Here is a 1,153,433-nt window from a genome sequence, read left to right on the forward strand (position 1 = left end):
GCTCTAAGTTTTGTGTTTAAGGCAAGTGCTTACTTTCCTTACCCTTGTCCTGGCCCTGATCTATCCTTCCTAAATTCTGAGCTATGTTTCCTGAAGTTGGTGGGACTTGCAGGCTCTGTTTGGGTTCTCCCTCCCTGCTCTGTTGTCTGAAAATTCTTTCCAGTCAGTTAACTGGGGCAATTATAGAAAATACTTCAGTTGTTTTCCTTTTCTCAGGAATCACTCACATGTTCTACATATGGACCAGTGGTTGAATATCATTGCTTCATACATATTATCCAGTCATCTAGTTGTTTAAAGGTAATTACGGTCCCTGTGATCCATTATTGCTGGAAGTAGAAGTACTTGCAAGAGTTTTGAAGTCTATTTTTATCTCTAGTGTTTGTATGTTTAAAGTTCAGTGACCATGGCAAGCTCCTTAGTCTATTTCAGTTTTCACTGGTTTGGAAGAGGATCATCAAAATTTTTCTAAAAGTATTATAATTTTTTTTAATATTTATTTATTGATGAGAGACACACAGAGAATGAGAGAGAGAGAGGCAGAGAACATAGGCAGAGGAAGAAGCCGACTCCATGCAGAAAGCCCAATGTGGGACTCGATCCCGGGTCTCCAGGATCACACCCTGGGCCAAAGGTAGGCACTAAACCACTGAGCCATCTGGGCGTTCCTAAAAGTACTATTTTAAATATGTATTAACATTTTGCTGATGGCCTGGTTACCAATTATTTTGCTGTTTTCAAGCCTAAAAATATTTGGTAACTACTTGTAAGATTGCTATGTCAAGTACACTGAACTGAAGTTATATATAATGTGCAAGTGTGTGTCACATGACTGTAACAATTCATAATGAAAGGTACCAGAAATTGCTAGATTTTGAAATTGTTTCCATTGCACTGATTTGTAGAAGTATATTCTGTCCGCATGAGAGATGCTGGAGATATAGAAAACTTTTAAGAGATTTAGTTTAGTTTTCTCTTTTGCTATATAAACTTTAAAAGATGTTTTATCTTGGGGCACCTGGGTGGCTCAGTCTGTTAAGTGTCCAATTCTTGGTTTCAACTCAGGTCATGATCTCATGGTGGTGAGATGAGCCCCAAATGGGGCTCTGCACTCAGCATGGAGTCGGCTTCAGATTCTTTCTCCCTCTCCTCTTGCCCCTCCCTGCTCCGCACTCTTTCTTTCAAAAAAAAGGGGGAGGGGTGTGTTTTATCTTCATTTCCCAGTTCAGGGATAAGGTATAAGTTCCAGAAGCCTGGACTCATCTCAGGGGTGGAAGGTCAGTGGCCCTCAAGCTGTAGATCACTAGGGTAGGATTAGAAGAGGGGGTGGGAATGATGAAGAGGAAGAAGGAAGGTTCACATTCATGGGTATGGGATGGAGACCAGAGAAGCCAGCCACAGTTAGAAGGTCTAGAGTAGAGAGTAGGAGGCCAGAGGTGGCAGCTGTGTATATCCTCAGACCTGAGAATGGATGGAACACCTCAGTGACTCTCCAAGAGGAGGCACTTAGATACTTTGTCCAGAGGGACAGACCATTTTCATTCTGTTGTGATCAGCAGCGTGCATTTGCTAGGAGAGCATGGTAATCATATAACAGAAAATAATCCGTATTCATAAACTATCTCCCTAGAGGTATAAGACATTATTTAGATTAGTTTAGAATAAGAAAATTATCCTCTTCCTTCCCCTTACTGACCAAACGTAGAACAAGTTTTAGCATCTTCTAGTATTACTGCATCATGTGTTTATTGCAACAAAAATGTGAAAGTGCCACGAGGCAAGGTATAAGAGGCTCATTCATTCTTAAAATGATTCCATGTTCTCTTCTCCCTGCTGAGGCTGCCAGCCATCTGCCAGTTGTGATGTACTTTATGATATGGACAGAGGAAGCTAGACAAAGATCACCAATTAATTTCCTTCCCAACAAATGACAAAATCTATCATGACGCAGAATTGCTTAAACCAGTGACCACTGGGTCTTGGCTTGTACCACAAGGGCTAGTCTCTCCTCTCTGACAACTGCCTAAAACTTGGAATGAACTCAGCACTTCTAACCCTTTGGCCACAGCTGTCTATGTGAGATCTATAAAGAGCGGGTTCCACGGTGGAATGTGAGGTTGGGAATAGACTGAAGAGCTTCTAATACAAGTCTCCCAACTTACAGATGAGCTAGCCAAGACTCATAGAGGCTATATGACTTGCACTGAACCAGCATAAGTCAAAGATATATTACTGACATATTTATCCAGTTATACTCAGTGATACCTTTCTTACTTGCCTTATCCCGACTATACGGTTTAAGGATTAGTCTGGTTTTACCCAAATGATGAAACCCATTTGCAAATACATGTTTTGGTTTCTTTATAACCAGATTAAATTAAAATTTTAATTTAATGAAAAATCAAATATGAAAAAATTCAAGGAAAAGAGCAGATAATAATTACATTGACAAACACTTGAGTATTGCTAATGTACAAGGCTCTGAGCTAAGTTCTAGGGCTGCCAGCTATGGACTACTCTTAGCTCCTGACTTCTTAGGAGAACATTCTCCATTCCTTGCATGTGGGGCCCTATGTCTCAAAGCCAGTAACAGTGCCTCAAATCCTCCTCACACTTAAGAATCTCTTTACCCTTTCCTTCTATCACATCTCTCTGACTGCAGCCATCTCTGCTCTTAAGGGATCTCTTGTGGTGAGGTTGAGACCATCTACAAAACCTCTATATTTTAAGTTCTGTGACTTTATTTACACCTGCTGAGTCCCTATTGCCCTGTAAGGTAACACATCACAGAGTCCTGGGATTGGAGGTTTTTCTGCCTACCGCAGATATGAAGTATCACTGGATTCAGAGGAAAATGAGACCACAAGGGCTGGAAGGGTAGGAGGCATTCAGAAATGTAAAATATGAGTTGGGTTTTAAGAGATGTATAAGAGGTGATCTTTGTGTTGGGGAGAAAGAAATAAAGCCCATGGGGGGGAGGGGGGCTATTCCAGTAAGTAACTAGAATTGCAGGAGTAAGGACACATGGGAAAGCACAAGACATTTATTTGTGGTAAGTGATAATGACTAGAATGATGGATTCGTGGAAGCGACGGGGAGATATGTAAGTGTACAGGCTAAGGTCAGCTGGTGGAGAACCATAAATGTCATACAGAGGAATTTGGGTTCCATGCTACAAGCAACAGGAAGTCATCGTGTTTTGTTTTGTTTCGTCCTTGTGTTTTTATTTTTTATTTATTTTTAAAGATTTTATTTATTTATTCATGAGAGACACAGAAAGAGAGGCAGAGACATAGGCAGAGGGAAAAGCAGGCTCCATGCAGGGAGCCTGATGTGGGACTCGATCCCGGGACTCCAGGATCACGCCCTGGGCCAAAGACAGACGCTAAACCACTGAGCCACCCAGGCGTCCTTGTGTTTTTAGTAAAGGAATGAAAAAAAAAAGTGATCTTCTGGGAAAATGATCTTCCGAGTGTACAGGAAAGATAAAAGTGAGCAGAGCAAGAAGGTGGCCAGGTAAATTAGGGAACTGTAGTAATCATCCAGCCGTGCAATTATAAGGGCAAATAGAAAGGAGGGGAAATCGGCAAAAGATCCCAGAAAGGGAGAGACAAATCCTGTGGGATTGGCTAAATGTTACATCTGAAGGAGGGAACTGTGACCTTGGACAAGGGTGTGGGATGGATCTATTAGAAAGAGGAAACCTGAGTCAGCTTAAGCATTAAATGTGATTCCAGCCTGGGGAGAAAAGTTCTGTCCTAATAGGGAATGGTTGGGATCTGCATCCTGCTCAGCCTTCTTGTCCCACCATCTTTCTACTCAGGGTAAGAAATGGACTCCCCCCAAAGCAGATACCCTGCTGGAGTCTCCCTGACTTCAAAAGCCACATCTCCAAGCACACAAGAACAGAGACACTTTTTCTCTCCTGAAAATTTCCTTTTAATATTTGGAGTTATTTTCCAAACAGTGGTTTAATTAGTGTTTTTAATTTTTGCACTTAATGAAAAATTTACAGCTCCATGGTTGCTTCTGAGGATTCTGTGTGCTGGTGATGGTGTTTTCTCTTTTTATCTCTCCCTGTTTTTTTTTTTTTAATGCAAGATTTTTATAGTCTCAAAATTTTCTGAACTTTAATCTTTGGGGGCATCTCTGCATCTCAGAATTGAGGTATATAATAATAATAATTCTCCAACTGTACAAGGCGATGGATTAAGAGATCACTCTTGAAGGCACTTCTTAATAAACATTCTTTGGCAGGCCTGAGATTTACAGGGGGCCATCATCAAAGCTGCCATGTAAATGGGGACATATTGACAACTTTTCCCCTTAAAGGCAGAGCAAAAAGGATTTATATGCTCCAACCACAGCTCCCTTGGGACCTAACAAGGGACTTATTTTGTTTCTCTTTTAATAGCTCCTCTTGGGTACTTTATGGACCAGTTCTCTCATCTCAAGTGTCTGATCCCAAGACATAAATTAATTTTAGATGCACCTTTTATCCATCTTGTCTGCTAAGGCAATATTCACTATTTGTTTTGGTTGCCATGGAGATAATTGACTTCCTGCCGTGGCAGGAGTCTTGTTTGCGGGTATTAAAGGGGTTTGGGTCCAGGGATTCTTTAATTTTCACACAGTAAGGAAAGCCATTTCATCAATGGAGCATTTGTATACATCTCCCACTTATAATTGGAATGATTTTTTTTTATCACCTTGCTAAATTTCTCTTTTTATTTTCCATCACTTCCTTTTTTAAGGTTTAACCTCACTCTCCAAGGTGCTGACTAAAACCACAGCAAAGGGCAAACAGTCCATTTATTACTGTTTCGTAGGATGGCTGGACACAGCCTCCCAGTAGAATATTATCTGAAAAAACAGCTGAAGAATCTGAGAAAATGGTGGATTATAGAACCCTATTCAGGTGGAGGAAGAGGCTACATTTTATCAGGGCAAGAAACACTTTGAATACCAATTCATAAAATCAATCTCCCAGTGACCAACTCCGGCTGCTAAAGATTGGGTCCCTCTGGAGTTTATGCACCAGTTCCGATATTTACAAAGGCGATTGTTGGATTTTGCTATAAACTGTTAGAACAGACAAACTGAAAGCCCTTTTCAAGTATAATGAGAAAAATTAGGAACAAAATAGCAGTTTAAAAAACACTCTCTTTAAGGTATATAAGTAATAAAATGATAAAATACAATACTTTATATACATTCCCTCATACCTTCTACATTTTGATTACTGTGACAGATTATAAAAATTTCCATAACAAATTATATAAAGATCTTTCAAGACATTTTAAAACATAACCAGCAGAAACATGTTGTATTTATTATACTCAACAAATTTGATTTTTGAGAATCGTATGAATTATAATATATCTACACATATATTTGCAACACCAAAAAATCCCATAGCAACTATCCATAGGGCTAATACTTTTGCTAAAATAATTTTTTGTGTAGTTCAAAAGAAAAAAAATTAAATCAATGATCAGAATGAGAATCCTTAAGAGCAATAATAGTGAACAAAACTCTAAGAATCTACTTCAGTTCTTTTAAGTGCACAGCACAAAATCAATTTGCAATGACCCTGAGAATCAGGCTTCCTCACCACATGACAACAAAAGAAATGGGGGATGAAAACAAATTAAAGTAGGTTCTTAAAAGTCTTTTTTGCCTTCCAAAGATTTCAGGGTATCTTTGAGCTATGAAACTTTTAAAGGCAGCTCTTTGAATGTTTATCAATATCGTTATATATTCCTACAGTGATGGCTTTTAGGCTGACCCTGAAGTTCATGATTCACTTTCTGATTTCTCTTTCATTCTCTTTATTTGTTTTTTCCACAAACGTTTTCTGACGGTCTATCATGAACATAGCACGGGACAAAGCAATGGAGGGAAGGAAAGAAAAATAATTGATCTAATCAGACATGCACCAGGCAAGTATAACACACAGTGGATATTGTATGTATGTGTCCAGAAAAGAAAAAGAAATGCCAAGGGAATCCAAAATGAAGGAGATAATTCCACTAAACACTTCCCATACATTAGCTCATTTAACATGGCCAATACCAAAAAATAGTATTAGTATTGGCCAGTGTTGGGCCAGTACTAGGGCCTAGTAATACTTGTGGTTCAGGAATGAGGAAGTTGTACTGTAAAGAGGAGTTGTTGAAGGAAGCCTGGGTGGCTCAGTGGCTGAGTGCCTTTGGCTCAGGGTGTAATCCCAGAGTCCTGAGGTCGAGTCCCACATTGGGCCCCAAGCATGGAGCCTACTTCTCCTCCCTCTGCCTATGTCTCTGCCTCTCTCGCTCTGCGTCTCTCATGAATAAATAAATAAAATCTTTAAAAAATAAAATAAAAAGGAGTTGGTGATGTAGAATAGAGAATGGATTTGATCCCAGATCTCTTTGATCCCTACTCAAGCACTAAACTACTGACCTCTAGTACTTCCTTGTTCAACTATCATAGTTGGCTTCGATGATGATATTTAAGCTGGAGCAGGAAGGATTTTTAACATGCGTATGAAGGGAAAAGGCACTCCAAAGAAATGTGGAGTCCAGTGTGTGTGATATAAATAATAGCTAAGTCTTTTCACAGCACTCACTTGGCATCTGGCACTATTCTAAGTGCTTCCTGCATATTAACTTTTTTATCTTCACAAAGACATCCTCATTCTCCAGTGAGAAGAGGTACTATCATCATTCCCACTGTAAAAGGGAAAAAACACAGAGATCAAGTAACTTGCCCAAAGTCAAAGCAGCTTGTCAATGGCAAGAATTGCCCAAAGTTTCAGGCAATCTAACGCCTGTACTTGCCTGTCTCCCTTGACATTGCATATGAAATGCAGAGGGCTAGGGCAGGACCAGGTAACTGGCACCTGACACTGCAGGCTGGAAAAGTAGCTTGCAGCTTGTGGCCAGGCTGAGAAGGGCCCTCAATTTCCTTCTCTAGGCTTTAGGGAACGACTTCTCTTTGCTTTGCTTTTCCTTCTCTCTCTCTTTTTTTATTTTATTTTATTTTATTTATTTTATTTTATTTTATTTTTTGAGCTGGGATGAGCTAAGCTCAGCTTTGGTGTTTTAGAAAGATAACTCTGGAGCAAAGCAGAGCGTGGATTGGAGGGGATAAAAATTGGAGGTATTTTTCTTTCAGTAAAAACATATTTACAAGTAACCCTCCACACACTTACATATAACACACAAAACTTACACATACACACTACAAATAAGCATCCAAACACCACATACTCTAAAAAAAAAAAAAAAAAGGGATCCCTGGATGGCGCAGCGGTTTGGTGCCTGCCTTTGGCCCAGGGCGCGATCCTGGAGACACGGGATCGAATCCCACGTCGGGCTCCCGGTGCATGGAGCCTGCTTCTCCCTCTGCCTATGTCTCTGCCTCTCTCTCTCTCTCTCTGTATGACTATCATAAATAAATAAAAATTAAAAAAAAACAAACACCACATACTCTAAACACACATAAAAACATAAACCACACACATACACATAACACCTACACACATATACACATCCTTAAAAATCTTTAAAAAAATAAAACACATATGCCACACATACACATTCACACATATATCATGCACCTCATTCTCCACACACATGTATACTACATACACATACACTCAAACTTGCCACACGTGTATATGTATCCCTGCATATACACCACATATAGGTACCACACACACATTCACAACACATACATTGACACACACTCCCATAAATCCTCACATTTATCCCCTGGCCTCAATCCTAAGGTAATTGAGCTCCATAAGACAAGGCTCACTAAGATTTCTTTACATTCTTTATTTTCTATCTCTTTGAACAGACGGGACATTGTCAGGAATCCTGAGCCTGCAGCAAAGGAATAGTGCAAATCTCCCTTACATTCCATTTCTAATGACCTGACATTAGAAACATTTCTCATTCTCCAGATTAATTTGGATCTTTTTGAAGCTCAGTAAGTGTGCCAGGAGGGCTATCTCAGAAGGCCTAAAAAGGGGCCTTGGGCAGCATTGTCTTTGGCGACTACAGATGATGTCCTGATCACTTATGTCTTAAATTAAGAAAAACCAATAAATTTTGGTTTCCAGCTTCATCTGGTTTCCTATTTAGAAATTGCCTATGTTAAGCCTGGACAACATCAGTGTACACATCAGGACAGTGACTGCAGCCTGCCAGGGAATCCCACAGAGCTATGTGTGGACTTAATTATACAATTGCCTTTTTGCCTAATTTTCTACAATTTTTTTTTGTATTAGAAACACACAAGTATAACAGACATCATTTATACGAATAATATATCCGTATTTAAAGAAAATAAAAGCATTTATTCTTCAGTCAGGATATCGGCCACCTAGATGGTAAATTACATTCGCACTGAGGTTCATACTTGTAAATATTTTTTAAGCCTTCAGGATATTCTGGAAAGGAAAACAACATTTATGAACACATATGATTTGAGTTTCACTTAGGGACCATGAAAAATACATCCTTTAGAATGCACGTAGGGCGTTTACAGGAAATGTGGTCCATGAGATATGGACCTTCTGTTTGGTCCGAGTGGAGGATCACATTTTTATATTTTAAGGTCAAATTACATCAGTTTCTTTCCAGTGGAAAAGGAAAGAAAGAAGGAAAGAAGAAAGAAAAGAAAGAAGAAAGAAAGAAAGAAAGAAAGAAAGAAAGAAAGAAAGGAAGAAGAAGAAAGAAAGAAAGAAAGAAAGAAAGAAAGAAAGAAAGAAAGAAAGAAAGAAAGAAAGAAAGAAAAAAGAAAAGAAAGAAGGAAGAAAGAAAGAAAGAGAAAGAAAAGAAAGAAGAAAGAAAGAAAGAAAGAAAGAAAGAAAGAAAGAAAGAAAGAAAAGAAAAGAGAAAAGAAAAAAAGAAGAAAAGAAAAGAAAAGAAAAGAAAAGAAAAGAAAAGAAAAGAAAAAAGAAAAGAAAAGAAAAGAAGGGGGGGGGAGTATCATACCAGAATGTTAATATCTTTAAAACCTCTGAGACTCAATATTGTGATCTCTCAGGATAATTTACTGGGGTGAGACTGATGAGCTGTAGCAGCTGTAAATACTCAGTGTTGTGCTTAGGAAAGAAAAAATTTCCAAGATAAACCATTAGCAGGGAAAATTTAATCTAGCATCCTCTATTTTGAGAACGTATGTTTAGGGTGGAAGAAAAAAAAACTCTCCTATGTAAAAACATAGAGTTTTCATCCTTTAAGTGTGGATAATTCAAATAGTTGTGAAAATTTAGGATCTTGACCAACATGGGACGATTTAAAATCATTTCATTGAAAGGAACAACCAAAGCGATTTCCTTTAGTTTCTTCCCTCTCCTTCCTCCCCTGTTATTGTGCAGTATTGTTATGTCTACAGAACTATCTGCAAAATATATTCTATGCATTGACTGAGCCCCCACTCTGCTGGTGCAGAATGAGACATAAAACTGCAGGAAATCCCATATTTGCCCTCAGTGTGCCTGAAGTCCAGCAGGAGCAAGAAGATACTATGGGACTACCTAAAAACAAAAGCAGTTATGAGGAGGAGTGGGGTGGTGCAAACTGCTATAAGAACACAGAACTGGAGTTGAGAATCATCAGGCTGCAAGCTCCAGAAGACATATGCATAATTCCAACGATGGGAGATGAAATTCCCATTTCAGGGACATAAAGTTGAAGTCCGTTGAGGGACATTTTGGCTGCAGTGGCAGATGTTTGAAACCCTGTGCTAGAAATAGGGAGAGTTAATGACTACAGGTGGTTATTGTACCAAAATGACAAACAACAATAACAAAAAATCCATAAAAACCTGAGTGGCTCCTGCTAGATGTGCTGGCATATTTTCAAATACTAAAAAAGGTTGCTCATAAATTATCTTTCAAGTTGATTTCCTTTTTCTCTGTATGCTAGTGAAATGCTTTAATGAACATATACCCACCTCAGTGGAATTGGGAGTTAGTACTGTTTGAGAAAAACAGGGGAGCTTGTAGCTCAAGGACATACTAACTGTTCCTGCCCAAGCAATACAGCCAAGGATTCACAAATCCACTGTGGGTTTGGGACAACCTTAGCGATCATCAAAGGTTTTGGGGTGGTTTTGGTTTCATTTGTTTGTTTGTGTTTTGGTCACTGGGATGTTGTCCAAGTGGGATTTTATGGAAGACTCTGTATCAGAGTTCTCAAGCCTCTTTCTGAGCATTTGCACATATACTTTCTTCTCTTTGGCACCTGCAACCCAAATTTCCTGCACAGAATCACATCCATATCTGTAATATGGAAGAGTCAAATTGGATCAGAGGCATAACCTCACTGCCTGAACCTATGAGGAAGGGCTCCACTGTTAATATTTCTGCTGAAATCTGAGCAACCTAGAGCCTGTAGGCTAAGTAAATACATCATTGAATTTGCCAGCCTACAGGGAAAATAGCAATCTCTGTCATTTGCTGACCACCTACCATGTTCCAGAACTTTATATACATTTTTTTCTCTAAATAATAATCCTGTAGGGTTAACAATTTTTATTCTTTTTCATAGGCTTCAAAAGACTAGATAATTTGCCCAAGGCCATATGTACAAGTGATAAGACTTTCTGCTCCCAGACCACTGCTCTTCTCTGTTCAAGGGTTAGAAATAAAACTCACAAGTGAATTAAAAGTTATATTTTAAGCAACATAAAAATATGGTGATCAGTTAGGTATAACTATATGGAACCAGCTCTGGGAGAAACTAAACAAAACCCTTGGGCAGCCCCGACCATGCTCTTCTAGGTGAGGAGAGATTGAAGAAGGGATTCAGCCTGGGACACCATAACCTTATCAAAATAATAGAAGAGCCTGCCCCCAGGGACCAGTATCATGGAGCATTGCTCACTCTCCCATGAGACTGTAGGGTCACAGGCATGAAAAACAATCACTCATCTACTCACACATAGTGCCTAAGTGTACTGGATGAAAATCTGAACATAAGCAGATTACAAACCCATGACTTTTCCCTATGCACAGTTCATCAAAAACCAAAGATTTCAGATAAAACAAGAACATTTACAATTGCTGTGCTATCCTTTAGGAAATGTTACTTATTCAAAAATTACTGAAATCTCAAAGACTTGAAATGCACCAACACCAAGGTATGGGGATGAATGGAAAAGAAAGATGAAAAGATCTGTCTTACTCTCCTACTACTTGTAACTTCAAATGACCCACATCTTAGATTAGGCAGATTTCCCAGCAACTCCTATGCAATACCTTTTCTTTCTTTCTTTTTTTCTAATCTTGCAAAAATAATCTCATTTATTGAACCTGATGCTTTGCTGACAAAATACATACAAATCAAACCCAAAAATCATCCATGAAGACAGGCAACACTCTTTCATTCCTTCTTTTTTGTTTTTCCCTTGCAGTGGTCTTTGTAGAGTGGTTGTGTTCAGAGTAAGATAGGTGTTGAAGTTTACTTGGAATGGAGTGAGGTGAGGAGGCAATTATTTGTTTCAATTACTCATTTCATAACTATCTGAGTGTCAGCTTTGTACACTCTGGGCAAACTGTGAAGCAAAATCATCAGCACTCACTCCCCTTGTAGAACTCATATTCTAGTAAGAGGAAAGATGACAAAAAAAGGGTAAATTGATAATATATATTGAGTATTGATAATATATATTGAGTATTTTCTCCTCAGTAAATGCTGAGGAGAAAAATTAGAGAAAAGAAATGTCTGGTGGTGCCATTTTAAATGAAGTGATTATTTAATGTGGGAGCACGTGGGATCCATGTAAAGACTTCAAATGTGTGGAAATATCCTCACCCTGGTAGAGTAGACTTAGTTGATTGGTGTTTTAATTTCTTGGGTCTGCTATAATAAAGTGCCACAAACCAGGTGCCTTTAAAAACAGAAATGCATTGGCTCACACCTCCGGAGGCTAGGAAATCTGAAATCAAGGTGTCTACAGGGTTGATTCCCTCTAACGGCTATGAGAAAGAGCCTGTTCTGTGCCTCTCACCTTGCTTCTGGTAGCCTCAGGATTTCTTTGGCTTGTTGGTAGCATTCTCCCTGTGTCTTCATGCCATCTTACCTCTGTGCATGTCTGTCTCTATGTCCAAATTTCCCCCTTTCTAGAATGGCACCAGTCATATTGGATTAGGACCCACTTAAGCAGCCTCATCTTAAATTGATCATTATAAAACTCCTATTTCCCAATAAGATCACATTTATAGGTACTGGGGTTTAGAACTTCAAAACCTTTTTCAGTGGGGGATATGATTCGTAACCTATAACCCATAAGAAATGCTCTTAAAAAATTAAAATTAAAAGTCCTGACAACACCACTTGGAGAGAGGAATCTTTAAAGGGGTTGATCAATTTCATCAGGGAATGCTGATGATGCCTACTTCTATATTTAATAAAGGCTAATTTCAGCTCTTCAAACATTTCTAATGAATTATTTAATGTAAGCTGGCAAAAATATACCTATCGAACATAGATGTTGTCTTCGTTGTTATTGGATTTGGCTATAGCATAAGAAAGGAATTAGTGATCTCTCAGGGACCAGAGCAGCAGGAAATTGGACAGGCAAAGGTCTCCTCAGCACCCCCACAGCAACTCTGCACACATTGGGCTTAATCCCTGTGCTGGTAGCAGCCCGACGTTGCCTCCAGGGTTCCTTAATAAGCATATTCTCTTTTCACAAAGGGTAGAAAATATTATCAAGCTAAATTTTTCCCTCTGCCAACAAGTTAGGGATAATGTGCACCATGTGGATCAAGCTGATCACATAAATTAAGGCTTTAAAGCACAATATCTGAGCGTTTCCCAACTGAACATTGCTTTTCCGTATAAATTAAAAATGTCTAAGGGGGGGGTTATTAGAAGGAGACTATCAAAGCTTTTTATGAACATGCTTTCTCTTTTGATCTATATAATTTTCAAAAAGTGTTAGACATATCATGATTTCTAGCACAACTGGAATTTTAAATCTAAGAATCAGAAGGAAAAAATGCAAATAGAAAAGACATGATTTTGAAGCCATGTCTATTTTGCCGCAATTAGTCATTAAGCAGAGGAAATGAATTTCAGTGAAAAGCTTGGGTTATCTAACACTTTATCAACCAGAAAGCACCAGAAAAAAAGCATTTTTACACCCCCTCCCCCAACACAAATCTTCAATCTATTAACCACAGGACTACGAGAAGGTTGTTATTTGCTTTCTTACTGGTTTGGGGAGAAGAGAGAAAATTACATCTTTGCATCAGTGAGCTTTTTCAAACAATGGTGATTTACATGTCAATCTCTCGATTATTAAATATTATCTATGTGATTTTCAACCGCATCCAATAGAAAAAATAATTTTAATGGCAGATGATATTTTAAAAATACTAACTACTTTGAATTTATATAAGGGCTTGGAGAAGATCAAAGTCCTTTCAAGGTATATATACTTGTGGATCACTGAGCCAGAACAGATCTGAAGTGGTCATTTATTTCTGAGCCCTCTCTTCAAGCATGTCAATATTAAAATATCAAATATTGGGAGACTTTGCAGGTTCTACTCTTAAAGAACTCAATCCATGTGAGACAAAGTTAATAGTGCCCCCTGGGTTTGGGAGATTGCCAAATAGTAAATATAGCATTCATGATGTGTCCAGTTTAGTGACCATGAGAGATATTAGAATAATTTAAGCACCTCTCCTTGTCTGAATGGGAACTAAGGAGAGGTATGGTTCTTTTCTTTTGAAGGGTTAGTCCATCAGGTTACTGAACCACAGAATATTCAAGAGATATGAAGGGAAGTATATTGGCTTGCTAGAACTGCCATACCAAAATACCGCAGGCTGAGTGGCTTAAATAAGAAAAATTTATTTTCTTATGGTTCTGGAGGCTGGAAGTCCAAGATCAAGGTGCCAGCAGGGTTGGTTTCCTCTGAGGGCTGTAAGAGAACAATCTGTTCCAAGCATCTCCCCTTGGCTTTCAGATGGCCACCTTCCCACCGTGTCCTCACATGGTCTTTGTGCACTCACCCCCCACTGTCTCTCTCTCTGTGTGTGTCCTAATCTCTTTGTTTTACAAGGACACCAGCTGGATTGAACAGGGCGCACTCTAACACCCTCATTTTATCTTAACTACCTCTTTAAAGGCTCTTTCTCCAAATATAGTCACAATCTGAGGTACTGGGAGTTAAGATTTCGCCATATGAATTATGATGGCGCAGGGAGTAATTCTGCTGTAACAGCAAGCAAGGTGGGAATCATTTGTTAGTCCCAGGGATCATGACTCCCCTGTTTATTAAGTTTTCAGATTCTTCCTGCTTGAAGGATGACTATAAATGGCATCTTATTCAACTGTCCAAGCTACAACACTATGATCTGCCTGAATGAAGGAGGAATTAGCAAAACACAGACTACAAAGGCCATGTTACCTTCTTCAGTACCTGAAAGTTGCCAGCATCCCTCTTCTGCTCTTGAAATAAAGATGGGATGACTATATATATCAACAGTGGGGGTTATGGGAGTCAAAACTTTAGAAATCTCAAACTAGAATATGGGATCTACCGTTGGATTTCAAAGCCCTGACTAGCACAGTGTTTGGTACAGTTAGGAGCAACCTGAGTAGCGTATCTTTAAGCAGACTGGCCACCATCACACTCCTCCTTGTTTATATCTCTCACCAGACAGTGACTGCCTATAAGAACAGAGATTTAGCAAATGCATTAGATTTTCCCAGCTCCTGGCATGGTCATAGATACATAGCAATCACCTAGTTAGAACCTAGGTAGAACCTGCTGAATGAGTGAACATTCCCCCTCCTTTAGGGCTGCTCTAGAGCTAGCACAGGTGTAGGTGAGGCAAGTTGTGTGCTTCCCAAATTACTGCCTTTGGCTTTTCTGGAGTAATTTGATTCAGACTTTCTGCCCATTCTAGCTGGAAGAAAGGCAGTTTGATTTTGTGAGAAATCACAGATATTTCACTTTTTCTCCCATTGCTCCTCACAGTCTAGTTGCCACACTCTTAGCTAGATAAAGAAGACAACTCTAAACACGACTGACTCTCTATTGAGTTAATTTGCTTGTTTTGAGTAATCTGAATCCCAGTCACAGGAAGGCCCTCACTAGAGGGCAGCTGGCGGAAAGGGTACGTGTGTTTTTTATATTTTACATGGTACAGGTAATTTTTATTTCTTCTAATTAAACATCTGACATTATCCATTCTGATAAATTTCTCAGGAAAAGTGACCCAAAGTACCCTCCTAATTGGTGGGTGATCCATGTGCTCACTTACACTGTGAGACCTTGATGAAATTGTGTCCATGTGCGTTTTTACTGTGGTCTATGCAAATGTAAAGTCTGTGCACATGCAAGGACCCATTTCCTAGTGGAAGGATGCCTCTACTTTCCTTGTTTGCCTAGATTCCCAGGAAAGAAGCATGGAACAGGTGTTAGAGACATCTCCCAACTACAAGAAGGATCCCAGTATCAGCACTGATCCTTGACTTTCTCTCTTCTCCAGCTTCCCGGAAATGAAGGTCATTGCCCTTTGCTAGGAGCTCAAGGGCCCCTGACCTGCAGGGTAGCAGGGAAGAGAAGGCGGAGCAAGCAGCAAAATGAAAAGATTGGATGCTGTTTCCAAAAGTTTCACTCTCGTTCCCAGATTATAGATTGTCTAAAAGAAAAATTTAGCTCAATCAAAACATTCGTTCAGCTCTATGAAGCTGCAGATGTTATAAACTGTCTCTTTCCTAAAGAGCACCAAACCTTGAATTTTTCCTGCTAGAGAGGAGCTGATCTTCACGGGTACCTGTGCATCACTAGACATTAAGAAGGAAGGTAAATGCTGTCCTCTCCTCATAAAACACATTTTTTGCCTTTCCCTCTCCTCTTCCATTGAACTCACTATGTTTACAAGTATAAGCTATGACTCTGGAGATGGAAAATCTGATACCGTCAGCACAAAGCACAAGTTAAACAAAATGAAAAGGGAAAAAAAACCTACACCCATCTGGACTTCCATATGCTCTGTAGCCAAGAGGCTAATATAATTCCTTGAATGTTGGTTATAAAGCAATGTGATATGGGTAACTGCTATGCACTGAGCTTATTTAGACAAGTGTTCTTTCTACTCAATAAACCTTTGAAAGGATTAAAGTACAATCACTCCCAATTATCTGCCCATAAGTTCTCCCCTTCCTACGAGTTCTGACCATACCCTACAACTCGTCCCTGTTTTTATCCCAGTCTGATTCCCTGACCACTGGGCCAAGTGGCAGAGTATAACAAGGACACATGACATTCAGGGAGTGTTGAGAGGTTTGATGTGATAGGGGTGCTGGGTGCGTGGCTAGGTAGGGCCCTGCTGAGAGAGAGCTGCCTAGAGATAGGGGCCAGGCTGTGAAAGGCCTTCCATGCTACAGTCAGGATTTTCTCTCTGAGCATCAGGAAACAGTTGAGTAACTTGCTGATTTTTGTTTAAAGAAATAATTCTGGTGACAGTGTGGACAACGTAAGTGAGAAAAGAAAAAAAGATGAGGGGATGGCTAATACGGTGAGATCATCACTGTCCAGCAGAAAAATGCTAACGGCCAAACGAAGGCCACCTCAAGGAGGGGTGAAGAGGAAGGACCGGGTTCACTTTTGCACTTTTGTGGTCAGATTTAAACACCAGGAAAGCTTCCTCCCTGCACTTCAAAAAATCAATTCAAAAGGAAACTCTCTGAGGAATCCTCAGGATTTTTGCCGTGCTTTTTTTAAAAAAATATTTTATTTATTTATTCATGAAAGACACAGAGAGAGAGGCAGAGACATAGGCAGAGGGAGAAGCAGGCTCCATGCAGGGAGCCCGATGTGGGACTTGATTCCAGGACCCCAGGATCACAACTTGACCCTAGAGCAAACACTCAACCGTTGAGCCACCCAGGTGTCCCTTTGCTGTCCTAATATATAAAAAGCTATATTAAGGAGACTTTTAGTGTGTTTGTTGCAGATTATTGTAAGAAGGGAGGAGGGGTCTTAAAATTATACACATTACTTCTTTCTTTTTCTAATGGGAGCAACCCTCATGATACTCTAATTTCTCAGTTTCACATCTAAGTTGCCTCCATATTATTTTGAGTGGTCATAGTTTTCCATATCCGAGTGTTTTCTTTTGCACTGAATATAAAAATGTCCTTGATTTTTGTTCCTTTTAATTTTTTTCCTAATGATGCTTCAGATTTCCACCTCTGAAAGCTCCAGTAACGGCCTTGACCACTGGCCCTTTAGTACACTTCATAAAGAAATTAAAACTGAATGGATTTCAACAATCTAGTTTAAATGTTTCTAAGTCCTCTTTTATAGACATTTTTTAAAGCTGGGGACCACACAATGGTCTTCGTGCCAATTACTTTTAAAAAAAGAAAAGGAAGGGGAGATTTTGCAAGATATTTTTTCTCAAAACTTAGCCTCTGTGCTCCAGTGGAGTCAAAACTATTGTTACATGAAAGAACCAAAAAGACCCATGATGCAGCATGTGGTATTAGTAAATGAATACTATCATAATATAATTTGCAAAGATTGCGCTATGCTACCGAAAACTCTCCATTGTTCTACGTTAGGAATAATTGTGTGTTCCAAAGATTTTCACATGTTAGAAGGGATGGGCCAGCTCAGGTGAACATGGTTTTGTGGGTCAGCAGGTTCAAGGTCGCGCTTCTCAAGCCATTTCAGAAGAGCCCCAGGGTGTGATGTGAATTAGATAACCACTGCCCTCAGCAGAGCCAGGCCCGCTGATGCTTAGGGACCCACAGCCCAGGACACCAGAGAGTCTGAATCTCAGACGTTAGAGGTAAGTGGATAGAGTGGATTGTGAAGCATGTTTTAAAAGAATTAACAGTTCCAAATAGCTGGAGGGAAGTCACCTAACATTCTCCCTGAGGCTTCTTGGGAAGGCTGGACACGAATTCGCTTCATCAGAGAGGCAGATGTTTTTGATTTCGAGTTGTTTCTTCTTTGTTATGAAAATGAACACGGGTTAAAAGAGAACTGCATTTTGGGGGGCCACGTTTTGGAGCACGCATCCTACTTGTGTGGGAGAGACAGCATCAGGAGCCCTCACCTGTTCTCACGATGGGTATGCAGAGAGACAAGCTCTCAGGAAGTAAACAAGCTTGTCAGTTCACTAAGAAAGCAGCAGACCAGCTGTCACTCTATTACACAACACTTAGTTTTTAATTTTATCCCGAAGACATGAAAACAGGCATCCATACCACCTCTCATTTTTCTTAAGTAACACAATGGAACTGAGATTCTCCAAGTCACAGAGAAAAAAAATGTAATCAGAGTAACTGAAATAGGGAGCAAAAAATAATAATAATAATAATAAGGGAAAAGTATGCCACAGCCGGCTCACTCAGAGCCAGGTTTTCAATGGGCCTTCTTAATTGTGTCTGCAGTCTTTAACGGCAGCCTCCATTCTCACCAGTATAAGCCCACATTTCAAAAGCAAATTGGATACCTGCATGAACAAGCAGGCAGTTAGGCAGCTAATTACTGTTTGCAATTCAATTACCTAATTACTGTGGGCAAGTGTAGGGTGTTTGTGCAAGCAAACAGTCCCACCCACAAATATTGCAGATTTGATTAAGAAGGCTTAGGTGCAAAGATCCATGTTCACGGCTAGTGTATAATAGGCTCAATAATTTTCCCCCTGGGCCCAGGAAGGTCCTGGTTAAACACTCTTCTAGAAATGGAGTGGGGAAAGGCCTGCCTAAGCAGACCTCAGAGGCGTCTCCCCAAGTCAGGCCGAGGCTAAGACGGAACCTTGCTACTCAAAATATGGTCTGCAAATCAGCAGCTTTGGCATCTTCTGGGGAGCTTGTCTTAAAGGCAGAATCTTGAGCCCCATCTCAGACATACTGAATTAGAATCTACGTCATAACAAGATGCCCAGGTGGTTCATATGACCCTTCATATTTAAGAAGACCTCTCTAGATGGCTGCTCAAGACACAAGACCATCCTTGGCTCCAAGTTCCACAGAGCTAGGTCTGTATGAGGGTTGTCCTTGAAAGTTAAAATGATAGTAAGGCAGGTAGAAAGGAGACGACCAATGATTATTCAGCCACAATGAGCAAGCTTGATGCTTCAAGAGAAATTCTAAAAAGGCAATCCTTCAGAAATAAATTCTAAAAATGCCAATGCCAAAGGTACTCAGCATCTGCCCTAGGAGAGAGCAAAGATGATGTGGCTGGTCACCTCCCCAAAGACTCCACAGGTAAAGGCTTCCACACACCATCCCACGGATGTTCTCTACTCATCTGGGATCCATTTGACTGGTGATATTTGTCTTCATCTACATGAAGGAACTAAATTTGGCAGCAAAATCATTCTGTGAATGTCCTCAACCAGGACTTGGGAGTCCAATTAATCAGCAAGATCTGTTTCCACTGAAGAATAATATAAGAGTGTGGATATTGTGTGTTCTCTGCCAATCTCTACAGAGACAGACCACACTGATGCATTTACCCAAACATTACTGACAGAATGGCTGTGCAGCCTCAGGGAGAGGTATTTTCTACTCCCAAATAGACTGCTTCAACCACCTCATCAATCTCGCTCACTTTGCATGGTGCTGGAACCTGAGAGCAGTGCCATTTTAAGCAAAATTGTGTAGTTTGTCTTCATGATATAGAGGAAAGGCACTGTGCGGGAATCAGGGACCTGACCCCACCGCTAACCAGCTGTATGACCTTGGGCAAGACACTTATGGCTCAGTCTCCTCATCCGTAAAATGAGGGGATTGAATTGGCTGCTTTCCTAATTCCCTTCCAGTCCCTACAATAATTTGTCAACATCCCGTCCACACTGAGGCTCACAGCTTCTAAGTCCATCTCTAGCTGGTGAGATACCCCCATATAGCATACTACACCTTCTGATTCCAGGTAATTCCCCAGTGTGGGACTCCTCTGCTATCTCCTACCTATACTTTCCTACTATGACTCTCATCCAGTTCAAAGCTTCTTCAGCTATTTAATTGGCAACCTTCCAAAAAGCTGTACTCTAAAGCATTAGCCACTGATCTAGATGTACTAACTCTCTCATGGAGTATTTGGTTTTGAATGGAGAACTCTTGCTTAGCATAGAGAATACAATTCTTAATGGTGAGATTTTAAACATGTTTCCCTAATAAGAAAACTATGGAATTTCTATAAACAGCCAAAGCACTGACAAGAGATTATCTCACTTGTCCAAGGAGATGCTCCCAGGGTTAGAACTAATATTTCTTGAATCTCAACACTATAATAATTAGTATTGTAATTATTATAAAGGCAACTACATTTTGAGGTAAGTGGTGGTGACCAATCAGCATGATTATTAACTTTGTCTCCCAAAGGTCAAGAGCAGACTAGATCTTAGGGAATGGATGTCATTTCAAGACTTCTTCTATAAAGGAAAAGAGAAAGCATCTTTCATAATAATACTCTATCGTTGTTGTCCAACTAAAGTTAGTGGGCTTTTAAAATCAATCATTCAACAACCCAAAGGGAAAAGGCATATTGCTGAGAGCACAGAGATTGTTACAGGAAATGAAGGACCATGAAATGGAAGAGGATGCATATAAAATGTCAGGAGCTCTGACATTGTCACTTCTTGGGGTCAACAATTTTACATCTTCAGCTGGGATTACACTAGGTTTCTCATTGTCTTGAAATATTTCTTTTTAAATATGATAGGTGAGAATAACGAATCAAACCTAAAATTAATCTTATTAGAAATAAGTGAAAGATCTGATGTGTGGATCCATATGAACAACTATATGAGAACAGGATGGAATGAAGACATTGCTTAGCAGCTATATGATTTAAAAAAAAATAAAATCACTGATCAGTGAAGTCTCATATGACCTTAAAAGGGTTCCTTTGAGTTCAAACAGCATTAATATGTGTTCTTTTAAAATAGATTAAGGAAAATTATAGTCCTGTTCTGCTTTGTTAGATCACGTCCAGGGTGCTGCATTCCTGTTTTGATACCACATTTAAGAAGCATGTGGACTGCGGGGTGAAAAGACTCTGAACTTTGTCATAAGAGGAATGATAGAAGGACACTAAATGTTTAGTCTGAGTAGGAGAAAAACGCTCCACATCACCTGATGGATATACTCGAAGGGCTGTTGTCTTCATGAGGGTTTGGCACTATCCTTTGAAGTGCCAGTGAGTGGAGCCAGGGCCAGTGGAAGGAGATTCAGTAAAGAGAGACCCCAGGTATTCAGGGGCATTCCAAGGCAGAATGAGTGACCTCAAAAGGTCACTTGTCAGAGTAGTTCAAGCCCTTCTGTTTGTTCTTCTTTGGAAAGGATCCAAGCATCCAATGAATGGATGAACAAGGTGACTCTTTTACTATTCCTTTGCAACCAAGAACCTATGAAATGGAGAGAGAAACTGGACCAAAAGAAAAAGCAGAGATGAGCAAATGCCAGGTGTTTATTACTACTTTAAATGAAACCATCCCTTAGAGAATAACAATAAATCATTCATTTTCACATGAAGATATTTTTAGTCTATTTTGCTAACATACATAGAAAGCACTTCTTCAGAATTAAGACACTCTTGATGTCACTGATATAACAAGGCTATCACCTATTGGTAAGCTTAGTTTTGCTGATGAGATACAAATATCTTGTGTTTATAACTTGAAGATTCTTTTTTTTTTCTGTACCTAATATATGAATTCTCTCCATGTGCCTTATTTCAGGCTGTCATATCTCATTACCAAATTTTATTTTTTCCTGACCAGTTGAAAGCGCATCATGTTAATGGCAACTCCTATTACTAAACTTCATGAGAAAGCATGATGCCTTCTCTTTGTTTTCATTTTCAGTTTCTTCATGACTACCAGGGTAACTATAATTTATTAAGATGTGATTGTCTTCAGTAGTATGACCATCTGGGTTATTAATACAAAAGAAAAACAAAATCTGTTCCTTTTATCTTATGTCTACCACTGCCTCCCCTCAATCCAGTAATCATCTTATTCTGACTTGCCCAAGAGGCATGAACTGTTTCCTGATTTTAAGAATCTCCATTTTGAGAGTGTTTGAAGTTTACCTTTTCTCTATAGACACAAGAGAAATCACCAAAACTCTGACAATACACATCATAATCTAATGTGCAGATGTCCACAAATATTAATAAGCAAAGGTATTGAAATTATCAGAGAAAAACATTCTGTGGTTTATATCACTGTAGTCTGCTTTGAAATTATTGCTATATTACCCTAATAAAAGCCTAGAGACCCAGAAAATAAAGGCACCTTAATCTATAAAGCAGTGATCAGCTTTTATAATTAGAACAATAAGCTACTGATTCTTTTTCTACTGTTTGGGGAAAGACGAAAGGGAAGGAGTGATATTTGGACAGCTAAGGGGTAAAATGAGGCCCCTGCATGCTACAAGTAAGGATAAAAGACTGTAAGAATGTTGAAGAAAGTACTTAAGGGGGATGTAAAGACACCAGAGACCATTTTAATCTGCTTTTTAAAAGTTTTGCCTGGGTTGTGAACCTAATTGCCAAAGAAAATGGTTATGCCAGCTCACATCTGAGAGGGAAATAGAAATAGCCAACCTCAACTAAGAAGAGTGTTGGGCCATCCTGGACCAATAAGAATCTCTTCCCCCATAAAGACCCTGGGAGAACCACACTATCCCTCAGCAATCTCCAGAACCTCCCAAGAAATGTTTATTGATTACACAACTACCCATAGGGAGTGCAGTCCATTAACTGACTTGGAATTTCAAACTCATGTCTTCCTCTTGATCAACACTAGTTTGAACAAATATGTGGCACAAGCCTGCCTGGGGAATGAATAGGAAAAGCCTGCCACGAAACAACCACATGCCTAAGTTCATTCTCCTAAGTTTCAGAAGCCACTGGCCTTCACTGGACTTCCTCCCTCCAGTCATGGGTGTCAGAGGAACAAACCCTCAGTCTGGGTCAGCCTGTCCTAACAGCCTAGTGTCAGAGAGTTACCGAAATCTCAAGATACAAAGAAAGCATTATTGAAAATAACCAGCATTGCTCTATGGGTAGTGAAGTGTTGTCATTTTTATATTTCGTATTTCATTTGTTTCACAAGACGTACCTATGAGGTAACACCAGTAGATATCACATTCACCAATTAGCAAATGAAGAAATCAAGGCAAGAAAAAATTGAGACCTTTCATATTTGTCAGTGTCACTCTGCTCTGACCAGCTATTAAAGATATTTTAAGGTCATGAAGATGAATAATTGAGATTGGAACCCAGGTGACCAAATTTGTAATTTAAAGGTATTTGCTCTCTTCCCAATGCTGCTCAATGTTCTTCAAAAAGAAAAGCTATTAATTCCACACTAGTTCCAGGAACTATTCTAGTTCTAATGAATCCATCAATTCCACACACACACACAAAAAAAACCCCACAAAATTAAAAAGTTAGACATATAAATCAATAATTACATGATTTGTACTGTGGATTATAATAGAAGTTTATAAAATATGCTGCGGGGAACTCAGTAGAAAGAATTCTTAATTTTGTCTGAGGATGTCAAAGGTACTAATGTTTGAGCTAGTTCTTAAAACCTAAGTAAGAGTTCTCAAGGTAGAAGAGAGGCAAGAAAAATCCCTACAGAAAAATCAAGGCAAATTAAAGCACAGAAATATTCGGGCAAATGATATTCTAAAGAAATGATCAATGGTTTAGAAACACTAAGTTGAGGCTAGGTTGGGAAGGGCCCTTTATGCTAAGTTAATGAATTGAGGCTTAGCTCTGTGGGCAAAGGGGAGCTACGGAAGGATTCTCTTTAAAAAAAAAAAAAAAAAAAAGAGTAAAGAATGTTATCAATAACTTATTAAGTGCAGAGTGCCAAGTTAAAGACATCATTCTACTGGCATGCTGATTAGAATTGAGATCAGCAAGGCTCCTTTTGCTTATTCTAACCCATTTTCTCCCAAGATGACATCACCATTCACCTCCCCTTCTACTCTATCCAGGAGGCATCAAATGTAATTGAACATCCATAGCAAGTTCTATGTTTGCAGTGAATGGAGTCATTCATTCTGGCTACAAGATCTTCTTTATAATTGCATGAAGCTTTCATTGTGGGCCATATTATGAGAGTATACTCAGTGCTGGCACAAGAAGAACTGCCTGGTAGAGCCAGCTGCAAATGTCATGGCCAGCTTTTACGCACAAAGTAAATGGAAACTTAAAAAAAAAAAAATGCAACACCCATTATCATGATTCATCCTCTTCCCATCAGCATCAGGATCCTCTGGTTACATTGTCTGGCTTTCAGGGAAGAGATCTAGGACAAGGTTGAAGGGAAGGGGTTGTCACTACAGACTCAGAGGCTCTCCTCTGAGGCTCCAGCTGTAGACAGCCATGCTCCATGCTGACAGTTGAGCTAAGGTCTTCCCAAATGATGGCTGAAAAAGCCATTATAAAACGGTATGAACCCTGGAGCCTACTGCTCCCAGCAAGAGTAGAAGCAGGGGACTATAAGTTTCTTTTTCTCTGGTAGTAAAGCAAAGAGAAAAAAAAGTCTCCCTCAAACATGAGGGAGAGGAAATGGGAGATCTTTATTCTGAACCACTAAATTTCCTGGAGGCTGAAAATTCCAAAAGGTAAGTTCACATAAAACACTGGCATTTCACCTGGAATGTTCAAGAGCCTCAGGCGCACAGATTTTATAAATATAGCCATCTCATCTGTGGATAGGAGAGATTATGTGACCTGAAACCTTTGGACTAAACTTTGGGGCACTGAGTACCTATACCTGTGAGGACCCAATGAAAATAGTGATTTATTATAGTGATTTGACCTTACAAAGTTGAAGTTGCTGGGAAATAGTTTCTTCTGCAAGGCTATTGTTTTTGCATCTAATACAGGAGCTTGATGTCTGCAGGCCATGAAGCTCTGAAGGAAGAAGGACGTGACGTGGGGAGAGAGAGGACAAGCTAGAACCCATGTAGAGTCACTCATAGTCTCCTACAGGAGAAAATGGATCCTTCCTCACAGGGATAAACATACTTGGCCTAGAAGTCAGGAAAGCTGAGAGTGTCCAAGGGAAGAAGGTAGAGAAGCTGTGGGCCTGGCTGCTGCCCCACATTAGTATGTATGAGTTACAAAAGCACCAGGTGACCCCGGCCTGACTCTGAACACAGGAACAGTATGGCTACTGTTGTTACAGTTGTGACCCTCAAAGCTTGTGCAAAAAATGTCTCTTATGGCCCACCTTAACCAAAAGCATATAAGGAAGAGAATTCTAGGGAATGCAGCCCAGCCTAGTCAGGTTAACATGTTGCAAAGCCACCAAGTGCCTTTAGAACTAACCTCATGACTCTAAGTGGAAGGCAGATGACATATAGGTTTGTGTTAGTTTCTTAGAGCTGCAGTAACAAAGTGTCACAAACTGGGTAGCTTAAAACACAGAAATTTGTTCTCTTCTAATACTAGAGGCTAGAAATCCAAAATCAAAGTACTGTCAGGGCCACACTTCCTCCAAAGGCCCTTCAGAGCCTAGGTAAGAATCCTCCGTGGCCTATTCTGGTTTCTGGTGGATGCTACTAATCCTCAGTGTCCCTTGGTTTGTGGCAGCATGACTCCAATGTCTACCCTTGTCTTTGCATGGACTTCTCCCTTCTGCTTCTGTGCGCCTTTTCCTCTTCTCATATGGGCACCAGTCGTACTGGATTTAGGGCCCATCCTAATTCAGTATGACCTCACTGTAATGTAACTATGTCTGCAAAGACCTTTGTTTCTAAATAAAGTCACTTTCTCAGGTTCTGAGTGAATATGAATTTTGTAGGAAACACTATTAGAACCAGTACAAGTGTCATGAGGAAAATCTAGATCAGGAAATGAATGGAAATTTTAGAACAGAGAATTTAACCAACAAGTATGGCACTTATAAAAGGAACAGCCTCATTCCAAAGAATTATGTGTTCAGGAATTTAGTTAGGGCCTAAATTTCTTGACACTGGGATACAGGTATATCTGGAAGACTGGAAGTCATGCACTTATTATCTTCCCATTTATCTCACTTACTTCCTCATGGGACATACCATACTGTTATTCAAAAGAGAAAATCTTGGTTCAAGGAGATTCCATAATATACCTAAGGCTATGCAATCATGAAGCAGTGGGGCTGGAATTTGAACTCAGGGCTGTCAGCTTTCTTAAGGAGTCTTTTATTGCCCATTTTATGTAATATAAATAATACTTGCTGAAGTGAATATTAACAAACTTCTATAGGCCATCTCTTAACTGTCCCTAAAGGCTTATAGTAAAATATTATGTCTTCTTTGAAGACTCCCCTAACTCACCTGAACAAAATGAGCTCTTTTTTTAACTTTCTGCCTTTGGATTACAATTTCACAACTGCAGTCATTCCATTGCATTATAGTTATCTATTTGCACATCTGTTTCCTGTCTCATGGGAGGTACCGTATCTTATCATTGCAGTATTCCTGTACCCAGCCTAGTGTCTGGCACATAATGGGAACTCAAATCTTAATTGATTAAAGTTCTTCAGAGAAGAAACATCACTTTCTAAAAATTTCTAAAAATGTTGTGTCTATATCCTCCCCCAATATACTATTTTCAGACTTTAGAGACTCTGAATTTCTCTGTTATGCCAAATGAAATACTTCTCCTTCAATGCAGAAGTAATTCTACTTCAATTTTTATTTCTTTTTCCTTTTCTGAAAAGGTATAAAATAACCAGTCTTGAAGTCTTTAGAAAAAGAAGCAGGTAATTTTATGTGTTCATTTTTATTTTCCTGGTTAATAATCTCAACTCCATAACCTAATTTTATGGTATTTTTTGAAACCCTGTTAACTATCCTTATGAACATACATAAATTTTTTCATTTCATTTTTGTTTTTAGGTCATTTCATAATCTAAAAAAATTCGCATTAACGCCAACCGTGCTTCCTGTTCTATTTCTTCTCATGCATCTTCTTCGTTTCCTGCAACTTCACTCATATTTCTAGGAACAATCATCTGCTTTCATCAGATTCGCTCAATAGCTTCCCAGGGAAATGGATCACCATGAAAACTACACCAAAGAGGGAAAAAAGGCAAGGCAAGATTTACTCAGGGCCACCACCTGATTCCCCAGGGCCTTTCAGCAACTAAATTGTATCATTATTAATCTAGTAGACTTCTATTTTCTTAGTCCTGTGTTATCTACAGTAGAGGCTACAGAGTCAGAAAAGGTCAATTTATTTTAGCTCATGGCCGGGTCTCAGTTCCTTAAATGTTTCAATCCAGACCCAGTGATGTCCTACATTCTGGCAACTCAAAGTGAGGTCCACAGAATAGCAACAGCAGTAGCAGCACCCAGAAGCCTGTTGGAAATGCTGAATCTCTGGCCCCTCCTCAGACCTACTGTATCTGAATCTACATTTTGACAAGTTTTCCAGCTGATGTATATGTACATTAATTTTGAGACACACATCCCTAGATATTTGGAGGCAATTTTGAGTTAGAGGAAATGACCATAGATTGGCATTGAAAAGCCTAGGCTGGATTCCTGGTTCCCCTATATTCCTATCCATGTGAACTTTGGAAAATTGCTTGGCATTTCTATTTTTATTTTCCTGGTTAATAATCTGATCCTCAATTTCCTCAACTCTATATGAAAATTGGAAAGTAAAAAAAAAAAAAAAAAATTGGAAAGTAGTCCAAGAACCACTTACATTGCAATCTTAGGAAGTCCTATTCTGTAACTACTGAGCCAGAATTTCTCAGAGATTTACATTTTTAACTAGCTTCCCAGATGAGTCTTATGCACATTTCTATTGTCAATACACAGAGGAAACAATCTTTTCTCTCTTAATATCAACACTAGTGACATGAAGGTCAGTTCTAGTAACACAGAGGGCTGGTGATTTGAATAATTTTCTTATTAAGTTGCCATCTAACTGCATTTCATCTTCCTTCTTTAGCTTCCACTATGGGTGAAGAAGTGGTAGTCTTCCCTTATACTGAATCATAGCAGGAGGATTGCTTTATGGAAGAACTACAAAGACTGGCAATCATTCCAAAACATTCTGCCAAGACAAAGGAACATGGTGCCTAGTGAGTTATTGTTATTACCAGTGACTGCTCATTGCTCTTCTGATTTGTCTAAGAATATCAAAAGGTTTCCAGGGAGATGTGGCTTCCCACTTTCTATTTCACAAGATATTTCTACACCTGGCAGTTAAAAAAAAAAAAAAAAAAGCTAAAAACCAAATGCTTCCTTCTCACTGCTGTGCAAGCTTTCTAGATCAAAGAAATCCCTTCAACAGTCCTATACAATTAAGTTAGAGAGCAAAATGATGGAAAGCAACATTTGGTGAGCCTCTCCTACGTGCCAGGCACTGTTCTAGTTGTCCTATGGCTGCACATTCAGAGAATCCCCCTGCCATCTTGGGAACGGTGGATTTCTTTGCTGCATTTTACAGGTGATGATGAGAATAAGCACTGTACACATTACACATTGTTTTAATGTACAGGTTTTATTCTGAGCTTTAGTTAGCTCATTAAAGACTCAAAAAAAAAAAAGCAAAAAAAAAAAAAAACCACATAAAAACCAAAGAGCTAACATTCTGAGAGTACTTAGCTTATAACTTACTCACCATCTAATCCTATTCATTATTCTCAATTTACAGTATCATACAACTTAATTCACAAAATATTCCTTAGAGCTTGCTCAGATCTCTGGGCCCCTGGTACCCAGAAGGAGAGGGGATTACACAAGTACTAAATGATGGCAATGTCCAAGAAGACTGCCACACATCCTGCTTTAGAATGGGGTTGATGCTACCTGAGGTAGAATAAGAGACATCTTGTCAGGAAATGGCTCTGGGAATTTCCAAAGAAGGGAGCACTGGTATCTGACTGAGGGGGATAGATAAGACATGGAAGGGATCCTCACGTGTTGACATGGAGTGTTGAGGATTACAGGAGAAAGATCCAATAAGCAAAGGTTGGGAGGCAGGGAAGTTCAGGGTCTGTTCAAGCAAACAAGAGTAGCCCATTTAGTTGAAATCCAGCAGATATACCAGGAGAGACCTGGGAAGCAGAGATGATATTATGGAAAGGCTTGAATGTCAAGCCAAAGAATGGCATATATGCAGAAGATTTTTGAAAAAGGGGGAACTTGATGAAAGTTGCATGTTAAAAATCACCCTGGGGGCATCTGGGTGGCATAGTCAGTTAAGGGTCCGACTCTCGGTTTCGGCTCAAGTTGTGATCTCAGGGTCGTGAAACTGAGCTCCACGTCAGGCTCCATGCTCAGATCTAAGAGTCTGCTTGGGATTCTCTCTCCTTCTCCCACTGTCCCTCCCCTTCCCCCCTCAAGATAAAGAAATAAATCTCTAAAAAAAAAATAAATAAGAAAAATAAATAAATAAAAATCACTCTGGCAGTATCGTATAAGGTATTTGGAGCAGAAAGAGAATGAGGACAGGGAAGGGAGCTGCAGCCAAACTAAACCCCCTGGATAAGTGAGGAGGATGGAAAATGCTGTGAGAAATCTATGTAGGCACCCTGCTGGGGACTGAACATCAGTAGCAAGGAGGGCAGCACACCGCCAGAGGCAGCACTGAGAGGCCAAGTAGGATCCTTGACATCACCAAAAGCCACATTTGTATCCAGCTTGGTTTATTACTTAACCTCTCTGAGTCTACAACCTTATTTGTAACAAGGAAAAAGTAACTTTGCAGGGATGTTGTAAGGAATACCTGAGTGAAAATATAAGATGTCTCATTGAGAGTGTCCTTATACTGTGGCTTCCCTTTCTCCCTGTGTCCTCTACTCAGAATACTAAGCATGGACCAGCAGCAGTGACATCATTCAGAATCATGTTAGAAATGTAGACCCTCAATCTGCATCCTAGCCTACTGAATCAGGATCCAAATTTTGACATGATTCCCCAAAGATTTCAATGCGCATTAAAGTTTGAGAAGAATTACTCTATGTAGTCCTGCTAAATGCTCCCCATCCAGGTCCCCCAACTTCTCTTTGACTCCTTAGCCTTGACTCCCATTCTTTCTTCCACTTCCCATGCTCCAAGAAGAAATGAAAGAAAGAGAGGAAAAAAATGAAAGGGAAGAAATACAGTAGAGCCTAGAAGAATGTCCTATGACTACAACATAACAACACTAATTTTTTTCCTTTTGTTAGAACTGTCACTAAAAGACATTTTAAAAATAGTTCTAAACAGCGAGTTTCAAAAATGTTTGAAGAAAAATGACTTTCAAAGACAAATTCAGTTGGCACATTTTCTGCTATGTTTGTGAGAAGTGGGGCTGTCTCATTATTTTATTGGCACACCTATAGTCAAGCTTTTAGAATGACTGATAAAAGGAAAAGGCAGTGCTCTACTGACAGTAGTAATCCAATTTTATGAGGCAACAAGCAAGACCTGTGGCTGAGAGAGGAATCTTTGATTTTGTGGATTAGGGATCAAACTCAGTCCTGAATGTCTATGCGCTTGGCCACCATTCAAACCAAAGCTTTTAGGCTCTTGACATTGTAAAGCAACAACATGGTAAAGGATCAAAGGATGGAGAATTCTCCACAAGTAAGAGCTAGGTTAACCTCTGCCAACACAGGTTTCCTCTACACAACATCCACAGGCATGGGGAAGCTCGTAAGTTGGTGAGCCAATGGCTCAAGGTAGCAAAAGCAGACATTCTGATTCTAAGCAGACAGGACAGTACCATGATCTCTAAGGCCCATGCTTACAAAGGTGCATTCATGATGAGAAAAAATGAGAGTCACAAAACAAATAGCCCTGGATCAACATCTCAGAAATTCATCCAACATGGACTCAGGCTTCTCTGCCAGAACAGTCTTTTTTTTTTTCTTTTTCTTTTTGCCAGAACAGTCTTAACATACTTTTCGGGATCCCTGGGTGGTGCAGCGGTTTGGCGCCTGCCTTTGGCCCAGGGCACGATCCTGGAGACCCGGGATCGAATCCCACATCAGGCTCCCGGTGCATGGAGCCTGCTTCTCCCTCTGCCTATGTCTCTGCCTCTCTCTCTCTCTCTCTCTCTGACTATCATAAATAAATAAAAATTTAAAAAAAAATTTTTTTTAATTATTAAAAAAACAAACAAACATACTTTTCAAAATCTGCCTGGGAATACTTTCCTGAATCTCCCAACCCTGATAGGAATCTGCAACTGACAGAACATTGCATGATTTTATTTCAGTATATATAAGTGAGGAATATATGGATTTTAAAGTATATGTAGTGATTGGGTCATCTATCACATGTAGTATAATTTCACATTATTACTGAAAGCACCATTGTGATAAGGAACAAAGAACTAGGATGGTGATTATGTTTCTCACTTCCTAGCTGAGTTTGTAAGCAAGTTAAAAGCTACATATTAGGTCCCCATGATGTTGTCAATAATGATAATAATTAATTTCTAATTATTTAGTAATTACTCTCTACCACAGACTGTTTTTACAAAATGTTATTGTTGAGAATTGTAGATAATTCCCATCTTACAGATGTTAAAACTGAGACAGAGAGAGGTTAATATCTTGCCAAAAGATACACAACTGATAAAAGATGAACCTGAGCCTCAGATTTATATCTTTCTGACTCCAAAGTCCTCTATCTACTATTATCTTTCTGACTCTGAAGTCCTCTATCTACTAATTCATATTGCCTCCAATTTGTCACTCCAACTTATTATTCTTTAGTTTCATCATCTATGAAATGAAGACTTTAGCATGTGGTTTCCCATTTCCTTTTCTTCTGTGACAATCTTTTATTCTCTGTGACCTTAGGTTGATCAATTTATGTAATGTAGATTATTGTGATGGTCAGTTTTATGTGTCAGCTAGGCTATGATGTCCAATTGTTTGGTTAAAACTAGATTATACAGTGAAGATATCTTTTAGATGTGATTAATACTAACAATGAGTTGACTTTAAGTAGATTATCCTCAATAATGTGAGTGGGTTTTATTCATGCAGTTGAAGACCTTAAAAGAATAACTGTAGTTCCGTAGACAAAAAGTAATTTTGCCTCAAGACTATGAGATAGAAACCCTGCCTGCGTTTCCAGCCTTCCAACCTACCCTACTAATTTTGTAATCAAAACGGCTGCTTAAAAAACTGTGAGAAATAAATTCATGTTGTTTATAAGCCACCCAGTCTGTGATATTTTGTTGTAACAGCCTAAACAAAGGGACAAAAAAAAAAAAAAAAAAAAAAAAAAAAACACTACAAAATAAACAGAAAACAATGAAAACAATGGCAATAGTAAGTCTTTCCATATCAACAATTACTTTAAATATAAAAGGATTAAATTCCTTAAAAGACATAGAGTGGCTGAATGGATTTTTTTAAAAATCTAATTATGTGGTATCTACTACAGCTCATTCTAGATTTAAGGACACACATAGGCTGATAATGAAAGGGTAGAAAACATATTTTATGTGAATGGTAACCAAGGAGAGCAAGAGTGGCCATACTCATATCCAGGGGGAAAAAAGAACTTTTCTATCTTATTTTTGACAATAACTGTCAAAAGAGACAAAGACATAACATTATATAATAATAAAAAGGGTCAGTTCACAAGAACATATAACAGTTCTATATATACCCAACATCAGAGGTATATATAGCTAAATACATAAAACAAATACTAACAAAACTGAAGAGAAATAAACAGCAACACAATAATTGTAGGAGATGTCAATACTCCACTTTCAATAATGTATAAAATATCTAATTAGAAGATCAAAAAGCAAACAGAGGACTTGGACAACACGAAAAACTAAATGGACCTCATGGACATATAAAGGATATTTCAACCAACAGCAACAGAATATACATTCTTTAAGCATACATGGAACATTTCCAGGACAGGTCACATTGTAGATCACAACACAAAAAATAAGTCTTAACAAATTTAAGGAGATTGAAATCATACTAAGCATATTTTCCAGCCACAGTGGAATGAAACTAAAAATTAATAACAAAAATAAAAAGTAAAAAATAAATAAATAAAAATTAATAACAGAAAGAAAACTGAAAAATTCACAATATGTGGAAATTAAACAACACACTCTTGCACAACCAATAAGACAAAGAAGAAACCAAAAGGGAAGTTAGAACAAATCCTGAGACAAATGAAAACAAAAATACAGCATACCAACATGTATGGGATACAGCAAAAGCAGTACTCAAAAATATGTTTGTAGTAACAAAGGCCTACATTAAAAAAGAAAAAAAGATCTCTCAAGTAAGTAGCCTAACTTTACAACTCAAAGAATTTTAAAAATGAAACCAAAGTTAGTAGAAGGAAGGTAATACTTAAGATTAGAGCAGAAATAGAGAACAGAAAAATAATTTAAAAATTCAACAAAACTAAGAGTCGTTCTTTTAAAAAGATCAACAAAATTGACAAACCTTTGAGAAAAAGAGAAAAGATTCAAATAAAAAAGAAATAAAACAAAAGGTATTGATAACTGATGTCACAGAAATAAAAAGGATTATGAGACAACTATAACCAATTGTAAATCAACAAATTGCATAACTTTGAAAAAATGGATAAATTCCTAGAAACATACAACTTACCAAGACTGACTCAGGCAGAAATAGAAAATCTAAACATACCCATAACTAGTAAGGAGATTGAATCAGTAATCAAAATCCTCCCAAAAAAGAAAAGCCCAAGACCAGATGACTTCACGGAAAGATTTTACCAAACAGTTAAAGAATTAATGCTAGTTCTTCCCAAACTCTTCCAAAAAATTGAGAACTTATTTTATAAGGCCAAAATTACCCTGATCACAAAGCCAGAAAAAGACACTATTAAGAAAACGACAGGCCAATATCCCTGATGAATAAAAGACTAACAAACCAAATTCAACACACCTAAAAAAATGAAGTCATACACCATGACTAAGTAAGATTTATACCTGGGATGCAAGTATGGTTCAACATACAAAAATCAATTAATGTGATACATCGTATTAAGAAAACAAAGAACAAATCACACAAAACAAAGAATGAAAATTCACGTTACTACATATAGAAAAAACATCTGTTAAAATTTAGCATCCTTTGATCATAAAAACAATGGCAGGAATGTACCTCAACATATATGAAAAGTGCACAGCTAACATCCTACCCAACAGTGAAAAACTGAAAGCTTTTCCTCTGAAATCAGGAATAAGATAAGGATGCCCACTCTCACTGTCTTAATTCAATTTTAAAGTACTGAAAGTTCTAGCCAGAGCAATGAGGCAAGAAAACAAATGTCATGCAAATCAGAAAGAAGTAAAATTATCTCTGTTTGCAGGTGACATGATCCTATAGGTAAAAAGCAAAAACAAACAAACAAAAAACCCTAAAGATTCCACACCTAGAAAGGTAGAACTAATAAATGACTTCAGTAAAGTTGTAGGCTACAAAACTAACAAATAAAAATCAGTTGTCTATTATACAGTAATGGTGAATAATCCAAAAGGAAATTAAGAAGGCTATTTACAATAGCATCAAAGGAAGAAATATTTGGGATTAAACTTAAAAAATCAGGTGAAAGACCTGTGTGCTAAAATCTACAAACATTGCTGAAAGAAATTAAGTAGGATGCGAATCAATGTGAAGATATTCATATTTTTAGATTGAAAATATTGTTAAAATGTCCATAATTACCCAGAGTGATCTACAGATTCAATGCAATATCTGTCAAAATCCCAAAGGTATTTTTTTTGCAGAAATAAAATAATAAAAGCAATCCTAAAATTTACATGGAACAACAAAGGCCTCCAAATAGCCAATACAATCTTGAGAAAGAATCCCACACTTCCTCATTTCTCATCATATTACAAACCTACAGTAAAATTAATTAAAATAGTATGGCAATAGCATAAAGACAGATATATAGACTGATGGAACAGAATAAAAAGCCCAGAAACAAACCCCTACCTATATGGTTAACTGGTCTTCAGCAAGAGTGCCAAGAAACCACAATAGAGAATGCATAATCTTGTCAACAAATGTGTTGAGGAAAATTTTATATCCACATGCAAAAGAATGAAATTGGACCCTTTTACCATACACAAAAAACAACTAAAAATGGATTAAAGACTTAAATGCAAGTCCTGAAATTGCAACACTCCTAGAAGAAAATGTAAGGGGAAAACTTTGTGACATTGATCTTGCAATGATTTATTAGATATGACACCAAAAGCATAGGCAACATAAGCAAAAATTAAGGAGATAGGACTATATCAAATCAGAAATCTCTGTATACAATGAGGAAAACAACTGACAGAGTTAAAAGGCAACTTATAGAATGGGAGAAAATATTTGCAAAGTGTATAAATATCATAAGGGTTTAATATCGAAAATATTCAAAGAACTTCCACAACTCAATAGTAGAAAACAAATAAACTAACTTAAAAATGGGCAAAAGATGGAAATGGACATTTCTCCAAAGAAGACCTACAGATGGCCAACAGTTACATGAAAAGAAGTTCAACATCACTAATCATAAAAGAAATGCAAATCAAACCCACAATGAGCTATCGCCTTATACCTATTAGAATAGCCATATAAAAATAAGTAAACAAAACACAAAATAACAAGTGTTGATGAGGATGTGGAGAGATTAGAACCCTAACTTTGTTAGCAGGAGTAATGGCACAGCCACTATGGAGAATGGTTTGGAGTTTCTTTAAAAAATTAAAAATAGAACTGCTACATGATCCAGTGATCCCACTTCTAAGTATTTATCAAAAAAATTGAAATCAGGATCTCCAAGAGATATAAGCACTCCCATGCTTATTACAACACTGTTTGCCATAGCCAAGAGGTGGAAGCAACCTCAGTGTCTATCAACTGATGAATGAATGATGTGATTTATACATACAATGGAATATTATTCAGGCTCTAAAAAGCAAGGAAATATTGTTATATGCTACAACATGGATGAGCTTGACATTATGTGAATTAAAATAAGCAAGTTCCAAAAGGATAAATACTACATGATTCCATTTGTAGGGGGTATGTAAATAGTCAAACTCTCAAAGCAGAAAGTAGAATGGTGACTGCCAGGGGCAGGAGGAGAGGGAAATGGGGAGTCGCTATTGAATGGGTATAAAGTTTATCATGTAAATGAAAAAATTCTAGTGACCTTTGTGCTTATAGTTACCAATATTGTAATGTACATTTACAAATTCATAAGATCAGTCTCATGCTTTTTACCACAATTTTTTTTGAAAGTAGATAATGTTCAATTGAAAGAGAAATCAGATTAGTGGAAAGAATTACAAGAAGCATAGCTTTTGCTTCTGGACTTATGGATGTCCAGAGTCAAAACCATTTTTTTGTTTTGCTTTTCAAAATATATTCCACAATTTTTCATGGTAACTTCCTCCATTATCCCTAGGAAATTTGTCTTTAAAGTGCTCTTAACTCTATCATGAGATACAACATTTGTTTCTTGTCCTAAGTCTAAATGTTTGATTTGGTACTTGGCCATGCCCTGAGGATTCGTCGTGTATCTTTTCTTCCCTGTACTATAAAATTTGTTAAATGGCTCTGAGACTTTATCATGCTATAAACTACTAAAATTCCTTCGTATTGACCAGCAGATTGATGATCCTTAAACTTCATTATAAAATAACCAATTCAGTCAGAGAGGTAGTTATCTCCTCAGGTTTTATTCTCTTGGTTATACTTTTCACTTTGCTACCTAGCCCTTGCCTTTCAAAAGACCTGAAATTCAGTTTAATTTACCTGTGCTTTCCACACATATTACTTATATTCACATTTAAGTTAATTAATATTTTATAAAATTGAAATTCACTTTCCTGGTCATACTAGCTACATTTCAAGAACTCAATAGCCACATGTGGCTGGTGGCTACTGAATTGAGCCATACAGATATAGATCATTTTGATGATCGCAGAAAGTGCCATTGGATAGTACCCTACTAGAGCTTCCCCTCACCCTCCAAAGCCCCACCCCCTAGTTGGAGTATCAACAGAACACTGAGCTTCTAAATAAATTTCACTTGTCTCATCTGAAGAGTGAGAATAACCCTTTTCTGACTTAAGAAAGAGGACTGACCTAGATCATCTTTGAGATTCCTTCCTAGTATGATCCTCATTTCTGTGAATCCACTAAGACTTGACACTTGGTCAGGAAGATAACTCCATTATAATCTTTCTCTGGAAAAAATCAAATTTGAATTACATCATCTCAACTCACAGCCTCTTTGCCAAGAATATAACCTACTTAAGTGTAGGAACTGCATTCCAACTTCACAAATTCCTTATTGGGTCCAACATGGCAGGTGGTACTTAAACTGTATTTTTTACACCCCAAGAGGCCTTGAAAACACTATGATAAGAGAGGCAGCCTCTCTATTGAAGGGTCACAGCATCCCTGTAAGAAGACATCTGGGAAGCAGAAAATTCACTTAAAAATGCAAACTACATAGTCCTGTAAGTAATTAATTAGGGAACATAAGTTGTATTTGAACTAAAACGGAACCTTTGATTATACTTAATGTCTGGTGGATGATTAATGTATAAAGTGTTTGCTGTTTACTAAACAAGGGATTTGTCTTTTCTTTACCATCTGAAAAATCTTGTTTGAAACACTTAGTTTCAGAGATGTGATCATTTCTTTGGCACTTACTGGACTGTTAAATTGAATTCATGCTGTCCTTCCACGTTTCCCAACCTACTCAGGAAGTATGAAAATGGGAACTGATGAGCAAAGCCTGGACATGTTTCCACATCCACTGTGTTAATGTTTATTAATGCAAGTCAGCCTGCACACAGATCTACCACCTGGACCAAGATAAATGGTGAACAGCATACCTTGCTGCTTGGGCAACTTCCCTTCCACATCTAAAACAGAAGATATTTTCTAACTTGGGATATTGTTCACTTTCATTGCAAACCTTATTGAGATCATTATTTTACATCATAAACCTTTTTATATCAGAAACCCAGATATGTTTAATGATAATTCTCAACACAAGATATAATAAAAAGGTTATCAGACCCCCCCCCCCCCGCCCTTCCCCACTTCAAGTAGCCATCTTTGTTCTAGGTTTTCCTGAGCAGGGAAAATAAATTGAGGGATGGTTAGGTTATTTTTCTCTAAGCTTCCTGGTCCTCTCTTGTGCCAATTCAACTTCATTTTGTTATTCTTGGCTTTTTGCCTCATGAGAAACCAGAAGTTTATAAGCAGATATAGGAACCAGTGGTTTTTATCCTGGAACTCATCAACCCCCAGAAGATAAAAGCAAAATTGCATGAATACATGCATTTTTTTTTCCTTAGGAGAAGGTTAATAGCTTTCATGAGATTTTGAAATGAATCCATGATCCAGAGGAGATTAAAAAGTCCCAATTTCAATGGACTTGGAATGTAATCAAGTCACCAGTGACATATTGCTTCTGCCATGAGAAAGGGCCAGTGATAGGGCACAACACAGTGTCCACAGATTTATAAAGAGAAGAATTTGAATGCTTAAGTCAGGAACCCCTGTCTCATCCCCAACTTTTAATAGTTGAGATATGTTTGGTAAACGTGGATGAAGGACCTAAGCACTGATGATGTCAGAAAGCTAATTATAATAACACCCACCCACCACTATTTATTGCACACTCACATACATAGCAATTGATCCACATTCTTCCATTTGATAACAGTTCTTCAGGTGGGATGACTTACCCCATTATGAGATGAGAAAACTGAGGCTCAAATTGGCTAAATAATGTGTTCAAGATAACAATGTTAACACACTGCAGTACAAAAATTAGAGCCCAGGTCACTCTGACAGCTTATACATTGATATGCCCAGCTAGTGATGTCCTTCTAGACCATAGGCAAATCTCCAGTCATCCCAACTAAAACTAGAAAGGTGACGCATCTCATGATTCTTCAGGCAGGGCAAAATAAGGCTAATTTTAGAAGTGTAATGAGAAAGGATTAAGATACTCCCTGTTAGACTGTCAACACAAGTGCCTCTCATTAGCAGTAATAAAAATCCAGCTTGTATGGTCGACAAAGGAAGCAGCCTTGGCGTTCTATTGTGAGTCTCAGCTGGGTTGCCCCTTTAAGAAGCTTAGCCCACATAGTCACATTCATAGATCCTCTAAATCAAAACCTTTTCAAAAAACACCCAGGAGTGGTCCCTAACTACCAAGGAGTAAGACATAGCCTCTCAGGAAAGAACACTGAAGAGGTTTGTCTGAATGCCAGTGAGGTTCAGCTATTCAAGAGAAAACCATCTAGAGAAGTGATTTTACACATTTTGTGAATTTTTTTCCATGCCAGCAAACTTTTATTGACACCTGTTCTGTGCAGGAATTGTGCAAAATACTGCAGAAGAGGCAAAGATGTATAGGATGTCCACCATAGGTTCACAGTTCATTGAGAGAGACAGATACACACCCCCTACCCATAATCTGGCAGACAGTAGTATGTTGCAAAGTCATTTTTCAACTAAAATGCAGGGGGAGAGCAGGACAGCGAAAGAGTACACAGGGATTGTCTGAAAAGGGCTTGTGGAAAATGTGGGCTCTTTGGATTGATATCGTTCCAATTTTAGTATATGTGCTGCCGAAACGAGCACCTTTGGATTGATAAAGGCAAGTAAGACATTGATAGGACTAACATCTCAAAAACACAGAAGAAGATGTGTATATCTGGAAAAACAATAATGACCCAAGGAGGCCAGAGAGTAGAGAGGGTGTGAAAAGTCAAGAGAACACAGAGCAGTCACCCTGGGAAGATGGCTGGAAGCTAAGCGAGCATTGCTGCCATTGGCAGGCCCATCCTGCAGACCTGTGCTACTCAGACTGTGGTCAAAGGAAAAGCAGCCTCAGGAACACCTGGAAACTTGTTAGACAAACAAAAGCCCAGACCTCGCCCTAGGCCAACAGGATCACAATCTGCATCTTTACCTGGTCGCTATGTGATTCATAAGTGTGTTATGTTTTGGGAAAGCCCACCGAAGACAATGGGGAGCCACTGAAGATTTCTAGGAGAGAGGAGTAATCTGACCTTAGCTGTGATTGGGAAATGCACTTTTGTAAAGCAGCATGAGGGGCACACAAAAGGGCCATTCAATAAACAGTTTTCAATGACCACATTTTTTTTTAAAGATTTTATTTATTTATTCATGAGAGACACAAAGAGAGAGGCAGAGACAGAGGCAGAGAGAGAAGTAGGCTCCATGCTGGGAGCCCAATGTGGGACTCGAACCCAGGACTCCAGGATCACAGCCTGAGCCAAAGGCAGACGCTCAACTGCTGAGCCACCCAGCATCCCAGTGACCACACTCTTTGCAAAAAGATGAACAGGTGTCTTCTAGAATGATGATTATTAAATGATATTTCTGTAGTCAGAGCTTCATGATTTTGAAGTAACTCAGATATTAATTCTTTAATGTAACTTATTCATTAGATGGGAAGATGAGGAAGGTAAACCTGGTTGTCGCTTGAAAAAAAAAAAGATTTCTTTTTCACTTTAATTCTTTATCTGGAATCTATGTAATCATGCTGCTGCTTGATTTTAGATGGTTCAAATTTTTTAATGCTACTTGAAATCTGATAGCCAAGGATCCTGTAATATGAGATAAAATTAATCAGGCAGGCTCAGAGCCCTAATTCCAGAATAGTCTATGGCAACTCTTATACTCTCCTCCATCCCCCAAACACCCATTTTGAGATAGCCAGGATCATTTTCTTCATTTCCTGCCCAGACAGCTGTGGAGTGTTGCAATTCTTTGTTAGACAGCTGCAGCATTTCTCCTTAGAAAAGGATATATCTTGTCAAGGATGTGGTTATTCTCAAATTTTTAGCTTATTTTTTAAACAGTGATGTACTCACCAGATGTAGAAATAGCTTAGCTTTAGAAAGCTTAGAGCAAGGCCATAGCTACCATGAGCATCCCTGCTTGGAGGTCAGCTCTACAAATGCCTTCCCTGGGTTGCTTGTAATCTCCACTGCTTCAGCAAAGAGTCCAACCCACTCCTGTTGGAAAATCCTCTGGCCTCCCGAAAATAACTCCTTACTAGCTGAGTAAACCTTAACCATCTCCTACAAGCAGATAAGAAAATGCCACACATCCAGAAGGTGAGTAGCCAATTTTAATCCTCAATTATCTCCTCCCTCCACATCCACAAAACAGCCCTGCTATCTTCTGATCTTTACTATGAAACTGTGGAGAGGAAAGAGCTAAAAGAAGATAAAATCTCTCTTTCTCCTGTGTGAGTGTGTGTGTGTGTGAGTGTGTGTGTGTGTGCCCGCGCATGCGCCCATAGTCAATCATGTAGGAGGGAGCCGGGCAACCACATAAAAATTGAAAATTACCTCAGATGACAGTAAAGGAGACAGGACTTGGAAGACTGTAGAGAGCAGAGATGATTAGAGTGAGTAGGCACGTCGGGTGAGGGCTAAAAGGTTAGAGTACTTAGATTATTTGGGAAATGTTGGACATTAGGTCAAGGGAGGTTTGTTACTATGCCACGTCCTATAATTTAGACATCACAAATCACAAATAGCACAGATATGAGGGAAGCTTTTCTCCTCTTAAATGACTTCTACTTTCACGATAACCTCGTATTTGGTACTATTTTAATTTAAGTCACCTTAGAGTTGGAAAAATGTGTCCAGAGGCAATTAAGAGTCCCTCTACTTAATTCTGTGAAATTGGTATTTAATAGCTTTTGTGGTGTTTCCCCAAATAAAAATTCCATTTGCCCCATGTCTACTTCGAGATCTCTAATAATTATTAAACTTTGTCTGACAAGGAACGCCACAAGTTAAATTTACTTCCTAACTTTGTAAAAATCAGTCACAAACTCTATCCCTTGAGGTGGAGATGAGACCGTCTTTGTTCATTGGCACAGCCTGGAAGTGCACAGAAACCAGGCAGCAAAGTTCAACTGGTCTGATGGAGTCAATAAGCCTCCAAGGGTACCTACTACAGATCAGGGGTTTTGCTAGGCAGAGGCTATAAGAAAACAAATAAGGCATGAAACCTGTCTCACACAACTTACATATTTTGAGAAAGAAAATCAAGGGAAGGGTATTTGTAATATATGTTTATCAGTATAACAGCTTTGGGGCAGCTTTTCCTGACCTATAGGAGGGGAAAAAATCCCTCCAAAAGTTAACTGTTCTTTGAAATCCATTCCGCTGGAGGTTTTTGGTAGTGTAGATGCTCAGGCAGGGTTAACCAGCTCTGACAGCTTGACTAAAGAGGTTAGAGTCATGGTTATGTAGAAGACGAGTTATCCCAGTATCACATGCCAAATTCAGAAAGGGTTAAAATCTATAGTCAGGGTGACCCCTGCAGCACTGGAGAAAGTTCTCATGTAGCAAGTATGTGCTAGGCAGTCTGTGGCTGGGTTAGTGGGAAAAGCTAGTTAGGGGTGCATCACCACCAAGCAGCTTAGAATGAGCAAGACTCCAGAGCTTGGACTGCCTGGGTCTAGATCCTAGTTCTCCTGTTAACTAGATATTTGACCTTAGCCCATCCTCCCTGTGCTAGTTTCCTCATCTGGGAAATGGGGATGATAAAAAACACTACCTACTTCATAGGGTTGTTATGAAGAATGAGTGAGTTGATGTTATGAAGAGTAAATGAGTTAAGATAGCTCTCGGCCCTTAGAAAGTACTTTGAAGGGGTTATGTTAAATAAAAGTCAATATCATGACCCCCATTTAATGCCTATCAAGATAGAGTAGCTGAACCATAATTTGTTCCAGATAGCATCTGCTTTTTCTGTGGATGAGATGACCTTTCTACGAGGGAAATGGACCATCTGTTCCAAGCAGCCTCCCTCTCTATCAAAAGAGTTCTACTTATATTATATTCAAATAAAATGGCTCTATGGTCCCCTTTCCCCCAGTTATGGCATAATGAATGGGATACATTTTTCCCAAGAGACTCTTGCTATGGTGGGTCTCATCATCTCCCCTCTTCTTCAAAATTCAACCAGGAGTAAGCGGCAGTCCCATACTAAGGCTATAGAGATCTCAAGGTCTGATCACAAATTAGCATGAAACTCTCATCATATCCTTTAAAAAAAAAAAAAAACTTTATTTATTTAAATTCAATTAGTTAACGTATAGTGTATCATTAGTTTCAGATGTAGACTTCAGTGATTCATCTGTTGCATATAACACCCAGTGCTCTTTATATCGCATGCCCTCCTTAATGTCCATCACCCAGTTACCCCATCCTCCCACCCCTCCCCCTCCAGTAACCCTCAGTTTGTTTCCTATAGCTAAGAGTCTCTTATGCTAAGAAGATTTCATATTACTTTATTTTTCCCTCCCTTCCCTGTGATCCTCTGTTTTGTTTCTTAAATTCCACATATGAGTTAAACCATATAATAATTGTCTTTCTCGGATTGTCTAGACATATCGTTTTATACGTTCTCTTAAATTCAATATTGAATTTAATGACATTGATTGCCTTTGTCGTATTTCCAATCATAAAACTAGTATTTTATAAATCTTTTGCTTTCCCTATATTGTTCTCCACAAATGGTAGCAAACAGCCTTCCTTCTCTAGGCGATTTATTAAAAAATAAAAATAAAAATTACACTTAGGCATACACATTACCCCTGGACTGACAGACTTCGACAAAACTAATTTCCCCATCCTCTTATCAGAGGTCTGTACCGAAGCAGCAGCCACAGGGAAACTATTTATAAGCTGCACAGGGCAAGTAAATGCCAGGAAGCAAAATTGGCTGCCTTTAAGATTTTACGCAGACATTCCAAGTCCCAGAGCTATTTCTTTTTCAAAATTTTAATAATTAGTCACGTTCTTAAACTGAAAGAAGCTTCCTAGGAGGACAATAGGATTGTGTTACACTCCTCTGTCGGGGAGCTTAATAAATGTCCCACAGAGAGGGTCAGGAGCCACAGCCCCTCCCAGTCTCACAGCAGATGAACACTCCACTGATAGGCGCTAGAGTCTCTGACCTGCAAGTTAACACTCCCCGTTCTTCCAGAGGGCCATTCTCCCGAGTGCAGGCTGACAATCATGTCAAACGGGGCTAGGACCTGACCACCAGCCTCATTTTCAATTGTGAGTAAAATCAGGATTTGAAGCCAGGTCTCTGAAGATCAGGTGCAGTGACATGAACTTGGTCCCCTAATAAATCACAGCTGAAGTTAGTGTTCAGGAGAGCAAATGCTATATGATGCTGCTGGCAAGATGAATTCTATTACAGTCTCACTTGTCCCCTTTTGCCTTGGCTTAAAACTTCCAAAGAAGTTGAATCAGACTTTCCCAAACTCCGTGTTTATCCTTTGTTTAAAAGCAATTTGTTTGTTCTTTAGGGAAATCATGGTACAGATGGCCTCAGGGGAAAATTATTTACTTAATATTTATCCTGAGGGCTGTTGGGCTTTCACAGGAGCAGGGTTAGAGCAAAAATCATATGTGGATCTAGGAATTCTGAGTGAAGAACAAAAATTACATAGCGAGCCATTTTTGAAAGAGCAAAAAATTACATATCAAGTCATTTTTGAAGTATTCTTAACATTTTATATTTTCTATCTAGAAACACTGAAAATAAATAATAATACCTGAAAATTATGATGTACCCTCTGAATTCAGCTTCAGTGGAGCAGGTGATACTTAAGAAAGCATCACCAGTAAATATCAAAACATCACAGAAATATTGATGTTTTACCTCTAAGCTCTTCTTAGCAATTTTTAAGTGGGCCAAATGGTATAAACTCAGCATTTAAACCTACAAAGTACAAATATTTTTTTTTCTGATTCTTAACGCAAAGATGTGTACTCACAAAGAAAAATCAATTTGTCAACCTTGCGTGTACATGACATTTTCCATTTCCCCACTTGCTGAAGAGAAACACAGACAATGTGTGCTGCTGAATGAAGCGACATTTAAAGAATTGTGATTTTTTTTTCAGTTACTACCTTAGTCACATTTTAAAATTTTAAATATTGTATGAATAAACCTTCCCTACATATTTGAAATCAAACCAGTAAAATTCCTTGTGAGGAAGCAAAATTTTCACCTACTCAACTCACCCTTTTATGTCTGTTGTCAAAATGATGCATTTAATGGCATCGAAAGGCTGAACAAGTAGAAAATGCAGGCTCTTTGGGCAATATTTTATACATTTATCCAAGTTCTCACTTGCCCTAAATTGACATCTTTTAACCCTAGACTCACGCCTTCAGGATCTAGCCTGTCCTTGGTTTCATGGCCACATTATTCTATTTGCTGAATTAGAAGTAATTAACAGTTTCACATCATAAAAGAATCAGGTTTACCCTCAAGAAGATAATTGGTCATTGATGGTTGTCTGCCATATTTAGAATAGTCTCTTAGTCATCTTCCGTAAATTAAAAAGGGGGTTTTGTGGAAATATACTACCTGCCCTACTATTTTGCAAGCAGATAACTTTTTAGTAGCTTTCAGGTAAACTCACTGCTCAGTTCCCCTGATGCAGGATGACAGAAAATACCCCAACCTATTCCAGCTTCAAGTGCCTTGTAGTCTGGGAAATGAATTTTGTTCTACACTAGGCCCATTGAACATCCATGCCTGACTCTGTTACTTCATTTGTTGCTTGAAAAAAGCCCCACAGGATTGGTCATCTTACTGTCTTTTTATCATTGAAGAAACTGAGACTCAGAAGGTTCATAGGAGTTAAGCTCACTTAGCTATCAGGAATTGGAATCTAAACTGTCTACATCAAGAAACCTGGGTTCCAGTAACTGAGCCATCTTGTTTCTCTTTTCTAGCCTTAAGTGAAATACATGGTCAAGATCTGAAGGCTGGATTCAAATTTCACCTCTGCTCCTTCCCAGCTGTGGCACTTTGGAAGAAGTACTTAACCACTGAATGAAATGCAGCTGGAGAGGCACATGCCCCATAGGAAGTTCACAAAGATTAGAAGGTGTGTGGAAAGCACCGCTCTGCCCAGTGCTTCCCATGCAGCCAAGTGTTCACTATGAGAGGGGCTGTCAGAGCTTGGGAAGTACCAACTTCAGATATTCCAAATCACTGTGTTCAAGGCATCTGCAGAGGTAAAATGCAAAAGCCCTAACCATGTCTTTAGTCATCCAGGACTTTAACAATCATAATTAATGAAAATGTCTTTTATTTAAAGCTCACCCCTGCCAGGCATTGTGATGGGCACTTTATACACACTATATCTATTGATTCTCACAACCACACAATGAGCTAGAAATTAAACTTGTTTTATAGTTGATGAGCCCAGAATTAAGAATGGTTATATAGTCAGCCAGCTAGTTATGTAGAGGAGTGGATACGTAAATCCAGGCAGATACCAGAACCTAAGTTTTTACTACAGTGGTGGGGACTACTCTTTGATTATCTCTGTAGTGGGTCATGTAGTGACTTGTCTAAATTCAACTATTTTGTTAGCCCCCTCTTTCTCTGTACATTAAAAGGATGGAATGCAAATATTTTAACTCACCTCTTAGGTAATTTGAGGATTGAGACCTCCCTGCCCTCTAAGAAAGGGAAACCAGCTTATCAGTTCCTAACAATTTGAGTGCTAAGGGTGCTGAGGCCAAGAATAGGCCATATGCTCTGTAAGAAAAGGAAAATGGGGTTTTAAGACAGTTGAAGTCCCTCTAAGGGAGGAGGTAGGAGTCCCTCAGAGTGAAAGTCAGCCAGAAGGAAGTGACTTGGAAGAGGAGGTGAATACAAAAAGGGTCATGGGGACAGGAACCTCATCTCTAAAAGTCAGCTTCCCAAAGGACAGCTCTAAAGGGCCTGGGTGAAAGACAATCAACCAAAGTGGTAAACAACTGTGACTCTGAAGCCAGTTTGCCTTGGATCAAGCCCCAATTCTACTACTTCCTAGTTTTATGACCTTTCAAAAGTGTCTTAACATCTATGCTTCTCAACTCCTACCTCAGATATCTCTTCTGTAAAATGGGAATAATGTTAGTATCTACCTTACTGGGCTCTGAGACTTAAATGATTTGATACCTGTTAAGCCATCAGAACAGTATCTGGCCCAGAGGATGTACTTAGTTGTTATTTATACAGTATTTGAGAGCTCTTGAGTTGGGTCGAGCTATGTTATCATACACCCGAAGTGGAAGTCTGTGCACGCCTGCACCCACATCTGTGCTTGCACCAGCAGATCCTCCTGTTAGGGCTCAGAAATAATTCATTCTGGAAGGATCCAACAATTTACATGTGATTTCCTAGTGGGAACAGGTCTTGACTTTGCTACAAAACCCTTTTCTGCCATTTCCAAACGCCACATGAGTACTGGTAAATCCAGCATCACAAAGTCTGTTAAAAGCGGAAACCAAATGATTAACAATTAAAACCCCAGGTCCCCTTTCTTCTATCCCCACTTCTATTTTGCTCAGTTCCCACATGCGTAAAATAAAAACATGACCCACCTCACAGGATCATTGAGTATTAAATGAGATTAACAAATAAAAATCACCCAGCACAGTGCCTGACGCGTAGTAAGTCATAAAAAGAATTATTTCCTTCTTTCTTTCCTTAAGCTAAATACAGCACTTATTAAACACTGTTAAGGGACTAATGATTTAAGGTAAAAGACCCCATGAGAAGCAAGGAATTGGTTCTATCCTTAAGACACTGCTGCCTATACCATATCTACTGATTTATTCCTTCCTCAAATGCTTGTTTTTCATAATGTATGAAAGAATGCCTTCAACGTAGGAATAAAATGAGGATAATAATAGTAATGATCATCAATAATATCTAATTTTAGATATATGAGAAAATTGGCTTCTGTTTCTTTAATGGATATGTCTATATTTTTCTCTTTTGGTCCCTAGAAAACTAAATCATCATTTATTCCTACGTGTTAGGAAGAGATGTGCTCTGCCATAGTCATTAAATTCATTTAAGCTCACACAACAGAAGGAGACATTCTGGAGGGCCTTTTTCATCATTAAATGAGCACCTATGTGGTGTTACCAGAAGTGAAAGAAATAAAGGCACTTTGAGGAATAAAAGAGAAAAGGCACTGGCATAAAAATTAATCAGATGAAGCATGTTATTAGAGAGAGACCCACAATCTGTTTATTATATCCCATGTGTAGCAACATGACAGAGATACTGAGGGAAGCCACTAGAGAGGACCTGCCATTTCAAGACCAAAGTGCTAGAAACAAAGGCTTACTTGAAGTACTGTTTGTGATGCTACACCTAACCCTCAGCAAGACAGCTAATTTCTCACACCAATCAGTCTGTTGCTAGAAATGCTGAGGAGGGAAAAAATCCCCGCTGCACACTTTCCTGTCTTTCCTGAGATTCTAAATCTTTGTACAGAAGTAATTTGCAAGCACAGGCATCTCTGGGATTCGATAAATTTTCCCTCCCACCTCCCTTTGTTCCTTCAATCCTAGAGGGATGCTCCAAGCAGACAGGAAATGTGACCCAGAAGTGTGGTAGCACATTTGTGTCTTGTTTCAGGAAGATGAGTGTTTCTCAGTCTCGTGCTGTTGAACTCACACATTCCATCTCTGAGGGAAGTTTTGAACAGTCCTGGCCCTTTGTTCTCAAGACCACTTTAGGAAACAGCCCTCAGAGACACAAAGACAATAAACTGCTTGGTGGAATGCTCTGTGCTCTGAATATATATCTTCAAGGATCAGGATATGCTACTGATATTTTCTTATCATGGCTTTTTAGGCATGATTCCTTGTTACCAACCAGGACTATCAGCCCTGGTCTAGGTCACACTTCTATCTCAATGATCACATGCTGGTTCACAGAGTGAGTACAGTATTTGCACATAGCCTTCAAATTAGTTCTAATTTTTCCCTGGAGTATAATGTGTCATTGAAAGTATTCTTAAATAAATGGGAAATATGTGGATACTCTACCCAAATATCTATATGTAGCTGGACTTTACCTAAATGAACCCAGACATAGAAAATATATCTATGTTAGACAATAATGACAGTCATTCATTTGCTTTCTTATTGGGATTGAATTTAAGGCTAGTGAAATAAACATAAAATAAAATTGAATTAAAAAAATCAAGCTAGGCAAGTCAGGGGTGGGTCTTGGGTTCAAACTGACACCTGAAAGCACAAACAAGCTCGGAGATGCCATTAGTCAAGAGAAAACGTGGGCGATCCCTGGGTGGCTCAGAGGTTTAGTGCCTGCCCCTTCCGCCCAGGGCCTGATCCTGGAGACCTGGGATCGAGTCCCACATCAGGCTCCCTGCATGGAGCCTGCTTCTCCCTCTGCCTGTGTCTCTGCCTCTTTCTCTCTCTCTCTCTCTCTCTGTGTGTGTGTGTCTCATAAATAAATAAATAAAATCTTTTTTTTTTAATAAATAAAATCTTTAAAAAAAAAAAAGAAAATGTGGACGTGTCCTCACTTCAACCCTAAGCAGATGCAGCCCTGTGGACCCAGTTTGTTGAGCAGTGGGGAGGGTCTGAATTTCAGACCTCACCTGTGACCTCAGCCAGGTGCTGTATGCTTCACAAACAGCACAGCCACGGAAAGCCCTTCATGTGCTCAGGGCACATTCCATAGCAGAATGAATGAGGAAATCAGTGGTGGGCTGTTGCTTCATAATAGGGACTGTCCTACAGGCAAATCTTTAAAAATGTGGTCTCGGGATCCCTGGGTGGCGCAGCGGTTTGGCGCCTGCCTTTGGCTCAGGGCGCGATCCTGGAGACCCGGGATCGAATCCCACGTCGGGCTCCCGGGGCATGGAGCCTGCTTCTCCCTCTGCCTGTGTCTCTGCCTCTCTCTCTCTCTCTCTGTGACTATCATAAATAAATAAAAATTAAATAAAAAAAATAATAAAAATGTGGTCTCTGTCTTATCCTTGTGGTTATTCAAGAGGAAGTGAAAGGTTTTCCCATCCATGGCATAAAATCAAGCAAAAAATAATCACCATATCTCCTGCCAATCTTGTCTCCTTGACTGGGAGAGATTTTAAATGCAGAAGGAATGCTCACTTGGCTCGTTGCATCAGCAGCAAACTAGCCTCTACTTTGCTGTTGGATTAATAATGCTTTAGAATACCTGTCGCTGATACGAAAAGCTCTAGCACACCAAATACCCTGATACATGAGCAGTTTGTGTAGGAATGACTATAGTTTATAATCAAATGTAACATATGGGTGGTAATATCTGTTATACTTTAGGAATGGCTTTAGTTGATAACCAAATTTAATATATGAATGGTTATATTCTTTAAATATATAGGATAAAATTTATATTTTCAAAATGAAAATTCCAATATAACAAACAAAAAAGTCATAATCAGGGAAAAAAAAATTAGGACCCACCCAAGTAATTTCTTCTGAATCATCTCCCTATCTGCTCCATTTCTCTTTTTCCCCACTCTCCAATAGTCTGTCGTTGCCAGCAAGTAAACATAAATGCTGAAGCAAGAACAAAAGGAAAACAGAAACATATATTTATGTAAACTTGTATTGATTCAACTAGGAAGAAACCCCACAGCTTTCAAGGTCTGAGTCACAAATCATTATGATCAGAAATGCTGAAGTGCTACGAATACACAAGTACTTTGGCTTGTTATCATGGTTTAGGCCTGTTGCAGAGCCAGAGAGAAGTGGAAAACATTAAATATAGTTTTAAAACTCCAATTATCAGGTGATATTTTGGGGGAGGGGGACATGGTGGCCACGAGTCCGAGTTTGTCTATTCAGCGCCACACATACTCACTGACAGATTCACATTTGGGAAAATCAGAGGGAGGTCGCATCACCTTTCCAAACATGAGAAAACTCTGTTCTTCCCAAGATGACCCGAAATGTTCTAATTATTGGTTATTCCCTCTGGTTGGTGATGCAGCCAACAAGCACGTAGAGTTCAGTGAACCCACAAGCGCACAGCTGTTATCTTTGACTTGTGGCCAAAACAAAAATTGGAACAGAATTTACCCAGACAAGTGTAAAGGCTTCTGTTTAAAGCAGCTATTTTCTGAGCCAGATAAACAGCTTTGAAATGGAGAAGAAATGAATCCTTTTCTAGAATATCTGAATCAAAGTGAGGTCAACGTCTTAAAGACAAGATGTTAACATAGATTACCCACACAGACTGCAGAAGTCTTCCGAAGAAGGAGGCAGCCTCCAGGCTGCCTGGAGTTCTGTTTCATCAACTTGTTTTTGTGTTCGGAAACAACTTTCTGCATTCGGGAAGGGTGGCTATGTTGATTTAGTCCATGATATAGAACATCAGAGGACAGCAAATTGCTCTTCTGGAAGCTTCCACGAGCCAGCAGTTGCATAGGCCGGTGGCCTGTTCGGCCAGGAGCCTCAGAAGCTCTTATTTGGCAGTATGAGGGCAGAAAGAAACAGAGTCGTTTCACTCTGGGGTTGAGTCAGTGATCCTGTCCTTTGGATTTCCACTTAAGAAATGATATTAACAAATATCTTGCTTTTTATAGGAAGCAATGGGGCTGGTAAGAAATAGCTGGTAGGAGAAGCAGGGAAAAATCACCCTCCCTGCTCCTTACACAAACACCGTGTGCCTGTGCTAATCTGGCAATCCATCTTACAATCACCGAACAGTACAGAGCAAGGAAGCAATTCACACTGCAGTAGTGCTCCTCAGAGCTCTTCATAGCTTGATGCCTATTGCGGGCTGCTTATATGGTACCAGCAGGTGAGTGCAAGATAGCAGATCCAGAGCCTACGGAAGGAGTGTCCCAGGGTAGAAGGGGAGATGACTTTTTTTTTTTTTCCAGTAAGGTGAATATGCGTATCAGTGTACCTGCCTAGAGAGCTGGGTCCTAGTGAGCCGTCAGCAGCAGCAATCTGTCTGTACTTCCATCTCAAGTGGTGTTTCAGTGATAACAAGGCTTATGCAGCAAGGGTTTGAAAAGCTTGCTTCACTTGACGCCGGTGGGGTCATAGACCACATCGGCCGTGCAGACAGCCCGAGCCCACTATCAACTTTCATTCACTCCCCAGGTCTCCTGCACCTTGTGCTTGCAGCACCAGTAAAACTGCACCGGTTTTGGAGGCCTTGAAGCACCACGCACCCAGACACGGTAAGAACTACAGGACACTGGCTGCTCTAAAATGCTCTATCGTTAAGGCAGTCAGCTGCATAATTGGTGTCGACTTCATACCCAATGGGCAGGGATAGTTATCAGAAGCCCATTGAACAAATGGATGGGATGTTTCAAACCTATGAGCGTCAAGCTTCTCCAAAAATAACAAGAAGTGACAGCTGAAGTCATGCTTAACAGAATTGGCTTTAAAATGTGAAATGGGTTTTAAAAGCAGCGCTGCCTTCGTACTGGGTGTGAATGAGGCTTAGTAGGAAATAGCATAGGAGGGGGAATCCCTTATCAAAGCCGAGACTCTTGCTTTGTTCTCTGCGGATGACAATTGGATATCTCTAGATAATACTTGAAAGGACGAGGATTGTGTGGGCAGCAGATGGGTGGGTGGCCAAGGCTTGTGTAAAACAATGCTCCATGAGTTTCAGTGCACTTCCTAAGTGGTGCTGGAGGACCCAGCCTTGTCACAATTCCAGAGCTGTTGTTTATCTGGTAATTTGTTTACCTGAAGTAAGCAAGGAAAATTGCACCTGCTACCTTCCTTCCCTCCCCTGGACCGTATGTTTTCTGCTGTTGCTTATCTGATTACTTACTCTTTTTCTACCGGATGCATGCCCTTCTTAGAATTCTCTAACACTGGATCAGCACATTTTTTTTTCCTGTGATTAGTGAAGAGGCTAAAAGTTTGCAGATCATATAGCCTCTGCCACAACTCCTTAACTCTGCCCTCAGAGTAGGAAGCCAGCCACAAACTGTGCGCAATTGAGTGGGGAATCTGAGTTCTAATAAAACTTTATTTACAAAAATAGGTTGGGGGCCAGATGTAGTCCAATGCCATAGCTGCAGATTCCTTCTGTAAGATGTTGTGTCTTAAGCAAAATTAATCCTGGCAAATACCATGAATTTTCTGTTCCTTTCCCACATTTTGATAACCTTCAGTGGTCCATCCTTAGTCATGCTCCCCCCTCCCTTCATGCCTTTCACTGTCAATAGCTTTGGGTAGTCTCCTCCCGTAAGGACTGCTAGGGACCGAATTGTGTCCCTCTAAAATTCATATGTTAATGTCCCAATTAACCTCAGAATGTATATCTGTATTTGGAGATAAGGCCTGTAAAGAGGTGACTACAGAAAAATAAGACCTTTAGGGTGAAGCCCTAATCATCTATGACTCCTGTCTTTATAAGAAGAGCAAGAGACACCAAGGATGCACATACAGAAAAGGCCAAATGAAGAGGCAGCAAGAGGGAGGCCCTCTACAGGCCCAGGAGAGGAGGCTTCAGGAGAAACCAAGCCTGCCATCTCCTTGATCTTGAACTTCCAGCCTCCAGAACTGTGAGGAAATAAATTTCTTTTTTCTTTTTAAAGATTTCATTTACTTCTTTGAGAGAAAGAGAGTGTGAGCAAGAGTGGGAGAGAGGGAGCATGAGCTGGGGGAGGGGCAGAGGCTCAGGCTCTCCACTGAGCAGGGAGCCCAATGCAGGGCTTGATCCTAGGACTCCAGGGTCATGACATGAGTGGAAGGCAGATGTTTAACTGACTGAGCCACCCAGGGGCCCCAGAAAATAAATTTCTGTTCTTTAAGCCACTCAGACTGTGGTATCCTGTTATGGTGGCCCTACCAAGCTCTTACAGTGACTCTGGGCCAAACATGCAACTTGCTTTGACCAATGGGGCAACAGCAATTATGACACAAGCAGCAACTTAAAAAGTATCTCTCGCTGCTCTTGAGCCCCCTGGTGAACAAATCTGGACTCATCTGCTGGATAGTAAGAAACACAGGAGCAGTCAGCTCATCACTGCACCTGTCGAGGTGAACCCCAGCATTGGCTGCCTAATTGACTGGCAGCTGACCACAATTGCACAAGGGCCCTAATGAGTTCAGCAGAACGACCAAAGAGCTGAGACAGTCCAAGTTGTTGAGTCAAGAAAATTGTTATTTTAAGCCACTGAGTTTGGGGTAGTTTGTTATTTACAACAGATATGTGTCCTAACCACTTACATGCCTTCTCCACCTCAACACTCAGACTAACCTCTTTGTTTCCCCATCTTCTGCTTTGAAGATGTGTTTCATTTTTCCAGCCCTTCTTCCCTCCACACCATCCAGTAATTGAACCAGGCACTTCATTCACCCTGAACACAACTCTCCGCTACGTGGGTGTATTCATTTTCTAACACTGTGATGACAAATTACTGCAAACTTAGTGGCTTACAACAACCCACACTTTGGATGCCTGGGTGGCTCAGTGGCTGAGCATCTGCCTTCAGCTCAGGGCATGATCCTGGGGTCCGGGATCAAGTGCCACATCAGGCTCCTTTCAGAGAGCCTGCTTCTCCCTCTGCCTATGTCTCTGCCTCTCTCTGTGTCTCTCATGGATAAATAAATACAATCCTTAAAATTAAAAAAAAAAAAACACACAGACACGCCTATTAAAAAAGTGTGTAGATCAGAAGTTTGGCACATGTCTCCAGGGCAGATCAAGATGCTAGTAGGGCTGTGTTCCTTTATTAGTGCCTCTAGGGTATAATTTGTTTCCTTGATCATCCACATGGTTAGTAGAATTTAGTTTCTTGTTGCTAAAGGACTGATATCCCTGTTTCCTTGCTGGCTGTCAGCAAAGGGCTATTGCCGACTTTTAGAGGCACCATGTGTCTTGCCTCATGGTTCCCTATCTCCATGTTCAAGGCCAGCAAAGGTGGGCCAAGTCCCTTCCACACTTAGAATCTCTCATTTATCTTCATTTATCACATTTCTCTGACTCCAGTCAGGAAAAGTTTCTTGCCTTTAAGGGTTCATGTGATTAGATTGGGCTCACTCTGATAACCTAGGATAACCTCCCCATCCAAGGTCCATAACCTTTGCAATGTCTGCAAAGTCCATTTTGCCACATACCATTGTCTATTCATGGGTTTCAGGGCTTAGGGTATGGACATCTTGTGAGGAGGAGGCCAGTTATTCTGTCTACTATACTTGGCAATAAAATTAGCTCCTAGTGTCTCTCAGTTACACTGATAATTTTTTTAAAAAAGCTAAATGCCGACTCTCAATGTGGCTACTTCCCACCACAACCACCATGACCCACCCTGGTGCTTCTGAATCATTTGGAATCACCAGTCTTACTTCTGGCAGAGTGGTCTCCGCCTACATCTGTGTACCCCTTTATCTCACAGCTCTTCTCCATACTTAGTTGTAAATTAGGGTTCGTGGGCCATGATTCCCTCAATATGAGATTTTTGTCAGTATCTTGGGCAAATGAGCTCTAACGAGTCATCATTTTTTCAGCCCAACTGCTTTAAGCTTGAGGTGGCTAAGCTTCATATAGGAAAAATTGTGTTACAATCAATGTCACAAGTTCCTACCCCTATCAACTTAGAATTTCTCAAACTAGTGTAGTGTAGTTGATTAAAGCTACCAACACTCATCCTAACTATATCAGTTAGAATGCCTTCAGCTGCAAGTAAAAGAAATCCTGATTTAAACAGGCATACGCAGTATGAAAAATTACTATTTCACATCACAAGGAGCACAGAGATCAGACTTCAAGATTAATTAATTCTGTGGCTCAGAAAAATAATCAAGGTCCCAATTTCATTCTCTCTCTCTCTCTCTCTACCCTGCCTTTCTTGTTGTCATCAAGCTGGTAGCAAGGTGTCTGCAGTTCTTCCTGGCGTCGTTATCCAATTATAACTACATCTGGAGGAACAAGAGAGATTGTCTCTTCCTGTGCCTCTATCTTTGAGGAAACATTTTCCTATAGGTTCCCTGGTAGACTTCCCTCCTTGTTTCATCAGCAGAATTGACCTAATTTTAAAGCAAGGCAAGGAAAGAAAACATGTCACTTCATCAAGCCCTTCCTTGATCACTCTTTTAAAATCACAAGCACTCCCCAATGCTTGTCTTCCAGCACAGCATTGTCTTCTGAATTCACCAAGGCCTTGTTTTCCTCCTTAGCTTTTATTGCCATATGCTTTGCTTTATTTGTACATTTTCTTTACACACACACTATAATGTCAACTGCATTGTATTAGGGATTTGGAACTTTTTTGTTTAACTAAAACAATGCCTGGCACATAATAAGTTTCTCTCAATATTTTTGAGTAAGTGACTAAGTGACACTCCTTGAACCAATGAAGCCCTTGGAGCTACAGGTAAGATCTACTTGCCCGTATGGCTGCAGTTAATGAACAAAACTGAGTTTATGTTAAAAGTAAATGGGGGGCTTGGAAGTGAATGCTAAATAGGCAACCAACATCCTTACTCAACCCTCCTTACCCACCACCACTGTCGCTAATATTGGCCTGGGGTAACTTTGAAAAGACAGAGACTAGGTCATATGGAGTCTTAGAGGGGATTACTGGTCTCAGGTCTTCTTGCTAAGAATCTTGATCCAAGAACCAGGCTTCTAGAAATTTGTCATCACAGATCCATTCATCCAAACATCCTATCATCATTTGGCATCTAAGGGAGGTTACCAATGCTATCAAGTCCAATGGCTTTATTTAATCCTTTGTTCTTCTGAGATTTGTACTATTTTTATATAAGTTACTCTTATAATTCTGAAGAGGTAATTTACCTAAAGTTGACATAGTAATAAGAAGAGGTGTTTCTTTTTTTTTTTTTTCCTGGAAATAATCAGGATAATCTAAAGCAATTAGTTGAAGCAATAAAAGGAACTAAGGAAAGCCATTAGTCTGATGTTTGGCTATTCAAACTACCCCACCTGGGGAAACCTGAGTAGAGCTTGAAGAAAGACAGCAGGTGGCCATATTCCTCTGATTAACATCAGACTTCTCTAGCATAATTCATAATATTCCTCCTCATGTTCTGCCCTCAGAGTTCTTGGGAGCTTCAAGGTGGGGGACCATCAGATCTCTCAGGCCTCTTTCTGGAGGCCCTGCCTTCAGAGAGGAGTCAATAGGTTCATCATAGAGAGGTACAGATCAGGCACCCAGTTTATACCAGTCCCCAAAACCTCTTCCCGCTCTCCTTCCAAAGAACCTGTCTTCTTTATCCTTGGGAAGATGCAAGGAGACCATTTGGCCTATCCATTCCAAATCCTGAGAGGGGGACAGTCTTGTCACAACCACTATGACCCAACATAACCCAGAGTCTTCCATTTGAACCCATTCTGCCTATATAATGCTGGCTTTCCTCAGATTTCAAGAGTCTCTTCCCCATTTAGCCATTGTCATCATTGTCCCTTTCAGATTCTGCTTTTCAGGGACTGCTTCTGTCCCCTTTTTCCCAGGCAACCACAGAAAACTTCTGCCCAAGCTCCTTCCCTGAATCCCAAGCTCTCTTTTGGAATTCCCTATGGTCTCTAGAATCAGCTTCTCTCAATGAAGCCTGACATTTTTTAGGCATTCTCTGAGGACACCTACTTATAATCCAATGTTTTCATTACTTTTTTTTTTTTTTTTTGCTCAAATTATTTCAGCTTTGGTCAATAAGGGTTCCTTCAGGTCAACTCCGGTGTCCTTACAATAGGTGCCCTTCCTATTTTCAGCTTTTCTATAACTTTTCTATAACACAAGATAATCCAGATTAATCTTGTATTTTCCTGCCCCATCTCAGGAATTAATCATTTCTTTATGAAGCCCTGATTGCTTTTCTCAGAGAATGGTATTTTTGAACGAAGACCTGGACATCAGGCATACTTACTGCTACTGCAGTATCATTGCTCCTGGGCCCTCATAACAGACAGAGCTATGAAGTACCTGTGTGCATATTAATCCATACATACATATTTGTATTTTTGATATCCCAAGGGATATCACTTATTCATTTAGTTAAAAATAGAGAGAGAAACTTAGTATGTGCCAGGCAATGTTTTAGGTAAATAAAATTTCCAAACCCCTAACACAATGTAACTGACATGACAGTTTGATATATATATATTATACATATGATAATATATATCAAATAATAATTATATATATATATATAATAGCTCTAATTCCAGCCCAACATTACAGGTTTTATTTTAGCCTTCCCCCTTTTCTTATCTGTAACGTCTTTCCCCAATAGCGAACAACTTGGGTTATTATCTGCCTTATTATTTATTATATAAGTAAGTTTATGATCTCATTTGTTCAACTGTAGGAGATGTAAAGTACTTTAGAATTTCTAACCCATTCCCCTGTGAGAAACACATTTATTAACTAGATTACAGCATTTGTATACAGTTATTTTTTGTATTTAGTTTTATAGTATTTGGTCAAAACATCGTCTTCCAAAGTTACTTAGCTTTATTCTTTGCTACCAGTAGGATTCTTGACTCTGAAGTCTTTTTCAAGCAACCAGCAGTCCTCCTCATAGTCCTGTGACCCATTTTATCCTATGCAAATGTATGTAGAGCTTTGGGTTTTAACATCATGATACCTTTTTTCTAAAAGGCAGACACATTTAAACACACTTTTAAGGTCCCACTTTTAGGCTAAGATCCTTAGCCTAAGTAAGTGTCAAATATATATTGTGCCAAATTTTTAAATGTCTTCTTTACAAGATAAAACCTCTTAATTAGAGAAGGAGAATGGGCTTGACTTCTGTGTATATTGTATTTATGCTTTATTATTTTTCTATACAATAGTTTGGATGTCTGAGATGATCATTATAAATTTCTTTTTATTATTCTAAATTTGTATTATCCCCTTAAGTGGTATATTGGATTGCTATAGTTCACAACCTCCAGCCATAAAATACAAAGCAATAAAATCTTCTAATTAATGCATACATATGCAAAGTTTGTAATTAAATGCAAAGCTATAATTGGACCCAGTGCCCCATCTAACATGAAATAGCAATAGCAATGAACTAGAGGGAAAAAAAGAAGAGCCAAAATACTCAGCATTGAAGTTGAATGGTTATTTACAGTAACTTAAAGAAAAAACATTATTCCAGATTTTAGGGAGAAGAAATATCCATAAAACCAATAAGGAGAAAATCTGTCTCAATTTATCATTACACAGGAGGATAAGGTCTACTATATTTATGACACACTAAGGTGGGGGAAGACTATAGTAAATTTATGGATGTAGTAGCTAAAGAAATAAGCTCATCTATTGACTATAATCTGCCCACATAGACCCCTACACACAGGAAAAAAAAAACCACACACACCCCCTTCCTTTATGCGAGCCTTAAATTCCCACTTCCTTTTTTCTTTTTTAACCATTTCCATATAAATATAGTCTCTTGCAGTAAATGGAGTTGTTTTGTCTCTGACTACAAGTATTTCCAAAGATGATGTCAAATGACCCACAAGTGCACTTTTCACAAATAACTTGTTTCCAATTCTAAAAATTAATAGTAATAATTTATGAATTCTGAATTTTACACAAAATGGGGGGTCCACATTATTGTATTTTATTTTATTATTTTTTAAAGATTTTAATTATTTATTTATCCATGAGAGACACAGAGAAAGAGGCAAAAACATAGGCAGAGGGAGAAGCAGGCTTCCCATAGGGAGCCTGATGTGGGATGCGATGCCAGGACCCCGGGATCACGACCTGAGCCAAAGGCAAACATTCAACCACTGAGCCACCCAGGTGACCCTATATTTTATTAATTTTAGGATCTAACTAACCAAAATTGCTTCTCCCCTAGTCTTCTGATTGAACACTAACTAGCAAACCGCCACTAACATCTACATAGTCACCCAAGCCAGAGCCTAGAAATCACCCATTACTTCTCACTTTCCCTCTGCCCTGGGGCACCTTAATCAATCAATAAATCCTATTTGTTCTATCTCCAAAATGTAGCATGAGTTCGTCTTTACTGACACAACCCTTATCCAGCCTACTATCATTAATTAGCTGGACCACTGCAGTTGCCCCTTGCTCTTTTCCCCAATATTCATTTTTCCTACCTTGAATCCATCCATCCTTTGTACTGAGGCCAAGTGACTGATATTTCACAAATATAAGCTGATCATATTATTCCTTTTTTTTTTTTTAAGAATGTTAAATGCCTCCTCTTTCCTTGTGGATGAGAGACTATGTAAGATGAGTCACCAGACACACTTCACCTCACTCTCTGAACTCAAACCCACAACCATCCTTCAGTTTCTGGAAGGCTTCCTTCTGCTCAGGTGCTTTGCCCATCCCTCCCACTTTGCTGCATCTGGTTAGCTCCTACTGATCATTTATATCTCAACTCTACTGTCACCTCCTCTAAGAAATCATCCCTAACTTCCACATAGTAAGGCAGGTTATCTCTCGCATATTCTCAAAGCACAATGGACTTTTTCTTCATAGCATTCATTATAGATGAAATTCTGCATTTATTTGGAAAAATTGTTTAATGTTTGTCCTTCTAGCGACTCTAAAGAATTATTTCTATTTGGGTTCTCTATAGCATTCTTAGCACCAAGGAGAGTAAGTACCTGGCACTTAGTAGGTGATCAATAAATATTTATTGACCAAATACTGAGTAGAAAAAGAATAGCCTAATTATATGGAATTTTCACTTTTGTCTTCTTTATCAACCATCAACAGCAGGTGGAATAAAAATCCTGTCAGTGCACGTGAATCTCCTATTGCGATCCCCGAAGTTCTGCTGAGCTCAAGACAGATGGAAACCCTGCAGCATCCTCACAGAATGGCTCTCAGATATGACCTGCATACAAAGCAGAGAGCAGAACACTCCAGGCAGAGAGCCAGCAGCCTGTTGACATCCATAAAATACAAGGCTAGCTCTGGCTTTGACCCTCTCAGGTCCAGTAAAACATGGTAAAGATGCAGAGAAGGAATGGGCTAATCTCCTGGAATTATTCCAGAAAATTTGAATATATGACCAATATTTGAATACATGACCATTTGTCAGCCACTCAGTATTACCAGATAATTTGCTGTAATCTTTTCAATCTCAAAAAGCAGGAGACTACACGTTTCAACAGTGATTTTTCTTCTTTCTGCCATTTCCACATGACATATTTAGTGAGATAAAAATGAGGATAATGCTTTCTGATCCTCTCTTTTCTAGTTCCTATGAAAATATCATATCCTGACCATGTGGACTATGGATGGCAGGAGAATGACCCCCTTGGAGAGGAGACACACCACCTCCAGGAAGGATCCAATAGGCCAAACACCGCACACAGGGTGTGTAGTAAATGCTTGCCCAGTTTGGAATGGAGTCAATATGCAGGGATTTGTTCCCAGGGAGCTGACTGAGCATCACAAGAGATTTCCCGGTGGTAGAAGTTCTGTGTATCAGGTGGTTCCTGAGGCGTGGACTATGAAAGATGCCAGAAGCAGAATTCAAGGTTGAAACAAAGCATAATAGGAACTAAGCAAATGGGATCAAGGTCCATAGCCAAGCAAATGGTTTGTGAATGGCGGGAAGGGGAGAATGAGAAACAGAGTTTAGAATGTCAGCAAGGCAGACTCTCCCCCTCCTTGTCACTTGTCCTTGAATCTTACTGAGGTTCTGTAAGATTTCAGGCTCTTAATGGGCCATTTTCTGTTCTTTGATCCTCCAGTGAAACTACTGGGAAAACCCCCAACATTAGATCATTGCAGCCACCTACCTTTCCATTTATATAGCTAGCCTGGTGATCATGTACCTCAAGAGAGAATTCTCCTAACTATGCAAGATGGTACAATTACTAGTTAATGACCTCCCTCTCATCTGAGCTCCCAGTATACACAGTCATCTTTCTCAAGATCCCACTCAAAAATGTTCATATCTAAGTAGACTCTTTTAAACCATCTCTGCTCCCATCAGGCCCCATTCTCACCCCGACTCTCAGCTAACTGCACCTTCTATTTTATGGAGAAAATAAAAGCCATAGAGCAAGAAATACCTCAAACTCTTGCCCCTACAACTTGACCTGAAAAGGTGCCTAGATCTTTACTTTCTTTTTTCTACTTTAGAAGAGGCAGCTCTTCTACTGCTTAAAGCTAAGCCCCCCACATGCAGGCAGGATCACACTCTTTCCAAGTCCTCAGAGAATTTGCTCCATCAAAGGTTTTCCCTTCCTTTTCTCTATCTTCAACTTCTTTCTTACTACATACTCTTAGCAAATAAGTCTCTCCCTATTTAAAAGAATTAAGTTATCCCTTTAACTTTTTATTCCCCACTTTCCCAGGTGACTTAAAAGGCTCTTTTATGCAGGCACACCTTGAAGATATTGCAGGTTCAGTCCTAGACAGCCGCAATAAAGCAAATATCGCAATAAAGTGAATCAAATGATTTTTTGGTTTCGTAGGCATACAAAAGTTATGCTTACACTATAGGTGTGCAATAGCAGTATGTCTTAAAATAACATACATACCTTAATTTAAAAATACTTTATTGCTAAAAAGTGCTAACCATCATCTGAGCTTTCAGCAATTGCAATGCTTTTGCTGGGGAAGGGTCTTGCCTTGATGTTGATAACTGCTGAATGGTCAGAGGGGTGGTTGCTGAAGGGTAGTGTGACTATAGCAATTTTTACAAATGAGACAAGTGAGTTTAGCACACCAGTTGACTCTTCCTTTCACAAATGATTTCTCTGTAGTGCACAATGCTGTTTGATAGCATTTTATCCACAAAAGAACTCCCTTCAAAATTGGAGTTAATCCTCTCAAACCCTGCCACTGATTTATCAACCAAATTTGTGTAATACTCTAAACCCTCTGCTGGTATTCCAACAATCTTCACAGCATCTTCACCAGGAGTACATTCCATCTTTACTCTTCCACGAGAGGAAACTTCTCATCTATTAAAGTCTTATCATGAGATTGCAGCAATTCGGTCACATCTTCAGACTCACCTTCTAATTCTAGTTTTCTTGCTATTTGTACCACATCTGCCGTTCCTTCTTCCACTGAAGTCTTAACCCCCTCAAAGTCATCCATGAGGGTTGCAATCAACTTCTTCCACATTCCTGTGAATATTTTGACCTCCTCCCATGAATCATGAATGTTCCTAATGGCACCTAGGGTGGTGAATCCTTTCCAGGTTTTCAATTTACTTTGCCCAGACCCATCAGAGGAATCTATGGCAGCTATAGCTTTATGAAAAATATTTCTTAAATAAAGATTCTAAAGTCTAACTTACTTCTTGGTTTATGGGCTGCAGAATGAATGTTGTATTAACTGGTATGAAAACAACATAAATTTTATGTGCATCTCCATCAGATTTCTTGGGTGATCTGTGCATTGTCAAGAGGCAGTAATATTTTGAAAGCCATCTTTTTTTTTTCTGAAAGTAGGTCTCAACAGCATGTTTAAAATATTCAGTAGAACAAGTTGTAAACAGATGTGCTATCATCCAGGCTTTGTTGTTCCATTTATAGAGCACAGACAGAGTGGATTTAGCATAATTCTTAAAGGCCCTAAGATTTTTGGAATGGTCAATGAATAATAGCTTCAATTTAAATCACCAGCTGCATTGGTCCCCTAACATGAGTCAGCCTGTCCCTTGAACCTTTGAAGCCAGGCATTGACTTCTCCTTTCTAGCTATGAAAGTTCTAGATGGCATCTTCTTACAATAGAAGGGTGTTTTGTCTACATTGAAAATCCGTTGTTTAGTGTAGCCACCTTCATTAATTATCTTAGCCAGATCTTCTGGATAACTTGCTGCAGCTTTTATTTTAACATTTGCTGCTTCACCTTGGACTTTTATGTTATGGAGATTGATTCTTTCCTTAAACCTCATAAACCAACACCTGCTATCTTCAAATTTTCTCTTACAGCTTCCTCACCTATTTCTGCCTTCCTAGAATTGAAGAGATTTGAGGCCCAGCTCTGGATTAGCCTTTGGCTCAAGGGGATATTGTGGTTGGTTTGATCTTCTATCCAGATCACTCAAACATTCTCCATATCAGCAAAAAGGCTGTTTCACCTACCATTTGTGTGTTCACTGGAGTAGTCCTTTCAATTTCCTTCATGAACTTTTTTTTTTTTTCCAGTCACAACTTACCTGTTTGGTGCAAAAGGCCTAGGTTTGGCCTGTTCTGGATTTCAACATGCCTACCTCACTAAGTTTAATAATATCTAGCCTTTGATTTAAAGTGAGAGACATGAATTTTCCTTTCACTTGAACACTTAGAGGCCATTTCAATTATTTGGATTATTGTAGGGTTATTATTTGGGTTATTATTTGGCCTAATTTCAATATTGTTGTGTCTCAGGGAGTAGAAAAGTCTGAGGAGAAGGAGAAAGATGGCAGAGTGACTGGTGGATGGAGTAGTCAGGGCACACATGACATTTATCGATTAAGTTTACCATCTTATATGGGTGCGGTTTGTGGTGCCCCAAAACAATTACAATAGTAATATCAAAGATCACTGATCACAGATCACTATAGCAAATGTAATAATAATGAAAAACCTTGAAATATTGTGAAAAAAGTGTGACACAGAGACATAAAGTGAACAAATGCTGTTGAAAAAATGGTGCCCATATACTTGCTTAGTACAGGGTCACCATAGCCTACAATTTCTAAAAAATGCAGTATTGGCAAAGTATGGCAAAAATAAATTGAGGTATGCCTGTATTCAAAGCTTTCTACTTTGTCATCTCCTGTTCACTTGGCACAACTGAACCAGCTCTCACCAGATCAACAACAACCTGCTTGTGATCAAACCCAATGGACACTTTTCTCTCTTTATTTAACTCACTGCAATTGAAAGAGTTAGCCACTTTCTCTTCTCTTGGCTTCCGTGAAACCAATCTCTCCTAGTCTTATTCCCTTGTGGTCTCCTTTGCTGACATCTGTCCTTCTGCCCCCTTTCTCTTCTCACGGTACACCTATTACTTACAAAATCTCACCCACACCAGCTAGCACAGACCATTTATACACATAGAACTTTCGAATAGCAACCTTGATCTCCTTTAGTTCCAGGCCACTCTGCACAAGAATCTAGTAAACATTTCTATTTGGATTTCCCAGAACTATCTCAAACTCATCCCATCCCAAATTGAATGAATGTGCTTCCTCACAAAAATGCTTACTTTGATAAACCTGTCCCTGACCATTCCTTGGGTCACCCCTAGTCACCCAAGGCAGGAGCCTGAGAATCCACCTAGTTAACTGGCTATCCTTTGCCCTTCGCACCCAATTGGTCCCCAAATACTATTGATTCTGCCTCTTAAATACTTAACGGCTCTACTCTTGTCTGTCTCCACTTGTATCGCTACGGTCAGGTTCTCATCATTACTCCCCTGAAAAGTAGCACTGGACTCCTATCTCATTGTCTCTCCTTCCTAAATATATCCTCCAGAGCTCTTCTCTGCTTTTATTCCTTAAAATTTATACTGTAAAGAAAACAGTAAAACTTCCTAGTATGCCATACAAGTGATTTACAATCTCAAGAACACAGTTGCGTCTTCTAATATATTATTTGGATATTAATAATACCTACTTCATAAGATTTTTGTGAGGCATACATGAGTTAATAGATATAAAATGCTTAGAAGAGTGTCTCATACAAAGAGAATGCTCAGAAAAATTAGATAATATTCTAGCAAGAACTTAATAATGTTCAATAAATAAATGATAACTGAGATGATCTGCAGAGGATTTCATGATTTGTATCCTAGTGCTATGCAGGCACACAGAAAGCTAAGTATGGGCGCAATTGGCTTCAGATTCAAGGCTAATAGGGAAAAACTGCTAACATGATGCCAGGTTAAGGCCCTCGCTGGTTCAAAACTTTATTTCTGGTTTTTGCAACCCATATAAGGATCAAAAGACAATTTGAGATTAAAAAGCATATTATAACATCTCTTCTTTATTTTCTTTATTTCTTATTTTTATTTCTATTGGAAATTATTTGTCTCCATTTTTTTTTCTTTTTCACCTATTTGAAATCTTTGGGCCTAGACACATACATGTTAAGAACTACACTGCATACAGTGGAAACTCAAGTTCTAACTGATGTTCTCTGGACACATGATGATAACACACTCAAATGATGACTGTGAAGACACTAATTAACAGAATCCCCCTCTCCCACCCACCTCTATTTCATAAAGCTGCCAAAAGAAGCATATAATCCTTATAACATTAAGGAAGATTTTACTTAAAAATACAGTTGTTGTGCAGGGTCACAGGTGGCAGATCCCATCTCTGTCAAAGGTACTGAAATTTATGCTGCAAAAGGACATCTCTGTGCTCATTCACATTAACCTCCAAGACATGCCTGAACTTCCATTAATGATCTGTCATTGTTATTTATCTAAACTAGGCCTACAAGCTGTTTATGTTATTAGTCTCCTTCACCATTTGTGAGTAGTGAGCTTCTCAAGCTCCAAACTTCTCTCTTTCAAATTGAAAGGGGTCATTCTGGTGTACTTGGGTTTGAGGAGAAACCTAAAGGGGCTGAATGGGGAAACTTCCTTTGTAGTATGAGATCTGACAACAAAAGACTTATTATTTACCCAGATCTTTCACTGGGGCAAGATACAGCCACAACTTTTAACACAAGGACCACAAACCACTGATGATAACAGGAAACATATTTTATTTTAGTAATTATGGCCAGAAAAGTATTATTATAAAAAGAAGATTGAGATATTAGATTTTAGACATGTTTAATCTTCTGACTCTTGACTCTTCTAGGATTCAGGAGGAATCGTATCATATAATTAAACTCTCTACATAAACATACAAAGCAAATATGAAGTGTTTAGTATAGTGACTGGCACAGAGTAAATGTAATAAATGGTCATCATTGATGTTGTTATTTTCATTATTCTGATCATCATCTCCCTTAGTCCACTGGGGATATGACCAGAAAGCAGAGCCAACCACATGTATATCTTCTATTCAGGTAATAGATGTGGGTAGAGATAGAGATAGAAGGATAGATGGATATAGATGAAAGACTTCTGCATTTATCACATCACATTCACTAAGGAGCCCTGTCTGTCAGGAAAGGTAATAGAATTATCCTAATGCTATATATAAGGAAACTGACACCAAAAGAAGCAGATCACAGCCGTCAATGAAAGACTTGAGCCTGTCATTCTGCCTTTCAGACTCTTACCTCCTCACCCTTTCTCTTTGGAATTGAAGGAAGGGTGCAGAGGAGGTTGCAGGACAGTGACAGAATAGAAGTCAGGGAATGAGAGATAGTGTAGGAAGCTGTTTTTCTGGCTGTCTGAATTCCTCAGCCTATGCAAAGTGTATTGCTGTCAAACACTTTATATTGTTTATGGGTGTGGCTTAGGAAATTTACCTCTTTGCTTTGTCATCATCTCACAATTAATCATAAGTAGGCATTAGTCTACATTCATGATTTGTTGTTTATTTCACCAGCATGAAAAGTCAGAAGAAAGCACTATATCCTGCAAAGGCTCAAATTTCTCTTTGAATTTATATTACTTGTTCTAAAGGAGAAGAGAGATTCTGACAAGCATGGGTTGGTTTCCCATTATGTTCCCTAGTTTCTTGGCTCAATAAGCTAGACCTTCAACAGTGCCAAGCATACGCTGGCTGCCCTGGATCACCCAAGGTATGCTGGAGGCCTTAGGAGACCATATGTTAGGCATCTGACATATGTTAAAAAAAAGAGCTGGTCATATTTCTGAAGCAGATTTCCATAATGTAGCTTCACCGTGCAGGAATTAGCCCTGTAGCTCATCATGTTTAATTCATGCTTAATTACATTTGAATCCGTGAACTTTTCCATGAAGTTTTCACAATTGCACTTCCATTGTAGTAGTCATTCTTGCTAAATTTTCTGTGTTTTAAACACAAGTGTCAGTGCCTTGTGAAATTTCACAATTATGCTATTCACTGTCATTTTTCATTCAGCCATGAATCAACATAATTTGATGATGGCTGTACAATTACGAGAATACTGTTGCGTAGACATCACCCATGTGGACCTAGTGCTAAGCATTATTGTAATAAAGTCAGGGAAAAGTCATGAAATTCCTAGCCAGCCTGAACTTAACAGAACATGAAGTCATTTAACTTAATTGAAAGTGCTCGCACTGAGTTCTTCTACTTCAGCAACAGAAGTTCCATACAAATTAGAGCTGCTGAGGGAAGGACTGCCTCCGCAGTTGCCTTTCACAGAGCCGACAAAACTACCAGATTTACAGTGGCATTTCATATTCACTCATCCTTCCTCTCTAAGTACCATTTGATTATCTCCTACTGCCATGTTTAAATCAAATCCTATGAAGCTCCATATCAGAAAGTCATAGAATCATAGCTGAAAGGAACTTTGCAGATTACCTAATCTCTCACAGTCATTTTGGAGATGAGAAGCTCAAACCCAGACTTTCCTAATATCACAGCTTTACAGAGACAGACTGGAACTGGAACTCAGGTTTCCTGATGCTCAAGCTAGGAAATCATTTTCAGCATACACTACAGCACATCTCAGTAACTGTAGCTGAGTGGTACAAAGTAAAGCCTGAAGCTTTGCCCCAACCTGAGAAATGGAACACTGAAGGCTCAAGTCTTGTCTCCTTCCCCACCCAGATAGACCATCCCCACTAGTCTGGCTTTATGTTGTTTTTTTTGTTTGTTTGTTTGTTTGTTTTTTTGTATTTAAACCATTGAGTTGTGGAGAAACTTGTTAAAATAGAAATAATGCATTATATACCACAGAGGCTATCCCTTGAAATGGCCCAAGGAATCCTTTGCATGAATTCCAAGTCAGCAATCAGGGCCTGAACAAATGGCACAAGAGACAGATAATGTTTGACAGAGGTAACTGATGCGATAGCATGAGGGAGGAGACATTGGATACGGTGGGGGACCATGGTGGGTACCTGGAATCTGAAGGTCTAGATAGGAAACAAGCTTCAGAGAGGCAGCAGTTTCTAATAGGTTGGGAAATGGAGGGAAAGAGGCTTTAATAAAAGAGCAGTGGAGTGGGTGACTGATAACCCACATACCAGAACCCAGGAATAGTGACCAAGACTGGTATTTTCTTTTCCAAAGGAAAATTCTATATCCATGCAGCATTTTTCTTTTTCATCTCTTTCTTATTCAGAAAAAGGAAGCACATTTCTGCATCTTTCTTAAGCACTCCTGCCCAAGATTTTTCTCTGGGCATGTATTATCTGCAGGTGGTCAATCCTTTAGCCAGAAAGTCCATGATTTTAGAAAATCTTTTTCTGAGTTCAGGCAGCAGAGAGAAAGCTCCCAAATAAACCATCTTCCTCCCATCCATTTGCTACAAGCTTCTTTGAGAAGGCTGTGATCAGTTTCGAAGTCCATAAAATACAGGAAAAGAGTGGTAGCGATTGCCTAGGAACACCTCGGCCTGCCTCCTCCCTTCTCCATCTCCGTATCTTACACATGCTGGGTGGAGCAAGGTGGTGACACTTAGGGACTCTGGGCTCAGTATCCAGCCCCACTTTAAACTGGTTAAAAATATAAGGGGTAGGCACTTCCCACTGAGAGGCAACCCTTTTTTGGGATAAGATATTATATTTATAGGTCACTTTCTGGTGTGTCTAAATCAAATCACCAGTGAGGCTAGTGTCCTAGGTGATTCAAGTAGAGAGAAGGAACACAGGCCTTATTCTCAGGAGCTTATGACTCAGTAAAGGAGAGAGAGCATCTGTGTAATAGCCAACACTAATATTAAGATCTGTCAATGAGAGGAAAGGGGAGAGGAAGGAAGTGAACAAGAGACTTGAGTGGGAAAGAAAGATGTAAATGGATAAAATAGAAGGGATAGGACAGATATCTTTAAGTAAATGATAACAACAATTAACTAAGCACTGTGTTCCCAGCACAGTGTGTGCTTTATACACGCTATCTTTTTTGATGGTATTTGTGACCTTTTTTGCAACTCCAGGGAGAAACTGCAATAATCAGTGGATTAGTATCTATCTTCAAAGACTTTCTTCTAGGAAAAATAACTGAGCAAAGATTTATCATTAAAGGATGACAAAGCCAAGCCAGTGCCTGTGGTGTGATAAGAGTGAGTCAATCACAGAAACTCTGTCTTAGAGCTTCTTACTCTAAGAACATCATCTGCCATCTTGTCAGTTTTGCTTTGAATGTCCCTTCATACCTGGCTCAGCACCCTGGACAGGGCAGGTGCCCTCTGTTCATTTGTCAGTCGGCTTGGATTATAGCTTCTTGACTGGGGAGTGACCCTGCATTGTTGTCATTAGTGATTGGTCAAATGCTTGCCCTTCAGTTTATGAGCACTTCAAGTCCCCAAAACACTTGGTTTAAACATGGCTAAACGTGGACCTGTGGCCAATACATCCTAAACATATTCAGCCATAAAACTCCTTACTTCTCCACAAGCCCCCAGGTTCCTCCAAGCACAAAGTCACCCTAAAGTGCAAAGAGCACAATGGAACTGAGAGATTAGTGATGGAAAGGTGGTCAGCCAGTGGTAGAGGACAAGAGAACAACAGCACTTGTCATGCCGAAGACATTTTCACCCGGAGCAGGCCCAACCTTTGTCTGCCAGCTTTGAAAGCGCTGGCCACAATACATCCTCGGTTTGCCAAGATAAAAGAGATTCTATTGTGGAACTCTCTCTAGGCTCAGGGAAATAATTATTAACTGTGGCTTCCACAGGCTAGGATTATGCCAGGTGGACAAAACCATGGGCTTTAATCTGCTTGATCTGAAATGTCAAATTGGGCCTAAACACTTCCTAGGGCTCTTAGTGGGGCTAGGGAAGCCAAGCTCTTGATGCCTTAGCCCTTCTGTTCATAACTCAGCCTTTTCTTTTACGTTTCCATGTTAATTACAATTCTTTGCAAGGGAGAGAATAATTGTTCTGGCTATTATGTACTATCAACAGGCCATTTTCAAGCTTTTACCCAAAATTCAGTGATTAGGCCTCAGTCGGCATGGCTTCTGGATACTCTCACTTAGCCCTTCACACTTGCTAAGTAGACAATAGTCAGTCCTGTGGTTCTGAGATTGGAAAAATAGAAGGCCTCCTTCCACCTTTAATCTCTGCCTACAGAACTCGGAGGGGGGAAGACCAAAGATGAGTCCTCCCCCTGGGACCAAAGCAGAGTATAACTCACTTCCATGAAAGAGACAGAGAACAGGTTTGAAGCAACACTGGCCACATTAGGAAGCTGGGCACACCAGGCTGGCAACATGGACTCTCAGGGATGAGGTGGGTTGGTTTGCACAAGCAATAAAATGAGACCAGAGCCAGAGGAGCACAAGGGCATCGGCCTCTCCAGATGGAGACTCTCGGTGGTGCTATATGCTGCTGAGCATGCCGGCTTGACGGTGGCTCATCACTGCCATTCATTTGCCATCGGGAGCACGGCCGTCATGCATGGAAGGTTACTAAGCCAACAAAAAACACAAATTCATTACCTTAGTCTGTCACTTAGCTCCAGTTACTTTTTTGAAATCGTAAAGATCATTTTCCAAGAGTAAAGAAGATCTGTGTAACTAAGCTCTCGAGGAATAGCAAACATTGTGTAATAAAGAGTCTAACTCCATTTTTGATGTTTGCTGCCAGTTTTCAAGGCCCACCACTCCCCTCCTCCCTGCCCCATGGCTGAGCAAGCTAATACAAAAGCCCAGTGCTCCATCTTTTGGCACCAGCAGCAAATTCAAACCATACAAGCCACAGTCTGGGCGTGGGAAACCTTAGTCCAGCCACGCCCCACGACCACCATAAAATCTCGCTTCTTTGCCTTCTCAAGCCATTGTCAGACCAGCTTGGGAGCCTGCCTTGTTCTCTCCCAGAGACCCTTAATGTGTGTACAGTAAACTTCCACACCCTCTTGGTGCATGTGTGAAATTATCACAACCTAATATGAGGTATCCATGATGGTACCTCCATGATTTGACCACAGCACATTGTTTAAAATGCATAAGAGCAAGTGTTTGAAAAACTTGACCTGAGGGGATTTCCAAGATACAGTCAAGCTTACAAAGCAATTTGCAAAACAGCATGAATTGTATGATTCCATTTATATAAAAATAAGTATTGCATATGTTTATATACATAAACACAATTTGTATATGTGTGTGTGTGTGTGTGTGTGTGTGTGTGTGTGTATAAAACCTAAGAAAAGAACTGAAATATGTTAACTCTGTTCACTCCTGGGCAAGGGAATAGAGAATAGAAAAAGGTCATCATCTTGTTTCACTCTGCATACTTATGTTAGACTTGAATCATTTATCATAGATGTATTACTTTTGTCTAAGGCACTGCCAATAATTAAAATAAAACAAAATGAAATATTAAGTTTAGAGGTGCCTGGGTGGCTCAGTCGGTTGAGCGTCCCACTCTTGGTTTCAGCTCAGGTCATGATCTCAGGGTGATGAGATTGATCCCTGAGCTGGGCTCCATGGTAAGCGTAGAGCCTGCTTGAAATTCTCTCTCTCCCTCTCCCTCTGCCCATCCACCTCCCTATATATATTTATCCTAAAATAATTTTTAAATGGTTTTACTCAATGGGGGGATACATTTTTTGAGTGGGGGTACCCCACATGGAGGGGGATGTAAGGAAATAGGTAGTCTGCATTGCCAGTGAGCAGTGGAGAAAACTGATGAATATATATAAAAAGTCTCAAAAATGATCAAATCCTTTGACCCAGTAATTCCATTTCTGTGATCAATTCTAAGGGAAAAAAATTACAGCTGTGCCAAGCAATTTATATAAAAGAACTCCTATCACATTATTTTCAAAATTCATTTTTATTTCTATCAATGGAATACATGCACACAGTTTAAACATGAAGTAGGTTATAAGGCTTATGGTGAATACAGCAGGCCCTGCTCCAACATTTCCCATCTCCCTAAGCCCATTCCTCAGATTCCACCTCTAGATCTGTTTCTTCTGATGCGTTACTCCATATTTTTCTCTTTTTTAAAAAAGATTTTATTTTTTTATTTGAGAGAGAACAAGCACGCAAGAGAGCACTAGAGAGAGAGAGTGCGTGTACACACATGCACAAGGTGGGGGCAAAGGGAGAAGGAGAAGCAGACTCCCCACCAACCAGGGAGCCTGAATCTGGCCTTGATACGAGGGCCTGGGATCATGACCTGAGCTGAAGGCAGATGCTTAACCGACTGAGCTACCCAGGCGCCCCCCATACTATGCTTATCCTGCTACTTCTTGGTTCATCAGTTTTAGATGTATGTTGATCTTACTATGGGGGCTAAAACTTCAACTCTCCTGCGTCATCATCCCCACTCATCCCTACTTCCTGTCCCCTCTTCCTCCAGTCTTGTCATATCACAATCTTTATTCTCTATTTGTATAACTATGCAAGTACTAGATTGAGTCAAAAACTGAGCTATTATTACATTCCCTTTCATGTACAGTATATTTCCTAGAGTTAATCATTGCTGCTTCTTTTTTATATAACTCTCCTGTGTTTCCATATGTTTAACTCCTCCTCAAAGAACTTCCTAGGGCTTCCCTTGCCTGCTTCTCTCATGTTTGATACGCACTCCTTTTTCTTCATCTTCCTCTTTCTTTGTTTATTCCCTATTTTGCTTGAGTGTATCTTCCAGCAGCCTCCCAAGAACGGAAAAAAAGGAAGAATTTTTTTTAACTGTATATCTGGAAAATCATTTCTTACTTCTCATAATAATTTAAGGTAATTTCCTCACCTTTTTAATTTTCTTTTATTAGTTTGATGTTAGATGTTCTGCGTTGATTTTCTAATTTCCTTCAGTCTCTTCCATTTATGGTCTCTTTTTGTTCTGTTTTCTGAGCATTCCTCAATTTCTTCCACCAATCCTTTTATCGAATTGTTTATTCTACTACCATATTTCTAATTTTAAGGGCTCTTTCTAATCCCTTGATTTTTTTTATAGCCCCTTGTGTTTGTTTTATAGAGGTAGTATCTTTTATTGCTCTGAAGATATTAAATATAGATTTTTGTTTGTTTTCTTCTGCATTGTCTCTGTTTTTTTATGGGTCCTTTTTTTTATTTGTTTGTTTGTTTTTCTCTTTAACGTTGGATGTGTTCCTCAAAAATATAGTGATCCTTAGCTGAACGTTTACATTTAAGGCTGGCAGTTCCAAAGCTGCTGATTAGAAGCTCAGCGTTCATGTGTGTGACTTGCCCACCGTTGGAAGGATGATGCACATGTGCATGACTTGTCCACCTATTATCTAAACTGGAAGATTTTTAGCTGTGAAGTAAACAAGGCTTTTGGTGAGAAATAAATGCTATCAGTATGAGATCTCTTCCCTGGAAGGATTATGTTTCTCAAAAAATTGTCTAATCCTCTGGTGAGTGCAAGGGTATTTGGTGAAAAGACATCATACAACTGGCTATCAGTATTCTGGAATAGTAGGGCAGGGGAAGCCTTCTGAAGATTCAAAGATTAGTGCATTTTAATGGCCCTGCTTTCAGCTCTGTGGCCTACCCACTCACTCCTCCTACCTTCTGTGGTGCCATTGCAAGTCCTAGGATACCTCGTGTTACTACAAAAAGGAGACAGACAAATTGACAGTCAAGTGTAGAGCCTGAAGAAACTGTTATGTTACTGGGACAGTGTGCCATACTCCTCAAAATGTGTGGGCCTGGAGTCTCTGTAAGACCGGTGTAGTTTATTGACACTTAAGGTTTTCTAAAGATGAATCCTACTCTCAGGACTAACTCTGGCCAACATAAGGAGATAAAATGTTGTAAGCTGGATAAAAAGTACCAGGCAGCAGCCTCACATAGAGCTATATTGCTAAAATAAATCTTCCTGGTAGCTGGTCTAAAGCTCACTGTTTCTGTGTATTGAATTTTAGCCTATTTTTATAGTCATGCATTCCTATAAAGATGCTTATTACAGACTGCAAAGACCTGATTATGAAGAGTAGCTGCAGAAAATAAATTATGCAAAGGAAAGATCTTGCATTCATAATAAATATAGTTGTTAACAAATATGCAGCAAAGAAACAACAGGCTGAGAACCACTATGCTAGAAATCAATGCTTATTATTCTAAGGAGCGGTTCATTTAGAAATAAACTGTATCATTTGGCAAACGCATGTGAATGACATCCTACAACTGGAGCAGATGAAAGGTGTTTAGCCCATGAGGGCTTTACCTTGTGCCTTCACTAGGAGGAAACAAAGAAAGTTCTTTCTGCCTTCTTTCTGGACTCTTGGTGCAAGTTAGGCTTATGTCAGGATCAAGGCAAAACTCATTTCCACAGCTTTGTTGGTACTTTGTTCAAAGAGTTAAGGGGAAGCATCCAGAAAGCATGTTTTGACATGGCTCTGGCATAACCTGGGGCATTTGAGGTCTCTATTTCTAATCACTCTCACCCTGACAGTAGTGATTTCTTACTGTGAATAACTGAAATGCTGCTTTGCTGAACTTCTCTGTATGTGTATGAAATTATATAATGTACAATCCAAGGGAAGTCGACTTAGTACAAACCCCAGTGGACACATGTAGCAATTCCAATATTTATTAGATATAATGCCGCCAACCACCCACATCTACCCGTGCCTGTACATTAAAGTTGCCATAAGTGGTTAAATTATCCTACAAAATGTCCTTCAATCCTCAAGACCATAAGAAAAAACCCCTACTGTGTATTACTCCTTCTTCGCACTGTTATAATTGCCTATTAATACATTCATTTACCTTCCAGACTTTTAGTTTTGAAGCCATAGATGGGACACCTATTATATGCTCTGCCCAATGCCTAGCGCAGTGCTGGGTACATAGCATATACTCACTAAATACTTGGTGCAGGAAGGAGTGGCTTACAGTGTCTTCATTAAATCTTCTCATAAAGCTTGCCTCACCAGCTTCTAAATAGTCTAGGGGTAAGTATGGATGTATAAGCTGGGGGGGGGGGCAGAGAAAGTGGATACAGATCAAATTGTCAAGTGAATTTGACTATTTTCATGTATCAAAACCCATTCTTGGAATTTGAATATTGAAAACCACAACTCCGCCTACTTAGATGTATTAAGAGAAATGTAGGTTGATATAATCAAACATTTGAACACTGTCTTTTGAGGCTGAATTTACGTACTATGCCTACAATCCAGCAATCGCATTCCTAGAGTCTTGAGGAACTCTTGCATATGTGCCCAAAGAGACGTGCATGCAAATGTCTATTGCAGCTTTCTTTATAACACCAGAGAAATGGAAATACCCAAGGGTATATTGACAAGGGAATGTGGAAATGATAAAGTAGTGACTGAGTGGACACGAACTAATGCTACACACAGTAAGGGTGAATTTTAGAAATATGTGATGGTAAATTTTCCATGTCAACTTGGCTAAGCTATGGGCTATGCCCAATTATTTGGTCTAAACACTAGTCTAGATGTTGCTGTGAAGTTCCTTTTAGATGTGATGAAAATTTATAATCAGTAGACTTTAAGGTAAGCAGATTACCCTCTAAAATGTGGGTGAGCCCTATCTAATCAGTAGAAGGCCTTAAGAGCAAAGATTGAGGTTTCTCAAAGAAAGAATTCTGCCTCAAGACTGCAACGTAGGAACCCTGCTGAGTTTCCATTTCCAACCTTCCAGCCTGGCCTACAAATTTTCGACTTGCCCCACTGTCATAGGAGTTAATTCCTTAAAACGTATCTATTTCGATATTAACAGCAATTGATATAAATATAACATAATATAAATATGTATAAAATGTGTTTTTACCTTAAATTTTATGTATCTATATGTATAATATCTCCTACTGGGTCTGCCTCGTGGAGAACCTTGACTAATACAAAACATAAACATCAGCAATAAAGTATATAAAACTACAAACAGTGGTACTTCAGTATCATACTTATAAAGCTTAAAAAGAAGGAAAACTAAACACTATCATGTTGAGAGATGTATATATATATGAAAAAAAAATATTTTTAAAAGGAATGGTTAGGGACGCCTGGGTAGCTCTGTCAGCTAAACGTCTGCCTTCAACTCAGGTCATAACCTCAGAGTCCTGGGATCAATCCCTGCCATCAGGCTCCCGGCTCAGTGGGAATCTGCATCTCCCTCTCCCTCTGCCCCTGCTCATGCTCCCTCTCTCAAATAAATAAATAAAATCTTAAAAAAAAAAAAAAGGAATGGTTAAGCCCCATATGTATGAATTTGCATTACCTTCATGCAAGGAGTCAGGAGAAAGAGCTTAGGCTTTCCTTTCACGTTGGTGTTGATAATGTTCTAGTTCTTAGGTGGGGGTAGGTTTATGGGCACATACCTTACGTTTTTATATGTATGTTAAACGTCTTTTTACGAAGCCAACATTCTATGATTAACACTTTTTTGAATAACAAATCTTCTAGGCACCTAAACACTGTGCTGAGCTCCCTTTTTTGGCTTAGCCACTGTTTTTAACATAAAATATTTCCTCTTGGAAGCCTCTGTTCCTTTTTCTTTAGTAACACTCTTTCCTCTTTTATCCTTGTCCCACTTGTACTTTTCACAGCTTCTAATCCATTAACCACTCTGACATATGGATTTAAATGCCCTTCTTATTACACTCTGTTGGGTCCAAGTTCCCCAGGTCTGATTCTCCCAATTCCGTTTCATAATCAGTAGCTTTTCCTGTAGCCCTCATTTTCAACCCCCTCATCTGCTTGGACCACATTTCCCTTACATTCATCTTGCCCAGACTCTGAGCTCCATCCTGGGAGAGCACAATATCCCCTGTCAACTCCACGGGCTTTGATTACTTCTCCCCTTAACCTTGTTCTTTTGGTTAAGTGGTTCTTCTTAGGCAAAAGTTCACACCTGTTCCCCCAAGTTTCTTTCCTTCAATTCTCTCTTTGACCTTCTCTAATCCGGCTTTTACCCACTTCACTCCATTGAAACACAAAGCTACCAATTACGTCCTCCTGAGGGGCTAAGCCTCCTGGCCTCTGTGCTAGCCTCAGCCCCCTCGACCTCACAGCTGCCTTTGATCTTGCGAAACACTCTCTCCTTGGGTCAATTGGTAACTCCCACAAGGGCCAGGCTGAATGTGTTCCTTGCCTAGAATGTGGAGGAGTCAGCATGCAGCTGGCTACCCACAGTATTTTGCAGGCTGCAAAGGAGCTTTCAGCGAAAAGAGGGGAGGCTTGAGATGAGAATTAATTTTTCATTTAAAAGCCGAATAAAGGATTGATTGTGCAGGCTGAAGTAACTTGAGGAAAGAAAAGAGATGTCGATGATCAGCAAATGCAGACCTTCTTCCAAATAATTCTTCAGTAATTTAACAAACTGTTGTAGAAAATGAAATTTTGGAGGGAATTTGAATTCCAAACTCCCTGTAATAATTTGTCTCTGTGTTGTTGTTGTGGTTAATTTTCTGAGCGGTTTATTTGGGTTTTAGTTTCGTAGCTAAATATACAAACAGCAGTTTGGACTTCTTTATTTTATTGTTTATTTAGATTTAGAAAGAGCTAGAAATAATCTTTTCTTCTCTGAAATCTTATTAGCAGAAATTACTGTATGGCTCTTATTGAAATTTGTCATACATTAAGATGGGATGCATTATTAATAATATCATTGCATGAATTTGAGTTGATAATATGCACTCGGATAAAAATATCCTCTCACAAAATATCTCCAAATTACTATTGTTGATTTATCACTATAATTTCATACCCTTTAGCTAAACAGGACTCTTTTCTCCCTTATACCTTTATTATCCCTTCTCCTTACCTTTGCTCTGAAGTTTTTGGAGTTTTTGATGGTTTGTTTGTTCCTGACTTTAAGACCTCCTCATACTCTCATTTCCTCTGGTCAAAATTTCTCCCATTATTTGACCAGCAGTAATACTTGACTTGTACCCTTTCTGACATTATTTTGTTTTGCATTATGCATTTGCTATATTATTTAACCTTTCATTTGGAAATAATTTCAAACTCACAGAAAAGTTGCAAAAATAATGCAGAGCATAATACCCTCACTTGGATACACAAATTTTAACATTTGCCATATTTGTTGTTATCTCTTTCTCTGTATGCATGTGTTTATGTATAGTATTTCCCTTCTGAACTTCCCTAGGATAGGTTACATCTATCATGTTCTTTTATCCTTTAACATTTCAGCATGTATTTCCTAAGAATAAAGCTATTATTTTATGGAAACATGGAATAGTAATCAACTTCAGGAAATTTAACACTGACACTATACTTTTTATCTAAGCAGTTCATATTCCAATTTTGTCAATTGTGCTAATCAAGTCCTTTAAATTAAACTTTTTTTTTTTTTTTACCTCCAGTGCAGAATCCAGTCTAAGATCACACATCGAATTTAGATTGCATTTAATCTAAGTCATGTCATTAGTTGGCACTTATCATTGCAACTAATAAGCATTCTGAAGGTAGTAGTGTTAAGAACATATAAGTATCCTGGTCTTCATCACACTCTTCCCCTAATTGGCATCCATTGATGATTCTTGCCCAAATCAATCTTTGTTACGACAATTTAAAAATGGTGAATTTCCAATTCTACTGCTCCACCCACATTTATCTGTCTGAATTATCCTTTAAGGAAGAACCCTCCCTTTCCTCAATTTTTTTTTACTATCTAATTATTATCAATATAGAATCATAGGTTCCTATTTTACTCACTGGGTTACTGACCTTACTTATTTTGATGCTTAAAATTGTCTGCGATTTGGCCAACAAAAGCCTCTTCAAGCTGGCTTCTGTATGCTTTTACTATGCCCATGCATTTTCAGATCACTTCCTTACTTTCCAGCATAGCAGGATGATCCAGACTCATCTTGCGCCTTTTCGGCCCTGCAATGAGCTATTTATTCATTCATCCTGCAAACATTATTTTAGTATCTGCCATGTACCAGGAACTCTTCTAGGCTTCACTGATATAGTGATAAGCAAATCTTGCCATCATCCTTTCCTTAATGGAATTTACAGTTAAGTGGATGATATGGACATTAAAATTTTCTTTCCCCATGTCTTACACTCATTCATCCTATCCCTGTGTGGTGAGGTACACGAATTTCTCACAAATTGGATTGCATACTTACCAAATGAGTCTTAAGGGTTTTTTTCTAGTTATCTCCAAATTTCTCCTTGTCAGAGTCTGGAGCAGGTGATCCTGTAGGCTTGTTAGAAGTAGCTCTGAGTCAAAAGTTGTCTTCAGCCAGCAGATAAGGTTTTTACAGGGAGCTCTGTCCTGGAACCAGAGTGTACCCCAGTGTCTCTTGCTCACCTGCCTCAGTGCAGACTTACTGGGAATGAAGCTGGCAGGAGGAGGCATGTGGCATTGGCTCTTAGGAACACAGGGCATGGATTGACACTTTACATAGGAGTAAATAACGTCCAAGTCAGAGATCTTGGTTATGTGGAAAAGCTACAACCTCTCTAGTCACAGGCTGAATGATTCTCCATTCATTCCCTTACTACTTGTGCGTCAGCCACGGTGGTTTTCTCTCCTTTCCTTGAAAAGCCAAGCTCCACCACATCATAGCTCTCTTGTTCTTTGCCACACTATTTTTTTTTCAGTAGGCTCCACACTCAAAGTGGGACTTGAACTCATGACCCTGAGATTGAGAGTCTCATGCTTTACTGACTGAGCCAGCCAAGCACTACCACACTATTCTTACCTTTCACATGGAAGAAGCCATCTCTGGCCATCCCACCAAGACCCTCACTCACTCTGCTCATTCCTTTCACATTACCTTTACAGTTTGAAACACAGAACCTTGAAGAACATGGAAGGAAGCTTGGATTTGCATTAAAGGGCAATAGACTCTGAAAAGGAGGAGGAGGAGGAAGAGGAGAACAAGAAGAACCATCATGACATTTAAGTTAATTGACTATAGATATACTTCTCACTCGAGCTGTGAAAAGTAACAACCTAGACAAAAACGTTACTACTCTTACCTCTATAATTTAGAAGACTTGCTTGAAATCTGAAAACCTAAAAATGAACAAATCATTGCACACAGGTTCAAAGTAAAAATGAAATGTCTCATGGTGAGACTTTAAGCACAACCTCTTGTCTTATTTAGGGATGCATCTTCCTGCTTTGGTCATGCTGTTTTAAAGTATTAGTGTGACTCTTAAGTGTACCTCAGGGACTTTTGAGAATGTAATTTATAACATTTAATATAGGTGAAATGTGAATGTTTTTCATACATAGTTGTGCCAAGTCACACGCGTAAGAGCAGATGACTGAAAAAGTGTATTTGTGTTAGCAATGCATAATTTTGAAGACCTTTCCATGACCCTACCACCTCTTATTTATTTAGAAAGTGGTGTGAAGCAGCAAAATGTCCCAGAGGAAAAGGTATCCTGGAGACTTCTAAACATATAAATTGTGGGAAGTTGAGGCCTTGAGAAAAATGTTATCAATTCATCTGGAAATTGGACAGTAAAATAATCAAATTGTAATCGTTTTACTCACCAAGAGATAATAATATCTATAATCAAGATAAAAGTCTCTCTGAAAAAGTAGATATGAAGAAAAGATTGGAAAACTTATTTTTTTGAAAGATGACACAAGTAACACATGAGAAAAATCTGATATCGTGAATTGCAAAACCAATGAAATAAATAAAGTAAATTCACTACAATCCACTATCCAAATATATTAACAACTATTATTTTGATATGGGAGTCAGGCAACACAGAGAATTCTACATCCTGACTTTTGTAATCACTTTCTATTCTGAGCATTTCTCCTTGTTCTTAAATAATCTTTGAAATGATTTTTAGTGCCTGCATATTGTTTCAGCATACACATACACCTGATTTTTTCAATAACTTCCTGGTTTAGGGAAATGCATGTTGCTTGCAATTATTAGTCATAATGAACAATGTTATGGATTTCTGGTATAAAAAATGGCAGATTGACTACTCACACTTTAGCCTTCTGCTTCCCCAAACCCCAATAAAATTTCAGGAAGAGGGCACTAATCCACAAGGAAAAATAGATTATGAGAGGAGACCTCAGTAAATTAGGGATTTTAATATATTCCTTGGAATATTGAAAGAAGAAAGAGGAGAGTAACTTTCTTAGAAGACAAAGAGTTGGGCAGCCCGGGTGGCTCAGCGGTTTAGCGCCGCCTTCAGCCCATGGCCAGTCCCATGTCGGGCTCCCTGCATGGAGCCTCCTTCTCCCTCTATGCCATTCTCTCTCTCTCTCTCTCTCTCTCATCATTAATAAATAAATAAAATCTTTAAAAAAAAAAAAAAGAAGAAGAAGAAGAAGACAAAGAGTTGGCCTAAAGGCCTGCAGGGCAGGTCCCAGTGAGAAGCTAACCAACTGAACCCAGCAAATGCTGATGTGCTCAGCCCATGAAAATATCTTGCTATTTCTTCCCTGGAGATAACTTTTCTTAAGCATCTCTCCCTGCCCCATGCAAGAATGACAACACAGGGATCCCTGAGTGGCGCAGTGGTTTGGCGCCTGCCTTTGGCCCAGGGCACAATCCTGGAGACCCGGGATCAAATTCCACGTCGGGCTCCCGGTGCATGGAGCCTGCTTCTCCCTCTGCCTATGTCTCTGCCTCTCTCTCTGTGTGTGTGTGACTAACATAAATTTAAAAAATTTTAAAAATTAAGAATTAAAAAAAATTTTAAAAAAGAATGACAACACACCTTGAATTTACAGTGTCACATGTCAAATATATTCTGATTTAATTAATAATTGATTGATTAATTACTTTCCTTTTACCTTTAAAAAAATGACATCACATTTGTGATGATCAAGTTAAGAATCAATAAACTCTCACAGGGCCACCTGCAAAGAGGGGTGGGTAGGTCAAGTAGAATTCTCAGTCAGAAGAGAGAATACACAGGCTGGTCGCTGGTTATCTGAGAAGGCCCTTCATTTTTCATAAGAAGTAGGACGTAGTCCTGTACTGTGGTCTTCACTTCCTCCTTCCAACTCTTACTCCCCATCCCTCTGTCCAGTTACTCATGGGTTCTCATTTTGATTCATAAAGTAAAAACTTGCCTTTTTTGGGTAAACACCTGTTCCAATCTACTACTCTCTGATATGTCATTTCACTAGACCCTGCCTCCAAGTCCCCTGCCCTTTTAATTTGCATGCAATATAGATTATAAATATCTCGTTTTATTCAGTACATATGTTGAAAATCTTTAACCACATAATTTATTGCATTATGGTAAGAACTATAAGTCTATTTATGTGACTTTGAAAGTAGCCCAGCTTGCACCAGCAAGTTTAATAAAAAGCTTCTGATGATAGAATAAGTGGTTCTTATTATGTTCAAATCTGAGTGCTTGGTTTTTGACACTTTCCTTGGTATAGGTAACACACTCTTGAAGGCTTTCTACTTCCATGCTATTATAGCTCTTCGATTACTGCATTTATCACTTCTCACTGTAACTATTTGTTCACAGAACTGCCTTGCATGCTAGTCTATGAGATCACCAAGGTCAGGAACCGTATTTTCATTCCTTCAACACGTATTTTTTTGAGGACCTGCTACATATCATACAGTGTGATAGGAACAGGAAATACAATGATGAACAATATTTTGCTTATTTAGGCAAAGACAGTGTGGCTTGAACCCCAGGCTGTTATATTACTTAGCCATTGCCACAGTAATGTTGTGTAACAAACCACTCCAAAACTCAATGGCTTACAAGCAAGCATTCTCATGCACATGACTCTGCAGGTTCTCCATAATTTCAATCCAGGCTGGTCTCCTGTGGAAGGTTCTGCATCAGGCTGGCACTGATTCCTCACTGTGATTTGGGTTCAAGTCTAAGGCACTTGCGTTTATCCTGGGGCACAGGCTTCTCAGAGCATGTTCTCCTCGTGGCGGATCACTGGAACACAAAATGTCAGATTCAGGGGCAGACAAAACGTCTGCTCTGTGATGTTCATTCATTTTCCATCAGCCAAAGCAAGCCTTATGACCAAGCTCAATGTCAATGGAGCAGGAAAGGGCCCCATGTACAAGGATACTGCAAAGTTACATGGTAAAAGGTGAGATTTATATTTCCAATAGGAAATTACAAAATGTAATTCAATCTACTACACCAGATCACTGTTTTTGTGACAGCTGACCATCATACCATGTAGTGCTCCCCTTTAAGTTATTCATCATAAATAATTTGTTCAGTACTTGTCTCCCTACTCTTTTGTAAGCTCTGTGAAGATAGAGATCCTGAGGGTGCCTGGGTGGCCCAGTCCATTGAGTACCTGACTCTTGATTTCTGCAGGTTCACAGGATCAAGCCCCATCTCAGACTCTACTCGAGCATGGAGTCTGCTAGAGATTTGTCTTTCCCTTTCCCTCTGCCCCTTCCCCCTACTTCCATATGTACTCTCTTTCTCTCTCTCAAATAAATAAATTAAAATCCTTAAAAAGAAAATAGAGATCCCATTTTACTATTTACTGTTATCCTTTACACACAGTAAATGCTCAACGAATTAATACTGGAGTAAATTGAATTGGCAAGTGTCATGATAGGGACGTCCAGAGAGCTAATAGATCACATGGAACACTTCATACCATTTCCTGCTCATTGTCATCACCTGGGAAACTTTAAAAACTCTACATGCCAGGATGCTTCACCCAGCTCATTCAAAAGGAACCTTTAGTTTTAATCTCTGAAAGTGGAGACTAGGCCTTGCTGAGTTCCCAGTGTATACCAGGTGACTCTAATATATAACCAGGGATGAGAATCACTGAGCTGGGGTCACCTGATTTGGATTTGGGCTGCCAGGAAGACTTCGTGAAGTACAGGCATTTAAGCAGAGACTACCCCTGGACTGCTAAGTGGTAAATAGGTTTTCGTCCAGTGTGGGGGTGAGGGCAGGGTGGAGGAAGATGGAGGTTTTTAACAGAGGTTACTGTGTGGGCCAAGGAATTGAGGTAAGAGAGTTGTTTTACCGGTGTCAGTATGGGATGAGATGAGCAACGTGGAGCCTAACAATTGTTGCTCTGGGCGGAATTCTTAGATAAAAGGACCAGAAAAGCTTCAGAGTTGAGGGGAAAGCTTTCCCCATCGGAAGCAGAGGTCTCTCAGGAAAGGCTCCACCCGGTCTGAGTAACTTCCCTTGGCTGCTTGCCCAGGTGAGGCTTTTGTTTGGTGCCCTTTGGTAGAGTTTATTTTCGTTGCTGTTGCTATTACACTGAAGTCTTTCCAACTCTTCTTTGTTTATGTAACTTTCTGGGCAGACATCTCACATCTAGGATGTGACAGTCTTTCCAAGCAGCGTTTTTTGTTCATGATGACTGCTGACTTACATTTTAATAGGAGACAAGCACATGTATTTTTTTCAAGTATTGATACATGAAACAATCATACCAAGAACCTCTCCTGCTTAAAAAGAAAAAGAAAATCCTCTTCAAGATAGACTTTATGCAGCTTAATACTCTCTCTATACAAATCCATGTAATGAATCAATTTCAGATTTTTTTTATTAGTAAAACTTTGTTGTTCTTGTCCAAGTGATTTACTTACTTGCATTCAATAATGAGAAATATTTATCCATCATGTTTTATTTCTTGTCTCAGGAAGCTTAGAGCTGAAGTTACAGGATTCAGTATTAGCCCAGGCTTGGGGTATAATTCGCTCACCTATCAAATTTTAATTTTTTACTTGTATTTTTAGCAATTCTGCTCCATAGAGAAAGCATGTGTCTTCAGTGGTAATCTACCTTAAATGCTTTTTTGAAGCAAGAAGCAAACAGATTACCAGGTAAGATACTCAGAACATTTACTCGATATTATGGCAAATGAAAAGGTATATGACTCATTTGCTGTCCCTGAATTCCTAGTCTGCTAAATATTCAGGAAGAATTTTTCTATAAGTATATTAATGAAAGGCTTGTCATGCTTAGGCCTCAAAGTATCTCGACGGTAGGTCTAATCTAAAAATGTATTTCTTTGCATTCTAACTTAAAATCAAAGTTCTAACCATTTTTAATTACATTTTTCCAACTATATTCAGAGAGACCTATATGTATGCATATAGGCACATCTGCAAAGGTAGCAGTAGTTAATTTTACGATTACCATCATTGTGAAGGTTGGCATATATGAAATGTTTGTTTTTGGGAGTTCCAGTTGGAAGGTATGGGGCACAGGCAGTGAAATAGTAAATGCATAAATAATTACTGCCTGCTGCCTTTTGCAGCTTTATGGAGAAAATAGTATCAATTGAAATCAAGTAATTCCAAGCCCTGTCATTTTGCAACAGAGAAGAAAATCTAAGAAAACTGGGCACCCTCCTCCAAACAAGTTACAAATACAGGGTTCAATAAACCAACAAGTAGAGACTTTCCAAAGAAAATTCGGCCATTCTAGATCCCAACATTAGGACTGTCCTCCAACCTCCCTCTCTTGAATAAAAAGTAATTTTTAAAAACCTCTGAAAAGCTTATTGTCACAATTCTACCTTCTGAATTTAATTAGCGATTTTATTGCCTTCGTTTTATTAACCTCTATTAATGATGAAAAACATTACTGGCATTCCATTGATCTTCTGGTCTGAATTTGTAAGGGAAAGCCTTATTTCTATTTACTAACATGAATGAAAAAGATTTAAAGCAAGACATTTAGCATAGAAAACTCATAAACTTCCACCGAAATAAGCAGATTCAGAAAAGCAGATGCATCTAGATTGCATTGGTAAATGGTGCTTGGTTAGAAACCAGTCAATACAGTTAATGCTAATTGTAATGTGCTCTGGTCAAAATTGTGCTTTATCTTAATTTCTTCTGATGTATGTCATTTTCCATAAAGTAATTCTGAAAACTTAAAGCTTATTGCATTCAGTTCCTACTAAAGGAAGACTGATACGACTTGAATATCATTTTATCCTGAATATTCAGTTACATATCGCTGTTAGTTCAGGGTGGACTGAGGTCTACTAGATCATATCCCACCTGCCCAGACTTCCAGTAACATAGCTCAAAATACCAGTGATCGACGTATCTTAACCTAAGGCCTATTTATAGAAAACACCATAAGCATTTGTCTCCAGAGGCAATATCCTTTATGACTGCCTATGGAAATATTTATAATGCGTGTGGAGTGCCTTGATCATTTTGTTCAGTAAGCGGTGCATTTACAAAATGGAAGAAGAATGAAAATTCAATTTTTTTTATTTGATTACAAGTCTCCAGTGAACTGTTCTGTGGTTGTTCCTTATATACCAGTTCCTATGCCTTGAGACAAATGCAGAAATTGCAGGAGCCAGATCCATCACATGCTATTCTAAAGAAGCCGGAAAGTTTCAGAGCTTCCTGCTTCTATGGATGTTTTAAAAAAAAAAAAAAAAAAATCTTGCCCGATCCTCCACTAGGCAGTGCCGTGTCAGATGATTGCATAACACCTGCTTGTGCCGAGAGCCACTTCCTCCTTCTCCCCCCCCCACCTCTCCCTTCCCCTTCCCCATTTAGTTCACATTTACCTTTATAGAAATTCTTGGCTAGATAATTCACACACTTTGGGGAAAAATAAAACTTAGCAAAATGCCAGGTTCTATACTAAGACATTTACAGAAGAGAATCCAATAATTTCCTGTAGTTATTCTTCCCAACGTAGTATGGAAATACATTCAGTAGTTTAATTTTCTTTTCCTTCTCTTGCCAGAATTATTTATTGCTGAAAAATTGAGGAGTTGTATTATAGTCATTATTTCTTTTAGTTTAAAAATTCAGTTTGATAGTAATCTTAAAGGGGAAAAAAATCCCACAAAGTTTAAATGTGGTTTGGAAAGGCAGCAGAGGGATTTGAAGAGAACAGATCTGATGAAAAAGGAAAATGTTTTAGCGTTTTCAACCGACCAGAGTAGAATCAGTGGAAAAACAGAAGTCTCCAAAGGAAACTGCAACAAAGTAAAAAGGGTTTATAAAAGAATACATAGCCATTTTGAGAGTTGTGTTGGAAAGGATAAGGTGATATTTTTTTTATTTAAGTCTGTAATGAAAAGACCAGAATTACAGATTTGATGCCTCTCTGACAATCAAACTCTTCCATGACAATAGACTAGACTTTCCTCTTTAAAAAATATGGAAATATGGAACTGATTATACAGAGTTGATCCATGACAATTTGTGGGAAAACAACACGTAATTAAGGGTCATAGTGATCATGTTAACTGAGAACTGTTCTCACGAACTAATCTGAATGATTATTAGAGCTGAAGGTTTTCTAGGCTATATGACAGTCTACAGACAATGAAGTAAACAAATTATGGCAAAATCTACTCGTTGTTGCTGTGAGGATTGTTCTTCAGTCAATTCCACAGCCATGAGTACTGTCAACAACCAAAGTGAACATGAGCAAAAAGTATGGTGCACAGGGGAGAAACACAAAGGGAATCGAGGTGAGGCTTTACCCTCTTACTCTACTCTTCCACTAACTAGCCTTTTGATGTCCTATATGGGGAGGCCTATAAACTCTCTTTTAGTTTCTTCAACATTCATATAGGAATAATAATAGTCACTGATCTACCACCTTACTGGGTTATTGTGAATACCAAATGATATGAATTAAAGTAAAAGAACCTTAGAAAAGATTAAAATGTAAGAGATTGATAGTCTTTATTGATCACTGGTGCCAAAGATTGTTCTTGCATCTGGTCAAGGCTCTGCTTTCATTGCAATTGACAGCATTGGTATTAGTTTAATTGTTTTTCAAACTTCACCTTAACACAATCTGATTTCAAAAATCATAGATGACATGTCTTTTATCCTTGTGTTGCTATAAGTGAAAAAGCTCTATTGTAGAGACTTTCATTTTTAGTATTTGGAGGACTTTGGAAAGAAGTTCAACTTCAGAGACATGTTTTAAATCTCCATAAGTATTTCAGTGGTGATGGTAACAATAATATACTACCTGCATTGATAAAAGCCTTGACTTCCCTGTTGCTCATGTCCTATGTCTATTGCAGTTCAAAAAAGACTGAGCAATACTTCCTGGGAAAAGCCAGCTGGCCTCAGATAGGTTCCCAAAGAGAGGAAGAACATTGGTATGGTTGTCAAGGATCTGGGTCATGGATATGGAGGTTGGAAATTCAGGGTCAATATATTCAGAGATGGTTGGGCTCTGGCACATGACTTATACCAACTCCTAAGTCTGACATTAACAATCCAAAATGTCAATTTATTTACTTATAATCAACACTATAACTCTTCATGAGTAGATCTGGACAGCACAATGTTCATTAGAAGCTTACTGCCTAACCTGAATGGTGCTCAAGTTGCCAGAGTTCTTTGGGACATCTGTGTGACACAGGCCAGGTCCTTGGGCTCACAGTTCACAAAACCCAGTCTTTCAGACAGAGCTAGAGTTGGAAAGTTGGTGCTTGGTTAGAGACCAGTCAATACAGTTAATGCTAATTGTAATGTACTCTGGTCAAAAGAGCTAGAGTTCAGGCAGCCCCGGTGGCCCAGCGGTTTAGTGCCACCTTCAGCTGGAGGTGTAATCCTGGAGACCCGGGATCAAGTCCCACATCAGGCTCCCTGCAGGGAGCCTGCTTCTCCCTCTGCCTGTGACTCTGCCCCTCTCTCTCTCTCTCTCTCTCTCTCTCTCTGTGTCTCTCATGAATAAATAAATAAAATCTTTAAAAAAAAAAAAAAAAAAGAGCTAGGGTTGGAAAACAGAGTGGCTAGATTGGCTCAGGTGTTTGTTATCTTTGCCCCCTTTGACCTGCCCTATTGTTGGCCAAGTGGCTTTCAGAGTAGGACATTGTTTTCCTTTTGTCATATGAATATTTTCTCTTCCAGTTTCACCTGGGAGTTCTACCTCTTTAAAGTTACCCTGTATCTTTGCTCTGTTATACTAAATGTTTGCTTCACAGAAACACTTGGAGGGTAATCTTCCCAAGTTCTCAGCTGTACCTCACTATTGCCCCACATAATATATCACCAAGAACTCTTATATGTCCCTGAGCTTGTTCTGTGCTCTTAAACTTCTGGGCCTATGAACATGATTTGGTCTGCAATGCTCAGCATATCCAATAAACTCCTACAGAACTTTCAGTACCACTTTAAAAGTCCATTCCTCTATGCCCATGGGGTAGGCATCTGCTAGTAGTATTCACTAAAAGAGCTACATTACCAAACTCAATTGTACTGTAGGGCTTAAGTCACTTTGCTGGCATAGTCCTTCCTCTAAGGGAGAAAAATAGAGAAAATCATCCTCCTCATTTTGCAAGGGTGACAATGTAGTAATCCATCTTCAAGGAACCATTCAAGTTTGATAGGCCCACAGTAGCTATGGGGCCTCCTCTTGGTCAAGGGGATTTTATTTCATCAAATCAAAAAGTTTTGTCGTTAATCACTGTAATACTTTGAGATTCAAGGAACATGCCCAGCCCCTGTGGATTACACTTGTAGTTGCAGCTAACATTTATTGTGTGCTTATACATGCTACGCAGAGTGTAAAGCATCCTGTATGGATTCTTTCATTTAATCCTTACAATAACCTTATGATGTAGGGGGTTTAATTACCCCAACGTATAGATAGGGAGACTGACAGGAAGAACAGACAAGTGGTAGGAGGTAGAGCCAGGACATAAATCTAGTGAAATCTGAAACAGTCTGGTGACAAAAAAAAAAAAAAAAAAAATGTTCTGTTACCAAAACACTTGTTTTTCCCATGAGAGTTGTCCCTATGCTGATCCCTTCTGTAGAGGAAGATTTAGGTCTTCCACAATAGCTAAGCATCTTGGCAAGATGTGGGCAAATAAAAAGTCAAGAGGTGTAGAAACTTAGACTCTGTTGATATAGGAATAGTGCCAGGTACTCCCTGGATCAGCTATAGCTCCCAACAGACAACTTTTTCAGCTGCCACAGAACTATAAACACAGCTCTGGGATCTACTGATCAGTGCTCTGAGCTGTCCAGGAGAATGTCACACAATAAGGAAGTATTAAGATTTGAACTAAAAAAAAAAAAAAAGAAAGAAAAAAAAAGAGGTTTTTGTACACTACAACATCATAATTCAAAAAAATTGTCTAATATTTTTCAGTTTTCTCATAATTTCCAGGATATTAGACATTTGTTGGTTGTATATATGCACATTCTCTACTCCCAAGCCTATGTGGTGATAAAATTGTACCCCTGAGAAAAGAACCTTCTACTTCACCCGGTATTCATAGGGTTAGAGATGGCAAACGTTTTTCCCTCCTTAAAAGCCAAAATAGGGCTTTTGTCATAAATGGACCACAATCCTGGTTATATAATTGTATTTCCAGCCACAGTATTTGCTCATCCAGAAGAAGCTGTTGTATAGGTTACCACCAGCTCCCACTGGGACTCAGCCAGTTGTACTATCTTAACTATTGCTCATGGTATCCTTCTGTCCATTCAAAAACGTGTATTTGGCACCTACTAGGTATAGTCCACTTTGCTACCAACCCTCAGTGTTTTACGTTTTACAAATTTATCCAAGTACAAAAAAATCTTTTGGTCAGTGCAAAAAATTAAGATTCATGCTTAATATGTCTGTGAAATGTCAGTCAAGCGAATACAGGTATCCCCTTCTCAAAAGTTTACTTCATACCACTTTCCTTTTACAAAAGACCTACAGTCGTACCCGTTTTCACTAACTGAAAGAAATCCAAAGAGATTTTCACTAGTATGACGAAAGGCAAAAAACAAAAATAGTGTTTAGCATTTGTTTTGCAGCAAGCAGTCATAGAGGTAGCATGCCCCTAGAGCAGCAAGGGGCCCCACCATGCTGCTTCCCTGGAGCTACACTCAGCATCTCAGCCTCAAGCTGCCATAGCTTTGAGCTCTGTGAGCATCTGTGCTTTATCTTGATTTATTCTCTGCATCTGTTAGCAAGATGTGTCCTAAGGTATCTGAAGAGGCTAAGAGGTTATTTTTGGGGTCTGGGAATGCTGAAAATGTTTTCCATATGAATTAATGGTAATCCTTTCTTCACTTTACACCATTTCGGCTTATGAAAGTTTTCATAGGAAGGCTCTGTTTTCAGATAGCGGAGGAAACCCATACTCTGTTGTGTAATTCAGACAGAAGTATGCCTTTTAGAATCAGAGGGCACTCAAGCTTTGAAACTGGTTGTTACCTCTCCCTTCCTCATCTGTCTTTCCCCCAAATCTATCTCCAAGTCACCTTCTCTCATCCCCTACATACAAACACACACTTAATCAAAACAAATCTGTAGAGCAGCTACTCGCATGGCTACTCCATCATTAAGATCTATCACTTCACAGCACCTTATGGTTATAATAGGATTTCCCCCCTTTGATTAATTCTTGTTCAACATCTCTCACACTTGCCTACCCACGAAACTCTTTCCTGGGGGAGAAAACAAAATTACACCTTCTTTGACAATGATCCAGCAGAGAAAATGAGATTGCCAACACATTACAGCTTCTATTCAGCAGAGCCACATGCTCCCTCTTGAGATAGGATGGAAAATGAGCTGCCAGGAAAAAAAAAAAAAAAAAAAAAACCACACAACTCCTAGAGTGTCACAATCACAACTTTTCATTGGCGCTCCTAGTGACAGTACTTCTGACCTAAGACGACTGAGACACACAGATGTACTCCTGAGTCTGCTCATTAGCCTAATGAGGATGGAGTCAGGCAAAGAGTTAATTTGACTAATTTAATCAGCATGCCCCTCCATGTGTCTACTGGGAGAACACCAAAGTGACGGAGACAAACAGAAACACACAGAGGAGAGGAATTTACTGAGCTGTGTTTGCCATTAGGCAGAGCCACGGTGAAAACATAATAGAATGAAAGCTGGAAAGAACCCTAATGATTCTTTAACCCATTCATGTCATTTTATAAGATCTAATGAGGTTAAGAAATCATTATAAAAATAAAATTTCTTGTCAAATGAATGATACATGGGAAAACATTTTATAAACTATAACCTGCTATGTGTGTATGAATGGAAAATATTATTAGATTTTTTTCCCCAAACAACATAAGAGAATTTAAGCAATGGATACATCATTCTATATTTTCATAGAACAAATATTATAAATTTCTTTTCCTCCTCCTTACAAAAACTGATTCTTTAGCTGTGTAGACGCCCTTCAAGCTAGTCATCTTATAATGATATACTTTGAAATTATAAGTTTTTCCCAAACTTTTCCTGCTTTTGAAGACTTGAGAAAAATAAAGCACTGATGCATGTTCTTTGATGCTGAATATAAATTTTAGTTTTACCAGATTTAGGGATTTTCAGTTAATACTTGGTGTGGATGATTTATGTTTTTGATTAATGGTTTTCGATTTCTTTAAAGTTCTACCTTAAAATGAGCACCATAAAATGTCTATTTAATGTTGGCAGTACTTCTGACAGCGTGCCTTGATCTTACAATTAGAAATTAAGCCACAATTACCCATCAGATTCAGTAATTCTAAGAGAGTTGATTGAGGGTTTTTCCTGGACAATAGAATGTCATTTGCATTGATTATTTCATTATATTAATTTTCTCATCACTTTTCTTTTTTTTTATTTCAACATTATTAAGGAAGTTTTTTCAACAGGCTTAAGCCTAAGGGGATGAAAGAGAAAATGAATGGATTTCTTTAGTTTAAAAAAAAAAAAAAAAACAGGAAGAAAAGGCTTATTGGAATACTAAGCTTCATAGCCTATAAATTGGTCCTGTTCTCTTTTTTTCCTTATGATAGTTTATGGAATTAAAACAGGATGGGAAAAACTATATTTTGAGGTTGAGTCTTTTAATAGATCGATCTTTTAGAGTGTCCCTTTTATTTGAACAATATTGCTGCAATCCCAGCAGCCAGACCAGGCAATACATAATGTTCTTTTTCTCTAAGTTTTCTTACAAATAATTTTTATTTGGTTATTGATGGGGATCCTATTATGTATATTAGGTATAAAATTTATACTCTTATAGGAGAGATAGACTTTAAACAAAAAACAAATATGACTTTAAATGGAAGTGCAATAAAGGAAAAGAATTGTGTTCTATGACAGATAAAGAAGATAACCTAATTTATATGGGAAAGTATTCAGGGAAGGCCTCACTGAAAGATGTAGAGAGCAGGTGCATATTTAGGCTTTAAGAAGACAGGAAGAGGAACCAGGCTAAAGCAAGCATATATGCAAAAGATCTTGAAGCAGGGAAGACCTAGGTTCAAGGTCACCAAGTTCACTGTAGCTGGAACAAAGGAAAAAAATGGTATGAAATAAGGCTGGAGAGAAAGCCCGTGTCCCACTTGGAAGAGGTGAAGAGCGAATGGAAGAGTCAATATAGAGCAGTAGTAGGCTGAATGCAGGATTGAATTCTTCTTCCTCCTGAAACCTCACTACAGAATGACAGACGGAAAAGAAAATTGTTATAAAAGGCATAAGCCCCCAAGAACAAAGAGATTCAAAGGTGTCCTTAGCATCAACATTTTTTTGCTTCACAAAGCATGTGAGCAAGTGGTGACTGATTTATCAAATCTAAGAAAGTCTGCAGTGGGGGAAAGTTAACTGACTCAATTTACCAAGTTCCCTCTAGAATTGGGGTAAAGGTGAGGCTAAACACAGAAGGAGTAGTTGAAAGCCCATTCAAGGAGCACTTAGACTCCGTACCAATCAAAAGGGGATTCAATACCAAGTACGAGCTGCTTATAAAATAGTTGGAAAAACTAGAGAGGCACAGGTCAGAGAAAGCCATGGCTACTTCTTAGGTTTACTGGCAGTTTCCAGAGAATCAGGCATTGCAGGAACTTCAGAAAACTGCCAATGATATCATGGCTATCTAAACCATTATAGTGAGTGATTTGCAAAGAAATGCTCCTTGGCTGCTGAAAAATCTCATATTTGTTTGAAGTCCACAAATTGCATTCAGCTGCTAGAAGGCAATAATAAGGTTTCTGCCTTTGTTATGCCTTCCAATCTTGTGTGTCTCTCACTGGCAGATTTGAATTCAGAATTTGGCTAGCAAATTATTCTGAAAATGTATTTCCTTGGGTTGTAGCTCCTGCAATACAAGCAGGAGCTTAGAAAAGTCAAGATGGCAAGGAGAACAGGAGGAAAGTTGGAACTGAGTTGTTATCCATCAATCCAGCATAGAGCCACACTCCCAGATCCCATTCCTGCTTTGTGTAACTGGGCCATTGCCCTGCCCTCTCTAGGCTGAAAATGGGGTGTAGAACAGATGGTCTTTAGAGTAGAACATCAGACATCACTGATGAATGGGAGATAGTTCATGGGGGAGCGGGGTGAGAGAAAAATGAATATATTAGACCTTTGTAACTCTGGGTTTAAACTCTCTGGGCCAGACACTAGACAAGCCTTCCATAGAAAACCTGACCAGCCCAAGTGAAAAGGCCTCAGAGATACCAATCTCATGGGTTTCTCCAGGAAAAGTGCCTGTCAGGTCAATTTATAGAGAATGCACAATGGCAAGCACATGAACAAGCATAAGCTTTAAACAACTATTTATTTCCACATTAAATATGAGCCAAGGATCATCAACTTTTGAGGAAGGTAGCAAACATCATTAAAATCACAGTCCAAAATAGACAAAAAGAAAAAAAAAAAGAAGAAGAAGACAGAGGCTATGAAGGAAAGAAAAATGTCAAAAAGAAAACTAACAGTAACTATCTTTGGGGAGCAAGGAGGATATATTGAATTGAGAACAGAAAACTTTTTTCTTTTTAATTAAAGCATGATAGCAGAACTAAAAGCCTTAATAGAAACTTTAGAAAATAGTTACTATCCCAAAAATTAGAGTAAAAAACTGACAGGTTTTTTTCTCAGAGGAAAGAAAGGATAGAGAATGGTTCAAATGATAGAAGCTCAAAAAAAAAAGTTTTTTTTAAAGAAATTATAAAAGAAGAAATTTTAGTGGGAATAATTCAAGATAATATTTAGAAATAAAGGACACTGTACTCAACACAATGAACATAAACCAAGATACTTAAAATAATGGGCACAAAAATCATACAAAAATTTTTTTTAAGATTTTATTTATCCATGAGAGACAGAGAGAGGCAGAGACAGGCAGAGGGTGAAGCAGGCTCCCTGCAGGGACCCTGATGCAGAACTCGATCCTAGGACCTTGTGATCAGGACCTGAGCCAAAGGCAGACACTCAAACATTTAGCCACCCAGGTGTCCCTCTTACAAAATTGTAAAGAAAAAACAAACCCAGGACTCATATCTGGGATTGGCAAACTCTTCTGTAAAGAGCCAGATGATAAATGTTCTAGAATTTGAGGGCCATAAAGTAAGTGTCAAAACCATCCAACTCTGCTGTTATGGAGTGAAAACAAGCATAAACAATATGTAAATGAGTGAGAGTGGCTGTGTTCTAATAAAACTTTATTAACAAAAACAGGCCGTGTGCTAGATTTGTTAACATCTGACTTACATGAAAAATCAAGAATCAGAATGACATCAGACCGTGGTAAACAGACTGAGGACTAAGTGGCAATTGCCCAATGTTGGTAAAATTCTGAAGGAAAATTATTTTTCACCCAGAATTCTATTCTCAGAGAAATTATCAAATGTGAGGTATGAATGAGCTCTCAAAATGTAATCTTCCGTGAAACTTAGGAAACTAAACAGTGGACTTCATCAAAATCAGAAAGAAAATCAGGAAAGAAAAAAAGATGTGGGATTCTGAAATTAGGAATTAGGTCTCATTTCTTGGAACTCAGATTATGATAAAGCAAAATACCAAGCCCGCAAGTTATTCAGCACAGAGGGCAACCACTCTCCATTGGAGCAGATCACAGGGTTTTGATAGAAACTGCTTTAAGATGAAATTGAAAGAATGCCAACTGTGTTTATATGGATTCAGGGAGTATTTATAAAACTAGGGGAGGTTCTGGGTGTGCATTAATTATAAGCACATGGAAAACTAAATAAAACTAGTATTAACTCCATAGGAAACAAAAAGTCGCACAGAAAAAAAAATAATTGGTCACTATATAATTCAACTCTGAGTCATAGTATTATATATTGATCTAATCATAATTATTATAGAACTATATTGAACAGGTGGAGGGAAGGGAGGGCTGTGTGTGGTAGAGGCAGGTGTTTGTAGAATGGGGAGTTAAAACTTTGCCTCTCACTAATGGAAAATCAGAAGATAACAGATATAGCCCAAATTATAAAAATGAAGACTGCCAAAAAATATATAGAGAGTTTTGGAGATAAATGCCAAACAAATCAGCTATAAAGTTGAACGTGACTGTCTCTGGGTTTTCTGGACTAGGGACGGCAAGTTATTTAACTAGAGTTGTAGAATAATTTGACTCTTTTAAACTCTGTATATGTATAACACTTTAGCTTTTTAATTTTTAATAATAAGTTTTTTATCAATAGGAAAATAAGCAAATGGTATATTTAATCACTGGATTTTGTAAAACTCTTAAGGTAATCAGGTGAAACTTTTATGTTTTAGGCTCAATAAAGGTCAATAGCAATGCTGAACAAAAAAACAAAACAGCAAATTGCAGAAAGAGGTATACAGTATGACAGACTTATAAAAAGTTTAAAAACCTAGAAAGCAATACTACATTTTATTTATACACATAAATATGTGCTAAAGAATAAGGACTTGCGGGGGGGGGGGGGGGCGGGGGATAAACAATTCGGAATGTGATTGCTCTTGGACAATCGATAGCAGAGTGGTCCCGGAAGTGCTTCCACTCTGGAATATTTTATTTCTCCTAAGCAAGGGAGGGACGTAATATATTTAGACAAAGCAGGAAGCAGTAAAAGATGCAAGAAAGAGAAGGGTAAACATGAGCGTCAATAATAACATTAAAATCAGAGATAGGTACCTCTTTCCGATGACACTTGGGCCCTCCATTTAGTCCCTTTATTTTCCTTTCACTTCTCTTTCTTCCTGTTCTGTTTTGCATGTTATTTTGTGTGTTGTGTTGGAGTTTTCCATCAGCCTTCCAACAAGCTGTTGCAGTGACTAAACCTCCCTCCAGTGACCTCCCTCCAATGCTATCACACTGCTTGAGAGGGTCTCCATTTTCTTAACTCGCATCTGCTTTTAAAGTTGCCTGTGGCCTGGGTTTTAAGTAACAAGGCCTCAGTAGGAGTAATTCTGAGTCAAATGCAGTGCTTCCAATTAAAATTGCTTTCTACCCCAGCCCTCCATGCAGTCATGTCTTTGGAGCGCAGGAGCTTTAGCTCAAACCACTGTGGGATTTGAAACCCAGTTGTATTATTAAGCATAATGAGAAAACAGAAGGAGCTACTGCTAGGATGGGTTCAGTCATGCAATGCTGCCATCAGGAGCCAGACTCCTTCCACACGGCCATCCTCAGAGCATTGACTCTGTCCTCAGATCTGCCCCTTGCAGTGTTATGGGGATTGCCACTGTTCCAACGTCTACTTGACGAAAGTTGTTTCATCCTATGAATCTCCGTTTCCTCACAGAGGAAACTTTTCTTGGCAACAAAGGCAGACATTCTTTCAGGTTGTATTCACCAGGATTCAGTCACATGTCAAGGGGAGGTGGGAAAAAGAATCTACGATTTTCAATCCCTACAGTGGGAGGCAGGTTCTAGGAGCAAGCAAGTGGGGGGAGGGCATAGCTTTTGGATAGGTAATCCCCAGTGCCTACCACTGACCTTCAGGGCCTTAGAACATCTGCCACCATCCCCTGGAGAGGGCGTAGCAGTCCCCGGCAGACAAGCTATACCTAGCAGAAGTGGTGGTAATGCCTACCAGAAGCAACCCTCCCCAGGAGCAAAGTCAGTACCAAATGGAAGCCTCCTTGGTGCCAAGGACACCATGAGTCCAACAGACATAGCCAAGCCCAGAGCAGGGGAGACTGTGGCCACAGTGTTCATTCAATATGATCACCAATATCCACATGGGGGTGGGGGGGGCTCTTTAAAATTAAGTAAAATTTAAAATTCAGTTCTTCAGTCACAGTACCTACATTTCAAGTGTATAAACCCCACTAGTTGCTACCATGTTGTACACCACAGATAGCATTTCCATCTTTACAAAATTTATTGGACAGTGCTGGGCTAGAGCAAGGGAAGTTTTTTTTTTTTTTTTTTTTTTTTTCGAGGAAAGTTCTTAAATGATAAATTCACATATGGAGAAATAAGATTACATTACAGCTCATCTCCAAGCATCTCTAGGGAATGCCTAGAATCGTGGTATAAACCTTTGACCAAGATAGGAATAAAAGGTAACTAGCTAATGAATTATAATATGCTGTTTAAAGCCCCAAATTCCCCTGGAGGCACCCAGTGTCAGCTAGTCTGCATTATTTAGTGAAAATGCATAGATTGACGATCCCCACCTGGTTTACCTGGCCGCTCAGGCTGATTCTGACTGTGAGATCAGTGCAGAATAAAAACCTCCAAGCAAACTTGTGCCTCATCTTCCCTGAAACAGATATCTTGTTCTCATGTTGGTGGATCATGATTCCCAGATGCAGCATATTCTGCTCCGCTCAGAGAGGACTCTGGAAGCTGTGCCCAGGTGTTCCAGAGCTCTATAATATTGCTTTGTGCTTTCTTGCTCCAGGTGCTGTGTGGCCTTTGCTTGTCATAAATCTTTCATGAGTATACCTTGTTAGAATCCTGTGAGTCCTTTCAATTATCTGACCCCAAGTAATTGCTGTACCCCATGGGTGGCCAATCAGATTTGGTCATTAACACACACAAAACACCCCCAGGACGCTGCGAGAAATGACTAGGTTGAGCTTCACCAGGCTCTGGAGGTCCCCCACTAGTGGATGTGAGCAAGAAACACCATGATATATCTAAGACTTTGTTGTTCTTCATTCTTACATGTAAAAGGGAAGTTATGGAGGAAGTGATATCTTTTGACGTGAATATAAGGCAGAGATTGTATTAAACCCTTGAAAAGATCATTTTAACTGCCTACCCTTCGATTTTTCTCTTCTGTAAAATGGGAACTATTACAAAACTCCCATCATAGGATTGCTTGAGGGTCGATTTGTGCAATACACGTAATAGGTAAGCACAAAGATGAAAATGTAGGAAGAATTCTGTAGGTTTGAGCTCTCATTATCCCACTCCTCAAATGCAGATATCTGTTAAATATGAACATTTATAACAAACTGGGTAATGCATTACCTTAATGATCTCATTATCTGTCTTAGATTTATTTTATTTCATCTGGTAGCATTATCTCAATCACCTTCTATTTTTTTTCCTTTAAATCATACTTTATATAAGTGCACACTGTATTTGAGTAGAGTGCTACATCTTCCCACCCCAAACAGTAATATTTTCATATACTCTATATCTTTATTCTATGCATGGCTCTTGCTCAGTGGGAAAATTATGGATGTAATTGTTAGGCCACTAACTCAAATTCTTCCCCTGGTGGTTAATCATGGTTTCTAATCCCGGCGGTATAAACGGCTTTCTGGCAGTCTTCTGGCATAATCCTCTCACTTTAGAGTGAGATTTCACAGCTAGTAAATGATAGAACTGGGACTCCAATCCAATCAGACCCATATAAATGTTGAAGTTGTAAGAATGTATAGATGATACATTTTTTAAGAGAATATCATTTGTGATAGAAATGAGAGATTATAAAGAGACAAACATAATTTTAAGAAATTTGCTCGAACTAATTTATAGGGCAGTGCTGCAGGAGAGGCAACAAAATATAAAATATTCTTCCTACTGTTAAAGCACTTGGACCCCTGGTTGTACTTGTCCTATTCAAGTTTCTCTAAATCCTATGAAATAGAAACCCATTCAAGAGAACTCAAGTAAAATGGTGATTTATTGTACAGCTATCTCAAAGAAGAAAAGGAATATGGACACATCTCAGGGCAACTAGAATTGGAAAGTGAAATTAGGAATTTCGTTAGGAATTGAGGGATTAGGAATTGAGGTGGGAAAAAATTTAAATTAAAAAAAAAAAAAGGAATTGAGGCGGACACTTCATCTCTTCTTCTGATGATGATAAGTTCTCTAATGGCTACCTTTCTGGATTCTTTGCTTCAAATTCCCTTCTGTATTGCCTCGTTGCCCCTGCCTGAATATCTGAACATGGCCAATACAGCCTGGCTTTTAACTCTAGAGTCCATCACTTTGTGATGTCCAGCATTGTCTCTCTTTTCTGGTGGGCAGCTCCTCCTTACTCTTATAGTCCATCTGCATTGTTTGCTGTTGGCTCAGAAGTCAAATTGGCTTGGCTGGAGGTTTGTGGACACTTAAATCTACAGCTGACCCTCATAGGGCTGTGGGAAAGTACCCCAAAACATATCTTTTATATGTATACATACATGTATAAATGTTCAAGAACCCTACAAAGGCAGTCAGTCATTTAGGGCTATTTTGGAGGTGGAGGCATATGCCAAATACATAGTAAAAACAGAAGTCCTTTGATAATTCATGGTAGCAGATACCCATGTTCACTGAAGCTTCAGGAAGTCTGAATAGATGAGGTGGATATGAAATGATATCTTGAAGAATGGATAGTGTATGATTATTTGGAAAGAAGATAAAGGATATTCCATTCAGACAAAAAGCCATAAAGGTAGGAAATATTAAGGTACACAGAGCAGAGTATTTGTACTGCAATAGAATGTCAATATACGGGTGTAATAAAAGAGAAGATTGTAAAAGGTAAATTGTGGGCTAATTGCGGAGGGTCCTCCCTATTATAGAGAACAGATTTTATTCTGGAGGCAAATTTGGAAAAGACTTGGTTATAAAATATTTTCTATTTTGGGTACATGGGAAGAAGTTTTGGTATTGGGTCTATTTGAAGACGACTCTTGGGTGGTCCAAGGTTGGAAAAAAGAGGAACAGTAATATATAGCATACTATACTTCTAAGACTCCACCCTTAGGAAATTATAAAAGATAAAGCCATGATTTATGTACCAAAATATTTATGGCAGCACAAATAACACAAAAATCTAGAAATGATTTAAATACCCAACAACATGGAGATTCATTAATAAATTATGTATATCCAGATGTTGTATCATTAAAAAGAATGTTTCCAAAGAATATTTGATGATATGGAGGGAAGGGAGGTGAAGCTACTCATCATATATTAAACTCAAAATTCAAGGACAAAGCTAATGTTTATATGGTACTGCCAAAAACTTAAATCTTTCAAAGTTTTGATAATTCAGTCTCTACTTCTTCAACGGAGGATATTAACATTATTGTTTAATTCTTTTTTTATTTATGTTTTTGACAAAGATATAGCAAGCAAATACTGGTATCTGTAATATACGTTAAGGTAAATGCTGAACATTTTTGTTGTTGTCAACAAAAAACACCAAAAAAGTATGGCTTCAATAAGAGGTATATTTCTACCTCATGTGTCTGGCTGGCTGTAGGCCTGATGGGTAGTCCCCACTTTGCAAGGAATTTGCAGGGAACCAGATTTCATTTATTTTGTGCTCGGCTTTCCTCTGGGTTATTTTTCTTTCCTCTGGAAAGCTGAGTTGGTGCCATGTTATAGACTAAAGGAAGGAGGAAAAAAGAACAAGTTTGAGCAACTTTATTTTTAAGGATGTGTAGCAAAATTTGCTTGCATCACTTCTGTTCATATCCCATTAGCCAAAATTCAATCACATGGTCACACCTAGCTGTAAAAGAGGTGAAGAGATATAACAACAGGAATGTGCTCCATGACTTAATGGAAGAAGAGAGGGGATAATTAAGAATAATATCTTCCATATCTGCTAGAATATAATGGCTATTCAGGAAACCTTTAGTAACTCTTCCTCAAAAATCTAGTGTTTTTATTTTTGTCTTTATGTCAGTAATGGAAACTGTCAGTAAACCAGCCACCACCTTTGGTTTACTATTAATTGAGCAAGTAGATAATCATATTAGCAAGGATAAACCTTTTGATCCTCAAGGATCAAAAACTTAGGTGGGAAAAAGTAACCATATTCCTTTATTTTCTTCAAATCTATTTAAATCTAGCTTCCACCCAGGCAGCCTGGCAGGCAAAAAATTCACTCGTAGATATTACTGGACTCTTCTCCTGGGGTTGTGTGAAGGTCTTCCTCCAAGCCCCCAGGGTCATCAGCTGTCAATGAGCATTAGGTGTGTGTTCCTCCAAGTGCTGGACTCTGCACAGAGGACAGGGATATTATTTCCAAGACCACGGGAGCATGACACAGGTCGTACCTCTGGGATCTTTCTGCCATCAGTTCCCACCCTAATCCTAGCACTGTCAGGGAACAAGTCCCAGAAACCTGTAGGCAGGGCCTCTGGGTCTGTTTTTGTTTTTTTCTTTTTTCTTTTTAGAAGTATAATTAACATACAATGTTATATTAGTTTCATCTGAACAACATAAGGATTCAACAATTCTATACATTACTCAATGCTCACCACCACAGTAGAGTCACCATTTGTCACCAAACAACATTTTGCAATATTATTGACTATATTCCCTATGCAGTATTTTCATTTCTGTGAGTTTTTTATTTTATAATTGGAAGTTTGTACCTATAATGCCCTTTATTTATTTCTTATTTATTTCACCCATCCCATCAGCCACCTCCATTCTGACAACCACCAGTTTGTTCCCTGTGTTTAAGAGTCTGTTTTTTGGGTAGGTGTTTGCTTGTTTGTTTCCACATATAAGTGAAATCAAATGGTGTTGGTCTTTCTCTGTCTGACTTATTTCACTTAGCATATACCCTCTAGGTCCGTCCATGGTATTGCAAATGGCAAGATCTCATTCTTTTTTAAGGCTGAGTAATATTGCAGTGTGTAATAAATAATGCTTCAATAAACATGAAAAAGTACATATATCTTTTTCAGTTTGTGTTTTCAGTTCATTTGGGTAAATATCTACTAGTTGAATTACTGAATCATATGGTATTTCTATTTTTAATTTTTTGAGGAGCCTCCATACTGTTTTCCACAGTGGCTATACCAATTTACATTTTCACCAACAGTGCAAAGATTTCCTTTTTCTCCACACCCTTGCCAACATCGGTTACTTCTTGCCTTTTTGATTCTAGACTTTCTGGCAGATGTAAGGTGATATCTCATTGTGGTTTTGATTTGCAATTTCCTGATGATTATGGAAAATATGCTCGACATCACTACATCTGTTGGCCAGAAGACGTCTGGAAAAAGTCTATTAAGATCCTCAGCCCATTTTTAAATCTGATTATTTGGTTTTTGATGTTGACTTGTAGGAGTTCTTTATATATTTTGGAATATTAACACCTTACTGGATATATCACTTGCAAATATCTTCTCTCACTTAGTAGGGCCTTTTTGTTTTGTAGTTGGTTTCCTTTACTGTACAAAGGCTTTTTATTTTGGTGTAGTCCCAATGGTTTATTTTTGCTTTTGTTTCCCTTGCCTGGGAGACATATCTAGAAAAATGTTTCTATGGCCGAAGTCAGTGATTAATGCCTTATTTTTCTTCTGGGAATTTAATACCTATGTCTCACATTTAGATATTTAATCCACTTTTAGCTTTTGTGTATGGTGTAAGAAAGTGATCCAGTTTTGTTCTTCTGCATGTAGCTGTCCAGTTTTCCCAGCACCACTTATTGAAGAGACTCTTTTTTTCCTCATTTTATAAACTTTCATGCTTTGTCATAGATTAATTGACCACATAAGCATGGGTTTATTTCTGGGCTTTCTATTCTATTCCATTGATCTCTTTTTGCGCCAGTAAAATACTGTTTTGATTACTATCTTGAAATCTGTGATTGTGATACCTCCAGCTTTGTTCTTTCTCAGGATTGCTTTGGCTATTCAGGGTCTTTGGTGGTTCCATATATATTTAAAGATTATTTCTTCTAGTTCTGTGAGAAATACTGTTGAAATTTTGATAGGGATTACGTCGAATCTGTAGATAGCTTTGGGTAGTTTGGACATTTTAACAATATTGATCCTTCCATCCATTAGCATGGAATATCTTTCCATTTGTTTGTGTCATCTTCAATTTCTTTCATCAATGATTTATAGTTTTCAGGGTACAGGCCTTTTACTTCCTTGGTTAAGTTTGTTTCTTGGTATTTTATTCTTTTTGATGCAATTGTAAACAGAATTGTTTCCTTGATTTTTTTTTTTTTTTGCTACTTAATTATTAGTGAACAAAGATGCAATACATTTCTGTATATTAGCTTTATATCCTACCACTTTAATGAATTCATTTATCAGTTTCAATAGTTTTGGGGTGGTCTCTAGGGTTTTCTATATACAGTATCATGTCATGGGCAAATAATGACAGTTTTACTTCTACCTTACCAATTTGGATGCCTTTAATTTCTTTTTCTTAGCTGATTGTTATGGCCAATACTTCTAGTACTATGTTGAATAAAAGTTGTGAGAGTACACATCCTTGTCTTATTCCTGAATGTAGAGGAAAAGCTCTTAGTTTTTCACCACTGAGTATGACAGTAGCTGTATTTTCATGTATGACCTTTACTATATTGAAGTATGTTTCTTCAAACCTATTTTTTGAGTTTTTTTCATGAATGTATGTTGCACTTTGTCAAATGCTTTTTCTGCATCTAATGAAATAATCATATGGTTTTTCTCCTGTCTCCTGTTAAGGTGATATATCACACTGATTTGTGAATACTGAACTACCCTTGCATCCTTGGAATAAATCCTACTTGATAGTGGTGAATGATTTTTTTCTAAAGTACTGTTGAATTTGTTTGCTAATATTTTGTTGAGGATTTTTGTATCTATGTTCATCAGAGATATTGGCCTCTGTTTTTTGTTTTTGTTTTTTGTAGTATCTTTGGTTTTGGTATTAGGGTAATGTAGGCTTCATAAAATAAATTTAGAAGTTTTCCTTCCTCTTCTATTTTTCGGAATAGTTTGAGAAGACTAAGCATTAATTCTTCCTTAAATGTTTAGTAGAACTCATCTTAGAAGCTGGACTTTAGTTCGTTGGGAGGATTTTGTTTGTTTCTAAAGATTTCTTTATTTATTTGAGGTTCGGTGGGAGTTAGCAGGGGGAGAGGCAGAAGGAGAGGTAGACTCCCCACCAAGCAGGGAGCCCAATGCAGGACTCAATCCTAGGAGCCCAGGATCATGACCTGAGCCAAAGGCAAATGCTTAACCTACTGAGACACCCAGGCACCCTTGTTGGGAAACTGTGTGTGTGTGTGTGTGTGTGTGTTTCTGATTCAAATTCATTGTTAGTAATCAGTCTGTTCAAATTTTCTGTTTCTTCCTAATTCATTTTTGGAAGATTATATGGTTCTAGAAATTTACCCATTTTCCTACATTGCCCAATTTGTTGGCATATAATTTTTTGTAATATTCTCTTATAATCCTTTTTATTTCTATAGTATTGGTTATTATTTCTCCTCCTTCATTTCTGAATTTTTTTTTTTTAGTCTTCTCTCTTTTTTTCTTGACAAATCTGGGTAAAGGTTTATCAATTTTGTTTATTTTTTCAAAGTATCAACCACTGGTTAGATTAATCTTTTCTATTGTTTTGTTGTTGTTGTCTCTTTCATTTATTTCTTCTCGAATCTTTATTAATTCCTTTATTTACTAGCTTTTGGCTTTGTTCTTCTTTTTCTAGCTCTTTAAAGTGTAAGATTTGAGATTTTTCTTGCTTCTTGAGATAGTCCTGTATTGCAATTAACTTCCCTCTTAGAACTGCTTTTGCTGTATTACAAAGATACTGGACTGTTGTGTTTTCATTTTCATTATCCCCAGATATTTTTTTTATTTCCTCTCTGATTTCTTGGTTGACCCATCAATGTTTAATAGCATGTTGTTTGGCCTCCATGTATTTGTGTTCTTTCCAGAATTTTTCTCATGATTCATTTCTAGTTCATACTATTGTGGTCTTAAAAGATGCTTGATATGATTTCAATCTTTTTTTTTTAATTTATTGAAACTTGTTTGGTGACCTAACATGTGATCTACTCTGCAGTATATACCATGTGTACTTGAAAATAACATATATTCTACTGTTCTTGGATAGAATGTTCCATATATATCTATTAGATCCATCTGGTTTAATATGTCATTCAAAGCCACTGTTTCTTTCTTAATAATCTATCTAGCAGAACTATTCATTGATAAAAGTAGGTGTTAAATTCCCCTCCTATTATTGTATCACTTGCAATTTCTCTCCTTATATCTGTTAATAATTGCTTTATATATTTAGGTGCTCCTATGCTCAGTGTAGATATTTACAGCTATTATATCCCCTTGTTAGATTGTTCCCTTTATCATTAAGTAGTGCCCTTCTTTGTCTCTTGCTACAGTCTTTGTTTTAAAATCTACTTTTACTGACATAGATATTGCCAGGCCAGGCTTTTTTTTTTCACTTTTATTTTCATGTTATGTTTTCCATCTTTCTACTACAATCTTTTGGGTCTGATGTTAGAGTCTTGTAAACAGCATATAAAGGGGTCTTGCTTTTTTCATCCATTCAGTCATCCTATGTCTTTTAACTGAAGCATTTAGTCCATTTACATTTAAAGTAGTTATTGATAGGTATGTACTTAATGCTGTTTTGTTGCTTCTTTTTCAGTTTTTATAGTTCTTCTCTATTTATTTCTTCTGCTGCTGCTCTTTTCTCATGTGGCTTCATGATTTCCTTAGTATTATGCTTAGATTCCTTTTTAAAATTATTTTTGCGTATCTATCACAGGTTTTTTATTTGTCGTTACCATCAGGTTTATATGTAATGTCTTATAAATATTGCAGTCTGTATTAAGTTGATGGTTGCTTAAGTTTGAACTCATTCTGAATGCACTAAATTTTTACCCTCTTCCACATTTTACCGACATCATGTCCTATTTTACATCTTTTTATTTTGTATATCCTTCGATTTTTTTCAATAGAACTGTTTTACTAGTTTTAACCTTATATTAAAGTTGATTTTTTAAATGTCAAAGTTAATGTTTTAACTTTATGTTAAAGGGATTTATCTGCTATCTTTAATATGTTTGTAATTACCTGTGAAATTTTTCCCTTTTATAATTTTCTAATTTCTAGTTATAGCCTTTTCTTCTACCCAAAGAATTGCCATAAACATTTCTTTTAAACCTGGATTAGTAGTGATAAATTTTTTTAACTTTTCTTTGTCTGGAAAATTCTTTATCTCTCCTCCTGTTTCAAATGATAACTTTGCTGGGTCGAGTATTCTTGGTTGCAGGTTTTTTGCTTTCAGCACGTTGAATATATCCTACCACTTTCTTCTGGCCTGAAAAGTTTCTGCTGAAAAATCTACTAATAGCTTTATGGGGGTTTCTCTTATATGTAAAAGTTTTGTTCTTGCTGCTCTTAAAATTCTCTTTTTCACTACTTTTATTTTTTCCATTTTAATTGTTATGTGGTATGAGCCTCTTGGGTTGATTTTGTTGGGAGCCCTCTGTGCCTCCTGTTCCTTCCTCAGATCGGGGAGGTTTTCAGCTATTATTTCTTCAGATAAATTTTATGCCCCCTTCTCTCTCTCTTCTCCTTCTGGGATCCCTTTAATGTGACTGTTATTATACTTGATGAGGTCTCTGAGTTCAGTGAACCTATTCTTATTTATTTATTTTTTTCTTTTTGCTATTCATCTTGGTTACTTCCCTTTACCCTATCTTCAAGTCACTGATCTGTTCTTTTTTTTTTTTTTTTTTTTTTTTTTTTTTTTTTTTTGTCACTGATCTGTTCTTAAGATTCCTTTAATATGCTGTTGATTCCCTCTAGTGTTTTTTTTTTTTTTTTTTTTCTTTCAGTTATTGAGTTCTTCATCTCTGGTTCTTTTTTATATTTTTTAACTCTTTGTTAAAGTTCTGAGATCCTCCATTCTTTTTTTAGCTTTTTTTTTTTTTAAGATTTTATTTATTTATTCATGAGAGACAGAAAGAGAGAGAGACAGAGAGGCAGAGACACAGGCAGAGGGAGAAGCAGACTCCCTGCAGAGAGCCTGATGTGGGATTGGATCCCAGGACTCCAGGATCACACCCTGGGCCAAAGGCAGGTGCCAAACCGCTGAGCCACCCAGGGATCCCAGAGATATCCTCCATTCTTTTCTCAAATCCAGTAAGTATCTTTATGACAATTACTTTAAATTCTTTATCAGGCATATTATTGATCTTCATTTCATTTAGCTCTTTTGCTATTATTCTGTCCTGTTCTTTCATTTGGGACACATTCTTCCATCTCATTTTGTCTCTCTGTGTTTGTTTACAGATATTAGGAGGGTCAGCTATGTCTCCTGGTCTTGCAAATAGTGATTTTGTATAAAAGAGACCCTGTAAAATAAATAAATTAATTAATTAATTAATTAAAATAAAATAAAAGAGACCCTGTGATGCCCCGTAGCACAAGGTCTCCTAGTTGCCAGAACCAGGCATTCCAAGGGTAACTCCTCTGTGGGCTGTGTATGTCCTACTGTTGTTGATGACTTGCATTTGCCTTCAGTCCAGTTCACTGCAATCATCTGTTTTGCATGTTGCCAGTGCACTGGGCAAAGGTAAGTCCCTATACTGTTGAGGGGCCTGTTTGAGGCCACTGTGGGCTTGTTGATGGGCAAGGTTGGCAGTCAGACTAGATGTCTGCACTTAGTCTCGCTGCCGGGGCTGCAGGTACACCAAACAGCAGGGCTTTCTCCCTGTGTGGCCAGCTAAAAGGCTTGCTGTTGGAACTGCAGACACCCTGGTGTGTGAAGTTATCTCCCCCACTCCCCAGGGCAGGAGTCACTTTGGAGTGGTGCCTGTCCCTGCTGGGTTTGCTTGCATGATGTGGTAGGGCAGCAGCTGCTTTGGAGAGAGGTGGGCAGGTTGGGTGGGATTAGTCCACAGGGGAATGTGAGGGTGGGGCACATAGTACTAACAAGGTAAGTGGAGAGTGTTTGCTCTGGCTGCCACAAATGTCTAGCTACCTAGGCAGGGAGAGGGGAAAAGAAATGATGGCACCTGCCAGTACTTTGTTATTGGAGAAGTCTTCTAAACTGCCCTTCCCCTTATTTATTATACTGGCTCTTTAAGGGTAGAGACTCAGTTTCCATTGCCCTCTGGTTCTCCTAGAACTAAGCCTGCTGACATTTAAAGCTTGTGGAAATTAAGCCGGGCTTTCAAAACTAAATGTTGTAGAGATGACTCCTCCCAGTGTGGATCCCCAGTGCCTGGGGTGCCTGGTGTGGAGTCTGATCTTCTTGCTTCTCCATGCATGTGGTGTCCCTCCTGTTTGTGGTTAGTCTTGCCAGGAGTTTGGTTCCCAACCATATGTCTGCCCATCTTATTCTTTCCAATGTGGCCTACTCTCTACATTAACTGTGGAAAGTCTGATCTTCTTATCTTTGGGTCATTTTCAGAGTGAGTTGTACAAATGCAGCTGTTATCTCAGTGAATCCAGAGGACGAGGTGAACTCAGATGCTCCTGCTCCACCGTCTTTCTTACCACCCTCCCAATCTAGGCATCTGCTTTGACCTTTTTAATTTCATGTAAAAGTTTCTTTTCTCCCTCAGTAACAATCAGGGAAATATTGTAAAAGCCTGAAGTCCAGACTAACGTTACAAATGACAGAAAATGCTTTAGCCCATAAGCACCCTGCAAAGTTTCTACTGACTTAAAATGAAAAAGGAGGGTAAAATATAGCAAACACACCACAAATAATCACCTACAAAAAAAGGTATACTTCAGTATATGGATTATTTTTTTATTTTGCAGTAATTATACAGAAAGTCTCAAAAATAGTACAGTGAATTCCATGTACCCTTCACCCAGTTTCCACCAGTGCTAAGATCTTACAAACTATGGTATAACTTCAAAACCAGTATATTGACAATGGCAGAAAGCTGCTACCTAAACTACAGACCTTATTTAACTTCACCAGGTTTTACATGCATGCATTTGTGAGTATGCGTAGGTCTATGGAGGAACTATTTTAAATTCACAGAGATTTTTCCATTGTACTTGGTTCCATGTCATTTGAGAGTTGAAAAGGTCAGATAACCTGCACCTAAGTGATATATCTGTGTCTGAGGTTCTTGAGGATAAAAACGGGAGAGCAGCAAGAGGAAAATGTGAAAGAGGAAAAGGTTACTTATTTAACTGCTGTAACTACAAAGTGTGCCTGTAGTTTGAAATAAAGAATCTAGAGGCTGTCATAAAGCTTGGAGAGCATTTATTTATTACCAAAACGTAGATCACCAGATGGATATGAAATAGCATACGGAGACCTGAGCGTGAGAAGAGAGTGAAAAAAAAAATATAATTTTCACCCAAATCACAACCCAGGCAGGTAAATGGGCTCCTTGCTTTCTTGTGGCAGCTTTCTACCCATACCCACCCCTTGAGAGAATAAAACCCTCTCTCTCAAAATCAGTTTTTCAGGAATCAAATCTCTTATTTCTCAATTGTTTGCCTGACTTCCCAAACATCAACATTTCAAATTTTTAGAAATATTTGACATTTTTCCTGTTGATTTAACACAAACCGGTGATTTTTTTTTTTATTTAAGAAAACTCGTTTTAACACAGTGAAAACATGACAAGAAGCAGCGTGCAGCAGAGGCTCTGCTAAAGGCACAGGCTGCCTCTCAGCAGATACTTGGTAGGGCCTCAAAAGTCAAGCAAACAAGGAGGATCTCAATATTTTATGTCAAGGAAAACTTTCTCTATATCTTCACTTTTTCCTGAAGATGAAGAAGTGTGGTAGCAACTTTCCAAGCTGCTATGGTTGACATCTTTATTAATGATCTTGCAGAGACAGCAAATGGTACTTAAATGAAGTTTGCAGATGATGCTAAATTAAGTGCTGTTGCTAATACCAGTAAAGACAACACAATAATAAATAAACTCATGGTGGTTAAAAATACAGGGAAGAAAAAGGGGAAAAGATACAGAATAGACACATCTTGTGATGGTATATGAAGGCTACCCTCCCCCACAAAGGAGACTTGTATTAGGGTAAATATGAAGACAGTACCTAATGGAAAGGAAATTCCACGTCCCTTCCTCTACAACATAACTGAACTTGGAACAGCAGGTCTAATTTGGAGCCTTGTACTCAACCTGAAAAAGTCAGGAAAGAGAATAAAGCTGAACTGAGAATCACCAAGTGTGATGCAAATTAAAAGGTTAATGGGAGGGGGATCCCTGGGTGGCTCAGAGGTTTAGCACCTGCCTTCAGCCAAGGGTGTGGTCCTGGAGGCCCGGGATTGAATCCCACATCAGGCTCCCTGCATGGAGCCTGCTTCTCCCTCTGCCTGGTCTCTGCCTCTCTCTCTCTCTCTCTCTCTCTCTCTCTCTCTCTCTCTGTCTCTCATGAATAAATAAAATCTTTTTTAAAAAAAGGTTAATGGGAATAAATATTTACAATTTCAAGACCAAAAAAGTCTGCAATTATTTGAAAGATACCAACACTATGAAGGAGGGCGATTATTTAGTCTGGAAAAAGGGCCTGTAATTAGAAATAATTAAGTTAAGTATGGCATTATTTCAGAAATATCCAGAGACTTTTTCCCCAGCCACAAAAAACTGTAAGATCTAAGCAATAGGTGCAAAGTACATTCTTCCAGAACATTCCATCCTTTGGGGAAGAGGAGAAGTAATGGAAAGGTATGTACGGTAATTTAAGGAAGAGCATTAACTCAGCAGGGAGCAAAGAGCAGGGAAAGCAAAGACTCAGGAGAACCATAAGTCTGTGGGGGCCTTGAGATGAGGAGCTGTGTGCCTGGAATGCGTTATGAAAAAGAAGACTCATGATTTCCAGAACCCTTCTTTCCAGTCTTGAAAAAACTCTACTCATTAAGTGAAATGCTTAGAAGAGATTTCTGACTCATATTCCTGGGGCCCTCTAAGAATTAATTCTCCTGTGATGGCAAGTAACTTTCTCATCACAGCAGCAAGTATAGTGAGAACAGACAAATCTTTCAAGTGAAATTTTTTTTAAAGATTTTATTTATTTATTCATGAGAGACACAGAGCATGAGAGTGAGAGGCAGAGACACAGGCAGAGGGAGAAGCAGGCTCCATGCAGGGAACCCCACCTGGGACTCGATTCCGGGTCTCCAGGATCATGCCCTGGGCTGAAGGCAGTGCTAAACCGCTGAGCCACCTGGGCTGCCCTCAAGTGAATATTGATATATTCTGACAACAATGAACTTATGGTGCAGTTGAGACAGACTGAGATCTGACAATTCGTCCTCCCATCTCTTCTGGATAGTTAAAAGTATTGGACCACAGAGTAGCTCAATACCGTTGGCAGGCCTCCACTCTGCCACGGAATATGGTATCTTGATTAAGTTACCTGACCTTGGAGAGCCTCAGTTTTCTCATCTATAAAAACAGGCATCATAATAATATTTAAAAACTACCATTTGTCTATAATTCCCAAGAGCTAGGAATCTCCCTAATCACCTAAATAGTTTCATAAACTACTAATTTTGTAAATAATTTAATTTCCTAAGGTAGGAGGTGGACAATGGATGGCACATCATGCAAAATTCTTGATCACATGCAACAAAAGCCAGCTCTGGTTATTAAAAAAAAAAAAAAAAAAAATTAAGGATTTTTAAAAAGGGATACTTAAAAAGAATCGGGTAAGAGGGAGAATCGGATATTCTCATTCAAAAGAATTAAACTATACTTCTCTCACACACCACTCACAAAAATTAACTTAAAATAGACCACGGACTTAAATGTAAGACCTAAAGCCATAAAACTCCTAGAGAAAACATAGGTGGCAAATTCCTTGGCATAAGTCTTGGCAATGATTTCTTTGGATACAACATCTCAATCACAAGCAACAAAAGCAAAAATAAGGATGATTCCATCAAACTAAAAAGCTTCTGCACAGAAAAAAAAAAAAAAAGACCAGTAAAATGAAAAGTCAATCTACAGAATGGGAGAAAATACTTGCAAACCACATACCTGATAAAGGGTTAAAATCCAAGATATATAAGGAACTCCTACAACTCAATAACAAAACAAAATCTGATTAGAAAGTAAGCAAAGGACCCAAGCATACCTTTTTCCAAAAAAGATATTAAAGTGACCAACAGGTACATGAAGAGGTACTCAACATCACTAAGTATCAAGGAAATTCAAATTAAAACCACGGTGATCTATCACCTTACATCTGTTAGAATGACTGTTATCAAAAACGACAAGAGATAACAAGGGTTGGTGACTAGATGAAGGAAAAGGATTCTTTGGGTACTGTTGGTAAAGTCTTAAATAATGTCTTAAATAAATTGGTGCAGCCGCTAATGGAGAACAGTATGGAGGGTCAAAAAACTTAAAACAGAGCTGCCATATTGTCCAGCAATCCCACTTCTGGGTATATATCCGAAGGAAACGAAATCACAATCTCAAAGAGACACTTGTACTACCACGTTTACTGCAGCATTACTTGCAATACTTAAGACATGGAAATAACCTAAGTGTCCATCAACAGATGAATAGATAAGATATAGAAGATACAGTCATACACACAATGGAATAGTATTTACCCATAAAAAGAAGGAAATACTGCTATTTGTGACAACATGGATGGACAGAATTTGAGGGTATCATGGTAAGTACACTAAGTCAGAAAAAAATAAATATTAGCATCCTTATACATGGAATTTTATAAAGTCAAACTCATAGAAACAGAGTAGATTGGTGGTAACCAGAGCAGGGGGTAGGGAAATAGGTAAAGGTGGTCAAAAGGTAAAAATGTCTAGTTATAAATAAGTTCTGGGGATGTAATGTGCAGGATGATGATTATAATACTGTATTGAATATTTTTCAAATACTCAAATTCACTATTCAAATAGTTCTAAGAGAATAGATCTTAAAAGTTCTCATAAAAACTGTAAATATGTGGGGTGACGTTAATTCAACTTCATGTGGTAATTATTTCACAGTATATCACATATTTTAAATCGTGTTGTACAGTTTAAACTTGTATGTTATATGTTAATTTTATATCAGTAAAAATTGGGGGAGAGTTGGGGTCAACACAGAAAAATGAGCTCAGGGTTAAACTTCTGGATGCTCAAATCTCACCATAAAAACCACTAGTCCATCATGGATATGATCATCATCTCCATCAACAGTAAAGTCTCCTGCCATCTTGAGATGCTATCATTCATGCACCTGCCAGAAACTCAACTTGACAGCATCCATGGCTGCCATTAGCACTTTCACCACTTTTATGCCCCAAAATGACCTTGTAGCATTGCTTATAGCAACAGCCAAATACCTGGGCAGTCATCTCCTATCAAACGGATTCCACTTCCAGCCTGCTTCCTTGTGCAGTTAGTTCTGAATCCAAGTCTCCCATGTCTGATTGACAGGGCCTAGATACCTGCCTGTGTTCTAACTGTAAGGGAAGCTGGGAAAAGAGGTGTTGTGACTTCTACTTGGGGGAGGCAGGACTCACGAGGCTGAATATTTCTCCTGACATAAGAGTTTCAAGAGATGCTGGGTAGGATATGAGGGCAATCTGGCTGTGACATCTTGATTCATCTGATCTGGCTAGCTAGCAAGTATTCCCTTCCTCCCTCATCACTCTATGTGCATCCCTACCCAAGCTGAGCACTCCTTGGTCAAGAGGACAACCTTCCCCGATAGAGGAAGATCATTCTTCAGTCAAGAGTAGCTCCTTTCCCCTGCTAGAACGTCCAAACAAGCTCTCAAGAGATGCTGGGCAGCCTCCAAACATGACAAACATCTACTGAAGGACTTGGCTCTGAAACACTAATGTACACACACTTTTTCTGTATTTAAAATCAAACAGCAACAGATTTGGCAACTATGGAGCACAAAATACTGCTACCTAATAAGTCCCTTGTATGAGGCATCCCCAAAGAGAGAAAGTCTTGACTGATATCTGCCTTTAGGTCCAAATCCAAGTTCTTTGAGTCAAGCCTGTTCCTCCTCTACATCTTTCACAATTTTGTCTGGAGTCTTTAAGCTATGCACTACTTTGTAAACCTCACTCACTAAATAAAACATGGAAAGGAACACTTAGTTAAAATATACAGGTATATGCAGGAAACGGTGAGGAAGAAAATGAGTAGCTACAACAGTCCTTATTTCTGAACTTGTCACAAGGTTATAGTACCATTTTTAAATTTCCTTTCTCTTCTACCTGTTTCACATTCCCATTGTCATCAACCAGTACCTCAGCTGGTCAGGATTCTTTGCCCAGTAGATAGCCCAAACTTTATTCCCAAAGTAGATAAATCCTTAGTAATCTTGCTTGTAAAGAGTTGCTGGAGTTTCATATCTTTGGCACCAGATAAAGAAAAACTAGGAAACATCAGACCCACTGAGTTCCCTGTAAAATCTTCCTTGTCTCCATTGCACCCGCTAACCTCTTCTTTTTAAAAACATTTAATTAATTAATTTTTTTAAAATTTATTTATTTGAGAGAGAGCATGCGTGTGCACAAGCAGGGGGAGGGGCAGAGGGAGAGAGAGAGAAACAGCTCCCCACTGAAGCAGGGAGTCACAAAGTGCTCAATCCCAGGACCTGGAGATCATGACCTGAGTCAAAGGCAGCTACTTAACCAACTGAGCCACCCAGGCACCCCATTGCACAACCCTATTTTCCATTGATAATAGGGATCAACCTCTTCAGTCAACATGAAACCTTTATTTCTACCTGTTTTTCAGAAGCAAGAGGAATGCTAGACTGCCAAGTAGCAATCTCAGCTTCCAACTTTGTTGCATCACCTGGTAAAGAAACATTTCTCCCAGGGTTACTAACACCCTTAAGCCAGATTTCAAAGATGCAAGGAGAGAAAGGCCATCAGAGTGATTTAGTTATAATAGTGGATTGCCACACGCACTTCACTCCTTGGTTTCAAGGCCCCAGTGTTCAGGCTACAGAGGAAGCAACACTGGATATTGGTCCCTGGTTGCAGTCAAACGCATCTGTAGAATAGCACACACCTGCACAAGGAGCTGTTACCTACCCAACCAGAGCGGTAACTGTGTTTCCAGTGGACCATTCCACTGAGCTATCAGGTCAGCTGCTTCTGGATGGTTGGGTATACAGTAGGAACAATAATCTCATGGCCCAAGCACACTGGCTCTTGTCTTTGGCTCTGAAATAAATGTTCTGTTCTGTAAATTCTGGCCCCAGTTCAGACCTTATGAAAGGGCAATTATCTTGCATTTCTCAAATGGGCAGCCTTTTGGGATCCTGCCTTTATGTACTTCTCTCCTTAAATTTTCCAGACAGTTTAGGGGGCCTGAAAACAGGATTTTCAAGACTTCTCAGAATCACACAGCAATCACAGTAAGGCATTGCAGCCCACCAGCAGGGCTCAGAGAGGCTGAGTTCCCAGCAGTTTCTAATTTCTTCTCTCCCCACCCACCTCTCTCTCTCCCTCTTCTTCCCCTGTTCCCTTTACTTCTAGACCCTTTCTCCTTCCTTTACTCTCTCTTTTCCTCTTCCTTCCCCTTCTAATTCTTTCTTCTCTTTCTTCGCCTTAAACTTCTTTGTCATTTTTGTAGTTTCAACCATATCCTGCCTATCCATCCTGGGAGAAGCCCAATCCCCCTAAATTTCCCAGAGCAACCTTTATCCCACTAGACCCCTCTGTCCCCCACTCCTGGCATACTAGGTCAGAGGAAACTCAGCATATATAGAAAAACAACAACAATAAAATAACCTAGCATAAAAACATCAACCTCTCTCATTTGTCTTTAAAATTCCGAACTTTCATTTTTTTCTCTGTAAAATGTATGCATTTAGATCATACGGGACATGTTGACAAATTCTTTCATACAATCTCTACAAATTTTCTCAGTGTTAACCTCTAAGATAATTTTTTTTTCAAAATTAGAATCCTCCTTCATACTCTTAGTCTTATTAGATAATTGTTTTAATTGAGCATTTGATAGGCTTTTAATCTGTCTGCATACTTCTTTTGTTGGTTTTATTCATGTTTTAAGTGTATTTTCAAGAACAGTACTTTTAACCACTTTGAGCATTTTCCTATATTTGTGACGCTACTGTTGTTGTTTTACCCTTTTCTAACTTGTGTTGACAAATTTTATTTTGTGACTTTGATTTTAGTAATAGATCTGTGATAAAAGTAATCATTATTTCTATAATCTGACATCTTTCACAAACTTTGAAGCCCAGGCGTAAATGTTCTCTATTGACTCTCAAACATCTGTTTTTACTAATAATATGGTTTTATGGAAAAGATAAAGAATGGCTTAAAATTTCAGTAAGGATTTTTCAATTGAGTCATAAATGGGAAGGTACAAAAAAAGCAATTTATTGCAAATAGCATGTGAGTGGAAATGGTCTGAAATGGAAAGAAATTTTCTGAGAATAAAAAAAGGAGTAGTTGGAAACATACCCATACACATAAACACACACGCTTTTCTCTAGAGTCATGATTCTTAATCTGGTTAGATATCGAATCATTTTAAGAATCTAAATAAAGCTATGGACACTCTCCCCAGAAAGAAAGGCACACACAAGGTCCATGAACTCTAAAAACCTATGTCTACAGAATATTAGACAATCCTAGTCAAAGTACCTTCTTGTTCCTCTTCTACCCCCAAAGCCCCACTTGTTGAAACTGAGGTTGAGGTAGAAGGTAGAAGGTCAATGCCACCCATGGTTTAAACTTCTATCCATTACAATCGAGCAAAGAAAGAAAGAATGAGGAAAGGATTGAATTAATGCAAGCACAGTTCCTCATTGGTGTAACCATGTGCAAATACTGTGGGTCCAGTTTTGGAGAAGGTCATTCTGGGCCTGGGCAAAGGAAGGAGGTGTGAAGCACCATGCTGGGTGTGGCAAATTACCAAGATGAAGGGGCAGTATAAAAGAGGGGATCATTCCACAGGGCTGGTGAGTGAGCCGATGTATGTAGTGACTGGCACTTGGATTTTACCCTGTGAACAAAAGATTTTGAACAGTTGAGTAACTGGTCAGCTTTGCATGTTAGAGAGATCACCCTGGTCAAAGGGTGAGAATGCATTTGAGGAAGACAAGACCAGAATCTGCGAGGCAGAGACACCCCTGGGAGGTGGCTTCGGGAGTCCAGGACAAGATGATAGATGACTGAACTAAAGCAGATAATAGACTCAGCAAGGGGGGAAAAAAAGGAAACCCATGTAGGAAATTAAAAAGAGCTGGACTTGATAATGGAGTGGAGATTGGAGGTGAAAATGCCAGTGTATGCCACTCTTCCTGTGGCTTATGTTTTTACAGAGGATTTAAATTGTAGAATGAATAGCTTTAATGCCAGGACCATCCCACTGACGGCCTTAGGTTGTCTTGCGCCGAGGACACAACACCAGAACTTTTCCTTCCACAAAGTGCCTTCCAAGGCTGAAGCAGAAATATTTCGGAGGCAGGGTAAAGAAAGGGGACTCATGAAGAGGTTTATATACTCTACTCATAGTCTCCTAAATCACGCACAAACATACACATACTCATGTGTGGGCGCACACACCCAAGCCGAGCCCTAGGAGCGGAGAGAAGACCCTATCAGTGCCATGGACACATGGTCTGTTTGGCCAGGGTTCTTGCACTACACAGAACTCTGCCACTGAGCATCTAAAGTATGTTTTCTTTAATTTTCAAAATACTTTCATTCATACTGAAAAATTAATCCTGTAAGTGCTTACACTAGTAAAATCACAGCTTATGACTCAGATGCCTGATTCTGCTTCACTGAATTTTGACTCTATTTATAGCTGAAATACTTGGAGGATATTTTCTAATTCCTGGTGAATCCCCTCTTTCTCTCTTCTTTGGGTCACTGGCCAATGAAAGATAAGAACCAAAGAGGAAAAGGAAAGGTCAGTACTGTGTGTATGAAAGTCCCCTGAACTAGTGTAAACTACTAATGATTATATCAGGGCCCTTTCACTCACTTGCATTTTCTTCATCAAGCCCAGAATAGGTGGTGGTGTCAAGGGGTGGCTACACAGAAGGTGTCGGTGCTCCCCCACTCCCGACCCAATAATCTCCATTAGTGCTTTCCTTTCCATATATTTATTTACTTACATACTTACACAATTACAAGTCTCCCAAGTCCCCACCTCCAATTTACTTTTCTTAAGCCCTTTCTGTTAAGTTGAACCATATTAAATAACCCTTTTTTATATGTCAAGAAGGGTTGAATGAAAATAATTCTACATGGTTCAAATGAATGTCAGAAATCTGGACTCCCATCCAGAATATGCCTCTTCTCAAGATCATAGGGAAGAAAGGCATTCTAAACTACGTTTCCTGCCAGTGTCACCTGTTGCTCATCTCAGAATCCCTAGGACCTCCTGCTCCACTTGAATATTCTCCCTCCTATAAAGTCTGTGTTAAGGTGTAGGACAAATGAAAAGGAGTTCTGAAGAACTTCAAGATTTTCTTGGAAAAGGCCAAAGAAAAGCCATCTGCCGTCTAGCCTGTGTCAGGCCAATGCAGTGGTATGCAATCCTTCTCTAGTTTCCCAGAAGCCCCACAATAAGAGCCATGGTGGCCTTGTTGGGCTGAGGATGCGGTGCTAGCACATGGCAGTATGAGGGGAGAACGCATTTCCTTCACATCACCAGGGCTGTTGCTGACATCCAAAGCATCCTCCTAGCCTCTTAAGAGTGATCCCTCCTTCCTGCATACAGTAGGGGAAAAAAATACAGATTTTGCAAAATGTGGCCAACAAGAGGAAACTAAAGAGTCCAAGCTTGGAGACCCTGCTGGAAAAAATTCATATCTGACTTTAATAATCAATAGCTTATGCTGGCATGCCAGCTATCATCACACACGCTGTATGCCTGCAGACTATGATATAATCAAGCTTTCATTTATATTTATGTGACCAGGAGGACTTTGTATTTGATGATTTTAAAAGATGCATAGACTCAGCTCTGTTTAATTCTGATATATTGGTCTATTATCTATAAGAGGCCATTGGCTAAATTGTACTATTCACATGAGGGTCCATGATGAAAATTTATCAGAATGATAGGGAAATATTCAGATTTCAGTTTTCTCCAACAGTAAAATTTGAGAATATAAGCATATTGTGTCTCCAAATGGCCGTTGGAACTAGATTTAAGAGGATCTCATTGTATAACAAATGCATTATTAAAATAGTTTGTTATGCTGCATTAAAAGAGAAGCAGCATGACAATTGACGGAGCAGGAGAGAACCACAGAAATCACAGCCGATGAAACTGCAGTCTCAGGAGTCAGATCGGCAAGCCTAGAGGGGGTCCCAAATGCTGAAGGAAATTGGCATTTTTTTTAAATAAGCAATTATTTCAGTTTTTGCTTTGTTTCAATAACACACTATTTAACTTCCTCACTGCTAATTTAGTAGAGACAAGTCACTTCAGTTCTTCAGGCCCTTCAGCAACTATGGGTTGAATGTTTCAGTGTGATAGTTATTGTGATGGACATGAATTTTCAAAGAGAATACACATGGTCACTGCCTTCAGGAATCTGACAGTCCAGAGAAAACACACAATATTTTGATTGTTAGAACACATAGTTTATTTTATTTATTTTTTGTAGTCTCAAGTTTTTATTTAAATTCCAGTTAGTTAACAGACAGTGTAATGTTAGTTTTGGGTATCTCTATACTATACTAAACTAGAACAAACTAGTTTAGTGTTCCTCTGGAAGGAGATAAAGAGAAGCAAGAAATTCCCAGTTCCCAGTGGAAATTTCAGTAGTATCAGAAAAAGACATTATATGGACAGCCGTCCCAGTAAGCATGTGTTCCTCTCGATGTCATTGTTGTGAAGGCATCCTTTTAAGAGGCAGGGTACATGTCTGCCATTGATTCAAGGAATGGTAATGGGTTTGCAGCAAGTCACTCTCATAAGGGATCCGTGACACGCGTATTCAGAAAGCTAGGCTTGGTGAGCCAAAATAATTGACTTATTATAAGCAACATGAAAAATTAAAAATGTGTTAGGTTTAGTGTCAGAAGGCCTGGCACTGATTTGTAGCTCTGCCTCCCCTGCCTGTGGGACCCTAGACAAATCACTCCAGTTCCAAGGATCTCAGAGTTCCTCGGCTATGAATATGGATCCAATCAATATTCAAAGTCATTAGAGGCCTACGTTTCTATGGCTTAATGTGGAATCGAGCCTTTGCCCACCCCTCTTCACTAGATCTCTTTAAATGAAGGCAGCAGTGGAGCATTTTGACTTTGTGTCAGAGCCAGGTGTAAAATCCTGCCTGTATGATGCCACGTGGTCATGCCAATGAAGTAGTTTGTTGCCTTTGCACACTGGACACTGGGAACTAAAGACTAAGGATCCATGCATTCAAGGGATATATATTGAGTGTGTACCATAGGTCCTGGGAAGCAATGGGACTAAGACAGGGCACCTTCCCCTCCCTGCGGGAATAAGTAAGAAAAGGCTCTAGGAATTTAGATCAAGGAGTTCAAACATCCTCTAATAGAATGCACAGCTTGCAGCTAGTGTTGCAAAACTCTGCATCTGAAATGATCTTAGAGGGATGCCCCGGGTGGCTCAAGGGTTGAGCATCTGCCTTTGGCTCAGGGCCTGATCCCAGGGTCTGGGATCGAGTCCCACGTCAGGCTCCCTGTGAGGAGCCTGCTTCTCTCTCTGCCTATGTCTCTGTCCCTCTCTCTGTGTTTCTCATGAATAAATAAATAAAATCTTTAAAAAAAAATGAAATGATCTTAGAGGTCGTATAGGGCAAGCTCTTCATTTTTCACTACGGGAAACTGAGACCTGGACACACATATCTTTCCAAAGTATCTTGGGAAGCTAGCGACATTCTTCATTTATCCCGCAAACATTTGAGCTCCAGACATTTTGCTAGCTACCAAGAAAATAACAATAAACAAAGCATTCACAAATCTAATGGGTGACACAGATGAGTAGACATGACTCGATAAGCGTTATGATCTGGAAACCCATTTTAGAGGGGTGTCAGAGAGGTTTTCTTGAATCAAGTCTAGGATGAGCAGGAGGCATAGTGCTGGGGCAGCGAATCCTAATTTAGAGTTCAACCCTCTTCTACAAGCCAGGACTACGGGAAGTAGTTGGGACTCACTGCTCAGTGGGGAATGTTTTTGAGATTTGCTTGCTCTCAGCCATGTCTGACAGAGAGTGCCAGGTAGCTCCTAAAACCCTTTGACTGGGTTCACCCTGCCCCTTGCTTCAATGGATGGTGGATACAATAACACAGGAGGACAAAAATGTCAAGTTGAGTTGAGCAGACCTGGGTTTAATCCTAATTCTGACAGCGACTATAGCTGTGACCCATGGGCAAACCCTTTCTAAACCTCCCTCTTCTCAGATGCAAACGGAGGAAAATATCTCCTTAATAAAGTTGTTAATTCTTTAATCAAATAATGGATATAAAACAGCCAGTGCCTCCAGCAGCCAGGCCAGATAAAGAGCCCACAGAGAGTACCTTTGAAGGGTCAAGCAACTGCAAGCACCTGAAATTGCAGGCTTCTTGTCAGAGGTGACTAATAGATTTTGCAAAAGCAACAATAAATTCAAGGTCTCTAAACACTAAGACACTATCTTCTGTTCTGCTCCTCTGCTTCCTTATTATCAATTAAAATTATTATAAACTTTCTTGGTGCTTTACATCAATTCCATTAAAAGATATCTCTATAAACCCTCCATCCCAAGCTCATCACTACTATGGGCTTACTGAGAAAAGCACAAAAGTACAATTCAAATATACAGATTCACTGATCAGAATCAATTCACTCAGCCATAACATGTGAAAAGAAGCACAATTTCTGTTGTCTTGTTCTTCTGGCATAAATTAATTATAGTTTATTCAAAGGAATTTTTAATGAAGGACCTAACAAAACTGTAGTCCTGGTTATGTTTTAAATAAAAGCACCAAGTACTCCATTCTACTCCCAGCTTTAGAAAGTTTCTTCTTCCAGGCTGGGTAGAGATATATTGCTCCCTAAACAAATCCTCCTTTTTTGGATACAGAACAAAGTGGGTGAATAGATGACATCCAGAACCGAAGATCCTATACTCCATGAATAATTTCTCCTCCCTTGGAAGTTGGAGTTCTGACTCTGTCAAAAGTGTCCATATTTAGTGATGACCACCCTAGCCCTTGCTCTTGGCTGCCTGGTTGTTACTCCACATAATTTCCTTCTTATGCCCTCTTCAAAGGTTTTGATAAGTTTCTCCTAAGATTTTGCAAAGGAGGGAAATGACAAGTTGCAAACTAACCACCCTGAGCCTGGACCACGCTAATGAGTGGGGGTCTGGAGGACTGGAAGGCTGATCAAATAAATGTCTGTAGGTTCTGGCGTGCAAGTTTTTTACTTTGGCTTTTCAGAAACTGTGATGATATCAGTTCACTCTTTCCTACTCAAGGATGTTATGCACCATCAGCTTCCAGTCTCTGATTTCTACAGTGTTAATCATCTGGAACCAATAGATTTTAATTCCAGCTGCAAAAATTCTAAAGAATTCTCTAACTGCTGGACAAGCAACTGCCAAGTTCTTTTGTCCTTTTTCTTCACAAATGCCAATGTTATCAATAAAGGTCGAACTCACCACCTTTATGAGAAAGGAAGCATAATATAGTATTTTTAGACCTGAGAGAGCTTCATCCTGTGATTTAATTAATCCAATTAGTGACCTTTGTACCTTTCCAGCTAATTTTAAACCTCTATCAATGGATGATTACCCCATATAACTTTAATGAAGAGAGACAAAATTTCAGAAATAAGCAAGAGTTCTCAAAAAGGGAATATGTAGTTATTCTAACCAATGTGAAAAAAGCCAATTCTGTTTTTAAACTCAGCAGGTGTCCTTGTATCTTCCACAGCTTCTCTATTAGTGTTGTCACTGAACACACTGATAATCTAATAAGGTGGAGTTATTGCAGGTTTGGTTCTAGACCACCACAATAAAGTGAATATCACAATAAAGCAAGTCAAATGAATTTTTTGGCTTCCCAGGGCATATAAAAGCTAAATTTGCACTATACTGTAGTCTGTTACGTGTGCAATAATTGTCTTGAAAAATGTACACACCTTAAAAATTACTTCATTGCAAAAAAAAAAAAAATGCTAACCATCACCTGAGCTTTCAGTGATTTGCAGTCACTTGATCACAGATCACCACAACATGATAGTAATGAAAAGGTTTGAAATATTGTGAAAATTACTAAAATGGGACATGAAGACATGAAGTGAGCAAATGACATTGGAAAAATGGTGCTAATAGATATGCTTAATGCAGGGCTGCCACAAATATTCAATTTAAAAAAAAAAAAAGGCAGGCTGCAAAGTATGATAAAGTAAAGTGCAATAAAACAAGTTATGTCCTTAGTTATTGAGTCACTCTTCCTAGGTCCTTAACATCAGCTTGATTCTCTTGTTATTTCTCACATCCCAAGGCCCATGCACCAGTGCAGTGATCTGTGCAAGGATGGTCAAACTGGGGTACTCACAGATCTGGGAATATGCAAAGCCTTTCCAAAGGATATAAGAATTCCTATAATTTTTTTTGAAGCATCGCTCTTTTTTTTTTATTGAGGTAGGATTGACATATTGGTTCAGATATACAATGGAATATTTTGACATTTGTGTATATTGTAAAATGATCACCACACCAAGTCCAGTTAACATCTATCACCATACATAGTTGCATTTCTTGTGATAAGAACTTTCAAGATCCATCTTCCTAACTAATTACAAATATGCAATAGAGTATTATTAACTGTAGTCACCATGCTGTGCTGAGATTCATGGCTAAATTGTGTCCCAGCCTATCCAACCTGCTTCATTTGGGGCTGCCTTCTGCTTGCCCAATGTATAGGAGGCAGTCAGCTGGTTTTTGGATTTTTCCCTAGGGAAGTTACTCCTAATGTAGCTGTGGATTTGGTGTGTTTGTGGGAGTAGGTGAGTTCAGGATCCCATGCTGTCACCTTGAACCAGAATTCCTCTATAATTCTGGAAAACCAATTTCCAGTTTCTCAAACTCCACTTATATCCATCCCTAAGACAGCTTTGCCTAATCATGCACCTGTGTTCACCAATAGCCCCTTTCTCATTTTACCAAAACTGAGCCATGATCTGACTCCCCATCTTCAGTGTCAAAATTGTCAGGGTACCAAAGAAAAGTGAAAGTACCTCCTTTAATGACTACTCAATACACTATAAATTAGGGCTCCAGTCATTCTTTCTCTTTTATGTAGTCCTGATAAGAATGAAGGTGAGCATTAAAAATAAAAAAAAAAAATTGAGTCCATGTTTAGATGTCTTAAATGCAAATACACAATAAAAAGGTACTGGTAGTAAAAATAAAATGAAATAAAGTGTGAGTAATGATAAGTTTTATTTAATGACTTTACTTTTTCTATGCCCTATTATCAAAGAATTCATTATTTTGGAAGTAGAATTTGTTGAGAGCAAGACCAAAAATGGTCCCTTTTTTATGTATTTCAATGTAAGCACTTCTTTTCAGCTATTCTCAATGCTTGTCCCTAAGATATGTTATTAGCTGGGTAAAAAGCAGCTTCCATCAGCCAAAAGAAAAGGTACCTTCCATCAGCTGAAATGGTATGAGTTAGTACTGTAGATCTTTTAAATGTTACTGGAATGTTTTCTGAGATTTCTAATATGTTAAGGTATATTAGCTAAAACCGACAGATAAACTTCTGTATGGTTTCCTTTAGGATTTTGTTTGTGCTAATATTAAACAAGGCAATTAAATCTATTTTATCTAGGCATACCTTGAAATAGTCTCATCTTTATCTTATGAAAGGTTTAATATTTCCACCCCTTATTAATAAAATATAAAATTATGCTAGCTACCAGACTGATCCATTTTCAGCAGTTTATATATTTTTCTCTTTTGTCTCATATGTAAGAACTTTGATTTTATCAAACTTTTTTTAGTGTCAAACTAAAATTATAGTGTTATTTATGTTTATACCTGAATATTATTGAAATATACCTAAAATCCAGACACCAAAATATAACACATATACCACATATCCACATGTACACACACTCCAGAAATGGCATGACTTTGATTATAATCTCTGTTTTTGGGTAGCCCTGGTGGCCCAGCGGTTTGACGCCACCTTCAGCCCAGGGTGTGATCCTGGAGACCGGGGATTGAGTCCCACGTCGGGCTCCCTGCATGGAGCCCTCTTCTCCCTCTGTGTCTCTGCCTCTCTCATTCTCTCTCTCTGTGTCTGTCATGAATAAATAAAATATTTTAAAAAATAATAATAATATCTACTTTTTCAGTAACTCTTTAATTTTACCTATATATTACACTACCTTGTTACAAATTAAGTAAAAAAAAACTATATATTGAATATTTTGTTTATATATGTTAATACAAACAGAATAAATTAGATATATTAGATTAAAAATATTTAAATATGGAGTCAACTGCTTTATTCACCAGTTTTAGATGATGAATTTCTTAATTTCTTCATAGTTTATATTATATAACTCAAAAGCTACTTATTGGCACATTTATTTCATTTAAAAATGAAGTCAGACTGGAGGGTATTATGCTGAGTGAAGTAAGTCAATCGGAGAAGGACAAACATTATATGTTCTCATTCATTTGGGGAATATAAATAATAGTGAAAGGTAATATAAGGGAAGGGAGAAGAAATGTATGGGAAATATCAGAAAGGGAGACAGAACATAGAGACTCCTAACTCTGGGAAACGAACTAGGGGTGGTGGAAGGGGAGGAGGGCGGAGGGTGGGGGTGAATGGGTGATGGGCACTGAGGGGGGCACTTGAGGGGATGAGCACTGGGTGTTATTCTGTATGTTGGCAAATTGAACACCAATAAAAAATAATTATAAAAAAAATGAAGTCGAGAGATTTGCAATTCTAGAAAATGATAGAGTAGGACACACTTCTCCATATTCTTCCTACTAAGTATAGCTAAAAACTCTGGACATTATAAAAAAACACAAGAAGGCTATGAAAAGTGCAAAGAAGAAGGCAGACTAGCGAAGGACCTTGGGACCTATGGAACAATGAGTTCCCTGGTTTTTCTGTTTGCCCTGTATACCCTTGACAGGGCACTAAAGAAGCCAAAAACACTAAACAAGGGGAAAAAACCTGCTCTTTCTAGCCAAGGATCAAAAAAAGGCTGCCAAAAAATTAATTAAAATTAAAATTTTTAAAAAGGGCTGTTATCAAGAGGAAAAACATAGGGAACAACTGCCCTACTTCAACTATCATGGAAAAAAAATGAGGCCAATACTTCCACTCCTCAGCATCAAAGGCCATAGAGAGAGCTTAGAGTTCAGCTCATCAAGTGATATAGCAAGGGGTGCTTCCCTATGACAAGGGTGCTAGCAGAGGAGGCCAAGTATGGAACCAGGACTTCACTACCACCTAGTGGTAAGGAGAGGTCCCTCTTCCATGGTGTCAATAAAGTCTGCATGGAGAGCTTAAATGTCCACTCCTGCCCAACAAGGAGGCACCCTCTCCCAGAGTCTTAATGGAACCTGAACATATACCCCACCTGAGAACAACTGAGTGATGTCCACATTTCCCTACCAGCATGGTGTCAGAAGACATCTGCTAAAACAAAACATTTCAATAAAACTCAAGAGTCTCATTACACAATACTCAAACTATTCAGGATATAATTTAAAAAAAATCTTAAATGAGTTAAGATAATTAGTATACCCCAACGCCAAGATAACACAGGTGGTAGAGTTATTTGATAAAGACTCCAAAGCAGCCATGATAAAAATCTTTGAGCAATTATGAACATAATTTAAACAAATGGGAAAAAAAGGAAGTCTCGGCAAAGAAATAGAAAATCTCAGCAAAGAATTAAAAGATATGAAAGAGAACCAAATGAAAATTTTAGATTTAAAAAATGTAATAGCTGAAATAAAAGTCTCAATGGATGGAGTCAACAGCAGAATAGAGAGGACAGAGGAAAGAATCAGTAAACTGGAAAATAGAACAATAGACACTACCCAATCTGGACAACAAGCAGAAAAACAGACCGCAAAATAAATTAATTGAGCCTTGGGGATTTGTGCCTAAAGTAAAAGATCTTACATTCATGTTGTCAAAGTCTCGGAACAAGAGAAGAAAGAGAAAAATTATTCAAAGAATTAATGGCTAAAATTGTGTAAATTTGGGAAAAGATATAAATCTACACACCCAAAAAAGCTGAGCAAACCCTACATAGATTAAACCCAAAGACACTCATTCCAAGATACAATGTAATCAAACTTCTGAGCACTAAAGAAAAAAAAAATTTAAAGAAACATCTTATGTATGGGAGAAGAGTAGAATTCTAAAATCTCTCATCAGAAAACATGGAGGCCAGAAAGAAATAGTAAAATATTTTTCAAATGCTGAAAGAAAAGAATTTTCAACCTAGAATCTTCTATGCAACAAAAGTACCCTTCAGGAATGAAACGAAAACTAAGATGGTCTCTGAACCAGGAAGGATAAGAGGATTTGTTACCAGTAAACCTATCCTAGAAGAATAGTAAAGGAACTTCCTGAACAGCATGGAGATGCTAAAAAAAGAAATTCTGGAACATTTATTAATAGAAGAAGGAACAAGGGAAAGAATAAAAACAGGAGTAAATACAAGAGATATCCCTGCTCTGAGCTTTCTAAATTATGTAATGGTCAAAACAAAAATTATAATGTTCCCTGATATAGTTCTCAGTGTACATAGAAGACATATTTCAGACAATTATATTACAAATGGAGAAGGGTTTAAAGGGAAGTAAGGTTTCTACAATTCCCTCAATTTGATCAAATGTCAATGGCAGGAAATTGTGATAAGTTGTATATGTATATAACACCTAAAATAACCACCAAAAAAGTTCTACACAAAGCTACAAACTCCTAAGCATCATACATAAATCAAAATGGAATTCTAGAATACATTAAGCAACCTGTAGAAAGACAAGAGAAAAATAAGAAAAACAAAACTGCAGAGGGATCAAACAAAAACCAAACAAACAAAAATGACGCACTTTAGCCAGAAATATTAAAGATGGCAGTGGATAAAAGGGTAGCATGTGGAAGATCTTTGTGGTGATAGAACAGTTTTGTTTTGTTTTGTTTTAATTTATTCATGAAGGAGACACCTGGGTGGCCCAGTGGTTGAGCACCTGCCTTGGGCCCAGGGCGTGATCCTGGAGTCCAGGGATCGAGTCCCACATCAGGCTCCCTGCATGGAGCCTGCTTCTCCCTCTGCCTGTGTCTCTGCCTCTCTCTCTCTCTCTCTTTCTCTCTCATGAATAAATTATTTTTTTAAAGATTTTATTTATTTGTTCATGAGAGCGCTCAACCACTGGGCCACCCAGGTGCCCCAATAGAACGGTTCTGTATCTTGATTGTAGTAGTGGTTACATAAATATATGCAAGTGGAAAATGCCATGGAACTATAAACATACATTATACCAATATCAGGTTCCTGGTTTTGATGTATAGGATGCAACTACTAGGGGAAACTAGGTAGAGAGTACATGAAATCCCTTTCTACTGCTTTTGCAATTTTCTGTGAATCTATAATTATCTCAGAATTAGTTTTAGATTAAAAAAATGAAGTTAGACATCTTCTGAGATGAAGTAAGTCTGATTTGGTTGATTGGTTTGACAATGTGCTATTGCCTTCTAAATAAGCTCTATGTTTATCATTAATGAGCTAAATTCTCTAAACTTTAAAGTAGAAAAACTAAGCCACATGATAAAAGTGTTTTATCAAATGCATAATACTAGAAAAATGTAATAAAAATTAACAATATATTTTCCATATCCTTTCTGTATAGTGGATTTGAGTAAACAGATTGCCTATAAATTTTTAAATAATAGGTACAATTGTCATTAGATAAGTCTGATAGAGTCTTTTTGGTTTACTGTGATATCCTGAAATTAGAAACTCAAGTTCAGGAAGACAAGGGAAGATTGTAAAAGTTTCCAAATTTAAAGAGGAGCTAATCATATATATTTAAATTACATGATCACTGGTATTAAATCATTAAAGATTTGATACATGTATCCTATTGGGTACATTTAAAATAGTGATGTAGTAGTTTCATATCTAAATGCAAGTATTTACAAAGTAACAGAAATTGCATCCTTTGCAGCTATTTAAACTTATAATAAAAAGTCTCTGCGGGATCCCTGGGTGGTGCAGCGGTTTGGCACCTGCCTTTGGCCCAGGGCGCAATCCTGGAGACCCGGGATCGAATCCCACGTCGGGCTCCCGGTGCATGGAGCCTGCTTCTCTCTCTCTCTCTGTGACTATCATAAATAAATAAAAATTTAAAAAAAAAATAAAATCTTAAAAAAAAAAAGTCTCTGCAATAAATTTGAAAATGTGTGGGAGGTCAATTAAGCAAAAAATGCTTGAAGACCATGTACATAAGCCCAGTTTCTATAGGAATTGCCCTTCTTCCCCACTGACCCCGGACCATTCTACGTGCTGACCATCCATCACCACCACATGACTACATAGCCACTCACACTGGACTTCTAGGATTCAACTCCTCCCCTATTTTCACTTCTGTCATAGTCACTACTAGACCATTCCTAGGGCCCGTCTTGGAGTCAGGTGTTCTGGGCATGGAGACAAAAGACTTTCATTGTCATCTAAAGAAAGAGTAAATGTGTGAGGGTGGTGTCTTGGATGGCTCAGTCAGTTGAGTGTCCCCGTGTCCCCCTCTTGATTTTGACTCAGGTCATAATCTTCGGGTTATGAGATAGAGCCCCCCAATCCACCGGCATCAGGCTCCACCTCAGAGGGAGTCTGCTTCTCTCCTTTTCCCTCTCCCTTTGCCCCTCCCCACATGTACATGTGCTTGCTTGTGTGCTTTCCCTCTCAATCTCTCTCAAAAAACAGAAAAATCTTAAAAAAAAAAAAAAAAGTAAATGGGAAGGATTTGTAAAGGAGGTTTTGTATCTGGAGCACATTTGACCTAGGACTAGTTCTGACCCCTTTGATCTTTTTAATGCTTTTTCAGTTCTTGATCTCCATTACAAATTTTGTTTAAGAATTAGTTATAAAAAATCTCTATACACCAGACATGGTACTTCATGCAAGAAGATTTTACACACACACACACACACACACACACACACAGGGCACTTGGCTTTCAAGAAGCTTATAGCTAATAGATTTCAAGTACATGAAATACTGAAGGAAAGGTGCATAACAGAATATACAGAAACACTGTATCTTATCAAATCTAAGATATCATGGGTTATAAGATGTACCATTATTTTATGTACGATTAAGGAAAACTACTACCACCCAAATTGTGACACAATACTTTCTTATCACTTAGAATCTTTATTGCATACATACTGAAAGAACTTTTTAAACTTGTTTAGATGTAGAGCTTTATCATGTTGCGTATATATTAAAAGGAAAATATAAGTGAAATAAAATGTTTGAAGTGTTCCTGACTCTTCTCCCATTCAAAGTTTATCTCTTTAATATCATTTTTTGAGTCAGATTTTTTTTAAAGTCTGTGTCCTTCAACAGAGTATTGGATTTTCTTTCAAGCTGCTGATACTCTTTCTGCAAGTATCTGCAGGTTTTGATGCTGACCCTTTCTAGACCTTATAGAGAAGTTGTCAACAAAAGATTTCAAACAATTAATACTCATGATCCTTCCTTGAAAGCCTTCCTTAAATAGTCTGTTGACAATGAGTGTTTGCAGTTGTTCAATTATGATTCCATAAACCGTAACTAACTCTGAGTACATGCATGAAACAAGCATGCTATGACTGCTGCCTGGCCACCAGAGATCATGAGATGCTAGCAATGATAGAGGCATCCTGATTTAAGAAATTATAAAACAGGGCAGCCTGTGTGGCTCAGCAGTTTAGCGCTGCCTTCAACCCGGGCGTGATCCTGGAGTCCCCGGATCGAGTCCCATGTTGGTCTCCCTGCATGGAACCTGCTTCTCCCTCTGCCTGTGTCTCTGCCTTTCTCTCTCTCTCTCTCTTTCTCTCTCTCATAAATAAATAAAATCTTTAAAAAAAGGATAAAACACAGGGGGGCAAATAGTGTGTTTTAGATTTGATTTAATATGATAATATGAATGAAGAAATGATTAATTTTCTTTAAGATGGTCTGGGATAAACTCTCAGACAAGGTCATACCTGAATATGTTTTTTGTTTTATTGCTGGATAGGTCTCCATCAAGTAAGTAAAGGGAAGGGAAGGAGAAAACATGGAGACTGGAAGCAACAGGACACACTGGGGTATAAATTAGTTGATGAGGTTAAATTGAGTCTGGAAATCACAAGGACCCTAGATCTCAAAATAAGAAGCTTAAGTTCTTAGAAAAGAGGGCAGAATAGAAGAATCCTAAGCTCACCTCATCCTGTGGACACACCTGGACAGCAGCCACATCAGAGTAACTAACCTAGAAGATGACCCAACAACTGGCAGCACAGACTCTCCGCAGTTAATCACAGAGAGGAAGCCACATTGAAAAGGGTGGGAGGTGCTGAGACCTGAACAGGAACCAAACTCCTGGCGAGACTAACCACAAAGGGGAGGGACACCAGAGCACAGAGAAGAGAGAGGAACAGACCCCCAGACCCCCTGCCAGCCACCCCAGGCACAGGACCTGCATTGAGAAGCTGAGTCCCCATAACATTTGGCTTTGAAAAACAGATGGGCTTAACTATGCAAGTTTTTACATTCAGCAGGGCTTAACTATGGGTACTTTAAAAATTAGTGCACTTAGCTCTGGGAGATCTACACTACAAAAAGCCCTGCTGAGATGCAATGGAGAAGCAGCAGTTTGAAAGGTGCCTGGGGTATATGTGAAGGAGATTCATTTACTAACCTCAGAACATGTGCTGGTAGGATGGAGATCCTTCAGAGATTTCTTCAAGAGCAAAAGAGCTGAGAGATGCCATATCCCCACCACCACCACCATCCTATATAGGCAGATACTTGCGAGAACACTTTCCAACTATCTTGATAATATAGCATACCCAGCCCCCACATTCTTCTACAGATCTGCCCCATTAACCCACCCCACACAACAGGCATCTTTCCAAAGCTGCTCCTGCCCTGACATAGCCTGCAATCAGCACTAGCAGGGACCAGTGCCACTCCAGAGTAACTCTCTGCCCTGGAAAGAAGGAAAGATAACCATATAAACCAGTTTGGCTGTAGCCCCAGCACATAGATGAAGCAGATGTGATCTGGCTGCCAGAACACCCAAAAACAAAAACCTCTCAGTGGGAAGCACAGGGAGAGAACTGTGTAGCTTGGGGTCACTGGATCCCCAACAGATGGATTAGGGACTGGCATCTGGTCTGACTGCTGGCCCTGCCTACCAACAAACTCCTCTCAGGAGGCAAGCCAGGGCAAGCACCCTGCTGGTTGGTGCTACTGCAGCTCAGCAGATGGGCTGAGGCAGGCATCTACTGTCTAACTGCTGACAGCACCCAACTATAAGCCCATGGCAGCTCCAGACTGACACATTAACAGCACAGGAACCAAACCTTCCCAACAACTAGAAGAGGGCTATTGCATAGTTGCAATACAGGCAAGCACAGCTCAGCCACAAGAGTAGGGTTCATGCAACCCACATAGAGATACCTCCCAGGTACCTGGTTCTGGTGAACAGGAGACATTATGCTACAGAACACCACAGGACTTTGTATACAAGGCCACTACTTTCAAGATCAGGAGATGGAGCTAAATTTCCTAATACATAGAAAATAACAGAGAGAGATAGACAAAAATAAGGAGACAGAGGAATATGCCTAGATAAAAGAATGGGACAAAATCACAGCAAAAGAACTAAATGAAATGGAGATAAGGAATATGCCTGGTAGAAGGATGCCTGGGTGGCTCAGCAGTTGAGTGTCTGCCTTCGGCTCAGGGCATGATCCTGGAGTTCTGGGATCGAGTCCCACATCAAGCTCCCTGCATGGAGCCTGTGCCTCTCACTCTGCCTAGGTCTCTGCCTCTCTTTCTGTGTGTCTCTCGTGAATCAATAAATGAAATCTTGAAAGAAAAAGAAAGAAAGAAAGAAAGAAAGAAAGAAAGAAAGAAAGAAAGAAAGAAAGAAAGAAAGAGAAAGAAAGAAAATAGAAAAAGAAAGAAAGAAAGAAAGAAAGAAAGAAAGAAAGAAAGAAAGAGAAAGAAAGAAAGAAAGAAAGAAAAAAGAGAAAGAATGAAAGAAAGAAAGAAAGAAGAAAGAAAGAAAGAAAGAAGAAGAGAAAGAAAAAAGAGAAAGAAAGGAAAAAGAGAAAGAAAGAAAGAAAGAAAGAAGAAAGAAAGAAAGAAAGAAAGAAAGAAAGAAAGAAAGAAAGAAGAAAGAAAATGAAGGGATGGAAAACCATTAGCACATATGGAAGCAGAAAAAAAGCTGAATTAGCAGTACTTATATCAAACAAAATAGACTTTAAAACATAGACTGTAAAAAATAAAAAATAAAAAAATAAAACATAGACTGTAATGAGACAAAGAAGATACTACATAATGATAAGGAACGATCCTACAAGAGAAGATAACAATTGTAAATATTTATGCACTTAACATGGCAGTACCTAAATATGTAAAGCAACTATTACCAGATAAAGAAAGTAATTGACAGTAATACAATAATAGTAGAGGACTTTAACACCCCACTCATATCCATGAATACATCATTCAGACAGAAAATCAACACTGAAGCAGTGGCTTTGAATGACACATTGGACAAGTAGGACCTAACACATATATTCAAAACATTTCATCTAAAAATAGATGAATTCACAATTTTAAGCGCACATGGAATATTCTCCAGAATAGATCATATGTCAGGCCACAAAACAAGTTGCAATAAATTCAAAATGATTGAAATCATATCAAGGATCTTTTAAGACCATAACTGTAAGAAACTAGAAATCAATCACAAGAAAAATTCTGGAAAGAACACAAATACATAGAGGCTAAACAATATGCTACTAAACATTGAATGGGTCAACCAAGAAATCAAAGAGGAAATCAAAAAATACATGGAGGCAAATGAAAATAAAAACACAACAATCCAAAATCTTTAGGATGAAGCAAAAGCAGTTCTAAGATGAAAGGCAATAGGCCTACCTCAAGAAACAAGAAAAATCTTAAATAAACCATCTAACCTTTCACCTAAAGGAGCTAGAAAAAGGAAAATGAAGCCCCAAAGCTAGTAGAAGAAAGGAATTAATAAAAATTAGAGCAGAAATAAATGAAATAGAGACTTAAACAGTAGAAAAGATCAATCTAACCAGGAGCTGGTTCTTTGAAAAGATCAACAAAAGTAATGAATCTTTAGTCAGACTCATAAAAAAAGGAGAGACAGCAAGAGGACTCAAAGAAATAAAATCAGAAGTGAAGGAGGAGAAACAATTGACACCAAGGAAATAAAAAGAATTATAAGAGAATATTATGAAAAATTATATGCCAACAATTTGAACCACATAAATAAATAATAGATAAATTCCTATAAATATATAGCCTTCCAAGACTGAATGAGGAAGAAATAGAAAACTTGAACAGGCTGATTACTAATAATTACATTGAATCAGTAATCAAAACTCTCCCAAAAAAACAAAAGTCCTGGACCAGGGACACCTATGTCGCTCAGTTGATTAAGCATAGGATTTCAACTCCGGCCATGATCTTAGGGTCATGAGATCAAGTCCCAGGTCAGTTTCCACACTCAATACATTGTCTGCTTGAGATTCTCTTTCTCCCTCTCCCCGTCCTCCTGCTTTTGCTAGCTCTCTAAATAAATAAATAAATAAATAAATAAATAAATAAATAAATAACTTTTAAAAACTTGAGAGCTTTTCCTCTAAGACCATGAACAACACAAAAATGCCCACTCTTGCCACTTTTAACATACTGCTGAAAGTCTTAGCCAGAGCCGATAAAAAAAGAAATAAAGGGCATCCAAAGTTGATAAGAAGTAAAACTGTTACTATTTGCACATGGGATGATACTATATGTGGAAAACTCTAAAAACTGCACCAAAAAACTAGTAGAAAAAAAAAAAAACTAGTAGAACTGATAAATGAAAAGAATTCAATAAAGTTGCAGGATACAAAATTAATATAAATATGTTGCATTTCTATGTACTAATAACAAAGTATCAAGAGGGAAATTAAGAAAACAATCTTATTTACAATTTACAAACACCTAGAGACAAACTTAACCAAGGGTGTGAAAGATCTGTACTTTGAAAACTATAAAATACTGATGAAAGAAATTGAAGATGATACAAATGGAAAGATATTCCATGCTCATGGATTGGAAGAGCTAATATTGTTAAGAGGTCCATACTACCTAAAGCAATTTACAGATTTAATACAATCCCTATTAAAAATATACCAACAACATTTTCCATAGAAACAGAACATTCATCCTAAAATTTGTATAGAACCACAAAAGACCCCAAATATCTAAAGCAATCTTGAGAAAAAAGAACAGAGCGACAAGATACACTACAAAGTTATAGTAATCAAAACAGTATGGTACTTACCGTTACACAAATGGACACATAGATCAATGGAACAGAATAGAGTACAGAAATAAACCCACACTTTTATGGTCAATTAATCTATGACAAATAAGGCAAGACTATCCAATAAGGAAAAGAGAGTCTCTTCAACAAATGATGTTGGGAAACTAGACCGCTGCATGCAAAGCAATGAAGCTGGACTACTTCCTTATACCATACACAAAAGTAAAGTCAGAATGGATTAAGGCCTAAATGTGAAACCTGATACCATAAAATTCCTAGAAGAAGATACAGGCAGTAATTTGACACGGGCCATAAACACATTTTTCCAGATATGTCTCCTAGGCAAGGGAAACAAAAGCAAAATTAAACTATCAGAACTACATCAAAATAAAAAGCTTTCACACAGCAAAGGAAACTATCAACAAAACAAAAAGGCAATCTATTGAATGGGAGAAGATATTTGCAAATGATATATCCAGTAAGGAGTTAATATCCAAAATATATGAAGAATTGATACAACTCGACACACACACACACACACACACAAAAAAAAAACCTAATAATCTTTTTTTAAAAATGAGAAGACCTGAATAGACATTTTTTCCAAAGAATACATACAGGTGGCCAACAGATGCATGACAAACATGCTCATCATCACTAATAATCAGGGAAATGCAAATCAAAATCGCAATGAAATATCACCTGAAACAAGTAAGAATGACTAGTATTAAAAAGGGAAGAAATAGCAAATGTTGGTGAAGATGTGGAGAAAAGGGAACCCTTGTGCACCATTGGAGGGAATGTAAACTGGTACAGCCTCTGTGGAAAACAGTTTAGAAATTCCTTAAGAAGGGGATCCCTGGGTGGCTCAGCGGTTTGGTGCCTGCCTTCAGCCAAGGGCCTGATCCTGGAGACCTGGGATCGAGTCCCACATCAGGCTCCCTGCATGGAGCCTCCTGCTTCTCCCTCTGCCTGTGTCTCTGCCTCTCTCTCTCTCTCTCTCTCTCTCTCTCTGTGTGTGTCTTTCATGAATAAATAAATAAAATCTTTAAAAAAAAAATTCCTTAAGAAACGAAGAACAGAAATACCATATGATCCAGTAATTTAACTACTGGGTATTTACCCAAAGAAAAAGCACTAACTTGAAAGATATATGCAGTCATATGTTTATTGCAGAATTATTTATAATAGCCAAGATATAGAAGCATTCCTAGTGTCCATCAATAGATGATTGGATAAAGAAGAGATGGTATTGTGGATATATATGGATATATATACCCATATATGCATGTAGTGGAATATTACTCAGCCATAAAAAAGAATGAAATCATGCCATTTGCAACAACATGGATGGACCTAGAGGACATAATGTTAAGTGAAATTAAGTCAGAAAGATAAAGACAAATACTGTATAATTTCACTCATATATGGAAGCTAAGAAAGAAAATAAATGAACAAAGAAAAAAAAAAAAACTAACACTGAAGTACAGAGAACAAACTGGTAGTTGCCAGAAGGAAAGTGGGTAGGGGGGATGGATGAACTAGATGAAGGGGACTAAAAGTACATTTATCTTGAGGAGTACTGATACATATAGAGAATTGTTGAATTATTATATTGTACACCTGAAACTAATATAACATTCTATGTTAATTATATTTTAATTAAAAATGTAAGAGGCTTAGACTTTGTTGGGCAGGCTCTATAAGTAACTAAAATGTTAAAGCAGAGTTAGGTTGATTAAAAACACCCCAGTCCCCAGGCAGCCACACAAAGGGGAGGCCAAAGCAGCAGATGAGATCATCAAGGCTCAGGCCACCAGCCTGGTAGCTACACGATCTCTGGGAAGATCATTTGCAAGGAAATCCCAGCCAAAAACATTTTTGAGGATGACTAGTGCTTTACTTTCCATGACATTTCCCCTAAACCACCAACACATTTTCTGGTGATATCCAAGAAACATATACCCAGATTTCTGTAACAGAAGGTGATGATGAAAGTCTTCTTGGACATTTAATGATTGTTTGGCACAAAATATGCTGCTGATCTTGGCCTGGAGAAGGGTTATCGAATGGCAGTGAAAGAAGGCTCAGATGGGAGGACAGTCTGTCTATCTGTTAAGCCCCATGTTCTTGAAGGTCAGCAGATGAGTTGGCTTCCTGGATAAGCATGTTTTAGGGATAATTTTCCCTCCTGTAGACAATGATCAATATTTGCAAGTTCCAATATGTTAAACATGATATACTTACTTTTGCCTGTGTATGGAGTGATTGAGGAAATAATTTTTAAAAATCCAGACATGGGATGCCTGGGTGGCTCAGCAGTTGAGCATCTGCCTTCGGCTCAGGGCGTGATCCTGGGGTCCTGAGATCGAGTCCCATATTAGTCTTCCTGCATAGAGCCTGCTTCTCCCTCTGCCTCTCTGTGTCTTTCATGAATAAGTAAATCTCTTTTTTTTAAAAAAGCCCCAGACATTATAATAGATGATATTGCAAGGTTAAAAAAAAGAGATGACTCCAGTTGCCCAGTAGAGAAGTTCAAGTGGTGTATTGCTAGAGAGTAAGGAACACAGGAAAGAAAGCTTCTAGCAGCAATAGACCAAAGATGATAGATGGATGCTAAGACAAGTGCAAGCCTCCCAGCAGTCCTATACAAAACCAGACCAACATCTAGAGCAACCACATCCATGACGCCGGGGAGCCTAATCTCCAGTGCAGTTCTGAGTGGATAGATGGAAGTTGTAGAGAGAATCTGGTGCTGGAGTCAACCTCCAGTGGCAGTCCTTTGCCTTCAACCTTTCACATCTCAGCGAGGTCTCTCAAGAGAAAAATACTACTAAAGCTCACTTGCCCAGTTCAACTCCAGCAGTATTGAGCCTCTGCAACCAAAGAGCTTTATAGGTACTCTCCAGTGGAGGGCTGGCAATGGGAACTCAGTAAAGCTTTTGTTCTTCAGAAAATATAGTAGGGACTCAATAAACATTTGCTAGCAGGAAGAGAGAGAGGACAGAGGAGAAGGGATGGAGGGAGGGAAGAAAGAGAACTTGAAAAAAAAAATCAACACTTCAAATAGGAAATGCTTTTGTACTTTGAAAGTTTAAAGGCTTTTAACAGACAATACAGTAAGACACCTGAAGAGTTTCTTCCCACAGGGCAAAGTTCTGGGAAATTTCTCCACGCTTCCTCCTCTATCTTTACCCATCTCTGTTCACTCACCTGATGATTAGAATTAAGAGTTATTCTATTCTCTCCTCTGCTTCCAAGACTCCAATTTTCTATAAGTTAGACCTTTTTATATCATGCCATATGTCCCTGAGGCTCCACTCAGTTTTTTCATCTTTTCTATTATTCAGATTGGATCATTTTTATCAATCTCTCTTCAAACTCCTTTTTCTCTATTATCCATATTCTGCTATTAAGTTCATCCAGTATTTTTTTTAATTTTCAGGTAATATATTTTTTAATTCTAGAATACGCAAATAATTCTTCACTATGGCAGCTGAGATTACCTGTATTTTCATTCATTGCAAACTTGTGACTCTTAATGTTCTTACGCATGTTAAATAGTTGCTTTAAAATCTTTGCTAAAATGTCCACAATAGCCAAACTGTGGAAGGAGCCTCGGTGTCCATCCAAAGATGAGTGGATAAAGAAGATGTGGTTTATGTATACAATGGAATATTACTCAGCCATTAGAAATGACAAATACCCACCCTTTGCTTCAACGTGGATGGGACTGGAGGGTATTATGCTGAGTGAAGTAAGTCAATCAGAGAAGGACAAACAGTGTATGTTCTCATTCATTTGGGGAATATAAATAATAGTGAAAGGGAATATAAAGGAAGGGAGAAGACATGTGTGGGAAATATCAGAAAGGGAGACAGAACATAAAGACTCCTAACTCTGGAAAATGAACTAGGGGTGGTGGAAGGGGAGGAGGGGGGTGGTGAGTGGGTGACGGGCACTGAGGGGGGCACTTGAGGGGATGAGCACTGGGTGTTATTCTGTATGTTGGTAAATTGAACACCAATAAAAAATAAATTTATTAAAAATAAATAAATAAAATCTTTGCTAATTCTAACATCTTGCTCACCTCAGAGTTTGTCTTTTTTCTTGAAAACGAGTCATATTTTCCTGAGGCTTTGAATTTCAAGTTATTTGGGATTGTAGCCTCAATGTTATGAATATTATATTTTAGACACTGAATTCTTTCATATTCCTGTGGAGAGTGTAGATTTTCTATTTTAGCAAGCAATTATTTGGTTGCACTCAACTAAAAACATTGCCTCCTGAGCAACACCTTATAGGTTAGTTCAGTTCTTTAAATTTAAGCTAGAGTCTGCCCCATGCATGCATGGTTAGACAGCCAGAGGTTTAGGTACAGTTTATGATAGAACTTGCTCTCCCTCTTGAAATCTCTGGGATTTCCTCTTCACTTGCCAATAGCTGTGGGTTGTCCCCAACGCTGTCCTGGTTCTTTGCACAAAAGAACTGAGAATTTTCTTTCAGAATTTTAGTGACATGTTGATGCCAACTTTGGCCCTCGCACAAACTAAATACTATTGAAAACTGGGTATTTCATCCATTCAGTGCCCTCATATAAAGTGTCAACTCCTTTCAAGAATCTGTCTGCCCTTGTTCACTCTCCAGTGCCTTTAAATTATTGGTTTTTCTGTTTTGTCCAGAACTTACAGTTATCAGCAGGAGGATGAAGCTTAGTAGAGCTACTCAGCCATACTGGAAGGAGAAGTCTGATTATGACTCATCCTAATTATTATTATTATTTTAGTAGTAGTAGTAATCTCCACACCCAACGTGGAGCTTAAACTCATGACCCTGAGATCAAGAGTCTCATGCTCTTCCGACGGAACCAGCTAGGGCACCCCTGACTAATCCTAATTATGATTTATAATTACTGAGCTTTTGCTCTGTACAGGACCCATGCTCTATCTCATTTAATCCTATAAGAATCCCAGAAGAGAAGAAAGTGCCACTGTTGACATTTTACAGGTAAGGCAAGGGAAGTTGAGAAAGGCGGAGGTCATACTCCAGTAACAGATTCAAACTCAAGTGTTTTGGAGACCAAAGTCCATAGTCTTAGTGCTTTAAGAAAGAAAATTAGCTCTCCACACCAAAGGCTGCCCTGAGGCACCAAGGACTGCCTTAGGCAGGTCTCTTAATCAGAAGCCAACTTTAAACTAGATGATTGCAGGTGCTTAGAAATTCATCTTTTAACTCATTTAAAGCAGTGTTTCCCCATCTTGGCTTCTCAGAAAGATCACCTGAGGGGACTCTGGCTACAGATCACAGATTTTGGGAATCAGTCTCCAGGAGCAGGACCTAAAAATCCACATATTTAACAGGCATTCCAGATTATTCAATATTCCTCCCAGTTTGAAAACACTTATTTAGAGAAATGAACACCTGGTACTGAATGCTTTATTCCCAAATCTGTGTTACCTGGTGTAAATAATGATAGTCATAAATGCTAATTATCCCTTAGGGCTGACCCCAGGTCTGGTAGGCTCTTTTCTAAGTAGTTTACATATATTATCTCTTTTAATCCTCCCACCAGACCTAAAAGTCATTATGGTTTTTATGAGGAAACTGAGGCACCTGCTTGCTCATAGTCATACCAGTAAGTGGAGGATCAGCAAGTTGTTTGATTCAATGCCACTCTTCAGCACTGCATTATTCCATTTCCACGCGTTCCATCTGTCCAGTCTATCACCACCACTCCTGAAAAGAAGCTCGAGTACACATGTGGCACAATACCAAGGACCCAAGAATAACATTCTCAGCCTTCTCTGACAGGAAGAAGAAAGAGTCCTTCTTCCTGTCAGAACCCAGTAAAGCTTTGGGTTGTACTCGAGGAAGCTTCAGTTTGATTGCTTTCAGCAGGAGGATTGGAAAAGAGTAGGAAAGAAGCTGGAGAGGAGAGGCCAGCCAACTGATTTACAGCATGCACCAAACTATTCCCACACGTTCGCTATAGGAGCCTCTGTGTTAGGTGCCAGCATAGAAACCAGAGGAGGAGTTTAAGGAGGGAGGGAGATAATCAACAAGAATACCAACTATTGCAAACTGACTTGCGATCATATGCACAATCCTTGGGGTCTTTTATAGATTACGGTAGCCACCAAAGAAGCTTGAAGGGGGTAGAGTAAGCTGCATCTTTACAAGAGTTTATGCTAAAAGCAAGTCTCAGACCAATAAATATCTATTTTATTCTTATTTCTTGAGAGAAAGAGTGAGCAGGGGAGGGGCAGAGGGAAAGAGAGAATCTCAAGCAGACTCCACGCTGAGCCTGACGTGGAGCTCAATCTTACCTCCCTGAGAGCATGACCTGAACTAAAACCAAGAGTTGGATGCTTAACCCACTGAGCCAGCCAGGCACCCCACCAATAGATGTTTATTACCTAAAATTTTATTAGCAAAGCAAGTATCAAAAAACAATTTACATGGCAGATGAGAGAGGGCCTCTATTCTCCTTCCTGTCAGATGCTTTAACCATTAACCTTCCTTGAAAACCCCATCTTGGTTTAATGGCAAGTTTCCAGAGGCAGGATGCTGTCACCCCAACATCCCGACAATCTAGAGTTCATGGCTACAAACCAGACCTTTTTTAAGTGCAAACCCTAAGGGTACAGTCAAAAGCTTGTTGGAGTCTTATACCCTATCCGTGCTCTTTATGAAACATTCAATGTATATTAAATGCCTTAACTTCACAACTAACAGCTCATTTCTACTGTTCCCCCCGCATTAAGCAACAGGCTACATTTTACGTAAATAGAAATCTGTTTCTGACATCAAATATGTTAATTAAAACAATCTGTTGCTGATGGAGATGTGGATAACAGGAGGGCCCGTGATAGCTACCTCCGGAGTCTAATCCTTTCTGATAGCATGTTATCTGACCCCTCAGCTGTACTTAATTAGCACACTAGCTGATCACCTCTTGACCTTGCTTTCTAGATCAATCCCTGGGTATTGGTTTAACCCGAGTTTTGCATTTTTATCATATCACATTGTAATGTTAAAGAATGTTAAAGATAATTCCAGACACTAACAACAACAAATAGGAAAATAGAAACCATGGTAAGTATTGGAAAAGCAGCCCCATTACAGGGTGTTTTGACAGAGAATTAGAAGGCAAATCAGTTCCCTCTGGTTGGGGGTGGGGCACGGCTGGATGAGGGGAAGGGGATTGGAGAGTGGAGGATCATCTCTCCTCCATTCCTTCTCCTAGCCTTACTGCCTCAGTTGTTCAGCAGTATAAGCAGTAGGGCAGAGCACAGAATGTTCAGGAAGGTGGGGGGAATAGGAATCATGAAAGTCATAGAGGACAGATAACCTTAGTGCCAGGGACCATCTGGGAAGCTTCCTGAAAACACCCCAGCTCATACCTTCCCCAGGACCAGCAGAACTTGTCGAGCAGTCTCAGTGGTCCTTAGACACCAGAGTGCATGCAGTCTCCACGCTGAGAGCCCTCCTTCCTCCCACCAACCAGCTCTCACCTGCCTCTTCCCCCGCAGGTTCTCCTCACCGCCCCATCCTTTCTCTCCAGCCTCATCCATCGCTTCTCTGGAGAAGCAATAGCTGGCTGTTCCCACCTTCCATGACAGCTAGTGGGTTCTGTTCATCTTTATACTTCTACTGGTGTGTCTTCTTTGTTGTTGGTACAATAAAGTAATTTTTTTGCAGATTCATTATACAAAGAAATCAGCAATGTATATAAAAAGATAAAGCATAAAGCAATAATCACCCTAAATCTTACAACCCAAAGAGAACTACTGTTAGCAAACTTTTAATTATCCCGCTAGATGTAAATACACAAATTTGTGTAATTTTACATAAACAAGACCTTATTAAACACGTTAGTTTTATCATAGCTATATTTCTTTTTGTTAACATATTTTGGCTTGCTTCCACACTTCCACATTCTAATATAATCATACACAAATATATATACGGGAGAGCTGTCGTTTTCAACAAAAACGTTATAAATTCTTCCCTTCATCTTTTATCACTTAACAATGCATTATGGAAATTTCTCCTAGCCAGTGGTTTAAATTCCATTCTCAGGGCACCTGGGTGTCTCAGTCAGTTAAGCATCGTCAGTCTTCAGCTCAGGTCATGAACTCAGGGTCCTGGGATCGAGCCCCACATCCAGCTCCCTGCTCAGGGGAAAGTCTGCTTCTCTTCTGCTATGATTTCTCCCATTTATGCTCTCTCTGAAATAAAATCATAATCTTTTGTTCATTCTCTTTAAGGGTAGCATAATATTCCATGGTATCAATCACCAGAATTTAACCATCCCTTTACTGATGGACATTTCCATTGTTTCAAGGTTTGTTTGGTAGGTTTTTTGTTTTGTTTTTGGCCTTACAAACAATTCATGAATGCTTATCCTTTTACATAGGTCCTTTATATATTGGCACTTTTATTTATTTTTTGGCACTTTTATTTCTTTGACTATAAAGGAAAAATCTGTAGGCAATCGGTGATTTTTCTAAAATTTTTCAGCGATATAAATAACACTGCAATAAACATTCCAGATTATACCTTTGATTGTTCTGTTAGGTTAAATTCCTAAAAGTTATATAGGTAATTTAATGAAGTGGAACATTTTTAAGATTCTAAATGCCCATGGCCAACTTTTTCTCTAGAAAGCTTGTGGTGTAGTCTTTTCAGTCTTTCTAGAAGAGTATGCAAGACCTTCTTGAGAACATCTTCCCTACCACAGATTATTTTTATACTTCTTCATTACCTCTCCTTCATAAGAGCACCTTTCACCATATCCATCACTCTGTCCATTTCTCTTGCTGAATCCTGAAAATGTTGAAAATTGGGTTGGTGGTGTACTTTCTTTTTTTAAGGTGGCACGCTGTGGAGTAGCTTCAATAACCTCTAGAGCAAAAGGAATTTCCTTTTACATTGGGGCAATTTTCACTATTACTAATTACAAACTGCATACCCCAATACAGCCACTAACTTTGTCTTCCAAAGCAGTCAGTTCATCCCTTGGGATTTACATAATGGATATAAAGTATCTTGATGGGAGTGTCTTCTTGACAAAAGACAGATGATATTAATCTGGAAGAGGCTTAAGTCCTCATTTCTTCAGGACACTTGCTTTTCAGAGATACCTGGAAACCACATGTCCACTAGAATCTATTAATGATTCTTAAACCTAATGTCCATCAGAATCACCCAAAAGGTTTGTTAAAAGACCTCTGGCTGAGCCCCAGCCCCAGAGTTTCTGATTCAGTGTGTCTGGGGCAGGGTTGGAGAATTTGCATTTCTTACAAGTTTTTAGGTGATGCTAATGATGTTGGTCCACTAACAACACTTGAGATCTACTGTTCTATGCTATCCCCTCCCTCCCCTCCCCCCCACCCCAATAATGGAGCCTTGCTAGGAAGTTCTGTTCTCTATAAAGTATCCCTCTTTTTATTAGTTCTGTCCTCTGCGACAGTAAAGAACAGCTGGTCAGCACCTTCTTCATTATAACCTTTCATATCCTTGAAGAAAAAGATTAGGTTTTCCTCATTCTTCTTTTCACCTGAGTCCTGATTCCCTCGACTTTTCCTTATAATCATATAGCCACCAAGCTCATCATTTTTATTACTCTTTCCTGAAGCCTGTTTTGAATCTCCACCCCACCCCCACTCCCTCCAGTCCCCATCTCAGTTAATAAGATGTTATAAGGGGAAGGGAATATGCTAACAAAAACCTTGAATGCATAATTGTTTTGGGCTGTTCCTACCAGGGTCTCTGGCCATGATATTTTATTTAAGAAGCTTCATAGAAATTGGTGTCTTTTTTTCCCTCGGTCCTTTGATTTCAAAGGTTACAGCATTCGTCAAATGGGTAGAAAATATTGGTCACTTTCTTCATATTTTTCAAATACAATCAGCTGCAGCACTTGGTAAAATTACCAATTTATTTAGTCTACAAATATTTTTTGGACACTTAGAACGTGCCAGACACTCTGAATACCATATCAAGTGGATGTGGCATTAACTTTGGGTCAGGACAGCTTGCTTAGGCAGGTCTTAACAGCTTGAGGAGAAATGTTTTTAACAACCTCATCTACAGTATGGCTGAAAGATAAGGTTTATTATGCACAAATTAGTTTAGCCTCTTCCAAATCCACTGTTCATATAGAAATAAAACTAGGGGCATCTAGGTGGCTCAGTCGGTTAAGTGTCCACCTGGGGATCAGGTCCACCTGGGGATCAGGTCATGATCCTGGAGTGCCAGGATCAAGCCCCACATTGAGTCTTCCATGATGCTCCCTACTCAGTGGGGAGTTTGCTACTACCTCTCCTTCTCCCCCTCCCCCTGTTCTTGCTCTCTGTGTCTCTCTCTTAAATAAATAAAATCTTTAAAAAAAATGGACCTAGATTATAGTCAACTTTACATTATCTACAAGGAAGGAATAATATCTTCTATAGTTCAAGTTGGTGTACTATTAAAAATAATCATTTCTGTTTGTCTTTGGGGTGTGTTCTGAAAAATATATTCTGCTCAGTGATGCCATGGATAGCACTGATTAAAAAATTATGTCTGAAACTATCTTAGTCCTCAAATGGTAGGAGAGAGGGAGCTCTGTGAGGTCTGTTTTGTAAGAACGTGAATTCCATTTATGAGGGCTCCACCATCATGACTTAAGCAACTTGCAGAGGCCCCACATCCTAATACTGATACACTGGGCTGGGCATTAAAATTTCAACATAAGGATTTAGCAGTAGGAAAGCAGAGATGGGGCAGACAACAAAAATGTTCTGCTTATAGCAGGAAATTTCTTTTACCTATGGTTACTATATTATTTTCCCCAAGCCCCGAACACTATTCTGTACTCTGAGGCTGCAAAAATTTGCAGGGGAAATTGCATTATGAGTTCTTGGTGCTATACATTCTTGGCACTATGCTTTGGGTCTGGGGACACTGGACGGTTAACCTGGCCAGATTACACTCTTCTCAGGTTACCCTGTGTGGTTGTGCTCTGCATATGAATGGTCCAATCCTTTCTACCAGTTATTCTAGCTTCTGATGAATGAATTTCGATACCTAATGCCCAACAAAATGTCTGTAAATAATGGTGCTGAACCTATCTCAAAGAAGCAACAATAATAAAACTACCCCATGAAACGGGAAAAAAGTTTTAAGACAGCTCAAGTCTCTTTCAAGGAAATGAGCATGGAAAAAAGAAGAAAAATCTGCAGGCTATTAGGGATTGGTGGAAGTGCTTTGAGCTAACAACAGACATCAAACTTTACTGTAGGTGATGCCTGTCTGTGGTTTCCAAGAATTGGAGGAAAATGGGGATTGATTTCCAGTGTGCAATACCAGGGCCCTATTTCCTAAAGGGGCTGTGTCAATCCTATGTGTTCTGATATCAGTTCCATTCCTTCCAGGAACACACAGACCACATTCCCTAGAGAAGAAAGTGAGCTGAGGCAAGCGCTTGAACTTTCCACCCTCCAAACTAATTTTGAGACTTTATGTGAAAATTCTAAATAAAGTACTGATGTATTAAATTCAACAGTACAACCCTCAAGCATATATATTTTAAAGATTTTATTTATTTATTCATGAGAGACACAGAGAGAGAGGCAGAGACACAGGCAGAGGGAGAAGCAGGCTCCAGGCAGGGAGCTCAATGCAGGACTCGATCCTGGATCCCAGGATCACACCCTGAGCCCAAGATGCTCAACCGCTGAGCCACCCAGGCATCCCATCAAGCATATTTTTTTTTTAAACGGGAAATTTGTTAGCACACCATTTAAAAAGTCAAAATCAGTAGGAAATACTGTAAGATAATAGCACATTCTGAAAAGATATTTGATAAAAATTGACTCCCATTCTTAATTTTAAAATCTCTTTAAAAATTTGGAATAGAAGACTATTTTCCTTCCTGTAACAATAAATACCTGTCTCAAACCGAAAGGCAATATACTCAATGGTTAAATACCATAGGCATTTCTAGTAAAATCTGAATGAAGCAAGAATACCTACTACAAAATTATTACACAGAACTCATTTCTCCATTCAAAAATATGTATTAAACCCATACATTTTTCCAGGCACTGAGGGTATAAAGATGAACAAAATAGTCTGCTGTCTTAAAAGTTCTCACCAAGCAAAAAAGATAAAAAGACACAGCTATTGGAAAAGAAAAAGGAAATCATTACTGTGATAGAATTTCAATCTCAGATGGAACCAGCGGTTATAAAATTTAAAAATCTCTTGCATTGGTTGCCCTCATGAAAACAAAACTTAAGAACTGAAAAACAGATATCCTTTAAATACTTGATTTACAGAAAACTGATAATATTGGAGTTTTCTTAAAAATGATGAGACAGTTGGTTAGGGGTTGCCTTATATCAACGTTGGGAAGGTTTACTTATGGTTTCCAGAGGCTTGAACAAGAAACAACCCAGGTCGGGCTAGTGTCACCAAATAAACTGAACTGAGCTTTGTTTGTGTGACTGGATTGGTTTTGCCTGCTCAGGGAATTTTCAAAGCTGGTCTCCACTTGTTTTTTATTTTAACAGACTCTAACTCAACTCTCTCCTCTTTACATGCCCAGCCGGTGAATACCTCCAACGCCAAACCCTCCACAGAGGCGGTTGGCATGTCCGGAATCACAATTCCGCTGCTATTCTCGAATAAGCTCATCTTTTTGACAATTTTGAGCTGGTCTCAGTTTACCTCTTTATGCAGACCATTTATGTAGATAGTACTTTACATGGAAAATATCTAATAAACCGAAAATGAACTAGGATTAATAAGCGAGATTAAAAACATAAACGTCTCCAAAGTAATACTCGGGGGAACATTTTTCATAAACTAATAAAAAGATAAAGAAGCTAGGCATCTTACCAAGGAATATGCAACACCAGATGAAGGTGAAGGGATGACACAATAAGCCACCCCAAAATATGCCTCTTTGGCATGTGGATTATTTTCAGCTAGAGACCAGTGAGTGCTGCCAAAGGTGGGAAAAACTATTTACCTCTCCCTTAACTGCCTAAAAATAGAGTATAAGGTTGCCCTTTTACAAAGAAAATTTCCATTTGTCAAAGTTTCTTCACATTTTGGAAGAAAGCTAGTCCTGAGATGATTCTCACCACCTGAGACTTTTGTTTGCCTAAGATGAGCCTTATTTACCTGCTACCCCACCCCACCCCCACCACATTTCCCCCCTTCCCCTTCCCATAACTTGCCTCCTTGGCCCCAAAGCCCCAATCCCTTGGCCTTTGTTTCATGGGAGATGGCACAGAAGCTCCAATCATCTGACCACTTTTTTGAGTCTCATTTCTTCATAAAATCCCAATCGTCAGTTATTGTAAGTAACTAAGATGGTTTTTTCTCTTGTTAGTCTGTCTTATTAGCATGATTCTCAGGCCCCAGCCGCTGAACCTAGGAGGGTAGAGGAAGAGGTTTTTTTTGTTTGGTTGGTTTTTGTTTTTGTTTTTGTTTTACCTTCTCTAACAGGAAAGTATAAAGTTTACAGAAAGATCCCAAAGAAAAAACAACTAAGTGGAGAGGCATACCAACTAAACAGAATACGATCTCAATTTCTTCCAAAATAACATAGAGCTCGAGTACAATTTCAATTAAAATTGCAATGAATTTTTTTTACCTTGACAGAAGTGATTCCAAATTTAATCTGAAAAAATAAAAGGCAAGACTAGCCAGGAAAATCTTGAAACACATGAATGTTGAAGGAAGTCTTTCTTTAGCAGATATTTAAAATCTTCAGGGCCACAGCAGTAATTTTTAAAGTGTCTGATTCTGAAAAAAGATTCAGGCAAAACAATACAAACACAAATCTGTAAGATAAGGAAGAGATTAGTCAATAAGTGATTTGGGCAAAATTAATAATTTAGAAATAATCCATTTAGAAACTACAAGTACATTTTGAAAGTTAAACCTAAAAATAAGTTCCTCAAAATGCTAAAATGAATTACCCTGACTCAGAAACCACACTCTTAGGTATACACCCAAAATAATTAAAAGCAGATATTCAAACAAATACTGGTGCACAAATGTTCATAACAGCACAATTCACAATAGTGAAAAGTGAAAACAACCCAAGTGTCTATCAGCGGATGAATGGATAAACAAAATATGGTATATCATACAATCATATAAAGTATTGAAGTAGTTTTACATGCTCCAAGGTGGATGAATCTCAAAACATTAAGTCAAAGAAGCCAGACAGAAAAAGGTCACATATTGTGTTGTTCCATTTATGCGACATATCCAGAATAAGTAAATCCACAGCCATTGAAAGCAGATTCTTGGTTGCCAGGGACTGAGACAGTAGAAGTGGGGAGTGATTGCTTAATCATTTTGGAGTCTGCTTTGGCAGTGATGACATGTTTGGAACTAGGTGTGATGGTTATACAACATTGTGGATAAACTTAAAAAATGGTAATTTAATTATGTGAATTTCACCTCAGTAAAAATGTAAATGAATAGAATCACAGAAAAAAATAAAGGTGTAACATTCTCTAAAATCTGAATTTGGAAAAAAAAAATCTGAATTTGGAAGAGTTTTCTAAATACAAATTCATGAAAGAAACCAGAGGAAAAGATAAATACATTTGGACGAAAATATTTAAAATTTAGCGAGTCAAACTCAATAATAAGATTGTACTAATTAGATATGTTTCTCAAGGAATACAAGTCATTATGTCTCCAAACCTGCTGTTCCCCATTCATCTCTTCCCTGTTTCTCTAACCACTGCTAGAAAAATTCAGCACCTTTTGTTAGTCTGATTTAGAGCACCAGCTGAAAGAATATCAGACAGATGCATAAAATTGCTGTTTCACACCTTGCCAACAGCGTAGAATAAGCCTTAATATAGGGTTTATGAAGACCCTATTTATGCCCACAAAGCACTGAATTTAAAAAGGAGGAGATCATAGCAAGCTTTGCCCTAAGTCTCAGTCTGGTTAATCTATAAACAGATTTTATTAGATATTTATTTAGATGCTCTGTACAGACTCCTTTAATTTTGAAATTAAGTTTCCAGGTTGGCAGTGGAATTTTAAATACTTGAATTCTAGAAATGCAGCAGCTTTTAACCTTTGCACTTCTCTTTTAAAAGCTAATTAGGAAATTAAATCCAAAAGGATTGAATCCATAAAATGTTGGCTTTGTCATGCTGATGGGGAAATTTAAGTCACCTGCTATGTTGGTGTCATCTCCTGATTAGTCATTGGAATAAGATATTCAAAGAAATTTTTAAAGATTTAAAAAAATAATTTAGGAGCTCCACAACCTTTGTTAATGTTAGAAACTTTATTGCTTGGAAAATTAAATCTGAACAGAGAAGTATTTTAGATTTTCTTATCACTCCTGGCTAAACGTTTTCTTAATTTATTATGCACTTGATCAGTCGGTAAACTTTGGGGATAATTTGTAGTGGTGGTGTCAGCTGGAGCTCCAGAGCCTGCCCATTATCTCTGTGGGTGCCCTGGCGCCCCGTGGGCACTCACCACAAACAGCAGGAGTCCACTGGGGTTGGGGGAAGCACTAAAGCTTTTTCTACCTCCAAAGGCATTTCCAGCCCATGAGCACTTGAAATGCTCAGCGACATTCAAAATTCCCCTTTATTTCAGCTGAAGTTCCATTTACAGCTATGACCCTCGACCTCTTCAAATGAGTTGAAAATACCTTTTGACAGACATAATTTTTTTCTCTTTTGTCTTGACTATGCCCACAATCCCATGAAATCCTACCAATATTCATGGAGATCCAGGTGTGTGTGCCTCAGGTACGTGCTTCCTGGGACTCACCTGTCAGCAATCTCTACCTGAAGTTCCTTCTTTCAGTTATTGATTGTGAAGCATATTTCTGGTTTAACATAATCCTCAGACCCAGATGTTTTTGTTTTTGTTTTTTTCCTTCAACAAATGTGTTTAAGCACCCACCTTCTATCTGACTCTTTCCTAAGCACAGATGAGAAAATAGAGTCAGGTCCTCAAGTGTTTAGGAGAGGCAGAAGTGTAAATCAGTGTTTTAAATAATATGTCAGATTCCGGTGGGAGAAGCCCCAAAAGGGGAGAGTAGGCCTACAAAGGAGGGTAGGTACAGTTCTGCCTCGTGGTATGGGAGTCGGGGATGAAGGGGACCTTGAAGAGTAAATGATATGTTTGCTTTTGGTGGTGGAGTAGAAGAGAAGAAATCATTCCTGACTGGTAGCTTGTCTCCAAAGACCGTCACCATCAATTCCTTCCCTCCTGGTACATGTGTCACATACATTCATCACATGAGTACATGCATGATGTTACCCTACCTTTCAATATGGGCTGACCTTAGTGACTCCTCTTAAGGAGTAAAATGGGGCCCAACTATACTGTGTGACTTCTAGAGCAGGGAAGAAAGGATCATGCCACTTTGACCTAGTCTGTTTGGGACGCTTGCTCTTGAAACCCAGCCACCATGTTGTAAGAAAGCCTAGGCCGCAGAGAGGGACCCACGTCAAGAGGAGCCCAGGGCCACTGGTGCTTAGCCCTGGCTGAGCTCCCAGACTGCAGCCACTATTAATTACGAAACCTGTAAAGGAGGGCACCTTTGGGATAAGTCTAGCATTAGCCACCATCTGACCACAAACTCATGAGAGAACAGAAATAAGAATCGCCTACCTGGGCCCAATCCACCTCTACAGTAAATTACTGTTGTTTTAAGCCCTAACATTTTGTAATGACTTCTTATGTAGCAATAGAAAACTAGAACACAGACAATGGAGGAAGCCAAGTAAGGGCACAGGGAGCACTAAACAACAGCCTGACTTTGGGTGTCACAGGCTCACGGAGACTGATGAAAGAGGAAAAAAGGAGTGTGTGGCATAAAGCTGCAGCACCTGGAGGCTTGTTAATGCCCTATCAAGGAGGAAAGACTCTTATCATATGGACTCTATCATATGATCAGATCTGGGGAAGCCCTTCTAACAGCAGTGTGCAGAAGGATTAAGAAGATAGAGAACACTCCACTCATCCCAGCAGGAGAGGATAGGGACCCTGGAATAAGGTGAGAACAGAGGAGATGAAGGGGAGAGGGCAGATTTAAACATGCTAAGAAAGACAATTTATAGGAGTTGGAGATTGTCTGGGTTTGAGATTGAGGTGAGGAGAAATTAAAACTCGTTCATTTATTAAATTCTGATTGAGAGCCTACTAAGCACCATGCATGCTTCTGGGCTCTGAGGTTTAAGCAGTGACTAAGACATTTGGGACCCTCATGAGCTTATATAGTAAGGAAGAAAAACAAATGGGTTTAAGTGAGTTTCAAACTCAATTTCCAGTTAATGCTTTTCTTATTAATTTGTCTTCTCATTTATCATGAAGTATATAGGAGAAATGGACAATTTTCCAGAAAGTGAAATGAACTCCTAATTTAATATTCTAATGGTGATCCATGAGGCAGATTATCTGGGTGCTTGGAGGAGTTTAAGACTTGTTTTTTGATACTGTTAGACTCCATGTGGAAATCCAGACACACGGCAGTCAACAGAATACCCTGGGCTGCCTATTGTGGTCTTTGGTCCCAGATCCAGTGACCCATAACAAAAAGGAAGCATGAAGGACATACCTCAGCCAGGAAAAAAGTGATTTTCATTCATTTCTCTACAATCTTGCACATTATTTGTTGATTCAGTAAATATCCATCATTCTGACTGCTGGGCATATTGCGGGGAAAAAGAAAAAGAAAACCCCCTTAGCTCATGGGGCTGATATTGCAATTAAGAATATAGATAATTAAACTGGTAAAGAAACAACACAGTATCAATGTATTAGCTTCCTTTTGCTGCCGTAACAAAATACTATAAGCTTAGTAGCTTGGAACACAATACACCTGTTATAGTTCTGGAGTTAAGAAGTCTGAAAACTAAAAAAAAAAAAAAAAAGTCTGAAAACTGATCTCATGGGTTAAAATCAAAGTGTCAGCAAGCCTGTATTCCTTCTGAGAATCCATCTCCTTACCTTTCCAGCTTCTCAAGATCATTGGCCTCCTTGGCTTACAGCCCCCTTTCCACGATGGCATCACTCTGACTTCTTCCCTTGTCGTATCTCCTTCTTTGGCCTGATCCTCCTGCTTCCCTTTTATAAGGAATCTTATCCCACCCAGATTATCCAGGATGATTTCTTCATCTCCATATTCTTAATTGCATCTGCGAAGTCCCTTTCAATGTGTAAGGTAACAAATCTATTGATAGGTTCTGGGGATTAGGATGTGGACATCTTTGGGGACTATTATTCAGCCAACTGCATTCAAGTTCTGATTACTATGAAGAAAGATAAAACAACATAAGCAGATAGAAAGTGTGACTGGGAAGAAAAGAATTAACAATGAGGTACAATGATGTCTAGAGAACATTAGGGAACTTTATTCCAAAGAGAAACAGAAAAAAGGGACTAATAGGCAATGTGTGGTCAAGGAAGGAATCTTTGTTGCTTTTTTATTTTTTTTTTAATTGGAGATACTTGTTTTTTGTTTTTGTTTTGTTTTTTTTTTTAAGATTTTATTTATTCATGAGAGAGAGAGGCAGAGAAATAGGCAGAGGGAGAAGCAACCTCCCCTGCCAGGAGCCGGATATGGGACTTGATCCCAGGACCCTGGGATCATGACCTGAGCCAAAGGCAGAAGCTCAACCACTGAGCCACCCAGGTGCCCCTAATTGGAGATACTTTAGCAAGTCTATGTGCTGACAGGAATAGTGTAGTAAAGAGGAGAAACCCAATGATTCAGGAAGAAAAACGGTTAGAGCAGAGGCAAAGTTCTCAACTGGGCAAGAAGACCGTAGGATCCGGCACATGAGTAGAGGCGTTAGTCTTTGATAGGTACAGAGAGACCCTTTTTTCCTTGTTAACAAGGAGAGGGAGGTGGAACAAGAGGGAAGGGACAGATGCAGAGAGACCAGTACATTATATCTACTTTCCTGGTAGGAAACAAAATGCAAAGGCATCACTAAAGATGGGGTGGGGGTGGGGAGGAGAGGTAGCTATAAGAAAGAAAAGTAATTGTGAAATATTTATCCAAGAAAGTGAGAGAATGCATGGAGTATGAAAATGTCCTGGGCAATATTGAAAGCGCTTGAGGATTGTAGTCATTACTATAAAGCCAACAGCATGTAGGGTTTTTTTCTAAGCCATGATCAGCTGTTTGGGGAAAGTAATGGAGAGTGTGTAATAAGATGGATTTAATCAGGATCTAGTTTCAAGTGAGTGAACATAAAGGAGAGAGAAGGGAAAGGATTTGAAGTTGATGCAAGGGAGCAATTGTAAGTATAGACTATGGTGTCTAAGTTGGATAAAGAAGGGAAGTGAGGGCTCAGCAATTGGGCATCTGCCTTCGGCTTAAGACATGGTCCTGGGGTCCCAGGATCGAGTCCCACATTGGGCTCCCTGCAAGGAGCCTGCTTCTCCTTCTCTCTGTGTCTCTGCCTTTCTCTCTGTCTCTCATGAAAAAATAAATAAAACATCTTTAAAAAAAAAAAAAAGCAGTGAGGGCATATGGCAGTAGAAAGAGGTAGAGTCAATGGATAGAAGGTCCCAGAGGGGTAAAAAAATTATTGGTATGGGGGTATTAAAGTGAGAGAGCTGGAAAAATAGGAGCTAGTGATCAGAGCGGGGTGCCTCAAAATGAGATTTTGGAGGTGATATATGTACTCGCAACTAAGCATACCATGGATGTGGATAATTAAGGTGCAATGGAAGATAACATTAATGGGAGCGAGGCCAAGGCGTTGAATGAATTATCCACACAGATATGTAAAAACACAAAGGATGATAACAGAAGAGTGATGGGGAAACTTTCCCTAATCCAGGGCAAGATTCTTCAACACATGAAAACAGAAGATTGGAAGGATGGTAAGTGATTATTAAAGGAGGGTAATCAAATAGTACAATCAAAGGCATTTGAAGGAGGCAGGGAGAATAATGGTAATAGGCGGTAATGGAAAGCACTGCCACTCTAGTTATGGCGCTACATACGGTGGTGGGAGAGAAAACAGCCATCATTTAAAGAGAGCTACAGGGACAGCACTGGCTTCAAGGGACAGCCAGATTTTCATAAGAGTAAGAAGATTAAAGGAACTTTGAGGATTTAGGGGATTTTGCTGATGACACTCTGTGAGTTCTAGAGAACACAGCTGCAAAATTTAGGAGCTTGGAGGAGTAGGAGCTTAAGCCAGGAGAGAGCTCCACAGAGCTGTAATGGGGTTAATGCCCTAGGAGGCTTGGGCTTTTTGTGGGGACTGTGGTCATAACAGATGTAGGGAATTGTGGGATTAATCTGATGTTCTCTTAGGGCAGGGGTCAGCAAACGTTTTCTGTAAAGATAGTAAACACTTCAGGCTGTGTGGAACCTAAGTTCTCTGTCGCGATCAGTCAGCTCTGCCATTGCAGAGCAAAAGCAGCCATTGACAATGCATAAATAGATGGGGGTGACAAGAATCCCAATAAAGCTTCACTGGAATAAACTGGCAGTTAGCTAACCAATGCCTTAGGAGGAGTTGGTTGATGAATTCTGGGGACTGATATTTAGGTAGTTACAGGAAGGGTACAGGAGAAGGGTGATAGGAATAGTGTTTCCACTGGACTTTTATGTTCTTTCAGGGCCCTCCATCCGCCAGGTACTCTCCTGTGTGGCATTTGGATCTCCATGGGTCAAAGACCCTGCTATGGCCTCCTGGGTTTCAGTTAGGATGTTGTGTGAATGATGCAGTCCTTCTCCAAGACACAAGCGATGGGGGGAAGAACCATTTTTGAGGGAAAGATGACGAATTTCATTTATGATGTTGATGTTGAATTGTCTATGACCCATTAAAGTAGAGATGACCAGGAACTGGTTGGACTGGGATCTGGAGCTCAGAAGCTGGCTGGTTGGGATGGTTGGGACATGTAGAAGAAGGCATCATCCTTGGGGAGGACATACACTGAAGTCTCACACAGGCGCCGGGTGGAGGCCATCTCCCTGGAACACTGAAGGGCAGGCGGAGGCACACATCTGAGTCCTGAGGTTTCTCATTTTATGTATCGATAAAACCAATCTCATGTTTTTCACCTGCCATCCTCATTTTCTGCTAGCTGGGCACCAAGATTCTGTAGAGTGGAAGACAAAGTTTCCACCATGTACAGATGGCAGAGGTGCACTGGAGTGAGGATGTGTACTGAGAAACGACTCATGGATAAAAGTTTGAATCTTCCATAGTTTTTGAGTAGAGCAGGAATCAGTAATGAATGGGGGGAGGGGCTGAAATTCCCTCCCCACTCTGGATGGCTCATTTTCTGGCCCATCATTACCTCTGGAAGAGGACAAAGACATAAGGACGTGATACGTAAATCGTTTGACATTCCTACCAGTTAACAGCTTCTGAAGAGGGAAGCAATGGGAAACCTTTTCCTAAGCGCATGTTTTCAGGTTGTCTCTTTGCCCTGAGAACCCAGGAAGTCGGGATGAGGTAGGTAGTAGAAGGGTGGTTTGTACTGGGAATCCGGAGACCTGGATTTGAGGTGGTCTGGCCAAAACAGGACCTGTGACCTTGGGTTCCTCACTTCTCTGCACCCGTGTTTTTACTTATGAAGCGCCAACTATGTGCCAAGCATGTGCCAGACACCTTATATGCTTCTTGTGTCATTAAATAATTCCTTTCTGGAATAGGATTTCCATGAGAGCCCCATACGAGCTGGCTACCAAAGCATTGTGCAAACCATAAAGCAACATGCCAACATAAGGCACATAGGACACTGATTGTTTGCAGTACCTTAATTGCCATAAAAATACCAATGCGTTTGCCCATGGCTGAAAGACTCATTTGGGGTGGGGGGTGGGGGGACAATTTCGTTTTAGTCTGTTTTGTGTTCTTGTTTTTAGGTGAAGGAACCAAATCACCCATTACCGTTTAAGTTTTGTACGAGAATTACCAAACTCAGAAAAGGGAAGGTGGAATCAGAAAATTCTCAGGTGACCTGAGCCCCAATCGTCTTACTAAATTTGCTGTGACTTTCATAAACCCAGTCTGCTGCCCTTTCTAAAGCTCCTCGAAGCAAAGTAAAGGGTTGGAAAAGGAAGCCATAGGGGTGCTCTTTCCTGAACTGAGGCAGCACTGCCATTAGAATATGATGGCATTCTTGCATTATAATTTACACCTGCATTTCATGCATTTTATTCACTGCCAATAATTATTGAATAATTACTGTGTTCTCCCACTGTGCCCTCTCTTTGTACTCCCACTTCTTCCTAGGGTTTCAGCTAGATTGTTGCCTTTTGAAAGTTTCTTTGCTTCTGAAAAGGAGGCAGGTGGTTTGTAATTCTTAGTTTTGAGCCAAGCATTTAGATAGGCAAGCTTTTAACCCAGTAGCCTGTCCTGTCTCTCTGGTTTCCGCGTGGCACTGTTTACTGGAAAAATAACAGGAAGTGGTTGGTCCTGGGAAGTCACTTTTGCTTAAAGACCTTAAAATTCATGTGTTTGTGACTCCCATGTTACCTATTTTCATGTAGCATCTTCCAAATTTGCTAAGCTGATTTGAATTGAGATAAATTAGATCATTTGCAGCCCAACTTGCCTGCCAACATCAAATTGGCACTTAAAGCACTTTATCTATGTTTGGGGGTTTGTTGGAAGACAAAATCATCAAGACTTTGCTACACTGAAGTTTGTTTTGTTTTCCTACACGGGAAAACAAGTTAACTCCTGCTTTTTTGTTGCTGTTGTTTTTTTCTCTTTGCCGCAAGAAAAAAAAATAACTCCCCAATTATCCAGTTAGTCTGTCTCGGTATCCATTCTCCAGCTCAGAGGAAAGTCTTGTTTTCTTTCTGGGAAACAAATAAAAACTTCAGAAATGACAGGTTTATATCCCATACTAAAGGTGTAATCTGGATGCTTTATTTACATGATCCTTTAGCCATTCTAATGTCACTGTTCCAGGGAAAATTTTGTTAGGACTGGAATTTCCTTCCTTTATGTTAAAAACCTATAATTAGTCCTGGAAGGAACTTAAACTTCTGTCCCTCCCAGAAGAGCCTTATTCTGTGTCCCCAAGTGTTTATTGGGTTTTTGTCACCTATTTTATAATCACAACAAACCTCAGTGTATGACAGTTTAATAATCGAGTCTTTCTTGAGGCTGATTATTGAAATGGAGACCAAAGTTGTCCTGGAGTTCAGTTCGTATTTATTCAGCCTTAGAACTTGCCACCAAAATGACTCGAGCTGTGGTATTACAGAATAACTGAGTGCTTATCAGAAGGCAAACTCTGTTGGATAAATATGGGCGCTGCTCCAATGGGTGGTATCGTGTCACAGTTAGTACTTGCTAAGGCAGAGTTATTTATATTATACTCATTTTTCAGTCCTCAGATCAAGGTCCCCATGAAATACGTAGGTAGAAGGTAGGAAGTGATATGATCCTTTGCTTTACCCCAGAAGAACTGAGCTACTTGAAATCGGTTTGGAAATCTAAGCCCGGGACGTTCAGAACATCATTTTTGTTCCCCAGGGGCATCCTCCTCAGTATGAGTTTTCAAGTGATTTTTCCCCTAAGAAAAGAGATGATGATAAATAGAGTCATAGGAATGTTCGAAACTTCATTTTGTTTCATTGTAAATAATACATTCCTTTAAATAATATCCCTTCATAAGAACATATGTCACCTCACCTAGCCATCTCTATTGTAAAAAAAAAAAAAAAAACCTCAGATTTGGAGGATGACAGATTGATATCGCTAAAACCTCAATTATTATAAAACATTTGATAAAGACAAAGTCTGCCTCCATGTATTTTTTTTTTTAGACATTGGTCAATTTATTCATTTAATGAGTTATTACTGAACATCTGTCACATGCTAGGTCCTGCACAAGGTGCCGGTGATAAAACAAACCATAGCCCCTGCTCTCTACAGGACCCTCAGCAGCTGCTATAAGTAAAATTAGAATCAAAAGCTAGGAGGTGAAATAGACAAAGAAATGACAGGTCTCATGACACAGTCTGCACACGGCTCAGATGTTCAAACACACAGCCCATAAACACACATGCTGGTATCGAGTCGGGGCTATTATCTAACCCTGATGCAGTGAACAGGAGAGCTGAAATAATTAACTGAATGAATTTCCTCATACCAGATATTTATTGCTTGTGTACCTTTCCCTGTGCTCATGAAACTTAGAGCACTTATTGACCAATTTCTCCCTTAGTTTTTCCCAGCTGTAAAAATACCAGTATATCTTGCAGTTCCCTATACCAAATGGTGAGAGCCTTTCTCCATTCTTCTTTCCTTTAACCTCAAACCCCCCCGACTTCTCATCCTCAACATGATCCAGGAACAAACTTTGCCAACTCCAAACACACCCTGAGTCCCCCCGTTTCTCTGACCTCCATAGTCTCCATCCTTCTCCAGCTCCGCCTCTCCGCTGACCCACACGATGGAGTCCCCACCGTCTCCCTACTTCTGCTCTCCCATCCCCAACACATGCATCATGCATTCTCAACTCAGCAGCCAGAGTGACCTTTTAAAAATGGAATCCAGTTATTTTTTAAATGCTTTTATTTCCCTTTGAATATCCTTTTTTTTTAAAAAAAAAAAATTTATTTATTCACGAAAGACACAGAGAGAAGCAGAGACACAGGCAGAGGGAGAAGCAGGTTCCATGCAGGGAGCCCGACGTGGGACTCGATCCTGGGTCTCCAGCATCAGGCCCTGGCCAGAGGTGGCGCTAAACCACTGAGCCACCAGGGCTACCCAAATCCAGTTATTTCTTAACATATCTCAATTAAAACAAAACCAAGAAAGGAAACCAGATTGTGCCACTTCCCAGTGTAAAGTGGCTTCCCTGTATATGGAATAAAATCCAAACTCCTTTGAGGGCTATTGAGGTACATAGGAACTTGAGCCTCAGAGTTTCCCTCCTAGCTCAACTCCTACCATGATGGTCCACCCCAAGCCATACTAGCCTTTTGGTGCCTTAAATCCACCAACTTCCATCCCAAACTTGAGCCTTTGTACAAAGCTGGTGCTTCTGATCTTTACAGGTCACCACGTAGAGTCACATCCTCAAAACTCTTCCTCGTTCTCTCCCTTCACCATCCTATCACTAACACTCTAATTCCCCACATGCCACTTATCACAACCTTGGGGTTTTCCGTCTTTATTAGCGTATTGGTTGGTTTGTCTACCAGCGCTAAAATGGAAGCTCCATGTCTATCTAGTCTGTTGGGTAACTATGGTGCCTACAACAGTACACGATGGTGCATTGGGTGCTCAGCAAATATTTGTGGGATGAATGGGGGATGTGGGAGGACAAAAAGGAACAGTGGACTGAGCTGGAGAGAGAAAAGTTGAGAGCTGGCTGGGGAAAGATGTTGACCAAGCAGGGAGAAGTGTGAGAGCCAGAGAGACTGTAAGAGAAATGAACTGAGTTTAAGATTGAGATTCCAAGAACAGAAAGTTAAATATGGCAGGAGTATAAAGTGGGGTGGAGAAGAGGGCGGAAAGGTGAAGATGGAGAGGTGAGCAGCAAGCAGAGGATCAAGAAGTCTGAAATCCAAGCAAAGGTATTTGTGCTCTATCCTGTGGAACCCAATTACGAGTTTTAAGCAGGGGAGTGATAGGATCAGGTTTGTGTTTTAGAAAGATCACTACGGCTGCGGTGTAAAGCATGAATTAGAAGAGGGAAGACAGAAGAAAAATTATGTTAACAGAAAGGAATGGTCAGTGTGGCAGCTTAAACAAAGAGGAGTCAGAAAGCAAGGATTTGGCAGTGTTTTTCCAACACTGTCAGGGAAGAGGCAGTAAATCTGAGAATCGGAGCATTCCAGTGAGTGCAGAGGAAGTATATAATGGTGGTTAAGCGTCTGGGCTTGGAGTCAGACAGACCTGGGTTTAACCTCAAATCTATCACTCTGTAGTTTATGTGATCTAGCACAGGTTATCAATCCTAAGCCACAATTTTCTCTGTAAAGTAGGAATAATAATTGTGGACACGTAAACTGCCTAGTGCTCTGCCTGTTACTGTATGGGTGCTAAAAAAATAGGCATCCTATTCTTAGTTGCACTTTATTATGGGCTTGCTTAATTCTACTAAGTCACCCCATGGCCTGGATGAACTGTGCCCCAATAGCCCTCGCCTCTTTTGATGTGATTCTCTGCAAACCAGGAAACTCGGATTATTACCTTGACTTCCTACGCACCTGATAGAGTAGTATCCTGGCTGCCAATAAAAGCATATTTTCCAATGAATATTAATAAGATAACACTGGGTTTCTATTTAGTCTCTTTCAAGTTTGGTTAGCTCGAATCAGTCCCCTGAACTTACTGATCTCCAGGAAAAAAAGAAAAACAAATAGTGAGACGTCGAGTCTCCAAGGCTGAAGGTTAGGCCCTGGCCCAGTGGCTCCAGCGGGGTGGGGGGCTCACCCCTGGGAGACTGACCACCAGACTGCTCCGGACAACCGTTCGTGGAATCCTGTGCTTGGAACGTAGCCATTCTACACGAGAACTCTTCCAGCACTTAAAAATTTCCTGTTTTTCTTTTACCTCCTTCTCCCAAGTCTTCCCTTGAAGACAGATATCCACATAGAAGAAGAAATGGCTGGTGCTGTTTTACAGCACTGAGCTTCAGATGGATCAGGAGTGATGCCCGCCGATGCATTTGATGTGTTTTTCTTTTAATCTGTCTTTGGGGGAAAGAGCTATATCTGTTAGAGACTTAATATTTTTAGAAATTTAATAGGCTCATTTGGAGGTAAATATTTTAAACGGGCCACCCATGCGGTGCACTAACGGTACCTTACTGCGACATTATCACAACGGCCTTAGACCTTAGGGACTGAGAAACCTTTTAACACTCTGTTTAGTAAACGGCAAACCCTCGGTTGATGATCTGAGTTCACTTTCCCTTGGCGTAGATCAGGCTGCTGAGGCGGGTGATATTTCAGTCATTTGAATGTCAGTCTAAAAGCACGAACATCTCTGCTGCACATCATCAGAGCCCCGGGTCATTTACACTTGTGGTTGTTTTACTTCACAGCCCAGAGCCTTCCCCGAGCTGCTGTCATTCTGACCCTGAGGCTGCCCTTCACAGCCTTCTGACTCCACTCCCAACATCCTCTTTCAAGCTGACACAGAGCAGAGGCTGACCTTGTCCCATCAACCACTTACCCACACAGACCCAATTAATCTCTGGTTGCCAGTCAATCTAACTCACTTCCCTCCTTGAATACTATAGAAGCTCACAGAGGGGATGCTTTGGCTTCATTTGCTTCCATGTGGGATGAATTGTGGCCGAAGCCTAGACAGCTGCCCTATGGAATGATTCAAGGACCCCTGGCGACCAAAGGTGTCCTCTCGTCAGAGTGCCAGGGTGTAGGAAGTCCTACCCCTTTCCATTGCTCCTTGGGGCTTCTTTGCAAGGATAAGGAATTCCTGGGATAGTTAACTGATTGTATCCAAGCAAGGAGTCTGCCCTAAGACCGATTCCATGCGAGGATAAGGGGAAGAGGATGAGAAAATATGCTGAAGAAGGGACTGAGTGTCCTGAGACCAATGAGGGCGTGGGTACCTATAAGTCATGGGTGCCCAGCTGAGGGGACAACATGATCCTAGAGCCAGAGTAATCTGAGTTTGTTCGAGGTGATGAAACTATGTGACTTCGGTGAGATGGGTTACTTTTCTGAAGATACGTACATCGGAAAGATTATACAATATCTCGTACGCAAAGGGCTTACCGTAGTGCCTGGGTATATGTAGCTATGCGATAAGAGAGACAAATACCATTCAGTGTTGAATTTAACTGTGACCAGACTTGGCTTCAGTCAAGGTCCCAAAAAACACAAATCAGTTGCTATTTTAGCAAATGTACGGCAGAGATCTGGAATGAGGATTCAGCTCAGTGTTCAGTATTTAGAACATTTGAAACGTTTTTAGATCAATGTAGGAAGATGACTGTTGTCTACATGAGATACTCTCGTTGGCACTGACCTGGGTTTGATGAGCTGAACTTCTCACCCGTGAATAGAGTGGAGACGGAGATTTGGGGAATACAGTGCCTGATAAGGAAAAAGTCATCGCTCATGAACAAGAAACTCGAGGTGTAGGGAAGGTCAATGGTCCAGCATACCTTCCAGCTGCAGGAATGACATCCTATCACACTATCCCTGGAGTTGGCGGGACCCATGCTGTCCATGGTAGCAAGAGTTGAGGAATATGTGTATATCCTGTTGCGGCAGAAGAACAGCGCCTGCCTTCAAAGATGTCCATGTTTTAACCCTGGAAACTGTAAATGGGTTAAATGACACGGTAAAGGAGAATTAAGGTCAAAAGGTTGGATTACCCGGAGATTCTCCTCAATGATGTGGGTGGGCCAAATGTCATCACAAAGATCCTTTTTTTTTTTTTTTTGAAATTTTATTTATTTATTCATGAGAGACACCGAGAGATAGAGATAGAGAGAGAGAGAGAAGCAGAGAGAGAAGCAGACTCCATGCAGGGAACCCAATATGAGACTCGATTGCATGACCCCGAGATCACACCTTGAGCCAAAGGCAGACACTCAACCACTGAGCCACCCAGGTGTCCCCACAAAGATCCTTGAAGGTAGAAGAGGGAAGCAGAATATGCCAGTGATAGGTAAGTCCTTCTAGTACCACTGCTGGCTTTGAGGGTGGAGGAAAGAGGCTCTGAGGCAGGAAATGCAGACAGCAGGAAAATTCAAGGACAGATTCTCCCCGGGGAACCCACAGAAGGAGCACAGCCCTGCCAATACCCTGATTTGAGCCCAGTGAGACCCATTTTGGACTTGTAGTCTACAGAAATGGAACATAATAAATGTGTGCTGTTTTAAGCCACTAAATTTGTGAAAATTTATTACAGTAGTCGTAGAGAACACCTCAGAAGGGACCTGCATTTGGAGATGCAGGGGCCCTCCCACCAGGGACAATTGGTCCAAAGTAGTGGATCTTTTTTTTTTTTTTTTTTTTTTTTCAGTCCTTGAGGGAGGACCTTTGCATCTTTAACCAAAAGCTAAAAGCTTCCCAGTTCCACATTCCCTTAAGGCAGACGCATGGCCTGTGACTGCAGGCATTCAAAAGTTCCAGGTGAGCAAGGGAATGCTAAGGGACGTGCGTCCCTTATTGGAAGTCAACATGAAGCTTACCTCAGAACTTTTCAGACCCCCACTTCAAAAGAAGAAAGGAACATTAAGGGGTTTGTTAGGGATCTGAGGAGGCGGCATTAGGGAGGAAAAAATTCAGAGACAAAATGTGTCCTGTATCTCAAGTTTACCTTTATTGCTCCAAATAAAAGCAGGGATCTTAGAAGACTGTCATCTTAAAGCACAATGTGTCGAGTTAAAGATGGAGTGGCGGTATTAATGGAATTGCCTTGCTTTAGTAGGTTTAAGGCAAATCCTTAACATTATTTTCCTGCCGTTTTCTAAATTAAATTTATAAGAAATATTATGTATCCTGCTGTGCGGAGTGAAAGCTGTATTCTTGTAAAGGGCTTATAATCATATTAAAAAGCTGGAGGGTAAAGTTTGTGCATGCCATCAAAGTCACAAAGTAAAAAATAGAGTTTTGCATTGTGCATTTTTATAATGGTAATACCTTTTGGGGTATGTAACACCACAAAGTGCTTCACTGATATTGTTTCGTTAATCCTCAGAACATCCCTGGTGGGGAGGTATATTTTTATCTCCACTTTGCATATTGGAAAACTGAGGCACAGCGAGTGTCAGCAATTTGCCTTGGCCGCCAGGGGCTTGGCAGCACAGCTTGCACGGAGACTCCAGGCTCTTAGCCTGAAGACGATTGGTGCCATTCATCAGATGACAGTCATCTTTCTAATCTACCTTTCTGCGGGTACAGAAATAGCTCCAGGAGGACTTCTGTATCACTCAAATTTTATCTTCGAGTTCCTCAAGAAAAAAAAAAATCCTAAAAAAATCCTATAAATAGATTTTGTTAATTCCACTACATCTGCTTAACATACTTATGAACAGTTGGTGGGTTGGAGAGAAGGGTTCAGAGTGGGGGCATTTTTGCAAAGTTGGTAGGAAAGGCGGATGCTCTAGGTGGAAGCCAACAGGGACATGGTGTAGGGAGGTGGAACAGGGCTGGCGGGGAAGCCAGAAGCTCCCCTCAGGAGCCTGCCCTGGGACTCGATCCCAGGACGGACCACCCATCTCCCCTCGGTCCAGGGAATTCCAGGCCTTTCTGGAAGTCCCATTCCTCGCCACAGAAGTTACTCTGCTTTTCTGCAGACCTAGATTTTGCCCTGGTGCTTAAGCTTCTGCTTAACATGCTTTCATCCAACTGGTGCACCCCAGGTTTGACCTTCTTGATAGAAACCTACAGTAACCTAAAGTCTTTATCCCTGCCCTGTGCCCTCGCAGGAGTGGGAGGTTTAAAATCTCATTCCCTCTGCTTGTTCTCTTGATCGTGTGGCCCTTGGTGACACAGAACCGAAGGCTTGAGTACCCTGCACGCAATAGAGGTGGATAAATCGATGTTTGGAGCACCCACTCCAAGGAAGCATTAATCTCTGTGTGTCCCTCCTGTGGCCTCATGGGAATTTAGGCCCCACCTGTTGTTCCACAAGAGGAAATGATATTTGTTCGAGGCTGGTAAGGGGGGGGACTGGGTTTCAGTCCCAGGTCTGTTGGGACTTCTCTATCTACTTTTAACTACCACACTATGTTTTGATATTCTAGGCTCTGTGAATTTTCAACTCTTTTGTGACCACGGAATCTGCCAGCCTGACACTGTCCTCTTGGCACGTGTGATATGTGCAGCTTTGTTTGTTCTTTGTGTCTTTGGTATCCCACCATTGAGCCTGATAAGCAGGTCCATTTCTCTTTTTCTCTTTTAATTTAAGGGCTTCTTATCCTCAACATTCCCCATAAAATATTAGGTTTTTAGGTCTTTTTTCCCGGGAACTTATTCAGAACAAAAATGGTCAATTTATTTGGATGACTATCATTTTCTAGTCCTTTCCTTCCTACACCTATAGGTTGTATGTGTCACAGGTGTGCTGCAAATGCTCAGATGTTCTAGGATTTATTTATGCAGACAGTTAATTGGATGGGTGGACAGAAGCACATTTTATTTTTTCTAAATATTTTATTTATTTATTCACGAGAGACACACACACACACACAGAGGCAGAGATACAGGCAGAGGGAGAAGCAGGCTCCATGCAGGGAGCCCAATATGGGACTCGATCCCTGGTCTTCAGAATCAGGCCCTGGGCTGAAGGCGGCACTAAACTGCTGAACCACCCAGGCTGCCCAGAAGCACATTTTAGAGCAAAGTTTCCATTCAGGGATTAAGATTAATGATGGAGAGACAGGGACTTATTCACCTGTTTCCTCTTGGACAGGACTTACACGGTGTTGGTTCTTAGGGTATTTGCAGCCAACTGGAGTGTTTCCAGACATGCCAGCAGAGTCCCAGTCATGTCCTCTCACTTCACACCATTCCAGTATGTGTGAATAGCTTCACACTGCCAGCACCTAGGGTTTTAAGAATATCCACTGGCCACGTGCATGTTGAGCCTGAGCAGAGGGTAGGTCAGAAACACTGGGGCATTACCACCCTTGGAGCAACCCTAACCAGTGATGAATTGTAACAAGTGGATCAATATTCCATGTTTCTTGCCTCTCAGGTAGAGCCCTTCTGAGGCATTTTCTACACCTTCTTCCATTGGCCTTTACAGGATTTAACTCTGTCACCTACAGAAGTACGTGGCTTACTGATGCACCCTACACTGGATTCCTTCAATTCCCTGTCTCATTTTCTCTCTCCCTGTCAGTACCTCCTGGGATAACCTCCCTAACAAACTCAATCTGTTTTGGGGGGACTGCAACCTAACACACTCATGTTTCCTGGCCTTTGTCTTCTCTTGTCTTATAAAACACTAACCCATTGAATAGTACTTGGACTGGATGTTCCACATCATCTAGCTCCATATAGACTTCACGGTGGGGGGAAAGGGCAGGAAGGCAGGACCCTGGCCACTTCCCTCAACGAGAGCAGGAGAAATTTCTATATGTTTTATCAGCAATGTTCCACTTGAACTATGGGACCTAAACCTTACAAAATTGCTTAAAAACCATGGATCTAGGCCAACATATTTCCTAATGCAGGAATCCCATCTGTGTTAGTTTCCTACTGCGCCTGTAAGAAATTGCCACAAACGTAAAAACAGGAATTTATTCTTTCAGCGTTTTGGGTGCTGGAAGTTCAAAATCAAGGCATCAGCAGAGTCATACTTACTCCAAAGTGTCTATTGGAGAATCTTTGCTTCTCCCTGTTTCCGATGGCTCCAGGTATTCCCTGGTATGTAGCCCCACAACTGCAACCTCTGTCTCTGTCTTCATGTGGCCTTTTCCCCTCAGTTTTGTGTCTTCTCAACTTTTGTCCTTTACAGAAGCACTTCTCCTTGGATTTAGGGGCCATCCAGATAATCTAAAATGATCTCACCTTGAGATGGTTAACTATATCTGCAGAGATCCTTTTTCCAGATAAGGTCTTAGTCACGTATTTTTGGGGTTAGGACATAAGCATATCTTCTGGGGAGCTATCATTCAACCCATGATATCAGTCATAGCATCTCTGGCCGTCACAACTCAAACTTATAATGATCTGCAATTCCTTCCCTCACAGGATGGGTGAGTCCATCTTTGCTCAACTCTAATTTCATCAGAGATATAATTCTTCTTGTACTCAATACTGTGACCAAGTTAACTCTGTCACTTTCCCCCATCAGTTCTGTGTCTGCCTCTAAAGATACCCAAGGGACATGCAATTCCTCTCCAAAGAGACTAATGAATAAAGCTGAGCCTAAATAGTATAGGTCAGAGAAATGTGGGAGTTGGTGAATACAGGGCGATCTGGACAACTAATTCAATGTAATTCATCAATTATTATGTCTTTCCTTTGTACAATGTGCAGAAGATTGTAAAATAGTTAAGAGTCAAGGATCTCTAGGAAGTTACCATCTAGCAGAGCAATAGGACACATGTATATATGAGTGCAAGGTACAATATTATGCAAATAACTATAACACTGGTAGAAGGTGATGCTCATTAGAGAATTAACACGGTATAGTGGGAGTTAGACCATAGAGAGGGGGTTTGCCATCTCCTCCAATTGATTTTCTACACAGGAGCCACATGGAGTTTAAAACCAAACAAAACTGAGCATGTCCTTCCAGGCTCGAAACAAAAAAATCAAACCCCTAGTATGGCCTCCAAAGCTTCTCCTCATCAGTCCCCTGTCTGCCTCTCAGCCTGGTACACATGTGCACACTTCCACATTTCTCCTTGCTTTCTGGACCAGCCGCATGAGCCCACATTCAGTTCCTCAGAAGTGCCAAGCTCTGTTCTGCACCACGGCTCTCTCCCCAGTTGCTCCCCGAGTGTGAAATTGTCTCACTTTTAATTCTTTGCTCATCATCTCCATCTCAGCCTCAAAGAAGGGTCTTGATTCTTTGATTTAAATCATGTCCCCTGTCCTATTCTCTCAATGCACCTTGACTTTTCATCATACCATTTACTGTAGTTTGCAATCATAAGGCTCTGGTATGATTATCTGTTTGACGTGGTTCTCTGCATTGGATGGCAAGGGCCATTAGGGCCTGTTTCTCCCAATGCCCACAGGACCTACCAGAGCGTCTGGATGAAGGATGTGCAATAAAGACAAAGTGATTCAGCAGTGAATGAATGAGAGTAATTGGATGAGAATTTTCCGGAACGAGGTGACATTTGAGGAGAATTTTGAAGCAGTTGTAGAGATGAGGCAGGAAAAAATATTCCGGGAAAGTGAAGAATGTGTGAATGGGAAGTTCAGAGCTTACGGTTTGGAATGTGGCAAAAAGTAGAGTTTGATTTTAATATAAGGACATGTCTAAGGCAGTGATCAGCTAACTTTCTGACAAGGGCCAAATAGTAAATATTTCAGGTTTTGCTGGTCTCTTTTTCATACGGTCTCTTGTTACTACTTGGTTCTGCCATTGTAGTGTGAGAACTGACAAAGACCAAGGGAACAAAATGGGTATGCTTGTGTTCTAACAAAATATTATTAGCAAAAACAGTTGGTAAACGCAAATTTGGCTCATGGTTTGCAGTTTGCTAGTCCCTGGTTCAGGAAATAATGAGAGGGATAGGGTTAATCGGAGACTGGTCAGCATCCTTAATGCTAAGCTGTGGAGTTAGTTACTTTTAAGACAGGTAATAGGGAGCTCTAGCAAGTCTTTGGAAAAAGACGGTGTGTGATTCTTTGGTATGATTAATCTGATAGCATCCTCTGATGAGCATCCTCTGATGAAGTGAATCAGAAGAGATTAGGGACACAGAGAGGAGCACTTAGGAGTCCATTGTAATAATCTTGGCAAAAGATGAGAGTTTTTCACCCGAAGCGACTGAAGGCAAGGAAAAGTTAATTCTGTTTTCATCCTGGGTGTTAGAAAATGGCACGGGGCTGGTAGGGGGAGAAGCAGGGATGTGAGGAGGAGATACAGCTTTGGCGTTGGGGGGAAATGGCCAACAACTGCACAGTTTCAGGTGTGAGGAGGACCTACAGTGGGGTATCCACAAGAGAATTCAGGGCTCAGATGAGGGATTGCTGCTGTGCACGCAGACTTAGGTGAAAGGCCAAGACAGTGGACAGAGGGGGGCATGGGACCCAAGGGGAGACCTTGGAGATGATCTTCATTTAGACATGGAGTGGGAAGAAGGGGAAGCATTAGTGAGTGACCCAGAATAGCAGAGGGCCACAGGGGGCAAACAGAGTTTCAAGAAGGAAAAGTGAAATCAGGCCCAAACCAATGCATCTCCAGAAAGCAAACAAGAAACCATTCCATCTCTGGAATTGTTCAAACTTATATCCACAACGTGGTGCCTTAACCAGAAATGATGTACTAAAATTAGCCAGAACGAGCCAGGTCTTAGGGTTGGCACCGCCCTTTTCTATTGAAGAAACTGCATCACAAAGGACATGACACAGAAAAGAGACAGACCTATTTGCTTTCTTTACCCTAGGCAGGTTCCCATACTTCAAATGACCTGAAAAAATTCAATAATCTGTTGGTTTGCTAGAGCCTCTTTCTGCGACGCTATTGATGGGTGATTTATCAGAGCAGCCAGGGCCAGCAAGGGGGCATTCTCTGCATTTGCTTTGATGCCCCGATGCCAAAGCACATTAGCAGGACTGAAGGCCATTTCTTCTGTGGAAAACAACGGCTCGTGGCTCCTACCACCCTGTTGGCATATAATAGGGAGGTGACAGGTGGATGCCGGGGGGAGGGTTCCCCGCAGCCCACCCCTGTCCTCCCACTGAAGCTGGTGGGCCCTACATTCCCATGCTGTCCTTGCATTGCAGGAGGAGTGAGCTTGGCCTGTTCTTTAGAACAAAGGCTCTGAATCTTCCTTGGCCCTAGGTAAAATCAGGAGGGAAAGAGCTTATCCAGTAGAGCACCAAAAAGGCTAATTTCACTATATATATATATATTTTTTTAATTCTTGCTCTCTGAGTCAGAGACATTTGCCCACAGATTCGTGTGGGTAGGCCAGCAGAGAAATTAGCGGAAGGAGGAGAGCGATGATCCCAAATAACCTTTCCTGGAAAGGGCCCAATTTGTTCTCACCTGCTGATTTCTGCACTATTTCCAAGTGCTCTTGAATTTAAACTACTGTTTATTAGTTTCTGTGGATTTTCTTTGTGGAAAGATTTACCGTTCTGCATCTCTTAGAAGAAAAAATAAAAACTTCCCAGGCCTCTTTGGGGATTTTGCAATCAGGAAGTAGAAAATTGTGTTTCAAAGTTGAAGCTAATGAGAGATCATCCTGTAATAGATGGGATATAAGGCTCTGTGTCTGCAGAGTGAAGGGATGGAGGAAACAGGCAATCTGCCTGCTGCTGTTCTCTGTCACCAGAAAAATTTCAGCTTCACCATCTGACAAGGAAGGTTTGCAGCCTGGAACATGTCATACTTCAAGTGAAAAACAACTGTTACCAATTCAGGTAACAATGCATCTGATTTTCACAAAGTCATCTGGCTACAGGATAATGAGTCAGTTATTTCTCTGGAATGACTTTCAATAGAGTTTCTCTGTGAATACATTTCAAATTTTAACAACACTACAGTGTTGCCAGTGTAAAAGCCACCAGGCTGTAAATTGAGCTGTGCTAGTCCTTTGCCATTTACCCCTCTGGATCCATTTTCCAGCCCTACCTGTGCTGCGGGAGGTTGACCTTTAGAAACCTTTTCACCAAAGCTCCTTATTCTCTGGCTTCACTATCAGGTTCCTCGGGGGGAGGGGGAGGGCGCACCAGCAAATCAGAAGACTGTTGCCCCTGCCTCCTTTCTACTCCCTCCTTCCTGGCCCAGATCTGGGGAGTGGCGGTATCATGCCAACTGGCCCTTCTTGGGCTCCGGTCACAGGGTTTCTCCCTTTGCCCCTGCAGATTCAGGGATGCTAATGAGGTCCCATTGCTTGCCCCTCGGTGCTTCCCCACCCCCTGCTCCTTTCTTCAGACCTCCCCATACCTCTGGAAGTAGTTCCTTCATTAACTCTCTTCAGTGAAACCCTTTACGGGTGCCATCTGTTTTCTGACTGCTCCCAGAAGGAAAAAACAGCCATATTTTAATGATACCATTTGTAAAATAATGTAAAGGGGAGTATGGAAAGAACTCTGCATATCCTAGCCAAAATTTTAACAGGTGCATTGGGAAATTTGATAGAATAATTCTAAATTTCATCTGGAAGAAAACACTCTCAAGAATATGCTCAAGGAACATTCCAGAGGAAAAAAAAATTAAAAGCAAAAGTGATGACAGGGCTCTCCATTTAGCAAACACTACAATTGGTTATAAAACTTCACTAACTGAAACAAATTAACACTTGTGCAAGAAGACAGATCAGTTAAAGAGAACAGAGACCCTAGAAATCCACACAAGAAGAGATGGGAATGTGTGACTCAGGAAGATAGTTTATGAAAATGGTAGCATTTCTAATCATTAGGGCAAGTGATTACTTAATAAAATGTGTTAGGGTAACTGGCTAGTCATTCGTCAAAAAAAAAAAAATGCAACTGGATTCTCAAGTTCATTACTTACATCCCAACAAATCACAAAGAGATAAAAGATTTTAATGGGAAAAAAAGATCATAAGAATACTAGAAGAACACATATTAAAACATTTTTGTAATCTTGGAACAAATGTGTCTGGGTGTTTCTAAGTATGTCAAGAAAATATGGGATAATAAAAGGTGCACTGTTATTAAGTAAAATACAGAATTTCGTATACTTAAAAAGAGTACATATATGAGGAAAAATTACTGCCAAAACTTTAGCTACTGGCACTTTGAGTGGAATAGTCTGAATTTTTTTTCCATTGAAAACAACTAAAAGGGATCCCTGGGTGGCTCAGCGATTTAGCACCTGCCTTTGGCCCAGGGTGTGATCCTGGAGACCTGGGATCAAGTCCCACATCAGGTTCTAGGCATGGAGCCAGCTTCTCCCTCTGCCTGTGTCTCTGCCCCCCGCCCCCCGTGTCTTTCATGAATAAATAAATAAAATCTTAAAAGAAAAAGAACTAAAAATGCTGGATTAAAAACATTTAAAACTCTTTAAATGTATTGTCAAGCTTGGATTAAAGAATAAGGAGAGGTTAAGGAGAAATTCAAGTAGGACCCTGTGAGCTAAGTAAGGGCAGTTTTCACTCTGTGGGTGTCTGCCAACCTTGCTGCCCTGGATCTTCTCTTTTTGGTGGTCACACAGGGAAAGGGGGACAAGATAAAGCAAGGCGAGCCAAGGCTACACCCTTATTGAAAGGATGCATAAGAACCAAGCCCTGTTGCATGGAAGGCGAGAGCAAGGAAAGTTGCCTATGACCATCTTGGTGCTGGATGGGGAGTCCATTGCGTTTGGCATTTGGCAAACTTTTGGGGCTCTATAATCGGGAGTTCTCCTTGTGTGTGGTAGTTGGTCCAAGAAACTTCAAGCTGACAGTGGCACCAGGCAACTGACGGAAGCAAGTGCAGATCCTCTCTGAGGGCATGAAAATTCAACCCCAAGCCTCAGTGAATTCTCAGAGATAAAGTTCCAAAGAAAATGAGCTTGCGGGCAAAAATAAAGGAAATAAGGCACTAGAAGCAAGAGCCAGCACATACAAACTGGCAAAGTGTTTGTGTCTGAGGATTTTGATACCTAAAGTATCAAATAACATATTTAATACATGTAGGTAAATAAAGGAGAAGTTTGGAAATAAGGGAAAGGAAGAAGAGCTTATTAAAAGCAACCAAACAGACCTGAGAAAGAAGCAAACGGATTTCTAAAATGAGCCATATAATAGTTAATATTAAAAACTCAGTAGGTGGGTTAAATGGAAGATTAGACACAGCTGGGGAGAAATTAGTGTCCCAGAAGATAGAGTGGAAGAAATTATCCAGAGTACCACATAGTGTCAAATAGGACATTTAAAAGCACAGTTAAGAGACCTGGAAGATAGGCAAAGTCTCGTACAAATCTAATAGGAGTTCCAAAAGATTATGGAACAGAAAAGAAGCAATACTCAATGAGAAAATGTCCCGAATTTTCCAGAATTGTGGAGACACCAAAGCTCAAATTCAGGAAATTCAGTGAATCTTGGGGAAAATAAATAAAGACAATGCCATACGTAGGTAAGTCACAACAAAACTATAGAACCCCAAAAATAAAACTCAGAAAAGGGGCACCTTGGGTGGCTTTGGCTCAGGTCATGATCATGGGGTCCTGGGATTGAACCCTACATCGGGCTCTCTGCTCAGCAGGGAGGCTGCTTCTCCCTCTCTCTCTGCTCCTCTCCACTGTGCTACCCCTCTCTCAAATAAATAGAATCTTTAATTAAGAAAATATAATTTAAAAAGTCCTCAGATTTTTTTTTTTTTTAGCAGGATTACCTTTAAAGATTAGCAGTTAGACCAACAACTGATACCGCAATAGCAATGATGTAACTCATGGAGTAATATCACTGCTAAAGAAAACACACAAATGTAAAATCTATCTTTCAAAAATGAGAGTGCAATAAAAAGAACTTCCTAATTAAACAAAAATCAAAAGAGTTTACCAGTCATAATTCCTTATAGGAAGTTCTGAAGGCAGATACCAAATAATTCCAGAAGGATATAATATAAAAAAGAAAAATAAGTGGAGATACTAGTAAGTATATGACACACACACAAAAAAATGTGTAAAACAGTGATAACTTTTATTTATGGAGTTAAAGGGAAATTGCAATAAAATAAACATGTAGCTTTGAAATTTTTAATGTTAAAAAATTTGAAGTTACATTATTTGGAAAAAGTGTGAGAGAATGAAGAATACATATATATACATATATATTATTTGGAAAAAGTGTGAGAGAATGAAGAATACATATATATGTATTCTGTGCTCCCAGCTCCCCGCACAGAACTTCTAAGACCCTTATAATTTCCTAAATGATAAGAACACTAGAAACATCTCTTGTTCTAATATTTGGTCTTTGACCTCATCCCTGACAGGGCGTCTAAAACCCTTGTAAATTCCTAAGTGATAAGAGCACTGGGAGCAAATTTTGTTCTAATGAGGCATCTGAGTGGGCTCCTGGACAGCTTTTGGATGGGGGAGGGGTAGTCATCCAAAAAGATCAAACCATAATTAGAAGCTTGGGATTTTTTAATCTCACTTCCCATCCTCCAGAGATAGGACAGGAGCTGGAAATGGAGTTAATAATTGATCATGCCTTCATGAGGAAGCCTTCATATAGTCTCAAAATAGGGGGTACAAAGAGCTTCTAGATTGGCAAACACATCCACACCAGGAGGGTGATGCAGCCCATCTCCACGGGAAACCATCTCCGGTTAGGATGCTCCACACCTTGCCTTCTGTATCTCTTCATCTGGCTGTTCATCTGTATCTTTTATCATATCCTTTAATAAACTGTAAACATTTTCCCCTGAGTTGTGTTAGCCACTCGAGGAAATTAAACCCAAAGCAGAGAGGGGGTGTTGAAATCTCTGACCTATAGCCTGTTGATCAGAAGCCCAAACTTGGGTTTATGACAGGTGTCTGAAATATGTGTGTGTGTGTGTGGGGGGGAGTAGGAGGGAAGTTTTGTGGGACTGAGCTCTTAACCTATAGGATCTGATGCTGTCTCTGGGTAAATAGTAACAGAATTGAGTTAAACCTACCTGGTGTCTGAGACTGGCTAGCTGTTGTGGGGGAAAGAGTCTACACATGTGATCGGAAGTGTCAGAGGTGAAGTGTTCTCCTGAGAAGCAAAGAAGACAGACACGTGGTATAAAATACTGGGGGAAAAAAATGTTTTTTTTTCCTACATCAGCAGGAAAAAAACCTGAGTGTGTGTGTGTGTGTGTGTTTTTAAAGATTTTATTTATTCATGAGAGACACAGAGAAAGAGGCAGAGACACAGGCAGAGGGAGAAGCAGGCTCCATGCAGGGAGCCTGATGTAGGACTCGATCCAAGGGACTCCAGGATCACGCCCTGAGCCAAAGGCAGGTGCTCTTATTTTTTATTTATTTATTTATTTTTTATTGAAGTTCAGTTTGCCAAGATTTAGCATAACACCCAGTGCTCATCCCGCCAAGTGCCCCCCTCAATGCCCATCACCCAGTCATCCCAAACCCCGCCCACCTCCCCTTCCTCTACCCTTTGTTCATTTCCCAGAGTTGGGTGTCTCTCATGTTTTGTCACCCTCACTGATATTTTCACTCATTTTCTCTCCTTTCCCTCTATTCCCTTTCACTAATTTTTATATTCCCCAAATGAATGAGACCATATAATGTTTGTCTTTTTCCGACTGACTTATTTCACTCAGCATAATACCCTCCAGTTCCATCCACGTTGAAGCAAATGGTGGGTATTTGTCGTTTCTAATGGCTGAGGAATATTCCATTGTATACATAGACCACAGCTTCTTTATCCATTCATCTTTCGATGGGCACCGAGGCTCCTTCCACAGTTTGGCTATTGTGGACATTGCTGCTAGAAACATCGGGGTGCAGGTGTTCCGGTGTTTCATTGCATCTGTATCTTAGGGGTAAATCCCCAGCAGTCGAAAGCAGGTGCTTAACCACTGAGCCTCCCAGGCGTCCCGAAAACCTGAGTTTTTCATTTAGGAAGAGTAATATAACTAATTAACTAGCTTTAGACTTTTAAAGTTTAACTATCAAAATAGCTAGGGAAACTACTAAAAGAATAGAGTGTAACTTCTCAATTTAAAGAGGAAAGAAATGAAGTGAAAAAAGTCAGGGGTGGGGTGGAGTGGAAGTAGAATGCATTGTTTAGGAATATACATATTCATATGCACATTTATGTATGCATGTATATTCATATATACATGTATACATATATGGAAAAACCACAAAGAAAAGTGAGGGGATTCAGCAAGCCTGTGGAGGCTGGACACGAAGTGTGGCTTCTCTGCAGGGTCCCCACTAGTCTGGGGTCAGTGGAGACACTGGCAGGATGGACTGAGAAGGACACCATGACCCTTCCATAATTGGAAGCCTGTACCTCCCACTCCCCTTCACCCATTTTGCACCTGCCTCTGGTCCCTCCCCTCTGGCAGTCATCAGTTTCTTCTCCGTATTCACAGGTTTGTTTCTGCTTTTTTGTTTGTTCAGTAGTTTTCTTTCTAAGATTCCACATGTAAGTGAAATCATATGGTATTTTTCTTTTCCTGACCTATTTTACTGAGCATAATAGCCTCAAGGTCCACCCATGTTGTTGCAAATGGTAGGAGCTCATTCTTTTTTTAGGGCTGAGTAATATCCTACTGTGTGTGTGTGTGTGTGTGTGTGTGTGTGTGTGATGTGTACACGTGTACGTGCGTATCACATCTTTATCCATTCATCTATCAATGGACATTTAGGTTGCTTCCATATCTCGGCTAATGTAAATATTGCCACAATAAACACAGGAGTGCATGCATCTTTTTGAATTAGTGTCTTCATTTTCTTTGGGTAAATACCCAGTAATTGAATTACTGGATTGTATGGTATTTCTATTTTTAATTAAAAAAAATATTTATTTTACAGAGAGAGGAGAGGGAGAGAGAAACTCCAGCAGACTCCCCATGGAGCCTGACTCGGGGCTCAATCTGATGACCCTGCAATCAGACCTGAGCTGAAACCAAGAGTTGGATGCTTAACCAACTACACTACTCAGGAGACCCTCTATTTTTAATTTTTTGAGGAACCTGCATACTATTTTCCACATTGGCTGCACCAATTTACATTCCCAGCAACAGTATAGGAGGGTTCCCTTTTCTCCACATCCACAACAACGCTTGCTATTTCTTGTCTTTTTGATATTGGCCATTCTGACGTACATGAGGTGATATCTCACTGTGGTTTTGATTTGTGTTTCCCTGATGATTAGTGACGTTGAGTATCTTTTCATGTGTCTGTTGGTCATATGTATGTCTCTTTTGAAAAAAATACCCAGTCAAGTTTTCTGCCCATTTTTAATCAGATTATTTTCATGCTGGTATTGAGTTGTATGAGTTCTTTATATGTTTTGAATATTAACTCTTTGTTGGATATATCATTTGCAAATATCTTCTCTCATTCAGTAGATTGCCTTGCCATTTTTAAATTTTTTTCTGTGTGAACTCTTTTAATTTTCCCGACAGTTTATTTTTGCTTTTCTTTTCCTTGTCTGAGGAGACATATTTTGATAAATGGTACTAAGGCTGATATCTAAAATATTACTGCCTCTGTTTTCTTTTAGGATTTTTGTGGTTTCAGGTCTCATATTGAGGTATTTAATCCATTTTCAGGTTTTTTGTGTGTATGGTGTAAAAAGTGGTCCAGTTTCATTGTTTTTCATGGAGCTGTCCAGTTTTCCCAGCACCATTTATTGAAGAAATTCTTTTTTTTCCCCATTGGATAGTCTCTCCTGTTTTGTCATAGATTAATGAACCATATAAGCATGGGTTTATTTTGAGGCTTTCTGTTCTGTTCTATTGATCTATGTGTCTGTATTTGTGCTACTACCATATTGTTTTGATAGTACTTAGCAATCATTCTTCCTTCAAGAGATCATTTCAATAAAACATGTCTGTAAGTCACATTGTTACATAATACAACGTCATCTTATGACAGAGGACCTACACATTATGGGCCTTCTGTAACTATTAGTACATGTAAAAAATAATCCTCTATCCAAGAATTAACCAGGCCTGACTCTTAGCTTCAGGATCAGACAAGATCTGGCTCACTCAGGGTGGTGAACGAGAATACGTGTAAATAATATTCTCAAGGCAGAAAATAGGATCAGAGAAATGGCTTTGGTAGAGATGTTCAGATTATACATTGTTCTCCCTGCCTTGGGCACATGGCTAGAGTGTGGTTCTCAGCATTTCTTATAGCAAAGGGACTAAGTTTGCATCAACAGAACATGACCGCAAATGGTGTCTGCTACTTCTAAGCACAGCCTTGAAAATCTCCAATTTCCCCTCATTCATGCTCTTTTTCCTTCTGTCCTCTGTCCCTCCCCATCTCCCCACCCACAGTAACTGCAGAGCCACAGGCTAAAATGACAAAACTACCACTCAGCTGGGCTCAGCATGTCTATGCGGATCAGTATAATCTCACACCAACCTAAACCTCTCTAGATTTTTTTTTTTGTACATTTATTTTTTATTGGTGTTCAATTTGCCTCTCTAGATTATTGAGTGAGCAGGAAGTTGACTGCTATCAAGTTGAGTCATGAGTGTTTGGGTCTATTTGTTTCCACCGTCTCATCTACCCTAACTGAAATAGTGGCAAATTCTCTAGAGCTGCTCATAATGGCCTGAGAATGAAATTTCTTTAATGACTTTTTGTAAAGTTCTTTTCAGTTGAATCCTTAAACACTGTGTGTTGTTTCACCCATGAATGTCAGATTTACCTCATTAGTTAATTTGATCTCCTGGGTGCGAAACTGTTCGTCTTTTCGCTCAGTGTGATACAGAGGCACACTCTGTGGGGTACATCTCAGATGCCAAAAGTTAAGCAGAGCAGCGTTTTTCCACCAGAGCCATTTGGTCTGTTACAATTACGGATGGGGAATGCGATCTGGAAGCTGAACCTGCAGTTTTTAAAGTACAAAAATAGCAGCAACAAGTCTTATATTTAGAGGAAACAAAAGGTTTGAAATGATGGTTGCAACAAAAACTAACATGTGCTGTTCTGGGATAGTCTGCAGAAATTTCAGGAGAGCTTCTACTTCTTGAATAAGCCTGCTGTTTTGATCACTTTTCTTAAACCTGTCTCAGATGTTACCCATGAATAGTAGAGCCGTTTATACACATCCCACAAATCTGACTCTCTAAGCCTTGAGAAATAATAGAGATAATTTTTAACGATTTTGTGGAAGGAGTACTGCAGGGCTTCACACATGGTCCGCACGAGAGAATGTCTTCAGATTCCTCTTCGCTCACCCATCTCCACTCCATCCCTGCAGCGGCTGAGAAAAGATTTCTTCCCATGGTAATTGCTTTATGCTTTTCTCCCTCTTCCTCTCTCTCCTTTTGTGCTAGTATCTCTCTATTCTTCATGGTGTAAGCCCTGTTCTTCTATCCCACAGTGCTCCCGTGTATCCCACTCCTCACTCAATATTCTCACCTCCATGAGAGGTGAGGTGCACAAAGGTGAAAGGGTCCAGTGAAAGGGTGCATGCAGGCTTGGAAAGAAGATGTGAATTCTTACATAATTTTTCTTTGTCCCTATCCTAATGATATGTACACTTCATGAGATTTTATTGATCATATGATTCTTTTTTTTTAATGCTTCCTCAACTTTTTAAAAAGAAGCCTAGTCCTCCAACAGCCCCGTAGCCTTTAACTAATTGAATTGGGAAGGCTTTAGGAAAGGTGAAGCTTTGATCTCTTCCAATATCTATTATAATTCTTAGTTATCAGGGTTTTTTTTTGGGGGGGGTGCGAAGTCGAGGGGCAAATGAGAACTGTTCAGTTTATGTCCATGCCACCCGGGACTCTAGTTCTATGGAGTTCATTAAAAAGCAGTTGTGTAAGGAATGCTTGCTCTTCTTTATATGATCTTTGAGGATAGACACTCCTTCTGGCTGGTTGCCCAGAGCTTTCCCTAAAGCAAACCAGTAGGAACACCTGCCCCAGCCCTCGAATGACTGTGGTTCTGTCCACGTCCTTGCTCTATAATAGGGAATGATGGTGATTACCTAGCATTGCGATTTCTGTGTCTCTGTGGACCCAGAAGCCTGTGCAGGGTGAATGCCCTGAGCCAGTGAGAGCAGAATGTTAGCTATCTGAGCATGGTGAAGACCCGAAGTCCTCTGAGCTAGCAACTGAGAATCCTACCCCCTAATCTGCCTCATTTCACTTACTGGGGAAGAGGGCCCTGAATTGCAACTTCGGGTTCTAGGGGCTTGTGTTCTCATTGCCCTTTTCATTTGGACTGAACCCTCTGATGATTGGCAGCCCACCTGGCAACCTCACTGCTGGAGCCTCTGCCACACATGTCTGAGTACTGGGTCTCTGGTCTCCCTGACAACTTCATGTTACCTATACCATCATTTCCTGTGTGACCTTTACAGTTGTCAAGTGAGCTTATGGTCTTTTATCCCTCCAGTCCTTTACCCCCAAGTGAAATAAAGCTGCACATTAATCAACTTGGGTTCCCAGACACTTTGCTTTGAGCGTCTTTTGTAGTTCTTTGCTGTCTAATAGAACATGCATTTAGAAGCATGGCTGCCCTGCCCTTTACAGAATACATTGTGTTCTCAAAGGCAGCATGACATAAGCTTGTTTAGATGAAAGGGCCAGGCCTGTTTTGGTAGCTTCTGTTTGGCTTATTTGACTTTGGTGAGATCATATTCAAGTTTCATGGTTTCTGGGTGTGTAAAATTGATGTAGCATAAATTAGTTGGCTGATCTATGCATTTTTGCTCTATTGTTTGAAAATTACCGTCTCTGAGAAAATCCCTAGTGGATACAACCTTGCCTGCATGGATTCCACACAAAACACCACTGTTAGTATTTTTCAGAAAAGTATGCATCTATGGAGAAAAAAAGATTCCTCTGAAAAATCATTTCTGAAGAATGTACATCCCACAGTGATGTAGGTGATCTAATGGCATTTTGTACCAGTGGTGTTAAAAATTAGAGTGACATACTTAATCTCCAACTCTATAGTTATTTTCTAAAATAAACACATGAAAGCATATACTGAGAATGTATCAGGTAGGAAGGTGACAGGCTTGCCTTAAATATCAAGTTATCTAGTGCAGAATAATTTTTGCAACAATTAATAGACCAGATGTTCACCTTGGAATACCTTAAATATAGAAATTTTGATGCATATAGAATTAATGAAAAGTTGAAGCCTCCTAATTTCATTATATTTTGCTTTTACAAAACAAAACTTAAGGACTTTCGTTACCACAAGTAATTGTTAGTTACTTTCCTTTTGTAGGTGGCTTAGCAAAATTTATACAAACCTGGCCAATTAAAAATTTTTCTTCCTACGGTTTGGGAAAAATAGTATGAGTGTTTGTGTTATAGAGGAAACAGTACGCTAGCTTGATTAGCTTTCCCTCAAACTTAGATCTGTATTGTACCCCCACATTCCATGCTGTTTCCCTCCTTAAAGCCTCTATACATGTTATTCCCTCTACCCGGTCCTCTTTCTGCTTGCCTAGTTTTGGCCATCCTCTCTGTTTCAACTTGAGTCTCTACCTAGGAGAGCTTCACTGATCCATCCCTCCCCAGCCCAAAATGTAGCCTCCCATTATATTTGCCTCTTTAAAGCCTGTGTTCCTATGCCAACATCCTCATTCTGTGTTTATCTTCCCTGATGTATTATACACCCCTCTAGAGCAGGGACTATATTTGTCTGTCAAGTTTTATATCTCCAGTATTTTGCATAGGCCCTAGCATTATTGGATTAATGGGCTGCTGACATCTGAACAGTTTGTGATGGACTCTTGTATATAATTGTTATTTTGCTTTTGTACATGGACCTTTTAGCAAAGGAATAAGAGTTGTCCAAGAATAAACCGAGACCATTCCCTAATGGATCATTTGGTCTTCTTTCATTAAATAGATTGTTCATGAATTATTTTCAACAGAGTTGAAGTAAATTTTATTGAGGTTTATGGCAGGTATCATATAGGACAATGAAGATATGGTGATTAACAATACATTGTCCTTGGTTCCTGTAAGCAAGTCAGATGATGGATACATACTTCTAGATTTGTGTGCTAAAGATAATGTCAGCAACTTCTAACTTTAGAAGGATTAAACTGCGGAAATGAAAAGGAAGGACTAATAGAAACCTTATCCTGCAATGCTTTAGTAATAGCAGGCAAATTTGCATTTCATTTAGGCTGTCTTAAAAAATTTGATTATTTATTTGTCAGCATTGCTGCTATGGAATGGAAAAAGCATGCCTATGGGAGGCCAATACCAAGTTCAGTTCATCCACAATAAATGTCTTAACTTCAATATGATTGGAACTTAAGTCGCCTTTTGTCCAAAAGATGAAACTCAGAAATCTCTTAAGATACCTTATTCCAAAATGTATGGCTTACTCCTAATCAAAGAAATACCTTGATGAGTGGACTAATCTAAAACCTTGACACATTCTGAATTTCTTTTTTAAAGAAGCAAAAACTCTAATGCACTCAAATTTCTAGATCTTAAAAGTTTACTCTAAACAAAGTAATTATTTTAGCAAAAAAAAAAAAAAGAAAACCCAAAACATATCTTGTCGAAGTTATTCCTTACGTATTGTGCTTCTATTTCCCACTAAGTTCAGAAAGAAAAGAGGGAAAGAAATAGGAAGCCAAGGGAAAAACAAAAATGATGAACATTGTTATTTTGCAGAGAGGCTAACGGTGTGGGAAGAACTCATCTCTTGTACGTACTATACTTAAAGAAATCTCATGAGTCTCCCAAACACAGAGGGTTTGACAAGCTGCTCATCTGTGCGGGAAAAGCATTCCTACTGGGACCAGTGCATGGAAAGTTGGCTAATCTCTGAGGACCCTAAATTCCTGAGAACTATTGGTCATTTTAGCCAACTTTGGCAGCAAATGTTCATGTTTAAACGTAGGCACCTTAAATTTATATGAGTGATTATTTGACAGTATCATATTCAAAGAGAAGCAGCAATGACAAGAATTTATGTGAGAAAATATTTTATAAAATTTGCCCATTTTCATCTTTAGTATACAAGTATTAGAGATTCTGGGAAATCAGAGCATTCTGGTCCAAAATAATGAAGCTGAATGATGAGTCTTGTATAAGGGCAACTAAAAAAGTGCCAGCAAGATTTGCAGGGGAGGCAAAGTGTTTGATTCTCTTACCTGGTGTTTTTTTCCAGGGGGTAGCTTAGAATTATGCAGGGAGACAGCATAGCTTAAGATCATGAGGTCTAGAATTTGAGAATGCCTAGATTTTAGTCTCAAGTTCACTCCTTGCTAATTTCTGGCCATGGGTAAATTACTTTTGCCCTTAGTTTCTCCACTGGTAAAATGGGCTCTAACAGCAATTCCCCTTCATGAGGTTGTTAAACGCAGAAACATGCTTACAACAGTGCCTGGCGTGAACGTGTGGAACTCACATTAGTTCATGTTTTCATTGCTTTCTACATTTCTAGATGCTGGAAAAGAGCCTCTTTATCACTGAGATGGAGACAACGCACCAGTCCAGGTCCTAAGCGGGTATTCTTTCCCACAAAGATTTCTGCCTTTTCAGATCACTTCTTTCCAGAGTGGTGCTGATTTATTTCAGTTGTAAGACCTGGCGCTGGAACATGAATAAACTAAGATGGTTATTATGTCCCTCAAAGAGATAAGCAAGCAGAATATGTGATGCCATGTAGAAGGTGATAAGCCCCAAGGCAAGGGTGCCCACTTACGATTCTATAAAAATCACAGAACACAGATTCTAAGACTGATAAAGTCCTTCAGAGCTCATATATGCCAACCTTCTACCTGAGTAATAGATTCTTTTATTATCTCCCAATCAAGCAGAGTCCGGCCTCTGCCTGTCAAGGTAACATGGTAACTCACTAATGGATCTCAGTAAGGAGGGAGGGAGTGCAGAGGGCAAGGAGGTGTGGGCTCTAATGGTGGGCAAGTCACTTTTCCATTTAGATGGAGAATCAAGAGTTTGAATCAGATGACCTCCAGCAGCCCTCTCGAGGACTTGTTTGTCTCCTAGGATTCAATGATTCGTAATCTTGAAGCATGGCCTCTCATCACTGGGCAGCTTTACAGTTAAAACACTGCTTCATATGTACTGGCCCTAGTTCTAGTCTCTAGAGACACACAAATAAGTTCAGTATCTTTTTCATATGAATTTTTTAAGGATCTGAAGGCAGGTATCCTGTCCTTTGAGTCCTCCCTCTCTCTGAACACAGTCAGACATGCTGTGCATCAGCATTGCTTCCAGTCCTCACCATGGAGGACTCCTTTCACGGACGACTACTCAGCAAACTTCCTCCAATCCCATTCTCCCCATTCTGCTCTTCTAATTTCCCATGTTGTGTGTGGTTTCTGTCCACACCATACCCTGCAGTCAGTGCAGCAGTGTTGGCCCAGTGGCAAGTGTGGCTTCTGAATGGGGTTGCCATTTAGCATCATGCAGCGTAGAGTAAAAGAACTGCATACCTGTATTCAGCAAAGACCCCAAGGGTTCAACTGACTCTGGTATGGCTGACAATGCTATATCATTTGGGCAAGGTTGGTGTCTCATTTCTGAGGTTCAGGAAAGGCTAGAGTGCTCAGACAATCCTCATGGATATGTGAGCTCTCATTCTGAGACTGAATGGATGGTTGCCATTCTGTAGGACACCTGAAGCTAGAAGAGTATGGAGTTGTCCATGGAGGCATCACAAGACTCCTTCATCCCCTGCTGTCCTACGGGAGGACTACACTCCCCACTGTCTAGAATTGGGGAGGGGGGTTGTTTTCCTGTGGAGGATGAGGACTGTTGTTTATTAACATGGCATCTTTATGTTCCTTGTGGCTTCTATCTGTCTCTTCGCTTTTCTCCTCAGAGCTCTGTAAAGTCTTTCACAAGCCCCATCATGTCTCAACTCAGCAAAAGAGAATGGAAAAAAAGGGATTTTTTGTCCATGCTTTGACCCCAGCATTAGAATGGAAGTAGCTTCCCTTGAAGTGAAGGCCATAGTGACAAGGGTATTCAGACAGAAAGAACAAGGTGAAGTTTCAGCTCAGGGTTCAGCTCCATAAGTGAATGCAGATTCCCTCACTTTGTGGCTTCCCAGCTCTCCATTAGCAAACTTTCAAGCCTTTCAGATCAGGTGTAAGTTAAAATGCAAATATTCTCATGAAAGGGTAACACTTTGCTGTTACCATCCATTTGAAGAACTCAAAGGAGGCTCAGATATAAAGAGAGAAGCCATAAAGAGAATGAAAGCCTAGCTTCTTAAAAACATCCCTTGTGTAATACCTGGGACATGCCCCACAAACAGTCATCCTAAATGAGGTCATCCTATTCGAATGGGGCATCTGGCCTCCACGGGCATGCCTGCCATTCTCATGTGACACTAGTATCTTCATGCTTACCGGTGTCCTTGAAGTGTGTCTGTTCTTATATAAGTGTACTCTCTTTTGGCTCATCAGACGGAAGCTGTTAAGCTTCTCTAGAGAGTCTGAGAAAAGCTATTACAACATATCAAAAACTCCCTTTCTAGGTGGATTCATGAGGAAGTGCCTGAGAGGCAACTCTCCCCAGTGACTGCCAGGATAAAGGAACTAATCATTGAAAAAGTGGGTGGCAAATGGGTGAACTTGGTGAATACGTAATGTGTCCTATAACATTCTAGGACCCCAGCAATTATTAAGGAATAAAGCAGGACCCTTCTTAAAGAGGTCTCTTAATCTCAGAGGCCTTCGGTATTCATTTCATAAAGTGAGACAATTTAATCCAATGGATGCAGTAAATGTTCTGCGGAAAACATATGGAGTGACTTGCAGGACATTTTATTATTATTATTTTTTTTAAATTTTTTTTTTATTTATTTATGATAGTCACAGAGAGAGAGAGAGGAGGCAGAGACACAGGCAGAGGGAGAAGCAGGCTCCGTGCACCGGGAACCCGACATGGGATTCGATCCCGGGTATCCGGGATTGCGCCCTGGGCCAAAGGCAGGCGCCAAACCGCTGCGCCACCCAGGGATCCCGACTTGCAGGACATTTTAACAGACTGTCTTATAAAGATTAAAAAAAATCAGATTTGTTTTCTCAGGTCAGCAATCCTTTATTTTGGGGAGAGACTATGGAAGAAGGAGAGGGTAACAGATACAAGCTATAATTCAGGAGGGTGATATAAGGAAGGTCAGGCAGGACAGAATGATGTGTGAGATCACCTTAGAAATATCACCAGATTCCTTCGGGAGTTATAAAGGTGCCTTAATTCTTGTCCTTGCCAAACATCCTATAATAGTACGACAAGATTTTATTTATTATCCCAGTCAAATTGGACTCTTATGTTCTGGGTAGGCCACAGGTGTGAGATGTCAGTCATGGCTTACAATCATCACAATGGCTCTGGTTGGGTCATTAAGGAAGCAAATCAAGACAAGACCTCCAAAGGAAATGCCACCTGTCCCCTCCCTGCAAACTACCCCTTCTATGGAAAGCCACTTGTTTACTTTTATTAGGTAACTGGTAGTTTTTGCAGTGTAAGGGCCAAGTATTTGTGGTTAATACAAAGGAAAGAAAGAAATTTCTCGTTTTAAAATTAATCTTCCCTCCGAGGTTGAGTACTTATAGTTATGAAATCTAAACTTTTGTTGTCTAATTTTGATGTATTTTAATAGGGAATGTTTTACACATGATGAGCCTTGAAATTATGAGGGATACAAATAGACATTTCATATTATTAATATATATTCATACCTGTGCTTGTCTTTATACATGTTAAGCAATTTAAATTAAAAATACATGTTATTTATATTTAATTTACTGTCTTTCTAATACAAAGATATGCCTATTCCATAAGAACGCAGCCATGTCTGACAACAGACCTTGTGGGGAGAGATTAACTAGGATGTACCTATTTGAGGACTTGGTCCTGCTCTCAAGAAATAATTCACCAGAATTATTTGTTTCAATCTGTTTAATTATTTTTATTTACATTTACTTTTTTTTTTTTTAGTTTTTTTTTTGGGGGGAGTCACTTTTTTTTAATTCAATTTGCCAACATATAGTATCATACCTAGTGCTGAAACCATGAAGTGACCTCATATTTTTCTTTTTTTAAGTAAGCTCTATGCCCATTATGGGGCTTTGAACTCACAACTCTGAGATCAAGAGTCACATGCTCTATGGACTGGGGCAGCCAGGCACCTTCAATCTGCTTATTTTATTACAGCTTCATGTTTGACCATCAATCACATCTGGTTAGATTATACATAAAATATTAAAATTAGATTGACACCAATTAGAGATTCATCATTAAAATAATTTTTTAGTAAGCCATGGTCAGAAAGCAAGGCAAAAAGAAAGTTTTAAAAATAGGTTTATAGCCTAAATATAACATGGGATGAAAGTGCCAGGGGAAAAATTGATAGCTACAAACTTTAGATGCAATTAGAAAAAAGTTACATTAATTGGGGATTTACTAAAATGTTTTAGAATGATGTTGTAAAAGAAAATGAATAAGCTGCCCTGAGGAGATAAATTTGGCTTCTAATTCTATCATCAGATTGCCTTTAAAATACTTAGATTTCAAACATGAATATAATAATGTAGGTTTGTGAGAACATGGAGAATGTTGGTGATATTAAGTGTAAGGAGGATATATCTGGAACTTTTTAAAACATCTTTTTGTCCAATGGTTGGAGTTTCAAAGTGGATAGTAGAGGGGGGAAAGTGTCATTTTAAGATTTGCTCGAAGAAACCAAGATTCCTTTTATGTTCTTGTCTCTTGAAGATGCTTACGGGGAGGGTAATTATTCTGTGAATAATTATGGTAGTAGGGAAGATTATGCATGTGTGGGGACAGGAGGTATTTGGGAAACCTATACTTTCACACTTTGTTATAAAAATAAAATTGCCTAGAAATATAAAGTCTTTAAAGAAAATGAAAAAAAAAAAGGGGGTACTATTGATGTGTCAAACATGACATTCAAATCTAATTAGGTGAATAGAAGACAAAGAGGCATCTACAGTCAAGCCTTAGAGGACACAGCTCAATTTCATTCTACCTCAAACCCATCTCTCATACTAGTTGTAACATCCTTACACCCATTTTATTTAAAACAATTTTTTAGGGGATCCCTGGGTGGCGCAGCAGTTTGGCGCCTGCCTTTGGCCCAGGGCGTGATCCTGGAGACTGGGGATCGAATCCCACGTCGGGCTCCCTGCATGGAGCCTGCTTCTCCCTCTGCCTATGTCTCTGCCTCTCTCTCTCTGTGATGACTATCATAAATAAATAAAAATTAAAAAAAAAATAAAACAATTTTTTAAAGGTTTTGCTCACTTATTTGAGAAAGTGTGAGAACAAATTCGGAGGGGTAATGGGAGAGGGACAAGCAGACTCCCCACTGAGCAGGGAGCCCGATGACACGGGGCTTGATCCCAGGACCATGAAATCATGACCTGAGCCGAAGGCAGACACTTAACCGACTGAACCACCCAGGCCACACCCCTCTTCTGTTTTAAATTTTAGAAGTATAGTTGGCGTACAACATCATATTAGTTCCAGGACTAGAACATAGTGATTACGTATTTACATTATTATGAAATGCTCCTCATGAGTGTAGTTACCAACTGTCACTATACAGAATTATTGACTATATTCCCTATGCTGTACTTTTCATTCCTGTGATGTGTTTCATAACTGGAAGTTTGTACCTCCCACTTCCCTTCACCCATTTTGCTGATCCCCCCACCCATCTTCCCTCTGGCAATTGTCCATTTGTTCTCTGTATCTATAGGCCCAATTCAGCATTTTATTTATTCATTGTTTTGTTGTTAAGAGTCCACATATAAGTGAAATCGTATGGTATTGGTCTTTCTCTGACTTATTTCACTTAGTGTAATACCCTCTAAGTCTAGCCATGGTGTTGTAATTGGTAAGATCTCATTCCTTTTGGTGGCTGTGTAATATTCCATAGCATCTATCTGTCTGTCTGTCTATCTATCTATCTACCTACCTATCTATCATCTATCTATCTATTTATCTATCTCACATCTTTGCCCATTCATCTACAGATGGATGTTTGGGCTGCTTCTGTATCTTGGCTATTGTGACTAATGCTGCAATAAATGTGGGGATGAATATATCTTTTTGAATTAGTATTATTTTCTTCAGGTAAATACCCAGAAGTGGAATTATTAGATTGTATAGTATTTCTGTTTTTAATTTGAGGGACCTCCATATTGGTTTCCGCAGTGACTGTACCAATTTACATTTCCACTAACAGTGAACAGGGTTCTTTTTATCTACATCCTTGCCAACACTTGTTACTTCTTGTTTTTGATACTATTCTGACATAAGTGAGGTTGAACATCTTTTCATGTGTCTGTTGGCCATCTGTATGTCGTCTCTAAAAAAATATCTATTCAGTTTTTTCCCCCAATTTTTAAGAATTAGATTGTTCTTTTGGTGTCGAGTTACATGAGTTCTTTATAGATTTTGGATATTAACTCCTTATCAGATATACCATTGGCAAATATCTTCTCCTATTCGGAAGGTTACCCTTTTGTTTTGTTGTTTTCTTTCCGTTACTGCACAAAAGCTTTTTACTTTGATGTAGTCCATATTGCATATTTTTGACATCGTTTCCCTTGCCTGGAGAAACATATCCATAAATATGTTGCCAGTTAGAGTATTCTTGGTTGTTTTTTCCTTTCAGGATTTTGAATATTTCATGCCACTCCCTCTGGCCTGAAAAGTTTTTATTTCTTTTTCTCTTGATGCTTTTAGGAATCTTTATCTTTAATTTTTGACAATTTTATTCTTGTGTCTTGGTGTGGACTTCTTTGGGTTCAACTCGTTTGGAGCTCTCTGTGCTTTCTGAACTGGAATATGTTTCCTTTTCTAGGTTGGGAAAGTCTTCAGCTGTTTCTTCACGTACATTTTCTGCCCGCTTTCCCCTTCTCCTTCTGGGACCCCTCTAATGTGAATCTTAGTGCACTAGATATTGTCCCAGTGGTCTCTCCACATATTTTTTCTCATCCTTTTTTTTGTTCAGTTTGGATGATTTCCACCACATCACTGATCCATTCTTCTGGATCCTCTAACTTGCAGATTCCTTCATTTGTATTTTTCATTTCAGCTACTAATTTTTCAGCTCTGATTCTTTTTTCGATTTCTATCTCTTTGTTGAAGTGTTCACTGAATTCATCCATTTTCTTTCAAGTCTAGGGAGCCTCTTTATGTTCATTAGGCCAATAGCTTATCTTTGTTTTGTTTAGTTCTCCGAGGTTTTGTCTTATTCTTTTTTTGGAACTTACTTCTGTGTCTCCTCACTTTGTCTGGCTGTGTTTGTTTGTATTGGGTTTATCACCTATATCTTCTGGTCTTGAAAGTAGTGGTCTTGTATAACGGTGTCTGTGGATCCAGTAACACAATCTCCCTGGACACCAGAACCAGGCTCTTTAGGGGTGTCTCCTGTGTGGGTTGTGTGTGTCTTCCTGTTGTGCCTGGGCCATGACTGCTATAGGTACATGGTGGGTAGGGCTGACCTCCAGCCTGGCTGGCTGCAATGGCCCACTGTGACTATTGTGGGCACACTATTGGAGAGGGGTAGCCCATAGTGTGGCTGGCTGAGAGGCCTGGATGCAGTTCTTGGGTATGCTGGTTTGTGAAGGCTAGTTTTCCATTTCCCTGGGGCAGGATCTGCTTGAGAGGGGCACACATGACCTAAAATTAGCCAATAAGTTTCCTGCAGTTATAACCCAGGTGCTTTTCAAACTGCTGTCTCTGTGCTAGGTCTTTGAGAGATAGAGTGCCTTAGCCCTTTAAGAGCAGATTTTCAGTTTCCTGTCGTTCACAGGCTGTCCAGAATTAAGCCCTGCTGATTTTCAAAGCCAGAAATTATGAGGGTTCATCTTCTCAATGCGGATCCCCATGTTGGGTGTGTGTGTCCCTGATGTGGGGCTTGATCCCTCTGCTCCTCAGGGAGGACCTCCTGCCTTTGGTTTAACTCTTGTTTGTGGGTCGCTGTGCTGGGAGTTTGGTTCACAACTTTGTCTCTGCCTTACCTACTCTTCTCAACAGGGCTCTTTATAGCTTTAGCTGTGGAATAGCTGTTCTGCTAGGCTTAGGGTGTTCTCAGAGCCAGTTGCACACTATATGTCATTGCAGCCATGAGGAGATGAGTTCAGGATGCTCCCACTCTGCCATCATCTTTCCAAATTCCAAGGTATACTCTCCTTATACACATTTCAAAAGGCAAAGGTCTGTTTAGGAATAATAAATTTTATGGTTTAGGTTCCATAATTTTTATTTTATGGGGAGATGTGGATTCAATTTTGACGTGCCAATTCAGTCTTTGTGGTTCTTTGGCAACTTCAGCACTTGAGTTTTGCTCAAATGCAGCTCTTAGAGCAAAAACAGCTTAACAGTTTGGCCCCAGGACATATTTCAAGAACACTCAGGCCTGGCACAGACATGTAGTAACTACTTTTAACAATTGACTAGAGAAAATTGAGTACTGTTACACTGTCAGCTTTACAATTCCTGGATTTCAAAAATTTTAATAATTAATATGAAGAAAAAGAATACGAATGCCACTTTTTGAGTTTCAATCAGATTAGCAGTTTATTTTTTAGGACCTATTACTTTCCAAAAGTTACATAGTCAGCACAAAAGGTTGGTACATAAATAACCATGAAATATGCTCCCAGCCTACCTGTGCTTACCCATAAAGGAGAGCTGAATAAGATGAAATATAGCATAGATACAAATTATAGCCTACCTGATTTAGTTTTTAACTAGGAAACTCGGATCTACTTTGGATTATGATATTTTAGAATCACAATAAATTAACCCAGGCAATAATCATTTGTGGCCAAACTAACACTTCAAAGTCATTAACAACTCCTCTTTTTGAGTAAATAATATGGTAACAATTGGAGTTTGGAGCAACTTAGTATAAATAATTGCATTTTCTAGATCTACCAGGAAATTTTTGATATAAACTATTATAATATCTACTTCTTCATATACACTTTGATATATTTTGTTTAAATATTTAAATGTTAACAAAGGAAATACATGCATATAGAGTAGTACCCTCCTTGTCTCCATTTCTGATTTACTCTCCTTGGTTTCAGTTACCTGTGGTCAACCATGGTCTGGAAGCAGGTGCTCCTTCTTCTGGCATAATGTAGAGGTGAACAGTAGCTTAACACTATGCTTGTGTCATTCTACTCACTTCAAATCATCATGGAGGCATTTTATCATCTCACACCATCACAAAAAGAAGGGTGAATATAGTACATTAAGATTTTTTTTTTAAGATTTATTTGAGGGGGGAGGGTCAGAGGGAGAGAAATGCAAGCTGACTCTGTGCTGAACATGGAGTCCTACTCAGGGCTTGATTGTTACGACCCTGATCCAAAATCAAGAGTCAGATGCTCAACCAACTGAGCCGGCTGGGTACCTCTACATTAAGTTATTTTGATAGAGGTTACATTCATATAATTTTTATTATAGTATATTGTTAGTTGTTCTTAGTTACTGCTGTTAATCGCTTACTCTGCCTAATTTATAAATTAAGCTTTGTATAGGAAAAAGCATAATATATATATAGGGTTTGGTACTATCTGCAATTTCAGGCATTCCCTGTGGTGGGGTGGGGGGGGCTGTCTTTAAATGTATCCCCTGAGGATAAGGGGGGGGAGTAAGGGGGTGGTGGGGGGAGACAGGATGTGCTAGCATGATTAGATTGCTTCCCTTATTTTTAAATCACTTCAGAATATTAGCAGCAGGTCTTTGCTTTTGGACAACTCAGTGATCATTTGGTTGTGTGTTTCTGCCAAATTCTCTACACTGACCAGAGAGAGGCTGAGAACCCATTTGGGGTTTGTCACCAGACTGGATGGAACACCCTCATCGAGGGTGCTGAGCTGTGTTTTGGCTTCCAGTTTACCTAATTCAAATGAATAGACTGCTTGCTTGGAAACATGAAATTGTACCTCAATGACTGCCCTCAAATTAAAGGTCATCACTATAGTTTCTAGCTACAGTTGGCTAAAGGAATATTAAGAGTTTTTCATAAAACCCTACACATACCCTCCTGCCTGCTGTTGAAGGCACATGTATCAGTGAAATATGTGCAGCAGAAAATGATCCGTTTCTCAGTTGGCTCTTGCCTCTGTCAACTCTTTAGCTGCGGAGAGGAAATCCAAAACACGGTCCCCTACTCGGGCCTGCTCAGACTCCTGTCAGTGATGGGAGGGCTGGGGCCCCTGGAGGAGTGGGGGGCAGCCCTGGCTGGTGCTCTGCTAGCCTCGGGCTTCTGGTCCTCCTGCTGGGTGGTTGTCCTTGGGCTCCAGCAGACAGATGCTCTGGGGCCTGACAGCTCCAGTTTAGGCCTTGCCTGCATGTCTCTGCCCCTGGGGGTCTCTGTCATCTTCGCTTCCCTTTACTTGCCAGGCTGCTTCTCCTGTGCGGCTGCTCCCTGGCCCCAAGTTTCTGGAGTGTTGATCTGCCACCTGGTATGTCCAAACTATCTGGTTGAATTTCAGTTTTGTTTCTGAAAAGCCCAAGTCTTTGCAAAAGCCCGTGAAGAACCGATAGTCAGAATGCTTTTATTTAACTTCTTTTCTTGCTGTTAGGATCCTGTCTGCTAAAACGTGTAAATGTCCTTCACCTTTCTTGATTTTTTAAGATCTGTTTTCAGGAAAATATGCATTTGTGCCCTCCAGTTGCAAGGAGAACAATTTATTCCTACACAGGCTGGGGATAACAGTGTTCCCCAAAGTCTATAAACAGGGCCTGGCTCATAGTTCTAATTAATTAACTTTATTAACTTGGAGCTGAAAGGAGGTGGCAACTTAAGGAAATAAAAAGCAGCGGACCTCGCCAGACTGGTTCCACATAACTGCCTTTTAACTGAAGGTAAAAGAGCAGTCATTTACTTACTGAACGTAATAAAGCAAAATAGATGCTAAGATAGACGGAGCACAGGCTATTCACAGCTTATCCACAGAATATGCTAACTACAAAAAAAAAAGCCCCAACATTTTTCATTTAGTGCAAGTAGCAAGTTTATTTTCTCGAATATAGAATTAAGAGTTAATTTGATGCCCCAAATGAGGTAAAATTGCAACATTTGCATAGGAAAACCTTCCTCGACACACTTTAGACCTTTGTTAAACATATTGATTGTCAGATCAAAGAAACAGCAATTTCAAGTTTGTTCACAGAAAAAAAACATTTTTTGTTACCTGGGAAGTTTCAAAATGGCAGTTCTATCCCAGAATCATAATCACCAAGGGAAAAATGCTCTCTCGGTTAAGTTTCGGCAGCGCTGTAATACCATATACCTCCACTTGATGCAAAAGCATGTGCGTTTTACAAAGAGTGCATGCATTCATTCCTAGTACATCATTTTTGGAAATGTGCTCAATGGCCTCCCAGTCTCCTGCAGGATCTAATGAACATGAATTCAACAATGATAATAACGAGCTTAGATTCATTTTCTCACAGCTTTGTTCTATTCAGTTTTATGTTTCTGATGCCATGTTGATAGCATGAAGATCCCAGTGCATGAGAAATGTGGGCCCATATAAACAACATGCATGGGGTATGTATGTATATATCAAGAGTTGACATTGATGATTTGATGTTCATTAATGCTGAAAACAGAAAGGTAAAAATTACAGTGACTTAGAAAAATGGTACTTTCTTGAGGACACATTGCTGAACACATGGCCACCTACCTGTTTTCTAAAGCATTATGTATAATTTAACCACCAAATATAGAACACATGAATACCAGGAGACAAGAAAAGCATTAAAACCCATTACAGTCTTGAATAAGCCCAAACCTCACGTACATAGGAAAAGCACTGCAATCATGTTATTTAGCTTTATTTTTTCTAATATATATCATAATTTAAACTATATAAAGTCACTTATATAAAAAGTAATTTTTTTTCAAGTGATATAGCTTAGAGCATGGCTTTATATTTGGCTTAATCATTTTTTACCAGTTTAATTTATAAAGCTCGTAATCTTGCCAGCAGGGCTTCAACTTCGGGAACAGATTCGTTTTTAGAAACCGAGCCAAGAAGTTCCATTTCCTTTTTTCTGTTGCTTTCTACATTACAGGCTTCCTTCTTCTCAACTGCCTTGATCCTCCCTGTAGACGGATGAGTGTCTAGATTATAATTAAGCTCCTTGGCGACTGGAGTCCTCGTTGAGTTGCAATTGATATTGTAGTGTGAACGTGACCCTTCTGTCAACTGCACTTTCTGATTTTCTGCAGTAGGGAGGAAAGAGACAGAAAACTTATCACTGTGATAAGCAAGGACTGTGCACATTATGAAACATTAATTTAAAATAATTATGCTCAAGTCCTCTTAGATAAATTAAAATATTCAGAGAAAGGTAGATTGAAAATAAATACACAAGAGTTTAAGAATAAATGAAAATATAACTCGGCAACCCTTTCATTAGCACACATGCTGATTTCCTTCTGGTCTTTGCTCAAATGCTATACAACTAGAGAGGCACTTCTAGGACCATCCAGCAGAAATAGCCCCGCCCCTTTCCATCACACGTTCACCCCTCACGTTTTCCTTCATAGAACTCCTAACCACCAGACACATCAACCTGTTTACTTGTCCACTGTCTGTCTTTTTACTAGAATGTAAGTTCCAAGACTGCAGGGATGTTGTTCTAAGTACTGCTTTAATGTCAGTGCCTCAAAATGGCCCTGGGGCAAAGTGGTGTTTAATCAATATGCACTGGGTAAAGAAATCATCTCCATGCTCTAGGACCCAAGACATGCATTTGTTGGAATGATAATGATATTTTTTTTTTAAGAAAAAAAAAAAAAAGGAAAGTTTCAAATAGATCTTTAAAAACCCAGTGATTTCCTTCAAAAGAACTACTGTATTTGGTAGGCAAATTAAAACATCCTAGCAAATCAAAATTATTATGTCATAATCTGTCAGATATACACACATATATTCATAGACATGTATACATAGGCACACATATATCCTTTTGTTGGTGACTGGCAGTGAGCCTGGCGTGGAAGGCTGGAAGGGGGACAGTTGCAATAGCTAATGACTTATGGCGCTGGCTGATTGACTTTCACAGGGAATGCTAGATTTTCTTTTAATTAACTGACTGGTCTATCTTATCATGCGATCTTATAAGGTATTTCTCATAGGCCTCAAACTTTGAAGAAACAGATACCCTCAATATTCATGTAACCTTGAACGGGGCTTGAAAATGGCTTCAACAAACTTGACATGACATTTAAAGTTTTTTGGTTATTCGCTGAGAGATGTTCCATTATCCCAATAGTAATGACTTTGGAGCACAAGCAGTCACTCATGACAGTGTGTTTTATGTGAGTGCTGAAAATTCCAACCGAAAACAGCTTGTACATTAAAAGGTGGCTGCTGAAGATATTTACTGCACTGTCATTTCCTGACCAGGGGCTTCCAGTGATGGATGAGTATTTTACACACTTTCTTGGACAATCTCAACAAATTTTAGAAGTATGATCACCTTTTAGCTGTTGGAAGAAAATAAATACAGTTTTCCTATCACCTTCTCTATCAGGTGGGCAATTGTTACTCAAAAATCAAAACCTAACGGAGTACTGATTTTCTTAGAGCTGTTTATAATGGACATATTGTGTTTGCAGGAAAGAGGACAGAGGACACAGTATCCCTGTAGTTCCCATGACCACACAAATTTATTTTTTTCATAGTATCCATCCTCCTGCCCCCAGAATGTCTGAGAACTGCATTTGTAGCTAAAAGGAAGTCTTTAGTCAGCTTACTGTTCCTTTCCCCCAGATGTTCCTATCTCTTCTTGTCATTGGATTTCTTGTAAACGATTCCATCATGATGATGTCACCAATGGAGTGGCTGCTATTCTGCTACTGGGCGACTCTAGCTCCAGTTTTGATGGCAAAGATGACATTAAATTGGGTAAACTATGGATGTAAAATAAACACAGCGTAAGTATTCTATACCTTCTCTGGCTATAATGTATGAAGCCCAATTCCGTATATGGCAAAATGAAAAAGACCATGGGATTTTAAGGTGAATCCGAATTGAAATCCACATTTTTGCTTGGCTTTGACAAGTTATGACAAGTTAACCTTTCATGTCTCAGGTTCTAATAATCCACGTTAGAGAAGTTGTGAGAATTAATGCAAATAACGTGGGTGACACCAGCTTCAAGATATTTATTTCCCCCTCTATTAAAGCTTCTTAAGGGATGCATCTACCACCCAGGGCTGACCTTTCTGACTTTCTGGTGACTGTACGGGTGAGGCCTCAAGCTTGCATTTATATGGCATCTTTATTTATAAAGTATTTCTTTCACTTTAAACATTACCACCCTCATTTTATAGATTGAGAGGTAAAAGCAAAAGGAGGTTAAGTCATTTGCTTAGACTTAGCTACTGAGTAAATCAGTGGCAGAAGCCAAATGCTGTCTCTAGAGATACTAAGGCTGTCTTAAACAAATTTGAAAAGCTTTTTGCCAAGGAAAAGTGCTAAGTAATTCAAAGCTAAGTTTCATAATAATCATATCCTGTACTTATACCTCAAAATGCTTTTCTGTCACATTTAATTTTCTCAATCACGTTGTAAAACAGATTGTAGACTCATGTAAACTACCTCAGTACAGTATGTCCAAGGTCATACGTGTGCTCCATTTCTTTCTGAGTCTTACTGAAATCCATGACAATGAATTTCAAGGATGACCTTAATACTACTGCAATTCCCTTGTCCGTTCATTCTTCCATTCTCCTAGACAAATATCTCACACCTCCTCTGTTCTTATCAAATGTCCAACATATTCTCCTTTGCTGTCATTTAGCTCGTTCAGAGAAGCAATCGGAAGAAAACTCCCATGAGCTTCCGCCTGCCCCCAGTATCTATCTACTCACCGCATGCACATATACTCCTCACCTCCCTAGGGTATTCTGTGCCCCCGCCCCCCCTCCGCCCAACCTCCCGAGGACAAACCTGCACAGTGAGCACCACATACTACTGTCATTTGTCTATTCAAGGACATCCTTCTGACAGCTGTGGCCTCTATTGGAAAGGTTTCCTTCCTCATGTGATCATTCCCCTCAGCATACAAGTACGTTGTCATAACCACAATCTTTAGGGAAAAAAAAATATGTATTTGACTCCACATCCTCCATTTACTACCTCAATTGTTGACTGCCTTTATAGCAAAAACATCTCAGAAGAATTGCCCATTCTTCCCATCTTAGTTCTTCTCTTCCTATTTTTCTCTTGAACCCACTCCAATCATGCTTTTGACCCTTTACTCTTCTGAAACAGCTCTTGTCAAGGTCACTAATAAACTGTGTTGCTAACAGCAAGGACTGTCTATCCACTTGGATATTTTAGTCCTCCTTTACTCAACCTATACCAGATTCAAGGATGAAATGCCTAGCAGAGCCTGGGCTTTTCTTTAACTGTTTGCTCTTTGAACTTCTTTGGAGGCTTAGGTGGATAACACTGGGTGGGTCAACACAGGCAAGAGCATTTCTACCCTTTTCAGAGAACTCCAAATATTATTTTGTTCCTATAGCACGCCCATAGATAAGAGAAAAACCAAGCTGGCATTTAACTCCTCTGTGGTTTCAGGTGGAAAATCTTTTATGAGAAGCGACAGACAAGATGACACAAAACGGAAAGTGGCCATTCCTGAAACCACCAAAGAAATAAAAAAGAAAGTGCACAAGGGCTTCTTTAAGACTGAACTTAGAGCTCTTAGATAACAACTCTTCACTCCAACCCTCACATTTATCTCTCAGCACCTCAATAGTCTCCAGGTGGGGCTGCAGTTTCTTTCTTTTTACTTTGTTCCCAGTCATGGGAGTCCCAAACTGTGGAACTGTGAGAAAGTCTCAACTGAAACTGCAAAGCTGAGGAAGTCGAGAGGGAGGAGTCTCCCATCCCACTGCAACTAGTGACAATGTTTACAGGTGGAGGAAGCTCCCAAGTTGGACATGTTTATTATAATGTTGGGTTCAAAGCCAGGTGTCTTTTGCCATTACTATTATCTTAAAAGTTGGCTATTGGTGGCTTCATGTGGGCTGAACTGTAGATACAAATTCCACACAAAAACAGACACTTGGTTTCTAAATGGTTCACTTCAAACATTGGGGGATGGTTTTAAGTTGGAGAGAACTCTCTGTAGGTGTGTGCTCAGAATCATAAAATAAATTATAATTTGAAGCCAATGGACTCATAGCCTTTTCCTATGAAATTAGACCATTCCAAATACAAGGTGACATGCTTGGACTCTTCAAATGAAAGATAAGGCTGGGGTATTAAAAAAAAAAAAAAAAAAAAAAGAAAAGCATTTTCTGTACCTGTCGACTCAAATCCTTACCAGTACACATTTTTAAATGGAACTAAAATTATTAAGGCAAAGTGGAATCATTGCTTAACTCTCCAAAGAGAGAAGGCCTGTGCTATTATTTTATGAATCAAATCCAGGGCTTTATAAGATGTTACAGTTGATGTCTGCGAAGGGAAGTATGATATATCTAGCACTACGGCCAATACCCAGGGCCATTGGTGATTATGGTACAGATGGCAAGGACCAGCTGCTATTCTTAGTAGTAGGTCAGTAAGGGAATCTAATCCCCATATCTTGTTTCTATGTGGAAATAAACTGAGAATACATGCTGTTTTTCCTTTAAGACAAAAAAAAAAAACAAAAAACAAAAACCCACCTCACTTATTTCAATTTAATTCCTCCTATGATTCTCACTCTAATAATTGATTCTGGAGTCCCACCACAGCTTTTTTTCCTAAAACTGAATAAAAAGTTGAAAACTGTTGGAAAGTTGAATGGCTCTTAAATACAGAGAACCCCCTGGACTTACACATGAGAACAAAAGCCTTGAACTAGATTTAGGGCTGGATCCCACAGGACCTTTGGCAGACTATAGATTTGGATGACAAAGCTAAACAAACAAAACAAACCCCAAACAAAAAACACCCACTATCCTGAGCTCATTTTTTCATTGTTTTCGGAGTAACACAAAAGACAGGGAAACTAGGAAAGTTGCTGACAAGAAAATAAACATAAATATATGCAACTGGGCCTCCAAATGAGGATATCTTTCAGCCAACAGTTGTTATGCTGCTATGCTGAGGTGAGGCTGATGGCCCTTGGGGGAAAACCCTCTCAGCTGCAGGAAATATCAGTTATGGTTTAGAAAGAGGTATTATTCCCTTTAAGTCAGTATTGATCCCCCATCACATTGTGGTTCTAATGGGCACTGGCTTCTTAGAAGTGCCAACTCTCAGATGAAATATAAAATTGAGCTCCTGCCTTTTGTGGTCACTGGTGAGCCTGTGGCAGCTTTGACAGGAAGAAGAACACAAAACTCTGATGTCCTAAATTGACTGCCTCTGTTCTGTTTTCCTGAAGTTTGGTCTCTCTTCCCAGTTCTTTACCTTTTGCTCTTAACTATTACTTTGACCTACTAAGTAGCTGTTTGTTTCACCCCAGAAATGCCTTTACTTTGGTGAGAGAAAAAAAAATAACCCATAAATATAATTTTTAAAGCACTACTGGGTGCACATGGTAGTAAAGTGTGTGGCAAATATATGTTTTTAATCTATGCAATAACTGAAGTTAGTGCTGGCCGCCAGCAGCCCATATCCCAGTGGTTTTCCTTACTGTTGATTTACTGATGCTATAAATAATTGTCTTCCCTCAGTTTCATTTTGCTGTTATTTTACCTTTTGTATTGAAAATGTGTAAAAATGACAAAAAGAGCAAAAGGGCATTTTGTATAGTCAAAATCTTTTGGGAGTGCCAAGAGACTCTTATTGAAACCCATTACATAAAAATAAAAACAAAACAATTACTCCCTCATTTTAAAAAACAAAACAAAGAGAATGATAAAGGAGAGTTCTGAATAGAGGAGATAATTGACACATGTTAAAGAAATATGTACAAAATGGAGTCACTTGTGCTAAGCCCCATGACTTGGGCCGAGACATAACAACTTAAATGCAGTTTCAGCCTCACCCGGGAATGTAACTAAAGGTTACCAAGCAATCTGGAATTACTTGGCCAGGACTAGTGAGGTAATCTGTCCAATAGACTCTTTCTGTCCTCTTTCAAAGGAAGGTGACCTTGCCAGAAATAATAAAGCCTTTCCTCATCTCACCTCCTTTCAGCCTATAAAAGTCTTCCATCTCCTACAGCTCCTTAAAGCTCCTTACTATGTGCTAGATGGGATGCTGCCCATTTAGTAAATTTCTGAGTAAAGCCAGCTTGATCTTAAAATTCACTCAGTTGAATTTTGTTTTCTAACAGAATTGGTGGCAAAAAAAAAGACCTGAAGTAGACTTTTTGGGGCTTTGGAAACAACCAGAAATACAGGAGTGGTACTCATGAACGTTTCTGAGTTTTTTCCTTGCCACTACTGAGGGCTGTGAGTTCCTCTTGGTTCTGACTTTAGCTCTTGCGTTGAGCTTCTGATCTAACTGGCTTTCCAGTCATCCGACATTGAGAGCAGCTGGTAGTTCAGGCCACACTTCTTACTTAATTGGTAGAAACTCCCTCTCCCCTTGATTCTGTCTTAAAATCCACATAGGAACTGTCAGTGGGAGTTTGCACTTTCCCGATTACGTGGAGCCCCCAAGCTGCATTCATTGAAGTCTGCTGCTTTAGTACTATCCCTGGTCCAACGTTCCATGGTGGGAAGTGGTACGGGCCACACAGGGCCTTTTCTTGTCCAGGCTACAGCAACATCTTTTGGTTACTGCTGGTGTGTTAAGGTGCACAGGTTTGTCTGTCTTGTATGTAGATAAAGGTTATTGCTAAAGGAATCTGTGAAGCAGTCACAAAATTGGCAGGGAAAAGTCTAGCATTTAAAAGCTGTTACCAGTTTTTGCCACCTAATCCAAAGACTCTCATGTTAGGATAAACTGGTCATGGGGGCAGGTCAGATTGACCCTAGGTCACTGGCCAACCTCAATTTCTGGGCAGTGAGGTATATGGCACACCCCACACAACCCCTAAACCAGAGGTATATTAAATATTAGTTTGACTCCAAGTCAAGTTTGGCTCCAAGTATTAGTTTGCTAATTGAGTATCAGTTTGGCTCCAAGAGAACTAAAGTTTTAGCTTAAAAATTTTTTTTTAAAAAATGAGATCCTTAAAAAGTTGGTGTACCACCTTCCAGCACACTTGCTTATTTCATGTCTAAGAACTATGGTTACAGAACATATAAATATCTATAAAAATGGCAAAATCTTACTAAAGGCAACCAAGATAGTTCATTCAAAAAGTGCACTCAAAAGCAAAAGTTCCTGAATTAAATAGAACAGAGTACTTTCTAAAAGGCTTCAATATTCCAAATTGTTTCATTAAAAATTCTGTAGCAAAAAGCTCATGAAAATTTAGACACAAGGGACACCTGGGTGGCTTAGTGGTTGAGTGTCTGCCTTCAGCTCAGGGTGTGATCCTGGGTCCGGGGATCAAGTCCCACATCGGGCTCCCTGCATGGAGCCTGCTTCTCCCTCTGCCTGTGTCTCTGCCTCTTTCTCTCTCTCTCTCTGTGTCTCTCATGAATAAATGAATCTTAAAAAAAAAAAAAAAAAAAGACATAAGAGGTACCCAAAACAAAGGACGATAAAGCTGACAGGACTCCTACTGTTCTCTACCTTCCATTACCTGAGTACTCACATTCTAACTCTGTCTGAACCGCCCTTCCACTCTGCAGGGACTATTAGACAGTTACCTTTACAAGAAAACCACCCAAAGTTATGAGTGATCCTTCTCAGGTATCTCTCCTCCTTGGTAAAAAATTAAAATAGGTTTGAAATTAGAGAATTTTCCTAAAGGGAGGATCCCCAAAATTATTCTGAAGAGTTTAGTCATTATTGAGGCCTATGACCCTAATTTGTCAGATCCTTATCAGCTTGTACAAATGATGCTGGGACCTGGTGAAGCCCAAGAAAATATGTGGAGGCAAAATGGCAAAACACGGAGGATGATTTTTGAGATGCCTGATTTCCAGTGTGGCCCCCTCATGGACCAGTAAAAGCACACAAAATAACTCATTTTTTATAAACCATTTATAGAACTGGTCTGTTATTCAAACACACAAACAAAAGATAAATCTGTGGCCAACTTTAAAGCTTATCTGGAAGCTGTCTTCTTACAGCATTCCAAGTTCCACACAATAAACATCATCCAACCTGCTCTTGCTGCCCTAGTAGTAAATGCATTATCTCCTGAATGGATTGGTAAAAAGGTGGAACATAGACTGGGAGATCACCAGTGTCTGAACTTGGAACCAACACAGCTTAAAACTGTGTGAGGTCTTAGGAACACAAATGCAAACAAAAGTCTGCCCAGTGAGAGGGGATCTGTACAACAGATCCAAGAACGTGCACTTGAGATAACCCCTGGCTGTCCACATCACACCCTCTAACGTACCCACCATTAGAATGATAGCTCAAAGGTTGATGTTTCATTGGTAATCACCTGGGACTCTGGAAAAAGAAGTGTACTTTTAAAGGTCCTATGCAAATTCTTAACATCAACTCAAAAGAAGTAGCTTTTTGGTTGGAAGCTGATAATTGGAGTCTGATGGGAACACTTTTGAGGCTTTTTCTCCTTAGCTAAAATTAAAATGTACCCAGAAGGCAAGAAAAACTTTCTAGCAGATCCACTTCATAAAAGGATTTGTGGGTGGATCAGTCTACAATGTCATTTAAGTAGCAACCCAATTCCTTGAGGAATTAAAAACAACTGTCCCTAACTTATAAATCTTTATAAAACCAGAAAAGTAGCTCCAGAAAAAAATTTTAAGCCCACCCACTCCTTCAATAAATAGACCTCCTCTATTTATCTTGAAAGGCTTGTAAATCTTATAAAAATTTTAGTCCTAGGAAACAAAAGTCAGGCACAGGGGAAGGGACTTGCATTCTTTTCCTGTGCCTTTGAAATGTAAATGTTCTACTTGATTCCTCCAGGAATTCTTAACTAGGTCATCTCTTTAAAATACTAACTTTAGGAATAAGAATGGCTACAGATGGTGGAGGTAGGAAGACCGAACACACCTCCTCCAGAAACACACCAAATCTACACCTCTTTATAGAACAATTCCACCTGAAGAACTGAGGGCTGACAGCTTCTGCACAACATAAGAGACCAGATAGAGAATGAAAGAGATGGAGACAAAGGGACCTGTGCAGATTCATCTGCTCTGGGGAAAAAAGAAGAAAAGAAAAGAAAAGAAAAGAAAAGAAAAGAAAAAAAAAGAAAAGAAAAGAAAAGAAAAGAGAAAAGAAAAGAAAAGAAAAGAAGAAAAGAAAAGAAGCTGCAGTTTAAAAAGGTAACTAGAATATAATGGAATCAGCCCTAGAGAACTGCCAAATGGTAGCAGAGCTGCTGGAACTCTCTCAGGTCGGAGAAGCTGTCAAGTGCCACTGTTTATCTTCTTCCTTCTCCTTGATAGTGCAGATAGGAGCGGGGTCCAGGCTCAGTAACCATACTGCCATCTTAGGGAGCCCTGGGTACCCTGGCCATATCAACCCCAAATGGCATGGCTTAAAAAGCCACTAGAATATAAAGGATCTAGCCCTAGAACTTGGCCAAACAGCAGGAGAGCTCTCTAGGTCAAAAGGGCTGTGAAGTGGTTTGGTTTTCATTTCTCCTCCACTTTGACAGTGCAGACAGAAGCAGAGTTCAGGCACACTAGCTGGCCTACCACCTCAGTGAACCCTGGGTCCCATGGTCCACACTAGCCCCAGCCATCCCACCAAGGCACACACTAGGAAACCCCTGCTCAGCACTTGCTATAGCTTTAGCCCTCTCGCCAAGGTGACACAGGTAAAAAATACCCTGAAACATTCCAGGCCCATACTCTAGTTCCAGATAATGTGCCTTGGCACCCTCAGTACAGAGCACCGTGGGATGTCATGGCTTGTGCACTCCTGGGCTCTGGGACATTGTGGCTTGCACCCCTTCAACTTCAGCTGTCTTGCCAGGGTACCCTCTGTGGAGAGAGCCCTGAGATTGCACTGGCATGCTCACTTTAGTTATGGTCATCCTACTAGGGCAGCCTCAGCAGAGTGCCCCAGGACCCCCAGCCCACGGCAGCCCAAGCTCCAGTCAGCCAAAGTCAGCAGATAAACATAGTCTACACAGGGGATGACTGCACACAAGATCATTTCTTCAAGTTTAGAAGTAACTGTCTGCCTAATTCATAAAAATAAACACAGAAAGTCATGCAAAATGAGTAGACAGAGGAATATGTCCAAACAAAAAAACCACGACAAAACAGAAGACAAAATAAACAACATGGAAATAAGCAATCTATCTGGTAAAGAGTTCAACATAAAGAATGATCATAGGAACGCCTGAGTGGCTCAATGGTTGAGCATCTGCCTTCGGCTCAGGGAGTGAACCTGGGGTCCTGGGATCGAGTCCCACATCAGGCTCCCTGTATGGAGCCTGCTTCTCCCTCTGCCTCTCTTTCTGTGTCTTTCATGAATAAATAAAATAAAATCTTAAAAAGAAAAGAAAAGAAAGGAAAAGAAGAAAAGAAAAGAAAAGAAAAAGAAAAGAAAAGAAAAGAAAAGAAAAGAAAAGAAAAGAAAAGAAAAGAAAAGAAAAGAAAAGGGGCAGCCCAGGTGGCTCAGTGGTTTAGCACTGCCTTCAGCCCAGGGCCTGATCCTGGAGACCCAGGATCAAGTCCCATGTCGGGTTCCCTGCATGGAGCCTATTTCTCCCTCTGCCTTTCTCTGCCAGTCTCTCTCTCTCTCTGTCTCTCATGAATAAATAAATAAAATCATAAAAAAAGAATGATCATAAAGATGGTCACCAGACTTGAGAAAAGAGGAATGAATTCAGAGAAAACTTCAAAGTGGTGGGATTCATAAAAAAAGAGCCAATCAGAGACAGAACATATAATGAATAAAATAAAAAATACAGATGAAGGAATCAACAGTGGATTGGAGGATGTGGAAGAATGATCAGCAAGGCTTAAGACGGTAATGGAAAGCACCCAAGCTGAATAGCAAAATAAAACAAAAAAATTTTTAAAAATGAGGATTAAAAAAAAAATGAGGATAGGTTAAAGGATCTAGATCAAGTGAACAAATACATTAGAGGGGTCCCAAGAGGTGAAGAGTAAGAGGGGTAGAAAACTTTTTTGAAGAAATAATTGCTGAGAACTTCTGTAGCATAGGGAAGGAAACAGATACCCATGTTCAGGAATCAGAATTCCAAACAAGGTGAACCCAAGGAGGTCCATACTACAACACATAATTAATATGTTAAAGCTTAAACGTACAGAGTTTTAAAAGCAGCAAGAGAGAAGCAACTAGTTATGTACAAGGGAAACCCAATAAAACTATCAGCTGATTTTTCAGCAGAAATTTTGTAGGCCAGAAGAGAGTGGCATAATATGTTCCAAGTGTTGAAAGGGGGAAAAACAACAACAACAAAAAAACCTATATCCAAGAATATCTGTATGGCAAGGTTCAGAATTAATTAATTCAGAATTAAAGGAGAGATAAACAGTTTCCCAGACAAATGTTAAAGGAGGCCATCAACACAAAAGCAGCCTTACAAGAAATATTAAAAGGGCTTCTTTAAATGTAAAACAAAAGGTCATAACTAGAAGAAAATTATGAGAGGAAAAAAATTTCGTGAGTAAAAGTAAATATACAGAAGAAATAGTACAGCAGTCACTTATAAAACTAGCATAAATATTCAAAGACAAAGGCAATAATACTAATTATATGTAAACAACTGGTAAAAGGAACTTGCAGAATAAAAATATGTAAAACATGACAACATATACGTAAAACATGGAAGCAGGGAGTAAAAATGAAGTTCTTTTAGAATGTGTCCAAACTTAAATAGCCATCAACTAAATGTAGACTGCTATACACTTAGGATGTTACACATAAACCTTATGATAACCACAAACCAAAAACCTGTAATAGATATACACAAAATAAAAAGGAATCCAAGCATTACATTACAGAGTCATCAATCACAAGGAAAGAGAGTAAGAAAAAACAGAAGTACAAAAACAACCAGAAAATAACTAACAAAATGGCAATAAATATATACCTGCCGAATTACTTATAAATGGTCTAAATGTTCCAATAAAAATACATAGCATGGTGGAATGGAAAACACCAAGACTCATTTATGTACTGTCTACAAAAGGTTCACTTCAGGCCTGAAGACACATATAGACAAAGTGAAGGTGAGTTAGGGACAAATGGGGCAAGGCAGGGCTAGATAGGGGGCCATGGAAGCAGGTTCACAAAAATCCCAAAAATACTGAGGTGGAAGAAACCAGAGATAAGGGAACAAGCCAGACCACCCTGCCCTAAGTATAGGCTGGGAGGGTGTCTTGTTATAACAGCTACTTGTAACCAACAAAAAGTCATCAGTCTCTAAAAAAGAAGTAAGCCATTACAGATGTTATCACTAGTCCTTACTTGATGGTGATATCATCCACCATGGTGGATATGTTAAAAGGATTTAGGTTTGGGAAGCCTGGGTGGCTCAGAGGTTGAGCATCTGCCTTTGGCTCAGGGCATGATCCCAGAGTCCTAGGATGGAGTCTCATATCGGGCTCTCTGCATGGAGCCTGCTTCTCCCTCTATCTATGTCTCTGCCTCTCTCTCTGTGTGTCTCTCATGAATAAAAAAATAAAATCTTAAAAAAAAAAAGGATTTAAGTTCTCTGATTAGGCTCTCAATAAAAGACCAACCCTACAAGCCCTCAGTGGCAACCCTGTCAGGACCCCTCTCATTCCTGAGAGCTTTCTCTGTATCTTTACCTAATAAATTTCTATCTCTTTACTCACTTTCCTGTGTCTGTGAGATTCATTCTTCGACTCTGTGAGTCAAGAACCAAGCTCTCCCATATCAAAGGGATGGAAAAATACATTTCATGCAGATGGACTCAGGGGGAAAAAAAAGGTAGTAATACTTAGAAAAAAATGGACTTTAATAAAACAAAGACTACAATAAGAGACAAAAAAAAAGGGGCATTGTACAATGATAAAGATATCCATCTAACAAGAAGATATAACAATTGCTTAACTATCTATGCGTCCAACATTGGAGAATCTAAATACATAAAGCAAATATTAACAGAAATAAAGGGAGAAATTGACAGTACAATAATACTAGGGGCCTTTAACACCCCACTTATATGAATGGAGAAATCATCCAGGCAGAAAAATCAAGGCACATGGAACATTCTCCAGGATAGATCACATGTTAGGCCACAAAACAAGACTCAATATAATTCAAGAAGATTGAAACCCAAAGTAAGTCTTTTCTAACCACAATGGTAGGAAACCAGTAATCAATTAGAAGAAAAAAAACAAAAAACAAAAAACAAAAACACAACTGGGAAAAACATGGCAGGCTAAACAGTATGCTAATAAATAACCTAAGAGTCAATGAAAAAAAGCATAAAGGAAATAAAAATAATAGAGGCCAATAAAAATGAAAACACAATGCTTTAAAATCTTTAAGACACAGCAGGAACAGTTCTAGGAGGGAAATATAAACAGACCTACCTCAAAAAAAAACAAGAAAAAGCTCAAATAAACAATCTAACTTTGCACCTAAAGGAACTAGAAAAAGAATAAACAATGCAGAAGAAGCATTTAACAACATTCAGTATCTGTTTATGATAAAAAACTTTCAACAAGGTGGGCTTAGGGTGAACATACCTTAACATAATAAAGACCATATATGACAAACACACAGCTAATATCATACTTAATGGTGAGAAACTGAGGGCTTTTCCTCTAAGATCAGGAATGAGACAGAATGTCCACTCTCACTATTTTTATTGGTGGAAATAAAAGTTCTAGCCACAACAATCAGACAAGAAAAAGAAATAAAATGATCCAAATTCATAAGGAAAAAGTAAAATTGTTACTATTTGTAGGTGACATGGTACTATACATAAAAAACTCTAAAGACTCCAACCAAAAACTATTAGAATAAACCCAGTAAAGTTGCAGAAAACTTAATATACAGAAATCTGTTGTTTGTATACATTAATAATAGAGTAGCAGAAAAAGAAATTAAGAAAACAATTCCACTTACAATTGCACTGAAAATGAAATACATAGGAAAAAACTAAGGAGGTGAGAGACTGGTACTCTGAATACTATAAAACACTGATGGAAAAAAAACTGAAGATAGGGTGCCTGGGTGACTCAGTTGGTTAAGGGCTCAACTCTTGGTTTCAGTTCAGGTCAAGATCTCAGGATCCTGAGACCGAGTCCCACGTTGGGCTCTCTCCTCAGCAGGGAGTCTACTTTTCCTCTCTTTCTGGCCTTCCCCTGCACATGCTTTTGCTCTCTAAAATAAATAAATCAATCTTAAAAAAAAAATGGAAAGTGACACAAATGGGAAGACATAGCATTCTCATGGATTGGAAAATTTATTGTTAAAATATCCATACTTCTTAAAGCAATCTACATATTCAAAGTGATCCCTATCAAAATGCCAATAGCATTTTTCACAGAACTAGAACAAATCATCTTAAAATTTGTATAGCCCCACCAAAGACCCCAAATAGTCAAAGCAATGTTAAGAAGAGCAAAGCTGGAGGTACCACAATCCTAGACTTCAAGATATACTACAAAGCTATAATAATCAAAATAGTATGACACTGGCCAGAAATAGGCAAAGATCAATGGAACAGAAGAGAAGCCCACAAATAAATCCATGCATATATGGTAAATTAATCCATGACAAAAGAGGTAAGAATATAGGGTGTGGGAAACAGTCTCTTCAGTAAATGGTGTTGAGAAAACTGAACAGCTACATGCAAAAGAATGAAACTGGATCACTTTCTTACATCATATACAAAAATAAACTAAGAAAAAATTAAAGACCTAAATGTGAGACCTGAAATCATAACACTCCCAGAAAAAAACATAGCAGTAATCTTTTGGATATTACCCTTAGCAAATTTAGCTAAATATGTCTCCTCAGGCAAGGAAACAAAAGCAAAAATAAACTACCGAGACTAAACCAAAATAAGAAGCTTTTGCACAGCAAAGGAAACTGTCAATAAAATGGTAAGGCAATCTACTGACCAGGTGAAGATACTGGTAAATATATATCCAATAAGAGGTTAATATCCAAAATATATAGAACTTTCACAACTCAATACCAAAAACCCCAAATACTCTGATTAAAAATTGGTAGAGGATCTGAATACATATTTTTTTTAAAGAAAATATACAGATGGCCAACAGATATATTCACCATCATTATTTATCAGGAAAATGCAAGCCAAAACACCCAGATATCACCTCATTCCAAAACCAAGAAATAACAAGTATTGGCATGGACGTGCACTGTTGGTACACAACAGTCCAAATTGGTATAGCCACAGTACAAAACAATATGGAGTTTCTTCAAAAAATTAAAAACAGAAATAGCACATAACCTGGTAATCTCACTATGGGAGAAAACAAAAATACTAACTCAAAAAGATCTATGCATCCCTTTGTTTATTGCAGCATTATATGCAATAGCCAAGATATGGAAGCAAGCTAAATGTCCACTGATAGAAGAATAGATAAAGGAGCTGTGGTTTATATGTGTAGTAGAATACTACTCAGCCATATAAAAAAGAAAAAGGAGAGATCTTGACATCTGAAACAACACAGATGGATTTGGAGGGTATTACGCTAAGTGAAATGAGTCGGAGAAAGACATATGATTTTACTAATCTGTAGAATCTAGAAAACAAATGAATGAACAAACAAACAAAAAAGTATTAAAAGACCCATAAATACAGAGAACAAACTGAGAGTTGCCAGAGGGGAGGGGTAGGGAGATGGGCAAAATGGGTTAAGGGGAGTGGAAGGTACAGGCTTCCAGTTACAGAATGAATAGGTCACAGGGATAAAAGGCACAGCATAGGGAATATATAGTTAATGGTATTATAATAGTGTTGTAGGATGATAGATGGTAGATAACTTATGATGAGCACAGGATAACCTAGAGAGTTGTCAAATCACTGTTGAACAGCTAAAACTAATGTCGGATTGTATGTCAACTATTCTTCAATAAAAATAACATACCAATTTCAAGGAGGAAATTATCAGAAAAAAATAAAAACAAAAGGAGACAGGGTTATTCTAAAACTTAGGCAAATGAAAAACCTCATATCTTTCCCACAAATATTAATAAAAGGCTTTTGCCATCTAAGCAGGTGACACATCAAATTATTCTATCTGCCAGAAACGTAATTTGGATTCGACCTTTTTTGTAACTAATGGTTATAAGTGGAAGGTACAGGTCTCTGTGTTCGTCTTTGTTTGTTTCCTTATATATGTGCTATAGGGCTGTGGTATTTTCTACCTCTGGATAGTATTACTAAAATTAATTTGTAAAAGAGCTCTATGTAATTGGCTTGAAGAGAATTAAGCACTTAAGTGCATTAAGGACTCCTAAAACTCTCAGAAATATAATAGAAACTAGTCCAAATGCTTTTAAAGTTCATGTGATCTGAGATAATCTTTGGTAAATAGAAGTTAGTTGAAATTTGTTGGATTAATTAAAATAGATATGTCTTCAAATTATCAGCATTAAAATTAATGTAGATATATAACTTTATTCTACTTGGGTTTATTAGTCAAATTGGGTCATATTATCTCTGTTAGAAAATTTGTCAGCAAGAAAGAACAAGGGGTGATGGTTGAGTTTGTCTCTGGAGGTTTTTGTAATTTAAACATCATTTTTGAGAACAGTGATTTAAATAGATATAAAAGGGGAAAAAAGGTTTTAGGTCAACTTTTCAATAGTGTCCCCAAATCTTTTTGATAGCCTAAAACCTTAAGGTTTTCCTAAGTTAATTTAAATGATGGATAGTAAAAAAAAAATAAAAATAAAAAATAAATGATGGATAGGCATTAGACATTGACATTTTTTTCCAAAGAAGATTAAATACTGAAACAAATACTGAACACAGGTTTACTTGCTTTTGGCTTCCTTTCACAGAGGAACTAAAGATATTTGGGTCTATTAGTAAACATGTTTTGTGCCACACTGAAGAAAGCATATGTTTCTACAAATTAATTTTTTTTTTATAATTTGTCAAGCCACAGAATGCTCATGTAAAAGTTCACAATTGCTTACTTCTTTATTTTCACTAAAAATTGCAGTTTTTCGTGTTAAAAATACCAATATATGTAATTAAAGCTGCTAGAAATAATAAGGGAAACATCTCCATATGTAAGAAAAATAGGATGTGTGTTTTCAGTAAAAGAGGGTCTGGAAAATGGAGATGTATTTTTGCTAAAGAAAAAGTAATTTTGTCCTAAAGTGAGACTAGTTATTTTGGAATGGGAAAGAGTAAAAAAATTGGACAAAATTGTAAAAGGTTTGAATCTTAGGAGAAAGGAATCTTGGGAAAGGAATTTTATGGCAGTCAAGCTGGCTAAGATTTGTACAATTTGAAGTTTTAATATCAAAAGTATACTAGTGCAAAATTATAACTGGCTTTCTGCTAAAAGGACAGTTTTCCTGAACTTTGAGTCTGCTTTTGGTAATGGATTGTGAAAATTTCTTTATCTTTTAAGAAATCTGCATTAGAAGCAAAGATTTTATATCTTAAAATAATTTATTGTGTGTGCTTCATGATAAACTATATCTTTGGGTCTTTGATTTCTTTTCTTTTCTTTTTTTTTAAGATTTTATTTATTTATTCATGAGAGACACAGAGAGGCAGAGACACAGGCAGAGGGAGAAGCAGGCTCCATTCAGGGAGCCCAATATGGGACTCAATCATGGGACTTCGGGATCACATTCTGAGCTGAAGGCAGATGCTCAACTGCTGAGCCACCCAGGCGTCCCAGGTCTTTGATTTCCTAAGAAAAACTGAGTCTTCTAAATTCCTAAAGTCTTCTAAGTTCCTATGTCCTGCTACAATATTATCATAATTCCAGTTATCATTTTAAAACGTGTCACAGAAACAACCAGATTTCCTTGTCAATTTCACTATAATCAACTCTCATCACATCTTTAACAATGGGAATTTTTAAAGTATTTTGTCATTTGCAGACAGTTATTGTTTTACTCAGATGCTTTCGCAAAAGTGTTCCTGAAAAATTGCTTCGTCTTCAAGGAGATTCATATAAAGCATTTTGACAAGTACAGGTTTCTGATAACTTTAGGATCATAAAAATTGAGCTGGGTAAGAATTTTCAGGACAGAAAAATCAGATTCAAGCAGAACAAGTAATTAATACATAGGACTGAATGAACTAAAGGAAGATGATTCTAACTCTTTATGATGTTTTGTTTGAAACATTGCTGGTTCTATCATGTTTTGCTATTTTCAAATTTAAGGAAATCTTTTTTTAAGTGACCTATGACAGCAATTTATTAAAATATACCTTTTTAAAAAAAATTATTTATTTGTGAGAGAGAATGAGAGAGTGCACAAGCTGTGGGGAGGGAGAGGGAGAACCTCTGAAGCACTCTGTGGTGGGCTTGGAGCCTGACCCTAAGATCACGACCTGAGCCAAAATCAAGAGTCAGACACTTAACTGAATTTGGAAACTCTTGAATATTTTTTACATGGCAATATAACTGCTTATCTGCATAAATGCAGTAAGAATCTGTTCTCCTCATAACAGGATACAACTAGAAACATTGGCTATACTGGCAGGGCTTTGACTGGAATGCCATATTTAAAAGAAATGTGGGTAGACTGAGATATGACTAGACAGCTTTGAGGAAATACCTGGAAAGATCAACCTGGTATCTTGCTTTGAGGATTCCTGGCACTACCTTACCAGGTCAATAAGAATGGTCACTGCCTGGCAGGCCCAGGAACCTTGGGATATTTGCAGGGAGCTTGAGAAGAGCGGAATTCACTCAAACTACAGATTTTGTAGGTAAAATCTAATAGCTTTTAAGAGGTCTGAGATCCCTTCTGAAAAGTTCCATCAAAGCAGTCTTAAAAAAAAAAAAAAAAAAAAAAAACTTATATGGCCAATCACTATCCTTCCACCCTTTTGATTTGGAATAATTGAGAACAAAGACTGTCCTTGAATCTCTTTGGAAAGGCTTACACTAGATCCCCTTCACTCCCTAGATGGCAGCTGAACTCCAGGGACTTGAACTTCAGATATACATCTCACAGCCAGGGCAGGCTCCACCTGGCATGTGGTCCTGTGGAGATGCTGGAGACCTCTGAATCAACTTGATGAGGAAGAGCAGTAGCCCACATCAAGGTCAGACTGCTTCTTCCAAAGATGCTACATCAATACTTCCTACTTTAAACAGAAAATGCTGTTTTCTTTTCTTTCCTTTACTCTGACAATGGCCCTGAAAGAACTATCACCCACACCTCCCGGGCCATTGCTAAGAAGGAGTAACTTTTCAGACTGCTGGATTTGTCCTCAAAAACTCCAATCTGTTCATGATGCTAGAACATATTAAATACATTTTGTGCCCCTACAGAATTTATATTTGACTGTTGGTATTCTCATTCTCCCTGGGCATTAGGAATGCTTAGGTGGCTGACACATACTGGGCAATGCCTCTGAGGTTTTGAATTGCCTCCTAACCGTTCATAAACAGAGTAGGACATCTCATTGCTCAACTCCCCTGAATTTACAATGTCAAGTTAGAAAAGACCTATCAGGAAGAGTTTATGACTAGATATTTGCTTGCTTGGACAGGTCCCCTACTTTCCTGGTTAGGAGTGAATTTAAATGAGGCTATGATCTGGAACTCCTCCTTAATTCTTGACAAGTACTGCAGAATCTGCTGCTAAAGCAATAGAGTCTTAGACTCCTTGGTCTAGATCTTGATTCTGGGATAGTTCCTGATTATCTTCAAAGAAGGAGGTATCTGTGCTGTGGCCATCACGCTGCACTTTGATTAACCCTTCTGGGGAAGTTGAAACTCAGTTACATAAGATCATTGAGCAAGCCATGTGAGGTACTTAGATATCAATAAAGAGATATAGATAAAAAACAAATTAAAATTTGCTAAGAATTGAATAGAGATGTGGGAAAAAGGGAAGCAAATATAAAGAGGGACATTCAAACAGATTATATATCAGAAGGATAAGGAATTGAATGGAAGGTTTCACCTTACTTCACTACAGAAAAAAAGAAGCTGGACTTCACCTGAACACCCTGTAGTCAGGATCCTGCAGCATCTTGAGTTCCTTCCAGTCTTATGAGCAATTAAGAAGGCCTACTATAGGAAATTATAAAATGGAAGTGCTGTCTTGAATTTTTATTTAAAGGGCAATGATATAAGACTGAATAGAAGTATGTATATGATGGGTTTCTGAAAAGCAAAAAAAAAAAACTATAGTTAAATTATGTTGATATAAGACTGAATAGAAGTATGTATATGATGGGTTTCTGAAAAGCAAAAAAAAAACTATAGTTAACTATAGTTAAATTAAACTATAGTTAACTATAGTTAAATTATGTTGAACAGTTCAACCAAGTAAATTTGAAGATGAAACTGGCTTTATTCAGCAATTTATAAATCAGGCAACATCTCATGTAGCACATAGAAAGGAGCTTCTATGAGCTATACAAAACAGGCAGAAAAGGGGAGACACAAGCCATATGTTGTTTTAGGCAAGATCACCTTTTTATTTTTAAGATTTTATTTATTTATTCATGAGACACACACAGAGAGAGAGAGAGAGAGAGAGAGAGAGAGAGGCAGAGACACAGGCAAAGGGAGAAGTAGCTCCATGCAGGAAGCCTGATGTGGGACTCCATCCCAGGACTCCAGGATCATGCCCTGGGCCAAAGGCTGATCTCAACCGCTGAGTCACCCAGGTGTCCCAAGAGACTCTTTCTTTAACTTATTTGATTTTGACTGTTTTGGGTCTTGGGGATCAGGCTCTCAAGTACATTCCAGACATTGGGAATTATCCTACTTAAAATAATTATTGCAATCTCCCTGGAGTGCTCTTTTCTCTCAAAAGCTTTCAATGTAAGTTCCCAGCTACCTACTATCAACCAAATGATCCACTTAAGAATGTCAGAAGAGGAACAAAGAAAACTTAAAAAACTTAAAAAAATTGTGAATCTGAAGTTGTGGCCTGTGAATATCACAAAGATTAAGCAAAACCCATCAGGACCTGTGAATACCACACCGAAGATCAACAAAAGTTGTGAGAACTACAGAGAGGTAGCAGAGAGTGGTACTAAATGCCTTATATTTTGATTGCACTTAAGCAGGATCATCCAGAGCAAGGGGCAACAAAGAATTTTTGAGAAGTTTTATGGTGCAAAAGAGTGCTTTTATTATATCAGAGGGGCAGGACCCTTGGGCAGAAAGAGCTGCACTTGTGATTGTGAGGAGCAACTGATTATATATTTTTAAGTTTGGGGGGAGGTAGAGATAACAAAAGCCTCTAAAGGGATTTTCAGATTTCTGTATGTTAAAGAACACCTATAGGATCCTGGATGTCTGGCTATTGTCAAGATAAAGTTGCTTTTAGTCTCTAGAAAAGCATTAACAGTAAGGCAGCTGAGAGTCCCTTGAGGAATGTCACACTCTGCAGGTGTTAGGTATTTATCAATGGACTACAAGTTGTAAGGAAATTTAATTTTATCTACATTTCTCTCGCCTGAGAAGTCTAATCTACATTTCTCTAGCTGAAAGTCTAATCAAAACTATTAAAAAAGGAAACAAAAGGTCCAAAATGGAGTCACTTGTGGTGGGTGAGTCCCAAGTCAGCAAACCAAAACTTAATACCTAACCTAATAGCAGTCTTAGCCTCACCCAGGAATGTAACCATTAACCAATCAATCTAGAATTATCTGGTCCGCACTAGTGAGGTGGTTTGCCCAATGACCCCTTTCTGTCCCCTTTCAAAGGAAGGTGATCTTGCCTAAAACAATATATGGCTTGTGTCTCCCCTTTTCTGCCTGTTTTGTATAGCTCATAGAAGCTCCTTTCTATGTGCTACATGAGATGTTGCCTGATTTATAAATTGCTGAATAAAGCCAGTTTCATCTTCAAATTTACTTGGTTGAACTGTTCAACATAATTTAACTATAGTTTTTTTTTTTTTTTGCTTTTCAGAAACCCATCATATACATACTTCTATTCAGTCTTATATCATTGCCCTTTAAATAAAAATTCAAGACAGCACTTCCATTTTATAATTTCCTATAGTAGGCCTTCTTAATTGCTCATAAGACTGGAAGGAACTCAAGATGCTGCAGGATCCTGACTACAGGGTGTTCAGGTGAAGTCCAGCTTCTTTTTTTCTGTAGTGAAGTAAGGTGAAACCTTCCATTCAATTCCTTATCCTTCTGATATATAATCTGTTTGAATGTCCCTCTTTATATTTGCTTCCCTTTTTCCCAATCTCTATTCAATTCTTAGCAAATTTTAATTTGTTTTTTATCTATATCTCTTTATTGATATCTAAGTACCTCAAAATTCTTACTCAATGGAATTTTCAACACTTTTGAATATGTATAATAAAGAATTTGGGGGCCTTTGAGGGGCTCAGTCATTTAAGTGGCCGGCTCTTGATTTTGGTTCAGGTCATGATCTTGGGGGTCTGGGATCAAGCCCAGCTTTGGGCTCTGTGCTCACTGGGGAATCTGCTTCAGGATTCTCTTTCCCTCCGCTCCTCCTCCCACTTGCTCACTCTCTCAAATAAAAAAAACCTTAAAAATTTTTTTTGGTTTGCCTTTATCCAGGTTCCTGAGAGGTAGCCTCTAAACCTTTGGAATTTCCAGTGATAGGAGTCTCTTTGCTATTCATGGTAGGCCCCTAGGCATAAACTGGTAATTGTGATTCAGGGTAGGGGGTGGCTACATCAAAAAGACCAATCATATGATTAGAATGTTAGGGTTTTGAGTTAAGTGATATAAACTTGATCTTCTAAGAGAGGAGGAGGGTATAGATGGAGTTCAATCATGTGGCCAATGATTCAGTCAGTTATACCTAAGTAATGAAGCCTCAATACAAAGTCTAGACACTGATGCAGAGTTTTCCTGGTTGTCAATATGATGTGTATTTTCACACACTGATGTCTTGGGGAGAAATAATATATGAGTGAGGACAACAGAAGCTTCATGTTGGCACCCTTATGGAACTCACTCAATGTGTGGTCTTTTTTTGGCTGGTTCTGACTTGTGTCTTTTTTTACTATAATAAAGCTATAATAGAGTAAGCTGAGCTGAATAGTAAGCACCTGAATTCTAGGACTCATTGCAGTGAATTATTGAACCAGAGGGTGTAGTGAAAACCCCTGAATTTATAGCCAGCTAGTCAGAAGTGAGGGTGGCCTGGGGACCCCCAAACTTGCAGCTGGTATCTGAAGTGAGGGCAGTTTTTCAGAGAACTGTGATCTGTAAAGTTTGGACTAACTCTGGGTAGTTGGTATCATAAGTCATTATAGAATGTTATTCATAACTTTTAATAATATATACACTGATAATATCAAAATCATGTTACCTTGATATATGGTTATTCTGTAGTTCTCAAGCATTTTCCCTATACTTTACTCATTTGATTTTTGTAACACTTCCATGAGAGAAGTGATATATTTACCTTGTTTTACATAAAGCTGAATCAGACATAACCTTAAGGCAGAGCCAGAGACAAAACTCTAGTCTTCAGACCACTTGCTAGAATGTTCTCTCATGGTAATGCCCTTTATCATGCTTATTCTCCCACATTTTGATGATTACTTTTAATCTTCTTTGGTAGCTTCTTCCATCTTCCCAGCCCCTCCCAAACACAATGCTATGCCTTCCCCATGTGGCCATTTCTCATGGTTAGATACTCAGCCCCCCACTTTTCTGTCCATTCCACTTTCCCTTCACCAGGATCTCACAGCTCCAACCACCTCTGCCAATAAGACTCTCACACCTGCATCAGCAGCCCTAATGGCAGAGCCTCACTCCTGTGTTCATCTTAGGTTCCTGAAGCATTTCTGCTTTAGATGCTTTACCATTACTTCAAATGACACATTTCCAAACCAAACTTCTGTCCAAAGCAGCTTCCGCTTCATACTAGCATATTAAAACCAACCATAGCATCTGCTTGCCAGTCCTGTTTGTGCCTGACAGCAGTCTCATGCTACTATGCACTTGTGGTCACATTGTGAGCAACTATTAAGAAAATATTTCTCAAGTATGCAATTGCCTGTCAGATAATACCAAATAGTAAATAACTTGATCAGTTGTTCTAGTGTTTCATGAGGAAGAGGTGGAGAAATAATATAATAATAATAAAATAATATAATAATATAATTATAAATAATAACCAATAAGGGATATGGTTTGATATTATAGTTATCGAATACATACAAATATCTGATAAACCCTTTATATGTTATTTAAACATTTTTGCAGCAACTCTAAAAGATAGGTATTAACAACCTGGTCTTATAATTGAGGAAATTGAGGTTTTTTTTTTAATTTTAATTTTAATTTTTATTTATGATAGTCACACAGAGAGAGAGAGAGAGAGAGAGAGAGAGAGGCAGAGACACAGGCGGACGGAGAAGCAGGCTCCATGCACCGGGAGCCGGATGTGGGATTCAATCCTGGGTCTCCAGGATCCCACCCTGGGCCAAAGGCAGGCGCTAAACCGCTGTGCCACCCAGGGATCCCGGAAATTGAGGTTTTAAGAAGTCCATAAACTGTGAAGTCCACAGAGACTCTGCTGTTTGTCTCTGGCAAGCTCAGTTGTAATCTTATACCCCTATGGCTCTGGGGTGCATGATTAGACCACAGAAAATAGACCCACTGCGATATAAAGAACATCTTCACTACAATGAAAACTTGAGGAAAGGCTGATTTCCAGTGCTCATGACTTGGAAGCTATCTGGGAAAATAACCAGCTAAAGAAATACTATGGGACCTAAACATTTCCCTGAGGCCTTCTCTTTTCTTTCTTTTCTCTCTTTCTCAATTTTATTTATTTATTTATTAATGAGAGAGAGAGAGAGAGAGAAAGAGAGAGAGAGAGGGGCAGAGACATAGGCAGAAGGAGAAGCAGGCTCTCTGCGGGGAACCTGATGCAGGACTCTATCCCAGGACACCGGGATCATGACCTGAGCTAAAGGCAGAGGTTCAACCACTGAACCACCCAGTTGCCCCCTGAAGCCATTTGTAAGGAGTTTCTTACAGTGTGTTTTCAAGTATTTTCCTTTACTTCTTATCTTTCCTAATTCAACACCTTTAGATATTTTTAATGTACACATGTTCCTTCTGAACAAGTAATTTATACTATTTTGACTCCATTTCACTTTGATTCATGGAGTCATATAATCTGAGGATTGGAAAGATCTTGGTAGATCTTACTTGGTAGAACCATCTATTCAATGGTTGAATTCAATTTATTCAGCATCCTGTTAAGCGGTCATCTTGTCTAGTCTGAAGATCTCTAGTCAAATTCTCAAGAGACAGTACATTCTTCTTTTGGACAGGTCTAATAATAAAATGTTTTAGCTTACATTTATCTAGTGCTTATTTCCCTGAAATCTTCATCACTGGCCCTACTGATTTTTTTTTCCATTAGGGATGTAGTAAGTGCATCCAATTCCTCTTCCACTCACCAGCCCTTCCAGTATTTAAAGACAATAGTCATAATCCCTAGCCTCCTTGCCAAGCCTAATAGCCAACATTTCTTTGTTCTTCTAGAGATCTTGAGTTGAAGTTATGATTATGTCAATTTATTAGTTAATTCAGTGAGTGTTTAGACACCATGCTAGGTGCTAAGTCGCTGAAACATTTGGGATCCTGTCACTTAAATTATGAAAATACAGAATCATATTCATTTAGTAGTTCAAAATTTTGGAGGGGGAGGAAACAAACCCAACTACCATATCCAAAACCATAAAATAATAGAATTCTATGTTTCATAGAATCATAATTTTGAATACAAACTTTAACAAATTTCAATGTAGACTTAATAGCTGAGGTTGGTTTTCAGTATGTGCCCAATAAAAGTCTGCTTAAACAATCTGTTTTTATTCATGTCAAATTCCATCCTGAGACATTTGTGTTGAAGACCATTTTAAACTCAATTTAATGTATGATCGTATACATAGAAATGTTCCTTTACTTTGCTTCCAGTCTGTTATTAAAGACATATTAGCCATATCTAAAAATAGCAATATGTTCAAAGAGTAGAAAAAACTCCTATCCATGTGAGTCTGACCTAACTTGCTCTGACCTAAGCTCCATGAAGGTAGGGATCCTTGTTTTATTTACTGGTATATTCCAAGTACTTAAGACAGTGCCTGCTTTATGAGTATTCAGTACATGATTTCTTAACTGAACCTAAGCAGGGCCTAATTTTATTATCCTCTTTCACTTAATGTTTTATACCAGTCCTTTCCAAAGAAAATACTTTGGAATAACATTACCTGGGTAACAAACTGAGGACATAACATTTTTGTTTAATATATATTTTTGTGCTTTCTGACCTTTTGAAGACCTAGAATTGAGTCTAGAACAATGCCATCCAATAGAAATATTATGAGAGTCACAAATGTGGGCTACATATGCTACTTAAAATTTTTTAGAGGTTATTTTAAATAGTGGGAAATCATCACCTGAAATTAATTTTAATAATATATTTTACCGAATCAAATGTCAAATAGTATAACTTCAGCATGTAAGCATATTTAAAATACGTTAATGAAATCCTTGGCTTTATTTGTTTTAGGTACTAAGTCTTCAAAATAAAAAATGTATTTTATACTTACAACACATTTCAATTCAGGCTAGCCTCATCTCGAGAAGTCAAAAAGGCTATTATTGGCTACTGTACTGGACTGCAAAAGTCTAGAATCTGGGGTATCTCCAATGCTATATTTTCTGTAGCATTTTTGAGTCAGATCTTTAACCCAACTTGTTCTCTCTTGCTCTCTAATAAAAAAATAAAGTCTAGAAAAAAACCCCAAAAATCAAACCCACCAACCAAACAAAAAAAAATTTAAAGTTCAAATTCGAATCATCCATATCCTAATGGAAACTAACATTGTTCATTTCTCCATATTTACTAAAAATACTTCTATATATTATTTATAAGTCATTATATAAGGATGTATAGTTCATTTGGCTAGAACAGAAGTTACAAAATCAAGATCATAAGCTCACTCCACCCCTGTATAAACTAGCAAACTTGGCTTTGTTCTGTCGTCACAGATTGTACACTAATCGTGGTTGTCAAATAAACAGTATGGTTTGAATTATATAGAGAAATAAATTTCAGGTATAAATACATCCCTAATGCTGAGACACACACACACAAATCACAAAACCTGTAACATATTGAGATTAGGACAATGAATAAGAGATGACCTATCAATGAAATCTGTTATTAAAGAAGGAAAATGCTTTTCCAACATCATTTTGTAGCTACATGAAAAACAAGTGAAAGAATGCAATGTTCCATAATTTAACATTTCGTTGTGATTGTGTTTTACATAAAGAAGGAACAGCTGTATATTCCTAGGTAATCAGGATTTATGTAGCTGCCTTGAAAAGTAGAATAGACAGTGGCTAAGAGACGTAGAATACAATCATTAAAGTTGAATGCTAATAATGGCAGTGCCTCCTGTTGCTACTGGCCGTGTTCTGACATGTGTTTATCCAGACACCTAAGCATACATAGGGAGACCACATTATCGTTCAGGGACTCTTCTTTTACTTCATAGTCCTGTATACATTTTAGTAAATCAGTGAGAATTAGAAGGATCTAACTTAATAAAAGTGACTTTCCTTTCCAAAATGAGACTGACCTTATTTCTTGCCATTCTTTTTATTCAAATTGGAATAGGGCCTGTAATGGGGCCCAAGGTACACAGAGTTGCCACTCAGAAACTGATAGACTTGCCTTTTCTGAGTGTTCTATTCATAGCCCAGCAGCATTATCTTGTACCGGATTGATGGTACTAAGTTTTGTTATGAAATCTGACACTACCTCTAAGATTTTGGTTTCATGTATTTCTAGAAAATGAGTAAAAAAAGAAATCTGGCATGAGTCAGGGGCAGTACCTTAAAGAAAGTAGCTCAGGCTGGTACACTCCTGCCTCCTACTGTCAGTTGGAAGAAAATGAAGGCCTTCGAGGTCTTCACTCAAAACTTGTTTCCATTTGCAGATTTACACCTCACTGGCCCTCTTGCTCCAAAGTACAATTTTGCATAGTATGCCCTTGGACTGGTAACCTGGGAAGGTACACTGATTTTTTTTTTAATTTCTCAGAATTCTTCCTGTGCTTAGATACTAGATCTGTGACAAAATCCAGCAAACACTCTGAGTATGGATCTTATCCAAAAAAAAAAAAAAAAAAAAAAAAAAAAAAAAATCCCTTTTTCACAAAATAACATTTGTTCTTTTAAAAATCTGTTTTATATTTTTTTCCTTAAGCTTTTAATTTTTCTCTTCCCCTTTTCTTTCAAAGGCTAACCATATACTTCTCTGTTTGGAAAAGGGAAGAGAAAAAAGACTATATTATTTTAGATTCTTTTAGCAGTTTTATTTAAAAGATATTAGCAGTTATAAGTTAATATAGTAGGAGGTATTACAATTCATTAAATTGGGGAAAAAGCATAAAATCTTTGCTGTGATCTAAAACATGGAAGGAGTGCATGACAGTTCAGGGTAAACATAAACTACTTATTTCTAAAACTAGCATATCTGGATCAATGATTTGGGTGCTAGTTTTTTTTTTTTTTTTTTTTAATGTTTTTTTTTTTTAATTATTTATGACAGTCACACACACACAGAAAGAGAGAGAGAGAGAGAGAGGCAGAGACACAGGCAGAGGGAGAAGCAGGCTCCATGCACCAGGAGCCCGACGTGGGATTCGGTCCCGGGTCTCCAGGATCGCGCCCTGGGCCAAAGGCAGGCGCCAAACCACTGCGCCACCCAGGGATCCCTGGGTGCTAGTTTTAGAGTCTCTTGTGCTCAAACTGAAATTTGACTTCTGATGGTTTTGGCTGAGTCAAAGAATATCGATCTGTGTTTTAAAGGTGAGATTTTTGATCGGCAAAATAAGTCAGGCAAAGAGGACCTTTCTTAGAAGCTGTTCCCTTTTAATGAGGAAACAGGAAAAGGAATAGGTCAATGTCACTTCAGTTGTTTTCTTGCAAATAAAACACTAAGTTTGGTTCCTAAGAAACCCCAGGCTGCCCTGAGATCTATGAAAAATTGGTTTCTGTAAACAACTCATTTTGCATGCAGCATGGCTGGGCCTGTGCGCTTCCTAAGACCCTATGGACACGCAGTTGGATCTGACCACACAAACTCCCTCTTTCCATTTACTGCTATAGATTCCTGCCTCAGGCTTCTCTAGCCAGCAGGGACTGTTTCCTCAAAGACCGGCTTCTATTCGTCTTCCCAGGGCTTTGGAGCACCTCCTGTCTCTATGGTAACACGAAACACAAAACAGTGGAAATGTATCATACAGCAGGCAGAAAAAAAAGAAATTAAAGTGCAGTACTCTTGGTAAGCTCAAGAAGGTGCTGACGGCAGGAAAATGGACTGAGGACAAGATGTAGCAATCATGAGTAGTTCCATTTCTCATATATCCTCTTTAAAGTGCTACAAGTGTCAGCACAGAAGAAGCCTTAAAATATATGGAACTTTATAATCCACACGGTATTTGAAATAAAAAAATGATCAGAGATCCACAGTAGCCATAAATGCGTAGCAATTTATGGTTCGCTAAACTACTGAGATAAAAGTTCTTGTTAATTGAGATACAAAGTATAAATAGAAAAAAATAATTCAAATATTCCAATATGGTGTATGTCAAAGACAAAGGAAAATGGATTACTATCACATGTCAGAGTACTATTTTTTTTTTTTTTTTTATTATTCGGCCTCAGGATAAATTGTTTTTACTCTTTTTCAATTTGGGGCATCATATTAAATGTAGAATCTATGTCCATTTAGCTCAGCGGTTCAGAATAATCAGGGTTTAATTCTAATCTGTTCCCTGGTCACAAATAGCATCTTTAACTCATGATGGAGTACATGACGTACAGAAAGGCTGTTCAATTTGAATCTGAAAAGATTCATAAAAACCCACACATCTACATATTATGAAAGATATATTACTTACACAGACATCTAATAAAAGTATACATAGCCAGTCTGTCGATATTTTGAAAACATTCCAGGCAAGCCAATAAAATAATGCTGAATGTTGATGCTGGAAGCTTGCTATGAACCTCAGAATGTCAACTAAAAATGCTGCAGACATTACTTGGCTCTTGGGTCTCAGGGCAGGGTCCGCCTGATATGTTTCAAGCCCCTGAAATGACCGATGAACAAAGCTGGTTCTGAACTATGTTCTTTGAGTTATTACCTCAACAATTGGACGAGGAGAACTTCAGGAAAGATGACAGTGCACTTGACTTTTGAATTCAGTTATTAGAATCTGAGATTTCTTTCCATAGCCTTAGTTCTTTTTAAAACCCCATCAACGGAGATGCATCTACAAGCTATAGCCACTAGAGGTCAGACATTTATACCTGTCACCAACCATGACATTTATGTTGGCCTGATACATAGGACCTTAACTTTTAGTGACTTAAAAATATGGAACATAATACATTCTTTTACAACTATTACACTGTAATAGCAATATGTTTGCTAATTCATCCTGTTTCTAAAGGTCCAAGATTTTGTAATACCTTTCTATACTGGTTCTCATTTCATTGGAAGAGGAAAGAAATTGCAATTCATTAATAATGTCATCAAGAAACCTTTGAACTAATGGTATCCCACGGCATGAGAAGGCCTCTTCTGGTGTGGAACATAGAAGCAATGTGTTCTGTAGTTTCATCAAGTCTATTGGTTCCCCGAATAATATTCATGGGAATTCCAATCTGTATCATTTTATTTTTCTCATGTACTATCTTGCGCCTATTTTCTTTAGGAATATACAAATCCTATATGTTTTATGTACTGACATGTACATATGGTTTATGGCCCTATGTATCAGAGTAAAGAATTGCTTGTAATTCTGTCCAATGTGGTTTACCATGTGACAAACTAAAAATACTTTGTTAAAAAAATAACAAAATTTTCAGTACAATCCACAAAGAGATGGAACTCAGATTCAGTTCTAACAAAAATATATTCACTTTTTCTCCATCTTATTGATAACTGTTTGCAAGTCCCTCCCCCATTTCAAGTTTTATGTTACAAAAGACTAATAACAGAAACAATGTGAATATGTTTGAGCATTTACTAGGTGTCCCAGACATAGGAGGTGCCTTACCAGCACCTCCAGGAAACCTAGTGAAGGATGATTTTTCTTCTCTCCTTCACATATGACCAGGAGGAGAAGCTTTGAGGGACAAAGAGACTGGCTCCAGGGCAGGAAGCAAATTAGGATGGTGCTCGGATGCAAGCCCAAAACCTCTGATTCAGCTCCAGGCACCAAACTATAGCTGTTATAGTTAATTTTTTTAAGATTGTATTTATTTATTTATTTGGGGGAGAGAGAGAGAGAGCACATGAGCATGAGCTGAGGAGGAGCAGAGAGAGAGGGACAATAAGACTCCCTGCTGAGCGAGGAGCTAGATGTGGGGCTCCATCTCAGGACCCTGAGATCATGACCTGGGCCAAAATCAAGAGTCGTACCCTTAACTAGCTGAGCCACCCAGGAGCCCCTGTTATATTTAGCTTTTAAAAAAGAAACTATAAATGCTGAAGGAGCAGCAGATAGCATTCCTCTATTAGCACAATGAGCCAAAGGTAACTTAAGAGACATTTCATTTTTACCAATATTGTTTGTGACAAATGCCTTAAACATCTATTGAGCTCTCTAGTTAAACAGAACCAGGAATACATATATTTTTTCTAGGGCCTTTGCTTGTGTGGTATAAAGTACTGCTTATACTTAAAATTGCAACCAGCTACTCACAGAGGAAGCAAAATGTAAGGCCCAGATTCCCCAGTATATTAGAAAGTACTCAAAGCTAGTTATTTTGACATTATTACACATTGAAGAAAAAATACATTTTAAATACTACTCAATCGGTGCCCAGTAGAGATCCCAGAGTTAAAAATTACCTTCTAAAAACAATTAAAGAAATGAACAACCAATACCTCAATCTATCTAAAATGTTAGTTTTAGCATATCATTTCCTGTTAATCTACAGATGGAACCTACTATTCCTTTAAGAAATGGTGCAATTCCTTAAACTAAGACATGCATTTTAACTTCTTTTAGCTGCATTTAGGCAGTGAGCTTTCTATGTAACACTAGCCCTTCTATTCCTCTGTCCTAACCATTGTCTATAATAACCTATGATCCCTCAGATCTCACCAGGCTACCTTCACATTCCCTGAAAAGGTGGTGATATCACTTTCCAATGAACATTCACTGTACCTCTCTCATGTATTGTGTATCCCGGTCTGCTTGGTGTTAATAGTTTTTTGTGTCCTGGCCTCACAGGAGAGTCAAGTGGTAAGGTCTCAGACTACTAGGAGGAGGGTCTGTGTTCTCCCTTGTGGTGTTAAAAGCAGTAGTTCACATGTACGCGTGGGGGCATTTCACCTTAAGATCCTACATTATACGTTAATTAATTGAATTTAAATAAAATAAAAGGTTCTATATTCAAGAGGCAGAGGCCTTGTCTCATAATTCTTTGGCATACTGCAGGATGAACAACATACTTTGCTTCATTTAGTACTAAATGCTGAGTATGTACAGGGGGCCATGCTGTGTGCCAGGATTATAGCAAAGAATGGGCAGATATGTGGGCAGCAAATGGGGTATTTGCTTATTATCTTTCCTATGTAACAAGGAGAGATGGCAAGGATCGCTCAAAGTGTCGTGAGTAGTCACGCCTTTTTAGAGATGCATCTGGAACCTGGTATCTGTTATGGCTTTTAGCAAAATTAGGATCCATGCCTTGTAAATACAAAACACAAATGTGTAGTAAGTCCTATGGGTATGCTAGATTTCAAAAGAAGATGCTTAGGGTTTGGTGGGGGTGTCATTTGTAACGGTGGACTATGCATGAAGGGAACGCAAGCAATGTGAGGAGGACAGTGCCTAATTAGAGGACATCTAAGGCGAGCTAGTGAAATAGGCAATTCGGGGGATGGAAAGACAAGAGACAGGAAGAGGAAAAAGGAGGCTATGTAGAAGTACAGGTATGGAGTTGATCAAATCAGGCCTACTTTATGAAAGGTAAACTGGACAGGGTTTACAGAACATATGAAAAAGGAAACGAACTTGCAATTGGAAATCCTGAGTTCGAGACACTTCTGCTCCAGATGCGGTTGATGGTAAAGGCTCCCTTGGCATCTTTCTTTCAATGTAGTTGACCTATTATTTCCCTTGTTGCTAATGCCATATATATATATATTTTTTTTTTTTTTTTGCCTTATTGCTAATGCCATATTAAATACAGAAGGATGATCTGAATTCATCATTCTACCTGAGTCTCTCAAGAGAGTGATGTTCCAGTCAGTCTGAAACAAGGTCAAAGTGCTTCAGTGCAAGAAGTCACTTCTGGGTGACCTCTGACCTGCACCCACTCTCCTAGCACCCTGTACTTTGCTTTCATTCACTGCATTTTTCCATTGGCCTCCTTTACTACATTTTACACAAGATACCTTTCTTACATAAGATAAAGGTCTTTATCTGAATGGTGGTGACAATCCTACCATTTATTGTGCCTCTCTGTGTGCTGAAAGGACAAGCAGCTTTAATAACATTTCCCCAGTTAATTCCCACATACTCTATGAATTTGTTGTTAATATCCCAATTATACAGGGAAAAAGTCAAGGCTGAGAGGTCAGCTACTTCTGTGTGACACCATGACAATGTTTCTGGTTTTCCTGCTGTGACTCTCTTCTGGGTCTCTTGGAGAGGGCTAGGATGATCTCCTCAAGCACATTAAAGGCCCTTTGGAGGGAGGCAAGTGTAGCTTTACTCCCTTCCCTGCTGTCTCTACAGATGTGATTTTCACTGAGCTTACTGCCACGGAACAACCTTTTCATTTATCAGGGTGTATGCTCATTGATTTGTTATTTGGATTTACATGAAAGAGAAACAAAAACAGTTTTCCCTGGTTCATCTGGTTTGTTGCAATCTCTACATCTGTAGATGAGAAGGTGCTCTATTATGGGCTTACTTTATATTTAAAAGAAAATAGTAAGAGTGTCTTCTTAGCTCTGTCATTCATTTTTTTTATACCCTGGAATAATTCGTGTAATCTCTGTAGACTTTTGCACGTTTCTTTGTTTACTGGAGATTAAATAAACCAACTCTACAAAGGATTTCTATGACAAAAACAATGTATGCAAGAACTCTTTGATAAATACAGACCATTATAAAACTCTAAGGCTCTGTAAAGTGTCCTCTAATCACAAATCTTGAAAGTGGCTGTGTTTGGGCCTCTTTTCTGATGGTTACAGCAGATGGATTAGTATTAGTAACAGACACTCTTAAGGTCCTATAATTCTGGGTGAAACAGAGCCATGGATGCTTTTGGAATAACTAATAAAGACATGTCTTTTAATGCTAAGAGAGAGAGAGAAAAAAAGAAAAGTTAATAAAAGAAAAAAATCATTTCTAATACTTTCAATGTAATCTGTCTCATCAGCAAACTGGCTTATGCTTACATGTAGTATCATTAAATTCACAGTAAAAGTGATAAATCCGGTGATGTGTATTTATGTGTTAATTTGCTGGGGATAAAGTGGGTGGATATCCAGATTCTGAATATATTCGAAGAGAATGGCAGCTGTAATACTTATGCATTAAAGCTCTTTGTCATTTAAAATAATCTGACAGCTTTCCCTTAAAGCATGATGACAACAATACATTTAAAACCAAGTTTGAGGATTTCAGGGCATCTAGAGTTATTAAGAAAGAAATTATGAAAAGCTTTTTTTGGGGGTGGGGTGGGTAGGGAGGAAGGAGGAGAAAGGACATTCTTCTATGAGTCAGAGAAACATTTCCCATTTTCCTAAAATGTTGGTGCTTTTCAAGTGACTTCCGCGGTCACCTTCAAATATCATTGAAGGAGGGCAGCCCGGGTGGCTCAGTGGATTAGCGCCTGCCTTCGGTCCAGGGTGTGATCCTAGAGATCCGGGATGGAGTCCTGCGTCGGGCTCCCTGCATGGAGCCTGCTTCTCCCTCTGCCTGTCTCTGCCTCTCTCTGTCTCTGTCTCTGTGTCTCTCATGAATAAATAAATAAAATCTTAAAAAAAAATATATCATTGAAGGAGACACATCTGTGACTTTTTTGTTGTTGTGGGTTGTAACTAACACATTATATTCATGAATAAATTGAAAATAAGGAAACAGACTAAAAGAACCATTGAAATCTCTTGTTTAATTAAATATAAGCCCTCTTGTTCTTGTAGCCTTGTCTTTTCCAAGTGTCTTCCTGCTTTTGACTATCAGATACACAGGTCTCAAAGAAGCAGGTATGTGGACACATTAGCACACATTTAATCCTCCTGTGAGGTGGTTTTTGTTTATCTCCATTTATTGACAAGGAAATTGAGACCAGAAGTTAAGTGGATTATTTTAGTGACAGAGCTAAAGAAAAGGGGATGCAGAATGAAGACTTAACAGTCTTTCTGTCTTACCTGGCACACTGCCATCATCCTCTGGGTCACGGATTAGAGCTCTTTTTGCTGAAGGGAGTACTCTCTATTGTAGAAGTAGTTGGCTAATATGAAGAGATGATGAACAGAGATGGAAAAGTGGTATAGTGGTTATGGGAAAAAGTGGGTGGCTGGTGGGTGTGTGGGGGAAACATGGAAACACACACACACACACACACACCCATACATAATATATGTATAAATACTGGACCTGCAGGAGATCTAAGCAACTATAAGCTTAAAGAGTTTGCAGTAACAGAGTCTGAGTAAGAAAAAATAAAGTTAATGTTGACCATAACTCTTGCTTTTATGTGGGCTCTGTTTGGGGAGTATATAAGGTGCTTTTAGGCAATAGGCTTGAATAATGGAAGCCAGAGCAAGGCAAAAGGACCCACAGTGGCCCGAGCTGAAATGCAAACAGGCTCAACCCTGAAATAGCCATAGGTCCTAATCGACCAATGGGCTCCTTACAACCAGGCACAGTTACCAAAAAAGGGATAATTCCAAAGCTACTGTGGCTCCTCCCTCAGCCCTGTAACTATAGCCTCTCACCACCACCTCGTGGCTGACAGTCTTTCCTTTGCTGTCCTGACTGCTGCTCCCTTGCAGTGTATCAACAAACTTCTCTCTCTTTCTCTTCTTTGTTCTGCCTTGGGTGAATTCATTTACCACTCACAGAGCCAGCCCCCATCCGATTGATCTGGGACACCCCAGAGGAAGTGATATATTTAATTCAGAATTCTTGTTTCCTTTTTATTTGGTTTTAATCTGATAAACTAAAATTTACATTTGAAGTTCACATATTAGTAGTTAAAGGTTAAACCCACCAAACCAAATATGCCATGATTTGTGGTTTTTCCTCATTTCAGCTTAGCTTCATCAATCATGAAATTACTACTTTTCTAAAATCTTTTTCCACTCTAAAATTCTTCAATTCTGGGAATTGAAATAGAAAATAAAATAATACTATAAATAATGTGATAAATACTTGCTAGTAGAAAATAAAATAATACTATAAATAATGTGATAAATACTTGCTAGTAGAATTTCCTACAGAAAAAAGGAGGTAAGCTGTAGAAAATGTGAAGGCTCAGCAATTTGTCCTTTCTTCTGAAACAAAGGGAAAAGATGGAATCCTAACTTCAGAAAATATGATTCCAGGGCAGTTCTAAGCTATAAATTTGCCAGTTACTGCTGGCCTGATTTAGTACCTTAGGAGACATCATGTGTACTTTTTTTTTTTAATGTTAAACTATAAGAATAAAATCACAAAGGATATCTATTCACATCAATGTTCCACTTGAAAAAGAAAAAAAAATCAACTCACAGGTGGTTACTGGGCAGGAGTACTCATAGGTTCTAAAAGGATAAATAGGAAAATGATGAAGCACTTTGGGCTTTTCAGGAAAAAGGGACTGCTATTGAACAAATTCAAAGATCTCTTCCCATTGGGAAAATGTAAAAAATGTTTTCACTGACAAATAGGGCATTTATTTTTAACATATTTATGTTTTCTTTATACATTTACTTTGTTGTGGCCAGTGTAGTGTCTGATTTGCTGTGGGCTACAGGTACAGAAAGTTTACCAGAAGAATAGGAGCCCTGTGCCTGGTTTGTGCCTGAGGTTTATCACAGTTTACACACCCGGGGTAAGCACATTCTGAAGCAGATTCTATCATCCCACATCCTCAGGCAAAACCATGTGCACCAAAGCGTTGCAGAAACAGCCTTCAGAAGTAGAACAGAGCAGTGGCACAACAATGAAAAACATCGCAAAGACCAGAACCTTTCATGATCTTTGACAAGCGATGGTGTATAAAATAGTAACAACTTCAGAGCCATGGAGGTGCTGGGGGTTCATGTAAACGCACCATCCATTTCTCTTTGTCTGTTCTTAGTTGAGCTTCCCCATAAAGAGTGAGTCTAGACCAAGAGGCAATATTAAAAACAAAAGGTTAGAGATCATCATGGGACATTAATTATGCAAAAGAAGGCAAACTGAATTTAATCAGAAGCAGCAGACTCGGTGCAGGAAGAATTTTCTCTTTTTGACAGAAGCAGTTAGGAAAACATTTATGGTAATACCACAGCATCTGCTGATTACAGTCAAAGCTGCAGGACACCAACGCTAAATCACTGAGCCATCCTGACAGCTCCTGGGTACTCGAGTCACATCGACCAGCAATTTACAGTGAAATTCATCCAACTCTAAAAATCAGCCAAGATGTTTAAACCAGAGAGAAATAACTAAGTCTGGACTTTAAAAAAAAACAATTATAAAAGGTATTATAGAGCTGATCAAACTTTTGATCTAAAACAAGCAATCACCCTTGACGAATACATTTTTTTTAAAGAGCACATGAAGTTTTGGATCTATTAATGTGCTTTGTGATGAATAAGATCTGGAAATTCATAAGAAGAATGTTATAAGGCCAAAAATTCAGGAAGTAGAGTTTTATTTAACTCAACATGAAATCAGGGCAAAATCTGACATATTTTAATGCTTTGAAATGATATATCTAAAGGATTCACTGAGTATTTAATTAGAATATAATTTTTAATCAATTAACTTGGTTGCCAAGCTAATATGGGTAAAAAAAAAATTAGAGAAATAATAAACTACAAAGTGGTATAACATTTGGGTGCTTATTCTGTGAAGTACCTACAGAGGATGGGCAGGACAACCAAATGCATTATTACACATCTGAGAATTGCTGAACTGGTAATTAAGAGAATACTGAAATTCTATAGATATTAACAACTAAAAATTTCATACTTAGGTGTTTCAGTGGGCTTTTTGTGGTCAAAAACACATTGGTGTTTAAATTTAAATCTCTGAATGACATAAGAGCCCAGAGAACAAAAGACTGTGTTAAAGTCTTCTGAGATTAAAATTCACAAAAGCAAATGTCTCATATTTTATCCAAAATCAACACCAAAGATTTTCTTCCCCTAGTTTCTTTGGGAGTTCAACTAAATATTATTCATAACATGAGAGATTAAAGGAAGAAGGAAACAAAAACTTTAAAATGACTATTTTTGAAGGAAGCCATTGAAAATGGTCACAAGGGATGGCTCTATTGTTGTCTTTTTCTCAGCTAGATAAACTGTTTCAAAATATGTTTGCTACAGTTAATCACTAACACAATAGTCATCTGCAATTTTAAAATCTGAACTTCTTTATTCAATTTATTTTCCCAAACACATTAAAAATGTCTCTAGACCTCTATTCATAGACATAACCTATTGATGGTAAAAATGCCACTGGGGAAACAGAACTCTGGCAAAAAAAAACTAATAACTGAAAAGGTCAAAAACGGATCAGCTGAAAATTTCAACTTAACAAATAACTCAATAAGTAATTGAATAACGAATCAATAAATGTTTATTGAGCACGTATATGTGTTAGCTACAAAAGTTAGATACTACCAAGAAGTTTAAGGCATTCTTGCTGACTTGAAAAGTACCATGAACAAAAGAGCTCATGTTGGCTCATCTTTAGTGTTATGGAAATGCCAGATGAGATGTGCACACAATAAATGCAAGCGGATGTTAGAGGAATGAGGTCTAAGCCAGGATAGTTTAAGTGAAGGCAAGCTTCACAAGGGCAAAGTCTCAGTGGAGCTTTTCAATAACAATAGGACTTAAGATACATCAGAATAATGTGCAGGAAACCCTACCTAAAGGGAAATCTACTAAAAATGCTATAGATGTCCTATCTCCTAGATGGTAGGATTTAGAGCAAGTGACACTTTTGCTGGTGAAGAGAGAAGGCAATGAAGAGAACACATTACATGGGTCACCTATTACTAATATTTTTAGTACCAAACTACATTGGACATTACACACAGAACAATATTTATTATGTTACAATATTTATTATTTACTAGTCAGTACTCAGGCACATAAGGAAAGTAATGCCTGAGGACTAATGTGAATTTCTTGTTACAAAAAGTTAAATATTCTAAGAATTTACCAACTTCTTCCCTTGTTCCAGAAAAGTCTCCTCAAAGGCTCATAAGATTTCTGGGGGAGCTTAAATATAGGAGGGCTTGACAGCTGAGGAAGGAGGCATTCCGGTCAGAGAGGAAGGGCTGTACATGAAGCATTTTGTTTGGAGGAGAGCAGACCCCTGCTGGCCACACTCTGTCCCCTCTGCCACCCACACAAAAGGAAGAAGGGCTAGGAAAGTGGGAAGTGCAGGTGGTATGGTAAAAACAGACTAAAATGGATTGCACAAAAATAAAAAGCAGTAGTCATCGGCAAACAGATGGCTCCTAATAGAGAACAAAGTTTGATTAGACAGTTAACTGGAACATCTATCTACCGCACAGGAATCAACTCTCTCAGGCAAATCATGAAGGAGAACTTGACTCTTCATAGGAGAAACCAGGGTTCTGAGTGGAATAAGAAGACTGCTATTCTGCAAGTTTGGATGGAGACGCTACATGACAGAAGTTAGTTTCTATGCAGATTTTGAAGGCAGATGTTGGGGAACACACTTGGTTTTCAGGCAGATTTTGAAGGCAGATGTTGGGGAACACACTTGGTTTTCAGGCGGACATATCAGCAGACTAAGGAAGAAAGAAAGTGTGTCAAGCAGTAAAGAGATCCTGTATCTAAGTGGCTCTTGAAGCAAACTAACCACAGAAGAGAAAATGAAGAAATTCAGATCATATTTATGACACTTTAAGGATATTTTTGACGTCACCAAAGTTACCACTCTGTCCAAATAATGTTAAATACAGGCAATCAGATTAAAAGAACTGGACAGTCATCTAATCTAAATGTCATTTGTCCAAGAGGAAACTAAGGTCCAGAGAGATTAACTCATGTGTCTCAACACTGGTCAAGGTGGAAGAAAGATAACATGGTGGTTATCCAGTTCCCAGGCTTTGGGGGTCAGGCCAGTGGAAGTTTAAACTCCAGGTGTTACTTTTTCACCTCATCCACTGTTCATAATACAGTTTTATTTCATTTGTGAAATATGCTATGATACAAACTGCATTTGCAGTTTAGAGTACTCTAAATGTTTCAGTGTGTAAGTACTTACACACGTTATCTTGCTTTTTCTTCAGGGGGAGCAGGCAAGAAATAGCAAGTTGGGAGAGGGGGATGTAGAAACTCAAGCACAGTAAAGTTAAATGATCTACAAGGCAAGTTAGTGAAAGCGCTTGGCTTGTATTCAGCGATCACGTTCTTGTCGCTAGGTCATGTTATGCTGGCCCATTGGTATAATTTGCCCTGGATTGCAGTTTTTACACAGAAGAGGAATTGTATTTACTTAATGTAATGAAAACACTGCACATTTGTAACAGTGCTGTTTTCTGCTATTTTTCATTACAACTGCATTGTGTTTCAGCTACATTATGGGTTAAATAGACTCTTGAGGGCTAGCCTGGGAACCTAACCACCATTTATAACATTTATAACATTGTTTCTGTGGGAAATTGCTTTGTGAGTTCCAAAACAACTGATTTAAAAATTAACTTTGGGAATACAACTGGTTTCAAAGTAGAAGATTGTCTGTCAGACATTTCATGTAATTGGTTACTTAATTCATGCATTGAAGCAACAATACTGGACTGCCTCCTACCTATCTACCAGCCATTGTGCTGGGGATGCAAAGATGAAGGAGGTCTTAGACCCTAAGGCCCTTAGATGTGTAGAGGAGAAAATGCATATTATTAAAACAAATAAATTATAAATAACTGCTAAAACAGCCATGAAAGAAAAAAATGCTGCAAGAATAGAATAGGACAGAGAAACTAAGCCTTCAAAGAACTGACTGTAGAAATAATATTCATATGGAGTCTTGATATGTAAGTCTAAGCCTATCAACTAAAGAAGGGTAGAAGAACATCTCAGGTAGAAGTTGGAGCTGATACAAAATACAGACAGTCTCCAATTTACGATGGTTGGACTTAGAATTTTCAACTTTATGATGGTGCAAAAGTGATACCCATTCAAAAGTAATCACACTTCCTATTTTGAATTATTCTCTTTCCTGGGACAGCAATATGCAGTAGGAAACTTTGTCATGATGCTGGGCAACAGCGGCGGGGAGTGGTGGCCCCCAGTCATCCATGCCATTAAAAGGGTCAGCGACCAATAGACTCACAACCATTCTGTACCCATACAGTCATTGTTTTTCTCTTTCCAGACAGTATTTAATAAATTACATGAGATATTCAACAAATTATTATAAAATAGCTTTTGTATGCAATGACGTAGCCCAACTGTAGGCTAATGTAATGTAATGATGTAATTCCACTGTTAAGATGAGGAAGATCTGTACTCAGCTGTGAAAAGGTCTAGTGGATACGGGGGAAAATGACAGGAGTATTGGGGAAGGAAGTTGGGCTGTGAACTGTCAGATGTGTTTTAATTATAAAAAACATTAATTGTTGGAGAAAGGACTGATAAAGGATCGATTTTTGTATATGAACAAAATTGATCCATATGGGGTCATCTTAAATTAGCTAATCTCAGATTTTCTAAAGGAAAGAGGATGACTAGATTGAGAAAATTATATAGACCCATGCCTTGTACGAAAGATTGGAATTTCTGCTTTTCATGTCATTTCATTTCATTCAGTTTTGTTTTTGTCTCCTCATGTTCTATCATCAACCTTCACCAATCTTTTGCTGAACTGTATCAAATCAAAGATCATAAAGCTTGCCTAATGATATTTAGTTTTTTAGAAAATACAGTAAAGGATCAGAACTTAAACTCTGGCATATTTTAAGCATTTCCTCACACTTCTGTTAACCTAATATGTTTTATATTAGCAAAGGTATAATCTTTCTGACTTTAAGAAACTGACCCACTGTAAATACATGCTTCAGAAAAATTCAGAATAAAAGTTCATCTGACATGTCAGTCTGTATATAGATCAATTTTAGTTATTAACACATGTAGAATTAATGAAGTAAGTGATGGAAACAAAGAGGAAAGAATGTTTCAGTTCAGGAACATTTTAAATTTACAAGTAACTTTTTAATATTCAAGTACATAATCCACTTGCAGATGGCTGACTGAGGGTGTTTAGGACAAAGTAAACTGTATTCCTTTCATGTGTAACACAAACAAAAGGATACAGTCCATTGATCCTTTGTAAACATTAGTTAAAAATAATCCTGACCGTTTGGCAGAAAGCTTATGCAATGTACATGTTAGGACTAAAATACCTCATTCAGCCTAAGACGAGTTAAAAAGGGTTTTAAAAAGCCAAGAATAGAATTTAGTATGTAGAATACCACAGCTGTACTTGATGGTATTCTTTGTTCTATGCTTTTGATAACTAAAAATAAAACTTTTTCCCCCCCAGTCTTACTTGGTACAGATTCCTTATAGCTTTGAGAAATTACTGGTTGGTTCTTCCATTTTTTGTAAAAGAAAATATTAGCTTTCATAGTTGAATTCTTAGCTCTTTTCCTGAATCCTGATAATTTACCTACGAAATTTGGTGGGAGAAAAGACTGAGGTTCAAAGACGAGGGGGCTAAGAAAGGGTGTGAACTTGGAGCCAAAGAGGAAGAGGTCATAATTAATCCCTAGTTGTACCCTTTCCTCTGGCCTTTTTTTTTTTTTTTTTGGATTTTTATTTTTTATTTATTTTTTATTTATTTTTTATTGGTGTTCAATTTATTAACATACAGAATAACACCCAGTGCCCGTCACCCATTCACTCCCACCCCCTGCCCTCCTCCTCTTCTACCACCCCTAGTTCGTATCCCAGAGTTAGGAGTCTTTACGTTCTGTCTCCCTTTCTGATATTTCCCACACATTTCTTCTCCCTTCCCTTATATTCCCTTTCACTATTATTTATATTCCCCAAATGAATGAGAACATATAATGTTTGTCCTTCTCCGACTGACTTACTTCACTCAGCATAATACCCTCCAGTTCCATCCACGTTGAAGCAAATGGTGGGTATTTGTCATTTCTAATGGCTGAGTAATATTCCACTGTATACATAGACCACATCTTCTATATCCATCATCTTTCGATGGACACCGAGGCTCCTTCCACAGTGTGGCTATTGTGGCCATTGCTGCTAGAAACATCGGGGTGCAGGTGTCCTGGCATTTCATTGCATCTGTATCTTTGGGGTAAATCCCCAGCAGTGCAATTGCTGGGTCGTAGGGCAGGTCTATTTATAACTCTTTGAGGAACCTCCACACAGTTTTCCAGAGTGGCTGCACCAGTTCACATTCCCACCAACAGTGTAAGAGGGTTCCCTTTTCTCCGCATCCTCTCCAACATTTGTGGTTTCCTGCCTTGTTAATTTTCCCCATTCTCACTGGTGTGAGGTGGTATCTCATTGTGGTTTTGATTTATATTTCCCTGATGGCAAGTGATGCAGAGCATTTTCTCATGTGCATGTTGGCCATGTCTATGTCTTCCTCTGTGAGATTTCTCTTCATGTCTTTTGCCCATTTCATGATGGGATTGTTTGTTTCTTTGGTGTTGAGTTTAATAAGTTCTTTATAGATCTTGGAAACTAGTCCTTTATCTGATATGTCATTTGCAAATATCTTCTCCCATTCTGTAGGTTGTCTTTTAGTTTTGTTGACTGTATCCTTTGCTGTGCATCCTCTGGCCTTTCAACATCACCCCAGAACCCCCAGAAGCTCTATGTTCTTCCTTGTATCTGGAATCCTTGGTACAATTCACAACTATAGCCTACCTTCTAGAAGAATACTGGAGCCCAAGCCTCATCCTGTTCTATCTGTGGTTGACAATATTACAGCCATAGAACTTTAGGTTTCCTTTTACTGACAAGGAAATTGAGGCCCAGAGAGGTCAAAAGACAAGCCCAAATGACTGATAAGGGTAAACTTTGTCTACATAAAACTGACCCCGTCTCCCCCCCATCACCACCTTCCTATTCTTCGAGGCCTCTGAAAATCAGTCTGTGTACCTCCTGTATTATACCATACAGCCTCTCCTTGATTTCATGGTTATCAGGCTATGGGGTGCTCCCTGGGAGTTATTTTGGTCTAATTTACCTGTCAAAGTGTGAAATACTGATTATAATAAAGTCTTTCCTCTGACTCCAACTCTTTCTTTAATCATACAGCTTACACTCTATTGGGAGAGGCAGGCATTAAACAAATAATCAAACAAATATGTAATTATAACTTGTAAGTGCAATGAAGGAAAAGTAAAGGATGCAATTATGAAGTGTAACGGGGGACCTGATTTAAGTTTTCGAGGCAAGGCAGTGAGAGGAACACTCCTATAAGAAAATAATACTTGAGACCAAAAAGTACGAGAGTTAGTGAGACAGGTTTAGCAAGAGAACAGCATTCCAGGCGGAAGGAACAGCATGAAGCCCATGTATGGAAAGCTCTTTGGTTGGATGGAATGTATTGACCAAAGGTAGGAGAGACTTGGCAGAGACTGGAGAGGCCTGAAATTTTATTCTAAGAACCATGGGAAGCCACTAAAAAGATGTTAGGTGGTAGTGTGACCTGGCCAGATATGCATCTCTCTAATGGTCTTTGTCATAGAACTCCGTTTTCAAAGGATGGGGCACCCTGGGTGGCTCAGTTAGCTCTTGGTTTTGAGCAGGTCATGATCTCAGGGTCGTGAGATGAGCCCCATGATGGGCTCTGAACTCAGTGCAGAGTCTGCTTGAGATTCTGTTGCCCCCTCCCTCTTCCTCTTCCCCTGCTAACACACACTCTAATAAAAGAAAATAAAAATCTTTCAAAAAATTAAAAGGATAGGTCATTAGTCCAAACAAAGAAGAGAATTATCAGTATAAGTTCTTCTCTCCTACTTGTAAAAACAAAATGAAGTAAATGCTCTTTTTGACAGTCTTTATATAGTATCGTGATATATGGTATACTAGTATAACTCAACATGAGAACAAATTGCAGTGCAATAGTGCACTTCCTCAACTTAGAAAAAAGGAGCAAATTTTCATGAAGTAGCAAAATTCATGAAGTAGTGACATTTTCAAAATGGTGAAAACAATATGGTGTTTTTATAAAAAGACAAAGAAAATTGTTACAAAATTATATAACAAATTTGAATTTCTCATCTGTAAAATCAAATTGGAATCATAATTTATATTGGAAATTATATCTTCTAATCTGAATTTCAAATGATCTTTATAATCCTCATTCTAAAAGGCCCAAAGTGCATTTTCAAGGAAATAGTTTCTGAAATAAATGATGAAATGATTTGGTATATAATATTCCAAAGTTATCATAAAGAAAAATCCTTAGTAATATCCTGAAACCTGACTTTTCAAATAAGGGACTTTATTTTTTTGATCTTGAATTATTCTTGTGGTACTATTTATGAACCAACTCCCCTAAATATTCCACCTTTGATTTGCTTATGGTCAGATATGAGATCCTATTAAGTATTTTTGGCTTTGAAATTAATACCAATAACCAATCTCACTAATATTATGAAAAAGAATTTTTGGAATGATCTAATCAAGGTAAAATAAGATAGGCGGCTTGAAAAAAAAAAAAAATCAGAGAATTGTTTATAAACCCTGAACTCCATAGAATACTTTTAAGACTTCCTGTCTATAGAAATCAAGAATCTCCTCTCAGGTCAGAGTTTATGCTAAGTATATGACGTTGATAAACTTTGATTTTAGTCTAGCTGACTAGAAAGGCAGTTATGCCCTTCTTCATTGTCTGATTTTTTTTTTTTAAAGATTTTGTTTATTTATTCATGAGAGACAGAGAGAGAAAGAGAGAGACATAGGCAGAAGGAGAAGTAGGCTCCCTTTGGGGATCCCAATGCAGGACTCAATCCCAGGACCCCGGGATCATGACTTGAGCCAAAGGCAGATACTCAACCACTGAGCCACCCAGGTGCCCCATTTCTTACAAGAAACATGTAAAGTTCTGTCAAAAAGATAATACATTGCCGGAAAGCATATTTTCAGTTTTTAAAGTTAAATTTGTTTCTTCGTTGGGTACTTTAAGAACCTAAGGGAAAAGTAACTGAAAACATTATAAAATAGCTGATTTTAAAGCTTCTAAAATACTTAATTGTTAAAATAAATAATGCTCTTGGAATGCCTACATTTCTGCTTAATAAAGTGAATTAACCTTAACATAGCTTCTTAGTGAACCTAAGACTTTAGGAAATACTTGCTTTGTTTCTGATTCTTGGGAAAATGTTATTAAAAACGAAAACAGAGCAAAAAAAAATGTCGCAGTTCTAGGATGAAACAAAGTTGTTTAGTCATTTGAAACATCTGGTACTGAATGTGGATTTCTTAATTATTGAGAGGGCCCTGAAATATAAATATTCACAGGTTCAAAAGAGTGCTGCCAAATAGGTTATCAAGCAAAAAATACACAACCACCTGGAGAACAAAATCCATCTGTCTGACTGAATTTAGTTGAAAATAATTTTTTAGACTTGTTAGTAAAACCCTCATGTAAAATTTATTTGATTGAATAATTTACTAAGAATATTTCCATAAGCATCATAAAGTGTTACAGTTGATAAAAATGAATATACTAATCATCTTTCTAACTTGGAACCACTGCCACAGCTTCTAGTGAATATATTTTTGTAGGTTACTAGTTAGGTTTCATCATGCAAAACAGGATTCCCATACACACCCACACAAACACATACACACTCTCTGTGGCCAGTCCCATAAATACTCTTTATAGGAAAAAAGGGTGAAGGCAAATATTCATGGGCATAGCTGTTATTTACTTGAAGGCAAGCACCATGAAAGATGTGCACCATCGTATTTTCCTCCTCTTCCCAGTACCAGACCTTGAGCCATAGCTTTGGTCAGAACCAAAAAGCCAAGGAAACAATGCCAATCCTATATTCTCTCTCCTGGAATTTACTTTTGCAAGTTAACTGTGTATTTGGAAAAAACAAGTATTGCAATACATCCAGATGATTTCCCCTTTCATATATTTACCAGTTAGGAGGAGACTGTATTAAATGAGATAATACAATGTCTAGAAAGTACAAAGCACAGTACTTAACAAGTAAGTCACTAAACAACATCACGTGACTACTTGCCCCCAGTTCCAAGCCCCAGAAAACCATACCTGCAAATTTCCTAACCAAGAAGGGTGGTTGACAACCTGGTAAATCACCTAATAAGTGAGCTGTCACAATCCAAGTGGATTCATAATTTTGATACTAAAATGTGCACTTACACTTGCTGAAGACTAAAAAGTGTGCTTCAGAAGTCAGTATGAAACTTTTCCAGAATAAGAGTATTCCAACAAGAAAGACATTAAGCAGAAGAATAAAATGACCCTTATCTAAAAAAGAATGACAATTCGAGCTGAATCAAGCAATTAAAAAGATATGCACTGGTAACCCGTTCTTCTACTCTAATAGTATGAAAAGATGTCTCCTAAAAACATTCTTTGTTCCACCACCAAAACCTCTCAGTGTGGTTATCTTTAAAAACAAACAAAAATCAGAAAGATATACACCCTGATCTTCCAAACAGAAGAAAACGCCTTACACAATCCTTACTGAAGAAGCCTGAAAGGTAAGGATGTAGTTCTTATTTCTCATGTGAAAGAATTTCCATTTTAACTGTACCCAATCCCACTCACGAGTTTCTTTTCAGATGAGAGGGTTATTTGATCTTATGCTTTTAGGCAGAGATCAATCAAGATAATCTACTAAAAATCAAAAATATCATTTAAATTAATAATCACTTTTTAGGAATCGCTCAACGGGTTTCACATCATCTGGATTGACTTTTGAACATTAAACAGCAGATGGTTATTAATGGTACAATATTAGAATATAAAATTTAGGGCAATCTGAAAACATGTCAGTTGATATGATTACCATTTGGGAACATGTGGAGTTATTTCTTAGAGACAATGCCATATTCCCTTATGTCACAAACCTGTTACCATGACAGGGAGGACAAACTCCTGCCATATAGTGCTATGCATCTCATTATAGCAGGTTCATTCATATTTATAATACAATCTGTGATGTCGATGCAATCACTTTAGATCTCACTGTTATTTCAAACAAATCCATAACTGAGCAAAAGGCAGGATGTTGACAGGAGTTAATGTGGGTTTTACGCTGTTTACAATTGCTTTCTAATCTACTAAATGGCTGTGAAAATTGATGCACTGTTAGGAGTGCTTTTATATACTAGTACAGATAAAGAGCTGCTGTGTTGCAGTAATCTCCGTAGCGCTAAATTGAATTTTCTATAGTGCTTTATATTTTCCCTATTTTGTAAATGATGAGGCTCCTGATTTTGTGTAAACCATTAATAAAGAAACCAAAAACAGACTCTCATTGTATTAATTGAGATGTATTTGCTTTTACTTCCTGAAAGTCAAAGTAAACTTGTAATTCCATTCTAGTTGTAAAATGAACTTTTAATTATATTACAAATAACTTAAGGAGTCACACATTCCCAAGAGATTAGGATGATTTCATTCCAAACCACTGAATCACTGAACTTGACTAAAAACTTGACTGGCATGTGGTACATTGATAGCTGTGCAACGTAATGACGGTTGAAAAAATTTAGACACATCAAAATGAAACAATAATACTCCCTCAAAGTACTCAGCATGCTGTCCGTAAGGTAGGTTAGAGGGCAGAAAGGTTTTCCAAAGAAGGAATTGAGGCTTATATAGCAATATCTCTAATTATTTCATCTCTCCCTCCTTCTTTGTGTGAGTGAGTGTGTGTGAGAGAGAAGGCCCACTAGTCATCATAGCTACCAGGAGACCGTACTGCTTCTTTGGCTGTGACAGATGTAGGATTGTAAACATGTGACAGATCTAAGAATCATTTCTCCCTTTAGTGAATGTGACTCCTGTTTGATAATTGGAACAGCCTTGAATCTGAGTACCAAAAGCTGGGTTTTCACATCTACACAAGCTGTGAATAAAGACTACCTATTGATAAAAGCAAAGAACAACAAGTGTTCATGATGTTTAGAAACAACTTTAAATCATGGAACTGATTAACAGCTACTTGTTTATTGTGCTAATGATTTTATATTTCCATGAAAGGGGTTAGAAATAGTGGATAATTATGCTTTCATTCTAAGATGTTAATTGTGCTTGTAAACAATGGTTGCTTCTACATAAAATTTGGTTTAGAAGTAAACAGTGTTCCTGGCCTTTTTTAAAAAAAAATCTCTAATATCTTAAATTATAGTAGTCAAAGAAAGGAGAACTCTGTTATGTACTGACAAAAATTAAACACTCAGGAAAGTCTAATAAAATACATATGCCCAAATGTGCATAAGCCAAAGAATGCCTCTTTTATGGTTACTAAAATAGGGGCAGCATCTTTTCAAAGATCTGTTTTCTTGCTTTTTATATTTATCAATACATTTCACGCTCTTACTATTTTTCTCCCTATGACAAGTTATTGCATTGACATTTATAAAGAACATCATTAAGAAAATTAAATAATTGGTTGTCTGATTACAATTTCACTCTGAGCTTAATGTGGGGTTTTAAAGTCTTTTCCTGTATGCTATCTCTGATTCCCTGTGGTAAATGGTCTTCTCAAGGACTTAAAATAACTTAAAATGTCTTTCTAATAAAGAAACACAGGACTACTGCCTCAAAACAACCATAAAAGGAGGACAAAATAAAAGTAGTGACAAGAAACCTTCTAGGACAACCTGTTACATCTGCAAGTCTGAACTTTAAAACAGCAGTTCTTGAAGCAACTTGAATATGAGTATAATACCTGATGAAAGATAACAAAACACCAGCAAATATCCCTCTTATCTTTTTAAACATCTCTGTCGTACAAACATTATGGTGCAAATGTACAAAAAACAAGTGTCATTAGATTCCTGTCTGAAAAAAGTATTGTAGTCGTATATCTTGACAAAAGGAATAGCGCAATAAGCCATATTCCTACCTTCCTAAAAACAGAAAGTAAGCAATATTCTTATTTCCTTAAATCAGCTCGAGGTAATTTATTTCCTATGAACACCACAAATAGTACATGGCAAGGATTAATAGGCCTAGGAGAACGGGGACGGCAGAGTGCAGTGGTCTCTAACAGCTGCTCCCAAGTGTTCGCTGAGGGGAAATGAAACAAAATAATGATTCCTAAAGCTAAATGTATACAAATCTAAATTAACATTATGTTTTGTTTTGGGGTTGTTAAAATATTCTTATTAAATATGAAACAGGGGTGCCTGGACGGCTGAGTCGGTTAAGTGTCTGCCTTTGGCTCAGGTCATGATCTCGGGGTCCTGGGATTGAGCCCCAGATCAGGCTCCCTGCTCCTCGGAGAGCCTGCTTCTCCCTCTCCCTCTGCCTGCCACTCCTCTACTTGTATGCATGCTCTCTCTGTTAAAGAAATAAATAAAATCTAAAGAAGAAGAAGAAGAAAAAGAAGAAGAAAGTGAAACATAGAAGCTCCTGGTTGGCTCAGTCAGTAGTGTGTAACTCTTGATCTCAGGGTTGTGAGCTAAAGTCCCACGTTGGGTGTAAAGATTACATAAAAGTAAAATCTTTAAAAAGAGAAAGTGAAATATAGGTAGATATACATATTTTTCTAGTAAAAAAAGAAACACGTAGGTGACTTCAAAGCATCTCTTGTATCTATCCCTTTATTCAACAATTAGTTACTGAACTCCTATCACAAGCCAAGCTCTGTTCTAGGAAGAGCAGAGAGCAAAACCGAAAGGGTGCCTGTCCTCCTGGAGCCTGTGTTGTGAGGGTGAGGCAGGAGGGGGCTCCCAGAGACAGACGAATACAAACACATGTCTGAGGGTGGTCAGCATAAATAGAGGGACAGGCAGGGCAGACACACTGAGGACTGGGCTTGCTATTTAACAAAGGATGGTCAGAATGAACCTCTCTGATAAAGTGAAAATGGAGCAGAGATCCCAGGGTGAGCGTGCATATATTTTAAAGGAAAAATGTTCCAGGCGGCAGGAACTGCAAGTATAGACCCATGTGTTCTGGGGACTGCAAGGTGGCTGGATGGCTGAAGAGGAGGAAGCCAGGGCAGTAGCAGCTGAACTGAGGCCGGAGACCTGATGGGGACAGGTGGTTTGGCCTTGTCCATCTCTTATCCCACCGGAGGGTTCTGAAAAGAGTTACCTAATCCGACCTGTACTCCAATAAGCTCGCCCTGGCTGCTGGGTTCAGAACAGACTAGAGGACAGGATAGAATCGAGGAGGCCAGGTAAGAGACAGCTCCAATAATCTGCATGAGAGATGATATGACTAAATTTGTTCTCTTTCTTAAGAGATCCACAGAGATCATGAGATGTTAATTCCACCACAATCATTTGAATACTAGCTTTTTTTTTTTGTGTGTGTGTGTGTGTGTAATGTCACTTTTCTTTATTATTTGTGATATTGGATTGGCTAAATCTTGTTCTTTTTTTATTTATTTATGATAGTCATACAGAGAGAGAGAGAGAGAGAGAGGCAGAGACACAGGCAGAGGGAGAAGCAGGCTCCATGCACCGAGAGCCCGACGTGGGATTCGATCCCGGGTCTCCAGGATCGCGCCTTGGGCCAAAGGCAGGCGCCAAACCGCTGCGCCACCCAGGGATCCCGAATACTAGCTTCTTAATCTACTTCCCTGCATCCGAGTCTTCTAGAAACACTTTTAGGCAGACTGGTCTGAATTCCAGATTGTTATTAGAAAATGCTGTCATTTACTCCATCTTAATTTGTAGCTGGACTTTCTCCAGGACTTCTTCACGGTTCATGGATTGTGAGCAGTTTGGTGGTTGGAGGCAGAGCTCACTGGGGAAGGGCTGCCTGTTGGTGACCTTGCATGGGCCACTGGAGCGGAATCAGAATGATGGGCGCACTTGGATTTTATAATCTCTAAATTGGGTGGAAAGAGCTATTCTTTTTTTTTTCTGTCTCCTTCCAAACTCCTTAGCAGATCCTTTGCTGGCCCTGAAGCAATACTGCTCATTCACTTTTTTTGCCCCGTGATCCTCTTACTCCTCCATCCTCTCACACTATCGACCCTAAATGTGGGTATTTCCTCTATAAAGTGCATGGCGCTCCATGGCTTCAACTTTAGGCTTTTGTCTCCAAATTTTACATCTCTATGCTAAACACTTTTTTTTGGGTTGCAGGCCTCATTTCTATCTGTGTACAGAATGTTGCCTCCATCTCTTCCCTCTTCCTCTTCAAATTCCTCATGTCTAAATGCAGACTTATTTTCTCCTGGGAGGGGGGGAAACTCAGCTCTTTCCCTGTTTTGTTTAGTGGTGCCACCATTTCCCACTTAACCCATTATTTCTATCCTGAGGAAGGACAAAGGGGAAGAAATAGCAATTCTCATAATAGCATATCTCTCTACACTGTAACAGTGAATTGCCCCTTCCCTCTTATCCTGCATTCTCTTGGCTACAAAGCTTTGTTATAGTAGTCAAATATTTCTCTGGTGGATACTTCCTGTTTTGGAGAACTCTGGAAATGAAGGACACATATGTTCATGCAGGGGTGCATAATAAAGGCACATATGTATTCATTCCTTTGTCAGGCCACAATAATATTTCTGTTGACAAGTGTCCCCAAAGAACGTAGTATTGAAGGGTGTGATAGACACAGTGGTCACCAAATATTCCATAGGCCTTCCTACACTTCCTAGACTACTCTGCAATTACGTTGGACCATGTGGCCACCTCAGATTTCTTAGTAGTTGAAGTGACATGTGTCCCATTTGGGGTCAGGCAATTAAGATCCAAAGCATCTCCTCTATTTTTCTTTCCCTTCAGAAGAGAATGAGGATTTAGTTGCATGATAGACGTAAACTGCCTAGCCCATACTGGATCTCACGGGGAGAGAAATCAACCTTTACTATGTTATATCAGTGAGATTCCACAGGGCTTGTCTGCTAAGACAGGAAGTCTTTGTTATACTAATAAAAATTGTTTGGTTATCCTTGTGAAATCAACCTCAAACGTGATATACATTATTTTAATATTCCTGTCTTTCTAAAACTTATCAGAAATCTTCATTTCCACTAATTTTAATTTTAATTTCCTTCTGGTACAATCTTTAGGATAACGAGTCCCAAAATATTTACGTTTTAAAGGAAGTTACTCAGATCAAGCTTCAAGGATACATATCTTTTATTCTAGTATTGGGGGATTTGGTAAACAAGTCTTTGTTAACACAATGTCAGCTCTTTCTCCATCCCTGTTGAAAATAAATAAATAAATAATAAATTTACTTATTTTATATATGTGTATACATATATGCATTTATATGTCTATTTTATCATGGTCTCTCTCAGCCTGTCTTAGGGTCCAAAAGAAATCATACATTTAAAAACTGCTGTTATTCTTCTGTTCATTTTTGTTCTTTATTCATTGCATTTACTCATCTTGAGGTATGTCAGACCTATGGACATTAAATCTTTGAAATGCAGATATAACATTCTGTGTCTGTGAATTTTTAAAAATGTGATTGAAAGTAACCATTGGATGTTAATTAGTGCCCCTCACAGCTATTTCTGAAACCCCTTTGTCCATCATACAGTCTGAATTAGGTGCCCCTCTAGAGTCTTTGAAAGCATTCTGGCAAGAGTGTGGGAACAGTTATCACATTATGACATAAATGCTTTCTTATTTATCTCCTTCCCTAAATTGTAACCTATGTGAAGTCAGCTGTCAAGTTTGTCTTGGTCCTTATGTATTTCAGTACTTAATTTAGGATCAAGTTTATAACTGAAGCTCAATAAGTATTTGTTCACTTACTGAATGAATGGACTGAGGAAAATCACTTTGTAACTTTTTAGTTAATTCAAGACCACCATGTTAAAACATGACTTTTTATTGTGGGGATTAAGAGCTTTTCCTAGGGAAATGGTTCATAATTTTCATTGGATTTTCAAAAGAATTGGGGTACCCTTTGAAAAAGAAAAAAGCCACTGCTTTAAAGTCATATACACAGACATACATATATTGGATTTTCAATGACCAGCTATATAGCATTGCATTTGCCCATTTCAATATTTAGCTGCCCATCTGAGGACTCTTTTTTTTTTTTTTTAAGATTTTATTTATTCACTCATGAGAGACACAGAGAGGCAGAAACAGAGGGAGAAGCAGGCTCCTCACAGGGAGCCTGATGTGGGACTCGATCCTGGGACTCCAGGATCATGCCCTGAGTCAAAGGCAGATGCTCAACCATTGAGCCACCCAGATGTCCTGCATCTGAGGACTCTTAACAATTTATTGACTTTCTACTAGAAAGTTCTGTGTTCTATAAAACCTCTGATATTTAACTGAGTCCTACCCTTTCTCCAGATTATGCGTAGAAGTGTTAAAAACCTAGAGCTAATACCAATCCTCGAAGAAACTCAGTCCTCACACTTGTCAACCTTTTCTTCTCACCACTTTTCTTTTTCTAAGACAGATCTTTTATAATAATTTATCATCTCACCCAACTTCAGAAAATGAAGATTCATCTTTATTTTCCCAGATTTGCTATAGGAATTACATTGTTACATACTTCTGAGCAAGAAGACAATATTAACACCTAGGCATCCTCAATTTTACAACCTTCATTTGTCAGATAAGGAAGTGTCTTACCTTTGTAACTAGATCTCCTTATGTCTCCTAACACATACTACAGACTGAGCCACTTATAACTAAAAAAAAATTAAAAAAAAAAAAATCCATGCTTAACTCCTAATTCAATGTGGTTATTTTCAATCTTAAAAAAAAAAAGTGCATATAAAAAATTTGGAACTGTACTGTTGGTGGGAATGTGAACTGGTGCAGCCACTCTGGAAAACTGTGTGGAGGTTCCTCAAAGAGTTAAACATAGATCTGCCCTACGACCCAGCAATTGCACTGCTGGGGATTTACCCCAAAGATACAGATGCAATGAAACGCCGGGACACCTGCACCCCGATGTTTCTAGCAGCAATGTCTACAATAGCCAAACTGTGGAAGGAACCTCGGTGTCCATCGAAAGATGAATGGATAAAGAAGATGTGGTTTATGTATACAATGGAATATTCCTCAGCCATTAGAAATGACAATACCCACCATTTGCTTCAACGTGGATGAACTGGAGGGTATTATGCTGAGTGAAATAAGTCTATCGGAGAAGGACAAACATTATATGGTCTCATTCATTTGGGGAATATAAAAAATAGTGAAAGGGAATAAAGGGGAAAAGGAGAAAAAATGAGTGGGAAATATCAGAAAGGGAGACAGAACGTGAAAGACTCCTAACTCTGGGCAACGAACTAGGGGTGGTGAAAGGGGAGGTGGGGGGGGGGGCGCTGCGTGATGGGCACTGAGGGGGACACTTTACAGGATGAGCACTGGGTGTTATTCTATATGTTGGCAAATTGAACACCAATAAAAAATAAATTTATTAAAAAATTTGGAAATAACTGTATTTTCTTGCTAGATATAGTCACAGTGCGGAAAAGGTATTATTTTAAAAATTTACGCTAACAGAGTTTGATCATAATCTAACGAACTAGGGGAAAAGGATTTCTGAAAACCAATCTCAAAACAAACCACACCTTTCCTGACTCTTCCCACTGCCTGTGTAGTGGTGTACTTATGAAGGACTTATATAGGACTTTATTAGTCACTTTCAGGACACATTTTTTTTTTTTTTAATTAACAACAGCAGAAAAAAATTAAAATTTAAAAATTTAAAAATTAACTTAATTTTTAAATCTTGAGTTCCCCCTCCCTTAATATTAAGTGTATAAACAAAATATAGAAATATATATATTCTTTACTTCTAGATAAATTTTAAGAAGTCTATTGAGGCTTTATATGATCTGGCCTTCTGTGCTTCTCTGATCTAATCTCCTTGTCTTCCAGTTAATCCCTCTATCATACACTAGGTTCCTTGATGTTTTTTTAAAAATGCCATCATATCCTGCCTTAGGTTCTTGCCTTGGGCCTCTTCCCTTATCTATTTGCAGGGCTCACTTATTTCCCCTTCTCCTCATGTCTATCCTCAAATATTGCCCTGTAAGAAGGCCCTCCTATGTCGTTTTCTTCTTCTTCTTTTTTTTTTTTTTTAAGATTTCATTTATTTGAATGAGAATGAGAGAGATCACAGAGGGAGAGGAAGAGGGAGAAGCAGACTCATTGCTGAGCAGGGAGCCTGATGTGGGGCTTGATCCCAGGATCCTGAGATCATGACCTAAGCCAAAGGCTTAACCTACTGACCCACTCAGGCACCTCCTCTCATGTCTTTATTTAAAACTATATACCTCCTCATGTCCTCCTCACTGCTGATATTTAGCATTCTCTATCCCCTTTCCTACCTACTTTAAAAAAAATATTGCTTCTGACTCCTTTCCTCTCTTCCTTCTGGGATTCTAATTATAAACATGTAAATCTGAGCTAATATGGTAGCCATAGCCACATAAGACTGTGGAGCACGTGAAATGGAGAGTCCAAAACAAGATGTGAAGTAGAAAATACATATCAATTTCAAAGACTGTGGATGAATAAAAGCAAAGTAGCTGATTGATACTTATATGCTAATTATATGTTGAAATAACTTGAATACATTGGGTTAAATAAATTAAGGTTAATTTCAACTGTTTAAGTTATATATGTATCCTGCGATGACACAGTCTACTGGACAGTGCTGTTAAGCCCTTTTGTGTATCTCATGTCTATTATACTCTTTTTTTCTTTCCTCTTTTTCCTCTCTGTGCTTCTTATTGGATATTTTCCGGCTGTCTTCCAGTTTATCAATTTTGTTTACTGTTTAAGTTGACATTTTTTTTTTAAATACACCGTATTTTTTTTTTTTCTTTATGACAGTCACACACAGAGAGAAAGAGAGGCAGAGACACAGGCAGAGGGAGAAGCAGGCTCCATGCACCAGGAGCCCGATGTGGGATTCGATCCCGGGTCTCCAGGATCGCGCCCTGGGCCAAAGACAGGCGCTAAACCGCTGCGCCACCCAGGGATCCCTGTTTAAGTTGACATTTATTCATCATTTTATCCATCCACTTCATTTCAGATTTTGTATCTTTCAATTCTAGAATTTCCATTTGATTCTTTTTGAGATTCTAATTCTTTGGTAAAACATTCCATCTTCTCTATTTTATTTTCTTGAATATTTTAATCTCAAAGTCCTTGTCTAATAACTCTGATGTCTGGATCATCTGCATATTGCTATTTTGTATGTGTATGTTTGTGTGTTCATATGTCCTATCTCTTGACATGCCTAGGAATGTTTTGAAATCTGGACGTTATATACATATTAAAAAGCAAAGAACAAGGATGCCTCAGATGACACAGTCTTCTACATGAGGGCTCACATTTTCCTCTCTTAGGAAGAGTAAATGATCACCTTAATCCATTCAGGGACAAAACTGACTCTAGGCTAAGTTGCAGACTTAGTAAGACTTAGTCTATTCTGATTTGCCCCAATTCCTGGTTCCTAGGATATAGCCTTCCAGAGTTTCAAGTGATTTCCCAGCACGTTATTTCCTCAACAAGACTTTTCTGCTAACTTTTAATCTTGTGCAACTCCTCACTGCCCCCAACTTCAGAATATAGTAAACATTATGAAGGGGAACCGACTCTTTGCTGAGGCCTTTTCAGTCTTGCTTTCTGCTGGTCCGGCTGCACACAACTGCCAAAATGTGGCTGGTTTCACTGCTCTGAAATTGATACCCCACTTCTGGGGCCAAGGCCCGATTGCCAGTCCCTAGCCTGAGAAGCTATTGGCATCACCTCACAGTGGCAGGTACACATGCCTCAGCTGTAGGTATGAAAAATGGGTAGGCTCCTCTCCAAAATGTTAGTTGCTCTGGTACTCAGTGTTTCTATTATCCAGCAGGCATTAGCTCCACCCCCATCCTAAAGCAGATTTTTTTTTTCCCATAGCCTACTTCACCATCTAACATATTATGCATTTTATTTATACAGTTTATCATCTTCTTTCTTCAGAATTTATCCTCTAGAAGGACTGGGGATTTTGTCTCTTTTTTCACATTGGTATCCTCAAGTTCTCAAAAATTGTGGAAAGAATGAAAGAACAAATAAGCACTGCATTGCTAAAACAAGAAAAACCTAAATAAAGGTGATTCTTAAGTAAAGATGAACTGATATGTCTGCCCAAAAAATAGATATTTATTCTGTCATCATTTACTGTTCTCTTGCTATGTGCCATACAGTATGTTAAGGGTTGGACATTCAGAAATGAATGCAGCACATTCCATACCCCAAAGAAACAGATCAGAAAAAAAAAAAAAAAAAAAAATCCCCAAACCCAGAATGTACTTTCTTGATTCATGACAAAAGAGCAACAATAGATTTTTAAATATTTGAGGACCCTGCTTAACAAGAAACCTTTTCAAAAATTTCTCTGGGAAGTTATACTTCCTCCCTCGATGCCCCTCTCACTCTGCTCAGAGCAATCTGCCGATTTTTCTGTAATTGCCCTCACTGCCCATAGCATCTATGTTTTCAATGGTGGCAAGAAATTCTCCCCTTGAGAGTAGATTTGACCATAGAAAAATAATTAGCAGCCCTTTGGAGGGTTTGCTTAAAAAAAAAAAAAAAAAAAAAAAAAAAAAAAAAAAGAAGAATCTCATAAAATCATTTCTGATCAATGAGGGAAGACTATGAAGTAAACAGGCCTTTACTTGTGTGGCTTGTAAACTGGCTCCGAAGGGTAATTTCAAGAAACTGGGACATTTGTGAAGGTGAAAACATTGCTGAAATAAGTATTCTAGTATTTTGTTTCATTATTTCAGTCTATGGTTAAACAATGTACAGAGTATGCCATGCTGGTGAAAAGGGAGAAATAAAGAAACAGAACAACTCCTATATTAAGAATGTGGAAGTAAAAAAAAAAAAAAAAAAAAAAAAAGAATGTGGAAGTATAATAAGAATGGTAAAAGAAATTTCTAGATTTCACAAAGCCTGTATTTCACAGCTGAGGCGGCAGTGCTTTCCTGTGCTAATCTTAGTAAGGTCTTTAACAATTCTATTTTGTGTTTCCTCATACTGAGCTGTGCCCATAATGCTTCAGTTTTCCTCATATGTTGTTACCCACTTAAGACATATGCATACATATATTTTTTACTTCTTCTGATTCTGAATCACCTGCAAACTTAATAATGTCTAATAAAAGACAGTGGTAAAGAAGCAGGTCATCGTTTCCCATTTTTCAGGTAAGAAGTTACTAGGTCAAACTGGAAAGCAGAAAGAAAAGAGAAACATCTAGAACCTGAATAAAAAATGTACAAAATAGAACGTTAGCTGCAAACAATGGTGATTAAGTTACTTCATTATATTTTCTTAATATACTTTGCAAAATGCTGTGACTTTTTTTTTTTTTTTTAAGATTTATTTATTCATGAGAGACAGAGAAAAGCAGAGACACAGGCAGAGGGAAAAGCAGGCTCCCTGCGGGAACTTGATGTGGGACCCAATTGAGGACCCCAGGATCATGACCTGAGCCAAAGGCAGACGCTCAACTGCCGAGCCACCCAGGCCTCTCTGTGACATTTTTGTTTGACTATTAAAAAGACCCGAAATGAAGAAATGCTCAAACGTGTCCATAAGCCCTAAGCCCCCACTTTAAGAGACTATTTCTTTTGTTATCTAGATTCCTGAACAAAATAAGCTTCGGATATGAGAGATCTGCTGCCAATAACAGGAAATAAAGTAGCCCCAAGAGGTCATCTTTTTCCTTTTCCTTTTTCTCTCCTGTTAGTCATTCAGATTACTATTGATAATTTAGGTTAGCTATATTAGCATTTTTGGACAATAGAGTTAAGTTGATTTCCTCACATTGAAATGGCCAACAAAACTATGTTAATATTTTATATTAGTAACATATTTTCCAGGGGAATATCTTGATTGAGTAGAATTGACATATACATATAAATGCAAGGAAGTAATTATGATTATATTATTAGCAGTTATTGTGGCAATAATTTCAGAAAATGGTTATATCCATCTGCCTGAGAAAACAGACTTCAACACAAAATGAAGTCATATTCATTACATGGGAAAAGTGATTAGAACCTAGTAGTAAAGCCAGCTAAATGTGTTTCTAGCAAGCTCCAAGTTTAAGTTTTAATGCATTTTTAAATGTTTCTGGTCTCAAAACATTGAACAGCTGACAATTTCCCCCAAGAGAACAATACCTTGAGGGGAAAAGCAATTAGAATATGGATTGACCAGCAATCAGTAATCATTACTTGGTACATTAAATGCACTACTCTGGCACCTGGTTAAGTAATTTAGAAACTGGTTAAATATCTGGAAAACAGGGTTTTCTCAAGTTAAATGTGAAAGCGCAGAGAAATAAAATGGACTTTCTCACAGTTACAACATATCAGGAAGAAAACTGCAGAATAAGGTTTTAGGAAGTTAAAATTGGGTGACCATATTAAAGGCAATTGGAATCAAAGGGACTGAAGTAGAAAATCTGGTATTTCTGGAAAGTTTAAATCCCCCCCGGTTTATAACTCAGAAGAGTGGGTGATACATCTCATAGCAAGGTTCAATATTTCTGTAAAGATGGTTTAAATAAACCATGCCATTTGGAAAAAGGTTCTTAGAAAATTCTTAAACTACAGAAGAAACAAAAATTAGTTACTCCACCAGAGAGAAAAGAGCTTCCACAAACCCCCCCTTCAGGGGTGATGTTTTTCCACCTGCCTCACTACGGCCCCCATACTCTACCCTCCCTCCCATTCCTACCCATAGACGGTACATACTCTAACAGGGTCAACCCTAGACCTCAGCCTCTCATACGAGGACAATGCTCCAGCAATCCACTCTTTTCCTAACATCAATTTCTCCCCAAGCCACGGTTCTCTTCAGCAAACCAAAATGCTATTTCCTCATTGGAACCTGACTCCTTCTACTTCTCTCCCCTTTTTTTTTTTTATAACAAACTGCCTTGAAAGACTGATCTAGAACCTCAGTTTCTAATTTTTCTTGAACACGTTCTTGAACACATTTCAGTATTTGTCCTACCCACTGTTCCCAAACCAGCCTCCTCAGTCACCTGTCTCTTCATTCATAAATCCAATGGTTGTTTCAAGGTTCTCAGCTCCTTTGACGGCTCAGCAGTATTGGGCACAGCTGTCACTGTGTCCCTCCTGAAATGTCTTTCTCTTTAGCTTCCATTATATCAATCAGCCTTGCTTGCTTTTCCTTCTCAGTGTTCTGATGTGTCCTCCTCATCATCCTGAGCCCTAAATGTTAGTGAGTCTCAGGGCTCAGTTCTTAAAAATTATCTCCTTTCTATCCACACTGATTTCCAAAGTAATCTCTGTACTTGTGTTGTCTGACTACCATTTGTCTACTGAGAATTCCCATATTTATATCTCCATAGCTCTGACCTGTTTCTAGAATGCATTTTCTGAATATTTTAAGATGTGTTTTGTTTTTTTTAAAGATGTGTTGTTTTTATAATTATCTCATCTCGTCAAAACAAAACAAAATCTTGCTTTTCATCTGGATTAAAAAAAGTAAAACACAACTCTTCGTTGTGAATAATCAAAACTAATTTAAAAATGAATTTCTTAAAAAAAACATTATTGACAAGATTTTTCTTAATTGCTAGGTATGAGAGATATAAAAATGAATAAGGAAACTTAAAGATCATCTGTCCTCCCACAACCTAGAGATAACTATATTCAGGCATATAGAAACTCATTAGAATCTATGAAAAAAATGTAGGTCCATAGCCATTTGAAATGAAATAGTACCTGAGTAAAATTTTTAAATGGGCACATACCTTGTACTCTTTCATATTCATAATGAGTAACTTTTATTTCTGAATGAGCCTGTAATTTTATAGAATTATTAATTTAACATGATTTACTTTTATTAAGTTGGTCTTTTTGAATAACAGATTGAAGACAACTAAGGTAGAAAAGTTGTGCTTTAAAAAAAAATACCATGCAAATATCTTATTATTACTGACTTATTATTACAGATTTCAAGGAAAAAAGTCAAACTTTATTATTGTTATTATAAGTGTATTCTCTGCCTTTAATCTTAGCTTTAAAATAATACAACAAATGATAACCTAAAATGCATTTCAAAAAAGGCATGCAACTATAAATATGGAAGTAAACTGGGGAGGCATATTAATAAAATGGTGATTCAGCTATCAAAATAGAGGATCCAACTTCCATTGAGTTTAAACTCAATCTTTACAATCTAATTACTGCTAAACAATCAAGGAAGAAGGAATAATACAGAACTTGCTCAATCAACAATGTGGTTAAAAACATGAGGTGTGAACGCTGGCTCTGTCTCTCCAGAGGTGTGCGAGCCTAGTGAAATCTAAGTTTTAGCTTCTTTATCTGTAAAATGAAGATAATAGCGACTTCTAACTCCTGACTGTTATGATTACTGAGATAATATATGTAAATATCTTAGCATACTGACTGGTCTATAAGCAAGGGCTTAACAAGTGTTAGCCATTAATATCCTTATATTTACTTTCTTAAAACTGTTTACTACATATTGTTTATTCCTAAGAAGTTTTTTCCACTAAAACTGTTCAAATGAACAGGTATCAAAAATAATTAAAACAAAGAGAATATTCACACTGTGCTCTGAATTCCGCCTGCAAGTTTTTATACAAAACAGTTTATTACAGAGAACAGAGCTATACTTTGAAATCAGTTTGTTCTGTCAAAAAGACAAAAAAGCTCAAAGGATGTAATTGAATGACTATAATGCACCCTGGCCAAGAAGCGAGGCTTTAACTTGCTCTTTAAAGTACATGCAAGTGAGCATTGTTCTTTCCATTTTAATATAGAGTTTCCGCCCCTAAATTGACTTTCTGAAATAGTTAGATAATTGTTGTACACTTTTAAGTCACTTTGTCAGTGTTCTTGAACTGTGAAAGTAATTCAGCGTTGAACTCATAAAATACACTCTCCAAGGTCCAAGTTTAAGTGAGCATAGTGATTTGTTTCCTAACAATAGAGCACAACTAAATTTAAAAACTCCTTTGTACTGGACAGTCCTTGAAGCTTTGAGTGTCTTTCTTATCCATGGTCCTTCTGAGCCAAAGGCAGTTTTTTGTGTGCACAATCTACTGTCCCAACCCCCCACAGAACCAAGATACAAAATTGTATTACCTACATTCCTACTATATCATTCCTGTTGCCTCAATGATTCCCTCCATCGCCATCACGACCACCACCATCACTCCTACCACCGCCACTGCTAATGCTAGATACGAATACACTAAACCCGTTACTTGTATTACTCCCTTTAATCCTCAGAACTGGAGATAATGTCGTACGTCATTTATGGATGAGAAAATCGAGGCACAGAGAACCTAGTAATTCTTGGCCCATGTTCATATATTTGATGAATGGAAAAGCCAAAAGTTAGATCAACGTTTTAATAACTGCAAGGCATATGCTCATTCCATGGCCTAGTGTATCACTTGGACAGAGTTAATGCTAAAAACAATTTATAGCATGAATGGCTAAAACAAAGTCGCCATGCTTTGTGTCCTACAGCAGTGGTGATGGCGCCCTGGGCAGCAGCCAGGAGATGCTGCATTACAGGACATTGTGTATTTGATATTCTCGAACTCACCCCGTGAACTGCCCTTGTGGGACCATGAAACACACATAGAGGGGCACAGATAGTATAGGGACATTAAAATCAAGAAACAGAAAGAAGTAATGGGTTAGAGCCATAGGGTCAAGAAATATAGCATCAACATATGCCAGAAAGGTATAAACATTACATCTACTGGCAATGACAGCAGAAACAGAGGCAGAGACAGGAAGAGGGTGCATCATCAGGATGGCATGGCACCCTTGTGGCAATGGCAATATCCTGTACATATTCTAGTTCTCCAAGTGGTTGACTGGGTAGCTGCTGATGTGATCTTTTCAAATGTTTTCGGGCTCCTCTTTCTCTAACCAAGTGTGATCCTTTCCTTGGGAAACAATAGCCTCATCCATCTGCTCAAGGCAATAACTCATGAGTCCCCTGTTTATTCTGCACATACAACCCCTTACCATGTTCAGTATTTTTTAATCTACCCTAACTGCTTCAATTCTAGTCCAAGGAGCATCGGGTGGCTTACTCAGTTGAGTGTCCAACTCTTGATTTTGACTCATTATCTTGGGGTTGTGGGATCAAGCCCCATGTAGGGCTTGGCGCTCAGATGGGAGTCTGCTTGAGATTCTCTCCACCCACCCCCGTCTGTCCACCTCTCCCCCAAATAATAAACCTTTAAAAAAAATCTAGTCCAAGCCACTGCCATCTCTTATCTAAATCACTGCAGTTTCCTCTCTAGTGGCTTCTAGCCAATCCACTCTTGCCTTTCCCAATCCCTATGCCACATACTCACTTTCTGCACACAGACACGTTCAGTTCTTACTTAATGCACCATTTCTTTGGAGAAGCTCAAACTCTTCCTGTTGTTGGGTCTTTTGTTACCCTCTTCTTTCTTCACATTTATCACATTTAAAATTACTTGTCCATTTTAATAAGTCTTCCTCTCTAGACTACAGGCTCCTTGAAGTCAATACTCTGTTTTAATCCTGGACTCCAAGTACAGTATGTGGCCCATAAGAAGTGTGCAATAAATATTTGCTCAGTAAATTCTATTTCTTTGTATAATACACCATCTATAATAAGTTGAAGATCTTTTTATTTAAAAAAAAAGAGCCTCAATATCTGATCTTAAATGTGTGTGTGTGTGTGTGTGTGTGTGTGTGTTTAAGATTTTATTTATTTATTCATGAGAGACACAGATAGAGGCAGAGACACAGACAAAGGAAGAAGCAGGCTCCATGCAGGGAGCCTGACGTGGGACTTGATCCCAGGACTCCAGGATCACACCCTGGGCTGAAGGCAGGCACTTAAACCACAGATCCACCCAGGGATTCCCTGATCTAAAATGTGTTTATGAATATTTCACAATTAATAGAACTAAAATCTAGCCCACTTCATTGAGGATTATGCATGCACTTGCCGGGTGATCTAGGATAGGGAAGGAGTAGGGGCAACAATATGCAAAGGGAAGGCTCCTCCAATTTTCAAACAATGGAATGGCATGATTGGATCTGCGTCTTGAGTAAAAAACTGTGGTGGCCGTGGATGGACTCAAGTGTGTTAAGACTTGAAGAAGGAAGAGTAGTTGGGGGGCTGTTAGAGTACTCTAGGTAAGAGGCTTTTTGGGTCAAAGAGCCAGTGCCCATATGGCCTTGTGACCTAGTTCTGGCCATTAAGACTTAAAAAGTCTGTTAAAGGACTTCTGAGAAAGATCTGCCTTACTAAAAACACATACTCAAGAGAAGAGAGCCGAAGGGCTCTCTGGGGAAGACCCAGATGTCTTTGGACATGGCTGAGCGTGGACATGATGCCAATTATTTTGCAAGCATGCATCTGCAAATCCAAGGACAACTGCCATGGGGAGCAAAGAGGAGGGTTAAAGAGAGTCCAAAACTTTGATGATGCTGTCACACACTCGATGAAAACTGAAAACAAGTTTTACTTGAATTTCAAGATCTCAAGTCTATTTAAATGTTTACTTTTTTTCTTCTCCCTCTTTAACAAGATGCCACATCCTCAATCTCACCTTCAGAGTGCTCCTTCCACTCCTCCCGTCTCCGTTGGTGAGGGTGCTCCCACTTTAAGTGACAGACTGTGATTAAGCGCCTTAGGTAAGAGGTACATTTATTATCTCATTTATCGAGAAATTTAAGCTTTTTTTTTTTGTCTTTTAAAGGGCTGATGAGTGCTCAGGGAGCTGGCTGTGGGGTATGGAGAGTATGCAATTCCATTTGCTAGCAAGTAACATACAGCTCAATTTTATAAGAAAAATGTTTTTGGTGAACATTTGTTGAGTGTTTATTATAGAACCATCTATTATCTAGATGTTAATGAGGGCACATCATTTCCTCTGCCCTCAAAGAATTATTCAGAATTCACCTCAAGAAGAAGTCACAAATTACCTGCTTAGCAAAGTTCCCAGCACATGGTAGGTAACCAAATATTTGTTTAATGCATTTGTTCTGTAGCATTATGTTTTTAAGGGTTCTAAAGAAACCTTGTGAAGGCAAAATCTTCTGGGTATGGCATCTGATTAGAGGAGAGCATGAGAAAACAACTCATTAGCAAGTCCTAATTTTGAGTTTTGGAAGGTCTATACTAGACACAAACTCAGTCATTCATATAAACCTCAATTTCTTCACTAACTTTTCTGTTAAGCAATGATTCTGTTTCTGCTATCTTAAAACCGGTAAGGTCATTTTGGCCTAAGGCAGGTCAGCCCATCATTGTATAGTCCTATTAGAACGTTCTTTAGAGTTCTGTCCCCCAGTTAACAGAGGAAAGGAAATTCCCACAGGTTGTCCCAATTATAGCACTTTCAAAAAGTAAGGCGGTTTAATGAAATTAATAGTGACCTGGTGACACAAGACCAGGCATAACTTTGAACAAGTCCCATAAGCATTCTGAGACTCATACTCTCTTGAAGATGATGATGATACTCTAATCTTTACCTGCTGCATTATGAGAATAAGATATGTAAGTGAAAGTACACAGCACTTGCTTACCATACATTTTTTAAGGGTGTGCAAGAATATAATGGTATCACTGAGCTCTTGATAAAGACTACACTTAGCAAAAGGGTAAGAATAAGTTTAAAAAAAATTTTTTTTAAGTGGACCAGGCATATGAATGCCAATTACAATTAAAATCTAAATGCACAAGTGCATTTAAATGTCATTTAACAGATGTCTCCAGTTACATATCACAAGAAGTTGGCTATGGACTTATTAATCTTTTTTTTTAAAGATTTTATTTATTTATTCATGAGAGACACAGAGAGAGAGAGAGGCAGAGACACAGGCAGAGGGAGAAGCAGGCTCCATGCAGGGAGCCTGACATGGGACTTGATCCCGGGTCTCCAGGATCAGGCCCTGGGCTGAAGGCGTTGCTAAACTGCTGAGCCACCTGGGCTGCCCTGGACATATTAATCTTTTAATGAAAATGTTTATAATAAAATGAATATTCATGATTCCATCTTTCTTACATTCACAGGAATAACGCTAGGCTTGGGCATATAAGAAATGTTAATTAAAAAAAAATGATAATGAAGATGATGTCAACAATAAAAATACAGGTGCCCCTCCTGGGGATACGCCCAGTGCCAGGTGACATCCTAAACCCTTCACATCTGAATAGCTTCGAGTGCTCAAAAGCCGTTTGAAATAGATATTACAGTTATTATCTCCATCTTACAAATATGAAACTGAATTTAAGCTAGCTTAAATAACTCAAAAAAGGTCACACTATAAGTGAGTAAGGCTGGATTTGAAACCTGCTCCTTGATTTTATACTCCTTCTGTAAAGTTCCTTAATACATAAAAATGAGTGGGTCTGACAAAATTATTATAAAATATGTTTGCTCCATGAATACTGTTTTAAATGAGATGAACTATCTATCAACAGGGGAATACTTGACTGCTTTGCAAAGCACATTATTATGCCAGCATTTCTTCTTAGTGACCGTGACTATAGTGACAGCTGTTTCTATTAAAAAATAAAAGGCAATGATAATAAAAAAATTGTAATTTAATTTTGTCTTTAAAATTTTCTAACCTGTGGTAACAATCACGAGATGCAGCAGAAACACAGAACAGTGTGTGTCAAACATGCACACACTACCTTCAAAACACATCAAAAGATCTATAATGGAACAATCCAGGAGAGTTGATATTTGAAATAGGAATCAAGATAGAGGACTGATGAGGGCTAGTATAATTTTAGGAAAAGAAAAACCCGACACAGTAAGTTTACAGTGATCTTATAACTATTTTGCCTTTATGAGACAGTTAAAAAATCTTATTACTAAAATATTAAGAATTTTTAACATATTGGTACAACTTCTAAATTTTCCATTTTTAATCTATATGCATTGATTTAAGCTGTAAATACTTTAAGTATTTTTAAGTATTTTCTCAGGGGCCTACTGAAGAGTCTGTACAGAGGATAGCTATCTGTCAGCCAGTTGCCTTCAGTGCCAACCAGTGATCCACGGTGGCAGGAACTTGTGGTCTCTACTGTTTTGTCTAGTTCCAAGTCCTGGATTAATATGTCACCCAATGGCCCACTCGTCCTGGTCCAACCAAGGCCAAGTGTCCATAGTCTGACCAGCCACTCAGACTCTTCAGGAGAAATCTTACTTTCTAGCCACGTGTCTATCATTAGGTTACAAATGGATATTATACAGTAAAAATATATTTACAGAACTAAAAAAAAAAAAAAAACCATAATGATGTGTTCAGTTATCTGTGAAAGAAAAACATTGGTGACTTTCCCACATAACCACCAACCTAGCCTACCATTGCCACCATTGATACGGTAGCAACCAAGAGAATTATAGGTATAGGAGAATAAATCTTTCAAAAGCACTAGCTTTAGAGTTCCAAATAAAAAAGAGTAAGTTATTAAAATGGACACTCTTATATGTCACTACTGAACTTTTTATCTCTAATCATCTCTACAAAGATCACTAAACACACAACACGGAATTTTAACAATAAAAAGAAAGAAAAATCAATGGTTACTGAATTAGTATATACCAGACACTAGCCAGGTCCTTTTATATGTCAATTCATTTTCAAACTCATAACAACCATTCAGGCTTGGAACTATTATTACAGTTTTACAGGGAGGAAATGGGCTTAAACGCCAAGGTCATGCTGTTGGCCACCTTCCTGATACCATGCTGCGTGTGGTAAGGAAAAACCCCACCCTTCACTTTCCTCTGTTTAAAAAGATTGTCACAGAACATAAACAACCCTAATATGGTTCTAAACCTTTAGAGATGGTACTATGGTATGTCCTTTAATTAACAAAGTGAAATTGCTCTTGTTCTGAAATCTATTTGAATAGCTCAAAAAAAAAATCAAATATGTTTAGCACTTGACAATCCATTCAAATTTGCAGAAATAGTGACAGTGTTTTATTCAAGGAAAAGCATTATGAGTTATAAACACCAAAGTGGCCTAACTAAAACAGACTACCTAATCCTATTCATAGCTACTGAATGTTAAGTGCTTAATAAATTAGCTTAGTGTGATGTCCCTGTTAGGATGATACTAGGCAGAAAGGAGACCACCATAAGGAAGTTTCCAAAGTCAAATGGTAATGTCTTCTGATAATATCTCCTAAAAATTAACACATATTAATGCCATACAGTATGTGTAATTGAGATATTTTTGGTGGGAAATGTTGAGAAAGGCAGAAAGAAGTAATACGATTTTTATAAAGTAATTGTTATTTGTTAAATCCTTTTGGTAAGCTGTATTCCAAAAGAGTAACATTTTGAGCTGGTTTTCAATTATCAGAAAGAGTAGAGAAGAAATGGAATCCTTATCTTGAAAAGATACGCACTCTCATGTTCACTGCAACATTATTAGTCCATTTTACATGCAGGTATGTATATACATATATATATTCCTTATAATGTATATATACCCACACACAAAATGGACTATCAGTCAGCCTTAAAAAAATTAAGGTAATCCTGTCATTTGCAACAACATGGGTGAACAACCTGGAGGGCATTATGCTAAATGAAATAAGCTGGACAGAGAAAGACAAGCCTGAATGATCTCACTTATGTGTGGAATCAAAGAAAACACCAGAAAAAAAAAAAAAAACGAGTAGAAAAGGGGTTGTCAGGTGCTGGAGGACGGGGCAAACAGTGGGCAGCTGGTGAAAGGGTACAGACTCTCTTATAGAATGAATAAGGCCTAATGTATAACATAACTAAAGTGGATAACACTATATTGTAGAATTGAAATTCACTAAGAGACCACATCCTAAAAGTATTTACCAAAAAAGGTGTGTGGAGGGTAGGGGGTGGGTATATGTGTGAGCTGATGGATGTTTTAATTAACTGCGTGAGGGAATTCTATCATAATGTATAGATATCAAATCATCACATTATACACTTTAAGTATCTTACAATTTTGTCAATTATCCCTTACTAAAGATTAAGGAACAGATTTCTATATGTTTTATTAAAGTTTCCATGAGAAGTAATAGATACTTCACATTCATATATTTTAGTGACACTGTCATCTCCAAAAAAGCTTTTTCCCCCAACTCTACTGATAATTTTATATATATATATATATATATATATATATATATATATATATATATATTTATTCAGAATCCAGCCCTGAAATAAGTATACTGTAATGACCACTGATAGTCCATTTCTTTTCCCAAGGTTTAGTTCATGGAGCCTCTGGAAAGGAAATGCAGGTCTCTAAAAAGCCCTCATAGTTTTTAGAACAAACAGTAGACTGCTCTTTTTCTCTGATACCTATTACTCCTTCCTTCCAGAATATTTTTTTCCCTTGAAATTAAGCCATTACATAAAAGGTTTTGCTTGAAAAAGGATATTAGTGAAATGGGACACAGGTACATGCGTAATCTGGGCTGAATTGAAGCATATATAAAGAGCTACATTTTAACTTAGGGAAGAAATCCATCAAATACAACACTTGATATTATTTCTCTTTCATATTTTTAGGTAACATATTACTTAATAAGACACTCTGATATAATGAAGAGTGGATTAAATTGCAATCCATAAATGGATCCATGGAAGTTATGAAAAAAAGCTGAGTCTAGGCAAACTGGTTAAATATGTGAAGCCTGTCTTCGGCCACCACTGTTCTGGTACATTCCAATCCAGGTACAACTTTCTGGCAAGCTGCTCGTGGCCTCCTCCTACAGGTGATCCTTTCATATGAAGTCCCCTGTGATCTGAACTTCTCCTTCCACCTCCTCCTTCCTCGTATCAGAAATAGCTCTTTACAGAGCCACGCCTTTTGTCTCCTGTTGACTTCTTTCCCCTCCCTGGAATACAGAAATAGCAGATGGCCTGCCAGTAGCCAAAATGGACCAAGAGGAAGCCTTGAGATTAGAACCTAAGGGAGGAAGATAAAGACAGAAAGGCACAATTCCTCATTTGTGTCCTTTCTAACCTGGGCCTGACAGAGTGGCTCCACGAAGAAAGATGGTGAGAAGGGTTGTGCTTGCCATCAGCTAGTGGTGACGAGAAAACACATCATCAACATTTGAAAGCATGCCCCCTTGGACACTCAGGGAGCTTGGAAATCTGCCGTGAAGGAGATGGAAAATCTACATGTGCACACTGACACCAGTTTGGGCCAAAGGAACAGGAATATCCTATACTGTATCCACGTGCAATTGTCCATAAAAGATAATGAGGATGAGGATTCAGCAAACAAGCTCTGTATGTTGGCTATTTACCTCTCATCACCTTTCAAAATTTACAGTCACCATGGATGAGAACCAACCACTGACTATCAAATAAAGTTATGAAAATTGCATACAAAAAAGATAGAAGTAATCCAAGTCCCTGATGATATGTAGCACTACCTTGTAAGCATCAAACAGACACCTCTGAATTTCTCTGAGTATTTAAGTCAAAGATATATGAGTTTTCTTTTATATGTGCCTGAACCTAATGTAAGCCAGCTGGGGTTAGGCTTTTGCTGGGGAAGAGAAACTGGCTGGATGGAAGACTAGGAAAAAAGAGGGATTTTTCACTGTATTTTGTCTTAAAAATCTCAATTTGAACCATGTGAATTGCTTGGTTGACATCAAATTAAGTTATACTTCATTAGAACAATTCTAAAAAATTAAAACTTTGAAATATTAGAAATTGTTACTGTTTAATGAAAACATTTTAGTCTATGAAAAAGTTCATGAAAATCTGGATATAAGATATTTTAATAAATATTGGCAATGTGATACAAACCTCAAGAGATTCTTCTCAAAACTTCTAAGTATATTAAGATAGGAGCCATTATGTTCATCTTTATAACAAGAGCGGCTAGTCAGGGGTTCTGCATGTGGCTGGTGTTCAAAAATGCTGGTTGAGAATAAAATGCCAGAAAATACGTTACTGTTGCAAGTGCTCTCTTCAGAACGTACCTGACAGTAATCTATAAAACTGAATGTGTGAGGAAGACTTGAGCCAAACACAGAGAAAAAAAAATTTTTTTGAGTAGAAGCTTAGCAGAACTGTTATTGGTAGTTAAAAGCCAGTAAGCAAACATTGTAAGCCAAATGATTTATCTGCTCCAATAACTCATTTTCCTCTGCAAGTAGTCATTGACTGACAAATATATGTAATAGTCCTACGTGAAAATTTAAAAATATGTGGAGTGGGGCATAGAGTTACTATTAAAGAAGTATGGTAAGGAACTCAGCCCCAATTCTCATGATTTTTATTTTTGTAAAATAAAAACAGCAAATCTTTCATAGCAAATCAAAAGAATAGAACTTACTTGGCAAAATTTTCATACAAAAAATTCCAAAATAACTCTCTAAACATTATATAAATCAATAATTTTGATTTATATTTTATATTAACACTATAATACCTTTTTGTCCCTCTCTCTATATATGTATAAAAATCACCCATCTTCTCAAAAGGGGCTGTTAACAATTATAAGCAGCTTATGTGAAAATTTGATTAGAATAGCTCAAATGGAATTTGCAAGTAAGGCCTTTTTATTGAGTATATCCATGAAAATTTCAAAAGATTGATAGGAATATATAACTTACTTTGTCAGTTTCATTTTTCATGTCTTGGTAATAAATGTTATTTTGATAAATAAAGATGATTTTTATTGCATTTATTGCACTGTGATTTTTATACAACAATGGTTTCTCAAGTAATATAAAAGGAGGAACCATACTTCAATACCCGAGCTGTTAACTCATGTTTCTTTTGAAGTTATTTGTCAACATTTCCACATCTGTATAAAAACTAGGTGAACTGATGATGTGGGTTTCTCTATGCCCCACAAAATGAAAATGCCAAGGAAAAAAACAGGTGTAATGGCCGTATAAATATTTCTGGATGATCACTAACTCTAACCTGTTTGCCTTTCACCATTGTCTGAGGAACCTTCCCGCTCTGCATCCATCTGACAAAATAATGGTAATGACAGTGGGGAAGGTGGCTGCACCATAAACAAACAAAATAGAGTGGATCTAAGTATGCCCCACTTGACATCAAGCCAGCCATCAGACTAGGTGAAGACGGGAAGGAAGTCCAGTCCTATCATATTACTTGCTTGTGTCTGGAGGAACCAACGTAGAACTATTAAGGTAGATTAATTCTAAAATCAGTTTCTAAGCTCTATTCAGAGTAGTGGCCACCACGGCACTGCCTGCTTGACTCCTTTCCAGAGTCAGGCTTCACTTGACAACAAAAGCAAGGCAAAGGCTTTGGAATAAAGATACAACCATACACAGAAGCTTTACATTGTATATCAAACAGTTGTGAAACACAATAAGACATGAATTATCTCCCCCAAAGGTTCTGCATTCAAAGGGTTTAGGAATTTAAGGCCAGAAAAAAAAGCTTGCCATTGTTCAAGAATTGGTATATGACCTTATAGATAGAAATAATGATCTTACAGGAAGGACCTTCCTTCTTATGACATGACCTTCTTATGACATGGCCTTTATTGATTTTTCCCTTCTGTAGGGTGCAGATGAATTAAGATGATGTAACTAACACTTATAAACAAGGTTACACATCCTGGTTATGGTGCACTGACATTCAACAGTCCATTTTAACCACCCACTGGGGTGTCTTGTACTGTATTGGCTGGAAAGCTAAAAAGCACATCAAGGATCCTCTTGCAGTTTGAATATGATCTGGCTTGGCCAGTCTCCATATTGCTCAGGGTTAGTGAGCTGGAAGTGAAGTAGCGGCCATGCTTTTGCTGGTTTCCCTTACAAGTGTGACTTTGAAAGCATTTGGAGTTCTCTTATAGCATTAGCGGAGCTCCCAATACCTGCTTCCTAGCTTTGAGGGTGCTGCGAGGCAGGAAGACGGCTATCTGCCAGGCTGGTTTTGGAGGGGAACATGCAGCTGGCAGGAACGATGGCCATTTCCTGATCACACACAGGGACCTCCTGTTGGGGAGGCCTTGAGGTTCTGGAGCCAGTAGCTGAAGCCGCGGCTGCCCAGTTCAGCAGGCAGTTCTGCATCACAGAGGAGGGAGCGACTGCCCATGTGCTTGTGTTCTGGCTCTGGAGGTTACTTCACAAAGCTCAATCTAGATCGTTCCTTCATTTATCCCAGTAAGATTGTATTCTGTTTAATATGCCAGCCAATATAAATGCTTTCCTGTTGAAACTGGATCCTGGTCTTCGTAGCTGAACCTTGATCTCTACCTAATGACAGTGTGTACATAACCTTTCCAAGAAATGGGTTTCCAATTTGTAGTGGAGACGAAGAACAACGCAGGGCTTAAAGGTCTTCAGGGAATGGCACAGTCTGAAATGATATTGGGGGACTAATGGGTGCTAACTCAAAACGAAGCTGTGCTCTTGGTCACACTGAGCTGTGCTCAAAGACCAGGGGAAGCCAATGTTTAAAATATTCCCTTGACACAAGGTGTTCAGATTGTTGGTATAAGTAATATCCAAGATTTAAAACCCTAAGGATAATAGAATAGTAAGTGCAAGAAGAACCAAGCTTCTCAGAGTCCGTGAGACTACCTCTAGAGCAGAGTCCTAGAAGCTACAGGCCCCCACTCATTCCTAAAGGCAATGGGGCTCTGAGATATGCTACGTCCACTCCTGCCATGCAGCCAGCTAACTTCCCAATGCCACTATCTCCTTGGCTATTTTGACTGGAAACTTGATGTGTGTGTATGTATGAGTATGTGTACTTCCTTAACCAAACCATAGCTCACTTGAATATTCAAGTCTTTTGATAAAAGTTCCTTTTTTTGGTTTGGTGATTATGTACTATTTAAAGATTCTTTAAGTCTCTCTTTGCCAGAACATAATGGTCTATCTATCCCCATTAACCTTTTTTAACAAAGGTTAAAAAGTTTTAATTTTTTACCTTAACTTTAACAAAAGTTAAAAAGTTTTAACAAAGATTAAAAGAAAAAAGAAAACATGACTAAGATTGATGGTCACTGTGGGCCCTTGGTTTTTTAGATAAAGAGACAATCCCCTATGACAGGTTGTGAGGTTTACCTGCAGGCTGTGGATAAGGGAGCCAGATTTAGCAAAACCAAAATGAAAACACTTAATTCTGAATTTCAGATTAACAACTGTTTCAGAAAAACAATGAATAATTTATTATTTTAATTTTTTTATTTTAAAATATTTTATTTATTTATTCATGAGAGACACAGAGAGAGAGAGAGGCAGAGACACAGGCAGAGGGAGAAGCAGGCTCCATGCAGGGAGCCCGATGTGGGACTCAATCCCGGGACTCTGGGATCATGCCTGAGCCAAAGGCAGACACTCAACTGCTGAGCCCACCCAGGCATCCCCTGAATAATTTTTTAGTATCAGTATATCCTGCATAATATTTGGGACACAGCTATATTTAAAAAGTATTAATGGACATACTGTGATTAAACAAGTATATTCACTGTTTATCTGGAATTCAAATTTAACTGACCATGCTGTGTTTTAACTAAATGATCCTAATTCTGGAAAACCACTTGCAAACAGTACTGCTGCAGAGTGATCTTCTCAGGGTGAGTGTAGGTGCCAGAGAGTGTCTAAAGGATTTAGGGCACCCCACTTCCGAAGCAAAGAGCTCAGTGTGGGTGATTCATGGCATTTTATATGACAGGGGATAAAGAATAAATGGAATTCTTAATTGGCCTCAGACTCGTGCTATTTCCTGGGTTTTCTTTCCTTGAACCTAGATCCAAATACACTCTTGCTGAGGGGATGTAGCTCACATTCTGGCATTCTATAACCACCCTGCTTCCTTTTATCTCCTGGCTCTCTGGAAGCTCCAAAATAAATCACAGTATTGACTTCTCAGTTTCTTCTTCATCCTTTAAATAGACAAACCACCTCAGATTCTTTTAAAACAAGAGATGGATCATATAATATTGATCAAATCAAATGAGTTGGCTTTCCTCTATGGTAGCCATGGATAACCAGTGAAAGAAATAGTTCTAAAAGTTACACATCACAGAAACCATCTTCCTAATTTTTCCATCTGTGGGAAATAAAACATAATGAATACACTACTTTAATAGTTATAGAAGTTAGAAATTTGGCTATCCAAGTTTAAAAGCGGTGTAGTATCCCTGCACCACTGTTGCTGTTGAGAATGCATGCCCCAGAGCAGAAAAGCTATTCCAGAGTTTCAACTTTTATTTACCAAGGAATGTACTCTATAACACAGAGAAGAGAGCAGTATCAAGCAATTTCATGTTTTTTATTTGTTAAAAGTGTTCTGCTGTTAAAGTATGAGAAGTGAAAATGTGGCTTAACTTTGAAATGTAATATATATCTGGAAAATAAAATAATTTGCAGCATAGTTAAGTTTTGCTCAAGTCTGGAGAGATAACATGAAAAACTCTCAGACTAGCAATTTGCTGACTAGAAAATCACTCTATTTTCAATCAGCCTAATATGGCAGTTGTTTTTCATAGGCAAAGAAAAGCTAAGGAAGACTTACGGTCTGTAGATATTCGGCATAGCTTGGCAAAATTTAGCTGCTAGTTTCTTCTTATCCTTGTTATACGATTTCCATATGGGACTTATTATTATCAACAAGAAGAAATAATAGAGGCAAACAGAAGCGAGAGGAAAGGTCTGGACTGGCATGCATTAACTGCTTGTCAACTATGGTTTTCCTAATGAATTGCCCTGTTGCTCTGTATCTCACTGATTACAGTACAACAGCTTTCATTAGTCACTGCAAATAAGACTTAGTTCCACCTTATTTACATTCTATTGCAAATAATTAGCATCTCATATTAGAATCATCCAAGGCACTTCTGAACTTACAGCAGGACTATTTGACATCATCCGATACTTGATTCCATCCTGAACAAGCTTGAAAACAGATTCTGTGCTTTTTAGTTACAACGGTGTCACCAATGAATTGTACCATAGCTTAAATTCCTGCCAATATTGTAGCTGGGGATATCAAAACGCGGCAGTAATTAGACCTTGCAAGCCTGGCTTCCCTAGTGGTAGAACTGTCACAGAAGGGGAGGAATTGATATTCAAAGTTTATAATAACTCAAACCTTTACAATTATTACTAGAACACGAATGCTACCATTTTGAAAGGCAGAAAGCAATTTGAGAAAAAAGCTTTATTACAAAGGTAAAAGATGGGGAAGAAAAAAATGGCATCATATGCTTTGCTGACCGATGCCTTTTCTCTGCTAAAAGTTTATAATTACTTATTAAAACTCAAAACTGATTATTATTAAATTGGTGAGAAAGTACTTCTTTTGAAAACATAGCTGCCACATTTAATAGACTGTAAAGCCCATTCTATTACACAAATTAGAACTTTACAAGTAGAGTATTCTAGAATTAAATATATAGATTTGCATATATTATTATTTACATAAACAAGTTTACAGAAAGAATTTTGTAGAAAACCCATTATTTCCATCCCTACAAAAAATGATGTGTATGTGGGGGTCAGTGGGGGTGTGTGTGTGTGTATGGACCTACATATGTGCGCACACATTAGTAATTCTTTATATGAAACTGATATTTTCTCCAGCATGCACGTACAATAAGACAGGAAGTAATGCATCAAATAATTCTGAATTTGTGTGACAACGCTGTTCACAGATAAAATGAGTTAATCTGAACATAACACTTCAGGATAGGGTAACCATCAGCCCCCCAGGCAATGTCTGGGTCTATAGGCCTGCTCTTATTTCCCTGGCCTTTTCCATTGGTACGCTCTGTACCATGGGTATAGATCCTGATACATCCCTTCAGGACCCCATGAGATAATTGAGACCCCTGGTCCAGTTAACCAACTCAGCAATCCCTAATCCTTTACATATTACTTCCATTTCCACTTAGTCACTGATCCAACACCTATCCAAGACGGTTCACTTGGTGGCCCCTTCACTCACAAGAGCAGTGATAGGCTGACTCTTCCTGCCTCAGTATTTCAGTTTCAACTAATAGTTAACTATTTTCATTAGACTTTTCTGAAAAACAGGCAAGTAGGTGTTAAAATGAAATATAATAATAATAATAACAATTAGCCTTAGGTACAAAGAAGTAAATACAAACATATTAAAAATAATAGCATGTAGGACTGTTGGCTAAGGGCTCTCAGAAAATGCAGTAAAGATTAGAGGTTAGAAATCAATGATGATAATAAAATATTACTCAGTTGATAAAGGCCTTTCATACAAATTATCTTTTCTATGAACAGATCGAAGACCTTCTTCTTTCACATTAAATGTTTTATTCCTTACCATGTCTCTCAATGGAGGCAGCGAATTAGTTCTATCTGAAGAAAGCTCTTCAAAACAAAGCCAATCCCTGCAGGTTTCTTACAAGGTCAGTGTGACCTACAGGAACAAAAGGGGTGTTTATTCTCCCCTGGTAACAGCTAGGTGGTCAAATTCAGCCTACTGTTCCTTAGGGGGATAGGCTGTTGTTGAGGAAACTGGGATGATAATTAGGTTCAATATCCATGAGGTCACACAGAACATAGTAAACAATTGTTTGATATCCAGGGAAGAGGATTGTTAGAACTTGTCTGGGGCTGATATACAGTCTGTCTCCTTCCCAAATGTCTGCCTGAAACGAACCCAGGAATTTGGAAACTTTCCTAGGAGACCTTATCCTCATCCATCCATCTTAAGAATCCTTATACATCTTGAGAATATGGACCATCCTTATACATCTTAAGAATATGGACCAACGCATGGGTTCAAATCCCACTCTCGCATTTTTATTAATAACCTCTCTGTGCCTATAGCGCTTCTCACTCCAATATACATGCATAGGAAACACACACACACACACACACACACACACACCTATAATACCTATGCCTTATGGGATTTTTGTGATGATGGACTAAGTCACTATACATAATGGCAAAACACTGCCTCTATACAGTAGGAGCTATATACATGCTGGCTGCTTTTTCTACTATTAAGAAGATATGATGTAGATAAAATGAATCACTGGAAACTTAGGAACTTATAAAAGGAAATTCTTGTCCAGTTGTTTTTTTGTTTTTTTTTTTTTTTAAAGATTTTATTTATTTATTCATGAGACAGAGAGAAGCAGTGACACAGGTAGAGGGAGAAGCAGGCTCCATGAAGGGAGCCTGATGTGGGACTTGATCTCGGGTCTCCAGGATCACACCCTGGACTGAAGGCGGCGCTAAACTGCTGAGCCACCCGGGCTGCCCTTGTCCAGTTGTTATTAAAGGGGCCTGGCTGTGGCCTTATACACCCAGCCTGTAACCTCACACACAATATGACATGCAGCCCTGAGGCTCACATTTTGGTCTCTAGGAGGCTTCTCCATTACAGGAAGTGTATGTGGTGGGTAATTGATTCCATGTCCTGCAGCAGGGGTAAAAACAGTCAAAAGGACTTTGGGACATCTTGTTGTCCAAATGGAAGGACATACTAAAAAAAAAATGCGTGGGATGGTGTTAAAAGGACACAGAGACTTGAAGAGGGTTCTTACTGGATAAGCCAGATATTTGGGACATCAAAAAGAAAAGGGAAATTTGTCCTTTGTGAGACAAAATGTATTTTCCTACTTTCTAGTTTGTTGCTTCATGTTGTAAAATCTGCTAAGCTGAGACCCCCACTGGTCACTCTCTTTTTTGCTTTTCGTCTTACTTTTTAAAGTTTTTCCTTCTTGTTTTTCCATTTAAATTTTAGGATTAGCCTATCTATTTTTAGGTAAAATTCTATAGCTAATTTTATTGTAAATGGCTTAATGCTGGCTGATAATTTTATGAATTAATACACAAGGAAGTCCTGGAAATAATTAAGAAAAAGACCAAAAAAAAAAAAAAAAAGAAAAAGAAAAAGACCAAATAACATAGAGATAGAAAATGAATGTAAAGAAACATAAGATATAAAAAAAAAAAGATAGGGGGGGATCCCTGGGTGGCTCAGGAGTTTAGCGCCTGCCTTTGGCCCAGATGTGATTCTGGAGTCCCAGGATCAAGTCCCACATCAGGCTCCCTGCATGGAGCCTGCTTCTCCCTCTGCCTATGTCTCTGCCTCTCGCTCTGTGTTTCTCATGAATAAATAAATAAAATCTTAAAAAAGAAAAGATATAAAAGATACTGGTAACAGTTGACTTTAAAAGGAAACTGCATAAAGGACAAGGGTGGGATCAAATTTTTGCAAATTTTAAGGTTTGAACCCTAAAAATGTGTTACCTGTTAAAAATAAATTATAAAATGAATATAACCATGGTTTATTGGAACCAGGTGAGTATGTATAAAACTAGTTAATTACAGCATATATGCCGCTTTTATAAAAATGTTAATATTAGGACATGAACATAAAAACAGGTGATATTATAATAGGATGTTCAGTTTTCTACTAATTTAATACTTAGGGGTGTACTGATACTTAATGGAAAAGAACCAATACACTTATGTAGATGATTTTTCTCTGTCTATAGAAGCAGAAAAACATACACATGGGGACCTATAAATAAGGAACATAGTTTCACAGAAGTAGGATATATTATAAGAGGTAGGAAGAATTACAGAGAAGTGATGTAAGAGGTCAAATAAACAACATCTTGGGAGGAGAGTTGACCACGCATCCTGAAGCCCGCCTAGCTCCCAGAAGTTGAAATCTCTGAATGACTTCACATATTACAGGATGCTCAGAAGGCACAATAAGTACATGCAGGTGAACAGCCTGAAATGTTCACGTGGAGAAGAAAAGAAGCATCAGGCTTCCTGGCAAGGTGTGGACTTTAGAAGTTCCACCAGCACAGAATGGGAAACTTAACTGTAGCAGGTGTACCAGCTCAATAAACATGGCCCAGGATAGGCTTACCTTCGAAGGAACAAGAGCCCATGTATCAATCAGTCAGTTACTGAGAACAGCTGGTCTGAGAACATACTGTCTTTCTGGGCTGGGAAGATTACAGTAAGCCTGAACAGGTAGACAGATAAGAGTTGGAACTTCAATCTAAACCAGAAAAAACTAATATAGAAGCAATCAACAGTTAGGGAGGCCTGGGTGGCTCAGTTGGTTAAGCATCTGCCTTCAGCTCAGGTCATGATCTTGGGGTCCTCAGATTGAGCCTCACATCAGGCTCTCTGCTCAGTGGTGAATCTGCTTCTCCTGCTCTTTGTGTGCTCTCTCTCAAATGAATAAATAAAATCTTTAAGAAAGAAAATAAGTAATCAATAGTTAAATAAAGATTAGAAATGAATTATTGAGTAATACATGCTATAATGCTTTCAGACAGTTTTCTGTGTGTGGGGGGAGGCGGGGGGGAGGGAACACACAAAGATCAATGAGCCATAAAGGGGTAGCATGAGATCTTTGTAGCAACAGAATCCATATCCTGATTGCCGTAGTAGTTACACAAATTTACATGTGATAAAATTGCACAGACTTATACACACATACTAACACGCATACACAGATGAATGTATGAAAACTGAATAAGGTCTGTGGCACATGCCCATGTTAACTTGCCAATTTCCTAGTGCTGCACTAAACATACATAGGACATTTCCACGGGGGGGAACTGGGTGAAGGGTCCATGGATTCTCTCTATACTAAATTAAAACCACTTCTTGTGAGTATGATTATTTCCAAATAGCTTAAACATTTTCCAACTTACAGCAAACACTATATGAATCAAAATAAAATTAAGATAGATCACAGAATTAAATATGCTTCTTAAAAAATCGGAGGAAAATTTATCTGGGTTCTTCAGCAGCGGTTGAAAGGGACCAGCCCATGGGGCACACATAACTGCAGACAAGTTTCATGTAGTTAGAGTGCTTTAAAAAAGAGTTAAAATTTTTAAATTGTGGGATTTCACATAAAAATATAGATTTCCGGTTTGTCATGACAAACAGAAGAACTGGCACCCCAGGAATCATGTGGCTGAACTGACTGGCAGTTGTCTCTTCGGCGTGAGTCTCCACTTCCCCTAGCCTCTGCTTGGATACCCCTTTCTGGTTTGTGTCCAGTCTTGAGTGCTATATTCGTTTATGTCCCTACTCCAGCAGTATGACAGTTTTACATCCTCAGGTCTCATAAATCTAGAGGCACTTGAAAAAATTACAAATGGAAAACACTGCATTTGACTACATAAGGGGCAAATAAAACAAAAATATGATAAGCTGGGAAGAAATACCTTCTAAATTATTTTTAGTATGGAAGGAAAAATTTAGGGCAGAAATTCATCAAGGTAAAGTCTGCTATTTGATTTGTTGCTCATACATTTAGCAACCCCAGTAAGGTATTAAAAGATATCAAGGGGAAGGCAAATGTAGTCTTAGTTAAAGGTAAAATGAAGTTGGTATGAAAGTTTTACTGTGGTAGCTGAGAATGTGAGTTCTAGAACCTGACCACTGGGATTCCTCCTTAATCTAGAGGTTACACTACAGGTTATATCAGCAGGTTCCTTACTTCTGCCACCTATAAAGCATCTATAAAGCAGAGATATTACCACTTGCTTTCTACTTACTTTTTAATTATGCCACAGGGATATGGTAATAATTAACTGGGATACATGTGTAAAACACTTAATACAGTTCCTGGCACGTAGTATGTACCCAGGAAAAATCAGAGAGGGTTATTGCCGTCAGCATAAAACTAAGTTCCTTACCTTACCTACAAAGACCAGGTAGTCCCAGCCTACCTCTCTGTCTTCTCCATTCATTCATTCTCACTGCTCAATGATCACCTCTTATTCAATATCATTCTTTTTTTTTTTTTAAGATTTTATTTATTCATAAGAGACACAGGGAGATAGGCAGAGGCTTTATGAAGGACTCAATCCCAGGATCCCAGAATCATGACCTGAGCAGAAGGCAGATGCTCAACCACTGAGTCACCCAGGTGCTCCTATTCATCATTATTCTTCTGTTGATTCTTCTAACAAGTCCAGATCCCTCCTGCCTCTATTCCTTCAGTATTGCTCCTTCCGGGCTCTTTGATTAGCTGTCACTTTTTGGGGCCTCCTTTCATGCTAGAGCTCAAATGTCACTAAGAAAGGCTCCAGCTGATCATCACACCTCTTTTATTTCCTTCTCAGCACTTATAATAAGCTGATACTTCTTTTCTCTATCTCCTTGCTGTTCCAAGAGACGGTGGAACTTGTAAGGTCCATAAGGACAGGAATAACAGAACCCCAGTATCAACAGGAGATTATCCTGGGAGCTACACAATGAACATCTACTGTGTGAATGTCTTTGAATTAAACTACAAAATATTGATGAAGAAACAGGAGACTTCATGTTCAACAGCAAATCATATTTCAAGCTTAAATGTATAACTCTGATTAATGTCTCATAAAGTAAAAAAGAAAATCCAATCATATAATTATATTAAGAAAGAATATTTGGAACACTGAGACAAGCAAAGCACAACAACAAAAAAGAATGCCATTTTGATAAATATTAAGCAATCTAATTAGACAGCCACCATACCTACTTCTGTATAACATTTTTGACCTGCAAATTGTGCCTTCACACAGTAGAGGCAGCTCTGTAATTACACCAATCACTACAGTTAAAAAGCTTAGAAAGAGAATGAGCCAGTAAATAAATGTAGAAGACATAATTGCCATATTCGAAGACCATTCAAGGCTGTTTGTTATCTATAGTCCAATATAGTTATATGAAAACAGCAAGAAGAACCAAAAAGGTTGTTTAGCTTTTTAGCTGAAATGAAAATTTTTGTGCTTAAATTTAAAAAGAGTTCTAGCTTGGTTTCTGCTGGTTTCACTTGAATTTAAAGATTTTTTTAACATCTAGATGGTCTTTACTGATCATCTGTCAGAATATTGGTGAAAACATTTAAAAGCCTGTTATTGCAAAACCTTATCTATAATGCTAAACTATGCTGAATCTTTGTGGGCTATAGATTAATTTAGAGCAATAGTATAAAGTTCTTGATATAGCCAGAGTACAGTAAACTCCAACTTTGACCTTCATTCATTGTTCTGTAAAACCTGATTTGTCATGTTTTCATATCTGCACAGAATACTATTAAAACACCTTCCTAAAAAGGTCCTTTTCTGAAACATATAGCTTTTGCTTTTCCATTTCTTCAAAATTTAGTCCAAATATTTTGTTTATAGTCTTTTTAGTCTATCTATATTCTTCTCATTAGTATAATTGAAGCATTTATTTGCAATTCTATGTGCTATCAGCTGGTATTAAGGGGACTGATTGTTAATGATGTAATATATTTAATTGTGTTTGTCCCATTTACACTTTAGTCTATAAATTCCTCGAGGGTCTGGAACTTAATTTCTGTTCTGAATAGAAGACTGTGGCCTTTGCATTTTCTTCTTCTTCTCCTTTTGTAACAAAGAGAGTAGAAAGATATTTCCTACATTTCAGGCCCCTATCCACCAAGGCTGGCATTATATATTCTTTTTTTAAGTGGAATATAAATTAGAGCAGATTGGATTAGAAAATCAACTACATCATATAAAGGTAAAAATTGTGAAATTTTTGTTTTCAGATTTTTTGATAGGTGTGTATGCAGATATAGGTCCTGGGTCTTGGTGTATTATTATTTTTAAATGTGGGCTGAAATCATAAAAGTTTGAAAGACACTGGGGATAGAAGATCTTTAGGTTCCTTTAATATCTACATTCTATAATTTCTAAGGCATTCACCTAGGTGTTAACCTTTCTTCCTGTATCATTGCCCATTAAGGACTACTACTGAATCACATGCAATTTTACCCAAAGGAGAGACTATTAAGAAAAATTCCAATACATAAGCACATTCATGATAAGAAGATGTTCTTTACGGAGTAAAACTCGAAAGAAATAGATTTCTAGCTATTTCCTTTTTTCAAAACAAACAAAGCCAGAGCTTAATTTTCATTAAAAAGTTTTAATTTGAAACAGCTTCATCTACTACTGAGAAGACAATAATAAAATCTTCTGTTGAAAAGGTAGTGTAACTAGTGTGTCCTATCATCTTATTCTAAAGTTTGAAATAAAAATACCCTGGAAGGTTTCTGGGAGAAGTCTTTATCAAAAGAAAATATATAAACTTGATGAATTCATTACAGATAACATTTGAAGGATATTCAAAATAGGAGGGTTTAATTATACTTAAGTCTTCTATGCCTTCAGAATTACAGTCCTTAGGTTTCAGACATACGTTTCTCAGAAGAAGAAAACCCTAAGCTCATGTTCATTCCAATCTCCTTTCACTTTCAATCTTAACAGGTTAAAGTCCTAGTGCTGTTCAGAGGGGACAAATGCGTGGGATACAGCATGTCATTTCCCTATACAGGACCATCAGAGACATCACTAAATGAGCAGAGCAGTGTTCTTTCCACCTGAACCTTTCCCAAAGCCAGTACTCTAGGGAGCCAATGCAAGTCAGTAAGTTGTTGAGAGGAAACCTTTTCCTTTTCTGGCCCAGTCAGAATCCATTTTATTTCAGAAAACTTTGATAACGGAGACCAAGTTACTACTACATACACACTGCTACCGTTGTATGTTCACTTGACTGAAAGATACACACATTCAGAAATCTGGTCTGACTTAGGCAATGGTGAGTCATGATACACTCCATTAACTCTAACCTTTTATTATGTTCATTCCTGAAACTGCTTGATTTAATCAAACCCAACTTAAGAATCAAGGTCATGTAAGGAAGTAGATATCTGGTTCTTAGAATAACCCTTTTGCTGTTTCCCTTTAAAACTCACACTCCCATCAAATGGCTTAGTCATGAAAATGACCCAAATAATGTGGTGTTCTGCGTGAAAATAAATATATTAAGTATTATTTATGGACAACAGAGTCTTGGGGGTGAAAAAACACACAAGACTAGTCTAATTCAACAAAAAGCATCTTAAAGCTTGTTAAAAGCAAAAACAGGATTTTCTTTTTGGCTCATCAACATCATCTCATATCAAAAGTTAAAGTTTATGAATTATTGAATTGGTGAGTAAATTTGCCCCTTGAAACCATCTGACTTTGCCTCCAAGGAGTCGTGTCACTTCCTCTTCATGTCAATGTCTTGCATGGCTGAGTTGCCACAATCCGCTTTGGCTACTAAAGCTCAAGTCATTCGAAGCCATCAAATCAATTATAACAGCCCTTGCTGTCTTACACCGACAACCAGTGATTGATAACAAAACCTATCTGCTTTCAGTTCTCATCTGACAGCAACAAGCCAGTCCCTGCCTGCTCTTACTGGCATTTGTCATAAATCAATAGCAATTCCACCCTGCAGAAAGGGGCTGGCCACTCTTAGCCCATGTAGTCTCACTTTATTTTCAAATTTTGAAAATGTAACTATTAAAGAATATTAATGCCAAAAGTTTATTCCTTGAAGTATCTGATATTACATGTAAGTAATCACATAATTTAATACTACTCAACGTTTCTATTGTTTAATTCGATTTCCAAATGCCTAAGACATCTCTAAAACTTTGAAAGACAAAACTGTACACTCTGGAATCCTGTGATGATGTTACATTTAGTAGAGGAAGATGACCTTTATTTTCAGATTATTTCAAGTTTAATGGCATGATTTTAGCGGACTATTTCAAAATATCTCAAAAAAGAGGATTTTATTTTACTATTTGGGAAAGTCATTGCAAAAATGAAGTAAAAACTCAATACATTATTATAAGCATTAATCAATCAGCACTTAATATTAACTGCATGCAGAAGGACATACTTTGCAGATATGAAAATAGACAATTTTCTGAAAAAGCTACATATGGATGAGACCAGTTCACTGTATCTTACAGAAATGAATAACACCTTGGTCATTTGCAGGGAAAGAAAATAACACTGATCTACTTTGCATAACTTGGAAAACACTTTGAGAATCTTTAACACCTTACTATGCAATTTTTGACATCAAAAAATACTTAATAAAATATTTGGCTACATTTGATATCATATTAGGTAGCATACTAACATAAGCAGGAATGAATGAGTCTTGCAGGGATCTTGTGCAGTAAGAGTAAAACAAAGATAATTCATAATAACATGAAGCATTTATACAGGGGGAGAGGGGACAGAAAGGGAAGAAACACACTAAGCATCTACTTTGTATAAGGCACTCACAGGGCTTTTGTATACATGATTTCATCGGCTCCTTAAAACTCTAAAATGGCAATTGTATTTCAATGTAGAAAATAGGCATAGAGTCCATCCAACTGTACTTGAAGTCAGTTCTGCTTGATTTTAAAGCCTATATTCTTTGTGTGTTCATTTATCACGTACTCACCTATTCTTATTACTGAAAACCTACTATATAGTGTATGCTAAGATAAGAATTACACATAGAAAAAGGAATGAAGCTCACACACTGAGGCAACAGATAACGCAGACAACAAAACCAAGGAGGTGGCATGCCAGCCATGGCATATAAAAAGAACATCACAGTAACTATGGCAGTAACCATGCTACAGTTCCAAACCCCAATAGGTGTGTGCTTCAAAGCTCAATTTTAATCTCAATTCAGCTAGCAAGCTGGGCGACCTTGGGTAAGTTGCTCTAACTCCACCTCTTTCTCATCTGAAAAAATGGATTCACCCCAAAAAGACGGACTTGAGTTCAAAATGAATGAACCTGTATAAGAAAACATTGGGCATATGGTAGATGATCGTTAAATAGTACTCTCACTCTTTATAAACAAATTCTCACCTTCAAAACACCCTCCAAGTTAGCTGCCATCCTCAGAAATAGACAAGATCTACCTTCTTCATTTAAAACGCAAAATTACCTGATTTATAGAATTCCCTGACCAGAGTGAAATCCCGGCAATAATGGTCTGAGGTCATTTTAAATAAAGATCCTGGTCATGAAGGTGTCCTGCTAAAGTGAGGGCACCACAGGAGTAAGCAGGTACAGGTGAATGGGGTGGGGGAACCAGGGATGGCTTGCTGCAGGAGAAGGAGGGCTCAGCAGGGCAGCCTCTACACAGACTGGGCTTTACGCATTGCCCAGAGCATGCTATTGAGTAACCACAACAGTGCCTAAGTTGCTTAAGAATGGTCAGATTCTCTTTAGCTTCCTTCTTCCCTTCCATTTTTCCTGGGGGAGAAAAGGTCTATTGTGTGAGGCAGGTCTAGGTCTAGGTGAGGCTATTGTGTCTAGGTCAAGATAGATTTGACCTACTGTTATATACTAAGACTAGCAAGAAGAAAATATGCACACGAGAACATATTCCTCAACATTACATGATTAAATGCTATAATCCTATTAATCCATGAAGATATTTTAAAAGTGGCACCACTTTAAAAATCTAGTCCTTTAGATAATGGCTTGCAGCACCCAAAAGGGAATTCTGTGGATCAAGTCCGTTCCGCCTCTCTTCCAAGAGCAGTTACAGACTGACTCAAAATGTACCTTTCTAAATTTTAAAAACTTGGTTTGACCACGTACATATTACCTATATGCCTCTTTGTCTATTGGGTATTTTCACCAACATATCATCTGTCCACCAAAATCTGACTGTGTTTACATGTTTAACAACCAATGGCTTTTCACTTCATGATGCCTTTCTTTTTTTCCATTTTTTAACAGCACGGAAGTAATATAATTTCATGAAGTAAGAATGTTTCAGAGGCAGGGTTAAGACGCTCCTTAGCAGCCTTTTGTCTCTCCTGACCATGCAGTAAAGATCTATCCCTCAGGCTCAGGGTCCAAAGTATCAAAATTAACAACTGTTAGTAGAGGGATTAGTATACGGATTTGAAGTTTTGAATTTGCATTTTGTTAAGAATGTGATCCTGTAGAATAACATGCCGTATAAAATAAACTAACCACACTTCACTTACTGAATTGTAATTTGGATCTTGAATGTATTTAGCAATCTAATACTGAACTGTTGGAGGCTGCATGATATAGTAGAAAAACCACATCAGATGGAAAAATAAAATTCTTTATTCTGTATGGGGTAACGTGAGCTGGTCAGTTAACTACTGTTGACTACCCTTTCTTCATTCATTGCTTGGGAATACTAATATCAACATGTGTGCCTCACAGTGTTGTTTAGAGGATCAATGACAATACCACCAGTACTGGTGGCATCAGAAGTACAATAGCCTCCATGCTCATTCATGTTTATAAATATTACTTTGGGTCGGGTGTTCTGCAAAAAGCTTTTAAATACAGAACTGAGTACCTACAGACTACATTCATTTATGGATTTTAAAGAAAAGGACACAGACATAATAAAATTAAAATTAATACCAAATCTGGAATTTGAACCCAGGTCTTCTTATGCCAATGCATGTCCTTTTACTACAGTGCTACAGTGACTCTGGTTAAGCACTACAAAATGCAATGGAGAACACCAGAAAATACACAAGGCTGTATTGACTACCAATCATGACACTTTAGCAGACCTGCAACATTCACATTTTTGATACCATGTATATGCCCACCTTCCCTACCTACTCAAGGGTAGGTTGCAGAATTCTTTCAGAATATTGTTTCCTTAATTCCTTGGAAAATATATTTTTGTCTAAGCATCATTCAGGAACATTTTAAACACAGAACTTAAGAAAATAGCGGTTTTGGAGTCAGAAAGATCTGAGTGTCAATTCATCTCCACTGTACTCTACATATGAGACCAAATACAAATGATTTCACTTCTCTCTACCTTGGAAATAGGAATAGTTTATCTTGCTTTATCGGACCACTGTGAGAGTTAAGTACACAGTGTTTGCCAAATAGACTGCTCCGTAAATGATAACTGCTAATACTAATTGTAATGATTGTCCTGATGACATTTAAGTAACCCGTGTGCTGGGATTTCTCCCATGCTAAGTGTAACATTGTGCACCAAGGCCTTCCACAGCTCGTATAAATAGCAAACAGTGGACATGTAAAGGAGTGACTAAAAATGCTATGGAGGAGAATAAAATCAACTTAAATTCTAGCTTAGGTATCTTGAGAAAACCTTCAACAATTTTGTATATAAAGGATCAAGAAACTTACAATGAGCTAGAATTAAATAGCTCATCTACTTTTCTTTTACATGTTAAAATCATTTGACCTAAATTAGTTATTCCTCTCCTGTTGTTCTTCACACTATATTAAGAGAATGAGGTACAGGGCATGGGGGAGCAAGAAGATGAATGGAGAAGGTGTTCCCTGAGAATATGGAGGGCATTTTCTCAAACAAGTTTGAGAACAGCGGAGTAGCTCAAGGAATCCATGCCCAAGGCTTGGAAAAGAAAATAAGCCATGGGGATGAGGAGCAGGTTTGGTCAACAAGGGCTGACCTGGAATTGCAGGAAAGCAAGGCGGCTAGTTATTTCCTGTGTCCCACTCTCCAGCCAGTAACAGATCATTTTTACAGTTTAATAAGCTGCCACCCCGATGAGACAAATATGATCAACTTAAAGAAAACTTTAAAATGAAGCAGGTGCTCTTTAAAAGAAAGAGAACGGATACAAGGTACAAAGAATAGGGTAGTTAAGAAAGAGGAAATCTATACAGAGGTGTTTTTCTTGAATTTATTGACATTACAGGGATATTTTGGGAGGTATATGTGGGGGAAAAAATATACAAAGAGAAAATGTAAGTAAACATGTATAAAGAGGAATGAAAAAAACATATCCTAGTAGCACTTCTGCTATTATACTTGAATTTCTTATATCTACATAATAAAAATATTACAGATTTAAGTGTTTCAGGGAGAAAAATACCAATGGAAGGTAAAGCTGGAAGTACTGCTAATGAGCGAAAGAGTGGCAAAATGCTATGTTTTCAGAGGTACATTCCACTCTATAATACTAAATTATTTATATAATCTTAAGTTAAAAATTATTAGGTAGACAGATAATAAAGACTTTATGCCAGAATAAGATCTATGGCCCAATTCAGGCATAATTAATACATTTATAGTAAACATTTATAAAGTCTCTTAAGTTCTAAAATCGAACCTGTTTGAATATTATTCAACATAAACGATTTTAAAATAGAAAAAAAATATCTGTGGAAATTACTTGTATACCAATCATGTTCATAGTTTCTTATTTTTTCATCATGAGTAGAGCCTTAAATTGACATAAGAATATTTTTCTCTCTCCTCTATTTAGTTTCGACATAACAGTGCTAAATCAAAATTATGTAAAGCAAATTAAAAATACATAAAACAAAGAGTAAAACATTTTCAAATATTTAAGCTATATTCTTCCCTGACAGCTTGTACTTCACACTTGAGAACTGGAAAAAAAAAAAAAAAAAACAGTAAGATTTTAAATATGTTTTTGTATTCAGATCTGGAATTGTTAACTTTGCTACAAGAAAAGTGGAAAGTATTAAAAATATTCTTTAAAATATTTAAGATGGAGAATTAGTGTTTAATGAGTACAGAGTTTTAATTGTGGACGATGAAAAAGTTCTGGAGGTGGACAGTGGTGATGCTGTACAACAATGTGAATGTAATGCCACAGAACCGTACACTTAAAAACGGCCAAAATGATAAATTTTATGTTATGTATATTTCATCAAAATAAAAAATATGTTAAATATGAGAGGGATGCCTGGGTGGCTCAGTGGTTGAGAATCTGCCTTAGACTCAGGGTGTGATCCTGGGGTCTGGGATTGAGTCCCGCATCGGGCTCCCCACAGGGAGCCTGCTTCTCCTTCTGTCTATGTCTCTGCCTCTGTCTCTCATGAATAAAGAAATAAAATCTTTATATAAGAAAAAATGATGAAAAATACAGGATAAAATTGTAAACAATAGAAAATTAAAATCCTGTATTAATTTTTTTTATTATTTTAGAGAAAGAAAGAGAACATATGTGAGCATGGGCAGGAGAGAGAGGGAAAGGAAGAAGGAAAAGGAAGGAGAGAGAAGGTGTTAAGAGCCACTGAGCTGAGCAAGGAGCCAAACATAGGCTTGATCTCAGGACCTGGGCCAAAACCAAGAGTGGGATGCTTAACCAAATGCACCACTCAGGTGCCCCCAAACTCCTATATTCTTGATAATAGTACTAAATATGGAAGGTTGAAAAAAAAAAAAAAAAACTTTTGAAGAAAACAGAATATAGTCATGACCTTGAGACAGGCAAAGATTTCTTAAATAGGACACTACAAGTGATAACCATAAAAAGAAGGGTTAATTAACTGAAATACATTAAAATTAAGGTGTTCATAAAAGCACCAAGGAAAAAGTGAAAAGGACAGCTACAGAGAGGAAGAAGTTATTTGCATTACAGAATATCCACTAAAGAACCTGGATCCAGAATGTATTGAGAACTCCTCAAATTAATAAGAAAAAGACAATTCATTAGAAAACTGGAGAAAGACTTAAATCATGACACTTCAAAAAAGAGGTTACAAATTAAAGGAAATACAAGTTAAAGCTCCAGTGTAATACCATATATATCAGCAAAATGGCTGAAAAAAGAACTTTAAAACACTGGTGATACCAAGTGTTACTGAGAACATGAAACAACTGTTATCTCATTCACTGCTGATGGATGCAAAATTGGTTAAGATTTCCTTGGAACATCTTCTGGTAGTATTCATGTAAGTGAAACATAAGCACATACTAAGACCCGGCAATTCCCCTCATATGTGGACACTCAACAGAAATGCCAAATTATGTTCACTGAAAGGCATGTTTGAAAATGTTGAGAGTAGCGCTGTTCAGAACAGCTCTAAATGGGAAACAAACGAGATGCACTTCAACAGCAGGTTGGGTAAATTAGACACTATTCAAATAATGGAACATTAGACAGCAGAAAGAACTAGCCAACAATTGTTCTATGCAACATTATGATTGAAACTAGCAGGTTGAGTGAAAGAAGGCAACTTCCAAAGAGAACAGACTGTGTTACTAATCTATATGAAGTTACTAAACAAGCAAAAGAACTGATGGTTCTAAAACGCACAGAATGGTTATCACTGGGAGATGAGGTGAGGAATAAGAGAAGTTAGTGACTGGGAAAAGACAAAAAAAAAATGGTGCCTCTGGAGGTGTTGGTGATGTGCTATTTGTTGGTTTGGGTAGGGTTACATAGCTGTGTGCATTTTGAAAAAATATATGGACTATATGCTTTTGCAATTTATGCATTTATCTGCATGTATGTAATATTTCAGTAAAAAGTTCAACAATGAAATAACAAATCCATAATTATTAAAACTAAAATCAGAAAATGGGTTAAGTAAAAATGTGAAAATCCCTCAATTTTCAGTGAAAAATGGGAAGGATCATAATGTACTGAGAGGCATATCTGCAAAACACCCAAGTCGGGGATGCTAATTGCTGATACATACTCTGTTGATTTTCAGCAAAATACAGATTTTCTAAAGGTTTCAGTCTGGAAGGCATGTGATTAGACGGCCAACTGAGGGAAGGGAGAGCAGATTCACCCTGCAGTATGGTGCAGGATATGGGGTTGAAGGAGAAGTAATAGTGACATACACCCTCCTAACCAAGGAAGAAAGCTATAGGTAAAGAAGTGAGCCCACTAGGCTCAATCACAAATAGTCTGTGACTTAAGAGGCACCAGCTAGTAAGTGCTACAACTACTTGAACACTGAAAAGTATGAGAAGACCGAGGGCAACAAAAGGAAATATTTGAAGAAATTTGAATCTCAGTTTGAGATTATTATACAAACTTGCTCTCACCACCCACCCGTCTCAATTCCTCCCCATACTATTTTCAGCAATACACGAATGAGTAGTAATCTCAAAAGACCAGCATGTGATCTAAGCATAGATGCTGCTAAAAGGAAGAGATAAAAAGAGAAAAGGAATGTATAAAAAGAACAGATCAAGACATATCTACACAGTAGGTCATGTTTCTACTTTATTCTATCACATTTTATGTTTATATTTAAGCAGCTTTGACAATTCACCTTTCATGAATTATAACAAGACTCATTAAAATTGAAGAAATGACAGATTTGGGGGGGTGGATGTTCTCAAAGAGAGCATTAATAACTCTTAATGTAAATTATCATAATGTTGATGAAGATTAACATTCTTTAAGATTTTATTTATTTGAGTGAGAGAGAGAGAGAGAGAGAGAGAGTTCTAGTGTGAGGGGAGGGGGGCAGGTGGGGAGGGAGAGGGACAAGTAGACTCTGCACTGAGTGTGGAGCCCCACTCTGGGCCTAATCCCATGACCCTGAGATCATGACCTGAGCTGAATTCAAGAAACATTCAACAGACTGAGCCACCCAGGGGCCCCAAGATTAACATTCTTAATCCTAATGAAATGTTGGAATGTGACTTACAGGGGCAACATTCCTAAATGATGAAAGAATTGTACATATTGAAAAGTGTTGAGTCACAGTGGGAACTACAAATGGCCAAGTACAGCCAAGTGGTGGAATCTAATGATGGCATATACAAAGACGAGCCTGGGGAGAAACCCAAGGGGTCACTGGGGAATTTATATTGGAAACTACTAGGATTTACACAAAGCAGGAAAACACTTGTACTTTTGGATGATCTCTTTAATAGTAGCAGTATGAAGGAATGAATTGGATTGGGGGGACCCTGGAGGAAAGGAGTGTGAACTACTGCAGTAGAAGTGTTAGAAAGTACTATGGACAGAAAGAAGGCAGCAGCACTCAGAGGGAAGGCCAGGCCTACCCAACCTCATGGAATGGAAAAACCGTACTGGTGACCAAGGCGGTATGACTGTGTTGTGGTGGTGGTAGTGAGTCAGGGAGGAGGAGGTCTCTTGGGTGGGGAACAAATAAAGAACATGTTGGATTGGAGTTAGGAGGTAAGATAAGAGGAACTTGTTGGGATAAGAAGCATCCTGTTGGGGTATCTGAGGGATGATCACCCATGGAGAGAACATGCTCACCCTTGCCTTATCCCTTAGGAGGTCTGCAAGACATCCCAAACTGAGGACGGTCAAAAAAAAAAAAAAAAAATGAAGTATTCTTTTCTGAACACTTCAGAAAAAGTGGCCAATTAACTTTCTGTAATGGCTATTCATAGATCTACTGAAGGGTCCCTTCTAGCCTTTTGATTCTATGACAACTGTCTTTTTCACAGTCATGTAAGGATGCTTGGGGAATTAATGAGATATTTGTAAAGCATTTTCATTTCCTTTAAAGTTTTTATTTACAATCCATTTACATACATTTAAATGCAGCTAGAAGAGCATATTTAAATTCAATTTCCTTTGAAATTGCCAAGGGACTGCAACAGGGAGAATAAAAAAGCACTTTAATAGAAGGAAAAGGTTGTATACCACAGGCATCACTGTCACTTCCTCCTCTCAAAATATACATGGGCTTGCACACAGACAATTAAGTAAAATGGTGGTGGACCATACTCTTCTTACACTGAATTTATAAATGGATCCATTTCTTTATTGTTCCTGGTAACTTCTATACTACTGAAATACTATATGAGTGCTGGTTACATGTGAATTCATTTTGTGAAAATACATTGAACTATATACACACTTATGATTAGTGCATTTTCTGTATGTAATAATTCAATTTAAAAAAAACCTCAAACAACCAAAAGTAAAAACTCAACTTTTAAAATGATTATGAGTAAAAAATAAAATAAAATAAAATAAAATAAAATAAAATAAAATAAAATAAAATAAAATGATTAGGAGTAAGTCCAATACCAGATGAAGATGTAACATCCAATATTTAGACTGATGATATCAATCATCTGAAAAAATGGTTTTAGTAATAGGCAGAAGCTAGATGTGAACAGCTGAAAGGGGCGCCCTGAGGCAGAGTCCCAAATCCTAGAAGGGAGGAATGATGGAGAAGAGAGGTAGCTGGAGGACAGTAAGACCTCCCCCCTTCCCCCATACCAAAGGCTGACATGAAGGTTCTGGTATAAACCTTGCAGAGTCAAAAACTCCCTTTGGAGGAGCTTCCCAAAGGAGTGGAAGGAGCTTCCATTAGAGCTCAGCCCACTGAACATCACAGCTCCTCCCAACCCAGAGAAACCCAGTAATATCCAATTCCAAACAACATAGGGGCTGGTTCCACTTCTCAGAACCCGTCTGCTCTCCCATCTTGAGAATGTACTTTCACCTTAATAAGCTGCTTTCCTTCTGGCTGTCTTTAATCTGAGCACAGATCCCCCTGTAAATCTTCTTGTGGGGAATCCAAGGATGGAGACCTCCATACATACAATGCGGTCAGATACTCTCTCATCCCTGACATTAGGGACAGAGGACAATGTGTGGGCAGAAATAATAACCAACAAACTCATTTAATACATATTACCTGCTGGGCACTCTACTAGGCATCAAAGAACCAAAGATAAAGACGGTTCCTCTTCTTCTGCCTTCAGCTCACATTCCAGCAAGAGAGACAACTACAACAACTTACCAAGTGATCATGGAGACCAAACTTAGTATTGCAGCCCCAAGCAGCAGGGATTATCATTCTTAGGGGAAGAGTGGGGCTGGAAGGTGACATCTGAAAAGGCAAGTCTGAAACTAAGAGTGTGCCTGCAACAAGGAAGGAAAAGAATCTAAATCAGAGGGAATGACCCGAGGTGTGGAAGGACTGTGGCATTTTAGTTAGGAATGACTAGTGTGGAGTTTATGGACAACTTGTAAAACTCAAAGCCTTTTTGTTCTAGAAAGGTTTCTTGAAGTAGTTGCTGTCATAAGAACTGACAACTTTAGCCTGCCAGGAAGGAAGTATTTTAAAACTTAGTTACTTTTTTGTCTTTCTTTTTCCTCCAGCTTTAACACACAGCCTGAGGTTTGTCAGCACGTTTTACAAGAACAAAGCTAAGAAAGTGAAAGAGAAGGCAAAATAGAAGGGAGACCAAAACCCAACATGGCAGGAACCAATACTACTTCAAGTGTGAAGATTGTTTAACCTGGAGGTTAGCTATCTTTTAAAAAGAGAATGCCAAAAGTTTAGCGATTTCTTCTGGTGTATCTGGAGAGGGTACTTCCAATAGCGGGGGAACAAAATTTCTTAGAAGTATCATAATCAAGTGAGTTTAGGATGTGGACTTCTCTCATGATTTTAGGGAATGGAAAAAAGATATATGCACTAATGGCTGGTGTGTGCCAGAGAGCTATTACTTGCTCAAGAGAATTACCTGCGAGCCCATGGTTGCTAGTTCCCAAGGGCATGTAACATATCTGGTGAAACAAGGCTGCACATCTAAATACGGGTTAAATTGGCCTTGAAATTAAGGAGTCAATCCCATTTATAATTTCACCCCAAAGCATAAGATACCTAGGAATAAACCTAACCAAAGAGGTAAAGGATCTATACCCTAAAAACTATAGAACACTTCTGAAAGAAATTGAGGAAGACACAAAGAGATGGAAAAATATTCCATGCTCATGGATTGGCAGAATTAATATTGTGAAAATGTCAAGCTACCCAGGGCAATTTACACGTTTAATGCAATCCCTATCAAAATACCATGGACTTTCTTCAGAGAGTTAGAACAAATTATTTTAAGATTTGTGTGGAATCAGAAAAGACCCCGAATAGCCAGGGGAATTTTAAAAAAGAAAACCATATCTGGGGGCATCACAATGCCAGATTTCAGGTTGTACTACAAAGCTGTGGTCATCAAGACAGTGTGGTACTGGCACAAAAACAGACACATAGATCAATGGAACAGAATAGAGAACCCAGAAGCGGACCCTGAACTTTATGGTCAACTAATATTCGATAAAGGAGGAAAGACTATCCATTGGAAGAAAGACAGTCTCTTCAATAAATGGTGCTGGGAAAATTGGACATCCACATGCAGAAGAATGAAACTAGACCACTCTCTTTCACCACACACAAAGATAAACTCAAAATGGATGAAAGATCTAAATGTGAGACAAGATTCCATCAAAATCCTAGAGGAGAACACAGGCAACACCCTTTTTGAACTCGGCCATGGTAACTTCTTGCAAGATACATCCACGAAGGCAAAAGAAACAAAAGCAAAAATGAACTATTGGGACTTCATCAAGATAAGAAGCTTTTGCACAGCAAAGGATACAGTCAGCAAAACTCAAAGACAACCTACAGAATGGGAGAAGATATTTGCAAATGACATATCAGATAAAGGGCTAGTTTCCAAGATCTATAAAAAAACTTCTTAAACTCAACAGCAAAGAAACAAACAATCCAATCATGAAATGGGCAAAAGACATGAAGAGAAATCTCACAGAGGAAGACATAGACATGGCCAACATGCACATGAGAAAATGCTCTGCATCACTTGCCATCAGGGAAACACAAATCAAAACCACCATGAGATACCACCTCACACCAGTGAGAATGAGGAAAATTAACAAGGCAGGAAACCACAAATGCTGGAGAGGATGCGGAGAAAAGGGAACCCTCATACACTGTTGGTGGGAATGTGAACTGGTGCAGCCACTCTGGAAAACTGTGTGGAGGTTCCTCAAAGAGTTAAAAATAGACCTGCCCTACGACCCAGCAATTGCACTGTTGGGGATTTACCCCAAAGATTCAGATGCAATGAAACGCAGGGACACCTGCACCCCGATGTTTCTAGCAGCAATGGCCACGATAGCCAAACTGTGGAAGGAGCCTCGGTGTCCATCGAAAGATGAATGGATAAAGAAGATGTGGTCTATGTATACAATGGATTCCTCAGCCATTAGAAACGACAAATACCCACCATTTGCTTCAACGTGGATGGAACTGGAGGGTATTATGCTGAGTGAAGTAAGTCAATCGGAGAAGGACAAACATTATATGTTCTCATTCATTTGGGGAATATAAATAATAGTGAAAGGGAATATAAGGGAAGGGAGAAGAAATGTGTGGGAAATATCAGAAAGGGAGACAGAACGTAAAGACTTCTAACTCTGGGAAACGAACTAGGGGTGGTGGAAGGGGAGGAGGGCGGGGGGTGGGAGTGAATGGGTGACAGGCACTGGGGGTTATTCTGTATGTTGGTAAATTGAACACCAATAAAAAATAAATTTATTATAAAAAAATTAAATTGGCCTTAATTATAATCCCACTAACCAGCAGCCCAGACTTTACTGGAACAATGAGTTGCTGTTAGCAAAGGGAGAGCAGGCTGGACCTAGAATCGTTAGGTCTAGGGGACCTGTCACTAGCAAACTGATAAAAAATGACTGCATGTATCAATGCACATTTTAGGATTTTCTAAAAACTATTTTTCAAACAAATTTTCTAATTAAATTTTAGCCAATTATATATGCTCTGCTTGATAGTTTTCATTACTGTTGAAACTATGTTTCAAGCTCTAAGTAAATAGTTTGGAAGGATATGGATGGAAAACAAATCTTTCCAAGCACCGGTTCATGCAATGGCATTTTTTTTTCTTTTCTTTTTTTTCTTTTCTTTTCTTTCTTTTTTTTTTTTTTTAAATTTTTATTTATTTATTTATGATAGTCACAGAGAGAGAGAGAGAGAGAGAGAGAGAGAGGCAGAGACACAGGCAGAGGGAGAAGCAGGCTCCATGCACCGGGAGCCCGACGTGGGATTCGATCCCGAGTCTCCAGGATCGCGCCCTGGGCCAAAGGCAGGCGCTAAATCGCTGCGCCACCCAGGGATCCCTTCTTTTCTTTTCTTTTCTTTTCTTTTCTTTTCTTTTCTTTTCTTTTCTTTTTTTCTTTTCTTTTTTCTTTTCTTTCTTTCTTTCTTTTTTTTTTTTTTTTGCACTTCAGGGTTAAAAAAACAAATCTTTACATTGTAAAAAGAGCAATTCTGTCTATGTTCTATATTACTTATACTCTAAATTTACTTTTAGTCACTAATACTTACATGATTAACTTAACACGTTTTACTGCAGATATCTTTCATATTCAAATATATGAAATATTTTCCTTTTAAAGAGAAAAATATCAATAAAGAATTAAAAAGAAAAATATAAATTAGTTTCTTTTGAATATATCTGGAACTGATATCAAGATTTTAAGCTTTGTTTTCCCACTGAAACCTGGCATTAAAAGGTGAGTAATATTACTCTAGACCATTTCCAAAATGCTCCTTTTTCCAACCAGAGACATCTCAGCTACACATAATAACTTTTGGAGAAATTTGTTTAAAAGCTTCTTACCCTCAGGAGTTTTAATTCAGTAGGCCTTAAATGAGGTACATAAAACTATTTTTTAAAGAAATTGCCCACTTGATTATGACACACAGTAAGGTTTGGGACAGAGTTTTTCTCATTATGTATAATTTAAATAGTGTCAGCTTCTGGCTTCCCTGGTCTTTTTATTTATTTATTTCTGAATGCAGAGCTTGAACTCACAGCCTTGAGATCAATACCTGAGTGGATATCAAGAGTTGGATGCTTAACTGACTGAGCCACCCATTCACCCCTCACTAGTCATTTCAGGCACTGACTGACAAGGGAAAAATAAATCTAAGCTTTAAAAATGAAAAGCTTGAACTACCATCACCCAAAGTTATAAAAAATATATATACATACACACACACTTAGTATATGGAAAAACTTTGGACCAGTTTTCTTAGGTGCAAATTGTTTAATGCTGGGCACATTGAAAAATTTAAAAATATTGCTAAATTGTGAATAAGGCCTATTTGGCTGAAAATAATTGAGAAAATAACTGTAAAAGGGAACCAAACTACTAAAAAAAAATCTAACAGGTTGACAAGTTGATCCATATCACCAATCACCAATATGTAGGGGAAAAAATTACCACCATTATTCAGTCAGGACTGTCTTTGAGGCATATGTACTCAGGGAGGGATTTCCAGGTAACATCCTGGGAAAACTCGACTGTGGCAAAGATAAAGGGAGACTGGGTCTTCTATTCACATAAGATAGGGATTTTGCAGCAAGATTTAAAAACCAGCCTGCTTCCATGTACACATTGGTAGAATGGTTCATTGATCTAATGGGACACAGGTCCTTCAAACTTCCTTTAAGAGGAGGGACAAAAAATGAGTGTTTTGAGCCTGGGTTAAAATAGAATTTTTAAAAATAGAGTTTTATTTTTTATTTTTTATTTAAAGATTGTATTTATTTATTCATGAGAGACACAGAGAGAAAGAGAGGCAGAGACACAGGCAGAGGGAGAAGCAGGCTCCATGCAGGGAAGCCCAACACTGGACTGGATCCCGGGTCTCTAGGATCACGCCCTGGGCTGAAGGTGGCGCTAAACTGCTGAATCACCCGGGCTGCCCTAAAATAGAGTTTTAAATTTCAGGTTACTCATTCTCTCATTTTCCCAGTGGAGTGATTCTTTTAAGCCACCTCGGGTCCTGTCTGGGGCCTGCCTCCGAATGAATCTCAAGCTGAAAGAAGAGGACAATCTAACTTCATAAGCAGACAGACAACATTTCCTCTTGGCTTTCTTGAGTTACACCCTACAATGGATGCACATTTGATTAATGGGTGACTGTCCTCATTTCAAGAAGTGACTATCTCACTATCCACACCAGATTGAGGACAAGAGAGCTAGTTGGCCCCTGGATTGATGCCTTTTCCTCACAGTCAACTCTTCCTTCCCAGGTGACAGTCCTTGGATAAGTCTCATTTCAGTCAAGTGATCTGATTCTAAAAGCCTAGGGGCTGTCACCTTCCACTAGAGGTTGTTTGGGGAGGCTTTGGTTTGTCTTGGTCCAGATGAGCTTAGCTAGCCAGATGGTGGGCATGCTGCATCCCCAAAAGCAAAGGTCTACAAACCATCCAGTAAGACAAACTGGGCAGCACCTTTTTACCCTGGAAGGCTGTGGAACACCATCAGCCATGATTAGGAGTCTGCCCCTAGAAGAATGTTGGGGAGGAGGGGCTCTGAGTTACCACAAAGAGCTGCTTTCCTGATGAGGTTTAATATTAATATTATGTGCTTTCAGAACACTCCTTGACATTAGAGCACTCCTCATCCCATATTCAGGTTTCAGCCCTTTCATTTCTCTGGCCATTAAGGAAAAGAACTTTGGCAGAGTGAAGATGGACTGTCTACTCTTATTTCTCCAGAGGGCTACTGTGCCCTGATCATGATGGAAATTTATCCTGCCAGTTATCATCCAGTCTACTGCTAAGTTTTGTGTTAACACAAATTCTCCCTGCCAAGGAGAAATGAATGTGCAGCCTCATTGTATTGGTATTTTAGACTTCATTTGTTCTCAGAACCGTATGGGCGACCTCATCATTTGAGGAGGCTGGAAGCCATGACTGGTGATAAATTTGACAGTAATTTGATCTCTCTTGACTGAGGAATTAAGAATATTTCTTACCTTTTAGAGCATTTCTCTTATTTATCATGCTGGGAATATAGTATTGTAGGAGTAGAGCCAAATATTTTAAAGTTGAGAATATAATAAAAACAACCTATTAAAATTATATTCCATAGGGCTTATTAAGGAATATATCCAAGATATCTTTCATATAAAACTCACAAATAAGATATACATATAATACTTAAGTAATAGTATCTGTTACATAGTTTATAGATACTTCATCTTAATTAAAAAATAGGAAAAAAGAAAACAAAAAGATCTTAGAAAATTTCAACGATTTCAAGATTTTTCTCCTTGGAATTTACGGGTTGAGTATCTATTTTAATCAATGAGATGGGACTAATTTGTTTAGTGTTTGAAGCACACTAATGACTCATGATCACTGTCATCAGAAACTTAATTTCTTCAGGGCACTGAAAGATACCCTGGTGGCTATCTCCCTGGAAAAAGCAGGACACGGGATAAAAAACAGTAAATATACATGGAGTTCTTTCAAGGAAAAAAACCATATTGAACTGAAAGGCCTTCTTTCCCTGCTCTCCAATAAAAAGAGGAATCTGTAGTTATGATTGGGCCACTTTTAGACCAATTTTGACTATCTGAATACAAACATACATAAATCTACAGTAAAGAACAGCTCAATCTAACAAATGTGTGATACCAGTTCCTCTGAATTTTAAGAACATTTCAGCCAGGATGCACCTTTGTTAGTCTACTCGATTAGGAGACATGTACATTAAATTTATACTTAAAAAAAACCACCTTGATATTTATTACTATGTTTACACAGTAGCTGGTTTTAAAAATCTCATGAACTTGACCATTTTTATGAGTCAATACACTTTTTAAAGGGAGATATGATATAATAATATAATGGTACTTCCACCTTATAATAATTTTCCCAAGTACCTGTAGCAATTAGGTTAGATTTTACAATGAATTACTGCATGCCAGGTTTAAGAACATTTTCTCAAATAAACTAGCATGAAAGACCATATGATCGGTAGATGTCACTTTGTCTTTTGTTTTTCAAAGGGTGCCTGTTCTCATTTACACCAAGTTGATTTTCAGTTTCAGCTCCTTTCTGGTATTTGAGGAGGGAGTTACCAATACAGGCTGAATCCAATACCTAGGCGAATTACACCTGGTTGCTTTCAACCGAATGAATATTTTTACCTTAGGCCACAGGAACGCAGTTTCAGATGGAAATAAGGGAAGAACCATTGATCTGTCTCCTACAGCCTCTGGGCATTCTAGTATTGAGTTGAGCCTGGATAAACAGTTGTTATGATATGCCTAGCACCTACCTCTGAGGGATTGGTGTCAAATTAATCTCCATGTCATCAGTACCTTCTCAACAGGTTTTAAACAGTCTTCTCTTTCCCTCTTAGTCCCAGATCAACAGTTGTCAGGGTCTGAGTCAGGCTGCGCTTCTGCCCACATAGTGGCACTGTCAGCACCGTTGGCTGCTCAAATGATTTTTTAAGCAGAGCAGCCGGTTGCCTTCAGCAGTGATGCTTTTGGGGGCACTCTGTGCTGTTCACCCAGAGTCTCTGGCTGCTCTACAACTGTGCTAGTTAAGGGATCGACAGAAGGAACAACAAATGGCTACAATTAGCATCCGCCCAGCTCCCCGCAAAAGAATTTCATTGCTATGGCAACGGGAGTTGCCCAGACAACACGGGGCTTTGGCTGAGAACAGTGTACTGCATTATACCAAGAACTGAACAAAATAGCCAGAAATCAGGCTCTCGCTTCACGGCACAAAGATCTCGGCCATCATATTTAGGTTTAATTAACAAGAACTGATTTCTTAATTTTGGGAGCCAAGGTTCTGGCTGTTAATAGCCTGAAACAAAATACTGTTATTGATCCATTCTTTTAAAATCCAGTAAAATAATCAGAGTGATTAAATTAGACTCCTCTTAACTTGATTTTCCTATTACTGACCTTAAGAAGCAGCAGCCCCTTTTATTTCTACAAGTGTTATTTACAAACCCATTTTTTTGCCTCAGTCAGTTGCCGTGATACAGATGTATACAACCTGTGAAAAATTAACACACATTTCTTTATGCTTGGATATTCAGCCAAACTCTAGATGTCTGTAATTGTTGGAAAGAAAGAGCAACAATATCTGAGCAATTTATATCAGAACTACAATCTTGTAGGTCTTCTATATTGTTTAAAATCAAACAGGAGAATATTATACTGTTTTTGAAATAAACTTTCAAAGCAGAAAAATGAAATTATCTTGATATTTGTTTGGTGGTAGTACAAGTGAAATGGAAAAAATTAATCTAAATGACAAAAATAAGCTACCTTGGTTACCGTTAAACACCTCTGCAGTCAAGCTATATAATTGGATCATTGCCACTCTTAGTCATGTAAGCCATTCTGTAGATCTGAGCTGGGAGCATTTCTTAATGAGCCAAGAAGGGGGATATGTTCAGGCAACACCAGGACAATGTGGCTAGCTGGAATAATTTGGCAGATGACAATCTCCTTTTCCTTCTTTTCTAAAATTTCCAAAACTCAAAACATTTCCAGAGCATTGTCTCTTTCCCAGCCAACAACTTTGTCAGCACAGGGCCAAATGTTATCATCAGTAATAATAGTTCACACTTACTGAATGCATAGTGCTTTGCATGGCTTGTTTCATTTCGTTTTCACTAAAAAGTGGGTCTAATTTCTGCCCATACACAGATGATGAAACCAAGCTGCAGAGAGATTCAGTAACTGCCAGCATCAAAGGAGCACAGCTGGAATTTGAAACCAAGTCTACCCTCTAGTATTTTCTTCAAGGATGTTCTAGGAGTTATACCACAAGTAGTAATAATGTAGTCATTTTAAAGCTGCAGTCTTTTCAGAATAATAGTAAAAGTACAGATTCTATAACAGGAAAGGTCTAAGTGAAAAAAAAAATGATAGTAGTATATCTGATGATCATAATGACATTCAGTTTGATCAAGTTTCTTAAATAATTATATAGGAATGTGGGGGGAGTGAAAACAGAGAACTGAACTCTTCCCTGACCACTTTGCTAGACTAGTTTCAGAACAAAATGCTTGAAAAGATACATATAGCCTGAACAGAAATTGTATCCCTTAATAACTCATGTAGATATTTATTTTCATTTCATAAAAGATTACTTTAAAAAGTAAACACTTTATTAGAAGTAGCCATTAATGAAAGGTAAGAATTTTACTGCCTGGCAGAAATAATCCCACTTTACAGCTCTTTAAATGCTATCTGGATAGTTAAGAGCATATCATATTACTTAGCTCCTGGGTTAAAGGTAATCAAGCTTGGTGAAAGAAAACAAAAAAAGAATTTTAGGGCTAATGAAAAAAAACTCTATCTTCTTTGTAAACAGACAAACTTGACTAAGTCTAACTTTAAAGTAATCTAATGAGAAAGGGCAAAGATTGGAAGACTTTCCAGGAAATTCATTATGGGAGGTTTCTACTCTTTCATGAATCACCAGCTATTCATTTATACAATTCTAATTTATGAAAAGTTTTTGTAAATAATGAAACTTCAGATAAAATGCAATGCAGTATAAAGTCTTTTTTAGGGTTTCAATTGCTATAGTAATGGAGACCTGAAAAAGTTTTTTTTTTTTAATCAAATTGATATTTTAGGATTCAAAACTATATTATACAAGGAAAATTACTTCATTTTGAACATGTTTGAGCAGTGAAAGTATTGAGATTTTTGAGATCGAAAAAGAAGGTGTTAAAATGAGAGGGAAGAAAAGCAAAGATCTTCCATGACACTGCCCGATGGGCATTATTTTCTGAATAATAGCTAAATTTAAATTTTGATCATAACTAAACTTGTCATTTATAATGAGATATGTGCATTAAAAAGATATGTGAAAAGAAACTCCAGTACAGTTGTGGCTTCTATCCAATTGGGTATAGACATGTTTCTTGTACTTATGGATATTTTAGGATAATAGAAGCAAAATTGTAAAAGTGCTCACCAATATGTTAAGATCAAACAAAATAATGCATGTGAGAGCACTCTGAAAACTGTAGAGTGCTATAAAAATGTGTTTCACCAAAAAAAGTGTTAGCTTTTATGGGCTCAAAGAGATCACCCTTGATGTTTACTTATTTTAAGTAAATCAATGGAGAAAGGAAGTATATAAATTGCCTACCTTTCTAACTCACCCCCTGCCCCCTCCTAATCTATAAACCCTCATTTGGTCCATTTTCAGCCTCCTCCTTCTGGGACACCTTTACTTTTTAGCCATTTAACTAATTTAAATACATGCTAAACTCCAGAGAAAAATCCCTTAGCTGATTTTCCCCATTTACTCTGTCACAATATAGTTAGGATGTTAAACAGAACTCCTGTCTCTACCTTATCTTTCTGTAGTCTGATATTTTTGAATGTTATCTTCTCCAGGAAAAAGTAAGTTCCTGATTCCATCCAAAGATAGGCAATTTATGAAAGTGACTCAGAGATGGAGTTTGCTGTCACAGATCTGGGTCTACTTCCTGGCTCTGTCATTATCAGCTGTATGATTTGGGGGCAAGTTCCTTAAGCTTTCTAAGTCTCAGTTTGCAACAATGTAAATAATGCCATCAACAAGGTCTGACACACAGTAAGTGGTCAAATACTGGCTACTTTATGCTTTTGGGAATCTGATTTCTATAAAAAAAGATTCCCACTCCCCTCACTCCTTCTGTCAGGGGCAATCTCTTCCCTTTGTTTCTGTCAGTTAGTAATTATCAATTTGTAGATAGAAGTCCTGAGTTTGAATCCTGGCTCTGCCACTTGGTAGCTATAATCATCTACAAAAGCATATTTCCAGTAAGAAACACAGCACACAGAGAATGAAAATCTTAACTGTTTATCAAAAAACCTGCCTAAACTTGTAAAAAAAAAATCAAAGGTTCCAAGATGAGTCTCATTCATCAACAAATAAGGCAGATCCCAGACCAGTCATCCTTGTGTCACTTGGATTATTATCAGTCTTGTCCAACCAAACCTAAAATACCTTCTACTATCAATTCTTCAACTAACTGACTCTCAATCACAACCATTTATTTGAACTGTTGTTATGTGGTAGGCTCCGTTGAGATTTTTCTATGCGTTATCTGACTTAAATCCTCACAACAGACCAACGCAGGAATTAATAAGATCTTACTTAATGGATACCAAAATTTGCTCAAGGTTACACAGCTAATAAGTAGCAGCTGGTACTCTTCTATGTAGCCATAGTTAGGCTCATTACGTCCATCTGACCTATGAACTATATTATCAATGTTCAATTTTTGTATATATATGCTTGTATATTGTGTTGCTCATGCAGCTTATGCTAATATATTCTTAGAGTTAAAACTACATGAAATCAGATTCAGCATTTATTTTCAACAATTTCGAAGTCATAGAACTTAATACAACTTCTAAGCACTAAATAAATGTACAATGATAATGAAGAAAATGTGCATGACCAGGGCAAAGTCAAGGTAGCATCACCCACATGGTAGAAATAATTTGCAATAAAACTATAAAATATTAAAACTTAATGAGCACAGTCTCAATTAGGAAATTGAAAATCTCATTAAACTTGCAGATGATACTTAGTTGGGCAGGGGTTAAACATTCTAGAAGAAAGAAATAGAATTTAAAATGACCTTGATAGGGATCCCTGGGTGGCGCAGCGGTTTGGCGCCTGCCTTTGGCCCAGGGCGTGATCCTGGAGACCCGGGATCGAATCCCACATCGGGCTCCCGGTGCATGGAGCCTGCTTCTCCCTCTGCCTGTGTCTCTGCCTCTCTCTCTCTCTCTCTGTGACTATCATAAATAAATAAAAATTAAAAAAAAATAAATAAATAAAATGACCTTGATAGATTAGAGGAATGGTTCATCAAAAACTGGCTGAAGTTCAATTAGGAAAAGAACAAAACCGTGTGCTTAAGAACCAAGAAGACATCACACAGGTAAAACATGGGAATAAGTAGCTAGCCACACTGATGGAAAAAAAAAAAAAAAAAAAAAAGCCCACAACAAAAACCCAAGCCACAAAGAAATACGCTCTCTTTTGGCAGTATAGGCTGTTTTTCTCTCCATCGGCGGCTTACAATGCTGGCTGCATTCAGGAATCACAAGCAGAGTTTTAAAAAAATATAATGCCTGGGCCCTGTCCTCAACCAATTAAATCAGACTATATAGAGATAAGGTTCCATGTTGGTGTTACTAAAAACTCCCTAGGTGTTTCTAATGCAGCCACGTTTCAGAACTACCAGGACATATAATCAATCCTAGCTTTTATATCCATATGAACAGCCTTATGAAACTAGTAACATAGCTATCATTATGTATGATCAGATATACGACTTACAAACTATTTAATAAAAATCCCACAATATCAATAATGATTCCAGACACTCCAAACAGAAACAAGATGATCTAGACCTGTGGTACTCAAAGTGCAGTTCCTGGATGAGTACCATCTGAGAATTGATTTGTTATGCAAATTCTCATGAGTACTTCAAACCTACTGAATTACTAACTCTGGGTTGGGCCCAGCAACCTGCACTGTGATGAGCCCCCTGCATGATTCTAATACATGCTAAAGAGGAGAATCAGGCTCTAAGCAAAAGAGCTTTCTTCTGTTTTCTTATAGTATATGTGTTCTCTTAGAATTATAGGCATATTATATACCTTTGGTTGTAAGTCACCTCAGATTCTACCTAGAAATATATATATCAATTCAAAGTTTAAAGAAACCCATTTTAGCAGTGATCCTAATATACAAATACCTTTATTTTTGCAATAGCTTTTATTAAATGGATGCATGTGGTAAATTCAGTGGAAAAAAAAAGTCTGTTAAAATTGGTGTTAAAATAGATTAGAAGAAAAGTTAATTAGTTGGTTGGGTGAGTTTCTTTTTATATAGCTCTGTTGGCATTGAGTAGACAAAGTTTAGTCATGAGTATCCTTACAGATCTGTTAAGGTGCTACCTAATGACCCAAAACCCCTGGGAAATAAGCACCAGTCCAGGTGATATTCCAGCTACCCCTTCCTTAATCAGTTAGGTGCCACTGGGATGTGGGTCTCTCTCTGATTTCCATCCCCCATCTCCTCATTACTCCAGTAAATCAAGTATTAGTTGTATGTATTAGTATCATGGGTCAAAATGTATAAATAAAACCTATCCCTAGACTGGCAGCACTGAAAAATCATCACAGATAAACAGTAATAATTGCTCCTAGTGGAGAAATAAGACAGGAGCTAACAATATTAAAGTTTATGATTTTTCCTTAATTGATGACAGTTTGATAAAAAAATATGCAGAAAGTTTCTTTCCCCCTCACCTCCCTGCTCCTCACATTTGGTCAGTTTTATTAAAAAATAGAAAAATATACAATTTTACTGCTAATTAAAAAATGTAAAAAAAAAAAAAGAAAAAGATATAATTTTGTACAACTAAAATTTTTAAAACACATCTAGTGCTGTTGAGGATTTGAGCAAGGGACACAGTCATAGGCTGCTGGGAGGAGTATAACTTAATATAATCTCTCTGCTCTACCCAGGTCAGTGTGGGCAATATGTATAAAAAGCCTTAAAATTGTTCCTATCTGTTAACTTATCCTAAAGAAATGGTGCTATTTATTATAATGATGAAAATTTAAAAGCCATGAAAAGGTCAAACCCTAGGGAAGCTGGTTAAATAATGTATGGTCCAGGCTTACTATGGGGATATTACACAGCCATTAAAAATTATTCAAAGAGAATCCATTTTATATGGGAAAAACTCCTAACACAAGTTACTATGCACAACATGTATGAATATGTATGCTAAAAATTAGAGTGATACTAATATGCTAATGATATTTATATATGAGTAGTTAGGTTATGGGTAATTTTATTTTCTCCTTTATAATCTTCTCATTCATTCATTTATTTATAGATCTTATTTATTTATTAATGAGAGACACACAGAGAGAGAGAGGCAGAGACACAGGCAGAGGGAGAAGCAGGCTCCCTGCAGGGAGCCCGACGTGGGACTCGATCCCGGGTCTCCAGGAACAGGCCCTGGGCTGAAGGCGGCGCCAAACCGCTGAGCCACCTGGGCTGCCCTTCTCTGTTTTTTAAATGTTCTACTACTGATAGATGATTCCATAAGAAAACTCAAATCTATTAGTTTCTAAATGAACTCAATGTTTACTTTTAATGGATATATTTGATCCTAGATGGCAACTTAGGTTCAAATGTTGCAGTCAACATAGACTAGATAGTGATAAATAGATCATGACATAACTATTAATCAAATAGTCTAAAGAAAAAGAATGAGCAGTATAGGTCGTAAAACAATACTAACTATTTAGTCTAATATCACATTTTACTGAGGAAGAAACATGGTAAGTGACGGATTTTAGAAAATGTACTTAGCAAACCACCTACCTTTTCCCCCTTCCAGGTAATAGAGTCAACATTTAAAAAGTAAGAACAGTTTCCACTTCATATTAACTCTCAGTTTAAAACTCTCTCAATGGATATGTTGCAAATTTGGACGTAGAAGACAGCAAATATATATAGATTTTTTAAAGATTTTATTTATTCATGAGAGACACAAAGACACAAAGAAAGAGAGAGGCAGAGACACAGGTAGAGGGAGAAGCAGACTCCATGCAGGGAGCCCGATGTGGGACTCGATCCCAGGTCTCCAGGATCAGGCCCTGGGATGAAGGCGATGCTAAACCGCTGAGCCACCCGGGCTGCCCGACAGCAAATATTTTTTTGAGAGAAATAAATGAGTAATCTTCTAAGAAACCTTAAACATTTAGTCACTTAATTCTAAACCAAACTCATCAACATGTTTGGAGTCAATATGAAGGATTTTTTCACTGGCTATAGACTATGTATTTAAAAGTAGTCTACAGAAGAAATCACTCATATTTTATCATAAGTTAAACCTAAATGTTTTTTAAGTTTGTGACTTGGAGAGGTCACCCCCCATTCATGTGGTGAGCTACAAGCTGAGGACAAGATTTTATGACAACAGTTGACTACACTTAAGCAGTATTTCCTGATTAGTAGTAAATATTGAGATGTGATTGAGTGTACATTAGACTTAGCAGGTGAGAGGCCTGGTCAGCTTTTCTTGAAGAATGTTTTTGGAGTGTCAACAGTTCAGAGAATCTAGAAAGGCTCTGGACTGCTATCACATGACAACAAGGACAGACACACCAAGTTAACTGAAGAGGATAAGCAGGTGGCAGTCTACAACATGCTTGTTCTTTTTTGTGTAATACTGAGCAGATCTGTCATTTTAAGGAAGATCTGAGGGACCGATAAAATTTATAAAACCATAAAATGACACAATCTTTCCTTTAATGGGCAGTTTAACAGACATTTTAGGGTGGAATTCTAAGTTGTATCAAAATCTATTCTCAATATGAAAAACATTTGTGAACCAATAGAAAAATAGGCAAAAAACTTGAAATAGGCAAAAAACTGCACTTCACACAGCAGGATATTCAAGAAGCCAATAAGCATATGAAAAGGTGTTCTAGTTGCTCATGAGGAAAATGCATATTAAAACCACCATAAGATACCCTAGGAAAGTTGTTGAAATGAAACTCTCACCCATTGATTGCTGCTGGAAGCATAAATTGCTACAGTCATTCTGGAAGGGAAGGGCGTTGTGCAGGATCTACGAGATCTGAATATATATTATATATATTATATTAAATTATATATTATATTATATTATATTATTTATTTATTTAATTTTCAATGAAAGAGCAACTGCACTCCTAGGTATACACCTGACAGAGCCCAAAGACACATGTAAGAATGTTCTTAGCAAGACTATTTTTTTTTTCTTAGACTATTTGTATTAGCCAAAAATCAAGAAATAACATAAATACCTAACAACAAAGGGCAGGGGGGAATATGGGATAATCAGAGTGGAGTACAAAATAAGAATGAACAAATTACAAATTCACACAAGGTGGATACAAAGCATAGATCCCGTTTATAAAAAGAACAAAGCAGGATGAATTGATGCTGTCAGAGTCAGGATATGTGTGCAACGACGTGAGGTTATGAACAGGAGGAGCAAGAGGGGCTCCTGGGTTTCTCACATTTGTTGATCCGTGTTGGTTACAGAGGTAAGTTCACATTGTGAGCATTCATCAAGCCATATACTTAGGCACTGTGTACTTACTTCTATTTATGTTCTTTCCCAATATAAAGTTTTCATTTAAAATGAGGGAGGAAGCAAAAGAGTATAAGGAAAGTTTAAACAAAATACAACAAAACCTCCCAGTTCAGTGCTATACATAGTGCAATACTTAAGTAAAGCAGAGAGAGCTTTGCTGAGGCATGAATTTGTACATTTATAGTCTTTTATTCCTGATTTTCAAAGTGGAAATAGTGTTTGGTATTTGTAGAAAAACGATAGTAACAGGGTTAAAGAAGATCTTAGAGCAAAACTACAAAGAGATTCTAGATAGGGCTGGGGATCTGTTTAGAAGAAGAACATGTGATGAACCATATGGGTCTAAAATAAGAAAAAAATAAATTACACTTTGCAGAACAGATAGGCATGGGGGCAGAGGCACAGAATCTACCACAAGGAGAGTATACCAGCAGGATATAAAACCTCATCACCAAAGAATAATTTAAAAAATTACTCTCAAAACCCTCTCTTTCGCTGACTCTCAAGCACATATGTAGGAGACACAGAGTTCATTTCTAAGAAATATTACAAGTTTCAACAACATAGTACCTAAGTTATTAACTTTCCTTACCTCATTCCATGACTGAATATATTTATCTCGCACCCTGAGATCATGTCTTTTTGTTTATATGACAGAAGTGAATGGGGATCAGTGACTGAAGAGGTTAACAGAACCGAGGGTAATGAGGTTATGTCCAGTCTCCAGCAAGTGGGGAGGAACCAGAGTGTAAGAAGTGATGGAGACCTGAGGCTTAGTGGAGGGGAAGCTACCACCACAGGCAGCCAGGGCAGCCCAGGATCCAGGGCAACACCTTCCTCGGCCCTGAGCCCTGTGAGACTATCCCAGGGATCTCATGTGCTCCCTGTCCTTCCTTTACTGGTGTCTGCACATTCAAACATGGAGCATCACCATTCTTATTTAAGCAGTTGCCTGGTGACAGATCACAATTAATTTTAAAAGATCCTTTTCTCTTTTTTCTCCTCCTTTGGGCCATGGGGAATACTAAGGGAAAGATATGAAAATACGATTTTTTTTTCTTTTAACCCAGTGATAAAATATGCTTTGAATTAAATAAAACCTAGTGCATGGTTTATCAAACATCAGCTTAAGAACTCCTCAGGCTAACTGTATTAATAAGAAGTAATAAAAGGACTGATGATAAAAGTTTCTTAGTTGTGTCTTATATTTGTAGCCTTGAAGTTCTATAGATTGAGTTATTGGCTTGTCAGGACTAAAATATAAGATGCTATTAACATTTTTAATGCTAAATCTAAACAGTACTTATTGGTTCATCTTTCAATGTGGATATGTTGGTAAATGAGGATTTTGTTTTTATTTGCATATCATATTAGCACTTTTCTGCTGCATAAGTGTTTTAATGAGAAAAGTATGTACATATAATTTAATAGGCCTAATCATCGTATTTCAAAAAAAAAGAAAAGAAAAAAAAAGAAAAGAAAAAAAAAAAAAAAGCCAGAATCTTTTAACCTTGAGGCTGCTATAATGGACTAGGTGAAGGTAAATAAAATTGATATATGAGGTAAATGGTGATGCACTTTTTTTTAAAACTATATCTCAATATTCCCTTATTTCATTATTCCTCTAGAAATCTGGATTAGACAGCTACTCTGACTAATTAACCAAAGGAGGTTTGACTAATAGAAGGAGATTGCAAGCATGATTAGTTAAATGATGATGTACATAGCACTTAATGATCATTATCATTTATTCTAATATCAGTGGTAATAAATGGTGAAACTGTTTAAGCCAAATGCTGTCACATCACAATAATGTACATCATGGCTAACGCTAATAACTTCTAATTTACTTGGGAATCAATGGGACATGCAGCTTTCTTAATGCATGTCAATGCTTTCTTCAATACATTTATAGAGCCTTTTAAAGTAAAAAATATTTATCTCTTTACCTGGACTGTGTAACAGGTAGTCATACCACCATTTCCCTTCAAAGCACAAATAGCTCCAGTGTAATGGATGAAGACATTTATTTACAAAGATCCAATGACTATAACCAATGTTACTATTTCAAAATACCAATCTCATTTCAGTCTCTTGCTTTCTATGGATTCAGTGGATCCAGGTTAGCATGCAGCACTAGTAAAGATCACCTTTACTCTATGAAACAAACTAGAGTGGTACTTGATTTTCTGTATTACTCATTCTCATCACCATGTTCTCTCACATTAGGAATTACATGGGAAAGAAGATTCAGATACATGCTACAAAATCGCTGGCCAATGGTATCTCCAGAACACATGCAAAAAGGTAGGGAGAGTGGCCATGTTATGTGGAGAGACACATTCATTATCTTGAGCTAGAAGCACTATATTATGGACTCTTCATCATGCCCTACCAGTCTTTAGGAATGCACTGTCAAGAGTCCCTTTCATTTCTGGATCATATAAAGATGAAAAGCTAAGAGCTAGGATAAACAGAAGTTCCATTTAGGTTCATGCACAGTGCTGAAAGAGGGAAAAGGAAAAAGGAAAAATACAAGTGCAGCAGCAGCTTTTAGGAGAAAAGATAACTAATGAATGAGAGAAGAGATTTGGCTTCTGGTTGTATTTTAATGGGGACAAACTAAGCTACTCCTGGAGATGTCTTCCTATCTCAGTTGCTTGCCCATTGCCCATTAGACCTTTAATATACCCAAATTTAATTTTAAGGTTAATTTTTAGTTTACAAAGAAATGGAAAAGTCCTCTAGTTCCTCGTCTTTTAGCAGTTCCTTGTTTCTGACTCCCTGCTATCTCTTGATTAATCAATTTTAGACATTATTTATTGATTTCCTGTTATGACAGACCAAAGCTTAGCTTCCTTAGGTTGTCTTAAAAGGGCTGCTAACAACATGGCTTCCCCCAGGACCAAGAGAGAGGGAGGAAGACAGAGCCACCAAGGTGGAAGCCATGGTATCTTTTATAACCTGACCTCAGATGTGAATATCATCAGTTTTGCTATATTCAATTGGTTACAGACTAACCCTGGAAACTATCTGTGGTGTGGGTTACATAAGGATACAAACAGCAGGAGGCAGTAATCATTGGGACCACCTTACAGTCTGGCTACCACAGTGTTTATATTAGTAAGACGGTAAAATCGTACACAAGGCTATGTCAAATTCAAGCAGCGTACCACAATTATAGATCTCTATTTTCCCCTAGAGTTAAAACTGCCTCTTCCTTTTTTTCTTAGTACCTGCTACTCTTCCCATACCTGCCCCCCAAATTTCACTATACATTTATACACAAATACACAATTATACAAATAAGGCTGAAAGATTTTTTTTAAATCTTTTTTTATACACACATCTTTTATACCTCAATGACAAAAAGGATTTTATATATGTATATATATGTGTGTGTGTGTATATAATTATGGTTTAATATATATTAATTATGGTACTATTCCCTACATTTTGTCTGTCTACTAAGAGTTCGTTTGGTTTGTTTTTTCCTCTTCTTTTTTCATGTTGAATGATTTCCTCAAATGTCAGATGATGAATCCCTGGCTCAAATTAACATTTAAGAACAAACAAACATTTTGAGTGAGGGATAGGTTTGTTAACTAGTGAGCTTCTCCATGGGATGTTCTTGCAGCAAGCTAGCACTTTTTGAGGGAAGGGAGCCCAAAGGTTAATATCTGATGGCTTTTTCTCTGGACTGTTCATTACCTCAAAAGGGATATTCAGACATCTACTTGGAGGCATGGGCTCCTATGGTGGTAGGATGGAGTCAAAAGAGGATTTTGCCATTCATTTCTCCTCAAGACCTTCCTTTATATTCACATAATCTGTTTTTGGTGGAGTACCTCAATTCTGGCTTGTATTCTAATTCTAGAGCTTCTAGCACAATTTTTATAAAGAGCATACTTTTCACTTCCTGGAGGTATGGAGGAAAGGCCAAGATGGGGAGTGGGGGAGGAATAAGTGCAGCATAGTGGTTACAAGTCTGGATTTGTTTACAAGTCTGGCTGGAGGCTGAACTGCTCCCTCACTATCCTTGCATTTTCAGCTCTATGCCTCCTTCCTCCTGCCTGTGGTTCCTGAACACTCATGTGGAGCTGTGAGTAGATTAGTCTGTTTTTTCATTGGGGTCACATGTTGTTATGGGTTGGACTGTGTCACCCCCTGTTGTGTTACCCCATAGTTGTTGTCACCCCACAATAGTCACTTCAACAATGTCGAAGTCAACAACCATGTTGAATTCAATTGTGTCACCCCACAATTGTTGTCACCCCAGCAATTGTGTCACTCTACAATTGTTGTCACTTCAACAATTATACTGAAGTCCTAACACCTGGTACCTGTGAATGTGACCTTATTTGGAAACACAGCCTTTGCAGATGTAATCACGTTAAGAGGAGCTCAAACTTGATTAGTGTGCCTGTAACAAAATGATTAATGTTCTGATATGATAGCCATGTCAAGAGACAGAGACAGGGAGAAGGTCATGTGAAGACAGAGGCAGAGATTTGAGGGACCCAGCTGTAAGTCAAGGAACACCAAGGACTGCTGGCCACCACGAGCAACATGAAAGGACAAAGGGGATGGAGACAGTTCTCCCTCAGAGCCTCCAGAAAGAACCAACCTTGTCAGCACCTTCAGACTTCTAGTCTCCAGAATTATTAAGGCCTCTCCCCTACCCTGACGCCTATTTTGTGGTAATTTGTCATGGTAACCTTGGAAAAGAGTACATCTGGATTCCAGCATTCTCTTCCTGTATAATTTTCTTTCTTTCTTTTTTTTCTTTTTTCTTTTTTTTTTAGATTTTTTTATTTATTAGAGAGAGAGAGAGAGAGAGAGAAGCAGGCTCCATGCTGGGAGCCCGACGTGGGACTCGATCCTGGGTCTCCAGGATCACACCCTGGGCTGAAGGCGGCACTAAACTGCTAAGCCACTGGGGCTGCCCTCTGTAGAATTTTCTACTCTATTCTGTCATTAGTTGTTGTTGTCCCAGGTGAAAGATGTCCTGGTTTCAGAGGCCTTGAGAATGGTTTTTGTGATTCCTTCTCTTAGTGGTTCTGTGATGACTCCCAAGGGGACATCTCTATTGTCCCATTTTAAAACTAAAAATCTCTGTAGTCTTTTAATTTTTCCTCTTTTTTTCCCCTTCTAAACTAGCTCATACCAATTAATGCATTTTAAGTGCAATATAGGAACTATTCATAGAAAGAAAATTTCAACCTCTCTAATTAGGGCACCCATTCTGCATACTACCGTCACTTTGTTCACGCATTTATAACTTTCTAGTGACAAATGCAGCCCAGCAGATAGGTAGAGAAGGGGTAAGAATGAGGAAAAACTGATATTGAAGTTATTGAACATCTACTCCAGTCTAAATACTATATATAGTACAGAGTTTTCCCATACTTTTACTAAATCTTCCTAATAGTCTATGAAATGTGTAATTTCTCTGTTTTACAACTGAGGAAGAGGACATTCAAAGATTAAATAACCCACTATCATCACCCTTTTAGTAAGTCAAAAAGTCAAATCAAGGCCTGTCTGTCTCTAAATCCCAAGCCTGACTCCAAGCTGTCTTTCAAGGTCAGACTGCTTGGCTAGATAATTTAAGGCTTCTACAGACAGAATTCAGAAATCTGGCCAGTTTTATGTTTTCACACATAGTGAATAAGAACAGCTATTGCTCTTTTTTAAGGTAACTACTATGTGCCTGGCAGGCATTTGCAAAAGATTTTTTAAAAAAAGATTTATTTATTTGAGAAAGAGAGAGAGAGAGAGAGAGAGAGGGAGAGCGCGAGCAGGTACATGGGGGAAGGGACAGAGGGAGTGAGAAACTTAAGCAGACTCGCCACTGAGTGCAGAGCCCAATGCAGGGCTCAATCCCATGACCCTGAGATCATTATACCTGTGCTGAAACCAAGAGTTGGATGCTTAACTGACTGTGCTAACCAGGTGCCCCGCAAAAGATTCAGTTTTAATACAACCATCTTGAAAAGTGGTTTCTGTATCTGGCTCCTCCAAACTGACCTTTAATGATACATAAAATATAAAAATAAATTGAATGTACCTTAGTGATTACTAGGTTAGTACCAGGGGCTGTTTTCATAGGAAAGGATCTCAGACTTGTAATATGGTTGACACGCTCTGTGAAGGAGACGAGCCACCATCCATCTCTGTTAGAATGAAGGCTTGCCTCGTACATAACACAGCACCCCAACAATGCTGAAACACACATCATGTAAGATGCCCCAACAGTTTCCATTACTTTCCTAAAGAACTACCACACTATTTTAAAGGATAAAATATCTTATCCTCTTAAAAAATGGGACGACTTTGCTTGACTGGTACTCTGAAGCACACTCACACTGCCTTCTACCACACTGAGCAGTATGGTTACATTTGGAGATGAACTTCTAGAACTTTTAGGCTATTGGGAAACCAACTGCCCTTCACTGCAGCACCTGGGAAGCACCTTAGCCACTTTTCTTCTTCCCAGACTTTACAGAATGCTATCATTACCTAATAGGCTTCCTCTTCAGCTGAACCATTGATGCAAACATGATTTTGTCTCCCTGTCCATGCAAGTCATGTGCCACCTGGCCTCCCCATTACCCTTGCCTCTCTTTCAACTCAGAGATTTTCAGGAGGGGACATTTTATCTTAGTTCTCAGAGAAAACAGATGTCATCAGGTAAGACCTCCAGATCTCTCTGTACATCCTTCCACACCTGTGCTCTCTCATGTCATCCCCAGGAACCTCACTCTAACCACTATCCCACTATAAATATTCACCCCTCCCTCCAAAGCACCCTTCCCTTCAGAATACAAAGATGGTAAAGCCAATGCCACACATAAGGCAAAGAAACATAGCTTACTCATTATACCATGACTCATTCTAGTTCCAGCTATTCCTAGCTATTTCTCTTCTTTTTCTTCTTTCATATCCAGGCTCTTAGAAAGGGGAGCTGACACTCGTCCAACCAATGCTGTCTGGCTTCAGTTTCTACCATTCTATTGAAACTGCTCTTCCTGAGGTGAACAACAGCCCCCATGTTCTCAAGCCCATCTGTATCCAGGCACTCTCCTATCCTTTTTTTGCCAGGCCTCCTTGACACGTATGGCTTTGCTGACTGCTTTTCCCTGGCTCCTCTTGCCCTTGCCTCCTCCTCCAAGAGCGTAGCCCAGATGAGCCCTGCACACCATCCTGCCTGGAAGACCCAGGAAGCCTAGTGACCATCCTAGGCACAAGTGCTGCCTTCTTTCTCCTCTACGGATCCTGGGGGAAGCTTCACAGTAGTGGCACCATTTCACTGAACCATAAATGTTTATCTTAATTTGTTTGTCATTAAAATGGTAGATCTGCCAACGATTTGACATGTTTTCCCCATTTGTGATTATGTCAATGCAACTTTAGTTCTCAAGTGACAAAATTACAGTAAAAGTGGCTTCCTTTTAAAGATATACATGTAACAATATAACATGTGGAAATAGAGAAAAGTAATAAAGTGATCAAACAACACATAAGCCAGTAACCAAGCAACAAAATCAATAATTCTCCTTTAATCTTTCGGGGGTGGGGTGTGGAACAAAATTTGATCAAATCAAGAGATCCTGTCACCAGGGAAGAAAATATCCCCAAATACAAAATCTAAAACACAAGGCTAGAGTTCAAGAAGTTTCTAAAGTCTATGCACTGACTCCTTCTGAACCTATGTTAGGAAGAAAGGGAGAAATTTCGAGTGGGCCAGAAATTTTGAAAGATCATGTAATTATAGTCCACTATGGCACACAAACAGAACAAAAGACATATTAATCCTAACAACTGTTTCAGGGAAGTCAAGGACATTACTTTCCTTATGCAGTAGTCCTTTATCCCTTTTCACTCAATTTAGTTCCAGCCTTCAGCATACATTTCTGAATGCTCATTAAATGAAAGGCATTTGCTATTTCTTGCATAAATATCCTTTTAAAACAACTTGAAGTCCTCACTGCTTGAGGATTTTTTTAACCTATTCGTGTTTAAGAGTTTATATGCTAATGACTAAGCTAGGAGGTTGTCCCTGCCTTGACTATAAATTAGAAAGGCCTTTCCCTGATGCCCACAGGGCATCCTTACCTAGGCAGGAGCCCTGCTGAGTCCATTCTTCCTTTTGCTTGACTACATAGTAAATAGGAGAGACTGATATTTGAAAATGTGAAATCACCCAAATTGTTTTACTCCTGGCCTAGAAAAATCTTAAAAAATATTTAAGTCTTTGACAGTTACAGGTAGCATTTGATTCTGCTTGAAAGCTCCAGCCTAAGGGTGTCAAAAACAATTAGTATTTTAATAGCTTCCTTTCTTTCCTAGGTATTTAGCAGGCACAAATTCATGGGAAAGAGAACACAAAATAATCTCAAGAATCCGAGCCAATGACATTTGGCAAAATCGTATGATTTTACTTTATTATTCTCTAGGCTCTTTCTACTTTAAATCAGAATACAAGTTAAAGAAATAGAAATGGTAGTTGTCAAAATTCACTTTTGATAGATAAGGTTCTCTAGGCAAGGAGTGGTCTGCTGTTGTCCTCATTGTTTTCAAACAAGCCTTATGGCAGCTGGTGTTCAGTAGACACTACTGAAAACCTTACGAATTTCATAATTCTGCCTCAAGATGAATTCTTGTTTGGGGGAAGGCGGGTCAAGAAATAAAGAGGACCCAAGACTGAGTGGATTAGGAAGGGTGGGGTGGTTATGTGTGAAGTTTTGATAGATCAACAACAAAGCCTGTCTTATGTGCCTCCCTTATTTTGTGGAGAAATATGCTAATTCAAAGATATCTAACTAGCTTCACATTTAATTCTGACTTCAAATCTTAGAGTAGCAGAGCAGCTGTGCCTGGCGGCAATACAATCTTATTTCTATAAAAATCTCTCAAAGCTCCATATATAAGTGGAAGAGTAAAAATAGATAATCAAATCCAAATTAAGGCTATTAAGAATTGATTTAGTGTAAAGATAATATAGCAAGATTTTGTTTAGGTTATGGATGTTCACTAAAAATGTGTAATACTTGTTTGCCTAAAATTTTGATTATGTTTTATCTTATTTTGTCACAGTTAAATAGTTTTATCATTAGGGGTTTTAATTGCATATAGTTTATAGAATTCTTTCTGATTACTCTATATCCATTTAACTGAGGAAAAAAAAATCCACTGTACTACTTAATGAAAAGAGAACCTTCTAATGAGGATGCAATCAAATTGCAGGCAGATGTACCACAAGGTGTGGCTACACCGTTCATAATTGAGAAACCTTTGTTGGGAACATTTTATGGCATGAAGAGGAAGAGATGTCCTGGAAAAGAGCAGGACGTAACATATCCTGAAAAGTACTAGTCACTCAGTGGTATACCATCAAGTTTTGGAAACAAAGAAACAAATAACAAAAGTAGACAGAAAAATGAGGAAACCAAATCTTTGAAAGTCTTCTTTCAACCTTTGCAATGTTGGCTCCACTATCATGCAATCTTCCCCATTTCTTCATCTTGCTTCTTGGTCACATTGTTACCCACATGAGGTGTAACCTTTGACTTGCCATTCTTGAGATTTAAAGATTTTCCTTTTAGAGAACTCCTGAGCTTACTACATAGGGTTAGCAGTTCTCTGTGAGGGTTTCTTAACCCACAGCTCTAGACCTGGCTTCTTTCCTCAAACCTTGAAAAGCTCTCCCCATCCCTTGTGGCCAATCCATGTCAGCATCGAGGGTGGCTATGACGTCCTTTTGATTTTTTCCCCTCTCCTACACTTGTCACTTTGGTTCCAGAAAACCTGCTCAGACCTATCAGTTTCCTGCCCAAAAACCTCAACAGTCCAAATTCTTGGTCTTGCAGACTCTCCATATACTTCTTTCCTATCTGGTCCTTTCCATTTGATTTACTGACACCCAAATGTGGTATGATCTTTATAAAAATGCATTAATAAATACTTTGATTATCTTGACTTAAAAGGAAATCTTACTATTTTCCACAGACTACAGAAAATCTTCAGATTTGGAATGCACTGTGTTGAGTAAAGACATGAGATAATGCCCCTGTACTCATTAGCAGAAGCTTTCCTTTGTTTTATTTACTGTTGTTAAACTCTGCTTGATTAAGCAAGGGAAAGAAATCTAATTAATAAGCAACCCTCTACTTCTAAGGAGTGAATAATCCAATCAAGATTGAACCGCATCCTCCCTATTTGATATAACACCTTTTGAAGCACAGACCACTGATGATCAAATAGCTCCTTCTGATGACAGATAACATTTTAGGGAGGAGATGAGAGGGGGTTAACAGTGTTCACAGCTGGAGCTTTAGCAATTAGAATATTAAATCCTACTTATTTGGGTGACATCCAGCGACCTGATTTTGCTCAATATAGTACATTAATTGTTCCATTCAAACTTAAACATAAACATGTCTGTTCACTCAACACATCTTAGTAAACATCCATGTGTCAGCACAAATGCAGTTTAGTGCTGAGGTTACAGCAGTAAGTCAGGTATCTTTTATTGCCTTGTCCCTACCCTGATGAGACTCATGAGTACTGTGGCAGACATTGAGTATTTTATAGGAAATAACTACTGCAAAATGGGAAAGCCACGGGGTTATTAGAACATATAATTTTCCAGAGTGCAGACTGGGGTTCATTGGAGAACCTCCTAGAAAGTGCACACATGCTGTTGCTCTTTCTTGGCTCACACTCGCCCTTGGGCTTCTGGTCTCACTTCTACTCATCCCTCAAGACTCAATCGGATTTCAGGTCCTTCTAGAAGTCAAGTTTGGATTGTCCTCATAAGGTCTGGACTGGTCTTCCACACCTGTAGGCATTCCCAAAGCTTTGTTGCCTCTATCCTGGCATTAACCAAATATATGGGAATTGTTACTCATCTGTCCCAACTAGATGATGAACTCTTAGAGAGTATCTCTATATTTTAAGTGCCTAGAAGTGATTAATAAATTTTGCTAAATTAATGAATGAATGAAAGGTTTAGCAAGGAAAAATACTGGATATTTAATTTTGGCTGAGGCTGTAAAAAGGCAAAGCAAAAGATAAAACAAGTAACAGTTTTAACCAAAGTATTTTTGGTAGGGGTTTGGAGCATAGCACAAGGACTGGATTACTCAGCATGTAAAATTTCTGTGCTTCTGAAGCCCGTAGTAGATGGAATGCTTGAGGTCATCTTTTGCCAAAATATACACTGGGATATTTTAGCCGCAAGGTCCCAGGATCTATCTTCTAATTCTGAAATAAAGGATGACCTATGTCTGCAACTACACTTGTGTCTGCAGGTATAATTTAAGTCTGTACTTATAATCTATACAAAATAAGTGTTCCACGGTCTTTCTGAGTATAAGTTGGCTAAAATTAATATAGGTGTTTTAATACAGAGTTTATTAAAAGAAATAAAAGCGGTCATAATTCCAGAAGATGGGATATTCTTGGTAAAGAGTGATACCTAGTGGTTAAATCTGGGAACAAGAGACACGATATACCAGAGGCTAGAAAACCTCTGAAAAGATTTATCTCAATAGGTCAACCTTATATCAAGAAGAGAAAAAAAGGTACATAGATTGCTCATAGCTCAAGGGTGTGAAGAGAAATAGATGCTGATTTAAGCCATGTATTCAGAGTACAGCATGGCAGACAGATTAAGAATTTGGAATCAGAAGTCAGCTCAGGTTTATTTATTTATTTTTTTTAAGATTTTATTTATTTATTCATGAGAGACACAGAAAGAAAGAGAGGCAGAGACACAGGCAGAGGGAGAAGCAGGCTCCCTGCAGGGAGCTTGACATGGGATTCGATCCCAGGTCTCCAGGATCACACCTGAGGCTGCAGGTGGCGCTAAGCCACTGCGCCACCGGGGCCACCCCAGCTCAGGTTTAAAACTAGGTACAGGACCACAAGCAAACTATCAGACCTGTTTAATCTTTAGTTATTTTCAACAATAAAATGGAGATAAGAATACTATCTGATAGGATTGTTGTGAAGATGAAATAGGATGATATGTATAAAATTTCTGCATGGTGCTTGGTATCTAGTAAGTCAAATAACTCAATAGACATTAGCTTATTATATTAGTAAGTTTAAAATAATTGTAGGAAATCTTATATGTCTTCAAAAAACAGCTTATAAGATAATATGAACTACTATTAGCAGGTAGAAAATATCAGACATTAGTTTTAAGTACATGAGAGCAGATAAAAAAGTAAAATAGGTTCAAGTTACATTTCACTCACATAGTTGAGTTATAAGTTCAGCATTTTCAAAACAAAAAGCAACTTTTAGAAATAGCAAGATTACAAAATACTCTGAAATATCATTTTTTCCTAACAATCATCATGATCCTTGTTGCAATGATGATACTTTCCTTAAATTCTGCACTTTTCAACATCTAATCTAATAAATCTATTTTTATATACAGAGTTCTTAAAGATTAACTGGTCATTTGAATTTTCCCCTACTTGGTTATAAATATGAAAGGAAAACATAACAGGAATACTGATAGAAAATAAGTGTTAAAAACACTTTATTCCACTACATTTATATTAGAAAAGAATTTGACCTTTGTGATTTATCTCCTTTGCCTTGCTGTATAACCTATTAGTTTAATTATCACAATAGCCTTAGAACTTCAGGTAGTACATGTCAACTTGAGTAAAGACAGAAACGCAAGGTTCATCTGCTTTTATGCAATGGACCAAAACAGCACAATTTATAAGTTATAATTATGGAAAACCCTTTGTAGCCTGGTCACTCTACTGACATTACTGTCAGAAAAGGACTGGGTTCCCCAAGGCCAGTGCACAAAATTATCTTAAATAATCTTCCTCACATAATACCTAAAATATCTAATTTAAATTGAGTATAGCATGGGTATATGCATGCCATTATCATCATTTCATGATCATTGTGCTGGCTGTGGGTCTTTAATGACACACCACGGGGGCTGTATTGTTTATGTTATATAATTTTTTATGAATAAAAAATAATACTAAATACCTATATGTAATCAAAAAAAGAAATGTGATGGGAGTCGGAACTGCATTCTGGTCCTATTTGTGTCACTAACTAGCCCTGTACTCTTGGGAAGGCTTGCAGCTTCTTTGAGTTTCCATTTATTCATCTACAAAACAAAATAATCTCGGGTTCAAGGTAGCTTGATTCTCTAGACATTTTGCCATTATTTACCATGTCACAATGCCTCCAAATCATAAACCCAAAGTTAGGAATTACTTAATTATCCACAATGAATATCTGTGGTAGGAGCACTATAGCTCCTTTCTTTTGCTATTAGAGAAGGGAAAGGCCAAACAATAGTAAAAAACAGACTGTTGAAAATACCAGAAAGACCTATTTAAACATTTTACCTTGAACAATATGCATCTACCCATCTATTAAGATTAATTACCCACATTCACTTCTCTTTCTTATTCACATCATAGTTTTTTTTAGGCTACCCTAGAAATTTGACACAAGTTTCTGTACCTAGTCACATATTAACACTTTCAGAACTTAACTCATCTGTATCCAAAACGATCCTTAAATGAAAATCTGTCAAGTCTTTTTCCATGTATAAAACTGGCTAACTTTGATGACAATCTCACTCTGAATAAATGACAATAGTAACTGATAAATTCGTTTATAACTATGGAAGGTAAGCAGAACCCCATAAAACATAATAATGAGGGAAAGGGAATCAACATAAATAAAACCCAACCAGCATGAATTGGCACCTTGAAGAGAAAAAGAGTGCTCTGTGTGGGAGAGGGGTGTGCAGGCATTGGTTAGGGACTTTTGAAAGCAATCAATCTCAGATAAACATCTGAAACTAAGTTAACTCACCTTTACAGTGATTCTAGTACATCCTTCCACAAAATGAGCACATGAAGTTCATCTGTATTCATGATTTTGCCAAAATGCTGGTCACAGTATTTCAAACCATACTGGCAAATGTGGTAGAGTAAAATGGGTAACAGATTCGATATTTCAAATTGTATCTAAATGTAAAGCAAATCCACTATGTACAATATTACTTTGAGAGCAAACTCTTTTTGAAAGGATACATTGGACAACACTGATCAAAAATATGTGAGGTTTCAAATAATTCCAAATAACACTAATTTTAAAAATTCATCCGAGACCTGAAAGAAGAACCCTAGATACTACCATCAGGCAATAATGTATGGAATATATGAAAATACAATCTCAGGGCAATAGGTACATCTGCACATTTCTATTCCTATAGTTATATCTAAACATGAGAACCTTCATAGCAGCCTATTAAAATAATAGATCAACAGGATAAAAGTAGATAAGTAGAAAGTGCAATTTATGAATAGAGTTTATTACCATGGTTACAAACTTTCAGAACAGGCCTCTGGGACATGGGACTGAGACTTTGCCGAATATCTATTGAAAAAAAAAAAAAAAAGAAGAAAGAGAGAATTAATATAGAGGTCTCTTCATCTCAAGAAGTGTTAACAGTATTAGACTGTTTTCAAAGGTTAAATATATCTAGATAGACCCAAAGCAATGCTTCAGTAGCCTGAAATACTTGAAGCCATGATGTTATGACTTTTACTTCCCATTTAATTATGCTACTGTAAACTCCACTGGGATAAGGTGCATATGGTTCTTTAGATGAGACTTGTCACACTAATCAGGATTTTCGAGGTTCAGTGCTTTGGTTTGTTAATGTGCTACTGACACCGGCCAACTGGAATGCTTCTCTCTCTGACATTTGTCATTGCAAGGGAAGGATTAAGCAAACTCATGAAACTTCTGAAGAGTTGTTGCCCAGAGCACTACATTCTTGACACAGGACTTTAAAAGAATTAAAAGGAAAAAAAAGGAAAAGGTTGTTCTTTGTGATAGTTCCCTAGAAAGTAACATGAAACAAGTATAATGTTCACCTTTTGGCTTTGGCGTCCTTTTTCTTCGGTCGCGGAAGGCAGCGCCCGACTGCAAAGCCTCCAGCAGACTATCCATCACTCCTGTCTCATCACCCTCTGTGAAAAGACATGCAGGGAATTCCATCAGCCCTCGGGGTTACCATAGCAATGTCAAAGCGTACACAGAAACTGGTGATGGTGATGGTAGGGGGAGGAAAGATCAGATGCCAGGACTCAGCCAGCAATTTCAAACCAAGATAGGACTTTAACTCTCTCATAAATCAAGTATCTTTTAATGAAATGGGGCTCATTAGTGCCTGTGTTACTGTCCACTAAGGAGGACTGGGTTCCATTGATTCCCTTCAGAGGACTGCATTTTATAGTCTGGCAGCACAATAACTTTAAATAGGATGCGGTTCTAGTCATATCTGTGTCTCGGGTTATCATAAATCACATTTCCCTTGTAGAAATGGGTTATTTTCAAAGCTTCAGCTTCCATTCTAAAATCGACCAGGTGCAGGAGAATGTTTTTGTTGCTGTTATCGAGACTCTGCTGCCTAAACTTATTGTACAAAATTATATTTCCAGGTTAACTATTGTGAACATGCTCCCAACAACTGCCTTTTCATATCAGAGGATAACCATCTCCTGACTTTCGGTGACACAGAACAATCACTACAAACTTTCATGGAATGTATGAAAAGTTTGTCTTCTATAATGAAAAATAAACCCAAAGAGGCTCTCAAATACCTGAAGGATTTTTCATCCCATTATGATTAGTTTAAATTGATATTCTGTATATATTTAATGAAGGATGTGGTGATAGAGCCAATCCTTTCTCCAAAACCAGATTATCTTGTAATATTCATAGTTACTTATCGTTGTCAATGCTAAATATTATTCAAAGGAAGTGTGTGTGTGTGTGTGTGTGTGTGTGTAGGGGGGAGAGCTTCAAAGAATCTACTGACTTAAACCCCAATTCAAGGAAATAAACTTTTTTGTCCTTCAGAAAGACATTATTTGTAGGATTCTCTATGAACTTGTATGGCTGATATAGTTACATCTAAAGTAATAGAAAACTATTTTCCTTTGGATTTAAAATTTTTTTTATTGAGATGCAATCCCTTGATTGGGAACAGACGACAAATGAATGCAGTAGAGTACAGATAGCAAACTCATTTACAGTTTATAAGCAGATATATGAATATAAATATGTATTGGCCCCTTTCCATCTGGTTCTATCTCATATTTTTAGAAAAGTACTAAACTTTGTAGGTGTAATTAAAAAAAAAAAGGTGAGTAACAAGTAGAGTATTTGGAGGTTAATTTACACGTAAATTTAATTCTCAAGTGGCTTGATGGCTATTAAAATACATTAAAAATTTCAGACACCTTAATTAGTAACTATCTTTGAAAATTTAAACTCAAACTTTTTTTTAAAAAAAAAAGAACTGCAAGTAATGCCCCATATTCAAGGTTGCGTATATAATTTTAGTAAAAGGTAACATTTTAAAAACCTAAAATGTTAAGAAAGCAAATATGAGATTAATGGCATACACTTTAAGGGGGAAAAAAAAAAAAACCAAAACCAAAGAACTACAAAGAAAATTTGAACTTTCTTTAATAAGTTTACTGTTGGTAGTGGTATTGGCTGTGTGATTTTGAAACCATTATGTGTGTATTATAAGATTGAGCAGACAAGTAAACTCACAGTGGGAAAGGAAGTACAAATATAGAATAGGAGGAGAGGAAGAACCATGAAGTGTTGGATTGCATTTACAAGCATCATATAAGCTCAGAGTTTTAAAACAAAACAAAAAACCCTCCCACTTTTTCTAGCTTTCCAAAATAACCCAGAAGTAATGACTCTGTGGCAGCAATGAGCACGCCTCGTCTCCAGATCTTGGTTTCTAAATACCCTAATGAAAACCAGAAAACTTAAGAGAAATGGCCGATTCTGAGGCTGAGACCAAAAGTGTAAAAAAGCCAGGAATGTATTGATGCACCAGAAAATTCTTAAGAAAGTGCTCACAGATAGACACGGATATGTGAAAAGGGCAGAAGGGAGCCAGACTGAAGGCTAGCCTTGACCAGGTTTAGGAGGATTTGAGCACCAAATGAGTGATAATAGGGATGGATTATTATACACAGTCAGAGGGAGGGAAACCATAATGCATCCATACTGATACTAAAAAATTAAAAATTAATATGGGGGAAGAGAAAGTTCCTCTTTAGAGAAGAATGACAACCAAAAGGTGCCAAAGATAAGGGGGAAATAGAAAATTTACTACATTACAACTCACAAAGTAAGAATTGATTGAGGCAGAAATCAACGGGTGCAAAACCTACTGGGTATAAGGCTGTGAGGGAACAGGATTTAGAGAAATCTCGCAGATATCACCTCAACCAAATAAATAAATCTGACATCAAATATAACAGTAATGGTATACACTGACAACAACTGCCTTCTGAAAGCGTGCCCTGGGAAAGACACAACCTGTGTAGTACTTTGCACAAAAAAATATTTATCTTGAATCTAAGTATGAGCAAAGTATGATAGGGAGGAACATTCTGTGAAGTGATTGGCCTGGGTTCTTCAGGACTATCAATTATGAAAAATGAGAGAGAGACAGAGAGAGGGAGGGAGGGAAAGAAAAAAAAGATTAGGGGCATTACGGGAGATTCAAGAGCTAGGACACCCAAATGCAATACACAATCTTTGATTAGCTCTTCGACTATAATAAAAGTTATAAATGATATTGTTGGGATAATTGGGGAAATTTAAAAATGGGCTGGATATTACAAAACTGTATTATACCAATGTTCAGTTCCCTGAATGCGATAATTATATTATCATTAGGTAGGTTAATCCCATGTTCTCAGGAGGTAGATGCTGACACATTGAGACTCACTAAGCAACATATGTCCCAGTATCACATTCTGTACTTCTTGCCCTTGAATGTGCTGTTCTCTTTACACAGAACATCCTTCCCTTTTCTTCAGCAAGCTAACTCCTACTTCAAGACAGAAAGGAGAACCCTTCCCTGATCATGTGGGCTGAACCGGGTGCCCCTCTGTGTCTTAATGGCATGAGGTAGCCACAGCAATAAATCCCTTACACTATAATTTACTTGACAGTTCCTGCCACTAGACTGAGTTCATGCAGGACAGAGGTTATGGCTTTTGTTTATCCTTAATACCTAGCAAAATGACAGTCTTACCTAGAGAGTGCTTATTAATATACATTGACTAAATTAACAAAGGAGGCACTAATATGGCCAATGGGAAGGGTACTCATGCAGGAGAATAAAGGTCACAGGTGGAAGGAAGACCAGGGAAGTGGTATGAGTATGTTCCCACCATCACTACAAACAGCCTAGTATTGTTTCTTCCTCTTCCTTTGTCTCACACATCCATTCGGTTGCCAGACCTTATTCGTGCACACTCCCCAATATCTCAAGAATTGATCGTTTGTTTCCTTTTCTGACTTAAGTTCACTGCCCAGAATTGAGTTACTTTTTACCTGAAATATAGCAAGAGTTGCTAGGAGTTACAATGCGTCTAGTTAATCCCAAATTTGAATTCATCCCATAAAGCACGTAAACTCGAAAGCAAGCTAGGATCTTCAATCCTCCAGTCACAAATTTTCAATATCTCTCACTTTCCACATTATAAAGTCTCAACTCTTTCACTTGCCCCAGCACTTGATTCCAATTGTGTTTCTAATTTTATCTCTTCCAATTTCACAAACTGTTCTTCAGTTAAGGGCAACTTTCTTCACACACCTTCTCTCTCCTATCCTTCACTCTGTAGCTGGAATGTCTGTGCCCCTGTTTCCCAGAGCTGATGGCTTTTCTTGGACTTCATTCCCATGTGCCTAATGGAAAGAATATAATATGGAAGTAAGAAGATAACTGGTTCTAGTCTGAGCTCTCAACTAACTACCTGTGTGATACTGGACTCCTTACATGATTGTTCCCAGCAAGTGTAATAAAAAGAATACCTATCTAGGGTTAATGAGAGGATCAAATGAGATAATACAAATGAGAGCACTTGGTAAATTGTTAAGTGATATAAAAATGTAGGAAAATAAATTCATAAATGAATTCCATAGGGCACTAAAGGAAGTTTATGAAATATTTGATTATGCTTCAAGCACTGTTTTAGATACAATATAAATGGACTTGTATAGTGTATTTTGTTATGTGCTTATCATCATTTCTAAGGGAAACTCATCAGAAGTATCTATCAGAAGTAGGCCCTTTAAACAGTATTTAAATAATCCAATGCATAAGATAAAGACATAATGGAGATGTTATTCCAAATGTTAAAAGTGCATTTAGAATATTAATTCAATATATGTTTACTAAGGGCTTACTATGTGCCAGGACATTATTAGGCACCAGAAATACCTAGGTCCCAAGAGTCAACAATACATGTTCTCTGACCTCAAAAAGCAGAACAATGTGATAAGTATTGAGGGGGATTTGTATGAATTACTGGAGATATAAGGTATCCTGCTGAATTAGCATAGAGAGAGAATAGCATACCTGGAGAAGGAACAGCAGGTACAAAGGCAAATATATGAATAAAAACCAACCTGAGTTGAATATTGAAATGATTTATATTTACATGATTCTAATACAAACCTAATAATTCATATTTATATCATTCTAATACATTATTCCTCTACAAAGAGTAACAAAAATTAACTATTTTTTAATTGTAGACTAGAATTCAATTTCTCTAACTACAAGTCAGTTCATATCCAAAATATTTATAGCCTTTCTCCTGCTGTGAACTCTTTTAAATCAATAGACTAGCTGTTAACAGTCAAAGCTTTGCTGTGCCTGAATAGCACCTCACCTTGTTTAATTAGTAAATGGTATTTACAAAAATCGTACAGTGTCAAGGAAAATGGAGGAGGGGGAGCTCAGGATGAGCTATCTCTTAAAGAAGAATCAATAGGACATGCAGACAAGCAGAGGGTGGCCTACTGAGGAGTCAGAGAAGTCCGAGGTCTCAGGGGCCTATGACTAGAAGAGTAGAAAATATGAAAATGTTTTAAAATAATATTTAGTTTGGTGGGGAACAAATGTTGAAGATAATGAGCTTCCTTTTGGACATGTGAGTGCACGGTGCTAGCAGCGACCTCCTGATAACTTCTGATAATAAGCTGGAAATTCTGGCCTCAAATTCAGACAAAAATTGTAGTTATATTTTCAGAAATCATTTCTATATTACAGAAGATATTCAGCACTAGGGGCCAGACCCTGAGAAAGGTCCTGGAAATACCAGGGTTGACTTTATCCTTGCCTCATAAATGCCAGTGGTACTCTAGAAGTGCATAGGCCTGGATCAGGAGAGGCAGTACCTTGAGAACCAGGAAGAGGCAGTGGGGGACACAGTAAAGCATATTCTTTCCCTTGTTCCACTTTTCCCAAGCAAAGGTACAACACAGAAAGTACAGATAACCCCGAATCAGAATGGAAATGGCTTTCTCAAGAGCAACACTGAGTTCCAGAAAACAAGGTATGGATTTCAAATTCTGAAGAGAAAGTTGTTCCAATGAAGAAATGGTTACACTGTCTTTAAGAGGAAGATAGATATAAAGAACTTATTAAACTCAACACCAAAGAAACAATCCAATCATGAAATGGGCAAAAGATATGAAGAGAAATCTCACAGAGGAAGACATAGACATGGCCAACAAGCACATGTGAAAATGCTCTGCATCCCTTGCCATCAGGGAAATACGAATCAAAACCACAATGAGATACCACCTCACACCAGTGAGAATGGGGCAAATTAACAAGGCAGGAAACCACAAATGTTGGAGAGGATGCGGAGAAAAGGGAACCCTCTTACACTGTTGGTGGGAATGTGAACTGGTGCAGCCACTCTGGAAAACTGTGTGGAGGTTCCTCAAAGAGTTAAAAATAGACCTGCCCTACGACCCAGCAATTGCACTGCTGGGGATTTACCCCAAAGATACAGATGCAATGAAACGCCGGGACACCTGCACCCCGATGTTTCTAGCAGCAATGTCCACAATAGCCACACTGTGGGAGGGGCCTCAGTGTCCATCGAAAGATGAATGGATAAAGAAGATGTGGTTTATGTATACAATGGAATATTATTCAGCAATTAGAAACGACAAATACCCACCATTTGCTTCAACGTGGATGGAACTGGAGGGTATTATGCTGAGTGAAATTAAGTCAATCGGAGAAGGACAAACATTATATGTTCTCATTCATTTGGGGAATATAAATAATAGTGAAAGGGAATAGAAGGGAAGGGAGAAGAAATGGGTAGGAAATATCAGAAAGGGAGACAGAACATAAAGACTCCTAACTCTGGGATACGAACTAGGGGTGGTGGAAGGGGAGGAGGGTGGGCGGTGGGGGTGAATGGGTGACGGGCACTGAGGGGGGCACTTGACGGGATGAGCACTGGGTGTTATTCTGTATGTTGGTAAATTGAACACCAATAAAAAATAAATTTATTAAATAAAAAAAAAAGAGGAAGATAGAACAGGAACATCTAAGTTTATGAGCACTGGTTCTTAGAAAGCTACTGGAAGGGGTGCATTTGTCAAGAAGGGAAGTAAGTTAAGAAAAAGAAACAAACATGGGATCTAGGAAAGGGGAGAGGACAAAACAGCAAAGTGGCAAAAATATTTCCCAGGATGACTTGTGTCCCAGGCCCAGAGCAGCCAGTTCGGATGACATCGAAGAAAACTGGACTGGGGGAGAGAACCGTGGCCAAGGAACTAAGAGCAAATCTGTTGTGTGGAACCATCTGCACAAATGACTGCTGCTGATTTCACATACCTGAGAGTCTAGATAAAACCGTGACAGGTGTACACAAATACTGAGTAAATTAAAAAACATTTTTTTTTTAGTATAAATCTAGAAAGGACATTGTTAGCCAACAGGAAATAATCATAGAATACTAAATGTAGGGGTAAGGAATATTTCCACGGCTGTGATATTATAAACACTGGCTATTTTTCTATCAATTGCAATACAATTGTAGTGTGAGGATGGTAGGGATGGAGGAGGAGGGATGGACAAGGGGACTACAAGGTGGGGAGAAAACAAAAGGAACTAAATCTTCACTTATCAGGAACTTGGTAATTCCTAAAATAAATTAACAACAGTCTAAGCATATTATCTAGAAATAGAGAAGAGGTAAATAAATACAGAGAAAAAGAACCCTAAGGATTAAAAGTGGCTGCCTCTGGGAAGTGGAAAGAAGTGGAAGAAGTTGAGAGGAGTGAGGGAAAATACATTTTATCATGCTATGAGCTTAACTTATTTCATTTAGGAATTTGCAGATATTACATGGATAAAAATGATGACAACAAAAGATTTCATGACAGGGAAAGATGACCAAGTAGGCAGAGACGAAGGAAGAAGTTGATTTTTGAAATAAGGGTGCCTTCCTCAGATAAAGGGAAGAGGAGAGGTAACAAATGGTACAACACAACATGACAAGTACTGTGATGGAGCTTTCCAGCCCAGAAGGACACCTGGTATGGGGTACAGGGAGAAGGGACAGCAGTCATAGAAGGCCTCCTGGATACCAAAGACTTAAAGAGCTTTCTGTTTGTCACAGCTTCCTGAAGAGGGAAGCCCTACTCAAACTCACAGAATAGGCAGGGCTTCCAGAGGGTCACAAAACACTTGGGAGACTCAGATGTGCATGGGAGTGGAGAGCAGAGTACCTGCGGGGCTGTGCTGAGAGGGGCTATGGGCAAAGGGAGGGGCCAGCACCCCATGCACTAAATAGGCCAGAGGAATTTGGGGTTTATCTTTAAGGGAGCCATCAAATTTTTTTATTTTTTATGTATTATTTTTAAAAGATTTGTATTTATTTATTTGAGAGAGAGAGAGAGAGCATGGAGCAGAGGGAGAGGGAGGTTTCCCCGCTGAGCAGGGAGCCTGATGTAGGGCTAGATCCCAGAACCCAGGAATCATGACCCAAGCCAAAGGCAGACACTCAATCGACTAAGCCATCCAGGTGCCCCCATCAAATTACTTTGAAAACATGATCAAATTCCTGTTTTAGAAAGAATACTCTGAAGAGAGATAAGATGGGGGGGCAAGGAAAATAAGGTGAGAGCAGGTCTGAGGATTTAAATCTAGGCAAAACGTGATCACAGCGGCCCAAGTAAGGAAGAGAAATGGTGAAAATGTAGAGAGAAAGAACAGAAACACCTTGATGAGCACGGATGGGAGCACTGAAGAATACTAGGTATCCAGCATGGCTAACTGGGTATGTAGTGATATCATTCACCAAGTACTGAATTATTCTTGTTTGGTAGGGGGATGGGGCCAAGCCCAGAGAGGAATTCACTTTTGGATGTGTTGGGACGTTCAGGAGACCTCCAACTGTGATTAGAGGTGTTCAGAAGGCTGACGGTTTCACAGGTTTAACACAAGGGGGAGGAGAACTGGTTACACGAACAGGGTTCACTTAGAAGCACAGTGGTTACACTTGCAGCTATGGAAAAGAGCGTAAGCATAGTGACAAGTAGAGAACACAAGTTTTGAATTCACAGACTTGGACTGAAATACTGGCTTTCCAGTAAACCACAGGTATGACGCTTGGCAAATTATTTAACCTTACTAACTCTCATTTTCTTTCCTCTCACCTTTAATGTAGATATAGGAATAGTACCTGCCTCACAAAGTTATCGGAGGATTAAAAGAGATACGAGGTGTGCAATGCTCAGCAGAGTGCCTGGCACACAGTATGATCTTCCTATCAATTGACTGACCTGTGTTGTGGTAGGCAGTTGATTGGCATAGTGCAAGCTCTTAGGAAGAGTGTGTGCAGTGACAAGGGCGCCGAGGGTAAGCCACAAGGTAGACTACTGTGTAAAGGGGATTTTTGGAAGAAATGAGTGTTCGCAGTCTGAGTGTTTTCCATCGTATTTACTGTGCATGCACTTTGAGAGCTCCCCTTCTTACTCCATTGTCCCCTGCATATCTTCTTTTAACTCCCACCACATTTTATAGGGTTTCAGTAGCCGTAAAAGATGGAATGTTAAACGCCTGGGATCAGGAGTGGGGCTAGGGAAGAAAAAGCTCAGTGTCTCCCAAGAAGTGTTAAAAGTGCACAGCTGATGCGCAAAATTCAGAGGCTCATAGTTTAACCCAACTCTTTCTAAAAGAAACAGTGACAGTTGCCCTTACAAAATTACATGAATTATTTTTCAACGCTGCTGGTTATAGACCTTCTGGGAACCAGATTGTATCTGCTTTACTTGGTAACCCAGTTCAGTCTTTAACCTAGAACAAAGCTCAAAATATGACTTAAACCAGACAGCAAAAAGACAGGAATAACTTAAAGTCTTTGAACTTGTCTTAATCTAGATGTGAAACTGAAAATTTGAGTCAAGGAAGTTAGAAAGCCAATTTTCATTGGGATTTAACTGATAAAATGATAATTAGAACAGTTCTCTTTTATACTATAGTTAAGAGGCTCAACCATAAGGAGAATTTTATATTTAAAAAAACACACAATATTTCAACCTGTTTTCCCCTACTTTATTATTTGTACAACTTGAATTCATATTTCCTGTTGCAAGTTAGAAGGAAAAAATTAGAAACTTTTACAAAGGAGTAAGTTCTGTTTTTATTTTTTTAAAAATAGAACAGTTGATAACCTCTCTACCTCTGCTTACTATCTTGAGTATCTATTGGAGCTGTGACATAGCTCTGTCTGCAATCACATGTTACTACCTAGTTATTGCTATCTTGAATATGCGTGGACTTGTGGCGGTCATCTTATAACTCTGAACCCAGACCATGGGGCCATTCTTATAGTAGCTCTGGAGATAATACAGGCTATATTTTCAAAGCTTGACTATAAACATATTTCACAGGTACATTTGGATGTCTAAACCATGATTATTATACTATTTATTGCATTTTATGCAAATCAGAATCTAAATAATTTCATGTCTTATAGTAAATAAGGTTATAGTAAATAAAATTAAGAAAGTATTTGTGAAATAAAGTATTTTTCTCATATAAACTCTCCAGTCTAAAAAAAAAAATCCATATTGGATGTCATGCCTAAAGTATGATTCTATTTTAATTATGTAAACACACAGGCAAAAAAGGGTAATATAAATATACTGTAACAAATCATACTACATTGCTACTAATTTCTGGTTTTCTAGTTCTTGCATTTTAGAGTCTGATGTAAGAAAATGATTCTAGCATCACAGTCATTTAGTTAAACTCATGAAGATATGCAGTCTATCATCTTCTGAAATCTTTTATTAGAGTTATTTTTAAAACTGATGTAAACAAAAGGCAAAATTCCAGGAAAATAAGTTATGTATGTGCTCATTTAATTCTCCTTCCAAATAAATACACCAAATACACCATTTTTAGGATGTCAACATACTTAAGGCACAAGATTTACAACTAACCACATAATCAATGAATGAGTTTGTTATTAGAAATAATATAGAAAAACTTAGCTGAGCTGCATTAGATAGGCATCCCCTATTAAAAAAACAAAATTTCAGGGGCTCGCTGGGTGGCTCAGTGGTTTAGCGCCTGCCTTTGGCCTGAGGTGTGATCTTGCAGTCCCAGGATGGAGTCCCACATCGGGCTCCCTACCTGGAGCATGCTTTTTCCTCTGCCTGTGTCTCTGCCTCTCTTTCTCTCTGTCTCTCATGAATAAATAAATAAAATCTTAACAAAAAAAAATTTCAGTAAGAGTTTCCCAAAGTGTATCACAGAATTCTAGTCCCATGAGGAATGCATGTGTCTGTGTGTGAGTGTTGTGGGGGAAAAGAGGGTGGCTCTGTGGTCAAATAAGCTTGGAAAATAATGTGTTGCTTATACTGACCTTGGGAATTCATATCAAGTGCTCACTTTGGCAGCACATATACTAAAAATGGGAATTTATATCAAATATACATAAAAATATAATTCATGATTTATGATAAATGTGGCATTTCAAGTCAGTAGAGGATAAGAAAATGTTCAATAACTACTATAGTGACAATATTTTATCTAGCTCCCACTCTGCTACATACACCAACATGAATTCTAAGTAGATAAAACATTATTTATTTATTTATTTATTTATTCATTCATTCATTCATTCATTCATTCATGAGAGACACAGAGAGGCGGAGACACAGGCAGAGGGGATCCTGATGCAAGACTCGATCCCGGGACTCTGGGATCACGACCTGGGCCAAAGGCAGATGGCTCAACCACTGAGCCACCCAGGCACCATAGATAAAACCTTTCAACATTAAAAAATTAAATTGCAAAAGTACAGCAGACAGTATGTAAAAGTGTATTTTTCATTACTTCTGGAATGGGAAGATTGCCTTATGAAAAATCTAAATATCCAAATGTCATACAGATTTTACTACACTAAGTGTCTGCAAACTGAAAGAAAAATAAAAGCAAAGTCTACACAAACAATAAAAGGAGAAACTAGAAAAAAAAAATTGAAACATAGGTATTCCTTAAGACTGGTTTTCTTGAAGAAATTATGACTCAGAAAAAAACTCAATAAAAAAACCTCCAAACAAGCAAATGATATGTTCAGGAAACTCATTATAAAAATAAATAAGCAAGGCTTTTAAAGAGAGAATATTATACTTCAACTCATTCATAATTCAGGCTATTCCAAATACATCAGTGAGAGATCATCTTTCACTTATCATCATGGCAATAAAAAAATGGGGATAATTGGTATAGGCTGGAAAACAGGTCACTCCACACATTGTTGGTAGAAATACAAAACTAATACATCTTTAGAATGCAATTTAGCAATCTATCAGAAATTAAATTGCACATACCGTTTGATGAAATAATTTTTTCTAGGAAAATTATCCTACTTATAACTCACATGTGTGCAAGGTAATATATACAAGGATGCTCATGATAACATTGTTTATAATATCAGGAGATTGGAAACAAACTAAATGCCCATCAGCAAGAGACAGACTAAATATAAATAGACTACGATAAAAAAAAATATAGACTACGATATTCACATATGAAAATATATTGAGAGGTGAAAAAATAATGAAGCATATTTATTTATTTTAAAGATTTCATTTACTTATTTGAGAGAGAGAGAGCGCGCAAGAGCACATTGCACAAGCAGGGGGTTAGGGGAGCCGAGGGAGAGGTAGGCTCCCGCCAAGCAGGGAGACCCATGGGTAGCTTGATCCCAGGACACTGGGATCACCATCTGAGCCAAAGGCAAACACTGAACTGACTGAGCCACCCGAGCACCCTGAAGCATATTTAAATTGTTCATATGGACGATCTCCAAAACATAACAAGTGAACTTGCTCACTTGTAAGTGAAAACTCAATTACTTATTTGATCAATAAAGATATTGGATATAGACCTATGACCACTCACAGATATTAGCTATAAAACAGAGGATATTTTTGGATGTCTTGTTTAGCCATCACTCTACCACATGGTGCTGAAAAAGGCATTACGTAATCATTCTTCCAGTGTTAAATGTTTTTTAAAATGTCTCCCATGTAAGTACTCAAGTGCTCAGCTCTGATTAGCTTGTTCATAGTGACCTATTCCAGCAATTACCAAAGAAAGCAACATTTAAAAATCAGCTTTGACTCTGGTTTAAAAAAAAAAAATACGTTGCCAAAGTTGTCCTTGTGTATTACGTAGGGACTAGGATGCTGAACAGATGTCTTCAGTTGCAAAACACAGAATGTCAAGGGAAGATAATTTTCTATTTAAATATATATGTAGATGTGAAATGATAATGGCATTTAACAAGATGTGACTCACACACAGTGAACGCCCATGACCCTTTCATCACACAGTAACCCAGATAGGAAAAGGTTAATTACATGGCCTAACATCACTACTTGTGAGTAGAAGCTTCACTTGTTACCCACAAGAGCTTCACTTTACTCTGAGAAATAAGCCTGTTTAAACTTGGCAAATGCTTCCTTCCTGTTAAAAATATATTAGGATATACTTTAGACTCATTTAAATATTTTCCTTAATATTTTCTTGACTATTTTTTTTTTAAAGATTTTATTTATTTATTCTGAGAGACACAGAGAGAAGCAGAGACACAGAGGGGGAAGCATGCTCCTCACAGGGAGCCAGATGTGGGAATCAATCCCCAGACTGGGATCATACCCTGAGCCGAAGGCAGATGCTCAACCACTGAACCACGCAGGTGTCCCTTTTCTTGACTATTTTAATATTTCCTTAATATTGTCTCACTATATGAGTAAGAAGTTTTGAAAAATATCTTTCAATGGCTGTGCTTCTCAAGATTTTGAACAAAGAATGGAATGATTTCAGATACAGAAAATGAAAATGTTTAATTCAATATCCTGAATGAAAAAAGAGAAGGGAGGGTAATCTAGGGGATAGTAGTCATTTCACAGGAATTTCTTTCAGGACAAGCTGGGATAAATGGACTTGAGGTCATGAGGGGCCACTCTCGGTGAGTGTACCTGGACACTGACTGGCGCCCAGAGGGGCCCCAACAGCCAAGTGCTGACAGCAACATATGGTGCACACAAGAAGAGGAGGGAAGAAAGGTCAGGAAGTGAGGCCCAGGGAGCTGAGAGTCAAGGCTGAAGAACTGCCATAGAATGGTTTTGAAAGGTGTGAAATAATCAAAATTGTACTTCACCATGATTAAAGCTGGCATAGTGTGAAGGTGTCAAGCCTGGGTGACTGGGAAATTGGTGGTATCATTAACCCAAAATGAGAACATGAAAATCAGGTTTTATGTGGAACATGATAAGTTAGGTTTTAGATGAATTGATGTTGAGGTTCTGGCAAAGAGTCAAACTGCTTTGTCCAAGAAGTAGTTGGAAATAACATGACTATAAAATCTGTAGTTCAAGTCAATCCTACACGTACACACCAAGGAATATGTGGCAGCCACTGAAACCAGCCTCAGCCCTTGCTCTCATGGGACTTACAGTCTAAGGGCAATTTCATTTGTGACTACCTGTAGGATAAATGTTCCAAAAACAGAGAGCAGAGTGCTAGGAAATTGCTTCCTGTAGAGATAGTATAAGGTATGGCCGCCCAGTGATGATTGCAGGAGTTATTCTTTAATACCCATATTTGCACTTAGATTTCTGAAGATAGGTTTCAACTGCACTTTAAAAGACTCTACGGGGGATCCCTGGGTGGCGCAGCGGTTTGGCGCCTGCCTTTGGCCCAGTGCACGATCCTGGAGACCCGGGATCGAATCCCACGTCGGGCTCCCGGTGCATGAAGCCTGCTTCTCCCTCTGCCTATGTCTCTGCCTCTCTCTCTCTCTCTCTCTCTCTGTGTGACTATCATAAATAAATAATAAAAATAAAATAAAATAAAAGACTCTACAGATGACACAGTAAACAGTGGAAATTTGTGTATTAGCATTTTGTGTATTAGCACAGGGATGTTCTCAAATGTCACCGCCCTGCTGCCAACTTTGCCAAGGAAGTTTACTAGATTCAAGCTCTAGTGTCATTTCTATTATGACTGTGTGGCTCATAAAGTTTTTTTTTTCCCCAGCTCTTTTCGTAGGAGAAATACAGATTTATTCTGCACAAATATTGCATTCCTTCCCCTTTCCTTTCCCAATCAGACACAAACGTGTGGCATTAATAGTACACACTGAAGAAATGCAAAAATCCTAATCAGAGTAACAGCAACAGATTATTCAAAGAAAGGAAGTCAGCAAAGACAATAGGCAACTCTGAATGAGAGGGAAGTGGGGAAGAAAGGAATTGACATATGCTTCCTGAGAAAGCAAATAACACAGAAAAGAAAAGAAAGTGGGAGACAACTGAACTTTCGATGAACTCCTTAACAATTGCAAAGAAACTGGAGGCAAAAATGTGCCAAACTCTTTCAAGAGAACAATGGAAGATTTTCCTCTCAACTACAAAAAACCTGACAAAATGAACACAGAAGCCCCCCAATAAAACCTGCTATTAGGTATGTTTGAGCACAATTTTATTTAGAAAAGAATGCATGAGAAAAAAAATCTAAATATGAATTAAGATATATGAGGAAACATCACTTTGTGTGAACGTCTCTGTGGTTTATTACCTAAATTTTCTGATTTAATTCTCACTCCAACCCTGCAAAGTAGCTATTATCACAGCCATTTTAAAGCCAAGGAAACTGAAGCTCAAGGAGGTGAAGTAATGTTCCCAAAGCACAACCATGGGTAGGTAGTTAAGGGGAGGTCAGACACAGTATCTTTCTGATTCTTTCCATTGTATGCTTTTCTCAATATAGAGGTGTTGTACGCAGAGAAGTGCTCAGTGCTCAGATCCTTAGTTTTGCTGAGCTGTACTCAGAGGTGTTTCAGGAAATGCCCCAAGGTACAGATAGACAGTGGCTTTTGAATCTGGTAACAGCCAACAAGCACAGGTTAGGTTTCCCCCAATTCACTAGAAGCCTGCTCCCATTCTCCAGAACCTGGCAATAAATGAAATGGAGGTCACAGAAGACTTCCTCCCCACAGAGAAAGGCCAGAGACATCTTCCTTCTCCTAAGACCAGGACTATCTGGAAATGCTAGAATCAGTCTAGTCGGCCTGTGGCTTCATGGTCCCTCTCTACAACCCTCTCACTGGGTATCTCCACTGCCCCTTCCTAGTAGATGTCACTCATCCTCTGGTACATTAATTATGTGTAGGAATATAGGTAGTGGAGAGGGGAGTATTTATTTTCTCATCTTTACTGGTATATCAGAGTTTTACTTCTTTTCCCTGATGCAAAAAGAACTATTTGAGAAACATGTCATTTGGTTATATCACTGCCATCCCTCTGGGTCAATGTCACCTGGCTGTACACTAGTCTCCCCTCTATTTAAGATAGACTTGGTCATCTGATTCAATCTTCCTTTTCCAGCCAAGGCCTGCCATTATCCTGCATGAATTCAATCCCATGTGAACAACTAATCTAACAGCAAATGAGTTCTTTGACTCCCTCATCTCCGGGGACCAATCCTTTCTCTTTAACGGTCCATTACCCAGTCTCACATCCATAACTGAACTCTGCCACCACCCACAACTATTTTATTAATAATAACTTAGATTCATATAAACTGTTGTGACTCCTGCCCTTCCTATAGTATCTCTTTCACTAGTCCTGTCACATGTCCCTGGAAATCTCCAAAGCCCTGGCCCCACTCTCTTCATTCTCTGCTGGTCTGTTAATGCTCTCCAGTTCATTGCTTTGACCATGGATCACCTACCCGTATCTTACTTCTTTCATTGAGGTCCTTTTTCAGACTCCCGGTAAAACATAAATGAACCCCAAATTCCATTTTCTTGAAACTATATACCAGCTGCTGAGTAATCCTGGTTAAAAAGAATACTGCAGGATCAGGGCTAGTACATAATCACAGTTGCCAATCTCAACTAAATTCTTAATGCTACCCAACACTCCTCTTGTGTTTCACCAGGAGGCTCTCAATCCTACTCCCTGATAGGGGTCATTTCAATGCTTCCACATTCTCTTCAAGCCTCTCAACCACCCATTGCCCTTCCTCAGTAGAGGACTTCCTCTATTTCAGATATAAAATAAAAATCCTTGACAAAAATAGTGTAACTTCCTAGCATCAAATCAACAAATATATCTGCACTTGGACCCAGCCTTTCCTCCTTCCCACCCATCACAATAGCAGAGCGTTCTTTGCTTTCCAAGACAATTTCCTCCACCTGAAGTGTCTGTCATCTTACCCTCTGCACTGGTCCTGCTGCCTCCAGGACCTTGTTCTATTGAGTATCATTCCCAATCTCCCTTCTTTTCTCATTCCCCCAACTACATTCAAACAACTTTGAACACCTGCTTGGCCCTCTCTTAACCCCAAGTCCCCTCTAGTTACTACCCTTCTTACATGTCAGTCTCACTTCCCACATTCATTTATAAACCCTCTAACCTCCTTTGAATCGAAGTCAATGGGACAATTGTCATTCTCTTTATTATATGATCTCTTGGCAGCATTTGACAACGTAGACTACCTCTTCTTCTTTGAAATGATCTCTTCCCTGGGCTCTATGATATCAGAATTTTTGTTTCCTACAACTTCCATGGTGACTCCTTTTCAAGCACTTTTCTTGGCTCCTCCTCCTTGGCCCACACATACACCATTCCTCACATTCTCCATCAGCAGTTTATTAAATCCCACAGCATATAAATGAAGAACTCCAAGTTTTTTATCAAGAGTGCAAGCCTCTACTCCTGAGTCCCAACTACAGCAACCAACAATCCACATTTGCCGAAGACTAAGGGGCTTCTTGGAACAAAGCACCTGCAGTGCCAAAACTGGAAAAGTCTCAGGGAAAACTAGCTTGAGTTACTCTTGCTCCTACCCAATCACTGAGACAAGGTAACTCGGGTGTTCTATAGATATCTCAAAGGTTAGCATCTACAAAATGGAATTCACCACCATTTTCCCCCAAATTCCACTTCCTCCTATATTTCTTATCTCAGTGAATGGTTATCACCTATTCAAGCAGAGGAAACTGTCAAAGGCAAATATGTACAGAAGGATCTCTGTATTTCAAAGCACTGAGTTCCCACTCACTTTTCTTTCTGGGGAAATATCCGATAGGATTCTTATATAACCTATTACTACTTACAAATCCTCATCAATGAAAAACAGTAGAAAACTAGTATATATCACTTATCTGAAAAGTTACAGATCTACTGGTGAGCTCTTAGTAGTGCAAGGTTTCTTTCTTTAGTGCCACATTCTTCCATTCAAGTTCTTGACACTAATTTTGGCCACCATTTAATGTATTATACAATTTCTTCTTTAAACACTTTGTAATATTCCTAACATGCAGTTACAGAATGATTAATTTTCCTCTCCAGGAAGCTGAAATAAAGAAATATTCCTCCAGTAAGGAAACTCTGGAAAACAACTGTATTAACTTAAGGATGCCTCAGCCTGAAGACAATATACAGTTTGTAGGTTGCCAGGAAACAAAATGGTTGCCATTCACAATACATTCTGTAGAGTCTATTATCTTCAGGTGGCTCCTGTCTCTGGGTGAGCTCTATCAAATATTGCCTTTAAACTCACCTGGACAAGTGAAATACATCCAGTGCACAAAGGAGAATAAATGAAAGTTTTAGATTATGAACGTGTGAAAGAAGTGCAAGACTCAAGACTCTTCAGGCTGAAGGAAATAAGGCAATGAAATAACTTCATGGTGTTTGGGTTATTATATTTATATCTCTTCATCTTCATTCAGCACGAGACAGTAGACAGGCTGACATTTTAATGAAAAATTGAGACTAACTTATGGAAAGAATTATCTGGAAAAAAATTGTTAACACAGGAAGCAAAGCGCCAAGGGAAATGGTGTTTTTTCCTTTATCTCAAATATAAGGAGATATTCTCTTCCGTTCCAAGGGGTTCAGGTAGTGATGAGACATACAGCTATAAGTACATAGGGACAATTCTGTATTCCTTAATATATTTATCTAAGCTGTGGGTCCTATTTTCATCCTCATGCCAGCCATCTTGTGACCACATGTGTACATATTAATGCTTCCACTATAGAGTATGTGCATCAATAAGAGAAGTTGAAATTACATTAGTTAATTTGCTACATCATTAACAGCTGTGGTAAAAAGTCCAAAGAGAAAGGAGATTGAAACTAGCTAAAATGAGTGGTTTGTATTGTAAGTGAATCCAAATTATCTATGTCCCCTAGTCCTGCGGATAACTGAGAGTCAGCTGTGCACACATCTGTGGGTGTTTATAAACATTTACCATCTGTGAGAAGCTTATGGGTTGTAAATGGTGGGCTAATTAGTTGAAATGCTAGTCATTCCTAATGACAGTTGTTATGGATAAAGGTTTTACCCAGGTTAAATTGATCTCAGAACCCTGTTGATCACTGGAGGCCACTCTACCTTTTATTACAAGACTAAGGAGCTACACTATGCTGTATAAGTCGCACATTAAAGATGCATTATAACTAGATCAGGCTGCTAGTTTATGCATGTTAATGAGCTCTGCTCTTAATAGACTGAAGTGCTGATTGAGTATTTGTCAGGGAAAATGAGAAGTTGTCAGTCTGTAAAAAAGGTCAGCCAATTCTGTAATATATAACATTTTCATTTCTGTTCTACATGTATACTAAACACATTCCATTCAGAAAATTAGGAAACCATGGATAACACACTAGTAATTGACAAAAGCAGAATTCATTTATGAAAGGGTTTGTCCTTCTACATACCTGCATACATATGCATTTGCCTAAGTTCCCCAAATTAGCAACTTCTTCTAAACCCATGTCTCCCTTTTTTACTAATCAAAACTGGGGCGAACACATTATACTCTAAACAGGTACTTTCAAATAAAATTGTCCTATAACCAAATGGAAAGCAAAACCAAAGAAAAAAAATACTGCATGGAGAGAGAGACTCTTATTTACAGCTAAATGAAAAGTGTCTTATAACAGACTCTGAATTTAATAGAGGATAAGTTGTAGAATGAGTGGGTGGAGGGCCTGGACAAATTTTGACTGCTCAGGCATGTTTTGATTTAAAAATTGACTTACAGAGTATAGATAGAATTTGCAAGGTTACAAGGAACCTTCTTTGATAGAGAAGGAGATTTATATTCTGGGAAGCTAACTGGCCTTCTTACTATCACTTAGCTACTGGTAGAGCCAGGGCTGGAATACTGGTCACCCCAACCCCTAGGCTGGAGCACTCAACAGTACAGGACACCGCTTGCATTCTAAGAGAATAACAACACTGTCCATAGGATCAGAACTGTGGCAAAGGAAAAAAAAAAACAAAACTGCCCTATCTAAAATGTTACTCCTTTATACACTTCCTATCCCTCATCCCTACTTTATCTTATCCTGCTTAGAGCTTACTGACTTCTAACACTATATATCTTAAATGTTGTCTGTCTTCTCCATCAGGATCCACAAGGGCAGGGCTATCTGCTTGGTTTGTTTCCTGCTATATCCCCAGGGCCTTGGAAAGTACCATAAAATGATATGTGCTCAACAAATATTTGTTGGAGAAAATCTTTTGATGGGAAGAATTTCTTTTCACCATTATAGTAACAGTTCTATTAATAAAGGAGGTACTCTGAGGCCAGTTTTTATAATTTGTTGCTAGAAATTTTAAATTACAAGAGCAAATCATACAGGAGGCCTTGGGAATGTCTTTTGGAATGCTAGGCAAGGCATGATCAATGCTTTTTAACATTCACAAAAAACGAACTAAAACAGTGTCACATAGGACAGAAAGATAAATGTGAAAGCAAACTTTAATGATGAAAATCCCAGTGTCGGGATCCCTGGGTGGCGCAGCGGTTTGGCGCCTGCCTTTGGCCCAGGGCGCGATCCTGGAGACCCGGGATCGAATCCCACATCGGGCTCCCTGCATGGAGCCTGCTTCTCCCTCTGCCTATGTCTCTGCCTCTCTCTCTCTCTCTGTGTGACTATCATGAATAAATAAATAAAAAAAAAAAAAAAAAAAAAAAAAAAGAAAATCCCAGTGTCTTGGAACTGAATGCCTGTGCTGGTTTCCGCTGAAGAGGAAGGAGTGGGATTGCCCCTCTTTCCTCCGAGGGGATAATGGGATACATTGTTTTACCTGACACACATTCAAACCTCAGTTGGCAGGCAGCTCCATAAGAGGATCACCCCCAGTTTACCCTCAGGAGTGAACATGATTTGTTTTCAAATGTTCTTGGTTGGTGTAGCTACAAACAGATGCCCAAACTGTCTTTGTTAACTAAGAAGTTCGTTTTCCTCTTCTAGGAAAGAAGTTAGCATTTATGTGCAGTTATATTTCATACCCTATGCCAGGCCCTTTCAGGTGAAATTACACCCAAGATAAAAAGGTTTTAAATTAGAGAGGTAAAATCCACATATCCTGAAGCTCATCTAGGTACCACCTACCCTGTCATGAAAGCTTTTCCCTGGGTCCTCACACTTTTTCAGCTACAAAGCCCTCTTGGTACCACTTTAAACCGTCTTTCAAATCCACCCTGTCTTCTCTTTCTCAGTACATCCTAGTTCAGGTTGTTGGCATTTAGCTCCTAAAAAATTGCAACAGTGTCTTAACTGGTCTCACTCTTTCTACTTAAGCCACATCCTCTAAACCTTCTGCATGCATTGTTGCCACCAGAGCCATCTCTCTAAAAGAAGACCCTATCACTGCTCTGCTCAATGCCCTTGGAAAGTGCCTACAGGATAAAGCAAAACTCTAAAGCATAGTATGCTATCCTGATTTCTACTTTAGCCTGTAGCCGCTCCCTACAGCTCTACCCAAAAAGCATTTCAGGCCCGCTACATTATTTGTTGCTGTCCAAATATGAATTTCATGCCTCTGTGTCTTAATTTACACAGCCCAGTGGATTTCCAGACTTGGAAGTCCTGGCTCATTTTACTGTGTCCATTTGGTACCCACCTAATTCAAGATTCTGCATTTCAAAGGACTGCATTTCAAAATAGAAGTCTGGGCATGACTGCTCAAATGCCAACCCACCTTCCCCAGCTCTACCCTAATGTGGAAGCCAGGACTATTCACTATATTGGAACTATTCACATAAGAGAGAACGCATATCACATCCTTGGGTTGTATGTAAATGGAAAACAAGCCCGCATCTGCTGGGAGAGAAACTGGGAAGGGAGGTTTCCTGCAGTGTAGGAATCCCGTGCACTGCTCCCAGTTCCAGGAGGAAATGGGGCTCACAGAGTAGTATTTCACATGGAATCACAGGGAGTGGAATCCAAGAATGGAAGCACCTCGTGTCCAACGTGGGGAACTGGGAGAGGGCAGATCCATTGATGCACCGTGCAGATGCATCATGCACTCCAGAGAAGTGGCCTACAGAAGTCCTCACAGATGAATGACTTCTAGGGGCACTGGCTGGGGAGAAAAAGAAGTGAGCAGATAGAAAGAACAAGTCCACGTGAAGAACATGGAGACATCTCTGAGAATCACCAATATTAGGGAGTGGAGGAGGCATCTAAGAGCAGCCAAACAGATCGCCTGGATTACCCCTTAAGAGGAAAAGAGACATCACCCTTCCCAAAAGAAGACACAAAAAAAGTATGTCAAGGTAGGGAGGCTGGTTTGGGCCCAGACAGAACTGAATCAAGAAGAGTGTCCACCTGTAGAAGGGCATGCAAGCTGGCTTTCGAGCTTGGAATCTGTTTTAGAGAGGACAGCAAGACGAGAGCATGGAAGGGTATTTCAAACAAGAATAACTGAATCTGATGCTGGAATCACTGAGCTGAAACACATATACAGAGAGAAATGACTAAGCTGTTTGCCATCATGCGGGCAGATGTTTCAGAGTCAGAAATTAAACTTCATTTATAACACCTTATATCTTTGCACATCTGAGTTTGTTCTCCTGACAGTGAAATACCTATTTGTTACTGATACCATAAGGAGCACCTAAAACAAACTGGACAGATGCCATATCTCATCCTAGAGTTGGGCCAAGTACACTATTAAGTGGCCAGCTCAATTACAATGTGGACAACTGAGGAATTTCCGCTTCACAGACGTGAATTCCATAAATATTTTAACAGTACTTATTAAACACCTGCTACAGAAAGATACTACATTAGAAACAGCAGCTCACTTTAAAAGGTTATTTTTTTAAAGACATGGCTAATTTTGTATAAAAGAGTCTTATTTTCGTAAGATTAATTGAGAAATAATATTATGTTTGATTTTCATGTTTAAAGAAGCAAATCTTTTATAGCCAAATTAGAACATTAGCTGAAATATCATGTAAAGTAACTATAATAAATGCTTCAAGTCACTTTCCTCTTTTCTTGTATTTTATAAAAGATAAATATCATCTAATTAATGAATTTAGCTAAACCTTTATTTCACAGAGGCCTCTGAAAAGTTTCTAGGAGGAATACACCAAATTCTTAAGACGTTTTATTTCTGTTTTCAGTATTAACTGTGCTTAAATGGGAGCAGGCTAAAAGCACGTGCGCACATTCAAGCCTAGCCTAGCTAAGTCGTAATACTCCGATGGAAATTTTTATACCTCCAAGAGTTCCTAAGATTCTACATTGCTAAACACTACTGGAGATAATTTTCATTTCTTACCTTCCCCTTTTTAGAGTTGATGAATGGCTACTTGGTTGGTATTCCGTTTCTATTGTATTCAAGTGTAATGCTTTAGAAATAAGATGGTCCAAACATAAAATGGAAATTTTCTCATGGGGGGAGTGGAAAGATCTGAAAAACAGTACTTCTTCCCAAGCTTTCCCACACCACAAGTAAATCAGGCAGTTCTGAACAGAGCTCAGCATCATTTGGGCTCTCCTAATTTTCCAAGTGGAGCAAGAACCGTTTTTAAACTCTCCATTATGCCTCCAAATGTAACACGGAGACATTTTACATTCAGTCTCAGCAGATACCATGATTTAGGAAATGGCATTTCCTCAGATTGCAATGCTGTGTGTCTTAAAAGTGTCAAAATCTGAGTCAATCAGAACACAGTATAACCCAAATGCCATGTTGCCTTAGACCACATTCCTTTAGAATCCCATGGGTAAAGGTCCCTAAAAAGGTTGCAGGGTCTTTTTGCAAGAATGAAAGGTATTTCTAATGATCATAAATGATATTTTCCTCTACCAAAGTTGAAATAAGAGTATAATCAACAGAGGTACAGCAAAGTGGCAGGATTATCTTTTTTTTTTTTTTGGTATGATAATTAAAATATTTAGTAATTTATTTTTTGACTGATTTAATATTTAATAAAAACACTCCACACATTCAAGAAATAATACCAAGTGACTACCAAAAGACATTACACTTTTTTGAAAAATCAACATTGTTCTATAATAAATATTAAACTACATCAAGGCGGGCACCTAGGTGGCTCAGTAGTTGAGAGTCTGCCTTTGGCTCAGGTCGTGATCTGGGGTCCTGAGATGGAGTTCTGCATCAGGCTCCCTGCGGGGAACCTGCCCTTCCCTCTGCCTAGGTCTCTACCTCTCTCTCTCATGAATAAATAAATAAAAATCTTAAAAAAAAAAAAAACTGCATAAAGGCAAAGTATAACAAAACAAAAAATCCCTTTTATTGATATATGACTACAAAGGCAAATACAATCTAATGAGCATTAAGACTATCCACTAGAAACAAGAGATCATAATTGCAATTCAGCAGCAGAATCAATACTTATAAAATATACCTGAAGTACAATAAAAAGACTGCCTTTCTCTTAAGTCTTGTCTTTGGAATTAAGATCATCCCTTTTGTTCACCAACCTTTTTGACTTCACAACATTTGAGGGCTACTTTGCAGTTAAAAAGAGGAACCGTTACACATTTAGAATCTTAGAACTAATGGCAAGTCAGAGAATCAAAGTCAGGATGACTTTGGGGGGAAAACTATCCAGCTTCTAAAGGCACTGAACCTTCACACAACACTTACAAGTTCCTGATGGAGCCTCTAACTCAACACTAATTTGACAAAAAAATGTTTCGACTTTGCAAGAGTTACTGCATGGATAGTACTACAAGTTTAAAAATAAACCTTCAAAGGATTGTACTGAACTGAAATTACTGTCACCTTTAACCATTAATGATAATTATTGGTGGAAGTTCTACGGTGACAGTTCATTCTACCCAGGCAATGGTCTCCCAAGAATTGCTTGTTCCAAAAACAGTCAGTCATGTGTTTTCTATTATTACACTACTCTGTCAAATTCTTCCTGCCTTGGGGCATCCTAGCTTGTGGTAAGGCTGCCCTCAATGTTAACTCTGTTAATATTATGCTGCTTCTAATTTTCTTGAGGAACACTAGATATCTGAGGAAGGAAGCTATCCAGGAAACAATATTTTAAAATCATATTACAAAATAACATCTTATTTCATCTAAACATTAATGCCTATTTATACCATTTTCAAGTAACACATAAATATTCAGTATCTCTGCTTAATTTTCCCCATCTGCCCTAGGATTTTTTAAATTCATCATCAAAAGTGAAATACTACTGAGGTCCTTTTTTAAAATGGCAAGATAATCACTTTAGACTTAGCAACCTTCATGTCCAAGTTCAGCAACCACTGAATGGATTTCCTTCAACCTTAAGAATTTAATGTCAAAATGACCAAAAATAGGAAGAGAAAAGAGACAGCCTATTAATAAAGAAATAAAAACCTGGCTTCCCCTATGACCTTCTGACACATTGATATTTTCATCTCAAAAGATATACAAACAATAGTACAGCAATACTGGGGACTATGAGCTGGGATAAAAGGATAACAGCACAATAGTTGTGCTGGATTGGTAACTTGAACAATTGGCAGTCCAGATGCTTGCTAGCATTTCAAAAGTTCAACTGCACAACTTTTCATTTTAAATTAATAGAATCTAAAAATCACATGATTCTCTTTCTGTGCTGAAAGATTTACTTTTCCCTAACAATCGCCATTAATTTTTATCAATATTTTTGTTTACTTAACTACAAGATCCTCATTTTCTTACACATATTGGCCATTTAGCAAATGCATGCTTTTGGATACAGGAGGACGAAAAAAGTTAATGGAGTAGTTTTTTTGCCCCCCCCCCCCCATATTGTGCCATAAAAATAAAAGAATAGTCTCTATAGATTATTAATCAGTATCAGGAGCTGACAAACTTTTTCTGTAAAACACAAGATAGCAAATATTTTAGGCTTTCTGGGACATACGCACTGTGTTCCATTGCTCAACTCTCCACCTGCAGCACCAAGGCTGTCAAAGACAATATGTGAAGGAGTGAGTGTGGCTATCTTCCCATAAAATTTTATTTATAAAAACAGGCACAGGCTAATAGGGCTCAAGGTTCTGTAGTTTGATGTGTATTTTTACTTTACACATAAATAACAACATGCTAAACTGAACACAAAAATGAAGAGATGTCATTTGACCAGTTACATTTTTATCAACTATTTGACAAATCTTATGCATGTCTTCTGTGGTATTTACTTGCCCACACCATGGGCTAGGTCCTATGAGATAAAGAATGCTGAAGGCCAAGTTCTTGAAAAATGTACAATCTATTAGAAGCATGGGACTAAGCAAATGAAATGAGTATAAGCAAACAGTCCATACACTAAGTTTTGTGGCAAGGCTATAATGGTTTACAAAAAAAGATTGTCTATTATCAAGGACAGATATTCAGAGAAGACATTTTAGAGAATGCCCAAATTAAAACAAACAAGATTTTGTTTGATTCAGTTAAGAATTAGAGGGAAGGTATTTATGGCAAGGACGACACCAGAAATAAGCTCAGAGAAGTAGGAATGAGTGTACCTGAGGCAGAGTGGATGCTATAACCAGTTCAACAGAAGACAGAACAGGCATTGAGAAGTACATATTCAGTCTCTTATCCACCAACTCTACAATCAGATGTTTTAGAATCTGTTTTGCAGACTGTAGGAAGGTCAAGAACATGCATACGCTGTAAAATAACAACATATCCAGAATAACCTAGGGCAATATCCTCTAATTAAACTCATTATATTTCTGCTTCGATGGGGACTCCTCTCAGTTCAGGCCAGGTTTGGCATCGAATGAGCTTAGACACTGAAGTTACTTAAAAATTTCTGGTTTTCAGGGCATTTTTTAGTTTTGAGTTGCAAAGGGGTTGCAGACACAGAATGGATTCAGCTGCCCCAAGCCCTAAGCAATCCAGTTTCTTTTACAATTTTGTCTGACTGGTCATTATTAGCTTTTTGATTGGTGCCAATATGTAACAGGCTTCAAGGGTGGCATACATTTTACCTCTTTTTCAACTGGGATAGAATTTTTTTTTCTTTTTTTTTTTTTTTTGAAGTGCTGAACTGGACTCTACGCAGGCACCAATCAAGTTCAAAAGTTGCTCTCTCTGGATGTCTGTGTTTCTACAGGGTAAATGTTAAATAAAGACATATACACAATACATGAAGAGTATGCATTAGGTAATAGGAGTGGGATAAGTTTCTTAAAAAATGGAGAGATCTATGATTACGTCTGAAATTAAGACAATACTCACAGTCTGTCTCTGAAATTAAAAAAAAAAAAAACTTCAAATACAAATACTACTTTTACTCAGAATTGGTAATGTGACATAGGAGAGCTCATCATGATAATGGCCCACTGGTTTGGAAAGTATACACCATGTAAGAAAGGGTTGGGAGGGAACGTTACCCAAGGAGTAGTCAATGTTACATGCACAAAATATGCACCATGATTGTAGCTTATGTTGTTGAAGTTATAATGTTCTCCATGTGGTACAAAGATTAAGATTGCTAGGATTTCTGCCCTCGAATATGAACCCAGGGTGAATCTGGGCTTGGTAAGAGAAAAGTCATAACTAAGTGATATGTGTAAACAGTTTTCTTTGGTAAAATTCTTAGAAGCAACCCATGCAATGCTATAAAGATCAAAATTATTTTGCTCCCCAAAATGTTTAGCATAATTAGCATTTAATCTTGCATTATGAAATGAATTTAAACAACAACAAAAATTGGGAGTCATTTTTTACTCGGCATATAGCAAATATTACAAAATACTCAGAAGGGCAATGAAAGCCATTTTCAAAATGATTCTTAAATGTTGGATGAACCGTAAGCCAATTACTATGAGGATGCATCCTAAAGATGTTTAATAAAGAATGACACACACAACTCAGGAAAAAAAAATCACAGTTTCAAGATATGTTGTGCTAGGGGAGTCTGAGAGCCTCCTCTCCATATTTTTCTCCTAAAAGGCTTTTTGTAAAGAGACAGAGGATGGTATGTGGGCGTTGCATGGCCATACAGACATGTATCAGTGCACAAAAAGGCTGGACTCTGAATGAGTTTTCACAATGAAACTGTGTTATTCTAGTGAAAGAGATTCCTGCACACAAATGAAAACATATAGGACTATTAGCAATATTTGGGCACCCCGGGTGGCTCAGCGGTTTAGCGCCTGCTTTCAGCCCAGGGCCTAATCCTGGAGTCCCAGGATGGAGTCCTATGTCGGGCTCCCAGCATGGAGCCTGCTTCTCCCTCTGCCTGTGTCTCTGACTCTTTCTCTCTCTCAAGAATAAATAAGTAAAAAAATCTTAAAACAAAACAAAACAAAACAAAACTATTAGCAATATTCTTGGGAAAACTTCCCACGAATTGTCCTCGATACTATTCATAGATTATTGGTCTCCTAATACTGTTAGAAAATAAATTGTTAAATGGTAGATCTGGTGGTGGGGGTGAGGGTGCCTAAGGGCATTTGTTCTCAAATAAAGCACACCAAGGTATTTGTGCCCCTTCCAAAAACTACTATCCTACAAGATTCCCTGGTTCTTTCACTTCTAACTTGGGTCAAGTAATGAAAATACTAGAGACGTTTCTACCCCCTTCAGAACCATTGAGCTCTGACTACTCGGTTGGGCCCAGAACTCTTCAGACCATCAAAAAACCCTTCTACAGAGGGGAAGAGTGGTACTGATGTTACTCCCCTCATGGTTCTGGGCACTGGGATAATCTAATGCTTGAAAAATCAGAATTAAAGTAGAATCTGAACCAGAGTAGAAAAGTCTTCCTAATTTGACAATCCTCCTCAAACTTCCCAACGCAAAGGAAGAGGGTATCCATGGTTTAAAATCATCGACTATGTTACCAAAGATGGAGCCTGTCCCTCTTCACCCAAGGTTTCCAGAGAAGATAATTCTCAACCTCCATACATAGGTATAGTCTAGTACTCGTTATTAATTACGAAAATTCGTTTTGGTCCCCTTTTCCTGCACTATGGTTAGAGCATCAGTGTTACAAGCATAATAGCAGAATAGTTTAAAATATGTCCTCTCGTCAGAAAATCTGGCTTCTGTGCTTGTTAAATCTGTGATCACATACGACGACCTTAAGCGACCTTTGATAAAAATGGTTTCATAAATTTGCTGTAAGTGTTACATGCAATAAGAGACACACAGAACCTGGCAAATAATATGTGATTAATAAATGTTGGCAGAAGAGGGCGTGGCTATTATTACTGCCCCATAAAAGATGAGGGTAAGAGAAATATATCAAAGCCAGTGTAATTTTGTTATATTTTTCTAAATAGAGAAATGATTAAAACCATTGGCCTATTTATATGTATCAATTTCCAAACATGCTAGAAAGCTAAAAGCACCACTGAACAAAACTAGAATACACCATTATGGAAAATAATCTAAGTTTTATGATATCTGCAGAGGACAGGGTAATTGTCAAAGCCTTTATGAAAGCAAGTACACACATTAATTGCCTATCTGTAGAGATTGGCAGAGACATTCCCAAGTAGTATTTATGTAATATGCATTTCCTCTAAAATGGAGGCCTAATTGCTTAGTTATTCTAAATTGCAGAATGGAAAACAAAGGAGCCGTTTTGGCCATGTGGGTAAACAACAGATTTCTAAAAGCTAATTATCTCTTTATTTAATAGACTGAAGTTGTACCAAATGAGACATTTAAGTCTAATAAATAATAAACAAATTGTAACCTAAAGACTGAAATATAGGAGCTGCTCATATAGTTTTTATTGCTCCATTAAATAAGCTCTTATTTACTTCCCTCACAAAACATAATTATACAACACTGGGTCCATTTCAAGGCCATTCTGATGTGCTATTTAAAAATTATGTGAATCAACTTACATACTCAGGAAGTCTTAAAGCATAATATTTGAATTCTATTATCAAATGCCCTATTCGTTTCCATGATTAAGAAACAGAAATGCAGTCTCGAAAAACTTGCACATAATCACATAAGATTGCTATTACTATTTGTCTTACTAGAAATGATTACACATAAGGATAGCTGTGCACTTCAAACAAATAAATACTAGTGTCTATACATTCTAGTTTTTACATCGGATATTTAATACTTTGGATATTTTCTCAATTAAAATGATTCAAATTTAAACACCAATCCCAGAAAACATATTCAAAATTCACATACTGATTAAATGAAGACATCATGAAAATAGTTAATTTCTTTGTTTGTTTAATGTCATAACAAATCATTCGACAGAAATAACCAAAACTGTATGTGTGAATATTTAAGAGACCTCCAGGCTCATCGTTTTTAAAGAAAACAAAACTGAGAAAAATGACCTTTTAAAGCTGTAATACGACAATACGAGATTCTCTGCTTGCTTAGTTTTGCTGCTCAAAAGGATTTTCAATGCTTCATTTTTCTTCCTAGGGAAATTTAGCCCACTATTCTACTTTTATGTTCATTCTATTAACAAAAATCACATCCTGAAATGATAGTGATAATAAATAGTAGACTTGAAAATAGTTACCTGCTCTTTTGCCAAGGGCAAGTAATGATTTATGGCGGATAAGAAAGAGTAGAGATTTAATTTACTCTACTACCTCAGGTGGTGATAGAAGAATTTGTACATCTGTGAAAAACACAGTTCTTATTTGCATGGTAAAAATACTAAAGTCATGAAAATATATGGAAGGAAGCTCCCTGTGGGTTTATGACGGGGTTATGTGAACATTTTTCTCTCCCTCTATCATTCAGGGCTGCATGCCCTACATACAAAAATAAGATAAAACAAAAAGTTCCTGGTCTGGAGAGGTGACAAAGCACTAATGTAATTCAACAGTTTGCCTGTCTATGTTTCTTTTTAAGATTAGGAAAGCCAGGCTTACAACTTCTACAAAGATTGAAGTAGTACTATGTTCTGTACTAAAATAGAACACTCATAAGGAAAAATAATATAAACTTTTAGCTCACAATAAGACATTTAGAAAATAAACCATATTAGCATACATAGCATAGGATATGAACATGAACCTGGTCATTTCTTTTATCAATTTCTAAGGAATTTTAGAATCAATATTTTAAATTAGCAAGTTCCAAATACATTAATATTCTTAGATCTCTAAGACCAAATTTTATCACCACTACCCACCATGCCAGCCAGTCTCCATTTCAATCTCTTTGTCCTGCCTTGTTTTAGTTTATCTAACTGATTATAACCTGAAATTATCTTATATATGTGGTTGTCTGGTTGACTTTTAGAATTACAAATTTCATTTCACCAGGGACTTTATTTATCCTTATTTACCAGCATAATCCCAGCAAATAAATACAAAAACCATTTCTTGTTAAATAAAAGTGACCTGTTAAATTCTTTTTCTATACCAATGAAGTAGAAAACAGTAGAACTTACATTTTTCATGATACAATGTTTTAAGATAGTATTTGTCAAGTATAGGAAATGCATAAAATCCAGTGTATCTGTTGAGTGTCAAAAACTGATACTTTGCATAAGAATATTTTCCGTAATTGTTAATTAGATATAATACTTTATTGACTTCTACTTCAAAAAGCCTCCAAATGTTATGAAAATTATAATTTGACAAAAGCATATTCTACATCTAATATGGAAAGGAAAAGGTGATTGCATATGTGTACTATTTTTAAATGTAAAAAAGGTAACATATTTGATACTTACATGACTAACTTAGCTATAACAGCTATATTAAGAGACTGAATATTTTGTTCTTCTCTATTAGCAATCTTCCGATGTTTAAAGGTAAACTAAAGACCCTTATTATGATTATTTGAAATAATCATTTATTGGGGTTTTAGAAGAGATATTTCACTTTGGTAAGAATATTACATGTTTAGGTGCTCTGAAATTTGGAATACATTTCTAGATTCCTTAAAATTCCATAGGCTACAGGAAAAAAAGAAATTCAAAGTTGATTTCCAAAATTTTCAAGTGTTTTCAAAAGTATCTTCCTACATGAGAGCTTTCTTTTATAATCAAAAGACTTCCTGATTAAATCTATTAAAATATTCACATGAGTATTTAAAGATCTATTTTCTTAAATTATTTATTTAATATAATTTACTCTGACTATCCTTGGAAGAACACTGTCTGGGGAAATGTCAAAATTTCTTGGCACATATGAACCTTAGCATATTAAGGTTTTGAGGGAACTTTTATCAAGCGAGAGCCCTATACTTCAGACCCAGATCCTGTTCAGGAAGATAGAGTATAAAGTTTTATAAAGTAATTCAATAGGTCAAATAAGATAAGCTCTGTGATTTACAAAAGATGCAAAAGAAAACTTTATTTAAAATAATTCATATCTCCTTTAACAATTAAGAATAGAAAAATACTGTCCTCTTGAGAATGCACACTGCTGTACCCTCTGTAGAAAACAGTATGGAGGTTCCTCAGAAAGTTAAAAATAGAACTATTCTATGATCTGATCCAGGCCTCTCACTACTGGGTAATTATCCAAAAAATGCAAAAACACTAATTCAAAGGGATACATACATACCTTTTTACTGCAGCATATTTACAATAGCCTAACTATGAAAGCAGCTCAAGGGTCCATCGACAGATGAATGGATAAAAAAGAGGTGGTGTGTGTGTATATATATAAATATATACATATATGCCATATCTATATATATATGCCATATACATACATACATATACAACGGAATATTATTTAGCCATAAGATCGGGCCATATGCAAGGACATGGATGAAGCCAGAGAGTATAATGCTAAGTGAAATTAAAGAAGCAACAACAAAAAAATGAGCAAAGGAAAGAGAAAGAGAGACAGACAGACAAATGGAGATAGGCAAACCAAGAAACTCTTCACTACAGAAAACAAACTGATGGTTACCAGAGGGGAGCGTGGTGGGGGATGGGCGAATAGGCAAGGAGGATTAAGGAGGGCACTTGTCCTGAAGAGCACTGGGTGTTGCATGGAATTGTTCAATCACATATTGGACATCTGAAACTAATATAGCACTGTGTGTTAACTATATTAGAACGAAAAGAGAACTAATGTTCTCAACACAAAATTATCTATCTGAAACCAAAATAAACCAATTATTAACCATAACTGATGGGTAAGTATTAGAATAGTTTTAGTAAATTTCAGAAATAGATCTTAGTATATGAATGATTAAGTAAGAATTACAATTAAGTGGAGCAGAATTGTATTATGAATAACTGAAGCTAGAAAAAAATTGAAAATGGATATAAAATCCCTATAAAGATGACTTTCTAAACTTAAAGATGAGAAAAATCATGAAAGCAATAATTATAATAAAACATTTTTATATTTCAAGATATAAAAATACATAGTCAAGGTGAGAAAATAAAGTTAAAAGGTAAATATTGATGTTTAATGGGCTAAAATGTGTAAGTTAATAAAAAAAAGATTAAGACAACACAATGCACAAAGAAGAAAATATAAATGGACTAATAAACACTTGAAAAAATGTCCAACTTCATTAGTACTCAAAGGCAAATTAAGATAAAGCAACTTTCTAGTTTATTAACAAAAATCTTTAAAAATGAGAATATTCAACCAAAGCATGTTCATAAACCAATATGCAAAGTTGGTGAAATTAGAATAATATTTTTGCAAATCAATTTGACAACATGCATCAAAAAGTCTTAAAACTACTCTTTTCTAATAATAATTACAAATATGTCAACCATTTATGCAGAAGCGTATCACACTGAAAAGATGGAAATAACTATTGTTCTGTGATCTCATTATGAGTAATGCAATTAAATATGGCATATCTAGAGAAGGCAATGACACAGGTCTTGCAAATTACAAATTAAGAATCACAATAATAACAGGAAACATTCAGAAAGGTCAGGAGATAGTGCATATTCACTATCATGGCTATTATTAAAAGGTAGAAAAATTTAAAACTGAAAGAAAGATGTGTCAAAATATTACAAGTTACTTGTTTGGATAAGAGGATTATTGGTAATGGTCCTTTGATCTACTTTTTTTTTTTTTAAGATTTTATTTATTTGACAGAGTGCGAGCAAGCACAAGTAGGCAGAGAGGCAGGCAGAGGGAGAGAAAGAAGCAAGCTCCCCACTGAGCAGAGAGCCCCATGTGGGGCTCCATCCCAGGATTCTGGGACCATGACCTGAGCCAAAGGCAGAGGCTTAACTGACTGAACCACCCAAGAGCCTCTGATCAACTACTTTTTAGGTTTTTTCTGTAACATAACAGTATTGTTTTAAATTGGAAAAATCAAATGAACTTATTCTTACAAACAAAATGCCTTCAGGAGAAATGTAAATTTAAACAAACACATTATTGAGATTACATTGGATCTAACATTTTGTTAAAATTTTTGTTTCCTATCAGGTTTTAACTTTCCAGGTTGATAGAACACAGAATTGCTGAGCGGCTCTGTATGACAGACCAGAGGGTCTGGGCAAAACCCACAAACAAAACAGCCCACGTGCTATCAAGTAACTCATCCAGATGATTCTTTGGCCAATACTAAATGAATTAATGTTCAAATAAAAGAATGTTTGGTAAATTAGGCAGCAGTCAATTATTTTAAAACGATTTCCAGGAACATATTTTAAAAATCAATGTTAAACCTTTCTGATCTCTATTTTAGTTAACACTTTTCCTGAATTTCAAGTGTACTCTTCTAAACAAGAACCCGTGCTTAGATGATTATTTTTTTATTCCTGGAAGAAACATGTGTGATACATTAAGGTACTCAGTTTGCTTTATTAAAGATAAAATATGCCTCTAAAAGTGAAAGTAAAAAAGGCAAAGAAGGCATCTCTGTCTACCCCTGGGGGAACGTTAGGTGAATTTGCAGCCCTGAGTTGTAAACTATGGTAATTTAGCAGTGAAGTTGATGGATTTTAATTAAAGCCTTCTGCAATCCTTAGTGGCTTAGAGGTGGAAGAGCCAGAATTTTGAGGGAGTGAAAATGTAACTACAATTTACTTAATTCTTGCTTCTAAATTAGGTGGTGTCTTTAAGCTTTGGAATATATACATACATATCTTCGTAAAATTGTAATTTTTCTATTTTTTTCTTTTAATTTTTTTCCAAGAGCTTTTTATTAAAGAAAATTTCAAAATATATAAAATGTAGAGAATGGCATAGTGAACATACCCTTTCCTCCAAGCACCATCACTCAAGTTCAGCAATTATTATTTATAGCCAATTTTGTTTCATCTACACAACTGCCTATTTTCCTGGTCATGCTAGACTATGTTGATTGAAATCCCCGACATATTTTTGCCTGTAATATTTCAGGGTAAGTTTCTTTAAGATACTTTAAAATATATTCATGGCAACATTGTCATGTCTAAAGGGGAAAAAAAAGTATTCAAATTTTTCAGACTGCCTTTGTCTACGTTCATTTGGATTAGAATATACGTAAGTTCCGGGACACCTGGGTGGCTCAGCAGTTGAGCGTCTGCCTTTTCAGCTCAGGGCATGGTCCTGGTGTTCCAGGATCTAGTCCCACATTGGGCTCCCTGCATGGAGCCTGCTTCTCCCTCTGCCTATGTCTCTGTCTCTCTCTGTGTTTCTCATGAATAAACAAAATCTTAAAAAAAAAAAAAAAAAGAATATACGTAAGTTCCATTTATTGCAATTGGTTAAGTCTCTTCATATTCTTTCAATCAATACATTTCCCCTTCATCACTTTTTCCCTCCTTTAGAATATTTTGTTGAAAAAAACAAGGTACCTATCCAACAGAATTTCCCAGTTTTCTACAGTCATTAATTTACTGATTGACATAAACTATTACAGATTGGTTATTGAAGTAGCAGTCAAAACAGTGCAAATATATTGCTGCTACAAGAATAGACCAGGAGACCAACATTACCTACAACCAATGACCAGTTAGAATAAAAGCACTTGGTAGTAAACTAAAGGGGGAGAGCCATTAATAAAAGAAAAAGTTCATGGTTTAACTATACAAATAAATTTTCATATCTTCTTTTTTTCACAAAACTTTATTAAACTGCTAATCAACAGTACATATAGCAAATCTGACAGTACTCACCAGTCTTCATTTCTAACAAGCGCTTTTTCTTTTGTTGGCGTTCAAGTCTTTCTTTCTCTGCCAATTCTTTGGCTATTTGGGCACGTTTTTCCCTTTCCTCTGCTTCTCTTTTTTTGATGTTCTCCTTTCTTGCTTGCTGTTACAAACAAATTTAGGAAAATGATCGATTTCAACCACATTGATTCCATGAAGAAAATGAAAAATTATTAATCTGTAGAACTATGATTAAATATCTTTTAGATAATGGTTACTTCTAATATTAGTAACAGTCTTTTAAAAGATTAGCACAGGAACCCTTGTTAAATATGGATCTATAAATACAACTTATGTTTAAAGCACCTGCATCCTAGTGGAATCAACTAAGGGAGACAGAAACTAAAAATAAAAAAGCATTTAATTTACAAATCAAAACTGTTCCCTATATATATATTTCCAAAAGAGGGTCTAGCAAATGTATTAGAGCCTTCCATACATCCTCTGCTAGGCAAATCACTGAGTATCAGAAAAGCAAAGAAATGATAGCAAAGAGCTGAAATTTTGCAATGATTGTTTCCTATTACAGTCCATCATTTAACAATTCCTCTCACATGAAGACAAGTGTCATAGGATGACTAGAATATTCAGCATTTCAAAGCCAGACCTCTGACTTTTCCTCAAAACCAGTAATATGGGAACTATAGGGTCTTGATAGATATGCGATTTAATTCCTCCTTTGTAAGTTTTATACCAATCAAGAAGCACCTCTCACATGGCATTAATGGGAATTGACAGCCAGACAAGGATTTTTCTATGAGCCAACAAACAGCATAGCACATATTACAATCTCCTATAAAGACCATGTTCTCAGTATGAAGGAATGCAAACAGACGACCTAATTGCTTGTTTATCACTAATAATATTAAATAGAAAAGTGCATAACTAAACTTTAACAAGTAGGTGGCTTATGTAATTTTGGGGGGGAACTTTCTCTACTGTCATAGTCTTGTTTTTGTTAACCCTGGAGAGAGTGAATGGTCTTCATTAGAAATCAAATAGCGGGCAGCCCAGGTGGCTCAGCAGTTTAGCACCGCCTTCAGCCCAGGGTGTGACCCTGGAGACCCAGGATCGGGAGAGTCCCGCATCGGGCTCCCTGCATGGAGCCTGCTTCTTCTCTGCCTGTGTCCCTACCTTTCTCTGTCTCTCATGAATAAATAAAATCTTTAAAAAAAAGAAAAAAAAAAAAAAAAAAAAGAAAAAGAAATCAAATAGCAAAATTGAATTGACCAAACCAATGAGAAGTACATGGGAAAAAAGGAGGAACAAAAAGCCTAAAGTAGAAGCAATATTAATTAATCCATCCATCCATTCGTGCAATAAATACTAAGACACTGAATAGTATTATTCTAAGCATTTAACATATATATGCATGTGTGTGTATATATATATACACACATATATGACTTATATATGTATTTATGTATATATAGTTCTAAAACAAGTTTATATTCTGCATGACAGGGTGGGCCAGAAGGCAAAGACAGATGATAAATAAAAAGTTTGATAAACATTGTACCATGAAAAAAAGAAGTGGTGTGATAGACACTTGGGTAGTTACTTTACATTAAGGCTGTCAGATAAGGCCTCACTCACTGATTGATTTGAGCTGAATCTTCAATGTCAAAAAAGCTAACTCGGTGATAATCTGGAGGAAGAACAAACACAAAGGCTGTTGGTGAGTTTGAGAGAGAGAGGTGGCCAGTGTGGTGATATAAAGTGAAGTCAGGAGATATGCTGAAGCCTGTTCACTTAGGGTCTTCCAACCAAGATCAGGAGGTTGGATTTTCTTTTAAGGGACCTAGAAAACAATCAGATTTTCGAGCGAGTGTACAAGACCAAGCACTCTAAGACATAGTGCTAATTAAGCACTTATGTTTCAAACTATCTTTTTAAAGATACTTATATTATGAAAAGTCTTGGAAGACAGAGGTAGAGTCTCCCTCTTAAGCAAATGGATTTGTCCTCCGGCCAATATGTAAACCGGGGCAAAGGTCGGGCAGTCATTACCTCTTAAAAAAGATTAGGTTCAAGATTTCACTCCAGTTAATTCAAACCAGTGGGCATGTAGGTATTAAATCTGGCCTTCTTCACATTGTCCTGTAGGAATTTAGACTTAGGAATCTACAAAACAGTTTACTCTGGCTAGTGCTATTGCTGTAATAAATTCTTTGACTCCACAGTCTTGTGTCTTCTGCCAACATCCATGAAATGATGGCAGGCTAATAAGTAATAAGGTAAATACTCCTACTTCTCACAGTTCACAACATATATTAACACTATTACTGCTAAGCTACGAAATGCCAACTGCAGTAATAGGTGCTTTCCTATGCAATCTTCCCAATCCTCTAAATGGATTCTGCATTCTCCATTTGGCATGGAATGGTTCAATAGTTGCTCACTATAATGAGTGCAGGAAGAGGCAGAGGCAAGACGGGAAAGCTACCTGTAGTGTACATTCTTTCCACTATGTTGCTTCATACATATGAGGCCGTATGTTAAGCACCAACTATAAGACAATGACTATTATAAAAATCAACATAAGGAAAGTAGGAGAAGGCAGCCTAAAAGTAGAAAACAAGTGTGGTTTCAAAGACAAGTTGTGTATACGTATGTGTGTGTGTGTGCATGCGCATGAGTACCCGCACGTGTATAGGTAAGGGGGTTGGGGAAGACTGCATTGTGGTGGAGAAAAAGATGGGCAAAAATTCAGAAATCAAAACTCTATTTCTTGCTTGAGGGAAATGAATACGAGAAACCTGCACGAGATTTAAAAAAATCATGTAGCTTATTTATGAAACTTATTAAAGTAAAAAATTTTCTGATGTAAATTGTCTGCTTTAATGACTGGATGCATTTCAATGAGAACATTTAATAGACAACCTATTACCAGACATAATTGCCACACCCTTTTAGTATTCCACTGGGCAATAAAAAATCAAAATTACTTCCTAGGACCTATAAAAATAATGTTTACATTTAAGGGATAAGGTCTGAAGTAGTTCTTAGAGCTATTTTGTTTTATGGAAAATGCACTATTGATTTTCATTTAAAAGCCAATCTCATTTAAGACATATCTTATTCTGACATTATAACTACTAGAAGAATTTTAGCTGGAAAAATACCAACAGACAGCATAGAAATAGGTATTTAGTCTGAAACTAATATCCCAGTTCAAACAGTAATTGGGAATTTTCTTTTATTCTAAATGTTGAGAAGCAAAAGTAGCCGAAAACAGAAAAGATGAACAGTTAGAGAACCACATTATTCCAGATACAATTGCCTCTTAGTTACTTCAATTCTCAATTCAAAGCTAGAAAGAAAAGTTAAAGATGAGCTGTTCATAAAGATAGCTGTAAGGCATTGATTTTCTTCATCCTCTTAATTTTTTTTTATTTTTAGTATAGTTCACACAAAATGTTACATTAGTTTCAAGTGTAGGACTTAGTGATTTGACAAGTTTATATACATTATGCTACATTTACCTTATTCTTGACCTGGTTTTCTATTTAGTTAATTGGCAAATAAATTGTACTGCTACTAACTACTTTCAGCTATGCAAAGCCAAAAAACTTTCTCTGGGTGCTTGCAGAATGTCCCAGAGATAGATAGCCTGGCACATGCTCCTGTCTAAAAGATGTGTGGGCAATGACCACAGAGGGTTTTAAAACTTCAGTCACATTTTGACTGTTCATTTCAAAGTCATAATCAATAATTTACCTGAGCTCCTAAGGCTCACATGCATTTTATCCTAACAGCAGACTCTAAAATATCACTATAAAAATACATAGGTATGTTAACAAATAAGTGTATACAAAAATACAGATAGCTATGTCAAATATGTATACATATTTGTGTGTATATTCTGAAAGAAAATGAGCTCACAATTATTTCCCGCCTATAATCTGTTTTCTGCATAACAAGAACTTTGCCACGAGTTTAAATATACATTACAGCATCATACATTTTGTCCCAGAGAAACCGAAATGACCCAAACCCAGTGAATTTCAATGAGCACATGCATGCGTATGTATGTGTGTGTGTAGACTTTAGAACAGTCTAGGAGAGCGTAATCCTCCATAAGTTGTGGCTCCTCTTTTTTTTTTAAGATTTTATTTATTTATTCATGAGAGACACAGATAGAAAGAGAGAGGCAGAGGCAGAGGGAGAAGCAGGTGCCATGCAGGGAGCCCGATGTGGGACTCGATCCCGGGTCTCTGGGATCACGCCCTGGGCTGAAGGCAGCGCTAAACCGTTGAGCCACCTAGACTGCCCTGTGGCTCCTCTCCTAAACACTAGCTTTGAGTTTTGTTCTTTAATTCATCATCTTTATTATAAACTTCTGTGACTTGCTTTTTCCACTCAACATTGTATTTCTAAGACTTAGTCACATTTTAATGTATATATAGCACCTCTCTTTCACTGCTTATAATATTGTCATTTTATTATTTACTCACCTATCAATCAGTGGGACTTAAACTGCTTTGGATTTTTGGCTATGATAAACAATGCAGATACAACATTTTTGCACAGGTCTCCCTTGCCTATGTGTAAGGGTTTTTTAATGGTAGGTCCCATTAGTTGGTTCTTTAATCTGTTTAGAAATGCTTGACAGTTTCTTTAAGTGAAAGAGAACAGAACATTTTAGAATGTGACACAAGCAGTAATGATAAATATTCTTTGTTGATGCTTTTTGTTTTTGTTCTAAGGAGTGCTGGATCCCCTTATAAAATATTTGACAATGTGGGCTATGATTGACATAGTTTGAAGGCCACTGCTTTCCTGCGTAAGAGTGGAGTGAGTGATGAATAAGGGAAGTTCCTCTTCTATCTTACTAGATGATGTCAAAGTGTTTCCAAAGTGGTTGTGCTGAAACATAGACCTATCATCAGTGCATAATCATAGTCTCCATATCAACCAAATTCTTAGCATCAGTCTTCTATTTGGCAGGCTTATAATGGTATCACATGGTGCTTTTAGCTTGCATTTCTGTGGTTGCTCATTAAGTTGCTTCTCACATGTTTATAAAACATTTGTTATTACCTACTCTGTAAAATGCCCATCATATCTTTTATTCACTCTTCCATTAGGTTATCATTTTCTTAATTTGCAATTCTTTATATATTTTGGATACTGATCTTTTATTGGTTTATTTTATAAATATATTTTGGATTTTAACTGTCAAATTTCATCTAATTATGTAGTCTTTCAGTAAACAGAAGTTCTCAAATGTAGTCAAAAATATCTCTTCTTAATGCTAGCACCTTTTATAGCTTATTTAGGAGATCTTTCTCTACTTCAAAGACAAAGAGATTCTTCTCTACTTTCTTCTTAAGTTTAAATGATGCTACTCACGTTTTAGTACCTACTTTATCTGGAATCAATGTTTTTGAATGGTAGGAGGTGGGGACCTTATTTACTTTTATCCATGGAAAAAAAGAGTTGAACCATAACTCTTCACAACTAACCTATCCTTTGCCCACTGATTGGCAAAGCCATCTCTTCTGGATGTGGAGTGGCCATTTTTGTGGTGGTGTTATTTGGGAACCGTTCTAGTTTACTTGGTCACTGTAGCTATGTTTTTGCATCAGTAACTCTTTCCTCAGTGTAACAGCTTATACAGATTTTTCTTCTTTAGAATTGGCTTGTCTATTTTTACTATCTTCTGTAACTGTAATTATAATCCTTGATATGCACTCAATATTTCGTCTTGATTAATCTTTTCAGAAATATATCTAATTGTCTTTTCAAAATGACAATTCAGCTTTTTAAAAATTCTCTCTTTTCTCCTTCATTCCTTTATTTTCCTATTTCTTTCTAGGATTATACAATTCCTTTTTAACTTGTGAGATCAGATGCTTACTTTAATTTTCAATCATTCTGATTCTTTAACATATGCACTTAGGGTGTAAATTTCCTTATACCACCATTACTGCATCCCATAAATTCTGGAGTATTTTCAGTATTGTTCAGGTCTAATTTTTCTCTATAATACTTCCTTAATAGGAGTTATTTCATGTAATTTTAGAGTTTTCAAAGGAGGTTTTAAAATTTCATCTTTTTAAAAAAATTTATCTCTAACTTCATATTATTGTAGTTATCAAACAAAGCTGCAGCTTAGAAATTTATCAAGATTTCACTTATGGTCTTCTAGTACATGATTACTTTGATAAAAGTACCACTTGTGATTGAGAAGTGTACTTTCTAATTGTTAAGTTGGATTCTCTCTTTATTAATCAAATCAACTCTATTAATTGCATCGTTTAAGGCTCCCATATCTTTAAGGACATATCAACTAGAGAACTTTGTTGAAGTTTCCCAATATGATGATAAATCTGTCAACCTATTTCTAGAAATTATAAATTTTTACATGTTTTGGTGCCATATTATGCTCATGCCAATTTTTGAATTGTATGTTTCTGATGAATTAAGCTTTCTATCATTAAGTAATGTTCCCTTAAGTCTATTTTTTTCTGTTATCAACATTAGTTTCCTTTTTCCTTTAATATCATATTCATTAACTGTTCTTTTAAACTTTTCCATGTATTTGGGTTACAGGTAGGTCTCAAATAGCATTAAGGCTAGGTCTGTTTATCTAATATTAGTCTTAAAAAATTTTACTGTGATTTATAAAATATGTTTTTACCACCTTCTATTAATCCTTTTATTTGTCCTCCTTTATCTATGTACCTTATTATTTTCTTTGCATGTCTTTCTTGGTCCATTTTTCCCCTTGTGGTTTGGAATGTATACTAGATATCCTTTTACTGGTTATCCTTGTAATTTTATCACATAAATTAATTTAACAAGACCTGAAAGTTCACGGATAGCTTTATCTCCCTTCCTCTCCTTTGAACAATACAGAAAAGATGCAACACCTGTACTCCAAACACCTGGTTCAGTTTATTTCACAATCTTGTGCAGTAGTTAAGCTCTATACCTCCTTTTCTACAAAACAAGTTAGACATTATTTTACTGTATACTTTCTCTATATTTAGTTTCATAGTAGGCATGCCTTCTAGTCTCTATTTTTTTTCTGAAGAAAAAAAGTGTTGCTTCTTTAAATACATCCTTTAGGGCAGGAGTTGGCAAACTATATTTGTGGCTTGGTCAGCAATTTTTGTAAATAGTTATACTGGACAAAGCTACATCCACTCATTTACATACTGCCTATAACTGCTTTTGCACTGCTACTGCAGAGCTGAGTAGTTGTTAACATCTGGTTTGCAAATATTAACTATCTGGCCTATTAACTGGTTAGTCAAACCCTGCTTTGGGAGATTCTTTAACAGAGAAAGGTTCATGGAAAACAATACTTTGCCTCGAAGATTTCCCCAATTTTCTCACAAGACAGCCATGTTTTAAAATAACTTGTTGTATTGTGGTGGGATTGATCTTTGAGTGTCTATTATATTGTGAGGAAATTCTCAAAAGTGTGTTCTTATAGAAGGTTGACCGACACCTAGATCTTTATTTCTTAAATACTTTTGAATAATGTGGCAATTCTTATACACTATATATATTTCTGTGTGTTTTAGGATCCAAAAGTAAACAATTTGACATTGAAAGACCATAAAGTGCTGGGCAGTCATTCAAATAAGTTTGTTGACTGGACAATCAAGGATATCATCAACAAAATAGTAAGTATAACTTTACTACTTTCAGAAATATATTTTAAAAATCTGTTTATTATTTCTTATTAGAAAGGCAGTTACATGGTTAGGAGGAAGAAATCTAAAGTCTTGTGTCTCAGTTTCTTCTTTTGTAAAATGGGCAAAATAACACCTACTTTATGGTGATATAAGAATTAAGTGCCTGGCACAGAGTAAAACTTCTATAAATGTAGCAATTATTATTAGCAGTAATAGTAGTAATTAGTAGTAATATTACTAATTCATATTACTTCTGTTACTATATCATTAAGTGAAATGCCCCACACAATTATTTATCTAGCAACAATTTAAGCAAGAGCCATTTTCTAGCTTGCATCGATTATATATGCTTCTATCAAGCATATAGGGGAGTATCAATTTTCATAGTCCCTATGAGCCTATAAGTGTTTTCCATTCAGAAGTGTTGGGATATGACTGTATGCTGACTCGATGGAAGTTCCTCCAAAGCATTATATCTGACTCAGCAGGATTACTTGACAGGTAAGGTAGAGGTGAATTAAATATGAAAGACAAGATACACTCTTGACCACAAGTCTAGCTATTTACCACTAAATTTTACATATTTTTAATACTTCTAAATCTATAGAAGTAAAATCAGAGATTTTACTCTGAAGAAGGGTTTAGTTCCCTGTTTCCCCTGAAAGTACTGCTTGGTTTTGAAATTAGGCATTCTTGACAAATTAACTTAAAACTTTGCCCAATGACACAATTCAGTTTTTTCCCTCAAAAGAAAAATTTAAAAAATCAATGTGCACATTGCCTCTTTCCAAAAAAAGCTTTATAGTCTATATTCCAAATATATCTTTTGTCAAAAAATCAGTCTTATAAGAGAAAAACTGTAACATAAAAATAAGGATATAAAACACAAGTGGACTTCCACAGCTGTCAACTTTTTGATCATACCTCATCTTCATTTCTGACTCTTAGCTCACTTTTTTTTTAATTTTTTTTTTTTAAGATTTTACTTATTTATTCATGAGAGACACACAGAGAGAGGCAGAGACAGAGGCAGAGGGAGAAGCAGGCTCCCTGCAGGGAGCCCAATGCGGGGGGGGGGGGGGGGGGGGGGGGGGGGGACGACGACGACTTGATCCTGGAATCGCGGGATCACGCCCTGAGCCAAAGGCAGATGCTCAACTGCTGAGCCACCCAGGCGTCCCTTAGCTCATTTGAATAACTTTGTCTACTCAACATTTTCAGCATATGATAATATTCTACATATTTCTGTAACTTTGAAAACTACTGGAGATCTTATATGAAGAAAAACATTGAAATGCTTATAAATGTCTTCTTGTTCAGAGTTATATTTCTTTCAACATTAATGAATATTTAAACTATGGAAACCAGGGATCTCTTCAGTTTCCACTAGGCTCAAAATCTTCTTATTTAATTTTTATATCAGATCCCTAAAATAAGATTAGACAAACTGAATTTAAATCTGTGTGCTTCCCAGAGGGATGAATATCAGGTACTATGAAAACACAGGCTAATTTTCTCAGAGTAACCAACCAAGGAAGAGTCCAAGACACTCCCATTAAATGCTTTTTTTTTTAGGAGTTTACTCAATTTTGAGAACAGGCAATGTCCAAATCTACTAAATGACTGCTTTCTAGAAATTCTTGATGACTACATTTTTCAGGAAGAAATGGAAGACATTTTAACTAAGAAAATCTTAAATATGTATCCCTATTATTCCTATACCGAAACATGAAAGAAAGTAAGTTTTCTTATAATTAGGGCAGTCTGGGTGGCTCAGAGGTTTAGCACTGCCTTTGGCCCATGGGATGATCCTGGACACCCGGGATCCAGTCCTACGTCGGGCTCCCTGCATGGAGCCTGCTTCTCCCTCTGCCTGCCTTTCTCTCTCTCTCCTCTCTGTATTTCTCATGAATAAATAAGTAAAATTTTTAAAAAGTTTTCTTATAATACCATTCACAAAAATCTTTAAGAATATAAAAGGTATGTGACCTATTTGTCCATTTTCCATCGAGATTTTCTTTTATAACTAAATACAAAATTTCCCCCACATGCAAAAAATAAACAAATTATAACTACCTTGTAGAAAATGAGTTATTCTTAGAAATCTCTCTTTGCAATAATTGTAAGTAGATGCTTTAGAGAGGAATCTAAAATGACAATTAATAAAATTTATTAATATTAATTTCTCTGGTATTAACAAATTCAATGAAGAAATGCTATCAATGAGAAAAGGAGAGCATAATATACTATACACTGGCACAAACAATTCATCATCTTAACATTCAATATAAGGTGTTGTCAGTTGAACTTTTCATGACCATAAAACTTACGGAAATGGGAAACTATCCTTTGAGAATATCCCAAGAATGTGCAGGTGCTGATGATTAAACTATTTCAGCTGCAAATTGCTCATTTTGGTAAGATCAGTCTCAGATGAAATAGCAAATTCCCTATAAGCCTATCAGGGACTTAACATTACTGAGGCTTTTTAACTTTGTAATGAATTTGTTGGTGATTCTCTCAAATATTTTGCACAATTCTCTAATCAATGAGATGGTTCAACCTATTCTACAACTTCTTTAACAGAAAGCATATAGAATATTCACAATTATGGGTTTCCCAAAGTACAGTTTGATTTTCCATTAAGTATGTTTTCTTCCTTTGTGCTCTGAAGTGATATAGTAGTATAAAAATACTCTTTTTATTCTGCAGTTGTGAGGCTTAAAGGTGTAGCAAGGCATAAGACAGTAGTCATGAAGTATAATGCTTAAAGGTAGCTTGGTGATAAGGTAGTTTTGTTTTTGAGCTACTGCTAATTACCTCTTCAAGGAAAACATTCAACTAAAGCCCTACAATATTCCATGTAAACCAGGTCATGTTTAAAACATAACATTAAAAGTAGCCTTAAGTCAACAGTGTGTGCATTCTCTCTAGTACAGAATGTAGAAGACCAGTATATCAGATGTACATAGAACATGCCATTTTATTTATGTTTGTGATCTCCTAGTTTTATGTTGTCTTTACAATTACGTAGGTTAATATACTTATTATTATGTATTAGTTTACTTCTTTTCCCTCCATTATCTATCAATTGTTGACCTTAACATTTTATGAGAACAATCCAGTCTTTACGTTTTGCTAATATTATTTCAGTGAACAAAATATTTAAAATGTCAAAGGGAAATACAAATTACCAGTCATTTAATCATATAGAACCTGTCAGATGTATTTGCATAGTGAGAATAAATCTTATCAGTAAAGAGGAAATTTAAGTCAATTAGTTTTTACTGTGAAAAGTCATTTAAAATGTAAAGATTAGAAGAATCTATCAGAATTATTTTCAAGGTTGCAAACCCAAAATATTCAGCACCTTGAATAGTTCTAGTTCCATAAATAATCATATACTAAAGGATAAAAAGAAAACATCCTATAGTTAAAATACTTATTTTGTTCTAGGTTTGGAGCTTTATATCTCCCAGTATGATCTCAGGAAAACAATGGTGCTACTAGAGACATCTTTTAAGCTGTAAAACTCACCAAAATAAGTAAGGAGAGAAAAGATTTCCTACAATAATTACACAAGTTGGCTCAACATCCAACCACAGGACTTTACAGCTTCGGAGTTTCTGTTCATCAGCTAGTTAGTCCGTACCAATGGTCATCAGAAATGATGTTTAAAGTTGACAAGCATCAAATTTGTACAACTTAAATTGGTTTTGTTCTGGTTGTCTTCTTTATCAAGAACATTTTATACTAAAAATATCCCTTCATCAGATGATTTCATTTTTGTTTGGCAAATCACTAGTCTCAGTATTCAGTAGAAGACTAAAATGTATTTGATCAACCCATGCAGCAAGATTAAATGAGTTATAACTGATTTTGTATTTGTTCACTATACAGTGTATTTCAATTGTATGAACCAAAAATTAACTTAAAGTCTTCAAGTAGCATGAATGATGGATCTTTAACTGGATGAAACATAACTTTAACAAAATTGTAGAAATAATCTAAACATGGAGCTATTGATGAAAAATAGCTATTTATTTAGTTCAAAGCATCTACATGGAAGTATAAAATAAAAATGGGACACAATACATAAAATATCGATTCTGTTATATTGAAATGGCAATGGGGAAAATTACTTCTATTCTTTGCAGATAGCTAATGTGTTTTGAGGGTGTATGTACATTATGTCGTTTGATCTTCAAAGTGTAACATCGCTGAGAAACACATGGTGTTATTAACAGAAAACAGGCTCAGTAAGGTTAAATAACTTGCCATAGTTCTATCACCCCGGATGCTCTGATGCCAGAGCCTGCACTCTCAGCCACTGCCTTCTTCCCAAAAATAAGGCAGATGGCAAAATACCACTCTTAAAAATAAGCAGAAAGGGTGAGGCTTACCATAGGCCAAGTTCATAAATCATATCAGATTTGAAGAAATCACAGTGATATCTTTCTCTGTGATTGTCATTACACAATTCAGATGAGAGGTATGTATGTGGGGAAGGAGGTTCAGGGAGGAAACAACTGGACTTTAGGGACAAGAAAAACTGCAAAGTATGGCACATATATCCAAACCCAGTGCACAAAAAACCTAACAGAGGCTACCCCAACCTTTTGTGTATGCAACAGTAATCCTCTTTAAGGCAGGGATTGCTCTTCTCATCCTCAAAATCCTAACCTGAAAGTGGGGTGCTCAGATATGCAGGTTATGAGGAATGATAAAGAAGGATGTCCAGTGATCTTTTTCATCAGTACTTTAAAATCCCCCACACGTGCTCAGAAAAAAATAGCTACATGAACCAAAAAAGTCTGACTTTTTTACATGTAATGACACCAATTCTGTATGGGAGTATATAAAATTGTAAACTCAGAGGGTCATCATAGTGGTTACATATGTCTAATTAAAACAGAAAATTAACAAAAAGAGATCTGTAAATAAAGAAAATATATTAGTGGCTGTCATAGGAGAGGGGGCTGAGAGGAAGGGCAAAATGAGTGAAGGGGAGTGGGAGATCCAGGTTTCCAGTTATGGAATGAATAAGTCACGGGGATGAAAGATACAGCATTGGGAATATAGTCAACGATATTGCGTCGTGATAGATGGTAACTACACAGCTACACTTGTGGTGAACACAGCATAATGTATAGAGGTGTTGAATCACTATGTTGTACACCTGAAACTAAATTAACATGTGTATCAATTATACTCCAAATAAACAGAAAATTGACATATTCTTAATAAGTATAATTCAATTGGAAAATTGTTTTCAAACATGTTGTCTATAAGGGAACAAATAACAAAGGAGAGCTAAGAGGGGAAGCATTCAGAAGTATTTCTCTAAGATAAGATTTTGTTAAGCAAAATAAAGTGTCAGATGAAATTTGCTTAAGGAGTTAAGAGTGTTGTTGTACTGTGCTAATATTTCTGCTAAAGAAAGAATTGCAAAAGAATTTTCAGTGATGGAAAAGGAAAGTATCACCAAGATAAGGAATGAAAATGTTAAAGAAGAGACCACATATTTCAGGTGTGAGTAAAGGCACTTTGAGCAAAATTCTCAATGTAAGTATAAATGAGAAGTGAGGCCAGGACACACATTATGCTTCAAAGTCACAGCGACCAACGAGACCTATGAAAATTAAGTTTAAACTCAAAGGACCAACATGAACATGCTACAGCTGTTAGGTAGGATAGAGGGGGAGGTGGAAGGTCCTACTAAAAGCCAACAAGAATTCCATAATGGACTCACTTTATCCTGTAAAAGCATGCACCTCTATGAGTAATGGGTACATTGGCTTTAGATACATTGTTACATGCAATTACCAATCAGAAGTGGAAAAGCATGATTACTGTTTTACAACACTACACAACTGAAGGCATGAACTTCACTTGGTGAATGAAGCTTGATGCCTGGTAAGACACCAATGTACTCAGCCTATAGTACAAGATCAAGTATCTTCAATTAGAACTCAATGGTTCCCATGAATCCTACAGGGAAAAAAAATCTATTACACAAAGATACTGACTCTCTATCCCTCAGCTTAACACTGTGATTTTGGGGGTACATTAATAGTCCTCTAGTTTTGAAAGAAAACATTCAACGATTTGAAATTAAACCAGACCAACAAACATTCTTCTATCATGAACCCATTGCTGTAAATAGAAAGTTACTCTATCAAGGAGTGAGGAAATAAAGTATGTCTTGTGCTGATTCTAATAAGTTACCAAAAATGCCTTTTAAAAAAATCACATTTCAACAATTCTTCCAAACTCTCTGATGAATAGTCTACTTGGAAATATTTTCAAAAGTCCAGGCTTTGGAGTCACCCAGGCTCCCATTCAAATCCTAGCCTCTACCAATTCTGAAGCCCTCTGCAAAAGGGCACTAAGATTCTCTACCCCTACTTACTGTACGGGTGACATTCTGTACCTCACAAGAATGCTGGAAGACAAAGTCGGATGACACATATATATAAAGCCTGTAGCATGGAGTCTAGCAAGAAGGAGGCCCTCAATTAGTGGAGGTTGTTTTTGGATTTGTCTTGTTGAAGAAGGTAATAAAAACGGAACTAAATAAAATGACAATGGAAACTTACTCCCTATTTCTTGGAAGTTGATCAGCAGTTCTACGTAGAAACCATCTACCTAGAGTATATTGTTAAAACAACAACAAATGAATTGCCTGTTAAGAATCTCCACCTAGAAAGGAGGTGAGTTAAGCAGCTGTCACAATGAACAGGTGCTCCTCAGAGGAAGCTACATGATCATAGACATTTTCCCCCTTGGCCTACATGGCTTGAGGCAGCAGTCTAGAACAGATGTTCCTTCTTTAGCTATTGTGTAAGGGCTCTCAGAAAGGAAAGGGAGAAAAAAAAAAAAAAAAAAAAAAAACCTGAACAGCTATATCTAAACAAATGTTAAGAGATCCTAGTAACACCGGTAAGAGATTACATGGGTTGGTAAAAGGTATAGTAAGGGCTCAAAATAAAAATGAGCCAGGCCTTAATTGCTTGAGAGTAAATTCTGGGGCAATTCTAAAATATAAAAATTTTTGGATAAATTATTCACAAACCAAATCACTATTAAAAATAAAAGCCACATTTTTTTAAATTTTGGGTAGGGATTAGGCTTCAGATTAGTGCTGTTAGTCCTATTAAATGTAATTTCTATGTTTAATAGGAATTAATAGACTTCAGCCATATACAGCATAGAGTGTGCAAAACTCCTTCAGGTCAGTCCCTCAGCTCCATCAATTGCTGGCAAGTCACAACCTTTCCAAGCCTCAGTTTTCTACTCTAAAATGGGAATAATAACAGTATGGATACCACATCTGGTTATTGTTAGGGCACCTGGCACTTAGCTAGCACTGTATATATATTAGCTTTTAAAGTCTGGCACCCATTGTAGATGAGAATATTTATAACTCCATAAATTTGTTATATGCCATGAATTACACTAGAGAAACCAAGGAAAGCAAGATAGACACAGGTCTTACTAGATGAAGTGAAGTCTAAGCAGAGATCAGAAAGGTGAAGATAGTAATTTAGCCAAGCAAAGTATGGACAGAATGTTCTAGGGCTAGGGAACTGTAAGTAGAATGGTTTAAACTTGAGAGAAGGGCAGCCCGGGGGGCTCAGCGGTTTGGCGCCACCTTCAGCCCAGGGTGTGATCCTGCAGTTCCGGGATTGAGTCCCACATCAGGCTCCCAGCATAGAGCCTGCTTCTCCCTCTGCCTCTGTCTCTGCCTCTCTCTCTGAATAAATAAAAAAATCTTAAAAAAAAAAAAAAAAAAAAACTTGAGAGAAAATATTCCATGGAAAATTGTCATAGTTGAGGGGGTGAAGGACAGGTATGGAATGCAGACAGTGATTCCAGCTCCTTGTATGTAATACAAAATGGACCTCCACTTCAACGGTAAGATTTGCTCATTTATGACAAAAAGTATTCCTAAATGCCAGTGGATGAGTAATAATATAAACGTACCTTACCAGTAATTTCTTAAAAAGGAAATATATATATTTGCCTATTGTATTAATATGCTATTCCAGAACAGACCTTCAACACATTAAAGTTCCACATCTGTTGCTAATATTTTCACACTGATTCAGTAAGTTACTGAATTTTCAAAGCTGAATAGTGTAGAATTAAATAGCAACTTAAGGGATCAAGAGAATCTGAGAAACATTTGTCAAAAGTTTTCACCAATGTTGACACTGTGATCTTTTTCAACATACACTATCTAAAATTCAAGCAGTATAACCATATTTACCAGAAAGGAAGAAAGAATAAAATTTGACCTTGACAGAATCACTCTCCTCCCAGTTTTTATTTTTGCCCCCCAAAAAATTTCCTCTCCAAATTATTCATTTAAATAAAAATAATTTTAATATTTAGCCTTAATGAGTTTAATGAGTTTAATTTAGTACAATGTATGTATGTGTATGTGACAGCATCTATTTCTAGGACCCACGTGAACTCTCAAAGAGACCAAGTATAGCTGTCACTGTATTTATTACCCTTCTCCTTTGAATGCTTCTCCATTCATACACTTTCTCCTTCTGCCCACCACCTAGTAACACAATGCTTAAATTACTCTGAGAATGCCCAAAGCCCTCTAATCCTACTAGATCTTAGGAAACTTTGCAATTAGACTTGATTCAAATGCCAATCTGAATGCCTGATAACAGTATGGCCTTGGTTTCATTAGAAAACCCTTCCTATGCCAGTGATATTATTTGTAAAATAGAACACAAGCTATAAAACATGGGAGGGAGCACTACATAGTATTTCATTGTATAGGCTCTTGGAAGAAGCCTGTATGGGTTCAAATTCTAGTTCCACCATTTCGTAGCTAGATGACATTGAGCTAGTTATGTTCTACTTCTGTGCCACAGAAGGATGATAAGAGTGAAAGGTGAAAAATTATTTTTTTTTAAAGGTGAAAAATTATTATCAGGATTGACTAAGATGGGCAGCCCCGGTGGCACAGCGGTTTAGCGCTTGCCTGCAGCCCAGGGCATGATCCTGGAGACCCTGGATCGAGTCCCACGTCAGGCTCTCTGCATGGAGCCTGCTTCTCTGCCTCTCTCTCTCTGCATCTCTATGAATAAATAAAATCTTAAAAAAAAAAAAAAAGGATTGACTAAGATAACATGCATAAGGCATTTGGAAGAATATCTGGCTCACAGAACACTCAAAAATGATAAGTATTGTTAATTCATAGATCTATCTTATACGTTTATGCATAGTTTTGTCAGGGGTCTCCAAGACCACCCTCTGGTTTGACAATTTGTTGGAAGTATCCAGAACTTAGAAAGTTCTTGTACTCATGGTTATAGTTTATTACAGTGAAAGGGGACAGATCAAAATCACCACTGACTTCTCCCAGAGGAGTTCCATTATTCTAGTAATGATGTGTGACAACACATAGGAAGTACTGCCAACCAAGGGAACTCTCCCATGCCTTGGAGTCAAGAGTTTTTTTATCAAGAAGGTCAGTGGACCTTCCACATGGACAACCTTAGCTACTCAGCCTCTAGCCTCCTTTGGAGGAGAAACTGAACAGAGGGGTCCAGTGCTTCAGGTGAGCAAGAACAGGTGCTCATCATAAATCACATTTCTAGCAAAAAACTATCTGTAGTTTGGTCCAAGTCCCCAGGTGTACGAAAACATCCTTATGAGACAAGATATTCCAAGGGCTTACAGGTGATCTGCCAAGATCCAGTAGAAGGTGAGGACTTTCTTTGATATATGCAGGGTTAGAATACCTCAAGCCTATTAAATTAATCCTTCACTGCACACTACTTTATTAAGCAACTACCATGTGCAAGGAGCTGTGATAAATACTTTATATTACCTGGTTTAATAAATACTCTTATGAGAGAGGAATTAATATTTCTATTTATAAATATGGAAACTGAGGCTCAGGAAGGTTACATCAGTTCACAGTCACATAACTAGTATGGAGTCCAAACTTAGCTCTCTCAGACTGTAAGGCCTTTGCTACTCCACCTAGGCCACTGTTGCCTCGTAACATATAAAAGTTAAATATATTGTACAATATATCACACATATAGGCACAAAGTAAATATATTTATCAATCAAATCCACTTCAACTTCTGGTAGTGAAAAATTAAAGAATCATTTTGAACTTGCGGAGGGAAAAAACTAAAGCTATAAGCCAAGTGTGTATTTATTGTAGATTAGTTTTCCTTTAAAATACTGAGTTTTTATTAAAGAACTATCTCATTATAACCAAATGATTATAACCAAGTCCAATAAATTCAGCAATAAATTTTACCTGAGAGTAAAAAAGAGCCACTTCTTTAAAATTCAAGTTTTCTTTACCCTTCGAAACTTTTAAGCCCCACAAACATCTGCTGAGATAGAGAAATGATTTACCCATCTATTTACAATAATATAATTTTTTGTTGCAGAAATGTATCACTAGTTTCCCCAGGGAGGCAACAATGCTTTCTTGCTTTAATATATGTGTGGCTTTTTTTCCCCTCATCTAATCAGCTAATACTTTTCAAAAGATCTTTTTAATGCCTAAATGAAAGGATTCCACATCAAAGACCTGACCCCCCTATTAAAGTATCTAAAGGAAACCCTAGGAATGTAAAATCCATTCAAAGGCAAATCGCAGGTAGCTTATTGTACAATGCATTAAGAAAAGAAAAGGAAAGGAAAAAAACCCTTCATAAAAGCTTCATGGAATTTGGTAAAATTATACCACAAAAATACAAATTGATCTTAAGTATAAAGAAACAAATTCATAGCCAAAAACATATTACAAAAGTGCTCTATAATTGGCCAGGAGGGGAATCTTTATGAAAAACTTCAGAATTTGTCACATTTTCAATAAAAATTTCCAATTACAGCTTAATGTTGGGAAGACCAACAAGAGAATAAATCACATAGTTTTCAATAGTATTAAAATCTGAAATTTTTAAAGCTAATTTTCAACATCAAGAAAGGTAGGTTTTACTGCAGACAAGAAGAATGGAATAAAGTAATGAAATTAAAATGATCATCGATGAGATAGTATAGACACAAATACTTTTTTAAAAAACAAATTAAAAATTTTAACATACCATGAATGTGGTTCTGAAATTATTCAAGTCATTAAAAAAGTCTTCCACGGACATCTTCTTCACGTCAATGGCATAGTATCCCATCACACTCTGGTATAACTTCTCCATATTTTCATGTAACTTTAGAAGTTTCTCATATTGTTCTTTTGCGCTGATAACAAAGCTGTATGTTACAGTTAAGGGATTCTGAAGTTTACAAAGTGATGTTTTAGAAGAAAATAAATAAATAAACCCTGTGAGTCCAATTTTGAATTGTTAGTCACTGTTAAACATTCCTCAAATGCCAAAATTACCGGTTTCACTGCTCTTATAATTCAATCTATCCTATACAGCAGTGAAATCTTAAATTCAATCTCTTAACTTGGTCCAAATTATCAGAAAAGTTGAATATTTATTTAATATTTTTCTTTTACAATTTGAGTTCAAGGAAATTCTACTTCCAACTTGCCTGTTATCCAGATCACGCAACACAATTTAAATTAGAGCTCATTAGTTGAAACTGAGTAATTCCAATGATACTGAAATCAACTACATGGGTGCTGACCATAGAGGTGAAACTGGACAACCGGGGTCAATTTGAGGTTCCTGCATCTAGTGGTAGTGGCAATGGGCAAATGCCTCGATCTCTGTGTGCTATAATTTCCTCATTTGTAATATGGAATACCACTCATTTTACAGGGCTGTTGTGAGGACTACAGGAATTAAAAAGGCAAAGTTCTTAGAGAAATAAATAGAACTTAGTAATAAATGTGAATACTTAGTATTTTTATTGCCCACTTGCTCATTTTAAGTTTTAAAAATTTCTAAAGTTATTAAAAAACAAATTAAGAGTTACATTAAAAACTTCAAATATTATGTAACTTCATGTTTTAACTCTCCTTTGGAAAAGTGGTTACATACCTTACTCTGTATGCATTGCTTGATTTACAACTATGATCTGGTACAAACACGTGCACATACAGAAATGCTCTTCTCTCATTCTTATTTATGACAACACAGTTCAAAAGACACTGATTTTCAGAAGACTAACAGTGTAAATGTAATGATGGCATTAGAAAACAATTTTTAACCAAACCATAGAATTTCCTTTGTGGTGTGACAAATTGCTAATGCAGTTAGATATACTACACCTCATTTTGAAAAGATGACTCTGTAAAGAGTATCATTCATAATCCTCTATGGCTCCTTTAAACTGGGACATTTAAAAGAAATGGAACATACAGAATTAAGCTTATCGAAGCCATCTTATTGTCTTGAATGTAAAAAAAATATATTAGTGTGACTTTTTTTTAAAAGTTAGATATAATAGATTCAGACTAAGAAAAGAAACCAAACATGGAATGATTATAATCTAAAGGAAAGGTTTTCCACAATTTCAAAAGATAGGGCTCCTCTAATCAGAGTATTCCTCAGTGGAAGATAAAATAAGGAAACTGATCGGGGCCCTTTATTTTGAGAAAGAAAGAAGTAGCACTGCTGCCAGATGGGTGGTGACATCCAAGGAGCATGGAAAATTTCTAATAATTAGAACCCAACTTCTCCAAAAGGAAAGACATCTCAGGCAATCACAGCTGACTTGTATCTATGTCTAGTCAGTCTACAGATTACCTATTTGCCCTTCTAGGCTGGTTCTTTCTTTCTCCTCCTTTTCCCCTCACCCTCATACTACGTTATTTTATATATAGTATTTTAGGAAAAAAAGAATAAACTAGAATGTAGGAAGTCTGGATTCTAATGCAAGAGTTGCTACTTTTTAACAACCTTTAAGAAAAATCTATAGATCATTCTGTGGCTCAGTTTATAATCATCTGAATAGCAAAACGCCTCCTTACATTTTTTAGAATCTAGATCATAAGAGTAGCAGTGGTTGATGAATTTAAGTGTGGTATCACTTTTTAATACTTGGTTAAATAACAACAGATTTTGTATAATTATTCAAATCACAAAATCACAAGAAATTTTAACAATACAGTCACACGTGACAGATTTCCAATCACTCTGTCTTATGAAATATCCATATTCATGAAATATTATAAAGTGAATTTATGTAAATTTAAAAATCACATTTGAAACGCACTCAGGAACTAACATTAAATGGACCATATGGTGATTCATTTGTAATGCGAAATAATCATTCCTTCATTTATACAGTAAGGTCAGAAATCAACGTTGGTTTCTTTATTCAATCTATTAACTCTCACCTAAAATCATTTGTGTCTCAGATACAGACTATCACCATATGGATTATTTATACATCCTTAACTCTTGCTTAAAAGAGAAACTGTTTTCTATCTTATCATTGAAAGCTTCCTTCAATTCTTCCCTTTCCACAAAGCCTTCTCTCATCTCTTCAGCTATGTTCATTCCACTGAACACATAGCATTGGTAATCCATTGTACTCTGCTGGAACACAGCTGAGTTTTCTCTTCTAGTTCAATTCCCTACTTGTCCTTTGTTCTTGCCACATTTCTGGAGGATGGTCACCTCTGATTGTCAGCCCTGTCTGTGGATGCTATGTTCCATCTTCTCTGCTGCATTAAGTCTACTCATCTGCCACTACATTGGTGCCAATTATTCATTTTCCCCTAGTGTGTCATCATTCCTAAACTTTGGTGGCATGGGTAACAGGCCTTCTCAAAAGTGCGATGAAAGCCATGGAACTTCCACTGAAAATATTTCACATCTACGGGTTCACACACATACAATTTGGTTGTAATGCTAAGGGCTAATCGTGTCCCTGAAAATTAGGTGTACTGGACAACACACCAAGTATACTACTTTAAGGGGGGTTTCTAATTGTATGGCCCTAAAGTTACTCCTTTTCTTTCCCCTCCTTGTGTGTTAATGTTTTGCATTTTAATAATAGGCACTTTACAAATACTAGTAATTTTATCCTCATACCTGGGAATATGCCCATTCTCAAGAATCAATTTGGTCAACAGGTTAAAATAAAACTCTAAGTATTATCCAATAACACTTTTTAAGATGTTCAGGTAGTAATCACAAGTTAGTGAAACATCAGAAATATGCCTGAACATTTTTTTTTTTTAAAGACCTATTTATTTATTTGAGGAGAGGGGCAAAGGCAGAGGGAGAGGGACAGAGGAACTCAAGCAGACTCCCCACTGAGTGTGGAGCCCGTTCCAGGACTCCATCTCACGACCCTGAGGATCAGATCAGAACTGAAATCAAGAGTCGGGTACTTAACCCACTACTCCACCCAGGTGCCACCCTGATCATTTTTATTTTTTAAAGATTTTATTTATTTGACAGAGAGAACACAAGCCAGGGGGAGAGGCAAGCAGAGGCAGAGGGAGACGCAGACTCCCCACTGAGCAGGGAGTCTGATGCAGGACTCCATCCCAGGACCCTGGGATCATGATCTGAGCCAAAGGCAGATGCTTAAATGACTGAGGCACTGAGGCGCCCCTGCCCCCCAGCATTCTTAAATAAATATATTTTTTAAGACTTTATTTATTTATTCATAGAGATGCAGAGAGAGAGAGAGAGGCAGAGTCACAGGCAGAGGGAGAAGCAGGCTCCATGCAGAGAGCCTGACGTGGGACTCGATCCCGGGACTCCAGGATCATGCCCTGCACTGTAGGCGGCTAAACCACTGCACCACCGGGGCTGCCCGCCCCCAAGCATTATTTTTTTTTTAACATTTTTTTTAATTTTTATTTATTTATGATAGTCACAGAGAGAGAGAGAGAGAGAGAGGCAGAGACATAGGCAGAGGGAGAAGCAGGCTCCATACACCGGGAGCCCAACGTGGGATTCGATCCCGGGTCTCCAGGATCACGCCCTGGGCCAAAGGCAGGCACCAAACCGCTGCACCACGCAGGGATCCCGCCCCCAAGCATTCTTAATCAAAGTACAATTCTATGTAAACAGTAAAAAGATGTGATGAGAAAGAAAGCCAAGAGCCAAAACCATGGAAATGACATGGTCTGTTTTAACATCTAGAGTGCTTTATAAGTTAATTTTCTTATCATTGTTATCTCTGAAACAATTTGCTTCCAAAGGAATGAAGTAGAGCTTTGAATAACTGGAATTACCCACAAGAATGGGTAAAATTGTGATTGAACAGAAACAATTTGGGAAATAGTCAAATTAATTTTCGGTTTAAAATGATTGTCTGATAGGCCAGAATAAATGGTTACATTAACGAGGCACTCTACATCATTACTGATGGGAGATGGTGAAACCTCCCAGCACAAACAGTCTACATTTAGTCTCATGTCCCGCCCTCATTATAGTGCTTCCCCCAAGAAAGATATCCATTACTTCCATTAACACATCTTACAAGGACCAGCTTCAATCAGTCCTATATGTCTAATACCTTTTATAGATCATCTTAAGTATTCAGGATCCAGACAGCCATTTGATAAGTATTCACTAAGCTCCACTGCATTCTACTCTTCTGGCCAATAAGAAAACACTAGTTAACGAGGTAGTCAGAATCCCTGATGTCATGAAACACATGTTCTGGAGTGTGATGATAGAGGATAAAGAAGTCAATGCATGAGATGTTCAGAGAGTTGAGAAGTAGGATGATGAAAATAAAAGCGTGTGATATTATACAGACTGAGAGACGCTAGTTTACATTGGGTTGTCAGGGAAGTCCCGACTAAGGTGACATTACTAGGAACAACCAGGGTGTAACTATGAAGAGCAATGAGCGCCACGTGGTGTAGTACGTTCTATAAGCACTGTGAGATCTCAGGGGAGGAAAAGATCATTACCAATTTGGATGAGAACCAGGATATTTTAACCAGAGTTTTAAGTTTGTTAAGAATGTAAAGGGAAAGGGAGCCTGGGTGCCTCAGTCTGTTAAGCATCTACCTTCAGCTCAGGTCGTGATCCTGGAGTCCTGGGATCAAGCCTCAAGTGTTGGGATCCTTGCTCAGTGGGGAGCCTGCTTCTCTTCCCTCTGCTGCTCCCCCTACTTGTGCTGTCAAATAAATAAAATCTTAAAAAAAAAAAAAAAAGAATGTAAATGGAAGACAACGAAAGAAGGAAGAAAACGAGAGAGAAGGGTAATTCAAAAGAAAAATTTGCTAATACAAATCATCCAATTACCCAAACTTGCACTCTTACAAATGTACATGTATTATACAGTTTATGTTCCACAGATCCCATTCCTCTATTTTACTAACCACTGTTTAATTAAATAGAAACGTACTGAATTCCTTTACCTAAAAGATGCTGTGTTTTACACAGTGTGGAATATAGATATATGACCCAAGTCTTTCAAGGAATTTATTGGAATAGTTTTAGCATCTATGTAATAATTCCAAAAATGTCTAAAATATTGCAATATACTAGAACAAGAAAAAAATATGAAAATAAAGTAGGACTGCAATGAAGAAATGTAAAGATTATAACATGGAAAAAGCCAAGGTATTGTAACATAAGTTGTGACAAATAGAAAAATATTAAAAAAAAAAAAAAGAAAAATATATAAATGTTTGGCAGAATGACTTTTTTCTAAGAAACTCAGGAGATGGGGTAGGAAGACAAGAAAAGGCAAATCCTGCACAAGGAGGACTTCAAACGCAACAATCTAGGATCTATTTGTTAGTTCCCTTAAAATAAATATTCTAGAATCTAAAGTTCAGAAGAAACGAACAGGTACCACATGACACAAATCCTGGCATTTTCCTAATTTTCTCACGTTTAGGAGCTAAGTATGTATATTTCACATGTAATAGTTTGCATATACCAATATCGGTGGCCCTGCTTTGAATTCGTGTCACACATTTTTCAAGCAAATATTTACAGAGGAAATAGTCAACTCCAATTATATTTCTGACACCGGCTTAACAATTGGAAAATAACATAATTATTACTAAAAAGTTAATGTGATATATATGAAATAATTGTACATGCACTTTAAAGGATGAACTAAATTCATCTTTTTATACTCAGTAGTGTATGTAAATAAAAAGCACGCGCTGGAAGAGTAAAATTACAATATGCTATAATTGAATGCTAATAGTGAAATTTCAGATAACAAAGTTCTATCGTTATAATTGGAAACAATTCAATTAACGGATTATTTACGTTACTAAATTATGATTGTTTAAATATCTACTTGTAAAAATGCATCCCTAACAACTTAGATAATATCAATTCTTTCAGAACTGGTTGATGAACCAAACCACTTGACATGTGTTTCAAATAATAAGCACTAAAACTTAAAATGTAAACAAAGTTCCAGCATTAATAACCCACATTTTAGTTAAATAATTTTTATTCATTGTGCATTTTAGTTTCCAAATTCTTTCACTTTCTAAGATCTGATAAGAAGCTCACAATTTGCCATGTTAATAAGATCTATATAAATCCATTTAATATTCCAAATGTGACTTGTTGTCAGTCCTAATTAAAGTAAACAAAGCTTTGCAATGAATGAATTTAATTACTTCGAAACTAGTATGTCTAACCAAGATGAAAAGCAAACGAGTGCAATCTAATCTCAGCAAAGAATATTTATGATTATAAGCTTTGTCAATAGCAAAGTGCACCAACTGTTCATATATCTGACTTCCAAGAGATACATGAATGCTAATCAGTTCATTAGAGGCTTCTAGGTTGTGATATTTAGCGACAGGATGTAGTAGCTTTCTTGTCCATGGAGCATAATTGTACTCTGAATGAAAAATTGTTTCCAACAAAGCCTCATCCTTCCTGATTCTGATTTCCTGCTGGTTGCTTTTTATGAGCTGCATACCTTTCAAGAAACCGACATCATTCAGCTTCTTGTGTCATATGAATACAAGTATGGATAGGTCCTGGGATCGTCTGCTGAGCAGGATTCTATCACCTTCTCTCTAAGCTCAGGAATTTATCTTAGGTTATAGGTTCCAGAAACCTGAGCCTCCTAATTAGTACGCTCACAGTGTATTGCCAGAAACTGTATGCCAAGTAAACCCTTTTCTAAAATGCATTCTCTCTATAGGGAATGATGAAAGTACTTCAATTAATAGTGCTTAATGATTAAAATAAACTGTCACATATGAATATTTTACAATGATAAAATGATTGAGGGGGGAAAAAAAGCTAAGAATGATGAAGCTAGTGTTAACTCTGCAATAACAAATTTAGTTTTAAAAAGCATACTTCACCACATGAGTAGGTGCTGAGAAAGTATTTTTTTTGATGAGTAAATACAGACTTTACTTTTAGTTAAAAAACAAAACAAAACAAAACAAAAAAAACAAAAAAAAACCTTCTCAAACATAGTAATAAGGGTGCCCTGCCTAATAAAAGAAGAAACTGAATGGGTAGGAAAGATATGAAAGGAAATAAACACATTAGCCTGAATTGATTGTTGCTTGAGTACATTTTTATGGTATTTCCCAAAAGAGACAGTAAAGAAAGCTAAAAATTGAGCTAATTCACAATTAAGCTGAAAGCATATACAATAAAATCTATGACAAACCAAATAAGAATTTTGTGATTTGCTAAAATCTCAGGGGAACAGATATGAAAAGAGGAAAAATAGTTATTTTATTTCAAGTATCACAGTTTAAAATATTAGGAGTGTCTATTTATAAGAGCTCATTGGAAGTGGATTATCCTTTCATATAAAATTCTGAGGTCCATATGGGATTTTAATAATGCATAGTAGTGATACTTTATTATAACACAAAAGATATCAGTCTCTAATCTCACAGAATGGTTTGCAAAGCAACTCAACATTCATTTCAGGAAATTAAAAAAAAGTTTATTACTTCAATTACTCAATAGAGATTAAGCCACAAAGTTAGTGAAACCAAAGATAATCGAATTCAAAAGAAACCTTAAATTAGGCAGGACTCAAGTCTCATTTATATATAAATACACACACACAGGGATTTTATTTTGGGTTTGGAGAAGACCTACACAAGTGGTGATCATGACAAATTCCATTTTAATTTTGGAACCATGCAGTATTTCTAAAGGGAATATTAAAGTTTCTGGAATATAAGATAATTTTTATACCAACCCTTGAAATTAGGCTGACGAGTCATACCAGTTTATAAAATATTTGTTTCCTTCTTGAAACATTTCAAAAGTATCTAAATCACATCATGATGTTAGATTCAAACTGAGTTTTCATGTCCTTTCAATTTACCATGAACATCAGAAGGATACAAAGCAAATGGAAGGGAAGAGAGGAGAGAAAATATCCAAATTGATACCAAAAAACAAAAAAAAAAAAAAAAAAAAGGAATTGAAAGCAGAATACATTTCTGTATTATTCATGATAGGTAAACACACTGATAAATTTTCCTGCAAGAAGGCAAAAGTTAAACTGTTATTTGGCACTACAGAATAACCACTGGTTATGCAATTATACCTACAACATTAAATAAATTGTAACTCTAGTTGACTAGTGACTTAAGTTATTTAGATATCAGAAGGATATGGACATCTTTGTCACAAACTTATCATGCAAGTCCTCAGGAGGGGGAAAGGTTTCCAAATCTTTCTCAAGCTGTTGAAGCTGCCTTCCCATCTGCTTCAAATTCTTTTCCAGCGTTTCTACAGAGACTAAAAGAGAGTATATTAAATGCCTTGAAAGGACAAAATTATAATATATAAAAGGTAAAACACTCTAGGAACAAAATATTTGTGAAAAACCTTACAATAATAAAGTAAGAAAATTCCACTAAACACAAAATAAATGTCACTAATTTGTTTTTAAACCTTTAGATTTTCAAATGCAAAAATAAAGGAAATTTCATATTTTAATAAACATAAGATGAAATTTAGGAAATGCTCACACAAACCACACTTAATAAAGTTTTGTTTAAAATTAGGCCCCTTGACCTCCATAAACATTACAAAACAATCAGTATATTCAGAAAAAGAGGGGTAAATACAGACCTTTAAACATTAAACTCATTTCAATATAATTTTAATATTTTTCAAAATCTTGATCTCGAGAAGAAACAATGAGCATGTGGAAAAGATAGGGGAAAAAGAGTGCTCTCTTGTCCAAGCTAATCTGCGACAGGAATGAAAAGGTATCAGAAGCTACTTGAGCAACATGTGGAACAAATGTCACATTTGCTTTACTGGTACCCTGAGCACAATCTGTGTTTATTATCTAACACCAATTTCCCTTCTTTGACTCCAAGTTGCTCTCACAGTGCACATGAAAGAGCAAATGGTAAAGCAGGGCACTAAGGCACAATCTGAATGTACTGGTCACCCAGCAGGATGTTTAAGACTCAGTGCCTAAAATCTATGTGTAATTTGAAATGACATCAAGAAAAAAAAAAAATTAACACTATATAAAGATATAGTGACCCAAATCAAATTTTGGGGTTCAGATTGAATTTTAGTTAAAAATTTTTCTCTTTTACTTCCATTACTGTGAACGATATGAAATAATGTTTAAAATACATAAAATAATTCTAACCATGCTACCATTTTTAGGCTTCCAATTAATCCTGAGGACTGGATATAAGTCAGATTTCATTTGTAAGAACGAGAATATCTTTGAAAGCAACCTAAATGCCCAACGAAATGGGACTGAGTTAAAAAAAAATATGTTTATAGTCTTGGTTCAATAAAATGGAATTAGAAGGGAAGCATGAAAAACAATGTTGCGGGGATCCCTGGGTGGCGCAGCGGTTTGGCGCCTGCCTTTGGCCCAGGGCGCGATCCTGGAGACCTGGGATCGAATCCCACATCAGGCTCCCGGTGCATGGAGCCTGCTTCTCCCTCTGCCTGTGTCTCTGCCTCTCTCTCTCACTGTGTGCCTATCATAAATTAAAAAAAAAAAAAAAAAAAAAAAAAAAAAATTTATAAAAAAAAAAAAGAAAAACAATGTTGCATAAGAACATGGAGTTTTGTTTTTTAAACTAGCTGTATGCAAAATAACATTTGCTATTCTAACATATTAACGGGTGATAATAAAACCTTGACATATTTTGTTATAAAATCAATTACAGGCTACTTTACAGATACAAGTTTTTGATTTTTTTTTTTAATTCATTTGCAGGGGGTGGTGGTCAGAGAGAGAGAGGGAGGGAGGGAGAGTGTGCATGAACAGAGGGAGGGGCAGAGGGAAAGGGAAAAGCAGACTCCACACTCAGCAGGGAGCAGGATCTCATTCCCCTGGGATAATGACCTGAGCTAAAATCAACAGTCAGATGCCTAACCGACTGAGCCACCCAGGCATCAATGCCCAATGAGGCCAATGAACGAATGAACTCTTCAGAGAACCTAGTAGCTGTCTGTGCCCAAGTGATGCTACTTTAGCCTTTGGCTCCTACTGTAGTAAAGCCTTTCTGAAGTTATTCAGGTGCATATTTTCTCATTAGCTTTTTGCTGCTCATGTTTCCCCATTCTGTCAGCCTTAAGTTTAAGACAATGACGCAGATAAAAGAGTACATAAAATATTTCTATCATGGCAGCATTTAGTGCATTAATTAATTCAATCTATTTAACTCAAGTGCCCAAATCTTGCTGTAGATGCTTCATGATGTTAACACATGGTTCCTATGCTATGTTCTTCCAATTTTATATGTTTGTCAATTATTCACAACCAAGACATCTATTTAATTAGGCCTGGGGTGTTTCATTTACTCTTCTCGTTTTCAATTTTTTTTTTTTTGCTTCTTTTTAAGTTCTCTATCTGCACTACAAGAAGATTCCTTTTGCTCTGCTAGTCTATTTGATCTCTTATCTAATATTTCGTTAGCATTCCCTCTATCATTTCTCAAGAAATCTTACAGTTGGCTCAGTCACTTTTATACTTCCTTAAACTAGGAAACTTCTCATTAAATAAATAAAAGTTCAAAAACACATAAAATCATTTTGAGTAAATATGTGCTCAGAACAGTTTATAAGCTGGACAGCTTTACTTTATGCTATAAATCAGGTTCAAAAAAAACCCATTAGTAGTCTAATATTAGTAGTGACAGTTGTCGTGGTAGTGGTAGGGATAAATGTAGCAGTGGCTAAAATGTACTGAGTGTCCTGAGGTCCTGTCTTAAGCATTTTCCATTAACTTTTAGAATCCTCACAAGATAATCACGAAAATAGATATTGCTATTAACCCATTTTACAGATAACAAAACTAGAGTTCAGTAAGGAAAAGTCAAATAACTAAAAGTAGTAACATCAGAATTTGAACTCAGGCAATTCCATTCCAGACTTCATTTTTAGCAATTTTGCTCTACAGAGATTTTATTTTTACAACTGCCACCTATCTGTTGGTAACAATATTTACGTACAGATGTGGCTTTCACACAATGACTGTCTTTTTGTATAATCTTGCCTGGTGCAGTCACAAGTAATCCACATATGGCCAAACCCAGGGGACTAGATGTAAGCATTCTGGACGGATGGCTGGGTGGCAGATAGATATGCTACCATATTTTTTAAATGAACATTTCAACTTAATGTGTTAATACACCATGGAACAAAACCACATGCTTAAAATATTATGTTTTCTTCTACTAATCCAATTTATTATACATACACATCGTATTTGGGAAATACCAAAAGAAACAACAAATAAAAGTCTAGGGGACTCCAATGTAACAAAAAACACAAGGCAAACACTGGGAGGGAATATAGTTGGATTCTTTTTTTTTTTTTTTCCTGACACCTAAAACATCATTCCAGCAGCTATCAGTTCTCCGATTCTCTGAAACCATTTGGGTCATCTTCCAGTTCAATTCTGACACTAACTACCTCGAATTAATGCAGACTCCAGGAGTTTAAGGCCTTTGCCTCACGAGACTGTCCTCACTTCAGAAGCTAATCACAAGACCCAGGGACCACCCATAACCCACACTTCTGACTACCTGGCTATAGATTCAGGGGTTTCAATGCCCCTCTCCCCATTTATTTTCCACAATTTGATGTTTTACAGAACTCAGAAAGCACTATACCTGCTATTACAGTTTTCGTGTTTTTTTTTTTTTTTTTTAAGATTTTATTTATTTATCCACGAGAGACAGAGAGAGAGAGAGGCAGAGACACTGGCAGAGAGAGAAGCAGGCTCCATGCAGGGAGCCCGATGTGGCACTCGATCAGTGACTCTGGGATCATGCCCTGAGCCAAAGGCAGACACTCAACCGCTGAGCCACCCAGGCATCCCTGCTATTACAGTTTTATTATAAAGGATCCAATTCAGGAACAGCCATAGGGAAGCTATGCATAAAACAAATGGGGGTGGGGAGGTAGTATAGTTTCCATGGCTTCTATGGGTATACCCTAGCACCTCAATGTGTTCTCCAAAGAGAAGCTTCTTCAGCCTCATTGTTTCAGAGTTACTGAAACTTCATGTGACAGGCATGACTGATCAAATAAATAAACATTCGTTGGTGACTCAACTCTATCTCCAGCCCCTTTCCCCAGTCTGGATGTCAGAGGGTAGGTGATAATTCTAACCCTCCAATCACATGTTGTTGCCTCTGGGGAACAGGTCCTCACCTTGGAGCTATCTAGGGTCCTCCTCGCCCCTCATTTGCCTGGGTCATCTCATTAGCATACAAAATATACTTTTATCACTTTAGAAATTCCAAAGGTTTTACAAGCTCTATATCAGGAACCTGGAAAATGACCAAGTACATATTTTTAAATATGCCACATGGATATACAGAAGTACATGTCTGGAAAGAAGGCAAAATTCCAGTACCTGTGAGGAGGTGTAAAACAAGTATATTTTTGATTCATGAGCTGTGTTGCTCAGAGGGGTCTAACAGCCTGGGCTGCCCCTTGAAGAGCCAAATGCTTGTAATTGAACACAGAGCCATCCCCATGAGTGATGAGCACTTCCCAGGGTGATGAGAGAAAGGTTTAAGAAAAAAGCCCGTATGAAATTATCCTGTGAGCCTTTTCCAACTCTTTGTTACCCAGTGGGTAAGAAACTATCTTCTACTATCATTAGGATTTGAAGCAATTTCTCACTGGTTTAGTTTCTGTATCAGTGAAATGGGAAGAATCCTACCTCCTACTTTTACTTCATAGGCATTTCATAAAAGATCAAATGCTGTAACGTAGGATGAGGAGGATTTTTTTTTTTAAGACAGTACATGATGAAGTGTGCTTCTTAGCACTCAATAAGAAATGAAATTTTTAAAGGCTGAAATAAGTAATGGTAGACTCAAAGACAAAGTAAAAAGAATCATCACCATCATCATCAGGCCAGGAACAGTGTTGTGGAAGTCAGTCTAAAAAGAAAAGTTGCTAATTTCAAGAATAAAATACTAAGACCATTTGGGGCATATTCAAGCATTTCATGTTGATGCCATAAAGAGTAAGCAGTAGTCTTCAAAAACGCTTCTTGCAGCTACTCTACAAATCCCACTAAGCCATTATTTATGCTTCATCACCAGTCTCTGGTTACAGTATTTGTACATTATGCTTAAGAGGATTTAAGTGTTAAGTGACCAACTTTCACTGGTTTTTAAAATAAGGACCAAAGCACACTTGGAAGAGAGAAGGTATGTGAGCAAATTCTAGGCTAAGCATGCCTGGGCCAACCAATGGGTAAAACCAAAGAATATAGAGGAATTTCATTGGTGTCTTTCTTTTTCAGCAATTCTATTTCCACAGATAATTCCTTTATACATCTTCAAACATAATTTTAATCACACTGTTTGTAAATGTCAAGTTCCTTGAAGCCAGTGATTATATGCATTTTTTGTTTTAAAAATCTCAACTACAGCAAAGTGTTAAATTGTACACTCTCAAGGAAGTGTTAATTTACTGGTATCTTTGTATGTGACCTGTATGAATTTTATCTTTCCATGTTGTCACATTCCTTGACCAAGAAATTAATCTTATTTTTTTCATTCCTTTCCATTATTTGGAAGTAACAAAACATAGCTAGCATCAAATGAAATAGATTAGATTATTTTAAGGGCAATTTTCACTTTTGTGTTTTCCTCAGTTAATATTCAGTCAGATGGGAAGTCTCTCTGTCACCTCAGATGCTAGGTATGTCTGCCCCCAGGCAACTGTCCATCTGTAATCTCCACATCCCGGTGGGCAACAGAACCATGAATTGTGTTTCCTGTGGTAGAAAATTGCTAGCTTTTAGTCTTCCCTCTCCTTGCAGCCCTCAGATCCAATCACAACATCACAGCCATTTTACTTGGCAAACAGTTCTTAATTTCTTGCCTGCTACTTAAGTTCTTGCTCACTGGAGCACCATTCAAGTCATCAGGATTCTAATCTCTTCTCTGATCTCTGGTCTCTTTTTTTTTCTTCAGTGCCTCCTCCACACTGTAGAGGAGTTTTCAGACAAACACTAATTTAAAGATGCCCTTTCTCTGCTAAAAGCCAGCTAGGAAACCGCTCTCATGACAACGTTGAAGCTCCACCCACAATCTGGCTTGACTATTTCACATTCCGCTACACTTTATTCTCAGAGCAACATCTTCCTCCTAGTTCCCTCTCCCCACCCCTTTTCACACACTCTGTAGGTACTGACGCTGGAAAAAATACGTCTATGTGCCTTGTCCAATACACCCCTCCATCACTCCTACTCATACATGATAACAAGAGTCAAAATCTCTGGCTAGCCCCCTAGTGAGGTGCCTTCCCCACTCATCACACCTGGTAATTATCTCTATCTTTGCAATTACTACACTCCATTACTTTTATCTTTGTGTGTTGTCTTCCTCTCCCAAATGACTAGGAATTCCTCTAGGGAAGATACCATATTTTATTTATTTTTGTGTCTTCAGTTACATAACATACTGCAGACACTCCAATATTTGCTGAAGGAATGGATTTTGGATTTAGCTTTAACCTCTTGAGGTTAATAGAGTACATATCTAAAATCTTAAAATTCAACACACAGATTTGTCTTCAAGTGCCTTGTCATTACGATAATTATGCATTAGGGGTGTTAAGTATAAAAGTTAAAAGTCACAAGCATAAATATTTAACTTTAAAGTAATCATGAATATAGGCTTTCTGTAATGTGATGGCCTCCACCATCTACTAAGATTTTAAGAAAGGAGAGTAGAAAGTACATACATTTAAGTAATTTTTGCAATTAAGTAACAATCCTCTGTGGCTATCTCCTGAAGGTGCTGGTTATTATTTTATAACAAGCTTACTAAGAAGTGTCGCATTCATCCTTACATATCATGATACAGTCCAGGGAAATTGATTTCTTTAAAGGATGCTTCCGTAACAACTTAGTACCGTAAAACAATTCAGACACGCAACCTAAATAAACTTTCCTGTGCTCACAAACACAGGTGTTTTGCAAGGGCAGCAAACTAGGCGTTATAGCATTTCAGGCTTCCAACCAAATAAAGGTATTTTATATAACTCTAAGAACATTTTATAAATGCAAGTTTAAAGAAAACAGCAAAGTAGATGGACAAAATGGAGAAGACCTCAGTAGCATTTTAAAAACCTCAACATCAAGTAGGCTTATAACAAAATCTAAGTCCTAGAAGAGCATTATGAAACCCATTATTATTTTGAAAAAGTATAGAACTGAAGCAAGAGGACAGAAAAGCACAAGCTCAAAATGAATTGCAGCTTGGTTCATAACAGGCAAAGAAGTAGTGGGAAACGAGGGGCCAGTTGTCCTCACCAAGCACTGGCCTTCCTCTGCTCAGCTTTTCTGCCATTCCATTGTTCTAATTCTTAATGGGACCCCTTATATTAAATAAATTGTCCAAACTTGCATTCCCTAATTAACTGTATTATATGCAATGAGAGTTTGAACGCAGCCCAGTGGAAGGTCTCCCTCAGGTCAGTTCAGCCTTGCCCTCTACAGCCTTGTCCTCTACAACTATGAAGAGGGTGTTAAGGTAAATCAGCTTTTTAGAAACCAGTAGCAGTGGTACATACAAACCTAGTTAACACACTATGTTTACCTCTACGAATCTGAAAATTCCTTCTCCAAGTAAGATGTTCAAGTACACTGTAAATATTACACAAAAGAGTTCCATCAGAGAGAACTTTGTCACAATATTCATAATGTCCCCTCAGGATAATGGTTTTGTGTGCATATGTATGGGAGATGTCAACACTTTTACCGTGGCCCATGGTTAAATATTAAGTACAGACTGGATGTTGTGCAAATTATAAGACAAATTTTCACATATGACTATGAGGGACCACACAGACTAACAAATCCTGGACTGCATATCTCTAGACCTGAAGAATTGCAAATTTTTTTTTCCTGCCTGTATCTTTCCCCTAAACTCCAACTGTCTGTTAAATATCTTTCCTTAATATTTCATAGGCATCTTAAACTCACATTTTCAGATTGGAACATATCTTCCTCCTTGAATCTGCTTCTACATCTCAGTAAATGATTGGTGTTGTGACTCCTCTTTCTCTCATACCCAACACACCCACTACTCTTGGTTCTACCTTCAAAATGTGAATGCTTCCCACCACTGTTGCTATCTCCTTCTGGCCTTAGCCAACATGCTTTCTTCCCTGGATGATTATTACAGCATCTGAGTGGTTCCACTGCTTCTGCCCTTGTACTTCTGTATTTTTTCCCCAGCACAGCAGTCAAAATAATTCTTTAAAAATAAACGTCAGATGCAAGTCTTCTACTCGAAACCTTTCTAATGGCATCCCATCTCAGAGTAAAGTCAAAATCTGTATAATGGTGAATCTGTCCTATAGAACCTGCTACTACTTTTCTGACCTTATCTCCTCACCTGCCCTCCCTCCCTCTGTTCCAGTCTCACTTCTATATCCTGGGACTTAAACATTGCTCTTCTCTCTGCCTAGAGCGCTTCTCTCAGACACCCAGATTGCATTGCCTCCTCCCTCACACTTTCTTCACCATTTTTCACAAAGGCCACCTTCTCTATGGGGTGTCCTCTGACCACCTGACCTTAATTGTGAAACAAAACAAAACAAAATAAAACAAAACCAAAACCCTGTCCTGGAACTCCAGAGCTAACCATCCTTCATAATATATATGGGCTTCTTCCTTTGGCATACATCCCATAAAATGTAAACTTCAAGAGGGCAGATACATTTCTTATGCCCTCATGGCTCTATACGGTATCCTAAATTGTGCCTGGATAGAAGAGGCACTCACTGTGGCTCTTAAATGGCTCTTAAAATAATGAATGAATCAATTTTCTTTAAGTCGTTGTTTCTTTTTTTTTTTCCCTGTCAAAGCCAAGTCTGATCCTTACTAACACAAGTGCCTAGCACATTGTTTGTACAGTGAGAATTTAATAAACTGTTTGGAAATAGGGTCCAAACATATCCCAAACTATTAATGAATACTAGTACTTTTTTTCCTTAAAATACATAGTTTGACAGACAGCTGCTGAGAAACTGTCCTAATAGTGATACACATGTTTACTGACAAAAGAGCCTCACTGCTGATCAATTTTAAATCTATACTTGAAGATGACCTCTGCTGAGAGCAGAGAGGAAGATTATTGAGAACATATCTTCTTTAGGTTTTTCTATGAAGGTAAATATCTTTTTCAATGTTTCTATCACATATCATTTATCTTAAGTGTTAGCTCATATTTCATATTTTCACATGGAAATGAAAAACATTTCCAAGTAACTAATTCCTTACCAATTCCAGGCTGGTAAATTTGCTTTTTTTTTTTTTTTTTTTTATAACATGCAAACACTTACAGAAAAAAATCTGCTTCAAATTGTTGAAGAGTTGCTGGACCCTAGCAACTTTTTATATAGCTTTTTAATAGTAGAAGCTCTCTTTCAAAAGAAATCTTATTATCAAAGTTCAAAACAGGAAATAAAAATAGTGACTCAGGCTGAAGGAAAATTGAACTCATTTTCCAAATTCCATTCCCTTTGCTAGTGTGCTCAACTGGTGAAAATGCATTGTGTTGCGCATTTATGATCTGTACAGTTTCCTACATGTATATCAGTCTTTAATTTTTAGAAAGGTAAATACATTTTTCAATAACATAGATCTAAGAAACTGTAAAGCTTGCATAAGTTTCAGGCAAGACACAGTTGGAATCTGTTCAAGTAACTATTGAGAATACATGTTAAAATTATGTAATTATATTATTCACAGAGACTCATGTTTATCTGCATCATTAATGATAGAATAAGCAGATGTGTCAACAAGAAATAATCACTGAAAAGTAACAGCTACAACTATAGCAAATATAGAAAATATTAAAAAAAAGAAAATATTTATATAGTTCTTATAGTATGCTATTCAAGCTTTATAATGATCTACACATATTAACCTATAAACTCACAACAAATTTCTGAATTAAGTTCAGCTATTATCCCTGTTTTACAAGTAAGAACATTGAGACCCAGTGGGGACAAGGAACTCATCCAAGGTTTTACTTCTAGCAATGGGCAGAGCTTGGGCTGGATTCCCAATCATCTAAATTGAGAGTTTGTGACTACAACAGCTTTCCCCATAATATAATGCCTCCATGATCTAATAGGGATCACATTTTTATTTTGCCCACTGAAATGATTTATTGGAGTTATTGTAATTGTCACTACTTGTTAGTAAAAATTCCTTAAATTCAGAGGCATATAATGGATTTCAGTTTTGTTTTTTTTTTAAGATTTTATTTATTTATTCACGAGAGACACAGAGAGAGAGAGAGAGGCAGAGACATAGGCAGAGGGAGAAGCAGGCTCCTTACAGGAAGCCAGATGTGGGACTCGATTCCGGGATTCCAGGATCACACCCTGAGCCAAAGGCAGACGCTCAACCACTGAGCCACCCAGGTGTCCCATGGATTTAACTGCTTTAGTATTTGCATGTAATGCATGTAACGATGAAAGAAAAGAGTATTTCATAAGCTCATCAACAATAACCCTTAAACACCCAAACATTTCACAACATAATGCTAAATGCTTTCCATATATAGGTCTGTGTGACTGCACTTCACCATTTCATGACACTCAGATGGTGCTAATTTCCATGCAGTTATGGGAGTGAGAACAAGGATGACTAGAGGGAGTTAATCAGCCTCCCTCTCACCTCCAAATCCATGGCCACAAAGCACGTCAGCACGTGACTTATTTGGAAATAGGATCTTTGCACAAGGAAGCAGTTTAAGATCTCGAAATGAAATCACCCTGGATTTAGGGTGAGCCTTAAATCAAATGACCAGTATCTTTACAAAGAAAGGCGAGAGAGACATGGAGGAGAAGATACCACCAAGGATTGCTAGCAGCTACCAGAAGAAGCTAAGAGAGAGGCATGAGATGCCTCCTCCTTGAGGCTTCCAGAAAGAACTCATCCTACCAACACTTTGATTTCAGACTTCTGTACTCCTGAATAATTAGATAACAAATTCCTACATTTCTCCTCTTTAAAGGAACCTAGCATGTGGTAATCGGTTATGGCAGCCCAAAGAAACTAACACAACTATTATTTCAAGACTTTGCAAGCTGTGTACAGCCTGGTTTCTGGGGAGCAGTTGGCAGTTTTACCTGCAGCAGCTGAGCCACCCCATGCCTCTTCAACCAGCTGGCTACCTGTCAACCTAGTGAGCAGTGACATTCAGCAGATTGCGGTGAGGGAGTTAGTTCCATCCACTGCTTAGGCTTATTCAGAGTGTACAGATTTGTTATGTGAAGCTATCCTTCAGAAAGCTCTCATTCTGAAATTTTCTTTCATCCACCTTGTTTATAATTTTCCACTTCCTGTTACAAAACTGAGGCGCAGTAAACTTAGATGGCTTTGCAGTCAGCCAGCTAAGAGAACTCTAAGACCTTGGTTGTCACTGTTGATCCTGCCCTATTACTTGATGTCCTGTTACTTGATGTCAGCTAGGGCTCACGGGTGACACTGATAGAATTGTTCCAGTAGCTATTTCAAATCTGCAGCTGGCCCCAAATCTGCAAACACTGTAAACTGTTAGTTTCTTGAAAAGATTAATGCTGTATTGATGCCATTTTCAGTCTGCTAACCTCCAAAAAGATAGAGAGGGGTCTTCCTGATGTGTTTTTCTTCTTCATCATCATCTATCAGCCCCAGCAGCAGCCGATTCAGGAAATGTTCTCAGCTCAGTATCTCAAAAAGCAATCTTTAGCTGGAAGTATAGTTCCTTCATGCCTAGTGTTCTTCAGTGTCAGTCTAGAGAATCCTTAATCCTTCTGGGGACTTTGGCAATGGTCTTTCTACATTCCATTATGCTGCTTTTCAAATTAGTTTATATTCGCACAGAGAAACCATACAATACAACCTTATGTGCAAGTCTACAATATAAACTTTAATTATTTAAGATTTCATTTATTTATTCATGACAGACACACACACACACACACACACACACACACACACACACACACACAGAGACAGAGACATAGGAAGAGGGAGGAGGCGGCTCTTCAAGGGGAGCCCAATGCAGGACTTGATCCCAGGACCCAAGAATCACGACCTGAGCCAAAGGCAGACGTTTAACCACTGAGCCACCCAGGTGCCCTGTTTTCACTATTTCTATAGGATAATGCAAAAAAAGGTACAACCATCCATTCCACACCTCCCTTTCAGAAAAGAGTCAAAAGATAATTCAGAGTGTTACTAGCCTTTATTGACTACTTGCTTATAATAAAATTACAACTATTAAAGTAGCAAAAGAGAGGTAGGTGGTAAAGAAATATACAGAGGGATACAGCAAGTAAAAAAAAAAAGGCAAAATAGAACAAAAACTTAATATACCAGTATAAACAAACTCATTCCAAAAATAAAATCCAGGAGATACCATAGATCTAACCCTGAAATTAAATGTGAATACTCATGAATATATTTATTTAGATTGCCTCAATATTTCCTTATACATGTACTAATTTATGTTAGGTCTATTCAAAAAAGGAATTGAGGCATACTTGTAATTACATAAAGTCATGTGATAATTCATGGTTTGTACAAGAACCTTTGATATCCCAAACTTGACTACTAGTGAACACCTAACACAGCAGGTCTTTAACTGTTTCTTTAAGTGATCTGATCAAGTAAAAAAAATCATTCCACATACGTACTCTATTCTACCGTCAAAGACACTATAAGCAGTGGGGCCCGGATGGCTCAGAAGTTTAGAACCATCTTCAGCCCAGGGCCTGATCCAGGAGTCCCACGTCGGGCTCCCTGCATGGAGCCTGCTTCTCCATCTGCCTATCTCTGTCTGTCTGTCTCTCTCTTTGTCTCTTATAAATAAATAAATAAAATCTTTAGAAGAAAAAAAAAAAAAAGAAAGAAACTCTAAGCAAGAGAAGTGCCTTTAGGGTATTCTATTAGCTTGCCAGGGCTGCATCACAAATGTCATGGACTGGGAGGCTTAAACAACAGAAACTTATTTTCTCATAGTTCTGAAGTCTAAGATCAAAGTGTCAGTAGATTTGGTTTCTTCTGAAGTCTCTTTCCTTGGCTTGCAGATGGCCACCTTCTTGCTGTGTCCTCACATTGTCAGTCTGTGTACGTGCGAATCCCTGGTGTCTATCTGTCCAAATTTCCTCTCCTTATAAGAATACAATTCACACTGGATTATGTTCTACCCTAAGAGCCTCATTTTACTTAATCGCCTCTTTAAACACCTACCTTCACATTCAATCACAATCTGAGAGACTAAGGATTAAGAATCCACATAGGAAAGGCTTGGACACAAAGGAGAATTCAGCTTCTACCAGAATATATTTTTGTGTTCTTTCTTGACAATTTAATTAAAGTGATACTCTATGTGGCTGTCTTCTCTAAGTTATTTTATTATAAACACCCCCCACTTTATTCTTTTAAATTATTTCACTATATTGACGAAAATGCACACAAATGAATATTTTCATAAAACTCTAATATCTTACAACTGACCTGAAATACCAGATGAATTATTTATCTCACAAAATTTTGAGGCCCCAACCTATGACTTCCCTGATATAACGGTTTCAAGTAACATAATGTTATTTATGTTAAGTCTATTGCACAAGTATTTTTATGTATTTACAGTATACACTTAATGTACAAAATGCAATTGAATTAATAATTAATCCTGAATATTGAAAATATATACATCAAACTAATACATTTTAATTGGCATTTTTACAAGCATATAGTATAAGAAGGTTAATGGGAGCCTTTGAAAATGCTTTTTGCTTGTTACAGCAGATGAATTTGAATTTTCAAACACTACGCATTTCCAGGTGGCAGCCACCTGGAAATGAAGCGTTCTAAGTGCTCACAGTAGGTGAATAAAAGATAAACATTTGGTATTTAGTAAGCCATTTATCATCAAATGTTGGAAAGTCACAAGGCACTGGAATTGGTGATGTATTTGAGTAGACAAATATTTGGGTCAGATCAAGGAGTTACTAGCTAAAAGCAAACAAATCATCTTAAAAGCAGAGAAGTCAATAAAATGGAGAGGACAAATATCAAATGTAGGATATCAAAGAATGCTCCTGAAAGCCAACCATGTGGAAATGGAAAAAAGTGAAAAATATCAGAAATGGGGAACCATTAAATCCACTCTGACAATACAAGGAAGGCAGCTCTTTCTTTGGCAGCCCTTTCAGTAGTTCCAGGAATAGTCTCTAACCTGGACTCTGAGTTCTTAGAGAGGTCTCAGATTTTTTGGAAAACATGAATCTATCTTGAAGGAAAAAGTAGAGCACACCGTAGCTTAGGTAAGGCTCCTCAGAACGGCCAGGAAAAAGCACAAGAGGGAAGGTGACATTTACACTAAGCTGCCTGCTGAAGGAGGCAATGAGGCAACATTCTGGGCTGCAGCCGCCACTTGCCATAGATCTAACTTAGAACTTACCACAGGGCTCTAGGTGACATGCTGAAGGCTGGAAAGGGACCAGGTGAATGAGAAGAAGGAAATCAAAAGAAAGGGTGCTAAGAAGGATTTTCTCAAGTAAGTAAAATTTGGGGAGGAGAGGTTACAGGAAGGAGAGGAATTAAGAGCCATGCTTTAGGGGTGTAGTATGGTCTCTGGGTTGTGGTGTTGCTGGAGATGGCAAAGACCCTGCTGGGTATGCACATGGGGAGCTTAGCAGGGCAGACTGGGGTGCTGATTTGTAAGTCATTAATGGAATGACAGTATTTAAGCCCTTGGAAACTGAAGAGATCACCTAAGGAGTTAATGGGAGAAAGGAAAAGAAGGGCTCAGGATTAGTCTGATAACACTTAGCAATACTAAGAGACTGAATCAAAGAGGAGGAGGAAGTAAAGGATCCTAAGGATGCAAGAGGAGCCAGTGAGGACATGCCAGTATGGTCACCTGGGTTGCACCATAATGCAGGAACCAAACCTTGGACCAGCGACAAGACAAGGACACAGTGTCAGGGGACACTGAGTTATCAAACAACACATGCTTATCAAATGAAGAGATGAGTAACAGACTGGACTTGCATGGCATTCCCAGAATTTAGACTATCTAGGCAAGAAGAGAAATAAATATACAGCAGAGATACGATGAACCTAAAAGAGACAGGGCTGAACAAGGTGACACTTATAAACTTATATTGGTTTTACTTTAATATGCTCCCCCAAATCCCCAGAGTTTTGTCATATTTTCTACTCATTAATAAAATACCATTCCAAGTTAATAATGAAGCAGGTTAATGTGAAATAATCAATAAAACCTTCACAGATTAGAGTCCATTAACTTCAACTGTTTAGACAAGAGAACAATGTATTCAACCCTTAAAAGACCAGGAAAAAAAAAAAAGGAAGAAATATTGCAACGGTATATAGAAATACAATAATGACCCAAAATATTTTCACTGAAATACAACAGAAAAGCTGTAAGCCATTATCTCTTAGAAAAGAAACAGCCTTAATGAAGTAGATTTTTGAAAATTGTCATACGGGTAAGCTCATTAGTTGCATTGAAAGATCCCCCTGCTGATCCACGAGGACTTAATGGCCAGGATTTTGTTATGTCTCAAAAACAAAGGTACTTTTTAATTCATGTGATAGCTCACTGAGGAGACTTCAAATATGGAAACTTTTAAATGATGATATATAATATAAAGCCACTGAAATTTTCCAAAGCAAACTCAGACTTATTTCATACAAAACTATTATACTCATTCCTCTAAAATCTCACTCATTAATAGGATAATATAATCACATGAAGAAATTATACTCAATAACCACTTACACTATATAAAAAAATCTATATCCATCTATATCTGCATACATCTCAGTGATGGCTTTTCTCTTTCAAATATCTAGTTGACTGCTGCCGGTGAAACACGTTCATGTTATCTGCTGACCTATACACATATGCATGCCTCCGCTATAACAGATGGAAATGAAAAACCTCCAAGGCCCTAGATGCTCCCGATAGAAACATTAAAAAAGAAAACAAACAGAAGTACCTAATTACCAAGTTACAACTCTACAAGCCCTTATTAAAGTTTGTTTTCAAAGGCAAAATAATGAAATACTTATACAGAATTTTAGTACAATCAAGTGAGTCAAAATAGATCAATGATATTCTAAAAACTTAATTTAGAGCAAAACTGCTAGAAAATAAATTCTATACTAAAACATACATCTGAAAAGAAGTATGTTCCAGCTTACTGCTCAGTTTTAGAACCAGGAGGAAACAATGGTGAAGTGGTCAAGGAATGCAAAGTGTCATGATCATAAAATGCTCGCATAGATTTAATTCTTCCCAAAGACCTAATGTTGATATAAGCTATCACTCTACTCTGCTATCTTTTCTCCAGAAAAAGAGCTTTCTCTATATTTCAAGGTATTAAGTGTAACTTTTTCATCTACTATTCTTTTACTTATCATGCTTACCATTCATCACTTTCAATTCTCTTTTGGCCTGTTTACTTAAATTTTATTCCAAAATTTCCGAAATCTCATTTTAGAGAAGTTACCTTCCCTGAATTAATGAATCAATCACTTAGAAGCTATTTTGAGTATCACTGAGTTATTTTTAATGCTGCCCCCCTCATGTACTTTTGCCCTACCTCATTGTTTAAGAAAATAATTACTTTCCCTTTTTAAATTCCATTAAAACACTCACACCCATATATATGGTCACTATATTCTTATTCCGAGGACATTCTAAGGTAGGTAGCACAAGGGCAAAGTAAGTAATTCCAACATCATTACAACATTAAGCATGCAGAAGCATAGAGTATAAAGCTTATTTTTGAACTTAAACATTCAGACTAAGTATTTCTAACTACCCACCACCCCCACCTCAACTGGCTGTATGAGATACATACTTCGAAGAAACATACATCTCAGGAAAAAGTGTCAAAGACCATCTCATCCAACCACAATGCCACTCTGCAGATAGAGTGCTGCAATCCCTGTCTTACAGAAGAAACAACTTAAAGGGAGTAGAAAATGACAAAGGTGACTTTTTTAAAGAATGAATATTCACTAAAATATGGGGGTGAGGGGAAGTGCTCTTAAGTTGACAAACTCCAATTTTAAGACAATAAACATTACAAAAATAGCCTGACATTTCTAATGACCAGTTTTCAACACGATGACAATACAGATAGCTCACCATTTCAAATGAGTTGTCTTCCAAGATGCATGCATGTATGTATGCATGCATATATTCATGTATTCATAAATTGGTTGTTGGAACAAATAAAATTTTTTCCATTGAATCAATATATAAAAATTGGATTCTTCAAGTGGTCAAAAATTGCATTTAAATTATATTCATAACGAGCTATTAATAACAGGTCCTATCCTATCATGACCCTTTGCAACCTGATCTAAATCCAGTAGGAACCAGAAGATTAGATATCTGGGCATTATAAAGGGCTGAATGGAATTTCTGGCAGTTTAGGCTCTACTAGGACAAAGGATGCAGTCTCTACCTTTGGTGTGGGTGGAGATAGATTTAGAACTCAGGCTAAGTGGGGACATTGATTACCGGGGCATGGCCCAGGCACAAAGATAGCCCCCAAGTGAAGGATACTGAATCAAGAACGTAAAGACTGCTAACTCTGGGAAACGAACTAGGGGTGGTGGAAGGGGAGGAGGGCGGGGGGTGGGAGTGAATGGGTGACGGGCACTGGGGGTTATTCTGTATGTTAGTAAATTGAACACCAATAAAAAATAAATTAAAAAAAAAAAAAAAAAAACAAGAGAGCAACACCATGGCTACGGTGGAAGCAGCTGAGCAGCAGGGGGTGGGGCTGGTAGGTGTTGATAAGGTTTAAACTAAACAACAGCATATTTTTATATTTTAAATTCAGGGCCTTGTTATGTAATAAAACAAATTAAATTCAGAGTTCCAATAATGACAACTCATAAAATAAATGTCCTACAACATTCTGCTTTTAGAATGACAGATTCAGTATGAAAACACTGTGGCAAAGTATCAAGTATGTTCAAATAAAAGACATTATTTTCTGTCTTTATGTACTAACTGAAGACCCAGCACAATAAAATGTTTTCTATAAAAGCACAAACCTTTACTAGCTTTGTCTAAATGTTCCAAATCATCCACAAAATTCAGGATATCAGGATACTTTTCTTCACATACTTCCACCAGAAAATGAAGTAGTGTTGTTTTCTGATCTGCTGATTTCGTGTCCTTTAGCTAGACAAGATGAGAGGGAGAAAAAAACAGTTAAAAATATTTTGATAATATGTCTACTTACATAATGTTAATGTTGTATTTTGTAGGTAAGAAGTAAATGAATTGTAAAATTAGTTAATTCTATTTTTGAATTGCAAATGCTTAAATACTTGAAAAGCTACTCTCTAAGTATTGTTGTTTCAAGTTATTAGCATTTGTTGAAAAGAAAGTATAAACTTAATCCAATCTATTATGCAACATTCTATGGGGGAAAATACATGACAAACACTTAAGAAAACAGAAGAACCCGAAAGTCTATATAGTAGTACTTAACCCCAGGCGTTTGTTCCTTTTTTTTCGTTTTTTTAAATTTGGCACATATTTATGGAATGCCTAGTAGATGCTGGAGTTGGAGATACAACAACAAAATAAGACACAGGTTTGATTCCTCAAGAAGGTGCTTAGTGGGGGGAAAAATACACATGCACAATACAACACACACACACACAGGGACATTTACCCAGGTGTGACCGACAGTATACCAAAACATAATCACAAAGCATGCCTCAGAGGACTAGACACCTGGACTGAACACTGGTAGACAGGAAGTTGTATGGGACAGAGAGGAAGGGAAGAAGAAACTTTAGAAGTGCTATACCACAAGCAGATGGAGCAGTATTTGAAAAAGGCCACAGATGAAGAGAAAACGACACATTTGAGGAGGCTAAGTGACTCTGAAAAAGAAGTGTGTGTTGAGGAAGACAATAGAGAGTAGAAAGATAAGTCTGGGAAGACAGGAAAAGACCAGACAACAGGAGGAAAGGTATGCCATGCAGTAGTAGAAAGATTTTGATCCCTAAGAACTGAGGAGTTTTTAATTGGATGATGAGACCCACAGTTTAGAAGGCTCCCTCTAGCACAGTGTGTATAAAAGACCAAAAAAAAAAAAAAAAAAAAAAAAAAAAGCAAGGCAAAGAACAGAAGAAGGTAGAGTAACTCACAAACCCTTAACAACAGTCCAGGCAGGGAGAGACAACAGCCTGACCCAGGGCAGAGCCTCGGGGATGGCAACAATGGGACAGAGGGGGCACAGAGACCCAGGTGATGCAATGGATTGAAGTTAACGGAAAGATAGAGAAACAGAGGCGGGTGCAGTGCGGTATGCAAAGAGCCTGGTTTTAGTTTTGCACAAGTTGAGGTTGAAGCTTTTAAGGAGCATCCAAGTAAAAATGCCCACAAAGGATGTAGATGGATAGAGGTGTACAGAAGTATTTCTCAATCTTTTTCTTTCATCATTGCTGGCTAAAGAGCATTTTTAGGTATTTTTTTTCCCTAAGCATATGCATCTATGAAATTTTAAAATCATAAGTATACTGTATATCTGTTCACATACTGTATATCTATGCTTTACACATAAAAACAGCCAGATACTTTTGCTTCCCAAGAACGAATTTCCTATCCCCTGGTGGTGGATAAACCATTGAGCAGCTCTGGCTAGAACTCAGAGGAGTATAATGGTCTAGGCTTGCCATTTTGTGAGCCCTTAAGTGCCCAAAGCTCAACAGTTGATCAAATGAACCCAAACAGGAGCACAGAATGAAAACATATATATATATATATATATACATGCATGTGTGTGTGTGTGTATGTATATATATATATATTTTTTATATGTAAAAGCATACACATGCATGTGTGTTTTTACATATAAATAAATGTCCCTGTGTGTATATATATTTATATAAATATATATATTTACATGCAAATATATAACCTAGTGATAATCCCAGTTCACAGTTATTTTTTACATGCTAATAAGGACATTTAGAATCTTTCAGTCTGTATTCACATATATTGAGAATGTTAATCTGATTTATTAAAAGCTACCTTTGGTCCATAATTTCCTTCATACTATCATCTTGAGTGGATAAGGCCAGAGTAAAAGTAGCAAACTTTCATAAATTTAATAATTTTCTCTTGTACGACCAAGACAACATAAAAGCTGTCTTTGGCTTTGTTTTTATTTATTTTTTCAAGTACCCTAGTAGTGAACTCTTCTATCCCTCCATCCCCGTGACAGCAATGACCATGTGGGGAATAGCATCGTTTCTATGGACTCTCAGCTCCCGACCGCCACTGGTTACATCCCCTCTTCACAATGCTCCTTTCTTGTGAAACTAGACATGCAGCCCATATGGAATGTTGATCAGCACAAGCATCATCTACTTCTATAATTTGTAAAGACTGCAAAGAGCTTTCCAGTGCTAGATACGACATATCTAAATAGCCAGCAACTGCTAGGATTAATATATCAAGAAAACTCTTTGATCTAACAACAACCAGCTGGATCAATCTTGATCTTTATTCATGAGCAATAAAAATTCAGATTTAGAATTCTGGAGTTTAAGATAGTTTATAGCATCCACCAGTTTAGTAAATGTTAAGTATACAAGTCAAACAAAGATTCAAGTTATTCAAAGACCGTCACAAAGCTAGGCGGCAATTCACAGAGGAGGGTTCTCTGCTGGCTGTATTACTGAAAACATCAACTGGTTAGCAAGGAGAGAATCGGCAACAGCCTAATATTAAAAAGAATATCTACTGAATAGTAAATGGAAGCAACATTCTCCCATCCTTTCAGAATCTGTATTTAACAACTGTAAGACAAAAGAAAAATCAAATTTCCAAATAAATTTGAAAGTAGACCTAATAAATGAGAAGGAGTTTAGATAAAAAAAAACAAAGATGGCAACCAACTGTCGATAACATCTGGTGTCTCATGTATAAATTGCTCTGCTGCTTTAAATTCCAGGGTGGAGAATCTTCATTCAGGTCCTAACATTTTCAGGACAAAGTACACAAAGGTATTCTTCTTCCCCCAGTGATTCTATTCCTTCTCTCCTTTCCCCAAAATGCTTTACAAAAAAGAATGAAGACCGTCTTCTAAAAGCATGAATGCACAAGAAGATATTTATCAACATCTTTATCTATTTGCTCAATTTTTTTTGACTTTTTAAATTTTTATTTATTTATGATAGTCACACAGAGAGAGAGAGAGAGAGAGAGGGGGGGGGGGCAGAGACACAGGCAGAGGGAGAAGCAGGCTCCATGCACCGGGAGCCCGACGTGGGATTCGATCCCGGGTCTTCAGGATCGCGCCCTGGGCCAAAGGCAGGCGCCAAACTGCTGCGCCACCCAGGGATCCCTTTTTTTGACTTTTGATAAACATGAACAAAAAGGTGCATTCTATTTCCACTAATTACTCGTATCCTACATAATCAGCATCTGAGCTACAGAAAAAGGAAAGCTTGGGGGATGGTGCTAATTTTGTTGAAGAGAAAGAATAGTTCACTTGAGCACACTTCATAACGCTAACTCTTGGAAAGAAAATGAAGCTAAAATATTTGCTTTAAAAATTCGGTTAGGTTTAAAAAATCTGCTTTATTTAAATTTTAAGAGACATTGCTTGACAGGCTTCCTTTTGTTTTATTGCCAAGAGATGTATCTTGCTGATGAGTAATCATGGCTGTTAAGGAGAATTTCTTATTTGTATATTGTTTCTTTAAGGTACATTTAATGCAGTATGAATGTCAAATAAACAAAAAGATGGATGGAGTTTCTTCAACTGCTCTGTTCATTCCAGACAAATAATGTTAAAAGAAGATCCTGTAATAAATCATGGCCTACTTGTCACTCTGGAGTAGAATTCCTTTGTAGCTACAATGCGATGTTTTGAAATATTTTTAAGCCATTCAGCACAAATTTGGATGACATTTGAAGAATATTCCATTGTTTTAATCACAAGGCAAATTCCTAAAATAAAAGCTGAGTATCTTTTTGGTGATCCTCAGAATCCAAAGGCCCCTTACTCTTTGACTAATGACACTTAAGCCATAAGAGTACTGCCAAATTATTAACTTTGATCCCATTACCGTGTTTCTATTATCTAAGTATGTATCAAAACAGCACAGATTCTCTAGCTGTTGACATTGTTGAACATCATAAAATGACAAAATTATGAGAATCTAGAAGACTCATTAATATTGGTAATGATCAATGTTAATTGATTTTTAATCATAAATATCAATAATCAATGTTAATATTAATGCCATTAACACTAATATCACTGGTACTATTATAGCCGCAACTCTTTTTTTTTTTTTTTTTTAAAGATTGTATTTATTTATTCATGAGAAACACAGAGAGAAGCAGAGACACAGGCAGAGGGAGAAGCAGGCTCCATGTAGGGACCCTGATGTGGGACTTGATCCCGGGTCTCCTGGATCACGCCCTCGGCTGAAGGCGGCGCTAAACCTCAGGGCCACCAGGGCTGCCCAATAGCCACAACTCTTATATGGCACTTATCCTGACACCGGGACTAGCCAAAGAAATATTTAGTGCTTAAAACACATAATATCTTTATGAAGAACTAGTATTATACCTATAACTAAGGAGGAGAAAAAAGTTTGGAGAGAGATCATGTAACATACCCCAGATAACATAGCTTCTATCTGGTAAAACCAAGGTTTGAATCCATGTCTGTGTGAATCCAAAGTTGATAACCACTACAAAACAGTCCCTCTACAAACATCTTGAGATTATCATGTGTCAAATAAACAAATTTCTCAAAGCCACAGTGGACAAAAATAATAGCAACAAAAGAACAACAATGACATTTAAAATACTGAAGTCCTGTAACCTGTTAATTCTAGCCTGGAAAGCCTCTAAAAACAGACACCTGAGTCATTCTCTAGTTCTGAGAGCATGACATTCTTTCTAGTGTTATATCTATAAATTTAATAAAATGCCACCTGAATCTTATCACTCAAACAAGTCTTTCAACATTGCTGATAGATTAGTGCTGACAAAACATTATAGGAATATGGTTAGATGAAAAGATGGCTGTAAAGTTTAACCTTTAACAGCCTTGAACAAGTATATCCTCTAACAAGTATATCATATTCCATTTTAAATCCTATGCAGAATAAAGTGATTTGCGTACTTATGAAATAGTATCTCTAAATTTAGGTTAAAGGTATTCACACAAAAATAGATGCGTTAACACATACTGTCATAGAATATAACACATTTTCTCGGACAGGAAGCTCAATGCACCAGTAAAAACCCACTAGTGTAAATCACAACTATACAATGAATAATGTTTCTTCATATGTGTAACCACATTAACAAAATAACCAGCATGTTGGTTAAACTTTTGAAGGAGATTAGTTATCTCTACAATGGAAATAAAATCTTAATTTAAATAAGATGCTTAATGTCATCTATGTCATTGCTGTAACTATTAATACCATAAACTTTCAAAATGATTTTTAATATAGGTAGAGATCAATTGATAATAGATTTAAAAAAAAGAACATTAGACAAATAATTTGTGATATTCATTAGTAAACATAATTTATATTGTGTAATTTTCATTTTAAAATGATGAGTTGAAACATTAAATAAGGAAGAAAATGCTTTATATAATGTGGATTCCTATAATTATAAGCTGAATTCTTTCATATTCCCCCTCAACTTTCCCTGAATTATGTTTTTAATTTATTTCTCTTGGATTTTGGTGCACAGAAACTGCAGTGTTGCAGCATTTCTGTGCTGTAGTAAAACTTTTAGCTTATTACATTATCTACTGTATTGTTCAATGTTCTGTTTACACAGCCTTCTCATTCCACAGGACATACAAAACAGTTCAGTGTTCTTCAGTTAATATAACTGGGTCAAATATATTAATTTTAAAGTAGATGTTTTACCTTTATTTTTTAAACACTGGATTTTATATTTTTTTAAAGCAGCTCCAGCTTTACAGAAAAAACATAAGCAGAAAATAACAGACTTCCCATATACCTTTTCCTCCAGCAAAATTCCCCTATTAGTATGTTGTGCATCCCAAATGATGTGCTGATATTGATACATCATTAACTTGAGATCCACTGTTTACATTAGGGCTCACTCTGCCTTCTACAGTTGCATATAAAGAATGCATAATATCATGTATCTACCATTACCCTGTCATGCAGAATACGTCCTCCCTCCCCCCTAAATTTCCTGCACTCAATCTATTCATCTCTTTCTTCTTGCCTTCCTAACACAGCTTACTATCTAATTTTCTCTTTTCCAAAAAGCATATATGTATGGCTTCCAGTATGCAGGCTTTTCAAGTTGACTTCTTTTACTTAATATGCATTTAAGTAATGCATATTACTTCCTTCAAGTCTTTTCTAGGCTTGGGAGATCATTTATTATTGAATAATAGTCTATTGTATGGAGGCATCACAGTTTACTCATTCACCTAACCGAAGGACATCCTGGTTGTTTCCATAGTTTGGCAATTACAAATAAAGCTGCTATAAATATTTTTGTTCAGGTTTTCTTTAGAAGATTTTACTTATCCATTCATAGAGACACAGAGAGAGAGGCAGAGACACAGGCAGAGGGAGAAGCAGGCTCCATGCAGGGAGCCCGACGTGGGACTGGATCCTGGGTCTCCAGGATCACACCCTGGGCTGCAGGCGGCGCTAAACCGCTGCACCACCAGGGCTGCCCTTTTGTGCAGGTTTTCAACTTCTTTGAGTAAGTGTAAGAGTGTGATCACTGAATCCTCTGTTAAATATATGTTTAACATGAGGCACCTGGGTAGTGAAGTCAGTTAAGTATCTGATTCTTGGTTTCAGCTCAGGTAGTGATCATAGAGTCATTAAGTCGAGCCCTGTGTCAGGGTATGGAGTCTACTTGACTCTCTCTCCCCCCCTGCGCCTCCTGCTCGTGCTCTCTAAAATAAATCTTAAAAAAACAAACAAACAAACAAACAAAAAACCTGTATCTAACTTGACAACTGCCTAACAATTTTCCAATGTAGAATGTACCATTTTGCGTTCTCTTCAGTAATTAATGACAGTTTCTATTGTACCACATCTTTGCCAGGATTTGGTCTTACCAGTGTTTCAGATTTTGGCCCTTCTCTTAGGTGTGTAGTGCTGTCACATTATTTTAGCTTGCAATTCTCTACTGACATATGATGCTGGTTATCTGTTCATATATTTACTGCCATTTGTAAATCTTCTTTGGTGATGTGTCTGGTTAAGTCTTTTGACCACTTCCTTGTTGAGTTTTAAGAATTATCTGTATATTTTGGATACAAGTCCTTTATCAGTTAGGTATTAGCAAAGATTTTCTCCGGGTCTGTGGTTTGTCTTCTATCTTAAAAGTGTTTTTTGCAGAGCAGAAATTTTTAATTTTAATGAAATCCAACCTGGCAATATTTATCTTTCAAGGTTCATGCTTTTGGTATCCTATCTAAAAAGTCACTGCCAAACCCAAAGTCACCTATATTTTCTCTTCTCTTTTAGAAGTTGTAGAGTTTTGCATTTTTACATTTAAGCCTCTATTTTGAGTGAATTCTTAAGAAAGGCATGAGGCCTATATGTACACACATTTTCTCTTGCATGTTTATGTGCAATTGTTCCAGCACCATTTCTTCAAGAGAGTATTATTCCTCCACTGAATTGCCTTTGTTTCTTTGTTAAAGATTTGACTATATGGAGCTTTTTCTGAGCACTCTATTTTGTTCCATTGATCTATGTTTTAAATCAATACAACAATGTTTTGACTACTGTAGTCTTCAAGTCCAGTAGTTTAGTCCTCCAACTCTGTTCTTCAGTGTTGGGTTGGCTATTATGGGTCTTTTACATATCCATATAACCTTTAGAATCAGCTCAACAATATTCACAAAATAATTTACTGGGATTATGATTTGGATTGCATTGAATCTACATATTAAGTTGGAAGAAGAGACATCTTAATATCGAATATTCTTTTCCCTTAACATGGATATCTATTTCCTTATTAGATCTTTATTGATTTCTTTCATCAAAGTTCTATAGTCTTTCTCATATGAATCTTGTATGTATTTTAGTGTTACTCTTTTGTGTACTAACATAAGTGATACTGTTTTTACTTTCAAGTTCCAATTGTTCAATGCTGGTATTTGAAAAGTAATTAAATTTTTTATGTCTATGGCATATCCTGAAACTTTGCTATAATCACTTATTAGTTCCAGGAAGTATTTTACTTTCTTTTTTTCTTTTTGGTCAATTTGGGGTGATTTTCTATATAGGCAATCATTTTACTTATGAACAAAGACACTTTTATTTATTCCTTCTCAATCTAAATACCTTTTGTTCAATTTTCTTGTATTACTGTATTAGCTAAGACTTCCAATACAACGTTGAATAAGAATGGTGAGCAGGGATAGCCTTTCCTTGTTCCCAAAGACGTAAACATTCAGTTTCTTACATTAGGTATAATGGGAACTGTAGTTTTTATAGCTATTCTTATAAATTTGAGGAAGTCCCCCCTATATTTCTAGTTTAAGTGTTTTACATGAATGGAAGTTGGCTTTTATCAAATGCATTTTCTACATATACTGATATGATCAAATGGTTTTTCTTCTTTAGCCTGTGGGTGTAATGAATTCTGTTAATTGATTTTCAAATGTTTAGCCTCTTGTACCTGTCCCACTTGGCTGTGGCATGTAATTTTTTTTATACATCATTAGTTTTGGCTTATAACCTTTTGCTAAGAATTTTTGCATCTATGTTTATGAGAGATATTAACCAATAATTTCCTTTCTTGTAATGTCTTTGCCTTGGGTGTGCACCCATTTTTATCATCGTACTCCCTCACATCTGCCATCTAAGAACAAATGTTCACAAATGCCACTAACTATAACTATAGATACAATAATGGTGCACGTTTTGCCTCTATACCAAAAACGTAAGTACAATGCAGATCCTTGACAAAGAAGAGGTAAACAATAAGTTCCTAGAGTATCAGGAATGGAGCATATTATTCAACTTTTGATTTTTCATTTTTAAAATGTATAAAAATAGGAGACTGAACTAAAACAGAGATGGTTGGTAAGATTCATCTTGGGTGCTACCTCTAATGGATAGTAGCTGTCTACAAGTAGAGTGTTAAGGACAATGCTGAGGCTCTGTGTTTGGGATAAAGGAATTTTGATGGATTAGCTTTGCTCTTCATGAGAATGGTGAGATGACAGCAAACAGCGTATTTGCTGTTTATGAGCAAAGCCACCCTAATCCTAGTAAAAGAATAATTCCAAGTTACAATGCTTAATAGCAACTGAAAAAAAATGTAAAATTTATCAAAAAACATTACTTAGTAAAATCAAATATTTATTGAAAAATGCTACAGATTAATTGTGTTAATGAATGAATCAAAGGGGTTAAGAATCCGAAATAGTTTCACATTACTTTGGAAGTCAATATTTCAATGACTTAATTCGCTAGATGTAAAATAAGAATGGCATTTGTTATCTGCAAGTCTTTGGCCAAAAACTGCTTTACTTTCAAAGGGTGCCAAAATTCACTGGTGTGATTTTGCCAATCTGATAAAGAATAAAAACCTCTCTAAAATCCTTCTAAAACACAATGCAGATGGAACAATGGATTTGTTTGGCAGAGGTCTTTCTTTAAAATAACTTCATAGAGCGAGGGAAAAGGTGATATATCAGAAGCAAAATTTCACAAAAGCTTCACAGTATTACCCTGTATGACTATAACAGGTGACAGGCAGAGGTATTTGTCTCCTGCTTTTTATAATGAGTGAAATTCTACCTATACAAGATAGAGCCCTGCAAAATAACTCAGGACACTGGCCATCAACTTATTTCAGTTCCGCTGGGTGCCTGAGATTCACACTCCACTCACTCCTTTTCTTCACTTTCAGAGTAGTGCTCAGCTTGACATGGAAAAAAAAAAAAAAAAGGCAGTTTTTTGAAATATTTTCACCACTCATCCTTAAGTGACGTGGAGCTGGTTCTTTTTTGTTTTTGTTCCTATGTTGGTTGGGTTTTGCTTTTGTATGTTTGCTTGTTGGCTGGTTCCACACCACCAATCAGGGATTTTCCATTCTGGGATATGAAGTAGGGCAGAAAACAGTGATTCTCAGTTCGGTTTGGGCACTAAAATTACCTCGGGGACCTTTAAAAAGCCACTAAACATCCATATCCATATATGCTGAAGTAATTGATTCAATGTGGAGCTGACACATCAGTATTTCTTAAAGGTACTGTAGAGATTGAGAATCACCGTACTACAAAGAAAAGCTTTTCATAATTTCAAGAAATCACTCACTGGAGTTGGTAGGGGCATTATACAAAAAAAGGAAATTAAACAGTTTTGCTTTGGGGAGTTTTTTCCTTAAAAAAATCTTCTCCAGGGGCACTTGGGTGGCTCAGTCAGTAAAGCAGCCAGCTCTTGATTTCGACTCAGGTCATGATCTCAGAGCTGGGACATGGGACAGAACCCCAGTTGTGCTCCATGTTCAGTGGGGAGCCTGCTTCAGGACTCTCTCTCCCTCTGCTTCTCCCCTCACTTGCTCAAGCCCCCTTTCTCTCACAAATAAATAAGTAAATCTTTAAAAAATAAAGAAAGAATAAATATAAAAATCTTCTCCATCACAGCTTTGGTCAGCTTTATTCTACTTTTGGTTAGGCTGCACTTGTAAAGAGAATCTATAGGAGATCAGATAAAAATTTCATGCACCTAAATGAACAGACAAAAAATCAAAATCAAGCAAAAACAAATCTTGCCTCCAACCGCCTACCCTTTTAATACCTAACTTCTAAGCCCTCCACACTCCCATTACTACATATCTTTGGATGACTTCATCTTTGAGAAGAACTCACTGTGTGGTCGACCACCATGGAGAACAGAAAAGTCTCCTACAAAATGATAATATTGATACACTTATAATGGAATCAATAATTACTTGTTTCTGCAATTTTCCCCCAAAACAGCATAAACACTGACAAAATTATTGCAATTCGTAAACTCTTCCAAAATCTCTATCTACTCTCCAGATATAGTTTATTTAATTACTTAGAACAAAGACTTACATTTTACAGCTACATCATCCAGTTGTATTGATCAGGATAATTTGCTATTCAAAATTACCTATCATTAGGCATTAAGAAATATTAAACACATGTTATAGCCATAGTGTAGGGATTAATAACATCTGCTTTTTAAACTCACAAGTTAAAATCCTCTCATATACTTTAATATGGTGTTAAACTTTGATGATTGGGTCAACTCACTCTTTTGCTGGACTACTGATCTACTTGAAGAAAAAAGATCTTTGCCCTACCAACAGGTTCTCTAAGAAAATTAACTTCAACGCAACCACATATGCATTTTTTCTAGGTGGGCATTTTGGTCAGGCAATCACTTACCATTTACTGCCTGAATTTCTAAGGAAATGGATTTGCATTTAATCAATAGCAGGTCCTGAAAAAAGAGAATATAATCTCCAACTGCATATTATCCAGTTATTATTTAAAGTCTAGCAATATCTTTGGAGGACTTCATGAATGATAAGAAGTCCATCCACTCTTTTATATATTCTAAGGTTTATACTTTTAAATGGTCAAGCCATAAGAAAGCAAGGTACTTACACCATTTTACTTAAACTAGGAATAGCATTATGTACCTGAAAAGTACATCTGTATCTTACCCTGAGGGTTCTCTTGGAGTGTCAGGCCCTAAGAGGCTCTGTTCATACTTGTAGGGAAAGAAAAGAGGGAGGGGCGGAGGAGATAGCTCTAAAAGAAAGATTCTAATGTAACTGCTGCTTTCATTTACTGTATTAAAGACCATAGGCTCAACATCTTATTTTTCTCTTACAACAATACATTTTCTTATAAAGTTCAGCTTTGGCTAATAAGAGAAATCTCATCTTTAGCTCATGAAAAGTTTCATTACCATGTTTGCACTTCACTAAGCCTCAAACCTAAATACCTACTTTAATTTTTAATTTTTTTATTTTTTTTTAAGATTTTATTCATCTATTCATGAGAGACACAGAGAGAGAGAGGGAGGCAGAGACACAGGCAGAGGGAGAAGGCGGCTCCATGCAGGGAGCCCGATTCTGGGTCTCAATTCTGGGTCTCCAGGATCAGGCCCTGGACTAAAGGCAGCGCAAACCGCTGAGCCACCTGGCCTGCCCCAATTTTTTATATCTTAATAGCTTCTTACTCATGTTTATCTTATGTCCCATATTTTACTTTTATATTTATCATAGACCACATCAAATCTTTAGGGAAAAAAAGAGAGCACAAACCTTTTCCCTCTGAACTCAGTTACTGCATTTAGTTACCTCAATTATAAATGTATACAAAGATGTAGTATAGCCCCTAAAATTAATAATGTATACAGACTTCATGATTCACATAACTATTTTTAAACGATGCAAAATTAACAATGTAATACAAATTTTCATATACTTTTTGTACCAGACCTAAATTTATAAGGGGTATTTAAAAGTAAAGATTTTGAATGTAGAATATTAGATGACATATAATTACCCAGCATGTTTTACCAGATTAAAATATTACCCTGTCTTTCTACTGTCAAATAAATATGGAATTCCTTTTATGGGGGCTTATCATCAAACCAAATGCTTTATACTCAGTGTGAAAATTCAATCACAATTGTCAAAGATCAAGCTGCTACTTCAGATAACAAACATGATGAGATATCATCTTGTTCAATATATGCTTTCAACTTGACATGTAGGCTAATAAAAAATAAAAAGTTGTAGTATTTATTTTGTTTCTTGCACAACAGAAGACTTCTAATAGGGATGATCAAAATATCTGGTATCATTGCCTGAAAATACAGTCGACTCTTATCTGGAGACAGACCAAGTGGTCTACAGATTAACTAAAGTAATAGCAGCATTATTACATTTGTAACTTACTGTGCATTAGCCACCGTCCATCAGTATGAGAGGATGCCTACTTTCAACTGCATAACTAAGAGGCACAACTTTGTGTCCTTTTTGTCTGTTGCATTGCCATTCACACAACAGCGATTTACTGAGTATTTACTATGCATCCGGCACTGTATCAGGCTATTCAACCTCATGGATCAGACCTAATCTCTTGTCACAGCTCCTCTGTAAGGAAGGCATGAGGGAGGGCATATGGTCAACTCTCTGTGAGCTGACTGGAGTTCTGAGATGTAAGCTCTAAAGAGGAATAGACACTTAATACTAAGAAACAAACTCCAGTTGATTTGCAGATGTAAACTTCTCCCTGACTTCGCTCTTCATCTTGTTTTTCTTCCTTTGCTTCCCTGTTCAGGGAAAGCCTGATTCTGGCAGTTGTACTTGCCTCCTTGCCCTTCCACCTCCTTGTTCATTATCACTATATTCTGACAGTTCCCTAGATGTTCCTCAAATGTATACACCACTCCCCTTCACCCCCTCTCCCATCCTATCCCAAACCCTTTCACTGCTACCCTAATTGCATTTCCATCATCTCAAGTACATAATAGACACACACTGTTCTGTAATATTTGCTAAATAATGAAGGCAGCTTCCATCAGATTCCCTTTAAGACACTGAGGTAAACCAGGGGTAGGAAACACTAAAAACAGCATGAAATCAATCCCTTTGGAGCAACCACTTCAAACATGTCAGCAACAAGGAGTTATCTTTGATGCTTCCCTTTTTTCTCTCATTCCCCCCTCATTATTTCCCCATCTATGTTCTCAGCTTGAGTTCCTGGGTCACTCACTACACATCAGCCAGTCACCGAGTCTCTCCCAAGCATAACCTTCTCACCCAGCACTATCCAGAATATTCTACAGTTTTGGAAATGTCCTATATTTACACTGCCAACACATATGGACACTTAGTCACTTGAAATGTGGCAAGGGTGACCAAAGTATTTCCTAATTTTATTTAAATTTTAATTAATTTAAATGTAAACAGCCACACGTGGCTAATGGTAACGGTACTGGACAGTGCAGCTTACTCCTTTCCATACTGCTATTAGAATTACATTGCTATGAGACAGCTCTTGAAATAAAGGGACTAACTAAATCTTCACCATAAGGCATGCCACTGGAGATGTTTTTCAATCTAGACCAATTTACTATTTCATTTCCATTTTCTCCACTCCTCTCCCGTCTAGGCTTCTGATCATTTGGTGTACTCATGTATGCCACGATATGTTCCTTTATGCAAACTGATGGCTGTAGCCTAGAATGGCTTTGCCTCTCAGGAACATCCACTCATACTTGCAGATCCAGCTCTAAATTCCTATTCCTCTTCTCAATGCTTAACGTTCTTCCTGTAACTGAGTTAGCCTTTCTCTCTCAACTCTGTTGCCATAACTTTTTGTATATTGTACTATTAAAAATTTTAATCATAATGGTTTACAAGTGGAAAAACAGGGGTCCCTGTATGCCACATGATAATTGCATCCACTCAATGAGATGATGAGGTCAAGCATCTGGTGCAGGAATAAGTAAGCACTCTTTAAGTGTGCAAAGTCTTCAACACATGTATTAGGATTTGCATCCTCCATGCTAGGAATCTTAACTGATCTATCAGACTCAGAAAATGATAGGAAAATACAAAGATGGAGATGGAGTAGAGCAAATTCACAAGGTGTTGATACCAAGACGCAGCATAGGTCGGGAAAATTATACAAGGTAAGTCATGAAAGCACTGAGAGCAAACCTTCGGCTTAAACTGGACTTGTTTCTCACCTTCCCTATCTAACTGGCAATAGCAATCAAATTTCTCCTGCTACCCAAAGTTATAGGGTTGCCATGAAAACTTTCATAAGCCAAATGGTGTAAAGCAGAGAAGCAATCCTCTTCAGATTTCAGTTTAGAAACAGGTTCATACGAACATCGGTCTTTTGTACAAGCGAAGTGGCATGAAGTGAAATTTCTGGATAGCAGGGAAAACCAGTCATCAAACTCCTTAATCAGGTAGAATAGATGTTAGCAGGTCAAGAACAAAAGAAAGCTTTTCTTGTGATGTGTAACGGAGAAGAATTTGTTGTAAGCAGATCAATAAAGCGCTATTACCATGGCCCACTTCTGAGGAAAGAACTCTGTTACATAAAACAGTGAATATATTTGCTGTAAGGACATTTAACCTGTAGAAGAACCCAGGAGGAAAAAACCAAATCTCTAAACTTACTCAATTTTCACATCCTTTAAAATTATATTTAGATAGAAACTTTTCAAAATCATCAATGACATCTGAGGCATGTTTATTCCTAATAAAACAATTTTCCCTTTATATAAAGCAGTCTCATTCTTTTCTCCCTTTAGACAGCTTGTGGAAAAAAAAAAAGCAGCAAAGAAATATTCAAAGAGTTAAAGGTAAAAATCGTAGTGGCAATCCTAAGCAACTCTCAATACATATATACCATCATTTGCAGGGGCCTGAATTGAATTTTAGATTTAAATAATATTTTGATGTTCCATTTCATTAGTTTGGGAAAGCATAGGTTTACAACATAATTCTGTTATTAAACAAAATCCTTCAGTTGGATTTGCAGATCAGAGAAAATTAGTATTTGGATTTAGCTCAGAGGTTGAGTAAATTAGCTCAGTTCACTCTGGGTTTGGGTTCCTGGTTTAGTTCAAGTTCTTGATAATGAGCACATCAAAATAAAAATATTTAAATAATGTAATCAGGGCTGACATTTCAGAATAAGTGGTCAGGTAAATATGTGTTTTTAAAAAACAAACTCACTTTACAGAGAGAGCTAAGGTTAAATCCGAAGGTTTGAGCATTCCGGGAGCCAGCATTCATGTAGTTTCCCATTAGCAATACAAGTTCCAGCAACTTGCTGAAGCTTTTGCTCTTCTTTATCTCCTCGCAGGCAGTACTGACAGCCATGATGTCAGGTTTGATGTTGTTCACCTGCTCTTCAAACTGAAGCTTAAAGAGAATAGCACTGAGCCGTGGCCGTAGTCTCTTCACATTGCTCATCTGATTGAAAAGAAAATAGCAGATTTCCTTTAAAATGCATGGTATACTTTAGTACTGTACAACTGCAAGTAATCTGGGATGATTTATTGGTATGACAGTGCCGAGGAAGCAATATGTCCCTTCAAACTGATAGCAGGGAGAGAGAAAAGCCCTGCTTGTTTTTGTAAGCAATCAAGAGTCAGTCCTCAAAGAAAAAATTAACAATTTAGATGCCCCCATGAAAAGCAAGCTTTAATTAAAGGACAATGTTAGAGTAATAAAGTGCATATAATTTCTTAACAGAAACCACATTGTAAAAAAGTAACAGGGTACAGAGGCCACAAATCACCAAGCATTTCTATCATTAATTTTTGTTCAATATTGAAACTGTTGGGTCATGTTTAAAACATTCTGAAAGGTCTAAAGAGAGTTTGTTTTCTTCAAATAGCAACGGCTGTCCTCAGAAGCCCCACTGACTAACAGTATGTGTTAGATGGAGGGAAAGTAAATAGGTCCCAATTTGTACTAAATTGACTTTCTTGAGAAACACACGAAGTCGAATGACTCCTGACACACACTGGATTAGCAGAGTCGGTGTGAGGGGATGTGGGCATAGCCAAAGACAGAAGCCATGCAAAGCTCCAGGTCCATCCTATGCCAAATTAACCCTGTTTGGGACTCCTTGTTGGGAATGGGGCGGGGGACGGGAGTTGAAATCTTTAAAAAGAACAAAAAGGCTAGAGGGTCAGCAAGTTCTTGTCTGGAGCTTACTCCCTCCAGTTCTATCACAAGGGAAGAGAAGAGCCATTTAACTAAAGGCTGGAGACAGAGAGCATTTAAGCTATGAATTCCTTGGCCAAATACACTAAGGGATTTGAGAGGTGAAGCACCTTGATGAGGCAGTAACAGTAAAACTACTGAACTTCAACAACTATTATAAATATCAAAAGCAGTGTGAAGCAAGTTCAGGGGGGGAAAAGAAGATACTGACAGACACCATAGGGTTAAAATAGGGACTAGTTCCATCAGTCACAGAACCTAAAGGAAAAAATTAAAGAACAACAGCTTCACATGAAGCTTACAGGATTTCTGTTCAGGAGGCACAAGACTATCTGTTCATAATATAATGACTGTTATTTAAAATGAAATAGACCAAAGCCTGAATTTATTCGATTCAAAAGGACACTGCTCCATGTAATGGTACAGCCCAGCATCCCCGTCTAACCAGGACTGAGCAATAAGGGATTAGCTCTCCACAGATACCTCAGAGAACATCTTCAGATGGACCGAATCCACACAGTGACTGAAAAGTTTTTTAGTAAATCATATAAATAGCTAATTCACATTTAGTATTCTTCCCAGCTACTTGACCGATTAAATGTTTAAGTGTACATGGCCAAGATGCTAAGAGTTTGACTATTGTAATGACTTCTCTTTACAAAGACTTTTAAGTATCTTAAAAGTCCCACAGTTCGAGGAATGTCTTCCAATATGCCTGTGTAGAGGAAGCTTTTTTCTCTTCCTACAAGAAAGTAGAAAGACTGTAGGCTCGACAAAGATTTAAAAACAAAGCAAAAATAATGGCTTCATGGAATAAATACAAAATGTTAGAAAGATAAAATGAAGCCCTATTAGAATACCAATTCTTACTGGGCATGAATCCTTCTGTTTGGACCTGTTTTTCCAGGACATGAAGTAAAGTTAAGCAGTGATTATGTCTCACAAGGTTATTTCAGGTGTCTTAAATGTTCCCAATGGGCCAAATTCCCTATGTTTTTATCCTTAAATGTTGCAAATGGTATTCATATTATCCTGGGTCAATTCTGTATCATGCTCTATTACATTTACTATATCCTTTAGAATAGTAAGCCACATGAGTAATCACTTAAGTACACATGGTTATGGCCATTCAAAAGGTATATGATGCACCCATGGCATAGTTTCAATCTGTGCCCTCAATTCATGATACTTTGTTACTTTGCAGTAAACTTGGAAGCATTCCAGGAAAATATTTGTATTATGAAATATGTTAATTTTAATCTATATTAACGTACTACCTTACGCACAAAGAGAAAAAAACTTTGCTTAAATGCTATATTATACTGCCCCAAAATATGTTAAAGCCTTCCTGCTGACAAGCTAACCATATGTAGCCAGTATAAAGTAATTAATTTTCCTAGAAAAATATAACCTAGATTTATATGAGTAATGAGTGTACCTGGCACTGGGGACAGGTACCTTGAAAAGATAGAGTAAGTATATGATGTAATGCAGAACAAAATGCTCCGAGTTCATGAAAATGCCTTACAAAGCAAAGTCAGGAAAGGAATCCTAAAAAACACATCTTTGAGCAACATCTTTTAAAATTAGATGTCCTTTTCATATTGTTTTTCCTTCCAAATTTCAAACAGTATTCTGACTAACATGAAATACATTTATTTTAGTGAACAGAATCACTGAGCTGAAAAAGAACCTGAGAAATAACCTGGAGCTCATTATAGTCTCGAGTCCACCACTGAATGGCCCGACTCTGATCCTCCAGGAAATCTGTCCCTGTTATTTAAAAACAAAACAAAGCCCTGAAAGAACACTAACCTTCTAAGATCTAGATCTTGGGACCTATGATAATCACAGGGTCCTTTTTGTCATTAATCAAATCAAAGTCTCTCTTCATATAGGATCAAAGGAAAAAGGTTTATAAATTAGAAAAAAAAAATTTTTCTTTAAATTCCTGAAGGATGTTTCTTTGTCACTTCACATGATGTGTTAACACAAGATTTGCATTTTGTTTGCTTGCTAAGGAACCTCTCATTTTTCTGCCACAAGCGAGGCTGGATGCAGAAATGGAGCACTGTAGTGCTCAATACTCTCAAAGGTAACAGAAAGTCACCAAAAAGGAGGAAGAGGAGGAGAATGAGTTATAAAAGTTTAATGGTGAGAGATAATAATTAGAATTCTAGAAGAAATCAGAATTCTGCTTTCACAGAGGTAGACTTCCAATTGTTAGAGTCTTCGTAATATAAACTCACATCACCAAACTCTGACAATAAGGAGTTGTAATCTGAAGATCAATCTAAAGGCATGAAAAATACAGTGAAAATACTTGGATTACAAGTATTTCATTGTTTGAAAGCAGAGGGCAGGGTTCCTGCAATCTCCCCACCCCATGACCACAGATGTCCCGTGTCACAATGAGAACACCTTTAAAAGAGTAGCTGGTGAAAATCAAACCACAAGCAATATACAGAACTCCAAGGGTAATCTTTATAGTCTTGTGTTGCTGGCAACATGAGTGTTGTCAGAAAAGAGATGAAATGAAAGACCTTTAGAGAATAATGAGCCAACAGGTACTGACTCAGTGCCCTCTCAGAGCTGTGAGTCATCTAAGTCATGACTGCCACCCTTGGATCATCTGAGTCTTTCCATCTATCTTAAAGGGTAAAAAGTAGAAAACGTCCTCAGGAAGATGTCAACTTCCATCACCTTATTACGATTATGTTTTTCACATATAGTTTTAATGTTATCCATTGACTTACTGGGGAGAAAATAGAATTAGGCATTTTTATACCAACTATGTTTAATGCCAAATCTAGTCCTCATTACTTCTTTTATAGATAAGAGATATTCAGAAACCAGCTTATTTATTTATTTTAAAAGATTTGTTTATTTATTTATGATAGACACAGAGAGAGAGAGAGAGAGAGAGGCAGAGACACAGGAGGAGGGGGAAGCAGGCTCCATGCCAGGAGCCCAACGCGGGACTCGATCCCAGGACTCCAGGACCGTACCCTGGGCCAAAGGCAGGCGCCAAACCGCTGAGCCACCCAGGGATCCCCGAAACCAGCTTATTTAAAACCTTTTGTGTCCTCCCCACCTTCTTGCCTGCAGACTTGCATAGGCTTACCTCAAAAGAAATTTTAGTACATGCTCTGTATCTTTGCTATCCTTCCCTAAAGTCATTTTAAAACTATTTTAACCATTTACTTAGTTAACACTACAAGTAACCAACTGATTGAAAAGCCATTCACTTCAGTCTTAACTGGCTGCTCTAAACCTTTACTTCATATACTTTGTACATGTATCAGGAATAACACAATAGGGGTGCCTGTGTGGCTCAGCAGTTGAGTGTCTGCCTTTAGCTCCGGGCATGATCCCAGAGTCCTCGGATCGAGTCCCGCATTGGGCTCCCTGCATAGAGCCTGCTTCTCCTCCCTCTTCCTGTGTCTCTGCCTTTCTCTGTGAGTCTCTCATAAATAAATAAAATCTTAGAAAAAAACAGGGGGGGGAATAACACAATAGTGTTTCACAAAGATTAAAGGACTCTTTTGAGGTCACATGCCAGTAGGACACGGCCCTCGAGCTAACTTGCTGCCAATCATGTGTGCATGCCACTCTGAGCAACAGTGTGGAAATAAATAATCACAACTTAAAAACCATCGGATCCTCAAACTACCCTTACTTTTTCCCAGGAGTAGGAATGGACTTTAATTGCACCAAAATAGTTATAAGACAAAACACTATAGAGATGACCCTGCTGTGAGCACTGCCTGCTACTACTTCAGACTCCATTCCTTTCCCAACTACCTCCTGTTGTGCTGAATTTTTAGTATTTTCCAGATTCGTGTTTGTTGTCCGCTCACACTGCACTCTCCACTCATATTTCCTCATTAGCTAATTCTTCCGTTCTCTGTGGGAGAGGTGCCATAAGCAAGCAGAATGTGAAAAAACAAAGGCATCATTGTCCAAGAGAAAATGAGGAAGGGTTGAGGGAGGAATGTGACATCTAAGAAAGCAATGCACATCTATTAGCAGAATTAAGACTCTTAGAAAAAAGTTTTTAACTAGATTTCTTAAGCTGAACTATACATAAAAATATATCTATCCTTTACTGTTAGCTGGCCACTATTTTCTTCAAGATTTCCCGAATCCTCAGGAAAAAAGGACAGTTCATTTCATTTTCAAGAGATTCATCCAAAGGGGTGCCTGGGTGGCTCAGTTGGTTGAGGATCCACTCTTGATTGCAGCTCAGGTCATGATCTCAGGGTCCTGAGATAGAGCCCCATGTAGGGCTCTGTGCTCAGTGGGGAGTCTGCTTGAGATTTTTCTCCCTCTGCCCCTCATCCCACTCACTCACTTGGTCTCTCTTTCAAAATAAATAAAATCTTAAAAAAAAAAGAGAGAGAGAAATGCATCAAAACATAGCTCTTTAAGTACCTTATGTCTGGGTAGTGCTCCGAATACAAAAAAAGAGTTTTAATAAATGTGCCCTTATGATATTAAAGCTCTGAAGCTAAAATTATTTTTTAAAAACCACATCACAGCAAAGTACATATGGTATGTTTTCTTACAGTTTTTTTTTTTTTGTAGGAGCAAAGCCAAGAATTATACAAAAAATATTAAAAGGATAAAATGTATATTCCTCTAGCTAGTCAAGAAATAGAAAATTAGTTATAGCCATCAGATATTGCTTTATCTTTGTTTACAAGTACTTATCAATTCCAGACCACTAAGGATTTCACAGGAGGTCCAAATGAGTTCTGTCAATGCTTAGGATCTGTAAGTGGGAAAGCTAGAGAGGCAAGAGACTTCTTATTTAATTTGGCAGTCTTAGCAAATACTCTTAACACAGAAGTTTCATATCTGATGAATTAAAAAGCTGGCATAAAACCCAGAACCATTCTGGTGTCTTAAATTCATTCATGTCTGCTTCCAGACAATCCCCACCCTATCATAGGAAACCAATGTTTTGATTTCTATCACAATAACTAAGTTTTGCCTGTTCTTCAAATTTATATTAATGAAACTTTCAGTAAACACTTCTTGTGTCTGACTTCTTTCACTGAACAAAAGGACTTTGAGATTCATATACATGTAGTGTGATGCAGTACTTTATTCGTTTTTATTAATGAGCAATATTTCATTGTAAAAATATACCCAAAATATACCATGTTGAGGGACTCTTGTTTTCTAGTCTGGGGCTACATAGGAGTTGGGTTAAACAGGGAACTGGATAGATGATATGTCAAGTTCTAATCCCAGGTACCTGTGAATGTGACTCTATTTGGAAATAAGATCTTTGCTGATGGAATTAGGGATCTCCACATGAGATCAAGCTGGATTTAGGGAACTCTAAATTAAGTGACTGACGTCATTTTAATTAAAAAAAAAAAAGCAAAGGACGAGAGAAACACACAAGAGAAGGCAATGCAAGGGAGGAGGAGTAATCCTACAAGCTAGGAAACAAAGTCGTGACTGTGAGCAGCTACCACAAGTGAGAAGAGAGGCAGGGAACAGATTCTTCCTCAAAGCCTCCAGAAGGAACCAACCTGCCAACACCTCGATTTAGGATTTCTGGTCTCCAGAAATGTGAGAGAATAAATTTGTTGTTTTAAACCACCACAGTTGTGGGCATTTGTTATGGAGGCCTGTGGAAACTCATACAGGACATTATGAATATTCTTGTATGAATCTTCTCATTTTAATTAAGTATCTAAAAAATAGAATATGAATGTGTACTTTATAAGAAACTGTTAAACTGCTTTGCTGTGGTTTATACCACTTGATAGGTATTTTATATTTTATCTTTGCATGTCAGATCTATATTCCATTCCTCATTAATTATTCTGTGTGGTATGATGCAAGACTTGAGATTCATTTCAGTTCGTAAGATATCCAAGCAGTGCAGTACAGTTAGATAAATAAAAGATCCTTTCCCCACTCGCTAGCCTTGAAGTCTCTGTTGAAAATCAGTTGATGGTATCTTTGCAGATTTACTTCTAAACTTTCTAGAAAAAATTTGTGTATTTTTAAGCCAAAATGTTACTGTCTTGATTATCACATCAGTTGTCTATATCTTCCAAGCCTGTGCTTTTTTCAAGACTCATTTTAACTCCTCTAGGTCCTTTGCATGTCATAAGGTTTTTTTTGTTTTTTTTTTTTTTGTAATTTCCTGTCAATTACTATAATAAAACCCACTGGGATTTTGATTGGGAACGTGTATCATATTAGAAATCTAAGATCATTTGAGGGAAAAATGAAATCTTAACAATACTGAGCCTTCCACTCGATGAGCATGCCTAATTTCCCATTTACAATTTCTTTAATTTCTCTCAGAAATATCTTACGGTTTTCATTGCAGAAAATTAGCAGGTTTTGGTGAAATTTTTTTCATAAGTATTTTAAGTTTTTGGACACTGGAGTAAATAGTACTATGTTTATTTTGGCTTCCAATATGCCATGGCTTCTAGAGAAAATTACAACTTATTCGGGTATACTGACTATTCTGTGATCTTATTAAATTCACTGGTAACTTTAAGCACATTGCTTTATGTGAATCCATAAGGGATTCATAACAATTGGGTCACTCAAAATATGGTTGATACTTCCTCATTTCCAATGCACAGTGTAAGAATAGATAATCTTGCCTGGATTCCAGTCAAAAGTGTCAAATCATTTAATCTTTCACCATCAGTTATGAGGAGAGTTACAGGTTTTCCGTAGATGTCCTTTATCAGGTTGAAGAAGCTTGTCCTGTTTCTTGTTGCTAAGAACTTTTGTTTATCATAAATTAAAATTCTGAATACTTGTTATTTTGCATCTACTTAGATAATGCGATTTTTGCCCCCTTTTTTTCTGGTAATATGGTTAACTACATTAATTTTTAAATGCTAAGTCAATCTTCTACCACTTGGTCATGACATACTCTCTTTATGCCCTGAAATATTTGATGTAAAAATATTTTGTTAACTTTTGCATAGATGTTCAAGTCTAATTTTCTGTACTGAAATTCTTTGTTTCCTGATATCAGTAATTTAAGAATTTGATTTTGTTTTTCAGTGTTCACATTCAGTTCAAAATAGCTTTCTCTTTGACCTACAAATAATTAAAAACCACATTATGCGATATCCAAACAGAGATGTTCCATTATTATTTATTGTCCAATTTAGTTTTAACAGGAAACCTACTCACTAAGATTTCAATCTTCTGAAAATTACTGAGATATATTTTACATTCACATATGGCCTACTTTGGTGAAGGTTCCATGTCTATTTGAGAAGAATGCATATTCTGCGGTTGTTCTGAGGAAGCCCCAAACACTAGAACAAGACAGTTCATAGAATGGTCTTGATTTTCTATATATTTAATTTATTGGAGGGGATATATTTTCTAAATATTTTTTCTAGAATTTACTGAAAAAGGGACATTAAAGGTGAAGATTAGGGAGTTATCTATTTCTCCACTTAATTCAGCCAGTTTGTGCTTGACGAATTTTGATGCTGTTATTAGGAGCTTATATATTGAAGACAATTATTCCTACTAAATGACTCCTTCTATCATTGTGTAATATCACTATTTCTTATAATATGCTTTGCCTTGAAGTATATATTCTCTGAAATATACATAGCTAGGCTACTTTTCTTATTGTTGCTATTTTCCGTTTGTCCCTTCTGCTTTTCAACTACAAAAGCGGGAAAAAGATAAGAGAGATGTAATCAAGCAATTTTTAGCATTCCATTTTACTTCTACTGGCTTCTGAGTCCTGTCTCTTTTCATTTTATTTTTTCTGGCTGCTCTAGGACTAGTAAAATGCATCCCTACGTATCAGTCTACTTAGAGTTACTATTAAGTCAAAATATGACACCTGTACATGCTTTGCTTTTCCTGCCTCAGCCTTCCTCCATTTCACACCATGTGATTCATTTCAGATGTGTAATGTTTTAGCTGCAAAATTTCACTTGCACCCCTATCATTTGTGCAATTATCTCACCTTTTACTTCTATGTACATTATAAACCCCATCCTGCAGTAATTTTTTTTAATTATCAGTTTTCTTTTAAGTAATTTATGAGAAGGGAAAACAACTTACTATTTCAGGTGCTCTTTATTACTTTTTGTGGATCTGAGCTTCTTTCTGGTATCATTTCCCTTTGGCTTGAAGGATAACCTTTTTAGCATTTTCTTTAAGATTTTATTTATTCATTCATGAGACACAGAGAGAGGCAGAGACACAGGCAGAGGGAGAAGCAGGTTCCCTGTGAGGAACCTGATGTGGGACTCGATCCCAGAACCCTGGGATCACGAACTGAGCCAAAGGCAGATGCTCAACCACTGCACCACCCAGGTGCCCCAAGCTTTAGCATTTCTGGTAGGGCAGGTCTGATAGCCACATACTAAGCTAACATTTTCAGTTCACTAAAAATGTCTTTATTCTAAAATATCCTCTTTTGGGAAGCGTATCTCCTAAAGAGAGAATTTTGAGTTTACAGGGGTTTTTCTTATTATTGTTTCAACAGTTTAAATACGCGCCCCTCTGTTGACTTCTGCTTTCCATTATTTCTACAAAGTCGGCAAAATCTCTCGTTTTCCCTATGCAATCTCTCAATCAACCCTTACCTAGCACCAAGTTACATTCATAATTTTTTTCTTTATCTCTGGCTTTTAGCAGTTTGACTAGGATGTACCAAGGTGTCTTTTCCTTTATATTACCCTGGTTGGAATATGCTGAGCTCCTTGAGCCTTAAATTTCTATTTCTTACTCAATTTGGAATTTCTTAGGCATTATTTCTTCAAATATTTTGGGAGCCACAATCTCACTCTCTTCAACTTTGGGGACACCAATTATAGGTGTTTTGGAATGACCAGTATTTATCCAGCAAAATCTAAGGTTCTGTTCATTTTTTACACAATATTCTCTTAGCTACACTTTTTTTTTAATTTTTTTTGAACATTTTTATTTATTTATGACAGTTACAGAGAGAGAGAGAGGCAGGGACATAGGCAGAGGGAGAAGCAGGCTCCATGCACCGGGAGCCCGACGTGGGATTCGATCCCGGGTCTCCAGGATCGCGCCCCGGGCCAAAGGCAGGCGCCAAACCGCTGCGCCACCCAGGGATCCCTTAGCTACACTTTTAAGATAAAATAACCTCCATAGAGCTACCTTTAAATTCACTGATTCTTCTGCTATCTCCAATTACTATTAAACCTACACACTAAATATTTCAATTCAGTTATTAAACTTCAGTTTGAGAATTTCCATATGGTAAATTTTTATAGTTTTCATTTTCCTGCAGAGATTTCTCAATTAAGACCATATTGTTTTGTGTGTGTGTGTGTTTTTTTTTAATTTCTTGAAGATAATTTCCTTTAGTTCTTTGAACATACTCATAATATCCATATAAAGTCTTTGCAAGTGAAATCCCAGATCTGGAGAAAAACACAGCTTCTGTTTAAACTCCAGCTCTCCATTCTATTAACTGTAAAACTTTCACCAGACTAAAAGCTGGGCATTCATGAAGTTAGGATTAGTTTCTTCTCTCAAGGCTTGCAGCTTTTTTCTACTGGTTGTCTACTGCCTTATAACAGATGATTTGCATATTTTGCTACTTTTATCTTTGTTAGTGGTTTATACAGATTTTGTGAATTTACTCCTAAGTGTTTTATGTTTTTATGTTACTGTAAATGGAATTTTAAAAACTTATAATTTCAGTTTTAATAACACCAAAAAAAAGAGACTTTATCTACATTAACTGGCTATTTCTATTTTGCCCCATTTGTTTTATCATATTCTCTATCTTACACACACACACTCACACACACACACACTTGGTTAAAGTGATGCTCGCCAGTTCTTCCAATGTAAAGTTACTGTACTTTTCCTTTGTAACTAATAAGCAGTTTATGGGGAGATACTTGAAGTCTACCTAAATAGTACATATATAATATATATATATATATTTTTTAATATAATATATTTTCATCAAACTTTCACCTTTGCATTAGTGGGATCAGTTCATTGAGTAGAATATTGTAGTATTCCCACAATTTTATTAAAAATGCACTTTAAGACCTTTTCTGAAGGCCTCACGAATGAGACAGAAAGCAGCCAATAGCCACAACTGCACCTTGAGCCACAAGTTTGATGCAACTGCCTGGCTCTATAGTAACTTAGTTCCTTGAGTCCAGCTTCTCCTTTCCATTATTTCCAAAACAGGCTCAAGAAGAGAACATGAAAACCTAGATAATGAGATTTGCAGAATACAGAAAATGCTTCCCAGGCACTAGACGATACTTGGATCTAAAAAAGCAACCTTAAAACAATGTTGCTTGCAAAGTGATGAATCATAAGAGACCTTTTTTGCTTATAACCACAAAATGCTTTAGGCTTTATTTCAAATGAATGATGTATGGCTAGTAATTAGTATGTGACTGTAATGATGTTTTGTTTTGTTTTTGCAAATGAAACAAATTAAGCAGATTGTGTCATAAAATTTCAATACTACATAGAGGGTCTGACTAGAAAGCATCATGTTTCCATACCAAAAAGCAACAAAGAAACCAGATTTCCTATTATAGGCTTAAATGCTCCACTTTTTAGTTGTCTATTTAGAAGATTTAAAATCCCAAATTTCTAAGAACTTAATTTCAAGTTCAATAATTTCAGCTCCTACTTGAATGTACCTATTATTAACTCAAAGTTAATCTTTAAATATTAAAAATAAATTGCTCCAGTAATGAAGCATACCGAAACCACTACTAAAAACAACTTCAGGTACAGTGAGTGCCTACAGCAAAGAGAAACACAAGAGCAGTGGCCACCACAAGAAATGGGAATATTATCTTTTAGTGTCAGAAAAGAATGAGTGCACAGCTGAGCAGAAATAGTTACTGGTTGAGTGAACAAGTTGCCTCATCTATGAAATGGTAGTGCCTCCTTTTGGAGTCAGATACAATTACTTGTTTATTTATGTGTCAAATATTTATTATGTGCCAAACACAGTTTTTGGCCTTGGAAACACATTAAAAATAAGATGACAAGGAAGTACCTGGTCCAAATGCAGAGTACTCTAAGTAAGCAGAGAAAGGAAGCAAAAAAGAGAAACAAATAGACAAGATCCTTTAAGATAAAGACAAGTGCTATGACTAAGTAGGGTACAGGAGATAGAGAATGATGCGGGACATCATTAGGATGTGTCCTTCCATGATGAAGTGGCATTTGGGCTGAGGCAGCTGGAACTGCCAGAGTAAAGGCAAATCTGTGATGGGGACAGTAAATAAATAGGACTGCAACATGGTAAATAAGGAAGGGAATAGTCAACTACGGGTTTCAAGAAATAGGTACTCCATCATCTTACAAATTATAATAATTTTAGAAACCATTTTCAATTCCAAAGGGAAATTCCTTTTCTGGCCAAAGATGGGAAAACAGGGACTAGACTTACCACCCTGAGTGAAGCAATAGTTTTTAGATGATAGACACCAGACAGTATGGGACAGTGGTGCCTGAAAAAGGGGAAAAAAAGATGAGGACTGTGACCATGCCAATTCACTTCTTTGGAAAGAATTTCCAAAGTGCAGCACAGGGAGAAGGAAGTCAGGTGGAGTCACGGAGTCTCCATGAATTAAGGAGAGGCAGGGAGGAGTCTGATAATGCCAAAGCAACTGGAGTTCTTGGGACAGAGTACCAGAAAGAGCAGCACAGAGAGAAAGCTCTGGAGATCTCGAGAGGTTCCCCATATGTTTTTAGCTCTGGTGCTGACCTGCACATGCATGTGAGAAAACCATCAGCTAAAAACACTAGAGGCCACTATGCCTGATTCTCAAACAGGGTAAGAAGAGTACTTGTTCTAATCAGCCAAAATGGGAAAACTTCAAAATTCATGGGACATTGAGTTGAATACTCAGAATAGTATTGCCTCAATCTTGGGGTTAAATCAGCTCTAGACTGATGGCTCCTCTAATTCCACGGAACAAAACTTAAATATAAGCCATGTTAAGTATCAAGAGTGTTGGCAAGTAACTTAACTGCCTCCGAAAACAAAGCTCAAGAATATTTATAAGAGTACAAAAGTATCTAGAGTACAGCATGGTAAAACAAACAAACAAACCTTTGGCACTCAAACACAAATTATTAGCCACTCAAAGTAATAAGAATATATAACTATTGATGAGAAAGATTGATACAAGAATGCAAAAATGACAGAGGTATAAACAGAGAAAAGTTATTATAAAACTATTCACATGTTGAGAAGGTTGTGGAAAAATTAAGAATTTTAAAGAGATGAAAGATATTTTTAAAAATACCCAGGTCTGAATTTGTATAGAAAAAGATTATGATGTCTGAGATGAATGAATGGAAAACAAACAAACAAACAGCAGATTAAACCCCACACAAGAAAATAATTAACTGGTATACACAGTCATTGACATTATCACAAATGAAAAAGATGAAAAAGAAAAGAAAAAGCATCAGTGAGATGGGACACCTTTAAAAGGACTAAATATATATGTAATAATAAAATATATGCAACTTAAGTCCCTGAAACAGAGAAGAGAGGTAGAGAATAAGTATTTGAAAAAAACAAAAATAATGGTAAAAATCTTCAAATTCAATGAGAACTGTAAACCTACAGATTCACAAACTCAATGAACTCCATGGACAACAAATATGAAGAAAACTACACGCAAGGTACATCAAAATCAAATTGTTCAAAACTAGTGATGAAGAGAAAACTTTTGAAAACAGACAATAAAGAATAAAAGAGACATGGACAAAAAAATAAAGAGGAGAGTGATGGCAGATTGCTTGCCCAAAATAATTCAAACAAGAAGACTGTGCAGGAACACATTTGAAGGACCAAAAGAAAAAGGTATCAGTCTGGAATTCTATATCCATGAGAATATTTTTCAAAATGAACACGAGGAAGAAACTTGCTCATACATACAAAAACCAAAAGAATTCATTAGCACTAGAAGAAATGCTATAGCCATTTCTTCAGGGAGAAGGAGGAAGATTCTAAACGCAAGAAAGATTTGCACAGACAAGGGAAGAACGCTGGAAATATGTATGTGAGTAGATGTAAAAGACTACTGATCCTTGGAAGTAAATAACCATGTGTTAGGAGTTTTAAACCCTTGCTGAGGGAAAATGTAGAATAACGATAGCATGAAGCCCCCAGGTGTTGGAAAACAGGGGTACACTGTTCTAAGACTTTATACCACACATGAAGCAGTATATCAATTGGAGTTAAAAAATAGATAGTATAAACACTAATGCGACCATCGATAAAACAAAGAGTAATACCTAATAAGTCAAGAAAATGATAAAATCACTAAAATACTCAATCCAAGAGAAAGAGTACCAAAGAATACATGAAAAAGAAAATAGATATAGCAACATTATGGATTCAAATCCCACCATATCAATAACCACATTAGAAAACAGTCAATACTACACTGAAGAAGTAGAAATCATTAGATTGGACTAAAGAACTCATATGCTACCTGTAATAATAGTAGCTTAAAAAATAAAGGACAAACAGGATAGGCTATGTTATCACTAAAATAAAGCTGGAGTGGCTGTATTAATACAACACAAAGTAAATTTTAAAACTTTTAGAGTATTTTAAGCTTGGAGGTGACATAATCTCATTTAGTTGTTTTTTTTTTTTTTTTCATCCATTTAGTTTTATCATAAGAGATCACTAGCAGCTCTGTGGGAAAGGACAGTACGTTTAAAATGTGAGGCACAGGGCCCGAAACATAGTAAATAATCAACAGTAAAAATGAAAAAAAAAAATGCAGTTAGGACAGACTGGCCCAGTATCACATCTTTGAAGGTTTAGATTTTCTCAGTAGTATCATTCTAAAATTAATAACCACACTTTATTCTATTTTAAAGTTGGCTTCCCATTACCATTCATTAACATGTATGAAACAAAAGCATTCCAGGTATGGCAATTCCTCTGCCTGGCTTGCAGGCCTTCATTTAATAAAAGAGGGATTAAGAGAAATCATCAAAATACGATAAACATGATACTTATATTTAAGAGCCACTTTGGCTAAATCCTCTACACTTGCAAGTGGCTAATTAATTACATGCTCAAGATTGATCAGTGGACCAGATAAAAATAGTCACAGAGTAAAAGAGAAAGTTGGAATTGATAGACCCCCCACCACCACCTGCAAACATATGTACATACATAACATAGATCCTTGGATGTAATTCTAACCAGCTGACCCTTTTATCTCTATCTCCGGAAGCTGATCTCACTAGCAGACATTCAAGTTCTGGGTGGTACTAAGGGGAAGCAGGGTCAGGGATACTGGAGGGAAGAGACAGGGACACAGGAAAAGCTCTGTGTTGTAGATTAGATTATTCAAAAGTGATGAAGAATAAGAGGGCCTTTTCCTGTGACATTTGCTAACTACCTCATATTTTAAAGTAACAAGTGTCCCCAAATACTCTTACTTAAATGACCAATTCCTTGCCTTCACTTTGATTTCTCCTATGCTATTTTACAAAATCTTGCTCTTTGTCTGACGCCAGAATATTAATGGCAAAGGTTTTTCTGTATTTATTCCAGATATAAACCCATTAAGAATGACACACACCTTGCCATGTCTCTTAGTATTAATTGTTTGCAATTCTTATTCTCTGTTTCTACACAAGGACAAATAAAATTCACTCACAGGCTTCTAAAAATAAAATCAATGGCCTTTCAGAAATTCATTCAGCATTTAGGTTTAGGTTATAGTCAAGCCACTGACTTGGTGGGTGCATTCGGGAGCATTCCAACCAAGTCACTGTGATATGGTTTTCTGTCAACATCTCTGCCCTTCAGTCATAAAGTATGTCTGTACTTTGTCCAAAGGTGTTGGAGGGGCCAGGTCTGTGTCTGCACTGCAGGCGAAATGGGGGAACTAGGGAGATACTGATAAGGTGTGGTGAGACAAAGGGCAGTCTGATGGCAGGATTCAGGCTCCGGCACAGAGCATAGTTAGGAAAAAAATAAGTGAAAACCTGCATCTCAGGGGAGGATAAAGTCTGGGAAAAGGTAGTCTTTAACTGGCAAGAGAGGGAACTACTAAAACCAGCAGTCAGAATTACAAATCATTCCAAAGGAGATTATAAGAACCTAGTGAGAAATAAGGGGCTAAGAACACAGCCCTCCTAAGAGATAAAAGTAGAAAAGTAAACAAGGCAAAAAAGTGTGTCAAGTAGTAGAATGAGAGAGAACAGATAGAAAATTAATCAAGAGAAGGACTGTCATGAAGTGAACTGGTTTTCTCTTAATTACATTCAAACTGTGGAATGCTTTAAAAAAAATTCCGGGTCAGAACTTAGGCGAAGCATAAATATAACGTCAAAAAAAAAAAAAAAAAAAGAGACTACAAAGCTGCTAGAACCTTAAATCCTTTCAGAACATACCAGCACTGAATTGATCAGAATGATTTAGGGGCTTGACTGTGGCTAGTCATTCCAAGGGCAGCTACCTTCAAAGAAAACACTGATAAAAGAGAATAGAAAAACTCTACTTGCCCACAGCATAAAACTTTAGTAATGGCACATGGCTTACTGCAGGAAGACACATAATGTGACACAGGTGGGGGGGGGGGGGGGGGGGAATCAACAGAACACTGGGTTCAATCACAATTTTAGCATAAAGCCACCAACCATGAGAACTCTTAAACATATTAAAATTTATGCTAAATCGTGACTATTTAACGCATCAATATAAGTTAATGTACTGTGAGTGCTACAGTACACACAATTAGATTTTCCTAGCAGACGGGAACTTGGACAAATATAATGTCATAGAATTTGGTAGTGATTAGGCCAAGGGTATATAAAAAGTTGCTTTCCAATAAAGGGGGCTAGGAAATCCCTTTGTTCCCTATCCCATCCCTTAAATAAATATAATACGTGGACTTAGATACAAAATTGCCATCCTTGGTAAAGAAAGAAAAATAACATTAATAATGGATAATAGTTGAGTTGCAGGACAGGAAACTTGACCCAGTGTTAGAGGAAAGAAAACAAACACATTTATCCTTTCAAAAAGGCCACGTCTGGTATGGAAGATAAGAATGCTTAATGAAACATACAATTCAACACAAAATGAAAATATAAGCAAAGAGAGAAAAGGAAAAGACAAAACAAAACTCAGACAAGTACTATAATGAGCCAGAAAAACATAGCACCGAACACCATCATCTTCCGTCTCAGGAGCCACTGTGCAAAATAAGTGAAATGAAACTTAACAATTGATTCTGGGTATCCCAGAAAAGTTTTCAAGGGCTCTCATCCTTAGCATCCCAGTGCCAGTTTTCTGTCAACCAGAGGACAGGAAATGAGGGAAAGGCTTCCTAATGAAGTTCAGTGATCAGACTTAAGGAGTAATGAGCCCAATAAGGCAGTTCACATTCCAAAAACACATACACTTATCAGGCTCTTCACGGAAGGACAGAGATTTCCCTCCCACTTGGGCCCTGAGTTTCTGAAGATACAAAACGATATTTGGTTTTCTGCAAAGAAAAGGAGGGATAGGACTGGTCTTAAGCAGAAACGCAATGTAGGCTAAAGCCTTTTTAAAAACCTTTCCCTTCATTTGCCTTTTGCCCACCTCCTGTATACATACATCTACTTCTTTGCTAACATGTCAAGAGCCTTGTATCTCGAAACAACATAGTGCGGTTGAAACAAAAGATAATACAGAAATCCTGAATATGAGTCCTTCTCTTTTGTTTATAAGATACAGAGATTAAGGCACCTACTCTATATGAGAGTTTCAGTTCCTGCAATCTTAAAGGGCAGCCGTGAGGGATCTATCAGGCAAATGTATATAAACCCACTCTGTGAACTGTATATTACTATACAGAAGTCAACTAATTTAACTGCCATGTAGTTACTTGGCTGCTCTACGGTTACTCATTTGAGTGTGACACTTACATCATTGAACTGAAACTCCAAAATTTATTCTCTCTGCTATCATTCAAACTCTCATCTAAATGCAACAAATCTCAGATATATTAAAAAAATAGACTAAACTAACATTGAGTCAGATTCTAATCTCTAGCTACCCCATTGCATGGGATGCCTTATAAGCAGAAGTCTAACCTGCTGTGTTGTAATATCTCATAGAGTTAAATTCAATTTCTAGTATCTTTTGTCCTTGATTATGCTTTCAATAATAACCATTAAGCTGTTACTGTATGCCACTGGATGATTTTAATTTCAGGGGATTTCTAAGGCTAAGGTCTTCAGTTGAATAGACCTAGTCAAGTCTACGTAGCTCATATATTTGGCTCTAACATGTGCAACTAAGAGCAGCAGGGGAACTTAACCTAATCAGGTTTTCAGTAACTAGAATTGTACTCTTGAAGGTTGTTCCCACAAACAGAAAACAACTATTCTGGCACCATGTCTCAAGAGAAGATCCCTGGAGTTAGGATAACTGATTGCAACCAAAATGTTCATCAGTCAGTAGCTACTTTTGCATCACACCTTTACTTATCCCCAATGCTGCTTTGTGCAACACTGAATTTTGCATATTTAAAAAATATACAAAGTACAAAAAGTCTAGAATGTCTAAACATTGTCTAAAAGGAGTTAATAAATAATTGTGGGGTGGATAAAATTATTGAGAAAGAGGAGTGTGTGAAAAGAGAGAAGAAAACAGAACCTGAGTAAGATGCTGGTTTAAGTATTAGAAGAAATGGGAAAAGAGTCCAGGAAGTAATCAGACAAGCAGCACATGGGAGCTGAAGGAGAGGACAAGCAAGTAGATAGAGTTAACAGGGTGAAATACTGACCCTAGGTCGAGAGTACACAGACAAGACACAAAAGGATTACATTGGATTTGGAATTATGAGGTTGTGCATAACCTGAAAGTAACTCTCAGTGTAAAACATGAAAGAGGATCAGAGAACAGAGAGAGCGAGCATTCCAACTGTAAATTAGGAAAGGACTCAAAGCAAGAAAGTGGGTTCTCAACTGGACCTCAACGCATGAGAACATTTAAAACACAAGTATGAGGAGGAGTTGGACAGCAGCTAACATAACTGGGTACTGATTCTCTACTGACCACCCACAAATGTCCTCCTTTAAATCTTACCACAACCTAATGAGATAAGTTCTAAATTCACATGTTTTATAAATAAAGAAAATGAAATTGAGGAGTGTTAAGAGACTTGTTCAAAGTTTCATAGCTGGTACGTGGTAAATTAAGTATTCAAACTCAGACCTGTCTAATTGGGTTAGAAATACAATGAAGGATATTTGAAGGAATTTGGAATACCAAGTTGTTTTAACCCAGATCCATGTCTCAATGATAGGAATATGTTGTATAACAAGCCTCACTAAGCCTACATACTTTATTTCAGTATTTAAAATAAATCATAAAGTATGTTACGGAACATTTATTCATTCATTCATCAGATATTTATGGAGTGCTTATTACATGCCAAGTAGTGTTCAAGACATTAGGAATTCACCGAGACAATGATTCTTGATGTGATAGACATTCTTATGATAGACTAATAGATAGGTTAATTGACAGAACATAATATAATGAGAAGACAATAAATACTTGGGAGAAAAAGCAGGGATGAGGAAAAGAAGTGCTTTGGGCAAGTAGGCATGCAATTTCAAGCAGAGTGCTCAGAGAAGACCTTCAGAAGTTGACATATGAACAAAGACTGAAAGGACATTAAGGAATAAGTTATTTGGTTATGTGGTGGAAGCAAGGTCCAAGGAGAACAAACAGCAAATATAAAACCCTCAAGAATGTGATTGGCATTGCAAGGAACAGTACAGAGGCTGTGTGGTTAAAGCAGAGTTAGCTGAGAAAACACAGTAGAAGATGAATCAAGAATATGGAGGCAGGGATCCCTGGGTGGCTCAGCGGTTTAGCGCCTGCCTTTGGCCCAGGGTGCAATCCTGGAGTCCCGGGATCGAGTCCCACATCGGGCTCCCGGCATGGAGCCTGCTTCTCCCTCTGCTGTGTCTCTGCCTCTCTCTCTCTCTCTCTCTCTCTCTCTCTGTCTCTATGTCTATTATAAATAAATAAATAAATAAATAAATAAATAAATAAATAAATAAATAAAATCTTAAAAAAAAAAAATGAATATGGAGGCAATGGTAAACTCTATAGAGCTTGGTCGACCACCAAGGATTTGGGATTTTCCCCTGAAGTGGGAAACCATTCTAGGATTATAGGTAAAGAGAATATTATCTGACTTACATCACTGGCTGGTGTGTGAAAAATAGACTAGTTGAAGATAAACTGAGGTAGATACTATTTGATATCAAATCTTTCTCACATTTTCCTGCATGTTATATAAAACACAAGCAAACATTGTACCTTTTTGCCGTCAAGTGAATAAAGAGGGAAGATCAAGATAAATCATAGTTGAAAATTCAAACTTTGTGAGTTAGTAACTCAGTAAAAGAGCTTATTATTCTGATCATGCTGTGTTTTCATTAGTTCTAATAAATTAAGGAATTGCAAAGTTATTTAATATAGCTGACATTCTACTAATTTCAAGGGAACGATGGTAACAAAAGCTCGTAAGAGAACTCGTTTAGAGCTCAATTCAACTTACCCTCCCACTCTACGGAGAATACAATTGGTAGTTATGTGAGTGATTCCCCCCACCCCCTTACTGGCAGGATTTGATATTACTATTTTTATGTCGATTTGAACTAAATGAACTCAATCCCTTGATTAAATGAGAGGGTTATTGTATCATGGAATATGCCTACTTACTTTAGACATTTTAACTTTATATTAGTTTATGATATAGTCACTATACCTTTAGTATTATGATATATTAGAGATTATTCCATTTTCTTTCATATAAAGAGCAAGGTTCAGAGGCAAAAGAGGTTTCTTTCTTTCTGCAGATACATATTCTTATGAACAGTAGCTTCTTTCCAAAAGTCCCTGATGAATTATATTCTACAAATGCCAAATAGACCTCACACTTCGTTTTTGAAACAAACTGCAATAGTGTCATACCATAAAAATCACCTGGTACAATTCCCTAGACCGGGGGTGACAATTCTCCTCAGAGAGGTGGTAGTTGCAAAAACAAAACCTTCCTGCTGGTGAGTCCCTCTCTTGGGAGATGATGGGGGAAGAAAACAAAACAAAAACAAAACAAAATCAAATCAGTAGGGTTTGCATATTTCGCCTTGCCATTCCCTGCCTCCTGTGTGGCATTTCTAAGTCACTCCTTAGGTGATCTCACCCAGAGCCACAGCTATAAATGCCATGGTCCCAGATTTATGCCTCCAGCCCTGAACTCCTAGCTTACATCCCAACTACACCCTTCATGTGTCCACTTGAATGTCTACAGACATGTTAAGTGAGGCTCCTTCCCAGTCTCTTCCGCTGGCACGCCTTTTTCCCCATCTCTGTGACTGGAAATGCTTATCTTTCTAGTGACACAGGCCACAAACTTTGGAGTCAGCCTGATTTCTCTCATATCCCCAATCCAATCTATTCAAATACATCCAGAATCTGACCAGTGCTCACCCAGAGACCATGCCATCCAGTCTGGCAAGCCAGCACTATTCCTCACCTTAATAATTAGTTAGAATAGCATGTTAAATGGCCACTGACTTCAGTTTATGCCCCCACCCCACAATCTGTCCCCCCACACATAGCTGCCAGAACAATACTCATAAAGCATCAGTCTGATCATTTCACTTATTTGTTAAAAACCCTGACAGCTTTCTTAGAATAAAGTATATGGGCCTCACATCATGGCTCCAAGGCCCAGGAAGTCTAACCTCATCCCCTACCACTCCTTACTCTGCCACAGCCACTATCCTTGGCTGTGCCAAGCTCACTTATCCTTCAAAGACTGGGTGCTCATGGTTTCCTCCGTCTGTGATGTGCTCTCCCCAAGACAGCGACACAGCAAAATACAGTTATGTGGCCCTGGCTAAATATCATCTCTTCAGAAGTGTTCCCTAGTCTTGTCAATCTCACATACACATGTACATGTACCCTCACCCCACTACTTCCTGAGGAGTAGTTATTATTACTTGATATTTTACTGTTTATGTGTATAATGTTAGCATCTTCAGAAATGGAAGACCAATAAGGAATAAGAGACACACCCACTGCAACTCACCCAGGGCCTAGAGCAATGCCCAGTGCACAGTAGGTGTTCCATAAATATTTGTCATATAAATGCACAAATCAATAAATCATTTCAGAACCCCGGGAGCAAGGTATTAAAATAAAAAGATCAGATGGTGGTGCAGTTACCAATTTAACTTCAAGGTCTCAATTCTTCCATAAAATATCTGGCAACCTAAGTCCCCTGTAACATCAAAAGGCCAGGGTCTACATTAATGGAAAAATTGCTACCTGGAGCCATTTCATAAGACTCTAATGCCGGCTCAAATCAATAGCAGAATGGTTCTTAAACATACTCAATCTATTGGCTGTGAAGCCATATTAAGTCAAACATAAGAAAACCTCCAATTTTCTGTATATTTCGGTATATTTGGTTGAATCGACACATGTATTACACATTATTTTGTACTACCTGTTAAGCTTGTATAGAGAAGAAGTGGACTTTTACAAGTTTTATCAATGTCTAATTCCATTGTGTCATGTGTAGGAAGAACTACAAAAAAATATCTGTGTAGAAAAATGGAAAAAGATCTTCTGAGAAAATTATTAGAGTCGAGTGGGCAAGGTGAAGATACCTTCCAACTGACAACTGATTTTAACTCCTCAAACCAACAAAATGTCTCTAACTTCAAATAGTATTGTGACTATTTTGGCTTAAACTACTGAAGGTGACAGAAGACAAAAATCAGAGCATGAGAAAAATTATGGAACTACATGTCTGCAGAATTTTAGCTGCAAATCAATGAGAATCGAAAGCAAGCTAAATTAATAAGCCCTGAACTAGGTGAAAGAAAAACCATCTGTGCTGGCGAGCCTATATTAAGTCCTGGATCCTGGTAGAAGCATGTCAAGAAGGTTGCAAAGCAGAGTGACAAGAATAACCGAACAACAGCTGAATGCTTAGGATCTTAAGAGAAGCAGACCTCTAAGATTTAAATAGCTATGAATCTAGTTATAATCATTTATTATTCTAAACAAATGTCCTCCCTGGGTAGTGAAAGATTTGCAGATGAGTTTGCCAAAGCGCTGTCTAAAGCATCATGGAATCTGAAAGAACTTGGACTCCAGGACAGGCACAAAAAGCAGAAGACAAAACAGAACTCTATCTTCCAGGAGGAGAGACTGGCGAGATTTCGCTCATTGACAGGCGAGAGTGAAGATGAATTATCAAGGAGAAAAGGAAGAAGTAATTACAGAAACCAAAACGGAAAAGAAATTGTATCATACTAACTTCATGTCTTTTATTATGTTTTAAAGTGGTAACTCCGTGAAACATTACTGATCTTGTAGCAGAACATTTGCAAAGCTCTTGAAATAATCAACACCTAAAGCATGAAAGACAGACTTGGAGATATTCAGGCTGGGAAAGCAATAGCTCAGTGGAGATATTCTCTCGGATTCCTTACCTATCTTGCTCAGTTTTTCCTAAAGGTGTTTCAATAAGCCATGATTCTTGCAACAAATCATAATTTCCTCAACATCTATTATAAAATAAAACCACTAGGTATCATAAAAAATACCTACAGGCTACCCTGAATATTCAATGGACTGAAAAAAAAAATGGCCTTCTGAGTTCAAAGAGCATCATGGTAAAAGTCCAAGATAGGTGTGATATCGAAAGAACAGTAGTGTATTGTGACAGTTGAACAAATGGCAGCATTACACAGGGTGGTTAAGTTCTACTTTTTAAAAAAAGAGTGAATTCAGACTTTTATGTCATAAGTTATTGGTTTGCTTTTGAATTCACCCATTCTTGCCACAGAGAAGTCATTATCTAGAGAGATTAATTTTAACAAAAATTAAAATAATTATCTCAAAAATACTTAAGATTTTTAGTTTAAAAAGTGACTTTATGTTTCCTGAGGCAAGGGAAACAAAAGTAAAAATAAACTCATGGGATATCAAAACGAAAAGCTTCTGCACAGCCAAGGAAACAACAAAACTGAAAGGCAAACCTATGGAGTGGGAGAAGATATTTGCAAATGATATATCAGACAGAGGGTTAGTATCCAAAATAAAGAACTTAACAAACTCAACACCCCCAAAATGAATAATACAATTAAAAAATGGGCAGAAGACATGAACACACATTTTTCCAAAGTAGAAATACAGATGGTCAACAGACACATGAAAAAATGCTTTGACATCACTCATCATCAGGGAAATGCAAATCAAATCAGTGAGATATCACCTTATGTCTGTCAAAATGGTTAAAAACAACAATGTAAGAAACAATAGGTATTGGTGAGGATGTGGAGAAATGGACATCCTCTTGTACTGCTGATAGGAAGGCAAACTGGTACAGCCACTCTGGAAAATAATATGGAGGTTCCTCAAAAAGTTAAAATAGAACTACCCTATGATCCAGCAACTGCACTAGTAGATATTTACCCAAATACAAAAGTACTAATTCAAAGGAATACATGCATCCCAATCTTGTATCTACAATAGCCAAATTATGAAAACAGCCCAAGTATCCATCGACCAGTGAATGAATAAGAAACAAAACAAAGGAGCAAAAGGATAAATAGAGAGAGAGGGGGGCAAACTAATAAACTCTCCTAACTAACAGAGAACAAACTGATGGTTACCAGAGGAAGTTGGTTAGAGGGAGAGTTTAAATGGGTAATAGGAATTAAGGAGTTCCCTTGTTGTAATGAGCACCAGGTGTACGGAAGCAATGAATCACTATATTGTATACCTGAAATTAATATTACACTGTATGTTAACTAATTGAAATTTAAATTAAAAAATTTTAAAGTGATTTTTAAAAGACTTTTTAGAGCAATAACAATATTCATATGATACCATAAAAATGGATACACATCATTATACATTTGTTGAAACCCAGAAAATGTACACCAAGAGTGAACTGTAATGTAAACTATGGAATTTAGATGATAATAACATGTCAGAGCAAGTTCATCAACTGTAATGAATGTACCACTCTGAGGTGGGGGTGATGTTGATAATAGGGGAGGCCACAGATGTGGTAGCAGGACAGTATATAGGAAATCTCTTATCTTCCTCCCACCGTTGTTATGAACTAAAAACTGCTCCAAAACAACAAAATCTTCTTTAAAAAAATTCTTCAAACTTTGTTATTTTATTGTTCTTACCAAATATTTTCCTTACTTTCTGTTCATGTCTTCTTTATTGCACATATTCATTTAGCTAATATCCTATGTCACCATGTGCCAGAAGATATACCATGTGCTGAGAATATGAAGATGAACATGAGCTACTTCAGCCTGCAGAAAGTTCTAAGCATAAATGAAGACTGTCATGCGTAAAAGAACAATTATGTTCTAGGGGTATAAGAGCCATTTGGAGATATGCACAGGACATTATGGTAACAAAGAGGAGGGATACTGAATTTTATAGGGAAAGTATTTCAGAGGAGTCTTTCTCAAAATGGAAAGGAGGAGGAAAGGGAAGCATACCAAATGGCTTAAGTATGGTACCTTCAGAGTTCAGCAAGTTAAAGAAAGATGAAGTATATGTGAAAACTGAGACCAGAGAAAGGAGGAGCAGCAGGAATGCTTCATTAAAGACTGAGTTCTGGGATGCTCAGGTAGCTCAGCGGTTGAGCGCCTGCCTTCAGCCCAGGACGTGATCCTGGACTCCCGGGATCAAGTCCCACATTGGGCTCCCTGCATGGAGCCTGCATCTCTGCCTCTCTCTTTCTCTGTGTCTCTCATGAATAAATACATAAAATCTTTAAAAAAAAAAAAAAAAAAAAGACTGAGTTCTGGATGGATAGGAAGGAGGGGCTTCTAGAAAGACCTGAGGAAACATGCTCATTATCTTTATTATGGGGATGGTTTCAAGAGTATAGTCATTTGTCAAAATTAATCAGATTCTACAAATTCTAAATAAGTGCATTTTATCGTATGTCAATTATACCTCAATGATTTTTTTTTAAAGCCTATGCTATTTAGAAGAACTGAAGACATCCATGTATGAGCTACAGAAAGCAACTGAAGGATGTTAGGGACGCAGTAAAGTCTGTGGCATTTCACACTCATTTTACATCTTTACAGGTATTCCCCACAATCAAACTAAAGACAGAATCAGGGATGCCTGGATGGCTCAGTGGTTAAATGCCTGCCTTCAGCTCAGGGTGTGATCCTAGAGTCCTGGGATCGAGTCCCACATCAGGCTCCTTGTATGGCGCCTGCTTCTCCCTCTGCCTAGGTCTCTGCCTCTCTCTCTCTGTGTGTGTCTGATGAATAAATAAATAAAATCTTTAAAAAATAAAAATAAAGACAGAATCAACTGGTCCTATTATATACAAAGGGCCAAATTTGTCCATACACCAAGAATACATTCCTATCACTAAGTAACAGGAGTCTTCTTTATCTCAACTCACTTTTTTTTTTTTTTAATTTAAATTCAATTAGCCAACATAAAGTAAATGCTTAGTTTCAAATGTAGTGGTCAATGATTCATCAGTCTTATTTAACACACAGTGCTCATCATATCATGTGCCCCCCCCTTAATATGCCCATCACCCAGTTACCCCAAACTCCTACCCACCTCCCCTCCTTCAACCCTCAGAGGTTGTTTTCTAGAGTCAAGAGTCTCTCAAGGTTTTTCTCCCTCTCTGATGACTTCCCATTCAGTTTTCCCTTCCTTACCCTATGATGCTCTGTGCTGTTTCTTATATTTCACATATTGGTAATCGTCTTTCTCTGGCTGACTTATTTCACTCATTATAATAACTTCCAGTTCTATCCACATCAATGTAAATGCTAAGTATTCCTCCTTTCTGATAGTTGAGTAAAATCAAACTTCAAAACTGCCAAAAAATACAATAGACATAAATAAAAGCAAAGAGACAAGTGAGAAGTATTAAGAAAAATGGCAAATATTTACAAAGTAACACTCAGATTACATAATGAGCTCCTACAAATGAAGGACAAAAAAGATAGTAGAAAAAAGGTATTACAGGCAGTTTTAAGAAAAATAAATAACAGGGATCCCTGGGTGGCGCAGCGGTTTGGCACCTGCCTTTGGCCCAGGGTGCGATCCCGGAGACCCGGGTTCGAATCCCACATCGGGCTCCCAGTACATGGAGCCTGCTTCTCCCTCTGCCTGTGTCTCTGCCTCTAACTATCATAAATTAAAAAAAAAAAAAAAATTAAAAAAAAAGAAAAATAAATAACAAATATATAATAACTGTTCAATATCATCTCATAATCAAGAACTATAATATATAAAAACAAAAAAAAATTAAATACTGGAGACCATACCAGAAAAAAGTCCATATATATAGTTCATAAAAGTATACACTGACACTCCTCTTGGAAAAGTAATTTGGCAGTAACTATCAAGATTAAAAGTACCTTTAACCTAGCAATTGAAATTCTGTGACTCTTTCCTAAAAAAATTACAAAGCTAACCTTTAGAGTTTATTATTATAAGAGGATTTATACATATTCACTATATCAATTTTTTAATTCTCAGGAGAACACAATGGAGGTAGGCACTATTACAGTCTCTGTGATTGGTAGAATAATGTTCCCTTAAATAATAACCATGTACTAATCCTAGCACTTTTTTTTTTAAGATTTTATTTATTTATTCATGAGAATACACAGAGAGGAGAGAGAGAAGCAGAGACACAGGCAGAGGGAGAAGCAGGCTCCATGCAGGGAGCCTGATGTGGGACTCCATCCAGGGACTCCAGGATCGCTCCCTGGGCTGCAGGCAGTGCTAAACTGCTGAGCCACGGGGGCTGCCCTAATCCTAACACTTTCAAATATATTATTTTACACTTCAAAGGGATTTTGTAGATGTGATTAAATTGAGAATCTTTTGAGGGAGGAGATCATCCTGGATTATCCAAATAGGCCCAATATAATCACAGGGCTCTTATAAAAGGAGAGGAGAGGGTCAGAGGAGACATGACAAAAGCCACAAAGATGCTGGACCCTGAGCCAAGGAATGTGAGCAGCCCCTAGAAGTTGGAAAAAGGAAATAAATCCCCTTCTACAGCCTTTGAGGGAATGTAGCCCTGATGACCCACTTTGAACCTCTGATCTCCAGAATTAAATGATCATAAACTTTTGTTGTTTGGAACTCACTAAATTTATGGTAATTTTTTATAGCAGCAACAGGAAATAATATAGTCCCATTTCCTAAGTAAGAAAATTAAGGTACAGAAAAGTAAATAACTACTGAAGAGCACACAGCTAATAAGGCTGGTCTAGGATTTAAACCCAGAGACCACACTTACAATGCCTAAGATACACTGCCTTCAAATGCATATATCAGGATGAATGTAGAATCACTCTTTTAAAAAATGCTGGAGACCTAAATTTAATGGGTATTGGCATAATATTTCTGAACAGTATATTCAAATACATACATGAAGATGCATCCAAACTTCTTAAAAACCCTCAAACTAACCATCCTTCATTAGAATAATAAAAGTTTAAAAAAAAAGTCACAGGAGAGACCAAAGAATACCATTTAAGAATTTAAAACCAGGGATCCCTGGGTGGCGCAGCAGTTCGGCGCCTGCCTTTGGCCCAGGGCGCGATCCTGGAGACCCGGGATCGAGTCCCACATCGGACTCCCGGTGCGTGGAGCCTGCTTCTCCCTCTGCCTGTATCTCTGTCTCTGTGACTATCATAAAATAAATAAATAAATAAATAAAGAAAGAAAGAAAGAAAGAAAGAAAGAAAGAAAGAAAGAAAGAAAGAAAGAAAGAAAGAATTTAAAAACAGTACATCATGATAATAAAGATCTCCAAATAGGTTTTTTATAACGAAAGTTTCAAAACAATGTATTTTTTCTAAATGTTCATATGAACACATATATATTTATGAATACAAAGAAATAGGATTGGAAGTCCAACAAAATGTTAAAAATAATTTGTATGGAATGGAGTGAGGTAGTGAGATACAAGGAACTTTCACATTGTATTCAATACTTTTATACATTATTTAAATGTCTTACAAGAATATTAGCGTATATTTTAAAACAGGCATTTTTAATGCAGGGAAATATGCATAAACTTCCTACAACATTTTTTGATTAAAAAAAAAAAAAAGAAACCAATGGAGGTCTCTCCTGCACAAAGTTTAAAAGCCCTGCCCTACAGTGACACCAAATGGTGGCAGCTCAAAATACAGAACACAAACAGGACATTTGTTCAATTCAACCTTTCCTATAAATGTTTTAATCCCTTTGAAGAACAGGCAGGTTAACCTAATTTAATAATATGGAGACAAATACTCAAAAACTTTTGCACCAAGTTTCAAATGCAAATTTTTAGACATTTTTCCAAACTTTAGCTCATCTTCTGATCCCAATGAATATTCACTTATGTTACTTCTTATACAGTTAAACCACGATTGTGTGAAAACAGTGATTTTTACCTAATGGTTTACTGATTCAAAAAAACTGCAAATATAAAAATTGGTCTCACAACAAAAATCAAGTCCCACTCAATGGGAGCCAACCTTTGGTAAGAAGTCAGGATTTGCGGAGGATAAGTGAGGAGGTGTTAGAGCTAAAGATGGAAGGAAGGAACCCAAACAGAGAGACAGGCAGGTATATTTTCACTTCTTCACTTACTGATAGAAAATTAGGTTGAATAAAAGCACCAGGATAGGGCATACCAAATATAAAGCAATTTCTCAACAACAGAGAGTCCTGAACAGCCCTGGGAAAAGAATATTTCAAATTAAGCACATCAGTCAGTATTCAGTGTTTTTTGCCCAGAACCTAAACCAATAAATAAAATCAGCATGCAAACTGTCTCATTCAAGTCACACAAAAAGATTCAGAGACAGACCACCTCTCACAGCACTCCTTTAAAATACCATTTGAGGGGATCCCTGGGTGGCTCAGCAGTTTAGCGCCTGCCTTCGGCCCAGGGCCTGATCCTGGAGTCCCGGGATCAAGTCCCACGTCGGGCTCCCTGCATGGAGCCTGCTTCTCTCTCTGCTTGTGTCTCTGTGTGTGTGTGTGTATGTGTGTATGTGTGTGTGCATCTCATGAATAAATAAATAAAATCTTTAAAAAATAATAAAATAAAATAAATAAAATGCCATTTGACTAGAACCTTTCATCTCTCAGCATTAAATGACAACTTTTTCAGATTTTGGATGGGGTATTATTTTTCATATGTCAAAAACTCCCAGAAAACATAGGGCATAGAAGTGTACTATACCCAGCGACAAAAACAAATTAACAGTATCTTGAAACTATTAGGCCTTGAATTCATAGCACCAGAAGATCAATTCCAAAAGACCAGACCACCAACTACCACCAATGTCACCATCACAAACTAGACTACAGCGCATGGACAGGACCAGGTCTAGAACACCTAAGAACTTTCCTGCTCATACTGGCCAATGTCCAGGACATAAGGATTACAAAGAGAATTGGTACCTTAAGACTGAATTATTAAAAGTAACAGATGAGTGACTAAATCCTTCATAGCGTAAAAGTACCTATATTTAGTATTCATGAATTAAAAGGTCCTTTTTTTTAAAGGAATAATGATAGTACTTGCATTAAAACATTTTGCTTCCAATTTCAAGGGAGAAATAAAATGCACATGAAACACTTTATTACTGGAAACCTGGAAAGAATACAGACATAGCAAATGGTTTAATGATTGAAAGAAAGCTTCAAGGACATACAATTTAATGAATATTGGCATAGTATTTCTCAATAGTCTATTTATATACCACACTCTATATAGGCAATACAGTCCTAAAAAGTTCTATCTAAATAATACATGACAAAAGTAAAACATATTTCTAATTTACATGTTTTTCTAATTGGTCTTCAATTGACATTGGTTACTAGTATTTTGGATGTGTTACTTTTGCACACTGCCTTTCTATCAAAGAGAAAATAAAATAAACAAATACCAATGTCCTGGTGGAGATGCTTTTTGTTTATTGAATTTTACATAATTCTTTAGAGGAATTAAGGTTCATTATTTAATGCAAACAACTACAGTAAGTTTTAGCATATCAAATTTTGAGGTTTGTTGAAATGGAACACACCTTTCTGAGAAATCACATGTATCAAATTAGTAAATTTATATAACTGGATAAAAGAAAGAGTTAAACTGGTAAACAATGTAATTAGAGTTTTAACTGATATATACATACATATTTTTTTAGTTAGAGTGAGAGAGCGAGAGAGAGAGAGAGAGAGAGAGAGAGAGAGAGGAGAGGGGAAGGGAGGGAGAGAATCTTAAGCAGGCTTTACATCTAGCATAGAGCCTGATTCGGGGCTCAATCTCATGACCCAGAGATCATGACCTGAGCAGAGACCAAGAGTCAGATGCTTAATCAACTGAGCTATTGTTAAATGACTTTTGTTAAAATGAAAACAATATAGAAATTACTATCAGGGCAGCCCCAGTGGCGCAGTGGTTTAGTGCCACCTGCAGCCCGGGGCGTGATCCTGGAGACCCTGGATGGAGTCCCACGTCAGGCTCTCTGCATGGAGCCTACTTCTCCCTCTGCCTATGTCCCTGCCTCTCATTCTCTCTCTCTGTCTCTGTGAATAAAAAAATAAAATCTTAAAAAAAAAAAAGAAAAGAAATCACTATCAGATTACAAAGCCTGAAGATGATATAGAACTAAAAGTATGTTTGTCTTGGGTGAAAATGAAAAGGCAAGTGTTGGCCTTATTTGGGGGTGCAAAGGCTATCCTAATCCTTGCCTATTCTTTGTCTCTGATACACTGATGGTTTTTAGGTAGAAATGATTCGTACTTTAAGCCGAAGTTTAATCAAGAAGTAAATGTTGTTCTACAAGATCAAAGTCGTGTAGGAATCTGTAGTTTATCTTTCCTCAAGGTAATAGCCCACCTTCAATACAAACATAATTTATTACTTTAAAACTGAAACGGTATAATGGGAATCATAGAAATACACATAATAATCAGTTACCTAAAACCACCAAATCACCTTACTTATATAATCTCGTAAATTGAAAATATATCATATCACTCTTTAAAGAAACTTAATATTGAGCTTTTAATCCAGCAAGAGCAAAAACTTGAGGCATTCCACACTGTTCTACAAGTTTTGTCCATCATGTTCCTTTGGTAATTCTCAAGTATTGTTTAGAACTTTAAGCAGGTTTCCTTTCTTTTTCTGGTGGGGGAGGTGTCTGAGAGGTAGAGGGAGACAGACTGGGAATGGTGAAAAGTTGGAATGCAAGAAGGTATAATTGAAGAACATTATCATTCAACCAAAACATTTATATATATTTCTATTTTAACATATCCTATATATTTATATTTATATATATTTTATATATATAGTGTGTGTGCTTGTATTACGGTATTTTTCCCCCTCAACTTTCTTTCTCATTTCTTCACCAAAGCAATTAGGTCTTAAAATGTTAGTACCACACAAACTAGAAATTATGAAAATGTGTTCAAGAATATTCACAAACATATGATAAAGCAGTGTTCATATTGTCCATAGCAGAAGTTTTTCAATAGCATTAATCTTTCTACATTAAATTCCAGTTGCAGTCAGGTATGACCTGGCATGGAATGTGTAGATTCAAGGTCAAGTTTCAGTTGACACCTCCTGAAATGGAAATGGTCCATCTCTGTCTTAAAATCAAAACTATAACCTCTAGCATTAGTATCTAGAAATATAATTGTTTTAGCTTTCTGACCCCTATGACAACACTGCTTGTAAATCATGGGTCTTCGATGCAAACTTCAGATTTTCAAAGGAGGGCATAACTTGGCTATCTTAAATACACCTAAAATAACTGCAAGTTCAAGCTCATTCTTCTGTGAAAATCACTAAAACATGCCAAGAGTTTTACATTTGTTCTGTGATGATGTGCAATGTAAAAGTTACTTGCTAAAAAGGCATTTTTCACATATGTATTTCAGATCTAATGTGAATGGGAAATATCTTAAAATTGTAATTTTGCATTTTGTAATCTTCATTCAAGTCAAAAAAGATGGGCAAAAATCAAATCTCTAAGTAGTTTGTAGTTAAAAATTTAATGCAAATTCTCCCTTACTCACTTATTCCCAGTGGAAGACATTACAGGTAGAGCATCAAACAGGGATCAAAATAAAGACAAAGTGATCAGGTAAAAGAATATAAAGCAAATAAGAAAATACAGAAGAAAAGAGAAAAAGAGGAGAAAAAAATGGAACCCTAGAGAACTGCGTAAGAAAAAGAATAACATTTTTGTAAAGAAAATAAGTTATAAAGTTTTATAATCAAAATTGTAAGACTATAAATAGGATAAATCTTAAAAAAAAAAAAAGGAAAAATCTTGCTTTTTTCAGCAAATGCCAACCACATGCAAAATATGGTAGGCAGAGAGCCCTGCAGTTACCCAACCCGAGTTTTCAAAATTATATCAAATAACAATTCTATCATACCCTGGTGATTGGTAATAGAACTGAAGATAAAAGAGAAAAAAAATAACCTTACATATAAAAAAGAAATGAAACACTAAAGTATTGTCAGGATGACTGAATGTAACCAACTTCAAAATGATAATTTAATGATAGGAAAAAAGAAAAGAAGAAAGCAAGCTTGATAAAATCTTAAGTTGCAGCACAGCTAATATATAACATTGATAAGTATTTTCACCCCTTTAGACCCCAACTTCTATAAAATTGGAGGCTGAAACAAGATGATTATCAAGGTATCTTAAAGATTTTTTTTAAACGTATTCATTTTTTCACCCTCATTTTCCAGAAAGAGACTATATTTCTAATTCCAGAGTCTAACATAGAAGATGAATGGAGGTAAGAGATTAGAACCAAAAACTGAAGCTACTCTTGTAATATGCTGGAATACGTAGTTCCAGAATAAATCATAAATATACTCTTCAGTCACAGCAGTGCAGTTTTCATCTTACCTTTTGACATGAAATAGAGAACACACGCAAAAATATCATGTTTATACTTTTAAAAAACTCTTTGGACTTCCTTTGAGGTTACAATTTCAACATATATATTTGTTTTTTTTTTTTTTTTTTTTTTTTTTTTTTTTTTTTTTTTTTTTTTTTTTAAATTTTTATTTATTTATGATAGTCACAGAGAGAGAGAGAGAGGCAGAGACACAGGCAGAGGGAGAAGCAGGCTCCATGCACCGGGAGCCTGACGTGGGAATCGATCCCGGGTCTCCAGGATCGCGCCCTGGGCCAAAGGCAGGCGCCAAACCGCTGCGCCACCCAGGGATCCCTCAACATATATATTTGAAATCAAGATAATTTCCCATAAACATCCTTAGGTTAAAAAAAAAAAAAGGCAGAATGGATATTAAAGATTTGTGAAACAATCCTGATGTGAAAAGGCCTGACAGTTCCTTTCCTGTGTGACAGAGTCTAAAACTCCCCGCCCAGGAAAGCTAACGCTGAGAGACAGTACTTACCACAACAGCAAACTGCTCGGGTTCACATAGGTTGTTATAGTCATTCTTGAACTGAGACAGTGAGCTTAATTGTTCTTGATCAGGAAGATGCTTTATTAGGTTCTAAAAATGAAAACCACAAGAAAATATCTTCACTATATACGCTTCCTAAATTCTAAAAAGATTTATTAATAAACTATGGTAAACAAACCACTGAAAAAGTCAATCTTTAGTTTTATTTCTAGGTAACTTCAGCCTTATACGACAGTCTCTGCATCTTGAAAGAGTCAATTTCCCTCATCTCTCTCCAGAGTTATATATTCATATCAAGCACTGCTGAATGTTTATTTGATTAACTATATAACTGAGAAAGAAAACTCAACCTACACCAAAGGAATAGCTTTCTCACCTGGGTAAATGTGATCAATTATATTTCAGCTTTAGGGAATTAAATGTCAGAAATTTCAGCAAAGTCAAACATTTTAACACTTCATTTGAGGGGATAAAAGAAATTATCATATTGGTACTAAAAGGAAAGAGAAAGAAATGAAATCCAGAGAGTTTTAATGAAAGTGCTTGCAAGATTTAATCAACACGATTACAGTTTTAATAATAAAAATTAAAATATTTCTAAAACAAAGACAAACTAACTTTTCTGATGGGAAAGAAAATCTGAAAAGGCACTGAAGACACAGGATGATGTACTTTGCAGATAAAAAGCTTATAAAGAAATCCTTTAGGAACCTAAGTGCCCATGGCCTTTTGCCTGTATCATCTGCAGTCCAGAAACCACAGGTTCTTGGTTATTCTGTCTTCTTTGTGCATGGCCTTTCCCAAGACATACATTTAGACAAGAGAAATACTCCCAATGGAGAAAGACCAAATAAACACACAACTTATCTTCCCTGTTAGAACTTAAATGATAACACAATCCTGCGGACAAAGTCTATACAGATCCACTGTATCCAATTATAATTGACTATAATAGTGTTATAACAAGTTAGTGTCCCTATATTAAAATTAAAAGAGTGGTTGGTGCTCACAACCCCAGATTATAGCATCAATATACTCTGTACAAACCCAAAGTCAAGTACAAGTTATAATTAAGCCTATACCATGCTATATATATCGGGAAAAACTCCCCCCCAAGTGTCATTAGTTAAAAATAATGTTAGAGAATGTTACATATCAAAGTATTTAGATCAAAGAACAAGTTTTGGACTCACTGTGTACCTTTGGACAAAAACTTGGTTGACTGGCCAAAAACAAACAAAAAAAAGTGGCAATTTAAGATCATCCATAAAAAAAGTATTTACTATTAATACTACCAACTGAATAAAAACAATACAGGTAGAAGATTTTTCCATATAAGAAAAATTTCTCTAATTAAAATTGCCTGAGGCCGAAAGACATGGTTATTTATGTTTCTTTCAACCATTCTAGCCGACAGCTGGATTATTTGAGTTATTTACTAATCAGGTCTCTGAATTTCTTCAGTATCCTTTTAGATAAATATCAAATCCCCTTAAATATTTGTAGTTAATATATAATTATCTTTTGTCATGAATTTATCAATTTTTCACTTCATCAGTTTTGCTTTGTGAAGTATTAAGACTATTATGATTTGTAAGAATACAGGCCAAACTTCCTTTGTCTTTCCCTTTATCAAAGGTACCATTCTTTCACCAATCCTAAGGTCCTATCAAACTAAACTCTTAGCAGTTGCCCACACACCCTCCAGCTTTTCCCTCACAGCACAGGGAATTCTTCGTTCCAGAATAACTGATCCTTGCTATGTAACTCATACAATCCTACTGCCCTTTCTATATCCATATTTCAACACCAAAGAACCCTCACCTCCACACATGCACACATGTAAGTACCCTCACCTTCACACATGGCACAGTACTCCTCTAAAACACCCTCTAATTCGGAAAAAAAAAAAAAAATCTTGATCTATCCATGTTTATCTTGTATTATAATTTTATATGTAAATGTCATCTTCCTTGCCGAACTATAGGTTCCAAAAAGGTAAAACCTATGTCTAATTGAGCCTGACATAATGCCCTGAACATGGTGGGTGTAATAAAATATTTGCTAATTGAATTAATTAACAAAAGACAAATGAAGGCAAGTGGGCAAGAATGAGGTAGAAAGCTGACATCAAAAATAACATACTACTGACATCTAGTTATATATGAATAAGTGATTAGATATGCCAAAATAAAATCATGAGTGTGAACAGAGCTTACCAAAATGATGATTATTATAAAATAATGTTTTCTTCATGTTCTGTTCAAAATCAGCAGTTCTTCATTTTATAATTAGGTACATATTTTTAAAATTAAAACAAGACTTCAAATAGCATGAAATTCTTATTTTTTAGTCAATATATAAATACCCAAACCAAGTCTTTAGATTTTAAATTTCTAAAACCAGTTTTATATTTAGTAGATGTGGTAGGCAGAATGACAACCTGAACCACATTCCCCCGCCCCAAGGTGTTCACACTTAATCCCAAGAATCTGTGGAAATATTAAGTTACATAGCAAAGGGAATCAAGGTTATTATCAGCTGACCTTCAAATAGGAAAATTTTCCTGGATTATCTGAACCACAATGGTTCTTAAAAGTGGAAGAGAGGGGCAGAATAATGGAGCGAGAAGGAGATGTGACTATAGTAAAAAGAAGAGGGAGGCAGCACTGCTCCAGAGTTGAAGAAAAGTTGTCCCAAACCAAGGAATGTGAGCATCCATGAAGAACCAGGAGAGACAAAGAAAAGGATCTTTCCCCCCTAAATTCTACAGAAAGGAACGCAAGCCTGCCAACACCTGACTTTAGCATGGTAAGACACGTGTCAGATTTCTGTTCAGTAGAAATGTGTTATTTTAAACTACTAGAGTTGTGGTAAATTATTACAGCTGCAATAGAAAACTAATATATTAAGAAACTGTATGGACCTGGATGATCTTTGGACATGAATTTTAAAAATCCACATTTTTCCCCATCTCTACACAACAAAATCCAAATGAACATCCAACACATTCATGTAATCAAGTTAAAAGCTACTCTGTAAATATTCAACAAATGCACTAGAAAAAATACAAACATGTATTAAGGAGAAAAATGTTCTTTAAGGAACTTGAAATCTACTCCCAACAACAAGGCACATTTACAATCCAACAGTAACAAAGACAAAGATCTCATAACAAGAAAGTGCTAGAGAATAAAGGTTTTAAGAGTTACTGGATCAGGTGTTTGGGAGTCCCATTGATTCACAGCAAAAAATCCTACTGGAATTACATTACAACCACATTCAGAAGACAAGGTAGGAGAGGCAAAACCAAAAACTGCTCAAGGTACCATCTACTGATGGATTAAATATCTAAAATAATTTTAAACATATGTTGACACTAATAATCTCTGGTTTCTTTTTATTGCTAAAAAAATTATTTTTCTAACTACCATACATTATAAAAATGAAAGACAGTCAACATATTATTCTCTCACTATATAATTTGTGGTTTGATACTCTGATTTTATATTTTATCAAGATATGCATTGATGCCTTATGTGGAATTCAGGAAGTAACTCTGGCACCATACTAGTATTCCTTATATGCCACTCTGGGTAAAAGCCATTAAAAAAATCTCGCAGCCTCCTGAATGAATTCAGAATGCTATGCTTACAGCTTCTAGCACTCCTACAAACATAAATGACTCGAGGAAGGGTTGTTTAAATAAAGGTAACTTTTAAATAAAGAGAACACTCCCTCTATCTTCTAGACCAAATCAAAATAGAGCTTTATAAGACAAAAGTCAAAGAAAAACATATTCTAAAAGATTTATACAAATAAATTTTAATTAACATATTACTAATTTTAACTGTAACCAAAACAAAAACATATATGTAAAATTAAACAATTTGCCTTTCAGAACAGTCATTTAAAATAATTGAAATGCAATTATTTTGATAGCATTATATTTGGTTTGCAGTTAAGAGAAGATGCAAAGTTTTATCTCCTGGCAAAGCAGAAGTTATGCTAAAACTAATTATGCAGCAATGATTTTCCAGTTGAATGATTTGGTTTAAGAATTTTGCTTCACTTACAGATTTCTATTTAATGAGAAGCTTGTGATGAAATATTGGAATTTAAGCTCTCTGCCAGTTTGTTTACCTGAATCATAGACTCTGCCAACTGTGTTTCATCCACTTCCAATATCATCGTTTTGATTTCCTCATATGGCACCCGAAAAGAGCTCAGGAAGATGGCTAAAAGGAGAAAAGAGAGGTTCATAATGAGTAAGAGAAGAATCTGAGATGTAGTTCTATATATAAAATAAAAAACAATTCATAAAATGAGAGACTTTAAACATTATATATAATTACTATGGGAGAAACGTTCATTAGCGCATTTTCTATTGTGGCTTTAGAACTAGTATTTAAGCAATGGTCCTATATTATTATGTTGGTTCCAAGGTTGATTTTTAATACTTCATTATTAGCCTATCATGGAATGGTGCCAACTTATATGTGATTAAAAAAACCCTGAAATATACTTGGTATGCCATAAAAATATCACATTGTAATAAAAAGAGCAATGAAACAGCAATATGTACAGCAATATGTACAAACATGTAATGTTTGTCTAAACATGTGTTATTAGCTTGTATAATATCTTCTAGCCCTACTAAGTAGTTAACAAAAAATATTTTAGGAAAACTGATAAGTAGTGCATTAATACTACTGCAAATTATAGTAGCATTTCCCCATTTAAAAATATTAGGGCAACCAGGGTGGCTTGGCGGTTTAGCGCCATCTTCAGCTCAGGATATGATCCTGGAGTCCTGGGATCGAGTCCCACATCAGGCTACCTGCATGGAGCCTGCTTCTCCCTCTGCCTGTGTCTCTGCCTCTCTCTCTCTGTCTCTTTCTCTCTCTCATGAATAAAATCTTTAAAAAATAATAATAAAAAATAAAAATATTAGACAATATGCCAGAAAAATAGCTTTTGCTTGTAATTAAAGTTTGAATATCCAATACTAGAAGATAAATTGTCCTGGATAACTACCCAAATGGATAATATGTTATTACTAAGAGTTTCAACATTATTTACATTTTTTAAATACCTCATATATCTAATATTAAAACACAATGATCTCAAAAGCTCTACTGAGGTAAATGTGTATTTTCACAGTATTAGATGTAACGCTTTTGCTGTTTCCTACCTTACTCTACTATTCTATCTCTTCTTCAGTGGCGTTATGTCACTTCCTGAACATACTCAGAATTTGCCACTAATTTATTTTATATGCTGAACTTAGGTCATTTTGTCTGTAGGTATTTTCATAGAAGGACAGTATTTTTTTTATAAGATTGAGAAAATATGATCTACTTCTTTCCTAAAGGCTGTAGGACCTGAGGATACCATGGATCATCTACAGATAAGCAACAAGGGTACCATTTGTATTCTCATCACCAGCTTCATTGACACATTTCTGAACTCAGTCATAAATATGAGATAATGGTACTAGAAATTATGGATCGGTATAATCCGCAGTATCCCAACAAGATAGAATAAATGACATAATTATTAATGCAACAGAGATTAATGAAATTATAACAGGATAACCCTATAGAAGACAATGAAAAAAGTACAAAAATATATTAACTATATGATCTCAAAGAAATCATCAATAAACAATTGATGGGACAAGAAATCTAAATCTGTATATCATGTACAAAACAAGTTGCATATGATTGTAGAATTAAATGTAAATATTAACACAAATGAATACTAAAAGAAATTTAACGTGCCAAATTGGCTCCGGTATGGTAAGAGAACATCTTTTTTTTTTTCTAAAGATTTTATTTATCCACGAGAGACAGAGAGAGAGAGAGAGAGAGAGAGAGGGAGAGAGAGAGGCAGAGACATATGCAGAGGGAGAAGCAGGCTCCATCCAGGGAGCCTGACATGGGACTCAATCCCGGGTCTACAGGATCAAGCCCTGGGCTGAAGGCGGCGCCAAACCGCTGAGCCACCGGGGTTGCCCCGGTAGGAGAACATCTTAATCGTATAAGTTGATGGAAAATCTGTGAAAAGATTGATATCTGATACCATAAAAGGGAAACACCATCAAAGCACCAAAACATTTAAAAAGCAAGGAAGCTGAGTAGATAAACCTGCCTTAAGATCGAAAGCATTTGTTTTTCCTTCATTTAGAATACCCAGGGATCTAAAAATAAAAATGAGCAAAATATATATAAACTTAATTAAAAGATTAAGAAAAAAAAAAAAGACCAAAGGAAAAAAAAAGTAATAATATGTTAAACCTTAGGAGTAGGCAAATTGAAAAGGCAATTGTTAAAATACACCTGAATTGCAAATTTCCTAAGATTAAGCAGAAACTCTGAAATTATTAATTCCCTTTAGGAAGCAATAAATTTCACTCAAGAAACCTAGTCTGTGGATACAACACAGAAATATAGAAAGGATTACAACATTAAATACAAAGATCAAAGGATAAAGTTACTCTGAAGCATAATATAGTCATTGAGAGAAAAAAATTATACTTTTATATATTTTAGTTATTATGGAAGAGAAAAGCTCTTGAAATATCTCCTCCATCCTGAAAGGATATTTTTTATCTTAATCAAGAAATACCCTCAGTACAGCAAAAAGTATAGAGCTCCCAAATCACTCTCTCGTACAACTGAAACTAATTTTAATATTGTGCATCAACTATACTTCAAGAATAAAAAAATAAAACCTTGAAACACCTAAAAAACATACATATGTGCATGCACGTGTGTGTATATATCTTAAATGAATTACTGAGCTGCCCTGAAAGGAAGGAAAACAGAAATCCTGGGAGAAAAAAATATTTTAAAAAATGAAAGTTTGAAATAATGGCCAAGAAAGGAAGAAAAAGATTATTAAGAAGAAACAAGATTTGAGGGAGGAAAAAAACTTGGAAAAAATTATATGCATATATATATATATACACATATATGTGAATATATATATATTAAACTACTGACATTAAAAACAACATATGGATCAGACATCAGATAAAGAGAAAACTGAGAACATCAAAGACATAGGCAAAGAAGTGATCCAAAACACAAATTATAAAGAGATGGGAAAATACTAAGTGAAGAGACCTAGAAGAGGAATAAAGGTACCTTAAAAATGTCAACTTGGCGTTGCAACAGGCAATCACAAAAAGAACACAGTTGAAAGAAATCTGATTTGAAGAGAAAATGTTAGAATTTTCTAGAATTACAGAGAGACACACAAATCATCACAATAAGAATGCTCAACAAATCACAAGGAAAATTTTTTTAAAGCCACACTAGATCCTTGTAAAACACATGGCACTGGTAAGGCAGGGAAGCAGGAATATTCAAGCAGTGATTGTCGAGGAATAAATTTGTACAAACACAGAACAGTATAAACTTAGAGCAATAGTCACCTAATTTTTTCTGTTACAGCTACATAATATTTTAGGTTTTGTAAGCCATACAGTCTCTATCACAACGAGTCAACTTTGCTAGCATAGCACAGAAGCATCCATAGATAATATATGAATAAATGTCCTGGCTAAGTTCCAAAAGACTGTGTTTCAACAAACAGGCAAGGGCAAAATTTAGCATGTGGACTATAGTTTGCCACATCCTGCCTTAGTACCACCAAAGCTGGAAACAACCCAAGAGTCAACGAAGGAGTAAATGAATAGAGTATAGCATTCAAAGACACGGTATTATAACCACAATAAAAATGAATATACTACAGTTAGAGGCATTAATATGCTATAATTTTATTCATATACAATTCGAAGTCAGCCCAAACCAAACAACTTACTTAAGAATATGTACATGGTTGGTAAAACTATAAAGAAAAGAAATACTTAAACCAAGATTTAAGATAATGATACTTCACATAGTAAGGGAGATAAAATTGGAAAAGGTCCTATTAAGTCTCTAAAGTAGGAGTCACGTTCTATTTCTTTAGCTGTAGGTGTTTGATTTAGATTAAACTGTAGCATGCATTGTATATATTCACTCCTGTATAATATGCCATAACAATGCAATTAAAATAATTTTAAAAGAATAATATGAAAACAGAACACATGGGGTGGAAAAAGGTGACACTGACTGTGTGGTAAAGGATTCAGCTTGCTCGAGTGAGGTCCGGTTCCTGTGAGCTATTCTCAAAAGCCCCGGGGATGTCCTGTGTGATGAGAGTGTCTCTATTTACTGGAGATACCAGGTTACACCAGACAGTCTACACTAATAATGTGACCTATGGTGGGGGCTTTGGGTCACAGTATTAGCCTTACCACTCGAGGGTCTGAAAACTCAGGTCATATAACCAAGACCTAGTAAAAATGCTGGACACCAGGGCTTAAGTGAGCCTCCCTGGTTGGCAATAATCTGTGAGTATTATTATGCATCATTGCTGGGAGAAGCTAGAGCTCTCCATGGCTGAAAACTCCACCCTCAGAATTCTCCTAAACTCTGCTCCATGTACCTCTTTACTTGACTGATTTTAATCTGTACCATGTAAGTGTGAGTCAAATAGCTTTCTGTCAGTTCTGGGAAATCTTGTAACAAATTATCATACTTAAGAGTGGCCTTGGGGACCCCCAAACTTGCAACTGGTGCCCGAAGTGAAAATGATCTTGGAGATAAAAAAAAATTACAGATAAAAACCTTCTATGATGTCACACACTTTTGAAGTATACAAACCATAGGAATAAACAAAACTACACAACTTGCATAATCAATATAATAACATATAAAAAAATGAAATGTTTTAGAAGAGTTTATTTTGCAAATGGACATCATTTATTCCTTTACTTTCTTCTATATTTGCAATTCATCCATTGCTTTCAGGTATTAATGATTATATAGTTAAAATAACATGTACATCAAATACCAATATTTACAAAGACTAAACTATGTTATTGTTGTGTTTTTTTAACTATGTTGTTTTTATCGCTTATGAATAAGGTTTTAGGAAAACAGTTGCTCTAAGGGCAAAAAAAGTGACAGAATAGTTGAAAATGGCCTAATGCATAACACACAATTCAGAAGGCAAGCCTAGACCTTTAAAAAACAAATTAAAAGTTACTGAGAATGAGATACTCATTTAAAGCCTCCAAAAGACCCATTAAAGTGAATATTTTTACTAACATGCATCTTATCCTTCAAAATGTGATTATATAGATCCCAGTGGGGAGCTTTGAGTTCAGTGAAGAAGTGTAAAGTGTGCAGATTTTGGAACCAGTCACACATGTTTTCTTCAAGGGAACTTATAAATATTTAAACCTTTACATTAATTCATAGATTCCAGGGTTCTTCCCTTTATAGCTCTAATACTCCAAAAATCTGGTAAAGCATATGAACTTTGAACTTTATTTTTTTTTATTTATTATTTATGATAGTCACAGAGAGAGAGAGAGAGAGAGAGAGAGAGAGAGAGAGGCAGAGACATAGGCAGAGGGAGAAGCAGGCTCCATGCACCGGGAGCCCGACGTGGGATTCGATCCTGGATCTCCAGGATCGCGCCCTGGGTCAAAGGCAGGCACTAAACCCGCTGCGCCACCCAGGGTTCCCGCATATGAACTTTGTAAAACTCCTAAGACATCTCTCAAGCCTAGAGTGGCTGGAACTGTACCTTTTATGCTCAGCCGAGGGTCTCTGCCAAACCAATTATGAACTCAAATATGGGAGAACCTAATACACCCTTGAATAAATAGGTAAACAAAGGAGTAGATTTTAGATCCTTTCCCCAAAATTCTATCAAATATTTCAGTTAAGAGAAATCTCAGAGAAAGTATCTCAGGTTTCTAAGTGACAACAGAGTGTCTTGGCACTACCACAAGACTCTTTTCAGAATCCAGTATCTCAAAAGACTGAATTTCACAGACAAAAACCAGCTGTGAATCAGACTATAATTACGGTCAAGATTATAGGTTGCTAAAGCTTCTTAAAGCTTAAGTCATAATACTCGCTACAACCAAAGAGGGCAAGAAGAATCCAGAAATGGATTACATCATAATATGACATGGTATAAATTCTAGACTGTTCGGTCTTATACTTTAAAACATGTTTAACAAATAAATGAATATATATCCTCTAGCTAAAAGAAAAAGACAAACAATATCCTCTTTATAATATTATTTGTTATTTCCAAACAGGAATAGCATACTGTATTCCTACTGACCATTTTCAAAATAAGCAACCTTATTCAAGTCACTGAACTGCTATACCTACCCATAATATCAATGCTACCACCTATGTGATAGGCTTGTAATAAAGATTAAAGGGCCAAACATAGAACTAGAACAAAAAGGTAATCAATAATTATTAGCCATTACAATTAAATTTCAAATCCCATTTAGCACATGTTTTGTCACATAAATAATATCAACGTCAATTATTCAACTTTGAGATCGTTATTTATGCTAACCTATTATGGCTGATCCATCTGAAAAGAATTCTGTTAAAAATGGTATTTCTTGGGGGTACCCGCATGGCTCAGTTGATTAAGGGTCTGCCTTCAGTTCAGGTCATGATCTCAGGGTCCTGGGATCAAGCCCTGAGTCCAGGTGTCTGCTCAGCAAGAGTCTGGCTTGTCCCTCTTCCTCTGCCCTTCCTCCCTGCTCATGTGCGTGCACTCTTGCTTTCTCAAATGAATAAAATCTTGAAAGAAGAAAGGAAAGAAAGAAAAGGAAAGAAAGGAAAGGAGAAAGAGAGAGAAAAAAAAGAAAGGAAAAGAAAAGAAAAAAGAAAAAGAAGAGAGAAAGAGAGAAAGAGAGAAGGAGAAAGAGAGAAAGAGAGAATAGATTGATTTCTTCAGGACCTTAACCAGGCTGTTTAGAGTTAAGCCTAGGAATCAGTAATGCAAGTCATGGACACTTTTCAAGAAAAACTCTTTCAGATCACAGAGAACAGAACTTTTAGACGTTATCTATGTTAATAATGCTTTGAAGTCAACATTTCTTTAAAGGGAAAATTCCCTGAAACTATCTATATCATGTAACAGTCCCCCAAATCTCAGTAGTCTAAGCATGTACACGTACATATACAATATACAAATCATTTCTAATTCAGACTACATGTCTATTACACAACAGAAAGAGCTCTGATACTATCTTCACATCACGGTGATGGACACCATTTTGACTGCCATTCTGCGTGCAAGGGAAAGAGCACTGGAGTTTCTCACACCAGCAATAAATGCTTCCACGCAAAAGGTACCTCATCTCCACCTACGCTGTCCTTGGCCTAAACAAGTCACATGGCGACTTCTAATTTCAAGAATGTAGAGGATGTGCAATCAACTTTTACCCAGAAATAATAGAGTAGTATATTGGCCAAGCACATCGTTGTTTACACACTATCCATGGGGATCTTGGCATATCCAGACTGCAAAAAAGGGGTGGTCCTCTGTCATAGTAAGCATGAAAGGAAGGAGGTCTCAAAACTTCCATAGGAGTGTCAGCTCTTTTTTTTTTTTTTTAAGATTTTATTTATTTATTCATGAGAGACAGAGAGAGAGACAGAGAGAGAGAGAAGCAGAGAGAGAAGTAGGCTTCACGCAAGGAGCACGATGCGGGACTCGATCCTGGGACTCCAGGAGCATGCCCTGGGCCGAAGACAGGCACTAAACCGCTGAGCCATCCAGGGATCCCCAGCTCTGTCTTTTATACTTACTGACCCCAGCATAATTCCTTCTTCCATTGATAGCATGGATCTTTATCCTCTTACCAAAGAATTTTGTTCCCAATACTTGCTAAAGCTCTCTTGAGGCATGTAATAATTGAAAGGCAGACTAAAGAGCCATGTTAACTTTCCATGCCTCTAAATTCTCGACATTATATTCCTCTCACAAATTTAGAAAGTAATACATACATATGGTATTATCTCAGTTCCAAGCAAACTATCTTTGATGCATTTAAGTTGCAGTTGGAAATGAGTTAGAAGCAAAACTCTTTGCCCTCTTTTCCCAGAGTAATTCAGTCAGGGAGACAATTCAACACTAAGTATTTAGCTCCTCTAACAGTAATTAAATCTAAAATATTTCCAGTCATTACTTCTGAGGAAAGGCTTTGAACTGCTCAGATGGGATAATGGAATTCATTTTACTCATCATCCTAATTTCCATTAATATTCCAACCTCTTTTGTGTGTGATCAAGTATCAAAAATAATAGAGATTCAGAGGTATAAAAGAAATAATCCACTACCATTTTTTAAAATATGATGTTATCACCTAAATTTCTTAACTCATTATTTATATACTTAGACAAAGGGTAAGTTATAGACTTATTTTCATTTTAAACACTTTCCTTAGCAATTTTATTTTATTTTTTTTGCAATTTTATTTTCTAAAATGCATTAATTTTTTTGAAGAATTTAACCCATAGATTGCCTAAAGGAAAAGAATTATCTTTGAAGTTGTTATGCAAATAATAAAATATTAAAATAACGAAAAACAAGTCATAAAGAAAATCAAATAATTTATAGGAACCACCTCCAGTGTTTTGCTAATGTAATAGTACTGAAGTTTCATACGTACAAAGATTCTGGGCAATTTTAGAATCTAAAAATTTAAGCTCTTTAATTTTTTTCTTAATAGCTTTCTTTTCTTCAAAATCTTCTTCTTCTCTTCTCTCTGTAAAACCAAGGATAGATCCATGTCAGTAAAACATTCAGCAGTAAAAGGACAGGTCGTTAACTATTATCAAAGAATCTAAAAAGCTAGAATTCTTTTAAACATAGTTATAAAAAGAATAGATATCTCAAGACCTAAACTGTTTCAAATAGGCACTGGTGGTTTTATGCTAGAAAAACTAAGAGTAAATACTTGAAAGTCAAACAGGAAAAACAAAACCGATGTTCATTATAGAAACCAATACCATTGGGTCTAAGAATGAGTACACTTAGCACATTTGAGCAGTATACAGGACTCAATTATGTATGATTACATAAACGAATATATTTACACTTAGGGTAGGTTAAGAAGTTAGCTCTAAGAGGGCTAAGCAAACATATACACATGGCTATTTTATGTCTGATATACCATGCTTATTTAAAAATATAGTTCCTAATAAACTGGCAGAGTAGGTGGTTTATAATCTGTTATCCAAATCTTTGAAAACAGTCAAAATTTGATACTTAGCTTATTGTATCTGAGAGTTTTAAAATCAACAGATGTATCTAACCTCCCTATCCTTAGTAAAAAATAAGAGAATAAATGTATCATGCTAAACAACAATCTATGTATGACGTGTCCTTACAGCAAAGTATATGATAGTCAAGGTTAAGAGCTGGAACCAATAGTGATCCTATCATCTTCCCTCTCCTTTGTGTCCATGGATAGCAGCTGTGGTCAAAGCCATTCATCTTATAAAAATAGGATCTTGATAATAAAGAATAATGGAGCAAAGTGTTTAGTTACATATGTACAAATAAATCACTAATATTAGGGGAAATAGCTTCCAAAAGCATCTTCATATATATAAGATGGCACAATATAATTACATTATGTCAAAAAAAAGACCATCATAATCACGTTTTGGTACATAGTGTGAGACAGGGATCAACTTTTAAATTTTTCAAAATATTTATTAACTAATTACCTCTACCATTTTATTAATAGTCCTCTTTCCCAGCTGATTTTATATTACACTTTTATCCTTAATTGTTTTTCTGGGCTTCTAATTCTGTTCCATTATTCTAAGTACTGTTCCTGTGCCGCTATCATTTTGTCTTAAGCCTTGCATGATGTATCTTAATTGTATGTTCAAATTATTTTTGCTTCCCTTTCTAAATTTTCTTTTTCTCATGTATTTTTCCATGCAAACCTTAGAGTGATTCAAAAGTTCCAAAAATAAAATCCATTTGAATTGTATTTGACTCATGAGGCATTTGTAAATAGATTCAAGGAGATTTGATATGTTGACAATATTCAAAATTCCCAGCCATCAACATGACATGTGTTTACAGTTATTCAGATTAGCACAGTGTTCTTTGTAGGCAACCTGCACATTGTTAGAGTTAGGTGTCCTAAGTATATCTAAATTATACTCTTAAGTATGGGGATGGGGGGCAGAGAGACTGGTTAATTCTACCCTTCCCCACTATACTTTGTAACTAGTTACTGCTAGAATGTAGAAACTTTGTTGAATTTTGCATATGTGTCTTATAATCAGCAACTTTACTTATTCTCTCATTCAAATGAGTTTTAAGCACCAATTAAAAGGGACTGTGCTAGGCGATATAGACATAATACTAGTCAAAAGAGAGACATCCTAGCCCAACAGAATTTAAAGACCAACAACGGTGAACGCAAAGCAAATGTCAACTACAATATATAGATAAGTCTCCAATGTTTTGATAAGAACCACAGTAAATAAAGAACTCCATAACCCATACTTATGAGACAGTGTCTTCATGTAATAAGTGATACCTAATCAAAAGCTTAAAAGAGAAAAGGAGTTAGGCAGGAGAGAAGGGTTTGGGGTGGTAGGAGGATGGATCAGATAACAGAAAGACAGTGTTTGAAGGTCTAAAGATCTAAGAACTTGATGGGCACAGAAAGAAGTGAGAATAGTAAGAGCAGAGAATATTGAGTGCAAGTAAACGACACCAGAAACTAAGCAGGTGCCGCATCATGCAAGACCTTCTAAGCTAGGTTAAGAAGTCTGGATTTTATCCTCTAAGCAATGAGGAGCCACGGAGGTTTAAGTATGTGACAGACATCACAAAAGTTGCATTTTAGAAAAAACTCAGGCTCTTCGAAGTGAATTGAAAGAGTAGCAAAAGTAAAACAGTAGAAGGCCAAGACAGAGGGAGTCCTAAAAACTCAAAGGAGAATAAATGGTGCCCTCATCTGGAACAGGAGCCACTGGGATGAAAAGAAGGTCTGACTCCCAAAAGTAGAATCCTAGCCACATGTGTCTCCTGAATTCCAGATTGAATACCCAAGGGCCTACTCTCGGCATCTCTACTTGGATGTCTAATGGGAATCTTCAATTTAAATTGTCCAAAACCAGACACATACAACCCCTCCATACCTGCTCTTCCAGCAGTTTTCCTCATCTCAAAAATAATAAAAAAATCAATTAATTTAAAAAAACAGGGATGCTCTTGTTGCAACTGCTGAACTCAGCTTGAAGTCCTCCTGTTTTCTACTATTTCCCTCAAAATCATATCCAATCCATCACTCAATCCAGGCAATTCTAACTCCAAAATGATACCTAAGCTAAGCATTCCTCACCATTTCCCTGGCTACTACTTTTTCTCTGCTCGTGCTTACCATCCTTTCCCACCTGCATCACAACTCCTTCTAACACATCTCCCACTTCCTGGTTTGATCAACTGCAGTCTCTTCACCAAAGGGCAAAGAATACTATTCAACATTAACGGAAGAGTTTTCCTTTACTGCCTTACATGGAATAGCACCCCCCACTCAGTATCCCCTAACACCATCATTCTGCCCCTTTTGCTCCTCCAAAGCACCTACTCTTCATATACTTTAAACATGACATTTATCTTTCTCCCTCCACTATGAAATAAGGCTCTTAAATAAAGAAACTTTGTTCATCATTATATCTTAGTATCCCAGAGTAAGGCCTGGAACATACATGGCAGGTATTCAATAAATAGCTGTAGGGTGTATGTTTTTATGTATGAATCTGCAGACCAAAGGAGAAAGGCAATTCTCTACTTTTTTCAGAAAACGTATATTTTTCTTATCTTTATCTGCGAAGAAATAATTTTAAAAAAAGGCCAGAGTCTTTTTTTAATCAGTTCATTTCTCAATACCAATATCCTCTGACATTCTGAAATATGTTCCAGCCTGTCTAAAGAAAAAAGTCAAAGAAACTTAGTAACCTTTAATTTTAAGCCACATGCTCTGACCATCTCCTAGGCATTCCACTGAACACATTTGGTTGCACCGGTCACATAATTTTCATCACTAGTCATACTACTGCTCTCCTCATGATCATGATGAGAAAATGAATGCTTTGGGCAAGTAACTTCAGGGAATGAATCTGATAAAAGAGCAATCACAAGACTTTCTCTCCAAATCCTTTCCACTAGCTTTCAAATATATTAGGTGTCACATTAAAAAGGGAGTGGGGTGGTGACCAAGTGATTTTGACCACTTCAACCTTCAAATCAGAGGCTGACACAGTTTTAACTAATTCTCTGCCTTTTCATAGATGTAACAAATTAGAGGTTTACTGAGTTTAATGTATCAGCATGCCCATAGTACAATATTTACATTTTCTCCTCTCTTCCCTATTACCATATAGTCAAAGGATGGTTGGGAAAAGATGTAACTGAAATAGTGAGCAGAGGGGAACCTGGGTGGCTCAGTAGGTTAAGCATCTGCCTTTGGTGCAGGTCATGATCCTAGAATCCTGGGATGGAGCCACACATTGGGCTCCCTGCTCAGTGGGGAGCCTGCTTCTCCCTCTCCCCACTGTTCATGCTCTCTCTCACTTGTTCTCTCAAGTAGCACATAAAGTCTTTAAAAAAAAAAACAACAACATGTTTTCAAATAGTAAGAATATAGACAAAGGGATAAGCAGCAGTAAAGTTTTCTGTGAAAGACAAGAGGATTAACACACACACACACACACACACACACACACCCTAGAAATCAGATAATTTATTAGCCAAATAGACTGATTTGGCTTCAACATGGAAAACTAATAAAAAGTTAGATTGAAAAAAAAAATGAAGCTAGGTAATAGATTGCCTTAAATCAGTGTAATACCAACAGAAATGTTTATGCAAAGGTCCTGATAAAGCAGGATCCAAATGTTGCAGCAACATTGAAAATGCATTCAAGAGGAATAAGAGCAAATGAAGATGTTTAGTGGAAATGAAGTTCACATACAAAATCCTATTTCATTTACCCATGGTGATGTCATTTCTGTGAGATACTAGTCAGAACAGAGTGCAGGGTCCTGCAGGCAACTCGAGCTTGGCATCTCCAATCAAGTCCTCCATCCCAAGCCCTACTACTTAACTCACTGTGGCTTACATCCCTTATCTATGACCTGGGGACACCGGACCTCTAGGAGAACTTGTGAGAAGGAGATAGGACAATCATTACCTTCCTGTAACCTTCCCTCAGGCTCCATGGGCTCAGGGAAATCAGGGACAAGAACTGGAGTGCCTAACTACAGCTCACAAGCTGACAGAGGACATTTTGGACTCATCCCATCCACTGGTAGAGCTCTTCTTCTAAGGCAAATAAAATACACTTCTAAAAGACGAAATTTTCTCAAGTACAAGATGAAACTCTGAATCATAAAGTCAGACTATTAGTGCCATCTATACTTGTGATCTAGCTTTTTTTTGCCATTAGAGGTCTGTGTTTAATCTTATTTCCTAGAGATGTTGTGTAAGACGGCATTTTTCCAACAGAAGATTAATACTGTTCAAAAATGGTTCTGATCACTAACACAGCATATGCCGCATTTTATGAGGGTTTTATGTCAGAATGAAGTCAAAGATGACAAAACTTTCTATGTTGCCAAGAGCCATGAACTGAAAAAGTCTTTTTTAATTACATTTTCTCTTTATTCTTTTTCTATTTTCAAAGTTTCAAAAATAGCAGCAAAATTATATAAAGAATCTCCTTTCAAAATCTTTGCTTTCATACTAAATTTTCCATTAAAAATCATAATTCCATGGTACATGGTTATGCAGTTTATTCCAGTTCATTTTCCATTATATTCTAATCAGATTGATTAAAAATGTGACATTTTTCAGAAGTAAGATCCAACATATTCTATCATACATTATTTCACCATTGCAAAAATTCTAGAATATGCAATTCTAAATGTGTGAGTAGCTAGTAGCTAAGGCACAAAAGGTAATAGCACAGTTTTCTCTTTCCATAATGAATATTCTAAATCGAAGAATGCTACTAATAATTGTTTATTCTATTTTCATTGGTGCTTCCTGGTTAAATGTATCTCATGTCAGGATGTTTTTAAAATACTACACATTTCAATTTTTTTCTGGCATTCATTTGGCACAAATGCTATTAAATTTTACACGTTAGATGTTCACAATAAATTACCTTTGTTCATTAGATTACACCAGCCTTGAGAAGATAAAAGGAAGTGTACCAGATTAAATAAGCATTCTCTGTGACACTGAGAGAAGCCAATAAAATCAACTCAACTACAGAAATAAAGCAAACATATATCACACATTTAGGAAATGACAGCTGAGGCCGAGCACAATCTTCATATAAGGTAAAAGGCAGGGACAGGAAGACATCCATAAATTGGAGTTTCTTTGCATTAATTACGCTTGTTTTTCTTCTTGCTTTCTAACTGTTGAGGTTCTAAAAGGCTAACAAAGAGTATCGGGATTTTGTAGGGTCTACATTCTAGAAGAACTGTCCTTGAAGTCTAACCATTCTACTGATGAGGAAGCTTACGCACAGAGTTTATGAGTTTCTTGTCCACAGCCACACAAAGGGTGACATGGGTACTGATAGTCACACCACGGGCAAGAGCAGAGTCTGAGGCAGGGAATCCATATGAGAAAAGTGGTCTGCAACCCAGCATGTAAGAGAAAGGTAACTCCTCAAGCTTTGCATTTTCCCTTGCTGAACATGTTCAGCATTCAAGGTGAATGGATTTGGGGGTGGGGGTGGAGGGAGAGCAATGCTTGGTTTCTTGAGCACAAGGAGCAGGATTTAATGCTATGGAAAGAATGTACAGTTCCAAAGGGAAATCTTAATTTCACCCATCACTACCTCTCCCCAAATGGTGGTTAACTGAATGTGGTTCAGTTATCCAGCAATACATTGTGAAAGGAATATACCTGGAAATCTCAAGGGTCAGAATTTGAGAATAACCTAATGGCAGGGAAAGGAAAATAGATTTCTGACAGTTATCGCTACTGATGACTGTGATAGGAGAATATTACTTCAAAGAAGATTTAGGCAGCTTGAAGGTAAAAGACATGGAATACATAGAAAAAAGTGAAAACTTGGAATGAATTGCTTTTTAAGTTGGCAATACCCCCTTGGCAAAATGTCAAAGTAAATGCTTTGGTACTGAAAACCATAATTGTATAAACAGCTTTAGTCATATCTGATCTGTCAAACCCAGTTTCAGTATTTCTAGGCACATAAATAAATGACGATGCACCTAACTACACAGAAAATAAACAGAGGAGAAACAGATAGGCTATCTTTCTATTCAAATATTAATATATGACTGTCATTACTAATCAGAGTATTTTACTAGCAAAGAGATGTCTGCCTGGCAATTCCAGGCTACGAATGATATAAGAAGAAGAGTGGCTAACACACTAACTAAAATTTTGTGGATTAGATTATTTCAACCAGAGCAATCATCAAAAGTGCAGCCAATAAATGCATATTTCTTTTTATATGACATCCTATTTCAGTAACCGATATCACAAAATAGTCTTCAAGGACTTTTCTCTACAACTCAAACCTTACGTGGATAAGGAGAAGGATTTCATTATTTTACAAATCTTTAATTAGAGTCATATCTTTTTAAAAAAAATTTTTGAATCATTACTACACATACAAAAGGATCATTAAGGTAAGGAGAATATAGTCTGCCAAAAAACTTGAAAACTATGCTTCAAAACTATAATGGTCTCTACATAGTTGACCTAAAAGTATGTTTCCTCCTTTCTTTATTCCCATATAAAATAACAAATCAATCAAGTGATTTCTAAGGACCTTCACAATCACCGAAATTAAGCAATTTTGCTCATCTTAAAGGTATTTGCATCACAAACCAAAAGAACTACATTCTTTAGGTCCCCTTGTATGTAAACACCTCTTAACCAAAATTGAAAGAACAGAAAAACAAGAGCTCAAATCAAAGGCAAGATCAATATCTTTCAAATTCACATATTCAACAAAATGTTTAACTTAATAAGCCAGGCACTGGGGAGAAAAATAACCAAATCAGTTAGGTCTATTTATCATGTGTATCTTAGTGTTAAATGTTATAATTAAATTAAGTTACAAATTGAGATGACCTTTGATTAAATAGACCAAAAAAGGTGTCAGAGAGGAAACTAAAAGAATCAGGAAAGAATTTAAAAAAATTCAGTCCAAAAAAAGAGACCTATTGTCACATGATCTTTCTCAGCCCATCACAATTCATAAAAACATCTCTCAGGGGTTATTATTATTATTATTATGTATCCTCAAAATCTCCCCACTGTAACTAACTCCCCCTAGGAATTCTTCTTGAATGTTGCTACTTCCCAGTCCTGGAATAATACATGTACTCATAAAATATAATTTTTCTACTAACTATTGTTTTTGCCAGTACAACCTACTCCCATATATCCTCAACTGATATTAGAAAGTAAAAATATATCCCTGCTAAAAGAAATTACAGCGCAAAGACTCAAAAAGTAAATGCATGGCATGCTAATGCATACACAAGAGAATGTACTAAAGGGGGGAAACCTATTATAAAAAGAATGAGAACTCGGTGTACATTCCTAATTTAAAAGGAGGATTAAATCCAAATGAGGACACAGGTAATTCAGGATATCTAGCATGCTGTAGAGAATGGAAAGTCTTAATAAGCCAACTTATTAGTATTTGTACACACAGTGCTAAGCAACCAGGGAATAGAAAAAGTAACAATAAATTGTATTAACTAACAGATAAGAAGCACTGCTGTACTAAACTGTGAGCAGACCATCCCTGGTGTATCAGAGGATGGGGAAAGCAAAGACAGAATTTTATCAAAATGGCCAGAGTGATTATCGAAATTTCGATAGAAGAAATCTGATCAGACACAAAAATGACCATTATTCCAAAATAATGAGAAAAAATTTCAGGTTTAAGAAGTAGAATTTTATTATCTTAATTAGACTCAATGACAGGATGCTTATATTCTTTAGGATATTGTATTTTTGAAAAAAACTAATCAGAATGTGGAGCATCAATGCATATTTCACATTAACATTTGTTTTAGTATTAGAAAAATAAAGTTGTCACCCCACTCATGCTACCATAAGAACCATGGACTTGTCTCCATCATGGGCTTAACATTGCCCTAGAAAGGAGTATACATAGCTTCTCTGATCCAAAAATACTTTAGAGTGTTTGTTTCCAGGTATTTGTTCAATTCAACTGAACATTATAATGTTCTGATAAGCAGTCACTCTGTCCCTCTGATATCATGTTCCTATCTCTGATAGCTCAATAGAAAATTCAAGTCATTTCCCCAATTTCTCAGTTATTAAATCTTTATTCCTCTGTGATCAAGAGTGCTCCCAGCTAATATTCCAGATCATTCTGGTCTCCAACTGGTCTACCTAGAGTTCTACTCTGTTTTCTAGAATCAACTAGCTTATGCTTTTTTTCCATGCCACAACCATTGGAACTCAGGATGATTTTTTTTAATCTGGGCCTTTGATACTTAGGTGTCTATATTATCATCCTTCGAGCTAGATCTTGGATTGTGCAGATCCTAAATAGTCATGTAAAACTCTTGGCTCCTGTTCAGCTCTCTCTTCCAGGGTACCACATTTCCTAAATGCAACCCAAAGGTCTCTCATGTACCTTCCAACTATAGGGAAGTGGTTAAGGGAGGACTAGTAGGGTTTGTGTATACTATGATTAGTGAAATGTTTTTTAAAATGATCTTTATATGAGTGAGAAGGGAATGGGGAGCTGGTGTTTAATGGATACAGAGTGTCAGCAGGAGAAGATGAAAAAGTTCTGAAGATGGACAGTGGCGATGGTTCTATAACAATATGAGTATATAAAATGCCACAGAGCTGCAGACTTAAATGTGCTTTAAGCGATAAAATTTTATATTAATTAACCATGAAAAACGAGAGGAAAAGTAAGGCTGCATTCCAAACCATTTTCTTTTTTAATAATGTGAATCTGACCTCTTTTTGATTTAAAAAATGTATGGAGGGATTAAGGGATTCTTTTTTTTTTTTTAATGAAAAGACAATAAATCTTAAGTGACCCCCAAATTCTCAAACCAGATCAAACTGGGATTATTTAAAATGCATGTAGTCTTTCCCGAGGGCTGCTCAAAAACACAGATGGTGCTTATTCATGGCACAGGGCATCTCTAATATGGATTTGGGTTTGACTGCGTAGGTGATGGCATAGATAACACAGCTATGGAAGAATCCTTCCTCTAGTACCTCCCTCTGGATTACCTCTCCAAACTGTACAAGGAGTTTGCTTCTTGGGCAATCCAGGGTTTCAAAGAACCTAATCACTTTCCCAGCTTCTCCAAAGTCACAGCCCAGCTCTCCTATTCCTAAGACTATGTCAGCCTGGTCAACTACAGTCATTAAGGAAGACAAGCAAGGAAGCAAGGGTAGTCCTTTACATGAAAGGCAGATCTTAGCTCCTCTTTCCACCCTCTTCTTACTCCTCCACTTTAAAAGGTCCAGCATGGAGTGTGGCCCTCTCATCCTTTATTTCCTTCCCTTCTGAAGACCTGGCACAGGCAGGAGAGCCTGACATTTTCTAGCACTGAAACCAACCCTCCATCTCCAGTCACATAAGCAGCTGGCACATGGATAAACTACCATATTGGGTCCCAGAGAAGGAGACAGCCTTAGGTCTTAGTATCTGCAGATAACCACGTTAACAATAAAAGGTGCTTTATCTTCCTTTGTTGTGGATCCCTATAGATATATCTTACTAAGGAAAAAGGAGGGCTGAACCAAGACAGGATTCTGAAATCCCCTGATGTTTTATAATCCCCCAAACTCCCATAAAAACTCTAGAATTTAAGATAACCTCCCTCCTAATATCCATATTTAAAGTTACAGGCTATTTATAAAACCATCATTTTCCAGTTATCTTCCAGACGGGCTCACAAAAACATCGTATGCTTATTAGCACACTAACCAAATGTGCTATGAAAAAGAAGAAAGTACTTAACAGAACCATTCTGTGAAAGGGAAAGGGAAGAAACTTTTCATTAATAGGAATGTAACAGTTTAAATCTTATTAGAAAATCTCCTTTAAACTCAATTGCTTCACATTATATTGGGCCACCTGACACTCGAGCAGAGAAGCATTAACATCATAGCAGAGAACAATCTTTACAGGAACCGAAATATCCCTTACTGTAAACTACCCAATCTTACTAATTAAAAACTATCTCTGGTTTAAGTGCTTCATGAAAATGTCAGATAGTGAAAATTAATGTTCAAAAGACATATAACCAATAAGCCAACGTAGAACACAAAATGAAATACCAAGAACATTTTTGACATCTAGGAACACCCATTAACTGAGGACTCTGGTGTATGTCAAAATTCTGAGTCTTTAAAATGTTTTAATAAATAATATCGCTATTCTTATTATTTTACTTTTTTGTTTATCCAAGAAACATGTAATACATATTTCAAATGATTACTTGAATTTCTCAAAGTTTCAAATCCTTTCTCCCCTATTAAAATGATTAGTAAAATATCACCTAATAAAAATCTTACTTTATAGTAAGAAAATTGAAGCAGAAAATAGAAAACAGTCCGGCAAATGTACATCAGAACTCCAGACTCCCTTTTTTGTGCTCTTTCTGCTCTGGAAATCTGATCATCCTGGCCATTCAGAGCCTATCTGGCCCATCAGCAGAAACTACAAATGTGATAACATGTGAGATGAATGGAATTAAAGGCAGAATGACTAAGATTCATTCCACCCTGAAGAGAAAGTAGAGCCAGAGAATAAATGGAGACGATAACTGAAGATTTTTTTTTCTTTTATTCAGAGATTTTTCCCATAGCCTTGCCATTTCGGGATCAATGGCATTTATTTCTTCTGGGGGAAAGATAATGCTTAGAATAAAAGGTCATTCCTCAAACTGAGTGTAAAATTAGGTTTCTGTTAATATCCACACTGTGACAAGAGTCTTGAAAGCTATGTGGTTCAGTTCAAGAACTGGAAACTTACAGGGAGAATATGTTTAAATGAGCTCACGTTTTTCCTTTACTTAAAAGGGGACAGGATCCCATTTTCCACAGTGCAAAGGAAAGATGCAGAAGAGAAGGTAAGGACAGAGTCTCAGGCAGAAGAAGACAAAAAGAACTTCTCGGACCAAGAGAAAACTTGCAGATGACCAGAGGAGATAGGATCAGAATTTAGACCCAACCATACAGGGTTATGCTCCTCTCCTCCTCCCACAGACAGAAATGGCTTATAGGGAGAAGGCCCTGAGGTAAAAGACAACAGAATAGGGTTTGGAAACCTAAGAGTAGAAGGTATTTGTGCCCAGCTTCCGGTCTGGGACTCCATAGGAAGGATGGTCTTCAACCAAAGCAGGGCAAGCTCTGGAAAGTGAGCGTGGTACACGGCATGTTTAGGCAGCGAGTGCACCTGTCTACTAGACTATCTTGCTCTGTAAGCAGTGAATGGGAGACGTGCAAGTGCTAATAGGTGAGCAGACATGTTATTTTAAAAAATATGGGCTGTACTACATTAAATTCTTCAATTCATAGAGAAATTCATATTGGATATAAACTCCCCTACAATTCCAGTAGGAAAGGATATCTATAGCTACAAATATCATATTCCGAATCTTAAAAAGCCAATGAGGACCACAAAAACTCTTCTCATCATGTATACATACAAATGCCCAAAAGGAAAGTCACCTATAACACACACATTTCTACTGGCTTACATAATATGTGACATGAAAGCATTTAAAATTTAAAATCCTATTCCTCTACTTAGCCCTCTTTACTTGGTTACTTGAATACTCACAATGCTTTCTCAGCCTTTCACAAGCTGCTCCTTCTAAGCCTGAGGAAGATATATGCAACTTCCACTTCATCAATTACTTCTAGCCTCACACTTGAGCAAACATTCTTCAGGATAACCATTACACAGATTCCCTTCATTACAAATGGGTGTCCCTTCTGATCACTGGCACCATTTGGAATAATTAACTATCGAATATACTGCTTTCTGAATGCAGTTTACTGAATTAATGGAACCCTGTGTATGTAATATACTTGACAAAAATTTCTTTCACTTTGGAAAGCTAAGGTCATTTCTAAGCAGTGACTGTTTAAAAAAATCAAACAAATGACTCACATATCTTGTTACAATTTTTGAGATTCATTTACATTAACTAGGGCAAAGTCACCTTTTTACTTTCTGGTTAAACATATAAAATATAGAGTTTAAAAAAAAAAAAAAAAAAAAAAACCTAAGCATGCTAGTCCAGCTAATTGTTCTATTATGCTAGAAATGTTTTCTAGGAGAAAGAATTTTTACTTTATTTTTTTTTAAAGATTTTATTTATTTATTCATAGAGACACAGCTAGAGAGAGAGAGGCAGAGACACAGGCAGAGGGAGAAGCAGGCACCATGCAGGTAGCCTGATGTGGGACTCGATCCCGGGTCTCCAGGATCACACCCTGGGCTGCAGGCAGCACTAAACCGCTGCGCCACCGGGGCTGCCCGAGAAAGAATTTTTAAAAATCACTGTACAACAATTCAAACAATAAAGCAAAGTTCCTTTCCCTTATCTACATGTTATTGTAAATATTCCTCCAAAGCAAAATACTGTTAACAACAGTTACTAGTAATAAAGCCCCTGCTAGTCGTCTTCTAAAGGGCTATACATAAAATATAAATATACATATTTAAATGTGTACATAAAACAGATGTATACACATGTATACAAATATATGGTTTAGGGTTTTTTTTTTCCTTTTTAATCAAACTTTTACCATATATATTGTTCTACATTTTACTTGCTGGCAAGGTAATAAACACTAGATATTCTTCTATGTTCCTATGTTTGGATCAACCACATTCTTTGAAAGAGCTTCACGATATGTCACCCACATGTCCTAATTTACCATAATCAATGACTTTCCTTAATGATTATTTAAGGGGTTTCTAAATTTTTGCCACCAGTATTATTACAATAAACATCCTTGTATTTTTCCATATCTATATAAGCATTTGTTGCATCTACAGTGTAGCATGCCTAAGTGATACTCATTTTCTTTTGAGAAAAGAAATATGATCAAACTTACCACCATTAGTACAGTTCTTCCTCTACTGAGCCTAGATACATGGATTTTAAAGCAGTTTTCCCAAAGTTTATTTTGGTAGCTTAGTTCTTCATTTTAACAAAGATGAGTAGTTTCAAAAAATCCCAGAATATTAAACTAAAATGAAACTCTCATTTTATAGATACGTAATAGAGCCTGGAAAAATGCCCTCCCCAAGTCCAAAGAACTACCCAGTGGCAGATTCTAGACTAAAAACCAGATTCTTGATTCTAGGCTATTCTCATAGTCCCAAACTCCATTTTTGGAAGGAAGACACCCAGGGCAATGAAAGCCCTGTTAGAGCAATGAAAACAACTAAAATTACAAGAGCTGTCAAAAAAAAAAAAAAAAAGTTGTCAATATAGAGCTCCTCCAAGGGCTTCTTTGTCACCACAAATGACAATTTTAAGCAGTTTCATTCACTCACTCATTCACAAGGCACTGAGATATCCAAGGAAAGATAGAGAAAGTAAAACATCATCCTGGTCCTTAAAAAATTTCAATTAAAACTGGACCAGTAGGGGATCCCTGGGTGGCTCAGAGGTTTGGCAACGCCTACCTTTGGTCCAAGGCGCGATCCTGGAGACCCGGGATTGAGTCCTACATCAGGTTCCTGGCATGGAGCCTGCTTCTCCCTCTGCCTGTGTCTCTGCCTCTCTCTCTCTCTCTCTCTCTCTCTCTCTCTCTCTCTGTCTATCATGAATAAATAAATAAAATCTTAAAAAAAAAAACTGGACCAGTAGTACGTATGAAGATAAAAATTATACAATCACAGAATCATTTATATAAAGTGAAATATTTTTAAAGGGGTCAGGCATCTTTTGAAAGACAACCCATCAGAAGCCCATTAAAAGAGTTTACTGAAAAATTAGTGAATTTTTGAATGACTAAAAGAAATGAGGCCAATCCAGGGAAAAGACACATGGAGGTTTAAAGAAGCAAAATATCTGACTAAATTAATCAGGAAAATCTTCATGGACTAAGTGGTTTTAGGTGTGGGGCTTGAAAGCTGAATAGGAGACAGGATTAGAAAGCATCTCTTTCCCCTCTCTCTGAAGAGTCACTTTCTATATGTAAATATATGAATTTACATACATATGCACAAAGAAGTAAAATAGTTATGTTTTCTGAGAATGCAGGAAAAAAAATTCTTAGTAAAAACAGAAGTCCAAAAGGCAAGAGCTTCAGTCTTTTCCAGTCTCATTCTGCACAGGCAGTTGAAGAACAGAATGGTTTATTTCAAGAATTACCATTACTTGTGAACTCACAGCAGATCTCTGGGATGGAAGGCAAACCCAATCCGCACAGGGAAGCAGAAATCCAATAACAGAATTTGAAGAGGGGAGTGGTCACATTGGATTTCTACCATCATCCATGCCTTGTATGCAATGGGATTTTGAGAGTTTACTGAAATACATCTCTATTATTTGTTAAAGCATAGCTAAGTCAAAAACCACTGCGTTTGACACTAACTTGTTTCAAACAACTTTCTTATGTGTTACAAAGAAAAGGGGCTATAGTCCTTTCTTTACACACTCTTTTAGAAAACAGAGTGGCAAAGCATATAGAAAGAACTTGTCTTTAGTATCAATCATTCTAGGATCGCAGCAGGCCACTTCCTAGGCTGTAACATCAACCACCACAGCACCCTTCTATAGTCCTATGCCCTGGGCCAGAATATACTGCAACAGTGAGGCAAATCTTCTGCTGACCTGATCATACCTTCTGTAGGATTAGCCTTCTCCTTTCCTTCCTGCTTTCATAAACCATATTCACTCTCCAAAACAACTCAAATGTTTGCCTGAAGCTTTTCCAAGCAATCCAGGACTCAAACCCCACTTCCCACCATTCTCCCCTTTACATAATATGCTCCAGCCACACTGAGCTTCTGAAGGATTCTAGATTACAGATTCTTCCCAACCTAAGGGACTTTGAAAATGCTATTTCCCATATCTGTGGAGCTTGTCCTTCGATTCCTTGCCTGGCAAATTCCTAATTCCCCTTCAGGTCTCCAATGAAATGTCGGGACCTCAGAGGCCTTCAGTGACCACCCTCTTTAGTCAGTCTCGCAGCTATCGCCGTAACTTGCTCATTACTTTCACAGGATGTTCAAAAAACTGTAGTTATTTTTGGCTGTTTATTTAATACCTTCTCTATTTGAAAATATACCACAAAAAGGCAAGAATTTTGTCTTGCTTGGTACTGCATCACAGGAGCTAGAACTGTACCTGTCATAGGAGGGGCACCCAATATTTGTCGTTTGGCTGACTGGCTGGTTGGCTGCGCTGCATGATTTGCCATGACTGATTCAATAACCAAAACCAGAGCCTCTGCTTGCTGACTGATGGTGGATAACTGCAATCCTAGGCATAGCACTGAGAAGTAGCTAGCCTTGAGGGAGTATGATTTGTATATCCAATTTCACTTGCTGACAAAAAAAAGCCACACGAACACTAAGTCTTAAGCACTTAATACAATAGGGATTATGGAGCTCCAAGGAGAAATAGTCCGTAAGTACAAAGCTGCTGGGCTAGGAGATAAGGAGGCCCTCTTCTGTGGAGGAATATCGATCTATAGAATGCATGTGGGAACCAGGGCCAAGAGGTCCAGGTGGGTATTCCTGTCCTGTTTTCCTCAGAATTCAGAGTTAACACATCGGTATTTCCTCTAATAATCATGAATTTATCGTATCAGGAAGAAAAACCTATAAATTGTTACAAAATAAGCTTCACATACTCAAAATATGCATATATATATAAAATATATATAAATATAAATATAAAATACGAAAATATAAAATACATATATATATATATGTATGTATGTATGTATAACAGAACACTCTAGCGTATTATTAAAATCTCCTAAATAGGGGGCAGCCCCGGTGGCCCAGCGGTTTAGCGCTGCCTTCAGCCCCAGGAGTGATCCTGGAAACCCAGGATCGAGTCCCGCACTGGGTCCCTGCATGGAGCCTGCTTCTCCCTCTGCCTGTGTCTCTGCCTCTCTCCTTCTCTCTCTCTTTGCACCTCTCATGAATAAATAAAATAAAATCTTAAAATAAATAAAATCTCCTAAATAGGCATTGAATTACAGGGTGCTGTCTCCATAGGACACATATAGAAAACATTTGAGTGATAAATAATCCAATGATGATTCTACTGGCAAAGGTTTTAATCCTGTGTTTGGCCATCACACTTTTCATCTATTAAATGATAAAATTATCACTATAGATCTTACTAACCTGACAATTCTATGTCTACCTAACCAACATTCCCACTTTTTCCATTTCCATTACAAGATGCAAAGCACTGTGATCCTGCTGTGTAGTCCTTTCAGCTAAAATTGGTTAAAAACAAACATTTGCACAATATTTTAGACTTTATATAAAGCACAATTTCCAGTCGGAACACCAAGTTTTGTATTATTAATAATGGATACAATAGTGAGAAAAAATGCCTCATCAAGACTACTTAATACTGTTCCTTGCATTGTCATTAAAAAAAAAAAAAAACTATTTCAAGTTCATGTTCAATATATAGCATGGGAAACACAATGTTTGCAAAAATCAACTCCGAAAATTCTAAAGAATATATATGTAGTTAATTTTAATTAGCATACAAATGACAAATGCTGAAAAAGCACTTGGGCATCATTTAAAAATACATGCAAACAGACACAAAGACAAAGAACATATTGCTGATGAGTACTAGACCATGCTTATCAGCTTGAATAGCTATTGTATATAATATTTTAATTTGGTCATACTTAAAACTGAAAAGTTATTATTCAAAAAAAAAAAAAAAAAGAAAAGTTATTATTCTAAAAACCCAAGTACATAATGGACATGTTAGTGTTTCTTTCTAAACTATACCACGATCACCAGGCACAACTTTAAAATGTGTAATACAAAATGAGAGAATTTGAAAATCTGGTACAACAGAAAGAAAAGGAAAATTGTAAAATAAACTGATGATGAAGTATAGAGCTGCATCAGAGGTCAACAACACTGTGTCTATTATTCAGCGGAAACACTGAATTTGCCTTTAGATACCATTTTAATGTTAAATCAAGAACTGTCAATCAGCACCATTTGTTTGTAATCCCTCATCAGAACCCATTGCCTCCATCTGAACATTCACAGGGAAGAATGCAGAGAGCATATCTGCAAGCACTTAACCTTCATCAACCGACATTCATGCATGCTCATTAACATTTTTTTATCCCACTTTCGAGCATGACACAGCTCATACCGGAATAATAACTCGCTGATAATTGTTCAAGACAACAGCTGGACAGGCAGAGTGCAGAGGTGAACACTCTCATAGATTATGGGGTACAGTAATGCATTACAATTAGTATAAAGAGTCGTATGCTCATGTTCAATAGTTTTCAAAAAAAATTAAGAAAATGTCATTACAAAAACAGCATTCCCCTCTAACTTTAACTCTGCATGGCTCACTGCCTGATTCTCTTAACTCTTCACTATTTTGATATAAACCAATGACAAAAATTGACCCCAGTTACTATACCATTTCATGAATGGAAGCAGTAATTTTGATGTAGTATTATACTCAGAAACTAAACTTATGATCTAATTGAAAGACCACCACGAGGGAAGGGAATATTTTACATCTTTCTAACAGTTGTTTTGTATTAAATCTCATAAGGTCTTTACTATTCAAAAGTGGCATTGAATACTAGGTCTTAAAAATGAATTCAAGGGGATCCCTGGGTAGCTCAGCGGTTAAGTGTCTGCCTTTGGCCCAGGGCCTGATCCTGGAGTCCCAGGATTGAGTCCCGCATTGGGCTCCCTGCATGGAGCCTGCTTCTCTCTCTGCCTGTGTCTCTGCCCCTCTCTCTCTCTCTCTCTCTCTGTGTGTGTGTCTATCATGAATAAATAAAATATTTTTAAAAATGAATTCAAATTAATTGTCACTGAAGAAACCTTAAATAGCAATAAAAAAAGGAATCTTAGTTATGGAAGGGAACTTAGAGAATATCCAGTCCAAATGCCTGATTCATAACAGCTACTCTTCTTTGTCATAAAGGAATACAAATGAAATTAGTATAATTGTTGGAAAAGGTAATCAAGAGGACATGATCACCAGCTGATCTTTGAGCTTGACCCAGGTGACTAGGGACTCCTGACCTGCTGTCCTTGGAATGTATGCTCTACTATTCCCACAGTGGAGGCTGGTCCAAGAACATAGTCTTGAGAGAGTAGGGTTTTGTTGAAACCATCCAGATGTATACATGACTGGATCCAGTTAAAGCCTCTATATAAATTTTTAAGATTTGATGGGTAGGTACAAACATCTACTCATCTTGTAGCTGCCCCGAAAAGTCTTGTAAGTTAAGTTCCCTTGCTTTTTAAACATGCCATCTATCAGTCTGGAGTGGTCTGCCTCCTTCAGTGGTCTCTCCTTGCCCTCTGTGCACAGGGAGGCAGTCTGTGAACCAATAATAAGAGTCGCCATTTATGAAGTAATGTGAATCAGGTATCATGCTAGGCATTCAGTAGACATGGTCTCTTGAAAATCTTGTGAGTAGCTATCAACCTTTTTTCAGATGAGAAAATTAATCTGAAAAATATTACAAATTCATCCAAGTTCCAAAAAAAAAAAAAAAATTGAGAGACCAGATTCCAACCAGGCATTCTGATTCCAAAAATGAATTATTATTAATTTTTCATTATTAATTTTTTATTTCAGAATCTTGCTTCTATTTCCATTATTTTATTCCAGAATTCTGGCTATACAACTATTTCACTCTTTAGAATTAAACCTCTTCCTGAAAGGTCTTTTTCTAAGATACAGCACTTAGAATTCCACATTTTCTCACTAATGTCCAAGAAGCCTGCTCTTAAAATTCACAAAAATCTCTAGTCTTTGTATTTTAACTAGTTTCCCTTTAACATCCCCTACCTTTATTTCTTCCACCACCCAACTTAGACTTTCCAAACTTCTTCAGGTAGTTGCTACTATGCCCTTTCTCCATTTACTTACCTGATTTAGTCACAAATGTCTATGAGGTGAATTGCCAAACCTAACTAAATACAACAGTCCATTTCTCCAATCCTACTTCCAGTTAGTGATCACTGTCAAAGGAAGTCACATAATACACACTGGGATCCAGTATAATTTAATAATATAATCTGAAATAAAACTTCAATTATATAACTCAGTAGTCAATAAACTATAGCCCCATGAGCCAAGTCTGGTCTGTCACTTGTTTTTGTAAATAAAATATTACTAGAACACAGCTATGATCATTAGTTTTCATAGAGTATGTGGCTGCTTTTACACTGTAGCAGTGCAACTGAGTAGCTATAACAAAGACCCTATGGCCCACAGAGACTAAAGTATTTTACTATATGGACTTAAGCAGAAAAGCTTTGCGAACCTATGATATAACCTAAAATGAAGATCCATAACAGTGTCTCAAGTCAACTGGGTAAAAATAAAAGCTGTTTATCTTCAGCCTAAAATCTATAGACACCAGTTTAATTCACGCTATTAACCCTACATCAGCCTAGGCTCTGCAATGCTTTCCAAAGTCCACCCGCTAATAATTGTCTAATCCTGTTGACTATACTTCCAAAATCTCATATCTCTCTTACTCCTATGGAAGGAACCTAGATTCCAGACTTCATCATTAATTCCCTGAGTAATTCAAGTGGCCTCTGAATGGTAGCCCAGCCTATGGATTTTGCCTACTACAACACAGAGCTGTCATACTAAAACAGAGACTGTGTCACAGTATATCTATCTTCAACACATTTCAATGTTTTTGACAAAATTTAATATATTTAACATTTTAAATTATTAATATTGATGTGATAGAACTAAATTTAAATGCCTGAATTTTACATACAAAGACCTCCATAATATGGATACAACTCTCCTGGTTCATCTTCCAGTGACATTGCTTCACCTATCCCCTGCACCCATCCCCACAGAAACTGAAGTACACACCATTACTACTCTTTAACTCTGAAGCCTACATATTTTCCCAAACTCACTCAGCACATATCTATGCCTTTACTTCCACTTTTTCTCCTTCTCTCTGTGTTTTTATTCACTAACCCATCCAAAAAACTTATGAAGCATCAGTGAACATCAGATACTGGCCTCAGTGAAAGGAATAGAGAGGGAAGAAGGCAGATCTAGTTTTATCTATGGAAAGATTGAGTCTATTAAGGAAAGAGAACATTAAATAAATACACAAATAAGAATTTTATGAGAATCACAAACCAATGCTATGAATGAAAAAGAGCTATGTGGGACTTACAGAGAGGTCTATCCCAGTCTGGAAAGTCATAGAGAGCATACCTCAAAGAAAATGAAACCAGAGCAAAGAGAAAGTTCACATGGGGTCAACAAGGTGAAGCAACCTCCCCTCATGAGGCTGTTTCTAATTAATCCAGTTTCAATCAATAGATTTTTAAATATGTCTAACAGTTGTGATATAATGACTAACATAATACTAAATGGCCAGCCAAAATATTATAAAACCTATTTAATAGCATAGAATGCATCTGTGCAAATAATACAAAATTATATTGCTTATACACATTTCGAAAAGATAAAAGGGAATGCAGGCAAACCCTACACTGATTTAAAGTAGGTAGCAGAGTTTAGGGTGGTACTTTTTTCTTTCATCTATTTCTAAGTTTTCTGTAACAATTATTTTATAATAATAAACTATAGCAGTGTAAATAGTTAACCATCTTTACAAAATTTTAAGGAACATAAGTAATATTTCATGTCTACTTCACTCACATGTAATATTTTATAGTTATAATATAGAATAACCTATAACACATTATCTTTCATGTAAACTTGCAAGCTTCCCAGGCGAAATACCTGTGAATCCTACCACTGTTCAAATTTTCTATATTATTATTTGTATCCCAAGTTTCTCTACTTGATTAAAGCTTGTATTAGTCTCTATAAGAAGAGTGAATGTACTTGATTTTGTTATGCCCAATCAAATCTTTACATAAAAACAGTTCCAGTGAATTTTGACATTTTTAAAAGCTTAAAGTCAACAACTATCCCCCCCCCAAAAAGAAACAAAAACAAAAACAAAAAAACAAGCTTTTACAACAATGTGGAGAAATTAGAACCCTAATGCATTGATGGAAGGAATGTAAAAAGACTCAGCCACAATGAAAAACAGTTTGGCAGTTCCTCAAAAACCTAAATACCAAATTACCATGTGACACAGCAATTCCACTCCTAAGTCTGTTACACAAAGAATGGAAAACAAGTATTTAAACAAATACATGTTCACAGCAGCACTATTCACAAATGCCCAGAAAAAGAGGAAACAGTTTCAATGTGCAAAGGAGGAATAAAAAAAATTCATATATACATAGCATAGTATATACATAAAAGGAATGTAGCACTGTACATGCTACAACGTGTCCGGTCCTAAAAAATACCAAGCTAAGTGAAAGAAGTCAGACAGAAAAAGGTCACATATTGCAGGTCTCCCATTTACATGAAACACCCAGTATAAATTCACACAGACAGAAAACAGATTGGTGGTTGCCAGGGCTGGAGAAAACGAACAAAGGGGGAAAAATGCTTAATGGGTACAGGATTTCACTTTGGACTGATGGAAAGGTTTTAAAACTAAACAGAAGTGGTGGCTGCACTCCAATGTGAATGTCCTAAATGCCACGGAATTATTCACTTAAAAATAGTTTTTATGTGATATGAATTTCATCTCCTACAAAAAAAAAAATCAATATCCAACAAAGGTGCAATTTTCGGTGGGGGGGATCTATAAAATGTGTTACAATCTATTTGTTAACAGTTATTCTTGGTTTGCACACATGGAATCAAGGTCCATCCAACAATAAGACAGAACTTACCTCAACTCTTTCCTCCTTCTTATACAGATCCTTGCTGCTAAACCAATCAAGAAAGGTCAATCATTTCAGCATCTAGATCCTGAACCTATCCCACCCTCAATCACCTTCACAGTTCTGAACTTTTTTAACCTAGTTTACAGAAGAGCTTGTTATTCACTTGGAGCTAAAGTCATCAGTGGCAGAGTTCATTGGAATCTGGATCACTTAAATATTTCTACTCTCCATCCAAAATTCCTATTTGCTTAAAATGAAAAAGAAACAGCTTGTTGGGAGAAGATGAAATTATTGTATTTCTCTTTTAAAGGAATGAGAGCCCATTCATTCATTCAGCAGACATTAATTCCCTGTCTGCTATGCATCAGGCATTCTGCTAGGGGTTAGCAGTACATCAGGAAAGGAAAACAAAGATCTCTCCCCTAAAGAGTTTGAATTCCAATGAGGGCAAAGAAATAAAAAGACAAACACATGCTTGGTAGATAATGATATGCTAGAAGTTGACAGACGATCTAAAAAAAAACAAAAACAAAAACAAGGTAGAAAGAGCTGGCATGGGGATGCAGGGGTGGAGCGCATGGGAAAACCTGGCAGTACTAAGTCAGAAAGCAAGTGCAGGAGCCTCACGGAGAAGGCGACATTGGAGTCAACAGTCACAGATGGTAAGACTTAATTTTTCCCCTTCCATGTCCAAGACAGGGAACCTCTGCAGCGAATCTGGGGGGGTCTCCAGTGTGGCTGAAGTAAAAGAACAAAGGAGAAGGTAGTAGGAGATGAAAGAGAGAGCAGAGCAGCAGGAGAGGGAAGGGTTTCCAGAGGCTTTGGCACTCTCCCAGTGAAAGAGAAAGGGTTCAACCATGTGAAAGCAGAAAACTGCACAGCAGGTGGCAGCCAGGGGCAGAACCCAGGCAAGCTCGCCAACGCAGAACCTGGTGTAAGACTACTGCCAATAAGGCGGCAGTAGCTCCCACGGGGAATTGTCGTAGGAGATGAGGAATGGGTAGAGACTGCAAATTAAAACACTCAGAGTAAATGATGAAGACCCAGGGAGAGGCAATGAAATGCACAGCCATACTTGGTGAAAAAATAGACCAAAGTTACTGAAGTCTAGTGTAGAGAGCAGAAAAATAACAAGGAGAATACAGCTAGAAATACAAGTTGGACCAGACCCTAAAAAAGCTACCAATAACAGAGAAGATTTTCTTTTTCTTTTTAATCCTTTAGAACGCATACACACATGGGATAGGAAAAATGTGCTATTTGTAGGGGTGAAAAATCTGAAGACAGCTGGCATTACTTTCTTAAGAAGAGGAAGAACAGGAGAAAACAATATAAAAGGTATTTAAGAGGAAAAAACAAGTTGGAAATACGTATGTAATGGATGAAATAGCTGTTAGAGCTTCCAAAGGTTAAAGGAAGAAAAGAAAAGAGGTCACTGTGTGCCACACATGTAGTCAGGGGAGCTGATACCAAGGTCATTTCCACACCAGTCCGCATCCACTTCCACGGACTCTTTCCCTTTCTGGTCTAAACAGGAGAGAGAGGAAAGAACACAAGGTAGGGAGTCCGGAAGAAGTGAATTCTTGACTGCTAGCTCCTTGATAATGATGTGACCCCAAGGGCCAGATTTTTAACTTCTCTGAGCCTCAGCCTCTATACATGAAAATGGGAGGAAGGCCTAAATCTTAAAATACAAGAATCAGGCATGGTTATCAGGGCCAAGCAGGTGCTCCTCTTCCCTCTTAGTGTTCAAGTCAGCTCCTTTCTCTCATTGCTTTTTGCTTCCAACAGCTGTTCTGGACTTCTTACAACCCTCATATAATCAAGAATAATGAGAAATTTTGATTTATTGAGGTGGTAAGTTACGCTTATTCATCAAGAACACATTCACGAAAATAGCTTTTTTGATAAAGCACACCTCAGAGATACAAAAATGGGCATGGGATGATCCCATCAGTTGCCTTCTCTGCACTCAACAATCTTGCAGAGCAAAACAGCCGATAAAAAATGAAGCAGCTGGTAAAAAATGATTATCAATTTTGGATTATCTGGTTCATGGAAGGATATTCTTTCATAAACATGTAAGTTTATGAAACACACACACACACATCTAGGAAATTCTATTATAAAAGTATTGTTACCGCACTGAAGCTAGCACAGACTGCTGCTTTACTCCCTATCAGTCCAGGAAACACTGTGCAATCTACTAAAGTGGGTAATGGAAACACAAATGATTGGTCAGAGAGCTCATATTCACTTTTATATAGATGGGCAAGGTTTGAAATGAAGCACAATAAAACTTGAGAAAAGTATTATTCAGAAAAAATTACAATTTTAAAAAAGAAAAACATTAAATCTCTAAACACTAATACTCCTCATTTAAAAACAAACAATTATTCCACTGGCTATTTCAACTCTTCTGGGTTGAATCCTATGCTGTGGGAGCAGAGCGCCAAACTGTCCCACTGTGACCTGTGAAACCCTGAAAAATAATTGGTTCTCTAATTGAAAAAGAAAAGAAGATTAAAGGAGGAAGAAGAGCTCTGCTTCAGAAAGAATGAGTCTAAGGCACTCTTATGATAGAAGAGTAGACTGGCAAATGACTAACAGCCAACAATTAAATTAAAATAAATTGCTTATTTTGTGTGAAATGTGGTTGCATTAGATCTTTCTGATAAATGGGATTTCCTCAGTGATGAAATTTTTCCAATTAAAATAAACTTTTTATATATTGTACTTGAAATTGCCCAGTGAAATATGCAACTATAACAACATATACTTTCTAGGTTGTAATGAAATTGTATGTTCACATCCATTTATAGATGCTTATTAGGTCTGAGTAATATCTGGACCAGGAAACATCCCTCTTCCCAAAGTCTCTATCACAAAACAAACACTATTCAGATGAAAATATGTTGTGAAAATCACAAACAAGAATAATAATCTGCATTTTTAAATATTAAACTAAACAACAAAGTGAGGAAATTGTTTTTCAACAGCAAGTGTAGAAAGTTAATAATGTAATCATAAGTTATCTCCCAAAAATTAATAATGTATAAAATATAATGCATTTCTTTTTCTAAATTAGAACCACTTTTTCCTTCTTTCTTAAAATACAAAGGCAGCAAATAAGAGTAAAGAACCAATTTGTTTTCTTTCTTTTTTTAAAAAAAGACTTTTTTTTATTCATTTGAGAGAAAAAGAGCACGTGTGTGAGAACACGGTGGTAGAGGGAGAGGCAGAGGGAGAAGAAGTACACTCCCCACTGAACAGGGAGCCTGACTAGGGACTCGACCTGAGCTGAAGGCAGACACTTAACCAACTCAGCCAGCCAGGTGCCACACCCATTTGATTTTAAATGCCAATGGTTCTTTACCCTAGATTTCTGGGTTGAAAATACATGTATAAATATACAGAATTTAGTAATTTCTCAGAAAGAAAAATAAAATTTATAGCGTACATTACAAACTAGAAAATACCTTAATAGACTGTGTGTGATACCTGTTGCCCATTCATTAAATATAGTATATTTGACTAAAGAAGGGAAAAAAAATCTTTCCTGGTACTTAGAAAGACATTTTGTAAGGATTTTTCCTAAAACTGCAGAAAAGCGCTTAGGAGTGGTAACAAAAACATGTTAACGTGATTATTAAAAATCTGAAACTCAATAACATTTAATGAACAGAACAAATAAATTTACAGAGTTAAAATGCCCCAGGACCCTAATATGGCATTCCTGTAAAAGGAACATACACATAAAGAAGACAGACTTAATTTTAATGAGTGGAATAAACAGAGTCAAGTACCTTGTGAAATGTTTCAATTTTTGGACCGCTCATCCTAGCACCCTCATCCTCCTCTGCGGAAGATGACCATGTTCTAATCCCTAGAACTGTAAATATTTTACTTTACGTGGAAAAACAAACCTTGCACATATGATGACAGTGAGAAACCTGAAGACTAGGACACTAGCATGGATTGGCCAGGTATACCCAATTGAATCACAAAGTTCTTCAAAAGAACTTTCTTGGCAGAGGTCAGAGTCTGAGAGGGATGTCATTAAGGAAGCCACATATGTGGGCAGCTCTAGAAGCTGGACAAGGAAAGGAAGAGACAGATTGCCCCCCAGACTCTCCAGAATGTAGCCTTTCTGACATGCTGATTTTAGCCCAGTGAGACCATGAGGCACTTCCCACAGAAATGTAAAACAGTGGGTGTCTGAGTGGCTCAGTGGTTGAGAGTCTGCCTTTGGCTCAGATAGTGATCCCGGGGTCCTGGGATCGAGTCCCAGATCAGGCTCCCTGCAGTGAGCTTGCTTTTCCCTCTGCCTATGTCTCTGCCTCTCTCTCATGAAAAAATATATTCTTAAAAAAAAAAAAAAAAGTAAAACAGTGAACTTGCATTACATTGCCAAATTCACGGTAATTTGTTATAGCAGCAATACAAAATTAATACAAAGCCCCATCTGTGAGCATGATTCCTCCTACCCTCACTAGCTAAGCTATGCTAGAAATGGAAGGAAAGCTAAGAAAGTAAAGAAGAGCTAATCCTGAGTCCTGACATCATTGGGACCCTGAATTTACCAAATCTAAGAAAACCAACCACCTGACTTCTTGTCTAAATCGCTTTTAGCCAGTTATTGTTTCCTTGCAGGCAAAGTTCCTTACCGACTCACGAGAAAACACTGATTTATAAAGACTAATACAGCATGGAAAATTCCAAAGGTGTCTCTCAATCTTAGATTTGGGGACTGTAAGACATTCCAAAATAAAGACTTCTCACTTCAGGGGTTTCGCTCCCTCCTTATCGATTATTTGACATGCTGTTAGAAAAGCCAAAATACCAATGTTCCTTATCAACTAAGTTATAAAGACAGCTCTATGTATTTCCTTAATTAGTCACCACTTTAGGAAACAAGAATGGAGCTAAACCACAGGAAGTTCTTAGTATGTCAAAACAGGAGAATTTCATCTACTGTATATGGTTCACCTAATAATGTCTTTAGCTTACACCATAAAGCAGGAGGAGGGGGGGAAAAATCTATTCCTGAAAAATTATCACTCCTCTGAACCTTCTGCTAGCACTCTATGAAAATAAGAAAATTAACAGTTATCACCCTTCCTGCAAACCCTGGGGAGAATTTAGGCAAATACAAGAGCCAAGTGAAGCTTATGGCCTATCAAATGCAGGTTCCCTACGCCTTAATATATCCCAGTTCTATAATTACATTAAGCCTTACATACCATCCTCGCTAATTTTTGAAACTGTAAATAACTGTCAAAAATAATCATGAATAAGTAACAAGAACTGGAGTTTACCAAGTGCTGATTGAGCTTTTCAAGTTCACTCTCAAAGCATTAGTTCAATCGCGCCAAGTTAAAATTCTCAGTTTTTAAATCTCATAATATCACAGAAATTATTGGCTCAATTCCATTAATGATTTATAAACTGAAAGAAAAAAAATCATGGACAAACTTAGGGAAAAAATGAGGAAAAAAAAACAAACCAGTATGATTTTCCGGATTCAACAGATCCCTCCTTCTACAGGAATTTAATAAAGCATCTGACAACAAAGACATACACAAAAATGAAAGAAACAGGATGTACGGAATCTATTAATACTTTCTAAAACTGATGGTACAATCGGTGCTACAGAATTCTTCTCAAGTGGCCACTAACATATGGCAGCTAATGCAGCAGTTCTAGGGTTTGAAAGACTTCATGTGGAAGGTGGGGCTAAAGCTGGCTAGGTCATCCAGAAGATTCAGAGGAGGCACACAAAATTTTACAAGTGGAAATGAGCCTGCATTCTCAAAATTTAAGTTCAGCTAATAACTCCTGAGCAACTACAATGAGCTGGCCATTAAAGATGCTTTAAAATCTTCATGATATAATCCTCACATCACCTTCTGAGATGGGTATCACCTCCCCCATTTTATAAAGAACTACAGCTGCAAAAGCCAGGGTCACACATGTGTGTGTGTGTGGTGGGGGAGACTCCACAGTCCCTCTTCCTTCCACACTCCACAGCAGGGTGTTGGTATTTACAGCTCAAATACTTACAAAAATGAATAGAGGGGCCAAATGATGAAAGATGGTCTTAATAAAAAATGGCAAGTTTTTAAAGCCTTTAATATAAATTGTGGGCTGAGGGTGAACTGCTGTGGGGCAGCGGTAAGGTGGCAGGAGATGAGAAGGAAATTATTTTAAATCAAAGAAGAGCACTTTAAATAAAACATAATAGGATTTCTTTTAATCAGAGCAGCAGCATGCCACAGCAGAGAAGCATTGGCTTTAGACTCAGATCTGTATTCCATTCAGAGGGGCAGCTCCTTTTAGCTCAACTTGGCTTGAAGAGTGCAAGTTTCTTTTACATATAACATCTATGCAATATTCGCCTTGATTCTCCCACAGGATTGTTTTGGGTAGCAAATAAAATGATCTGAGGCAAACACAACTGCTAAAAAAAAAATTATCATCAATACCATTGTATTATTATCTCATTAAGGAGTTTCTTAGTTTTGCCAGATTTGACATATCTTCATTAACAAATACATTCGTCTGTTAAAGAGGATCCAAAAATGAACAACCTGATGTTAAAGTCACCATAAAAAGGTATTCCTAGTTGGATGAAATATCTCATTCTCATTACAGATAATGTATTAGCCCCTTGAATTAAAGAGAAGGGGAGGGGGTGCCTGGGTGACTCAGTCAGTTAAGCTTCCAACTCTTGGTTTTGGCTCCAGGGTGATCTCAGGGTCCAGATCTCAGGGTGGTGAGATCGAGCTCACATCAGGCTCCAGGCTCAGCAGGGAGTCTGCCTGAGATTCCTTCTCCCTCCCTCTCTCTCTGTGGGTGTGCACACACTCTCTCCCCCAAATAAACAAAATCTTTAAAAAAAAAATAAAATTGCATATATATAAATAGGCAGCAGTCAAGTCCAGGCCAAGGCCCCCGGCCTGGGCCTCATGCCCAGTACTGTACAAGGTAGAAAGGCTATGGCAGGCTTCATAACCTTGGTTGCCATGGGTCCCACTGGTAGAGAGGTGGACTGCTTCTCAGAATAATTCTTAAATGCAGAAAATAAAATACATAGGAGATCTTCCTTTATGAAGGGAGTATACCTGCAAGGAGTGCACTTGGCTGGCAAGTCAAGCCGTTAGCAACCTCAGGATCCTCCTGAGTCCAGGCCATGCTATTCCTGGGCAACCCCAGCCAATGGCTGAGCATGACAGCAGCACTACCCGTGACTCCCCTAACATGCCCTCTGCCTCAGAGCACCCTCCCAGCTAGGATGGCTGAGAATTTGTCATATTCCATCACGGTTGAAGGCTCTTCCTCCCTAGTCCTGCTTTCTCCACCTTCACGCTTCACCTGCATTGCCCACAGCACAAGTCCTAAAAAAAACCTGGTACACCAACATCTCTCAGCATTGGCTCCTGGAGGACCCAACTGACAAAATATGCTTCTTTATTAGTGTACTGAACAACAGAAGCCAGCTGTAGGTCTCGCAGCTACCCGCATTTTGAAGTAGTGAGAAGTTTCAATAATATTTAACATATCTGAAATAATTCTAGTGGGATATAAATAAAAGTATATATCAACTGAACAAGTAGAAATGGCATAGGTGCTAATGTGTTTGTTGCTTGTATTTATAACCAAAGGAAAAGCTAAATTTCAATTAGAGATTAGTGAAAGTAATTTTTTTTTTCTTATCCAAGTTCTAAGACCCTAAGTTAACTCCTGAACTAGAATGCATCTGCCTTGGAAACAGCCATTCTTTTAAGACACAGACAAGCACTTAGACAAGTGAAAGCTGTGATAACCAAAGGTTTCTAATCTGGTGCTCTCCTTAGATGCTAGGAATCCATGATTGCTTGTGTTAAATGCATAGAACATGTTACAAATTATAAACTGTGACTAAATGATTTAGCCTTGAGGGACAAAACACACCCAACTCACAAAAACACAAATACATAGTTACCTCAAAAACTAACTTATGAAATTCAAGGTTAAAAAAGTTATTTTCATAAAAGGTTTTTTCCTATTACAAAAGAATTTACTACATTATTTTCTAATTCCAACAGCATACAATTCAGCAAGAAGCCTCCTACATCTATCTCCTTATGACGCTCCTACCACAACCCCCCACTCTTCTCTAGTGCTCTAGTTATGGCATCAGGTTGCAATACTAACTCTGCGTGATCCTATTTCTTCCAGGCAAGTGTCTGTGGAGGTGGGCAGAGGGAACAGGGAAGAAGGAAGAAGAGAGAGAGGGAAAGGAGCAGTGTGAAGAGCCAGATTTACAAGTATTGCTTTAAGATTAAAATCACGCATTCAGGGCACCTGGGTGGCTCAATGGTTGAGCATCTGCCTTTGGCTCAGGTCATGATCCCGGGGTCCTGGGATCGAGTCCCACCTCAGGCTTCCCACAGGGAGCTTGATTCTCCCTCTGCCTATGTCTCTGCCTCTCTATCTCTGTGTCTTTCATGAAGACATAAATAAAATCCTTAAAGCAAAATAAAATAAAACCGTGCATTCAGAAGGATGTGTCTCCTTTATTTTTTCAGATGACTAATACTGTACACTAATTATGAGTGGGAGTCTTGAGAACATAATGTAGACAAAGCAAAGAATAATTGCCTGAAATAGGGAAGTGTACTTTGAGCAACCAGAGGGCAACAAGAGATGACCTGGGTAAATGGGGAGAAGACAGAAGATATGGGGATCTGAAGAGAAATCCTGAGTGAAAAAAAATGTGTGAGGACAATAAAATCTAACAACCTTACAATGTTGTCAAGAGAGGACAGCTACAAGTGCACCACTACAGACTGCAAGAATTAAAACACCAAAGGTGACCTTGTAATCTAAAAGGAACACAGTTTACCCGGATCTACTACTAGTCAAGTGACTCTAGGCATCCAGTGCTCCCTAGAACCATTCGTCTCTCCAATGTTAAAAGGAAAAGAGAGAAGAGGAAAACAGCAGGGGGAGGAAGCTATGTTTATGGGCACCTCTCCCCATGCACGCACATCTAAGTCTCCTCCTTTTCTGTTTATAGCATTTGTACAATACACAAGTAATGTGCCTAGTTACAAGGGCCTTTAAAATTCCCATCACACGATGCCAAAGATACGCTGTATAACTAAGCATGTAACTGAAGCATTCTGGGATTTAAAAGTCGCCTGTGGCTCCAGGCTAAACAACCCCACTCTCCTTAGCCGTTTTCACTAAGTTCTATTTCTTTAGAGCTTTCAGAATAAATTTCTGTTTCTTTAGCAACCCAACACAAAATACAAATAATTGGTAACAATGAGATACTTTCTAATGGTGAAACAAGACATTTCTGACCTATGCCATCATTTCCTTAAGTCTTTAGTTCGATTCAGATTCAGACACAGACAAGAACCAAAGGATAAATCCCTAGGGAAATATTTAATTCTTCACGGACTTCCCCCTCAATCTTTCCAAATTAGTGTTTGTCAAATGTCTTCTCAGAAAACTTTAAGATACATTGCATTCGTCTTGGCATCACCTCTTTATTAACACATATTTCCAAAAAAAAAAAAAACACTGCTACAAATTATATTATTCATCTTCATGTAGGCTTGTGAGCTAGTTTAGGATTTTTTTTATACACTTTTGTTCATACAGAGGAATAAATTGTGTTTCAAATACAAAGCGACACCCTGAGCACAGCCAAGTCCCTGGAATAATCCATGGTTTATCACTCCATACCCCAATACTTTGTCCACTGAACTATGATGTCAGAAATCTAAGCTTGATTTGTTTTTAAGTGCATAATCCATTAACTGTTTCCATATGCCATAACTGTTCAGTTGAGAAATTATTTATAAACCAGTTTATTGGCCTTATCTAGCAAATATGATGCACCTGTTATAAAATGTGATTACTTCAGAAAGCTAACAATTGTGGAATCACATTTTTATAATAAATCAGTCTAAGTGAATTAGACTATTCATGTACTTTCAAAAAGCCCTTTAATCCCTATTAACAGTTTGTGAATAATGAAAGTAATTAATATTAATTTTAGTTGATAAACCCAACACCAATAACCTGTTAGTATACTTTAATCCATTTTCCAACAGCCTGTAAAAATTAGCCAATGGATGCTTCCAATCTGGTAAAAAATACACAGGTCATTAGCATTATTTTGATGATACCAAATGTTCAATATATGAATATTGTGATTAAATTTCAAAGAGATATAAAAACAATTTTCTTTTATAATCTTGTGAGGTTTTAACAGGAGCCCAAGAGAGTAAAACATGGCAGTCCTTTCTGAATCAAAATCAACATTTGTCATTCCATTCCTCATTCCTGTGCTTCAACTTGAGGGGGAATTTGACTGCGTTTGATGGAGATTGTGAAAGCAACACATGAATGGGCACGTGTCTGCCTTTCTCTCCCCAGTGCCAAACACAAGGCCTAACACACAATGTATACCCAATAGATATTTGCTTGAAGAGTGGTAGCCAAAACAGGAGAGAGAAAAAGTGGGAGGAATGAAGGAGGAAGAATGAGAAAAAGAAAAATATGACCAGGAAAAATGCCTACATTTTGTTTTCAGAATAATTTAAAATATGGAAAGCTAAGATAGAACTCAAAAGTCTAGAAAATGTAGAAGAAAGGCAAGGAAACCAAAGTCACATTTTTTAAAATATTTATTTATTCATGAGAGATGAGAGATGGGGGGGGCAGAGAGAGAGAGAGAGAGAGAGGCAGAGACACAGGCAGAGGGAAAAACAGGCTCCATGCAGGGAGCCCGATGTGGGACTCGATCCCGGGTCTCCAGGATCACACCCTGGGCCGAAGGCGGCGCTAAACTGCTGAGCCACCCGGGCTGCCCCCCAAAGTCATATTTGATAGCAAAATAAGGTATAGAAGAAAGAGCAATACAATTGAATCAGGCAAACATGTTGATTTCACAGGAAAAGCCTAAGACAGTTTCCTGTACTCCTAAAGATAGGGCACAGGCACTTTCCTAATAAAGCAATGTTATAAACATCACAGGAAGGTTAGTTTAAAAGACAACATTATTAAAATCTAACTGGGAGAAGATATAATAAAGAAGAACATGAGTCATGAGGAAATGTCCAAGCTCCTACCTAGAATACCTTGCTATTTCTACCAGAGCATGAGGCAGGGTGGTATTCTGGAGAGTTAGCATGTTGTGCAGGAGAAAAATCTCAGTAGAGATGTGTTCCTGAATTAGACAAGGTAACGTGAAAATGGCCCAGTTCAGCGAGTGGTACACCACAGATGCTCTATGGGTACTATTAGGCCCTCTTCCTTTTCCAACTTTCAGTGTATAAAATCACCAAAACCAAGGCATCTTAATCTGAAAGTTTATAAAACCCAAAGCAGTGTCTTCCATAGAAACAAACAAAAAACCTTAGTGACCAAAAAATACAGAGTATGTGACTAGAACAGATAGAGAGTAAATGATTGAATTCAGTTCCTTTTTTCTTTCTACCTATTTCAAATGTTTAGGGAGTACAACTGATTGGCATTTACCATTTTAAATTCCTGGAATGGAACTTTCACTTTTGTAATCAGAGAAATAGCTCCGGGTTTTTTGTTCGTTCAATCAATTTATACCCCCTTTGCCCATTTCTCCTACCCACGCCTCTGGCAACCACCAATCTGTTCTATCTATGAGCTTGGTTTACTTTTTTTGTTGTCTTGAGAATCTACATATAAGAGAAATCATACAGTATTTGTCTTTCTCTGTCTGAATATTTTCAATTAGCATAATGCCCTCAAGGTCCATCCACGTTATCACAAAATGCCCTGGTTTTTAGACAGAAGAATTACTGCAATGAAAAAGAAAAAAACAGATATTCTATTTCTCTAAAAACCCAGTAGAGTCTCCAATAACAAGAATCCTCTGTCCTTCACCATGAAGCTGTAATGCAAACCAAAGATGAAAATCAACCAGTAGGCAATGCCTCTACTTTTCCCTGCCAGCTAGAGATCAGAGAGCAACTGTCTGGCCACCTTGGACTGAATAATAAATGACAAGGTTTAATTTTGAATTCTGCGGAAATTACAAAATTGATTCAAAGTAACCTTTGGAGTCACAGGAGACAGGCAAAAGATTTGGACCTAAAGCCTCAGGGGCCAGGCCATGAATAAATAGACAAGGAGCAAGGTGGTGACTCCACCAGCCCCTTAGTCTTGTCTAAGCTTTCCAAATACTTTAGTCTCGCCTACTTTTCTGATCTTTAGTACAAAATATCTATAGAAAATCCTGCTTTTCTGCAAGCATCAATTTTGTTTTCCAATAAATCATCCACCATCACAGAAGAAAGAAGTTAGCATTTGAGTAGAAATGATAGAATTTGTGGGGCTCGGCCAGCCACTACGTCAAATGAGAGACTCAGGGGGCGAGGGGACAGCTTGTCCAAAGGCAGAAAGGGATGGAAGTACAGAGTATTCAGAAAAAGGTTGTCCTTCCCTCACCTTCACCTTTATAATTAATATTAGATCCTGCAAATACATTGTTGGTTTATTTTTTTTTTTTTTCAACCTTGAATCTCAAGGCTAAAGTTAGATGACTTAAGAATTTTTTAAAAGTCCAATTATTTCATTTAGGGCTAGCACTACAGCTAAATTAAAGACATGCTAACAAGTTTCCCTTTTGGGCCTCATTAATTAAGAAAGTAATCAGAGTAAAGAGGGAAAAAAAAGAGACAGTAGCTGGATGGCAGTATAACTTAAATAGCTTTAAGGTACCACCATTTGTACTACTAGGAAAGCAAAGGGAAAACTAATCAATTCCAGATTATGAAATCTGAAATTCTGAAGTGTTTTACATGTAAATACACATTTTAACTGCCATATATTTTCCTTGATTGCCTGAAGAGTGCACTAATCTTATTCAAAGAAAATGTTCATTCTCCATAATCAAAAGGTAAAATTAAGATCTGCTTACTTCACAAGTTTTCCTAGGATAAGCCTGCTGGGAAAACTCCCACTGTTTTCAAAGATCAAAACACAAGTTTTACTATTTTGGTCAAGAACAGTACCCAAAAATATCTGCTGAAGGTTTTGGGTTAATCCCAAATCCTGGAAAGCCTCCTTAATTTAAAATCACCTTTTAGAGTTTCTAACTTACAATTATTTTCTAGAAAGATATTCTAATTTATAGTTATATTTTACAAGCATTTCAAAGGAATGCAAATGATTTTTTTCTTTTAGGATCTGCCAATATCCTTTCATTGCTCTGATTATCAAGTTTAATCAGATACATAGTATAGTGCCTAATACATAGTATCTTCTTTTTTAAGATTCTGAGAGAGAGAGAGAGAGAGAGAGAAGAGAGAGAGGACAAGCGGGGTAGGGGTGCAGAGGGAGAGGGAGAAGCAGGCTCCCCACTGAGCAGAGAGCCCAATGACACAGGACCCTGAGACCATGACCTGAGCTGAAGGCAGATACGTAAAGGACTGTGCTGTGCCACCCAGGTGCCCCCCAGTATGTATTTTAAGAAGTTAATTCTTCCCTCTCGATAGCAAGCTTTCCCATCTCCAGCTGGAATACATCTCTCTCCTTCAGCTTTCTGTGGTCAATGAGCCCAGTCATAAGTGGCATGGCCTATGGTGAAAAAGGTTCCTTTTGAAAATTAAAAGGTAATCACTGATGTAAGTACCTTGTAATATAGGCCTAAAATGTAAGCATTACAGAACTTAAAAATTAACTCAATAGCTTAAGTGGGTATCAACTCTGAAATGTGTGGTAGAGATCCAATTTTCAGATAAGAATGTTTGAATTATTAAAAAACAAAACAAAACAAAAAACACCAAACAAGAAAAGCTACTATCACAAAAAAAAAGGAAAGAAAATGAATGCTATCATTTTTAAGGAAAAGGTCATATAACCTATTCATATACTTCTATTTTAAGCTAACTTTCAAGGTTTCAATAAATTTGGTATTTCTTCTACCCCATGTGATTCATACCAGTTATTTTGACAGTCACTGCAATATCAAAGGGTGGTAAAATTCTAACCAGAAGGCTCTCATTTTTGTGTTTTTCTATGTCCCATTGACAAAAAGGAACTCTCATGCCAAAATTCTCTATGAAAACATCCTCCTTTTTTTTTTCAAAAGTCCAATTTAGAACATCTTCAAAAAAGCTATTATACTGAAATTTTGACAAAGTTCTGTATGAACCATTTGCATTTTAAAGAGGGCTCATGCTATTAATGTAAATAGCAAAATTTGGATTTTAAACATTGCTTTTTATTAGATAATTTATTTAGCCACTAGTGAAGTAAAAATATCATGTCTAGGACTCTTAAAATAAGAAGCTCTCCAGAAGTTAATATATAAAAATTGGCAGTGTTAACATACTAAAATTAACAAATAAGCATGATGCTCAACTTACCTTTTTGTTGGCAACAAAACGTATTCTCAAGTTTACAGAGCAAATCCACATTTTCATACTTATTTTCATTTACTTTGATCCAGAAACAGCTTTCAGTCATTTCGTGAGGTCTGATCTGCAGTCAGAGAGATGGATTCATAAACAGTTGGGTGTTTCAACTGTCCCAGCGCAATCACTACATTCAGACCCAGGGTCCCATAGCTGCCAGCAGATGTTTACGAAGTAATACCTGTAATATTTTTCCCCAAAGTGTGTTCAATAAAATACAAATTCCCCGGGAAGCTAAGGTTTTATTAAGGGAACAACAACAACAAAGTTCCACCATCATGTAGTTGAGGGTTTGAAGCAGAGTGAAATTAAATTTGTTTCTTCTTAATTATTCCTCTCAGAGGCTCAGGTAATGCTCGCATGCACTCCAACAATTCAAGTGCACATTACACATCATTTCCCAATGTTGTGTGACCATGAAACCATCTTTCTGTAGGATTCAGAATTCCTGTGTCCTGACTGAATATCAACTTGTGATAATTAGCAGGAATTTTTCCAATGGCTACCAATATAGAAAAGTTCCAAAGAACACCAAGAAACACTTCATATAGGGTTCAATGATGCTAATGCTGAATTTCCAATTTAATAACAAATCAAATCCCACGTAACAATTATTAACTCTCACCAAGTTTCTGATCCAGAAAGCCTCAGTTGGGAGAAAAGGGCATTGTCTCAACACTTTTATTGAATTCAAATAATGCTTGTGTATTTAATGTCTCTTTGATTAGGATTTCCACTAGAAATTAAATATAAGTAAATATTAAATTTTAATCTAGGTGGTAGTATGTTTTCTTCCATCTATTTCTGTTTTACCTTTAACCAATTCAATCTTCTCATGCTGGTTTCAGGTTTAAATTCTTTCTTTGGTTTTAACCCAAATGGTAGGGTTGGTGGAGGAGGAGAGTTTCGCCCACTGAGAAATCCCAGAGGAGGTGGTGGAGGAGGCACGGGACCACCAAAAGGCATTGGCATTCCTGGAAGCGGAGGAGGTGGGGGAGGAGGGGGTGGAGGCGGCATGCCTCCACAAGATGGCAGTGGCAGGGGAGGAGCAAGTGCTGGGGGGCCAGTTCCATTTTCTTTTGACTGTGGCAAAGAGTGATTTCTACCAGCTGGCAAGGCACCAAACTAGAAGAGAAGAGGGAAAAAGAAACATGACTAAAAATATCTGCGAAACATGTAAAAGTATACTCTTCTCAAAAATGATTATTTTAAATCAAAGATAATTCAGTATCAGCAATTTCACATGGGTTAACTGAAAAACAAAATTCCAACCAAGTTGGGTCCCCCTCCCCAATTAAAGAATTTCATTTTTTTTCATAAAAGTATAACTGCCAGAAATGTTATTTCCTATTTTGGTAGTTACGGCCACCCAGTTAGAGATGTCCAGGAAGGATATGGGTATATGGGTCTAGAAGATTTGAAAATCAGCAGCTTCTAGGTGATAACGAAAGCCACGAGAGTAGGTAAGTTCAATCAGTATTTACAGAGCATGCAGCATAAAGTCAAATCTATACACAGAATTCTATGGAATACTAGCATTTAAATGAGAGGTTAAATAATAAGATCAACAGACTTAAATAGCATTGTCACATGTCTTTATCTTAAGAGAAAAAAAAAATCTGAAATTCTTAAGTAGGCCCTGCAAGGGCACATCACAATCCTCATCAACTGGCCTTGTGGCTTTCATATATAATTCCACCTTTATGCCAACCTCATAACAACATCAGGGCCCTTGCACATGCTATTCCTTCTGCCTGGAACCCGAGTCTCAGCACATGGTAGTTCCTGCCAATCCTTTCAAGTCTTAGCACAACCTTTCCTCAGGAAAGCCTCATCTGGCCACTCCTTTTACCCTGATAGCACTGTGTGCTTCTCTTCTGATTGCCTTTATCTAGTGGTAAGTACTTATGGAATCATTAGCATTTATCTCTTTGATGGATTATAAGCTCCATGAGGGAAGTGACAAAGTCTATATAATTTACTACCTCTTTCTCCAGCACCTAAAGTTGCAACTGGCAAATGACAGCCATTGAAAAAAGAAGTGTAGGATGAATGAATTAAAGATGAGAGAAAAAGCAGACAAGTACAGGGTGATGAATCACAAGTGAAGGGGGTTGCTATTCTACACTGTCCAGGGTCACAGAAAAGCAATGCAAAACCAGGAATGAAAAAGAGTCAAATAGGTCCACTGGTCACTTTTGTTCTGTGTCTATGGCATGGTAAGAATAAATGCATTTTGATTATTATAAAAGAAGATCAGAGTTGATCATTTTTTGTGATAGGATTATTTTCCTGTAATTACTCATTTCAATTCTAAGACACATACACACTATCTTGCAAATTGTGGCCTTTAATAAATGTTAATAAATCATTTTAAAAGTTTTATGGCAAAGTTATGGAAAACAGATCATGTATAAAAGCCTGAAATTGACATCTGAGATCAACACAACAAAAACGTGTCATAAAAGAAATTGAAACCACAAATCAAAAAACAGATCTTAACAAAAACATTAACTATAAAGTAGAATCAATTCAGCATTATGCTGCATTGCTGTTAAGATGGACAGTATGCCCTGTGAATATTAAGGATGTATGTTATTTTCACACTCAATATACATTTTATAATTATTAACATCTTAAAGATATGGTTGAATTTCTTCTCTTTTTAGTTCATTTGGTAGAGTATGGTTGACTTAAATATATTATTCATGAGGCCAGATTATCCTGTGATTAACTTGATTATATTCCCAGCACCTAACAATACTTGGTTGTTAAGTAAATGAAGGTAAATGAAGTAAAATCAGACAATAGGATATATTTTATTCATACCCCTCATATTCATTATAGCTTTGATCAAAGAGAAGGATCTCAAGATAAATGAATGGATTTCATGAGAAACACACACTAATCCAAACAACAACAACAACAACAACAAAACCTTTTCCTGTTGTTCTTCAAAAATTAACATGGTGGCCAATATGAAGTCTCTAATTCTAGGCTTGCTTCTTATGGCCAAAAATAGTCATCCTTATCCATATTTTCAAATAGTATAAGAGATTCCTGGATTTAATCTCAGTTTTAAGACAAATTTATTCCCATATTCATATAAAATACATGTAGCAATAATATATCCAAAGTTGGTGGTTATTTTCTTTTTTATCAACAGGAATTCTTCAGTTTGGATTTACAAGTAATGCTTCAACTAGAAAAAGTTTTTAAAATTATATTAGCCCAGACCAAGGGAAACTGGACATAAATTCTCAGCCACTGTCTATAACTCAATCTGAAATATAATCAAACATTTCTTTTGGTGTGAGAGACAAGGAGGCACACAAGAAAGATGCAAAGTTTCGATGAATTTTACTTCCTCCTTGTACACTAAAGAAAGATCAGTGAGAGTCATTTTCTTACAGATAAGAGCTTTTTTCCCCTAAAATTGAACACTTAACAGATAGCTGTCTCTTTGGGTACCTTCTTACAGCCTCTGTAACAAAACTATCCACTAAGTATTTAAAAGAAAACTGAAGTAGCCAATAATAGAGGAAATAGTAGTACATCTGAGACTATTTCGACATAACCATAAATTAGGATGAAAGGAAATGAGCAAAACTATACTTATTGCTCATCATCCTATATGCAAATCTGCATGAAGAAATTTTGCTATGAATATTCCAGCTCCTTACTGTCATCCGTTCATAACATGCAGATGATGTATTTCTTGCTATCTAAATGTTTTATGTGTAGAGGGTGTATGTGAGCTATCTGCCTCATAATCCAGATTTGCTCTCTTTTTTTTTTGTCACGTTTTAAATCTGTTTACTTTTGGAAATTGAAAAATTATCAGAAAATGTTCTCATTCAGCTAGAGGTTATCTTTCACTGCAAGGTACCCATAGGCTGAAGGTTTTGAAAAATAAATAGCTTGAGCAATAATTTCCTGTAGTGGGATAAAGATCAGTGATGAATGACAAATCTAAGAGTAAAAAAGACTTTCTTACCCTTTATGATTACATACAAAACATGTGACATTAGGAACAAAATCCAAATTAAAAATAAGCAGATTAATTAGTAAAAGTTTAGACATCCTTAAAAATGCAAATCGAAAAAAAAGGTAGCAAAATAATTTTTTTAATTTACAAAATAGAACTACTTATAAACAATTCTATGAAAAGATACAAGTAAAATGAAAGTTTAAACACTGTGAGCTACGAAGATATGACATGACCTTTGCTTCCCTGGTAAGCTTTCAATACCCAAATTCAATCCAGAGAGATGGTATTTTACCTCTGACTTAAAAGCTTGTAACTCTGCTTGAAGTTCATTAATCTTTGCTTCTTTTTTCTGCAATTGAGCCTGAGTTTCTTGGTGGTCGGTAAACTCTTTTTCAAACTGGGGGAAACAAACAAAAAAAAAAAAAAACAGGAGACAGAAAGAAGGCATTGAAAAGCACTATTCTTCATAGAGAAATATGATTCTAATGATCTGTCAGTAGGACACAAACATTTTATGAAAGGAATGGTAGATTTTGCTAAGTCACCCAAAGTCTTTCTCTAGGTCCCTACGGATCCCACCAAAAACCATTCAATTTGCAAGGGAGCAGACAAAGCCAGAGATGGAGTCTGTGACCTTCTCCTCTCGGAGGAGCAAAGTAGCCCAGAGGTATCTTCAACATTGACATTTTTCTTAAAAGTTCCTAAATATCATTGCAACTGTGTACAATAATAAAGAGCAAAGGACTGTACTGAGTTCTGTGACCTCTACCTGCAAAACTTTAAACTTATGTGAAGTTTATCACTAGGAATTAAAAGAATCCCATTATAGTATTTTTTTTTATTATTAAATAACTCCATTTTGTAAATGTGTCACTTTCTCTTACATTGTCAGGAGAGTTAAGAGCCCTGATGTAGGCTCTAACCTTCAGCAATAATTAAAGAGAATAAAATCTGTGTTGTTGATCATTAATCTTTTGGAAATTAATCTTTGGGAGATTAATGGTAATCTTTCAAAAACCCTGGTGCATTACCTTATGGGAGGAAGGCAAACAGTAAAATTGGGTGAATCCAATGAGCTTTCTAATTTATATAGCTACTCATCGCAAATTCCCATCTTGCATTCAAATAACTTCATCATGCCATCATCATGACTAAAAACCTCTCCTAGCAGAGGTGAATTTCAAAAGGGTAGTGTCTCATGGTCAAGAACTTTTATTTGACACTTAAAAAATAAAATAAATCTAAAAATATGCAACTACTTCACAAAAGTAGCCGTTAGATTTTAAAACACAGTCAAATCTCAGGTAGGGGAAAAATAATATAAAACAACAGTTTACAAAAGGCACTTATATATGAATCTTATTTTGTCCTTAATTCAAAGAGATGCTTAACTAATCCCTCATCATTGAACCGGTAAGTGAAGACGTGAGAGTAAAAGCCAGATTTTGTCTTCCAATCTGGCGTTTAGATGAAACCATACCACCTTCCTCCAACTAACATTTAGATAATGCTCTACAGTTTGTTTATTTTACGTAGATTTTATTTTTTAGAACTGTTTCAGGTTTACACCAAAATTAGGCAAAGGTTCCAAAGATTTTCCATATACCCATCCCCCTCATACGTGTTGCCTCCCCCATGATTACAGTAAGCAAATCTGCTCCCATATTCATTCTTTGTGCGCCAGTGTGCTGCATTCCAACACACTGTTCTGGTTCTCCCGTTACCTTCTTGACTATTCCTATCAATTCTTTTATAGGTGCCCATTCCTCAGTGCCATACTCTAACATTGCCATGTGACAAGACTCTTCACCCCTCTCTTGGCCTCACTTCACATGCCTGGTAGAATGGTATCTTCCCCACCCACGTGCTTCAATCCCCATTCATACACTGATGGTGTCCAAACTCCTACCACCAGCTCAGCTTCTCACCTGAATTCCAAACTGCTAATCAGCCCATAAAAGTATTTTCAAATGCTCAATGAACATTTTTCAAAGCAAAAAACAAGACCAGTATTTTTATCAACCCCCCCCAACTTTTTTGAACACTATTATTCTCTCAAAAGGATGACCCAGGGCAGCCCCAGTGGCTCAGCAGTTTAGCGCCTCCTGCCTTCAGCCCAGAGCATGATCCTGGAGACCCTGGATCAAGTCCCAGGTCAGGCTCCCTGCATGGAGCCTGCTTCTCCCTCTGCCTGTGTCTCTGCCTCCCTCTCTGTCTCTCATGAATAAATAAATAAAGTCTTTAAAAAGAAAAAGAATGACCCAAAAGACAGGACTTCTTTTGCTCTTAAACTGTCAGTGGCTATATTTAAAGGCCACATTCATTAATCTACTACCTAAGAATCTCTTGGGACTTGGCCCCAAACTACCTATTTCCCATTATAGAATAAATAATAGCATGCATTCGATGTGTTCCTCAAAGTGGTAGATGCTAGAGATACAGAGTTGAATAGAATATGGCCATTGCTTTTAGTAAGTGTGGTGTCTGGTGGCAAAGCAAAGGCAAGCGAGTAACCCGAAACCTATGAAAATTACCAGCAAGAGAGAAATAGAATGAAGACATGGGAGTGAATGATGCTTGACCTCAGGATTAAAGAACCTGACCAGTTAGCTGAGAAGGGCAGTTAGCACTTCAAACAGAAGATCTAGCCCAGTGCATACATGACAAGCAACCATGTTTAAGGGCCATAGGAGGGAGGAAAACAAATTGCAAGGAATTAAGTCACAGATGTAGAGAGGAACAAAATTATTCAAAGGAATTTTACAATAGACCAAAATGTTTTTCCTTTTGCCTGAAAACCATGGAAAGCTATCAAGAGTGCTTATAATAAGAAATTAACATGATCAAATTTGCACTTTGAAAAACCCAACGTGCAGCAGGGTGTTAGGTGGACTGAATGAGAAACAGCAGAGGCACGAAAGCAAATTTCAAAGCTACCACAGTTACCCCAGCAAGAACTGAAGGCCTGCCCAAACAAAGGTAGGAGGCAGAGGAACGGGGAAAAAAAAATGAAGGGACTTTTTTTTTTTTAATTTTTTAACAGAATCTAAAAACTTAGTGTACAGCTGAGTGAAGGAAATGAATGAGGTGAGTATATCTAAGATGACTATGGTGTTCTATTGCTTTGCAAGCTGGAAACTAAGTATAAGAACTTTCAGGGAGAAAGAGGGATATAAAATAAATGGGGGAAAGGCATTTTTTTAAAGATTATTTTAGAGGACGAGAGAGCAAGGGAGGAGGGAAGTGGGAGAGAATCTCTGAGTAGATTCCCCACTGAGTGTGGAACCCAACAACATGGGGTTAGCTCTCACCCATGAGATGGTGACTTAAGTGGGGGAAAAAATCACGGAGTCAGGCACTTGAGCAACTGAGCCATGCAGGTGCCCCTGAAAAGGCATTTTTAGGATAAAAGAAAACTGAATTTGGTTTCAGAAATATTAACCTTGAGATGCCTATAAGAAATCCACCATAAATTTCCATCTCCCTCCTTCTTGGCTATCTCACCTAGTCACTCACATTAGCTATCTCTTCTTCAGGTAAGCCTTCCTTGGCCACCCAAGACTAGATGAGGAATCCTTTCTATAGGGTTACATACCACATAGGGTACTCCTACCATAACAGCTATTACACTGTAATATAAAAATATCAAAATGCACACACCTCAGTAATACTCACCAACCTGGGAGCTTATTAATAGTGCAAACCTATTTTATTCATTACCTTTCTGAAGCCTTACATTTATAACTAAACTCAATAAATATTTGTTGAATGAACAAATGGATCCAATTCCTGTCAAATCTCCCTTTATATGTTGTGAATAAATATGTCAATATCATATATTAAAGTTCCCCAGTCTCCCAGCATGAAAATCTTTGAGAGGTCATGTTCTCTATTCTCCCTTTTATGACTGCTCAATGTTTACTGCTGCTTAGTAAGAAGTAAAAAATTAAATTGTTATGAGGACAAAAATGAAGTCTTTTTCACAATATCAATATACATACAATCCTACCTCATAGGGCTCAGAATAAGATTTGGAAGGAAAAAGGATTATTTACTGGAACAAAGATAAAACTACCAAAACCACCAGAGTCATAATTAGTACACTCTGAAATAATTTATTAAATTAGTTTGGCCAAAAAAAATAAAAAATAAAAAATTAGTTTGGCCATATTTAAAATATCTGTATTACTTACCAAAGAGATAAATTTCTACATCCTAACCTATTAAAAGGATCAAACAAAATATAAACTTTGCTTTAGCATTTTTATAATATCCATAGTCAAATCACAGTTGCCTTGGGGATAAAAATGAATCTCCATTAAAGACGTACTTTATAAAAACAGATATGATAGCCTTCTTCTCCAAAAAGAGTTACTAGAGCAATATTACGCTTTACAAAATTACATGCAAAAATGTCAAGAAACACAGTTAAGGCTGAGACTCTGCTTAATTTCATTCCCTGGGGTAAATGTATTAGTGCATCTGTACAAGAAGGTTGATAATTCAATATTCTCTATGTACTTTCTGACATTTCTGGTCTTCATTTTTCAAATTTATGCACCAAAATAAAGAATGTGTCTAGCAACTATGATAGCTTCCTGCCTAAAGCAAAGTATTTACATGTGTCCTTATAAAGCTATCAGAAAGAAGTTCTTGCTGATATATACAAAATGGTATGGCAATAGAAATCTTTTATGGAGCAAACAATATTTTCTGAATATACCTAAGACATATAACTTCTGACTAAAAGCAGACAAGTAACCTTGAACAAGGTCTTTCTTCTACTTACACTTAAACTTTACAATTTCAAAACAATATGTTGAGAAAGGTATCATGTTTAACAACATTAATATATACCATATACCTAAAAATGATTATAAAAGAAAATTTACACTATCTGGGATGCATCCAAATCAAGTACTTGAAAGTTTTCTACTACTTTCTCTTGAAGAGTTAAAATAGAACACAAAGTAGAGAGTTTGGAATACAAAGTCCAGGTGAGGGGTCACACTACGACATGATCACCTATCAACTGTAACACGTATGACACTTAAATGATCCATTAATTTGTTTCCTATGTTGCTCCAGGGCAAGGACAGTATCATATTCATAGCTATAATCCTAGCCTGTAGCCAGAGCCTCAGGAGTTATTAATCTCTCATTAAGTGGTGAACCTCAGGACTTCTTACACAGGACACATAACAAAGTTTTTCATATATTCCCAGTAACTTATGAAAGACTGTCCATAATTTGCAAGTTATATTATCTTAAAATATTACAAAAATGTATAGCTCTCTCAAGATTCATCTAGGTTCAGATAAATAAAAAATGTAGCCTCTTAGGCATGGTACCAAACACATAGTAAATGTTCATTTAGTATATGTTCATTCAGGTGCTGGTAGTAGTAATTACCATTTATTCCTCCAATGTGAGAAACCAGCCACAAGAATTTAAGGCAGAGTGACTACTTAAGATGTGAGAAACCCCACAATGGCAACGTAAGTTTTTCAAAACAGAAAAAAAGTCTAATGGATATATCCTGAGCAGACATGAAATCGTAGAACATCACCCTAAAGAAAAGTAGGGAATGGCTGGATGGTCAGCAATACTCCTAGGCTGAAACAAGTAGAACCGGTAATATCTGATACCTTTGACCTCTAAAATTAAAGGTTTATATGTTCAACTAGATCTTATGAAGCCACTTAACTCAAAACAAAAAGCAAGTTAACCTCTTAAAACTTTTAGATATAATTTCAATCTTAAGAGCCTAAGTTACAGGATTTCTTGAGAAATACTCCAATCCTAAAACTGACGCTATACATTTTGTTCATTTATTCATTCACACATTCATTTTTTTTTTTTTTTTTTTTTTTTTTTTTAAGTTCTGAGGGCCAGGGTTTATTCTAGGTACAGGGACAGTGAATAAACAAAATCCTTCACATAACAACAAACAAAAAACCTTCCTAAAGTTTACTATAGAGGGAAAAATAGACAATACAGGTAGGAAGTCTGATAATAAACACAAGAGAAGAAAACACAGCATAGAGAGGGACAGGGTTGGAAGTGGAGAGTTAAAATTTTTAAATATAATGGTCTAGGAAATCTTCATCTAGGATGGCATTTGTGCTACCTGAAGGAGGTAAAGAAGAAAGTGAGCACAAAAAGCAAAATGCCTGAGGCAGAAGCATGCCTGATTCTTCCGTAGTCTTGGGGAGTTAGTCAAAATTACTTACTTTCTTGTGCAGTTCTGACGCTTTCTCTTCAAACTCTTCTAGTTTTGCTTGATCTATGCAAGTATCTAAAATTGCAATAACATTTTTTATTCCAGTACTTCTTAAAATCATTATGACTTGAAAAGTTTAGAAAGAAAACCATAGAAAAGAATGAGAAATAGTGCCAGTAATAAAATAAACAAAACATAGAAACCTAATACTGGCATGGAGAAGGATTTTCCAAGTGTGATACCAAGACCATAAGATATAAAGGTAAAGACAAACGCAAGTATAATTTCAAACTATTAGACAAGAGGAGGAGAATGTTCAAATGTAACATGGAATATTCAAAGGTTTTTATCATCAATTCATTAATATTTTGAAGGAAGAAGATGATATCCAACACAAGTTAGGAAAACGGGCAACGGTAACGAACCAAAAATTAGGAACAACAAAATTAACGGTTGCTAACACGTATGAGCAGGTATTTCATTTCACCTAATACAAAAATATAAACTTTATTTAATGAGACGCAGATTAAAGATTAAATGATCCAATAATGCCAAGTGCTAGAGATAGCACAGAGAAACTGACTTGCCTACATAAGTACATGTAATGGAAGTATAATTAATGAATTTTGGCCAATGAATAGGCAAGATGTACTAAAATTTAAAATACGCATTTTCTTTTATTCAACAATTCTATTGTTAGGATTTTGCCTTTAAGCAAGAATGTTCATTAAAATATTGTTAGCCAACATCTGGAAATAGATGTCCATCAATAACTGTTTGATTAAATAAGCTACAATATATATGCACATGATGGGATACAATGCAGAAGAAGGGATTCCTATAGATTCCCCATAACGTATTTGATCCCTTGTTTAAATACAAGGAATACATAAATATGATTTTAAAAAACACGTTAAAGAAGGCTTATGATGAAAAGTAACAACCAAATCACTACACTAAAAACTCAATTCCACTTCTGAAATTCAGCCTCTTACAGTTCTTCTTTTATTAGATTATTCTGGCAGTTAGCTTCCCAACTCTAAATAAAATTTAACATTATTTCTTGATTTATGTGTTTAATATATTATAGATAGCTTCCTATTATAGAAGATGAAAATGGCATTCTTTGTCTAATCCTGTTTATTTTAATAATTTTATTTTCTAAAATGGCTGGCTCTGTAGCACTAAATAAATACTTAAACCTCTGATTCCCCTTATGAAAAGAGTATCTCCTGATTTTCACTCTAACATATGAAGTTATCTGTGCCTCATATTTTCCAGTGTCTCTCTACCCTCATGTCCAACCCCAGGTCCTTACATTCACCTATCCATGTAAATACAGTGATATTCTCTTCTGTAAGTCCTTTGCACTGTGTCTCTAAGTTTTTTGTAAACATTTAAAATCAACACATTTGTCATAACTATGTAAATATGTTTCACTCATGGAGTCAGAGAGTCTATTTCTTTCTGAAGAGTTCAATGTGTAGGGGCAGCCCAGGTGGCTCAATGATTTGGCACCACCTTCAGCCCAGGGTGTGATCCTGGAGTCCTGGGATCGAGTCCCACACCAAGGCTCCCTGCATGGAGCCTGCTTCTCCCTCTACCTGTGTCTGTGTCTCTGCCTCTGCCTCTCTCCGTCTCTCATGAATAAATAAAATCTTTAAAAAAAAAAAGAGTTCAATGTCTAAATCTCTAATCTACTCAAGAAAAACATTCCTAATAGCCAGGTGGAATAAACTTGGTTTTCAGATGCTATTCAAAATCGTCTCACATTTTAGTTTGTTTTTGTATTTACAGTATGTTTTTCCTCATTTCTCTGTCCCTCCCACCACTAAGAGGAACTTCTAATTGCTTCTCCCCTGTGGAGAGAAATATGCACTTTCTTTGTCAGTGCCACAAATTTTATCTAGCTCCTTTCTCATTCTATATATTCCATACATCTTCCTGGACTCAAATATCCTATGAAGAAAAAAAAAAAAAAAACACCTCACTCAAATAATGGATATTTTTTCATGTTACACCAAAATTTGACATATACATATTCCTTACACATTAGTTTCTATGTGGGATCACATATCAATGAATATTTCCTTCTCTGTTACTTTAAAATCCATGAATTCTTTACCCATGCAGAATTTATATCAGGCATTGGAATTTGGAAAAGAGTGGTTTACAGAGTCATGCAGATTCTCCAAATGCTGACATATCTCATTATACAATATCAAAATAATCACCAATGATCTCATCAGAAAAAAATTTGAGTACTGGGAAGCTGTCAAGCTAACAATAGCAGATGTAAGTTTTCCAAAACTCGAATTTTACTTGAAAGCTTGAATTTGATCATTGGTAACAAATTCTATCAGTTGTTTCCTTGACATTACAGACCTATTTCATTTTTTTAAGAAAGTGTGTGTCAAACAGTCACACCTGAGTAGCCACAGCTTTTATGATGATCATCCCTTAAAAGTAAACAAAACGAAAACAAAAACAACCAATTCAGCTTATAGTACAAGCAAACACACAGGTATTTGCTCATTGTACTTTGGTAGGCAGAAGTGCTAAACATGTATAATTTGTTTTGTCATAGGGGATATTAAAATAATGTGTACTCAAGGGTTAGACTTTTAATAAAATAGTGTTTTTCAGATCTTTATCAAGGACACTCAAATAAAACACAGCAGTTTCTAATGTTTTGTTTTACTCGGAGTGAGGAATACAACAGCTACTAACACGGTTTGGTGTCACTGCCTTGATTTCTAACCAAGTGCTAGCAGTTTGACCCACAAACGTTTATATCACTAGCACAAGTACCAACACAACGGAAAAGGCAAATAAGGTCTTAGTATGGTTATGAAAATAGTTCTGACTCTTTGGATGGCCTGAAAGGGTATCAAGGGCCCTCAGGACTCTACAGGTCACAACATGAGAACCAATGCTGCAAAGTAGGGAATAATAAAATGTTTCCATTTAAATATTAGAGAAATACTCACCAACAAACTGACTTAAATCTAAATCCAGTCTTTTCCGATATGTGAAGTCTGGATCCATCCCATCTCTATGCAATACAATCTGAGATATACACTCATCAATTAATTTGAAGTACTGTTGCCTAAAACCAAGAAAAAGAATAAATGTATACTCAACTTATTAGTGTAACTTAACATCAAAATCAAGTACTTTGGTAAGCTTCCTTTCAAGTTCAATAATTTACACCTTTGTATAGTTCCAACAATTGATAGGTCAGATCTAACACAGGAGTGAGAGTAAATACAACAGTCATCACTTTCTTTCCAGTGATATTAAGACCTTAAATTTTTATACTAGTTTAGCCAATATAGTGCCGTAATGATGATTTGTTTTACAAAAATCAGAACCTTGACTTATTTACAAAGCACTAAAAAAAAAATTAAGATGAAGTGATATGTGCTTAAAAGCAGTCCTCAACAGAGATCAACCTACCACTCTACCATACTAAAATAGCTACCACTAATTCATTTTATTAACACAAGCCAAAATATATTTTTTTTCAAGAAAATTCTTTGGAAGGTTCTTAAAATTCTACATAAACTATTTTTAGAATGCTTGTGGAGTCCAATTAAAAACTGATACTGTAAATTATATACGATTCCAAATAAATATTTCTTACTGAAAAGACAACTGAAAAAACTTAGTATGACAGTTTTTTGTCCAAAAATTAAAGTTTTTATAATTGAAAAAAGTTTAGAACATCGAGAGAAGCATTGGTAATACCATCTTGCTTTGGTATGTACCCAAGATCAGTGTCTTAAACATTTTTAGTTTCTCCCAATCAATGACCATTTGCTGTCTTTGCTAATGTGAAGTTGTTGTGAATTTCAGCACAATGGGTCATTTATAATGACCCATTTGTAATGGGTCATTATAAATAAGCAAAATATTTTGTAATATTGTTTGTAATTTGTTTGTAATAAGCAAAAGAACATCCCTTAAAACTTAAGTCAACAAATTTAAAAGAAATATTCAACAGATTTAATGACAAAATCAAACTAAAGTGACAGAAAGGGTGGGTGCTATCTCAATGAGGTCAGCCTTTCATCCCAAGCCAATCCTAAGACTCTTCTTCCCTCAAAGACTTTTGACACACATTTCCTCTCCACATTTTTATCATGTGGCATATCTAGCCACTTGAGCTTTTCTTCTCCCTAGAAACTGTGTCTCACTTGCCCTTGATCTACCTACCTCACACCTAATAAATGACCCATTGTGCTGAAATTCACAACAACTTCACATTAGCAAAGACAGCAAATGGTCATTGATTGGGAGAAACTAAAAATGTTTAAGACACTGATCTTGGGTACATACCAAAGCAAGATGGTATTACCAATGCTTCCCTCGATGTTCTAAACTTTTTTCAAAAAAAAATAGTCTCCCATTTCCTAATATTTTCCATAATAACTCCATTTATAGTTAAGGTACATAAATTGCATACACGTTTTTATCTATCACATTTGAAAACTGAGATGATATATTCCATTCTTTTTTACTCTTACTGAATGTTACCCTAGTGTTGTTTTAATACAAACAGACTTTGAATTAACAACATAGGCTATTTAGTGTGCTTTTTCTTTAAGTCATAATCTCAGTAAATATTTTCTCACCTCCACAGTTCTCACTGATAAATTCATTTACAAAGTAACTGAAATTTCATGCAAAAACTCTTTCAAGGCAACACTAGCAAAATAAATAAATAATGTACTTCTGGATTCCAGAAATATATATCTAGAAAATAATCTCCATGAGCAATTATTGGTGAGTCAGTAAATATGTCAGAGGAATAGGTGGATAACCTAATTAAGGGATGAACATAAATTGTCATTAGTTCACTGATATCTCATTTTTGTTGGAGAAATTTAAAAATCATCTTTACTTTCTCTTTAGTATTTTTACCAGATATCAGAATTATCTCCCATGTACATTCAACTAGCATAATATTTTGCATTTGTAAGCCATGGAGTTAAAGAATTGAATTTGATCTTCTACTCCACCCTCCAATTATCTTTCTGCACTTCATTTTACTTGGGGGCAGGGGCCTACCTTTCATGTACATTCTCAATCAAGTTCCACTTCAGTAAAATTTCCTTTTGTTCCAAATGAGAAAGTAAGCTAAATTTCTATTTTTCCTATCCACTAATTCTTTAAAATGGGAATACCTTGCATTCTAAAATAATGCCACTTATACAAACTTTTAAGAATATCATCAATATTTATTTAGAATGTTCATTAAACAAAAAATGTTCAGATAATTAAAGATTTAAGGGAAAAATCTAGGTCCATCTTAAGATAGTAAAAACCAAAAAAAATGAAGCTAAAACCAAAAGAATATTCATAGAACTACACATCTCTCAGTGTGAATGTTACTGTATATAAAAAGTTAAACAATTTTAAATAACTATATGACAAATTATGTAAATGACTATAATCTGACTCAATCTTGTTTTTGTTTTTTTCTTCTGACTCAATCTTGTAATAAAAATATATGCTCTATAAGAATAAATCACAACAACAATAAATACCTATGAGAATTTGGGCATATGGGGGAAAAACATGGAATTGTCTTGATTACAGTAGTCATAGGAGGAACGATAACTTCACAGGGACCGTATTTGGAACAAAGACCAAGGTCCTGGGGCTTACAGAGTCAAAGAAGAATCCAGCATAGATAAGAATCAAATTAAAAATGTGGTACTTGAAAAATGACCAAAATAACTGTCTATGCCTCAGTAATGTCACTTTGGTGATGCTACAAGTTTAATTTTTCTCTGAGACTCTTAATTCCACTGAAGTGAGAAGATTGCCTCAGCATGTCCTAGGAGAGTTGAGCTTTTCAATCTGTTTTAAAGGTAGACACAACCGCATGCCCTCTTGGAGCACAGATTAAGGGATTAGGGTAAAATGAAGGGATCAAAAGTAAGATATAACCCCCCTGACTGAAAACTTTGAAAGCAAACAATATTCCTGAATTCTTGAAATCTCCAGCAGCATCAGAGGTTGACAGAACCAACCATACAGGGATCAAGAAAAGGATGGGGTTACTTTAGAGTAAGTGGAAGCTTCGATTTTATTTTTAAGAACATTTGGGAAAAAATATAGTAGTATAATCAGCGAGGTACCTCTGATATTTAAAAGTATTTAATCAATGTATTAATATTTGTATTTTAATCAATGTATTTGTATTTTATTAATACTTTTGTCTATGTATTAGTATTTTATATTAGTATTTACAAGAGAAAGAGATAAGCCAAATGATCTGTACTCATCCCAAAGAACCTAACCTAAGTTTTAACTTTTTTTTTTTTTTTTAACTATAATTCTATTCACTTGTTAGGTATATCAAAAGCCTGAACTGCACCCTCTGATGTCACCCAGAGTGAATGAGACACGTCTAGCAAATTTTTCTGCATGAAACTAGAAATGACATACTACCCAAAGTATTTGAGAATGAAATTTCAGCAAAACTAAAGGCAACAAAAATGGTTTTATATTCAAGGATCTCAGTTCCCTCATAAAACAGTAACAAAGTGGAAAGAGGAATATAGGGAGAGCATTTACTGAGGGTACACCATGTGCCAGTTATTTGGCTAGGAGTTTTATCCATGCTACTATATTCCATCTTCATAACCACCCAGCAACTTAGATGCTAATATCCTTACACAGCTACAGATAGACAAGGTACAGACAGGATAAACAATCTGTTAAGCTCAAGATGGCTAGGATATAATCAAACTTGAAATGTCATTTGTCTAGCTTTTCTGATACATTAGCAACATTAAATATAACTGTATTATCAAGGAACTTTCTAGCTACTTAAGCACTAATAAAAGCAAGGTTTAGTACCCTTCATGTAACTTTTAAAAAGAAACTTCTCAACATCATTCCTACTACTTAAAGACTAACCAGAAAATATTATCCATCATATGATAAATTAGTAATTTGTTGCTAGTTCACATTTTTATTAGATGAAAACTTGTTACCAAGAATCCACTGGAGCTTTAAAAATAACGGTAATATCATTTTACCATCACCTGTCTAAATATATGCCCAGAAGAAATGCCACATTCCATGAGTCAATATTAAAACAGAAATAAAAATCTGAAACTTATTTGTTTGCCCAAATCAAACATCAGGTGATTTTCATAATTAATAGAATTTTATTAGTGAAAGAAAACATAAGAACATAACTTCTTCTTACCTTATAAAATAATTCTTACCTTATACTATAATCATTTCGAATCAGCAAAAGGTGCTGAAGAATAGAAATGAAATATCCCTCTGCTTTAGTTTCCTTAACTGAGTTCCACACCATGTTGTAAATATCATATGCTTCAGTAAACTGATTAAGGAATATATGGATTTATTTATCCTCTACACCAAACAACTGCAGTAATGTGGCATAGAAACTACTCTCTCTAAGACTTCAAAAGATTATTATGTGCCTTAGCCTAGAATAGGTATCATGTATAGTCAATGTCAAATAAAACACAGGTATCTAGGATTCAGAGTACAGGAAAAACATTTTGCAAATGACAACTTGACCTGACTCCCTGGCTTCTCCTCCATGATCAACTCCAACTACTCCCCTCTCTCAAGCCAAGCTGTTGCTGGTGGCAAGGTAACAGGAAGCTGGTTGTGAATACTATATTAGGTTTTCAGAGTGCCCTTATCAAGAGAGCTGCTGCCAGGCACTATCCACCATGGACAAATAAGCCCCAGGGGAGGACGGGAACCTGGTGGACTTCTGGAAAAGCACAGAGATCTGCAGACCCATAAAGTTAAAAAAGGTCCACGTGAGTGTGCACCCAAGGTATAGGGCAGAAGCCAACTAGCAGGATAAGGGTACCTTACTAATTTTAATGTTGGAAAGTATTAGGAGAGGGGAGGTGCCAAACATGAGAAGAAAAAACAGATAGTACATATACATGAGAGGCCGAATAGAATCCATCTGTAGGCTGTAACGTCTATTTACATATGCATCTACTTAGAAAAACACACATTAAACTAATAAGAAAAGTTTATATAGAATCAATCTGATTCATAAAGGTTTGACTTTATGTTGTTTATACAGAAATGGCTTCAGAAGTTTAATATTTTGGAAGGTTGGTTGGGGTTTAGCAACAATTTTCCATATTTCACTAAATTCAGAACAAAAGGATATTCAAGTTCAGCTCTAATATCTTCAAGGCGATGGGAGAACTCAAGCAAATCTTCTTCCTTATGCTCATCAAAGACTTTAAGTTGGATATCCAGGCTATCATTCTTCATACATTTTAAATCCTACAGGCATTAAATAGAAATGACAATTAACGGTTTTCTTTTTAATAATGCAAAAAAGTTAATGAAAAACATAAACAATAAACCAGCCATTTGACTGGATTTATAGCATTCAAACACTCAAAGTGTTAAATAATACCCACATCTTATCTATATTTCACAAATTTTTATACTCAAGCCTTTTTTCCCCCCACAGATAAATTATTCTTGAAGGTAATTTATCTAAATTTCCCCCTATTCAAGTACTCCTCTAATTTAAATATTAATAAGGAGACTGCAGGGCACTTACTGGCAAGATCTCTTTCAATCCACAACGCATAAATTCATTTCTGATGTGAAGCCTGAAGTCCAAATCATCAGGAGATGTAACAAGGGCATTGATGAGCTGCATACACGCTACCTACAATAGATTGCGCAGTGAGACTTAGGCTCAGATTCCAACATCAAAGAGTCAGAACTGAAATATCAAGGTTTCATTCTAGGAATTATCAAATATCTTCCTTCACAGAAGAATCTATTAAAACAATAGGATGTGTATAAATTATTTTAGTCAATTACATATTAAACAAGAATATTATTTCAGTGGAGTTTTGTTTTTTAATTTTTCATCTGTTTGGGGGTTCTCGTGGAATAGGAGAGAAAAACATTAGGTCCTGGTACCATTTCATAAAAAATTTCACTCTAGCCCAAACTTAATTTCTTGTACAAAAATATCATTCCACGCACATACAACACAAAACTGAATATCCTAGTTGAGAAATTATCTCTATTGGATATGTAATACTTACCTAAAATAGAGTGGTAAAATAACTTGCTATTCATCAAGAGAAACCCAAAGTTCTAAACACTTCAAGGTCAACAAGTGTCCTGAATTTGGTTAATGGGGTTGTTATAACCAAAACTATCTTACCAGCTCTGCACAATTAATTAGTAAAATTAACCAGGCAGTGGTTCTTAAACTTTGGCAAGAATTCAAAATATACGTCATGTTTATTCCAAAGGCATAGAGAAATTACATAGCTAATTACATCCTTTACTATATACCTTAAATGATAAAAATGTAAAAATCACTGTATTTTCCACTTATTTAACTCTCCAAATTTCAAAGTGGGTCTACATTTTTTTTTTTTAATTACTGGATGAAATCTTTCATTCTCTGAAATCCCTGTAATCGAAACAAAAGAGATTGAAAGCAAAAGAGATGGTCTCTAGAGAAGCAAAGCATTCTTTGTTGTTGATGACGATGCTATTTTTCTAACTCTACATTCTACCAGAGTCTAACAAGAATGACTGGCTTACTGATCAATATGTTTAACCTCATGCTGTTCCCTAAATTGTCCTTTCTCCATCCCTTAAGGCAAGGTTTATATGAATTTAAAATGCCTTTTTTGGATTAAGACACCGACAGGGGTCTCAGGTCCTGCTGGTTGAAATATATCGTAATTATTGTATTTGATGTCTAAATACTAAAATCTGACCAGCATGCCTCTACTGTCAAAACTTAAGACTATTTAAACTGGAGGAAGGAAATGTGCCAGAAGATAAATAGGGAAAAGGGAAACATTTAAAATAGAAAGAAAGAATAAACTTAAAACTGAAGCTACCTTTCCAGTACACTTCACTCATCTATAACTGTCTCACGTCACAAAGTTTAAAATGCTTTCTATCCACCTCCTTGCCAGGTACCTGGTACCCACAAAAATAGTTTTTCAGCAACAGTATATAATCTTAAACGATTTCAAAGGACATTTAAATAATGTTTCTCTACATTTAGAGCAATTAAATTAGTATTAGTCGCTAGGTTTCTGGAAAAGATGTGAATTATAGACAACTCAAAGCAGCAAAAATAAGCAGCATAAAAATTAGCAGAAAATATGACCTAAATGTAAATATGTGCAGAACAATAGCAGCCTGAAATGGAAGAGAAAGAAGGGAAAAGGATAATCCAAATTCTTTCCAGGAAACATCCTAAAAGGCAATTTCCTATAAAAGCTGAAATAATGAATTTAAGTTAATTATCTAAAATCCCTTCCCAATTCTAATGGGAAAACATAAACAATTTGCTATTATCATGACCTATAACTGCTCTTAATCAAGGTCATGTAAACACGTCTATGAATATGTGCAAGTACATAGCAAAATGCAGTGCTTCCTTACAGAAAAATAATTCTATAATCAAGGTAAAGATCAAAGAGCTCTAGGTTTTCAACATGTACACAGACATACATAGATCCATTTTATCACACAATTTCACACTAATATAGCATACCAGCAGAAAAAGGTGCCAATATAGCATCTATGTCATCAAAATCAATTCCTACAGACAGTGAGTGGGAAAGGCTTGGGAACTATAAAGGTAAACAGGATATATTGCCTACCCTCATGAAGACAGATACAATCATAGAAGGAATATGTTCCACATATAAGGAATATGGAGAAACTAAACACAAAAACAGATGGATAACAGCACAGGCTCTTAAGGATCAGTAAGTAAGCAGCCTGATGAAGTGAAGGGTCAAGCTGAGATGTTCTAAGCAACTAAAGAATGAACATGTTATAGAAGCCATGGGACCTTCCACTTAATTACAAGGAATTCAGATTTCCTGAGTAGTTAGTGAGGGTGGGAATGGAGAGAGCAGTACAAGAAGTCATGAGAAATGAGCCTGGACAAGACGACAGGCTAGGTGAGGCACAGTCTTATGTGGCAAGTCAGAAAATTCAGGTTCAACTGGAAATAAGGGAAACCACAAGGAATTCTATGTAAAGGAGAGGGAAGAGTAGAGGTAACAGTATCAGTTAAGAAACTACTATAGAATCAACTAGTGAGCACTGATGAATGAGAGCTTGAACATTTGAAATGTAAGAAAAACTGAGAGAATTTGAGGGTTGAGTGGACATGGGGTTGACTCAGAAGAATTCACGAGAGACTCCTCACCTAGGAGTCAACTAGATAGCAGGTAGTACCATTAACAGAGTTATAAAATTCAAGGAGAAAAACAGGTTTTAGAGAATAGGATAAATCTCCACTTTTAAAATTCTGAGACTGAAATGTACATTAGGAGGGGCACCTGAGTGGTTCAGTACGTTAAGTGTCTGACTCTTGACTATCTCTGGTCATGAGATAGAGCCCTGCATCAGGCTCCTAGCTGAGCATGAAGCCTGTTTAAGATCCTCTCTCCCCAGGTGCCTGGGTGGCTCAGTCAGTTAAGCATCTGCCTTTGGCTCAAGTCATGATCCCAGAGTCCTGGGATCAAGCCCACATCAGGCTTCCTGCTTAGTAGGGAGTCTGCTTCTCTTTCGGCCCCCCTCCCCCTGTTCATGTACACACACACACTCTCTCTCTCTCAAATAAATAAAATCTTTAAAAAAAAATTCTCCCCATCCCTCTGCCTCTCCCCCACACACTCTAAAAAAAATAAAAATAAATTAAATAAATATACATTAGGAAATCATTCATTCATTAAAAAAAATATAGTTATTGGGTACTTAGCCCATGTCAGCTCAGGATATTAAAAGAAGCTCATGGAAGTAATGGTATTGTGATATTCGCCATGCTGTTTGATGTTCCAAAAATGAAGCATACATAATCTTCATTACTTTGCACTTAACATATTGTTTCGATAGCATGACAAAATGAACTTCCCTATGGAATAGAGGAGGATAAGAAAACAAAGAGCTTCTGCTCTCCTAGAAACATCTTAATTTAACTAAAGCTTCTATCTCTAAACATCAAAATACAGAATTCACCCTTTGTTTACATACTCAACCATTTCACTCTCTCCAAGACTATTTATTGGTACCCACAAAGCACTTCTCAGTGCTAGGGATACAGCTATGGAAAAAGACAGAAATCACTAGGAAAGATAAAGAGTCAAGACTGACCCCAAGGTTTGTGGCCTGGGCATTTCGAAGGATGGGATTATCATTGATTCAGATGGAGAAAGAGGTTTGAGAAGACCTATCAGGGGAGGTGGGTTTTAGAGATGTTAAGTTAGAAATATCTATTAGCGATTAGCATTAAAAAAAAAAAAAAAGTGGAGAAGGTAACTGGCTCTAGGAGAGCCAGGTTCAAGAAAGAGGTTACCACAGCAACTGCGGGCAAAAATCAGGGTCTACATGGAACCACTTGGGAGTAGCAGAGAGAAAAGACCAATAGGGTATTTCAATTGCAGGTTTTCCTTTAAAGGCTGGGGAAATAAAGCAAAAAGGCTTTATATTTGCCTTTTGATGTAGAATATGTAGTGATGTAGAAGAAGAAAGATTGTAATGCCCAGGGATTACGGGAGGAAAGTGTTTTGACAGTGAGAGTGACCAATTGAGTCAGGGGCTCTAATAGGTCAACTAAGAGGACTATTAAGTTACAGGCGCATTTGGCAAATTGATGACTTGACAAGAACAGTTTCTACAAAGGGACAGAGCTGCTGTCTCAAGTAGGAAAATATTCACTTTCTCATATATACCACATGCAACCAAGATCATTAAAATTGGCACTAGAATATTCTCCTCCTTCCTCCAAACGCATCTTTATACTTCAGTTTATTAACCTTTGGTTTCAGCAAGTAAGGTGTTTCTCTTTAGGTGTTAAATCATGGACTCAATTCTAACAGATATTGCAAGCTCATTTTGTTACTCTTGTCTCAATTATCAAGGAGGCCGCTTGCGTGAGTAAAAGTATTTTTAGCCTAACCTGTAGCTGGAGGGCTGTGTGAGTGTGTGACCAACTCAGGCGTAGGATATAGCTGAAGGGATGTTTCCTCAAGAGCAGCAGCAAACAAAAGGTTCACCTCAAGGGATGGGACCAGCAAAGCCCACAGACCAAGTCCAGGAAAAGGAGCAGCAGGAAGCGTAATTACAAAGAGTGGAACAAATGTCAGCAACACAGGAAACTAGAAGGCACAGATGCGCAACAGGGGGCCAAGTAAATAAACTGTAAACAGAAGTCTCAGAAGAGATATTCAATATGAGGGACAGAGCTGGTCAAAGGCAATCTGAGGAACAAGGCAAATGATCAAGGAAAAATCATTAGACCTAGAAAAAGGTTAATCAGCAAGACAAAGAAAGGAACATGCCACCATCTACATCACTTCATCAGCAAAGTAGTTTTCTGCCCTTGAAAATGGTCACATTTCTTCATCTGTGAATACCCATCACCTAAATTTCCTCTCATACACAATTTAACTTACTATCACCATGCTCAGTGAAAATATGCGAAAAAATAAACACGTCAAGAATTTTTACATTTTGACCAAAAACCTGTGACACTTTCAGACAAACAACCTGAAGCACAAAATTCAAGGTATTCTAACAGGTGTGATGCCTGAGGCTCAAACATTAAACCCATCCAATGTTTTCAAAGGCCACCAGAGCAAATGCTTTGTGTCCATGATTGTGCTGAAGGAACCGAGAAGGTATCTGACAGCCAAAGCAAGTATATTCTTCAGAAAGCTCATACTTTGTTAACATGTTCGTCCTGAATACAAGTAGAGGTCTTTACAAGTAAAATGATGGCTATACAACACTCAAAATATATCAGCTTTATAACCTAAATTCACGTTATAAACAAGTACCAGTCAAGTACTTACATAAAAATTCTATCAGAATCTGTGAATAATTATTACCTGGGCCTGGAAGATACAGCTTAGATTGTTATTCATCTTCCCTACCTCATAGCAGAAATCATCTGTTTCTCTTTGCACAATCAAATTTCATATTTATCAAGTTAAAATGAGTACATGGTGCTTACAGAGAAATAGTTTGCCTCTAGTGCAAAGACCCCAAAGAATTTAAAAAGTACACGCATTAATTCAGAATAAAAACTAGAGGGAGGGGCAAGATGGCCGGAGAGTAGGGTCCCCAGGTCACCTGTCCCCGCCAAATTACCAAGAAAACCTTCAAATTATCCTGAAAATCTACGAATTCGGCCTGAGATTTAAAGAGAGACCAGCTGGAATGCTACAGTGAGAAGAGTTTGCGCTTCTATCAAGGTAGGAAGACGGGGAAAAAAATAAAGAAACAAAGGCCTCCAAGGGGGAGGGGCCCCGCGAGGAGCCGGGCTGAGGCCGGGGCGAGTGTCCCCAGGACAGGAGAGCCCCGTCCCAGAGGAGCAGGAGCTGCACCGACCTTCCCGGGGGAAAGGGGCTCGCGGGGAGGTGGAGCAGGACCCAGGAGGGCGGGGATGCCCTCGGGCTCCCCGGAACAGTAACCGCAACTGCGCGCCCAGGAGAGTGCGCCGAGCTCCCCAAGAGCTGCAGCGCGCACAGCGGGACCGGGCGGGACCCGGAGCAGCTCGGAGGGGCTCGGGCAGAGGAAGAGGCTCCGTGCGGAGGGGGCTGCGCGGTTCCAGGAGCAGCTCGAAGGGGCTCGGGCGGCGGCTCCGCGGAGGGGGCTGCGGGGCGGGAGCAGCTCGGGGGGCTCGGGGGCGGCTCCGCGGAGGGGGCTGCGGGGCGGGAGCAGCTCGGGGGGCTCGGGGGCGGCTCCGCGGAGGGAGCAGCTCGGGGGGCTCGGGGGCGGCTCCACGGAGGGGGCTGCGGGGCGGGAGCAGCTCGGGGGGGGCTCGGGGGCGGCTCCGCGGAGGGGGCTGCGGGGCGGGAGCAGCTCGGGGGGCTCGGGGCGGCTCCGCGGAGGGGGATGCGGGGCGGGAGCGGCTGGGGGGGCTCGGGGGCGGCTCCGCGGAGGGGGCTGCGGGGCGGGAGCAGCTCGGAGGACTCGGGGCGGCTCCGCAGAGGGGGATGCGGGGCGGGAGCAGCTCGGGGGGCTCGGGGGCGGCTCCGCGGAGGGGGCTGCGGGGCGGGAGCGAATCCAACAGCGCAGGCCCCAGAGCACAGGGCGCCGGGACACAGCCCAGGATCCGGCCTCCCCCGGGACAGGCAGAGGCCGGGAGGGCCCAGGACAGCAAGGACGCTACTGCCCCAGCTGAGCAGATCAGCGGCCCCGCCCGGAGCCTCCAGGCCCTGCAGACGGAGAGCTCCGGAGCTACTGCGGGGGCTGACTCCAGGGCTCCAGAGCTGCCCCGCCACTGGGGCTGTTTCTCCTGCGGCCTCACGAGGTAAACAACCCCCACTGAGCCCTGCACCAGGCAGGGGCAGAGCAGCTCCCCCAACTGCTCACACCTGAAAATCAGCACAACAGGCCCCTCCCCCAGAAGACCAGCTAGACGGACAACTTACAGGAGAAGCCAAGGGACTTAAAGTACACAGAATCAGAAGATACTCCCCTGTGGTTCTTTTCTTTTCTTTTTTTTTTTTTTTTTTTTTTTTTGGTTGTTGTTTTGTTTTGCTTTTTGATTCGTTTCCTTCCCCCACCCCTTTTTTCCTTTCTTTTTCTTTTTTTTTTCTTTTTTTATCTTCCTTTTTTCGTTCTCTTTCTCTTTTCTTTCCTTCTTTCTTTCCTCTCTTTTTCTCCTTTTCCCAATACAACTTGCTTTTGGCCACTCTGCACTGAGCAAAATGACTAGAAGGAAAACCTCACCTCAAAAGAAAGAATCAGAAACAGTCCTCTCTCCCACAGAGTTACAAAATCTCGATTACAATTCAATGTCAGAAAGCCAATTCAGAAGCACTACTATACAGCTACTGGTGGCTCTAGAAAAAAGCATAAAGGACTCAAGAGACTTCATGACTGCAGAATTTAGAGCTAATCAGGCAGAAATTAAAAATCAATTGAATGAGATGCAATCCAAACTAGAAGTCCTAACGACGAGGGTTAACGAGGTGGAAGAACAAGTGAGTGACATAGAAGACAAGTTGATAGCAAAGAGGGAAACTGAGGAAAAAAGAGACAAACAACTAAAAGACCATGAAGATAGATTAAGGGAAATAAACGACAGCCTGAGGAAGAAAAACCTACGTTTAATTGGGGTTCCCGAGGGCGCCGAAAGGGACAGAGGGCCAGAATATGTATTTGAACAAATTCTAGCTGAAAACTTTCCTAATCTGGGAAGGGAAACAGGCATTCAGATCCAGGAAAGAGAGAGATCCCCCCCTAAAATCAATAAAAACCGTTCAACACCTAGACATTTAATAGTGAAGCTTGCAAATTCCAAAGATACAGAGAAGATCCTTAAAGCAGCAAGAGACAAGAAATCCCTGACTTTTATGGGGAGGAGTATTAGCGTAACAGAACACCTCTCCACAGAGACCTGGCAGGCCAGAAAGGGCTGGCAGGATATATTCAGGGTCCTCAATGAGAAGAACATGCAACCAAGAATACTTTCTCCAGCAAGGCTCTCATTCAAAATGGAAGGAGAGATAAAGAGCTTCCAAGACAGGCAGCCACTGAAAGAATATGTGACCTCCAAACCAGCTCTGCAAGAAATTTTAAGGGGGACTCTTAAAATTCCCCTTTAAGAAGAAGTTCAGTGGAACAATCCACAAAAACAAGGATTGAATAGATATCATGATGACACTAAACTCATATCTGTCAATAGTAACTCTGAATGTGAACGGGCTTAATGACCCCATCAAAAGGCGCAGGGTTTCAGACTGGATAAAAAAGCAGGACCCATCTATTTGCTGTCTACAAGAGACTCATTTTAGACAGAAGGACACCTACAGCCTGAAAATAAAAGGTTGGAGAACCATTTACCATTCGAATGGTCCTCAAAAGAAAGCAGGGGTAGCCATCCTTGTATCAGATAAACTAAAATTTACCCCGAAGACTGCAGTGAGAGATGAAGAGGGACACTATATCATACTTGGAGGATCTATCCAACAAGGGGACTTAACAATCCTCAATATTTATGCCCCGAATGTGGGAGCTGCCAAATATATAAATCAATTATTTACCAAAGTGAAGAAATACTTAGATAATAATACACTTGGTGACTTCAATCTAGCTCTTTCTATACTCCATAGGTCTTCTAAGCAAAACATCTCCAAAGAAACGAGAGCTTTACCAGATGGATTTCACAGATATCTACAGAACTTTACATCCAAACTCAAGTGAATACACATTCTTCTCAAGTGCACATGGAATTTTCTCCAGAATAGACCACATACTGGGTCACAAATCGGGTCTGAACCAATTCCAAAAGATTGGTATCGTCCCCTGCATATTCTCAGACCATAATGCCTTGAAATTAGAACTAAATCACAAGAAGTTTGGAAGGACCTCAAACACGTGGAGGTTAAGGACCATCCTGCTAAAAGATGAAAGGGTCAACCAGGAAATTAAGGAAGAATTAAAAAGATTCATGGAAACTAATGAGAATGAAGATACAACAGTTCAAAATCTTTGGGATGCAGCAAAAGCAGTCCTAAGGGGGAAATACATCGCAATACAAGCATCCATTCAAAAACTGGAAAGAACTCAAATACAAAAGCTAACCTTACACATAAAGGAGCTAGAGAATAAACAGCAGATTGACCCCACGCCCAGCAGAAGAAGAGAGTTAATAAAGATTCGAACAGAACTCAACGAAATCGAGACCAGAAGAACTGTGGAACAGATCAACAGAACCAGGAGTTGGTTCTCTGAAAGAATTAATAAGATAGATAAACCATTAGCCAGCCTTGTTAAAAAGAAGAGAGAGAAGACTCAAATTAATAAAATCATGAATGAGAAAGGAGAGATCACTACCAACACCAAGGAAATACAAACGATTTTAAAAACATATTATGAACAGCTATATGCCAATAAATTAGGCAATCTAGAAGAAATGGACACATTCCTGGAAAGCCACAAACTACCAAAACTGCAACAGGAAGAAATAGAAAAGCTGAACAGGCCAATAACCAGGGAGGAAATTGAAGCAGTCATCAAAAACCTCCCAAGACACAAGAGTCCAGGGCCAGATGGCTTCCCAGGGGAATTCTATCAAACGTTTAAAGAAGAAACCATACCTATTCTCCTAAAGCTGTTTGGAAAGATAGAAAGAGATGGAGTACTTCCAAATTCGTTCTATGAGGCCAGCATCACCTTAATTCCAAAACCAGACAAAGACCCCACCAAAAAGGAGAATTACAGACCAATATCCCTGTTGAACATGGATGCAAAAATTCTCAACAAGATACTGGCCAGTAGGATCCAACAGCACATTAAGAAAATTATTCACCATGACCAAGTAGGATTTATCCCCGGGACACAAGGCTGGTTCAACACCCGTAAAACAATCAATGTGATTCATCATATCAGCAAGAGAAAAACCAAGAACCATATGATCCTCTCATTGGATGCAGAGAAAGCATTTGACAAAATACAGCATCCATTTCTGATCAAAACTCTTCAGAGTGTAGGGATAGAGGGAACTTTCCTCAACATCTTAAAAGCCATCTACGAAAAGCCCACAGCAAATATCATTCTCAATGGGGAAGCACTGGGAGCCTTTCCTCTAAGATCAGGGACAAGACAGGGATGTCCACTCTCACCACTGCTATTCAACATAGTACTGGAAGTCCTAGCCTCAGCAATCAGACAACAAAAAGACATTAAAGGCATTCAAATTGGCAAAGAAGAAGTCAAACTCTCCCTCTTCGCCGATAACATGATACTCTACATAGAAAACCCAAAAGTCTCCACCCCAAGATTGCTAAAACTCATACAGCAATTTGGTAGCGTGGCAGGATACAAAATCAATGCCCAGAAATCAGTGGCATTTCTATATACTAACAATGAGACTGAAGAAAGAGAAATGAAGGAGTCAATCCCATTAACAATTGCACCCAAAAGCATAAGATACCTAGGGAATAAACCTAACCAAAGATGTAAAGGATCTATACCCTAAAAACTATAGAACACTTCTGAAAGAAATTGAGGAAGACACAAAGAGATGGAAAAATATTCCATGCTCATGGATTGGCAGAATTAATATTGTGAAAATGTCAATGTTACCCAGGGCAATATACACCTTTAATGCAATCCCTATCAAAATACCATGGACTTTCTTCAGAGAGTTAGAACAAATTATTTTAAGATTTGTGTGGAATCAGAAAGACCCCGAATAGCCAGGGGAATTTTAAAAAAGAAAACCATATCTGGGGGCATCACAATGCCAGATTTCAGGTTGGACTACAAAGCTGTGGTCATCAAGACAGTGTGGTACTGGCACAAAAACAGACACATAGATCAGTGGAACAGAATAGAGAATTCAGAAGTGGACCCTGAACTTTATGGTCAACTAATATTCGATAAAGGAGGAATAGACTGGAAGAAAGACAGTCTCTTCAATAAATGGTGCTGGGAAAATTGGACATCCACATGCAGAAGAATGAAACTAGACCACTCTCTTGCACCATACACAAAGATAAACTCAAAATGGATAAAAGATCTAAATGTGAGACAAGATTCCATCAAAATCCTAGAGGAGAACACAGGCAACACCCTTTTTGAACTCGGCCACAGTAACTTCTTGCAAGATACATCCACGAAGGCAAAAGAAACAAAAGCAAAAATGAACTATTGGGACTTCATCAAGATAAGAAGCTTTTGCACAGCAAAGGATACCGTCAACAAAACTCAGAGACAACCTACAGAATGGGAGAAGATATTTGCAAATGACATATCAGATAAAGGGCTAGTTTCCAAGATCTATAAAGAACTTATTAAACTCAACACCAAAGAAACAAACAATCCAATCATGAAATGGGCAAAAGACATGAACAGAAATCTCACAGAGGAAGACATAGACATGGCCAACATGCATATGAGAAAATGCTCTGCATCACTTGCCATCAGGGAAATACAAATCAAAACCACCATGAGATACCACCTCACACCAGTGAGAATGAGGAAAATTAACAAGGCAGGAAACCACAAATGCTGGAGAGGATGCGGAGAAAAGGGAACCCTCTTACACTGTTGGTGGGAATGTGAACTGGTGCAGCCACTCTGGAAAACTGTGTGGAGGTTCCTCAAAGAGTTAAAAATAGACCTGCCCTACGACCCAGCAATTGCACTGTTGGGGATTTACCCCAAAGATACAGATGCAGCGAAACGCCGGGACACCTGCACCCCGATGTTTGTAGCAGCAATGGCCACGATAGCCAAACTGTGGAAGGAGCCTCGGTGTCCATCGAAAGATGAGTGGATAAAGAAGATGTGGTTTATGTATACAATGGAATATTACTCAGCTATTAGAAATGACAAATACCCACCATTTGCTTCAACGTGGATGGAACTGGAGGGTATTACGCTGAGTGAAGTAAGTCAGTCAGAGAAGGACAAACATTATATGTTCTCATTCATTCGGGGAATATAAGTAATAGTGAAAGGGAATATAAGGGAAGGGAGAAGAAATGTGTGGGAAATATCAGAAAGGGAGACAGAACGTAAAGACTGCTAACTCTGGGAAACGAACTAGGGGTGGTGGAAGGGGAGGAGGGCGGGGGGTGGGAGTGAATGGGTGACGGGCACTGGGGGTTATTCTGTATGTTGGTAAACTGAACACCAATAAAAAATAAAGAAAAAAAAGAAAAAAACAATAAAAACTAATCAGACTACGAGATGTAGACAAACACAGGAATAGTAAAGTAGATCAGCAGATGTAAAGTTCTATAGATTATTTTATTTAGACTTCCAATTGAGTGTTCTATAAATGATAGACACAGTAAGAGAACAAATCAGAGCTTGAGGTAACTGTATCGTTTCCATACAAATACAGAGATATAAATTGTAGGATTTAAGAGGCTATAATTTATATGAAACAGGACTACTCAAAAAACAAAAGGATTTTTAAATATTTATTCAGACATACCCCCACTGAGACAGCATTAATTTCTTCTGTGTCCCCCTATGCATTTTGCTGGAATTCCTACTATTGTATTTTACTTCTAAAACTTAGCTAGCTTTAGATTCCCAAGTATATGCTTCTTAAGGGCAGGAGTGTACTTCTTTATAGCTCTTGTATAACTCACTGCACAGCAGTCACTGAATAATTAACTAATTGACTGCTTAATTATGAAACTGTGCAGTTAAGCATGAGGCAAGTTTATCTTTCTTATGATCTACTGTAGCATAAGTGAAGAAATTTATTATGCAAACTCAGAAAACTGGCAGTATATTCTAGACAAAAATTTTTACCACTAATTTATACTTAGAGGTATGCTCCCTATGACAGGAGTTCACGTTAGATTATTCTTCACTGTATTTAACATCTTAGCTTAATGGCATATTTACCAGTCCATTTTAATACATGTAACATTTCGATTTATATTGATACATTAATCCTATTGATGTAAACTTCAATAGAAGTAGTCAAAACAGAGGAATTCAAACAAATTTATTCCATATTCTTCTGGAAGGCTCCAACACAGTCCTAAATATAAAAACATTCTACTATCCCTATTCTGTTCTTCATTAAATGTGAGAACAAGTTATTTGAAATTGAAAATAACTTTGTTTAGTAATTTGGGGGTAGTGGTGGAGATATTTGAAACAAAAAGAAGGAGTAAATTAATGAATATGACTATTCATTATAGTATATATTATATTCATTCATTCATTCATTCAATATCTTTATTTGGGCTCCAGTAAAATTAAACCTGGGAATATTTTGAGTTTTTTAAGGGGGGATAGAAAAAACAAAAAGAAACAGAAGCAAATAAACTTGACTGTAGCTAAAGAGTCATTTTAACATGATTTATTTCAGTGTCATATTTCTCAATTATTAGTAACAAATTTCAAAATACAGTGACTATAACTCAATTAAAGGTAATTTTTCCTACTTACTGAGACATAACAAAATGTGACCCAATTTTGCAAATATCCATCCTGTTATTGAGCTCAATGAAATCCAGAAATTAAAGAGGTTTTTGTTTTTTGGGTTTTTTTGGTGGTTGTTGTTTTTAAGAAAAACTGTCTTTGCAGCAGCCAGGGGAATGCAATTCTCAATCTCTTGACTGCAGGGAGTATAAATGACCAACAGTCCAGCCTCAGCTGCTACCCTGTGAAATCCATCACAACAGGTGAGCCGAGGCCATGCTCCCACGGGCTTCTCCCAGCCAATGTCTGAACACACCAAGAATACTAAAATGGGACACAGGGGCTTTAGCTTGAAGATTCCCCAAGGATCCTGCCAAGTTCTCTTGGAACTATACAGCAGCCAAAGATACATCCCTCAACTCACCTTTCTTTCTCTCCTCCACCTGGCATCAGATCTGCAGTGAGTTAGACTTCTCCCCACCTCCTCCAGCCCTCTCTCCTGGTCCTCTAAGAGGCCTTTCCCTAGTCCCATGCATATTAAATATCTTGCTTCTCAAAAGACCCAGATTAATACATCCTTGTTCTACAAAGCAAGTTTCAGCAAGAATATCACTTCCAAGTTATCTGATTCATAAGTATTATAAATGAAACTTCATATTCGACAGGACACTTTCACCTTTTCCTCCTGTTCTCTAATGCAAGCACCTCATGCACTTTAATATGTAACCATGAGATTTTTTTTTAAGACCATGTGCATGCCAGGTGTCTGCATAGGTCTGAAATTTGATTTTCCTCTAATAACAGTTCTAAAGATATCAAAACTTGGATTATATTTCTGCCTTTTGCCTCTTTGAAAAACATCTTCTGGGGTAGAGCAAGATCTACCATGAGAATCCTAGAAAGACTTATCAATCATTCCTGTCCATGGAATCCTGTAAGGGTATCATCTACCACCCTTGTCTGATGTCCCTTTAGTTATAACTAAGGTAGGAAAAGACTTTGTAGGATCACATGAACCAAAATTAATGAAGGTTTCATTCTATTCAATCTACAAGGTACCATGAATGTATAGGAAAAATACGAAGAGGATCAGACTGAAGGAGAAGTCAATAGGCTAACAGGAGAAGGTTCAGTGGTCTGTTCCCCACTGCATGACAATTCACCCTGAGTCTCTTACATTTCTGCACACATTGCAAGTAGAGGCTCTGGTGGTCCATCTTCTGGATGATCTTTTGAATGATGTTTGAATAGTAAATCGATAGGCATGCTTCATGTCCAGTATAATTATGATAATAGCTCTCTGGAGTTAAAAGCAGGCACTATTACAATCCATTATAAAAGATCAGAGTCTTCTAAACTCAGAAGTTGCACAACCTGGCATCTCCACCTTATCTTCAGACCCTCCAAAAGCAAGGATTGGACTCAATTTTATCCTGAACTGAGAATCCTAAAGTTTATCATCCAGCTGGGAAGCCACATTGAAAGCATGATTACCCAGCAGCCACCCATTTGATAAAGGTCCCAGTTGGGGACCCCAAATAACTGCAAATAATACTTTCCATCCAGAAGCACCATGTAGACCATCAAGACTATCTATGTTATGAAAAAGTGAGATGTTAATTTGTTTGTCTCTCCAAATTCAGACTCTCACCTCAGAGGTCACCATAGAAGACATTCAAGCATCTAAGCAAACACTAGCATTACACCATCAGATAACTATGAAGAGCTCTCCAAACTAAGGCTACAAGTGGTCCTAGAGAAAAACATAACTATTTATATATATCCGTATGCATTTATCCATATGATGGGAGCCACCCAATCAGAAAAAGAGGTAAGATATTTGTCCCTGATTTTAGTTTAAGTGATCAATGATACCACATTGGCCTTAGAAAGCACTCAGCTTCAACTCACTAGCTAGGGATGTTTTGGATAAAAGAACTGCCCTAGACTTCATTCTTACTGAACAAGGGGAAGTCTGTGCAATCACTAATACATCATTCTGTACCTGACTACCTCAGGCAAAGTAGAAAGATCAATAGAAAAAATTAAGAAAGACTTCTGGTGTTCTAAGTTAGACCCTAATGGTCTGTGGGATTTCTTCACTTGACTGCATCTGGGACCTGGAAGGCCTGGCTGAGGTCCATACTGCAGGTTGGCCTCAACCTGCTGCTCGGAATCTGGCTGAGCAACAGCCTTAAATAAATACTCTGAGACAAACTGATTTCATCACAGCCTGTGTTGATCAGAATAAGTGCTGCCAATGATGTGAGAGTTGAACTCCCTGTACTTATGGTTTCTCTCCTAAAACACAATCCACTGCAACTGGAAATTGTGGCTGATACAAAGCTGTACTCAGCCACTACTGCTGCTGTGAGTAATGAAGTCTTTTGTTGTGGACCAAGGGATTATGTCCTCTCGTAGCACCTATAAAACTTATGGCAGACTAACACACTAATATACAAGTGACGTAAAATCACAGACCTTTCATGTTCTTGACACTCTCTACCCATGAGTCCAAGAGGACTGAAAGAGGGAGAAATCATAGGAAAACATAGCATGCTGTCACCACAAGCCTGAGAATAAATGTACAGAAAAGCAAACATCCACTCAAAAAACTCTAGGATCCCCACACCTTGATTCCTTTTCTGACAGAAAATCTACCACAAACAGTCCCATGACCAACAGCAAGAGTTTGAACAAACTCTTCAGAATCATATCTAATGTTTCTGGTAGCAAAGTATGGCTCTAAAAAGAGAAGGGATAAGACACACATAGAAAAGAGAAATAAAAGGGAAAAAAATAAAAATAACATAAATTCAACATGTGGTTGAAAACTAGATATTGGTTTACCCACACTTATTCCAACCCTCTTCTTGTAAGGAAAACTGAGCCTACACGAGGGGGCAATCACACGTATCAAGACTGGGCCCCAGGAGGAAAGGTTTGGTGCTTTGAGAGACGCACTGCCATGAGTCCCAGTGTGTCAGGTACCGACCAGAGTAGACTATTGGGAGAGGCATCTCCCATAAAGCACATTCCCAGAAGTGGCCGGCATTTCTTCTACATTACTTCTGACTAATATCATCCACACATGGTTCCCTGGGCCTGCCAAAATTCTGTTATGGTACCCAGTACCACATCCTGCTTAAATTACCCACAGTGGCTTATGCTGCTTGGATCTGTAAACCCCTTTCTGATACACCTGAGAAAAATACATATTTATTTTGAGTCTGATATTTATATTAGTACTTTCTTGAAAAGTATGACTTTTCTTACTCTCCAAGGCCTAAAGATAATTTTAAGTTGTTTCTGGCACTTTTTTTTTTTTTTTTTTACTGTCTTACTGTACCCTATGAGTGGGAGGAATGAAAGGATGTTCAATTCTATCAGAAACATGGGCGATCACATTATCTCATTATCAGATTCAAAAAAATCTAACAATCTTCTTTTAAAAAGTACTTTGTTATGTAGTTTGCAATAAAAGACCAATGAGAATTTTTTTTTACTTTACTATCTCCCATTTTCTCCAATTTAAAAGCAAACAGTTTCTATTTTGTTCAGCAACAAACAAGTTGTATTTTTAATTTGGTGATTTGTTAATATCAACCACACTAGTACATTTCAATAAATGCAAATTACATAGGTAATGGTATAAAATGGGCACTTATATCAATAGCTTTATGGAAAAAATGATAACCAGCTAATTCTAAAATATACTTTACTTATAGAAAATTCAGGAACACCCATAGAGGAAAGTATTTTTAGATATTACTAAAGGGTTGCTTGATCTTTTTAAAGGAAATAGAGAACAACCAGCAATCCCAGAAAAGACAATCTACTTACTTCCCCACCACCCTCTATCTCCCTATGTTAGCTATCTAGAAAACAGTACCCTTAGCCCCTAACTTAAGCTTGACACCTGCTAGCTTAGGCTTAGTAATAATGAGAAACTTCCTTCAAAAGTAAAAACGCAGAACAAAAATGTTGAGTAGGGTAATTTTAATCTAAACAGATGAGAAAAATGAAAAAAAAATGCTAAAGTGAACTTTCTATTCTCAATAAGAATTAAACTTTAAAAACTGCGTCAAGGAATTTTAGTGTTTCAAAAAATAACTAACCATAAAAGACAATATAATTACTTAAAACTAAGGCAATTAATTTCATAAGAGCAAATATAATCAGCCACCTATGTCTTGGAAAAAAAAATTTCAAGAATTGAGTCAAACAGATGACTTCAACAACTATCCAAGGGAGATGTTCCTGGCTAGCGATGCCCTCACCCTTTTTCCCTTAACACTAAATATGGCAAACAAGCAGTCATTAAAAAAAGAAATCATCTCCACCAATATTCACAGGTAGCATTATCTATAAAAGTCAAAAAGTAGAAACAACCCACATATCCACCAAATGACAAATTATAAATAAAATGTTGAATATGCATAAAATAGTATAATTATTTGGAGGGGAAAAAATGAAGTTGTGATACATACCTCAACATGAACACTGAAAATATTAAGTGAGAGCAAAAATTAGAAAAGACCACATGTTGTATGAATTTTATCAAAAATCCAGAATATCGAAAATCTATAGACACAGTAGATTAGCAGTTGCCTAGAGCTAGAAGGAATGAGGGTATTGCAGGGTGATGGTGAAGGAGCTGGAGGGGGGATAAGGGGATTCTTTTAGGGGTTATGAGAATGTTATTGATTATAGTGAAAGTTGCATACAATTCTGATTATACAAAAATACTCAACTGTCCGCTTTACATGGGTAACTTATGATACGTGAATCTTATCTCAATAAAGGTGTTTTTAAAAAGGAATTATTTCAATAATCATACCAAATGTTTAAATATATTTTAATTTCTTCAAATCTTAATGTCTTCTATAAATACATTCCCAATTTTTAACTGACCATTTGATTTCAGAAATTCTTATATTTACTAGCTAAATATAAATTTAACTATACCAATCTATTTTCCATATGGAAAATTGAGAGTAATCACCCATAAAAGAAATGACTAAACACACCCAAAAATGTTTTTGATACATGTAGTTTGCCTTCAGGTTCATATGGCAATCAGTTATAATTCTAAAGGTTTACCTCAATGTTTGAAAGCCAAAACAAATTAACATGCAAGTAACCAAGAATTTTAAGGTTGTAATTATCACCTTTCAATTAGTGAGTCATTCATGTTATTTACCTAGATGAAACATGGCTTAGTTCTTAACAAGACATTCTTTACCCCTTTCCTCAGAGCTTTAAAATGTTAAGTAGCCATAATACTGCTATCAACAAATTGGGACCCCAGTTTTACCAAGTTTTTTTTTAAAAAACACAACTGTTACACAATTCTCTGATGCCATTTATTTATGGCCACATCCAACACTTTCCTCGACCCCATCCCAAACCTTTGGCAACCACTAACCTGTCCTCCATCTCTAAAACTTGGTTCATTCAAGGACACTAAATAAATGGAATCACCCAGTGTGTAACCCTTCATGATTGGCATTTTTCAATCAAGGTAATTCCCTGGAGATTCATGTAAGTTGTTGTATGAATCCATAGTTCATTCTTTTTCATTACTGAGTATTCTGTAGAATGAGTGTACCACAGTTGAACCAATCACCTGTTAAAGAACATCTGGATTGTTTCCAATTTGAGCCTATGACAAAGCTGCTATAAAAGTATGCATATGGGTCTGTGTGTGAACCTGCATTTCGTTCATCTCAGGATATGTTCATAGTATAATGCTGAGTTGTAGTAATATAACAACTTTAACATCAACATAGCTAATGTTTCTGAAGGAGGAAGATCCTCTTCAATCTCCATTCTCCACCGACTTTGTTTTTAGTTTAACAAAATTACTTTCTAAGGCTAACACTTACCAACATTAATGTGAAATAAACATTTTCAATACACTAATCTATGTAATCCCCACATCAACAATGAGATAGTGATCAATATTATCCTTCTCTTACAAGTGAGAAAACTGAAGCATAGAATTGATCGGGACATGATCCAGAGTCACAGAGCCAGGATGCAAAGGGCTGGGGTTTAAATTCAAGCTGCCTGACTCACAAGTCTCCTCCTTGCATCATAAGATACCACCCTCCTCCTCCCACTCTTGGGACATGTGTGTTATTAGAAAAGTGTGTGTATATAAAAAGTATACATTAGTATAAAAAGTGCTTAAGGGATAAAGTTTACATGTGACTCTTACATTTCCTAAGTGAGATTTTAAGAATTGAACAGGATCTCTAATACGCTACACAAATGACCAAAATTAATCTGATAACTTGGTACCATTTGTACAAATATTATATGAATAAAAGGTAACCTGAGTATTAAAGGAAAATTCAGATAAACTAAGTGTTCAGCTTTTCTCTACAAATCTCAATTTACTATTCATTAAGGCTTGTGGTAAATAGGAGCTCTGGAGCCAGATGAGAAAGGAGGAGAAGAAAAATGAAAGCAATGGTGTATAAAAAGACTTTAGAGAACACATCAAAATACTGAAGGAGCAGAGTCCACATCAAAGGTGGACAACATATCCCAGACCCCTCTCCCAGGCTTTCTGACAAGCCCAGATAAGTCAGGAGGGGCTTTCTTCCAGAAGCTCCAGGAAGGAGACCTACACAACAGGGACCATATACTCGAATTTCCAGGCCCACCTCCTGGCAGAGAAACAAATCACTAAAGGGTTCCTCACTAGCCATTCACAGCGTCATCAGAAAGGTCACCATCACAAACACCATCATCGGAAATGCCACAGTAAATTTATTAATTTGACCATCCCTAAGATTTTCTGATTGTTCATCAAAAACCATCTTTCTCCCTTAACATGAAGATTTGGTTTTTCTATTCCTACCACAGCAAGAAACAATACAAAGGCCAAGCTACACAGAGCTTTAAAATAAAATTTAAAACTAACTTTTTACTAATTAAGAGTGAAATAGATTTACTTTATAGCTATTAGTACATCTTGGTTTTCAAATATTGCTGCACAGTAGAATCATCTGAGAATCTTTAAAAATCCCAACAGTCGGGTCACATCAATTAAATATTAAAAATATTTGGAGGTGAGGGGTCAGATATCAATTATTTTCTTAAAGATATTCAGGTTATTAGCAATAATTGTAACAATAATTTCAGAATAAAAAGCTCTTCTTTATAAAAAGGAGAAATTAAATGAATATTAGTTATGCAGCTTGAACACTATAATGGTGAAGTCTAAAAGTGACTTTCTAGGAGCGCTTAAATATTTAAATATCTTCGAAAATCTTAGTGTACCTTGGTCTCATTATTATTCCTGTAAACTCAACTTTTCCAACATAAAAACTAATAAATCAGTGAAAAGTCATAATTCACTTAATTGCCAAAACATTTTAAAATTTGTAATCATTACCTAATGAGATAACAAAGAATAAACAATTCATGGACTATAATTATATATTTTACAGAGATCTCTAGTAAGTCAGCTTCTAGGAAAGTAACCTAAGGAAATAATAATAGGTACATGCAAAAAAAAAAAAAAAAATAATAGGTACATGCTAAGTTATACCTGAAAATACATTATGATATATTATCCATTCGAATTCTCTGCATTATTTGAAATTTTACCAAATACTAGAGGATATGCAGGGCTTCATCCTTGAATGTTACAAAACAATACAGAGGATTACACATGAAACCTACTTGCAGTTGAACTGAATCATGCCGGAGACCTTCCACAATGGATGAAAATCTGTCGATTTTTCTTTCTTCTCCAGCTGATGTTAAAGCTTCTAAAACCTCTTCGAGACTATCAAAAATTTTGAAAATAATTAGACTGCAAATAGCAAATAATCCAAAGGCCTTAATACAACTGCTTGATCTGCTGAACTCCAGAGTCCCTACTCTTAGGCAGACAGCAACATTTTGAAAGTTTACTGAGTACATAGCATGTATCAAGTACTACTACATGCTTTTTTTTTTATTCCTTTATTCCTAATAACCCTATGATGAGGGTTATTTACCAAACATTTATAGAGTGGTTTATACACATCAGGCACTATTTAAACCAATTTACAAATATTAATTCTTTTTTAATGTATATAGTTCTATGAAGTAGGTATTATTATCCCTTATTATAGATTAGGAAAAAAGGAGAAAAAAGTTCAGCAATTTGTCTGAGGTCTCACATCTCCAAATGGAGGAGGCATCTGAAATCAGACAGTGTGGAGAGTACCATCTCTGCTTTCTTAACCACTACACTCTCCTTCTTTGTGAGTATAAATGAAGTCTGGTAGCCAAGAATATACAGTGGTAAGGATTTATAGTCAAACATGAAAAATAAGAGATACACAAGAACTACACTTGCTACTCCTTCAGTGTGTTATCATAATCCAACATATTGTAGAAGCTCAGTTTGTAGACACAGGCATGCGGTCCAAAGACATGATCAACATCATTTTGATAACCAATTATGAAGTCAAGAAATAATAAATATGGAAGTGGAAAAAGAGGAAGGTGAAGGAGCAGGGGGAAAAAGAGAGGATAAAGAAAAAGGAGAGAAAAGAGGGATAAGAAGAAGGAAAAGAAAAAAGACATTAAGGAAGGAAGAGGGAGAAGGAAAAGAGAAGAAACAAGAAATGGGAGGGGTAGACGCAGGAGGAGGAGAAGGAGAAAGATGGAGGGGGGAGTACAAAGAGCATCATATGTAAATATTTAATACACCCTTAGGGTTCTACAAATAAAATTAATATGGTCTTTGAAAATGGGAAAGGGAACGTACTGAAGCTGTGCACCTTGGCCTTGCAGGCTGGGACTGCCGCTGAGGATAGCGCTGTCCCCAGCTGTGCCTGCAGGTGGGGAGCGAGGCCAGTAGTGCCCGGGCACTCTCCAGCGAGTCCACTTCGATCAGCCCAACAGTCACCTGCCCCGGCATGGTCACCACCAGGACAATTTTCAAATGTGTGCGGGAGGTTCTGCTTGCAGATCTCTGCCTAGCCTTTATGAGAGAGCTATTTCTTTGTTCTGTTGTTCAGCATTTCTATCTTTATCCTTTTGGGGTATTTTTTGTTCAAGTTTTTATTTAAATTCTAGTTAGTTAACATATAGCGTAATATCAGTTTCAGGAGAACTTAGCAATTCATCACTTGCATGTAACACCCAGTGCTCATCACAATAAGTCGCCTTATCTTTAGTCTTTTAAAAAAGCATTTTAAGCATTTAATTTTTAAATGCTTCCTGTAAAAAAATAAAATAAATTTTAAAAAATAAATGCTTCCTGTAGTAAGTATCCCAACCTTAAAAAAAAAAGGTTTATCTTTATAATTATGTTTTAAATGTATGCAATGGTCTTTTAGTTCCAATCCTAACATATATGGATAATGTCATTAAGTTTAAAACTTCAGGATGTACTTTATGGTCAAAGACTATGTACCCTTAACCAGTAAAGTACTACTATTTCATACAGCCCTTGTAAATCACTTTACAAATAGATTTGCTAGTAGTACAATGTTTGCTTTTATAAGGGAATATACATGAGTTTGAATTAACTCTATCTGAAAAATAAAAATATGTAAGAAACAGAATCCATCTGAATTGTTTTTTCAGTCTTCATTGAGAAATTTTATTTAGGGTTTGAATTCAGAACAGTGTAAGTATGATGAAGAAATCAGTTTTTCATAGAAACCTGTTAGCCTATAACTACTATATTGACTGAGAAATAATGGTTACTCAAACATTTCTGTTCAATTGTGAATCTAAATCAGCTGCTTAAGTAATACTTCATTTATTAACAGTAAATTCTAGTCTAAAATAGAATAATGAAAACTTTAAGTAAATCAAATTATATTGTAATGTCATTAGAAAAATGAGAAGACTTACATGCTTTCCTCTCCTACAATGCATACCGCAGAGAGGAGTTTCACCACATCTGTCATCATACTTGGGTGCTCAGGATCGATGGCTTTGGCTAATAGAGAAAGACTCCTCTCTTCACTCATAATTCTTTCCAAGCCATACTGTAACATTTTGGAAATAAGAGGTTAAATGTCAGCAGTTTATTGGAAAAAATAGCACCACAGAGGAAATATAATTATTTAAAAAGTTTAGAGGATAACACATATTTACACTTAATAAAAGCCAGAAAATATAAGGAATATATAACATCCTATGAAATATTTTACAAATAGAAATTCATAGAAGTAGTCACATCAAGAACTATATAAATATAGTTCAACCAAATATAAATAACTTCTTAAAGGTTGGTAAGGGACATATTACCCCAAGTAAATATCCCACAGAAAGAGAATGAGAACCACAGATGCAATGTAGTTCTCAAGCAAAAGGTAAAATTTGAATAAAATTAATCCAATATATCTAAAATATGATCGCTTCAACATAATATAAGACATTTATTGATGAGCTATTGTACCCTTTTTTCTTCCTAAGTATGCAAAAATCCAGTGTCTACTTTATATTTACAACACACCTCAATTCAGACAAGCCACATTTCAAAAGCGCTCAACAGCCACATGTGGCAACCACATAACAGAGTGCAGACCTAAAGAGTAACAGTAGATTCATAAAATGGGCACAAGTTGAAAGATGATTTGGGCAGATACCATGTAGAAATTGCCATAAGGAGCATAGATATTCTAATCAGAATGGTATTTTCACATCAGAAAGACAAAGCAGTTGTAAACACATTATAGAAATGGGATGATGCTGGATAAGGATAAAGTTTGTTTGCTACTGCCAGGATGTCACATCCAATTAGACGATAAGGAGTCATGTTAATGACTTCATGTTTTGATTTAAGGATATATACATCTCTTAGGGCCCACTTACAATCTATGGAAGATAAGTATCAAATAACAGAGGATAAATAGAAGCAATAAAATGATACAATTTATCTTCCATGCATCCCAGAGGATCCTTCTAAAGAGTGAGAAATTGCTTGATTAGAATTACTACTGAGCACAAAAAAGGACCTTAATCCCAATAACAGACCTATGAACTATGGCTTAACTCAAAATTAACACTAGATATAAGAATCAAAGCTAAATCTATAACAAGCTTAGACCTAAATGCTATGAGGAGTATGAAATCGTGTTTATAATTTTCCTATCTTGAGATACCATTTATATAAAGAAGCTGTTACACTGTGTTGAAATACCACATTTGCTTTAAACCGCTATCTAAGGAACACAGGTAACAAAGGGTACAGGCAAAAGGACCAAGGGCCCCAGGATACACTTTTTAGAGAGACTTCTCCCTCTCATTGGTGATAGGAAAATGTTTACAAATAGACAGCTAAACCAGCCAGGAAACGATCACTCTTGTGATGCCCTGGGCTTTCTCATAACTGGAAACAAAGAGAGAGCAGGCATAGGGCCAAGGACCACAATATCCTTTAATAATCATTCCAGGGAATTGTCAGAAGCTTATAAAGTACCACTTAGATCCAATTCAAAAAGTCAATCAGTCAATGATTACCAAGTACCAAAGGGCTGGCTCTGTCCTTAAAAACCTAAGGACAGAGTAAATGCCTTTTCCCTTCATTTCCCACCCACCAGGATGTCCTTAACCAATGCCTGCATCTCTGGAACCAGAATCCTGTAGCTCTTCCAACCACTCAAAGGAACTCATACAGATTTCCTCCAGATGATACTACCTACCTTCTCTGTGAAGCCCTCCAGCTCTAAACTACTACGTGTGGAGAGCAGAATATGAGCATTCTCTGATTTCATAGTTTTAGTCTAGTCATAGTTCTAGTCTAACTTCCCAAGCTCCATCATAGGCAGTATTCTGACTTTGCTAACATAAGAACACATAAGTGCTCACTTTCAGACTGGAATGAGGCCAGCTTACCACTACTGAGTTCCTAGAAATGCAGACAGAATTGCTTCCTGCTTGGATAGAATTACTCTTGTTCAGTTATTAATAAAAAAAAGAAAAGAAAGAAAGAAAAGAAAAAAAGTAAAACAAAACAAAAACTGCTGACTCTGAAAAAAATAATCAACTTACCAGTGCTAGCATCTAAATTGCATTAAATGAAGCCTATTTAAGATTAGAGGCAGCGACAAATTTTTGGAAGGTCTAAGGATGTCTTCTACTGAATGTCAAGGACCTACTCTGGTTTATATGAAAACTCATGTGTTCTAAACTGAAGACTAAAGCCAGGTTCCATTTGCATTCTACTTGAGACGTATCATTACCTAATAGAATTTCAAGAAACTGAAAAAGTGTTAGTTAGGAGGAGGGGAATACCCTAAATCCTCATGTAGTATGCTCAACAGGACATGAACACTAATGCTGAATAACTATCTATGCTGAGTTAGTCCCAGGGGCAAAGATACTACAGGTAAGAGGGCTGGCTAAGCACCTTTGCTGTGGGCGCATACCATAAAACAACACACAAAAAGTTAACTGACCAAAATGAAGCCCCTGTTCTGATTACCTTGCTATTGACTTAACTTTTCATCCTTTTGTTTTTCCCCTAATATTCAGAATCTTTTTCCATTTAGAAAATCCCATGTAGTCCAGTTTATTATTAAAAATTCACTTTCACCTATTGCTAGATTTGCTCATTATATTACAGATATAACTGATTACTAGTATCTAATAAGGTACCACTTTTCTCTTAAAACCTTTATTGTTTTAATCATTCAATGAATTCCTATAAAGACTGCACAGTGAGATAAATGAAAAACCATCAACTAATCTTGGTGGGGTGGGGGTCTTTCCTGAAAAATTATTTTACACATTAAGTTTATAATTCAGACATTATAATACTAATTCCTAGTATCAGCAACTTTTTTTTTTTTAAGATTTTATTTATTTATTCATGATAGTCACACAGAGAGAGAGAGAGAGACAGAGACATAGGCAGAGGGAGAAGCAGGCTTCATATGCAGGGAGCCCGATGTGGGATTCGATCCCGGGTCTCTAGGATCGCGCCCTGGGCCAAAGGCAGGCGCCAAACCTCTGCGCCACCCAGGGATCCCAACTTTTTACTCTTATTAGTACAGGTGATAGCAATCAACACAAATGACAATATATTCCAGCCCCACAAGTATAAGCAAAAGCATTCTATTGTAAGAGAACACACTACATTAATTAGAACCTAAATACCTAAAGTTTACTCCCTAACTCAAACCAAACACAAATATTAATCCCTATATACCACCTCACTTCACTTTAATTATGGTATTCTTCTCAAATTCAAAGAATGATCCACAAGCCTCTTTGGTTTAAGACTTATGTTCCCGGGTTTTCTCTACTCTCAGTCTCATCACCAGTGAAATTATCAGCATCTATGTTCTCAATCTAGAAGGAGCCTCCCAAAAGCAGTATTATCTCCTCAGTATGGAAAGATCTCTCCCTTTCTTCATTTACTCTTAAGGCATATTCTACAAAAGACTATCTACCTAAAATCTAATTCTCACAGAGCAATCAGGTCAAATCTAGAATATACTTGAATATATAGCAACATAGAGAGGATTTCTACATCAGATCAGCTCCTTGAAAATCATATCTGATTAGAAAAGGCAGAGAGGTGAAAAATAGGTCACTGGTGAGAAACAGAAAACTCAGCTCAAGAAAATGCTGAAAAACAAGATAAAAACAATTAGAAAATACAAGTATTTGTTACATTTAGTAAAAAGAAATACGAATGTTAATATTTTAAGTACCAGTACTTACTTAAGTGTGTTGTCCTCTAAAGGCTTATTTTAAAGATGTAAAAATATTAAAAATTAAAGTTAATATACAGACAGTTTTGCTCTAAAACAGAAATCATCCTAACACCATAGGTAAAATTCCTCCCCTGCTGTCTAATGGCAATTAAAACACCTGTCATTACTGCACCCATCATGAGGTAGATATGTTTAGATGTTGGAGCTAAAGACATGGCATGGGATAGAGCTAATTTCTGAAATTAACAGTATAAATTCTTTAAAAAAATAAAAAAGGAAACACTGTCAGATATATCTAACTTCAGTTAGGTGCTTCAAGTATTTCTTCTAATGTATCCTCTTCAAATATGCAAGCTCTGCACCATATTACCACCACCCTATTACCCTATTACTTTTGGTTTCAATATTACTAAAGTATATTAAGCATCACTGCTCCATTTCTGGGGCCTGTTTCCTAACTACTCACGGTAATTTCATTGCATATTTCAGTTCCTAGGCTATAAAAACTAAGACTTTACAACTTAATTCTTTGGTAGTATAACTGCAGACCATGTTTCATTACCAGGTATGATTTCAAAACTTGTTTGTGTTACACTTTTGAAAATTGAAAAGGAAAGCAAAGAGAGAGAAGGGAACAAAAAAGAGTACAAAGGGACAATTAATTTGCCCATGAGGATTTAAGCATCAGGAGAGGATCCATTCATCCATAAGTTTCTCCTGTTTAGAGATGATTGATTTGATACAAAACTAGAAATCAATGCAATTCAATATTTTTTCCATTATGTACTCAATAGCTTATCAAAGCAGTACATCTCTCTAGTGCAAATTCTATAATACGCAACTCTATTTCATAAGAATTCTGTAAGAACTGGTGAAGAACAAATATAGTCACCTAAGTACATACCTGTGTATTCATCAAAGCCTTTAGACACTGTATGACTTTATGCTGATTCTTCTTTACAATTTTCTCTTGTCTGCATTGGCATAAAAAACATCCATATTGGAGTTATAATTGGACTTGCAAATGTAGCGTAGTTGAAAATAAAAATGAACAATATACTTACATTTTGCCACTAATCAGTCTTTCCAAAATGTCCAGTAATAATCCAAGCCCCTCGCGTCCAAAGCTTTCTACCCAACTGATAAACAGAAAAAAAAAGGTAGTTATACACGGTCAGTATTCCAGTTTGGAAAATCACAATAATGCTATATAGTCACAAACATTTTATACTTGTTATGTTCTAATCATAAATACAAGAATAACACCATGTGCAAAATCACTCATGGTTTTAATCTTACTAGTTAAAGGGGAGTAGTGATGGGATAAACCAGCTTTTGAGAGCTGACTATGCCCATCGTTTCCATTCTCTGTGTCCAGTGATATTGTGTTAGTAGCTAAAATCTGCCATGTTGGAAGTACTCTACCACAGAATCAGCAAATGCTGCCAATCAGAGATCTCCCCCTACCCAGAGCTGGCTGTTAAACATTTACCAGCACATCACTGGATAAATCTCATTTTAGAATTTTCCTAAGAGCAGAAATTGGGCAAGATTGAAAGAGGGAAGACTCAGATCTACATAAAGATTGCTGAAAAAATTCATCAAATTATCAAAAGAAAAGTCTTAGGAAAATCTCTCAAACCAATGACATGCAGCCTATAAATGCGAGTTTCCCAAGTTGCACAATTTTTTTTTTAAACAAGAGCTTCATCATTATTTTTAAACAAATATATTCATCTTGATTAAACCACCTCTTTTCATAAACCCATTGATATAACCACAGTACTGTAATGTAATTAGGACATTACTGACAACAGCACAACTTGATTATAGAAAAGCTACCTTAATGGAAATTAATACATTTTTTTTCAGTAGTGATTTAGAAAGCCTTGAACAATAAAGAATATATTCTGTCTTCAATAAAGAGGAAGAGGGATCCCTGGGTGGCACAGCGGTTTGGCGCCTGCCTTTGGCCCAGGGCGCGATCCTGGAGACCCGGGATCGAATCCCACGTTGGGCTCCCGGTGCATGGAGCCTGCTTCTCCCTCTGCCTATGTCTCTGCCTCTCTCTCTCTCTCTCTCTCTCTCTCTCTCTCTGACTATCATAAATAAAAAAAAATTTTTTTTAATTAAAAAAAATAAAGAGGAAGAAAGGAAAAGCTAGGATATGTAACTGCTTCTTTGTATATATGTTTATATGTATGATTTTGAGTGTGGACCTTTGAAAGATGGAACCTTATGAGCAAAATTTCATCCAATAATTAAAAGAAGTTCTTAAATATGAAGACCATGTTTAAGTCACTATCAGTATATAACACCATTTTCTTACTTAAGATACAATAGAACATTTCCCAGGACAAGGATAAAAACCAAATGCAGCAGTGAAAGAAATAAAAATATTGTTTAAAAAATTCACCCTCATTTTGTACACTTGTGAATACCGCTTATTTATCTATAAGTGTTCAGAATCTGATTCTACCCACCACCAAAAAAAAAAAAAAAAATGCCATTTGCTATTTAGATTGGCAGACTCTTGTCAACTATTTTATTCATCTCTTTCCTGTCCAGTAAAAGCAATGGAGTAACTAATTCAAGAATGTATTTAAGCAATAAAACATACTCTGATTCTCTCCTATAAAAGAAAAGCCTAAAAAAGTCACTGTTATAGTGAAGGGGAGAAAAACAACTTAAAGAGAAATCAGTATTTTGAAACCAGGATGCTACTTCAAAAGTAACGAGTTTACTCTCCCCTATCAGCAACACACAGGTTACCTGTAGGCATTTCAAATCTCACTTTCATGTTTCTTAAAAACACCTACAGCATCCACTTAACTGTTTACCTTGTTGACATCCTATTCCATATTTATTCTTATTTCAAATGGAGCAGGGAAGCTTGAAATCAAACATCTGAAGAGTAATTTGATAGGGGAACCTGGGTGGCTCAGTTGGTTAAGCATCCGTCTTGTGATTTCGGCTCAGGTCACAATCTCAGGGTTCTGAGATGGAGCCCTGTGTCAGGCCCTGCACTCAGCCCACAGTCTTTGAGATTCTCTGTCTCCACTCCCCACCCACGCCCATACCTCCCTCTTGCTCTCGCTCTCTCTCTAAATGGATATATAAAATCTTAAAAAATAATAATAATTTGAGATTGTTCCTTGGGGTGACACTGAGACATGTGGATAGATTCTGTTCATCAGGCCATCCTGGGTCATTACCCCCACAACAGGACATCAGTATTTTGTTTGAAGTGAATTTTTACAATCTGTATATATAAAAGTAGATCTATGAATATATTCTAAAGCTAATAATTGATTTAGAATTACTCAGACTGCTATCTCCTCCAATCACTGTGGAAAACAAAGTCACTATTCCCAAAACTGCCTTATACCAAAACAATTTTAAATAATGTTAATAAACAAAAACCGTTGTTTCACTTAATATGCTTATGTTGGAGCCCAGTATAAAATTTAGGAAGCTATCAATCCAAATAAATCAAGTTAAGTCTTCTGGTCTGAGTAATTAATAGAACACGTCCATTTTTTTTTTTTAAATTTATCACCCAGAATATAATGTTATAGTCAGAATTAGTGGAACCCACAGAAGTTCTCAAATCAGCTATTTCTGGACCCACCAATAACTCTCCTGCACTAGACTATATGAGTCATTAAAATAAAATTTACATTCACTCATACATATTACATATAAACTAATTCTCTATAAAACAAACTTAATAAGTCGAATGTAAAGAGGCATTAATACCAAATTATACTAGTCTTTTAACTCACGGTAGGAATTAATTTCTCAATAAAATCAGAAAGAATGGTAACAACCTAAAACATCAAAAACAAGCAAAGTAAGATAGGGCACAGGGGAGGAAGTAAAGGTGCTTGATGACAAAGAAACACTTAAATGCTTACGCATATAAAGCTGGTAAAAGTACTTATTGAAAGGTTGTTTTAAAACACAAATATACAAAAAAAGACTCCCTATTTTCTTAAAAATTTGCAAGGCCAGCATATAGTTACTAATAAGCTGTCACTCACAAACTCATTCTTTCAAAACCTTGGCCCCTACCCTTACTATTTCCAGCAACATTATTTTTCAAACTAGGGGCAAATATTACTTCTCTAAAAGATGTTCAAGATAAAAAGTGATATTGAGTAGGTAGGTCTGTGGTCCTGACAGGGGTTCATTGAAATCCATAGCTCCTTACAAAAGTAAAAAATTTCTCATCATCAATGTAAGAAGCAACCTGGAGAAAAAATTATCAACTGATCTATAAATGATCAATCTTCAGAAAACAAAATCTGTTCTATTTATTCTGTGCCTGTCAGCATAGTACCATCAGGCATTATGTGGTTTAACTACAAACTACATTCATGGATGAATAAACACTGTGCAAATGTTTCTTCTTCATGAATAGAAATGACATAGAGATTAGTATGTCATTTGTATTGGGGAAAAAATTGCTTTAAAACAGCAAAAAGTAATGTGTTAAGTACTAATTTAACACAAAATCTACCTCTTAAAATTCTGTAACAGGAAATATCAAACTCTTCTCTTTTAATTGCTTCAAGAAAAAACTTCTAAGTATATTGCCATGTAGCACTGCTAGCAGGGGGCTCAACACAGGAGAAAAGAGGTGAAGAGGTAACAGAAGGGGGAGGAAAAAAAAAAGAGAAGGAGAGCAGGTCTCTAGGATTAAACGTTCAAACTATCTTTAAATGTTCAAAGCAGCTTAGGCTTTGAAATTCAGTTATTGCTTCCTCAGACAGGATGAAATCAAAGGTATGCAAAGTGGTTTCCTAGGTATTGTTGGCTTTGCGAAGCAAATACAGTCACCTTGTTGAGCAGAAGAAGCAACACTAAGGAGGGCACTTGATGGGATGAGCACTGAGTGTTATACTATACGTTGGCAAAATGAATTTAAATTAAAAAAAGAATAAAGGGAAAAAAAGAGGCAACAATCGGGTCTTAGATTTACTGCCTGACCAGATGAACACTACCCACATAGGTTTCCCCACAAACTACACTTAGTTATCACTTCTCCTAAATGTGCCCCAGGGAGTGAAAGACCAATGCATCATAGATCGTCAGAGCTGGAATAAAACTACCACATCCTAAGGCCAACCTGGCCAGTTACAGATGCCTGTAGGAAAGGGATCATTTCTAATTTTGTCTTTAAATTCCTCAGCACCTGGACAGAATAAGTACTTCCATAATGGTTTTAAAATAAAATTGTATTTCCTTCCATTTCTATCTATAAGTAGAAGAACACACAGACCGAGGTTAAGGTCACTCAGAAATAGCACCCAGGTCTGCTGATGCCCAGGCTCACACCCTGACTTTATATACTGCACAAAGCAGTGATGCTCTCTCTATAGCATCACTGAAACTTCATGCCAAAAACATCAATTCTGATTTCAGAACTGGTACTTATCCACACTGAACCAAGGATGATGGATCTAGAGTCCCTGTTCTCAACACACTTTAGGACTTGATTGACTGCAGCTTAAAGGGTGAGATTTCATTACTACAACAACAAATGTTCATTAATGAAGTCACTCAGCCTTTAGGAAGGGCTCACTGGGTGCCCCATACAGCAGTAGGTATGACAAATACAAAACTGAATAAAATATGTTCTCTGTCCTTGAAAGGATCACAGACTAGTAGTTGAAACAAATGTTGAGCTAAATTATTTGCATAATGTAGTAAGTGTTATAATCCTGGTGCTAAGGGAACAGAAGGATCTACTTCTCCTAAGAACAAAGCCACTGAGGTCTGACCTGAGTCTTGAAGGAAAAGTCAAAGATAGAGCAGTTTCTGAGGCGGAGGAAATATATGCAAATGTATTAAATATGAAAGACATGGCCTGTGCTGACTACCTGGCCTGTACTGACTACCAGAAGTGGCTGTATCAGATAAAACCAAAAAAGTAAGAAAGAGCTTCTGGGAAAAAAAAAAAAAAAAAAAAAAAACCTACACAATGTTATGGGCAATGGGAAACCATTAGGCATATGTGGTAGGCAGAGTCATCCCACCCGTCCTCTGGAAAACACCATTTCCTAACACCAGGAGCTATGATTATCTGATATAGCAAAAGAGGAAATAAAAAAGGAAACTGAGGTTACTAATCAGCGTATTTTAAAATAGATTATCCTAAATTATGCAGGTGAATCCAGTCTAATTACCTGTTCCTTGAACTTGAAAGCATTTCCCAGTGGGATCAAAGAGAAGCTAGAAGAAAGAGAGATATAAAAGTATGAATCGGGCTCAATCTGCCTTCATGTGTTTGAAGACTGAGGAAAGAAGGAAGGAACATGGCAAGGGCGGGAGCGGGCTCTAGAGCTGAAACAACCCTCACATGAGAGCCACCAAGAAAAAAAAGAGATGTCTCACAACTGCAAGGAATTGAATTTTGCCAAGAACCCAATCAAGCAAACATGAAGAACACAGGATCTCTCTCCATTTATTCAGAACTTTGACTTTTTTCATTATGATTTTGTAGTTTTCACCATAAGTTCTGTACATGATTTGTTAGATTTACACCAGTTTTGTTTTTTATAGTTGTTGGGGTTTCTTTTTTTTGGGGGGGGGGCGTGTTACGGAAAAGCAGTAGTAAATGGTGTTTTCTAAAAGTTTGTTGCTAGTAAAAGAAATCTTTTTTTCAGATGAAAAACAAATTTCCCCTTAAGTATACAGTATTATCAACTATATGCAACTGTGGTATGACAAAGCTCTAAAACTTCGCATCTTGCAAAAAAAAAAAAAAAAACTGATTTTTATCTTGAATCCTGCACTGTTGCTGAACTTACTGATTTTAGTTCTAGTTTTTGCAGATTCAACTGTAATAAACAATTACATCATCTATAAATAGGGACAGTTAATATTTTCTCCTTTCTGATTTATATGTTCTTGTTCATTTTGCTTGCACCTCATTGCTCCAGCTAGAACTTTACCAGCACCATGTTGAACAAGAGGGGTGACAGCAAACATCCTTACCTTGTCCCCTGCCTGAGGTGGAAATGTTCAGCCGTTAACATTTAATGTTAACTTTAGAATTTTTGAAGATTCATGTTCTTGGTTGAGAAAGTTTTCCTCTATTAGTTTCCTGGAGTAGCTATACCAAAGTACCTCAAAATAGAGGACATAAAAGAGAAGTTCATTCTCATAGTTCTGGAGGCTAGAAGACAAAAGTCAGAAGGGCCAGGCTCCCTCTGGGACCATGGGTAGAACCCTTTCTTGCCTCTTCCCAGCTTCTGGGGATAATGGCTAATCCAGGATTTCCATACCTCTCACCACATGGCACTCTGTCTCTCTCTTCTTAAAGAGACATAAATCAGATTAAGAGCCTACTCTCTTCCTTTATGACCTCATCTTATTACATCTGCAATGACCCACTTTTCAAATAAGGTCACATTCTAAGGTATCAGGATTTAAAAAACCTCAATCCATAACATTTCTATCTTTCCCAGAGTTTTTATCAGGAATAAGTGTTCAGTTTTGTCAAAGCTTTGTCTGCATCTATTGATATAAGATTTTTCTTCTTTGGCCTTGTGATAAAGCCCATTACGATGAAGATCTTCATGTCTACATGATAGACATTAGTTTGTAAATCTGGGGCTTGGGGTTTTGTTTTATTGTCTTTATTTGGTTTTGCTAGCAGTACCAGCATCATAAAATAAATTGTGAGCTGTTCCCTGATCTTGTATTTTCTGGATGAGATTGTATAGAATTGGTATTATTTTTTCGTCTAATCTTTGTAGAATTTTCCAGGGAAATCATTTGTACTTGAAGGTCTTTTAGGGAGTATTAAGATCATAATTTCCTTAATAGTGGACAATTCAAATTTTCTTTTTCATACTAGGTGTATTGTAGTACTTTGCTTTTTGAAGAATCGGTCTTTCAAATAAGCTATCCAATTTTGTTGAAAGTTTGTAGTATTGCCTATTTACCCTGGTGACACAGGGTCTGCAGTGATAGAAAGCTTTACTGCTGATCCTGGCAATTTGTCTCTTTTTGTCATAATAAAGGTTTAACTGTTTTATTCATCTTCCCAAAGAACTACATCCATATTTCATTGATTTCCTCTATTGTTACTGTTTCCAATTGTTTTGATTTTGGTGCTTTTGGTTTTTGTTTTTTTTCTTTTTTAGATGAAGGGGTTAGCTAAAATTATTGACTTAAAGTCCTTTTCCTCTTTCTCTCCCTAACATAGGCATTCGGTACCACAGATTACCTTCCCAGTAATACTTTAGATGTGTGCCGCAGGTTCTGAAAGGTGGTATTTTCATTAACTTGAGTGTATTTTTTTTTATTTCCTTTGAGACTTTTTCTTTGACTCAAGGATTCTATACAAGTGTGTTGTCTACTTTCCAAATGTTTGGATATCTTCCTGTTATCTTTCTGTTATTGATTTCTAGTTTGAGTCTTTTGGTGGAAGAATACATTTGGAAGGATTTCAATTCTTCTGAATTTGATAAGGTTTGCTTTGTGGCCCAGGATTACAGTCTATGTTGGTATATGTTCCAAGAAAAGAATGTGTACTCTGCTGTTAGATGGGATGCTCTATAAATACACATTATGTACTTTTGCTTGATATCAGTGTTGAGTTCCTCCACCTTTGGTGGTTTTTCGTCTAGGTGTTCTAAGTTGTGAATCAAGTGGTCAGGTCTCCAAATCTAATTGTGGATTTACCTATTCTAGGATTTTTGCTTCATACATTGTGCACATCTGATGTTTGAAGAGTAGGTCTTTTGGTGGAATGACATAAAAATCCATCTTTTTCTTTACTCTGAGATCTACAGCACTGGATATTAAAATAGCCACAACCGCCATTTGATTAATGTTTGCATAATATGTTTTATTAGCTTTTCACTTTCCTTCTGTCTATATCAATATATTTGAAGTGAATTTCTGATAGTAAGCATATAATCAGGTGATATTTTTTAATCTACTCTGCCAATCTCCTTTAATTGGCATAACCACTTACACTTAATGTAATTATTGACATGTTAAGGTCTCACTCTAGTATTTATTTTTCGGATCCTGTTCATTCTATTTGTTTACTTTCTTTTCCCTGTCTTCCTGTGGCTTACTAAACATGTTATAGAATTCCATTTTTTATTAATTTATTGTATTTATTTATAGCTCATATAGCTCTTTTAGAGGTCACTGTAGGTACATCATAATATATCAGAGTTTATTGGCATCATCATTTTACAAGCTTGAGTGAATTGTACAAACCTTCCCTCCTGTTATAAATAAAAGAGTATCCCCCAAAATTCTTATGTTGAAGCCCAAACTCACAATATGACTGTATTTGGAGATAAGGCCTTTACAAAGATAATTAAGTTTAAGTGACAGCATAAGGATAGGGCCCTAATCTGACTACTGTCCATCCTTGTAAGAGAAAAAGACACCAAGATTGCACACCCACAGAGGAAAGGCCATGTGAAGATACTACAACGCAATGGCCATCTGCAAACCAAAGAAACAGGCCACATAAGAAACCAACCCTGCTGTCACCCTATGATCTTAAGGCTTCCAGCCTCCAAAATTGTGAGAAGAATGAATTTAAGCCACTCAGTCTGTAGCCCTTTTGTTATAGCAGCCCAAGCTAACACATCTCCCTTTATGAACCTTTACCCTACCCATTTAGAGTATAGTTGGGTTAAGTGTTTCTTCTACATCAATTTAGAACCATATGAGACAGATATAATTTCTGCTTCTAACAAATATAATTTAGAAAATTCAAGAAAAGTATAACTACCCATATTTTTACTTACACTGTACACTTTTTCTTCCTAGTATTTCAAGGATGTCTTCTTTTGTGGTTTATTTAGAAAATGTTCTTTAGCCAGTTTTTTTTTTTTTTAAGATTTTATTTACTTATTCATGAGAGACAGAGAGAGAGAGGCAGAAACATAGAGAAAGGGAGAAGCAGGCTCCCTGCAGGGAGCCCGATACAGGACTCCATCCCAGGACCCCAGGATCACGACCCGAGCCAAAGGTAGATGGCTCAACCATTGAGCCACCCAGGTGTCCCTCTCTAGCCAGTCCATTAAGTTACATCTTCTGGCCACAAGTTCCCTTTGTTTTTCCCTCATCTGAGTATGTCTTGATTTCCCCTTCATTCTTGAAGGATAGATTTACAGCATGTAAGATTCTGACCTATTCTTTGCTTTCTTCATTTAAAAACTGCTTTGCCACATGCTTTGGGCCTCCATAGTTTCTAATGAGAAATCCAGTGCCATTCCATTGGTTCTCCCCATAACTAAAGTAGCATCTCTTGCTGCTTTCCTGATTTTTCTTTTTCTGTTTTCAGTTGCCAGAAGTTTGACTATGATACATTTTAATATTAGTTCTTTAATGGTTCATTTGGTCTCTTGAATCTGTAGGTTTGTCTTTTGCCAAATTTGGAAAATATTTAACCATTATTTCTTCATATACTTTTACCTTGCCCTCTTTCTCAAGTCCTTCTAGGATCTAGATAACAAAATGTTCAGTCTTTGGTTATAGCACCACAAGTCACCAAGACATTTTTTTCATTTTCTGTTTAGACTGGGTAATTTCTATTATTCTATACTGCAGTTCACCAATTCCTTCCTCTCGTTCCTATATTTTTTGTTGTACTCCTCCAGGGAGTTTTTCATTTCAGTTACTGTATTTTTCAATTCTAAAATTTCCTTTTGAGCTTTATAAAAGAATAGTTTCTTCTATTTATTTGCTGAGATTATTCTTTTTCTTCCAGCATATTCTTAATTGTTCATTAAAACATCTTTATGATAGCTCCTTTAAGCATCCTTTAAGGATGCTTCAAATATCTCAGGAGGCCTGGATGGCTCAGTCCATTAAGCATCTGACTCTTGATTTCAGCTCAGGTCATGGTTGCAGGGCTGTGGGATTGAACCCGGCACTGGACTCCATGCTCAGCACAGAATTGACTTGTCTCTCTTCCTCTGATCCTCCTCCCACTCACTCTCTATCTCTAAAATAAATAAATATCTTTTTTAAAAGAATATTCAAATATCTCTGTCAACTCAGTGTTGCCACCTATTAATAACTTGTCTTTTTGCATTCAGTTTGTGATCTTCCTCCTTCTCAGTAAGACAGTGTTTATGTTGAAAGCTGGAAGGTTAGGTTATTACGTTATAATACTCCAGATTTTACTTCAACCTCTTATTTTTTTAGCTTCCATCCTATCATACTTCTCCAGTGGATGAAGGAAAGCATCACCTTAATGTTTGGGGTGAAAACAGAAGTCCGTGTTCTCCAATTAGCCTTCGCTGACTTCTTGGGAAGAGGTTTGGGTTTGATTTTGTTTTTTAAGATTTTTATTTATTTATTAGAGAGAGAGGGATAGAGCACAAGCAGGGGGAGCTGCAGAGGGAGAGGGAGAAGCAGGTACCCTGCTGAGCAGGGAGGCAGATGTGGAGCTCAATTCCAGAACCCTGGGATCATGATCTGAGCTAAAGGCAGACATGTAACCGCCTGAGCCACCCAGGTGCCCCAAGCAGAGGTTTCTTGTTATTGCTGAAAATGAGTGGGAATCTGAGTTCCCCACCTGGTCTCCATGGTACCTCCCTGGCAGGGAGAAGTAGGACTGCCTCGTTATGCTCAAGTAACCTCCACTACAACCAATGGGAGGTGAGGTTTGTTTCCAAATATATTTTTGCCAGTAGTATTAATTACTGTAATTAGATAATTTAATTAAAATTACATAAACAGACAAATCATTGTAAAAAATGGCTATTTCTATGAAAACTAAGCCTAATGCTTTGAAAAAGCTTTTTCAGTGACATTTTAAAAAGTGCCACAGAAGCAGATGTGAACATATGTGTATATAATTGACAGACATCATCAAAAAGACTTCTTAAAGAAGAATTCTATACTCTATACTTTGTAAGAGATGCTACATTTCCATTACACCTTAAAATAGCAATATGAGGAAGATTTTGCATCATCTAATGCATCATAGATGTGGTGTATATAATCAACCTGTGTCTACTTTAAGACGTAGAATAGACACAGGCTGGCCTCCACATCTATTTCTACTAAGAAATAGACAGGCACTACCCTGGCCTCCACATCAAAAGCCTAGAGAGAAAAGAAATGGATTTTTAATCTTTTGAATCCAAAGGATGTTTAGGATATATGTGAATCATTTATCATGCCCCGCTTTAGCCACTTTTTTTCCAAAAAAACCAATAGCATTAAACAAAAAGGTTTCCTCAGTAGACACATACATACTTCCACCCAAGTTACAGTGTCTAAGTAGATAATATTCCACTTTTTTTCATTTTGCTTTTGTGTATTATTTGTCCTCCTATAATGCACTCTTTTCATAGTAAGAAAAAAACTTTTTAATTACCCCAAAGAATAATCTTACATAAATGCCTAGGGAAACAGTTATTTTGCTAAAAAAAAAAATCAATATAAGAAACATCCTAAAAGGGGAAAAAAAATATCACTGGTCACATGTGACAAAGTAACAAATTTTATACCTTAACCTTAGAAGGTCAGCTTTAATACTGTGTAATATCCAAATCCAATTTACATTCCTCTGTCAGAGTAATATATCACCAAAGCTGAATATAATTATAGCTTATTTTAGCTTTCATTTTCACCTACTCTTAGCAAGGTGACTAAATACTTGAAATGAACGCCCTCCCCCCCCCACAAAGCAATTAACATGCCCTGTAGGGCAAAACAAACATACACCCACATCCCAATGGATAGCCCATCCATAAAAATTACACTAAATTATGCAGCCAGAAAGGAAATTCAGAAATCCAAGAACTAAACAATGTTCTGATTTAAAAATCTTCCAAACTTCAAAATATACTCATTAATGTGCATTTTCTAGGAATTGGACTTTAAAGAATTTATGTATTTTAAACCAGTCATTCTCACTTCTAACATTAGATGAAACAGTAGAGTAACAAACTAAGAAATTTATTCTCCTGGTTACTTTTTTAACTATAATATACTGAAAAAAAAAAACTATAATATACTGAAAAGTATAAAACGTCTAGCGAAAGTGTTCAAAATAAAATGAAAAGAAAACCAGATGAACTGCAGTGATGAAAAACAAATCACCAAAATAAGAAACATGAGTTCTTGATCTTTAGATGAAAGTAAGAGAACTATAGAGGTAAAATAACATATCCTAGCATGTGCTCTGATCAAAATTTCAGTTCACTATTAAAAGAAACATTGTAGGAAAAGAAATCATTGGGAATGTATTAAATATGAGTAAGGAGGTTTCTTGGTATCAAATCAAAACATCATTACTTCAGGAAAGCATTAATGAATTATTCATTTTAAATTGAGTAATTTGACAACCAATGTATAGGGGGAAAAATCATTACACTGCAGGTCTTCCATCACGTTTTCATCCTAAGTACTTGCTGCTACTGCCCAACACCCGTCCCATAAACTTCATTATTAAGTCTATCATCTGCTGCTGATTCGATCAAGTTCATTGCATGTTCCCTTACAATGCTCCCCTCCACAGAACTGCATCCTCAGCTGCAAATGAAACTATTTCATCTTTCAAGAGCCAATTCAAGTGTCCTTCTTCTTTGAACTCCCATTAATTTAAGTTTCTCCATTCACTTACTGGGTTTTACCTGCCTGGCCCCAGATATCCCTCTAGTTATGTCCATTTCTCTTTCTTTTATAGCAAAAGGTCTCAATTTCATCACAAGAATGGTCGGTAGTTCTTCACTGTCCATTTATTCCATCTCACTTCATCTGGCTTCTGCCACCCAGACTCCACAAAATTGCTTTTCGCAAAGGTCACCAACAACCCTCCTCTTGCCAATTCTGACAGTAATATCTTGCACCAGGTCTCAAGATTCTGTGGTTTGTCACTTTCCCTACTGAAACATTCCCTCTCTTAGGCTCAAGGCAACCAGTCTTTCTGGGTTCTCCTCCTCCCAAATGACCACTCTTTCCTGGATTCTTTTGCCTTTATAGACCATGGATAATTGCTGGAGATTCCCCAGGGCTTATTCTGGGCCTTCTTCTATATCTTTATACACACACACACGCGCGCGCGCGCGCACGCACCCCTACCTGTCCTACCTGAATTCTCAACTATTCGCAGGGCTTTATGTACAATCTATATACAAACAATACATAAATACCTCTACATTTCTCCACAGAGCTCCAGACTCCATGATTTAGCTGCTTGCTTGGTATCTTAAACTGTGAAACTCAAACATATCAAACTTAACCTGGTTAAGACTAATAATATATTTTCTCTAAATGCATGAAACCAGTCATAAAATCATCTTCCCCTGTCCCAGTTAATGGCATTACTATCCGCCTATTTGTTCAGGTCACACACAACCTAGGTGGCATTCTTAATTCTTCGTTTTCATTCACACCTTCGTTTTCAGTCACGTTTTCATTCACACCATCCAATCTAAACATGTCCTCCAGTTTCTGCTTCTAATTTGTTTGCAATCCACCCAACTCCTTGCTCCGCCACTACTACTCATCCAAGCCATGCTCAACACATCACTCCTGTGACTATGCCATAGTCTCCTTCTTGATCTGTCTACTCCTTCACTTCAATCCATTCTCCCTGCAGCAGTTCCTTTAACAGGTATATTTAGAAATATGTCATTTCCTGTGTAAAACTCATTAACAGCCTCATACTTATTTAGATTAAAAAATCTTATCTCTCTACCAAATCACTTTTAAGGCCTCTCATGACCTGGGCACTGCCCAACTCTCTGATGACTCCATGGCTTCTGGGACTCCACCTCCCTCTCTCCACCCTCCTGCCACACTGTTTCCCTACCAAAGGGCTCTGCTGCCCAGGGGATACTTCAAGCCTGCACCAAACCCTGAGCCTCTCTTAACTAATTCCTTGTCTACTTATGCTCGTAAACTTTACCACCTCAAAGACATTCTCTGACCAGTTTGCATCTAAAAGCCCTCTATCTATTACTCTCAGTCCCTTATTTTTTCTTAACTGAAGTGGTATCTTCTATTTATTACGTATTGTCTAAGTCTCTCCTCACTATGTCTCATTATCATGATACCTAGCACAGCCCCTGAGAATTCTTGTTGCATGAGTAGATTAACAAATAGACCCTTCTGCCGTACACTGGTGGCATTTTACCCATACCACACACTTAAAGATTAAATTAGGTAAGAGCTGGTGGTATTACTTAGTCTATGCTGTGTTAGACATTTTGCTCCAAATGGAATCTCAGCAATTTGAGGACAGGGAGAAGGCCTTGGACTTCTACTAGTTTTCCAACAGACAGGTGTATAAAGACACTCAAAATACTTGATCCCCTATCCTGAAAAATGAGCAGTATACCAGCTCATGCATTTTAATTCCTGTTTTAATTTCCCTGTTCTCTTTTTACTATTCAACTCCATTTAACATGCACCCTGATCTCCTGAGTCCCATATTACAGTCCCACAACAACAGAATATTCTGTGTACCTCCTCAGAAATCCATAGCATGCCAGAGAAAGTAGCCATACCTATAGAGACTCAAGAATGCAAAGGCTCAAAACAAGCACACCAAGAATATCATATGACTTTCTCATCTGTAAAACTATTGTCCAAAAGGGAAGCCTCTAGTAACGTGGATTTAAATTTAAATTCCATCCCTAGGATGCCTGGGAGGCTCAGCAGCTGAGCGTCTGTCTTTGGCTCAGGGCATGATCCTGGGGTTCCGGGATCTAGTCTCTCATTGGGCTCCCTGTAAGGAGCCTGCTTCTCCCTCAGCCTATGTCTCTGCCTGTTTCTCATGAATAAATAAATATTTAAAAACAATAAATTCCATTCCTTAGTCACAGTAAGCACAATTTATGGGCTGAATGGTCCTATGTTTTGAGTACTGAACAGCACAGACCAAGAACATTTCCTATACAAAGCTCTATTGGACTTCTGCTCAAATGAGCCTATTTTTTAGCTCCACAGAGGGACTCCAAGTGACCTCAGTGGATCTAACCCTGAAGTGTTTATCTTTTATGAATTTTAACATATAAAAGATGTTTAACAAATGAAAACTACACCTACTTCTGTCTCACATATATTGATTACCCCATAACAAAAGACTTGGAAATCCATGACTAACATGGATGATAAAGTTGAGTTTTAATTCACAAGCTTTTCTGAATTATAAAAATTACAACTTCCTCCTATTGTCAATATTATTTTACCTACCTTTGTATTCAGGCCTTATATATACAGTTAATCTTTGAACAACTTGGGTGTGTTAGGGATACTAATCCCCTCTGGCACAGTGGAAAAGTTTATCCATGTAAACACTTTGACTCCCCAAAAACTCAGCTACTAATAGTCTACTGTTGACCAGAAGTCTTACGGATAACATATCCAGTTAATTAACAGATATGTTGTATATGTGTTATATACTGTATTCTTATAATACAGTAAGCTACAGAAAATACTGAGAAATTCTAAAAGAAAATAGCTACATGTAGGTGGATACACACAAACCTATGTTGTTCAAAGATCAACTTTAGTGATGTACCTTCTTAGGTATAGAGACAGCAGGAAATACCAAGACAAAAAAATCCTATTTTTAATTCTTTACTCACTAAGGAATACTTTTTTTTTTTTTTAAAGAAGGTTCCATACCCAGCATGGGGCTTGAACTCAGGATCCTCAAGTTCAAGACTGGAGCTGAGATCAAGAGTTGGACACTTAATTAACTGAGACACCCAGGAGCCCCACACCACGCAATACTTTTAAAACATCTAACAAGGCCGAAAAAATTAGTCTAAAGAACAAACTATGTAGACTCTGTATGTAGGATATTAAATAACTAGGGGGTTTTAGAATCTGCAGTTCAGCAATTTTTCCACTACATATATTTATACTTGCCAAAGAAACCAAAGTATTCAGTAAATAACATCATTCTGATAACTGTTACAGATTTGGACATAGAAGGCTTACATTCTCTGAGGACATGGACAATTATCATTGAAAAGCAAAGTTTCTTGTATTTCACTGCTACAGTAAGGAACAACTATACAATTTTAAGAACAGTATTTCTCCCAAATTCTTACAACACTACCTTTTGTTGTCTTTTAAACAGTAATCTTTTTGAAAAATTAGTTTTCAGTCACATATTTTTTCTTTTATGCTGAATATCAAACTGCTGTATTTTAAAAAGGTCTGAGACGCTACGTTAATTGTGACTGACTTTACATTTGAATAGAGTATTTTTTTATAAAATTAATCTTGGCTATTCAAATGGCAATTTATATTTTATTTTAAATAGACTAGGGCATCTATATATTATAAAGTAGATTGGGAGGACTTTACAATTCTAGGACCTTTCAGGTCAAGTACAAATTGAGCTACACAGCTCTTATTCACCATGTACAGAATATATGTATTTCTCAGTTAAAAGCAATTACTATATTTTCAATGTACTGTACTTTTATTATTAACCTTTAATTCAAAGTCAAAGCTTTTCAGACGCAGATAGAGTTAACTCTGAAACCAAATAATTATAATACATTTTAATACATCTATAAGCCAAAACCAAGCTGTAGTATGAATGACAATACACAAAACAGAAAGTCTCCTATCAGCGGGAACATCATTCTTCTGGAAGGTCCCTCAAAGAAATTACAGCAACTTTGGAAGGACTGTGAAAGCACTGGAATGTACTGGCATGCCCTTTAAAATATCAGGTTACTACTCATTTATAAACATTTTTCTTTCAGGGTATTTTTCATTAATATTTCATTCTTTTAGAACACTTTGGAAAAGACTGCAAAATGACCTAAAATTAGAGGTCATTTTCAACAAATATTTCTTTAATAAGGAAATATTAAGGGCCATAAAAGTTATGGATCTTGAATGTTAATTTAGACATAAATAATACAAAGCATGTCCTAAGATATATGATATTGTCTAAAGAAATGAAGAATATTAACATCCTACCTATACTTTATGACTTTTTATTAGAAAACAACCTATAAAAAAATACTTTGAAGAAGTAAAAGTGCATCTCCCTGAGAAAAGTTCCATAAAATAAATATGCAACCAACTAATGTTTAACCTATCAAAGGGGATGTTTCTATGATGTGCCATATTGCTGATTCCCTCATCCCAGCTACTGCCAGCCACACTGAAGGCTGCCCATGGATCATAGCTTTTGTATTGTCAGACACACCATACCTCTCCTCTCCATTTCTATTCCTCAACAGCTGATATGAAGCCTATTCCCTTTGCCTTATCCTTCCAAGACAGTACTCCTTCAATGAAGGCAGCCTCCCTTAGATCACTCATTTCTTCTCTCAGTGCTTTTGATACAAATGCTCGATCATCCTTGGAGGTTTTAAAAATTCTTTAATCTTTCAGACTTCAATTCCTTTATATATTCCCATAGTCCTGAACCTAACTTTGAGGATATAATTATGCCAAAAAAGCAAGGACCTACGAAGAACCAAGGTGCAATGTCCAATAGAATGTTTTTACAATGATGTAAATGATTTGTGTATGTTGTTCAATTTGCCACTAGCCACATGTACCTCTTGAGCCCCTGAAATGTTTTGGATTTCCCCCCCACACCCCTTAATTAGTTTAAATACCTCAAGTAACTAGCAGCTACTCTATCAAAGCAGCACAGGAAGAAAAACATAGAGCCACCTGAATGACTCGCCCTTCTGGTATCACTAATTAGAGGAAAGAAAGAAAAAGATTGAAACACAAGAAATTTAGGAATTAGGTCACCTAGGAAAACCTTTACTCCTCTCATCATCCACTTCAGAAATTATCACTGTTAATAACACCATACATCTGTACATATTATTAATTCTCAAACTTTTTTCTAAGGCTTATTTAATTTTTTTGTATAGCTCATGTCTTACTTTAAAATTCTAAAATATGTCAGGGGAATAAAAATAAACTAGAGCATATAATTAGTGAGAACATTTACTATCCTCCTCATCTCATTTCTACACAGGGAGAGGCCTACTACTATGATCCCCAGAAGAGAATAGAAGGGATTAATTCCCTCAGTCACTTCTTCCAACTCATTATGTGAAGATTTTCTTCCACCAACCACTACCCAGAAAGACTGATTTATCCAACTGGTGAAAGTGGGGAAGGGATCCTGACCCTGACCTAGAGTTGTCTGTTCTTGTTACTCATGACAACATGGCAAGTTTGATTCAGTGGGATGAACTACACCGAACCTTCAGAAGTCCCAGTTGTGCTTTGCAACTTAGCCAGGAATACAGAAGTTGTTATTCCTAACCTCACTTCTGTATCTACTGTAACACATTCAGAACTCCAGGGCACCAACGGGGTCTATTTGTATCTCCACAAAACCAGGAGTTTGCATGTGTGTTTGTGAAGCAGGGCAGCTGTTAGAGAAAATGAAATAAATGATAAAGTGTTTTGGTTTTTAAACAGAATCAAGGGAGAAGTCATAAATAGAAAAAAGATCTGGGCAGCCCAGGTGGCTCAGCGGTTTAGTGCCGCCTTCAGTCCAGGGCATGATTCTGGAGACCAGGGATCTAGTCCCATGTCAGGCTCCCTACGTGGAACCTGTTTCTCCCTCTGCCTGTGTCTCTGCCTCTCCCCTCTCCACCCCCCCCCCATCTCTCATGAATAAATAAATTTTAAAAATCTTTAAAAAAAAAAGATCTTTGGGAAGCAAAAGTGAAATATTAAAAAAGGAATGAAGTCAACAGAGAAGCTCAGCACATGACCCTTTATTTAGCAGGACTCAACTGACAACTTCAAGTCGACGTAGTTTCAGGATATTCAGAGCAGGAGAGTCCTTTTTAGTTTTAGAAGGTTTATGACTGACTCAAGTCCTGTAGCATATTATGAAAATACTTACTTAAAGCCCCTGGTAAAGATGAAGAACCTACCTACATATCCAATGAAACTACAAGAATTTAACTTGTACTGATCTATACTGTGTCCCACTCACTAACTTACAGAATCTTGACTCTTGTCCTGGTTTTCTCTTCTTCCCCTTCTGCTGCTCTGTTCTAGTTTCAAAGGGGCTGACTCTGGCAGCTTCAGCTCCCAGGGTTGGTAATCAGCTGTTCCCTGCTAGGCATGACCAGTGGGAAGAAAAAAGAAACAGGGAATAATGCTCTCTCTCTTCCTCTGCCTTGGAAGTTTCTCTGGTAACAGCTGCATCTTCCCCATGGATCCAATTTCTGCCATTCAACATCAGCCCATTAGCTTCCAGAACAGTTCTCTTTCTCTCCTTCCAGTACAGGAGGGGAGCAGCTTCCTGTTACTGCTCATCAAGTGCCTCACTGTTTCCTATTTGGTTTCTCAGTCTCTCCATGAGATATCTAACCAATTTTTGGTATTAACTTAAAAAAAAACAATTTACATGCGCTCTCTGGTTTCTGTCTTCCTGTTAAGATTCTGATAGCTTATACACTGCGTGCACACACACACATTTTATATATAGATATATAGATAGATATAGATATAGATATAGATATAGATATAGATATAGATATAGATATAGATATAGATATAGTCTCATTCTGGTTCCATTCCATCTCCTTCCTAGGAAAGCATCTGGTAAGACTGACAAAAGCAACAGAGACTCCTCTAGGATCATAACATGGTATAATTAAGCTTTAAGAAGAGGCCCACCTTCCACCAAAGATACAAATGTAGTGATCCAAAGGGGCACCTGCACCCCAATGTTCATAGCAGCAATGTCCACAACAGCCAAACTATGGAAAGAGCCAAGATACCCATCAACTGATGACCAGATAAAGAAGATGTGGTATATATATCACATTTATATATATATATTTATACACACACATAAATACACAAACAATGGAATACTACTCAACCATCAAAAAATGAAATCTTGCCATTTGCAACCATGCAGATCTAGCAGGTATTATGCTAAGCAAAAGGAATCAATCAGAGAAAGACAATTATCACATGATTTCACTCAGATGTGGAATTTAAGAAACAAAACAGAGAAGCATAGAGGAAGGGAGGGAAAAATAAGACAAAACCAGAGAGATAAACTACAGCAGACTCTTAACCATTGGAAACAAACTGAGGGTTGCTGGAGGGGAGGTGGGTAGGGGAATAGAGTAACGGAGTGATGGTCAGTCATTAAGGAGAGCATGTGATATAATGAGCACGGGGTATTATATACAACCGATCACTGAACTCTACCTCTGAAACTAATAATACACCATATGTTTATTAATTAAATTAAAAATAAATGAATAAATAAAAGTTTAAAAAAAGAAGAGGTCCATTGGTAAGAGAAAGGTTTAATTTGTCGATATTTCAGTTTAAAGAACCTGCAAGCCCCCATACACACATACATACATCTCACCCCACACAACATCATTTAGATCAACTAAGAATAGGGGCTCTGCAGGCAGGGAGGAAGGATGATGGCCTGGGGGACCGCACTGACAATTAAGGTGGGACACTAAGTCTTCTCCACTCAACAAACACCCTACCTTTCATCATATTCACTGTCCCTTCCGCCAACCCTGGGATAGGCAGAGGATGTAGAAAACTCAGATTTTCTCCCATCTACTCCCTCCATGAATTTCTAGGATAATTTTGAGGAATTCTCACATTCCACAAACCTCTAATGTCAAATCATGATTTTCAAAAAGATATGCACATCGCTTCACAGAGATATAGTGAACAGTGTCAAATATTTGTTTACCACATTAATGGAACCAGCAAGATGATGATGCTGTTTCAAAAAGAACTAGAAAAATCAAAGGATTTAAGGTGATTTAAAGGATAGAAGAATGCTAATTTAAATACAATACTAATATTGTGCAGAGCAACCAAACTGTAGTTCCTAGGTTCATCTTTAAAAAAAAAAAAAAAAGTATGCAACAGTAAGGTAAAGTAAAATAAGTATATAAACATACTAACATATGTACTTTAAAAATCTGGAGCAAAAATACACAAGAAACTATTAACAGGAGTTCACCCCTGACCAGCATGTCTGACAATCAAATGACAAAAAGGAGAAAAGCTTTTACTTTTCTGTTTATAACTTTCGAAGAAATTTAGATTTTTGGGTAGAGAAATTTAATACTTTTTTTTCCTGTGTTAAACTAGAGATCTACAACCACACTACCAACAAACATCACAGAAACATGATTTTAGATTTGTATCTGAAGTGACAAAAAAGGAAAGCCTCCTTAAAAGAAAGATTTAAAGAGGTGGAGGAGGAATCAGAGAAGCCAGCCTTGAGCCCCACTTGCTCTGCTCTGTGGGACAGATGTAAAGGAAATCAGTGTTTCATTTGTGATCATCATGCAGAGTCAAAGGGACAAGAGCTAAAGTCTAGGACACACAGCAAAAATTAAGAATCTCAAAGGGTCACATCTGCAGTAAGAAAGTAAACCAGAAATAAACCAGCCCAGCTGCCCAGCAAAGGGCAAGGCAATTATGCTCTGGTAACTTCTAACTCAGGAGCCAGATACATGTAAGGTATCTGTGTGATAAAAACAAACAAAACCTCAAACCAGAAATTTTAGTTTAAGTTGGTCCCAGCTTATTAGTACCCATACGTGCCCAGTAGTCAAAAATCATTTAGTTCCTTCCAGCAAAGTTCAAAGGGACAGGAGGTCACTTAAAAATTACAGAGCACACAAAGAAATAAGATATGAATAAAGATGAAAAGAAATAAACAACTAAATAATCAGGATTAGGCCTGGGAAATCTTTTACTAGAATTACCAACAGAGAAAATAAGAATATTTAGTATGTTTAAAGAAATAAAACTATTAAAAATAAACAATTTTTCAATTATGAAAAAAAGACAAGAGGTTTTAAAACAGAACCAAAGAGAAATTATAGGCATGAAATTATACAAATGGAAATTTAAAATGCAATGTATAACTCAACAGCAGATTTAACATCAGTGAAAAAACAAATAGGAAACTGGAATATCTTTAAAAATTGCTTCCAGAAGGAGCCATGACATCCTTCATCAGGTGAATGGGTAAAGAAGATGTGGTATATGTATACATTGGAATATTACTCAGTAATCAGAAAGGACAAGGACAAAAAAAAAAAAAAAAAAAAAAAAGAAAGGACAAGGACATTTGCTTCGATGTGGATGGAACTGTAGGGTATTAAATATTCCACATATAAGTGAAATAAGCCAATCAGAGAAAGACAATTATCATATGGTTTCACTCATATGTGGAATAAAGAAATAGTGAAAGGGACTATAAAGGAAGGACACTGAGGGGTGGGGAGGGGGAATCAGAGAGGAATACAAACCATTAGAGACTCCTAACTCTGGGAAACAAACAGTTGCAGAAGGGGAGGTGGCGGGGGAGTGGGGTAGGTGACTGGGTGACAGGCATTAAGGAAGGCACTTGATGGGATGGATAAGCACTGGGTATTACACTATATGTTCACAAACTGAATTTAAAAAATGTTTTTAATTATGGTAGAGGGAGACAAATATATGCAAACCTTAAAGATGGTAATAAGTAATGGCACATGAAGGAAGAAGGTCCACATTCTAACATAGACAAAATTAGAAAAAAAAATTTTAAGAGATATTAGTGGAAATTTTCACAGAACTTATTAAAGACACCAACACATATTCAGGAGCCTCCACATAAAGCCCCTAGTAGGATTAATAGGAAGTATTCCAATCAGGCACTTAAAACTATAGAACAGCAAAGAAAAAGCATCATAAAGCAGGACAGAAAGAAAAGGCAGATTACCTGGAAAAGACTGAAGTTTAGATCAAGAGCCATCCTCTTAAAAACAGCAATGAAAGGCAGAAGAAACAGTATTTTTGATGTACTAACATATCTAAAAACTGTCTATTTCATGCTCTAGGAAAACCATCCTTCAAAAGTAGAGGCAAAAATTAAATAAAATCTTTAAAAAAACAAAAAAAAAAAAGGGCAGGGGGTGAAGCATGCCTGGGTGGCTCAGTCAGTTAAGCATCCACCTTGGGCTCAGGACATGATCTCCAGGTTCTGAGATTGATCCCTGTGGCAAGCTCCCTGCTTAGCAGGGAGCTTCTCGCTTTCTTTCTCTCTCTCTTTGTCTCCCTTCCTCCCTCTGTCCCTCCCTGCTCATTCTCATTCTCTCTCTCCCTATCATATAAATAAATCTCTTCCCAAAAAAAGTAGAGGCAAAGAAAGTCCTTGTCTGACAAATAAAAGTTTCACCATCAAAAGATTTACACCAAAGGACCTAATGATAACCTGAATCAAGAGTAAAAACAGAAGCAAACCAATAAGACCCAAAAAGGAATAATTATGTGTGTGTGCAAGCATGTATACATATACACTCATCTGTAGCTTAAGTCAATAGTAATAGCTAATTTGTGATATTTAAAAGAAAAAAATAAAATATCACACAGGGCAGCCCGGGTGGATAAGCAGTTTAGCGCCACCTTCAGTCCAGGGTGTGATCCTGGAGTCCCGGGATCGAGTCCCACGTCAGGCTCCCTGCATGGCGCCTGCTTCTCCCTCTGCCTGTGTCTCTGCCTCTCTCTCGCTTGCTCATGAATAAATAAATAAAATCTTAAAAAAAAAAAAAAAAATCACACAAAACTAGCAAGCAAATTAACTGAGAATGATTGGTGCTAAAGTATTCTCAGGTTTAAAATAAGGGATATTATTTATTTTTGTCCCTTTCATGTATATGCATATTAAATTTCCTTATTGTGTACAAGTTAACTTTCTTTCCTTAGATCAGAAAAGGAATGTCTTCCAAATCAATAAGTAAGGAAAAAAGTGAAATGAAAGATCAAAAATCTATCCAAAAGAATTTAAGGAAGAATACAGCAAAGGAACAAAGAGCAGAAGGTAGGTGTGGAAAGGAAGATGAATGTGGTAAAGTAGCATAAATTAACTGAAAATTCATAATGAAATGTCAGATGTAGGTTCCAATACTTTTTTACAGTGCCTATGATAAAACTACCAGATGAAAACAAAGACTATCAGAATTTTTTTAAAAAGCATATTTGCATGCTACTTACGATATGCCTAAAACATAAGAAAAAATTAAGGTATGGAACAGAACGAATTCTGATGATATGTAAGTAGGTGCACATATCAACATACATAAATCTATGAAATACAACAGAGAGGAAAAAGTCCCAGAAGAATGCACGGAATATGCCACCAGTTACACAAAAAGATATAAAACCAAATAATACACCAATTAAGAAGACATATGTGGTGAAAACATAATGATAAGAAAAAAAGATAAGCCCAAAATTCTAAACAGTGCAAACCACAGTATAGTGGAAGAAGGGGACACGGGATTTAGCAGGGGTGCATGGGAGCTTCAAAGTTATAAGCAGTATTCCTACCTTAGCCTCATTAGTAGGCAAGTGGGTTCTTGTTTCATTCTGATGCAAAGCCTTTTTTATATGTTTAACATTTTATAAAAATAAGATTTTGAATTTGAATCAGTAACCTCAAATTATTGTTCTCGACTTTTTCTACAGATCATATTGAAACCAATGAGTATGTTGATCTCATTGCTTGCCAGAACCTTTTCTATTTGTCTCTTCACACAAATGGTATGTGGCACAAAATACGCCAATTCTAAAATTAAGTTCATCTACCAGCTTTGTGTTTAAGCCCAGAAATGCAGAAAAACTAGATTCCAAACATGACACTGATCAAATGGAATAATGACCCTCAATGTTCACTTGCCTTGCAGTAAACATACATTTTACTGCACATTTTTTCTAAAGTCATTTTTTTGAAGTTAGTCATCAACTTTATCAAACCTAGTTACGAAGGCTCCTTAGAAATTTAACCAAAGGATGTTAGCCAGAAAACAGGTCTTGTAAACTTCAAAATGCACGTGTTAACCGTAACTTAAGGAAAATAATGCCTAAGATCACAAAACACGGGACCTGATAGACTGGATTTTCTGAGAAAAAAATCGTGCCCTTGACAGCTGCATCAAAGTGAGAAAATGAAGATCTATTCTGTAACTAATTTGCTGTACACATAGATGAATATGGACTCAAATGATTGATATCAATCATAATAATGTTAGTGTCTACACTTTTATGTTTCCATCTCAAAGTGTTCGATAGCTCACACCTAATTGTCGCCTATGTCAAGATCCCCTAAAAGTTGTAATTGACAACTTGAAGAAGTTGGTCTTTTCTTGTGTTCCAAAAGTAAAGCAACTATGTCTTTTAGCTTAAAACTGTCACCAAGAATACTGAATAATCAATAAAACTTCAAAACAGAAGAACTTTGTGATCTTCAAATCAACTCTTCATGCAAGGTAACAAACAACATGGTATTTAATGCACTAGTTTCCATATAATCACTGTCTAGATGGTAAAAGGTTGACGTGGCTCGTAACTGGCAGGCAGTGCTCTAAAAGTATTGCATATCTGGGTGGGGATAGGGTGGAGGGAAGTTTCCTTCTTGTTCCTTCATTTTTGAGTTAAATAAACCTCAATCCCAAACAAGCATTGGAGAATCATCATTCACTAGTTAATGTGTTTCTTTCTCAACTCTATTCACAGATGTTAAAGAATCTTAACTCTGATTTACAGTAATACCACAGATCTAAAAAGTTGACAAAAAGTCAAATTCTGTTTCTCTTGAAACTAAGTCACAAACTATACATTAAAAAAAAGAAGAAAATATGAAAAACTGACATTAGGATGCCAGGTGGCTCAGTCGGTTAAGCATCTTCCAGGGTCATGGGATCAAGTCCCACATCGGGCTCCCTGCTCAGTGGGGAGTCTGCTTCACCCTCTCCCTCTACCCTTCCCCTCTCTCATGCTCTCTTTCTCAGGCACTCTCTCTCTCAAAATAAATAAATAAAATCTTAAACCACAAAAAGAAAAGAAAAACTGACTTTAACAGTAACAGACACAAAACTAATAGCTAAGTCCCAAGATTTGAACGTAGGCATATCCAGGCAAGTCATTCCTCAAATTGTAGTAGCACACAGAGATATTCTTGGGTCTCTTCTCTATTTTCTCTCTACATCTTGCACCACAATTTCAGAAAAGCTTTTCCAATGGTAAGATTTCCATTATTTTCAATAAAAAAGACCTTTACAGGAAACAACCACAGCTTGTGGATTCCTGATAATATATTCTAGAATTGGCCTTTCTTGGAAAAACAATTCCACAAGTTTTTTTTTTTTTTTTTTAAATAAAGTTCAAGTTAAAAAGCATAGCATTATTTTCTAGTTTAAGGCAAAAATCACACATAATTGTTTCCACTGGAATATACATTAATTCATATATAAAATACTTTTGTAGTTTTTCCTTTGCTATCATTTTCATCTAATCAAATTACAAAGATAAAGGGAAGGGTCTACTTCTAATTAAATTAAAAAGCCACAGATAAATCCATTGCTCAGTGGCTGCCAGAAAAACTAAGACATGAGTGCATTTCCCCAATCAACCCCAAAACACCCTGTTCCTGCATTTAAACTTCTTAAGAACAGCACCTGGGCCTGCTTTGCTATTGACCCAAGCCCCACATCTAAGACAATGCTTAGTAAATATCAGGTGCTCAAAAATTATTCTTAAATGAATATATTAAACAGGGACAGAGTAAACTGGAAACCAGAGCTCTTCATATATGATTATACCTGTCAAATTCCCAATTCAACTTAGTCTGTAACAATAGCCAAGGGAAAACTGAAAGAGGCTAAAATTCAACTTCATGTTTCAATCAACAGAGGTGCTCTGAGTACTTTTTATGTGCTGTGCATTGTGCCTGGTAAATAAGACATAGGAGGTCCCTGGCCTCCTACCCACCAAACGTACAGTCTAAAGAACAGACTGGAAGTAGATGGAAAAACAAAGATTAAGTTGAAGTATACCGAAATATACTTTGTTCACTCTTCATACTCCTCAGTTAAATCTCACTCACTTTCATGTCTCAGCAGGTAGGGATTTTGTTTTAAATAGTTGTACCATCAAGGGTTTTTTCATACTGTCACCAAACTTCAGAAGTGTCCAGAAAAGTACTAATCAGAGAGGATATCAAAGAGATTCTATTATATATTATTAACTTCCATAGTCAGTCAGCTCTAGCCCTAAGAATACACACACACCTAATACAGATATATAGTCTCATGCAAAAACAAGCATTCATTTATTATACAAAAGCAGCCAAATCTGATCTACCTTAGACCCTTGCAGCTCTGAAATCCTGATTTTATGACTGCTCAGACATTTCAAAACAACTTCTGCTTGAAGATTTTCAACAATATTTTGAGCTTAAAAGTCTAAAACCTGATTTACAGAGACACCTGTATTAGTGTTGCCAGATCCAGGACATCTAGTTAAATTTGGATTTCAGATAAACAACAAAAATTTTCAGCGTTAGTATGTCTGAAATTTAGACTTTACTCGACATCTTGTATTTTTATTTGCTAATTTTGGCAATACTAATCTATATGCTCCTAAATTATATCATTTCCAATAAAGGAAAAGTTAATTAATGGTGTTTCTTTCTATGTCAAACAAAAAAAGAGCAAGTATATTCGCAATACCAAAATTTAGAGTGAAACTCAGAAATGTCAAATGGATTTGTGATCATGATTGTTCTCTTTTTAAAAAATAGATTTTAGACAAGTAGGGGGAGTAGAAAGAATCTCAAGCAGACTACTTGTTAAGCATGGAGCTCAAAGTGGGGCTTGATCTCATGACCCATGAGATCTTGACCTGAGCTGAAATTATAGGTCAGACACTAGGTGCCTCAGTTTTTTAAAACTATAAGAAAAAAATAATAAGTTGTTTTTTGTTTTTTAATTTTTATTTATTTATGATAGTCACACAGAGAGAGAGAGGCAGAGACACAGGCAGAGGGAGAAGCAGGCTCCATGCACCAGGAGCCCGACGTGGGATTCGATCCCAGGTCTCCAGGATCGCGCCCTGGGCCAAAGGCAGGCGCTAAACCACTGCACCACCCAGGGATCCCTAAGTTTTTATTTTGAAGTCCACAGGCTACGTATCACTCGGTAATAAATACAAAAATTACTATTGACACTATATTTCATCATGCATATAAATATTACATATTCACTTTTTACCTTGAGACCTCATTGAGGTATACCACCTATTTACAGGTGCCATGAAGAAAGAATAAATAAAAAGATTAAGGACATCTGTTTAATTTACTAATATGCCCTGATAATGTTCAGAGAGTTTAATTACCTCACAGGATTACTAGTCAAAGACACACGGAGGGACTCCAGGCATGTTACAAGTCTCTCATCTGCAGACCCCATTTTCAGTTCATGGATGAATTCCTGAGGTGAGATCTGGCGCTTACTCTTAAAACTTCCCTGTAATTAAAAATAAATAAATAAATTTAACTTCATTAAAGTATTATCAATTACATTAATCTCACTTTTTATATTAGCATGTGCACACAACTACTCTGACTATCATTCTGAGGGAATGATTTCCTTCTGCCCACAAATACAATCATCCATGATATTCACAAAAGATAAAAACATCAAAGGTTTGCAAATTAAAATGACTTTTTAAAATCCAAAATATCATGGAAAACAATGAGGTATTTATCATAGAAATATCTGAAAATATAGTAATTTTAGGCACATGCAAAATAAAAATCAAAACCCAATAGAGGAACAGCCCTATTAAAGTTAATACTTCAAGCACCACAAAAAAAACAACTAAGTCATTAATTGACTCAACTACCATTAAATGCTCAGTTCTAAGCGCAGTATACACAGGTATTATCAAAACCTAATTCTAGAAAGAGAAATGCAAGCCAGGAAATAATGCTTTTCAGTGAAATCTAACTCCTCTAACACAGTACCCAAGGCACTCAGAGAAGGAAGCCCTAACTTGGTGGAGAGATGAGGGAAGCTTGAGTAACAGGTAAGAAGGGCAGTCAGTTAAGCAGACCAAGAATTAGGAACTCCTTTCACTAAAACATGGCACATAGGTAAAACCACAAAGCAAACCTGAAGCACAACTAAAGACAGCGGCCAGAGCAAGCCTATCTAATTAGATGTTCCAGGGTGGTTTTGGAAGAACCACTCTGGCAGCAGTTTGAAATGCAGGCTGTAAGAGGTGGAGTTGGCTCATTATTCAACATTTAGTGCCTACTAAGTGCCAGACACTGTTCTAATTGTTACAAACACAAAGAACAGTGAACAGGAGGCAGAAATCCCTAGATGCATGGAGCTGTCTTCTCCATGGAGAAGAAGAAAGCCAGGCAGACAATAAATGAAAAAAGCAGTTAAAGTGGTTGCTTTGTAGCTAGTAAAAAGTGCTACAGAGAAACATAACAGCGGGGAAGAGGAATAAGGATGAATTTCAGATAGGGTGGTCACAGAAGAATCTGAAGGCCTCAAACTTGAGTATTAGAATAAATATCTGAACGAGAGAAAAGTGACCATACTGGTAACTGAAAAGTTATGATGGAAGGGACTGTATCCTCACAGGCCACCAAAAGAACTTTGATTTTTACTGTCAGATTAGAAGCATCAGAAGCAGGAAACCTGTTAAGAAGACACAAAGATGGTCCAGATGGAAAACAATGAGCATGATGAACAAACAATAAAGTCCAGAACTGTACCTATTTACATTACAGACTATACAACCAAGGGGAAGGAATTATACATGTTCAAAAGTAGGTTAGTAGGGATGGCAGGAAATCAGATGCACTTTTTTTCATTCCTTTATTATTAATTTGCCATAATATTGTTCAAGGAAACATTCTCAATAATGCAAAACAAGTTAGCACTGGAAAAACTGATGGTTTTCATCAAAAGCAAAGTGGTAATTTACTAAAAAGGAGGGGGGGAATTTACAAGCAAAATTCAGAATAAAAAAAGTAAAGTGGAAAAGGGAAATGAAGTGAAAATAAACACTATTTCTAAAAAATTCAGTGACTATGTTATGTATCTTAAAGAGAATACATTCAACTTTTACTGACATAGCATTACTTTTTTTCTGCTTTAAATTACTCAGAACTGGCTGTTCAACACAGAAAATCTGGAAAACTGAAAAGCAACAGAGGGAAAAAAAGTGCCTCAAAATGACTACTAATTTGATATTTCTCCTTGAAGTGTTTTTTTCTCACATGAGAATATGTACATTATATTCCATATACATTCATAAACACATGTACTTTACTTTCAAAAATCTTTTATCATGCATATTATTTGGTAAGCTACTTTTTAGTCATGTTTCATGAACATATCCCAGTACCTTAAATGATTTTTTTTCCTCCCTACAGACTATTAACACATCTTATCACTTACCTAATTTAGCCTGCATCATTGGGCATGTAGGTTGCAAGTTTCCTGTGCATATCATCAGGCCAATATTTTTATCCAAATATATACCAAAAGAAGTTAAACCAAATGTTCTTTTTGTAGTACTCTCTAGGTTTATCATTGAAATAATTATGATGAGCATTGGGGGGTGGGGGTTAAGGGAATCAAAATAAATAGAAACTGAAAAGATCAGCTGCTTCCCTTCAACAATAAATGGGTAAGCCCATATGGTCAATACTTATAAAATCTAAGAATAAAAGGCAACAAATGCATTTATATAAAAGTAAAATTTAAGAAAAGCAGTCAACTGCCCCACCACTTAACCTCTTTCAGAGGCAATCATTTTAATACCCTTAACTATTTCTTCTGATAGCTACTTAATTATATCTAAATAATGTGTTTATTCTGATCTTTTTAAACATATAAATTTTCAATATTACCTTTGACTATTACGAAAGGTAAGGATTTAGTTATCTTAAAACGCTGGAATTTGTACTCTTCCACCATCTGACTATAGTTATAGGTAAACTCAATTGAGTCAAAAGATGTCAATTCCATGAAATGGAAGCTGAATCCATGCTCTAGGAGATACAGAGATTTTTGGATAACTGAACTTAATTCTTTGTTTCATGACACAAAATAGAATATCATACACCCCCATTCATAAAGTCTTCCAGCTACTCAATTACCATGTTGGTCAAACCAACACATCGATCCCCCTAAAAGTGGGAACACGGGAAGCATGTTCCCAATTCCTATTCATTATTGTACTGGAGGTACTAGCTAGTGTGGTAAGGCACCAACAATAGAAACTAGAAAAGGAGGAGGAAAACTGTCTATTTGTAAATGAAATTATCTACATGAATTTAGTGAGATCATAGAATAAAAGCTCAACCTCTATAAAAATGTTTTCATTTCCAAATATTACTCACAGTCAGGAAATAAAATTTTACAATTTAACATTTTTGTAAATAATATCGAAAGAGCCCCCACAAAGTAATTAGGAAAATGTTTAACAAGAGAAATACCTATATTCTGAGGACTACAAAACATTGTGAAGAGGTATTAGAGATGACCAAAATAAAGATGCCAGGTTCATGGATCAGAAGACTCAATATTATGACATTGCTAAGAAATACATTTTCTGAATAATCTATATATTCCATATAATCATCATCAGAATCCTAGCAAGTTTTGTCAAGATTGAGAAGCAGTTTCTAAAATTTATGCAGAAAATAATAAAATGTATATAAAAATGCAGGAAATCTAACATAGAACAATTTAAAAGAATGAAGTTGGGGGATGTTACCTAATTTCAAGATTTACTATAAAGCTACTGTAATCAAGTTAAAATAGTATAAGCATCAATAGAAGATAGTCCAGAAATACACCTGCACATATGTAGTCAATGATTTCCAACAAAGGTATTAATGTAATTCATTGGAGTAAGAAGACCCTCCTCAGCAAATGTTGTTAGAACAACTGGACCTCCAAAAGAGAAAAAGTGAACCTAGACCTTAGACCTAAATGTACAAGCTAAGAATTTAATATCTACAAGAAAACATAGACGAAAATCTTCTTGCTACCTTCAGGAAGGCAAAGATTTCTTAGGACAAAAGGCACTAACTAAAATTGATAAATTAGACTTCATCAAAATTTAAACCTTCCATTCTGCAAACAACTCTTAACAAAAGCTTCATTAAGACAATGTAGAGTAAGCCACGACTAGGTGAAAATGTCTGCAATACAAGCTAAGAAGTGTGCAGTCTGGTCTGAGACTTTACTCAACATAACAAGCCACATAAGCCTGTTACTGATTGGTGAGTGCTGGCAGAAAAGATAGGAGTCCTCAGTTAGAAATTATTATGCCTCTACTGGTTCCCCAACCCACCAAGTCCCACAGGGATGTCACAGGCCTCCCTGATGGATGCTTGCACATGCAGTGCACTGAATTATAGAACACTCAGCTTGGGGGACTCACCAATTTTATGCTGAATAATTGGTAACAAGTCTGCTCATTGTGTACAGAGAGACCTAATCACTTCTCAAAGCAGCTTACTGCAAGCACAGCATTGAGAAATGGTTGAGTAAAGAGCGCTCAGGCCTTTGCATTCTTGGTGTAGCCAGAATAAATATACATGGATATTCAAGGCCTATGGCAGACAGCCTCTCCCAATAATAAATGTATCTCAGAAAGATCTATATTAAGAACACTTAATGGGTAGCCCAGGTGGCTCAATGGTTAGCGCCGCCTTCAGCCCAGGGCATGATCCTGGAGACCCAGGATCGAATCCCACGTCAGGCTCCCTGCATGGAGCCTGCTTCTCCCTCTGCCTCTGTCTGTGCCTCTGTCTGTGTCTCTCATGAATAAATAAATAAAAATCTTAAAAAAAAAAAAAGAACACTTAATGAAGTCCTACAACTCAGTAGTAACAAGACAAACAGCCCAAATAAAAAATGATCAAAGGACTTAACCAAAGAAGATATATGAAAAACCAATAATCACATGATGTTCAAGATCATCTGTCACCAAGGAAATGCAGCTTAAAACCAAAACAAAACACAACCCACCCACCACAAATGCGGTATCACTACACATCCCCTAGAATGGGGTGGATGTGAAGTACCTAAAACTCACCTATTCTAGTGGTGAGTTTGTAAATGTAAAAATGGAATGGTGGAGTGGTGGAAATGTAAAAATGGTGTATCACCATTTTGGCAAAAAGTTTGGCAGTTTCTTTTAAATATACACAGAGCAGAAGACTCAGCAATTGAACAGCTAAGCATAAAGCAGGAGGAAAAACAAAACAAAACAAAACAAAACAACATTCATACAATGTTCTGAGCAGCTTTTTTCCTAAGAATAAAAGACTGGGAACAACCCAAGCATTTGTCAAGTTGTGGTATATCTATAAGCTAAGTCAAGCAAGAAATACAATGTAATGTATGGTTGAACTCATAAGAAAGACCAAGACTAACCTGTCCATCTTTGGACCAGCGACACTCTCTGGTACAAGACATAGAAGTAAATCTGTAAACAGTTTTTGTTGTGTTTGGATGGAAGATGGGATTAAAGACAGACAACATTTTAAATGGAGCAGTAAGTAGGTTTTACCAACCAACACTGGGAAAGACAATAATCTCACTGGCTAAAAATAATTATTTCAGCCATAGTTAAGTATTTCCAGCTTGAACAATTTATTATCTAAAAACTTCTGCATTTTAACCCGAGATTCCTTCCTCTTAACACCCACCCCTCTCACTCAAACCCTCACCAACACTACCACACGCATCCCGATACAGGCCTACTACTACATATCAGATCTGGGCTGAGACTAACTTCCTGGGATAGGCCTTAGTGAGCCACAAAAGTTGAGTCCCCCATCTATGGATTCCTTGTTCTTTATGTTCACCACTCGGTATTAAAATTATTTTAACTACCACTTACTACTTAAAGGATATTGAGCACCCATTCTTTCCTGACATCATTTACATGATGTAGATAATGGGGGTGAAGTCGAAGTCAAAGAGGACTCCTATCTAGATTTTTGGCCTAAGCTAAAATGTGATGCCATCTGCTTAAACGGGGAAGATGAAAGAAGCAAAGTAAGTGGTAGGGGAAGTAGCTATTTGAGAGTCCCAAGCCTGAGTAAATGACATTTTCCTAAGAAAATAACATTTGAGGGGTGGCTGGTTAGTTAAGCATCCAACTCTTGATGTTGGCTCAGGTCATGTTCTCAGGGTCATGAGATCTAGCCCCATGTCGGGCTCTGCACTAAGTGGAGAGTTGGCTGGAAATTCTCTCTCCCTCTTCGCCTCTCCCCACTCATGCACTCTCTCCCCCTCAAATAAATCAAGGAAGGGAGGGAGGAGAAAAGAGAGAGAAAGGAAGAAGGGAGAGGGGAGAAGGATTGGAGGGAGGAAAGAAAATAGCATTTGACAAAGACCATAATGAAGAGGAGGAGGAGATGTGAGAAAAGCAGAAATGAACTGGGGAGATTCAAAGGCAACAAAAAGACACCTCAAGATGCCAAGGAACATGACACAGAGTTGTAGAGGACAAGTGGAGACACAATAAGCTGGTGCCTGGTCCTGGGGACCGGGGACAACAAACTGCAGCCTGAATGCCAAATGTTTTTGTAGGACTCTTGAGCTAAGAGTGTTACTTAGATTTCTAAAAACTTGTAAAAAGGAAGAGGAAGAGGAAACACTGGCACCAGGACAAGTAAGTAAAACACTGGGTGACTTACAAAGCCTGAAATGTTGACTGTCAGGCCATTTCAGACAGAAGTTTGCTGGTCCCTGATGGGGTCTTACAAACCACAGGTGAGGGCTTTGGGTTTTTTTTTCTGAGTGGATGGAATACTCCAGGCAGAGACCTAGCAGATAATTTTTTAGATCTATTAAAATCAAACAGTTTTAGAAGATTACCCTAGCTATTGTGTGGCAACAGACTGTAAGTAGCAGAATCTGAAACAACCAATCAAAAGGCTTGCGTAGGGCAGCCCCGGTGGCTCAGCGGTTCGGCGCCACCTTCAGCCCAAGGTGTGATCCTGGGGACCCGGTACCAAGTCCCATGTTGGCCTGTCTGCGTGGAGCCTGTTTCTTCCTCTGCCTGTGTCTCTGCCTCTCTCTGTGTCTCTCATGAATAATAAGATCTTAAAAAAATAAAATAAAAAAGGCTTGCGTACTGTCTGGTCAGGAGTTGACAGGAGCCTGGTACAAGGAGCCAGTGATGGAAGGCATGAGATCAGCTCAATATGAAGTTAAGTCACACAAGAGGCGCTGATAATTTGGAAGTAAGGTGTGAAAGAAGTTAAATTCAAAGATGTTTTCGGTCTTAACAACTAAGTGAGCGGTGCTGCCATCTACTGATCATTGAGATCTGGTCAACAGTGGTAGGAGAGGTGGACTGGGGATTAAGCCTGGTCAGAAGGTCCAGGGGAATGCAAGAAGAATGGACAACTCCTTGAGGAGATTTCCCATAAAGGAGAGCAAAGAACTGGGGCAGTAGCTGGAGGGGAACCTATAGCACAATTTGGGGAGGAGGGAGTATTGCTGGAACCACACTATGTTTGCGTGCCGATGGGAATGACCAAGCAGGGGAAAAACTGACGATGCATAACATAGGTACAGATGCAGGAAAACAAACAAGGAAACAAAAAAAAAAAACTCTTAAGCCAATGACATAGGATGTGACCTATGATACAAAGAAGGCAGCTGATTTTAAACAGTCACTAATAAAGTATATCACTGTAAGAAGAGCAAAAGCAGAGTCAAAGGGAAAAGGTTCAGGTAGACGGGCAGATGTGGTGATGAGGAAGTGAGGTGTGAAAGTTTCATTCTGACCACATCGCAGAGTTGGAGGTATAAGAAAAGGTATGAAATCTTTTTCAGAAAGTCACGAAGTGTACTGGCAAGATCCATGCGGTAAGGTATGTGTTACGGACTCACCTGTTGACTGCAGTCACTCAGAAAACACTAGTGTGGCTGCACGCTTCCCCCAGATGCAGTCTGGGGTGCAAAGGCCGAAGAGGTAGGAAGTTTAGTTCAATCTAGGACAGAGTTTATAAGGACAGAGAGGCAAATGAACAGATTGTTACTTAAGGTAACAACGGAGTATGTGTCCATAAGGTCCACAAGGGAAGGAAGTTGTGGCAGCTGGATGGCGATGGACACAAGTGGTGGAGTCAATGGATCAGCAGTTCTAGAAGGGTTATGGAATTCTTACAGTGGGAAGAGGAAGTAAGCAGAAATGGATAATGCTCAGGAAGGTTTGTAAGCTGTATTTATGGGTGCTGTTTTAACCCAAGGCAATGAGTGGTTGAGATTGGTTAGAAAAATAAAGATTGGTGGATCAGAGAAAGTCCAGAAAATGAGAGGATGGAACGCTGGATGGAGGACAACATCGGTAAGGATGAGGGCAGCAGTAGCAGCAGGAAGAAGAGCAAAGGCTAGAGGGGAGCTATGGATAAGGAGTCCGTCCGTACCTGCTAGCACCTGTGAAGCCTTGTCCCCTGAAATGCATCTACCAGGACAGTGTCTCTGCTGCAGCCTCATTCATGACTCTGCCTCGTAAAATTCCTGGCATTCAATGAATGAATGAGGTTATAATAAAATCAAAGGGATACATAGACTAAGGATTAAAACCAGAAAGGAGAGGAAGTTAAGTTACCAGGAAAAATTTCTGAAAGAACGAATACTTCCTCAGAAAGGAAGACCTCAAATTGAAGATATAGGAAATAGAGCAGATAATTGGGTGATCAGCTTTCAGCAAGACTTCCCCTTTCATTAGAGTACTATCAACATAAAGGTACAAAAGACACGAAACTGTGGAGAGAAATAGGATACGTGAATAATCAAAAATATTCCTTTTAAGCACAGCTCTTCTTGTGTTTCTTTCATTTTACAGAACTTCAAAGGAAGCAGGAAGTAGGGGGAGAGAGGAAGGACACTCACGTCTGCCTCTGATTCCATTAGCCATGAAGATGAAAATACTTAGAAAGCTTTATCCCCTGTGGTATCAAAACACATTAGTGAGATAAGGATGTCTGCCTGACATCACAAAAATTAGAAGGATATTTATCCAACATAATTTTTAAATCTTTTTTTAATCCCTTAGTAAATTTTATTCTGAAATACCAAATGCAGGATAGAAAGAAATGTATATAACATTCCCCTTGTCAGACTCATTATTTAAATGTATTCTAAGGTACAATAAGGTATACAAAGTAATACATACTATCACCACTTATTTCCTTCACCATTTCTGTATTTCTGAAACCAAATATTCTTTCTTTTGCTATATACTATTAAAGGTAATGGTAGTCATTTCATCTGTACCTGTGTCCATGCCTGCATTTCATCTCAGTGCCAGTGTCAGATCTTTTCGGTATGTTTCTCCATTATTCTATCTCATTTACTTGTTTGCAGATTTTGAAATACCATTTCTATGATAAATTAAAAATACATCCCATTTCCAGTTACCAGTAGAAAGTATTAAGGAACTTTCTCTCATTTATCAAATAATTGAATGGTTTCTATACAAATATGGAGATCTACCCTTTAACAGTGATTTAATTTTAAAAATAGTAAAATGAGGGGATCCCTGGGTGGCTCAGCGGTTTAACACCTGCCTTTGGCCCCAGGCGCGATCCTGGAGTCCCGGGATCGAGTCCCATGTCGGGCTCCCAGCATGGAGCCTGCTTCTCCCTCCTCCTGTGTCTCTGCCTCTCTCTCTCTCTCTCTCTCTCTCTCTCTCTGTCTATCATAAATAAATAAATCTTTAAAAAGAAAAAATAAAATAAAAATAGTAAAATGAGCTATCTCTAAAAGTCTGCATGTTCTACAGACTTTTGGAGGAAGAGGACACCCTCTAAGGTGTATGTGGGTGAGGACAATGACTGTTAGTCCCTAGTAGAATGTCTAACATATGACATATGACAGAAGTTTACCTACACTATCTGAGATGTCACAGAAGTTAGAAATTATATCTTACATACAACTCCAATCATTATAAACAAGTACTAAACTCATTAAATCATACCTTATTCCTCCCGGAATGTAGCCTGCACCCAAATTCCCCATACTACATCCCCAACAACAGAGAATGGTCGCTTATACCTAAACGCACAAAGAAAATTCGGCATGTTTTAAGAGGACCCAAAACATACAGCCTCTAGCAGGTAAAAACTTAGCATTTGGAGGGGGGGAGGGGGAGGGACTACAAGAAGCCACGGAAACCTTAACTGATTTTTATATGCAGTTACTAGACTCAAGATCCCTCTCCATGACATTCACTTTGTCATTTTTAGAGGGCCGACAACAACAAAAAATTCCAACAACGTAAAACCAAAGGAGTGAAAAAGCCTAAGTTCTTATGGTGATGAGCTTGTGTGTACATGCACACATGGTCTTGTATGCCTATGTGTGCTTTTTTTTTTTAATATTTAATTTATTTGACAGAGAGCGAGCACAAGCAGGGGTAGCAGTAGAGGGAGAAGCAGACTCCCTGCTGAGCAGAGTCCAAGGTGGGGCTTGATCCCAGGACCCTGGAATCCTGAGCTGAGCCGAAAACAGATGCTTAACTGAGCCACCCAGGTGCCCCTGTATGGCTGTTTCTGTCTGTCTGTCACTTACTCTAAGTTAACTGCCTCAGTTTCTCTTTAGCATTGTAACTCCTGTATTTTTGGCACCTAATTCAGGTGATGAGACTAGTGAAGACAAATAAGATAATATGAAACTTGCAGACTATTTAACGAAATAGTTTGCATTGATAATGACATATTTTAAGAAAACCGCAGAGTCAGCACTGTGCAAAACAAGGGTAAGCACAGTTGCTGCCAAGGGGGTAATTATAATCTAAATTACTATCATGTATATTGCTATTAAAATGCATTGCAACAATTTCCGTGCATTTTTCAAATGATTTCTAGCATCTCTAATGTCACTGATCAACAGAAACACTAAACTGCCATTGCTGTATGAATTACTTGTTTTCAGAACATTTACAACCCCAACAGACATCCAGTACCAATAAAATCTGTTATTCAGAGATGATGCTATGCAAACTCATAGAATCTACGAGCAAGGAAAAGTAGCGCAAAAGGGGCATTCACCACTACCACCACCAACAAAAAAAGTCTAGCAAAGAGTTCCTTTTAGCAGTTATTTTTTTTCCATAAATATTTAATGAGCACACTTATGTACTAAGAACTCTACCTATAATTTTGGAGGCTGCTTTTAGCATACATTAAAAATAGCATATGTTAAAGTTTAGAATTATCAAATACAGTTTACAAAGGAACATGATAAAAATGCAGAAAAACCTGCTGTTCTCCCCTTCAGTTTCTAAAATAGCTCTACAGGAGAAGAAAAAAAAAAAAAAAAAAACAGATTGATCCAACACTAATTTTAGCCACTCAGAAATTAACTTGAAGTAATAAAAGAAATTCAACACATTACATCTCTCGTATTATCCATCAATATCTAACTAGCATCGACATCCCTGCTATTCATAGGAAAGCTTTAGCCCATTGCCTTCAATATGACACTTGAATTTTTAGACTATTTTGTTTATTTAAGGAGTGTTCTTTCAACTGCTGAATCCTACTATTATAAAACTTTCACCTCGTTACCATAACCAAAAGCGAGGTTATTTTTTTTTTTAAGTTTTTACTTATTTATTCATGACAGAGAGAGAGAGAAAGAGAGAGAGAGGGGCAGAGACACCGGCAGAGGGAGAAGCAGAGGGAGAAGCAGGCTCCATGGAGGGAGCCCGACATGGGACTGGATCCCAGGTCTCCAGGATCATACCCCCGGCTAAAGGCAGTGCCAAACTGCTGGGCCACTGGGTCTGCCCAACCGAGGTGTTCTTTCAGGTTTGTTTCATTGTTGTTTTTGGTGGTGTTTTTTTGTTTTGTTTTGTTTTGTTTTTTGGAGAGAGAGGGAAGGCAAAGTATGGGGGGAGGTGCAGGCAGGCAGAGGAAGAGAATCCTAAACAGACTCCATGCCCAGTGCAGAGCTCGATCTCACAACCCTGAGACCATGACCCAAGTGAAAAATCAAGAGTCTTATGCTTAACCAACTGAGCCACCCAGGCACCCCTGTTCTTTTAGCTTTTAAACCTCAAAGGATGTACTGGGTTTTTTTGTTTTTTTGTTTTTTAAGATTTTATTTATTTATTCATGAGAGACAGAGAGAGAGAGAGAGAGGCAGAGACACAGGCAGAGGGAGAAGCCAGCTCCATGCAGGGAGCTTGATGTGGGACTCGACCCAGGTCTCCAGGATCACACCCTGGGCTGAAGGCGGCGCTAAACTACTGAGCCACCTGGGCTGCCCAAAGGATGTACATTAACAGTTAACTGCCTCTATCCATAGCCAGAGAACAAAAAGCTGAATAAAATATGGTAAGCCATACACCATGAACACACTGCATGAACTATAATATGAAGGGATCCCTGGGTGGCGCAGCGGTTTAGCGCCTGCCTTTGGCCCAGGGCGCGATCCTGGAGACCCGGGATCGAATCCCACATCGGGCTCCCGGTGCATGGAGCCTGCTTCTCCCTCTGCCTGTGTCTCTGCCTCTCTCTCTCTCTCTCTCTCTCTCTCTCTCTCTGTGTGTGTGTGTGACTATCATAAATAAATAAAAATTAAAAAAAAAAGATTTAAAAAAAAAGAACTATAATATGCAGTTATAACAAAGAACAAAGATAGCTCTGAACTGTACAGCAGGATTTTCTTTTGTTTTAATATTTATTTATTCATGAGAGACAGAGAGAGAGGGGTGCAGAGACACAGGCAGAGGGAGAAGCAGGCTCCATGCAGGAGCCCGATGTGGGACTCGATCTTGGGACTCCAGGATCACGCCCTGGGCCGAAGGCAGGCGCTAAACCGCCGAGCCACCAAGGGATCCCCTACAGCAGGATTTTCATGATAAAGTTTGAAGTGGAAATATTAGCAGAGAATTTATTACCTGTGTTTATGAAGAGATATAAGATATAATAAACATCTGCTTATGTTAAAAAAAAGAGGCAGGAAGAAATAATCAGGAACATTCCTGAGACTGTATACCTTCAGGAAGTAAACAGGGATATGGTAGGTAAGAGAGGAGTAGAACGCCTAAGAGAAAAGAGGGTAAGTGACAATGCTTTGAGTATACCCCTATAGAGTTCTGACATAATTTTTCATACACTCAGAAAGAAAAAAATATCAGATCAACGAAGATGGGAAGAAAATCCTAAAATGAGATGAATCCAAATACGTGCACCTAATTATATTTCAACTAGATAATTATTTCAGAGAAATAAGCTAGAATGTAAAAATCTAAGGTAAAAGTATAAACTTGTAGTCTGGTGGAAAGAGAGGTATTTGGATAGATATAGCCAAGGAAAAAATAGATATAAGATGGGTATGTGTATACACATATACTATAGGTTTTCTATATATGGATTTACTTATGTTTAATATACATGTATGCAATTTCTAAATATGCACACATGCATATACTTGGGTCATACATATAAACACACACACACACTAGCTCTCTCTGAAAGGGCCTGGAGATAAAGACCACCCATTAGAAGAACTGATTTCTCAACAGCATTCTCCACTAAAAGAAACTCTTCCTTGGACAAAGGACTAATTCCAGGGCAGGGGCTAGGACACTACAGTATGATCTTGGGAGATTTCCCACAAGACAGTGAGAAGTGTTCAAAGAATGGTGGAGATATGCCAAAGGACAAAGGAAGCAGCCTGAAAGGGTTTCTATTGGTTTCTACTGGGTGGAGGGTGGGATACGCAGTGACTGCTCCAAGGGCAAGGGGTTTCCTTTGGGGCTGATGGGAAGGTGCTGGAACTAGACAGAGGCAGCACACCAAGATTGTAAATGTATTATATGTCAATGAACTGTACACTTACAAATCATTAAGACAATGAATTTCATATTATGTGGATTTTTCCACCAAAAAAAAAGTTTTACAAAACATTTATAGAACAGAAAAATTGTTGTCTTAGAAGTCAGAAGTTATCTGGAAGAGAAGGAGGAATAAGGACCAGGAGATATTCACTGGCTAACATCGTCCTATTGCTCCAGCTGGGTACTGGTTACACTAGTGTATTTATTCTGTATTCATTTATCCAGCAGTATACTAAAGATGTATGAACTTTATTATATAATTTTTATTCAAAAGTATTTAAAAACTATATTCAAATTGACTAATTTTTATGCTTTATTTCTAAGGCTACACAGTTATATTCAAATTGAATTCCTTTCAAATCTTTGTGTTTTAAAGCATTCCATTTAAAATGTTTTACATTAAAAAATAATAAAAAATAAAATAAAATGTTTTACATTAAATGTCATATTTTCTTGCTGAAAAATGAAACGAGGGACGCCTGGGTGGCTCAGCGTTTGAGCGTCTGCTTTTGGCTCAGTGTGTAATCCTGGGATCCAGGATCGAGTCCCACATCAGGCTCCCTGTGAAGAGCCTGCTTCTCCATCTGCCTATGTCTCTGCCTCTCTCTCTGTGTCTCTCACAAATAAATCAATCTAAAAAAAGAAAGAGAAAGAAAGAAAGAAAGAAAGAAAGAAAGAAAGAAAGAAAGAAAGAAAGAAAGAAAGAAAGATGAAATTAAATGAAACAAGTTACACTGTATCAAATGAGGCTACTTTTTTCTATTTACCAACTTCAGTATACCTTTTAGAATTAGAATATGTTTAGTTCCATCTGAACAACAAATTGTACTTTAAAACAAAAACAAAACAAAAAAGCAAAAAAGTTGGGAGGGAGGAGCTGATTAAATAAACATGGATGTTCTAATTTGCCAGCCTCTATTTGATGGTTCAGTGAAGGATAAAGATCTATTTGGCACATCTGAACAGAGAGAAAAAAAATGTGCTGATGCTCTTAGTCATTGGTTCATTATCTTCTTTATTGTGTTGATTATGTTTATGTAAGAAGAAAAACAACAAAACTTCATTGGGCATTTACCAAAAAAAGAAGGGGGAGAGAGGGAGGTAAGAAAACACCAGCTGTTTCAGTCTTCAAAATTAGGCGATTTGTTTTTCAGTCCCTCCAGGTAATTGCAATTATTTGCCTCCACAATTCTGAGTACTTTCAAGTGTCATTGTTACATTTACAGTATAAGACTGTGGGTTTTTTTTCTTAATTTATAGAAGAAAACCAACTTCTTCATATACACATACTATCTTACAAATGTAATCTGTATGTTAGTAAAAAAAAATATAGAACAGCACAAAATTAATATTTTTCAGATTGTTCTTAATTTAAGTAACATTATGTTATATATTATGTGATTTTTGTCACAAAAAGTATATATTCCTCTTTACTTTGCAGTTTTTAATGCAAGTTTACAGATCAAAGGAGGGCCCCATAGTCTGCAGGGTTGTTTAGAGAGAAAGCAACATGAACTAACAAATTGATTCAAATGAAGAGAAGCAACTGAAGTCCAACAAAAAGGAGTTAATTGTTCATTTGTGTTCTTCCTTATCAAAGTACATATACAGAAAAGCTAAAACTGCCCAATTTCTATTTCCCAGAATCCCTGACATTATGTTCTAAGCAGATACTACATAAACACTTATTAAACAAAATCAGAGGATAAAAAAAGCTAATGTCCCTAAATTTATTCAACAACTATGCTCCTGCAAAGACCATCGAAAAATGCTAAGTTTAAAAACTTTAATAGTGCCATGGTAACAATTTTACAAGCTCATAATTTCTAGGATGTTCTGTAAAACCTAGCTATACAACTAATAAGTCATTCAATAAACACAGTTAGAACAATGTATTGTGTGCCAACCATTATGGTCAATAATGGGACTCTCAAAAGCAAGTAAGAGAAAATTCTGCCCCTGAGACAGTCATCATCGGGTGAGAAAGAGCACCTGAACAGTTACAAGGCTGGGGCGCCTGGATAGGAATCCATCCTTGGTGAGCAGGAGGAGAAGTCCCAACTGTCACCCAAGAAATCAAGGAAGGACTCTCAGTAAAGGTAATTCAAGAACAGGGTGTTAAAACATGGGGAGCTGAAAGTAGAATTACACAGACAACATGGGCAAAAAAAGGTGAAAGAGATAGGGCATTTTAGGAACTAGCTGGCTACATTACAGATGGTATAGGGAGTGAAAAGAATGAAGACACAAAATGCGCAGGAACCACAACATGGAAGGTGCCTTTAGCCCACAGCTAACAGGAAGTCACTGCATTGATTGGAAATCAAGTTACAGAAAAGCTGTGTGTCAGACACAGGGCAACAGGAAGACACAAACAGGAGCCTCTGAGGTTAGAGACACAAGGCCAGTTCAGGTGAAACTGGAAGAAAGATTATCTTCTCAGTTTTATTATAACCTTTAAAAAACAAAGAGAACAACAACTACAAAAAAAAAAAAAAAAACATAAGAAAGAAGCAGCTGGAAAGTGTTACTAGAGTTGGGCACAAAAGTGTGTTTGCCTCACACAAGGAAACCTAACATGTTCCATCTCCAAGGTGCTTAAAAGACAAAAGAGGGAGAATGGGTTCTCCTGTTAACAGACACAAAGGAGCCTCTCTCTAACCATCCCACTCTTCTCGAAAATATTCAGTGCTCCAGTAGGGGAGGTAAAAAAATTTCCAAACCTACTTTTTCAGTCTCATATCCTACTGTTCTCTTTCAAAGGAACTTCACTCTGGACAAAATAAACAACTTCCAATGCAGAGAGGCACATCATGGTTTCTCACACATAAAATACATCTTTGCCGATGTAATTCCTGCAGCCTTCCACATGCCTACCTCCAAATAGTTCAAATATTACCTGTCCATTCCTGCTAAATGCCACTCCCCATGGAAACTTTTTCTGTCACCTCTGCAGGAGATGATCTTAACCTCCAAATTCTCACTTTAAGGTTTATTTCTCCTATTGGGCATTAGTAACTTCTAGCTTGTTTTAGCAGTACATTTATATATTTTAGGACTCCTAAAAACTCCTTGGGAATAAGATAAATGTTGGGCTCATCTTTATATGAACTGCAAAATATTGGAGCTCAAAAACTAGTACAAAAAAATTTTTTTAAATCCTATCCTGATCAAAACCATGTTAGGGCAGTTGGTTAAAACAACATAGTTACACCCATTTCTTCAACAATATTTGCTGAGCATCTCTTAAATGCCAGCAATGACTCACACGTTACAAATAATAAACAAAACCAGCAATAATCCCTATTAAGCTTTGGAAATGCACTCTTGGGATTTTTACCAATTTGTGGGGTAATTCTTTCCTTTCCAGGGTGGTTCAGTATCATTACTACTTAGACCAGTTATTCAGTGTATTTCTCTTCAAATACTTCCTAAAACTTTACATTATTCTATCTACCAAGCACTGTACCCTCATGAATCACATGAATAAATAAAGATATCTGTCCTAGTCAAATCTCAAGTTCCATAATTCTGTGGAAGAATTTGAACCAAAGCATTAACAGTAAAAAAAAAGTAATACAAATTCCTTGTGTTCCCAAACCTTGTCTTACAATTTTATTATCCATTTGTTTCCTCCATTAAAATGTAGGCTACATTAGAGCAGGGGTACTGTCAGCTTTGTTCATCACAATATCCCTGCTGCCTTGAACAGTGCCTGGCACAAAATACTTGTTTACCTGGTGGGGGTGGGATGGGATGGGAAGGAAAGACGGACACATAGAATGAGATTAAACAATTCCACTCATCTATTTCTACTTATCTGATTATGTAAGGACTTAATATAAAGATCATGACTCAGGGGCAACTGGGTGGCTCAGTGGTTGAGTGTCTGCCTTTGACTTGGGTTGTGGTCCCAGGGTCCTGAGATCAAGTCCTGTGTCAGGCTCCACACAGGGAGCCTGCTTCTCCCTCTGCCTATGTCTCTGCCTCTTTCTGTGTGCCTCTCATGAATAAATAAATCTTAAAAAAAAAAAAAAAATCATGACTCAGAGGTCTGCCCTGTGTCAAGCTGTCAACATGTTTTTCATCTCTGGATTTGATCTTAAATTCCCAGAGTAGTTTATAAATAGGCTGTCATTAATGACTGTCATTAACTACTAAAATCACTGCTAACTCAAGAGGAGGGAAATGCCCATTCATCACAGCTTTAAGCAACAAAAAGAGATGCTCCATAAAGAACTGCACAAATTCAGGTATAAGGGCGGCATGACGGTGGGACTAAGTACCATTCCAAAAACCAAGGAGGAAATACACAGTCCTAGAGGCATTACTTAATCATCATTTCAAATGATGTATTCCAGAATGATAACTGAAGATCCTCTGCAGAAATTTACATATCCCCTAATAATTATTAAATATCAAAATAAAATTTAACACTTTTATAAAACAAATATCATTTTGTAAGTCCTACTTACTAATTCCTGATTTTAAAAAAATTAAATTACAACTCAACTCTGAAATGTATAATTTGTTTTCCAACTTTCAGTCACCATATCACAGGTCTTGATTCATAATTAAATAACAGTATATTGCTGGAAAGCCACTTCTCAGAAAAAAAAAAAATAATAACTTTTTGGTAACATTTGCCAATCTATATAAATACTCCCCAATTGCCAGCTTCAAGCAAACAATGCAATAACACTGAATGTAAGACAAACCAGCTCTAGAACACCAATGAAAAGTACACTGTGCTAGACTAATTTGTGTAGGTCACATGCTATAGTCATAAATCAATCCTTCAATAACTTTGTGTGCATACACTATGTTCCAGATTGGGGTGGAGGCATGAGGACACTATACAATCACTGTTTTAGGGTGTATTACAGGTTTTGTGTAAACTAGAATGGCATAATGCCATATGTATTCCAAAACTCTTAAAAATCTAAGACAAATCTCTTTCATCTTCAGTTGGCAACAGCTTATACTCCGTTTCAGTTGCTCAACCACCAATCCCATTTACCCCTATTCTTCTAATTAAGGACCAAGTTAACCTAAATGTATCAACTGTCAGCGAACTTAAGGTCTTTCCTCAAGAGTTACATGCTTATTATATGTATATAATTGGTATTCCAAACTACGTTCAAAATTTTCTTCTTGAAGGTCCATTTCTCTCTCAATGTACATCTTTCCATTCATTTACTCAACCAGTATTTGTTAAAAGCAATATATATGGCCTGATTTTATATACACACACACACTGTTTAATAAGCATTATACATCTCTCTATTCAACCAATATTTATTAAATGCCATATATATATATACACAGAGATCTCTTGTTGGGAGAAGGAAACACCAAAGTGATTAAGAAATTACCTCAAGTTTATTTCCTTCCCAGTCAATCTGCCATCTACAATTTATGCCCAAAGATTAGGGTTTTCTGTGTTTCTCAGTTACTTTACTTTGAGCAGATTTAAAATATGATATTCTGTAATCCCTTAATAGTCTTTTTTAGTGTAACCAAACCTTTATTGCCCTTTTAATATGGTTTGCCTAATTTTTTTTTTTTAAGATTTATCTATTTATTCATTCAGAGAGAGCGAGAGAGAGGCAGAGACACAGGCAGAGGGAGAAGCAGGCCCCATGCAGGGAGCCCAATGTGGGACTCGATCCCGGGTCTCCAGGATCACACCCCAGGCTGCAGGCGGCGCTAAACCACTGCGCCACCGGGGCTGCCCGGTTTGCCTAATTTTTAAGTGTATGTACATATATTTTTAAATATATAGTTTAAATAAATGTGATGCCTATAATTTATATAAATAAGTCAATCTAACAAAAATCCATAAAAGTGAATTTTTTCTTTGACCTAGCTACTATATCCTCTTCTTATTGTAAAGGAATTCATGTAAGAAAGTCTGGTATGTACTTTCTGTATTTTAATCCAGGAGCACATAATCCAAATATACACACACATAAACAATTATACAGTTAGAGAGTTTGCTTTTTTTAATGGCATCATATTATATAATTCTCTGCATCTTTTCTAGTTTACACCACAGGGAAGTTTCTGAAATGATTCATTCCTTTTAATATTGGCAGACTATTCAAAGTTACAGATAATCTATCATCCTTTGTTTCCAGGTTTGTTTGTTTTTTAGGATTTTATTTGAGACAGAGAACATATGAGAGAGGGAGAAGCAGGCTGTCCATTGAGCAAGGAAGCCCAATGCGGGGCTCAATCCCAGGACCCAGGCACCCATTTCTAGGTTTCTAACATAGTATTTTAACATAAATACTACCAAAGAAAACAAATCTTTTTGTGCAATGTCCTCACCTATTGGTGTTTTTATTTCTATTCCATAGAATCCCAGAAGTGGAACCCGAGTCAAAAAGCATGTGTATTTTTTCTTTTTCATAGACATTTCAGATAGCTTTCTAAAAATGCCATGTATGAAGGTACTTTCCCCCCACATTCCCACTAAAATAGTAAAATATTCAATGGAGGGGGTTGTTCCTGGGGAGCTCCGTCTGTCAATTGTTTGCCTTCAGCTCAGGTCCTGATTCCAGGGTCCTGGGATTGAGCCCACATCCAGCTTACCCTGCTCAGCAGGGAGCCTGTTTCTCCCTCTCCCTCTGCTCCTCCCCTATCTCCTCTTCCTCCTCCTCCTCCTCCTTCTCTCTCTCTCATCAATTTAAAAAAAAATTTAATATGCAACGGGTATAAATTCACTTTAGTTTGAATATCCACAATGACCTCTATTTGCATTTATTTAGATTTCTTCTTGAATGGTCTTTTCAGACCCTTAGCCCATTTTTCTATTGATTTCTTTTTCTAGGCAATTCATAAAAGCTTGTTCCAGGATATAGGTATTAATCTCTTGTTAAAACCATTAGAAATATGTGTGTGTATGTATACACACACACACACACACACACACACACACCCCGGATTATTTGTCTTTTGCCTATGCTAAGTTTGTTAAACTGGCTTTAGCTTTAACAACTAATTATGCCTTTGTTTTCTTTTCCAGCTGCAAGGTTTCCATTTCCAAGTGGGCGGGAAGACATCAACATTCAGAGGCCAAGGGAAGAAGGGTGACAAAGTCCTGGCATCAGACCCTCATTCTGCTTATCCATTCTCTTCCAGATAGAAGAGTCAATAAGTTGCCTCTCTTGCTCAAGTTAGCTCAAATTGGGCTTCTATCACTGAACCAGCACAGGTGTGACTAACACTTAATGTACTCTCCCCTAATGAATTTGCTACATTTGATACATGTAGGTATCAGAAAAAATTCAGTACTGTTTAAATTATTTCTCATTCTTACCACCCATGTCAGTGTTCCTGAGTCTCCACATGTTTATACAAAGAAAATATCACTACATGGTTTAAGGAAAATGAAATCTAATTATTTCTTAATGCACAATAGCTAAAGCTCTTGAAATTTATGTATAATTGACAGTATTATTTAAATTACTCCTAAGAACCATGGTAATAATACACTTAAGAATTTCCATTTGACAAATGTGTCGTTTTCTTAACATACAATTTCTCACAATTTTTATCCTTTAAAATGTTCTAAATTTTTATACCAGAAGTGAGATAAGCTTTACTTCCAAATACCAGGTTCAAAAGCTGTGGATATGATGGCTAATACTTAATTTTAGAAAGCACTTATAGTTTTACATGTTTGTTCTCATTTTAAATCTACATTCCTAATGGCTTTAGTCCTACATAATTTTACCTTTCTTTTTTTTCTTTAAATTTATTTATTTTATTCAAAGAGAGAAAGCACAAAGTGGTGGAAAGGGAGAGGAAGAGAATCTCAAGCGGACTCCCCTCTGAGCAATGAGCTGACACCAGGCTCCTGGCTCAATCTCACAACCCTGAGATCCTGACCTGAGCCAAAACCAAGAATCACACACTTAACCAACTGAGCCACCCAGGTGCCCTTCTACCTTCTTAAAATTTAGACAAAGAGGAAAAAAATTAGACTACTAATAACCATTAGGTAACAACCACGAAAGAGAAAATTTATACCAACATTGTGCTGCCCCAAATAGTCTGTACTGAGATCATCTCACGCTGGGAGGAAAGAAGCAATCAGACATGAAAGCTCACCACACAGGTAAGCAAAAGGTTTCATGAAATAACTCTATGAATCTGAGACAAAAATGAATCCATGAACCCCTCTCGAGAGTTCTAGAAAGTTTTAATAAAGCCCACATTTGACTTACCCATTTACCTAGTAGTCAATGAGGCTACTTGCAATGTGAGCTTTAGAAATCACCCTTGGATGCAGCGACAGGGTCACTGAATCATCTGGTGCTGTCTGCAGCACCTACATAGTACAATCTGGAGAAAGCCTTCCAATGCCCTCCTCCCAACAACAGCCATACACAATTCCAGAAGCAGCATTTCCCTTTAGCCGCAGACCTCATGTACCCCGAGAACACACACACACACACACACACACACACACACACACACACACACACACACAGTTATCACTCCACACTGTTATCCATACCCAATGGATGAAAATGAGAGGAAAATCAACCAGGCAATATTAACATCCTATGCTACACAGATTTTGCTCCCCAGACTTGTAGAACCATTCGCTTAACGTGAACCCTTCAGATCCATGTGTTGCTTCTTCCTCTGGATGATTTCCTAGGCATGTGTTCTAGCTTCTTACTTGATCTTCTAGTTCTGGTATCTGCTCCTCAGCCTAGCCTTAATCTCAGGGTCACTTGAATTGGTGTGATTTGCCCAATCAGGAATGTTCTGGCCTATTCATAGTCAAAAGGAAGGGGATAATCAAGGTTCTAATTTATCAAGATCATCACCCTTTCCTGTGTATTCTACTTGTCTCCTATTAGGACAGTGTTCCTCAGAGCTCTAGGCTTCTATAGCCTAGCCTCAGAGTGGACCACATGAGGATTAACCATGGCCCCTTAAGACACACTAGTGCTTCTATCTGAGATTTTGGGGGGGGGGGGGTAAGACTACATTTTTATAAAAAAGGTTCTTTCACTAAACAGAATTTAGAAGTCATTATTCTTCATTAGTATTTTTATTCATGTTCCATCCCTTTAATACCTGTTTAAAACCCATTAGCTCTTTCTGAAGCTCTTATCCCTATCTCTGCCCTATCTTGACACAGGACTTTGCCCCTCACCTCCCCTAAAAATAGCCAAACTAGGTAGTATTGACTCAATTTCCCTCTTCAATCAGAAAATCAGTATTCCTCTAGCTTTACTCAATCTCCTACTCAGCAAAAAAGTCTGCTTCCTTATTTGTAAGACTGTCACACTAAATCAGTCTAATCCAAGCACCTCTTTTCCTCCAATGACTTTTTCCACAAATCCTTCAATCACACCCATCTTCAACTCCTTTGGTTCTGATTCCCGTCAGGCTACTATTTTTCTTTTCTATCGCCACCACCAAAACTGACAAGCATGGTGTAATCTCACTATTCCCCCCTCCTGACTGCATCCACTTCTAAGCCCTCAAGATTTGGTGAACTGCCCCATCAACCCTCTCCTAGAGTTTCTCTTACAAATGACCATCAAGGAACTCCTCATCTCTAGGCCTCATCTCAGGGCCCAGCCAGCAATCTCCCTGAAGCACAATTCTATTGTATTTTCCCACCTGAGCCCTCTTCTCCTAGACAATCCCATCTAATCCTTCTCTACTGCCGTACATCCTATCTAAAAATGCAGCTGCAGCAGCTTCTCAAAATCCTCTATTTTGTTTCTCCGCTTCTACCCACTGAACAGAGGCTTTCACTGTGTCTCTACTATTCTTCTCTTCTTGCTAATTTAACTTTACCAGTAAGTTTGCAACCATGTCTTGACACCAATTAACCTGAGAACTAATCTTTGGCATGCCATAACCAATTTCATGAATTTCAGAGAAAAATCTGTACACCCCGTTGTTCTCTACAGCTAAACGGTCTGTCAGACTTCACTTTTATATACGTGAACATTAAATTTTTCCTTGCAATGGAGAATACTGGAGAACACTAGATGACAAATGCATTTTTATCAAAGAGTTCCTTACACTACCTCCTGCAAGTCAGTTACTAAGGGTCTCTCTCAAGCCTCAGAATAAAATCAGTTGGAACATTATCAGGACAGAAGAAATACCAGAAATAAGAAATATAAGAATAAGAAATATCAGAATAAGAAATATGAGAAATAAGACCAACTTTTTAAAAATCACTAGAAAACACACCTATCGTCGGTATGTACTGCTAAATGCTTAACCTAACACATGCTGCACACCACACATGCAGTAACAATATGCAGACTTTTACTTACTCTCCACAACTACCTTAAAGTTGAACTCTCAACTTGCTTTGCAGGATCCCAAGAAAAGTAACCAAAAATGCTAGCTACCGTTATCTCTTGCAAAGAAATTATGGTTTTTATTTTCTTCTTTTTGGGCTGTATGGTTTTTTTCTACAATGATTATATATTACTTAATGAAAACATTAATTGCTTAGTGAAACAGACATCAAGTTTTCAACTAAATGGCTGTGAAAGTAGGGTTTGTACATGAGTGACATTTCTGGGTAAAAGCAGGAATCAAAGGACTGTCAGCAAGGGAAAATAACTTGAAGGTTATCAGATCTACTCTCCTAATTTCTAAGATGGGAGAAAAAATTAGTTTAGGTAATAATTTCTAAGGCCCACAAAAATCATTAAATACTCCAAATATAAATAAGACTTTCCATATATTTCAATACTATACACCTCTTTCATGAATCAAGTCTCCAGGTTATCTCTATTTTTCATTTAGCATGGTATTTACAGCAGGCAGCATTGCCACACTTAGGTAAAATGCTTAATAAACGCGATTTGGCAATGATCACAAACTGAACATTTAATTTATTCAGAGATTTACCCAGATGTTTCCAAAACTTAAGGTCTACAAATAAAGTAATTATTAAATGAGTGCCAATTTACTACGAGAATATAAAATGAATCTGTGTGCTATTCCAAGTTACATTTAAAAGCTTTGCAAACAGCACACTATTAGCTCTGCTGATTTGTTTTTATTTTTGTAATTGAAATGTGGTCCATGTTATCAGGCCATCTGCACTGTGGCAAAATGACTTCATAAACAAGACAAAAATGGTATTCCATTCAGAACAACATCAGATTTTGTTTCTGCTAAGAAAATACTCTAAAAAGATAATTTCTGGGACCAAGGCTGAAGACTTGGCTGAAGGAACCCACAGTAGGAGCACTCTGTGGCACTGCTTAGAAAGCCAGCTAGGAGACTTAGGAAAGTCCAGGGTCTTCCCCATTAGCTCCCCAAGACAGAGTATAACGCATTCTCAGCACAGTGCTGTGGGCAATAATCCTGCACTTGGCCATATGCTTAGGGCTCATATATCCCACGGTGTTCCTCTTACTGTTACACATGAGGTCTCTCCTAAACCGTGAGTTCCTTGAAGTCACCTTGAAGGTTCCTAAAGACCTTGATCTGTTCACATTAGCTGCCCCAATTTTTTTATTCAGAGAATGGATGACTGTAGCCTAAAAAAAAATAAAAATAAAAATAAAAAAATTCAAGGGGCAGTTACGTAAGTTCACTGCTCACATCTAGCCACATCCAGAAGTGGGATCTAACCTGGTTGCCCTCCCTCCCTCCCTTCTAGCTCTTCACCCCTCATCATCCTCTTCCTTTCCAGTTTCAAAAACCTATTTATCCTAAGAAATACACAATAACACCAAAAACTAAAAGTCATCTGTAGTCCTACTAGACTTTTTTAAGTATATAAGGAAATTAAAGTCCTTGCCTCAGTTTCTCCAACCACAGCCTAAGATGACACTGAAAATGCTTTTGCAAGTTTGGGGAGAATCCACCAAGAGTCGTCTTTTCAATGGGTAGAGAACACACAGACCACTTACTCATTCACTTATAAACGTATGTACTCAAGCACCAACTTCCTTTAAACACAGTCTGGTTGTACCATCCACATGCTCTTTTTTCTTTCTTATCAGCTAACTTGCCAAGTCATATCTAACGCACTCATCTTAATGGCTGTATTATCCACTACTACATGAATACACTGTAATTTTTTTTCAAGATTTTATTTATTTATTCATGAGAGACACACAGAGAGAAGCAGACATAGACAGTAGGAGAAGCAGGCTCCCTGAAGGAGGGAGGACTCGATCCCAGGATCCCCGGACCACGATCCAAGCCAAAGGTAGATGCTCAACCACTGAGCCACCAAGGTGCCCCGAATATGCTGTAAATTCATCACTTTCCACACGTGGGTATTCTGGTTAAGTTTCTTGGCATTTTACGTAGTGCTGCAAGGACCCGCTTCATATATACATCTTTATACTTTCAACTCATTGTTATACAAATAGATTCAAAATAGTGGGGCTTGTTAGATCATTAGGGTATGGAAGTTTTTTATTTAAATAGATCCTGACAAATTATATTCCAATAAGGCTGTGTTGCTACATATTTCTACTCCCTCACCAAATGATACTGTCAGCAATACTGTTTAGCTTTTCTTTTTTGACAGATGAAAAATGCTTTCCATACCTGTTTTAATTTACATACTGAGATTGAACATCTTTTCAAATGGCTATTCACCATTTATGTTTCTTCTCGGGTAAATTGCCTATTCATACTAAGTGAAATTTTTCCTATTGGGTTATTCATCTTTTTCCTAATGATTTGTGTACATATTCTTTACCCAGTAGTGATACGTAGCAAATATTTTACTCCATTTTTTTATTTCTTCTAAATTTTATATTTACTCCCTTTCTCTCCCCATCACCACCCATATAGAAGTTTTTAGTTGTTACATTAACAAACATACACAACCTTTTTCTTCATAATTTCTGAAATTTAACTTACTTAAAAATATCCACCTCAAAGGGCACCTGGGTGGCTCAGTCGGTTAAGTGTCTGCCTTTGGCTCAGATTAGGATCCCGGGGTTCTGGCACCCAGTCCCACATCTGGCTCCCTGCTCAGAGAGGAGTCTGCTTCTCCTCTCTCTTTGTGTGCTCGCTTTATCAAATATTTTTTTTTAAAATTCACCTCAAGATTATCTTAAAATATTCACATTTCATACCACTTATCTAACATAGTAAGGAAGACTGAGTTCTTTTTTTCCTTAAAAGGCAAGTATAGTATCACAAATTTCAATCTTAAAGTTCCTCCCTTTCCTCAGTGGGACCCTCACTTAGACTAAGAAATAGTGTTGAACAGAGCTGCAGATCTTCACTATTTTCCCCAACTGGTTCAACTCCATTATCCCTACTCCTTGGGTTGTCTCCAATATCTTCTCCATTCAGGGCTGAGGGGAGTAGGAAGGAAAGAGGTAAGATGCAGTAAACTGTTGTCATCAGGTACTGCAGTCATACCCCGGTGCCTCTGTCCTCTGGTTGTAGCTGATAAGCATTCCAGGAGGCAGCATTTACATAAGTGGGTTACTCAGACACTAGTTTGCTGAGACTTCTAGGTATAGCCTACATAGACTCTGTTGGGGTCGTTGCAGGTAGTCTCCTCAGATAAAACTCTTAGGATACTCAAACCCAGCTGCCTTCTGAGAGGTCCATATCTAGTCAATGTTTTGGTACAAGTCTAACTTGTCCAACAGTAGGTCAACTTTTTTTCTTTTTGCTTTGCCATCAGAGCACCTCACACAGCCTTTTGCCTTTAGAGTCTACCATTTGCAAATAGGGACAGTTTCCAATCCCCAGGTCCCCATATTGAAAGGGATACATACAGTCAACTTCTGAGAGGTTCTCTCAAAGGGCCACTCATTTAGCTTTACTTCCTCACAAAGAATTGGAGATAATGCCATCACACCCTGACATCACTCTCTCCAAAGAAAGCCTATTAATCTTCCATTTTTTTTAAGTATTTATGAACCTATTCTCATATAGCTTAGAACTGAATGAGAAGTTAACAGTAGCATGACTAATCTCACAATCTCTTCTCATGGCCACACTGGTCTAGCTCCTGTTATCTTCAGTCTCTGGACTCCTACCAAAACTCTGACAAAACAGAAAAAGTCACATTTAACATTTCTGCTATACGAACTTCAGTTTTAGTGTTTTAATGCATTTTCAGGCTGTTTTGAAATCAAAACCACTTGAATACTTTAGCTGACTCCTTGGGTTGGTAGCATTTTTTTTTTAAAATATACTTCTTTATGTCTTAAATTTACTAAGTTTTCTGGAACAATGCATCCTTTGCGAAATTTAAAAAAAAAAAACTTAAAATTGCTGTTTTAAATACCTTTCTTTAGTGCATTCCCGTCATTCACATTCTTAACTTAGATTTTGTTATTAATTTTAAATAAGCATTATACAGAAGTAATTACTTCAAGCCATTCCATTCATTTATTCATTTTTTTATTTATTATGCATTAAGATGGCATTTGAATTCTGATCATACCTTACAAGAAAAGCATTCCTTCTCCAGAACTTTTTAATGTAAAAAGTACTTAGAAATCATCTATCATTTTTCACCAAAGAACAAAGCAATATTAAGATGGTAAGAAATTCTTCCATATTGGTCATAGACCATCTCATTAAGTGATACTTTATCTTTTTAAGTTGTATCTTTGATTTTAATAATTTTAAATTTGAACATCTGAATAAATGAATGACACTTGCAATGTTACTTGATTACTAAACAAGTTGATCTTAGAATTTCTAATCACTTTAGTTATTGAAACACTCGATGTCCTATGAAAACTCTCAAGAATTCAGGGGGAAATAAAAATCATGAGCTACAGAACTTAAATGTGTATCAAGAAAAATAAAAACAACAGTCTGGTCACATTCTATTCTAAAAGAAATGAACCACAAGGGAGATGTATTTTGCCAACACTAAGACACCCAAAAAAACTTAAGTTACAATTAACTTCAAAAACTGAAATTCAGAAAAATCAAAATTTATCAAATTTGAGTCTATTAAAATATGTCAAGAAATTACACATGTGCACCAAGCTCAAGTATGACCTCAAGATAAAATGAATTTTGTTACCATAAAAAATATGACCTTAACAATTTCAGGGTACTCTAACAGGTATTCTAACATAGGAGAAAGTAGTCTGCATGGCTACCTGCAGACATACCCAAAGACCCAAAATTTTGCAGAGTTCCACTGAGTCTTTCCAGGAAAGGGAGTACCAGGCACATTAACACAAATATCTAGTCTGTGCTGCATTGGGTGTTCCCTGCCTTCATGGAGCTTCTAGTCTATTACATTAATTCAGTGGATAACTATATGAAGTAGGAAGACAGTTAAGGTAGGAAAAGCATATAATGCTATCAGTATCACACCCTACTATCTTCATAGCACATCATTCAACAAACCAATAATTCTGTATCATTTGGCTTCTTATGTAGACTAACCTACAAAGAGATGACAAAACAATTTTCCCCTTAATGGTATTTTTATTACAACTTATGAAAGTGGCATTTTCATTTTATACAGTCTTTTGTACAGCTTAGATCATACGCCTGGTTCACAAAATGCATACACTAAGTCTTACAACGTTGACAAACCAAGTTTGTGAGCCTTCAAGATCCATCACATGTGAGCAATCACAAATTCACAAAAGTTCTCTTAAAGGGATCTATCTTGTCCAGGTGACACACGACCTCAATGTCATTTTTCTCCAAGTATAACAAATAAAGGCAGAGTGAGGACACATCATATCTTACTCAGGGCACTAACACAATAGGCATAAAAGGTGGCAAAGCACAGGTCACAACAACAAATTTAAACAAGTCTTCAAATGTGGCTAAGTAGAGAATGAGAGCTGGTTCATGGTACCTTCTTGTGGACAAGAAGGAAGTCAACATGAGCTTCAGAGAACTACAGTAGCTACTACAGGTTTATGCATGCTCCCAGAACATTCCTGAATGGATAAAATTTGTTGAATTAGAAAAACTAAAATGGGTAATTTAAAATTAAGAAGACCTTTAAAATTGAGGGGCAGGAGTATAATATTTAGAAGAAAACAGATAAAAAATTTAACACTTCTTTTATCTTAAAAAAGGCACCAAGCCCAGAAAATCTTATAGTTCTTAAAAACAGCAAGTAATTTGTAGACTGTGTAAAAATATTTGAGAAGAAAGAGGGCCTATTTATCAGTTTATATCATCAATCTGGCATAGCTAAAAATGTGTTCATAACTAAACAAAAGAGAAACCAAACATTTGTGAAGGAGGCAAAATTCTCAAATGAAATCATTTCTATCTTATTATTGTCAATTCATAATCACACACTTGATTTTTTTATTAAGATTTTATTCATGAGAGACACAGAAAGAGAGGCAGAGACACAGGCAGAGGGAGGAGAAGCAGGCTCCATGCAAGGAGCCCAATGTGAGACTCAGTTCTGGGAATCCGGGATCAGGCCCTGAGCCAAAGGCAGACCCTCAACCATTGAGCCACCCAAGTGTCCCAACACATTAGTTTTTACATAAAATGAATAGTATATTAAGTATTAATTAGTACAGTAGACATGTTATTAATAAGCCAACATTCATTGGCATATATGATCATCTTATTTTTTTTAATTGATGGAGTAACTGACCAAGAATTTTCAGAGATAATCTAAAATATAGTAGTTAAGCCAGAAGCTTCTGCTATCCATCTAGATATACCATGGAAAAGGCCTGCATGAATGAAGCCAAAACATAGTAAAACAAAGCTAACAGATATAGAAAGACTGAGTCCCTAGGTCATTTGAGAACCTAGATCTAGGCCTGTCAGAAGCCAATAATACCCAATATACTGAACCTATATCTAGGCTCATCTGAAGCCAATAGCTTCTTGGATGCATGAGGCAATATGTTCCTGATTTTCTTTGAGTCCACTTGAGCAGAGTCCATTATTTCTAACAGAGGGCAGAACAATTAAGTAGGGGAAAGATAAAATATGGAAAAGTATATTTTTATGACCCCACTGGGGAGAGAAAGGGAAGGAAAAAAAATCCACTGAAGTGTGACTTCCTTAAGGTACTGAATATAGATATCCAATATCAAGCTTTCTATTATGCTGTAACTTCCAGTGACAGGTACCCAAAGCATGCTGTAACCACACATAGTAACCACACATAGTTACTCCTGTGAACTGAGTTTTCTGACTACCCAGAGTTTTTGTACCCCAAACTGTTTATGAGCTGTAATATCTCTTCTAGTTAATATAACCATACATGAGAATGAAAGAAGTTATTTCTGTGATAAATTACTTTAATGCTTAGAAAAGACAAGATTAGGATGAGTGCTTTAAAAAAAAAAAACTTCTTTTCAAATTAGATAGGGGGAAGATACCAGATAAGATCATATCGTTAAAAAAAAAAATCAGACAAATCTAAGTTTGATCTTAAGACTACTTTACAAGTATAAATTCTTGGTCGAACTAAAACTTACAAAGCACAAATGGTGCTTCATAGGTATGCCTTACACAGAACAAACCAAAATAGGAGTAAACCCTACTCAAAGAAAGGGACTTGGCCCCATATCCAAAGACCAGCATGTGAATATGTATGTTCATTTTTCAGGTAGAAGCAAAAATAATCTTTATGCCAGTTTTATTAATTTAACTTTATTCCATTATGAATCCAACATAAGAATGCTTCAGCTGTATCATCCATTTACCCAGTGCCATTTTACACTTTAAACTTTGATGACTCAAACTTATGTAATCATTGCCCTACTTCCCGTCCTATAGGTTACAACACAAAAGCTCCTAAAATCTTATTATTTAGTAAGTTATGCCTTAGAGAGGGATAATGAATTTTCTCATATCAAAAATAACAAAGTGGGATTCTGAACTCAGAAAAACATGGACTGCTAGGATGAGTAAAGTAAGCTTTTATAAAATATTGTAGAACACAAGTTAGTAATTCATACCTTCTGGAAAAGATAGAATGTAGTCTTTGTTCCTATTTCCAGTCATTAATATTACTATACTTCAAATAATATTTCAGCAATTTTCTTAGTATTTAAAAACAGTATCTAAATAGTTACCATTTTTGTAATTTATTTTACTACTGTATATATAATAAAGTCCTAATGTCCATAACATTTTACAATGTGTTACAGAAATTGATGAGTTTAATTACTTAATGTGCACGGATCAATTTGAAATAAATTGAAAATGAACACACCGTACACTCTACTTAATCTTGTTAGTCTTGTTTCAGAATTCACTGTCTAATTTGTAACCCAGTAGGCTGTATTTTAAAATAGAAGATTTCTTTTACATTTCAGCAGTTTAAAGCCAAAGCAACTACAGGAAGGTAGAGTTCTAGTAGTCACAAAGTGTGACCTCAAGGGGAAGGAAGGTCCCTGGCTTTCATTCTCTAAGCCAAATCCCTTGGCTTGTTATACTTTTTTTTCCCCCCTTAAAAATGAGTTGGAGATATCCTACATCTCTGTCTATAGAATAATTTTAAAATGAATCACAGGCACAAACAGTTCACAAATTGGTAAACAAATGAAATAACAAAGGAAATAATCGTTCAAAATCACTTCTGGTTGGTTAAGGATGGCACAGAAATATATACTTAAGAGGAGTGATACATTTTCATTAGTAATACACTTTCATAGTAATACAGTATCTGCAAAAGGGGTCACACCGTACTTTTCACATCACCGAACCATTTTAAAAATCCAAGGTGAAATAAACTCTCAGATGCCTATGAACTCCATTTACATGGAGTACATCACTGTAATTTTTAAAAATGCATTCATATTCAAATCTGAGAAACAGGATTCTGAGCTCATCAGGCCTGCTTAATTGCACCAACATCTGCAATCAATTTAAATTCTTTAAGATAGTCTTTCACAGTGCTTGAAGTGATTTCATGCTGCGATAGATTTAACACACTCACTAATTTATAGACACACACAAGCAGATGAGACCTATTTTTCCAGGGGTGGGGTAAAGTACTGAAGGGCAGTCTGAATTTTCCAACTATCAATGGGATATAAAACAGGATGCATTCTGCATAAGCTATTGAAATTATATGAGAAGATGATAGCACTGCATAAACATAATATAGAAATTAAAACTAAAACTAGTGTTTTATTTAAATCTATTTGTAGGTCATGGATCATTAAGAGGTTTGATGAAAGTTTATGGGTAGAATAAAGAGCAAAACTCGGAGCTATCAGGTAAGGTTACATAGAGAAATGGTATTCCTTACTAGATGACATTTTCCTGCCCTGAGTCAAGGAGGGTGTGGACAAGAAAGAAGAAATGTGGATAATCCAGAACTGTTCTGTAACCAAAGACATAAATTGGCATCGAATCAAGAATATAAAACTCACAATCAGAAAACTAGAGGATTTGGACAGATGGCAGCAGCAGTACAGTTTTTGGAATTCACTGGGTTCCCACAGAAAATAACAACTAAAGGGCAAAACCAAAACCTTAACAATACCAAGCAACAACTTATCTCTGTGATCCTCAAAATACAAGCAGTAAGAGACAAACCACTAATGACTAAAAATCTACACAGTATCAATGTCTATGCAGGAAGAAACAGAGGAGGCAAGAAGGTGCCAGATGAACCTGAAAACACCAGAAGCCCAAAAGAGGCCCAAAGTGGTCGTTAAAAAGCTCAGTAGGCTATTTTGAAGACAGTGGCTAAACTGGGTAGAGTCTGGTCCACTCCACTTATGGGAGAGCACAAGTGATAAAAAAAAAAAAAAAAAAAAAAAAAAAAGACCTAAGGAGACTGGAGCAGTCCTTGAACTCCCAGCACTGAGCTGCCCAACCTCCCCTGCAGGACAGCACCCCACTCTGACCAAGTGCTGAGGATGAATCAAAATTGAACAGAACATTCCTACAGAAAATGAACAGTCACCACAAAAACAAAACTGCAGACCTGGCAAAGTAACTTACAACTTCATAATGAGGTAAGAGACATTAAGACAATGTATAGGACATGGAAAATGTGGGGAATCAAAACAGAATTCAAAAACCTCAGAAGGTCAGAGAACTGGGAGAAGGGGCAGGGAGAGGGGTGGCTGGTAACTAAAATAAGCAAATCACATCAGAAGTAAAAACGAAACTAGAAGGAATGAATCAGAACAAAAATAAAGAAGATATAAAGAATTTGGGACAAAGCGGCAAATTGAAGATACACAAAAATCTAACCTAGAGATAACAGGATCCCTGAAGAAGAAACCAAAGCAGGACAACAGAACACTTTCATGAAATTTAAGAAAGACAATTTTTAAAGACTTAAAAAGTACATAATGAAAGTATACTGTTTATCATAGAATCCCAACTCAGACATCTAGATAAAGAGAGCCAGTAATCTGTAAGGGATAAAAATAGTTACAAGCAGAACTTTTGACTGCAATACTGTCATGCCTTATGGCAGAAGAAAATGATATATTTCACATCCTAAAGAAAAGAAAAAAATAGAAACACATGAGCCGAAGATTTTATATCCAATAAAACTGACTAATGATAGAAGGCACATACAGTTATCAATATGCAATACTCAGGAAATGCTGTTCCCAGGAGCCCTGCAGAGAATCTACTACAGAACTTCAGACAAACGTCTAAAGAAACACCAGCTTAAAGACTAGTGGTGAGCATTAAAATACAGTAACTTAGAAATAAAGAAGAAGCAGGGGCTAAATAGAAGGGAATTACTCATAGAAGAAAAGGCTACATAAGACTAGAAAAAACTATAAAATGTAACGTCTATATGCTCCATTCATGCAGACATAGTACAACAGCAGCAGCAGGTAGAGACCCCATAGGCAAAAGAAAAAAGTCTGTTTAATATACCCAATGTTTTTCTTTTGCTAGCTCTCCACGGAAGAGGCCTGGAAACAGTGATTAATCCACCAGCAATAAGCATCCTTACCCAGACTGTTACCATTCCCCACTGAAGGAAAAGATTAATTCTAGGCATAGTGTCAAAGAACCACCTCAATCATCATATCTTACACCAAGTAGGAATCAAACAACTCAAAACTTCTAAGGTCACGCCAAAAGAACTAGGAGCCAACTGGTCAAAGATGGGACAACAAAGCTTCACTAAGAATAGTAATTATAGGGATCCCTGGGTGGCGCAGCGGTTTGGCGCCTGCCTTTGGGCCCAGGGCGCGATCCTGGAGACCCGGGATTGAATCCCACATCAAGCTCCCGGTGCATGGAACCTGCTTCTCCCTCTGCCTGTGTCTCTGCCTCTCTCTCTCTCTCTCTCTCTCTCTCTCTGTGTGTGTGTGTGTGCGCGCGCGCGTGTGTGTGTGACTGTCATAAATAAATAAATTTAAAAATTTTTTTAATTAAAAAAAGAATAGTAATTATAATGTATAAATTATGTTAATGATAATATCTTAATATTAAAAATAATTGGTTACCTTCAGAGGTTGATAGGAAACCAATTCAATATAGTGAAAACTGGCAAAAGAAAAGGATCAAGCAATTATCTTAAATTCCTGTATCATTAAGTCATTAGTATTTGCGAGGAAATGTCTCTTCAGAAGTGTATTCCAACTAAGAATGGGCAATGGGAAAAAGACAATCTCTTCAACAAATGGTGTTGGGAAAATTGGCTTACACCATACCCAAAGATAAATTGAAAATGGATTAAGGATCTAAATGTGAGACATAACTGTATGCCTATAGTTACTATAAAAATCCTAGAACAAAGCACAGGTAGTAATTTCTGACATAGGACATCACAACTTTTTTCTAGATAAAGGGTTAGTATTCAAAACACCTAGAGAACTTATACAACTCAACACCACAAAAACAAATAATCCAATTAAAAAATGGGAAGTCATAAACAGACACTTCTCCAAAGATGACATACAGATGGCCAACAGACACATAAGACGACACTCAACATCACTCATCATCACAGAGATGCAAATCAAAACTACAAGGAGCGATCACCTCACACCTGTCAGAATGGCTAAAAATAAAAAACACAAGAAACAAGTGTTGGAAAGGATGAAGAGAGACAGGAGCCTTCCTGCACTATTGGTGTAATGCACACTGGTGCAGTCATCATGGAAAACAGTATGAAGATTCCTCAAAAAGTTAAAAATGGAACTACCCTACCATCCAGTAATCACACTACTGGGGATTTATTCAAAAAAAAACAAAACAAAACAAAAACCACAAATTCAATGGGATACATGCACCCTTATGTTTATAGCAGCATTATTTACAACAGCCAAATTATGGAAACAGCCCAATTGTCCATATATAGATGAATGGATAAAGAAGAGGTGATATACAATGTAATATTAATCAGCCTTGGAAAAGAATTACATCTTGCCGTTTGCAACAACATGGATGGAGCTAGAGAGTATAATACTAAGCAAAACAAGTCAGAAAAAGAGAAATACCATATAATTTTACTCATGTAGAATTTAAGAAACAAAACAAATGAGCAAAGAAAAAAAGTCAAATCAAGAAACAGACTCTTAACTAGAGAACTGACGGTTATTACACACCTACTGTAAATAAACTACAAAAATGTCTACTAAATGAGTATAATGAAGCCATTCTTTACAAAAACAATGCCAGAAAATGATTTAACTCACCGAGAGTGACAGAACAGCTTTCCCAAGTTTAAAAAAAAAAGATCTACCAAAAAGAAAAAAAAAAAAATCTAGCATAACAATGATATGCAAGAAATAGTCAAAACCTAGGGTTATCTAAATTTACTTTAGGACTATTTTTTCACATCTTAACAAATCGCAAGGATAGAATTCCCAGTTTACTTGGTCTATCCCTGGAAAGCTGTCTGATATTGAAAGGATTTGAAATAGTTTTGTATTACACTGAAGGTAAGAAGCTATACCAACCCTATTTTCTTCAAAGTAGGGGGAACCATTACATTGCACCAGTTAGGAAACTGGTAATAAGTCAGGGAGGCATGAAATTAGAATTAATGCTTTTTGTGTATCAAAATGATTAACCTTTGAAGGATTTTTAAGCATGTAGAGAATTGTATTCTATTTAGGAATAATTAAGGACTGAAAGGCTGTCTCTTAAGCCCAAACTAAATTAAGGAGGGTTTTAAGTTTACAACCCCCAACGAGAGGAAGAGAAATCAGTCCACTGAAGCTTTGAAACTAGGCATACTCTTTTCCTTCTCACTAATGCTGATCTATTAGGCATCTTTTCCCAAAGCAGACCAGATTCTTCCATCTGTTACAGTAGATGAAATCAGCAGAGGGGAAGGCCAAGTGGCCAAGCATCAGGATTTCTTAGTAACTACAGTATGCCACTTGAACACCCATTTTGACCTGATGCACATTCAAAGTAGTGAAACCCTAAGTGGCTTTATTAGTAAATACTCTCTATGCTTTGCCTTTAGTCTTTTGTTGAACTCTTTCTTAGTCTTGTGTTGAATTAATGTTACACTATAAGACTTCTAGTGATGAGGCTCATCTTGTGCAGCCTAGTAGTTTTCATCCTTGATTATATACTAGAATCACCAAGAGAGTTTCACAAAGTATGGATGCCTGAGTCCTACCTGCAGGAATCCTGACTTGTTAAATCCTGACTTGTCTAAGCCAAGGAGTTTTTTTTAAGTTCTCCAGAAGATTCTAATGGATAGAAGGTTGAGAGTCATTGTTCCTGTCTACTCTGTTTCCCCCTTGTTTCCTGAATTACCTCTCCCCTCCATCACTGAAAGGCAACTCTAGATACATAGCATTTTTTTTTCATTTTCATATACTCTTTCAGAACTAGTTCTTCTTTCAAAAGGTTCATTCCATTGAGCTACTTGCTTATCACTTTCATCTCCATCAAATCATCTGCCTCTTTTTTCTGGCACTTTCAAAGTTTTTACTACTTTTGCAGTTATGGGTCATGATAAGTTTAATTACATTCATAAAATCTAAAAAGCATGAGCAAATTATCTCAGACCAAGAAACAACTCAGTGAGCAGGATAAAAACAACCTCAGATGATCTCCAATGCCACAATTGGTATAAGCATCAGTGACCCCATTAGGTTCTAAAATTCTAGGTTTTACCAGTAAATAACATTATTTCTATATCCGGTGAGTCTTTTTAAAAATTGCTTTAAGAGAAGATATCTTTAAGGTTTTTTAAGATTTTATTTACATAATTGAGAGACATAGCGGGAGAGAGAGCACACACTTGCAAACATAAGCTAGGGGGAGGGGCAGAGGGAGAGGAATAAACAGATTCTCTGCTGAGCAGGGATCATGACCTGAGCCAAAGGCAGATGCCTGACCAACTGAGCCACCCAGGTGCCCCTAAGGTTTTTAAAGGACCAAAAAAACATACAATTCTAATTTAAACCTAACATAATTTCTCATAAGAAAAAAAAAAAGATGACTGGTTTCTTCATTACCATCTCCTGCCTAAGCAAGAACACAGTGCAGTAAGAACAGAAGCATATTAACTGCCACTGGTGCTGCCCAGAAACAACTCATAACGAAGCTGGATGAATTTGAGCTGTTGGAAGATCATTTTAATTGTATATAAATAAAACCTGTCCTATATGGGCAGAAATGGAAATTAAAGTGCCAGTTAGATTATTAAGAAATACTCCTAACAAGAAATTGGTTCATTGCCCTGGGGCTCTGATATTTCCTCCTAGTCAGCAAGCAAGACCTGGAGACAAAAAGGCAAAATATCGTAAGCAAGGGCATTGTTGATAAATAGGTAAATGTCTAATATGAAGGATCAGCCACAATTTTTTCCTAAGCTTTTATGTTACAAGTGTGCTTGAATCAAATCCCTAACCTGAAATGGAAGCCAAAAAAATAATCCGTTAACTTTAATTAGCAAGAATGTATAGGACTGTCCGATTCACCTAAGTTTCCAGTGGTTAAAATAGAAACCTTTCAAGTAATAATGACCAAAAGTGAGAAAAAAAAAAAAAAAACAAAAAGAACTTATCTGTATCTGACAATGTTTTCCAAAATTAACATATGAAAATGAACACACACACCCCAAAACAAAGAGTCTGAAAGGTCTGAAAATGCCCTAATAATATAGTATTAACAAATCAGGGCTAAAAGAAATGAACTCTAGGGAAAAATACACAAATCTGAACATCACTAGTATTTTTCTAAAACAATTCTTTTCTGATCAAAATATGCCTAGATGGAAGACACTGGACAAAACCATGACCTCTATACTTGAACTGCATACCCTACTGGGCTAGAACAAGTAATACCAGGTAACACCTTTGAAAATACACTATACATAACACATGTACACATACACACATTCAAGAATCTATAATACCACATTTACAAACTCCATTTGGACTTGTTTTATCACATTGCATAAAATACTAATTGTTAGTCTATGTGCCTTTTAAAGTTATGCTCTGTAATATTTGATATTTACTTCTTACTAAAAAAAGTCTAAGCAAGAACTACAGAAATACTTAAGGGTAGAAGGAGTATAGTCAAACACTAAGCAGACTTTTCCAATACATGCCTCAGAGGAGCATTGCAGGCAGTTGTCTGCAGTCTCAGATGACTAAGAAAGAGAAAAGCTGAAAAAAAACTCCAAGGAAGCTAGCAGACTTCCAGGAGCAAAAAGAGTAAGTCTGCTTCTTTCCCGGGGGGAGGGGCAGGGCGCACACAAAAGGAAAAAACTCAATATAAACAGGAAATAAAGAATAGATGTTCTAATTAAGAAGCTGAGAAATGTGAAATTAGGCCATACTGGTTATCAGCTACCCCTAAAAAAAAAAAAAAAAAAAAAAGTCACCCTTTACTTGTAGCTGTGATACAGCTTTCCTATGACATACAGATTGGGGCAGGCAGGGGAGGGGGGTGGGGGGGTGGGGGGGACACGGAGAGTCAGGGAACAGGGAGCCTACAGAGATTTTGGATCCCAAGCTAACACATTCAGAAGGAACAAGAGGTATAAATTTTGGAGAAATTCTTAGGGTTTCTTAGCTCATTCTTAGGGGGCTCCTGACAGTGGACAGGAGCCCACTGTCCAAGCACTGTCCCCTACACCCAGCTTCTGGCTGGACCAGCAGCCCCTCTGGGGGTGGGGGTGGGGGGGTGCAGGAACATTTTACTGTACAAAATGGGATCATTGATAACGTTTGGGACTTTTAAATAACCCTTTTCATTTTAAATTCACACATACTTGGACATACCCCTACCCCTACCTCCCATGTCTCCCCCTTAAAGGAGGAAAAAATCAGGAAACTTGAGCCAGAAGGACCTCAGAGGCTATCTGGCCCTTCCCAGGAGGGCAAAACCCATCAGCATCCAACGGAGAGCCAGGAGCTGGGGGACCCACCTTCTTGGCCTTCCAGGGAACTGCAGGATCAGAAGGAGAAAACTAGCTATTCTAAGAGGTCTGTTCTAGGGTGCTGATGGGATTTCATTTTAAAACAATTTTCCAGTGTTAATCCATTTTTTGCAAATACCTCCTCCTACTCTCTGGTTTTGTATGGGTGGGTGAAGGTTGTTCTAGATTGTCATAGGTGTTTAGAAAATGCCAAAATAATACTAATGATAATAAAAAAAAAAACACATTTTATCCACATCTAATGATACACCCAAAGGACAAGACTACATGGCAACAGGTAGCAGTCCAGTTGTAATCTATATAGAAGTAAACTGATGGGCAGTCTCACCATCTTGCATTTAAAAATAATTTGGGTGGGGGGGCGCAGTGAACTTGGAAGCACTGATAAGCAAAAGCTCAGGTCCACAGAATGCAAAGCCTTATATTCATTCAGCCTCCTGCCTCCCTCTCACACCCTCTGAACTGCTTTCTCCTTCCAGGGATTTGCTTTCACTTCCTAGGGTGCAGGTTTTGACTTCTCAGGACTCCTCTCCAGCTTTGTATTGCCACAGTTTATCCTGAAAAAGTTGAAAAATGAAATAGCACATAGAAGATTCTTTCTTCTCAACATATGGGAAGAGTATATTTTTCATTTTTGCAACTCCTTTGTGATGGGGGCAGGAGTGGGGGTTGCAGGAGGGAAGAATCCTTATGGATCTAAATCCTCTTCTCTACAGGTATCCTTTTTAACACATGTCTTCAGTTGTTTTTAAGGTAATCTATGGCTTCCTGTGACTTTCACATTACCCAGACATCATATACCCAGAGCCGGTTCACCCTGAATACAACTCAAGCCCCCACCAGAAAACAAACACCAACATCAAACCCGGTGTCAGAGAATCACAGACATAGATACACCAACACCAAGGAAAGAAAAACTGGGTGAAGGCAGCAAGTCTATTAGGATTTATCTCAAAGCCTGGTTTGTCTCCTCCAAGCACTAGAGTCCTGACAACAAAATCATCATTTAACATTATCCGCAGGGGTGCTTTAAGAATTTTAACGGGAAAAATAACTAAACCACAATAAAGGGTGAGAACGACACTCAAAGTCAAGGTAAGCATGACTGAATACATTTATAAGGTATATTTTTATTAAATTATAGTTCCAGGTAGAAAGTAGGGGAAATTTTCACACAATTTGAGGCTTCAGAGCTCCTCTCTGCTTTATTTCAGAATTTTCTTCTTTCGTTCTTTGGGAACCAGAGATTCTCTTCCATTTGGACTGTCATGTTACATCCTAATTTCAAGGTCCTTACTACTTACTGCAGAATACTTACCATCCACCTAGTAATCAAATAAAAGTCAAGCCCGTATTCATTCTTTTCTGAAAGAAGTTTTAATAAACTTGCTACTGAACATCTGAGGCAAGTGATCTACCAAGGAATGTCCGCTTGGCCTTGTAGTACCCACTCTCATGTAGCTGGAGTATACTTGACGAGGGAAGTACTTTCCAGAATGAACTAGAGATAGAGACCCTACGTAGGCAAAAGGCTATCGGGAAAGTCCAGCCAGACACGCACAACAACAAAGCAAAATCCCAACCTCAAGTGGTTTAAATAAGAAATGCATCACCTCACATGAGGAAGAATCTGGAGGCAGGACTTTACACAGCCAGAGCAGCAGCTCTAAGGAGTCTTGTGCCAAGCATCCCATACCCTCTCACAGCCATGTCAAGTAAAAGGGAAAAAAAAAGTGGTTTTCTGCTCTGGATCTTTTTATGAGGGAGGGGAAAAAAACTTTCCTCGGAAGACCCCAGCAGACCTGGCTTCCAGACTGTACCGGCCAAATCTGGATCATATATCCACACCATAGGAAGCTGGAAAAATGGGACTCTGGAATTTTTAGCCTCTAAAATAGGCTCTTTGCTTACTAACATTTTAACAATCCTTTTCTAACTGAAAAAATTCAGCATTACTATTTGGCTACTTAAACAAACTTAAGGTCTTAGAAATAATCTAGCTTGATGGAGGAATTGTTTTTCCCCCAAATCCAAAAACCAAGCTTAACTACTTTAGGGCTGGTTTGAGGGTTAATAATTCTAAAACATTTTCAAATTATCAACTGTAGGCATCCAGTGCTATTTTCAAAAATATTAATGCTTACCCACAAAAGAGAATCTCAGAGCAAAGGCTGAGGCTAAATTTATAATAAAAGTTTATCTGACACAAATACCCCTTATACTCTCTAGAACAACCCATCAATGGATTTTGATGGTTTTTCTTCAGAACAGCTTTTTTTGTACTCATTAACCTCAATACGCTGGTATGACAAAGTCTGTATCTAAGAGTTAATGTGTTTCTACTTCCAGAGCAAAAATAGATGACTGGTCAGCTTGAACTTTCCACGATGTTAACCATCTGCCAAATTATTCAGAACCCTCCTAGGAAAAGCCATGATCCTCCACACACTAATTAAATGAGTGAATGCTTTAATCATACTTTAGATAACTAATCTATTTCAATCCTGATAATCTAATTATCTAATTCTAGTAAATAAATTCCAACCTTAGTCCAAAACGATTAGAGGATTAAAGTTTAAAATTAGTGAATGCAAACTGAAATAGATCCACTTTAATGAAGTTCAAAGCGGTTTGTTCTTCTATTAAAAAGTCTGTTTATTATCTGAAATTCAAGAATTGAAATGCAGTATTATGCCAAGGTTTTCTAAACCAGATTTTTTTGTTTTTATTTATTCATTTGAAAGAGAGAGAGAGAAAGCACAAGCAGGGGGAATGGAAGGCAGAGGGTGGGGGAAAAGCAGACTCCCTGTATAGCAGGGAGCCAGAGACTGGGTTGGATCCCAGCACCCTGGGATCTTGACCTGAGCTGAAGACAGATGCTTAACCAACTGAGCCACCCAGACACCCCTAAACCAGATCTAACTAATGTAATATCCCTTCAATTTATTAAGTGAATTCATGCCTATTGGATTTAAAATTCCCTAACAGGAGACTCTTCCCAGATTATTCCATGCAACAGTTACATCAGAGGGAGGTGGGTGAGGGGATGGGGTAAAATAAAGGGGATTAAGAATACACTTACCAGTGAAGAGCCCTAATGTACAGAATCAGTGAATCCTATTGTACATCTGAAACTAATAACACTGCATGTTAACTATACAATAAAATAAAAGGAAATATACCATCTCCACTCCCCTTGTGTTTTTTCCACAATCTATTTCATCTACCAAACGTTTGTGTGTTTGTTATGTGTGTCCTATGTTGCTCCATAGGCCACAATGACTGTCTATCTTGGCACTCTAACTCCACTGCCTAAAATAGTGCCCAATAGAAAGACACTTTACTAAATGTGAGGTAGACTCACTAATGGTCAATCTGCATTTTCAAAAATGTAGTCAATTCACATCAGTAATTACGGTGCAATGATTTCAACAGCAAGAACAAACAAATCACAAAGAAAAAACAAGAAACTAACAATTGCTAACCACCACCTCTGCTACCACAAGAGGCAGCCACCAGTTATAAAATCTTTATGTTCCACTCATGGAATAAACAAATTCTAACAACAAGCCTATGAATGAGGACATTGAGAATCAGAGGTAAAATAAGATGCCCAATGTCAAAGGGCATCAACAACACAAGTGCTCTCTCAAGTTCCTAACACTCATTTGCAATAACCAGGTAGCATTAAGGGATAAAAAGCAACCTTCGTCAAAATAGCAGAATAGAGCACCCATCTATATAAGGAGCCAGAAAAAGTACAGTACTCAGTGATTTCTACAACTCAACATCAGACTGCTGAACACGAGGCATATTTAAAAATTAAACATCACTTGAGTCTGTCTTCCAAAAGAAAAGCCTCCAAGTCACTGAGTGGTCTCAGATAAATTGAACTCAAGCATAAGTAACTTATGTTCTTGTAACCTGGCCTTTAGTTAAAGTACCTAGTGAAAACCACAGTGTGATATTTTTCTCTGACCCAGTTCTATTTTAAATTCAGCCAAAATCATTTTCCACTGTCTTCCTGATTGCTTCTTCATTAGCTCCCGTTTTGTAGATTTCATCTAATCCATTTATTTAATTTCTATATGACTGGTCAAGCTCATTTGTTGTCCCATGAAATAAATGTAATTGATTCTGCCTGCCAGTCATGGTTTCTTAGACATTCCCCTCATTACTTCCATCCACATATTTCATGTTTCCCTGGAAAACGGGCAGCCACGTGGAGGCTTAATGCTCCTTTCAATGTCTACATTTATAATTTGTTACAAGATAATTTTATCCGTAGGGAAACTCACATTAAAGATATGCCTCTCAGCCACTATTATGTGAACTGATTTAGGTAGTTAGAGTAAAATCAGTCTTACTTTTCTGTAATACAAATATTACCCCAATTTATAAGTGACATCAGAGATCAATAGCCATCTTAATCCACTAACAAGGAAAGAAGTCTTGGAGCGAGGAAACCAACCCAGTCAGTGTTCCTCACCGACACCAGAGGCTAAAAAGCAAAAGCAGTTTTAGAAGGTTGAGAAATATTTTTAAATTAAGTAAACATCCTACTTGTGGCCTTTATACATTCAAAAACCCTGTGATTCCAGCTGCCCACAAACGTAAGCACTTCGTTAGACAAATGCGTTGTTTTCCACACTAGAACACGGTTCAGCAGTATTTTTCAACTTGACAGTTTTACTTACTGTCTTAGAAGCAGTATTAATGTACTGCATCACCATTTCTTTTTTGATGCTGAAGTCCTTTTCCCGCAATGGTGCCTTCTTATCTTCATTTAAATTCATATCTTCCTGGAAAACACAATTAAAAAGCCTCATTTTAGAATCTAAGTAGAACAGCAATTCTACATACCCTAGGAATGGGGGGGGTGGTCAATAATTTGTGACTAAAGCAGCATTAATTGTTTTGGAATGATTTACGTGTAGTTTTGCCTGGAGAAAAAAAAAGCAGGAGATACTGACCAAAAAAAAATGTTCTAGATCATTTTAACAGGTTAAAATGCTTATCAGAAAATATTTTTAAATTCAGAGTTAGTAAAATTACATTCTCTTCACTATAGATAATTAGATAGTTGATTTCTACCTTTCATTAGGTCATCTAGATTCACAATTTAAATACACATATACAACTATAGGTTGTTCTCTTTTTTTTTTAATTAACAACAGCTGCACCTGAAGCCATCTTGCACTATTTCTGAAAGAGCTGCTCCAAGCTGTCATAAAATTTAGAAGATATATAAACCAAGCACTTTCCAGATTGTGTAGCTACAAGCTCATATAATAAAATACTTGGTTTAGATCCTAGCAAAATGCAAAGCATCCTATAGTTGTCTCTTTTCTACACATATCAAAAATACCCACTAACTACTTTGTTTATTCTGTGTTCTAAATCACATAAAAATTGTACTCATAAAAAGAGTACATCCCTAAAATCCAACATTTCTCAATAGCACCAATCAAAATAAATGGTTAAGTAACCTAGATCTTGCTATAGGTTGCATTCTACCTAAAAATACATATCAAGAATATCCACTTACATATGGGAATTCCTATGTAAGAGGTACTTTAGCTAGAGGCTCTTCTGGCAAAGGGAAAGGAGGCTGAGGGAAGGCAGTGCAAATGGATTTCCTCCAGATATTAGCCCTTGGTCATTTGTGATGTACAATATAACACACCTGAATTCCATAGCCATGCAGAAACAGGTACATAAAAAAAAAAAATCAGAACTTTAGATCACCTGTGGAGCCCAGCAGGGTAAATTTATTCTAAGTTTTATAAGAGTGCTACAATTCATCAGACGCTGTAGTTTATGCCTTTAGCTGACTCAGTTTTTGGCTACTAATCCCTTTAAGCACTTAAAAGTCAAAATTTCCTTCATTTCACCTTGATATAAATATTTAAGATCTTAGAAGTTCTTCCACTTGACACTCTAATAAAAGGTAGTAATTAGTAATGTCACTCCTGGCTGTTCAGGTTAGAAATATCCTATTATGTGAATAATGGGTTTGTTTTCTTCCCCTCTTCTCCCCTTTTTTTTTTTTTCCTTTAAGCCAAGGGCTTTCAATAGGCCTTAATACCATTTAGGATTTTAGAAAGGTCTTGGGATATTTTGGGTGTCAGTGACTGAGAGGATGCTACCAGCATTTATTAAGGTGTGCTAAACATTCTTCAACACCTGGGCTAATCCTACACAATAAGAAACTGTCCCTGCGTCCCGCAGACAAATGCACATATCTTAAAGAAAACCATAACTTATAAGGCTAGACTAATTCAATCGAATTAAATGTAAAATGCAGTATGTAAATTGGTCACAGATCAAATACTTCGCATTGTGAGTTTTTAAGATACACTGATTTTTCTAAGAATTCAACTACTCTGCAAATTATAGTTACACTGGGTTTTTTGTTTTTGTTTTAAATAACCTTTACCATCAATCGTGTTCTATTTTTGAAATATGAGTATCCCTGGACAACACTGGATGTGGCACCACTGCTGTTATACTCACATGAAGCAAAGATTCAAGAATGACTTTATTATACCTTCCTGAGCAGTCAAAGCCAATTGCTTATATTGAAATGTATATTATTGTATTATGCAGTACAGTAAGGCATTAAGTACATTTTAAAAATTATGAGTGTAGATAGCATATATTACCTATAAAGAATTTCACTGAAAGAAAGTAATGGGGAAGTTACGGGGAAAGTAATGGGAATAGTTGTTATAAAAGAGCAAGGGATATAGTAAGAGTACTGAGAACCTCTGTATTAAATTATTCACTTTTATTTTTTTCTGTCCAATGGCCAAGCATGACCCAGCCTCTTTAACCAGCAAATTAAAATATGCAGTAAATACAGAATATAAAAAAACCTAGAAGTCCATTAATTGTAGCTGAAATCAAAATAAAATTTTAAGGGATATGCTTTTAAAAAGTCTACTGCTTTCTTTTTTGAAAGGCATATTCAAGAGGATAGCTCACACAAAAGTAGTATATTGGGAATTAAGGAAGAAACCCAGAGTTCTCCCAACCTCTTTACCCTACCTTACCCCATCTTTCTTATCCAAATATAGCACTTGCTTCATAACAGTACCTGTTTAAAAGCAAAAAGAGAAACAAAGAAGAAATGATACTAAGAAGTTTGGAATTAGCTACATGGTACCACACACCTTTCATATTAGGCATCTAACTCACAGGTGGCCATCTCTATATGGCCAGAAAGAAATGGCACTGGAAAAGCCAGCTCTGCCATTTACAAAAGAAAAGGAAATACGGAAGTAATGAAAAGGAAAAATATGTAGTTGTGTATAAAAAATGCAAAATGTATAAAATAGATGATTTTTACCTCTACAAAGAAAAAGGCTGAAAGAAAAAAGCCTTATTGGACACTGATTTTAGCGGTGGGGCAGGCGAGGGGTTGGCGGTGGTACAAATTCCTTGGTAAATGTATTAGAAGTTTTTTCCTAACAAATGCACATCTATGTTATGGGGGAAGAAAAAAAAATTCCTTCTACCCTTTATAGGTTCTTCTAAATTAATCTAGGAATTAAGTTGCCAGGAGGCAGATTAATGGGAGAAAAATTAAATTTTATTCACACATACAAGAAGCCCACATACATGAAAGATTCCAAGACAGAAAGGTAAAATGAGGTCTATATGCCATAATAAGCTAAGTTTCAAAGGGAAGAAGGGCAATTCACAGAGAGGTAAGAAGTTTGTTAATTAGATATTTGTCCTCCTATACCACGGGTTGCTCAGATAAAATTCCTCTCTTATAATAACTCTCTGGGACAGACTCCCAATTTAGATTCTTCTAGGTGGTTCAGAGAGGGGCAAAAAGTTTCTCTTGAGCCCACAGAGTCTCAACTGCCTTCAGCTCAAATAGTGCACATGCCAAAGTGGCACATATTGGAGAAACTTGCTCTGAACACTGTCAGCGTTTTTATGTTTAATCCCATAGGAGCTAAGCTAAGCACCTCTGAAGGCTCTCCAAGAAACTGGAGTGGGAGGGTTGGGTGCGGGGGATCCAGAGGAGCCTAGCATCTTCATTTAATGACCCCTTCCTTAAGGGGAAATCTTCAGCCTGAGATTTTGAGTATCACACTGTCTCTCAACTCCATGAATTACAGAACAGAAAATACAGACTCCCAGAAATCAAACGACTTTTCACGGAGAGCTGGCTATTCGAAATGTGAGAACTGGAGCTCAGACTCCCAGTCTAGAGCAGTTTCCAGGTAATTATAATAGGTCCCTTGAAAGCAAGTCATCAATTTTGATGTTACTCAGTTTACATCTGCTCCAGATGATACAGTATCTCTACTGTCTTAGGTCAAGTTCCCTAGAGATAGAGTATAAGACAGGGATTCTGGTGCAGAGGACTAATGGAGGGGATGCACTCAGGAGAGGGGAGTGAAAAAAAAAAAAAAAACAAGACAGAGCAGGGCAAAAGACATTTGAAAATGTTGCCTTAGCTAGACTCTGGCTTCACCCGAATTGCCCAGCTATCAGTACTACCAAGAGGGAGAGAGCAGCCTCACACCTCCAAATCAGTCAATTAGCTTCGGGGTCCTAGTTACCGAACCCCAAATCTCTGAATAGGGCAGCTGTGAGCCACTAGGAATCAATATTTATCACCTGGGGTTTACAAGCACCAGGCTGGTAAAAGGGGGCGGGGGGGTTGTAGGGGTACCAACAGCACCCACTACACCTTTTGAAAATAACTTTATATTTATAGTAAGTCTTCTTTCTAAACAGAATTTAATAATACAGAAACTCATATTCACGGCCTCAACAAGCAATATGAGCCACTGTATTAACCAATTCTTCCATTCAAACATAGGATGGGACATCATCTAGTATCCTACATAGGTACAAAATGATACTACAGGTACAAATTTTGAGAACCCTGAAATGTGGTTTACTTCAACATATCAATGTACTGGAATAGATGTATGTAATTCATTAAATATTACAAATCAAGTACTGAACAGGAAATACACAGAACATAATTGCAAAAGACCAGCTGAGTAATTTGAGTGAGGCTAATATTTAGTTTAAGAGTATATAGGAGATAGGATATATAGTGTATAGTGTACAATTTTCCCACTTAATAGATATTTATTCGTCGGCTATTTAGCTGAATAATCTCAAAAATACTTAAGCAGTTATCAAATCAAAACTTTGAAGAGTATGGTTAATGTTCTATTAATATCTTAACATACATTATAAATTAACTCATTTATAGTGCTACCTTCATATACATGTTGAGAAACAGTTTTGCCTGGGGACACAGGGAGTTGCAACATCAAAAACTAATTTTCCTTCAGTTAATTACTTTCTAATTAAAAACTTTACCTTAATTGAACCACTGTGCTATTTTACTACACGAGGCTGACTGGAACTAAGGATAGATTTTTAGTAAAAGAAAAAAAACACTGCAAAAGAAACTCAAATTGAGGGGTACTCTAGAAATAAAGATTCTTCTCAAGTATTGGGGTCATAAAAGATAAGGAAATGCCACTGACTGAAGGAGTCTAAGTATATATAGCAAACTGATCTCAAGGTATGATCCTGGATTGGATCCTAGAACAGAAAAAGCCTGAGTAGAAAAACTGGCAAAACCTCAATAATGTAGTTAGTATCGTACCAGCATTAATATCTCAGTTTTAATAACTGCACTCAAGTTACAGAAGGTGACATCTGAGAACATTGGGTGAAGGTTACATAAGAACTGTGTGCTCTTTTTGTGACCCTTCTGTAAATCTAAGATTGTTTCAAAATCATATTCTCAAAAAAAATCATATTCTCGTAAGAATAAATTGAAATATTCATAACATCTCTGCCATAAAATCATTTAAGAATGAAAAAAATGGAACATCACTCACTCTTTTTTTTTTTTTTTTTTAAGTCTAAGTAAGAAGAGTAAGTTTGCAGTGTATTTGCTTACAATAAATATAGACTTGACAGAGGGGGAAGGAAGTAAAGCCACTATCAGAATAAATCCCAGACTACTTAGAGATAGAGTTAAGACAAAGGTATCAGAATTCCATTCCAAATCTAAAAGGTCAGGCACCCTTTGGGATTTTCCCCAAACAAAATTTAAGTTGCTCACATTTCTTCCCATTTTCGTTCCAAACCTGCTCTGCAAACCATCCTCACTCTTCCCACAATTCTTTCTACAGCTTTTCACAAAGATTTAGTATTTCTGTCATCTTAAATAATGGTTAAGTTCTTGGGCCAGGCCAGTGCTAAACATATATAAGCTCTTTCATTAATCATCGTGAATAACCCACCCAAGGTATGTACTAGCCTCTTTTCATTGAGGAGAGAGTGGAGGCTTAGGGAAATTCTTTCAGTTGCCCATAGTACTATAGCTGAGATTTGAACTCTGGTCTGCCTTAACTCTCCATTCTTATTCCCATAGTATTTATCTCCATTATCAACTAAAATCCCATTTCCTTTGTGGCTAATACTATTAGACTTATTATTTATGTTGCCAGCAACTTGTGTTGACTCCTCTCCCATCCCATGCCTTGCCATCCAGTCTTTGGCCTCCCCACACCAGCAGTCTTTACTTTCATTTTTCTCAACCACAGTCTTCATGACCATACCTAGACTTTGTCATTATCTAAAAACTGTCTACTCAAGTATCATCATAATCCCCATGACCCTATTCTCTGGCCTCCATCTTCTTTTCACTTGTCCTACTTCCACCCAGACCACTTCAATAAAACCTCTAGCTTCTTCATCTCCTCCATTTTCTCCCAAAGCAAGTTAATTCCATGGTCCATCGCTTCCTTATGGAAAAGCCAACTAGTTTTTCCTTCTCAAATTCCCTAAGGTACTTATTTCAAACTTGCCCTTCCCCAAGAACTATGAAACTACCACTTCTACCTATCATTTTCAGTAAACAAATTTCAATTTCCTCCGTGAAAAGAAAGCTTCCAATTTCCCATTTCCTATATTACCAATTTATTTGCACACTAATCTTTATCAATTCTTGCATCCATCCAAAGATAATTCCATTCATTTATGGATCCTCGTTCTGCTCACCTCCTGAAAGGACACTGCATATCAATTATTCTTTTTCAATCCTATCTCACTAAATTGTTCTCAGTTGGTTGGGTCTCAATATATAAACATGCTAATCCTTAATGGTTTAAAATTAAAAGGAAAAAGAGCCTTCCCTCAACCCTAGCTCTGCTTTATATATGGCCTCCTTGATTCTCCTTCACAAGTAACCTTTAAAAGGACTTTTTCTGCACACATGCTGCCACTTTCACAGTGCATACACCACAGTGGATTTCCTTCCAGGTATTTGCTAAATAAATATGATGTAACAAAAGTTCCCAAACAGAATTTCCTAATCCTATTTCAGGACAAAACATGAAATTGAAGTGATTTTCTGAAGGATGGAGCTGGAGCTAGAGATTATACTCACACCCCTGAGAACTGTGACAGAAACAAGGTCGAGACCCAGAAATGGATTCTTCAGACAGTAGTACTGACACCGGTAAATAGAGCCAAGCTGAAATCCAGGACGGAGCCTTGGAAAACCACACACCACCTCAGTGAGCTGGAACAAGGTGGTATCTGTGGGGGGAAGTGAACAGAGTGGAGATCCTACAGACTTCCCTCAAACTGTCTAGGTTTCTGTGATGTACTATGTCCACCCAGAGGAATGAGGGCTATGCCTTCTTCTAAATTGCACAAGGACATCATATGTGTCAAGAGCAGCTCTGACCCGGATATAGAACATAGTCAAAGGAATATAGTCAAATTAGCAGCTTTTTAAGATACTGCAAAAGATTTTGCCTACGTGCTGGATGGGGCCAGAAGTTCCCACCAACAAGAAAGTCACAAGTTTGCTACTATATTTTACACACCCTGACTCCATCCTACTGAAAAAATACTGGTACAAATATTTCCCACATTTTCTTGGCAAAACTGAGGTGGGGGGGGGGGGAGATCCAATCTTAATACTCTTGCAAATACATGCAACTAGTTAGAGCACTAAGGAGCAATCAAGCAAAGAATGGCAAACAGAATGGACATATTTTCAACTGAGTTACAAACATTAGTCTCACTATTTTCATTCACGGATGTGGATTTTACAAGACAGCATGCTCATTAAATTTACATACATCAAGTTGAGTGGGATAGTTAACACCATGGAGAGTCAGATTAAATTTAAAATGATTGACTATTTGGAGAATTAAGTGAATATGCACAGGCAGCAAGTTGAAGACGGTCAGGTTTGAGGTAATTCACCCAGAGAGGAAAAACTCTACAGACAGGCAGAGGCATGCCAGTTAGAAAATGTTTGTGGAGAGACAGGACAGTCCTCGATCCAAACATTCACGTGGATCAATAAGCATAATATCAGAAGGTAAGAACTGGAAGCACAGCAATATCAAAATCAAACATTAATTCTTAAGTCAAAAGTAATCCTCTCATTTCAATAGTGTATTAAAGCTTCTGTTTCATGAGTTAAAACCAAGAGAATCATTCTTGCAAATAGTCTGTTTTGCTTAGTTTGCTCTTTTGTTTACAGCAACAAATTGGTTAAGCATTTTCAGAGGTCCACAAGATCCCCTAATTACTTCTCCTGAGACTTCAGATCTCAACATCCTAAAAGCACAATTTTGCCTCTATCTCCACTAAAAGTGTTCTTCTGTTCTTAATCACAATGGAATTCATCTTCCATACCACATGTCAAAAAAGTCTTGCTAATGCTTATCCCTACACTAAGGTAGTGTTTATACTATCATGAACAGGTTAGTGCCAAATAAAGTGAAAGATTTCATGATCTCATTCCAGATCATTATATACACTCAAATCGTGCACATTAACTGAATCTACTATCTAGTTCGGCAATTTGTTTTATTCTTGTTAGGTTTACATAAAACTAGAAAACCTTTAAGAGATAAATACACCTTGGGAAAAAATCAGAATTAGCACTATTACTACTTTATATTCAACATGTCCATAAATATGCTAACCTTACAGAATAACTGATCTTTCTTTTGACCACTTTTTACTATGTTCTTATGTATAACATTATAATAACCTTTTGTACTTATCAATGTGATTATAGAGATTTTTTTTTTTGGTTCTGCCAATAGTGATGTTGGATTTTCACTGTTCTACCCATGGCATCTTTACTCAATCCCCATTAAAATTAATAGGAATCCAAACAGCTAGCTCATTAACAGGACAGCAGCCAGAAAACAGTATTTATCCAGAGACTAATAAAGAACTCACATAAAATGTTTGACCAAATACTCTAGGCTGGAGCTTATAGGAAGTGTAAAGTATCTCAATTTAAAACCAAATTTCAATTTGTCCCAAAGCCAGTATCAAAAAACAAAAGAAAAAAGAAACTCAAGCATCACTTTTCTTCCATATGAGTTTTAGCTGAATAGACAAGAAATGAAATTAATATGCAGGGAGCTGCACAACTGATTTTGAAATATTATCTTACTGGAACTGGTCAAGCATATACATAAGAACGTACAATCGCAAACAATTGTTATCTGATCTTTTAGATAAGAACACAGCTACTGATAAAAGTAGCTTTTTATTTGCTTTTCAACTCTCCTAAACAAATAGCCATTTCTTCACCAATTACACGAACGATAAATAAATAGTCATTGGACTGAACATACAAAAGCCAACTTTTCTGAGATGAAAGAAGACTGAGCAAATGTCCACAGAGTTGGAAAAGAAGAGACACACTTCCTAATTGGTGAAAGAGCATGCCTAAACTTTATCATAATACTTATTCTTCTTAAAATTCCTCTAACCATTTTATTGGTTCAACGAACTCCCACCAGGCAAAATCCAATGCTCCTAAATCATTTATTTTCTCATTTATCTGGATCTAAAGAGAAACAACTAGGCATTGACATTATTCCCCCCTGACAAACACAACCCATGAATCAACTTGACAATTGCCTTAATACTTCTCTTTTCCTCCTCCTCCTCCTCCTATTTGGATTATTATTCGGATTGCTTTTAAACCACCTTTCCCTAAACTTTTCAATTTCTACCTAAAGGAAAGGGAAAGGTGACAACTAATAGATCAAAACAAACCATTCCCACACAACCACTCTCATTTTATCTGATCAACCCTAAATATACTTTAAGTTGTTAGGAAATAAAAAATACTCATGATACAGAAAAGCAGATTTGTAAAGAATGCTAATACTTGAAATAAAGTGCTAGTGGGAATCTATAGCAACCAATAAACAGAATTAACATAAAAGAATCTTTCTTGGTTTAGCTTTTCATTCCAACTATGGGTAAGATATCACCTACACATTCAACACAAACAGGCACTCATTCATTTATCTGAATAGAGACATAGCCATGCATAAATCCTCAAGACCAAGGATTAAGGTGGAAAAAAGTGATAGGGAAAGAAATAGGAAATAGAGTCTTTCACAGGTATCCAAAGAGTGAGAACATGGAATAAAGTTAGCAAGATGGTAAGGCACCTGGCTGGTTCAGTTGGTTAAGTGATCAACTCTTGGTTTAAGTTCAGGTATGTTCTCAAGGTCCTGAGATCCAGCCTCAGGTGGGGTTCCCTGCTAACCAGAGTCTGCCTGAGATTCTTTCTCTCCCTCTGCCCCACCCCACCACCTTCCACATGTGTGAGCTCTCTCTCACCCCTCCCTCCCTCCTCACATGTGCACACTCTCACAAATAAGTTTTTAAAAATATAAAAAGAAGTTAACAAGATCAATCCTTCTCCCACCAACTACAGTAAGTATCAAAACATATGTATGTGGTCATATTCTATTTTATAAGTTCATTGAGCTTTCTTTTTGTTTTCTTCTTCTGGACCTTATACTTCAAATACATCTGATTTGTTTATAAAAAGACATTCAATATTTAACTCTACATGTGCTAAATTTTTTTTCATTTGATTGCTTAAACACAGTGTTACCAAGGCCGAAAAAACAGATAACTAGACAATACACGCAATATGCACGGTGAAGCCACTATGGAGACAGAGATGAGTGAAGTTAAATATCTGTTGTCCACTAACATACATTTCTTAGAAAAAATGTTCATATAACAGAGTTCTCATTAAAGAAGTTCTTACAGTTCTGGACAGCCTGGGTGGCTTAGCGCCACCTTCAGCTCAGGGTGATCCTGGAGACCCAGAATCAAATCAAACGTCAGGCTTCCTGCATGGAACCTGCTTCTCCCTCTGCCTGTGTCTCTGCCTGTCTCTATCTCTGTGTCTCTTATGAATAAATAAAATCTTTAAAAAAAAGTTTTTACAGTTCTAATGAATCAACAAGTAAAATAAATATCAGAGTCACTCATTTAATCAGAAAATACACAGTTAAAAAAAAAAAAAAAAGTTAGCAGGATCAAGAATCTACCTTACTGGAAAGGCCAGTCTAGTGAGGAAATAACCATAACTCAAGTAACTGAAATGTAAAATGAGAAAAGACCTTTCTAAATACTTTAGGGAGAGAAAAATCGAACATATTAACTCTTGTCTAGGGTTTTTAGAAAAAGCTTTATGGAACTGATTGTGTTTCATCTTCATTTCAGAAGCAGAAGAGGACTTTAAAAAAAAAAAAAAAAAAAAAAAAAAGGTGGAGTACTTATTTGGAGCCAGAAGAGGACTTTTTTTAAGAAGCTGCAGTACATAGAAATAAGAACAGCTTCTCAGTCCCCTAATTCAAGGTTTATTATGTTTGGAATGAAATCTCAGATTTGAAAAATACTCATCACTTTCAAGAAGACAGTTTTAACTTTTATTGTACAATTCTACTCAGTACAATGAAAAGAGGAGTAAAAAACATAAGTTTCTCACATATATTCTGTTAGGACACAAAATAATATAAGGGAATCTACAAATAAAAACTAGTGAGAATTCTGTAATGTTACCAGATACCAAAATTCATAACAAAAATTGGCAATATTCTTAGTTTAAAAAAAATTTAAGGGCGGCCCAGGTGGCTCAGCAGTTTAGCGCTGTCTTCAGCCCAGGGCCTGATCCTGGAGACTCGGGATCGAGTCCCATATCAGGCTCCCTGCATGGAGCCTGCTTCTCCCTCTGCCTGTGTCTCTGCCTCTCTCAGTGTGTGTCTCTCATGAATAAATAAAATCTTTAAAAAAAATTTTAAGATAGTTACATATCAGAAATAAAAAATAAACCAAATAGATGTACAAGGCCCCTAGGGAGAAAAAACCATAAATTTTTACTGTTTAAGGAACTAAAAAATTTAGAGATAACACATACAATATTCACAGAAGGGAAAACTTATCACAGAAGTATTCATTTTGCCTAAATCAATAAATTCACTGAAATTCCAATCAAGATCCCAAGAGGGTTTATAATGGAACTTACCTGATTTTAAAATTAATATAAAAACACAAAGGCTCCAGAATAGTCAAGATGATTTTGAATAGAGGGAGGGGATCTTAGATAATAAGGCTTAATACACAGCTATAGTAATTAAGACAATGGATGTAAATGAGAGTTAGACAAATAGACTAATGGACAAAATCAAATCTCCAAAACAAATCCACATACATGGCAGGAACTTGACTTTTACCAGGGGAGGTATGATAAATGAAGGATAAGAAGGACTATTAAATCAATGATAACAGAAAAAAAAAAATCAGTAAATCCACATAGGAGAAAAACTGTATCCATATCTTACAAGACATACAGATATGGAATCCTAAAATACAGAACAGATTTATGATGTCAGGATCAAGAAGGATTTCTTAAATATAAAAAAGCCAAGACCTTAAAGAGATGGATAAGTCAGACCACATGGAATTTTACAGTTCTGTACCTTAATCCATCTACCCCTAAAGAAAGTAAAAAAGACAAGACCTCGACTGGGACAAGATGCTTTACAGCTTATAAATGGACATGAATATTAATCCAAATAGGTGACAAATTCTATAAATCAATATTAAAAAAGACAAAATCTCTAGTAATAAAATAGGCAAAAGATATGAAGAAATTTATAAAAGAATAAACCAAAGGGCTAATAAATGTGTGAGATGTTCAAACTTCTTACGATCATTACAAAATGAATTATTTAAAGTAAGAGGTAACCTGTTTACAATTAACAGACCTACAATTAAAAAGCTTTATAGTACCAATGAAAATTCAGGGACATTCTACAAATTAACCAAGTGGAATCTTCAAAAATGTCAAATTCAAAACATAAAAGGAAAGTATGAGGACTATTCCAAAATGAAGGAGATTTTAAAAACTTGACAGTTGAATGAAACATATGATTCTAAACTGTACTCTTTTCCTATAAAGACCATTTTTGATACTACAGATAAAACCTGAATAAGATCTGAGCATTGGGTGATAGAAATTGATCACTGTTAACTTTCTTATTTGGGTGGTTGTATTGTGGTTATGCTGAAGAATGTCCTTTATATGTAGGGACTAATACTAAAAACTTAGTAGATTATGGGACATGAAGTCAGCGACCTACCATCAATGGTTAAGAAAAAAGTTTCTATACGTTAAAAAGTTTCTATACATTATTACACAGAAAGTTTGACATAGGAATGAAACTATCAGATTCAGGGTATTGTTCACCTTCAAGAATTAAGGAAGAAAAAAGAATTAAGGAAGAAGAATGGAATTAAAGAGTATACAAAGCACTTCAATTATATCTGTGGTGGTGTTTGTTATGTTCTATTTTTTTTTTTGTATACTTGAAATATCCTATTTAACAAAAGCATCTTTCAACAAAAGTAGATTCAACATTACACAATGAAAATAGTTTCAAAAGTCAAATTGTGAACACCTTTACTATTATCTATGTTTCCCCACACTAAAAGCTGATATATGTATTAAACAGGTCATCTAAGCTCTTAATACCAGTAGACACCTAAAGCACATGCTTAAGAGATAATGATAGGGTTTTATAAATGTGTTCTCTCCTATATTAGATAAAGCTGACAAACATCTTCCCAAGAAAAGATTAGGGCATCACCATTCATACTTATATACTTTGTACAATTTTAGGAGACCATTTTTCTTTCATTATTAGAAGTGATGACAGAAGTCCAGAATTTAAAAACTTTGCCAGAATAATCTTATCATCAGTGGCACTCATTTAATGTCTATTAGTGATCACATCTAGATAGGTAACCTTTCTTGCATAGTTTTCATTCTTTCAGAGAGAAGTGAGAAATCAAAACAGGAAGCGATAAATGCATGAAATCTCTCTCCTATTATTTTAATATTTTTTATGTAACTGAGAAAACTGGCAATTAAGGTAATTTCCATCCAAGCAGAACTGCAGGTAAGAAGAATGTGGTATCTTAGAAATCTTAAAAGTTAGGAAGATGCAAATAACAGACAATTATTTAAGATAAACCAGTTGGATGCTGCTGCATGAATTTAATCTAGTGGGAGATCAAAATAACAAAGGAGAAGTTCTACCAGGGATTTACACATAAGCAACTGTGAGAGGCAGGTTTAAAGAGTGCTAGCTCTGATAGAACACGGAAAAGTGTCAAAGAAGAGTAATGTTTGGGCCAGAACTTAAAGAGTAAGAGTTCTTTAGCAGAGACATGGAAGGGTGAATGGAAGACCAGTGCAATAACCCAGGGAAGAGGTAATGAAAGCTTCAACAGATTAGAAACAAAACCAGGACCTATTAAGGACAGAAATGAATGGATGTGACTAATGCCTGAGTGGGACCTCAGTGTGGACTTCTGAGAGAGAATTAAGGAAGGAGCAGTTTTGTGAGGAATTTATTTTGTTTAAAGGAATAAGACAGAAAGGTGAGGTCAACAAGATGGTGACATAGGTCATTGATTGCCAAAGTTGATAGATACCCCCTACAAAGGCAATTAACTATCCATAGGCTAGATAGCACTATGAAAATCCCAGAAACCAGGAATAAAGCTGAAGCATGCCCCTAACTGAAAAGACGGTAAGGATGGTATTAAAAATCAGGTATTCATGACACCTAAAGTAAAAAATTTACAATAACTGATCCCAAATAAATAGAGGTCTATCTGCTGACAAAAAATTCCAAGTAATCCTCTTTGAAGAGCTCTGAAACAATACAGACAACTAAATGAAATTAGAAGACAGTATAAGCAAAATGCAAAGAGATAGAAACTATCAAAAGAAAAAAAAAAGGTATTCAAAGATAAGTCATTTGATGGTTTCTAGTCAAAAGAGCAAAATGAAAGTAAAGAATGTCTATGGGACACCAACAAGAGAAACAAAATATCCATTGTAGAAATCTCCAGAGAAACACAAGAGAAAACACTTTAGCTATAGGGGTATATGTAGGCTAAGAGTAAAGGAATGGAAAAATCTATTCCAAACAAACAGTAACCAAAAGATATCACTTTTGGGGCCCCTGAATGGCTTAAACATTGGCCTTCAGCTCAGGTCATGACCCCAGAGTCTTGGGATGGCACCCCACATCAGAGCTCCCTACTCAGCAGGGAATCTGCTTCTCCCTCTCCCTCCACCAGCTTGTTCTCTTTCATTATCACACTCAAATAAATAATAAAATCTTAAAAATAAGAAAGAAATCACTTCTATCAGGAAAAATAGACTTCAGCTTAAAATGGTCACAAAAGATGAAGATTACGTAATGATGCAGTCAATTCATTCAGAAGCTAAAAAACAAGTCTAAATATTTATGCACCCAATATCTGAGAACTTAAAAATATCCAGTAGATATTACAGAACTGAGGAGAAATTAACCACAATACTATTACCCCACACTCTTATCCAGACAGAATCAGTCAGGAAAGAGCAAATTTGAACAATACTATAGAATGGATATATACAAAGCCTACCATTTATTAGCAGCAAAATACTAATTCTTCTCAAACACACATGGAACATTTTCAGGATTTAGCATGTTAGGCCACAAAACAAGCCTCAAAAAAAAAAAAAAAATTCAACAAGATAAAATTCCAAGTATCGGGGATCCCTGGGTGGCGCAGCGGTTTAGCGCCTGCCTTTGGCCCAGGGCACGATCCTGGAGACCTGGGATCGAATCCCACGTCAGGCTCCCGGTGCACGGAGCCTGCTTCTCCCTCTGCCTATGTCTCTGCCTCTCTCTCTCTCTCTCTCTCTCTCTGTGACTATCATAAATTAAAAAAAAAAAAAAAAAAAATTCCAAGTATCTTTTTTGATCATGATGGTGAGATACTAGAAGACAATAACAAGAGGAAAGCTGGAAAATTCAAACTTGTGGAAATTTAACAATACCATCTTGCATAATCAATGGGACAAAGAAGAAATGAAAAGGGAAAAATAAAAATACCTGAAGACAAATGAGAACAGAATCACAACATACCAATACCAGTAGGATACAGTAAAAGCAGTGCTATGAGGCAAGTTTAATGCAGGCATTTACTGCTATAAACTGTAAACAAGAAATATCCCAAATTAGGGCACCTGGGTGGCTCAACTCATTGAGCAGCTGACTCTTGGTTTCAGCTCAAGATCTAAAGGTACTGCATCCAGGTCCAAGCTTAGCTGGGTGTCAGCTTGAGGATTCACTCTCTTCTCCTCTATCCATCCCCCAACTCTCATGTGTGTGTGCACACACATGCATGCTCTCGCTCTAAATAAATAAATCCTTAAAAGAAAAGAAATATCCCCAATTAATAAGCTGGCTTTATAGCTCAAGGAACTGAAGAAAAAATACTAAGCCCAAAATTAAAGAAATAATAAAGATTAGAAGAAAAACAGAGAATATTTTTTTAAATGGCAGAGGGGAGGTGGTTATCATGAAACCAAGTGGGTTTGAAAGGAAAAAAATGTTCAATTCTTAGGTAAAGAGAAAACCCCCAGAATCAGAAATGAAGGAGGAAACATTACAAATGCTACCACTGATATACAAAGGGTCATAAGAGACTACTGCAAACAATTATATACACACCAACAAATTGGACAACCTAGAAGCTATGGATAAATTAATAGAAACACACAACTTGCCAAAACTGAATCACAAAGAACACACCAATAGAGCACTGAAATTTAATCAGTAATCAAAAATCACCCAAAAGCCAAGACCAATTTCACTGGGTAGCCAAACACTTAAGAATTAATAGCAATTTTCCTCAAACTCTTCCAAAAGAATGAAGAGGAGAGAACATTCCCAAACTCTACCAAGCTATCATTACCCTGATGCCAAAACCAGACAAGGATACAAGAGTACTATAGGCTACTATGACCAATGAAATTAGATGCAGAAATTCAACAAAACACTAGCAAATCAAATTAAGTAGTACATTAAAAGTGATCATACACCATGAATAAGTAGGATTCATTTGACAAAATTCCACATCCAGTTATGATAAAAATTCAGTAAACTGGGAAGAGAGGGAGCATACCTCAACATAATAAAGGCTACATGATAAGCCCACAGTTCACCTGTCCTCAATTGATTACTGACTGAAAGATTTCCTCCAAGATCAGTAACAAGACAAGGGTGCTTACTCTCACCACTCCTAAGCAACCCAATACTAGAAGTCTTGGCCAGAGCAGAGGCAAGAAATAAAAGGCATCCAGATTGGAAAGGAAGAAGTAATACTGTCACTATTTATAGAGGATATTATATATAGAAAACCCTGAAGGCTTCCTCAAAAAACTGAGAATAGATGAATTCAGTAAAGTGGCAGATATAGATAGATAGATAGATAGATAGATAGATAGATATAAAAACAAAAATCAGTTGCATTTCTCTACACTAACAATGAACTATCTGAAAGAGAAATTAATCTGATTTACAATAGAATGGGAAGTCAATAAAACAGTAATAAATTTAGTCAGGGAGATAAAGATCTGTACACTGAAAAGTCTAAAGCCATTGATGAAAAAAATGAGAACACAAATAAATGGAAAATATTCTATGCTCATAGACTTAGTATTGTTAAAATATTCAGCCTACCTAGAGCCATCTATAAAGTCGATGCAATCCCTATCAAGATTCCAACCACATTTTTATAGAAACAAAAACAGGAGGAGGGGAAGATGGCGGGAGAGTAGGGTCCCCAGGTCACCTGTCCCCACCAAATTACCTAGACAACCTTCAAATCATCCTGAAAATCTACGAATTCGGCCTGAGAATTAAAGAGAGACCAGCTGGAACGCTACAGTGAGAAGAGTTCGCGCTTCTATCAAGGTAGGAAGACGGGGAAAAGGAAATAAAGACACAAAGGCCTCCAACGGGGAGGGGCCCAGGAGGAGCCGGGCTGAGGCCGGGGCGAGTGTCCCCAGGACAGGAGAGCCCCGTCCCGGAGGAGCAGGAGCTGCACCGACCTTCCCGGGCGGAAAGGGGCTCGCGGGGAGGTGGAGCAGGACCCAGGAGGGCGCGGATGCCCTGGGGCTCCCGGGGACACTAGCAGACACCTGCGCCCCGGGAGAGCCCCACACCCCGCGGCCGAGCTCCCTAAGGGCTGCAGCGCGCACGGCGGGACCCGGAGCAGCTCGGGGGGCTCGGGGGCGGCTCCGCGGAGGGGGCTGTGGGGCGGGAGCAGCTCGGGGGGCTCGGGGGCGGCTCCGCGGAGGGGGCTGCGGGGCGGGAGCCCGAATCCAACAGCGCAGTTCCCGGAGCACAGGGCGCCGGGACACACCCCAGGATCCGGCCTCCCCCCGGGACAGGCAGAGGCCAGGAGGGCCCAGGACAGCAAGGACGCTCCTGCCCCAGCTGAGCAGATCAGCGGACCCGCCCCGGAGCCTCCAGGCCCTGCAGACCAAGAGCTCTGGAGTTCCTGCGGGGGCTGACTCCAGGGCTGCAGAGCTGGCCCAGCCACTGCGGTTGTTCCTCCCGGGGCCTCACGGGGTAAACAACCCCCACTGAGCCCTGCACCAGGCAGGGGCAGAGCAGCTCCCCCAACTGCTAACACCTGAAAATCAGCACAACAGGCCCCTCCCCCAGAAGACCAGCTAGACGGACAAGTTCCAGGGGAAGTCAAGGGACTTAAAGTATACAGAATCAGAAAATACTCCCCCGTGGTTTTTTGTTTTTTCTTTTTTTCTTTTTTTGCTTTTTGATATCTGTTTGCTTCCACCACCCTTTTTTTCCCTTTCTTTCTTTCTTTCTTTCTCTTTTTCTTCTCTTTTTTTCTTTTTTCCTTTTTCTTTTTCTCTTTTCCTTCCTTCTTTCTCTCCTCTCTTTTCCTCCTTTTCCCAATACAACTCGCTTTTGGCCACTCTGCACTGAGCAAAATGACTAAAAGGAAAACCTCACCTCAAAAGAAAGAATCAGAAACAGTCCTCTCTCCCACAGAGTTACAAAATCTGGATTACAATTCAATGTCAGAAAGCCAATTGAGAAGCACTATTATACAGCTACTGGTGGCTCTAGAAAAAAGCATACAGGACTCAAGAGACTTCATGACTGCAGAATTTAGATCCAATCAGGCAGAAATTAAAAATCAATTGAATGAGATGCAATCCAAACTAGAAGTCCTAACGACGAGGGTTAACGAGGTGGAAGAACGAGTGAGTGACATAGAAGACAAGTTGATGGCAAAGAGGGAAACTGAGGAAAAAAGAGAAACAACTAAAAGACCATGAAAATAGATTAAGGGAAATAAACGACAGCCTGAGGAAGAAAAACCTACATTTAATTGATGTTCCTGAGGGCGCCGAAAGGGACAGAGGGCCAGAATATGTATTTGAACAAATTCTAGCTGAAAACTTTCCTAATCTGGGAAGGGAAACAGGCATTCAGATCCAGGAAATAGGGAGATCCCCCCTAAAATCAGTAAAAACCGTTCAACACCTCGACATCTAATAGTGAAGCTTGCAAATTCCAAAGATAAAGAGAAGATCCTTAAATCAGCAAGAGACAAGAAATCCCTGACTTTTATGGGGAGGAGTATTAGCGTAACAGAACACCTCTCCACAGAAACCTGGCAGGCCAGAAAGGGCTGGCAGGATATATTCAGGGTCCTAAATGAGAAGAACATGCAACCAAGAATACTTTCTCCAGCAAGGCTCTCATTCAAAATGGAAGGAGAGATGAAGAGCTTCCAAGACAGGCAGGAACTGAAAGGAATATGTGACCTCCAAACCAGCTCTGCAAGAAATTTTAAGGGGGACTCTTAAAATTCCCCTTTAAGAAGAAGTTCAGTGGACAATCCACAAAAACAAGGACTGAATAGATATCATGATGACACTAAACTCGTATCTCTCAATAGTAACTCTGAACGTGAACGGGCTTAATGACCCCATCAAAAGGCGCAGGGTTTCAGACTGGATAAAAAAGCAGGACCCATCTATTTGCTGTCTACAAGAGACTCATTTTAGACAGAAGGACACCTACAGCCTGAAAATAAAAGGTTGGAGAACCATTTACCATTCGAATGGTCCTCAAAAGAAAGCAGGGGTAGCCATCCTTATATCAGATAAACTAAAATTTACCCCGAAGACTGTAGTGAGAGATGAAGAGGGACATTATATCATACTTAAAGGATCTATCCAACAAGAGGACTTAACAATCCTCAATATATATGCCCCGAATGTGGGAGCTGCCAAATATTTAAACCAATTAATAACCAAAGTGAAGAAATACTTAGATAATAATACACTTATACTTGGTGACTTCAATCTAGCTCTTTCTACCCTCGATAGGTCTTCTAAGCACAACATCTCCAAAGAAACGAGAGCTTTAAATGATACACTGGACCAGATGGATTTCACAGATATCTACAGAACTTTACATCCAAACTCAACTGAATACACATTCTTCTCAAGTGCACATGGAACTTTCTCCAAAATAGACCACATACTGGGTCACAAATCGGGTCTGAACCAATTCCAAAACATTGGGATCGTCCCCTGCATATTCTCAGACCATAATGCCTTGAAATTAGAACTAAATCACAAGAAGTTTGGAAGGACTTCAAACATGTAGAGGTTAAGGACCATCCTGCTAAAAGATGAAAGGGTCAACCAGGAAATTAAGGAAGAATTAAAAAGATTCATGGAAACTCATGAGAATGAAGATACAACCGTTCAAGATCTTTGGGATGCAGCAAAAGCAGTCCTAAGGGGGAAATACATCACAATACAAGCATCCATTCAAAAACTGGAAAGAACTCAAATACAAAAGCTAACCTTACACATAAAGGAACTAGAGAATAAACAGCAGATTGACCCCATGCCCAGCAGAAGAAGAGAGTTAATTAAAATTCGAGCAGAACTCAACGAAATCGAGACCAGAAGAACTGTGGAACAGATCAACAGAACCAGGAGTTGGTTCTTTGAAAGAATTAATAAGATAGATAAACCATTAGCCAGCCTTATTAAAAAGAAGAGAGAGGAGACTCAAATTAATAAAATCATTAATGAGAAAGGAGAGATCACTACCAACACCAAGGAAATACAAACGATTTTAAAAACATATTATGAACAGCTATACGCCAATAAATTAGGCAATCTAGAAGAAATGGACGCATTCCTGGAAAGCCACAAACTACCAAAACTGGAACAGGAAGAAATAGAAAACCTTAACAGGCCAATAACCAGGGAGGAAATTGAAGCAGTCATCAAAAACCTCCCAAGACACAAGAGTCCAGGGCCAGATGGCTTCCCAGGGGAATTCTATCAAACGTTTAAAGAAGAAACCATACCTATTCTCCTAAAGCTGTTTGGAAAGATAGAAAGAGATGGAGTACTTCCAAATTCGTTCTATGAGGCCAGCATCACCTTAATTCCAAAACCAGACAAAGACCCCACCAAAAGGAGAATTACAGACCAATATCCCTGTTGAACATGGATGCAAAAATTCTCAACAAGATACTGGCCAGTAGGATCCAACAGCACATTAAGAAAATTATTCACCATGACCAAGTAGGATTTATCCCCGGGACACAAGGCTGGTTCAACACTCATAAAACAATCAATGTGATTTATCATATCAGCAAGAGAAAAACCAAGAACCATATGATCCTCTCATTAGATGCAAAGAAAGCATTTGACAAAATACAGCATCCATTTCTGATCAAAACTCTTCAGAGTGTAGGGATAGAGGGAACTTTCCTCAACATCTTAAAAGCCATCTACAAAAAGCCCACAGCAAATATCATTGTCAATGGGGAAGCACTGGAAGCCTTTCCCCTAAGATCAGGAACAAGAAGACAGGGATGTCCACTCTCACCACTGCTGTTCAACATAGTACTGGAAGTCCTAGCCTCAGCAATCAGACAACAAAAAGACATTAAAGGCATTCAAATTGGCAAAGAAGAAGTCAAACTCTCCCTCTTCGCCGATGACATGATACTCTACATAGAAAACCCAAAAGCCTCCACCCCAAGATTGCTAGAACTCATACAGCAATTTGGCAGTGTGGCAGGATACAAAATCAATGCCCAGAAATCAGTGGCATTTCTATACACTAACAATGAGGCTGAAGAAAGAGAAATTAAGGAGTTAATCCCATTAACAATTGCACCCAAAAGCATAAGATACCTAGGAATAAACCTAACCAAAGAGGTAAAAGATCTATACCCTAAAAACTATAGAACACTTCTGAAAGAAATTGAGGAAGACACAAAGAGATGGAAAAATATTCCATGCTCATGGATTGGCAGAATTAATATTGTGAAAATGTCAATGTTACCCAGGGCAATGTACACGTTTAATGCAATCCCTATCAAAATACCATGGACTTTCTTCAGAGAGTTAGAACAAATTATTTTAAGATTTGTGTGGAATCAGAAAAGACCCCGAATAGCCAGGGGAATTTTAAAAAAGAAAACCATATCTGGGGGCATCACAATGCCAGATTTCAGGTTGTACTACAAAGCTGTGGTCATCAAGACAGGGTGGTACTGGCACAAAAACAGACACATAGCTCAATGGAACAGAATAGAGAACCCAGAAGTGGACCCTGAACTCTATGGTCAACTAATATTCGATAAAGGAGGAAAGACTATCCATTGGAAGAAAGACAGTCTCTTCAATAAATGGTGCTGGGAAAATTGGACATCCACATGCAGAAGAATGAAACTAGACCACTCTCTTTCACCATACACAAAGGTAAACTCAAAATGGATGAAAGATCTAAATGTGAGACAAGATTCCATCAAAATCCTAGAGGAGAACACAGGCAACACCCTTTTTGAACTCGGCCACAGTAACTTCTTGCAAGATACATCCACGAAGGCAAAAGAAACAAAAGCAAAAATGAACTATTGGGACTTCATCAAGATAAGAAGCTTTTGCACAGCAAAGGATACAGTCAACAAAACTCAAAGACAACCTACAGAATGGGAGAAGATATTTGCAAATGACGTATCAGATAAAGGGCTAGTTTCCAAGATCTATAAAGAACTTCTTAAACTCAACACCAAAGAAACAATCCAATCATGAAATGGGCAAAAGACATGAAGAGAAATCTCACAAAGGAAGACACAGACATGGCCAACATGCACATGCAAAAATGCTCCGCATCACTTGCCATCAGGGAAATACAAATCAAAACCACAATGAGATACCACCTCACACCAGTGAGAATGGGGCAAATTAACAAGGCAGGAAACAACAAATGTTGGAGAGGATGTGGAGAAAGGGGAACACTCCTGCACTGTTGGTGGGAATGTGAACTGGTGCAGCCACTCTGGGAAACTGTGTGGAGGTTCCTCAAAGAGTTAAAAATAGACCTGCCCTATGACCCAGCAATTGCACTGTTGGGGATTTACCCCAATGATTCAGATGCATTGAAACGCCGGGATACCTGCACCCCGATGTTTATAACAGCAATGTCCACAATAGCCAAACTGTGGAAGGAGCCTCGGTGTCCATCGAAAGATGAGTGGATAAAGAAGATGTGGTCTATGTATACAATGGAACATTCCTCAGCCATTAGAAATGACAAATACCCACCATTTGCTTCAACGTGGATGGAACTGGACGGTATTATGCTGAGTGAAGTAAGTCAATCGGAGAAAGACAAACAGTGTATGTTCTCATTCATTTGGGGAATATAAATAATAGTGAAAGGGAATATAAGGGAAGGGAGAAGAAATGTGTGGGAAATATCAGAAAGGGAGACAGAACATAAAGACTCCTAACTCTGGGAAACGAACTAGGGGTGGTGGAAGGGGAGGAGGGCGGGGGGGTGGGGGTGAGTGGGTGACGGGCACTGAGGGGGATACTTGACGGGATGAGCACTGGGTGTTATTCTGTATGTTGGTAAATTGAACACCAATAAAAATTATTTTATTAAAAAATAAAAAAAAATAAAAAAATAAAGAAACAAAAACAATCTTATGATTCGTATGGAACCAGAGAATACCAGGAATAACCAAAGCAATCTTGAAAAATAAAGGTGGAAGCATCAGACTTCTTGATTTCAAACTACATTACAAAACTACAGTAATCAAAATATTATATTGGCATAAAAACAGATACTTAGATCAAAGGAAAAGAATCAAGAGCTCAGGAAGAAACCCACACATATATGGTCAATTAATATTTGACAAGAAAGCCAAGAATACTCAATGCGAAAGATGGTCTCTTCAGTAAGCAGTGTTGTGAAAACTGGATAATCACAAGCAAAAAACAAAACAAAACACATGCAATTGCACCCTTGCCTTACACCACTCAAAAAATTAATTCAAAATGGATTAAAGACTTAAAATTAAGACCTAAAACTATAAAATTCCGTGAAAAAAATACAGGAGGGAAGCTCACAGACATTGACTTGAGCAATGTTTTTTGAACAGGACAAAAAAATCATAAGCAATAAAAATAACATGTAGGCTTTCATCAAATTTGCACAGAAGCAGCCATCGATAAAATGAAAAGGCAACCTACAGAATGGTAGAAAAAATTTGCAAACCACACATCTGAGAAAAGAGTAATCTACAAAACATACAAGGAACTCATACAACTCAAAGCAGAGAAGGAAATCTTATTACAAAGTGAGAACAGAATAAACCTCTATTCCAAAGAGGATAAACAAGTGACCAACAGTTTCATGAAAAGGCATTCAACATCACTAATGAGCAGGAAAATCCAAATCAAAAACCACAAGAGGATATCACTTCGTAGCTATTAAAATATTGGTTAGCAAAAAGCTATCCAGTGCTAGCAAGAAAGGAGAAAAGGGAACCCTTGTGCACCATTGGTGGGAATGTAAATTGTTACAACCACTGTGGAAAATAATATGGAAATTTATCAAAAAAAATTAAAACCAGAACTACTGTCTGATTTTAGTGATCCCACTTCTGGGTACACAGCCAAAGGAAATGAAAACTACTCTCTGGAAGAGATACTTGTATCCCCATGTTCACAGTATTATTTATGATAATAAGAAATGGCAAAAACCCAAGTGTTCAGATAAATGGATAAAGAAACTAGTGTATGTGTACATACACAGACACACAGAATATTACTCAGCCATAAGAAAGGAAATCCTGCCATTTGCAAAAGTGTGGATAAATCCTGAGGGCACTATGCTAGGTGAAATAAATCAAAGAAATACTACATAGTATTTTATATGCAATCTAAAAATAACAAATTCCCAAAAACAGTAGATTAGTGGTTGTCAGGAGCTGCCAAATGGAGGAAATGGATGAAGGTGGTCAAAGAGTACAAATTTGCAGTTCTAAGACAAGTAAATTCTCAGGATCTAATGTACAGCTTGGTCAATCTAATTAATTCCGTATTACATACCTGAAAATTGCTAAGAGTAAATCTTAAAAGTTCTTAAAAAAAAAAAAAAAAAAGATTTATTTATCTGAGAGAGTAGGGGTAGGAGTAAAAGGGAGGAAATCCTCAAGCCAGCATCCTGCCAAGCACAGAGCCAGATGGGGGCTTGATCCCAGGACCCTGAGATCATGACGTGAGTCGAAATCAAGAGACAGACACTCAACTGACTGAGCCACCCAGGACCCCTAAATCTTAGAAATTCTAACCATGAGATTGAGGGTAGGGAATAGTAACTATATGAGGTGACAGGGGTGTTAACTACCCTTACTGTGATAATTATTTAGAAATATATACACTCCAATCACTATGTAGTACACCTGAAACTAATGTAATACCATGTGGCAACTATACCTCAATAAAACAAAATAAAGATCTGGGCCATACAAAACATTAAAAAATACATATATCCTTCTATCAAATCACACTGTATACCTTAAGCTTACACAATGTTATATGTCAACTATAGCTCAATAAAGCTGGAAAAATATCAAAAGAAAAAGGTCAGTTTCTGGTTTGTTGAGGTTTAGCATCTTTCAGAGAGCTTGATTATAGCTCCTCTCCTGAAGACACAGCTAAGCATCAGAATATTGGGGATATTCTAACATGGAAGAGCTCCCATGCCCAATGAGAAATCTGTAAGGACCAAAGTGGATAAAGAAAAGGCCAGAGGGCAAGAGGCAACACTCTGAAGGAAGTAAAAATCAGAACAGGAAATCTAGAAAGGAAACTGGTAAAGACTGGCCAGAGAAGAGGAAAATCTGAAGAAAAGGAATGTCATGGTAACTAAAGGAAAGAAATGCAGATGAGAGGGAATGGTCAGCAGGGTTACATATAAGATCTAATGATTAGAAAGCCACTTACAGTTAGAAGGGTAAACATCTGGAGTAGCAAGAAGGAACCAGAGTAGTTTAGACTTCAGAGAGGACAAATTCTGAAGAGAATGAGAAAGGACAGGAACAAGGGGCAAAGGATACACTAGCTTCCCATGGATAGTGGGTGCGTCCCAGAGAAGCAGCAGCCCTGGGCCATCTAAGAGATCCTGCATACAGAAGGCAACACCAGCAAAGGAATGGGCTCATGGAAGACCAGGGCAGAGGACCAAAGGAGATGTCACCAGTGACAAGGGAATTATAGGCAAGACTGGGGAGCAGAGGACACAAAATGGCACAGGAGAAAAGAATTGGCATTTGTGATCTCCTATACCTGTAATAGGCAAAATGTTCCCCCAAAGACATCCATGCCCTAATCTCTGGTGCTATAAATAAGTTCTATTACATGGCAAAAGGGGACTTTGCAAATGTATTACGTTGGGCTGTCTGGGTAAGTCTAATCTAATACATAAACCCTTAAAAGCAGAGAACTTTCTAAAAGATGGAGACAAGAGATGCCACAGGAGAAGGCATACAGATTCTAAGCAGGAGACAGATTTGAGGTAACTGAGAGGTAGAGGCCCACACAAAGGATAAGAAGGAGGCCTCTGGAAGCTAAGGCAGCCTACGATGACAACAGGGATCTCAGTCCTACAACAGCGAGGAACTAGATTCTGTCCATCATTGAACTCGGAAGAGGTTCTTCTCAAAGCATGTGTTAAGAGCCCAACCATCAGACACTGATTTTAGACTTGTGAAACCAGAGAAACCAAGGGAGCCAGAACCTGGACTTTGACTTGCAAAACTAGGAGGCAGTATATTTTCACACTTAAAGCCACCAGATCAGCTGTAATTTGTTACAGCGACAACAAAAACACCACCCCAGGGCATCCCTACCCTGGGCCAGAAGCATATTCTTATTCCTCCTCTCCTTGCCTCCCATCTAGTCCTGGAGCAGACAGATGCAGTCTAGAGAGCAGAGCAAAGTAAGGTAGACAAACAGAGGAGGCCAAGCTCACTACCCAACAAGTGTCCCTACTAGAGACTTGAAGTGGAGCCAGCTTGTAAGGGGGAAAGGGAGAAGCTTTTTTTTTTGGGGGGGGGGATCAAAATTATTTTTATTGATCTTTCTGTTTAATCTCAAAGCCAACAGAAAGTTCTGGGACCTGCCTGGGATTTCGCCTAGAGGCAGGTAAGAATAAGCCAAGGGGGCTGATATAAAAGAGGCAACAGCTACAGTAAATAAATCACTTTCAACTTGTACCTACCACATTCAACTCGTTCAAGCATCAGTTAACATAGACCTACAGTAAATTCAGTAGTAAATGCTGGAACTTGAATTCCAGAAATCAAATGTGTATATACAAGATGTTCCCACAGCTATTTCACAAAGCTAGATAAATAGAGAAACCAAGAGGAGCTTTCGGGTAATAATTTCACTTTTACCAAAACACAAATGGGAGAAAGAGCCCTTAAGTAGTCTAAGTGTTGGGACGCCTGGTTGGCTCAGCCATTGAGCATCTGCTTTCGGCTCAGGGCGTGATCCTAGGGTCCAGGATCAAGTCCTTCATTGGGCTCTCTGTGAGGAACCTGCTTCTCCCTCTGCCTATGTCTCTGCCTCTCTGTCCCTCATGAATAAATAAAATCTTAAAAAAAAAAAAAAGTCTAAGTGCTGGTCACTGCTTAAAAAACAAAACCCAACCCAAACCTTACCCAAAAACCCACTGAAACTATTACTCAGAGACCAAGTAAATCCAGCTCCAAAATAAAAATGAAGAGATCACAAATATTCAAGTATTACTCTGTACCTCTCATTAAGTAATCAAGTCAGCACACTGAAGACTTTAAAAAAGTTCGTAAAAAGTTTTTACTTTATCTAAAAATCACTTCAATACCTTTGGTAAAGTTAAATAAGGCTTTAAAAATTGCACAATGTCGGGCAGCCTAGGTGGCTCAGCGGTTTAGCTCCACCTTCAGCCCAGGGCGTGATACTGGAGATCTGGGATCAAGTCCCCATGTCAGGCTCCCTGCATGGAACCTGCTTCTCTCTCTCTCTCTCTGTCTCTCATGAATAAATAAATAAAATCTTTTTTAAAAAAAATTTGCACAATGTCAAAACTAAAAATTTAGATGCAAATTTTAAATGGTAAGAAACCCCTGTAGGTGCAAATACCAAGACATTAAAACTGCAATTCAATGGGACTTCTTCAAAAGAATAAAAGTAATATGAACAAGGGCATCTGGGTGGCAGAGTCCATTAAGCATCCTACTCTTGAATTTGGCTGAGGTCATGATCTCACGGTGGTGGGATGGAGCCCCGCATCACTGGGCTTTGTGCTCAGCAGGGATTCTGCTCAAGATTCTCTCCCTCTTCCTCTGCCCTTCCTCCACTCTCTTTCATTCCATCAATAAATAAAAAAATTTTTAAAGTACTACCTACATCCAGCATTCTCTAGACTTAGGAACAGCTTTAATTTTGTCAAAAATGCAATACCCTGAAAAGCCTGAGAAATATCATTTACCTACATTAGTGAAAGGAAAAGACCCTTCTCACAGCCTCAGAACCATCAGCAGGTCTTCCACTATAATATATTGTTATGCGGTCAATCAGAAAAGGGAAGGAGAATAACCTATTCCTCATTTAAAAAAAAAAAAAAAAACCAAGACCTTAGTTCTCACAAACTTACTTATTAGCAAACTGGCCAGCCCTGACCCATCAATGATTTCATCTTACTCCTGCTGAGTAAAATGAGTTTGATTTCAAACGATTTTCTGCCAACAGGGATATCTGTTTAAGATTTAACAGGCGATCGGGCCCAGTTATTAAATATGTATTGTGTAAACACTTCAAAGATGCCAATATCCCTCTGCCCTACACATAACTACAAAAGGTTCAGAGTCTTACTCTTCTCCTAAGAGCAACTGAAAAATACCTCAAGTAATCACAGTCGGTACAGAATACCGTGAACTATATTCAGTAGTCAAGGTAGTTGTACTTTTAATGGCTTGTGGTGTTAAGATGTGGCCTTGTGAATATCTAACATCAATAGCCTACTCACTCTGCATACTCAGATGGCACCAGCAATTATGATCAAAAAGGAAAACTTAAAGTAGTCACAAGGGAATGAAAAAAAAGAATCTCCTAGGTAATTTAAGTGAGTGGTTCCACATATGGTACATGAAATGAGGGTGTAGCTAAGGGCACTGTATCATCTTGAGTCCTCCAAGGTGGTATTGAAGAGAACTACCAAGATATAACCCTCATTAACAGAGGCAAAGGCTAGCAAAATATAAACCAAAAGAAAACAAAAGTGCCCACTTTGGCAGCTCATATGCTAAAATTGTGGGGGGCGGGGTGGTTCAAGTCTGAAATAATATCAACCCACAGGGACAAAAGAGTTAAAAAGAATTATACATGTGTAGTTAATGAAAACCGACATTAGCACCTTTATCAAGGGGATGCCTGGGTGGCTCAGTGGTTGAGCATCCCATGTCTCAGAGCATGATCCCCAGTCCAGTGATCAGGCCCCACATCAGGCTCCCCGCAGGGAGCCTGCTTCTCCCTCTGCCTATGTCTCTGCCTCTGTGTGTCTCTAATGAATAAATAAATAAAATCTTTAAAAGAAGAAAAAAAAAGAACTAACATAACAGGTAAGAATATCCCAAGCCTAGGTTCCAGGTAAAACAATACTAATGAAACCTATTGCTCAGTGATGAAAAGTTAGGAATCACTAACACTAATCCTATAGAGATAGAAATTAGGCATGCTCTCTTTCTAGGGCCTTCTAAAGCTCCATTTAGAACACCGGACACAAGTATTTGATGAACAGAAAATAAGCCATTATAAAGGTAAATATTTTGGTGATTCCAGCTGAATAATAGTCTCAAATTTCAAACACATCTTACACTCTAAATAAGTGAATTTTCCTAAAAACTCATCAGGCTGTCAAAACCAGCAGATGAAATAAAAGAGATAAAATAAATTCTGAGTTGAAATATTATACAACTCTTCAGAATGGCATACAAAATCCTCTCCTAATTGGCCCCAAATTATCATTCCAGTCTCATTTTTCAAACCTGTCACAGGTTTTCCCCATGAGCTATTTGCACCTAGCTCTGTCTTGGCTCACTGTCATTTCCCCTTCTAAGAGAGAATGCCCTTTTCCTCTGCTTATTCCAACCCTGTAAGACAATACCTGCCTCTAAGTCCATCTTCTCTCTGAAATTTCCCTAAGCTACTATAATAACCTTTCAATTTTGGCTTCCCCTGAAGCTAATGAGGTATCTCACAACTTAATTTCTTCCTACTCTGAATTTATAAAGAACTTAACCATTAATTACCACCCTCCGGCACTTCTTATTTAATTTTTCAAACATTTGTTTTGACTCCTAGGAGATAAGCAGCTTGAGGGTAAGAACTATATATGTAACCATTTAGATGCAATTAGCTTTCATTTTGTGACAAATGATTTTGAACATACTTAACATAGTGGGTTGTGGGTCAAATAAGGTTAGCCATGAGCAGAGTCAGAATCTCCATTTTTTTTTTTTTGGAACCAACTGAAGGCAACTTCTAACAACACTGTGTGGCTCCACCAGGAAAGGCACACCCCAAATGACTAAGTTCTAGTCTCCTCAGATTTAAATGTTCTAGGACCACATGAACCTGGTTATCCTGAGAACTAAGAGGCATCAAACAAGAAAAAAAGATCAACAAATTCAGCACACATAACATACACAGCACCATGATCATCATTCTAAAATGCAAATGAACCCCAACAGAGCACTTAGGTAATCTTTAAGATTCAAAATGTATCATTTGAATGAATCACTGAACTCCACCTCTGAAACTAATAATAATTATATGTTAATTAATTGAATTTAAATTTTTAAAAATTAAAAATTAAATACTGGGTAAGTATCAGGTACTATGCCAAGTGCTGCTTTCCACAGCTAAATGTTAATCCCCACAGGCAACATTTAAAAGAGCCATTATCAATCTTCCACTAGATAAAGTATAAATGAAAAATGGGAGCTAAGAGGCTTGCTCAAGCTAATAACAGAAGAAAACTTCAAAGTCCGGTCTTCAACTCTAAAATCTGCACTCTTTGAACATGTCACAAAATGAGAAACAACCAGAAGTCATTGCCGAACTTAACTCCTATGCCATGTAAGTTTGGGGAAGTTATCTTTCTCATCACAAGGTCCCTGTTACTTTGGGGCTTGGTTCCTTTCGTGATTAGGATATAGAAAAATCCCATAGAGGGATGCCTGGGTGGCTCAGTGGTTGAGCGTCTGCCCTTGGCTCAGGTCATGATTCCAGAGTCCTGGGATGGAGTCTGGCAATGGGCTTCCTGCATGAAGCCTGCTTCTCCCTCTGCCTGTGTCTCTGCTCTTCTTTCTGTGTTTCTCAGGAATAAATAAATAAAATCTTTAAAAAAAAAAAAAAAGAAGAGAGAAGAAAATCCTACGGAGACATGGAACAATAGCTTAGTTTTAACTTACAGGGGATCTGGCCTGATCCTAAGTGGATAATCTTTGCTGCATGTATTTCTTGTTCATGTGTCCCAAGAGAGATCAGCTTCCTAAGAGAGAGGACTCAGAGGCAGTAGTATTCCTGGGTCCAGCTTGTACAGAACTACTTCTGAATTAGGCACTTTACTCTGATTATCATTTGTGGCTGGGGGACTGGTTAGCATTACTCTTTGCAAATGGCATGACCGAAGCAAGTCTATATAAAGAATATAAGGGGTACTAATATTGCTACAACGGCAGTCATGTTACAATATATAAATGTATCAAATTAACAAGTTGTACAGCTTATATTTATACACTATATGTCCAATATAGCCAATAAACAACTTATCATTTGATACTTGAGAGGGTTTTTTATATACTCTATATATTAAACATATACACAAAACAAACGAAACTAGCATGCCAACTTTCCTCTGGTTCTTTTTTGTAATCCTAAAGCTCTGTACACCTAAAGTGCTATCTTCAATGACAAAAGAAATCACACTATGGAACACAAGTCTTAAAAGTTTACTGTTCCATTAACATGATTAGAAGCTAAGGTTTTTACATCAACCACTTTATGAAAAATGTCCGAATTCTTACCATCATCTTTTCGAAAAGTTCTAAGACTTCATTCTCTGACAGTGACTTTGGAATGTTTTCCATCACCTCTGAAGAGCAATCATTGCTTGCAAATGCAGTCTTCAGGTTAGAAAGTGGAGGTCTCTCCTTCTTGCTCCCTGGAATTCTTATGCTGGCAAATTTATCCAGCTACAAAGATAAAGTAGCACATATGTTAATATCTCCTTCAACAACATTTATCTAATTGCCAAAATAAAAAACCCACAGGGTCAATCACATTATCACTATGATTTCATCAGAAGCCATATAGCTCTAGAATCTCTAAAATTGTTAAAAACACAAAATGTTTTCGGTAACCATCCTGTCTAAAGGCAGAAGAGAAAAATCAGACAACCTCCAAAAGATTCCTTCTAATCTTAAATTACAGAATTAAGATTCTAATGGCAGGCGACCTTTGCTTTACAGATTAGCAAACTAAGCAGTTTTATAAAAGGTAACTGGGCTAATTTAGTAGTTGGCAATCAAACTAGTATTTAGTGTCTTAGCTCCCAGCCCCCTTGTCCAGTGCCCTTTTCATAATGCATACTATGAACCGTGATTTAGGAATTCTAAGAGTTGAATTCTACTTATACCTCCAGAACTTGTAGATCTGATAAATACCACATTTCTCTTCATTCAGGCTGGTCTGTATTTGAATTTCATGAGCAACTATAGAGTAAGATGGCTAAAGCCTCAGAATATAAAGCCAGGGTTTTTGCTATAATGGGATTTCTTCTATTAAATGAAATAGTTCACTGATATTTCAAAGTGCACAGATATTAGTTTATAAAGCTAATTGTTCATTGAAAATTACTTGATTTCATAAATTGTATTCCTCACATAAAACCCAGACTCAAAGTTACAAGTGGTAACAACCAAAAAGGCAAAAAAATGCCTTAAAGTACTTAATAGAAGTATACTCAAAAATCACTCTGAATTGTTCAGTGTAACTATACATTACATTGTTTTTGCCATAATGTATATATCAATTTGTGCTATTAGTGGTAGCTACTAGCCACATGTGGTTATTTAAATGTAAATTAAAAGTCCAGTTCTTTGGACTGGCAGTTGCACTAGCCACATGTCAAGTTTTCAAGAGCCACATGTCAAAGCACATATAAACCATTTCCATCATCACAGAAAATTCTATCAGATAGTGCTAGTATAGCCCATTAAAGAAATGTGATATAAAATACTGAATTTAAAAGGACAAGTCTTCACAGTATTATTTCACTAAAGAAACAAGATTTAAGTAAGATGCAAAGATAAACACTATCTTTCAAAACAGATCTTTAAGTTCACTGTGAAGATAAAGCCTAGGAAAAATGCCACGTACAACACGCACACATGGCCCATCAAACAGGATGTAATCCTTAAAGTACTAAGAACAGGACAGCTTCCAGTAGGATTTAGAAAGTAACAAAATACCACCACTGTTCTCATCCTCATAACAAAAACAAGCCAGAAAACCTCCAGAGTTAGTTTCTGTTGTCTTCTACCCATCAGGGGGCTGAGGACTCACCAGAACTCCTGGAAAGACTACCAAGAAATGACAAGGGGCTTTTGATCCTGACAAACAGTTATAGACCAGTAAGCTAAACAAGGATAAAGAAAAACCAGCCAGATTTTTAATGACTATTGACAGCATGGATTCTGGCAGGAGACTAGAATTCCAGGGAGCCCCAGGTATGAAGCAAGTCTACACCCACCTTTACCCAGTGTAGGAGCTAGAAGCAGGAGGGAGGGCAAGATGCCTCGAGGCATGAAGTGTCCCAGGAGGCCTCTCCCCAGGCAAAGAGCCTTGTCTTCCCAAACATTCTCAATTAGGCAAAAGACAGGAGAGCAGCCTCAAAGACAGATTCTGGACCTTCAGAGAATAAATGACAACTGCCACCTGAAGAGGGGGGTAGATACCAGGTCAGAGAGATCTCCTGAAGAAACAGAGCTGCAAGTAGAATGGAAAACAAAGAGAACTCTACATTAACCCTGGAAAGGGCATCAGAACTTTAAAGCAGAGTTATCCCAGTCTTGAAAATTAATAGTTCAGTTGGAAAGCCAAAAGCAGAATGCCTGAATCTCATTAGTGCTAAGAAACCCTGAAGCCCCAGAGGACACTAATCAAATTAAAACAGCACCTTTGCCAAACCCAGTTCAACTAGACATGACACCAACTAGGCCCCCAAGTCCAGCAGCCTGAAAAAAAGACACACCCTTTCTTAGAAGTGTTAATTTCCCCAGTATTTAAATAAAATGTCCACCATATAATCAGATACTGCTAGATTCACAAAGGACCAAGGAAATGTCACCCATAGACAAAAAGCAACAGAACTAGAGATGGGCTGGATGATGGACTTACTAGTCAGACCATTTCAAGGGATATTTATAAAAACGCTGAAGAACATAAAGAAGAGTGGACACAATGTAAGATGGGCAATTTCAGCAACAAGAGTCATGGAGATTATTTTTAAAGACAGATGAGAAATTTAAAATGTATCAACAAACGAAGAATCCATTAGGTGGACTCCAGAATAACCTGAACACTGCTGAGAAAAGAACTGGTGAACCTAGCTAGACCTAGATTGACAAAAACCATGCAGATTGAAACACCACGAAAAAAACACCAGAGAAACCAAGAGCTGTGATACACAATGAAGCACTGTAACATAAGTATAATTGAGGACCAGAAAAAGCAAATGATACTGAAGATCTATTTCAGGAGGTAAGGACTGAAGTAATTGATTTTTCAGAAATCAATTCTTGGATACAAGAAGCGCAGCCAACTATTAAGAATACCAAAACAAACAAGCCCTCACCCAGGTGCCTCATAGTCAAGCTGCTAAAAATTAAAAGGGCAAACCACAAAAGCACAGCCAGAGATATGAAGACCCATTATATACAAGATAAATATGACACAAATAAGTAATTTCTCACCAGAAACTACAGCAGAAGACAACAGAAAGGCATCTTTAAAGTCCTGGAAGAAAACTACTGTCATGTGGGATTCTATATCCAGTAAAAATGCCTTTCAAAAATAAAAGCAGAAGGATACACTTTTAGACAGCCAAACCTGAAAGAATTGATCTCCAGCAGACCTGTCTACAAAACGTGTCAAGAAAGTTTTTCAGGCTGGGGGAAAAAAAAAAAAAAAATGGTATCAGGTTCCCAGATCTACCAAATGAAGAACAGAGATGTTACTCTATCAGATGTTTATAATACAAAAATAAAAAAATAAAAAAAATAAAAGTTATATTCAAGTCAAATAACAATCAAGTGGCAGAGACAAGCATATAAAGAGGCAAATCTATATAGATACAAAAAAAACACAGCAAGAGGTACACACGATGAATTATAGGGGGCAGGGGGAGGGCATCCAACTCATCTACATATTCCTTTACTTTGAAAATAACCAGCCAGAAACAAAATTGTCTCCACATGATTAGAGGTCCAAAAATTAGTGTCCCTATGTACCTTAGTACCCCAATTCTTGATATTAGTTTTAAAAAATGAGGAGACACCAAAAAAATTAAGAAGTGGGACTGGTTCCTCCACCTGTCTTCTGAATCACTACTTCATTGTTGTAACTTCTCTACAGACAATATCAATTCCTGAGTGTTAAACCTATGCTGACTCCACACACCACACACACACACACACACACACAAAAGTAACTTAATTAATATGTTAAACTCATAATGAAGTGAAATTAAGCAAACATCATTAATGCAACATCAATATTATAAATGTAAACATGCCAATGAATGGAAATAGTAAGCTTAAGCAATTCACAAGCTAATTTGTGAATATATAACCTAATAGTTCCATCAGTGATAGTTCAAAAAATTTTAATTTTCTCCACAAACCAAAACTTTCTAAATAAGATTCTCTCAAAGTCATTGAGCCTCTTCTGTGTTTTAAACACTGTGTTAAGAGCTTGAAAGGCAGCATCAGGCTGGATGCGTCTGTTTAATTCTTAAAATAAGAAAACTGCCTGTCTAAATAATAAAGGACGAGCTCCAACACACTTTTATATGTAATAATTTCATAGTATTTAACTTCTAAAACTGCATAAATGAAAAAAATTCCATTAAGTTTTTAGAAGTAGAACTGCTTTTGTATCAATAAACAGTATCATAATTTGTACAATAACAACAATAAAACAGAATTAGTACACCTCCCCCATAGGCTTAGCACCTAAACTCTGGGGGAAAGTTGGATTTTATTCAAGTGGAAAACAATTTCACACATTACCACTAGGATAGCTAAAGGCAAGGTAGGAAAAATTAGCACAAAGAGCCATAGGAAGAAAATACATATGATCCTCCCATGCTACAACAGTAAATTGAATTTGTTGAAGACCTGACCTCAGGCTTGAAGTAAAAGCATTCCCAGTGATCCTCTACTGAGCACTACAGGTAGATTCCACATAACCTGGGCATGACCGACAAGTTAGGTGCAAAATGAACTTTACTATCACATCATTTTAAACGTTCTAAAGTTTTGGGAGTTTTGGGGTGAGGGTTGTTTTTGTTTCAAGGGAGGATGCTGTGACTCCACCTAGAAATTGGGGGGGGGCGAGGTAACACCCCCAATTTATCTTTCATGAAATTGCTCATACAATTTGCTCGAGGCAAGATACAATGGAACCTAAGAGTAAAAGTTTTAAAAGCTTTTGTCCATAAATACAAAATAGAAATGCCCATTATGCTGACTAGAAGTTGGTTGTGCTGTATGTGGCAATTTGGGAACATGTTTCGCAATTTGTGCGCTGGCATAGCTGCTTTTCCTTTTACGTGAATGCTCTTGAAGTTGAGCTAGGAACACAACCTAAGGAGGTAAACTCTACCAATGCCTTGTCTTTGTTGAAGAATTGGTTAAACACACACAAGACTGAGAGAATTCTATTTTAATGCTATTTGGAGGTGGTACACCACACTTAATTAATATGGCTTCAGCTGTGTCTGGGGTGTACCGAATTTTATAAATTAATATCACTTATCTTCACAGGAAGTTAAATGAGCACCCTACTGAGTATTATCTCACACTGATAATCAGTAATTACAGTTTAAATAAAATTAATTAAACCAAAAACAGGCTCTAAAAAAAAAAAAACTATCTGGATTTTAAACTATAGTATAACACTGTAATGGTGACAAAGTTCTATTACAGTGTTTTAAATACTAATAGCAGTGATTTTTTTTTAATTTAAAACAAAAGTAAGATACTGTAATTATTAGCCATTTTTAATTTGAAAAGCCTGAAAAAGTATCCTAAATGTACTTCCTTAGAACCTTTAAGGGAGTACCTATTTTCATGCAATCCAAGAGAATTAAGCAAATAAAAGTCCACTGTAATTTTAAGTCAATTCTATGTGAATGCATACATGAAATCTGGAAAAAGGTTACTTAAAATTTTCTACCAATTTTCACACAATCTTGTACTCTATTTAAGAAGAAGATGGGGTGCCTGGGTGGCTCAGTCAGTTAGGCATCTAACTCTTGATTTCAGGTCAGACCATGATTTCAGGGTAGGGGGCAGTAAGACTGAGCTCCACATCCTAATTCTGGGCTCTGTGCTCAGTAGGGAGTCTGCTTATCTCCTAGCTCTCTCTCCCCCTCACTTTCCCTCTGCCCCTCCCCCTGTTCTCTAATAAATAAATATTTTTTAAAAGGGGGGGGGGCAGAAGAAAAAAAACCTAACAGCCAAAATCACTTGGCTTTTTAATTAACTTTATTACTAAATAAGCAACTTGCTGATTAAAAAACTGGCTCCATAGTTTGACTTCTGAATCCTGCCCAGCCACCTGCTTGTAGTATCACCTTAACAAAGCTATTTAAACTTTCCATGATAAGACCGATCACCGTGAGTTGTTAATAGGAAATGAAACTGCTTCTTACCTTTCAGCTTTAGGTTAAATGGCCTGAAATGCCTTTGGTGACCATTCTACACATCACATGGATCCTCACACTCCCCAATATCACCGCACAGAGCTTATTCCCCATTTATGTTCTTCCATTTGTAAGACTTACGAAGACATGTAATTTCTTCATTTATTTTGAAAAGGCTGATTGTCTCTTTCCCACTAAAATATAAGTGCCATGCTCGACAAACCATCAAGTGTCTGAGTCACTGTAGTAGCCAGTATCTAACATGGTCCCAGATAATCCTGTCTTGTATAACCAGTAGGATACTGTGGAAATTATGGAGTGCTGGTTCCCAAGACTAGATCATAAAAGACATTACAGCTTTTATCTTGCTCCTTCTTGGATCACTCATTCTGGGTATGACAGCTGCCACACCAGAAAGACACTCAAGGCTCAGGGGAGGTCCACATGGCAAAGAACTAAGCTACAGAAACTAAAAGAGGCAGAGAAGCCTCTTGCCAACAGTCATGTGAGTGCTATCTTGGAAGCCCAATGGAGCCTTCAGATGACTTATTACATAGCAACAGAGGACTAATAGCTCCTCAGAGAGTACTACTTTTAAAAGCTCTAGCCAACATCTTCACTACAACCTCATGAGACCCCAAGCCAACACCACATAGCTAAGCAACTATCAAATTCCTGCGTCCAGAAAAAAGTGCAAGATGTTAAACGTTTGCTGTTTTAAGTCATAAGTTTGGGGATAATTTGTTAACATAGTAACAGGTAACTGTTACAGTCACTGAGGAATCTAGCAGAGAGCTAGCAATCAACACGTGAAGGTACAAGGGAATGAGCAATTACTGGAGAAAATATAAAAGATACTGTACTGTCCCTGAAGAGGCTTACCACTTGAAAGAAAAATAAGAGAAGCTACTATAAATAAAGGCAAAATACATAGATGCCCCCAAGAAAAATCATAAGCCAAGTAAATTAGCAACAGATAGGAACGAGTGATTCATTCTGGGATGAGGAAACCTCAAAAGATGCTTGAAAAGAGGATACATCAAGGAACCTGGTGAGGCTGACGGGAGAATTATGGGACACGGCACACACTGACAGCCCAATAGTATACCTGCCTGTTCCATTTACTAAAATGCTGGTGACATCAGTCTTACTAAGAAAAAACATGGTAAGAAGTTGGCCATTTGGGACACCTGGGTGGCTCAGCAGTTGAACGTCTGTCTGCCTTTGGCTCAGGGCATGATCCTAGAGTTCCAGAATCGAGTTCCACATCGGGCTCCCTGCATGGAGCCTGCTTCTCCCTCTGCCTGTGTCTTTGCCTCTCTCTATTCCTCATGAATAAATAAATAAAATCTTTTAAAAAAGAAATTAGCCATTCATTATTGCAGGTGTGAAGAGCTAATCATCCAAGTCAAGGCCACAATCCTATCATTCATTAACAATTCCCACCAAGCCACCCATTATTGCACTCCAACTTTCATAGCCCTAAGTGTTAGAAATGGCCATTCCTAGCCTTAAATTTTTAAGGTTTTAGCGAAATTGTAAGACCTTCTTTAGCCAGAGGCTTTGAAAAGAAAGTTTACCATCACCCTCCAAAACTGTACCTACCTACAGTAGTGTATTCACATTTAAATTTCATAGGGTAGCTTATTAAATGAGAAGTGTACTTAGCAGGTTATTAAAATTCCTTGAAAATATATTACAATATGTAGTATGTAATATACTAAAGCCAAGTGTTGCAAACCAGCCTGTGAAGATGCCCACATAGGAAAGAACTGAGGCCCCCACCAATGATCAGTGCCAACTTCCTAGTCAGAAGTGAACACCCTATCAATGGATCCTCTAGCCCCAAAGGCTTCACATGACTGCAGCCTGAGCCAATGTTGTGCTTATAATCCCATGACAGACCTCAAACCAGAGCTATTCCACTAAGCTGCTTCCAAATCTTAAACCCAAGAAACTGTAATGTTATATATTTATTATTGTTTTAACCCATCAAGCTTTAGAATAAGGATTTAACAGAAGACTAATAAAGAGCTCCTCTTAGAATACTTTTAAATGCCTAAAATAGATATAATCACCAAAAAAACGGTGTTAAGAAAATATTTTAAAATCATATAGTAGGTCTTCATGAATGCATTATATAACATGAAGTAATAGTAAGTCTAATTGCAACATAATGTTGAACACAAACTACCTTTTGAAGTATCTTCAATAACTTCACAGAACATACCAGTTTTCTGTGGTCATCAAGTCACAGGTCAAATTCTGTGTATATGTGTGTTTGGAATTTTTTTGTTTTCACCTATTTCATAATTTTAAAAAACTAAGTTTTACATAAAGGTTAATGAAAATATTTAATCTTTTTTCCATTCAAGTTCAAGGATACCATGAATTTTACTACAAACCCTCTGGTGGTCCATGGGCCTGCAGCTTAAGAACCCCTGGTAGGTACAGAATAACAGAAATAGGGGTGGAAAGGAAAACAACTCAAGTACTAATGTCTTTCATGCATTAGTGGCAGAAATTACAAGACCTAAAGTTTAGACCAACCAGGAGAACTGCACCAGAAATACTCAAAAAGAGCTGGAAGCTTTTGAAGGAAGAAGCCAACAGGAATATAAAGCCTTCAAAGAACATCTAGGTTTCAATTAGAGCAAGAAGGAAAACAAACATTCAAAGACAGGCTTTGACTGCCAAAGGGCAAAGTAGGAGGGCTTGAGAAGTCCAGAGGAGTTGCGAAAGGATTTCAGAGAAAAAGAATAAATGGACCTGGATAGGGAAAGAAACATCTAGGTGCTGATATGGATTGATTAGGACTTCTGATGTTGACTTAGATCAATAGAAAAGTCTTGTGAATTGTAGTGGCTAATGAAAACTAATAAGGAAACAAATGAAACCATATAGACGAGCTCTTCTTAAATCATCTTCTCTCTGCCAGACTGCCACTGTCCTACTTCAGGACACTTGGACAACAGCCACAGCCTCCTGGCTTGCTCTAGCTGTGCTCTGCCCCTTTACCCCCAACCACTCTCAGAGCTATTCTCTATACTGAACAACATTTTGATGTTACTGAAATGCAAATCCAATCCTGCCCCCTCGTTCCTATGCTTAAAACCTTTCAATCTTTGCATCCCCATTACTCTGGGGACATTCCAATCTTACTGTGGCTCAAAAAGGTCCAGCTTGATCTGAACCTCCAGACAATCTCTTCACCATTCCACCCCTCTTACACTGTAGGATCCAGATTTAATGAAAAAGCCAAAGTCTCTTTAAATGTGCATGTTGTGCCTAAAACCTATCCACAATCACAACTCCTATCCCATCCCCTTAATCTAGCTCATTTCAACTCAATCTTCAGCTCTCAATTTGAACCACATCTTAGGTAAGAGCCTCCCTGATTCGGGACTAGGCAAGATGCCAACAAGTCTGGTGCTTGCCACTACGTAGTACGAACAGTATTCTGAAACTACCTCTATCATATGTTTACCCAACCAGGGTATAAGTCCTTGAGGAGTTATTTTATTCACTACTGGACCTACTGCTGGAACTGTTCAAAGCATATAGCGGGTGTTCTATTAGTTTTAAGTGAATATCTATTCTATCTATCGTCCATGTCTGGGATACAAATCATTGCTTCTTGCTTTGCTAATTCCTTCCCAACAATATTAGGAAGAATTCCAGATGTTATGCCTTTTATACATTCATTAAGAATAACTTAGACTCTCCCCAACACTGATTCTTTGAATATTAGTCTCCTAGACTGAAAACAACCATTAGTTCTGTAACACAACACCAGGGGGGAAGAAAAATACCTACTCAATGGAAAAGAATCATTTAAAAAGTATATTCAAAACAACCCCAAAGTTATGCCTACTCACATCTTTAAGTACAATTCTAATTTCTTGTATGCAAATATTAATACTACATACATGAAAGGAAATACAAATTAGTTTTATAGATAAATATTATACTTTTTTTTAGAAGAGGAGTAATACCCATAAACAAAGGTCCCCTGAAAATATCAACAGTTGCTTTCTACTTGCCAACCCGACACTTTCATTAGGAATCGATTTGGTTGGTATCCAGGAAGTAAACTTAGAGTAAAAAATTACTACAACTCCTGCCAGCTTCTATTCCAATTTGTCCTTCAGAAGTAGCTGAAAAGTCACCTTCTCTACCAAGTCTTCTCCCACCATTAAAATTGACCTTCCCACTTCCGATGAACACTATCTACAGTGTGATGGGCCTAGGATGGTATTAGTATATACCTATCTATACAACTGGAAACTGTATACATATCTGCTTCCCCACTGTTCCAAGTGGCAAAGACAGTCATATTTATCTTTGTATTCCTATAACAGTACTAACCACTCAAATGCTTAATGAATGAAGGATAAAAGGATGAATAAACAAGTCTGTACACCCTACATTTTAGTGTATTCAACTCTGAGAGCTCTTGATCTTATTCCCAAGTTTCTACTGATTTGAGTAGGAGCTCTCTAAAATATCCCATAAATATTTAAAGATTCTAAGACAGTACTTAAGTGTTACTACTGAAAACCTAAGTACAGGAAGCTCTAATTAACTCATATTAATGGGCTCAGAAAAGCCCACCTGACTTAGTGAATAATTTAAGCTTATAGAACTTGTTTTGATGTATTTTGCCACATACATTTGGTAGTCCCAGTCCATGATGGTTTATCTACTTTATACAGAAGTGTTTCTTTTGAATATATCATTTCAAAGAAAAACTGGAAAATATCTCACTTTTTGATTATTCATGGTTTTTAAACTTACCAAGGAAAACAGAAGTTCATAAAAATGCAAAATGAACTTTTAGTACAGAAAATTTTATATTCTATTAGGCCAAGAATAATTTAAGTAATTCTTCTAAGTCCTTTTTTCTTTTTTAAAGCTAATGATTTATGTTCTATTAACTGTAATTGAGGCACATAGATAAAATGATTCTTTTCTTTCATAAGTACCATGTCCAATTTAGCATATATCCCAGAAGGGATGGCACATCTAGGTAGCTCCAGGAATAGCCTGCAGGTAGACAAAATCCAGTTCTTTAAGCATATTCATCTGGGGGAACTCCTCTCTGAGTGGGCCAGTCTCACAAAAAAACATTCAGGAATGTTCTGGAGTAGTCTGGTAGCAGTTACATTGAACTAGTCACAAGGCTCACAGAGAACAATGAAAGCTTCCCAAAGCACTCATTAGAAGCCACACGTAGGTAGTATCTCCAATGGCTCTAGGACCTCACTCCTGTAGGGGACATTTGAGGGGAATAAGGAAAGCTCTACTTATAACTGGGAACAGACTGCTGCTGCTAGATCTGTGAAGTGGTTTCAATAGAGTTTTCCCATGTCCTTCACAATTAAAGAAAAAAAAAAATACTCCTATCCTTAACCTGTTGCCATACCTCAGTCACTCGCATCACTATTCCTTCAGGATAAAGGTTTCTCAAAAACAGTTTTGTTTACTAGAAATACTTAAAAAATAAGTAATAATTTCCAATCATAGAAAACCTCTTAGAATAGGTCTTTATAGGAATGCCTGGGTGACTCAGCAGTTGAGCATCATGTCTCAGGGCATGATCCTGGGTTCAGATAAGATCCCACATCAGGCTCCCCGCAGGAAGCCCACTTCTTCCTCTACCTAAGTCTCTGCCTCTCTCTATCGCTCATGAATAAATAAGTAAAATATTTTAAAAAAAGAAAAATAGGTCTTTATAATTCTCCGAATTAAGATCAGTGGCTAGGATACAATTTTTCCTAGTCAATTTAAAGGTCGGCAGTCTCATATAGACAGCTTCAGGAGGAAAAGCAGAAAACAAAATATACTTAGAGAGTTCACACTGGTACTCTCAGAAGAGAAAGAGATAGTACTTAAATAGCAATATAACTCTCTTAGTAAAGACCATGTTCTCTGGAATGAGTCATAGTTTTTTTCTCATACCCCTCTGACATTAAGTTATTGAATCTCTTGCCTCAGTTTCTCCATCTTTCAAAATGGGAATGATAATTTTCACAACAAGCTTCTAAGTGAGCATTAAGTATTTATAAAGCTAACATTTAGAACCCTACTCAGCACACAGCTAACAATTACAGAATCTTTATTGTATGTGGACTAAGAAACGCCTATCAAGTTAGAGAGGCAGGGTCCTACCTTGAAGGCCTTATTATATGCCAATGTTAAAGAGCTCAGGCTTAACTTATAGATAACAGGTGCGCCTAAGTAGTTTCAAATGAGGTAAAATATGGTCAGATATATAATTTAGATAGGTCACCCTGCTGTGCAAGAAGTTGGCTTTTTAGGGAGCAACAGAAATTTGCTTGAGAATCCTGATAAGAGATAGGAAGCCTTGCGCTCTGATAGAAGGAACTGAGGAAAGGAAATAGATTCAAGAAATAATCATCAAGAAGCTATCTTCTATGAGAATATAGGAACAGAAACAAGCTTAAGAGGAAAGTGAAAGATTTAATGTGGAGCAAGTAGAGTTTCAAGTAAAGATGAGACACCCAAAGGAAGGTAGGCCAATGCAGTAATAGGTCTCAAAGAAAAGGTCATAGACAAAGATATGGACTAAGGTAATCACCCCAGTCCAGCACTATATACAGCACTGGCTGCAGGAAAGAAACCTGATAAGTAATAGTTTAAGATAGGCAAAGGAAAACCATACAAAATAGAAAAGGAAAGGTCATAGGGATACAAAAATCAATAAAATTTGTGTCCCACGAGCTGAGAAGTATTTGTTCAAAGAGGATGGCAGTAACTGTATCAAGTATAGCCAATAAATCTAGTAAATTTCCAACAACTACAACTTAATGAATATTACTGGGGATAAAAATAGTCATTTCATAATGATGAAAGATTTAGTACAATCCCAAGTATATATGCACTTAATTGCAGAGCTTTAAAATATACAGAGCAAAACTGATAGAACTAAGAGAAATAAAAATCCAGTTATAGTTGGGAAACTTCCCACTTCTCTCTCAATAATTGTTACAGCAAGCAGACAGAAAAATCCAGAATACAAGATGTGAATAACACTGTCAACCAATATTATTTATAGATCAATTCTAATACAAGCAGAATGCACACATGACATTCACAAAAACAGACCACAATTCTACAACAGAGAGCAAGACTCAGAAAACTGAAAACAACTGAAGTCAAGTATGGTCCCTGGCCAAAAGAGAATCAAGTACTAGATCAGGAAAAACCCCAAATTTTTAACAGTTAAACACAGACCTAAATAACCAATGGGTGAAAGAAGAAATCAACAGGAAATTAGAAAAGATTTTGAATAGTTAGAAAATGATACAGCTAAAGGAGCTCTCAGAGGAAGATTTATAATGTAATTTTTTTATATTAGAAAACAAAAGGCTCAAATCAATTATGTAAGTTTCTACCTTAAGAAATCATAAAAAGAAAAAAAAAAAAAAAAAAAAAAAAAAAAAAAAAAAAAAAAAAAAAAAAAAAAGAAATCATAAAAAGATTAAGACAAAAGGAAAGATAAAAACAAAATTATCAAGAAATTAATGAAACCTAAAGCTGGTTCTCTGAAAAGATCAATAAAATTGACAAACCTCTACAAAGACTGATGGGGGAGGGAGGGAGTGGAATTCAAGTATTTATCAGGGTTTGAAAGGGAGAAATATAGGTCCTTTATTTAAAAAAAAAAAAAAATAAGGAAATACCACAAACTCCTAATTCTAGAATATAGATACAAAAAAAATTCCTTAAAAGTCCAAGGCTCACCAGGAATAATCTGAATGGCCCTCTATCTTGTGATAGACAGGACAAGACAAGAATGGCAAATAAGCATAATAAAAGATGCTCAACATAATTTGTCAGTAGGGGAAACAATCTGTCAGTTTCTTATAAAGTTAATCATAGTTACCAGATGATTCCCCTTCCAGAATGAAAACAAGGCCACAAGAACTGTACCCAAATGTTCACAAATTTACTCAATCCCCCCAAAATAGAAACCCAAACTATTGAATATATAATATTCAATATATAATATATAGTATTAGCAAATAATGGAATACTACTCAGGAATAAAAAGAACAAATTTCTGATATACCCAAAGCACTAGAGGGGTCTCAAAAGCATTATGCTACAGAAACAAAGGCAACATACTAAGTGATTCCATTTATTGGAAATCCTAGAAACTGAATTCTATATTTCAGAAAGCTGATTCATGATTCCCAAGAGCCAGGATAGGGGGTAAAAATTGACTGCAAGGGCTCAGGGGGAATCTTTTAGGGTGATGGAAAGCTTTTATGTCATGATCATCACGTATACATGATTGTATATATTTGTCAAAATTCATCATTTTACATTCATAAAACTGGTGCATTGTATATAAATCTTTTCTCAAAAAAAAAAAAATGCATGTTATGACCCTAACTATACCACTACTACTGTGAATGCATAGTTCACTAAGCATCTCACCAGTATTTATCCCTTAAAAATCTCCATAACCAGATATATCAAGGCTCAACAGCTAAATCTGAGTTACGTAAAGTCACACTGCTAGGAAGTAGCAGAGCTGCCACCCAAACCCAGATACCCACTTTCAACTATGTGTCATAAAGTGAAGAGCAGACACTTTACGGAGAGACCCGAGGACTTCCTCTGGTTGCTATATAGGCCAATGTCTGTTTTCAAGCTATAGGTGTGAACCATGTATGGGACAAGAAATCGATATAGTGGATTGGATCTGCAAGCCCCCCACTCCTTTTTTAAAATGGAAGGCAGAGGACTAAAAAGCAATAGAAAAGAGTGGAAAAGATCAGAGTTCATTACGCTTAGAAACATTAAATAATCGTTCATAAAATTGTTTCAGCTGAGGGAGAATTTATATGCATATGTGTGCCGGGCTACAAAATGAAGGGTACTTCTTACTGTGGGTCCCAGCCAGGAAAGTTTGAAAATCACTGCTTCAGGCCAAACCAGAGATTACAACAGTTAATTGTAAAAACTGGCTGCAGGAGGGATAAAAGAAGAGAATCAGCAGGAGCACCACACTTTAGACAGATGGTTGTGAGGGATGATAAGCAAGTCAAAAATGACTTCTAGACCACAAAACACTCTGTGGACACACTGATGGAGAATTCAGCATCATGTTGTTCATGTTCAATTTCCTCCAGTTTACCTTTTCAAATTGGCCTCCCTTCACTGCCCTGGTCTCAATCTTTTTGTCTCCACAAGGAAAGCACTCTTTTCAACCCAGGTATAGACAATGGATGGTTGTAAACTAAATGACGTTTCACCTTGGACTGTACTTTATACATCATGGTGTCTCAGATATTTGTAGAATAAACACTGTTTCAAGTATATAAATTCTGCCTAGGGATCTCAACACTACAGCAATACTTCCTGCAACCAGTGTCCTATGAAATTCTGATCATAACTCAAGAAATAACCTTGAAATGTGAAGTATTTTTGTAGGTCTTCACCAAAGCAACTTAAAGAGATGGGTGTTTATCATTAATGCTTCCCAGAATGTTTTGACTAAATGTTTCTAACATACTATTATACAAACCTGTGACTAAAGCTGACACCATTCTTATGCACCTTCTCTCAAGTTCTGTCCGAAGCATGCTATTCTCACATGAAGACGTTCTAAATTAAGTACACATGCAACACATATGTTGTGGGGGTGGCCACCTTTAGTTAGAAAATATTGCTAGCACACATCAAAGCATCCATGGCAAATGCTTCCCTAAGCTCTCGCTCACCAGAAACAGTTTACACAGCACCCAAGATATCCAGCTGTCTTTCCCTCCCTCCCTCCTGGAATTCTGCACTGGTCTGTGATAGACCGTGTAAGTCTCAACTGCAAATGCATCACATCACTCCACTGCCTATGCATTGGGAAGTATTTTATAAAGGGGTTAAAAAGGGACAGAAATGAATGTAGCCATCCAACACACTTCAGCTTAAATGAAACTCACAAAAACTCCATGAGCAAAGTAGAGAAGGTATGTATAATTAGTCCCACTTTACAAGTGAACAAATTAATTGATTTGCCAAAGTCAAAGAGCTAAGAAGAGGTGAAGTTCTGTCTTTCAACAAGTCTTCTGATTCCTAATCTAATGCTCTTTCCACACTGCATCAATCAATGAGTAAGGTTTGCTTTTTACTGTGTCTATTCAAGATAGCCAGGCTTCTTCTCTAAGCTCCACAACAATAGATCTAGCCGCTTGAACTAGACTGCCTGCTTGATCCTTTCCCGGACTTAAGCCCTAACCCACTCAAGAGCCAAGCTAAGGGCAGCCCGGGTGGCTCAATGGTTTAGCGCTGCCTTCAGCCCCAGGGCCTGATCCTGGAGTCCCGGGATCAAGTCCCACGTCAGGCTATCGGCATGGAGCCTGCTTCTCCCTCTGCCTGTGTCTCTGCCTCTCTGTGTGTCTCTCATGAATAAATAAAATCTTTAAAAAAAAAAAAAAAAAAAAAAAGCCAAGCTAAAGCACAAGATCAGAAGTGAATAGTGAGAACTAGTGAGACAGCAGTTCATTCAGCCGGTCAAGGAGAAAAAAGGCCAAGGAGAAATCTATAAGAAACAGTCATGTGTACATCTAAGACAAAGACAGGGGTAAGCCAGTCATCAGTGATCCACACAGGTAGTCAGAAAGTCTGACAGCAAGTTCTTGTCAAAGCTTTTTCTTTTTTAAAAAAAAAAAAAAAAACTCTTTATCCTGTATAAAGGCAAGGGTCCATCCCTGGAAAGCCTAACCAGGGCCAAGCCATCCCCAAGTCCAATAAAGCCACATGACTAGGCAAGTAATTAAATATAGAGATTTATTGTTTTATTCCTTCAATGAAAAATTAGTGAAAATGCTTAACGTGTACCACACAACATACCTAGAAGTAATTAATACATTGTCTCTTCCCTAAAGATGTTTAAACTGGTGAGAATGTCATATAGCTTTGATAAAAATACCTCACAAGACACTATGGTAACTTCCCAAGCCCAATTGCCAGGACAAGCAGAGAGAGAAATGGAGACAGAATGGAGAGAGAAGACTACAGTCTTCACAGTGGAGGAACCCATTTATTAACTTAAAATCAGAGCAAGAGGTCTTCCAGAAGGACCTCTTAAAGCCTCTTTAGCAAATAAAGTACTCTTAGAACTTAGGGTAGAGGCTGTGGGTTGGCAATCTGCAAGGTCAGTCATAATGAAGGTAAGACCAGAAAGAGGAAGAAAAGATGGATAGTGCCCCATAAAACATAATCAAATCTTAAATGTCCTAGAATAGCATTCAATAATAGAAAGGAGCAAGGTAGTAAAGCAAGCTACAACACGGATTAACCTTGAAAATACGATGCAAAGTGGTCTTTTGTGACTAAATTCTTTATCATGACTCCATTCATAGGAGATGCCCCAATGAGGCAAGCTATAGACCAAGTAGCCTAGCCATTGCCCGAGGCTGGTGGAGTTGGGGCAAGTGGCTGCTTAGAAGTAGGACATTTCTCTTTGGGTAATGGAAATGTTCTAAAATTGATTTCAGTCAGTAATGGTTGTACAACCCTGAATATACTAAAAACCATTCAACTGTATACTTTACATGGGTAAACTAGATGCCATATGAACTAAATTGTAAGAAGGAATCCGCCATTGTATATTCTCAAAGATGTTCAATTGCAAAAATTGCACATGGTTTTATTATTAGTCATAAGCAGCCATTTGAAGGCTAAGTCCACACAGAAGTGTATGGTTTGGAGCTTTGTGGAACAAGATGCAAGCCATAGCTACAGCACTGGCCAGCTGCGCATACTTGGGCTAACTGCGTACTTAACCTAGCTGACCCTCAGTGCAGTTGTGTGCTAAGATGAGGACAACATCTACCTTGCAGGGTTAGAAATTACATCCTCTGAGTAAGCGTTCCATATCACTACAATTTTCTAAATACTATTATATGGAAAACATTATCCAGAATAGTTCACATCAAACTTCTTTTCTTAGATATTATCCAGAGGAATAAAACAGAACATTCTAATTGATTTTTTTCAATCCTGCATGTCAAAATCTAGGTCTCATTCAACTTTGCATGTCCACTTCATCCAAGTACCCAAGATGGTGCTTTGGATAACAAGGGTGCTAAACATTTTTTTGAATGCTGTGTTCTAGAATCTCTGTTTCATTTTAGATTAAAGGTGAATTTGAATTCAAAACCAGGTCAATAGCACACTCTGCTTTGTCCTATCATGCTTTCTTTTATATATATATATTATTGTTTACTTGGGCCTCGTTGCTGTTCTTGTTATCCTTTACACCATTAGCCAAGAGTTACAGTCAAAAAATCTATTTCTCAGAAATATGTACTTAAATAGACAAAAATTTACACATGTTAATTACTTATAAGCAAGATTGCCAACAGGCAGAACAGGAAGGCATGCTTGGTTCTCTCTTTTTTGAGCAATTTTTTTTTTTAATATATGCATGAGATTTTAGTCTGGTTTACTTTAATTAGCAACTACATATTTCAAAAAAGCTGTAGGTCTTTAGCTACTTCTTTTTTTTTTACACCTCTTACACCAAAAAAGCTGTAGGTCTTTAGCTACTTCTTTTTTTTTTTACACCTCTTTTTGAAGTGTGCAATTCATCCCCAAAGAATGAGAGCTGATTTGAATGATTCAAAGTTGACTAACAATTTGTAATTAAACAAATTTTTTAAATTAACATATCAACTAGTTCCTTTTACAACTTAAAAGCAAAAAATATCATGTATTTTTTTCTACCAGTTCTGCCTCTTATTTTAGCACTATAAAAAACAGCACATTTCCAAAACATGCAGGTTTTTAAGCAGTTTCAAAGGTATTAGCATAGCACACCATCCACATTACATGGTTAGTTAAGATTCACAACAAAAGAAATGTTGAGCATAACCTTACCATATCATCCGTCAATGTCCTAATATTTAAATGCTGCAAATGAAAGAAAAACCAATCATATCAGTAATTTATAAAAGTTTTTATTTTAGTTAATAGAATATATTTTAAAATTCTACAATGCTACGTTGAACATAATTAAATTTCCGACAGTCTAATAAAAATGAATCATATATTGTTTCTTAAATTATATATTGCTTTAATCACCTTCTCAAAAAGATGGACAAAAGATACACTGAATGTGGTAGTTTCCCAAGATTTCTTGGACTTGCAAACCTGACAAATTAGAAACCTATGCCTCAATAAATCTATAGTCCCAATTAACAATATTAGTTTCCATTAAGTATATGGAGTTAGAACACAATGGATAAGGAGACTTAAAATGCGGGGGGGGGGGGGGGGGGGGTGGAATGTGAACCATAAGACAGTGAAACTTTAAATCTGCCATTAGCATGCAGCCTAGTAGATAATGAAGTACTTTGCTGGCTTAATTAACTTAAACAATTCTAGTAACGAAGAGAGTACTGGAATGACTATTTGCATCTTTAACATCAGTTTGATTTATCACCAGTGGTGACAGTAGACACTTTTCAATTTCATTGCTAGTTTCTTTGAGAACCCTTTTGCTGATTTCCCTGCTAGACAAACATAAGGCCACTTTAGAAAGTGAATAAATTAGTTTCTTACAAAGTAGTGTTCAAAAGAAAAACTATTTAGGGGAAAAAAGAAGGCCAGAAATCTAAGTTTTATAAATTCCAGAGTCAAGGCAAGATTTTGTATTCAAGGAGCTGGAATCAATTTCCAATGCTCCCTCGTCTTATTCAGTAGCATTAGATCTTTTAAAAGGGCAGAAAAGGGTCAAGTGAATTCCTAAATAGAACCAATTTTAGAAGTATAAAAGGACATGTGTTAGCATTCATCTTCTAACAGCCTGAGTGGCAGTAAACTCAGCATTGATGGAATGAAATTTGTCATTCGTGTCTGTATACTGAAAAACACCTTTATGCTCATCAATCGATCTCAGTGACAATCCAGATTAAAAAATTGTACAGGGCAAATCACTATCACAGATTCTCTTCCTCTTTGACCAAGACATTCCTTCCTCTAGAGCAGAGAATATACTAACTGGAGGGGCGCAGAACGAGCTTTGTGTCTAACCAAAGCTAAATAATTGACCACACTTACCAGCCATACCACTAGCCTAAACTCTTTGTTAAACTGAGAGCAAAGAAGGGATAAGACTAAATTAACAGAACTAGTACTGAATTCTGGGCTAGAATTTGTCTTTACTATTACCTTCAGCCCTTGAAAATAACAAGCAACCACAGAAGTCTGTAAGAGTGGGTGTACTCCTGGGCAGGACTGTAAGATTTCTGAGGTATTCAGGGCCACAGTATCCTCCCACAGACCATTATTAAAATTAAACCCCAGCCCACCTACATCTCAAGTTCACCGAAAAAGTTGCAGTGGAAAGGCTGGATGGGGTACCCTTCCCTCTAAACTGCCTGCTGTGTGCTTTGCCAGCAGAGATTTCCAGCCCATTGCAAGTGGCTAACCACCTCTCTATTCTTTAGCCAGCAGAGATTTCCACCCCCATCACAAGACACATCACACCTGAAAGTGGTCATTTCACCTTCCTCTCATGAAACAAGAGAAATATGGCCAACTACGAACTCATGGCATTCTAGGTGGCCTAACACTTAAGAAATAAGGCCAAAGAAAAAGGATCCGGCCGGAATACTGCTTAGAAAAGTATGTCATGGTAAAGAAAAAACACCTTCTTACACCAATGGAATATTCCCAGATACCAGTTTGAGTTGCTTGAGGAAAATGTCAAAAGCGATGTTGAGAGAACTAAGATAATTTTAAGGGAAATGAGAGCAGAGCCCAAGCAAGATTTATGATCTAAAAACTACATAAAAGATATGGAAAATAAAGTACCAGACAGGAAAAGTGGGGGGTGGAGGTTACAGGACGTAATATACAGAAGACAAATATACCCAGAAACAACATTTTCTGTCTAACTTCGAAGGCCTAACGCTGAGCAGCCCTTTCAAGTCAAAGTCGGACTCATAACTTTCAGAATGGTACAGTCACCCTCATGTAGAAACAAGACGCATAAGATCCATTTCTGGGGTCATAACTTCTTTTGATCCTTGAACCATCTCACTGAGAATCTAGCTTTTAGGGGGATCCCTGGGTGGCTCAGCAGTTTGGCACCTGCCTTCGGCCCAGGGCGTGATCCTGGAGTCCTAGGTTCGGGTCCCGCGTCCGACTCCCTGTATGGAGCCTGCTTCTCCCTCTGCCCTCTGCCTGTGTCTCTGCCTGTCTCTCATGAATAAAGTAAAATCTTTTTTAAAAAGAGAGAGAGAGAGAGAGAGAGAATCTAGCTTTTATTTTTTTAAGCATTTTTTCTTTTTTAAAGATTTTATTTATTTATTCATGATAGTCACAGAGAGAGGGTCTCCAGGATCGCACCCTGGGCCAAAGGCAGGCGCCAAACCACTGTGCCACCCAGGGATCCCGAGAATCTATCTTTTAAAAGGACTCCATTTGTTCAATGCTTTAGTTGTTTTTTTAAGAACTATGTAGGCAAATACATACGCCCAGTTACTAACTATATTACACACAATCTTTCACAAAAAAGAGCGTGATGAATTATGACAGAACTATAATGCAGGGGTAAGTAAGAAAACTCAAAAGGACCCAAGTGCAGGAAGTTTAACAGTCTGAGAGAAAAGAAAGAAGCCAAGATCAAGTTCATTATTCTTCCTCTGCAACACACTTGCCTATCAATTCCCACTACCCACACCACGATCCAGAGAAGCCAGTAGGCCAGGAAGAGACAGTGAATGCAAGGACCCACGACAGGACCAGATACTAACAGAGCAGACAGGTGGAAAACCAATCTAAAAATTTTGGTTCTGAGATGCCTGGGTAACTCAGCGGTTGAGCGTCTGCCTTTGGCTCAAGTCATGATCCTGGGGACCTGGGATGGAGTCCCACATCGGGCTCCCTGCATGGAGCCTGCTTCTCCCTCTGCCTATTTCTCTGCCTCTGTGTGCGTGTGTATCTCATGAATAGATAGAATCTTTAAAAAAAACGGGGGGGGGGGAGGGGGGGAGGAAGAGAAACATTAAAGGGAAGCAGATAGGAACACTTGAAAAATAACCTAATAGCAACCTTTAGGGTTATATTTGTACCTACAGACACACACAGAAATTGAAAGCATACAGTTTTACACCTATTAAAACATTCATACCTAAATGCGATTCTATGACCTTTAGTTTCATTACCTGGTCTATGATTGTTTAGGTGTCATTAACGCTTTATGGTAATGGAATAAATCAAACTGACAGTAATTTCAAAAAAACAGTTCTGTATACAGAACCATTGGTAATTGGTTAAGCTGTGGTACTAAAGCACATTAGGGCTCCTTTCCCAAGCTGAAAAACTCCTCTTTCTTCCCGTGTTCCTACGTTGCTCAATTTCCTAATTCTATTTCTAAAAGTAAAGAGCGTCTCATATAGATAGGAAACAACGTTTTCTGCTAATGACTGTTCCTATGATGAATGGTCAAGAGGATCACTCTGGAATTGAAAGAGAAAAGTTCTTTATAGGTTTTGGGTGGGGGGGGAGATCCTATGTTCTTTTGAAGAAAAAAAAAAATACAGAACATAGATCTCTATATTCACATTTAAGCAAGGCATCAAAACCTTTATTGAAGACCATACATGCTGTCAAAAAATAGATCTAAAGCTTTCAGAGCACTCCATGAAATGCTGTAAATATCAAGGGTATGAAGAAATAGTCCTTCTCTAACCAACTTAGTTTACAAGGACGTAAACAAGACCAAATAAACTATACAATACACAGCAACATACAAACCCAAGGTCCACATACATACACACACACACACACACACACACACACACACACACACAGATTCTAAGCTGTAGCCCAAGACTTCTGGCAAATTTTATATTTTCTTTCATTGGTTAGCACATTGGAACTAGCAAGGAGCAAAGGATTTGTCCATTCATGTCATGAGGTGTGTGGAAGCTACCATCAAGTGTCAAGCTAGCAAGTCCTGATCACTGTCAAAGCCAAATACATGGTGATATTTAAAAAGATTTTTAGCTGTTGCAATTTAACTTCATTAATTTACATCCTTCTGGTCATTACGGGGAACCACTAACAGGAGGAAAACCTGTAAGATTAAAGCCTCTGTAGGCACCTGACTCAGACTAAATTTTCATAAACTAGACACTCTCAGCCACCTGGTTTTCACCTTGTTAAGTGTGCACTAGAAGCACACCAAGACTTTCTTTGTGAAAGATGACAAGGTCTCAGCTTCTCAAGATGCTGATTCAGTAGGGGGCTGAGGAACCTGCGCACTAGAGGCCCTGAGGGCAATGCAGCACCCAGTGCAGGACCCCTGAGGGCAATGCAGCACCCAGTGCAGGACCGGTGAGAAACCCTGCTCCACGCGCCACCGCCACCGGGCCCAGCCCTTAAAATCCCCTTGGCCTGCACACATTCCAATTTTTTGACTTGTGGCTTGGAACCGGTGTCCCTGAAACAAGCTAAATGAAGGGTACAAGTAGGAAGTACAAGAAGTTTTCAAAGAAGTGAGAAACACTGAGCTGGTAAAATCTGGACAGGTTTTACTGCCATGTAATGACAGGCACCAATTAGTACTGTTCTAAGACAATTCGACACTCTCTGGTGTGTACGGTGAATTACTGTATCACTTATTCAAATACTTAATCTATCTCTAAAGGTACAATAATTCAACCTCATAAGCATATATTTGGTACTAAACTATCAAAGCTTACTCATTAGATCAAGCCATGACATGACACTATTTGCTTGTCAAAATAAATCAGTAACGGGTTAATGACACAAAGTTATAACCAAAAGGAAAAAAGGATCAGCATTCTTTTAATCATAAGATGTGGGTGAGGTGATATTAAAGCACTGCTCACACTTGCCTCAAATTCCAGATTATTCCTTTCCACCAGCATACTAACATGTACTTTATCCTAACATTATTTCTGGTCCACGAAACCTGTTTTAATGTCAATACCAATTGTAAAGATGGCAGGAATGTAAAGGAATAGTACTCATCATGACACTAACCATAACTACAGAGCCTAAAGGTTCATTTCCCAGGCAACTAAACAACGTATCTAGATGTGAAAATATTTAAGGGCTCCATATTTAACATCTCAGAAGCGTCCAAAAATAATACTGAAGCTTTCATAGCACCAAGGATAGAGTAGAGCTGGCTCTTTGATAATGTAAAACAAACAAAAAAAGCTTTTAAGTTGACTGGCTCTTCATGTGGTCCTATTTTTAGTTCCAGGCAGAGACAAGTGAGAGAGATTAGGGACAGGAGAAAATAAGTAAAAGCTCTCTAGCTACTTTTAATCTGTTCATTTATTCAAACCCCACCTACCTCAGAAAGATAGACACCTGGCCATAATCCCGGGCTTCTCTACTCTTACCCACCGCAGAATCCAACCTCCCTTCTCCATAATTCCTTCTTCGGGAAAGAAGAGTCATCAAGAAAAATTGCCTTTCAGACAGAAATATCATTCAAGCATTCATAGAAGTGAAAAAATTCATTTCTAAGAGAAAAAGTTTTTAAAAGGATCAAAAGGCAGCAACATAACTGCTAGAAAACCACCACCTCCCTAGAAAAATTATCAAATTGTTACTTGGACCTCAGTCCTAGATGATATCACAGGAGCTGAGCACCTAACAAGTCTTTTTTTTTTTTTATTCTAATAGAACACCAATGTTCTTTTTCCTTCAATAAACTTCAACCCTGAGGTAAAATTAAAAGGAAAACAGAATGGCTAATTCTAGTAACAGCTTTAATACCTATTTTAATATCTATTTTAAGAGATTCTCCTCAGCCGTTCCATTCCTTTTTACCTCTACTCCCAGATCAAAAACTCCTCTGCAAGAAGTCCAAGGAAAGGCAATTCAAGTCTCTGAACCACTCTACAAGTTGGTTTAGTTCTAGGTCACCAGAATCTAAGACCTTTGTAGTCAACTGGAGAAGTATTTTAAGTATTCACTATAGGAAATGGCCCTAAAGCTTCCAGATTTACCTTGAGGCTTACCTAAATGACTGGGTTATTTCTGAGCATGATTCAGTCTCCAAGAGGTCTTGTCCAAGACACAAATGTAGACTGAATATTCCTGAAGCTAACAGCACCATGAATCATTCATTCCCTATCTGTTCAAGAAGAATTTTGTTTTTTTTACATTCTGGCATCACCATAAGGAAATTAAGTTTTGTTGAATCTTTTTAGAGAGTGATCTGGTGAAATAAATCCTATGTTCACATTCTTTAGCCTTGTAATTCTACCTGAAGAATCTAGAATTAGAAAATAACACCAGAGATTTGTACACAAATACTTGTCAATATAGAGTTTATCTTAAATAGCTAAAAATTATCAACCTAAAACTTCCCAGAATGTGGGAATGATTAAATAACCATAGTCCTGACATATGAACTATAATGACATAGGAAAATGCTCACAATTGTTACATGGAAAAAAACCTTGCATTTAAAATTGCATATGCAATATAATTCCACTCCATTAATATACATTCTTATGAAAAAAAAGACAGGAACCATTTAATTTTATATACCTGGATTGTGGGATTTGGAGCAATTTTCCCCCCATATTTTCCTGTATTTTCCTAGTTGTCTAGAATAGGCTTACTTATTTTTATAATGAGAAAAGCTTTTTTACATCACAATGGATAATATGTTCCACACCAAGCAGAAAATACAGATAAGTTCCTTTTCAAATAATAATGTATGTAGTAAAAGTAAAAAAAGAAGAAAAAAAAAAAAAAAACCCTAAAAAATCTAGTACTGTAAACACAGACTGTAATAGGATAGGGGTTTTTCAATGCATATTTTCAAATATGTCAGAATACATTAAGCACATTATTCACTGGTTTTGTAATTCACATATATAAATTAACCAATTTCAAAAAGCTCCTTGGTTTTGTGAATTATTGATGTTGTCACCTGCTAGAGACTTAATTCCAAGAAAAATATACGAATCACTACATCACAAGCACAAATCCTTTTGACACAAATTCAATTTCTGTGGCAATAATATATTGACTTAGCTTTATTTTTCTATTTTATGACACTTATTAATGGCAGAAATAAAAGAAATCTATCATTTTTCTTTATTGTAAATGTAAACGATCTCATGTTATGTTGAGGATGTTAAGGTAAATACCACTCACCTGATAACTTTTTAATGCAAACAAGGACATGGTACCAAAATAAAATAGGATTTAGGATTTTAAGCAAAACCTAATCTCATACTCCTAATCTTCTTCCTGCACAATTAGGCTGCCAACATGGGCAAAACACTACATTAAAAATGAAGAGGACTTGGTCCCTGACCTTAGAAGCTTAAAGCTAAAAGAGCAGCAAGATAATAACCACAACGAGACAGCTGAAAGAAGCACGTATCAGAAGTGTTCAACAGTGACCAGAAGGCAATGCAATCTCTTCTTGCTAATTACACACGCTTACATACATGCTATTAACAGGCAAATCTTACAGCCACGATTGAAGACTAAAGTCAAATTAATCTTTAGCATGATTTGGATAAAACATGGAACACAAAATTTCCTCTTCTGACAGCATAACAGAATCCTAAGGCATGTGCTCAACCAATGTTTATTAAATATTACTATATTCTTGATAAGAGGTACACTAGTAAATTAAAAAAAAGGACTCCTGTCCTAAAGGAACTTTTTTTTTTTAAGATTATATTTATTTGACAGAGCGCGCAGGTGAGCACACAAGCAGAGGGAGTGGCAGGCAAAGGGAGAAGGAGAAGGAGATTCCCCACTGAGCAGGGAGCCTCATGTGGGGCTTGATCCCAGTACCCTGGGATCATGACCTGAGCTGAAAGGCAGCTGCTTAACCCAGCCACCCAGACGCCCCAGAACTTTCCTTTCATTGGGGAAGAACACAATAAACAAGTTACAGAGGGTGTTAGAAGGGGCCGCTTGTTATGCTAAAAAGAAGAGCAGCCCAAGGTTAGGGGAGGCCAGAAAGCAAGGTGGGAGTGTTTGCAGGTTGCAATTTTCAATGTGGGGAGCTGGGCCCAGCATAGGTGTGACTGATAAAGTGGCGTTGGAGCAGAACAGAAAGCGGACTCAGGGCAGTTGTGTGGACTTGGAGGAAGGAATCTCTGAGGAAAAACAGCCCCCAGACAGGAACGAGTCTAGGGTGCGCAAGGAACAGGGAACCAGCGCAGCTACAGCAAGACAAGTCAGAAGAAAGGGAGGGCACTGCAGCAGGTGGGCGCCAGACCATGTCAAGGCCAGGGGCTTTTTTATTCCCCTAAGGGAACGGTCACAAACACAAGAAGTATAAAAACACGCTATGAATAATCAACTTAACCAGTAAACAAGAGTTGTATCTGCACATGATGCAAAATGCCCCAGAGGAAACACAAGCAACAGGGCTGTTCTTGACCAATTCCTTCAGGGCTCTTTAAGTGGTTTGTTGGCTCACTTACTAAAAAGTATTAGAAATACTTTCAAAACTTTGTAAAGCCCACAAAGGCATTTTTTGGGACCAACTCGGCTAGTTCTATTGTATTCAAAAAACTACTGTTTTTTAAATGTAGAATTAGTCGTGGGGGCGGGGGGGGGGGAGGGGGGAAGCAGGGAAGTAGTCAAGGAACAGCCAAGCACATTTGGAGATAGGAAGTTAGAAAAAAAAGTATAATTACAGCAGTTTCCTTACAGCATAATCCCCCAGACCCCACCGGAGCCTGAGCAACAGCCCTAGGGTGTCCTCCCAAAAGGTGTCCACAAATGGTCAAGTGCCTACCCATATCTAAGCCCTGCCACAGGGTCCTTCTCAGACAGCATCTCCTCTTTGCCCTTTCCCCCTGACACTTTTGTAAACAATTTCTGTTTCTTGTCTGGGTTCTGATTGAGACACTACCTTAGTCCCTTGCTCCTCAATACCTGCGCCCAGGCTGTTTCTGTTACCCTGCACCTCAACTACTCACCTTTCAAATGCCGCCTGCTTCAGGAAGATTCTCTAACTTTCCCACAGCATGCCTCTCCTGGGGCTCTTATATACTGCCCTGTGTTCCCCAGGTAGAGGCTAACAGCCTGGGTTCTAGACGCAAACTCACCTAGTTTGGAATCCAGCTTGGATACTGATCAGCTGTGTGACCCTGGGCTCTCTGAGCCTCAGTTTCTCCTGGTACCAGGATAACAGAAAGCACCTGTCCCCATAGGCTTGTTAGGAGCCTTAGTTGGAGAGGTCACATCAAGTTCACATCGTACTACACCTGGTAGTGAAGAGGCTTTAATAAATGTTAGCTAATACCCCCACCAGCATCACCTTGGTTCAGGTCACCATGATTGTCCTCAAGGCCACATCCAATAGTCTCCTCCCACTGGGCACTGAAGTCATCCTCTAATCCACTTAAATCCATTTGTTATTGATGTAAATGTGTGCAGGTCCCCCTCCCAAACTGGGCGGGGGCTCCTGAGATGTTTGTCAAGGTCATTTTGCCAGCAGCTCTTATTTGCTGGGTGTCAGTTATACTGGACCATTCTCTTTACAGTTGCTGAGGCCTCTCGTGTGTTGTCATTTTTCTTTGGAGCTGAGAACTCAAGCAGTGACAGTTGCCCAATGCCATCCCCAGGACCTGGACTTCAGGACACAGACAAGCTAGATGGGTGAATGAGATGGGAGGTAAGCAAACATACTGAATAGGTATATATAAACCTGTGGTAAGGGTGGATCACCCTTCATTATCATCAAGAAATGATATGCAAAAAACAAAAAACAAAAAAAAAAAAGAAATGAGCCCACCTCTCTTCATCCAAAGCTCTTTGTTTACAATTCCCTTGAGTCACAAACATTGTTCGCAGTTTATGTCTTTCATTTTCTTTTCTTTCTTTTTTTTTTTTTTTTGTTTTACTTTGTTTTATTTTTAATATGCCAGGGGCCCTATTTCCCTCATCTTTGAGCCCCTAGACCTACTACAGGGAACATTTTAGGTCAGGGTTTTCAACCTGACCACACAAGAGAATCAGCTGAAAAGTTTTTGTTTTCTTTCCTTGAGTAATCTTCCAAACCAACTATATCAGAATATTCAAAGGAGAGCCTGTCATAAAGCTCCCCCAAGTGACTGTAATGTGCAATCAGGGTTAAAAACCACTGACCTGGACAAATTCTTCTGAACTCAGTCTTCCAGTGCCAAGACTATCATCAAGGAATCTCCAAAGACCCATATGTGTAGATATGGTAGATATTGTTGGTTTCTCTGCCTCATGCACAAAGTCCCTTCTCTATGTCACAGGGATGGACCCGAGTCTTCACTGTTATTTGTGAGCTGGGCCTGACCCCAGATGTGAGCAAAGCTCAACCCTTAAATCCAAACAGAGCCAATCAAATCCTCACTCTACCAGAAATCGGTATTTGGAGATAAGAACGAGAATCTGTTCTTGCATGAGCCAAGAGCATGTATATCTGGAATTGGTAGGCTCTGGGCTTGGCTGTGTGAAGATCAAAGTAGAAGCCGTACTCTGCAGAGATACAACAATGGAGCAAATGCCTAGTAAGAAGCAAAACAAGGCTGTATGACCCCAGAAAAGAGAATGAGAGAAGCTGCCAGCTTTCAGTTCTTGGTTCCAAACCCTTGGGAGGACAAACTACACTTAACTGTGCTTGATCCAAGAAGATACCACCCCTCCTTGTCTTTACAATTGCCCTTTTCAATTTCAAACTAGATATTGTACAATAATCTGTTTCTTTAAGCCAAAAAAGCCTCTGAGAGAAAACCCAAGACCTCCCTTAGTACCCATATGATATAGCTCGCCTCATCATTACTAACATCACTTCCTGAGCACTCTTCATAATTTCTGATATACCCAACAATCCTATTTAATTAGCCATTATCCCCATCTTGGAGATAAGAAAATGAAGTGTCACAGAAGTGATTTGCCTGAGTGAAAAGTGGCCAGGCTGGAAATGGGACCTTGGTCACTTGACTCCAAAACCCAGGCTCATTCACCTTCTCTCAGTCCTCACTGCTATGATGGGACAGCTGCTGTTATCAAATCTAGGGATAGAAGTGGATATGAAGCAGTTTCTGAGGGAAAGAAATTTGAAAATGAAATCTTAACAAGAAAAATGAGCATAATTCCAACTTGATGATTATTAAGTATTGTAACACTGACCACAAAGTTTTATCTTAAAAGTTCAGCTAGGTGAATATAAGAAACTGGGGGTGGTAGGGGATTGTGAATTCTACAAACTAATAAGAATATATTTTGCTTGGGAGTTTCCCCATTTATGTCTTAAAGTTGCTCTCTTAACTGTATAATAGAGATGGAATGAATAGTTTATTTCCAATTTGTAGAATTTAATCTGCAGCATATACCACAAGCCATATAAAACTATGCCCTCCCAATTCAGGCTAAAACATAAGCCACAAACATATCCATGTTCAAAAAAAACCATATCCAAATAAAAAATTACAGGGCAATAGCTAATCAAAGAAAATTAAGGTTTTTTTTAAATTATTGATGGAGTCTGAACTCTTTATAAAAACTAAATCACTGCAAAGTTTTCTTGCATAATTTGATTGCCACTTTTTGTTACTATTCTCTACACTGGTTTGTCACTGAAAATTAGCCCAAAGTATGATTGTATATTACAAAGTTAACATCTGAAAAACAGAGAAAAAGAGCACAATCCCAGTCTTACATGCAGTCCTAGTATTATCCATAAAATGTAGTTCATTGTACATTTCTTCTAGAAATATTAACCAAGCTGGATAATAGTTAGCATCTAAGAGAAGCAGACAACATGCTAAGCCTGGCACAAAAAAACCTATGAGGGATGCCTGGGTGGCTCAATGGTTGAGCGTCTGCCTTTGGTTCAGGGCGTGATCTCCGGGTCCTAGGATGGAGTCCTGCATCAGGCTCCCCACAGGGAGCCTGCTTCTCCCTCTGCCTCTATCTCTGTGTCTTTCATGAATAAATAAACAAAATCTTTATTAAAAAAAAAAAAAAAGACCTATGAAACGCAACAGCTGCCCTGAAGCAGCTACCCTAATCCAGTAGGCTCCAGAGAAAAACATGAAGAGCCTGGGTCACTTATTTTCTCTTTCTGGTGATTCAAAAACTATTTCCACTGTCCTGTGAAGGCTGCCCACACTAAAATACAGAGGATCCTCATCTTAATGCTTTTTGCACTTGTCATCCAGAGAAATTTTGAAAGATAAATCCATGAATGGGATTAAATACATAGTAGCCCAACACTGCACCAAATTTGCACTGTGTCATATCACAACACAGTGAAATTCCAACACATAGCATTCTATGTCACAAGTTAGGTTTTCAACACCCCAATTTCTGCATTCAAACTGCAAGCTCAAGCAACTACATCCTAAATTGTCCTTGGCAACCTTCCAGCAACGCCAAAATTCAACACTCTAACAATAACCCAAGTCTATTTGTAAAGGACTTCTAAAAGTACATAGCTTCATGTTGATAATCATACCATTCAAGGACAGCAATAAAACAGAACAACAAGGATCATGGGCAAGTCCTCAGCTGACAGCCATAGCCACAAGGTACCCAATGATCCTAATAACCTAGTACAAATTATTGAGGACTGCACATCTAGCAAGGGTGTGAAGATTATCCTCCCTATTTATTTTCTTTTTGAATATAATTGACAACATTGTGTAAGTTTAAGATGTACAAAGTGTTGATTTCATACATTTATATATTGCAGTGATTACCATCATAGCATTAGCTGATGCCTCTATCACATCACATTGTTACTTATTTTCTGTAGTGAGAACATTTAAGATCTGGTCTCTCAGCAATTTTGCAGTAGATGATACAATACCTGTTGACTCTAATCACTATGCTGTGCATTAGAGATCTAGAACTTAGGTTCTAGTTGGAAGTTTATAACCTTTAAAATCTCCCCAATTCCCCCATCCCCCTCACCCTCCCTGGCCCCCAGTAACTACCATTCTTCTGTCTGTTTGTCCAAGTCTGGCTTTTTTAGTTTCCACATTATAAGTGATATCATATAATATGTCTTTCTCTGTCTGGCTTATTTCATTAAGCATAATGTCTTCCAGGTCCATCCATGTTGTCACAAAGGTCAGGATTTCCTTCTTTCTCATAGCTGAATAATATTCAGTTGTGTATATCTACTGCATCTTTTTTATCCAATCATCTGTTGACAGACATTTAGATTGTTTCTATACCTTGACTACTATGAATAATACTGCAATAGACATGGGAGTGCTGATATATCTTTGAGACCTTGATTTCATTTCCTTTGGATAATATATTCTGTGGGACTGCTGAATTATATAGTAGTTCTATTTATGATTTTTTGAAGAACCTCTATATTCTTTTCCACAGTGGCTGAACCAATTTATAGTCCCACCACCAGGGCATATAAAGTGTTCCCTTTATATCCTCACCATCATTTGTTATCTCTTGTCTTCTTGATGACAGCCATTCTAACAGGTGTGATCCCACACCTGGTTCTGTCATGGCTGATGTTGTTTTGCTCATAAACCTATCATTGATGGTGGCAAGTGCATCATCTTGCCCAGAATAAGATGTGCATGTTATCCAACAGGACTAAATCATCACATCACCAGCAGGCAGTCTGACTTAGGGGAGAAGACACTGAGGGCCACAGGCAGTCCCTTTAAAAAGGAACAGAGGTCAAAGTTTGTCACTGGCCACTAGCTACATATGGCTATTTAAATTAATTCAAATTAATCCAAATTAAAAATTCAGCTCTTTGGTTGCATTACCCTCATGGAGCTAGTGACTATCAAACTGGACACAGCAGAACAGAGTATATCATCACAGAAAGTCCTACTGAAAAACACTGATCTAGGTAGTAGTAAAAGCTAAAGAAATGGACAAGCTCATGCTGAAAGGAGGTGTAAACTGGAAGATTACTTGAGACAGTATTTAGGAACACTAATTTAAAAGGGTGCAAGGAGAGATGAGCAAAGATCAGAAGAACGTGTCACAGCAAAGGTTTCAAGAAGTGAGGGCAGTGCTAATACTGTCAAGAAGTCAAGTAAGATGAAGTTTGAAAATCAGCCACCAGGTTGGCAACTGTTGATCTGCCAAAACAATTTCAGTGGAATGAACAGAAGCAAAGGCAACGTTGAGGAACCAATGGGAGGTCGCTGAATCCCTCCTTAATGAGAACACTCTACCCTTCCCCAATGCCATCATAATAGCAGCAAGAAGCTACGAGCTGTTTAATACTTATGTGTCAACACCTATTCTAACGCATTAAATCATCACATCTAATGTACAAAATAAGTACTGATGTTCCCATCTCATAGATGAAGAAACAAACAAAAAAACACAGTAATTCCCCAAGGTCACGCAGCTACCAAATATGGAGCGAAGATTTTAATCCAGGTTAATTTTAGAAGCGGAGTCCTTCAAGGTGACACAAAGTGGACTCCTTGGTAACACCTCCCATTTGTTGGTTCACACCTCTCTTCACACCAGACTGAATGTGAGCCTCCTGAAGACAAGGACCAAATTGTACCTACCTGTGCTATATTTAGTATGAAGAGCATTCAAATATTTAATGAATAAGTGAAAAGAACTAACGGAATATAAGAGAAGGAAGCAGAGCATGGCGTTCAGAGGGGGAGAAGGGCCAAGAGAAAGTCGGAGAGGGAGGCTGGTTTTGCTTCCGCCTTTTCTTTCATAATGGGAGGCACTGAAGCATCCTTAGAGAATGCAACCTATAAAGAATGAAACATACCTAATGGAACGGGACTGGGTCAAGAACAGGGGTAAAGGGATTAACCTTGAACAGGAAAACAGACATTTCTTCTGTGGATATTGGAAGGGAAAGGAGGGAGTGCTGCAGATATAGAAGATTACAGGTGCAGACAGCAGGAAATTGAGCAAGTTCAAGCAAAACGGCCTTTATTTTCTCTCTGAAGAAGGTGTCAAGGTGAGCGCTAAGAGTGAGGCATAACTATCTCTAAGATCTTTTAAGCGAAAGCTGTGGAATGTTCCCATGTGGGTACAAGTGGGTATTTTACACATACACACAGAATATCATTAAAGGATACAAAAGAAATTAATAGAAGTCACCATGGCCTCTGTTCGGGGAAAAAGCTGAATTGGTGGTCTGGGACGTAAGGAAGTCTCGGTGAATCTCGTTCTGTACTCCTACACTGCTGGCCTTTTCAAGAGGTGCATACATTACTTTTTCAATTTAAAAAACTATTTGCAACAAAAAGGAATCAGGCCCATAGCGAAGGTAAAGAGAGTGCTGATAACGGTTAAGCATAAATGTTACGAGAAATGGAAAAGAAGGTAACCAAAGAGCTAGTTCAGAGCTCTAACTCTGGAGTTAGACTGGCTGTGCTGGTAGCCATCACTCCCTACGCCCCACTAGGGCAGCTCAGGAAAATCCCCACACCCCTCTCCCTGCCTCAGTTCTACTATGTCCAACACAGGGGTGGTGAGAGTGCCTACTTCAAAGCAGTGAATTAGGATTGATTAAAATGGTGCCCAGCCCACTGGGAGAGCTGAATAAATGTAGCTATTGTGATGATGATTATTATCTAGCAGCTTTGAGGACCCAGCTCATCAGTGGGCCCAGAGATCCTGAGTGTAAGGGAATCAGTTCACAGAGCTGGGAGGGTTTCCACCCTGATGCAGCAGCCCACTTCAAGACCCAAGACCCAGGAGAGCCTGTCGGGTTGCTCCAGGCTTGGAGATCTGAGGCAAATGGACAAGGAAACCAGAGGTTCTGTTATTTACTTCCAGTCTACCTTATGTAGGTTGAAGGAGGCAAGGAATGTGAAGGCATCCTAGTTCAAAAGTTTCAGGGTTACTTTCATGGAGTGTGGATATAGTGTGGAACAGAGGTCAGCAGGAAACTGACAGAGGCAGAAGAGGCAAGGAAGGGGCTGGAGGGCCAGATGAAACAGAAAGGAGGGGGCTATCATATGTCCAGGAGCCAGACCTCTTGGTGTGTTCCCCAGTTGAATTGAGGTTGGGTTCCTGGACACAATGCAGGTATCTAGCAGGAACGCAGGGAGAAAGGGAGGTAGGAAGGTGAAAGGAATGGTCAAAATGCAGCTAATAACTGAGATCCTGTCACATCTCCTTCAAGATGACCAGCCCTAGAGAATGCAACACTACAGATGAGATTCCCCCCTCTACTCTGGTATCTGAGAAAGAATCAAAAGAGTAAAACTCATAATAGCTGTCATGTATTAACCTCTAGGCACTGTGCCCAAGCTACAGAAACATGCATTACCTCAACTGTTTCTCACAACAATCTCTAAGAGGACATGCTGCAGTTATCTATTCCATTTTATGGATAAGAAAACTGAGGCACAGTTCATTAATTGGCCCAAGGACACACAGCCATATTTGAATCCACTGAATCCATTCTAAGCCCTTTTAATCACAGTGGGGCTCTGAAGCCACACTGCCGGCCCCTGGAGGAGCCTGAAGTGAAGGGGCAGGTTCAGGTCTCCAGTGACCCAGATATGTTTCTGGTAGCCTCTACATGCCCTTCCCCACCACCACTGAAATCTTTTATAAAAAGAAATAGACATTTAGAGTATATCAATAACATTTAAATTTAAATTAATCATGAATAGATTAATGAACCAGATGGTATAAGGTTACAAGAGTAATTCTGCATAGATTTTCAATTAGCCAAGCATTCACAGACCTACCCTAGCAAACTCAAGCCTATGCCAAGCACTGCAAAGAGAGAAAATGACTTCCAAAAGCTCACAAATACAGGCATAAAGTAAGGGAAAACAGGTTCAAGATAACATATCAATAGTAGCAAAATAATACCGTCGGAAGAGAGGCTGAATGAAGTTAGAGTATGGCTTTAATTAGAGACCACCACCTTTTATAAAGAAATGAAACTGTCGCATTGAATTTCCGATTGTAGATTATGCGCGTTCTGGTTTTTATGTTCATTTCTCAGGCTGTCAGATTTTTCATTAGAAATGAATTGTAATTGTCCTTATGAATTGCATTCCACCCAAGGATTTGATCAACAAAACAGTTTAATACTATAGTAGAATCCATAATTAATGTCACCAATTTGTAAATCCTAGTTAAAAACTGAATGTTACCAAGTTTCATTTTCTGATGCCCAAATAAACCACCCACCTCAGGAAAATGCAGCAATTACAGGATAAAACTCCCCACACCCTGGGAAGATACTTTATAACAAAATAAGCCAAATAAATGCACTATTATGGATCCTTCAATTAGATTAACCCATGTGTCTAAGAGTTTCAAGAAATTCTACATCATAACTCCAAAAGAAGCATATACTTTTCTTTTTTAACTTTCAGAATAATCTAGAATTAATAATTTCCTTGGAGAGCTGAACAGGTATTTATCCATCTTTAACCCATGAAGGTCCCTCATGAAATAAATAAAAATCCTTGTAGGCCCTTACCTCAAGGAAATGGAGAAGATTACAAGGAGATATTGATAGGAAAGGAGAAAACAGACATTTCAATAGGATTTATAAAGCTTCATTTCTGACGCCTGTTGGCGAGTACATGGTGTTCTATACTCTTTTTTATGACAAAATATTTTTTTAATTGCAAGGGAAATGTTTACCCTCAATAAATTATTAAGAAGTAAACTGTTTTGAAGCACACTGTATACACCCTTCACAACTGAGAAACACTTACTAATCACTTTTAGCTCATTGCTAGACGAAGACTAATCACTTTGAGCGCATCGCTAGATAAAGGTGCAAAACCTTTGCCAGATTCAAGTACTCTACTAACTTCTTAAGTCACGTCTTGGATTCCTCAAACTGACTCTGCCAATCCCTTCATGGACACTCCAGGTCCACAAGACTTTTTAAATGCTGTATTTTTCTAAGATTATTTTAAACAGTTGAAGTATAATAAGCATAATCTAGAAATCTGAACAACCACTCTACAACCGTAGTCCTTCCTTTCTGTGGTGTTTGTGGTGGTCACACTTGTGTGTGTGTGTTTATGTGTGTGTACCACAACAGGGCACTAGAAGAAGGCCAAACAACAATCACACTACAAGGTTTTCATAATCTCCTCTACTTACGAAGAATCCCATTCCAAAGATTGTCCTTAATTCCAAGATGACACTATTCAAGGAACCACATACTCAGAGCTATGGCAAGTCAAATTTCAAGAAATTTGAAAATGAGATGCTGGTGGTTTTGGCCCCAATTCTTTCTACTCCTTTTCAACAATTCCATACAATTGAATAGAAAATATCTACATATGGCTAGATTATTTTTTTAATCATAAACAGATTTATAAGAGTTTACTACTTCATCCAGAGCCTCACGTTAAGATCTTGTGAAAAAGATAGTAATGGTAGATGACAGGCCTCTACCAATAGTGTGGGGCTGAGTCTCTCGCTTTATCACTGTCCTTTGCTTCCTCAGCCTCCGGGATTTCATTTTCATCCAAGAGTCAAGCTGATGAAAAGGAAAACAGCAAACCATATACATATCTTCCCACTATTAAATCCAACAACGATGACTTAATTTCAGCAAAACATCATCATTAATCACATTAAATTAATGTTGTTGTTCATTTGAATTTTATTGGTTTTATAGTTTTGTTTTGGGTTTTATGTGTAAATCTGTTTGAGTTTTATAGTTGTAAAAGAGCCATAAGCATAAGGAGTTATATTTTTACTTTATTTCTATACATATATAAGAAACATTATTTTTATTATTATTCAAGTCCACATTGAAGTATCACAAGAATTTTTTTTCTAAGTTTGAGGTTGTCTCCTTCATAGGTATCTTTTCTAAGTTTCATTTGTATGCAAGAGTCATAGTTTCATGATCCCCATTTTACATATAAAAACATAACCTCTCAAAAGCTTGAGAAACTTGCTCTGACCATTTGGCCATCACAGTCACATTCGGCCATCACAATCACAAGCCTGCATCAACCTGAATGTCACCTGGCACGCCAAAATGACAACAGAACAACAGAATGAGAACAGCAGGACTCTGCCCCTTCCACACCATTAGGAAAAAGCCTGACCCTGTTAGGAGTTTCCAGTCTAGGAAAGTCATTCAAATATCCAATGTAGTATCCCTGAAGCCTTAAAAACTTAAAAAATTTGTACTACAACTATTACTACTGATGATGACAGCAACAACAATCCTATAAATGGCAAATATTTACATAGTGGTTACAAAAAGCCAGGTACTAACCTAGGCCCATCACACAGTAACTTCTAATCTTCCCAACAATCCCATTTTACACATGAGCAAACCAAGGCACAGAGAGAAGCAACTTGCCCAAGAGAATGCATAACAGAGCTAGGATTCAAACCCTAACAGTGGTCCAAGTCACTGCTCATAAATGCTATTCACATGTCTCTTCTATTAAAAAAAAAAAAAAAAAAACTGTTAAGAAAGCATGGCAGTGGGTCTTTTTGGAGAACACAATCCATGGCAAGCATTTCCAAACGGTTCTCATTAATTAGCTAGTAACTTAAATATTCTAGCACCAAAACTTAACTTATTGAAACTCCTAAATCCTCCCCTAAGTTAATAATGATTATTTGATTTGCTATTTGAGAAAATTACTCCCAATGGTAAGGTATTTCAATGCCACCCTGCTGCTATGGAGAGAAAAGTTACCTTTGTAGATCCTGTTCAAAGAAAGCTCATGCTTTGATCCTTAATATCCCATGAAGTAAAAGGTTATGCTTAATCTATATTTTATAGATCTAAAAGTCAAATTAGTTTCTGGGAGAAACAAGCAGAGTGTGATGGTAAGCATATTTCTGTAGCATTCATTTCATTCCTGGTTTGGAGGATACTATGTGCTGAGTTAAAGACAATTACATTAGTACAATACGTAGCAGTTTTTTTCCTGTATTATTCTGCAAGCATAAACAAGTTATACACATGTTAATTTACATTCTATATAAAAAGCCAATTTTAAATCCAATTTATAAGGCAATAAATATATAAAGATTCTAGGACACAGCAATAAAGTTATGCCATAAAGTAGAGTTAATTCACGACAACAATAATAAAAGCATGACAAATTTTAGCATTCTACCAACTGCACAAAGGTGTTTCAGGTAACATCTGTTCAGAAGCAATTGCTACAAGACAGACTAGATGAGATGCAAGGTTTCACAGTGTAATAAATGTATGTCAGTTTGCTTGCTTCATAATTAAAGACGTGAGTCTTTGAAAAAAAAGCAATTAAGCCTTGCTCTAAATCTGAGACAATTATCCCTACTCCCACCCCTTTCTACCTACCCACACACATACACAAAAGATCCAGAGTGATCCAGAAGTAATAATTGCCATATATCATCTATTTTCAGCAGCTAAACATACTCCCAAAAGCCAATTGGCATATTTTGTTTCTTTTGATAAGTCATATATTAACAAACACACAAACAGACAAAAAAAAACTTCTTTTCTCTTGTTAGTAAGGATAAACAGGAAAAAAAAAAAAGTCTGGGGCAATTCAGGCAATTGACTTAGAAGACTGGCCTGAATAAAATAAATGATCCTACCTTATGAAGGTTTCGATGTTGGATGGATTGGGTGGATTTGGGCATGAACGACACTCAAGTGACTAAAGCCTTCAAATAAGAACACTGTCTCCAAGTCTTGACAGTTCAGGACAACTGAAAGCATCACTTTAGCTTAGGACTCAAGGAAGAAATAAACTCAAAAAAAAAGAGCACCCAGAAACCACCTCCACCTTTTCTCAGCTTTCTAGCAACTATGAAAACGATGGCAGAACAAGATGAATTCAAGTTCTAGTCGCTGTTCCGGAGGACCAAACTGTGAATCTTCTTTTTTTTTTTTTTAATTTTTTTTTTTTTATTTATTTATGATAGTCACAGAGAGAGAGAGGGAAGCAGACTCCATGCACTGGGAGCCCGACGTGGGAATCGATCCCGGGTCTCCAGGATCGCGCCCTGGGCCAAAGGCAGGCGCCAAACCGCTGCGCCACCCAGGGATCCCCAAACTGTGAATCTCCTATCCACACCAGCACCACCCCACCCACCCACATTACAGAGTCCAAAATAAAATGATACCACAAGGAAGAGATTTAGACGAATCTGATGTAAACTGTTACACCACACCTCCTTTCAATGTGATCCCTCATAACTACACCCTCTGTGTTTGTTTCCTTCGGCTGCCAAAACAATCACCACAAACTTGATGGCTTAAAACAAAAATGCATTCTCTCACCGCTGGAGCCCCGAAATCAGAAATCCGTTTCACCAGGCTCAGATCAAGGTGTTAGCAGTACCTCCCTCCCTCTGGAAGCTCTAGAGGACACCAGTTCTTTCCTCTTCCAGGTTCTGATGGCTGCCAACATTCTTGGGCTTGTGGCTACATTGACAATCTCTGCCTTAAGAATCACATCACCTTCTCCTTTTCTGTGGTCAAATCTCTCTCCTGCCTCCCTCTTAAAAGGACATCTGTGTTTGCATTTAGGGCCCAGCCTGGTAATACAGAACAATGTCCCCATTTTAAAAACCTTAACTTGAAGTCCTTTTTTTCGATACAAGGTAACACTCACAGGTTTCAGGGATTAAGACATGACTATCCTTGGAGGGTGCTCATTATTCAACCTGCCACACCTGCCTCCAAATAAACCCAAAGCAACCAAGTTACTGCTCATAAATGCTATTCATAATGCCTCTTCTAATAAAAAAAAAAAAAAAAACTGTTAAGAAAGGATGGCGGTGGGTCTTTTTAGAGAATACAACCTATGGCAAGCATTTCCAAATAGTTCTCATTAATTAGCTAGTAACTTAAATATTCCAGCACCAAATTTTAACTTATCAAAACTCTTAAATCCTCCCCTAAGCTCATAATGATTATTTGATTTGCTATTTGAAAAAATTACTCCCAGTGGTAAGGTATTTCAATGCCACCCTGCTATGGAGAGAAATCTCATCAAACCTACTCTGATTTCAACTCCACTCAAGTTCCCAGTACAATAGACAATAGTACTCCAACTTCATACCTCTTCCTACCTCACAATCTGCCTAGGATCAGGAAATTACTAATTCTGTATTCATTAAAGGTGTTACTATTTTTAATGGTTCCTGAATGAGAAAAGTAGTAAAGATTAAAATTCCCAATAGCATGGGAAAGTAATACAGGACAACGACTAAAAATTTGGAAGATAGCTTACCTGGCTTCAAATCCCATCCTCACCAACACGCAGCTGTGTGAACTAAGGCAATTCAAAATTCAACCTCTGCACTCTGCTTCTCCCAACCAGCAAACAAAGCTAAAATACCCACCTCATAGGGTTGTTGTAAGGCTTAAAGGAGAATGTGAGAGTGTGTGTGTGTAGGACACCAAGAACAGAGCTGGTTCCTTAAGGTTAACTGTTATTAGTGATGATGCCCATGATGGGAGACATACAGATATTATTGGACAGGGTGAAAAACCTCTCACAACCAAAACTGAAGGTACTACAATGACATAATTAAATAATAATTAACAATCTGTTTGATGGAAACCATAAAATTAGATGCAAGATTTACACTAAAGTCTGTGAGAACTTTTAAAGGATTTCCTAATTAAACATAAGAGCTACTCTGCCAACTAGGATCACCAAATGCACAGGCCTCCTACCAAAAAACTGGCCCACAGCCCTGAGATGTAGACTTCTCCAGAAGCCATACATCCTGTTCTCAATCTAGATATGGGGGCCACCACTGTTTGTACTGCTTGTACTGTTTGTTTCTAGGAGTAGTAAAAGGTAGGAACAAAGTGCCCAATAGCACTCAAAGGCATTTCATGAAAGTAGGGCAACCGTTTTATTTTGTTCTAGAGGGGAATTGGACTCAGGCTTGGATTCAGGTACTGAGAGTGTGACCTAGGACAGGGCAAAGTTTAATGATCCTGCTGAACTCTTTCTACCTTCGCACAGCCTTCTTCCAGGTACCTGCCTTGACCCCCAGCCTCCAATGGTTGCATCCTATCCCCTAGTAACTATCGCCAGCACCTCATACTCACTGCTTACCATATTTTCTACTGAAGTCAAGTCAGTTAGTTCACAAACAGCCCACACATCATTAATTTCCTGTGCAGCCAAACTATTACACATTTACAATAGAGCAATTTCTACTATTTATACAGATCTATGGGGAGAAATTCTGTACTACAAACTTTTATATACAATTCAAAAGTAACTTGAGACTCATGACTATACCTATGGTAGAAAACAAGGATGTGTTTGCTTTATCAAGCCTCAAAGTAAAACAAGATTTCAGCAGGCACCAGAGCTCGTTTGTGCCTTCCTAATCTAAGACTGGAGCAAGTGGCCAGTTACTCACTTCTACTACCAGCTTACAGCTTTGTGGAGCATGCAAAACACCAAACACCTAAATTAGCCCACAGGAGTGACATCACTAACAGGCTAACATGGCTCCATAGGAAATCAAGAGGAAGCCAAGAACTGACTCAACACCAGCAGTCCAGCAAACCAAGCTACAGAGGAATCACATGTATAGGTGATGTAGGAAGGAGTTAGGGGCAGATGGGGGGCTAGACAGGGAAAAATAAGGGAAAGGCTCCCAGAAATCTGTGGGCTCCCATAGATCCCAAGGACACCAAAAGGTCCAGAGACAGGCTCTTACCTATTCCAAGGAAACAGAGATAGGGCAGCAAAAACAGAAAAAAATAATAAACCTGGCTCCCCAGCAACAAAATGTTAGGGAGTATCTTCTTTTAATGGCTACCAAGTAACCACAAAAACTCACCAGACCACAAAGAAGTCATTAAGGTGTTATCAATAGTCCCTGCTCAAACCAAGACTGAACAAGGATCTCAAGGCCGTGGGCTCCCTGGCTAGGTGCTCAATAAAAGACTGACACTGAAAGGCCTCAGTGGCAACCTTGTCGGGACCCCTCTCACTTCTGAGAGCTTTCTCTGTATCTCTGCTTAATAAACTTCTATTGCTTTGCTCACTCTTCTTTGTCCACGAAATCCATTCTTTGACTTGGTGACAGAAGAATCTAGCTCTCCACTACCAGAGGCATTGCTGAGATCTGACAAGCAAGGGACAGTCTCCAGAGATGGGTGTCCATCCTCAAAACAAGAGTTATGAGGCTGAGACTGAGAGCAGTGCGGAACCAGGCCGACTGAGAAGAGCAGCTCAGAAAGCAGGCTGGGTACAGAGTAAGGGCTCAGGATGGAACTCCGGGCTCTCTTAAGAGTCCTACTTCCATAAGAGGTGGTCCCAAATCAGTGGCACTCCCAGAAAAACACTCCGGAGAACAGCATCCCTGGTAAGGCCTCCTGGAAGACAGGTTAAGATACAGCAATGTGCTTACAAAGCTCAACAAGCACAGAAGGGAATAAGCCACCAGTTTCGGGGATTAGGAATAGTCCAAATTACCTCTAAATTAATTATAAAGCCATGATTCAAATTAGACTCCTATCTAAAAACAAATACCGTGGGGGCGCCTGGGTGGCACAGTCAGTTAAGGGATCGAGTCTTGGTTTCTGCTCAGGTCATGATCTCAGGGTGGTGAGATCGAGTCCCACAGGCACTGCAATCCGCAGTCTGCCATGGAACTCTCTCTCCCATTTCCCCTGCCCCTCCCCTATATATGCACTCGCTCACGTGCTCTCTCTCTCTCTCTCTCTCTCTCTTAAATAAATAAATAAATCTTAAAAAATAAAAGCAAACACTGTGTTAGACATGTTTATTAACTTTTAAGCCTCAAAGGATTGCTTTTAGAGGTCTTTTTATCTTTACAAAAACCCTTTTAACGTACTTAAAGAAATGAACAGACTAGGATCCAAATCGCCAGATATATCCTTCAATGAAACTAAATCTAAATATTAGTGTAGGTTCTGTTTTCAGGACATTCTTGCTGGAAGAGTCACAGAAAATCGTACCTCATGCATTCTGGAGCACAGGAGTGAGAAATAAAACGGAATGACATTATTAACCCAGAGAGCAGCCTCTAAAAGGAAGAAAACTCATTGCCCCAGGATTCTTCTCATACTGGCTAGAATCCTGCATTTGCCAGTTTAATTCCATCCTATTCATTCCTCAACTCTGTTAAAATAACAGTAACAACATAGTTGAGCCTCCTGCAAAACTTCACCTGGCCCATGGCCATGTGGATATTTAATTTAGCAAAATTAATCCATGTTATCCCTCATTTTCAGTATTCTGATACACATTTATAGCTCAGCTCCCAGTTCATTCAACCATCATTATTAACTAACTGTTAGGCTTAGCAACTCACAACCCTCCACAAATCTCTACTCCTTTAATGTGTGTGTCCTGACTTAAATTCCTAATGAGTCTTGTTTACAGAAGGCACATGTATAATTTTACCTACAACTTAAAAAGTCTTCCATACTCCTAAGGAAAATGGACGGGTCCAATATTAAATTTTCAATTGTTTGATTCACCCCAAAGCTATCAACCCTTCAGTAATTTACTTACACGCACATATATAAAACCATCATCGCCGCCTATTTTCACTAGCTGACACCAACAAAAAGATCTGCAAGCCTCTCTGATCATGACAGCTGCCTCGGGAGACAAAGTGACTAAGAGAAGCAACCAGAATGGCGAGTTTCAAATACTTTGGCTTCTTTGCACATCTAAGCAAAACATTCCTTAGCAGTGACTACACAGCCCGCCAAGTTTTAAAATGAGTTGTTCCTATGAGAGACACCTAACACTGGGAAACGAACAAGGGGTAGTGGAAGGGGAGGTGGGCGGGGGTGGTGACTGGGTGATGGGCACTGAGGGGGGAATTGGCTGGACAAGCACTAGGTGTTATGCTAAATGTTGGCAAATTGAACTCCAATAAAAAAAAAAAAAGTTCTTTTTTTTAAAACGAGTTGTTCCTACTTGGGAAAATCACATCTGCCTTTAAAAAAATAAAAATAAAAAATTCTTGTCCTTAAAATTAAGTCGAAAAAGAAATCCTATCACCTAAAAGTTCACTTTGCAATGTCTGGTAGCCTCAAGACGCTAGAGGGGTGGGGAGAAGTTCGACTTAAAAAAAAAAAAATGCAATGTTGGAAAAAAAATAAATAAGCAATGTTGGGCAGCCCGGGTGGCTCAGCGGTTTAGCGCTGCCTTCAGTCCAGGGTGTGACCCTGGAGACCGGGGATCGGGTCCCACATCAGGCTCCCTGCATGCAGCCTGCTTCTCCCTCTGCCTGTGTCTCTGCCTCTCTCTCTCTCTCTCTCTCTCTCTCTCTCTCTCTCTCTCTCTCTCTCTGTCTCTATGAATAAATAAAGTCTTAAAAAAAAAAAAAAAAAAAAACAATGTTCACCTCGGTGACGTCAATACATACATACTCGACCTGCTTTTCCTGCCGGCCAGAAGGAACTTGGGGCAACTCAATGATCAGTGCATGTGACAGCCAAACGGAATTAGGCCCTGGCCTCGTAAATCTATTAGGAGATTGGCAGCTCTGGAAACCTAGAACAAAATTTCCCCACCCCATCCCCATCCCATCCCCCCACCCCATCCCCACCCCCATCCCCATCCCCCAGGCACCGTGGGTCCACCCCGTGGGTCAAAGTTGAATGAACTTTTAGGATCCCGGACCCGAGCCGCGGCCCTCGGGGAAGGCAGGAGCTGCCCCAGCACAGCTCCGGGAGACACTCACGAACTTGGGGCGTTTCTCTCCAGGCTCCTCGACGGCGCCGGGCGGAGGGCGCTGGGGGCCCTTCCTGCGCGGCATCTTGCTTTCCCTGCAGCTGCGGAGCGAGGCGGAGGCGGGGTAGGGCGCCCCCGCGGCGGCGGAGCCGGGCTTCGGGTGGTGCGGCCGCGGCCGGGGCCGATCCATCTTTCCCCGCAGCTCCGGGGTGCGGCGGGGTGGGGGACAAAAGGCGGCGGCACAGCGAGCCCGCCAGAGGGGACCTGCCCGCCCGGTCCCGCCCGGTCCCGCCGCGCCGGCCCAACTCACGGCCCAACCGCTGCTGCCCGGGCCGCTGCCAGCACGTCCAAAAACTCCCGCCACCGCGGACGGCTCCGCGCCGGCCAATCAGGCGCGGCCTTGCCAATATCGCCACGCCCACGACCCGCCTTTTCCGGGCAGAGCGAAGCGTGATTGGCTGTGCGGCCCCTCCGTTCGGCCGTTCAAGCCCGCTGGCGGTCCTGGCAGCTGGGCTGTGACGCGGCCCGGGTGGGACCGGGTCCGGAAGGCGTGAGAACCTCCCGGGAATTGGGGATTGGGGGAACCGGTTCCTGCTAACCTGGAAGGGCGGGCGAGACCCTCTGCTCCACCATCTGAGAAGCACTGGAAGGAGAAGTCATCTGCCAACCCTTAAGAGTCCTACTTCCATCAGAGGGGGTCCCAACTCAGGGGCACTCCCCAGACGCGCCCCGGAGAAGAGCATCCCCGGTAAGGCCCTCCTGGGAGGCAGGCTAAGATGCAGCAATGCGCTGACAAAGCTCAACACTCGGGAGGGCCCTGGTGGGATGGGCCGCTGGGAAGAGGAAAGGGACAGATAGGGCTGGGCCGGGACCGATAAGGGGAAGGCCCCCGAGTCAGACTCCCATAAATCCCAAGGACACCGAGATGCAACACAACCAGAGATAAGGAAGCAGATCCGGCCACCGGGCCTCAAATGTTAGGGAGTATCTTCCTTTGATGGCTACAGAGTAATCGCAGAGACTCCCCAGACCCAAAACAACAACAAAACCATGCCATTCACTCAAGATGGCACAAGACACCTCAAGGCCGAAATCTCCCTAGTCAGGTTCTCTATAAAAGGCCACTCAAAAAAAAAAAAAAAAAACCCTCATTGGCAACCCTTTCCGGACCCCTCTCACTTCTGGGAGCTTGCTCTGTGTCTTTGCTTAATACACTACTATTGCTTTACTCTCCTTTCTCCCCAAGATTCATTCTTGGACTCCGTGAGACGAGAACCTAGCTCTCCCACATCTCGGAACCTGAAAAGGTGGTAGGCAGGTGAGAACAACAGCAACCAGGATGCTCCCAAAGGATGCTTTCTGGACCTACCGAGCACCTGCTGAGTACCTAAGTGCTGAGGGCCTGCTCTGGGGCAGCAGAAGAGTCTGCTAAAAATCAGAAAGGGCTTGGCCATGTCCCTAAGGAGCTCACAGTCTGTGGTTCACAAACCTTTACACAAATAACAAAATAATATAAATATATGGCAGTTATTTTTTTTTAAGATTTATTTATTTATTCATGAGAGACACGAAGAAAGAGAGGGAGAGACACAGGCAGAGGGAGAAGCAGGCTCCATGCAGGGAGCCCGACGTGGGACTCGATCCCCGGTCTCCAGGATCACGCCCTGGCCCAAAGGCAGACGCTCAACCGCTGAGTCCCCATAGCAGTCATTTTAAAGGTTCATTGAAAACAAAGAAGGAGGATATCCAATCTGAAGGAGCAGATCTGGAAAGCCAAAAAGAAGAGTCCATGGATTTTCACTAGGCAGGAAAGAGTGGCAGGACATCAGATACAAGACATTCTGGGTGAGAAGCAAGGCCCAGAGCGCTCAAGACCATAGAGCTGAAAAAACTTGAGGATGTACAATGAAGGGCCTGGAGCTGAAACCATGCAAGAATTTGTTGTGTATAGCCAAGATCAGGCCTCAAGGCTAAACCAGTTTTCCCACACATCAGTGTGCTTGTTCCCTCTTTTAAAGCCATGTTTTTCCTTTGAACTATTTCCTTAAGTTATCCGTCTTCTGACTACATGCAAGTGGTGTGGGCCAAGACTCTGGTAAACATGCAGTCCTGATTTGGGTACAAGAAACAACTTTAGGGGGAATCCCTGGGTGGCTCAGCAGTTTAGCACCTGCCTTTGACCCAGGGCGTGATCCTGGAGACCCAGGATCAAGTCCCACAACAGGCTCCCTGTGTGGAGCCTGCTTCTCCTTCTGCCTGTGTCTCTGCCTCTCTGTGTCTCTCTCTCTCTCTGTCCCTCATGAATGAATAAATAAATAAAATCTTTAAAGAAAAAAGAAAGAAAGAAACAACTCTAGCAACTCTGGGGAGGTTCAGAAAAGGGTCCTTAGTTCCAAGTATGTCTTCAGGCTATAGTCATTGGGTTGTTTGTTTGCTTAATATTTATTTGTTTATACTGTTCCAGACTTTCTGTGCCAGTCTTTGTCTTGAAAGAGCACATAATATTTAGGGGAAAGTCCAGGCGAACAGCAACGTCCAGAGAACTGAAGTAGTTCCTTAGGTCTTAATGACCATGAGGCCCAGGTATAAATTTTTTTCCTGTCATTTACTAGCTATGGGATGTTGAAGATGACAACTTCTTTCTTTCTTTCTTCTTTGTTTTACACTTTCTTTCTTTGCCTTTCCACCTGCAAAAGGGGATAATAATAATAATAATAATACCTAACAAACAGGGGTGTTGCCAGGCTTACACGAGATAGCATATGTAAAGTTCTCAGAAATGTCTGTGAAAGCCCTTCCCACCAGAGACCACCAGGAGGAAGGGCTTCCCAGGAGGACCACTTGTAGTTGAACAAGTGGAGTTCATTACTCTCTGGGAATGAGATCATGCACTATAGAGAACTGTGGGGCTTCCCAGTAGGGAAGTATCAGAAAGGACTCAAAGGATTTGGACTTTGGTTAGGTGATAGTGGAAGGTTCCTCTGAAACCAAGTGAGGAGGGTTACTCTGGATTTCAGTGCTGTCAGGAATTGGGGACAGTAAATGATTGGGTATCCTAATAAGTTTTATCTAGGAGAATGGCAGGTAAAGAATGAGGCCAGAGGAACAACTGGGTGGCTCAGTTGAGCCACAACTGGGTGGCTCAGTGGTGGCTCAGCCTTTGGCTCAGGGTGTTATCTCCGGGTCCTGGAATTGAGTCCTGCATCAGGCTCCCCACAGGGAGCCAGCTTCTCCCTCTGCCTTTGTCTTTGTGTCTCTCATGAATAAATAAATAAAATCTTTTAAAAAATTAAAAAAAAAAAAAAAGGATGAGGCTAGAGTTGGAACTGACAATAAAGCCACAGTCATTCATAATATGGGGGCGGGGGAGGTCTTTTGTGATTTGCACTTGACCTTGCTGTTGTTTGTTCATAAACTTAGAAGTGGTCTTGTTCTGCCTCACTTCAACACAGAGTGACCTTATCCGATATTGGTGCTCTGAGAGATTATGACCATGAGGAGAACAATGTGGCTTAGCTGTGATTGTCAGGCTAGCTTTTAAAAACCTTGAGCCTTTATGTAAGTGTCAAACCAGCTACCTGATGTGAAGGGGGCTGTTCTTTTCTTTCTCCCGTCCTTGGCATATAGAAGGTACTAAGTATAAATTAACAGAAGTTATTAACAATTTATTATAATTAATTTTCAAGCTTCACATAGATTACTCTGAAATTTTTCTTATAGAAACTCTTGGGGCACCTGGGTGGCTCAGCCAGTTAAGCATCTAACTTCAACTCAGATCATGATCTCAGGGTCCTGGGATCCGAGCCTGTGTGGGGCCCTGTGTGTCCCTCTCCCTCTGCTTCTCCCCCTGCTCATGCTCTCTCTCAAATAGATAAAATCTTTAAAAAAAATTCTTTGCAACTGCAATGCATCTGTGAAAAATAATAATTTTGTCTAAGCTTTACATTTTTAAAAGTACATTTTTAATTTGCTTATTATTTAAACTTTACAATAGCATGCATTGCTTCTCATTCTGATACCCCTGCAAGAAGATGTTATACCCCACTGAGTCAATAGTTTTGGAAACACGCCCCATGGGCCAGGGGTTGGACAAAATTTAATGAGACAAAAGGTAGGCCTGAAGAAGCTTGGAATCCAAAAATATCTTTCTTTCCTTTACCATTTCTGTTCAGTCTCAACATCCAGACAATGACTAATGCAATTTTTGTGAGGGTTCACTCCTAATGACAGGAGAGAATGGTGTGAAAAGTTGAGGGAAAGGATGTATCATTCCCAATCTATTTTTTTAATGACAATTTTATGAGGCACCATTTTACCCTTATCATATTGGCAAATATTACAAAGTCTCATGTCACCAAGTTTTGGCCAAGATGTAGGGATTCCTACAAAGATGACTAGAGTGGTACAACCACTTTGGACAGCAAACTTGGTAAGATCTAGTAAAGGTGAAGATACATGTACCTGTGACCCAGCACTTCCATGTCTACAGGTCTCCTTGGAGAAGCCCAAAGGTACCCATACAAAGATACTTCTTGAACACTTCATAATAGCAAAACAGAGCAAACTGTTTCACCATCCTGCAGTCACAGAAAGAATAAAAACCCACAGAGGTTTATTATAGGATAGAATCCTATATTGTATTGAAAATAAATAACTGGGTCTGTGGTGCTTGGGTGGTTCAGTGGTTGTGCAGCTGCCTTTGGCTCAGGTCGTGATCCCAGGGTCCTGGGATCGAGTCCCACATCAGGTTCCCCATGGGGAGCCTGCTTCTCCCTCTGCCTGCATCTCTGCCTCTCTCTCTGGGTCTCTAATGAATAAATAAATAAAATATTTTAAAAATAAAAATAAATAATGGGTCTACATGTAGATCTATCTCAAGAATAAAAGGGAAAATCAAGTGGCAAGTACACTTAGTGTGTGTGTGTGTGTAAAAACACGAAGGAAATATACCCCCAAACTTCACCTACTCCCAGAGAGTAAAGGAAGAAGAGGTAAGTAATTGAAGCTGCGACTTTGTAGCTAAGGTATCTGTAATGTTTTATTTATTAAAAGGGAAAGATCTGGGCAGCCCAAGGTGGCCCAGCGGTTTAGTGCTGCCTTCAGCCCAGGGCGTGATCCTAGAGACCCGGGATCGAGTCCCACGTCGGGCTCCCGCATGGAGCCTGCTTCTCCCTCTGCCTGTGTTTCTGCCTCTCTCTCTCTCTCTGTCATGAATAAATAAATAAATAAGATCTTTAAAAAAATAAAAAATAAAAGGGAAAGATCTTAAGTCAATCTAGGAAAATATCAACAAGTATTTCATCTCAGTGGTGGGTATATTTGTGTCTATTTTACTATTTTCTATAATTTTCTGTTTGTCAGATATGTTTTATATTCAGTTTTTAACAAAATATACAAATTAATAGAAATATAGGAACTTTGGAGATCTCTCCCTTAACTCTTTCCATTCCTCAAAAATCTTAATTTAGTGGCATTGAGACCACAATGAGCTATTAAATGCTGGTAGGGAAAAATGAAATAATTAATATTCTTTTAGGATGATTTTAATTTTTTTTACTTTAAGTAATAAAATATTCCCTTCCCACTACATGTCTTCCACTTTTTTTATTCTCTCCTATCACATGCATTTTCCTTCTCTCCCTCAAATTAATACAGAGGCAGAGAACCAGGAACAAACAACAAAAAACACTGCATTTCCCTCTTTCTACAAATTTCTCAACAAATCCGAGTTCTACAAAAGAAGTTTTGTAGTTCTACAGAAACACTACCAAAAAGATTACAAATTCAGTGCTTTGCTGTGCATGCTTTCCAAGGAGTCAGTGGATTAGGAAAAGAAACATAATTGCAAGCCTAATTCAAGGCCTAATTTATGTGGCTTGACCACTTTCTCCATTGCTTTACCACCTTACTGCAGTGGAGGCGTACCTCATTTTACAAAAGTTCTATAGCACTTCGTACTTAATCACAGGGTTTCAGAATAATTACCTGGCCATTAGCACTGACTTGGCACCTTCATTTCAAACCTTCAGTAGCAAAATATACTAGTGTTGCTTACCCTGCTGGCTTTGCGGCCTGGGTCCTTCCACATTTTCCACCTGCTTGTCTGTGTTGGTTTAAATTGCTGCTGTTTTACAACATAATGTAAGATGGGGAGAAAGCAAATCATACACACAGAATGCTCACTGATATAATCATATAATGTACGTATGTAAATCTCAGCCCTATTGACATTTGATAATTCTTATGATGGGGGTAGAAGAGGCTGTCCTGTGCCTTGTAGGATGTTTAGCAGCATTTCTGACCTCAGCCACTAGATGTCACCAAAAATCTCGCAAGACTGCCAAATATCCCTGAAGGGCTGAGTAATAGTCCATTGTATGGATATACCACCTTTTGTTTAGCCATTCATCAGTTGATGGACATTTGGGTTGTTTCTTTTGACTGTTACAAATAATGCCACTATAAATATTCATGGACATGGTGTCACAGGGGCACAAGTATTTATTTCTCTTGGATATATGCAAAGGAGAGGAAATGCAGGGTCATATGGTTACTCTATGTCTAAAGAACTACCAAACTATACCAAAGTGGCTGCACCATTTTACATTCCCACCAGTAGAGCATGAGGTTTCCAATTTTGCCCTAGCTTTACTAACATTTTTTTTTTACCTGACTTTTTGAATCTAGCCATGCTAGTGGGTGTGAAGTGTTATCTCATTATGGTTTTGATCATCCATCTGCTTTTCATAAATAAAATGGTATTGGAATACAGCTATGCCTATTCTTTTACATATTGTCCAGAACTCCTTTTTCTGTACAACTGTAGACCAGAGTAGTTGCAACAGAGACCATCTGGCCTGCAAAACTTAAGCTGTTTACTATCTGGTCCTTTATAGAAATTTTATTTCTGACCCCTGCTAAAATGATTTCCATACCCCCACCCACCCCTTGGTATATCACAATTAATTCTGTTATTTCTTTTTTCTTGATGAGAGTAGTATTCTAGTAAGAAGCAAATATTAATTTTGGACAAATGTTCACAATAGAGCTAAATACTTGTTTGCCATGTTACACACTTATGCAGGATTTAACACTTTAAAAAAAAATCTGTTTAGCAAGGTCAACAAGATCTTGCCACCATAGTGAATCACTGTGAACAGAGTTGATTTAAGGTAGGTATGAAAAGCAAAATTATTATAGGAATATGTGATTCTTCTTAAAACACGTTTAAACAATTTGTTCTCTGATAAGTTTTCTCCAGGGTCTTTTGCTGTAAGTTCAGATAGAAATTCTTCATAGGGAATATAATTAGTATTACACAGTTTAATGTCATGCTTAATAGTTTCCCAGAATGTTTTGATTAGAAAATTAATCTGCCCATGTTTGTGGATGATAGAGCTGTGTAAAAGATAACAGGAATATTCCTGTTAGTGTGAGACACTTAACTAAGGTTCAATTGAAAGTGTTAGATGTCACTACCAGATTGCACTCCCAATATTTGAAATAAATAGCAAAAAAGAATTAAGGAATTATTAAGACTCTTGTAAGATTACAATTTAATTCCCTCACACTAAGCACAATTACTAAAGCCCAAATATAATTTGTTGAGTCACCTGGATAACGATTTGTCTGACAATAGCAAAGAACAATGATGTCACTCAAAGGTAAAAACGCATGTAAAATCTGTTGGAAGAATTCCATGGTGCTCAATAGAGGTTTTCAAATTTTCTTTTTCTTTCATCTATGTCTCTATCTCATCATCATATATGTTTTTCCTTTTTTGGCCTCAGGTGAAATGATGTGTTTCCGACATTATATAAAATCAAAGGTACATGTGACCTGCCTTTGCTTGAGGTCTGTCCTCAAGGCATCCATTTTGCACATTGTTTTGTGTTCTAATTCTGTAAGCTGAACCCATCTTAATATAGTAGACTAAAAATTGTTTTCTCAATTTGCGGTGATTAATGTATTGATGTTTCTATTTGATCATGGAAAGGTAATTAGTTGCAATAATTAGCAAAGTTAACATCCTTACCTATTTGCTGATGGTGTCTGAAATATCCAGTTTCCTGTGCAACCAAGCTCTACCCATACACTGTCCTGAAACCATGGCCTCTCCATTTGCAGCTGCTGAGGACAGTATCCATTTTCAAATTAATTTATCTTTTGAGATCTCACGAACCTATCACATTGTATAGTTTCAGGTATACAACATAGTGATTAGATATTTGTAGATATTGTGAAATGTTCACCACATTTAGTCACTATGCACAGTCCCCCCCCCATTTTTTTTTTCTTGTGATGAGTATCTTTCTTTAACATCTCACTTATTTTTCTCATCATCTCTTTAAACATTCTTTACCTGCCCTCTGCTCTGGCTTTTCTCTCTCTTTTCTCATCTTCTGTGTGTCTCTCCTCCAGAGTCTGCCCCTAGATAGAAAGCCTGATTCAGTTCCACTTTGTGTGAATAATAAAATCACCGTAAGAGTTCATGCTTACACATTACAAGCTCGCCTCAGTTTACTCATCTGTATAATGAAGAGGTTAAATTGTGTTTCTCAGCTATTCCAACTAAGATGCTCAGAGCTCTAAGCTTCATATCAGTACCTCAACGGCTGCCACAGAAGGTGAGGGAAAGGCATCAGAAATGGCATGTTTCTGGCCCATCTCCCCACTGGCATTTAAACCAACGCTGTTTTTACCTGTTGTATGTATTAGTGTTTAGCATGTGATTTCATATGAAACAAAAAAGAATTCTGCAAAAAAGGAAAAACTTTATAAATGAAATGGGTCTACATCAGTGTTTGTCAACCTTTTATTTATTATCACCCCCTTAACGAGTCATTGCAGACATTTTTCCTTAATCACCCCATGAAATGTTAATACCTTAGATATACTATATATTTATGTTATATATAATACATGTAAATATATAGAGAAATAGATAAAATATATTATATATATATATATCTGAGAATCTTTATGTCCATTCATAAAACCGGAAAAATAATCTATAAGTGTGTCATCAAGATTAATTGAGGTGACATATATGAAGGAGTTCTGGCAAAGTGCCTGGCATATAGTATATGATCAATAGTGTTAATATTCCTTCACTTTAAAAGTCCCCTCTCGGGGATCCCTGGGTGGCTCAGCATTTTAGCATCTGCCTTCAGCCCAGGGCGTGATTCTGGAGTCCTGGGATTGAGTCCCACATCAGGCTCCCTGCATGGAGCCTGCTTCTCCTTCTGCCTGTATCTGTGCCTTTTGCTCTGTGTTTCTCATGAATAAATAAATAAAATCTTTAAAAAAAAAAAAAAAGAAGTCCCCTCTAGTCCGACATTCTATGAAATGGCAATTCTACTTGGATATTCCTTTTAAATACCTAACAAAACTGAGCCTCTCACAATTCCATTACCAACTGCCAATGTTTACCAATACCACCACAGTTCTTCAGGATTCCAGACAGAAATCCTGAAAGCTCTCTTTGACTTTTCCTTCTCTTTGATAAATTACACTCAAGTCAAGGGATTATAGGGTCAACAGTGAACGACACCTTGAAATCTAGGAAGGAGAAATGAAATAAGGTTGCCTCTCTAAGAACTGAACTAGTTAAATTAGCAGATAATGGGAAGCTATTGTTGTTTCTGGGTTAGAAGACCGATAACTCCGACTTCAAGAGTATATTAATTAATCAATGTAAAGAAAAATATTCATCAAGAGTTTGGTGGTCAGAATTAGGAAGGGAAAAAAATGATACTATCCCACAGACACCTAAAGTGCACCACAAACAAAAGTGAACTCAGCAGCTCTCTCTCTACCTGCCTTTTACCCCTTGAGCTCGCCTCAGTGAATAGCCACACAGCCTACCCAGTTATCCAGGCAGAGGCCTGCTCCATTTCACATTCAGCCTCTAAATCCTGTCCATTCCTCCTCCTTAATCCCCCTCAAATCCATTCTCTCCACACTATTGCCTTTGTCTCAGATCAGGCTCTGCTGATCAGTCTGCTCCTCCAGACTGAGCCAGCCTCAGTCTACTTTCCCTGATACCCCTCTAATCCCTCTGTGCACTCTGCAGCCCAGGGCCACAGCACCCTGCAAAGGTTATCCAATCTGCTCCTTACTCCTTCAGTTTAAAATCCAGCTATTTGGGGCACCTGGGTGGCTTTGAGTGTCTGCATTTGGCTCAGGTCGTGGTCCTGGGGTCCCAGGATCGAGTCCCACATGGGGCTCCCTGCATGGAGCCTGCTGCTCCCCCTGCCTGTGTCTCTGCCTCTCTCTTTGGGTTTCTCATTAATAAATAAATAAAATCTTTAAAATAAATAAAATCCAGCTACTCTGGGTACCTGGGTGGTTCAGTCAGTTAAGGGTCTACCTTTGTCTCAGGTTATGATCCCAGGGTCTTGGGATTGAGCCCTGAGTTGGGCTCCCTGCTCAGTGAGGAGTCTGCTTCTCTCCCTGCTCTCCTCCTATTCACAATCTCTCATTCTCACTCATTCTCACTCTCTCTCAAATAAATAATAAAATCTTTAAATAAATAAAGTAAAATCCAGCTATTTTGCCTCCACACCCCTCCAAGACCTCAAAAGAATAGGAGGGAAAACCTTTCAAGCAGAAGCTACCACAAATCAGCATGGCAATCCTGCCTTGACTAGAGAATGAGCAGCAGAAAAACATTTTCACTAGTTGCTTGATAGCGTGAAACTTCAATTGTCTTTAAAGAAACAAACTCAGACCCAAGCCTGGATCACCTAATGGAATAACCTCTGAGTTTATAGACTTAGCTAGTCATCTGTACTCAGCAGAGATTTTTCTCCACACTCTAAGAAGACGTTGACTTTTCTTCCTGGACACGAAGAACAGATTTGCATTGTAATAAGCAGAGAATTCACTCATTTATTGTCAGTGTCAAAATGTTCCTGTTTACTTTTTACAAATCATTTCTCTGCAAACTCTGTTCCATTTCTCAGTACTCTTCGACTATTCCTATAATAAGGAAGCCTGATTCATAGTTTTGTATTGTTTAAATTACTATATATTACCTGTCTTCCTGTCCCTAGTTTCAATTTTACCGTAAAATCCCCCCCTAACTCTACAACTTAGACCTAGATTGCCATCTCTCTTTCTTTCCTTTTCCAATAAATCTTTTCCCTTACCTTAGGTTGTGTCTTTATAAGTAAGTTTCCAAGGTTTTCCTTTTCTTAAAGGCAAAACACTGGAGCCTAATTACCATCTCACCATATGGTTTGTCTTCTCTTCTTTATTCCTCAAAACTATCACGCAGTTCTCCTGCAATTGCTATCGAAATTCATCTGACCTCCTCCCATTATATTTGTACACCTCTAAACTTACCATCTGCCGTTGTCCTTCAGCTGGTTACTAAATCCTGAATTCATTTTAAGGTCTTGCCATTTCTATAACTCCATTCTTCACCTCTCTCGGTTATATGAGTCCTGAGACCTGATTTCCACTTCTTACTAACAGGAGGGAGTGAACTGTTGTAAACAAAATAAAACATCCTCTCTTCATTTACACTGTGACAAGGAAGAGAGGCACCTCACTCACTTCCCAAACAGTGGTCTTGAGCGAAGACAGACTGCTCTGGAAAAGGAAGAAATGATGAGCATTATGGAGGATGCTGGGAAGACAGTTCAGGTACCCACAAAACCGTGCAAACCGGTGTGAGCCCTCCATCAAATCACTGCTGAACCTTCACGTGCAGGCCTGATCTATTTACTTTTAAAACCAAGTATTTCTGTCCTTAATAAATTTGCCCACATGCCTTTTTTTGAAATTAGTCCAGTTCCAGCAAACTTACTACAGTGAGGTTGCAGAGGACAGGACCTCATCCTAATATTTCATAATGTGAAGCACATGGGCTTTTCCATCTAATGAGTACACATGATTGCTTGCATCTTGTCCTCGTCCTACCTGGCTTTACTCCTCCGGTAAAAGCATCCCTGTCTTTGAGTTCTGTCTCAATAAAACAGCAGCTGACCTCTGCTGTCGTTTCAGTTGACCATAGATGGAGTTTTCTCTGCCTCTCTATATCTGTACAAACTTAGAATGACCAGTATCACAAACTGAATTTCAGATGTAGATAAGCCCTGCTTTTATATGGAAGTAAGATACCATTTTCATTTGTTTCCAACATAATGAAATGTGAAAATGTACCCATTATCAGGGAGATGGTTTACCCACCAATCGCCCAGTGGTTCTAGTCAAAAGAGAGAACTTCATATAGTAATATATTGTGTGTAAAAGCATTTTATAAACTGGAAACTACTCTACACATGTTATAATTTTCCCTGGTGTGCATTTGCTACATGCTACATAGGTATCATATAGTTCTACTTTCAAAAAAAATGTATTTTAAGTATTTATATATTAAAATATTACATATAAATGATATATATATATATATTTTTTTTTTAAGAGTAGCTAACATTAGTTTTCATTCCATGGACGATCTAATTGATGCTGTGAAGTCAGCTAAAGGCATGGCAGATGGCAGGAAAACAAGATTTAGTGTTAAAACTGTGTCATAAATCATTCATAAGTGAATAATTTATTCTTCAGAGATAATCAGGGTTTGTTGGTATCACAACCTGAGGACTGATAGAAAGTAGAGATTTGAAGACATGTTTGTCACAAGTGTTTCCATTGAAAGTTACAAATTCTCAACCCAAACTAGCTTAAGCACAGAAGGACTTTATTTTCCTACAAAGCAGAGAAAAATACTAAGGAAGTTCACATTCTAGGAGGAACTAGATTTCAGAAACTAGACCAGAGACCAGAACTGGCTACATAATTTACAAAATGAAAAAAAAGAAAAAAAACACAAAACCATGATGCCTTTGTTTAAAAGTCATTAAAAATTTCACCATGGCTATAGCGAAGCATTAAACCTTCTGTGCTAGCCCTTCCAAATTCAGAATCCTGTATAACTGTACAGGTTGCATGCCCAGAAAGCTCGTTCTGCTAGAGATTCAAGTCAACCGGGACCTCCTTTCTCTCTTCCTCCCTAATATCTCTCACATCTACTTTTCTCCCCTTCTTTTTAAATGATTTCTTCATTCTGAGACCCTACTTACAGTGGCATGGCCAAGCAATCTTCTTTGCTAATTCAAGCAAATTAAGTTGAGAAAGAGCTTTGATTGATCACACTGGAGTGAAATGTCTTACTTTGTTGAGGGGACCCAGCAGGGGCAGCAGAGATCTACAAGCGGGATCCTGGGATGCACAGATACAGCCACATGGAATTGTGGAATTCCTTATAAGAGCCAATAAAAACGAGATAGAACAGTATCTTGAACAGGCAATTTCAGATAACTGAAATTACCACATAAAACCCACTGGGTTTGGACACTTAGGTGGTTCAGTTGGTTAAGCGACCAGCCCTTGATTTCAGTTCAGGTCATGATCTCAGGGTCATGGGATTGAGCCCCACATTGGACTCCACAGTGGGCATGGAGCCTGCTTAAGATTCTCTCTCCCCTTCTCCCTCTACTACTTCCCCACTGTCTCTAAAAAAAAAAAAATAAAATAAAATAAAATAGTAATAACCATTGGGATTGACTTGTTACCCTAACTGGTTATAGTTTTTTAATCTTTCTGGCCCATGGTTATGAAGATGAAATGAGATGATTAATATTACACTATGAACATTCAATAATTATTAGTCTCTTCTACATGTCCTAATGTTAGTGTGGACCTTGGGTATAAAAAATTTTATCATTAACTTGGGATAGTAGTACAGCTTTCAAGTTATATATATATAAAGAAAAACTGCACAGCGATTGACTGGTTCTAAACCTTTCTGCAAAATTGACATATAGAATGGTTGAGAGAAAGCCAGAGGACAAGGTAGGGTAGATGACAAGAAACCTGTGTGATAGTATGAAGACTATGATTTTTTTCCAGAGCAGGTTTTCATAAGTACAGCCAATGTCCATTATTTTTAAGGATTTGATGTGTCCTTTAGTTCCCCTAAGTAAAGACGAACAGTCCATAATAAAAAATAAAACTCTTCTGAAGATTTGGAGATAACAAGAGGAAATTTTTAAAATTTACCAAATACAACTTTCCTAAGAATCCTAAGAAGCCCTTTTATGAACACTCCCCAGCTGCCATTACCTATTATGATATCCAGATTATTTTATTTCTGGGTCTTTCTCATTCAACTTTTGAGCTATATTCCAGAGTTTCCTTTCTTTTACACATGAGTATACCTTAACCCATGTATTATTGAAAATTTATTGAAGATTAGAAAGAGCTCTCTGCACCTTCAGAGAGAAAGGAATTAAGTTTAATTTCTAGGAAAAGCTAAACAGGGAATTACAGACAAGAGAATTGGTAAAAGAAAAACATAAAAGGTAGAAGCAATGTTTTGCTTTCACCACACAGAGTAACATGGAGAATTACCCAATCACCAGTATAAACAGTCAGATTTCTAAAAACCTTAAACATTCTGAAAACGATTTAACTATCTTAATCCTCAACTCTGTTTTACTATTGTTAATATGGATTATACCTTCAGAACTAAATTGAGGAGTAAAAAACATTTTAACATGGTAGATGACTAGTAGGTTTTTGTATGTGCATATTTGCAAAACATAAAATATAACTGAAAATATACTATAAACTGTTTTATGTGTACTGATTCATGGAACCTTCTCTGTAATATATTTAATCCTTATTTTCTCATGGAGAAAGCATACTAAGTGTTTAATATACAACCCATGTTTCTCTCTCTCTCACTCTCAACTAGGAGGAGTCAAAGCCTTTGTAATGGTCCTAGAAAAGCAAGAGCCGCAAGATGGATTTTCACATGCATTCAGAGAAAGCTGGGACCAAACAAATAGTCTATCTGCCTTAATTACCATGTATAAGATTGGACAACAGATGTTCTCCTACATGTGGTTTGCTAATTTATTTCATTCTTTCTGTCCATTTACATGATTCATTCTGAAAATTAGTATTGAGAAAGTGTAATCGAATCTTCTGCTCCTCTTGGTAAACAAAATCTAATTTCTCACATTAATATGTCATCTTTCAATACCAAAACTTAGAGAAAATTTGTATTACAACTACCACCCTACACCATGCGCAAATTAAAAACCCACACCATTTTTTAGCTCCATACAAATGTGCCAAGGTGCATTCTTTTAAGAACAGCAGGGGAAAGCAGACAAACACAGCTGCTACCACACTATCATGCTATATTTAACATCTATAAAAGGTGATTTGACTTTTACTCACAAATCCTGGCAAAATTTGATCACTACCCCCCCTCCTATTCGTATACATTCACATCTTCCCTGGAAGTCTGGAAATTTGCCCACAATTATATTTAAAGCCATAATTTAAATGTGATTAGTTTTGAAAGAAATGAATGACTTATACTAAAATTACTCAACATCAAGCATGTTCTAGAAAATCTTTTAGATCAGCATCCATTTTTCTATTATGTCTAACTAATACTAGTAATACTAAAGTGTCTTGATCCACTTAAGGAGGATACCGACTTGGTTTTCCATTATATAGTATAGCTGACCATAGGATATTTAAATTGGTTTCAAATTTTACGTTAATGTTCTTACTGCTGTCCTGTTACCTTAATTCATCTTAGTATTTTATGGTGTTAGACATTACTGTCTGCATAATGATCATAGAAGCTTTAAATGTAGCGTCTCATTTTTCCTTATTAATGCTGCTACAAAACTTCACTTCTTCACAAGAAATGATCATATTATATACATATTTAGAAAAAGATAATTATATCATTGAATGATACTGCCTTACATGGTACTTTAATTCTCGTGTGGTGTGTAACTTGATTGTAAGCACCAGAGAATATGTACTAAGTTTACCATTTTTTTAATTATAAAAACAAAATAAATATGGTAATAAAAAATCCAACATTACAGAAGATTAAGACACTAAGCAAAAATCTCCCATTCTTTACTCCTAGTTCTATTTAGCAGAGATAAACATATTTAGCCATTTTAATTTCAAGTTCTTCTGGTCATTACCTCTATATTACTGAATATTATACTTAGGCCTTGTTTTCTAAATTTATCAGCACTCAACAGTATCAACTGACTTTATTAGGAAAGAAAATTAGCTCCCTTCTACTCCCTCTGCTATCTCCTACTCTCAATTTTTGCTAATCTAATTTTTATTTCTGTTGATTAGTTACCTTTATTTTTATGTATATATATTCACACAAATATTTTTGCATTTATAAGCACATAAATGTGCTAATATGGTATATGTTTTGTCTTAATACAATTTTTCCTGCGTTTTGTTTTTATGTTTTGCTTAATTCTCCCCCCCTTAATTCAGAAACACAGTCTTTCCCCATTAGCACATGTTTACAATCTATTAGGAATCCTTTGATATTTCTTCATGATTATGTAAACATATAAAACTTTCATCTTGCTTAATGGGTATAGAGTTGTAGCTTGGCAAGATGAAAAAGTTCTGAAGATCTGTTACACAACAATGTGAATATACCTAACACTAATGAACTGTGCATTTAAAAAGGATTAAAATGGGTAAATTTTATGTTATGGGTTTTTACCACAATTAAACTTTTTCTTAAAATAAATGATTATATAATCACATGTGTATGTTGGTGTATAGGAAGTCTTCACTTTGCATAGGTGCTACCCAAAGCAATTTCACTTACCACAGCATTCAGTGAAATAATACCAGTGCCCCAAGAGTATGGTTCAAATTTCAGTTGCCATGATGTATTAGCTGTGAATAATTGCATAAAGTACAAACTTGGGGCCTAGCTTGTTAGCCCACAGCAACATGTAAGTAACAAATGTGATCACTAACCAATCACGTCCCTTCTTTCAAAATCTGTTGATGATTGGTCACTGCACATTTTTTAAAAAAGATTTTATTTATTCATGAGAGACACAGAGAGAGAGAGAGAGGCAAAGACACAGGCAGAGAGAGAAGCAGGCTCCCTGCAGGGAGGGAGCCCAACATGGGACTCTATCTGGGGACTCCAGGATCATGCCCTGGGCCCGAAGGCAGGAGCTAAACTGCTGAGCCACCCAGGGATCCCCTCACTGCACATTTTTAATTCAGGTCACCCACAGATGGAAAACTGTATAGTTGGGTTGCCTCTTTCTCTGCCAGTGATAAAACCACACGATATTTCACAAAATTTAAATAATCAAAAGAGAGAAATGGGCTGCAAAGATGAAATAGCAGCAAAGATAGAAAAAGTAATAATGCTGGAAGTGAAATTCAAATCAAATATAAATGGAGCTTAAGAGAAATAACTGAGTATGGAAATATTGACACTGCAGCCATTCAGGAGACTCTAGTTATGCACCCAGAGGAACTTAGGCAGGTGGATTTAACAGAAATGAGCAAAGTGTGTGGTTAAAAGAATCATGTCGGGATCCCTGGGTGGCGCAGCGGTTTAGCGCCTGCCTTTGGCCCAGGGCGCGATCCTGGAGACCCGGGATCAAATCCCACGTCGGGCTCCCGGTGCATGGAGCCTGCTTCTCCCTCTGCCTGTGTCTCTGCCTTTCTCTCTCTCTCTCTCTCTCTGTGTGACTATCATAAATAAATAAAAAAATTAAAAAAATAAAAATAAAAATAAAAAAAATAAAAGAATCATGTCCCAGAGGGAGTGACACCATCGAAAAATTCACATTAAAGGAATCTCTGAAGATATTTCACAACATTGAAAGTGCAAAGGATAGGGGTACCTGGGTGGCTCAATAGTTGAACACCTGCCTTCAGCTCAGGGCGTTATCCGGGGTTCGGGGATCGAGTCCCACATTGCACTCCCCACAGGGAGCCTACTTCTCCCTCTGCCTATGTCTCGTCTCTCTCTGTGTGGTCTCTCATGAATAAATAAAATCTTTTTTAAAAAATTGCAAAGGGCAAAGTGTCAGAAACTGAAACAAACTCATAAAGAAGTATGACAACTCCCCAAAGCATGGAAGAGATCCTGCACTGTTTTGTAAGTTATCCAGTGAAAAGAAGACAGCATTTTTACAATTATTCTTTTTTTTCCCCATTATAATAAGTGTACTCTTTAATACTCATTACCTATTTCTTCCATCTCCCACCACCTCCCCTCTGGTAACCATCAGTTTGTTCTCTGAGGTTAAGAGACGGTTTCTTGATTTCTCTTTCTTTTCTTTTTCCTTTGCCCCTTAGTTTTGTTTCTTAAATTCTACATATGAGTGAAATCACATATGGCATTTGTCTTTCTCTGACTTATTTGGCTTAGCATAATAGTCTCTAGCTCTATCCATGTTGTTGCAAATGGCAAAATTTCACTCTTTTATGGCTGAGTAATATTCATATATATATCACCTCTTCTTTATTCATCTATTGATGGACATGTGGGCTGCTTCCATAGTTTGGCTGTTATAAATAAATAATTCTGCTATAAACATAGGGGTGCATGTATGTCTTTGAATTAGTGTTTGTGTATTTTTTTAGATAAATACCCAGTATTACAATTAATAGATCATAGGATAGTTTTATTTTTTAACTTTCCGAGGAACCTCCATACTATTTTCCAGAGTGGCTGCACCAGTTTGCGATCCCACCAACAGTGCCAAGTGTTCCTTTTTCTCCACATCCTTGCCAACACTAGTGTTTCTTGTGTTTTTTATTTTAGCCATTCTGACAGGTGTGAAGTGATGTCTCATTGTAGTTTTGATTTGCATTTCCCTGATGATGGGTGATGTTGAGCATCTTTTCATGTGTCTATTGGCTATCTGCACATCTTCTTTGGAGAAATGTCTTCTGCCCATTTTTTAAATTTTTTAAATATTTTATGTATTTATTCATGAGAAACACAGAGAGGAGAGAGAGAGGCAGAGACACAGGCAGAGAGAGAAGCAGGCTCCATGCCGGGAGCCTGACGTGGGACTCGATCCTGGGTATCCAGGATCATGCCCTGGGCTGAAGGCGGCGCTAAACCACTGAGCCACCCTGGCTGCCCTTCTGCCATTTTTTAATTGGACTATTTATTGGGGAGTAGCTGAGTTGTATAAGTTATTTATATATTTTGGATACTAACCCTTTATTGGATGTATTGTTTAAAAATATCTTTTCCCATTCCACAGGTTGTCTTTTAGTTTTGTTGGTTGTTCCTTTGCTGTGCAGAAACTTTTTATTTTGGTGTAGTCGCAATAGTTTATTTTTGCTTCTCTCTCTCTTACCTAAGGAGACATATCTAGAAAAATTTTGCTGTACCCAATGTCAGAGAAAATCCTGCCCGTGTTCTCTTCAATGATTTTTATGATTTCAGGTCTCACACTTAGGCATTTAATCCATTTTGAGTTTATTTTTGTGTATGATATAAAGAAGTGGTACAATTTCATTCTTTTGCATGTAACTGTTCAGGTTCCCCAACACCACTGAAAAGAATGTCTTTTTCTCATGGCATATTCTTTCCTCCTTTGTCAAAGATTAATTGACCATATAAATTGGATTTGTTTTTTTTTTTCTGGGTTTCTATCCTGTTCCATTGATCTGTTTCTTTGGGTTTTTAAAATTTTGTTTGTTTGTTTGTTTGTTTGTTTGTTTATTATTTGCCAGCACCATACTGTTTTAATTACTACCACTTTGTAACATAACTTGAAATCTGGAATTATGATACCTCCAGTATTTTTTTTTTCTTTTTCAAGGTTGCTTTGGCTATTCTAGGTCTTTTGTGGTTCTACACAAGTTTTGAGATTGCTTGTTCTAGTTCCAATTATTCTTGATAAGTTTGTTTTAATACATTTTTTACAAAGAAATAAAATGCTTTAACTCTTAATTTTCTTCATGTTAGTTTACGGTGTACTGAATAAACGTTAGTTTTACAATTTATTAATTTCTCCATACATTTATGACTAATTGACCCAGAAGTTTTAATTTTTGACTACATTTTTAAAGGCTTTAGAACAATCATAGTTTTATCCATTGATTATTTTTTTAAAGATTTATTTATTTATTCATAGACACAGAGAGAGAGAGAGAGGCAGAGACACAGGGAGAGGGAGAAGCAGACTCCATGCAGGGAGCCCGATGTGCGACTTGATCCCGGGTCTCCAGGATCACACCCCAGGCTGCAGGCGGCGCCAAACTGCTGTGCCACCAGGGCTGCCCTATCCATTGATTATTAAGATAAATTTACATGATTTCAGCTTGCATGCTTGTTTATTTGTTTGGGGGGTCTTACTCCACTTGCAAAAAGATAATGCCTGTATAGGCATAATTCCTGTATATTTTTGGCCACTACTTATTATACAAAATTGAGATCATGCTACTGAACTTTTCTGCATTTTCTCTTCTCAGTCAAGAATTTTTTGTGGAAAACTCTCTAAATCAACTGTAACAATTTTAAAGATTCTTTTTAAATTGTTGAAAATTTCATGATATACAGGTTCCATAATTTATTGAGCCATTCTTTTACTAATGGGAATGAAAAATGCTTTCAGTTCTGTACCTCAATGATCATTACTTCAATTAACATTCTGTGCAAATACTCTCAATGACTAGTTAATTTATTTCTATGATATAGATTCCCAGGAGTAGAATTTCTAGGTTAAAGTTAGAACTGTTCTTAAATTTTTTAAGATATCACCAAAAGGCTGTACCGATTCCCAAAAGGCAGTAACAATGCATATTTCAGTTTTTCGTCAGTAAGTTCAGTAAAGTAAGGTAAAGTGTTCCTTTTATTTTGCAGCCTCAACAGAAATAGATATTAGAGCTCTTAAATTGTTGCCAGTCAGATAGGGTAAGATTATATCTCACGGTTGATTTAATCAGCTAATAATGACTATTAGAGAATTTGAATTTTTTCATAGGTTTATGTCTGTTGGTCATTTAGAATTGCTCTTTTGTAAATAATGTTTTTTGTGATCTTTGCTGATTTTTTAACTTGAACTGTTTCTTGTCCATCTGAGCTTTTTGTACATTGTAGACTGACTGCCCATAAATGTAGAAAAGAAAAGCAATTTGGATGAAGTCAGAACTTGCTTTACTAATTAGCCTAGAGTATGCATTCATCAAATCAGTAAGATATTGTTACAGGAAGAGACAAATGAATCTGTAACAGAACAGTCTTCAGAAACAACTCCAAGTATATATGATAACTCATTAAATCTATTATATTTATTTACGTAAGTGGGAAAATGATAGATTATTTATTTAATAAGTTTTGCAGACAAAACTGACTAGTCATGTGTGAAAAGTTAAATTGGACTCTATTTTATTTTTATTTATTTTTATTTATTTATTAATGAGAGAGAGAAAGAGAGAGAGGCAGAGACACAGGCAGAGGGAGAAGCAGGCTCCATGCAGGGAGCCCGAGGTGGGACTTGATCCCAGGTGTCCAGGATCATGAAGGCGGCGCTAAACCGCTGAGCCACCCGGGCTGCCCTGGACTCTATTTTATTTTATTTTATTTTATTTTATTTTTTATTTATTTATGATAGGCACACAGTGAGAGAGAAAGAGGCAGAGACACAGGCAGAGGGAGAAGCAGGCTCCATGCACCGGGAGCCCGATGAGGGATTCGATCCCGGGTCTCCAGGACCGCGCCCTGGGCCAAAGGCAGGCGCCAAACCGCTGCGCCACCCAGGGATCCCCCTGGACTCTATTTTAAACAAAAAATACATGTCATATGGATTAAAGTTAAAATATAAAATGTTTAAAACATTGGTATACAACATGTAATAGACTATATGTACAATCTATGGATAGAAAAGGTAAAATTTCTGAAAGAAATGATGAGACAGGGGCTCCTGGATAGCTCAGTGGGTTAAGTGACTGACTTGATTTCAGCTCAGGTCGTGATCACAGGGTCCTAGGATCAAGTCCCGAGTCAGACTCCATGCTCAGTGGGGAATCTGCTTGAGATTCTCTCTCTCTCGCCCTCTGCCCCTCCCCGTGCTTGCTCTCTTTCTCTAAAATGAATGAATACATCTTTTATTTTTTTTTTAATTTTTGTTTATTTATGATAGTCACAGAGAGAGAGAGAGAGAGAGAGAGAGAGGCAGAGACACAGGCAGAGGGAGAAGCAGGCTCCATGCACTGGGAGCCCGATGTGGGATTCGATCCCGGGTCTCCAGGATCGCGCCCTAGGCCTGAAGGCAGGCGCCAAACCGCTGCGCCACCTAGGGATCCCTGAATACATCTTTTAGAAAAAGAAATGATGAGTCAAATTTATATATTTAACTATATAAAAATTAAACTTTTATATGCAAACATTTTTTATAAACTCAATAGCAAATTATATATGTGTGTATATGTGTACATATGTAAATATGTATATAAAAATGTATATTTACTATTGCTACATAATAAATTTATACTACAAAAATATTAATGTTACAACATGATTTACTATCCCAAGTTTTCTTTGGGTCATGAACCTGGGTATGGCTAAGCTGAGTACCTCTGACTCAAGATTTCTCATGAGGCTGCAGTGAGTTTACCATTCAGGACTTCAGTTGTGCCTAAAGGCTCACCTATGGGGAAAAAGGACCATTGCAGGTCTTTCCACATGACTGTCTCACAACCTGGCAGCTAAGTAGGCCAGCAAAGCACTGGGGGAGGGAAGCGGTGGGGAGTCACAGTCCTTTTTTATAACCTAATCCTAAGTGACATCCTATCATTTCTGCTGTATTCTATTCCTTAGAAGTTAATCAATAAATCTAACCCACACTCAAAGTGAGGAGATTACGTGAAGATGTCAATACCAGAAGGCAGGGATCACTGGGGACCATCTTAGAGGCTGCTTACCACAATATGTTACATTCATAATTTTAAATAATATACATACTTAATCTTGTTTCTCATTTCAACATCTGTAGATGAAATCTCTCAACTATCATAAAATGAGGAAATTAGTTTCTTCAACCTCTCTCTTGGCTTGACCACTTGCCATTTCTATCAATTAGATTACAGTGTTTACATTGACAATGTTTATAACATTTACCTGACAAATATAATTAAATCAATTGACTATCTTCACTTTAAGTGAAGGAATAGGCAGGATTCTTTTCTCCCATCTTTCAGTTTGAGGGAGGCTTACTCTGGTGGACAACCCTCACAAGGGATACTTAGCCTTCTCTGGCAGATTATCTCATTTATTTGTAGCCTGGGGATACAGATGAGGAAATTTGAATAGCTGATCTATAGAGTTGGCTTCACACAATCACCTCAATTTCTGTCTCACTTTTCACTCCCCATTCCTAAACTTTCAAATATAGAATCTGAAGTCTCCCAGGAGTTGGCAGGGAATACTGATGCTCACTTCCACTAGACGTTTTCCTACATAGGTTTTTGTCTGTAGATTCTTCTACTTAAGGTTATTCATCAACAGGCTCCCATCTACTTCCTACCTTCTACAAATTTATTAAAATCTCTTACCTGATGATGTTCTCACTCTTGCTTTTTATTCTTTAATGAATGTATTTTCCGATTTACTTTTTACTAATATTTCAATAGAATTCTGGAAGGAATAGGAGATTCTTTTATGCCTCAAAACTTGCCTGTCTCTTCATTATTATCACATCTTTCACTGATTCTTCAGTCTTCCCTTTCTACTTTTAAGGGTCCACCTCAATAATTAAGTATAATCTCCCTAGTTTGAAGTCAACAGATTAGCAACTTCAATTCCACCTGCACCCTTAGTTTTTTTTTTTTTTTCATGTAAGGTAACATATTCACATATTGCAGGGATTAGAACATGAACATCTTTGGTGGAGCACTATTCTGCCCTACATAGCGGTCAGTATATGTTGCCATTTACCGGGAAAAGTGGTTGTATAATTCTACTTATTTGGAAAACATTTATAAAAGAATGATACAAAAAAAAAAAAGAAGAACAACAGAACTTCAGGAAGACTATGAAGAAGGTGAGGAAATACACTTGACCAAGAAGAGCAAGGTATTATATGGGTAGCAGTGAAAAAGAAAATCTGAATATTAATCTTTAATCATAGAAGTAAAATAAGTAACTGAGGTCAGAATGTCCTATGTCTCAGAACATTCTACTTAAATTTACCTAAAATATTCTTATAGCAGAACTTATATATTTGCCTTATTTACAAATTAAGGGAGATGGGAAACTCAAAGAAATGTATAGTTCCAGTGAACTAATAGGTGCAGAAAAAAGAAATGTGGTATGATTTGCAAAGACATTTCTGATTAAACTGAGGATGTATGCAGTAGAACTATAATGAACCTTGAGATTTCAAAATAGATTTCCTTAGAGAGTCAACATATGTATGAAGACAGTGAGAATACGTTTCCTGGAGTATATCTCAAATGGTAACTTTGTTGCACAAAATTTAACTATCTCCTAAAATCTGAGAACAAAACCATTCATAAAATCCTTGTTTCCACATTTGCAATATGGTAACACCAAATGTCATGCTCCACAAACAAGTAAATATCATTTTCTCCATCATGAAGAGAAAGATGTGTTTCCACAGAATAATAGCTCTGTTAATGAATTTTGGAGAATTTTATTGCTCACACATATAGCCTAGAATGTAAAGAAACTTGGCAAATGAAAAAAGTTGATTTTTCACAATGGTTGTAGATGATTTTTTCCATATTTTCTGTAATTTTACATGACATAGGGAAAAATATAGTTTTAAAATGCCCCTTTATTGTTATGCTATCGTCCATGTGATTAAACACATTAGTATTAGTAAATAAGCTTGCAGTTATAGTGCACATTTCCAACTCTATATAAACTTCATTACTAATTGATTCTTGCTACTAATGCCAGACAGTGAAGCTAAGGGATAGGTTCAGACATTCATTTAAAGGTTAACCACCTGCCAATATTGTTGTACTATATAGACAGAAAAAAAAGTAAATAAGCATGTCCTCTATTTTACTGATGAACATATACATGAATACAATTCATCCGCAGTGCTAAGTTGACTATATTTAGTGCCTATTGAGGTGTCATATCACTTAGAAATGTACCTTTAATGTTTAAATATGCACATAAACATTGAAAGCTGTCCTGAATATAAATTTGCTACTATTTCTTACAAATTGCAGAACTCAATATGTGATTAAAATAAAAAGTCAACGTAACTCACCTAGTTTAAATATGTACTTAATGTTCATATTTACAGTTCACAATCACAAAAGTTACTCAAAGTGGATTTCAAACATCTTTAGGAATGCTAATTTTATTTAATAAAGTTTTTCTATCTAATGTCTTTGTTCAGAATAGAATTTCTAGGTAATATTATTTTTTTAATGACTACAATATCATCTTGACATCAAATGATGGTTGTGGGTTTATGAGCATTTTTATAATGTCAGAATTTTAATATTTTAATTGTGAATTCTTAATAACATGAATTCATTCTTCTGTGCTAACTCTGACATCTTTTCTTTTACAAGAGAATATGTAATTTCATCTTAAGCAGAACAGAGTGAGTATCTATTCTCTTAAAATTACCATTTGTTTCATTTTGTGCCTCTTATAAAGGGTGTTAGATAAATTAAGAAAACTCAGCTTATTCTAGGATTTTATTTTTTTCTCTTTTTTTTACTTTTTTTTTAATTTACTTTTTATTGGTGTTCAATTTACCAACATACAGAATACCCCCAGTGCCCATCACCCATTCACTCCCACCCCCCACCCTCCTCCCCTTCTACCACCCCTAGTTCGTTTCCCAGAGTTAGCAGTCTTTACGTTCTGTCTCTCTTTCTGATATTTCCCACACATTTCTTCTCCCTTCCCTTATATTCCCTTTCACTATTATTTATATTCCCCAAATGAATGAGAACATATAATGTTTGTCCTTCTCCGATTGACTTATTTCACTCAGCATAATACCCTCCAGTTCCATCCACGTTGAAGCAAATGGTGGGTATTTGTCATTTCTAATAGCTGAGTAATATTCCATTGTATACATAAACCACATCTTCTTATCCACTCATCTTTCGATGGACACTGAGGTTCCTTCCATAGTTTGGCTATCGTGGCCATTGCTGCTATAAACATCGGGGTGCAGGTGTCCCGGCGTTTCATTGCATCTGTATCTTTGGGGTAAATCCCCAACAGTGCAATTGCTGGGTCGTAGGGCAGGTCTATTTTTAACTCTTTGGGGAACCTCCACACAGTTTTCCAGAGTGGCTGCACCAGTTCACATTCCCACCAACAGTGCAGGAGTGTTCCCCTTTCTCCACATCCTCTCCAACATTTGTGGTTTCCTGCCTTGTTAATTTTCCCCATTCTCACTGGTGTCAGGTGGTATCTCATTGTGGTTTTGATTTATATCTCCCTGATGGCAAGTGATGCGGAGCATTTTCTCATGTGCATGTTGGCCATGTCTATGTCTTCCTCTGTGAGATTTCTGTTCATGTCTTTTGCCCATTTCATGATTGGATTGTTTGTTTCTTTGGTGTTGAGTTTAATAAGTTCTTTATAGATCTTGGAAACTAGCCCTTTATCTGATACGTCATTTGCAAATATCTTCTCCCATTCTGTAGGTTGTCTTTTAGTTTTGTTGACGGTATCCTTTGCTGTGCAAAAGCTTCTTATCTTGATGAAGTCCCAATAGTTCATTTTTGCTTTTGTTTCTTTTGCCTTCATGGATGTATCTTGCAAGAAGTTACTGTGGCCGAGTTCAAAAAGGGTGTTGCCTGTGTTCTCCTCTAGGATTTTGATGGAATCTTGTCTCACATTTAGATCTTTCATCCATTTTGAGTTTATCTTTGTGTATGGTGAAAGAGAGTGGTCTAGTTTCATTCTTCTGCATGTGGATGAACAATTTTCTCAGCACCATTTATTGAAGAGACTGTCTTTCTTCCAATGGATAGTCTTTCCTCCTTTATCGAATATTAGTTGCCCATAAAGTTCAGGGTCCACTTCTGGGTTCTCTATTCTGTTCCACTGATCTATGTGTCTGTTTTTGTGCCAGTACCACACTGTCTTGATGACCACAGCTTTGTAGTACAACCTGAAATCTGGCATTGTGATGCCCCCAGATATGGTTTTCTTTTTTAAAATTCCCCTGGCTATTCGGGGTCTTTTCTGATTCCACACAAATCTTAAAATAATTTGTTCTAACTCTCTGAAGAAAGTCCATGGTATTTTGATAGGGATTGCATTAAACGTGTACATTGCCCTGGGTAACATTGACATTTTCACAATATTAATTCTGCCAATCCATGAGCATGGAATATTTTTCCATCTCTTTGTGTCTTCCTCAATTTCTTTCAGAAGTGTTCTATAGTTTTGAGGGTATAGATCCTTTACATCTTTGGTGAGGTTTATTCCCTAGGTATCTTATGCTTTTGGGTGCAATTGTAAATGGGATTGACTCCTTAATTTCTCTTTCTTCAGTCTCATTGTTAGTGTATAGAAATGCCACTGATTTCTGGGCATTGATTTTGTATCCTGCCACACTACCAAATTGCTGTATGAGTTCTAGCAATCTTGGGGTGGAGGCTTTTGGGTTTTCTATGTAGAGTATCATGTCATCGGCGAAGAGGGAGAGTTTGACTTCTTCTTTGCCAATTTGAATGCCTTTAATGTCTTTTTGTTGTCTGATTGCTGAGGCTAGGACTTCCAGTACTACGTTGAATAGCAGTGGTGAGAGTGGACATCCCTGTCTTGTTCCTGATCTTAGGAGAAAGGCTCCCAGTGCTTCCCCATTGAGAATGATATTTGCTGTGGGCTTTTCGTAGATGGCTTTTAAGATGTCGAGGAATGTTCCCTCTATCCCTACACTCTGAAGAGTTTTGATCAGAAATGGATGCTGTATTTTGTCAAATGCTTTCTCTGCATCTAATGAGAGGATCATATGGTTCTTGGTTTTTCTCTTGCTGATATGATGAATCACATTGATTGTTTTACGAGTGTTGAACCACCCTTGTGTCCCGGGGATAAATCCTACTTGGTCGTGGTGAATAATTTTCTTAATGTGCTGTTGGATCCTATTGGCCAGTATCTTGTTGAGAATTTTTGCATCCATGTTCATCAGGGATATTGGTCTGTAATTCTCCTTTTTGGTGGGGTCTTTGGTTTTGGAATTAAGGTGATGCTGGCCTCATAGAACGAATTTGGAAGTACTCCATCTCTTTCTATCTTTCCAAACAGCTTTAGGAGAATAGGTATGATTTCTTCTTTAAACGTTTGATAGAATTCCCCTGGGAAGCCATCTGGCCCTGGACTCTTGTGTCTTGGGAGGTTTTTGATGACTGCTTCAATTTGCTCCCTGGTTATTGGCCTGATCAGCTTTTCTATTTCTTCCTGTTGCAGTTTTGGTAGTTTGTGGCTTTCCAGGAATGCGTCCATTTCTTCTAGATTGCCTAACTTATTGGCGTATAGCTGTTCATAATATGTTTTTAAAATCGTTTGTATTTCCTTGGTGTTGGTAGTGATCTCTCCTTTCTCATGCATGATTTTATTAATTTGAGTCTCCTCTCTCTTCTTTTTAATAAGGCTGGCTAATGGTTTATCTATCTTATTAATTCTTTCAAAGAACCAACTCCTGGTTCTGTTGACCTGTTCCACAGTTCTTCTGGTCTCGATTTCGTTGAGTTCTGCTCGAATTTTAATTAACTCTCTTCTTCTGCTGGGCGTGGGGTCAATCTGCTGTTTATTCTCTAGTTCCTTTATGTGTAAGGTTAGCTTTTGTATTTGAGTTCTTTCCAGTTTTTGGATGGATGCTTGTATTGTGATGTATTTCCCCCTTAGGACTGCTTTTGCTGCATCCCAAAGCTCTTGAACGGTTGTATCTTCATTCTCCTTAGTTTCCATGAATCTTTTTAATTCTTCCTTAATTTCCTGGTTGACCCTTTCATCTTTTAGCAGGATGGTCCTTAACCTCCACGTGTTTGAGGTCCTTCCAAACTTCTTGTTGTGATTTAGTTCTAATTTCAAGGCATTATGGTCTGAGAATATGCAGGGGATGATCCCAATCTTTTGGTACCGGTTCAGACCCGATTTGTGACCCAGTATGTGGTCTATTTTGGAGAAAGTTCCATGTGCACTTGAGAAGAATGTGTATTCAGTTGAGTTTGGATGTAAAGTTCTGTAGATATCTGTGAAATCCATCTGGTCCAGTGTATCATTTAAAGCTCTCGTTTCTTTGGAGATGTTGTGCTTAGAAGACTATCGAGGGTAGAAAGAGCTAGATTGAAGTCACCACATATAAGTGTATTATTATCTAAGTATTTCTTCACTTTGGTTATTAATTGGTTTAAATATTTGGCAGCTCCCACATTCGGGGCGTATATATTCAGGATTGTTAAGTCCTCTTATTGGATAGATCCTTTAAGTATGATATAATGTCCCTCTTCATCTCTCACTACAGTCTTCGGGGTAAATTTTAGTTTATCTGATATAAGGATGGCTACCCCTGCTTTCTTTTGAGGACCATTCGAATGGTAAATGGTTCTCCAACCTTTTATTTTCAGGCTGTAGGTGTCCTTCTGTCTAAAATGAGTCTCTTGTAGACAGCAAATAGATGGGTCCTGCTTTGTTATCCAGTCTGAAACCCTGCGCCTTTTGATGGGGTCATTAAGCCCGTTCACGTTCAGAGTTACTATTGACAGATATGAGTTTAGTGTCATCATGATATCTATTCAGTCCTTGTTTTTGTGGATTGTTCCACTGGACTTCTTCTTAAAGGGGAATTTTAAGAGTCCCCCTTAAAATTTCTTGCAGAGCTGGTTTGGAGGTCACATATTCCTTTCAGTTCCTGCCTGTCTTGGAAACTCTTTATCTCTCCTTCCATTTTGAATGAGAGCCTTGCTGGAGAAAGTATTCTTGGTTGCATGTTCTTCTCATTGAGGACCCTGAATATATCCTGCCAGCCCTTTCTGGCCTGCCGGGTCTCTGTGGAGAGGTCTGCTGTTACCCTAATACTCCTCCCCATAAAAGTCAGGGATTTCTTGTCTCTTGCTGATTTAAGGATCTTCTCTTTATCTTTGGAATTTGCAAGCTTCACTATTAAATGTCGAGGTGTTGAACGGTTTTTATTGATTTTAGGGGGGGATCTCTCTATTTCCTGGATCTGAATGCCTGTTTCCCTTCCCAGATTAGGAAAGTTTTCAGCTAGAATTTGTTCAAATACATATTCTGGCCCTCTGTCCCTTTCGGCGCCCTCAGGAACATCAATTAAATGTAGGTTTTTCTTCCTCAGGCTGTCGTTTATTTCCCTTAATCTATTTTCATGGTCTTTTAATTGTTTGTCTCTTTTTTCCTCAGTTTCCCTCTTTGCCATCAACTTGTCTTCTATGTCACTCACTCGTTCTTCCACCTCGTTAACCCTCATCGTTAGGACTTCTAGTTTGGATTGCATCTCATTCAATTGATTTTTAATTTCTGCCTGATTGGATCTAAAGTCTGCAGTCATGAAGTCTCTTGAGTCCTTTATGCTTTTTTCTAGAGCCACCAGTAGCTGTATAATAGTGCTTCTGAATTGGCTTTCTGACATTGAATTGTAATCCAGATTTTGTAACTCTGTGGGAGAGAGGACTGTTTCTGATTCTTTCTTTTGAGGTGAGGTTTTTCTTCTAGTCATTTTGCTCAGTGCAGAGTGGCCAAAAGCAAGTTGTATTGGGAAAAGGAGGAAAAGAGAGGAGAGAAGGAAGGAAAGAAAAGAGAAAGAGAAAAATGTAAAAAAGGAAGTAAAAAAGAAAAAGAAGAAAAAGAGAAAGAAAAAGAAAAAACGGAAAAGGTGGGGGAAGGAAACAAATCAAAAAAGCAACACAAAAGGAAACAAAAACAAAACAAAACAAACAAAAAAACCCACGGGGGAGTATCTTCTGATTCTGTGTACTTTAAGTCCCTTGGCTTCTCCTGGAAGTTGTCCGTCTAGCTGGGCTTCTGGGGGAGGGGCCTGTTGTGCTGATTTTCAGGTGTTAGCACTTGGGGGAGCTGCTCTGCCCCTGCCTGGTGCAGGGCTCAGTGGGGGGTGTTCACCCCGTGAGGCCCCAGGAGGAACAGCCCCAGTGGCGGGGGCAGCTCTGCAGCCCTGGAGTCAGCCCCCGCAGTAGCTCCAGAGCTCTCCGTCTGCAGGGCCTGGAGGCTCCGGGGCGGGGCCGCTGATCTGCTCAGCTGGGGCAGGAGCGTCCTTGCTGTCCTGGGCCCTCCCGGCCTCTGCCTGTCCCGGGGGAGGCCGGATCCTGGGCTGTGTCCCGGCGCCCTGTGCTCTGGGGCCTGCGCTGTTGGATTTGCACTCCCGCCCCGCAGCCCCCTCCGCGGAGCCGCCCCCGAGCCCCCCGAGCTGCCCCCGCCCCGCAGCCCCCTCCGCGGAGCCGCCCCCGAGCCCCCCGAGCCGCTCCCGCCCCGCAGCCCCCTCCGCGGAGCCGCCCCCGAGCCCCCCGAGCTGCTCCCGCCCCACAGCCCCCTCCGCGGAGCCGCCCCCGAGCCCCCCCCGAGCTGCTCCGGGTCCCGCCGTGCGCGCTGCAGCCCTTAGGGAGCTCGGCCGCGGGGTGTGGGGCTCTCCCGGGGCGCAGGTGTCTGTTAGTGTCCCCGGGAGCCCGAGGGCATCCCCGCCCTCCTGGGTCCTGCTCCACCTCCCTGCGAGCCCCTTTCCCCCGGGAAGGTCGGTGCAGCTCCTGCTCCTCCGGGACGGGGCTCTCCTGTCCTGGGGACACTCGCCCCGGCCTCAGCCCGGCTCCTCGCGGGCCCCTCCCCCTTGGAGGCCTTTGTTTCTTTACTTCTTTTTCCCCGTCTTCCTACCTTGATAGAAGCGCGAACTCTTCTCACTGTAGCATTCCAGCTGGTCTCTCTTTAATTCTCAGGCCGAATTCGTAGATTTTCAGGAAAATTTGAAGGTTTTCTAGGTAATTTGGTGGAGACAGGTGATTTGGGGACCCTACTCTTCTGCCATCTTGCCCCTCCTCCTATTCTAGGATTTTATAAGGAAAAAAATAATGACTCAGTCTCTTCTTTTTTCCTTCCAATTGTGCATTTTTGAAAACTTCTCTTATATGCTATCTAAAACAGTGACAAAACTAAAATCTTGTGAGAAAATCTTTCTGTTTCATAACCTTAGATTTTCAATTATAGTGGACCCTCATCATATCTTTGCAAATCCCTCCATTTGTAAATACCACCATAATGCATAAATGTTATCATAAAATTACAATATGAATCACTACACACAAAGGTTTTGTGCTCATGTTTCACTTTGTATATGGCCATAAAAGTTGCAAAACACAAAGCTGATTTGAATGTGAATGCAGGACAGTAAGCTAGTCTTACTCACTAGCTAAAGGACGGCTAATTGTAATACAAAGAACTAAAACTAGCACCCTCAGCAAAATTATAAATTACTATATGCCATGAAAACTTGGAGTCATTCATAATTAGTACAAGCTGAAAAGTCAAATTTGTGAATGCTTGAGAATAATTTACTGCATGTGATTTCCCAGTGTAAGCACTTGTAACTTATTAACAAGGTTGACACTTGAACAACATAGGTTTGAACTGTGTGGGTCCTCTTATATGCAGATTTTTTTGGATAGATACAGTTTAGCACTGTAAATGTATTTTCTCTTCCTTATGATTGTCTTAAAAACATTTTCTTTTCTTTAGCTTACTTTATCATTAGGATACAGTATGTAATACACATAATATATAAAATATATGTTCATGGTATGGGTAAATCTTCCAGTCAACAGTAGGTTATTAGTAGGTAAGTATTTGGGGAGTCAAAAGTTATAAATGGATTTTCGACTATGCCAGGGATCAGTGCCTCTAACATCTATATTGTTCAAGAATAAACTCTTCTACCCATAAAAATCTAAGGAGAATGCAAGGGAAATGGGAAAGAATCAAGTAGAAGCCTTCAGAGAAGAGCTGGAAAATTCAGGCCAGCAAGAGATATATAGTGGTATAATGAGGTGTACCAGGAAAGATCTGGGGTCTATTAGAGATTTAGACACAAGTTCTAATTCCTGCACATCACTTCTTCTCCTGAGCCTCTTTTATCTATCAAATGAAATGCTGTAATCAGTTCTTTTGGACCACATCCCTAACAGAACCTTCATGAACTAGAGTGTCAGTTCCAGCTTGAGGACTCCTGCATTTAAGATTTGAGAAGAAGAGCTAGATCTTGAATCAGTCTAGCCATTGTTATTGTTTTCTGTGTTAAGCTCTCTTTATTACCCTGATTTCCCATCTGTTCTGTCTCTGCTAGATATATCTGCTCTTCTGACTTTTGACTTTGCCTGTTCTCAGAACCACCACACATAGAAAATGTATTTCAAAAAAAAAAAAAAAAGAAAATGTATTTCATGGGGCTATTGGCTTTTGTCTGTGTTAATATCTTCTGCCCACCCAACCAGATCCATTCCTTATCCTTCTCCATCCAGCTCTGTGTCCTAGGAGGTTGATGTAAATACACTATCTGTGAACTCCTTTGCCTTCTGGCTTTCAGTTGTTTTCAGCTAATGGGAACTTTGTTATGACATTAAACAGGAGAAAGATGCTGAACTTGAAATCCTAATTCTTTCACCTGTCCCTCATCACACATATTCTCCATGGGGATAATAATAACCCTCTAGAGGGTAAAAATTGATACTTAGGGCCAAAAATATTAGAGGTAGTTGCAATAAATTGTGGCTTTCCAAAGGATCAGAGTACAGAAACAGATATACATTAAGTCTGTAGTATTAAATATTTTTGCGGGAGAGGTGATTTGGTATAAAATGTCTACGAAGACTCCTTGGAGTAGTGATAATGATACATTGTCTTACAGTGTAGATATGACCTGGCTGCATTGTGTAGCTCAGAGTCAAAGCTCTTCTGAGCTGATGGAATAGGTAGGAAGGTAGAAAACAAAGATGGTGGGAGAAACTAGAGGGACCCTTTTAATTAACTATAACCACTCAGAATTGGAAAAAAAAAGAATTAAAGATTCCAAGAGAATAGGAAGCCCTCTCTTTTCCTTCTTTTATCCAACCTCAATTCCTGTGCCTAATCTTATTTTAATGTATATACTTTCCCTAGATCAAACTTTTAGCAATAAATCAATTAATATCACATTTTCTGATCCCTTACAAAAACGAGAGGGAGTTTTAATAAAAATTAATTTATGCAGAGTATATTGTAATTTACATAATTCCTTCAATAATATGTATTTATTTTGTTCTCAGAATTACTTCTTGTAATCAATATGATAGACCACATTAATAAAACAAAGGATAATGATCATCTCATTAGATGCAGAAAAACATAAGACATTGATGAAAGAAATTGAAGACAACGCAAATGGAAAAATATTTTGTGCTCATGCATTGGAAGACTTAATATTCTTAAAATGTCCAGACTGGGCAGCCTGGGTGGCTCAGCGGTTTAGCGCTGCCTTCAGCCCAGGGTGTGATCTTGGAAGCCCGGGATGGAGTCCCACGTCAGGCTCCCTGCATGGAGCCTGCTTCTCCCTGTGCCTGTGTCTCTGCCTCTCTCTCTCTCTCTCTCTCTCTCATGAAAAAATAAATAAAATCTTTAAAAAAATAAAATAAAATAAAATATCCAGACTACCCAAAGTAACCTACCAATTCAATGCAATGTCTACCAATATACCAATGGCATTTTTTCACATAACTAGAACAAATAATTCTAAAATCTGTGTGGAACCACAAAAGACCCCATATAGCCAAAAGAATCTTGAGAAAGAAGAACAAAGAGAGAGCTATCACAGTCCCAAATTTCAACAAGTACCACAAAGCTGTAGTAATCAAAACAGTGTGATATGGCACAAAAAACAGACACGTAGGTCAATGGAACAGAATACAGAGCCCAGAAATAAAGCCATGATTATACAGTAAATTAATCTATGACAAATGAAGCAAGAATGTACAATGGGGAAAAGACAGCCTTTTCAATAAATAGTGCTGGAAAAACTGGTAAGCAACATGCAAAAGAATGAAAATAGATCTTTCTCTTATGCCTTACACAAAAACATAAAAAAATAAACCTATGATAGGTTAAAGACTTAAGTATAAGATCTGAAACCATAATACTCCTAGAAGACAACATAGGCAATATGTTTGCTATTTGATATTTATCTTAATGATGGATATATATTTTTGATCTGTCTCCTCAGGCAAGGGCAACAAAAGCAAAAATAAACAAATGAGACCACATCAAACTAAAAAGTGTTTTTATAGCAAAGGAAACCATCAAGAAAATGAAAAGACAATCTACTGAACGGGAGAAGATATTTGCAAATACTATATAGAATAAGAGGTTAACATCCAGTATACAAGAGCTTATAAAAGTAAGTAAAAAATCCAATTAAAAACTAAATACAGGATCTGAATAGACATTTTTCCAAAGAAGACATACCGATGGCTACAGGCACTTGAAAAGATGCTCAACATCACTAATCACCAGGAAAATGCAAATCAAAACTACAATGAGATAATACCTCATACCTGTCAGAATGGCTAAAATAAAAAAGACAAGAAATAATATTGTTGGCAAGGATGTGGAGAAAGGGGAACCTTTGTGCAATGCTGATGAGAATGAAAACTGGTGTAGCCACTCTGGAAAACAGTATGGAGATTCTTCAAAAAGTTAAAAATAGAACTACCCCATGATCCAACTATTGCACTACTAGGTATTTACCCAAAGAATACAAAAATACTAGTTCAAAAGGATATATGCACCCCAATGTTTATAGCAGAATTATCTACAATATCCAAATTATGGAAACAACACAATGTCCATCTACTTATGAGCAGATAAAGAACAAGTAATATATATATATATAATGGAATATTACTCAGCCACAGAAAAGAATGAAATCTTGCCATTTGCAACAACATGGACAGAGCTAGAGAATATAATGCTAAGCAAAATAAATCAGAGAAAGACAAATACCATATAACTGCACTCATGTGAATTTAAGAAATAAAACAAATGAACAAAAGTTAAAGAGAGAGAGAGCGAAAGAGGAGAAACAGACCAAGGAATAGAATCTTAACTATAGAGAACAAACATAGATAGTTACCATAAGGAAGGTGGGTGGGGGAATGGGTTAAATGTGTGATAGGGATTAAGGAGGGCACTTGTGATGAGCACTGGAGATGTGGAATCACTATACTGTTCAACTGAAACTAATATTACACTGTATGTTAACTGACTAGAATTTAAAGAAAAACTTAAAAAATAAAGAGCTATTTTGTAGATGAAATATAAATAGGTATTTATAGAATAGTATGAGTAAAAAGCAGATACACTGCAGAAAATCATTGATTCCAGTATAATAATAGAAACTTGAGATATAATAATTCATACCAAAAAAAATCCCAAATAATCCAAGTGCTCAGGGAAAAAAAAAATCAAGAGGTATGGAGAAACTATTCAGTTTAAGGGATTTCAATGAAAACCCAGCCTATCTTTTAACTCCTCCAGGAAAAGAACTCTATAGAACAAGCGGCATGAATACACACCACTAAAACACTGTGGCAAATAAAATCTGTTTGGGAAATAAGGAGATGAGAAGGAAACCGAGTGAACACATCAGATAAGAAGACAACTTTCATTGCAAAGATATGTGTTTGCAAGTAAGCAAAATATTCTAATAATATAAAGGATTAACACTATTCAGTGGAGTGTTAACAAATATATCAGGGGAAGGAGACACAAAAAGAGGAAGCAAGCTTGCTGATAAATGAGGACAAGCATGAAATTAATTATGTCCCTTAAATGTCTACAATACTGAAATTTGTTTCTAAAAAATCTTCCTTCAACAAGAGAAATGAAAAGGAATTTGTGCAATTTAGAAATAGAAAAGATCTTGCCAAAGTTATAATTCATAACAAGCATAGGAATTTAGGTATTCTGGACACATAAATCAGAAGCCAAAACTGACAAGCTGGTCAGAGATGAAAAGCAATTAGAGGGTGTATTGTGTTCCTTGGAAATCTCATAGTTAAAAGCTAGTGGATAGCTTTAGGAGGAATCTGTTGAAGAGAATTTTGCACTGTTGAAGTAAAAGGTCAAGGAACCAAAGCAGAGGGAATGACCATGTGGAAGATACATTGTTAACTATTAGCAAAATAGTGGTTTTACCACCACAGGAGAAAAACTGTATTTATCAGGAAAAAATAGTTCCAAGAGAAACGAATAACAGCACATTATCAAGATAAAAAAAATCCTATTCAGAATTATCTTTTCTATGGAATTATCTAGAAAATGTCTGGTATTTCAACATTAATAATATTTCTGTGCAGTCTTCCTGAACTTTTTGTTGGACAAAATGAATTTGATTTAGATAGAATGTGGTCAAGAGGAACCAAAGCTTTCTGAATGTCTACAGAAAAGATTATAAGATGAAAACATATCAGATATTTTTCATACAAGCTACTTGAATTTATCAGGGGAAAAACATAGTACCTATAGAGTCAATTTTTAACCAAGCTGTTTTAGCAAAATCAAATTAAAGATTTCTAGCATTCCAGTTATCTGACATTTTAAAATATTCAATATAATATTTTTGAGCCAGAAATTATAATTTTTTAAAATAATGCATTGGTTTTGTTTCCATTCATAGTTTAAGTCTTAAATGTTTATCAATTGGATTTAGCAGGTTTCGCTTGGTAGAAGCAACATTTGGGAAAGAAAACCTCAACAAATGTGAATTTTAAATTGATGTTTATTCCTTTTAATGACTGTGTAATACTCCAGCATCTTTTACTCATTTTAAGTAGGGACATTTAAGTTATCTGGAACATAATAACAGTAGTGTTTATTTAGAGAATTGTTTATTAATGTCAGTTGATCAAGAATGTCTTTGAAGGAGTTACTGATATTAAGAAAATCCCATGCTAAAACACTTCTAACCTATAAAACAATTATATGCATGGATTTCTCTCTTTACTTTTCTCATCTGCCTCTCCCCGACACACACACACACACACACACACACACACGCATACACACATATACACATACTCCAAAGTACCAAGAGCAACAGTGTATTGAAATAAAATATGAAAGCCAGGACAGTGATTTCAATTTTTCAAAATCCAAAATAGAGTTTGTATTCACAAAATACCAAATCACTGGTTGTTTCGGTTAATTCACACAAGCAACTGCTTCAGTAACTTTCAGGTAAATACCCTAACTGAGTTAACATTTCATTTTAGTCAAAATGTTTGATCTGATAATCTGGTATAAATACTCTCACAAGGCTTCCTGCTGGTTATTGTAGAGAAGACATTTCCTTAAAGACGTGAGATACACCCTACCTAACAAAGTAGTCTAACGTCTCAGCAGGCACAAAGGTAGTTCTGGTAAGCTCAACAGTGATCGATTCCTGTCACCTAAGTCTGAATAGCAAGACACTACATTGAGAGAAACTGTCCAGAGATGAAGTGTTCCAAGCTCTTTTGAAAATCCAAACAATTCTACAAAGAATAGACATGGCAGGAAGAGAAGTGTCAGGTAAATGGGCTTTAGAAAGACTATTAGTTTGTAGAAGAGAAAGATGCCAATTGTGAAGCATAACTTATTAGTTGAACCATAACATCAAATGACTGTGCTTTCTTGGGGACAAACCGTTATAAACGTAACTGTATAACTTATGAAAGTCATTCAATTATGCCTGAATATTCAGTTAAATCAAAGTACATTCATTTATTTATTATGAAATAAAGCCTGTTGACATGTGTCATGGAAAAGTTTTTCTTTTTCAACATGCCTACTTGATCCAAGCTTTCAGATATCACATTCTGCAAATCACAAATAGCACTAAAATGAAAAGCTCAACCTTAAATCAGAAACTTTACACGAATGATTGACATACTTGACAATCTCATGGGGCAGAGAAACCATAAAAGTAAAATTAAAAATATGTAAAATCTAAAAAACAAAACAAAGCAGAAACAGACCCAGGAATACAGAGAACAAACTGACACTTGCCAGAGGTGAGGGGGAAGGGAGAATGGGCAAAATGGATGAAGAGGAGTGGGAGATTTGGGCTTTCACATATGGAATGAATATGTCACAGAAGGAAAGGCACAGAATAGGGAATATAGTTGATGGTGTAGTAGTAGGGTTGAATGGTGGTATGGTGACAGGTGGTAGCTACATTTGTGGTGAGCACAGCACAATATAGATAGAGAAGTTGTATCATTATGTTGTACATCTGCAACTGACATGGTGTGTCAACTATACTTCAATTTAAAAAAATGAAAAAATAAAATAAAAAAGTAAAAATAAATACAAAGAAGAAAGGTAAGTGACAAGCATGGAGAAAATTGGTGCCATATAAAGGCTAATCTCAAAGAAGACATGGAAAATTGGGCTGAAAATATGATTGGTGAATCTAGAGAAGGAATAAAAATGGCCCAGAAACATGAAAAAAATTATAAACCTAATAATTAACATAGACAATGTAAAAGACTGATTTGATCATATTTTTGGTCCATTGAGAATAAAGAAAAAATGAATAACACCCGTAAGTGGACAGAGTATGGACAAACTTGGACCTTACACACTGGAGTATAAGTGAAAGCAAAAATTGGTACAACCAGAAGATGATTCCTCTTTTACTTCAACCATAAAAGAAAAGCAAGTGGGCAATAAGTTTCTAAAGGTAAATATACATAAATTTTGACCTAGAAAATCTGTTTCTAGGGCTTTTCCTTAAAGAGATGATTTTATAACTCATCAAAAATATATATACAAGAATATTCATGTCTGCATTTTTTGTAGTCATAAAAATTTGACAGCAATCAAAATACTCATCAAAGGGGAATTAAGTAAATAAGTTCTAGAGTAACCACATACTAAAATATTCTGCAAATATTAAAAATGTTGCCGTAGGTCTACATGAACAAGGTTAAATTGCAATGATATGTGTCCAGCTTCTCTCTCCTCAAATTACTGAAGCAATTCATTCATTGGCTCAGGAGAAGGACAAATAGAACACATATATAGAAGTCCAGTGGAGTTTGGCAGCAGGCTGGAGGAGCACCGATGGAGAGGACACCTATGTTCTATTTCACTAGATAAAGCCCAGGGACACTGCAGGACTTTTAAAGAAATCCTGTGCCTCATATGTATATTAGTTTCCTATTGCTGCTACAACAAATTACCACAAACTTAGTGGCTTAAAACAAAATATATTTATTATTTTATACATCTAGTGGTCAAACTTTAAACTTGATCTCAATGGTCTAAAATCAAGGTGGTTGGGAGGGCTGCATTCCTTCTTGAAGGCTATAGGGAGGAATCTGGTCTCGTCTCTTCTACCTTCCAGAGGTTGCACACATTTATTGACTCATGATTTCTTCCTCTATCTCCAAAGCCAGCAGTATAACATCTTCCAGTCTCTCTCTCTTTTCCTCTCCTTCCACCATTTCTCCTTTTCTGCTTCTAATCCTTCTGCTTTTCTTTTATAAAAGGCCTTGTGATTTACTGGGCCCACCAAAAGAATCCACTAAAATCTCTCCTTACCCAGATCTTTAATTAACCACATCTGCAAAGTCCTTTTTACCACATAAGGTAACATATTCACAAGTTCTGGAAAGAAGAATGTGAATAATTGGGGGGATTATTATCCAGCCTACCACAACATGGTACCCTAGTAGTAGAATAACAATGACTGTCAGCAGAGGGCCCCAAGCGCAATGTTTTTTGGCATGGGGAGAGCAGTTGAGAGGAGTGTTACGGACTGAATGATTGTGTCCCCCAAAATTCATGTGTGAAAACCTAACCCCAAATGTGACAGTATTAGGAGGTGAGGACTTTGAGAGGTGATTAGGTCTTAAGGGTAGAGCTTTCATGAATGGCATTAGTGCCCTTATAAAGGAGGCCCCAGAGAGCTCTCTTGACCCTTCCACTATGTGAGGACAGAGTGAGAAAACAGTTGTTTATCAAACAGGACATGGGATCTCATCAGCTAGTCCCTGATCTTAGACTTCCCAGCCTCTAGAACTAGCAGAAATAAACATTTATTGTTTAAGCTACCCAATTTATGTTATTTTGGATATAGAAGACTGAACAGACTAAGACAGATGGGATGGTGGGGAAACTTGAGAAGAACTTGTGTTTGGAATAAAGTGGACAGAGAATGTACAATCTGACAGCCAGACGTCAAAAAAATGATTCCAAACCTCTTAGCAGATGTGGCGAGCATCAAACTGTTGGCCAAAAGGCAGATAAACGGCATCATTGAAGAGGAGAGCATCATCAAGTATACAACCTTGTCTCCTCTGCTGCCTAAGTGATTCATGGCTCTTGTGCATTAAGCGAAAAATTCCCCCCAGTGAAGGAAAGGAAAAGAGAGAGAGAACAAAAGTCATAAAGTGATGTAACTATGTAAAACACTGAATAAGCAAGAAAACACAGGAGTGACAGATTCCACTGTGCATTGGACAGATTGACTTGCAGATCTTAAGAGTAAATTAAGCAGAGTTTCAGAAAGGTACAGGTTTATTTTCACCATACTCATTTATTACAATGTTATTCACTGTATTCCCTATGCTTTACTTTTTATCCCTGTGGCTTGTTTATTTTATAACTGGAATTTTGTACATCTCAATCCCCTTCACCTATTTCATCCACCCCCTCACCCAGAATCCTTCCGCTTTGGCAACCATCAACCAGTTTGTTCCCTGTATTTATGATTCTGTTTCTGTTTTGTTTGAAAAAGTACAGTCTTGTACATCTTAATAAATATTTTGAAATTCATAACTAAAACATTTACTTATTGGAAACGTGTCTATATCTTATATGAAAAAACTGCATTACAAACATGATATATATGTTACCTGTTTTGCTTGTTGCATTGTATCTACATGTGCTTATGTGTGAAAAACTGTCTTAAAGGTTGTACTTTCAATTAAACATACTTCTCTCTGAGTGATTTGATGATGAGTGATTTTATCATGCTTTTTTTCTTTATATCTATCCAATTTTAGAACTGTGCAATTGTTTATATAATGAGCATGTATTATTTGAATAAACAACAAAAATAACAAAGCCCTTTCCATTTTCAAAAACTCAGGTAAAAGGTATCGTTATTTATTTTAGATGGTGAGATGGTATGGAAAGAGCACTGAACCTGTCACCAGCCTAATGAGATCAAGTGTCACTTTTCCAGTTTGCTAGTCACGTGACCTTGGGCAAGCCACCTACAATTTCTGGTCCTCATTTGAAAACTGGGGATAATAATGCTAACTATATTACCGCACAGAAGTCTCCCGTGGGATGCACTAGGATTGACATTTAGTGTGTTATCCAATGTGCAGAACAACGCTTGATGTGACTATTATTATCCACATTATACAAAATGAAATACAGAGAATATATATTGCAGCTCTTTGAAAAAACAAAACAAAACAAAACAATGTAAACCTTCACTCCTTTGCTGCTCCTGCAATAAAATCGAGAAGAAATGCTTGTGGCGCTCAGCGTTGCTCAGCGTAGATAGAGATGCCACATATAAGCTCTTTAAATAATATGTAGATACATTAGATTCCATGAATATCAGGCTCCTCTAAGATATTTAGCAACTTGAAGAGAAATCTGTGAGTTCTCTGCCTGAAGATAGCTTCTCTAAAGCCAGACATTTTAGGGGGAATCCTTCCTACCAGCTGCCAGGGCTCTCGATTTAAGCTTTGCCTCTGAGAACAGATTGTTGAACGAAAGTATCAGTGATACACCTTTGTGTTTGCTAAATCCAAGGGTTTTGCCATAGGAGCTCTGTGTGTATTTGTATACACATAAACATATGTTTGTTTTACTTATATGTATGTACACATATTATCATTTGAAGTGCTTACTTATCATTAATTACCTAGTCCTCTCATTTAGATATGTTAGAATTTATGGATACAGATAAGGAGATAGAATGTCATGTAAAGAAAAAATGTCTAAAATAATTCTATATAACCTAAGTGGAAAAATTAGCACTAATTCACACTCCTTTATCTAAAACCTTTGAGACTAGAGGAGTTTGTACAGTTCAGAAGCTTTTGAGTTTCAGGAAGGTAATTAAATGCATATACCTTATGTCATGTGTGGAGATATAACATCCCCAAAGGGTGTGTGTCCTGTAATCAAGCACATTGTTATTTAGGCAGAGAAATATGTAAATATTCATACTAAGTAGGATAAATAGTCTTTAAACAGTTTTATATCAGTTCAGTTTCCACTGCCAAATGAATTTGCATCCAAACTTAGGAAAAAGTTCTCAGTTCAATTAAACTCTGTAATGAGACAGGAGGTGCCTCTGTTTTCTTCAAGTTGTTCTCGGGTTTTCATTTGCTTTTCATTTTCCTCCTTTGCTGATGTGCTGGGAAGGTTCTCAAAGTTATAGAAACAGATAATGTGAAGGCACAGTGTTGACTCTTATCGGGAAGCATCATCACCAATGGCAATAAAGAAGTTGTCTTCAGGGAGCGAAGTTTTTCTTCTGACACATCGATATGTACTTCCCCGGATGAATAAAACCTATCCATGTGACTGGATGTAGAACTGATAAACAGTTTCCCATGTAAAAGCTTTTAGAAGCCTTTAGTTTGTATGAAAACCTAACTCCTGACCTCTGCTCTCTGGGCTCTTGCTAATGGTAATGCTTATTACTATTTGAAGTTGTGATGACCTAGTTGGAATTATTTGTAATGTTGATACACTTAGTCAGAACTGTAGAGACTTTCATAATTTGAGGATTAAATGAGTAAGGTGAGTAAAGGCTACATTAGTCCTGGACTTTGGACAGAATATTTCCATTAGTAATAGGTCAAAATAAATGGTGACTTAAGAAAGGTTGGAGAAAAGTTTCCAAGCAGTGACTCACAGATTTTTTGCTTCAAAAGGAGCAGATGCCTAAATGCTGAGTCAACACTTAGGATATAATAATGCATAAGATATCCACGAAGGCTATAATAAGGAGAAAGGGTATAAAAACTGTGTTCAAAATCCTCCTCCTCAAATCTTCCAGCTATTCTCACAAGCTGGATCCAACTATGATTGAAGAGCATATTGGGGACTGAGGCACTTATCAAACTATAAGGAAGGAGCCTTACAACTTCAAATTAATGAAGAAAAGTTCATCTAGCCAATTCATAGTGAATTCAAGCATCCCTGTGTTTCCTTGGCTTACTCATGATTTTACATAGTCACATTATTTCAGGATTTTTTTTTCTCTCTTTTTTCTCCTTCCCTTCACTTGGAGTCATTTTTCAGTTAATGGGCAAGGCCTATAAATAATCTGGGCAGCAGAGAAGACAGGATTGTGTCTTTGATGATGCTCCTCTGTCCTATGCTGCCTTTTATCCTTTTGTCCTTTGGCCAATGGCCTCTATTCTTGCAACATGTGCTAAAAGGGCTGGAGCAAATGTTTGGTGGACCCTCTCAAAAATCTTAAAAGGAAAGCATTATCTCCTTTAAGAAAGAGGAAACTGAGACCCAGAGAGGTTAGGTACCTTGTACAAAGATCATGTAGACATAAATGATAGAGCCTATAGCCTTATCTAGTTCAAAACATGGAATGAGAATAACTTAGGGAAAAAAGAATTTTGTTGAATATAGTGTCTACCATACTTCATCAAATTGCACATATAGAGATGTATTCTGTGGAGATGCTTCTTAAAGGAATAAAATTTATAGGAATAGTAACATTCATGATCAAGAGAAATGTATCAAAGGGGAAGGAAAAACATAAGGATGATTAAAACAAAATTTTCCCCACCTTCCATATAGTCAGCATGGACATTTATCTGTGTATGTCTGGAATGAAAAGATATATAACTGTGTACATGCCTTTATTTCCTAACACAAATGACAGTTTTGTTTTTGGTGACAATGCAAAGAGCCAAAATGCAAACAAAACAACCTCCCACATACACAAACAAAAATGTCTGCACTAGTTAATTTATTTTCTTAAAGCAGATTCTAAGAGTGATTTGGTTCTAATCTGTGCTACCAAAAATGCACCTTTGGACTCTGAGTGTTATTTACTTTTCCCGCATTTAAATTTACACAACCATATCCTCTCTCTTCCTCCCTTCCTCCCTCCCTCCTTCCATTTCTCTTTCTCTCTCATATGCACACACACACACAATATATATGTGGAATAAGACTTTTCCAGATCTAATCGTTAATAATACATTTCTAGTAGGAGATATCCTAGGCACTGTGATAGGTCTGTGGGGAATGCTATTGTAACTTAAAATCCTGTAATTAGACTTTATGCCAATTGGTCTTGTTAATTACACGTTTGACAGACACTATAGAGGACTCATCAAGTCTTCATTAGCATGGTGAACAAAATTAATTTTTCAATGTACATATTGGTTAAATTGTTTTCCTCCCATTTTGATGTTTTCTTGGGGTAAAAAAGTCAGAGAAAGTTGAGTTTGATGTTGAACTGAACATGTAAGCATGTGTAAGCATGTACTCAGTAAGTCAAACCCACACATGGAATTATCAACAAGAGCTCAGAGGAAGGATAAAACTTTACTGATCTGATATGTCTAATATATATGCCTAGCTTGATGTAGTAAAAACAAATAAATATTCAAGAAAATAAATTTTTAATAATTGGTCTGAGCATCAAGGAATATAAAAATGTTAATTAGATTTGTCACTTCCTATTTCCTCCTTTAAATATGAAATAATTTTGTGTGTCAACAGGATAAACTGTGAGAAAATTATTGTAAACAAAAGTTATAAAAACCTGACTTATCCTCCCTACAGCTAAAATACATTAATATTTCTGGATAATGAAGAATTACTAGATTAAAGCATAATGGTCAGAGAGTTACTATTATAAAAAGCTCATTAAAGTTGATAAGAAAAACACTGAAACCCCGATATGAAAATGAGCAAAGGACATGAACAAACAATATATGCCAACAGAGATAATTAGCAAGCAAACATATGGTAAAATGTTTAGCCTTGCTAGTTATCAAAAAATATAAATTAAAATAACACTGTGTTAAAACCATAATATTTAGAAGAGTAAAGGAAATTATATTCTGGTGAATCCTACCAAATGTTTAAAAAACAATTACTATCAATCCTTCATAAACTCTTCTAAAAAATAGAAGAGGAGGGAATGCTTCCCAATTGCTTCTCTGTGCTTCAATATCCTGACACTAAAACCACATAAAAACATCACAAAAATACTATAGACCAATATCTCTTATGAATATAAATGTAAAAATCCTCAACAAGATCCTAGCAAACCAAATCTTGCAACATATAAAAAAAGATTATATGCCATGATCAAGTAGGTTTTATCCTAGGAATGCATGAGTAGTTCAAAATATAAAAATCAATCTATGTAATATACCACATTAATAGAATGAAGGAGAAAAAAACCACACAATAATCTCAATATATACAGAAAAAACATTTGAGAAAATCCAATAGACTTTCATGAGGAAAAAAACCTAATAACCCAAAAATAGAAAGGAATTCCCTCAACTTAATAAAGACCATCTATAAAAACCCATAGCTGACATAATAATACTCAATGATGAAAGACTAGATTCTTTCCCCCAAGATCAGGAACAAGACAAGAATGTTTGCTCTCAACACCTTCATTCAGTATCATACTAGAGGTTTGAAAAAGGAGGCAAGAAAATGAAAACAAAACAAAACAAAAAAGAACAAAAAAAGAAGTGGAAAGTGGAAAGGAAGAAGTAAAATTGTATGTAATCCATGGCATATAATCTTATAGATAGAAAATCTAAGGGAATTCACAAAAAACAATTGGAACTTATAAATTACATTTAGCAAGGGCACCTGGGTGGCTCAGTGGTTGAATGTCTGCCTTTGGCTGGTCGTGATCCTGGGGTACTGGGATCGAGTCCCACATCAGGCTCCACACAGGGAGCCTACTTCTCCCTCTGCCTTTATCCCTCTCTCTCTTGGTCTTTCATGAATAAATAAATAAAATCTTTTAAAAAGTCAGTTGTATTTCTATAAACTATCAATGAATAATCTGTAATGAAATTAACAAAGCAATCACATTTGTGATAGCATTAAAAGGAATAAACTACTTAGGAATAAATTTAACAAAATATGTGCAAGACTTACACACTGAAATCCAGAAAACATTGTTGAGAAGAAAATAAAGATGACCTAAATAAATGGAAAGATACTTTATGTTCATAGATTGGAAGACTTAATATTGTTAACGTGGCAACACACCCCAAATTAATCTACAGATTCAACATAATACCTATCAAAACCTCATCTGCCTTTTTTGGGTAGAAATTGATAAGCTTATTATAAAATTAATATGGAAATCTAGAATAGCCAAAACAATCTTGATAAAGTTATAGGACACACTCTTCTTGATTTCAAAATTTACTATAAAGATACAGTAATCAAGACAGTGTGTAACTGGTATAGGATGAAAACATAGGTCAATGGAATTGGAATTAAGAATCCAGAAATAAACCCTTACACTTAGGGCCAACTGATTTCAATAAGAATGCCAAGATCATTTGGGGCACTTGTGTGGCACAGTCAGTTAAACATCTGCCTTCAACTCAGGTCATGATCCCAGAGTCCTGGGATCAAGCCTCAGGTCAGGCTCCTTGCTCAGGAGGGGAGTCTGCTTTTCCCTCTCCCCCACCCTCTTCCCCTGCTCATGTTCTCTCTCTCTCTCAAAAAAATAAATAAAATCTAAAAGAGAAAAAAAAGCCAACATAATTCAATGGGAGAAAGAATAGTCTTTCAACAAATGGAGCTGGAACAACTGGATATCCATGTAAAAAGAATAAAGTTGGACCCTACTTCCCACAAAAATTAACTCAAAATGGTTCATAGACTTAAATGTAAGAGCTAAGACTATAAAACTCTTAAAGAAAACATAGTCATAAATCTCCATGACTTGGGATCAGGGAATGGTTTCTTAGATACTAGAGCAAGAGCACAAATGATATAAAGATAAAATAAATAAACTGGACTCCATCCAAATTAAAAACGTGTGCTTCAAAGATAAGCAAAAAACAACTGAAGGAATAGAAGAAAACAGTTACAAATCATATGTGACATGTATTCAAAATATATAAAGAAAAAAAACCAAAATATATAAAGAACTCTTACAACTCAACAACAAAAAGACAAATAACCCAATCAAAAACAAGGATTTGAATAGATATTTCTCCACAGAATATTTATAAATGGCCAAGAAACATGTGAAAAAATACTCATTATCTTTAGTCACTCAGCAATTGAATTTAAACCATAGTAAGATACCCCTTCACACACGCTAGGATGGCTACAATAAAAAAGGATTGATAATAATGAGCATTGGCCAGGATGTGGAGAAATTGGAATCCTTAGACATTGCCTATGGTAATGTAAGATGGTACATGTGTTTTTTAAAACAGTTTACCAATTCTTCATTAAATTAAACAGAGTTGCTACAACCCAGCAATTCTATTCCTAGTTATGTATCCAAGAGAATTCAAGTACATCCACACAAAAACTTACACACAAATGCTCATAGCAGCAGAGTGGCAACAACTCAATTGTCCATTAACTGATGAATTAATAAAAATGTGTATTATATCTATACAATGGAATATTATGTAGCCATTAAAAGGAATGAAATACTGACTCATGCTACAACATGGATGAACCTAAAGAACAGGCTCAGTGAAAGAAGCCAGACATTAAAGATCACATGCTGTATGATTCCAGTTATAGAAAACGTCCAGAATAGACAAACTCATGAAAACAGCAAGTAGATTAATGGTTGCCAAGGGCTGAGAGGAGGGAAAAATGGGGAGTTACTGCTAATGGGTGTGGGTAGTATATGAAATCTCAATAAAGCTGTTACTTTAAAAAAAAGAAATTATTTAATGTTGACAAGACAAGTGAAACTAGTCTTATACTACATGTACAATATATAATATATATTATACATTGCTAGCACCCGAGAAATTAGTACAGTCCTTTTTTTTAAGGTTTTGTTTATTTATTTATGAGAGACATAGAAAGAGAGGTGGAGACATAGGCAGAGGGAGAAGCAGGTCTGATGCGGGACTCGATCCTAGCACCCTGGGATCACACTGTGAGCTGAAGGCAGAAGCTCAACCACTGAGCCACTCAGGTGCCCCAGTATAGTCCTTTTTTTTTTTATGATAATCAGAGAGAGAGAGAGAGAGAGAGAGAGAGAGAGGCAGAGACACAGGCAGAGGGAGAAGCAGGCTCCACGCACTGGGAGCCTGATGTGGGACTCGATCCCGGGTCTCCAGGATCACGCCCTGGGCCAAAGGCAGACGCCAAACCGCTGCGCCACCCAGGGATCCCCTAGTATAGTCCTTTTCTAAAACAAACGTGCCTATATGTTCCAAGAGCCATACAAGTCTTCTCATACAATAATCCTGTACCTGGGAAATTAGGCCATGCTCAGCATCAAAACAGTGAAAAAGTTACATGCTCTAAGATACTCCTTCCCAAAAAAAACTGAAAACACACCAAACATTTTATAAAATGAGAATAGGTAGTTAATAGTATATCAATGTAATGAAATATTTTTCAAAATTCTATGATGAATTGTTAAGAAAAAATGTTATGGATATGCATGTTACACATTTTAAATTATTTATACACATAGGAAAAGCTGGACAAAAAAAAAGGGACACAGGAAAAGAAATGATTTATTAGTATGCTGTAATCACTGGGATCCCATTCCTGTGTTTCTCATATTAGTTTTGTGGGGAATATGAATCCACCACAATGTTCTTTGCTACTATGATAGTGTTATATTTAAAATAATTTTTAGGGGCGCATGCGTGGCTCAATCGGTTAAGAGACTCTTGATTTTGGCTCAGGTCATGATCTTAGGATTGTGAGATCAGCCTCCACACTGGGTGTGGAGCCTGCTTAAGATTCTCTCCTTCTCCTTCTCCCTCTGCCCTTCTCTCCCTCTCTAAGAAAAATAAATTGAAATAAAACAAGTTTTAAATATTTGAAGGATTTAAGGAGGATTTCTGAGGGTTCTTTTGCCTATGCCTGGCATATCCAAAATGATGTGTGGGTAATCCGGGGTGTCTAAAAGATGAAAGCACCAGATGATCATAGCGACACTGGAAGACCAAACCAAGTGAGCGAGAAGGTGGGGAACCTACCTGGCTGGGATCGCCCCCAGAGGAGCAACCACACTGGGAGTGAGCCAGGAACCTTCCCATTGACAAAAGCTAGGACTATAAGCTGTATCTCTGAAGATGAAATTTGTAATTATAGGAATGATGAGTCTACAAATGCACCTTATATGAATCTGAGACTGAAGCATGCCACTAGATCTTTAAAAAGCTTATCTGAAAAATAGAGGTATAATACACTTTTACAATTTTAAAAATTAAAGCACACTATATATACACTTACATAGTAAACGTATACATATATAGTATAGACAAATGAGTATAGTGTATATTACATATAAATATTTGTGGGGTGCCTAGGTGGCTCAGTCAGCTAAGCATTTGCTTTCTGCTCACGTCATGATCCTGGGGTCCTGGAATCAGGCCTTGCATAGGGCCCCCAGCTCAGCAGGGAGTCTGTTTCTCCCTCTGCTCTCCCCCCCCCACTTATGCCTGTACTCCTGTGCTCTCTTTCTCTCTGAAATAAAATCATTAAAAGTAAATAAATAGTTGCGTGTGTTCATATACTTATATAAATATATACATTCATATATAATAAAGCACACACATCTTAAGTCTGTAACTGGGTGAATATTTATATAAGTATAAATTTCATCACCACCCAGATCAAGACAGAACTCTCCTGGCAGGACCACAGTGCTCACTTGCAGCTGATAGCCCTGCCAACGGCAACCGCTATCTGACCTGTATCACCATAGATTAGGTTTGTTGCTTTTGTACATGATAAACATGGAATTATTCAGCATGTATTCTTTGGTGTCCCCCTTCTCTTGCTCACCGCTATATCTGGGAGATTCATCCATGATGTACAAGTAGCTAGAATTCATTCTTTTTCATTGCTTTGTGGAATTGTCTCTGGATTTACAATTTCTGTAATCTGCCTCCTGAAGAACATAGACAGGTTAGCAAATTTGCTTTTATTTAAATTTCACTCTGATGTTAAACAAATGCATGCTTAAATCAACTATTTTGAGAGGAGAAAGTTTGAAATAATAATAATTTTTAAATTCCCTTAAATGCAGTTGGTCCCCATGGGTCAGACTAGTCAGCTGGAGGCCTGTTATCTCTGAATAAATAAAATGGATAGATATTTGGGGAAATCTGTAGCATTGTATGGTGATCCTGTGTAGACAGTAGGCAGAGCCAGAGAAGAGAGGAATTTACTAACTGGCCAAAATGGTACACAAGGGAAATTTGCAAGCCCAGAAGGGTTTGTAGGAAACACACAGTGATCACACTGCCCTTTGGACTCTAGGGTGTGAGGTACATGCAGTATGATTCCAGTGGTCTTATTCTTGTCCTACCTAAAGCCATCTCCCTGTTTCAGGCATCACATCAGATTAGGTTTCAGTGGGAGTGACCTCAGGCCTCTGTAAACCTTTGACAAGAGCAGACAGGCTTTGGTCAGGAAAGGAGAAGAAATTTCTAAGAGCTTGCAAACATTCAGAGTGTTCACAGCTGGTTCTGGGATGATACCGGAAGTTAGATTGTTTACTTTAAATAATAATAGTAAAGGTAGTAATACTGACTGGGGATCTTGGGGCAGGTGTTTTCTGCATGGACAGCTGATGATCTTTTCAGTGGTTCCCCTTCCTCACCCTCCCACCCCGCATTACCTTCTCTCTCTCAGAGCTTGGTGTACTGAATCCTTATTTCCTAGAAAGGTAAAGTAATTACTAACTTGTGAATCTATAGAAAGTGGCAGGTGAGCTTGCTGGCTGCCTGCCAATCCTGCTTTCTATTGACAGGGGAAAAAATTCTTTGTTTTTCATAACTAAACATATTAAAATATATAGAACATATTTTGAACAGTTAAATAGTTTCACTTTCTCCATAATTAAGGTAAAACAAAATTATGTTCTAGGGTAAGTCAGCACTATTACTAAGATCTGTGTGACCTTGGGGAAATTACTTCTTGGAATCTGAGTTTCCTCAACTGTAAAACTACGAGCTTAAATTAAGAGATCTCTAAAGTGCATTTTTAAATGCTAATATAATTTATTTCTAATTCAAGTCATGAGAGAATCTTGAAAAAAGTTCCCCTTTGATGTTAGGCTTAGCCTTACATTAGTATTGACTCTAAAAACCAAACATTTGACTCAGAGTGCCTTAGAATTATATTCTGCTTGAGTTTGGGTGCTGTAGTTGACAATCACAAGGTATTGGATTGGAGCAGCAGGTGAGTACCAAGAGGCAAAATAACAATTGCTTCTTGAAAAAGAGTGATGAGACCTTGATCAAAGAGTGGTCTTTTTGGCTTAGATAGAGAAAGTACCAAATGTCAGATAACATTAGATTAATTTGAGGTCCTGAGAACACTTAGGTCAGGCTAACAAATTTATCTTTATTTGAGCTCTTAGCAACCTGTGTGCCAGGTGTTTATTACTCTTGGACAAGCGCTTTCTGTTTATCTGGGAAGAGTTCATCAGGACATGAGTCTCCATTATATAGGTGTGACATTAAATGATAGGACATTGGTATGCCAAACCCATGTTGTAGGGAACTATGCTTTATGAGGAAGAAATGTGATTAGGAATTTCTTAGACAACAAGTAGGTTAGATTCATGCTTAAATTATCCCCAATTATAAGATGATCACCAGAGAAAATATATAGTCATCCTTCATAGAATTATGTTTATTCAGGCATAATTATTCCTGATGACCATCCATCCTTTTCGGTGTTCAGTATACAATAACTCTAGCTGTCAAGTGGTGATATAGGTATGGAAATTCCATTTTTCTTTTTCTTTTCTTTTTTTTATTTTTTACAGAAAACACTAAGATCCTCCCATGCAATCTTCCAGGCTATTGTCATACAGCATGATTTATGTATTTCTTGTATGTTTCTTTCTTTTTAAATCTGGAAGTATATTCTTTTGTTTTATTGGGCTATTTATTCTCTTGACATCCTTGGATGTGAGTTAATGGAACCATGATAAAAGGATAGAGAAGTAGAACAAACAAGTCTGATGGTATAGATTCAGGACTGCCTGACAGATTAGGGATGGCAAGGATAGGAACAAAAGATAAAAATCACCTGATTCATGTGCACTGGGATGGTCCAAATAAACCAGTGCCTGAAGGTTTTGCTATACTGTGACTCTGAAAAGTAAATGCAGGAAAAACTAGGTTATGATTATAAGAGCTAAGAAAAAAATAGGTTTTCCTTGAAAAACTTAATTTTGATACATAAAATATAAGTGCTTTGTCCAAGAGCTTAGTACAATGCTTTGTACTAAATGAGATCTTTGTTAAATAAGTCAAAGAAGAAAGTTGATGGATGTGAGGATGAGGGGATAGGGCGGGTAGATATCTATTATTTTGTCTACCTAGAAAAGCACCCATCACTTTCTAGCCATGTCTCATTCATGAGGCTGATATTGGAAGCTGCCATCATCCTACAGATCCTTCTGGTCATGATCCAAGCTGAAATAATCCCAGTACCTTCCCTCAACTGTAATTGGCACAGAGAAGTACATTTAACACAAACTGGACTAACGGGGGGTGGGGGGGGGGCTTCCCCAGGATTTTCCCCCAAAATAGAACCAAAGAAAATCATGATAAAACTGGAATAACATAAACATGAAAACTGCTGGTGGTTACTATTACACAACTGGAAGGAAATAACTCCGACATGGTGAAGTCAATCCATAAATAAAGACAAGAAAGGGAGAAGAGTTCTGACCACATTAGTCCCCATTTCCAGCTACCCGCAAGGTCCAGTTTTTTCCTTCTGTTTTGTGAGATTTGGTCAATTGAGCCAACAGTGTCCCCGTGACTGAAGCTCAAAGATTCCAAACTAGTACAAGGGACAATTAGAATAACAGTAGTAGATCTGGGCTGATTTGGGAGTAATTTAGAGTCTGAACAATTTAAGGTCTAGGATCATACCTTTTATCTTTATAATCGCAGTACACAACATAGTGCTTGGTACCTGGCTGGCAGTCATTCAAAATATATTTATTCAGCATCCAGGAAAGATGCTAAGTGCTGAGAATAAAATAGTGAGCAAGACAAATGCTGTCCTTACCCTTAAGAAGCTTTTAGTCGGGTGGAAAACACAGACAAGATAGTTGGCGATGAAGTACATAAAATAATAAAATAAAAATAAAATAAAAATAAATAAAATAAAATAAATAAAAAGTGATGTTTTTTGATAGGGAAATGTTTTAATTAAGGTTATTGGATGACAAGTAAATAGCCTAGCTAATCTAACTTTAAAAAGGGAACTATTAAGGTAATGGGCTACTTCACAGAACACCAGGGGCAGAACAGAAGGGAGAAGAGACCTTAGGGAAAACAAACCAGGAATTGTGGAGAGCCATTACCTACCCAAGAAGTGTTTCCTTTCTCACTCTGCTCCCTACTTCTCTTTATTTTTTCCTGAAGATTGACTTCTTTGTTCACCAAACACTGCTATTATAAAAGTGGTCACAGCCTCTAAGTATAAACCTCTCTGAAGAAGATCATTATATTGACCAGAACTCCCCTGAGAGGGAATATCTAGCTTGGAAGTAATATTTTATAAGCTGATTGGCTTAAGGGGTCAGCTCTCAGGGCATGCTCAAATTGCAAAAGATGATTACTCTAAACTACTATGCAGACATAAGGAGAAGAAGGAGTGTGACCCAGGAAAGATGGTTAAAAAGGAGAGCGCAGGAAACGTCTGAATGACTCCTCTCCACTTTACCTAATTTACTGTAAAAACTATAAAGATGATAAAATATTCCGGATTATCAGAAATTTTAATGGAAACTAGTGGGAGAGCCAAATTCTGTGTGGAGAAAAACATGATAGAAAATGACTAAGCCAGGAACAAAGACTTGGCTGTCCTTGGAGGGATCATGTTGCACTAGATGGCTGTTGTGTCTACACCTACAGGGGTGGAAGGGACAATTAGACAGATTCTTGTGAACTGGTCAAATGTTCCAAAGAGTATTCAAGACATGGAAGAAATGAGAGTTAAGGGAACGTATGAGGAAGATGACTAATCCAAGCCAAATATTCTTTAAATGAAAGAATGAATAAATTAGACTTTCTTTTAGCATAAGCTGTGATATACACAGAAAGAAGCCAAAGCCATCATGCTATTAAAGCATGTGTGCTATTAAGAGTTAACTTGTGCCCTCCAATCGCTGTTCCTCTCATAACTTCTGTTTTCCTTCCCATTCCCACTCCTTTGTGCCATGTAACATTTCCCCTGTGAGTCTCCAAATAAAAAAACCTACCCATCTTTCTCCTTTCCCTTTCTGTGTAGTTACAGTATAATGATGTACAGATGGATGCTCACTGAGTTACTCAACACTTGACCTGTGCAACTTGACCTTATACAAATTATTACATAAGGCACATAATAAAATTTTAGAGATGTAGAAAATTTCACATTATGTATGGAAACAAAAAGAAGTCTAGGCATAGATGAACGCCCAGAGGCAAGGCCCAAAATAAACCCTACCCAGAGAAGAGCAATTGCTCACCATCTTCCACTGTCTCTCGGTCCCTGCGTGGGTATCTGTGGCCGGGATACTTGCCCACCATTTTCTCTGACCCTACTGTTGTACAGTATACATTTCAGTGCTCAGACCTTGGGGTCCCATGGTCTGGATTTGTAGCTGTTTTCTACCGTTCACCAGCTGAGTGACTTTGGGTAAGACTTGAAATCCCTCGAAACTTCAATGTCCCAATCTACAAAGAAGGGATAGTAAGGTTTCCTTCCTCGGCATCGTTATAAGAAATAAATCAGGTTATTTCTGCATAATGCTCCGCCCTGGAGTGAATACTCTGGCCAGTAAATGGAAAGTCCGAAGTTGCTCACCCTAAAGACAGGCTTCTTTTTCTTCCAACCTACACACTAAGTTCTTTCCAGCTTTTCAGTCGTGAGAAAACAGAAGAGACAACTGTGCGCTTGGGAAGCATCAGTAGCAAAAATGAGGTGCTATGGGGCCTCAGATCTAAAATGACTCTTTTTTCTGGTTTGCTTTTTTTTTTTTTTTTCTGAGTGAATTGGACTGATCTGAGTTAATACAGTGATGAAGCGAGCTTGATGTTCCAGATGTTTTTCCAGATGTTTGGCAGAACTCTCATCTCTCCTGATGGCTGTTTTTCATGTCTAGGTTCTCCTGGATTACTAAATGGGGGAGGGGGGACTCAAACCCCATTTGGAGAAAGAGAAGAAATGAGAGTAATAGTCGAACATTGTAACCTCAATATTCTCCCTATAAAAAAACAACTTTCTGCAGAAATTCAGGTCAGATGTCTTTAAGCTACAGTACAGTAGAATAAAACATTTTCTAGCTCTCATTGAATGGAGAATTTATCAGGCTGCATTTTTTTCTAAATCTCTTTTTGTGGAACTAGTGAGAGTCTCGGGAACCATGTTCATATCCATAATAATGAAGCCAGATAAGGGTGCCTGACTCAGATTCTCCCCATCAAAACAAACCATCCAAGCACCATGTGAAAAGCTTTGATAAGGCCCCCGCGAAGACAGTTTATGCAGTCCATTTGTCATTGAATATGGTTTCATCCTTAGCACAACATTTTTAAACAGCTTGATTTTTTTAAAAAAAATCAATAGTCCTTGAGTACAAACGGTATCAGGACAACAATCTTCAATTTAATATTAAGGGCTTTATTCACATCTCTTTACGCTTTAAACCAACTGGCTTGTATCATATTCTAAATTCCAACAGTGATTTTCCAATGCTTCCAGATTAATTCTTTCTTACTTTTGTCATGTGGCATAGGTAGAGCCACTTTTCTGTCTTTCCGGTGGTTTTCAAACTTGACTTCTGAGCAATGAAAAAACTCTTTTATCAAACAGAATCTTACTTAGAACTTAACAGCAGAGTGGAACTGCTCAGCAAGTGTCTCCTATCAGGAAGATCTTTAGAAAACCACTGCCCTACACCAAAAGTGCCTTGTTTAACCTGCATAGTTCACAGCCAAAATGGAGAAGCCATCAAAGTGTAATTTACTCAAAGAGTGGAAATTCACTGAGTTGCACATAAATAGAACACAATAATGTATAGTAACTACATTCATGAAAAAGTTGCATTCCAGTATTATGCTTCATCACTAGAAACAGAAGTGGCCATAGGTTCAATACTACATTTTCAAGTCTGCACTTCCTACTTTCCTCCAGATGTGGTGAGCTAGAGCTCTGGAGCAACACAGAATCAACTGACCTCTCTCCCAAATGACTCTCCTCCCAATAAATAGAATTTGCATGTGCCCATGTCCAGAATATGGCCCATCTGGAAGACCCTATAGCAGAGACAGTAACAAAGACAGTCTCCTAAGTTGTTCTGTCTTTGACATAAAACTGAAGAGATGGAACTTTTCTTCCTATCCAGGCATGCCTAATATTATTTTGAGAAAGAAGAAAGAAAGAAAGAAAGAAAGAAAGAAGAAAGAAGGAAGGAAGGAAGGAAGGAAGGAAGGAAGGAAGGAAGGAAGGAAGGAAAGAAGAAAGAAAGAAAGAAAGAAAGAAAGAAAGAAAGAAAGAAAGAAAGAAAGAAAGAAAGAAAATGAACCTTTGATCCTAGAAGCATTACTCTACAAATAATAATAATAACCCCTTATATTATTTTTAAGAAGACTCACCATCTCTATGATAAACCCTCATTTTCCAACTTCAGAATGAGATCCTTGGCTTTTATAAACCTAAAGATGAAAAACATTCCAGTTTCTAAACAAAGTTATGGAATGAGGCAGATCCAATAGCATGGCCCTACTGGTATAGCACAAAACTAGATATGTCAAAGCCTCATGAATTTCTCAGAGGACAAGACAGCCATGATAACACATTTTACTCCTGTACCCCTTGCATTGAAAGTTTCTTTTCCTGAGTCTTCCAGTTTCTCTATCATTATTTCTTCTACACACGCAGCCACCATCCCTCAGAGCTGCTGCTAGTCCTTCAAATAAGGAATTTTATGCTTCAGGTCTGTCTCCTCATGACCCACTCCTTTTCACTAGTCAGTAAGGGGCAGTGGTGTCCTGGAGCTGTAAAGCACAAGCTCATTAGTGCAGATTGTTAAATTTTCAGGAATTTTGCAAGCCACTATTAAAAACTAAATTGTATCAACTTGGAACTAAATAAGATTTGTTGTAAAAAAGAGTAGCAAATGCTCAAAACTCATCATTTCCTAGTTATTTTATAACTACGTATACCCTTACACATTCCTTGTATCTGCATGGCGGAAATATCATATAATTGTGTACAACACTTCCTATTTCATATTCTGCTGTGTCAGATTGGCAGCTTGAAATCAATCATAAATTTATAACATAGAAATTGGTAAACACAAAAGATTGGGGCTTTTTTTATTTTCTGGAGAGCTAGTTTTTAAATGTTTACTATCATACCGCTGGTAAGGAGAAAATTAATAGAAATCTACTCCTTTGCCGATACCTGACAAAACAATTACTTAAGTTTACATGACTGGCTAGTGGGGCATTTTGCCATCAACTAGCTATTTTTATAATGCTGTGAACTCTGTTAATCACAAGTGGATTCCCTCATTCTCTCTTTATCACCAGTGAAAATTGTAAGTCAGTAGCAATAAAGAATTAAGTTAGGTTTCAACAAGAAATAAAAACTATGCCCATCAACTGTGTGGGTAGCACTTTATACTGTTAGAAAAGGAGTAAAGACATGAAACTCATAAATCTATTGCATGAATATATCAGACATAGATGGATAAAAAGTCATCACAAGAGGAAGGACATAAATTGTGGTAAGTGGAAAGAAAGGAATGTACCGAAATAAGGAAATGTACCACATGGGTTCATAATTTTGTAATAATGTAAGCTCATTATCAAGAGTCTGGGATATTTCTTCTGGGCAGTAGTATATTATTGGTAGAAAGAAGACTTTACTGAAGATATGAGTTAGATCATAGATGAATGACTGAGTGAATACTTAGTGACTATTATATGCACTTACATTCAAAGCCAGGTCCATTTGTTGGGGGGAGGGGGTGCCTTGTGGGTGCTCTTCTGTGTAGTGTCCTTCCATGGAAGTCACTGAGCATTTCTCCCTTCCTGGAACCCAGGCCTCACATGCCCTCACAGGCCTCAGTGTCCCTCTCTGCCAAAGTCCTATAATTCTAGTCCCTACCGCTTACTCTAGGATTAATCTCTATTCTGGATGATTAATCCTAACAACATTTTCATTGGTGGATAAGGTGTATGTCTGTGTGAAAGAGGGCTGGGACTAGGGCGAGGCAAGTGGGGCGTTTGCTTCTGGTACAAAGTTTAAGGGGCACCGAAAACCTTTATAATCAAGAAAAAATATATATATTTAAATTAAATTAAAAATTTTAATTAAAAAAATCAAGTCATGCAAGGAACCCACGATTTTTGAAATATCAACTTTTAAAATAATGACAAGATCATAATTTAATAAAAAGTGTGGGCGTTCTCACTTGTAAACCACTCTTCCAAGAGGAGCATTCCTGTTCCCATTCTCTCTTGGCACTAGTGAGTTTGCTCAGTTAGCTATTTCCTCTCTCTCCTAGATTTTCTGCTTCCTCTTAAGGAAGGCTTCTTTTCCAAAGCCTACAAACTTCTCAAGTTTCAAGCACCTTTAAAACAAAAAACAAACAAGAGGATGAGGATGACTAAGCTGCCTTGAGTTGTCTTGATTCCCTCCTAGCTAGCACCTCTCTCACTTTTCCTTTCACACCAGAGCTTCTGAAAGAAATAACCCATGCTCAGTGTCATTGTGCTCTCCCCTCTCATCTGGCATTTCCACACCGGACAGTGCTGATTATTCCTGTCTTCTTGAGAAATCTCTTCTCCATTGACTTCTTTGATACCACACTTCTATCATTTCTCTTCCTATTTCTCAGCCTTCCTTCTCAGTCCTGTTTGCAGGCTCATTTACTTCTGTCATTTCTTAAAATGTTGCTAATCCTCAAATACTGACCTCAGTTGCCTCCCCCCTTCCCATCTCCCTGATGACCGCATTAACTCCCGTGATATTACCGTCATAAATAAGTACATGACTCTCTTTTCCAGCTCCAAAGTCTCCCTGAGCTAGAGTTGCTTACTTAAACCACTTGCTAAACATCTCCTTTTGGCCGTCCCCTAGACACCTTAAACTCAACATACCCAAATTGAAATCATTTCCAGCCCCCCTAGTTTGCTTTCCCTGTATTCTAGATTTGGTTGAATGGCACCAGGAACCAAACAAGGAAGCCTGGAGTCACCTTTTCTTTTAAGTTGAGAAATAACTGACCTATTGTATTAGTTTTTTGGTACACAACAAAATGATTTGATACAAGTATCAAAATGATCACCACAATAAGCTTAATTAACATCCATCACTCTACACGGTTACAAATTTTTTTTTTCTCATGATAAGAACTTTCGAGAACTATTCCCTCAGCAACTTTCAGATATACAACACAATATTAACTATGGTCACCATCCTGTATATTACATCCCCAAAGCTTATTTATAACTGAAAGCTTAGACCTTTGAACATCTTTACTCATTTCACCCACCCCTCATCCACCACCTCTGGCAACCCCCCAGTCTGTTCTCTGTATCTATGAGCTCAGCTTTTTTTAGATTCTATATTATAAATGAAATCATAAGGTATTTGTTTTTTTCTGTCTGCCTTACTTTACCTAGCATAATGCCCTTAAGGTCCATCCATGTTGTTGCGAACGGCAGGATTTCTGTTTTTTGTGGCTGAATAATATTCCTGTGTGTGTATGTGTGCACGTGCACTCATGCACACACGTGCATGTATGTATAAATGTATGTTATAGTTTTGTCTATTTATCAAGGGGCACTTACTGGAGTTACTGGTTTTCCCTTTCCTCAATGGCCTGGAGCTCTCTAGCCCTGTGTGCTTCCAGAGATACCACCACCATAAAATGGAGCTGTCAGTGGAAGCCCCAGAACTCTCCTTTGATACCTGCTTACAGAACCTTTAGGATACCTGCACTCTTAAAAAGATATCCCACCGCAATCTGCCCAAGGTCATCCCACCATAATGTTCCTCTCTGTCTTCCTCTGCTGACTCTCTCCTGCACTCCCTCTGTGCCACACATACTAGCCTTCCTATTTCTCCCTGGATCTTTTTCCTCTCATATACCCACATGGCTCCCCACCTTCTTTCAGTCAGCTGTCTGCTGATAGAAAAGTCTATCGAGAGGCCCTCCCTGACCACCTGACATAAGAGCGGCAAGCCACTGGCCTCCTACTCTCTGGTTCTCCTATCTTGCTTCATTTCTCTTCATCGCACTTACATACACCTGACGTATACATGTTTACCTCTCTGTTTATTCTCTCTTCCCCATCAGAATATAAATGTCTTGACAGCAGAATCTGTTGTATTAACTCTAAGTCCTCATTACCCAGAACAGTGCTTGACATGTAGTAGATGCACAATAAATACTCGTTAGGTGAATGAATGATTAATTCCTATTGCATCTACTTTAACAGTTATCATCTTAATAAAGATGTTCTCTCTTGTACATATTCCATAAATATTTACTCAGCCCTTCCCATGAGCCCTGCATAGTGCCAGCTACTCTCCGTTCTGCTGCTCCAGATCTCGTGGTCTCCAGCCTGGGCTCTTGCACTTGTCCCCTAACTGGTCTCCCTGCAGTCAAGTCTCTATTTGTTCTTCATGCTGCTGCTCGATGATCTTTCCCACTTGGCTTAAACTGGTAGTTTCTTGGGGAAGCCTTTCTCAATAGTTTTGGTGGAATTACTGGAACTTCATTGTGCTGGAGTGTATCTTGTGCAGATGGTTATCATGGCACATGTGGCATGACACTTTGCTGCACATATGTACACATCTGTCATGTTCTAGTTGACTGCAAACCCAGTGAGGGCAGATACTATCATTTATTGGCCTCTGAGTCTCATTCTTATCCTGCTTAACACAGTGCCAGGGCTCTCATGAATGCTTGGTAAATATTTATTGAATAAATGAAGTAATAGTATATTCAGTGAATTATCTGTCTTTATGCCAAGGTATCCAAAGCAGTTATACATACATCGTAGTATGTTTTTCTAACTTAAAAACTGAAGTGACTGTACATCTCTATATAATATGTAAAAAACAGATAGTATTATCTTTTTCTAACAGAAAAAGAATTGGATTTATATCTGTTTCCTACAGAAGAATTGGATTTATATCTGTTTGCTAAGATTAGTTTGCACTCAAAGCTGGATTGATAGCATCAAGTCCAGTGTGCAGATTATTACATTAGATGATAAAGGATTAGCAAAGAAAAGTAGAAATATTCTCTGCCTTCAAGGATCATACTAACTCTCTGAAAGAGAAGACAATACACATAGAGGTCCATCAAACCCTTTAACAACCCTAAAAGGGGGCCACCCAAATATTAAGGCAAAAAAAAGAAAAAAAGAAAAATGCTGAAGGGCCAAGGTAAACTTTCTCTTTAGGAGAGCAGCATCTTTATGCAGATGACAGCTGCTCCACCTAGAGCCCTGTCCTCCAAGGAGGAAACAAGTCACCTCTTCTAAGCCTGCAGTGTTCCCTCAACGGCCAGCTGTCTAGGGTGTGCACAAAATCACAGATTCCAACCATTTGAGGCTGAGCATCACTTCTACCTGGAGGGAAGGTGAAGCAAGAAGCAGAATACATAGGGAAGTGATGATGAATTTCTAGTGACTAGTCTAGGTTAACCATCACCCCCAGGACAAGAGGTAGAAGGTACCATTTTGAAGGAGGCTTCTAAAAAAAAAAAGACTAAGATGACTAAGATGATGTTTCTAAAACTAAATCAAAACCCTACCAGTTAGTTAACTTCAAAGACTATGAACTCTGATCTTTTTGGGAAAGGATTGTGTTTTAAAAAAGGGAGGGTGGGAAAAGAAGTTAACATTTACAGACACTTTTCCATGTGTTTTGAACTGTTGTTTTGAATCCATTGTCTCAATGAATCCTTACAACGATATCAGAAGATAAATACTACTGACTCCTCTCTTTATAGATGAAGATACTGTGGAAAAGAAGGGCTCCCATAAAAATATTAATTATTTGCTTCTCTCAGCGTGGACTCATGGAATTCTATTTTATTCTACAGGTTATAATCTATTAATCTCATTATATACTTTATGGCTTTTCCCAGCTTTGACCATGGAAGTTCCCTCAAAGGAAATCTTGTGTCCTTTTCCCATGTCCCCATCTGTTTTTGAGCATTTCCTTACTTTCTGGCATCACAAGATACTTCAGATACTCTATTTTTCTTGCCTCAATGCTGGAGCACTGGCTCTTTTTATTGAAGAATCAAGTGCCAGTTGGGTTCATTGAGGTGTCACTGCTCCTGGGCTGTTATAGAGAAAAGGCATAAGAAATTTGTATATGTGTATATATGTAGATACATATATACACTCACCTCTATCTTTTTCTCTATCTCTCTAAATATATTAAAGACCATGAGTTCATACTGATACCTCTGATTCTAAAACCCCACCATGGTTCATTCCATCCTACCTCATTCCTTTCCCCAGCAGGGAAAAACCAGTCTTTGATCACCCATGGTATATTTATTTATCTGCTCAATTCTAGGATACACATAGGTATCCTAACCCACACCCCAGTGAAAAACAAATTTAGTAACTAATAACCACTGGGATTTTTTCTTTAGCCTTACAATATATAGTTCAATGACTGTTTTCCAAATTTGTTAAGTGTGTATTTTGAGTTTTCTCGGCTTCCTGATTTATCTATTTATTGAGGATGGCTAACCTTACTCATGGAATTATCATGATTCCCAGAGTCAGAAATATATTTTTTTTCTATAAATAATTATATAATATATGATATATTATATATAATATTAAACTTATATAGAGTTTTATATATAATTTATAATTATATATAAATTTATAAATACATAAATTATATGATTAAAATTATAAAAATAATATAATGCATAAATATATATAAATATATCTTTCTATAAATATTTCTATATATAGTATATAAATATATATATAAAAGGTATACTCAGAGAGGTGTCCCTTCTTTCAGCCCTATACCTGTTGGCATTCTGTTCGTCCATTCCCCTCTCATGTCCTTTAGAGACCAATCTTCTTAGTTCTGGTTTATCCTTCCTGTCTTTCTGTTTGTATGAGAACATATACATGTATTTTCCCATGTTGTATTATATATATTATGATAATCTCTTGCACTTAGATGTTTCACTTAAAAGTATATCCTGGAAATTCATCCAAATGACTTAATATAGATCTTCCTCACTTTTTTTTTTTTTTTAATAGCCTCATGGTACTTTACTGTCTGGATATACCGTACTTATTCAACCACTTTTTGATTCATGGGCACTTAGATTGTTTCAAATATATTACAGTTATAAAGAATGCTGAAATGAATAACTGTATGCATGTACTTCTTCATATTGTTAGATATATCATCAGGGTAAATTCCTGTAAGTGGGATGTAATTTTGTTAGATATCGCCAAATTTTCCCCCCAATGGTTATGCTAGTTTACATTCTCCCAGCAGTATATGAGAGTGCCTATCACCGCACAGCATGGCCAACAGAATATGTTGTCATACTTTTTAACACCACCAACCACATTGGTTACAACTTGCATCTCAATGTTGTCTTAATTTGCATTTCTCTAATTATAAAAAATATATTATGGAATATATTTTCATATACCATGGATGATTTTTTACCTTTTAGGGGAATTGCTATTTGTATCTTTCCCCATTTTTCTATTAAGTTCTTTGTTCTTTGTCCCTCAACTTGCAAAGGGGGTATTTAGATGTCTTTTTATAGATGTGTCATTTGAAATTCTATACACATTCTACTGCTTATGTGATAAATTTTCATTTATCTTATATAATTTCACACAATGTACATATCCCATGTTTTTCTTTTCCTTTAGAAGAAATTTAGGGCACTTCACATATTTTATCAGTTATACTGTTTGCATTGTACAAGCACACTTTTTTTTATCACAATGTGGCTAAATGACACAGCAGAACCAAAGAAACAAATTCATGTGAGAACTCCTTCATGCAATTCCTTCACGAAACATTTAGTTAGAACAAATAAACATTTTTTAAAAGGAAGGTATATCAACTTGGCTATTCAATGATTCTGACACTTATAAAAAGCAGGAAGGCCTCATAAGTACTTGTACTCCAGGTAATAAACAAGTGGAGAGAGTGAAAGAATGGAGGAAAGTACCAAAATGGAAAGGTCCCTCCAGATTTAATAGCTTAACTAAGATCACATACGTAAAGGCCGAGCTGTAAAACTTCTGATTTCTGTTTAAAAGGTTTCATTTGATATTCTTGTTCGTTCTATGAAGGAACAAATAAAGAATTTATTAAACTTTGCAGATGGTACTAAATGAGGTGTTTTCAACAGAAGGAAGGATAGAAACACAGCACATATGGAACTAACAAGGTTCCAAATGTGTGGGTAGATGATCATGACATGTGATTCATCTTGGGAAAACACCTACTGGTATTCATTCCCGGGGGAAAAACACTGATATTGCAAGTCAAAAGAAATCCAAGAGGATTACATTCTACAGGGCTTAGGGGTGATAATTAGCCCTGTTAATAACTAATACAATGAAATTACGGATATTTGATCTGAAGAATCTCAAGAAACAAAATAATAACAATCAACTTCACAAAGGGGCATTCATCTGCCACATAGGCACTCACAGGTCATGTTTGACCAAATTCACTCAGTCAACGTGTTTAGTTGGAGCCATTATATATATATTTTTTAAATCTGCATTTGAATGCATTTAGGTCCGACTACTCATTCCCTCTTGTTAAATACGTGGCACATTTTACCCATCTGTTTTCTTCCTTCTAACCTTGTGAGCATTTGTGTTTGTTAAGTTTCATGACTATAAAATCCTTCCCTTCTTTTTAATGCAATTGATTTGTTGAAGAAACTGGGCTAGAATGTGACATATTCTGGATCTGGCTGATTGTGTCATTGTTGTATCATTTGACTTGATCTTATACCCACTATAGTTCCTGAAAATTCTAAGAGAGATCTGGAATAGCAGTTGGCAAGCTTTTTCTGGAAAGAGACAGGTAGCAAAATATCTGAGGTATTATGGGTTGTAAGTTCTGCCCAACTACTCAACTCTGCCATTGTAGCCAAAAAAGCAGCCATAGGCAATATTTAAATGAGTGGTGTCATAGGTCAAACACCTGATATTTGTTGTACAGTCATGGTCACGTATGTAACTATGGATCAATCTCCCAAAAGATGGAAGCCAACTTGGCATGTACTCGTCAAATATTTATTGAGCACCTACAACGTGCCCAGCTCTGTGTCAGGCACTTGAGGGCATGGTGATGAGCAAAAAGAGTTTTCTCTCATTGAGCTTATAGTCTAACAGGACCAAAGAAATACATTAAGGAAATAATCATAAAAATGAAACTGAATCACCTACACTGGGGTAAGTGCTAAGGTATACGAGGAGCAATTGCTGGAGAGAATATAACAAAGACTCTTGACCCATTATGGGATAAGGGAAGGCTTCTCTGAGAAACCTTTTCTCCATTTAGATTTCCATCTGCCCCAATCTTGTTGAGGACCCTCACTGGACTGGAAATTCTGTGTCCTCAATACTAGTCCCATGACCAGTAATAATGCTGGCTGAGGGTCCCTGGTCACTCAGGTAACAGGCTTCTGCTTTTCTTTTCAATTTTACTGCTGTCAAGGCTCAGTTCTCCCACAGAGCTAACCCCCTTCAGATTCCCAGTTCTTTCTTTTTTTAATATTTTATTTATTTATTCATGAGAGGCACAGAGACAGAGGCAGAGACGAAGGCAGAGGGAGAAGCAGGCTCCATGTAGGGAGGCCGATGTGGGATTCGATTCCGGGACTCCATGATCACGCCCTGGGCCTAAGGCAGGTGCTAAACTGTTGAGCCACCCAGGCGTCCCAAGATCCCCAGTTCTATGGATGCAGTGTTTGTCCTTTTCTTTTTTTGTTCTTCTGAGAAGACCCCTTGCCTATCTCTCCCTCCTGGGACTTAGACAACACTTTCCCTGGGACTTCGTAAAGCCTGGAAACATCTTTGAATCCAGACACTCAAGGGATCAGTGCTGCCCCAAAGACCAGATTGCTGAGGTAATGTGTGCAAAACTGAATAAGAATCCACTAGATCAGTGTAGGAACAGCAGGGAGGAAAGGGCCTTGGCCCCAGCTGGCTTTCCTCTCTCCTCTGTTCCTCCTTCCCTGTCTTGCTGCCCGCTGCCTCTGAGCCATCTCTACCTCTTTTGAAAAGCAGCTCTGATATTCATCTCATCTGCTCACCTCTCTGCCAGTGTTACAGGTGGGATTAATTTTTTTCTTCCAAAGTCTTATCAGAAGAGGTCACTTGATAGGAAACTTTACAAACTGTTTTCCATACACCTTTTCAAACACTCAACTGACCATGGCTTTTGTAGGTTTCTCTTCCTGTAATGGCTTGCTTGCTTGCTTGCTTTCTCTTTTCTTTCTTTCTTCTTTTTTTTTTAGATTTTATTTATTTATTAGAGAAAGAAAAAGAGAGAGAGAGAGAGAGCATGAGCTGGGAGCAGGGCAGAGAGAGAGGTAGAAGCAGACTCCCCGCTGAGCAGGAAGCCCATGCAGGGCTCCATCCCAGGATCTCAAGATCAAGACCTGAGCCAAGGGCACACACTAAGGCAGACGCTTAACCAGATGCTCTGAACCTCCTGAGCCACCCAGGCACCCCTGTAATGGTTTTCTCTGCCTTCTCTACTTGAAGAACTCCAGTTCAGCTGATAAATACATCCGTTCCCCTGTCACATGGTCCCAGGCTCCTTTTTTCCTCAAAATCCAGCAGAATGAGTTCATCCCCTCTCAGCCCCTGCAGCAACCTGCATAGGCCCTACTCTAGCACTTAACCACATTTTGTCCTTATATTGTAATCAGGTGTTTGCAGATCTGTCTTCCCGGCCAGACCTTGACCACTCGAGGCCTGGCACAGTTACGTCTCACTGCTCTTCGTGTCTCCGCTGCCACGTGGCATCTGCCACATAGGGGGTGCTGAGTCATGTTTCAGTGATTGCATTAACTATACTTCTTCGTCTCCCATGCTCATTTAGCATGGGTACTAAAAAGGTAAACTCTAAAGAGATTTCACACATTCTGGCTAATGCCAAAGAAGAAACTAAAGCCCAGGGGTTAAGTGAGAGGCTTCCATTTTTCAGCTGTGGAGTGTAAAGACTTACCTCCCTAAAATTGAAAGAGGCTCTGGGGAAAAATGGTCAGATTTCCCACAGGCTGAACGTAGGCCAACTTGGGGGAGTTTCACTCTTTATTGGCCCACCTCTTGCCTGGACCCAAAGACTTAGGATTGCAGTGAGGGGTTGGTTCATGGAATGTCTCTCCCCCTTCTAGGGAGAAACCGGATTGCATCTCAACCACACAACTGGTCTGTGAATTTGACCTTTCAATTACCAACGACCTGCTGACCAAGGAGTCCCTAGGACTCTCAGATCAAGGAAATAATAGTATTCCTCCAGGAGAGAGAATAAAAACAAAATAAAATAAAACAAAAGGAAGTCTGATACCCAGCTATGCTGGTATCTTTCTCAAGCACTAAAACCATAATAAAGGCTTTCCGCTTCTGTTTCATTATGTGACAGCCAGAGACTGTAAACACTGTCGGTGGCAGAGAAAACAGTGTCTAGAAACAAATAAGAAAAACTAAAGATGAAACTGGGAATATGTGCACAGCTTATGCTTTGGTATTCTGTGGTCATGACAGCTTTTGCTCTTATGAAAGTACTGTGTGTGCTGTTCTTTTTCTCTGTAATGATTTCTGAAACTGTGTGACTTGTAGAATTTGCCTTTAAAAAAAATGCAGTGAGTGTTTAATCGTTCAGGGTGTGAGTAACCACATTCTGTTCGAGTATGCTTCCAGCCTTCACTTTCCTCCTTATCAGCGACAGTACTCCAAACACTTGTCTCAATTTTCAGATCAAAGCTGATGAAAAACAGACCTCTAAAGGGTTGAATTGCTCTCTGCATTTTTGTGCCTCAGAAGAAAATACCTCTAGCACTTGAAAGGGCTGAACATTTTTTAGTGCTTTATCTTTAGATTGTGAATTCTGCTTTGCTTATTTTTTACTCTGTCAATGTCATCTGTTTCATGAAATGTATCTTTTAATTAATTATTCTTGTCTCAAATTGTCTCCCGTGGCTCACGGTCAGGGCAAAGAATTTATATTAGCAAAATAGGATCTGTCACTAAAGGGAAATATCTTGGCTTCTTTCAACATGGCATTAACCTCATTTAACCGATAATCACCTTAATTGATTTTCCAGATAAATCTTTTTGTTGTTTATATTTTCTTTGAAGTTGCATACAGCATGGCTTTTCTACAAAGAGCAGGAATTTAGAAGCATGAAAACACTACATTGTAGTGCTGCAAAGTCTGATTGAGAAAGCGTTTGGAGAGAATTCTAAAGCCAAAAGCCAAATCAAAACACAACGATAACAACCCATTCACATTCTGCTCCATGGGGGATCTTCAAAATATATCTCTCAAAAATGCGTGATAAAATATGGGTAGTTTTATACAGATTCCACATTGTTCACCTGGGTTTTTATTAAAACAATGGCAATAAGTATAAATAATGCAATTATGTATAAGGCAGGTGAAGGCCAATAAAGTCGTAACAAATAAGAACAAGAGTGGTTAAATAGGTCGATATAATTTTCCAAAGGCAACCTTAAAAATAATGGAAGATTTTCAAAGTTAAGGTATTCACCAAAGCAAATAGAAGCAAAATTTCCTATGTTTTGGAGAAAAATAATTTAGTCCTTTGGAGATGAAATGGAGGCCTGAGGATTTACATTTATTTCTACACTCTCTTCACCATAATCCTTCAGGAGTGAATGTGCGTTCTTTTCTTAAGAGTGGGGAATGAAGGTCAACCTTCTCCTTTCAGTCCAGATACTAAGAACACTACGATAATGTGCTGTTTAGTCGTTAGACCCGCTGCATGGTATAGAAAGATCATTGGGCTAGAAATGAAGAAATCCAAGTTCTTGTCCCAGATTCACCATTAACTGGTTTTGTGACCTTGGGGAAATCAATGAATTTGACAAATATTCCTCAAGCACCTAGGTACTATGCAAGATGTTCGAAGATAACTTGGCAATGGAAAAGACTCCTTGACTTCCAAATTCTTTCCCCTTAGTATAAAGAGTCTGGCAGTAAAAAAAGGAATCAGCATAAAGAACTACAGGTGCAACATTAAGAAATGGACAGGGAGATCCCTGGGTGGCTCAGTGGTTTAGTGCCTACCTTTGGCCCAGAGCGTGATCCTGGAGTCCCCGGATCGAGTCCCACATCGGGCTCCCTGCCTGGAGCCTGCTTCTCCCTCTGTCTCTGCCTCTCTTTCTCTTCTTCCTTTCTTTCTTTCTTTCTTTCTTTCTTTCTTTCTTTCTTTCTTTCTTTCTTTCTTTCTTTCTTTCTTTTCTTTCTTTCTTCTTTCTTTTTCTTTCTTTCTTTCTTTCTTTCTTTCTTTTTCTTTCTTCCTTCTTTCTCTCTCTGTCTCTCATGAATAAATAAAAATCTTAAAAAAGAAAAGAAAAGAAAAGAAAAGAAAAGAAAAGAAAAGAAAAAGAAAAGAAAAGAAAAGAAATGGATGGGATGGGGATGGGGATATTTCCAAAAATCTCAAGCCCTTTGGCCTTACTTGCTTTGAGGGTATTTGACAAGGTGGGCCAAAAGATAAAGCTGGAGTCATAGGAGGAATTTCCATGGAAATCGTGGAGAGGATTTTCCATGATACTAAGGAGTTGAGACTTAATCATGTATCTAGTGATTCTCAAATTTTGATATGCAACAGAATTATTTGGGAAACTTATTAAAACATATATGTCTGCCTTTACTGATGGCATCAGAATCACCAGTGGCAGGATCAAGACACTAATGTTTTTGACAAACCCCTCAGGTTTTTCTAATCTACACAAAAGTTTGAAAACAACTAGTATAGTCAGTGGGGAACCACTAAAGGCCCTGAGGTAAGGGAATAACACCATATTTGTATTCTAGAAAGATCACTCCACCAAGTGTGTAGAGAATAGACTAGAGAGGCATGAGCCTGGAGACAGGGAGACCAATTAAAAGTCTATTTTCCCTGTGACCCACAACCCAGCATCCCCTCTTGGGGGATATATCTGAAAAAATTCTAATATATGAACCTCAGGAAATAAACAGGAATGTTCACATCCATGGTGTGTATAGTTGCAAAAAACAGGGACACCCCAAATATCCACTAATAGAAGAATGGGTAAATTTTGGTACTTTCTCACAACAGAATATTCTGTAACAGTGAAAATGAGTAGGTAAATCTATATGCAACAGAATAAGTGAATCTTAAAAATAGTTTTGAGAGTAAAAATATAAATAATGGAAGACTACATCCTATATGACATGATTCAAACAGAATTTTAAAATGAGCAAAACTAAATAGCCTGTATACACCCCAGTTTTTCAACTACATGAGAGTATAAAAACATACAATTCAGGATAGCATTTACCACTCCTAGAGCACAAGGGGGTGAGTCAGGTGGAAACACTGATGGCTGCTGTTGTTTTGATTACACATTACAACTTATATTTGGCAACCAGTCTGCAAATATGGTCCTCCAATGCACCACTCTTCCCAATATTTATGCTCTTGTGGAGTCTCCTCCCACATTAAAGCTGGCAGCATAATCAAGAAGATGCAGCAGAAGTGACACTGTGCAACCTAAAAGCTTAAGTCATAAAATGCCTTGGGTCTGCCTTCATGGCCTCTTAGAACTCACACTCTGGAGAAGTAAGCCACCATGTAGGAAGTCTACCTACCTCAAGACCACCATGCTGTGAAGAAACCCAAGTTAACCACATGGACAGACTGCATGGAGATAGGGAGATGTCTGGCCAGCTATCCCAGTGGAGGCATCCAGATATAAGAGTGAAGAAGCCAGGGATCCCTGGGTGGCGCAGCGGTTTGGCGCCTGCCTTTGGCCCAGGGCACAATCCTGGAGACCCGGGATCGAATCCCACATCGGGCTCCCGGTGCATGGAGCCTGCTTCTCCCTCTGCCTGTGTCTCTGCCTCTCTCTCTCTCTCTCTGTGTGACTATCATAAATAAATAAAAATTAAAAAAAAAAAAAGAGTGAAGAAGCCATCATGAGTGTCTGGCACAGCTGAGCTTTCAGATGACTCTAGCCCCAGACACCACCCAACTGTAAAGACGTGAGAAACCCACGTGGGATGTACCCCACTGAGCTGAATCAATCCTTAGAACTGTGAGATAGTAATTAATTGCTGTTTTAAGTCACATGGTTTGAGGTGGTCTATTTTGAATAGATAACCAGAATATTATATGTTACATATATTCCTTTGTACACATAAGAAAGTGATGATTTTTCAAAAATGAGGTCACTGAAATAATTGGTCAGAATTAGACAGTTCTGGCTTCAAATCTAGCCTCTGCCACTAGTAAGCTGTGTGGCCCTGGGTAAGTGACTCAACTCTCTAAGTTTTCTCATCTGAGAAATGGAGGAAATAATAGCTCCTAACTCATAAGGAGTTTGGATGGCTTCAGAAATATAGAGTTTATACATCCTTATCCAGGTAGAGCACAAGGACTTAAAGTACCGAGACTGGATCATACTACACAAATTTGCTTCCTCTGGATTTAAGGAAAAAAAGGAAAAAAGCTTTTGTAAATGAAAAGTATGGATTATAGATCAAGAACTTCTGTGAATATCCACAGTGAGCAGGGTTCAGCTGAAACAAATGACTACACAGTCTTTTCCCACTCGGATTTTGTGAAGATTCATTGATTTCCTGGGGTTTCTTTCAGATATAAAACATTTAAATTCAAATTTCCCTGGGACAGAGTTCCCTGTTAATTTCTCAATTTTCAGTAATATCTCTGTCTTTTGCTTTCCTCTCCTGTGGTGCTCTTCATATTGTGTCTTCTTCTAACAGGTAGCAGCAAAAAATGAAAGCATAATTCAGTCAATCCACTTGATGGCTGGTTAATACATCTTACAGGAGGGTGGGGTGAGGAAGGAGGAGCATGAGACTGAATGTATGTTCTTTCTGCAGGGTAGGTGAAGTCTGGAAGAGAAGCTGAACACATGACTTTAAGAAGCCATTCTGATTGAAAGATGATTACACTCTGGGAAGCAGTGAACTATGACCATTGTGTGTCCCCTAGATATCCTCAGAGTAGAATGAAAGGCGGTCTCTGCCCTTTTGCATTTAGCTTGGTCCACAAACGACACAATTCAGGAGTATTAACACCACCAGCTGGGAGGTAAGCATTGCTGTCCTGAAGAACTTTCTGCCCGTGGAGCCTGTGAACCACAAAATATCAACATCCACACGGGCTGGAGGGGATCCACAGGGAGTCAGGAATGGCATGGCTGCACCCTCACAGGGGTCAGGCTCTCAATCTGCAGACCCTGGAGCTCACAGGATCAGAGGATGACTTCCATCTGTTCTCTGTACCCACCAGGGCAGAACAAAGGGGATAGGGCTATAATCCAGCAGGAGGTATTTGGGTTAGATGAGCTCCAGAGGTCTCTTTAAGGTCTAATACAATGAACACTATGCTTTTCTTATCTCTGAGAAGAGGTAGCATTAAAAAAAAAAAAAAGTTAGTGTAGTTCTGAAAAAAAAAGTGAAATATTTGTTGAAACTTCATAAATGTCTGTACTTAAAAACATTTTTTTAACTGCAGTTTGGGGTTCAAATTTGTTAGAAAGCTGCCACAGAAAATGTGGGCTCTGCTTATTTACATATCTTTCTCTTCCATCCTTCAGAAAGATGCTTTCCTTCTTCCATTGAATTTTGAGAAGGAAATAAAACAGTCATACTGCTTATGAGAGCTCCCTATACTTCCAGAAGTCCTAAATGTTAGAAGCAAAGTAAGACCAGTGATGGGAAACTTGAGGTTAGATTTTTTATACTTACCTAGCAAATTCTTATATAGTTTAGCATATCTAGTATCTAGAGGGTTGTTATTTTCTTGCTTTCCTTGGGGGAAAATATGTAAATGCACGTCTCTACCTCATTGAGCTTTCCTAATAAATTCCAATGCACTGAAGTTTTTTGAAACAATTTCAAACTTACAGAAAAATTGCAAATACAACATGGAGTTTTTTTTTCTGAGCCATTGGAGAGTAAGTTACTGACTTGATGTTCCATAATCTCCAAGTATTTAGTTCAAAGGCATATCCCTATTTATCAACAAATGCCCAAATTGGGAGATCAAAAGTGACATTTTACTACCATTGAAGCTTTGGCCTGCATTCAGGTTTTTCCAATTTTTCCAATGATGTCCTTTATAGAAAAGGGATCTAGTTTGAAATCAAGTTTACATTTAATTGTGCTATATATATCTTTAGTGTCCTTCAGTTCAGAATAATTCCTCAGTCTTTCCTTGATTTTCAGGATCTCAACAGTTATGAAGATTATAGATCAATTTAAAAAAAAATAGTCTCCTTCATTTTGTCTCCTCATAATTAGATTCATGTTACGTGTCTGTGGCAGGAGTACCACAGAAGAGATGCTGTGTTCTCACCATATCCTATCCGATGGAATGTGACTTTGATTCATCTACTTACTGATTGATGTTAACTTTGATCACCCAAGTCAACTAATGTCTGCCTGCCCTGTTTATAAAGTTACACGTTCCCTATTTTAATTAATATGTATTCTGTGGGGAGATGCTTCAAGACTATGTAAATATGCTGTTCCTCATTTGACTTTCATTTTTAAAATTTATATCAGCAAGAGTTCATGGATTCCTATTTATTAGATGGATTATAATACGTTACTATATTTTTTGGGTACTGAAATTGTCCCAGATTTAGGCAGTGGAATTCTCTTGAACCTGATTCCTGTGTCCTTTTGATGTGTCATTGTTATTTTTTCAGCATTTCTTTACTTTCTGACACAACAATGTCCCAGGCTTATCTTGTTCTTTGCTGTTCTGGCTATGGACTCAACCATTTCTCTTTCGAGCCAAGTTCCTTTCAGTGGAGGATGGTATTTAGAAACCAAGATTTGATTGCTAGGTGTGCTCATTGATATCAGGGTATTGCTGCTCCCAGCTCTCTCAGCCCTTTCAAGACCTTTATATTTTAACAAAATGACGTATTTGGCAAAATGCGGTAAACAGCTTTTTTCAGTTTGGGAGTTTTCTTTTGATTCTGTGGTGATTTGAGCTATGCCTAAATAATTGATCCTATTGTAGCCCAATTTATCCATTGTTTTTGTTTTGGCTTCTGGAATTTATGTCTAACGTGGGCATTTCACACCTCAGAGTTACAAACATTTATTCCCATGTTGTCTTCCAGCAGTATCACAGAAAAGGTTTTTTAAAAATCTTGAAGTGCACCTACTGGCATATTGGTGAGAAATTTGTGTCTCATTCAAAGAGCAAGTTCAGTGCCACACATTGACACACCATCTGAGGAAAACCAAGGCTAGATCCACTTTTTAGATATGCAGGTATTTTATGATTTCCTTATCTAAACTATTGGCCTTCTACCCTGGTTGATCATTATCATTATATTTGCAGCTTTTATAAAACACACCGATACCTAGTATTCATGGCACAAAGCAATTGAATCAGACCTTTGGGGATTGCTGAGTAAGGATTTTTTTTTTTTAAGCTCCACTCCAATATGCTACCCAAACTGAGATCCACTGAGCTAATAATACATCCTCACAGCTGCCCAAAATTCTATCACTAGTAACTGCTTCCTTTGAATTCAGCAATTGTTTTTTGGTGATCTTCTTTTGAAACACAAATACTTTTAAAGATCTAATCCTCAAGTTTCTAGTAATTTAGCACTAATAAGTTTATCAGACTTTTAAATCATGACACAAGCATTACAATTATATATGTGAGGAAACTGTGCATGGAGCACACCCACTACCCTGTACTGGTTATGTACAGAAGTCAACAACTACCTAGATAAAGCGATATGCTGTGAAAACAGGAAAAGCTTTGCCATCAGAATGATCTCAAGAGGAACTTTAGAGATAGATCTGGTCTTTTGAAAACAAGAGCAACCTGGGAGGCATGTAACAAGAAAAAAAAAATATGGCTCATTATCTATGTGATTATAGGCAAGATACTTCTCAGAATCTCCATTTCATTATTTGCAAACACTAATACCTCATACTAATACTAATGCCTATTTCATGGAAATATTGTGAAGATTTAACCACATTATAAAGCTAAGGTTCTCTATGTATACCAGATACGTAACAAAAAAGTCAGTAAATGGTTGCCTTTAAATAAGGAAGATCTACTCTTATCCCTTCTAACCAGTACCACTTCTAACAGATAACTTTCTGAGCCAAGTTATAAGTTGGCTTAAATTTGCTTCTTGAGTGGTCTATATATAATATTCAGTAATATCATTATTTAACACTAATCTTAGCATTAAGAGTTTTGAGCTGAGAGGGTTTTTTTAAAGATTTTATTTATTTATTCATGAGGGAGAGAGAGAAAGAGAGAAAGAGAGAGAGAGGCAGAGACACAGGCAGAGGGAGAAGCAGGCTCCATGCAGGAAGCCGAACGTGGGACTCGATCCCGGGTCTCCAGGATTAGGCCCTGGACTGAAGGCGGCGCTAAACCACTGAGCCACCCAGGGATCCCCTGACAGGTTTTTTAAAATAAATGAGCATGCATTTCTTGATTTCTAAGGAAAATCCAGTAAAACTACACCTAAAAGAAATTAATTTTTCAATAAATTACTCAGTATAATTGTTGGAATTGTACCAAGGTGATGGATGAATTCAAAGTCTTAAATATGCTATACCTGTTTATTGGACTAAAACTCCGATGCTATAATAGTTGCAGTATCATGTGTAAGTAGCATATGTTCTGGGGGAAAAAAAGGGATGTTAGAACACGAGGTGGTCATGGATGATCCTGAATATGGGAATTTATTATGGCATTTAAATTGGTATGTATATACATATTTCTTATTTTACCTGATGCATGTAAAAAGTCAACGGACCTTGTGACAATGTGAAATAATAGACAAAGCATCTCAGAAATAAGCTCAGAATTATGTAGCCTGAGTCATGCGCAATTTCCTATAATGTCAAGTAAAATGAGTATGAAGTACATCCTTAATAAGCAGAAACAAAAACTGATAGCCCTTACAAAGGAGGAATTCTCCTAAGAATATATATATATCACATATATATACTTCATATATGTATGAAAAATCTATCAATACAGTTCTTCTATTTAAAGGAAATTGATGGTGTAAGTAAACTATATTTATATATCCATCAATTCTCTTTATAAAGATCTTCAGCAGGAAAACTTTTGCACTTATGAATCATTTCTAAGACACGGTCAGTTGAGGCAGTTGGTATTGATGCCCAAACCATGCCACAGGTTGGATGGGTAGGGAGAACAGCAAATCTTTTTGTTTTTAGCTAGTAAATTTTTATGGAGCCTCCAAAATGAGCTAGCTCTGTGTTTGGGGTTGATATAACTCAGGGTTTGTGTACTTGAATACAGGATACATGAAATATTACAGAGAAAAATGAAAAATGTGCTACTGAACTGAAGAGAGATATTTATATGGATTGTAGTCAAAGAGGGCTTTGTGAGACAGCACTTGACTTGGGTCTTAAAAGTGAACAGATGCAAGTGGAGGAAGTGAAGGAGGCATTCTAGAGGGAAAAGCATATAAACACAGAGCTGGGAATAAGCACCGAATGCAGAGGGGCTACATTCCTTAGTTATTGCTATGTAACAAATCACCTCCCAACTTTAAACAAAGGCCATTTGCTATTGCCTATTATTCTAAGGTTGGCTAGGTGGTTCTGCCGAAGTGAGCTAGCTCAGTGTTATCTTAATTGGGCCTGCTGTCAGTTGGACTACAGTCAACTAGGTCAGCTGGGGTCTGGTCTAGAAAAACTCACTTATATTTGTCAGCTGGCTTGTTGGCTGAAGTGCCCAAGCTTGTCTCCACAGTCTTTCATGCTCTGGTTGGCTGCTGTGTGTTTTTTTTCTCACTTGGCAGGGGCCAAGGATACAAGAGAGCAAGAGCAGAAGCATGCCAAGGCCCCTTGAGGCCTAGACATGAACCTGGCTCGCTCATAGCTACTTTTGCCACATTATTTTGGTCAATGCATCTTACAGAGCCAGGCTAAAGTAGTAGGGAATTAGACTCCACCTCTCAATGGAAGGAGCTGCAAAGTCACATTGCAAATGGTATAGAACACAGGGAACAGCCATTTTTACAAATGATCTTTCTCATGGGCCAACCTCACTGAAGTACAGAAGTCATGAGAAAAAAAAAAGGAAATCATAAGAATATCTTTTTAGGAAGATTAGCTTGGCAAGAGCTCACAGTCAAATGTGAGAATTCATGGAAGAGACTGAAGGAGATGGGGGAGGGAGCTGAGTCAGTAATCCCCATAAGAGGTAGAAGGGCATGTCTTAGTCCATTTGGGCTGCTCTAACAAAATGCTACAGATTGAGTGGTTTATAAACAGTAGAACTATATTTCTCACAGTTCTGGAGGCTGAGAAGTCTAAGAAGCCTTAAGGCTCCAGCATGGCTGCATTCTGGTAAAGCGACTCTTCCTGGTTTATAGCTGGCACCTTCTCATATAGGCTGTGTCGTCATATGGTAGAAGGAGCTAGAAAGCTCTGTGCTGTCTCTTTCATAAGATGAATCCTATTCATAAGGGCTCCACCCTTATGACTTAAACATCTCCCAAAGGCTGCACCACCTAATGCCATCTATTTTAGAAGTTAAGATTTCAATATATGAGTTTGGGGGCAATACAAACATTTGGCTCATAGCAGGTCAAGTCAAGGATAGAGGCAGTATTGTAAGGATTTTTGTTTTGTTGACAGCAGCCACCAAATACGTGGTTCTATCCCCTTGAAAATATTTTGGGACATTTTTGAGTTGGTCATGACTCACAACCGTGTGTTTCCAAACTGTGTCTTTTGCTGCCTACGTCTTCAGGCTGAGGCCTGTCCTTGGACTCTGGCAGGTTGTGAGTATACAGTATATGCTGACTCCCCAAGTTAGTACCATATCTGGTAAATCTGCTGGTGTGAGCATTTCAGGTGCACATTCATCAGCATTCAGCTGTTCGACAACTGAAAGATTTTTTTATGGTGTTTGCACTCTCTTGAGCTGAAGGAGTTTCCCAGAAGATCTAAAACAAATTCCAATCTTAGTTTCCCAAATCCTGTTTGCAACCTCAAATATGCTTACTTTCAGACTGGATCCATCAAGCACCTTGCTTCATTCTTTTCTTGATCATTCCAACATGAGATCATCAACTACAACCTCCAAGCGTCATCACATATGCACCTGAACTCTACTTAGAGCAGGGATCCTGGTATCGCTTCTAGCAAAACTCTAGACATCACATCGGGCTTGAAAGAAGTGTGTTTATAAATATGCTAGATTTGGGTGCCAGCTAACTACCAAAAAAATTACTTCAAATAACAAATACCAAATTGATTTTTAAAAATACTTTATTGCTTTACAGAGTCTGAGAGAAAAATATAATAATTGAGTTAGGTCTTGAAGAAACCTGAAGAGGTCAGTCTGAGAATTCTTGTCTTAGGAGAGAAAAATCATTTAATACCAAGTAAAGATTTCAGATACTCATCATACTCCCCAAATTGATTAAAAAATTTATTGCTTTAATAACTCAAAAGTTCAATTGTTATTACCTACCCTGATACAAATATCCCCTGCTTTTTCAAAAGTTCACATTATGTCACTTTGCTTTTATAAAAGACCTACACGAGTGTGTTTTTGCTAACAGAAAGAAATCTGAAGAGGGTTTTTGCTTTTACGGAAAAAAGGTGAAAAGTGAAAATAGCATTCAGCATTTGTTTTGGGGTGAGTCTTTATAAAGGCAGCATTCACTCTTTCCAGTGAGAGGGCTCCCCCCACAAGCTTCTTCCCTGGAAACTGCACTCAGCATCAAGCCACCATAGCTTTGAACTGTGGCTGTGAGCAACTGTGTTTCATCTCAATTGATTTTGTGCATCTGTTAGCAAGATGTGTCATAAGGTACCAGAAAAGACTAAGAGAGGTTATTTTTTGGGTCTCAGAGTGCTCAAAATTTTCCCATATAAATTAATGATAATTGCTTCTTTCCTTGGCACCGTTTCAGCTTACAGGAAGGCTCTTCTTTTGGATAGTGGGGCAAACCTGTACTTTTTTCAAGTGGCTACATGGTTTTGTTCTAATAATTTTGCTTTTCCAAAGATTTAAAAATCTTCCATGCAAAGATATAACTGCTTCCTATGAAGGAAGGGGGAAAGGATGAAAGTGCCTGGTGTGGAGCTCCAGAAAAACAAAGCATTTATCTCTATTTCTGTCTGTTGAGATGCGTTAAGGTTAATAATTGGGGATTGCTCATTTTAAAGCCACATTGCATTAAAAAAAAGACACATGCTTCCTGCTGATAGGATTTTTCAGACTGCTTAGAATTTATTATAATTTTATGAGAAAAATCTTAATAGCTCAGCGATCAAATACATTATAAAATAATTTTAGAAAATGTAAGTATTTATGATTTTTCTAATTGTTCCTTGTAAATTTCACTTTCCCCTCTTGTACAGTTATGTTATCAGGATTTGGAATTTTAAATTGCAGCTTTCATTCATTTTACAACAGTATGATGAACGCTTTATCTTCCCTGGGAATTATTATTTCCAGAGGTAATAAGAACAGTCATCTGTTATATGGTCTGCATTTCTTGAGTTGTTTTCTATGCTTTTTGTTGTCAGCCTAGCAAAATTAATTAGATTAATTCCCTAAATTCTAGAGAATATTATTAGATATCAATTAAGCATTCAGAAATGGGTATTTTACATACTAGTTTATAGACTAATTTTAAAAGAAAGTAAACCCATCTAGATTCATATATTTTAATGCTTAGTCTTCATAATACACCCTAAAATCTATTAATGTCGTCATTATTTTCATAGGAATCTAGTAGAAAGTCATTTATATGTATTTTGAATAAAATATTAACAGACCTTAGGCATTATTTTCTTGTCTGTTTCATTATCTACACTTTCAAGTAGGTCTAAATACAAGTATACTCTCAAAAAAATAATAATAAAACCTTAAAAAAGAAAGTCACTCAAAACACATTAGTTGCCAGTTCTAAATGCCTGAATAGATGCCCATTTATTTTATTGTCCTTATTATTATTTTTTAAAAATAATTCTCATAAAGCCCACATGCACACATGTAACCATAAGACATACAACAGTTCCCTGGGCCACTTCTTCCCAGGCTCCAGTCTTACTTGACAGAGATATTGACTTCAAACTCAGCTGTTTTTAAAATATTGGCAGATGACATTTCCCAGTCTCTCTGCGCAGTGAGTTGCAGTCAAGTTTTGAATTCAGGCCAACAGAATATGAGCAAAAATTATGTCAGCCACTTCCGGGCCTATCAAAAATCTCCCATGTACTACTCTCAACTTCTCACTCAATGGAGATGACTCCGGGACCTGTGGGTCCTTGAGTCACTGGTGTTTGATGTGGTTGGTTGCCATATTTTCATGAGTCTTGCAGCCATTTCTTACTCCACCAGAAAGACCAAGTCATCCCCTAAGAGGTGATTTTTACCTCTGCTCTTATGTAAGAAAATGCAAAACTGGTTTTTAAAAATGTATCATCATTTAATAAAACTTTGTCCCCGATTGAGTACTGCATATCTTAAATGTACCTGAGAAATAGTAGAGGCATGCTTTATGGAGTTGTTTTAAAAATTCTTACTAATTGTGATGGTTTCACTGATATCCCAAGGAACAATACACACTCCTAGTGTTGAATAAGTTGCTACCATTAGATGTTGAATAAGTTGCTACTATTAGATGTAAATCCGTACCGCAAATATCATTTTGATTTAGGATTTGCTTATTTTTGTTTTATTTTTATTTTTCTAAAACTTTTATTTATTCATGAGAGACACACAGAGATAGAAGAGAGAGAGGCAGAGACACAGGCAGAGGGAGAAGCAGGCTCCATGCAGGGAGCCTGATGTGGGAGTCGATCCTGGGACTCCAGGATCATGCCCTAGGCCAAAGGCAGGTGCCAAACCACTGAGCCGCCCTGGGGATCCCTTGATTTAGTTTTAACGAACTTAGGACTCAAGATTTGGGAATCATTGTTTTGACATCACTACATGGCTACCAAGAGCTCACTCCAGGAGTAGAACATCATCTGGAGCCCTATTAGAAAGGTAGGTCCCTCTCCAAACCTAAAGCATCAGAATGGGCATTTTTGCTAAGATCCCAGGAGAATCACACACACATTACAGTTTAAGAACCACTGGCTCTAAATCTCTATCTCAGGGAGGAAAACCTGGAGATTGGCATAGAGTACAACCTGAAGATATAACTTTCTTTGTGCAGTCTTCCATTTAGTGCCCTTGCTTTCAGTTATCTGCCTCCTCTAATCAATGGCTTTATCTAGTGTCCCTCAAGGCCCCAGCTTTATTTGGTCAATGTCTTCTGAAACATAATTTTTCTAGAGGTATCACAGTTTTCCAAGCTTCAGTATCTTCCAGATTCTTTTTTTCTCTGCCTGAAATTCCTTTCCCAACCCTCCTCTTCTTTTTTGTCCTTTCAAGACTTTTTGTCCTTTCAGTTCAAGTGACAGGATCTTGGGAACATTTTCTCAGGCCTACCGTCCTCTCCATCTCTCTACCATCACAAACCCACAGAACAACACAAATGTCTCTATGGGAGCACACATCTCACCCCATGCTTACCTCCAACTTTTCAGGGAGTTAACTCCCTCCCACACCTGAGGAGTACCAACCAGAGCACAGGGAGCCCAGGGCAGGTGAGAGAATGGATATTATCAGCATAAAATGGATCAGAGCCTGTGCACATCTGTTCACAGTAGCTACAGTAGGAGGCAAGACCAAGAGGATATGGGGCAGTGTCCAAGGGCAATCTGTATCCAAGTAGCAAGGTCTTGGTCATTGCTACCTTATCTTTTTCTTCAACTGAGCTGTAAGCATTTAATGTCCTTTGCTCCCCCAATACTTAGCACAAAGTCCAAGATATATATATATATATATATATATATATATATATATATATATATATATATATGGCGTTCTTAGTAAATATCTGTCAAATAAATGTGTCTGAACTAACCTGGAATCTTTAGCAGCTCTCTTACATAATGAAAACACAAATATTCTATAGAAATATCCTCAGTGATGCCACAATAGTGTGGATAATTTCCCCAGGCTTCATCTACTCTGGGTAGAATTTCTGCTCCTCCTGGTTTCTGACCCGTGGCCTCAAGTCTGGACTTCACCTCTTATCTTAGACTCCTTGGAATGCAGTTAGTTGGATTGCCTGCCTAACTTTCTATTTCATGTTGACCCCTGGGTGCTGATTCTTGACACAAGTTCAGCCCTAGTGCACATTGCAAGTTTGTCCTGTTTTTGCCTATATTCAACCAAACTCTGGCTTATGCAAGAGAATTCAGTCAGAATGAATGCATGAGTTACATTCAGAAAAAAGATACACTGTGCAAATAGGTTGTTGGGTTTTGTTCCATATTGTATTATTTTGATGTGTGCAGTTTGTGTTCTCCTTATTTTTGCCAGAGATAACACAGTATTTACGTAACCTTGTGTTTTTAGAATAGTATTTTGTAGTACATGGGAAATTGTCATTCCTTCCTTCCTATTATGACTCCAGGCCACACGTATGTGATAGAATTTTTTTCCCCACAGGCTTTTTATAAGATTACATGAAATGAACCTGAGATTTTTACTTTATTTCAGATAGACTATCAGAAGCTGACCCTAAAGTTACTATTCTCAACCTGAGATGATTATGCAAGGAGAAGTTACCATTTTGAATATGGTCTCTTAATTTCCAACTCAGTGACCTATTTCTACTATAGTTATAAATGCTAAAAATTTATTAGCTTAAATTAGCCTTTGTGTCTTAACTTTATACTTTTTTGTATTTACAACAGTTCAACTCAAATAATAACTGAATGAGTTAGAGAATTAGAGAATTGAAAAGTGGTATAAGAGACTACCCAGGCTGATACCCTCCTTTTTTTTTTTTTTTTTTGACACAATTGTAAATCCACATACAGTTGTAAAAAAAAAAAAAAAATTCAGAGAGGTTCTGTGTATACTTTATCCATTTTCCCTCAAAGGTAACATCTTATAAAACTAAAATGCAATGTCATAATCAGGATATTAACATTTATAGAGTCAAGTTAAGGAACACTTCCATCATGGTAAGTATATTTCATGTTGTGGTAAAAGCCACACCACTTCTCTCCCACCATCACCCACTCCTTAACTGCTAGCAGCAACCAATCTGTTTTTCACTTCTATGATGTTGTCATTTCAACAATGTTACAGAAATCTAACCTTTTGAGATTGGCTTTTTTCCACTTAGCATAATTCTCTGGAGAGTCATCCAGTTGTTAGATAGATCAATAAATAGCTTGTCCCATTGTATTGTTGAGCAGTATTCTGTGCTATGGATGGCCCAGTTTGTTAACTCCCTCACTCACTGAAGGACATCTGGATTGTTTCCAGCTTTTGTCGATCATGAAGAAAACTACAATCTACTCTGGTGCACAGGTTTTTTAGTGTGACTGTAAGTTTTCATTGCCCTGGGATAAATGCCCAGGAGTGTAATTGTTGGGTCATATAGTAGTTGCGTGTTTATTTTATTCTTTTAAGAAACTGCCAAGCTGTTTTCCAGAGTGAGTGTACCATTTTACATTCCCACCAGTAACATATAAGTGATTCAGTTTCTCCACATCCTCACCCACATTTGGCGTTGTCACTATTCTTTATTTTAGCCATTCTGATAGGCATACAGTGATACCTAATTTCCATTTTAATTTGCATTTCTCTAATGGCAAATACTGTTGCACATTTTTTCATGTATTTATTTGCCACTTTATATCCTCTTTGGTGAAATGTCTTCTCATGTTTTTTGTCAATCTTCTAGTAGGATTGTTTGTTTGAATCAGTTTTGAGATTTCTTTTTATGTTCTAAATACACCTTTGGCAGGTGATTTACAAATATTTTCTGCCAGCCTGTATTTAGTCCTTTCATTTTCTTAACAGGGTCCTTCACAAAGCACACATTTAAAAATTTTTGATAAAATCCAGTTTATCAATTTTTCCTTTTTAAGGATATTTTTGGTATAAGTCAAAGAAGTCTTTGCTTAACTCTTATTGTTGAAAATTTTCTTAAAAGTTTTATAGTTTTTACATTTATGTCTGTTATCCATTTTGAGCTAATTTTTTTGAATAAGCTGTGATAAGTTTTTGAATAAGTTGTGAGACCTAGATCAAGGGTTTTTGTGTTGTTTTTTTTTTTTTAACCCTAAGATTTCCAGTTCTTAGAAGCACTTTTTGTTGAATGGACCACCTTTATCTGTACCTTTGTCAAAAATCTATTAGGCATATTTGTGTGGATGTATTTCTGGGTTCTCTCTTCTGTTCCACTAATTTGCGTGTCTATTCCTCTTCAATACCACAGCATACCTGTGCCTTCCATCTGTAAACAAGGTAGATTGATTCCTCCCACTTTATTCTCTTTTCAAAATTGTTTTAGCTATTTTAGTTCCTGTACCTTTTCATATAAAATTTAGATTTTATATATATATATATATATATATATATATATATATATATATATATATATATATAAACTTGTTGGGATTTTTAGAGAAATTGTGTCAAACTTGTATGTCAAATTTGAGAGAATTGGTATCTTTATTATGTTGACTCTTCTCTCTTCTAACTCAGGAACACTGTATTTCTATTTATTTAGATCTTTGATGTCATAAATCATGCATGTGTAGTTTTAGCATACAATCCTGTACATGTCTTTAGATTTACACACACACACACACACACACACACAACTATTGTATAGGTGTTGTGTTTTTAATTTTAGGGTCCATATGTTCACTGCTAGTATATGGAAATGCAATCAACCTTTGTATGTAAATCTTGCATCCTGCCACATTGCTGAATTCACTTAGTTCTAGGAGATTTTCTAGTAGATTTTGAAATTTTCTACATAGGCAATTAGGTCTTCTGGAGTAGAATACATAGTTCTATTTCTTCTTTTATAATCTATATGCCTTTTATTTCCTTTTATTGTCTTATTGCACTGGTAACAAATTCCAGCACTTTGTTGAATAACATCAGTAAAGGCAGAAGTCCTTGTAATGTGCCATTTAATATGTTAGTTGTAGGGTTGTTTTTTTTTTTTTTGTAGATGTTCTTTTTTTTTAATAATAAATTTATTTTTTTATTGGTGTTCAATTTACCAACATACAGAATAACACCCAGTGCTCATCCCGTCAAGTGTCCCCCTCAGTGCCCAAAGATGTTCTTTATCAAGTTGTGTAAATTCCCCTCTACTCCTATTTTTTATGAATGGATATTGAATTTTGTCAAATGACTGCTCTGTATTGATTGATTTAATATTATGTTTTTCTTCTTTACCATAGTAAATTATACCAAATTGATTAAATAATTTTCAAATAGTGAACCAGTCTTGCATCTCTGAAATGAATCTCACTTGCTCATGATATAATCATTCTGTTTTATATATTGCTGAATTCTATTTGCTAATATTTTATTAAAGATTTTGCATATATATTCACGAAGGATATTGGTGTATAGTTTTCTTGTTTTGCATTGTCTTCTTCTGGTTTTGGTATCTGAAAAATATTAGCTTCATAAAATGAATTAGGAACTGCTCCTTGCACTTTTATTTTCCAGAAGAGATCATGATAAAATTAGTGTTAACTCTGTAAACATTTGGTAGAATTCTCCATAGAACCACTTAGAATAGATAAGTATTTGACAGTAGTATTTAAAATTATTAATTCAATTTTTTAACAGTTACAGAACTTTTCATATTAGGTGAATTATGGTAATTTGTGTTTTTTGAAGAATTGGTCCATTTCTTCTAAGTTACCAAATTTGTGTGCATACCTGTTTTTAGTATTCCGTTAATACCATTTGATGTCTTCAGGGTTTTAGCAATAGGCTGTTTCATTACTAATATTAGTAATCTGTCTTTTCTCTCTTTTCTTTGCCATACAGGAAATTTGTCAAAGTTATTAATCTTTTCAAAGAACCAGATCTTTGAAATTGAGAAAACAATCCCATTTACAAATTACACCAAAAATAATAAAATACTTATGAATAAACTTATCCAAAAAGTAAAAGATCTATCTATACTCTAAAAATTATAAAACATTGATGAAGGAAATTGAAGCTGATATAAACAAATGGAAAGATGTTCCATGCTCATGGATTAGAAGAATCAATAATGCTAAAATGTCTATATTCCCCAAAGCAATCCACAGATTTAATACAATCTCTATCAAAACACCAACAATAAAAAAAACACCAACAATATTTTTCACAGAAACAGAACAAATTACACTAAAATTTATATGAAACCACAGAAGACCCCAAATAGCCAAAGCAATCTTGAGAAAGAACAAAGCTGAAGGTATCATAATCCCAGATTTCAAGATACCTCAAAGTGGCAGCAATCAAAACTATAAGGTACTGGCATAAAAATAGATGCACAGAACAAAAATACAGGAAAGAGAGCCCAGAAAAAAACCCCCACACTTATATGGTCAATTCATCAATAAAAAGGAGGCAGGCATATACAATTAGGAAAAGACTGCCTTTTCAATAAATGGTGCTGGGAAAACTGGACAGCTACATTCAAAAGAATAAAACCGGACCACTTTCTTATACCATACACAAAAATAAATTCAAAATGGACCTAAATATAAGAACTGAAACCCTAAACTCCTAAAAGAAAATCTAGGTTATAATCTCTTGGACATCACCATTAGCAACATATCTATGGATATATTTCCTCAAGCTAGAAAAATAAAAACAAAAACAAACTATTGAGACAACACCAAAAAAAAAAAAAAAAAAAAGCCTTTGCACAACAAAGAAAACCATTGACCAAACCAAAAGGCAACCTACTGAATGAGAGAAGATATTTGCAAATGATGTATCCAATAAGGGGTTAACATCCAAACTATATAAAGAACTTGCATACAATTCACACAAAAAACCCTCAAACAATTTGGCCAAAAAATGGGCAGAGGACCTGAATAGACATTTTTCCAAAGAAGTCATACACATGGCCAAAGGACACATGAAAAGATGCTAAGCATCACTCATGGTGGGGAAAATACAAATTAAAACCACAATGAGATATCATCTTTTATCTGCCAGGTGGCTAAAAGACAAGAAATAACAAGTGGTGGTGGGGTTGTGGAGAAAAAGGATATCTCCTGCACTGTTGGTTATAATGCAAATTGGTACAACCATTATGGAAAACAGTATAGAGATTCTTGAAAAGATTAAAAATAGAAATATCATATGATCCACTAATTCCACTGCTGGGTATTTACCCAAAGAAAATGAAAACACAATTTGAAAAGATGTATGTACCCCTGTTTGTTATCATATGGTTTACAATTGCCTAGAATGGAAGCAATGTAAGTGTTCATGGATAGACGAATGGATAAGGAAGATGTAGTACACACACAGACTCTGGAATAATACTCAGCTATAAAAATGAATGAAATCTTGGCATTTTCAACAACAAGAATGGATCTAGAGGGTATATTACTAATGAAATAAGTCAGTCAAAAAAAAGACAAATATGATTCCATTCATGTGTGGAATATAAAAAGCAAACAAATGAACAAAATAAAAAAAAGAGACCAAAAAACACTTTTAAATGCACAGAATAAACTGCTGGTTACTAGAGGGGAGGTGGGAGGGGCATGGATGAAATAGATAAAGAGGATTAAGAGTACACTTATCTTGATGAGCACTGAGAAATATATAGAATTGTTGAATCATTGTACTGTACACCTGAAAAAACTAATATAGCACGTATGTTAATTATACTTGAATTAAAAAAAGAACCAACTCTTTGTTCAATTCATTTTTCTCCATAGTTTTTCTGTTTTGAATTTCATTAACTTTTACTCTTTATTATTTCTTTCCTTCTGCTTGCTTTGTTTATTCTTGCTCTCCTTTTTCCAGGTTCTTGAGGTAGGATGTTATATTATTGATTTGAGAATGTTTCTTCTTATTAACATACTAATAGTGCTATAAATTTCCCTCTCAGTACTGCTTTAGCTGCCTCACACAGATTTTGGTATGTTCTGTTTTCGTTTTCATTTAGTTCAATACGTTTTTTAATTTTCACTTTCTTCTGATCTTCATGGTTTTTTTGTGTGTGTTTTGTTTTGGTTTTTAGTTTTCTGAGACAGAGCGAGCAAGTGCGGGGGGTGGGGGGAGCAGAAGGAGAGGGAGAGAGAGAGAATCTTAGTAGGCTCCAGGCCCAACAGAGAGCCTGATGAGAGGCTCGATCTCATGACCATGAGTTCATGACCTGAGTGGAAATCAAGAGTCTGATGCTTAGCTGACAGAGCCACCCAGGTGCCCCCTTTGTGATTTTTGATAAGCAGTCCACGATCATATGAATTCTTCTTTTCCTCCCATTGGTAATGTGTCATTTTTATTGGGCTGGTTTCAAGATTTTGTCTTTGTCCTTTGTTTTCAGAAGTTACTGATGATGTGTCTTGTCATAGATTTCATTGGCCTTTTCCTATTTGGGTTTCACTCAGCTTCTTGAATTTGTAGGTTTATTTCTCTTGCCAAATTTAGGCAGTTTCTAGTCATTAATTCTTTGAGGATTCTTTCAATCTCATCCTTTTTCTCCTCTTCTCTGGGATTTGGATAACTCAAATGTTAGATCTTTTGTTATAGTTCCCCAGATCTGGAGACTCTGTTCATTTTATTTATTTATTTATTTATTTATTTATTTATTATTTATTTATTTATTATTTCATTTATTTATTACAGAGAGAGAGAGAGAGGCAGAGGCACAGGCAGAGGGAGAAGCAGGCTCCATGCAGGGAGCCTGACGTGGGACTCAATCCCGGTCTCCAGGATCACGCCCTGGGCAGAAGACAGCGCTAAACCGCTGAGCCACCCAGTCTGCCCCATTTTATTTTTCAGTATATTTTCTCTCTGATGTTCAGATTGGGTAATTTCTGTTGTTCCATCTTCCAGTTCACTGATTCTTTCCTCTGTCCTTTCCATTCTGCTTTTGTGCCCATTTTATTTCAGTGATTTGTATGTAACAGTTCTAAAGTTTCCCTTTAGTTCTTTTTATACCTTCTATTCTTTGCTGAGGCCTTTTCTTTCATTCATTTCAAAACTTTTTAATTGTTCATTGAAGCATTTTTATGTTGGGTGCTTTAAAATCTTTGTCATATAATTCTAACATCTCTGCATCTTGGTATTGGCATTTATCAAGTCTTTAAACAAATTTGGAGAATGGGGAAGGGGCAGAGGGAGAGAGAAAATCCTAAGCAGACTGCACTCTGTGTGGAGCCCATCTTGGGGCTGGATCCCACAACCCTGAGATTGTGACTTGAGCCAAAATTAAGAGTCAGACACTTAATTGCCTGAGCCATCCACATGCTCCACAAGTCTTTTTAAATTTAATTTTAGATCTTCCTTGTTATTGGTATGGGTAGTTTTTAATGGAAATCTGGACTATTTTATAATGAGACACTAGATGTTATTTAAGCCTTTTATTTAACTGTCTTTCTTGGACACTGTTCTTTCCAGGACAGGCAAGGGTACCTCCTTTTGACTGCCAGGTAGAGGTAGCCTCTATAGTCATTTAGCCTTGGCTGACACCTGGTAGGGGATCTTCCCCACCTGGTGGGACACAACATTGTGGAGCTGGCCTTGTTACTGCTGGTTGATGGTAAAAGTCCTGATTTCCCTCGAGGCCTCCTCTGACATCACCCTGGGAGGGCGAGGGTAGAGGCAGCTTATTCCTGCGGGATGGGGTTGGAAGTACAGACTCTCCTGTGATCTCCAATGATATGAGAGGGAGAGGGCTCATTACTGCTTGGCAGGAATGAATGCCCTGGCTTCCCACTTGTCCGACATCACCCTAGAAGGGTGTTGTGGCACCTTGTTACAGCAGAGTGTCAGTGGAAGTCTCAGCTCCTCACTCTACGCAGCCTTTGCTAGTGGGGATGGGGATGGGGCCAAAGTCTTTTCTGTGATGCTTGGTTTTTATTGTCTGAACATTTTCTGTCTTGCCAGGCTGTAATTTTCTGGTCCTTTGGCTAGAGTGAGAGCAGGTCTTTGTTGTGGCTCTTTTCCCTTGCTCCTACTGGCATTCCCATATTGTTGGCTTCTTCAACTCCAAGTCTGGGACATATGAGGCTAAAAGAGAAAGTAGAGAATTCATCACGGTGTCTTAAGTCCCAAAATTTCTGGTTGATCTGCTTTCTCTCCATCTTTCAGTGTCTTATGTTTACTTTATATACAATGTCTAGGGTCTTCGTTTTTTTTTTTTTCTGGGGTCTTTAAGTTGTATTTAACAGGATATATAAGGAAAACAGTGCCTATTTTATTTTTCCACAAGCAGAAATACAATGCATTCAATTTTAGGATAAGGATCCACAGCTAATGGCATAACCCTGCTCTCTCAACTCTTTGGTCAGTGCTCTTACCATTGTTAGAGTGAAATTCAGGCATCTACCTTAAACTGTGATGGTATAGAGACAATGTCATGAAAATAGTGTACTTCCACTGCCTGCCAGCCATTTATTTTAACTTTGTACTCCTTTAGAATCTTGTATAATTTTAGCTACCTCACCATATTGCTGTGTCCAATGGTAGGTCCAGAATTCTTACATATGAGTAGCTTAGAGGCAACAATGTGAATTTAAGGGAGGCCAGAGGACTGATGTCTATAGGCCAGAAAATACTCTGTTTTTACTTAATTATCTATTATTGGAGGTAGACCGAGGGATGGTGAATGCAAATAGGCTCTAAATCACCTCAAGCCATCCAAACACCACCTGCCTTGTATTAAACTACAATGGTAGCAATATGCTGATCTGGTAACCTCTGTTGGTTTTAATTAACTATTTTAGGACAGAGAGGGGGTATTTTATTTAATATAAATCTGATGTTATCTTTGGTTTTGGAAGATTAGAGAAGACCTTAATAAATTTGCTTGTTTCCCCCCTACTGTTGGCATTAGGTACACATTCATATCCACATAAAAGCAGATTCTGTCATTTCAGAGTTCCACTTATCCTTGCATCAGTCTCAAGTATCAAAATTGATTTTTTGAAATGTTCATTTGAAAAGCAGGAGAGATAAGATTCAAGGATGCTTGCTCTTAGAGAAGGATTATTTATTAAGGGAAAGACTTGTCCTTTGAAAATTATTATCATAATTATCACTAAGAACCCAATTCTATATTTCTTATTAAGGCAAAATCCCTATTGAGGCAAACACAAGAAGGATGTTGATTGCAGTGGGATATCTGTCTGAATAGGCCTAAGTAATCAGCTTTGAAATGTCACTCAAGGAATCATCAGGGCAGAGGCTATTCCCTAGCAGGTCACAATGCTCTTGGTTCGGGGTGGGGGTGGGGGGTTCATTTTTGCTTTTGGGAATGCCAAGGGTTTGATATCATCCTTGCATAGATAATTATTCCAGATAACTCCAGAAGTAATATTTAGGACTTGAGGAAAAATTATATTAGAACCAAAAAAATGGCATAGAAATCCAAAGAAACATATCAACTCATTGAATGTTGAGAGTCATTGAATCATATACTGTCAGAGCTGAAGTTGTTTAGTCCCAACCCACACTGGTGTATAGTTCTACTCTAGAGTCAATTGCCATGATTTTTTCTGTCTCATGATAGGAAAATTAGAGATGTGCAAAGATCGCCCACTTCGGTCTCCGTGTGCTGACTTCCCTATCTTCGTTTGTAGGCTTGACTCTATTCCTTGGGGCCATGCAAGTGTTTTGTGAGTAAATAACGAGAATGCAATTTAGCTGAAATCATTTGAAAACATTAAAAACCTCAAACGATAGGCACTTGACATTTTGAAAGGCTATATTCCAAAACCTTTAATATTCTTCAGACATGGAAATATTGCTATAGGTCATAATTTCTTCCCTAAACTGTATTAAGTCATCAAGTAGCAAACTACAGCGACTCACCACTGAATTTTCAGATACTAAGCAGTTGACTAGTTTCACTCACCAAGAATTTTGTAGACAGTTTTACTTCTGTAATTGCCCTCAATTCATTTACTTATTTTTTCATTCATTCTACAAATATTTATTGGAGGTCTAGTATGGAGATGCCTGGGTGCCTTAGTGGCTGAGCATCTGCCTTTGGTTCAGGGCATGATCCCAGAGTCCTGGGATCGGGTTCCATATCAGGCATAGGGAGCCTGCTTCTCCCTCTGCCTATGTCTCTGCCTCTCTCTGTGTGTCACTCATAAATAAATAAAATCTTAAAAAAAAAAAAGAAGGTCTAGTATGTGACAGGTATTGTACTAAGCTCGTTAGATAATAAAACAAGTATAATCCCTGTTCTTAGGGTATTAGCAGTTTAGTAGAAGCAGCAGTCAATAGACAAGTAAACAAAAAAAAATTAAATACAAACTATAATCAGTGCTTTGAAGGAAACAGACAAAGTAGAGTGATATATAATAAACTGTAGGAGAAAGTTTAATCAGAACTGGTAGGCAGGGAAGACCTCACTAAGGGAGTGGCATGTGAGCTGAGAATTCAAAGAGCTGGTTACATAAAAAGCAGGAGAAAGGGTATTTCCAGTAGAGGAAAAGCATGTGTAAGGTCTCAGACACTGGAAAAAGTATGCGAGTATTTGAGGGGTTGAAAGATCAGTGTGGCTGCCCGAGAAGTCAGAAACACAGAAGGGGCAGGAGGATGGGCACATGTTCTCTGGCAAGGGCCAGATCATGTGGGGTCCTTATGGACCATTTGCCTTTGAGCATTTGGGTTGCTATGGTGGAATGCCATAGACTAGCTGCCTTAAATAGCAAACATTCATTTCTCACAGTTCTAGAGGGTGGGAAGTCCAATATCAAGGTGCCAGAAGATTCCGCGTTTAGTAAGAGTCATAGATGGCTGCCTTTCTGTCATGTCTTCACGTGGCAAAAGGGAATGTGGAAGCTATCTGGGGTCACTTTTATAAGAGCACTAATCACATTCACAGGGACCCCACCCCATGACCTAATTACTTCCCAAAGGCCCCACCTCCTAATACCATCACCTTGGGGGTTAGGATTTCATCATATGAATTTGGGGGGGAGGGTAAGGCACCAACATTCAGTCTATAACATCATTGTAAGGAGTTTAGATTTTATTCTTAGGCACTAGGAAGCCATTGAAAGGTTTTTAATAGAAAAGTGGCATGTTCATAGATCAAGTCAACCTTGCAGCAACCCAGAGGAGCCATTTTGCAATAGGGTATAGAATCTGACTCTCAGTTCTAAGGACAGGAAGCTGATAACAATTTAGGAAGTAAAGATGTTATTGTTGTTGTTTTTGCTGGAAAAACTGGTTAGTGGAGTGCCAGTACCAGTAGTTGTCAGGGAGGCCAACAAATTGTCCCTGTGAGATGGTGGCTTACACTAGAGTGAGTGCCAGTGGTGGAAACGAACAATGGAAGAATCCGACATGCTTTTCCCACATAGAAGTGACAGAGAGGGCACCTGGGTGGCTCAGTCAGTTAAGCAGCTGACTTTTGGTTTCCACTCAGGTCATGATTCCATGGGTTGTGGAATCGACCCCCATGCTCAGCATGGAGTCTGCATGAGATGCTCTCTCTCCCTCTGTGCCTCCGCCAACTCGTGCACACTCTAGAATAAATAAAATCTTAAAAAAAAATTAAAGTAGTGACAGAGATATTGTGTGGCTATCCAGCAGCTAGAATGGGCAGATGTGCTACTAGTTGCTGAAATGGAGAAGTCTAGGGAGGTGTAGGTGGTGGACCACATCAAGAGTGTAGTCTTGAATAGGCTTGCTGCATGGGAGATGCTGGAAACACTGGAGAGGAGGTAACTGGTATGGATCTGCAAACCAAGCTCAGAGGGCAGGTTCTGGGGTGTCAATTTGGCATTTGGGGCACAGAGATAGAACTTAGGCCATGGAAACGGAGGAGATCATCCAGAAGTGGGTGATAGGAGAAAAAGAAAAGCAAGCTCAGGACTGAATGCAAGGCCAAGGGTTAAAGGTCAAAGGGAGACAGAGGTGCCTACTAAAGAGAATGAAGAGGAATCAGCAAGGAGATGGAAAATGCATTGAGAATATTGAGTCCATTAGGCAGGAAGCTGAGGGAAAGAGGAGAAAGAGAAGGATGAAGTGGCTACCATGCTACATGCTGATGAGAGACTGGTTCCAGCCTTCAACAAAACAGAAATACGTCTAATTTCGATTTGATGTTTATCATCTAAGCTATTCCGTGTGTTCTCCCTACTTGCATGTTTTTCCTTCTCACCTGCAGAAATGACAACTGATATCCAAGTCAGGGACACTCTTAAACCCCTTCCTTTACAGAAAAGTCTTTCATCTTTCTTTCTTTATGAATTTTGATTCACCCCGAATTCTCTGGATAACTTCTCCAGTTTTTTCCATTTTGCTAGCATATGTAGACTCTATAATCTTCAAAAGTCTCCACTTTCCAAGTGTAAAACTATTTTAGATGCAGTTTATCATCTTTTGAAAATTATCCATGTTCATTTAAAAACATATTAGCTCTTCACCTTCAATGTAGTTGAATTGCCATGTTGGAGGAGCCCTGGAATATTAAGCTTATCGGAAAGTTAGGACAAGTTTTCCCTAGAGGACGGAGAAGTAGTTTTAAATTCAAAGTGGAAAAAAGAAATTCCGTATCTTAAAATAGAAGCAAATTTTTTTCTCTGTTTCACATTCTCTCAAGATATCCTCAATCCTTTTTAAACTCTCTATTTATTATTAAATACAAGCAATTTAGCTCCTTTGTGAGGTTATGCAAATAACTCATGCAGAATTAGCATTTAACATGCAGTTCTTATATCCACACAAATGTTTTGTATAAAGTTGTTTTAAAAAGATTCAAATCTTTATAATTAGGAAGGGAAAATATATTAATAGGAATAAAGGGATACCCTGCTAATCTCCCATATGTAAATTAGCTTATAATTTCCATCATTTACTTTAGAGGCAACAGAACAATGGAACTTTTATTCTTCAATATTGCTGTCTCCTTCTCCTGCTAGAAAGTATGTGCTTATACATGTATATCTAAAGGAAAATGACAAGGAATGTTAAATGCCTTAGTTTTGCGGGAAAGAGACGGCTGGTACACTCTGAGTGGGATTGAAGTTGATACTCTGCTTTGACAGCCTAAGGGATAAACTGCAATGCAGACCCTCTCGGGTTCTCATTTCAACTGATGGCTTCTCCTTGTCCTCTTTGCTTTAGGGGCTGGATCCACCCTTGCCCACCTGGCCCTCCATCCAATCTCTCTACCCCTTCACCAATCTTTACATGGAGAACGTTGTAGAATGTATGGGGAAGCTGTTCACTCCTATGAAGGACTTTCCTTTTGCTTTAAGTCTCTCCAGCTTGGCCTTTGGAAAAACGGATCATGCAGATAGGAGTGGACATTGGCCAACAGTATAACGCTGGTTAGATTCTTCTGTCTCACTTCCCTTCTGGAGCTTGACTTTTCTCTCTCAAGAATCTAGAGGTGTGGGCAGCCCGGATGGCTCAGTGGTTTAGCGCCACCTTCAGCCCAGGGCCTGATCCTGGAGACCCAGGATGGAGTCCCACGTCGGGCTCCCTGCATGGAGCCTGCTTCTCCCTCTGCCTGTGTCTCTGCCTCTCTCTCTCTCTCTCTCTCTGTCTCTCATGAATAAATAAATAAAATCTTTAAAAAAAAAGAATCTAGAGGTGTGATGCGAAGGCCTAGGAGTTCACTGTCATTAGATGAACTAGGATGGCAAAGGATTCAAAACCAAGTTGGGTACACAACCTTGGAAAGGATTATGTTGTTGAACCTGGAAGCAGCCAGGGGAGCTCTGGCAAGACTTTATTTTTTTTTTTAATTTTTATTTATTTATGATAGTCACACACAGAGAGAGAGAAAGAGAGAGAGAGAGAGAGAGAGGCAGAGACACAGGCAGAGGGAGAAGCAGGCTCCATGCACCGGGAGCCCGATGTGGGATTCGATCCCGGGTCTCCAGGATCGCACCCTGGGCCAAAGGCAGGCGCTAAACCGGTGCGCCACCCAGGGATCCCTCTGGCAAGACTTTAAATACAAAACAGGTTTAAGTATGTTCCCTACAGATGCCAAGGGGTAACACTAGAAAAATGGGTGAACTGTGTAAGGGATACTTATTTCTCCCTCAGCAAACATCTAAGAAATGACCATGTGCCAAGTAAAGCTGGAGGACTGGACACAAGATGAAAATAAGCATTAATTCACTGCAGGAATGTTACCATCCTGTGGAGAAATACACATGCAAGTCAACATTATAATAGGTCACGCTACACGCACCATAGAGGTAAGTCTAGTTCTCAGAGACCTGAGGAAGGCCTCCTGCCCCTGCCGGGGGTGCCAAGGAAAGCTTGGGAGCAGCCTACTTCTCCCTTCCCCATGGCCACCACCTCATCCCAAAGGCTGTGAGCTCTCATCACCTTCCACAGCTGCCTCAGGGCCGCTCTCTCGCCTCCAGTGTGCTGCTTCCACTCTTTATCCACATGCCAGAGTCCTTTTCCAAAAATTAAACCTGATCATGTCGTTTCCTCCCTTAAGCACCTTCGATAACTGCCCATTCAGACTAAAGCCAAACCTGCAATCTCGCCAACTAGGCATGACTGGTTTCTGCTTCCACCTCTAATCTTTTCTCTCCTTGCTTCCCAGCTGACACTCCAGTCACAGTCACTAAGTTTCTAAGCCCTGGGCCTCTACACATGTGTGTGCTCTCGGGCCTGAAACTAACTGATCCGTCCTCAAAATTCACACAAATATGCAAAAAGAGAAGTATGTGTGCACATGCATATATATACCCACACTGCCTTTCGGCCTAGTCATTCATGTTCAATCCTCTGGCCTGTAGCACCCCAAGACTCAGTGCTGTCCTCCTGCAGGTACACTCCTGTGTATGCCTTCTGTATGCACCTCATCGAGGAGCTCACCACACTGTATCGTGCTTGGCTGTTTATTTACTTGTGTGTGAGAGAGCGAGCACGGGGGTTCCAGCAGAAGGGAAGGGAGGGAGAGAGAATCCCAAGCAGACACCCCATTGAGCCCAGAGCCCAACGTGGAGCTCAATTTCATGACCCCTGAGACCATGACCCGAGCTGAAACCAAGAGTTGGACGTTCAACTGACTGAGGCACCCAGGCACCCCTATATTTTTTTAATAAATGAGTAAAGAAACTTTTGAACAATGTTATCCAAAAAATGTGAGGAAGTAAGATCCCTGTCACTGTCAGCATACAAATATATGTCACTCATCTCAGCGGAGGAATCATTTCAAAACCTCTGTAAAAATTTCCAATGATGCTATGAACCCGTCTTAGATCCTTTCTAGACAGAGGCAGCAGCAGACGTCTACGGCTGTACCACCCTGAACGCGTCTGATCTTTCTAGAAAGAGGTGACATATGAGTAAATAAGCCATGGATTATTTCTTACCTGTGGGCAGCAATGATCAGACTCCTTGATTCTTTCTCGGAATCAGGCCAAATTCTGATTTCAGGGTAAAACACCGAAGGTGCAGTCACAAAGCAAAATACCCCTCCCTAGCAAGAGCGGCCGAGTCTAGCAAGCTTCATCGAGCTGGCTGCACGACTGCCAGAACACAGGGCTGAGTTTAGGAGAATTGGGCTCCTGTTTTTCCCTTTAAATCTCATAAAAGTGTGAAGACTTTAGCATCTTCATAACAGACCCACTCTCCCCCCAATCCTATTTCCTCACCCTTACTGCTTCAATAATTTCCAACTGTGAGCATCCATATTCCTTTGCTTCACGCTTTCTCCTGTTGCCAGAGCCCACTTGGCAGCCTCCCAGTCAGGCAGGGAGGGCCAGGGAGGTCATTAACTCTCCTCTTCAATCCGCAGGCAAAAACTGGCCAGAGCTGGTCTATCACCGCCCCTCAGGTGGGGTAACTTGAGGGCACGTGTCTTGCGCTGGCTCCCTGGGGCTCCAGTGAGATTTGGCTCCAGCAGCTGGAAGTGTGAGCTGGCTTGACAACACACCCTTCCTGAATCCCTGTCTTACTTCCCTCCAAGGTTTCCTAGGACCAAATCCACAGCAACTCAAGGTCTTGTCTCAGGGGTTGCTTCTAGGGGAACTCAAACCAAGACAACTACCAACAAGCATATGTTCTCTATTTAGGAGCACGAATCTGTCAGAGAAGCCTAAGACAGGTGGGAACTATCATGAGGGCCTTTCCATCTTGTGAGACGTTATACTGGGAGGCGGGAGATTGAGGATGGACGCTGGTTCAGAGAGCCAGATTTATAGTTTATAGCTGTGGGCAGCTGGAGCCAAATCCCACCAAGGAAACTCTGGGACCTGGGACAGGACATGTGCCTTAAAGTTATCCCACCTGGGGGCACCTGGGTGGCTCAGTGCCTGAGCGTTGCCTTTGGCTCAGGTCGTGATCGCGGGGTCCTGGGATCGAGTCCCCACATCAGGCTCCACGAGGGAAGCCTGTTTTTCCCTCTGCCTGTGTCTCTGCCTCTCTCTGTGTCTTTCAAGAATAAATAAATAAAATCTTAAGAAATAAAAAGTTATCCCTCCTGAGGAGCAGTTATATACCAGCCCTGGTCAGTCTCTGCCTGAGGGTTCAAGAGCAAGAGGGGTGTCAATTCCCTGGCCCTTCCATCCTGCCCTCTAGGCCATTGTTGACACTGCTTACTCAACAGAATTGTACCCTTTCTCATATGCATCTTATAAATTTGATTAAGCCAGAATATTAAGAGTCTGAGTAGACAATGGCTCAATATTTACATCTCTATCCACAATCTCAGAGCTTACCATTTGGTAATTAAAGCCAAGAACTGCAAAGCTCTTCAAAAAATATTCCTTTCCATCCCTGAGTATGTGACAGGGAGAGCAGGGCTCTAACCTGTGGAGGTGTCTGAGTAAAAACAGAAACCCTCATCTTTTAAAATAATGGTCTTGGGATCCCTGGGTGGCACAGCGGTTTAGTGCCTGCCTTTGGCCCAGGGTGTGGTCCTGGAGACCTGGGATCGAGTCCCACGTCGGGCTCCTTGCATGGAGCCTGCTTCTCCCTCTGCCTGTGTCTCTGCCTCTCTCACTCTCTCTGTGTGACTATCATAAATAAATAAAAATTTAAAAAAATAAAAAATAAAAAAATAAAAATAAAATTATGGTCTTTGCGGCACCTGGGTGGTGCAGTGGGTTAAGCGTCCAACTCCTAGTTTCAGCTTAGGTGGTGATCTCTGAGTGGTTGGGTCGGCCTTTGTGTCTGGGGGAGTCTGCTTGAGATTCACTTTCCCTCCCCCTCTGCCCCTTCCACTCGTTCTCTCTCTTTCTGAAATAAAATAAATAAATCTTAAAAAATAAATAAAAAGGGACAACTGGGTGGCTTGGTGGTTGAGCACCTGGCTTTGGCTCAGGGAGTGATCCCAGAGCACTGGGATTGAGTCCCACACTGGGCTCCCCGCAGGGAGCCTGCTTCTCCCTCTATGTCTCTGCCTCTCTCTCTCTGTGTCTCTCATGAATAAATAAATAAAATCTTTAAAAAAATAAATTGAATAAATAATTAATAAAATAAAATTATGGTCTTCATGTTTATCTAGTCCCCTGACTGGTTTTACCCATGAAGGAACTAGCGCCCAGGGAAGTGAACTCAGGTACTCTCAGGCGAGGTTCCTTTCTTTCTACCTCAGCCCACCACCACACAAGCAAGTCTGGATGAGTTCCCTGTAATTTTAATCTTCTTCTCCTGGCTAATTTAGACCAGATTTCCTCTCAGACAATGAGCTCCTAATGGGTAGCCAATGCTGGTTGCAAACAAGTCTGTCGTGTCAAGAGCTCCAAGAGACTGTTTCATTTTGGAGTCTTCCTTCTACACTCAGATAACCGAGAGAGAGGCCTCACCATGTGCTTTTGTCTAGAAAATCAAGCCTCTCAAGGTGCCTGGGTGGCTCAGTCGGTGAAGCATCTGCCTTAGGCTGAGGTCATAATGGCGGAGTCCCAGAACCCAGCCCTATGGCAGGCTCCCTGCTGAGTGGGGAGGCTGCTTCTCCCTCTCCCGCTGCCCCTCCCCCTACGCCTTCTCTCACTGCTCACTCTTTCTCAAATAAATAAATAAAATCTTGAAAGAAAGAAAGACAGACAATCAAGCCTCCCAGTGTCATCTGAGAGGGTGAGTCTAGGACTGGTGTTCTTGCCCCAGGCCCTCAGAGCTGCAGTTCCTCTGCACTCCTGTTGAGGCAAATCACACCATACTAACCTCCAGCTGCATCCGTACTCCACCCCCCCCCCCCCCCCCCCCACAGAGAGGTACTATTCAGACTGGATTTCCCTCGGGAATGCAATAACTATTGTTAAGTCTGTGTGATTCAGCCTCTTGTCAGTCATGGGATGTCCAGAGTCCTCCTTCAGAAGATAAGATTCGGTAGTCCATTTCAAAGCCTTACTTGAAGCTCCCTGGGCCACCAGCGGACCCCTTTTTTGTGGGTCCTGGCAAAGAACTCAGGTTATCTCGATTAGCAGGAAATGTGTAAAAACAGATAATAAAGGCAGCAAGTATTTCAGGGAACTAGGGACAGGTTTACAACCAAGCCTCATGGACATGGTTTTGATTCTGGTGATTTGTAATTACCACGACTTAACTTCTTTCCCCTGATGATTCCGAAGAATGTCTCTCTCATGCCCAGTTTCCACTTTATGACTCTGGCATTATTAGAGCTTCTGCTCGCTCACAACCTTTCCTGCTACGTGGCCTCTGCAAACAGCCTTCCCCGTGGATCCTTCACCTTCAACTCCTCCGCTAATCGCTGGGCTGTGTTGTTGCTCACTTTCAAATTTCTGAGAGAAAAATCTCATTGCCCTGCCTAATGAACATTATCCCTTTCTGAGCAAAGCTGTTATGTCAAACCACCTACGAAACCTCTGGATAGTCTATATATTTGCTGGGGTTTTCATCACTTGCTCTAGGAGCTGGTATGCTACAGGCAATGTTATATAAATGCATAAGGGACCATCTAGACCTGCCTTCCTTGACCAGGGGCTGTGGATGGGGGCTTCCTAAGAGAGTCATAAACTTTGGCCTGTCAAGTCCATAACCCAGAGAGGAGTATGAATATGGCAATGATGCTGTCCCTCCCCTTAGGGCACCTCACGTTCCTGCACTAGTGGAATGGTCTCATGGCTTCCAGGAAAGAAAAAACTGTGTTGCTCGTCCCAACCACTGCTTCAAAAAGATTTCAGATCCCTGTTGAAAGAGACTTTGGTAGCCTACCAGGGGGTGGGGGAGGGCACGTTCAGATTCCTTTGTGGCCAGCTTTATCCTATACAGTAACTAGGGCAACAAAGAAAAATAAACCCTAGTCCTCCTTGAATCGAAACTTGAATGCATTTTGGTACATGATTCAGATTCAAAAAAAGTGATTATTGGCTAAAAACCCTACCTCATGATAATTTGGCTATTTAAAAGGATGCATTTGTGTTGGCTACTTTATGGACAAAGGTGCTCCCGAGTTATGGATGATTCATCCCTCACTATACAAAGCATTTGGCATTACTAAATGAAGTTTAAATTGGAGAGACACTATACATTACGCATGGAAAAAATTTGCATTTTAACATCTCCAGAATGCTATTAAATATCTCAGAAAGATCCATAAAGAAAAGTGTGTCCTAGAGCTTGAAATAGAATGTGATTGGAAAAAGTAGAAATAGAGTTCCTATTTTTCAAAAAGGAGCCATATCATCCCATAAATCTTTGAAAAGAAGTTTTCTTGGGCTCTGCTCTAAGCATTCAAATGCTTCCCAGGAGCACCTTGACCTTAAATTAACATTTATAGAGTTTAGCTGACATCAAGCTTTGCAGTTTAATGGAAGGTTTAAAGTTGAAGAAGGTAAGTAGTCTAAATTGGTATTGTATATTAAGTTCTGAATAAGGATGCATTTCCACAACTACCACCATTTTCATTTATTTGCCCCTCTAGAACAATAATAACAATTGGCAAAATATATGAAATGCATTTTCTTTCATGAATAATGCATTTTTATATGTTAACCTCATGGAAACAGGAACAGTTCAACGGTAGCAGCAGCATTTTAATGCTGTCTTAAGAAAGGGCACGTGTGACGATATCTGTACCATCTGACCTTGGCAACATTGTTTTCTGTAGGATCTGTGGTATAAATATAGGTTGTAAGAAATATCAACCAAGTGTTAAAATAATAAAGAGGCATCTTCAAAAATAAAGAAAAGAATATATGGTATAACCTATAGATTCCATTACAGATCAAATGAAAATGAGATACATTCCATTCTGTTCAAACCAGGAGTACATTCTAAGTGGTATATGAATGTCTAGAGAGTAATAGATAAAGCATGAAGATTGTGTTTTAATACTGCTAATGAGCTGCCCCTTGGTTGTATTGCAGATAAAAACTGGTTTCCATATATATATATATATTTCTGCACTGTGTAAAACCCAATTTATAAATGCTTGGCATTAGCACACAAAGGAAAGTCCATTTCTCCAAGTGTTTAGTCCACCAGAACAGCAGTGATTTGGTCTTTAGAAAAAGCAGGTGAGGAGGAAAGCTAGTACTGCCCTTAGACCCCGGACCAAGGGGATCTCAGGTCCTCTGGCCTCTTTCTCCCTTGTGTTTTGGAGCATCTTCCTTAGAATGTTCTAAGTCCTCCTCTGGTGGCTGGGACCAGCTAGAGTGGCGGTGCAGTGCCATCCCAGCAGGCTGCCTTGACCCAGACCATCCTGTGTGGGCCCTGGGCTCCATTGTTCCTCTTTGGGGTGCTCCGCAATCCTGCCCACCCACCACCAAAGGCATGGGGGTTATCTAGATGCTATGAGGAGATTCCACACACACACTGGTGGTGTTGTCCTGGGTCTCTGTGGTCACCTGCCCATTCCTGGAGTGTAGTTTGGTGAGCAAATCATTCTTACCCAAGGCTCAGTATTTCTTTTAAAGGAATGTATGGGCCATCAGAATAGTGCCAACACACTGATTTCGGGTAACTCAAATTGTTTATATAGACAGTTGCTTTTTGAAACAAAATATTTGCCCCCTCCACCGGCAAAGTAGGGGTGGCCCTGTGGGTTGTTTGATAACCAATAAAGATTACAATCTGAACCAGACTAAAAGAAGACAAGAAAGTTTCCCTTTCTTCAAAATTGAGGACGTTATCAGTTACACAAGAGCTTAGTAATGAAATGTCTTGGGAAATGAGATGGTTTACAAAATTAGGAAAATATAAACCAGGACCTCCTGACAGGACCTTCCTTATTAAAACATTGATTGTAGCATATAGGGCCAAATCTCTTTTGCAGAAGACTTCCTTGCTTAAACTCCATTGGGAGACCTTTGGCCCTGCCAGATTGCCCTTGGACACTGCCCCATATCCTCTTAATCTTGCTTCCTACTGTAGCCATGGCTACTGTGAACAGATGACTCATTTTATGCTGACAATATCAATTCTCTCACCTGCCCTGGGCTCCTTGTGCTCTGGTTGGTACTCCTCAGGTGTGGGAGGGAGTTAACTCTCCACGGGCAATCCCCAACCAAAGAAGATCCAAGGGAGATTGGGGAGCCAATGGGTAAGTGCTTCTTGCTGAATGGCTTCTTGTGAGTGGCCACTCAGGGGGTACCAGCAGGGTAGACCTTCAGTTGCCCACAGTGGTGACCAACTCAATTATGCACACTTGATTTGTCTTTTTCTCCACCTTCCTGGTTTGACTCTAACCTAGTTCTTCACTCCTGGTCCCTGGCATCACTTTCCAAAATAAACTACCTACAAAAAGCCTAAGTCTCAGGCTTTATTCTCCTGGGAGGAACTTAGACTAAGAAAACAGAATAATATCCCAGGTCACTCTAATTACTCCCCTTACTTCCACATGGCCTCACTGCCGTGGATTATCTCTCATTATGCGTGTCTAAGTGCAGTATAATGAGCCCTCCACATGGGCATACATTTACACATTTTACCACACTAATGTCAAGACACATGATTATCCCATCACATTCTGCTGGAGAGTGCTGATTAATAAAGCAAGACCCATATCTTATGTTTCCTGGGTACTCCTAGTAGCATCCAAGATGTTGTTCTTTGTTCACTGGAGAGTGAAGATGGTGTCGGACCACCAGTAACCTGCAGAAAGTGGCCATATAAATAGTTCTATCAACTGCAGACCTCAGGATGGTCAAGCGAATTGAAGGCAAGGAAAACCTTCTCTCACACGAATCTCATGAACGAGAAGGTATTATATTTTATAAGATGTCTAACTGGCTTTATAAAGATACAATCATTTATGCATCTCCTACCTACATACCAAATGTCATGGAAATTGGCATAAAATCACTAACTGCTGTGTTTATTTAGAATAAAATGATTGTCAGACTAGTCAGAAAAATCTCAACATTTCTAGGATTCTGTGTTTTGGAGAAAACATTCACAGTTATGTCACCATATAATTTAGATGACTGAGACCAGGCTGCCAAACTATTCAAGTTTCTTTAAGACTTAAGAACAGCCAGGATATATAGGAAAATGCAGAAGTATCGTTAAGACTAAACGGGCAAGCCAGACATGGAATAACCTAAGTTATACACAGTCACATATCCATACTCACACATGATCAACTAGGCCGGCAGCATTTGCATGCAGCAATTTTCCATAGTCCCAAAGGGAAAATGGGATGATTAAAGTGTTTCTCTTGGACAGGCATCATTGCTCTTTAAAGAGGAGAAAACTCTAGTTAACATCTGGTTGAGATACATTATTGAAATACATTCCAGACCTTGCTTCTTTTGGTTGAACAGCTGGAATTTTTTTTTTTTTAATCATCTTGATCCACCTAATCTTCAACTTCTTACGGTGGGGGAAAAGCAAAGCATGAATGGCAAACATAAATAAATAAATAAATAAATAAATAAATAAATAAATAAATATCCCTATTATGAGCACCGGTTCTGTTCCAAGCATGCTATGTCATGTTTTACATATGTTCTTTCTAATAGGGTCACTGAGAAATGCACAACTGATAAGCAAAGAGGTGTAATTAGCACTCTTGCATGCGTTTTGTTGTTGTATCTTATTTGTCATAATACCCTGTATGTAGGTTCCAGTCAGGAAAATAGAAGCCCCGAATAGGTATTTTAAGCAGAGGGGACTGCATACAGGGAATTATTTACACAAGAGTTTGAAGGCTGAAGGAAATCCTGAAGCAGCCCCGATATGAGTAACTTCTGGGAGCAGCTACCCCCATCCCGGGCCTGGGAGAGCAAAGAAGAGGTCATTAGAACCTTGGAATTCATGGGAGGTCCCCATATCACCCACAGCTGGTGTCAGTCCCCTGAGGGGAGATGACATGTCCGGTGCTGGGAGTGCCAAAGGAGTCCAGAGGCTCTTGGAGCAGTGGTGTCCAGAAACCGGGCAACAGGACAGAAACACCTTTCCTTCCTTCTGCCTTCCAGTCTCCTGTCTCTGCTTCCCCTGAAGAACACAAGGTAGACATCAGTGGGGCGTGAGAAATGTAGTTGGTCACGGAGCAGATCCTAGAACACTGGCTTTGGAGCTGAAAGAAAACAGATCATCAATCCATAGCCCTGCAATATTTTTTTTTTTAAGATTTTATTTATTTATTCATGAGAGACACACGGAGAGAGAGAGGCAGAGACACAGGCAGAGGGAGAAGCAGGCTCCATGCAGGGAGCCCGATGTGGGACTCGATCCCAGGTCTCCAAGGTCAGGCCCTGGGCTGGAGGTGGCACTAAGCCGCTGAGCCACCTGGGCTGCCCTCTGAAATAATTATTAACTAATATATTACCTTTATGTTTAATTTTTTTCTACGGAGTAGGCAAATTTTACTTTAAGATCTTTAAAACCTTTCATAGTTGTTTTATACTTTTGTGCTTGCGAGGAGTACAGAGTAAGTTTGGAGTCTATCATTTGTAAGACTCCTAAAATATTGTGAGGTGAAAATACTATATTGATGTTTTATTAATTCATATACTTACACATTTACATGTTTCTAAGCATTTTGTTTTTTTGTTTTGTTTTGTTTTGTTTTGTTTGTTTACATCTGACATCATGAATCAACTGACAGGTATAAAAACATTTTAGAGAACTAGGTGAGTTCCCACTGGCTTCAGATCTAGGGGGCTGGGACTGGGACGCCCGGGTGGCTCAGCGGTTGAGCTTCTGCCTTCCGCCCAGGGCACAATCCTAAGGTCCTGGGATCGAGTCCCATGTCAGGCTCCCTGCATGGAGCCTGCTTCTCCCTCTGCCTGTATCTCTGCCTCTCCCACTCTGTGTCTCTCATGAATAAATAAATAAAATCTTAAAAAAAAAATCTAGGGTGCTACAAAATTTAAGGGTAAGTTAAGCTTTCCAAATTTCACACCAGAGAATGTGGTTCAAGGTTTACTCTCATTATACATAGTTGAAGCTGACTTCCTATAGAACCACGATGGGCTTGTATCCTTAATTGGCTCTAAATTGGTAACAGTTAGCAACTCTTCCTAACCTTTTCTATTTGTCACCCAACGGGCTTCTCCCCAAAGACTCCTAGAATATTAATTTTCTTATAGTGTACCTTTATACACAAAGAGGAAGTATTTATTGTGACTAAGTCAATGCCCAGGGTTAGAAGTAGAAATGCTTGCTTTCTGCTGAGGGGGGAATGATGAATAGAAAAAAACTTGAAAGTCAGGAAACTTTAGTTCAAATTCAGTTATGATGTCTACTATCTGTGATATAATAATCTATGTATAGTATCCTATTTTTATAGCATGGTTTCTCGACCTTGGCACTACTGGCATTTTGGGCCAGATAATTCTTTGCTGTGAGGAGCTGTCCTGTGTGTTGTGTGATGGTTAGTGCGATCCCTGCCACCTCCCCACTAGATGCCAGAAGACCACTTAGATCTATGACAACCCAAAATGTTTCCAGGTCCTGCTAAGTGTCCAGTTGAGAACCACTGCTCTAAAATGTTTCCTTGGCTAATTATAATTACTTCACATGGCCGTTGTAAGGTAAGATGAGACATCCTATATATGTCAGTGGTCTTAGCGTGTACCCAAATTAGCAGACTGATGCCTAATTGGTAAAATGGTGTGGGAGGTGGGGATGGGGGTGAGGTAACTTCTCAGAGAAGTTAAAATGTTTTTTGGCTATGTGGCCTTGCTGCTGAGAATGTGGTCAACATCACTTAGGATCTTCAATCCTTTATTTAAAGTCTGGAATATCATTTGCTTCAACGTGGATGGAACTGGAGGGTATTATGCTGAGTGAAGTAAGTCAATCGGAGAAGGACAAACATTATATGGTCTCATTCATTTGGGGAATATAAAAAATAGTGAAAGGGAATAAAGGGGAAAGGAGAAAAAATGTGTGGGAAATATCAGAAAGGGAGACAGAACATGAGAGACTCCTAACTCTGGGAAACGAACTAGGGGTGGTGGAAGGGGAGGTGGGCGGGGGGTGTGGGTGACTGGGTGACAGGCACTGAGGAGGGCACTTGATGGGATGAGCACTGGGTGTTATTCTATATGTTGGCAAATTGAACACTAATAAAAAATAAATGTATAAGTAAATAAATAAATAAATAAATAAATAAATAAAGTCTGGATATCTTGCTTATCGTGGATTTTTTGGGTATCCATTTGCATTTTTTTCAAAATAGCGCATTAAATATGTTCAACATTGTGTTAATGAAATATCTCTATAAATATTTATTCTATTAATAATTAATGGTAATAAACATTGATTTTAATATATTAAAACAATTTGATTATAAATAAATAGTACATCCCAAACATTGCATTAGGTATTATTCATATTGCATTAGAATATTATTTATCCTGATTGCTAAGTGTTTTGTAGCCCCCTTAAATTTTGAGCCTAGTCCCTGCTGATAAATGCAGGCCCAGGGCAGCCTGACTACAGCAGAATTTGCATTTTAACGAGGTGCTCCCCCCTCCCCAGGGGATTCGGATGCCTGAAACTTGGAGGTGCTGCGGTGGTTGCTCCAAGACGCCCCAAGCGGAGGGTGGGCGTGCAGGGCGGGGCCTGCAAAGCCCGGGAGGACAGCAGGGGGCACATTTCAGTCTGTGGGTGGGCTCGTGGGGCGGGGAGCTGTTTTCACGGAGGAGGGGTGGGAGACACACCTGCTGCTTGGATCCTCGCTGAGAAAGGGTGACGCCTAGTGGGACGGAGAGGCAGCCCCACCCCCACCCCCCACCCCCCACCCCCCACCCGCCTCCCCGGTCCCGGGGCAGGAGCGCGGCCTCCCAGCGCACGGGGATGCTCCGACCCGGGAGCGCGCCCGCTCGGGGAGGGCTCTGGCGCCCTCTAGCGGATCCGGGGGCGCGGCGCGCGGGACACCCGCCCCGGGAGGAGCGCGAGCCGGGCCCGGGGTGCAGGTGCCCCAGGGGGAGCCGCGCTGGGGGCGGGGGGCGGCCTGCTGGGTGCTGGGGAGCCCGGAGCCCGTGAAGCTGTCGGGCATCCAGATGACTGCAGGAGCAGCCCCACGCTGGGGAGAGGGGAGGAAACGGCTTGCAAAGATACATTCATGAGGTTTACTAGGATTTGAAATTTTGAGGGGCTCTGCAGTCCTAAGCACCCGGGGAGTAAGCGGTGGTGAATGCATGTGGTTACACTTCCACGAATGTTAACATGAACGTATGCATCCTGAGTTCGAACACTTGACCCCCACCCCCACCCCACCCCCAACCCCCCCCTCCGTCAACTCTTCTCTACCAGGAGCACGTTACAGACCCAGGAATAAGGGACCGCCTGGTATACACCTAGAGCCGTAGTTTTTTGAGACTTTTAAAATTTATTTACTTGGTTGAGATACAGAGGGTGCAAGGGAGCACAAGCAGGGGGAGCCGCAGAGGGAGGGGGAGAAGCAGGCTCTCCGCTGAGCAGGGAGCCCGATGCGGGACTCGATCCCAGGACCCTGGGATCGCGACCTGAGCTGAAGGCTCAGATGCTGAGTTGAGGGCTCAGATGCTCAACTGACTGAGCCACCCAGGTGCCCCGAGCCGTGGTTCTTATACTTGTGAAACCGTTATTTCGAAGAATAGGCAAACTTTTGTGCATGCCCAAGCTGCATGGAGCCTTGACACACCTCACACGTGTGTGTACTAGCCCGTTAAAGAGTGTGTGGAGTTGCTCTGGTGCTTAATAAAACACAGATTCATTGAAATTTTTACTAAGTTCACTTCATGTCATTCTGCATTTTCTCCTTTAAGGTGTATCAAATGGATAATTAATACTACATGGTGTGTGTGTGTGTGTGTGTGTGCATGCACGCATGCGAGTGAAATGATTTTTTTTAAAGATCATCTTTCATAGTTAAAATAATTCACTTTCTTGTAGTTTACTTCTCATCTGCCAAGTGAAAATGGCACAGATCCAACCCGAGGACAAGAGTCTGGGGCACGAAATTTTGATCCCTGCCTCCAACACTGTGCACTTATTAAGCATGTGGGCCAAACTTTACTTTGAATACATGTGAGTCTAAGAAATTAGATTATGTGTGTATGGTATGTATTTATTTTTAAGGGAATCTTCTGCTAAGAAAGTTGAAAATCCTACACTGTGGACTATACCTTCATAATGACGTTTAGCAGATGAGGACGCTAAGAAATCAGAGTTTTTGCCCAGATGCTCAAAAAATACACAGTGTTAAAAGCGGTTAGCACAATTTTGTGCTCCAGACGCTCTTGTCCCCGGGCTCAATCCTCTCTGCTGCTCTCACTCAGCGGACGAAAAGTAAACTATAAGAAAGCAAACTATTTTAACTATGAAAGGTGACCTGAAGAAAAATCATTTCAAGACCAAGTTGGTTGCAGCAAAATTCATTAGCCTCCTCCAGGATGAAAGCTGGTGTCTGGGTGACATTCCAAGGTTACTAATGCTTGTCAGCCCCACAACTTGCAGACTGTACATGATGGGGAATCTTTGGGGTTTGGCATCAAAGGAGAAAGGATGTAAAAATGGCCCTGATGGATGTTCTGAGGTTGTTTGATCTAAATCCAGAGAAAATAGCAGCTATCACAGCTGATGGAGTACCCGCTATGACTGGGAAGATGAATAGTGGGGAGAGAAAAAAAATTAAAGTCAGAAAAGCTTGTGCCAGACATTTTATCATATCTTTTTATTTTATTTTTTACAAACCAAGCTTGACAACTTGGAAATCCCTTTGTGCAGTTTATAAAATAATGAATTCTGAATGAGGGCCTGGATTCACCAACAGACCAAGCAATTCCGTAAACAATTTCTGTTCCCCAATATGGCTCGCTGTCATTGCATTTTCAAGTCAGATCACTTCCATGAGGTGGAACAGTAATACATATGATGCATATCTTTGAAGCGTTAGCTATCAGACATGGTAGGATGCCAGTTACTCGATGTCCCAATGACAAGAAAGGTACCCTGCGTTGTATTTCCACTTCTGATTTACACTCAGGGAAGAGTCAACTGAAAGACAAAAGTGCTACAGGATAATTTGTATTCCTGTATCATTTCTCCTGTGTTCAGCAGCGTTTAGTCTCTGATTTCATTACCATGGCTGTTTCTTACTTTCAAGCTCCCTTTAAATACAAACACGAACGCGCCCACGTACACACACACACACACACACATGCAGACACACACACACTCTTCTCAAAGTTGCAATTAATCATATGCTTTCCAAGTGTTTCCTTGTGCTGATGCCTGTCCTTCCATCAGCTTCCAAGCTCCCAGAGAACAAGTGCTGAGTACGTTATGCCCTTTGTGTTCTCCCCACACAGTGAGTGCTCAATAAATACTATTGACTGACTGACACATCTCCCTCTTTTTCTCTTTGTCTCTGACACCTCTGCTTTCTTTCAGAAATAGTATTTTTTTAAGTGGCAATATTTTCCCACTCCGCACTTATAAAAAGCTCTTCTCGGCCTCTAACTTTCTCTTTATGTAAGATTCTCCACAATAGACAAACTACAGGTTGGAAGAAGACCGAGAATCTACAGCACCTTAACAATAAATCTGTTTTTAATTGGAGTGTGACAAGCATCTCACAGAATGGAAGCTTGCTCCCCAAGAACAATGCCAGTGTGACCATCTCTGCTGAAGTGGCCATTAAAAAATCATCATACCACCTGCCTGTCCTACCCACTCTGACTACTCCTGAATTCAATCAAGGCAGGTGTTAGCGGCCAGCCCCAGCTTTATGTTTCTCGTGCGATACAATGGGTCAGAGACTCTGTCTATATTCAGGATCTCTGTTGTTCTCTCACAGAACTCAAATAGCAGTGTGTTCTCCTTTTTGAAGCAGGCGCCTAAACCACAATTATTTTTTTAACCTCACCTTAGGAAAAGTCTTGGAGGTTCAGTGGTATCCAGAAATATGGACTTTTCAGGAGACATGAAAGTGTACCCTCCATCAACCTGAGCATTGTTTGATCTCACAGAGGCAAGGTGATAATGGGCCTTTATTACTGTTTGCTTTCTCTATTACAGCCATTATGGATTGTACAGTTGCGGTGGATGATCGTTACAGGGAGATTGCTCCCATGTCACCTCCCCTCATTTGTGTCAGCCTCCCGGAGAAGGGGCAGGGGGGAAAAATCTCAACACAACGTGGCAACTGTTCTTCACGCCCTGTCTCTCCACTCGCAGCGATTAGAGTACAAAGCAACCTTCTCTTTGATGCCTTTTCATATCCCGTTTCTTTTCTTCTGAGACCAGTTGAAAGCCTCTTGGAAAACAAGAATGTTCCGGAAAAGAGGAGGCTGTAAATAAATGCCATCTAGATTTGCATAAAACACCGTTGTTTATGGTCATGTCTTACTTTGTGCACCTGCTGACGGGCTACCTGCCTTGTCATTGCTGTTGACACAGTATCTGTAACACCCAAAGCAGCGCAACCACTGCAGTTCCCTGGCCGATTTTTAGGCTCTGTTTCTCCATCGGAAAAGGCAAAAAAAAAAAAAAAAAAAAAGAAGAATAAAGAAAGAAAGAAAGAAAGAAAGAAAGAAAGAAAGAAAGAAAGAAAGAAAAAAGAAAAAGAAAAAGAAAAAGAAAAAAAAAAAAAAAAGAAAAGGCACCAACTGGGATCCCTGGGTGGCTCAGTGGTTTAGCGCCTGCTTTCGGCCTAGGGCATGATTCTGGAGACCTGGGATCGAGTTCCATGTCAGGCTCCCTGCGTGGAGCCTGCTTCTCTCTCTCTCTCTCTCTCTCTCTCTCTCTTTGTCTCTCATGAATAAATAAATTAAAGAAAAGAAAAGAAAGGAAAAGAAAAGAAAAGGCACCAACTGAGTGTCTTAGTTTGGGTTTCCCCAGAAGAAGACCCTGGGGCAAGGCTTCTAACACAGACTATGTATTCAGGAGGTGACCTCAGGAAACCGGTGGGGATGGTGCTATAGTCCCATGCTTGGAAGCAGAGTAGCTTGTGGAAAAATGTAGTTCAAAGAAAGGCAGTATGGGCAAAAGGTGCCTGTGGCCCCCGGCCTATGGCCCGGGTCTCCTTCCCAGGTGGAGAAGGCGCTGGTGGCGGGTGGATCATCCCTGCCTGGACCCGGCTTCCTCAGAAGCAGCAGCCCAGGGTGTGGCTTCTCCAGGGGAGCCAGGGCAGGCACAGCTGAAAGGGGTCAGGAGACAGTCTCAACACTTGTCTTCTCACTTTTGAAGCAAAGAGAGGATGAACTGAGGCCAGAACAACCACTGGGCTCTTACATTGCTCCCCCAAAATATCCTTAGACTGTTGTAGGGCCAGGAGACACTAATAAAAAGTGGTGTCTTTACATAGCACATTTGCCAGGCTCTGACCTGTAGGGAAGCTACATTTCCCCGAGGAAAGCTAAAGCACAGAGATTAAGTAACCTGCCCAATACCGCACAGCCGGTTGGCAGCAGGGCCAGGATCTGAGGTCCAGCCGCCTTTCTCCAGAGTCTATTCCTGAGACCCCTGCTCACACTGTCACGGGCACACAACATCTATTTATGTTTGTGCTTGTCCTCCTTTCTTGTCTTTGTCCCAGCATCAAGGAAGAAATAAATGGAGGGACAGTGCTTTGGGTAGGATTGCAGAGTTTCTTCTGTGGAGATCCTTGGATTTAGGTTTTAGGCCTGGTGCCATCAGTGCACACTCTCTTACATGGTCTTTGTTATTAATTTCTATGAGTAGGGATCCCTGGGTGGCTCAAAGGTTTAGCGCCAGCCTTTGGCCCAGGGTGTGATCCTGGAGTCCCAGGATCGAGTCCCACGTCGGGCTCCCGGCATGGGGCCTGCTTCTCCCTCTGCCTGTGTCTCTGCCTCTCTCTCTCTCTCGCTCTGTCTCTCTCTGTCTCTCATGAATAAATAAATAAAATCTTTATTGAAAAAATTTCTATGAGTAAACCATGATTTACCAAAGGAGGCAGACCCAGAATAGGATTCTTAGCATACAGCAGAGGGCCTCACGCTTGGGATTATAACCTCGGCCCTGATTCCTCTCCTACCTCTTGTGTTAATTCCCATCCCCCACATCAACATACCTGTTTTCCCCACCCGAGGTAGCCGAGTAAGGCAGTTGAAACCATTCCTCTTTCCAAGGCAATGACTATAATACTTAAGGGAAATCCAGCCATCATCACCCTTTGATATTTCTGTTGGGAAAATATGCTGGGCGAGGTAATTATTCAGGTAATATTTCCCTCCCAGGAGGGCAGGCCATTATTTTGACAGCTTGTGTCACTGATACAGATAAAGTTTACACTGTCAATTAATGGGAATACACCAGGTAATAGTCAGGAGTTCTCGGGGGATACTCTGGAAGCCATTTCCAAATGTCCTTTATGGAAGCATATGGTCATATCCTCCACTTCATCACCGGGTCAATCAGCATTTGCTCTTTAATATGGTATGTTCTTCATGCACCAGTGCAATTTCCAAGCTCCATCACATTTGTTTTTTCCCCCATGGTGCTTGAAAGTTGCTTAAGCCGCTGATTATTGCCTTGCCACGAGCTCTGATCGCTCTTCTGGATAGTAGGCATTCCGATGTCATCTTTAATTTGCGATATTAATATTGAACCCCATCACCGTTCAGTGGTTTTAGTGAAGTATTTACATATAGACTAGCAAAGTGTTTGAGCAGTGCATTGAAAACTGTCCGTTCCTAATTGGAACCGTAAAGTTTACCACAGCATCTGCATGACATGGATATGATTTCTGGTTATAAAGCGGCCTTGGAGCTTTGCTTTCAAAAACAAGCAAGATGTGTCTTCGCAGCTCTGCATTTCCTCACCCTTTCAGACCGTTAACGATTGGGGGTGACAGGGCTCCAAGAGCTGTTTTTTACAACCTCACACGCTTTTAAGAAAGATTAACTAGCTCAAAGAGTTTTTACTGGGAATCACATCGAAAATTAATGAACTAATTAGTTAAGAAATGTATTACTTTATTAGGGAAAGGGAAACCTGGCACCATAATGACAGTATGAAATGCACGAAATGTCCTTTTAGTTTATGACATTAGAGGAAGGTGGACTTGTTAAGGAGCATTTGGACCGCTATTATTAATGATCTGATTTCAAGATCACCTCCTCCAGTGAAAAGGATGGATATCCGCTGGTATTTGAGAGATTCCAACGGAAGAAAGAAAGAGAAAGAGAAAAGAAAGGGGAACATCTTCCCACTTGTGTTGTTAGATGACCTTGTGCCCTGGTGTGTTTAAATTGCTTACTTCCTATAACTCTATAAACTTCTGTGTTTTCATTTGCCGGATTAGATTGAAGTGTCAACTATATTTGATGAATGGCATTGGTAATATATGTTCATGTTCGTCTTTGCTCTTTCTGCTTTTATTTATATAGAGTCAGTATAATTTATTTCTCCTGAAAAAGCTTTCAGCAAAAAAAGATTTTTTAAAGTACAAATACTTTTTAACAGGGCTTCAGGGTTCGTGATGATCAAATCACTCATCTTTCCTTCTTCTTTCTAGCTTTTTTTTTTTTTTTTTTTGTCCACTTACTTTTCTTTTAAATCTAGCAACTGCAAAAGACCATAGGAAGGCAAGCTCAGTGGTGGCACCTAAGCACTTAAGTGGTTGCACAAAACGTTACTATGGTAGACCAGCCCTGAGCTCCGTCTGTGTGTTATATTAGCGTAATGGTATCAAGAATTGTGCAATTATCTGGATAATTTAATTTAAAAATACCAGTCTGCAGCCTTCCCTGTTCAACCACTTTATTCTCTCCCATAGCAGGCTGAGCATAAGATTGCAGATGCATTGCAATTCTCGCTGACTACGAGGAGTCTGGTCTTTCCTCAGGAGGTGTTGGGAAGGAATCCCAGATCATCCCGAGGTTAACACGGAGTGTGCTGTTAATTGCATCATCAGCTACTCACACTGGATTTTGATTTAGATCAAAATGTCACGTTTAGGCTAAGAGGCATGCCTATCTCTGTCAAAACTCTCTGGGGGTTAAGAGAATAAAAGGGAGGTGAGGAGAGGGAGGAAATGGAAATCACAAAGTCAGCCTCGTCAGAGTCTTTGAAACTACCTACCACAGTAGCAGCTAGGAAATGGGAGGGAGGGACGTAAAAACTGGGGAAAATATGATAAGCACAGAGCTGGATTTAGGGAGTCATTGGTTACTCCCCTCTCTCCCTCACTTCCTCCCCTCCATCCTTCCTTCCTTGTTTGCTTCCTTCCTTCCTTCCCTCCTTCCCTCCCACCTACCTTCCTTTCTTTCCAAAAAAGATTCTTTCCTGGGGCACCTGGGTGGCTCAGTGGTTGAGCATCTGCCTTTGGCTTGGGTCGTGATCTCCAGGTCCTGGGATCAAGTCCCACATCGGGCTCCCCACAGGGAGCCTGCTTCTCCCTCTTCCTATGTCTCTGCCTCTCTGTGTGTCTCATGAATAGATAAATAAAATCTTAAAAAAAAAATTCTATCCTTATCCCGCACTGCATCTTTCCCTCATTTCTCTTTTCATTCTTTTGGCCATCCAAGAATTTCTCCTGCTAATTGAAATCCAGGGTCTTGTTAGTGTTTACTGAAAGGCTATTGAAACAAATGAGAGATGTGATAAAATGCTCACGTCAAACCAGTTCAATCACAGAAATACTGACGTGCGTATAACTGTATTTCTGCCTCGCATGTCCATTTGCCTCTGATCCACAGTCGTGGTGATTGTCACGACCCACCAGCCTGGGGGCATTACAACCTGTGTTCGCAGCTCCCGGGGCTCAGACCCTGACCTCTCTGCGACTCTGTGAAAGAAAAAGGGGTGACGTGCACAGGTTTGGAAGACTCTGGACATGTTTGTTCTGACACCAGAGAGTCATATAGGCTGAACTTTAAAAAAAATAAAGAGAACATACGAGCAAATTATAGTCCTGCATGACTGAATGCTAGATATAAGCTCATAAATTAAAAAAAAAATAGAAATAGCCAGATTTTACTTCTCATGTACATATGTATAAAGGAGGATTAATAGATTTTAATCTTTGTAGTATTGAAAACACAGATGACTTTGAAAGTGAAGTCAACATCAGCCAGAACAGAAGAATGTGTTCATGTTTGTTTCTTTTTTAGTGCAAAGATTTCCAAATCGTGTGATTAATATGCTAAATAAGTTGGAACAGATTCTACTTTTGTTTATTCTCGTATAGCACTCTTTACAGTCAGTTGTTATAATTCCCGTTCATTTGGAAAAATAATATGTTAACATATGGGATAACATAAAAATAAAGTTAATTTTAAATAACTAGGTATTTATGTAGCCACACGATCATTTGAGGGGATTTAAAAATTATACATATGTGAAAATGTTTACGACTCTGGCTCTGGAGTGAACATGATCATAATACGGCCCTAAGATGTCTAACAGACATCTCAAATTTAACACAATCTAAACTGGGCACTTCACAGTTTATCTCCCTGTTACTGCTCCCATCATAGTTTCTTTTCCCATTTCCTCCATTCAGTCAGTTTTTCAGACCCAAAACTTAGTCTTCCTTACCCCTCTGATTCTCTCACATCTCAGGACCACTCTTTCACCAAATCTTATTCGTTCTACCCCCAAAATTCTGCCTCAAATCTGGCGGCTCCTTCCCATGTCCATCACTATCACTCGCCTTCTCCTCTGAATTCTCCTGGATTAATAGTTGTCAAACTTCCCCCCCCTCACCCCGGTCCCACCCTTGCTCCTACAGGGTCTCTTCTCAACAGAGCAGCCTGAGTGATTCTTTAAAAATGTAAGTCAGAGCATCATTTTCTGCTCAAGATCCTCCAGTGGCTTCCTGGCCACTTCAAGTAATAGACACATCTTTACTGTGCCCTGTATGGTATGGTTCCCATTACTGGTTTGACTTCCCCTCCTAATTATGTTCTCCTTTGCTCGGTCCATTTGAGTTGCCTGGATGTTTTTGCTGTTCCCCCTCTCCCTGAAATTTCTTCTTCCAGATATTCTCATGGATTACTCCATCATCTCCTTTAGATCTTTGCTCAAAAGTCAAATATCTGAACCCTTCTTACCTTATTTACAGTTGCATACCATACCTACTGTTCCTCCCTACCTTTGGCTTCCACCTTTTTTTCTTCATAATACATACCACACACACACACACACACACACACACACACACACACACACAATGTTAGATTTTTGTTAGGTCGTAATACTCCATGTACATGTAAATACTAACATAATATATATTCACTGCTTTTGCACATGCTTGCACACATATACACATAATTTGTTAATTGTCTATCTTTCTTTACCAGGATGTCAACTCTTTAAGGACAGAGATTTTTGGATATCCTGCTCACTGCTGAATCCCTATGCCTGGAGCAATGCCTGGCACATAGCAGAAGCTCAATAAGTTATTGTCAAATGAATGACTACACGAATGAATAAACTAATCGGTGACATGACATAGCTGATTTATTTCTTCAAGTATATCATAGGTGAGACCATACCAAGCCTCCTTTTGTTAGGCTAAATACTGTGAAGTTGCTGATGATTTGCTTTGATCTACACAAATGGCTATGATAATATTACGTGTACGTTTCCCTTCCATCTCTTGTGTTTTGCCTCTTACTGTCTTCTCATGGTTAGTGTCCTCTCTGGTTTATATTCCTCACACTTACTCATCACTCCTCAATGCCACTGTCACAGTGAAGAACTGGTCTGACCAATAGATTTCATGATACTCTCTTTCAATGCTTTAGCCATAGCTCATCTGAGACCTTTCCCACATCAGCCACACATGGTAACCAAGCAGTAGAGAAATTGTGGGAGTCAGATGCATATGGAGATGAGGACCCTAACCTCTCCTATTCATCTCTCTTGTATATTTCTGGAGACTTGGGATCAGTGTCCAAATTGGCTAAAGTGCATAGCCAGATAACTATGGTGTTAATGAATTCTTCTACCTGCCTTTGATGAACTGCTCATGTATAGCAAGTAATCCAAGCAACTGTGGTGCAGTCATTTCAAGTGGAATGATTGCAAACAAGATAAGCCAAATTTAAAAAGTTAAAGGAGCAATTAGACCCCATCTAACAATAGGGTCTTGCCTTGGCCTGGTGGGAAATTAGAGAAAGATTTGGCCATGGGTAGGGGTGAGGCTGCATTGCTGAGCGGTGGGGATTATGTGGGTACATCAGTGGTCTGCATTATCCAGTTCAGAATACTTTCTAGTCAGCCTTTGGGTAGATGGGTGAGGCAGCAGAGCCTGGGCCTGGGCCTGGGCCTGGGCTTGTTTTGTCTCGCTCACAGAGACGGGTAAGGAAAGGATATAAATAGAGGGGTAAAAGGGCCACCAGGCTGGCCTGCCTTCCCTCCTTGACTCTGGAGAGGGATGCCAGTCCCTGGGTCAAACCAAGGGCCCAGTTCAGGTATAGGTCATAAATCGTGTGCTCAGGTATTCTCAGCTTGGGCCCTGCTGCACCATACCCTCATAAACCATGGGCTTTGTGAACTTTGTTTCCCTACATATGACAAATACCAAAAATCTTTTCTTTTCTTTTTTTTCATTTAAACTGCTTTATCTTTTTTTTTTTTTTTTAAGATTTTATTTATTCACTCATGAGAGAGACAGAGGGAGAGGCAGAGACATAGGCAGAGGGAGAAGCAGGCTCCATGCAGGAAGCCTGATGCGGGACTCCTTCCCAGGATCCCGGTATCATGACTTAAGTCAAAGGCAGACACTCAACCACTGAGCCACCCAGGTGCCCAATGTCCTTAAATCCGATCACGCCATCCCATTTTGCCTGTCCTTGGGTAGGCACATTTAATTGGTTCCTGGGTCTTTGCTGTTCTCTGAGATGCATCATTTTCAACTCAATGCTCTCTATCAAACCACAGATTCTTAATGCTTTGACACATGTAGGAGGAGTCCCAACAACAGCCTTTCATGGGCCGATTGTTAGTGGGAAAACAGGCTGTGCCCTGGGTAATAGAGCCTCTAGCTCTTTGAAGCAGTCCTATTTCCAGGACAGCTTCATCATTTCTTTTCTCCGAGCCAGGCATCTAGGGCTTTACTATTGTGGTGTATACAACCCACAAATTTGATTTTCCATGTGGATCAGCTATGGATAAGATGAAACTGTGCCTTCAGAATGGGTTAGGAATAGCGGACATACATTATCCTGTCTTCTTTATGCATGTATAGTATTACATTGAATAGTTTCCCATATGTTCCAGCCCCAGGAGTCCAAAATCCTCCCTGACCAGCTGTTTTGAATGACTCTGATGGGATGTGATAAAGATTAATCAAAGACTTAAGGGGGCTTCCTTACAGAATTGGCACCAGACTTCTTCCTGGAGATCCCATCAACGTGTCTGCCTTTAATGTAGTCATAAACCAATGCAACCAGTACAGTCCCTAGGGGACTGGTCCAAAAGTAGAGCAATTCTTTCACTGGATGCTGGAATATTATGGATCCCACTTCACTGTGGTTTGGCAGATTTATGGTACATGGACTGAAGCTTTGGTCACCTTTCTAAGTCTACGTCTAACTGTTGATGTTGTTAAAGAAAAAATTCATGATTAGGGACGCCTGGATAGCTCAGCGGTTGAGCGTCTGCCTTCGGCCCAGGGTGTGATCCTGGGGTCCCGGGATTGAGTCCCACATTGGTTACCCCAATGCATGGAGCCTGCTTCTCCCTCTGCCTGTGTCTCTGCCTCTCTCTCTGCGTCTTCCATAAATAAATAAAATCTTTAAAAAAATTCATGATTACTAAGAGGAAACATTTAGGAGTAAGGTGATTCTGGCAAAACCGACCTAACAGGATCCTTGCTGAAGGCAGGCCAGGGCAATCGGACCTCACCTGGGAGAGGGCGGAAAATGAAATTGGCTATCTGGGGGTGACAAGATATAAAGGCTGACGGACTCTAGCTAAAATGACTTAGCAGGATTCTTGCTGAGATTGGACAATGCAGAGACAAACACAGAAGTTCAAAAGCTGAGGCTTAGTTGAAAGGAAGAGCTCAGGGGAGGAGCCTGATTAGAGTTTGGGCCAAGGACAGAATCTTTGCCAATGTTTGAAGTGTATAGAGATGCTTATTATTGCTAATCAGACAGGTGAGCTTTGTTGGTAAGATACTCAAACTTTTCTTTATCTAATACATTTTTTTTTTTGGTAAAAATGGAAGGGACAAGATATTGAAATTATTTCTTGGCAAATAAAAGTAGAAGGGCAAACTGACTTCACCCTTAGCTTCCTCGAAACCCTGTAGTAATTAGAGTAGAGATTGCTGGCATTTCCCCCGGAATATTATCTTCAGAGATGAAGATATTTAGTAGGAATTAAGGTTTCATAATGATGTTATTGCTAAGAGACAGCCTCATGCATCAGGCCCTGGAAATGACCTCTCTTATCAATCTGAAGAGAACTAGTTTTTGCAAGCATGGGAAACCTGGGAGAATTGGAGATTAATGCATCAGTTTTTTCAACCGGAGCAAAACACAAACTATGTGTGTCTTTTTTTTTTTTTTTTTAAGAATAATTTATTTATTTGAGAGATAGAAAGAGAGCAGGCCTGCAAACTCAGAGGTCTGGAGCAGAGGGAGAAGGACAGAGAGAGTCCCAAGCAGACTCCAGGCTCAGTGCAAAGCCCGACTCGGGGCTCAATCCCATGACCCTTAGATCATGACCTGAGCCAAAATCAAGAGTTGATTGCTCAACCAACTGCACTACCCAGACGCCCCATTCACTTTAGCAGCTTAGTGAAGAACATGTATGAGAGAGAGTATGGGAACAACATAGACTATTGAAAGATAATCTGACAATCATGTGAAAGATTTAGGATTCCAGATTGTGATTTTTTTTACATCTTTGGGAAAAGATGTAAAAAAGAAAAAAAAAGTTTTACATTTCTTAGGGTTAATCCCAGTCCTAGATCTGTGACAATGACTAATGCTTCATTTGGTTTTGCTTTTAATTTTAGCTCCCCCCACCTGCCCCTTCCCGCCCCACTCTCAAAAGATAGTCTTGCTTTCCAATTAATCAAGAAAATTGAGGCCATTTAGTATGACCTTTCTTAAATTCTGACCCCCTGTTTATAAACTATCTGCATTCACCCCTGTACTCTATTCCTCCCTACCTTGTCTCAGGGGCTCAACTGTCCCCTTTCTTTTAAGGCCAACCCCACCACCTGTCTCTTATGGTTACTCTCTGCCTGTTTCAGGACCTTGTTCCATCTTTCCATGCCCTTCCCAGGATTCAAAATCCATGCAGAAATTTCTATGCTAAACTCAAGATTCTGGAAGAAATATTTTTCCCTTCCATTTTTGTTAGCATTTTCTCCTTCTATTATTCTATACTAGATTGATATTTAAATTCTCTTTCTTAGTCAGGGCCAAAGATACATTGAGAGTGGCTGAAATGCATACAAATGTTCACATCACATTGATAACTTCTTTTTGAAACATTTTTATAATACGCACAAATTTGGTACCTATGGAAAAAGCAATTAGAAACAACCTTTTCTATATTTGAAAAGCATAACTCAGCTCAAATCCCCTATTGATTCAGGAGGCAGTTTTATCTTATTTAAACACCTGGTTTTTATAATAGGGCACATGTGCCCTTATACGCTGGTATTTTGATAATTCACACTAATTACGCTGGACTAATTTCTGTGTGAGACATTTTTTTAATGGACGTCTTTCCTCTTTTATGACAAAAATATGGTTGTTAATAAAATATAGCATTTAATTAAAACAATTCTGTAGGAAGAAAGTGACCTTGTTATCTTCTCTAGCATCATGTTACATCTATACCCAAAAGCTTTATATTGTTTTTAATCATAACTTTTTTCCCCCCTTTCCATATTGACTGAGACATACTGGCAATATGACCATTAATGATAAGTAAGCATAATAGCAACAAAAAGTTAATATTAATATAGTGTTTCACCAATTGCAGAGAGCATCACAACACTATCTCATGTGGTCCTTTCAATGGCAAGTGGCATATACTAGCGGTGTTCTTAGCTCCTTCTCACAGATCAGAAAACTGACACTTAGAAGTCTTAAGTGACAGAGCTGGAAAAGACAAAATTGGATGTAAAACCCTATCATTTGACATTTGAAATCGTAATTGACAGCAATTAAGACAAAACACTTGGCTTGATACCAATATGTATGCATACATATAAATATTTTTGAACAGGTTCTGAAGTGGTAGGTCTGGTTTTGGTGTAAGTCAAATAAATAGTTAAATATACTCCTTGATTTTCACGTTTGTTTCTAAATGTGATATAGGATAACATATTATTTCTTTCATCATTTTTCTTAGTGATTTCTTAGTGATTTTCTTCCCCTCCGGTGATTTACTTTGTGCTATTTACTTGGTTTTTCCCCAAGGACATGGTCACTGTTTGGGAAAGGCTCAAAGTTTCTCTGTTTCAGTTTCTGTTAACTGCATCTCCTCGAAACTTGCAGAAGAGACACTCCGGCCCCTGCATGGCCCTGATTGCCAGTGACTAATTATGTATTTTGCAATTTTGCAGTCAGAATGGGACTGAGCTTTTCCAAACTGGTTTCTTCTGAGAACTCTGTTCTGAACCGCAGCACCTATTCACCTTTCCTATCTACACATTGGAACGCGAAGGCTAAAAACTCATTTATGCTTTTGACAATGTTACTGCATTTTGCACATCATCCCTGGGCTTTCCGTCCCATGCCCTCACTGCCTCCTTGAGCGAGCTTGTATTCCATCATCTTACATTTTCATAATATTTGTGAGCAGCCCCTTTATTCAGTTCTCAGCTTTAGCTTTCTTCCTTATTGTGCCATGTCTTTGAAGTTCAGGCTGTAAACTTTGTCATCCTCTCTCTCTATTCTGTGTCTTGTGCCTCTGATACTCGTTATTCTTATCTCTGATTACTTCCCTCAGGTCCTATTCACTCACAGTGGCCCCTTTCCACTCACGGGGCACCTACTGTTAGATCACTCACAGAACCCTGGGAGAGCGAGTAATTGCTTCCTGAACACTTTCCATTTCTTTTTCCTATTTGCTCTCTTATCCTGCTGTATTGTACTCAACACGCTCTCCATTTTTTCAGATTACTTGTCTCCTTTTTCTCTGATTAACTTACCCTCATCATTAGAATTATTTGAAATAAGTCTATCATGCCATCTCTATAACTCAGACCCAACATATAGACATTTCTAGTCTTTGCTTTGTGCCGAAGGATTGCTCCACGTCCTTTATTATGATACAATTTTGTTTCGTATGCTAAAATTATTTTTTTAAGATTTTATTAATTTATTCACGAGGGACACACAGAGAGAGGCAAAGCCATAGGCAGAGGGAGAAGCAGGCTCCCTGCGGAAAGCCTGATGCGGGACTCGATCCCAGGATCCCAGGATCACAACTTGAGCCAAAGGCAGACGCTCAACCGCTGAGCCACCCAGGTTCCCCTCGTATGTTAAAATTATTTAAACCTAACCTGTCCAGATTTTTTTTAAACAACAGACCAAAGATAGACTGAAATTTTCCTTTGTGTTACTTTCAGAAAATGGGCTTACAAACCAAAACTCTACTGTAAATAAGATTGAGGGAGCAACTTTAAACTCCTTGAAGTACACCATATATTTGATAATTATTATATAATTTAATGAACTATGAATGAGTTATCAATTACCAACCAAAATAATCGAATTAGGATGTTTACTAGGTAATTGGTTCAAACATATACATTTTAAAAACATGTACTATTAATACTTCATTCATTTAAAAAGAGTTTTCCTAAGTTTGCTCTAGAGAGGGCTTGCTTTTGTTAAGAATGTTTTTCTGTGGAAGTTTTTTGTTCATAATATACTTGGCACTGGACTCATATTTTTTCTGTTTCCTGATCTTATCACATATTCATTTACATCAAATTCTGACTGTCCAATGCTTCCTGTCCATATTTTTCTGAGCTATAATTTCAGCGGTTTTGAGTTTTCATTCCTTAACTTCTTTTGCTGTTGTTTTTTTGAAAGGCTGCTTGCTTTTTTTTTTTTTTTTTGAGATGAAATTCATGCAACATTACATTAACCTCTTTAAAGTGCACATTTCAGTAGCATTTAGGATGTTCACAATATTGGTAAATATCTAGTTCCAAAACCTTTTCATCATCCTGTGTCCATTAAGCAATTGCTTCTCATTCCCAGCTCCTGGCAATCAGCAGTCCACCTGTGTTTTTGTGGATTGACCCCTTCTAGATATTCCTTATAAATGGAATCATATAATATTGACTTTTTGTTTCTGGCTTCTTTTACTTAGCATGTTTTCAAAGTTTGTCCATGTTATAGCATGAATCATACTTTAGTCCTTTTTATAGCTGAATAATATTCCATTGTATTTATTTATACACAATTTGTTTATCTATTCATCCACTGATGGACATTTCAGCTGTTTCCACCTTTTGCCTATTAGGAGTGCTGTTATGAACATGCACGTACATGTATTTGTTGGAATACTTATTTCAATTTTGGGGAGTATATACCTAGGAGTGGAATTTCTATGTGATATGGTTAATTCTATGTTTAACTTTTTAAAGGACCTGCCAAACTTTTTTCCTCCTTAACTTTTTAAGGTTCTCTTCAACATGGAAACTAAAGTTTTAGACACGGTATCCCTGAAAGTTAGCATTTCTTAAATTGTATCCAGATTTTTTTGAATCAAACTTATTATTTGATTGTTTTATCTGTTCCTTTGAATTATATGAACTTCAAGAAAGGCATCCTTACATTACATACAGTTATATAACGGAAGTTAGAATTTTCTCCGGTATGTTGGGCATTGGAAAAGGGATGTAACTAATGACTCTGGTCATTGAAAAAGAAGGCCTAACATTGCCTCGGTCACCATAAAATTCACTCAGCTGCATTGTTCGTGACAGGAAGAGTCTATAGTTTCATAGAGGATTGTAGCAAAGTCCTTATTTTCAAGTAATTTTTATTTCTATTTCACTTACCAACTTGTTTGTGTGTTTTTGATATAACTAACAAACCTACTTTAGAAATAGCTGGGGAGGAATGCAAGAAAGAACAGGGAAGAGAAAAGGAAAGAAAAAAACCCTGAGGTCAAAAACCTAATGTTACATTAAGGAAAACATTTTTTTAAAACAGCTTTGTCAATTATTTGTTTGAGGGCTGCAATTATCCCCAATGGATTATTCATATTGCAAGCCATTTTTAATAAAAAAATTCCATGTCTATTCAATTCTCTTTATTTTTCACAATTAATATTTATGCCTTTCCTGTGGGAGTTACCCTCCTTGTTGGAAATTTAAATACCCCAATAAAAAGCCTTTAAATAGCTTTTTTTTAAAATTAGCCATCCCCCCAAAAAAATAAATAAATAAATTAGCCATCCCTTCTCCTAACTATTTATATGTCAAACTGGGCATTTGAAATTAGTATATAGATAAATTGTAGATGGTCCTCCATATTTGAGTATTCCACTATTGTTTCTCCATGGCAGGGAAAATGCTGATGAAATGAAGATCATTCTAGGTGAGAATATTTATTTTCATCTAACCCCTTGCAGTTTTCAGTAATGTTTTAAGGAGAATTAAATAACCCTTGAGAATTGAAATGCAAGGATGAAATTACATACTATTGTGGCCATGCTATGTCACATTTTCTTTTATTAAAAATGAATACATCGGTTTAGATTTATTTGACAGTGGTTTATGCCTTCAGAGTCCAAGCTTTAAAGGTTCGTTCTGTACAGTAATACTTCAGCAAGATGCATCTCCCTCGTCTGCAGGATCTCATTTATAAGCTAGGCTCACCTTCTGCTTCCTGCAGTAATAAACACTCTTGCCTGCAAGATTTTAGATGAGATATTGTGTTCCCCCTCTTATCCCCTTTTCAACCCAGCACCCTGTTAGAAGGGTGTTTCTTTTTTTGTGGCCTTAAAGAGGAAAAAACTCACTTGACTCATTTTTCCAAAGCAGCTCTTTTAATGTGTTTGGAATTGCTTTCTGAATACTGTCTCTCATGTTACTGTTGAGGTGTTTTGTTATACGTGAGATAGAAAATAGGAAAAACCACTTAGATGACTGCTTTCTCGATTAAAAAAAATATCACTTCAATTCAATAAAAAATATTTTTCTCAGGTCTTTATGTCTTTGAGGCTTGTGAGGTTTAAACAACTTATATAACAACTTGGGGGGGGATGGAGGGAATTTATTTAAATATGCATAGAAAACAATGTAAAACATCTGCCACCCAACCACTTTAAAACCCACTTTCACAGGAGCGATTTTTAAAATAGACGATGATATATGCTCTCAGAGCATGCTTACTTGTGTGTGCAGCGTAGAAAGTCCTTCTATTGTCCTCCCACAGACTCCTTCCCAGAAAATTATCAGACTCATTTCCCAGCTGTGGTTGGCTTAGGAGGCAAAGGAATCCCTATCAGGTCTCTGAATAGGACAGGTCCATTCTGGCTGCATCCATTTCCATGCCATGTTTCTGGCCAGGCCATCTCTTCTCTAGCTCTCTGTGCAGCCTAAGGAGAAGAGGCTTTCTATGGTAATATAGAGTTCAGAGAGTTGTAGGACATTTGCAGCATACACAGAGGACGGCCAAGCAAATGTACATTCACTCCAGTGATAGTGCCAGGAGGAGGGATGCATAACGTCTAAGAACCTGAGCACTGGACCAAGGAAGGTTTGTCATCTGACAACTGTGCCCTGGAACAGAGCCATTAGATAATTAGTATCTTGAGCCTCTGTATCCTCATCAATGAAATGGGGACAATATCTGCATTGGAGCTGATGATAAGGTTTAAAAAGTCATTAAATGATTAATTCATGGTATTATTAGCACTTTACTTTCAATAGATCTTCTTTTTTAAATATTGACTTATTTATTTTTAAAGATTTTATTTATTTATTCATGAGAGACACAGAGAGAGGCAGGGACATAGGAAGAGAGAGAAGCAGGCTTCCTGGGGGGATCCTGATGTGGGACTCGATCTCGGGACCCCAGATCATGACCTGAGCCAAAGGCAGATGCTCAACCACTGAGCAACCCAGGTGCCCCTATTTATTTATTTTAGAGAGAGAGAGAGAACAGGAGCAGGAGGGGCAGAGGGAAAGAGAGAATTTCAAGCAGACTCCACACTTGCATGGAGCCTGATACAGGGTTGATCTCAGGACCCCGAGATCATGACCTGAGCCGAAACCAAGAGTCGGATGCTTAACAGACTGAGCCACCCAGGCAGCCCTATTTTAAATATCTCTTCAGAATAAAGAAAGTTATCATTTAAAACCAGATCTAATTACAAAGAATACATAGAATTGAAGTCTTTTGGGTGTTAAAATTCCCCAATTCCTCATCTTCCAACTTTGTCAAACCAAATAATAGACATAAGAAAAACCTCCTGGAAGAGAACTTTTAGAAATCTCAATTTGAAGTGTGAAACATGAAGCTAGGGGACACGTATTTTCATTTCCCCTTCAATTAATCTGACTATGCCCCATTCCTACTTGTCTAGCTTCATGCAGCTATATGGTATGCAGAGGCCCTTAAAAGATTTTTATTTTCTTTTTCCTGAGATGATAAATATTTTGGCATGACCGATTCTCGAATGTAAAAAGACTGGAAATGGAGGGAGAAAGTCAGGGCTTTCAAGTTGTAACTAGAGGAAATAGTCTTAGCTCTGCCTCCCTTAGCTATGTTTGGTTTAGCTGTACAATTTAATTACATCACAATAAAAAAGCACATTATGAAAGTAGCAGTGCCAAGGACCACATACACAGAGAGTGCACTAATGCTTTCATTTATTTTGTTGTATGAAGGAATAACCTTAGAATGATTTTCTACAACTTAGAAGATAAAATATGTGGCAATGGATACTAAGTGCCATAGTGCTCCTACTAGGTGCTGGACATCATATTAGATGCATCGTTGCATGTTGGTTCCGTAGACAAACTAGTCCCTGCCTTCTCACAGCTAATAAACATGGGAGAGAAATAAGACATTTCCACAAATATCAAAACTATAAATCATGTGGGAAGCATAAGAAAGGTTAAAAAGTATTTATGGGAACAAAAAATAATGGAAGTGAACACTTCCTGCTGAGACCTTTAAGAAGGCTTTGTGGAGTGGTGGCATTTAAACTGAATAGGATTTCAACAGAGGGGACAGATGAGGTTAGGATGATCCAGAAGAAGAAAAACTGAACAAAGGCACAAAACAGCGAGCATCTCACATGGCTGAATATAGAGGAGCCGTGAGGAGAAGGCACATTCTGGTCACATTGTGGGGCACATTGAGGAGGGTGCATGTATGTTGGGGATGTTGGCAGGACATGAAACGTTGGGGAGGAAGAGCAAGGAAGGAGGAAAGATCTCAGAGGACAAAAAGAAATTCAAGGAGAGGCCTAGAGAAACCAGAAGGAGAAAGTGTCTACTGCAAGGGTGAGGGAGGACAGTGGATAAAAAGGGATAAAGGAGAGAATAATGGGTGGAATATGCCATTACTCACATCCAGACATGTGGATGTTTCTAGATTGATGCAGAGAGAAAAGAGGAAACATAAGAAGGACCAACCAGGAAAGCAACATCTGCCAACATTCAGCTTAAATATGACTTGTCCTGGAAGTCTTCTTTGCCCTTATCCCTCCTGTCTAAATTAAGTCAGCTTCCCCAGCTCTCTGCTCTTTTCATCAGGATCCCAAAAGCATATAGGTGGCACGCACAAACTGGAAACTGTTGGGTTCAACGTGGAGATGATTCACAACGACACATGCAGGGTTAAGGGGAACCAACAGGGATGGTGAGGAATGCCAGACCAGCACATGGGAGCTGTGACTATCCCCAAGCCCGAGTGACCAAAAAAATGAAGTGGTTCCCAGGACCTGAAGAGAGCAATGCAACTACTGCCTCACCATGGTGGGTCTGGGAGGGAGCTGGGGGGTAATTACCATGACCTTGATCCCCTTCTGCCTGCCTGTCTTCTGCTAAACCCAAAGAGAGGCCTGATAGCATGGAAACTCATGGTGTAGCCCAGAGAGGTCAGCCTCCCAGGGCACAGAGCAGAGTAGAAAAAGCAGAGATGCATATGGAAGGGCCAATGACGATTATTTACCTTACGTGCTTTCATAGTTTCTTGGTTTCTTATTCATAGCTCTTGCCACAATTAAAACTAAAAAAATGGATTATATACTTAATGGGTTACTGTCTATCTTTCTATTCAAATGCAAACTCAAGGAAGGCAGCTAATCCTTTGGGTCTTTCCCTCTGAGCTTTTCTGGTACCTGGGCCAATGCTTTATGCCTCGAAGTTCTCAATGAATATTTATTGAATGAATAAATTAATTAATTAAAATAAAACAATCTATCTTCCTTAATATATATTGCAGATGTTTAGAACACAATAAAGTTCAAAAAGAATTCAAATGAAATATACTTTACACTGAGCTTTGGGTTAATTTTAAGCTACACCTAGAAGAAAAACTGTTCTGGAAAGTTTATTTTTTATTTTTTATTTTTTTTAAAGATTCTATTTATTTATTCATGAGAAACAGAGAGAGAGAGGCAGAGACACAGGCAGGGGGAGAAGCAGGCTCCATGCAGGGAGCCCGACTGGGACTCCATCCTCCGTCCCAAGATAACATCCTGAGCCAAAGGCAGGCACTAAACCGCTGAGCCACCCAGGGATCCCCTGTTCTGGAAAGTTCTTAATCCTAGTTGTTCTTATCATTTTTAAAATTTTATTTATTTTTTGCTGTTCATCTTCCCTGGTCATAGACCCTTGGGATAGATCTTTGTGTGATCAGCCCCTGAAGGTCCTGCATATGTCACCATTTCACATGTAATTATGGTGGCTGGCACTCTAGGAGAAAGTTCCCTCACAGAACCTTTTCATGTCTCTGAATCTTCTACGGACTGCAGAAATTGCTAGCTTATCTTAATTGCCTTGTGTTCATCAGATAAGTGTCAATAAACCTGTATTGGCTAAAAAATTCACTTAAATCAGTAAAAGGATTCTTTATGAATTACATGTGGGGAGAGTGGTCTACGAGGGAGATATTAAAAACATGAACTGTGATGATTATGAGGGAGAGACATACAAAGTAGGGAGGGAGAATCATTCGTCTATTTATAATTATTTATTAAGGAAATCTTATCTGCTAGACACTGTGCTCGAAGCTTGGGACATCATCATAAACACAGTAAGCATATTCCCCACTCTAAAAGAATCTACAGCGTTATGAGAAACAGACAAGAGTGGGATAGGGTAGTAGGGGAAGAGCTAGCTACCCTGGGGCTATGGAAAGGGCAAGTGGTTCAGACTTGAGAGTGGAGGAAGAACACTTATCTGGAGAGAGTGATTTCTGAGCTGGGCCCTAAGGGAAGAGTTGGAGGTGAGGTGATTAGGAGTGTATTGTATGTATAATGGGATGCCATTAAAGGGTGTGCTAAAACATGCAATTTACATTTAAACAGATTACTCCTTCTGGCTGTTTTGTACAAAACAGACTGGAATTGGTCAGGAGTGGAAGCATAAACCCTTTTAAGAGAACATTGTCCTGGAAGAGAGTGGCAATAGTAAACAGAAAAAGAAATAGGCGGATTCCAGATGCTTGTTGAGGTGAGGCAGAGAAAGAAACAAGATAGAAAAAAAAATGTCCCTTAGATGTTTGGCTTGAGCTTCTGGAAAGAGGTCCCACTGTCCGAACTGTGAAGACTGGAAGGCAGATGATTTCAAGGGGTGGAGGATGCTTTGGACACATACATTTTAGATACACAGGAGACATTGAAGTGCAACAGTGGAGGGAAAAGTCAGACGGATGTGATTTGAAAAAAAAAAATGAGAATAAAGAAGTAGAAACAGTGAGTGTAGGACCTATCCGGGAATAGTTTTGCAGAGAAAAGCAAATGAGAAATAAGGAGAAAGTGAAAAGGAAATGTAGGGTAAAGGGAGGTGGTTGTTTTAAATAGGACGCAGCTGAGTGTGTCCAGTGTGCTGCCGGGAATGATCTTGTAGAACCACAGACTGATAGTGTTAGGATGAGAGGAAGTAGTCAAAGGAGTGAAGTCTGAGAAGGACAGAGGAGAAGGCAGCCAAGACCCAAGCAGAGGAAGGTAGGAAGAAGAAGAGGTAATGTGTGTAGTAGGTAGGTTTTTCTATTTGGTAACAGTAAGAAGAAAGAGTTCTTAAATCTTTTTTTTTTTTTTTTTTTTTTTTTTTTTTTTACCAGTGAAGAGTGAAGAAAGTGGGCCTGAGGGAGCAAGAAGGTGTGTGGGAAGATGCAGAAGGTGCAAGCGTGGTTCCATGCAGTGGGAAAGGGCATTTGCTAGAAGAATGTACTAGGGTGTTCGTTTGGGGTTTGTGATCATGATCGGGATGCAACCAGTCACCCCAGCAGTCCTGTGTGTCATTTTCCTAGCAATGTTTAGCCACTTTGGTGCACACATGTGTTCAAGCAAGTTGGAGTTCTGACAGGCGAATGTGATGTCTTCATCAGAGGGGCAAGTTTATTGAGGGTGGTTGCCAGGGAGTGATGGACCATGAAATCTTATCCAGGAAACAGGGATATGAAAACAGAAAAGGAATGATGAATAGCAGAAAATGGTTACTTAAAAAAAAAGAAAGAAAGAAAGAAAGAAAGAAAGAAAGAAAGAAAGAAAGAAAGAAAGAAAGAAAATGGTTACTTAATATGTTGGGTGGGGGAGGGAGTCAAAGAATTAGTACCGTGTGTAGAGGAGCAAGTGGACTGGAAAGACAGGAGGTAGGATTTAAGAATAGTGTAGTGAAAGTGCAGTGTCAGAGGGGTGTCCCATTACCGGTGATGTCCAGGGTCACCGCCCTGGGTATGGATGCCTGAGGTGAAGGAAAGCTTACTGGAACTGGGGTGGGGCAAGACCAGAGAGTCCAGGATGTGTCATCCTTGTGGATGTCAAACATCACTGAGAATAATGACAACTGTAAGGATGGAGAAGACAGTGAACAAAAATCTTCTGAGAGAGGATTCTAGAAAGGGAGTTAATAGATAACAGCCAAGAGAGGGAAGTGAATGTGGCAAATGAGAAGCCCAGAGAATCAGAAGATCTGGGCTTTGATGGCTTAGGGATGGAATTGAGGAGCATTTTATGCTTTACTGCCAGCCCTGAGGTGACAGGAGACCAGGGAGCGGTATCCTCAGGGAACAGCCAGATACATTCAAGGCAGGGGAGGGGCAGGGGGGGAGATACAAGGGATTTTGCTGATCATGGATCTAGAAGGCACGGGAAGGACTAACAGGAAAGGTCAGGAAAGGGTAAAGGATTATAAGGTTAGGTACTGTGTGAAGGACAGAGTTTGGAAAAAGGACAGAGAACAAGACCAGGGTGAGGGATAAAAACGGAGAGAGTCTTGTGACTACAGAAGAAACTGAGAGCAAACTGAATACTGGGCTGAGGGGAAAGAACTATTTCTTCCGAGGTCTCAAAAATAAATGTTTCTCCCTGCTGTTTTTCTGAACTTGATATTGGCTCTCCTCTAAGGAATGAAGAGGGTGCCAGAAGAAGGAAAAGAGGAGAAAAATTGAAGGGAAGAGAAAAAAAGGTTTCTTTCAGTCAGTTTACAAAAAAACAGTTCTTTTCTTTTCCTTTCTTTTCTTTTTAAAGATTTTATTTATTTATTCATGAGAGACACACACAGAGAGAGGGGTGGGGGGCAGAGACACAGGCAGAGGGAGAAGCAGGCTCCATGCAGGGAGCCAGATGCGGGACTCGATCCCGGGTCTCCAGGGTCACGCCCTGGGCTGAAGGCAGGTGCTCAACCGCTGAGCCACCCAGGTGCCCCACAAAACAATTTTTTTTTTCTGATCGAAATATTATTAACTGCTCTTTCCCGACAATTTGCAGAGGATGGAAATTTTAAGAAAGCATAAATTGCTTATAGTTTCCCTACCAGTGAACACCCCTGCTATCATTTTGGCAGCATTCTTGCCTGTCATCCTTAACACACATACATGTTACCTTTCGCTGAGATGATACAGATACCAAGTGTCACTGGTGGGAAGGAAGAAAGCTGAGGAAGCTTCCCTTGCATAGCCCTGATGGTCTCAAAGAGAAGGGGGGGTTTGGGGGGATGTTCAGGAGAGCGGCCAAGGTACACGAAGGCCACTCTGGTGACCTCCACAGGAACCAGCACGGAAGGGGTAAAGAGTCCCCATGCAAGCAACACCGAGCACTTACCCAACTGGACTCCACCAGTTTCCCCCCACCCAGAATTCTCAATGTGGGGGTTCTGTGGACTCCCACTACTCCCCTACACCCAAATTAGAAGAAAAAAAAAGTCACTGGAGAGCATCGGTTATTCTCTAAAATTCACAGCAATGTTTAGAAGATCATATCAGCCAAACTGAGTGTCAAATTCTCCCCTGTAATTGCTACAAATGCCATTAGGAGAGACCGTGCGATGATTCTCCTTCTCTCCCTAGCTGTTAGCTTAAGGAAAGAAATAAAGAAAAGTCGAAATTTTTAAAAATAAAATTCAGATCTTGACACGCATCATACAAGAGGAAATGACTTCGAAGAATACGGTGGTCAACGAGAGGAGGCCAAATCCCCACCTACACCGGACTCGCCCCGCCTTCACCCTGAAATAGATGATGTAATTGAGATTTATGTTGAAGTTTTAATTTTTTCTGAGTCTTTCAAATACACTCTAAAAGAATTCCTAAACAAAAGTTCCACATTTAAAAAAAAAAAAACTGATATGCTGTCAAAAAAAAAAACTTTTTTCTTTAGTACTTGTCTCCCCTTCTAGTGTAATACAACTCCCAATAATTCTGTTACTGTTGAGAGTCTTAGTCTCCAAGGTCACGGTTCTTGTTCTTGCTTTCTCTTGACAGCACCAAGGCATGAGGTGGCAGCAGGTGCACGGAACTGGTGACCTGGAGAGTGGCAAGGTGGACAGCACCGGGCGGGAGGGCTACAGGGTCGGGGCAGGTGGGCCAGGAGCCGGGCAGGCAGCAGAAGACAAGGAAATAAGGGGGCTCCAGATCAGGGCTGGGACACCACGGGGTCTTCGGTCCCTGACCAGAGGCAGAGGTGGGGGAGAACTAGCGGGCAGGAACAAGGAACAGCACCGGGCAGCTCCAAAAGGAGAAGCGAAGCGTGGCACTCAACCTGTCAATGAAACTTTATCCTTGGAAAAAACTTCCTTCCTGCCCTTGCTTCTGAGTCTTTCTCCAGCCACAGTGGCTACAGGTAAGTAAGCAAAGCAGACTCATGACCAGGTATGGGGCTTTTCCTTTAGATGCAGCCTCAGAAACAAGTGCACATCAAATCCTCATGAATCTTTTCCCTTAGGTTTTGAATTTGAGATAAGAATTCTCCTGGGTTTGTCCTTACTGAATGGATAAGGGTTCCTTCCCAGCAAATAGATTTTTTTATTTTAATTAACCAGGCAATTGTGTTCTTATCCATTATAAGGAGAACCCCGAAAGGACATCTTCTGTCCATGGAGTCCTATGTCCTTCAGAAACCAAAGATGTCCTCTTATCACTCCCTTATTGCTTAACGAGACAGGGACAAAGGGGGAAAACAGTCAAACCAGCACCCATGACTTTTTTTTTAATTAATTAATTAATTAATTAATTAATTTATTTATTTATTTATTCAGAGACACAGGCAGAGGGAGAAGCAGGCTCCATGCAGGGAGCCCGACGTGGGACTCGATCCCAGGTCTCCAGGATCATGCCCTGGGCTGAAGGCGGTGCTAAACCGCTGAGCCACCAGGGCTGCTCCAGCATCCATGACTTATTTCTATTTCCTCATTCTGGTTCTTCAGTGCTTTTTCTCTTTCATTCCAACTCCTCCGTTTCTGCAGATTTCTCATCTTACTCAGTATTTCTGTGTATTTCAGCTGATAACTAAATCTAAGAATAATAATAGCAGCCTTTAGAATAATGCCCAATGTAGAGTAAGTCCTCAATTAATGATCGATTGTATTAATTTATAAATGATTGTCATTGTTAGCTGAATAAGCACTTATTATATGCCACTTTCACATTTACGTGCATTTAACATTTATGATTTCATTGTACCTTCACAATAGCGTAAGGTTGGCATTTTTCTCCCCATTTTACAGAAAAGGAAACTGAGCCACAGAAAAGTTATGCTGCCTCTCTCGGCATATACCAGTAATACATGTTAGTAAGTGGCAAAATTAAGATCCCAACAGTAGCAGTGTGGACCAGACCAAACTCTCTACGACGAGGATTTTATGTGTACTATGGTCAGCATTGTAATCGTAGGTGGGATTGGGAGAATTGAATCTAGGAAGTTGTAAATATTCTAACTTTTGATTATTAACAATTTCAGGTGAATAAAAATAAACAGAATAGTCTAATGAACGTCCATATATCATCATCCAGGTTCAATAATTATCTATCTTGTTTTATCTAAATCGGCAGTCCCCACCATTGCCCTAAATCATTTGAAGCAATTCCCAAATATTACGTCATCTGTAAGTATTGTGTGTACCTCTAAAAGATGCTATTTTAAAAATTCAGTATTATGATTTCAGATAAAAATAAAAAATAACAAGACTACTCTGAGTAAACAATGTTTTTTTTATCGTTTTTTAAAGATTTATTTGTTTTAAGAGAGAGAGAGTGTGTGAGTGGGAGGAGGGGGAGTAGGAGAGGGAGAGAGAGAATCTTTAAGCAGACTGCCCAGTGAGCGTGGAGCCCAACTCAGAGCCCAATCTCAGGACCCTGAGGTCATGACCTGAGCAGAAATGAAGAGTTAGCCACTCAACCGACTGAGCCAGTATAAGACTTGTATGGTCTTATACTGATAATTACTAAACCGACTGAGCCAGGCGCCCCTTTAAACACTTAGTTTTAAGAAATTGCATACAATACCTTAAAGTGGAATGAAAAAGGGAGAAAGCTGTTCTCTGATCCACACAGGTGCCTCTTTTCACTGAGGATGCTCATTGAAGGTAAGGTGAGGTTATAAGTAAGGAGATGTAGTATTAGGAAATACACTGCAGTTCAAGTATTGAGATTTTGTTCTTTTGTCCTTGAGTATGATGCTGGGGAAAATGGGCCTTACCATTTTCCATACATACCATACATCTTATCCCCCATCACCAGACTTGTAACCTGCCGTCTTTCAATGCTACTGCTCTCCAAGGATGCCTCTTTCTTCATGAATTGCTACCTATTGAGGTGATGATATTCATTTTTGCTGTACAGATCCAGACAGTCGTTGTCCCCACCTCCCTGGGATTTTTTTTAATGACTGCATGTTTTCTGGCACATAAACAATCTGAAAATGGTAAGCAACTCTGATTTACACATTTGTTTTAAGTTTGTATGTTTCTATCCAATGGATATGTTTATTTTTAGAGAATTATTGATAGAAACTGGGGAGCAACTTTTGAATATCTTCCTTTCCTAAAAGGACACTAGATTCTCTATCAGACAAGCCACGAATGTTGTTCACATTATCTTTCTAACCTCCAACTCCAAACTTCCTTTGTGTGCTTAAGTGTTTCTCAAAATATGTAGAACCGATGTTAAAAAGTAAATACCTACTATGATTTAGGTATTGTCTTGGACTTGAATACGAAATGGTAAATAAAACAGATGTGGTTTCAGCCCTCTCACGAGATTATACTCCTCTAGAGTATAATGTTAGAAACAGCGAAGGAAAGGCAAAAGATACTATAAGAAATAGTCATGGGAAAGCCCCATTTGGATTGGAGGAGGAAGGGAACAGAGCCTATTGAGAGAAAGTAATATGTGCTGTGACTTGAAGGATGACCAGAGTCAGCTAGATGAAGTATTTGAGGAAGAGTGTTTCAGGTAATGAAAACAGTTTGTGCAAAGGCCCTGAGGCAGATGAGGCTTTGACAAGTACAAGGACTCAAAGGAAAGCCAGTATGTCTGAGTATAAGGGCAAGGTAAAGTGGAAGAAGATGAGGTTGGAAAAACAGGCAGGTCCTTGTAGATCATATTAAATTACTTGAATTCCATGTAAAATGAGAAGTCACTGGAAGGTATTAAAGCTGGAGAGTGGCTTAGTCTTTTAAAATACTTTAAAGATCACCTTGGTTGCTATACAGAAGCTTCAGTGGAGAACCTTAAAGAGAGGCATGGGGAGACCAATTAGGAGGATGTTGCAAGAGAATGTATCTATGAAAAAATAAAGAGGTCTAAAAATTGAAGGCATATTTTTGGAGGTAGATTCCACAGGACCTAATGATGGATTAATTTATCTAATACGGTGGACCTTTGAACAATGTGGGTGTGAACTGTGCAGGTTCACTTATATGACAATTTTTTTATTAATACCATACGTATCGTAAATGTATTTTCTCTTCCTTATGATTTTTTAATAACATTTTTTCTCTTCCTTTATTTTTTTTAATTTGAGTTCAATTTGCCAACATACAGCGTATCACTCAGTTCTTGCTTCCTTTAGTGTAAGAATATGGCATATCATATGTATAACATACAAAATATGTGTTAATTGGCTATATATGTTATCAGTAAGGTTTCCAGTCAATAGTAGGCTAGTAACTAAGTTTTGGGAGGGGGAGGTCAAAAGTTACATGTGATTTTTGACTGCACAAGGGGTCAACTGCCTGGCTCCCACATTGTCAGGGTCAAATGTATATTGAGAAAACCAACATCATTTCAGGTTTTGGGTTTTTCACATATGAATTCTAAATATTGATAGTCCTGCCACTTGTATGGTCTTATACTGATAATTACTAATAATACTTATTGAGCACTTATCATTGCCAAGGATTGTGCTAAGTTCCTTAACTTTGATGTCTCCTTTTTTTTTTAAGATTATTTATTTATTTATTCATGAGAGACACAGAGAGAGAGAGGCAGAGACACACACAAGCAGGCTCCCTGCAGGGGATCCGACGTGGGACTCCATCACAGGTCTCCAGGATCACACCCTGGGCTGAAGGCGGTGCTAAACCGCTGAGCCACCCGGGCTGCCCACTTTGATGTCTACTTTAATCCTCCTGATCCTATGGAAAGAATTTTTAGAGATTAGAAATGTACACCTACAGAGGTTAAGCCACTTGTCCGGCCACATGGCTAATAAATAACAGATCTGGTATTCAATCTCTTTTCTCCAACTTCAACACTTGTTTTCTTAAGTACATGATGACATTGCTTCAGCATAGTGAAAGTGGTAATGATCGAGTAGTCTGCTTCTCAAATAGTCCTAACAATCCCCGCCTCTTGGTGTCCACTCCCTCATAGAATCCCCTTCCTCTGTATGTGGGATAGACCTCACGACTTGCTTCTAAATAGATAAGATATAGCAAAAGTGATAGGTTGCAACTTGGACAGATTTTAAAAGATTGAGACTTCATTTAGTCTTTTTTTTTTAAGATTTTATTTATTCATGAGACACACAGAGAGAGGCAGAGACATAGGCAGAGGGAGGAGCAGGCTCCCTGCGGAGAGCCCAATGTGGGACTTGATCCCAGCACCCCAGGATCACAACTGAGCCAAAGGCAGACACTCAACCACTGAACCACCCAGTCGTCACTTCATTTAGTCTTAATAGTGCTCTTTCTTGCCCCTTTTGCTCTCTTGCTCTGATGAAGCAGGGTACCATGTAGTGAGCTGTCCTATGAAGTGGTCCACAATGCAAGGAAATGAAGAACAGCCCAGAAATGTGGAACTGGATCTTGCTAACCAACAACCTGAGTGAGCAGGGAAGTGGATCCTTCCCCACTTGAGCCTTGAGATTTCTGCAGCTGACATGTGAGAGAATCCGGGCCAAGGACCTAGTTAAGTCATGCCCAGATTCCTGTCCTACAGAAACTGAGATAATAACTCTTGTTGCTCTGACCAACCAAGTTTTGGGAGCAATTCATTACACAGCAATTGATAGGTAATACAAATGATGGTGTCAATGTTAATAATATTAACTATAATAATATCTTGCATTTGTGTAATGTTTTAATTTTTTGCAAAGAAAAATCAAGTTTCAAAATAATAAAATTAGGAAACTATATTACTATTATACTATTATCTTCCCTTAAAACATAGGAGCTGCACTGGAAAGTACCACCTGCATTTTCAACAAGAAAAATTGGTTTATTCACCTGGTTTTTATTGCCTTAATTCCCATCTCTAAAACCATTTGAAACATGCTATCTAGCAAGGGAGTTATTATCTCCTTTATACTAAGTTATTAGTAACAAGGCACGTTTAAACCATCTGGCCTGGGTGTTCTGTTGGACTTCAATTTTGTAGCAGCCAGTTGGATTTCTGACTCTGTTCTGGGGTTTCCTAATCCCTATATCAATTCCCACTCCAAGAGAGGGACATGGATTTTAAGCTGTCAATCAGTATTTTTGCCAGTTGAGATGAAATATAAAGAGCAACATTTAAAAAAGATTTACATAAGACCAGTGCTCAGATTGGGCAAGACCACAAGGAATTTTTCTTAAAAGTTTTCCCAGAAGGAGCTAATTACTGTGGGAGAGAGGAATCTTCATGTCTGGCTTGAATAACCACAGAAACAACAAAATGCAAATATTCTTAAAATGATGGGAAAATTAAAGGAAGAAAAACTTGATTGCCCTCTCACAGGGACTTCACTTTAAAAAAAAAAAAGCAGCGCATCTACTAATGTAAACACTCACACATATACATTCATAGAGAAATATAGGAAACACATGAAACATGCATTCATTTCACAAATAGTTATTGAGTGTCTCCTAAGTGCCAGGCAAGTTCTGAATGTAAGAGATACACTGCAGAATCAGCCAAACGCAGTCTCTGCTCTGATAAAGCCTAAATTCTAGTGAGAGAGACAGATAAGTAAAAGCTAAAGCAATAAATCAATAAATAATTACAAGTTGTGATAGTGATTGAAAGTGAAAAGGAGGAATTGTTTACATTGGATGTTCAGAAGAGGCTTGTCTGAGATCTAAAAGAAGGGTGGGGTCGGCTATGTCAGGAGCCGGGAGAAAGCTTTCCAGACAAAGGAAGTAGCAAGTACAAAAGCCCAGAAATAAGACCAAGCGTGGCATGTTCTAGAAACAGTCAAAGGTCTGTGAGCCTGGCAGAGAGTGCAGCGAGATGAGGTGGAGCAGCAGTCATGGGCCAGATCATTTTGGGCTCTGCAGGCTTTGGAATGGAGTGCAATTTTACTCCAGGTCCGAGGGCATCCACTGAAGGCTGTTAGGCTCCGAATGGCATCATCTGATGTGTTCAAAAGATCATTCTTATGGCAAAAGATCATTCCTTCCTGTGCAAGGTACAGACAGTAGGTAAGCAAGACTGGATGTCAGAAGCTGGGTAGAGGCCCATGGCCAGATTCCAGGCTAGAGATTGGAACTGGCTTAGAGCAGCGAATGGCAATAGACATGAAGACATGGGCAGATTTTGGAGGCGGGATGAAAAGGGCGTGGAAGCTAACGGAAAGGATGATTCAAGAGAACCTGTTTGGTTCAGTGTTTGAATTAAGTGAACATGGTGCCATTATTCTGGGAAATCTCTAAAGAGATCTCTGTGTTGAGATTCTCAGGAGATTGGTTTTGAACATGCAAAGTTTGAGATGTCTATGAGATATTCAAGTAAAGATATAATTTAGGAAATGGGATATAGAAGTTTGAGGTAGATATGATAAGTATAAAGCAAATTTTATTCTATGATTGGCTTCAGTTACAAATATATACACCATGGAAGATTATGCTTAGTGATTTAATTCTTCAATTTCCTTTTTAAAAAGATTTTATTTATTGATTTTAGAAAGAAAGGAAAGAGCATGGGGTAGGGGATGGGTAGAGAGAGAGGGAGAAAAAATCTCAAGCAGATTACCTGCTGAGCTTGGAGCCTGACACAGCTTGGTCTCACAACCCTAAGATCATGACCTGAGCTGAAACCAAGAGTCTGTTGCTCAGTGGACTACACTACCCAGGTGCGCCTAATTCTTTGATTTCTTAAAGAACTGACATAAGTAAATCTCAGACCTCTTTCAACAATTTTACATTTTTAAGTGTATCCAACACAAACCATTAAAAATGGTTTTTTTCTGTTTTATGACCTCTAATTTTTTAGTATGCTAATTTTCTGCTAATAAATAGTGAAAATACAGAAAAAGGAAGAGGCCTATAATTTATAGAGCACTTGCTATAAAACAGGCAGGGACAATATAACATTTTCACTCAGATTAATAACAATTCTGTAATATTATCTTTTTTTTTTCAGATGAGGAAACAGAGGTTCACAGTATTTAAGAATTTGCCTAATGACACATGGTTCAGATTAGAAGCCAACTTTTTTGGGCACTAAAAGCCATGTCCCATCTTTAGAGAGGCTGTAAAGCACAGAGTTTCTCCTTCTGTTTCTTTTATTTATTTTTATTTTTTAAAAACATTTTATTTATTTATTCATGAGAGACACAGAGAGAGAGAGAGAGGCAGAGACACAGGCAGAGGGAGAAGCAGGATCCATGTAGGGAGCCCCACGTGGGACTTGATCCAGGGTCTCCAGGATCACACCCTGGGTCAAAGGCAGGCACTAAACTGCTACCGCTGAGCTACCCAGGGATCCCCTCCTTCTGTTTCTTTTAGTTTCCATATTTCTTTGCACTGTTTTTACATCTCTTTCATTGTTCAACTCAACTGAATTCAAGAAACACTTAGAGCAGAGCACTCCCGACACGTGTATTGCTGCTGCCTGCATTTCTGCTGAGTTTTGAACAAGCTCTGTCCCTCACCTTCATCATTTGCTAGTATCCTGCCATTGTCTCAGCTGCTTAATAAAAAGAAATTCCCAATATCCGTTTCTTCCCAGAATGTCATAAATAGCTGCTATTGCCTTGGCAATTTTCTGGACTTCTGCATCCAGTGAGGATTGGCTGTTACCTAAACTGTTCATTTTCTCCTGGCCGTAATCCACAGGAAACTAGATTCATTAACTCTGAGGCTTGCTTAATGGAACAAACAACTTGATTTTCTTTCTCTTTTCTCTTTGTGTTTCCATAGTATGTTATCTTACTATATTTCCTATTCTGCAGTTCACCTTGAATTTCATTATTTTCCTTTTATGTTGTTTTAAAAATAATCCGATGCCCTTTTCTAATCTTAGTTTTTCCTTACCTTTGTATTTTCTGGAATAGTACTGTTTGAATCTTAGTACTTATTTATTTATTCATTAATTTAAACAAGCTAATAGCCGGGCCCAGGACTGGATTGTTCTATTTCAGAAAGAAATTAGTATTTGTCATCAGGAGATATACACGCCTTAATTAGATACACCAGGCAAAGGAGCTCCCACATTATTTTTCAGTACAAACTCCTCTACAGTGATGTCTATGTGTCGGTCACTGTTACAAGCTGTGAGCTAGCACCCTAACCTTCCTAGCTACTCTCTGAGAGCGGCTACTATTATTATCCGCATGTTACAAGTGAAGACACCACCAAGAAAATAGAATGGGTACTCAGAATAGAAAATCTATATTCACTTTCACACACGGAAATGGAATCGAACCCTAATCGCCCGACGTCAGTATGTATTTGGGAATGGGGAAGGAGAAGGGACCAGGAAATGGGGACTTTTACTGTGCAGAGATGTGGTGTGTTCCCAGGAGGAGAGCTGCAGGTGGAGAGAACTGAAGAAGAGGGCACGACTTCTCCTGTAAGCTGGAGAGGCAGGCTACGAAGGAAGACTGACCTCCTTGCGAAGGTAGATGTCTCTGGTGCCCTTCCTTTTGATACCAAAATAAAAAATTTTATGTTAGATAGAAAATTATACTTTCCCTGCTAGCACTCTAGTAGAGAAATTTGCAGTCACCTGCACAGTATGATGTACTTGTCTGAAGAGACCAAAGAAACATGGTGGCCTCAGGGAAGTGGACTGTGGATCAGGGTTCCAAGTAGTGATTGGCAGTACTGTTGGGTGGTCAGTGGGAGCCATTGTAGAGAAGCATTCTAGAGAAATGTAAGGCCCAAACCCGGCTACCCTATAGAGTAGAGAGTGCTATGAATGGGGAAAGGAAGGAACTAGGAAAATTTGTATTTCATAACATATATGAGTTGCTTATACTTTAGGAAAATACAAATATGATTTCACACTTAAGCTTATGTAACTACATGTAGTTTTATGGTATCCCGATAGTATTTGCATATTAAAAATCACCCTGTACAAACAAGTTTTCGGTGAGAGCTACTGCTTTATCAATAGGCAATATGGTTGAGTTCTATTTGAACCGCAGTGTATACATGAACTCAAATCAAGTATTTGGAAAATTAAAGATCAAATGAAAAGAAGCCTACACTGCAAACTTAACCAAAGAATGCAAAACAAACTAAACTGATAAGGATAAAGCTAATAGTCTTGTATAATTAAAGACTAAGTATCATGGTGAATTAGAACTGTGACCAATCCAATATAACATTGTTACACTGATGATAAAGGACACTTTCAGAAATAGGAGAAATTTCAAGTATCTGAAACACATAAGTAGTAAATAAACACTTTGCAAAGCTGTTTAACATCAAGTAGAATACTGATTTACAGTCCTTGGTAAATCCTAGACTAAGTTTAATTTAGTTCATAAATTCCATGTTTTAGTAATTCTTAGTAACTTACTCTCTGTAACAATTAGGAATGCTTTGGGCTGCATATTATAGAAAACTCCAGCTGACAGTGGCTGAAGCCAGAAATAAGAATGTTGTTTATGTAACAAAAGCCTGAATGCATATGGTCGGGGATCAGATCAGCAGCTCCAAATTTTATGACATTTGGTTGATGGTTCTGTGATTCTTTAGGTCTTTCCAGAGCACCAGGCATTATGTCCTCAGGCCTCAGAATTAAGAGACAAGAAGCAAGGGTGTGGCCAGGGTGATGAGAACATTTCTCTCTCCTGCCTGTCTGCTTTTATCTGGGAGGAAAAATCTTCCCTAGAAGCCTACCAAGAAGACTTCCTCTCATGTCACCTTGACCAGAACTGGGTCCTATGGCTAAGTAAGCTGCAAGGGAGAACAGCAAGATGGATATTTTGGGGGGTTTTTTCAGCTTCTTGAAAGAGAAATGGACAAGAAGAAGGAATTTGAAAATGGCTATTAGATAGTTCAGTAATAAGTGTTGGTCATATTTTCTGTGTTTGGAATCCATTTTTTTATCTGGTTTTCTTACAACATAAAGTCAAACCTCTTAATCATGGCACCGGTCTTTCATAAATAGGCCTTTGCTTGCCTCTTTAGCCTCGCCGCCACCTCCACCCTATCCCATAGGCAACCTAAGTTTTGACCATTATAAGCCAAATGCAGTTCCTACACCACAGCATCCTGTTCTATACTTCTATGTCTTAGCTTTCCTTCCTTCCTCCCTCCCTTCCTTCCTTCCTTCCTTCCTTCCTTCCTTCCTTCCTTCCTTCCTTCCTTCCTTCCTTTTTCTTTCTTTCTTTGTTTGTTTGTTTGTTTCTTTCTTTCTTTCTCTCAGAGAGAGGGCACACACGGGAAGGGGGGCTGGGGGGCAGAGGGTGGGGGAGAGAGAATCTCTAGCAGGCTCCACACCCAGCCCCACACGGGGCTCAATCTCATAAGCCTAAGATCATGACCTGAGCCAAAATCAGGGTGCTTACCCGACCGAGCTGCCCAGGTGCCACTGTCTTAGCTTTTCTCTTCACCCCTTAAAGACACAGCCAGTGAAGTATTTTTCAGCCTTCTCTATCACCCTAGGAAAAAGTCATTCTCTCCTCGAAGTTCCCTCAGCCTCTTATATTCTGTTATAGCACTTGATCACATTCTTTTGATCACATTCTTTTGATTCTGCTGGCTTATTTGTCAGTCTTCCTCACCAAACCTTGAAGGACATGGATTTTATCTTGTCATCTTTGTGCAATACCTTGCACAGCACCAATCGTATACTAATAATGCCATAAAAGCTTGAGTGAATAAATGGACAGATGAAAGAATGAATCATTGATCCTTACTCAATCCTCAATGGCCTAGGTATAAATGTCCTGGATGTAGGCATGATTTTCTTTCCTCTTTCTTTTTTCTTTGGCAGTTTTGCTGTCCTGCACATTTTTCTCTGGATGCTTATCTTACACAGGACGAAGGGGCTGCTTTCCCGGTGGCTGCTTTGTCCTTTGTCACTTGCATGTAGGATTCTTTCTAAGCCTCAGGCTTAGTCTGACACCTTGCTGCATTTCCTCTCCTTGCATTTACAGAGGGTCCCTCTATGTTGTCTGCCTCCAATGCCAAGACTACACAATCTCAACAGGCCTCAAAACAGCCCTGACCACTAAAATAAGCCAACCTCTTGCCTCATCACTTTGTTACTGATTACATTTTTCTCACTCTGCTCTCTAATGGGATAAAATCTCCATGAGGAAATACTTTGTTTATAAAAGTAGGCTGGTTTCCTGTTTGAAGATCTTTACCACATTCAGAAAAGAAACCAAGAGAACATATCATTTCTAAGGTTCTCACTGGTTTCCTTTCTTGCCTGGTTCAGTTATGTCTGCGATTAGGAGGTCAGCAGAAAACATTTTACTCCTCTCTGCCTGTTATTTATTTATGGTTTTAAAAATGCTCTGTCATCAGGAAAGAAGTAATATTACTATTCCCAGATTTTCTCACTGACTTTCATATGGACCTAAATAATAATTTTCCCAGACTTCTGACCTAATATGTACTACACAGTGTGAACCTGAAGTTGAATTTCTCAGTGCAAACAGTGTATATGGGTAAGAGGTTGAGAGACTGTACTCAGGGCTCAGAATTAAGAACAAACTCAAGGATTTGTCAATGGACAGGGGCACAGGAAGAGTACACAGTGATAAGGGGGCAAGCCTCTTTGCTGTGACATGAGTCTCCATAATTTAACTTTAATACAATTGATTAATTAGAGAACATTATATTTTATTGGATTGAGATTGGGAATTAGCATCATTTGGAACAAAATTGCTGTTCTGGTTGCAACCAGCTTTGTTTGAATGGCTAGGTGATAAGACAGTGGGGGATGAAGGTGGTAAGAGTATGTCTTTAGATACATTCTAGCTGATGGTAGCTCTGATGGTGACTGGAAAAAGAAAAGCAGGCTGTGGTGCAGTGGAACTGGTCCTCAGAAAATATGTGAGAATTTTTAGTTGCCAAAGTAACTGGCATGGGAAGGAGATTTATTGGCTATTGGTGGGTGGAGGCCAGAGATGCTGAATGCCCTGTAATGTGTAGAACAGACCCACACAAGGAGGAATTAGCTCGCCCAGGATTTAAAATGCCTAAAGTTGTACTTCCGTGATCTACTCCTGACCCAAGGATAGACATAGAAGTCAGAGAAAAAGCAATACACACAAAAAAGCTATAAGAAAACTCATAAAGGAAAACCTTTATTGTTGACATTTTGAAGTCTAAAAATTGTCCATTTTGAAGTCTAAAAATTGTCCAACCCTGTTTTTCACTGAAACAAAAGTTTTGTTTTGTTTTTTAATCTTTTGTTCACTCACATAATGGGGGTTTCTTAGGAAGGCAATTAACAACGTTTTTTTAGCAGAACAGAAAATAAAATAAATATTTTCCATTGTTTGACCTGGTACACATTCCCTTAACCAGAAGTGGGCTTTCCTGTACTTGTCAGTTCCCACCTCCAATTTGGGCAACTTTTCCATTAAAGAGAAAGCCATGCTTGTATGAGAGGAACATGTTGACCAACTTACACTTCTTTCAGATGTCAAATAAAGCAAATAAAGCTGGAAGTGTCTTTAATTTACTCTCACTTTAGAATACAATTTAATATACTCAACACCCCTTTTGTCTATGGTACCTTTTTTTTTTAAATACACCTCTTGGGGCATCTAACTGGCTTACTCATGCGACTCTCAGGGTCGTGTGTTTGAAGCCTGGGTTGGGTGTGGAGCCTATATAAAACAAACAAACATATAAAAAAAATCTGTTGCTAATGGAAAGTCAATGTCCACGTTGATGGTCCATTTTGGAAGTGAAACAGTTTTTTCTCTGGTTACTCCTAAGGTTACTCCTATTCTTAAGTTTGAACACTCTATCTTGCAGTGGCATTATATGTCTAAGAATGAATTTGTTTTTATTTATCTTGCTCAGAATACTGTGTGTTACCTCAGTCCAAGGTCTCATGTCCTGATTTCCTTTGGAAATCTCTTTTTCCATTTTCTCTTCATACTCAGATCTTTGCATTCTATCTTCTACTTCTCTTAACTCTTCTTTTATGGTTTCTGTCTTTTTATTTCTCTGTGTTCTGGGTTACCTCCAGAGATTTAGCTTTCATTTCACTAATTTTCTCTCATACTATAACTAAACCATCATTTAACAAGTCTGTTGAATTTTTAAAAGTGACTCTGTTGTTTCTTTTCTATGATTTTTTTTCCCCGGTGGTCAACTTCTTTCAGCTTTAAGGATCTGCTCATTTAAAAATACATACATTCTGTCTCTTTAAACATTTAAAACATGTTTATATTAAAGTCCTTTTCAGACTGCTTTGTTATTAGACTGTGAAATCTCCCCTTTGCTAGGACTGGGGGGTCTCTTATTTGCCACTAAGCTTTGTCATGTAATGACTGCATTTGAGTTAATCTTCCATAAGAGTTATCCTCCCTAGCAGTTTCTCCTGGGCCTAGCAGGACCTTTCAGGGCTTGTTTCCTATCGCCTCTACTGAGGTACCAACTAACTGATGCAGGTAGTGTGACTTTAGATCCTTTCACTTGAGCTAAACTTAGACTCTTCCATGTGGATTATTTCTTCTTGATCCCCAGGCAGATGGCTGCCTCTGGGGTCTTTCTAAGGCCTGGTGGTCTTATGGCCCAACAGTTCTTTCTTCTCTTTTCTCTTTAGGCAGAAGATGGAGTTCTTGCTGTCTATAGGATCTGCACCTTACATCTTATCTCCACAAAGTATTAAGGTCCCAATTATGGTACCTGGTGCATTATGGGCTATACAACTTTAATTCCTTCTTACTCTGAGCCTTTGAATCCTCTCTTCATTTATGTAACCTGGAGATGTTTTTTTTTTTTTTTTTCCTGGAGATGTTTTGTTCCTAGTCTTGAGCGTGGCTACATGGCTACATTTAAATTATTTTAAAATATTTTTTCAAGATTTCTATATATTTTTGTTGTTGTTAGAGGGATAGAGGAATTTTCCCCTTCTGCTTAGCCTACCACCTTAATTGGGAGTCATGCCAGGCCTATCTTTAGCTCAAAAGTGTTTTTTATTCTGGTACAGATTAGGTATTCAAGAAATTATTGTTGAATTATTATATAATTAAAGTACATATCATATTCTGGTCAACTTGAACCTTGTATAAAGAAGCTTTAAATCAACATTATGGAAAACACATAGAGCAAGAAACTAATGCTGTTGTTGATGGTGTGTCAAATTGCTTACTCATAGTGGATTTTTTTCTCTTTTTCAGCACTTAATTGCCTGTTAAGCTTATCTGAGAAACTGATTCTTTATAGCTCTGTAATTAAGTGAATGAGTCTTGGATTTTGGTCTCAGTAGATTCTTGGCTTAAATTCCCCATTCAAATGTTCAAGTCACATAGTAGGTGTTCAACAACCACTTGTGGAAGGAAGAAATGAATAAATGAATGATCTACTAAATGTCAGTTCTTCCCAAGTAAAATATGAATAATAATAACCACTTCATAGGGTTTTAAGAATTCAGTGAGTTCATGCATGTAAAGAACTTAGAAAAAAAAAAAAGAATTTAGCATAGTGTATACCACAGGGTAAGAGTTCAATAAATGTTAACTATTATAATTCCATAGAGTTACATGAAATGCATATTTCGGGGCCTTTGCTTAAAAGAATTATTTTTTGCTTTATTTTTTATTTCCTCTATTGCTTCCATTATCTAGATCTTATTTTGAAAAGATGTCTACTCTTTAAAGGGTCACACTCATAGATAGCAATAAGATCTCAATTTGAACTCATAGTTCTGTGATTTTCCCCCAGATTAAATTTCTGTAAAAACAAATTCTGATATTCTTATATATTAATAACAACAGAATGGTTGATCTCCAGGTAAATATTTACTACATTATTAGAAAAATTGAACCAAGAAAGTGGAAGCTAAGTAGAGGCCTAGCATCTTCACACCAGTGGAAATACCATATCATGTTATTCTAAAGAAAAGAAAAAGCCTTTCCTGATTTAATAGATATTAAAAACAAGGGAGAAATAAAAAACAAATTTCCTTGCGTTCATTCTGATTTTCACTGATTACTTTTTTTAAGGGACTTAAAATATCTTAAAGAAAATTAGATCATCATATAGTTTTGTGCTATTATAATCCCTTTAATATTCAACTACAATTTATGTAATTTAAACTATAAATTTTAGAATTCCTTTGTATTTCCCTGCTTGATAACAAATACAGAAAGTTATAGTGCCATCTTGTGAAAAAGATGTAGAATTGCACTATATTAACTCATTTGAATAAATTGACATAGGTGGGGAAAGGGATATTGAGTTAAAGAGTTGTGTGCATAACAAAGATGAATCAGCATATTTCTGTTAACTTAGAGAGATTTAATGTTAAGGAAATAGAATCTAGGTGGGTTCACTACTCTCCCAGATTTTTCTGTAGTATGGATAATAGCCAGAAAAGAAAGGTTAACACACTGAATTGAAACCATGTAAGAAGAATTACCAAATTTCAGAACATTTTGATTCCAAAGGGAGAAAGAATGAGAGGAATAAATTATGTCTGATTCTCTGAATTGCAAAGCTATATATGTGGTTGAACCAAAGATGTGCTACAAACAGTTGAGAGGAGAAGGAATTGTTTCCAACTCGGGATAAATACTGCACTGTGTACTCATCAGAACCTATACAAGGCAGGGACACTATTTAGTTGTCATAGAAAAAGAATCCAGGGAGTTGACAGAGATTATTGTCACTTATATAAAAGAGTTATCCTGTATAAAAGAAAATGACTCCAGAATATTTATTTTAATTTGTTATAGGAAGAGCCAGGAAATGTTTGTAGGCTCAATATGAAGCACATTATAGCTAAGTTCTAAGTCTCTTTGAATGACCTGGTACAAGAGACAAAAGCTGCTACTTGCCCTGATTCAGGAGTTCTTCCCTTGCCTGTTTATATCAGAAGACCCCACATGCATGCATGTTGAAACAGTTGTACTTGGTTATCAGGACACTAGAGAGATCTGGTGAAGGCACCAATATGGGAAATGGATTGTATTTGAGGTTTAACAGGGGGCCAAATGAAAAGAACAAAGATTGTTCTGGTTAGGATAAGCCAAAAGAGAGAAAGAAAATGAACATGAGGAGATAGAATCTGGGAGGCAGTAATGATTGGGGGCAGGAGATGATAAGGTAATTAGGTGAAGGGATGGTGATAGCAGTTGAAATGGAATCACATTTTTGTGGTATCATTTTGATGGCCAAAAGATAGCTTCTGGGAAGTATGCTGAAGAAAATACCAATGACAAGGAAAAGATGAGAGAATAGTAACAATGAAAGGGCTCACTTTGGGGAAGAAAAAGAAAAAAAAAATTGGATTATTTCCTTATGATCCTGCTCCTATTACCAATATTTTGAGTTCCTTAACTGAACTAAAGGTCCATGATGTTGCCAGCTAAATAATTTCACTGCCTCTCCACCCTTTTATATGTTTAAGGAAGTGATCATACACATGCAGTGAGGCATGAGACTGAGGGAATTTTATTCCTATAACCTTGCTTTGAATTTTCTTGCCTTCATGGATTTAACTTAGATCCTTTAATGCTATAATAATTTGGTTTTATATTGAATGTCCTTTGGGCTTTCATTGTCATTTTTTTTTAAAAGGAGTTTTCCATGAGTTCAAAATAATCCTTTTGGTAAAAGGCAATTCAATTATAGTGGCAGCCTAAAAAGAACCCAACATGATACATTTCTCTAGTGAGATCAAATTTCCTGCTAAACCCAGATGATTTTATAAAACCAAAATTTGTATTTGCATTTGAGACTCTTGACTGAACGGCTTGATCAGAACCTAAAGCATCAGGTAAAAGTGAATCTCTCATCTATATAAGGCAGAAGTGAATTAAGAGTTTAAGAGACTCATCTAGAGCTCTAAGTTGGTACAGCCACTTAACCAGGTTTGAAAGCAGGCTGATTACCAAGTCTCCCCAATAGGCATCCCCTCACATGCAGAGAATATGTCCCAGTTCCTTTTATATGATGGAGATTCTCATGCCTGAGGAATGGTTAACACACATTCTTAACCTTATCATGACAGCGAGTAGGTTGTATGGTAACTACTTGTATTTTAAATGGCACCATTCTCTGAAGATCTACCTGCTGATGCAACATTGAAATTATGACTCGACCAGTTAATGGCAATAGGACTTCAACCTCTCTGTCCCAATTATATTCAATAGGCAAAATGAGGTGATATTAGTTCCTATCTCATTGACTTTTATGAATATCACAGTGCTTGGCATCCTTTAAGTTTCCTTAAGTGTTAGCCATTATTCTTATAATATATAAAGAATCAACATATAAATGTAAACTTATAGCATGTGTATGTTTATACACTACTAATGTTCACAGGATAAAATCACAGATCGTGACATTGTATGAAAAGTCTGAAAAATGGACCTTCCTAAGGAGTGACTGATGACCATGGATGAGGAGTTAGAAGCCAAAATGAGAAATTTAGGTAAAAGTTAAAGTGGAACAATGGAAGAGTATTGGGGAAATGCAGGGATGCTTTTACAGACATGGAGAGAACATTTGTTGGGAGTGGGTGTTTAGCAAGCGTTTAGAGTAGGAGTTGGTGGTGGGGGTTTAGAGTAGAATCAGAAATACTGAAAGGAACAAAGAGCAGTCTAAGGGAGTTTCCTGAGGAAACAGTGCAGACCAGAGGGTTTTGGGAAACACCCTTCCTTTCTCAGTTTCTCACATATGTATCATTGTGTCTGTAAATCTTTATTGCTTTAGCTTAATTATTTATATTCCTGTCTTCCTTCATTGTTATCAAAATGGATCTCACGTGGGAGCAGCATGGATCTCACCTGAGAGCCTTTTAAAACTACAGCATCTCCACCCCACCCCAGACCTACTGCCTTCACATCTCCATTTCTAACAAGCTGTCCAAGTGTTTCCTCTGCACATTACAGACATTGAGGCACCGCTTTCCTAGGCCTTAAGCTTCTAGTGTGGTGCCTGACACTTAGCTAATGCGTAATTTTATTATTTATTGAATGAATTAAGTTGCATTTATGGAGGCCACCAAATTGAGCTTCCAGTGGAGATGAGAAAAGTAATTTTTTGACACAAAACCAAGCCTTGACCTAGAGCTACACTTCTACAGGGACTATAGAAACTAGGAAAATTCATCTGTGTTGGCCAAGGGGTAGAAGTAGGGTTCTGTAAGAGGAAAGAACAAAGTGATTAAGGATTGGAGCTACTATCCGACTGGGCCCTTGGGAAGGCAGCCCTGGAAATAGCCCACAGAGACTCTGTGAGTATAGCTCCTATCATGAACTCCTTCCACAGGAGTGTGATATGTTGTATTCTGAAAACAAATCGTGGCTTGTTACCTACACCAAGAGAGACTCTATGTGGCAGTGGCAGAGACCTGAGCTGGTGGGAACAGACAATCCCATCCTACCTCTGGGGGAGCTGGGTTATCAGGGAGCTTTGTTTAGAGAACGGACTCAACGATCTTAATTTGTAAAATGATTAAGTAGAATTATCTACCCATTCTCCCAGACCACAGTTTTAGGTGCCTGTAGAAATTGCTGCTTAAAGAAGTAACAGTTCATCCTCATGTCTGCTTCTGGAGTGGATCCTAACTCACTGGATATGCTGACAATCATTTTGAAGCGTTCACTCACACTATACATTTCATTTATTTTCTAGACTTCCTCTTTAAAAAACCATATCCCTGTGTTTTCACTTAGCTTTGAAAAAAACAGAATCACTTTCCATCCTTCCCCCTTACATATCATCTATCCCTAGTTTTTTTGTTTTTTTTTTTTTTTAAATTATTTATGATAGTCACAGAGAGAGAGAGGCAGAGACACAGACAGAGGGAGAAGCAGGCCCCATGCACGGGGAGCCCGACGTGGGATTCGATCCCGGGTCTCTAGGATCGCGCCCTGGGCCAAAGGCAGGCGCTAAACCGCTGCGCCACCCAGGGATCCCTATCCCTAGTTCTTTTTAACCCGTCTTCCCAACCCATCTTGCATAAGGTTCTCCTTTCACATTTCTGAAGCCACTTCTCTGACACAGATGTCTGGAACAACCTTCTCATTGGGAATTTGGCATCAAGGTTAGAACTCTGGAGTCAGGTGGAACTGGGATTGACTTTCTGCTTCATCCCTTGGTATATGTGTGACCTTAAATTTTTTTTTTTTATTTATATTATTTTTTTTACCTTAAATTTCTTGACCTCTCTGTTTCAGTTTCTTTATTTGTAAAATGGCACTACTGGTGGCATTCACCTCATAGAATTGTTATATGGGAGCACCTGGGTGGGTCAGTCAGTTGAGCATCTATCTGACTTGAGTTTGGCTCAGGTCATGATCTCAGGTCCTGGGAGGAGTCCTACATTGGGCTCCTAGCTCAGCAGAGAGTCCGCTTGAAGATTCTCTCCCTCTGCCCCTCCCCTCGCTTCCCCTCCTCTCTCTCTCTCTCTCAAATAAATAAATAGATCTTTTTTAAAAAAGGAATTGTTATATGGAAGTAACATAGGGCTTGTGTGTAAATGAAAGATAAATCGTGTTAAGAGCACAGACTCTGGAGCTAGACTGCTTGGATAAATGTTTGCTACCAACTAGCTGTGTGTCCTTGAGCAAATTGTGTCATCTGTCTATAATACAGTTTCATTGTTTGAAAATGGTAATAATGATGTGCTTACCTCATAGAGGTTTTATGAGAATTAGATGAGCACAGTGCTCCATAGGGCCTGGTATATTTAAGTGCTATACATGTCTCTTAATTTAAAAATTGCCCACAAGACATACTCAGTAATTTTTTTTCTACTGCCTGCCTTCATTTTCATCATTGCCTCAATCCATTTCCATTGATCTCTTATGAGTCTTCCTTAAATATCCTTCTCAGCTTTAGTTAGAACGCTGTGACCACAAACAACAGGAAACCTAACCACTAGTGGCTGAAACCATAATATATTTACAGCTTACTTAACTGGTCATCTGGGACTAGGTGGGTCCAGAATTGATTCTACAGATCAATAATGTCATCAAAGACCCAGGTTTCTTTAATCTTCCCATTTAACCATCCTCAGTGTTTAAGAGAGTTCTTTCCTCTTGGACTCAAGATTGCTGCTGAAGCTCTAAGCACCACATCCCCACACAACAGAATTCACATGAGTTCAGCAAGAGGAACCAGATGCAGAAGAAGATAGCAAAATGAGTTTCTCCTTGTTTATCTTTCTCTTAAAAAAAATTCATTTTCCAAAGGCACCCAGTAGGTTTCCTTCACAGCTCATTGCTCTCAAACTTGTGTTACATTTTCAGAGTTGGTGGTCAACGTCCATTAAAGCTTGGCAAACCAAAGGAAGGATGGCGAGGCAATTAAGTGCCATACTTTTATCATATCACTTTCCTGCCTGGCTTCAAAACCCTTCATGCCACCTCATTGCCTACCCAAAAATCTCTAGCTTCTCAGGTTCTGCGGCTCCTCCATGATGTAGCCCTTCCATGTGCTCATCTCCATGAGCCTCCTCTGTAACCCTATACTGGTGCCATGCTATTCTATCAGTCACTATCTAAACTGTCTCCTACTGTCTGCTCTCCTTTCCCCATGTTTTATTGCCTGTGATATGGTTGCCGTGATCAGTTGTCCCTCTTCCAGCCCCATGACACACATGCTTCCCTGCTCATCTCTGCAGGTTAAAATGCAACTTTTCCTTAATGTTCCCAATCAAATGTCTTTTCTACTGAAACATTGTCTGACCATCCAAGGCAGAAAGACCTTTCCTTCCTTCACATTCCTTGTGCTGTTTTATTACCTAAGTGTTCTCTGATAGTTTAGATATGGAAAGGGGCTATTTTTCATCTGTATGTTTCTTTCAAATATGCTTAATAATAATTATAAAACTATTTTTCAGGTGTTTACTATTTTCTAGGTATGGAGGACATTGAGCACTTTATTATTTCATCACATTAACATTTAAAAAGTGTAAGTATTTCTTTTTTTAAGTGTAAATATTTCTTTTATTTAAAGAGAAGTAAACTATAAAGTTAAGTGAGATTTAGTGACTTGCCTTAAGGTCACCATGTTTTAAGTGGTTGTATTTAAGTATTTATGTCGCCTGTGTTTTCAAACAGTATGCTATATGACTCCTTAATGTAGTTCTTTTCAAAGTAGTAAGTCCTCATTAAATTTTTATTTAAATGAACAAGAGTATTTGTATAAGTTGGCTAATAAAGATAGCCAGTCTTTGTAATATGTACCCTGCATCCACATCCCTCCCCTCTAAATTTAAAGCCCAAAAAAACAAAATTGTGTCATTTATGTGAGTTAAAATATCTGGATATCTACCTCAACCTTTCTCATTTTACCATAGCTATGTAGTCTTTCATTCATTCAACAACAACAAATACCTGCATTAATTGAACACATACTGCTTATATGTGTCAAGTAGTATGCTAAGTCACAATACATTTGACTCCATCTAACCACCTCAACAGAGAGTGGTTTAAAAATGTAGTGTTTTTTATTATCTCCCTTAACAATTGATAAGTGGTTGCGAGGCAAGTATAGCGGCTTGATGATGTCAGATCTCAGGATTGGTGTCTCTGCAATTCTCTTGTCATTCCCTCATGGTTGCAATATGGCTGCTGCAATTCCAGACATTACATCCTCATACAGTTCAAAAAAGATTTTCCAGATTTCTCATTGCATCTCAATGGCTAGAATTAGAATACATGCTTGTCCCTAGACCTCTAGTCCCATCCTCCCTGAGAACAGGAACGTCCCAACACCTGGACTTAATTAGGATTCTGCTAATAAGAAAGAAAGGAAGGGACATAGTTTTGAGTCACCGACAAAAATGGTCTCCTTATGTAAGTAATACAGAGGTAAGTAAAAGGGCATGGTTCTTGTCCTGATGAAGCGGATTCCTAGCAAGGAATTAAGTATTCCTGATACTAAATTAAAAAAATAAAATAAGATAATGCATTGTGCTGAGTGATAAATAGGAAATAAATAGGGTCTGTGAAGTAGACTGATATCTGCTTTTAAAAAGTGTTTCTGAGAAGATCCCTCAATGGAGGTGACACTTAAACGGAGATGAAAGAATGAGGACAAATCAGCCATATACAAAGTGGAGAGGAGCATGGGTGTATTAATCATGTTTTTTATTTTCTGCATCTTATGATGTTTTGACATTTTGAGGGCCTTCCAGGCACAGGAAAAGACCACTCTTCCCAACGGTAGCCAATTCTTAAAGGTAGCAAAGGGCCCTGGCCAGGAGCACTCCTTTCATATGCAAACCAGCCTACCTAAATCTGTACTCTCAAAAACTGTACTTTATCTAGTTCTCACACACTACCCCAATGTTTCTCCCACCCTAAATCATCCCAAGACCAGGTTACCAGCCAATTAGAGCCTACCTTGATCTTGATAGCCCGGATGATTCAGACTAACCAGTCCTCAACTGTATGCCCTGCCTTGCCTTTCCATGGAAACCTCAATAGAGACTGAGCCAGCCTTTCTCTCACTCCTGTCTCCTGTCATGACCCAAACCTAGCATTGCCCCCTTGACCCTGTGTGGTGTGGTATGTATGCGTGCTCTTTTCTCTTGAGAAATGTAAGAGATACAAAAATCATCTTTCAATGGCATTCACTTTTCCGAGGTGTCACTCAGTTACCTTTACAAATTAAGACCTGGGCATAGAACGGTATGGACGCAAGTGTGAAAACCCTTGGTAAACACTGGAGAAAATAAGAGAAAGCAAGCGTGGATGCTTATTAGTTGGTATTATAAGACTGGAGAGAGGTGAACACTCCTAGTGGTCCACCAAAACCCATTCTTCTCTTCTTTCATGGCACTAGAATGTGTGTGGCCAGGAAATGACTGTCCGACTGCATCATATTTCCCAGTTTCCCTTCACTGAGGTGGAGCCAATAGAATGTCAGTGGGAATGATGAATAATACTTTAGGGCCAATACCTCAGGCAGTGGATGTACCTTCCCTATCCTCTCTTTTCCTCCCTTACCCCTGGCTACACCTTCTCTGTGGCAGTGACTCAGCTTTCTGGATGTTCCCAGGGCAACACTCTGGGACACTTGTTCTCAAAGTATTGCCTGAGATCAGTGGCAGCCACATCTCCCAGAAACTGGTTAGAAATGCAGACTCTCTAGTGTTCACTCGGACCTACTGAATCAGAAACTGTGAGGACAGACCAAGCAACTTGTGTTTTAGCAAGTCCTCTGCATGACTCTGAGGCATGCTCAAGTTTGAGAACCACTGGTTGTAGGAGAAAAAAAGAGATGTGAAACAAAAGAGACATGAGTCCCTGAATGTGGCACTTGGTTGGAATAGAGCTGGATAGGATATATGAATCTTGAACACAGGAGAAAGTTTTGAGGGACACCTGGATGGCTCAGTGGTTGAGTGTCTGCCTTTGACTTGGGTCATCGTCTTGGGGGTCCTGGGATCGAGTCCTACATCGGGCTCCCCTCAGGGAGCCTACTTCTCCCTCTGCCTGTGTCTCTGCTTCTCTCCCTGTGTCTCTCGTGAATAAATAAACAAAAATCTTTAAAAGAAAGAAAGAAAGTTTTGAGTTGGAGATTATCAACTTAGGGCGATATCCAAAGCCACAGGAATGGGTACGATAAACCAGGGAGAGATTTGGAGAAAGAAGAAAGAAGAGGGACCTAGGAAGGAGGCATGCAGAGCTCCAACATTTAGGAGGGATGAAGAAGAGGAGCCAGAAAAGGAGTTCGAGACGTGGTGGAGACTAGAGAGCCAGAAGGTGAACTAAGAGTGTAATGTCATGGAAATCAAGATGATAGAACGTTTCAGTGGGAGTTGGGGCTTCCTCTGATCAGTGCAGAATGACCCACCACCACCCCGCCCCAGAATGTAGCTGTGATGAATTGTTGAAGAACTGGCCCTGACTCAAGAATCCAGTCACACTGAGTTAAAAGTTGTCCCTCCCCCTTGCCAACATTTGGTACAAAAATGAATTTGAGGCTCAGTTCTGGTCAAGGAGTTGCAAGAAATGTACTAGAGACTTCTGTGAAAACTCCTCTTTCCTCTTAAGGGAGAACAACAGGAAGCTAGTATCTGCCTTTCCCATTGGATGTAAATGATATAACCCTGATTGCTACTGGCAGGCATTTTATGACCATGAAGGGACCGTGCAGGTATCATTTCAAGGCCATAAATTTCCTCATTTGTAAAATGGGAATAATGCTAAAACTTGCTTCACAGAGGATGAAGCTGGCATTTTGGACACCCATGCAAAGAGATTAAAAGAAGCAAAGTCCCTGGTGACATGGTTGAGCTGCTGATCAACCAAAGGGAACTTGCTGTTTTTGTGAGCTAATATATTTCCCTGTTGTTTAGTCAGTTTAATTTAGGATTTCTGTTACTTGTAGCTGGAAGCAGCTTATCTGATACAGTGATATATGAAGGCTATTTCTATTTTTAATTGTCAGAAAGTCACAGATTTATTACAAATTCTCAAGAAAGATTATTTGTATGAAGTATTGTTCAACGAATATTGTAAAGCACTTTTCTAATAAAATGGAATCAGCAACCTAATCTCATAAGACAACAAAAAAAATCAGCTTAGAAATAATGGATTAAGCATTTTACTTATCTGGGAATGAATATATATTTCCTATTAATGTATTCTTCCACAATTCAAGTCATATTTTAATATTAAAACCTCACTGAAACTAATTTTTTGAATTCTCATTTGGCATAAGAGACTGAAATATTGAAAGCCTATGTCTTATCCTTCCTTCGACCTTGAGTAATTGTAGGGATTGAAAATTGGGTCTATGGAAAGACCATCCTGAATATTAAATATGTAAAAATACTATAAACATGAAACTATATCCACACAAAGTCAATGGTTTGACTGGTTGAAATATTGATATCTTAATTTCATTTAGAAAATTGATCTATTAAAACACAATGAAGCTTAATACTTCAGATTAATTTTATTTACTAGCGGAAGACTGAGGCTATAGAAAGAATGTGAATCTAGGAGTCGGGAGCTTTTTGTATTAGTTCCAGCCTTCTACCAGTTGTTGTTCTCAGGTACATAATTAACCTCTCGTTACCTTATCCAGGAAACCGAGGAGAGGTTGATCTCTCGTGTAAAGCTCTTCCAGTCCTCTAATTCCATCATTTAAATTATGTCTTCAGTTTCGAAAGTAAAATAACTAAAGGCACTTTTTAAAGAAACATGTTATATGAAATATACTCTAATTCCAAATTGGTGATTGCTTTCAATTCATAATTTGGTCATTGTTCCAACATTCCTATTTGGAATTATTTACTAGAAGCAGGTAGGAAGCTTCCATGTAGGTGAATTTTAATTAAAATGTCCGTGTATCATGCACCAGAAAGACACATTTTAAAGAGAGGTGCAAATAGATTGTCACAATGAGAAAGAGCCATTTCCTCCTTGCAGTGAATAGAAACAGAATTAAAATTAAGCATGATTCATAGGCCAGTAATGCATTTTATAAATCATGAAATTATCATGAGCAATATTGTTGGTAAAAATGCCACTGTCAACATTCTCAGTGATAAGTGTGGTAAGTGCTCCATCAACAGGATTAGTTGTGTGGTATGAAAAGATTTTAGTGTTTGGTTTGTACTACGGTGCCTTCTATGACAAACATGTTTCATTGGTCCAATGACCAAAGTCAGCCTGTGTGACTGTGAGCAGCAATGATGACTTTCTATGTATTTCCCTCCATGTTAGTAAACAAATCTTATATTTCCCTCCTTCGATCTACTATTAGTCCCTTTCATTTCTCTCTTCACTACCCACCCCCCTCTCCAACAAAAGATGTGTATATTACATATAACTGTTAATTTGGGGCATTTTCTTAGTAAGTTCACAGTCTTCTCTAATTTTAAAAGGCAGTTGTATTTAACCTTTGGTTTGATAAATATGATTCAATTGAGTTAAACTGCTGTTCTTCTGGAACTTAAAAAGTAAAATGCCAATATAAATATGTGGTAATTATCACTAGAACTGTTCATTTTTAACTATTAAATTTAAACAAAGAGCAATTGCTGTTTGTTCATGCAAAACAAACAGTGCCTGCTTAAGATCTTTGTGATTAATCTGCTTCCCTGCATGCAGATTCAGGAGGAAACACCGCCTCGGGCTCAGCACACACATCTATGAGATGGAAAAAGCTTTGCTGTCCCAGTCAATTGTTAAGGTTTTCCCCAAGCAGGGGTTTAGTGGTAAACAATGCTGGATCAGCTGGGGGAAGGGAGACAAAATCTCAGGGAACAGGCCAGCACAAGCGTGGCAGAGGCAGCCCAGTTCCAGAAGTGTGGGAACCAAAGGTGATGCTTTGCTCCTGGGGAGAGCATAGCTGAATAGGTGAGACATGGAGGAATTTACGCAGAAGGAACTGTTATGAGACACAAACCAAATCATACTAGAAATTGCATGCAAAACAAGTAGAACGAGGAAGAGGAAACTTTTTAAACCAAAACTGCTGGCGGAAGCCCTGCTGTCATGAGGGGCCAGACACATGTCCCTGGGGCTGTGCTCAGCAGGTTTGATTACCTGGGAGTGCACCAAGGGGGTGAAATGGACACAGAGAGGCAGATAGAAGGCTGTGTTGGAAACTCTCATGCTCCTTGATCCTCCCAATTTGACTAAAAATGCACATAAAATTATAAAATATGTTATTTGGCTGGATTTCTTGTAGGAACTGGTGTCGAGGTAGAGATGGATATTCAGGACATAAGGAAGCAAAGATGAAGGCCTTCCCAGAGGAGCTGAGGGAAATGAGCTGTGGATAGGGATGTCTCTTGGGTCTGAGGGGAAAGTGGGGCTGGGGTGACCAGTAGGTTACACAGGAGAAGTGAAATGGTCACTGCCTATTGTATTTTAGTCACCGGCTATGTCTTATATGTCATTATTGTCACCAAATCAAGGGAGGGCAGGCTGGACCCAATCCCCTGGGGGGAATAGGGTTCGCAGGAACACAATAATGGGCAGATGCCCGCTGCTGGCAGGAGACATTGCTGAGCTTCCATGGGAAACCCGGGCACTGACCAATGTCGTTAAGGTTGCTTGTGTGTGAGCAGGCATCTGCGTGGGAAATGTTGGCTAGGACACAGGAATCCTAGAAACCCAAACAGAAGAAGCTGGAGAGGCAGCCTAGCCCCCAATTATTTATGGGGTTCTCCTAGGTGCATTCATGGGCTCACTTAGTAATGCTGGCTTAGGCTTGAATATTTTCACATCCTAGTGATTCCTTGGATGAGAAAGTTGATAGGCAGATTTGATATCTTCTTATTTAATTTTGAGGCAGGGCAGAGTAGCCTGCAGGTGCAGGGGCCATCAAGACTATCTGGAAAGGGGACAGGGACTGATATCAATGTGGACAGATTTTTATTTCTGAATGAGGGGATGAGACTTGTAAATGTTAACTTGTTAAGAAAAAGTCACAGTAATATATGATCATTTTCTATAATCTGACAAAGATTAGGTAAGAACTAAGGCCCTATAGAACATTAATTCATATATTAAGTACATGTTGAGAAAAATACCATAGGACAAGAACTATAATAGCTACTGAAGATGAATAACATAGTCACTTTTCTCAAGAAGATCCCTGTCTGGTGGAGAAACACATGTGTTAAAGAATACAAAGACTAGGGGCAGCTGGGTGTATCAGTGGTTGAGCCTTTGGCTCAGGTCATGATCCCAGGGCCCTGGGATTGAGTCTCGCATCAGGCTCCCTACAGGGAGCCTGATTCTCCCTCTGCTTATGTCTCTGCCTCTGTCTCTGTGGCTCTCATGAATAAAAAAAAATCTTAAAAAAAAAGAAAAGATACAGATAGTTGGGACAAGGGCTCCTGGATCACCAAATCCTTTTCAAACCAGTAGTCCCTTCTTACAAAGTTCTATAAAGAAACATACACACAGAAACTAATAATCAGCTTTGGCCCTAAATCACTTGAAATGCGTTAGGACAGACCATAAGGATCATGCAAGCTAGGTTACCTTGAGATGATGCAACCCCAGTGTCATTCTTTGCCTCCTTCTGTCTCGTTCTTCACCCTGGCTCCCACCTACCACAGACTCCTTCAGGCTGAGGCTACAAGAGCAGTCTTGGGCTCGCTGCTCCTCTTAGCAATACATCAGAACACTTCAAGGACTGCCTTACATGGCTTCACCTCTTAAGCCCTTTGCTCAGCCCAGGGAAAAGCCCCTGTGCTCTCGTGGTGATCAATGAAATACCCTTCAAACGACCTGTCTTACCAATGCCTGTACCTGTGGAGAAGAGACAGGTGAGGAGAGGAGGCCTGACCTCCTTGGAGATTCTCAGAGTGCTACATGACCTAAGTTTTGAACGTGAGGAAACCTAGAAATGAGTCTTCTTAGTAGTAGAAGGAACCTGATACCAAACACACCAGGCTTGAGAGATCCTACCAAGTCTAGGGAATGCCAAGGAACACAGCATCACTGGACCCCAGGATGTGAGGATGGATATTGGGGAACAGCATGAGAGAGGGAACACTAAGGAGCTGGGGCATCGTTAGTGGAGACTGACAGGCCAGCGGGGGATTGAAGCTAGCGGTGACATGATCAGATCCTGATTGTTGAACCATCACTTGCTTATATAGAAAAGCCAACGTAAGCCTGTTCTATAATTCACCACTATCCTGATTCTCATCCAGGCCCAGAACTTATTATAATGAGGTTCCTATAGTGGGTGATGAACTATATGCTCATTGCAAATTGGACAGTTTTGGTTGAGTGTCCAGGAGGAATGAGGCTCTACTGGTGTAAAAGCAACATTGTATCCTTGGGAGAAGAAACTATGGGGCACAATGGGTTGAAACTCTGGTTAAAACCACCCAAGCAAAGGAAGAGACATAATTCATTTTCACCTCCCCAGTTAGCATACCAGGGTAAGGAAGCAGCTCACGGAAAGGAAGAAATACAGCATGAGTTGATTTGGTTCAGGGTCTTGAGAAAGGAGTCAGTAAGGATAATTTCTTTTTTTTTAATAATAAATTTATTTTTTATTGGTGTTCAATTTACCAACATACAGAATAACACCCAGTGCTCATCCCGTCAAGTGCCCCCCTCAGTGCCCGTCACCCACTCACCCCCACCCCCCGCCCTCCTCCCCTTCCATCACCCCTAGTTCGTTTCCCAGAGTTAAGAGTCTTTATGTTCATAAGGATAATTTCTGAGGGCAATTTAGAACAAAGTCACATGTAACAAGTTCTTACCCTAACCTCTAGAGAACTTGTGTCAAGATTTTGAGGAAGGTGTGCTGTATTAGTAATCACTTGCTATATAAGAAGTTACCCCAAAACTTAGTGAGTTAAACAATTGAATCAAAGTGTGTATGTCAAAAATGTGGGCATGGCTTTGGTGGGTCCTCTTTCTCAAGTTCTCTGGCAGGATGCAAATCAGAGTATCAGTTGGACTGCAGAAAACTCAAGGTTCAACTGGGGAAATATCCATCGCCATGTTCATTCATGTGATATGGACAGGATTTATTATCTTGGGGATAATGAAGTTATCCCCCCTCAATTCCTTGCAATGTGGGCCTCTCCAAAGGGAAGCTCACAGCATGGTAGCTAGCCTCTATCAGAGTGAGCACGGGGGAAAGTGAGAGAGGGCAAGCAAATCAGAAATCAGAGTCATTTCGTAACCTAATTTTGGAGGTGATAAATCACTTTTGCTTTATTCTATTTGCTAGAAGCAGTCGCAAGGTGCACCCCACTCTGGAGAGGATGGGATTACACATTTGTGTGAATAGTTGGAGATCACTGAGAGCTTTGAGAACCTGTTCCGTAGAGGCAGTAAAACACAGAAAGAATAAGCCCCATTAAAAATCATTCACTCGGGGATCCCTGGGTGGCGCAGCGGTTTAGCGCCTGCCTTTGGCCCAGGGCGCGATCCTGGAGACCCGGGATCGAATCCCACGTCGGGCTCCCGGTGCGTGGAGCCTGCTTCTCCCTCTGCCTGTGTCTCTGCCTCTCTCTCTCTCTCTCTCTGTGACTATCATAAATAAATAAAAATTAAAAAAAAATATCATTCACTCTGGGACACGGTTAAAGATGGAGCTGAGGTTGTAGGTAAGGGGGAGCATGAGAGACTGGGTTGGAGAACAATCCTTTCCTTTAGACATTGGAAATAGTGGGGGAAGAGAGCAAATTCTAGAAGATGGCAGAGAAGAAATAGTCTCAAGATTTCTCAGGAAATCATGTGAGACTTCTGCTGGGCAAAGAATTATAAGATTAGATTCCACTTGGCTGTTAATGACTCATTAGTCAGAATTCTTCTGCATCTTGAACATCTAGGAGTTGAAATCACAGTTGGATGTAGCCTCTCTTCACAAGGGTGACATCTTGTAGTACAGCTTCCGACCTCCTACTTAGTAACCCTAAGATTTCTCAGCCTGCAACATTCCTTCATGCCATCAAAGGATTGGTTGGCCTGCTTAAGTTACATGCCTACTACTGGACCAATCATTATATCCAGAAGGGTAGGGTCACAATTGGCCTAACCTGCAGCTCATGACTCCCTGTATGGCTCAAGACTGAGCTTATCTTTTTTAGTCCTTAATACTGTTCATCAAATATTTCCACTTTCTTTTCAAGCACATGGTAGGATTGCACTTCCCTGTCCTATTGGAGTGGCTTATGGAGTGGCTTATTGGAGTGGCTTTCTTTGACCAATGAAAGTGAGTGAAGTGATTTGATCTGACTTAAAAAAGCTTTATTGAGATATAATTCACATACCATAAAATCCATCCTCTTCAATTGTACAATTCAGTAGTTTTTAGTGTATTTACAAGTTGTAAAACTATTGCCATTATCTAATTCCGAAACATTCTCACCACTCCAAAAAGAAAGCCCATACCCATTAGCCATTCACTTGCCATTTCCTCTTCTCCCTCCCTTGCCCATTGCTAATCTATTATCTGTCTCTGTGGAAATTTGCCTATTCTGGATGTTTGCTAGAAATATGTGGCCTTTCATGAATGGCTTCTTTCACTTAGCATGAAGTTGTCAAAGTTCATCCAAGCTGTTGCATGAATGAGTACTTCATTCCTTTTTTATGGTTGAATAATATTTCATTGAATAGATTTACCGCATTTTGTTTATCCATTCATACATGACAGACATTTGGGCTGTCTCTACTTTTTGGCTATTATGAATAATGCTGCTAAGAACATTTGCTTAGGGGATCCCTGGGTGGCTCAGCGGTTTGGCGCCTGCCTTTGGCCCAGGGCGCGATCCCGGAGTCCCGGGATCGAGTCCCATGTCAGTCTCCTGACATGGAACCTGCTTCTCCCTCCTCCTGTGTCTCTGCCTCTCTCTCTCTATCTCTGTCTATAATAAATAAATAAATCTTTTAAAAAAAAGAACATTTACTTACAGGTTTTTGTGTGGACATATGTTTTCATTACTTTTGAGTAAATGTCCAGGAATGGGACTTCTGGATCATGTGGTAACTCTATGAATATCTTTTTGAGGAACTGCTAAACTGTTTTCCAAAGTTGTTGTACCATTTCATATTCCCATCAGCAATGTATAATGGTTTCAATTCCTCCATCAACACTTGTTTTCTGTCTTTCAAATTTAACTATCCTTGTGGGTACCTCATTATGATTTTGGTTTGCATTTTTCTAATGACTAATGATGTTCAACATCTTTTCATGTGCTTACTGGTCATTTGGACAACTTCTCTGGAAAAAAATGTTTTTTCAAATGCTTTGCCCATTTTTTGTTGGGTTGTGTTTTGATTGCTGAGTTGTAAGAGTTCTCTACACATTTTGGATATAAATCCCTTGTCAAATATAATTCGCAAATATATTTTCCCAATCCTTGGGTTGTCTTTTTGCTTTCTTGATAGTATCCTTTAAAGCTAAAAGATTTTCATTTTAATGAAGTTCAATTTATCTATCTCTTTTCTTTTGTTGTTTGGGTCATATATGAGAAGCCTGAGATTTAGTCTTATGTCACATGTGTTATAATTTTAGCTTTTACATTTAACTTTACATTTTACATTTACATTTTATACTTGTATTTTACATTTAGATTTTACATTTAAGTCTATATAATCTATTTCAATTAATTTTTCTATACAGCGTGAGTAGGGATTCAATTTCATTCTCTTGTCTGTAGATATCTAATCCCCATGCCATTTATTGTAAAGACTATTCTTTCACCATTGAATTTTCTCAGCACCCTTGTCAAAAATTAATTGGCTGTGAATGTACAGATTTAATTCTGAATTCTTAATTCTATTTCATTGATTGGTATGTTTAGCTTTCTCCCAGGGCATGTGTGTTACTTTTACGTGATAGTTTTAAGAGTCAGCGCACAATTTGCCACACTTGATTCCTCTGCTTCTTCATTGGTAATGTTCTAGATAGGGACTGGAATCTTAACTTGGGTTTCAGAGTAAGGGTAATGTGGAGAAAGGCTCTGAACCGACATGGTGTGAATGAGAATTCAAACTTTGTTTAAAGTTATTAATACCCTGAGGTTGTTTACTAGCCTGTTCTGACAAATTCAGCACTAAAGTTTACAACTTTACACACTGTAAGGGTAGACTGTTCAGAAAAGCTAGAAGGGAAATGAGAAAGCATGCCAGGCAAGCAAAGCTTTAGCCATAGTTGTAAATCCCAAGGACTATGAGCTAGTCCTAATTGTGTTGCATATTTCTTGATGTGGCCTGGAGAAATCTTGTGCTTTACCAACATTGACAGATTGCTGATTACTATGTCCTAGGAATTGGAGTGCTGGAAATTCAGTGTGTAAAATGACATCTCTACTATCAGGATCTTACATTTTACTTGGTGGGGGGATAGAACGTACACATGAAAAATAAACAATACAAGCAACTATGTAATAAGTGGTTCCAGACCGGCTTAAAGGAGAATAGGAGCAACCTAGGATGGTTAAGGAGGGTTATGATATGGCATATTATGATATAAGTTGTGCCTACAGAGAAAAGAAGGATGTAGGCAATCAAAAAGGAGAAGGAAGGCACAGGGTAAAAGTGAACAGAGGGGTAGAAAAAGTAGTACCAACTTGCTTGGGAGACAATACATAAATAGATCTGTTTGTAGGGAATAAGAAAATCTGTTGAGAAGTAGTCATAAAAATGTTTGAGGGTGAAACAGAAGTATGTGAATGATGAGTCTTAAGTTTTATTTTGTGGGTAGTAGAAAAACATTGAAAACTTTTTTGAGGAAAATTGATGCTTTTGTGAAATTAATCTTATGGTAGTGACATTAAAAGGAGTAAAAGTGCTTCTAATTCATCACCTCTGAAATGCCCTCTAAAGCCAGCCCTATAATGTGTCTGATTTGCTACTGTTAATCAGTACAGTCCTGTAGAGACTTGGAAAAGCCAACTCCTTGTCATTCTCTAAACTTGAAGTAGTCTAGGCTACTGAAACAATATCATAGACCGGATGGTTTATAAACAACATAAACTTATTTCTCATAATTCTAGCGGCTTGGAAGTCCAAGATCAAGGTGTTGGAAGATTCAGTGTCTGGCAAGGACCTGCTCCCTAGTTCATAGATAACACTTTCTTGAGTGTCTTCACATGGTGGAAGGGGAGAAAATGCTCCCTGGAATCTCTTTTTATAAGGGCACTAATCCCATTCATCAGGGTTCCATTCTCATGATCTAATACCACCCAAAGGCCCCATCTCCAAATACCATCACATTGGAGATTATGATTAAATGAGTTTTGAGTCCATAGCAATTACCACTTAATACTGGGAGTTTTTCATACTGGATACCATCATGCCAGTACAGTAAATGATAATGTATATCAAAATAGGCACCAAAAAAAAAAAACTGAATTTGGGCTTTAAATTTTTGATCCATCAGAGCCTTGCAAACAGATTCCAGAGACAAATAGAAGACTTTAATAGTGAAGGAAATTGAAGACTCAAGCATCTGAATATGGCAATCATGAGTCGTTTTGAGTGAGAGTTGGCAAATATTTTCCCAACTGTCAATTCTAAGAAACGTGCAAACAGATTCTGTGTAAGTGAATGCAGAAGTGAACCTGTGTCTCTGTTAAACCACAGAGAAATGAAATAAGCTGATTTTAAATTTCTAAAGGGAACTTAAACCACCTGCTAAGTTGTAGAATTTAATTTGCAAGATGAATACTTGGCAATGTGACACTTCTTTCATAGCTTCATTTGCTGTTTTAATAAAAATGTTCACAATGCTTTGGTTCCATCTGTTAGAGAGAATGAAAACAGCTAACTGCTATTCAAACAACAAAAAATACAGCTTTCTAGAAAACTATATCTAGTGCCGCCAAAATGTAAAGAGGTATTTATAAATTTCAAACTTCTGCCTCGCTTCTAAAAAATGTTGTCGTAATTGCACTGCATCTTGGACTCAACATATAAATAATTTATGCAAAAATTTTAAATTTAAATTATTCCCCCCACACTCCAAATGCAAACAAATGCTTTCAAAGTTACCATGACCATGAATCTTACTGCAGCAGGCTACAGATTTTCATTATAACAATTTGTAAGCAAATATTTGGTTATTTTTACAAGCCACAAATCTGGCTGAAGGAGAAAATGATATGTAATAAATAAAAACTGTGCAAACCACAAAGTATGTTTGTTGTTACATTTCCAGATTGGAGATAACAATAAGCTGTAGTATGACAGCCTCTCTCCTTTATTGATTGAATTTCCATAGCTTTTTCCCTCAGAATAGATCAAAATTTTATAACTTTCAATAAGAGTTATTTCTCAAGCACTAACCCCAGTACTTAACACTGTTGGTGTGTTTTAAGGACAAACTATGTGTTTGTTGGGTCAAAGACGTACAACAGTAGTCAACATTACATCAGAGAAAGGCAATGAGGGGAGAGACAGAGATGGGGACAAAATGTAGAAGAAATAGAGGAAGAAGAGCCTTTCCTACTCTCTGTCCAATGGAATTACCTAGAACATTAGTTTCAGTTTGTGTAAGATTGAGATGCTGGGTAAAATTGAACTGTTTGTGGGGAGGCAAAGGTTGACAAAAACACATTAGGAGCCTGTAGAATGTTCTGTTGCCTTTCCCATGCTGTCTCCTCCTAAGGAAGCTCTGTACTTAACTTTGCTATAGACAAGTACAGCCATAAGAGTCTCATCTTGCGATTCAATCTTATATATGATTCAAGAGGTCTTGTCTCTGTTCAAAAGATATTGAGAGTTAGACTCTTTGAATAGTAGTTTTAGATATTTAAGTCTAGGCACCTTGAGATACAAAAACAGACCCATGAAGTTAAATTACCAGCTAATTGCCCATTGAGCAGGAGATAGATACAATATTTTTGTAAGATCATTCTGGTGGCTCAGTCGTTTAAGCACCTGCCTTTGGCTCAGGTCATGATCTGAGGTCCTCAGGGTCCTGGGATCAAGCCTCACGTCCAGCTCCTTGCTAAGCAGAGAATCTGCTAGGGATTCTCTCTCCCTCTCTTTTTGCCCCTCCCCTCAAATGCCTAGAGTCTCTCTCTCTCTCTCTCTCTCTTTTTCTCTCTCAAATAAATAAATAAATCTTAAAAAATGAAACAATTATTTCTGTAAAAAGAAACCACATGGAAGCACTATATATGAGTATTGTGAAATAACAGAAAGAAATAAAACATAAGGTGGCAGAACTAAAAAAAAATAAAAGAGAAAAGGGAAAGCTGTTTCAAAAATAAAGATGAATTGTAAAAGATAGGATAATAGACACTGGAAAATTCATGGGATAGAAAAATAGAAATGGGAAAAGTAAAAAAAAAAGTTTAAAAGAAATAGAAAAAACACAATAGAGAAGTCAAGCAAAGAAGAGCCAATGTATGCATTATTGGATTGCTTAAAGGTGACCAGATCAATGGCAAATAATACAAGAAATTCTTAAGGTTATAAAAATTTTTAATCAGTCTATTGAAAAGGTTCATGGAAACTTGGTTCATGGAAAGTTGACCTGGAATTGTCAATACCAAGACATATCCTAGTAAAGTTACTAAGTTAATGATTTTATAACCACCCAGATTTTCCTTCAAGGCCTTGGGAAACATTTTAAGCGTTTAAGAACTCAAAAAGTAAGAATGCCCATGCTTCTAATGAGGACATTAATGAGGGATAAACTTCATCAACCAAGAAAGACTAGGGAAACAAAAGCAACAACTTGCAGTGAGAATTAAACATATTTAACTGTAGAATCAAGACTGAAATAAGACTAGAATGACAGAAATAAACCATGATGTCCTTCTAATTTAGAAATTAAGTAGTTAAGCAAATTGGGAGAGTCAGGGGAGGAAAAGGTAGATTGTCCCATCAATAGTCTTTGGAAGTCAAAGTATATTACTTCAAGTTTGTGGTCAAATACTAGAAGTAAGAGAAGATTTAACAAACATTATGATACAATTTTATTGATTAATAATAGAACACAAAAGGACAAAAAGAAACAAAGAGAAGAGAAAATATTTTAATATTATCATTGATCCTCATAGGAAACTAATAGTGTCTAAAGAAATAAAGATAAATAGAGAAATAAAAATTTAGACCCTTTTAAACATCAGAAAAACTACATACACACAAAACTAAACAAAATACATGGGAAAGACTTTAAAAATAATTGTGATCATATAATATCACATAGAACAAATATGACAGAACTAAGATCAAACATACTTATTATATCGATAAATGTAAGTGCTTAGCTTATCTATTAAAGGAAAAAATATTTTAAAGTTAGAGATCAAAACAAAACTTTGTTCTTTTTTTTTATTTTTTTTTTATTATTTATTTATGATAGTCACACAGAGAGAGAGAGAGAGAGAGAGAGGCAGAGACATAGGCAGAGGGAGAAGCAGGCTCCATGTACCGGGAGCCCGATGTGGGATTCGATCCCGGGTCTCCAGGATCGCGCCCTGGGCCAAAGGCAGGCGCTAAACCGCTGCGCCACCCAGGGATCCCCAAAACTTTGTTCTGTATGCAACAGACACATCTAAAACTTTCAGAAGAGTTGAAACTGAAGTAGGTCTTGAGAAGCCAAAATCGGATAACATGGAATTCAGGATAAAAGGGATTATATAATACATATTCTTTATAATGCCAAAGGGGACATTTGATAGTGAAAATATAAGTTATAAAAATCTATACACCAATCAAAACAGAAGTGACATTCATAAAGCACAAATGATAGGAATTACAAGGAGAGATAGACAAAAAAACATGAGTGGAGTGGAGTAAGTACTTTTTTTTTTTTGAGAAGAATAAGTTCTAAAAGACCTAAACAACATTATTAAATAAATCTATTTCATGCATGTTGAACTCTGTTCCTGAAAATATAAAATGCAGCTTGTTTTCAAATACCTAAGGAGCAGTCATGGAAAGTGATAATGATTGGACCCTAGAGTTACCCTCAATCAATAAATTTGATTACGATATAATAAAACTAGAAATAAATTAGAAAATAAAAAGGCTTTTCATCTGATAATTTTAAAAAATTGTAAATGACTTGGGTCACAGGTCAAAGGAGAAATATAAACTCAAACTGTAGAACTTTAAAACTATAATAATAATTATAATGGAAACACTATATCACAGTACTAAAATGTATCATAGCCCTAAATATGTATATTATTTAAAAAAAAAAGAGGGAACAAAAGTAAATGAATTGAACTACCAATTTCAAAGGTTTGAAAAAGAAAAAATAAACTGAAAGAAAATAGAAGAAAGTATTAATAAATGTGAAAGTAGAATCAATGAATTTTAAAAATAGAAAAATAAAACTGATAAAAAAACCCAAAACTTGAATGAGGAAAAAAAATAGAATACATAAACAAGTTAACTTAATCAAGGAAAAATAGGGAAAGTGTAACTACGTAGATTAAGAAATGACAGTAGGAAAGCAACCCCAGAAAGGACAAAGAATTCTGAGATTACTCTGTTCAACTCTATGTAAATAAATTGAAAAACCTAGATGAAATGAATAAATTACCATAAAGAAGATAGAATATGTAAACAGACCAATTTCCAAGAAAAAAATAGCAGTTGTCAAAGTGTGATCTAAAAACATTACCAGGCCTGGGCAATTTTACAGGAATTTTGAAAACCTTTTAAAAAAAGAACTCTAATGCTATTGGAACAATTTCAAGAAAATTAAAATTCCTAATCTATCTTTTTCACAAGTTTGCAATGCCTATATGAAAAAAAAAATTAAACACAAAAGAAGGACACATATAGAACACTTGAATTAATAAAAATACATATTATATCCCTGGTTAGGATTTCAAATAAGTTTCTTCTAAGTCAATTAGCTAATTTAATGTGATCCTAATAAAAGTACAATAGATTTATTTTTACCTAGAGAAATTGTTCCTAAATTTCACACTGAAAAATTAAAAAGCAAAAATAAAACACAAAAATTCTTTAAAAAGAAATACTGAGATAAAACTACTCCTGCAAGATAATAAAGATTTCTGTCCCTTAGTTTACACTTCCTGTATAGCCCTCTTCATCTGACTATGGACAGGACCTGTAAATATGATGGGTGTTACTGTTGTAGTTAGATTAGATTAGATGGAAAAAGTGAGTAGTTTTGGCAGATGCGATTAAGGTCTCTAATCAGTTGGATTTAAATTAATTAAAATGAAGGGACCTCTGGATGGCTTAGATGGTTAAAGGTCTCCCTATGGCTCAGGTCATAATCTCTGAGTCCTAAGTTCGAGCCTTCATCAGGCTCCCTGAGCAGTAGGGAGTCTAATTGTCCCTCTCCTTCTTCCTCTGCCTCTCCTGTCTGCTGGTGCCTCTCTCTCTCTCTCTCTCTTAAATGAATAAATGAAATCTTAAAAAAAGATTAATCAAAATGAAGGTTGTCTTTGGTGGGCCTGACCTAATCAGGTGAATCTTTTAATAGAAGGTTCCCACGTCAGAGAGTGTTCAGCTGGCCTTGTAGAAGCAAAAATCTCTTTTATGGGAGGTCCTCTGGGGGAAGCCACGTGGTAAGGAATTGCAGGGACCTTTCAGAGTTGAGAGTGACCCATAGCTATAGTTAGAAAGAGGGTCCTCAGTCCTGTAATTACAGGCAAACTTGGAAGAGAACCCCAAACTCTGCAAGAGGTCACAGCCTGCTTCACACCTAATTTCAGCCTTATGAGACCTGGAGCAAAGGATCCAGTTAAGCTGTGTTTGGCCTCCTGACTCATAGAAATTGTGAGATAATAAATATATGTTGTATACAGCTATTGAGTTGTGGTAGTTGTGGTAGTTTGTTACACAAAAAGAGATAACAAATACATGCTAAAAACCTAAATTCCTAAATATAAAAAATGAAACTATTAAGTAGAACAGGACATAGATGTATATGAATGTCAATAATCAATAACATTTTAAGGAGATTATTGTTTTCCAGGGAATGTTGAATTTTCTAGCCTAGAGTTACCAGAAGTGAAGATCCCTGACAATTTAGAAATTAGCAATAAGAACTTCCCAAGAGAATAAAAAAATTCTGTGGGTTATAACCAAAACTATATTTCAAATAAATATTATATGCAACTAAAACATTAGAGAGGTAAAACCCAAAAACATAAAAAAATAAAGCAGAAAAATAGACACATGAAAAGATGCTCATTGTCACTCATTACAGGGAAATAAAAATCAAAACTATAATGAGTTTAGTCAGAATAGCTAAAATCAACAACACAGAAAATAGATGTTGGTAAGGATGCAGAGAAAGAGGAATGCTTTTACACTGCTGGTGGGAATGCAAACTGGTGCAGCCACTGTAGAAAATAGTATGGAGATTCCTAAAAAGTTAAAAATAAAGCTACCCTATGATCCAACAATCATGCTAGTGGGTATTTGCCCAAAGGATACAAAAATACTGATTCGAAGAGGCACGTGCACTACTATGTTTATAGCAGCATTATTTACTGTCAAATTATAGAGCTAGTCCAAGTGTCCATTGAGTGATGGATGGATAAATAAGAGGTTACACACACACACACACACACACACACAGGAATATTACTCAGCCACAAAAATTGAACGATTGCCATTTGCAATGGTATGGGTGGAGCGAGAGAGTATTATGCTAAGCAAAATAAGTCAGTTAGAGAAAGACAAACACCATATGATTTCACTCATATGTGGAATTTAAGAAACAAAACATAAACATGGTGGGGGAGGGGGGGAGAGAGACAAATCAGAAAACAGACTCTTGACTATAGAGAATAAACCGAGGGTTGCATGTGGAGAAGTGAGCAGGGGGATGGGTTAAATGGATGATGGGTATTAAAGAGTGTACTTGCTGTGATGAGCACTGGGTATTGTATGTAGGTATTGATCACCAAATTCTATACCTGAAACTAATATTGCACTGTATGTTAGTAACTAGAATTTAAATTAAAATTTGAAAAAATGAAAGTGGGAAGAATTAATAAATCAACAAGGAAAAAGAAATTAAGTTAAAAAGAGGCATGATAAAATAGACAAAACAAAAATAGAATTGATAAGTAAAATCTTAAGGCTGGTAGGTTAGGCAAACATCATACAAGTCTGACCAATAAAATAAAGAGAAGAGAAATATATATCATTAGTAAAGAAGAAATATGACCATACATTCAGAGAAAAGTCTTTAAATAATGATAGAATTCAAAGTACTAATCAATTAGACAATAGAATGAGAAAATAGACTCCATTAAAAATATCAACCATATATATTTATAATAATAAACATATTATATCTATCAATCTATCATATATCTATCTATCCATCTATCTATCCATCTATCTATCTCCTAGGAAGATGCCTAATAAGAATGGGAAAAAAGAAAGCAAAGCTTGTAAGAAAGTCTTGAAAAATGAGAGATATGCTATGCTCCTGAGTGGAAAGATTGTACTTTATAAAAATGGCAATTCTATAAAATCATCTATACATTCAATACAATTTCAACCAAAATTCCATTTGAAGTTGAAGGGCTAAAAGTAAAGAATAGTAATGATGCATACCACGTGCCAGGGATCATATTGAGAATTTCACAATTATCTGCCACAACTCTTTGAGATAGATAGTACTATTATCTCATATTTGCAGATGAAGAGTGTGAGCTTTAAAAAGCGTTAGACAGCATAGAAATAAGAGGAGCAGCCTGGTTTTAACCCATGTCGTCTGAACTCAAGGCCACCACACATACTGCCTCAAGTTCACATCACTGGCAAAAGGATGGACTTATGAGTAACTGGTATTGAGGTATATCATATATCTTCATTAATCTTCACTCCTATATTAAATAAAACTATTGTTAACTTCTTGTTTTTAGACAAAAAAGAGTATGAATACTAAGTTTTAATATGTCCCACCCAAGTAAATCACCTGTGTACCCCTGAAAATCATTTAGAACAATTTGCAAAACCAATATGTACCAGAGAATAAATAAATATTAATATAATCTGGAGGAATAAAAAGTGTTTCTAAGTCTAACACTAAAGACAATAACATAAAAATTTAAACTTCTATACAATAATAAATAAATGAATAACATTAAAGACCACTGATAAATTCAAAGTACCAGTAACAAAATAGGGGGTAAAATATTGCAATTTGATATACAAAGATAATATCTTAACATATACAGAGATTTTTAGATCAATAAGTAAAAGATAAAGACCTCAGTTTTGTTAACTTGGATGCTTCTTAGAAACACCTCAATAAGTTTATGATGGGGGCAAGGTTGATGACTTGGTACGGAATACAGAGAGCTGTTGTTAATTATATAGAAGGTTTTTGGTGGCCAGGGGATTTAAGAGAATTTCAAATTATTCAGAGAAGCTCCAGGGAGCACTATTGCTCCTTCAAGTAGGCACTAAATACAAGTTTATCAAGTCTGTACTCTGTACTAGGAGCTAGGGTCACAGTGGTGAGCAAGACATGGAGCATAGATTCCAACAGTGGGAAACTGCAAATTAAGGAGAAAGAGACAGAGACAGAGAGATGAAAAGGGAGAGAAAAAAGCTATGCCAAAGATTAAAACAGGGTGGGTTGACTATCTAACAATGACTGGTCATGGAAAATTTCTCTGAGGAGGTGCAATTTAAACTGAATCTGAATGACAAGATGCCAAGTGATGCTATGGCAAGAAGTGATTTATTAGACAGCAGAAGTGGAGCGACCAGTTGGAAAGGTTACTGCAGTGGTCTAAGTAAGAAATTATAGTGTTTTCGACTGGGGATAGTGCCAATATTTTTTATTCTACCAACCAGGTTGGATTGATGGTGTATTATTTACTCAGGTCGAAAACCTGAGAGGGAAACAATGAGTTTAGGGTAAAGGATGAGTATAACTTGAGAATCATGAATTAGCTCTACCATGGTAGGACTGAGATTCCAGAGACATGAAAGGGTGATGTCAAATAGGCAAAGGTGAGAAGATGGATATGGAGACTGAGAGATTTGGGTCCCATTATATCATATAGATGATATTTAACCCCAGGTTCTAGATAAGAACCTCTAGGGAAAGAGTGTAGACAGAAAAGAGAAGGGAGCAAAGGGAAGAACCCTAGAATATTCAATATTTAGAGCAGCAGAGGAGGAAAAGTCAGCCAAGGAGCCTTAGAAGAAATGGCCAGTGATGTAGGGAAAAATCAAGCATAGAGTCATAGAAGGTAAGGGAAAAGTTCCACAGAAGATAAAGGTGTCAACTTGTCGCCAAAGTGTTCGACTGCTTTGAATGTACTGAGAAGTCAAATAATAGAAAAGTGAGTCCTTTGGCAATCTGAATGTATTGGGACTTTTGATAAGGGCAGTGTCAGGCAGTGGGGAGAGCAGAAGTCCAACCCCAAATTCACTTCCTCTAAGTTTCATCATTCTGAAGGAAGGAATCCTCAGCTCCTGGGGAAGGTTTCCAGGGAGTCATCTTGAGTCACTTGTCCATTGTATTGTAGCAGGGAGGTGAGGTGGCATAAACAGCCCAGCGTAGACTGGATGCTTCTGCCTGGATCCATCACTGTCCCCCCCCAGGTATATCCTTTCATGGACCACGAGTCCACAGCAAGATACTTCCTTGCGTCCCAACATGCAAAGTGTGCAAACATTTTTTTCTATTTCTAAAACAAGTCAAAATAAAACAAAATAAAAAACAACTCAGAGGAGCAAAAGTTTAGGTAATATGTAACTATGGGTCAAGGTCATAGGTCAATCTCAATCTTAGGATACAAAACTCTATAAATGACAGCACAGAGAGTTTAAGCACTTCACATTCTTGATTCATCATCTCTTTGTAACAGTGGTTTTTCTCATAGCCAAGAATGGGAAACAACCTAAGTATTTATCAATAAGATGAGTAGATAAAGAAGATGTGGTATATATACACAATAGAATACTACTCAGCATTAAAAAAAGAATGAAATCTTGCCATTTGTGACAACATTGATGGACTTTAAAGGTGTTATGCTGAGTGAAATACATTAGGTGGAGAAAGACAAATACCATATGATTTCACTCACATGAAATGCAAATAACAACAATAATAAAACAAATGAACAAACCAAATAAAACAAAAACAAATTCACAGATGCAGAGAACAGATTTATAGTTATCAGAGGAGAAGGGGGATGAGAGATGAGCAAAGTGGATGAAAGGAGTCAATTGATGGTGATTGATGGTAACTAGACTTAGTGGAGATCACCTTGTAGTGCATACAGATGTCAAATTATAATGTTATACATTTGAAACTTATATAATGTTATACACCAATTTTACCTCAATAATAAAAAAGAATAGTTTTTTCTCTCATAATCCTTCATCTAGTCAACTTAATTTGATTTACCAATCATAACGTAAGCTTATCTAATTCTTATTTTCAGGCATCATCCTTTAATATATTATGAACCATGTGTTTAAGTGTAGAGAATTGTAAGATGAAGATAATAGGACAGTAAATTTGAACACAATTAGTACAAGTTAAGTTTTAACAGTCCTACAGTGTATATAAGTATTTCTCTGAACTATCCCTTGAAGTATAGATTTATTCATTTAATCATAACATATTTAACCTGCTTCTAAATGAGTTAAGAACACCAACTTTTCCAATTTTGTTTCAAAAGTTAGGTGAATTTGTTTGAGAAGTCAAGACAGTAAAATAGAAATGATTCTATTAGTCTATATGAAACGAATCTCTCTATGTTTATACCTTATAAATGCTAATTCTGTTTAACCAATGAATTATAACTCTACTGAGCAACACTCTCTCCTGTCCATTTTTAACTTCTAAGAGAAGATAAATTTAAGTAATTACTAGTAAATTGCTCTAAACTAAACACAAAGTTTGAACATCTATCACTTATATTCACAAAATCTCATGGCAAAGAAAGTTATAACTAACTCGTGTCAAATAGGTTCTTATACGTGATCTGCAATCCGTCTGTTGGGCTCAAGAACCAAATTATAGTAGAGGAAGAAGGGAACAAAGGATGTGGTAAGTCTCACAGAAATAAACCATCAGGAATATTTTTATTCTTTTATGGAACAAGAGTTCTGATTCCCTAAGTACTGATTGTTGTACTGACATATGGCTACTGTAGGTCTAAATGGAAAGTCTACTTGCCTTCTATAGACGATTGAGTTGCAGATAAAGATGAATTCATGAACTGGGCAAATCACGGTGATCATTCTAGGTGTTTGGAAAAATCCCAACAGTTTATCCTCATCCACAGATGTAGGTATAGGTTTTCTTCTTACCCACAGATTCCCTCTACCCTGCACTTTAGTGCATCTTAGCCACCCTCTATGCTCTGCTTCCACAAATACTCTATTCTGCGGGGCTGACCCATTCATTCCCCTTCTGCTCTTGCTCTCTGTTCAGTTCTGTAGACTTGTTCAACTCACCTGGGACTCAGACCTCAATAGACACCCAGCTTAGGTCTGTAAATATTTATTCAATGAGAATTAATTTTAATAATGAGTTTTCACTTCTAAGATAATTATTTAGTGTTTATAAATTTGCCGTTGATATAATTAATTTTGTTGATTGTTCCTTCCTGTTATAATAATCTTGAATTTTGCAGGTAAACTTGGTGCTTATAGTAAAATCTTGATTTACTGTCTTGTATTTTATCTTTAGATTTTGCTATTATCCATATATCTGTTCTCTGACTTACAATATTCAACAAGCTGGAAACTTAGCATTTGCATTAGTTTCCTATTGCTGCTGTGACAAGTTGCCACAAATTTAGTGGCTTCAAACAACACAAATTTATTATCTTACAGTTCTGCTGGTCGAAAGTCTGAAATGAGTCTCACAGGGCTAATATCAATGTGTCAGCAGATTGCATTTCTTTTGGAGGCTGTAGGAGAATCTACTCCTTGCCATTTTCAGCTTCTAGAGACTGCCTTTATTCCTTGGTTTATGGCTACATCACTCTTAGCTCTGCTTTTGTCTTCTTCACATCTGCTTTTTTGACCATTCTTCCTTGCTCATATCAGGACCCTTGTGATTACATTGAGTCCACCCAAAGAATCCAAAACAATCTTTCATCTCAAGATCCTTATTTAATCACGTCTCTACAAAATCCCTTTTGCTCCGTAAGGTAATATATTTACAGATGCCAGGGATTAGGACATGGGCATCTTTGGGGAGAACTTTATTCAGGCTACCACAAAGTTCATTACTGTTCTACCAGACAAGCAAAGACATATATAAAATTGAGACCAGATTCTAAAATGTTAATTAAACTTTAATACCAAAAGACTGAAGTTGTAAAAAATAAAAAAATAAAAAAATAAAAAAATAAAATAAAATAAAATAAAAATAAAAATAAAAGACTGAAGTTGTATAGAAATAAAAATTATTGAGGTATTTACTAATGAGATTATGTGAAGTCTAGAGTTAATCTAATAATTAATAGATTTTAGGTTTAAGAAAAACCATTAACCATGTTGGCTTGAAGCCAAGCTCTATCTAATCTAGTAACTACCCAGGGATAATTTGTTCAAGACTTTAGTTTTCTATAGTATCAAACTGTATATTCAAAAATACTCTTGAAGTCCTGACCATGGTATTTTTAAAAACCATTTATTTTTGTAAATACATGGTTAAAAAAGTTGGAAAAGTCTAAAGGGGTAAAAGGTAGGTCTCCTCTCTGTCTTCCTATTATTCACAATTCTTTCAGAGGCAGTTGATGTCACTAGTTTTCTCTTTATTCTTCCAGGAATTACTTTATCATTTTAGTTGCTTCTTCCTTGAATCATCAAGGCATTAGATAGTTAAATCATGGATTCTGCCTATATATAAAACTGTTTCTATACCAGTTACATAGCCATTAGAAATAATTTTTGTTAAAAATCAAGACTCCTGTTTTCACAATTTTTGGTGTTTACTACCTAATAAAATATGTACTGCCAGATAATCTACAGTATGGCTTTTCATTTTTAGGCCCTTGATCACACTTTAATTTTCTTTATTCCCCAAAAGGAACAACTATCATGTGGCTGTCAAATCAGGGGCTCTCAAGGTAGCCCCTCAGTTTGACTTTTCCAATTTTAAGTCATTTGATTTTGTTAGTTGAATAATCAGTTAACTTCTTTTGTTCTCCTCGTGTGTGAACAGTGTATAATAATAGTACTTACCTCTTAGGGATGTTATTAAAGTTAAGTTAAATACTTTATAAAGTGCCTGCCATTTACTAAGTATTTAATAAACAATTGTAATTGTGAAGAACTCCAGTAAATGTGCAAGGATTATCTTGCATTTGCTCTATTTATCTTAGTTGTTAGTGATTAGTATTATTCTACTTTTTACTAATTTTCCCAGTATGGAAAAAAGATTACTGGCCTATACTTTTTGAAGTTAACATTGGGATCTTGCTCATGGATAGGAACAACTAACATTCATAGAGGATCGTTGATTGTGTAGTAGACTCTGCACGGACATGCTCTTATTGCATTACCTTTTTTGAGCTTCTCATAAACCTTGAAGTGAGTGGTGTTATTGCCATCAGCCTCATTTCAAGGGTGGTTATCTAAGGATTAGAGACCCTGCATCACTTCCCTGGCTAATTGACAGAGCCAGAATTTGAACTCAGTCCAAGTTCTGTGGCCATTCAGTTACATTCACTTAATTATTGAGTTATACTGTCTCCTGACAACATTGCTTACCATGGCATTTCACAAATCCTCAGATCTTCACTCCCTCATTCTTTCTTTTTTGTAGAAAAATAAGCATTTATTGAATGCCTATTATGTGCCAGGTACTCTCATGGGCAATAGGCATACAAAGATAATAATGTAATGTGACTCTTCTCGGGCTCACAGTGGCTAACAGCAACAAGTCACAGATACTGGACTACCATAACCTATTACTAACTTGAGGCTAGTACATATCGTTGCCAATATTTAATATAGTACCAGCTATTTTGCTCTTTCAAAAAACGACGCAGAAATGAGATGTTTCCTAATTGTCTTTCTCTGACGGAAGCCAACAACTCATTATTCTCTCTCTATTCTGCTCTGTACATGTACACTGTGGTTATTAAGTGTCTAGCAAGATTCCTACCTTTCAATATTTTAAAAATTTACCCTAGATATTCTACATTGTTATTAGTGTTTTAAAATTTTATTTTAAGCTAGTTTCAGATTCACATACAGTTGTAAAAAATAATATACAGAGATCGCATGTACCCTTTAGCCAATTTCCTCAATAGCAACATCCTGCAAAACATTACTACAATATCAAAAGTATATTTACATATTAACATCGACCAGTCCATTGACTTACTCAAATTTCCCATTTCACTAGTACTCATGAGTGTGTGGTGTGTGTGTGTGTGTGTGTGTGTGTGTGCGTGCATGCTTCTATACATCGTTGAGATATTAAGTCAAGGTGAGCTCTAGATATTTTTTTCCTCACATAATTTTATTTTTACCTGATCTTCCCCTTGAGCAATCTTTACATTTTAAAAGAAATGTTCTATCCCTTTCTGTGATAGCATCTTTGACATTGCATTATTTTAGACATTGCAATCAACCATGAAGAATTTTTTTCTTCCAGAAATCTGGTCTTTTTAATTCATGCCACACATTTTCTTGAGCTTCCAGTGAGTTATTTTTAAATTATCTGCAGAGAGCCTGTGGCTTATTTCCTTTAAATTAATCCATGAATTTTCCCCTAATAAATGCACTTATTTTATTACATTTGTAAAATGAAGTAAATGTACTATAGTTTTTTGGGTTTTCCCCTGAGTTGAATCATATTGTGATAGCTCATATAATAGTGGTACACTTTCAGATTTTATATAGATAGAACTTCTTACTCTTTCTTCCAAATCTAATATAATTTATTTTTTTCTGGGCTCTAACATCACCTTTTAGAATTAATCTGAATATTGCATAGAAACTAATTCTCAAAATCTCATTCACATTCGGTGTTTGTCAATGTAAGTGTTTTACGGCACTCTAATCTTTCTGAGTTCTCTATAGTTTGTAGCTTGGCTTATATGTCATTGATTTTTCTCTTTCTACCCAAGCTTTTGAGATGAAAATGAAAGCAAAATTATCACCTCAATTCCAATTCAATGCAATATAGTAATTATATCACTATGAATTCTAATCTCCCCATTTTGTTTTTAGAATCTATTATTTTAAGTGGGTAGTGTCATTTTCACCACCTGATAAAAAGAGATAGGAATCCCAGACATCTCGATTCCTCAAACAACAACTTACTGCCACACAGAGTCACAGGGACATCAAGATCACACAGCACGTGATACACACCTGGCAGAGACTGCAAATTGTTGGCCCATTAATCATATCCTGTTTGCAGCTATTATTTGCTTGACCTGCATAGTATCCACCAGCATGTTGTTGCTGTTTTTAAATTTCATTAACTGACAAAATGTAAGAAATCAGCATATTACACATAAAAATCCAGATTTCCAATTTCCCTTGAAATTAAGGATGCCTGACAATAATCAGCTGGAGCAGAGGAGCAGTGGATCACTTTGGACTGAGCAAGCATTCCAGTTTGCCACAACCCCACCACTTCTTTCCCCTGATCTTGAAGGTGAGTGGCATTAATCATTTTTCATGGCATTCATGCTGTTGTTTTCCTTAGGCCTGGCCTGCCTGGCTCAGTCATGCTACCTGCCTGATACCCACAGGCACTGTAATATGCAAGTCTGATGCCTGGGCTTTGGACAAAATCCTTATCTGGCCATCTGCTTGGTGCAGTAGGTGGACACGAGATCCACGAGAATTCCTTCGGATTATACCAGAGACAGATTGGGGTGGCTCTTGGATCTTCTTTGTTTGGCTTAAAGCACTGAATCTAGCCCCCTGAAACAACACCTTGGAAGCTTGGCAGAGAAAAAGAGAGCCATGTCTTTGAGGGCTGAAGAAGAACTTTCATGCCTTCTTTTTTTGTGGCCCCACCCAACCATCCACTAGACCTTCCAAAGCTAAGGCACGTTCAATAAGGATTCTGCTGGTAAACAGACCTCTGTTAGCTCTAGGATATTCCAGTACTCCAAAGGGCTATACTGTTCAAATTAGAGTAGGGTAAGGTCCCCATACAGGAAATACCCTCAGGCTCTACCTTGATGCATTTAGTCACAGTGAGGGAAGAGAGTGAAGAAGGCCAGCCCAGTGGCATAGGAAGGAAAGATGATGGTTTCATTTAAATTCTATTGACTGTATCTTTGTAATTTCCACTAAATTATCCTTTTTTTAAATATCAAGACCTATATTGTGTATAGTTGGAACTCCACTTTGCCCTTGACTCTTTTCACTAGTTGGAGTGAATGGAGTCAGGGAAGAGCTCTGGTTTCCCATAGAAGTCAGTAACACATTGGACTATTAAAATGTTTAAGTGTCAATTTTTAAATATCCTCCATTTCACATTGCTTGTGTATGCATAGCTTCAAAACCTTAGGCTTTTGGCCCATTAAGTACTGCAAATTTTGAATTTTGAACTGTCCTTAGGGTTTTGAGAACCGTTTGTTGTCTCACTATCTTGATACTCACTAGAGAAAATACCCAACCTGCTATGGAACAGGATCATTAACCAAAGCATCCACTATGAGAAGGAAAGTGCGTAATGTTATAAATGAAGTCACTGCCATGAAATAATACAGATGTATTCTTTTCAGTGAATTCTGTGCAAAAATACCCAGTCAAGCTGAGACTTCCCTGATTATGTACAGGGAATGTATTTCAGAATATCACCAGCTGGGTTTTTCAGTGGTTTAAAAGCTGCTGTGCTGTAGCATTCCAGAATAAAATAAGCAAATACCACCTACCAACCAGTCAAGTTTTTGATGCAACATCCCTTTACTTCAAAGCTTATAATGAAATTGATTTTCACTGCTTTTTCGTTTCAACTTGCAAGCCCCATGAATAACTACTCTAAAATAATTTCAATTTAGGAATGTTCAGGAACTGGTGAGAAATTGATAGAGACTGTTTTATGCTTAGCCAAAAGATATTGAATAAAAATGTAAAGGAAGAACTTGCTGTGTTTAGATGAGAAGAACCATATGAGAAGGAGGCAAAGAGCCAGAACATGATTTTCCATGATAACCAGAATAATTTAAAACTTTCTTTAATTTTCAGTGGGATTCAACCCTCAAAGAAATGAAGTCTCATTGCCTGGGGAATTGGCAGAGACTGTCAACCAGATTTGATGGTGTTTTTTTTTTTTTTTTTTTTTTTTTCCTATAATGTCAGTCATTGATTATGACTACCTGGTGAGACAGTCATTTTGATGAGAGATTTTTAAAAAATTTAGCAAATCATCAGATATTTGGAAACTCCAGGATAATAGGCAGAATTTTTTACTTTGCATTTAAATAGATAAAATTTTATTGATACTTATTTTGAAGACGTGTGATTCCAGGTTTTGTGTTTCATGAAGCTTATACAATTTGGAAGAGAGGGTTTTTTTAAAGAAATTTAGCCCCCTGTACTTGGCGGGATGAGCACTGGGTGTTACGCTATATGTTGGCAAATTGAACTCCAATAAAAAAAAAATAAAAAAAAAAAGAAAGGAATTTAGCCCCCTAGCTAAATAGAGACAAGCCCATCAGGCTCCCTACCTCAGAATATCCATAGGCCCTAACTAACCAATGCACTATTTATAATTAGACACAGTTGTCGAAAAAGGGAGAACTCTATCCATACTACCTCGCCATACCTCTCCATCTTCCCCCCTTTAAAAACAGCCCGCACCCACTGCCTTGCCTCTGCTGTCCTGCCTGCAGCTCCTTCGCTGTGTGCATTCAATCAAGTTCTATCTCCTTTGTTCTGTCTTAGGTGAACACCAACTGCCCCCCAATCAGCTGCCCTACATTTGGAAGCCCTCTTCTGACAGAGAGACACCCCATTTAAACACCACAACTGTGATTAAAATACCTTTTTTTTCCCTTTTCTTTTCTTTTTTTCTTTTTGGCCAATTTTACAAAACAGGCACAATAAATCCACTTCTATCTAAAGAAGAAGGAACTTGAAGCCAGAAGAGTAGATGGAACATCTTAGTTAATTTATCTCTCTGTGCAGATATAGATCTATCCCTAACACAGCTGATTAAGAATAAATGTTCCCTACATTTCTATCCCATTAAGTACCTACTTTTTTCTTGAGATAAAAATTTCGTGCTTAATTTCTTTTCTTCTTGACCTGCACAAATTCTCTGCCTTCCTCTGTTCAAACTAGTTTCCAAGACTATCAACTGAGTTCTGAAATTCAGGAAACAACCTGGGAATTTATCTGATCCTCATGTAGTAGAGGGGACAAGGCGTTCCTTATGAATATGAGAATGGAAAGATGAAATGTCGCAGAAACATACAGTTTAAAAAAGAGAAAAAAAAATGTAACATCTTTGTCCAATGAAAGATGAAATGCATTATTTTGGAGTATAGATCATTGAATGTAAAAAATAGACACATTAACTTATGTTTGGATTGCACTTTCTTGGTGTCAGTTGATACTTGTCTTATGTAAATAAAGCTTTACAAAATCAAAATCCCATGCTCTTTCAAGACATATTTAGTTTACAAAAAAAAAAAAAAAAGACATATTTAGTTTAACTCAGGACTTAAAAAGAAGTCACTGGGATTGTTGCAATAACTGGGCAAAGTGGGAGTTTCCAGTACAATTTTCATTGAAGGACACCAAAAGGTCATCTTGTTCCAAAATATTTCTGTATGTGATGACAAAAGGGATATTTTACTGGAGCATGTCCTTCTCCTATTATGATAATATAAATTAATTATATGAGCTATTTGTCATCTTGATTTCTGTAGAGACAGGACTGAGGGTCAATAAAATTGAATGGAACGCAGCAGAGACAGGATCTTGATGGCAGCAGAATTTTTGATCATAGATGACAGGGCTGGGGCAATGTCACAGAAAGCAACTACTGTGGAAATCTCAATTTTTCAACTTAATTTAGTAAACATAAAATATGCACATGTTTGTCTTATGCATTCATTTTCTGGAATTTGTGAAAAGGTAGCAGATGGGAAGAAAATAATCAGGATTCTATCACTCTTTCTTTTTTAAAAAAGATTTTATTTATTTATTCATGAGAGAGAGGCAGAGACATAGAGGGAGAAGCAGGCTCCCTGCAGGGAGCCTGATGCAGAACTCAATCTCAGGACTCCGGGATCATGCCGTGAGCTGAAGGCAGAGACGTTCAACCACTGAGCTACCCAGACGTCCCAAGAGTTCTGTCACTCTTAAATGAGATTTGATTTTTTTTGTGAAATGGTAGTATTCCATTTAATTGAAAAAGTAGATTGTGGCCAAAGGAATCTAAGGGACTCTGAAGAAGCATAAGTGTTAAAAGAAAACTTTTATTAATTTAGCACAAATTTTTTTCTTTTTAATTTTAAGTAAGCTAAGAGAAGTATTTGAAAGGCCCTAAGGGGTTAAAAAAATCCAATCCATAGTGGCTAAATGACCTATTGGCTCATATAATCTACTTTCTTCAGTTTGGCTTGATCCAGGCACTGAAATCAATTTGCCTCTTTCAACCATGCTGTCCATTGTGGAGAATCATTTTAGGGCTCCAAATGGTGGCTTCTGGATCTCTAGGCTTGTATCTTTCAAGATTCTAGTTCAGAAGAAAAGAGAAAATATCTCTTGCCAGTAACTCCAGCAAAAGTCCTAGATTTTGTTTATACTGGACCTCACTGCCCATCCTAGATCAAATTACTCTCTAGACGAAAGCAGTAGTTTGATAGGGCAGGCCTGAGTCACCTAGTTTTCTGCAGAATGAGAGATAAAATTGTACCTTGACCCATATGGATGAGAGTGGGAGAGAAATGGAGACCTTTAAAAAATCCAAATATGATACAGTTAGCAAAAGAGGGAGAATGACTGTTGGAGAAAATCAAGTGGAATCTACCCTTTTGTGACTCAACACCAATTCATATCTTTCTTTACATACACAAACTTCCAAATATGCCTTACCTTGGCACATAATGACATATACTTCCATGTGTACTCTTGTCATTCCCAAAGGGGGACAACTCAGCATTTGGTTCTGTTACTGCATCACACTCTAAATTTAAGATAACTGCATGATGCATGTTTTCAAATAGCTCATGGTCTGAGAACCTATGGATAAATGCAAAACCTAATCACTTCTAATGTACTCACAAGGCAACTGCCAATTGAAATTGGCTAATTTTGATTTAGAACTCTTAGAGAAAGGAGGATAGAATAGGAAACAACTGAGGGTGGTCACAGATAAGGACCAATATGGACTTTTTGCTTGGGAAGTAACGGAAGATCTTTGGTCAGGCTAGCTGCCTCTGGTACTTTCTCTGGAAGGATCTCTCTAGATTCTATCCTCCACAGATAATGAGCATTAGGAAAGACTCCTCTGCTGGTGGATGTATGTCTTTAGCACCCCACTTTCCATTGTGGCAAAGAAGGCAGGAGTGTGAGAGCCAATGGTGTATTATCTCATCCCAACTCTGTATTCTATGATACACAGTGACAGTCTGAAATGGCCATGGTGGGAGTATTTATACTACAGAAATCAGTAATCATCATCCCCTTCCCTCTAGCCAAATTTACCATTTATCAGAACATCACAGAGAGAAGGTCCAAGGATGACTTAGGACTTAAAGGTTGAACCATCACCAACTTTTGTTTACGAAGTTTGAGATTTCTCTAGCAATGCAATTTACGAATTTTGTTGGCTCTGAGTTTGCAATTCCATGGGTTAATCACCAAATCTGTTTATCTTGTTAAATTAGAGTCTTCCAACTCAGAATCTGGGCAGGGAATTTGTATGTCTTAGCAACTACCTTAAGTTTTTTCATTTGCCCAGACCTCAGTGGCAAGGCCTTTCTCCTGGCCTTTGTCTTCACAGCACCATGAACATATGGTCTGCAAGTGAACAGACAACAAGTAAGCAGCTTTAGCCCCTAAGCTGCAAGCCCACTGAATATTTGCAATTAGAATAATTATCCCCTTTTGCAAGAAGAGAATTCATAACAGGAGATGCCAGATAGGAATCTGAGCATGAGACATTTTGAAGTGCCAATCTCATCTCATGCTAGGTTTCCCACCTCCTGCTTTGTTTGTATTTCTTTGGTTTGGTGCAGAGAATTTTGTTTTAATAATATTGCAAACCTTCAGATCCCTGGCCCTCAGTCATTTTGGATTATAGGGCATTGGTGCAGAGTGCCTTCCTGAGCAATGGATTTCTTTTTCTTTCAAATGGGTCAATTTCTAAGAAGTTTTTGTCTTTCTTGTGGAAGAAAAACCAAGAAGATAGCATCTTGCAAGCAAAATGAAGAATGTGTATCAGGGAGGAAAAGTGCTCAATTGTGCTCATTGTCAAGGCAGATAGATTAATGTGCTAAATGCCAATGCTGGATAGGTTGTAGCGTGAGCATTGGATTTGGCAATGTGGACGTCTATGACGACCCCCATGAGAACATTTTCAATGGTGTCATGGGGCAAAATAGAATGGGCTTAGGTGAGAATGGGAGGAGTCCTAGGAATTGGAGAAAGTAAGTCTTTGGCAGGGTTTTGCTGTCAAGAAGAGCTTCAAAAATTACTTCAACCCCTGTTAAGTTTTTGATTGCCTGTCCCTGAATATATTTCCTTTAATAAAAAAGATATTTCCCTATGGGTCCTTCACATTCCAGTAACTATTCTAGTGAGCCCTCACTTATGACCACCTGATATCACCTATGGATACCACAAGAATTAGTTAAAAAATAAAACAAAACAAAACAAAAACAAAAAAAACTTTGTCTTTTCAGTTAGTCAATAGTATATCAGTGTTATTAGCTAGGGTTACTGGGTGAGAATTTGTGAGAGCTTATTTATCTACTGACTTGAATTGCTCAGGATTCCTGAGTTTTCCTTTTAACTCCTTCGCCATCCAAATGATCAAGAGACAGTTGCCTAAATTCCCATATATATGTGCATATGTATATATAAATTTTTTTCATGACTAACATGGAGATTAAAAGATTATCTACACTGCTGCAACAAGGACAAAACTATCCTTAATAAATAATTTCAGGTGCAATAAAAAATTATATGAATTCAAGGCATTAAAAATCTATTTACATTTTTATCCATTACATTTAATTCCATTAATAGTTACTGGGAAATCTTATTTTACTCTGTTAGAGTCAGAATAATCAATTTTTAAGCTATCATCTGCTGGAAGGTCTAAATGTGAGAATGAATGAATTTACTTAGGCTTTTCTAAGAAGCTTGAATTTTAAAAACCTTATAGTTTATATATAATAAAGATCAAAACCCCTCACTATTTGTCAATACAGTGTGAGTTTTGGGGTAATACCATTCTGGCTATTTGCTTGACGTTTCTGAAAAGAGCTTAAGTAGAAGAAGAAATGAAGAGCAGTGATAATGGAGGGAAATATTGAATGGTATTATTATTCAGCTCAGTTCTTACTTCCTACCTTGTGCACACTGGTTTGAAGTAGTAGGAGCTGTCTTTAGTGTTATTTTGCATTTTCATGTGTAGAGGAGGAAATTATCTTCAGTGTTTAGATGACAAAGAGGTGGGCATAGATGGGACAGACAGGGTTGTTTTTGTTGTTGTTGTTGTTTCTCTATTTCAGAAAACCTCTCCAGTTTACCTGAGAAGGGCTTCTCTACTCTGCACAGACATTTCCATTTCATTCAGCCACTGCTCTGTGTTCAGGACTGTAGCTTCAAGCAGTTGGTAGCTCATTATTATTATTACTGTCCAGGACCATGAATAAGGTTAACTTGTACCCAGGCAATTATCCAGATTAAATTCCTTCTCAGAGTAAGGTTGATACTGAAAAATACTGAATGTTTCAAAAACCTTCTGGCCCTGTAGCAAAAGCACGATTAGATTCCATAGCAAGTTCACTTGTCCAGTTCGACGTGTCTAGCATGCGGGAGGCCGCACACTGGACGTGTCACATCCTTGACTGTGGCCTCCGCTGCATGATTATGTTTCATGTGAGCCTGTAGTTGCCCATTTCGGAATACTGACTTTCACATTATTTAATGGGCTAAACATAATGGCAGTGCTACTATACAAGAAAACACAATAGAAAACTATTCCTCTATTGTTCCTACTTCTTTACCGTTAGTGACCATTTCTAAAGATATTAAATAGTTATATATTTTGAATATTTCATATATAATAAAATAATATTTTCTATAGTAGTAATACTGAATTCATTTTCATATTTAATTTTGACAAATTAATTTAAATGCACTTCTATATTAATAAAGATTATGGGGACTGAATTTGGTATAAATTTATAACTGTTATGATGATGGTGATTGTTTTGTGGTTTTGAGGATGTCCTGGACCAGGTGAAGGTATTGAGTCAAATGATATCTCTATGGATTCTTTTTATAGTAATCTCCATGCATTGCAGATTTGTTGAATAAGATTCATAAGTGCATGAAGTTCTTTTAATCGAGAAAAGACAAATGGTATCACTGCACTAATCTGAGCCTACTAGAGTGATCTCACCTAGTATAAACACTTCAAGTTGATCAGATGACAGCAAACACTACATTCAGTAACCTATGTTTGTTGAGGACTTGCTGTGTAACAGGTATTGTATGTGTATTTTCCCTCCTTTAATCTTCCAAGCAATCCTGTTAGGATGGTCCATTCAGAGATAATGAGGTCAGAAGCTAAGTAGTTCTCCTTGGATCACGCTACTAATAAAAGGTAAAGCTAGGAGCTAACCTGGGTGTCTTACTTCCAAGTCCCTACTGTTGACCACCATGCTTTGTGACCATGCTGGGTAATGAAAGAGTGAAATAATGGTTCCCTGCCTTTAAGCACCTCACAGTGGAAAGGGAGAAATGGATGAATAAATACATCATTAATATCAACGTGGTGCAGTGAGGACTGTAGAAAATGGATATACAAAATGACCGGTGAGTCTACAGCCAGAGGAGGCAGCAGTTGTGTCTGGGTCATTCAGGTAGGAGCTTCCAGAAGTGAAGTCTGACACACAAAGGAAGGGAGGTCTATTCAAGGCTAAGAGCACAGTCAGTAAAGAGCCACCAAAGAGGAAAAGACATTATTATATTATGGAAATCATGCAAAGTTTGGTATTGGGGTAGAGGTGCTGGTGGCAGGAGTGTTAGAATTAAATACAGCAATGTTCTGAATTTACTCTATTGAATAAATGAATATTAAAATAGTCTGTAGGGATCAGGGAGCATAAGTTAGAGGTTAAGTGACTAAGACAGGACTTATGACTTGCTAAGTTTTAAGCTAGGTCTTTTTTCTAGTTATTTTAATTACTTTGTCAGCATCCTTCAGAACGCATCCTTTCTGTAGATTTTTTGTTTCAGGTCAACAACTCCGTGTGCATTTCGGCTAATGCCTCATTATTATGCTAACTGTATTTTCTTTGTTGAAACTCTATATTACAGTGTGTTACTATATATGGCAGAGTATGATTTGGCCTTGCCGAACTTTGGGCCATTACCAGTGGCTTCAGATTGAACAGGGTTATTTTGAGGTCATACACTGACGCTACAAAGGATTGAATTATTTATGACTTTAATATTCACCAGTGTTTCTAGCTCAAGATCCAATATACCACTGAATATTATCTGTCAACAAAAAACTGCATCTGTTCCATTTGTTGATGACCGATAAAACAAAGCAGTTTGAATTGCTGCTTTGAACTCAATACGAGTGGAATTTCAGCCCCAAATATTTCAATAAGAATAATGATATTTGTAATAAATATTTAAAATATTTGTAATTGATAATAATAGTACTTGTGTCTGATACTCATTAACACCAATCATAATTAATGCAAAAATTTAATCATATATATAAATATCTATGTGTACATGTATAATTTTACTATATTGCTAAATTTACTGTTTTTGATTCTGCATAATAGAGACTGGGGGAAATAGGTATCTTCCTGAAACACTAGCTATAAGCTCCAGCTACATTTCTGTAAACAATCGGAGTCTGATCTAAAACATGTTTTTTTTTTCATTGTGAGAGTGAACACTTCTATCTAATTTGATCACTTTTTTCTTATACTTTTTACCTTCAGCAAAGCTTAAGAAAAAATGGATATTAGTTATTATGAGAGAAGGGGCAGAAGACATATTTTATAATAGTAATGGAAATTCCTCTTTCTGAAAGACACCTGAAAAATAAATATATTGATACTTTCACAGAATTAAGCCTTAGAGATGGAAGGCATTATAGAGTTCACTTTTAATCATTTTAAAGATATATTTTTTAGAACTCGACATAAAAATATTTCTCTCTGAGCATCAACTCTGAAATGGGTTTTCATTACCTCACAGTAGTTTTTCCTTTGTACAAACAGGCAGCACAGGGCATTTCTGGGAACAGCACTAGAAAATGGAACATCTTAAAGTATTAATTATTTTTCCCAAGGGACAACGTTATAGCAGGTAGTTGCATTACCGACCAAAAACTTGGCATAAAATACAGATATGTCCAATAATGTAGCATAAAAGCAAATCCTCGGTCATAGTGCAGACTAAAGGATGTGGGATACAAATCAGGGACCAAGCACCATGCCTGGCACATGATAGGAAATTGTAGGTTCTCATATCCCAGGATCTGATTGCTGTGGCTGCCTAACAGATTACCTCCCAAGTGTAATGGCTTAAAATAATAATAATCACTTATTCTTTCTCACGGTTCCTGTGGGTCAGGAACTAGAAATCAGACAGGACACTGCAGGTGTCTGAGCCCTCAGTGGGAAGAGCCAAAGGCTGAAGTCTGAATCATCTGAGGGTTCATTTACTCACATGTCTGGCAGCTGCTGGTGATTATCTGTTGGGGGCCTAAGCTTGACATCTACACGTGGCATCTTTATGTGGCCTGAGCTTCCTCCCAATATGGTGCTTGGGGCCTAAGGGCACCCATAAGATAGATGGAGCAGGTGGGTGGGAGTGGGAGGGAGAGGCTACACGGAACTGTTTTGTCTTCTGTGATTAAGCCTCTGAAATCAAGCAGCCTTACTTCACCCATATTGGAATGGTCAACGAAGTTATAGAGACTAGAAAGGAGCAAATGATCAACTCCACCTGTCAGTAGAGGCATGTGAATATCACATGGTAACAAGAGAATGTGGGATGGGATACATATTGGTGCAGCCATCTCTGAAAATACAACCTGTGAACCTAACAATAATCTGAAATAATAAAATTAAAATTGAAACCATATAAGTATAATTGGGGGCCTAAAGGACTTTACAATCTAATTATCCAGAAATCCATGCTTTGGAGAAAAAAACTCTCTGGAGTTCCTGAAAAGTAAATGGTCTGAGTGAGGCCATTCATTGGGTTATTATAGTGTCAGGAGTCAAACCCAGATTTGTTGAACCCAGCAAACGTGTCTGAGTTTGTTCCTTGATTAGAAAAAGGGCTTAATGTTTCTAAAACCATTCATGTAAAAGAAATACAATTCTTATATGCAAGAAATCTAAATTTTTGAAACTAATATTGGGGGAGGATGTTTCCCAGCTGGGGTTAAAAAGGTGTAAATGTGTCTGACAAACAGGCTGCCTTGTGACTTCCCTCACATCTGCTTGCATAAACGAGATGTATGGGATGGTTTTCAGCAAGACAGAAGAATAGAGAGGATAGTATATTGTCTGTTCCTCAACCTAGTTCCACGTGGTTTTCAGTTTGAGCTGTAAGAAGTCCAAGAGCTGAAGCAAAACTTTTTCAAAGGGATCTGCAAGACTCAAGGTAGAGCTACTTGAGAGACTCAAGGTAGAGAGGCAGTTCCCATTTTATGTACATGACACAGTGTAGAGACGAAGTTGCTGTTTGACATATTGAGGTTTTCTAGGTTTAGGGGAATAATAAACAATCTCCTGGACAGAGAACTGGCATTTTCAGAGAGGTTGTTGGACAATTACAATATCCAAATTCTTCCCTCTAGTGGATTGGAGTCAGGGGACAGGAATAAGAGGCCAGAACAGAAGACAGCGAAGTACTGTTGCTCCTTGTGTGTTACACAGCATCTGAGTAATCCTTGCAAAACTAGGTTCAATTATTGCAGGGATTGAGAAGGGGACAAAGTCAAGTAATGCTTAAGTCTTGTGTTGTGAAGAGTGACAGTAAAATTGGCATATAAATGCTAATGTAGCCTCATTTGAACCCATAGGAAGATAAGATCTGTGAAAATTTGGATCCCACTAATAAGCTATCTATAATTAACATTTAATTAGCAATGATTTTATTTGACTTCTCAGAATTTTGATGGGTAACTGGAGGAATGGTTTTGGATAACTTATACCTAAAACATGGAACTGTTACTTTCTCTTCCTTTCATTCTGAGTCAAGCAGAAGCATTATAAAATTACTCTGTTTATCATTCTTTTCAAAATCATTTACTGAAGCATTTAACTATTTGAAAACATCATTATAGGTTTTTTTGTTGAAATGTTGAGATCCACAGCCTTTTCCATTGGCTGCCCTGATTATTGTTTTATTCTTTGCTGTTCTCAGAACCTGACCTTTCTTTTTTTCACTTCTAAGTCTTCTGCTGCCCCAAATCCAGCGTAGCTTTGGGAGTTTACAAAAATCACAAAAATACAGTTGAAATGGTTTGCGCAAGCGGAATGGGATTGAGTAGGTAGTGGAGGATAAATAACTTACTATCAGAAGTTTAGGCTCAAACCTCAGTTTTGCTGTTGACCAACTATAAATCGGGCCTGTTTCCTCACCTGCAAGATGGGGATTTTTATACACACACACTATCTCTAATAGCTTTGTTATTGATTAAGTGCGCTAATACATATAAAGGTATAAAGCACAACATAAGAACTCCCATTACCTAACTCATATGAGAGTTATAAGCCAAGTTTTTTTCAAAGCACTAACTAGATAGAACTAGTCTGCCAGAAACTCCCTTAATCTCTACTTACATGATCCTCTACTACATGAAATCATCTGTGCCTAAAGATCTTTCTTGAGAAGTGGAACACAGATAATAGAATAGTTTTGAATGAGCAGATGGTTAAAACAACAAAGCTCTGAAAAGCAATCACCAACCTTTTATTTCTTATGGAGACATTTTAGGCATAAAAGTGAATGTGAATGAGCTTTATTTCCCTTGGGTTTAGAAAATTCTCCTTCTAATCCTTTACAGCGAAAATTATCAGAGGTGACTCCTGGCAGGTAATTCAGAGCTCTCACTATTTTTAGCCCTGGAAAGCCAGTGAAGGGATTTAGATTGTGAGAGCAGTCACACAGGTCAGCTCAACTTTTTGGCCTAATAACATTCCATTTGAGTTCAGTATGCTAGCTCCTGCTCCTACAGCTGGTGAGCAAGGAGAAGGAAGGAAGGAAGGAAGGAAGGAAGGAAGGAAGGAAGGAAGGAAGGAAGGAAGGAAGGAAGAGAGAGAGAGAGGGAGGAAGGGAAAGAGGGAGAGAAAAAAGAAGAGAAGTCAAGACAATACCTACCATATGAACAGCAATCACATGGAAAGCCTTGCTTGGTACAGGGTTACAGAGAGAATGATGGGTATGATGAAGGATTTCACAGAAAGGGAAGAGATGTTTCACAGAATTCAATTTTTCTTAATTTTAGTCCTTCCACAAGCTACCCTCCTATTTTTCTCATCTCCACATACTTCTTGTATTATTATTTGCTTAAAATATGTTTTTAAACAGAGCTACTTTTTAAAATCTGTGTGTATTCAGACAGGAAACTGTATTCACTGCTATAAATGGAAAACCAGAATAATTTGCCACAAAGAGCTGTTTTTTAGCTATAAAAAATTAATACAGAGGCACCCAGGTGGCTCAGTGGTTGAGCGTCTGCCTTCAGGCTCACAGGTTGTGATCCTGGGGCTCTGGAATCAAGTCTTGCATCAGGCTCCCTGTGGGAACCAGTTTCTCCCTCTGCCTATGTCTCTGCCTCTCTGTGTCTCTCATGAATAAATAAAATCTCTAAAAATAAATAAATACATACATACAGTGAAAACAGCAACATTACTAATTCTGCTTAGATGTTATTGTCTACAGAAGATTCTGAACTTCAGGTCTGCTATCATTTTTGTTAAAAATGGAGGTTGGCAAATGCTGGAGGGATGTTAGAAATACTTGCTTCAAAGTGACATCCCTTTTTTGAGACCATTAGACAAACTGAAAGAGAATTGGAAAGGGGAGCAACTTTCTCACTATGTTATTGATTCAATAAATATTTATTGGGTCAATGGCATTCAAACCATGTCCATAAACATGACAGAAACGCTTATGATAGAAATAATAGAGATTTCATGGTAGAAATCTAGAAATGATCTCCTTCTCTACTTGTCCCATATTTTGGGAATGGCGTATTGGTTAAGAAGGTGATCTGAGTGTTGGATAGACATGGATCTAAATCCTAACTTTGTCATTTAATGGCACAGCTACCTCAAGAAGGTCATTTTACCATTATAATCCCATTTCCTTATTTGCATTTAAGAAAATACTTGGCACTTTCAATACATTTTGTTGTGGTGATGATGATGATGAAGATGATATATGAATATCAATGGACAGGATAAAACTATATATTTTTTGCTATTTATTAAAGTGTCTGCAGCTTGTCAAGCAAATATATTCTAACTGAATTCAGTTTATTTGGCTTAATCATCCAATCATGTCATTTACTCTTCTTTCATAAAAGTTCTTCTGGCATCTGAATACAGCTTCTGTTGTTTCTTTGCTCCTTCCTCTTTCTCTGGCTCTTTACTGTGGTCGTGCCTTATGCTTTATCTTTGGGCCTCTCTTCAGCGTTTACATTATTTCTCCCAACCTGTTTACTTTTAAGGCTTGAACAATTTTGTGGAAGAAGATGGCTCCAAAAATCATCATCTCTAAATCTGCCCTTCATCTGTTTATAGCCAAATTTCAAAATGATACTTGGTAGGTTTTGTCACTTTTGATTTAACACATCTAAAATCAGCACATTCATTTCATCCTCTTCTCCTTGTCAAGGATCCCACTGTTTTCCAGTTTCTTAGGAGTGCTGGAACTAAGTGTGTGTGTGTTTTGGAGTCAAAATACTCTGGAATCCTAGCTCTATCATTTACAAATTTAACTGAATTACCTGTCAGTAAGAGTTCACTAAATAAATATATATATACATATATTTGATATATATTTTTTGATAGATACATATGTGTATATATTTGGTCAAAACTTCCCAATACTTCAAGAGAAATGGAGAGTGGAAGAAATATCCATAAAGAAATGTAGCTAACATCCATTTTACGTTGAATTTTATCATTCTAAATCAAGGAGTTAACATCACTTGAAAACAAGGGGAAGAATAAAGGATATTTATGTGTTCTTTCATGTACTTTTTTGTGAAATGTTAGTTCTAAAATTGATTCAAATTAGTTTAGAAGGGAGACAGAACGTAAAGACTGCTAACTGGGAAACGAACTAGGGGTGGTAGAAGGGGAGGAGGGCGGGGGGTGGGAGTGAATGGGTGACGGGCACTGGGGGTTATTCTGTATGTTAGTAAATTGAACACCAATAAAAAATAAATTAAAAAAAACAAATTAGTTTAGATAAGTCTTATCAGTGTGGTGAAAAGTGGCTTAAGTACCAAAAAGCAGGGACAAATGGCAGTGTTTGAACTCTGGGGAAGATTAGAAGGGGGAGCTGCATGTTAAGTCTAGTGTTACTGGCAAGCTTTGAAGAGAATAAATGATTTAGAAAATATTTATATGGTAGTTTTATCAAAGGTGAGAAAATATGGGAAGTAATCTTAGCAAATTTCGTTTAGTATGAATATTACAGCAAAAGTCTACAAAGATTTGGCTAGGCAATTTCCATTTCTCTTTAAAAACAGATCACCCTGTGTGCTGTTTTAGCTCATCTGTGGACACCAAATACATATGGTCTCTGTCCCAACAGCTTAAAAGGTAAATTCAATGGCTTCACAGAATATGATAGAATGTAGTGCTTGAAGTGTATTGAAAAAAATAACCAGAATATATGCATCCTAACTTTCTACATTGTAAAGTTGTTGCAAAGTGACTGTCGGTGATTTTTATTTAAATGAAAATGATTATGAGAAAAATGGACTATATCCAGAAAATACACTAAATTGGGATCGATTTTATAAGTGGGTGTAACTAGCATTTTTTTTTTTTCTTAGATTGTAGGTTCTTAAAATTTTGATTTATAAATATTTAGGAGGAATGCAACTGTGGTAGATAGATTTGGAGCATCTGCTCAGGTAAATACCTCAAACCGCCTGCTTGTCTCAGGTGGTGGTCCTGTGGCAGGCTCTGCGTAACATGTGATTCCATCCTCTGACCATACTGACAACCCCCTGCTGGGCTCTTTACCCATGTCATGCCATGCCAGATGCCTTCCCTGAAATTTCTGTTTGAGGTTAAGATGAGAGAGGGTCTCTCTGGGGGATAGAACTATAATATGTAAACTCAGGAGCTAAGCACGTACACTGCCATACAAATTAGAAAGTAAAGAGAAAGAACAAAGAAGATGTGCCAGGAGCAGCAGAGATGTAGAGATGGAATTTCGCCTAGGACTCTGGTGGCTGTCAGCTCTTGCATTTTTACTTAAGTTAGGTTTTATTGAAACTGAAAAGGCCTGAAACAACATCTCCTGTATCTACTGCACTTTCAGTAGAATATCAAAACTACTTAATGTAGATTTGGAAATGTTTGGTGAAATCTAAAAGACATTTGAAGTACTCAGTCACTTATAACAAAAAAAGATTAAGTGAAAAGGATATGTAGGAGACTTAGGGCAAGTGATGTATTAAATGAGAAATAGTATTTCAAATATATAAATGTAATTCATGTCATCCATAACAAATTACAAAGATAAATAATATAAATATAAATATAAAATACATATCATAAGAAATGTTGCAGTATATTAGATGATAAAATCCTTGGCAAGGGTAGAAGAATCTTCAAATTTATACAACTACCAACAATACTGCACATAGATATGAAACACTAAGATTTCGGAGAATAAAAGATGCCGTATAAATTCACTCTGCCATTTTCTGATTGGACCTGTGTATGTTTTTATAAGAGTAGAACATGCTAATTTTGGAAAATACACATACATTTAAAGGACATAAAATCATACTTCTATGACCACCCAGATATCTACATTAGTAATATTTATGTAATGTCCCCTCAATGTTTTTCATCACTTATACCTCATTTTGCAGAATTTATGTCCAATTATGCTCATATTTTGTTATATTTTGAGGTAATTGACAAAGCGCATCGTGATCAAGACTGGAGACTGCTAATATTACCTGCAGTGTCTAGCACAATGATTGGCAGTATAAGTTTAATAAATCTCTGTTGAATGAATAACTGGTTTATTCATCTAACCTCATATTTCTTATAACTTCTTTTTATTTGTTGAATCCTTCATTTAGATTAAATCTTTCATCAAAATGCAGTCCATTAAGCAAGTTAAAGGAGTGCTGTTCAGCTTTGAGAGGGCTTGGAGGTCTAGATTCCATCTTCCTCACCTTTCTCCTTGCACCCTGCTATGGTTCTTGAGGCACCAAGTAGAGCCACTAGGAGTCCTTAGAAAATCCTTTGACAAACCACTGAATTGGTCTAACCACTTTTTTTTCTTTTCTTCTTTCTCTTTTCTTTTTCCTTCCTTCCTTCCTTCCTTCCTTCCTTCCTTCCTTCCTTCCTTCCTTCCTTCCTTCCTTCCTTCCTTCCTTCTTCCTTGCTTTCTTATTTTATGTATTTATTCGACAGAGAGAGCACAAGCAGGGGTAGCAGCAAAGGGAGAGGGAGAAGCAGGCCCCCCACTGAGCAGGGAGCCCTAATCACTGGAGCTCAATCCCAGGACCCTGAGATCATGACGTGAGTCGAAGGCAGATACTTAACTGACTGACCACTTGGGGTCCTTTCTATCACATTCATCTAATGGAGGCTTAAGTACCTCCATCACTGGGAAACTCACTCTGTTCTGAGGTTGTCTGTTTCCTTGTTGGACTGCCTCTAGATTAAGATTATTATGTAAAATGAAATCTTCTCTTCAGTCCTTAGTACTACCCTCTGGGGCTGACAACAAGTCGAAGTTTTCTTTTTTTTTTTTTTTTTTTTTTAAGTCGAAGTTTTCTTGTGCATGTGTCTTTAAAATTTCTGAAGGTCACTAGTATAGTCTTTTTTCCCCCCTCCTTTATTTTTTTCATTCTTGTTTTTTTATAAGTATTTTGGTTATATTCACCAATAATATAAATATAACCAATATATTGGTTATATTTATATTATAAAGCACCATGTAACAAAATAGTGTTATAACTTGTGTTTTTGAGATATGTAAAATGTAACAAAAAGTACAAATAATATGAGAACATTCATATTCTTACTACTCAAGGAACAGTAATGTATTGCCATAATTGCTATTATTATATTTTTTTTATCAAAGAAATAAACTTTACTGGGGCACCTGGTTTTTTGTTTTTAACCTGGTGCTATGTTGTTGAGATCTAACCAAATTTACACAGAGAAAGATCTAATGTATTCTTTAAACTGGCATAGAGGATTTCATTACCCTTAATTGAACATCAGAGTTGTTCTCATTCTCCTATTTTAAGGCAATATATCAATGAATATCTTTCTCTGGAATAAGTATCTAGGAATGGAAATGCTCAACTATAAGGTATGCATATTTTCAGTTGTGCTAGATATTGCCAAAATACTCTCTAAAGTGGTTTTATCAATCTCATTCTTATAAGCAGTATATTAAAGAATCAGCTTCCCCCATATTATTGCCAACATTTGCTATTCTTTACTAATTTTTGCCACTGGGTCAGATGAAAGTAGAATTTTATTATTTATTTATTTTTAAATGATTTATTTATTTATTTTAGAAAGAGATGGAGAGCAGGGTGTGGGGCAAAGGGAGAGAGAATCCTCAAGCAGGCTCGCACTCAGCCTGATGTGGGGTTCAATCCCACAACCTGAGATCATAACCTAAACTGAAATCAAGATTCAGCCACTTAACTGACTGAGCCACCCAAGCATCCCAAAAGTGGAATTTTATTGATAGCCCATTGCTTTAATCACTCTGTTGTATATCTGAAACTAATATAGTATTGCATGTTAGCTACATCTCAATAAAATTTCTAAAAATTAATTTTTGTGGTTATTGATATGGTTAAACATTTTCACATATTTATTGGATTTCATTTTTGTATATTGCCTACTTATATACTTTGCCCATTTTTCTCATGGGATTTTTACCTTTTTCCTAATGACTTGTACTAATTCATCATGTTAAAACTTTTCATATTATTTCCCCACATACATATCCCACTTAGTACATAGTGATCTATTTCATTTTTTTTGGTGATATTTACATGGCACCCATTATAACTTATTTAAATATTCCCTCATGGATGGACGTTTTGGTTACCTTCAGGGTTTTGTTATTACAAATAACATTGGTACTTCATTGACTACCACAGCCATTAATATTGCCCATTGAATATTTATGGCTCTTCACCTTCTGGCACCTGGTGATTGACTTTCTGTGTTGTCGTATGTCCAGTTCTGGCAGAGCATTAATTTCCAGTGTGAGATTCTCCAGAGCCTTTTCACTCTCTACTACTTCAATCAACAATGTTACGGATGGTTAATGCTCTGTCAAGATTCTGGAATGAGGATGATATTTATGATCAGAAACCTTCCTCCCCCAGCTCCAAACACTGACATTGGACATATAACATGAAAGAAAAATGAACAGTTTTTTCTTTTTTTTTTTTTTAAGAAAAATGAACTTTAAAAAAAAATTAAAAGCCACTAATATTTTATGGTTGTTTATTCTCATGGAATGACCTGATCTGTCCTGATGGCCACACGCTATAGCTTGTATTCACTAGTTAAGAAACTAAAAAAAAAAAAAAAAAATGAGGTTGTCTGACATGATTTACAATCATAGAATTCTAGAAGTTAATCTTAAGAGGTTAGCTATTTCAGTTACACTTCCTCCTAAAAATTCAGCTCCTAAATCCTATGTTCTAGAATCATGATTAGTGGGTTAACTGCAAAATCCCCTGTCTGTAGTTTGTGGAATCCCACTCCTTTTGTTTATCTATTCATCAGTTGATGGACATATGGATTGTTTCACTTATTGGCTATAATGAATGATGCTGCTATGAACATCAAGTACATGTTTTGTGTGGAAATTAATTTCCGTTTCTCTTGACTATATATACCTAGGAATAGAATTGCTGAGTCATATGGAGACTCTATGTTTAACTGTTTGAGAAACTGCCAAACTCTTTTCCAAAATGGTTGCACAGTTTTACATTCCCACCAACAATAAATGAAGATTCCAATTCATTTCTTAAAGATTTTATTTATTTATTTATTTATTTATTTATTTATTTATTTATTTGAGAGAGAGAGAGAAAGAGAGAGAAGCAGACTTCCCGCTGAGCAGGAAGCCCAACGTGGAGCTTGGTCTGGGGACAGAGTCATGACCTGAGCCCGAAGGCAAATGCTTAACTAACTGAGCCACCCAGGCACCCTGAAGATTCCAATTTCTTCACATTCTCATCAACACTTATTACTGTCCATCTTTTTAACTATAGCCACTTTAGTGGGTGTGAAGCATCTTATTGTGCTTTTGATTTGCATTTCCCTAATGACTAATGATATTGAGCATCTTTTTATCATTTATTGGCCATTGTATATCTTCTTTGGAAAAATGTCTATTCGAATGCTTTGTTCATTTTAGTGTTGTCTTTTCACTTTAGGGTCAGTAGAGTTCTTTACATATCCTTGCTACAAACTCCTATTTTTTTCCCTTTCTGTAGATTATCTTTGTATTGTCTTGGCAGTGTCCTTTGAATCACAGAAGTCTTAAATTTTGATGAAGTCCACTTTATGTAATTTTTTTTTTTTTAGCTTGTACTTTGGATGTCATATCTATTGCCTAACCCAAAGTCATGGAGATTTGGTTCTACTTTTTTTTTTCCTAGGAGTTTTATATTTTTAGCTCTTACATTTAAATATATGATTTAGTTTGGGTTAATTTTTATGTATGATGTAAGGAACTTTACTTTTTTGCACATGGAAAAATTGTTTCAGCACCATTTGTTTTAAAGACTTCTTTCCTGTTCTTAAAACTGGAAATATTTCTGATTGTTTCCAGGCTTCTACTACATTTCCAGATGAACTCAACAGTCTTTTAGGGCTCCCTGGCATTTGCTCATCTAAGTCATTCACAGGTTATTTCAGTATTCTCTGGGATGTTAATGGCTTAAGATCAGAAGATTTAACGTGCTTTAGAGAGACTAGGTACTCTCATAACCTTACCTTTTATTGTGGTTCCTATCCCTATTTATCCATATTCTATCCCTTTTCACTCTGAACCACTTCCTTCACTGAAATGATAAAGACAAAACAGAAGTGAATGAATTCTCTCTCTCACTCCTGTTAATTTACACCATTGACTTCAAATAAATGTACCGCCTCCTTTTTATCCTCTTGTACCTAGCAAAGCTCTTTTATTTAAAAAAAAAAAAAAATCCAGTTGAAAGAGTGAGAGCACAGGGAGGAGAGGGGTAGGTGGAAGAAGAGGGGGGAAGCTGACTTCCTGCTGAGCAGAAAGCCTCAAACTGGGCTTAATTCCAGGATCCTGGGCTCATGATCTGAGCCGAAGGCAGATACTTAACTGAATGAGCCACCCAGGAACCTATCCTTGTAAAGCTCTCCTATCATCCTTAGGATTTCCCCCAACTTTAAACTCATTTATTTTTTCTGTGAATCAATGATTTATCTTATTAAAAATGAAAATCTTTCTTTTTTTGTCTAGTCAGCTGCTACCATTTTCCACGGAACTAACAATTCCAATTAAAAATTTTGGATGTGAAAGAAATTAGTATAATCTATACTTGTAACTTTTTACTTTGAAAAATTTCAAAGTTAGAGAAAAGTTATAATATAGTGAACACCTCCAATTAGATTCACCCATTTTAAGCATTTTGCCACATTTACCTTCTCTTAATACACATACACTGTATGTGTGTATATTTTACCCATTTTACATACATGTATTATATATCCATTTTTTTTTCTGAATCACGTAAAAGTTGTAGACACCACAACACCTCAGTCATAAAAGCCATAAAAGCTTTGGCATAAAATTTCCAAGATTAAGTATAATACTACAAAATATCTTTTTTAAGATCCAAAATTCCATTTTGTTGTTACATCTCTTGAGTCTCTTTAATATGGAGATTTAAAAAAAATTATATTGGTTCAATGAACAGTCCAAGTCAATTGTTATTGTTTTTTAATAGAATATGCCATATTCTGTATTTATTTGCCTGTTTCTTCCTGTTTGACTTATTCTGATACCCTCTATATGTCATTTCAGTTTTTAAATCTAAACCAGGACTGTTCAACCTTGGCACTATTGTCATTTTGGGCCAGATAATTCTTCATTGTGGGGAAGGTGTCCTGTCTATTGTGTAATGTTTAGCTGTACTCATAAGATGCAGTAACCCTCCTCAGGTTATGACAACTGATAATGTCTCCAGACACTGTCAAATGTGCCCATTTGGGTAAAGGGTAGGGTGGGGGTGGGGGGTGGGGATCCAGCTTCTGGTTGGGAACTACTGTCTGGAAGCTTGATTAAATTCAGGTTAAACAATTTTGCAAGAATATTTCTTAGATGATGTGTATTTCTAGTTGCACTACAGCAGTAAGCCCATAATATCAGATTGACCCATTAGTGATCCTAGCTTTAGTAATTTAAGGCAGTGATTTTCTTTTTTAAGGTAAAGGTACATTTATTTTCTTTTGCAATAATTAAATTATGGCTTGATACCTTGAAACCACGTGAAGATCCTGTACTCCTTCCACCTTTCAGCAGTGGCTTTTAGCATCCTTTGATGAACTTTGCCTGAATCAACTGTTAATGATTCGGAAAATGGTGATTTTCTAATCGTATCAATTGTTCTACATTTATTCTCTGGTATACCTCCGAAAGAAAAACTTTTATTATTTCTCCTTTTCTTTCTTTTTAAAATTTTTATTTTTTGGGATCCCTGGGTGGCGCAGCGGTTTAGCGCCTGCCTTTGGCCCAGGGTGCGATCCTGGAGATCCAGGATCGAATCCCACGTCGGGCTTCCGGTGCATGGAGCCTGCTTCTCCCTCTCTCTGTGTGACTATCATAAATTAAAAAAAAGAAAAAAAAATAATAATAATAAAATTATTTTTTAAGTAATCTCTACACCCAATGTGGGGCTTGAATTTACAGTCCCAAGATCAAGGGTCACATGCTTTACCAACTGAGCCAGCAAGGCACCACTTGTTTTTAGTGCCACTCTGAAACCGTGCGTTTTACATATTTTTTTTTAGTTCAATAAATTATCATTGTTTTTTGATGCTAATATGATCCAAAATTTTTCCAGTGGTAATTTTCAACCCATTCTAGAAAACATTTTTTTTTTTTTTTTTTTTAAGATTTATTCATAATAGAGAGAGAGACACACACACACATAGGCAGAGGGAGAAGCAGGCTTCCCACAGGAACCTGATGCTGGACTCAATCCCGGACCCTGGGATCCCGCCCTGAGCCAAAGGCAGGAGCTCAACCCCTCAGCCACCCACGTGTCCCTTGAAAACATTTCTTGAAGTAAGAGGATATAGTGTTTTATGGCGCATTTTATTAAAATTATTTTAAGTGCTTACAACACTGCACCACGAGAACCTGTAAGGATTCACATTTAGCCAGTGAGGAACTCTGATACCAGGACAGCATATCATTTTCATAGTTAACAACTCACACCAATTGCAAAATATAAATAATCGGTTGAGAGTAGATTCTACTTAAAAAAAAAAACAATAAAAATTATTAGCCAACTTGAGTCACCACCTATTTACCTTCAGAACGGCAGATCTTTTCCTGACCCCTGGACAGGATGGTGTCCTTAAACTGAAATACACTTGTAGCATGTGTATGGCCTAAACCCAGCACACCACTCCAGACTGCAGCGAACAGCATGGAATGGTTTCTGATCAAGTCCTTGGAAATACGTTTCACTAAAATAAGTTCCCAAGCAGTGTGCTTGAAAACATATTTCCATAGCATTAGAAAAGCATCGAGATTTTAAAAGTGTGACTTGGGGGGCGGGGCCGGGGGGGGTGTAGGGGGGGCAGCGGTTTAGCGCCGCCTGCAGCCCAGGGCGTGACCTTGGAGACCCGGGATCGAGTCCCGCATCCGGCTCCCTGCATGGAGCCTGCTTCTCCCTCTGCCTCTCTCTCTCTGTGTCTCTCATGAATAAACAAAATATTAAAAAAAAAAAAAGTGTGACTTGGGAAGCCCAAACGGAGTTTCCCAATTAAAAGGAGAAACAAATGTATTGAGTTTGAGCTCCCCCCATGGCAATGATTTCCTTCCTTCTCCTCCCCGATCCCAGGAGGGGGCTCCGTCCAGGTCCGCAGTGTCTGCTCCGAGCCTCTGTGATGATGGTGTCAGATGAGGCAGCCACGGGCGACCAGGCTTAAGTCCTCCCGTTTCCCCCCGTGACTCGACAGCCGGGGCCAGAGCCCCACATACACTCGCGCGCCCTCCTCCCCAGCAGCCGCAGAGGCGGAAAAGCGGGGAGGGCGGGGCAAACCTTTAGGGCGTGTCTGCGTCCCCTTCCACCTGCTCCTCTCCGATTGGCTGTCGTGAGTCTCAGCCGTCCAATCGTGTTGCAGCGTCAAACGCGCCGTTCGGCGTCGCCGCCGCCGCCGCGCATGCTCATTCGGGGACCTGCCCCTACGCCTCAGCCCTGCGGAGAGCTAGAGGACGGCGGCCGGGGGGGCGGGGGCGGTGGAGCCGGGCCCGGTGATGCCGGCGCCAACGTCACAGGGCCGCGCTGGGGACTTTGGGCCGGTCCAGTGGCAGCGCGACAGAGAAAACAGGCACTGACACAACCGCCCGGTTTACCCATGCTCCTTAACTTCAGGGTTTCTCGGGTCCTCTACGAGCTGATTTGCCTGCGGTCGGGGCTGGGGGCGGGGCGCGGGGCTTGAAAACAGTGCGACCGTATTTTCTTTGCGTCGGGGCAGATCGAAGCGCAGAGTGAGTCTTTATTTAAAAAAAAAAAAAAAAAAAAAAAGGAAACTTGTCGTCTGCGGAGTGGCTGGCAACACCTTTGTGGTTGAGTTTTACCGTCCCCGAGCGGGAAGCCCCGGCTCACCGACCCGTGCGTCTCGGGTCCAGCTCCGCCTGGCCGCGGGTGAGGGGACACCTGCCGACGCTGGACACGCGGACGTTACTTTGTATTCCAGAAGGGGGAAAGAAAGAAAAAAGAAAAAACAAACCCAAAACGTCCTCATCAGCTTCCAAGGTGTGCAACTCCGAAAAGTAACACAAAACAGAACAAAAAAACCAAAACACAATCACGGGCCCGCGGCGGAGAGCAGTCTCGCGGCCCCCGCTCCCAGGCGGACCCGCGGCTCCAGGCCCCCGCCCGGCCCGGCCCGGCCCGGCCCGGCCCGGCCCCCGCGGCCGCTCGGAAAACGCGGCGAGCGGAACCCGCACGCGGAAGCGCCGGCCGCACTGAGCATGCCCAGTTGCAGTGCCGACCAGAGGAGTTTTTTTTTTTTTTTTCTTTTCTTTTCTTTCGGTTTTTTTTTTTTTCCCTTTCTTTTTTTTTTTTTTTTGGTCTCAAGTAGGAGGCCTCCCCCCCACCCCCACCCCAGCCCCCCCCGCCACCACCACCCCCGGCCTAAGCAGCTACCATGTCTGAGGTCCCCGGCGCGGCGTTGTCCCAGGCGGGTTGGTAAGTGGCGAGTCCCGCCGGCCGCCCGGCAGCGGGCGCGGGCGCGGGCCGGGGCCCCGCGGAGGGTTGTTGGGGTCGGGGGCGGCGGGTGCGTGTCGGGGTAGGCGGAGGCCGCCGGCCGCTCCCGGGGCCCTGCGGGCCGGCTCCGCCCCCGGCGCCACGCGGAGCCGAGCGGGAGAGTCCCCCGGGCGCCCCTCGGGGCGGCGGCGCGGCCTGGGCTGCGGGCTGCGGGCTGCGGGCGGGGGCCGGGGCCGGGGACCGGGCCGGGGGCGGCGGGGGCGGCGGGGGCGGCGGGGGCGGCGGGCAGGGCGGCCCGGGAGCCGAGTGCTGCCGCGGGCGGGGCGGGGCGGGGCGGGGGGCGGCGAGGGCTGCGGGGAACCGAGCGCGGCCGCTGCAAGTTGCGGAGCCGCCGGAGCCCAGCCCTGTGCAGCCGCCGCCCGGGCCGGGCCGCCGGGGGTTCGTCCCGTCCCGGCAGCAGCGGCGTGCCGACCGCCGTGCAGCCGCCCTCCATGGCACACACACAACTTCTGGAGCTAGGAGTGACCTCCTTGTCAACCCGTGTGGCTGCGCCGTAGAAACTTTTCTTGAAAGCGACGGCTGTGTTCTGGTTTCTAAAGACGTGTTGTTGTGAAGATTTGAGAATCTGAAAGCAGTAAAAAAAAAAAAAAAAAAAAAAAAATCATAATAATAATAAAAATAAAAATTATGCGACATTAAGGAGTTACTGGAACTCCAGGCCCTTAGAGTTGTGACCATGCAGTTTAATAAGGGAACAGGTTTTCCGGGCCTGCAAAGGCACGGTCGGAGGAGAGGAAGGGTGGTGGGAAGGAGGAGGAGAACAGGTTTGCCCCAGCTCCCTGGAAGTTCACTGTCGTGGTGAAAAAGAGGAGAGAGGGAGACCTTGAACGAACAAATAATGCAAAAAAACAAAACAAAACAAAACCAAAACAAAACAAACACCACCACCAACGAACCGCAAACGGGAAAAGAGTGGCCAACCCGACAGAGGGCCCGGCAGATGCGCTACGGAGTTGGAGGGGAGGGAGAGTTCACGTCCTGGAGGGAGTGGGTTTTGAAAGGCGGTGAGGAAACAGGCTTTCTCGACAGCCACTGGAGATGCGACCCAGAATGTAGGGAAGTGCTTATTGGTTTGCGGAACTGACAATAGATGCTTGTGGGTTCGTGGGAGTGTGGAGGGTACCCAATGAGAAAGGTTGGGCCCAGGTTACGGAGGCGGCAGGCGCCTAAGAGATAATGGAGTTGATTTGGTGGATAAAGTTTTTGATGGGAGCGATGTGGTAACACCTGTGCTTTGAGGGAGAGGCTCTGGGCTCTACAGGCGTCTCACTTTACAGGTGAGGAGACAGGCACAGAACTGTAAAAGGGGGGCTTTCCTGACCTAGCTAGGACGTTGTGGAGTTGAAAGGCGAGCACAGGGAGCCTAGCCCGGTTCCAAATCTGGTGCGTTTAACTGGGGAGAGGAGTTGTTCCCACAGTTTGTGTGTAGAGCACCATTAGGGTAACAGATTGTGGAGTTAAAAACTCACCTTGCTCAGTTTTATTTTTGTTCTGGAATCTCTACCTTCGTTTTCTTTACCTCACAAGGATGTTTTGAATAATCTTGGATCATTCTTCTACTTTTTCCCCATTCTTCGTTGGATTGAGCCTTAGTGCTTCCACCTAGTTATATGATTTCATTTACAAACTTAGGCTTTTACTTCTTTCCAACTTGACCTCACCTCCAAAGGCTAGTCTATCATTTATGTTGGTTCTAAACACCTACTAAATTTTTCTTTTTTGGAGTACAAGCTCCTTAAAGGTAGGAAACAACAACTTATTTTTCTGTGTATTGTAGTGCCAGGGAGCTAACACTACAGTGTAGGTTCTCAATAAAATCTGTTACAATTAACCTGAGAATGCCCCGTGAATCAGAATTCTATAGCAGGGGTCTCTACCCAAGCTTTGATAGGACCTCCCTTTATTGTTATTTTGTTATAAGCGCCCAGCAATGTTATATTGTAACATTTGTCACTTTATGTTGCAAGTGATATATTTAACATGTTTCTTCTTCCACCAGACGTTGTTGCTTTTGTATGGCAGTGACTCATAAAGGCAATAGTAATCTGAGGGTCTAGTTAGGCTTCTCTAGAGGTTTGCATGTGATTCTCAATGGGTCTTGAACATATTAGATTTGTGCCAAAGAAGAGAAGAGGATCTCCTGTGTGTTCAAGTAGCCTGTCTAGATTCCATATTTAAGTAGAGATTTACTATGTTAAAATATAGAATCTCAAAGGTTTAGGCAGAGAAGACCACTGGAAGAATTTATGACCATAGAGTAGCTTTGACCAATTCATTCCGGTTCTGACATTCTGAGCTTCCTTTAACTCTTAGGGTTCTCTGTTATTGTCACCGACAAAACCATTTTTCTTAGTACTTACTCTATATGCTTAATTACTTGTAGGACCTGAAAAGGAATAAAGATTAAAAACTCTTTTCCATCAAGCCATGGTGACCACTTCTGTTATAAATTATTGATAAAAAAAATAACACATTTTAAAATAGAAAATTAGATGAAAGTGCATTTTGTAGTGTGTAAATTTACTTCTTTGGGAAAGATAAGGTGCTTAGGCTGAGGAGTAGTGGTTTTGCAAACAAAGAAAGCTTTAACTTGTAATGGCTCACCTAAGTGCTGATTAAGGTTATCTGAAAATGGTTAATTTTCTATTTTTCAAAGTCTGAAGAGTATCTGAAAAGTTAAGGTACTATATGGTATGTCTTTGCCTTACCCAGTAGTATGGAGTCCAAGACACCCTAAGGTAGCATTAGAAATGTTTCATTTCCATTTAATTCTGAAGGAACATATTTTCTTAGAAACTCTAGATTTCTAACATACAAGGCTTAACCAGGTTGTGCTCTGGGATTTTTGTTTTTGTGTTTTTGGTGAGGAGGGCAGGGTTAGAGGGAAAATAGAAGGATGAACACAAAGGTCTTCTTACCTTGTTCCCCTTGAATTTCACCTTCTCTTTTGTGTTCTTTCTCTGATTATGCTCCCACCATACTGACCATCCTCTGGCCCAAATGTACACCACCAAACTCCTTTCCCTATCTTTTACCTTTGAACGACTAAGAAAGACTACAGCTTATAAAAATCTTTATCAAGGGATGCCTGGGTGGCTTAGCGGTTGGGTGCCTGCTTTCGGCTCAGGCCCTGATCCCGGGATCCGGGATCGAGTCCTGCATTGGGCTTCCTTCAAGGAGCCTGTTTCTCTCTCTGCCTTTGTGTCCGCCTCTCTCTCTCTCTCAGTCTGTGTCTCTCATGAATAAATAAATCTTCTTTTTTAAAGGTCTTTATCAAAATTTAGTACTAGAGAAGAACAACTGTGAGATAAATAAAATAGGAACCACAGTGGCAGTATGGAGTATAAAGTGAATGCTCTTCTGAAATAGCTATTCCAAAGTGGTACTTCAGGACATCTTCCTGGAATTTCTGATTTCTAACTTTTCACTTATCCACAGATGGAGAGCTTCTTTCCAGATGCCATTATGTAGAAGCTTCCTCCCAAACACATTAATAATCAAGACCAAGAAAGTCAGATTCCTGTTCTGTAGCTCACTCTGCACCTTTCTTGTATGACTTCTGTTTTTTGAATGATATACCTCTTCTTCAGGAGATTGCTGATGAGTGATCTATGTTCAAATGAGAAGCAACCTTTACAGCGCTATCAATATAACTTTACCTTTATGTGCTACACTGTTGGTAGCAGTCATACAATAAAAGTTTACACAAAGAGTATCTGAAGTGTTGCTCCCTCATTCCAACATAACTCTTAGGCATAAGTATATTTCTAAGGAATATTGGTAGTTTTTTATAAGTTGTATATTAAGTGCAAGATATTTTATTATCTAGAATTGTAAGATATTTTGTTACTGCCATTTTGATGTAAACATAACTCTTGGTACACTGTTGGAAAGGTTTAGAACCATTAAAACACTTTTTAGCTGAAATAGTAATACATGATGTTGAAGAACACTGGAAGAAACCAATTGCTTTATATTTGGTTTCAGGGGAGCTTATCAGAGATATCCTATTTTGAATCATTTCCCATTTCTTTAATGAGCATTTATAACCATCTCTTTGGTTTATGTTGTTTGTGAAATTATAGTTCAACAGTAATAAGCCTTGTTGACCTTCTGTTTTAAAATATGTTACATACTGCCTGGTGGCTTCTACTGATACTATAAACTGCTAAAAACGCTTGGATGTTCTATTAAACTGTTCAAGTTTTAAGGTTTCAAGGTGCTATTTGCTGTGATATTTTGGTGAATAACCTATAAATCTAGTTTCAACTGCCTGTAGACTTGACTGCCTAAAGGGGGTATAAAAAGAAACTTGCTACCTCAGCAAGTTGAAAATAATTTTCTCCTCTCACACAGCAGCATTTGCTAAATCAAGTAAAAATTACATAGTAACATTTCAAGAACCATAAAAATATAACTCTACCAACTTTTTTGGCTTATGTTTTCTCTTTTTGACAAAAGAAGAATATTGGCAGTTTGACTTATCATGTGGCAGTTAAGTCCCATCTATCTAGAAATTCTGACTTTTTGTAAGGTATAGAATCTGGAAGTAGCTGAAGAAGTCTTTACTTCCACATGATTTTTAGAAGAAGTAGACTGTACCCCAAGCAATGCAAAACATTTTATGTAAAAATTGAGAAACATTTGTGGAGTCATAGGATAAAAACAAAAGCAGAAGAAAAGGGGCAAAAAAATGCATTGTGATAATGTAAAATATTAACAGGGGTGTCAAATCAAAGGTTTGGAGAGCAGAAAAAAAGCACCCTGGTGATATAGAGAAAGAGAAAAGAACCACATCATACTCAGGACTGGACAGAGCCTATGTGTACCTTAGTGTAACCTCTACAGGTTTCACACTCCTACTCTATGGGTGTGTGTCTGTGTGCATGTGTGAGTGCTTCTTACACTTACTACAGTTTTACAGCCTTTAAAGTGCAGACAAATAGCTACCCTCCTCTTAGGACAGTGCTGTGGAAAGTACGGTATCTTTATAACAGTAAGTCTTTACAATATTGCAGAGCAGTGTGTAACCCTATATAGTAATGTGTATACTGAAATACATGTAGTAAATGTTTATGCCTCTTCTACACGAGGCACCATTTGTTTTTGGAGTGATTTACAAGTAAGTCAGAATTTAAACATGTTATACACTGGTTTAACTTGAGAAGTCTGGAAGACTTTCCAGAACTAATGATGTGTAAGCAGGATGTGTTGTATATGCTATCTCATATGGTGTCTAGTCTTTGTCTAGGGAAAAACAAGGCAGATTCATTGATGCATTCATTCAACAAATAATTATTAAACATCTTGCTGTAGCAGACACTTTCTTTAGTACAATCAGATGTGGTCTTATGGAGAGAAAGCCATTAATTACATATTCAAACATCGCATCTGTAAAATAAACTAGAGGTAAGTAAAAAGGGACACGGTTCTAGAAGAGCTTGTAGAAGGGAAATTTGGTGTCTTTGAAGTGGTCAAAGAATGCGTCCCTGAGATCTGGAGGATGAGTGAGAATTAAATTGGTTAAGTAAGGGTAAAGAAGCATATGCAAAGTTCATAGGGCGTAGGGAGCATGGTGAGAACAAAGGTCTGAAGGCCTGGGATGAGTGGAGGATAAGATAGGTACAGTATAAGGAGATGGGATGGGAGATACTTAGGGTCTAGATCATGTAGCTTGGGCCTTGCTTTTATTCTGGAGGCAGTAGAAATCAATTGGAAAGTTTTATCAGGAGATGGGAGGGTTGACAGAGGAATGACATCATAGTTAAATTTTGAGAACTGCTTGCATTGAAGAAAATGGCTCCGAGCTTGGCATGAGTAGGTGGACGGATAGAGTGGTGGTGATGATTCAGAGGAAGAGCAGAGGCTGATTTGAGTGATCTTTACGAGGTAAAATGGACAGAACTTTTAGATGGATTGTATATGGGAAAGAAAGAGGTGGTGTTAAGGGACTGATTTCTAGGTTTCTGGCTTTTATACCTGAATTGATTACAATACGGTTGGATAGGGAGTATTAGAAAAAGAACACTTTCGAAGCGTGGATCATGAATTGAAATTGGACATTATTTGAGTGTGAGGTGGCTTTATGTTATCTAAAATAAGATACCAGTTAGACATTAGGAAATACTAATCCTGTACTAAGAAGAAGACTGGATTAGAGTTATAAATTTGGATTCATTCAAGTATAGTTGATGATTGAAGCAGTGCATGGGTGAGATCATCTAAGGCTCCACTGTCCAGTGTGGTAGACATTAGCCATATGTGGCTGTTGAATACCTGAAATATGTCTAACTCAAATTCAGATGTGCTGTAAATATAAAATACAGACTGGGTTTGGAAGACTTAGTACAAAAAAGCATGTAAATGTCTCATGTTCATTTTTATATTGTTTACATATTGAAATAATGTCAATATATTGTATTAAAATTCATTAAATTTTACATTTCTTTTTACTATTAAATATGCGGCTTATATTATGTCTTTGTTAGATAGCACTGATCTATGATCTAAAAAATAAAGCTTTGGAGTAAGAAGAGGCTAGGTTCAAGCTGGGAGAAATTTCAGCATTTTAAGAGAGAATTAGCCTATTAGGAGCTGCCAGAGAGAGGAAAAAGCACTGGAATATGGGGATCATTGACTTTTCTGAAAATACAAAATGGACATATCTTTAAGAGCTCTGTGACAAGATTCTTTGCTTAGGTCACTATTGGCTTACTGACTTGCTGATACTAGAGATTCAGTTTTTAAGACATTTTTAATAAATATAGGTAGCTGAAGGCCCCTTTTTAAAATTCCACCCCTATTCCCTCAAAACTCCTCTAAATATAAAATGCAAATAAAATTCAGCTGCAGCTTTTCAGAAGACAGTCTATCATGGATATTAAGTGAAGATGTTAAGAAAAAAACATTTTTATTTTCCTAATTCCTAAGCAAGACCTCAAGTTTGAAAATAAAGGCATATTTTTTAAAAATGCAGAATGTGAAATATTAAACTTAAATGCTTGTGGGAAAACTTCCTAAGTAAATTAAGCCAGCATTTTATAATGGCTTTTGGAATTAATTCAGTTTAACTTTTGTTTTGAAGGAGAAATAGGAATGTATGCAAGTTTAAGTGTCCAGAAAGTTGATAGATGGTCATGATAAAGTGAGTGAAATAATTTTTCCTTTTTCCATAAATATATTCCAATACTCTTATTAGAGTGTAATCCAAAGAAATAAGTGAATATTTCGTTTTTCTAATTAGTTAAAATAGCTTGATTGATGTTTTGTAAGCTCCTGTAAGACAAAAATCTGGTCTTCTCATATTTCTATAGCATTCTTAGCATGTAGCAGGGCCCAAGGTCCACAGCAGACACAGAGATGCTTGTGGAATAGAATATTAGTACTATTGTAATTAGTCTCAGTATGTTTCATCATACTGTTTTTGTGTTCTCAAGGAACATGAAATTTATTCAAGCTTTGTATAGAGTAGAAAACTTTTACTTGTGAAATGAACATGAAATTTAAAAAAAATCAGTTTTATGAAAAAAAATGCAGGAAATAACCTGTTAATGCTTTCTCTACTTATTGATATACTTACTGAACACAAACACATACACTTACAAAAATGTTGATGACATTTCTTTGCATGGGACAACCAGCTGTTTCTGTAGGAGTTTGAAATGTCTCAAGAGTCTCAAAGCAGCATTAATAGAAACTATTTTCGGAAGTTTGTTTTTAGTATGTTTGTCCTAGGTCCTAGTTATTTCTTTACTCATTTGATATTTTATGAGATGCTACACGTTTTTAGTTTTCTTTTTGATGTTTCAGAATTGCTTGTTACCTCAGGGTCCCTGGTTAGAAAGGCATTAGGATGATGAGGTTGTAATTCATTCTGTGGCCTTTGATGAAGCAAAGCAGTAGGCACTTGGACATTTTCCAATTTAGTAAGCTGGCACAGGGTTCCAGTCCATTGGGTTTTAACAGGAGGACCCTGCTAAGCACAAGTTGTTCTTTTAACTTTCAATTATGAACATCAAAAAAGACCATGGATATGTTGCTAGTTAGGTCCCAAAGAGTGTAAAATAGGCTTCTTCTCAGTGGCCTTCCTCAGTTTACCATATTCAGAATGGCAGATAGTATTGACCATTTCTGCCTGAGCGGATAGCCTAGGTTGGGACGCAGGGGCTTTGCTCCTGGGAGTTTGCCATGATCTGTTGTCCAGGCTGCCTGCTGTGTCTTTCCATTTGTTTCCCTCTAAGTTGTGAGTAATAGTGAGGTTTCTCCAGGACTTTGTTGATTTGACTTCTTTCCTTAGTTGTACTTCTAGAAGAGGGATGGTACAGGGTTAGTACCTAGGCTCTATCAGACTCTTCTTTGGACGTTTTGAAGTTTTACAGGATCAGGATGTACTGTTTCCTTATTTTGGTTGCTGCTGATAAATTATTTGACTGCTTTTTCTTGATTGTAATTGCTTTTTTACCTTTTTTCTTTGTTTATTTAATTAATTATGCATTTATCAGAAGTCCTTATAAACATATGTTAACTAGGTGTTTATTTGGTAATTAATCATTGATAAATATGTATTTTATATACATATATTAAAAATATGGTTGCAATATCAATACCATGAAATTTCAGTGCCCATTTTTGTGTCTGTGTTTACATCATTGCTGGAGCAAAGTAACCACCCAAAATAACATTTAACTTTGTTGGTAAGCACATCTAGCTTTTCTTTGTTACACAGAGCACCTGCCATTTTACTCATTAAATTTTGATTTGACGTCTTGAAAAAGATAGTCCAGTGTAGTGGTGTAGGCATTAATGGGTGTAGAGTGATAATATTTAAATGATACATAACAGAAATCATAGTGTGCATTCCGAAGTCTGATTATCTTGAAAAGGCCATAGGGCCTTGAAATTTTACCAGTTTATACTTATGTGAATAAGAATTTATATTGATACTATTTTGATTAAAATGCAAAACTGACATGAGGTACACCTTTCTAATATTTACAGAACTGCTCTGTATTAGACTATAATCTAGGGGAATGTACAAAGACCCCATATTACAAAGGTCTAAAAATCATGGCCTTTTTTATCCTCCTCATCACAGAAGAACCCATAGTGATGGGGAATCTGGTTTGTGCTGTCATTTGTGGACCCAGGTTCCTTCCACCTTACTGTTTTTTGTTTTTTTTTTCCCCCTACCTTACTGTTTTGTTGTCCCCTAACACATGCTACTCCAGGTATGGTCCTGGAACCAGTGGCATTAGCATTACTCAGTAGCTTGTTAACAATGTAGAATTTTAGTGCTACTGAAGCAACATCTGTGTTTTAACAGGATTTTCCCAGTGATTTTTTTTTTTTTTTTTTTTTTTTTTTTGCACATTAAAGTTTGAGAAGCACCATTTAGGGTATTGTCATTGTTTTCATGCATGTAGCAGAGTAGCTGCCACATCTGAGTTTAGATAGCCAGAAAGGAAAGGACAGCTGAGAGCCAGAGCCAGTTCCCTGATGGGAAAAGGGGCACACGTCACTTCCTTGGTTTCGGAGAACTTAGTCTCACCTGCCTGAGAGGGATTCTGGGAAATGTGGTCTAGCTCAATGATTCTCTCTCTCTCTCTCTCTTTTTTTTTTTTTTTAAAGATTTTGTTTATTTATTCATGAGAGAGAGAGAGAGAGAGAGGCAGAGACACAGGCAGAGGGAGAAGCAGGCTGTATGCAGGGAGCCTGATGTGGGACTTGATCCCGGGTCTCCAGGGTCATGCCCTGGGCGGAAGGCAGGTGCTAATCCCCTAGCTCAATGATTCTTAAGCTGTCTGCCAATTTTAAAAATTTCCAGTTTTTCACACATCAATACTTTTGTAAAGTATAAAATCTTTAGCAATATCAAATTGCTCTAAGAGATTCTAAATGCTTACCTCAGTTTTTGTACTTATTCCATCATGAAGCAGTAACAAAGAGTTTGAAGGCTGGCACAGATCCATCCACTACGTTTGAAGTAGTTCCCTTCTACTTGAACACATTTTGAACTTTTCATTTAGTGATACTATTCAAATTATGGTAAAGTTGCGTGAATTTGGTATGAATGAATGATTTTATATTTTTTATTTAATTTACTTGTTAATATTCTACTTTAAAATTTTTTGTTATTTTGAGTGATAATCTTATGTTTGTAAAGGATCTTTTAGTTTGCAAAGCTCTCTTTCCCTAATTATATGTCACTCCATAATAATTACTAGTTTGTATGTATATATTATGTTTGCTTATAAAAGGGGATTGAAAGCCTTCTTGGGTTAATCATGTGGTGGATACCTAGTGTGACATACTAAAGAATGGTAATGTTTGTTATGAGGTAATACCTTTCCACTGTATTTTGTAACTTTCTTATACTTTTAGTTATGAATTAATATAAACTAATATTAGTTTACAATTGGTGTTATGAGACTTATCTGTGCCATTGTCGTCATATTGGCTAATATTGCTTGACATGGCTTGGATTATTCCTGCCTAAACATGTTTTCATGGAAAATAAAATTGAGTTGGACTGTTGGTGGTCTTTTAAAATGTTTTACCTCATTACAATAACTTTCATGTGTAAATTGAATTGTTTATCGTTACTGGTAATGCTATACTGCCTTAAGCGAAAGTGTATTTAAAAAATGTATGATTATAGATTTCTATGTATCTAAGAAATGTATTTTCAAAGTGGAAAAATAGGCTGTTTGACTGAATGCTTTTATTATATTCAGCGTGCTTGTTGCTGTTACGGCTTGTCTTGTATTGCTCCACAGCAGTACCAATTTTTTTTTTCTTTTTGCCTAAGTACCCAGTATACATGATCTAGAAGTCAGCAGGAAGTCAGCACTGTGGAAGAGGAGCAGGCTTTTGAGCTGGAATTGATTTGTGTTTGGAACTGAGATTAGTATATTACATGATTTTGAATAGTTAATTTATTTTAGAATTATTAGTTAATTAAAATTAATTATAATTATATCACAAAACTGGGTTGCCATGAGCAATTACTGAGGAAAAAAATGGTTATGAAAACAGTTCTATGTACCCTTGATTTTAAGTTAAATTTATACCTACTAAAATTCTTGATTTTATTTTAAGGTTTAATTGAGGTACGTTTGACATACAAATATACCTGCCAGAGTCCAAAGCATGGACTCTGAAGTTCAACTCCCTTGAGCCAGGGTCAGTCCTGGTTTGGATGTTGATTAACTATAACATTGAGTATATCAATTAATTACTTGATGCCTCAGTTTGCTCATCTGTTAAGTGGTGCCAATTGTAGCACCTAACCTATGGTATACTTAGGAGGATTAATGAGTTGATACACACAAAGGGTTGGGAACACTGCTTGTCATATGCTGAGGACCCACTAAATACTTGCAGTCTTTCTATTGCATATTAAGCCTGGACTCTCATAACTTACTTTTGCCAGTAAACTCATGTAATTTGCACATATATGGATTTCTGATATTTTATTTATTTTAAAGTTGTCCTTTATTTTAGAATATCTTGTATAGTCTCTTAGAGGATTACTTTGATAAAGACAAAATCCTTATATCTTGTGGGTTTTGAATCTCATTATAAAGTACGTCTTACCATTTGGTAATCTTATAAATGTTGGTGCCTTAAATTAAAGATAAATGATACAGATGGATAGAATATTTCATATAATATTATTTTACTTGTACAGGAAGAATAGATAGACATTTGAGAGAGAAAACTGTCAATATTCAATCTCTTATTTTGCATGTGAATTTACTAAGTCTCAGAAGCTGAAGGCAGGTAATTTAATACTCTTGTTGAAATGCTGCAGTGTTATCAAGTATTTGCCTTTTAGTTTAAAATAAAGATTTCATTTAAGCAGTAATGAGATGTCCTCAAAAATTAAATGTTTGGAGCCAGTTAAGTAAATATGTAAATTTATGGAACATTATAATTTTTTAAAGATTAAAAACATTTCTTAAAAGACTTTAATTATTCAAGAGAGAGAGGCAAAGACTTAGGCAGAGGAAAAAGCAGGCTCCCTGCAAGGAGCCTGATGCAGACTCCATCCTGGAACCTGGGATCACGCCTTGAGCCAAAAGCAGACACTCAACCCCTGAGCCACACAGGCATTCCAGATTAAAGACATTTTTTAAGAAAGACATCTTTTGAGTCTAGTTTTTAGGGAAAAAAGATTGTATAGCTTTATTCTAAGTAAGGAGTTGGCAAGCTATGGCCCAGTTTGACCTTATGCTTACTTTTATAAATAAAGTTTTATTCATACACAGCTACACCATGTTTTTGTGCTCTGGGCAGAGTTGAGTAGTTGTGACAGAAATCTTATGGCTTGAAAAAAGACAAGTTTTACTCTCTGACCCTTTACAGAAAAAGTTTACTTGCCTCAATCCTAAGTAATTAGTGAAGTAGATTCGTTAGTCTATTATTACTTAGAAGAGGTTGGAATAAGTAGTATATACTACTTGTCCAATATTTGTCAAAAATAACTTTATAGAACAACCATGATCCTTGTTTATATCCTTATTTGTGATGACTGGTATGAATGGAGCTGCCTCACAGATTAGTAAATCCTAACTATTTGATAGGAATGTGCCACTACTTGCAGTGGGGTTTTCTATCAAGCACAGAATTGTCAGGTGTTTTTGAAATGGTCTACTGATTTTAATAGAACTTTTCCATTATGTCCTAGGGCAGATAGAAATCCTTCATTGCTTTCAATTGAGAATTTCTATCACACCTGGACAACTTTTGAATTTTATAGAAAACCTAGACTCCAGATAGTTTTTATCAAATCATACTGCTTAAGGGGAGGAAACAGTGGATAGGAGGTTGTAAAGCCTGTTAAAACATATCAATCCTGAGTAAAATATAGAACTTTGTCTTTAAATAACAAAACATATTTGGTAGCTAATCATACTTAACCTAATTTACTTGTAACAAGTTGTTTTAGATTAGAAATTAAATTCATAAAAAAATGTCATGCCTTGATTTGACAAAAATTGCAGATGAAGTTTTTTAACAGTGTTCAGGGGACTAGGCACAAAGAGTCTCATAAAATCCAGTGTTTCAATATCCATTAAAAAAAATTTTTTTTAAAGATTTTATTTATTTATTTATGAGAGACACTGAGAGAGAGAGGCACAGACACAGGCAGAGAGAGAAGCAGGCTCCTTGCAGGGAGCCTGACGTGGGACTCGATCCCTGGTCTGCAGGATCAGGCCCTGGGCTGAAGATGGCGCTAAACTGCTGAGCCCCCCGGGCAGCCCTCAGTATCATTCTTTTTTTGTGGGGTGGGGTATATTTTTTTTATTGGAGTTCAATTTGCCAACATATAGCATATCACCTAGTGCTCATCACCCAGTCACCCCCACCCCCCGCCCACCTCCCCTTCCACTACCCCTTGTTCATTTCCCAGAGTTAGGAGTCTCTCTGTTCTGTCACCCTCACTGATATTTCCCACTCATTTTCTCTCCTTTCCCTTTTAATCCTTTTCACTAATTTTTATATTCCCCAAATTAATGAGACCATATAATGTTTGTCCTTCTCCAATGACTTACTTCACTCAGCATAATACCCTCCAGTTCCATCCACGTTGAAGCAAATGGTGGGTATTTGTCGTTTCTAATGGCTGAGGAATATTCCATTGTATACATAGACCACATCTTCTTTATCCATTCATCTGTCAATGGACACTGAGGCCCCTCCCACAGTGTGGCTATTGTGGACATTGCTGCTATAAACATTGGGGTGCAGGTGTCCTGTTTCACTGCATCTGTATCTTTGGGGTAAATCCCCAGCAGTGCAATTGCTGGGTCATAGGGCAGATCTATTTTTAACTCTGAGGAACTTCCACACAGTTTTCCAGAGTGGCTGCGCCAGTTCGCATTCCCACCAACAGTGCAAGAGGGTTCCCTTTTCTCCACATCCTCTCCAACATTTGTTGTTACCTGTCTTGTTAATTTTCCCCATTCTCCCTGGTGTGAGGTGGTATCTTATTGTGGTTTTGATTTGTATTTCCCGGATGGCCAGTGATGCGGAGCATTTTCTCATGTGCTTGTTGGCCATGTCCAAGTCTTTCTCTGAAGTTTCTGTTTGTGTCTTTTGCCCATTTCATGATTGGATTGTTTGTTTCTTTGCTGTTGAGTTATGAGGTTCTTTATAGATCTTAGATACTAGCCCTTTCTCTGATAGGTCATTTGCAAATATCTTCTCCCATTCTGTAGGTTGTCTTTGAGTTTTGTTGACGGTATCTTTTGCTGTGCAGAAGCTTTTTATCTTGATTAAGTCCCAATAGTTCATTTTTGCTTTTGCTTCCCTTGCCTTCATAGACTATCTTGCAAGAAGTTACTGTGGCCAAGTTCAAAAAGGGTGTTGCCTGTGTTCTCCTATAGGATTTTGATGGATTCTTGTCTCATATTTAGATCTCTCATCCATTCTGAGTTTATCTTTGTGTGTGGTGTAGGAGAATGGTCTAGTTTCATTCTTCTGCATGTGGCTGTCCAATTTCCCAGCACCACTTATTGAAGAGACTGTCCTTTTTCCAGTGGATAGTCTTTCCTGCTTTGTCGAATATTAGTTGACTCAATATCCATTTTTATACTCATTCGTATTTTTCCTTTTTGGAGATAAGTCCTCAAACTTGATGAGTTGCCAGTCCCACCATATAGGATTCATATTCACTGGGATTCTATCTCACAGTTTCTATTTTTTGACATTATTCTCACATAGAAATTACATTACTGTTTCACCAGAACATTTACACTTCACCTAACCACTGTGGTATATTGAGGTATCACTAATATAGTGACAACAAACAGACATGCCTTTTAACAAATGTAACCATTAATAGGCAAATGCCATTACTGAGAAAACCAAGCCCTGAATTTTAGCTAAATTAAATAGACCAATGCAATCTTGATAGCTCATCCATACACTTAAAAAATATAATAGTTTTGAAGAGTGTATTAGTTTTTCTGTAAAAATAATGATTAATTTTGCAAATCAAATTGTAACATATTTGCAAATTGAATTGTTCTCTTTTCTCCAATAGCCCAACCTTGTATGGATGACTTGATGGATTCCCCAAGTACCACCCTGAACCAGAGATCCATTGAGAGTTTTAAATCAGGGTCATGAAAAGATCAGATTTGCTGAGTTTACAAAGATCACTCTGGCTTTTATTTCAAGGATGGGTTGAAAGATCAATATTCAGGCAGGGACATTTAAAGACAAACATTTTTTAGAGATAAACTTCAGTGAATTTTTTCTTAGGGGAAATCGAAGAAATGGAGAATTCTGGTTTGCTTGCAGTGTCCTTGACTTGTTTCTTTCCTCCCCCAGAATTTAAAAATAAAAGCAGTTAATACTATTTATTTAGTTAGTGTTAGTGCTGGTGGTATTTTGATATTTTTTGCTTAAGAGTTCATAAGTTTGTTGAGTGCCTCAAAACCAAATACCTTTTGAAAATAAAGGTACTTATTTTTAAAACAATATATATAATTTATATTTGCATTTATATTTTTGTAAAAATACTTTAAAAATAAGATATTTTGAAGTGTAATGATTTTTAAAGGAAGATAAGAAAGACTTAATAATGTAGTTCTTGGATCTGGATTTTTGAAGAGGAGCAGTAATGTTATTTCTTTTGACTGATGAAGTATCAAAAACACATTGATAAAAAAGCAGTGACTACTGCCAGATGGGAATACTTGCTCTCATCTTTTTCATGACTGAGCTGATATGATCAACTACTGATTCCCTTCTTTTTTTAGTGTGATTCCCAAGTCAGTATGTGAATGAAACTATGATTTTCTGCTTTCTCACCTCTACCTACTTGTTGCTTCTGCTGTTTGCTATAATCTGACTTGTGCTTCTTCCACTCTGCTGAAATGCCTTTGCTGAGGTTACTAATGATGTTTTGGTGAGGTCCATTTCAGGCCTTTCCTTACTGACCTCTTTGCTGCATTGGAGGATATTGGTCAACGCACTTCTTGAAATTCACTGTTCCTTGTTCCCCTAACACTGCAGAATGCTTGTTCCCTTCATCCTTTTCTTACTATTCATTTGCTCTCTTTTTATAGTATTCTTATCCCACCCTTCCCTTGCCTTTTCTTACTTTCCCTGTTGGTACACCAAAATTTTATTTTTGTTCCACCTTCTCATTCTTTTTACTTTAACTGATGAATCTCATTTGATGTCATGTTTAAACTGATTTCTACATGCAAATTATCCCTAAATCAGTCTCACCTGTGTTTCAAAATGTGTACTGCTATATGGACCACTTGCTGTACAGTTTGAACTAAGTATCACAGACACCTCACACTCCCATGCTTCTAACCATACTTCTCTTCCCCAGTCTCCCAAATTCTTCTCTTTATATTCTGGCTTAGTCGGTGATACCCTCATCCCACTAGTCACTTAAGAATCAGTTTTGCCTCTTAACCATTCTCTTATATTTAAATTAAGGGACAGTCCTGCCAGTTTTACCTTCTAAATAGTTTTCCACTTCAGGCCTTCATTCTTGGAGCACATTAGGAGCCTCCTTCTTCCTCTCTCAAATCCATCTTTTCTAGCGCTATTAGGATAAGTCATCTGAAATGGTTGTTTAACCTTTAGATTTTTTTGTCACCTATAGGATGAAGTCTGTCTTCCTTACATGGATTTGTATGGTCTCTTGTTTCTCTCTGGCCTCCTTTCTTGCTCCTTCCTCTCTGTAGTTTCTGCTCATTAACAGCATCAGCCTAACTTGGTCTCTCCTGTATGCAGTATATTGGATCTGATTATTGTATCATTTCTCATCTTGCTCTTTCTGTCTGTAATGCTTTTCTCCATTTAAATTAGTTGATTCTTGCCTTTTGTTTTATCTTATTTTAAGATTTATTTATTTCTATTTTAGAGAGCATGTGAGTGGGGGTGGGGGGTAAGATGAAGGGAAGAGCAGATGAAGAGGGGGAGGGAAAGAAGCAGACTCTGCTGAGTGGTGAGCCGGACATAGGTCTCAGTCCTAGGACCCAGAGATCATGACCTGAGCTGCAATCAAGTCAAGTCTCTTAAGTGACTGAGCCACCCAGGTGCCCTGCCTTTCATTTTAAAACATAGTCGTTATCTTTTATAGAAAGTCTTCTCTAACAGGAAGAAGGTGTCCTTTCTCTGAGTTCCTATAACTCTTCTTTTATCTCTAGCTCATTGTGCTGTTATTATTCATATGTCTCTGCAAGTCACCTAAGCTTCACTGAAACTGAATTTATTGGAGATCAATGACCATGTTCTTTTTTTAATCTTTAAGTTCCTAGGACTAAAGACTCAAATGTTTACTGAATAAAGAAAATGATGTGACTTTTTAAATTGCATCATAATTAACACACTTTAAAATGTGTTGGTCTTAAGTGTTTAGTGTGAATAGGTTTTGATAGTTGTGGGCATTTAATGTAACCACTATTCCAAACAAAATACAAAATGTTTCTGTTACCAAGAATGCTTTGTCCCTTTCAGTGGTCTGTTCCCTCCAGGTCATCTTTTTCTGACATTTGTCATCATGAATTTTCCTGTAATCGGACATCATAAAAATGTAATTATTTTTATATGACTTCTTAAAAGCTTAACATGTTTCTGAGAATCCTTCATGTTCTTGCCTGTATCAGTAGTTCATTCTTTTATTGTTGAGTAGTATTACAAGATAATATGCCATAGTTGGTTTAATCATTTTCCTTTTGATAGACATTTTGGGTTGTTTTTCATGTCTGGTTATTAGCAATAAGATTGTGAACATCTTGGACAGTATTTTTGTGGGCCTATGTTTTCATTTCTCTTGAATAAATATCTAGGAGTAGAGTTGGTGGATCATAGGATAGATTTATGTTTATAAGAAATAGCCACTTTATTTCCACAGATGTGAATTTTACACTCTAACAATGTGTGAGACATCTGGAGTCTCTACTTTCTTACCAAAATTCAGTGTTTTCAATCCTTTTAATTTTAGCCATTTATGCTGATATGAAATGGTTCTCATTGTAATTTTAATATGCATTTTCTTGATGACTAAAGTTATTAAGATATTGAGCCCTTTTTCGTGTGCTTATTGGCCATTTGTATATATTATTTTATGAAATGTCTATTTGAACTTTTTGCCCTCTTAAAAAAATTGGATTGACTTCTAGATATTGAGTTGTAGGAATTGTTTATATGTTCTAAGATATAAGTCTTTTCACAATGACATATGCTGTGAATGTATTTCTCCATGTTTTTTTTGGTTTATTTTATTAATAGTATCTTTTGATATTAGAAGTGTTTAATTTTGAGGGCATCTGGGTGACTTGGTCGGGTAGGCATCTGCCTTTGGCTTGGGTTGTGATCTCAGGGTTCTGGAGTCTAAGCCCCGCATTGGCCTTCCCCTTGGTAGGGAGTCTGCGTCTCTCTCTCTCTCTCTATCTCTCTATTGCTCCCCCTCCACATCACTCTTTCTCTGTCTCAAATGAATAAATGAAGTCTTAAAAAATGTTTATTTTTAGTGAGGATCGATTTTGTCAGTTCTTTCTTTTATGATTAGTACATTTTATGTTTTGTCTAAAAATTGTTGCCTACCTCAAAGTTTGTGAAAATATACTTTTATGATTGCTTCCAGAAGCTTTAGGGTTATACTTAGATATTATATGTCCTAATTAATTTTGGTGTATGGAGTAGGAAAGAGGCTGGTTTATTTGTTTTTTTATACAAAATATTCAGTTTCAGTAATATTTGTTAAGATTTTTCTTTCCCTATTGGATTGACTTGGCATTTTGGTTGAAGATCTAGTAACCAGATTGCATCTATATATTTAGATACTATTCTGTTTCATTGTTTTATTGACTTTCCCCATGCCCATATCTGCTGTTTTGTTTAATGAAACTTAAAAGAAGAAATGGTATCAATTAACGTAAACCCTCATTTTTGCTTCAGTGTAATTTGACTATCCTCAATCTTTTGCATTTCCATATGAATTTTAGAATCAGCTTACTTATTTATTGAACAAAGTACCCTCAGACTTCTGATAGCTAGAAAATGGTGCAGTAAACAAAGTCCCCAAATCTTCTTAAACTATACAAATAACTGTCCACATGTGAAAATTCTATATAAAAAACATACTTTCAACATTATGTGAAGACAGAGAATTCTAAAACTATCAACTAGCTGAGGATAGAAAGACAACATTAATAAAAACCAGCACCATGGTTCCACACACTATCACTCCAACCCTGTTCTATGTGGGGCTTTGGTGATTCGAGGTAGACCTTGTAAAACTATTGGAAAAGCAGAGGAGAGATGAAAATGATGGCTTGAGAATGAATAGGAATGACTACCAGAAAGATGAAATCTACCCTAAATCTGAAAATACTAAAGTAACTTGGCATATTAAGAAAGATATGCAGTTTTAAAGTATACGTATCTTAAAGGAACAGGTTCCAATTGAGGGCCCCAGGTGGGAGATTTAAAGAGATAGGTGCCCTACAGTGAGCCAGGCATGCAACCTACAAAGTATTAGATGCCATATAAAGGAAAAAGTTTGTGATTTAAAGGGACAGACTCTATTTAAAAGATTAAGACTAATGTTAAAGAATAGAGAATTAAAGGATGATCCTTCAAATATATTGCTTGTAGGACAGAAAAAAGACAAAAAGAAAGGAAAAAGCTTCCTTTGGCCATTTGGGTCGTGAAGAGGAAAAGAAGAAAAAGGGAAAAATTAAACTCTTACCAAACAATAGAACCACAAAATTGGAGAATTCACATTCCCCCTACCCTTACGTATTAATTTTGTATCCTGCAACTTTACTGAATTTATCAGTTCTAGTAGTTTTCTGGTGAAGTCTTTAGGGTTTTCTATATATTGTATCATGTCCTCTGCAAATAGTGACAGTTTTCTTTTTGTTGTCTGATTGCTCTGGATAGAACTTCCAGTACTCTGTTGAATAAAAGTGGTAAGAGTGGACATCCTTATTTTATTCTGATCTAAGGAAAAACTCTGTTTCCCCCCACTGAGTATGATGTTAGCTGTGGCTTTTCATATGTGGTCTTTATTGTGTAGTGATATGTGTCCTCTAACCCTACTTTGTTGAGAGTTTTTGTCATGAATGGATATTGAATTCCATCAAATGCTTTTCTGCATCTATTGAGATGAACATATGATTTTATCTTTCATCTTAGTTAATGTGATGTTTCACATTGATTGATTTGCAAATATTGAACTACCCTTGCATACCAAGAATAAATCTCACTTGATTGTGGTGAATAATCTTTTCAATGTATTATTGTATGCAGTTTGCTGATATTTTGTTGAGGACTTTTGCATCTATATTCATCAGTGATATGGTTCTGTAGTTCTCTCTTTTCTTTTCATATCTTGTTTTGATATCAGGGTAATATTGGTGAATGGAGTAAATAAATTGTAGAATTTTTTGGGAATACTTTGAGAAGAATCGGTATTAACTCTTCTTTAAATGTTTGGTAGGATTCACCTATGAAGTTATTGGGTCTTTTGTTGGGAGTTTATTACTAGTTCATTTCATTGCTAGTAATTGATGTGTTCAAATTTTCCATTTCTTCGTGATTCAGTTTTGGAAGGTTATATATTTCTAGCAGTTTATCCATTTCTTCTGGGTTGTCCAGTTTGCTGACACACAATTTTTCATATTATTTTCTTATAATCTTTTATGTTTTTTTTGGTGTTGGTTGTTTCTTCTTTTTCATTTCTGATTTTATTTATTTGAATCCTCTCTTCTTTCTCTCTCTTTTGTGAGTCTGGCTAAAGATTTATCATCTATGGGGGACTGGGTGGCTCAGTTGTTTAAGTGGCTGCCTTCGGCTCAGGTCATAATCTCAGGGTTCTGGGATCGAGCCTCACATGGGGCTTTCTCCTGCTTTCTCCCTCTCCTCCCTGCTTATATTCTCTTTCTCACTATCTCAAATAAATAAAATCTTAGAAAACAAAAAAAAGGTTTATCATTTTTGTTTATCTTTTCACCAGCTTCTGGTTTCATTTATCTGTTTTATTGTTTTATTGTTTTTAAGTCTATTTCATTTATATCTACTCTAATCTTTATTTTTTTCCTTCGTTTTACTGGCTTTGGGTTTTGTTCTTCTTTTTCTAGCTCCTTTAGGGATAAGGTTAGGTTGTTTATTTGAGATTTTTCTTGCTTCTTGAAGTAGGCCTGTATTGTAAACTTTCCTCTTAGAAGAGCTTTTGCTGTATCCCAAAGTTTTGGACCATTGTATTTTCATGTTCATATATCTCCATGTATATTTTGATTTCCTCCTTGATTCCTTGGTCGACTCATTCATTGTTCAGTAGTATGCTATTTAGCCTCCATGTATTTGTGTTCTTTCTAGATTTTTTATTGTGGTTGAGTTCTAATTTCATACCAGTATGGTCTGAAAAGATGAAGAACATTATTTCATTCTTTTTGAGTTTATTGAGACTTGTTTTGTGGCCTAACACGTGATCTGTTTTGGAGAATGTTCTCTGTGCACTTGAAGATATATTTTTCTTAAAGATTTTATTTATTCATGAGAGACACAGAGAGGGGGGGCGGGCGGGGAAGAGGCACAGGCAGAGGGAGAAGCAGGCTCCATGCAGGGAGCTGGATGCGGAACTTGATCCTGGGACTCCAGGATCATGCCCCGGGCCGAAGTTGGCGCTAAACCACTGAGCCACCTGAGCTGGCCTTAAAGATATTTTTAAATATTAAAGCCATATAAAAATAGTTTTCAATATTTCATAACATAGGGAATTCTGTACTCATCATGCCTTTTGAGAAGTCTAGTAGATGAGTTTTAGCCAGCCAAATGATGTTTAGGAAACTTCACCAGAAGGTTTGATGGTGAACATTTAAAAACATATAAATATATGCATAAAACTGAAATAAAGATGGGGATGAAGATGAAATACCAATGTAAAAATGTTATATACTGTGACAACATTAGAAATAAAGTAGAAATCAGGAAGAGAGGGGAGAGGGAAAGAGGAAAATAGGCAATAAGTATTACAGAATACCAAAAGTACCTGATAAGCCAGATGTTAAAAAGTTAAATGGGGAACCTGGACTCAGGAATTAAAAAAGGTAAAAGTACAAAGGCACTACTAAAACAAAAATACAGAACTTTGTAAAAAAATTTTTTTAAACAAAATTAGCAAAGAATACACATCTTGTGGACAAAAAAAATGCTAAAAATAAGGAAATACACAATTTATAAAATATGCTAAAATTGAGACCAAATAGATCAGTTATAGCAATTAATGTAAATGGGCTTTAGTTACTTATTTTTTTACTTGGCTCATATAACAAAAACCAACTATATTCTATTTATAAGAGAGATACTTTAAAATGATTTAGAATGGCTAAAAGTAAAAGGATGGACAAAAGTATCAGTTGGACAAAAGGACCAGTCAAATGGAAACAGTATGAGAACAAGGATAGTGATCTTGATATCGAATATGGTAAAATTTGAATCTAAAACCTTTAAATGTGCAATGAAGGTTAATACTAAAACCCATTCTTGACAAATAAGATATTACATTTATGAATATTTATGTATCAAATAACATAGCAGCTACTTTTCTGAAACAAAACCCACAGGAGGTGTAGGGGCACATAGATAGAAGCATACAAATAATGGGCTTCACTACACTGCTTTTATTACTAAGTAGATCAGGTGGACAAATAAGGAGATAGAAGATCTAAACAATATAATAAATGAGGCTGATATTATGAGTGCATATTAAATGCTACACCTTGATAATAGAGAATATGCATATCTATTGAGTGCCTATGGCATGCTGGCAAAATTGATAATGTATTAGGCAACAAAGAAAGCATTAATAACATCTATAAAGTAGAAGTATTACAAATAACAGTCTGATTATACTGCAATAAAACTAGAGTTTGCTAATATAAGTAAAATGTTCTCTTCCATCTGGAAATTTAAAACATCAAATAGTTCCTTAATAAAAGAGAAATACAATTAAAATCATGGAGTTAATCCAGAGAAAAATTGATTGCACTAACCATTGTCATCAATAAAAGTGAAAAAATAAAAATAAATGAATTAAATTTCCAGTTAAAAACACAAAACAAAAAACTAGAACAACAAAGCAAGCCAAAAGAAAGCATAAGGAGGAAAAATAATGAAGATAAAGGCAAAAATTGATGAGAGAGATTAGAAAAACAGTAACTCTAATAAATAAACCAAATTCCTGGCATGTTTTTCTCCCTGGGCACGCAGTAGCTTTTTAAAAGTTGTCAGCTTTATTGATACCATAAAATTTACCCTTTTAAAGTATACAGTTCAGTAACTTTCAGCATATTCACAAAGTTGTACAGTCATCACTACGATGTAATTCTACAATATTTTTATTACCCAAAAAGAAAGCTTGTACCCATTACCATTCTCCCTACCCCTTTTTCTTCAAGCCCCTGGCAACCTCTAACCTGCTTTCTGTCTCAGTGGATTTGCCTATGGATATTTTATATAAACAGATTTATACAATATGTGATATTACATATTTGATTTCTTTCATTTAGCATAATCTTTTTATGGTTTGCTCATGTTGTAACATGTATCAGTACTTCATTTTATGGGTGAATAGTATTCCATTTGTGGAACTCACCACATTTTGTTTATATCCATTCATCACGTGATGAACCGTACTCTCATGTTTTTGAAGAGTTAGCAAAATAGGCAAATCATTATCCAACTAATTCAAGGGAAAAGAGAAAACACAAATATATAAAATAAGAAATAACGGGGAAATAGCAATTGAAACCAAATAAAAAATATCATGAGGCCACTTTGCAAATACTTTTGAAAACCTATATGAAATAAGTAATTTTCTAGGGAAATACAAATTACTAGAGGCAACCCTATTGGAGCTGACCAATGACCATAGAAGCAACAGAGAAAGTTAAAAAAGAATAATCCCCAAAGCACTCAGGCTCAGGTGGTTTTGCAGGGAAATTCTACCAAACCTTCATGTAACATATAATCCTAAATGTTTTGTAAATGATTCCAGAAAAAAGGATGGAAAACTTCCTAATTCCTTTTATGAAGGAAGTGTAACACTGAGACTTAAGCCATATAGACAGCACAAAAAACTATAGCAAATGCAGCTCATTAATATTGACGTAAAATTTCTGAACAAATAATAGCAAATAGAATTCAGTACCACATTAAGAAAGAAATATACAAGTTTGGGTAAATACTAAGAAATCTCTTAGTATCACAGAGCATATTAATAAGCCTAAGGGAAACAAATTATATTATCTCCATTGATGCTGATTTTGAAAGCCTTTGAGAAAATTCAGCATTCACTCATGATAAAAAACACTCAAGAAAATAGGAATGAAGGGATACTTTTTTTTAACTTGATAAGATATTGTATAACTTAGTCTTAAAGCCTCTACCTTACTTAATGGAGAAACATACAAAATCATTAACAAGTAGTGCCCACTACTTTTAACTATTCATCATTGTACTGGAGATATTAAGCCAGTGTATTATACAAGATAGGTCAGGGTAAAGAAGCTTTAAAACTGTCTCAATCTGCAGGTGATATAATATACTTCGAAACCCCAGAGAATCAATGATAAAACTAAATCCAACAATAAAATAATTTAGGGAAGTATAAGATATAAACATACAAAAATCAATTCCTTCATACACACAAATTATATAAACAGGAAAAAATGATGGCACATGTTTATCATGGAGACGAAGGTTGAATATATAGGAATAAATTTAACAAATGTGTAAAAGCTATATGAAGAAAAATTTTAAACACTCATTAAAGACACAAAAGTAAAATTTTTAAAGACATGTTTGTTTTTTAGATGGAACAACTCAACATTATAAGGATGTCAGCTCTCCCTAAGTTAGTTTCTAAATTCAATAAAATTGCAGTAAAAATACCAACAAGTTACTTTATAAAATTAGGCAAGTCGATACTAAAATTTACATTAAAAAACATGCACAAATATCCAGGAAAACACTTAGAGAAGAAAAAAATATGTAGGAGGAGGGGAAAGAGTCCTACCAAACATTAAGTTATAAAGTCTCTGTAATTGTAGCAATGTGGTACTGCTGCATGAATAAAAAAAGCAGACTAGTAAATTGAACAGAAAGTCCTGAATTAGACTCAAGTACAAATGGAAGCTTAGTATGTGGTAAAGGTAATGTATCAGCTCAATAAGGAGAGAGAAACCCATGTAGTAATTTGAACAGAGAAAATTTAGGATAGAAATTATGAAGTGTAACAGGGTATTAGAGTAATGAAGGCTTATCTAGTATGAAGTAAAGAGAATTCCAAAGAGTATAGGAATAGCAGATTGAGCAGCTATTACCCTCCTTGGGAGGAAGAACTTCCCCCCTGTTTTTAGTGTTGAGATTCAGACCACATTGAAGAGGACAGTGAATGGGAGTGGAGTTGCTGTGGTTCTGCACCACCAAAACTTGCTGGAAATCACTTCCTTGCAACTTGTGGAAATTTACCTTTAAGATGTAAGGAAAAGCTGTTCATAAGGGATAGATCTTCCTGCAGTCATTACACTGGGCAACCACCTAGGGATGGTGCTGGATGATACGCTGGCCGCTCTGCACTACAGGAACCTATTGGACAAGCACACCTGAATCATGAAGCAGAACCCTTTTATCTTGCAGTCCCCAGTGTCCTCTACTGACAAGCTTAACATGGTGCTGGCTGGCAAAGAAAAAATACATATAGGCCTCAGATGCATTTTCACGGTTCAGGCAACAAAATATGTATTTGGGACTGAGAAACAGATCACTCACCTAGGCAACATCTCAGAGCAGAACAATGAAGGCTCATCATGAAAGCCTGTTACTTGGGCAACTTGGTAGCCATTTGGAGAAAGATAAAATTATACCCATGTCTTCATACCATACACAGAATTAACTCCAAATTGATTACATAGTCTGCTTGAAATCATACACATAGTAGAAGAAAATGTGGGAAGGGCAATTCACACACAAAAAGAGAAAAATGATTCTTAAACATTGCAAATTAAAATGACACTTGGATATCCTAGAACACCCATAGGATGGCAAAAATTTTTAAATATATGACATATTCTGTTGGCAAGATTGTGATGAAACACTCTCTTAAGTTGCTATCATGGATGTAGATTGGTGTAACTATGGTAGAGGACAGTCTTGTCTTGCTCCCTCTCCTCAGCCTGCGAGGCTGAAGGCGGAGAATGCCTTCCAGTGCTTTCTCCTAGTTCTGGTTACTGAACAACATGAGCATCTCAGCAGACTTCTCTAAATTCTTTAGCTCCACTTCCTGCTTTTAGTAGTTGAAAGTCTGGAGCGTTTAATTCATTATTTAATATAATTGTTAGTGTGGCTTATTTTAGTCTCCCATTTTATTTGTTTTCTCTTTATTCCATTTGTTCTTTGTGCCTTCTTTTTCAGCCTTCTTTTTGGTGCAGCGTGTAGTTTTTAGTGTACTGTTTTGTCTCCTATGTTGACTTTCATTATACCTCGTAGTGCCATTTTAAAAATGGCTCCTTTTCTGGAGATTACAGTGTGAATCTTTACATTATCACAGTCTGCCTTCAAATAATAATACTTCATGAGCAATGTAAGATTTTTACAGCAGTGTAATTTTATTTATTCCTGCCTGCCTGTTGTCCTTCTGATTTTTCGTAGTATTTTTAACTTCACTTTAAACAATCTATAGTCTTAAAGAAATTTGCATATATATGCAAAGGTAGTTTAAAAGATTTTCTATATTGGTGGCACTTGAGTGGCTCAGGTGGTTAAGCCTCTGCTTTCAGGTCAGGTCATGATCCCGGGGTCCTGAGCTAGAGCCCCATCTTGGGCTCCTTGCTCACCTCAGAGTCTGTTTCTCCCTCTCCCTCTGCCTGCCACTCCCCCCTTCTTGTGTGCTCTCTGTCAAATAAATAAATAAAATCTTTTTAAAAAAAGGTTTTCTGTATTTACCATTTCAGATACTTTTAATTCTTTCCTATGGTTTCATCTTATATTATTTTGCTTATGACTAATAATTAATGTTAGCATTTCTTGTATTGTGTGTGTGATGAATTCTCTCAGCTTTGATCTAGGAATTTATTTCATTTTCCTTTTTGAAGGATATTTTTTCTGGATATAGATTTATAGATTGACTCTTTCCTCTTTTTTTTTTTTTTTTAATGTGGCTTTATTTTCTCTTTCAACCTTTTTGTGTGGTGGGGAGAGGGGCAGAGGGACAGGAAGAGACAGAATCATAAGTAGACTCCATACCCAGCAGGGAGCCTGACGCAGGGCTCAGTCTCACAACCCTGGGATCATGACCTGAGGCAAAATCAAGAGCGGAAGCTCAACCAACTGAGCCACCCAGGTACTCCAAGATGTGGCTTTAAAATGAGTTGTTTCTGAAGAAAAGTTAATAGAAATTCTTATATTTTTCCTCAGTACGTAATGTGTCTTTATTCTCTCACTGCTATTAGAATTTGTTTCTATTTTTTCACTATCAGTTTGAATGTAATGTGCCTTGCTGTGATTTTCTTTGTATTTAGTTACTGTGAGGTTTGTTGAGCTATTGCATCTTTGGTTTGGTATCTTTGATCAATTTTGGAAATTATGTAGACATTATCTTTTTGTATGTTTTCTCTGCCTTATTCTTTCTCATTTCTTTTTAGGACTCTACTGACACTCCACGTTAGACTTGGTTATCTTGGATTTTCCATTCTGTTATTTTTTAATTTCTTTTTTTTTTTAAATTTAGCTACTTCTTTTTTTACCTATGTTCAAATTCACTAATCCTTTACTCTTTTGTGTCTTTATGAATTCTTTACGAAGAATTCTTTGAATTCTTTATTGAATTTATTGAATTCTTTATGTCTGATTTATTGAATTCTTTATGTCTGATCCTGTATTTTTTTCATTTTTAACATTTCTATTTTTTTATAATTTACATACTCTTTGAATTTCCTCCTCTCTTCCTGCTTGTTGTTTAATTCTTCCATGCCTTTTTATTTATAGCATAGCCAATTTCAAGTGCCTACCAGTTTTGACATTTCACTCACCTCTGCTCTGCTTCTACTCTTTTGTCTTTTGATTGTTGCATCAACTTTTGCTTTATGGTATGCCATGTAATCTTTTATTGCATTGTTCTTATACAAAACAACTGTAGAGAATGAAATAAATAATACTCATTTTCATGCCATTCTAAATCTGGAGTTGTAGGGGTAAGGAGGAATAAGTTAATCAGATTGGTGGTTATTGTGGCTTTTTTTTTTTTTTTTTTTTTTTTTTTTTTGTAGTTTTAGTTTGTGGCAGATCACCAATGGTTCAGGTGCTGTGAGGGTAGGTTCACAACTTTCTCTTTAATAGGACCTGGAATCCAAACACTGGCAAATTCCAGGAATCTACTCTTGCTTCATAGCTAAGCTGCCAGCTTTAAAACTGTGGGAGTCTGTGGGAGTTCTGTTTCTCTCTGTTTAGCTGTATAACTTGTCAGACTCATGATTCATATTCTGCTTTTTATGCCTCTTTCAGCCCTGTTGGGTCTTTTCTGTTAAAGCCTGGAGTGCTTTGGAATGGTTACTTTCAGCTCCTGCCTTACTCCCTCTAGTTGAAAACTTAGAGTACCTGGAGATTCAAGAGTGGGGAAGGTAGGGGGAGATGAGAAGTTCTTTTTTCTCTTCCTCCTTGCCTATAGACATTTGTAGCTGAAAGCCTGATGTGTTCAGAGGGTACCTCTCAGATTCCCTACTCTGGACTCATCCTTCTGTGGCTGAAAGTCCAGAATAAATCTGATGGATCTCTCTTTTTCTCCCTCTCTCTCTGTCTTTCCCCCCACCTTCCCCCACATTGTAGCTTTTGGCCAACAATACCTGAGTAATTGGTGAAGACTAGTGTGAGATGGCATATAGTTGAAGACTTGCTTATGACTGGAAATCCTTGGGATTCTAATCTGTGAGGCTAGACTATATGTGGCTATAAAGTCTGTTAAAAGTATGGGTGATATCTCCTTACTCAAAGTGTGTTAAATTCCTCTTACTTTACTAGGGATGGAATTACTGTGGATCTCTTCTCTTCTATGAAGGACTAGTCATTTTCTAGAATTTAATTCATGGAAGTTTCTTTGTGGCCTCAGTTCTCTAATGGCTTTAAAAATCAGAGAAGGACAAACATATGTTCTCATTCATTTGGAGAATATAAATAATAGTGAAAGGGAATATAAGGGAAGGGAGAAGAAATGTGTGGGAAATATCAGAAAGGGAGACAGAACATAAAGACTCCTAACTCTGGGAAACGAACTAGGGGTGGTGAAAGGGGAGGAGGGTGGGTGGTGGGGGTGACTGTGTGACGGGCACTGAGGGGGGCACTTGACGGGATGAGCACTGGGTGTTATTCTGTATGTTGGTAAATTGAACACCAATAAAAAATAAATTTATTATAAAAAAAAACTATGAATTTGTAGTTTTCCAGTTTGTTTTGAACAGTTGAGGATAATGGTTTCTTGCTGCTTTTATAAAACTGTTTCTTTTTTTGCTATTTCTAATTTTATAGAACTTTCTCTCCTCCCCTGAGAAAAATGTGGAATTAATAACCAATGGATCATTCTTCTTTGACTTTAAATTCTCCTTATAATTTCCATTAATATTACAAGGTTTTTTTAATGTTAAAAAGATATATTTATTTATTTTAGAGAGATAGAGCACGCACATGGGAGGGAGGGACAGGGGAAAGGACGAGAGTCCCAAGCAGACTCTGCACTGAGCGTGGAGCCAGATGTAGTGCTCATGACCCTGAGATCAAATGCTTAACTGACTTCACCAACTAGCGCCCTAATATTACAAATTTTGTACACTTGAGGTAGTATATTGACTGTGTTTATTCTTAATTTGAAATAATAAAAGGTAGCTCATTGTCCTGAAATATCACTGAGCAAAGAAAGATTCTATTGCATGTACCTTGATAATCATGACATGGAGATGCTGAGTTGGAGACTAAATGGTCATGTAGTCCAACTCCTTTATTTTACTTATGGGAAAATATGGTTGTGTTCTAGCTGGCCATAATTCGGTTGAGTGTAATTCCTGGTTATCTGAAGCTATTGCACTTTTATTTGTTTTTAGTGCAATGTTTATAGTCTTTAGATTTCCACTTTATAATTTTTAGTCTGTTCTGGCTATCTTATTTTTTCAGACTTCATTTGAATTTTAAAATGTTTAGAGAGATAGATTATTTCTCTGAGGTGCTAATTATTTGTAGTTGTTTCTCCTGTAACATAAATGAGATTACATATATAAATGGATTTAATGCATGTTGCAGTGACATTAACTAAATGCTGATAATACTGTGTATGTAGTGGGTTATTTAATTAGAACATAGATTAGTAGTCATGAATAATGTTTTCCTTTGAGTTATTTTATGCAGCAAAATTGTACTTCTTCATAAAAGTTGGACTTTGATATTAATTTTTAAGATATGGGATTCTAATACAAAAATTTTAGTTTATCTTAATTATAAAAATGAAAAGCTAACCATTTCAGATATGTAACAAATAGCAATGAATAGCTATTTGTTTAATCAGAGAAAGGTAAAAATATAAAGTGTAATCTTCTAGGAATAGGTGCCAGCACAAGTTTTGTTTGTTTGCTATTTTTATATTTTTATAAATGACTGGAGAGTGGAAGAGAGAAGAATTTTTAGGTTGCCAGAAGGTATTAAGCTTTTCTAACTGTTAAAATGCTCAATCCATGGGATTAAAGTAGAGCAAGTTCTTTCAATGAGTACATATTTGCCATTAAACTAAATAAAAACTAAATTTTATAAAATAAACTATAAAATAAACTTTTTATTTATTTTAACAAAATACAGTCCCAGTAAGCCTTTTTTCTTCCTTTTTTTTTTCCTTAGGATTATATTGACCCAGTTATAAGTGGCCTTAGATAACTAGAGTCTCTATTCCTTTTACAAAAAACATTGAAGAACTATGTGATTTTTTTTTTCTGTATCTGCCATAAATATAGTTATGGAATTGTAAATTTCCTTCCAGTTTTCTTCTTTCATTTACCTCTCTGCTTTATTTTCTTCTGCTCTCAAGTCCTTTATGGTATGACATAGAAGATAGCTGTGAAATCATAAATCAAGACTTACATTGTTCCTAGGACATTGTTCCTAGGGCAGGCTAATAGAATAGTGGAACTTCCTCTAGCTGCTTTTTACTTAGTTTGCCATTTCTCTCAAATACCATTCCATTGTTTACTAACTGTATAACTTCAGGTAGGATAATTAATCTCAATTTTATTTGTAAAATAGAGATAAAATAATATGGGGGATTATTATGACAATTAAATGACATATCTAATTAACATAGCTGGCATTTAAAGACAATATTTATTTCTCATCATTGTTATCTTAAGTGTTATCAAAATCATCATCCGTATCCTCATCTCAACTTTATTTCCTTCCTTCTGCCTGTTCTGACAATTACCTTCATCTTCATATTCCCAACATCTTTCCATGCCCCTGCATACTTGGTAATGTCTGGAGACCTTTTTGGTTGTCACAACTTGGGGTGTGCCACTGGCATCTAGTGTGTAGAGCCCAAGAATGCTGTTAAACATCCTACACTGTACAAAGCAGTCCCCTAAGATAAGAATCATCTAACCCAAAATGTTAATATGTAAGATCGAGAAAAAAATGATCACAAAAAATGATCACAAGTGTGGAATGCCTTCTTCCCTTTGTCTTCCCCCACCCCCCCTCCCCGATGCTCCCTTCCGTTCTTTTTCTTTTTTTTTTTAATTTATTTTTTATTGGTGTTCAATTTACTAACATACAGAATAACCCCCAGTGCCCGTCACCCATTCACTCCCACCCCCCGCCCTCCTCCCCTTCCACCACCCCTAGTTCATTTCCCAGAGTTAGCAGTCTTTACGTTCTGTCTCCCTTTCTGATATTTACCACACATTTCTTCTCCCTTCCATTATATTCCCTTTCACTATTTATATTCCCCAAATGAATGAGACCATATAATGTTTGTCCTTCTCCGACTGACTTACTTCACTCAGCATAATACCCTCCAGTTCCATCCACGTTGAAGCAAATGGTGGGTATTTGTCATTTCTAATAGCTGAGTAATATTCCATTGTATACATAAACCACATCTTCTTTATCCTTCCGTTCTTTTTCTAATCTGAAGTGATTTTTTTTAAAAGTTCTGCTGTACATCTCTCTTTTGAGATTTCAATTTATCATTTTCTTGTGTCAGATTCATTTTCTTTTTAAGTTTATTCCATTTCCTTGTTAGTTCACATCCTTATGTAGTTTAATTTCCTATGAATGCATGGATAAAAGTAAATTTTCTTGCCCATTCCATGTCTGAAATTATATTTATTTTGTCCTCACACCTGAGTAATATCTTGGATAGTTGTAGAATTAGAAGTGGAAATCATTTTTTTCATAATTTTGAGGACATTAACCATAAAAAGTCTGGTGCCAGGCTCATTCTTCTTTGTTCTTTGTTTTTCCTTCCTTATTTACTGACTATAACCTTTTTAGAGTCCTCTTTTTATATCTCTGGTATCCTGAAAATTCACAATTAAGAATTTGGGTGTTTTTTCTTCCATTTATTGTTTTGGGAACTTTTCTTTTTTACTGAGTTCTTCCAGTGTCATTATTTATATTTTTAGCTTTGGGAAATTATCCCTTTTCTTTTTTTCCTTGCTAATTTCCTCTATACTCTTCTCTTTTTAGAACCTATTTTAACTAGATATAGGACCCTCTGGATTATTTCTTTAGGTTCTCTTACTTTTTGGCAGTAAATAAAGCACAGAGATTAATAAAATAACTACTGATGTTGCAAATACCCAGAATTGACTGTTATTAGTTGGTACGTTGACTTTTTTTTCCTAATAAAAACAGGAATTTCAAATAGTTCTTTTTGACTCATATCTTCAGTTCTCTATCTGTCATTCCTTTTTCAGAAGGAACCCTGCTGTAATTTTTGTATGTATTCTCTAAGGTGATTTAAAAAAAACATTTACCTATATGTATACATAAATAATATGTAGGATTACTTAGTGAATAATTTAAGAATTTATATAGTTACTATTGCACAGCTTACTCTTTCTGTTCTCTGTCCATGTTGATGTATGTAGATATATTTGTAAGCTCTCTTAAGGCAAGGACTTTGTCTTGCTCATTGTGAAATCACCAGCACCTAGAACAATATCTGACATATAGCTGGCACTCAATATATATTTCTTAAGTGAATCAACATAGTTTGTTTTTAACTGCTATGTAGTAGAAACTGAGGGAATATACTGCACATTTTATTTATTCACATTTTATTTATCCATTCCCATATGGATTGACAATTTAGATCATTTCTAATTTTTTTTTCTTTTGGGGGTACAGTATACTTTATTGATGGTACATGGCAAGGTAGGGCTCCCCAAGCCCCTCCCCTTCCTCAGGGTCTAGGATGTAAATCGGAGGTCAGGAGATTCTCAGTGTGTTGGGGGATTAAGTTGGGGCAGGGACTCCCCAGCAGCTGAGGGCCTCTCTCTTCCTCTTGTTCTTGCTGGGGCTGGTGGTCCAGGAGGCTCTTACTCCTTGAAGGCCATGTGGACCATGAGGTCCACCACCCAGTTGCTTTAGCCGAATTCATTGTCATTGATGAAATGGTCATTGAGGGCAATGCCAGCCCCGGCGTCGAAGGTGGAAGAGTGGGTGTCACTGTTGAAGTCACAGGAGACAACCTGGTCCTCAGTGTAGCCCAGGATGCCCTTGAGGGGGCCCTCCGATGCCTGCTTCACTACCTTCTTGATGTCATCATATTTGGCAGCTTTCTCCAGGCAGCAGGTCAGATCCACAACTGACACATTGGGGGTGGGGACACAGAAGGCCATGCCAGTGAGCTTCCTGTTCAGCTCAGGGATGACTTTGCCCACAGCCTTGGCGGCGCCAGTGGAAGCAGAGATGATGTTCTGGGCAGCCCCTCGGCCATCATGCCACAGCTTCCCAGAGGGGCCGTCCACAGTCTTCTGGGTGGCAGTGATGGCATGGACGGTGGTCATGAGGCCCTCCACGATGCCGAAGGTGGTCATGGATGACTTTGGCTACAGGAGCCAAGCAGTTGGTGGTGCAGGAGGCATTGCTGACAATCTTGAGGGAGTTGTCATACTTCTCGTGGTTCACGCCCATCACAAACATGGGGCATCAGCAGAAGGAGCAGAGATGATGACCCTCTTGGCCCCACCCTTCAAGTGAGCCCCAGCCTTCTCCATGGTGGTGAAGACCCCAGTGGACTCCACAACATACTCAGCACCAGCATCACCCCATTTGATGTTGGTGGGATCTCGCTCCTGGAAGATGGAGATGGACTTCCCGTTGATGACAGGTTTCCCGTTCTCAGCCTTGACTATGCCGTGGAATTTGCTGTGGGTAGAATCATACTGGAACATGTACACCATGTAGTTGAGATCAATGAAGGGGTCATTGATGGCGACAATATCCACTTTGCCAGAGTTAAAAGCAGCCCTGGTGATCAGGCACCCAATACGGCCAAATCCGTTCACTCCGACCTTCACCATCATGTCTCGGGGACACGGCTGGCACTGCACCAGAAAATGCGGCTGTCTGTTGAATGGGGAGGAGCAGAGAGCCCATTTCTAATTTTTATGCTATTTATTATAAACAGTGTTGTGTTGTGAAGCATCCTTATATATCTCTTTGTACTTGTGTTTCAGATTTGTATCAAGATTGCTTACCTAGAGTTGGAATTGGGTTATAGGAAATAAATTAAAAATTTTTAACTTTTAAAATCATGATTTTAAAACAATTTCTCTTGATATATTTTTGCATTTTGTTTTCCTTTGAGTACTTTGCATCCTGGACCTATAGTTTTATCTTGCTCTTTGAAACTATCAAGCTTTTCTATTTTTTTTTTAAAGATTTTATTTATTCATTCATTCATTCATCCATGAGGGGGTGGGGCAGAGACACAGGCAGAGGGAGAAGGAGGCTCCATGCAGGGAGCCCTACATGGGACTCGATCCCGGGTCTCCAGGATCATGCCCTAGGCCAAAGATGGCACTAAACCGCTGGACCACCAGGGCTGCCCCTATCAAGCTTCTCAAAATCATAATCTACAGCCCCAGGATCCACTCATGTCTGATGCTTGAAAGAGTTAACCTTTGATTTTAAGTTATTAGCCAGTTTTAACTTCTTTTTAAAAAATAATTTATTGAGATAAAGTTTACATAACATAAAGTTAGCCATTTCAAAGTGAACAATTCAGTAGTTCTTTTACTTTTTTCTCTCATCTTGTTGTATTTTTTTGTTTTACTTCCTGAATGATTTCCTTGACTTTTTCCAAACTTAACTATTGGGTTTTTAATTTTGCTAAATATTTTTAATTTATAGGAACCCCCTTTTTCTTTAATATTTTTTCATGATACCCTACCCTTCTCTTTATGGAGTCTTCTTTAGTGGATGCTTTAATATTTTTCATTATGCTCTGTTTTTCTTTGATCTTTTGACTCTAGGGGAAGTAATCAGAGATCCTTTCCCCTTCTGAATTATTTCTCTTTCCTGTTTTTTTTTTTTTTTTTTTTTTTCTGTTTGTTGGTTTTGGTCTCTGTTTCATGTTGTGTGTGTATATATATATATATATATATATATATATATATATAGGCTTTTCCCAGTTGTCCCTGGTGTTTGGTTATTAGTTCACAGATTATTTTTTTTAAGATTTTATTTATTTAATCATGAGAGACACACAGAGAGAGAGAGAGAGAGGCAGAGACATGGGCAGAGGGAGAAGCAGGCTCCATGCAGAGAGCCCGATGTGGAACTCGATCCCAGAACTCCGGGATCATGCCCTGAGCCAAAGGCAGATGCACAACCGCTGAGCCACCCAGGCGTCCCTAGTTCACAGATTAAAATGAGCCAGGAGAAAAACTCTGTATACCTGGTAGGGACTCTTAGACTAAAAAGCTTTGCTCTGGAGTGACCAAGTGGATTACTTAATAATTCACTTTAGGACTTGTAAATGTTACAGTGGGGTGAGTTTGTTTGTTTTGTGGTATGCAGTGTCCTTATTTGCCATCTTGGTTTTTTTTTTTTTAATTTTTTTTTTTATTGGAGTTCAATTTGTCAACATACAGCATATCACCCAGTGCTCATCCCCTCAAGTGCCCTGCTCAGTACCAGTCACCCCAACCCTCCCATCTTGGTTCTTCCTGAAGAAAACATTTGGCTTCTTTAAAGAAAAACCTGCATGTATGTTCTCTTCTGTTCTCTTCTCTTCTGTTTTCTCTTTTCATTCTTGTTTTTGTGTTTATTTTATGTGGCAAATATCTGGCTACCAGACTTTGAGTATATGCCATTGAGTATGGGGTGGGGCCAGTAAGAGAACATCAGCCATTTTTCTCTTCTACTGTTTCTCCCCTCCTCTTACTTTCTGTTTATCTCCAGCTCAGACAACTCTTTAAAAGTCTGCTGCCTGCAGGGCATGTCCACTTGGCCTTCTTTCAGACACATCAAATCATACCTGCCCCAAACTGAACTCATCATCTTTCCTCCAAAACTACTTCTCAGTATTAACTCTCACCATTCTCACTCTCCCTCATTTCCCCTGAGGTACCAGGTACTATAGAACTTCATCTCTAAATGCCTTTTGCAAAAATAAATAAATAAATAAATAAATAAATAAATAAATAAATAAATAAATAAATAAAATAAAAATTATTAAAAAAAATAAATGCCTTTGCCTCTTGCTGCTTATTTGTGTCCTCCTTGTCAATGCCCTATTCTAGATCATTTTCATCTCTGATTTGGGTTTAGCTTCCTCGTAGTAGCTTCCTAGTCATGTCTCAGCCTCCAGTTTGCTCCCCTCCAGTCTGGTTTTCTGTTGTACACAGCCAAAATGTTCCTAGTTTATCCACACGATAGTTAAAGAAAAGGAAACGATCTGAGGAAAGACTTTCTTTGCAAAAGCAAAGCTTCTCACAATGTTATCCTGACTGATAAAATTCAAGTTTTAGGGTGGCATGATGAGGTACTTTCAGGGAAATGGTTGAAGAAACAGAGGGAAAGGAACAGCAAGCCTGGAAAGGTGGACTTATAGTTGTTGGAAGCTAGGAAAGGCCTATTATGACTTTAGAAATCTTTAATGACTCAGACCCAGATGGACTTTAAGATTGTCTCTTATTTTATAGATGACTGACCTGAGGCACAGCACAGATCACACTGAGTTAGTGTTGAAACCAGGTTGTTGAACTGTGAGCATTTTTTTTTTTTTTTTACTCTGAGTTTAAGCGCAGTTACTCAGATCATAGACTGGGACCACTCTCCTGGGTTAGCATGCTAGCTCTGTCTTTCGTAAGCTGTGTGCCCATGAACAAGTTCAGTTAAGCTCTTCGTATTTGAGGTTCTTCATCTGTAAAATGTATAATACCAGTACATACCTCATAGAGTTGTTGTGAGGATTAAATAAGTTAATATAAACAAAGCACTTAGAACAATGTCTAGCACATAATAAGCAGTGTTGGCTGCTGTTATTATATATTAATGTAAGGCATCCTGAGTTTAATTATGCATGTGGCCTAATTTATTACACCATGTTACTTAATATTTTCATTTTGTGATACAAGGAAATAGCTATGATGCTTATAATGTATTCTCCATGTGTACAAGAATTATAGCCTACCTCTGGTATTGGTGAAAGATGTGGCCTGATTCCTTGTGAATACCACTGTGGAGTACTGAAAAGCTGTCCTGAGATGTGGAGATCTGGTGGTTGCCAGAATTCTTCTGTAACTCATTCCTGTAAGGCAGCCACTCAGTGGATGGACTTCAAATTTGTGATTTAGCAAAATTACACATTATTATGTTGAGACTTTAAGGGTTACTTACAAATAGTGTTCAATCCTCATACTAATATGCTAATATAAAATATGTTCTGAGGATGTTAATGGCAAAGTTAAATTCCCTCATCTAATTAACTCTGTATATATAAAAAAAGGAAACAGGTTGTTGATTGAAGGACTCTTTAGAACATTTAATATGTTACTTGGCTTGTCTTGTGACTTTCTTAAAGGGCAAAATGGTGAAGCCTGAATTATTTGATCCTGACATTGGTCGTTTTGGCAAATGATGTACTGGATTTTGTAGAATAATAATCAACTACCATAGAATTGTATTAACATGCCTAAATTATAAGTGAGATCTTTTTTTTATTAAGACAGATGATGTAAGACATTTCTTATTTGTCAAATAAGAAAACAAAACCTGTTGAGAAAGGTATAAAATTAACAAAACTTTTTGACTTATTAAAGACTTTATGATGCTACTTAACAGTTTAACACTGCAGTGTAGAATGTATTACTGATGCTACAATTTAGATATAGAAAATATTTTTGACTGCACAATTCGCTTATTTCACAACTCTGAGCTTTTTTTTTTTTTTTTAAGGATTTTATTTATTTATTCATGAGAGAGAGAGAGAGAGAGAGAGAGGCAGAGACACAGGCAGAGGGAGAAGTAGGTTCCATGCAGGAGCCTGACTGACGTGGGACTTGATCCCAGGTCTCCAGGATTGCGCCCTGGGCTGAAGGCAGCGCTAAACCGCTGATCCACCCGAGATGCCCAACTCTGAGCTTTTTGCACTCATGCAAGATTTATCATTCAAAGAAATAAGTGATAGTTGGCTATGTTGTTTCTAATCTCAGCCCATGATACCACTTCCTCCTTAGAGCCTACCCTGATCTTTCCATGCAGACCTAATTACCCAATTCATTTTATTCATACAGGGTACATTAGAATATTTTTGTTTCCTTTTATTATAGCTTTTTGCTGTCATGTCTGCCAGTTCACTGGACATAGACATCCTGAAGATGGGTCTGAACTTTTAACTTTGCATTATTTGTAGTGCCAAATGAGTCTCAAATAAAAATTTTGCTGAGGGAAGGAAAAAATAATTCATGAAAGTGAATTAGCTTTAAGGAAACTTAAAAAAATTATTTGTTAATGTTTTTGGTCCTGTAAAAGGCCAAATTCTTGTAACCTAATTCCTGTAACCTAATTGGCATATGAGTGCTGTTACACACACTAGAAACTATATTTGTGTCTATATCCATTGGCAATGAAGTTTCAGATTTTTTGACAGATAAAATGAGAAGGTCTGACTCTTTATTTAACATTATTGCCAGATGAATGTACTGCCAAAATACAAGTTTTATATTTACTGAATTATGAAAGTTAAAAAAAATAGATTCACAATATACGATTTTATCAACATACATTTTTTGTATAGGCATGTTTTTAAAATAATATTTCCCCAAATAACCTGACTTCTTGCCAGTCTTACCTTTATTCATTTTAGGATTGTTATTAACATATGTTTCATATTTATTTGTGACTATTATTTGATTAAATACCTTTGTTGACATGTACATCTTTAAAGTGTGAAAATGTTTTTATTGGAAAATGGTGATGGCCTTGTGCTTATAAATGTTCGGATTTTAGTAATCTATAACAGTTCTTAAGTTTTATATGCCAGATATTATTTTAAAAATGTCTTCTTGCCCTTTTAAAATTAAAAGTCATATCAAGGCTTCTTTCAGGATGAGATTAATGAAAATGTAACTATTACATGAGGCAGTGCTGTTTCTGGACAATCCACACATAGAATGAATAAGTTGATATATAAATATAAAATCATGAGTTTATCCTGAAACTTCTGTTTCTAGTCCAACACCAGATGTTTATTTCTAGCCTTCTACCATCTATATTTATTTCTCCCATCTCCAGCAGTGAGAACCCTGATTCCTAACATCATCAGTGTATTTATTCATTTGCTCAAAGTAATTTCAGAGTTGCTATGTCTATACCACTGTGGAAAAAGAAACCTACTAGAGTTCAAGATTTGTTTAGTTTTTAATGTTTAATGTAAATGCTTAATTTAATGTTTACTGGTTTAGTTTTTTTATTTTAGCATGGTTACATTATTAATTTAAACATGTAGATCATTGATTTCTTTCTGATTATATTTAATTTTAGGCTTGTATCTTGTTGATTAAGTTTTTATATTTTGAATTTGTTCATCATGATTTTCAATTAAAAAAAGAAGCTGTAGGGATCCCTGGGTGACTCAGCAGTGTAGCGCCTGCCTTCAGTTCAGGGCGTGATCCTGGAGTCCCAGAATCGAGTCCCACGTTGGGATCCCTGCATGGAACCTGCTTTTCCCTCTGCCTGTGTCTCTGACACTCTCTCTCTGTGTCTCTCATGAATAAACAAATAAAATCTTTAAAAAAAATTAAAAAAGAAGCTGTAAGGTAACTCTGGCATGCTGTAAAGACTGGAGTAAGGATTCAAAGGCTTTTGTCCATTGTTGCCACTTACTGTGTATCATTAGTATATTAGCAAACTTTTCTGAAATTCTGATTCCCTTTTTCTCTCCTTTTTTATGTTTACTGAGGTATTGTTTACTTACAATTAAATTCACCAATTTTAAAAGTACAGTTTGATGGATTGGTAATATATTTAGTTGTGTAAATGGATTTCCCACCTTCCAGCTCCTTTGTACTTGATGCCCTTCCTCACCCCAACCCCAGGCCAATGCTGATCTGCTTTCTGTCAAATAGTTTTGCTTTTTCCAAAATTTTATCTAAATGGAATCACACACTGTGTAGTCTTTTGTATGTTGCCTTCTTTTACTTGGGATCATGTTTTTGAGATTCACGTATACCATCGTGTGCTTTTTTGTTTCTTTTTATTGTGATATAATTATATTACAATCTTAATGAAGTCCATTCATCAGTCAATGGACTTTTGGATTACTTATAGTTTTTGCAGTTATAAATAATGATACTTTGAATATTCATGTACACATTTTGTGTATATATATGCTGTCATTTCTCTTTTGCATCATTTTTATAGTGGTTTTCCTAAGGATTATATTATATAATATCTTTAACTTTTCATAGTGTACTGTTAATAGTATACTACTTTATGTAAAATATAGAAATATTGCAACGTTTGTCTTATCATTCACTTACTCTTTCCACTGTGTTCATCTTGCTGTTAATTTCATTTTATTTCAGAAATAGTTTTCCATTCTAGAACTTTCACTTGATTTTTTTTTAAAGATTTTATTTATTTATTCATGAGAGTCACAGAGAGAGAGAGAGGTAGAGACACAGACAGAGGGAGAAGCAGGCTCCATGCAGGGAGCCCAATGTGGGACTCAATCCCGGGACTCCAGGATCACACCCTGGGCTGAAGGCAGGTGCTAATCTGCTGAGCCACCCAGGGATCCCTTCACTTGATTTTTTAATAATTTCTGTCTCTCAACTGAAAGATCATCCCTTAATGTATTGAAAGCAGTTTATCTTAATTAAGAATAGTTACAATATTTATTTTAATATTCTTCTTTTGATTCCAACATTTTGTTCATCTTGGGATCAAATTTTATTGATTTTCTTTTTTCTAGAGAATGTGTTTCATTTTTTGGTTCCTTGTCTGTTAGGTAATTTTGGATTATATTCTGGGTATTATGAGTTGTTAATTGTTGGAGATTTTGGTTCTGTTGCTTTTCACTGATGATATTGTTTCCTAAGTTGTACATGGCACCTTTTTTCTCTGGGTATGAACTGTAGAGTCTTAATTTGTACAGCAATTCCATTCTCTGATCAAATCTTTTGTCTTTAGGTGGGTTGTTGTGAGTGTTCTGCACATGGGTCATTCTGAGGTCATCAGTTAGATGGGTAGACAGAGTCTGCAGATCCCCTCTTTGGGTCTTTCTCTTACCAGATTCTTCTACACTGTTCAGTGCTTCTGGTTCCTTTACTTCCTTTTTCTGCTCCTCAGAGCAGAAAGATTATCAGAATGTCCTTGTGCACACCTGCTACTGGTCTGCCATTTAGACTGCACTCTGTCCTAGACTTAAAGCACCGGAGACAGAAGTTACTTGTAGCTCCTGGTCTTTCACATTCCAAGTGAACATGCATTTCCCACCAGTATTTTCTGCTTGCTTGCAGTAGCTGGAGTTGATTTTTCTATTTTTTTCAACCTTTTTGGTGATTTTCTGCAGGGAGCAGAAGGTGTCGTATGTCCAGTACAGTCTTACTCCATAATAACTAGAACTGGCACTTCAGAGATCATATATTGATTCCTGTCTTTTTAACAATAGTGATAACAACTCACGCACACACACACACACACACATACACACAGCCCTAATAGGTATGGGAATCCCAGAAGTCAAGTATGTAAACTTTAATATACAAGATTCTGAGAGACAGTAGGGAGGAATCATGTCATTTACCTAAATTCTTATTTAGTCATTGAGAGTGCTTTGTTAATTGCAAAACTCTAGAGATATTTGTTCATCAAGTAAGGTTTCTTAAAATTAGCAATTATTTATAAACAATCATTTTTATTAAAACATTTAAATATTTCCAGAAGCACAAAATATGTCAGTTTGAAGTTTCTCTAACACATATAACACAGCAGCACCACTTTTAGAAATAGCTCTTAAAAGAATATTAATATCTCTTATAAAAATACCTCTTATGAGAATATTAATAATCCTCTATTGTGTGTCTATAGATATACCAGAGGAAGTATTTTTTAAAAGATTTTATTCATTTATTTGAGAGAGAGAGGGCAAGTGAGAGAGAGAGCATGTGCACAAGTAGGAGGGAGGAGCAGGCTCCCCACTGAACAGGGAGCCTGATGCTGGCCTAGATTCCAGGGCCCTGGGATCATGACCTGAGGTGAAGGCAAACACTTTACCAACTGAGCCAACCAGGAATCAAGAAAGTATTTTAACTATAAAATTAGAAACAACCCGAATTGTTAAATTATGGTATAGCTCCTAGGTCGAGGGAATACTTTGCATGTTAAAAGGATGAGATGGAACACCGCTATGCTTGAACTGAAAGTTGACTGTATATATTCTTAAATGAAAATATTTACTTCAGAAACTTTTGTGTAAAATGATTGTTTTTATGAGCAAATATTTTCCTCTAAATTCCAGTAATTTATGTGTATATATATTACAAGGCCTAAGATTGTTAATAGTGTTTACTTTTTAGAAGGAGAATTGGGGAAGGGCCACTTTCAGCTTTATATTATACCTCTCTACAGTTTGTACTTTATTGTTTATAAACTTTAAAAAACCAAGATCACAGAAGGAATTTATTCAGGAGTAGTTAATGAATCAAGGTATTTAATTTGAATAGAAAATGTACTTCTGTGTAGATCCTAAGGGATTAGTTTTCAAAAAATTATTCTTATTGAATCAATACTTTCCAAATAATTATTTTATAATAAGAATATTAGTTTGCTGTGGCTGCTATAACAAAGTACCACAAACCAGGTGGCTTAAAACAACAGAAATATGTACTTTTGCTGTCCCGGAGGCCATATCAGTTACTTCACTCTTTCCTACTTCTGGGAGTTGCTGGTGATCTGTGGTTTGAGACCTCATCACTCCATATCTGCCTCATCTTCTCATGGCCTTCTCTGTGTCTCTATGTCTCTTCCTTCTGTGTTTCTGTCTCAGAACACCCCTGCTTCTTTCCTGTAAGGATTCTTGTTATTGGATTTAGGGCCACTTATATAATCATCTCAAGATGCTTAACTTAAGTAAATGATGTCTTCTAAACTAAAAATTAAAGTTTTATAGGGATCCCTGGGTGGCGCAGTGGTTTAGTGCCTGCCTTTGGCCCAGGGCGCGATCCTGGAGACCCGGGATCGAATCCCATATCGGGCTCCTGGTGCATGGAGCCTGCTTCTCCCTCTGCCTATGTCTCTGCGCCTCTCTCTCTCTCTGTGTGTGTGACTATCATAAATAATAAAAAAAAAAATTAAAAAAAAAAAAAAAAAAAAAATAAAAATTAAAGTTTTATAATTCATATGCAGCATTTTAATTTCAAAAATTTTATCAACATAAAGCATTTTGTATGTAAGACGCATTTTAAAGAAATGAAAATTAGAATTCATATTTATTGATTTTCTTTTTTAAAGTTTAAATAAATGACATTAGTTTAAATAAGTTATAAAATATCAAATTTTAAAATTAGTTATTACAACTGTAATTCTTTGCTAAAGAATTTTAAGCATGTTACTCATGAGCTATTTTTTGACATTATTGTTTTAAATTTTGACATAAATAGCAGATTGGGCAAAAATGATGGCACCAAATTTTGCATCGGAAATTCTGTTTTGAGCAGAAATAGTTGCACAATTTCAAGGAATAACTTTTTTTTAATAATAAATTTATTTTTTATTGGTGTTCAATTTGCCAACATACAGAATAACACCCAGTGCTCATCCCGTCAAGTGCCCCCCTCAGTGCCCGTCACCCATTCACCCCACCCCCCGCCCTCCTCCACCACCCCTAGTTCGTTTCCCAGAGTTAGGAGTCTTTATGTTCTGTATCCCTTTCTGATATTTCCCTCACATTTCTTCTCCCTTCCATTATATTCCCTTTCACTATTATTTATATTCCCCAAATGAATGAGAACATATAATGTTTGTGCTTCTCCGATTGACTTATTTCACTCAGCATAATCCCCTCCAGTTCCATCCATGTTGAAGCAAATGGTGGGTATTTGTCATTTCTAATGGCTGAGTAATATTTCAAGGAATAACTTATTTTTTATTGTTATAAACTATATAAATGTATCTGTAGATATAAAATTGGAAGATATCCACAAATTAAATAATGAAATTCTTTCCATTTTGCTGACATTTTTCTTCTATTCTCAATGAACTCCTTGTAAGTGAAATGTTAGAAACATGTAGTTCAGTCTTCCTATAAAGAAACATACACAGACACACACGCTTCTTTTAGTTGTAGCCTTTGTAGAAATTTCCTTTGTTGTTTGGCAATTCTCATTCTTTTTCTTTTTTTCTAAGAACCCAGAAGGCATCTTCATGTATCATGTTTTGAAAATACTTTCCAGAACAAATACCAAGGGTACAGTGTTTAAGAAGGAAGAAAATTAGGGCACCTGGGTGGCTCAGTCGGTTAAGCGTCTGCCTTTGGGCTTAGGTCATGATCCCACAGTCCTCGGATCAAGCCTTGCATCCAGCTCCCTGTTGAGTGGAAAGTCTGCTTCTCCCTCTCCCTCTGCCATCCCCCCCCCCCACTTGTACTTTCTGACTCTATCTCTATGTGAAATAAATAAATAAAATCTTTATAAAAAAAAAGAGAGAAGCAAGAAAATTAGTATTTATTAGCATCTACTTTATATCAAGCATATGCTAGGTTTTTCATGCTGTCTCATTAATTCTTGAGATCTGTATATCAATATTCTCAGTATTATCTCCATTTTTTCCTTAGGGGGAAAAACAGAGGTGCAGAAAGATTAAATTGCCTAGGATTCCACATGTATTCAAGGGTGAGGCCGAGATGAGCATCTAGTTATGCCTTACTAGACAGTACAGATCACATGACAATCTCTCCAAGCTTTTCATAAAAATGCCTTCTAATTTTTGCTATATTTTTAAATAACATTTCTTATACAGACTTAACTGAGTATGTAGTTACCTGAGGTTAATCCTGGGAGGCCCTCGGCATGCATTCTGCAGTTTCTAACACTCTATATTGTAGTAGCCAGAGGACAGGGCATCAGGCCTGAAGTGAGGCTTTCCACCTGATGTATAGTTCTATAGATAATCACCTTTGTGCTGAGGGAAAAATGACAGAAATATTAAAAACTCTTATATTTTAAAATATGAGTCACTAAAACGTAACCTCAGCTCTGCTTCTGAATTAAACTATGAAAATGTTGAGTCGAAGGAAGGATATAAATTATAACCTCCAATGAAAGTAAAAATATACAGGCTTCATTTTATACTTTTAAATTTATGTGAGGGCTTGGTTAGAAAAAATGAATAACATAAATAGGTTCCCATTGCCACTATTCTTCATCATATATCTATTATGGGATTTCATAGGAATTATATACAAAATTTTATTTGCTCAGCTGTTAAAATTTTTTGTACCAAATAAGCATTCCAGGGTTAATATCATTATAGGTTAGTTTTTGTATAGGAAAAATATTTTAATATCTAAAAATGTGTTACAAAAAAATAGAAGTTTGTAATTTATTGTCACCTATCTTCTTATGGTTGTTCTCTTGAAGTTGTCACGCTTACTTATTTTGATGTCAGAGAAAAGCAACTATTGAAATAATGTTGAAAATATTCTTTGTAACTACTTCACAGCAAAGTTATTCTCTACTTTATATGTACTTTTTATAAGTCTCTATTTTCAAAGGATGCACCTAAGAGACAATACAAGAGAAATTATCTTTAGATATTCTTCAATTTTTTTTTCTTATGAGGAGGTAACTTTTAAATGCTTACTAAATGAGTTTATTTTTAAACCCTGAGTGATCTTGATAGGCAAACACTAATTTTAAAATTATAATAGTCTATTTTATTTTCTCCGATATCTCTCCTACTCCTTACAAGCAGGTAAATGCCAAAAACCTTTATTTTAAAGCTAGTTTAGGACATCTTTCAGGCTCATCTTTCAGTAATAGTAGGAGTGTACTATTTTACTTTGTGAAGCAAGGTTGTCATCTAGTGGTGTTTTCAAGTAGTACAGCCTTCAGAATTTGCCAGTAAATCTTCGGTATTTTAAAGGAAGTGCCTAACAAAAATAAAGGTTTTGTTTTTTTAGAATTTAAGCACTTTCAAGTGTTTTAAATTAGCAATAGCTTTTCAAAGGATTTCCCTTATGATTTTTTCTAATTTCCATCTCAAAGTTTAATGTAGGGCCAAAAACTTTTTGTCTGGCCATTGAAATGTTTGAGTATTAGGATATTGATCATAGTATATATCAAGGCTTTCCATAATGCTTCACATATCCAGAAGTTGTTTAGAGAAAGAAATGTCTCTGTAGTACTAAGCAAATTTTCTTTTTTTTAAGTTTTTTTGCATATTCATCTTTGCAGTTTTTGTGCCAGTTAATTTTATGAAAAAATTGCATTTAAATGTTAAGGTTTTGGGGCACCTGGGTGGCTCAGTTGGTTTAAGTGTCTGCCCTCAGCTTGGGTTATGATCCCAGAGTCCTGGGATTGAGCCCCTTGAGGAGCTCCCAGCACAGCAGGGAGCCTGCTTCTGCCTCTCCCTGCCCCACTGATGGTGCTCTCTCTCACTTGCTCTCTCAAATAAAATCTTTTAAAAAATAAAAATATCAAATGTTAATATTAAGTTTTTTATGATGCTATCTTTGCTTTTGATATTCTATTTTGATCATATAACAACTTGAACAGTTAGTGTAGAAGAAATTAAAATAGATTTTTGGGGTGTATGGTACATGTGGAAAAAACTTACTGTTATAAGTTAGCTAAATGGAAATAATGTACATTTGTGTATGTAAAGAAATCATAAAAACTAAAAACTGAAAAATTAATGTACTTTTAAAAATAGTTTATTTCTGGATAAAATATAGTATTAAAAATAGTGTACTGGGATCCCTGGGTGGCGCAGCGGTTTGGCGCCTGCCTTTGGCCCAGGGCGCAATCCTGGAGATCCAGGATCGAATCCCACGTCAGGCTCCCGGTGCATGGAGCCTGCTTCTCCCCCTGCCTGTGTCTCTGCCTCTCTCTCTCTCACTGTGTGCCTATCATGAATAAATAAAAATTAAAAAAAAATAAATAAAAAATAAAAATAGTGTACTATATTGATTAAGATCAACAGTAAGTGATTATACTTAAATGTACTTTAAATAAGACATAACTTTATTCATCTGATACATTCATACATAAACCACAGAGAAAATTAAATTTTAAGCTAGTGTTGATTCAGGTCCTTATTGTAATGGTTGGAATAAAGATTCCAAGAATTCAGTGGCATTTATTTTGGCATAGTAGATAGCCATTTTAACTAAAGAAGGAAAGAAAATGGTAGTGATAGAGAAATGCAGTTGTCATTGGAAAGGCAAAAAAAGACTTTTTTTTTTCATTATTATCTTTTGTGTGTCATAGTATGTCCTCTTCTGAATTATTTTTAGTAGTGTTTTAGTCCTCCTAATTACTCTGCTTAATAGGAATTTAGACAGAGAATCCCATGGATTCATTCAACTTACTACTGGCATATCAATTTGTATTCTCGTCAGTGATTTTTTTTATCCCTAATGTATCTATAAACTATAATGAATGTATTGATTTAATCTGTTCCAAGTGATCTGAAGTAAATTTTATGCCAATTTTTATTAGCTTTGTTATCTTACTAATCTTTTTACTCAGTATAGTTAAATACAGGCATACCTCAGAGATACTGTGGGTTTGATTTCATATCACCACAGTAAAATGAATATCACAATAAAGCAAGTCAGATTTTTTTATTTCCTGGTGCATATAAAAGTTATGTCTTAACTATAATCTACAGTAGCATTGTACAATAGGTGTAGAATAGCATTGTGTCTACAAAATGTACATAATTTAAAAATACTTTATTGCTAAAAATGCTGTCATCTCACTTTCAGTGAGTTGTGATCTTTTTGCTGTTGGAGGGTCTAGCCTGGGTGTTGATAGCTGTTGACTGATCAAGGTGTGGTTGCTGAAGTTGGGGTGGCTGTGGTAATTTTTAAAAATGAGACAGCGGGTAGCCCTGGTGGCTCAGCGGTTTAGCGCTACCTTTGGTCCAGGGCGGGATCCTGGAGATCTGGGATGGAGTCCCACGTTGGGCTCCCTGCATGGAGCCTGCGTCTCCCTCTGCCTGTGTCTCTGCCTCTCTCTTTCTCTGTATCTCTAAGAAATAAATAAAATCTTAAAAAAATAAAATGAGACAGCAATGAAATTTGCCTCATTAATTGACTTCCTCTATAACAACAATTTCTCTGTAGCATGTGGTGCTGTTTGATAACATTTTACCCACAGCAGAACTTCTTTCAGAATTGGAATCAATCCTCCCAAACCTGCTGCTGCTTTATCAACTAAGTTTATGCCATATTCTAAATCCTTTGTTTCAATCATCTTCCCAGTATCTTTACCAGAAACAGATTCCATCTCAGGAAACCACTTTCTTTGCTCATCCATCAGAATCAGCTCCTCATCTATTGAAGTTTTATCATGAGATTGCAGCAGTTCAGTCCCATCTTCAGGCTCCACTTTTAATTTTAATTTTCTTGCCATTTCTACCCTAACTGCAGTTCCTTCTTTCACTAAAGTCTTGAACCTCTCAAAGTCATCCATGAGGGTTGGAATCAGCTTCTTCCGTACTTCTGTAAATGTTGGTATTTTGACCTGTTCCATGAATCAGGAATGTCCTTAATGGCATCTAGATTGGTGAATCCTTTCCAGAAGTTCTTCCAATTTACTTTGCCCAGATCCATCGGAGGAATCACTATCTATGGCCGCTATAGCTTTACAAAATGTATTTCTTTTTCTTTATTTTTCCAAAATCTATTTCTTAAGTAACAGACTTGAAAGTCTAAATTATTCCTTGACTGCAGAGTGGATACAGACTGGATGTTGTGTTAGCAGGCATGAAAACAACATTAATCTTGTTGTATATCTCCATCAAAGATCTTGGGTGACCAGGTGCATTGTCAATTAGTGGTAATTTGAAAGGAGTCTTTTTTACTGAGCAGTAAGTTTCAACATTGGGCTGAAAATATTCAGTAAACCATGTTGTAAACAGATGTGCTGTCCTCCAGGCTTTGTTATTGTTGTTTCTTATAGAACACAGGCACAGTAGACTTAGGGTAATTCTTAAGGGCCCTAGGATTTTCAGAATGGTAAATGAACATTGGCTTCAACTTAAAATCACCAGTTGCATTAGCTTGTAAAAAGAGAGTCAGCCTGTCCCTTGAACCTTTGAAGCCAGGCATTGAGTTCTCCTCTCTAGCTATGGAAGTTCTAGATGGTATCTTCTTCCAATAGAAAAAGGTTTCATCTACACTGAAAATCTATTGTTTGGTATAGCCACCTTCATTAATGATTTTAGCTAGATCTTCTGGATATCTTGCTGCATCTTCTACATCAGTACTTGCTGCTTTGCCTTGCACTTTAATGTTACGGAGATGGCCTCTTTCCTTAAACCTCATGAACCTTAAACCTTAAACCTCTGCTAGCTTCAAACTAATTCTGCAGCTTCCTCACTTCTCTCAGTCTTCATAGAACTGAAGAGAGTTTGGACCTTGCTCTGGATTAGGCTTTGGCTTAAGGGACTGTTGTGCCTGGTTTGATCTTCTATCCAAACATTAAAACTTTCTCCTTATCAGCAATAAGGCTGTGTCACTTTCTTATCATTTGTTCACTGGAATAGCACTTTTTCCTTTAACAACCGTTTCTGTGCATTTACAACTTAGCTAACTGGTACAGTGGCCTAACTTTCAGCCTGTCTCAGCTTTCTACATGCCTTCCTCACTAAATAATGTTTAGCTTTTGATTTAAAGTGAGAAATGGATGACTCTTCCTTTCACTTGAACACTTTAGAGGCCAACGTAGGGCTATTAATTGGCTTGATTTCAATATTGTATCTCAGACCATAGGAAGGCCCAAGGAGCAGGAAGAGAGATGAGAGAGCAGTGCAGTGGTTGGTGAAGCCATTAGAATACACGTATTTATGGATTAAGTTCACCTTCTTGTATACGTGTGGTTCATGGCACCCAAAACAATTACAGTAGTAACATCAAAGATCATTGATCTCAGATCTTACCATAACATATGATAATGATGAAAAGGTTTGAAATGTTGTGAGAATTACCAAAGTGTGACACACAAAGTGCACAAATGCTATTGGAAAAACGACACCAATAGACTTGCTGACACAGGGTTGCCACAAACTTTCAATTTGTAAAAAGTGCAATATCTGCAAAGCACAGTTACAGTGAAGTATAATAAAACAAGGTAGCCCTGCATTATGTTTTCCCAAATTCTATTCATAAGCAGGAATCTTTAAGTCATTTTCTCATGCCCTCAAGGAGGGAATTAGCAAGTTATCATCTCAGTATATCTCTGAGGTATAAGAATATAGCAAAAACAGAATTTTTTGGCAAGCATGTTACAATTCACTTAAACAGTGGGGATGGAAACAGGATAGGTAGAGAGGATAGAGAGAGCTTTATTCAGGCAATTTTGTAAAATATTTTTTAATGTGTTAGGGAGGCACCTGGATGACTAAGTTGGTAGAGCATGTGCTTTTGATCTTGGGGTTAGGAGTTCAAACTCTATGTTGGGTATAGAGTTAACTGAAAAAAAAAATATATATATAGAGAGAGAGAGAATTTGCAGTAGGTTGTCAACTTCCATATTTGACAGGACCAAAGATACCTTTGAATATAAGTGGTTTTTTTTTTTTTTATCTCATGTTTTATTCTCTTCTTTCCCCACATGACCTTGGGTAATTAATTGGAAGTTAGTTATTTTTATTTTCTTTGTGTTTAAGCAGGAATTCACTTGTTAAAATTCCCATTTTGACATTTAGATTACATACTTGGGCCAGAATCTCAATGGAGTAGCAAATAAGCACGTATAGATCAAAGACTACAAAAACCACATGAGACCATTTGATTTGCCCCCTTTGGATGGGGCATGGAGTCTCCACTTTGTCTGGGGCCTCCTCATTCTGTGTCCATCACAGCCAGCGAATAAGTTAGACTCAATGATTTTACCTGCTTTCAGAGGAATGAATGAAAGGGAAATTGGCTGTTTTTTCCCTTACTGGTAGTAAGAGGTGTAATGGTGATCCACTCAGTCAAATAAATGGGATTAAAATAATAATATTTGTTTTATCACAGTTTTCTATTAGTTGAGGCTCTTGAACTATATTTTGGGCATGTTTGTTTTTAAATGCCTAAGTGACTTTGGAACATGAACTGAAGATGGTTCTGCTAGTAGCACTTAGGCTGTGACCCTTCTCATTGAATATGTATTTATTATCTGTAATAGAAAATCCCCTCTCCTTATCAGCAATAAGGCTGTGTCACTTATTGCTTAGTGTGAAATTGGTGATGAATAATTAATTTTGGACCTTTTATTTCCATAGTGAAAAGAGTTTGCTCAGTCACAAATTAAGTGACTCTGAGTAAGATGGATTTTAATATCTTCTATTTATGAAAAAAGGAAGCAGTTCCTAAAATATTTTTTAAAAATTTGAGCACCTATTAAACTATGAAATAAAATGGCATTATTTGAAGTTAAAATTAGTGAGAAGTGTTAGTCTGTTCTGTGAGTATCATGAAGAAATTTAGCCCCTTAGGGCCTTGCTTGTCAATAAAATGTCTTTCAATGTATTTTTAGTACAGAATAGTAATGAGTGATCTTATTAATGATACTGTTCCAAAATCTCCACTAGCACGGAGAAATGTGTGCTTTTACTACTTTAGTAAACAAGAGCTCTCTGGGATTTGTTTCTTCTTTAAGGTCTATGCCTTTGAGTTTTACGTGCTCAAAGATGGTACATGGGAACCGATTATAATCTTTTTCCTCCAGGTCCATAGTACGGATATGTACAGTGATCAGATCTGGAATGCTTGCTCCAATTTCTCAATTCCTTTCTTTCCCCAAATTTCTTTCATTAAGGCTACTGGATTTTGTGTTTTGTGTTTAAGTTACTGCATTACTGTGATGCATCTTGAAGCCAATTTGGGAATTTGACTTTTATTCTTTGTTTTATTCCTTTTTACTTGTTTTATTCATTGATAGTGTTGGAATTTTAAATATTTACAAAAACAAAAATATTAATTTGCAAATCCCAAGTTACAGTTAATTTAGGTTCAGTCCTTCAGTGAAAATGGTACAGACAGATCGCCAAGATGTTACTAAGGAAGGCTGTGAATGGGTCTCCTGTTCCTTGATAGGAGTATAGCTGTAAGGCTCAAATCCTTTGATTTTTCAAAATATGAAGGGTGAGTAATGGAGACCTGTAGGATGTGGAAATTAAGACTGAGCCACATTTTGGAATTTGTTGTATTCAAGAGGTCTTTTACAGGCATTTTTTGAAAGATATCACATATTTGACTTACACATGTATAAAGTCAGATTTTCACCTTTTTATGGCTTCTATCTTTACAATTTTTGTTAGACTTTCCCTTTTTATATTATGTAGGGATAGGTATTTTTATTGTTATTATGATTTTTGAATCTCTAATTATTGTATTAGTTCTCTGATCTTTTACTATGAAACTAGACTTTTTAAAAAGATATACTTATTCATTTGAGAGAGAGTGTACTTGTGGGCAAGGGGCAGAGGAGGAAGGGGAAAGAATCTTAAGTAGACTTTGTGTTGAGCACAGAGCTGAATGTTGGGCTCAATCTCATGACTCTGAAATCAGGACCTAAGCTGAAACAAGAGTCAGAAGCTTAACCATGTGTACCCCTCAGACACCCCTAGGCTTATTCTTCTTAAATGTATTTTGGAGCTCACTGATTGAGTTTGCCTAGTTGTCCCCTTTTTGTGTGTGTTGGCAAAATTGTCTAGTGGATCAGGAAATTGTTTTGTACAGATACTGGCTTATGTTTGTGAGAAGATCGTATTTCTAACAGTAGCCATTATAGTTGATAATTAAAAATGATGTGTTGTAATGAAAAGACTGATGAACTAAGAATCAGGAGGCATTCTTGTTTTAACTTTGTATCACTTAAGTTTGTATTTTTGGGAAGTTCTGTTATCATATCTTTGGGCCTTGTTTTCCTCATCTGTAGAATTGAAGGGGTAAATTTTGATTATTTTAAAGATTTATTCCAATTCATCTCACTTCCTCTGATCTTTTAAATTCTAAAGACTCACCTGTCTAGAATAACAAAGAATTTTATTAGTCATTGCATACTATTGCCACATTGTGTAGGAATTTTGAAAGCTGTGTTTTTGTAATTATTCAATCAGCATTTAAGATATCACCCATATCTCTGTGTGTACTGTTGTTTCCTATAATCAGTCTCAATTTGTGCTCATCCCTCATTTCTTCCCCATTTTCCACCCAGAATATTCCAGGTTATTACATCTAGAATGTACTTTACCCTTTTTACTTTTACGTTGTTGCTCATACTGTTCCCTTTTTTGCACTCTTTCCCATCCCATAGCCACTTTGAGGCCCTGTAACGTTTTATTTATAATTATTTTGGCCTTGCGTGCTAACTATTTATGTATTTATTGTGTTGTGCTGCAGAGGCAGTGAACTCCTTGAAGGCAGGTGTTTAATTTTCATCATTTTACTAATCCTATTACTGACTCATATAATACTTTTCACACAAATAGGGACTTAATATTTCTAGAACTGAATTTCTAAGATGATTAATGACATATAGTCAGTGGCAAAGAACAATGAAAATTTAACAGCATAATAAGGAAATTAACAGCCATTTTGAATTAAAGCAGTGTTTTAGCTGTCTATGCTGACTGTAGACATTTGTATTCCCCCCGTCATTTATGTACTGTTATTACTGTCTCCCTTCCATTCATTCTTACTGACTCATCTACGTACTTAACACTTCTGCTTTTTCTCTGTAACCCAGTTAATTACTTGACTTCATTCATCCCTGTTGATTAGCACTGCCATGATCTGAAACTTATTCTTGCTTTCATTTGTATACTTTCTTGACTTTTATCTCCTTGATCTTGTTCTTAGGCTTATCACCTTTAATCTCTTATTTTTCTTGCATTCTTCAATTTACTTTTCTTTTTCACCTGCCCTTTAGCTTTTGAGAGATTATTCATTCTGTGTTTTGTAAGGCACATGCTCTTTGGTTGCTGTCTCCAGGTAGAGTTTGCATTGACAAGTGTTTTAGAATCAGTCATATTGGGGATGGATGGTGGAATTGCTGGCCATCAGGAATGAGCTTGAGTTAGTTAGTTCTGACTAACACTCCTGTATCCTTTTTGAGGGAAAATGTCTGCAGCGGCAGTGCTGGCACCAGCACTTTGGTTAAAGGAGTTGATACTGATTATGAAAGATGTGAGATGTGGGTGCCCGACTGGCTCAGTCAGTAGAGTGTGTGATTGTTGATCTCGGGGCCATGAGTTCGAGCTCCATATTGGGTATAGAAATTATTTAAAAATAAAATGTTAAAAATATAAAAATAAAAGATGTGGGATGTTAATGGGCATTTGAACAGGTAGACTTTGCGGGGATGGGGGGGGGACACCTGAATTCTAGAATTTATCAAATAATTTTAAAATGCCTGCATTGGGTATGAATGAATGGGTAGAGATGATTCTCCATCTAGATTCAATAATCTTTTTACTCTTGAATTAATTAGTGTCTGCAACAGATGTGTGATTGGTTTAGACTAGATAAAAGATCAAAAGTTAAGAGAATGAGTGAAAAAACTGAAGAGAGAACAGGGAAAGTAAAAGATACAAAGTGCCTATCTTCATGCCACTTTAAGTCTGTAACATTTACTAACACATTCTCAGGAATGTTATGTCTAAAAAAGGGGACTTGAGAAGATAATATGAGAAAGTAGCAGACAGAGGAAGTTGTCAGGGATTAAGTTTAAATCTATGTTGTTTTTAGTTCTGTTTTTATAGCACATCTCAAGTCTCTAAGAACTTCTGTATTAACAAATATTTCAGTCAGATATTATATTTGTATAATAGTAAGAGTAGCTCATACATTCATTAAGAGGCATCTTGATATTTAAACAGCTTTTCTTAGAAAGCATACTGACAATTTTATTGACACAATATCTCTTTAAGAATACAAAAGAGGGAAAATATGCATTTCCTATTATGTTCTATCACAGATAGTAAATAAGGAATATCCAGGGCTTTTTCTTTAGTATTTGTAGTAGTAGAATTCTATAGTACAGAATAAAATTGCATGTTGACTTAAGAATATAATTTTGGTTAATTTTGATTTTAGAAAATATTAAACCATTTATTTTATTTTAACAGGTATCTTTCAGATGAAGGCATTGAAGCTTGCACAAGTTCTCCTGACAAAGTCAATATAAATGACATCATCCTGATTGCTCTCAATGTAGGTTTTGTTTATTAACTTATAAACATTTTAAACCTAGAAGCTTTCATGAAAAACGTCTTATAGAATTAACTGGATTTTAAGATAAGTAATATGGAGAACATCTTTTGTTTTTATAGTATATAGTTAAGTTGCAGTGATGTTTGTTGAACTTGGTGACCTCATATCAGCCCAATTTTTAGAAATACATGTTTCTTATAAGATCTATTATACAGAATGCAATGAAAAAGGAAAATACGGAATTAAAATTCCCATTTCCCCCCATTGATCAGTTATGGAATTTTATAACATTTACAGTAGATAGCAGAAAATACTAATCATATTTATCAAAACAAATCATTAACATAGGAACTCTAGCTAGGTTATAGCTTTTTGACAATTCTGTTGTTTCAAACTAACATTTACTGTTGATAAAAGTAATGTATATTGTAGAACATTTTAAAAAACAAAAAATTAAAGCCATCCATAATTACAGTTATGTTATATATATATTTCTTTTCAATCTCTCTCCCTCCATTTATCTCTATAGCTGTATCTTTTCCATAATTGGGATTGGTTTTTGGATTTTTTTGAAGAGTTATTAAAATTGTTTGACATTTGGGCATAAGTAAATGAATATTATTTTTTCTTTTTTAAAAAAAATTTCTTTCTTTCTTTCTTTATTTATTCATTTATTTATTTATTTATTTGAATATTCTTTTTTTCAACCTTGTAGTTACCCCAGTGGGTATTTTTTCATATGATCTTTATAATAACAATCTATTAAATTTATAATTTAATCTATTAAATTTATACATTATGATAGTCAACAAAATTCATAAGAGAATTACTTATTCTCTTGACAGATAATCATATGACAGATCCATCATATCACTGCAAAATAGGTATAACATGAAGCATTAAATGGTAGCAACTGATAAGAACATTTAAAAATAAAATATAACTGTGTATAACTTTTTCTTTAAAAATTACTTTAAGGGGGGATCCCTGGGTGGCTCAGCTGTTTAGCGCCACCTTCCACCCAGGGTGGGATCCTGGAGACCCAGGATCGAGTCCCGCATTGAGCTCCTGGCAGGGAGCCTACTTCTCCCTCTGCCTGTGTCTCTGCCTCTCTCTCTCTCTGTGTCTCTCATGAATAAATAAATAAAATCTTTAAAAATAATAAAAATAATAAAAAATAAAAATTATTTTAATTTGTACACAATTAAATTACTTTAATTTGTACACAATTAAATGGATTTAAACAGATAAAATTTGTTTCACATTGTCATTTTTTTCAGCTTCTTTGAATTTTATTCAGTAAAACTAACAAGATCATTTTTTGTTTCTGAACTAAGGATGTAGGTTTTTAGTAAAAGACTATCCAATTTTTTAAAGTAAGTTTTAGAAATTATGCATGTTGTCTATGACTACAAATGCAAATATTTCCTATATACTTTAACTTTTTTTGACTTGCACTCTAATAATTGAATTCTACTTTTGAAAAGTATTTAAAGAATGCTATTCATTTAAAAAAATTCTAAAGATGATGAGGAAAAGATTTTATGACAATCTTTTGCTCTTTTTATTTTTCTTATTTATATACTTCGGTAAATAGCAATGAGCTATGTGTAATTTGGGTGTGAAACTTTAAATAAAATAAGATGAAGTATTTGTTGTATATATGTAAGGGGTACATGTAAGGGGTACATGATGACCATTATTTTATGAATTATTTGTCTTTATAGTTTTCCCTGAAATATATGGATGAATACTCAAGCTATCAGGTCATATGATAGGAAAAATAAATATTTTTAATTAGGATGAAGTCTACACTACTTTTCAAGCTTATCACCTTTAAATAAAGTCACATATTTGTAGTACTTTTGTTGAAGGTTTTTTTTTTTTTTTTAAGTGTTGAGTGATTAGGGAGTAATAGTCGCTAGTTGAAAAAGACTTGTATTATTGGTTCTTATTATATATAACTTATTACATATTGGGAGAATACTGTATGCATAAGCTTTCTTGTGTCCCCCATGTCCCGTGCAGGACACACTGAACTTGTTCCCTTTGTCCAGCAATGAAAAGCAATAATATATGTACAAGTTTTCCCTGTTATCCAAAAGTAGAGCATTCCTGGGGCACCTGGGTGTCTCAGTTGGTTGAACAACCAACTCTTCATTTCAGCTCTGGGCATGGAGCCTGCCTAAGATTCTTTCTGCCTCTCCCTCTATCCCTCTACCCCTAGCCCTCCAGCTCACATACACGTGCTCTCTCTCTCCCTCAAAAAGAAAGGAAGGAAGGAAGCAAGGAAGGGAGGGAGGGAGGAAAGGAGGAAGGGTAAGGCATTCCTGTGAAACCTTTTGTAAGCCAAAAGGGTATAAAGTGAAGAAGTAATTACCATTAATTTACATGGAAAGATTTTAGAGCATTCCCAGACCCAAAACGTAACCTCTCTTCAGATTTTTGGATACCTTAGGGCATATCTTGCTAAAGTATGCACAAAATAAATCAAGAGAAAGCACAGATGTGCACAACACAGTTCAAAGCTATTATAGTTTGATGCTGAGATGCTGAGGCTAGTTCCTGGGGAGGAAGCTTGGCAGTGCCCCTCTCACTGTTTGGGATGCATTCTGTTTCTATAAAAGCTCATTGTGACACAAACACTGAATACTATTTTTGCCTTTTTCCTTTTCCTATAAAATGAAAATCTTCAAATTTCTTTCAGTTAGCAAAAACTTGTGCAGGTCTCTTGTAAAAGCATGGCATAATGGCATAATGTGAACCTTCAAACAGCAACGGTAACTGTACAGTGTTTCTCCCCAGAGAAATCCACTAGAGATTAGCACCCAAGGCAATTATTGGTCTGCTTATGAAGGTACTCTCCACCTAGATGAAACAATTTTAAGACTCCTCCCCCAGAAAGTAGGTGTTCACCATAAATTACATTGTTTATTCAAATAGTCTTGTTAGTGAACCACATTTCCAGTTAGGAAATAGTTCGAGTACAAAGTTCCCAGATGCCAGCCTAGGGCCAACCTAATAAAAGCAGGCCCTACTAAAAAGAGCAGCCTCAGAGCTGCTGTCTAACTCATTTCTGAATAGACTTTTATGTTGCAAAGAAGAGTTCTTAATTTTTTACTCTGGTTAAGTGGGGAATAAGAATATTAAAAAATGACATTGAAATCCAGCATGCAGTTTTGGGTTCAAATACCTGAATTATTCAGAAGTAAACTAAATAATAGCTCAGTCTTAAATTGCTGACTACTATGTATTAGTAAACATGTAAAAACAGATTTTTTTAAATTCCTTTTAAGATTCTGTTTGATATAAAATGATTTGCCAAATAGAGACTCCATTGAACTTACTTGAACAAATAGGAATCTTTTGTATGTATGCACACATGTGTGTGTATTTATACATTAAATATTCCTCCTGTGTAATTTTTTATGTCCAATATAAATGTATTTTTGGACCCAGTTTTACTGATAATCCCGATATAATAACATCTGAATCATAAAATTGCCTTTTCAGTACTTATAAATTGACTTTGATTGTAAGACATTTAAAGATCTGGTGGGTAATCTTGCTAAAAGAATAATAAAATAATATTCATTATATGTGCATATAGCACTTTAAAAGTTATGTAAACTTTGAATATATTGTCTCCTTTTAGCCTGATAACAACTTTATGAGATAGGATTGGTGATATTTTTTCCATTTTGTAGAGGAATGAATTAGCTGGATTTAGAGAATTTGTAGCAGCGTCCATGGTTCTATTAGTTAACTGCAGTTTGTAATGATGCAAAGTTTATGATTTTAGTGTAGTGCTTATTCCTACTTACATCAATGCCTCATTTTAGTTTAAGTTAAATTTCATAATTATTGCTAGAAACCAGAAACGAGGGACCATAGTATATCATAAAATTTGTATCTATTCTGTTTCTCATACATATTTAAATATTTTAGCCTTTGAGTGATTTCAAACCAATGCCTGTATTTTTATGAACTGTTAGTTGTATTACTAAGTTGATGATTATTCATGTTCAGATGGTAACAAAATATGTGTGCCTTAAATTCACTTTTAAAATAAACATGATAGCTAACATTCATCAAGTGCTTACTCTGCAGTTCGTTGTACTAAGTGCTTTATGCATATTAACATTAGGATTAAAACAAACAATATAGGGAAAGTTAATATAAAAAAAATTTTTTTCCCTGTTACTCAGTATTTTCAAAGTGAAAAGTCTACATGCAACTAGAGGTATGCTTTATAATTCTTTCACTCTGTTATTGGATGGAGGCTGCAAAGACAATAAAACTAATACATTGTTAGACAACTGTTTGGATTTGGGGCTTAGTTTGTCTGGCAGTTCTATTTGGTGAGTTTTAGCTTAGGAGTAACCCTTGCATTCCATTGAGAAGTAAAATATAAATCATGGTAGTAAAAGACTGGAAAGATCTGTGGGAATTATATAATTTATATGCTCATTTCTTAAGCTGACCACATACTGATAATTTCATGTTAGAGGACATTCTATTATTGTAGGTGATCAAAGCAGACTATCCTACTTTATGTCTTCATTTTATGTCACAGTAATTTTAATCATCTGGTGTTTTCCCCTTAAGTCTAACATGAATTTCTGTCTTACACTCTATGTGATTAAATGCACTCTAAGCCTATTTTCTTTTATTTTGCTCTTGAGGAGATGAAGAGCTACTGTTATTATATTTTAAGGAATAACAGAACAATATAAATTTAGTTATCTAACCTTACACTCTCAGTCATCAAGATAATTTTTTGGCTTAAATAATTAGGCCTTCTTCATGAGTAATGATAATTTTCCTGTGAGTGATTTTCTTATTGTTCCTTTTTGTTTTTACCTCCTTAAAGAGGACAATTTCCTTAAAAGTTCTGCTTTTTTGTAAACTGTATAGTTGAAATTTTATTTTTGCATCAGAAATGCTGTAACTTTGTGTTAGTCCTTATGTTTTCCTTTGGTTTGCTGAGAAATATGTTCTTCTACACTTTCATATAGTTAATCATTTGTTCACTAACTTTGATTTATGTAATTTGTTTAAGCAAATAATATTAATTTTTACTACAATAAAGTCTTTCTATTCTTGCTGTTGCAATGTATTGTTCTCTAGGATATTTGTATGTATATGTAGCTTTGTTATGGGTATCACAATCAATAGAATAATGTGTTTTCATGGCTCTTCATATGAATGTTATGTAGGATTCAGTTATCAAATTTTTTTTCTTTATTTAAAATGAGTCATTTGGTTTGGGATTGAAGCATTAATATTTTTAGTAAGACTACAGTTTATATAAAATCAAGCATTAGGTTTTAATAAAGAAGATTTAGTAAGTTATCGAAAGGAATATCACCAGAATCAAGGCCTTTAACATTACTATTCAACTTACCAGTGTACTTTAAACAACATATGTATGGGACTATGTTACTTGAAAAAATTGATTATACGTACAGATCTCACAATCAGCTAAAAGATACTGATTTAAATTCTACAAACCTTAAGTAATTTCATCTTTTGTTTATGAGTAAGATTAGATTTAGATTTATTTTTCTCTATATTTTAATAATAATATTTTTATTTTAGACAGACTTAAGAACAATTGGCAAGAAATTCCTCCCCAGTGACATCAATGGTGGAAAGGTAGAAAAGGTAAAGAAAAACATTAACTTCCTAAATTATGCTAACTACAATAAATATGAACATTTACTAACTGACTAGAATTATTTTTTGTCAATAAAGATTGCAACTGCAAAATATTTAGAAGTGAATAGGTCATAGTTATCCTTATAGTAACTTTCTATACAAATGGAAAATTATTGACTTGAACTTTTAAACTTTGGTGACTTTTCAACATTTAAAAAAATGTTGGTTTAAGGAATTAATAATTATGGCACACTTACATGTGAGACTTACCAGATATTGCTGGAGTACAGGATAGTAGTACCTTTTCGTACCTTTTAATTTTAGTTACCTATTTCCATGTTTATTTCATGAACTTTTTTAAATAAAATTGTAAGATTGTGAGAGGATATTAGGACCAATATATCAAAGCTGTGGATTTGGTTATTGCTTTCATTTTGGACCACATATATATGTTAGTGTGTACTATATATAATATGGTAATATGTGAATTTATATGCCATATATATTAGATAATTTCAAATATATATTTTCATATTATCAATTTTTTCAGTGATCTTTTTAAAATCCAGGGATAGAATTTTTATATACCAACTACTCAGACTTACTTCTTATTTATTTCAATTTCTTTTTATTTGAAGATACATGTAAATTGTGTCAGCCAAGAAATTTATGTGCTATTAGTCACTTTATGAAGTATTAAAGAACATCATTATATGTAATTTAAATACATACTTTCAATGTGTATGTTTTGTGATTGGATACTCTTACCATTTTAACACACCGCTATTTAAAATAGTTATTAGATATATTAAATTTTAGATAATTGTAAAAGGTCTATAATGTAACAACGTTAATTACATTTTCTAAATATTAATGTTTATATAAATGATGGTAATTATTTAGTTGGAAAAAACCATAAGAAAATTTCTAATCTATTCTTGTTTTTGAGACAGATACTCAGAACAGAGGTTCTATAAACTCCTCATCAGTTCATTTTAATGTTTGAAAACACTTTGTGTCAGCAGACTTTAAGTATATTGTAATCTAAATTTCTTATGCAACCACTTAAAGTTCATAATGTCTTCTTTATCTTCCCTTAGGGGAAATGGTGAGCATCTGTTTACTTTCCCTTGGGAATAATTCATCATATACTTGTAGACTTGTAAATGTCATTGCCACAGGTTTCTTTTTGCGAAAGCTAGTTATCTTGATTCCTTTGTTTATTCTGTCTCAAACTTTTCATTCAGCTTCATTGTTCTCAGAGTTTTTTCCAGTTTCTGTACCTCTCTTTCTTCAGTTGTGGTAGTAGTTCTCAGACTTCACTATACATCAGAATCACCATGAAGCTTGAATAAAACACAGATTGCCAGCCCCTCCCCCAGTACCCCCTGACTTCCCCAGTTTCTGATTCCACTGAACTGAGACAGAGTCCAAAAATTTCTATTTTAGACAAGTTTCCATGGGATGTTGATTCTGGTGTTCTGGGAAGCATACTTAGCAACCTTCTGGATTATAGAACCCAGATTCGGCAGCAATCTTGGATAGTTCTGATGAATGCAGCTTCTTTACAGGAAAAGTCACTAACATCAAAGCAGTAATCCTCCTTGGAAGTAGATTAAAGTTGTATGGAGAGTTCTGAGAGAGACCAAAAGTAAATGCTCACATGGTGTGTATCATTATTATTATATTTACTAAGTCTTGGATAATACCATTTTTAGCATTTGGGAATTTGAGAGTGGAAACGAAGAATGGAGAGCCAATTTGATCTGTCAGGTAAGAAAGATTGTAGGTCTGTAGTTAGAAGACAGTCAATCCTGGATACATTGAATTTACATCTTTTTTGTTCTAAGACAAATCTGGAGCCTTCAGAAAGGCACTGTCATCTGGAGTTTGAGACTGAAGTCTTAGTAATTGCTTTTAGTTATCATTGTTAATTTGGGAGAAAGTAGAATAGCAAAAAATGCAAGTAACTTAATAGTTAATGAATATAGTAGTTTCGTTCAGGTTCTTTTCTCTTTCCTTTCATTCTCTTAGCATTATTTTGCAGTTCCTGTATTTTCTCCCTAAGGTTGCCCATGACCTTAATGCAAAGAAAGGTTTCAGATAAATTTTTAAAATGCTAAAGGGGAATGTGGTACCTGGGTTTCAGTTATTTGAGCATCCGACTCTTGATCTCAGTGCAGGTCTTGGTCTCAGGATCGTGAGTTCAACCCCCACTCTCAGGTACTTAAAAAAAAATAAAAGAAAAAAGAAATGCTGAGGGGGAAGAAGATTGTTTTCTCCAGGCTTCCACGCCTAAGCCAGGTCTTCCCACAGGCAGGAGGAAGTTTGAGTTTTAGACTATAAAGATTGTGAGAGTGGAAGGAAGTGTGGTGGGGAAACAAACCATCTTTTTCAACTTCTTTTCTGAGTGTTTCAAGACAGGCTTTACATATCTTAGGTATTACAAGGTCTTGGAACCTCATGGCTTTTAAGCAAAAAATCATGGAACAAAGTCATGACAAAAAAGTAAAACTATTCTTTCTACAATACTGTTTAGTATTTTTCATATTTTTTTTAAGTTTAATATGTTGCAGTAGTCATTTCCATAGCTTAAGCCTCTGAACCAAAGTATAGAATTATAAAATATAGGTTAATGTAAAAATACTTTACCAGTCCAGCTATGTGATGACCTTATTCATTGCTGTGGAACCCTAAAAAGCAAAGGCTTTCAGATCTGTATTTATTTTTCCCTTCTAAGGTTTAAAAATGAGAGGTTGTGTATGTTTTTTTAAACATCAAACTGATTAAAGACCTAATTTTACAAATGGAAAGGACTGGCTCAAAGCTTTAGCAGTACCAATATCAACCACAAGATGGCTTCACTGCCTTAAAATTCAAAGTGAATGCCCTTTCACCATCAGTCTAGAAAATTAGATGTTTTTGAAAAGAAAAATAATTGAAAAAAGTTTTAATTTAAATAAAATTATATCATGTTTTATGTATGTTAATTTATTCTGTGGTAAATAATACAGTTTGTCAGTGTTCCTTCTGGTGGGCTATTAAAATTAAACATGCACTTTTATTTTTCAGAATAATGGATTACTCTGAAATATTGATTCTACTATGCTTTATTTATAAGTGTTTATTGGCAAATATTAATAGAACTTCTGTGGGGTTTAAAAACAACTGTACAAAACAATATATATTAAACAAATACTCTTGATAATTGAAAAACAAACTGTTCACCTTACTTTTTTTTTTTTTTTTTTAATTTTCCTAGAGAACAAAATGCAAAAGAGGTGAAGAATAAAGGTGTGGAAATAGGCAAATGGTACACTAGCAGAAGGGTTACTTTTGACTGGAAGTCCCACAGTGTTTTCCTCATATTTCATTTGCTGTAATTGCTCTGAATGATTGAATAAGAGAAATTATGTTCTGTGCTGTACTTTGATGTATAAATTGATGCTTTTTACAGGGGATCTCAAGTTTGGGAGAACCTATTCAAGACTATGTCTGTTTCTCAATAGGCTTTTATAATACCCTGTTTTTAAAATTTCTAAGGAGTAGAAACTTTTAGATCTTCTAGTAAAGGTATTACCATATTTATGATTCAGAATGTTTTTCTTTTTACTGTGACTAATTTTTTTTTTACATTTACACTCTCACTGTATGTGAATATCACTTGAGAAATTTGAGATAGGGATGAAGGACTACCTTTGCAAAGCTGCTTTTTTTTTTTTTTTCAGCATCTTCAGTGAATTTGACTTAATTTTCTCTTGATCTTTTTTTGTGCAGGCTTCTTTTTTTTTAATAATTTTTATTCTCATTTTTTATTTTCTCCTAAAGTTTTATTTTTGAAGTAGTGTCTACATTTTACATTTTATATGACTCTAATGACACGTTTTCAAGAGTCTTTCAAAAAATGAGCCTTTTAGCAAGTGATGAATTAATGATTCTATAACTGAAAACTAATTTATTATTAGGTAATCCTTTATCAATACATAGGTCCTATCTGTTGTCTTTTAATTGAATTTGCCAACATATAGTATAACACCTAGTGCTCATTGCATCATGTCCATCACCCAGTTATCCTATCCCCTCTCCCACCTTGCCCTGCAACCCTTTTTTTGTTTCCCAGAGTTAGGAGTCTCTCATGGTTTATCTTCCTCTCTCATTTATCGGCACTCAGTTTCCCCTCTTTTCCTTATGGTCCTTTCACTATTTCTATATTCCACATATGAGTGAAACCATATGATAATTGTCTTTCTCTGATTGTGCAAGCTTCTAACTTCTCTAGAAAAACCCTGATTTCCAGCAAATTCTTCTTTTTCTCCCCTTCCCCTCCCCCTCTTTACTGAAAATCGACTCTGCTAGATCCTGTGTTAAGCAATTTATATGCATTATCTATGTGGCCTTCAGAAAAACACTGAAAATAAATATGATTACTGCTCTCTTTTTTTACTGCAGAGATGAAGGAACTGTAACTTTCTTAAAATTTCTCTTTGCTGCCAGGCAAACTGCTATTTATTCTGCAAATCCCCATTCATATGCTACTTCTCTCCTAATTTTCTTGACCTCTTTTGGGCAGAATTAATTTTTAAGCATCAATATTTCAATTGCCCTTTATACCTATATATGCTTTTGCTATGTAACAAATTTTGTCATATTTTAGAATGTGTAATAGAAGGACATCAGACTTTGGTGTAAGATCAAATCTAAATCCTAATTCTTCCTCTTAGTAGCTGAATGACCTCTGGCAGAGTTCATTACCATCTGCTCTCAGTTTTCTCAGTTAAGATCCACAAGTGATTCTATCACACTTTATAGATCTAGAGGTAAATTAAGTAAATTATTGTAAAGACAAAGGAAATACTGTATTTGTCAAGCAGTTTCAAATCCATATTTGTGCGAAGTTCAAGGGATGCAGCAAATCAACAAGACAGCCCCTGCCTTGTTGGAGCACATAACCTAATGAGAGATCAAGAAACTTACAGTGTTCATATAGTGAAACAAATATTATGTCAGAAGTACTTGTGATGAAGGGACAGCCATCTCAGCTTGGTAAGGTGGGGAGGTTGCTTTTCCTGCTAGACTATTAGTTTTTAGAGATGTGCTTCTCAATGAGGTAATAGTGGGTAGATCCCACTTGGGGACATATTTAAAATCTTAGGATAGGAGAGTGTATGTGTGTGTAGGTATATATATACACCTACCCACACACACATATTCAGCATTATTATGTCTATTTGGAAAATTCCAAGAAATTTTAAAAACCTACTTTATTGTACAAACTATAAGAAATAGAGCTTGACAAAATCTTGACTGATAATAATACATGGAAGATAAGTACAGTGGACATTTGTGATTCCTAGAACCAGAGTTCTCTTCCTGTGTATATGGGAATGTAGTGGAGAAGTCATATGGTGGAGAAGAAAATGCTGGATGCATTTTTCCCAGCCTCCTTTGCAGCAATGCCATGCATATGTACCGCAGCTCTGCTAGTCAGCTGTAGCTGCTATTGACTTGGGCTAGTCACTCAAATAAGCAGGAACTGTGGTGAATGCTCTCTGCTAGTAGTAGAAGCTACAGCAAGATTGAGTTTATAGGGTATTAGCAGTTGAGGGCCTGTGAGACTGATGGTACAAGATGTACAGCTAGACACTTGCAGTGTGCTGGATCCAGCTTGTTATAGCTCCTGAATGCTAATTGTCAGCATGTCTTCCTAGTTTAGAGTTAGTAACTTATTGGTAATTGAAATCAGCCATGGAAGTTGACATGCTACAAATATTAAGGCTTCTTCTCTCCTCTCCCCATCTAAGAACTGTTTTACCAACACACCATGGCCATCAAACCAGTTCTATGGTTTGATTATGAGTGTTTTTCCCTCACTGTGTAGGTGGCAGTTCTAGTTCTAATTCTCCTAATACCTCTGTGAACTACCTAATGTCTTTAATTTCAAAATATCATGTAAACAATTTTAATGTAATATTTGAGACATACAAATTTATATATTTTAAAGCTTAATAATGAAGTGAGTACCTGTGAAGCCTTGGCCTGATATAAGAACTAGAACATTACAATACTACTCTGCCTACCTCCATGTCTAGCTCTTCCCTCCTCCCACACCAAAACATGATTGCTGTGAATTTAGAGTTTAACTTTACTTTTAAAACTATTTTACATATATAGTTATTTCTAAACAATACATAGTTTTGTTTTTAAGTTTTAAAAATGTTCACACATTGCCTGTTGTAATTTGCTTATCATTTAGGGTTCTATATCTAATATGTGTGCATGTGGCATGTACCTATTATTAATTTGTTTTCTCTTTCATATAATATTAAACTGTTTAAATATACCTCAGTTTACTTACTCATTCTCCTACTGATGGATATTTTAAGTGCTTTTCTTTTTCTTTTATTTTTATAATAGATGCACTATTTCTAGGAATAAATTTGTATATGTTTCCTGATGCATTTTGTAAGAGTTTCTCTGGGGAAATAGCCAGGGATTGAATTGTTACATGCTAGAGCTAAGCCAGTGTTCAACTTTATAAGATTATGCCAAATTATTTTTCAAAGTAGTTGTACCAAATTTATATCATTTGTATTCAGTAGTACACGCGAGGTACCACTGATCTATATCATTTGTGGCACTTGAAATGATCACGTTTTTCTAATCTTGTGGTTGTAAGATATGTTATTCTTCTTTAGGCTATTCTGTCCCTGCCCATCCCCACACACATATAAATTTTAGAATCAAATGATCAAGTTTCTAAAAATTTGTTGGAGTTTTGATTGAAATTGCAATGAATTTACAGGTCAGCTTAAAGACCATTGATATGCTTATGATATCATATTTACCAGTGAAATGCTAATAAGCTGCCTCTATGAAGAGAAGAAAAAAGCTCTGATATGTAGCATTTCCTACCTTTTGTAGCAAAAGTATTACTACATGGCTGATTATAAGCTACACCATGAAATCACTGATGCTGGAATTGGAAAGAAATGTGTACAGTAGGTTCTTGTGAACTGGTATGAGCTGCCTCTAGCACATTTCTAGATATATCTCTTCATTTATTTGGTTTTTCCATAGTTTTATAATTTATTAAAGGCATATAGGTCTTGTATCTTTTGTAAGCTTTATTCCTGGAGTATTTTATTTTTATTGCTATAAATGGTGTTTTAAAAAAATTACTAATTTTTCTCTCTGGTAACTGTATATTGATCTTAAATTCTTCTACCTGTTACTTATTATTCTTAATGTTATATCTATAGTCTTTTATGTTTTCTTTATTAATTTGCTTTTTGTTGACATTTCGCATGAGTGGAATCATACCATATGTACTGTCTTGTATCTGGCTTCTTTAACTTAGTGTAATGTTTTTGAGGTTAATGTGTCAGTAGTTTGTTTCTGTTTATTGCTGAGTTGTTTTCCATTGTATGGATATACCACTTTTTCTTTTCATTCACCAATTGATAGGCATTTAGACTGCTCTGCATAGTTCTCTTTTACTTTTCCACTGCTGATGAAAGTATGTTGATATTTTTATTAATATTCTCTCTTAAATCACTGATTGGCATCTTTACTCTCTCCTGCTTGATTGGTCCTATTCAGTATCAGTTTCATTAGTTTTTGCAAAGAACCAGCACAAGTCTTTGCTTATTATCTTATAGTCTACTTTTGATAATTCTAAAATCTCTAGACCTTAGAGACTTACATTAAAATTTTTTTTTTATTTATGATTCTCATGCTTTGTGGCTTCTTTGTGAGTCTCTTGATGTTTTCTTGTGATTTGATCTTTCTTGATCTTTCTATATGGGAATCCTGGGCACCTGAATCAGCAGTGCTTTGTTCAAAAAGGATACGTGGAGCTAGTGGGGGTGCTACTAACTTACATTGAGTTGAGGGTTTGGCAAAGATCATTTTTGTTACTTTTACACTAGCCCAAAGTCAAGGCTCTCTCAATTGTAGTGTTGTTACTGCCAGAAGCGCACATAGATCTTCTCTGGAGGAAAATGTCCACCAAATTGAGATTTAGCATAGATGCTTGAATGGATGATGTGAGGAATGCTCTGAAATTTCTAACATTGTATAGATAGTTGTCTTTCATTCTAGTTTTTTTGAGTCTGATATTATCCTTATAATGGTACAGGGTGTGACAAATCATACTTTTTTTTCCTGTGATCTTTTCCTGCCCTATCCTCATTTTTGTTAAAATTTTCTTAAAATGATATTAAGAGTTGTTTTGACAGGCAAAAAAGTAGGATAAGAAAGAGAGCATCATAAATGCTTGTCCTTCAGGCTTTTAAAGTAGCTAAAGCAGGACCACTGTTTCTTCTTCCAAGACAGCTTTCTGGAATCATTTGTCCTGTTGGCTTGGATCCTAAGATAGAGATGTGAATAGTCTAATCAAAAACTTCTCTAGATATAAGTGAATGAAAAATGAACCCTGGGAAATCTTAAATAAGCCACTGGAAATGCTTTGAAAATAGTGATAAAGAATGAAATGAATTATGATTTTAAGTAAGAAGACTGGAGGATGAAACTTTTTATTCTGTTAATTTTAACCCACTTTGCAATAATATTGGAAAATTGATCAGAATTTAATCTGACTCATAGATTCCTTCATAATTAATATATTTGTAGGTCCTGTGTCTAAGTTTGATGGAGAATCTGTGCTTATGATGTTAGGTATCAATGGTGGAAATTTATTTCTCAAGGAAATTGATAAGATTATTTAAAAATGGCTACCAGATATTTCACAGTAAGAATCATAGACTCTCAAAAAAAAAAAAAAAAAAAAAGAATCATAGACTCTCTAAATTTAGATTCTTTCTAGAGTCCTAAAGAAAAAAATCTCAGTTTTCCAGGTGTGATCATACAATAAACAACTAGTTCCATGTCATTCAGCCATCTCCATGTCATTGGAGAGTCTGATTAATAAACAGGAGTGTTACTTAATATCAATAAAGTAATAAACTAATAGAGCCATTTAAATCTGGTATTCCAAAACAGTTTCTATGACTGCTTAGGAGTTCACACGAGAGAGGTGTCCATCGTCCTAAGCAGAAGAAGGAATGAAGCCTGAATGAATTGTTTTGGCCTCAGATAATATTTCTGGCAGATACTTGGTATCATTTATTATGATGAGAAATCTTTACCTGGAGAGACAATAATGAATTTTTTTTTTACCTATTTAAACTTTTTACAGTAATTTCTTTTACTTGTCCCCTATTACTCATGCAAAAAAGAAAATCAGACATTAAAGAAATGTTAGGCAGAGTGCCTAGGTGGCTCATTCGGTTAAGTCTAACTTGATTTTGGCTCCAGTCATAATTTCACGGTCATGAGATAGGCCCCTATCTATGGGTGGAGCCTGCTTAAGATTCTCTCTTTCCCTTTGGCTCCCTCCCCAAAGAAGGAGAAATCTTGGGTAAAGATTAATCTTTGTTTTTTATTATTTAAAATTTATATATTTTTTTAGTTTGGGGTTGCTGTTGACACTAGTTGGACACAGATTTTGAGGTTAATTCACATTCAGTATTGTGGATGCCTTAAGATGATTTTATTTATTATTTTTTAATGATTTATTTATTTGAGAGAGAGAGAGAAAGGGAATGCATGAGTAGGGGCAGAGACAGAGGGAGAGGGAGAGGGGAAATCAGATTCCCTGCTGAGCATGGAACTCCAACTCTGGCTCCATCTCATGACCCTGAGATCATGACCTGAGCCAAAATCGAGTCTCGGATGCTCAATCGATTGAATTACCCAAGTGCCCCATCTTTAGATGATTTTAGATTCAGAGTGTAAAGTTAGGATTTATAATCTTAGAACTGTAGCATTTTATTCTACAAATTGTGTTTTACTTAGACCCCATACCTCTGTATTTTTTTTCTACAGAGTATAATAAACTGAATTCTATGAACATAATAATAGAAATATCATTATACATGTGGGCTTACAGAACATTTCTGAATTGTGGGATCACTAATATTAAGGCCTGATGATTCACACTGAGAAGTGACTATGACAAGATTGTATAATTTAGGAGTTTCTAAGAAGAGCCTAATAAACAGTACCTCCTTTTCCACTTTGCTTTTGAATCAATTGAGAAGTAAAGTGTGGGAGATGTGGGCCAAAATATCAACTTTATCATGAATGAAAATTTCTTTGAAGGATGTGGTTTAGTGGGAGAGCCAAATGGACCCACTGAACCACAGGCCAGGTAGACATACACTCCTTTGTGGTCGTGTCAGTCCCGTGCAGAACCTGAATAAGTAGTTCATACCTCAGGGATCCTGGCTAGATCTCAGGAAGAAGAAGGGTGAGGCTGAGCTCAGTGTATACAATATATTCTTCCCAATCAGATAGGTCATTCCATGAGTGGGTGTATTAGTTTCCCAAGGTTCCTGTAACAAATTACTGCAAACTTGGTGGCATGAAACACGGAAATGTATTCTCTCACTGTTCTGTAGGCCAGAAGTCTAAAATCGATGTGTCAGCAGGTTTGGTTCCTTTTGGGGGCTCTTAGGGAAAATCTGTTTTATGGCTCTCTCCTAGCTTCTGGTAGCTGTGGGCAGTCTTTGACATTCTTGCCCTATAGATGTGAAACTCCAATTTTTGCCCCCATTTCCACATGGCCTCTCTAGCCTGCATCTCTCTGTGTTTATTTATACGTGTGTTTATTTCCCTTTATCTTACAAGTTCACTCATCATTGGATTTCTATCCCATCCTAATTCAGGATGATCTCATCTTTAGATCCTAACCTCAGTTATGTATGCAAAGTCCCTTTTCCCAAATAAGGTTACTTTACAGGTTCCAGGTAGATGTATCTTTTTGAGGGGCCACTATTCAATCCACTAAAAGAGCTAGAGAGACCAGGAGTTGGAGTAATTAAGTAAGTGAACTTGTTGCTTATTAGGAAATATTAGGAGCCAGGGGCAGGTGTTATTTCCTAGCATTCTCTAGCTTTTGTTCCTATGGTCAGCTAGGATGTAGGAGATCAGCAAAATGGTTGTATTCCCACCCTGTGTTTTTGTCATCGATATTATCTTCAATTTATGTTTCTTTGGTAGAAACTTAAAGCTACTTGTCTATTTTATGAGCATTAATTGTTAAAACTAGGTAATATATTCTATATATCCATTTAACTGCACACAAATAAAAGGCAGTTTGTTACAACACATTGGAAGCGGGCAGCCCGGGTGGCTCAGCGGTTTAGTGCCGCCTTCAGCCCAGGGCGTGATCCTGGAGACCTGGGATCGAGTCCCACTTCGGGCTCCCTGCATGGAGCCTGCTTCTCCCTCTGCCTGTGTCTCTGCCTCTGCCTCTGTGTCTCTTATGAGTAAATAAATAAAATCTTAAAACACACACACACACACACACACACACACATTGGAAGCAAATAAAATCACCAAAAGTGTCCTGTCAACCCTCATGGGTTGTAGAACTCCCCAATTCCATAAAGATACATTGTGATCTGTATGTCAAATGACTGAGTTAGGATGCCCTTCTCATGCTGGATAAGAAATACTAGGAAAGTTTAATTTCTTTATCAGGAATTAAACAGAAGCAAGAGTTTCCCTCTCATGGTTCAATGGATGCACTCTCCTTAGCATGCTTGAGTCTCACTTTGGAACACATGGATTTAGATCATCAATTGTCTAATAGAACTTTTTGTAGTGATATAGATAATTTATATCTGTTTTGTCCAGATACAGAACATTTGAAATATGAAATATGGCTAATGTTAAGAGTTGAATTTTTAGTTTAATTTTAATTAATTTAAATATAAATTTAATAGTTGCATATGGTTGGTGGGTCATATTGAACACTGCAAGCTGAATATTCATCCATGTTGAAGCTAAAAATATTAGTAAAATAAAGAGAATGATAAACATAATAACTGTAACCTTCCAGTGGTTTCATTTAAATGTCCTTGGATCACCTGGGTGGCTCCGCGGTTTTAAGCGAGTCTGCTTTGGCTCAGGGTGTGATCCTGGAGTTCCGGGATCAAGTCCCCCATCAGGCTCCCTGCAGGGAGCTTGCTTCTCTCTCTGTCTATGTCTCTGCCTCTCTCTTTCTGTGTCTCTCATGAATAAATAAATACAAATCTTAAAAATAATAATAATAACTTAAATGTCCTTATTTTAAGGGAATTAACAAAGCAAAAGAAATAGTTCATCCTGAATTAGCAGCTTATCTATATTTGTTAAAGGTTTTGACTTGTTTTAACTTGGAATTTTTTTTGTAACTGAATTTTAGGTGGAAATTTTAGTCTCTTTTTTTCTAATTATATTCTTTAGGACTAAATTTATAACAAAATTATTCCTTTATAGGCAAAATATTGGTAAATATGCAGTAGCAGATTTGTTAACTTGGGACATGCTCACTCAAGGGATTAAGTGTAAATGTCAATCATTTTACATTTTTCTTTGCTGAAAATATAAATTACATTCATGTGAACAGAAAAATTTTATTTAGGACTGTGTCACAGAAAAATAGCCCCTTTCTTCCTTTGTAGGTATGATACTACTTAGAGATAAAATATTTTATAATGTGGAAAATATCACTTTATGTTATTTTTCAGCCATGTAAGCAGATTTTACCAGCATTTCCCAATTATATCATAGATATTTTATTATATAAAAATTTTAATAGCTGGTTAGTCCATCATTTTAATTTTTGTCTTTGATTGAAATGTGGCTGGAGAGAGTGTTTCTTTTCCTTAGTGCCAGGCATGTAGTACAGCATTAGATTTAAATTTACTTGAAAAGATAATGTGAAAATAAATCAAGTACAGCTCACACTTCTTGAACTTTATATGGTTTAAATTTTGGAGTATTGTATTCTTCATTAATACCAGAAGAGGGTGTACTTTAAACTTGATGTTTTTAAACAGGAAACATTCCTTCCAACTGGTGCTGTAAAGTTGATGTCCCTTAAAAAATTACCGAGTTCTTTAATTCCAGATTGCCCCTTAATGTACATGGAGAAGATGGGGAGGGCATGTATGTGAATAATTTAGAGCATATAACACTAAAAACATTTATTAATATACCTTTAATCCAGAAATATAACTTTGTTTTCTTTAACTTTTCCCATTACTTTATGAAAATGCATTCAGAATTAATGAATTCAGGACATGCTTTAGAAGTTTTATCTTTAAATCCCCCCAAACTCTGACATATGTTACATAATTTCATTTTTGACCTTATTTAATTGAAATTATTATAAATCACAAAGTATGACCATTAAGAAAGAGAGAAACACAATAAATGAAAAACAAACCCATGGCTGGAAAGTAATATTTATTCCCTTGTGTTTTGACAGCTTGAAGGTCCATGTGTTTTGCAAATTCAGAAAATTCGCAATGTTGCTGCACCAAAGGACAATGAAGAATCTCAGGCTGCACCGAGAATGCTGCGTTTGCAGATGACTGATGGGCACATAAGTTGCACAGCTGTGGAATTTAGTTATATGTCAAAAATAAGGTGATTGACACTTTATTTAGTATATTTGTTACAGAGTGTGAAGGTGCTATTCAAAATGAATTTTACGAATTTTAGAAAGAACTGTTAAGTGCATGTTACAATTTTTCAGAAGAAATTCAAGAGTTTATATTTCTACTTTATCTATATAGGAAAATAAGAATGGGATTACTCTTTCCTTAAGTGTTAATTATTAAAAAAAAATCCGAGATGTTTTTGTATGAAAAGTAATCATTTCTGTTTTTGCAATACATTTTAGGTCACTCAAAAATTTCCCAAACAAACACATTCTCTGAATATGTTACAATTTCTTCTTTGACAGCTGTGTCTATCACATAGAAAAGTTTTATAGACAAATGAGTTTTCTTAGGAAATGAAGAAGATATCAGAGATATCATTCCACTTTCTTAGAGGACAAGGAACTCCCTAACAATTTTCTGAATTCTTCTTTTGACTATTTTTATAAGAAGTTTTTATTTTTATTTGCATAAATTTGGTGTGTAACATTGCATAAGTTTAAATTGTACAGCATTGTACTTTGATACCCTTATATATTATGATCCCTAATGTAACAGTATTTATCACATTATAAATAATACAATACCGTCATTGTGTTTATTATACTGTATATTAGATCTCTATAGTTTATATACTACTCATTATAAATTTGTGCCCTTAAACACCTTTAATCTCATCCCTCTATACCATTCCATGGTATCCACCGTTTTATTCTCTTCTTACAGGTTTAATTTACTTGGATTCCACATATAAATGATATCATATAGTCTTTATCTGAATTATCTTGCTTAGCATAATATGTTTAAGGTCCATTCATGTTGTTGCAAATGGCAGGATATTTTCCTTTCTCATGCTGAATAATATTCCATTGTGTATATGTACCATATCTTTTTTTTAAATCTATTCATTCGAGTTGTTTCCATATCTTGGTTACTGTGAATAATGTTGCAGTAAACAGGGGAGTGTGTGTTTCTGGTCAGAATCCTGTTTTCATTTCCTTTGGTATACACTCAGAAGTAGAATTGCTGGATTATATGGTAGGTCTATTTTTAATTTTTTGAGGAATCTTCATATTGTTTTCCATAGTGGTTGGGCCAGTTTACATTTCCACCAAGAACGTATGAGTTCCCTTTTCGCTACATCCTCACCAACATGTTATCTTTTGTGTTCTTAATGATAACCATTCTTAGAGGTGTGGGGTGATAGCTCATGTGCTTTTAATTTGCATTTCCCTGATGAGTAGTAATGTTAGACAGCTTTCACCTGCCTTTTGATCATTTTGCAGTTCTCTTTGGAAAAATGTCTGTTTAGTTCTCATTTTTAAATCGGACTGTTTTTTGTTAGGTTCACCGAGTTCTTTATTTCTTTTGGATATTAAATAACCCCTTATCCAAAATATGATTTGCAAAAACTATTTTCCATTCTGTGCATTGTCTCTTTATTTTTTGTGTGATACAGAAGCTTTTGAGTTTGATGCAGTCCCATTTGTTGATTTTTGTTTTATTGTTATATTCTTGGTGTCATGTCCAAAAAACCATTGCCAAGACCAGTACTGATAAGCTTCTTCCCTATGTCTTATTCTAGGAGCTTTAGGGTAGCAGGTTTTATACGTAAGTCCTTGATCCATTTCAAGTTAATTTTTGTGAGTATTGGGAGACAGGTCCAACTTCACTCTTCTGTATGTGTTTCTATGAGAGGCTTTTAGAGTCATTCCTATTGGAATGGAAAAAAGCAATGAGAAGGAAAGAGAAATGTTCCCTTTTTCCTCAGTGCCCGTTCAGTTTGAGCAATTTTCCAAGGTGGGAATTTTCATTGGACATTTGTAATGTCGTTTTATATTTCTTACATGTGCTGCTCTGGGTCCTTTGAGCTTTTTCACTTAATGTAAACTCCTAGACTGTATTTCTCTCCTTAGCGAGCATTTAACAAGTGTTTAGCATCCACTGTGTTCCAGCCCTTTTATCCAGTGCTGGAGGTACAAAGGTAAACAAAACAAAACAAAAAACAGTTTAGATTTTGCCCCCAAGTAACTATCTGCTAATGAGGTAGGCAGATAGGCATACAAGTTATGATGAATGTATCAACTAAAAGAATTAGGAGTCTAGAAAATTAACTACTAGGAGGAGGCTGGAATGAGACCTAAAATATGAATAGGTGTTTTGAGAAAGGTGAGAGGTGGAATAGCACATGCAGAGACAGAGTCCTGAAAACAACTGATTGAAAAGTTCCATTTGGAAGAGCTTAGGTGATTTGAGATGGTGGTATATAGGAAGAAATGTGGTAGGTTGAGGCATTCTATGACATGCTCAATAGTTTTCCTTTTTTTTTTTTCTTCCTTCAACCTGTTATCTGCCTCTGATAAAGGAATTTCCTTCTGTAGAGGATAGGTTTGTCTAAAATACTGACTTTCATATAAAAAGCAGGTTTTGTTGATTTTGTGATTATGTTGTCTTTTTTTTTTTTTTTTTTTTTTAAATAGGCTGCATGCCCACCATGGAGCAGAGTGTGAGGCTTGAACTCAAAATCCTGAGATCAAGACCTGAGCTGAGATCAGGAGTCAGATGCTTAACCAACCCAGGTGTCCCTGTTGCCTTTTAGAAGAATAGAAAGGTTTCTACTTTTGTGGAGAAAGACTCCCTCTCCTCCTTTGGCAAATTCAGTCAGACTCCCTACAAAGGAGTTCACAAATGACTCAAAGACTTGGCATGTAATAGCCCCTTCTCTGATTTTACTGCTGTGTATTTCTCTGAGCTAAATGAAAACACAAGATTGTCTACAAAGGAGGATCCCTTGTGTTGTTCACTGTCTTCTTTTGTTGAGTTTATTGCAGTTTGATGATTGAAAAAAAAAAAACACTGCTTGCTCATTGACTTATCATTGAAGTAGCATGTCTGCTTTTGTTGCTATAAGAGCAACAGCCTGCAGAACTGTTCTTACATGTGAACATTTGGGAGACTTTTATCTTAGTTGGTGTTTGTCTTAGAAGCAAAGTAAGATTGGTTAGTGGTTATCTTAGAAGCAAAGTAGAATAACTCACTGGAGAGGATACGGCAGGCCCTGGTACGAACTGTGTTGCCTTCAGTGGACACTGCATTTCTCTTTGGTGCTTTTTTCAACTCTTCTGTCCTACTTCTCAAGTGGCCTTAACTTTAAACACCTTCTTCTCATTGTTTTTGTGTTTATTTGTCTGGTTATAGCTTTTTAAAAGTTGCATTGAATAGAAAGTAGAGGCACTTTGGGGTGCCAATAAAAGTAGTAATTATATCAAAATATGCTCTCTGAATAAAAGTTAGTTAGGGCCCTGAAGGTGATGTATTAAAAATTATATTAAAATTTTAGTACCTATTTATCCTTTTGTGGGAATAGAACTATCATTTAATTTGGTGAGTGGGACTTTTTATCAATTATCCGAATGAAGTTGTAAGCACATCTTCAAATAACTTGGCAACTTTTTCCTCTTAACCTATTAGGGAGAGGTTTGAGAAAGGTACAGTCATTTTATACGAAATTAGTTTATCATTTGTTTTCAGATTAGCTTTTAGTTTTAAAGTTATATTATCACAACTTAAATGTCCCTGTAATTTGCATGTTTTTAAAGTTCTTTTTTTTTAAAGTTCTTATGTAGTTTCTTTTATTGCTAATTTATGTTTCTACATTTTCATTGTTTTTTCTAATTTTACCAATTTGTAAGAAATTGTTGGCTAAAAATGATTTTGAAGAATAAGTTTTATGTAAATGATACAATTCAGTTATTATAGTACTTTCTTTAAAGAGTATAGTATCCTATACTTTATTTTAATCCCTAAATGTTGATATAAAAATCTGGATCTGCTAATTGCCTGAAATTGGGAAAAACTTCACTTAGTGTAACCATATTCAAGTATTGCTGATACTGAAGTCTGATAAATATTGTCCTTAGTTATTTACTACCACAGAGCTTTCTCCTTAAGGGTTAGGTTAGGCAAGGCTATTCATAACCATTTGTTCTGTAAGTTACATGGGATGGCAAAGCTTGGGATCCTCAGAATAGTTTTCACCAGATAATGTCTTACTCTCTATGAGATTTTTGAGACTTTAAAAACAAGTGTATTCTATTTCTTCTTGTTAATAACTGCTTTACAACCATCTTTCTTCAAAATAGACCAATGATATCACCACTTGCACTGATTTTGCTGTTGCATATATCAGCACATGGTGAATATCCTGAGGTTTAAAAATGTGAACAACGTGAAGCCATTTCAGCCTGATTTTCTAATTTGTCCTAAGTGTTTGAGAATATCTTTTCTCCTGTTTAGAGTACTTTATCCCTTGCTGCGTGTGCACAGAGATGGGGCAGGACTCTGTGCTTTTACTTTAGAATAAATCTCAGTAATGAAATGGATTCCTTCCCATGTTTATTTTACCAAACAGTAAGTAGAAGGATAAATATTTTGTCTCTGGTTTTTGTAAAAGGGGTCATAGGTTAATTAACATTTGCCCTAAATCTGATAATATTTAGTTGCCTATAACAGGTTCTTTTAAAATTAATAAACTTTAAAGTAAATAATTCTCTTTTGATCTTTAACCAGATAATTAACAAAAAAGAGCATGGTTCCGTATGGATTATGGTAGCTCAAATAGATATAAAATTTCTAGGATTATTACTGGTCAGATATCTTTTTTTCTGTACTGAAATTTAATTTTGCACATAGAGTATCATTGCCATGCATAGTCAAAGCTCAGAGGAAAACATGACAGATCTTCCATTTGCACAGCATGGCATAGTTGAGAAGGTACTTTTGTATCTCTTATTCTACTTATCTTTAGTACAAATTTGTGAGATATGATTTTTATTGTCCACATTTTTTTTTTTAATGGAGAAACTGAAACTCATTTGTCAGTAAGATAAAATGTGATAGCCTTGTACCTGGTCTTCTGACCTCTTCCGTGGTGATTTATTCACAATATATAGCCAATCTCCTCTGAAAAAACATTTTTTTTTTGTAAGAGTGTGTTTTGAAAAACTTGACTAGATTGAGGACTGAATTCCAGTTGGGGGAGGGAGCTTCAGTGTGTTTTAACTTTTTTTTTTTTTTTTTTTCCCCCTTTTTCTTTGCTTTAGCCTGAACACACCACCTGGAACTAAAGTGAAGCTCTCGGGCATTGTGGATATAAAAAATGGATTCCTGCTCTTGAATGACTCTAACACCACAGTTCTTGGCGGTGAAGTAGAACATCTTATTGAGAAATGGGAGTTACAGAGAGTAAGTGTAAACTAAGAAAAATGGCTTGAACTTTTAAAAAAACTATATTCCTTTTATTGCATTCTATGTTTTAAGGAAATATTCCCATAATGAACAGTAAAACCAGTCTTTTGTGTCAGAGTTGAATCAAATGGAACACAGTCATCTTTACAGAAAACTACCTACCTTTGTTTAAGTATATTGTTTTGAGCAGATGTCATTTTTCAGTATTTGCTATATTTTATTACATATTTTAAAAAGTAATTCTTTACTGACAAGTTTTCAAAACTTCCAAGACACCAGTTATAAACTGTGTATAATGTATCCGTGTATAATTCTGCAAAAAAATAGTGCTTGTGAACATATGTGAATATATGTCTATTTGTCCTATGTACAACCACACATACATACAACTGAAAGCAATTAGTATGTAGTATAGAATTTCACAATAGCAAAGAGGTTTTTTTTTTTTTTTAAGATTTTATTTATTTATTCATGAGAGAGAGAGAGAGAGGCAGAGACACAGACAGAGGGAGAAACAGGCTCCATGCAGAGAGCCCGATGTGGGACTTGATCCTAGGACTCCAGGATCAGGCCCTGGGCTGCAGGCAGTACTAAACCACTAAGCCACCCTGGCTGCCCCTAGCAGAGAGATTCTTAACTGCATTTGTCTTCCTAGGCACTTTAGTTTATGCTTTCCCTATTTATGTTGATGATATCTTCATCCTTCTGGTCTATCTAGGTTATCTAGTGATTATGTCTCTAGTTTGTTTCCAACAAGAATTCTGTTGATCCACTGCAGTCAGATCTTATATCAGTTCCTTGCTCTCCAGTTCCATTGCTATTGCTATAGTTTGTCTTTTCTTCTTTTTTAGCTTATTTTTTTATTTTTTGAAGATTTTATTTATTCATGAGAGACACACACAGAGAGAGAGAGAGAGAGAGGCAGAGACACAGGCAGAGGGAGAAGCAGGTTCCATCCAGGGAGCCTGATGTGGGACTCGATCCCGGGTCTCCAGGATCATGTCCTGGACCGAAGGTGGCGCTAAACTGCTGAGCTGCCCTTATTTTTTAATTTTTAAAAATACTCACAACTTGATTATTTTAGTTTAAGTTTTTTGCATCTCTTTTTTTTTTAATTTTTTTTTTAAATTTATTTATGATAGTCACAGAGAGAGAGAGAGAGGCAGAGACACAGGCAGAGGGAGAAGCAGGCTCCATGCACCGGGAGCCCGATGTGGAACTTGATCCCGGGTCTCCAGGATCGCGCCCTGGGCCAAAGGCAGGCGCCAAACCGCTGCGCCACCCAGGGATCCCCTTTTTGCATCTCTTATTTGGATTATTGCAGTGACTTTTTCACTGGTCTCTCCAAATTTCCTTTCTTCATCTTCTGATTTATTTTATTTCTTCAAGATTACCTTCCTTCAGCATCACGCAGAACACATCACTGCCTGCTTTTATTTCAAATGCCTTAGTTTGGATTCAAGGCTGTTTACAGTCTAGCCCTAGTTCCAATTTTCCTTTTTAACTTTCTAAATTATTTTGCATGGATTTTGCTCTAGCCAAATCTTTCTTTGATTCTCTATGCTTTCCTCGGTTATACTTTTTTGGGGAAAAAAAACTTTTCTCAATTTATATCATTCATCTTAATTTCTTTCTCCTGACACCTGCCAAATTGCCCCCATGCTTTTTGACCCTGGTCAAATGCTTACTTCTTCACCAAGTGAAGTAGTTGCACCTTATGGAATTCTTAGAACATTTTATTTGTATCAAAAAACACATTTATTTTTACCTAGAATTAAAATTATGTTTACTTACATCCTTTAATAGATTATAAGCTTCTTGAGGTTAGAATTGTTTGTGGCTTTGTTTAATTGCATGAATATTTGTTGAACAATCTGTAGGTATTATGCTGGACTCTTCTCATCAGTATACCATGTAATCTTCCTAACAGTATTATGAAAGAGTATTATGTCCATATAGATCAGAAAATGGACTTAAAGAACTGTTAAATAACTTATTTTATGATTAGAGAGCTCTTAGACTTCCCATATCTCTAAAGGAAAGCCTTGATTCTTACATACAAAAAACTTTATAACAATTGATGGTGGAATGAGTGAATTACAAAGCAGATAAAACTAATTACTCTTTGCTAAAATTGATGTTCTTGTGCTACCCTCAAATCTTTCCTATTATCTACAATGAGCCAAGGGAGCCTAGCAATAGAAGCTTTTGCTATTTTATGATACCTTATTCTTTTCTATTGTCCTAGTTTGAAAGTGCCTCTGTTTGGGAGGTAAATAGATAAAGACATTTAGGCACATTTTTATTCCTTAGTACTCATTACTTATGATACTAATGAGCTACATTTAGGTCTGCAGTACTATGCAGTATAAGATAATGTTCCATAACTGCATTGTTTAGTTAAAATGTTATAAAAGCAAGTAATTCAGAAGTGGCTTGATAGTTTTACATAAATAGCCAAGTTTATGAACTCTGAATTTCCCAGAGAAATCTCACCCATTTCATGTAGCTCTTTCTTTTCCCAAGTTAATAAATTGTATTTTTATTATTAGAGATTTTTAAAAATGTGTTAAGATGCAAGTCAGATCTGATCTCAAGTCAGATCAGTACCTTATATTATTTTCCTAACCCCAGCCAAAATTACCTCATTAACTGTAAAGTCAGTTAAACATTCCTAGAAACTTCTTCACCCCTAAAACACACACATACATATTGATTATTAGTAGTTTGATAGTTGTCCTTGTAATGTTTTATTATATCGTTTGCATTTTGTTTCCTGAAAGCTGTTAATGTTTCTTGTTAGGAGGCAATTAAAATATACATTAAAAAGCATTTAAAAACATCTTAATATGATTATAGTTCTCTTTGGTTTCATGGTTGTTGTTGCTGTTTTGATTTGGTAACCATAGTGATATAGAAACCATGGAGAGTTTAATTACTTAATAAGCCTCTGGCAGGTAGTACACATAGAAGTCAGATGTACACACAGAAACCATAAACCACAGAATTAATTTTGGAAGAGGGCCCTGTTTTGTAAAATAAATAGCGCAAGGGGACATTGGGCAGTATTTAAACTGTGAGCACTTGTTGTAGCACACAGTTTAAATGAATTGGTAATAGGGGATGAAAAGAAGAAAAACTCAAACCTCAGAATGTTTTGTATGTTGGATAAAGACAAGTTCTAGAGAGTTCTGAACCAGATGTAATTTAAGAAGTAATGTAGTTTCTGGAACATTTTAGTGCCCCCTCACCCTGTTCCCATGACAGATTTGTATTTGTATTTTTTTTCTTTGTGTGTGTATGTATGGTAATATATATGTAACATTAAATTTAACATTGTAACCATTTTAAGTGAAAATTTAGTAGCATTAAGTACACTTATATTGTTAACACAATCATCACAACCATCCATCTCTGGAATTTTTGTGTACCAAAACTTAAATTCTGTACTCCTGAGATAACTTCGCATCTCCCTATAGCCACCCTTAGTCTCTGGCAGTCACCATTCTACTTTCTTGCTCTATGAATTCAACCACTCTAGGTACTTCATATAAGTCTGCCTTATTTCACATAGCATAATGTTTTCAGCGTTCATCCATATTGTAGCATGTGTCAGAACTGCCTGACTTTTAAGACTGAATACTATTCCATTGTGTGTATGTGTGTATATGTGTGTGTGTGTATGTGTGTGTGTGTGTATAGACAGACAGTGTTTTTGTCATTCATCCATTGATGAACATTAGGGTTGATCCTACGTTTTGGCTAATTGTGAACAATGCTGTTATGAACATGGTTGTGCAAATACCTGTTCAGTTTTCTGCTTTCAGTTTTTTTTGGGCATATAACCAGAAGTAGAATTGCTAGATCACATGGTTAATTCTATGTTTAATTTTTTGAGTAACTGCCATATTGTTTTCAACAGTGATTGCACCATTTTATTTCCCACCAGCAATGCACAGGAGATCTAATTTCTCTACATCCTTGCCAATCCTTGTTATTTAATTTAATTTTTTATAATAACCGTCTTAACACGTGAAGTGGAATCTCATTGTGGTTTTGATTTGTATTTCCCTAATGATTAGTGATATTTAGTAGCCTTTCATTGGCCATTTGTATATCTTCTTTGGAGAAATGTTTAAGTTCTTTGTCCATTTTTTAACTGGTTTGTTTAGTTTTTTGTCATGAGTTCCTGATATTTTCTGGATATCAATTCTTTATCAGATATAGGATTTACAAATATTTTTCACATTCTGTGGGCTACCTTTTCACTCTGTTGATAATGTCCTTTGATGCATAAGTTTTTAATTTTGATGAAGTTTAATTTCGTTTTGTTTGTTTGTTTTTTGGTTGCCTGTGCTTTTGGTGTCATATATAAGAATTCGTTGCTAAATCCAGTGTCCTGAAACTTTGCTTCTGTGTTTTCTTCTAAGAGTTTTATGGGTTTAAATTTAGGTATTTGATCCACTTTAAATTAATGTTTTTTGCATATGATACAATTACAGGTCCAATTTCATTGTTTTGCATGTGGATATCCATTAACCCACTACCATTTCTCTCCTTTCTCCAGTGGTCTTGTCCACTCTCATCAAAAATCATTTGACCATATATGCAAGCAAGGGTTTATTTCTGGGTTCTTTATTTTCTTGTTTCATATGTCTGTCTTTATGCCAGTGCCATACTGTTTTGATTAAAGAAATTTGTAGTAAGTTGTATGATTGAGAAGTGTGAGGCTTTTTCAGGATAGTTATGGCTATTCAGGATCCCTTAAGATTCCATATGTATTTTAGGATAAATTTTTCTATCTCTGCAAAAATAATTCTTGGGATTTTTATAGGAATTGCATTGAATCTCTAGACCACATTGAATAGTATTGACATCTTTTTTAAAAATTTTATTTAAATTCAATTAATTAACATATGATATATTATTGATTTCAGAGGTAGAGGTCAGTGATTCACCAGTCTTATATAACACCCAGTGCTCATTACATCATGTGCCCTCCTTAATGCTCAGCACCCAGTTACCCCATCCCCCCACTGCCCTCCCCTCCAGCAACCCTCAGTTTGTTTCCTGTGATTGAGTCTCTTATGTTTAAAATGAGTATTAACATCTTAACAGTATTAATTCTTTGAATTAATGACCATGAGATATCTTTACATTTATTGGTATCATCTTTAATTTCTTTTAGCAATTTTTTATGACTTTCAGTCTCTTTACTCAAATATCCCCAAGTATTTTATCTTTTTGATGCTATTATAAATGGAAGCTTACACCTTGCAGTTGTTTTTTGCTCATTCTGGTTCTCAGCAGTGAGGTCAGGAATTCATCTATTGGTTTCTGGAGTCTGTCTTCTCTACGGGTCCCTCTTTTACAAAACTCTGCCCTACAACTTTCAGTTGCTTCAGCCTGCCTGAACTATGAAATTGATATTCTCAAATTGGTTCCTTGTGCTCCCTGCCTGCATCATGCTTCTGAGCAGTAATTCAGAGCTCCATCTGTTTTGTATTTTTTTTTCTCTTTGAGGGATTATAGGCCTGCACTACTTACTCTCCTATGTCTTAAAACGGTTGTTTCTTATATGCTGCCCAGATTCTTATTTGTTTATAGAGGTAGATAAAGTCTGACTTTTATATATTCATCAGGATGAAAAGTAGAAACTCTGTGTTTTAAATCATATAATATGTATTGAGAGATGGTATTATTCGTAGCTTATGTGAGCTTTTTAAGGAAGTTAGAGAATAAATTGAAATGATTGATTTTGAATAATCCTTTTCTTATATCTAAAGTGAACCTGAGGAAAGGACCCCTAGATAACTCTAGGCATTTGCTGTTTTTGTTTTAAATAGGTTAACATCTTAACTGTAGCTTGTATAGAAATCTGACATTCCTATACAGTTTAAATTATTCTTTGCTTAATCAACTGAGTAGTATTGCTGCCTTTAGTCTTAGCATTCTTTTTTTTTTTTTAAGATTTATTTATTTGAGAGAGAGAGAGAGCATGAGAGAGTGAGCAGGGGGTGGGGGAGGTAGAGAGAGAGAGAATCTCAAACAGACTCCCTGCTGAGCACAGAGCCTGATGCAGAGCTCAACCTCATGACCCTGAAATCTTGACCTAATCCAAAATCAAGAGTCGGATGTTTAACCAACTGTATCACTCAGGCACTTGTAGTCTTAGCATTCTTTATATAAGTTATCTAAAATGTGTAGTATTCTTTACATAATCGAGAACTCCAAGAATATGTTTGAAAAGTGCACATGATTTTTTAAAACTTCTTTCCACCCACTATTTAACAGCATATTTTAAGCATAATATTTTCTAATGATAATTATTAGGGATACACAAAAAAATTTTAAGGTGAAAAGATGTATTAAATGACAACTAGTACTTAATAGACATGTTAACATCTCAAAAATGAAACAAATAGGAGGAGTAGATGACTGAAAGAAGTCCTTCAGAAGATTTCTTATGATGCTTTTGAAGGACTTTATGACGTGAGAAATTATTTTGCTGGGAGGAAACTTTTTTTCCATTTTTATAATATGTTGTTATCTCTCTAGTCTTCAATATAAGAGGAAAAAAGGAAACTAAAATTAGTAGGGTTTGAAAGCTTAACTTTATTAAAGAGCAAGGGGTTGAATAGTTCTTCAAGGTATAATTGGTTTGAAAAACAAGACTTTATTGAGGAAATTTTACTGTAATTAAAAGTAACCTCCAAATCATGAACTATAATAATATGACCTCTTTAAATAATTAGAAATCACTTTTATCATAAGTATCCCTATGAACTATTGCTAGTCACAACATTTTGACACCAAATGTGTGGGATTTACACACCAAGCAATTCTCTCCTTCTCTATAGACACCAAGTGGATGTCCTAAAATTTAATTCACTTCTGACACTACCCAGAGTTAGTACAGACCCGGCAGCTTAAGGACTCAGTCTCACAAGACTGCTCTCCCACTTCAGATGCCAGTGCATATAGTGGGCCTGCCAGGTTACCTATTGTCTCTCCAATGTGGTTACAAACTGGGGATTCCCATGACCCCCTGTTCAAGTTTAATAATTTGCTATCATGGCTCACAGAATTCAGGGAAACACTTTACTTACTATTACAGGTTTATGATAAAGGATGTTCTAAAAGATACAAATGAACAGCCAGATGAAGAAATACAAGATCTAGAAGGGTCCCACGCACAGGAGCTTCTGTCCCTGTAGAATTGGGAGTGCTCTGCCCTCGCAGCACACGGATATGCTCACCAACCTGGAAGTTCCCAGAACCTCATTGTTACGCGTTTCATGGAGGCTCATTATATGCATATGATTGACCAAACCATTGGACATTGGTGATTAGTTCAGTCTCCTCCACTTTCTGATCACATTATTGGTGCCTCTGGCAGCTAGCCCCATCCTGGAGCTATCTGGGGGCCCATTAATAGTCCCCTCATTAGCATAAACTCAGGTATTGTCAAAGAAGCATATTATGAATAACAGAAGATGCTCCTCTTACCCCTATCTCTCAGGATATTCCAAGGTTTTTAGGAGCTCTGTTCCAGGAACTGGGGAAGAAGGCCAAAAAAAAAAAAAAAAAAAAAAAAATATATATATATATATATATATATATATATATATATATATTATCACAAGGTCACAAGTATGTTTTTGGTTAATAGATTTTATGTCTAAAAATTTATTTTGAAGATAATTTCCAGGTAATATTTGTCTGTCAGATTATAGTTTTAATATACTTTAAAGTGAAATTCTTATTAACAATGCTTATTGTCTGGATTTACTCCTTGTTGAGGAAGCATTTTGTTTTGTTTTTAACTATTTTCTCTTTATGGGAGAAGGTTGATAAGTACTTCTGAAAATTGTATGTGAATGTGTAGTTTAGTATGGGAAGGTGGGGAGAGAACCTTTGCCTAATTACATGAAGTGTATTATGTAGTTTGAAATAATCTATAGAAGGCTTTTTTTTTTCCTGTTCCATGTAACCTACAAAAGTAAGTGGATTCCTGGTACATTGTAAATTGTATAATTTCTGTTTCATGACTCGCTTTTCTCACAGAGCTTGTCAAAACACAATAGAAGTAATATTGGAACTGAAGGTGGACCACCTCCTTTTGTGCCTTTTGGACAGGTAATGACTTTCATGTTGGCAAATGAATTTTAATCAGCAAAAAATTGTTTTTCATTTGTATTCAAACAGTGTTTAGTTTTGTGCAGAACTATTCATTTAGAGGTCATGGGTGTTATGTGGAAATACATTAAATACAGAAATTTAATAGTTGTGGAGTTTTTTCTTTAATTAAAATATTGGTGTAGATTCTTTTCTCAAGAACTCTTAACACAAAGATTGAAACAATTAAGAGGCGCACCTGAAGAGCAACTTAATAATGAATTAAGATAGGATGGGGAGAGGCCTTTTTCTTTTAAGAGAGAGAAAAATTCGAAAGTAAGAAGACAAATGTATGTTCTAATTTCCTACTTTGTCAGTAAAAACAAAAGAGGGAGAGAGAAAATAAAAGTATCAACAGAAGGTTGAGACATAAAGGTGAGAACACAGAGGCAGGGAGGGGCATCACTGCACTCCAGTAGGGCCTGCTGTCCCAGCTGTCCTCTCTTGGATTCTGTTCTTCTCTCTTGATCCAAATACCCATCTCAGTCAAGAGCTTAATTTAATTTCTATTTGGTATTTATTTTTTAAACCACAGCAGCTCTGATCCTTCTTTCATAAAAGCTAAAAGTATTCTACTTCCTATTTTTAATCCTCCCTCTGCAAAATGTTACACTGAGGTAATTCCTTGGCTGGTGAGTATCTTGGGTCTTCCTGATTGTACTCAGCATCAAATTGTGTTTACAACAGTCTCCTGCAGCCTTTCCCTACTTTATCCCTGCTGAGTCTGAGAATAATCCCTGTGACAGCTTTCTCTTTGCTTCATGATGGCACCAGCATTTAGCTGTCGGTAATCTTTTTTGTGTTTGCTCTTTATTTTTCTTTGAGAATGCTAGCTCAGAACGAAGATGACTTAGGGATACAAGTGGGAAACAGAAATCTATAGCATAACAGCTTTTTAAAAAAATTTTGGTGATAAAAAGATATCTAGTTGATCAGCAGATAAATGGGTAGAATCAGTTGACACATACTTTTCAAAAATATTTTTGTAGGGTTACTCAAAATTAAAAGTCATTCTTGCATCATGTCTGTTTTGAAAATACTTTAAAAATATGTTGATTTTACCATGCTTTGGAGCAAGACACAGTCAAGATGAGAGGAGGCATGATGCCCTAGAGTCTGATCCATGTTGATACTGTCTCTCTTCTATCAAAGTCATAATGAACCTTCAGAATGGAAACAGAGCATAAACAGTCTAATAATTTGCATTTGAATCTAATAAATCTATGTTTGCAAGAATTTGCTTTCTTCTTAAACATATTGCTGATAAAATTTCATGAATTGCTCAGACTTATAATCTAATTACTTTCAAGAGTCCATTCTGAAAAATTCTTTCCATGTTTATTGTAGCCTTGTACATGGGTTAAAGATAGATTATGCAGAATGTGTTCTGGTATCGACAGGATATATTTACATTGCCAAAAATCTGTATTTATGTAACATATTTGTTTGAGAGCATGTTTTTCTTTTTTATTAGTAAGTTGAGACAAGGTTCATTTTGTAGGATTTTTACTGCTAGGATTGGGAGGGAGAGCAGAATTCAGGGCTTATTTTTCAGCAGTGATAACTTTCTTAATTTGTCTTCTGAAACTAAAAATCGAAAACTTTGTAGCCTGATTGAGAGAGCAGATATGTGTTTAGTTTTTGGTTTATAAATTCAGAGAGAGCTCTTTATATTTAAAATAACCATATTCCTTAACCCTCACAAACATATTGTGGCATAATATGGAAATCAAACTCTTAATAAGAAACTAAACTTATTCTGCCCCCTCAAAAGAAACTAAACTTATATTCTCTTGTACAATAATAAAGATTGTTTGAAATGTAAGATTATTTCAAGTCATTATCCTAAAAAAGCAATTTAAATCTCTTGGTTTATTGTATGTTTTAAATATGTGTCCTATTTTAGATGGCCATTTTTATGTAGCTTTACATTTTATTTTATTTACAGTTATATTGACTTAAAAGTTACTTTAATTAATTTTCTACTTTATTTTTAAATCTTTCAGAAAAAAATATATTTTTATGAGTTCTCAGTTGTGACACAAACATTTCTTTTGAGGTATTATTTTCTTATGAAAAACTTGAATCTCTTTTGGAAATACTGAAATGTTTTATTTTTATTTATTGTTACCAGAAGTGCATATCCCACGTCCAAGTGGATAGTAGAGAACTTGACCGAAGAAAGACATTGCAAGTTACGATGCCTGCCAAACAAACAAATGATAATGATGAATTTGAAAAGCAAAGGACTGCTGCTATTGCGGAAGTTGCAAAGAGCAAAGAAGTAACAAACTAAATCATTATAAATTTCTCTTATTTCTTATCAGTATGTTCTATTTAGGTTACTCATAATCATTATTGTCTTTTTATAGAAGGTAACTTTGACATTCTTCTTGCATATTTCATCAGTAGAAATGCCATGGTAACTTATGGAGTCTTAAGCTTACACATTTTGCTCATACATTCTTTTTCTTAATCTCCTTGACAATTCTTTTTTCTTTTTGTAATTTATCTGTGAGAGAGCGAGTGAGTGAAAGAGAGAGCATGAACGGGGGAGGAGCTAAGGGAGAGGGAGAAGCAGACTTCCTGCTGAGCAGGGAACCCAATCCGAGACTCCATTCTGGGACTCTAGCATCATGACCTGAGTGAGCCAAGGCAGATGCTTAAGAGCCACTCTAGTGCCCTCTCTTTGACAATTCTTGCTAACAAACTACCCTTTTCTCCTTCTTCCTTTTCTTCTTAATAGAGTGGCAACTGAACATGACACTTTGCATTATGGCAGAATTAGTTTTGTTAGTTGGGCTAAATGCCACTTCTGAGGAGTGCAGGTAAAAATCAGAGGATAAATCAATGGTTCAAGGATTAACATTTTTGTTAGTTTTCATTCTTCAACCTACTAAGTAAAAAATAATTTTTTCTTTGGATCATATATATTTATATACACATGTAATCCATCATGTTCTATTAACAGCCAAATGGTTTTCTTTTCATTATTTAAGCTTTCCTGCTTATTTGAAATAGGTGTTTTTTCTAGTTATTTATTGATTTTAGACTTTGATAAGATATTTTAGTTCATTAATTAGTTGCTTAGACAGACTTTTCTTAATCAGTGAGATTGAAATACTTTCCTTTATTCATTAGAAGCTTAGCTAGCAACTACTTTCCTATTTAAATTTGAAGTATAAGTAAGAGACTTATTGCATTTTGATTGTTCTTCCTGCAGTGTTTTTCTATTATCAATCTAATGTAGGGCCCAAGAGCACAAGTTCTGGAATCAGACATCCTGGAAGCATATCCTGCTGACAACTTTGCGTTGTTTACTTAGTGTTTTATGCCTTATTTTTCTTCATTGATGAAAGGGAATAATAATGGTACCCACTTCATATGGTTGCTGTGAGAATTTTTTTTTTTTTTTTTTTTTTTTTTTGCTGTGAGAATTAAATCAATAATCTTTAAAACATTTAGAACCCTGTATGACACAGATCAAATCTTCCTTCAACTAAGAGCACTCAATAAATGTAACTATTGGTATTCTTTAGTATTTCCTATGTTCTAAGGTACATTTTTTAAAAATAATTTTTAATGTTTTTGAAATTAATATATTTTGCATAGTTCACATAAAATATATTTCTTCTTTCCCAAAAAGCTATTAAAATTATGAAGTTTAAAAAGAGTATATTGAGTATATGTCAATTCCTTAATGATTATAGGAAAGTGGTTCCTTTGATGTACATTTTTCTCACACAAACTTTCCTCCCAAAATTTTGTTTGATGTGGTTATAGCTATTTGTTAGAATATAGTTATATTGTAATATGCTTCATTTTTTAAAGTCATAATTGATCACATTATATTTTACATAATATTTGATAAGTAAAGAATCCTAGTTTCTGAAGAAGCTTAAAACTTCCCAATTTATATATGAGGGAACTGATGTTGGTTCGAAACTAACTGAACTTGCCTAGTGTACTCAGTGGCAAATCTAGGACTAAACCTATATGCATTATAGTAGATTATCCCTGTATCTATGTAGATTATCCCTGTATCTATATGTTTCTCTATAGAGATAAGTACACCTACATACACACACACAGATATTTATGTATTTATGTATTTATTTATAGATTTTATTAATTTATTCATGAGGGACACAGAGAGAGAGAGAGAGACAGACACAGGCAAAAGGAGAAGCAGGCTCCATGCAGGGAGCCCGATGCGGGACTCGATCCCGAGAGTCTAGGACCACACCCTGGGCTGACGGCGGCACTAAACCGCAGAGCCACACGGGCTGCCTAGATTTATATTTAATCTAAATGTCTGAACAGCCAAATCATATAACACTGTAATTATACTGAAGAGATGTTTTATGATTATCCATATAAACAATGTGGATTTAGTAGAGTCTACTGTACATGATCAAGCCATGATTTTTGTTTATTTTTTTCCTTTATTCAGCAAATATCTTTTGAAAATCTATATGCTAGGAAGTGTGGATTTTTTTATTTTTTATTTTTGAGAGAGAGAGTGAGTGTGAAGGGGCAGGGAGGGGCAGAGGGAGAGAGAGAGAATTTTAAGCAGGCTCCACACCCCATGCAGAGTCCAACACAGGACTCTATCTCATGACCCTGAGATCATGAATTGAGCCAAAATCAAGAGTTGGATGCTTAACCAACTGAGCTACTCAGGACCCTCCTAGGAAGTGTTTTAAATGCTTAGGTTAAATCAGTGAACAAAATAGATGAAAGACCTCTGCCCTTATCAATCTTATATTTTAGTAAAGGAGACAGACTGTTAGCACACTAAGTTATGTGGTAGGTTAGATGTTGGTAAGTGCTATTAGAAGAAAAAATGTAGAGTAGGTTGGAGAGTTGGGAATGCCAGTTGGGGATGGGGTGCATTTTTAAATAGGATGGTTAAGATACAGGTATCTCCCCCAAAATTCATTACAATTCTATAGAAAATAGGACTTAGAAATGCTGTACTGTTAGACAAAATTAAGTCCTTTCTTTGCATTAAAAACCAAAATAAAAACTCTGGAATGTAACTAATTAACAAAGTTTTTTCTCATAACTTATGTTTCTTTTATACTTAATATGCCCAAAGACTTTGGCAAAATTCATCTATTGATTATTCCTATAGAGTATGTTTTAAGAAGCCCATGTAGACATACTGGATTTATACTTAGAAATTCCCCACTTCCTGCACAGTATCTGTTTCTGTCCTTCCAAATGATAAAGTGAAAATAGTTTACCTTTAGCAGTGTTACTAATAATAAAGTTTGTTTTTTTAGAGGTTATGCTTTTTACTCAGAAGATAGTGTTGGTGACTAGATTAGAATGTACAGATGGGTTGTGTGGTCCAAGTAATATGAATAGATATGTATACATGGTTCAATATTTGGATCTGTGTATTTGATTTTGTACTTTAAATGTGACAAATAAACCTTTTGGGAGAAAATAAATAGGATGGTCAGAAATTGACTATTCTTTTAAACTTTGTGTAGTTTACATCCTAGTAAGGACACTAAGTAATATAAACATGCTAAATAAGTAAGTTGCAGATTTCAGTTTTAAATATTGTAATTTGATTAGGTCTCAGGATGATGAGATTTGAGCCAAGACTTGAAGGAGGTAAGAGAATTAGCTATATGGTTATGTAAGAAGAAAAAGCCTTTGCAAAGGTTCAACAGCAGGAGTATATGTTCAAGAAATAGGAAAGTAGTCAGTGGAAGCAGAGAGAACAAAGGGACAAGAAGTAGAATATAAAGTCGAGTGATAATGGAGGTTGGAGGCCAGTGTATGTAGGGCTCTGTAAGCCATGTTAAAAACACTGACCTTCATTGAGAGAGAAATGAGAGTCTTTAAAGGGTTTTCAGCACAGCAGTAACATCAACTTTAAAAGGCTAATTCTGGCTGCTAGGTTCAGAGTAGATTTTAGAGCAGAAAATTGAGTCAGATGAGCTAGAAAATTGTTAAAGTAAGCCGAGGAGGGAAAAATAATGGTATCTTGGATAAAGATGGCACCTGTCTAAGTGGTGCCAAGTAGTCAGATTCTGGAATTTTCAAAGTAGAGCTGTCACCATTTCTGAGATACCAAATGTGGTACATGAGAAGAGGTGTCATGAATGATTCCAAGGGTTTTGCCCTGAGAAGTTGGCAGGTTAGAGTTGCTCATTTTGAATTGGGGAAGACTATAGTGGAATGGATTTGAGAGTAAAGATTTGATATTCTGTTTTGAACATATTAATGTTGAAGTGTGCCTGTTAGACATCCATGTGGCTTCATAGGCAGTGAGACAGAAGAGTGTAATTTAAAAAGTGAGCTTTGGAAGAGATACACATTTGGAAGTAGTAGATATATGAATGCCCTTTGAAAATCATGAAGCTAAATGAGATCATCAAATGAGTGCTGAAGAGAAGAGAAAATGGGGGCAACAAATGAACCCTGTTGTACTAGAGGTTGGATGAAAAAGGTTGAACCAGACAAGGTGCAACCAGGAAGTTAGTGTCAAAACAAGAGAATGCAGAAATTGCATCTTGGAGGAAGGAGTATTGTACTTGTCAAAAGCTGCTGAAAGATCATGTAAGATGTGGTCTGAGACATAATGTAGAGTTGGGGAATTCATTTCCTTTAGATTCCTCTAGATATTCATGTGGATGGTAAAATATACAGTGTTAAGAGAAAGTAAGTATGCAGATATCAGTGGGTGGGTTGATGTGGTGAAAATCTATGCAAGTTCTGTAATGATTATTTCAGTTTTTTTCAGTGAGGAAGTCAGCAAGGTCAACGGTGACATGGAGAAGATGTTGGAGGTTTGAGGAGTAAGAGGAATATGTAAAATAGTGGTCTAGAAAATTGGAAGGGTGGATGGGGTAAGGAAATAAAGTGAGGTTGCTATGGAGCATTAGGGACCCACTTGAGTTTCTTTTCATGATGATTTCACAGTAAATTGTACAGTACGGACAAGATGGTGTCACTCATAAAGGACACCATTTACTTTATGGGTAATGTTTAAGTTGTGTTGTTTCTAGCTATTTATGTTTAGTGAGTGGCAACTTTTAAAACAGTGAAAAGCAATTCTGAAAATTTATTTATCTTATTGTTTAATCCATAAAAATGGAAAAAGAAAATAAGAAAGAAAAGCATCCAGAAGATGGGACTGTTTTACTAGTACCAAAAGAAAAAGTACTTTTGGAGTTATAGAATTTAAATTCCAGAAATATATTTAATTTGGAACACATCAGTGTCCAAGTTCTCAGGTAATTATGTTTTAATATATTCAGTGAAACAGTTAATGTTGCCATGGGTTCTGAGTGTTTGACCATGTGCCAGTTACTAAATTGATCACTTTGTGTTATTGATGTCATTTCATTCTTACAACATCCCAATGAAGTAGGTTTTCTCATCCCTGTTTTAAGAATGAGAAAGCTGTCTTACAGGAGATGGAAGTAACTTGCTGAAGGCAGGAACTAGTAAGTGGCTGAGCAAAGATTTAGTCCCAGTCTTGTCAAGTTCCAAAGCCTATGTTCTTAACTATACTCCACTATATCCCAGTCTAATAAACTTTATGTCACAATAATATGAACTCCCATTTTTCTTTATGGTTTTATAAGTGATGACTGTCAAGACATTCCAAATCTATTGCATAAACCAAAAATTGAATGAATCTAAAAATGCAACTTTGGTCTTTGAAGATGTAGTTTTAATTTTGATTTAAATAAAATATAAATATTGTGGTGTATCAACTACCTAATCAATATTTAATGTATTGTCTGGTTAATGCTTATATCATTTTTCTATTTCTTTATATTTTCATCTGATTCAAAATAATTTCCCAGTGTTATATAAATTTATATCTAGAATGTTTTCTTACTGTCATAATTTCAAAACACATGTAAAACTGTTATTATCACTAATAAAAAAGCAAGTCTTGACTTCTTTCTCTTTTATTAGATCTACTAGAACTATAAGGATATTGCATAACCAGGTGTTTAATTTGATATTGTACAAGTAACAGCAGTGGGCTGCTTTTCAGTCATGAATTTATATCTTTCCAAACTAACATTTTTACATTCTAGTCTTTCCACAATAGTTTTAATAAAAGTAAGATCAAATCAGATTTTCAAATGTGATTAAACATAACTATTCAAATAAATCAGGCAAAATAAGAAACACAGACTTTAAAGTTTTTATATATAGTTGGTAAGATAGCATATTATATAATTAATGTAAATAATAAGTTAGTAAGGAGCATTTTAATCTAGTGTTAAAATTAATATGATTTGTTTACTTTTTAAGATCATATAATCAGGAGCATCCCAGGATGCCTGAGTGGCTCAGTGGTTGAGCGGCTGCATTCAACTCAGTGCATGATCCCAGGGTCCTGGGATCCAGTTCCACATTGGGTTCCCCACAGGGAACCTGTTTCTCCCTCTGCCTATGTCTCTGCCTCTCTGTGTCTCTCATGAATAAATAAATGAAATCTTAAAGAAAAAAATCAGGAGAACCTGGGTGGCTCAGTTGGTTAAGCACCTGACTTTGGCTCAGGTCATGATTTCAGGATCCTGGGAGGAGCCCTAATTCCAGCTTCCTGCTTAGCGGAGCTTCTGCTTGTCTCTCTGTCCCTCCCACTCCTGGTGACTTGCTTTCAGTTTCTCTCTCTCTCTGTTTCATAAATGAATGAATGAATGAATAAATATTTTTTTAAACCTTATTACTGGATCATGAGCATAATGTAATCAATTCCTAGACATGTTTAGTACCTGCTAAAGGTAGACCTGCTTTATAGCTGGTTATATAACCCAGGTCTCATGATATCAGTAAAGTATGGTATCCTAGAATTATTTTAACACCTGATCCATGATACTGGTACTATTTTATTTTCTTCTATATTGTTGTCTGTTTAAGTTTATTTTGATGATTAAAAAGAAGAGATTATGGCCAGTAGATATTTGTTTAAAAATAATTAGTTAATATTCAATTCTTCTCATGTAAAACATAATTAAGATGCTTTTTGGTGCTTCAGTTTTACTAGGTGTTTTAGTTGTAGATTAGTCTTGAGAACTATTTTTCAATGTTATTTACTTGCATCTCTTTTGTCTTTCCCTTATCAAAAGACCAAGACATTTGGAGGAGGTGGTGGTGGTGCTAGAAGTAATCTCAACATGAGTGCTGCTGGTAACCGAAATAGAGAAATTTTACAAAAAGAAAAGTCAGCCAAATCTGAGGGGAAACACGAAGGTGTCTATAGAGAACTGGTAAGGGTAAAGAATCAACCACAAAATTAATGTGTTCTTCCTTGCCTTGCTGATTTTTGTGTTTTCTCATAACCACCACTGACTTTGTTCAGTGTATTATTGATAGATTTTACAATTTTCAGAAGGCTTTTAATAAGGATTATAATTAATTTATGGAAAATCTAAATTATTTGAAAGATAATTTACTTAAGTCTTCCATTTTTCTTAAATTTCTAATGTCCAAATAATGTCTTTTGGAATAGATTGATAAAAAGCCACCAAATTAGAGAATATTTCATAGTGATTATATTCTATAAGATGATGCATCAGGAACATCCTTTCCCTCCCCTTCCCCACATCTTTCTCAAATTTTGTCAGAAGTGATTTTGTTGTTTTGCTTCATTCTTTGGGAAAAATATATTAGAATGAGTACATGTATATTATGGTCTCATTTGCGAAATATACCTTGATTTTTAAGATTAATGGTGGGAGTCAGATTATTTTTGGTATGCTGCAGTGTCCTCAGATACAAGGGAACTGACAAGACTTCATTTTTCTCTGCCTTTAGAGGTTAAATGACTTTAGATGATTTTATCTGTAGGGTACTGAATACGAAGACTGGCTTAAATAATAGGGAATTATTATTTCACATAACTAGAAATTCAGAAGTAGGTGGTTACAAAGACTGATAAATTCAGTAGTTTAACAATGTTGGAGCTCTGGTGGGCATCTCTATGATTTTTTTGGCTTTCTTCTCAGGGTTACAGGATTCTCTGTGTGTTAAATCTTCACACAAAAAGTTCAAAGACAGGAAGGAAAGAGTATAGGCCATTTTATCAGATAAGAAAATATTTTATGAAATGTCCAGAAAATTCCATTTATGTCTTATCATCTAGAGCTAAGTCACATGTCCACTTCTAAATCAGTCATTGGCCAGGGAGAATGGGTTTATAACTATGGGCCAGGCTGTGTCTCCCTTGAACATATGACCATTTCATTCTCTTAAAAAAGTCAATTTTCAGGTTAAAGTAGATATAGTGAGCTGAAAAAAAATATGGTCCTTAACTAAAGTCTTTAAATTTCAGTAAATTGAGAATACTTTTCTGAGGATATCTTGCTGTGGAACATCAGAGCCCAGCAGTTTGGGGTTGTGGTAACAAACACATGAAGGGAGTGACATCACAAAGATGATGGAGTAGAGAGCTCCAGGAATTGATCCCACTGAGGATATAGAAGTATAGAAATATCAATCAAGGAAAATTTTCATTATATAGTTTTCACTTATTTTCAGAAGCTTTATTCTGACACATTTTCCTCCTTTCCTTTCCTTTCCTTTCCTTTCCTTTCCTTTCCTTTCCTTTCCTTTCCTTTCCTTTCCTTTCCTTTCCTTTCCTTTCCTTTCCTTCTTCCCTCCCTCTCTCCCTTTTTTTTCTTTCTTTCTTTCTTTCTTTCTTTCTTTCTTTCTTTCTTTCTTTCTTTCTTTCATGCATTTGTAATGGTAGTTGTGAAGTCAGAGAGTACTTGAGGCATAACCCCACATATCATATATATTTTTCCTTGACTGTTGGTATGAAAAAGCAGCAAGTGAATATTGTATGTATGATATTTTTTCCATAAGCAAGAGATGTAATTTTTAGTTAAAAAACAGTATATAGTTTAAAACTTATACCTTGCTTATTTATGGCCATCAGCACAGTTTTGCTCTTAATTTCTTACAGGTTGATGAGAAGGCTCTGAAACACATAACAGAAATGGGCTTCAGTAAAGAAGCATCCAGGCAAGCTCTAATGGATAATGGCAACAACTTAGAAGCAGCACTGAATGTACTTCTTAACAGCAATAAACACAAACCTGTTACAGGACCACCTCTGAGAGGTAGAATTCATTAAGCAATGTGCCAGATAGTATTGTTTGCTTTTCAGGCTGGGGTTTTGTTGGGGGAGAGAAGCACCATAACTTCATTTCTATTTATGATAAGTGGAAGGAGCCCAATTTTGGAACCACGGAGACTTTTTCAAGTTACTCCAAGTCTGTTTGTCTTCATTTTATGTAAAGTAGGTCTAATAATACCTTATTTAACAGAATAGAGAAAAAATGTTATAAAGTAAGTTCTATTAATTATTTCTAGAACTTTGCCCCTTGTATAACTAGTTTACAAACTTTAAAATTAACAAGCACGTGACTTTTACTTAGTGTTATTCTTTAGTCATTCAAGCCTTAATCCTATATTCTTTTAAAGCATAAGTGGTTAAAGAAAAATTTTATAAAAATGAATTTTTTCTATTAAGAGATAATTTACGTGAAGAAATTCAAATTTCCAAATAGATCATTTAGAGAACTAAAGGTGCTGGTTAATATAATAATTTTAAAACTTTTTTATTTAAAAGATATAAAATACACAGAAAAAATATGAAAAGAAAGAAATACAAAATCAAACTTAAGATGACTGATGATTATATTTTAGTGGGTTTTCTCCTTTTGTTTTTGCATGTACAGTAACTATGTCATTTCTTCACTTCTTAAGGTAAAGGAAAAGGCAGGGGGAGAATAAGATCTGAAGAAGAGGAGGAACTGGGAAATGCAAGGCCATCAGCACCAAGCACATTATTTGATTTCTTGGAGTCTAAAATGGGGACATTGAGTGTGGAAGGTAGGCTAACTTAAAGTAGATTTCTTTTTAAAAGACCAAACTTGATTTGGAATAATTCAGAAAAAGAGTTTAATAAAGCAACTGATAATATGAACCTTTATCCTGGGTGTTAAAAATTTTAGTTACAAATTTCTTGTTTGACAGAAACAGAACAGAATTTTAATTGTTACATTCTGAAAATACTTAAAGGCAGTTTATTTTGCCCTTGAACTATGTGATGGATAATATCACCAACTCTTTCCCCCAGCTTCACTAGATGATAGATTTAGCTATGAAAACAGATTGTTATGTTGGATAAGTTATTATTATATAATCTAATATGAAATTTTGACTGTGAAATTGTTCTCTCTCTTCTTTCTCCACATATTACATATTATATGAAAATATTCACACGAGTCAGTATGCTCTCACAATATGATGTATTCCTTAACATGATATATTTTAGTGATTAACGTAAATACTGAAAAGATAAATAAGTATGTGAAATGTATGTCTTTTTTCTAAGCATGGGATATAGTAAATATTTTCTAAAATTGTATGTTTTTAAAATATGATTCCAGGGGCACCTGGGTGGCTCAGTGGGTTAAGCATCCAACTCTTAATTTCAGCTCAGGTCATCATCTCAGGGTTATGAGATTAAGCCCCACATTGGGCTCTGTGCTAGGTATGGAGCCTGCTTCAGATCCTCTATCTCCCTCACTGTCCCTTCCTGAACTCCCCCTAAAATAAATAAATAAAATAAAATATAATTCTAAAAAGTTAGGGAAATACACTTTTAAATTCAGTTTTCTCTTTCAGAAATATTTTTTTTTTTTAATTTTTTTTATTTATTTATGATAGTCACACAGTGAGAGAGAGAGAGAGGCGCAGAGACACAGGCAGAGGGAGAAGCAGGCTCCATGCAGGGAGCCCGACGTGGGATTCGATCCCGGGTCTCCAGGATCGCGCCCTGGGCCAAAGGCAGGCGCCAAACCGCTGCGCCACCCAGGGATCCCTCTTTCAGAAATATTTTTAAGTAAATGAAAGCTTGGAGATAAAATTCTTTGATAAATTTGAAGTTTCCAGATTTCATGAAAATGGAAGTTCATTGCTAGATTATATAGAAAAGGCAGTGTGTTTTGAGAAACCTGTTTGATGTAGACGAGATCTGTAAGTAGACACATGCAACAGCAATATTTTCTTGGTTGTAAAGCATAATGTATTGGTCTTCCATTACTGTTTAATAAATTACCACAAAGTCAGTGGCTTAAAACACTGCAAATTTATTCTCTCATAGTTTCTGTGAGTCAGGAATCAAGGCAAACTTTGTTGGGGCATTTGCTTAACATCTCATATCCTGAAATCAAGATTTCATTTGGGGCTATGATTTTGGTTGGGGCTATGATTTTGGCTGAGGCTTGAAGTCCTCTCTTATACTCACTGGTTGTTAACAAAATTTAGTTCCCTTGTAGATAAGGCTAAAGTCCCCATTTTCTTGCTTGTTGTTGCCTGGGTAGTGCTTTCAGCTCCTGGAAGTTCTCAGGTTCTTGCCACCTGACTCCCTCCATTGGCAGTTCACAACATGTTTCTTTGCTTCTATAAAGCCAGTAAGAAAATCTCTACTGCTTCTTCAAATCTCTGACTTCTTGATATTTTTGTTTCAACTTCCTTTATACTCTCCCAATCAGAACTTATGTGATTTTCTTTTATCTTTCTGTCTCTGTACATTTGCTTTTGACTCCTACACTGTCTCCTAAATCATAATGAGATTGAGACTGAGAATAGCAATTTTATGGTGACCCATGTACCTTATAATGCTTCAGTTCTCACAGAACATATTCTATACGAAATAATAGCATTCCATTTGGAAAAAGGTATCAAAGTTAAGATACATGACATAAATACTACACTTAAAAACTAACTCAGTGTTAGAGAGATATGCTTCTGAGGAGACAGAAATTCATGAGCACATTGGCCATACAGGGCGTTGTTTTAGTAAATGTGTTTTACTTATGTCACTTATTAATATGATACAGAATCTGCTAGCATGTGAGAAAAATATGGATACTGTAATATATATATATATATATATATAATATTCTAGATCCTTGGTTTTTACAGGGCATATAATCTGTGACCTTTATAAATTCCTAAATTCAAGAAATTAGATATTTCTAACATTTGTACAGTACAGCCTCTTAAATCGATCTCAAATCTCGTTTCTGCAATCATCCTAACACCAGAGATTACCCCTCCAACTTATATTAGTTTTCTTTCTTTCTTTCTTTCTTTCTTTCTTTCTTTCTTTCTTTCTTTCTTTCTTTCTTTCTTCTTTCCTTCCTTCCTTCCTTCCTTCTTTCTTTTTTTTTTTTTTTTTTTTTTAAGAGAAAGAGCATAAGCAGGAGAAGAGTGGCAGAGAAAGAGGGAGAATCTTAGGCAGGCTTCATGCCCAGTGCAGAGCCCAGTGCAGGGCTCTGTCTCACGACCCTGATATCGTGACCTGAGTGGAAATCAAGAGTCAGATACTTAATGGACTGAGTGCCCCAGGAGCCCCATATATTGTTTTCTGTCATACTTAGTGTCCACTATTTTCAGAGAAGCAAAATTTTCCTTCTTTCCTAGAAGTACTGGGAGGGAAGGCCAGCTGAAAACGATGGGAGATGAGCAGAATGCTTCGTAGAGGAGGTGGCACTTTAGACAAGTCCATGGAGCAACGTTACATTAAGACAGTCCAAGTAGGGGGAGCTCTGGGTGTCCAGGCTTGGAGGCAGCACACCACCAGTTCCCTGTCTTTGAGACAGTGTGAGAGAGGTGGAGAGAGAGGACCAGGGATAGAAGTGGGAAGCTGGGGACAGATAAAGAGGATTGTGTACTAAGGAATTTTTATTTTCGCTAAGTGGCATTGCAAAGCCATGAAAGGGTTCTTGGCACAAGACCAATGAAGTTTCTTTGGTGCTTTTAGGAAAAACATTTTTTTTTTCTCTGTCTACAAAGTGGAAAATGGGATTGAGACTGAAGCGAGACTTCATTCTATGGGTTACAAGGAATTCTTCATTCTATAAATGGATTTTATGTAGTATTTATTTGTAACGGGTCTATGGTTAGTGGTAGGGAGACATGATATAATAAAAGAGCTGTTTCTAAACATTTGGAGAAATACAGGGATCTTGTAGCTCTTGCCCCAAAGAAACTTACTGTCTAGTTTGTGAGGTAGAAGAAACTACAAATTAAATGGACATTGAAATACTTACTAAAAAGGATTTTATCATACACTTTAGTGTAAACAACACTGAAAAAAATATAAAGGCTTAGCAGAAGCAGTTTTGAACACAGCAATCAGACATGATCTATATTTCTACAGGCATACCGTGGAGACATTGCAGGTTCAGTTCAGACTGCCACAGTAAAGCTTATAGTGTAGTAAAGTGAATAGCACAGTAAAGTGGGTCAAATAAATTTTTTGGCTTTTCAATGCATACGAAAGTTATGTTTACACCATACTGTAGACTATTAAATGTACAATTGCATTATGTCTAAAACACAATGTATATATCTTGATTTAAAAATACTTTATTGCTGGGCAACCTGGGTGGCTCAGCGGGATAGCGCCTGCCTTCAGCCCAGGGCGTGATCCTGGAGTCCCCGGATCAAGTCCCGCGTCGGGCTCCCTGCATGGAGCCTGCTTCTCCTTCTGCCTGTGTCTCTGCCTCTCTCTCTCTCTCTCTGTGTCTTTCATGAATAAATAAATAAATCTTTAAAAAAAAAAACTTTATTGCTAAAAAACGTTGTCATCTGAGCCTTTGGAAATTCATAATCGCTGATTATAGATCACCATAACAAATATAAAAATGGTGAATAAATTTGAAATATTGTAAGAATTACCAAAATGTGGCATAGAGACATGAAGTGAGCAAATGCTATTGGAAAGATGGTGCTAGTAGACTTGCTGGACAAAGGGTTGCCGCAAACCTTCAGTTTGTAAAAAAAAATATAATATCTATGAAGTACAATAAAATAATGTATGCCAGTAATCTGTAATAGTATTTCATCCTTTACTTCGAAGTTTTATTGCCAAAATAAAACCAACTAGTTATTTTGAATGGCTAGGAAATACTTGAATCAGGCAGACTTGAAAATACTATTTGGGCTAATATTTCATTGTTTTAAATGTGTGACCAAAAGCTGATTCTGTCAGGAGCAGTTCTTCAGGCCCTAAACTTTTTCTTTGCTGATGTTGACATCACTCGTAAGAGATTCATTTTAACACACATAACCACAAACAGCTGAACAATAAATTGATAGGTGTATATATTGAAGATTACTGTGGTTGTAGATGTTCCTTATATTGTCCTGGCTCTGCCTTCATGTAATCAGTCCTATTTCAGTGAAGGTGACAGGATAGGTGTGAATGCTCACCTGTGGTGGCCCTCACTGTTATTCTTTCTCTTGTTAACCCACTCAGTGCTGCTGCAGTTTTCTTAGGGGAGCTGGGGTTCACAGGAAAGTGAATGGATGAGGCAGACCGAATTGTTTTTTGCTCATTTTATGATTTTATGTTTCTTCCTAAATTGGAAATAAAGCCTAAAATAACTTTTTACTTTCATAAAATTGGTCTTCTCTCAGAATTTAGTCATTGTTCTATAAATCTTGAGTTCTAAAAGTAAGTCTTCATTGATGGGAGAAACTGTTGGCCATTTTTCTGAGGAAAATTAAGGAGACTTTTCAGGATGGAGTCTCCATAATATTTAATAGTTAAATGCTTCATGGACAGCTAATGGAAAAAGTTAGGATCTTAATCATTTTAATGTTCATAACATTGGTGTCATTATGTGGGTCTGTTACAGTCCCAGATTGATTATAAAGAAATCATCATGATACATATATTTGGAGTTTTTAAATTTTTGTTTCTAGGTTAGTTGAATAACCAGATCTTTCTTGCTTCTATGTTTTGTTTTATATGAGCTGTCTCGGAATTTTCTTTAATTTTAGCACCTTAGAAATCATCTTTTAGGTGAGTAAATGTAGGCCTGGATAGACTTGTTATTATCATAACAGATTCTGTGTAATGTGTCAGGCTTCTTGGGGAAAAAAAAATGTGTCCTTTAAGAATATACTTTTGACATATTTAAGGCAGGTTAGTAACACATTTACTTTCACATTATATCATATAATTTTCTCTAAAAGTGTCCTATCATTTCTTTATTCTAATTTTTTAAAACTTCTTTCAGAGGTCATTGATCATCACATGTCTTTTCTTAAAGATTTTCTCTTAACATTACCTTTTTTGTTGTATCTTTAAATTGGAATCAAACATAATTCTAGTTGACATTTTTATCAGTATTCTGAAAAAAATGAGGTTGGATTATATTATGCTCTGACAGTAATCACTAATTAAAGTGTTTCTATGTGATATGTAATGACTTGATGTCAACTTGGGAAGACTTAATTGATCAGCTTCTGATAGGGGTGTGTTTCAAAACGCTTTTGTATATAGATTTTTCTTTTTGAATTTGGTTTTACAGACTAGCTATTATAATTGGTGGTTAGATTATCAAGCCAACTTTCAAAAATACATTTTTGTTCCATCATATACTTTATCAATATATCACCTCAGTGATTCATAACTATCATTAAAACAATAGTATTTTAAATTTCAACTTGAGACAGAAAGAGTAGATTTGATTCTTTCTGTTATTATGGAAGATAGCTAGGTTGGACAGAGATGGGGTTAGGAATGCCTTGAGACAGTAACTTTACTGTTTTAACTTTCTATATCTAAATAAGAACAGGATAACCTTAATTTGTTCTGAGTAAGGAACAAAGAGCATGAGAATATTGGACAGAGTAACTCTTATATTTATATTTATCTAACAGTCCCTTTTTTGTGTAGTTTATTCTGTAAATTATATGTTACCAGTTTTATTTGTTTCTTCATAGTTTGCCTCAGAATTTTAGAAAGCAGAATAAAGAATATAACCTAGTAAAAAAAAAAAAGAATATAACCTAGTTATATGTAAACACTTAGAAAAATATGAAATCAAATAGAGACATTTTTATGAAAAGGATATTAAATTAAGTAAATATAGGAGCTAAGAATCATCCAACATTTATAAATGTTGGACATGGTCATAGGTGATCAAGCTTCCTCTTTCCAGGATCTAATCTTATCTTCTGCTTTCCGAAACTCTTTTGTTTCATGGTCATAGAGTTCTGTAATTCCTCAAGATGTGTGATTATCTGATTTTGCCTTTTTGGCTTGTTGGTGATAATTGAGAAGAGCACCTCTTACCTAGTTGTATCTGTGTCCCTTCTACTTTCAAACTTGCCAACTTGTTTTTTTCTTGTAGGGTTATATTGAAGGCAGTGACTCGGTTCAGCATCTGCCTTTGGCTCAGGTCATGATCTCAGGGTCCTAGGATCAAGCCCTGCAGAGGGCTCCCTGCTCAGTGGGGATCCTCCCTCCCACTCATGCTCTTACCATCTCTCTCTTTCTCAAATAAATAAATAAATAAATAAATGAAATCTTAAAAAACGAAGAAGAAAGAAGAAGAAAAAGAAGAAGGAGGAGGAGGAAGGAGAAGGAGAAGGAGAAGAAGAAGAAGAAGAAGAAGAAGAAAGAAGAAAGAAGAAGAAAGAAGAAGAAGAAGAAAAAGAAGAAGAAGAAGAAGAACAACAACAACAACAACAAGAAATCAACACCTTCTTTTCATACCGTATTCTCTTAAAGTATCAGCGTCCTTAGGTGGTCCGTTTCAAGACAATAGGCTACAGTTTAAATGCACAGTAAGGAGTTCCAACTTCCTGTTAGGGGATGAGACGTTCACTGCCCTGCACTCTTTCTTTGTAAACAAGTTTTTGAGATTCTATCACTTTTATCACCCTATTATCTGGAACCAACTTCTAAATTAGTTTGCTTTAAGATGCAAGCCACAGAAGTGGAAATAAGCAAAAAGGGGTTTTTTTTTTTTTTTTTGGCTCAATAACTAGAAAATTTGTCTCTGCATCCTGCTATTTTTGTATGTTGACAGAGTGTTTCCATGTGGTAGCAATGACTGACCCAGGCAGCTCCAGGTGTAACGTAAAGCCAACATATAATGATGTATAAAGATATGCAGGTAAAAAGACTCAGCTTTGCAAGTAAATTTTGGGGGGGGGCAAAGATAAATACCTTTCATCATGTAAATTATTGGTTAACCAAGCTCAAATGAGTTCTCCTAGGGATTTTGGCACTGCTGTTTGTGGAGTGGCTGGGACAGACCCAGAGAGACTTGGAGAAATGAGCACTGTAGCTATTGGTGTCAAATCTCCATTCATAATATGAGATAAAAGGTAATAAAAAATATTTGTCAGAAACAAGGAAATGGTCCCCATATCTGGAAAGTCAGACCAAAAAAAAAGGTCTTCTATCCCTTAGGAAAGCACAGGACATCTTAACTGATTTAATTAATTTCATCAAAGCATTCCTACCCCATCTCTGTATAACCAATCTTCCATAATAACAGAAAGAATCAAATTTTGAAAACTGAAGAAGAAGGGCCTGTAGGAAGGAAATGAGATATAATGATAATGGCTTAATTGGAAAGGCGGGAACCTAAGTAATGAAAAGAGAAAATGTATGTTTTAGCCCAGATGTTCTTGTGAAGAATTTCCTCAAGAAAAGATCACCCAAGTATAGATCTTCCTTGACTTAAGATAGGTTTACATCCTGGTAAACCCATTGTAAGTCAAAATGTATTTAATACACCTCACCTACCAAATTTCATAACTTAGCCTAGCCTAACTTAAATGTGCTAAGAACACTGACATTAGTTTACAGTTGGACAAAATTGTCTAATACAAAGCTTATTCTAAAACAAAGGGTTGAATATTTCATGCAATCTATAGAATACTGAAATAAAAATATGCCAGAGTGCTGCATATGTAATGTCCTTTTATGAATGTAAATTTAGTGGTGATTTGAACTTAATAATTTATATAGCATATCATATGTGGATTTAGGGATAACTTTAGGAAAAATTTTAAAGGAAATATATAGAAAGTTGGTTAAAATCAACTTACCATAAATTTGAAATGCACTTTTTAAAGCATATCTTAGAAGGGCATTTTAAGAATAGAAAACCAGAAATGATGTTAATAAATGTCTTGATCAGGTACCACAGAAAGTGTATTGTTTCCTGTTGTATAGATGTTAATTGATAAATCTAGGAAAAATTAAGTTCAAAATATAGGTAACAAAAGAAAAGGAAAATGGCCCATGATCTCATCACCATATTCTGTTTTTGTTTCTGTGTGAGATCATACTTACATAAAGCTGCTTTTTCTGTCCTAATAATAAAATACAACCATATTTCTGTGTGATTATATATTCCTGTCAGCGTAATTTTTTTAAGATTTTATTTATTTATTCATGAGAAACACAGAGAGAGAGAGAGAGAGGCAGAGACACAGGCAGAGGGAGAAGCAGGCTACATGCAAGGAGCCCAATGTGGGACTTGATCCTGGGTCTCCAGGATCACATCCTGGGCTGTAGGCGGTGCTAACCTAGGGATCCCCCGCCCACTCCGCCACTCCACCCCCGTCAGCATAATTTTTAATGGCTGCATAGTAATTGATTGTAGCTCCATTAATGTTGTTAGTTATGAAAAGTTTCTAAACTTTGCTATAACAATAAACTTCCAAAAATATTTCAGTTGAATTATTTACATATCAATGGTTATTTTTTCAGGCAATTGTATGGAAATCAAATTATTTGGCATATATATTTTTAAGATTTGTTAACCAGGCTACAAAGTGTGATATATAATTAATTTGGGGGGGGGGGGACTTAGATCTATAGAAGATAGATATAGCTTTTCTCAGGATCCTAGAACACAGGAGCCTCTTTTTCATTTTTGCCATTCTTCTGTTTCCTCCTCCTCAATTAATGGTCCATTCATGTAAGCATTTATTGACCATAAAAATAAAATAATAGGTGCCATTATTGAACATCTATTATATGGTAGGAACTGTTCTGGGTGCTTTGCATGCCATTTGTTTAATCATCTGCAAATGCAAAATATATATTACTTCCATTTGACAGATAAATAATAGATTTGAAGTGATAATACATGTTACCCATAAGAACTAAGGAACTGTAACATGGCCCACTGTCTGATTCCCAACTACGTTTCTAAGTGCCTATTGATTTGGGGGGCAGAAAGAGCAATCAAGAGTTTAATTTTAAGACATGTTAATTTTTAAAAATCAAGGAGAGACATCAAGCAGGCAGTTGAATTTAGAGATCAAGTAGAGGTAGAGGAGCCAGTAAAGGAAACTGACAAAGCAGCTGCCAAAGAAGCAGGAGGAGTAAGAGGGAAAGTGAGAGTGTCCACTGAGTTTACATAGCATCAACAGGGTACAGGTGAATGTTTAACAGCAGGCTCTGGGATGATTTTTGTGGTAGAAATATCTCCACTGTGTCCAGTGTCACACCATCAGTAGTTTAACAACCAGCTTCCAGATTTTTCTAAAAATTTGATGTCAGCTCTAGAGCAGTGTTCAAGTTGGGTCCAGCACACCACTGATTGAAAAACATTGATGAAAATAGTGCCAGTGAAGTGGTGCGGTTAGAACACAAGGTGAAGGGCAGCCCAGGTGGCTCAGGGGTTTAGCACCTGCGTTCGGCTCCTTGCATGGAGCCTGCTTCTCCCTCTGCCTGTGTCTCTGCCTCTCTCTCTCTCATGAATAAATAAATAAAATCTTAAAAAAAAAAAAAAAAGAATACAAGCTGAAGGATATCCAGCAGATAAATGTTATATTGGCATTAAAATGAGTATTTTAAAGAGATTGGTAAAAAAAAAAAAAAAAAGCATAATTAGTATAGCATGAAAAAGTTAAGCCATATGCTTAGGATGATGGGTGATGGGTGATCTCTCTTCCTGCCTCTCGCACTATATTTTTAAAAGGTTACGTTTTATTTTTATGATATATGGAAAGCATAATCATTTAAAAACTACTTGTGTTTATATGTACCTCCAAGGCATGAGACATAATCCTTGGTCTTATATTTTATAGTCCCAAGTCAGAATTCATTCATACAGAATAAATTTGTAGAGGAAATTATTTTTTTATTGAGGAAACAAGTATATAAATTATGAACTGATAGACAAATTTTCAGAGCCAAAGAGTTTTTGTTCTCATTACAGAATATACACTACATATTTTATACAAAAAGCCCAAATTTGTATCATGATTGTTTTGAGGTAAAAAAAAAAAAAGGTATAAAATGGCTGAAATATAGACATAGAAATATTAGAAAGGGTTATGCTTTAGCTACGATATGAATTCATGTTCTAGTCAGTTGAGACCAGCTTTTTGTAACAAATACCTTCAATAATTTATTTTTGTTTTGTTTTACTTGTTGGAGAATTATTCTGCAGTAGTTTGAGCTATTCTTGAATCATTTTATATGTCAGTAGGTAACCTCTTGTACCATGGTACTGTGGCTTTTTAAAATAGTATTCTAGGGGCACCTGGGTGGCTCGGTGGTTGAGCGTCTGCCTTTGGCTCGGGTCATGATTCTGGGGTCCTGGGATCGAGTCCCATGTAGAGCTTCCTGCAGGGAGCCTGCTTCTCCCTCTGCTTATGTCTCTGCCTCTCTCTGTGTGTCTCTCATGAATAAATGAATAAAATATTTAAAAATAAATAAATAAATAATAATTAAATAAAAATAGTATTCTAGCCATCAACAGATATTATTTTGCTTTTTCTTCATAAAAATCCTCTTTACTTTCATTTTTTTTTTGTTTTTGTCCCCGAAATTATAGTAGTTTTAATTTCACTCGCATATTTTGGCTTTAAGTTGTAAGAGTTCTCACTTTTGTTTTGCTATAGTTTTCTGTGTGATTTGCAAGAAATGTGTTACAAAGATAATGTGGAGTCTAAAATTATACTCATGATCCTGAAAAATATTAATCAGCTTGGAAGAAAAGATCAGTTTAGTTTAAATTTAGTTTCTTATGTTTGACTGAGCTTCCTATATGAGAGTTCTAGTTGTTTTGACACATCATCCTTTCAGTTTTTACAAGTTTGATAAGTGACATTTTAGTCGGTGTTTCCAGTGTATTTTCTGTAGTAAACATTGATATTTGAGTTAAAGCAAAAATAATATAAATTGGTTTTTTTAATTGTTATTTTGAATGGTTTCTGACTCGCCAGTTTAGCACCTCTTGTATAAACACTCAGCCTATTAACAAGGGAACATTACCTGATTTATGCAATTCCACCAATGCGCAGTTGTACTGAAGGCATTAAAGGCAGTGAGTAGTATGGGGATGATAGTAACACTGCAGTGCTACGTTGATTAAAAATTCTTGTGTTATTGTATGTCCAGGATATGCTAGGAAGATGAAATAATCCAGTTTGAGAAGAGTTTTATAAGAAACACAGGTGGGCAGCCCCAGTGGCTGAGCGGTTTAGCGACGCCTTCAGCCCAGGGCGTGATCCTGGAGACCCGGGATCGAGTCCCACGTCAGGCTCCCTGCACGGAGCCTGCTTCTCCCTCTGCCTGTGTCTCTGCCCCTCTCTCTTTCTAATAAATAAATAAAATCTTTTAAAAAAGTTTCCAAATGCTTGGAGATTTTCTAAAAAAAAAAAAAAAGGAAAGAAAAGAAAAGAAAGAAACACAGAGGTGTGACTGACAGTTTAGGTATTAGAGTTGGTTGAAAGGAAAGAAATAAGGAATGGGCCTGTATAGTTTAGGGTTTAATGCGTTAGGATTAAGAGCTCTGATGACTCAGGTAAGGATGGAGCAACGGCAGGAAACATGTCAGGCTCCACAAAGCAATGGCACTGTACCCCATTACCTCATCTTCTTTAATGCTTCTTCACTGGAGAAAAAGAACATTATACCCATAGAGGGGTATTTTTTCTTCTTGCACTTGTTAGAAAATACAGATTACAAGAGATTATACTACCGTGGTGGTATGAATAGACAGTAGTAATTACCAGGAAAAAAAACCTTTATTTTCTAAAATTGTTTTTTCTTTGTAAGAGCAATGCATATTCAGTCTGGGAAATAGTGAATGATTATTTATTCATTCCACAGTATTAACTTGAGGCTTACCATGTGGCAGGTACTATGTTAGAAAGGATATACTGGTAAAAGAACACCGTTTAGAGGTCTTAAAGTCTAGCATAGGAGAAAGATTGTGGCATTTCTCTGTTGTGCTGTTATTGTGTATATTGCTGTGCACAGAGCAAGGATGCTTGGCTCAGTATCTGGGTATAGAGAAGGACCTCCCAGAAAAAGTGAAATCCAAGCTGAGAAGTGAAGAGAGGCTAGAGGCAAGACAACTAGGACATGTTCTGGCACTGTGCAGGCAAGGATGCATGTGTGATCGTAATACACTGAAAATACTCAGAACAAGACTTTGCTCATCTACCAGGAGGCAAAACTCTGTTTTAGAGTGTCTGTTACTTACTGATAGAGAAAAGGCCAAATTGTGGCTACAAATACCCTCTGAAGAGAACAAAATTTGCGTTTAGTGTGTTTAGAGGTAGAAGAAAAATCAAATTAATCCAGTGGCATATTTTACATATGAAATTTGTGATGTATTCGTATTCCTGCAATTTGTTTAATAAAGAAGAAAAAGAAGGAAAATCAGCTAAGTTAAACATATGTATTCTCATTTAATGAATTGATTTGTACAGGCAATTATTTTTTTATCCTGGCAAAAATATTTTTGTGGTAATCCCAACCTGTGTTCCACAGGGAAATACTGAAAGTGACTCATGGTTATTAATGATTTAATGCTATTAGTACAATGGTATCTTTTGTTGAGGAGGTACAGCAGGGAAGTTAATAGTGATGTCTGGAAACTGACTGGATGGTTAATCCCAGCTCGGCCCTAGTTAGTTGTATCACCTTGGTTAAGCTTCTCCAACTTCCTTGGTTGTAAAATGGGAATGTTATAGCTGTACCCTGAGCTAAGTTGGTCTTTTAACTGTATGAGGAATTTTATGTACTCCCGAACGAATTTTTTTTTCTTTTGCATTTGTAAGGACTGGCTTGGACTTTTCATGCCTGTTAAGCATGACTGGAGAAGGGCCATCTTTGTAGCTGTATCACTGATGGGTGTTGTGTGCTTTTTCAGTGTTTGCATATTTGTTCATTTATAGCAGCAATGATTTTATGCTTCATGCCCCCGTTTTCTTCATGGACTTTTCTCTCTCTGTTTTTAAAGGGAGTTTGGGATACTAAAAGATTAATTCTGTGAACATTGAATATCATAAATAAGTTGATTTATGAGCTTAGCCTTAAGCTTAATGTGTGTCACAACTATGAAAGAGTATCATGAGAATAAAAAGAAACTATCTTTGAGTAACAAAAGAAAAATTTTGGGGATCCCTGGGTAGCTCAGTGGTTTAGCACCGCCTTCAGCCCGAAGGTGATCCTGGAGTCCGGGGATCGAGTCCCACATCGGGCTCCCTGCATGGAGCCTGCTTCTCCCTCTGCCTGTGTCTCTGCCTCTCTCTCTCTCTCTGTATCTCATGAATAAATAAAATAAAAATCTTTAAAAATAAATAAATAAATATTAAAAAAAGAAAAATGTCACATTATGGGTAGCCCAGGTGGCTCAGCGGTTTAGTGCCGCCTTCAGCCCAGGGTGTGATCCTGGAGACTCGGGATCGAGTCCCACATCAGGCTCCCTGCATGGAGCCTGTTTCTCCCTGCCTGTGTCTCTACCTCTCTCTCTCTGTGTCTCTCATGAAAAATAAATAAAATCTTAAAAAAAAAATGTCACATCAGATTACTAATGTTCATTTTTGTGTCCTTTTATTCTGGGATTTGCTGTTCTTATTTAGCGTAATGGACACCAATTTTGGAGTATTGGTATTTTTAACTTTTCTCCCTTGCAACTAATAGTTATTGGTGATTATGTTTTTACCTGCAAGGATTCTTTTCAGGGACACATTATCTTTATGAAGCAAGTTTCCAGCCCAAGACTTTCGTGTGTGCTATACCTTCTTCTTGGACTACTCTTCCTTCATTGCATTGGTTCTCTTTAGGGCACAGCCAAAGCACACTTCTTCAGAGAATTTTTCCTCCTAAAATGGATACTCCCACTCCTCCCAGTTTTATATAAAAGTCTATCTATTTCCCTCTTAGTCATTATCATAATTTTAAACTGTGTTGTTAGTTTGTTTACTTAAGCAGAAGTCTGCTTCTTCCCATTATACCTAAAGCACCACAGGATAGAGAGATTATGAGTTTTACTGCTGCTTTGTATATAGTGACTAGATGTGTTGACACTTGTCCATAGTCCGTGCTCACTTAACTATAGTATAGAGTAACTGAATGAAGAAAATAGGTAGGTAGCATTATTCCAATTTTAAAAGGTCACACAGCTGCCACGTGGTAGAACTGGGATTTAAGTTTGATTGTCAGTCTAATTCCAAAGACCCTATATGGACCACGAGAAAAGCAATTTCACAACTATTTCTAATTGATTCTTCACCAGAATCTTGTAATAAGTCTAATTATCTGCACTTTCCAGATGAAGAAACTGGAGCTCTTTGTGGCTTTGTCAAAGACGCAGTATTCAGAAGTGGGAGAATGAATGTATTTGGCCTGAGCTCAGTGTTTCTATGTTGTGCAATGTTTCTTTGTAACCTCTTGAATTCATTCTAACTCTGTCCCAGTATGCTTTGATGCAAGCCTTTCTAAGAGAAAGTAAGACAGAAAATGGATTTTCTATTTCAGTGTTGCTCCCTTAGCAGAGCCCAGGTGACAGTGTTCTACAGGTAATGATTTTGAACTTAGAAGCTTGTTCCATTCCCATTGTTTTTAGTAACTATATCTTTCTTTTAGCAAATACTTACTGAATACCATCTGTTTGCTGTTTTATAGGTAGGCACTGGAAAAAACAATGCTGAGTAAGACTTACACTTCACCCTCAATTTGGTTAATATAATATTATGTATTATATATATGGTTAATATATAATAATATTTAAAGTATCCTCCTTTAAAAAATAAAGAGCATGCAGTATCAAAATGATAGTGAAGTTTTTACTAAAACATTCTTCTCTATTTTCAACAACAACAATAAAAATAAATGCAAACAAAAAAATAAATAAAGCAAGGGAATGATCCTAACTAAAGTTAGGGGTTGGTGGTAGGGGAGATGTGTAAATAGGGAAGCAATTTATCATCCAGTATTGTTTAAATTTGTTTGCGTAATTATAATGCTAGTAATAATAATAACTGTGACATCCCACATTTACTGCATGCTTATTAAAGCCAGATATTGTTCTAAGTACTTTGCATGTATTAACCTAGTTAATCCTCTGAGGTAGACTCCATTGTTATCCCTATCTTAAAGATGAGGCTCAGAAAAGTTTTATCTTGTGTAAGATTACAAACCTATTAAGTGGCAGAGCTGTGGTATAACCTATGCAGTCCTTCTCCAGAGGTTGTACCCTACACACTGCTATCTCTGATTCCAAATACCTGTCCAACTGTTAATAAGGGTTTTAGTTTTTTTCTGCATTAACAGATAAAGACTTAATTTTAGGTCAGGATTCTGGTAGTATCCAAATTTCCCTGGTATCCAATTTTTTCAGCCCATCAGGGATTGGGAAAAAGCCTTTGTGATTTCTGCATTTCACCAGAAATGAACAGATGTAGGCGATAAAATTATAGCTAAATGTTCTTAGTTGCATTGTTTTGTTTCTCTGGGTAGGCAAGTTGGCATAGTGGAAAATAGTGGCTTCAGTTAGATTTGAGTTTAAATTCTGGCATCAACATTCTGTAGCTTCTAGCCTTCTTTATTTCTTTATTTGTAAAATAAAGATAATATTGTCCTTCAAGATGATTGTGAGAATTACATGAAATAATGTAGGCAAAAGATCTTCAGAGTAGAGTTAAGCACATAGTAAAGTCTTAATAAATATTAAGTCACTTCTTCTGGTAGATATCTCAGAATAAATTGAAGAATCGCCTTGGGAAGCAAAATGTACCTGATTTTCTACTATAAAATTCAGGTACATCTACAACTGGAAAATGAATATTCAGTGAAGAAGTATTAATATTTTAAGATGCCTGATTAATTCAGCACATTCCTATATACAAACCCAAATAATTTGTGGTAATTAATAAATTCATTTTTAATGACCCTTGCATTTCAAATCATGAGAATATAAAACATAATCAATTATCTTATAAACATACATTTGAAACTCATAAGTCAGAACTCATACAGCAATCTTTTATTAGTTTTCATATGAGCTTTTATCACTTTGATCTTTTAGAGGTACCTGGCTGATTCAGTTAGTGGAGCATGCAACTCCCAAACTCAGGGTTGTGAGTTCAAGCCTCACACTGGGTGTGGAGACTTCTTGGGGAATCACTTTGTTCTTCTAGAGGTTTTCACAGTTTATCCAGTTTTTGATGAATTTTTCCATGATTTTTTGCTAATCTTGCCCCTTTTTTCTCCTATTTAATATTAAATGTTACCGATTTCTATATACATTTTTGTTTCATGTTTCTTCGGGTCATTAAAAACAATTTTATTTTACTGCCTGTATAGAAAAATATCTCAGTATATTTATTACTAGAGTGATTGTAGCCTGCCTGTGGTGTTGAGTAGTATTTTGGGTGATTTGAAATCATCATGCCTTCTGAAGAAGTGTGGCAGAGAGCAACTAGATTCTGAGTGGAGAACTGAGGAGCTTTCCATTTGATTTTGGTGCTATTTCTTTCTTTATTTTATTTTTTATTTTTTTAATTTATTTTTTTATTGGAGTTTGATTTGCTAACATATAGCATAACACCCAGTGCTCATCCCACCAAGTGCCCCCCTCAGTGCCCATCACCCAGTCACCCCAACCCCCCACCCACCTCCCTTTCCACTACCCTTGTTCATTTCCCAGAGTTGGGTGTCTCTCATGTTTTGTCACCCTCACTGATATTTTCACTCATTTTCTCTCCTTTCCCTTTATTCCCTTTCACTAATTTTTATATTCCCCAAATGAATGAGACCATATAATGTTTGTCCTTTTCCGATTGACTTGTTTCATTCAGCATAATACCCTCCAGGTCCATCCACGTCGAAGCAAAAGGTGGGTATTTGTCGTTTCTAATGGCTGAGGAATATTCCATTGTATACATAGACCACATCTTCTTTATCCATTCATCTTTCAATGGACACCGAGGCTCCTTCCACAGTTTGGCAATTGTGGCCATTGCTGCTAGAAACATCAGGGTGCAGGTGTCCTGGCGTTTCATTGCATCTGTATCTTTGGGGTAAATCCCCAGCAGTGCAATTGCTGGGTCGTAGGGCAGGTCTATTTTTAACTCTTTGAGGAACCTCCACACAGTTTTCCAGAGTGGCTGCACCAGTTCACATTCTCACCAACAGTGTAAGAGGGTTCCCTTTTCTCCGCATCCTCTCCAACATTTGTGGTTTCCTGCCTTGTTAATTTTCCCCATTCTCACTGGGGTGAGGTGGTATCTCATGGTGGTTTTGATTTGTATTTCCCTGATGGCAAGTGATGCGGAGCATTTTCTCATGTGCATGTTGGCCATGTCTATGTCTTCCTCTGTGAGATTTCTGTTCATGTCTTTTGCCCATTTCATGATTGGATTGTTTGTTTCTTTGCTGTTGAGTTTAATAAGTTCTTTATAGATCTAGGAAACTAGCCCTTTATCTGATATGTCATTTGCAAATATCTTCTTCCATTCTGTAGGTTGTCTTTTAGTTTTGTTGACGGTATCTTTTGCTGTGCAGAAGCTTTTTATCTTGATGAAGTCCCAATAATTCATTTTTGCTTTTGTTTCTTTTGCCTTCATGGATGTATCTTGCAAGAAGTTGCTGTGGCTATTTCTTTGTTTAAAATCACATTTTCCACAATTTAGTAATTGAGCATCTTCTGGTATTTATTTAATAGGTTAGCTCACTTTCAAAATTCTTACTATTGTATCTGACTTCATTACATAACCTAAGAAAAGATATTGGATTTAAGGACATTTCAGGAATGATGCAACATTTAATGACCTTCCTTTTTTCTTGGCTTACTGTTATTTTATTTTAGGAAAAAAATGGATGTATATGAAAACTATGTTCTTTTAAAATCACAGTTGTAGGGACTGAGTGGCTCAGTGGTTGGGCATCTGCCTTTGGCTCAGGATGTGATCCCGGGGTCGAGTCTCACATCTGGCTCCCTGCATGGAGTCTGCTTCTCTCTCTGCCTGTGTCTCTGCCTCTCTCTCTCTCTGTGTGTCTCTCATGAATAAATAAATAAAATCTTTTTTTAAAAAATCACAGTTGTATTTTCTCCTTACTTAGTTTATTTCTAAACTTATTTTTAAAAGTAGTTTTCTTTATGGATTCTTCTCTCACTGTACTATCTCAGCATAATAATAGAGATAAAGTATATTCATTATTAGTAAGTTATTTGTTTTACTCTGTAATCTAATGTACATCATCAAATAAGTATGGAAATCTTTTCCTTTTTTTTTTCTTTTAGAAGAATTAAAATCAAATTCTCTCACACCTACATTCTGTATACATGATTATCCAGATCCCTATCCATAGTCCAGGATACTTAGTTACTCTCATGATGACCTAAGTTACTTGTACTTCCTGACCATCAGAGGTATTGGTGGCTCTAACTAGAATACCTTTAAAATTTCATTCCTAAACGTAGCAAATCTAAAATGCTCACTTCTCAAATATCTATTCAAACCTATTGACAGCAAATAAAATGTCTTCATATTTAACTGATTTTGGAAGCTGAAAATCTTCTTTAACTCACAAGGGACCTATTTCTATCCCATAAATCTCATAACATCTTTATCTTGAGACTGCCCTGCAGACTATTGGTAATGTATATAAAGTGCTAGTATGTGGGGCCTAGTACACAACAGATAGTCAGCAAGAGGCAACTGCTGTTTTTATTCTGTGAGAATGACTGGAACAAATGCTAGTACATGCTTTCTGCTGAAAATGCTCATTTGTGTCCTCCTTATGTTCAGTCTTCCTGCTTCCCTAAATTATCACTCCTGGATAATAATGCCAGAGAAACTAAAGGTGACCATTTTTCTTCTCTCTAAAGAAAAATACAATATTGATTACAATTGTTAAAAATAAGATATTTGTGTTATAAAGCAAATCTTGGGAAAAGGTGATTTTTAAAGAAAATCTCTAAGTAGTCTTGGCCACTGTTTGAGATCTTACATATATGAAAAAATATATATTCTTTGTCAAAATTAATGGGTGATTTGGCTGGGTATAGAATTGTACTTAGGACATAATTTTCCTTTAATTTCAAAGACACTTAAAGCCTCTAGATTGGCTTTAGCTTCCAGTGGTTCTGTTGAGAAGTTTCTTGCCATTTTGAGTCTTGGTCTTTAGACTGTGACTTATTTTGCCATTCAGGAACTTTTAAAGGTCTTCTCTTTATCCCTGTTGCTTGAGACATTTTACCTGGTACCCTTTGCCTCCAGTGGCTTTTGCAGATGTACGAAAACTGTTTTGGTCGTCCCAGTGATTAGGGAAGATGCTTTGGTATTTAGTGTCTGGATGACAGAAAGGTTAATTTTCTTGCAGTGCAAGAAACAGTCTCACCCAAAATGTCAGTAGTGCCACTGTTGAGAAATATTGTGACCCTTGTGTATGACAAGAGAAACAAGACATGTACACCAAAGACCAGTCAATATGTTTGGTGATAGGGTTATAGACATGCTACATAAAACAATGGAGGAAGAAAGTGTAAATGACAAGTTACAGATTGAAATAGAACAAAAATCCCTACATGAAATACAGCCATTAAGTTATCTATGAGTACATATTTACCTTTGTCACTGCTTTGGGTTTCCTAATTGGACATTATCTGCACTATTGTGCTTAATCATATTTTTGATACTTTTTTCTGTATTTCCAAGTGGTACCTCCTCTTAATTACTTTGATAAGTCAAAAGCAATTATTAATTCTCTTCTGTAGTAAAGTATCTATTTGTAATCTAAACACTTAGCAACTCCAGATCCAGGCAGGTTAGAGGAGTAACATTTTTGCAAAGGCTAGAACTTGACTGACATTGAAGGCATACATATTTAAATTGAAACAAGATTCCAGGAATTGTACTTAGCAGCTTCATAGCAGCGTCTTAGCAGTTTGCAATTCTGTTTCATTAATGTCTTGGGAAATGAATGACCAGAGTAGCGCATGTAGATAGCTATATTATAAGAATGCAAACATCCAAGGACAAAGACAAATTCCTTTTGGATCATCCCTCATTTTCTCATGGTTCATATCATTGCTTTACTTTACTAATGCGGCTGACCAGGAAAACTGGACATTAGAAACAACAGAACTCTAAGGAAGTAGAGGGGGATTAAGATAATGAGGTGGGAAGGTAGTGGAAAATGTTAAAATAAGTAATTTGATGATTTGTATTAATAATTTTTTAGATATCTTTAAATCACTAGATATTAATGCAGAGTCTTTGTTTTAATATGTATATAATACCCTTGTACTTTTCAGAACCTAAATCACAGCCACAGCAGCTTCATCAGGGACAACACAGATTGTCAAATACTGAGCAAAATGGAGTAAAAGATAACAATCAACCAAGACATCTTCCTCGAAATGATACCAGACAGCCAAGAAATGAGAAACCTCCTCGTTTTCAAAGAGACACCCAAAATTCAAAGTCAGTTTTAGAAGGCAGTGGATTACCTAGAAACAGAGGTTCCGAAAGACCCAGTACTTCTTCAGGGTCTGAAGCATGGGCTGAAGAGAGAATCAAGTGTGATAGACCCTACTCTAGATACGACAGAACTAAAGAGCCTTCATACCCTTTCAGTTCTCAGCACGACGGTGCTTTTAAAAAAAGGGATAACTCTATGCAAAGCAGATCAGGCAAAGGTCCATCCTATGCAGAGGCAAAGGAAAATCCACTTGCTCAAGAATCCACTGATTATAATAACCAGAAACGTGGGAAAAGAGAAAACCAAACAGCAAATCCTGATCATTTTTATGACAGGAAACCACGAACAAGTAACGAAACTTTCAGTGGTGTAAAAATTGAAAAACATTTTAATGTAAATACCGATTTCCAGAATCCTGTCCGAACTAATAGTTTCCTTGGTGTTCCAAATGGAGAGACAGACATGCCACTGAGGGGCAGGCGAGTGGGACCGATTAAGCCGGCAGGACCCATCACAGCTACACCTTATGATGATAAAGTATTTTACAACAGTGGGCCCAAAAGAAGATCTGGGCCCATTAAACCAGAAAAAGTACTAGAATCATCTATTCCTATGGAGTATGCAAAATTGTGGAAACCTGGAGATGAATGTTTTGCACTTTATTGGGAAGACAACAAGGTATGCATGCTGTCAAGCTATCATATACTAATATTACTGAATGTCGCATTCTAGCAAGGACATAGAAGGCCATTGCCTTGGGACTGGGACTTTGGTTCTATGGCCGTACATGTTTAAGGTCTTTGAGCAGGTTCATAGATATGTAATTTATAAAAGAGGAAAAGTAAAATATTTAATGTTTTATGGATGTTTAGGGAGAATCAGTCTCAAAATTTGGTTAGGTAAGTTCTAATTTTAGATTGTATATCAGAACAGTATTTAAAAGTGATGAAGTGAAGTTGATCAGTTACTTCATTTATCATCAACTGTCAGTGTTTGCTTTTCTTTCTAGTAAAGTTATGCCGATTCACAAGGAAGAAAATGAGTGGAGTGGCACAGAGTTAAATTCTATGGATTTCATTTAAATTAAAGAAAATATACACAATTGGCCTACTTAAAAGAAATCAGAACAGAAAAGCTAATTATTTAGCTAACAATAAATGATAATAATTAAGACAGTAATTTAAGCATTCTTTAGTTCTGCATTATATGCTGTCTACAAAAGAAAGCAAGAAATCATGAGGAAAGGGGAAGGGAAAGACAGAAGATAAGGTCAAGAAGGAATACAGTGGATCAGAGGAGAAGACCCAACAGAGAATAAGAAGGGGAAGAGGAAAGAGGGAGCCTCAGAGAGAAGGAACTTTGCACATGTTTCCCCCTCTACCAGCTCTTCTCGTTCTTGGGGGCTTGGGGGCAAGTCAAAGAAGACTTCTTCAGGAAGTGATGTTGGGGCCACTTCCAGAACTTGCTACAGTTTGTCAGTATTTTTAGTGTTGGTTCTTGGCTTGATAGCTCCATCCTCTACCATAATTTTAAGTTTCTTAAAGGCAGGGTTATGTCTGTCTAGTTTTCCTCTGCAGCCCTACTGCCCTGCTTCTCCCACAGTGGAGGGATCTGTTAATTAGTTAATTCTGAAGGGGGTACTTACATTAGAAAAAAAGGAGAGTGGTAGGGCACTGGAGATATCAGCAAGATCATAATAAAAAAAAATTTAAAAAAGAGTAGTTCTAGTGTGAGAGACCTGGTTGGATGTGAGGGTCAAGTTAAAGAAAAAATATTGGAAATAAGTATTTCATAGGTGGAGTAGTTTCAGTTGATAAAATAAGGCTATGCTCAATGAGAGTTTGGCCAGAAGGAGTGATGAAGACAAAGTTAACTGTAGTTTTCAAGGAACTGAATTTCAGGCTAGGGAATGTGGTTGGATCTTTTAAAAGGATACGAGAGGGCCAGGGATCAGGAACCAGGCCCTCCTGTGTTCAGTGAATGATGAAGCATAAGCAGGGTGTTAGATGTTCCTTGATGATAGCAGCAAGGAGAGGGGTACTTGTGTCAAATGCTTCTGTGAAAGTTTGATTAAGCTGAGAATGGAAAAATGTTTTTTTTTTTTGTATTGAACAATGTCTGATTGTTGGTGATCTTGATGAACAGAGGAAGTAAAAGGATTTCCAAGTGCATTAACTTTTGAAAGGCTTAGTATTATGACTCATGCTTTCCATTGAAATCCCTCAAGGATCATGCCCTAGTAGTAAGTGCAAAACTAATACAAGCCATTACAAAGCCTACAACCAACCATTAACAGGCTCAAGGATATCTGTTTGTACTTCATCTGCCTGCCAAAAGAAAATATAATCTTCCTTTTGGAAAAAAATTTTTTTCTAAAACCTCTTCAGTATTTCATCTGTGATGTCTGGTATCCTATAAAAAAATTTGGAAGCATGGTTAAAAATAGAGAAAATGAGTGAGAAACAAATAAGCAACAGAGAATAATAACAGACCTATATGTATTCAGATGTTAGACTTAACAGACGAGTTCCTTAACAAATACTGAGTAAAACCATAATTGAGTAGCTGGTAAGTGTCAGGTACTTGGGATATATCAGATAATTCTGGATATGCTATTATCCTAATTTCTTCAAACACTTGATGAAATTATTAATAAAGTTTTACTTATAGGTGTAATTATCTCAAAAAGATCAATAATACCAAATTCATCTGTTGCCTTTTCTGAATATATTTAATATAATGTCATATAGTTTGTGAAAGAGAGTACCTAACAATTCCCAAAATGTTTTGAGCTTTTAGAGTATTCTTAGAATAATTGGATGATCTTCTAAGGTGACTCTTCTGACTTTAATTGAATGTGTACTTTCATTTTAGAGTGAGGGACTGGGGGCTCTCTAAACATTGCACCATTAAACAAATAAACAATATTTACCCCCTGAAAGAGATAGGACTAGTTATCTTCTGAAAACACCTAATGTAAGATAGCTTTTAAAGGTTTGTCAAGAATAGTCAACTTTCCTATTTTTTAACCAGAGACCAACCAAGATAAAGATTTAGGAAAAACATGAGTTATAACTGTCGTTAAGACACTGTAATCTTAATTGCATTATAGTGCTGTTATGAAGATAATCAACTCATTAGAATAATCTAACATTTAAAAAATTCTTCACACTATCTTGCCTTTTCTCAACCTTTATTTCCATAGAAAGATTTGAGAATTTGGGAAAATTCTCCTTCTTTCTCTAGACTGCTATATTTAGTTCAGTTCTTTCTGCCCTCTCAACTGGAATACTATAACAGCCTCCAAAATGGTTTTCTTGCCTTAAACCTTATTCCTCTTAAATTTGTCATTGGGACTATTATTACTGATCCTGATCTTATACCATGTCATTCTTCCTAGTTAAAATCTTTCACTGTGGAACAAATACAGCCTGCAGCATGCATATAGAGCCTCTATCTTCTGTCACTTACCTTCTTGTCCTGTCTAATTTCCTATTGGTTGACCCTTCTCACATCATGCCATAATTATCTAAACTGTAGTTTTCTGCTCTCATCTCCATATTTTATGTCTCATTAACTTTCTGTGGAACACCCTCCTCAGTTTTTTTTACTTAGCTAAACCTTCTTCATCCTTGAAGACTGTATCCATTGTCATCTGTTCCAGCAAATTCTTCCCAAACTCCTGAGTCTTATTAAGTACCATATCACTGCACCATTAGTACAGTATACTCCACATTATATAAAAGTCATTTTTTTTTACACAGGCTGTTTTTTATTAGACTCTAAGCTTCTTAAAGGATGTCAACTTATTTATTTTCCGAGGCTATATTATGACTTTCATTTATTGAACTTATCAGAACTGATATAATTATCTGAGGAGCTTATAATTGAAGCATAGGTCCAGAAATTCTCACAGTAATTCACAGATCACTGAAGTGTAAGGCTAAGAAATAAAGGAGGAGGAGATAGATGTGAATGTATATCAAGAAGTCTAATACAAGAACCCCCCCACCCCCCTAAAAAAGGAAAGAAAAATTCCAGCATGGTGTCTCTGAATTTACCAGCATCCAGACCTAGGAAGAAAACACTATGGATTAACTTAATAACCTTTGTGATGTTACATATACTAGTTGATCAGTAAAAACAGATTTTTTTCTCCTACTATACTCAGGATAACATATTTTACAAGGTTATAGATAATAAGAATTCTTGTTACATTTAGCTTTTTCTGATTCTGGTGAGCTTATGAAGAGATACTCTTAGAGTAGATATTGTTGTAGTAAGAGCCTCCAGCTACCCTCATTTGAAGGAAGTATTCCTTAAGAATAAATAGTTTTCATTTTCATTTCATCTTCACTAAGCAACATTCAGACCTGTAATTTGGGTCCTGAATGGGTTGACATATAGTAGAGAAGTACTCCAAATAGTTAGTTGAGCTATTCCTAGTTACCTTAACAGAAAAAAAATTTAAGATTGTTATTGTTATGTAAATCAATTCCTTGTGTGTTTGTTAACGTGAATTAGTTCCCAGAGCCAAATTACACTAGGTAAACTGACAAAATAAAAGTGTCTGGTCTTGCCATGTCTCAAATCCTACAAGTCTTGAATATAACTAATGTGTTTATTCCTACTTCATGCCAGCTGCCCGTGGTGGCAGTCCCCTTCTTTGAGATTTATTTTTGTCATATATTTCTATTTGTTACATAGATTGCTCCATAGTTACATTTTCTGATTAGTAGGTAAGAATTGTGTAACTAATGTTCTCAAAGGGCTTCAGTGGCTAACTATAAGACATAACACTAGTTCTTTTTACACCCATTAATATGTGAATATTCTTCTCTACTGAGCTTCTTAGTTCTGTCCTGAAATCTTACTACTGCTCAGTGTTTGTCAGAACTCATATGGAGGTGAGAATTTCTCCCGTTTTTTTAGCCAATTTATGATTATCTAAAGGTAAGTTTTCTTTCTTAAAAATATTATTCCCTTAAAAATTTCCTTTGAAATATTGCATACTTGAAGTTACTAAGAGAGTAGATCTTAAGAGTTTTCAGCATAGAAAAAAAGTTTTGTAACTATGTGTGGTGATGAACATTAACTAAACTTACTGCAGTAATCATCTCAATATATACATATCTCACTAAAAATTAATCTAAAAACTGAGCTTCCAAAAAAATGCACATTGTAACACTCTTGAGTATTTGTTTCTATCAAATACTGCCCTTTGTAGACAATGTCGATTGCCATGTTGAAAACTCCTTTTTGTCTCCTCAGTTTTACCGAGCAGAAGTTGAAGCTCTCCATTCTTCAGGTATGACAGCAGTTGTTAAATTCATTGACTATGGAAACTATGAAGAGGTGCTACTAAGCAACATCAGGCCCATTCAGACAGAGGCATGGGTACGTGATCCAAATTCTGTACGGAGGCATAAGTTATTTTGAAGAAAATACATAGCTCTAAATGATTAGTCATAGCAACACAAGATTTGCCAGTGTGAAAAAATATTTTGAATTTGCTTAAAACTGGCCACTTTTAAAGTAATATTCTAATTAATTACATTGAACTACAATAAAAATGAATGCGTTGGAATTAACTTTTCTTGTGTAATGCTTTGTTATATTTTGCTTTGGAAATAGGTGCCCTTATTTACGTTTGCAAGTTTTTATGCATATTTTGTTCTTTCCCAATTTGTTACTTTAAATTTGACTAAATTATGTCCAGCAGTTGTCAAATTCAAATCTCTGTTGGATATGTGTATATTCTTTACATATCAGATTAAGAAAAGAACTTTGAATTACATATGAAGTCATGCTGCATATATATATGTATGTATTAACTATAATATCTCTGTTTAACGATTATTTGATTTTGTTGCCAAATGTATGTCAAAGCTCTGTGATAATTTTGTTGATGTAATTTAGAACTATTGGTCTCATGGGAGTCCATTTTATAAAGGACTTAGGTAACTTTAGATACTCAGTTATATTTAGGGAAAAACAGGAGGGCAAGGTATATTAAAATTAGTTTCATATAGTTTTTTTATTTCCTTTCCTCAATTTATGATACCTGTTAATATACTTATCATTAGAAGTCTAATAGGTTTCTATTTCTCTAAAATAGCAAAATACACTCTAAAATTATGATAGCCTTATCATTGAAGTATACAGTGTTTTCTCATTTGCTAGCTTTAGTTTAGTTTTGGTCTTCTTACATATTTTTCTCTTACCACCTCAGTGTCATCTACCCCTCCATCACTCCTTTCCAAGAGAAATAAAATAACAACAAAAAGCCTAGTACCAGTAATTATGCGTTGGGCCATGGAACTTTACTCTTTACCATTTTATTCTAGAAAAACTATCATTTTCTAGATAATTTATCATTTCATATTTTATAGTATATTACTAATGGTTCATATGTTTAATTAAGAGCTCTTTTCCCTCACTCTCATTGGCCACTTTTTCTCCGAAAGACTGAAATACCATCAATATTTAGTTTATGTCTTCTTTTCTTGAAGAAATTTGATGTAACATATCTTTCCCCTTCTGACTTTCATGTGACTATATTTACATTCTCTTTTTTCCATTAATACATCTTAATCTTATTTTGATGGTAAAAGTAATTATTTTTAAGTCTGTATTTCTAGAAGATGAAGCCTAGTTTGCTGTTCATAATGTGCTCCCAAATGTGTTTAAACTATTACAGTCGAAGAGTCAAAATGGAATTTTTACCTTTATGTTTTTAAAATTTTTTAAGAGGATTTGATGAGATTGATTTTATTCTTTTCTCCCTAGAGAAAAATTTAGTTTCCTTATTTCACTTCTTTTCTACTTCCTTTTTCTGTTTCAGGGTGGCCATAACTGATGAGCACATTTGTCATTCCTCACTGTAGCTCTTTCATTCAAAGGTGTTTGGTACTGAGTGATCATTTTCTTTCTACAGTCAGTGACTTTTCCTTTCTTCCCCTTAATAGTCCTAATTGCTTTATCATTGATTTTAAGTCTATGTAAACTTAGCTGGACAATAGTTTTATCAGTTGTCACAGCCCATGTAGTGATTCTGAACCACAGCAATATTTTCATATTCTTTCTACCCATTTGTGAATATTCATCTATGCTTTATTCTATTTTTTTACTGATTTACTTTTTTGCAGTCAACGTAAAAAATTTTTATAAGATAATTGAAATATTTTACAGAAAGAAGCAGAATAGAATCATTAAATCTTTTGGTGATTCTGATATTTTTTTCTCCTGTGCTTGTTGATATTTTATGATTTTGCATTAATATAACAAATATTTTTGGATCATGAACATTGTTATTGGGGATGAGAGCATTCTTTCTTCTTTTTCTGCATGAATAATTGACTTAGTTTGTGGAAGCATCTCCTTGATATGCAAAAGCCACCAGCTTAACATACCTTCATTCATCTCCATTTTAAAAAAATGCATATGTACATATATACATAAAAAAGCCCCTGAAGAAAAAGAATGTATGCAGTTGTCAATACGTTTAATGTAGAGTTAGTGTTGAATTGTCTTGGCCTCTGAGAATATCCATGTTGAGGGTCTATGAGCACTTTCTCTTTTTGTAACTGGAATTGTGACAAATTTTAAATTAATCAAAAGCAAAATATTCACCAGATGAATAAGACGATAACTCTAATTGATAAGTCCCATTAGAAAAATTAAAGGGTTGCAAAGGTACAGTGAAGTTTTTAGAAGCCTTAGCACAGTTGTTCACTCACACCATGGATTGTGTCACTTTTAATTTTTAACTCTTGCACTATTTTTAATTGTGAAATTATATTGTATCTTTTATTAAGGTGTTTGTTATTGGTGTAAGGTTTTGGAAGAACTTCGTTTTCTTAAATGTAGCAATGATCACTCATTGAAGATTTTTCTAATAGTTTGCAGGAAAAACCACCCAAAAGCCTGCATATAAATCAAAAGCTTTTGTAGAAATCAGTTGCCTGTATGGTCTCTTAAAGGCATAAGGAGAAATCATTGAATAAAAAGCATGAAATATTAAAAGACACAGTGACTAAGTTAATAGTCTCTTGTATGGAAAATTAAAATAAAACCAACTTAATACTTTAAATCTAAAGGTTAATATTTTTCTTGTGAAGTTTAGGAATTATTTGCTCTGTAGACTAAATATCTATTTTGTCCTAGCTAGACTTCAGCTGGTTCTTTTAGCTGTCATTAAATATTCTCTCTTAATTTTAGTGACTTTATTATGGTGAACTCTCCAACTATCACACATAGTATGGGGTTCATAACTTACTCTTAACTGGATAAACGCTCTCACTGTTTCCCGCAATGTTCTTTAAACATTGTACGATTTTCCTTATTTTTCCAAAGTAAATGAAGCATTAGGGAGTCTCATATTATTTGTAAAATTATATAGGAAGAAAAGTGTAACATTATCTTATATTTCTGATGACTGTATGAGAAAACATTGGGGGGCAGAGAAAACTGCTTTTTGTGTTTCCTGCAGGCCCTTTCCAAATTGGTTCCTTTTAACTCTAAAACTAATACCGGGAAACCAGTAAAAAGATGCCACAGGCAATTTGGAGTTACTGTAAAATACCCTGGCACTGCTGCTTAGACAAACCTTTTGTGTTTTTAAAGTGTAGTTGCTTTTGAATTGCTTTCCTAAGCCTGGAGAGACACTTGTCAAGTCTTGATTTTCCAAGTATTTTTATGACCTGGATTCTATGGAGGCTTTTATATCCAAGAAATGTTTTAGAACTTGGTGGTTTCTAAACCTTTTTTTATAAATTCATAGTACTTCTTAATATCAGGAAAAGAGCTTGTTCAGCTGTTGTTCCAATGAAATTAATTGTAATTATGTAGATAATGTTTAGTTCTAAGGCCTTAACATACACACCATCTTGGGCATTGATTCTGGACAGATGGATTGTTATTACCTTTTAAATAATCATCCTGTTTTAAATATTTTTCTGTATTCATCTACTCAGCAAATATTCATTGTACATCTATTAGGTGCCAGGCACTATTCTAGGTGAAGGGTATATGTTAATGCATAAAACACACAAAAATCCCTGCATACTGCATAAATTTAGAAGAAAGTTACAGGTCCAGTTATGTGAAACAAACTAAAATATCTCACGAGGGTCTTTATTCTTTCTTCTTGAAGCTTTAAGATAAAATACAAGTGGAAAAAGTCTTTTTTACTGAAGTTGTAATTTAAATAATGTTTAGGTCTTTATTTTATTCCACCTTAGTTTGAAGATGAAATTAATGTGGAAGGAAAAGCTATGACCTAATGAATTTTATCTATTTTTAAAGTTCTTATCTATTTATCTATTTTAAAAGTAAAATTTATTTTTTGGTTCTTTTTTAAATAATTATGATATATATTTTTTCAGGTTTTGTATACTTTACAAAAAGAACTATCTCAAGTTTTACTTTCGAAGTAACTTTGCACAAATATTTTATAATGACATCCTGGGATACACATTTGAAAGTTATCTTTTTAAATTCAAATGATGTTCACAAAAAACTATAAATTATTCTACCACTAATAAAAATATTAAAAAGAAACATATAACCAAAAAACTCTAACCTATTTAATGAGGAAGGAGATTGAGAGGATACATAAATTAATGAGTTAAAATAGATCCTAAACGTATTAGAACAAGGTCATGTTAGTAATTTTAATGATGTAGTGATAAAGTTAGGCTATAACTAGTTTGTATTTGATATCAAAAGATCATAATAGATATTAAAAAGAGGACAATTGTTATAGAAATCATTAACTTCAAAGGAAAATTAGAATTATGTAACAGTGAAGTTCTGCCAATTAGTATCTAATAAAAAGTACAAGCCCATATTTGATCATAGTCCAGAGATTTTTCATTCTTGCTGATAAATTCTTAAATAAATTAATGGGTATAATTTACCATACTTAAATTTCTGCACTAAAAGTACAAGTTGATCAAGGTCACTGAAAGACTGAAATATATTTTCTTCCACCATACATATTTCCAGAAACTTTCCTTCAAACATTGTCATATGGGCAGTGCTCATGTTGTTCTGTTTTGTTGCAGTATTAACAGAATTAAGCAGATAAAACTGTACAGCTGGCTTGGCTCCATTTAAGAACATAATTTTCAAATCACAGGTGGTGGAATTTGGGGATTCCATGCAACATCTTCAAGCTTCACTTTAATGAAGCTTGGTTGTATTTGATATTCTTTATTTCTTCATCAATTACCCAGCCTTTCACAAGTCCCATCAAAGGTTGTAGAATATACAGAAGGATTTTACTGGAGATATGAAAGCTGCTCACATAGAGGGAGAGATTATTCATTCATAAATGCATGCCATATGCATGGATATGTCAATTTAATACTGTTGGTATCTACCCTTTGAAGCCCATATTTCGTTTGTGATAGCCAAACCTGACAGATTATTATGAAAATACTGACATCTAGTTTTGACCCTGCTATATTATTCAAAAGAGACATTTTATTTCACTACGTAAATTAATAGTAAAAGAATAATATGCTAGATAATAATTTTAAGAACCTGTACAAAAAGTATTGTTTGAATTTTGCTGTTTGATAATATATTGTAATCTACTCAAAGGAACTATATATAAAAACATCTTTAAAAGGTTTCTGGGTAATCTGAGTTGTTCTTTATTGAGCAGTGAATGTACAGATTATATTATTATTTCATGTTACTTTTTCTGAAGATGAAATAACTTCTGAAGCAAAGCAACATGTCAGGGTATTACCTAAGATGCTTTCTGTTTTTTTACAGTTAGAATAGACATACTACTCAGATTTGCTTCTAACTTTAATTACAATTCATAAAATAATTCAAGCCTTAAATTATTTGAATATCAACATTAAGAATCAAGTTGAAAAATCTGCAGCATTTTCTTTTTGTATAAATGAATACTAATAGATATTATGTTAATCATTTATCTTCTAAGTCTCACCTTTATTAATAGCAACCTAAAGTGTGGAGCCCTGAATTATGATGTTGGTTAATTGGGAATTAAATTATGATGCTTTAGGTTTATGCTGAATATTACATGATTTACTTTTTCCTTCAAAGTAGTCTTAAGGAGGCATCATGAGTGAGGCCTGCAAATGAAGGGTGCTGGGATTGTCAGGTGAACTTATTTTTCCCTTTGACTTTTTTGATTCAGTAGGCTCAAGCCTTGTTTTCTTTTAAAAGTAAATTTTTGTTTTTTTCATTTATTTTACTTACCAGGACTTTTAAAACTGCAATTCAGACTGCACTGAATTTTACCATTCTTTTACAATACAAGACTTGCTAATATACTCACTGCACAGGGAAGTAAAGTAATAAAATAAATGAATCTGAGGAATATTTTTGTTTTGTTTTATTTCTCTGTTCCCAAAGATCTTACTCTTGTATTGGACATGTGCCTTGACTAGACACTCATATTCAGTATATTTTAAAGACTGTTATAAATCTGAAGACGCATCCTTGAATTAAAAAGATACACATAGTTCTATTTTAGTTTCTAGTAAATTTCTGACCCTCTTCCATCTGCATCTAAAAAAGCAGAAAAATAATGTTGCTCATTGCACCATAGACTTTATTTGCTTTCAGATGGAGCCCCCACAGCACATTTTTCCTCCTTCGAAGTCAGTGCTTGTGATCCTTGATGGTGATGGGCTATGAGGGGATTTAGGATATATATTTGATGGCATACTATATATAGTCAGTTGTGAGTTGTCCATTCTCTTTTTTAATTTTACATGGTTCTCTTGTTTGTTAGTCATCTCTCTCTGTTATCACTCTATTTCCAAAACAGCTTTGTATCCACCTGGCTTTTTTTTCTTTTTGGTACCTTCAGAAGATATTATCTCTTGATGTACATGGACTACCCTTCCTACTGATCTTAATTTTCTGAACTTTATTAGACCTGGACTGCTTACTCTAGAATCATGAGCAATAGGTTTCACTATCACATCTCTAGGAAAGAGTGGAGTTGATATGTCTCCTTGTGAGAAATACTCTGTGTTATAGAGCTTCCAAATCCATTAAACTTGGGAACTACTAGCAAGAGTTTTACACGTTGGCTTGAAATAACTCCCCTAGCACCTGTCATTGACTGAAAGCTCCATTCAGAAGGGAAAGGAAATACTACAACAGTGAGTACATTTTGTTTGCCTTAAAAAAGAAAATCCATGTAGTTTATTAAGAGTAAACATAACTGAAGAGGCTCTAATTAAGCATCTTAGACCACCATAAGAATACAAAAATCATTAATTTTTTTGTGCATACTTTTTAATGCCTGGTCCATCTAGCTCAGAGTTTTCTGAAGTGTGTTCTGAGAACATTAGTTATGTTCTCGGATTAAGTAAATTTGGAAAATGCTGGCTTAAAAAAAAACAAGTGCACTTTTTTATTATGGGACTTCTCAAGACTAAGTATTTTATTTTATTTTATTATGTTTTTCTCTATCTTTTTGGGTTCTTCTGTAATTTCCTTCGATAGTGATTTATAGTTATCCTGCAACCTTGCTGAAATCACTTATTAGATCTATAGCTTATGTTCATTTGCTTTGAGTGCTTTTATTTTTGATTATTTTTATTTAGAAATTGCTATTGAACATTCACATCAGTGATACGTATTTTAATCTGTAAGAGAGAGAAGTAGTGTATATTGCTTCACAAACGTATTTGCTCATGGAATTCTTTTTTTTTTTTTTTTTTTTTGCCTATTATAGAAAGCCTATAGGATATATTCTGGAAAAGATCTTAGCTGTCTTGTCACCTTCTTTCTAGTTTTCAAATTTTCCAGCTTTAAGATAGGATGAAGATTTATCTTTAATTAATGGTTTTAGCTGTTCTAAACTTCTTATTTATAACATAATATTCTATTTTTATGCTACAAATAGAGACTAAATATATAAAAGACAGTTTGTCCTCAAACACATTCTAAGATTCTTAACCTTTCTTTGAATAGAGGACAGAATATGTTCCTGAAATTTTATGTCCCTTCTAAGTACTTATGCCATTAGTAACAGTATTTTATTACATAAAAATAAAATTAAGATCTTATCTTACATAGAATTATACATAACTCACTGGTTTTTAAATTTTATTTTAACTTAACTCTAATTCTGAAAACTTCTATGCATTAACTTTTAGAAATTGTCATTTGTGAAGACTACCATCATAGCTTTTATAATATTACTGTCTTTGTAATTCTCACCTAATAACCCACATGATCTTTACATGTTCCAACAGTAAGGTATTTTCACCATTTATTTGGATTTTTATTTGTTATTTTGCAATAAACTAGTCTAAGGCAAAATGTGAAATCCCTTTTTTTGTTAAGATGACATTTCAAAAGAAAGTTTCAAAGCAAGTTAATTCCATTGGATAAGTGAACATTTTTAAGTGATGGAGAATCTGAAAGACCAAAAATTCAGTTTTGTTTCAACATTTATAATGCTCTTTTACTAATACGTTGTTGTGTTCTAAAGCTCTTGAATAATATTGTTTTAATTAGTTAAAAGCTTGTTAAAGCCTCCTGGAAAATAAGTAAGCTCTTATACTTAACTGCTCTTGATCCCCTGTTCTTGTTTTCCTGGTAACAGCAGTTAAGTGAGATGAATTGATAATCTTGGATATAATTCCAGAGCTCACTTGAGTGATCTGGAGGGGGAAAAATTCTTATTTTAAGAAACCTGCCCTTTCCAGGCACTTATAATTATAAACAAGGGCAGAATTTATGGCTGGATAATAGTTAGTGAGAGTGCATAGGAACTCTATAAATAAGATGTATATATATATATACTGTAAGTACTAGCTCTTTTAGAGCTTGAGGGGATTAGAATTTTAAGTGAGCACATGAACTGGCTTGATAACTAGAACAGGGGAAGGAGGTCAGAAATTATGTGTTGAATGATTTATGTAGTTCTGGTAGTCACCTTTATTACTGAAGAGTCCTTTGTCAGAAATCAAGCCCAAGCATAACAGTTTTAAATAGGATAGTTTTTCAATAAATATTCTTCAAATGCTTTTTGTAGCAAAGCTACTTTAGAAAATAGATTGTCCTATATACCCAAGGGATTAAAAGAATATAAGAGAAGCCGAAGATATATTTCTTTCCTTCCAGAAGCCACTTAATAAATATTAATAAGGCCTCCATCAGACTGAGATGGTTCAAGTCTGGGAACCGTTGTTGGTGTGGTTCTTGATTACAATTTTGTTATGCATGGTAAACAAAGGCCAGCAATGAAGGAAGGAAGTGGGGAAGTCTGATGTTGACTTTTCAAAACCAGTGGTAACTTTTTAATGACCTTTTATTGGCATTTTTAGCTTGCCTGAAATATGCTCATTTTTCCCCAGGGCATGTGATTAAGAAATTAGGGTAAGCCCTCTTGGTCCTGCTCAACCAAGAACTTACTATACAAAGTAAGATATTAGAAGTCAGTTTAATTCTGTTTCTATATGATTCAAATTTTAAAATTTGTGGGCTCGTGTTCCTTTTTTTAATGTCGGCAACCATTTTTGGTACGATTGAATGAATGATTTAGGAGAATATAATAATAATTTTATCTTGAAAAGACTTATGTAAATAAGGCTGAAAATAACATGGAGAAAAGTACACTAATTTTTTGTTTATCTCATAAAGTGATCAGATAATGTAAGTCTTATTATCATTGGGAATTTCTGAATTTGACCATGAGTGGATAAAACAATGTTAGACAATTAGATTTTTACAATATGAAATTGAAGTCTTAAAGCAAAGGGAAAAGGGAGCCATATCAAAAGCTTGAGAGTATTAGTACTTACTTGAAGTTTTTTGTTTATTCTAGGTAAATATTTTTTTCTCTTCTTTTGTTCCCCTTCTCTCCTTTTCCTCTCCCTCCTTATCCAGATTCCTCCTCCTTGTTCTCTTCCTCTTTTGTTTTTATCTGAATATTTGCCTTTTATTCATCTTAAAGGTTTCACATAACTTTTAACTATTAGGTTGGATTTGTTCCACCTCAGACAGGATTAATCCTCAAATGAAGTCTGGTTAAATAGAGCATCTTTTCAAGTTCAGAAAGCCTCTAAAAGATTTGTGCACAAATAAATTGGTTTTCCTGATTGATCTTTCATATCCCTGATTATAATTGATGCTTACTTAACACCTAGCCCTACTGATAGTAGTTCTCATAAACACAAAGACTGTTAGAGACTGAGATGTACTGGAGCTGAGTACAGAAAGATCTAGAAATGGTGAAAAGTTGATTATATGCCCAGTTGATTTAAATTGTATCCTTGCATTTTTAGGAAATAGGCGAAGAAGAGAAAAATTTCTCACTAAATGTGTTTAAAAGTTATTAGAAACATAAGTAATTGAGATGAGAAATTAAAATATATAATTCCCTAAGAAACTCTTCAAGAAACTGGAGACTGGAAACTCTAAATTTTGTCATAGAAAATTAATTATAAAAGGCTACATTAAAAACATTTTAGATATAATTTAGAAATGAACATAAGATTTACATCTCAAGAAGATACATTTTCCTAATAATTTGTTGAAAATGCTTAAAATTGGCTATAAAAAGACTGAATATTCTGTCCATTCTAATGATTATAATGGCTTTAGTGAAAATAATCACTGAGGGAAAATCATTAAGTTAGAAAAAAACACCCATACAGTAGGTTAAATGTAGAATTGATATCTTGGTTCTTAAGTATTTTTTAAAATAGTTTTTATAACGGTATAGTTTAAAAGGTTTGACTGAAACTGCTACACAAAAAATTTCAAACAAACTGCTTTAAATAATTTCAATTATAGAAATAAGTTTTACTTTCTGAAGTGAGATTTACTACACTTTGAAATTCCAGGAAATTTCACATCAGTGGCAAAGTACTGCCAAAGTTGCTTCTGACATCGTTTACTACTTATTGCCATTTTTAAGTCCAAGGCTGAGACACATTTTCAGATTCTGTGTGCTGCATCCCAAGGGAATTGATGGAAAAGGGTCACTGCAACAGTTAAATGTCTGCTCTGCTTGGCCTTTAAAAGAAGGGGAGAGGGCAAGGCTGGTCTTGGGCAAATTACTTCCACCTCCCTTTTTGCCCCTGCTTCAGCTCCAGGGGAGCTGGAAATGCACAGGAGGAATCAGAAGACCTGGGTCGAGTCCCGGCTCTACCACTTACTACCTATGTGACTTTGGGTAAGTTACTTACTATCTCTGGGTCTCAGTTTCAGTACAGGGTTGCTGTGAGGATTAAGTAATATGATCAATGGAAATGTGCTTTGTAAACTCGCAAGGTGTATAGAAACATACATTTTTATTAAAAGCTTGGCCTTCTTCCCTATTCTTGTATAGTATAGTGTCCTCAGCTATATTGTTTTTAAAGCAACTCAAAATGACTTAATTCCTTTTGCTTGTCCTTATGTCATCCCCATATTAGAATTTCTTATTCCTATCTTCTGCATGCTTCAGAGTTAAGTGTTCTAAGAATATAAAACCAGTCTAGTTAAATTAATTTCGCAGTGAAGTGTGGATTACTGCTACCCCCTCTTACCCTTCACATGCCAACCTTTCTCCTTTAATCTTCTCAGAATTATGTGTTTAGAAATGTCAAGAAATCTAATGCATGGACGTTCAGACAGAGTTGAGAAGAAAGGTTTTTGGCGGAGGGAGGTCCTTTAAATCCTGTATCCAGATCATTCCTGCATGAGTTAATAAGGTTGACTGGGAAAATGGGAATATGATTGTGCCTCTAGTCCTTTTTTTTCCTCTGTGGGAAAGAAGATGGAAATAGTTCAGAATTTAAAAGTTCTTCAGGTGTCTCTCTGAAAACCAAGATCCTTAGCTTGAGAAATAATCATAGAGAGACGAAACAAGGCATTTAATAGGCATTTCTTTGGCCAGTCTTTGAGTTATATCTGACGAGGCCATCTTTGCTTCCCACCAAAGTAAGTTCTAGCCCACCTTCAGCCAAACTACATTTATAATGCCTGTAATCTTTATTGGGTGCTTGGTTTATGGAGGCTATGTGGAGCTAAGGAAGAAAGAGAACTTGCGTTCTGGATCACATCTGGTTCCAGATCAAAGGCTCTTTGAGGGCATAAAAAAGACCTTATATATCTACTTGGTCCAGCCCTCCTCATAATCTAAGAATGCTTGATCTGGCTATGTGTAAATAATAGTAATAATAGCCGTGAACTGCTTGCCATTAATGCCTAATTATCATGGAGCACAATAACAGTTAATCATGCCATGATTAGATTAACTTACAGATTTTATTTATTTTATTTTATTTTATTATTTTATTTTTACAGCCTTGAACCGTTGACTTACGCTCAATATGGTTTCTTGCTGAAGTAGCAGTGTCATCTTTCATTACTAAAAATGAGAGAGAAATATTGAACTCTAGTAGTATTCAAATACAAATTGAAACAATTAAGTGCAGTGTTAAATGTAGAAGTTAATGGGAAAAAACTTAGATAATGCTCATGCTGGCAAAGGTGCAGGGATGTGAGTACTCATACTTTGATGATGGCAGTGTAAATTGATGTGGCCCTTCTGATTTTACTAACCTTAAAAGTGTTCATACCCTTTAAATCAATAATCCAACAGTTAATCTCTTCTAGGGAAAGAACAAAGGAAATAAGCTAATTTCTGAGAGATGATTGGAGCATTGTGATAATAGTAAAAACTAGAAGTTACCTAAATGCCTAATAATAAGAGAATGTTAAAATAAGTGATCTCCCAACTCCTAGATGAAGTATTTAACAGCTGTGTTGAAAAATCATTATGAAGGCTGTAATATCATGGGAAATACTTATGATGACTGAATGAAAGTAATGTATAGATTTGAATGAGAATATACTGAGTGGTTTAGCGTAGTAGAATTATGTACACTCTTAAGTATGTGCATACATACTTTTTTTCGATTTTATAAACTCTAATTTTGTATCACATTTTTAACTTGAAAAAGTAAAAGCAAGCAAAATAAAATAGTAAGAGGAAAGTTGTTCATAACTCAGGAATTTTAGTCTTTAAAAAAACCTCAAAATTTGCAAAAAGATATCAAAATATGGGAGGAGAAAGATGAGATAAAACATCACCTTTCAATTTTAATTTTGCCTTTTCCTTCAATGAAGGTAACAGCAACATGATTATGGTTTTTCATGATAAAATACCATGAGCCTTAAACTTGTTCCTGTCTATCATTAGTAAATGAAATACCCCCACAACTAAACAGAGTTACCTATACAAAGTCTTATCACCTGCTCTCACTCTATCCATACAACCTATTTCCCATTTCCTTGCAATATTCTCCCTTAGTTATACTGTTCCCAAAATGCTTACACATCTTCAGAATCTAGTCTTTTCCAAGTGCTTTCATATGCAGAGCAAAATAAATTTTTCCTATGAAATGTTTCTTTAATCTGTACTTACCATTCATGGTTTCAAAAATATGTTACTATATAGTTATATTTTGTTTGGCTCTTCATCCCTTTTTAGTATTTGATATATTTTTAAAATATTAAATATAAAGTGAAATTTTATATTTGAGGTTTTCCTATTATCATTTCAAGTATGTATCAGTCTATTCCAAAAATCCTTTTTTGAGCACTTACTATGTAGCTTTATCTCTCCACCCAGAACAGTGCTGGACACATTTCCTTATAATGATTATGTGCTAGAAAATGGAAATGCATAGATGAGCAATCTCTGCTCTCAAGGAGTCACAGACTAGCAGAGGAGCCCAGCAAGTAAACCAACATCTCTTTATCATGAACAGAGCACAGAATACCTAACTGAGTCAGGAACTGGCTCATGGAAGAATCAGTATCTTCTCTGACCATCCTATTCTAAAGCAGCAGTGAGCCATCACACAAACTCTCTATCCCCTTTGCCCTGCTTTATTTTCTGCATATCTTGCTCCTGCCTCCAACTCCTAAGTGAAATCAGTGTGAGAACAGAACTCTGTCTCAGCTAATACTTGGGCGTTCAGAACAGCACTGAAAAATAAGGCACCCTCAATTAAATATTTGTTAAATCTGGATGACTGAAGTTTAATGTGAGTCTTGAAAGTCTGGAAGCGCAGTTAGTTAGGACTTAGGTTTGGGGGAAAAGGGAGGAAAGAGAGAAGTCAGGGAAATTCTAGAGGGCATGGTAGAACGAGGTATATTTGGCAACAGTATAGATGGGTGTAGTAAATGTCAATAGATGAGGCTGCATAGGCAGGTGGGGTCAAAGTGTGGAGAGGAAGGTGGGTTATGCTAAGAAGTTTGAATTTCATCCCTTACAATAGGGATGAAAAGACTGAAACACTGTGTGCACTAGAATGTCACGATGTGATCTTTGCTTTAAGAGATAATTGCCCTAGTGGCTCAGTCGGTTAAGCATCTGCCTTCAGCTCAGGTCATGATCTCCGGGTCCTGGGATCAAGCCCCTTGTCAGACTTCCCCCCCACCCCTCCCCTCTCAAATAAATAAAATCTTTTAGAAAGAGAGAGATTATTGCCCTAGTATAGAAAATGGGTTTCAGAAAGCAGAGAGCATGTAGACCAGGTATAAGAGTTAAGGCAAGTGGTAAGGATGTTGGAGTCATCAGAGTTTAGGCAAAGGTAAAGAGTATATAGATGAGCCTGCCTAGAGCAAGTGTGCAAAAAGAGAAAGCCAAGGAATGGGATCAGACTTTGGGGGAATTTCACAGTTAAGGGGTGGGAAGGGGCACTGAGAAGCTGTAGCCAGAGAGGACAGCAGGTATGGGTGCTGAATCCATATCTAATGCTGGAAACATCAAGAAAGATAAGAACTGAAAAGTACCTGTTGGGTTTGGCAATCAATAGGTGATTGGCAACTATAGAATGAATGCATTTCCAGTGGAATGCTGGAAATGTGTATCGCAACTTATGGTTTCTTGGGAAATAAGAAAATGAAGTGTAGGCTACTTTTAAGATCTTGGTTGTGAAGATGAAAAGTATAGAGGATGAAAATAAAGAGTAAAAGAACTCAGGGTAAAAACTCAAGCCTATTTACGTCAAAGGCATAGTGAAGCAAAGAGAGGAGAGGTTGTGAAAATAGGAGTAAAGATTTTTAAAAACCCAGGCCATGATAAGAAAGTGGGGCACAGTCACATGTGACTTTGAGTATGTGAGGAACACTAGCAAGAGGAGGAGAAAGAAGTAAACATAGGTGTGGTGAGGTTAAATTGTTGGGTTTCAGGGAAGGAAGCTAAATAATTCTAATGAACCCTTTTTTTCTGTGAAGTAAAAGCAGGTCATCAGTTGAAAGTAAATGAGGTCAAGAATAGGAGAGGAATTTTGAAGAGAAAAGTAAGGATTTAGGAAATGCCCAGGAACATGGCAGATGGAATTGACCAAGAATGTATTTTTCACAGCAAAAGTTTTCAACCCTTAGTAGAAATCATGTGGAAAACATACTGTGAGAATTCATTCTCAGTTTCAAGTCTTTTAGTAGCTACAAAAAAGTTTAAATGAATGTACAAATGGGAAGAATTTTCCGTGTTTATTAAACAGAAACTAATAGTTAACCCCTAGCCAGTCTTCAGTAGAGGGCCTCACTAGCAACCTGATATTTGAAAGTCTACATAATGACTATATTATTGCCCTACAGCTTCAGCAAAATTCAGTCCCGGAAAATGTTCTGTGAGGGTGGGCACTTATGCCTAAACCATTAACATTAATATAATCCTAGGAATATTACCAAAGTTTGGGAGCTTCTTGACAACTTCATACCAGGTACTGAGTGATATAGTAGATAGATAGAAATGTTAATTAGGTACTTGAACATTCTAAGACCCATTGTGTGTGTGTGTGTGTGTGTGTGTGTGTGTGTGTACATGCACGGAAGCACATGAAAGATACCAATGTTTAGAAAGCTGTGATAGTTACTAAATTGTTTGATTAGAGAACAAAATAAGGTAGGAAATTAAAGAAAAAAAGAAAACTTAAATCTCATGAGACCTCATCTATCTGTTGACCTATCCATCTATTACTGACTCATTCATGGAGAGAGATTTTCCTAACACGGACACTATTAAATGAGGAATTTTTTTTTCAATGCTCTTCTAAATTTTTTCTTGACACTTATAAAGAGTTGTCCCCTACTAGCTATAAAACAAAATCCAAATAAGAAACTAGGTAATCCTGTTAAGAACATATGCTCTTCATGATCATAGAGTTAATTTATCAATTATCATGGAATGCTCTTATTCTGGCATTGAAGAAGATAAGTCTTAATGGACATACCACACGACAGTATTGATAAAGTTTCTAAAAGAGTCTAAACAACATTTGGTCTCTCACTGAGACCAGAGACAGCTTAGAAAAATAGTCTGTCTGAAAGTTTATGCTTCTGAATGTGATAACACTGAAACAAACAGAGAAGCATAATACTATGAGGTTTATCAAATTATGAAATTAGGGAATATCTCTTGTTTAAAATGTATTATATAGTTATCAATTCTTAGGTAAAGTTAGAACATTTACAATTAAGTATACAACAGAATTATTTTTGTTAATCTAAGCTTCTGAGGATAAATATCTTGGAACATGTAATAGTTTGTATTGGTACATTTTACTGCTTTGTTATACTTTCCTTCTCAGTAGTCATGTTCTCTGGGGAGTTAATACTCCTTATCTGTAGATAGCAAGATGGGGAACGTTAACTCAAATGAATTTTACAAAGACAATTACTATATTTGGGAAGCTGGTAAGATTTGCCCCAGTAAAGAAGATTGCTTCTGGATTTCTTTCTTCATTGGAAGAAAAATGAACATGTTGCTAATTGTGACTGGATTTCTTAGCCTCTTTTTATATTATATCGGTTATTAACACCAATAACTGTAAGAATCACTTTGGAAATGTAAAGTGCCTCCTAAAGGCTCATTTAGCATTGTGTGTTAGGTTTTCAGCCTCTCAAAATCACTAGGATAATATAGTCAAACTGCTCGACTCAAAGCAGTGGAAGAAAAACTGTTTATGTTTTATGTGGCATTATAAAGAATAGAACTTTACACTTGTGAAGTAGTAATAATAGTGCACTTTATTGAACACTTAATTTTGCAGCCAACATTAGTCTAAGCTCTTTACTTCCATTAATTCATTTAAAGTATAGTAGCTGTTTATGGAGAGTGTAGCCATCTCAGGGCTGTTTGTTCCTCAATTGAGTCCTTCAGAGTAGATAACATTATGGATAATTTGTGTTTTACAGTAAGAATGGTAGCACCCAAATGTTATTATATCTACTTTATTAATTTCCTGATGTGTTTAAAATGCAAGTGAGGTGGAAAGCACTTGATTTTGATCTATTTATATAAATCTCGAAGAGGTTTCACATGATCAATCTAATTCTCTCCGTCAGCCTCTGCATACACTGGGATGTGCCGAGAGACCAACATAACCTGGGCAAGATATATAACCTTTGTTAACCTCACTTTTGTTTTCTCTTCTGAAAAATAGTAATAAAAAATATGCAATTTGATAGGGTCATTGAAAAGATCATAGTAGCTGCTCAGTAAACATTTTGTTCAGTCACTAAATAATTGAAATGCTTGGCAGATAGGTTCTTAATTACTGTTGGCACCACTTCTTCAGTTTTCCTTCAAAGCTTTGGAAAGAGCAGCTTCCGTTATTGTCCATCTCTTCAAAGTAATGTTTGTTGGCCCCGGACTGCAACATCAGCAGTTGCTGATTGGAACTTTCAAATCAAGAGTTGGGTATCCATCCCAAATTATCTCTCTTACAGGGAAACCCAAACTGCTTCTTTGCACCATCCTTTTCTTTAAATTAATTCCTTTTTCTTTTATATTTCCTTTTAAAACTTTCTTTTCTATTATAATGTTGCTAGTATAATGAACTTCTCTATTAGGATTCTTAAAATGCAGGCGTAAAATAAAAATCCATAAATCTTTTTAAAGTAAGTGAGTTTTTCCCACAAAATGAAAGAGCTGTGTTCCTTCAAGCTAATAGTATTGCCTGCAAAGTTATAAAAATTTCCATCACTTTCTTTATGCAAAACCATTTTTCTTCACACTTTTGAAGTACTGTTTGTAGCAGCCTTCATAAATTGGTGACTTCCGTTCTAGCTCTGACACAAAGCTGTTCAGCCCACCCTGCTGTCAGCGTACCTGCTGCTTGACATTGACAGGACTCTTGTCGAAACCAGGGATTGCATAAATTAGTGTTTAACCCTGGACGGGCTTTTCTCCTCATTTTGATTCAACTTTTAAAAGACTGTCATGTTCTTATTCATAGATAATGAAAGTGGAATTTGACTACCATCATACACTTTAGAACTTTCAGGGTTTATAAACTGTTAAGAATATCCTAAACTTTCCTAGTCTTACTTTTCAACAAGCCTTAATTATCCTCAGTTTTACAAATTCCTGTACAATAATGACATCATCACTGATTGTGTACTGTCCTTTTCTTCTAGTCCAGAGGATCTACTTGCCTTAGTTTTGTTTTTGTTTTTGTTAAGATTTTATTTATTTATTCATGAAAGACACAGAGAGGAGAGAGAGGCAGAGGCACAGGCAGAGGGAGAAGCAGGCTCCATTCAGGGAGCCTGACGTGGGACTCGATCCCAGGTCTCCAGGATCACGCCCTGGGTTGAAGGTGGCGCTAAACCGCTAAGCCACCGGGGCTGCCCTGTTTTTGTTTTTTAATAAGCAGCTTACATTGTGGTGGGGAGGGATGAGGTGGAGGAGAGAAGAAAAGAGTTTTAAGTTGCATAAGAGAAGTATACTTTAAGTAATCTTATGGCTGAATTTAGAATTTTTAAAAAGTTGATTGTTTCACCTTAATACTTTTCAGAAAAGTACATATTAAATGTTTGAAAACCTAAGAAAATCTTTTGACTGTAATACTTCCTAGCTTGTCATTGTTCCACTGTGGCTCTATGGAACAGAGAGGAATAGCGTCATTCTTGTACAAGGAAAACAAAACACATATTTAATAGAAACAAACATTTATTATGTTCTCCCTTTGTGTAAGATAATAAGCAAATTACTCTCAAAAGTATATTATCAGTTTCCCTAGCCTGCCTTGAACATCTAAGACAGGGTTCCTCAATTTCAGTAAATCTAGATAGTATTATGGGGAATTATAATATGTTTAATAGACTCAATTAAATTGGGTGACATATATGGTCTAATTTTCCTTTACCTGAGTTGACAGAGATAAGTTCTCTCCCTTATTATTCTTGGAGAAAATCTTTGTGATGCCTTTCTCTTTCTTCAACCATCAAAAATGATTGAGAAGGTCTCCTAAACTCGGAAAGAGAATGATTTTTTTTTTAAAAGAAAAAGCTAACTCCTCATATACTGAACATTTTGAAATCTCAACATGAGGAAAAGAAATCCATAAATTTAAGCATACTGAGAGTAATTTATATTTCGATAACACTAAGATGATATTTATTTCTCTACTAAGTATTGAGGTAAAGGGGAAGAAATGGTTGAGAATGTGAAGATTAGAATCCTTCTCTTTAGAACTTGATTATAATTGGAACACTTACACACAGGTCCGTGTATAATGACCTGCATTAATTGGTGTAATATCTACAAGAACCCTATGAAATAATTTTTGTGTTCCCATTTTATACACAAGGAAGATGACAAATACTAGCTTCAGAGTCATGAAGTAACTTGTCTACAGTCATTGAGCTAGTAAGTCACAGAGCTGATATTTAAGTTTTGAACTCACTGACACCACAGTACGTGATTTTACATTTTACCTGTAAATGAAGATTAATGATACCAAACTACTTGAGGATTTTCATGGGAGTTTAATGAAATTGTGTATATAAAAATATTCAGCATTGCAGTAAGCTTGTGCTCAGTATGTGGTATACTTTTTTGATTAAGGTATCTTTCAAACATTTAGCTCATTCAATTTTAATTCTCATGAATTTAGAGAATTTTAAATAGATGAAGACGTATGTGGGTAGAAGTATCAGCTTATATTCCTGAGGAGGCTAGGCAGTATTTCACATAGGGCAGGGAAAAAAATCAACCTATTCCTTTCACCTACTATTCTGTTGCTAAGAGAGTTTAATCTCATACCAAGACCCCCTTTTCATCTTCTAAATTCCCTCAAATCTAGTTTCAATATTAAACTAATATTTTATTTTATTTTTTTAAATAATAAATTTATTTTTTATTGGTGTTCAATTTGCCAACATACAGAATAATACCCAGTGCTCATCCCGTCAAGTGCCCCCCTCAGTGCCCATCACCCATTCACCCCCACCCCCCGCCCTCCTCCCCTTCCACCACCCCTATTAAACTAATATTTTAGCCATCTATTTAGGTCTTACCCTTTTAGATGATAGTCCTCTAGTTTTCAGTATGCAAAAAATAAATAAAATAACTTGTCAGAAAAACTGACTTAATATTATAGTTACTCAGAGTATACCAGTGATAAATCTGTGCCAAAATGATATCTTTCATTAGTGTATGGATTTCAACTGTACTTAAATTTGAGATTTTGATTGGGGAAATAATTATTTCAAATACAGAATGACATAGACCTAGGAGTAGGTTGTAAGGATTTTGCTTGATGACAAGCGCAATATGAACAAGCAGTGATTGAGCAGCTGCTAAAAACATTAAGGTTAGATTACATTAATAGATTTATTTTTTTTAAAGATTTTATTTATTTATTCCTGAGAGACACAGAGAGTAGCAGAGACTAGACAGAGGGAGAAGCAGGTTCCTCACAGGGAGCCCGATGTGGGACTCGATCCCTGGACCAGGATCATGCCCTGAGCCAAAGGCAGAGGCTCAACCACTGAGCCACCCAGGTGTTCCAGATTACATTAATAGATTTATATAGAGTTTGCTTATCATGGGAAATAACAGTATTATGTTCCAAGCAGACCCTACTTGAAATATTGTTCTGAAAACTAGGTTACATGGAAGAGTAAATATTAAAATACATAAAGGAACAAAACGATCAAGATGATGGGAGATTCTGGAAATAATGGTATTTGACAAGTGATTCCAGGAGCTGAGTCTTTAGATTCTAGAAAATAGATGAAAGAGAGATATAATGCTTTTTTTAAAGTAGCTTAAAATCTTTCATATGGCAAAAGAAACAGGCTCAATGAGAAAATGTTAGTGGAAATGTAGATTTGTCCTTTCTTGTGCAGGACAGAGGTGGAGTTGGCTGCTTGAGGAAGCCTGAGTTCCAACAGAGTTCTCTGAGGGGGTAGGTGGTTCTTGTACTGCAGACATCAGATCACTGACTCCTGGGCTACTTCACATTTCTAAAACTGGCTTTGTTAGCTAGCCTGTTAATTGATTAGGGTTTCTAAATATCTGTTAACATTATGTTTCACTAAAGAGAAATATTTTTAGTTCGTTATGCAGACTTTGTTATTACGGGTTTTTAGGTGTGAATGGAATTCAAATGCAAAAATGATGTTCACCACGTTGGGTGCTATCTGCTTTAAGATTTAAATGTTTAACTCTTCCTGTTAGTCTTACGTTCCTTTACTTTCACTAAAGGGGTGAAAACATCAGCAATGATTTTGTTTCTGTGTTATTAGGCATGACTATCTTTTTCTTATACTTATATGAAGCATGTCAAGTCATGTGTCCCATCCCCACTCCAACCCTTCGTGCTTTTTAAAGAGCTGGCCTATATTTTATCAATTTGACATGGAGATTTTTTTCTATCTTTGTTTCTTAAATATGTATTACAGGTCACTGTAGCATGCCTTAACTATTTGTCTCAGGTGGTCAATTACATAATGTGCATCAGGCTGACTTTTAGAGTAAGAAGTGGTCTGGCATGATGGTGCAGTAATTATTACTTTCAGAGAAAGAATGAGTTAACCTATCTTAAATTATGTTATATTAGCCTGCCCATTTAAGATGTAAAAATGATATAAATTATGAGAAGTGAAATGATTAACCACTTGTGATTAGTGCTCATATGTCTTAACCATAAAATATTCTAAAACATATTTCTTCAGTTAGCATATTTGAGAAAGCAGTTGCTTTTGCAAAGATAATTAGTGGGCATTGACCTGAAAACATAGTAACAGGCATAGATAGGCATTTTCTGTTATTAATCATTTTGCTGTACTTCCACTTTTTAAATAGTGTTTCTAACTGGTCCCTTTTTATAGCATTTACCAAAATTTCAAGGATATAATCTAAAGGCAAGATAGATATTCAAAGAGGCTGATGTTAACTTATTTTTGGCTTCCTCTTAAAATATTCAGATTTTATGCAAATAGTGTCTATAACTTTTGATTGATTTAAAAAATGCTTCTTTGCTAATTTCCTCCCCTTTTTTGGTTCTATTTGCCCTTTTTCTCTATAATTGAACAAAAAGACTTCCTCTCAAAGAAATAAAACCAGGGGTAACAACAGAGTGATTTAGAATATTAAAGTACTGGTTTTAGTGTATAGATAATTTTTTTAATTACCATAGAAATAAGAGGAAAGCAGATGGCAAGAATCTTTCTCCTTGCACTTACTCTTTCATTTGTTTTCAGTGGCTCTTCCACTTTCCTTATCTGTCCAAAGCAATTTGAGGAGTACTCTAGCAACAAACTTCCTGAATTTTAGCAAAGCCTGTGATTCTAGGTAGTTTAACAAAGTTTAATATACATGGCCATGTATATTATATTGCCAAATAGTTACTTACTTTAGAATAATAGGCAGTTTAAAGGCTTATTTGATAAACGCTTTTCAGGTATTACTTCATATGGTTCCCCATGTAAACCTATGAGTTCATTACTGTTTTCTGTGTAAGAAAATTGAGACCAAGAGAAATTGAGTAACATGCCTAGAAGTGGTGGAGTCTAAACTCAGACTCAGATCTGACCAAAGAGACTGAGGGCTCAAATACCAATGTATCTCTCAAGGAAATCTTTGAGTAGATTGGCATATCTGGAAACAGGATGTGCTCCCTGCCTTGATTTCTGGGCAACCTTAGAATCTATTTAACCTTTAGCTAAAACAGCCAATGAGTTTGAGAGAGGTATACATTCTTATGAAATATATGTTCATTCTTTGGACTTTACTATAGTATTTCAAAAAAGATTATGACCAGTAAATGATGTTTATGCTAGGACAGAGGCCTCAGGGCAGAGGCCATACCATTTACTTAAAAATGATCTTAAGCTAACCATTAGAAAAAATTAAAACTATCTGAAACAAAATATGTAAATATATACTATGTGATGCTGTGGAAAGAATTTTGGAACAAACAGTCCAGGGCTCTTATTCAGGCATAGCCACTTACATAACTTTGTGTAAATTACCCTGAGCCTTAATTTCTTCATATGTAGAATGATGTGCTTAAGTAATTCAAAACATCGTTGGAAGGATTAAATGAGATATAATACAAAATGCCAAACACATAGTGGAATAAACATTCATTCCCTTTTTCTGTATTCCAAGTTGTAAGCAAACTCAGGTGTGTTTTTGCATAAGAGACAATCTATATTTTTATCATTTGCAATTTGTTAAGGGTAACATGTTTACTAGTCTTTTTCATATTCTTGTAGTAAAAATAAGGATGAAGTGTAGTTCAATTTCCTTGAGTGCCTAAGCTGCCAAAAATAGCTTGTTTACTCTGTTTTGAAGAGTGGATGGTGTTAATGATATAAGGGGAAGGACTCTGATGAATAGTACTGTGTTTGCTATGCTGTCAATTAAACATCCAGCGTTCTTCTATGTTCAAGTTCAGTTGTCACTCAGGCTTTGCATTGGTTGGGAGAGCATAGAGTAGAATCCTTGAACTAGGTATTCACATGATTTCCTAGTATCTTCCAGAATCATCAACAGTTTCAATTTTTTTTATAGATTTTTTATTTTTTAAAGATTTTTTATTTATTTATTCATAGAGACACAGAGAGAAAGAGAGAGAGAGGCAGAGACACAGGCAGAGGAAGAAGCAGGCTCCATGCAGGGAGCCTGATGTGGGACTTGATCCGGGGTCTCCAGGATCACACCCTGGGCTGCAGGCAGCACTAAACCGCTGCGCCACCGGGGCTGCCCAATAGTTTCAATTTTTATGTAACTCTAGAAAATGTAGTTTTTTCTGAAAGGAGAAAATCAGAACCATATTGAAATGTCTCCTGAAATCCTGCATGATACAGGAATGAAAACATTGTATCAGCCATACATTTTAGGATAGTTGTTTAGTAATTAGATTTTTTTTTTTTTGGCCTTGAATCATTGTTTTTCTTTTCTGCTATAAAATATGTTTATATAAATATTTAAATAAAATATTCTAGGACATGGTACATATTAAAGAGATGATCTTAGATCCACTGATTATAATTCCCCATTATATTTTATTCTCAAATGGTATTTTATTCAAAGTTTCAAAGACAAGGAAATTAGTCTATTATAAAATTTACTTATTTTGGTTATATATAATGACTTTCTCTTATGTTAATGAAACCTGAGATTTTTTTTCCCACTTAGGTATGGAAGGTGAGTTTTTTTTTATCAAGTGAGACATTTAGTTCATAGAAGTCAAAAGAAGGGTTTAGATTTTCTCTGTGATAGAAAGCAAAAGTGAAAAGGCCTCTGAACTCAGTCAGAGGCCTACGTTCTGGTTCCTATTCTTCCATCAGCTTACTTTCTTGTATTAATCAAGTCAGTCAATCCAGCTAGTTCCTAGTGTACAGCAGAGGTTGAAATGGGGGGGAGGGGTTAATGTTTGTAGCTTAGGGAGTTACAGAGCTGGAGGGGCTGAGGAAGAGCAAGTCAAGGGGATACTGCTTGCATACACTCACTCTAACCTAGGCCCACCTATATTATATTGAAACTCTATATAAAATTTCATATGAAAGAAGAGTATCACATTTACCCAAAATACAAATAATAATAGTCTTTAAAAATTTAATCTGCTCAATCAGGTTATCTCCAATTTCCCCTTCCAATTTTGAGATCTGTTATAACTGTATTCCTCACCCTCATTACTTGGAAGCAAGGTGAAGGGCAGACAGGACTATGAATCAGAAGACCTCTGTTTTAGCTCAGGTGGTGGTACTACTTACTTGCGCAAGTAATAGTTTCTTAGTTATTTGGATTACTCTTCTTTACAGAAACTTCCTGTTTTACAGTTTGTGGTTCCAGGCTACCACAAGCCTGGTTTACTTTGTCATAGAGCTATAAATATTCATTTGGAGCATGTTTCTTAAGATTAATTGGTAAAGTTCAGTGTTGATCATAATACATGATTCTTTTGGGCACAGATTTTATCCATAAACTTCACAGAAAATAAAAGCCAATCCAGCTTTTGCTTTCAACTTTTTTTTTTGCTTTCAACTTTAAGTTACTCCAATATAGTAGGATATTAGTATAATTTATCTAAAATAGATTACTTAAGAATATTTTAAGTTCTACTTTTAGGGTCCATTATGTGATTTTTTTGTTTTTGTTTTTGGATGGGACAGAGTTACTTTATTTTGCTGTTTGGACTGAAACATAAAATCAAAGGTCAAAGTTTTTCAGTGAGGACAAAGAGGAAATGTTATGAATATCCAAGGTATAATCAAAATTAAGTACAGCCTAGAACCAATTCAGAAAGCTCAATAAACTTCAAAGTGGTTTTCACACATTAATTAATTCTCATGGCATCCCAAGGATGAAAGAAACTTAATTGTCATATCCTAGTTACTGATAACCACAAAAAGAAGAATCTGAATGGATTGAAAATGTGCCAATTTAAATAAGGCAGGTCAAGAATTATTCATCAAATATTAAGGACCTACCATATCACCAGCACTCTACAAGGCACAAAGTATCCCACTGACATGGCCTATTTTACTGCCTGTTTTGTTTTTGTTTGTTTGTTTGTTTGTTTTAACAGACTTTGGTGGGTTTTTTTAGAGCAGTTTTAGATTCCTCTGAAAGGAGGGTATAGAGACTTCTCATATGCTCCCTGCCCTGCTGCACACGTAGCCCCCACATTACCAACATCCCTGCCAGAGCAGTGCATTTGCTGTCATTGATAAATCTACGTTGACACCTTATTGCCCGGAGTCCATAGCTTACATTAGGATTCAACACGTTTGGGCAAATGTGTAATAACACATATTTACCATAATAGTATCATAACAGAATGGTTTCACTGCCCTAAAAATTCCCTCTGCTCTGCCTCTTCATCCTTCTGTTCCCCATAACCTTGGGCAACCACTAATCTTTTCATTACCTCCGTATTTTCCCCTTTATTATGTGATGTTTTGGGAAAGCAAGTTTGTCTTTCACTTTGGCCTAGGTGTTGTATTAAAATTAGTTTATATTTCTATAAACTGACTACACAAGCTCACCAGGCAAGTAAAAGGTAGCCTGAAAATTCAGAGTGAGTAGCTCATTTGTGAGTCACTGAAGGAGATATCTACTCGTGAGTATTTCATTGTTCAAAATATCCTAAATGTCAAGGCCCAGTGTTGAGAGGACATGGTATACATTTCATATGCTGGATCATGTATTTTTGTAGCTACAAACTGTTAGAAGGAACTGACTAGAAGAAACGTTACTAGATTATGCACAAAATAGCTATTAAAGGACGTATCACAATATTAAGTTTTTTCTAAGTTCTTTTTTTTTTTTTTTTTTTTTTTTTTGTGAAGAGAATGGCCATCCCTGCTTCCTACTCTCAGCAACCGAATAATCTCTGATTGTCTCCTCAGAGTTACAGCTGTGGGAAAATCCTGAAGAAATGGTAATTTAAGACAAGATAATATGAATGTGTCACTGGCACAGAGGAAAATGTAGCATTGTGGACAAATAGAGACCCCCGCCCCCAGCAAAAGTTCCATAGAGATGTGGGTCAGCGTTTAAGGCCTTAGAGGCAGAGGCAGAAGAAATGTTCCAAAGGAAAAAGTGGAAGGATGGCAAACCCAAACTTCTTGAATTTCAGAGTTATTTTCCAACCTACCCTGGCACTTCAGGTTTATCCTCCTCACTCGGGGCCCTGTTAGCATTAGGACTGGATAAGTCTTTGTTGCCTGGGCTTTTTTTTTTTAAAAAAAAAAAAAAGAGAGAGAGAGATTTTATTTCTGTTTATATATTCATGAGAGACACAGAGAGAGAGAGAGAGAGAGAGAGAGGCAGAGACACAGGCAGAGGGAGAAGCAGGCTCCATGCAGGGAGCCCGACGTGGGACTCGATCCTGGGACTCTAGGATCACACGCTGGGCTCGAGGCAGACGGCTTAACAGCTGAGCCACCCAGGCGTCCTGTTGCCTGGGCTTTGTTGATGCTTAGCAGCATCCCTGGTCTCCCCCTTAGATGTAGCAATTCCCCCACTCCCTGTCCCCTCAGTTTGTAACAGTCAAAAATATCTCTAGACCCACGAGATGCCAGTAGCACCCCTCAGATGTGTCTCCAGACAATGGCTAATGTCTCTTAGGGGGCAAAATCACTCCCAGTTGAGAACCACCGATCTAGCACTTTCCTTAAAATACTGGTTTGTATGCTTAATTGCACTTCACCTTGAAGAATAGAGAACCCAGCTTCTATTTAAATGTTACATATCTTTTACTGAGTTATGCTCCAGGTTCCAAGTGACCGATTTACAATGAGCTTTTGTACCACAGCTCATTTATAAATGAGGGAGTGTGTATTTGTGTTCTCACTCCAGGTATAGTATACGCTAATGAGAGAATGAAGGGGATACACAGAAAAGATATTGTGACCCGTCAGACGTGTTTTATAGATGAAGTTGTACATCGCCTTTTTACATTGGTGCTGGGACTTTTTTGTTTTCTTCAAAATATTTCATTCATGCTTAATGTCACAAGATTATTGCCATTTTGTATCATCTCATTAAAAGGAGCAATACGCTAGTAAGTATTGGTATGAAAAGATGGTGCATAAATATTCAAATATTAGTTATTTAGTATTTTTGAACCAGGTTTAGGTGGACAAAAATTTGAGTCCCAATAACTAGTTCTGAATCTCAAATGTTGGGTGAAGATAACATGGATCAGTTTCATTTTATGAAAGTTATCACAAGTTTTTTAAAGAATCTTAACTGAGAGTCAGAAACAAAATGGCCCTGGTCTGGACTCTTCTTTGAATAAGCTCTGTGACATGGGAAAGTGAGCTCACCTCTCAGGGTTTAGAGATTCCTCATCTGTCAGGTCTAAGGCAAGGGACAGACCATATGGCCTTCCAGGACTATGCCAGCTCAAACACAGTGTCAGATTTTTAAAAATATGTTCATGAACTATAAAATTCATAATTTTTTTTTTTAGTTTTAAATCCGTTACAGAGTAGCAATACGTAAAGGAAGGAGATAAGTTAGAAGGAAGAACTAGGTATAAATGTCATTCATTCAAAGATGACTCCAAATATACTCACCTATTAAGTTGAGCTGTGTATTATATAAAATGGAAAGGTATTCCTTCAGTGCTAAAAATTACTAGCTGTGGACTATAGGAAGTAGTTTCTGTGGGTGACCGGGTTTGCCCTCAAGTATTCTGCAAGAGGAATATTTAAAAGTTAAAAAAGCAAGATTGTGCCTTTGACAATAACTGAAAACCAAGCTGTCAGAACCATTTTTATTTTTTGCTTCTACTTTGTATAAAAAGATTGTGAAGACATCAAATAATGTTAAAGAAATCTCATGGTCAGTCATCTTTATAAAACCATTTAATTGGCTCTGGCTGGTATAGTCTGTGAATCTTTTAAACACAGTAGAGACAGCTTTTCAAATAGCTATGTCATATTATATAAATCCAGCTCACTCAGCAAATGTAGTTTCCTACCTTTAATAGTGTTTTTTTATTGATAAAGTATAGATTTTTAGATGTCCTCTCACCAGTGCTGCGCTGGGTGTGAAGAAAAAAAAATTTTGATTCTAATTCCTCAAATACTTACTTCATCTACTACAGTGGCAAATATATTTTCATTCTTCTTAGTTAATATGCAAAGCTTCAAATGTTGTCATATGTCATAAAATTAAATAGCTCCTTTTCAAATTTAGCTATAATATTTGACAGTCATCATTCAGAACAGTGACCAGAATAATAAAAAATAATTCTCTCCTTTCCCGAACACTTTTTAATTTTTCTTACTGCATTTAATTGCTTTACTAAATTATAGACATAATATCTGACACTTCTAACTGTTTTGAGGTTGGTTATTAATGAAAGGGGCATAGAGAAAGGAGAGCTAATCTGGAAGTTTGTCTCTAAAATGCAGTTATTGAGTGATGTTGATATATGGTCAAATTTCTCCATTCTCTTATTTAAGCGATGATGGCCCCTTAAGGATGTCATTAATTTGGGGCTGTTGGTTTATTTCTTTGACATGCAGACTGAGATGTAAAGATTTAAGCAGTTGCATTTGAATCGAAATCCAGGTTTGCCTTAGAAGTATCAGGACAAAGTCAGAAAGTTTCCCTGGGCTTCAGGGTCCTTTGTATAAAATTGAAATAATGATTCTTTCTTACAAATACCATGGAGGATGCCTAATAATGAGAGTTATGTTCGTGCCAAATATTAAATATCATTTCTAAATGATAGGGTTTGATCAAATTATCTTAGCATCTTTCTGCTTCTCTCAGGTAAAATTGCAGTAGTTGGATCTGTAAAATTTGAAGAATAGAACTCAGTCTCTTATAACTTCTTATGTTATTAATAGGGTTAAAGGAAAGCAATCTTTTGGGAAAGACCCAGAGATAATGTGAGGAGGAGGAAGAAGAGGGATACATTTTCAAAATGATGCAAATTATTGTGCTCTGATAATTCAGTTGGAATTTAAACCCTACTTTTGAAATAGATGCTGTTTCTTTCATAAACAAAACTGAGAGCCAATTTTTTTCTGTCTTTAAAAGGGAACATACTTCATAGCTGCATTAATTTCAAAATACTAAAATAACAGGGTGGCAGCACTCAGTAAGAAACCAGTGTGGCTTTGGCTACATTTCTGTTGCTTCTAAGTTCTTTTCAAATATTATAATTAACTGTATTCTTTCTGCTGTTTAATCTGCTTATCCTAATTTTCCATGCTATTCCTCAAGCTGATAGATGTATCCCCTCAGTAAGAAAGAAAATGAGAAGAAAATAGTTTGTGTCTTACTGTGCCGATTGCTATGTCTTGCATGAAGCTTTCTTTATATGTAAATTGTATTTCCTCTTCATCCCAATCCATTATTTTTTCCTGTCTCTAGATGTAAGGTTCTTAACGATGTTGGAGATTTCATCAGATGAGGACAGACAGCTGGTGAACGTTCTCTGGCTCTTCAACCCCTTTTCCATATCTTACCAAAATCCCTTTCCATGACAAATACCTAGAAATATTTAGAAGTCCAAATATTCAAGAAAATTTTTGTTATAATGCTTGCTTTTTTGTGATTTCACCCCCTTGTGTCAAGTCATTTGGTGAGATAATCATGCTATTATGTGGAAATAGTTTCCTTTTCTTGAATTAAATTTGATTCTAATCTTACCACTGTCAAGTTCATTCTTCTGTTATCAAGGACCAAAAGAGTTTTAACAATGTCCCCCCTTTTTTTTCCTTCCCCTTGCTTCCCTCTGTTATAAAAGTTGACAGATGTGAATCCCAGGGCAGCTTAAGAGGCATATCAAAATCGGCACCATAAAGTATTTAACTTAGGAAACTTGGAGCTATTCTGAACGTGTTTAAATCACTACTCTTTACAAATAGGAGGAAGAAGCCACCTATGACCAAACGCTTGAGTTCCGTAGAGGAGGTGATGGCCAGCCAAGAAGATCCACTCGGCCCACCCAGCAGTTTTACCAACCTCCCCGGGCCCGGAACTAATATGAGAAGGTAAAATTGGCATTGTGAGATGGTTTCCGTATAAAGAACAATGCTATTTATGTTGAATATGTGGGTCCAATTGTTAATATTTTGTAATAATATAATAGAAAAAAACGGATGTTTCACACCTTTCAATTATAAAGTATGTAAGATTATACCATAGTTATAAACTACTTTTCCACCAAGCCTTTCCCCACAAATGCTACCTGTAATGCCCTTTTTTCTCTGTACCCACTCTCTTCTATGGGAGGTGATACCAATCAGTAAAATGTCTTTAACTTTGAAAGCAGGAAGAAAATAAAAGGAAACAAAGGATAATCACCAACTTGTATAATTGAGTTTTTTATTGTTTAATTAATTTCGATCCTTTTTAGAAAGAGGAAATGTTTCATATTATATTTTCAGGAATTGGGTGAAGATAATGTGATTGCTTACAGAGATGGGGTTTGGGGGCCCTATGCTATCGATCCAGAAACTTTCATCTTAGAGTTTCAGAGAGTTGCTCTCTGAAAATCATTTTCAATAGGAAGGATGAGAAATATAACGAAGTCAGGATATTATGAGACCAATCTAAAGCATCTCATTTTGATCAACAAAGACCTTCTTTTTTTAATGTTATTAGGAGGAAATACTTTTGTCATCTTTAGTAACATTTCTATTTTTTCATTATGTCCAGACTTTTGAATATTTTCAGAGTTTTCCAGTTACAGTTTTTGTTATATATTACTATAAAGACTATGAGAGTATTTTAGACCTAAATATTTCTTTTTTTCTGAGTCTTTTCTCAGTAGCAAGACCATTGAGAATTTTTAAGAAACTGTTCTCAATTTCTCATTTCAGCTATTCATTTTGCAAAGGCTGTTATCCATATTGTATTTTCCCCCTACTAAGTGACCCTCTCAATTTTTCAAACCAGCTGTAAGTTTTTAGCACTTGAAATGCAGCTAGTCTGAATTGAGGTGCTATAACTGAAAAATACATATCAGATTTTAAAGACTTAGGTAAAAAAATAAAATATCAGTAATTTGTATTATGTATTGAAACAAGAATATTTCTGATCAGTTGGATTAAATATGTTATTAAAGTTAATTTCCCCATTTGTATTTTTTTAAGTGACTAATGGAAAATTTAAAATTGCCCATGTGTCTCCCATTGTATTTGTGCTGGGCAGCACTGTCCCAGAGTCTTAGATGTCCTTCAGTTTTCCCCAAACTCCTTCACTGGTTGCAAATTAGCTCTGCCATCCTAAGTGAAGGAATGTTTTCTTCTATGTTCTAGTCCTTAGCTCCTTATGTAGCAGCCTGCCAGGAGTGGAGGTCTCATGTTAACTCGACTTCCATTTTACCTGAGCCGGCCAGCGTTGCATCTTCTTCATCTCATCACTGGCTTTTCTTTGTGCTTAATACAAGGCCATCATGTAAACAGACGTGACCTACTGTCCACAGTACTATAGAAGAACTACTTCACGACTTTGGGCATTTTTCTGTAGCAAGCACTGACCAAAGCAGAATCAAAGTACATGTAGGACCTTCACAACTTTCCATTGTGCCAGACTGAACGCTCACTTTTAACATATATTCAGCATGCTTACAATTAAATTACTCTCAGGGCGAACGAAAACTGAAAATTCCCTCTTAGCTTTCCAAGCATGTCTAAATTGGTTAAATCAAGGTTTTAAAATAAGGCGGAAGGTTCTCAGCTCCCTGATTGCTATAGTGCAGTGTTTGCCTAACAGGAGATGCAGGACTAGGACTTGTCCGTGATATCCTGAGGCTGCAGAAGAGAAGCTGCATAGGGCCTGAAGTAGAGGCGAGTTGGGGATCGGAAAGTAAGGCTGCAGCCTGAAGGCTGGAACTACATCCTCTCCACCCTTTGGTTTTTCTTCCATACGTTTTCTAGATTAGGCTTCCATGGAAAATTTCCTCTGAAAAAGAATGTACTGCTTCAAGTAAATCAGAAACCATAGCTCCGTGGTAATTGTAGTTCATCAATATCTAATACCACAATGCAGGCTGCCCCCAGTCAGCTGAAACATCACAACATTAGTGGTTTTCTGTTTTCTCTGAGTTAAAACATCCCATTTTTCCCAGATGCTTGCTTCAAATTGTACTGTTGACGGAAGAGATGTGTGACAGAGATGTTGGATTCCTGACATTGATAAGAAGATTAATTTTGCTGCATGGGGGATAAATGTGGGGGGGGCAGTCTTGGGATGTTATCACTAAGAAAACCTCACTGCAAAATCTACTCTGAAAAATAAATAAGTAAAACACATATGCTCTTGGTTGAAAAAAAATTTTAATTTTTATTCAAACATCAAAAATTATGAAGTAGAATTCTTTTTTTTAATATACTGCCTTTGAATGAGAGGTTCACCAGTAATAAGAATTACTCTTCTTATTCTTGTCACACAAGACAAGAAGAATTACTCTTCTTATTCTTTCACACAAGAAAATAACCAATGTTATTTTCTTCTTGAGAGAAAAGATTTTTTTGTTTCCTCATTCCTGGTTTCCATTAATTCAAGTGTTAAAAAAGAAGATATCCATTGTAGCCTGCCATTTGACTTCCAGCAAATATAAGTATGAATTCTAATATATGCTGAAATTTTTCTTAGGTTTTGTTATCTAAAATTATTCAAGATAGTAAGAAACACTTAAGGCACTTTCTATTCTCACTTAAAAACTGTAATTTCATAGTCATACTTTTTTTTTAATAATATTTTGGGTACTTTGCTAGGTGATGAATGACACATAGTACCTGTTCAGTCAGTGTTTATTAAATAAGTATATTTAAATAAATTCTTGGTGTGTAATTTACACATTCTTTGATTGTCCTAAAAAGTTTTCTTTACAAGCCCTCTATCCCACCACCACCTCCATACGTCACCCGAAGTGGAGAGGGAGTTGGATTCTATTTGGTCTTGGTACTAAGCATATCATCAGTGACTAGCAAAAGCAAGAGATACCTGGGAGTCCAAGCTAGGTGTCGGGGAGCAATGTGGGGAAATAGGACCCAAGTATGAGACTTGAGAGAGGGCCCAAACTCCAAACTTTTAGTTCCTGCACTTGTCATAATTGTCCCAGATAACTCAAAAATATGTGTAGCTATGGACAGAGGAATTATACATAGTTCTTTAATCAGTGAAACTGACCCAAATTGCATGCATTTGAAGAGGTTTCTGACATGATTGGAGTCCTGGGAACCAGATCCCAACTAGTAGGGGCAGGCGTTGGGAATCAATGTGAAGCTTCATTGTCAGGGTAGGGTAGAGATGTCTGAGGAAATTCTAAAGGCCGAGGAACACTTAAAGAAGGGGAGAAGCCGAGTTCATAGCAAGCAGCTTCCAGTGGCAACAGTAGCGTATGTGAACCCAAACAGTAGATGTTTAACATAGTTACTGGTGGTGACACAAGAGTGCGGCTTTAAGCTGCATTAAGAGTTTGGTGTGTTTGGTGACCATAAACTTCTGAATAAGAGTAATATGATCAAAATTAAGCTTAGGCTATATTGCTGCCGTATATAGAGTGGATTACAGCCCCAGGAGGGAAGGACACTAAGAATGTATTGCTGTAGCCGAGTTGAGGAGTCCTGCTGTGAAAAGAGAAGTAGGAGGCCTGTGTGGGAAGACTCTGTAAGACACATCAGCATGAAGCCCCCTGGGGCCACCAAAGTTAAGACTCAACGGGGAAAGCAGTTTAATAAATGTTGAGTCGCTTTGAATATTCCGTTCTAGTTTCTTATTTGTCGAGAGACCCATCTTCACAATTTCACATATCAATGTGAAACCTTGAAACCAAGAGCCACGCATAGACTACTATATAAATGTCATGACTTTATTTCTAAAATCCAGGTTTTGACACCATTTTCAGCTAGTAAAAGATACTTTTCTAAATGTCTTTTTTTTTTTTTAAACAATCTGGTCGAGCGTCCCTTTGTAAAACTTTTCAAATCAAGGTCAGAGAAATGATTGCTATAAAGATAGCTGTCGCAGAACCCCCTGGTGCCAGCAGGATAGGCATTATGTGAGGATAACAGTACCCAGAGCTCTTCATTTTCCTAGCAGGGGACTATTTACTTCTGAAGACATATGAGCTGTTTGTATGCAGCCCAGGGCACTCTGCTGGTCCCTGCCCAAGCATTCGTTCATGCATGCAGCTGGAACACAACTATGGCAGACAGGCTTCTCTCCCCCTTCTCTTAGCTCTTTCTATTGTCACCATTCAAGGTGGTTCAACTAGAGTGATGCCCAGTAAAGGTTGGGAGCAGACAGGAGCAGGTAATAGGCTCACATAAATTACCGTGCAGACTAAACTGGTCCAAAAGTGTTCAAAGGGGAAATGGAGGTAGGTAGGATGGGGAGAAGCGGCCCACTGGCAGACTGCAGCTTTTCCAGGTCATCCTGTGTTAAATACCATGTAGTTAATTCAAATTCCTGAAGTTGACGTGCCAGCAATAATGAGGCTCACAATGATAGAGATGTACTCTTAAGAATTTCTAGAAGACAAATTACTTTGAAAGATTTGCTTTAAAAAAAAAAAAAAAAGAGGGATCCCTGGGTGCCGCAGCGGTTTGGCGCCTGCCTTTGGCCCAGGGCGCGATCCTGGAGACCCTGGATCGAATCCCACGTCGGGCTCCCGGTGCATGGAGCCTGCTTCTCCCTCTGCCTATGTCTCTGCCTCTCTCTCTCTCTCTCTCTCTCTCTCTCTCTGTGACTATCATAAATAAAAAAAAATAAAAAAAAAATTAAAAAAAAAAAGATTTGCTTTTTGTTTATATATTGATTTATAGAAATTATGTTTATAATTAGCAGTATCCACTTGATTCTACTTGAGATCTATTAATATTTATACAAATGCTTACATTCACATATGTTTCAGTAGAAGTGTATCTTGACTACAGAAAAGCCAATTTGAGGATTCAATCTCACTTTCCTCTTCTCTTTTAAATAGAGTCTTTGTGAAGAAAGGAGCCATTGACTGGTCAAAACCTGTTGATAGACTTCCTACTTTCCCTCCGGAATAAGGTGCAGCCGTGATGAATATTACTATTGGAGAATCGAAAAGCAGATTTTAGAGGGGAGAAAAATCCAGCTAACGCGAAGAATGGGAAAAAAAAAAAAAAACTAAGTTAAGTAAAGCAAGTACCTTTTAACAGTGAAAGAGAATTTTTTCTTCTGCCATCAATAAAACCAATGCACTGTTATATACATTGTTTTACTGTATGTTTTATTTGCTGAACAGTATCTTTCTTGTTGGTCTGGTGTTAACCCCATAGTATAGAATAGAACAGCAGTCCCAGGATACTGAAGTCCTCCCCACCACTATTATCACAGAATAAACTGACTGACACAGCTGGCCACGTTTCCTGCAAAAACAACCTGCAACTGGATAGCAGTTCTTAGTAAGGTGAGAGCTGCTAAATACGTTAGGAAAACATATTTAATGTTTGAATATACTGTTTTTAGCATTCTGCTAGCTTTTTCAAGTGTAATCCAATCCAAAACCAGGCATTCCCTTCCTTTTAAAATTTGCAATGGATCTTTCAAGATGTATCTGGTTGCTGATAATGGAAAACCCAATTCAAACCGGCTTAAAACACTAACGGGAATTAACTGGCTCACTGAACTACCAGAAGCTCAGTGGGTTTCAGCTGATTTAATTCAGTAACTCAGAGTTGTCACAAAAGACCCTGATTCTTTGCATCTTTCATTTCTGCTGTCTCTGGCATCAGCTGCCCCATGGGATCATGAGACGGCTTCAACTCCCAGAGCTGTTGAGTCCAGGGATGGGCTTGGGGTCACTTCTAGAAGTGCACTCAGAAGAGAAAAGAAGCCTTTCCCCTGAGGCCGTGTTTACTCACAGTCTGTGCTGCTTTTCTGCCTACGAACCAGTGACTTCAGCAAGGGTCTGTGGATTGATTAGTTTAGGCCTGACCCAAGTGCCCCGACATTACCAGTGGGGGTGGAAGCATGTTTTGAGGCAGAAGATATGTGTCTACAAGCCCAGATACTTGCCTAAAGGAGAGGGAGACCAGGATGCCCATTACACAGAAGGAATATGTCTGAACTACAAACTTTGGGTAACACGGCAAAGACAGTCTTCCCATAGTCTTAGTTCTGCGAAGTCAGAAGAACAGTTTAAAAAGAAAGAATAAGAGGGAAGGAGAGGGAGGAAAGAAAGAAGGAAGGAAGAAGAGAACAGAACCTTCTGGCCAAAGTAATTGACAGAATGTCATACTTTGAAGGAGAGGGCTTCAGGCTCTCGCTCAGGACCTGTGAATTGTACATTTTCTTTACTAACCCACAGTTGATTGTTTCTACATCGTAACAAGTGAAAGGATACAGGTGAAAATGCATGGCCAGCAGCCTTGAGTTTTTCACATTTTGTTTTTTGTCCTTTACCGTTGCTGTGCAACATAATCAACTAGGAAGGGGATGGCTTGGGCATGGTGGTTTTAAAAAGATCTCCAAGTAAGCTAACGTGTCTCCTGGGTTGAGAACCGGAGGAAGGCTCGTCATAGTTTTGATGAATTTGACAGCTGATAGGTCAATGAGGGAAGAAGCAGAAGAGCTCAGATGAAGGTCCTGGTTCTCCATGCTTCTTGTTCACCTGATGGAAACAGCAAAACCTAGCAATACCCACTGTTACCCAGAATAGACTCAGTGGATGGCACCAGTGCTGACTGCTGGTTACCTGATAGCACAACAGTCCCTAAGAACCGTTCTGACTGATAATATGTGCTAGTTGTGATTTGACCTGAAGATCTCAAGAAAAGTTCGAGTTGGGCAGCAAGTGGGCCAGGCGAGCTGTCCTCCTGATTGCTGGTGGCAGCTGGAGCACCCAGGGGAAGGAGCCCATTTCTGACAGAGCAAGATACACTGGGCCAGCTATCCCGAAAGCTAAGCTTCTCTGGAACTTTGTGTTATTAAAGGCAACTGCGGGCCTGGGTGCGAGGATGGGGTGTGTAATAATAAAATAATCACTACCCTTTGCGAGGTTTCCCGAGGCACCAGCACTGGGTCAAGCACTTCTCGTTCATTGCCTTTTGTAATCTTCACAACTCTATGAGGAACGCATTTCTATCTCCATTCTGCAGCTCAAGTAGCTCCTTCAGAGAGGTGACATCACTCACCCAGGGCCCCAAAGTGCAAGTGTTAGAGCAGACAGTGGACAAGTACCCCCATGGGAGGCACTTAGAAGTCCACCTTAGGGAACTGCCTTTTCCCTCTTTCCCCCCTTATTGTTTTGGTTTTGGTTTGGTTTGCATTGTGGATATATTTCTGTCGTGCTAAGTAGCCCTTTAGGCGTGCTTACAGTTTGATAATTACGGTAAAGGATGATGTTCAGCTCTGGCTTTTCTTCCCAGTTCTGTGGCCCAAAGCTTCTCTCCCCCTGCTAACCCTCCCTCTCCCTTCTTCTGGTTCTCCCTCTTGTCTCAAACCCTCCTTTCCCTTTGACTTTCTATATCCATATTCTTAGCTCCAATTCTTTTTTTCCTCCTTTCAAAGAAAAAAAATGGTTTTAATGTCAGTTCAAAAATTAATGTTTCTGTATTTGTTCAGCAAATAGTTCCTGAGTACTGACAGTGTCTTGGGCACGTGTCCACAAGACCGACATGATCTCCAGTCTCATGGTGCTCATGGTCTAACTCCCTTTCATCAGTTTGCTTTGCTATCTGCATATCATCCTTTTCACATTCTCTTTATTATAAACTTCATCTCTTAAATGTTTTTCATTGACTTTTATTTTTGTTAAACTTCTAAAAATTACTCATTTATAATTTTAACATTTTATGTTCTGTATTATTTTTTTAATGTTTTTAATTTTAAAATAGTTTTCCCCCTCTGGCCTGTGGGTATTAATTTTCTGGAAAAAAAAGTCTTCAAAGTTTGGGGAAGCACCTGAGGCTGCCTCCAGACTTCTAGCACTTCTCCAGTTGGACCTGACACCTGACATGAGGGCTGGGTCAGTACTGCTAACTGTGTCTTCCCCACCCTTGCCCTTTTCACTTATTAAAATACTGTGGAAACAAGTATCAGCTAATAAATGAAGAAAACAAGGAGTCGGTAGGCTTTAAGAAAATTTCTAAGGCCTTCTTTAAAGCAGAACATGAAATTTTGTCATTTATTTTGGCCTTGAGCCCCCTCTCATCTTCTTTTCTTTCCCTCCCATCATCTCCCTATTTCTTCCTTTCTCCCTCTCTCTTTCATTTCCTTTCTCCCTAATTAGTCACTTCGAGCTTTTGAGGACTAACACTATGGGGAGGCTGTCTCTGTCCTATTAAAGAGTTTGTAATTTACTTGACTTTTCAGGCTGAGGCCATATGGGTGACACCCCCAGCCTCATATTTTTTTTCTAGTGTTTCTATGGTTGGCCTTTCTTTGTGACTCGCTAATACACCGTCCCTAACCTGGTGTGTGGCTCAGCAGACTGCAAGGAGTAACCACACAGAATAAAGGAGGAGAATGCCTGATAGTGCTAGGAGAGGCGTTCCCACTGTCACTAGCACTCACCCTAACAAGATCTTGTCCTATGTGTGAGCAACTTAGAGTATCAGTGCATAGCTTAGAGAAACCTGTCATAGGCCCCGTCGTTTGTCCCTTTTGGGGGTAGCTATTTTATGCAGTTTTTCAAAAGTAAAATGTGCCAGAGTGTCTACCATTTTGGTCTATCTCGCATTCCAGGAATACTTCCTGAGGTGAAATGCTGCAGATAAAAAATTCATTTAGACAGTATGTTTGCATAAAGAAAAAGACAAGGCCACAGACATCAAAAATGGTTTAATAGAAATAGGAAAGAGAACGGGGCTAGCTCAGTTGGTTTTTTTTGTTTTGTTTTGTTTTTAGCTCAGTTGTTTTAACTACAGCAGGAAAATGTTGAGTTTGGTGTCATATACTTTACATACATGAGAAGGAGAAAGTACAGTTGAGAGGGTGTTCAGCCAGAGGAATAGTTTCCACATATGGCTGAGAGAGGCCTTCACTGAGGCTGAGTTGACCCAGGGCTCTCTGTTGCTCCTTGCCAGGGAACATCTAGCAGAGGGGTGAGGGGAAGCTCAGGGCTGGAGGACAGCAGGCAGGAGGTCCCACAGGACCCACAGGATCCAACACTAGGAGAAATGCAGGGCACAGGGTGCAGGCTTGGTGGCTCATGCACACGAGCTCAATCCTCTAGGTTCCCCTTTTGTCAGGTTTGCCAACAAGTGTGGGCAGAGGGCCTGGCACATTACTTAAAAGAAAACAGGGCCACCATGAACTGCTTCAGTAAAAGAGGCCCCTGAAAGGGATATTTGGACCCCCATGCTAGAAGCACAGCTAACTGATAACTGTTTCCAAATTTGAGGAATGACAAGGTTGATAAAGAGACACATTTGGCGAACATTTATTTTCCTCTCATTTATTTTCTCTCCTTTGAGAACACAGGCATGAAACGCACCAATAGCACAGTGCCTGCTGCAAAAGACCTGGGACCCCTCTGGGCTACAGAAATCCCAAGAAAAGCTGGCTTTGCTACCTGGTGAATATGGGGCTTAAAAAGGTGCTTACAATAAATATTAGAGATCCTGCTCACAAGAGGGTGAAACTGTCTCCCTTGACAAAGCCTAGTGGGTGCCAGGAACACAGTGATCAAAGGGGAACTGGGAAGTCAAAATAAGGATTTTATATAAACAAAAGAGCTCTTGGAGAAATAGCTGAAAACAAAGACCAGACTCTTTCAGCTCTCATTCTCCAAGAGAGGAGGCCATCTGCATAAAGCAGAATTCCTGCCCCCACCCAGGATGTAGAAATCCTAGCATTATCACCACCTATGGTGAGAGTTTGAGGGTGGTCTCGGCACTGGATGGATTATTCTGGCACATGGTAACTCCTTTCTCTTTTCTTTGCTAATTTTTCCATCTGCCTTCTTTCCAGATAGCAAAGTTTATGACCATGGTTAGACTGATAATGTAGGTTAAAATCTCAAGACAATGCTTGCTAGTGCTGTCAGGTGCACATTATATAATCCAGGGTAGTGAACATTGTAACTTGAGAGAACTATAATGACATCATATTTTGTTTCATATTAGAATGGCCTTAACTGAAGTAATATAACAATTCAATTCCAAGAATGCTTTAAGAGACTAACTGCTCATCTTGTGGGGTCTGGGTAGAGTTGGTTGATTGGTTGGTTTTTAATAATAAATTTAGAACAGCTGTAGTTAGGAAAAATACCCTCAAAAAGGGGCAGACAGGACTTTTTTTTATGTTGATTAGTTGGAGAAGTGCAGAAATATCCATAATTATCACAGGCTAAGTTCTTTGGAGTTTTATAGGAAAAGAACAAAGCTTAGAGGGATGTGGTGACATATTCTGAGTGGCAAGTTCTTGCCTATTTATCATTAAATTTTGTTAAAGTACAAGAGTTAGAGGCCTTCTTTTGGTCAGGATAGAGAAACTGAGGATGGATTTACCTTCCAGGCTAAAACGCTTAAAGAACTAGACAAAATATGTGAGACACTGAAACTCAAGACGTTGGACACAAGGCAACAAGGTACAGTGAGTCTTGACAGATGGAAAGCAACCAGGTGAGCCCTGCAATTGTTCCAGATTGCTCCCTGGAGAAAGTTTCAAGACCACAGTGTAGGGAGGGGAAACCCAGGCAGTACCTATTCTCTGTGAATTGAGAGATGGAGGAGGGAGTTGAGGAAAGACAAGGTAGGTAGATTACGCAGTGCAGAGTATCACAGAAATGGCTCATAGACCTAAAACTATAGAACATCTGGGAGAAAATATAGGAAATCTTTACGACTTTGCATTTAGACAGAATTGTAAACTCTAGAACACCAAATACATGATCCATGAAAGAACAAATTGATAAACAGTACTTAATCAAATTAAGAACTTCTGCGTTTCAAAGACTCTGTTAAGAGAATGAAAAGAAAAGACACAGACTTGGAAAAAAAATATTTTCAAATCACATATCCAATAAAGGACTTCTATATAGAATGAATAAAGAATTCTCAAAACCCAGTAAGAAAACAACCCAATAAAAAATGGGCCAAAGACTCAAACATACAGTTGACCAAAGAAGATATACAGATGACAAGTAAGCACATGAAAAGATACTCAACATCATTAGTCATCAAGGAAATGCAAACTAAAATCATAATGAGTTAACTACTACACACATATAAATATGACCAAAATTGAAAAGTCTCACTAGACCAAGATGTGGAGGAACTCGAACTCTCATACACCGCTGGTAAGAATGTAAAATGGTACCAACTGTTTGGGTAACAGTTTGGCAGATTCTTAAAAAATATCTATTATATTACCCAGTCATTTTACTCCTAGTAATTTACCCATGCTAATGAAGGCATATGTTCATACTTAGACTTGTACATGAATGTTCATAGTGTATTTAAAGTAGCCCCAAACTGGAAACAACCCGATGTCTATTAACATGTAAGGGAACAAAATTTGTTATCCCAAAATGTTTTCTTTGGCATGTGGATTATTGTAGGCTGATTATTTTTAAGAAACAGAAGATAGGAAGAATCTTTGACCTTCTCACTAACTGTTTAAAAGAATTTAGTTAGAGGACCTGCTCCAGGAAGGACCCAAACCCCAGTCCCCCTAGCTCTAGATAGCATAAAAGCCTCAATTGCTTGACTGCCTGTGGGTTTGGGTCTGGGATTTCAAAGGGAAGGGAGACAATTTATGGATAGGAAAATGAAAAAGACTAAATGTTACTCTATCTCATGTCAGTTTAATTCTTAGACCACTCAAAAGGATTTTGAAGGGTAGAGGAAAATTTTTCCTCCCCAACAAACATGTGAGGGCATTAACCAATTGTAGTATATCCATAAATGAAATACTGCTTAGCAATAAAAAGAAATAAAAAGCATCAACATGTATAAATTTCAAAACAATTATGCTGAGTGAAAGAGGCTAGATCCTTCTCCCCTTCCTGAGAGAAAGAGAATGGGACACCAAATATATTGTATGATAACATTTGTAGAAAACTATAGAAAATGCAAAGTGATCCATAGTGATAGAAAGCAGATGGATGAGTGTTCGCTGAGGCTGGGAGGAGTAGTGGGGAGTAGGGGGAGGGAGGAATTACCAAAGGGCATGTAGAAGCTTTCTGGGGCAATGGATGTGTTCATTCTCTTGATTGTGGTGATGGTTTCACGAGTATGTATTTTTTGTCAAAATTTATCAAATTAATCTAGTTATGTTCACTTTTCTGTATTCCAATTATACCTCAATAAAAACAGTTGTGAACCCAATGTGAATATTTTTTTGCTCCTTACCTAACTCACTGAAATAATACTGGACGTTACGGCTACATTCAGTGAAACACTCCTAACTTTTCACTCTTCACTGGGTTGTACTAACAATATGTTGACAGTTATAATTGTCTCTGTTAAGAAATATTTAATGTAAAAGTATTAATTCTTTGTGATCACTTTAGAAACTCTCTAAATTGTTGCTGTTACTTATAAAACTCTTGATTCTCAGAGGACAGATAGGTTGTTATAATTGTTGATATTTTTGTTGTGTTACTTACTACTGCTTAGACTAACTCTTCTTATGGCCTGAGGTTTCATAAATATGTATGTGAGCCTACATTTTCTGTTGTTAAACTTTCATCTGTCAGAAACCCCAGTATTTCTTTAAAAAGACTAGGGATTTGGATAAACATTTACCTGTCTGAACCCTTTCAGGTTTTGTTCTTTGTGTTTACTCTACAGTTTTCCAGTGCTGACAGAAGTAGCTCTAGTACATGAGGCTTAATTTGCTACTTAATAGGTACTTGTTTTTATTTTATAAATCTTTTAGATCTCTTGGGAAAATACAGCTCATAGATGAATAACTCTGGCATTTTTACAGTACTTAGGGTTCTTCGAAGCTTTCCATGGGGTTTTTGGCAAACATGCAGTAATTTCCCCCACACTGATTTCCCACTAGCTCTGTGTGGACGTCTCCATGCTAACATAAATACGGTTTTAGAGACGTATTTACATACTTACTGTGACTCTTCTGTTCTTTGTGCTCAGGTTTATGTACATGAAATAAATAACTGGCACATTTTGTCTTAACCTGTTGCTTTGGATTTATAACACGCTAACGCTCATAAACTCAATAGAGGAATCCAGATACCTATGATAATCACAAGGTTGAAGATTTTCATAACCATTTTATATGAAGCATTTCATTTAGAGATGAGACACAGAAATTTTTCCCTGTCTTCACGGTATGCACAAAACAATAATCCCCTTTATATATACAACCGCTTGCATCTGAATTTTTCTTTGTATCCCTTAAAAAAGCTTTGAGATGTTTTGTTTTGTTTTGTTTTTGGTTTTTGGTTTTTGTTTTGTTTTTGTTTTTTTTGTCCTGCTGAGGAGGAAGGCCCAGGCAATTCAGCCCATCAGCTATGTCCTTGTTCATGGACAACACACATAGAAACATCTTGGCCTGGCCAGATTACAGTTTAGTTATCTCCTAAAATAATTTCTCCCATGAATTAATTTAATCAATTTAGTATAAAATTGTGTCATATGCTGTAGATAAGCTGCTTATATAAAACCAGCTTATTCCAATAGGAATTGTTCCTTCCAACTTCCATTTTTATCACTTCTTGGAACTTAATTCTTAGATTCATCAGGCAAATGGTTCCTACTCAGGAAGGTCATGTCCAGTTACTGAGATAGGCTTTTCTGGGTTCAAATGTTTCAACTTTAAGCCCTGAATCTGATTCTTTTTTTTTTAATCTGATTCTTTACTTAGATTTAAGACATCAATAAAAGAAGGTGACTTATATTATCAGAGTCACACTACAATACACCAATGGAATTACTTATGAATTCATTTAAACACATTTTCAGAAGACTGAACATTAAAAAAATATATTATTTATTTATTTATTTATTTATTTATTTATTTGACAGAGAGAGAGAGAGAGCCAGAGAGCACAAGTAGAGGGAATGGCAGAGGGAGAGGGAGAAGCAGGCTCCTTGCTGAGCAGGGAGCCCAATGAGGGGCTCAATCCCAGGGATCATGTCCTGAGCTGAAGGCAGACACTTAACTGACTGAGTCACCCAGGTGCCCTGAGTGGACATCTTTTTTATTGTTTATCAGATGCAAACTCCTCTTAGTATTGCATTCCCCCCTATCTTCAGCACATAGTCTCAGAGAGGGAAGAACTTGGCAAGCAAAAATAATGTTTACACAGTATTTACAGTAGGATGGAAGTAGAATCATGAGGTAGCTGGAAACAAAATTGATTTTGTGACTTTGGTAAATAAGCTTAAACTCCCTAAGCCTATTTCCCCAACTGGGAAACAGATATAATAGTAGTGTAGTTGACCCTTGAACAACATGAGTTTAACTGCATGGGTCCATTTACATGCAGATTTTTTTTTCAGCAAGCACAGTACAATACTGTAAACATATTTCTCTTCCTGATGATTTTCTTAATAACATTTCTCCTTTGTCTAGCTTACTTTATTGTAAGAATACTTAGTGTATATAATACATATACAAAGTATGTGTTAATCAACCGTTTATGTTATTGGTGAGGCTTCTGGTCAACAGTGGCCTCTTAGTAGTTAAGTTTTGGGGTGGGGGTCAAAAGGGTCATATATATATGGATTTGTGACTACACGTGGAGATTGGTGCCCCTAACTCCTGCTTTGTCCAGTGCTCAACGGTACTTACCTTCTAGGATTATTGTGAGAGACAGGCTGGCTCGGCCCTCAACTCTCTCATTGCCCATAAACAATTTCACAGAATACCGACATCAGAAAACATCGCTGTGACCATGCTGAAGCAAGAAACAAGAAAAGCACTCCATAATCATGTCTGAATATCAAAACTCAACAACAGAAATAAGAAAAAAAAAAAAAAAAACAAAGCCAAAATAAGAATATTATCCAAACCACAAAAATGACCAACCCCTTTTTCTGGCTATCACTTCAATGTTCTACCTCATTTATCCCACCATCTAGATAAACATCCAATCAAAAAATTTGGTTGGTTTTTGACAACATCCAGTGCTCAGCAAAGGCCACTTTTCTTGTACCATCCCAAAAGTCTGCTAACACCAGGCCAAATCTTACTGTATTAACCACATTTTCTAGTTTCCGTATCTGATGTTTTGATTGCCAGCACTGCTGCCTTGATCCCCCCTCATATGCAAACTAACCAATCCAAAGCCCACCTCTACTTGTGAGACACTAACCGCCTGTCCTAATCTCAGCACCAGGCATCAGACAACTAAGGACAGCCCCTAAGCCCCCCACCCCAGTGAAATTATTCAAACTCTCCTAAACCTGGTCAGCCCATTCCTTCCTGAGAAACCACAATAAGCAATCATTCCCCTTGCTCTCTGACTGCAGAGCAGAGAAAAATCTATAGTTTTTTCCTGTGGTTTGCCCCCTACTCTGGGGGAACTGTACATACTAAACTATCTTTTAAATGGCAAGTATCTAGTGATCTGTTGTCCTCATCAAACTTGAATGAAAGCAAAATCTCATGCACTTTTTTTTTTGTATATTTTTTTATTGGAGTTCGATTTGCCAACATACAGAATAACACCCAGTGCTCATCCCGCCAAGTGCCCCCCTCAGTGCCTATCGCCCAGTCACCTCAACCCCCCCGTCCACCTCCCCTTCCACTACCCCTTGTTCATTTCCCAGAGTTAGGAGCCTCTCATGTTCTGTCTCCCTCACTGATATTTTCACTCATTTTCTCTCCTTTCCCCTTTATTCCCTTTCACTATTTTTTATATTCCCCAAATGAATGAGACCATATAGTGTTTGTCCTTCTCTGATTGACTTACTTCACTCAGCCTAATACCCTCCAGGTCCATCCACATTGAAGCAAATGGTGGTTCGTCATTTCTAATAGCTGAGGAATATTCCATTGTATACATAGACCACAGCTTCTTTATCCATTCATCTTTTGATGGACACCGAGGCTCCTTCCACAGTTTGGCTATTGTGGACATTGCTGCTAGAAACATCGGGGTGCAGGTGTCCCGGCGTTTCACTGCATCTGTATCTTTGGGGTAAATACCCAGCAGCAATTGCTGTGTCATAGGGTAGCTCTATTTTTAACTCTTTGAGGAACCTCCACACAGTTTTCCAGAGTGGCTGCACCAGTTCACATTCCCACCAACAGTGTAAGAGGGTTCCCTTTTCTCCGCATCCTCTCCAACATTTGTGGTTTCCTGCCTTGTTAATTTGCCCCATTCTCACTGGTGTGAGGTGGGATCTCAAGGTGGTTTAGATTTGTATTTCCCTGATGGTAAGTGATGCGGAGCATTTTCTCATGTGCATGTTGGCCATGTCTATGTCTTCCTCTGTGAGATTTCTCTTCATGTCTTTTGCCCATTTCATGATTGGATTGTTTGTTTCTTTGGTGTTGAGTTTAAGAAGTTCTTTATAGATCTTGGAAACTAGCCCTTTATCTGATACGTCATTTGCAAATATCTTCTCCCATTCTGTAGGTTGTCTTTGAGTTTTGCTGACTGTATCCTTTGCTGTGCAAAAGCTTCTTATCTTGATGAAGTCCCAATAGTTCATTTTTGCTTTTGTTTCTTTTGCCTTCTTGGATGTATCTTGCAAGAAGTTACTGTGGCCGAGTTCAAAAAGGGTGTTGCCTGTGTTCTTCTCTAGGATTTTGATGGAATCTTGTCTCACATTTAGATCTTTCATCCATTTTTAGTTAATCTTTGTGTGTGGTGTAAGAGAATGGTCCAGTTTCATTCTTCTGCACATGGCTGTCCAATTTTCCCAGCACCATTTGTTGAAGACACTGTCCTTTTTCCAGTGGATAGTCTTTCCTGCTTTGTCGAATACTAGTTGACCATAGAGTTGAGGGTCCACTTCTGGGTTCTCTATTCTTCCATTGATCTATGTGTCTGTTTTTGTGCCAGTACCACACTGTCTTGATGACCACAGCTTTGTAGTACAACCTGAAATCTGGCATTGTGATGCCCCTGGCTCTGGTTTTCTTTTTCAATATTCCCCTGGCTATTCGGGGTCTTTTCTGATTCCACACAAATCTTAAGATGATTTGTTCCAACTTCTGAAGAAAGTCCATGGCATTTTGATGGGGATTGCACTCAACATGTAAATTGCCCCGGGTAGCACAGACATTTTCACAATATTAATTCTGCCAATCCATGAGCATGGAATATTTTTCCATCTCTTTGTGTTTTCCTCAATTTCTTTCAGAAGTGTTCTATAGTTTTTAGGGTAGAGATCCTTTACCTCTTTGGTTAGGTTTATTCCTAGGTATCTTATGCTTTTGGGTGCAATTGTAAAGGGGATTGACTCCTTAATTTCTCTTTCTTCAGTCTCATTATTAGTGTACAGAAATACCACTGATTTCTGGGCATTGATTTTGTATCCTGCTACACTGTCAAATTGCTGTATGAGTTCTAGCAATCTTGAGGTGGAGTCTTTAGGGCTTTCTATGTACAGTATTCATGCACGTTTTAAAATACCTGTAAGTTCTTTCCAGCATCCTCTTACTAAGACATCCCACGGTTCTCCGTGGCATGTGATCTCTTTCAGTTCAGTGAGCCAATAAACCACACTCATTCAATGGCAGGTATGTTTTTTTGTGGCCTTTGGCTGGAAGCTATTAATATGAGGTTAAATGGAGCAGTGATTGTAAAGTCCAGTGACTGAAAACCTTGAACACTTCAATGACGTTATTAAAAATGTGATCTAGTTCCCTTCCCCATGGCTCACTGGCCCAGGAGAGGACCTTGGTGGGCCAGTGAGGTTTGTCTTTAGACAAACAGATCTGCAACAAATCAAATTCAGAAGTTACTGAACCTGTTTTATCATTTTCTCTATTCAGGAACTAGAGCCAATCTCCTGTGACAGAGTAGTAAGCTTTAAAAAAGATTTATTTATTCTTTTGAGGGGGTGTGGAGAGGGGCAGAGGGAAAGATTCTTTGAGCAGAATTCCCACTGAGTGCAGAGCCCAATGGGGACTTAATGCAGAGCTCCATCTTACAGCTCTGATATCATGATCTGAACATAAATTGAGAATCAGATGCTTAACCAACTGAGCCACCCTGAGTAGAAAGCATTTACTGCTCACCAACAAACAGAAGGGAAGGAGCAAGAGAATTTCCTGGGTTCCTCACGATTACTTGGTTTATGCCCATTTCCTGAGTCTGGGGCTATCTCTGCTGCAATACCCCAAGATTTCAATTAATCCCTGTACAGTTCACTTAAGGGAGACTAAGGTTGTTAGTTTCAGCCAAAATAAATCCTAATAGATTGAATTAATATAAGTAATTATAATAAAGTAATAAATGTTAAATAGGTAAGTTCATAAGCACCTTTCACATCTCAAGGAATTGGTAATATTTCTAACTATGAGAAAAATTTCATGGGCATTTCTTTTCCTAACTTTTGTTCTTTTCTAAGTTTCTACTCAGCATCATATGGACTTGCTATCAGCAATTTTCGCAGGGTTTTTTTTTTTTAAGATTTTATTTATTTATTCATGAGAGACACACACACACACAGAGAAAAAGAGAGAGGCAGAGACACAGGCAGAGGGAGAAACAGGCTCCATGAAGGAAGCCTGATGTGGGACTTGATCCCAGGCCTCCAGGATCACGCCCTGGGCCGAAGGCAGGCGCTAAACCGCTGCGCCACCCAGGGATCCCCATCAGGGCTTTGTATTAGGTCCCTTCAAGACTTTGTTACACTTACCACAAATACAGAGCTGTTGGCACCAGTGGTGCTGGTGGGGGTGGGCTGTGAGTTGGGGGGATGCTCCTTCTTTGGTCTCTGCTTGTTCTGGGCTGGGTAGCCCTGAATGGAGTATTTGCCTAAGATCTCAAGCATCCCAATTTTGGGGGGTTATGCTTTGTAAACATTTTTTCTACATAATCTCCAAACACTATAATATAAAACAAAACCAACTATATAACTTCTAGCATACTTTTAAGGTGTTATAAAAATTTTATGAGAATTTTATTAAGTTGCAAAGATACAACCCCCACCATGTTGTGTAAGTGCTTTTAGCATATTTATGTATTTTCTTCAAAGCCTTGGATCTGCACATTTAACTCATCCAGTTTTTGGACATTTTCCATAGGTTAGCCAAAGCCAGTCCTCACGTCAGACTGGTCAGGCAAATAAAAGCATGGGGATTTGGAGGGTATTTTTAATTTTTTAATTTTTTTGAAGATTTTATTTATTTATATGAAAGAGAGAGTTCAAGTGAGAATGAGAGGAAGAGCAGAGGGGGAAGATGAGGGAGAGAGAATCTGAAGCAGACTCTGTGCTCAGTGTGGAGCCCATGTGGGGCTCAGTCCCACAACCCTGAGATCATGCCCTGAGCCAAAATCAAGAATGGAACGCTTAGTCCACTGAGCCACCCAGGTGCCCTAATACCTGTCTTTAAAACATTCATCTCACTTATGAATTCTAAGGTAGATGGAGCCTTGCTGTGTATTTGTCACGGTGAAAAAAGATGCCTTCGGTACTTCCTGGCCATGTTCTCTTCTCAGCCACTCCGGGACTCTCCCCCAGGAGTTCTACCTTCTTGAATTGTCTCCATAGCAGGCCCTCCTCCCCACCCAACCAGGAGGAAAGCATCATTTTCAGCCTCATGGAAGTTAAGAAGTATGCCTCCCTCCTCCTCCTTCCCCTCTGCGCCTACTTCTCCTCCTTCGAAATGTACAGGTTCATATGGAAAGCATATTGGATGGGGTAGGGGTATTGGACAACCATAAGTGCACAGCCCGCCTTTTTATGTGTTTCCTTTGTTAAGAGAGAGAGAGAGAGAAAGATGACCCTGAACAGATGGGAGGTTGAGGAAGGAGTGGCTGAGAAGACACAGGCAATATGCTCAGGAACATCAGTTTGAGGAAGAATAAAAATGAAAATTTGAGGATCTAGAAAATAATGCCTTCAAACTAACCAAGGCTGTGTGGCCTGTGGAAATCAGGTCTCCCTAGATACCGGTATCCCCTTGGGAAAAATCTGCGCTGTCGCCTAAGGCAGCAAGGCGCCACCTTTAGAGACCCGCAGAATCCTCCAGAAGGCTGGTTTACAGGCAGCTGCTAGCTGCCCCCTCGAGATTCTGCTGCTGTGGTTCTGGCTCCTGCCCTGGGAATATGCATTCCAGCCGGTCTCCTGGGGATGCTCCCCACTGGCTGCAACTCTCAGCCCTTCTGAACTGATTAGCAGGATCGCCTGCAGAGCTTTAAAAGTGCAGCTCTCGGCCTCAGAATAGAAGACTTGGGGGTGAGGTGTGTTATAAGGGAAAAATAAAAATAAGAGGTGTAATTCTCCCTGTTGAAAATGAGGAAAGAGATTCCTTCTCCCTCCTTTTTCTCAGACTTTTCACTTTAGAATACTTGTAATTGTAAGTAGTTTCTTCTCTCTTTGAAATGTATATAAATCCTTTGAAAACTAGATAGGCCTTTGTCAGCTTGATGACCCATGAACACTTCTCTCAAGGACCTGGGAGGCATCTCTTTGAAATGTAAACAAGGGATAGAGCCCCCCTATCTCCCAGCTTCCCTGAGAGGCGAGGTGCCCAGTTGCAAGTTGCAAAATACCTCTTGTCATAAAGATAGGAGAATTTGTTTCTCCACTAGATAAAGCTAATAAGCTAATGCAGATAGTCACCCCGTGAGCAGAGGTAGGGGGTCCCCAGAAAAAGAAAGACAACACATAGCTTTCTTGACCCAAGAAAATCATGCTGGCTCCCCGACCCCCACCACCCTGTGACAGAATGTGGGAGCAGAGAGCCAGGAGTTAGCCTGATCTTATTCAGAAGTAAACACTGACCTTGATACAGGAGAGCTTGATTCTTGTCTCATGGGGTCAAAGAAAGGAGAGTAAGTAAAGGGATAGAAGCTTATTAAGTGAGGATACAGAGAAAGCTCTCAGAAGTGAGAGGGGTCCCCACTGGGTTGCCACTGAGAGCTTGTAGGGTTGGTCTTCTATTGGAAGCCAACCAGAGAACCTAAATCCTTCTACTGATACCACCACTGATTAAGGACTAGTGACAACATCTTTAACACCTTACTTCTTCTTTGGGGTCTGGTTATTCTTTGTTGGTCACTGATGACTGCCATAAAAAAGACACCCTCCCGCCCCATACCTAGGGCAGTGTGGTCTGGCTTGTTCCCTTATCTCTGGTTTCCTTATACCTCAGCATTTTTGGGGTTTTTGTGAGCCTGTTTCTGTGCCCCCCTACCTGGTCTTGCCTAGCTAGCCCCATTTGTCCCTAACTCAACCTCACATACACTCTTTGAGTTTTCTTTGCAGGAGAAACCATTTTGAGGGCTCAGATACTGGACCACCTGGAGCCAGAGAAGTAATGTTGCTGATCCTTGTAGGTCCTCATGACTTTGACCTGGACTCAGGTCACCTTAGGATGACTTTTGCCCCAGTTCCATGCTCTACTCCCCATTATGCAAGCCCCTTCATGAATATGTACACAATCTTAGCTTTAAATTTCCCCAGTTTTGTTGTTGGGAAGACACTACTTCGGGAAATAGCCCCAGTGTTCTCCTTGACTTGTTGCAAGGAAAACTCTTCCTTTTCCCATTCCTTGACTTAGTTGTGTCTTTTTGGGGCCACATCCATCAAGAGGTAAGCTCAGTTTCCGGTAACTACCCCACTTACCACATGAGTCAAGGATGAACTATGTAACCACTGATGCTAGGACTAGTTATTGTTTATCTTTTTTTTTTTGTAAAGATTTTATTTATTTATTTATTTATTTATTTATTTATTTATTTATTTGACAGAAAGAGAGATAAGAGAGCATGGGGGGGTGCGAGCTGGGGGCTGGAGGGAAGAGGGGGAGAGAGAAGCAGACTCCCCACTGAGCAGGGAGCCTGACATAGGGCTCCATCCCAGGACCCTGGAATCATGACCTGAGCTGAAGGCAGACCCTTAACCAACTGAACAACCCAGGCACCCCTAGTTATTGTTTATCTTGAGAACACATATGTAATGGGTTCTATCTGCTTGGTTATATAAGGGGGTGAGGTTTCTTCCTCTCTTTGCCATCTCTCCACAGACTGCCTATGATGTGCATCACATTCTGGCTAATGCTCATTCAGTAATGATGCCTGCAGGCTGGGTCCAAGGATCAAGAGGGAGTCCCACAGGACCAGCCAAGAGGGTCCTTGGCTTTGCACAGGATAGAAATCAAACTTGACAGAGAGGAGGTGAGAGCAGAGTTTATTGAAGACATAGAAAGGGCAGATACAGACAGAATGTCAAGGAGACTCGGAAAGAGAGAGTCTTGTCTTTATCTGGGGCCTGGGGTTTTTACTGAGGATTGTGGTTGAGTATACAAGTCTTCTCAGGCAACCAGGAACAAAGATAAGTGTTTAGGCGGCCTCCATAAGTCACTTATGCCCTGGAGCCAGGGGTCTTGGTGAGTCAGTGGTCTTGGAAACCCAGTCACTCCTTAGATGTTACCCATTGTGCTGGAAAACTCCAAAGAAATCATTAACTCCTTGACTTTTATCAGGAGGATATATATCATCTGTACTGTAAGGTACGTGTGAGGAGGGGTGTAGGTCCTGGTAAAAATAGAAGCAGGAAAAAGAGGGGAAAAAGCAGTTTTTCATGGGATCCCTTTAGTTTAACTGTCTCAGTAATCTCACTGTTTACTGTCTCTACTGTCTTGTACAGAGGTTTTCTATATTGGGAGGGAGATTTGGGTTTTAATGCTCTTCCCCCCAACCGGTGCAAATGGTCTTTATCCCAGGGCCCCCAGAGTAAGTAGTGAGACTGACCTAAGGCTGGAGCCCACAGCTCTGGCACAGCAACTTTGCAAAATATTAGGAGCAACTTTTTTCAAGTGCTCTGTTATATGAGACACAGATATATTATCCATCAAGGGTTTCAAGATTCATAATTCCTGTACAATAATTGCCGTACTCAAGTATTAAAGAACACAAAAGAGGTGGAACAGATAGGCATTGTGCATGCTTGGCAAGGTCTTCATCCCAGGATCTTTTGCAGTACCACCATTCCTATCCCAGTGAAATATCTGGACAACTTGGAGGAAAAGCCAGTGTTCAGTAGTAGAGTGGATCTTTGCAGGCGACACCTCATGGTATAGTGGAACTGGGTGTAGCCGAACTTTATGGAATACACCTTAGTGGTAGAGTGCAGCCTTGGGGATGCCCACTGGAGGTTTGACTCTCACCTCCACCACTCCCTGGTGAGATGTTGGTCATTTTATTTAGCTGTTATGAGCCTCAGTTCACAGAGCATAGCAGTAACAGTACTGTAGGAGAGGGAAACTTTCTCCTTCTTCCCTTCTATGTTCTTTGGCTGGCCTAATAATGAAATCAGTGTAAGACAGATTAACAGGAGAAAAACAATCTAATGATGTACATACGGGAGTCCCACATGAGAGGCTCCCTGACAGTCGGGCATTTGAGGCTTCTATACCATTGTGAGCTAAGGAGAAGGGAATGGTAGTGTAGAGCCTCAAAGGGAAGGAAGGCGATTCACAGGAAGAGGGGAAGAGCAAATGTTTGATATGTAGATGCGTGTCATGCCAGGCACAGACAGTGAGACACAGAGAGGCATTTGAATACGCAGGCCCTGCTGAGCTCCCCACAGTTTATCACACCCAGCACACACTCTGTAGTTACTGTGATCACTCTCTTCCTGGATCAAGTCCTCTGTTGAAATTCTTAGAAGGAGTTAAGGAGGAGGTAAAAAGCTCATCCTGAGTCTTTTGGGTCTTTTTTGTCTTCAGCTCAAAATAATCCACATGCCAAAGTGGCCCATGGTGAAGAGGCTCATTCTGAACCCCTTTGGTCCCCATCCTAGAAGGCAGTTGTGAGGTTTAGGTGAGAAAACCCATATCAGATGGGAGCTGCTCCTGCAAGAGCTGGGACTAATCAGCCAATGCCCAGCATCTTTTTTTTCCCCTTTTCACTGAGGCATAAATGACACATAATATATATTGGTTCCCAATGTACAACATAACGAATCCATATTGATCTATATCGTGGAGTGATTGCCACAATAGGTCCAGTTAACATCCATCACCATACATTATTAAGAATTATGTCTTCTTGTGATGAGAAGTTTTAAGATCTATTCTCTTAGCAACTTTCAAGTATATATACAGTATTATTAACCGTAGTCACAGGGTTGTACATTGTATCCCCAGAACATATTCATTTTATAACTGAAGTTAAAAAGTTTGTACCTTTGATCCTCTTCACCCACTTTGCCTTCATCCCCTACCTCTGGCAAGAGCCAATCTCTTCTCTATCTGAGTTTGGGGTTTTCTGGGTTTTTTTGTTTTTAGATTCCACATACAAGTGACAGCATACACAGTCAGTGCCTGGCGTTCCTGGCTTAAATCTGGACCCTCTCACATGTCCATTATCAATGGTGTCCCATATGGGACAACTGAAGGACCACAGGGTTCACTGCCCACCCCTTAAACCCATCGTCCATCATACTTCCTGTTCCAAGGAATCACATGTTGCCACTTACTCCCAGGGCTGTGCTGTCTGAATGACCAACTTGTTTTTTGTTGTCAATGTCCATTTCGGGTTCAGTGTCTTCACCCACTAAGTGCTCTTTATCTTCTCCCTAGTGAGAGGCAGAGGAAAACTTATTCACTGAACAAGTTTCAGGAGAAAAATCTTAATATAGCTTTACAAGCCCAAATTAAAATTCTCAAAGGGTATTGTATATTCTGAAGTACAACTTAATGAACAGCAAGGCAAAAGTTGCCAAGTTCTTTGAGTACTAAGTAGCAACTTATTGTCTTTTGAGAATTCATTTAACATAGCACTTTCTAACATAATATATGAAGAATTTGGGTTTTATTATTAAACTCAGTTGCAATTTCATTTAAAATTATGACATTTTACATGTACTGTTTCAAGTGGCTAAATGTGCAATTTATATGTCTTACAAACTCTAATTACATTTTAAGGAGTATACAGGCAAAAATAATTTTTAACTTCCAGGCTTACTATAAAATCAATTAAAGAAATTAAAAATTCTAATGGAAATCTTGGAGAATTACACTTGTGCAAATAGAGACCAAAATCCTATTCTATAGCTAAATGCTTAATCCTTACAATAGTGCTGTATTAGCAAGACTAAGAGAGGTGTTAATGAATCCATCCATCCATCCTGTTCTTCATTTACTAAATCAGTCACTAAGTGAACTTAACATCACCTGCTTTTGAGATTCTGCTAGATTCTAGAAGGATTAACATTAGGAGACTGTCCTTACAACGTTTGAGAGAGAAGATGAGACATGATGAAAGGTAGGGAGAGGAGATTTCTTCAAACTTGGAGGTAACATTGGGGAAAATAGAGATCATCTTTAAAGGTCATAGAAAGGCAGACAGAAGAAAGTATGGGCTTTGAAAACAGAGGACTTGGGTCAATTTCTAGTGCTGTTCTTTCCTCGCTGCATGACCCTGACAACCTGCTTAAACCCTCTAAACTTTAATTACCTTGCCTATTCAATAGGAGATGTTATAGCATTACCACACTACTGTGTTCTGAGGATTAACAGAGTTAAAATCAGCAATCCATGTTACTTTGCATATACTAAGTCTCAGTAAATTCCAGTTCCACTCCATTCATCTGATTTCTCTTAGTTTTGGATTTTTTTTAATATCTAAACATCTGGATTAGTTCATTTTTCCAGTCATTTAAATATCCACTGAATACCTATGATATGCTCGACACTATGATAGGTGCTGGGGATCCAAAGATAAATAATTCAAAATCCCTGCTGTATAATCGTTTACTAGAAGAGGAAGACCAATAAATAAATTGATACAGTGGAGGATAATAGAAGAGTAGAATGGCTCAAGGGGTCTGGAAGAGAACACAATGTGTCTGTCCTCAAAGGTGGGTGACGAGACTTAAGATCTGTGGCTGCCTTAGCAATTGGTACTCCATAAATGTATCCAAATGGAGACTTTTCCCAAACAAGTAGCCCTAGCAATCCTTTAAAAAAAAAAAAATCTCCCATTTATCAGACACTAATAGAAAGTGGTAAAGAAGGCCAAATGGTTGCCAACAGGGGTAGTGGAAATGCAAATCCACGTGCCCAGGTCCCTATCTGTGCTTTATCCTTTATGAACTGTCTGCAGGCTATTTAGCCTCTGAGCCTCCAGCTCCTCACATGAGGGTAATAATTGCGTCTATCTCATTGACTTTATATGAAAACAAAATTTACATAAAACACTGAATCTGTGGTTCAGACATGTTAAATACTTAATATTAGGGACGCCTGGGTGGCTTAGCGATTGGGCGTCTGCCTTTGGCCCAGGGCATGATCCTGGAGACCCCGGGATGGAGTCCCAAGTTGGGCTCCCTGCATGGAGCCTGCCTCTCCCTCTGCCTGTGTCTCCGCTTCTCTCTGTGTCTCTCATGAATAAATAAATAAAATCTTAAATAAATAAATATTTAATATTAACTGTTATTATTACTTGCCTAAGTATTCTTGCAAACATTAAAATAGGTGTTTTGGGGTCACCTGAGTGGCCCAAGTCAGTTAAGCTAGCAACTCTTTTTTCTTTTTTCCTTTTTTTTAAAGATTTTATTTTTATTTATTTGAGAGGGAAAGGAAAGGAGAGGCAGAAGGAGAGAACACGCTCCCTGCTGAGCAGAGCCCCAACCCAGGCACCCTGGGATCATGACCTGAGCCGAAGGTAGGAGCTTACCCCACTGAGCCCCCAAGGTGCTCCTAAGCACTGACTCTTGATTTCAGCTGAGGTCATGATCTCGGGGTCCTGAGATCTGGCCCCCACATCGGGTCCCCTGCTCCGTAAGAAGTCTGCGTTAGGTTCTCTCTCTCTCTCCCTGTGGTGTGATATCTCTCTGGGGAAAAAAAAAAAAGAAAGGTGTTTTTCTTTTAAAAGGAACGTGTTCCAATTACAACGGCAAAAGTGAAAAAGCCCGTTCAACCGAGGATTGCGGAGCTCCCAGCTGCGGGCAGGCACAGCCACCCCTCCCTAGGGCGGGGACACTGCCGCAGGCACTCGGGGCGCCCCAGGGACCCAGGCCAAGATCTCTCGGAAGGAGATCATTGTTCTCCTTCAAAGTTCCTTTATGACTATTTTGGGGACAAAATGATTTCCCAGGATTCTGTATGACATTAGCCTTTTGAGCTTAAATATATTTACTTTGCACCCTCCCCAACACTCGGCACCATGTCTGATTCATGAAACATGTCCTCACCTGATGCTTAAGTCGAAAAAATAAAATCCCATACACCCGAGGCCACCTGGGCTGAAGCCGGGTTCAGGAGTAATTCATTTAAAGACATTATTTTATTTTTTATTAAATAATTTTTTTTATTTATTCATGAGAGAGAGAGAGAGAGAGAGAGAGAGAGAGAGAGGCAGAAGCAGGCTCCATGCACCAGGAGTCGGACGTGGGATTCGATCCCGGGTCTCCAGGATCGCGCCCTGGGCTGGAGGCAGCGCTAAACCGCTGAGCCACCCGGGCTGCCCTAAAGACATTTTTTTTAAATCGCTTTTTAAGTCGAAGTATTCGAATGCAGACGTGTCAGTCTTTGGCCCCAGCCGGGTATTTGTTTTCCCATTTCCAAGTCACCTGGACGCGGGCACAGATGCGCACAAGTTGTTCTTGGTTATTCCAGCAGCACCTGGCGCGGCGGGTGGAGGCTGGGCTTCGGCTCTGCTGCGGGGAGCGGGCTGGGGTTTGCGGGGCCCTCACCGGGGCCGCCGAATCCTCCGCTTGCTGCCGCGGGGAGCGCGCCCCCTCCCCGCCTCCCCCCCCCCTCCCCGCTCCATCCCGCCCCGGGCATCTCTGGAACCGAGGCATTCCGCGCGGGGAGGCCTGAGCCCCGGGAAGCTGCCGGGGAGCCCCGCAGCCCGACTCTGCGCCCCCCAGCCTCCCGGGGCTTTTCTTCCTGTTCTCCAGCCTGAATGCAGCAAGTGGCTTTTGCCTTTTCCTTCTCCGTTTTCTTGCAAACCAGAGTGGCGCGTCCCCAGGTTGCATCTCCCGAAGCCCTTCTCTTAGCCCAGTTTGCAACCCTCCCTTTCCAGTCCTGCCGCCTGGAGCCCGCGAACTCGCTCGGCTCCCCCGACCCCTCCCCGTGCTGCGTGTCAGTCCTTCGCGTCTAGTTTATAAGGCCTTTTAGCACGATCAGAAATTTAACTATGTACACATCTGAAACCCGAGCCCGGGAGGTCTGCAGAGCCCTTGGAAATGCCGTTTGCCGGGTGTGGGTGTGCCAGCACGGTGAATGTGCACGCATGTTGCCCAATGTGTTTGCAAAGCTTCACTTAAAACAGGCTGAGGGACTAGCTTTTTATTTTATTTTATTTTTAATTTTTATTTATTTATGATAGTCACACACACAGAGAGAGAGAGAGAGAGGCAGAGACACAGGCAGAGGGAGAAGCAGGCTCCATGCACCGGGAGCCCGACGTGGGATTCGATCCCGTGTCCTCAGGATCGCGCCCCGAGCCAAAGGCAGGCGCCAAACCGCTGCGCCATCCAGGGATCCCGGGACTAGCTTTTTAGATGAGACAAATGGCTCCCCAGACACTAGCAGGAATAAGGAAAAATGCATGAATTGAGTGAGAGATTTGGGGGGAGAGACACTAGAAGGAAGGAAGAAAATGAAGATTTTATGACATAAAGGGTAGCAGGTTCCTCTGGCCTTAGGAAGGCAGGGGCTGCCCGGGGCCCCTACCCTGGTCTCCCTGGGTTTGGCCATCCTGAGTCAGCACCCCCCGCCCTGTGTGTCTATACACAGTTGCCTCCTCCTCGTGTGTCTAAAGACCTTCGTGTGTATGATTTAAGGCTTCACATTGCCATCATGATTTATTAACTGTCCCTCCCAGCAGACTATAAGCTCCGCAGGGGCAGGAATCCTGACAAGCATCTAGGACAGTAAAGGCGAGTCACTGGAAGGAGTAATAGTGTCTGGCGGACATGACCCCTTCAGGGGGCTCAGGGATGTGCTACCTGGGCAGCCAGAAGTGGTCTGAGCCTTTCAGGGATGGTCTCAGCCTTGGACAGCTGTGTTACCCCCCTCACATCCTTCCTGGGGCAGCTCAGCTCCAATGGGTTGGGCACCGCCCCATCCCAGACTATCTTGGGGCAACTGTGAAGGGTTGCTCTAGGTGAGCTTGGCCAAGCTCTCGGTGACCTGCATTGCCAATGGACTCTTTTCTCTGTGGGCTCCTGTTCTTGCCCCTGCTTCCACAGGTGTCTGGCCCCAGGGCGCTGGCTGATAAACACTGTATACATCAGGTCCCATCCCATCCAAGACTGTTTCTTGGCAAAACCCTACCTGCCACACTGTTTAGCTGAGGATAATAAATAATCAGAGAGTGGGGTAAAAAATTCAGGAGGAAGCATTTTAATATCATAAATGTGTAGAGTTCTAGAGGAGAACAAATAGATACAAAACCTGATGAAACATTGTAGTCTAGTGGGAAGAATAATGGCTGGGGAGTTCCCAGACACGGCTCTGCTAAGAGCTGAATGTGTGACGTTGGGACGGTCCCAGCAACCTGTGGGCCTCCCTCCTCTTCTACAAAGGGAAGAGAACTAGAATAGAAGATCCCAAAAGTACCTCCCCGCTCTGCCCCTCCATCAGACCGGATTAGAAACTCTAAGGACATTTAGCAAAATTAGACTGTCAGCAAAAGGTTTCCAAAAATGACCTCAACACTGTAAATCAAGGAGACAAACCTCAAGAAAAAGAAAATGTGCCATCCAGCCTTGGAGGCGGTGCTCTAACATCCTGTCATTGTGACAGCTCACAGATGGGTGAGGAAGACGTTCCTTGGAGGGCTGCTTGGGAAACTGTGCCTTGGGAATTGGGGAGGGAATGAGGAGAGCATGGGCTTGGCAGACAGTGGAAATTAGGAGTAAATCAGACAGGAAAAGCACCTTCATTGACAGTTAAGATGAAGATACTGACAAAGAGGAACATTTTGTCGTCGTGAAAGTCAAACTTATTGCAAATCAAGAAGTTTGACCCAAAATGAAAAATTGGTGTCTTTATCTTACTTAGTTTGTTATTTCATTTTGGTTCCAGGATCCTCAGGTTTGTGGTTGGCTTTTAGTTGAAACAAGGGTCATTCATCCAATAATTAAAGGCCTACTTTTATCAGGTAGGCTTCCTTGATGCAGTCAAAAAAAGGAGAGCAAAATAATTTAAAAAGAACTTGTGGTCAGGGTAGGAGGTGGCTAACAGAGTAGAAGGAAGAGCTGAACCAACCAGTTCCCAAGCCAGGAGCCAGGGGGGCATCAGGGGGCTCTAATTGTGAGCAGGAGCCAGGTGATCCCAGAATCCACGCCTCCCACCCTGTGAAATCTTAACTTTCCGGGAAAGAAGGTAAAGTGACTAACTTGTGTCACTTCCCATGCCTTTGCAGGAAGGATAGGAAAGACTCCTTGACTGACAGTCGGAGAGGGGCCATTCCCCACAGGAAAATCAAGCTTCCGTAGCCAAAAGAAGGAACAAAGGAGGGATGCTGGGCCAGCAAAACTTTCAGAAAGCCCCACTCCTAAGCCTCACAATAGTGATGGCATATGTTGGTGAGAAGCACAGACCTGGGCCCTGCTCACAGGGAGCCTGTAGCCTCGTAAGAAGTGTGACAGGGTACGACAGATATTGTTGGTTAGCTACATTCCCCGCCTTGCTTTGTTCTTGCCCATCTCTACTACACAGTTTGGCAAAATGAAGTAATCACTTTCCCAGACTTCCTTACAGCGAGGAATGACTAAGTGACATAATTTTGCAGAAGCCTGATAGAGGGTTAAGGGAAAACCCTTTGCTTTCTCTGATAAAAAGGACAAGTGCACCTGGTAATATCCTCTCCCCCTTTTTCCTGCTCCATGACATCTGGTGCTATGGCAGCTATATTGTATCCATGAGGATGAAACACCGATGGATATAACAGAGGAGAAGAAATGAACAAGCCTAAGGGGCAGCCCCGGTGGCTCAGTGGTTTATTTTATTTATTTTATTTTTATTTTTTTATAAATTTATTTTTTGTTGGTGTTCAATTTGCCAATATACAGAATAACACCCAGGGCTCATCCCGTCAAGTGCCCCCCTCAGTGCCCGTCACCCAGTCACCCCCACCCCCGCCCACCTCCCCTTCCACCACCCCTAGTTCGTTTCCCAGAGTTAGGAGTCTCTCATGTTCTGTCTCCCTCCCTGATATTTCCCACTCATTTTTTCTCCTTTCCGTTTTATTCCCTTTCACTAATTTTTATATTCCCCAAATGAATGAGACCATATAATGTTTGTCCTTCTCCAATTGACTTATTTCACTCAGCATAATACCTTCCATCCAAGTCCAAGCAAATGGAGGGTATTTGTTGTCTCTAATGGCTGAGGAATATTCCATTGTATACAGAGACCACAGCTTCTATATCCATCATCTTTCGATGGACACCGAGGCCCCTCCCACAGTGTGGCTATTGTGGCCATTGCTGCTATAAACATCGGGGTGCAGGTGTCCCGGCGTTTCATTGCATCTGTGTCTTTGGGGTAAATCCCCAGCAGTGCAATTGCTGGGTCGTAGGGCAGGTCTATTTTTAACTCTTTGAGGAACCTCCACACAGTTTTCCAGAGTGGCTGCACCAGTTCACATTCCCACCAACAGTGTAAGAGGGTTCCCTTTTCTCCGCATCCTCTCCAACATTTGTGGTTTCCTGCCTTGTTAATTTGCCCCATTCTCACTGGGGTGAGGTGGTATCTCATTGTGGTTTTGATTTATATTTCCCTGATGGCAAGTGATGCGGAGCATTTTCTCATGTGCATGTTGGCCATGTCTATGTCTTCCTCTGTGAGATTTCTCTTCATGTCTTTTGCCCATTTCATGATTGGATTGTTTGTTTCTTTGGTGTTGAGTTTAAGAAGTTCTTTATAGATCTTGGAAACTAGCCCTTTATCTGATACGTCATTTGCAAATATCTTCTTCCATTCTGTAGGTTGTCTTTGAGTTTTGCTGACTGTATCCTTTGCTGTGCAAAAGCTTCTTATCTTGATGAAGTCCCAATAGTTCATTTTTGCTTTTGTTTCTTTTGCCTTCGTGGATGTATCTTGCAAGAAGTTACTGTGGCCGAGTTCAAAAAGGGTGTTGCCTGTGTTCTCCTCTAGGATTTTGATGGAATCTTGTCTCACATTTAGATCTTTCATCCATTTTGAGTTTATCTTTGTGGATGGTGAAAGAGAGTGGTCTAGTTTCATTCTTCTGCATGTGGATGTCCAATTTTCCCAGCACCACTTATTGAAGAGACTGTCTTTCTTCCAGTGGATAGTCTTTCCTCCTTTATCGAATATTAGTTGACCATAAAGTTGAGGGTCCACTTCTGGGTTCTCTATTCTGTTGGCTCAGTGGTTTAGCGCTGCTTATAGCCCAGGGTGTGATCCTGGAGTTCTGGGATCGAGTCCACATCAGGCTCCCTACATGGAGCCTGCTTCTCCCTCTGCCTGTGTCTCTGCCTCTCTCTCTCTCTCTCTGTGTCTCTCATGAATAAATAAATAAAATCTTTAAAAAAAAAGCCTAAGGCCTTAATATCTTAACTAAGGGGCTTCCCTGTTATTTGTAAGCCCCTTTGCTATTTGTAGCTGAATGCATTCCTAGCATGTACAGGGAAACTTCCTTAAACTATGGAGTCTGGGATGGAATCTCTGAGGAAATGAATGAGATCTAAAAAGGGGCTATCTTGATATGAATCGGAGGGAAGGATGAGCACTTCCGGATGATCTTGGAGTAAGAACATCTCTGCCCACTTCCTACACGATGCAGATAGTCTGGGCCAGACTCACTTTTCTAAGCCCAGTTTCATCCCACAGAATCCACCTTCATCTACCTTCCTCAACGAGAAAATATTTGGTCTTTTTTTTACTCAAGGAAAAATCCCTCTACTGTGGTCTGATGTAATTCTCTCCCAATTTATTATTATTCTTTCTGTCTTATAATCTCTCCCTCTCTACTGGCTCCATCCCCATAGACGGCCTGCATGCACTCACATTAAAAAAATAATAATAATAAAATTTTAAAAGTCCTCTTTAAGCTACTGCATTGTTTCTCTTCTTCCCTTGCACATTTTATTCTTTTTTGTATTCACCTCCTCTCTTCCTTGCAACTCCCTCCCTCAGTAGAGTTACACTCTACCACTATGTGGAACTGTCCTGACAAAGGTGACAGTGTCACAAGAAGGTAATCTCTATGAATGCAGGGATCTTCTCTATTTTGTTCACCACTGGGCGTCCTGTCTCCAGAGTAGGGTCAGGAACATAATACTTGCTCAAGGAATAAATAAATGTCTCCCTAATCATCAAAGCAGGTGAACTCTGCCTATTTTATCTCACTTGACTTCTTAGTAGCGTTGTCATTTTTATCCACTTCCATGGTGAAACTTACTCGTCGTTGCTTTTGTAACTTAACCATTTCTCCTTTTCTTTGAAATTTTTATTACAGAAAAAATTTATAAATGGATACAAAAGTAAGAGAAATAAAATAATGAAGGTCCAGGTACCCATCACCGGCTTCAGCTCATGACCAATCTTGTTTCATTTAAACCTTCATTCCTCTCTCATATAATTTGAAGCCATATCAGATAGTATTTCATTTCACCCATAAATATTTCAGTTTGTATTGCCAAAAGAAATGAAATTGTTTAAGTAGCATAATCTCAATACTGTCATTACATATAAAAAAGAACAATTCCTTAATATCATCAACTTCATTCTTTTATTTTTTTTTTTTTGAACTCTTTTGATTATTTTTTTGGAGGCCAGCATGTCTTTCTGTTTTTGATTCTTCTACTTGGACTTTATCTTATTGGTAAATTGGAGAATTGGAGCTAGGCCTAGTCAGGCTCTTCTGAGCCTGCTTCTTTCTAGAAGCAACCAGGTTGCAGAAGTCCCATACCTCTGCCCTCACTGTAGGGGTAGCTCCCCAGGGTCATACTCCCTGCCTGCAGTTTGTCTACCTCTGGCAGCCTGGGCAGGTCAGTTAAATTCAAGGTGAGCTCTTAGGAAGCCCATTTGCTTTTGTCAATAATCAGGCTGATATTTTATTTTCAGCCATCTGACTTCCATACCTACCTCCCGATCAGCTCTAAACTCAGGAGGAAAAATGATGTCAAACTCTGTCAACAGAATGGGAATATTATTTAGAAACATTGAGGTAAAAAAAAGAAAAAAAGCTAAAACATTGAAAGTGGTTAATTCCAGGAGGGTTAGGGGATAAAAGAAATAGGAAGGTTTTTTGAGGGGGGGCGGAGAACTTTGGATTTAAGCCTCTTACCAAGAGACTCTTGAAGGTATATTCATATATTTATTGATAAATGTAAAAATCAACAAAAAATATACAAACTTAACTGAAAATCTCCTCCTCTTACCCAGACTTTCCTCTTTCACCATCCACAACAAATCTGGGAGTACTCTTGCCTCTTCTCACTCTGTCTCCCAGATCTCTCCCAGTTGGAGAGGGGCCATTCCCCAAAGGAAAATCAAGTTTCTGTAGCCAAAAGAAGGGACAAAGGGTGGATGCTGGGACAGCAAAACTTTCAGAAAGCCCTCCCCCACCCTCCCAAGCATCACAATGGTAATGGCATATGTTGGTGAGAAGCAGAGACATTTGTGTCCCCCTGGAATCCCGATGTGGAAGTCCCAACCTCAAGTACCTCAGAATGTGACTGTATTTGGAGACGGGCCTTTTTAGAAGGTAATTAAGGTAAAATGAAACCATATCTGTGGGCTGTAATCCAATGTTACTGGGTCCTTTTAGGAGAGGGAGATTAGGACAGAGAAAGACATAAGGAAAAGATCATGTGAAAACAAAGAGGAGAAGACCACATCTATAAGCCATTGGGAGAGGCCTCGAAATACATAATCCTACTAATACCTTGATCTTGGACTTTTAGCTTCCAGAACTTCAAGAACATAAATTTCTGTTGTTTAAACTGAGTGTATGGTACTTTGTTATGGCAGCCATGACAAACTAATATTCCATCTCCCTGCCTCCCTTGGCCAGGATCTGATTCATCTTCCAAAACAGTGTTAAGAGGAAGCTTCCTTAGCTCCTCCCTCCAGGTAGAATTGATTTCTTTCCTCATGTCCACTTTGGACCCTATATAAACTTCTACCTGACATTTGCAGTATTTTTATTGCCATTACTTTATCTTATTCATCTAATCCTTAAAAGCAGAGATGATGTTGTAAGTTTGCATACACAGGACCTAACATGATACCAGGTACATAGTCGGTGCTCAAAAGATGTTGACCAACCATCTGATCGAATGAATGAATCTGCAAGACTGGAATAATTATGTTAGTTTAGAATACCTCAAAAAACTATTGTCCAATAATATATGTGGAATTTTAAAACAATGCATAGAAATAAGTAACTTTCCAATTTTTAAAGATGAATTGAAATTGCAATTTATTACTTGATCTTGAATTTGAATGTACACTATTTCCGACCCTTAATATGGTGTTGCTTCTTCTTAAGACATGGAATCATGAAAATATATTGCTGGAGAAGAAATTAGAGATGATCTGATCCAACCATCTTATTTTCTTAACAAGAAAGTTAAGAAATAGCAACTGTACTCATCATCACATGGGCACACTGTTACCAGTGCCAGGATGTTTGATGCCATGTCTGATGCACTTACCCTGCCTCTGATGAAAACAGAAACACTGCAGTTAAATTGGCTTGAGTAAAAAAAAGGGGGGAGGGAACTTAAATGTAATTCAACAAAGAAGAAAAGCCACCAAATTTACATTTATAAAAGTAATAGAAAGATTTCGATTCTTAAATTGTTTTTAAATAAAATATTGTGAATGAACTTCATCCAATATTGATATATCCTTTGGCATTTGGGCGGTTTAGAGTATTTATTTGTTATTGTGAAAAATTGCATTTGAATAATGTATAGCAAGATGTGTATTCAAATTGCCTCTGAATAATGTATAACAAGAACATTTATTCATTTAGTGCTTTTCCTTCAAGGAACTACAAGTACCTTGTGTACTTTAAATTAGGTATGGCTTGTTGGGTACATGCTTTTTCACTTAACCTTAACGTTTTGGATACCACAGTAATGGTGAGAACCTACAGCAGCAGCACTCAACGACCTGAGACCATCTTGACGAAGGAAAAAAATTTACATCGTCCACTTCAACCAGCAGCACAACTTGGAAGCACTGTCTTGGAACGAAGAACTTGAAGTTGTGTCTGGTGGTGGAATTCAGGCATTTCTGATCCTTTGGAGGAGCCTGCAGAACCAATCGCCCATGGCTTCCGTATGCAAATCTGTCGTGGTGACTCAGTGACAATGCGTGACCACAAATGAGGAAGATGGACAACCTCTTCACTGCTTGCAGAACATGATATTCAGCTCATCAAGGGCTGCAGGAAATGCAGCACAGCTTGCTGTTTGGAGCTTTGAGAGGCTTCATTCTTGACACAGGTATGGGCTGGTTTGGTGGTTGTAGGACTGGCAGCAGCTGTGAGTGGGAGGTTCCCTCAAGAATTATCACGAGTAGCAGCTGTCAGCAGGGCAAAGGGCAGAGAGAGCTATTCAAAAACTTATTGGAGACACTCCTGGAGACTCCCCCAAATTACTGGGCAAGACACCAAGGGACGCAGAAGGTCCTATATTGGTACAGTGGGATAGATAGAACTCATTGAGTCACTAGCAAACCTGTATGAGGCAGTCTTCTTGGTCCTGGAGATACAGCTGTGAACAATACAAAGATTCCTCTTCTTATGGAGATTACACAAAGTAAGGAAGAGGTGATGATACATACTATGAACTGAATTGTTTCCCCCTAAAATTTATATATCGAAGCCTCAACTGCCAATGTGATGATATTTAGAGATACAGCCTTTGGGAGATAATTAGGTTCAGATGAGGGAGATAATTAGGTTCATTGTGAGGGTGGGGCCCTCATGATGGTGGTGGTGCCCTTGAAGAAGAGATAGCAGAGAGCATGCTTCCTCTCTACCATGTGAGGACACAGTGAAAAAGTGACTGTCTGCAAGTCAGGAAGAAAACCATCACCAGGGAATCTCATTGGCCAACAACTTGATCTTGGAATTTTCACCCTCCAGAACTGTGAGAAATAAATCCCTACTGCTGAGGTCCCCCAGTGTCAGAGTATATTTTGTTATGGCAGCCCAAGCAGACTAATACAATAAAGAATAGATTTAATACATGAGTAAATTATCTAGTACGTTAGAAGCGATACGCGCTATAGAATTTTTTTAAGTTTATCTATTTTTTAAAGATTTTATTTATTTATTCATGAGACACACACACACACACACAGAGAGAGAGAGAGAGAGAGAGAGAGAGAGAGAGAGAGAGAGAGAGGCAGAGACCCAGGCAGAGGGAGAAGCAGGCCTCATGAAAGGAGCCTGATGTGCGACTCGAACCCGGGACTCCAGGATCACGCCCTGGGCCGAAGGCAGGCACTAAACCCCTGAGCCACCCAGGGATCCCCAGATTTTTTTTTTTAAGAAGCAGAATAAGTGAGATTAGGAGGATAAGTGTGGGGATGAAGGTGGTCAGACTAGGACTCATTAAGAAGGTGATACCTAAACAAAGAATTGAAGGAGATGAGGTAATTGGCCATTACCTGAAGGAAATGCATTTCAGGTAGCAGGTATAGCTAAAGCCCTGGTCCAAAGGTGGGAAGGTGGTTGGTATGTTTTAGCAATGCCAGTGAGGCCAGTGTGGCTGGAGGGGAATAAGCAAGGGGAAGAAATGAGCATGAGTTCAGAACAGTGATCTGAGTCTAGATCAAAAGGACCTCCTAGACCTTTGTAAGGACTTATTCTGAGTGAAGTGGGAGAGATACTGTGGAGTTTTAAATAAGGAATGACATGATGGCATTTAAGTTTAAAAAGATCTCTTGTGTTGCTGTGTTGAGAACAGCATAGCATCTGCAAGGCCAGCTGAGATTAAGTATTTCGGTAATGTAGATGAAAGCTTGGACCAGATGGTAGCAATGGAAGTGGTAAGAAGTGATTAGATTCTGGATAAATTTTGCAAGCAACATCAACAAGATTTATTGTATTGAGGGAGGCATGCAGGATGGCTGACTTGAGCAACAAGAAGAATGGAGTTGCTATCAAATGAGCTAGAAAAGTGGTCCTGGTGCAGACTTGGGGCTTTCAGGAGTTTGTTTTTGGATATACTGAGTTTGAGACGTCTATTGGTCACTGAAATGGAGGTGTCAGGACTTGAATTATTTCAGTTACTGTAAACTCATGAGTACCCCATGTGATGAATCCTGGAGAAATCTGGGTTACATCCATGTTAGCGAAGTTTAAAGGATTATTTACAGAAGTAGCTTTTGTGACTTGTTAGAAGTTGGGTGTATCCATGGCACAGTTTGATAAGTGATGGGATTTTTAGCACTGGGCAATGACATCTCTTTGTAAAAGAACCTAATGCTTCTAGACCAAACTATTTTGGATGATCCTATTTTTTTTTTTTAAATAAAAGCAATTGTTTCTTTATGTGCTTGCATCTCCCATTTAAACACTTTATCTCTGTATTTCAAGCAATCGGCAACCTAGTGTCCAGACACAACAAATGCTTATTGAATGAATAAATAACGTTTTGTCCGTATCAAAATCAACTAATTATTTTGCTTCAGTTAGCTAATTTTATTTTTTTAAAGAATTTTAAAAGATTTATGTATTTATTTATTTGAGAGCGAGAGCAAGAGAGAGACCACAAGCAACACATTTCTTCCCCTTGCTTATTCCTTCCCCTCCAGCAAGAGAGAGAGGGAGAAGCAGAGTCCCTACTGAGCAGGGATCCTGATGTGGGACTTGATCCCAGGACCCCGGGATCATGACCTGAGCCAAAGGCAGACGCTTAGCCATCTGCGCCACCCAGGTACCCCTCAGTTAGCTATTTTTAAATAAAGTTATCCATCTCCCACTTAATGTCCAAAATTTGTTTTTCTAAAACAAGGCATAAGGTAAAAAAAAATTAAGCAAAATATGATTACTATAATGCAAATGTGTTGTCGGTAAACATAATGCATTTTTTGTCTCCTAATGAGCCCTGCCTATATATTATGTGGCTAATAAAATGATGCTCTGTCTTGCTCTTGAGGGTGTCCTCAGACCAGTAGCAATTGCATCACCTGGAAGCTAGTTAGAAATGCAGACTCTCAGGCTCTCCTGCACATCTACTGAGTTGAAATCTGTTTTTCAGCTAAAACCCCAGGTGATTCATGTGCACATTAACGTTTGGGAAATGCTGTTCTGTAGCAGAGTTGGCAAACTACCACCTGTTTTTGTAAATAAAGTTTTATTGGAACACAGCCATACCTATTGCTTTACATATTGCCTGTGGCTGTGGTGCTACAACAGCAGAGCTAAGGAGTTATCACTTGCCTGCAAGGCCTGAAATACTTACTACCTGGCCTTTTAATAATCTGTTTGCAAGACTCTCCTCCAGGGTTATTCTGGATATAGCTTCCTGAGAGGCCACATGCCATGTGTGAATGTTATGGTCTTAGGTATAAATGCAAAGATTTTTTTGTTTTCTATTCTTTTTTTATTGGGAAGAATTGTTCAAATATTTTAAATGCAAATATGAGTTCTTCTAAGGTAGTACTATAATATTGGGTAATGTGAATAGCATTTATCTTTCCATTTTTTTACAGTTTATCTTTTTCTGATTATAAAAGCAATAAATGCTCATTATTAGAATTTTGAAAAGCACAGAGAGTGTGAACAAGAAGAAGAAATACTACCTAGATTTTAATACATAGTTTTAAAATATAATTGGAATGATACCGTATTTGTATTTTATATTCTGATTTTTCACTTCTTCTATTCCAAGTCTTTCCCCAAGATATGAAGAATTATGTTGAAGCATCATGCTTAGTGGTGGCTAATCTTCCATCATGAGGAACCGTTTCATTTTCTTAATGATTCTTCTATGGTTGATTATTCAGATCAATAACTATTTCAGAGTGAAAATTAGTGCTTATTATAAAAGTGACTAGCAAATGATGTGCTCCAGCCCTTTTACTAAAAGGGACAGGAAAACAGTGCAGGATGAAAGCCCACATTAATTAGCCTTTTAGTATCGATGTTCTTTTGTATATATAGGAGAAAGAAACGATTTAGGAAAATTTATAACTGATAGAACTTGAGGGAAAATAAAGATACAAATTGGAATCTCCTAATGACAATGTATGTGACCTGTGAAAAGTGGAGAAAACATAACAAACACGATGCAGTGAGGACAGTTTTGACACTTCACAAATGAAAGGACATCAGGCCCGGAATTGTGAGATAAAAAGCAAGGCTAGACCAACGGGCAATTAAACATCATCTTCCCAAACAAAATAGCACTTATAGGCCTAAGGTGCTATTTCTTACTATTGACAATATAGCATTTTTTTTAAACATAGCACTTTTTTTGTTAGAGGATCTCCAGGCCATGGTTTAGGTGCTGGGCTCAGATAGATACACTCATCTCACTTTGACTGGTGTGATTGTTCTCAGAGGTAGCACTGAGAGGAAGCATGTTGAGCCAAAAGACCTCTGGTGGACATGCTCCCTTGGGCCTCCCCATGGCTGCCTGGCCTTGCAAGCCGCACCTACTCTCAGCCTTGACCTACTGGATCCAACCCTGCAAAGAGCAGCTGATCTCTGTCCTAGAATAAGTTGTCATCATGCATTCTGCTCCTCATGAGGATTTACTTATTTGTTCTGAGCCCAAGACTATACTCCCATCCCTGCTTTCTGGAATGATGTTTTGGCTCACACTTTTCTGTTTGGATTTTAACCCCAGCTGATATACCTGGAATCTGCTCCCTCTTAACTGCTCAGAACTCTCACTTTTGAACTTAGCTTGTCTTGTGATATGTAGTGCTCACTGCCTGCTTTGGAGACTCAATTTTCTAATGGCATCATGGCTTGCTCAGCACTTGACAATCTAGAAAATCTGCAGTCCTCTGTCCACTCGAAGTGACTGGTAATGAATAGTTTGTGACCTGCTGACTGATGCTCTTATGTGATTTCTGCAGGCTGCTGTGTCCTCATTAAGTATGTGATGAAAGAAGGAAGTCTTTATTTAAAGAGACAAATGCCAAACTCAAGTAAGGAGTTTTGTGGTGTCCTCTCCCATCTCTCTTATTCAGAAATGTTCAGAATCGGAAGTTGGAGGGTCTGGTCCTATAGGGGTTAGGATGTTTCCTGGCGTGGTGGTACTTTGGTGGGTTTAAACAGAAGGAATGTATTCTCCATCATTCTAGAGGCTAAAAGTATAAAATCAGGGTGTTGCCAGGCCATGTGTTCTCTGACGCCTCTGGAAGAGAATCCTTCCCTGCTCCTTCCAGCTTCTGGTAGCCCCGGGCATTCAACGGCCTATGGAGGCATCAATTCAGTCTCTGCCTCCATGGTCACAAGGCCTTCTGTTTTGATTTTCCTTCTCTTTCTTTTTTAAGATTTATTTATCTAGTTGAGAGTGGGAGGGAGGGGCAGGGGAGAGGGAAAGAGAATCCCAAGCGAACTCATGTGAGTATGGACCCCTTCACAAGGCTCCATTTCATGACCCTGAGATCACAACATGAGCCAAAATCCAAAACCAATACTGAGCCACACCAGGCGACCCTGGTTTTCCTCTTCTTTTAAGGAGACCAGTCATATTGGATTAAGGATCCACCCTACTCTAGATGATCTCAACTAATCACATCTATAAAGATCCTATTTCCAAATAAGGTCACCTTCTGAGGTATAGGAGGTTAGGACTTCAACATATATTTTGGGGGGACTCACAATTCAAACCATAACAGGAAAGCAGAGCAAATGAGTGTGCAAGAAAGTATGCTTTGTTTGCAGACTAAATTCGTAGGTATATTCTTCTGTGATGAGATATGATATTTAGTCCATTTGCCTTGAAACATTCAGTTCTGTTATTCTACTTTTCCTTTTATTTCATGTGTATATTGAGAGGTTTTACTTTTACATCTACCCTTAAAAATACTATAAAAAATTGCAAGAAAATCGCAAATACCATACTATAAAAGATGCAATCATTAGTGGCAACTAATACTGGTCTCAGTGTCAGGGAGACATTAGGATGTAGTGAAAATTGTAGCATATTTGAGTATGCATACATATTTAAAGGAATCATTACTACTTGACTCCTGCAGATTTCTGCTAAAAATAAATGTGGGCCCAGCGATGTTCCTTCCTGTAAGTGGAATATATACTCCAACTCTGATGTACTAAGGCATATGATATGTATCTGTATCTTCTCTTTTTCCTTCCCTTCAAAACATGTTTTGGGATAGAGACCCTGCCAATTTTCTTGAGTGGGGTCTAAGGCCCAATTCCAGTACGTGTGAGAGGGTTTCCCCACACCACCAAGCCATTCTCTGACACCAGCCGGGCATCAATTCAACTCAATTCAGACACCATCTAGCCAGAGATAGAATCAGATTCCACAGTTTACTGGCTCAGTTCCATGGGACTGTCCTCCCCTTCCGACGCCAGTGGTGAATCCAGGTTGTTACCTGTACTTCTGACTGCCTGTAAGTCAGGCTCCCATGACCCCCTCCTGGGATGGGACATTTTCCTGTATTAACTCCTTGTTACTACTTTCTCTTCTGTTTTGTTTCTGGAATGTATATTGATTGAATGTGGAATCCCCTGGACTGATTCTCTGAATTTCTTATTGTTTCTTTCCTGTTGTCCATCTCTACATCTTTTTGTTCTGCTTTCACAGAGATTTCTTGGCTTTATTTTCTATCTCTCCTATAGATTAAAAAAAAAAAATCAGCTGTCTTTTTGTGTCTCTTTAAAGTTTTCTTCTGCTCCTTTACTGAGTTTGGTTTTGGAGTTCTTTCTTTATTTTATATTTTTGTTTTGGTCTCTTGAATGTTGGAGGATTTCCTCAAATACTTGGTGCTCCTAGACTGTCTTTTGATACTTCCAGTAAAGTACTAAGACGTTGTTCGGAAGCTCCACATGCAGGGGCAGGGCTGCCTGGCTGGTGGGTTTGCCGTGGGGTTATTGGGCACATTGGAGTTTTTCTTTGGAGTTCTAAAATATCAATATCTGTAGATCTTTCCTTTGGAATTCAGGTTTCCAGGGAAGACTCCTAGCCATAGGAGTCTGGCCGCTGGTGCTCTAGGGCTGGGCAGGAGAAGAGGAGGGCCTTGAGCTGCTCAGTAATTCTGTATGGAGTCTTTTAATGAATCATTCCACCTTTGCCCTCCACTGTATGAGGTGTCCTTGAGCCTAGTGAGCATTTGGGGGAATGCCTACCCACACAGACTGGGAAATAGGAACTTGAAGGTCTGCCTTTTACTTAAAGAGGCTCCCACCCATCCCAGTATTTAGCTTTCAAGTGCACTCTGAATTCTGTGTTGCTTCTGATTTCTAAGACTTTGCAGCCTTTCAAAGGGCAGATTGCATGGCTTCTGGCTACCATTGCCCTCTGAAGGCACTGGAGCTTCAGCCTTTTCTGTGCTAAGTTAAGAATCAGATCCCACAGCAACAGATGCTTTGATGTTGAAAATCTCCCTTACACCTAAGTGATTAACAAGGCTTAGCTAATACCCATCTTATTTGCGTGTTAGTGGGTGTTCATGTTAATGGAATCTGACCAGTTTAATGTTAATGAATTACACTTTGTGGCTAGGTGGCTGCCTTTCGTCTTAAACACCAGAGTCTGACTTGCAGCTCTGCACATCATTAAGCAGATGCTTTGCCTCACCACTTGTCTTTCAGTTGCAGAAAGTATCTGTTTCATTGCAAAATGAGATTGGTATGTTTGTCTAATTAACTGTGAGTATCGGGACAAATTCTTTCCCTCTCTTCTTTTATTCCATAATCCTATTCAAAACCAGATCCCAGAAGGAGAAACAGCATGTTCTCACCAGCTCAGCAAGTTTATTATGAGGCAATGCTTCTTCCATTCACGCTCTGCTGCGTTAAGACGCAAGACTCTTTGGTGGCTGAGGGCGTCCCATCACTCTCACCCCCCAACACGTACCCCTCAGGAATCCCCCTTTATCAGGATTCTGTCTGAGAGGTCTTTGAACACAATGTGTTGGGTAGTATGACCAACCATCCTAGGTTTCTTGGGACTGGGGGGTTTCTCAGGACACAGGCTCTTCACTAAAACCAGCCAATGGGAGGTGAGTCAGCAGAGCTGTCTCAGGCCAGGCGTCCTGTGAAACCCTGTAGGCTGAAGGCTTATCTGAGCTGTTCACACAGATGGAGAGACGCTGCTCAACAACTACAAAGACAAGCACAGGGAAGCCAAAGACCAAGCCGCTACTGTCCTGCTCATCATCTGACCTAGGTAGCTGGGTAGCCCTAGATTATTGGGTACCTAAATAGGGAGAGAGAGACAGAGACAGAGATTGATTAAGGAGTCATAAACAACAGAAAGGATGATTGCTGTATTACTTAGGGTTCTCCAGAGGAATAGAACAAATAGTGAAGGAGGATCCAGTCATTGAACTAACTGACTCCATTTTGCCTTCAACCTGTAACTTTTTTTGGGGGTAAACATTAGCTTTTTAATATATCTTATTTATTTTTTAAAAGTAGGCTCCATGCCCAAAGTGGGGCTTGAACTCAGGACCCCGAGATCAAGAGTCACATGCTCTAGGGCACCGGGGTGGCTCAGTGGTTGAGCATCTGTGTTTGGCTCGGGTCATGATCCCAGGGTCCTGGGATCGAGTCCCTCATCAGGCTCCCTATAGGGAGCCTGCTTCTCCCTCTGCCTATGTCTCTGCCTCTCTCTGTGTCTCTCATGAATAGATAAAATAAAATCTTAAAAAAAAAAAAAAAAGGAGCCCCACGCTCTACCCACTGAGGCAGCCAGGCATCCCTAGTCAGTTCCTCTTAATGGCTATGTTTTTCCCTCCAGCTTCTCTGTTAACTCAGGAAGGGGACACAGCTGGCAAATACCCTACAATGGGCACCCAAACTACCCCCATAGGCAGTAACGACTGCCCTGATGTCAGCAAGATCCCATGTGATTGACCCCAAGACCATGATCAATCTGTCCTTTGTTGCTCAGTTGGACATTACCCACCAATCTTTGTCCTGCATTTTCCCTAAATAAACTTAGAAGTATTCTCAGCAGTTCTTGGGACACTAGTCGGCTGTCCCCCTGGTGTTGCCTCATTGAAGTAAAATCCTTTCTTGTTTCACCACCGCTCATCTCTCTGTCTTTACATTTTGTTAGCAGTGAGAGGCAAAACCTGGTCTGTTTGGGACCTTCCCCGTCTGTTGATCTTGAACCCTGGGGCTCTGGTAAAAATAGGATCTATCTATACCTTATATCTATATCTAATCTTGCTTTTTTTCTGATGTTTGAGACTTTTTCTATATACTATTTAAAGTCAAGCTCCCCAACTCAATCTGAATCCTGACTAAACCATGGATATTCATATACTTAAATTCCTTTATATTCATTTAGTCCTTTCTCTTGTGTATCTTGAGCTTTGAGGTTTGCTCACTTTCCTTTACATTGAGTCTTTAGTCAGTACAGGGAATTTTAGCTTCCCCTAGAATCCCTGAGAAACTCTCTCATTGATTTTTTATTTTTTGTAAAAATCAACAGTATTTTAATTTTGTTACTTCATTTAACAGTGAATTCTACCCAGACTCACATTTAAGAGCACCCTCTTCCCACTCAGGACCTCATTAATGCATCCTGTTTTAATCACAGGGTCTTTTTCAATATTTTTTTTCCAGGGCCCCTGGATTTAAAGTTAGCCTGTGGCTATCCTTTCATATTTTATTTTATTTTTATTTTTTTAAGTAGGCTTTACACCCAACATGGAGCTTTGACTCATGACCCTGAAATCAAGAGTCTCATGATCTACTGACTGAGTCAGCCAGGTGCCCCTACTCTTTCATATTTTAAATTTTTACCTAAGTTAGTGTTTGTTACTCTGCAGTTTTCATTTTAGTATTTTCTCTTTTCTAGTGTGTGCTTATTCTCTAAGTATATTAATTTGAAAACTTGAGATTTGGATGTTATTTTATTGTTTAGATCCATATGATTGCCATTTGTAATTTTTCTTCTGGTTTTTTTTTTTTGGGGGGGGGTTGCCTTTGCATATTCTCCCAGTTTAGTATCATCTAAACATTTCATCAGATGTGTTCTGTTTTCTTTTTCTGTTATTAGTGTTCAATGTTTACGGATCCTTGAGAGGCACAAGCCAGAAGAATCCCAGGGGAAGACATAATGCATGTGCTCAGTAGGACTTCTTGAAAATGATTCCACATTAGCAGGATAGTTTTAAGAGGAGTTACCAGCTCCTTGTGTGATATCACTCCCTTAGCCCTGTTGTCAAGGAAACATATCAAGACTTACTTATCATTTTTATGATTTTTGGCCAATTATTAGTACATGTGTAACAAGTGTCAAAGTCTCCAAGGGGCAGCTTCCTCAATATCTTTGGAAAAGAAGGTACTTATCATGTATTTGTCAAGGAGTTGTCTACTTGGTAGCTGATTCTTTGCATTACAAGTTCTCTGCAGTGGGCTCCACTCTGCTGTTGGTTGCTGCCCAGATTTCTTGGACTACATCCTGCTCAGTGCAGTGCTGCCACACTTTACTCTCATACCTACTAGACTATAAACTCTGTGAGGGCAGGACTGACTTCCTATTTTCTGATCATCAAATTCTAGACACTTAGCATGATGTCTGTCCACAGTAGTTTGTAAAAGATATACTTCGGATGGATGAGTTTGTTAATTGTCTGCTATTTATAAAGCAAAATGATGCTAAGTGCTGGGGATCCAATGGCAATTAGGAAGTCCCTGCTTCTTATAGGCTATAGCATCACAAAGAAGATAAACTATTAAATAGGTACTTAGAATGGAATATGATAAGTGATGTGCCAGGTTGGTGAGGCTGATGGAGAATGAGGTAAGGGAAGACACTGGTGAGGGTTGAAGTAAGGATCTAAGTAGTGGGATAGGGGAACACCTTAAGATAGAGTATGTTGATAGGGAAGAGAGGTGTGTATTATCTGGAGGAAGCACTAAGTGAAAGAATTGGGAAAATTGAAATTGTGCTCAGAGAGTAGGGTGTTTGGCTCATTTTTTTTTAAAGGTACAGACATACCAAGTAAAATCTAAGTTCATGATGTGTTCTGTCAAGGATGACCCAATGGAGAAAATCACTATCTAGGAATAGGTCAAAGAACTGAGAGGTCAGAGGCTGGGATGACTCATCGACATGCTGATAATATTTAGAATAATCAGAATCTACATTAAAAATTCAACCAAAGATCTCAAACTCTTCTTTCTCTAGGACACAGATCACCTCTTTCGAGTGGGGTTGATGTTCTAGGTGTACCCATGTGGCTTTGTCATGTCTCAGCACCCATCACAATGATTGGTCATTGCCCTTTTACATGTCATTTGAAATCAAGAACTACATTGTATCTCTGGCTATAGCAGAGGGCAATATACATAGAACGGCTTCATAAATATTTTTCAATGAAAACATGAATGAAGAATTCAGTTATTGCAAGTTGGCTTGCTTTCAGGTTTATCTTGATGAAGGGAGTCTACATCACTAGAATCTTTTTTTCTCTCCTCTATTTCTGGCCTCTACTTCCTTTGTTTTGGCCCTATTCTTAGACGTCTTTCTCTTTGTGTTAGAGAAATGGAACCAGATCTCATATTGCTCAGTCCACTGTCTCCACAATTGGGCACATGCATTCTACAACATGCAAAATAGTTATCAAAGCATAAGGACTGAGAGGAGGGAAGGCATGGTTACTTGGAGGAAAATCAAGGCATATATAGATATAGATATATCTCAAAAGAAGAGCAAATGGAAGCTGGGCAGCAGGAACAATAGATAGACAATAATAACAACAGTTGTTTTTCTTATGTTTTCTTATGACACCAATAACTTCAAGAAGCAAAGAAGTTGAATCTTGTTTTCTCTTCAGGGCACAGAGTCCTCACCTAGATGTTCCTGAGTGAAGGTCATCTGCCCATGTTCCTGATGAGATACTTTGGCTTCTTGGAATCTCAGGGCAGCTGAACTGTAGAGTTTGGAGGTTGCTGGCTGTGGTTCACACTCCACACCTTCCAGGAGCCCTTTTGAGCCATATAGACAGTAGCACTGTGGCTACCATAGACAGATTCCTTTTGGGGAATCCATTTGAGATTTACTGATGGAGAGTTGACAGTGACTTCCAATTGAAGTTAGAGCCACAAGGCTTCCAGTAAATAACCTCACTGCTGAAAACAACTCCGGTCTTGGAGGAGAAATAAAGATAAAGGCATAAGGAGATGGAAAGGACTGTGTGTGTGAGAGTTAAAATGAGAACCATTGGAAGCAATAGGTGAAGATGAAGGTCTACAATAGATTTCAAGATGGCAGGAAAAAGAGAAGCATTGATGGTCAATGTTACATCTTGGAAGCCAGAGGCTAAATCTTTTCATGGCATTTAGCCACGCAGAGTGATCTAATAATCAGAATTTTTTTTACAAAATACAAGAAGCTTTAGTAGCAGGAAAAGTAACCAAATCCATTTTAGAAGAACTTAAGCAAATCTTGGGAAGGGAAAAATACAGAGTGATAGACAAGTTACTATATGGAAGGGACATGAGAACATTATCTTAATCTCCTGGCCAGGAGTCTCCCAGGCTTTGGGCCATTTTAATTCCCTTCCAATTTACAAATTACTTTAACATTTCTAAGGGACACAGATGTGTCTTAAATTGATAAGTGGAGTGTCAAGCATCACTTCCAGTAACAGGAAAAGAATCCACAGTCTTTAATTTTTACGTCTAATTGACTTCAGTTGAGGTGTAGTCAAATGTATATTATTTCTTAATTTGACACCTTCCATTTAAGAGGTCTTATTTTATATGTATCAGAGTCACAGGTGTGAAATTAGTCACTGGGAAGACTAACTGTTCCAGATTCTTTTGACCTTATGGCTGGAAGGAATTTAATTGTAACCTCATAAAAAGAAAGGAATTCTGGCCACTGGGGAAGATGATTACATGGTCATTGACAATGTGAACTTGAATGGCTACATTAGCTCTTTAATTATAATGAATCAAGAAGAAACGTTCAAGGTTGGAAAGGAGGCATTTGATAGGGGATAATGACAGGTACTTATGCAAATGGTATCAACACTGACAGAATGAAGAGGCTGGAGCCAGAAGGGAGATGTGCAACACCTACCAAAGATTCAGCATCTGTCACTTAAACTACTGTGTAAAGTGACACGTTTCTATTCACTGAATCTCAAGGTGGAGATTTTTGTTGTTAGTTAGTACTTCTGTTGTCTTCTCCCTCCTGAATTTTTCTGTGTCACTTCAGTGTGAAAATCCCTAAATGTGAATGGCGGGAGAAGGACAAAAAATAGCTGAGACCAACATTTGGTCCCAGGAACCAAATGTTCTTTATATAGGTTGTGGCTAGTTAAAAAAAAGAAAAATCATTTTTGTTTGTTTTTTAATTCCCAGCTTGGGCTTCAACATCTATCATCTCAAAGCACCCAGGGCAAGTTCTTAATGCATAGAACATTAAGATTTGATGAATACATTAATGGTTGAATGAATGGATGATTATGGGGACATGAATGCTGTAAAGGAGAAATGAGAAAACCTGAAAATGGAACTGAGGGAAACAGCTTCAATGTTAGATCTCAATTGTGAAACTGAACCAAGGAAACCTCATTTAAAATGGAGTGGGAAGGCCAAAAGGGGAAGCTCTCACAGAAATACCATCGGTGGGAGCTCTCTGCAGATCCCAATAGGAAGAAGCCTACTCTACTACCCTAGCAGGAGGAAAGAAGGTTTTCTCCTTGCTCAGCAACAGCCCAGCCAATGAGAGACTGTCACAAAGCAGCCAATGAAAAGACACTACATTTCCAACTCCCAGCCTACACCGAGTTACTTTGTGTTCATTACAGCCCTTCTCAACTGGCCCCTTTCCTCTATAAAAGTGGCTTCTCCTTTGTTCTTTGGGCTTGCCTGTGGTGCACCATAGCTTGCTTGTCCTGAATCACAATTCCTCTGCTATTCGGGAATTAACTCATTTTGTTGTTAAAATAACTGGCTGTTTTATTTTCAAGGTTGACACAACTTATATAACTTTTACAACACTGAAAATAGATGTATTTCTTGGAATTGTTTTAAGAAACTGTTGAGAACACTTATGAGATAATCATTTTTAGTCATAGATTACTTAATTAAGGTAAGGACATATAAACAGCTTGTACCACCCACAGGCAAAGTACTGTTGTTTGTCAGGGAAATGAAACTGATTTCTGCTTCTAGAAAGCCAGGCAGTCCTCATTGGAGCTTTTTCTTCTCAACAACAAGCACAACAACAACAGAAAGTCCCTACAGAAAATATGTTTTTTTAGGACGCAGAATCATCATCTTGGAGGGTATCTTTATGGGGAGAGAATGGTTATTACTTAGTCCTACTATTTCCTTCCTTGTGGATAGAACTTCTATTACAATAATCCTCCTCTTCTTCCCTTTTTATTTCTCTTCAGGAAAAGAGACTTCAATATGTCACCTTGGGAGAAGAAACTGAACCTCACCCTCTTTTTTAGAGACACCCTGACCCTGCTCACAAGAAGCCTACATTATTTGTTTCTCTAGGTCAGTGGTTCTCAAAGTATGTTCCTGAACCAAACGCATCAGGATTCTCCAGAGACTTGTGAGAATGTATTATCTAAATGAGCCAAAGATGGCCTCGGAATATTGGCCCTATGTGTCTTCTTCACAGCAGTATGTGACCAGCTAGCTTAATATCCCACTGGCATTACACTTATTTTTTTTACACATTCAGTTGTTTTAAGCAGAGCCCTAATAAATTAGCAGATTTTTAGCCATATAGATCCTGCCCTCTTTGTGTGCCCCATGAAATTGCATTCAACATCTGCTAACCATAGATAAGTTAAAATAAACACCGGAGCTATAAAAAAAAAAAGACCCCAAGATGCTGCTACCCTTCAGAACTCTGTGACCCAGATACTCCCCTTGGGCAGCTGAACAACATCACCTTGACACATGATCCCCTCACTGTGTAGCGGTCTCTGAATTGTCTCATGCTGTGAGAGAACTTTCCCACATGTGAACATGTCAAAATGTCACCTATATAAAGCTTACTGTATGTTATTGCAATGGTCACATCTATTATGTCTGTTCCCTAAGCAACTCCCAAATTCCTGGAACTCATCGAACAGAAGGCAGGTGCTTAACCAACTGAGCCACCTAGGTGCCCCCAGCCTCTTGGTTCTTAAGTTCCATTTTCCTGAAGGCGCCAGTTTGAGACTCTCCATTTCATATCCTCTGGTTCCATTCTTAAAATTTATTTATTTATTTATTTATTTATTTATTTATTTATTTATTTAATCTATCTATCTATCTAAAAAATTATTTATGAGAGACACACAGAGAGAGAGAGAGAGAGAGTGAGAGGCAGAGACAGGCAGAGGGAAAAGCAGGCTCCATGCAGGGAGCCTGATGTGGGACTTGATCCCAAGACTCCAGGATCATGCCCTGGGCCAAAGGCAGGTGCTCAACCCCCTGAGCCACCCACGCTTCCTTCCTCTGGTTCCATTTTAGATTGAAATCTTTTCATACAAACATGATGTGAATCAATAATCAAAGGTGATATTTTGCTTCTGTTTGCTCATGCCCCTGTTGCATTTGATTGTCAACTTGGATGGGGAAAAGCAATGTTATTGACCTTCTCAAAAACCAATTAAAAAATTGTAAATTATGGTAATCCCTCTCATGTCTTTCTAATTAATTGCCTACTATACCTCTCTGTCAGGAGGTCCCACAGCATCTCAAAATTAAACCCCTAGTATATCCTACTAAACCTGTTTTTGTTTTATTTCCTTCTTATAGCCGATAGCACCACCATCCATTCACCTGCTCAAGTCAGGAATCTGGGAGTCTCTTTTAATGCCTGCCTTCTTCATCCCCCAAGGCCTGGTAATCATCAAATCCTGCTCACTTTACCTCCCAAATAGCTCTCAAACTGCTCCACCTCCTTTCTTTACACCACAGTGCCTTTGTCTCAATAGCATTGATGTTACAATTGCCAACTCCCTACTTTTTCTGTGGAATAGTTTAGAGGTGGGACAGCGGGGAGGCCCGGGAGGCCAGCCAGAGGTTGTAGTGTCAATCCTATTGAAAGAAAAAAGTGGTGGTGGTGGTGAAAAAAGAGAACTAATCCGAGTGTCCTTTCTAAAGCATTCTCTTTCTTAGACCCCACCACCCCCCAGCCTGCCTCAGTAACTCCCCTTTGTCCTTAAAGTCCCAATTCCAAGTATGCATACAAGGCCTTCATAACCCGGTATGGTGTATATCTCCAGTTTACTCGCTTGCACACTATACTCAGCCACTCTGAACTTCCTTCAGACTCATGATTGATTATTTCTATTCACCACTGAACCCATTTTATACATTTCCCCCTCCATCTGAAATGCCTTTTGCTTCATCCTATTCACTTGTGAAGCTTTTATATGTTCTTTGGGGCTTGGTTTATACATTCTCTTTCTGGGAGGTCTTTCCTGACTTCCAAATTTGGGACAGAAGATTTTCTATGGTTTCCTTCAGCACCCCATGGCTAACGAATCCTAGCATGTACCAATATTGAGATGATGGTTTGAGTCTCTCTTCCATTAAATTGCATAACACCTGAGGCAGGGACCATGTCCTCCTAACTGTTGTGTGCCCAGCCCTGTCCCGTGTTCAGCACTTGATACAATTTGTTGAATGAATGTTTTGTATTTATCAATTAATATATCTTTTACTTACACTCTCAGCAGAGGATTATCTCCTTTGATTGATGGCTCATTATTTCCTTTTACATCATCTGTCCCCCCATTCTCCCTCTTGCCCCTGTAACTCCACCACAGTCCTACTTCTTTTCTTCATCCTTTCTGGAATATTGAGTCCCTGCTGTATTCCAATAAGTGCTCTTATAGATTCTTTCTACCATTTCTTCACAGCTTCTGCACAGAGTTCTCATTTTGCTACTTTTCTATTTTTACTAAGAATGTAGCTGATTTTCAGGATCGTTCTTACCTGTATCTGCTCCTGTACTAAGTATATCAGAAAACAAGGCTTTGTGTGGAATCAGAGATGTGCTGCATTTGAGCCATGCTGATGCACATGTCTTGCTTTATTTTCTTCCTTAAATATTTAGACATATCTGAGTGAGCAGGTCTCCTAAGCACCTTCTAGAGGACCAAACTTGTGAGGAAAGGGATACCAAGGCTATCTGCAGAACTTCACAGTATGTGAACAGATGTCAATGTGGCTGTCTCCAACATCACAAATTATGGAGACTTAGGTGACAGTGTGGTGCTGATCAAGGGACTCTGAAAAGACTAATCTGTTTTATAGCATTTGCCACTTTGTGTGGTATAAATACTTCTACCATGGTTGATTTCAAGCCACCTATACGGCATCATTGAACATGGAGTTGGGAAGTGATCAGTAGAATCGGCTCTCGCTGACTGGTACAAGCTGATCCAGCGCATCATTATTGCGTCAGGGGGCACAGGTTTCCAGGAGGGAGGTGCTGGGCACTATTATTAGTTTGACTAGCACCTTGCTCTCTTTTCTGAAACTTACCCTGCCCCTGGCAGAGCTGTCAGCTGGATGATCCTGATGAGATTGGAGGTGCTCAACTCAAGTTGGGCCAACCAAAGTACTTTCTAATAAACTTAGATTTGGAATTTGGCTGGTTTCAAGGACCAAGATGTAGCTCAGGAATTACAGAGGCCATTTTCTTTCCACAGACTTAGAATAGAAAAACCCATCTGCAGCAAGAGAGAAACAGCAACAGGATATACAAAGAAGGGGATGACTGGGTTTCTAGAGGTCTTTAGCAGCAAAGATGAGGAATACGTCTGTGTATGGATATGAGAGACCACCTGACCCTACCTTACCTTTGCTTAAGTTAGCACCATGTAATTCAATGATAAAGATGTTAATAGTACAAAGGATCTGGTTAAAAAAACAAATATCATGCTTTTCTTTTCTGTGTTTATCCTCCCAACTATTTGTTCAGAAATTAACATCTAGGGATGCCTGGGTGGCTCAGCAGTTGAGCATCTGCCTTCGGCTCAGGGTGTGATCCCAGGATCCTGGGATCGAGTCCCCCATCGGGCTCCCTGCAGGGAGCCTGCTTCTCCCTCTTTCTATGTCTCTGCCTCTCTCTCTCTCTCTCTCTCTTTGTGTCTCTCTCATGAATAAATAAATAAAATCTTAAAAAGAAATTAACATCTAAAAATCACAGACTTTTGATTATAGGTTTTTTTTTGAAATTGAAATATTTATTTTTAAATCCTCCAAAACACTGGGGTGATTCAGCTAAAAATGGTTTACAGAACTAACAACTCCAATAATGAATAAGCAGTACAGTTCCTACTCATGATACAGTTGTGTTGTAAAGTCTCAAATAATAAAAAAATAAAGTTTCAAATAATCAGTTTATCAACTTGTTGCTTTTACTTCTACAAATTTCATTTAATCCATGATATGAATTGCAAATTATTTCCAGATCTATAGATTATAAGCTGTAATTGAGTTTTAGTTACATAGCAGGTGAACATTTTAACTGAACCATTACTTCAAGATACAATGTGTTACAAGTAATTATTACAGTACAGGCACCAAAGAAAAGAAATTTCTTGGCATATGATATAACCACAACTTATTCTAGTGTCCATATTATTATAGAAAAAGAAGAGGTAATGGCCCTTTCACTAAAAAACTGTATTCTTTACTTGACAGACATCTTTCTTTCTTATATTTGGCAATTATTCACATTTTTATTTTATTTATTTTTTAATATTTTATTTATTTATTCATGAGAGACACACAGAGAGAGAGGCAGAGACACAGGCAGAGGGAGAAGCAGGCTCCATGCAGGGAGCCCAACGCGGGACTCGATCCTGAGTATCCAGGATCAGGCCCTGGGCTGAAGGCGGTGCTAAACCACTGAGACACCCAGGGATCCCCTTATTCAGATTTTTAAAAATTACTTTTGTGCAAAAACAAAACTGTGCAGATCAAAAAATAAAACATTAACTATAAAAACAATTAATATCAATACTACACCTACTGAAATGTAGCCCTGGTTTGGGACTTAGGCAGGCATAATATTTATACTGGGCTTAAAAGAAAAGGGGTATTATCCATGTAACAGTGCTGTAATTATAAATGAGAATTAACTGAACAGTCTAACTTAACTTTGTATGGGCAGAGATCAGCCTACTATGGTTATTTTCATGAATAAAAAATGCTTATTTAAATTTCCTTTCAAAAATGAGCACATGATGCTTATGTACTGAATGATTATAAAAAACAAAAATGTACAGTTTACAGGACATTTTACTACCATGACAAAACTATGCTGGTGTAATACCTGTCAATCAGGTATTTAATCACATGTTAATCAGTTTTTCTTAAGCTCCCCAAATCCAAGCATATTATAGGCGATATGAGTTGGAGATTTAAAAAATGAAGCCTAATTCCTCTAGTATTGTCAAAACTCCATCCATAGCTAATTAGTATTGCTTTAAATTTCCAACCATGTCAAATAGGGTTAATTGCCTCTTCTGAAAGGGAAGGTAACTACTGCACACCAAGAGGTACCTCTGTTGCTTCTAAATATTTCACACATGTGCCTCAAATGTGATCATCACTGAGCTGCCTGGAAAATCATCCCACCTTGGTAGAAGAATCAATACTTCTCCAGGTTTCATTTCTAAGAGTTTATTAAAAACCTCTGTCTTAAGAAGGTACGACTTGTTTCCACCTCGCCACCGATAGCCATTTTTAGAATGTGTTTTGCAGCTTGATGATTTACAAAAGTTGAATAGGATGACTCTGAATGACCTGTATGTTTCATGAGAGTTCATTCAAATAAAGATCAAAGCATGAAAGTAGTCATCCCAGTAACTTAAGAAGGATACCTAAAAGCAAAACTGTATCTCATCATTTAGTACAATACAGGTGAAACTATAGTATGGAAAGTTATTCCATAAAATAATCTCTTTAAAGTACAAAATTGATAGGCAGCCCGGGTGGCTCAGTGGTTAGACGCGCCTGCCTTCAGCCCAGGGCCTGATCCTGGAGACCCGGGATCGAGCCCCACGTCGGGCTTCCTGCACGGAGCCTGCTTCTCCCTCTGCCTGTGTCTCTGCCTCTCTCTTTCTGTGTGTCTCATGAACAAATAAATAAAATCTTTTTTAAAAAAGTACAAAATGATAAACACCATCACAAAATAGTTGAATAGCTTCTTCCAAATCTTCAATGCTGTAAAGATCAAAAGGCACATGGAGTTCATGAGTTAAGCATTGTTAAGCCCGAAGTAACTTTGGTGGGTTTCCCTGGTTCCGTATGGAATAGAAGCCAATAATAAGTTCCTTCGGGGGTTTCATTGGGTGGACACTTGCAAAATTTTTCAATTAATTTCCTCACCATTTTATCTGTGATGCCAGGCCAAGCGGCTTCTGTCCCAGCAATACTTTTCTCGAGTTCTTCAATTGCCTGATTCCTGCTAGCGTTATTCTCATCCTGCTGTTTAAGTTCAGCAAATGCAGGTGTGATTATCATAGACAAACAGGTCAGGGTTTGCACATGATCTTGCTCTGCCCCTTTCTGGGGTTTCCTTGGATTGGGCTTTCTTTAATACGGTGGTAAAGCTCCATTCGGGATCAGTGTTGTTTTCTCTGCTGGTGGCTTCCGAATTAGAGCCCTCAGAATCAATTTCATCATCCCTGTGCCCTTCTGCTTTCCAGCTCTTAAATCGATCTATCAGTTCCATCAGATAAGAAGTCTTCTTTGGATTTTTTTTTTTTTTTACAATGAATTTGTGTTTCAGAAATTCTTTAGCTGTAGGACGAAATGATGGATCTTTGTTGATGCTTGCATCAATAAACCCCTTAAAGTACTTAGTGAAGTCTCCAACAAGAGTTGGAAGATTGTTTTCTTGGATTAAGATAACAGAACTCTCACTGGATGCATACCAGAGTTAGGTGGTCCTCCCTTGGCTAGTTCAATAATAATTCCCAATGACCAAATGTCAGATTTTTAAAAAATATTCATTTTATTTATTCATGAGAGACAGAGAGGCAGAGACACAGGCAGAGGGAGAAGCAGGCTCCATGCAGGGAGCCTGATGTGGGACTCGATCCCAGGTCTCCAGGATCACGCCCTGGGCTGAAGGCAGGTGCTAAACCTCTGAGCCACCTGGGCTGCCCCCAAATATCAGTTTTTGAGTCATGAGCCCCCTGTTGAATAACCTCAGGAGCCATCCAAGATGGTGTTCCCACAAAACTAGTTCTTTTAATTTGTATCAGCTGGCCAGTAAATCCGAAGTCGGCAAGTTTAACATCTCCTTGTTCTGACAGCAAGACATTGGCAGCCTTTAGGTCTCGGTGGATTTTCTTTCCTGAATGCAGACAGTCCAGGCTTTTTAACATTTAGCACGGGAGCGATCTGGAGCTCATTAAATGGACCAGCTGGAAGAAGACCCAGTGCTGACCCACCCCCCCCCAGGTATTCCATTGTTATCTGTAATTTTGAACCCTTTAAATACGATCCATAGTATTTTTTTTTTTTTTTTTTTTTTTAACATAAGAGCTGTCACACCAGCTCAGAATGGTTATTTCTTGCCAAAAGTCTTCAGTTCCATCCTCGGCCTCCTCAAGGTCTGTGATGTTAATAGCAACCACTTGCTGGATACAGTTATCAATTCCTGGGAAAACTCCTCCAAGGGAGCCTTTCCTGATGTGCTCTAAGGTTGCAAATCATGCTTTCTGGATGGGCCATGTCGTTCTGTATCCTGGGAACTTGGAGAGCTGCCCGTGAAGGCAGGTGAAGGCAGGTGAAGGCAGGTGCAGGCGATGGCTGCCCCGCACGGCTGCTGTGGACTCAGTCCCTGGGACTGGGTGGTGGTGCCCTGGGACTCAGTCTACCCTCCGGAGGGTGCAGCGCTCTTGCCACCGCTCTCTGCCCTGCAGACGGGCCCTGTGTGTGGCGGTGGCCAGGAACTGGGCCCCTATGATGCCATTCCTCTGTGCCTCCTGGCTGTATAGTTACAGATTTAAAGGAAGGAATGGTTCTTATAACAGAGAACTCTGGCCATACCAGCTTCCAGTAGGCTAGCGGTTTTCCAAGCACTTTTCTGGAACCCTAGCACCGCCTGGACTGCATCAGCAACCGAAGGGCAAGCACAGCGGGCGGAGGGCCGGGCTCCCATCCTAACATCAATCGGAGCAGCTCTGGGCTTACTGTTGCAAATGTTTTTTGTTCTATTTATAATTTTATTAAACAAATGTTTGCCCTGCTGAGGCCTTAGATAAAATTGTGGAGAGATCAGATGGCCTTCCGCGTTCTTCCTTAGTGCTCCCCTCCTGCTCCTTCTCTCCCCCCTGACATTTCTATCCTCACACTCACTTTATTTGACCTGTTCACCACTGCAGCTCTTGGGGAAAGGGACAGATAACCTAGAAGTCAGGAGTAGCTAAGGTCGAAGCATTACATTGCTAAGACTACCTGCATCCAATGGAGGACAACAACCGAAGACCACAAATGCGGCTCTAAAAATAAGAATTTCAACCATCATCCAAGAGGTGGTACAGTTTTGGTAGACGTGGGCGAGTGACATGAGGTGGGGATAATTTTCTGGAATTTTTGGAATTTACCACGTGAGTAATTAACTGCTTTGGAGAGTCATGAGATCTGTTCTGAAGTCAAGGGCATGATTCCCCATCCTTACCTGGGAACTGAGTCTGAGGTGAGCTAGCTCCAGTTTCTGTGCTGGTTTCATTCAAAGTTACTTTTGTTGCCAGTACTAACATTTGCTCTTTTTAAAATTTCAATTTTCAATAGAAAATATGGAGAACTGTTCTGCTGGCGGTGGTATGTCTCTGACTTTTTTTTTTTAATTTTTATTTATTTATGATAGTCACACACACAGAGAGAGAGAGAGACGCAGAGACACAGGCTGAGGGAGAAGCAGGCTCCATGCACCGGGAGCCCGACGTGGGATTCGATCCCAGGTCTCCAGGATCGCGCCCTGGGCCAAAGGCAGGTGCTAAACTGCTGCGCCACCCAGGGATCCCCTGTCTCTGACTTTCTTTGAGACCACAGTCCTTAATGATGTTTACCTAGTACTTGTCTTTCTCAGCTCAAGATTTGAGAATGTTTTAAAAAAGATTTTATTTGAAAAAAAAAAAAAGATTTTATTTGAGAAAGAACATGAGCATGAACAGTGGGGCGGGGGGCGGTGGTGGTGGTTGTTGCAGAGGGAGAGGGAGAAGCAGACTACCCCTGCTGAGCAGGGAGCTTGATGTGGCCTTGATCCCAGGACTCTAGGATCAGGACCTGGGCACCCTGAGAAGTTTTTCAATAAAATTTGCAGGTCTCTAGGTGGTGGTGGCTTATCAAACTTACAGCATTAGTAAGATAATCAACAGGAAGATGGGCATGTGAATTAAAAAAAAAAAAAGAAAACAGAAGACTCCCCTGAACATAATCATTTGTATAGATTCATAAGGAACCATGCTCAATGTAGGAGTCAGAGGTGTAGAGCACACATTGGCCGAGAAGTTCTAACAAGCCTTACGCTTCAAATGAAATAAAATGCATTCCTCAGAAACCTCCAGGAGAGGAGACAGTGTGACATTTTCCACACACGTATAAAATCTGGAAATTACCTTCATTCCCGTGGGCTTTCTTTCTGGCCTTAGAAATGTAATCACATGTACTGGGTTTTGTACTGAGCACATCGACTTTGAATGTATTCACTCTAGCCCCTAGATTTTATTGTATATAACTCAATTAACGAAGTATTGAACAGATTTTCAGCTAGTACATTAAAAGCAATTGCTATTTGAATGCTTGAGAGTTTTAGGGAGACTTAGAAAAGGTGATTGCATTGCTAAACAAATATGTAATGTAAAGTATCTTGCACTCTTTTCTTGTTTTGTCTTGTTTCTTGTTTTTGGCTTGCCATGCAATCATTTAGCTCTGACATCTTGCTATAGGTTTTGTTTGTAGGTGTTCTGACTCAATTGAACAATTATATATGACTTTAATTTTAATACAAATTTCTCTCTGATGAAGATATCTTGTTTGCCTATCTTAAATTTATAGCCTAAATTTTATTCAATTAATAGTCATTATTTCCCTTTCTCACTTTTCCCTTAGGTACGTTTTTCTTTCAGATTTTCTTTTATAGTTATTTTAATGTCACTGATTTACTAGAGTGGGCTGCTATCTGGTGCTATGATTTGATCTTTTCTTACGAAGGTTTTTTGCAGCAATGGGACTTCCTGTCATTGCTTTGTTTTTATCATTCTCCCTTTCCCTGCTTCTGAGCGCAATTTGATTGTACATGGACAACTATATTTTTTAGAACTTGACACCTCCTTTCATAAGATTTTGGAAGGCTATAATTGCCTACCGTATAAACTGTTTGCTATGGTCAGAGCTTTTTTTTTTTATTTTTATTTTTTTAACAAGTTCAACAAACAAGGACATTGGCCAAACATTTGCTACCTTCCTTCTTGCACCTCTGGGATGAAAATTGCTACCCAGATAAGCTGGAATGGAACATTCACCAAGTATCTACTAAGTATACGCTTAGTTCTTTAGCCAGGATAAAAAACAGAGATGCCATTTCTGTTACTCTTTATAACAAACCTATATTTATTTATTTATTTTTATTTTTTTTATGATAGTCACAGAGAGAGAGAGAGAGGCAGAGACACAGGCAGAGGGAGAAGCAGGCTCCATGCACCGGGAGCCCGATGTGGGATTTGATCCCGGGTCTCCAGGATCGCGCCCTGGGCCAAAGGCAGGCGCCAAACCACTGCGCCACCCAGGGATCCACCACAAACCTGTATTTAAAGTAGTAATATCCTCAAGTCACCCACAAGACAGCTTAAGTATATATCAAGTGAATCACACTGATTTTATGGGATGGGGCATTTCCTATATGTTTCTGCATACATTTTTAAGACTTCCATAAGGAGATGTGAGCTCTAAGCAGTATCAAACAGCATTTCCAATATCCTGATGTCCTTGCTGCTGCACTATTTCTGAGATTCCATCTAAATATTGATGTTATCCTTGATTTGTTCTTTTCTCCTTGTGAAAAGGGGCTGGAGAAAATCCAATTGAGAGGAATATAGATAGCTGTCACTTCTTAATATTTTCACAACTGATTTTTCAAATAGGAGAGATTTCTAGAACTCAATATTGAGGATCCACTGGTTTGGAGGAAGGTCAACCATTTATTCATTTAATAAATATTTAGAGAGAACTGACTGTGTTTGTAAAGTTATTTGATTATTTGCTACTTCTAACTCTCTGCTGGTCATCTAAAGAGATTGGATCCCAACTGGAAAAGCCAAGAGACCAGCAAGTCTTTCTGAAATGAAAAGGGACATAGAAAGTTGAGGGCAGGGATGGTAGTATGGAGGTTGGAAGGGTACATGAGGGGAAATGATCTAGAGCCGAGATCTGCTGGCTGGGAATTGCTAGGGACTTTTGAAGGGAGATATGTATTTATTCTTTATGGAAACCTATAAGGTATTATTAGCCTCCTTTTATAAGCCAAGAAAGTTGAAGCCGCCCATGTAAAGCACTGTTCCAGAATAGCAGGATGCATGTTTGTGTGTTGGGGGTGGGGGACACACAGGTGAGCATCAAAAAGAGATGTCCTTTTCCAAACCATAATAAGATATGTGGATTGATAATGTTTTATTGTATGAACTACAACATAAAACCTTTTTTATGTGGTTGGCCACAAAATCAGTAGTGAAATATTTTATTGTTTTGAATGAGAAAAGTTCTTCTGTATTATGTGTGAATATATCTCTTGCTAATGATAAGTTGGGGCTATTTTGGATCAGGGTCAAAGTTACAAGTCTTGCTTTAGGGTGGTACTGGACAAGAAATGAGCTTTGAAAAGTAAAATGTTAGCAAGGGCTTGAACTCTGGTCTACCGACCCTGAAGCTGATATTCTTAATGATTGGCTCTTGCTCAGAGTGCATCAGTAGAGTTACCCACAGGTTTCTCATCAGAAGCATCCCAATTACCATGTCATCCCCAAGGATGTCATGGCCCTACATGAGGGGTTCTATTGCTAATAGGAGCAATGGTGAGAGGGGTGTACTACCATCTGCTTTAAACCATCGGTTAACCAGAAAAAGTTTCTTTGTAGTATTCATCAGAAATTCAACCGTAATTTGTAGGTGCTTTCTTGATGAGATGTCCTATCTATCAACAAATCAATCTGTGAAGAGTCAGTGAGTGAGAAAGGAATGACTTTAGACAGCTTTGTTAGGATAATGAGACACCTTTTTTTTTTTAAAGAAATGAAATATGTGGTGAAATATAATCTGCCCAAATACACGCACAGCTGCTTGTTTCAAAATTGTAGTTAAAAAGCCCTCACTTACTTGGAGCGATGAGTTCCCTGCTTCTCAGTGTGTGATCCTTTCACTGGCAGCCTTGCTATCCCTGGTGGCTTGTTGGAAATACAGGATCTCAGGCCCACCTAGACCTTCTGTTACAATCTGCTTTGTAACCAGGTTTACGAATGGGTGATTCGTAAGTACATGACGGGCACAGAAGCTCTGCTGTAAGGCAAATTTAGGTTCTCGGGTGGATTAAAAATATCAAGAATCGTCTTTGCCCTGCCTGAGCTTGCTTGTAATGGCAACGAGCTGAAAGCACAGGAGCTGGTAATTAACAACAGGAGGCAAGGGTTCAGTGCTAAGCCGGTGGTACCAACAGAAAAGGCTCTAAGTGTTCAGAGGAAAGAGCAATCACAGCCAATTAGGTCCACCAGGGGAATTTCAAGCTTACTGCTTTCTGGCATTTCAAGTTCTCTCAATGTCCTGTGCCTGCCATTGACGCCTGCAGCCCTAGGGGGGCAGTGTGGTATAGTAAAAATCAGGATGGGTCTCCTCCCTGGTGTTCCTCTCAGTAGCCCCTGTGACCTTGAGAAATCACTTAATAATCCCACTGAACCTCAGTTTCTTCAGTGGAGGACTAAAAGAAAATAATACCTTCCTCAGAGGGCTTTTGTAAGGATTCAGAGCAAAAGAAATAGAATGTCCAACACATACTAGGTACTCCATGTCTCTGCTTGGCACCTCACCTTGTCTAATTCATACTTAGCAAATTCCTACTTCCGATGAAGAGAAAACTATACTGCTTTTAGATGCTCAGAGTGTTAACATGTGATACTGAAGCAAATCAATCTGAAAGAAGTTGTCAGCAGTGGCTAGTTTGACAGACAGCTAGGTTTCCCAGAGGGCATTACTGGCAAGCAGTTTCTGCAACTGCCAGTGCTGGCTCACCGAGGCTGTAGGAATTCAGAAGACGCCTTCAGCTTCTTGCTGACTCTCTTCCCTTCCACAGCAGTGATAAGCTCAGGAGCATGGCTCTGTTGTAGCCATGAGAATGCCCACAGGCTCGGGTCCAAAGCAGTGCTTCGCAAGCTTTGGCTGTACCTCAGAATCTCCTAGGGATCTGCAAAAACTACTGGTTCCCAGGGCCAACACGACAACAGCTATAAAGAATCTCTGGGGGTAGGATTTAAGAAAGTACCACCCCAGGTGATTTTAATGTGGAGCCAAGGTTGAGAACCACTATAAAGCACTCATTACAGGCTTGGTACTTAAATGCAAGTGAGAGACTTCCACCCCAAAGGCTGTGTCTCTTCTGTCAACACACTTGCAAGGATTTTACAGCTCCTGAGAAAGATTTCAGTTTTATCTGTTTTACAGTGTGACAGTTGAGAAACAAAACAAAACAAAACAAAACTGAAATAAAAGCTGAGTTTTATACATCCAGATGTTGGATTGTTTTTCCCCCCATTGCAAGTGGGATCTTTGGATCCTGTCTGGTTTCATTCTACATACTCTGTAACATTTGGAGTACTTGGTAATAAAGAGTTTATTTCCTTGAAATTTGCTTGCATCTTTCTATCTCTTTGTGATAGAGAAATCACTCTTCCCCCAGTCTTTATCAGATGAGAGATTGATTCATTTTCCCAATATTTGTATGTTTCCTAAACTTTTAACTGGTTATTTCCACTAAAATTCATCAGCAAAGACATTTAAGATTCTTTAAGTGTAATTTGAGCAGCTTAAGACACACTCTTTGAGAGGAAAAAATAAAACAAGACAAAGTCTGAGAGGGAGACAAACCATAAGAGACTCTTAATCATAGGAAACAAACTGAAGGTGGCTGGAAGGGAGGAGCAGGTGGGGACGGGATAACTAGGTGACCGACATTAAGGAGGGCACGTGATGTAATGAGCACTGGGTGTTATATAAGACTGAGACATCACTGATCTCTACCTCTGAAACCAATAATACATTATATGTTAGTTAATTAATTAAATTTAAATTTGAAAAATCTCTATATATGTGTATCTAGATATTTTAAAGACATTAATTACTTTTTAATTCATAATGTACACTATGCTACTCAAACTAGTTCTTGAGTGAGAAGATGACTGTATCTTAGCAACATATGGCTGCAGCAATATCTTGTCCTAAACTTTATAATAGTACAGAAATTGAAATTTATTTGAAATTAGACAATTTTTTTATCTGTCAAAAGCTACTTTCTTATGTTGTTCTTCTTCATATTAAACAGTTCTCAAAAAAAAAAAATAAACAGTTCTCATTTTTAACTACAAAAAAAAAAAAAAAAGAAGACACTCTTTGGTGTCCATGTGGCTCACAGCTCCTTCTAAAGCCTAAAGTTTCAGAAATAGTAAACATGTTCAAATTCATGTTTAGTGAATGGGAATAATACAAGTGAATTTCTCTCAGTGAGGATTAAATCTGTTAACATTTCCAAGCATCATGAGAAGTGCATGGTGCCTAGGAAGCTCTCAGTAAGCTTTGGCTTATTTTATTATGCCAGGAATTAGGGTCTGGGTGTCACACATGTGTTTGGAAACAGGGCACAGATTAGTTGGCTGTGGTAGGGAGAGACTTCAAATCACCCACCTTCAACAAGATTTGAGACATGAGAATAGACAAAATAATGACATGGTATTTATATGTATGTAGTTTTATATACATATAGAGATGACTGAAAGGGTTTGTGACATTCTGACACATTTGTGATAGTTCCATGTGTTTCTCCCCTGAGAGAAGCTGTGTGCCTTAGATGGGCATGGGCAGTGCTGTCAAATGCTATGAGTAATCAGGAGGGTTTTGGTTTTATTTCTTTTAACTTCTATCAAAGAAGACAGAAATCCATTGAAATAACGAATTCACCCTTAGCAAATGAGAACTCTACGTTTTTGATGTATCACTGTTTTAATTTTCTCCACATCTAATTTATCAACACATCTTATTAGTTCCATTTTTAAAATATACCTTGAATCTGTTCACTTGACTTCTGCTAACACTGCTACAATTCTAGTTCTACCCTCTGCTTTGCTGCTGACCTACTATCACCACAGTAATTGTCTCCCTGTCTCTACTATTCACTAATTAGCAAAGTTTAATTTTTTAAACTTTTTTTTTTTGTTTTTTTTTTTGTTTTGTTTTGTTTTTTGCAAAGTAGTCTTTGAAGGCAAAAATTGAATCATTGAATCATGTGGCTTCTGCACTATAACCCTGTCCATTCCTTTCTATTGATCCTTGAGATAAGAATCAGACCTCCTTGGCATGGCCTTCAAGGTTCCAGTCTACTTTTTCAATTCCACTTTTGGCCTTCTCAACATTCCACCATTCAGCTCCTATGTCTGCAGAGACCAAAATCTCTTCTCTAGGCTTTGGTATGTGCGCTTCCCTTAGCCTGGAATCCTCCCTCTTGTGGCCAGCTCTCTCCCTGTCCCATTCTTCAAATGGAGCCCTTTCTCCTTCTTCAGATCTGCATGTATATGACATCTCTTCAGAGAAGGTACTTTTGGTCAGCCTGTTGGGATTACATCCTATTCCACCCACCTGTTCATTTGTTATTTTCTATTACTGAACCCTGTTCATGTTAATAGCATTCTTCATCATTCATTGGTTCATTTCCTTGTTTATTGTCTGTTTCACTCAATAGACCAAAAGCTCAGCAAAGGCAGATGATGCCTCCAACACAGAAGATGACCATACCACTTATAATCGTCAAATATCATGGAATCTTTTCCATATATTAGGGTGCTAATTGTCTGCCACCTGCTATGAAGAGGCTGTCTGCAGTGAAAGAAGTTTTGCTTACTTCTGTTGCCCTAGCAGTAAGTGGTACCTGATGCAAGCTATTGGACAAAGTGCTAAAATGATAATAGTTCCTTAAATGTAGTGGGCATTTTACAGAGTAGATTTTTCCTCACATAATTTTTTTTAAGATTTTATTTATTTATTCATGAGAGAGAGAGAGAGAGAGGCAGAGACACAGGCAGAGGGAGGAGCAGGCTCCATGCAGGGAGCCTGACGTGGGACTTGATCCCAGGTCTCTAGGATCACACCCTGAACTGAAGGCGGCACCAAGCCGTTGAGCCACCTGGGCTGCCCACCCACATAATTTTTAAAATTTTATTTTTTTTATTTTTTTATTTTTTGTTTTTTTTAATTTTTAAAATTTTAATTGTTTGTATTGGTATCTGAGATAGTTTTATTAAGCCACAGGTGATACTCATGGAAAGTATGGTCAAAGTATGAAGTACATGTTTTCAGATGATCTCTATTTTTATTATTTTTTTGGAAAAATAGGTCGTACACACAGGGGAATATTTAACATATTTGTATGACCTAAAAAATAACAAAATAAACAGTAAGATACGTTAATAAATGGAGTAAAACAATAATTCAGAGTACCCTTATATGTCTCTCCATGACATCATCTTCTTCCTCTCTTCTCCGAAAGGGAATGAGAATTCGATTTTTTGTTTTATTATTGGCTTTTTTTTTAAATGCTTTTTTGCCACAGAGGTAGGTTTATCTAAGAAATATATTGTTTAATCTTACTTTTGACCTTTTTGTAAATGAGATTATGCTATATGTTCTTATATGTTTAGCTTTCTTCTCTCAATGTAACTCTTGAAATTCATCTGTGTTGATGAGTATAGGTTTAGTTCATCTATTTTTACTGCTATGTACTATTCCATCTCAGTGTCTGTGATACATGATTTTTTCCCCACTCTATTCTACTTGGACCATTGGGCTGTTTTTCAGTTTTCTTATATCACAAATAATACTCCAATGATCATTTTTAGGTCTATCTGTTGGTGGACATATGCAAATTTCCCTGAGCTGTAAACTCATGTAGAATTTCAGGGTCATGAGGAGTGCATATGTCCAACTTGGCAAGATAATGCCTAATTTCCCAAATTGCACCAATTGAAAGTCACTAGTAACGTCTCAGAATTTCTTTTGGTGTATATCTTAGTCAATACTTTCAATTTTTTATCCATCTTATGAGAATAAAATGGCATATCACTGTGCTTTTATTTTGTTTTCTCTTGATTAATACTGAGATTGAATATCTTTCTATTGGCCACTTGTGTTTCCTCTTCTGTGAAATGTCTGTTGATGTACTTTGACCATTTTTATGAGAGATTGTCTTTTTCTTATTGTTTTGTAAGAGTTCCTTATATATTCTGATTAACCTTTTAGCAGTTATACATATTGCAAGTATCTTCTCACAGAATGTAACTCGTCTTTTACCTCCTTTATTGTATGTGTGTGTTTTCCTGAATAAAAGTCCTTACATTGAATGTAGTTGAATTCATTTATCTTTTCTTTATAGTTTGTACTTTTTGAGTTGTTTAAAAGAAATTCTTTCTTATGCTGAAGCCATAAAGGTATTTCCTGATATTTTTTCCCTAAAAGTTGTACCTTTCATTTTAAAGTCTTTGATCCACCCACGGTAGATTTTTTTTTTTACCAAGGGCAAAGTGGGTATTTGAATCCATTTTCCCCCCATATAGTAACAATTTTCCAGCTTTACTTTTCAGTCTTCTTTTTTTTTTGGCCTATTTAGCTGTGTTATAGCTCTATCTTATAGTAGGTTTTTATATATGTGTGGTCTATTTCTGGGCTCTCTATTCTGTTTCCTTGGTTTATTTGTCTATCCCTCAGGCACCAACATACTAACACAGGGATACTCTCTGTCTCTGGTGTTGAGCACTTACAATAAAATGCGAGTTTATTTCCACTTGTTTTTGCATAAGACACATTGCTGCTGAATCTGAGAACTAGTCTTATAAATTCTGAAAAAATGAACAGTTATTTTCTCTTTGAATACTTCCTTTATTCTATTCTTTTTTTTCCTTTCCATATGATATTTTATACTTGCTATCCCTTTGATTATCTATATTAAATTCTGGGTAATTTCTTTTGGTCTATATTCCAGTTCATTAAATAATTTTTATGCTGTGTCCTATCCTCTATTTAATCTCTAATTGAAATTTTCATTTAACTTTATTTTTTTACTTCTAGAGATCACAATTTGGCCTTCTGAAGTGTCTTATTCCATTGCCATACTTTTAATAACCCCTTTTATTTATTTTTAAAATGTGTTAAACTCATTTTGACAAACTCATAGTTTTGTGAATCTCCTTCTATACTTTGTTGTTTAGGTCAACTCTCCTCCTGTTACTTTGGTCCTCATGTGTTCCAAGAATTTTGATTATGAGTTCATGTCCCTGGGTTATTCTGTCTAGGAATTCTTTGAAGTGTGGGCTTAAAGTACCTTCTCTCATGTAGGATTGTGTTAGTTTCTGCTAGGTGCTAGAAAATACTACCAATGTGAGTTCATATTCAAATAAAATTTAACTGCAATTTTTGGACTACCCAGGGATATAACTTCTATTTCCAAATGTGTGTGAGTGTGGGATCCATTCAGAACTATGCATTTAACTTCCCCATCTCACTTTGTCCAACAGGGTTTTTCTGGAGATCACTTACTTCTCTTGTTGCCTAATGGAAGCCGTAACTTCATTCTTGTCTCTGATATAAACTTTTGCATTCTGCAAGCCCCAGGCTTTGCCTCCTGTTCCCCAGAGTCATGGGACCATTAAAATTCAGTATCAAAATCACCAGAGGTTAGCATATTCCCTCAGAGTGAGTGCCTGCTTTAGAGCTTGCTTACCTCTCTGGAAACTTTCTACTTTTTTTCTGACATCTGCAGATTTCCCTTAGCTTGCTATTAGCTCAGCCATGTGGTAAAATGCTGGGTAAAGATTTTTAAACATATTTTTAGAAGGACTTTCTATATATCTAGTCTGTTCTATTCGTTCTTTTTTGTAATTTCTTTTTTTCCCAGTTTCTACATTTTAACTACTACACCATTTCGTAGAAGTATTTCCTTAAAATAAAATAATAGAAGCTTATATTTATTTTACTTAAGTGTTAGGACTTGGCTAAGTGCTTGATAATGTATAACCCAATTTAATGTTCATAATAACCCATCCTGGTATGTACAATGATTATTTTCATTTTAGGGTTGAGAAAACTGAAGTCTAGAAAGATTAAGAACTTCTCCCAGTTCATACTGCCAGACAATTTTTTTTCCAGACAATTTTGATGCCAAACCTCAACTTGTGGTGGTCTGACTCCAATTAAGATTTTGTTCTTTGTAGCTCCTACTTTTTATCAAAATATTTTGAAGTTACACCCTCAGTAATACTTACACCCTCAGTATTCAACTGTTTTAAACATTTGGTTGTATTTATGTTCTCTCTCTTTCTATACACATGTATTTTTTGCTGTAATATTTGAAGTTTTATATATCATGACACTATGCCTCTCAATATTGAGACTTCATTTCAAAGTGAGCTTTAAGCTGTATTCAAAGTAGTCCCTTTGGTAAATTCTTATTGCTTTTTTCCGGCAATGGTGAAAATTCTTTACTTGAGAGGAGGGATTCTGTTTTCTTTGAAATTGAGGGTTTAGCAAAGTGCCTGGTACTTAGCAGGTGCATCAATGAATGGTTTGTCAAAAGAGGATGTAGGTAAATAAAAGAGGGAAAAGTTATCTAAGATAAGACATTTGTTCCAGGAAATGGCAGGAAAAAGAAATACTTTGAAGGAGCTAGTTATCTTTCCCTGAGGATCACAGTATGGCATTTCACCCTGAGAAGGAAAGCAGAAAACATCCTAGTATATCTATGTGACTAAGCAGTTATCCTCCTGTCATGCACTACTTTGTTCCCTAGCTAGATGGTGACTCCCTGAGTAGCAGCTCTGTGTATCTAGCTAATTGTATGGTTGCTGGTACAATTGAATGAATGCATGAATTCATTCCAATGTACTGTTTATATAGTAAATGTAGTTTCTACCTCCTTATTGTTACCCTTCTTGCTACTGAAGCCAATTCTGATATTGTTGTTGCTGCTGAAACTATGACTATTGCTGTTGTCAATATCTCTCTGAGATATTGCAGATACTGAGATACTTGGCCCTGGGATCCTGCAGGGCCAAACAGGGGGTATTAGTCCCATATTATAGCCAAGGAATATTTGAAGTGAATTAGTCCAAACTTGAATCTAGATATTTTAGTTCCAAGTCCAATTGTTCCTCTGTGCTATTCCTTTTGCTTTAGCATTTATCAAGGTCTCGCCACATACTGGGAACTACTCCACAGATTAAAGTAGCTGAGAAACTAGGAGTAGAAGCAGTATGTTCACGGAACTACTGATTTTGCTAACACCTGACATCCATAATGGGATATGACTGGTATTAGCTGCTTTTTAAAACTTAAGCTATTACAAATAATTATGCAATACTAATAGAATACCAAAATATACTTTCAGATGAACATATATTTAGATATATAGGTATCACTTATGAAATGTAACTATTATTTATTAAAATGTATTTTGTATGTAGATATATATGCAAGAGGTGTGTGTCTGTGTATACACTGCAGTGACTTATGTCTAGCCTTGCCCCCCGCCACAGGTGGGAAAACAAGAATAGAGAAAACTGATGGATCAGGAAAGGTCTACGGTTCCTTAGGATTGGATGTGAGATGAGGGCTAAGAAGGATTGAAGTGGTTGCCTTGAATGTCGGCCCAAGTGAGGCTCCAAGTTTTGGGGCCAGTAGGTGCCTGACATGGAAGTAGGTTGTTAAATATAGATGTAGGGATTGCTTGTCCACTTTTTACTAGAACGTACCAACTGCTGGGGCCCTGCTTATATTGTGGCATGTGTGGAACATTTGCTGGAAATGGCACAGGAAGTGGCGGAGGAGCCAGTGCAGTGAGCCTCATATTGATTGGCTTCAATGAACTGCTTTTATTCTAATCCTAAATCTATTCCTACATTTATATTATCTCTCCTTTCGAAAAGCCTCCTGCCAATGCATGGACTGCTACTAGATTGTTCTATGCTGACCTCTAAATTGATGTTCAAGTTTTTAAAGGAAGGCAAACACTGTGCAGTTCTGAGTGAATCTCCGTGACAAATCGGTGCTTAATGGTGGTGATCTGGAATGTTGATTCAACATATTCCCTTGAAGATAGAAGATTTGTTCTGTTCTTGGCTCTTTATACTCACACTTGGACATGAATCTATTACCTCTCTGGTGTTCAGTAATTCTTTGTCTGATGTTTACCTCTCCTATCACGATCATCATCTATACAGCTAGTACACAGCTGCAAAGGAATATATATATATTTAGTATCAGGTATCAAGTGTAGAGACACGACATAACTGCTGAAAATCAACTGTAAATTGGCAGTTTTATTTCGTGCAACATTCAACCTTTTGGCAGTAACTACCTCTGTGTAATCTCCAGACTCTCCTCATTATAAGGAGCTTTCCTGGCAAAATATTGTGAATAATACAAATGCAATCTTTAAAAAAAACTTGGTAATGTCTATAATTCTTTCTATTATAGACCTCAAATTTCTTAGAGGAATATCAAATGCAGTTTCAGTAACAAGTGTATTCTTAATGGCATCCTTATTTCATTTTTAAGCAAAATGGAAGGAAATAAAAGCACTGGCTCAAGTTCAGACCTTTAAATGTATTAATGTAGGAATAACACAGGGCATTCGAGATACTATGCAAACAAATCAAACAGTAAAACACCGTCATCAAACAGTAAGGAAACAAGATGAGTTGAGAAATCTTTTATTTAGACTTTATCCATTTAGGAACCTATGGACTCTATGGAAAGCGTACCCCATGCAAGGTAAGAGTAATTGCATGTTCTTTTCGGGGAGGAATCAGGTGGCCCTCGGGTGACGAGTGGCTTATTGGAAGCCCAGGTTACTATTTAATAGAGTCAGACGAGAGAACATGCCCATCTGCCTGCCACTTTGTATAACCATCCCCCTGGGTAGGGAAATAAGATGGAAGGTGGATTTATACCAAAGCCTTGACTCTCACTGAGTGCACAGCAGAGACGAGAGGATTCTGGAGAGTGAGGGAGAAAAAATAGAAACAAATCACTGATTTGGGGGAGCAGAGAGAGGCTAGGAATGCGGACCTTCATAAAAGAACTTCATATGACTCTGTACCTTCTCAAGAACTTGCAGACTATTTCACACTCTGGAGTTGAAGACAGAAAGTTCAATTTTGAATACTTGCTCTGCCACTGAGTTCTGAGCTCTAGCTAGAAACACCTCTCTATCTCCCACATTCATTGTCTCCCCAGGTATGTGGAGAGAACTGACCCACATGGACCTCTTCCCAAAGGAAATCAACTCAGGAGAAAAGTCAGACTCTCTGGCCCCCTGCCTGCCAACTACATGAAAGGCCGGGTGTAAAAAAATACAAGCCAAGCTCCTCTCCTTCTGAGCCCAGGGCTGTAGTATTCTCACTCAGAACACTTTTTATTTATTGTTCAATCCTTGAGCAAAATGGCTTCATTTGTTAGTTTATTGTTTGTTTTCTATCTGAGCATTTAGACTCTAAGCACCCTGAGGGCTGTGGGTATTTTTCATTTTGCTTTGTGTATGTATGTATATACGTTATATATATAATATAAATTATATAAAATGATATAAATTATATAAAAATGATGTATGTAATATAAATTAGATATAAATATATATAATAACTCCAGTATTCTATTCCTAATGCTAAGTATAGCCTCTGATATATCCAAGTTTGGATGAACAAAGGAGTGGATCTTTTCTGTTATCTGTGCTTCATTTGGGTGACTTGCTCAGTATTGTCACTTCCCTTTTCAATCCAGAGGAGCTATGCTTCCTGCAGAGCTGGGGCCGTGTCACACTTACCGTAGCATCCCCCAGCCCTGATGAATCTCCTCCCACCTGTGCTTTTTTGAGCTGTGCAAGCTTCTCTTAAGACGTGTGACGGCGCCAAGGCTGAGGTGGGCTGAGGTGAGCCAGCGCAGGGCCTGTGATGCGACAGCCTAATGTGGCCTGAGGTGCTCTTCCCTTTCTGTGCAACGAGTAGCTGCAGTGGCTTCTCTCATCTTGGCTAGGGAATGGAATCAGCTATTTCCTGGGTCAATTCTAGCTCCATTTTCCATGTTTGTCTTAAAAGGTTAATTGCTTTATACCTGTATATCCCCAGCCTGGCCTCTCCAAGAAAGAAAAACAGTGCAACGAGAGCTGTACCTCTGCTCTAATATCATTTGCTGCATCAAGTGCACAGAATCTCTTTATTTGAGTGCAAACACACAATCCTGTTTGAGAGACAGTTGCTGTTGGCAGCAAGTTGCAACTGCTAGTTCGGAAGCCCTTGAAGATATTGCTCAGTCTTTCTGTTTACTTGGGCTTTCTGTTTACTTCTGTTTACCTCTGTTTAGAGGACGATTCCTTCTTTTCTAAGGGCAGTCTTTAATGAGCCCTGGGTGGCTTTTTGATGTTGCCCTCCTGTGGACCGTGGGTAAAGGCAGTGCTTGGAATCATACATTTTCAATTGTAGAAGTATTTTGTATCGAACCCTGTCAAAAATAACACTGCTTTCGGGACACAGAAAATCCAATTTGATAGCAATGTTTCTGCTTTTTTTCTCTTGGACATGTTGTATCAGTTAGGGTGTTGTCTCTGCACCTCAGCTATTTTTCACCTGGAAAGTGATTTGGGATCGGGCTCTGTGCTGTTGGTAATGACTTGAAAAACTATATTTATAAGCAGTCATGTCCTAAAATGATCCAACTTAATACCTAGTGGTTTAAAGGGTAGGGAGAAGAGAGGAGGAAAGTAGTCAGTCCATATGCTTTTTTTGGGAACTCTCCGTGCACTCGAGGATTTCATGAGGACATTCCTCCATCAACTGCTCTACATCCAAAACATCGTTGTGGAAAGAGGGAGAGGGGATTTGGGGGACTGAAGGGGTTGGTTCTGGCACCTGGAGTTATGAGTCTAAACTGGACACAGATGATGGATGAGGGATTGTTTTCCCAGATAGAAGTCGCATGGCGAGTTTACAAATAGTCATTCATATGGTTTGTTTATTAATATGTTCAACATGTGTTCAAAGTATCTACTGTATGTCGGGTAGGACTAAAAAAAAAAGTAAGATCTGGATCTCGTCCTCAAGATCTTATAATCTAGTAGGGGATAGAGACAACAAAGCATTAGAAGGACTGAAATTCAGATATGTACAGATACAATGTCATCTTGGGGCAATGTTTCTCAACTTTTTTTTTTTTTTCATTTATCCACCACCCCCAACCCAAAGAGTCTTCCTAGACATTTTTATCTCAATCACTCCTCCCCTAGGGCAGCCCCGATGGCCCAGCGGTTTGGTGCTGCCTTTAGCCCAGGGTATGATCCTGGAGACCTGGGATCAAGTCCCACATCGGGCTTCCTGCATGGAGCCTGCTTCTCCCTCTGTCTGTCTGTCTTTCTGTGTGTCTGTCATGAATAAATAAATAAAATCTTAAAAAAAAAATCACTCCTCCCCACATTAAATTTAAATACCACACACATGGTGTCTATCTGTTTAAGTGCTGTATGTATATCTGTGCTTTATACGAAAAAATGCAATTTTTGTTTTTGTCCCTTAAAACCAATGTTTGCCCACTTAGGTGTCATGTCACCCTCCCCCCATTGAGAATGTAGGCCGTAAAGAAAAGAGAAGTCTTTTCTCACTTAGGATGTCCAGTAGAACCTTATAGAAGAGAGATGTGTTACCTAAAGTCATAAAAGGTGAGTAGGCATTCTTTCAGGTAGGAAAAAGGATAGCAGTGTAAAAATGGGAGCAACATGTGCAAAAGTTCAGAAGCGTTAAGGGGAGAGCTTAGCGTGTAGCATGTGGGGGCAGAAATAAACCTCTTTTAGATGAGGAACAAGGAGGATGATGCTGGCTCAGATTTACCAGAGCATGTTCCTCATGCCCACTGTCCCCCCTGCCTACCTGCTGAGCCTCTGCCCTTGTCTGCCCACCCTTGGCTATGGAGAGCCGGTTCTTGTTGGCAGGAAGAAGCTGAAGGGATAGCAGTGTCAGGACAGAACGTGGACTCGCTCTGAAAGCAGCTTCTTCAGTTGGAGGCTGCTACTCGGGCAGGTTTTTGGTCTCATTATGTTTTTTGTTCATTAAAATGACCATGAAGACATTGAGAGAGAAGAAATATATGCACTATAACACTAAATTAGACGTAATTTGCTAAAATCAGGCGTCATGAAAGGATAAGACATCCATCGACCCACCCCAAAACAAGGGAGGAGATGATTGGACAGTCTTCTGTGCCAGTCCCAATACAGCAACAAGAATTCAGCCTGAGAGGCAGGCTGCGAGTCAGCCTTTGTGATGTTTCTGGAAACAACTTCTTGTACTGTTTTTCCCCAGAATGGCCAAGGACCAAGAACCAAGCAGGGCTTAAGGTAGAAAGCCTCCCCCTCTGCAGTGGTGATCCTGCGGCTGGGGTCCTCAGGGGACCGCTGCAGCTCTGGGGTCAGAAAACCCCAAGGCCCACCACGTGTGTCTGAGTGAGTCCCTCACCAGGTGCCTTCCACTTACAGAACCATGAAGCTCCCCTGGAGGCCAGGGTGGCATGTCAGAGGGCATGGAGATTTGTTGAACCCAGTCTCCTATGGAATTTGTGAAAACTAAATAAATCATGACAGTGACACCAGTAATTGCCCAAGGCCCAGGGACCCCGGGATCCAGACAGGGACCCTAGAACTCTCCTTGTCTGCCCCTGAAGGCATTTCCACTTGGTGATTCAGAAGCAGAGCCCCTTCCAAAGTCTGTTATACTCACTGTCAGCCTTGGCTGTGTTTCTCTGTGTCTCGAGTGGTCTGTGTGTTGCCCTGGTGAGCAGAGTTGCTGAGTCTGGAGGGGCTTCCTGTTCACTGGCTGGGGGTGGGGGTGGCCCTCTGCCTGCTGCCCACCAGGAGAACACCTGGTCCTTGCCCTAGGGCTGCCCCGAGCTGGGGCCCCGTGTGGCCAGAGAATGCGGGCCTGGGCAGGCTTTTCACAAAGTGCAGCACTTGTGGCCTGCGAGAAGCCCGGGAGAGACTCGCAGGGTGTCTGATGGTGGCTGCTGGTGGGTACATTTCTCTTCCAGCTCAGTGGTGTGATTTTCTCTTGTCTGCCTCTTGGCTTTATTCTATTTCCAAACTGCTTTAGATATTACCGGTCAGCATGTGAGCCTCCCTATATCCTGGGCAGTCAGTGCAGCGAGGACTCATGGGGACCGATTAGAGGAAGAAGCCAGGGTGTGCTGTGGTTACAGCAGGTGGTGTTTCCACACCGTTGGCCACCAGGCATGACCACAAGGCTCCTGCTCAGTGAAAGGCCCTTTCAGGACTATTGTGGCATGTTCTAACTACAGGTGGGCCATCTAGGTGAGCTTGTGCTGGAGGAGTGCCCACTGGTGCAGCTGGCGGTCTGGGGAGAAGCTTGGTCTCCTGGCACTTGGCCCTTGGGGTGAGACCGCCAGCAAGTGGAGTGGGTGCCAGCCCACAGGCTCTCATTGGAAGGGCCAGGCAACACACAGAGCTTCAGGGCCCTGCCTGTCCTTCCCTGGCCCTGGGTATATCTCTCCAGAGGGAGGGATATCAGGGTATGGAAAGAGCGGCTGACCTCGTTCCTTTCTCAACATGCTCATCTGCAAACCCATGTGACATAGGGCCACCCTGTTTGTTTTTTATTATTTTGGTTGTGAATTCTCCTGGAGGAATTGGCAAAAGCTATGTTTTCACTCTTCTTACAAGCACGGCTGGCATTGTCTGTGCTGTAGGTGTGGGCAGGGAGTGGATCTCTGTGTGTGTACATATGTGTCTATGTGTATTTCATGTGGCAGGTGTGACTGCTGCGATCCAGTGGCAAACAACAAATACAATAAAAGTTGGTTCCCCAAAAGAAATGAGAAGAAAGCAAGCAAGCAAGCAAGCAAGCCCTTGTTGCTTGCCTGACGTGCCTATCATGTATACCAAGAGACTGATTATAATTGGCAGGTTCTCCCTTGTTCAGGTTAGTCTCTTAATAGTATCTGAAAATATTCTTACTCATGTGATTTTTTTTGGACAAAAAGGAGTTTGTCAAGAATGAGCTTGAAATCTGGAATAAAAACTTCTTATTTCATAAATATCCATAGAAAGTGTGCCTAGGGGGAGGGACAGATGAAAAGGTAGGACACGGAGGATTTTCAGCCAGTGGCACCACCTCTACATGGATATGTATTATCATGGATTTGTCTAAACCCATGGAATGTTCACCATCAAGAGTGGACCATAATGTAAGTTATAAACTCTGGGTGATACTGATTTGTCAATGGAGATTCATCAATGGAAACAAATATACACTCTAGTGGGGATCTTGAGAACAGGAGAGGATATGCCTGTGTGGGAGCAAGGAGTTTATGGGAAATCTCTGTGCCTTCTGCTCAATTTTCTGTAAGGCTAAAACGGCTCTAAAAATAAATTAAATCTATTTTTTTTAAAAAACCCTTAAAAGATGTAACTGAAATATACTCATAATCTGTATAGCTAAGGGTCTAATTAAAAGAAGCATGAATTTGGGGTCAAATAGAGTTAGGGTTCAAATTCCAAATGTGTCAACTAACTGCATGACCTTGAGTAAGTAGTATCCCTCAATTTCCATATCTGCAAAATGGGGGAAAATATCTTTATCGGAGATGTATTATAAATACATGCTCACCCACCCTTTAAAAACACCATCTGGGAGACAGTGGTCCAGAAGGCATCCTCTTTACCAGGACATTAAGAATACATTAGTGGGAGGTGAACTAATATCTTTGAAAAGCTCTGTGGATCATTCTCTGTAGATCAGAAAAGACAACAGGAAATTCTGTCATTGAAATAGTAGGGATAACAGGAATTCCAAAAGTCTGTTTAGAAGTCAATGGGGAAAATGGAGATTTCATGGCGACAATGGGGATTTCATGGCAATACTGATGTAGGGTCAGATGGTGGTCAGGTGCTCAGAAGAGAGAAAGAGGGCATGGTTACTATAATAAACAGCAGAGATAAAATAGTAACAGAATGGTTTGATTTATAGATATTTTTGTCATTGGCTAATCAATCATGGTGTCCTTTGGCCTGAAATCGATGGGCAGGCTATTGTACTTGATTCAAAAAGTGAAGAGCTTTGGATCTTGCCAGCAGTGGTCTTGATTTTAGTCACCATGGAAGAGTATTGCAGTCCTTCACTTGTTTCCTGGAGGAGCCAGTTCACAGATCGAGAGCCCCTTACATGAAGGGGGTACAGATTTTCTTTGAGGAAAAATTATGCTACGATGTCCAAAAATTTACAGTAAATCTTTCTCATAGCCTTCCTTAAAGGGACCATCACTACTTACCTAGTATCTGTGTGGAAGGAGAACTAATTAGACTTTATGGTTCTGAACTGACATTAATTCTTGGAGACTCAAAAACACCTCGATTAAGGGCTTGAGGAATTTAGGTAATTAATGGAGTCTTAGCTTGTGTCCATTTCAGAATGATCCAGTTGGTCCCCACACCTCTCTTATAGTTATTTTTTCAAGTCTGGAATTTATAGTTAGCATACGTAGCCACTAGGAGAATTCCCACATGAATTCTCTGACCCATGAAGAGATAGTTGTTTTGGTAGGAAAGATTCCATAGAAACCACTAGAAAGGCCTCTACCATCAACTAAAAGTTATAGTGCATTCCTGCAGGGATTACTGAGATTTGTGCTTTGATCAAGGACTTGAAGGATGCAGGGGTGGTCATTCCTACCACATCCTGATTTAACTCACCTATTTGGCTGTTGCAGAGGACAGATGGATCTTGAATCTTGGAGAATGGCAATGGGATTTTTACAAACTTAATGAAGTGATGAACCAAATTCAACTACTGTTTCAGATATGTTTCCTTTGCTGGAGAAAAGCAATACCCCCTGGCACCTAATATACAACTTGGGTAGGCTGTGGTTCCTAGTGATCCACCCAAACCCTAATGTAGGTGTTTCTGTGAAGGTATTTTGTAGATATAATTAAATAGCCAGTTGATTTTCAGTAAGAGAGATTATTCTTAATAACCTGAATAGGCCTAATTTAATCAGTTGGAAGACTTCAATAACAGAACTGAGGGTTCCATAGTGAAGAAAAAATTTCTTCCTATGGATCGGAGCATCAGCCCATCCAGTTTGCCCTTCCTTACAGCATACATTATGGATTTTCGACTTGCCTAGCCAGCCTCTATAATCATATCATCCAATTGCTTGCCATCAATCTCTTAACATATATCTCCTACCAGATCTGTTTCTATAGTTCAACCCTGACTGATTCAGCAATTAATCTAGTGAATGCTCTTTCACTGTATGTGTTAATAAATATCAGAAACAAGACAGAGCCAGCAATACCTCTTCAGTGTGTTACCTCAGGATTAAAATTCTTCAGTTCTCTGTTATACTCTTGTCCGTGGGGATCTTGATTGCTTCTTTATTCCATAAGATACCATGCTGCTCCACTAATTTGAAAATATTGTGCTAATTGGACTAGTGAGCTGAAAGTAACAACAACTCTAGACATCTTGGTGAAACACATGCAAAACATAGGGTAGGAAATAACTCCCCGCCCCCCCCAAAAAAAATTAGAGGCCTTCTATCTTGTGCAGGTTCCATGCATCTCATGGTACAATGACATAACACTTCTAAATTGAAGGATAAGTTGCTGCATGTAGACCCTCCTACAACGATAGTGGCATAGCATCTAATGTGTCTCTTTGGATTTTTGAAGAAAACATACCCTTCATTTTGGCCTGCTACACAGACCTGTTGATCAAATAACTTGAAAAGCTGTCAGTTTTGAGGAGCTCCAGACAAGAGAAACTCTGCAGTTGGTTGAAAGTGCAGAACTGCCCTGCCACTCAGGCTCTATGACCCAATAGATCCATTTGATGGCACTTGAAGTGAATGTGGCAGAGAGGCATGCTCTGTGGAGCCTTTACAGGACACTGCAGGTGACTCACATCATAGACCTTTAGAATTTCAGATTAAAGCTATACCACCTTCTGCAGATAGCTATTCTCCTTTTGAGAAACCACTTGTGGCTTGCTGCTGGGCTCTACACTTGACTATGGACCACCAAGATAACTATCATAAACTGCTTGTTGTCTGATTCAGTAAGGCATAATGTTGGGTGTATTTAGCAGCCTTTGATCATCAACTCTAGTTGGTATATGTGAAGTTAGGCTTGAGCAGATCTTGAAGGCTCAAGAAAGATGCATGGTGAGTAGCCCAGCTGCCTATGGTCTTTACTCCAGCCATATTGCTGCGTCCCTCTCAAGGGGAGTTCCCCATAATTGATGACTGAGGAAGAAAAAGTAAGGCCTCATTTATAGACGGTTCTGCACAGTATGTGGCATCACTAGTAAGTAGACGGTGACAGCACTACAACCCCACTCTGGGATGTCTTTGAAGAATAGTGGTGAAGGGAACCCCACCTCCCACCCCAAACAATAGGCAGAATTTTGAGTACTACTTCTGTTTTTCTTTCTTCATTTTTCTTGGGAAGTGAGATGGTCAGAGGTAGGTAGAGATTTACATTATGTCATGGCAGATGGCTAACAGTTTGACTTGATGGCCAGCAATTTGGAAGGAACATAATTCGAAAGTAGGTAACTAGGAGATCTGAGAGAACTAGGAGATCTCTCTCCAAAACAGTACAGAGAGTATTTTATGTTCCATGTGAGTGCTAAGCAAGAGAAGGATTCCATTCATTAGGTGAAAAAAAAAAGATTTTATTCATTTTTATTTTATTCATTTATTCATCACACACACACACACACACACACACACACACACACACACACAGAGGCAGGGACTCAGGCAGAGGGAGAAGCAGGCTCCACGCAGGGAGCCCAATATGGGACACAATCCCGGGACTCCATGATCATGCTCTGGGCTGAAGGCAGCGCTAAACCGCTGAGCCACCCGGGTTGCCCCACCCCTGTTTTTCTGATGAGCCATGGTGGCAGGGATGGAAATTATGTATGGGCTCAGCAACATGGATTTCTACTTATTAAGACTGATTTGTCTACAGCCAGTGCTAAATGTCCAATATGCCAACAGAAAAGATCAACATTGAGTTCCTGATTTATCACCAGTTTCTGGGAGAGCCAGGCAGTCACTTGGTGACAGGATGATTATGCTGGACCATGTCCATCTTGGAAAAGACAGCATTTTGTTTTCATCGAAATAGATAATCTGCATGTGGATTTGCCGTCTCTGCTTACAATGCTTCTGACAAATCTACCATCCTGGATTTGCAGAATGCCTTATTCACTGTCATGGTATCTTACAAAACATTGCTTCTGACAAAGCAACTCATTTTTATAGGATATTGGCTTGTGCTCATGAAATTCACTGGTCTTACCATCATCTCCCTTACCCTAGAGGAACATATTTATTTGGTGGGATGGTGAAATATCCTTTTGAAGACTCATTTATATCACCTTCAGGGTAATAAAGCTTTGTGAGGCTGGAGTAATGTCCAGGATATGGACTATGCTCTAAGTTATTGACTAATATATGGTGCTGCTTCTCGTATTCAACATTAAAAGAAAGTTTGTTCATCAGCAGTCACCTGGCAATGTGTTTCTCATACTAGTGAAACAGAGGGCAGAAAGAAAGAAAGAAAGAAAGAAAGAAAGAAAGAAAGAAAGAAAGAAAAAAGGAAAAAGGAAAAAGAAATGGTTATTGTTGAGGTGATTTATCCTGATTATCAAGAAAAGAGCTATCACACAATTGGATATATATATATATATATATATATATATATATATATATATATATATATATATATATATATAATGCTGAAGAACCATGGGGGCGCCTTTTAGTACTCCCATGCTCTGTGATAGAAATAATGGGAAACCACTCCTAACTGAAATAAAACTCTCTGTCACTCCATAAGCAAGGAACCATAACCAGTGGAAGTACTTGGTGAGGACAAAGTCAACATAGAGTAGATAGTAGAGGAAGGACACAACAAATACCAGTATGACTATGGGACTAGTTATAGAAGTTATAGAGTTAGGTGTTTTTCTTTCTTGCTTTTTTTTTTTTAAGATTTTATTTATTCATTCATGAGAGAGACACACACACACAGAGGGAGGTAGAGACACAGGCAGAGGGAGAAGCAAGCTCCATGCAAGGAGCCTGATGTGGGACTTCATCCCCAGGTCTCCAGGATCACGCCTGAAGATGGCGCTAAACTGCTGAGCCACCCAGGCTGCCCTCTTTCTTGCTTCTATATAAATATATTTGTATATATAATCAATTAAAGCATTTCTTTTTCCCTCTTTTCTTCTCCTACTTGCTGACAGGTTGATAACTGTAGTAACTTGTCTTTTCACTAATATAAGATTAATAGTAGTTAATTTTATATCTCAGCATTTAACTTACAAGCTATCAAAGCAAGAGTGTGACTCAGGTAGAAGAGGAATGAATTTCACCTAGAGATGAGTTAAGTATATGTATTCTCTTTTGGGAGAGGGTTGTCAGTTTTTAATTGTGTGACAGTTGCATTTATTTATTTATGATAGTCACACACACACAGAGAGAGAGAGAGAGAGAGAGAGAGGCAGAGACATAGGCAGAGGGAGAAGCAGGTTCC

General features: G+C 37.7%; 2 protein-coding genes, 2 long non-coding RNA genes and 1 pseudogene across 33 annotated transcripts; 3 read left to right on the forward strand and 2 right to left on the reverse strand.

Moving 5' to 3' along the window:
- The first annotated feature begins 40,778 nt into the window (after window positions 1-40,778).
- LOC125753362 (uncharacterized) lies at window positions 40,779-49,324 on the forward strand. The gene is made up of 2 exons (XR_007405012.1): window positions 40,779-41,133; window positions 45,799-49,324. It is a non-coding gene; the product is annotated as an uncharacterized LOC125753362 (long non-coding RNA).
- A 147,969-nt stretch (window positions 49,325-197,293) lies between these two features.
- Window positions 197,294-703,893, reverse strand: DIAPH3 (diaphanous related formin 3). Of its 19 annotated transcripts, XR_007405048.1 has the most exons (30): window positions 703,167-703,515; window positions 676,410-676,442; window positions 657,595-657,762; window positions 625,587-625,691; window positions 581,073-581,203; window positions 552,953-553,027; window positions 552,793-552,862; window positions 548,074-548,210; window positions 545,895-546,004; window positions 524,855-524,961; window positions 524,450-524,568; window positions 523,506-523,622; window positions 519,249-519,367; window positions 516,269-516,333; window positions 510,328-510,432; window positions 506,858-507,169; window positions 505,997-506,111; window positions 469,200-469,295; window positions 460,790-460,884; window positions 456,635-456,736; window positions 422,088-422,327; window positions 406,379-406,508; window positions 388,420-388,545; window positions 380,005-380,168; window positions 361,221-361,356; window positions 325,387-325,482; window positions 324,824-324,883; window positions 200,438-200,576; window positions 199,240-199,395; window positions 197,561-197,700 (listed from the first exon to the last, which is right to left on the reverse strand). XR_007405048.1 is itself a non-coding variant. In XM_049099479.1 (28 exons), exons 2-28 carry the CDS (start codon window positions 676,410-676,412, stop codon window positions 197,438-197,440), a joined length of 3,366 nt encoding a protein of 1,121 aa, XP_048955436.1. In that variant the 5' UTR covers window positions 676,413-676,442; window positions 703,756-703,893; the 3' UTR covers window positions 197,294-197,437. The 19 variants fall into 19 exon arrangements, 15 of the variants coding, with proteins under 15 accessions (XP_048955436.1, XP_048955434.1, XP_048955435.1 ...); XR_007405049.1 differs by lacking the exon at window positions 200,438-200,576; XM_049099479.1 differs by lacking the exons at window positions 199,240-199,395; window positions 200,438-200,576; window positions 703,167-703,515 and adding an exon at window positions 703,756-703,893 and having other exon boundaries at window positions 197,294-197,700.
- Window positions 557,285-558,434, forward strand: LOC125753373 (uncharacterized). Its single transcript, XR_007405052.1, has 2 exons — window positions 557,285-557,407; window positions 558,100-558,434. It is a non-coding gene; the product is annotated as an uncharacterized LOC125753373 (long non-coding RNA).
- Window positions 703,894-912,450: 208,557 nt separating the features above from the next.
- On the forward strand, window positions 912,451-1,075,590 carry TDRD3 (tudor domain containing 3). Of its 12 annotated transcripts, none has more exons than XM_025478113.3 (15): window positions 912,451-913,015; window positions 969,398-969,482; window positions 975,084-975,149; window positions 988,462-988,622; window positions 993,739-993,880; window positions 1,001,951-1,002,022; window positions 1,004,196-1,004,345; window positions 1,011,175-1,011,315; window positions 1,013,013-1,013,169; window positions 1,013,819-1,013,944; window positions 1,034,449-1,035,293; window positions 1,039,887-1,040,012; window positions 1,050,716-1,050,801; window positions 1,070,265-1,070,390; window positions 1,075,334-1,075,590. In XM_025478113.3, the coding sequence occupies exons 4-15, from the start codon at window positions 988,549-988,551 to the stop codon at window positions 1,075,404-1,075,406; spliced, it is 2,118 nt and encodes a 705-aa protein (XP_025333898.1). In that variant the 5' UTR covers window positions 912,451-913,015; window positions 969,398-969,482; window positions 975,084-975,149; window positions 988,462-988,548; the 3' UTR covers window positions 1,075,407-1,075,590. The 12 variants fall into 12 exon arrangements, with proteins under 12 accessions (XP_025333898.1, XP_025333896.1, XP_035560317.1 ...); XM_025478111.3 differs by having other exon boundaries at window positions 975,088-975,149; XM_025478107.3 differs by lacking the exons at window positions 912,451-913,015; window positions 1,075,334-1,075,590 and adding exons at window positions 913,303-913,450; window positions 1,066,221-1,066,312 and having other exon boundaries at window positions 1,070,265-1,070,396.
- A 51,178-nt stretch (window positions 1,075,591-1,126,768) lies between these two features.
- Window positions 1,126,769-1,128,689, reverse strand: LOC112678707 (serine/threonine-protein kinase 26-like; annotated as a pseudogene).
- Between the last annotated feature and the right edge of the window lie 24,744 nt (window positions 1,128,690-1,153,433).

The sequence above is a fragment of the Canis lupus genome, chromosome 22 (genome assembly GCF_003254725.2).
Source record: "Canis lupus dingo isolate Sandy chromosome 22, ASM325472v2, whole genome shotgun sequence".
In the NCBI taxonomy this organism is placed as follows: domain Eukaryota; kingdom Metazoa; phylum Chordata; class Mammalia; order Carnivora; family Canidae; genus Canis; species Canis lupus.

What these genes read in the sequence shown, in the direction of transcription:
- DIAPH3 (XM_049099477.1), bottom strand. Translation starts at nt 703,346, where the DNA reads ATGGATCGGCCCCGGCCGCGGCCGCACCACCCGAAGCCCGGCTCCGCC. An exon ending in GAGAGAAACGCCCCAAGTTC is followed by an intron (nt 676,443 to 703,166) that starts GTGAGTGTCTCC and finishes TTTCATTTGCAG; the next exon opens with CATTTAAATATTAGGACATT. An exon ending in AGGCTTTGATGAATACACAG is followed by an intron (nt 548,211 to 552,792) that starts GTATGTACTTAG and finishes AAAATGTTACAG; the next exon opens with TATGGCTTGGAAAGAATTAT.
- TDRD3 (XM_025478105.3), top strand. Translation starts at nt 913,410, where the DNA reads ATGTCTGAGGTCCCCGGCGCGGCGTTGTCCCAGGCGGGTTG. An exon ending in TCATCCTGATTGCTCTCAAT is followed by an intron (nt 969,483 to 975,083) that starts GTAGGTTTTGTT and finishes TTTTTATTTTAG; the next exon opens with ACAGACTTAAGAACAATTGG. An exon ending in CTTTTGTGCCTTTTGGACAG is followed by an intron (nt 1,002,023 to 1,004,195) that starts GTAATGACTTTC and finishes TATTGTTACCAG; the next exon opens with AAGTGCATATCCCACGTCCA.